At 38.1% G+C, this 1,116,842-nt stretch overlaps 3 protein-coding genes and 3 pseudogenes across 3 annotated transcripts; 3 read left to right on the forward strand and 3 right to left on the reverse strand.

Annotated features, from left to right (window-relative positions):
* The first annotated feature begins 11,475 nt into the window (after window positions 1-11,475).
* On the forward strand, window positions 11,476-41,517 carry LOC122896517 (annotated as a pseudogene).
* A 6,893-nt stretch (window positions 41,518-48,410) lies between these two features.
* Window positions 48,411-48,560, reverse strand: LOC122897743 (annotated as a pseudogene).
* A 55,312-nt stretch (window positions 48,561-103,872) lies between these two features.
* Window positions 103,873-896,344, forward strand: TENM1 (teneurin transmembrane protein 1). The gene is made up of 35 exons (XM_044235713.1): window positions 103,873-104,124; window positions 120,331-120,397; window positions 337,884-338,164; window positions 407,848-408,108; window positions 410,232-410,288; window positions 551,548-551,788; window positions 580,129-580,367; window positions 615,168-615,320; window positions 634,810-635,009; window positions 636,269-636,479; window positions 640,966-641,067; window positions 642,354-642,548; window positions 646,016-646,216; window positions 711,884-712,069; window positions 713,661-713,684; window positions 715,672-715,818; window positions 726,890-727,106; window positions 744,532-744,651; window positions 750,658-750,919; window positions 759,525-759,792; window positions 774,305-774,448; window positions 782,281-782,530; window positions 790,725-790,745; window positions 795,639-795,871; window positions 823,200-823,354; window positions 850,890-851,256; window positions 853,310-853,820; window positions 865,024-865,196; window positions 865,328-865,408; window positions 866,347-866,582; window positions 880,417-880,713; window positions 886,682-887,069; window positions 887,826-889,046; window positions 889,826-889,968; window positions 891,742-896,344. Exons 3-35 carry the CDS (start codon window positions 337,948-337,950, stop codon window positions 892,498-892,500), a joined length of 8,280 nt encoding a protein of 2,759 aa, XP_044091648.1. The 5' UTR covers window positions 103,873-104,124; window positions 120,331-120,397; window positions 337,884-337,947; the 3' UTR covers window positions 892,501-896,344.
* Window positions 896,345-899,758: 3,414 nt separating this feature from the next.
* On the reverse strand, window positions 899,759-922,248 carry SH2D1A (SH2 domain containing 1A). The gene is made up of 4 exons (XM_044234875.1): window positions 921,900-922,248; window positions 907,790-907,853; window positions 902,544-902,676; window positions 899,759-901,495 (listed from the first exon to the last, which is right to left on the reverse strand). Exons 1-4 carry the CDS (start codon window positions 922,034-922,036, stop codon window positions 901,455-901,457), a joined length of 375 nt encoding a protein of 124 aa, XP_044090810.1. The 5' UTR covers window positions 922,037-922,248; the 3' UTR covers window positions 899,759-901,454.
* Window positions 908,812-909,003, forward strand: LOC122897759 (annotated as a pseudogene).
* Window positions 922,249-933,603: 11,355 nt separating the features above from the next.
* Window positions 933,604-936,282, reverse strand: LOC122896518 (putative testis-expressed protein 13C). The gene has a single exon (XM_044234693.1). The coding sequence runs from the start codon at window positions 936,280-936,282 to the stop codon at window positions 933,604-933,606; it is 2,679 nt and encodes an 892-aa protein (XP_044090628.1).
* Between the last annotated feature and the right edge of the window lie 180,560 nt (window positions 936,283-1,116,842).

Genomic DNA, 1,116,842 nt, shown 5'->3' on the forward strand with positions numbered 1-1,116,842 from the left:
TGTTTTCCTTTCAAGTGACTTTCAATTCTCAATATTTTTCTTAGGCTTAAAATAAGGATGATTTCATCCAATTTGTCATGCTTTAGGAAGAACAGATTGTATTACTATGACATTATTTTAATCAGGGCCATCATAGAACTAATTAGAGGAAGAAGTAAAACTTGAAAAGTTTTATTAATTCTTAGTCCAATACTCTTCCCATCACATTGCACTGCCTCTCAGCATGCATTAATGTAAACAATTATAAATGCTCATTTCAGAACAATAAACAAATTGTTAGCTATTACTTATTCTAGAACATCTTTGTTCTGCTGAATCTATAAACCATTTGTACTCAAACTCAATAATATATTTGGAGTAAATATTAATTTAATTTTTGAATTATCAAATAGAATTGGTGGTATCATTATACATTTCTAACCCTTTTACCCTTTTACATAGCAGAACTATATATGTCAAGTTGCACTGTAAAGGTGAAAAGCAGGGGCATCTGGGTGGCTCAGTGGGTTAAGCCTCTGCCTTCAGCTCAGGTCATGCTCTCAGAGTCCTCAGATGAAGCCCCGCATAGACTCTCTGCTCAGCAGGAAGCCTGCTTCTCTCTCTCTCTCTCTCTCTGCCTGACTCTCTGCCTACTTGTGATCTCTCTCTGTCAAATAAATAAATAAAATCTTTTTTTTTAAAAGTGAAAAACATTCTAAGATGCATTCACTTCTGTTTACCTAAGTTTCTCAGAAATGACATTATTAGGAAAGCTTCCAGTAACACATAGATTTTTAAATATGCTGCATCACCTAATATGATGCAGCAGAAGTTTATGGGCTAATTATAAATTATCTTTGAATTTATATACTTCTTTATATTGTTAGTTTCTCATCCATATGTCCTGTTTTCCCAAACTAGATGATCAGCTCTCAGAGAGCAGAAACAATATGGTATTTTTTTCTTTTTTTTTTACCCAGAATGAAGTAAATTGTCATTAAGTACTTGTTATTTGGTTGATCATTTTCTCAGAGTATCACAAGGCAAAACAGAATCTCCTGGAAGCATCTAACTGATTTGGACCCCTTATTAAAATGAGGTGAATGGGAGTGCCTGGGTGGCTCAGTGGGTTAAAGCCTCTGCCTTCGGCTCAGGTCCTGGTCTCAGGGTCCTGGTCTCAGGGTCCTGGTCCCAGGGTCTTGGGATGGAGCCCCGCATGGGGCTCTCTGCTCAGCAGGGAGGCTGCTTCCCCCTCTCTCTCTCTCTGCCTGCCTCTCTGCCTACTTGTGATCTCTGTCAAATAAATAAAATATTTTTTAAAAAATGAGGTGAATGATTAAAACGTAGTTTTCACAGACTTCCCTCAAGCTGAACCTAGTCTTCATAGAACAGTTGTCATCAGATTTTTAAAAGAAAAAATCTCAATAGTTCTATATCCACACTTTTCTGACATTTGTTATCTGCCTGTCATAAAGTAGCCACTGATGCCATTCTCCTCATGAAAATCTCTAGAGGAAAAGACTTTAAATATATAAATCATCAATTGAATAATCAAGAGTTTGCTTAGTAACCAACTCAGACTTCACTTTCATTTTCTTGCTTCTTTTCTACTTTTCAGTGATTAGACCAAACAAAATCTTTCACATTACAAATCTTATATTGAAAGACTGTGACCAAATCACCCCTTAGCCATCCATTCTCAAGGGGAAATAAGCCTAATTCATTTCATTCATTTTCACAAGTCTATTTTTAATACCTTTCATTCTATTTCACTGATTCCAAACTCACCATCTCCAATCCCCACCACCACCAGTGATTAGAGCCAAATATAAACAGAACCATGTTCATTCCCTTACTTTAAACCCTTTCGGGCATCCTGTTGACTTTAAACCATTTCTGGTTCCCGTTGACCAAATCCCATTACCATGGCCTATAGGCCCTGAGGACCCAACTTCTAGAAAATTCTTCCACATAAATTCTTGCTATTCCTGTTTTTCATTCTATGCTTCAGCAACTTTATACTTGTGTTTCCCATTGTTTACGTATATGCTTCTGCTCCAAATGCCCTCCCAACTTGGAGTACCCTTACCAAGTTGTCTCCACCAATTTCTTACTCATCCTTTAAGGTTCCAGCTTATTCCCATTCTCCACTGATTTCCACAGTGAGGTGCACACACCTGAGGGGGTACACAGATGATGTACTGGACTGTGGAAAATATTGGAACTTTCATGTGTATGTAACCTTATCTTTTTATTATTGACTTTCTTATTGTATCTTTAAAAAAATATATAAAATATACACATGTACATCTAAACTAACATACCCACACATGCCTAGAGGCTAAACACTTTTATAAATGAAATACATTACCAATAAAATTTAGAGTCTACTGCTTTCCTCTTTTCACTTTTGATTTCTCTAAATGACAGTGTCCACTCCTGTAGCATCATTTAACATCTTGTCCACTCCAGTAGCATCATTTAACATCTAAGTATTGATGACTACCACATCCATATTGTGAACCCAAACATTGCTTCTAACCTTCACATTTAAATTTCCATGTAGGTGTTCTGGACTTATTTCAAATCAATCTTTCTTAAGTTTGAACCAACATTTTGTTCCTCCTTATTTCCCCAATCTGTTGTTCCTCATTTTTTTTTTTACTTTCATTAACTACAAAATTTTCTGAGTGAGCAACCTAGAAGCCTTTCTTGACAGCTCCTTCATTTCCTCCAAATACATTTTCTATTGTATACCCCCATGATGATATGTTTATTTTAAACCCTCAATTTTTTATTATAACTGAGCCGTTGGAAGCCTCTTAACTAGTTTCTCGACGTCCAGTTTTATTTTCCTTCAGTTCCTCCTTCAGCCTACTGCCAGAGAATCCTTATGGATTGCAAATTAGATTATGTCATTTTTCCTTCTTAAGACTTTGTCAGCCACCACTGATTTCTCAGTAAAATGCATGTTCTCTTAGCATGGCCTGGCAGGCATAGAAGGCCCTTAATGATGATAGGGATCTGGCTATCTCTCCAGAGTCATCTTTTTACCCTCTCACAAGATATAGACAAGGGCTTGCTATTTCCCATGCACCATGCTCTTTCATTGTTCAGTGTGTTTACTTAGGTCATTTGCTTTCTCTAGAATGCCCCTCCCTTAGAGTTCCTTGCAAAACTCAACTCATATGGCCAATTCAGTTCAACTGAATTCAAATTCAAATTCCTCCTCTAGAAATTCTTTGCTGATAACAATTCCTTCCAACATTTGTTTTGTCCATCAACTGTTAACAAAGAAACAATTCATTGTTAACAAAAAACAATTAATTGCTAATTAAAAATTGATCACGTTAATCTTCTTAGGTGTTTCATCCACAGTTCTATTATGTGTACAGTGTGAATAAATATTATTTTTGAATGAATGAATGATTTGAAGCTATTTTCTGAAAAATCTCCAAGTTACCCATATATCATTAAAAATTCAAAAGAAAAAGTTTATTTTTATTAGATCTGAACTATTTCAGAAGATGGTGGAAAGATGACTTCACTATAACAGATTCTGAGAAATTTAGAGCTATAAGGTAACTATAGCCACTGATTATTCTCACTCCCATTTTACTGGTGAGAAAACTAAGACTCAGAGTTTATATACTTGCCTAAGCTATGTAATTAATAAGAGGCAGAGCTGGAAATGAAAATAATCTCTCCTGTCTCTCTTTTCAGTGTGCATTTTCCTGACTACACTAGAAGTTCCTAACCCTTTTTGTGTCAGAGATTCCTATGACAATCTGATGAAACTTATGAATCTATCCTCCAAACAATATTTTTAAATAAATAAAACACATAAGATTACAAAGAAACTAAATATGTTGAACTAAAGTTAACAAACTTGTTGAAAATTGTAATACAGTAAAATATATGTTTAGTAAAACATTAAGTAATAAGATCTATTGGCAGGTTTAATAATTATTCTAATTTTGAAGTAATGATGACCATAACTGATGTTTTGAGATAGCTACAAGGACTATATTGTGGAGGTGCCTGTGTGGCTCAGTGGGTTGAGCCTCTGCCTTCAGCTCAGGTCATGATCTCAGGGTCCTGGGATGGAGCCCCCCATCGGGCTCTCTGCTTAGCGGGGAGCCTGCTTCTCTCTCTCTCTCTGCCTACTGGTGATCTCTCTGTTAAATAAATAAATAAAATCTTTTTTTAAAAAGGAACTATAATGTGACTTCTATTAATAAAAAAGTCGTAGGTACTGCTAATACAACTGTGTAGGCTTTTAGTTTGTTTGTTTGTTTGTTTGTTTGTTTTTTAACCTACATTGATCATTGAAGAATGCAAATTTTCAATAACAGAGTAGTGGAAATAAAGAAGTAATAATTTTCTGATGAAAATTCATGGACCAGATACTTGAAACTATACATGTGATAAAAATGTATAGATCTAAACACGCATACCTATACACACATGCACACACACATGTGTGTATGGGTATAAATCTAGAGAAATCTGAATAGGATCAGTATATTGTATAACTCTTAATGTCCTAATGTACTATAGTTTTGCAAGATGTTTTCCATTGGGAGAAATTAGGAAAAGGGTAGATAGAACCTCCCTATGTTTTACAAATACATATGTATCTAAAATTACCTTAACAAAAATCTCAGTTAAAACATTCAAACTCCAAGTTAAGAACCCTCACACTATCAAAATCTTGTTGTAGTATTTCCCAAAGTGTTCTTGAAGATTTGTTCTAAGGCATATGAAAAGGACTGGGAAACCAAGAAACATTTTTTTAAATGCTCTAACTCAAACTTGTCTAAGAATATTTGCAAAAAAAAACCCCACATTATCTTTGTGGAATACTTAGTATCTCAAGTGGACTTGCATTCCACAAACTCCAATTTTAAAGTGCTGCCTTGTTCATCACAGGATCATGTCATCCCTTATCACAACAGCCCATGGAGAACATTCAAGATAGCATTTGAATTAGAATATTGCAGCAGACTGTTACCACTCTTCTTTCATCCTTGTTTTTGAGCAACATGGTTTACTTTGGGGTGGTGTCTGTTTGGAAGGATAAGGCAACCAGGTGGAAGGGCTATGTGGGTGTACTATAACACTTTCACACTCATTATTTTCCTTTGCAATTCAGTGAGCTGTACCAAATTGAAAATAAATCTGTCAACAACCAAATCAAAAGAAAAAATAAAAATGTTCAGGGCAAAAGAAGAATCAAATTTAAGGGAACATAGCAAAAATTATTTTAAAATAAAAATGCACTTACTATAAGATATGTACAGAATTCGCTTCACAAACTTATATACATAAACTCACATTTGAAGAAATTGAGGCATGATCTTTTGCATTTTCTTAGAGAAGGGACCCACCCCTAGGTTGAGTTTTGTTCAGCATATCAGTCTTTCTGAATTTTTCCCCCCAAGATTTCGGAGGGACTACTACTTTGAAATGACTATAAGTTGTATTCAACTTAATGTAGTACAGTATAGTAAAAAGAGCACTCAGCTTGGAAACATGCAATGAAGATTTTAATCACAACTATGCCACTCACTGTGTGACTTTAAGCTAGTCATTTTGCCTCCCCTGAACTTCTTCTATATGCGTATTGTTGCCTACCCTGACAAGTGAAAGAGAATAAAGTTTAGACTAGCTGATCTCAAAGGAATCTTCTAGCTATACAGAAAAATTCTTTTCTTTCAATTATCATATGATCTTTCTGATATGAGGAATTTGAGAGGTTGGGCACAGGGGGAAGAGAGGGTAAAATGAAATAAGATGGGACCAGCAAGGGAGACAAACCATAAGAGACTCTTAATTTCAGAAACAAACTGAGGGTTGCTGGAGGGGAGGAGAGTGGGATAGGGTGGTTGGGTGATGGATATTTGGAAAGGTATGTGCTATGGTGAGTGCTGTGAATTGTGTAGGACTGATGATTCACAGACCTGTACTCCTGAAACAGATGATACGTTATATGTTAATTTAAAAAATAAAAATAAAAAACTTTTTAAAATTAAAAAAAGAATTCTTGTCTTTGATCTACTATACAAAACATATATTATGCTCAAAATGAAAGTATAACTGCCAGCATTTAATGAATACTACTATGCAATAACTATTTCATGTGCTTTACATACATTAGTTATTTTATTATTTATTTATTTGTTTGTTTGATTATTATGTTACTTGGATTCTCACTAGACCCTGTGAGGTAAATATTACTATTACTCCTGTTTTATAGATGAGAGACATAGAGAAGCCAAGTAACTTGTCCAATGTCATGCAGCTAATGAGTGGAAAAGCAGGAATTTGAAGATAGGTAGTGTTGATGTGATACACAGAGACAGAAGAAAAATTATTAAATTTCCTTATCCACTGACAAGTCCTTCAAACAGGCAGAGTGACTTTCCTCTAGGGACTCAACTTCCCCCACCTTAAGGCTTTGCTAGGGGCAAAGGGCAATCCTAGCCTGACTGATCCCCTACCCCCAACCAGGATCCTGTAAGTCCACTTTAACAATAACTTTGGAAACTCTATCTGTAAACCCTCCAAGATAGTGTTGACAATCAAACCCATGTATATGGCCCACTGATATACATCTAAAAGGTTTCACAAAAACATTTTATTACTGGTAATGAATAACCTTTTTCTCAACAATAGCAAGCCCTTGCTTCCAAAATTCCTTAGAGACTTACACCATCTCTGACCCCCTCCCAACTTGCAAGCATATAATGAACCTCTTCTCACAACCCCAGGACAGCAGCTCTTTCTGGCCACGGGTCCTATCCCCAGACTTTAATAAACCACAATTTTGTACAAAAGATGTCTCAAGAATTCTTTCTTGTATGTCGACTCCGAACTCTGCATTATTAAACCTTATCTATATTCTAAGACTTCATCAGTCTGACCTCAGAAACTATGAGTTTAACCAAGATATTCAAGGGGAGCAGAATTTGCCACCCCAAAATATGCCTCTTTGGCATAAGAATTATTGCAAGCTGGTTATTTTTTTAATTGAAGTATAGTCTACATACAATGTTATATTAGTTTCAGTTATATAACAAAGTGATTTGACAATTCTGTACATTACTCAATGCTCACCATAATAAGTATATTCACCATCTGTCATCATACAACATTATTACAACATTATTGACTATATTTTCTATGCTATAGTTCCAAATTATACAAGCTGGTTATTTTTAAGAAACAGCAGACACAGGGGAAGCTTTGAAAGGTTAAACTACCCTTTTGTAAGGGACATTTACATTTATAAGGAAAAAATCTCCATTTGTAAGGATGTCTCCCTTCTGTACCAGGTCAGAGATGACTCTAAATTTCTAGAAATGCTTATCAATGGAGAAGACAATGATCTAAATCCGCATAACACTCATACCCTTGTTTATTGTGCTTTTCCTGATACCCTCCTGTAACTGGTCCTCCCAATCTGGAACATTTTTTGTTTGTAGATAGAGATGGCATTTAAAGTGATAGCTTGGGGGCCCCTGGGTGGCTCCATTGATTAAGGATTAAACGTCTGCCCTCAGCTCTGGTTAGGATCGCAGGGTCCTGGTGATGAGGGAACAGAGGCTGGCTGAGGACAAAGCAGAAGCTGACACCCTCCAACTATCCCCCACCCCCACTCCTGGGTGGGACATATGTGATATTCTTTAGGAATCTCCCACCCATCTTAATGTTAATACCTTGCTAGAGAGCAAAACGACCTTGGCATTGGCAAGGCTTCTGGTATCCAGTATCTTGTAGGTCCTCTTAAGCATATGAAAGTTCTATTGACACCTCCCTTTTCCTTACCTGCCCCCAATTCCATGGTACATAACCTGCCACCCCTCATAATCCCAGGCAGCAGCTCTTCCTGCCCACAGGTCCTGTCCCCATGCTTTAATAAACCACCATTTTGCACCAAAGACGTCTCAAGAATTCTTTCTTGGTCATCTGTCTTGGACCTCACCCCACCGAAACTCACCTATATTCTAGAACTTCATCACTGGGGCCCAGTGTCCTGCATCAGGCTCCTTGCTCAGTAGGGAGCCTTCTTTTCCCTCTGCCTGCAGCACCCCTGCTTGCTCTCTCTCTCTCTCTCTCTCTCTCTCTCTCTGAAAAATAAATAAAATCTTTAAAATAAATAAATAAAAAATAAAGCATTAGCTTGGGCCATTTGGGGATGTTTCTCAGTTTTCTGGGTATATTCTGGGCAGACAAGAGATATGTATAATATTAAACTTGTTTTTCTCTTATTAGTCTGTCTTTTAGAGTAGGGAGTCTCAGCCAAGAACCTTAGAAAGGTAAAGGGAAAATTATTTTCCTCCCCTAAAATATGGAAGAAAACTGAAGAAATAAATACACATGCAGAGAGAAGATGGACCAAAAAAAAAGAAGAAAAAATGCTCTAACCATCCAATTTCAGTAGTTACATATTCCATATGTATGTCAATACCTTAAGTGGTGTTACACATATAGAACAACGAGAAGCACTCAGGAAGCTGTTTCACTGTTCTGAAAGTTATCCAATAAAAGAAAGACACTATTAGAGAATAAAGTTTTAGTGGCCTCAAATCCTTATTCCCTGGACTTATTTCTGCACTCAAAAAAATAGATCAATGTGTTGTTGCGGCAGCTTATGAATAAAATGTTTTTCTTCTGGTACATTCTGTTTGGCACATATAAAATAAAGTGTGTGTACTTTGTAGATAAAGAGCACTAGCCTATATGCACAGAAGAAACCTTAATAGTTTCCAATTTACCAGTGAATGGTTATACAACAATATTTTGGTTGGCCATTGTCCTTAGTTCCTGGGAGATAACTTCTAAATTCTTGGGATTTCCCAAGTGATAAGAATGTCTTTGTTATTTATAGTAGGCTGTGATAGTTTATGCTATTAAGGTGACTCATAGTGGGCTCCTATATAGTTTAAACCAACTGAGACGACCTAGGTTAGGAGATGGCCAAGGCAAAAAACAAACAAACAAACAAAAAAAAAACAACAGCTATGTGATTAGATGTTGAAGCCTTTAAATCCTTTAACCTCTGGGGAGGGAAGGTGGTGGAAGTTGAACACCATCCCATAGCCAGTGATACAATTAATCATGACTATATAATGAAACTGGAGTAAACAGTCTGGATACTCAAGCTTAGGTGAGCTTCCCTGGTTAACAATACTCTGTATATACTGTTACATATAAATATGCCAGGAAGATGAAGAATCTTGACTCCACTGGGAAAGGACACTGGAAGTTTCATATTTGGCACCCTCCTAGATATAGCCATCTACATCTCTGCTTTTGGCTGATCTTGAGTTTTACACTTTTTGCTATTATAAAACTATAATCATAAGAGGCACTTTCTTGAGTTTTGTGAGTCATTTTAGTGAATTTATTGAACTTGATGAAGGTAGTGGGAAATCCTGAATTTATGGCCAGTTGATCAGAACTGCTGATGCCTGTGGACCTCCAAACAGGTGACTGATGAAGACAGTCTGAGGAAGATTGTGCCATTAACCCATGAAGTTTGAAGTTTGGCCTAATTCCAAATAGCGAGCATCAGGACTCATTTTAATAGTGTAGTAAAAACTTAGAGTATGACATCAAAAATATTTAAGAGAAATTGACTATAATGAAAATTTCTGGAAATTTCTATAATGCTTCAGGATTATACAAACAGCTCTTCATATAATATGCTTCTAATTTTTAATAGTATAAATCATAATAATTTTGAACTCTAAAATAATACTTTTATAGTCAGTTATTAAACCAAACTCATAATCTATGAAATCATGCATTTCAGTGCACTCAAAGCTGAATTTCTTGGTATAAACCAAGACATTCACAATTTCTTTTTCTTTACTAAAATCAAAACCTTTCAACTTAGATATTATCATGACACTAGATTAACTGATTATATCCATCAGCCTTATGTCAGCATTGGGTAGGCAATTTTTAAACAAAATTTTATTTTTCTTTCACTGAGTCTAAATCCAAACTTTAATCTTTTATCTCTGTCTTTCAAACTCAACTTTCAGTGACATCAACAAGGTTAGGAAAAAGTCTTATTGTGTAATATGAAGATAATAGTGATGAATTTTCAGTAACATCACAGTTCTATGAATATGTCCAGTGATATAGAAACTTGTTATCAATACAAAAGAAAGCCATTTTGTTTGCTGACTATAATGGATTAATCTTATATCCAGATTAAAGAAAAAATATCTCATTAAGTGAAAGAAGGCTAGGGTGAAATAAGGAATGTAGTGAATAAGGAATTAATTGAACTCATCCCCAACACTTGGAGGGTGAGTCCATTTATTTAGTATTTCTGAAAGAAGCTGTGACTGTCCAGACTGATTTTCTAACTAAATGAAGGATTATTGACCATTGCTGCTTAGTTCAGTTTTCCAATCCTCATGACAAAGAGTAGTTTTAGATTCAGTGCTTCATTTATATTTTCAATGTATTGAGTACTCCTTATGTATCCAGCACTATGTTAGGTACAAAGAAAATAGGAATTTTAAAAAAATTCACTTCCTCCCCTAATGAGTTCTTATCCAATGGGAAAAACAAGCAAGAGAGCAATATGGTAAATTCTGTAAAAGTTATACTCAGTCTATTGGAGCAGAGAAGAAGGAGAACTTACTTCTGGCTGGAAGTATCAGACAAGGTTTCACAGAGGAGATGGATTGCTTGGGCCAAGACTTCAAGCTGTAGTTTGAAAATAAATCAAGGCAAGAAAGGAGAGTTGTAGACATAGAATAGAGGCATGGAAGCAGGGTCACTACACATCCTGCTTTTGCCAGAACTGAGGGGACACAGGATTTACAGTGCTAAAACCAGGAAAGTCCCAAGCAAACCAAGATGAATTGGTCATATTTCAAGGGAATTGTATTCCTTTAGTAGGTGAGGACCAGAATTTTTAAAAAGAAAGAATGTATTGCAAGGTTATTATTTAATGACATTTTTGTTTCAGTGATGTGAGGGGTATGTGTCTGTGTGCCTGTATGTGTGTCTGCATGTGTCTCTCTGTGTATGTATGTGTGTGCATGCACATGTGCATAAAGAAAACCCAAATCTAGAAATATTTTTCAGATTTTTTTTCAACGATTTTTAAACACTTTTGAGTGGTTACCTGTTCAGAGAATAAACAGAGACCTATTTTCCCAAATAAGCACATCTTGCAACTAAGATAGGCTTTATGTGCATAAAATCCATGTAGTAAAGAGACTCTGATCCCAGAGGAGGCCTCACACTTGATTTAATGTTCTGCTGTCCATCATGAAATTCTGAATACTTTTTGGTGTGCATGTGTGTTTTACAAATGAAATCCAATGGCACAATGGAGTATGGGCATGCTGAAAGGAGATATGCCTCATGGCAGCACCCACACCACCACCACATAAGCACTGAACTTGGGGCCTGAGACCCACTTGCTAGCTTAGGGTAGTCTAGGCTCTTCAGGGCCCTGAAGAAATGACTGGGCCCAAAACCAAGGCCCAGATAGAGAGATATAATTGTGGCAGCAGCAGTAGAAGTAGCAGTGATGGTGATAGTGGCTGTGGTCTGGGGGAAAAAGAAGAGGTTCCTCAAGGGGGCAACACTGGACTTGCAGTGGGAGGTCAGCTTGCCCATCCATCCTAGTATACTGTCCCTATATTTAAAGAAGTGTTAATACCTATTCATCTCAAACTGTTTCAAAAAATAGAAATGGAAGGAAAATTTCCAAACTCATTCTACACGGCCTGCATTACCTTGGTTCCAAAACCAGACAGATACACCACTGAAAAGGAGAAGTATAGTTCTATATCCCTGATGAATATGGATGTACAAATTCTCAGTAAAATACTGGTGAATCAAGTGGGATTTATTCCTACAAAGCTACCAGGGTAGTTCAATATTCACAAATCAATCAGTACCATACACTACATTAATAAAAGAAAAGATAAGAACTACATGATCCTCTCAATGGATGCAGAAAGGCATTTGACAAAGTTCATCATCCATTCTTCATAAAAACTATCAACAAAGTAGGGATAGAGAGAATAAACCTCAACGTCATGTAAGAAAGACCCACAGCTAATACTATCTTCAATGGGGAAAAATTGAAAGTTTTTCCTCTGTAGTCAGGAACAATACAGGGATGTTTATTCTCATCATTGTTATTTACCATAGTATTGGAAGTCCTAACCTTGGCAATCAGACAACAAAAAGAAGTAAAATCATCTAAGTCATCAAGGAAAAAGTCAAACTTTCATTATTCTCAGGAAACATGATACTCTATGTAGAAAACGCAAAAGACTCGACCAAAAAATTGTTAGAACTGATACATGAATTCAACAAAGTTGCAGGATATTAAGGTACAGAAATTTATTGCATATCTATACATCAATATTGAAACTTCAAAAAGAGAAACCAAGGAATCAATCCCATTTACAATTGCACCAAAAACCATTAGATACCTAGGAATAAACCTAACCAAAGACGTAAAGGATCTATACCCTGAAAACCATTGAATATTTGTGGAAGAAATTGAAGATGACACAAAGAAATGAAAAAAAAATTCCATGCTCATGTATTGGCAGAACAAATATTGTTAAAATGTCTCTACTACCCCAAACAAACTACATTTACTCTAGTCCCTACCAAAACATCATCAGAATTTTTCACAGAAATAGAACCAACAACCCTAATATTTGTATAGAACCACAAAATACCCAAAACAGCCAAAACAATCTTGAAAAAGAAAAGCAAAGCTGAAGGCATCATGGGGCACCTGGGCAGTTCAATCAGTTAAAGGGCTGTCTTTGGCTCAGGTCATGATCTCAGGATCCTGGGATCAAGTCCTGCATCAGGATTGCTGCTCAGTGGGGAGTATGCTTTTCCCTCTCCTTCTGCCTACTTCTCCCCCTATTTGTGAGCTCTCTCTCTCTCTCTCTCTCTCGGTCAAATAAATAAATAAAATCTTAAAAAAAAAAAAGTTGGAGGCATCACAATTCCTGACTTCAAGCTATAAAGCTATAGTCATTAAGACAGTATGGTACTGGCTTAAAAACAGACATATAGTTCAATGGAACAGAATAGTAAACCCAGAAATTAACCTACAAGTTTATGGCCAACTAATCTTTGACAAACCAGAAAAGAATATCCAATGGGAAAAAGACAGTCTCTTCAACAAATGGTGTTCAGAAACCTGAACAGCAAAATGCAGAAAAATTAAACTGTTTTATTATACCAAACACAAAAATAAATTCAAAATGGATGAAAGACCTAAATGTTAGACAGGAATCCATCAAAATCCTAGAGGAGAATATAGGCTGCAACCTCTTTGACCTCAGCTGTAACACTTCCTACTAAATACATCTCCAGAGGCAAGGGAAACAATAACAAAAATGAACTGTAGGGACTTCATCAAGATAAAAATTCTTCAGGGCAAAGGAAACCATCAACAAAACTAAAAGGCAACCTATGAATGGGAGAAGATATTTGCAAATGAGATATTTGATCAGGGGTTCATATCCAAAATCTATAAAGAAATTATCAAACTCAACACCCAAAAAACAAATAATACAGTTAAGAAATGGGCAGAAGACATGAATAGATATTTTTCCAAAGATTGCATCTAAATGGCCAACAGACACATAAAAGATGTTCAACCTCACTGATCATTATGGAAATACAAATAGAAACTACTATGAGATTCCACCTCACATGGTCAGAATGGCTAAATTAAAAACAGAAACAACAGATGTTGGCAAGAATGAGGAGAAAGGGAACCCTCTTACACTGTTGGTGGAAAGGCAGGTTTGTGCAGCCACTCTGGAAAACAATATGGAGGTTCCACAAAAAGTTAAAAATAGAACCACCCTATGACCCACCAACTGCACTATTAGGTATTTACTCAAAGGATACAAAAATAGTGTTTTGAAGGGACAATTTCACCCTGATGTTTATGACACCATTATCAACAATAGCCAAATTATGGAAAGAGCCAAATGTCCATGGACTGATGAACTGTGGTATGTATGTATGTGTGTGTGTGTGTATATACCACAGTATGTATGTATGTATGTATGTGTGTGTATATATACATATATATACAGTATGTATATATGTGTGTATGTATATATGAGTGTGTATATATGAGTGTGTGTGTATATATATGTGTGTGTGTGTATATACATACTAGAATATTACTTGGCCATCTAAAAGAATAAAATTTTACCATTTCCAATGGTAGAGGATCTAGAGTGTATTATGCTAAGCAAAACAAGTCAGTCAGAGAAAGACAAATACCATATGATTTCACTCACATGTGGAATTTAAGAAACAACAGATGAATATAGATGAAGGGGGAAGAAAGGAGAGGGAGGGAAACCATTAGATACTCTTAACCATATAGAACATAGGGTTGATGTGGGGGAGGTAGGCAGGGGTGGGCTAAATGGGTGATGGGTAATGAGGAGGACACTTGTTTTGTTGAGTGCTTGGTGTTATATGTAAGTGATGAATCACTAAATTCTATTCTATTCTATTCTATTCTATTCCTGAAACCAATATTACACTATATGTAATATTATGTAACTAACTTGTTGTATGTTATATGTTAATGTACTTGAATAAATAATAATTTGAAAAAATAGTTACAAATCATGTAAGCACTTTCATTTCTTCAACAACCTTAACAAGTTACAGAAAATGTCAGGAAATATTAAAATGCCACCATATAAATTTACATTTAAAATTAAATTCAAACTTACATGAAAGTGATTTGTATGAAGTTAAGCCTTTTTAGAAAAATTGTTCTGTAAAAAAAATAATCAGTTTAAATGTGCTAAAATTTGCATTTAGAACTAATTTATAAGAAATTATCCCAATGGTGTCATTGCCTAGATAAAACTCATAATAGTTGCATCACGAGAAAGATCCTTCTCAAACTTAAAAATTAGCAAAACTCATTTGCAATTTTCCATTTGCCAAGAGCAACTGAGGTCATTTGCAAATATAGCAATTGAAAATAAAGTTACTAAAGGTATATATTTTAATGATCTTAATGACCTAATAAATGAGTTTACAGAAAATGAGCCAGAAAAATATTTTGATGGGTCAAGATATCACATTAATAAAATATTATCATTTATCATATAATATAAAATAATTATACAAAAAAATTCTTTGTGCAATTTGCAAGGTTATGTTATCAATAATATCTTGCTAATGCCCCCATTATGGTTTCTTTAACATTTGTAATTTAAATTCAATTAATTAACATATAATGTATTATTGGTTTCAGAGGTACAGGCCTGTGATTCATCAGTCTTATATAATACCCAGTGCTCATTACAACATATGCCCTCCTTATGTCCATCACCCAATTATGCCATCCTTCTACCTCTCTCCCCTCCAGCAACCCTCAGTTTGTTTCTTATGATTAAGAGTCATTTACGATTTGCCTCCCTCTCTGGTTTTATCTTGTCTTATTTTTTGTTGCTTCCCCTATGATCCTCTGCTTGGTTTCTTAAATTCCACATCTCAGTGAGATCATATAATAATTGTCTTTCTCTCACTGACTTTTTTACTTAGCATAATGCCCTCTGGTTCCATCCAGGTCATTGCAAAAGGCAAGATTTCATATTTTTGATGGCTTCCTAATATTCCACTGCATAAATATACCACATCTTCTTTATCCATTCCTCTGTGGATACAGATCTGGGCTTTTTCCATAGTCTGACTACTGTAGACATTGCTGCTATAAACATTGGGGTGCAGATGCCTCTTTGGATCACTACATTTGTATCTTTGGGGTAAATACCCAGTAGTGCAATTGCTGGGTAGTAGTATAACTGTATTTTAAGGAAAAATGTTTCATAGTTTAGTACCTTCACACTTTTTTCTTTCTTTTGAATAAGGGATCCCACATTTCCATTTGCACTAAGCCCTGCAAATTGTGTAACCTGCACTCATTACAAGTATTATCATAAAGAGAAACAAACAGAATTTTAGCCATTCTCTAAATAAATTTTTATTTTTAATGAATAACACAGTAAAAAAATGAAGCTATGGTATTATAAAAGTTATTGTCTTCAGCCACAGCAACTTCTTTCAAGATATGTCTCCAAAGGCAAAGGAAACAAAAGTGAAAATAAACTTTTGGGACTTCATCAAAATCAAAAGCTTCTGCACAGCAAAGGAAACAGTCAAAAAAACAAAAAGGCAACCCACGGAATGGGAGAAGATATTTGCAAATGACAGTACAGACAAAAGGTTGATATCCAGGATCTATAATGAACTCTTCAAACTCAACACACACGAAAAAGGCAAACACATCAAAAAATGGGCAGAAGATATGAACAGACACTTCTCCAATCAAGACATACAAATGGCTATCAGACACATGAAAAAATGCTCATCATCATTAGCCCTCAGGGAGATTCAAATTAAAACCACATTAAGATATCACCTTACACCAGTTAGAATGGCCAAAATTAACAAAACAGGTAACAACATGTGTGGAGAGGATGTGGAGAAAGGGGAACCCTCTTACACTGTTGGTGGGAATGCAAGTTGGTGCAGCCTCTTTGGAGAACAGTGTGGAGATTCCTCAAGAAATTAAAAAAAGAGCTTCCCTATGACCCTGCCATTGCACTCCTGGGCATTTACCCCAAAGACACAGATGTCGTGAAAAGAAGGGCCATCTGTACCCCAATGTTTATAGCAGCAATGGCCACGGTCGCCAAACTATGAAAAGAACCAAGATGCCCTTCAATGGATGAATGGATAAGGAAGATGTGGTCCATATACACTATGGAATATTATGCCTCCATCAGAAGGGATGAATACCCAACTTTTGTAGCAACATGGACGGGACAGGAAGAGATTATGCTGAGTGAAATAAGTCAAGCAGAGAGAGTCAATTATCATATGGTTTCACTTATTTGTGGAGCATTACCAATAGCATGGAGGACAAGGGGCGTTAGAGAGGAGAAGGGAATTTGGGTAAATTGGAAGGGGAGGTGAACCATGAGAGACTATGGACTCTGAAAAACAATCTGAGGGGTTTGAAGTAGCGGGGGGGTGGGAGGTTGGGGTACCAGGTGGTGGGTATTATAGAGGGCACGGCTTGCATGGAGCACTGGGTGTGGTGAAAAAATAATGAATACTGTTTTTCTGAAAATAAATAAATTGAAAAAAAAAGTTTTTGTCTTTGTCTATTCAAGATATTTTCCCAGCCCCACTTCTTGTAAAAATGAGTGAATATGTGACCCAGGCTAAAACCATTATAGTAACTCAATTGTATGACCCCAGTGACTGACACAGGATAAATATGCCATACTTTCATGCAAGCCAAGTCCTTCTTTGGGATTTTTCAGCTGTAGGTAATGATGAAATGTCTCTCTTACTTCTAGTCAAGGAACTGAGAGGATACCAAAAAATTATGAGGATATGTCACTAGAAGTGTCAGAAGCTATTTTTTCTGTCAGGTATAAAAGCCTAGGAAGAAGAAACTAATTCTTTTTTTTTAATTTCTTTTCAGCATAACAGTATTTATTGTTTTTGCACCACACCGAGTGCTCCATGCAATACGTGCCCTCCTTAATAGCCACCACCTGGCTCCCCCAACCTCCCACCCCCTGTCCCTTCAAAACCCTCAGGTTGTTTTTCAGAGTCCATAGTCTCTCCTAGTTCATCTTTCCTTCCAATTTCCCTCAACTCCCTTCTTCTCCCCATCTCCTTGTGTCCCCCATGTTATTTGTTATGCTCCACAAATAAGTGAAACCATATGATAATTGACTCTCTCTGCTTGACTTATTTCACTCAGCATAATCTCTTCCAGTCCCGTCCATGTTGCTACAAAAGTTGGGTATTCATCCCTTCTGATGGAGGCATAATATTCCATAGTGTATATGGACCACATCTTCCTTATCCATTCATCCACTGAAGGGCATCTTGGTTCTTTCCACAGTTTGGTGACCATGCCCATTGCTGCTATAAACATTGGGGTACAGATGGCCCTTCTTTTCACTACATCTGTATCTTTAGGGTAAATACCCAGGAGTGCAATGGCAGGGTCATAGGGAAGCTCTATTTTTAATTTCTTAAGGAAACTCCACACTGTTCTCCAAAGTGGCTACACCAACTTGCATTCCCACCAACAGTGGAAGAGGGTTCCCCTTTCTCCACATCCTCTCCAACACACGTTGTTTCCTGTCTTGTTAATTTTGGCCATTCTAACTGGTGTAAGGTGGTATCTCAATGTGGTTTTGATTTGAATCTCCCTGATGGCTAGTGATGATGAACATTTTTTCATGTGTCTGACAGCCATATGTATGTCTTGATTGGAGAAGTGTCTGTTCATATCTTCTGCCCATTTTTTGATATGATAATGTTTTGTGTGTGTTGAGTTTGAGGAGTTCTTTATAGATCATAGATATCAACCTTTGTCTGTACTGTCATTTGCAAATATCTTCTCGCATTCCGTGGGTTGCAGCAAACCTAGATGAAATGGATGCATTCCTAGAAAACTATAAACTTCCAAAATTGAACCAGGAAGAAATTGAAAACTTGAATAGACCAATATCTAGTAATGAGATTGAAGCAGTGATCAAAAACCTCCCAAAAAACAAGAGCCCAGGACCTGGTGGATTCCCTGGGGAATTCTACCAAACCTACAAAGAAGAAATAACACCTATTCTCCTGAAGCTGTTTCAAAAAACTGAAGCAGAAGGAAAACTTCCAGACTCTTTTTTATGAAGCCAGCATTACCATGATCCCCAAACCAGGCAAAGACCCCACCAAAAAGGAGAATTTCAGACCAATATCACTGATGAATATGGATGCTAAGATTCTCAACAAGATCCTAGCAAATAGGCTCCAAGAGCACATTAAAAAGATTATCCACAATGACCAGGTGGGATTCATCCCTGGGTTACAAGGATAGTTCAACATTCACAAATCAATCAATGTGATAGAACAAATCAATAAGAGAGGAGAGAAGAACCACATGGTCCTCTCAATTGATGCAGAAGAAGCATTTGACAAAATCCAGCATCTGTTCCTGATTAAAACGCTTCAAAGTATAGGGATAGAGGGAACATTCCTGAACTTCATATAATCTGTCTATGAAAGACCCACAGCAAATATCATCCTCAATGGGAAAAAGCTGACAGCCTTCCCGTTGAGATCAGGAATATGACAAAGATGCCCACTCTCACCACTCTTGTTCAACAAAGTATTAGAAGTCCTAGCAACAGCAATCAGGCAACAAAGAGAAATAAAAGGTATCCAAATTGACAAAGAAGAATTCAAACTCTCTCTCTCTTTGCAGATGACATGATACTTTATATGTAAAACCCAAAAGACCCCACCCCCAAACTACTAGAACTCATACGGCAATTCAGTAACACGGCAGGATACAAAGTCAATGTACAGAAATCAGTGGCTTTCTTATACACTAACAAGGAAAATACAGAAAGGGAAATTAGAGAATCGATTCCATTTACTATAGCACCAAGAACCATAAGATACCTGGGAATAAACCTAACCAAAGTGGTAAAGGGTCTGTACTCGAGGACCTACAGAACACTCATGAAAGAAATTGAAGAAGACACAAAAAGATGGAAGACCATTCCATGCTCTTGGATCGGAAGAATAAACATTATTAAAATGTCTATACTGCCTAGAGCAATCTATACTTTAAATGCCATTCCTATCAAAATTCCATCGGTATTTTTCAAAGAGCTGGAGCAAATAATCCTAAAATTTGTATGGAATCAGAAGAGACCCTGAATTGCTAAGGGAATGTTGAAAAACAAAAATAAAACTGGTGGCATCACTTTACCTGATTTCAAGCTTTACTACAAAGCTTGATCATCAAGACAACATGGTACTGGCATAAAAACAGACACATAGACCAGTGGAACAGAGTAGAGAGCCCAGATATGGACCCTCAACTCTATAGTCAAATAATCTTCGACAAAGCAGGAAAAAAAAAATACAGAGGAAAAAAGACAGTCTCTTCAATAAATGGTGCTGGGAAAACTGGACAGCTATATGTAGAAGAATGAAACTCGACCATTCTCTTATACCGTACACAAAGATAAACTCAAAATGGATAAAAGACCTCAACGTGAGACAGGAATCCATCAGACTCCTAGAGGAGAACGTAGGCAGTAACCTCTTCGCAGAAACTTCTTTCAAGATAAATCTCCAAAGGCAAAGGAAACAAAAGCGAAAATGAACTTTTGGGACTTCATCAAGATCAAAAGCTTCTGCACAGCAAAGGAAGCAGTCAACAAAAAGAAAGAAACTAATTCTTAAAGAATCCAAAGGTAGAAAGAAAGAGGACAAAAAAAGACTCATAACATTGAGGCCCTATTTTATATATCTGAGATTCTCAGAGCTGTCCTGTCCTTGCAGTTTGGTTTTTTTTTTTTTCCCTTTCTTTCTGGATTTAGAGAATTATCCCATATACTTTCAATACATTAATTTTCTTCCTAAGCTAGTTGGAGTTAGATTTCTATCGCTTGCAACCAAAATAAACCACACTGGTAGATGGATGACAACTTTAAATAATCAAAATTGTAATGCTAATCATTGTATTGTGTTGTGTAAAATACATACAATAGCTCATTTGACAGTATCAATTCTGTGAGCAAGGTAAGATAAGTATTATTATAGGTGTGTCTTCCATACATTAGATGGCAAGCTTCATAAAGGAAAAATGCATCTTTTTTTTCAAATTTAATATTACCCAGCAGCCAACAACATTTTAGAAATAATAGAACTGAGATTTGGGGGAAACTATTGACCCAAGTTTATATAATGGTGAGTGGCTGCTGAACCACTGGTTCCCCTTGACAACCAGTATTTTCTATATTATGATTGGCTCTGTTTTTGCCATTGGCTACACAAAGGTGAGCAAGATTTTAGTCCCTAGTCCCAAAGAATTCAGAGTCTGGTGCAATGGTTCACAAAGACATACTCCTTATTTCTTAGTATGTCCTTTTCCATATTGTTGAAATGATGAGTCTGGTGGTAGGTTTGTACATTTACCAAAAGGTCTCATAGTACCTGTGAGATAGAAAGATAGATAGATATCATATTTTAATTTTTATCAAATGATAAGATAAATTCCTGGATAAAAATGACCTCCCTCCATGGGAAATCTGCCGCATCCAGTACAGTACTAAAACGTGGACTTAATGAGCTATATTGTTGCACTCCCCACTACCACCTCCAATTAGTCTTATTTAGAGGTGATGTATTCGGGTATTTAAAAGATTGGGATTGTGAGGGGTGCCTGGCTGGCTCAGTCTCTTAAGTGTCTGCTTAGACTTCTCAGATCATGATGCCGGAGCCCATGTGGAGCCCCAAATGGAGCCTCGTACCAGGGACCTCCTCAGGGAATCTGTTTCTCCTTCTCCTTCTGCCCCTCCCCAGCTCAGGCTCGCTCGCTCTCTCTCTCGCTCTCTTTTAAAAAAAAGATTGGGATCTTGAGACAAAAAAGACTTGGTCAAATTTCTGTTCTGCTACTTATGAGCTCTATTACTACTAGAAAGTTTCATAATTTTTTTGTGTGCTTTACTTTCCTTATCTGTAGCATGGGAATAATAACAGTACTTATCTCGGGATTTTAGTGTAAGGAATAAGTGTAGTGTTGCAATGTAAAGCACTTAGCCTATATTTTGCTGCATAATAAATTTTAAATTTGGGGCTTTTTTCCTAACTCAAAGTTAAAATAAAGTATAAGAAATACCAGCAGGTGATTACATAATCAAAACAGTGTGATCTGTAATAAATAAAAGGCATGAACAATGCTATAATAGTGCACTGTCATAATTAAATAAATGAGAAAGGCTTACAGACAGCACTTTATATGATTTTGCCACTAAATATCTTTATTTAATTCTGTTTTGACATTACTATTGATATCACAACCACATTATTTGCAAGCACCTAGTTTATGAAACTTGCATGGTTTATAGATTATCAAAATTAAAATAAATTACAAAGTAAACTGTTAATTCTATAGTTGAGGTCAATAAGGAATACCCATTGAAATCTTTTTTCCCCTATTAACCTCCTTTTGAGAATAACACTACCCAAATTTCTTTTGGGAATTAATATTATTTAAGTCTGAACATGAATTTAGAAGTATTCAATGGATTAATCTACATATCTTGTTAATTTGTAGTAATTGCCTTAACTTTTTTCTATTCTAGTTTTTAAGAGATTTGAATAGCAAAGTAGCATGCATTGATTAAATTTGTAAATTGACAAAGTCTATTAATTTGGGAAGCATACATTTTATGAAAAATATCTGTAACACATCCTACTGTAACACATCCTACTTATTTCAATGTAGGATGAGCGAATATGGTGATCAAGATGCATGTAGATCAAATACCAGCTTCAGTCCTATAATATTTTTTTAAGATTTTATTTATTTATTTGACAGAGATTACAAGTGGGCAGAGACACAGGCAGAGAGAGGAGGAAGAAGGCTCCCTGCTGAGCAGAGAGCCCGATGCAATGCGGGGCTTGATCCCAGGACCCTGGGATCAGGACCTGAGCTGAAGGCAGAGGCTTTAACCCACTGAGTCACCCAGGCACCCAGTCCTATAATATTTTTTTAAAAGAAAGAGCTGCTTTCAGATGATGAATTTCAGTTATTCCTCATAAACATTTTGAATAGTTGCTCAGTTATAATGCATTTATTTAATGTCTACAAATACTGTATGTATTTTGGCTTACCAAAGACTCCTTTGTTTCATAACATTTCCATAGTATAAATCAGGGGTCTGCAAACTGCAGCTCGTGGGCCAAATCCAGCCTGAAATCTATTTGTGAATAAAGGTTTTTTGGAACACATCCACCCACTCCCAAATGTTTACATATTGGTTGCTTCCTTGGCTTTATAATGACAACAGTGTTGGGACAGAGACAGGAAGACCCTGAAAATGTTTGCTGACCTCTCATCGAAACCATTACATCATTTCTTTAATATCATGAATCTGTGCCTTTCCACTGGAAGTTTCACTAAACCAAATTTGATTTGGGAACTCCTTTCAACTATGTTTCACTTTCTTTCCTCAGTCAAATTTGTTTAGATTTAGTATAGACCCATTGGTCACATCTAATAAACATATATTCATTCCATGCCCAACTGTTCTATTTGAAGCTTCCTAGAGTTAAACAATTTTAGGAGTCTCCTTTTAATCTTTACTATTCTAAACCTCTCATACATGGCACATATGATCGCCCCACCAAGAAAGAACTCCTCTCTCATTGTTTGGCTCAGATATATGATAAAATATATCTCTCGTACCTATGGGTGCTCTTCTATAACTCTTCTTCCTCTCACCCTCTGTGAATGTTCTTCTTGGCCTTCTAGTTTGACGCTATGTATATTCATTAAAATTTTCATTTATTTTCATTATTTTAATCACATCTATGACTGCTGACTCCAAAAAGACCACCAACAAATATCTGTTGGTCAAACAAATTTGGAAAATATTACTTGTTGTAATTAGGGAAAATACTACTTTTACAGTTTTTGTAGTATCTTAGAAGGGGAAAGTCAAAGGCAGATGTTTATAAAATTTGAAGGCTTGATTTAAGGTACCTTTTTCAAAGCAGGGATCTGATTAGAATTGGACCAAATTTGTGATATAGATTTTTAAATGTATGAATTGGTGAATACAGCAGAGTGAGAGTTTAAAGTAAGTCTTGTGTACTTTTTTGATTAATGGAGGAATTTTCCCACTGAGTAATCTGAGAATGGGGATATTTACCCTGATGAGTAACCTCTCCACTTGAGAAGAGCAACTATTTGAGCCAGCTTACTATTTAGATAGGTAACTTCTCAGAAAGTTCCTGAAACAAAGTTATTTGCAACTTTATCTTCATAGGCAACAATTTCCCAGATAGTAATGTTAATACTAATATCCTTACATTTCATCCTGTTGAACAGTATGTCTTTAGGAAATTTGTTTTCACTTCTATTCCAGTAACTATCAAACATCATCTACAAAATGGTCCATTTACTCTGATTCCCTACTATACCAGCTCTCATTCCTAGTTTCCTTTCTTTTTCATCTATTTCAGGCATCCTTCCCACATCCACCCCTCTGGCAACCATCAGTTTATTCTCTCATAGTTGTATTTGAGTCTGTTTTGAGGAGGTGGAGTTGTTCGTTTTGTTTTTTAGACTTCACATGTAAGTGAAATCATATGGTATTTGTCTTTTTCCATCTGACTTATTTTACTTAGCATAATACCCTCTAAGTCCAACTATGTTGTCACAAATAGCAAGATCTCATTCTTTTCTTATAACTGAGCAATAGTCTATTATATATATGTAGGGGTGTGTGTGTGTGTATGTGTGTGTGTGTGTGTGTATATATATATATATATATAGATATATCTATCTATATATATATATATATACCAAATGTATACCAAAACTTTTTTATCCATTCATCTATGAACACTGCATTGTTTCCATATTTTGACTATTACAAATAATACTGCAATAAACATAGGGGTAATATATCTTTTTCAAATTAGTGTTTTCCTCTTCTTTGAGTAAATACTGCATAGTGGAATTATTAAATATGACATTTCTATTTTTCATTTTTTTAAAAGATTTATTTATTTATTTATTTGACAGAGAGAGAGAGATCACAAGTAGGCAGAGAAGCAGGCAGAGAGAGAGAAAGGAGGAAGCAGGCTCCCTGCTGAGCAGAGCCAGATGTGTGGCTTGATCCCAGAACTCTGGGATCATGACCTGAGCCGAAGGCAAAGGCTTTAACCCACTGAACCATCCAGGCGCTCCTATTTTTCATTTTTTAAAGAAAAAATACTCCATACTGTTTTCCACAGTGGTTGTTCCAATTAACATTCTCACTAACAGTGCATAAGGGTTCCTTTTTCCTCCATATCCTCGCCAACACTTGTTATTTCATGTCTTTTTGATTCTAGCCATTCCGACTGGTGCAAGGTGTTATCTCATTGTGGTTTTGATTTGCATCTCCCTGATAATGAGTGATCTTTTCATATGTCTGTTGGCCATCTGTATGTCTTCTTTGAAGAAATGTCTGTTCTTGTCCTCTCCCCATTCTTAATTGGATTATTTGAAAGTTTGGTAATATATTTATATGTTTAGGAAACTAATCCTTTATTGGATATGTCATTTGCAAATACCTTCTCCCATTCCATAGGTTACCTGTTAATTTTGTTGATTGTTTCCTTTACTAAGCAGAAGATTTTTATATTTTGATGAAATCCCAAGAGTTTGTTTTTACTCTTGTTTCCATTGCCTCAGGAGACCTATCTAGAAAAAAAATTTGCTCAGCCAATGTCAGAGAAGTTACTGTCTGTGTTTTCTTCTGCGATTTTTATGTTTTCAGGTCTCACAATCAGGTCCTCAATATATTTTGAATTTATTTTTGTGTGTGGTATAAGAAAGTGGTCCAGTTTCATTCTTTTGAACATTGTTGTCCAGTTTTCCCAACATCATTTGTTGAGGAGATTGTCTTTTTACCATTGCATATTCTTGCCTTCTTTGTTGAAGATTAATTGACCATATAATTGTGGGTTTATTTCTGGACTCTTTATTCTGTTCTATAGATCTATGTATGCTTTTCTGCCAATTATATACTGTTTTGATTACCATAGCTTGTACTTTATCTTGAAATCTGGGATTGTCATATCTCTGGTTTTCTTTTTTCTCAAGATTGCTTTGTCAATTCAGGGTCTTTTACGGTTCCATACAAATTTTAGGACTATTTGTTCTAGTTCTGTGAAAAATACTGTTGGTATTTTAATAGGGATTACACTGTTGGTATTTAATAGGGATTAGTTGGGCAATATGGACATTTTAATTATATTAATTCTTCCAATCCATGAGCATGTCATATCTTTCCATTTGTTTGTGTTGCCTTCCATTTCTTTAATCAGTGTCATAGTTTTCAGAGTACAGGGCTTTCTTTTTTAAAAATATGTTATATTTATTTTACAGAGAGAGAGAGCATGAGAGAGAGAGAGAGAGATCACATGCAGGGAGAAGGGGTAGAGGGAAAAGCAGACTCCCCATTAAGCAGGGAGCCTGACACGGGACTCGATCCCAGGACCCTGGGGTCATAACCTGAGCCAAAGGAAGATGCTCAACCAACAGAGCCACCCAGGTGCCTGAATACAAGTCTTTCACCTCTTTAGTTAAATTTACTCCTAAATTTTACGATTTGGGGTGCAATTATAAATGGGATTTTTTTCTTAATTTCTCCTTCTATTACTTCATTATTAGCATATATAAATGCAAACAATTTCTGTATAATTTTGTATCCTGCAACTTTACTGAATCCATTTGTTAGTTCTACAAGTATTTTGGTGGGATCTTTTAGGTTTTCTAAAAATAATATCATGTCATCTATGTCATCTGTAAATAGTGATGGTTTTACTTCTTCCTTAGCAATTTCAATGCTTTTTATTTATTTTTAATTTTTTGTTTGTTTGTTTGTTTGTCTGCCTTATGGCTGCAGCTAAGACTTTGAGTATTAAGTTGAATAAAAGTGGTGAGAGTGGATATCCTTGTTGTTCTTGATCTTAAAGGAAAAGCTTTCAGTTTTTCACTATTGAATATAGTGTTAGCTGTGTTTTTTAAAAAATCTTTATTTATTTGAGAGACAGCAAGAAAGAGCATGAGAAGGAAGAAGGTCAGAGGGAAAAGCAGACTCCCTTTGGAGCTTGGAGCCCCATGCGGGACTCAATTTCAGGACTCCAGGATCAGGACCTGAGTCAAAGGCAGTTGCTTAACCAACTGAACCACCCAGGTGCCCTAGCTGTGGTTTTTTAATATAGGGCCTTTATTATGTTGAAGTATGTTCCTTCTAAATACACTTTGTAGAGAGTTTTTACCATAAATGAATGTTGAATTTTGTTAAATATTTTTTCTGCATCTAATTAAATAATCATGTGATTTTTAACCTTCATATGGGTAATATGATGTATCACATTGATTGATTTGAGGATATTGAACCTTCTTGTATCTCTGGAATAAATACCACTTGACTTATTTTGTTGAGAATTTTTGCATCTATGTTCATTAGGCATACTGGACTATAATTTTCTTTTTTTGTAGTATCTGTCTGGGTTTAGTATCAGATAACGTTAGCTTCATAGAACGCATTTGGGAGTTTACTTTCTTTTTCTATTTTTTAGAATATTTTGGGAAGAATAGGTGTTAGTTCTTTAAATATTATTAAGAAAGTCATTAGGAAGGCAAAATACATTTGTAGTACTGTAGTTTAAACAATCCACATATAAGTGGACCCACACAGTTCATTCCTGCTTCTCAAGGGTCAACTGCATAAGGAAAATCTTCATTTGCAAGGCTGTCACCTTCTCTATAACAGGAAGAGAATAATGATTTAATCTCTAGAAATTTTTATCAATGGAGAAAACAATGACCTCAGTCTGTATAACAATTATACCCTTGTTTATTGTGCTTTTCCTGGTAACCATCTATAACTGGATTCTCCACCTCCCAACATTTTCTTTTGTCTTTAGCTGGAGATGGTATTTAAGGTGGCAGCTTGGGCTGTTTCAGGGACTTACTTAGTTTTCCTGTATATCTTCTGGTTATATGTGAGGTATACATGCTATTGAACTTCTATTTCTTTTTCTCCTTAATCTTTTATTAGATGGGTGGCTCAAACAAGAGCTAAGGAGGGTAGAAAGAAAATTATTTTTCCTTCCCCACAACTTTCAGCATTCAACTAATCGTTATGTGCTACCTGTTTACTCTATGAATCTCTTTGATGAAACTCTACAAAAAGGTGATGAGATTGCTCTAAAGAAGAAGTAGTTGCACAGAGTTACATAGCATAAGACCAGAAGATGGCCAAGGAGAACATTCACAGAGAGTGAGAAGAGAAATATAACCGAGGGAATGTTATGAAGAGGTAGGAGAAATGGGATATTACTCTGTGTCAGAGCCAGGGAATAAGAGAGGACTTCTTTTGTGGTGGGCCAATCCTAATTGTCATGAATAAAATGTTTACAATAATAATTGAAATGAGAATAAGTACTTATATTAAATAATGCAAGAGTTAATTATTAATTTGAGGTTTAGGATTATACAACTTCCAGAATTGCAATATAGAAAGAAAAGTTTAACTTACAAGGCAAATGATGGGAGAGAGAGATCTGGAAACCATTGGTAAAACTGAAAGCAGAATTTGCAATGCTATGAAAAATCTTAATTCAAACCTACAACCAATTAGAAGTTAGAGGTCCAAATCATTCAATTTCAGTATTCAGTGTTGAATAATATTAAGGTTAATAACCAAATATCCTAAGTATAAAGTAGAATGAGTATTAGTTGAATTGAAATAATGAACCTTCACTATACTTGTAAATTCTCCAGGAGTAAAGGCAATATATTGTTGCTCTGTCTTAATGTACCCCAGAAGATAGAAGCTATAGAAACTAACAAGTTTCAACAAGTTGTTGAGTTTCCCTCAACCTTCAATTCCTTTCCTCCTGCTGATATTCTGATCATGGATAGTTTGATATTTGGGGAAATTATTCTAGTTACCCATTGTCAATGAAGTCCCTATTGTAACAAATAGATCTAAGCTGTTTTGGCAATTCTGTGACTGTCAAGTTCTTCTGGTACATATCAGCAGCCTCTAATGATTAGAATAAATGGAGGAGGATCAAACTCAACATCCCAAAACCAAAAAATTCAGTCAAGAAATGAGCAGAAGACATAAACAGACATTTTTTCCAAAGAAGACATACAAATGGCCAACAGACACATGAAAAAATGTTCAACTTCACTCAACATCAGGGAAATCCAAATCAAAACCACAATGAGATACTACCTGATATGGTCAGAATAGCTAAAATTAACAACTTGGGAAACAACAAATGTTGGTGAGAATGTGGAGAAAGGGGAACCCTCTTACACTCTTGGTGGGAATGCAAGCTAGAGCAGCCACTCTGGAAAACAATATGGAGGTTCTTCAAAAAGTTAAAAGTAGAGCTAACCTAAAACCCAATGTTGCACTATTAGGTATTTATCTAAAGGATACAAACATAGTGATTTGAAGGGGCACATGCATCCCAATGTTTATAAGCAGCAATACCTACAATAGCCAAACTATGGAAAGAGGCCAGGAGTCCATCAACAGATGAATGGATAAAAAAAGATGTGATATATACATACAATGGAATATTACTCAGCCATCAAAAATAGTGAAACCTTACCATTTGCAGTGATATGGATGGAAATAGAGGGTTTTAAGCTAAGTGAAGTAAGTCAGTCAGAGAAAGACAAATACCATATGATTTCATTCATATGTGGAATTTAAGAAACAAAACAGATGAACATAGAGGAAGGAAAAGAAAAATAAAATAAGACAATAGAGTGGAAGGCAAACCAGTAAGAGACTCTGAACTCTAGGAAACAAACTGAGGGTTACAGGAGAGGGGGTAGGTGGGGGGAAAGGTAATTGGGTGATGGGCATTAAGAAGGACAGTTGATGTAATGAGTACTGTGTATTATATGCAACTGATGAATCACTAAATTCTACCCTGGTAACTAATAATACAGTATATGTTAACTAAATTCAATTTAAATAAAGAATTTAAAAAAAAAAGAAATGGAGGCTACCTATCCTCTACTCTGAATCCTGCTACCAGGAGAAAATAATGTTCAGACCAAATTCCACCTAAGATAGTAATATTTCTTGGCAACTCATTTATCAGTTTTTTAAAAAGTTCTCTTCTGTGTCTCAGATCCACCTTGCATGAAAGGCTCACTCTGAAACAAATGCAGTTACATTCTTCCACCCTAAAATGACAGGATGTGGAAGCCTTGTAGTCATAACAAGTGCTAAAGTTTTCAAGGAAGAGGAGATGCATGGTCAATAAGCTACAGATGTGAAGCACTGCGCCCAGAACATAATTTTGGGCTTGCCAATTTTCATCACCTCATTCATATAAAGGAGATTAGTCTTCTTGCACTATTCTTAACTATTAAATACCTTAGTACTGATATGTTTTCTAATCATAATTACTTTTAACATTTCTTGTACAAATCAGATAATCCTAAGATGATAGTTTCATTTAAGATACTTCACCTGTTAATAAGCTAGCCTCCAAGTGTTGCTATAGATAAAGATGTATGGTAATTAGTCACCCCTAGGAATTTAATTCGGATTATGTTTTTTTTCTCTTACTCATCGCACTGCTTATACAGTCCTAAAGTATTTTAAAGTGAACATTCAGACAATATTACATAGCAACTCCTATAGTCTCATATATGTATAAGCACCAACAAAGCCTTTCTCACCCTCTGTAAACTCGCTGCCAAAATGTGGGAGAACTACCTTTTATAGAGAAGTGGGATAAACTCAGCTTGACTCTTGGCTCTGCTCTTAATGTATAATTTAGTATTTATGTCCATTGCCCCTACTACAATTCTAAATACTCTAAATACTCTAAATAGTATCTCTTTCCCTGAATTACCACAGCACTTTTGGATCTCTTATAAGATACTTAAGGCAAGGTCCAGTCTGTCTTGATTACTGCTCTATTCATGGTCCATAGAAAAGTTTCTGATGAATGAATGAACACATTAATGAATAAGCTGAGTGATCCCAGACTATTACTGAATCACTCTGAGCCTCTGAAGTTTCCTTATATAAAGAATAGAAATAGTAATAGTACTCACTTTATATTACTAATTTGATATCCTTAATTCAAGTGCACTCTACATAATGTTACCACATTAATTTTCTTGAAACACTATTTATACAACCCTACCACTGACTGCACTTTCCACAATACTGTGCATAATTATCTCTTTTCTTGTCTGATTTCCCCCCTAGATTGTGAACTTGTTGAAGGCTGAGACTTGACATTTTAAATTGTATCCCTAGATTTAACACGGTGAAAAGCACATAGGAAGTCTCAGTGTAAGATTGCTGAATGAATAAATCTGCCTGAGCCATTGAAATTGTTAAAACAAACCTAACCACAATTGCCCTCAAATATCTGAGTACCAATTTAATGTTTTTCTTACTTCCAAAGTTTGCCCACTCTGAAGATTTCCACTCTATTATTAAATTACATCATGTTAGAAGTTAGCTTTTCATAGAAAATGAATTCCTCAGAGTAAGTTAACTGAATCAGTTGATTTGTGGCTATGTGTACAAAGGCAAATGAAATAGAAAGTTGAGTAATTGTTCTGTCAATTTAGTCAATATTGACAGCCATTCTAAAGTACTCACACAGTTTACTTTTTACTTAAACAGTACAGATAATTGTCTCAAATTTTAAAAGAATGACCCTGAATTTGTTCCCCACATGACATAAAACGGGTTGCTGTGAAATGGAAAATTAGAACTCATACAAAGATACTAGTACAGGAGTACTGTTCTATAAGTCTCAGAGGAAATAGTTTTAAAGTGATTTTCCCTATCAGCTGCATGGCATAAGCCTTGAAGAGAATACCAGTGGGGAATATACAGCTTTCAAGGGAGGTACCAAAGAGTTGGAATTTCTATTACAACCAAAACTCATTATTTACAATTCCACATGGGTGGAATGTTTGTCCTACAAGTAAAAAGATAAAATTACTAGAGCCATAATATTTCCAATTGTTCTGGCATTATTCTAAAATAAACAGAGACCTTTACATTTTGAATTTTAAATTTTTAAATACAAAAAAATTGAAAATTATATTTCCAAATCTAGTTCTTACATATTAAAATCATTTTCCCTCCATTCTTATCTTAATATTATTTTTGCTCAAAATCTGAAAATTATTCCAAGAGCCATAATTTATTTTACCTTGTTTTTATTTGATTTGTACTGTCAATCAGTTCCACCATTCATTAAAATTATTGAGTTGATTTAAATATTAAAGCATATGTGATGATCCTATGCCAATTGTTAGTAAAAATAGAATTTTGCTGGGAGATTAGGTTGATCTAGTTATAACTGAGCCTTGGATTTAGTGCTAATCTTCCTGGATTCAAATAAAGTGAGCATTATGGGGTTATATAGTTCTTACTTTTTGTAAAAGGTACTAAAATATTTTTTTTTGCAGAGACAAATGTTATTGGCATTAAATTATTACATAAATTTTTACATGAATGAAGAACATGACATAGACATAGAGGCTATGACTGGCATTGAATTCCACTTTGATTTGATAGAAGATACAGAAATATTTTCCATGTGGCCATTTCTTATACAGACTCAAAAGTAAAATATAAAGTCATGACAGAAAGTTGTGATCCAATAAAATTGTTGTTTTTAGAAAAAACAAAAAATTTAAGTTCTGTTGAGATAATCTCAAATTCCTTCTCCAACAATATTGGCCAGTCCCAGTTAATTTTAGCCATTCTGACTGTATTGAAACAAGATCTCTGTTTTTCTTCTCTCTTCATAGTATATTAAAGAATATGTAAAGAAGGGAAAAAAAACTTTCTAAAGCCACAAATGCCTTTGCCTAAAAGAGAAACCACTTTGCAAAGGAATATACCCTTCCTCCCTCTTCATTGAGTTTCCTGTCAACTCTTCAAATGCAACAGCCCTAGCTGACTCTGGACCAAATCCACCCAACTAACCAGCTCCTAGATCCCCGACTAACAGAAATCACAAGATAATAAATGTTTGTGTCTAAAAGCTGTAAGTTTTATGGTAATCTGTTACACAATTGTAGACAACCAGCATGCAGAAAAAGGAAATATTATCAGATGCAAATGAGCAAGTTTCTCTAATGTATATCTTTAAGGAAAAGCACAACATTTTATTCTCTGGACTGCAGGTTGGCTCAGTCAGCAGAGCATACCACTATTGATCTTGGGATTATGAGTTTGGGCCCCATGTTGGGTGTGGAGATTAGTTAAAAATAAAATTTTCAAAAAAAGAAACAAATTAATTAAAAATAAAGTAAAATAAAAATTTTATTCTCATTACTAAATCACTGTTACAACCAAATGGGCCTAACATCTAGACTCCCATAATGTAATTCTATGGAGTCATTAAATGAATCAACAAAACTAGCTTTGAAATGATCATTTTGTGCCTGATACATGTGCCTGTGGTATAGCTATATAGGTTTGTATACACTATAATAATTATAATATTGAAACAGTCTCACTATATTTTCTCTGCAGAATATTGTTGGTGCCAAGCACAATACCTGGCACAAATTATGAGCACATTTTATAATGTTACATTGAATTTAATGGAAGTTGATAATAATGCTGACACTTATCAAGAATTTAAAAATTTGTATTTTATGCTTGCTGGAGGGAAACATGGCATAGTTCAGTGATTCTTAAATTTCTATACACAGCAGAATCTATTAAAGAGCTTGTTTAGAACTCATATTTTAAAAAAAAGAAGAATTTATAGTCTCAAATCCAAGGCCCATGGATTTATTTTAATATGTTGGAGGGAGCCACATGACTTGTATTTTTAACAAGTACCTTTAGGTGATTCTGATATAGATAGTCAGCATTTAGTGATTTTGGACATGAGCTTAAGTATAGCTCAGATGTTAGCAAGCCCCCTTTAATATCCAAACAAAATGCCTCAAGCTCTCATCCTCTCTACTGTGGAAATTTGTCACCATACTCCAGACTCCAGTACTTCCAATGGTTTCTTAAATATGATACCAAAATCACAGACAACCAAAGAAAAAAATAGACAAATTTAAAATTCACCAAATTTAAAAATGTTTGAGAAAATGAAAAGACAACCCACAGAATAGGAGAAAGATTTATAAATCATATATTCAATAAGAGTCTAGAACCCAGAATTCTTACAACTCAACAACAGAAAGACAAATACCCTAATTTAAAATGGGCAAAAGATCTGAATAGACATTTCTCCAGCAGCCAATAAGCATATGAAATAATATTCAAAATCATTAGTCATAGGGAAAATGCAAACCAAAACTGCACTATCACTTCACACCCACTAGGATGGCTATAACCAAAAGGACAGACAAAAAGAAGTATTGGTGAGGAAGAAGTTGCAATCCTCATATAGTGCTGCTAGTAAAGGAAAATGGTGCATACACTTTGAAAAACAGTTTCAGAGTTTCCCAAAAAATTAAATAAAGAAGTACTATATGACCCAGAAATTGCACTCCTGGAACATACCTGAAATAATTGAATTATTTCAATTCAGATGTTCAAACAAAAACTTGTTGAATTATTTCAACAATTAATAAAAACTAATTGAATTATTTAATTCAGATGTTCAAACAAAAACTTGTTGAATTATTTCAACAATTAATAAAAACTAATTGAATTATTTCAATTCAGATGTTCAAACAAAAATTTGTAAACAAATGTTTGTAAGAACATTCACAATAGCCAAAAGCTGGAAACAACCCAAATGTCCATCAACAGATAAGTGGATAAATACAAGGTGGTATATCCATACAATGGAACATTATTTAGTCATGAAAATAAATGAAGTAATGATTAATTCATAATACATCATAAATGGAAACATTATACTAAATGAAAGAATTCAGACACAGACACCCCTACATTGTTTGATTTCATTTATATGAAATGTCCAGAATAAGATAATTTATAGCAGCAGAAAGTAGATTTGTAGTAGGGGCTGGGGGATATGGGGATAAGAAGTGACTACTAATGGATATAGAGTTCCTCCTTGGAGTGATGAAAATGTTCTGGAATTACATAACGATGATCAATGCACAACTTTGTGAGCATAGCAAAAAAATCACTGAATTGTACACTTTAAAATAATTTTCACAGTATGTGAATTATATCTCAGTAAAACTAAAAACTAAAAAGTAAAACTTTTCTTTAAAAGTTTTCATTTAGGGGCCTCTGGGTGGCTCAATTGGTTAAGTATCTGCCTTCAGCTCTGGTCATGATCCCAGGATCTTGGGATCAAGCCCATCTTGAGCTCTGTGGTGAATAATGTGGTGAGGAATGTGGTGAGGAGCCTGCTCCTCTCTTTTCCTCTCCCTCTGCCTGCCACTCTGCCTACTTGAGCTCTCTCTCTCTCTTTTTTTCTCTATCAAATAAATAAAATCTTTTTTAAAAACTTTTCATTTAATAAAGTTCCATTTTAATTGGGCATTCCACATGAAAATTAATAAAAACGTTTCAAGTATTGAAATGAGTATTTCAGACTATAAGGCACATCACTACAGTTGTGTTTTGAGAGAAATCATTTGTTAATATGAGAGCTAGTATCAAAGCTTTCTCCTTTCTTCATTCCAAATTTTATCAGGTATCATTTAGTTGGGTACAAAAAAATCTGACCAGAAGTGATATAAAAGCAATATTTAATTATTTTTCATAACTACAATTCTGGAATCAAGCTGTTTCAGAGCTGATTTTGGATTTCGGTGATTTCACAGTACTACTGCTAGGTTGATATCACTTAATTCACTTGGCCGTTCTGTTGTAATCAAAAGATTATTGCCACAGCTCCAAATACCACATTCTTACACCAATATCTGAAACATGGCAAAAGGAAAAAAGGAATTTTTTCTTAGTTCTCATCCTTTTTTAAGGGGGGATAATAACCTTTCCCAGGAAACCCCCATCAGACTTCTTTCACTTGCAAGAATTAGGTAACAAGCCTACACTTCCACCAATCACTAGCAAAGCAAAGGGTAACTTAAAACAACCATGATCCATTCCCTGGGGCTGGGAATGAATTTAGGGTTCTATGTTGGCAAATAAGTTGAAAATGCCTGCCACAGGGCAGTCAAAATACTTTGCCACAATATCATTGGTCTCAGAAGGGCACAATAATTCTTAATAACTCTAATTACTGACTTCCTGCCACTTTACAAGAAATTCTGTGTTGAGGCACCTGGAGAGCTCAGTGGGTTAAGCCGCTGCCTTCGGCTCAGGTCATGATCCCAGGGTCTGGGATCCAGTCCCACATTGGTCTCTCTGCCTAGAGAGGAGCCTGCTTCTCCCCGTCTCTCTTTCTCTGCCTGCCTCTCTGCCTACTTGTGATCTCTGTCTGTCAAATAAATAATTTTTTTTTTTAAAAGAAAGAAATTCTATGTTGTTGGAGGAAAAAAAGCACAGGGGACACAAGTCTGGGTACAGAGCCTTCTCCTCCATTCCAGAGGCATCAGGCAAACACCCAAAGCTGAGGGAGTAGGGCCACCTTCCAGAGCCAAGGAAGGGAGATGTCACATTGCTGGACCAGGAGGTAGAGCATCAAAGTCATAGATCATTCTTGAGCCTTAAAACCCAATGGCAACCTATAATCAGTTTCTTGTTTTCAATTTCTTCCTTTTTGGAATGGGAATGCCTGTGCCACTGATGTATTCTGGAAGCAGATAATTTTCTACTTTCATAGGTTCACAGCTGGAGAGAACTTAGGTTCAGAATGCATGAAACCTGGAGTCTCACCAATATCTGATTTAGATGACGTTTAGATAAGACTTTGGAATTTGAGTGGATGTTGAAATAGGTTAAGGCTTTTGTGGATGTTGGGATGGGCTGAATGTAATTTGTATATGGTAAGGACGTGAATTTGTGGGGGGGGACTAGAGGGCAGAGTATTGTGGATTGAATTGTGTCTCCCTTAAATTCTTGTGTTGAAGTCTTAATCCCCCGTGACTAAGAATGTGACTGTATTTGGAGATAAGGTCTTTAAAAAGTGATTAAATAAAAATGAGGTTATATGGTTGGTATATATGATTGGTATTTTTATAAAAAGAAGAAATTAAGATAAAGACACATACTATATGAAAACACAGGGAGAAGATGGCTATCTCCAAGCAAAGGAGAGAGGCCTTAGAAGAAACCAATCTTGCTGACACCTTGATCTCAGACTTCCATTCTCCAGAATTGTGAGAAAATAAACTTCTGTTTAAGTTACCAGTCTGTGGTACTTTTTAATGGCAACCCTAGCAAACTATCCCCCTAGGACCTTGCAAAGGACCCCTTCCAATAAGGGTCTCTGAAGCCAAAGTTTTATTAGTTTTGTGATATATAATCTCTATATCTCACAATTTATCACTTAATTTCCCTCCATCTTATATCATTCATTAACTATTCTATCCAATTCTCCTGTAAATGCCTCAAGGACATGGACAGTTTTCTGAGTTTTCAATATCCACCCCATGCTTACCTTACCCCTTTTATGTCCCAAGAGAAGACTGAACACAGGAGACTCTTTAACAGTTAACTTTTACTGATTGACCTACATGTCATGTCATCTGGAATTCTTAAAGGATTATTGAAGAGAAAGCATTTGCCAACTCCCTAAGATTAACTTCTTCTCTGAAGTTATGGTTATTGTAGATTTTTCACATAATACTTTTGTTAAAAGCCAGTGTAATTTTAGTATACTGGTGAATACTATCATAGGCTGAAATTATGATATATAAATGTTAAATACCAGGTATCAAATAACTATCTATTAACAACTAAAAATAAGAAAACTAATTTATATTCAGTACACATATAAATGTCCTGAAAAGAGAACTATGATAAGTGACCAATTGAGTGTTGATGACCATTAACTTTATGTTTGTTAAAGCCAGGGCCTACTCCAATTAATAAATTGTTAATACAGTTTCCCAAGAGTATTATACCCCTCTACCCCCATCTTGGAATCATAATCTGAAAAGTGTCTTTATATATGCAAAATCCTAGTTTCGCTTTTTCATATTTACAATTCTGGTAAATATGTGTAAATAAAAATTGAATTTAGAAAGTAAACTCATGCCTGCTTAAATCTAAAAAGAACTACAAATATCCTAAATTCTAAACATCTGTAACGTATTGCTCCAAATTCTGTTCTTTCTATGATAGACTCTTAAAATTGGTTTGATTTCTATTTGCTATTCTTTTTTTAAAGGACTTTATTTATTTGACAGACAGAGACAACAAGTAGGCAGAGAGGCAGGCAGAGAAAGAGAGGGGGGAAGCAGGCTCTTAAAATTAATTTAATTATTTTCCTGATTAATAATGTAATGGGCTTTACTCTCCTAATTCATTAAAAGAAAATACCCAGGGCTGGGAAACACAATTACTGTTATTTTCATAATGATTTACATGGTTCTCCTGATTGTTTCCTAGGTGTTGTCTTGAAAATGATGTTTAGGATATCTAAATCCATATTCAAATTTCTGACTTTTGAAGGCAATCCGCAGACAGACATTCTTATCAATCAATAAAATCCCACAATCAAGCAAGCCAGTCCTTTTCTTTTTTTTTTAATTTTTTATTTCTTTTCAGTGTAACAGTATTCATTATTTTTGTACCACACCCAGTGCTCCATGCAATCCATGCCCTCTGTAATACCCATCACCTGGTTCCCCCAACCTCCCACCCTCCACCCCTTCAAACCCCTCAGATTGTTTTTCAGAGTCCATAGTCTTTCATGGCTCACCTCCCCTTCCAATTTCCCTCAACTCCCTTCTACTCTCTATCTCCCCTTGTCCTCCATGCTATTTGCCAGTCCTTGTCTTAAATGGAACCTTTGTTTTACCTGTCAGGTATATGGAAAAATGTTAGATATGGCCCTGGAAAAAAAAGTGATAAAATCCCAGCAGGTCACATCCAGGAGGAGCAACAAAAAATTAAATAAGTCTTACATTATCTAAAGTTTTACAATGTGAGGAAAATTAAAACTAAGTATTATAAAGTAAGAAAAAAGCTGTTGAACTGGATTTTCAAAAATCATGAACAAGAATGAAATGTACAATGAAGATATTTTAGTCAATGGGAAGTAGAATGTTTAAAGCATATCTATGTAAACTACCTATTTTCAGTTATGGGTCAATGTTTTGTATGTAATAAAATATTAGGGTTATTGGGCATCTTGACAAAATGGTTATAGTAGTACATGCTGCTTGTTTATTTAACCAAAAACATATAACTGTTAATGGTTTCAGCTAATAACCTTACAAAGCAAAAAGCCTTGCTTCTCTTTAACATGCCATACTGAAGGCTAAAAATGTGTTTTATAAAGGGCTTCTGCCTTGATTATCATCATCATTATATAAAAGGGTAGATAATGAATGTATTTTCTAAGTTGGGCTCCACGATACGAAATGCTGAAATAATAAGTTATACTTTCATAAAATCATAAGACAAATAAAATAGATAGGTGTTTGAATTGTCCAACCAAAGTTTGGTTATTGACTAGAGTCCCATTAATTAAATATGCATTCTGACTTTAAAAATAATATGTGCTCACTATAGAAAATTGAGAAAACAGAAACATTTAAAACTAATACTCCATATACAGCTGTATCTCATTTTTTCTCATACATTGCATATCTTACACATCTCTCCATGTACTTCATAGTTTTTTGCAAACATCGTTTTCAGAGTTTTATTTTAATGGCAACTTACAATAATGAGCTAAAGAAAAGGTTACACTTCAAAATATATTAGACATATTTAAAACTAAATATTCTATGTCAGGAAAGAATATATGTAAGCAGAGTCTGTTATATGTTTATTGGACAACACTACATTTTTTAAAAAAAATTATCTGTTTTAGTGGTTCATTTACTTGCTTTCTCATTTATAAAAATGAATAACCATGCCTGAATAAATATGTCTAAAACACATAAAGAAAGTATGTCATTAATACTTTCTTAGAAGAACTTTTAATTCAGACTTCCCCTAATTGATAATTGTAGTATCTGGTTAAATTGATGTAAACATACAATAATTCAAATACTCAGCCACAAGACTTTTTAACACCCTAAATTATGTCTTCCCTAATTAAGGAACTCATTAAGCTAAAGTTTAATGTAGCATATATTCTCAGTACTTCCCTGAACTTAGGTCAGTCACTTGGTTTCATTTTTAGGCAGTGTCTATTCTGAGATTTTCCAGACCATTTTTTAAATGTTATTAAAAGACTATGACAAATTAGTGAACTGCTCGTGAACCTGTCCAAAGTCTTTACCAATAATTAAGAAAAATATCCTACTTTGTTCTTGATGTGGTTTCCTTAGAATAGGGAATAGTGAGAATCTTGAAATTATTTTTAACACAACCATTTCTAAAGAGAGAGAAAGAACAGGTGGCTTAAAGAAAGAATTTTGACTTATGAAAGTGACTAAATCTTTCTAAATCCATAAATAGTATCCAATCCTCCAGTTGTTCAATTCTTAAAATTTAAGTGCTTTTGGCTATAAAAATATTGCAACTAATAATTTTGAAGTATGCTTTCAGTAATGCATTTTTTATTTAAAAATGTCTTAACATTGAGAATGTCATCGTGAATTATGGAACTTTTCTATATTTAATTTTATTTGGTGCCATGGGCTATGAGGAAAAGATTTTAGTGAACTAAGGGCTAATAATAACTTCACTTTAACCTTAATTATTTTTCTTTATTTCTTTGTTCTTTTTTTTATTAGCTAATCATAATTGAGTGCCCTTTAAATCAGGACACCAATGACACTTTGTTTCCAATTAACAGTAAAAACCTTCTTTGATCCTTTGACTTTTTTATGGGATAAATTTATATTTTCCAGACTAACATGCATGACAACATAATTCTCTATACTCATTAATATTCAACTTTGCTGCTTTAATGAGAGAAACCAGGAGAAATGTAATGTCATCTGCCTATCTAAAGCATTAGTAACTTTTGTTAATATAAAGTAACCAAAAATGCTTTTGAATAATAAAGCCAACATCAATTGAGCTCTTGCTATATGTCAGACAGCGTTCTAAGTGTCCATTATGTAGGAACTCATTTAATACTCAAAAAAGCCTTATGAAACAGGAACTACAGACTAGTGAACACAAGTAAATACATTTAACCTACTTTTAGATTTAGTCTTTTATTTATTCCTTGGTTCTATGTTACCACTAAAATGAAACTCTGAAAGAGAACAAACTGGTTCTCTCTTTTGTGACCTGGCTGAGCAAGAGGCACCATCATTGCAGTCAACATTTGCCACAAGGACGGAAAGTTTTGGCTCAAAGATCCCGAGATCTAGAACATCTACCTGAGACTGCTAGACAAACTGTACATGTTTCTGGCCAGACAAACCAAATCCACCTTTTACCAAATTGTGTTAAAGAGGTTGGTCATGAGTCTCACTAACTGGCCTTCTTTGCCCTTTTCCTGGATGATGCAGAAGATGAAGCTGCCTGGCCCAGAAGACAAAACATCTATGGTTGTAAGGGCTATAATCCATGATGTGCATGTCCAGGAGAAGCCCAATCTGAAGGTGAACGCACTGCTGGTGGGAAGCCATGCCCAGAGGAGCATCCTCAAAGCTAGGGGCAAGATCCTTACCTTTGATCAGTTGACCCTGGACTCCCCCCAGGGCTATGGCACCGTCTTGCTCTCTGGTCCACACAAAGGTCAAGAGTATACAGGCATTTTGGCAAGGCCCCAGGAACACTGCCCAACCACACCAAACTCTACCTGCCACAGAGGGGCAGGAAATTAGGCTGTGCCAAAGGACACAGGGCCAGCCTAGACAACAGAAACTAACCCTAGATCCTGGCTTGTTATTAAAAAGATTTTAGATGCTAAAAAAAAGGGAAAAGAACAAACTGATGGTTGCCAGAGGGGAGTGGGGGTGGGGGTTGGGTGAAATAGATGAAGGGGATTAAGAGGTATAATCTTCCAGTTATAAAATAAATAAAACATGGGGATATAATGTACAGCATAGGGAATATAGTCAACATATGGAGTATTGTAACAACTTTGTATGGTGACAGATGGTAACTAAACTTACTGTGGTAACCATTCTATAATGTACATAAATATCAAGTCACTAGGTTGTACACCTGAAATTAATACAACATTGTTTTGCAATTATTTTTCAATGAAAAAAGAAACTCTGAAAATGATGTTTAAAACTAATATTTAATGACATGGAAAAGTGCATATGTTCTAATGCTTAAACTCCATATACAGTGTTATATTGGTTCTATTTTACACAGATATATATTCCTGTATATATAAAGAGAAGTTCACCAAATATGCATAGTGTTCCCTCCAGATAATGGAATTTCAGGTGGGTTTTCATTTTTTTCTTTGTATATTCTGTATGATTTGAACCCAGGCAGCACCCACAAATTTAGTCTGACAATAGAATATTAACAAAAATCACATGAAGAGGCACCTGAGTGGCTGTCAGTTCAGCATCTCGATGGCTGTCATTTAAGCATCTGCCTTTGGCTCAGGTCATGATCTCAGAGTCCTGAGATGGAGTCCCTTGTGGAGGGCAGCATCCAGGCAGGGTGGGGGGGGGAGTGTGTCGGTTCCTGCTCAGTCAGGAGTCTGCTTCTGTTTCTCCCTCTCTCCCTCACCCCACTTGCACATGTGCTTGCTCTCTCCCTCACACAAATAAATAAATAAATAAATCACATGAAGGTTGTGGACTTGACTGATGGAAAAATGTATTGTACATTAGTGATTAATACTCCAAGACAGAAGGACTAGGTTATAAGAATTGTCAGTCTAGTTTCAGCTGATATTCTGGTGATCTGGAAGCTGTATTTGGTCCATACTAAAATGTGCAGGAGACAACCTAAACATTTTCCTTTGTTCTAATGAACCAAATGATCATATACATAATCCTTACTGGTCCATTTCCTAGCCTTCTAAAATTAGATTGAAGTATCCAATGCTAAGGATACAAAAATAAAATCAAAGCATACTTTTTAACTTTGTCCTATATAAATCCAAAGAGGTCCGTTTAATTCTGATCCACATTTTAAAGGATTTAAATGAAGTGTAATGAATTTGAAAGGGGTTATCTTTATGAGAATGTATACATTCACTAAAAATATGAATTTGAAAACATGATCATAGGGACGCCTGAGTGGCTCAGTCAGTTAAGTATCTGTCTTCGGCTCAGGTCATGATCCTGGGGTCCTGGGATCAAGGCCTCATCCATCAGGTTCCCTGTTCACCAGGGAACCTGCTAGCATCCTTCTCCCTCTCCCTCTGCCCTTCCCCCTAGCCTGTTCTCTCTCTTTCCCTCTTTTTCTCTCAAAATAAATGATTAAGATCTTTAAAAATTTTGACCATGTATAGCAATGGCAACATATTTAAGTTGATATAGAGAGCTGCCTATGCCAAGATTTCTGAAAGTATGACACCCTAGGTCGTGTGTATCAGATTCATCTATGGTACTTGTTTAAAATGCAGAATGCTAATAAAATAAAAATAAAATGCAGAATTCTGGATCCCTGTCCCAAACTAATTGAATCAAAATCTCTGGGAGTGGGAGGCATATTATATGAATTTTCTTTTTTTTTAAGATTTTATTTATTTATTTGATAGACAGAGATCACAAGTAGACAGAGAGGCAGGCAGAGAGAAAGAGAGGAGGAAGCAGGCTCTCTGCAGAGCAGAGAGCCAGATGTGGGGCTCAATCCCAGGACCCTGGGATCATGACCTGAGCCGAAGGCAGAGGCTTAACCCACTGAGCCACCCAGGTGCCCCTATATGAATTTTCAATAAGCTCCCTAAATGATGTTAAAGTACACTAAAGTTTTATAATATCTATCCTAGAAGTAATATTTCATCTCTGACAATGAGATATTGTTTATTTTCACAATAAACATAAGAACCATAATAGAGTATGCAGTTGTATTGCAAAGTTCCAAATTAAGGACTCAATTGTCCCTAAAGAACAGAGTGCTGAGGGTGAACACCTCCCATTATGCCTCTTGTGGTAACTTTAACTAATGCTTCTTGAATCTGGTTGATTCTCAGAATTTCCTGGCAAGATTTTAAAAGCACAGATTCTAAGGCTCCACATTTCACCTACTGAATCAGAATCTCTGAGAAGAGGATTTGGGAATCTAATTTTTTAAACTCCAGGAGATTTTGATGATCAACTATGTTTAGAAACCACTAGTGTAGATTACATGGTAGGCCAAGGGTTTCATTCTGAACTAGTTTTCCTCTTTACCTAGAAGTTCATCTTTCTAGGCCCCAGAGTCTGCCCTAGAATGAAACTGATATTTTTCATTTTATTTTGTTTTGGGGGGAACTTGATGAAAATACTGTTCACTTTGACATCTTGTAGAATCTAGTTCATGGGTGTAGCAATGTATCATTAGATCTACTGACACTGATTTCTGCTAACTGCATTGTACAAATAAACTGTGGCCCATTGGTTGACTGTTAACAGCCAATATCAGTGATCTGCCATGAGTGGCTTATCTGTGCGTAAAACCAAAGGACTGAAAATTTAAAACTAATTTGATTAAGTTTATTTCCCACCCAATTGAGAGTTAGGATTGAATCTCATGAACCTTAATTGTAATAAAATGTTCTATGATTCTTTTTCTTGATGAGTGAAATTATATGAAAACTGACAATTCCTTTAAATTAGGGAAATTCAAAAATGGTTATACAAGAAGCCTTTAGTAAATATGTCTAACCACTGCCTGGTTGTTTACAGTTTTGTTTTTGTTGTTGTTGTTGTTTTGTTTGTTTTTTGTTTGTTTGTTTGTTTTAAGTAGGCTCCAGGCCCAGTGCGGAACCCAACATGGGGCTTGAATTCATGACCCTGAGCTGAGGGGTGCTTGGGTATCCTCATTTGGTTGGGCATCTGCCTTCAGCTCAAGTCAATATCCCAGGGTCTTTTGATAGAGCCTCAAGTCAGGCTCCCTGCTCAGCAGGGAGTCTACTTATCCCTCTGCCCTTCACCCTGTTCATGAGCTTGCTCTCTCAAATAAATAAATTTTAAAATTTATTTAAAAAAATGAAGACCTGAGCTGAGACCAAGCGTCAGACCCTTAACCAACTGAACCACCCAGGCACCCATTTACTGTTTTCAAAAATCTTTCACATGCATTGTTTTATTTGACCCTCAGAGAAATTGGGTCAAATAAGGAGGTCTACTATTAGCTTTCCCACTTTATAGAGTTGTAAGTTAAGGTCTAGAGATCAATTACTTTGTGTGTAAAGTCAGTTAGAGGTAGTACAATCATAGAACCTGGCCCAGAAACCAAATCTTCTATCTCTTAGTGATGCTACCTTGTTTATTAAACCACACTCAATGGCACAAAAACAGACACATAGATCAATGGAACAGAATAGAGAGCCCAGAAATAGACCCTCAACTCTATGGTCAACTAATCTTCTACAAAGCAGGAAAGAATGTCCAATGGAAAAAAGATAGCCTCTTCAACAAATGGTGCTGGGGAAATTGGACAAACACATGCAGAAAAATGAAATTGGACCATTTCCTTACACCACACATGAAAATAGACTCAAAACGGATGAAGGACCTCAATGTGAGAAAGGAATCCATCAAAATCCTTGAGGAGAACACAGGCAGCAACCTCTTTGACCTCAGCTGCAGCAACTTCTTCCTAGGAACATCGCCAAAGGCAAGGGAAGCAAGGGCAAAAATGAACTATTGGGATTTCATCAAGATCAAAAGCTTTTGCACAGCAAAAGAAACAGTTAACAAAACCAAAAGACAACCGACAGAATGGGAGAAGATATTTGCAAATGACATATCAGATAAAGGGCTAGTATCCAAAATCTATAAAGAGCTTAGCAAACTCAACACTCAAAGAACAAATAATCCAATCAAGGAATGGGCAGAGGACATGAACAGACATTTCTGCAAAGAAGATATTCAGATGGCCAACAGACACATGAAAAAATGCTCCATATCTCTTGGCATCAGGGAAATACAAATCAAAACCACCATGAGATACCACCTCACACCAGTCAGAATGGCTAAAATTAACAAGTCAGGAAATGACAGATGCTGGTGAGGATGTGGAGAAAGGGGAACCCTCCTACACTGCTGGTGGGAATGCAAGTTGGTGCAGTCACTCTGGAAAACAGTGTGGATATTCCTCAAAAAACTGAAAATAGAGCTACCCTATGACCCAGCGATTGCACTGCTGGGTATATATCCTAAAGATACAAACATGGTGCTCCGAAGGGGCACGTGCACCCGAATGTTTATGGCAGCAATGTCCACAATAGCCAAACTATGGAAAGAACCTAGATGTCTGTCAACAGATGAATGGATAAAGAAGAGGTGAGATACACACACACAGACACACACACACACACACACACACACACACACACACACACACAATGGAATACTATGCAGCCATCAAAAGAAATGAAATCTTGCCATTTGCGATGACGTGGATGGAACTAGAGGGTATTATGCTTAGCAAAGTGAGTCAGTCAGAGAAAAACAACTATCATATGATCTCCATGATATGAGGAAGTGGAGATGCAACATGGGGAGCTTGGGGGGTAGGAAAAGAAAAAATGAAAGAAGACGTGGTGATCGGGAGGGAGACAAACCATAGAAGACTCAATCTCAAAAAACAGACTGAGGGTTGCTGGGGGGAGGGGGTATGGGAGAGGGTGGTGGGGATATGGACATTGGGCAGGGTATGTGCTATGATGAATGATGTGAAATGTGTAAACCTGGCAAGTCACAGACCTGTACCCCTGGGGATAAAAACACATTATATGTTTATTAAAATTTTTTTAAATAAAAAAAATTTAAAAACCTCACTCAAGGAGGCAAAAACTGGATAGATAACTATTTCATCTTTGGGGGAAGAAAAAATATCTTTAATTGGAGTTTTTTCTGAATTCTACCTTCACTGAATGCTGCCTTACTAAAGCAACTCATTTCCAATAGACTTTGTTTAGTTCAGCCCCCTTGCAGATAACTCTGTCATCTAGGCTACAAATCAAAGTATGCAACACTTCCACACTGATATATTCATAGTATTAAAAAGACAATATCCTTTACTGATAAACAGAGTTTCACCACTAATACATTACTTCATAAAAACATAAAAACAAGGAATGCTGTGCAATACTCCAGATATTGCCATTAATGGGAAGCTAACAAAAAGAAACCAAACCATCATGACTGTATTTGCAAACAATAAGAAGGAACATTATCCACAATTTGATGGCTATTTTAAGGATAAAAGAAGATTGTAAAGATGTTATTAAATAAGGACCCTAAAAGGTAGGTCATATTGGCCTCATCAAGGTATTATCAGGTTACTGACAAAAACAAACAGGAAAAAATGGGGGCATTTTGAAAAAGAACCTATGTCAGAATGGTGATACAGAATAAAAATAATTGTTTTTACTTAGGAAGATAGCCCTTTATACTGACTGCTTTGTGACAATTTTCAGGGACAGTGAATAATACAGATCAACCTTTCAAGCCCAGAAGGAAACCTCTTGCTACCATGTGGAGCAGCACATTGGTAGGAATTAGAATAGTTTGTTTGATTCAAATCAAGGACTTATACTGGAACTTAAAAAAATCATTTTATTTGTTGAAGAACAAGCCCTTTATCTCATTCTGTAACCGTCATCTCTTAGCTCTGTAGAGGTTTCAAAATAGAGGAGCCAGATCTTAACAAAAAAGTATAAGCGGTTTTTGAATCTTATCAGCAAACGTTTTCTTGATCAAAGCCGACTTTATCCAAACCAGATTTTTGTAGAGAATTTATGTGTGCCTAGAGGGTAATAAGCACTCTAAACCCAATGAATAAAATAAAATATATTTGGCCATATTCTCTCCTGTGCCTAAGTCTCTCCCTGGAAAGTGAGCAAGGTGGTTAAGGAGGTACGTTAATGTTTTTAGGCTACTTACTGCATAACTGTGAGAAGGGGTTAGTACCTTAGTGGGCTCCCTAAGCCTCTAACTTACTCCTAAAAAAAGACTTACTGGGAATATTAACCTCCAAATTATATAAAAAGCTTGATCAAGTACTAAAGGTACAAGGGAAGTATTATTCTAGATATGGAGGGGATAGAGCCAGCATGACATAACTTACCTAGTGGAAAAAAATGCTCCAGAAACTGCAATGGACCATGTTTCCCAAAGGAAAAAACAAGGTTTAAGCTACCCAGGAGAAATGAGTGTTTTTATTTTCTCACACAGGAAGAATTACTTAATAGCCCAAATAAATGTGGTTCTCCATTGCTCTATCATATACTTACATAAAGAAAAATAAAATATGACAAGGATACTAAATACTGATCTGGGCAGGGGTGTGTTTGTGTGTGTGTGTGTGTGTGCACAAGTGTGTGTTTGTTTATTTATGCTTAAGGGAGAAGGGTTCTCCTAATCATATAGATACAGATAGATACACACATACATGCATCCTCTTAGATCAGTATTTGGTATCCAGTATTTGGTATTCTTGTTGTATTTTATTGTTGCTTATGTTATTTTATATTTATGACATAGTCATCTAATTGTTTTAAATGGAAATATGTTTTCTAAGTGACTTCTATCGTTATTGTTATTGTTCTGTTTTTTCTTAATGAAATAGCAAAATGTCTTCTGTTTAGAAAAACAAGCAGGAAAAAAGAAAAATAATAACTCCCCAAATCCTGCCATTTAGATAAAACCACTATTAACATTTATTGTCCTTCCATTCACTTTTCCAGCATGGATAGAAATATTTTATGCTAAAACGCAAGTTTTCAATTAGCAATAATCGCGCCTCGGATAAACCTCATTGGCTACGATACTGCCACTGCTTTGGACCACCTGGATGGCTTAGTTGGTTAAGCTTTAGATTCTTAGTTTAGGCTCAGGTTGTGATCTCATGTGTCATAAGATCAATAAGCCCCATGTCTGGCTCAGTATGGAGTCTGCTGGAGATATTTTCCCTCTGGCCCTCTCCCTAATCTCTCTCTCTCTCTTTTTTTTTCTCTCTCTCTCAAATAAATAAGTAAATCTTCTTAAAAATGCAAGTCTTTATACTGGGTAATTAATAATTGAATCGTTTCCTTCTACCTTAGTAAATCAAATGGTTTTATATGTTATCCCTCCCTCATGTACAAAGATAGTATCTTTTCTTTGACTTATATGGAAACCTGTTCATAAATGTTGATGTGAATACTCACGTATTTATCATTCTATTATTTTAATCTAGGAATGTGTATTTAATTGGACATGGAAAGGTTTCTAAAATTCTATCAATTAATAGACAGATGATTTCTAAGACAGAGCCATCTTATCTGAAATAAAATAGTGCTTATCATAGTGCCTTTCCGAAGAGTTAGGATTCAGTGTTTGACCTGGATTGAACTTTGAATTAGAATTTTATTATCTATGTTTTAAAAATTGAGTCTTTATTTTAAAAAAAAGAAGCAGAAGGAAAGAAGGAAGGGGCGAGCAGTATTTTTTATTTACTTCTAACATGAAGAAATTCTTATTATTTAAAATTTATAATAATATCTATATGTCGAAACATAACCTAACTGATTTAGTACATTAAAAGATTGTGGGAACTAGGCATGATACATCAAAGCAGTGGGGCATCTACTAAAATCTGAAAAAGATACACCTGAGTGGAAATGACTAAATATTTTAAATTAAAAGTAGAAAAATAGTGCTCGCTTCGGCAGCACATATACTAAAATTGGAAAAGTAGAAAAATAACTAAGGCATTCGTACTCAGTGGGGAAAATATACTAATACTATCAGTATGCATATCTTAACATATTTTTATTTACTAAGTAAAAAAATAAATTGTATGGAATCTATTCTTCCACTGAGGCATGAAGATATTATATAGGGTAGTAACAAATGAATCAATGAAAGAGTAAGCCATTTAGCATTTTGCAATTCTCTTTTTTCATTCATTCCTTTTCCCACATGAATATGACCCAAACCTCAGGACCAGAATCTACAAAATTACAACCTGCAATAACATTCACTTTCCAGAAAAGTGCTGTGTGTTAGGACTTTGTATAGCTAGATATGCTTATCTTTGAGATTTGGGAACATTTATAAAAAGCATTATGCTTATAAAGTATCCTGTTTGAGATACCCACATTGAAAATATTGTTTTAAGGCAATACTTGCACTACATTTTACTTTCTTCAGCTATAGGCCACACTCTTCCCCATAGAATTTTGCAGAGCTTTTCCCGGCAAGGAATTTCTCACTGCCTTCATATTTCAGATACTGGTTTACAGGAAATTCATACACCCTAGGAAATTTCTGGGAAAGGGTAGTATCCATTTGTTCAAATCTTTTTTTAATTAAATACGTGTGCATAACATAGAAGAATTTAATTGTGTTGCATATAAAACACTGATCAAAGCTGCAAGGTGCTTCAGGGATATGGAAGTGCAGCTAACAAAAACATTTGTAAAATAAAAAATGTCAGGTGAACTTATCCAGATTCTATTTTAGATTCTTTGCATAGGGAAGCAAATGAAAACATTTAGATAAATCAATAGTCACAAATTCTAACACTATTTCACCATGTTTCAGTTACACAAAATAAGAGATCCTTAGAAATTCCCAATGGAGATAAAACTCAACAACACAGAATCAAGGAGATCTGAAGAGGTTAGGGTACCTAGCCCCAGGGTCCTAGAAGTATATATATATATATATACTGTCTCAGATATTTTGTGCTATCATTCTCTTCAGAAAGATTAACACCTCAGTCACCTGGAAATTCCTAATTCTGAATTTCTGATGACCAAAATGAATTTGGAACTGAAGTTTGCCTTTGTAATAATTGCAAAAGAAAGATTTTTATAGAATTAGGGGTTTGAGTCAGATAGCAAAACATTCAATTTGATAAGCGAGCACACTTTCCAAACCCTCTTTAAAAATCACTTTAACTGGGGCGCCTGAGTGGCTCAGGGGGTTAAGCCTCTGCCTTCGGCTGGCTCAGGGGGTTAAGCCTCTGCCTTCAGCTCAGGTCATGATCTCAGGGTCCTGGGATCGAGCCCCGCATCGAGCCCCGCATCGAGCTCATTAGGGACCCTGCTTTCCCCGCCTTCTCTGTCTGCCTCTCTGCCTACTTCTGATCTCTATCTGTCAAATAAATAAATAAAATCTTTTTAAAAAACCACTTTAACTGTTCTTTTTTTTTTTTAAAGACTTGATTTATTTATTTGACAGACAGGGATCACAAGTAGGCAGAGAGGCAGGCAGAGAGAGGGAAGCAGGCTTCCCGCTGAGCAGCGAGCCCAATGTGGGGCTCAATCCCAGAAACCCTGGTATCATGACCCAAGCCGGAGGCAGAGGCTTTAACCCACTGAGCCACCCAGGCGCCTGACTTCAACTGTTCTTATTTCCACTAATGGAAAACTTGGGGAAAAACTCAAAAGCAGAAAGAAGAAAACTCAAAATTCCCCAAAATCCAATAAGTCAGAGATACCCACAACTAATATTTTAGATAGCAAAAGTTAGCAAACTTTTTTGCAAAGGTACAAATAATAAATATTTTAGTTTTTGTGAGCCCCATAAGTTTTCTGTCACATTTTTGTTTTGTTTCATTTTGTTTTTCACAACCCTTTCAGAATGTAAAAACCATCCTTAGCTCAAAGGTACACAAAAACAAATCCTAGACTGGACTTGGCCCATGCACTATAGCTCTCCAATCCCTTTTTAGTGTATATCACTAACAGTCACTTCGCTTTTAAAGATTATTATTTTCTATATACCATATCTTAAATAATCAAAAATAACATTTATAATATTAATATTTTTACTTTACAATTTTCAGTATTAAACTTTGCCATATTTTATTTTAATTCTTCCTTCAAGAACAACTCAATATTACAGATACATCTGAAGTCTCACTCCCTTCCCAGCAACCAACTTCTGGGGGTTTCATTACCCTGAAGTTGTATATGTATTACTCCTGCACGTGATTTTCAAACTTTTACTAATCATTTATGTACTCACAATGATATTTTTGTGTGATTTTTAAATATATATAAAATAATATTATCAAATGAACCTTGTGTTTTACATTCAACATTACGTTTTTGAGATGTCTTCAAGTGTTTTCCTCTTATTTAAGTCCCCTCGATAATGCTATATGCATATGTATAAGTTATTATAAGTCATTCTAACCTAATTTAGGGAGTTTGTATTTGGCAATGCTCTGTTAACAATTAGTCTGCGTTACTGAATATGTTAACCTCACACCTTACATATCATAGTTTAGAGCTGAGAGCACTCAGAGACTATCTAGTCCCAATCCCTTATATTACAAATGAGCCAACATGCCCAATAATAATAAGCATGTCCAAGATCACACAGTAAATTCATATAATATTCAGAACTAGAACCTGGTTTTCGTGTTTGTGACTTTGTAAAATTAATAAAGCTTTTACAACTCATGTGTTCCCAGGCCATACTAATCTTGCATCATAATCAGGGCACAATAACAATAACGAAGCATTTCTCTGGCCCTGCTAGGACTTGTAGAGTTGCTGGAACTCCTGCACCCTTCAACTTGCTCCAATTCGGTGAACATACCACATAAATTTGAACATGTGCATTGTTTGATTGTGTCACCATGTTCCTTTCAGATACCTTCCAGATCATAATCCTCTAGGAGGTAATCTTCTTGAATATGTTCTGCCATTTTCTTTCTCTGGCTCCTAAGTGCCATCACAAGTGCTCAAATGGATAATATTCTCTTTGCCTTCTACTTTATACCCTCTGCAGAATGGTGTGTTTTGTTGTCCAGTGTCCTATGCACATTTTGTATTCTAATAGTGACCACAAATGAAGAACATGTCTATCACATCCCTTGTTATAAGTCCTACAGAGATTTAGTGAAACAAATTTTTAAGAATGTATTGCAGCTCATCTCCTTAGGACTCTGGTAGATGAATATGAGGACTAGACAATGGGACAAATAAAAGTGACAAAATCATTCTGCCCATATGAACCTATGGTCCCTTGAACAAGGCTTATTTGCCCAATTTTCTTTTTGCTAATAATGAGTTTCATCCCCACTCTCAATCCAGGATTCTTCCTGATACTTCATGAAAATAGTTTCCTTGCAAATCAACTCCACCAACACTTCAGATAATGCCCAGAGAGCGTAGCTCCTAGGATGATCAGTCTATTTCTCAAATTATGACGTCTTGATACACTACATTTAAAAAAATTTTTTTACATTTTAAAATTTTATGAAAGAATTGTTTATTAATTTATTCCAGCCTTCCCTATATCATTTTTATTCTGGTATTAAAGATTTATGAGAGCACATTACCTTTAATGAAAGCACTACATTCTTTTTTGTCTCTTCAGCTCTTTTGAGATATAATTGACATATGACATAGTATAGGTTTAAGGTATGTAATGTGATGATTTAATATATGTAAATCTGGTGGAATACTTACCACAATACGGTTAGTTAACATATCCTTCACTTCAATTAATTGTCATTTTGTTGCTGCTGTTGTTGTTATGGTAAGAACAATAAAGCCTTACCTCCATAGCAACTTTCAAGTATATCAATACAGTATTAACTATAGTCACCATGCTATACATTAAATCCTGGGAACTTAATCATCTTATACCCAGAAATATGCACCCTTTGACTAGCATCTCCCCATTTCCCCCACCCATCAGCCTCTGGCAGTCACCATTTTGCTCTCTTTTTCTATGAGTTCAGTGTTTTTAGTTTCACATGTAAGATTGTACAGTATTTGCTTTTTCTGTCTGACTTAGTTCACTTAACCTAATGCCATCAAGGTCCATCCATGTTGTTGCAAATGGCAGCATTTCCTTAATTTTTATAGGTGAAAAATATTCAATTATATATGTACATAACATATATCTATTATATATTTACATACATGTGTGTGTGTGCGTGTATCATGTTTTCTTTTTCCATTCATCCATTAATGATATAGGTTGTTTCTATGTGTTGGTTATTAAGACAATGCTGCAATGAACATGAAAGTGCAGAGTTCTCTCCAACTTAGCAATTTCATCTCCTTCAGATATATATCCAGAAGTAGAATCACAAATCATATGGCAGTTATATTTTTAGTTTTTTGAGGAAACTAAAATGATGTGTTCCATAGTGGCTGTGTGAATTTACATCCTTACCATCAGCAAGTACTGTATTTTTAATCCATAGGAAATACCATGTGAGATTTCAATATTTAACTACTATTACTATGAAGGAAAATTTAACTATTGTTCATCTTTTTTTTCCTTCTTCTCTTAATAATTAGTCAGGGTTAATGTAGGCATAATAATGGTCCACATCTTAACACTTGTAATCTGTGTATATGTTAACTTATGTGGCATTAGAGACTGCAGATTTGATTAAGGGTAAGAACCTTGAGATGGGAGATTATCCTGAATTATCTGGGTAGGCCCAGTGTAATCACAAGGGTCCTTAAGACTACAGAGTCTTTGCAGGATATAGTGAGAAGGAGATATAACTATAGAAGAACTGTCAGCTAGATGTGACATTGCTTATTTTAAAGATGGAAAAGGAGCCATGAGCCAAAGAATGCAGGCAACCTCTAGAAATTGGAAAAGGCAAGGAAATACATTCTAACCTAGAGTATCCAAAAAGGAATGTAGTCCCGCTGATACCTTGAGCTTATCTTAGTGAGATCTGTATTGGACTTCTGATTCGCATAAGTATAAGATAAATTTATTTTGTTTAAACCACTACACAAACTTGTTAAGACATCTGTGATAGCAGCAACAGTGAACCAATCCAATTAACCATCCATTTACAGACTATGTTTATTTATTACCCGTTTTGTTCCCCAAAATGCATAGAAGGATGCATACCATAAAACAAAGCAGTATAAACTAAATATAGGCACAAAAGAGAAAAAAGGCTAACTAAGAATAGCAACATAATGGGTGCCTGGGTGGCTCAGTCGTTAAGTGTCTGCTTTCGGCTCAGGTCATGATTCTAGGGTCCTAGGATGGAGACCCACATCAGGCTCCCTGCTCAGAGGGAAGCCTGCTTCTCCCTCTCCCATTCACCCTCCTTGTGTTCTCTCTCTTTCTGTGTGTGTCTCTATCTCAAATAAATAAATAAAATCTTAAAAAAAAGGATAGCAACATAAAATGAAACCTAAGAAAAAGGTTAATACAAAAATGCACACAATAAATATATGTATTACAGATGATCTCTAGCTTTCTAGTTGCCGATGTAAAGAAGGAAGTCTGATCAGTTCCATAATTCAAGTTATCATAGTATTCATTTAAAACAATGAACTATTTGCTCAGAAATTCTATTTCACTGGAAACTTGGATCAGATGAGAAGTTTTCCTGAAAGAATTTATAATATATTATGCAATGATAGTGTCCCCACCAAACTCCATATGATAGACATAAGTCTGACTAAGCTAAATTATACCATTAGTGCCATATTTTGATGAATAAAATTTGGTCTACAATTTGCCTAAATCAGTGTACCAATGATCTAAGTTACAAATCTTCACAAGCTTTCTTTCTAGTCCTTGAATCAACTGGAATTCTAGTTCCTAAAATCAAGGAATTTTAGGTCTCGGTGACCTTGAATATCATCTTATTTGACTCCAAACCTCTACAGAGTTTTAGGATAGAGATTCTTATATCTAGAATCACACCACAAATTACTGTCAGAGCTGGAAATAGAATGCAGGTGTCTCCACTTTTGTTGGTTCCTCCCCAGTCCTCTGTAAACCAGGCACGGCTTCTTTAAGATTTTTATTTTTTTATTTTTTATTTTTTTTTTATTTAAAACGAAGGCACAAATTCCTTTTTTTGACATATTCCGCATCATAATTCCAAAGGGTACACTCTCCTCCTCTACTCTAAGTACCACGTTCTTGATACATAGACAACTCAAAAATATTACCTTTGGCTCTTTCAAAACTGGCAGAGTTAACTGGCTAATGTATTCTGTTCTTTCAGTGGACTGTTTTTTCAATAGCTAGATTCCTTTCTTCTCCACAGAACAGAATTTCTTTCACTCTGTATACTCTTAAAAGTAGAAACTTCAGGATATTGCAGGTAGAAGGAACTCTTAGTAGAGGGGGAAAAAAGAAAGATGGGTCAATACTAAATAAACATTAGCTACTTATAATTCATTGAGAAAAATGCTTTTTAGGTCAGAATCAGTGTTGCTTCATTTAGTCAAACAGTTCTGTCTCTAATCTTCCTGGTAAAATAGTGGCAACAGACTGGCTTCAACCAGAATCCAGAGTGATCTTTTAATCTTATCTCATGCATTATCTCCCATCTGAATACACAGATCCTTTTAAAAACAAGAGCTTAACACATGGTAGAGAGAAATGAGTGACAGAGCAAAAAAAATTTGAAGGGCTGCTATTAATCTGTATTACTGGATGTCATGGCTTTGTTTTGATTATGGTATTTGATGGATAAAATTTATTATTTCTACTGAATATTTAAATTCTGTTTGTACATTGTCTATTTCAATACTGTAATCCATTGAGATCTTTATATGCTTCAAATTTGAAAAATGAAAGTTAGGAATCAGTTATTATCTTAAAATATGGAGCTAAGTTTTCATACTTAGGGAGTTTCTATTCTAACTAAAACAATATGGTCCATTGTTTAACATTCTAAAATCAGAAATATTACATCAGCCATGCAGATAAAGTACTAGACTTTACAATGAAATTTAAAAAGAAAAAGTAATTACCTAAGAGCTGTAGGGATGAATGTATACATAAGGGGCAGAATATGCCAGAGCAGAATTGACAGATTGCTAAGAATAAAACTGAGCAAAAAGCAATAAGACAATAATCGTTTTCAATAGTTTTTTCGAGTCCTATTTGTACTCATAGACTCAGACATGTTTTACATGTATACTTAGTCAATGTCTAAGCAAGTGTCAAGTGCCAAAGATCATAGATACTAGAATCCTATTTAGGATGAGGTGACTGCCACAAAGCATATCAAATAAACAATGGGAAGAGTGGGACACTTGGCAAAGTTTACAGATACCCCAGCCATAGTGTATTTCAGAAGAAGGAAAAATCACCTGTGGATTCTATGTAGCTACCTTGCATGGGCCTGAACAACTAGCCTTCTGGAGGATATCCTATCTTGTTTCTTAAGAAATAACTAAAGCCCTCTTCCATTGTCTTTAGTTTTTTGGTCAAAGGCCAAAGGCCCTCAGGAGGTCATCTTACCTTCTGCATTTAACAAACATAAAACATGAGGAGAATTCAGAAGCAATATAAACTCTTACGCAAAGTAAATAGCACAGTGCTTACAGACTGCAGATTTAAAAACTTCCATTTAAAGCTCTAGTCTTAAAACTGATATATATCAGACAGTGCTCAGAAAGACTCTGCCTTGTACACCGCTTCCTACTTTCAATGTTAAGGAATTAAGTTTGAAACTTACCTGGCCCTAAATCCTTGACTAGCCTTAGTAAATCTGAATATTTCTTATTAGGGAACTTCTCATTTGCATTGATTAGAGAACCATCTGGTCTATTTCAACACAAAAGTCTAGAGGTAAAAATGATTGTTTTTTCTTGCCTCATTCCTAGAATAATATGTTATTTCATAGTGGTATGAACTTAGAACATGTATATTATAGTCTATCTCTTCCTGTTTGGGTTTTATGCCCTGCTGGCACTGTGCAGTGGTAGAAAGTGGTAAACAAAGCAATGTCATTTTTTCCTTTCTAATTAATAAGAAAGTAGCAATTTATCTTTAGAAGCACGGAAAATAGAATGTGCACATTTATTTCAATTGTGAATAATACCAAGAAAAAAGCATTAGCTGGAAAAGCCTAAGAAATTAGGATGGTGATATATTAAATAATGCAGATGAAAGAAATTTTAGTCAAACATACTAATTATTCAACACAGTTTCTGATACTAATACACAGTTTCTAAATACTAATATTTAGTATTTAATACTGAATAGTCCTACTAGTGGACTTTCTGCCTCTTAATCTGGACTAGTCAGCCACCTAATGTAAACTAGAGCACAGATTTCCAATTTCTTCCTTTTATAACTTGCTTGGTAACTAGGGAGAAAATCTCTTTTCCCTTGTCACAGGCTACACCACTTAATAGCCACTGAGGAAATGCATGTACATAGGGGAATGTGGAGGGCTCAAAACACTGTGTCCTCTTGTCTAGGAGAGAAACAACACATCTCCTAACAAGTGGGCTACAAATGACCTCTTCATATACAAAAGATGGTTCGTATTGTCTTTTTTTTTTTTTAAAGGCTAGTTGCCTTATTTTTTTTAAATTTATTTATTTGTCAGAGAGAGAGGGAGAGAGAGCGAGCACTGGCAGACAGAGAGGCAGGCAGAGGCAGAGGGAGAAGCAGGCTCCCCGCGGAGCAAGGAGCCCGATGTGGGACTCGATCCCAGGACGCTGGGATCACGACCCAAGCCGAAGGCAGCTGCTTAACCAACTGAGCCACCCAGGCGTCCCTCATATTGTCTTTGAATCATGTTCATGACTTTGAGATTGCCAGAACTCTTACCATCTTTACTCTTCCTACCCACTCCTCTTCTACGTAGAGTATCTGTTCATTTAGCCCTGAATTCTCAATCCCTGATATCACAGAAGGTGTTAATCTTTCCTCCAAGGGTCAGAATGGGTTCTGGTAAATCATAAAACTGATGTTCTCAGAATTCTTATAATCGCTGTTCTAATAGAGTTGTTTGTGTCTTTGTATCTACGGAGGGGAGGAAAATTTTTCCCTTTCCTAATTGTCTTTGCTTCTTCTTAGAATGCTCATTTCATTTAGTAGAATTATTTCAAAACTATTATTTAGAAAGTTATTTCTGTCATTCTTTATATCTAGTTCTTATGGGGCTCATTATACAGGTGTCCAGTCCGGCCTTTTATCTGTATGATACACAAACAACATTTTCTCTTTTCCATTTTCACATCTATTTTTGCTTTAATCTCCACCCCTTTTTCTGTTGTCACCTTTAGGTCTATCACAAAATCACTTTGTGATTTTGAAACTCAATAAATAGGGTGCCTGGGTGGCTCAGTTGTTAAGCATCCCAGGGTCCTGAGATCAAGCTCCACATCGGGCTCCCTGCTCTGCAGGGAGCCTGCTTCTCCCTCTCCTATTCCCCCTGCTTGTGTTCCCTCCCTCACTGTGCCTCTCTCTGTCAAATAAATAAATAAAATCTTAAAAAAATAAAATAAATAAAAACTTATTTTAAAAGTGCTCAGTTCTCAGAGTTGGAAGAATACTAATACTAAGAAAGTGGCTGTCAGAACCCACCCAACATGGCCTTGAGGCACATTAGCCCTAATAAACCAGTAGGGCCCCCAGCTCAGCATTTCAGATGAGTTCACTGTCAGAACCAATTATTCTTTAGCTCCTCTCCATAACACAATACCACATACCAGACGGCTTAAGGAAGAGAAATATATTTTCTTATACTCTAGAGGCTGGAAGTTCAAGATTAAGGTGCCAACAAGGTTTATTCCTGCTGAGAGTTCTTTTCCTGGTTTGTAGGAGACCACCTTCTTACTATACCTCATACTGCCTTTCTTCTGCATAGAGAGAAAGATCTTTAGTGTCTGTCCACCTTCTTAAAAGACCACCAGTCCTATCAGATTAGGGCCTCCTCCTTTAACACTTATTACATCCTTAAAGGCCTATAGCCAAATGTAGTCACAATGGGGTTAAGGGCTTCAAAATAGGAATTTTAAGGAGATAAATTTCAGTCCATAACAATACTGTTCTAACCTTGACTATCATCCTTCCCCCTCTCCACAGTATTCAGCCTTCCCCCTCTCAATAGTATAACTTACTGTGACATGACTTTTGAGTGATTGTACTTGACTTTTCAACCTGTTGTCTTGGTATTCCTAGTTCTCAGCTCCTTTGCCTCCATGGTTCAGGTACCACTTCTGTAGTTCTGACTCTGTACTGAGACTATTCAGTGACTTGCCTCCCCAGTAATTTCCTTAATAGAGAGGCTTTTCTAGGAAATGATAGAAAGATTTTCATTTGATGTTAATGTCCCAGCTGAATTCCCTTAGAAATTAGTGAACTTCCCCCACTATCTATCTCCAACACACCCACCCATTCCCAAACAGACTCATGGCCTGCTCCTCCCTGTCCTGGCCACAATCAATTGCTGTAACACTATACTCAAGTCAGTAGGCCCTGCCATGTCCTGCCTGATTTTTTTTAAAACCCACATAAACATCAAACAAACCATATAACCTTACAGCTGTTGGTTTATTTGTTATTAATAATAATAAAAATACCACTGCCATTCAATAGTGACCCATAAAAATTACAAGTTCAGGTTTTTGGAAGAGCAAAGGTTTTTTGTTTTGTTTTGTTTTGTTTTTAAGATTTATTTATTTATTTTTGTGTGCGCACGAGAGAGAGAGAGAGAAGAAACAAACATGAGTGGGGACGGGCAGAGGGAGAAGCAGACTCCCTGCTGAGTAGGGAGCCTGAAATGGGATTTGATCTCAGGACCCTGAGATCATGACCTGAGCTGAAGGCTGAAGCTTAACTGACTGAGCCACCCAGGTGCCCAGGACAAAGTTATGTTTAACATTGAAACTGAACGTGAAGAGCTGAAGTCAATCGTTGACAACACTATCATGAGATTTATTTAAATGTATTTTTTCAGGTCTTTTATTAAATTTTAACTTATGATCATGCCCACCTTCCAACAATTACATTTTCTTTAAATTGAGACATATGTATGTCAGCTGATACTTCTCCACACTCTAAACTTATATAAAAAAATAATTATCTCCATGGTTTTGTGGTAGTTTCTTCCATAATAGTTTTTGGACTCTTTTCACTATCAAGCGTTATGGAAATTCCAAGTAAATGGCTTAGATCCTTGAGGGTGGGGTAGGTAAAGAAGAAAAAGTATTTCTACTGAGAAAAAGAATCCTCTGAAGCATTTTGTACACCAGTGAATCCCAAGGAGAGAATTGAAATTGATGTCTCTGGGGCAAAAGAGCTCATATAGCCATAGGCAAAATTCTACCTACCTATCTAAGCACATCTAACTGATGAGAGACTATGTTGCTTGAGATTCTTCTGTATTCCCAAATGTGCTTAACTTAGATTTCTATATCCTTTGTGCTTTCAGTGGAAATGCTCCAGGAAGAATTGCAGTGCCTTAAAAATAGATACATGCCATACTTTTCTTTCCATATTTCATGGCAATTGACTGCATATTATTTCAGAAGTTTGAATTCCAAAATATCCTAAGCCTGCACTGAAAATAAACAAACAAAAACCTATGAGTTCTGTGCATTCATTGTTAATGCACAGCTCCTGAACACCAGAATTTCATGTGTCTGTCACAAAATCCAGAAAAAACATTGGTGTTCAATGCTTCAGTGTCTAAATGACTGCCTAATGCTGAAGGATGAATAAAATTTGTCTTCAGAATTATCGTTTCTTTATAGTTCATTATGTCTTTAACTGAAAAGATTTTCAAAATAATGAGCATGTTATAAGAAGATTGCTATGCCAAACCCTTTCATATGGATTTTTTCTTTTTAATGTTTTCTCCATTGATTACAAAAATACTGTATACTCATTTTTTAAACTTTATAAAAATGTATAAAGAAAAAGAAATGGTCTTTTCATATCCTATCATCTTGAGATGATCACTTACATTTCAGCAAACATCTTTCTGAATACTTCTATAAATTTTACATAGTTGAAATGTGTTACATGATTTTTGTATTATTTTAATTAAGATTATACCATAAGTATTTTCTTATATTATTAAAATGTTTTGTAATGTAATATTAAATAGCACGGTAATATCCCATCATATAGACATCCCGTATCTTTTTTATTAGAGAAAGAGAGGAGCAGAAGGAGGAGAGAGAGTTTCTTAAGCTGGCTCCCAGTCCAGCATAGAGTTCAATGCAGGGCTCGATCTCACAACCCTGAGATCATGACCTGAGCCAAAATCAAGAATCACACACTTAACCAACTCAGCCACCCAGCCGCCTGACATTCCATAAATTTTTAAACATTCCTCTAATGTTGTGGATTTGGGTTGCCTTTAATTTTTCATTTCTATATATAATACTATGATAAACATCTTGATACTTAAATTTCTGCAGTTTCCTCATTATTTCCTCAGGTTAAATTTCTAAATGTGGAAAAATTGGATGGATAAAATTATTTTTAAAAACAAGACAACTTGGGGGGTGCCTGGGTGGCACAGCCGGTTGGGCACCTGTCTTTGGCTCAGGTCATGACCTCAGAGTCCTGGCATTGACCGCTGTTGGGCTCCCTTCTCAGTGGGGAGTCTTCTTCTCCCTCTCCTTCTGCCCCTCTGCCTGCTTGTGCCTCTCTCTCTCTCTCAAATAAATAAATAAATAAAATATTAAAAAAAAAAAAAGGACAACTTGGGACACCTGGATGGCTCAGTCAGTAAAACATCTGCCTTCAGCTCAGGTTATGATCCCAGCCCCACATCGGGCTCCCTGCTCAGTGAGAGTCTGGTTCTCTGTCTCTCATGAAAACACATTAAAATTCTGAATATAAAAAAGCAAAATTTAATTTTGCTTAAAAGCAAATTTCAGTGATACTGTCTTTGTTTCAAATAAGAGTTCAAAATTTAGATGACAACGCATGGAGTGTGAGTAACCAAATGACTTTTGATGGTCACAAATTCTAAAATCTCTGACACGAAATTGTGTAGAATAACAAATTAAATCACTCAGCTTTGTCAGGTGAAAGTAAACATGTCAAAAGAGCTTCAGAATTCTCCAAGATACTTCCAAGTATAGTTATGTCTTAGTATGTCTTTTGTTCTCCAATAAATAAAGCCATCTTTTGTCAGAATTTACTTTGTTGATTAGGTTCATTGTACTAAGAGATCATTTATAAATCTATGATATAACATCCACATCTTCTGAGCAGGAACTTTAAAATAAGTCAGTAATGGTTTTAAGTATGCTCTAATTTCTGCCTATAGAAAAGTTGATCAAGCTTTTCTACCCAGCAGAAAGAGTTTGCCCACATTGACAAAGTTTGTAGATTTGCCTGTTTGTAATCCCCTCTTACAGAACAGCAAGCTTGGCAAAAAAAAAAAAGAAAGAAAAAAAAAGCAACAATAAAACTTGTAAATTTTTTCCATGGCAACCATAATGGCACTTGCAAGACCTTGAATGAGAAGATTCTTCTTAATCCTATGGCCAAAAACCATCAAATAAGCCAAACACTCATTCTGCAAGTGAGAAATAAGCAAATAAGTAAATAAATTTAATTTCTTCATATATTTCAACCAAGCATGTTAGGACTTGTTTTTTAGGAGGCCAGCAAAATCCTATGTAGTAAAAAATTTCAAATTCTGTTTGTATTTCTCCACAAAGTTTCTTGAGAAAAAAAAAGTTGATTCAAGGTTTAGGCTTTCAGGAAGTTGACACATTCTACAATACCGTAAGTCTAGTGAATTAAAAAAAAAAGGACAGAAGGGAATAAGTCTCATGATGCTAGTCTATGGAGGTGCCACAAAAATGCCAATTTAGCCTATACATGACCATGTATATGGAGATTGGGCTTACTATAGAGTGAATGTTTGTGCCCCTCCAAAATTCCTATGTTGAGATCTAATCTCCAGTGTGATGGTATTTGGAGGTGGGGCCACAAAAAGGTGATTAGACATTGAGAGCAGAGTGTTCCTGAATGGCATTAATGCCCTTATAAAAGACACTCTAGAGATCTTCCTTGACCCTTTTGCCATGTGAGGGAGCAGTGAGATGTCCCTCTATGAACCAGGTAACAGGTCATCACCAGACACCAAATCTTACCAGACACAGAATCTGCTGGCAACTTGATCTTCGAATTCCCAGTCTCTAGAGCTGTGAGAAATAAACTTCTGTTGTTTATAAGCAACCCAGTCTATGGCATTCTGGAAAACCTGATGTATGGTCAAGACTTGCAGATATTCAAACTGTATGAAAGACTAACAAGATATCTTTTTCACTACTGAAGTTTTGCTTGGCAAATAACTTTTCATTTTAAAGACACCAACAACATTTGAGTCTCTAAAATGGGCTCCTAAAACAGAGATTCTTTTACGGCATTAGAATGCTTTTAACATATAAATACCAGAGGCAATCTACACTGAGAGATATGAGTGGTGCTATCTTATTCCAGTTCTTGCTGGAGCAAACATTTTAGCTGCCTATTTCTTTATGTCCCATTTCAAAATATTAGAAGAAAAATTATCAATTACAGTGTTTATGAATTTGACAGAAACACTGCCTATATTTTCTTTGTTTTCTCTAACTCACAATCCAGTTCAGCGTCTTTCAGAGCACATGACTTCTAATCCCTCAAAGTATATGTGGCGTATTTTGGCTGGCAGTGTGACAAGCAATCCTATAGGAAAGTACTAGAAAAGGTTTTGTGTTGAAGCAAATTCGAGTGTTGATTATTTCCTTGTCTTTTCAAATTGAGCTATCTTTTCAAAACTCTACACTGTTGGTTTTGAGTTTCCACAGATGAAATTTTTGATATCTAGGAAACATGATGGCTTTGTCACATCATATTCACGAATTAAAGTGAAATCAAAGTATGCCTTAAGTATTTTAATACATTATTTTAACCATTTTTGCATTTTCCAACTTAGTCTTAGGGAGATATAAACAACAATATGTCCTTTATTGTAAACTAAGTTTTCTTTAATATGAACCAACATTAAATTATATGAAAAGTCAGAGTATTGTACTATTACTTGATAGTGACATTTCATTCCACCCCACAGTTAATAACACAATTTGGATAAAATATTTCAACACAACTTTGAAAATGAAGGGAAAAATATATACCCACACATATAAGTACATGCATCTATAGACATACATACATACTTTATACATACTTATATACACTAAGTAAAATTATTTGGAAACAATTTTTCACATAGTTTCTAAAGTAATGAGGAAAACATTGAAGTCATGTAGCTATATTTACACATATATATTTATATATGCATGTGTGTGCATGCACACATATAATTTTACTGTTAACAGTTAACAATAACTGCTATGCATCTTAACAGCTTCTGTGAGCATGACTATATAACAGGGATCACAGAATATGGGTATTCATGGTGAGGATTTAGTCTCATTACCTAAACTGGAGTTATACTCAGTAGACTATAAATTCAGGGGATAAGTAATCCTTTTTACAAATATTTCCATCAAAAAATAAAGTGATTTTCAAAATGTACAGATGTGCTTCTTCAGTTTTCATTGGCTGGAACTGTGTTACATTAAAAGTGTCACAGTTTTTGTATTCTATCATGTCCAGCAGTGAAATAAATTCAATGTATACTTGACATTTTTGTGCTTTTTCATGTTGGAAGTTTTCTAACTTAAGTTAGGTTCATTGTACACAAAAGCAATCATCCATGATTATAATAGCTGGATACATTTTCCCTTATTCCTAACAAGGGAATTAATTCTAGATGTCATAATGTGACAATAATAAGGATCATATACTGTTGGTGCTCATTTAACATGCATGCCACCTATGTTAATCAGAATAGGGTAGGTTGAAGTTGCAGTAACAAACAACCATATTTTAAGAGCCTAACACAGAAAATGTGTAGCTCTCATTCCCACAAAATCCAGTCTGGATCAGGGCAACTCTCCAGGATAGTTTTCCTCCATGTCATGGTAATTCCTACAGTAATTTGCCTGGCCCCCTACAATAATTTGACTCAACCATTTTAACAGAGAATTCCACAAGTGCCACAGAAAAGAAGGAAGAGCTGGATAGTTGTGCGCTATGTCATAAATGTTTCAGTCCAGAAGTAACATGTACTGTTGTCTACTTAGCCATTTGACCAGAAATGGGAATATGATCCCACCTACACATGAGGGATCTGGGAAGTATAGTCTTACAATTACAGGAGAACAGGGCTGGATATTGGTGAGTATTGCTAATGTCTACTATACTGTTCTAGACTACCTTAGAATGAAGCAATACCTTAATAATATTCTTCTAAGAACTAGGGAGAAAATCAAAAACACTGTAAGGATCTTTTGGACCCTAGTTAAAGACTCTTGCTTTACTTCCTAAAAGTTAGAAGTCCAACTTTCACTCAACTTACTCCAATAAGAGGCAGAATTATTTAATAGATTAAACTTGAATTTTGTGCTCAATTCTCAGCTGTATCATTTACTAACCATGTGAGCATATGTTCTTGGACAAATGACTTAATATCTTTAATCACTGATTTTCTCATCCTTGGAAGGAGGATGATAATGTCCAGCTTCCATGGAACTTTTGAAGAGTAAATGAGATAATATGGAAAACGAACTAGCACTGCCTCTGGCACATACTAGATTCTTAAAAAATACAAGTTCCTTTCTCTATCTCCTTTTCCTTCTTCCCTTCACCTTTCTAAATATTTGCATTTTTCAAAGAAAAGAAAGAGGTTTTGTGGTTATGAGATTGTATTCTGAAAAATACAGAGTTTGTATCTTAGCTGTCACACACTACTGTGTAATCTTGGGAAAATTACTTAGATCTCTGAGCTTCATTGTCCTCATCTGTAAAATAAGGGTCAATATAGTATCCAACTCATAAAATTTTTAGAAGGATTAAATTATACTGTATATAGAATATTTAACAGATTTCTCAATAAATGTTAACAATAATTATTATAATCATTATCATTATTAACAATGCAGGGTACAGATTTACATCACAAGTTTGGCCTCCTTAAACCAAGCTATAGAAAATGCATTATAGTATTGTATGGTGACTAACATAACATTACTTTTTTTAAAAAGATGTGGTATATACATACAATGGAATATTACTCAGCCATAAAAATGAATGAAATCTTGCCATTTGCAGCAACATGGATGGAGCTAGAGAGTATTATGAAAACGCAAAATATGTCAGTCAGAGAAAGAAAAATACCATATGATTTCACTTATATGCGGAATTTAAAAAACAAACAAACATAGGGTAAAAAGAGAGAGAGAGAAACCAAGAAACGGACCCTTAACTCTAGAGAACACACTGTTGGTCACCAGCAGGGAGGAGGGATGGGGGAAATATGTGATGGGGATTAAAGAGGGGACCTGTTGTGATGAGCATGGGGTATTGTATGGAAGTGTTGGATGACTCGAGTGTACACCTGAAACTAATACTACACTGTAGGTGAACTCTATTGGAATTAAAATAAAATAAAATAGTAAAAAATTAATTAAAATGCATTATAAATAGATGTTCAAAATATAACCCATAAACCAGCAAAACTGGCATAATTTAGTAATGTAAACACTCAGGCCCTGCTCCAAGTTCACAACAAAATCTATAGTTTAAAAAGATTCTCAGGTGAAAAAAAAAAAAAAGATTCTCAGGTGATTTTTACACACTGAAGTTTGAGAACACAGCCCTAATATGTGGATTGGCTGAGTTTTTTTATGTGCTATGCATATTATCAGAATGTTGACAAATAAGACATCCAGGAAGACAGCACAATGTTTTGAAAGGGACAATTGATTGGGAAACAGAAAATCAACATTTAAATTCCAACTCCCCCCCTGGCAAGATAATTGACCTTATGCAAATCTTTCAATCATTTGGGTTTTTTTTTTTCCTCATTTATAAAATTAAGGAGTTAAACTCTACGTGTGGTTCTTAACCAGGAAGACATACCGAAATTAATAGAGGAGTTACTACAAAATATCTGACAAGCCTGGGACACACGAAGATTCTGATTCATTAGGTCTATCTTGGCATCAAAACTAGGGTAGGGGGTGTCTGGGTGGCTCAGTGGGTTAAAGCCTCTGCCTTCTGCTTGGGTCATGATCCCAGGGTCCTGGGATCGGCCCGCTTCCGGCTCTCTGCTCAGCGGGGAGCCTACTTCCCCCCTCTGCCTCTCTGCCTGTGTGTGCTTACTGTCAAATAAATAAAAAATTAAAAAAAAAAAAAACTAGGGGTAGCCACTTTTATTATGGAAATCTCCAGAGGTGGGAGGAGTAATAATTGGAGGGCATTTGTAAGACAGTCTCAGAAAAGAGCAGAAAGTGGGAACCTGGAAGCCAACATGCATCATGCGACAGACTTAAGTACTCTGGTACAGGACAAAATCCCATGAATAGGGCAGGTTGAAGAGCTACTATGCTCAGTGTTCTTGTGGGAAGAAAAGAAATTATATGGGGAAAGTGATTAGCACAGAACGTGGTACAGAACAGACTCTCAATAAACTCTTTTTCTTTCCTATTTCCCTCCTTAAGGAAGTTCTTAATTCATTTCAGAGGAATCTTACCAATTTCCACATGGCATACCCTACTCAAACTCTTACAGGTAGAACAGACTGGATACTCTCAAAAAAAAAAAAAAACCTAGTAAGTAATTTGGGCAAATAAAACAAAACAATAAACATAATGTCTCACTTTATTAAACAATAGACCAAGACTCCAGACTGGTCATATAATTTGAGGGAGCTAGCACAAAATGAAAATATAGGGACTCGTTTTACAAAAAGTATTAAGAATTTCAAGGCAATGACAGCAGAATATTAAACCAAGTGTAGGTCCCTTCTGCACACTGGGGCTTGTGTGAAAGCACAGGTCAGATGCCCTGCAAGACTAAAAGAACCCTGGAATTGAAGTCTGAAGACCTGGAAAATATGCTAGATTGGCAACTTTCTTGCTGGTTGATCAGCATCCCATCACTTTATTTCTTTGGATCTTAATTTCCATATCTGTAAAAGCAGCTCTGATATTTTATGGCTCCATGGCGCACCTTGGAATTTCCTAGAAAATAGGTTGCTTAATTTTTTATTTCTTTGAATAATGTTTAAATGGTATTGAGTCCATGAAACAAATTCATTCAAAATTTTGATTCCCCCCCAACCTTTTATGTAATTTATGTTACTCATCAGACACTACATGGCTAATATAATTTTTTTATTTTTTATAAACATATATTTTTATCCCCAGAGGTACAGGTCTGTGAATCGCCAGGTTTACACACTTCACAGCACTCACCAAAGCACATACCCTCCCCAATGTCCATAACCCTACCCCCCTTCTCCCAACCCCCCTCCCCCCAGCAACCCTCAGTTTGTTTTGTGAGATTAAGTGTCACTTATGGTTTGTCTCCCTCCCAATCCCATCTTGTTTCATTGATTCTTCTCCTACCCACTTAAGCCCCCATGTTGCATCACCACTTCTTCATTACATGGCTAATATAATTAATAAAAAATACTTTTTTCCAATATCTGAGGGCAAAGAGTCCAGATTTTCAGATAGTAGTGGAATAGCCATGAAAGCACTTGGAGTTTCTAGTGCTGCACTGGAAGAGGGCTACAGATTTGTATGGAAAAATAGTAAAGATAAACACCAAGGTCTAATGATAATATGCATGCATTATTTGGACTCCTCTCAATTATCTGAAATACTTAGTCTTACTAATAGCTTTCGTTATCAAGTTCGTTATCAAGTAAAACAATGACTGCTTCAAAAATACAAAGCTACTTAAATGTTCATCCTCCTCCTTCTTGTCAAGACTTTCATTTCATATACTAATCAAAGAGAAGAATTTAGACAAGCACCGGTGAAACAGAAGCTTAGCACATATGACCAAGATTAACTCAAAATTACTGGAAGGGAGACAGGAAAGAAAAAAGTTCATCCATATGCCCTTGCAAGGGATTTTTTTTTTAAATAAGCAAAAAGCCTGATAAAAAAACAAACCCTCCATGTCAAAGACTATTTGGACAAAAGCAACACTTAAACAAGATGAAACAGAATACTGCAACAGAACAGAAATGGCATCCACTGGAAAGCTAATGTTCCCCAAAGAAGGAAACTCCCCAGAAATTCAGAACAAAGTAAAGGCATAAAGGACCAAAGTGCACATTAAGAATATTAAATTCTACTAAATGAACAAAGTGCTTGATTCATAAACAAGCACAGTAAGGAAGCTCTCTGCTGAGTATTGTGTTTTGCCAGAAAACGTAGGCCATGAGAACATTCAAACAGGTATGCATGGCCATGCAGAGACCGACACCTTATCATAATGCTGTCTTTGGTGTTCACAGCATGGGACCACATTATGGATGAAATAGTCTCACAATGGGGTGGCTATGGACTGAATTGTGTTACACACACACACACACACACACACACACACACACACTCATATGTTAAAGCCCTAATCCCCAATGTGATGGTATTTGGAGGTGGGGTCTTTGGAGGCTATTAGATTTAGATGACATCATGAGGATAGAGCCCCTAAGATGTGACTATAAGCCCAGACCTCTTTTTCTCTCTGCCTTATGAAGGAACAGAAAGAAGGTGCTGTGGGCAAGCCGGAAAAAGGTTATCACCAGATACCTATACTACCAACACCTTGATGGTGGACTTTCCAGCCTGCAGAACTATGAGAAATAAATGTTTGTGGTTTAATCCACCCAATCCATGGTAGTTCTTATAGCAGCCATAGGTGATGAGGCCAAGGGTTCTTTTCACACTCTCAGAAGTAACATTTACACCCTACTCTGTGAAATCAGGAAATATCTAGAGATAGCTAATCTAAGCTGCTTTAGATAGTTTTTGTAAGTTTTGCTAAATATCATTTGTAATTCTTAATTTTTAAAATTACATTTTATGTTTGCTTCAATTTATGAAATGTTTATTGAATACCTAGTATTTAAACAAATTCTTGTCATTGTATTAATGATTAAGAGTAAAGGAAAGTGTTATCTGTCCCCAGGCTATCTGTATTTCAGAAACCAACACTGGAGAATGCAAAGCATTCATCATAAAGGAATGATTCCCTAATGGTGGGTCTGCTCACACTGAAAAGCATGGGACTTTTCACCAAACTTCTAAAATCATATTGGGTAAGTAGGCACTTTATGTACCTATAGAAAGGCTGATGTCCAGTTCTTTAACCTGTGACATCTTCCTTTTTTTTTTTTTTGAAGATTTTATTTATTTATTTGACAGAGAGAGAGAAAGATCACAGGTAGGCAGAGAGGCAGGCAGAGAGAGGGGGAAGCAGGCTCACTGCCGAGCAGAGCCCAATGCGGGGCTTGATCCCAGGACCCTGAGACCATGACCAGATCCAAAGGCAGAGGCTCAACCCACTGAGCCACCCAGGCGCCCCAACCTGTGACATCTTTAAACCACAATATACATAGCTTCTAGTATGGTATAGTGGTTGTTTCATTCATTCATTCACTCATTCAACCATTCTTTCTTTCTTTTATGTAGTCATTTATGTAGTCATTCATTTGAAGAGCCATATACTGTGCTACAACACTGGAAATACAATGGTAAACAGTACTGATATTGTCCTTTGCCTTTCAGTTATAGAATAATTAAGTGTGATGAATTATTTTTTTATTATTTTTGTTATTTTTAAAGTTTTTATCAATTCTAATTAGTAAACATATAGTGTAATATTGGTTTCAGGAATAGAATTTAGTGGTTTGTCACTTACATATAACACTCAGTGTTCATCACAAGTGCCCTCCTTAATGCCCGTCACCCATTTTTAACCCATCTTCCATCCACCTCCTTCCATCAATCCTCAGTTTGTTCTCCATCATTAAGAGTCTCTCTTATGGATTGCCTTCGTCTCCTCTTTTTCTTTTCCTTAGTGTTCATTTGTTTTGTTTCCTAAATTCTACATATGAGTGAAATCATATGGTATTTGTCTTTCTCTGACTTATTTCATTTAACATAATATCCCCTAGTTCCATCCACATCATTGCAAATGGCAAGATTTCATTCTTTTGGATGACTGATTTATATTCAGGGCATATATATACCACATCTTCTATAGGCATTTCATCAATCAATGGACATCTGGGCTCTTTCCATAATTTGCCTATTGTAATAATGCTTCTATAAACATCAGGGTGCATGTACCCCTTCAAATATCCTTTAAGTAAACCCTAGTAGTGTATTTGCTGGGTCATAGACTAGTTCTGTTTTAAAGTTTCTAAGGAACTTTCATACTCTTTTATAGAGTACATGCACCAGTTTGCATTCCCACCAACAGTGTAAGACCGTTCCCATTATTTGCACACTTGCCAACATCTGTTGTTTCCTTGTTGTTGTTTGTTTTATTTTGTTTTTCTTTTTCCTTTTTTTTAGCAGTTCTGACAGGTGTAAGGTGGTATCTCTTGTTAGTTTTTATTTGTATTTCCCTGATGATGAGTGAAGTTGAACACTTTTTCACATGTCTGTTAGCCTCCTGAATGTCTTCTTTGGAAAAATGTCTATTCATGCCTTTTCTTTTGCCTATTTCTTAACTGGATTATTCTGGGATGAGGGAATTGAGTTTGATAAGTTCTTTACATATTTTTGGATATGAATCTTTTATCAGATTTGTCATTTGCAAATATTTTCTACCATTCTGAAGGTTGCCTTTTAGTTTTGTTGATGGTTTCCTTCACTGAGCAGAAGATTTTTATAGTTCCATTATAGTTCCATCTATAGATGTATCCATAGATCTATATCATAGATATATATATAGATCTCTATATAGATCTATAGATCTCTATATAGATATATCTATATATGTAGGATATATCTATATCTATATATATTATAAATATAAGATATCTATATATATCTATATTTCCTTGACAAATATATATAGATATATAGATATATATTTATATATCTATAAATATTTACATATATTTCCTTGACACATATATATAGATATATATCTAGATATTATATTATATATATAAATATATTATTATATATTATATATATTATTATATATTATATATAAATATAAAAATATATATAAATATTATATATAAATATAAAAAATAAAATACTATACATATCTTTATATATAATATATATAATATAACCTTTTATATATATATATCCTTTTATATATATATATAACCTTTTATTATATATATATATATATATATACTATACTATACTATACAAAATACTATACATATCTTTATATATAATATATATAATATAACCTTTTATATATATAAATCCTTTTATATATATATATAACCTTTTATTATATATATATATATATATACTTATATCCTGCAATCCTTACTATATCCTTACTGAATTTATGTATCAGTTCCAGAAATTCCCTGGTGGAGTCTTTCGGGTTTTCAACATGGAGAATGACATTGTCTGCAAATAGTGAAAGTTTGACTTTTTCCTTGACAGTTGGATGTCTTTTATTTCCTCTTGTCTGATTTTGACATTAGGACTTCCAGTACTATGTTAAATAACAAAGGTGAGAGTGGACATCCCTGTATTGTTCCAGACCATAGAGGGAAAACTCTTGTTTTTTCCCATTAAGGATGACATTAGCTGTGGGTCTTTCTTAGATGATCTTTATGATGTTGATCTTCCTTTATGATCTTTATGATGTTCTCTCTATCCCTACTTTGTTGAGGGTTTTTGTCAAGAATTGATGCTATACTTTGTCAAATGCTTTTTCTGCATCCATTGAGAGGATCATATGGCTCTTAACCTTTTATTAATGTGGTGTATCATGTTGATTTATTTGCAAATATTAAACCACCCTTGCAACCCAAGAATAAATCCCACTTGATCATGGTGAATGATTCTTTAATGTACTGTCAGATTCAATTTGCTATTATCTTGTTGAGAATTTTTGCATCCATGATCATCAGGGATATTGACCTATAATTCTCCATTTTAGTGGGGTCTCTGGTTTTGGAATCAAGGCAATGCTGGCTTTATACAATGAGTTTAGAAGTTTTCCTTCCATTTCTATTTTTTTGGAACAGTTTGAGATGAATAGGCATTACACTTCTTTAAATGTTTGGTAGAATTCCTTTGGGACGTCATCTGGGCCAGGACTTTTGTTGGTTGGGAGAGTTTGGATTGCTGTTTCAATTTCTTTGCTGGTTATGGGTCTGTTCAAATTTTCTATTTCTTTCTGTCTCAGTTTTGGTAGTTCATATGTTTCTAGGAATTTATCCATTTCTTCCAGATTGCCAAATTTGTTGGCATATAATTTTTAATATTCTCTTATAATTGTATTTGTAATTGTTTGTATTTCTATATGTATTTATAATTGTTTATATTTATGATTATAGTGTTTTTCTTTTTGATAAGTCTGGTTCTTGGTTTATCAATTTTATTAATTATTTCAAAGAACCAGCATCTAGTTTCATTGATCTACTCTATTGGGTGTTTTTGGTTTATCATGTAGGTATGTTCCTACCATTCATTTCTGTTCTAATCTTTATTATTTCTTTTCTTCTGGTTTTAGGCCTTATATGCTGTTCCTTTTCTAGCTCCTTTAGATGTAAGGTTAGATTGTGTATTTGAGACTTTTCTTGCTTCTTGAGGTAGGCCTCTGTTGCTATATACTTCCCTCTTATGACTGCCTTTGCTGCATCCCAAAGGTTCCGGACAGTCGTTGTTTTTTGTTTGTTTGTTTGTTTTTGGTTTTGTTTTTTAATTTTTATTTATTTTTTTAAACTTCTTTTCAGTGTCCCAGAATTCATTGTTTATGTACCACACCCAGTGCTCTATGCAATACGTGCCCTCCATAATATCCACCACTAGGTTCACCCAACCTCCCACCCCCCGCCCCACCAAAACCCTCAGATTGTTTTTCAGAGTCCACAATCTCTCATGCTTCATCTCCTCCTCCAATTTCCTCCAACTCCCTTCTCTTCATCTCCCCGTGTCCTCCGTGTTATTCCTTATGCTTCTGACTGTCGTGTTTTCATTTTCATTTGCTTCCGTGTATTTTTAAAAAATTTCTTCTTCAATTTCTTGGTTAACCCATCCATTTTTTAGTAGGATGTTCTTTAAACTCCATGTATTTGTGGCCTTTCTAAATATTTTCATATAGTTTTCAAGTTTCATAGCATTTTTATCTGAAAATAGACATGGCATGATCTCAGTTGTTTTGCATTTGTTGAGGCCTGATTTGTGGCCCAGTATGTGATATGTTATGGAAAACACCCCATGTGCACTTGCAAAGAATGTGTATTTTGCTGATTTAGGGTGAAATGTTCTGAATGTATCTATGAAGTCCATCTGGTCCAGTGTGTCATTCAAAGCCCTTGTTTCCTTGTTGATTTTCTGCTTAGATGATCTGCCCTTTGTGTTAGAAGGGTGTTAATGTCCCCTACTGTTATTGTATTATTATCAGTGAATTTCTTTTTATCTGTTATTAGTTGTTTTATATATTTGGTGCTCCCAAGTTGGTGGCATAAATATTTATAGTTGTTAGACTTCTTGTTGGATAGACCCTTTTATTATGATATAGTATCCTTCTTCATCTCTTGTTATAGTCCTTGGTTTAAAGTCTAGTTTGTCCAGGGGAACCTGGGTGGCTCAGTTGGTTAAGGGTCTGACTCTTGATCTTGGCTCAGCTCATGATCTCAGGGTTGCAAGATCAAGCCCTGCATCAGGCTCCATGCTGGCAGTGGAGCCTGCTTAAGATTCTCTCCCTCCCTTACCTCTCTACAATAAATGAATGAATGAATGAATGAATGAATGAATGAATAAAATCTAGTTTGTCTGATGTAAGTATGTCTACTCTGGCTTTCTTTGACATCCATTAGCATGATAAATGGTTCTCCATCCCCTCACTTTCAATCTGCAGATTTCTTTAGGCCTATAATGAGTCTCTTGTAGGCAGCATATAGATGGGTCTTATTTATTTATCCATTCTGATACTACACATTTTTTGACGGGAGAATTTAGTCCATTTACGTTCAGAATGATTATTAATAAATACAAATTTGTGTGCCATTAAATTACCTGTAAACTCATTGTTTCCAGAGATTTTCTTTGTTCCTTTCTAGTCTTTGTCACTTTTGGTCTTTCTTTCTCACTTAAGGTGTCCCCTTTAATATTTCTTGCAATGCTGGTTTTGTGGTCATGAACTTCTTTAGTTTTTGTTTTTCTGGGAAACACTTATCTTTCTTCTATTCTGAATGACAGCTTTGCTGGGTAAAACATTCTTGGCCACATAATTTTCACATTCAGCACATTGAATATATTATGCACTCACTACTGGCCTGCCAAGTTTCTGAATAGATCTACTGCTAACCTTATTTGCCTTGCCTTATAAGTTGGGGATTTCTTTTCCCTTGCTGCTTTTAGTATTTTTTCCTTAACTCTGCATTTTGAAAATTTTAATACAATATGCCTTGGTATGGGCCTGCATTCATTGATTTTGATGGAAGTTTTCTGGGACTCCTGGATTTGGATGTCTGTTTCCTTCTCCAGATTAGGGAAGTTTTCATCTATAATTTGCTCAAATAAGCCCTCTGCCCCTTTTACCCTCTCGTCTTCTGGAACTCTGATACGAATGTTATGCTCTATGGAGTTGTTAAATTCTCTAAATCTAAATTTGTGATCCAATATTTTTCTTTCTCTTTTCTTTTTAGCATCGTTATTTTCCATAATTTTATCTTCTAATCATGTATTTGTTCCTCTGTTTCTTCTGTTGTGGTGATCATTATATCCAGTTGGTTTTGCATGTTTGTTATAGTATTTTTTATTTCAGCCTGGCTAGTTTTTAGGTCTTTTATCTCTGTGGTAGGGGATTCCCTGGTGTCTTCTATGTTTTTCTCAAGCCCAGCTAGCATCCCTATGATGATGATGTTGTTTTAAATTCTGGATCAGACACATTGCTCATGTCTGTTTCTACTAAATTTCTGGGCATGACATTTCCTTGTTCTTTTTAGGGAGACGAATTCCTCCATCTTGGCATTTTGTCTAGGTTTCTATATTCTTCTGTGTGTTAGGGAAGCCTGTTATGTTTCCTGCTCCTGAGAGTAATAGCTTTATTAAGAAGAGGTCATATACTTTCCAGGGCCTGTTGCATCAGGAAATGTTTCTGGTGTGTGTCATGTGCACTCTGCTACTCTGTTTTGGTTGCTCTTTCCCTCGGGTCAGTTCTCTGAAGAGTTTCTCCTTCCTACAGTGGGGAATGTTTTGACCGTGTCCAGAGTGTGGTGAGTTTTACTAGGTGTGCTCTGGTCTTCTTGTTTAAAAAAGCCAGATCCTATTCTCCCTAGGTCTGAAACTTTGCAGTGCACTAGGGTCAATAGACTTGGTGCATGTGGTTGGGGGGAGGTGCTGGTCTTCTGGGAGAGGGGCCCAATACTCTGGTTCTCAGGCACACTTGTGCTTGTAAAGAAGCAACTGCAAAATGCAGGGAGGCAGGGCTTGCTGTAAGTGGCTGAGCACCCCACTGTTGGTGCTGCTCTGCTCTCTGAGGTTGGTCTGTGTCAATGGACAGGGGGGGAAACTGATGGCAGCTCTCTCCCTCATCCCACTCCTCCCACTGCTGTTTGGGAAGTCTTCACAGAAGAGCAAACAATCTCCCCCTTTATGTGTCCCAGGCAACCCTCAGATACCTGCTTTCACCCTGTCTGTGTCTGGGTTGTCTACCACCCTGCAACACAGTATACCTGTGTTTTATCTCAGGCATGCTGACTGAATTTTAAAAGTCCAAACTTTAGGGGTCCTGCCTAGTGTAGACCCTCATTGGTCCTCTGGAGCACGGTCTCACTGTGCTGGACCTGGTGTTGGTTTACCCCAGAGGGATAGTTGCACCAATGCATCAGGGCTTGGAGTTTAAAGTGCAACAAAAAACCACCATCCAGGTTAGCTGCCCTCCAGTTATCTGCTCCTATGATAAGGAATGGGGCAGTACTATTGTGTCCACCAGCTCTTTTGTCCCCTGAGAGGTAATGCCACCTCTTCCAGATGCACTCCAAGAAGAGGGAAAGTCTCTCCCAGTGCATCCCAGGGGATCCTCAGATCATGCTGTCCACTCCTGGCCCTACGGCCCCCACCACCACCACAGAAGCCCCGCAACTCCTGCTGGGATCCACCCTGACTAGAGCCCGGACTTCTAAAGCTCCAGTCTTTGAGCTCCACTGGTTATAAAAACTCACAACAACCAACCCTTATTGTTTTCCTAGTCAAAGGTTTTGGAGAAGTTTTTTCTTTTTCCATCCTCTATGTGCTTCTCTCTCTCCCTCTCTCTCTCTCTCCTGTCTTTATGACTAGCACTTCCTCCCCTCTGCAGCACCCATGATCCTTTTCTCCCCTAAATCACATCTCTACACCTTCTACCTTCCACAATGTGGCATCTTGTCTTCCTCTAGTTGTGTAGTTTGTTCTCTCAGTCCTCAGATCAATTTCTTGGGTATTAAGAATGATCTGATACTTGTCAACATTTGAGGGACAAGGAAAACATAGGGTCCTCCTACTACCCCACCATCCAAAATGATGAATTTCTAAGATATTATTTGGAACATACAGCAATGGCTATTTTTGTCTGCATATATATTATAGGTAAAGGTATCCTTATAGCTTGGATGTAAAATAATTTAAATCACAGTGGAGACATGCTTAGTTATCTTGTGAAGAGGAAGAAATTAATGAAAAAAAATCTACAAGGAAGTATTGTGAATTAGATAGCAATCTTCCACAATGAATTACTTTTTGAATGAGTAACTTCGGGGAATGTTCACATCAATATGGTTTGTTGGGTTCTGTGAATTTGGAAAGGAAAATTAACTAGAATATGTTAGAAAAATGAGGGCAGTACTTCCCCACTTCTTGACAAACTTTAAAATACACTTCTCATTACTTAAAGATGAACAAAAGGACAAGTATTTTTCAGGTCATTCATCATTTAAACAGATCAGTCTCACTAAAAATCATTGAGATTCAACATATTAAATTATAAAGCAGGGATATTGTTAAATACAGGGCTTACAGTAACAGAGCTGAAGAAACACATTAAGACTACTCCTTTGACATATCACTTTTAGTAGATGCCCTTTACAGAAGACCACTTAACTCTGCCCATTTAACAATCCATTCTTTGCCTTCTGCTTTTGGAAGTGCATTGACATTTGCCCTTCTTATTTCTGTAAACAGTGTCATAAAGCTTAATTTCAATCACAAGTTTCAACAGATTAGAAAATTTGTACCCTTCCATTTTTGTGATGAAAAGAAATATATTTTTCCAGAGGAGAAAAGGGTAATGAGGTTAAGATTTAGTGTTCATGATTATAAGTGATTTCTGTAGTTAATCAACTTAAGTCTTTTTAAAACGTGTTTTGGGCTATATGTTGCCTATATAATTCATGATGGTATAAAGCATATTTTTGTGTTTCTGTTAATTTCAGATAAAATTTTATCATTGGTTAATTAGCATTAACAAAACACGAGTGTTATTCATTTAACCATAATTTACATCAATTTCAAGCATAATGACATCTTTTGCTTTATTTAAATAATATAAATGGATCATTCTAGGGTCACCTGAGTGGCTCAGTCGGTTGGGTGTCTAACTCTTGATTTCGGCTCAGGTCATGATCTCAGGGTTGTGAGTGCATGGGGTTCTGCACTCAGCAGGGAGTCTGCTTGAGATTTTCTCCCCTTCTGCCCCTTCCCCTCATGTTCACATGCTCTATCTCTCAAATAAAGAAATAAATCCTTAAAATAAATAAATGTATCATCCCCCCTCCTTGCCCTACCCTGGACAACAGGTCTATTCTCTGAATTTAAGAGAACGTTTTTTTTGGTCTCTCTTTTTCTAAGACATACGAATGGCTAGCAGACACATGAAAAAATGTTCAACATCATTAGCCATCAGGGACAGTCAAATCAAAACCACATTGAGTTATCACCTTACACGAGTTACAATGACCAAAATTGATAAGACAGGAGACAACAGATGCTGGCAGGGATGAGGAGAAAGGGGAACACTCTTACACTGTTAGTGAGAATGCAAGCTGGTACAGCCACTTTGGAAAACAGTATGGAAGCTCCTTAAAAAGTTAAAAATAAAGTTACCCTATGACCCAGTAATTACACTACTGGGTATTTACCCCAAAGATACAGATGTAGTTAAAAGAAGGGGCACCCGTACCCCAATGTTCATAGCAGCAATGGCCACAATAACCAAACTATGGAAGTGGAAGGAGCCAAGATGCCCTTCAACAGATGAATGGATAAAGAAGATGTGGTTCATATACACAATGGAATATTACTCAGCCATCAGAAAGGATGAATACCGTGCTCGCTTCGGCAGCACATATACTAGAAAGGATGAATACCCACCATTTGCATTGACATGGATGCACTTATACTAAGTGAAATAAATCAAGCAGAGAAAGACAATTATCATGTGGTTTCACTCATAGGTAGAACATAAGAAATAGTATGGAGGACATTAGGGGAAGGAAGGGGAAACTGAAGGGGAGGAAATCAGAGGGAAAGATGAACCATGAGAGACTATGGACTCCGGGAAACAATCTGAGGGTTTCAGAGGGGAGGTGGGGTGGCTGAATAGAATGGCCCCATTATGGGTATTGGGGAAGGCACCTGTTATAATGAGCACTGAGTGTTATACACAAATAATGAATCATTGAACACTAACTCAAAAGTGATGTACTATATGGTGACTAATATAACATAATAAAAAAGAAAAAATAATAAATAAAACAGAAAATAAATAAAATAAATGTATCATTCTTTTATCAAAGTTTTATTACCTTTCATACCATTTATTTTTCTTTTTCAGTACAAATAAAAAATGTACCTAAGGAATGAACATACTCAAATTAAAGTTGTACACACTTTGTCTTAGTTTCTTATGGCTGCTGTAACAAATTACTACAAACTTGGTGACTTAAAACAACAAAAATTTGTCCTCTTATGTTTGGGGAGACTAGAATTGTGAAAACAGTTCTGCTGGACCTAATGAAGGTGCTGGCAGATCCATGCTCCTTCCAAAGGCTCCAGGGGACAATTATTCATTGTCTTTCCTAGTTTCTTTTTTTTTTTTTTAAAGATTTTATTTGTTTATTTGACAGACAGAGATCACAAGTAGACAGAGAGGCAGGCAGAGAGCGAGAGAGAGGGAAGCAGGCTCCCCACTGAGCAGAGAGCCCAATGCGGGACTCGATCCCAGGACCCTGAGATCATGACCTGAGCCGAAGGCAGCGGCTTAACCCACTGAGCCACCCAGGCGCCCCTCTTTCCTGGTTTCTGCTAGTTGCCCACATTCCTTGGCTTATGGCCACATCACTCCAATCTTTCCTTCCACAGTCATATTGTCTTCTCCTTTCCTGTGTGTCAAAATTTCCTCTGCCTCTCTCTTATAAGGATACATGTGATTATACTTAGGGTGTACCCAAAATAATCCAGGATAGTCTCTTCATCTCAATATTTTTTATTAACTATTTTTATTAACATATAATGTATTATTTGCCCCAGGGGTACATCTCAATATTCTTAATGAAAGCATGCTGGCAATGTCCTTTTTTCGATATCATGTAAGGAACATTCATAGGTTCCAGGAATTAAGACATGGATATATTTTGGGGGCAACATTCAGTCAAGCACACCCTCCTAAAGAACATTTAGGGCCATATTATAATTTCCATGGGCCATTGACCCTTTTACCTTTGTGGTCCCTTCCTCCAAACAGAAATTGAAAATTATGTTTTGATGCATGATATAAAGATAAATATTCTATTTTCATAGTTATTATTAATATATATGCATTATTATTATGTTCATTTTTTTCTTCTGATGTCAAAAGAAATTAAAATGAAAACTGCTGTGAACCTTTGAAAGTGTCATGGGCCCTAGGCACTACATCTAATGGAAAAGTCAGCACTGTATATATACACAACACATAAGGTCTCTGGATCTCAGCAGCTGATAAAATGTTTAAAGTACACAAACTCAGGAAAGAATTCTAATATATACATATTTTTTTATTGCACTTGGGTTCTCAAAATTCACAGGATTTCTGCTCCAGTTTAGATAAGTGCTCCATTTTCCAAGCTCAATCATTTTTTCTATTATGTAATCTTTAAAAAAGAAAAGACAAATATTTTTAAGGTCTATTTCTTCTATACCTCAATGACAGAAAAATAATGTGGATGATCTTTTTAAAAGTGATTTAAAAATTGTTTCATTCTATGTCATCTCACTGCAGATTCTGCATTTAACAATACACAGATCATTGTATATGTTTTCTTTTTACTTATTAAAGGTTGAGTATAAGAGAGAAATAACACTAATAACATTGGACTAAGTCACAGAGCTTCAATGTGACCTGGTTGGATGTCACCCAATTTATGCCTTCTCCAAATTAGGTTTCTCAACAATAATGTCGTTCTATTGTCAAATGGTCCATAATTGTAAACAGTTCATTTTTGGTTTGCAGAACTACATTTCTTTTGGCAATATAAGAAGAGTGAGAAATCATACAAATTTTTATTTTCAGTGTGTAATGAAAGATTATGTTAATCAAAGAAATCACAGCTTGGGTATCTAATAGCAAATCAAAGTTTTTTTTCTCCTTTAGTAGGAAAATGCTATTATTATTGTGCACTGCTTTTCAACTAGGAATTCAACAACTGTATATTTTCTAACATGTATACCTTGTTTCGGAAACTCAGTTCATTAGTTTTATTTATTTATCTTATATAATAAAAGTTATTATTTTATTAATAATTAATAAAATATATTAGTTCATTAGTTTTAATAAACTCTTTTGATTTACATGATGCAATATTTAATACTTTATTTTACGTATTATCTCCAGGACTGTTTTAGCTACACCTCAAATAAAATGTGCTATTGCCATATCTATTCACTGCTTTCTTTGGCAGAACAGAATGAGTAATTATATATGAAAAGAGTAAATGAGAGGCACCTGGGTGGCTCAGTTGGTTAAGTGTCTGACTCTTGATTTCAGCTCAGGTCATGATCTCAGGGTCATGAGATCCAGCATCCAGCTACATGCTGCTCATGGATTGTGCATGAGATTCTCTCTCTCTCCCTCTCTGTCTGTCCCTCTCCCTGTGTATGCATTCTCTCTCTCTCAATCTGAAAAAAAATCAACATTTTAATACCTTTGTGGCTAAAGCTATTTTTAATTTGTTACAAAATAGCAGACTTAAACAGTAACTCCAGTCAGTTTTATAAATATATGGAAGGCACAAAGAGGATTCAGACAGAGAAAATTAATAAATCTGTTGTTTTTATTGAAAGGGAAACCAACCAAAGACTATGTCCCACTGAGGAAGGGACAGTAGTGACACATTATAGGCGTTCATTGAAAGCGCTGTGGGTTCTGCATTGCTATTTTAAAGATGGAGGTATCTCTACTACCACATGATGTTAGAAGTAAAATAATAATGATAACAATAATAATAATAATACATGTATGGATGTTTACAAAAAGTACTCTTTGGCACACACACACACACACGTGCGCGCGCACTCTAACCAAATCCACAAATGGTTTCGATATCATAGACTCTAGGAATTGGAAAGAATTCTACTTGAGAGTTTCCAAGCACAGTTTATGAGCAGTGCAGATTCCCTCTGTGCTACTCCTGGTAGGTAGACATACCAGGTAGTCTCTGCATAACCCTGCCAGTAATGAGCAGTGATGAACAGCATGAAAAGTAGCCCGTTATTGTACAGTAATAGTTTTGAGATTTTGTTGTCTTACTAGGCTTTCTGTACTTCCATTTATTAGGACTAGTTGGCTTTTTGAAAAGGACAGAATTAGACTTAATCTGTTCTCCACATGACACTATTTTAAGGTAACAATTATGTTCTTTCTCTTCCTTTGGCTAATCACTGCAGATTCTGTTAACCATTCTTCATATGGAATATTTTCATAGAATGAACATGCAGCTCTTAACTTACCACCTAATTTATTGTGGGCCAAAGATCACATGGTGAACCCTGTAAGTTATATGTGAGAAAGAGTCACTTATTTCCTATCTGCAACTTCCACTTAATTCTGAAGTTATTAACTATTCCTTTCCTGAAACAAAGCTCATGAGTGAAACACCTTCCTCTGATATCTCACTGTGCCTGTTCTTAAGCAATTTAAAAAGAAAATGTCTTTACCAAAATTGTTGCTTGATGCAGAGGCACTTGAATTTCTTGTATGTGATCATGTATCCATGCAGTTAAAAGGCTCTCCTCCTCATGTGTCAGCGTAGCACGCTTTCTTTTGACTGTTCATTATCTTGGCCTTGTGCCTACCCTATCAGTTTTATCCACATATTGCCATCAGTCACAGTCCTTAGGAAGTCATAAACATGTGCTTTTGTTTTCACTGTGTGAATCTAAGTCAATTCCAGGTGAGCAGAAGGCTTAAAGGCAAGCATTCTTAAGAATATCCTTTATTTTACCCCTTCCATCTCTCATATACACATTAACACTGAAACAACATGAGACCAACACTCTATTCAGAAACCTGAAGCCATTTAATCTTGTCTTCAATTTTTTTCTTTTTTTTTTTAAATTTTATTTATTTGACAGAGATCACAAGTAGACAGAGAGGCAGGCAGAGAGAGAGGAAGGGAAGGAGGCTCCCCGCCAAGCAGAGAGCCCGATGCAGGGCTCGATCCCAGGACCCTGGGATCATGACCTGAGCTGAAGGCAGAGGCCCAGGCCACTGAGCCACCCAGGCACCCCTGAATTTTTTCATTACATATGCCTTCTCCAACTCAAGCCTCTATTACCTTGAACTTCCTCCTTCCTCCCAGTCTTCCAATGGGAAGACTTCCCCTCTTCATCCTTCCAAAGTCTTCCTCCTTTACATTGCTTTCCACTATGCCAATCTGTTCCATGATAAACAACCTACCTCTTCACTTCATGAAGCAAAATGTTTGCTCTCTGTCAAGGAAGAGGAAGCTTCCTACAAGAAATCCACTGGAAAGAAAGTTACTTGTCAGTATGCTTTAGGTGAGTGGAGAGAAGCTAGTGTTCCCATGAATAAGTATTAGCTAGTTCTCCTTACTGCTTTCAAAATTTTGCTTCTCTACCCTCCTATTAATATCTTTCCTTGAAAATGGCCTTACCATTATTTAACCCACTCCATCACTATAACCTATAGATTTCCTGGTCAGCTTTCTACTGTTTAGTTCTTAGAAGCCCAATCAGGTTATAGATTTTTTTTTCTGGAATACAAAATAGCAACATTTGAAACCCAGGATGAAATAAACAAAAATTTCTAAGACCAAGGTCAGAGTCTATTGCCATCTGCTCCTGCCTCTCCTCATAGCTAGAGTATATTCATTCATTGTCTTCATTTCTGTTTCCTTGCCTCCATTTGGTAAACTCTCATAGACTACAATTGCCCTTTTACCCTACCACTGCAAGTGAACTGTTCTCATTAAGTTCTCAATGACTCCTGGTGGACAAATCCAGTAGCTACATTTATTTGACATACCAGTCAAAGAAAGTAGGCCATTCTTTAAAGATCTTATACTCTGGCTCTATGACATTACTTTTCTCTAGGTTTTCCTCTTATTTCTGGTACCTCTTTCTAACCATCCCTTACATGTCGATGTTCCTCCAAATTCTGCCCTAGGATCTCTTCTGGTTTTTACTTTATACCCTCTCGTTTGGAAACAGAATCTTTCTTTTCATCTTTCCCCCTTTACCCTGATCCCAGACTTAATCTACTTCTGTCTGATCCTTCAAGTTTCAACCCTAGAATTATTTCTTCTGAGGAGTCTTCCTTGATTCATTTCCTTTCTAACTCTTAGAACCTGCCACACTTCTTGTTCAGAATATGTATTAATTAAATCTTACCTTTACTGTGTCTTAACTTTTTAAAAAAAGATCTTATATATTTATTTGAGGGAGAGACAGGAAGAGTGTGAGCAGAGGAGCAGAGGGAGAGGGAGAAGCAGGCTCCCACTGAGCAGGGAGCCCAATATGGGGCTCTATCGCAGGACCCTGGGATCATGACCTGAGCAGAAGGCAGATGCTTAACCAATTGAGCCACGCAGGCATCCCTGTCTTAACTTACTGAGCCATTCAGGTCTCCTTAAGGCCTATGGTTTATTGTCTGTAGTTTGTTTCTTGTTTATTAAAGGTTTAAAAGGGGTCATCCTTGCTGAATGTTTCTATTGTTAAGATTTCCTCAACCAGTTCTGCATTATTAGTAAATATAAAGTTCAAAGCAATATTTCCTATTTGTTTGGTGCTTTCTCCTTCTTTCCTTGTGAGGTACCAAATTGTCAGCAACATTAAGATAAGAATGTATAACTCTTGGGACGCCTGGGTGGCTCAGTTGGTTAAGCGGCTGCCTTCGGCTCAGGTCATGATCCCAGCGTCCTGGGATCGAGTCCCACATCGGGCTCCTTGCTCGGCGGGGAGCCTGCTTCTCCCTCTGCCTCTGTCTGCCTGTGCTCGCGCTCTCTCTCCCTCTCTCTCTGACAAATAAATAAATAAAATCTTTGGAAAAAAAAAAGATAAGAATGTATAACTCTTTCTACTTTCAGAAAAAAATCATTCTAAAATATGTATGTAGGTGAAGTTCTTATCCCTATGATGTCTTGCCAATGTAAGAATTGAGGTATTTTAAAACAGATATCTACCATATTCTCTATTTGGGTAGCATATATATGCTTTAAAAATCACATTATTTATCTGTCCTTTTCCTTTAATCTTATAAAATGTTCTTACCACATTCTATAGTAAGATTCTTGGATTTTCATATGGGTGCTCATTTTGATGAATGGTGTCATTCCACAATTCTTATTTTTTATTTCCACCAGTTATAGTCTAATTATTAATCACATTTGAGGTTAAGCAGCATTCTAAGATGGCCTTGAAGATTCCCTCCCTTTGATATACAGAATTTGTATAAGCCTTTTAAATATGATTACACCTATGAATATGATGATGGCCTTGAAGATTCCCTCCCTTTGGTATACGGAACTTGTATAAGCCTTTTAAATATGATTACACCTATGAATATGATGAGACACCACTCCTGTGAGTAAGTTACTAATCAGTTTTCAGGTTTTTTTTTAAAGATTTTATTTCAGAAAGGGAGAGAGAGCACTAGAGGGGAAGAAGGGCAGAGGACGAGGGAGAGGGGAGGGCTGAGCAGGGACCCTGACACAGGGCTTAATCCCAGGACCCTGGGATCGTGACCTGAGCTGAAGGCAGACCCTCAACTGACTAAGCCATCCAGGCACCCCCAGTTTTGACTTTGAGTTAATCAAAAGATAGTGGGCCTTGTATAATCAGGTGAGCTCTTTAAAAGAAGTGTCAGAGAGACACTTCTGCTGACCTACAAAAAAGCAAGCATCCATGTTGTGAATTGCCTATGGAGATCACATGACAAGGAGATGTGGGCAGCCTTGAGAAGCTAAGAGAGGTCCCCAGGCAAAAGCCGTTAAGAAAATGGGGACTTCGGGCCTACAACTAAAGGAACTAAATTCCACCAACAGTCAGTTTTATTTCAGTCCCCAGGAAATTCACTTTCTTTACTGTTCTGAGTCTCCCATTATTACAGTTTAACAGTATCTTCCAAATTTCCCTGGTGATAAGAACCACCTAAGTACTTGATAAAAACAAACCAAAAAACCTCCACAAATTCCCAAGCCCCACTCACACCCACTGAATAAGAATCTTTAGGAGGAGGGGCTTTATTATCTATTTTACAAATAATTCCTTCTAGTAAATTTTATCCAGGAAATACGGAAAATGCTGGTTTATATCATGGTCCAGAAAATCAGTTAATCTTGACACCAGCTATGGAACTACCTGATACACCAATATATCCTTTTAATGCTTCCTAAATCATGATGTTTGACTGGAAAAAAAATGAAAATTGCACCTATGTCCCCACCCCCTCCATTTCCTACTCTGAATCAAAAAATTACTGGAGATTTATTATTGCTTACTTCTGGTAATTACACGTATTTTCTAATGCTTCATACTACATTTGGATCTCTTCCTCTTCATCCCATTGTTGGTGGAAATATTCCCATCCTTAAAAGAATGGCTGAACATATGACATCCATCACTGGACAGATGTGACTAACAACAGTTTATTAATCACATACACTCACAGTCTACAGGAGGAGGATACCACACGCCATGCAGAGCCACCCAAAATAGGGTGGGGATTTTACTTAGGAATCCAACGAAGTACCAGGAGCTGTAAGAAACAGGCTTTGTAGTACCAAGAAGGTGAGAGTGACTCCTGGTGCTCTCAGGAGGATATGATTGATTTGTTTGAATAATTCCACAGGCTAATGGAGAACTAAAACCTGCTACTCAGGGATAAGCAGGAACTATGCCTGGTTTCCTTGATAAGAATGGTTGTTAGACTAGGGGACCTTATCCATGGGAGCAGAGTGAGGTGGAAAACTTGTGCTATTTGAGGCCCTCCTGGTTTCACCAGATACCCAGGCAGCACATAATTTGGTGCCTTAATTTTAGACTTATGCCACACACTAGCTCTGAGGAACAATGGCAGGCGAGACCCTCAGTATATCCTGAATATGTGTACCAGGAAGATAGTTTATGCTCCTTTAATCATGCTGGAGTGAACCTTTAATGTATATTTACATGTAGTCATTTTTTGTTTGTAATATTTATAGCAATAAAAAATCATGTTCCTGGATTCACAGCTGGATGCATGTCATGCATTTATTTCTTGTTGAAGTATCAAATTTTCAAAATTATTAATGGAGGAGGGTTATTAAACTATGTTATCATGTAGTTAAAGTCTGTATTCAAAATAATCTGTTTCAATTGTACTTAAAATATCTTACAGAATGGAAACATTGAGAAGACTGTAATGCTTTAAATCAAATAAATTTGTGCATACTTCTTATTTCTTGGAAATTATTAAAAGACATATTTGTCTAAATAGATTTATCCCTGGCTCCAACTTCAGAAACAAAGAGCAGAGAGTCATTAGGTTTTTCATTCTTCTAATAAAAAAGTAGACAATTCTTTCTATATAAAAAAATTTAGTCATAAATTTTCTTTTTATTTTCTATATCACTTAGAAAGCTTTTTCAAACTGGACATAAGTGCCCTCTTCTTTTCCTCCTTTTCTGCTCCACCATGTGTTGTTGCTCAGTAGAGGAGAATGCTTCCTCCTATGTACATAGCTTATAAAGAAGAAAAATAAAGCTATATCCATCTGAACTCAGGGGAAACCATTATTATTTAGACATGCATTCCTATATATAGTACCCTTACTGACTGGGAGTAGTGATTATAACTGTAATAAAAACAACTAATGAAAAAACCCTAACTCTAGTGAGCTAAGCTTGCAAACCCAACTTGTGCAGTAATCACAAACATCATGTACGTCAATGCAATAGTTGCAAAAATGAAACATGATCTAGTTTAAACCATAATTAATCAGATATGGGCAATGGTTCAGAAATGTGCTGTTTCCATTTTAAAGGTGTTAAGATTTATTACCATATTAGCTTTAAAAATTTTTGGACACTGGGTGTAGGTTTGGAGGAATTTTGAAAATCAAAACTGACAATACATTTTTGACTATCATAAACCACTCAGCAATTATGCTTAGCTGCTATAGTCTCGTCCAATAACTCCACAATCTAAGAACTTCTGTGCATATTGAGATTCCTATGGAAGTTATAGCATTAATGAAATTGAGTTTTAAATTTCCCTAGGCTCAACCTAGACATTAAGAATATAAATGTAAATTAACAGAGAAGAACTAGCAGCCATGAATACTAACACTCAAATCACATTCATTTTCATTTAAATTTTACACAGACATCAGGGAAACAATTTCTCCTCCTTCCCTCCAAAGAAATTATATTAATAATTTTGGCAGGCTTCTTGTGAAGGAACAATGTGCAACATCTTTACATTACTTATAAAACGGGCATATTGAAAACTAGCAGTTGATAGATTATGTTTGCTTTGCTTGGGGCAATTTTAGATACTGAACCTAAATAGGCTACTCCTGAGTTTAAAGAGATTCTAAGGTTTAAATGTATGAGTTGACTATACTTACCAATCAATAACTGGTTAATGATACATAGTAAGTACTACCAAGTATAATAAAAGGGAGCATAACTTAGTTAAAACAACAAAAACTGTGCATAATGATATAACTAGTAACTTCTTCCCCATTTTTCTAAACATTCTGCCACAACCAGAGTGTTGTGTGTCTCTTCTCTAGCTTGACCTCTCCTTCTTTCTTCTTCCTTTCTGTCAGACTTGTTGAACAAAAGAGGGGGAAAGAGTAACAAACTGCTAGCTATTTAGTGGTTCGTTTACTTGACATTTGGTAAAGGAATGAGTTTCCAGTAGGCAGAAAGATAAGTACAAGTCATTTAGAGTTCCTGGGCAGACAAGTGGTTACCAAGATCAATCTCTGCTGAGAGCAAAATGAAAGTTGTCCCATAAGTGGCTTCATTCCAAAGTTGTTTATTTGAGACACGTGTTTATTCATTTAGGTATGGTTGAGCAGGACAGTAAGAGCAAGAAGCTTAGCTATTTGTCCTACCTCTTAGGACTTTCACTCAGCATAGGGATCTGATCCTCCTCATATGCATAGGCCTCCTCATGAGGCCTCCTTACTGGACTTCCCATTTGGATTCTCTTCTCTGACAGAAGATTATTCTTTAGTGTTACAGATAATTTTCCTCTGGGACATACATTCTTATATTTTAATTTTCACATAACAATAATCCAAATTCATAATTAATTTTCCACAAAATTCCTGATAAAGAGGTAGGGTCATTATAGGAAAAAAATCTGGGTAGGAGAAAGATCTTCTCTAAAGTTCATATAGGTGAAAAATGAACAAAATTTTTTTTACCTAAATAAATAAATAAAAACCAGAAGAGTGAGAGAGGAAGAAGAATGTCTTACTGGAGAGATGTCAAAACATACTAGAAACCACTATTAGTGTAGCATGATATTAGTTCAGAGAAAGTCATTCAAATCATTAAAATAGAATTGAGAACTTTTAAAAAGATGTATACAAGTATGTTAATTTTATTTACAATAAAACTGATTGAAGGATTGTTCACATATAATGCTATATTAGTTTTGGATGTACAACATAGTGATTTGACAGTTTTATACATTATGCAATGCTCGCCCTGTTAAGTGTAGTTACAATCTGTCATCATACAATGCTATTACAATATGATTTATAGTGACTTTAGATAACTTAGAAAAAGATAGAGCTGTTATAAAAGGTTTGGGGACAAATGGTCAATCAAATTGAGAAGAAAAAAACCAGGCTGTACCCTTAATAGAAACCATCAACAGATATGAACTTAAGAGTTATGATTTTAAAAATATTTTGAAGATAGTAGAATAAAAGAATGGAAACTTTTTAAATGGTATGTGGTAAAGTCTTTTTAAGCAAAGTGCAAAACCCAGACTCCATGAAGGAAATAACTGACAGACTTGGCAAAATCAAGTGATAGACTGAGAGAAGATATTGGCAATATATATAACAAAAGAGCAATATCTAGAATACATCAGAATTCCAACAAGTCCATGAGAAAAGGAAAATGATCTGTTATAAAAATCAAGAAGTGACAAAAAGAAACTTTAAAAACAAAAACTATATTAAAAAGTTCTACCTCATAGGTGATCAAGCAAATGTATAATAAAACATCTGTGAGATATTTTTGTCCATCAAATTTAAAATGGTTGATGATGACACGGTGCCTGGGTGGGGCAGTCAGTTAAGCTTCTGACTTGGTTTCTGCTGAGGTCAGGGTCTTGGGGCTGTGAGATCCAGCCCTGTGTTGGGTTCCAGGCTCCATGCTCAACAGAGTCTGCTTGAGATTCTCTCTTTCTCCCTCTACCCCTCTTGCTCGCTCTCACTCTCTCTCAAATAAATAAATAAATCTTTAAAAAATAAACAAAATGGTTGATGTGCAATGTTATTGAGTATAAGGGAAATGAACACTTTCAGACACTCCTCCTAAACCCTGTTTGAAGGGATATTTTGCAATATCAGTCTTTAATCCACTAAATCCACTCAGGGAAGCTCTTCCAAGGAATTTCTCAAAGAATTGTACAAAAATTTATAATGAAAAAAAGAGGATGAATTCATGAATGTTTATTGCAACATTATTTGTAAAAAATAATAATAATAATTGGAAACTACTCGGGTATCCATCAGAAAATGGTTACATAAACTATATCACACTCACACAATCCACAAAATTGAATAAATACAGCTGTTTTAAAAATGACATAGAGGGACGCCTGGGTAGCTCAATCAGTTAAGTGTCTGCCTTTGGCTCAGGTCATGATCCCAGGGTCCTGAGACTGAGCCCCACATCAAGCTCTCTGCTCACAGGGGAGCATGCTTCTCCCTCTCGCTCTGCTGCTCCCCCTGCTTGTGCGCTCTCTCTCTCTCTGTCAAAAAAATAAATTTTTTTAAAATAAAATACATCTATAGGTACTGACCTTGCTATATTTTTAAGTAGAAAAAGCAAGCTTCAGAATCCTGCATATATTGTGATCCAATTAGGTAAGGGAAATGCATATAGCATATTTATATACATAATTGTGTAGCATATTTATATACATAACTGTGTAGAGCCAGGACTAAAGAAATGAATACCTAATTGCTGACATGTGAAAGTAAGAGCAAGACTAAGGAGAGTTAGCAGAGTGGTTAAGAGCATAGACTCTGGGGTCAGAGAGTTTAGTGACTTTGCTACTTATTAGCTATGTGACCTTGGCAAGTTTCTTAACCTCTCTGTGCCTCAGTTTCTTTCTCTACAAAATGGTGGTGTTATCATTACCTAGATAGAGGACTTGTTGTGAGGATTAAATGAGGCAATGTATGTAAAACATTCCAAATAAAGCCTGGCATACAGTATACGCTTATTGTGTAAATGTTTGCCATTTTTAAAGGTCTAATTTATTTATTTGAGAGAGAGAGTTGGTGGGGGAGCAGAGGGAGAGGGAGAAAGACAATCTCAAGCTGGCTCCAAGCAGAGCACCAAGTCCAACCTGGGGCTCAATCTCAGGACACCGAGAAGATGACCTGAGCCAATATCAAGAATCAGAAGCTTAACCAACTAGCCACCCAGACACCCTAAAAGTTTGCTATTATTATATTCCTTAAATATTTTTCAGTGAGAATGCATTCATGGATTTCATATGTAGAAAAAAAGAAACTAAAGGAGAAACTAAAATGAGAATGGGACAGAAATGTTTCTAAAGGAAGAAGAAAAAAGGAAAAAATTATATCATCTACCCTGTAATTTTAAGTACAGCACAACACAATAGAACACTGAATTTGTAATCAGTCATATCTTAAATTGTGCCTATGGTACAAAGAAAAGCTTGGCCGCAATATTTTGCAGCTCTTTTAAAAGATGAACAGTCCAGGGGTACGTGGGTGGCTCAGTTGATTAAGCATCTGACTTCAGCTCGGATCATGTAATCAGGGTCCTGATCACCTGATCAGGTCTTGATCACCTCGTCACTGGGCTCCCTGCTCAGTGGGGAGTCTGCTTCTGCCTCTCCCCTCCACTGATGCTCTTGCTTGCTCTCTCACTCTCTCTCTCAAATAAATAAATAAATAAATAAATAAAATCTTAAAAAAAAAAAGATAAACAGTCTATTTCTCTGGTCCTGATTTTCTTTGAAAGATAGAACACAGCACAAGTAACATTGTATGTGTTCTGAAACCTAGGCTTTTCCAGGCCTTGTAGCTTCTATCTTTGCTGTCATCATGGAAGGCTGCCCTGACACCAGCATATCAGGCAGCTAGTGTAGCCTACTACACCTACTGGATTCTCCTACTACACCTGCGACATTCTCCTACTGGAGAATGAGAGACCATGTGGAAAAGAGCAAATATCTGAAACACCCAGATGACACCCAGCACCTATTGCCAGATGCATGAGTGGCGCCACTTCCTACCTTTCAGCCTATATAACCTTCCAGCTGAATGAAGCTGCATGAATGTGCCAAGGAAAAACTAGCATAGAAAATGTGTAGCTGGGACGCCTGGGTGGCTCAGTTGGTTGGACGACTGCCTTCGGCTCAGGGCGTGATCCTGGAGTCCCGGGATCGAGTCCCGCATCGGGCTCCCAGCTCCTCCATGGGGAGTCTGCTTCGCTCTCTGACCTTCTCCTCGCTCGTTATCTCTCTCACTGTCTCTCTCTCAAATAAATAAATAAAATCTTTAAAAAAAAAAAAAAAAAAAAGAAAATGTGTAGTTAATCCATAGAATCATGAGAAAAGATAAACTGTAAACTGCTGCTGTTTTAAGCAACTAAGTTTTTTTAATTAATTTATTTTCAGCATAACAGTATTCATTATTTTTGCACCACACCCAGTGCTCCATGCAATCTGTGCCCTCTCTAATACCCACCACCTGGTACCCCAACCTCCCACCCCCCTGCCACTTCAAAACCCTCAGATCATTTTTCAGAGTCCATAGTCTATCATGTTCACCTCCCCTTCCAATTTACCCCAACTCCCTTCTCTTCTCCATCTCCCCATGTCCTCCATGATATTTGTTATGCTCCACAAATAAGTGAAACCATATGATAATTGACTCTCTCTGCTTGACTTACTTCACTCAGCATAATCTCTTCCAGTCCCGTCCATGTTAAGCAACTAAGTGTTAAGGCTTCTTAGGGCTTAAGTTTTACTGTCATACAACAATAGTTAACTGATACAGAGGATATGAGATCTGATGGAGAAAGGCTACATGGACAGAGAGACCCGGATGCCTTAGTTGTTCCAGACACCCAGCTGAGTCATTAGACATATGCGGAAGGCCATGTGGAATAAACCCAGCCATAGGTGACCTGTCAACTGAACGCTGCTCCTTGAGTGATCCTTGACAAGAACAGCGGAAAAAATTTTCCCACCTAATTCACAAAACTGTGAAAACTGGCAAAATCTTTTAAGCTATGAACTTTTGGGACAATTTGTTATGTGGCAGTAGATAACTGACACCAGATCCAAGAAGCCTAACTTACTAAACACATAGGAAGAATCTCTTTTAATTCAGCCTCCTTTTGGGCTCTGCACTGGGTATGGAGCCTGCTTGGGATTCTCTTTTTCCCTCTCCCTCTGCCCCTCCCAGCCCCCTATCCCTGCTGGCATGCTCTCTCTCTTAAAAAAAAAAAAAAGGAAAAGAAAGAAAGGAAGAAAGGAGTAAAGAAAGAAAGAAAAAATAAAGAAAGAAAGAAGCCCTTTTAAACACAATATTACCTCTGTAGACATTACCATGGTATGGACTAAGTAAAGATGGTGCTAAATCAAGGCAGCAGATTTAAAGAAAATTTCCTGTATGAGGTAGGAAACTTGAATTCTAATTAAGCTTGGTCAATAGAACATACTACTTTTTCTCTTAAATCTTTTCATTATTTTAATAGTTTGCTTTAGTTATAAAGTTGTTAAATTCAAAACTTTTCTCCAGTTCTTTCTTTTTTAAAAAAAAGATTTTATTTATTTATTTATTTATTTATTTGAGAGAGAGTGTGTGCACCAGCATGGGAGAGGGACAGAGGGCGAGGGATAAGAAGACTCCCTGCTGAGCAGAGAGGCCAATGATGACGTGGGGCTTGATCCCAGGACCCTGAGATCGTGACCTGAGCTGAAGACAGATGTTTAACTGAGTGAGCCGCCCAGGCGCCACTGTCAATTATTTCTAAAGGACCTACTATATATAACCAAGATATATAGAAGGACATGCTCCTGCCCTCGAAGAAATAAACCTACAACAGGAGAAATAAGCATCTAAATAAATAACTATAATACAAATAAGAATGAGAAAAGGGACAAGAGAAGAAAGTACTTTAGCAATTCAAAGGAAAGAGCATTTCAGGATGGAAGTACAGAGAACTCTTCTTGAAAAAAGGGAGTAATGAATAAAAGTCTGATAAATATGAATGGACAGCTAGAAATGGAGAAGGAAAGGCCTCCCAGGCATATGTAGGAGTGTTTTAAACCAATTTTTAGGCTTTATTTACAACAGTGTTTGAATGAAAAGATAGACTGTCTCACTGTAACCAAGTGTCCATCTGATGACCTATGGAATAAACTACACACTGTCTCAAGACAGAAAGAGCTATAGTAGCCTGGAGCATCTAGAAATTCAACCAAGATGTCAGGTATCCTAGAAAACTGATGAATCTACTTTGTGGTGATAGATGAGTCTTGCCTATGCTCATTCTGTGATTAGAATTCCATTGGCGATAAAAGAAAGTGGTCCTAGAGGAGTCTGCCTTACTAAAATGATTATTACTGAAAAAGTATGTTTATAGTTTCTCTTGAGATAAATAGAATCATACTTTTAAAGTTAAAGGCAAGAGTAGGTATAAGACTTATAAGATTAGTTATATTTTTATATTTTTAATAATAGCTTTCTGATCACAAATTAGTATGTATTTATTATGGAAAATAAAATATACAAAATATAAAAAAGAAAATTAAAACCACTAACAAGCTCATGAATCACTATTAACATTATAATATATTTTTCCTGGTCCTTTCACCATGCATCTATTTGTAAATATTTTATTTTTAGTCAATTCATAGAAACATGAGATTATATGTTTTTGTAATCTCCCATTTTCCTATTTAAAAATATATTGGGAATCAGGGCGCCTGGGTGGCTCAGTGGGTTAAAGCCTCTGCCTTTGGCTCTGGTCGTGAACCCAGGGTCATGGGATCGAGCCCCGCATCGGGCTCTCTGCTCCGCAGGGAGTCTGCTTCCCCCGTCCCCCGCCTGCCTCTCTGCCTACTTGTGATTTCTCTCTCTCTGTCAAATAAATAAAATCTTTAAAAAAATAAAATATATACATATATATATATATATGGAATCAGTTCAGTTTAAACAAGTTGAGTTTGGAGTAATTATGAGATAAGAAAGAAATGTCCAGCCAGCTATTAGAGATGGAGCCCAGGAGGAATGCTGGGACAGGGCTATGATTTGGAAGTTATCGAACTAGAAGTAATTGTTGAAACCTGGAAATGGGATGAGATCATCCATACTTTTTCCAAGTGTGGGTTACTGGGTTAAGAAAACAATTGATTTGCTTGGAATAGAATAGATAATTTCAAAATACATCACACAGCAGTTGTAAGTGACCATTCTGGATTGCAGTAAAAAAAAATCAATTTCTTATTGTGAGTCTAAGGATTGAGACTTTAGTAAGAGTGAAAAACACTGATAAGAGGGAAACTACAGCCAGTTTTAAGAAAAGAAGATCAATGGTTGGCATTGGTCTCTGGACACATTTACGAAACTCTGCAAAATTTCTGAAGCCCCCAAAATGCTATTATCTTTGTGGGTTATCTCCATTGGTACTTCTTTAGCAGAAGTGAAAACAGACATAAATAGTAATGTATCGATACTCTTAAAATGTCAGTAATAAACTCATTACATGTTAACATATGTAACATGTAACATGTAAAACATAACTTTTATGAAAAAGTAATACATTTTCCCAAACAAAAAATTATTGAGAGTTATAGTATTATCTTTAACTCCTGGTTTAATAGAACGTAGCTAAATTCTTCTGCTTTTGCATTCAATTAATTGACCTATGTTTGTGAGACAATGTGAGTGAAAGGCAAATAATATCTTAGTATTATTATGAAGATAATTTTGGCTACACAGATACCCTAAAATTCTCTAAGGAAATCCCAGGGTCTCTGGCATTAGAGACCTTTCTTCCTATCTCTGGGATAGAAAGGTCAAGAAGAATAAGGATAGAAAAAGATTTATAATTTGAGGGTCAGCAAGTACAAAGACTTGATTGAGATCCACTGAACTGTAAATCAAATCATATCACACCTTCCTGGACTTCCCACTGTCCCTAAGGAAAAACCGAAAATCTTTATCATGGTCCCTAAACCCTTGTATGACTTTGCTCTTTTCTGCTTGTCCTGCCTTATCGTATGTCACTACTCCTCCCCACCTCCTTTCCACTTTTTTTTAAAAGATTGATTGATTGATTGATTGATTGATTTGAGACAGAGCGACAGAACAAACAGAGAGAGGGGCATAGGGAGAGAAACTCTCAAGCAGACTCCCCACTGTACACTGAGCCATGATGCTGAGATTATGAGCTGGGCTGAAATCAGGAGTTAGGAGCTTAACTGACTGAGCCACACAGGGGCCCCTCCTTCCACTTCTTACACTCACTACACTCCAGAGACATAGGATGTCCGTGTATTCATTGACTATGCCAAGATACTTCTCACATCAAATACTGTAGAGTCTTTTCTCTGATCCTGGAATATTAACTGCTGCACATTCTCCAGGCCTCCGATTAGTAGCCACTTCCTCAGGGAAGCCTATCTAACCCCTCCAACCTTAATCTAAATTATGTCTCCTCTGCTGTTCCCTTGTCAATAGTGCTCTTTTCCTTCAGAGCATTCATCAGTTTAGAAGTGTGTATCTCATTGTGGGATTGGTTTTGTCAGTCTCCTACCAGTGGACCATAATCTACACAAAGATAAGAACAAGTGTGCTTTTTTTATCACTCTGGTCCCCAGTATTTAGCACTAAATAGGCACATACTAGGTATTCTATAAATCTTTGCTTAATCAAAGTATGAACAAAAGGATGAAGACACATTTGAGAACTTGTTTCCTTAGTCTGAAAAGATATTATTCATGTTTATTGTGTTGCATGGAAAATAATATTCTAGTTTCCAATTTTCATATAAAATGCATTTAAAATCTGTTTATGATAGATTATCCTAATAATTGTTAGCATCTAATAGCAATTGTTAATGTATATGGCTATAAAAGTCTCCTTATGGCCGTTATTAAGCATGCGTTTTAGAAGCACTAAATGCTTTAGTTATTTCAATACAAATTAATAGTTACCTGTAAGTCAATCATGATAATAATTCACTTTAAAGGTTATTATGATGAGGTCACAAAGTTAGAGAGAAGTTCAAGTGCATTTAAATGCCAACAGAACAATCCTAATTGTTCTACACCCTTTTCAAATTCTCTTTCTGGCGTGTAATTTCATCTCTCAAACAGAAATCATGGTACATTTTGAAATCAATATTTCCCCTTTTCAACAACTGTAATAGTTAAAAAGTGCCAAAAAGTAATGTTCTTATAGTTAAAAAGTACCAAAAAGTAATATTCTTAAAAGTATTCCCAATAAAAAGACAAACACTAGCATAAAGCCAGCTTTCAAATTGGCAAGGGAAGGCACTCCGTTATCTTTATGAGGGTAGAAATTATAGCTATTGCCATATTTTTATGTGTATGCATATCAAATATAAGTGGATTTCATATAAATTAAAGGCTAAGGTGCCATTCTTTTCATTGTCTATAATTTAAAATTTAGCAATTATTTGAATCCATTATAGCAGTAATGCAAATGAATTGCCACTGCACCCTATTGAGAAGTCTTGGTTTTGAAGGTTATGATTAATCTGCATTAGGGATACATTTTATTTTGAGAGTAAGGTGCAGCAGCACTGATGCAGCCTTTCCAATGAGGGATATTCTGTATGAATGTACACCTCTGTAAGCAGGGCTTGCTATGTGGAATACAGAGTGACTGGCTGAAGCTCAAAGGGGGAAAACTATTTTGCTTCTTCTTGGAACTCCAGTCAGAAAAATGGATCTTCAGGATTCATTTGGATACCAAACAGAAATAGGTAAAGTGAAGACTTTGATTGGCTTGTCAGTTGTTCTCTTGAGCCTTAATTTGGTGTGTGAAAAAACAATGTGCCTGATTCTGTTCTGAACAGATGGATGCAGAATCCTGGCTACCAACTGTTCACAACCAGGTTCAAGTGAACTTCCTCCAATGTGACTGCTGTCCCCAGAGGGGCCCACAGCCAGCCAGAAATGGGCACTCCCTAGCAGCACGCTGGTGATTGCAATTTTACAGCTCTGTTTATGCAAAGTGTTTGGGTAGAAAATCATTAAGCTACCTCTGTTGCTTCCAATCATTGTAGCCAAAAGTTAAGGTGCCAGCACCATTCATAATCTCTGGTAGCTGATCTCTGGATGACATTGTTATCAGTTGCAATAGGAAATAATGGTGCACCACAGTATGTATTGAAAATGTGCCTTTGAATACATCTTCCCATTAGACAAGCAACCAAACAAAACTCCTTCATTTCAGATAGTTCACATTGATTTTCTTTATGTAATTGTTATTGACTTTAGTCTTCTGATATTATTGTACTTACACTCTTACTTATGAGGGTACTTAGAAACAAGATTGAAATAAGTGATATTCTCCGTTATGCATTCTTTGCAGAGAATGAAACCTATGGATGAAACAAATACATTAAAAAAAATTCAAGGCCAGAACATCTAAATATTGTTCTCTAGTACCGAATTGTTCTAGGTACATGGTAATGGCCACTCGATATATGCTTGTCCATTAGTGAATTGTTCACAAATCTTTGAACATCTCTTAGCTTAAGTCTCAATTCCGTTACCTATCTCCATTGCTGGCACAGTTCCTGGAATGTAGTAGATGCTCCATAATCATTTGCTGAATTGAATTTGTGTAATTACATTGGTTCTGGGAATAAATGTCCAAAGGTGTATGCGTACATGTGTGTGGTCTTCGTTAATGAAAAGGCTTATCGCTTTTAAAATTCCTAGCAAATTATTTGAATAATATAACCTAGGCAACTGAATAACTGTCCTATACAGATTGTGTGCTCGATTACAATTGGTTATATTTTCCTTTACATTGGACATTCTGAAACTGGCAATTTAGTGTGTCTTCTTCCTGATACTCACATTCGAAATAGAAATTCTTGCTCCCATGAGCAAAACGACTTGAAAATCCTGCAACTTCCTGCTACTTTAATGTGTCTAGGGAATCCCTAAAGTTGAATAAATGCTTTAGGAAATTCACCAACAGTATCAGGTTGTGGACTTCCAGAAGCAGTAAATCAGTTCTTTGGAAAGGAAGAAAAGTTGACAGAGCCCTCTGTACTTTGGAATTAGAAATGGAAACAATGTTTCTGAAGGAACCAAAGGGAGACAGCTGCAGACCAAATGAATTAAGGACTCCTGGGAGCTGTGGAAGACTGGTAAGGAAAATGAGAGGGAAGAATGTGAGAGAAAAATACAATGAGGATACAGCAGGTGAGAGAATTTAAAAAAAAAAAATGATTAAAAGGACTGTCGAATTGCCAAGAGAGAAACAAGCTGAATTTCCTTTTATGAAATCCCTAGTTATTAACCTCCCCTTCTTTCCTGGGTCTTCCAAAAGACAAAAGAGACAGCAAATGTGAGAGTGAGATGATCCTGGTTTTAAATCCTATAGTCTATTTGCAGGGCTGTTATGGTTTGTCCACCTCCCATTCTGTTAGAATTTCGTTTTCATTTATGAGTTCTTTCCTTAATAATTGGTTACAGAATTTCCTTAGACTCATAGTGTTTGGAGTCACTGGAGAAGTGACTGGCCATATGTTTCTTTTTCCTTCTTCTAGAACTCTTAGTTGGGAATTGAGGAGGTGTCCTGAAAGTCTTTTCCCTCCACAGTTCAAGATTCTGGTGGTTCCTAACGAGGAATCTTTCTTTTACTTAAGATATTTATGTATGTTTTATACATATACATGTTTTTTGTTTTGTTTCAGAGGAGGGTAGTGGGTTTTAGGAAGGTTCATTTACATATTCATGACAAGACACAGGTTTTACAACCATGCCTTCTCCCGTTGTTGTCTTTTCCACAGCTCAAGAGAGATGGTTCTGGAAGCAGTTGCTATCCCCTCAGAGTGAAGTTGTCATCTTTTGTTTCTTTGTTGGCAGAGCGGTGGGGTGGGGGTAGGGGTGGGGGTGAGGGTGGGGTGAGGTGATGAACAGCAGGCATCCGAAGGATTCCTGCCCAAAACTGAAGGCGATGTTGGAAAAGGGACGAAGGAAAAAAAAAAAAAAAAACAGCTCTTGATTCCCAGATTATTTCCCCGAGTGTTCAGCTCGGTATATTTTATTTCCTCTCCTCGGTGGTGTGCCGGGCTTACAGTGCACCCTCTTTGCAAATACCTGTATTAAAAACCAGCAGGATGGGAACACACGGTTCCGAGATCTCCCCCTGGCGTCACCCTATACTACCTCTCGTTCGGAAGTCGAATCCGGCCCCCCCTGCTCAGGAGCTCGCACACCATACAGCCCGGAAACCGTCCTCGCGCAGCTGCCACCGCCCAGAGCGGAGAACAGCTGGAAGCTTTGGTGCGCGCCCACCGCGCCGCGAGCAACTCTTCCGGTAATTAGCGCCCGCCAAGGCTCCAAATGTGCCTTCTTGCAACCCCTAGCGGGCTCTCAACTCGGCAATAGCGTCTCGCTTTCCTGTCCCTGCTCTTGCGGAGAAAAATTACAAACGTGAGTGCACACCTACACATTCACACGCCCTTTTTTCTTCACTCAAGAAAACCAGCAGTAAACGTCGTTCTCCCAAAGAAGGTTCGACTCTTCCCGCTCTCTTTTCTTTACCTAGAGGTTAGCAGTACCGCGAACACACGTAGGGCTCTCGCTCTCTCTGCTGCTGCTCTGCGCGCCCCCTACCTGCCTGCGGCGGGGGTGACGCTGGGGGGAAGGGGGTCTGGGAGTACGCAAGACTCCTGTTTCTCCAGTTGGTGCAGCTCCCCTGGCTCGGCACTTGGTATCTCCCACGGTCTTGCTCTTGCTGGGAAGCCGGGAAGGAGAAGGCGACTGTGGGCGTCGCCGCCGCCCTGCCCGGAGCCGGAGCCAAACTCCAATAGGGCGCCAAACGCCTCCCTCCCAAGCCTCACATCTGGCCCAGCCGTGCAGATGGTGGCGGCCGGAGAGTTCCTCCACGCGAGGCACCCCAAGTCCTGAGCATGCCCAGTAGGACCCTTAAGGCTCCCGAAGCGAGTTTCTGGACATGTAGATTCCGCTTTTCCGCTTTTTAGAGGAAGCTGAAGAGGGTGTTTCGGAAAGGAGGGATCCTGGGCTTGGGGCAGGGCGCTGGGTTTGCCAGGGTACGTGCCCTCCGGCCCGGCCGGGTGAAGGGCGGAGCCGGTTGGGGAGTCCAGGGACCAGGGCGGCCTGACAGGGCAGGAGCTGGAGTATTGCCCCCCACAACCCCCACCAAGAGGACTTTGTCAGTGCTGAGCTGACGCGCCGCCAGGAGGCTGCGGGTGGCCGGCCTTGGTGCGCTGGGGTCACACTGTCAGCTGGTGGCAGTCAGCGGTGCTCTCACACAGACGGACGCGAGAGAGCTTGCGGATCACTTGCGCACGACACTCACGGGCTTGGCTTTTCTGGAAGGCGGGGGAGAGGGGAAAAGGAGGAGCCCAAACAATTTCTCTCGCTTGCTCGCTTTTTTTTTCTTTTATCTTTTCTTTTCTTTCTTCTTCTTCTTCTCCCCTCCCCCCAAAGTTATACTGGCAAAAGACTTCACATTCTTTCTATCAGTCCTGAGGCTTCACACAGCGCCGCGGGGATCACGCTCCTTTGTGTGTGTGTGTGTGTGTGTGTGTGGTGTGCACGCGCATTTGTGTATGTCACGACTGTGAAACACTGTCCCAGGCTTATCTTGGGGATGACAAACGCTCCTCAGAAACCCCTACCTCACCTAACCCTCGAGGGTTAAAAAAAAAAAAAAGAAAAAATCTAGTCATGAGAGTCCCCTGGCCAGGAACTTATTGTGGTACAAAATCTGAATTTAGTTGATCCATATTTCTTTCCTGTGTTCCCATCTCCAGCTTTCTCCTTCCTTCTCTCCATCCTCTGACACCCTGATCTTTCTCACCTCCACTTCCTTTCCTCTGCCGGTTACCTGCTCCCTCAGTCCTCCTCCTCCTCCAGCTCCTCCTCCCTCCCTCATCTCAGCTGCGGCTAAAACCTGGAGTCTTGGGGAAAAGGGGAAAAAAAAAATCCTCGGCTGTAGAGCTGTCAAACCGGGCATGCTCAGTAGACAGGGCAGGTTTTTTGGTCTCGAGTAGCGGAGAAACATTTTTTGCACCACCGCTACCAGCCTTAGAGCGCGGCGGCGGTGGCCACGGCAACATCAGCACAGCCATCAGCCGTGCAGACGCCCCGCACCCGGGAGCGCGGCGGGCTCCGGCTTAGCCCGGAGTTCACCTCCGAGTGCCCCGGGGGCTGAGCTCACCCCTTCTGCTCGCACACACACGCACACTGTCTCTTTCACGGACACACACACGCGTATACACACACACACTCTCTCTCTCTCTCTCACACACACACACACACACACACACACACACACACACACGACCCCGGGCGCAAGCACCCTCCTGGCAGGGATCGTCCGCTGGCGCGGCAATAGCCAGGTTCGGTCCCTGCCCCCGGCGGCCGCCGGCTGGGAGCACCGCCGTCGCCAGCCAGAGGAGAGCGATGCGGGGGCCCAAGCGGCAGCTCGAACAGTAATGTGGATTTACAGTCGTTTCCCGCAGGAACCGGCTGAGACGCCTGAAGTCCCAGGCACCGGCTGCGCCCGGCGGGGCTGAGCACCTGGCGAGGGGGCGGAGGACCGCACCTGGGGACGCCACCGAAACTTGCGCCTGGACTAGGTAGGTGCGTTTCTCCCGGCCCTCATCTCCTTCCCTCTGGCTCGAGGCCCCCACCCCCACCTCCCACTCCAAGGACTCGGGCGAACTTCGCCCCGAGGCTGCAGGCGAAGGATGGCGGCACCGGGTTGTGAACCATGGGCTGTGTCCGCGCTGGGAGTCCTGCCCGAGGTAGCAGAACCTTAGCTCCTTCTTCTCTGGGTCTCCGCCTAGCCCGGGGCTCTGGACCACCCGGGAGAGGTGGGAGGTCGGCCTTGTTCGCAGTTCAAGCTTCCAATGGGCCCTGGGGGCGCTGCTTTCGGGGGCTTGCTGGGCTTTACAGGCGACACTTTTGCCAACCAACTCCTTTGGTTGTAAAAGGGGGGCCCTCGCCTTGGCTCTTGCGCAGAGCCGGGGCGCTCTAACAAGTGGACCTGGACGCTGGGAAAGGGGGGGCTCGGTCCGAGAAGAGACAAGGGCGCCTCTCCTCAGGCATCCCTCCCACCTGGAGCGTTCGCTCGGGGCTCGACCACTTGGGTCCCGCTCGTGCTCTCTCGGAGAGAAGATGCCTAGGGGCTAGGACGCACTTTAGTACCTGTTTGCTTCTGAATTTCTCTTTGAACCTTAACGCGGGGGAGCCCAGATTCGGGGCAGGGGGAACTCTAGAACCCCCTTCTAACCTACACCGTTTGGGGCCCCACCCGGTGCGTCCTCCCTATACCTCAATCTTTGTCAAAAGAGACAGTCATTACGCAGTAGTCGGTGTTCGGGGAGCCGTCGGTTTTGGCTTTAACCACGCGCTCAGCTGCGCGGGTTTGTGTGTGGGTTTTTTGCATTACATCCCGGGAATCTAGTAGCGGCCCGTACAACTGCGGAGCGCCAAGTACCCTCTAGGCATGCCTGGAGAAATGTAACCTCACTTCCTTCCACTCCACAACCGGCAGATTGACAATTCAGTTTTAGGATGCTTTTCCTAGAGGTGGTGAAGGGAGACTGTTAGCGCGACTTAGTGAGTGGATGTGTTTGCAGTCAGGAGTGTATTTAAACATTTCAGCAAACCCAGTGCAGCCAGTTGTTTACAATTGCAGAGACAGACGATCTCCCTCCACTAGTAGATGTTGTCTCGACATCTATTTCGCCACCAGGAGAGTAGGGGCGGGGGCGAGGGCTGGTTTGCAGCTCCCGCTTACTGTCGGCAGCTTCGGGTTAGCAGATCTGCATCACTGCTATTGGCGATATGCTAATAGGTATAGAAAAACTCCACATTTTCAATATGAAGCAGCTGGTCAGGAGTCGCCTCAACTTTCCCGGTTTTTTTTCGCCCTGGAATGTTGATGCCGAGGTGTGTTTCGGGTGGCCCAAAGAAATACGAAAAGAAGTTACTGGTGCTATGGAAGGGCAATTAGTAGCCATTCAGTTTTAGAAACCAAAAGGAAACGAAATACCCCAGTGGACTCTAATAGGTACTGTTTGATTAACATTTAGTTGATCGCGTTTGTGGTGAGGGTCACAGACAGCTTCCTTGAATTTTAGATTGTTGTTCTATGATTACAACTAACAAACCAGGTACACTATACTGTGAGAACCAGCCCCTACTCTTAACCTGTTCGGGGAAGACATTGCAGATGTCTGCTCTATTATTATCTTTTGGCTAAAATATCCTGGTTTATCTTCTTAGTCCAAAGACTTTCAATTTGGAGTATAGGGTACTTAAGTGCTGCCAAGAAAGAGTACAGTCTAAGAAGGAAAGGCATTTTATTATTATTATTATTATTATTAAAAGTAGAGCCACAGCTTTACATTATGCTCCATGATTACCCAGTATTTGCTTATTTGCTAAACACCCCCTCTTTGCTTTTCACATCTGCAATGTGGGGGAAATGAATTTTTATAAGACATAGTATGCCTCTTAAAGTAAATAACTGGAAAAGCAGAATCTTAGTTTTGCCATTTTGGTCGAAGTTTATAAGACTTTTCGGGGTGATGTATTAACTTATTTACTATTGCAAAGTTGGTTTGTTTTTGAAGGTAGTTCAAAGCTTTCAAATATACTCAAGTAATGTTGGAACATTTTAATGACAATAAAAGTCACAAGATACATTTGAAGAGAGGTTCAGGTAATTTCCAAAATGAATCCATGCTTTAAATGTTAGTTGAAAGTGCTCAGATTGTCCCCCAGAATATTTTTGATAAACAGGTGTTTCTGGAAAACAACTCTACAAAGAGATTTTGACATTTGCATAATAAAACGAATAGAGTCTAGTCCCCAGAACAAAGCCAGACACAGTAGAAAAATGAATATTTTTAATACATGAATTAGTATTTGCCATTAGTTCTAGGTCCCAGTTATGAACATAATATGTAATGAGGCTGAAGGAAAGAAGGCTTTGTAGAATCATTGTGCTGTAAGGGTGATTAAGCAAGACTCCAAATATTCAAACATTTAGGAGTGTTAAAAAGTAAAATCAGATTATATGTAATTATGGTCTCATTCAAAGGCCTAGTTCAACGTCCGTCCGAGTACGAATACCCTAGAAGTCTCATTGTTTCAATTCAGCTATCGTATGTGTAAATAACACTGACATAATCATAGTTTCCTTTATAGTCATTGTACCTTTCTGAAGCCTTTAATACAAAGACTCTCGCTGAAGCAGAACAGCTCAGTATAAGTTTATTCTGTACAATAATACTTTAAATGATCAAACTGCAAAATATTCTTTTGGCACATTGCTTCTGAACATTTTCCATGTCAATCTTAAAAACTTAGAAGTGGTAAGAAGGTTCAGTACTAATTAACATAACAAATTTTTTTTCTAGTCTGTTAGAGATAGCCGTTAGAATCCATGTAATTTTTGCTTGAATCTTGCTTTTCCCAAATCTTCATCAGTTTCAGTTTTTAGTTACTAAGTGCTTAGTATAGATTATGACTAATAAATCCCCTAAGGTTTCCTAAACTATTTATTTATTTATTTACCCACTTACTGACTGACCTGAGGTCAATAGAAGACCAGTGCTTAGCATACTCATCATTTTTTTAATAAAAATAAATCTTTTATAGTACTCACCTATTTTTTGTTCCCCTTGCTCTCTCTCTTGCTCTCTCTCTCTCACACACACCCACCCACACACGCTATCTCTGAAGAATGCCATGCATCATACATAAAACATGTATAATAATTTTATTAAAATTCTATATTTTTAAAAAATTCCAGTCAGTTTACCCTCAAAAGTAGAAATCCATGCACACTTAAAAAGAAAAGAAGCTTCCCTTCATTTACCATTTGGAACAAAGGTTTGAGCTGGATTACTAGCACAACTACAGGTAAATTAAATGATGAATATTGTAAAAAGGAGTATTTAGCAATTCTGATCAACAGTATATATCCATAGCTGGGAATGTAGGTGCTGATTATAAAAAATTAAGAAGAATCAAATTTCAGAACTGTTTCCATATACAATAAGTGCTTTAAATCATCTGCAGGTTCTGTGTATTAGGTTAAATCACTGTATTGAAGGTAGATTACTATTATTTTTCTTTCCCATGAAAGGTAAAACATTCTGAATCCTGGGTTAATACGTTATTTCTCTTTCTTTCTGTTATCCTGGCTTAATATATTATTTCTATTTCTTTCTGTTATCCATTAATTTGTTTTAGAACTGAGGAAAGTAAATACCAAATAAATATCACCAGCTAGAACTGTGCTTAGTTTGACCAGGTGAATGCTAGAAAAGGGTTCACACAGCTTTTGATTATTCCAGTAACCTTGATAGTCCAACCATAGGTGTCTCTTCAGTATGTGATACTCTGTTATGACAATTATATAATGTATAAAGATTTTGTAGATTGCTAGATGCATGGAGGTACAATTTAACAAGACCAAAAAAACTGCGTACATTTGGAACCCATGAAAAGTAAGGCTGAGGAAATTGGAATTTGATAGCATAAACTGAAAATTATTGTATAATAATATTTATATCACTTGGACTGCTAACATTTTTGTGTCCAATCAAAGCAAACTAGTTTTAATTGGAGATAGTAAATATTTTTACAGTTGATGTTAGATCCCTAATATTTAAAAAATAATAATTTAGAGTTTGATAAATAAAGCCTGTTAAATTTTTATGTAACTTTAGGACTCATTTCTAGACCTGGAAGTATAATCTTGGATAATTTACAATTTTTAAAAAAATCCGACTTTTACTTCCTGTCCAAGCCTCCACTTTAGGTAAACAATAGCATATGGTGAAACATGCGTATATGCCAACTAACCACTACCTCTTGGATGATGTTTTCAATGTGATGTAATGATTCTGAAATATTGGGTTTTCCGTTTCCACCCTACTCTAACTGTATGAGTGGAGAAGTTAAGTTGAAAATGGAAATAGGAAAATGTGTTAAATACTCTCTTTTTATATTGGTAGATCACCCCCAGTGAAGGTCTTACTCTGAGCCCTCATACCTGTGTTTTTGTAGGTATGTGCCAAGATTAGTATTTTTTTTTTTTCTGGGTGCTTATGACAGGTTTCTATGGCGCTGTCTCAAATATGTGAGTGAAAAGTTCCGTCAACCATCTAGCTGTTTGGGGTGATGCAAACAAACATCTGGTTGGTTGAGAGAATTTTTTACTTAGTCTCTGGATGTTTGGAGTCACTTAACAGGCTGATGAATCTTAATATCCATGCCCAAAACAGAAAGCAAAAATAAAATTAAATACTTTAAAATAATGTAGAGTACCTTATACACTCTCGGATTACTATAAAATACATAATGACTTGTGTGCCATCCTAAATCTATAGCCTTCTATGAAATGTGTAAGATGTTGCTTGTATCCCTTAGCAATTACAAAACAGAAACACACTGGCCTTTTCAACAAGCCAGGAAATTAAAAACTTTAGCTTCAGTTCTCTCTCCCCCCTACGCCCCCACTACTGATTCATCAGTTTAAAGAAATCAACTTAAAGAGTTTGATATGTTAGCTTCTTAAAATTTTCTGCACCTCATTTTCCACCGATTCTTCCACTGCCATGGAAACTAGACGGGACAGACAGCTGGGAGTCACTAATTCAGGATGGGAACCTGCTTGTTAATTTAATTTCATGCCAGCCTGTTGGTCCCTGAAAGTAACCGTAAAAGGCTGGGGGAATTGAATTTGCGAGCAATAAATGATTACGCAGAACAAAAATCAGTGCCATCTTTGTCATTTTCCTGAAGATCTTACCGCTTACCCTCTTTGTCCCCTACTCAAGCAGTTCCTTCAAAATAATCACAGAAATAGAGTCTTGATTTGTGCATTCCTGTTGGTATTTATGTGTGCTGCAGAGCATTTTAATTCTATGAGGACATTTACAGCTGCAAAATAGTTTCATAATAGCTATTATATTGAAAAATATGTTCTTTCAAATAATGATTTTGTAGACTTTGAAGAAACCTAGTTAGTGATCATAGTAAAGTTAAATATAAATGATGCTTGAATATTCCAGTAGGACTGGTTATTTTTCCTTTCCAAATATAAAAACTATTTTATTAAAATATCTATGCCCCACTTGTTTTTTTTATTACAGAGACCAAATGGATTTGAAAACATTTATTTGAAATCTGTAAAACACTCATTTTACCCGTCACCATAAAGCATACTGATTGTTTTAATTTTAATTGACTAAGTTGTCACTTGATAAGTAGTCAACAATGAGGAAATTGCCTTTTAATGTTTCTCATATTCTGTTGTAACATTTTTGTGGCTGATTATGACTTACAAAATTGAATTTTGGAATCACAAACTCTAATATGAGCTGAATTGCAATCCATGTTAAGCCTTTTGCAATATTATCAGCTATGGGTCCTGATAAACTAATATTTTTTCCTGTGAATTTATGGCTATAAAAAAATTTCTATATTATGGCTAAGAAAGAGTGATTCCCCAGAAGGATTTTCGTGGTGAGAAAAGAAGGAAAATCTATATTTATACATCACTAGAATAAGTGACCAGAATTTCAAAATATAAATATCCTAGGCAGAATTATTAATGATAGAATAAGGTAATGATTTAAAAATAGAAAAAAATAAGAAAATTAGTATTTACATTTTTATATTTTAGGGAATATTGGTGATATTGGTATTCATTTGTGGGATATTGAATTGCATATATTTTGTTCAGTGGTTTATTTTTGTTACATAAGCCATATTGGTGTGATATGAAAATATCTGAGTAAAACGTGAAAAATGCAATCATCATCATTGAATATGTAGATTTCCTAGTATCTCTCTGTGTTCTTCTTCTGTATCATGTCCATTTCTTCTGGCCTTTTAGCAGCTGCTTGGCATTTGGATGTACAATAGCAGTCAGTCATCTAAATGGTTCTAAATATCTGATCAATGAAAATTAGTTATTCATCCAAGTAATGTTCTGCTGTTAACACCTCAGTTTCCCTTTTGAAATTACTGTATATTTACTTTTCAGTTGTTTTCCAATTTAAATGTAAGGTTTTGTGAATATTCGGGATGCTGATGTAGTTGTATATCTAAAACTTGCAGTAGAATCCCTATATGGTTATATCAAAGGAAATCCATTTTCATTTTAATGTTTGGAATTGCAGCTTAATGTTTTTAGCTGTCTGTTTGAATGAGAATTTTTAAAGCAGCCAAAATAAAAGCACATTGCGTACTTCGGGGAAAATCTGATCATTAGCTAAGGTCAAGAAGAAAATTTCCCAGTTGCATGGTTTTGCCTAATTGGTGGATTCTAAGTGGTTATATTACTTCTCATGCCTCTGTCTGGTTTAGACACCTGTCAAACAGAAGATGCCAGAATAGATGGTCAATTGGCTTATTAGATATTATAATCTCTGTGTCCCAGCTGTATATAGGCATTTTAAGAAAACTCTTCTGTTGTTCAGAGAAATTAGAAAAAGATACTGCAGATGGCCTATCTCAATGATCCAGGTTTTTTCAGGTACATTTAAAATTAAATGCCCTAAGAGATGATTAATTCAGGGAAGTTATTGATAATGAACTCATCTTATGCTACACATCCTTTGCACCTATGATGATGCCTTATTAAAGGTGTCTCAATCTTGCTAATTACCACCTGTGTTTAAATATAGAGGTGCATAAATACACTACAACCACAGGGTGACTGGAAGCCTTCTAAATCTGCAGTGTTCCTAGCTAACTCAGTTCCTATCAACATAATGTTTCTGATCAACGTTTTGAATTTATACTCTTTGCATTACCTCCCTTTAGCATTAATGATTTTCTTTTTTTAAAGCTGCTCTTCTTAATTGCAAGCATTTGAATGATATTGATGTGTGTGATCTCTTGCTCTATTAACTAGCCCCAAAATATGTTTGTATTTATATGTGAGGGGATGGGATTTTTTTGCCAAAGGAATATTTATTAAACCGTATATGTACATTTTTGACATGGATTTCACAAGCATCATTCACAAATACATCACTTATTTGCTTACTCTATGCTTGAAATGAATATATCTTTGTGATTGTGACTGGTTATATGTTTAGAACTTTAAACAATGTAGGAAAACATTGACATCATTGCTATGCAAGTCAAATAAGAAATTCCTTTTGGAAATACTGTATTAATTTCACTAATGAGATCTAGTGACTTCTAAGGGAAAAGGCTGTGCGGTTGATTGGCCAATTGATACCTATAGCTTAGATTTGAGAAATCTAAGTGCCTTGAAATAACAATAAAGTCACTCTCATTTCCTCCTCCTTCTCTTTCTCTTTTCTTTCTTTCTCTTTCTTTCTTTCTAAGAATTGAGGTAGTGCATAGGTTTATGAAAAAGGAAGCTCTGAGACACTAAGTTTTTTGCAGCAATTAATCTTTTTATTCTTTTTCTAAATCTGACCATTTCTTTATGTGTATCCTAGAGAATTCTAAGTGTAATGTGAAATATTATTCTTTGTATTGTTTTTGGCTCATACATTTTTTCAATGATCCTGGGTAAAAACTAAAATAATACACTAATTTCCTGGGTTGTTATTCTTTATTACAGATGTACTCTGTGCACATATCCATACGTTGTTGGTGCGTTTGTGATTTATCTTTCATGTTTAGTGTAATAAAATGTCAACACTTAGGTGTGACACCATTTATTTTTGGTTTCAAACCTCCGAAGTGTTAACACAAGGGTGCTACATTTTTTTCATTGTTTTGTTCTTTTCCCGTATTTGAGATACTGCCTTGATGAAACATTGGACAACTTGAGAAAGTGAGGTAATTTTAATGTAAACAATGAGAATTCAGTGCAATGGAAATATTTTAAGGGCATTTCAACACAGAATAGAGAAAATTTCAGCAATATATTTCTGTAAAACATGGAATAAAACATGTTTAAGAAATGTGTAAAACAGGAATAGATGTAATGAGAGAACACTGGTCCCAGATATTTAGCAAAATACTTGAGACTTCTTTGTTGTTGAAAAGGCAGAAAAAGAATCAACATTACAGAGACTTCTAGGGCAATGTGTATTGAAGTCTCAAGTCTTTTCTACGGAAGACTCTCTAGGTCTTATGGACTGCCCTCTTCTTTTCCTGAAGATTTCAGTATTACGTGGGTTAGATTATACATCATAAAACAATCTTCATGAAGAAAAAACTTTGTCTTTTCATTTCTTCATTCACCAAAACTTTTTAAAAAGCCTCTGTTTACCCAGTGATAGAAGGACACTTTAAAAACTTAGATTCTAATGGAGGAGATAAACCTATATGCATATTGTTATCTTGTAACCAATGCTCTAGAAGAGGAATAATTAGAATGTTTTGGAAGCTCAAAGGTAGATATAGTTTTGTAAAGGATGTGTCATTTGAATTGGCTTAGTCAAGAGAAATATGGGGAACCACATTTCATATGGGAAAAGACTGTGAAAGGGCACAAGGCTAAATTAGCAAGGGAAAACACCTACCCAGGGTAGTAGAGTTTCATTTTTTTTCCTATCCAGATGGGGAAATGGAGGTCAGGGTTAATGTCTTATTTTATATCTATGTGCCTGACACACAGAAGATGCTTAGTATATATTTGTGGAGTGAATGAATGTATTAAGATTTTCCTGTATGGAGAGTTATACTGGAGAATGGTAGTTTTTCTGCCATTTATCCAAACTCATGCAGTGTAGTATGTTGTAGCAGAGTCTATGGAATTCGATGAAAGGTTTTAAAGTGGGGCAAGGTCACCAGCTTTGGTTTTTAGAAAGATTGTAGGAAGAATGGTTTGAAGTGGATTAAGAGTAGTAGCATTGAGAGATTGAGAGACTCTGTTGCAACTGTGAGCAGTTATGAGGATAAGAACCAAGACAGTGACAGTATAGATGGGCAGTGGAGAATTTGAGAGCCTCTTATAAGGTAGCTTTAGTGGAATTTGGGAAATGAAAACATTTAGAGGGTGAGAGAGAGGGAGGAGTGACTTAGCGACTTTGACTTGGAAAATTAGGTAATGCCATTAAGCAATTTGGGAACATAGAAGAAAAAGTTTTGGTGAGGTTAATGAGGTCAGGTTTGTATTTATTTAATGTAAGACACCATCTAGACATCCAGTTGGAGATGGTTTGTAACAGAAGGAAAATGATCTGAAGATGAAGTCTGGAGGTAGATACTTGTGTGTCATTGGTCAGTGTAGTAGTCGAAATCATAGGAATAGGAGGGGGAGTTCTATAAACCTAGGGAGGGTTTATAGAGTAAGAAGAGAAGCAAGGGTCAAATCTTAAGAAACACCCAATTTAAGAGGTTGATGAAATAAGAGAAGCCTTCAGGGAAGTCACATTAAGGTCAGAGAGGTAAGAGGCAAACCAGAAAATAGTGAAATAGAAGCTAAGGGAAGAAAGGATTTTATAAATGCCATCTAGACAAACCATGAAAAGATTATTCACACAAGGAAATAAAAACGGCCAATAAATGTGAAAAAAGCTCAAACTTCAATAATAAAAATAAATGCAAATTAGAAACAAATACAAAGGTGGGTTTTTTTGTTGTTGTTAGTTTTGTAAGGTAATGCAAAGTGTGCTTGCTCAAGTACTACACCTTAGAGTCCTTGATTCATCTTTTTTCACACCTGACATCCAATCAATTAACAAATGTTGTTGACTATACCTTCAGATTATATCCTGTCTGAATCATTTTATCTTCCTTCATCACTAACACCTTAGACCAAACCACCATCATCTCTCACCTAGGATACTGAAATAGCCTCCTAATTGTACCCCTACATACATTTTTGCCCCTCCGTAGTTTTTCACATAGCAGCCAGGGTGACCCTTTTATTTATTGTTTTAAAAGATTTTATTTATTTATTTGAGAGTGTGAGAGCGAGCATGGGGGTTATGGCGGGGAGGGGAGGGAGAAGTAGACTCCCTGCTGAGCAGGGAGCTCAGAGCCTGGTAACTTGATAGAGGGCTCCATCACAAGGTGCTGGGATCATGACCTGAGCCCAAGGCAGATGCTTAACCCACTGAGCCACCCAGGTGCACCCAAGGTGATCCTTTTAAAACATAAATAAGACCTTCTGATTTTCCTTCTCTTTTCCCTCCAATAGCTGCCTTCTTCTCAAACTTAAAATAAAATTTAAAAAATAATTTAAACATCTTTGCCATGGTCTACAAGACCCTACATGATTTGGTCTCTATTGGGCCTCACATCTTACTATTTTCCCTACCAAAACTTGGTCATAACATTCTAGCTACACTTCCCCAACATGCCATGCTTTTTTATTTCTCAGGGCCTTTGCACTTGCCATTTCCAGTACCTGAAATGAATTTTCTCCAAGATTTCTATAAGCTTACTTTCCTGCTTCATTCAGCTCTTTGATCAAATATTTTTTAATCATAGAGACCTTCTTTGGCCATCTTATGTAATGAGTCCTGTCATGATTCTTCATTTTCTATGCCTTTATATGCTTCTATTTTTCCTCATATTTCTCGTTACTACCTGGTATCCCACTGTACTTTTGTTTGTTTATAATTTATCAAATCTACTAGCATATTAGCTCTATGAGGGCATGGATTTTTATGTCTGTTTTCTTCACTACTGTATTCGTATCACCTAGCACAGTGCCTGGTACATGGTAGGTATTTAATAAGTAGTGGTTGAGTAAATGCATGAATATAAGGACATGATGAAATGTTTGTTGGTCTATATTTGGCAGTTTGAAGGAAAAGCCTCAAAAATGCTCATATCCATTTGACCCAATAATTCTACTTCTGAGAATTTGTCCTAAAGAAATAATGCAAAGCACAGAAAAAGCTTTATTTGCAAAGATTTTCACCATAAATTATTTGTAATAGTGGAAAAAAATGAAGGAACCTAAGTGTTCAACAAGGGAATTGCTAAGTGATTTATGGTATATCGAGACAATGTAATATTTTATGGCCATTAAAGATGATGTTTGCAAATATTTTATGATAAAAGGAAAATGTTTATGTTATGCTATCAAGTGTTAGAAGAGGATACAAAATTATATTTACCCACTATGTAAGAAAGGAAAAAAAAAGACTGGAAAACCATGCACAATAGTGCTAAAAGTGATTATGTCTCCTTGAGGGAGGTGGCTATTAGGTGATTTTTTTTTCCTTTATATCTTCTCTATTTCCCAGATTTTCTACAGCAAGTCTGTATGACTTTTATTGCAGAAAAATCCATTTACAGCCTATCTGGGTGGCCAGTCGGTTAAGCGTCTGCCTTCAGCACAGATCATGATCCCAGGGTCCTGGAATCGAGCCCCACATATGGGTTCCTGCTCCTGGGGTGTCTGCTTCCCCCTCTACCTGCTTCTCCCCCTGATTATGATTTCTCTGACAAATAAATAAATAAAATCTTCCTTTTATAACATTTATTTTATTTTTTTAATTTTATTTTTTCAGTGTTCCAAGATTCATTGTTTATGTACCACACCCAGTGCTCCGTGCAATACATTCCCTCCATAATACCCACCACCAGGCTCTCCCAGCCCCTCATCCCCCTTCCCCTCCAAAATCCTCAGTTTGATTCTCCGAGTTCACCGTCTCTCATGGTTCCTCTCCCCCTCTGATTTCCCACAACTCACTTAATAAAATCTTTTTAAAAAGAAAAATAAATTTACAAAACAAAGAGGAAACAAAAAACACAAAAATAAATATTGCACCTTAAAAGTGAGGTTTAGGGGCGCCTGGGTGGCTCAGTGGGTTAAGCCTCTGTCTTCAGCTCAGGTCATGATCCCAGGGTCCTGGGATCCAGCCCCACATCCGGCTCTCTGCTCAGCGGGGAGCCTGCTTCCTCCTCTCTCTCTCTGCCTGCTTGTGATCTTTCTCTCTCTGTCAAGTGAATAAAATTTAAAAAAAAAGTGAGGTTTAGGTAGTAAATAACAAAGAGGATAAACCTGGTTTCCTTGAGAGGTGGTGCTAGAGGGAGAGGAATATTCCAGCTGTAACTGGGGCCAACTGTTCTCTGGCTGCTTCATTCTGAAGAGATCTACCGACAAGGAAAGTAATTGAGATCTACTGATCCAATCTAGTCTTTAGTCGTTGGAGAACCAAGGAATGTTGAGTTTTTCCTGTCAGGATTTGAACAGGATGTTCAAGGGAGATTAGGCAAGTTAAGACTTCATATTGCTGTGGAGAGCACTAGCAATTTGCTTCATGTAAAACAGGAGTGATTACTCACTATATTTCTTCATGTCATGTAGTAAAAACAATTAAGTGAAGTTAGACTATAGATTGCTTGGCTATTCAGCCACAGTCCCCTCTAATGGAAGAGAAGAAAAATAGCATTGACAAGTTTTGGCAGGTCTCATCATTAGAAATGCCCATATTGCCAGAACAAAAAGAAGCTGCAGCCAATAATGTAAACCAAGAAGTTCTCTAGGCCCCAAGGAAGAAAGTGACAATACAGAGTGTTGCAGCATTAATTGTCTGAGAGTACTGATCATTGTAATGGGGAAACTGTCTCTGCTATTAACACAATTATTTTCTACAAGGTCTTGGGTAAACGTCCCATTAGAAAAATGATAGGGCTTTTGAAGTATGTGTAGCAAAATGTAAAGATATACTCATTAGTAAAATAAAGTGTGACCTATATGCAGCCCAAAGTCCCTTGAAAACAGAAAGTGTTAATAAGTTGTTATAGTTATAATTAGTATATAATTGAATAATTATTGAAAACAAGTAAAAAATGGCCCATTTCCTAAACAAATAGGAGTTAACACTTTTTAAGTGCATCTGAGAAAGATATCTATCCATACACACATGTATGCATATTTTAATAAATGTGTGTTCATATATATAGATGTATTTTTTGAACCAGACTCTTAGACAGTTCTTTTATTCATTTACCTTCAATTTATGCATTTCATCTCCACAGCCAATATCAGATGATGGTTTCATTTTAAGAGGCTGAGAACTGAAGAATGTAGAATATTATTCTCTATGTAGGACCAAACAAGAGGCAGTGGCACTAATTAAAGTGTGGGTTAGATGAACTCTTAATGAGCTGTTCAGATCTGACTTTAGGACTTTGCTTGCAGGCTCTAGCCTATTTTCAAAACCAATAGTCAATAGTGTGACATGCATTTCTAACATTTGTGGCTCCTGCTGTTTTTGCCTCTGGTGTGCATTATTTGGTTGTGTTCAGTGATGGTCCTGTCAAACGTTCTTACTTTTTTTTTTTTTTCCTAAAGGGTAGCTGGCCCACATGCAGTATTAAGACAGTTAGCAGTTTCTTTTTTGGAATGAATTCTTGAGTGAAATAAAGAGGTGAAAGGTGAGGGAAGTGGTACATGTTTGAACTGGTAAGTGATGGCAAATGACTTGGGGTATCTTATATAGATCTATGTATGAACTGGCCTTCTCTAGTCATAAATGAGAAGGATATCTTCTTGAAGGCTCCAGTTTGAAGGCAGTTGAGAAGTGAGCAGAGAAGAGCTAAATCATTTCAAAGCCCTCTTGCTTCCCAGTCCTCTGTGTATCTCAGTGAGGCAAAATGCTCCATATAGGACAGTTTATTTATTTATTTAGATTTTATTTATTTATTTGACAGAGAGAGATATGGTTAGAGAGGAACACAAGTGGGGGAAATGTGAGAGGGAGAAGCAGATTTCCTGCAGAGAATGCAACCCAGATGGGGGGTTCAGTCCCAAGACCCTGGAACAATGACCCCAGCTGAAGGCAGACATTTAGTGACTGAGCCACCCAGGCATAGGACAGTTTATTTTTTAAAGCATTTTTTGCTAACCTCCTTGCAGAATCACCCTGATGGGTATGAAGCCAATTTCTACAGACTTGCTCTCGTATATGTGGCAAAAGAGCCAGAAATACTTTTTTGTAGTCTAGATCTAAGTACTTTCTGAAATGTCTTCTCTTGAAAGATTCTAACTTAATGCTGTTATGGAACCACATGAACACTTGAGCAGAACTATGTCTTTTTTGAACAACACTAACAGTGATGAAAAATGTACATCAGGCAGTTAGATTGCAACTAATCAAGAGCACTACTTCAGTCTATTAGGAATGATTTGTATATAGTATATTGGATATGGTGATCATTAGTATTAATATAATACTCTATTATTATCATTAGAAGCTCACATAGATGATCTTTGTCAAAGGTGACAATAATGCTATTGACCTACATTTTTAAAAAAATTCCATTTAGATATTCTGTCACGATTTACTGTACAGAAATTTTTAAATTGTTTGCCCTTATTATTGAGATTTTGCCTCAATATAAAAAGAATAGGTTTGGGGAATACTTGATTGATAAATTGGGGCCATAAGGTTAATTGAGTGTCAATCATAAAATATTGGAATACTAAAGTTAAAAGTTTTTGTTTTCCTTTTTCTTTTGTGTTAATTCACCACACTGCCTTTTCTAAAATGGATTTTTGAAACCTTTTTAAATTTGTTTCATTTTCTAAAATTTATATTCCAATTAGTTAACATGCAATGTAATATTAGTTTCTGGTATACAGTATAGTGATTTAACACTTCCATACAACACCTAGTGCTCATCATGACAAGTGCCCTCCTTCATCCCCACTCCCTATATCTCCCATCTCCCTACCCACCTAAAATGGGTTTTTGGAGAATTTAAAGCATAGCTTTTTATGTATGAGTCATATGTGTTTGTTATAGAAAAATTAGAAAATACGGACACAGAAAGACAAAAATCATATATATTTTACATACATATATGTCTGTTTTTCAAAAGATTTTATTTATTTATTTAACAGAGAGATTGAGAGAGAGAGAGAACACAAGCAAGGGGAGTGGGAGAGGGAGAAGCAATCTTCCTGCTGAGCAGAGAGCGCAATGTGGGATTCTATACCAGAACCCTGGGATTGTGACCTGAGCTGAAAGCAGACGCCCAACAACTGAGCCACCCAGGCGCCCACATATATGTCTTTTTTAAAGCCAGACTCATGTAATTACTTTATAATGTGCTTTTTAAAAATTTATCAATATATTGTTAATACTTCTGTGTCAATAAAATATGTATACACACAGACACATGTGTGTAGATGTAGAGAGAGAGACATGTATCTCTCAAGTTGGGTGAAATGGTAGGGATTATTATAAGACATATTTCCTGCCCTATTGCCCAGTACCAAGTGTAGCCCATTGAAACATATAGTTAATTTCATAACTGTCATGAAGAAAGTTACGTGGGACATTGGAAAAATGACTGAGCTGAAAGTGAAGGGACTTGGATTCTAATCCTTGCTCTGCCACTAACCACAAATGTGACCCTGTGCAAGCCATTTTACCTCTCAGTCTGTCTCTTCAGGGTTGTTTTGAGGATTAAATGAAATGTGTATATGAATGTTTTTGGTAAACTATAAAGGACTATTTTAGCATAAGAAATTTAAATTACTATAAAATATTTATATTGGTGAAAACTCCTTGAAATTGTGGGCATTTCATCTCAAAATGAGTGGTATATTGAACAATAATTGAATACTGTTAAGCTGGGACAGTCTTTGTGGGTGAGAATTCCATAGACCTTTAGGTATACTCATTGTTAATTAAAAAATTCTTCATTAGCAACATAATATGATTGAAGTTTCAAGCAGACCTTTTAGGAGACTGACCCCATTATTCTTTGTGAATTGCAAAATGAAGTCTTTCATTCACAACCCCCATGCCTCCTCCCACCCCAGCCTCTAGAGTGTCTCTTCCTTTCCCTCATAGAAGGATTGCTTTGGAACTGCTTGTACATATGTTTGAAGGATAATTTGGCCTAATTTGTTTACAGGAATTACAAGGGTGACCTTTATTCAGCTGTCTCCTTTTTGATTCCCGTAACTTCTGGATCTATCAAGGTATGTGCATTCTACACTGAAATTTACTTGGGGGAATTGAACACTTTGTTGCATACTGTGAAAGGAATGGAATGTTTCACTGCTATAATCAGTTTTATTCATTGAGTGTCTTGTAGATGAAATGCATTATTTTAAACCCTTAAAATGGCCATGGTGTAGATAAGTTTGTGTCTGTGCTCCAAAACTGTTAAGAGAGTCTTTGCAAAATCTAATATGCAAACTACCCTACATATTTGAATGAAACTGTGACCTTTTCTATATACAGCTGCTAAAACTAAGAGACTCCTTCACTAATGGGTGTATCTGCAGAGTACAAGGACCAGTAGTGGCAAATGAGGATGTTTGGAAACTATTTAGTAGTTCTTGTTGACTGCAAATAAGCATGGCATTTCTCCATATCAATGGAAAAAAGTTTCATTCAGAGAATTTTACAGACAAAATAAATATTTGTCTCCTGAAATGTATGTTTTAATTTTTTAGGAAATTCTCAAGTAAAATATCTGTATTGACATGGTATTACATTCATTCAGTCACCCTTACGCCCTTCTTTTCATCCATCCCTCTACCAGTCTATATGCACAATTAATATTTATTGTGCAACTACTGGGCAAAAATTATTGTGCCTTTTATTTTTGTAAATGTACCAAAGTAGATGGAATTCATCTGGAATAGTGAGAAAGGAATTGCTTCTCTATTCAGTACTCTGGTAGAGGGAATATGCAAGAAAATGTAGCAAGGTGGGGAGACATTCGGTTAATCAAAATCTAAACTTACCTGAAAGACTTCCCTCATTGACTTTCATTCTTACTAAAAATACTGGTCAAAAAAAAAAAATTGGTCAGGGCGCCTTGGTGGCTCAGTGGATTAAAGCCTCTGCCTTCAGCTCCGGTCATGATCCCGTGATCCCGGGGTCCTGGGATGGAGCCCCACATTGGGCTCTCTGCTCAATGGGGAGCCTGCTTCCCCCTCTCTCTGTCTGCCTGCCTCTCTGCCTACTTGTGATCTCTCTCAAATACACAAATAAAATATTTTTTTAAAAAAGAAAAGATTATTTTTAAAAATTGGTCAATATTCGGTACTTAGTAAGAAATAGAGAATATTAGTTTTTTCCTTTGGTACCTATATTTGGTAGTACTACACATTATTCAAATATGATTCTCATCCCAACTTATAAAGAAGTCAAAAGGATGATCTGAATTTTTGATAAGTTTTTGGAATCACTTGATACTTTAAAGTATGTAAAACAATGAGATTACATAAATAATGAAACCCTTAAAATCTTGGAATTTGCATTGTCAATTGAAAATATAGTACAAATATGTTAAGTTTTTTTTTAATTGGGTTCCAGTTAATTGAGATTAGTCTGTAATGGGAATTTTAAATGGATTTGTCAGTTTTAACAATGCATGTAGTTCCATTTGCTATTCTTCTTGAGGTACTGCCTTTAGGGAATACTATTGCTGGAAAGTTTTGATCGCTATAGGAAAAAAAGTATCAGAAAATAAAATGACAGAATAAAAAAGAAATTCACCAAGGAAGGAAGTCAAGATTTTTGTCTTTTGTATCATTTGTGAAAATAAGGCTCTTAATTTGGGAATTGTGAGTCTGCCAGTGTGTAATATTAACTGAAAGGTATTTTTTCATACTTAAGAAGGCTTAAGTATGTGAAAAATGATAGTCTTCTTAATCTTATGTGAATGAATAGATCAGAATGGAGGAAAAATGCCTAAAAGGCCAAAAGAATGCACATTTATGAAAATAATTGGCACTAAATATTTAAAAGGTTCAGAGAGCAGCTAGTTTTCCTCCCTTAGAGAGACAACATGGTATATTAGAAAAGCTTTTGCCTGTTAATCAGAAAATCTGGGCTCTGCTCCCAGTCTTATACTGCTGATATGGTCCTCCTCAGGTCACTTTTCCACTTTGAGCCTTGGTTTTCTCATATCTATAATAAAAACTTTGGATAGCTCTAACTTTCTTACTCCTCAGTCTATGAATTTTGGAAAGTTAAGGACTCCTCAAGTGTGCAAAATGGAATCAAGGCCATAAAACTGGAATACATATATCAGTTGTTAAAAAGATTTCTGCTTATTTGTGTTTTAGTGCATTGGTAATAGACATTTATTTATGTTTTATGTTAAAGTAATCGTGTTTCCTGGAGCACCTGGGTGGCTCAGTAGGTTAAGCCTCTGCCTTTAGCTCGGGTCATGACCCCAGGGTCATGGGATCGAGCCTGCATTGGGCTCTCTGCTCAGCGGGGAGCCTGCTTCTCCCCCACTCTCTCTGCCTGCCTCTCTGCCTACTTGTGATCTCTGTCTGTCAAATAAATAAATAAAATCTTTAAAAAAAGTAATTGTGTTTCCTAACACCACTGCCCCCCACCACATACATACCAGTATTGGCATTATAATAAATAGAGTCAAGTAGAAATTTAGTTAGTAGTCTTATTTTTTCCTCTTTGATAAAAATGCTTAACTTTGGAATGCTGATGTGCTGCTCCTCATTAAGTCTCTTGAAATTCAGCAAAACTCTATGTTTTCTCCCTCTTGCAAGGTGGTCATTCAAGGTCAAGCATCTCTCTGTAACTTGGACTAGCCAAGTGCATAACCCGATGGGTTCAGACTCCAGTGCTTTCAGTCTGGCATCCTTCATGAGCACTGAGTTCATATTAAAGGATTTAAAATATATTCTTCTTCATCTACATATCACAGCAATAACAACCTAGGCATAGGACAGTGCCTGGGAGCAAATAACCACTTGGAGTTAATGATCTGAGGGGCAGCTGAAGGACCATTGACTCTTCTTAGTCAGTCCTTCATCCCTATAAAATGCCTAATCCTGAGATGGCAAGACTTCAGTAATTTTTCTGTCTCACATCAGATGGAGTAGTGGCCATAAATAATAGCATTTAATACATAATAATGAGATGTTTTAATGCAATAAAATATCAACAATTCTAGTACCATACAGAGATGGCTATTGTGATCAAACCAAGAGGAGTGGAAAATGAAGTTCATGAATCATAATATTTTAGAAGTGACTTTCCCTTTATTGATTTGAAATGAAATATAAGAATTCATATGGTTTAGGGGAGCAGTTCCCTTTTCTTTTTTGCTTATTCTACTGATGAATGATCCATATTAGAAATAATTTTAAAAATGCCTCTGACATCTATTTCAAATAGATTTTTAAAATAGTGTATGTTCAGCTTCCCCCTCCCTTTTTGGCACTAGATTCAACTTTCAAGATATGCATAGCTTTGAACTAAGTAACAAATATAATTCTACAATTTTTTTTCCCAGAAGAAACATTTTTCACTTATTTATTACTGTGACAAACAAAAATTCCTATAGTGTGCCAGGCATGGTAAGGGCCATGGTCCCCAACCACAGGCTCATGGTAGAGAGGTGAGGCCTGACTTATATACAGAGAAATAAAATAATTGTTATAGGTGGGGAATGCATATGAATTTACTTGCTCATGCTATTCATATTATATATTTTAATTACAAATATTCACATATCAGAACCTACTCAGTAGGGTAATGAGATATATAATCTCAAATAGCTTCCGACTCAAAAAGTCTTTAGGAAACACTGGTCATGGTAGGCAGAATGGCCTCCCAAAGATGTCCATGTCCTAATCCCTGGAACCTGTGAATCTGTTGCATCACATGACAAAGAGGAATTAAGATTGCAGATAGAGGGGCGCCTGGGTGGCTCAGTGGGTTAAGCCGCTGCCTTCAGCTCAGGTCATGATCTCAGGGTCCTGGGATCGAGTCCCACATCGGGCTCTCTGCTCAGCGGGGAGCCTGCTTCCCTGTCTCTCTCTGCCTGCCTCTCCACCTACTTGTGATTTCTCTCTGTCAAACAAATAAATAAAATCTTTAAAAAAAAAAAAAAGATTGCAGATAGAATTAAGGTTGCTATTCAGTTGACCCTAAGATAGGAAGATTATCCTGGTTCACTGGTTGGACTCATTTTAATCATAAGGGGCCTCAAAAGTGCAAGAGGGAGGCAGAAGTGAGAACCAGAGAGATTGCAGCTTGAGAAGAGCTCAGAGGCATTGCTCGCTTTGAAGACAGCGGCCATGAGCCAAGGAATGGGGGTGGCCTCTCTCGAAGCTGGAAAGGGTAATGAAAAGGATTATCCCCACAACCTGTAGAAAGGAACGCAGCCCTGCCAACACCTGTACTGTAGTCCATCAAGACTCATTTCAGATTTCTAACTTCCAGAACCGTAAGATAAATCTGGATTATTTTATGCCACCGAGACTGTGGTAGTTCATTATAGTGGCAACAGAGAAGTAGTACACTGGGGTTTACCCAGTACAGAAAATCTGCAGCAGAGTCTCTAGTAGCAGTCATGATTGCTGAAAGGCATGGTTTATTCTGATCTTGGAGCACAGAGATGTTTGTCTATGACCGTTTTTGTTTTTTCTGGATCTGCATTATCGGCCCCAACTTTAGAAGTACAACCATTTATGAGATCCCTAAAATCCTGCTGATTGTGTCAAGAAGAATATAGCCTTCTTTCTCTCTCCTTCTATGGACCATTTAGGTCCCTTGACTTCATCCCCTTGTCCCTCATCCCTCTGTCTTGATGTCTAGGATGCAAGGTTTGTGGATAGGTGAAAAGTAGAAAGTTACCCTTCTTTCATGGGACACCTACAGCAGCAAGAAAGGTATGGGCACTACTATTCTAATAAATTATCCTGATGTGGGTTTTATGACAAGCATAAAATTGGGAATTGAATGCAGTATGAAACAGGAGTCTCGAGCTAGTGGCTTACTATTCAGGATCAGTCTTTAAATATGTTTTATTTGCAACCCAGAGCTCTTCTTTTCCTCTCTTCCTCCCCTCCCCTTCCTTTTTTTAAGTTTACACCTTGAGTGTACCCTGTTCCGTTCCATACTGTCTGCCACCCCCTTTTGTCTTATTCCTTGCTTACCTAACTCGTGTGTTATGAGCCTGGGCCCTGTGCTATATATATAGAGGTTAAGTGCATATGCTTTGGGGTTTAAGTAGATAAGGTGATCCAATTCTGCCACATATTTGCTATACAACTTGGGCAAGTAGATTAAATATAATCTTTCCAAACCTTAGTCTCATCTTTAAAATGGGGATTATAACACTTATCATGATGAGCACTACATTATGTATAGAATTGTTGTATCATTATATTGTATACCTGAAACTAATATACCATTATATACTAAATATACTTAAAATAAAAGGAGGATAATAATTATACCTCATACTTCCTAAACTTGTGAAGTTTAAGATGGCACTTTACACAGTGATTGCATATAACATAGATCAGCTATTACTCTCACTGCTGTTATTGCCACTGTAGGAGCACAGAGAAAAGTTAATCAATTGGATCTAGCAGAGGGATGAGAAGCAGACATCTGAAAAGTCTTCATGTAGAAGGTGGTGCTAGTAATACTGGAGTCATCCTAAAAGTGTGGATTGATAGGAGATAGGGAACAGAAATTTGGTATTATCTGGTGAACAAATGGCAAGGATGGGCAGATGTTCTAAGCAAAAGAAGCAGTGAAACAGAAGCATTCAATAGTCCTTAGAGAAGCTGCATTCTTTCTATATAGGTAAAGGTGATGTGGAAGGTAAGCATGAGAGAAGATGAGGCTGGAGAGGTAGCCTGGAGATAGATAAAGATGGAATTCTGTGTCTTAAGGAGCATCTCCTTTCTCTTGTTGGCCAATGGTTTTGTAAAGCTACTTGTGAAATTTGAAGTTTGGTCTACTACCCACTGAGCCTCTGTATTGCATGAGAGCAACTCTGGAAACAAATTAACTTCAGAACACAGTTTAAAAACCATTTCTATAGGCATAGAGGAACTAGGGAAGGATACTAATATTCACATTTGTGATATGGAGGGTTCACTTTGGTGATAGTATAAAGGATGGCTTGGAGGATGCAATATTGAAGGCCAGGGAACCAATTAAGAGACTGTTGCCATAGGCCAGATGAGATGATGAGGGCCAGGTGGCAGTTGACAGTAGGAATGATGATTAAGAGATGGATTTGAACAATGATTCTCAAACTTGAATGTACATCAGAATCACTTGGAGGGCCTGTTAAGTTGCAAATTGCTAGACCCTTTCCCCCAGTTTATGTTTCAGTGCATCTAGGGTGGGGCCCAGAAATTAGCATCTCTTTTTTTTTCAAGATTTTATTTATTTATTGAGAGATAGAGCATGAGCAGAAGGAGGAGCAGAGAGAGAGGGAGAGAGAATCCCAGGCAGACTCCTCTCTGAGCTCAGAGCCTGAAGACCTGAGGCTAAATCAAGAGTTGGATCCTTAACTGACTGAGCCTGCCAGGTGCCCCAAGAATTTGCACTTCTTTATTTTTATTTTTATTTTTTAAATTTATTTATTAATTTGAGAGAGAGAGGGAGAACAAGCAGGGGGAGGGCAGAGGGAGAGGGAGTAGCTGGTTCCCCGCTGAGCAGAGAGCCTGATGTGGGGTTTGATCCCAGGATCCTGAGATGCTGATCTGAGCCAAAGGCAGAGGCTTAACCCACTTAACCCAGGTGCTCCTGGTTGCTACATTCTTAAAGGGTTTTTAAAATCCTGTTCCACTTAACTTCTGTGACAGTTTTCATTTCAATGAAAATCTGAGGATTTTTAGAAGGAACCTGATAAGAAGCTACTGGTTACAATCAAGAACATACTTTATATACAGTGTAAAATGTGCCATCTGAAGTTTCTTGCCTGTTTCAGGAGGAATTCTTTTAAGACTCAGATATTTTTAAGATGATAGCATTTCATCCTCATTTCTTTAAGTAGATAAAGTTACACTGTCTTGGGCTCATCTCTCTCCCACCCATCTCCTTTACTCTGATAACTAACTTTCTGCATCAATAATTACTGCATTTTGTTTTTGAAACTAGTAAAGACAAGTTCCGCTAATACCAAGTAGCTTCAAGTATCTTCAGATTCATGTCCTATACTTCAGTTTGTAGATCTAAAAGGTATATAATATGTCTCATAAGAATATGATTCTTTTTTAAAAAAAGATTTTATTTATTTATTTGACAGAGATCACAAAAAGGCAGAGAGGCAGGCAGAGAGAGAGCAGGGGAAGGAGGCTCCCTGCTGAGCAGAGAGCCCAATGCTGACCTCGATCCCAGGACCCTGGGATCATGACCTGAGCTGAAGGCAGAGGCTTTAACCTACTGACCCATCCAAGTGCCCCCAAGAATTTGAATTTCTTTTTTTTTTTAAAAAGATTTTATTTATTTATTTGACAGAGAGAAATCACAAGTAGACAGAGAGGCAGACAGAGAGAGACAGAGAGGGAAGCAGGCTCCCTGCTGAGCAGAGAGCCCGATGCGGGACTCGATCCCAGGACCCTGAGATCATGACCTGAGCCGAAGGCAGCGGCTTAACCCACTGAGCCACCCAGGCGCCCAAGAATTTGAATTTCTAACAAGTTTCCAGGGAATGCTGATGCCACAGGTCCAGGAACGACACTTTGAGCACCATTAGATTTGGCATATGCTAATTGGCATAGGTCACTCATTAGATATAAGAAGTGAGAGAAAGGTTTCTGGCTTGGGAGACTGGGTAGATGGTAATATCACTCAGTATTACTGAGATCAAGTTGAAACTGAGTTGAAAAAATTTTTTCATTGCCTTAGGGTCAGCTAAAAATTTTTAAACATGATTTGTAATCAGATCCTGGGCCCTTTTCTGGATATCTTGACACTGTTCTTTTGTAATGGTTGTTCCCACCCCACATCACCCCTACTCCTACCCAACTTCTATTCATCTGCTTTGGTGCCATTCGCCTTCAGGGAGTGAAAGTACAGATTTTGGCCTTCATGGGGGGGGAATGGAGGGCATAGGTGAGGATAATGAGTTCCATTTTATACCTGTTGAGTTTGAGGAGCATATGAAACATTTAAATGAGATAATCTCAGAAAAATAATTTAGGCTTCAGTTTTTGTTATTCTGAATTTAAGAAAAGTCTATCTCCTTATTTCAGTTTGGTCATCATCTTCTCATTATGCAAAACCAGAATAGTCAAGACATAGGTCCAGAAGTAATTAGATTGAACTTTTAGTGTTTGTGTAGTCAATCCTTTAAGGATATCTGAGTGTTAAATTTTCTCATAGCTGACAATTATCCTTTTTATAGTATAGATCAGTGAATCCAAAACATGTTCATTTTAAAATTCCCCTTGAACATTCCAGTGACCTAGCTTTCTCTACTGATTCACCAAAAAGAAAAATCAAAGTACGGCAGAATATCCATGCTGTTCAGTAGGGGAGAGTAAGAGAGTATCATGTAGGTTGACAGTTTTTTGTTTTTTCTTTTCTTTTTTTGTGTATGGCCTATTTCAGTAATGTCAGATTTTACACCAAAGCTACAAGCCATCTCTCTAGGTTTGAGAGTAGGCAATGAAAAGATCTTTCAACAGGATAAAGTACCTACATGCAATGGTGAGATGAGGAATAAAATAGGGCCTAATAGACTTTAGTGAAGCAGTAGAAGTGGATACCTAAGCAAGAAGAATGAAACAGAATGACTTGATTTTGTTGCAAGGGGGCAGTTTGAACGTTTCTGGCATATGGTATATCCTTACAGATTAGATGATAGATTGATAGATTAAGAGATTGACAGATCAATAATCGATAGATTGATAGATCAATGGATAGATATGGATTCTCAATTAAGTTGTCAGCTCATACTTCCATGAAAGTGTAGAAGCATCCTTAATGTGTGGGCAGAAATGTGGTAAGGTGGTCAATTTTAGCCACTTACTGCCATAAACTTCCTTGAAAAGATAACATTTAACTGTGCCATCATTCTCTTTTGGAGTCTACTCATCTTAGTGACTGATTACATACTTGTATTTTGTGGGTAGGACAACCATTCATACACTTCCATCTGCAAGACACATAATGAAACTTAACTTGTAGATTGCATTCATTTTCTTGAAGCATTTAGCTCTGATCTTTTAAGGAAAATGGAAACATTGCTTGGTTGGTACTTAGTCCTCTACCTTAGGCGGGGGGGGGAAATACAGAAAACAACCATAAAACTGAAAACAAAGCCGTAGGCTTTTGCTAAGTGTTTATAGATAAGCCATAATCTGAAATGCATATGTATTTGCCAACAAGAAGTCCCACATTAGATGTTTAGGAAATGGGTTCAGAGTTAATAGAAATGGCTTTTGTGGTTTCTGGAAAATCTCTGAGCAGAGCTTCTTTAGGGGTGTTATTTCAGCCCCATGATATTGCTATCCTGACGACTGAATGCAGCAAAAGTGTCTTTTGGGTGAGGCAAAGTCCAGCCCTCCATTTCACCTTAATAAATTTGAAATCACTATGTCTTCAGCTTGACACACTTCCAAAGTATATTGAAAATCACTATATATTCTTTTTTAAAAAGCTGAAGAAAAGTGGAAAAAAAAACAATGACAAAAATTCTGAAATAAGTACAAAGTGGTAATGTATCACATGCCATGTGGCACAGTATCTGAAGTAGCCAGGGTTCTTTCTATAGGGTAGTCATTGAATTGCTGACCTTCACGTTTTGTCCTATATTTGCTAGATGTCTGACAAATGTCAGATGAAACTGTTCAACTTACATGATTTTAAATGGCTGTTTTCCAAGAACACATCAGCTACCTATTTTATCCCAGACGTATGTATACTACTGCATGGGAACCTCAATTTTGAAAGATACACTTTAACTGACATGGCTGGCTATCACTGTGGGTGACAGATGACTGATTTTGTTCTCTTATTTGCAACACTCTCACCTGGTTTAATGGGGAGGGTATAATTCATAGTGTATGCTGCAAACCTCTAATGATAAATTAACATAAACACTGTGAGTTTTCAATGCCATTTTTAATTTTATTTAATTTTACACCCTTGGTTCAAAAGCACCTTGACTGATGCTTGAATAGTTCGTATAGTGTATGAACACAAAATGAAAGATGCACTTGTGGGCATGCCTTGATCCAAGCTTACATCTACATACTGTAGGATGTGAGTACCATCTCTGAGTACTAATTTGGGCTTTAATCACAAGAAAACACACAACATTACTATTCATTTTGCTGTTCACAATAGTGTGAGGAAGCAGAGGAAGGAGCTCAAAGAAGATTGGTAATTCTAAGAAAGGCTGATTTCCAGTTAAGTACATTTTCGTAAGTCATTTTGTCATTTGGTAAACACACGATGATTATTCCTTCAGACAGATGAAATATTCATTAGGAAGAGAAGTGAGGAAATCACAGTACTATTAAAGAGTCGCAAGGGAGTGGGAGACCTGTCAAGAACATTCTGACCCCAGAAAAAAGAAATCAGAATTGCCACAGAGAGGGACCACAGAATGCAAACTTTTTTAAAGGTTATTTCCATAGTCTGAGGAAATCTTGGCCTCCATTAAGATTTTTGTCCCTGAGAGCCTAAACTGTAAGTATGGTATCTGCTTTGTCTGCAGAATAAAAAAGGAGATCTTCGCTTAATCATTATCTTGGGAGCTGAACATCCTGCTACATTTGAATAAAAATGCCTACTTCATTACTGATGGGAACAGAGAGTTCGGGGTACCAAATGATTTACAGTAGAGCTTACTGACAGGGTTACCTTATAAATGAACAGGCTGTTTAAAGAATACTGGTTGTTAATGTGTTTATTATCAAAGGAAGTCTTGCTGACAATAATGCCCACAAATTCTAAAAAATTTACCAAATGAATGCTGTCTATTAAAAAGCAGGTTTGTTATGCCTTTAGGTAAAATGGGAAAGGATGACGTAGGAAATAGAACTGTGATGTGTCAACAGTATCATCAGCTTTCCTTTCTCTCATGAAATCTCTTAAAAATGATGAGAAACAGAGCTATGAAATAACTGAGCTTCAGGGGACCTTGAGAAATCATTTGCTCTAGGCTTCTGCTTTCAAGAATGTGAATGTCTACACAAAGGGTTTAGGGAGTCATGTCATCAGGCCTGAGTTTAGTATTCTTTATTTTAGCAAATATATATAGCAATTTATGTGTCAGGCACTGTTCTTAAGTGCTTTATAAATATTAACTGGGCAAATCTGTCACAGCACTGATTTTTCCCTCCTTTCTTATTCTTTCTGCTTGTTTTTTCTCTATATATCTTTTCCTGTTCCCCTTTTCCATTATTTGTTTCTTAGTTTTGCCATTGGCCCTCCTCAGCACTGTTCTAGGCTTGTCAGGCCCTCCAGTATAAGACTATTGAACTCTAGTGTAAACCCCTTTTTTTTTCCTCATTGCTTTTAAGAACGTCATAGAATTTAAGTCAGATTTCTTATTGAAATCAAAATATTTTACCATTTTGCCTTCATCTTGTCATTTTATCCTGGAAGGAAATAAAACTGGCCTAGAAAAATTTGATATCCGCATAACATTGATAGTTATTTCCAGTGTTTTAAGATCATTTCTTTAATGATAATACTTTTAGATAAGACTGGAATTGGAATGGGGATTGCATATAGACCATTCCTCAAATAATTTCCCATTTAAAATTTCCAGTTTGCAAACCACATGAGCATCTTCTCTCTCTCTCTTTTTTCTCATTCTTGACATTTGGCAAAAAAAGGTGAATAGGCTTTCTTCACTTTATGCTTTCTCTTCTCATTCTTGAGTTTGTGTTTTTTTATTTTATAAATGTTGATGTTCTTTATAAATGACTTCTCACCTTGTTCTTTCACTTTTCTGTCTAGGACATAGATAATCCCACATGACTGACATACTTATATTTCAAATAATAATAGACAATTTGGAGTTTAGCTTATTTTTAAAAAAATTATATGGACTTTTCTATGTGTTGTTAATTGACATGAGCATGTATATGTGAGAGAGATCTGGCAAGTTATGAATAATTGCTTTATGCCAAGGACTGTTCTATTTTAAACCTGTTATCTCACTTAATCCCCACAATAATTTTATGAAGCCTGTATTATTATCATCTCCAATTGTAAAGTTTAGAAGACTGAAGCCAAGAGAGGTTAAGTAATTTGGCTAAGGTCACTAAGTGTCATGGCCAGTATTCAAATAAGATCTGGGCTACTATTTTCGTATATCTCTATTTGTTCTGAAATCCATTAAGAGAAGAATGCTGTTTTCTTTTTAATCTGACTTATGTTTATTGTTTGGGTGCCCTAATTTAGGAATTCTTAAGTTAAGACATCTGAATTTTAGACTGGACCTTAAATTTGGCAACAGAATTGCAGACACCTGCACAGAGAGTGTTCTTACTGTGGAATACTTCAACTAAAGGATCCTAATGTGACCCCTCTCAAGAATGATGTTAGTATATATTCTAAAATATAATCTTGAAATGTTGCAGTAGCCAGGATGCCTGGGTGACTCAGTGGGTTAAGCATCCAACTCTTGATTTTGGCTCAGGGCATGATCTCAGAGTTGTGAGACCGAGCCTTGCATCGGGCTCAATGCTGAGTGTAAAGCCTGCCTGATATTCTCTCTCTCTCTCTCTCTCCATCTGCACCCCCTCCAAATGTTTCTCCATCTGCACCCCTTCCAAAATCGATTGATCAGTCAGTGGATAGATAAGGTAAATCAGAGAAACCTGATTTTCTGGTATCCCCTCATCCTGTGCCTATTCATATTGCCACTCTGAGAGGAACTTGTCTTCTCTTTGGTATCGATGTTATTCATTTCCTGTGAATCTTCCTTGAGAAAAGAAACTGGAGGTTTCCTCCTGGATTATTTTCTGTTTTCTGTATTCAAACTGTGTATATATTCAAGATCCATTACTTGTTTTCTTCCCTCTACCTTTTCTTCCTTGGGGATTTCATCTACATTTATGACTTTAACTGTTATTTCTTATATATGTGAATTTTAAAACCTATTTCTTTCACTATAGTCCCATACCTCCAACTTCTTGCCACTTGCATATCCTTGGATATTCTTCTGATGTCTGAAATTCATCATATTTCTCAAGGTGAGCACATTGTCTTTTCAAGGTTGGATCCCTTGTCCACCTTCTCAGTTTCTGTCAGTGATACCATCATTCTTCCAGCTACCCAGGCTTAAAACCTTGGGTTTTCTTTGCCCCATCTTGTACTTTGCCTTCCATATATAATCTGTCATTATGTCCCACAGTACTTCATGATGTCTTTCACTTCCCTCCTTTTTTTGATCACTGTTATGAGCTTTACTTCTAGTTTAGACAGTTTAATATCACGCTCATTAATTCCCTCCTAAAGCTTAGTGTATTTCCTTGCCCACAGCAGGAACTTGGTGTGTTTTGGTCTGTGACTGACTGAGGAACAAGTTACCTCCTCACTCCAGCAGCAGTGAGCAAATCACTTTTGGAAATAGAGTTTTTGGAGTCCATCTTTTCTTGCATGTGTGTAGTATCCCTTTTGTAGCCAGATGTAAATATGTTATTAGGGTTGATATTATATATCTGTCTTTCATGAGCTACTAGGAGGAAAAGGACTTAAATTGATCCTGAATTAATGACTTCCAAAGTTTAGAAGGACAATCAGTGCATTTAATCCAGTAAGAGTGGGATAATAAGCTCCATGATGATGGAGGCTGGGTAGACTTTATTTACTGCCAGATTCCAGCACGTAGCTCTGTCCCTAGCATGTAGTAGGTACTTTCAAATATGTGTTGAATGAATTAATATATAAATGCAATGATGGTGATAACTATGTTGCCCCCAAACAGGAGAAAAGAAATCTTCTGATGACTTGTCTTACTCCCTCTAATGTATTAGATTGAGGGGATGATACCCAACATACTGAGTTTTTTCCCACATAGTCTTATCTTTAAGACAATAATTGAATCTTTAAGTAAAATTTATGTCCATGCTAAATTACGCTTCTTGTGGGATATCATGGCATTATTCTACTTGGGCACCACAAATTATATTGACGGGGTAAAATATGTTTTCATGTCTATTTGTAAAATGTGGAATATTATTGAATTACTTTAAGTGTCATGTTTGAGATGAGTTTAGGCTGGTTTCTTTGCATTTGACACATTTCAGTCTGTCATCCTGTCCTTAGAGATGTTGAAAATTAAATGGGGATACTTAAATAATTTAATTTATAAGCTTGCTTACAGCTATGTGGTTTATCAAGCCAGATGTCGGTAGCCTCACTTTCTTGCAGCTCAGATGCTGCCAGACATAAATTAAAATTGTTTCTGCATGTCGGAGATTAGCATGTAGAAAAGGAAACTTTCTCTCAGATAGTCAGTCTCAATGTAGTCTCTGCTGGACATTGCCGTTTTTTCTTAGTCATTGACTAATTTTGAAAGAAGAAGAAGGAGAAGAAAAGACTATAACTCATTCATAAAATAAGCGTATTTATATTTCTGGGGAAATCCAGTGCCCTGTGCATATGACGATGTAACTCACTTCTCGGTAACACAAAGTCTATAATAGAAATGTCATTCTAGTTCCACGCCTCCCCCTCCCCAGAAGCCATTTTATGTTGTTGTTTAAATGCAGTAGATTTACTCAAGTTTTTATGGCTATACTGTCAACATTTCCAGTTTCTCTTTTAAAAATTGTTCTAGACAATGTTTTAGCAGGGTGTTTTTCCTAGCAAGCAAGTAAGCATCTGAGTTCATCTCCCACACAAATAGAAAATAAACAGTCTCTGTGTAATTTAAATGAGGTGTTGTAGGAGATGACTCCAGTGCATAGAAACAAGGAAGGATTTCTCTTCCCTCTCTGCCTGCATTCACTGTGGAACCTTGGGTAAGTCAGTTGCTCTATCTAGGTTTACTTCTTCTTATATAAATGAGGAGTTAAGGCTGAATCATCTGTGTTTCCTCTCATGCTCTAGAATTCTTTGAGATGTTTTTAAGTCTTAGGCGGCCTTTATTTCAACTCTTTTTGCATGGTTAAATTCTTTCCAACCTTTAAGCCCCATGAATTAATCCAAGCTGCATGACTCTAAGTTGACTTTTTTTTTTTTAATTCCTACAGCATTTATATAGACAGAATGCAGAGTTTTGCATGTTTGTATAGTCATATTCTTTTTGTGTGTGTGCATTAAAATGATCTCCATAATTATCAAGGGTCTTGAGTATAGGAACAATGTCTTGTACTTCTCCTGTTTCTTTCGTTAAATCCATTACATTATGAATTACATAAAATTATTAATTGATTTGGATGAAATGTGAATTGCTTCTCACCTGGATTGAAAGAATTTGGGGTGTGAACAGAGAGAGCCTCTTTTCATGAAAATTTGATTCATTTGGTAGCTAAAAAAGAGCATAGAGGTCTCCTGTGAAATTATTGCCCTAAAGCCCTTATACTGAAGTAATATCCCAGTCAAAAAGAATTTTTTCTGGGTCTTTAGATCTGGGGATTCCATTTGAGACAAACAAGTCCCTGTTTGGCAGCAAAGAGCTATTTTGGTCATTTTTCTTTTCTAGACCTCTAATATCAATTTTCTAATCCAATCCAGCCAACATAAATTGAGCACACACTATGTGTCATGTACTGTGATATACACTGTGATGGGCTAGAGGAAGATTGGTATGTTTAAAGATTGATAGGACAGGATTTTTGTCCTTGAGGGGTTCACAGTGTAGAAGTTGGGGTATAATTGACACAAAAAGAAACAAGCAAAACCCCTTACAATATAATATAATAAGAACAGTAATAGAGGTACATATGAAGTGGTATGGAACCAGAAACAAGGAAGCTTCTGACTGTATCTCATGTTTTATGTCTAGGAATATACTACAGAAAGATGACATTTATTTGGGCTTTAGAAAATGACTAGGAACTTGGCTGTTAGGAAAGGTAAGGAAGTGAATCTAAGGTGGATATATTAAAGTAAGTAAAAGTATAAAGGCATGCAGTCTATAGTATGTCTGAGAAGGGCCCATCTGGTATGGCTAAATTGCACGATGTTTAAGGAAAACATTTCAGAAGAAAGGACTGGAGGAGCAGGCCAGATTCCTGGCTTATTACTGATCATCCAAGTTCATTTAATTCCCTAGAGAATATATATCCTTGAGCATTTTCTAAAAGTAATGAAGGCCATGGGGTGGGGGGAGACCATATACAAGAGAAGCTTGTGGAAATATATTCCTTTCTGCCAGCAATTTTTCAGAGCCACCTTCTTCAACTGTCCTATATATTCAAGACAGGTAGGTTATTTGTTTTCGTTTTTTGTTTTTTGCTGTTGCTCTTGCATACCTATTAGGAATGAAGAGATTGTTTTAATTCATTTTAGGACTAATTAAAATAGGAAAAAATTCTGAGTATGCATCTGAAACTGAACTCTTACAACACAGAGCAGTACACAGCAACACACTCAGGCTTTGATACAATAGATACAGGAAACTTCTGAGCAAGTTTGGAATGTGGACCATGCTTTCTTATGTAACTTTTTCAATGTAGGTGGAGGTCGACACCTGTTCTTCCCTCAGGCAACCAGGGAATTTACATTTACCTTCTTCCCTTGTGTCTGCTCTCCAGAAAACAAAGCCTACTCAGAAAAGTATCTGACAAACTTAGTCATTTGGCACCCTGAGCCAATTAAGGCCCTGGTGGTATGGTCTCCCAGTACTGTTTCTGTTTTCACAAGGGGAAGAAGGCCTTGCTGAACTTAAGAGGCTTTTCCTGGTAGTTACTACCCCAGCATTGAGAACAAGTCACTGATAACACTTCGTGGCCCTTTATCTTGTCCAATAATATTAAGCTACTTGAAGTCTGATATTTCTCACAACTGAAATATGAGAATATAGAGCTAGAATTTTATAATAAAAATGGAATGAATGATTGGATTCTCCAGGCTATTTCTCACATTTACCATTTCCCTTTAAAATAGTGATTAAACAATATTTTAGCTGGAGAGAAAAAGAGAATAAGAACAAAAGAAAATTTAAAAAAAGGAAAGAAGAAATGATTTTCTGGCTTCTTTTACATATTGCTGAGTTTAAGAAACTGATTTTTGATTGGCAAGGAGAGTGTTAAGGTTTTGAATGGAAACGTAGCTATTAAAAGAACTGTATTTTACATAAGCAAATTAGCATTGGCTCAGAGTGTTTAGTTTTGAGATAAAAGTAAGTCTATTAAAAACTATCTAAGGGTCAGATTATTTCTCAGTTCCTTTAAAAGCAAAGCCATAACCTGACTGAGAAGCAAATTAAGATAGAGGAAAATAATTCTGATTTATACCAGCCATGTGTGGCCACCATAACCAGTTTGTTAGTCAGTTCATTGTAATTGGATTTCTGAATTATTCTTTTTCATCCTACATTATTGCCATCTTTAAAAGGAATGTGGTCATTTTTTAGCTTCTTGCATTGATAAGTAGGTACACAACCCCCACTGTTTTTCATGTGTGTCTAATTTTTGCCACTCTGCTGAAAAATATGTGACAAAACAGAAGTCTGTATATTGCATTTTACTTCCTCAGTAGAAAACAGTTTCAGCAGGAGGTACAGTATAATACCTAGTGCTCACAAGTAGAAACTATTTATTTCAATCAGCTATTATGTCTGTGGTATCCTTGGCTGGGCACTAGACACTGGGAGAGAAACAAAGCAAAAGATGTGTCTTCTTCCCTCAAAGTGCTTATCCTCTAAGATCTGCACAAACGCAGGTATATTGATTTCCTATGGCTCTGTAACAAATGAGCACAAACTGAGTGGCTTAAAACAATACCAATTACCTCTATTTCCGTAAGTCAGAAGTCTGGGCATGACTTAGAAGATTTCTCTGCTCAGAGTCTCACAAGGGTCCAGTCAAGGTGTCCGGGTGTTGGCTGGGCTTGTTCTCATCTGGAGGCTAGGCTGGGGAAGGATCCATTTTCAACTCCCTTGGGTTGTTGGAAGACTTAACTTCTTTGCCCCTTTAGAGTTCATGGCAGTTTGGTACTTCAAAGCCAGCCATGGTAGGAGAGAGAGAGTCTCTGCTGCTTCAAATCTCTAACTTCAGAGGTAACTTTAACCCTCTTGACAAAAAGGCCCTCCTGACAATATCTGACCCGCGTAAGATAATCTGCCTTTCGATTAAGCTAAGGCCAACAGATTTAGGGGCCCTAATTACACCTGAAAAATCCCTTTGCCTTTTCTAAATTCTATTCATTAGAAGCAAGGGATAAATGGGGAGAGGGAATTGCATAAAGATGTGACTTACTGAGTGTTATCTTAAGATGTGTTGGCCACGTACATCAAACACTAAATATAAGCATTAACAATAAAAGTACCTTGGTACAGACAACAAATCTAAGTGGAAAGTAGGCACAGGAACTGAGGGGACAGAGAAAAAGGGTGATCCCTGCTTAGGAGTAGCTCATTTACTCAGCAAAAGTTTACTCTGCATTTACTATGTACCAGGCCTTGTGTTAAGCTCTGAGACTAAAGCAAATACTGAATGGCAAGTGCCTTAAGTTATTCTAGAAGATTCCAGAATCCTGTTAGATGTATTTATCTGAAAAAGAGATACTAAAGAAATAGATGATAAAAATACATTTAATTATAGTTATGGGTTCCTTATATCTTGTTTTAGAGGTATAATACAGACACACACAGACACACAGGTACACATACACACATATATATACATACCTTGAGGTAGAAAATTGTAATGATCAAGACCAGGTTTGAAGATCTCACTACTGAGTCAATTCAGATAATGTGCCTTGTAAGCAAAGAAGCTTTTATCAGTCACTGAGTTTAGTATATTAAAGTTTATTTGAATATTTTTTCTGAATTATTACATATTGGATCTGAACACCAGCTGTACCACATACACAGAGCAAAGTCCCACTCCACTTTACCCAGGAATTCCTTAGATTAGTTAAGCAGGATAGTGGAAAACAAGCGCTAAAACCTAAGGTCTATTATTCCAAATCCAGGGCTTTCTATATGATATTTATGACTTAACAATAAGAAAGTAGGATGGAGAAGAAAAATAATATAGAAAACAAAAGTATGTGGCACCTGGGTGGCTCAGTCGTTAAGCCTCTGCCTTTGGCTCAGGTCATGATTCCAGGGTCCTGGGATTGAGCCCCGCATCAGGCTCTCTGCTCAGCAAGAAGCTCGCTTCTCCCTCTCCCACTATCCCTGCTTGTTTTCCCTCTCTTGCTGTGTCTCTCTCTGTCAAATAAATAAATAAAATCTTAAAAAAAAAAAGAAAACAAAAATATCCAGGTTCTCCAGTTGTAACTTGTAATGTGAAATTTCCCTTCTGTGTTCGGTGAACACTTCCCCCCCTCACCTTGTTCATTTTTAAGCCCCAAATCATAAGCCTGGAGTTCTTTATGGACTCAGAATACTTATACTCAGAAATTTAAGAAAATTAAAGTCATTGTCCCTGGAACACTTTTTTTTTCCTTGTTCATTTTTAAGCCCCAAATAATAAACCTGGGGTTCTTTATGGACTCAGAATACTTATACTCAGAAATTTAGGAAAATTAAAGTCATTGTTCCTGAAAAGTGCCCTTGGACTCACCTAGAGGGACCACTTCCTAGGAATAAGCTTTACTGAGATTCCAAACAAGCTTACCATTTTCACAGGACTGTAATGATGTGAACATTGGCCCATTGGGAATGAGAATTAAATCACCAAATAATTTTGTATAGACTATTGTACAACTGATAGTTATGATAATAAATTTCAGGACGCTGTTGTCTGCTTGTTCAAATCCACTTTGGGATGTTTGCAGTTCACCCAGTTTTGCCTCAGATTTTGTGTTCTTAATTACTGTTCAGGCTACTTTAAGCCAAATGTTTAGTCAGTTTTTCATTTTGTATCTTTACTGTCTATATTCAGGCTTTACATAGTATACTAGAGATACTGCTTGGTTATCTAAAGCTGCAAGGTCCTGTCAATGGGAAAGTGTGCTGCGCACTAATTCCTGAGAAAAATGGGCCTTGCTTCATATAGGTGTCTCATAAGTTAATTGCAAAGGGCCTCTCAGGATTCCACTGCAATATTTGCTTTCTGCAGGTGAAAATTGAAGATTAAACAACAGTGTCGTATCTGACCAAAGCTAACAGCCTCAAACCAAACTAGTTGTGGGGATTTGATTATAATAAAATGGAGTTTAGGATTCCATTGTCATTTAAATACTCCCTAATATGCAGTTTTATCTGTCTTCACTTACTTGTATCTCATTTCACAGACACATTGAAGGTATATCAACCCTCACATTCAACCATTGTTGGTAGCCTGTTTCTCTAAAAATCTCTTCAGAAGATTAAATGTAAAGTTTTCTAGTATCTCAGTATTTAATATATTATAGCATAAACATAATGGACCTTTCATTTTTACACTATAAGTACATTAGACTAGTAATTTCAGTCTTTGAATTTTAATTGTGAACTTTATTACTAACTAGCTGTGTGACATTGAGAAAGTCACATCACCTCTCTAGGTCTTGGTTTTCTAGTTTATTTCCCAAGGCTATAGTAATGAAATATCAAGATAGTGTACACAAAAAATACTTTAAAGGAAACAAAGCGCAGTGGACAGAGTAGTTATTAATAATAATAGCAACTGTTGGTAACTTGGTTGGCATTGTTGTTTAAATTCACCATATCATAAAACTTGTGTAAAAGCTGTTCACTCTCTCATGTGCATATGGGCATTCTTAAAGTAGCACTATTTCATTTGAAGTTAAATGACCTTTTTCAAATGAGGTAGGATGTTTTACAGTTATCAGGTGTAAATGAAAAGGGCCAAGTTTTTCAAAGATCCCTAATGATATCTTTTTTACATAAGACATTATATGTTATTAGATTCTATTCCCTAATAAGTAGCATACAAAATGAGGAACAGATATTGATTTGTTCTGCCTGCAATGCTATTATGCATCCATTTGCATTTTTGAAACATGCTCTATCTCAGTATATATCACATGTGCAAATCTCAAGTGCCATCAGCACCAAATCATTTGAGTTATTCTTTACTAAAATTATTTTTCCCTCTAATGGCAAGAATTATGACCCTTGAAGTACCCGGAAAATAACTCAAGCCAACTATGATGGCTTAAAAATGTGATTACTTTATTAGTTTATGGCAGTGATAAACTATATGGTGTATAAGGGGACGACAAAATGTTTTCCAAAGGAAGTGTCCATGTAATTTTCATTACCTGAGTTCTCCGTTGAAGCAAGGGTAAGGAGTTAGCATACTACTCTTCCTGAATTGTGGGCCTAGTGGTGCCAGTCTTTCAAAAGTTGAACAGAAAAGGAGCTCAGCTTTTATCTTCCTACTGTCATTAAAAACATCTCTGTTTCTCTTCCATCTACATGTACCCATAGGATTATCACCACATCAAGGAACATTACCTATCATTGTATGCCTTTATGATGCAGGTGTCCAAATTTTTCTTTTATTCCATATTTCCCGTAGTAAATTTAGGCTTTCTATGGAGAGAATAGCTTATAAATGAAATAATGCCTCAGCTCTGCATTCACATTTTTCTATGTTAGTGTCTAATGATTTTGTTTTGAGCCATGGGTATATTGGCTATTAATAGAGCCAGAGAATATGGCAAAAATCCAACTTCCTCCACATTTCTATTTAATATGCAAAACCAATCCTTCTCCATCCTGTTCTTTCCCGCCTTCTCCTCCTGTGTCTCTTCCATCCTCATAATGGTGTTAAGAATTGGTATAATTTCATTAACTAGAGGTTATGCAAATTAATATAGAAGGTTTCTTTTGATGGCCTAGATAATGTGAATGAGAATCACTTTCTCACTGTAAACTAATCTGTAATGACAGATACTCAATGTCATTTGTGTCACTGACAGCTTTTAATGCTAGCTTTAGCAACACTTGTCCTCCGAATTAAGTTTGTTTTCTAGTCATAAACATGATATTCCATCATGAATACTTTTTTTGGTGGAAATTAAACTGAGAAGGTGATTGGTATTGGAGGTAATCCTTACTCTTTTTCCAGAAACTTCCTGTACTTAGGCCCAGTGCAGGTTGACTCTACTCTCTTATGTCTTCAGTGACAGAACAGTGCCTACAATTTTGGTATACTGACATAAATTAACATTGATTTAGTGAAGAATGAAAGGCACACAGGAAAGGAGCTTTTCCCTCTTATTTGCTTAGTGAAGTATAATTTGAAAGGCTGTTATCACACCTTAGGTGCATTTTTAGCCCAATGGAAGAAGTCAGTGAGGCAAGTTTACAAGTGTTCATGGAGTGTCTACTATGTGCTAGGTACTCTGTTAGGTGCTCTTCCAGGTAAAAAGCAATAATTTGACATTTCAAGTGTTCACTTTATGTTCTTTAGATTTTAAGTGCCATACAAATTGAGGTAAGAGAAACTCAGTGCAGACTGTAGTGCTTATGGATGCCTTTGTAGAGCAACCAAGGAAAATCTACAGTTTGAGAAGTGAAAATATTCCATTTGGGCAGAATGGCATAATCAAAGGCTCAGCCTTTATTTCATAGGCAAGATAAAATTATTTGAGGATTTTAAGCAGGAATGCGACATGTTAAAATGGTATCACAGGAGGGATAGAAAGTGGCTTGAGAGGTAACTCTTTGTCATTTAGAAGGATATCACAGTAAGCCATGTTTATACATTACTTAAACAAATGGCCAGTTTCAGGCTTTGTGTACACATGTGACTGAAATCAGTCAAAGAACTAGTTGTTTTGAAATTAACTGACTTGGAACTGTTGTGAAAACAACCAGTTTGATTGAATTCCGTTGTTTCTTTCCAAATCAGCTCATTATTATAGAGGCACTATGTGTTAATTACACAGAAAAAAATCACTTAAGCTTGTTGTTTCATGGCTTACAGGCAAACCAGCTTGTAGATTATCTAAAAATTTGGCTTTTCAGCTGGAAGTTTCAGTGTTGTGTCGATACAGCCTTTTAAGAGTTGCATAGATATTGGCAGGCAGTACTAAGATATGTTAGAATTACTAGGTGTTAGGAAACAGACTTAAGTTATCAACCATAGCAAAATAAATCCTTGAGCAAAGAAGTGACAAGAACCCATGTGGCATACTTATTAAATTATTTTCAGTTGTTTAGAATTTACTAACTTATAAATTAAAATTTACAGAAGGGAGGATAGAGGAGAAAAATAGAGACCAAGAGGTACTTTATATTATATATAATACTTAAAATAATCCATAATGAAGACTGTATTATTGTTAGGCAATAGGCTTTTCTGAAGCGAAGGCACTCATTTGTCAAGACTATATTCCAAAGGGTTAGTACCAGGCTAAACATTGAGCAGAGGTCATGAATTTTTTTTAAATACTTATTTTCTCATATCTGAATGTCATGTCAAACTTAACTTTTCCTGAAGGAACACCAAACTGCTCTATCCTTAATGATATCCTGGGGCATCTTTATTTTTGCTTTTCATAGCCAACCTGAAATATAATGGCTATATCAGTATCTCTAGGACATTAGCTGCTGTGCTTTCTAGATAGCTTTTATGATGGCAGTGTCAATGCCAAGTAAGTCACCTGGTTGTGACAACCTGTAGCAAGGGTTACTCACTGGCTAAATGGCACCACCCTAGGGGATTTAGGGCAGTATGTAGCTTCTTTGAGAAAGGGATATTTCTGTGGCAATTCTTGCCCAACAACCACATACTGCCACTATCAATTTCTTTCCTGCTTCTGGTTTATAGCTGTATCATTAATACAACATCCAGAGAGACCAGAGGCAGGGATACTATTTGAGAGGCCTTTGGCACAGCCTAGGAAAGTGGTAATCCATATTAAAGTAGTGGCAGTGGGGGTAGTAAGAGATTGACATATGATAGAGACAACATGACAGTTGAATTTTCTTTTTTTTTTAAAGATTTTGTTATTTATTTGACACACAGAGAGAGAGATCACAAGTAGGCAGAGAGGCAGGCAGAGAGTAGGGGGGGAAGCAGGCTCCCCGCTGAGCAGAGAGCCCAATGCAGGGCTTGATCCCAGGACCCTGAGATCATGACCTGAGCAAAAGGCAAAGGCTTAATCCACTGAGCCTCCCGGGCACCCCGACAGTTGAATTTTCAAATTTTGGTAACTCCTGGAAGATGGAATGTTAAGAATGAGAGGGAAGGTCAAAAGGATCCCAGAGTTACAGTTTTGAGCAACTGGGGGTACTGTTAAGTGAAACTGGGGATTCAGGAGTTAGAGTAGGTTTGGGATGGGGAAAGGGATTCCATTTTGGATATGTTGTCTTTGAGCTGCCCAGGGGAATGATAGTCAACTGATTGTTGGTATTGTGAGATTAGGGGGTTAGATAAGAGAACCGGGCTAGAGAATCAGATATGGGAATCATCAGTTTGTTCAGAATTTAGGTGTTAATTGAAGGTGTGGCAATGAATACAATTGTCTAGGGAGAGAACTAAAGAGTATAGAAAACAAATCAAAAGGGACTGAAGGAAAGACTTGAGGGGCAGAGAGAGGAAGAGTAGTCAATGAAAGAGTTAGTGAAGGAGCAGTCAGAGAGATAAAATGAAAACAAGGATAATGTAGTCCTTTAGACTTTTGGAGTCTAAAGGAAAAGAAGGAATCAAAAGGTATGAAGGTGGTCAGCACTATGAAATGTTGCAGAAAAGTTAAATAGGCTAGAGGTTGAAAAAGGCACTTGGCACACTGGTGACCTTATTTAAGGGTTAATTTCAGTGGAGTAGAAAGAGCAGATATCAGATTGCAATGAGTTAGTAAGGAAGTGGAAGAAGGAAACAGATGTTAGGTCAGTCACACATTGTCAGTGGTAGGAACTATTGTGATAAAGTATAAAAAATATGAAAATTTCCTTAAGATTATGGATTTTAATTCTGAAAGTGTACAAGTGCTTCCTCCGTGAATCCAAGGTAGCACCCTGGAATTCTGTCAATAGCTGAGAGTTTTTACAGCCAAAACAGGGAACAACAGAGGTGAAGTCAAAGAAGTTATCCTCTTACTGAGTCCTTTTCACAGTTCCTCTGGGTCTCATAGTACCTGGCACATAGTAGGCCCTGAACAACTGTTAGCTGAATGGAATTGAATCCTTTGAGAATCTTTCTCTTAACATACTGATTGTCTTAGGGAAAAACAACCAAATAAAAGCTTTTCTACTGGCCAGGGCCCATACATGCTACAGTGTCTTTTGGGAAAGGAGAAGTTGACATTTTAATTCTTCAGTGTCACCATTTGGTACTGGGCTTGTGGTAAAATGCCCCCAGTTTCTTTGTCTTCCAAAGTGATTTTAATACTAGGAACATCATGTTTATTAGCAAAGGATCTTAACAGAAAGTCCCTCACCTTGATAAATATGCACATACACATACTGCCTCAAAGTCCATTGTAAAATGAAGGGTTTTCTGTCTGGAACTAAGAATGATCTAGGTTTTTTTTTATTTCATTAAACATTTGTCATGTTGTCGCAGATAAAAGGTTGCTAACATTCTTTCATCTGATTGGTTTATCATCCAGACTTAACCATCTGCATCAAATCTACACAGCCTGGTATGATTAGAACTCCTGTTAACATACAAATTCTAAACATATGTAGTACTTAAACTTCCTACCTCCAGAGTTTTTGCATGTATTGTTATCATAGTAAGATTTTCCACATAAGGCTTTATATATAAGAAAGAATTTTCTGGGAGACCTGTTGAACATTGTAAAGTGATGGAGAGGAAAAGAAAAACTAAGGAAATTATTCTCTAAAAGTCTACTAAAGATTTAAATAAGTTTCTCTCTCATAATGGGGTGTTGAGGTTTGTGTTCAGACAGGGTTGATGGCTGTTTTAATAGGACTTCATAAGGAATTTGCTAACTCTTAATTTTAAATGATTATTTGGTCACCTCAAGTTGTTTTGGATCAAGACAGAGTATAAATAGATAAATTTTATTCTTTAGGATGCTCTTAACTACAAGTTGAAAAAACCCCACAACTTGGAATGACTTTAACAATAGAGATTTATTATCTCACATAACAAAAATTTTTGACATAGGGCTGGTCACTTCTGTGGCTTAAAGACATCATTTTATGCCTTGCTTCTCCATCAACAGTATGTAAGGTAGCTTATTCTTCCTGGTACAGTATGGCTGCAACAGCTTCAGGCATCATATCCTCATACAGTGCAGAAAGGGCAGGAAAAAAAAGAATCATTTGTTCCTGTAACTCTCTAGTGCTAGAAATTTTTCTCACCCTTTTACCCCAAGAAAACTTTCCCTCATACTACATTGGTAAAATTGGGTCCCATGACTCTTCCTTAGCCAAAGAGAATGAAATTATCATAATGTAGTTACATTAATCAAGACTGACACTCTGTGATTGAGTCTGGATTTGGGTCTGGGTCTGCAGTTTCACCTGGAAGTAGGGCTAGGGCTGTGGATACAGATTTCTTAAAACAGCTTTATTGAGATACAACTCACATGCAAAAAAAAAATATCATATATTTAATGTGTACCATTCAGTGGCTTTTGGTATATTCACAGAATAGCCACCTTTGAACATTTTCATCACCCCTAAAAGAAATACCATACCATTTAAGTAGTTGCAGTCTATTCCCTTTGTCCCTAGCCCCCAAAAAACAGTAATCTACTTTCTGTCTGTATGGATGTGCCTATTCTGGGTATTTCATATAAATGGAATCATACATTATGGGGCCTATTATGACAAGCTCCTTTCACTTAGCAAAGTATTTTCAAAGTTGATCCATATTGTAGCATGGATCAGCACTTCCTTCCTTTTTATGGGTTTATAATATTCTCTTTTATGGATACAACACATTTGTTTATTCATATGCATTGATGGAAATTTGGGTTGTTTCTGCCTTTTGACTATCATGAAAATGATGCTATGAACATTTGTGTACAAGTATTTGTGTGAACATATGTATTTACTTCTTTTACATTTATACCTAGTAGTGGAATTGCTAGGTCATATGGTAACCCTATGCTTAAATTTTTGAGGAACTGACAAACGCTTTCCCATCATGGTTAAATGATTTGTTCCAATTTCTCCACGTTCTCTGCAATACTTATAATTATCTGTCTTTTTTACTGTAATTATCCTAGTGGGTATGAAGTGGCATTTCATTGTAATTTTATAGTCTTTCTTTCTTTTTTTTTAAGATTTTATTTATTTATTTGAGAGAGAGACAGTGAGAGAGAGCATGAGCGAGGAGAAGGTCAGAGAGTGAAGCAGACTCCCCATGGAGCTGGGAGCCTGATGCAGGACTCGATCCCAGGACTCCGGGATCATGACCTGAGCCAAAGGCAGTCGTCCAACCAACTGAGCCACCCAGGCATCCCAATTTTGTAGTCTTTCTTGAAGCATGTGGGCAAGTGGAAGAGAAATGATGCCTGAACAAATCTGGGATCATATTAATAAAAAAGGAGAGAGAATTGGCTGTTACAGGCCAATAACAGATTCTGATCACAAATAAATAAAAAATGTTCCTATTTAAACTAATTCAATAGCCTTATTCATTTTATTTCAGCTTTACTTTTGTTATATGTTTTTAACTCAGAATTTCTCAGTTACTGACTGGAGAAGGATTCCATTATATAATAAGCAAATATATCTGGGCATAATAATTCTATAATTAAAATACGGCATGAGGATTTTTTCATGGGTCTGTTAGTTGTCTGTATGTCTTCTTTGAAGAAGTGTCTGTTCATGTCTTCTGCCCATTTTTTGACTTGATTATTTGTTTTTTGGATGTTGAGGTTGAGAACTTCTTTACAGATCTTGGCTAGCAACCCTTTATGTGTAAAGTCATTTGCAAATATCTTCTCCCATTCCATGGGTTGCCTCTTTGTTTTGTTGACTGTTTACTTTGCTATGCAGAAGGTTTTTTATCTTGATGAAGTCCCAAAAGTTCATTTTCGCTTTTGTTTCCCTTGCCTTTGGAGACATGTCATGAAAGAAGTTGCTGTGGCCAATGTCCAAGCCTGTGTTCTCCTCTACAATTTTGATAGATTCCTGCCTCATGTTTATGTCATTCATCCATTTTAAGTTTATCTTTGTGTATGGTGTAAGAGAATGGTCGAGTTTCATTCTTCTGTATCTAGCTGCCCAATTTTCCCAGCACAATTTATTTAAGATACTGTCTTTTTTTTTTCCATTGGATATTTTTTCCTGTTTTGTCAAAGATTATTTGACCATAGAGTTAAGGGTCCATATCTGGGCTCTCTGTTCTGTTGCATTGGTCTATGTGTCTGTTTTTGTGCCAGTACCATGCTGTCTTGGTGGGCACAGCTTTGTAATATAATTTGAAATCATACAACATGATGCCCCCAGCTTTGTTTTTTCTTTTTCAACATTTCCTTGGCAATTTGGGGTCTTTTCTGATTCCATACAAATTTTAGGATTGTTTGTTCCAGCACTTTGAAAAATGCTGGTGGACTTTTGATCAGGATGACGTTGAAAGTATAGCTTTCTCTGGGCAGCATAGACATTTTAACAATGTTTATTCTTTTGATCCATGAGCATGGAATGTTTTTCCATATTTTTGTGTCTTCTTCATACCTAAGTGTTTTTTGACTGAATTCAGTTTCCTACTGGTTAGTTGTGCTCATATTGTATTTTAAAATCTCACCTCTTCATGTGCTCATGAACTATTTCTGTCTTTGCTCTCCTACACAGCTTGGGTCTCTGGAAGCTGACCCTAACTCTCCTTTTTAATGATTGGATACTGCTATTTAGTTATCTGGAAGCTGACTCTAACTCTCCTTTTTAATGATTGGATACTGCTATTTAGTTATATACCATTTCCTCTCCCTTTGTTGTTAACATAATGTCATTTTTTTCCCAGATATCCTAGAATCCTAGTGTCATAATCGCACTTGGTATTTTATAAATTAAAGAGAACTTAGAAGTTATTTTGTCCCATTTTCTTACTGTGGGAGCTGCATTCAAGCCCATACCTTCCAGTTAGGCCTGGCACCTCAACCAGTGATCTCCATTAGTACTCACAGATAGACACAAACATACAGTGATTCCTTGATGTGGGTCTGAGCATCGATGTGGGTGATTTTTCTGACAAATACCATATGGGCCCTTGTTCTCTCTTGGGAACCTATTAAATCAGAATCTATAAGGAGTGGAACCCCAAATTGGTACTTTACAGGCTCCTAAGAATGATTAAAATATGCATCTAGTTCTGAGAGCTGCTGACTAGAATACTTCCCCAAAAATTGCTTTAAGAAGTGTGGATGTCAATGCCATAAAGGGCTGTGCTTGGGTACTACCCTCAGTTTTTCTGGTTGATATCATGTAGACAACCATGCCCCTTTATCCCTGCTCTGAAATGCTCCTTAGTACCTCTATAAAGACCATCTTTGACTGGGAAGGACCATAATAGATTCAGTTTGGTATTTTCCATGATTTAAAAAAAATATTTATTATCTATGTCAAGATGTAGGTAAGAGCACATCCAAAAAATATTTCTTCCTCTCCATAAAATTGATGTCTCTATTTTTGGTTTAGGGATGTATGTCTTAGAAAGTTTGATTTCTTTACATTAGTGTCATGTATGCTATATACATTTGGCTTAAAAGATGGGTTTTAGGAATCCTGAGGCACATTGACTATTCTGCATTTTTACCCATTATCATCTAGTGAGTTTGTTCAAATGATGACACATTCCCCCCTGATTTAGTGGGATTATTGCTCAGATATGTATTCAAGCACAGTGTTCCAGGGAACATATTTAGGCATTTCCAGGTTTTTTTTTTTCTGTGAATTATACCCGAATTAACTCTGAATAATATACGATTGTATTTTTATACCTCAGTTTTGGACTCCTTTCACTTTAGATGTGCATTCCAAACACGGCCATTGGTGTTGAATTCATAATGCAAAGTTGTTTGGAAATCGTGGCATGTTATAGTTTGTTCACACCAAATAGACTTGCTGGGAGGTGAGCCGTTCTTGGAAATTGCTCCCAGAGAAACCAATCATCATCAAGTTTTATTACATGTGCATGGTGTAAAGTGCTTCAAAATCTATAACAGCAACAAAAAGACATGGTATCAGTCGATGGATACAAAAGCATATGTAATATATAAGTGTCTATCTGCAAACAGCCTTGCGCTGAGCATGTGGACTGTGACCTGAATCTGACATTTATATTTGCAAGCTGTATTGTATATTGGGGTGATTGCTATAACAAGATAGTTAAATAGGAGCAGAAAATTCTCTGAGAGGTTCTAATGTAAGGTAAACAGCCTATGTCTACATGTATGACTATGGAATCATTTTCTAAGTGATTAAGTAAAAAATGATCAGCTAGACCAGTGGTTCTCCATTCTGGCTGCATATTAGGATCACCTAGGGAGATTTAAAAAAATAATGACACCCAGTCTCTACTCACACAGATTCTGACTTAATTGGTCTGGGGTGGAGCACAGGTGTCAGTATTTTTTAAGCCCCTCAGGTGATTCTAATGTGCAATAGAAGTTGAGAATTCCTGGACTTGACCATATGCCTTGTGAGGTCAGGACAGTGTCTAACATACAGCAGTTCAATAAAGATTTGTTTCATGCAAAATTGCCAGCAGTAGAGTTAGTAGAAAGCTAAATATTTAGATTCATTTTTTCAGGCATTCAAATGACAACATTTGCTGAATGTTTAGAGTCATCGGAGAGCTGTGGATGTTTACAAAGAATGTGATCTCACAAAAGCCCTCATTAGGAGGGGTTCTTAACTAATGGCCCATTATGCTTGTGTCTGGCCTAAGATACAAGTGTCAAGAACAGAAATGCACAGGTCCTGACGTCAAGGTAATCTGCTAAAACTCTACCAATTTCCCATGTTCTCCTTTCTGTGTGGACACCTTCCTGCTCTTACCTCTCTTAAGAAATGTAGACAAATTCTACTGTCAGGTGGCCTGCTTTTTCTTTTCATTATAATATGAAGAGGAAGGTGAAAATATGTTGAATAAACAGGACAAGAGACCCCTGTGGAAGTTTCAAGATTGTTTCCAAGTCTGTTAGTGCGGTCAAGTCTGGGATAAATGCATGCTGTAACTTCCCACTTTGAGATGTAGCTTACTCTTTTTTTTTTTTCAATTGTGTTATGTTAGTCACCGTACAATACATCGTAAGTTTTTTATGTAGATGTAGCTTAGTCTTAATTGCATCTCAGAAACTTTTCCAAACAAACATTTCAAGCTAGTTTCCATCTCCTACTCTTTGTCATAACTTCGATGACTTCAGAGTCTTATCCCAAACACCAAGGTTATGACTCCAATTTAAATATGTAAATTTAAGAAATGTAATGCCAGTGCCCTTTCTTTTTAGTGTAGATTGGCTCCAAACACTGGCATAGCTGGGATTCCATAATTACTTTGGCCTATAGTAAATCTAGTTGGGTAGTGAATCAGGTAACATTTAACTAATGGATTGTATTTTCTTTTTATTAATTGCATGTTTGCAATTGAGTTATGTATGAAGCAGTAAAAACATCCTGCTGTTCTTTGAAAATGGTGTTATATTTTATCACAGTGTCTAAAGCAACCTAACGTTTAAGGAGATGACATGAGGATTAACCTGCAGCTTTACTTTATGAACAACATACCTCTTCACAGTAGTCGACACAACATACATGTAGTGAAAATGACAGTAAGCTGATGTATTAAGTGTGGGGACTGGTCTTGTGTAAAAGTTATCTGTGTCACAGCTGGGAGACGTGCGTGTGCATTATTCATCTCTGCTCAGGCACTACATTCAAATCCTTTCCAAGTGTTCCCTTTTGAAGCACTTTTCATGCTGAATTGCTGTCTGTGAATTTGTGTCCTATGTTTAACACCCAGTTTGACTTTTCGCAGAATCACGGTAGCAAAGCAGGGTAGAAACTAAGGGTCAAAGAGTAGTTTAATCTGAAAATTCCAGCTTTATGTAGATACAGTTGGTTTAAGAGGACTCAATGAGGAAGTGCTCTTCGAAAATGAAAGCTCTACAAATGTTAGGTGGGATTATTGTACTCAAGTATGCTTGGCATGAAAACCACTCTGTTTTGCTGATTAGTAGACTTTCACTAATTACCCATCAAGAAAAAGGAAAAAAAAAGAAGTACCTTTCAATTCTGCTTTCATAGTCTCACCTGAGGAACCTGAGGAATTTAACCAGTTAGGCTTTTTTTTTTTAAACACTCAGGAGATTAATTCAGTTTATATTTAAAAGAGGAAAAGACCTTTTTCTTCAAGGGTTGACTAGTGTAGAAAGGCCTATAATTAATGCAGCAAGTGATATTCTGGAAATTGCATTTGAATAGAATCATCTCCCCGCCTCTCCCCCACCGCCCCCCCCCATCATTCACCCCAAGGACATTCTAACAGTTGAAACTCAGGGAGAGAATTCTGCTTGTTTTACCTTGTGTATCTTAAAACAGAACACTTGGTGGCAGTCCTCCTTAAGCACCAAATTTTCTTGATTTAGCTCTTTCTTGGGGGAAACAAAAGAGTTTCCCTCAAGCTTTTCTTGGGCTCCTGACAGATTCCTTTCTCCTTTATGTGGTAACTGAATTACTAAGACATTTCCTCCAGTGAGGAAACAGCAGTTGGGGGACTCTAGCCTTATGATTGCTTTTTCATTTGAGACTCAGCTTGCTTAGGAAGGAATTATTTCCTTGGGGTTTTAAGGCACACCTCCATTCTTTGTATTACCACTGATTTAATTGTTCTCTATTCCTTCTTCCTTCTCTCTTTTCTCAAGCAGCTCTTTCAGTAAGTGTGATTTGGATTTAGGCTTGTCATATTGTCCTCTTCAATAACATCTACCAGCCTCTTGACCATACAACACATTTTGAATCCAGAAGGTATTCTTGGGTGGCAATAACGTTGGTCTTCTTCACGGTATCATAGTTCGCACAAACTATGGTCCTAGGACTGTATGGCTGTCTGCTCTCAGAAATTTCCTTATGGAACAATGGCTCCTAAGTTATACTGGAAAACTTTCTCTAAATACCATGAAAGGAGAATCTAAACGTCTGTGTTATTTTTGACCAAATGAACAAAACCCATCATTTTTCTATAGTTCGTGTCCTTTTCTTTCATTGCAATTGAGTAGTATTCTATACATGTGACTTTTTTTCTCATTAACCACCCACATCTGCACTATGTGGGGAGGAAAAATGATTTTTCCTGTACTCTTTTAGGTTCTTGGCTGAGATACCCCTGTGCTAAAAGACAGATTAAGAGGAGAAAAACAAGCAGAAGGTTAATAACATGTTTACCTCCTGTATGTGTGGGAGGTACCCAGGAAAACTGAGTTACTCCCAGAAATGGTCCAAACCAACACCTTAAAAATTATCTCTAGCTAAAGAGAAAAGAAATTTGCGGAGGGGGGCTGAGGAGCCAGTTTTGGGAGGCTATCAGGAAAAACACAGTAAACAAGGGTAAGGTTGTTATACAATTCTAAGTCATTGCTTTTTCCACTGATGAAAGAGTTTCTAGAACTTTAGAATCATCTTTCTCTTTTTGGTACAGAGAGGGAGACACCCTTACAAATGGAGATTTTCCTTACAAATCTGAAAGTCTCTTATAAAAGGCTAAACTCGACTCAGTTTTCAGAGCTTTACCTATGTCAGTTGTTTCTTAAAAATAATCAGCCTAAAATAATCCTTATGGCAAAAAGGCATATTTTGGGATGGTATATTCTGCTTCCCTTCAATTGGTCAAATCATCTTTTACCTTCTTTTTTTAAAAGATTTATTTATTTGAGAGAGAGCCAGAGAGCACATGCACAAGCTATGGAGGTTAGAGGGAGAAGGAGAGAGAAACTCAGGCAGACTCCATGCTGAGTGCAGAACCTGACCCAGCACTTGACCTCATGATCCTGAGCCCAAACTTGAGATAAAACCAAGGGTTGGTCACTTTACTATCTTCTGCTATGTTTTGTACACTGCTTGGGCATGAGATCCAAGATGCTACTCTATATGACAAAGTTCAATCTTTGTTAGCTAAAGTTCTTCTGAGGTTTCTGTATATTCACTTCATCCAGGGTTTCTCCACAAAGGCACTATTGGCATTTGGGTTTGGGTGATTTTTTGTTGTCAGGCAGTTGTCATGCACATTTTAGGATGTTTAGCAGCATCACCGGCTTCTACCCACTATGTGCCAGTAGCACATATTCCCCAACAGGGACAGAAACATCTCCAGATATTGTCAGATGTCTTCATGGTGAGGTGGAATGGGGACAAAATTACCCTTAGTTGAGAAGTCCTGGGTTAGAACATCTGGTGTCTGGACTTTCATTAAAAAAGGTACAATCAGGTATCAGTACAAACTGTATATATAGTGCCAGTTATACTGTGTGTTTGCACCACCTCATGACCTTCACTATACTTCCTATATATGAAGAGTTAAAAATAGCCTCATCTGTTTTCTATGATTGTGACATGATTATCCATGTAATTTATAATATCCTTCTTTAAGCCCCATTTTCAAGCATTTTCTCTTACAAAGCAGTAATCTATAATATACCACAAATGGTTCATCTGTGTCATTTCTGCATTGGTCTCTGATCTGTGTGTTCTGCTGACTTGCCATTATTTTTAAAGCAGTGATGCTAAAACTATTTTGGATAAATAGTTTCATTGCTCTGTAATTTTGCTGGAAAGATTAAAGATACTTTATTTTAATATTTTGGGGAGATTTCTTTTTTACTAAGGATTTTTAGTCTGCATTGGTTTTTAAGATACCATGTTCTGATGATTTATTTTGTATGTTTACCCTTTCAACATAACTGCTGCTGTAAGCCTGAGATGCATCATGCATTTTCAGGACTGGTCGGGCCACTAGAATTTCCATTTCCCCCCACAAAATTCCCAGGAATTTTATACAGACAGATTTCCTATGTAAAGATAACTTTGATTTTGTATAAACCTCACTATGCCATTTAAGTAATAAATATTGGTGCATGAACTGGTTTGACTTTCTGCTGAGAACTGCTAAAAGCCTTTTAATAGAAAACAATAGGGAATGTCAAACATTGAATCACGATCTCACTGAAGCAATTTTTCTTAGAAAGACTTTCATCACACAGAAGTTTTATCCTTGCTCAAATTTTGCCAATAATTAGTCTGGTTAGACTCTACTGTGATGCTTTCTGCAGCTTGTTTACCCATGTTTTTATGAATAAAAGGCATGCTTTTAATATGTTGCTACCTTTTAATGTATTTGATTTTTATCTATCTATCTATCTATCTATATGTATATATTTAGAGACTAAATGAGATTATGACTTCTTTTTAGGTTAGGCATTCACTAGGAGAGTGGTATAATAGCCACATGCCTATTTAATAGTATATGACTGGTTGCTTTGAAGCAAATAAGCTAGAATTCTCCCAGATGAGCTACTTATTTTCACTCTGTCTTCTTGCAGTCTTTGCTCTCTAACCTAGGCTACCTGTATCACAACATAGACCATGTGAAAGGATTGTAGACAGGGCAGAGTTGTCACCACTACAGAAAATTAGTAGTAGATAGAAACTAGTAGGCTTATTTATTTTGGTATTTTTCAACTACAGTACACTTTCTGTGAGTTTTCACTAGGCCTTAATTTTTATAACTCCTCTAGATCTATTTAGAATAGTTGAGAAGGGGAAATAAAAGTGAAAACCAAACAGTAACTCAGATTAACCCTTCTGGCCTCATGTAAACACAATCTTCATGTGGGAAATGTGAAAAGTTCCTTTCCACAGCTAACCACCATTTTATTTATTTATTTATTTAGTAAAGATTTTTATTTATTTAACAGAGAGAGAGAGAGACTGACTGAGAGGTCACAAGTAGGCAGAGAGACAGGCAGAGAGATAGGGGGAAGCAGGCTCCCTGTGGGGCAGAGAGGCCGATGCAGGGGCTCGATCCCAGGAACTTGAGATCATGACCTGGGCGGAAGTCAGAGGCTTAACCCACTGAGCCACCCAGGTGCCCCACTAACACCATTTTAGACATTTCCTTATCTCTCTTTCTTCCTCCTTGCCTGCCTTTGTCCCTTCCCTCCCTCTTTGCCTTCCTTCCATTTCTTAATAGAAATGTTTAGCTGGTGATGGTCTTCATTACTCATGCTAAAAATGTGTGTTCAATGCTGAAATAATAGTCTCAGTAAGCTAAGAAATAAGAATGTTGTCTGTGTTAGACGAGGTGGTGGGTCCTAAGTCACCTAAAAGTTGTAAGTTGTGGACAGATTGTATTTTATATTCCCTCATTGCATACATCCACCTTGATTAAGTGCCTCACATATGGAAGGTAATTAATTTTACTTTTTTTCTTTGATCAGGGTATCCTTACAGTAGAAGTAAAAGCTGATTCTGTTTTCTTCTATGTTTAGTTTCTTTGATGAACATAGTCATTTCCTTTTCCCAGAGGGGGACAGAAAATGCTTTATATAGCATTACTGCATGATATCTTAAATATGCTTGATTCCAGGGTATTTAAAGTATTAGAATTTATCCTTTGTTACGTAGAAGTTATTTTTCTTAATAATTAAATATATTGGTTAATTCATTGACTGCCTACAGATTCACTGAGAACTAAATATTAACCATACTCTGTGCTAGGTTCTGAAGATATAAGTAGATGTCATTCTTGTCCTCGGGAACTAATAATCTGGTTGATGAGAATAACAAATAACAAATAACTGTGGCTCTGGTGGAACAAAGGCTATAATATAGATATGTACAATATGCTGTGGCAAATAGAGGAGGTTAATTTCATTAATGGAGATGGAGTGGGCTATAGAGGAAGATGGTAACAATTGAGCTGGTCTCAAAAATTGGTTGGAGTGTACCAGTTAAAGAAGTAAAGTGTATGCTGAGGGGAGGGTGGAGTGGTATCTCTTCCAAGCTACTGGGAGAGCACGAGCTAAGGCATGGAAGCATATGACTTGTTTGACATGTATATCATGTGTTCCAGTGTGACTGGAGCATAACTTGCATTGGAACCACTTATATAATACTAGAAAGATAGAATCTTGAATGCCAATTAATGAATTTACACTTTATTCTGTAGGCAAAGAGAGCCATTAAAGTGTCCTTTTAAAGGTTTTTTTTTTAAAGATTGTATTTATTTATTTGGCAAAGAGAGAGAGAGACACAGAGCAGGAGTAGGAGAGGGGCAGAGGGAGAGGGAGAAGCAGGCTCCCCGCTGAGCAGGGACCCTGACAAAGTGCGGCTCCATCCCAGGACCCTGGGATCATGACCTGAGCTGAAGGCAGATGCTTAACCCAATGAGCCACCCAAGAGCAACATTAAAGTGTCTTGGGGCGCCTGGGTGGCTCAGTGGTTAAAGCCTCTGCCTTCAGCTCAGGTCATGATCTCAGGGTCCTGGGATTGAGACCCGCGTCGGGCTCTCTGCTTAGCAGGGAGCCTGCTTCCCCCTCTCTCTCTGCCTGCCTCTCTGCCTACTTGTGATCTCTCTCTATCAAATAAATAAATAAAAATCTAAAAAAAAAAAGTGTCTTGAGCTGGATTCTAATATGATCTGGTTTCCATTTTGTGGAGAGAATTCTGATAGCAGTATTGAGAGTGAATTAGAGGGAGAGGATATAGGATATGAAGGAACAAGTTAGGACTTTACTACAACTATCCAGGTGTGAGAGATGACTGCCTAAATTAGGACAGGGCAGTATAAAGGGAAAGGAAGAAATAAACAGAACTTAGTAACCAATTGTATATGGGGCATAAGGACCAATAGGGAAGAATGACTGCAAGTCTTTGGCTACCACCTAGGATAATACCAGAGGAGGAGAACGGTCAGGTTTGACTAGGAAAAGTGATGTGGGATGTATCTGTTATGAGATTACTATAGAACACTAGGCATTCAGAACTATGAAAATGGAGTTCAAGAGAGAATTCAGAGCCAGAGACATAGATTTGAGCATCATCAGTATATATGGAAAAGTTAAAACCACAATCTGTGAAATTGCTCCGTATGAGCATGGAGAATGAAAACAAGGAAGAGGACATAACTCAGGGGAAAGATCGGTTTTAAGAAGCTGGTAGAGAAAGAGAAGTAAAAGGACCAAGAAGTAATTACCAAGAAGTAATCGGGCTAGAGATGTAGTAGTTAGATGATTGGAGAACTAACATATAGTGGTGTTTGTTGAGGAACTCAAAGACAAAAATGAGAACAGAAAGGATGAGAAGTGAGTGATTAAAAAACAGGGAAGGACTGAGGAAGTAAGAGATGGAGAGAGATTGAGAAAGTAATTGCATTTTGGAGAGAGAGCAAGAGAATGAGCAAGAGAGAAAAAGATTGAAAAAGAGTGAGGTAGAGACAGATGCTTATAGAGAGTTAGAGAGAAATTTTGAGAGGGAAAATAACGGAGCACAATTTCAGAAGAGGCAGTACAAGGGAGATGGAAGTTAAAAGCACAAATGAGGGAAGCTTATTAGAAAATAAGGAGGATATTTCTTCCTTTGGTGCAGATGAGAAAGGAATAAGAATAGATGAACATGCATTTGGAAGGAAAAGGTAAGACAAGTTGAGGTTTCAGACCCTGATGAATTTTGACTTCTCTAAGAATAGGAGAAGTTGCCCTCCATGACCATGAGAATGAGTTGGTCTGAGAGAAGCAGGGGTGAGTAAAAACAACAGTGCTGGATTTTTAAGGACCAACTGCTGTGAAGCAAACAAACATACATACAAACAAAAATCTTCACAGAGCTGCAGGAGAAGATGTAGGTTTTCTCTTGCTCTCAGCTGCCAGGGAGCAGGAAGGGAGAGAAAAAAGAATGAGGGCTGGGTGCCGGCTTGTCAGTCAGTGCTTCAGATGAGGTAGCAGGTGGGGCATAGGGGGTCTGTGGTCACTGAGGGCCAGGTAGACCCAGGAGTGTCGTCAGAAAGGGGCTGGGACTGGGGACTTAGACACAATGTGATTGGAAGTTTCACTGAGGTTAAAAAACAGATTAGTGAGAGTGAAGGAGTATATTTTAGGTCTAATTATAAGGTTAGAGTTTTGCAGATTTAAATAGAAAGTCTGTTCTGGCTCAACTAAGTTTTATAACTTAAAGTAATGTTGAGTAGAACATGAAAAGAGTCCTTAAACTCCCATGAAACATGTGCCTGTGATTAGAGTTGTGAAAGCTCATACGAGTAAGATAAGAAAAACTGAAGCTAGAAATGAAATGCTCTGTGTTTGTGGGCGTGTATGTGCATGCATGTGTGCATGAATGAGCTAAAGCATGAGGATACATGACTTGTTTGACATGTGTACTAGAGCGCAAGTTGCATTGGGAAAAATTAAAGTGTACGATAACTAGACAGAGAGATATATACACACATTTATACTCATTGTTATATATAAATATTATTCTATATAATATACGTCTTATAGATGTACATATATTTTTTTCTTTCATCCTATTTGAAACAAGAAAAGCTGAAAAAATTTGGTGAATCTCTGTTTTAGGGAAAAGGGAAGGATTGCCCCTGAGAGGAGCTGATGGAAATGATTAGGGTCTATGGTGAGATTCTTTGTAGGTGTGCTTAGAATTCAAAGGAACTTTAATATATTGCAGAAATGATTAGATATAGCCCAATTCAATGAGGGCATGTTATGGAATAACATAGGAGGCATAAAAAAAAGGAAAGGAAAGGAAAGAAAAGAAAAAACAGAAGGACAAGAAAGGAAGGAAGAAAAGAAAGAGAGAGAAAGGAGAAAAAATATGAGTAAGGAAGGCCTGGTTCCTAATCATAAACCCTCTAACTCTTTTGTATGCCTCACTAAATATGTGTTGCATTAACTTAAAAGATGAGTAAGTTTTCCCTGTGAATCGGAAAAAAATCTGCCAATTAATTCTATCCTTCACTCTGTATCCTAACTCTATCTTTCTCTACCAAAATTCTCTTCACAAAATGGGAACGGATCATGCTAGAAGCCTGCTTAAACCACTTTTAATGACTCTTTGCCTATAAAATAAAGTCTAAAATCCCCTATTCAGTTGGTCCCTAATTATGGTTGATTCTACCTCAGAAATATTTTCTTGAGTTGATCTTTATTCTTCTGGGTTGACATACAGGCCTCGTGTTTGCACAAAATTCACACAGATTGTCTAATAAATTTTGCTGATCATTTATGCCAATTAAAAGGTAACACACTGGTTGTAAAAGCTCTTTCTGAAAAGGGACAATGTTCTAGTTAGTTCTGCTATCATAATGTCCTCAATCAATATGTTTTCTATAATTAAGAAAGTTAGGAAGCAACTTGTAAAGATTTAACTTGGTTCTATGCCAGTGAACCCAAGCTGGATCAAACTTGAGTTCTCAGCTCCAAGAGGGCATTTGTTCTGTGTTTTCTGCTTGATTTCCCTCAGTTGAAGTGAAATGGATGGAGAATTTTAATTTGTCTTTTTTTTTGCATTCAAACATAAAAAGTCATTGGGTGTTAGTTGAAAATTTATGAAGCGACAGTCTTGTTAATAAAGATAAATGAGATGGCTTGTTTTATTAATATTAATGTTGCACATAATATAACTTTGCTAAATAAATATAGGGTTATCGTTTGCAAATTTTGCAAACTAAGAATCTATAGCAATTATAGCGCTTAAAACCAAATTGTAATTTTCAGGTGCATTTCAGTTGTTGGTAAATTTTTAAAATTAGAAAGTCACTTGGATTTGTTTGAAATATTTGGGAGATAACCTGGTTATAGCCTTAATGATTTCCAGTATTTGCAATGATGTCTCAATCATCATATAGTAGTGAGGACTAATGCAAAGCATAAAGTGACCTAATAACTGAGAAGCAGGCTTGGTATCAGAGAATGGTGTAATGCAAGTCAGTCCCAACACTGTGTACTCCATGGGGGGCACACGGTCTGGCTGCAGTGAAATGCTTGTACTCTCAAAAGAGCAATCAGGCCTACTTTTCCTATGGGAGACGAAGGTATGATTAATAGTTGGGGGGAGGGATGGAAAAAGGGAAAGGAGAAGGCCTTAGACATGCTATTTCACTCACTCACTCATTCATTCATTCATTCTTTCTTTCATTCAATATTTATGAGTACCTATTATGTTTCAGGTCCTATGCTAGGTACTGTGAATAGAGGCAGATAAAGTCCTTAGTCCTGTGGATATTTATCACTTTACTTCTCAGATGTGGTACTCGTGTCCTCCTGGGGTGTTGTAAGTAGTTTGGAGAATTTGGCTGAGTCTTTCAAGTCCAAGTCCTAACTTAGTAAAACTGATTAACGATGTTGAGGTAGAGAGAAGGCAGGGGAACTGTAGCTGAACAGAACTGATGTGGAGTTTAGTTCTCTTCTCACCTCTTCCCTCTTGACTGCCTATCTCACTTTTACAATGGATTAGCAAATGGGATGTGTTCCACAGGCAGTACATGACTTCATTTCAAGTCTTTCATGATCGTTTTGAAAAGTGACAGGAATTAGTAGGCCACTATTGGCAGCAGAGGAGGTAGGTGTGACATTTATTCTGGACCATTTTTTTTCTCTTTAGTTTTATGATATGACTGTATGATTACAAGTGTCACTGTATTACTCTGTATTACACTGTATTACAGTATAATCTCAGAATAAGCATTAAAGTATAAGAGAGGAACAAAATGTAGATATTGAGCTACATCTTTAGATTTACTGGAAGGTTAGTTTTCCTAATGTATTCTTTTATAAATGACTCAGGATCACTGACATTGCTAATGAATTGAACCAAAATTTATCATCAGAATGATCCTCAGACCTTGTGTACATTTGGATATAGTAATACACCATTCTGTACTTCATGGGGAACAAAAACATTTCAAAACCAATCTGTTTTGGGGAATTTAGTTACTGCTTGCTTTCTTAAATAAAATGATTTGCATTTTGACTCAAAATTTCTGTGTCAGTGAGACATTTGAACTGTGAAAAAATAAAAACTATCCAAATGTTTTTGAAACATCCAGCAGTTTAATTTTATGGTCTAGAAAAATTAACCTCTAGATTGACTATTTCTCCTGATATCCAGAAATAATATTTTAAATAAGGTAAGGGGAGAAGAAGTAAATGCTATGTTAGTTTTTTTTTTTTTTTACAAGAAGAATTGTGGCTTTTTTCTACTTTTTTTCTTCACGGTAATTTTTTAATACCTCAATGTTAGTATGTAGGTCTTTTGGTGATAGGTACTTTAAAGGAAAGTTATGAAGGGTTGCACTACTTCCAACTAGCAGCTGACATTAGTTTCCATGGCTGAAGACATGTATGCTATTGTCAGTTTTGACGATATAGAAATAAGATCAGCTTTGCTCAAGAAAGTTTTCATTTAGGTTAATAATATTAGAGTAAAATCCCAGCTGAGTCTACATCAGGAAATCTTTTATGCTCTGGTATCATTACACATTCAAGAATAACAACCGTTACTTTAAATAAAATTAAAGGGATTCAATTTGAGGCTGAATAAAAAAATATATTAGAAAACTGTGTATAGTGGAGATATATACTCTTGCTCTGTTGGGAACCCATTTATCTCTGACTCTGAGACTAATCATATTATTAATAGTCATACACACTCTGGCAACTTGAAAAACAATCAGTTTCTTCAGTTCCAGAAGGACTCTCTGAGATATCTTCTCTTGCCTGAAAAACCCTCAGTTTGACTCCATTTCTTTATGAGATTATTAAGTATTTCTCTACAGTTTTTGCTCTTGCATGTGTATTTACCCCATGATGATGCTTCATACTTGAATTGTCTTTATTGTTCACATTCTTTTATCTCATTTTTTCTCCTTGGTGGAACCTGTCAAGTATTACTGATCAGCAGATGTTCCCTTGGTGAGCCAGTTTGAGGCCCTACATCTTATTTCCAAAGAATCTTGCTTACCGCTGATCTGGTGAACCCAACCCCTCACTGCTGTTTCCTTTGGATAAGTTTGTTCATGACTGTATAAGCAGCACACACCTATACCAATATACTTAAGATGAGTAGTATTTTCAGGCGGCAGTTCGGATCCATGTTAGAAAGAGAAAGACCTGAATTTGTGTGGTTATAGCTGTATTAGAATGAGGTGTCAAATAATGTGGATGTCAGACTCTAGAATTGCAGTCCAGATTTGATGTCCATGCCAAGGGAAAGTGGCTATGCTATATAGCAGTGGAGTTTTATGGCTTTTTTTTAAGAAGTACAACCATCTCTTTAAGTAAAATCCTATGTGGAACCCCAGTACCTATAATTAAGAAAATGGAGCTGCCCAGAAGAGAGGGCTGAGGCCCAGTCTCTTACCTTCTCTGCTTTCTGCTTGGCCTCCTTCTCATCCTATAACCATGACCCTTAAAGACATATATAAAATAGTCAGAAAGCAGGAGGACAAGGAAGTTATACCAGCAGAAAGTGAACTGGTTGTGGCAGGGATCTATGAGGAAGATTACCTGAATAGGGCTGACCAGGTAATTTCAGATTGACTACTTTAAGAGTCCATTCCTGAGAGAGGCTGAAGCTGTACTTAGGTTGTCTCTGGTGATATGGAGCTTAGCATGCATGACTCCACTTTGAGCCTCTTGTCTCTCTTTTAACAGATGTGAAGAAGATGATTATAACCAATAAGTTTTCAAACCCAGAAACATATCACTTTCAGATTTGAGGGTTTTTCCTGAAACTGCTTTGCTTCTAGATACCCCCTCTTGCATTCCCCACAGTGTCAGCAGGTTTAGTGGTACCTACAGAGAGCTAGCCACTCTGTGCTTGTTCAAGATTTTCTACCTTAGGACCTTCCTTTATGATGACTTCCCTAAACTTCATGGATGATGACTTCTCACTTCAGGGAGGCCTTCCTCAACCATCCTATCTAAAACAGACCTCCTCATCCCCCCTCTTCTCTCACTTTATACTCTGTTTTATTTTATACATTTTACTTATCACAATCTGCAGTTATTTTATTTAATTATTTTATCCTTTACTGACTGCCTTTCCCACCAGACTATATGCTCTGAGAGGGTGAGGACCTTATCTGTGTCAGCCATCATCAGTATCCCCAGTGCTTTCCACAGTTCCTAGAACATAAAAGGTGCTCAGTAAGTATTTGAGGGATAGGTAAATGAAGAAAGCATTAGAACACTATCATCCATGATTACAAATGATCTACCTAAACCACTGTTTCACTTTAGAAAACACTTAAGAAACCTATTGTCACAGTGGCTGTGTCTCTTATGTTTACTTGGTTTTCATTAGTGTTTTCCATAGAGAACGGAATGAGGGATTTGAGCAAATCATACTACATGGAAAGTCCCCATATATACCTTTCAAAAACAATACTTATAAATATTATATATATAGATATAGATATATTATATATATATAGATATAGATATATTATATATATCTATATCTATATATATATATTTATCCTTATTATAAGTGTGCAGGCTGATGAGTTTTTCATACACTGAACCTACCCATGTAGCCAACATGCAGATCAAGAAACAAAATATCCTTGATACCCTGGAAGCCCCCCTCATGTCTGCTTCTAGTCACTATTCCTTCAAGGTTAACTACCATCTTGCCTTCTAACAGTATACATTAGTTTTGCCCATTGTTACTTTATATAAATGGAATAATAGTTTGGACTCTTTAATATTATGTTTGTGAGGTTCATCCATCAGCCATATTGTTGCATGTCCACACTTAATGTTTTTAAACAAGTGGAAATGAATTCCAAGACACCATGAGAGGTCAAGGTAAAAGGAGAAGGAAGTTAGTCATTTAGAATGAAGATTGGGGATTTATGTGCTGAAGCAAGCCATGTTCTATTAAATTCATTTTGCCTTCTTTGCTTCCTCTAGCCTTGCTTCCCAAATCTTAAACATGTAGCTTACAAATATCTGCCCTTGGGAAAAATACTTACCGATCCACTGAAAATCCATCTCTGCTACTGCAAAATAAATAAATAAATAAATAAATAAATAAATGAATAAATATTTTGCGCTCATGCTCTCTCTCTGAGGTGTATCAGTAGTATAATTTCTTTATATGAAGGACAGCATTTAATTATTGATTCTTAATGCATATGTTCTGAAGGTGTTTATTAAACTGAGTTTAGGGACATTGTTCTTTGCATCTCAGTGCAGGAGGTATGAGAAGACCTACATAGGGAGGGGTGATGGAAAACTGATTAAGTTTCTGGACTTCACACAGAGACAGATAAAAATAGGATACTATGTGTGATTTAAAATTGGCAAGGACAGGCCTTCAGTATGAGGAAATTTCTTCGAGTTATTAATCGTGAGTTATATGTTTTTGTGACAGTGAAAGGTAGAAGCTTTAATTAAACACACCTTAATAACCTTCCCTTAGAAAATCTCTTTTTAAAAATAAATGTGGCATCAGATAATCTATGGAAGATGTGGAGTAACTCTCCTAGAGTCCTATATAATGAGGAAGCACTCCCTGACAGAGAAGGTTGCCAAGTACTTGCACAAATTACTAAGGAAGGCTGGGGAATCGATGGCCATCTGTTCAGCATGGTTCTCATGCAAGTGTGCCTGGAGCCAGGGGGCTGGTTGACATGATCTTAGAAGGAAAAGACCTTTCGTTTTTCATTTGATAATTATCAGGGTTCTTCAAGCTTAAAAAATCCCTTCAAATTTAAGGGATGAAATAAGTATTCCTTTGGTTCATGCAGTGTGTCTGCCTCTCTAGTTGGAGGCAAAAGACACCATTTATTTTACTCCTTCCACTCTTAGAATCACTCATTTAAAAAAAGAAAAAAAATATTGTGCTGTTGCTTGGGCAAAGAGCTATTATTTACTGTTCCTCATTTTAAAGATATTATTATTGCTTTTTAAAGTGGTCAAAATGACACTTTTAAAACCCACAATTTTGTGTGACCTGCATATTGAACCAGCCCAGACACCACTTGAAAGGTCTTTGCAGGCCACTATGGCTCCATACACAATAATAATCAATACCACTTAGACTACTTTTTGGGTGCATACAGGGTGCCAGGAACTGGTTAGCACTTTACATATATTATCTCATTTAATTTCTTAATGATCTGGCAAGGTAGGTATCATTATCACCCCACCTATAAATGAGGGAAATATTTTTTGGCCAAGTCAGAGAACTAGCCCTCACTCACATAGCTAGTCTTTTCAAGCACTGAATTATGCACTCCCATCCGTCTGACTGCAAGGCCCACATTTTTTTCTATATTATGATTTCTTAATACTTTGAGAACCCTGACCTATTTAAAATAAGACTGAAACAAATACAACCCCTGATTTGGATATATTTTTAGGTTTAACTGATTTGTTTCCTAGTTATTTTTTATATACTGGTGAGATTGGGCTTTAGAATCAGATAGTCCTGTGTTTAACCCTGCCTTTTCAACTTGTCATTTATGTGACCTGTAGCATGTGACCCTTCAGGTTCCTCTTCTGTGAAGTAAATCAAATAATAGAATCAACCTTATAAAACTGTCCTAAGGATTAAAGGATATGATGCAAGTGAAACAGAAATTATACCAAATTATACCAAATACAAAATTATACCAAAATAATAAAGAGCACATAGTAAATGTTCAAGAAGTATTAATAACAAAGATGCTAGGAATGGTTTTTGAACTCATGGGACCTCGACAGTCTCTCTTGTCCTGTTCAATATTTAACTTGGTTGCCTCCTTCAGAAGCTTTTCCTATTCCACCAGGGCCAGAAAATGTTTCCTACTATTCATAGCTTAGATTTACCAATTAAATGGAGGTTGTCAACAAAAGAATCATGGTTTTCAAACTTAGATTTTTTTAGCAGCCTGACTTCTCATCATTAAGGTCCAAAGAATAACCACAAGAATATAAACTAGCTTCAATCAAATGAATCATAAGTGTCCTAGAATCTCAAATCTTCAAAATACTGTAACAGCAGAATTCTTGCCTATTTACCTAGCCCTGTGGCTATTCTATATGACAAACCAAAGACTGTGTCACATGGTCTTATAGAGAATTTTATTTTATTTCAGATTTATAATCTGATTTATAGGATAAGATCTATGGAAGCCTTTACTTATACATTAAATTATATATGTTATACACAAAATTAAATGTGTTTTATGAATCACTTTTATGGGGAAGAATATAAGAATTCCAGAGTTGAACTCTCCCAAAGATCAGGGATATGTGCCACTCCACATCCTTCTTTTGAGTAAAAGCCTATCAGCAATGTTTTTTAGTATACTTGAAAAGCACCTAGGTAGAAGGTAATTAACATCTACTGCAGTGTTAATAACTACATTCCAGAATTTCTTTTGGTTTCTCTTGTATAGCTTCACTTGTAGAGCTCTTATTAATGCAATGATAAACTTACAGAAACACATACTTTATTTAATTTTTGGTGTCGGTAAAAGTGATGCATATTCAGAGGGGGGAAAGTTAATTAGCCCCAGGGTTTCATAGACATCATTTAGTAGTCGTCCAGTTAATCTAAGATCCTGCATATAACCAATTACCATTGTAATGAGAACTTTAATTTTTAAACTTCCTATCCAATTTCTTTCAATCATTGCTGCAAAACATTTGAAAGCCAACAATGCAGAAGTTGCTTTATAAGCCTGTGTTAGAAATGGTTAGATCCCCAGAGAGCTAAAATACAGATCACAGATGTGGAATGATCTTCTTTTTACTCTGAGCATTATATAATTTAGACTTTGAAAAAAATAAGGTTATACAAAGGAAGAAACCAAACAACTTTCAGTGATAAAAACATTGTGCAACCATTTTCGTATAATACACACCAAAGGCCATTTTGCCTCCTTAGCTTTTGAAAGAAACAATACTATTGAAACTGATATCTTAATAAAGCATGTTGAAGGCAATGGGTGTAAGATTTCTCGTTGGATTCTTCAGGTCTCTGTGTGGCTTTTGTTGTGAATTCAGGGCCTTTTCTGCTTTTCTCCTCTCCACTTTCCTCTTCGACCTCTTCTTAAAAAGATCGACCTGTAAGCTGAAGGTGATTCATTTCTACTAGTGGTGAAAGACATTTTCATCCACTACTCTGAGGTTGTATTAATCTGCAAAGCCTTCATAAATTTCATTGTGAAGGGACTTAATTTGTTTCCATTATGAGAACTTTTGAGTACGTTTAGTTATCATAATCGAAAAGCACTTAACTGCATGTGTGCTATGCCAAGAGAATTATAGTGACACATTTTCTGCCCTCTGAGTGGTCACGTTTAAGAGTAATTGCCAGGTTTTGTGGATCACTATGCAGAAGGACAAGATGATGCTTGATCTTGGTGAGCAAACGTGGGCTCAGGTTGTCAAGCTAAACCATAGGATCTGTGTCACCACTGGGAATTTCAGGGGTGCTGGGACGTGAAATGAGAGACCCAGCCATGATAGGGACATAAAGAGAAGCCTGGTTAGTTTGTGTGGATTGGAGAACTTCATCCAGAGTGTCAAGCGCAGCAAGAGGGTACAGGCAGAAGTGGAGTCCAAGCATCGGAGCAAATTGGTCAAATTGCCATGTCAGGCAAGAAGAAACAGACAATAGAGTTTTAGCCCAGATTCAAAACAGATAGGAATGTCCACTTAGTAACACAGCCATGTGGCAATCTGTTTTCCTTCCCTTGCCCAGGTTTTAAACATTTCTGGTGTGTTTGGTTGATGAATACTGGTTTGGACTGCATCTCAGGTGAGGCAGGCTGCTATAGACATTGGGTATGACAATACAGGCTGGGATCCTGGAGTGGGCTCCTTTAATTTTACCTTTGAGACTACATTAATCTGAATAAACATTCATTTGAAGGTCAAATGATATCTGGTGTCTCAGGGTTGCAGTGTATCTGGACTTCTTAAGATTCTGTCTTTCTTGGCAGTGAAATACACAATATAGGCTGACTCCCATCAAAGCAGCTTTTAACATTTAGGACTGAGGAAACCAATTGGTATCTGAATAGAATGGTTTTTTTCTCCCTCTTTCTCTTAGTTCCTAAGGGCAATAGACTTCCCAGAAAGAGATCTTAGATTGTGGTAAATTCCAGGTGATCAGTCGATCTGTTCAGTGGCAAGTACCAAATTAGTCTCTGTTTTCAAAAAAAAGAAAGTTCAATTTTTATTTGTTTTTAATTTTTCCTGATGAAAAGTAGCCACCCCTTTAGCCGCAGGATTTTACCTTGACCTCTAGTCATCAGTTAGTTCGATGCACATTGGCCACTACACTGATTTCAGTTTTGACAATGATACTATGTTTGTATAGTGTCTTTGTGATTTGATAAACAGATACTAGTGCCCTTTCTGGAATAAAGGTAAACATAAGCCCTTGGATGAATGAGAGGGGAAGAAGCAAGGACTTTAAGCAATGCTTAACAAGCTGTTAATTACTCTTGATGACATTATGCCACAGTGCCTGTATTAAGGACCATGATGATGTCTGGAGCAGGGAGCCAGAGAGTATCACTTGGAACCCTGAAGGCAGGGATGAGGTAGTGGGGGAAGCCATTCTATAAAACCCTGGGGCAATCAGTTCGAGAAAGTTAGGGCTCCAATTGAGTTTGATAATAAGCTCTCAGTGATACCTGAAGAATTAAACTGTCTCCTGGGTTCCTAAAGAGAGAGGGAGAAATGGGAGAGAAATGAACCCACCATTTGTGCATTTGATCTTCATAATGACATTATCAATAAGGCATTTATTATCTTTGTTTTGCAGTTGAATAACCTGAAGCTCAGAGAAGTTAAATAACTCACTTCAGCATCATGGTTAAGAATTGAGGCTCTGGAGGCAGAGGAAGCTGAGTTTGAATTTTGGCTTCCCCTAATTTGTAGCAGTAAGATCTTGGGATAGATAGACTTTTTGTGCTTTGGTTTCAGCATCTATGAAAGGAAGATAATAATAATATGTATAATCAAAGGGGCTTTGTGGATATTTAAGGGTAAAATGTGTGTAAATAACTTAGCACTGTCCTATATTCCTAGTAGGTGCTCAAAAAGGATATCTATTTATAGTTCCCCTCCTCCTCATAATCATTACCACCATCACCACGTAAATGTGTCAGGCCCCAAAGCACATGTTGTTTCTGGAACATTATAGTGCCTCCAAGTGCTAGTAAGAGTGGTGGTAAGAAGGACTAAGGAAAGTAGGAAAAGTTAATGTGTATAAGCAGAAAATGAAAAGATAAGGCAGTGACGTGGAAAAAAGGAAGAACAAAATTTAAAAAGGATAAAAGAAACTATAATAAGAGGTATGGTCAGGGGAAAGCCGCTGTTAGCAATTGTCTCAGATGCCACACACAGTGTGGTGTACACTAGAACAACTCTTCCTTTCTGAGTCCCTAAGGTCATTAGATTGTAAAGAAAAAAACCTCATATGATCAATCAACCAATGAGATTGATTGATAGACCTTCATTAAGCTCTGTTTTAAAATACATCTAGGTCCTTACCCTAACGCAAAGGAGATTAAAAACTAATTATAAGGCCATGCACATGCAATGAAAAATAATGGTCAACACAACATGTTTATCTGTCTTTAATGACTGAATTGAGGCAGTTCCATGACCTGGGGGATAGAAGAAATTATTAATTAATTAATTAAATATATTAATCTCCCAAAGGCATGGATTATCAATGTGCCAAGATTGCTTAAATTGTGCAAAAACTGTGAAACTCTCATGGAACACTTCAACTCAATTATAAATCATTGCATGAACTTTGATATTGATTCATATGGATGTTCACTGCAACAGCACTCAACAAAGTAACCAACTATGTGCAGCCCTTGGAAGAAGAATGACTCTACCATGTCTAGATGTACAGGAAAGCTAATTTGTAAGCTAGATAGAGCTCAGTTAGCTTAATAAATTTATAATAAATTTATCTTCCCTGTGCTTGCTTGTTTGACCTTTGTTTTATTATGAAAGTAGGGATAAATAGGATCTTTTTTACTTTTCCTCTAGTAACTGACCACCATTTGTACTAATTCATTCTCAGGTTCTACCCCATTTTCTAAGGGGGAACCAGATGCCTTCCACCTGAGAAATTCCTGGTTCTAAGCTTGAGTTATTTTCATGAGTATTGAGTTCAACACTCAAAACTATGGGACAATAGCAGATGAAGATTTAACCCCTTTCGGCCAGGTGGGACTTTTAAGTTCTGGGTAGAAATTTCTCACGTTCTGAGATTTGAATTTTTGACCTATAGTGGGGCAGCTGATACCTTAATCAAAGCAGTGTTCTCTTTATACGCTGGGTGGCAGGATCTCCTTAATATAAATGTGAGGGAATACTATAAATGCATGTTTAGACCAGTGCATCACTAAAGCTGTCATTTTATAGAAAGAATGCATGCAAATGTGAACCCCTGAAATATTAAAACAGAACCTATGAAGAAAGAAATCCTTTGTGTTAAGCATGGCAGTTTAGGATTTAATAATAGAAAACAAGATTATTGTTCCTTTACATAATGCCATTTTGAAGAAATTCCAGTAGTAAATTAGACAAAAGGGAATGAATTAATAAACTAATTTATTCCTATTTTGCTGTTTGAAAGTTTACTTCTTCCAGATCTCTGTTAAAATGCCATTTTATTAGTGGGAACTTAACTCCACTAGCATTCCCTGACCCCTGGATGTTGCTTTGTTTTCTCCATAGCACCTGTTGTGTTCTGACATACTTCATATTTTACTTGCTTATTTATTGTGTGTCTACCCTACCCTGCCCCCCAGAATGAAAGCTTTATAGGCAACGACTTTGTTTTATTCACTGCTGCATTCCTAGTATCCAGAACAGTGGCTGGTACATAATGGCCATTCAGTGCATATTTATTGAATGAATGGATGAATGATCATAAACAAATGAAGGTAAAGTCACAATAACTCGAAAGTTGAATTTTATCTTTGTAGGGCACCTGGGTGGCTCAGTTGTTAAGCTTCTGCCTTTGGCTCAGGTCATGATCCCAGGGTCCTGGGATTGAGTCCTGCATCAGACTCACATCAGACTCCCTGCTTAGCAGGAAGCCTGCTTCTCCCTCTCCTGCTTCCCCTGCTTGTGTTCCCTCCCTCACCGTCTCTTTCTCTGTCAAATAAATAAATAAAATCTTTTAAAAGATAAAATACCTGGGTGGCTCAGTGGGTTAAGCCGCTGCCTTCGGCTCAGGTCATGATCCCAGGGTCCTGGGATCGAGTCCCGCATCGGGCTCTCTGCTGAGCGGAGAGCCTGCTTTCCTCTCTCTCTCTCTGCCTGTCTCTCTGCCTACTTGTGATCTCTGTCTGTCAAATAAATAAATAAAAAATCTTTAAAAAAAAAAATAAAATAAAATAAAATAAAATAATCTTTTTAGAAAAGATAAATTCAATTAAGGCATGATCAAAGTAAACATTTTATACTATACAAGTTTTAATTTTATTTTTCTATAATCATAAAAACATCAAATACTGTAATCTAAGGAGTCTAGTCTCCATTTTAACACTTGATGGTATCTAAGGTAATTAATTTTTAAGTAATTATGCCAAAACTGTTAGCTGTTCTCATATCTTTTTTTATGATTTTATTTATTTACTGGACATATAGAGATCACAAGTAGGCAGAGAGGCAGGCAGAGAGAGAGAGAGAGAGAGAGAGAGAGAGAGGGGAGGAAGCAGGCCCCCGTGGAGCAGAGAGCCCGATTTGGGGCTCTATCCCAGGACACCAGGATTATGACCTGAGCTGAAGGCAGAAGCTTTAACCCACTGAGCCACCCAGGTGCCCCTGTTCTCATATCTTTAATCAAAATAATGAACCTTGTCATTAATAACATTATGATTTCCTGGCATTTTACTCTTTGATTTTAGTTTTTATTTGTGTTTTGAGCAGTTGTGTAATATCTTAGGAAAAATGGATAAGATGGTGATAACATTAGACAATTGAATTTGTAGCATGTGTCTGTTATTAGTTTTTAAATATTCAAACTGCCTCTGCAAGTATATCTTTAAAGTTTTACTTGTGATGTGGTAAAGAAAATCCTAGACTGAACATCTGAAGTCTTGGTTTGAGTTTTCTTGGCTTTGCTACTTTTCAGCTAGATGACTCTGGCAAAGCACTGAATATTTCCAAGCCTCAAATCCCTTCTACATAAACTTAATGTAAGTTTTTACCCTGCCTTTTCATAGGATTATTGAGATATATCAGAAATTCTCTGTGAAATGTGACATCCTATTCAACTATAAGGAGTTATATCATGTTCATAAATAATCTCGTTTGTTGGGGCACCTGGGTGGCTCAGTGGATTAAAGCCTCTGCCTTCAGCTCAGGTCATGATCCCAGGGTCCTGGGATTGAGCCCCGCATTGGTCTCTCTGCTCAGCAGGGAACCTGCTTCCCTTCCTCTCTCTCTGCCTGCCTTTCTGCCTACTTGTGATCTCCATCTTTCAAATAAATAAATAAAATCTTTTTTAAAAATCTTGTTTGTCAAATGATTTTGCCTTTATTTTTTTAATTTTTTTTCAGTGTTCCAAGATTCACTGTTTATGCACCATACCCAGTGCTCCATGCAATACATGCCTTCCTTAATACCTACCACCTTGCTCACCTAACCCCCCAACCCCTTCCCTCCAAAACCCTCAGTTTGTTTCTCAGTGTTCACAGTCTCTCGTGGATTTTGCCTTTAGAATTAGAGGTTGCTTTTTTTTTTTAAACAAAATGTGTAATATTCTCAGTGTGATTCCTTAGAATGAAATAACATTGAATTGAGGAATACGTCAGTGTTAGGAACAAAGGAGGCGTTTGCAGAGCAGGCATACTTTGCTAAGGAAGAGGTCACCTGTGCCAGCTACTTCAGAGAGGGGTAAAGAACAGTGAAAGCTAAAAAGCCATTGGACTTGTATTTTGAGAGGTTAGTGGTTTGAGTATTGTGGCACCAGAAACTAAATTCAGAGAATAAAAGAAAAAGTGGAAATAGAGAAGTGAATATGAAACACTTTATTATGTGGTTTGATGGCATAAGAAATCTGGGACTTGCTGATGAGCCTGGAACAATCTTGGCGCTGGATGGTTGAGGTGGGGAGGGAGCTTCTAAGCCAGTAGGCAGAAGGGTAGTCTGAGTGAGAAGTCAAGTCACTATTTTCTGAAATGCCATGTGTGTGATGGTGAGCCTCTCTATGGCTGGGTGGGGAAGGATAATATATGCCCATAGGGGAGTTAAAGTCAGAGGCCTAAGAAACTGGGTCTGTGGTCCAAACAAAAAGAAATAAGGTAATTATCCAAGAAGCTAAGAGAGCTTAGGGGGATTCTTGGAATGTAGCTGGTGGCATCATAAAGTTTCAAGATCCATAGCATGTGGTGAGCTGCTGCTTTTATATGAACCTAGTGTATTTTGCATGTGTATAGGCATTTCTTTTCAAATTGCTGAACCAGGGGAGATGGGCAACAGGAATGAAGAGAAGTTTCGGTTTTGTCCAGTCTTGATTATAGAAATTATTTTTCTAGTGGCAAAGGGCTAGTATACATGATAACAATATCTTTTGAAAAGTATCCCAAGTTTCCTGTTGAATATCAGCATAGATGGACCTTACTTAAGTTTCTCTTCCACAGTACAGAATCTTTCAAGTACTTTGTTTCTAATACCCTCATGTAGGACTTGGATATGCTCAGGCTGCCATAACAAAATACCATAGAGTGGGTGACTTAAACAACAGAAATTTATTTTCTCATAGTCCTAGAGGCTAGAAGTTCCATCAAGATTCTGGCTAATTCAGTTTCTGGTAAGAAATCCCTTCCTGCCTTGCAGGGGGGCTGCCTTATCACTGTGCCCTCACTTGATCTCTTCACCGTGTGCATGTGGAAAAGGCTAGCTCTCTGGTGTCTCTTCTTTTAAAGAGTTCTATCTGATCAGGCTCCACCTTTATGACCTCATTTAACCTTAATTACTTACTCAGTGTCCTCCTCTCCAAATACAGCCACATGGTGTGGGGGCGGGGTTAGGGCTTCAACATAAAAATTGGGGGGAGGGGTCCCAAACATTTAGTCCATAACAAACTCCAACAGCATCCTACAGGAAAGTTTATAATAGCTGACTTATACTGAACACTTTTTTGGGTATTCCAGGTACTGTGATAGTTACTTTAAATGAATAATCTCATTGTAGTAGTCAAATATTATGGTGATTTATCACTTATTTGGTATTCATATCATTATCCCATGAGGGTCAGTAAGAGGAGCTCTTTTCCCTGTAATTACTTAAGATCCAGGCTCTTTCCATCTTGTGGCTCTGGTCTCCTCTCAGTCCTAGGAGTCCTCTCATTTAGTCAGTGGATGATTAAAGAGAGTCAGTATGGCCTAAGGGGGGATTTTACTGCCCATGCTTGAAAGTGGCGCATGACCAATTAATCATTAGCAAGAATTTAATCACGTGGTTAAACCCAATAGGGAGGGAGGGAGAGGTGAACAAGTAAATGCAGATATTGGTGAGCTGTAGCAGTCTCTGGCACTCTCATTGAGTCTTCATAGTAATGCACTAAGATAGGTACCATCATTGTCCCAATTTTACACACGAAGAAAGTGTGAGTAGTTTGTTCAAAGTAACGCAACTAGAATTTGGAGATGAACTCAGTGTGGCTTCAGAGGTTTGCTTTTAGCCATCTGTGCTAACTTTTCTGAACTCAGGAAGAGTTTTATTTCATTACTGTAGTGAACGTTAGACACTTTTGAACTATCCCTCAAAGAGGTTTTAGTAAAACACTTATGTTTGGGTAAGTAACACATCAAATACCTTGTTTAGTTTTACTTTGTTTTGTTGCTAAAGGAAAGAAGGAAACAAGAAAGAAAATAAATGAAATGAAGGAGGGAGGGAGAACAAACAAGAATTACAAGGCATTTGTGGAGATGTTGGATGCTCTTTGATTATATTTAATCTTGTGTACTTGTTAATACCAGCTTATTCACCAGAGATACTTTGAATATATTGAGGGTATGATTGTGATATCAAAGTATATGTGGTCTTTGTCTCCACATAGGAGGTTTTACTGTCCAGAGAGACTGTGTAGACTCATCTTAGAATTTGAGTCCAGGGTCCCTGGGTAGCTCAGTTGGTTAAGCGACTGCCTTCAGCTTGGATCATGGTCCTGGAGTCCTGGATCGAATCCCACATCAGGCTTCCAGCTCAATGGGAAGTCTGCTTCTCCCCTGACCTCCCCTCTCATGTACTCTCACTCTGTTTCTCTCCCTCCCTCTCTCTCAAATAAATAAATCTTTAAAAAGAATTTGAATCCATTTGTTCATATTGAGCACAAGTTGAAAGGTCAGGGACTAAGATACTGCTTCTCATTGAGCTAGGGGGTTCCTGAGGTGGGGAGGGGGAGGAGGGATAGGAGATTCCCTCTTTCCTTTTATCTAAGTGAATAAAGTGCTGAACATAAATTACAGTAGGCTGCCACTTGTTTTTGGGGTCTGGGTTGACAGTATAGCCACCTGGATTTGGCTTCCTTTCCAGTGTACTACATTAAATGGTGCATTGGTTGCTTTGCAATATTCAACAAACATCTATTTTTTCCCTACTCTTCTATTGTAGTTGAGAGTTAATTTTTTTTGGATAGAGAGTACAATACTATCCCAAGTCTAGATAAGTTGCACTAACAAACTACAGAATATGAAATTCTAAGCTTCTGAAAGTTATTTTCTTACCATTCAGATGGTATGTTTCCTAAAATGCCAACATATCTCAAAGACAATTTAATTCAGCCTTCTTGAAGCACAAGAAGGAAGTATTTTTCTAGCAAAGCTGTTCTCCTACCATATTAAGTGAAATTTCTTCAGTACTGTAATAGTCCTGGTATCTTTTGAAGGTGGAAGGAGATAAACTGTTTAGACAGAGTGTGAAAAAGCTTAAATGCTTCCTTCCTATATTAAGGAGAGTAGCACTCTGGGATGGTTTCATCTTAAAATAAATTTGTTGAGGGACGCCTGGGTGGCTCAGTTGTTTAAGTGACTGCCTTCGGCTCGGGTCATGATCCCGGCATCCTAGGGATCGAGTCCCACATCGGGCTCCTTGCTCGGCAGGGAGCCTGCTTCTCCCTCTGACTCTGCCTGCCACTCTGTCTGCCTGTGTTCTCTCTCTCTGACAAATAAATTAAAAAAAAAATTTAAAAAAATAAATTTGTTGGTTTGTGGTTGTTGGTAAAGGGATAGGGAAGCAGACACTGGACTGACCCATTCCATTATTAGCAGCCAAGTCAAGACTATTGCCTGTGCATATATACGTGGTCAAAGGAGAGATCATATACAATGATCTTACATTAGGCTTTCATCCTGTGCTGTTGATAGTAACAATAATATGCATCAGGCCTAGCTTACCCATTCTGAAACACTCTATAATCTGAGAAAGCATTGAAATCAGACTTGTAGAACTGAATTAGAGATGTATGGGTATTAAAATACTCCATCCAACCCATTTCCACATGTACCATCTGTTGTTTCCAGATGTACTGCTTCCTAGAGGCGGTATTCATGGGCATGGTATTATAACAGCAACAAATCGGCATTCCTAGTTCTGGGACTTAATTCCCAGAAATACAAGTTTTCATTGGGTGCACTTCAGGGAATTAGACTCCTCTGTGGCTAGGGACATGCCATTACAACCATGGTAACAGAAATAGACCAATTCAGAGCTTATAAGGCATCAGGGAGCCGTCAAGTTGGGAGCAGTACAAAGTTTCTCTTATGTGCCTGTAACTTGAGGTAAGTTGGGCAGTGCTATTAATTCTCCCCCCTTTTGGTGATTAGATATGCCTAGCTCATTGTAGATAAGGTGTTGGAGGTATCTCTTCTAAGTTAAGTTTGATAAGGGAAGTTATAAAACGCTCCAAAGGCTCTAGAGTATATGCTTAAAGCCTCGTATTTAGTCCAGCACCTTAATCGGGTGCTGTCTGTAAAGCAATGGGCTGTCACCTCCCTCAAGACCACTGCTTGCCTCATTAATACCACTGGAACAAATTATCACTTCACAGCCCAGAAATCTTCTATAGCAGTTGTGGTGATTGATGTAACAAGGCTAAAAAATAATGATGAAATGCATGTTCCAGAAGACAGATTCAAATGGCAGGAGCTTCAAAGGCAATTAAATGTGACACAGAAGGAGTCTTCCTGGAATAAAGTATTTTCAAATAAATGGTAAGATAAGTGTGATAATCTCCTAGACTCACATTACACATAAATTAGTTTGCTATGAATAATTATTTCTGAAGGCTTGGTGTGCATTGAAGTAAAAGTTTAGAAACAGCCAGTGTGAACCATTTAAAAAAATACATTTTTTTCTTTTTTGGTTTAAGATGGAGCAAAAAACAATGCTTTGGGCTGGCCTCTATGCTTATGATAGGATTTATTTATTTGTGGCCATAGTATTTGAATGACATCTTTTGATATGCTTTAAAGTTTCCCGTTGGTTGGAAAGTAAAGAATCGTGACTACAGATGTCAAGTTTAACTGCCTTCCTCCAAAGTGAGTCAAATGATTCTCATGATGTATTGATTCTATACCACTAAGTTACTAAGCTGTGGGAGGAACCTGCCTACTCAAGAGAGTGCAGCTGTACATTAGATGGGCACACCAAGGTCACTGTGAAGGGGAAATTTAAGACTTGGGAGTAACTAGAACAGCTGTGCAGTGTTCAAGCACTCTGGCATCTAAAGCCTTGCAAAAGGTATACCTCGAACTTTCATTTTGGGTCTGTAAGTGCTATTCTCTCTCTTTTTTTTTTTTTTTTGAAATACAAACATAGGATAGGAAAAAGAAGTATTGGCTTAGATGTAGCAAGAGGATTTTACAGGGTTTCTTGACTGAAAGGTGAGTTGATTGGAAGACTAGACTTTTAGAGAGTTTTAAGAATAGATTTTAGAAGTAACTTTTAAAAATAATGTTGAGTTAAGTGTAAAATGATCTGAAGCTGTATTGGATATTTGTTTTTAAGTTATTTCCTTGCTAATCTATTATTAGCTAAACTTGATGAGGTCATTTGTTGATTCCTTGGCAGGATCAAAGGAACACATTTATTTAAGGTAGAAATGTATCATTCTCACCCAGGATTATCTAGATAAGAGTCAATGCAATCCCAGAACCATTTATTGCATTTTAATAATCAGTTTGACTTTTTTTTACAGTATCTTGGCTGCCCTCTTTAATAACATGATTGAATGATTCAGAAATTTGTTTCTCATTGTACAGACAATCATTACACTGTTATTTACCCTGAAGGGGTTGAAGTGTCCTTTTAAAATACAAGTTAAGGACTATTTTGACCTAGTTCCTAAAACAAGTAATGCTTTTGTGCCAGGACACCAGTTAATATGTAGACAACAGATAGAAATATTCACCAACTGTCAAAAGAGGCTGAGAAGTTATTTCCACTCTAAGATGTCTACAATTCACTAGTTAGACAAAGAGACACATACATGAATCAAGTGACTTGTTGTTTTTTTAATGGACTTTTAAAAAGTGCATTAACCTCTTAAAAGCCTTGAGTTGACTTGGGAAATTCTGCCTTTTACTTACCTGGCTTGTTAATTTCTTGTACATACTGAAAATATATACTTATGGGTCATGGATGGCAGAAAACACATATGACTAATATAACAGCTGCTTGAAATAGAAAAAGCAATAAAATGACTTTGTACTTTTATGATACATTTATAGACTGGTACTAAAGCTCCTTCCTAATCTCATCCTCTCATCACAACACCTAAATGATTTGTGTAATTATTATTTTATCTATCTTTTTAAACAATGAAAAAACCAGAAGATGAACCTAATGACCCAGTATTCATTTTTTATTGTTACCATCCTTCAATTACATGCACAGTCATAGTCATTTTTAAGAAAACCCTAGGTTTTTTTTTTGTCCTATCCAGAAAGCATGTCACTAAATTTTCATATCTTGTGGCAACTAGCAAACAATTGCTAGAGTTGTTTTGTTTTTTTCTTTTTACACTGTGATTTTAAACAACATTAAGAATTGATTGCTTATATGGTGTAGTTCAATTAAAGCACATAGATAAGCCTTTTTACTGAATACTTGGAACCACCTAATTCCAAATTTGTCATGTAATATTTTAAGAAAGGAAATATATTTACGTGCACTGAGTGTCTGCTCTGGGCCAAACACTGTCATATATGTAAACTTATTTAACAGCAACTTCACAACAACACTGTGCGGTGGTTATTTTTAACCCTATTTTTATGGAGGAAGAAACCCAACCTCAGAGATGTTATGTAGCTTCTCCAGTGACACACCAGCTACTCAGTGGCAGAGCCAATATTCAAATGTGCATCTGCCTGGTTCTAACTACTACATTATACAGCTTTTAAATAAATGTGGAGAATATGTTTGATAATAATGGCTAAATCGAAATACATTGGAATAAATCTGTGTAATACTGTTCATCAAGGTAAAATTATGTGTTTAGTTTATTAAATTGCTTTATCCAAGACACTAGAATAAATTAAATGCATGAGTGATATCAGAATTTATAGAATTATGTTTATTGGATTAATGCTGTTTTATAATTTATAATGATGTACATCTCTGAATAGTCTACACAATATTTAATGGAAAAGATAAAGTTATTTGTACCCACACATTCATAAAATTATGGTTTTTAAAGCTAGAATTTCTATTTTCCACAACCTCATATATAAAATAGCCAATTACTGAAATTGAAAAATGATATTACTTCAGATTTGAGCTATCTATTGCTTGTGTGAGGACTGTTAAAGATATTCTGGTACAAATTACTATTTAAAAAGAGGGTTTAAATTAAATACATTCAGCTGTATAATATACTTTTGGCTTTAGGGTATAATATAGTCAATTATTTCACTGTAATTTAATATTGACATATACCTGTGAAGAAAAAATCCAATTACTATGGAGAGTAATTGTATGATTCTACATGTGTAGAAATCTTGCAGTATAATTGCATTCCAGTTATTTTTTCTACTAATCATTTATGAATATTTAAGGCTTTTAATTTTTTTCACTTTCAATCTAAATGATACTTTCTTTTGCAGAATTACAGAAAGAATAGGTTCACTCTAAAAATGACTCTACTATTTATTAGAAATAGTAACTATTCCAGAAAGTATGGCAAAATAAATTCCTATTTCTTCACCAAATCAAGTGCTCAGTACGTATAACCTTTTAATTCAATATGACCTTGTAATTCTGTACCCTCTGTGAGCCTATTGCTTATCTACAGAATGGGATAATAACTACTTCTCGGGGTTGTTATGATAATTGCATTATACAACATATGAAAAGGGTAGTGAACAGTGCCTGGCAATGAGTAGCTATCAAATTGTTATTAAATCAATTAATGTATTATGCATGTAATTCAGCATTTTGAAATATGACTTTGGAACATTTTATAATCTGATGTAGAAATTGATTTTAAAAATGAATTAAATCTCAGATACAATGCAGCTGCTTATCGAATCCCTTTGAAAGCTTCCCCAATATTGATCAAAATTATATAGACCTCTTAAGAGCATGCTTCCTTTGCCACATCCTACCTTACATTCCTCCTTTTGTGTTACACTAATTTCTCTCTCAAAGCAGAGGATTTTGATATAGCTGTGTTTCACATGACCATTTTGAGAGGCGTATTGACATAACCATATCCAAATAATCCTATCAAATATAAAATCAGTTTTTTCTTCTTCCAAGGATTGTTTATCTTATGAGACATTTCTGAGCCTGGTTCTGTCTCTACCACCCAGACTGCATGATTCCTTCTCTCCTACTTTACTTATATTTGAATTGATTTTTTATTAAATGTATTCCTTTTACAGTCATAAAAACCATAAGTATTTTAAAAAATTCATACAATTGAGTTAATCTCCAAGGGAGAGGTGATTTTTGTCCCCCAAAACTATTGTTATGAAAGAGTGCTGCCTCATAATTTATGAGTACCATTGTGGAAATCATTAAAGGAATTGTTCTCATAGCTCATCCCCAATATCTTATGGGGTTAGCAAAATCAAGAATCTACCAAAAATAAGCAGCCACTTAAAAAACATTTTCTGCAGGAAAACAGGACAAATTCCACAATTATAGTGCTAAGCCAGTAGAGGTTAAAAGCATGACTGTTATAATTTTAAAAGATCAGATAATTTGACCATTCAGCAAACAAAATGAATTATGACTGATACTCTTTTGTGAGAAAAGCATATGTGATAAGCATGGGACTCCTAGATCACCAGATGGTGCCGAACCCCAACCTCATCCTTTACCCCATTTCTGAGTTTGTTGTCATCTCATACTCTTCTGGCATATAGAGCAAGGATGGGGTGAGGCTCAAAGATAGGATGAGGATGATTACCTCACATACTGCTTGATTCAAAACAATCTGAATATTTAAACACTTTGCTGTTTAAACCCTGTCACATTCTCCAAATATCAGGTACCCTCTTCTTTTCTTTTCTGTATACTTGTCTCCTCTCTCTACCAAAACATCAAGTGGTAGATAGTTGTGCTACAGGACAGAGTTTTATGTCTGTGTATGTGTACATTGGTGGATGGGGATGGAGTGGAGAATGATGTATGCAGTTGGTATAAGAGGCTGGGCATTATCTTCCTTGATTTTTCATTTTGATTGCCTGCTTCAATGTCATGAGACAATTAAAAATTCTACAATTGTATTTTAGAATAATAAAGGATAACAAAATCCTTTTGTTAAAGGATTTTAAGATATTTCTAAATAATAAAGAATATCCATTTAAAATGGGTTTTCAAACCAAAAATTAATCCCTATTCAAAGATAATGTCTTGGAAAATGCAGTAGAAAAACCAGAACATCTGCAAAAGATACAATCTACTCGTGTCATTATGGGAAATATGTGACATATTTAAAGAGATATTTGTGTAAAAAACAGGCTCAATTTTTGCAAGTAAACTACCTGATTACAGTTATGCAGTAATAGACAAAGATTTGAGTGAGTAGATTGATGAGAGAAAACATCAATATGGAACAAGCTGGTGGTATACTTTTGAAGGCCATGTTGGCTATTGCATATCCTATACAACAGGCATATGTTAACACAGTATCAATAATTATGTATTTGTTGAGCCTCCATGAGCAGTGTGTTTTTATAATATAATGGATGCAGACATTTTAATTCCTCACTATAGATGGCTTTCAGACTAGAGGGGACCATATGATATGCTGACATACAACTGATTGTAAAGAAGAACAGTCTTAAATATTGCTTAGGTAGATATTTAAATATTGTTAGTGCATAGATATGATATAATCTAGGTTAATCCAGAAAAGGTCTCTGAACCTTAAAAGATCAAATTTCTAGAAAAGGGTTTGGTTACTTGGTCTTATTTTTAAATTAGAGGTTTGGAAGACTGCTCAAGGAACACTGTGATTTATATTATTTCTAAGTCTAGAGAGAAAGAGTCCTGTCACAAGAAAAAGTCCATGAAGAAAGACTGACAGAGACATTGGTTGGATGGTATACTATAATGACTATTACACACCACTCATACAATTAGAAGATAGCAACCGTTCATTTCCATTTTGATCAACCTTATTTTTTTTTCTAGGATATTTGTAGCTTATAAAATAGGATAACCTGATTAAATTTAGTCCCTGAATCAAAAGGAATTCTAGATTATTTCCTTTTTAATTCTGGGAGAACTTAAGCCATCTGTTGCCTTGAAGCAGAGAGATTTAGTAATCAGGCACAGCAGTAAGAAGATATTTGTCTAGGGATGCTATTAATTAACAAACTTGGAAAGCATTCCGCATTTCTTATCTTAAAGTCAAAGTACCCCTAACAAGTATATTGGACAATTAGATGAGAAAACCTGTCTTGGGTCAGATGCTCTTTATGTTCTGCTTTGGATAGTGCAGAAGAAAATATGAATAGAGCGTGCTGGATCCAGTACCATGGGAGGAAAAAAGTAGCAAATAACAAGAATTATTAATTGTGAGATCCCAAATAAGAAAACCCCAATATTTCTTACCTTATGGTATTTACGATTATTATGATAATCATAAAGTCTTATTATATTTTTACATAATTCTTTTTCACTTAAAAGTAACTCTCCTGGTTTTCCTTCTAATTAACTCCTAAATTTAAATTGGAAAATTTGAGCGACAAATTTTTTTTTAAAGATTTTATTTATTTATTTCACAGAGATCACAAATAGGCACTTCTTTTCTCACAAGAGAAGCAGGCAGAGGGAGAGGAGGAAGCAGGCTCCCTGCTGAGCAGAGAGCCTGATGTGGGGCTCCATCCCAGGAGCCTGGGATCATGACCTGAGCCCAAGGCAGAGGCTTTAACCCACTGAGCCACCCAGGTGCCCATGAGCAACATATTTTGAGAGAATTAAAAAAAAAAACATGTTTTTTTTGTTTCTGTTTAAATCAACTTTATTTAGGTGTAATTACCATAAAATAAAATGTACCCTAATTTTAGTGCATACTTTGAAGAGTTTTGACAAATATATATACCCATAGAACCACCACCACTACTCAAGACTTAGGATGTTTTCATCACCACTTAAGATTGATCCTCTTTTGGGGCGCCTGGGTGGCTCAGTGGGTTAAGCCGCTGCCTTCGGCTCAGGTCATGATCTCAGAGTCCTGGGATCGAGTCCCACATCGGGCTCTCTGCTCAGCAGGGAGCCTGCTTCCCTCTCTCTCTCTCTCTCTGCCTGCCTCTCTATCTGCTTGTGATTTCTCTCTGTCAAATAAATAAATAAAATCTTAAAAAAAAAAAAAAGATTGATCCTCTTTTGCTCCTTTCTAGTCAATTCTCCCTGTCCCCAGTCTCAGAGAACCACTGATCTGCTTTCTGTCACTATAAATTAGATTTGTCTTTTCCAGAATTTCATATTAGTCATATCATATACTACTCTTTTGTTTATGACTTATTTCCACTTAGAAGGAGGGTTTGTTGTTTGTTTTTTTAAAAACCATCTTTATTAAGATATAATTGACAAATAAAAATTGTTTACATTTAAGGCATGCAACTTGATATTTTGATGTATGGATACATTGTGAAATAATTGCCACAAGCTGCTTATCATATCCATCACCTCACATAGCGACCATTTTATGTTATTTTATTTTATTGTGGTGAGAACACTTAAGATCTACCGTCTAAGCAAATTTCAAGTATACAATACAGTATTTTTAACTCTACCCACATAACTGTCCATCAGGCCTCTGGAATTTATTCATTGTGTATAACTGATTGTACTCTTTGACCAGTATTACGCATTTCCTCTTTCCCCTAGCTTCTTTATTTTTTCCCTCCAGCTTCTGTCAACTACCATTCCACCTTCTGCTTCCATGAGTTTGACTATTTGAGATTCCACATATAAAAGTGAGATTTAGCAGTATTTATCTATCCATGTCTGGCTTATTTCACCTAGCTGAATCTCCTCCAGATTCATCCGTCTTGTTGCAAATGGCAGGAATTTCTGCTTTTTTTTAAGGCAGAATGACATTCCATTATGCATGTGTGTACGTATGCATACATATATACTCATTTTCTTTATCCATTCATCTAGCCACAGATTGTTTCCATATCTTGAAATAATGTTAATAATGCTGCAGTGAACATGGGAGTGCAGATATCTCTTTGTGATTCTGATTTCTTTTCTTTGGTTTTATACCCAGATGTGGGACTACTGGATCATAGGGTAGTTCTGTTTTTAATATTTTGAGGAGCCCCCATACTGTTTTCCATAGGGGCTGCACCAATTTACATCCCCACCCCAACAGAGCACAAGGGTTCCATTTTCTCCACATCTTCAACAACACTTGTTAGCTCCTGTCTTTTTGATAACAGCCATCCTAACAGGTATGAGACGATATCTCATAATTTTGATTTACATTTTCCGGATGACTGGTGATGTTGAGCACCTTTTCATATATGTGCTGGCCAGTTTTATGTCTTTGAAGACATTTAGGTCCTTTTCCCATTTTTCAATCAGGTGGTGTTTGGTTTGGTTATGGTTTTGTTTTTGTTTTTTTGCTATTGAGTTTTGTTAACTCCTCATATATTTTGAATATTAACTCTTTATTGGATAGATGGTTTGCAAATATTTTCTTCCATTCTGTAGGTTGTCTTTTCATTTTGTTGTGCTCCAGTCCTCATATGCCTCCAGGATATATAAGAAAGTTGAGAATATTCAATCTAGACTTTAAGCAGACCTGTGTTTGAATCCCAGCTCTTCCATTGACTATCATTTTACTTTTGGCAAGTTATTTAACCACCCTAAATCATTGCTTCTTCAATTCAGAGTTAATGAGTATACTTTGTGGATATGATTATTGCTAAGATTGAATGAGATAATGTGCATAAAGTGCTTTTTTTTGGAGGGCATGTCTTCTGGACTCTCCCAGTGTGGGTGAGTAAATCTTTTTTTAAAAAATTAACATATAATGTATTATTTGTTTCAGGGATACAGGTCTGTGATTCATCAGTCTTACACAATTCACAGAACTCACCATAGCACATACCCTCCCCAATGTCTATCACCCAGCCATCCAATTTCCCCCACCCCAGCAATCCTCAGTTTGTTTCCTGCAATTAAGAGTCTCCTATGGTTTGTCTCCCTCCCCAGTCCCATCTTGTTACATTTTTCCCTCCTTCTCCCCCATAACCCCCCCACCTCTTAAATTCCTTATATCAGAGAGATCATATGATAATTGTCTTTCTCTGATTACTTATTTTGCTCAGCATAATACCCTCTAGTTCCATCCAAGTCATTACAAATGGGAAGATTTCATTTCTTTTGATGGTTGCATAGTGTTCCATTGTATATATCTACCACATCTTCTTTATTCATCTTTTGATGGACACCTAGGTTCTTTCCATAGTTTGGCTATTGTGGACATGGCTGCTATAAACATTTGGGTGCACGTGCCCCTTCGGATCACTACATTTGTATCTTTAGGGTAAATACCCAGTAGTGTGATTGCTGGTTCGTAGGGTAGTTCTATTTTCAACTTTTTGAGGAACCTCCATACTATTTTCCAGAGTGGCTTGCATTCCTACCAGCAGCGTAGGAGGGTTCTGCAGTGACTGCCACATAGAAGGTTCCCACAAATGTTGGTCCTTTTCTTATTCTCTTTGGTCCTTCTATCAGTTAGCTTAATTCTCAAGTAAACTTTTATACCTCCTGTCCTTCCCCAGTCCAAACTATCCTATGTACTACAATCATAGCACTCTCCTAAAAATACTTTTGGATCTTGCTGTGCTCTGCCAGTCTCCAATGGCACCGTGTTACCTCCTGGCTAAAGTTTTAACTTCTTAGCCCAATATTCAAGGCCTTCCACAATCTGACCCTAGCTATTTCCTCCCTATCATTCTACATGAGCTTTTTACTCAAGCTCAATTAGTAGACACCATTGTTTCTCTAAGAGGTTGGAGGACTTGTTGTTTAAGGATAAGAAGGTTTGGTATTGTGGGGAGGGCTGATGGGGGGATGATGGTGGTACTGATAGTGTACGGATATGATCAGAGATAACATTTCTTTTTTCCTCTATTCCCCTTCCATTAAAATAGCCTTCCATGAAATAGGCCCAGATTATCTTAGTTAGGAGTGTTTCTTTAAAAGACCCACAACTCTGCAAAATATTACCCTATGAATGAAGACTATACTGACCTTCTCAATGAATTTATCACAAATAGAAAAAGTAGACATGAAAACAAAAAACTTTTAAAATTGTAATGATGTGATACTGCCTTTCTGGGTGTATGTATATGTGTATATATGTATTTTCTGTAAAAACATAAAGGGAAGAGTGACAAATTGATATAGGTAACGAATCATTCATTATGAAGGTAACATTTGAGTGTGAACTTGAGGTGTGTAAAATTTCAAGGTGAAAAAGACCATTGAGTAATGGTAAGACAAGCAAGACATTTGAGACACAGGGAACAGAAGATGCAGAAGGATAGAGATATGAAAGTGTTTGATGTGTTTAGGGAATCCCACAAAGTCTAATGAGACTTCAGCAAAGGACCGGCGTGGGGAGGAGTAGAAAACAATAAGAAATAGGTTCTGGAGTTAACTTTGAGCCAGCTTGTGGATTATATTATATTACAACAATAACCAAATTATAATTTATTGAACACCTATTATATGCTAGGCACACTGTAAAATCCTGTGTATTAATTGCCTTTTAAAAGATTTATATCAACCATATGATGCATAAGAAATATTATTATCTCCATTTTATAGATAAGGAAACTGAGGCAGAGATTAAGTAATTGCCCAAGGTTACCAGTTGGAGACAGTAGAGTCAGGACTCAAACCTATGTCTGTGTGACCACAGAATCCACAAACAGGAATGAATGAGGTAATGATGGTAATGAGGTATATATAGAGCAGAGGGTGTAGACTCTCAGGCATCCCCTTAGGTAGAAAGTGTTAGTGTGTCTTGATGACAGGTTTGGTGTTTAGGGATGAAGTAGAGTGAGGCATGGAGAATAACTCTAAGGTTTCTAACTGGGGACATATTGTTTGGAGGATATGATAAACCCATTTGCAGAGATGGGGAATTTAGGAGGGAGAGGAGTGATGGAGGGCATTATGACCAAACTTCAAGATCTTCCAGTAGACTGAAGGTAGTCACTAGACAGTTATAAATACACCTCAGGAGATCAGGACTGAACATAATAGATCTGGAACCATCAGGATAATGGCAGTAATAGGAGGTTTAATCATGGATAAAATTGCTCAGGGGGAATGTCTAAAGGTTAAAAAAGAAGAGCACCAAGGATGGAATGCCTCCTTTCTTTGAGTTTTTTTTTTTTTAACATTTCCATGTTAAAATAGCAGAAGCTTCCTAGTGTTATGTAGGGGATGTTGTTTTTGTTGTGTGGTTTTATTTTGTTTTATCCTCTCTGATATCTTTTGGACTATCAGCTACTTGAAAATGGAGACCTCTCTGGTTAATTTTGACAAGCTAATTGCTAACCAGCATTTAGCAGAGCCTTGTGCCTAAGTGTGAATTCATTCTATTGGATTGTCCTAGACCATGGAATTGTGTTATGGATGGGCCTCTGAGAAACTATGAAAGAGGTGCTTTTTGGAGCTGTCAACTAGGAGCCAGAGAGAGTCATGCAGCAGGAGCAGTAGGGCCAAGAAGTTCTTTACGGCTCTTGTCTTACCAAGGTTTGGGCTATTTTCCTCATTTAAAGGTGGAAGTAAGTATTCTCCGGCGTGGCATTTGATAGAACTTAGTGGAGGCAAAGAGAAGTCCTTCCACTAGAGCTTTCATGTTCTAAAGAAAACTTCCCAATTGTAGTAAATGACAAACCCAGTTTTTTATTTGTTTTCAAATTTAGAAAAAATATTTCAATAATGCATCACAATGCGACTGTTTAAATGAACTGTTCTTTGATTATTCTGGGAATGGAGAAGACACAGGCACCAAATAAAGACTACAATTATTATTTCATTGTTGCTAAAAGACAAAATCGATACTTGATTACTCTGAATTAGTATATCCAGCCATGCAAATCTTTAACCTCAGATTAACTAAATGTAGGACCGTGACCCAACCTACAACATAACATTTAGAAATAGAGAATTAACTGATGCAAAGCTTATTTATAAAGCGTGGAGTTGCTCTGATGCCCAAGCTAGTTTTGTGACTATCGTTCTATCTAAAATAGTTGCAAAATTATAGAAAGCAAAATTTTAACTAACTGGCATTTCTGTGATCCTTCCCCTTTCCCCTGTCTTTACTCCTCATTTTATAACACAGCTCATGAATGAGATCTTCTACCCACAGTGGTACTTTTTCATCGTAGTACAGGTTGTTTCTTTTGTTTATATTCCAAATAGTTTTACAAATTGTCATTTCTTGTATTTCTAACTATTCATTAAATCATTCAAAATTTAACAGTTATGCATTTCATACCTGCTCTGTGTCAGGTAGTATAGTAGTGTACCAGGCCTTGGAGCTATCGTGGTGAGGAAAACTCTCAAGGCCCCAGTCTGTATATCACCAGAACCAGGGGATCAGGTTGGGAAAGGATTCCTCCTGAAATGAAAGACAACACGAATCTTCCTAGAGTAGAAGCACAATTTTTTGCAGTAGAAGCCCAGTGACAGATGCATGAAGGTGCAGCTGTTGAGGTGGGGGTATATCTAAATAGAAGACAGGGAAATGTCCCTCAGAAGGCATCCATCTCAAAAGGAATTCATGGGAGATACCCTATAGTATCACTAATTTCAGCCTGTGCTTCAGGAGATGTCATGATGATGGAAGCTTTTCCTGTCTGAGAAAATTTTGAAATAGAGGAGTTTGAGTTCTCTGGTTTTTACACATGTCCAAGGGACAGACACTATGTGTTGGGGGTGTTGAGTCCTAAGGAAGACAGTCTTTGTAGTGCAATGTGGATAATGATTTGGATTCCACCTGAGTGAGGGTAAAACTATGTATAGAACTCTCTAGTTCCCCATTCTTAGAGTCTGTGTGCCCCAAATTGCCTTCGTATTGCCAAAAGTAACTTCATCTATTTGTCCTATGCTCACAAATGTGGTCACATGTGCAATCTAATTCAGTCATCAACCAAACCTTCAAGGTAGGTTTTATTCTGTCAAAGATTATAAAACTAAGAACTATTGGAGATGCCCTCAGGAAAATATCAATCTTCACATAAAATGTAAGGAAATGAACAAATGTGGTGAATATCTTGGAAATGGAGCCAACAGGATTATTTTTATAGATTTGGTGTGGAAGATAAATAATATAGCTTCTTTATCATTGCTAGTGACAGAAATTGAATTAATTAAGGTTAGTCTATAGTTGTTGCTAAAAAGCAACTATTAATTCTTCAAACACATTGCTGTATTTAGGTCTCCAGCAACTAAAATAAAAACTTTTAGAAAGGCTTTTCCTTTCCTTTTTTTTTCTTTCTAGTTATTTTATCCTTGAGGTAGCTGTAGATTAAGTCATCTAATTATGAATATTCTGTTTGTTGATATTAGGTATGGGGTTTACTAATGTAAAACATTTTTAATGTGAGGAAATTGGTTGTTTCCTTTAGAGGGTCAGGAGATTTGGTTGGGAATTGAGGGAGTTGGATCTTTGAAATGGGAGAAGACACTTTTACTAATGAAAAGTAGACTCCAGCTATACAGTGACAGATGGATCCTAGGAGGTTCAAAACTTTGTGAAGGACATTTGACAATATATTAAACGGAAGGATGGAGTTAGAGATCTCACTTTTCCTAGACTTTTGTAATCAGTGATATGCTACATGTGAATCACTTGCCTTTCACAAAGTTGTTATTCTTAAAATTTTGGAAATAACTGGGGAAGAGGAATTGAACTCAGATTTGTACACCTCTTACTGTGTACCAGGAATTGTGGCGAGATTTTTCTGGATGTTATGTCATCCACTTTCCACAAAAACATTGGAAAGAAGTATTAAGCCACTTTCACAGGTGAAAGGATGCCACTGAACCTTAAAAAGGTTAAGTAACTTACTCAAGGGACAAAGCTGGTAAGAGATTCAAGGTTCAAACTCAGGTGACTCCATAGCCTACCTTCTCTTTGTACTACAGATTTAATGGTGACATGAAAGAACTGACTTAGTTAAAACTGCCAATTTACTTGCATTTTTAAAATGTGTGTCATAACCAAGCTTCTGACTGTGGTTAAATTTTAATTTTACATTAAGCATGACTGACCTCCCTAACTGTGGAAATCGGATGGTTATAGAAAGATGTTTCAGTGGACCACATTATATGGTACCTCATTTTGCTGTCAGGCTTAGGAAAGAAATCCCCCCTAATTAATAATCATGGTTTGGGGCTTCTGTTTTCTATCAGAATCTAAAGGGTTATAATGAAAACAGAGCCCTAAAATGTGAAAGAAATCATACGTTGGGTCAAAGAGAACTCCAAACACTACCTAGCTTGGGAACCATGGCACGTGATTATGTACCATGGTACCATTAATTCCTGCAGTGTTAGCTCCGAATGAGGACAAAATGGGACTAGAAGAATACATGAAACAAGATGGGATAGGGAGGGAGACAAACCATAAGTGACTCTTAATCTCACGAAACAAACTGTGGGTTGCTGGGGGGAGGGGGGTTGGGAGAAGGGGGGTAGGGTTATGGACATTGGGGAGGGTATGTGCTTTTGGGTAAATTGGAAGGGGAGATGAACCATGAGAGACTATGGACTCTAAAAAATAATCTGAGGGGTTTGCAGTGGCGGGGGGGTGGGAGGTTGGGGTACCAGGTGGTGGGTATTATAGAGGGCACAGCACTGGGTGTGGTGAAAAAAATAATGAATACTGTTTTTCTGAAAATAAATAAATTGGAAAAAAAAGTAAAAAAAAATGGGACTAGAAATGTTTACAGCTTTCATGATGAATTTCTAATATTGAAATCAAATCAACTCAGGGTACCATTTTATAGTATCTATGTCAAAAAGAAAATTATTAGGGCTAGGAGAATCTGGGAAAAGCCAATAAGCACTGAAAAAGAAATCTTTATAATTGGATTTGTAAAATTCAGAGTATATAAATTCAACATAAATACCTACTTTTTGCATCAGAGTTGTAAAATTTTTTATTACAAAGGAAAATATATTTTAATGTCGAGTCTGCCACCTCAGTAAGAATAATTTATTGAGAGTCAAAATGTGGATTTAAAAATAATTTCAAATTACAATTATTTTTATCATGGACATTTGTTAATTTGTTTCTTATACTTAAGGAGAATTTATTTCAGCAGAATTTTCCTTACCATTTTGGCTTAAGTTTCCATCTCCAGGACATAATCTTGCAAGATCACCTCTCACCCTTATCTCTTGGTGACTGGATACTGAGACAGAACATTATGAACTTGATCTGACAACTTAATAAGATGTAATAAGACCTGAAATAGGGGCAGTGCCCTCTCAACTGAGAAGTTCTAGATAGGCACAGAATCTTTTCAAGGATATGTCTAACTAAATTCCATTTAAGACTTCCCTTTAAAGCATTAAATGTCTTTTCCTGTTTCAAACTAGAATGTGATCAGTTGGAATATTGGTGAGGAACAGGTCATTAGCGAAAACTCCAATGAAGACAATTGGCTTTGGGTTTGATTTTCCTGTTTTTGCGGTTAGCTTAGCACCAGATGGTGCCCTAGTGAGTTCTGTATAAATAATACAATCATAGGGTTGAGTGATTCTCTACCAGTCACAGACTCAAGCAGAAAATAGCACTTGTCTTTCCACATAAGCCCATGTAGATTCTCTTATTGCTGAATCGTTCTTATGCAGCTCTGACCTTAAATTGTTGTTATGGTTGGTGGGTGTTTTTTTTTTTTCTGTTTCTTTATTGCGCAAGCAAGCAGCCAAATCCTCACTGTGTCCCACAGGGAAAGGCTACTGAATTTGATGCTCTTTAGCTCACATATCCATCTATGGCACAGAGGAGGAGAGACAAAGAAGCAAAATCTCTGTACTCCTTCTATCATTCCTAAAAAGGAAGTGTGGCCCCAAAACTCCCTTGACAGTTGGTGCACATTAGGGGGTGATGGAACTGGCTTTGCTTACAGAAGCTCTGTGGCAACCCCTTGCAGGCTTTCAAGGTCCAGCTCAAGTGCCAACTTAAGCCCATCATGCTCAGTGATCTTTCCTCTCTTTCTGAGTTTATATGACAGTTACAGTTTGCACCTCAAGATCTAGCTCTTTATTATATGCTATTTGGTATTATACTTGCCCTGCATCTCTGCCTTTGGATGTAAGTCTTGTCTTACCTACAGGATTCTAAGCTCAAATCTATTTTCTTACAATCTGAACTACTTAAGACAGAATTGGGCATTTAATAAGTGTTGTTGACTTGATAACACGTGTGCTCCACACATTGGAGCACAGTTTTAATGGTTAGTACCCCATTCAGGGAACAGAGTTCGTTCATTATGGCACAAAGTATTCTAGTTTCTTAAAAGTGATAAAGAAAATGAAAAGCCTCCCCCGCTCTTCCTTTTCTCTTTCTGTCTAGAAGATTTGACCCATATAGCAGCAAACCACAGAAAAGGTGATGAAGCACATTAGGGGAAAATAAGCAGAATCACTAAGAAACTTTTTTCTTTTGAAAGCTTTCTGTATTTTAACTTTGGAAGCACAAATAACCATATAATGTATCTAGCCTTCACATAGACCTGCAATAAAATTGACCCATTCAAGTGTCTTTCTCAGTGAGTTTGGGGTGCCATTTCCAAGTGATTGTTGCATTTCCAAGTGACTGTTGCTTCCCATGTATTTGTTGTTTTGTGTGATCTCCCTTAATGTCATTAGGCTATTCAGATCAGGCTACTTAAACCAGTAATTTATTAAATATTCAAATGACCCATTTCACATATTTTCCAAAATATTTTATGGTGTGCAGCAGAGTTCTTGAAGTGTGTCCTGTGGAATATTAGTATTCCATGAGTTATTAATAAATGCTTCTTGAAAACAAATTGGTTGTTTGGTTGTTAAGAGAAATGTTACATTCTCTATTTGTCTTTTGGAGCTTCATGTAGCATATTAAAGGCCCCAAGGAGTCCTGCAGCAAAAAGATTTGTTTAATTTGTTTAACTTGGCATTTAGCAAACATATTTGACCTTAAGAATAGGAATAATATTTAGTGACTATTCTATGCCAGGTATACATTAGGTCACCAAATTTTTGCAGTAAGATTCTAAATTGGGTGTTATTATGTATATTTAGAGATGAGGAACTTGGGTTCAACTACATTTTTTAGAAAGATTTTATTTATTTATTTGAGAGATTGAGAGAGAGAGAGAGAGAGAGAGAGAGATCATGAGTAGGGGAGAGGGGCAGAGGGAGAAGCAGGCTCCCTGCTGAGCAGGAGCCTAATGCAGGACTCTGTCTCAGAAGGAGCTGAGCTGAAGGCAGGCGATTAACTGACTGAACCACCCAGGTGCCCAGGTTCCACTATGTTAAGGGGTTTGTTCCATGTCATACAGTGACAGATTTTTGTACCGTGAGTTCTTACATTGACCCTGTCACCAATTTTGAATAAGTATGGCAATCTTAATTTCCTTATCTGTGAGTCCCATTAAAATAATAATGTTGGTTTGAAGATGAAAGGAGTTGAATTTACATTACTATATTTTGAAGAAAAAAACATTATGACACAAGTAGCATTTGTACCTTACAAAAATAGAAGGAGGAGGAAGAGGGCAACAATTAGTCCCAGGAAATAACATGTTCACTCATAATGTATAATGCTAAGTGCTAGATTTTTTTTTAAATTTTATTTATTTATTTATTTGAGAGAGAGAGCATGAGAGGCGGGAAGGTCAGAGGGAGAAGCAGACTCCCCATGGAGCTGGGAGCCCGATGCGGGACTCGATCCCGGGACTCCGGGACCGTGACCCGAGCCGAAGGCGGTTGCTTAACCAACTGAGCCACCCAGGTGCCCCGCTAAGTGCTAGATTTTTAAAAGCAAAAGCAAACCAAAAAATAGTAGCTGCTCCGAATGTTCACCAGAACACATACATTGTCATTTGTAAGTATGTGTATTTTGGGCTTAGTCAGACTCTCAGACTCATGGGTTGATCAAATTGGGTAGTATGGCATTAAGGCCCCCAGCGGCCCTGTTAGGAAATGTTAAGACTAGAAATACATTATGACTAGATATTGCAACTTTGGTCCTTAACTGCAACTTTCCTTGCTTCTATGGCTATAAGCCAGAAGCTGAGCTTCTTTCAATTTATTTTTGTGTCATTCATTAAATAGGCATTACATAAACCACTTGTGGCTCTGCCTTTTCACCCCACCAGTTCCACCATATGGTATCTGATTCTTAGGACACCATTGTCTCAACTTGTCAGATTTACCATATGAGGCAAACCCATTTATTCTTGCCCCTTGCAAGCTGAGTTTTGAGTGATTTTGATGCAGATCCCCTTTCCCCTTGATTTTTGTCTTTATATAACATTGTTCTACCTGTAAACAAACAACACAGTATTTAATGTAATACACAGTTCCTTTTCTCTCTAAACTTACTCTACATACTAACCTGAATGTGGTGATGGGTCTATGACAACAAGGAAAAGGACTACTAATTAGACGTCTACCTTGCCAAATTGGAAACTGATTTTCTCGTTACCTAAGTTGAACTGAATCCCGTTTTCAATCTAGAAGTAATTACCAAGGCAGTGCACAACTGAACTGGGGCAGACTTCATTTTGCATTCTGCCTCCCTCAACTATCATTAGCTGATATCATAAATATTGATATATAGTATAATACTCCACCAAGATTATTAAAAGAATAATTTAGAAGTCCATAGTGGTTTTATCATCCAGGGTTCTACAATTCTCAAAAGTGTGAGGAGTGTTTCCATGGTTTTCCTACATTTTGTATTTATGAGTTGTTTATGGCTCTGACATTATTTTATGCCAGAATTCATTAACCTTTAAAAAGTTTCTGATATGGTTAGGTGCTATTGTCACCTCTGGTTTCTAGACACACAGAATGCATCCTAAAAAGGGGAGGTGGAACTGACAGCATTCAGATTCACTGGAATCTGCTTTCTTTGGCCACTTGGTCTCTGAGGTGTAGGCTGGATGTACTGGAGAGGGCAAAACTGCCTTTGATGTGATGACATTACAGTTCCTTTGTTAGAGCCCCAAATTACAAGCTTCTTTCTCTGAGAACTGTGATTTCCTGAATGGTGCGCATCCATATCTTTACTGCAAAGAATAGGAGAGAAATAATACCACTCTTTAAAGAATGATTTCAAAATATAAAAAAGGGTAATTACCATGGAATCTGTGTATAGCCTTAACGAGTTTGTATTCTGATAAAAGCATTGCTCTGAAGCAACTCCATGGGTAGATTAATGCTACTATCTGTGGTCTGCTCAATAGAGCTTATGGGACTGAATGGGATGGACAATAAAAAACAAATGGACAGACATAAAAACAGAAACCTCTTCCACTTCTTTCTAAACCCTCTGGTCTTTATGTAGCTCAAAAGATGAAGCAAGTATCAGAAGTACTTATTAACACTTTTTTAAATAGCGAGGCTTCTGCTGCGAAGTAGTGACTTAGGAAGGACTAAGGCTGAAGTTAGGTTTTTCTTTTTTTTTTTTTTTAACATCGATTCTGGTCTGAAATAAATGTTCATGTCCTTGGTATAATTTGCTGGTGGTTGTTTGTTCATTATTTTCTTTAGATATTAAATAGGAAGTCCTTTGGTCTCCTTCAAGTTCTGGATGGGCTAATTAGCCATTTTGTAAACCAATATAGTACAGTATTTCATCTGGATAAATTAATTTATAGTCTTGCATTGAAATGTAATTAAAATGTTGTTGCAACCAGTTTTTAGTCCCTAATCAGCAATTGCTGTTACTCTGTACATGAATTGGATGGTAAATTTCATTAGCTTGTTTTCCTGGGCAAAAGATAGTGTCTAATCAGAGTCTCTGATCCACAGAGCTGCAGGACAAATCCTTGACTTGAGCTTGCTAATAAGCAAAAGTTGTTTATGCCCTGTTTTAAAGATACGAGGATAAAGATGCTCCTTTTTGTTTTGATAATGTATTTTTCATTTCCTTGACGTTGTCTATATGCTTGATAATACCTGCCTTATGAACTTGAAAAAATAAAGCTATTTGTTGCTACAATTTAAGCCAACATTCATTTATTTTGTTCTTCCTTCGTAAATGCCAGGTACAAGTGCAATCGATTCATCAGTTCGTAGCCAACGCTACTGAAAGGTAAATTTTAGCATTGAAGCTTATCCATTCACTCCATTTATTCTGTCATTCAACAAATATTTATGTGTGACTACACTGTTTAAGGTATTCTGCTTAAATAGACCCTATTTTTTTTTGCAAACATAATACAGTTTAAGTTTAAAATCTGATGTTAGTCAAATTAAAATTTTAAAATATCAGATTTTTAGCAGAATGAGACCAAATTGGTGATAGTATTTATCAGGAAGCATATTGCATCTTCAGGACTTTAATACTTAGTACCTAACTGTGTAAAGAGCAACGTATTTGCTGAATTAGTGACTTTTTTGGAAATTTAAATTGCTTGACTAGTAGCCCTTTAAGAAAACACTGAAAGAATTTTTTGTAATGGTCTGTGCAATCATGTGATTCCCCAACGATAAGCTTTTTTTCCTGGGAAGGCATGTTACCTCAGGATCAAAATAAGAAATACTGTACTATGTTTCTGTTACAGACCTCAAATTTTCACACATTTAGTAAATTCAATTGAATGAATTAAAAATCGGTGGGGCTTTTTGGTTGCCAAAGGTTATTTAGACTTTTTGGTAACACCTTGGATGAAAGTTTTTAAAATGCTAGTGTTGCTGTTCAACATTGCTTGAATTTGTAGAAATGAGGTTTTCTGATTATTTCTACAAACACACACACATACACGTGAACACACACACATACACGTGAACACACACACACACACACACACACCCCAATTAATACCACAGTTTAAAAAAGAAGGTTGGGTCTAGGGGCACCTGGCTGCCTCAGTAGGTGGAGATGTGACTCTTAACCTCGAGGTTGTGAGTTCAAGCCCCACATTGGATGCAGAGATTACTTAAAAGTGAACTGTTTTAGGGGTGCATTGGTGGTTCAGTCCATTGGGCGTCTGCCTTCCTCTCAGATCATGATCCCAGGGTCCTGAGATGGAGCCCTGCATTGGGCTCCCTGCTCGCCCAGAAGCCTGCTTCTCCCTCTCCCACAACCCCTGCTTGTGTTCCTGATCTCACTGTCTCTCTCTCTCTCTCAAATAAATAAAATCTTTAAAAAACTAAACTCTTATAGAAAAAAAGAAGTTTGGTTCTAGTCAGAACTAGTAGACACAGCATAGTTAATGAATCCATTTGTCTAATTCAAAATATACCTTCCTGATTGGTAGGGGATAGACCAGCAAATGATCCAGAAAGGGGTAAATTAAGAGCAGAAAACAGCCTCTCACTGAGAGGTGTTCTCAGACATCAGATCACAACTCTCAGTACCAGAAGCCCAGTCCTCAGTGGGTAGGTCCAGATGCATAGCCAGCTTTCTAACATGAGGGGATGAGGGTGGTGGTGGTTGGTGAGTGCCGAGGCTAGCCAGGCCTGGAGCTCAGGACTGCACTTTTCTGTGGTGGCTGAGCACACAAAACAGGATGCCACTCTTTGACCAGCTTCTCTGTGTCCTACCAGCCTCATTTTCACATTGCTATCTCTAACATCTTTTCACCAAAGGTTCAATCATCCTTCTGCCAATAGTTTATCATTAAAATAGTTGTAAAGACAGTCCCCCCAAAGCATGTGCTTGTTCGAGGGACTGTTTTTCCCAACACTCTGCTATTGTGGGAATTCTCTAGAGAAGTTTCCCTCACTAGATGCTCTGCTCCAGATGTCATAGGCAATTAGGGCTATTTATTAGGTTCAGTTAATCAAGTAGCATAGACTCCCAAGAGTAGGAGGAATCCTTATGGTCACTGAGGCCAGCATTCATCTGATGTTTGGATCGCCTCTGTTTTTAAAGAGTCTCACAAGTAACTGCCTCCTGAGATAGCCTTTATTCAGTATTTCCACAGGGGTGTTTTCTTTAATGCCAGTCCTAAAAGGTACTTTTCAAAAAGAAGTGGTCCATGGTCAGATAAATTTGAGAAGCAATGGTTAATTACCATTTAGGCTCTGAGCATATTCCTACAGAAAACAGGCTTGATTAAATTAACCTGGAGTTTCCTTCAGGTGATTTTGTCATAAACCTCCTCCTCCCACATAACACATTTTAATATCTTATTCCACAGAAAATGCTTCAGTATATGTTTTTTCAGATAACACATATTTATTAAAACAACTTAAAATAGCATTGGCTATTTGGACTCCTATCAAGCTGACCTTTGACTCCATGAGTCTTATTCTTTAGTACAACTTGCTCTTTAGCCGCATCTTCTTCATGTTTTGCTGTACTTGGTTTTTGGACTCAAGTGTTGCTCTACATTTTTTTTTTACATTCATCTTATTGGATCCAGCTCACTACTCCAGCTTGCCTTTTTGGATCCTGGTTATGTCCCCCTGCACGTTCATCAGTGGCATCTACTGATGTAGAGGGAGCATTCTCTCTACATCTTTATTCAGTTTGTTGATAAGAAATGATCAACAGTACTGGGCAAGGTTGAGATCATTCCATAAACCACCATCCTGTGGTTCATATCAGTAATCTCCCTAATTAGTAACAAATCCTTCAGAAGAGAGGTTCCTAATAGCTGGTGCCTCTAGGCTTTGCGGTTTGTAAACCTATTTTCTCCCTAAGTTTTTTCCAAAGCAAAACTGGTAATAATTTTGTTTCTAAATATAGTTGCTCATCATCTCTTCATAAAACTGATGAAACCTCTTTTGAAGAAGTAATTTTGATCAAAATCCCACTTTATATTTTGCAGAAAATATTTTTGGGATGCCTTAGAACACCCGTGGTGTCTTTCTGGTGTCTGGATAATTTGGTTTGTGTGTGTGTGAGTGTGTGTGTGTGTGTGTGTGTTTTTACTGTATTTGTATTGTAATTTCCTATCTGGAGGAATAGTCTCTTGAAATTGTATACACCAATTAGTGTGGTTTGTAAAATAATAGATACTTTTCAATGTGTGGGAGGTAAGGCTTTCAAATGCAACATTTTAATATAATTGCTGTTTAAACATCATTTCACTTAAAAGACATGTATTCATTAATTTTTCTTATAACTGGATGTTTGGGGTGGCCTGTTGTTAATTAATCTCCACAGAAAGCAGAAAAAAGTCCAATGTATTTCCTAAACTTGCCCTAAACATCCTATTTCCCCCCCACATATCCTATTTTTAACGTTGTTTATTTAGACTTATGTGCATGTATTTGCAAAGGTTTAGCGCCTACTATTTATTTCCACTAAATAGAATTCTGGAGAAAATTTTTACTTTGTTTGCAAATCACTAGGGTAGTATTACTGAGATTTTGAATTTGTTTTTTTGTATCAGAGCATCATTAGATTTTCATTATTAAGGTCAATTTAAGAAAGGAGTATGTCAGAGTCATAGAAACCTCAAGTACTGAGACTGAAAAGACAGGAGTTCATAATTGATAGCATGCCACTTTCTAGCTGAGATACCCTAAATAAATTATTTAGTGTGTCTACACCTCAATCCCTCATTTGTAAAATTGAGATGAGGATGATGATGGATTATGTACCTCACAGGACTGTTTTGAAGATTACATGAAGAGCATTCAGATAAAGCACTTATTATATTGCCTCACACACATGGAGAGATGGATAAATGATTATCAATCTCTTAAGTTTTATCTATAAGCAAAACCCTTAAAATGTCCAGGAAAAGTTGGCATGTTGTAAATAAGACTTCTATTTGCATAGACTGGCAATCAAAACGGTTATCAAATCTGATGATGACTTTTGGTTACATTATCTGATTGTAAGTAGGGTAAAAGGGTCTGCTGCCCTTGCATGGATCAGATACCACCCTGGCAGTCAGTCTGGAGGAAGAACAAAACAAAACAGTGCCTTTATAGCGCACATCTGACTGTTATGAATTGTTAAAGTGGAAATAGGTCTCTTTAAGATCATTTAGGCTTAGGATGTGGTTCTGGATATTTTATTTCTCTATCAAAGTCAGCTAATTTGGTTAAAATTCTATTTTTCATTTCTTAGGAACAGCCTAAGTTACAAAAATATGGCAAGTGGTACTGTGGCTTGGAGTAAAATGTCTTTGGATGGAGTACACCCCTATGTAATATTAAAAGGACAATGAAATTTAGTGACTACCAATCCCATGTAAGGACCCAGAAGAAGAGACCAGTCAGATGCCCAAGTTCTCTGGAGAGACGACCCAGAGAACAAATCTAGTAGATGATTATCAGACAGTCAGCAGGATCTCAAGGTTGCTTGTGCAATTTGGTTATTTGCATGAGGATGCCCTAATGAGGGGACATGAGTTTGGGCTTGAAATCATAGCCTGCACTCCACTCACTGTGGGCCCTTTGTAGTTGTTCTGACTAAAGATGGCATCTTGTTGGAATTTTTCCTACCAGAGGGGGTGTTTTATTCTATTTTGCACAGAGGTACCTCACAAAGACTGCAGACCTGACAGTCAGTCTCCACTCAGCCTTTGTTTCTACCCCCATATGCCTTTATACTTTGAAGGGACAGAACCCTTTCATACAGAATTGTCATATGGTAGGGACTGAGAAGGCATCACCTGGTGCCTCTTAGAAAGATACTCTTGGTTCCTACAATATTGTGATTTTATATATATATATATATATATATATATATATATATATATATAGTGTCATTCAGTTGATCAAGGCTTTCAAATGCAGCATTTTAATGTAATTGTCGTTTAAACATCATTTCATTTAAAAGACATGTATTCATTAATTTTTCTTATAACTGCATGCTTGGGGTGATCTCTTGTTAATTAATCTCCACACAAAGCAAAAAAAAAAAATCTGATGTATTTCACAAACTTACCCCAAACATCCTACTTTAAATGTAGCTTATTTATGTTTATGTGAGTATATTTGCAAAAGTTTAGCCCCAACTATATATCCACTAAATTGACTCTTATAACTTTTCAGATAATCAAAAATATATTTCTCATATATCTGGTTTTCATTCTTGGCTTCTTAGCTCACAGCTCCCAAAACTCTTGGAATTTCCTCAGTATTCAGAGTAGTAATGGTATCTTTTGTATGATAATGACATGACCTTCAGAAAACCCTAAGGGTGGTGGCTGCTTGCCAAGGTAACCGACCTTGTGATTAGAGGGTTGGAACTTTCAGTACCCCCACCCACAACCTCTGGGGGGTGGGGAAGGGGCTTAAGGTTGAATTAATTGCCAGTGGCCAAGGATTTAATCAGTCCTGACTGTGTAGGGAGTCCTCAGTAAAAATCCAAAAGGACAGGGTTCAGAGAGCTTCCAGGTTGGTGAACAAGAGAAGGTTCTAGGAGAGTAGTGTGCCTGGAGGACTAGGAAGCCCCTAACCTTTTTCCATTCCCTTGACCCAGTATCTCTTCCATCCGGCTGTTCCTGAGGTACATCCTTTTATGGTAAACCAAGGAACTAGTAAATAAAATCTTTCCCTTGAGTTCTGTGAGCCACTCTAGCAAATTAACTGAAGCTGAGGAAGAGGTCTTGGGAACCTCTAATTTATAACCAGTTGGTCAGAAGCACAGGTTGCAACCTGGGCTTGTGACTGGTGTGTGGGTAGGGGCAGACAGTCCTATGGGACTGAGTTCTCAACCGGGAAAATCTGATGCTGTCTCTGGATAGATAGTGTCAGGATTGAGCTGAATGATAAGACATTGAGCTGGTGTCCCTAGGATTGCTTGTTGGTGTGCAGACGCCCCCTCCTTGCCCCATGTTGGGAACTGAATCTCACAATACCAGAAGAGTTCCGCAGTATCTCTAGGAACAGTACAAGGACCCACTTAGTGATAGGATGGAAAGAACTGAGACTTTATAGTAAGAAATAAGAAAGCCCAGGATTTCTTTTTTTTTTTTTATTAACATATAATGTATTATCAGCCCCAGGGGTACAGGTTTGTGAATTGTCAGGTTTACACACTTCACAGCACTCACCATAGCATACACCCTCCCCAATGTCCATAACCCAACCACCCTCTCCCTAGCCCCCTCCCCACAACCCTCGGTTTCTTTTGTGAGATTAAGAGTCTCTTATGATTTGTCTCCCTCCTGATCCCATCTTGTTTCATTTATTCCTTTCCTACCCCCCAAACCTCCTGCATTGCCTCTCAACTTTCTCATATCAGTGAGAGCATATGATAATTGTCTTTCTCTGATTGATTTATTTCTCTCAGGATAATACCCTCTAGTTCCATCCACATCATTGCAAATGGCAATATTTCATTTCTTTTGATGGCTGCATAGTATTCCATTGTGTGTGTGTGTGTGTGTGTATACCACATCTTCTTTATCCATTCATCTGTTGATGGACATTTAGGTTCTTCCCACAGTTTGGCTGTTGTGGACATTGCTGCTATAAACATTCTGGTGCACGTGCCCCTTTGGATCACTATGTTTGTATCTTTAGGGTAAATACCCAGTAGTGCAATTGCTGGGTCATAGGGCAGTTCTATTTTCAACATTTTGAGGAACCTCCATGCTGTTTTCCAGAGTGGTTGCACCAGCTTGCATTCCCACCAACAGTGTAGGAGGGTTCCCCTTTCTCCGCATCCTCGCCAGCATCTGTCATTTCCTGACTTGTTGATTTTAGCCCTTCTGACTGGTGTGAGGTGGTGTCTCATTGTGATTTTGATTTGTATTTCCCTGATGCCGAGTAATATGGAGAACTTTTTTATGTGTCTGTTGGCCATCTGGATGTCTTTGCAGAAAGGTTTGTTCATGTCCTCTGCCTATTTCTTGATTAGATTATTTGTTCTTTGGGTGTTGAGTTTGATGAGTTCTTTACAGATTTCGGATACTAGCCCTTTATCTGAGATGCTGTTTGCAAATATCTTCTCCCATTCTGTCAGTTGTCTTTTGGTTTTGTTAACTATTTCCTTTGCTGTGCAAAAGCTTTTAATCTTGATGAAGTCCCAATAGTTCATTTTTGCCCTTGCTTATTCACAAATTACTACTTCTTTAGAGTACTTTACTAATATGAAAATATTTATTAATATTTACTAATTGCCCTTGTCCTTGCCCTTGCCTTTGGTGATGTTTCTAGGAAGAAGTTGCTGAGGCTGAGGACGGAGAGGTTGCTGCCTCTGTTTTCCTCAAGGATTTTGATGGATTCCTTTCTCACATTGAGGTCCTTCATCCATTTTGAGTCTATTTTTGTGTGTGGTGTAAGGAAATGGTCCAGTTTCATTTTTCTGCATGTGGCTGTCCAATTTTCCCAACACCATTTGTTGAAGAGACTATCTTTTTTACATTGGATATTCTTTTCTCCTTTGTCAAAGATTAGCTGACCACAGAGTTGAGGGTCTATTTCTGGGGAAAGCCCAGTATTTCGATCCTAATTTTAACACTCACTGGCTTTGTGATCTTGATAAAGTTAATGAAAAATATGGGATATACATCATCAGATTGATTCTGTAATATTTTAAATGGTCACATATGCTGTGGATTTTCTTACATTTGAATGAAACTTGGCTTATGAGCAGAAAGAAATGAATGACTTTTGAGACCAAGAAATGACTCCTCACTATTATAAAGCAAAATAGTCATCCTACCTACAATATTTACCCTAGGTAAAAATCTCCTCTGGTCCATGGAGACTGATAGAATATATGTATGATTCTTAAAATTGTGTGAATTCTTAAAATCAGAGAACCATCTCTACTCTAATGAATGCCTCTGGGATTTAGAGGAAGTGACTCTTCTTGCTGTAATCTGGCCCACTGGGGTTTGAGCTGTAGAGGGGAAATGCCCCACACCAGTACATTTTGAATAGCTTGAAATTTGAGAGCAGCAAACCAGATCACAGAATTCAGTCATTGTAATATCCACTTTGTCAGGCTTACAAGTGTACTTCAGAAATTGCTATGTGGCTTACAAGAATCCTATTCTGCCAACGAAGGTTTTTTTCTTTAATTTCCCAAGTAGAAAGTCCTGTGGGGAAGGGCTCATTGCATATAGAATACACTTATCAGCCATAATATTCCAGGGTTTTTATTTGTACAGGAGTTGGGAAAGCCGACTAGGTACCGTCTAGGTAGCTTTCATTGATAGAATATGCTGTGTGTATAGATTCTCTAGTTGCTAGTCAGGCATTAAGTTGTTTAGCAGGAATCCTGAAGTGTAACCCAAGAAATAATAAGTACAAAATTAAACTCTGGTAATACCCTTATAACTCTTACTAGTCCCAGGAGTATGGGAAGAAGTCCTCCAGAAAATGATTTCCTTTCATGTAAATACTATCAGTAAACAACACTGAATCATAGAGAATATTCTGTGTATTGTTTACTAGTCACTTTTATAATTTGATCTGTGGTTCACATTTATAATTCTGTTCCATATCTATACCTTGTTATTTTCTGTTCCATATCTATACCTTGTTATTTCTTGTTATACATATTATTTTCCTTGGGTCAGAATCCACATTACTTTGTGGTTTCTCAGGTTCACAAATTACTACTTCTTTAGAGTACTTTACTAATATGAAAATATTTACTAATATTTACTAATATGAAAATATTTACTAACATGAAAATATCTAATATGAAAATACTAGACATAGAACTAAGCTCTATCTAAAATTTGGTTTTTCTAGCATCTGTGTTCCTTGAAATCACATCTGCTGTTGGATTTCACTTTCCTGAACAATATTGTCTTTCATTTGACTCCTTTTAATGTGTCTTTGGTTTTTTATTGTTGCTTTCATTGACTACATTTTTGGGAGAAATGTTAGATTAGTTCTACAACTCTTTTTGGCTGCTATAAAGTCTATAAAGCTTTAACTGCAGAGTGGTATTGGGAAAAATAATAATCTTATAATGCATAACACACTTAATCAAGTTTAATATGACCTTTCCTTTTCCTTTTCTTGATTGAATAGCTTCCTTCTGTTGGGATCCTTAGAATGACAAGCTAGTTAAGCAGGAAATGTGTTTGGTAGATTGTTTGAGTTGTCACATTCTAGAGAGTTTTGCTTTGATGTGTGCTTTGATTAAAAGAAATTTATATACAAGAGAGTGGGGCATAATTTCAGCAGTTGGTAGGGACTACTGGGATTTTTTTTCTATTTTCATGTGGATATCTTTCTATTCAAAATATTACATTGACAGATATTGGTGTAAATCTATTCCTAGCAAAAAAAAAAAAAAAAGGAAGAAGTTTTAACCATCCATTGACCTCATTACCACAAAATCATTCACTTATCCTCTAAAAATATTCTTCATGGTTTTAATTATAGCTCCACAGTAGATGCAAAGGAAACACTTTCTCTTTTGTATTATTTTGGTTTAGGTGTTCGGTTCCCCAGCAGATAGATTTGGATCTCATGAAACTCTATTGTGAATGAACATTGGGCTACCCCTCCTGATCCCTAAATGGTCTTCTTGAGGGCAGGTTTCTGGCTACCTGTCATTACAAGTCCCCATGGATCAATTCTCTGACCCCTGGGATCATTTGCTTGACCCACTCAACCTACCTGGTCTCCTCTTAGTTGACTATACTGTGGTTTAAAGATTCCTAACTTCATTGAGCCCTCAGCATTTCTTTTATAATACAATCTTTATTCCTCCACAGTAAGCTTCTTTTTCCATTCCACTCAATAGCTGTCTCTAGCCATGTCTTCCTCCCTCCCATTAGATGATTAGACCCAATTTCATGAAGAAAATAGAAGTTACCAAACATAAACCCCCTCAGCTTTCCTCATCTCTGTCTTCAAAATATTGTCAAGCATTTTTTCTCTTCCCTTCTTGTTTTTGAGTAACAAGCCTGCTTTGCCAATATTTTTTCATCTGTTCTTTCACTTTCTACTTTCTTGCTGCAAATCCTATAATTCAGGCTGTCATCATTTGTCATCTGCTAACTATCATTGTCTCCAGTCCTCTCCCCCAACCTGCCAATCCAGTCTCCACAGTATAGCCAAAGTGAATTTCTATTCTAATCACATCACTCCCATTTCCAATTCTTCATTGCCTTAAGTTAAAATCTAAAATACTTAACATAGTGAGCAAAGTCCTTCCTAATCTGTCTCATTATATTCCCACTTTCCACCATTCCTTTTGCTGCAGTCATGATCACTGCCTCCTGAACATACCATGTATTTTATATCTTTGTGCTTTCCCAGGCAACTGTCTTTGTTCTGTTTACCTAGAATGTCCATGTGAAGTCTTTCCCAGTTCACCAGCAAGGCAATGTTAATTCCTGTATATTTCCATGGTCCTCTTTGCACACTTTATTACAGTATCTCCCCATAGCCTTGCACTATTTGTTTATGTGCTTTTCTATCCTGACTTGCCTGGTGAGCTTTGTGTCTTAATCATCTTTTTTTTTTATTCAAGCTTCTAATATAGTGCCTGATATGTAATGGACACTCCACAGATTGTTGAATGAGTGAAAGAAAGAATGACAGGTAGCACAGGTTTCATTTTGGATAGTTAAGCATAACTTGAAGCTTCAAACTCCAGACACTTGAAAAGATAGCAACATTCCAACAAAATTTGAAAAATTCAAAGAGGACGATGACATGGATAGTGTTGGTAGAGAGAATTACTAGATCTAAAGCCATACACTTGCCCAAACTCTTGTGTGGTGGTGGGAGCGTAGGGGGAGGCAGAAATAGACCAAGGAGAAATAGGGAGGCAAATGAGAGGTTGACAGTGATAGGTCCCTTCTCCATCCCCATAGCCTTGACACATGTATCCTTATGTATTTTATCTGGATCCTCTTATGATCCTCTTACGTAAATATGAGAAGTCAGTATTTTCTATTTTTCTCCAGTACTTTCTCAAAGGGCCTTTGACTGTGTTCCTGGATGTTTTTCCCAATGCTCCTCCATGGCAGAAACACCAAAGGGAGGATGATTCAGCTTACTCCCTTCTTCAAATTACTACCATCTTCACACTCCTCCCATTTGGCTTTATCCCAGACAGCATGCCAAATATTTTTATGTAGTTCTGTCTCAAAATGCTCTAAATAGACTTATTTGCACATTAAGAGTTATAACATAAGTTTAAATTATTAGCTTCTAAACCAAATTTGTTGAAAGATTGCCCCATTTATTCATTAATTCAACCATGAGATTATGAGTTCCTACTGTGTGCCAAACCACAGAGTTCTAAGAAAAATGTTCATCGTGCCTTCCAGGGATGGCATATTCTCTTATACTAATTGGAATGGTGTACTCCTCCTGCTTTTTAAAGATTTTTATTCATTTAAGAGAGAGGGAAAGGGAGAGAGAATCTCTCAAACATAATCCTGCTTTGCACTCGGTGCAGAGTCCTGCATGTGGCTGTTTGTTGACCCCGAGATCATGACCTGATCCGAAACCAAGTGTCCCTGGCTCAACCTATTGAGCCACCCAGGGGCACCCTCTGCTTTTTAATTTTTAAATAGTTTTTTGGAGTTTAATGACCAGTCATGCGTAAGGATGAATCTTACTCTCATGCATAAGGATGAATCTTACACCCAACAATCTTAAACAATCTCATTGCAGATGATACCAGGAAAATTTTGACAAAACATGTTCTTAAAGATAATGATTTTACCATTCAGTTTGGTAAAACCATAACAGAGGGTTCTTTAATTGTGAGGATGACCTTGAAAATTAATGAACCTTCTCTGATTCATTATAAGATCCTTAGGAGAGATGAATATCCCACTAAAATGTTATAGACAATCATAAACTTAGATCTGTTGATCTTTCTGAGGTCCTTTGAGCCCTAAGTTCCTGTGATTAGAATCCATGCTTGATATCATACATTGTAGTACAAACCCCTCTTCAGCTCTCTGATCTCTTTTTTAACATCCCATTTAGAAAAATATAGTAAAGTTAAGCAGTCTTTGGGACAATTTCAAATATAGTCTATCCTCTTTACATCGCTGGTGATGGGGGAAACTATTCTATCAAGATTTTCCTGTATATTGGTATTTTTGAAGTTATGATTTGGCAGGTGATATATAATTTCCTATTGTAATGACTTGTGACATTGACATTTAGATTAAGTGGATTTGATATTAGAAAAATCTTTTTTTTTTTTTAAAAAGATTATTTATTTATTTATTTGAGAGAGAGAGACAGTGAGAGAGAGCATGAGCGAGGAGAAGGTCAGAGAGCGAAGCAGACTTCCCATGGAGCTGGGAGCCCGATGTGGGACTCGATCCCGGGACTCCAGGATCACGCCCTGAGCCGAAGGCAGTCGTCCAACCAACTGAGCCACCCAGGCGTCCCTGATATTAGAAAAATCTTGACTAGTATCATTGCTATACCCATTTTCCTTCAAAAGGTCAGTTTCTCCTCTTTCTTCATTATAATCCTGCAATTTTTCTGACCTTTGCTGCTTTTTTTTTATCCTCTCTGTGTTCACACGATTCTTGCCTCATGCCATTGTGTGTTGGATTGCTGCATTCTTTTTTTTTAAATTTTTTCAATTTATTTATTTTCAGAAAAACAGTATTCATTATTTTTTCACCACACCCAGTGCTCCATGCAAGCCGTGCCCTCTATAATACCCACCACCTGGTACCCCAACCTCCCACCCCCTGCCACTTCAAACCCCTCAGATTGTTTTTCAGAGTCCATAGTCTCTCATGATTCACCTCCCCTTCCAATTTGACCCAACCCCCTTCTCTCTAACTCCCCATGTCCTCCATGCTTTTTGTTATGCTCCACAAATAAGTGAAACCATATGATAATTGACTCTCTCTGCTTGACTTATTTCACTCAGCATAATCTCTTCCAGTCCCGTCCATGTTGCTACAAAAGTTGGGTATTCATCGTTTCTGATGGAGGCATAATACTCCATAGTGTATATGGACCACATCTTCCTTATCCATTCGTCCGTTGAAGGGCATCTTGGTTCTTTCCACAGTTTGGTGACCGTGGCCATTGCTGCTATAAACATTGGGGTACAGATGGCCCTTCTTTTCACTACATCTGTATCTTTGGGGTAAATACCCAGGAGTGCAATGGCAGGGTCATAGGGTAGCTCTATTTTTAATTTCTTGAGGAATCTCCACACTGTTCTCCAAAGAGGCTGCACCAACTTGCATTCCCACCAACAGTGTAAGAGGGTTCCCCTTTCTCCACATCCTCTCCAACACATGTTGTTTCCTGCTTTGTTAATTTTGGCCATTCTAACTGGTGTAAGGTGATATCTCAATGTGTTTTTTTTTAAATAATCTTTAAAAATTAATAAACTATTTTAGAACATTTTTAAGTTTACAGAGTAATTAAGCAGATAATAGAGATTTGCTATTACTATACCCCCCCAAACTCCCTCTAGCACAGATTTTCCTTATTAACATCTTGCATTATTACGGTACATTTGTTACAGTTAATAAGCTGATACTGATTCATTATTACTTACTGCAGTCCATAGTTTATTTAGATTTCCTTACGTACCCGATGGGCTTTTTTCTGTTCCAGGATCCCATCCAGGTTACCACATTACAGTGAATTGTCATGTCTCTCTAGGCTCTTCTTAGCTGTGACAGTTTCTCAGACTTTTTTTGTGGGGAGTGACTTTGGCAGTTCTAAGGAGTATAGGTCAGGTACTATGTAAAATGACCTTCTTCTGGAATGTGTCTTAATGCTTTTTTCATGATCAGACTGGGGTTATGGGTTATTGGGAGGAAGGCCAGAAGCAAATAAAATGCCACTTTGTTCACAAAATATCAAGGATACATATTATCTATAAGACTTACTGTTGCTGTTGGCCTTGGATTGCCTGGCTGAGATAGTGTTTGTTAGGCTTCTTCACTGTAAATTTATCCTTTTTTCTCTTTTCTATAATGTATTCTTTGGAAGGAGATCATTATGTGCAGCCCACACTTAATGACTGTGAATTAGACTCTACTTCCTTGAAGGCAGAATATCTACATTACATTATTTAGAATACTGCACAGGGTATTTGTCTCTTCTTCCCCATTTATGTTTATTCAGTCATTCATTTATATACATATGGACTCATTGATATTTATTTTATACTTTGTGTTATAATAGAGTACTATAGTTCATTGCTCATATTGTTCCAATTTTGGCCATTAAGATATCTTTCACTTGGTTCTTGTGTCCCTCTAACATATCTCCACTGATGTAGGGTATTTTTTCTAGCATTTACTTAGTTTTTGGAACAACAAGATGCTCTGTTTCTTTATTTCAATTCCATTTTTTGAGAATTTCTGGGGGGACAAGATGGCGGGGTACTAGGAAGAGGCGTCTTTTCAATTCCATTTTTCATATTTGCTTCTTTGCTTTTAATATCCGTGGTCATTGTAGACACTGTTAGAAGACCACAGATGACCAGAAAAAGCTGGTTAATGTCTTAGAAAAGTAGTGTGACTTCATGCCTTTTTTTATACTTTTATTATGACTTCAGATTGTAGTTAACAAGAACTCTTCTTATGCTTTATATTGATTCCTCCCCAAATTTAACTGATCTCTATATTAGAAAACTGGAATTGTGAGTGATGACTTTCATAGGTTTGTAAAACCTTGGGGGGATTTTAAATTCACTGAATCAGCCTTTGTCTTTAGATGAAAGTAGTTGATATGTTTGTGCCCAGGTATCATAGACATTAGTTACAATTCTATATAAAATATTAAAAGTATGCTATACTATTTAAATAATTGAAAAACCATGTAGATTATGTCCTGATAGTAACTTAAAGGGAGACAATGGACATTAAACATGATAAATAAGACAATGATTTTAAGAGAATAACCATATCGGCTTACATTTAGTGTCTCTGTATACAGATATTGTCACTTATACATGAGTGACATTACAGGTGCTCATGATACTACAATCTTCTTTTGTAAGGCTTGTCAGCATTTTCATAATAAACCTACTTTTCAAGGGCATATAACATCTCCTCTAAAATTTCATTTAGGATTTAAACTTGCCAAACACAATTGCAGACTATGAATTTTTTTTGAAAAATTTAATCAGAATCATTGTTTTTGCCCCAGTGCTTTGACTTGTGTGATAGCTACTTTCTTCCTTCTTGTACTCTTGATAAATGGTTTCTCTCTCATCTGAGAATGATGACTGTTGAATGAGAACATTGCCTTAAATTCTCTGAGTTTGATGGGTGGTGCATAATATCATAACTCTTTTATTCTACAGCAGGCAACTTCCAGCAGAGAATATGTTTTCTAAATGGCAGTAAGTGTTTCTTCTTTTTTATAATGGCCTATTAATGTAGTCTCTATGGGTTGTGCTGTACTTCTCTGTTGATGTATTAATAATAGCCAGTTAGAAATTATGAAAAAGTTTATTGGCAATACTTAAATATCTTCAAATTCTAAGAACAAGTTCAACAAGAAAAATATGAGGCTTATATTTTCTTCAAAACTACCTAATTTCTGGAGGAACAAATTAAGATTTAAATACATGGAGAGATATACCATGTTCTTGGCTAGGATGTGTGAATATTTAAAATATATAAGTTTTCCCAATTGATATATAAGCTTACAGGTAGAAGAAATTCAAAACTAGCTTATAGGTTTCATATAAATTAAACACAAATTTCTCTTCACTTTTTAGAAAATATTCTGAAGTTTATTTTTGAAGAATAATCAGACTTTAATAGTTAAATGTTTTAAAAACATCAGCAAGAGATACTAAAATGTGTCAATTATAGTAATTACTAATGTGATAAAGTTGTAAGAATGGAGAGGTGATAAAATGAACTAGATAGCCTTGAAAAAATAGATATTAGGCCATAAAATCTCAAGTTAGAATTTCACTTCACAATATATGCCTAAATACATTTTTGAAACATTTAAGAGTTAAATGTTTTTTAAAGTTTTAAAATAACAAAGTTGACTATTCAGCTTATTTTATGATGAGAAGAAATCACAGAAGAAAAAATTATGGATTTAAATCTATAACAGCCTGTATTTTTTCTTAAAAAAAATCATTAACAGAGTGAAAAGGCAAATCAAAATCTTAGAAAATAATATGTGCAATATATATAATGATGTCCTAATATCTGTAATATGTAAATATCTCTTATAAATCAATAAGAAAGGGGCACATGGGTGGTACAGTTAGTTGAGCAGTGGACTCCTGGTTTTGGCTCAGGTCAGGACCTCAGGGTCCTGGGTTCAAGTCCCACATCGGGCTCCCTGATCAGTGGGGAGTCTGCTTCTCCCCCTGCCCCTCCCCACCCTCGTGTGTGCTCTCCATCCCTCTCTCTCCCTCTCTCTCTCAAAAATAAATAAATAAATAAAATCTTAAAAAAACAAAACAAAACAAAACAAAAAACGATTCGATTCAAGTTTTAGCCCAGGAATCTTGTTTCTAGAAAACAACCAAGAGATAATAATCTGGATATAGACAAATATATGCAGGGACAATCATTTTATTGTTGTTATTAATAATGAGTGACTGGAACAAATCTAAATGCCTACAAGATGGAAGGAAACATTAAATTATGGTACATGTATTAGAATAATGTATAGGCATTTACAACCATGTTGTGTACATGGTTTAAGTTATTTCAGTAGGTAACTTTTTTATCTTGCAAATTTCATCCCTGAGCTTGATCAAATTAAAAGATTGGTATTCGAATCAGGGAAATTTTTGCAGCATTTCCAAATCTCCAGAAAGTTGCTATTCACTGGTTTATATGTTGGATCTTTTGGCCTGGGTCAGGATGAAGCTCTTTTGCTCTTTCATGGGTATCAAATTACACTTGTGATTTGCTTCGATGTCATAACCCTGAAAAGACCTCAGAACTTGTGTCCCAGTAAAGAACCCAGCTTCTCTTCCCCAGTAGGCATGTCAAAAGGTTGACCATTCACTTTCCTGCAACTGTCTTCTCTTTACTGCTAGGTCATTTCTCTCTCCTTATTCACCCATATTTCTACTTGTCCCAGTGCTATCTCCCTACTATGATGGGGGAATATACCATGTAGGTCCCTCAAACAACCCTCTGCCTTTCAAAATGACTGTGTTTAGGGTTAAGACACTTACTCCATCATGAAACAGAATGATGAGCATGGGATTTGGGGTCACACAGACCCCAGCTCTGCTACAAGTTAGTGGACTTTGGGTGAATGACTTTACCTCTCTAAGGCTTAGTTGTTATGGATTAAAAGATAAAATGTACATAAAATGCATTGGTTCATTGAGATACAATAGGCAATTAAATTGGTAGTTATTGTTATAACTATTTTGCATTAGGGACTGCAGGAGACCATTGAATTTCAAAAGAAAATACTGATGTTTTAGGAAAACTTTATTATTATTAACAGCTAATGCTACCAAAAGGGCAGTATCAGCTAAACTGCCATTCTGAGTTATAAAGGAAAGAAGTAGCTCTCAGGAAATGTTCTAAGCAAGTGGCACTTAGAGACCATGCCTCATCTACCTCTCTATCCCCAGCACCTAGCACAGTTCCCAGTAGGTAGTAGTGCTCAGTAAGGATTTGTTGAATAGATGGATGGAAGGATGGCTGGCTGGCTGGCTGGCAGAGGTGTGACAAATCAAAGCCTCTGGTATCCAGGGAGTAATGTCAAGGAACTTAGTGCATGTGTATCTGTTAAGGAGAGGTAGGGAGGAAGTGAAGGGAAGCCTGATACAAAGGGAGGTGGAGGGGTATGAAAAGATACCTCTCAGTGCCTTTTGGTATTTTCTAAAATACAAGGATTTTGTATCTTCTAAAATACAAGGGTTTGTGGGGGGGAGCTTTCAGAAAGGATGGTACTGTCATGGATTACTCACACACACACACACACACACACACACAGACTCATGACCAGGCTAGAGAAGCCCAGGTAGGACATGTTCAGTTTCAGGTTGTAGAGGTGTAGGGACCAACAGACATGGTGTTAATCAAACTTGACCAGTGAGGATAACAAAGTAGACTCCAGAACACCGGAATTCAGGAATAAAAATGGGACTGCAAGGGAGGATTAAGCATTCACTGGGATTGGTGTATAATTATTTATGCTTTGTAAGTAGACCAAGAAGTAGATGCATTTGTTCACGAGGAAACTGAATCTTTGTGAAAAGACCCCAAAAGATGTTGTGCTTTATGAAAGAGGAAAAGTACACATACGCTGTTGGTTTGAAAGGAGAACAGAATGAGGAAGGTTTCAAAGACAAATGTGATGTTGACTACCATTCATTCAGTCAACAAACACTCTTGGCAAACCTATCCTGTGCCAGATAGTGTTGTAGGCACCAGGGATATAACAGATCTACCAGTTTCCTGCTTTCATGGAATGTGCCTTCTAGTAGGAAGACAAACAGTTAAGTGAACAAATACACATATAATGTGTTAAGTGGGGCTAAATTTATAGGGAAAAAAACCAAGGCAAGGGACTAAAGAAGGCTGTAGTGCAGCTGGAGTGTTATTTTAGCTGTGATGGTCAAGGGTCTTCTCTCTGAGGAAGTGACACTTGACCAGAGACAGAAAGGAAGTGCTGGAGCCAGACGTACAAAACCTAGAGGGGGAGTGGAGCCACATTCCAAACAGATTGGTTAATAAGTGAATATGTCCTGAGGTAGTATTAACCTTGGTGAGCTGAAAGCAAGCCAGTAAGGTTAGAGTTTAGTGATATGAGGGAGGCAGGGGCAGTTTGTTATAGGGCCTTGTACAATGTGATGGAGAATTCATTTTATTTTGAGTTTGACTGAAAGCCATTGGAGGCTTTTGAGCAGAGGAGTTAGGTGATCTGATTTATGTTTTAGAAAGATTACACTGGTTGCTGGGTAGAAATTTTAGGAAGGTGAGAATTGAAACAATGAGACTAATTCAAGTTTTGTCATAGTCTGGGTGCAGGCTGATGGTGGTGTGGCCAAGAATGGGAGTGGTGAAGGTGGTGAGGCATGACTAGATTCAGAAGATACTTTGGAAAGTAGAGCTGGTATAACTTGACAATATCCCACCTGGCGGTGGGATAGGAGGATGAAATTTTCCTTGGTCCAAGCTTCTAGTTGGACTAAGAATTAAATTAACATGAGAGAGATCAACAGGAGAGAATCAACATTCATTTCATACATAAAGGGAATCCACACAAACAGGAAATTTCAAGACAGGCAACATGAAACTTCTATGACATTCTGAACTGACGAGAGGAATAGGGGTCTAATGATACAAAGGGGAGGAAGACCATTAGCAGAAAGGTGAGAGGAGATGTTCGGAAAACAAAGGTTGCTGAGTTATGCAGGTAAGTTTCTCAGGGAAAGAGGAATCTTTGACCATAGCTCTCCTCCTGGTACAGGCTCTGCTTTCCAATGTAAGTTTGGACAGTTGAGGAAGAGTTAAGAGCTTTTCCTGAATCTGCTGGGGTTTGATTGCTTATGAAAGCACAATAACCATTGTGCCAAAATGGCCCATCTTGGCCATTATGGTTTGGAAAGAGGAACCAGGGAGGACATCAGTGTTTTTGGTCTGAGTAACTGGGTAAGTAGTAATACCACTTATAGAGGTGGGGTTATAAGGGAAGGGAAAGTTGGGGAGGGAAATGAAGGGACAGATTTTGAACATGTTAAATTTGAGATGCATGTACTATAACCAAGTGATGATTAGGAGTATGAAGTTGGATTCATGAGTATGATGTGCAAAGTTGATCAGGATTGAAGTTTTAAAGGATTTTTTTAAAGATTTTTTTTTAAAGCAAGTGTTTTTTTTTAAAAAGATTTTATTTATTTATTTGACAGAGAGAGATCACAAGTAGGCAGAGAGGCAGGCAGACAGAGAGAGAGGAGGAAGCAGGCTCCCTGCTGAGCAGAGAGCCCGATGTGGGACTCGATCCCAGGACCCTGAGATCATGACCTGAGCCGAAGGCAGCGGCTTAACCCACTGAGCCACCCAGGCGCCCCTAAAGATTTTATTTATTTATTTGACAGCCAGAGATCCCAAGTAGGCAGAGAGGCAGGCAGAGTGAGAGGGGTAAGCAGGCTCCCTGCTGAGCAGAGAGCCCGATGCGGGGCTCAATCCTAGAAGCCTGAGATCATGACCTGAGCTGAAGGCAGAGGCTAAACCCACTGAGCCCCCCAGGCACCCCAGGATTGAAGTTTTAATCTGAAGAGTGGATATGTACTGTTTAAACTGTGGAGCTAGATGAGATCATCTAGGGGATGAGTGTAAACAAAGAAGAGGTTTAACAAATATTCGTTCCATAGAAAGTATCCTCACCGAGATTTATTCAGTCAACAAATATTTCTGAATGCTTCTTATATGTTAGGCACTGTTCTCAGCTCTGGGGATATAGGGAAGAACCAGACAGATAAAGCTAGAGTCCTTTGAGATGTTAGAATGAAAAGCTACATGGCTAATAAGAGGATCAGGACAAACGTGTTGGTCAGAAAGATAGATTAAAACATTGAGCTGTACAAAGAATAAAACAAACCTAACAACTGTTAAGTCAGAGTGCTCTAGTTAAGCCAGAAGACAGAGAAAATAAGTATTCATGATATGTGTGGGGGATTGGGGAGCAGGAGAGGATCAGAGTCAGGGACACCCTCAGGAATTAGGTTAAATATCTCTGGAGAACGTACAGGTAGAGCTGAATCCTTGGATAGAAATTTTTGAGCCTATTGGGAAAATGTCTTTCACGCAGAGTAGATGTGGAATGGAAGGCATTCACATTGTGGCAGAAAAGACACCCTGGAGTCACAAGTAGAGAAAAGAGCAGAAAGACAGTAAGTGGTTATGAGCTTGGGTTCCAAAGTCAGACAACCGTGACTTTTTATTTGCCACCTTTAGCTGTGTGACTTAGACAACATACTCTTTCTGAGTCCCAGTTTTCCCATCTGCAAAACAGGGAAGAAAAGTACTGAACTCATATGCTGGATGTGAGGATTAAAGTGACGATGGATTGAAAATATCTAATAAGATGCCTTGTATATAATAAACACTGAATAAATGTTAGCTTATAATAATACCGATTCTGATGATAATAAAGTATGACTGTCTTCTACAACTGAGCTAGTACTGATCTCCATCAAGCTGGTATTTCCTCCCAACAAATGGAGGACAGAAATGGGGTTCGTGAGGCTCATGGGTAAGCTATGTTGATGCTTGGTAAATAATGCCTGTTTTTGTACTTTTGTGACTTTTTGTTCTCAATTTTACATCTCATCCTCTCTAGAGCAGTGCTTCTCAAACTTGAATGTGCACAGGAATCACCAGGGGATCTTGCTAATGATTCAGATCCCTATTCAGTAGGTCTGGGCTTCTACAAGCTTCCAGGTAATGCTGATGCTGGTGCTGCTTTCAATAAACCAAACTCGGAGTAGGACTGAGCTAGGAAACTTTTCTGGGCTCTAGACAATGAAGCAGAGCTGGGGCAATCAGTGATCTGAGTCTCAAAGAAGTGAGGCATGCCAGCCGTGATTACACCTGCTTCTTATCTCAGTCTCAAGTGGCTCTGTTATGTTAACACCCAGTGTAAAGAGGGGATTTGGGGGTGGCAAATGGGGTTATAAAAACATGAATGCTGCACACAATCCCTTACAGCTTCCATGTTGCCCTGAAACAGATGTGAGTGCACAGCTGTCTACTACAAAGAGAGCTTCTGAAGGAAGTCTCCATGGAGCAATATATCTTACTTTTATCATTCTCCTCTTTATGATGTTTTCTTTTCTCAATCCCATGAAAGATCACATAATGGGATTTTATTGTAGCCTGTTTGAATGAATAGGACAATGGAGAAATAATGTCATGAAAGCATTCCCACAACTAAGAGTTTATCTGAGAAATGTTTGTGTCAGAACATAAGCAACCATTAGAAATGAAATTTGGGCAAGATGAAAAATCATTCAATATAAATTGCATATCATTTATCAGAAATACTTGTAATATACAGAAAGATTTTCATTATGATTATTGAGATAAAGATGTGGTTTTCAAATACATTGTTCCAATATGACCAGCATATTTTATTGCAAAAATGGTCCTTCCTCAAGAAAGACCTCTGAAAAATAGAGGTGGAAATAGACAGTGTATTCAGATGCTATTGAATATCCTCAGATATCTTTCTTTTCAGCAAGTAAACCAGAAATTGATGGTGACAGTGGTCCTGGTTTGTTGGCCTTTTCAATGTGACCCACTCTTTTAAGGAATGAAACGTGGAGTTTTATTCTGTTAAAAGGCATTTAATATCTTTGTATATTGTTCAGTCATTCTTTGTTATTTCCAATCATTTAGTTTTTTATTTTTAACTCACAGTTTTTTATTTATTCTGTGTCTGATTGATTGATATGAGAGGCAGAATAGTGAGGCATTTAAGAGCATGGGCTTTAGGAAAGATTTGAATCCTGCCTGGTACTTACTATTTATGTGACTTTGGAGAACTAATTTAAGCTCTTGGTATTAGTTTTTTCCATCTGTAAAATGGGAATAATAATAAGAGCCCTTAGTTTATGGAATTGTGTGTAACACGTGAGTTAATATACGTAAAAGAGCCGAAACTAATGACCAGCATATTTGTGAACCCTTACTAAGCACTCAGAATATTTCAGATGATCTTACTAATGATGTTACATGATAAGCCATTTCATGGCAATGCTCACGTTTTATCTCCCCAGCTGGACTACAAACACATTTTAAGTATTCAGGCAATATCTTTTATTTTCTGTTTATTTCCTTCAGTACATTATTATTTCTGTACATTTGCCATCATCACTATAGATTTGGTTTGCAGATGCAGCTACCAAGAAGTGCATTATAAATTAAAAAATGGAAAGACCAATTAGGAAACACTGCCATCCATAAGCAGTGGGTAATGAGGTGGGGTAAATGGAAAGCACATATTTTCTCACTAATAATTAATTCTAATTATAACAAAACTATTTATCAAGTACCCATTTTACTCTGTTTAGACACTTTATGTCATCTCTTTTGTTCCTCGCAATAATTCTGTGAATTGGAACACCGAAACTTGTAGAGGATTAGTAACAAGTTTCAAGTTATTCAATTAGGAGTCAAATTGATTACTCTCTAATTGCAAATACTTCGTTGATTCTTCTCTTTTTTAACAATCTGAAATATGATTCTTGGCTAAAACAGCTGAACTGAGTTTACAGAACAGTTCTGCTTCTCACTAACCATGTGACAGCTTGGAATTCAGAACCCATGCTTATAAGAAAGACTCTAAAACTAAAGCTCCTTTGTGAAAGACTTCATCCTCTGCCACTCCCTGCCCGGCTCCTGTCTGTAGAACCACATGAGTTGATCATGTCTTTCAAATTTCCTAGTTAATTCCATCTCAAGACTGCACATTGTCTGTTATCATGCCCCAGGATTTGTCCTCCCTTTCTTCATAGGTATAAGTTATGATAATGCATTTCTGGTTTTCCATTCAGTGAGAATAATCCAAATACGAAAACATTGTATTTCTCCATCTGTTTTAACACTTGGGCTTGCTATCACATTGTAATTAGTTAAGTTCTACTCTGAGGCAGTGGTGCAGAACAGAAAGAGGATGATCAATATTTCTGGTTCAACTCTAGATGTACTATAATGAGCATCTTGAACATAAACAGGATTACTTTGGTTGATTTATAGTCTTGGTATCAGCAGATTATTAAACCAGTGATAATCTCCTAGCTCTGCTTTGCCTGCAGCCAGTAGTTTCAAGGGGTTTTCCCTTCTCTCTATCACTTCTGTTCCTTGCTATTGTTATGGGAGTGCCCAATGATGGGTGGAGGAGTTGGTCACTGGTAAGAGTAGAGTGGTAGATCAGAGAATAGGAGGAACTGTGAATGTATTTTTTATTCACAAAAGTTCTTAATATGAGAATATATTTTAGTTTATATTGATTCTGTCACCTGAATAATATGTATCTTCAAAGTTTTGATTACAGATCCTTCATTTTCTTTTCTCCCAATTTGAGTATCATTTGCAAACTAGGAAATGTTTGCAGTATCCTCATCCAAATAATTACATTCATATAAAAAAAATCTGTTAATGAAACATTAGAGCTAAGGGCTTAATTGCTGAAAAATCAAATCTCAGAGCTAGAAAATTCAGTTTAGGTTCCATGGCAACAAGATCTATTATTAACTGTATAAATGTTATCTAATAACATTTTAAAATTAACATGCTAGTTTAGGTACTTGCAGGACTATATGTAAGGTAAGGTGCTGTTTAAAATAGTCTGTTTAAATAGTTTCTCTGGATGAAAATTATGGAAAACATCCAATTTGTTGCAATTATTTTATTTCTTATCAAATTTTATGCTCATTTCTCTATCAGTTAATGAGAAAACGCCTCATTTCTTCTGAAATACGACAGCATTTAATGTCCATGAGTCATATTTCTGTCTCGCTTTTTTTCTAAAGAAAAATCTAGCTGAAAAGGAAAATGCAAACACAAACTTAATGAAGTAGGAAAGCTACTATAGGATGTGTCCTGAGGAGGGAATCTAGGAGAACAGATTGTCCTTTGAAAGAAAGAGTTCTAGACATGAGAAAATATTTGTGAAATGTTTAAGTGTGATAAGGGTGACAAAGGTATCTCAAGTTGAGTCTACTTGCTACAAGGTGAAAACCGGCCCAGACTAATAAAAATGAGCGTAGGAAGGTGGCAGGAGTTTTTAGAATAAGAACATCATTAATATCAAGGCAAAAATGATTGAATGTTGAAACTACTGAATGTATGACTGAGAAGTTGCAGTAAGCATATTGAGTGGGACATCAGGAGTGGGACGCTATGCTGGGATTTTCTTAGTCAGACAATGCCCATGTTATAGATGGCAAAACGGGCCAGAGCCAGACAGCAATTTTCCCAATGGCACACAGCACAATAGTATCAGCCTTAGCACAGCAAAAAAATGCCTGGCTCCACCCACCAGAGAGAAAATTTACCAGTATGAGAGAATCCTTCATGATGATGGGATTCAAACACTGGAAGAAGCATTTATTTGAAACACACTCTTATTTTTTTAAAGATTTTATTTATCTATTTGATAGACAGATATCACAAGTAGGCAGAGTGGCAGGCAGAGAGAGAGAGAAAGAGAGAGGAGGAAGCAGGCTCCCCACTGAGGAGAAAGCCCAATGTGGGGCTCAATCCCAGGACACTGGGACCATGACCCAAGCTGAAGGCAGAGGCCCTAACCCACTGAGCCACCCAGGAGCCCCGAAACACACTTTTTATTCATCACTGTGTTGGTTAACATGTGGGATCAAAGCCAAAAAGACATGGTATTTGCCCAGGAAAATCTTTTTTTTCAATTTTGGAAGACAAGATGTAACATATTTATATTAAGATCTAAGAACAAGTCCAAGTTCAGGTAAAACATAAGAATCTAAAAGACTATATGGTACAAACTATATACATGTTGGCTAGAGTAGTTAATTCTAGGAAAAAGTAGATAGTTCTGGGGTGAGATGACTCTAAAATATGATGGAGCTTCAGCTGGACATGATATATTGAAGAGAGGGAAAATGGGCCTTAATAAGAGTAGATATTTAGGTTAATAACAAGGAATAACTTTCATTAATTAAAAAAATATCGAGGTCTTTTTAAAGTACTTTTTGGGACAGAGAAATCAAATGAATTCTAATATGTGCTTCTTGCTCTTCCAGACTTTATGGTTTAGTGTTAGATACAAAGTATTTTTTTTAAAGTTTATTTACTTCAGTAATCTCTATATCCGATGTGGGCCTGGGACTCACAACCCTAAGATCAAGAGTCACACTCTTCTCCAACAGAGCCAGCCAGGGACCCCACATACAAGGTATTTTTGAGGTGTAAGACATAAATAAGGAGGTTGATAATCGATTAAGTACTAAAGAAGACACATAAACAGGAAATCAAGTAAGCATTATAGAATGCTCCCAGAGAAGGGGGACTCTGAGGATTAGTGACAACATGGTGATATGGAAATACTGTAAGCTATGGAGTCATATAGATTGTGTTCCAATGCAGGCTTTGATGCTTATCAGGTGTGTGGCTTTGCTGAGCCTCTGTTTTCTTTATCTGTAAAACTAGGGATATAATACCTAACTTGTAAGGATCCTATTAAGATTGTCAATAATGGATGCAAGGGTATAGTGTTTCTTTTCGGGGTAGTGAAAATGTTAAAAGATTGATTCTGGCGATAGTTGTACAACACTGAATATACTAAAATCCACTGAATTGTATACTGAACTAGGTGAATTGTAAGATATAGATATCATATATATATGCGATATATCATATATATATCACATACATATCACACATACATATATATATAACTGTAAGATATGTGTGTCCCATGTATAAGATATCAAAAAAAGTTAAATATATATTTACCATATGATTAAACAATCTACTCCTGGATATATCAATAAGAATAATAAGAACATATATATACACACAAAAACTTATACTTGAATGTTTGTAACAATGTTTTATTCCTAGTAGCCAAAAAGCAGAGACACAACCCAAACGTCCATCAACTGGTAATGGATTAGGAAAATCCGGAGGTAAAAGAACACATATTGTATGAATCCATTCATACATAATTTTCTGAAAAGGCAAATCTATAGAGACAGATAATAAATTAGTGGTTGCCAGGGACTAGAAGTGGGATGGGGAGCAGCTGCAGATGGTCACAAAGACCATCACTTTTGGGGTGATGTAAGTATTCCAAAACTGGTTTGTGGTGGTGGTTGCACAACTCAGTAAGTTAACTAAAAATCACTGAATTATACATTCTAAATGGGTGCGTTTTATGGTGTGTAGATTATACCTCAACAAAACTGTATCAGAGTCAAAATGTCAAGTAATATATAATAAATGATATATAATATATAATAAATGGTAGCTTTTATCACTGTTGAAGCTCTCAGGAAAGGCCTTCTGGAGGAAGGGGACCTTTAGTAATGGGCGATACGTAGGGTTTGGCTGGAGGATGGGGAAGGGAAGAAGGAAGGAGAGGGAAAGAGTAATGAGCAGGAACCTGAGTGAGAAACGGGCCTGGTGTAATTAGGGTTGCTTTTAGAGCTGACTAGAGTATGGAGTTTATTTGACGCAATATTGGTAGATAAGGAACTGCTGGAATCAGACCTGACACTGAATAAGGAGTGCTGACGGGCCCATGGCTGGCACATAACAATGGTGAGTGGGTATAAATGAAGAGGTTTGGGCGATAGAGGCCCAGGTGATAGAGACATTTTTATCAGCTGGCAGTTGCCGATCCAAAACCTGTAGAAGATGAGTTAGGAAGAGCTCAGTGATAGGATGGGATTGGTACAGGACGGTGTGATTGGTGTGGCCTGACAGGTGCCTAAGCAGTAACTTATATGGGATCAGTTTTGTGTCTGAACAAGTAGGCTAGAAGGGCCAGCCCAATGGGCCAGGCCCAGAGTGACTGGCTTGGCAGCTTGTGAGGTCAAGTTAGTGTTGTGGAGACCTGTAAGTAAAGAAAAAAATGGTGATGGAGCTTGCTACCTTTTCTCTAGCTGCTCGTGGAATCACGTAAGCACTGGCTAACCTGCCTTCCAGTTTTATGAGTTATTTAAGTAAGCAGCCTGTCAACATTATGCCCTCCAGCTTTCCAGCAAATTCAGTGAGGTCGCTGGGGGAGAACTCTGAGTGTCTTCTTGAAGTTGTCTAGAATTTTAAAGATTTCCCAACCAACTTGAAGCAAATTCTTACAGTGCTTAATCTAAGTGATGTGATAAGATCATGACCTTTTCAGAAATGCCTTTGATGTCAATCCTAATTCTGCTAAATTTTACTTGACAGGGTAAGAATGAAACATTATAAGCCAGTTTGTCAAGCATTTCAGTAATCTGTTGTGGCAATAATCTGCTACAACTCAGGTCTCCAGTGATGGGGCCTGGTGAGTGATGTTCCTTGACTTAGAAGGAACTTATTAAGTGTTTGGCTGTTGATTAATGAAGTAAAAATTCACCAGGTGGGCCTTGAAGTGATAAACTGAACAGGAACCTTGGCAACCATTAGTCCCTCCTGTCCACTACCCATACTGTGATATATTTTGAAACTGATGACTGCTCATTTTCTTACGCCTACAGTGACTCAGAAAAACCAGTGTTGATAGTCAACAGATACAGAAGTGAAAAATATTATAGGTAGCTCATTTTGAGTTTTAATTGTCATTATAAAAATGGGGGGAAAATGTACCTATAAAGGAGTAGAGTTGTGAAAGCCCATTTTTCTTCAAAGGGCCTTTCTGCTGTGTAAATTAAAAAGCTATGCTATCATTTTCGATAATATAAACATAAAAAAGCAAGGAAATTGAAATTGCTTTTTTATTTTTTCAGGTATGTTTTATGATTGGCCATAACAGCAGAGTAATTATGTGATTTTTTTTAGTTGATCATTTATTAAGTTTTAGAATGCTTTTCATCTCTTCTTCATCATTGTATCTCATTTTCCCAGAGACCATAGACACTATAGTTCCCAAACAGAAGAAATGGGATTATTTCTGTCTTTTTTGCTTTTCTTAATATTTTTGTGAGCCATCATCTTTCTTTCTGTTAAAATTTCCTTCCATGTCCACATAGATTATTGAGTGCTTAGAGGATTGGCAGCATACAGCAAACTAATTTTCCTGCCCTCTGCCTTGTGCCTCAGTGTGATGCCTGAGGTCTGATTTGAAATATTTGATACTTAATATATACTAGCAGCTCATGAATTCCTATTAACTTTTTTTGTTGTTGTTGTCCAGGTTAGACTTTAGCTTGTGATTCCAGACTGTAGTCTTTGAGCTTCTTTTTAGAGGTATCTGTCAATGTGATCATAAGGCAAATGTCCAAAAACCTCCTACTTTATCATAAAAGGAAAGACCTTACATAGCACTATGAATGTAACATAACATTCAGAATGTTCAAAACCAAGTGAGCTACAAAACCAAGGTGGCATGGAAGATTCCATCAGATCTGGAATACTTGCCGGTGTTGCCTCGCAGTTTCTTTCCTGGACTTCTAAAGGCCTTTTGTTCGTCACAGCTCCTCAGAGCTTTGAATACTACAGCCCCAAACCTTGCTTCATGACATTCCCTGTCTGGGCAGTTCATTACCAAAAATTAGGATTTCTTAAAAATGAAGTCAGAAGTTCTTAGTCTGGTAATACAAAGCAACTCTTCATGTTTTGGTGTCCAACAAGTACTCTTATAAATTACTGACAAGTAATAGATGGGAATTCCTGCATGGTTTCCACTGATAGATAAATGTATGCCATGTTATTCCTGCTTTTATTGTCTCTTATAAAACATCATCAGATTGATTTTAGAGTAGCAAGGATATAAAATAAATACACAAGATAACTTTCCAATAAAAGAGCAGGAAACCAGCCTTCTTTGTGCCTAAGAATTTTAGTGTCAAAATGGAATGACATTTCTGAGCCACTTCTTGTTTCAGCACAAAAAATGTATATCCGTCTCCTACTTGACTCTAAAAAATACAGAACCAGTTTGTTGTAGAAGAAAAATCACAGGACCAGGAAAGAAAAATACCAGAGTTTAGTCCTGCTTCTCACTAACAAGCTGTATGACCTTTAACAAGTCACTTAAGTTCTATGCACCTTGGTTTCCACCTCTGTAAAATTATACAGTTAAATTAGATGACCTTCAAGATTCCTTTTGGTTTTAATATCCTATAGTCTAAGATGATGAATGTACATAATACCATATGTACTATATTTATAATTATGTACCTTATTTGTATGGCCTGATAGCAATATATGACTACAGAGGTAGCAATGTTTTTTAAAAATTTTTTTTATTTATTTATGAGAGAGAGAGAGAGAGAGAGAGAAGGAACACAGGGAAGAGCAGAAGGAGAGGAGAAAGCAGACCTTCTGCTGAGCAGAGAACACAACAGTGGGATTTAATCTCAGGACCCTGAGATCATGACCTGAGCAGAAACCAAGAGTCGGATACTTACGGGACTGAGCCACCCAGGTTCCCCCAGAACTAGTAACTTTGTGAAGATGAAAAGAAAGAATGCAGGGCACCTGGGTGACTCAGTCAGTTATGTGTCTGCCTTCGGCTTGGGTCATCATCCCAAGGTCCTGGGATTGAGGTGGGGGGGGTTCCTTGCTCAGTGGAGAGCCTGCTTCTCTCTCTCCCTCTGCCTCTCCCCCCACCCCCTGTGCTCTTTCTCTAACTCAAATAAATAAAATCTTTTTTAAAAAAGAAAAGAATGTGGCTGCTGATGGTAATAATAATATAATAATGAAATAATAATAACTAAAACTTCAGTATTATTAATTCAGTCAACAAATAATCATTGAACTCCTAGGTGCCATGTCAGTGGTAGGTGTAGAGGTAAAAAAGATATATTCCCTTTCCTTGCACATATAATAGTAAAGGCCATGGTTCTATAATATAAAACAAAGCCTTAATTAATTAAATGCTTAGGGAAGGGGATGCTAATTGAGGCTTTTAAAAAATTAAGTAGCACAGCTATCTTTTATTTCAATCTTTGTGGTTGGAATATTTTATAAAACTGTAGTCCATTTTACTACTTTAATAAGTACAGTTTAGTGAACATAATTGAATTTTACTTTAGTATTTGGAATATTTTTTTAGGGCCTCAAGTGCATCATTCTGAAATTAGTTCTTATTTTACGAGACAAGTAAGAGACTGTGATTAATTTATATTGGGCCAGACCACTTCTTGGGAGTTGAGTATGTTTTTCTTTAAGATATCTGCTTGCCTAGTCACCATGTTTCTTTTTCTCATAAAAGTTGAGTATAGGACATGAAATAAAATGTTTCATTAGTTGGGCTTCAGTTAATTAAGGTTTTACTGTACATAAAATTCTAATTAGTAACATAGGGATCCAGTTGCTTTTTTGGGGAATAGTATGCTCAGTTTTCGGTGCCAGATTTGGTTAGGAACTTGGGCTGAAAAACATGATGGTGTCCCGAAGAAATCAACTGGAAAGATGAAGGTAAAGCTTGTTGATACTGTTTTTTCCCTACATTTATTGAGATATAATTGACATATAACATTGTGTAAGTTTAAGGTGTATTATGCAAAATGGATAAAGGAAGTTAAAGTGTGTGAAGTGAAGAGAAAAGAACAGGAGATATATCTACTGTCTATATGAAGAGCTTTCTTGTGAAAGAGAGTAGAATCTCTTTTGGAAGGGATCTGAAAGGTGTCTAGTTAATACCTTATCTCCTTCTCTCTCTCTCTCTCTCTCTCTGTCTTTATAAATATATGTGGATGGTTATATAAATGGATAATATAATACATATGGAGATCATATATATATATATATATATATATGATAATATAATGCTTTAATCCCTTCTACAGCATTCCATTAGGTGACTGAGAACATCTGGAGAACTTCAAAAGCAGCCCATTCCACCCATGACTACCCCCATTAGCTCTTCTTCATACTGTGCTCAAGTACGTATAGCCACTGGTTTGAACCATACAGAGTGTGCCTAATTTTTTTCCACACCATAACCCCTCAGATATTTGAAAAACAGTTAAGCATGTCCTTTGACTGGGTCTCATTTTTATTCCCCTGAATCTTAACAAGTAGACTTCACTCTCCAGAAGGTGGAGCTAGCATCAAAAACACTCCCCTGCTTAAAACCTGGTGCTTGCTGTTACCTGCAAGATACTGTACAAGTTCCTTGTCATGGCATTTAAGGCTCTGCCTAATTTGATTTTAATTCTTTCTACTTCTGCCACTGCAGGCTATACTCCAACCTCCCTGGGCCTTTCTCTGTTTCTTGAACAAGTTATTTTGTTTCCACTCATGCCTTTGCTGATGAAGGCTTTCTCTCTTCTGAAATAGCCTTCTTTCCTTCTGAGACCAATGAACTCACAAGAACTTGATCAGGGAAAGCCCAAAATGCCTTCTCTTTTGTCAAATCTTCATATAGTCCCCTTCATACCCACTTCCTTTCCTCAGAAAACTGATCCCTAATACGTTCTTATACTCATAGCCCATGCCTCTTTTAAATATTTTATATCATTTCATTATTTACCCAGCCAGAATGTGAACTTTTGAGGTTAAATACCATATCTTGTTCATACTTCTTTCCCCTAGATTAACATATTTGCAAAAAAATTAATGTATAAGTGATATATAAGCTTCATTCATTAATTTCGTGGGATGTTACCCAGTTTTACCTTTCTAAAATGTGATTCATTCAATCCACAACTTCATTTGTTAGATTTTCATTATATACCATTCTTTACCTTTGTCTTTCCAGGTTGAAGATGCTTAATAATACTTTTTGTTCCCTATTCCATTCATTTTTTTTTCTGGATCTTTTTCATATCTGGCATGGAGCAGAACACTGAACAAGTCTAATTGGGGTTGGTGGGGAGGCACTGTGGCAATTGATAGGATAATCATTCTGGGTGAAAATCCTGAATATTGTCAGACTACCATTACCATTCTTTTCACTCTATCTTGCCTCCCCCAGGGACAGCACCTCATTCTTACTGGATCACATAGCATTTGTGATCATTTCCAAGTCTGTAGCATATTATTAGTTCGTCTTTCTTTGCTCAATAACACAAATCAGAGAGTGTCCTTTTAAAAGGATGTGCACTTTAGTTTATGGTACTAGAATGTTAGTTCTTACTCTTCCCTTGCACATACATTTTCTAAAGCACTGCAGGTCAATTCTGAATCAACTTTTCATAGAAAAGTACAGGATACTTCAAAACCAACTTTCATTTTCTAAAAAAATAGAGAGGAAAGATGAAGAGGAAAAGTATAAAGTGTTGAATGGGAGCCTGAAGTCAGTCGCTTCTAGGTAAAAATTTGAAAGCAAAAACAACCTCCATCTGAAACAAAAACCACACAAAATGAGAGAAGCCATTTCAAACTCTAGCAGTATTAAGAAAGCTGTAGCCTGCTATGTACCTCAGACATGATAGAAGTTTGCCTGCCTCACCAATAGTCTTTGAATAAGCATTCCTTTTGATGACTGACCAAACTTTAGTTCATCAAAGCCTAGGAAAGTGATATAGTAGATCAAGTGGAACCCAAAAGTGAGAAACAGAGATGAATGCTTTCTAAAACACAGGGGAGCAATAGGGAAAACTTTCATTAGATAAACTATGTATTTCCCCCTCCCTGTGAACAAATAGCATTTCTTTCTCCCAGAGTCTCTGGCAAAATGCCCCTTACTTGGAAGGCTCCAACATAATAAACTGAAATCTATTTGAACACCAATGTTATTTTTGGAATAAGTGTTCTATAATTCTTGGGAAGCTACTCATGTCACAGGATTTTTGATGAGATTGGATTTTTCCCCAGACCCCTTGAATTGGAGTCTAAGGAAAATTATCCCTTTCTTTGGGGGTGTTGAGGCAACAATGATGTGTTAACATTTGCTGTGCATTTCTGCAAACCAATGTACTATTATGGTGAGAAGAGAACCGTGATTCTCTGACCCGCCATTTCTATTTCTGAGACAAATTATATTTAGAAGTCACTGAAAATGAAGTACTTATGCCTTAAATCCTACATCTATAAATACTACACATTTGGGCCTTTCACTTTTTCCTATGCCAGGTATTTCTGCCTTTTAAATAAATGACATATCTAGACTCAAATATGTAACTAGAATCAAAAGCTAGAAGAAGCTATTTTAATTTGAAGAAATTTTGCTTGATGAAATCTCATAGTAGGGAGTCCCAGGCTCACTCCTCTTTGGTGGTCTGATAGGGCCTCTGACCTTCTCTCCCAAGCATTGAATTTTGGTGGAGTTCTTTTTTCACTTATCTGGCATTTGCATGCTAGGAGGCAGCTCTTTAAAGTATTGTGTGAGATTCTATCAAATTGAACTAGTGTTTTCATGGGGCACCAGGGTGGCTCAGTGGGTTAAGCCTCTACCTTCGGCTCAGGTCATGATCTCAGGGTCCTGGGATCAAGCCCCGGATTGGGTTCTCTGCTCAAGTGGGGAGCCTGCTTCTCCCCCTCTCTCTGCCTGCCTCTCTGCCTACTTGTGATCTCTCTCTCTGTCAAATAAATAAAATAAAAAAAAATAAAATTGGACCTAAGTTTAAACAAACCAACCAAACATCAGACGAGAGAACATCTAAAGCATTTAGTACTAGAAATAAAACTATGTTTTCCTGAATCACTGAACTTAAAGTTCCTTGCATTGTCTGGAATGAGTATGTACGTAGCATGGCAGTATTTCATTCCGTTTAATTCACTGAGTCAAATGATGACTTCTTTTCCTGTTTGTTGTTGTTGTTGTTGTTGTTGACTGATAAAAACCATAAAGTGTTCTTTAAAAATTAACAGTTATGATAGAATCATAGTACATTTCAATATGAAAGTGATTTTAGAGACCATTTAATCTGACTGCCTTCTTTCTCAGATTATAGAATTGAGGAAAAAAATCCAAGAAAATAGACTCATGCAGGTTTTATATAACCTTGGTATACTCTCAGTTCAGTGATCATCCCAATACTACAAAGTGTTCCCTCTGCAGTCAGCTCATTGGGGATTGCAACTTGAAGAGAACAATAATGAAGGACGATAAAAATTGCCACTAATTTTTGTTTCCCTTTATTAGCATAAGTAGCTAGGCTCTGAATCAGGTTTATTGCAGGAGGGACCCTGGGCTAGAAGCCAATAGGAGATGGAACTGGGGAAGGTAGTCTCAGACCATCTGAGTTTCAGAGAAAAGTTGACCCCTCAAAGATTTATCCATGAAATACCCATAGTCCTGTAGCAACCCCTGTGTTCCTTAATTCCCAGCTCCCTACCAGTTTGCCCTCTTTAAGGCACAGACTCAGGCTTGCAAGAGTCCTTATATATAAGTCATTTATTCCTGTTTTGTGTCCTTTGCAAAACTTCCTTGACAAGTAGCCATTGAACACATGCAGGAATGACACATCTTCATGCCATTCAGCTATCCTAGTCCTCTTCTCCACACAGCGTATTTGGTCTGTGGTCTTTTTAAGAGGAAGGGCCCATAGTTGTAATACAGCAGTCTAGGTATAGTCCCAAATTACATAAAAAATGGTATCTTTTTTCTTTTGAGGGTCTACATTTCCATTTACACAGCCTGTGTTCATGTCAACCACATTATTCTGCCAACTCATTGTGCTTACAGTCAACTAAAATCTCTTAATCTATATACATATGCTATCTTAAAACCAATTCTCCCACAATGTACTTAATGTAGTAGAGATATTTTTAATGCAAATATAGGGTTTTATATCTGTCTATAAAATTATAATATGTTATATTTGGCTCATAGTTACATTCTGACATGAATTTGGGGGCATCCTACTTGTATTATTCAACAGGTTAGCTATCCTGACTAGTTCCATGTCCTCTAAAAATGACTTCTTCACCCATGGAATGGATAAAAATATTAAATAAGATGAGGGAGAGGAGGTAAGTCAAGACAAACTAACCAAATGAAACCTTGGTATTGTTGTTCATTTATTTATGTGTAAACTTAATTGCACCATTATATAGTGTTTAAACTCATCCAATAGTCTATCATGACAGACTTTGCAAAGTGCTTTGTTGAATATGAAACACTTAAATGTACCCATTTCCTTGTCCTGTCAATTTAGTCAGTCTGTTCAAAAGGAAAGTGAAGTTAGTCTGTCAAGGCAATTCAGAGAATGTCCATGCTGACCACAGTACTAGTTGCTTTCTACTCTCAGAGGCAAGTCCTTACTCTCAGTAATCTTTCACGGGGGCCAAGGAACATAAGTGTTTTTAACACTACCTCCTCATGAATGCTGGGCTTCAATTTATTCTTACTAATGATTCTGTTAGTCTTTCTAGTCCAAAAATAAATCTCTTTGACAGAAAAGACAGATGGAAAATAGAGACTATCTACTTACTGATTTTAGGATGTGTTTGACAAGTATCATTATACCACCGACTCTAGAGGGTTCACATTTGCTCATTTTTAATCTTGCCCTAGATGTACCTACAAAAGCTTCTACTGCTGTGTTTATTGGTCTCTACATCTTTTACAAGTTGTATTAGTTTTAGCTCAATCAGACCCTATTCTTGATCCTATGTTATTATTTCCATTTTTTAGCACTATGGTTTTAAAAAAATCTGACTGTCAAAAAGTTCCCAACTGTGGCCATATCTTAATCTTACGTAAATTTTCCCTTTGTCTCCACCAATATTACCAGGATAATGATGATAGAAGGTTGTGAAGATGTCCGTGACAACAACAACAACAGTATTATAAGAGCTAATAGCTATGAAGTGTTTACTATGTGTCAGGCACTCTTCCATCTTCGTCCATTCGGACTACTCAAACAAATTAATAAAGACTGAGTGGCTTCTAAATAACAAGAAATGTATCTCGCACAGTTATGGTGCCCAGGAAGTCCAAAATTAAGGTGCCAGCAAATTCAGGTTCTGGTGAGGCCCTGCTCCATGTGGTAGTGGAAGGGTGGTGGTGGAATCTCTATTATGTGCACGCTGGTCCCATTCAGGAGGCCTCTATCCTCAGGACCTAATCACCTTCCAAAGGCACCCCACCTCCCAGTGTTGCCACACTGGAGGTTAGGATTTCAACATAAGAGTTTTGGGAGAACACATTCCGTCCATAACATACTTAAAGTGCTTTTCCAGTGTTAACTCTTAGCTTTTTAACTTAGAGTTAACTTAACTCTAACTTTTTATACCAGCCCTTTGAGATAGATTCTGTAGATCAACATCTCCATTTCATATGAGTATATGAAGGAATGGAGAGGTAAAATTAGTTCGTTCCAAATCCCATGGTGAGTTAAGTCTCAGTACTGAAAGCCTTACATTTTGATTTCATAACATGGGATCCAAACCTTCATTTAATTGCTTGAGAACATAGGTCATACACTGTAAGTTTGAATCATTAGGGAAATCATGATGCAGTCTCAGAACATCTTCTAGGCAAAATTGTGGCTTATTTTGTACACTAATTCCACATTTGTTTTTGGCATGCCCCATCTCTTCTTCTGCACATTTAACTATCTTTACTCTTTCATGTTGCCCACCTCTGGGTTTCCTCTACTTGTAAGCTATCCTTAGCTCTTCAGCTAAAGTACTTCATTACCCACATACTGTAGTCAAGCACACTGTTAAACCTGAGGTGTATGTGAAATCTTTGTGGGATTAAATAAATGAATTCCAAACTTTGGAATTCATTATGAATAATGAGTTGTGTTCTTCTAGAAGAGGTATGTGTGCACATGTGCATTCAGGAGCTCGAATGCTTTCCCAAATAAACAATGAGTAGTGAAGGCAAACACAGTACCTGGCATATAGCAGAGCTCAGTGACTGTCTACTAAATGAATAAATGAATGAGGCAGGGTTTCCCTGGATAAAGATCAATATCAATTGTTCCCATATCTTATTTCTACAAAATATAGGCCCTTTTGAACCATTAACTAATTGATGCAGTGTGCTAAGGTCTTTTATTCACATCTGAGTCACAGTAATTATGCCAGCAGTTTACAATAGTATTTCATTACAAGTTCAATTAAAAACATGTGTGTGGATCTGTATGGGAAGGGTGTGTGTGTGTGTGTGTGTGTGTGTGTGTTTGCACGTGCGCGTGTGTGTGTGTAATCTCCAAAGAGAGAGAAGGATCTGATGGCTTTTTATTTGGGTAAACAGATCAACTCCTGGTGTCTTTCACCTAGGTGAATACAGTTTATTATCTTAGTATCTGGGTAAATCTTGAGGTGCAAATTGACTCAGACCTATTCAAAATTAATATCAGACTTTAGACAAATCCTTTCATAACAAAAAATAAATGGATAACATATGATGGCTTAGGTCTTTTATATATAATTATATGGTTCCCAGAGGGGAGTTATAATTGAATTATAAGCTGCCTCATGAGTATTCTAGCCGGTGTTTAGAGAACCGCGAAGCAGAGCTGAGCAATTTTTTTTCACCAGCTAGAATGTGAACAAGACACCCTATAATTCAATTATAACTAGCCTCCAGGAACCATATAATTATATTATAAAGTAGTTTGGGCAAACTAGAAAACTGAATGTTTTTCAACACATTGTATATGTTTAAATGATAATATGATAATTTTACTTTACCTCTTAACTTTCCCAGTCACACAGGTATAGGGACACTTTTTGTGACCTTATTCCCATATACTTTTCACAACTTTCAGAATAAATTACCATCCTAGGAAGTCCTTAGTTTATTTTCCTTTGATTATAGGACTATCTGTACATACCTATGCATCACTTAAACTTTTTGGTCTTCAATTGTTTCAACTATAAACTGATAAGATTTCATTTGGGTGATCTGTAAAGTGCTTTCTAACACTAACACTTGCTAAGTCTTGTATTAGTCTGGATTATTCAGGGAAGCAAAACCAAGAGGATCTATCTATCTATCTGTGATGTGGGTGGATATGTGTGTGTATATATCCACATATTTGTATATATAGGATGTATATCTATCTATCTGTCTATCTGTCTATATATGTTGAGAGAGATTTGTTTTAAGGAATGGGCTCATGTGATTTGGGGGACTGGCAAACCCCAATCTGCAGCGTAGCCTGGCAGCCTGGAGACCCCGGGAAGAGGTAGTGTCGCAACTTGAGTCTGAAAGGAGAATACCTTGTCTCCCAGGGAAGCTCATTTTTCTTTTAAGGCTTTCAACTGACTGGATGAGGCTGACTCACATTATGGAAGGTAATTTGCTTTACTCACAGCCTGCTGATTTAAATGTTAATCATATCAAAAAAATTACTTTTATAACACCAGTTAAGCTGGTGTTTTACCAATACATGAGTACCATGGCCTACCTAAGTTTACACATAAAATGAACCATCACAAGTCACCATAACAAGAGAATTTGTACTATTCAGGGTCTACTTCTCTAGACGGTAGATTATTTGGGGGAGATAAATTTACATTTATGTAAACTGGGAAGGTGAAACTTTAGCTCTGAAGCTTTGGTACAATTCAGCCTTGTCATGGGTATGATATATGAAGAAAGCAGATGCTATTATTTGTAACAAACTCATCGTAAGAAATATTCTTTCAAGAAAGGAAAATGACATGTTTAGATCTATTTCCTATTGAAAACTTTCTCAGAATGTCCACTCTGTAAATAACTGATGGAACAGTAACTCTATCCACTTTGCCACCATCTTATCATCTTCTGGAGGTGAAACCTCATCTTCTTGAGGTTTCCTCTGAACAACTAATAGCTATATTAATTTTTAAAATTTGGACTAGTTTTTATTAAAAAGTAATGCATACACATGAGTGTACAGGTACGTTAATGCTCAGAGCAGCACTCTTCAGCCCAGATGTCTATCAGCTGGTGAATGAATAAACCAAATGTGGTATATACATATAGTAGAGAGTTATTCAGCCATAAAAGGGAATGGAGTTCTGATTCATGTTACAGTAATGATGAACATTAAAAACATTATACAAAGTGCAGCAAGACAATCACAAAATGTCACATACTATATCATTCCACTTATATGAAGTACCATGAATAGGTAAATCCATAGAGCAGAAAGTAGGTTGGCAACTCTGAGGGACTTAGGGCAAGAGTTGGAAATGGGGAGTGACCACTGATGGGTACAGAGTTTCTTTTTGAGGTGATGAAAATGCTTTAAAATCAATTATGATGATTGCATAACTCTGCCTAGACTCAAAGCCATTGAATTATACACATTCAATAGGTGACTTACATGGTATGTTAAGTGTATCAATAAGGCTGTCAAAAAGTAAAATACATATGGGAGAAGATTCAGACAACATTGAAGACTATATGTTGGAATTTTAAAGTCTTCCTCTCACTTGTACCCCAATCTGTATTCACCCCCTACTCCTTACCAGCAACCACTGTTAATGCGTGTTCCAAACACTGTTTTTGTCCCTTGATTTTTTTTTACTCAGTGATGTTTTAAAACTCTTTCTGTATCATCATATATGTATCTTTGACATTCTTTTGAACAGCTGTCTAATACTCCATGTGAATGTATCAGAAGGTATTTAAACATTGCCCTTCTGAGGAATTCCGAGTTCTTTCCAGTGCCTGTGACAATGCTGCATAAACATTCCTCCATATCTGTTCACAAGACAGTGCACAAATACATTTGTAGGTTATATTCTAACCCAGGAAATTGTTGAGTCAAAAGGAATGTGCATTTTAGATTTTGATAAGTATTGATTGCTACACTGCTCTATACAATAGCTAGGCCAATTTAGACTCCCATTGACAGTGCTTGAGAGTGCTTGTTCCTCCAATTAACACTAGATATTATCAGACTCATTAATCTTTTTCAATATGATGGGTAAAAAAATTTTCTCATGTCGGTGTTTAATTGTGAACAAAGTCGAACATCTTATATTTTGTCATATATATTTTTTTCTTTGAGTTTTCTGTGTGCTGTTCACATTTCTATTGGATTATTGGGTTTTTTATTATTGATTTGGAAGCGCTCTCAAACATTAAGGAAATTAGTCCCTTGTCTGTCATAAATGCTGCCAAGATTCCACACTTTTTCATTTGTCTTTATCTTGTGTTTATGGCATTTTTTGGATGGATACTTTTTTAAAGCATTCTTTTTGTTGCTTTCAAATAGATTGGAATGTACAATGGAAAATATAGTACAAACTGAAAACATACTTTTACGTGACTTAGTTTTTTTAATCAGGCTATGAAGTCCCCTCTAGAGGAAACCCTGAAGTTACCAGGGGTGTCAGTACTTGACAGACCCTTACCCTCATGGATATCAGATATCCCTTAGTTCTCATCCTGAAGTTTGCTTTTAGATAAGGGTATTTTTTGTTGTTTATTTTTTAATTGGTCACAGCTTGATCAATAAAAACATGACAACATTGAACAGATTACAGATCTTTTTTCCTTTGCCAGGGCATTCTCACTTCACTCAATGGAACAGCTGCCACAGTGCTTACATTATTTGCTAATTTAACGCTATTACTCCTTTCCTATATACCACATCAGAGTCTTTACAACATGTGATTTTAACACGGAGGCAAAAAGACACATAAAATCGTTTAAAGTAAAAAATGCCATTAAAAATATGAAAGACCTGACAATAGGGCATTAACTATTAGGACTGCTTTCCTTTTCTCTTCCCTTCCTCCCTCCTTCCCTCCCTTCTATTCCTCATTTCTATTTTAGTTTTTTTCATTTTTTGTTTCCTTCCTTTCTTTGTTCTTTCCTTCTTTCTTCCTTCTTCCCTCCCTCCCTTGTTATAAAAGCAATACACTCTCACAATAAAACAAATGTGTATAGATAGATACAGACATATCATTATAAATAGTGTGTAGGGGGCCCCTGGGTGGCTCAGTCGGTTAAGCATTATAAACAGGGTGTATAAAGTAAAACCTCCCTCACTCCCCTGCCTCAAATTGCCATTCACATGCCCCAGAAAGTACCAGTTTTTTTAATGTATTGGCTTTTGGAATTTTCTATGGGAATACGGATAGGTGTGTACGTATGTGTGCATGTGCATGTGTGTGCACACGTGCAATTTAATATATTATCTTGCAAGAAGATATGCATACAAATGAGTGTGATTCCCATGGCAATAATCATCTCAGGCTATACACTGATGCCTATCATTGCTAAAAATTTTTCTTAGGGTTTCTTTCGGGCTATTGCTTTTAGACCCTGGGAATTATCATAAAATGTTCTCACTTCTGGGGGCATCTGGGTAACTCACTTGGTTAAGTGTCTGACTCTTGATTTTGGCTGAAGTCATGATCTCACGTTCCTGAGATGGAACCCTGCCATGGCCTCTGTGCTCAGTGGGGAGTTTGCTTGAGATTATCTCTCTCTCTCTCTCTGCACCGCCACTCCTCCACCGCTCCCCCACTGCCACGCTGGCTCATGCACTTTCTCTCTCTCTCAAGAAAATCTTTAGAAAATGTTCTCACTTGTGGACTTTGTTTTCTTTGAAGGTGGATTTCATTTTTGGAAATAACCAAATGCTCTTTGGAGTCAAGTCTTTTCAATGTAGGTGTTCAAAATATCTACTATGACCTTTGATCAAAACTCTAGAGTAGTAAAGCCAATTTTTTAAAACAGCTTATAAACCAACACTAAAGATAATTATCAATAAATAATTCTAAAAATGTTTTGAGTAATGACAAAATTGTGTGTTTATGGCATCACAAGGTGACATAATCAATGAAAGAGCCAAGGCTCATTTGGGTGTATGAATTCTGCTTTTCTGGTTTTGGGACGTCAGAGTTTTGCTTACAAAATTTGCCTTAGTTCCCCTCCTTAAGAGCCTAAGGAGCCTCATTCTAGGTCAACGGTTTGGTGCATCCAGAACAGACTTCTGCTTCTGACAGTAGCCTGATGGGGTACAGTGACAATCTCAGAGGTGAGGAGAGAGCTCCCTGGATATTTTTGGTAGTCTTTACAAACCCATGGTATAATGGCTCTTTCTTTTCTTTTTTAAAAAAGATTTTATTTATTTATTAGAGAGAGAGAGAGAGAGCACACAAGCAGGGCAGAGGGAGAGGGAGAAGCAGACTCGCCACCCAGCAAGGAACCCAACACGGGGCTCATTCCCAGGACCCTGAGATCATGACCTGACCTGAAGGCAGAAGCTAAACTAACTGAATGGCTCATTCTTTCTAATATATCTATCTATCTATCTATCTATAAAATTTGATATATATAGTACACACATATATATATATATAAAACATTATATGTAATATTTGATTATAGTCTTTCAGGAATAGATATGTTGTTTGAGTTCAGCTGAAATTCATTTATTATCTCTTTAAAAGAAGCAAGATAGACGGGACATCTTCTATCATCTTTTATATTGAGACTTTTTTTTAAAACTTTTTAAAAGCTGTCACTTAATGAAACCATTATCATGTTCTAACGTTCAAGAAGTTCTTGCTTAAGGACAGCTTGTATTTTCATTGGCTTTGATAGCTAGTTTGGTAGCTTAGAACTTAAACTAATGAAGCACACAACAAAGATCTATGGTAATCTGGCCTAGTTTGGGTAGGAATTATGGCACAAATGATTTTTGATTTAAGTATAGTTGATACAGTGTTACATTGGTTTCAGGTATATAACACAGCAATTAGACAAACGACTTTCTTTTTCATTCTGTAACATGTGCAAACACTAGATGCAACAGAACTAGGAAAAACATTGCACTATGATTATAAAGAGGATTTGTGGTACTAGGTGTGGGGCATGAAAGAAAGTAATTATAAAAGCCATTCATGAGAAGTGAGCCTTGGTTTCTAAGCATAATAGGGTAGACAGGAGGACTCCAGTGATTTGGACTCTTAAGAGCCCTGATTTTCAAAATGAACAACAGTGTTCTAAATTAACTGCATATTTCCTTCAACATTTTTTTCAGATTAAACGTGAAAGAGCAACCCTTTGTTGATTAATTATTTTAAATATATAACTGTTCAAGTTTACAATGACGCCCTTTGTCAGGCAGCAGTAGCTCTTGTTAAATAAGGACAGCCATATTCCTACTCATTGGTTTGTCCTTTTCAAAACATGGCCTGTCACTGCAAATGAGTGAGTAAAAATGTGGGTGAAAGTGTCTTCAAAATGTTTTATTGCATTTATGTTGACAAAATGTCATTCCTTTATTTCAACAGCATATGTTGAATACCCACTATGTGATAGTTACTGTGATGGTTACTGGGAATATATAAACCAAGAAGATAGCATCTTCCCTTGCAGAACTCATAGGCTGAGGATAGAAGCTGAAATAGAAGTAGATCTGATCATCTGGGCAATAAACTATAAAAGGTGCTGGGAAAGAAGTATTTTTGTGGTGTTGATTGACTATACTAAAGGCTTTCTCAATCTTCTTTTCCATTATAAAAGTAAATAAAAGGCAAACCTGAATTCAAATTGCAGCCCTGTCACTTGACTAGCTGCAAAACCTTGTGCACGTTCTCCAGATTCCGTGAGCCTATGTTTTCTCTTTGTCTAATAGAGATAATACTAATAATTACCTCACAGAATTTGGGTGAGCTTTATAATTTATACATATAGTATGACAATTCTTTTGTAAACACTCACTAAATGTCGGCTAGGATCGTGCATATTAATACATAATTTGCTTATACAGATTACATGATGTGTGACTGGGTTTTTTTTTTTTTCCTTTTCAGAAACAAGATTTTTCCAATTTAAAAAGTGGCAAATGTTAGAAAAGAAAATGGCTGTATTTCCCCGATGCCCTACAAGTACTTGTAGATCACATCAAACATGCTTTTATGGTTACACATTTTGTATCTGTCCAGCGTGGGATGCATATTATGCTTGCCTTAAACACATTAATTTCATTTGCCACTTAATTGCTGGCTCATACTTTTTTTTTTTTTTGTATTTCCCTTGTAGAGGTCATGCCAAGAAAGGCTGTACACAGAAGAATGTTAACTGCCCTTCCCCCCACATCTCCTTTCTATTCTCTGCTATCTTTCTTGTCAAATTAAAGTCTTAAAATTGGGCTTACTTTAGGACATAAAAAGCCATCACTGAATAAAGAAACAAAAATACTTGACCGTGACTTATGGCAGAAACTTACATGTGCTGTTTTCCTCTCTCTGTCCTTTATGTTGCTGGCTTCAAGCTTTCTCCACTTAATGTTGAAATATTCAGTCATTGGGAAAAAATCAGCCAAACTAGATGGCCATTTATAGATGGAAATTTTTTTAACTGACTGCACTTCTGGAGCTTTTTGACTTCATGATATGTTGTTGCAGACTTATATGTATCTTGCAAATGAGAGATAATATTTGTTTTGGAAAGGAGTGTCAACTTAATCACTTTTTTTTTGGTTAACTGACTATTAAGCTTAAGTTCATTTTTAGTTTATTACTAGCTAAAAGCCCAATAAGTGTTTTTACTTCCTTAGTAAATTCAATAAAGGCATGGATAGCACATTGCATATGTGTAAATTAAGAAATATGTGCCAGTTATTATGGTACCTACTGAGGAAGCTAATAAGATGTTACTTCTTTCTTCCATCTTGGAGAAAGAAGAGTCACAGTATAAACAAACTTACTATAGAAATCTCATGTGTGCTATGATAGAAAAATGAACAGATGATAGGGTAATTACCTATCATTTATTCACTTAAGAAGTATTTCTTGAGCACCTATGAAATGTTAGTTACTATGGAAAGCATTAGGTATTTAACGATGAAATAGACATAGTCTCTGCCTTTATGGAATCTAAAGTTGAGACAGATAAGAAATAGCTGTAAAATTAAAATTGTGATAAATGTGGTGAATGATAATTATCAAATGCTATAAGAAAATTTATCAAAGGGGCGCCTGGGTGGCCCAGTGGGTTAAAGCCTCTGCCTTCGGCTCAGGTCACAATCCCAGGGTCCTGGGATTGAGCCCCGCATTGGGCTCTCTGCTCGGCAGGGAGCCTGCTTCCCTTCCTCTCTCTCTTTGAGTGCCTCTCTGCCTACTTATGATCTCTGTCTATCAAATAAATAAATAAAATCTAAAAAAAAAAGAAAATTTATCAGGGGCTTTAATTTCAGTCTGGTGGGGAGGGAAGTCTTCCTTAAGTGACATTTAAGTTGAAGGTTGAAGGAACTGCAGTAGTGATCATTGCAAAGAAAGTGGGACAAGAATTTATTGCATTAGTATAGTAGTTCTGGGGGTGCCTGGGTGGCTCAATTGGTTAAGTGACTCCCTTCGGCCCAGGTCATGATCCCAGAGTCCTGGGATAGAGTCCCACATTAGGCTCCCTGCTCAGTGGGGAGTCTGCTTCTCCCTCTGACCCTCACCCCTCTCATGTGCTCTCTTACTCTCTCTTTCTCAAATAAATAAATAAAATATTCAAGAAAAAAAAACAGTAACTCTCAAGTAGGCTTGATTTTGCCACCTCTTCCAGGAAACATTTGCGTATTTCTGGAGATATATTTATTGTGTACTAGGTATAGGGGTGGGAGACATCATTCTCGTTCTTAATTGAGTTACTCTAGTAGAGAAAATGTAGGTAAACTTTAGAAATAATGGAAGTGATATAAATAATCATTCTGTGCTAAGGAAGCACAGAAGGGATATCTGTCATATCTGGAAAAGGTCAGAAAAAATTTCCCCACAGATAGGATACTTGAATAGATTTTAAGTTGTGAGTAGGAATTCATCTTTCTGAAACTTCTGGAATCATTGATTGAAGAGAGTTGGAAATGGACTGTAGAAAGTTAGAAATGGACTAGGGAAATGAAGACTTGAGAACATAAGACAAAGGTATGACATTCCATAAACTAGCAAGCAGGTTCATGGAAGTGGTCCCTGGAACAAAAGTAGAAATAGGGATTCAGGCCTGCAGCTTGACCCCCCCCCTTCCCTGTCATCCTTATTCCTGCACACACCATTTGGGCAAGGAATTGTAGGGTACAACATGGTATGGATGGAAGGGAATAGCAGGCTTGGTGTGGGCATGCCTCCCTGGCTGTGCAAAATTCCCCTTCTGTGAGCAGGGGAGTGTCTAGATAAGAGCCAAATCAGGGTCCTCTAATGTGGGATTCAGGGCAGGGGATTTGGTAACCCCAATCCAGAAAATAGAGGTAGAGATCTGGAGTCCAATGAGTAGTTAAGTCAGGCAGGGCACAGAAAACACAAGATCAGGTTTTTGTTTTTTAACACAAGATTAGTTTTAGGTAATGGATGTATTCTGGATTTAGGATAGCTTCAGGATAGTAAAATGAGACAGCCCTAGCACAGACATCTTGTTCCTGAGACTCCAACCTCTGAAACACCTGTCTCACCAGAAGCTTCTTATATTATCTCCTACTAGTGAAGGAACCAATGTAAAAGTATAAGTGCACAAAGGGAATTTCTTCAAATTAATTCAAAATTTTGGATATCTAATGTTCATTCTTTTTTTTCTCTACAGGATTGTAGCTAGAGATTTAGTTGATTTTATTTTGGCCCTTGGGATTAGGCTATGACTAAATTCTGGTATTAGTTTAATTACCTCATTGTAGAACTATGAGATTTTTTTAAAGCAAAGAGATCCTTAGAACTCATATAGTCTGATGGGCTTCAAGATTTTATATCTTATTTTTTAAGCATCAGAAACATTTATTTTTGAGATGACATTGCATAATGGTTAAGAGGGTGGATAGTGGACCCAGCCTGCTGGGTTCAAATTCTGCATCTTTTATTTACTAACTTCAGAACACAGCCAAGTAAGTTACTTTCTCTTTCAGTTTTCTTCTGAAAAATCACAGTCATGTGAGGATCAAGTCAGCTAATGCATAAAATGTACATAGAACACTGCTTGGCACAAAGGATGCATCATTTATTTTTTTATTTTTTTTAAGATTTTATTTACTTATTTGACAGACAGATCACAAGTATGCAGAGAGGCAGACAGAGAGAAAAGGGGAAGCAGGCTCCCTGCTGAGCAGAGATCCACCCAGGAACCTGGGATCATGACCTGAGCCGAAGGCAGAGGCTTTACCCACTGAGCCACCCAGGCGCCCCAAGAATGCATCATTTAAATACTTAGTACTTTTCCAAAAAGTAATCTTTTATAGAATCTAAACTTTTATAGCAGGCAAAAGAAGATCTGCCCTGGTTGAAGGGGAAAGGGTGGCAGAAGTAAAATTGGTGGCTGGCCACACCCCACCCTGATTCATTCTTTCTTTGCCCCATAAAGGCAGCCTGGAAACACTTGGAAAACCTGAAAATGTTTGGAAAACCACTGATCTGAACCAGTCATCTCTTTTTGCAAATGAGAAAATTGCGTTAGGGTGTGAACTCACTTAATCCTCACAAAAGTTTCCATGCTTTTGAGGTTCAATAACTTGCTTAAGGTCAGGCTGCTAGTAAACTGCATGGATGAAATTTGAAGCCATATAGGAAAGCTAGTCAAACAATATGGATATGTTGGCTGTCATCTCTACCAACTGCAAAGACTGTGGCACCTTTCCCAAAGAGGACTTTGTCAGCCATAAATTAGATATCTGATTTTGGAGTCATCTCTTAACTTCATTTAATCTCAGTTAAGTTAGAACATAGTGAATTAGAATATAGTAAATTTTCTATCAATATTAGCTATTTTTTCTTCCCAAAGATTTTCACAGTCACCTTCTACTGTGTTTTCTTTTTTACATAATAGTCTTAGCAACTAACTATGTTAACATACTACCTTAAAATTTTCTTAATTAAATTTGTGCCACTTTTGGAAAATGTGTTTGGGGGAACAACCATTATCTCTGCTTCTGTTTTTTGTTGGCAAAGCCGTAACATTTGTCTTCTGCTCATAAAAACACTTGGTGCTGTTGAGTAGGGGTGTGGGAGTTATATTATGATTGATTTTATGGATCTGTCCATTGGATTGCAATTTTTTATATTTTAATAATATTACTCTTCATGTACATAATGAACTAAATGTTCATTTCACATTATTATTATTATTTTGTCTTTAAAGGAGATGAGACATCTTGTTGCTTCCTTTGATTTGATGTTGTTAGATATTTGACTGTGTGGGCCACTATAGTGTAGGGGTTGAGCTTGCTCCTGCAGGAAGGCAAACAATGTTTTGGTGACTTGGATTGGGCTCTTTCCAGTATAAAGTGTCTTCAGTTAAAATCGAATACATTAAATTTCTCTGCTGCATCCAATTACTCCAGTAATTGAAAAGGACAACATTCTAGTTTAATTATGTGTTCTCATTTCTGCATTTCTTTTAATTTATGGAACTATAAAAAGTAAAGCAATGCAAAAAAACAACCATTTGAGGAGGCATTTGGTAATGTTCCTCTTTGACCCTGTCCATTTGAGATTTCCAGATTTTCTGTGATTTTGGTCTGTCTCCCTAAGCATGGTTTGTTAGCTTCACTGGTTATTTTCAACAGCGCACTAAATGTCCCCTGGAACCCTGTTTTCTGGCTGACATTTGATACTGTTTCTGCTATCACCCTTAAGATTCTGTACTTCTCCAGCTATCGGGCTCTGTAGTAATGTACCTGTGTTGCTTACATCAGAATCGTTTAGAAATTACAAGGAAACATGAATGAGGATGTGATTGCATCAGTATTTCTGATGAGCACTTTACTTCCAATAGTTAATAAATAATAATAATAATCATAATCATAAAAAGGAGGGGGAAGACTGAGGTGGGGGGAAGAGGAAGACACCATCAAGAAAGTGAAATGACACCCCATAAAATGGGAGAAAATACTTGTAAACTATGTATCTCATAAGGGACTTGTATCCGTAATATATAAGGAACTCTTGGAAGTTCATAATATAAAAGTAAATTACTCCAATTAAAAAAAAATGGTGGACATCGGCAAGATTGTGGAATAGAAGGTATCAATACTCATGTGCTGTCCCCCTCAGCAGTAATACTGTGTTAGCCATTCGTAGACATAAATACCTTTCTTAGAGCTTTGAACTCCCAGTAGGAGACTGTGAAACCCCAGTGGAGCCCAGGACTGAGGAGGGCCATTTTGAGAAGTTAGGCCTCTGCCCAGGTGGCAAATTTCCCAACCATGGTCCCCAGAAACAGCTTTGTCTCCTTATAGACTCAGCAACAGCCCTATTTGGATTTAGTCCTGCCACCAGCATCATCTGCCTAAGAACCTGGCCAGAGTCATGCCTGTCCGTGCCCCAGATAACAGGCCTGTTGAGCTCAGCCCTTGCTGTGGACCACGAAGTGGCTGTGACCAGTCTTCAGCCCCTCTTAGCGTCCAGTCCTCCGGCCCAGGAGTTGGGCAGGAGATGTGCCTGACTGTGTCCCTGAGATAGTCCTTCCAACCTTGGTCCTACTGCACATACTGAAATCATCCTGTCACTCAGTCAACCCCTCTCAACCATGGATAGGCAGCACTCCTGCCTACCCATGGGACTACGTGGGACATAAACTCATCCATGTCTCTGAAGCAATGTCTGTCCAACTGCCGATCCTCAACTGGCCCTGTGACTCAGCTCAAGCCCTTCCTAATCATGGGCCAGGAACACCCCTGCCTATCCAGGAACATGCTGAGAAACCTGCCTGTCCATGCCTCTGGAGACCACCAAACTTGGTTCGGCTATGGACCTTGAAGCAACTATAACCTGGCTCTAGCCCTTTGCAGTTGTGGCCAAGGAATGGTTTTCTTTCCCAGGGACCTGGAGGGAGCTTTGCCTGTCTGTGTCTCCTGAGGCAGGACTACTGATATCAGTCCAACTGCAGATCCTTAAGCAACCTTGTGACCCAACTTCTCCCCATGCATTCACACTCTGTGGGCAGTCCCATCCACTCAGGAACCTGATGCAAAGCATTCCTGTCTGTGCCCCTGGAGACCAGCCTGTAATCCGAGGTCCCAACTGTGGACCATGAAGTAACCCCGTTCCTGGGATCCAGCCCCTCTTGACTGTGGTCCAGGGCCAATCCCACCTGCCCAGGGATCTTCCCCAACTTCCTGACCTTTTGGGAGTTTTCCCAGGGACCTGGAGGGAGCCACAACTATCTGCATACCTAGTAACAGGCCCACTGTCTGCAGACACTGAAGAGAACTCTTGTCACATTGCCAGCCCTACTGGCCAAGGTCCTGGAGGCAGTCCCATCCACCTAGGGATCAGGCAGAATCCACCCCCACCCGAGACCTGGGTGACAGGCCTCCCACCCACATACTCTACTGTGGACCCAAAAGCTGTCACACAGTCTAACTCTTAATACCTTACCCTCAATCTCAGAGACAATACCATTAGACTAGGGACTCTTTAGGACATGGATATTACCAGCTGTAACCACTCTTTAGAGACTGGAAGAGTTATTTGCTCCTTCAAGCACACCAACACCAATGCAGAGCTACACAGAGCAAGAACCAGGCAAACGTGACACCACCAAAGGAAATTAATAAAGATTCACTAACCAACCCCAAAGAAATGGGGATCTGTGAATTCAGATAATCCCCCTAAAGAAATTATGAGATGCAAGAGAATACAGATTAGCAACTAAAAAAAAAATCAGGAAAACTATGAATTAACAAAATTAACAAAAAATTAACAACAACAACAAAAAAAACCAGGAACCATCAAAAAGCAGAACAAAAATCCTGGAACTGAAGAATACAGTGACAGAACAGAAAAATTCAATAGTTTCAGCAGCAGACTTGAAGGAAGAATCACCAAACTCCAAAAGAGGTCACTTGAAACTAGCCAGTTAGAGGAGCAAAAAGGAAAATGAATGAAAATCCACACTTAATGGGGAGCCTGGGTGGCTCAGGCATTTAAGCAACTGCATTCATCTCATGTCATGACCCCAGGGTCTTGGGATCCAGCCTGGAGTCAGGTTCCTTGAACCTGCTTCTCTCTCTGCCTCTGTTGCTCCTTCTGCTTCTGCTGTCTCTCTCTCTCTCTCAAATAAATAAACAAAAACTTCAAAAAAATAAAGAAAAAGAAAATCCAGACTTATATGGTCAACTAAATTTTACAAAGATATCTTGAGGAAAGAACAGTCTCTTTAGTAAATGGTGATGGGAATACTGGATATCCACATGCGAAAGAATGAATTTGGTCCCTTATCTTACACGATACACAAAAATTAATGTGAAATAGATTAAAGACTTAAATGTAAAACCTGAAACCATAAAACTTCTTGAAGAAACATAGGGAGAAAGCTTCTTGATACTGGTCTTGGCAATGAGTTTTTTGAATGTATAGATAATGCTTTTGGGTATGATGCCAAAAGCACAGGCAACAAAAACAAAAATAAACATGTGGGCCTGCATCAAAACTAAGAAGCTTTTTACAGCAAAGGTAACAATTGACAAAATTCAAAGGCAACCCAGGGAATGGGAGAAAATATCTGCAAATTGTATATCTGATGAGGGATTAATATCCAAAATAGCAAGCATTTCCTACAATTAAATAACAAAAAATCCCCCAAATAACCTAATTTTTAAAATGGGCAAAGGACCTGAATGAACATTTTTCCAAGACACTCAAATGGCCAATAGTGTGAAAAGGTGTTCAATATCAGTAATCATCAGGGAAATGCAAATCAAAACCACAGGGAGATAATCACTTCACACCTGTTAAGATGGCTATTATTAAATAGACAAGAGATACCAATTATTAACAAGAATGTGGAGAAAAGTGGTAGGAATGTAAATTGGTATAGCCATTATGTAAAACACTATGGAATTTTCTCAAGAAATTTAAGATAAAACTATAATACGATCCAGCAATTCCACTTCTGGATATTTATCTAAAGAAAATGAAAGCACAAATTGAAAAAAACATATGCATCCTCATGTTCATTGTAACATTATTTACAGTTCCTAAGACAGGAATAAACGTGGGTGACCAAAGGATGACTGGATAAAGAAAACATGGTATATGTGTATATATAATGGAATATTTTTTGACCATAAAAAAGGATGCAATCTTGTCATTTGCAACAACATGGATGTACTTGGAGGGCATTATGTTAAATGAAGTAAGTTAGACAAAGGAAGATACCTCCTCTGGACGTCACTTACATGAGATGGAGGTGAAGGATAGGGGGTGGGCAAAATGGGTGAAGGGGTCAAAAGGCACATACTTCCAGTTATAAAAGTAATCATTATTACTGCAGTTAATAACACTGTATTGCATATTTGAAAGTTGTAAGAGAATAAATTATAAAAGTTCTCATCATAAGAAAATAAACTTTCATAACCATATATGGTGATGGATGTTAACCAGACTTGTTGTGGTGACCATTTTGCAATATATACAGATAGTGAATCATGTTGCACATCTGAAACTAATATGTTGGATGTCAATTATGACAATAAAAATGCATAATAAAATCTAAGTAGATATTTTCCTTCATAATTTAAAAAAAGGTGCTTTCATTTACTTTCATATTCAGTTATGAATATTTAAAAAATGATTTTATTCTACACACATATCTTGGACACCAATGCTTTCTGTTATGATATGGAATTGTGGGTAGGAAGATACACTGGAGTTTTGATTTCCCTTTGTGATGGAAAAAAAAAATAAAAACAACCCCCCCAAAATATGTCCAATTTACTCTAGTATTCATAGCTGCATTATTTGTAATAACAAAAAATAGAAATTCACAAATGAACATTTGTGGAATGGATAAACAAAATGTAAAATATCATTACAAGGGAAGATTATTCATCCATAAAAAAGGACGGAGTTCTCATTCCTGCTACAACATAGATATACCTTGAAAACATGATACCAAGTGAAAAAGCCATACACAAAAGGCTGCCTACTGTATGATTCCATTTATAGTAAATGTCCTGAATGGCCCAATCCATAGAGCTAGAAAGTAGATTTGTAATTGCCACTGCGGGGAGAGGAGAACTGGAAGTAACTGTTAATGACTACGGGGTTTCTTTTTGCAGCACTGGAAATATTTTGGATTTAGAAAGTGGTGATGGTTTTACAATTTTGTGGTTATACTAAAAACTGAATTATACACTGAATTATACACTTGAAAAGGGTGAATTATACACTTGAAAAGGGTGAATTCTACACTATGTGAGTTAGATCCAATAAGGCTATTACTTTTTTAAGGAGAATAATAGCCAACACCAGGCACTTATATTCTAGGCATTAAGCTAAGTACTTTTCTAGCCATGGTCATATTTAATGGTAACAATAGCTGTATATGCATAGGTGCTGTATTATTTCCTCCATTTTACAGATGTGAAAATTGAAGCTTAATAACATTACTTAAGTTACTTTGTAATTTGCCCAAGGTCCCAAAGCCTAAAAACCCAAAACTGGAATTTAGAAACTGTATAACCATTCTGTACTCTTTGAGTAATACATGTTCTTCCTGCCCATATACATACATACATATATACATACATATATATATATTTTTGAGAGAGAGAGACAGAGAGAATAACAGTGGTGGGGGGTAGAGGGAGAGGGAGAGAAACTCAAGCAGACTACGTTCAGTGATGAACCCAGCACAGGGCTCAATCTAAAAACCCTGAGATCACTACCTGGGCCAAAATGAGGAGTTGCTGCTCAACTGAATGAGCAAGCCAGGCACGCCCTGCCTACATTTTTAATATTAGCTTTAAGATATTGTTAACATGCCATGTAATTTCCCAGTGTAAATGGACCACCCATTCAGATTTTTTTTAGTATATTTGCAGATATATGCAACCATCACAATAGTCAATTTTAGGACTTTCTTATTATAAACAACCCTTCTTTCCCAGCCCTAGGCAACCACTAGTCTGTCACTGTGGTGATAGATTGATAATGACACCTATAGCCATTTGCATCATTGTGTTAGCTATTAAAATTGTGTGAGTCAATTATGAGAATTATGAGATGGTAGGATTCCTTTAAACAGTGGCTTGGACCATCAAAAGAAATGAAATCTTGCCATTTGCGACAACGCGGATGGAACTAGAGCGTATTATGCTCAGCGAAATAAGTCAAGCGGAGAAAGACAACTATCATATGATCTCCCTGATATGAGGAAGTGGTGATGCAACATGGGGGCTTAAGTGGGTAGGAGAAGAATAAATGAGACAAGATGGGATTGGGAGGGAGACAAACCATAAATGACTCTTAATCTCACAAAACAAACTGAGGGTTGCTGGGGGGAGGGGGGTTGGGAGAAGGGGGTGGGGTTATGGACATTGGGGAGGGTATGTGCTTTGGTGAGTGCTGTGAAGTGTGTAAACCTGGCGATTCACAGACCTGTATCCCTGGGGATAAAAATATATATTTATAAAAAATTTAAAAAATTATTAAAAAAAAAGTGGCTTGGAAACCTCCACTGTTAGGAGAGAGAATAACTGAATATGATACTTCTAAAGGCAAAGGAGAGACATTACAGGTGTTGATTTGCGTTTCTGGAGTTCTGTGCATTGTTTTAATGAGGAAGTGGGTCTGCTCAATAAATAAATAAGTAAAATAAATAAGACAAAGAAGAAAAAAATCTTGATTGATAAAAATATATTTTGCTTCTGAGAGAGAATGCAGAAATTGTCAGGAACTTTCTTTGCCTTTGAAATTGGCACCATGCCCTCTAGCTAAATGGTTTTGCTAAGTGGCTTTGCTAGAAACCTTTCCTACCCTCCATGTCCCGAAGCTACTGCTTTTCTTCCTGACCCTCTTGACTTCAGTTTGAGTATATGTCTTCCAGTTAACAAGTAATTTGGGGGAGTGTCAAAAGGTAACTAGCATCCCCTGGGTTACAATTAACCTAAAAATTAAAAGGTGCAGTTTAAAATCCTCATTAAGTATAACAAAAACATAAAAGGGAATTTCTGAGTTGGAGTTGGATTTAGAAAGTCACCCTTGAATTAATGAAACTGACTGTACTTGACCATGTACCAGGCTAAGCATTTGAGACAGGATATATATTTGAGAAAGGATATATAGTAAGTTCAGTGGCGATTAGTGGTTTAATCAAAATGAGTTGAAAAAAATATTTCTAGGAGGTTTTTTCAGTGATCCTACCCACACACAGTGTAAATGTTAATGCCCTTCAGTTTTAATTGCCACTAATTCCTAAAATATGTGAGTGTTGTATTATTTGAATTAAAAATTAGTGTTTTCCTATTTAACCTGGCTGGATATTTGGCAACATCATGTTTCCCTAAGAAATTTTGTTGATATATTTTTAAAGGTAGCATAATAAAAACAGCTGGGGTCTCTAAAAATGATTGATAGTGAATTCTTATGGCTTAGTAATAAATTCTATCTAATATGTATTATTCATAGTGGATGCCTATATCTTGTTAACTCTAAGCTAAGAGTGGGAAACAACATTATGGTTCTTACTATATAAACCTCAAGTACCCTTTTTGTGCTTAATAAACTCAAAGTGTAATGAATGCTTAAAATATTTAGTAGTTCAGATATGCCAATGTTGATTTTTAAATACTTCTAAAAATTGATTCTAAAAGCAATGAGGTTCTGGGTGGCTCAGTTGGTTCAGTGCCCAACTCTCAGTTTCAGCTCAGTTCACGATCATGGGTCATTACAATGGAGCCCTGCATTGGGTTCCACACTCTGCGTGGAGTCTGCTGGAAATTCTCTCCCTATCTCTCTGCCTCTCCCCCTGCTTGTACACTCTATCTCTAAAATAAAGAAATAAAATCTTTTTTTTTTAAAAGATTTATTTATTTATTTATTTGACAGAGAGAGAGAACAAGTAGGCAGAGAGGCAGGCAGAGAGAGAGAGAGGAGGAAGCAGGCTCCCTGCTGAGCAGACAGCCTGATGCGGGACTCGATCCCAGGACCCTGAGATCATGACCTGAGCTGAAGGCAGTGGCTTAACCCACTGAGCCACCCAGGCGCCCAATAAAATCTTTTTTAAAAGCAAAATGGTTTGTACTCTAAAATAGCATTTAGAATTCTATTTTATAGAAATCAGTTTGTGATCTCTAGAAGCAGAAGTGTATAAATATTACAATCCTCTGCTGAACAGAAAACACTGGGGAAGGATTAAAAAACACTGCTTGGGGCGCCTGGTTGGCTCAGTGCGTTAAAGCCTCTGCCTTTGGCTCAGGTCATGATCCCAGGTCCTGGGATTGAGCCCTGCATCAGGCTCTCTGCTCAGCAGGAAGCCTGCTTCCCCCCCCATCTCTACCTGCCTCTGCCTACTTGTGATCTCTCTCTCTGTCAAATAAATAAATAAAATCTTTTAAAAAAAAACCACTGCTTTTTTGGAATATTCAAAACTGAATTGTTCCTGCTGATGTGCATGCCCTTTCTTCATATATTTCTATTAAATGATGCTTCAGTAGTAATAAGCCTCATTTACTTATTTAAATGTATTCCTCTTACTCCATTCTTTAATTTGAACACACACACACATGTGCATGTACTTACGAGTGAGCAAATATGCTGTGGGTTCCATCGTTTTCAACTTCTCAAGTTGCTTTGCTTTTAGGGAAGTTCATTTGGGAACACAGAAAGATTTAGAGGTGAAATGAAGATGACCCTACTGACCCAAAGTCAGCGGGACAGGTCTCTTGAGTTTAGAATGCATATGGCCTTGCCACTTTCTTTGTAATCAGTAAAATACATTTCTGCAGCAGTTGTTTGGGGTTAAGCTTTCCTCTGTATCTATGACACAGAGAAAAGATGAGGGGCCCATTTGAAGATGAACCCCCCTTTGTCTCATTAGTGCTGGGCATTAACCAACAGATATGGATTTATAAAGAAGAGAACAAGTAACAAGGAACAACTAGGAATTTTATGGCTGACAGAGAGATAGTGTAGGTATCTAGGACATTTTCTTCTTCATTAGGAATGTCTCTGAAGGCTCACACACTTGAGTTCTTTGGAGAGCCATTTAAGATTTCTCACGTGTAAGGTTGCTACTAGATTCAAACAGACTGTGGGTTTCTTGACTGAGGTCAAAGAAAGGTTTTTAGTTGGTGTGAGTGCATGAGCAAGCTTGACTCTTTTTAAAATACATGCTGTGTACAGATAAAAATAATACCTAAAAAGTATAGTGCTTTGTACTTATATCCTTCATCTTCAATACATCTGTAAAAAGTGAACAGATTTGGTTACTTAGTAGACCTCTTCTCAGTTTAGTTCATATCACCAGAAACGGCAATATTTAGAATTTGCATTTTCTGTTTTTAGTACTACTCTTTCAATATTTTGTTTTTTCCAAAGTACCTCCAAATCAGGAGTGCAATGTAGGAGTTGGTTGCTCTGCTTCTTCAAGAGGGGAAAAAAATTCTTCAAGATAAAAAAATTTCTAGTGTTTGTAAGTGAAAATGGTCTATTAATGAATATACAGGGGGTCTTTTAATTAAAATTAAATTGAAATCAATAGGTGAAACTGGCTTTAGCTGAATGAGCCATTGATGTGCTTTAAACTCTTCCAATAAACAAATACTTTTTTGGGGGAGAAAGAAATTTCTTCTGCCCTTCAGAGTCCTTGTAGCTGGACTAAATCAAATTGACATGAGATAGATTAGGATAAACTCAAATTTGGTTTTGTATGTAAGGGAATATACATAGGTATGAAATTCCATAGACATTCAGGCAACATGAAGTTTATGACATCCTGAGCTAAGGAAAGGGGTAGGGGTCAGACCATCCAAAGGGGAGGAAGACCTTTAACAGTAGAGTGAGAGGAGATGTTTGCAAAACAAAAGGTTACACTGTTATGCGGTTAAGTTTTTTAGGTAATGAAGAATCTGTTAATATTTCTTTTAATGGTATGGGCTCTTCTTTCCAATGTAAATTTAGGCACTTGAAGAGGAATCAAATATTTTCCTGAATCTGCTGGATTTTGATTGCTTTTAACTCAAAATAGTTTTCATGCCAAAGTGGCCCATCTTGAGGCAGCTTACCTTTGGCTCCTACAATTTGATGGTAGAATATCTGGAGCTGGCTGGTGATAATTTACTGTCTTGCCTGTTGGGAAATGACTATTTCCTATTTGCACTGAATTCACAGTGATGGTCAGAATTTCTATTGACAGGCTCGTGCTCATGAACTCAGTAAACTGGTTTTCTGTCCCATACTTTATTTGATTAGTTTATGCAGGTCATTTTCATGATTACTAACTGGCATAATGATTAAGAAATGTGGCTTTTCTGAATCCTGAATGTAGATTTCATAATGTCCCTGGCATTTAATATTGATCAGCTTAAAGCCACAAGTGGTAAGGCATCCAGGAGGAAATGAAAAAGGAAGAACAGACTCGGTTCCAACTTTCTCCATGGATATATACATAGGAATGGAATGTCTTAATATAGCTAGTTTACTTAAAACCAGCAACTAAACAAAAATTCTCCATAGCTTTGGGATTAAGTTAAATATCATAACTTTTAGGTATTTTTCAGAAAGAAATTATTATTATATCATTAAGAAATAAATCACTTATAGAATACTAACACTAGTGTTAATATAATAAAAAAATCATCATATATTTTAACAAATTTGAAATTATTCACCAAGTTACAAGATTGGGTAGTATGCTTAAGCTCCCACTCCCCAGATGTGTGTGTTTTTTTTCCATCTAATAGAGAAGAATATCCTTATATAAGGACTTGGATTTAATGGAAAGATGTGAATATTTTTTAGGCTGATAATACACCACAACCTAGAATTTATATGGTCTCCTTGGTGGTTAGTGATGAAAACTTAGGCTAAAGAGATGTATTTTTGTTTTAATATAGGTTTATTGAGGAAGGTATGATTTTATAGGTTTTATGTTTTTTATTTTTTTTTTGATTCTGTAATTTTTAACTCTGTAATTTGATAGGTACCTATTCATCTTTAAAGATGAAGGTCAAATTAACCTGTTCCTAAGCTTTCTACCCAAATGTGATTTCTTACCTGTAATACCCTAATTTGTAGAATGTGCTGGCCAATGTGTTATTTAACTCTATGTCTGAATCTCACATTTGGCAACTCTCCTCCCTCCAGATGTTTCAAGTATCAGCTTCTAGTCAAAGTTTTGAACTTTGTAACTTAGTGATAGCCTCTTGTAATTGTTCAATCACATTTCTTTTAACAGTCCCACTTGATAAATAGAATAAAAGAAGAGGATTTCCTAGCAATGCCCTCTCCGATGTATCTCTGTATTTTTCTTTTCTTTTTTCCCCAAACAACTCCCACCTATCCCACTATGGTGCCTGAAATTCCTTCTTTAGAGTTAAGGCATTATTGCCCTAAGAGTCCCAGACTAACTTGCAATTACATGTAGTGACATATTTTGATTGATTAGTTTATCCAGGTCATTTTCAGATTTATTATTTGGGAGCAGAGTCCTAAAGGGAAGGAAGTTTAAGTTGTAGCTTGGCTCAGGGGTGAGAAGAACAAGTCTGAAGATAATACTATTGTCCATTCTGCTCTTCAGTCAGAAGACTGTGTAAAATTACCGGTATTACCTAATAAGATCAACAAGGGGTGAGATACAGAAATAGGAAAAGAGGACTTAGAAGGAAAAGTAGATCTACATTATCTTCTTTATCCAAGCCTGTTTCAAAAATCTAAAGGTAACTCAGCTCGTTACTGGCATTCACTTAAAGGTGTATTGCTGGTTTTAAACTTAAACCATGTCTAATTCCGTGATGAAGAGAAATTAATGAACAACCTCAGCTTTCAAGTATTTTTTTCTCTAAGAGCACTGAAGTCATACTTAAAGCTGTTGAACAGAAAGTGCCCATTAATTGAAGTATGGGATATGTCCAGATATAAGAGGTTTTTTATCTTATGAAAAGTGCAATGAATAATATAATCTTCAGAAGTCATTAAAGACACACATTCTACTTGACCTGCTATATTTATGTAGGCTTTGCCAGCATTTACCCATGTGGTTATATCCTCTTCAGCTTTTTTCTTGTACTTTGCCTCCTTTTTATCCTCCTTACTATTCATACATGCTTCCTTTGGCTCTTCTGGACATTGCCAAGCTAAAGGAATATATAATCCCGTAAGTGGTACCACTGAGTGGTACCATTTGACGGATGTCACAAGATCTCCTTGCTAAAGAGGATCTTCTGCTGTGTCCTGCACTGGTGCCTGAAATTTCTAATGTTTGGTTATGGTTTGTGGCGAAAGCATAGCTCCCTCCGTCCCCCCCCAAAAAAAAAAACCCACAAAAAACTCCATAAGGGTAGTGTATATGTCCCAAACATGTACATTCACATTTATTCCTTAGAAGGCAGAGAGAAGATAAAATGTCCCATTTACTTAGGACTTCGTAGCCTAGCATGTTAGACTCAGGAAGGATCTTTGAGGTCATCTCCAGTTTTTAATTAAAGTTGGGGTTTTTTTTTAAAGATTTTTATCTATTTACTTGACAGACAGAGATCACAAGCAGGCATAGAGGTAGGTGGAGAGCAGGGGGAAGCAGGCTCCCCACCTAGCAGAGAGCCCGATGTGGGGCTCGATCCCAGGACCCTGGAATCATGACCCGAGCCAAAGGCAGAGGCCCCAACCCACTGAGCCACCCAGGTGCCCCAATTAAAGTTGGATTTTTTTTGGTCTCCTTTATGTTTTGTTTTAGAATCTTTTCATTAAATGAGATTTGATACAAAAGTTCAATGAGTAAAATAGATGAATGAGAGAATATTAGGGCTCACCTCCTCTGTTCATTATCCATTATGTAAACTTAGTGGTTCTATGGATTTTAAAATGAACTCAGTCCCAGAGACGTTTTGTGGAGACAGAGTTACTAGAAGCCAAATCTTCTGATTCTTAATCTAAGGCTCTTTCCATCCATTGAACTAGTCCCAGTAATTACTTTATTCTTTAAATCACCCAAATTTCTTCTGCTCCATGGAAACATTCTTAATTAACATGCTACATAATAATATTGCAGGAGTATATTGCAGTGGTACTAAAGAGTGAAATGACAGCTATAGGGAAAATAATCCTAAGGGGGAGGAAGAAGGATGATTCTGAAACAAATATTACTGGCAGGGTCTATAGTGTCTAAGAGAATCTCTGAAATACATAGCTGACTATGGAGATTGGACAAGGGTATTGTATTATTGGTAATTTTATTCCTTTAATGACTCCCCAGGTGACTTTAAGGCAATATCCAAGTGAAGTGGCCTTTAATAGGAAGGGGAATGAACTGTAGGTCCAATTCTCCTAACTCCAGAAGATTACTTTCTAAAAACAAATAGGACAAGGGGCGTTAGAGAGGAGTAGGGAATTTGGGTAAATTGGAAGGGGAGGTGAACCATGAGAGACTATGGACTCTGAAAAACAGTCTGAGGGGTTTGAAGTGGCGGGGGGGGTGGGCGGTTGGGGTACCAGGTGGTGGGTATTATAGAGGGCACGGCTTGCATGGAGCACTGGGTGTGGTGAAAAAATAATGAATACTGTTTTTCTGAAAATAAATAAATTGGGAAAAAAAAAAACAAATAGCAATATCTGGTGGAAACCAGTTTACTGAGGTCATGAGCCTAAATTTTATTGCAAAGCTCCAAATGATGTATAGTGTCAATTTTTCCCCTTCGGGTCAGACTTTTAACATGAGAGAAAGGAATTTTGTATATGTCAAAATAGATGTAATCAATGAATACAAGTAGAACAGTTATTGGGCAGTGAAAAACTGGCTCCAAATAGAATCGTATTAATAAGAATATGCTGTACTAATTAAGATGACAATGAATATCATAACCTACATCTAGTAATGTCTTAAAAGATTGTAATTGATGAGAGTTGCCCATATTAAACATATGAATGGTGTTTTTTTGCAGTGGATGGACCTTAGCAGTTTCCCACTTTGTGGGCACTGCAATCTGAGTGTTTCAGAGGTGCTTACCACGACACAGAGAAACGAATATCACATTCTGACATTTTATGGTCCTAAATTCCATAGAGTTCAAATTATTTGGTTTTTGTTATCCTAAGTTTCTATAGCTCTTCCTTCAGAGACACTTCTCTTTCTGGAAGATGTGCAGGCAGATGGCGATATATATTTTGTTGGGGCCTGAGGTTTATATAATTTGTGGTCCCCTCTTTAAAAAACAATACAAGATCACAAATGCAAAATTTGGTATAAAAGTGAATATTTAGAAGGCCTATGGAAGTGCGGTGCCCTGAGGCTTAAGCTTCAAGGTAAATCCACTAGTGCATGTAGAACACACCACTAAATAATTTAGTAGTTGATCAGTGAAGGAGAGGGAAATTTTTCAAAAGCCACAACTCTTTGATATTGGAAGGGTTTTTGATATGTTAATGACATGTATAAATATAAGTGACAAGATTGCAATCATTTGGTCAAGAAAGGCAGAATTATAATGCACAGTTTGATAAGATGAGATCTAAATTAGATCAATTAAACTTTGATAGTGCTGAGACAATCTGGTATGTCTTTATGCAGTACATCTTGAGGAATTTAGTTACAATTATTTTAAATCACTGATAGTACATTTTATACCAATAAAATGGGAATTACCAAGAAATACATTCAGTTTGTTCAAGGTTAATAAGAAAAGGCTCAACACTTTCATAAATACCCTCTTAAACAGATGTTCTTGTGTAACATGTAAAATGAAATCTAGGACTAAAGTAATGATTCATTTTTTAACTTGTGATATAAACCAATTTAATCTAGAATCACTATACTTTTAGGGATCTGATTCTATCATATGGGTTGTTCACTAAATAATAACATCTAGTTATCTTCAGCCTAAGAAGCTTTGTGTACATATTTTTTTTATCAGCTTTAGGTTTAGCTATGTTTTTTAATTCACTGGAAGCTTAATTTAAGGTCTATCTATATAATTACTAGCAGGAAAATTAGAATATATACTAATGGTTACTAGTGGTGGATGAACATGATTGACTCATGCTTTGGGGACCAGCCATATAGGCTAGAGAAACATCTGGCTCCCAGAGTGCTACCATTTGAAGGGGTACCTCAAGATCTACTTGCAAGAATGTGTCCTTCACTGATACCTGATATTTGCACTATTTTGGTTATGATTTGGGGTTAAAATACTGGCCTGAAAATACAAATCATCAGAAAAATTAAACTTGCCAGATGAAAAGAAAACTCACCTGATATCTATCCATGTCAAATACAAAACTAATCAGAGCTTAGCTATAAATACAGTAAATAATGTATAGTCAAGAGGAAGATAATGAGTGTTATTGGAATGTATTTATAGTTACACAGCTTGAATTTAGGGATAGTATAGGTATGACAAATTGGCTTATTGCTGAAGAGTCCTACTCCTTCCTGACCTGGTTATTAGGTGTGATTTCAGGAGTCATTTGAAAACCAGAAGTTGTCCATCACTGTAACATGTAGTAATTGGTACCCTCCAGTGACAGAAATTCTTTTTACTTAAAAACATGTTGAGAATCAACTTTTTTTTTTAGCCTGATGCTCTGGAATATTAATCCAGAATTAATTAAATCGAGGTCAATAAATCACTTGTCACTGATGATCCAAGCAGTTAACATTTGGTGCTGTTCTACCAAATTCATATTCACTTTTTCCCTTTTCTAGTATTGACTTTTGGTGTTAAGGCCTCGGTCAATTATAATGGTTTTGTGAGATGAAAAATAAATTGAAAATGACAATTTTATTTTATTTGTTTATTTTTTGTAAGATTTATTTATTTATTCGAGAGAGACAGAGTGTGCGTGCTCACGCACACACAGTGGGGAGGAGCAGAGAGTCTCAAGGAGATTCTGTGCTAAGCACAGGGCCAGACCCAGGGCTCAATCCCACAACCCCAAGACCTCGACCAGAGCCAAAACCAAGAGTCAGGCATTTACCCGAGGATGCCACACAGGCTCCCCTAAAGGCTGATTTTAAATTCTAACTGGAAAATTGCCTGCTATAGACATGTAGTCATAATTCAAAACAGGTGTGAATGACCATGTGCCCGTGATATCTATTGCATGTATTTGGATGTGGCCCTCAGAGAAACCCATGGCAGAGTATCAGTTTAAAGAGCAGAGTGTTCCATTTGCCCATAATAGTCATCATAAACAAGAGTGATTTTATAAAGCAGATATATTTATGTAGCACTACTTATGAATCAGGCCCTGTTTTGAGCACTGTAATATTTACTGATTTCATCTTTACACTATTATTATCTCCATTTTACAGATGATCAAATTGAGACACAGAGATGTTAAGTAAACCTGCCTAAACTCAGAGCTCAGAGCAGCAGATGGGAGGGTTGAACTGACTGATGCTGGAGTCATACTGAATAAAGTAGGTATAGTAAGGAACATGAAAGAAGGCTAAAATGTCAAAGGTCATAGAAACATGTCTGTAAGTAGCCAAGCAGAACTACTTCACACCTAGGAAAATATATTCTAAAGCACATATAGTTATTAGGAGCCACTTACAACAATAAACTGCAAGAGTGGCTAGCGTGGGCAAAGAGGAAACAGCTGGACAGATGTGAAAAATGGGACCACGAAACTCTGTTTTCTTTTCTTTTCTTTTTTACTGACTCTGTCTTGCTGCCTTTGTGTAATGAAGTATACCCATGAATGTGGCACTCCACAGGCCAGTTTGAAACTGTTAAAGTTCTTTCCCACTCGATTCTGTTGGAATGACATGGGGAATGCAGGGTACCTTATTTAAAAAGTCTGGAAAAATGTAGTGCACACTACTGAGAACATTCTAAGAACCTAGAGAGACTAATTTATGAGGAAAGATTAAAAGGATTAATTATATACAGCTTGGCTAAGTAATGACTAATGAGAAACACGAGAACTGTCTATGAGTAACTGAAGAACAAATACACCAAGGAGAGAAGGGATTTACTTAGTTAGGCACAAATGATGAAACTAGAAACATTGGTTGAAATTACAGAAAAGATCATTTCGGCACAATAGTTTATGAAACTTCTTGACAGGTGATATCTACTGGTCTGTAAAATAGATTCAGGAAATAAAACAAAGTACAAAAGGGCCCAGTATGACCTTTAAGTATATCAGCACAGTTTTGGGAAGGTGCAGTGATGTATATTAAGCAGTATAGTCTAGGTTGAATCCTCTGGTCTTACAGTATGATAACCCTTAGAGTTGGAAAGGTCACTGGCCATCCTTCGCATAACTTTTCTGGTGCAAATTAAGGTTGTTAACGTTTTACTCACCTTGCCCAATGTTATGTCCAGTAGTGTTTATGCCTGGTTGTCAGAATGGGTGTTGCAACAGGAAGAGAGGGGACACCACTGAGAACCAAAACCTGTTCTCCTGTGGGAGGAAGTGTTTCAAGCAGACACCAGATGCTGGATCCCAAGAGATTACATTATACATTGGGCATTTTATTTAACATAGTAGATGTTCATTCATTGTTTACAGAATGAACAAACAGATGGATGAACAAGCCTCACTGAATTGGAATGTGCTTAGCTATAAAATACAGTTAGCAAAAAGTGCATACCCATTAGCCAAATTAAAGAAACTAACTAATGTATGTGAAGCCTGACAAAAGGTATACATTTAATAAATGGTGGCTATTATCATCTGGTGCTCAGCGAACTGGTATAGAATGATACTTAAGATCTTCCCTCAACTATTCCCTGCCCTTGTACCCCTGATTATGCCTACCTCATCAGGAGGGTGTTGACAGGGGTCATAATACTTAAACTCTTTGGGGGAATTCAGGACTACAAAATGAGCCACTATTGAAGCTTTCACTTTTGGATTCAAATTAAGTCATTCTGCACAAAGCAGAAGCCTGATGGTGCCACTGAAAAGAAAAATAAATTACCATGTTTCACAGTGTTGTTCTGGTAGAAGAGATTAAGATTATTTTATACCATAGGTTGCCCTACTGTTTTCCTATCCTTTTGATTCTTTGTCACTGGAAATCACCCGTGTTAAATAAGCTGAAAGTCCCCACTGGCCACTGAAATAGTCTCAGAAACACTTAATTTTGGTGAGCAAGGCAATATAGGAATCCCCTGCTTTTTGCAAGTTCCTGTTACACTACTTCGTTTTTACGAATGACAGGCATGAATACCTGTTTTCGCTAACTGAAAGGAATCCAGGGAGGATTTTTGCTTTTGTGGAAAAAAGCAAAAAGCAAAAATAGCATTCAGCATTGGTTTTGCAGTTAGCTGTTATAAAGGCAGCTGGCACTTTGAGCAGTGAGAATGGCCGCACCAAGCTCCTTCCCCAGGAACTACGCTGAGCATCTCAACCTCAAGCCACCATAGCTTTGAACTGTGTCTGTGAACATCTGTGCTTCATCTGGATTTATTTTGTGCATCTTTTAGCATGATGTATCTTAAGGTATCAGAAAAGTGTAAGAGAGCTTATTTTTCAGGTCTGGGAATGCTCAAAAATGTTTTCATATAAATTAATGGTAATTGATTCTTCATGTTACACCATTTGGCTTCTGAAAGGTTTCATAGGACTGTTCTCCTTTCAGATAGTGAGGGAATCCTATACTTTTCAATACAAATGTATTATGTCCTAACCTCTCCCCAGCACCCTGTATTATAGCTGAAATCTATGTAGTCTTTGTCTTTATGGTTCTCTTTTACAATTCTTTGGGCATTTTGACACCTTAACTCACAAGCATTTCAAACTTAAATGTGTTTTTAATTCTCAGATGTTTAAAATCAACACAAGTGTGTTGCAAAACCACGATGCTTTATTTAGGGTGAAAAATCATTCTTTTTAAAGATACAGTGGTTGAGCTTTCAACAAATGAATCCTTAAAATGAATATAACAAAAGCAACACCAGGCATAAATTATATTCAAAGATAAATCAGGTGGAAATAGAAAATTTTGACTAAGTGCCAACTGCTACATAATGTTGCTAAGACTTAAAGAATACATTTACATTTATTTAGCGAAGATTAAAGGCATCTGTGTTTGCAAAATGTCAATTAATAAGGACCTGCAGTTTTAGAGTGAGCATGCATTTTAATTGTTTCTGTGGAATTTTAATAATGCTTCAACTGTCCTTGTAACCCGATTACTAGCCCTCAGTCTCTAGAGTAGCCTGAGAGATAATACATAAAATAGTTTCTGCAATATTTTTTTATAAACTTACCCATTGAGAGTGACATGCTATTGTTTCTAATGGAGCACCATAATGGGAGGACAGCACACCTTCTCCATTCACAAGGGATAGGCCCTGAGACCTTCTTGACTCCCCATATCCTCAAATATCACTCTAGCATATAATTTCCCTCATAAAATGCAGTAAAGTATAACTGAAAAATTTAACAGACCCTTTTCAGACCATTAATGATTCTATAAATACAAGACTAAAGTCATTTACAAAGCCATTCTCTAAGAACTAGCACTTTCTTTTCACTGCCAGTATTAGCACTAGCAGTTGTTTTTCTTTTTAGGGTTATTTTTCATGTAGAAATCAAGTTATCTTTTATCATTATAGTAGAGATGCTGCATATATCCCAATATATGTAGAAAGGCATAGAGTTTTGGATGCCGGGCAGTTGGCCAGCTTGCTCACTAGCTATAGTATACCAGCCTCTCAAATCAAAAGATTCAAATTCACGTGTCAGCAACATTATAGGTTAACTACAGGTCATGGGCCTGTGGAGTCATCTCATGAAGCGCTGAAATTACAAATGTTAAATCCATACATTCCAAGAATCTACCATATTTACCAGCTTAATGAGCTTGGAAGTTGCTTTTCACTGGTTATAGCCAAGTATCAAAGGCACTGGAGTCTTACTGGTGCTATCATCAACCCTACTAAGAAATCTAGAAAAATGTTTTATGTCATAGGTGTTAGACACCAACACTGGCCTTTATGCTGCTATCCATGCTTAGTTTTTGGCACTCCCAAATGTAATATACCATTTCCAGTAAATTTCATTTATTTTACTATTAAAAATGTAGAGAGCATTCTCTTTGTCTGAAAATTAGACACTAAATAGTATGTATAAGCACTTACTACCTGGAATATCCAAATACTGTGCCGGGCAAGAGAATGAATAAAAACATTACTATAGATGCTTTCATTTGGTGGTTACTCATTTTGTGTCAGACATTGGGTAATCCCTTTACCCTCCTTATCCCATTATTCCTAATGATGAGCCTATGTGGAATTCTCTTTGCCCCTAAGGGTCTGTAATCTATTTGAAGTGATTAGTCATAAATGTTACATCTGATTGATTCCTTAGGGTGGCCCGACAGACATGAGGGGTTTTACCCCCAAACTATATTAGAAGTCCAACATCCAATTTTCCAAGACAACTGCATTTTCCCCGCGGCAAACCAACTAACTTAGAATTTCTGTTAATTCAAGTAGGTATCTCTGAAGTATAGATACCTTTGTATATCTAATTTTTTTAAAGATTTTATTTATTTATTTATTTACTTAAAATAGAGCAAGTGAGAGAGAGTATGAGTAGGGGGAAGGGCAGAGGGAAAGGGAGTATGTCTAATTTTTAAGAATTTATCGGGAATATTAATAGGAAGACATTATAGTGAACACTTAGTCTTCATTGGACCAATCTGCTTTTGTGCTTTTTATTCCAAAAATTTCCATTGCACATACAACAGAATCTTTATTTTCTATTAAAGTAGATTCTACAGCCTATTGGGCTCGTGGTAGTTTGTAAGATACTATAATTCTTTCCCTGATCAAAATGTCATTATTTTCGATGAGAGTTGCAGGCATGAGACAGTTCAAACATTGTTCCTTTAGAGCAAGCTCAACTTACTGAGTTAGAATTTGTTGATCAGTGCAGATTGACGCCAACTTTCGCAAATGACAAATTTTGGTCTCCCGCCTGCTCTGGTGTAGAGTTAACTAAGAACAGTGTAACACAGAAAATCCTGCAAAACCAAACAGATTGCAGAAGTCTAGCATCTCGGATGGTATGTAGATTTGTTGCTTTTCCTGGAGGGCTCTTCTTATCTGTGAAGCAATAAAGACAGATAAATAAAGTCTCCTGAGTAATATATTGTCTAGGGAGTCAAGAGCTCTGGCTTCTCGTCCAGGCCTCAACACAGACTATGTGACTTCTAGCAAGTTACTTTATTTCTGGGGACCACAGTTTCTGCAGAAAAATAAAATGGGATGATCATTTCATAGTGCTATTGTAAGGGCAAATGCAAAAAAAAATGTGTTCCTTTCAGAAGAAAGGCACAATGTACATTCAAAGTAGTGTTCTTAAATATGCATGTATGTGTTTTTTCATTGTAGACATGTATAATGAAAACTATTTGTCATTTTATTTAACTGTTGCATCCCAACAAGAGGTACAGATGAATAAAATTTGCTTATAAACAAAGGAAGAATATTATATAGATGAGCTGAGTAAATTTTTCTTTGGCAGTGTATGCAGTTTATGATTATTATAATCAAGAAGAGGGATATGAAAAAAGAAAGCAAATCTGCAGTTAGTCAGCACCAATGTGGATACGGTAAAGTGTTCTACAGCAAACCCATGGTTTAAGAGAAGAAACTGAGGCTTCCGGTGTTTTACCAACCCTTTATTCCCGGTCTCCTACTACTTATTGTCAGAGGCTGCTTTTTGCACTCCAGAAACTTCATAGCTGGCCCTGAGGAGGTTTAACAAAGTCTATTGTCACAGCTTTGTCTTCTTTATTGATTTCGAAATGCAGTGAGGATGACATGATAATCTGTACAACTATCCTTCCCCTGGATGACATAATAAACATCGAGTTTTAGGGTTCTCAAAAATATATTTCAGGGTACCTGGGTGGCTCAGTGGGTTAAGCCTCTGCCTTCGGCTCAGGTCATGATCTCAGGGTCCTGGGATCGAGCCTTGCATCAGGGAACCTGCATCCCACACCCCCCTGCCTACCTCTCTGCCTACTTGTGATCTCTCTGTCAAATAAATAAATAAAATCTTTAAGGAAAAAAATATATTTCAACTCAGTAAGCTTTACCTAGTACCTACCAAGTATCCAGCCCAGCATGAGATACTGTGATCGACTGATGGAAAATAACCAACGTAGTCCTGACACCAAATAGTTTATGTGCTAAGATATAACATTTTTATGCATGACTCTCATACCATCTTTCCTTTGAACCAATAAACTCATTGAGTCCATGAGTCTTGTCTGGTTAATTTTGGGGCCTTATATAGTACCTTTTTGGGAGAGAGAATTCTTTATACTATGGGACTGCTCCACACCATGGCATAATAAATATCATCCCTGGTTTCTCTAACTAAATACCAGCAACATCTCTCCATCACTGTAAGAACCAAAAGCACCCCTCCACACAGACATTTTCAAACTTGGGGCGTCTGTCCCCCCAGCTGAGACACACTTTTTATAGTTTTATAGATCTTACTTATACACGGTAAGAGCTCTATATACACGATAAGAGCTCTGTTATATTTTCTGGAGGGAGGAATTCATGAAACATAACAATTGGAGAAGAATACAGCAGAGCATAAAATCACATGCAAGAATCTTTGGAACAGAATACTAGTATATTAGGGCTCTGGGAAGTAAGACTCTGTTATGTTGAATTATCTGTATGAATTATCTTGGGCTGTGTCTTAAAGCATAGGTAGGCTTTCAAAACTGGGAGAGCAGCAGCCTCTGTAAGTAAGTCAAATTTAAATAAGCATGGTTGTTGGAAGAAACCATGCTGACTGGGTTGGAAGATTGCTTTGGGGATAGGATAAAGAATGTTTGGATATGTAGGAGTGGACCAGATTATAGACAGCTAAAAAGTCTGGACTTGATCCTGTAACCAAGAGTTTGCTCCCAAAGGCTTTTGTACAAGGTTATAAGGGTGAAAGTCTTATTTTATGAAGATGAATTTGGTTATTTGGATGTGAGTTGGATTTAAGAACGCCCATAATGGGGCCTGGGGACAAGTTAGGAAGTTACTACCATAATCTAGTTGGAGAATATGTAGTTTCTTCTTTTTGTTTGTTTGTTTTCCCATCCACATATTTCTTATATTGTTTCTTATCTCTTTTAGGTAGTGGAATTTTCTTTTGAAACCAAAACTCATTAATGTTTTCTTTCACTTCTCCTTATCCTTCTAACACCAATGGAACATATTCTATACTTTTATAATTTAAAAACATCTGCTTAGTTTTATCTTGTAGCCCTGATTTTACAATTTAAAACCCTGAAACTTAAAGTATTGGAAGATGGAAACAAGAAGCAACTCACTGATCAATCTGTTCTCATCCTAGAAGAACTGGAAAGCTTTAAATCCAGAGGTTCTTGGGCGCCTGGGTGTCTCAGTGGGTTAAGCCGCTGCCTTCGGCTCAGGTCATGATCTCAGGGTTCTGCGATCGTATCCCGCATCGGGAGGGGGGTGTCTCTGCTTAGCAGGGAGCCTGCTTCCCTTCCTCTCCCTCTCTGCCTGCCTCTCTGCCTACTTGTGATCTCTCTCTCTGTCAAATAAATAAATAAATCCAGAGGTTCTTAAATATGAATGGATGAAGTTCACAGAGTAGCAATGCTTTCTAGTTTCTGAAAAGAAAAACTTGATGAATTTCATTATATTAACTCATATTTTTGTTTGCAGATCCTTTTATTCATTTGCCAGTAGTTTAAAATTTTGGTTGGAACTGGGTTAGTAGAGGGGAATGATGTATGTCCTTCTCAAATCAATTATCTACTTAAGATAACAAGAAAAGGGACAATATAGTTAACATAGCAATATAATATGGCAACAATCCATTAATTTATATTCATAAAAATGATTAAAATTAATATACTAATATAAGATACCTAGACTAGTTGTTTAAACTTTTAGAGGAATACATTTCCAAAACGTGTTTCTACTCAAACATCCATTTATATACAAGCAATCAATATAGTAGTTCAAATTATTTTAATCTCATTAAATGTCCTAAGGGACCACTACTAGTAACACTTAGGGGTTAGCAAGAATCGTTGTTTGCAAATGAAAGTAATGAAGCTATTGCATTGATTAAAGTATTTTAGAATTTAGACTTTGTAAAAGAATCACAATTTTCTCACACCACTAAGATTTTATTCTCTGTATAATATATGTGTTAACGTATAACATTAAGCAAAACAACTGTTAGACTTTAGGTAGAGATAAATGAACTTTGGGCATCTGTCATATATAGTTTGAAAGAGCATTCTGGGGAATAGAACAGATAAGATTGAACATTTTTCATGAACAGATAGTTAAGAAAGTCTGGAATATAAAATCTGAGATGCTATAGGAAGCTATTCTGGTGACTCAAAACTAGAGAAAATAGAGCTGTGGCTTTTTACCTTGATGATTAAATTTCCTTTGACATCTTTTTTGAACTAAAGTTTTTTGGTAGGCCAACAAAAGAATATCTAGGGTAGATACATTTATGGGGCAAAGAAAACAATAGTTAAGAATGAGAGATGTATTTTTCCTGTAAGTAAGAGTCCAGTTGAGCTTCCTGGGTTTCCAAATGTTAATTTTCTTTTTGAGTTTTTCAGGATTTAAGTATGATGCCTAGCCAATTGTGATTCTGTGATTGGGGGCGGGGGGGGTAAGGCTTCATGCTGCCTGTGAACTCTTGCAAAAATTAATTTGATTAACCAAATTATATGCAACATAATTATATTTAAAATGCCTTGAAGTACATATTAGTTAAAAAGTAGAAGGTGATATATATAGTCAGTGATCAACTTCAATCTTCAGAGAATACAGATGGGTTGCATCCTTAGGCAGATCTCTTTCTTTCAGTTGTGCCAGTAAGTGGACCAGAATGGTCATTTCCAATCTTATTCTAAATAGCTACCATGGCCAAAGTCTCCCTGCTTGGCAACCTTGGTCCTCTGTTCTGATCACTGCCTGACCCTGATGAACTGGGCTGAACCATGTGTCAACTGCAAGGACCCTTTTTGCCTTAGCCATGGGCAGGCTACAGGGATGTGGAGCACCACTGGTTTTCTCTTGGCTTTCTAGAAAAGGCCTGTAGTGAACTTGATCCTGTGTTCCCTATTTTTCTTATTGTACTAGCTGCATGAGTCCCCCCCACACACCAATAAATATAAATAAATAAATAAATATATAAAAAGAGAGCAGTGTAATTTATTATACCTTCAAGGTTTACTAAGTTATCTTAAACATAGGAGAAGTGCATGAACTTTGTAAGCAGGCCACCCTAAATTCCAGTCCTAGGTTTGACAAACATGTGCTTTGTCATGTGATTGCAGACATGTTGCCATATCACTCTGAGTCTGGGCTCCTCATCTATAAAATGGCTAAAATGCTTAGTACCTGCTAGGATGTTTTGACTTTAAAGTGAGGAGAGGCATGAGAAGGGTTGGGGTATCTTTTTCTGGATATTTGAAAGAGTTGGTATCATATAAACTGGTTCCAAACAAGGGTGATTAATACCTGTTGTTGAGGTTTAGACCGAGGATAAATAAGAACTATTCTTTTTTTTTTTTTTAAATAAGAACTGTTCTTAACATCTGGCTTATGAATAAATTTAAGGAAAATCAAGTATATTTTAAAGATAGATCAGGATAGAAGTAAGACTCCAAGGGACTGGAGATAGAGAGATCTCCAGAAGTATAAAAGAACTACCTATAAGTTCAGTGTTGAGCAGTCTAAAGACCTACACTAAGCCAAGTGCCTTCATTACTTAATGTGCATCAAGGTGGAATCAGCAGTGCTCAAGGTATCCACAGAGTAGAAATTCATACTATTTCATGGCCAACATGTATAAAATGGAAGACTGTGCCAGAAAAACAAGATGTGCAATGTCTTTTGTCTCATGCCGACTGGCCTCATAGCCTTTTTGCATCCATTAAGTCAATTAAGTCTCACCACAACTCTGTGAGGTAGGCATGACAGTTATTTCTATATCTATCTTTAAAACTTCTTTTTAATAGACAAGTACAGAAAGAGGTTTTGGAGAAGCAGGAAAAGAAAAAGATAAAAGGATAAATCCAGGCCCATCCCTAACATTTAGAGTTTGAGTACAAACTCAGAGTATGAGTACATATATATGGAGGTTGACTTACCATATCAATAAAAATTTAAAAAGCTATATTTTAATCTGGCATATTTTTAAATAAAATTAATTTGACAAATATACCTTTTTAGTGACCTAGAGGGCCAGGTTCAAATTTAGAACACTTGGGTACCTTTAAGTGTCCTAATATACACACAGTTGGCATTCCAGCCAATGTATAAACTCTAACCACATCTTGCAAACAGCTATTCTTGACCCTGTTGGACCTGGGGATGTGTACAGAGAAGTCACATCTGCCTTTAGGGGTAAGGACTTGGGGAACAAACCCTTACAAATCTTGGAAATGGGTTCCAGCTTTTTGGGTAGGAAATTCCAGGATCTTGGGCAGCAGAATGAGGGCTCTGCCTCCGTTCCTTCCTTGCCTTCCCTCTTTCCTTCTCTATAATCATCTATCTGTGAAATTTTAGGTAATTATTGTGTAAGATATTTGACTTCTAAAGCCAAATGTCATTAAAGCAGCCTAGCAACAATTTGTAAGAAATTTTGGAATTTATCTGCAGCTCACAATTTTTAGGCTTCGTTACTTTCTCTTCTAACTACTACAATTTGGTGGTGGGGTGTAGCATTAAGTTGCATTAATATGTATTTAAATCAACTTCTCTGACCATTACATCATTTTATGTTTTATAGAATTTAGTATTTTGGGGGTTAATATTTGGAAATCTTTAGTGGCACATGAAGTCAACATGTAGCTGCAAAATGCCAACTTAATTCCTCAATATGAAACTTTTCATTCTGCTTGAGCTTATCTTGGGTTTTCAGTGCCAGGCTGATGGCTGATTCATAAAGTGGAGAGAAATTTTTAGGAACATTGGGTGAGATAGTTTTTATATTCCCCTGTGTTTTTTAATGATGAAATACATCAAATGTACAGGGATTTCATATAGCAGATCCTTATATGCCTATTACTCTTTGCCTCAACTTAAATCTAACATGTTACCATATTTTCTTTAGATTTATTTTTAGGAATTAAAACATTACAAACAAAATGAAAACTTATTTACCCCCCCATCTTACTCCCCTTCTGCTCAAATACTACTCTTAGATGTAACCAATATCCTGAATTTGATATTTATCATTCCTGTATATTCTTTGGGGTTTTTTTTTTACAGTGTTCATATAGGTTTCCATTAAATACATATCCTTCTTCAATGTTCTTTTGTCTCTTGTTTCTGTGATTTAACTGCTGGTATGTGAGGTGCTGTTTCATTTTTTTAATTTATATATGTGGTCGATTAGATGAATATATTAATCCTCCTCTGGTAATGAACACTTAGACTATTCCCCAAATATAATTTTACAAACTGTTCTGCCAGTAAACATTTTTGTGAGTACTTTTTGTGTGTATGTGTGAAAGAGTATGTTAGAGTATACACCTAGAAGTGGAATTTCTGAGTCAAAGGACATGAGTATTCTCAATATCCTCCTTTACTAGCTGTTGCCAAATGGCTCTCCAAAGTACATGAGAGAGACGCCCACCATCAGTACAAGAAACTGCTAATTCTCTATATATTTATCAACATTTGTTCTTGTTAAATCTTTGCCAGTCTGCGTACATATTATGAGCCCTCACTGATATAATTTACATGCCACTGATTGTGAGGCACAGGGCTTTTTCATGTGTCTGTTCAGGTTTACTTGTCTGAGAATTGCCTGGTGATAGTATTTGTTCATTCTTCTGCCTTTTTTTAAGTTGTCTTTTTATAAAAAAAAAAAAAAAAAAAGTAAATCCTGGATACTAATCTTTGTAGTTCTGATCTTTGCAGTTGTCTCCCAGCTTGTGACTTGTGGTTTCAATTTGCTTCTCGTGTCTTTGATTGATTGGCATTGCATCAAATTTATAGATTAATTTGAGTACAATTCATGTTTTTATGATATTGAGTCTTCCAACTCATGAACATATTTTATTTCTCCATTTGTTATAATCTTTTATGTCCTTCAATAATTTTTGCTGCTTACTCTATAAAAGTTTTGCTGAGCTTCTGCTAGTTTTATTCTCAGGTTCTTTTTAGCTTTTGTTAATACTATAAATAGTATCTTAGTTCTTATTGAATTATCTAATTGGCTATTATTTGCATAGGGGTTTGCTATTGATTTTAATATATCAATTTTGTTTCCAGAAACCTTGCCAAACTTTCTTGTTAGTTCTGATAGTTTGTACTTACTCTTGGATTTTTCTATGTTGACATTTCTGTCATTTGCAAATAATAACGGTTTTATCTCATCCTTTCCGTTGTTTTAAAAGATTTTATTTATTTATTTGACAAAGAAAGACACAGCAAGAGAGGGAACAGAAGCAGGGGGAGTGAGAGAGGGAGAAGCAGGCTTCCTGTGGAGCAGGGAGCCCCACTCAGGGCTCTATCCCAGGACCCTGAGATCATGACTTGAGCTGAAGGCAGACGCTTAATGACTGAGGAACCCAGGCGCCCCTCATCCTTTCCATTTTTATATCTGCTTTATTTTCCGTGTTTCATTGTACTGTCTAGGACTTTGATTAGAATATTAAATAGAAGTGGTGAGAATGGGTGTCTTTGTCCTGACTTTTATGGGAACACTTCTAAAATCATAGCATTATTATGGTTAAGTTGTTAAAAGATAATCTTCAAGAAGTTAAGGAACTACTGATGTATTCCTAATTTGCTATATAAAAATAGGATTTTAAACACGAAAAATGCTGATTTTTGTTAAATGCTATTTCTGCATCTATTCAGGTCACATATATTTTTGTTGTTTTATTTTGTTAATTGGGTTAACCACACTGATTAATTCTTCCAGTGCTGAAACTGCCCTTCATTTCTTGGCTAAACTCAGTTTGGCCATGATATATTTTCTTTATTACACATTCCCGGATTTGATTTGCTATTCTTTAAGAGATTTCTGCATAAGTAAGATTAGTCTGGAATTCTTCTCTCTCAAATTTTCCTTGTCAGATTTTGTGTTGTGATATGAGCTACAGTGAATGCGTTGGATAGCATTTGCTCTTTTTTTTTTTAGTCTCTAGTTTATATACAGAAATTATGTATTTCTTGAAAGTCTGATAAATTTTGCATCAGAAATTGTGTGAACCTGTTATATCTTCAAGTGGGAGACTTTTGATTACACATTGCATTTGTTTAATGATTATTGTTTGGTTTTCATTTTTAGTTTTTTAGGTCTTCCTTAGATTGTTTTGGTTTTTTATATTTTCCTAAAAAATAGTCCTTTTATCTAATTTTTCTCTTTATCAGTTTTGCCAAATGATTGTTTATTTTATACCTTTTTTAATGAACCAGATTTTCACTTTTTTGTTCCTTTCTCTGCTTTCTACTTTCTATTGTAATAATTCCTAGTGCATATTTTTATTTTCCTTCCTTTTAACTTTAAGTTTAGTCTGATGTTCTTTTTCTAACTTCTTGAAATATTTTACTTACTTATTTTGTCACCTTTCTGGTTGGTTAATAAAGGCACTGAATGCTGTCTGTTTACCCCATTGTATACCTTTAGGTGTATCCCGCGAATGTTGCCATGTAGTACTTTTGCTGTCTCTAATTTCTAAATATATATATTTTAAACTTCTATTGTGATTTCATTTTTAACTCATTTAATGTTTAACAGTGCTTTTAAAGTTTCCATACATCTAGGGGTTGAAGACTATCATTTTAATGTTGATTTCTTAGTGCTCATTATGTTTTAGGAATCTCACTAATTCTGTCCTTGAGGCAGTACTTAGCTCCAGGCTGGAGCCTGTGCCTTGTTCTTTTCTCTCTAGGTCAGCCTTTGATTATAGATCTGTAACCCTGTTCAAGAAGCCTTTGTTACTCACCTAGCCTGCCTCAGTGTACTTATACCTGACACCCCTCTGGAGCTGAAGTCCTGGGTAGCATTGCATATTTCTGGGCTCAGAACCCAGCACATCATTTGTTTCACACTGCTTTGCAGTTTCTCTTCTGTTCCCAGTCCAAGGAGATGTTAATCTTGTCTTTGAACACAGCTGTGTGTTGTTTTTTTTTTTGTTTTTATCTTTTTTATGAATAATCTATCATTTCTATGTATTTGGAATAGAGGGATTTTGACTTTCAGTATCTCTCATAGTGTTAAAGCATTTACTCCTCTGTAAGGATGAAGAACTGACACAACATCCTCACTTCCCACTTCTCAACATCAAATTACACTATATGTACTTACAGTCTAAATTTTTTATTTTGACTAAGTAGCTCTCCATACAATTTTGAAAATTTCTCTTTGCTTTATGGTCATGCAGAACAATATTTTTATAGGAACATTGCTCCTTTTTCTTTTGGACCCTTCAGAAGTCCTAAATTCCTAAATAAAATAACACTTTTGCATTGTGTTGGATATTCTCAATATAACTTTAAAAATTTTTTTAACTTTTCATATAAAATTGAAGGTCATGTTGCCTACTGAGAACTAGCTCACTCACGTTAACAATGAATCATAAGGCCAAACAGAATTGATTGGGAATTGTTAGGACTCTGCATTCTCAGGGCTTATCAGGAGATTTAGTGGAAGCTAATCACTTCACTGCAAAACCAGCTAGAAATGTAAAGCTTCCTCTTGCATTTAGTAAAGCATGTTGATAGTACTTAGATGATAATAAGGTAACTAAGTGCATTATTCCAAGCATACTAAATGAATAGTAAGAATATAGGTCTTGGTTTAAGGGAGATATTAAAGAATGTGTGTCTTCTATCAGCAGCATTCATGACCGGGAGTTGTGGCTCCATGCTTTAAAACAATTTTTAATATTTTTTTTAAGGGAAGCTCTATGCCAAATGTGGGGCTTGAACGAGTCATATGCTTTTACCGACTGAGTCAGCCAGGCAACTCAAGTGGCTACATGTTTTATACAGAGCTAGCCAGGAACATTATTTATTCCGTGACCCATCCACTGAATTTTTTTAGATCCTTATTCATGAGGCACAAACTACTCAGTAAAATTGTACGCATGTCATCATCTATCATCATCCAACATTACTCTTCTGGGGCATTACCCTCTCCAGGATGATGAAGAGCCATAAGACTTTGGTCAGTCTTCTAAATATAATGTTAGTACATGTTCAGGTCTAAAATCTAGCCAAATAGGGAATTCTACAGTCTGATACTTGCGGCTTTCAGAACTGATGTGGCCCAAAGCTTAGTGGACCACCTTGTTCTTTGAATACTGCAAATTCTATTCATTCAGTATGCAGAATATGTGATTTATAATAAATCTACATGAAAATGAATGATAACTGAATGCAAGAAAGAAATAAAGGTATAAAACTAAGTTGTGTTGCTTGGGGGTTCCACAGAGAATATATACACATTTAATGTAGACCTATGTTTTCCAAATAGAGGATATCAGTTGTACTTTAACTCATACCTCAGAGGGAAAAATGATCTGTTTTAGTAGGAACTGTCTTTCTCTAAATTAATTAGACCCCTTGATGTTTGGGATGCTAAACAGAAATTTTAAAAAATAATTTTGTAGTCATGGAAATGCTCTTAGAAAGGTTCATTATATATCATATTTGAGACTGGAGATTTTAGAGCACTGGGCTATTATTTGAGTTCCCAAAACCAAGGATCAAACTCTGTTTACAGTCGTAATTTTGCTATTTGGTCCTCATATCACAATGCTATCTGAATCTTTGAAGAGTTAACTTAACAGTAGATCATATATTTTATATATTTTGACCTGGAAGTTTTCATGTTGTTTTCAGTTTAATTTTTTTGAATCCTGAGTACCATTTCTGTTTGTGCCTTATTGCTGTAGTTTTAGTTTCTTTGAAAAATCTGTGTGGGTCTTTCAGCTACTGGGTGTAGAGTCACTAAGCTCTAAAACAAGACCTTTTTTCTTGTGGAGAAACTTGTATGGCCTGTGGAGGTGAAGCACGTAATAATATTTGAATGTTGGGGGACCCTTCCTGTTATATACAAGGAGATAGCAACATTTGTTTCAAGCCAGCTAGGCACTCAACGAATAATTTGCTGAGTGAATTAATAGCCATAAATTCTTCTAGAACTTGCTACAACTTCTTTAGCTTTTTAGCGCCGTATCTGTCATTATCAGAAGTAAAAAGGAAAATATTTTCTGCCATGTACAAATGTCAAGGGACAACTCAGCAGGGGTTGGCAAATTATGATCCTCAGCCAAATATAGCCTGCCTTCTGTTTTTGTATGATTTGCAAGCTAAAAATTATTTTTACATTTTTGAATGGTTAAAACAGAACATCAAAAGAAGGATAATATTTTGTGACATGAAAATTATTTGAAATTCCAATTTCTGTGCCCATAAACAAAGCTTTATTGAAACATAGCCATGTTCATTTATTTACATATCACTTTTGCACTATAAGGGATGAGCGCTGCGTAATTCAGATTCTATATAACTGCAAAGCCTAAAAAATTCACTCTGTGGCTCTTTGAAGGAAAAAAAAAGTGTTTGCCAACCCCTGACTTAGAGGATTGATGAAATGGTTTTCATAAAGATGTCTACTAGGGGAAAAACAGTGCTATATAAGCACAAAAGCGTTATGACTATTTCATTTCTAAATCTGTTGCTATTATTTCTGAGCCATTTGCTTGTGGGCCTTATAATGGTAACAGGTGCTAATGCACAAGAATAGAACAATAACTCCTACCATAATTGTCCACATTCATAGAAAACTGCAGGTATAGCTACAGCCAGATGTTTAAAGAATGGGAACTGAAATGAAAATGTAAAAGTCTTTACCGGGGGATAAAAAAGGATAAATGATATCGGAATTGTACCTAAGACCTGCTAAGAAGCACAGGCAAAAGAATTATATGTCTTTAATTCAGGTGTATAATCCCTGGGATGGATTTTTAATTGACAATCTCACAGAAATTTTATAAGACCATAAACTGGTTTTCTCTTCTAAGGCAAAAACTTTAATTTTCATGAAGTTTACGTAACATCAACCTGTTCAGGTAAAGTTACATTTGATTTTATAAACAATGAGTCATTTAGAAGAAATTGGCAATTTATTTATAATTCTAATATAAAACCTTGGCGAGATGTTTATATCTCTGTGGGGTAAGTGTATAGGGTTTTAATTCTGTGGTGGTGGGGGGAAAAGAATGAGATACCAATTTTGGAATAATATATGGAGAACTGAGCCAATTTTAGGACTAGAGCTAGCCATATTTAAGGCTAAAAGCTTACAACAGGTTATCTTAAAACAGTACAAATGGAAGTGTAGTTTAACTAATGGAGTTCATTTAACTAATGTAGACAATAAAACCAGATATTTCACTCCTCAAATGGGATTACATTTTGGCAGTTATCTAGTTAATTTGATTCATGGGGATTTGTAAATTGGATCATTCAGAGTCTGCAGTGAAATGGTGATTTGAATGCAGCCCAGTGGTCTCTGGAGAAATAATCAATTCTTTGGAATTCGTCTGAAGAATTAAGTTTTATTCTAATTACTCACCTGGAGAATTGACTTGAGTCTTCATTCATTTGACTAGGTAAAAAATAAAGCTGGGCCTACATTTAGAAAAACCCTCCATGGAACAACTTTGGAAAATTTTGAGCACAGTAATGACAGACCTAAAGCCTATGTACTTGATCAAAAACAAAAAATCAATTATATTGCTTCATGGGATTAGGAGATCTGTTCACTTGTTTATTTAGTAAATATTTATGAAATCCTTCTATAAACCAAGACTTTGTGTAATCACTAGGAATACAGAAGTAAATATGTGGATGAGACAATAGGTTCTCTGCCTTCTTGGAGCTCATGTTCTTGTCAGGCAAGAAAGAGAACTACGTTTAAAAAGATAATTTCAAAAAAACTAAAAAGATAATCGCAGATGACAACACATTCCATGTCATAAAACAAGATAATTCAATAGAGATTGAGGTATGAGGCAGTGCTATAGCAGGTGTGGTCAGGGAAGTCCTTCCCTAGGAGGAAGTCTGGAGCCAAAACCTGAAAGGCAACAAGGAGCCGGTCATGAGGAATAGAGAAGATCTACCCAAAGATGTGAAAATAACCCGAGTATGGAAGCCAGTTCATTCTGTAGAGTATTTGGTTTTGTTCAACAGTGAAGCCCATCCCATCTTTTTAAAAAATTGTTTAAATGAATACTAATGAAACACCTTCGAAGGACAGTTATGACATGGACTTACTACTATCATTAGTTTTGTTATAATTAACATTTTGTAACTAAGAAGTTAGGTCTTTCCATACACATAATTCCAATTTGAGCCTCATGTGGTATGGGTACTAACAATCATCCTCTTTCATAGAAAAGAAGACTTGGGGTACAGGAAGATCAAGTAGCTTGCTCAAAGCCACCACACAGAAGAGTTTCATAATTGTGGAAGTAGGGCCTGAAAGTCGGATTTTTTTTGTTCCAAATTTCCAAATCGCTCATTTTATTACACCGTTTCTACCTTAAGTTCCACTTGTAATCATGAGAGTCTGGGTACTAAGTAATAGCCACTGCAGACAACATATTTCTGTCTGATAAAGATTGCTACTATGTGCTACTTTAAGAAAAGTGATCTGAAAAAATTTTCCATCTGAAATTTCATGATGGTTTATGATCAAAATAAAGGGTATGATGGTATGATTAATTTTATATACTATCACACATGATTGCCCATATTTAGTTTTTTGGCTCCCTCTTTTCAAAATAACTCAACTTGGGAAAATATCAACAGTGTCACAAGTTTATTTTTAAAGGGAGAATTGTTCTTTGAACATCAAATCAGTCGTAGTATAAATTTGCAATCTGGTGGGGGTTGGTTTGGTTTATTTTTTGTTTCGTTTTTGTTTTTGAGCTGCCCTGACACTAATGTTAAAATGCCCATCTGCTCTGGCCTGGGTTTGTGGGGGTATTCATTGACTTAATGTCCATAGTAAAGTAGTGTACATCGTCTTATGTGCAAAACAATTTTGGCTATGGTTGACAGGATTTTCATTTTCCATTCACAGATGTAAAGCATTTTCAATATAACACAAACCTCAGCATAACAAAGTCAGCAATTTATGAGAGGCTCACAGCTCTGCTTACCTTTCATTTGTCAAAGGTTGATGGGAAACATCTATATTGCTTGTTCAATCTGTTAATTGTATGTTTTCATCCAAGCTGAACCGACAAGCTAAGATCTGTCCACTCATATTAGTCTGTAGGGATGTGCTTGTCAATAAGGCCTTTAAACTGCTTTACATGTGACCTATAACTCAAGTAATTCTTAATAAAACAACATTCAAAAGGTTATCTACACTTTAACATTACATTTATGGCACACTCTAAAGAATAGGATATAAACCTTAAGCAGTTTCGTCATTGCTAAGGTTTAGAATTTAGTTAATTTGAGACTGATTACCATGAATTTTGAGGAAGGAATTTGGAAGTTTACCATTAAAATACTATGCTTTTACTTTTAAACTACTCGAACTTTTACAAGGAATTTGGAGAAATTTGGATAAGTAACATAGTGAGTTTTAGATATTTTTCTCCCCAAATAAGACCTGAAAAAACTGTTTGAAAATCCAAAGTGTAGAATCTTTGAACTAGAAGCACAGTGGACTATAAGCCCCTTGAGAGGACTATCGCAACTGCTTAGCTCTGTGTCTAGTGTATAAAAGGTGCTTAGTGAAAGATTGGTGAGTAAATCACCAGTCTAACTTACTAATTTTACTGTTTTTGAATCGGAGGCCCAAAGAGGTGAAATGACTTTTACATGGTCACACAGCAGTTTAATGGTAGAAGAGAGAACTCTGGTCTCTTACATTCCATTCCACTCACCAGCCTTTCCTCTGTGATCTCGTGTTTCTTCTAGTTTGTTTATTTTATTCCCTCAATCCTAATTTCCAGTGACTTGGATTTGGTAGGCGAATGGCTATGTAGGCTAAGTCCCAATATAAGGCTGCACTCTCAACACAAAGAAAGCTTAGATACTCGATCACAGCCTATGTATGGAGCTTGTAAGGTTAATAATGATTCCTCCATAAAGGGGTCAGTTTTAATTTGCTGTGCCTACCATAGGTTGAATCTCAGCAGTGACAGCTGAAACTAATGCACAGCACAGCTTTTTCTCATTAAAGAGCTGTTGGGAAACATTGGGAGAAGAACAGTTTCTGAATAAATGATCAAGTTGAATTGCTTGCTCTGATATATTACATATATGCTCCTATGATATATTGCATAATCCTTTGGGAAGTGTTATCTTATTTATGTGCTGGAGGGAAAGTTTCACTAAGGATTGCCAGATAAAACACAAGACGCCCAGCTGAATTTCAACTTCAGATAAACAATTAATATTTCGTTTTCATATAAATATGTCCCAAATGGGATTTATTTGCTAAATCTGGCAATCCGGGATTATTGGTCATGCAAAAACACCCAAGGATGTCTCTATTTGCTTTTTGACAGCCTGCTCTTCATTGCTTGGTTTTAATAGTTGTAGTGATTGCTTTGCTCACCATCTTTACCGTGTTTTTAGAGAATCTTCAGGGCATTACTTCAAGCCAGTTGCTAGAGTGCTGGTGATTTACATGACCTGTTAACAGATTAGCAATCCAGGCATAATGGAAACATTTCCCCAGAGCCCTTTGGGAGCTGGGACTAAACCCCTGAAACTCTTTTGTAACCTATGCAAACACATACCTTCTTTTAAGAAATATAAAAACAGTGTCCCCTGAACACCACTGAGAATGTAATTCTCTATAGATTCTTTAAGAAACTATTTTATCTTTTCTATTTTACAAATATAAAATTGCATTATGATAGTAAGTAGGCTTTTTCAAGTTACACTCCATATAACATTGCTCTAGAGATTTTGAAATCCACCCCTAGAGAACAAGGCCACCAGTCGAGAATAAGTGCTCTGTGAGAGGGTAAAACCAATCAGTGAAAAGTCAACTATTCTATCAAGCTCTGTTCATTTAAAATTTGAGGAGTACCTGGGGACTCAGTTGGTTTAGCGACTGCCTTGGGCACAGGTCATAATCCTGGAGTCCGGGGATGGAGTCCCACATCAGGCTCCCTGCTCCCTCTGACCTTCTCCCCTCTCATGCTCTCTCACTCTCTCTCTCTCTCTCTCAAATAAATAAACTCTTTAAAAATAATCTAAAAAATGTTTTTTATTTTATTTTTTGGTAAGTCATTGTTTCTCAGAGGATAACTTCAGCAAAGGTTAAATAATAATTACATAATTATTCTAGTGTGAATTAGAAAATAATGGTTTCCATTCTGTTATAGACATAGAAAGCTTCAGTTTGGAAACCACTGGCCCATAGAAAAGCAAAGAAATAGTTTGTCTCTTAAAAAATTCTATTACTGGGGCGCCTGGGTGGCTCAGTGGGTTAAAGCCTCTGCCTTCGTCACAGGTCATGATCCCAGAGTCCTGGGATCGAGCCCCACGTCGGGCTCTCTGCTCCGCAGGGAGCCTGCTTCCTCCTCTATCTTTGCCTGTCTCTCTGCCTTCTTGTGATCTCTGTCTGTCAAATAAATAAATAAAATCTTTAAATCAAAAAAACAAATTCTATTACCTTCCAATTTTTTCCTCCTAAGTTGATCAGCTTGGTTGGATCTTTTGTAGGTAAGCAGAAGACTGCTGCCTTTAAAAATGGCAGACCACAGGGGCGCCTGGGTGGCTCAGTGGGTTAAAGCCTCTGCCTGCGGCTCAGGTCATGATCCCAAGGTCGTGAGATTGAGCCCCGCATCGGGCTCTCTGCTCAGCAGGGAGCCTGCTTCTCCCTCTCTCTCTGTCTGCCTCTCTGCCTATTTGTGATCTCTCTCTGTCAAATAGATAATAAAACCTTAAAAAAAAGTTTTTTAAGAAAAGATGGCAGACCACTTACATACTTGAAAATCCTTTTATTGTTTATACTTGTGTAACATTATAATACCTTGCATTTGTTCTCATTTATCTTTTCAACCCAGGGATATAATGATATTATTTCCATTTTGCAAATGAAGAAACTAAAATTCAGACTGAAGAGATGCTTGGTTAAACTATTGAGGATTGGATCATAATCTTTATTACAAACCATAGCTTTTTAAATTTCTATTGAATTAATTTAAAAAATTACATTATTGCACATTTCTGTGCATCAAGTGTCTATTGATATATGAACTATTAGATTTAAAGGAAAAAGTTTTATGGGAAGATTAATATCTAGGCAATTATAGCACAAGGAAAGAAGCTTAGAGCCATGTATTAATTCTCCTCATAGATGTTTATTTTCATCCAATGGATAGTGTTAGCATACATAAGAAATACGTAATAGCAGTGTTTTGTATTGTCTCATCCACTTGCGGATTAAGTTTGCTGAGCCGCTGTAGCAGTCCCAGGATTCTCACACTTAATCTGGTTAGGCTGTTGCCTGCCAATTAACTAGGGTTTATTGATTTTTTTCAAGTTGGAGAGCACTGTGACTCAGAAATCTTTACCCTCTGATTTAATCAACCTAAAATAAATACCAAACTTAAACTGATTTCTGAGTTTATCACCTAATATCACTCAAGCGTGGACCATCATTTATCATTGTGGCATATCCCGGCCTGCTAAAAAAGGAAAACACAAATTACCTAGTGTAATTTTTTGGTGGAAAGGTATGATAACACCATTTTGTTAATTAATTAGAGATCTAATATTAGTTCTTCATGCTACCAAAAGTCAGAAATGAATAATCAGGGCCTTTAGTGGTTTCTGTAATATGAATTATGTATTTTAAGGTTATTGCAGATTACAGTATTAAGCACTGATTACTATTAAAATTAAATACTTAGATATTTATCAGGCTAACTTTATAATGCATAGTCTGTCTTATAGCAAAATTTCTACAGCATTAAAATTTAGATAAAATGTCTAAAATCTTACCCTAAAGCAATCATTATATAGTTACTCTTCTTTTATGACTGCCCGCCCTCATTTGCCTAGACATTTTGATTTTTGATACAATCAGTTTCGTCCTTTCTGTTTATCATCTTAGAACATAAAAAGTTATCAGCTGCTTTAGAGAGGAGGACAATGGGGTGTAGAAAGATTAAGTAACTTCACAAAGGACTTTTCTAAAACTTTTTCCTCAGCCAGCACTAGATAGAACTATAAATATCGAACATTTTGGGGCTCTGTTTTCCTGATGAAAAAAATCATTTCTAAAGCTGTGAAATATTGCTTGTTAACTAAGTAGCCAATTTGCACAGTGCCCAACTTTTAAGTACTTTGAAGATATCTGGTTGATTATTTTCACCGGTAAATCAGATGCTTGACAACTATGTTGACCTAGCTATCTTCTATGTACTTACATAAAGCTAAAATACCATTTTAGTCAATCAACTAGATACTAAATGACCTCAACTAATATCCATGAATTGTTTTGATCTTATGCACACCCATTGTAGGTCTTGTACTATATCACTGTTTTCATATTTCCTTCCTTTACCGTCTATTTGATTTTAGGGATAACAAAGTACATTTCACGTTAAATATAGTTCTCACGTGATTCAGAGTGTTTTGTTACAAATCTAATTTTTATAGTATTCTGTGGATATTTAAGTCACTTCCAATTGATTATAATGAGATTATCAAGATATATATCAAAGAGAATACTTTATTTTTTTTCCAATTTATTTATTTTCAGAAAAACAGTATTCATTATTTTTTCACCACACCCAGTGCTCCATGCAAGCCATGCCTCTATAATACCCACCACCTGGTACCCCAACCTCCTACCCCCCGCCACTTCAAACCCCTCAGATTGTTTTTCAGAGTCCATAGTCTCTCATGGTTGCAAGAAAACTCTGGCAGAAAACTGATATCACATTCCAGTGATAGAAAGTAAGAACAGATTCCTGTTCACTTTCAAATATTAAAATGAGACTACCTATGTAGAAAGGAATTGGCTCCTTAACCATGAAAGAGAATACTTTAATTAAAGTAATATAATCTAAAAAACTGGCTCTGGGTATGAGGATATGATTAAATTATTATAATTATATGATGCCTTTATTTTAAAGTACAGTTGTAAATATATTAAATTTGAAAATTTGATACTTAAAGATTTTAAGGAGCCAATTTCTTGAACACTTAAGTAAACCTTAAATTCTGTTAGTGGAACATTTATCAAAATATATTTTCTAGAGATAATCCTTAAACAACACATGCACATGTACACACACAGCAGCAGCAAAAACAACAATAGAAAGTTTACCATTTAATATGATGGAGAGATAGTGCATACTTACTGTCCTTTCATCTTGGAGAATCCCAGCATATCTGAGTTTACTAGACACTCCAAAAATTTCTGCAATAAAGAAATCTGTTTAATTAACCCAGGATTTCCTAAACTCATTTGACCATAGAACTCTTTTTGTGGATGTGTATAATCATTATTAGCTCCTGAAGAATGGATATTATGGGGAACACACTTTGGCTAATGCTGGCGTCATCTAATTTCTTTCATTATTCTTTTGGACCAAATTTTGAAGAACAACTTCATTTCCTGGAAAGAGCATTGGTCTAAGAGGCAGGAAACTTTTCATTACCATAGTCCTAGTGCCCAGCACAATTTCTGACACAGAAAAGGGACATGTCTCCTCAGTTGTTACAAACTTGCTCTAGTATCTGGGACTAGTCTTTGAATATTTGATTCTTAAATATTTTTGTCTTAAAGAAGGAAAGATCACTTGGCCCATATACTAATAGATGTTGAGAAAATAATGGAAATGAAACTAATTTGAAAGTAAAAGTAAAATATAAAATTATGTTCTTTTATGCAGAAATATCCAGGGGAGAAAATATTACAATATCTGGAATTTACTTTAAAATACTCCAGCTAAAAAAATAAATGAAGCACATTTAGCAAAATATTAGTAATTATTCAATCTAGGTGATAGGTATGTGTGTGTTTATTATACTATTATCTATTTATAAATATGTTTCAAAATTTTCAGAATAAAAAGTCTTAAAAATTCAAAAAATGGTATGCTCTTTGTATACAAAGCTACAGTTACTAATTCAGACATGTTTGCATGATTTTATAGAACAAGGTGTAAGATTGCAGAGACGCATGCCTATTTAGTCATCTTGTTCTCCCTGCAACCAAGGGCAGACATTTGTTGAACTGTCGAGTCTTCTTAGGGTGGTCACATCAGAATTTTTCAACTGACTGAAATGAGATTTGAACGTAAAACCCTATCCTCATTATGACCATGCTTTAACATAGTAATTCCCAAAATGTGTTCCTTGAACCAACAGCAGTGTGGACAAAGCCTGGGAACGTGCTGGACATGCAAATCCACAGGTCCTATCAGAAGCTCTGGGGGTGGAGTCTAGAAATCTGTATTGTAACAATCCTCCCAAATGATTTTTTTTAAAGATTTTTATTTATTTATTTGAGAAAGAGAGAGAGAGAGCACAAGTAGGCAGAGAGGCAGGCAGAGAGAGGAAGGGAAGCAGGCTCCCTGCCGAGCAGAGAGCCAGATGCGGGGCTTGATCCCAGGACCCTAGGATCATGACCTGAGCCGAAAGCAGAGGCCTTAACCCACTGAGTCACCCAGACGCCCCCTCCCAAATGATTTTGATGCATGTGCGGTTTTTAAAAATCCCTGCGGCAACCTATTGTGTTGATCTCTATAGACTGAAGTGCAATATGAAAACTCCATTTTTATAATTGGCATTGTGTGAATTCTCCCTTAATTCTAAATAGGAAAAAGTTAAGAGGGATTGTATCATGGGTTGACTTAACATGCTGTTTCTCTATCTTTAGGGTACTGTTTACACAGGTTGAGTAGATTGAGTGAGGAGCTAAGAATGTTCTACCATTTTAATTACCTGAGAGCCTTGCTGCATACCACAGTGGTCCCATCCACACAAGGCATGCTTGTGGGATGAGAACCTTTCATTCTGCAGGTATATTTAGACCCATCATTCAAGTTGTTGATGGCTTATTATCTTGGTTTTGTGACAAGGATATTATCTAGCAGGGTCTGCTTATCTGTGGATAGTAGATAGCAGCCTATCTCCATCTCTGCAGCATATATAAAAGCACATGAGTTACTGGATCCTAAAGTTTGGGCTCAGTTGCTATTTAACTATGAACTGGTCGCTGAAGTGGAAACATTCTTCTCAGTTTTGATAAAAAGCAAAAGGGACCCATAGTCATCAGACTGAGGCTTCCAGAAGTTATAAAGTGGTCCAAACTGTTCTCCTTGAGGCTTTCTGGTAGAGGTGGCAAATGTTTTGTATCTTGAAAATAAAATTCTAAATCAGGCTTCTTCAGAGAAATTTGTAAAGCTTTGCATTTCACTATTAACTTGTTGAATTGGAGAGGAGGGTAATTATTTCCATACAGGGGGAAATTGATGAGGAAATGGAAATTTGGGAACTTTTCTCTAATTGCATAGTTGGCATTATATATGTATTCTAAATGCAAAGCAATATAGCCCTCTTTTCTTACAGTTTTTAATAAGGAAGTCCATTTTGTTGGTCATATTTCACTTTTTATGATAACACTTGGCAAAAGTTCTTCCCTAATGTTCATGGAAACCCAGGACTCAGGCATAGCACCACAGGAAATTTCCTGAAATCATCTCCTTATTTTTGTTGCCCCATCAAAAAATGGCAAAAGCTTTTGGCTTCATAGGGACCATGGCCATTTCTGATCATGATAGCTGCAGTGTGAGATTTACTGGCACTTTCTTGCTGGCAAATTGAGGACATGTTCTCACTTTGTACATTGAATTAGTATTGCAATAGGTTTTACCATTTACAGTGTTTCCTTCTCTGCCTACTCTTAATTTATTCAATTCTAGAGCAATGAGGACGGTGAAAAATTTCCAGTCCCATTTAACAAATCTCTTGGGTCAGTCAGAAATTCAGTGAATTTATGAAAAAGTGAGTTATGGAAACCAGAGTGTCTTTTAATTAGTTAATAGAATTACTTTGGTTTGTAAAGGAAGGACCCAATTTTTTTGGTCTTTATCTTGTGGTTGCTACAGTACAGTCTAGTAAGAAGGAAAAAATGAGGGAGTAAGTCTTACGGAAGTGGTCCATTTTCTCCTTTTGCTTGATTTTCATCTAAGTCTATAGGAAATGTTTTTAATCAAAACCCATTTGGAGAGGGCTTAATTTTGTGAGTCAGATGTACAGCATTAAACATTGAAGTCATTTTTCAGCTTTATTGAGATATAATTGACAAGTAACGTTGTATGTATTTAAGGTATACAACATTTGATTTGGTATACATTGAAAGCTGAGTGCCACAATCAAGCTAATTAACACATCCATCACCTCACATAGTTACCTTTATTGCATGTGGTGAGAACACTTAGGATTTACTCTCTTAGCAAATTTCAAGTACAGAGTAGAGTATTGTTAACAATCATCACCATGCTGTACCTTATATCTCCAGAGTCTGTTTATCTTGTAACTGAAATTTTGTATTCTTTGACCAACATTTCCCCCATTTCCTTCAACCCCCAGTCCCTGGTCACCACTATTCTTATGATATTGGGGACTCTAGCAGGCTTTCAGTCTAGGATGGGTTAAAGGCAAGTTTGTGATTAGAAGTGTTCAAACGATTCAGGGGCACCAAGACACTTTTGTGCTTTGACTTAAGCAGGAAAGGACTCTCAATCACTCAGGAGAAGAGCAAGTGGCTTAGAGGACAGGTCTGACTGAAAGCTTTTATGTATATAATTCAAGAACTATTTTGTTGGCCCTAGAAGGCATTCTCCATTTACAGAATTAAAAGAAATTCACCAAGTCCCAACTTTGATTGAACAAATATTGAGCACCTTGCTCTCTGAAGGTGACAGACAATGTATAGCAATTATAAAGTAATAGCTTAATGGTAGTGCAGGGACGGGGTGCTGTAAGAGTCAAGGTGAGAAGCACTATGTAATTTAAGCCCTGTTCATTTATCAAACAAATATTTACTGGATACCTACTATGTTCCAGGCACTAGGTGCTGAGAATGCAGTGGTGAATAAAAAAGACTTAGCTCCTGCCTTCCAGGGGCCAGATAGTATAGAAAGGAAGAAAATTAAACAGCTATATTCCATAAGTATGATCAATTTAGTCATTCCAGGGTCATAGATACCTTCATGATAGGCAATGGAACCTCATCTTTGGCCTGAAGTGTGTGTGTGTGTGTGTGTATGTTTAAAATCTCTCTAGACAGACAGAGGTGTAAGTAAAAGTAGTGGTAGGGGTAGAAATAGATCTATGCCAATGAAGTTAGGGTAAGTAATACTTATTGCTATAACAACTCTCAAATCCCACTGGTTAAATACAATGAAAGTTAATTTTTGTTTTTTGCTTACCTCCTCATCCAGTGTGCATTGGTGGGATAGGAGCTTAGGGATTCCACCCTATGCTCCCATGTCTCTCATTTTGGTACACAGCCTTTTCCTACCCTGTAGTGCATCCTTATATGGACATATCTTAACACCCTAACTAGGTTTCTAGCCTCCTTTAGAATCTTACCTCTTAGTTTCCCCAGTGCTGATCATATGCTTGTTGAAAATAATTTTCTAGAGATGTGTAGATTACTAAATAATGGAGTGGATTCAAAGGGAGTTGAATCATAGATGGTGAAAGCAGGGAAAATAACTTGGAGATCATCAAGTTCCAACTACCTCACTTTACAGATAAGGAAAGGGAGGTCTGCAAAATAGTTCTAAGACTATCATTTCTCTCAGTGAGTCTCACTTGACATAGTCAGCCAAGGGAAAACCCTGTCTTCTATGGAAAGGGTATTGTGGAACCAGAGGTGGTGATAAAAGGTAGTTAACCATGGTGTTCCCTGCTTCCCATTACTTTGCAAGACAGGCTAGAGTGGTGCTTTAGCTAACAGTTTTTAGTCTTTGGACCCGCTTTGTCATCCCATAAATTTATATGTACAATGATTCTTTTGAATATATAGCAGAATATGAAAAGAAATGAAAAATAATAAAAATAAGGTCATCATATATGCACTTACTGGATGACTGAAGTACACTCATACTGGGCATGCCCTTGGCAGGCTTATAAGCAAAAATTCCTCTGGAATTTAATCAAGATTCTAGTTTGAATTGAAATAGTTGGGGAGCAGGGGGAAGTGAGCTCATTCAACTACAGTAAATTAATTCCAGAGAAGTCAGCTCCTGATTGTGATTAGAAGTCATTGGAAGCTGCAAAAACTAGGAACAGGAGCCTCAACCTCATAGAGTTAGCTGCTCAAGATGAATTTAGGAAGGGTTTTAGCTCAGAATATACAGGCATGCTTCATTTTATTGTGCTCCATAGATATTGTAAGTTCATGAAAGCCCTACATTGAGCAAATCTACAGGCACAATTCTCCCCACACCACATGTCTACTTTGTGTCTCTGTGTCACATTTTGGTAATTCTTGCAAATATTTCAAACTTCATTATTTTTTAAAGATTTTATTTGTTTGAGAGAGAGAGAGAGCAAGAGAGCGAGGAAGCATGCATGTGTGAGCTAGGGGAGGAGCAGAAGGGGAGAGAGAGGGGGGCAAGAAGACTGTGCTGAGTGGAGTCTGTCCTGGAGCTCTATCCTAGGACCCTGAGATCATGACCTGAGTGTAAACCAAGAGATAGATGGATGTTCAACTGACTGAGCCACCCAGGTGCCCCCAAACCTTTTCATTATTATTATTATATTTGTTTCAGTGATCTCTGATCAGTGATCCTTGGTGTTACTATCAATTTGGGGGGGTGCGTGATCCGTGTCCATATAAGACAGTGAATTAATTGATAAATGTTCTTTGTTCTGACTGCTTCCTTATGGGCTGTTTCTCTCCCTTTCTCCCTCTCCTGGGCTTCCCTGTTCCAGGAGGCACAACAATATTGAAAGTAGGCCAATTAACAACTCTACAGTGACCTCTTGACTGTTTAAGTGAAAGGAAGAGACCCAGGTCTCTCACTTTAAAACAAAAGCTAAGTCATTAAACTTAGTGAGGAAGATATGTTGACCGCCAAGATAGGCTGAAAGCAAGTCTCTTGTGCCAAACAGCTAAATTGTGACTACAAAGGAAAGTTCCTGAAGGAAATTAAAAGTGCTACTTCAGTGAACACACGAATGATAAGAAAGCCAAACAGCCTTATTGCTGATAGGGAGGAACATTGAGTGGTCTGGGTAGAAGATCAAACCAGCTACAACATTCCCTTAAGCCAAAGCCTGATCCAGAGCAAGGCCTTAACTCCCTTCAATTCTGTGAAGGCGGAGAGAGGTGAGGAGGCTTGCAAAAGTAAAGTTGGAAGCTAGCAGTGGTTGTTCAATGAGGTGTAAGGAAAGAAGCCATCCCCATAACAAAGAATGCAAAGGGGAAGCAGCAGTTCTGATGTGGAAGCTGCAGCAAGTCATCCAGAAGATCTAGCTAAGATCATCAGTGAAGGTGGCTACACTAAACAGCAGATTTTCATTGTAGACAAACAGGCTTCTATTGAAGAAGATGCCAGCTAGGACTTCAGTAGCTAAAGAGGAGAAGTCAGTGCCTGGCTTCAAAGGCTCAAAGGAGCTGACACTTGTTAGAAGCAAATGCAGGTGGTGACTCTAAATTGAAGCCATTTGACCATTTTGAAAATTCTAGTGCCCTTAAGAATTATGCTACAGCTACTTGGTTCTCTCTAAATGGAACTACAAAGCCTGGATAACAGCACAGCTGTTTACAACATGCTTAATTGAATATTGTAAGACCTACTGCTCAGAAAAAAAATTCTTCCAAAATATAACTGCTCGTTGACAATGCACCTGGTCACCCTAGAGCTCTGATGGAGATGTACAATGAGATTCGTGTTGTTCTCATGCCTGCTAACACAGCATCCATTTTGTAGCTCATGGATCAAGGAGGAATTTTAACTTTCAAGTCTCATTTAAGAAATACATTTCCTAACACTCTAGCTGCCTTAGTGATTCCTCTCATGGATTTAGACAAAGTAAATTGAAAACCTTCTGGAAGGAGTCACCATTCTAGATGCCATTAAGAACATTCATGATTCATGGGAAGTAGTCAAAATATCAACATGAACAGGAGTTTGGAAGATGTCGATTCCAGCCCTCAGGGATAACTTTGAAGTGCACAAGAGGAGGAGTAACTGCAGATGTCGTGGAAATAGCAAGATAACTAGAATTAGAGGTGGAGCCTGAAGATCGGACTGAGTTGCTGCAATCTCCTGATAAAACTTGAACTGATGAGTTGCTTCTTATGGATGAGCAAAAAAAGTGGTTTCTTGAGATGGAATCTATTCCAGGTGAAGATGCCATGAAGATTGTTGAAATGACAACAAAGGATTTAGAATATTGCATCAAGTTAGTTGATAAAGCAGTGTCAGGATTTCAGAGGATTGGCTCCAATTTTGAAGGCTCTACTGTGGGTAAAATGCAACCTAACAACATTGCATGCTACAGAGAAGTCATTTGTGAAAGCAAGAGTCAATGGATGAGGCAAACTTCATTATTGTCTCATTTTAAGAAATTGCTACCAACCCAATTTTCAACAACCACCACATTGATCAGTCAGCACCCATCAACCTAGAGGGAAGGACCTGCGGTGGCAAAAAGATTATGATTCACTGACAGCTCAGATGATGGTTAATATATTTTTTAAAGATTTTATTTATTTATTTGATAAAGAGAGACACAGTGAGAGAGGGAACATAAGCAGGAGGAGCAGCAGAGGGAGAGGGAGAAGCAGGCTTCCTGCAGAGCAGGGAGCCCGATGTGGGGCTTGATCCCAGGACCCTGGGATCATGACCTGAGCCAAAGGCAGACGCTTAATGACTGAGCCACCCAGGTGCCCCTGATGGTTAATATTTTTTAGCAATAAAGTATTTTTTAATTAAGGTACATACATTGTCTTTTTAGACATAATGTTTTCGCATACCTAATAGGCTATAGTATAATGTACACATAAATTTTATATGCAATGGGAAGCCAGAAAATTCATTTGACTTGATTTATTACGACATTTGCTTTATTGTGGTGGTCTGGAACCAAACTCTCAATGTCTCCAAAGTATGCCTGTATCCCTCAAAGGGCTGGGCTTGCTGGCCAGCAAAAAAACCCATTTGTTTGCAATGAATATAACATGTACTGGGTCATTTCTCATTTTATGGTAAAAGCAGACTCAAATAATGTCTAGAAGTTTTCATACAGTCTATTACTCAGTTGAAAAAAAAATGAAGAGGGGTGCCTGGTTGGCCCACTCAGTTAAGCATTCAACTCTTGATTTCAGTTTAGGTCATGATCTCATGGTTGTGAGATCGAGTCCTACATTGGGCTCCACACTGAGCAGGAAGCTTGCTGGGATTCTTTCTCTCCCTCTTCCTCTGTCCCTCCCCCATGCTCACGTGAGTACTCTCTCCCTCTCTCTTTCTCTCTCTCTCAAGAAAATAAATAAATAAACTTATTGTTTTTTAAAATATTTTATTTATTTTATCTGACAGAAAGAGAGATCACAAGTAGGCAGAGAGGCAGGCAGAGAGAGAGAGAGGAGGAAGCAGGCTCCCCGCTAAGCAGAAAGCCCGACGTGGGGCTCGATCCCAGGACCCTGAGATCATGACCTGAGTGGAAGGCAGAGGCTTTAACCCACTGAGCCACCCAGGCGCCCCAACTTATCATTTTGTTATTAAGGCAAACAACTTCAGTTCATGCCAGAATCTCAGAATCTCACCCGAGTATAGTAACATGTCTCCTCTCATATTTGTAACATTTGCGTTTTGGGAATGTGATGTTTTTAAAAGAATTCTGGAAATAAAATCCCACAAAACAATGTAACTATCCTTTGTTCATTTACTAGTCTTTGTATCTTGACATAAACAAGAAGATGGCCCCAGTGTTCAGAGACTTCTGTTATTCTCAACCATGAATTTCAGATGAACTTTGAAGTTTCAACATTTTCCTTGCTCTAGGTCAGATAGTATTTTCAATTATTAAAACCATAATCTTGAAGACAAGCATAATTTTTGTAGCTTACTTGTAAATTTGTAATTTTAATGACTTAGTTTATGCTGAACATGAATAATAAACTATCACCTATTAAACCTGGAGAGCACCAGAAGTTACTAATATGATTTACAATGTGCTGCAAAATGAGATTCATTATTATCTTGCATTTTTAGATTTGCAGTAGAGTAGTGTAAACACGTATTTACTTTAATTAAGGAAATAGCAAGTATTTTTTTAGGGTTGTATTTTATGTAGAAAATAGTTATCTAAGAACCAGAAAGCTCACACTCGGTAAAAAGAAATCTCTGCATTTACTGAATTCTACCAGAAAATCTGTTCATCCTTTTGAAACACAATATCTACGCGTTCCTGATGGCTCCTTTCAGTTCTTGCCAGCTCACCTTGTCTTTAAAGCAAGGTCAGTGGGGAGGGCCTTTATTCAAGGGAAAGAGAATTTGAAGTATCCATGTTACTTTTCTTTTCTTTTCTTTTCTTAAATTATCTTTGTAGAAGAAGACATTTATTAGTGGGCCTTGACAGATTTTTGAGACTTACAAAATCACAGGTGGAGGGATAATAGGCTAACTTTAGATCATGTTCAGACTTCTCAACTAACATTCCTTCAGCAAACCGCCGCCCTAGCCTGTAAACTGGGTCCACCATTCTGTGTCTATCTCTTTTTGCTCTCTAACATTAACATCTGCTTCTATTGATGTTTCATTTAAAGATGGGTTTTAGAAGGCTGCTATTTCATATGGAGTTGAGTGTTTTTCAAGTCCTCTTTTGTTAGGAAAGTTCGATCCCTGTGTCCTCCATGGAAGATCATTTCCCTTGCTTGTTGAAATTTTTTTTTCCAATTTATTTATTTTCAGAAAAACAGTATTCATTATTTTTTCACCACACCCAGTGCTCCATGCAAGCCGTGCCCTCTATAATACCCACCACCTGGTACCCCAACCTCCCACCCCCCAGCCACTTCAAATCCCTCAGACTGATTTTCAGAGTCGAAATTTAACCCACTGGTCAAGCCCAGGTTTTCCTCACTGCTCTCCATGAAGTCTTTGTCAACTAATCTAGTTAATGATCATCGCCATATAATTTGAATACCCCTAGGACTTATAATGTATCTGTGCTTGGATATCTCATATGGGAACATTGTTATTCTCCATGGGGCTTACATAAAATGTATGATGTAAAATGTGTAACCTATTAATACAAACAAGATTTACATTTTTATATGAACATACATAACTAGAAACAGAGTTTCTATCGTTAAGTTTTCTTCCAGGGTAGTTAATAGTGAGTTTAGAGATGCGGCCACTGCTCCTGAATTTTGGCCAGGGAGTGCTTTCAGAGAAAAAGTCTGTCTCATTTCTTCATGTCACATTTTGTTTTTGACCCCAAATGAAATTATCCAGCTTGATAACTTATTTCATTTGACAGACTTCCTTCAACTTACTATTTTAGGTATTTCTAAAATTTAAATTGAACCTCAAAGATAGAGTATTTCTACTAGGGAATAGGACAAGTGTGTTCCAGGTTTAGAACACAATCAGTAAAGAAGAGTTCCAGAAGTGTTTGGAGCAGTGAAGTAAGTGTGTGGCTCCCTACGGTGACTACTTTGAATAAGGCAACCCTCATTTGTTAGTATAAATCCTGCTCTTTGTTAAAAATAAATCCATGATTGCTCTGTTCTCAGGAGGCATATATTAAAGTGTATAGCTAAGTCTTATTGCCTCAACCAGAAGGTAACCTTATGCTTCAGTGAGGCATTTCACCTCAGGAAAGTTACTGAAGTTCTCTGTGTCTCATGTTTCCCCTAAGTCACGTGGTTATAATAAGGCCTGTCTCATAGGATGCTATAAAAATGAAATGAGAATATGTAGAAAGCAGTTACACATCAAGCATGCCATGCAATAAATACTCAGTATATGTTAGCCACTATTGTTGTTACTATTATTGGTTCTGTGGAAGTCCTTGATTACATATATTCTCTTTTTACAAATCCTGTAGTTGGATTTTATATTTTGGATCCCAGTCATGTTGTATGAAGTCACCATGCATAGCATTCCTGCTTAAATATCTGTTTTTGAATTTACTCCTTTTCTTGAAATCACTTAGTGGCTTCTTATTTACTTCTGCTCCAACATCAAACCCCTTGAAGCCAGTTTCCATGCTTATATCTTATTACCCTCATTGAAGACAGAGACTAGACTTCTTTATGGTATCTAGTTCATGTAAATTACATTAATAAATAATGGTAATACTATAATGAGCTACATTGAAGGACTAGAAAACCTGAAAGGCACTTAGGGGAAATAACTGGTAGGAAATTTATTTTTTTTTCTAAAATGAAACTCTCCAGTTTGAGGCCACAGTGATTGGCCATAATGCAGGATCACATGTGAAGCAATTGAAAAACTCACCCCTTCTAAAGCAAACATGGACAACTGATGCTGTTAATAAACAAACTCAGGGATCACTGCCTTGACCTTGTACACAGATGAAAACAGAGTGGTTTAGGAGATAGAGGTTTTCCCCGGTGGTTTAAAAAATGGTCAGAGGTTGTTCTACTTGAACAACCTTACTATCCATGTTGAAAATGGGACAAGGGAGCAATCAGATCTAAAGTAGAAAATTATAGCCCAATTTGTGTTCAGGTCTCCTTTGTGTCTCCTTTTGGTGTCCAGAGCCACTGCCTCAGACCCTGCACTAAATGTACCAGGGAATGCAAGACTTTGGCATTTGACAGAGCACATTGTCAAAGTTCTTATCATTCCCTTGACCTAAATTAGTGGAAGCATTCATGACAAGAGCACACCAGTAATGTTAAACCACATTAAACCCAGACCTTTTGTCTCTGCAGAATAATGTTCTGTTTTGAGATTTCTCATTACACAAAGTAATGAAACAGCCAAATCACTATGTACATCTGTGTTTGTTGATACTTGACATTTGGTTTTAAAGTGAGATTTAGGAGGACCCTTGTTTAATCCGGGTTGGACTCTCCTGTGATCCAATTTATTTGCTGCCATTTGGATTTCATTTCTATGTTGAGCATCCAGTTGCCCCAACATAAAATTAAAAGGCCCTCTTCCTTTAATTAATTATATTTACCATATTCAGCACCATTATTCTGTTCATTCACCTCGAAGAGTTGGAATTAACCCTATCGCAGGGCCATAGACAAACGGCAGTCTTAGCTAAAACTGTACTTTGGAGAGATTTTAGAATACAGTTGTAGTTGCTGTTGGCTCACATTCAAACTCCTTAATCTAGCATTTGAGGCCTTCCATAATCTGGCCTCAATTTATCTCATCCTCTCATAAAACCCCTTGCATGGTCCCCGCATAAGGTAGTTTCTTAATGAATCAGTTATGTCCTACCTTCTCCCCAGCTTTCCTTGTTATGCTGTAATTGAACTGGTCTCTTCATGTTTCTCTGCTTTTCAAACCACCCATCCTTTAAAGTCCACTGAAATCCCACCCTTTCTTTTTTTTGTTTTTTTGTTTTTGTTTTTGTTTTTTTTAAGATTTTATTTATTTATTTGACAGAGAGAGAGTACAAGTAGGCAGAGAGGCAGGCAGAGAGAGAGAGGAGGAAGCAGGCTCCCTGCTGAGCAGAGAGCCCGATGTGGGGCTCGATCCCAGGACCCTGAGATCATGACCTGAGCCGAAGGCAGCGGCCCAACCCACTGAGCCACCCAATTTTTTTCCAATTTATTTATTTTCAGAAAAACAGTATTCATTATTTTTGCACCACACACAGTGCTCCATGCAAGCCGTGCCCTCTATAATACCCACCACCTGGTACCCCAACCTCCCACCCCCCCGCCACTTCAAACCCCTCAGATTGTTTTTCAGAGTCCATAGTCTCTCATGGTTCACCTCCCCTTCCCATTTACCCAAATTCCCTTCTCCTCTCTAACGCCCCTTGTCCTCCATGCTATTGGTTATGCTCCACAAATAAGTGAAACCATATGATAATTGACTCTCTCTGCTTGACTTATTTCACTCAGCATAATCTCTTCCAGTCCCATCCATGTTGCTACAAAAGTTGGGTATTCATCCTTTCTGATGGAGTTTTCCTTATAGGGCGCCTGGGTGGCTCAGTTGGTTGAGCAGCTGCCTTTGGCTCAGGTCATGATCCTGGACTTCCAGCTCCTTGGGGAGTCTGCTTCTCCCTCTGACTTCTCCTCTCTCATGTTCTCTCTCACTCATTCTCTCTCAAATAAATAAATGAAATCTTAAAAGGGAAAAAAAAGTTTTCCTTATAGCCTCCATTTCTCTTTCTCTTGTTTCTCTGCTCAATGCTGGTGGCTAGTTGATAAATGTTTCACATAGGTAGATCTCTTCAACAAGATTATAATGGCCAAGTGGGCGCAAAGACTGCATCTCATTCACTTTTCTGTCCTCCAGAGTGCCCACCACAGTGCTAAGCTTATAACCAACACTTAATGATCTATGACAGAGTAATGGATTGGTCTTCTGTACCTTTTAATTGTTTATTTGATGAGTATATACTGCTTCCATTGAGTATATATTGCTTATGAGGGGGATTATGAGAAGTTAGAATTTTATGGTGAATGACATATGGGGTTGATTTTCATTTGAAAGTGTAATTATATTATTCTGGAAGGATAGAAGTGGGGTTATTTTTTGTTTATTTTGTTTTTGTTATTGTCATTGTTGTTATTTGCCTTTTGGCTGTAATGGAATCGGTAAATCCCCTCCTGGTTTAACATGGAATCTGTTTGTAAGCGGCTGTTAGGTTTCTAATCCTGAAATGCAGAAAATAAAATTGGACTTTGAACTGGAATATCTATTTTTAGGAGTGCTGTATTAGACATATGTTTTCATAGGGACTACTCAGAACCCAACTACATCTGTAAGATAGTTGCTAACATAGGGCAGCCTGAATAAATTAGGTTTTTGTGTCACTAAAATATTTTCAGGGACTTAACAGTGTTTGCAAAAAGCTAGGTCAAAAAGTTAATATGGAGACGGATTAAGGAATTTGAAAGATCAAGCACCTATTAGATGATTATAGTACTTCAGGATTATAACTTGGATTTTCTAAAGAATATGCAAAATTCTAAGATTTCACTATTAAAAGTCTACTTATTAGTTTAAAATAAAAACCTTCTAAAAGTAGTAATTTCTCCAGAGAAGCATTTCATACATTTTCTTTATTATTTCACTTAGCATTAAAAGCATAAAAATACAGATATTTAAGCTCATGTGTCTTTTTTCAAAGGAATAACAGTGTTCTAGGTTTTTTTTCTTTCAAATAAGTAACAACTCAGTCTGTGAGTGGTTGTTTGTGATGTTTCTATAAAAACATTAGGCATTTTAAAGAAAAATGAAATTCAGAAACCCGGGTCAGCAAATTGGAAGTATTAGGGAAAAATTTTCAAAAAGAATTTAAATACTTATACCAGCACTACATGTTTTCCTTTTATGGTTAATGCTCAAATGCTTCCCTTTAAAATTCACATATATACTACTTTGCTGATAATAACAACACTCTTTACTCCTCTTCTTTAAAGCATGTGATTTATTGTTCTAATGTGGGACTGAGTTGCTGATGCATTCATACACTTCCCTTGGTGAAAAATGCCATGCATATGTTTAGCAGCTGGCAGAAGTCAGGGTTTTAGTTTGTTGCCAAGAAATAGAAAAACACTGAATGTCCCAATCCTATGTTGTTGGCCTAAATAGAAGCAGCACTGTGCCCTGTAGAGTTCTGAACTTGGACTTAGGAAACATGGATTCTAACTCTATGAACTTCTGGAAATTCATGCATTAGTTCATTAAATTAATATTTATTGAGCTAAGGACAAAGCACTGGGCTAGGTATTAGGGCTATAGGAGACTAAAATAGGCGAGATCCCTGCCCTGATTAAACTTACAGTCTAAGGATGGACATTATTAAAATAATCACACCTATAAATTGTTAAACTGTACCTGTGATAAGTTTATGGAAGGAAAGATAGAGTGCTACAAAGGAGCATATAATAGGGGAACTTAAGCAAGTCAGGAAGGTGAAAACAGACATCCCTAAGGAAGTAATGGTTTAATGCCGAAGTCACAAACTGGGCAAAGGTGGGAAGGGAATATCATTCCAGACAAAGGAAAAGCATGTGCAAAGGCCCAGTGGTGTGAGGAAGTTTGGCAAATTTAAGGGACTGAAAGCAAGTTAGAGTGGTTAGAGAGTGAGGATGCAGGTAGTACAAGATGAGGCTACAGAGGTCAGGACGAGCTGGGTAGTATAGGGCCTTTTAGGTCATATTAAAGAGTTTGCTATTTATCCTCAGATCAGTGGGAGGCCTCTGAAGAGTTTTAGGTAGAAATGGGATGTGCTCAGATTTGCATTTTGAAAACATCAATGACTAAGGCAAGAGGAGGAAATCAGAATGGGGCCAGAGGAAAAGCAGGGAGACCACTTAGGAAGACAGTTGCAATAGTCAAGGGAATGATGATGGCAGCTTGGATTAGGGTGGGGGCAGTGGAGAGAAGTGGAAAAATTCAACAGGGAGCATGTAAAATTAGATGAGCTTAGACTGGATCTAGGGATGATGAGGAAGGCGCTGTCAAGGAAGAAAGATTTGTAGATTTCAGGCTTGTATAACTTGGTAGATGGTGTGTCATTCCTTAAAATGAGGAACACTATAGAAGAACTGTCATTGGTTTTGGGGAACCCGTACAGTAACAAAAACAGTGCATTTTTTATCAGATATATTGAGTTTGAGTCATTTAACCTGTTGGGCCTCAATTTCCTAATCTGTAAGATAAGGGCGATGAATCATTGAGGTCTCCTTTGCAGAGATCAGTAAATTTTTTTTCTGTAAAGGGCCAGATAGTATGTTTGGCTTTGTGGAACTTGCAGTCTCTGTTGCAACCACTCTACTCAGCTGTTGTAGCTGAATTAAATTTACAAGCAGTAACAGTCCTTAGGCCATGTCAACACAAACCTGCCAATTGATTGGATCAGCTGTAGTAAATAATAAGTCAATTCACTGACGAACTGATGGTATCATAAGTTAATGAGTCAAATCAGTAAAATTAGGAGATATGATAGACTTGAACAGATCTAACAATATGTATGTGTTACTGCTGCCACCTTAAGTGGTGAAAATCAGGAGAGTATGGATTACCCAACAATGCAAAACTAAGCAAAGCAAATCAGAACAATCATCGTGAAATCAATGGTAAACTAGACACTACTGTCTTGAGTAAAGTTTATGTTTTAGCTGATGTTGCTTCCTGTTCCAGTCATGGGTGTTGCCCCTGCCTCTGTCTTGGAGCTTCAGTGTAGCTAGTGGGACAGTCCAGCAATGGAGATGCTGTGTGTGTGTGCGCGCGCATGTGTGCATGCACGTGCGTGTGTGCAAATGCACACACTTAGGAAATACTGTATTATAATCTGCTTTTTAACTTAATGAATGTTTTGGACATTTGTTAATTTTATTAACTTTTGTTCCAAATATACTTATTCTTAATTTTATGGATTGTCTGTATTTAATTCTCATTTGACTTTGTCTTAGCCACCCCAAATTTTTTTGAAACAGTGTCCTCTCATTCTCAGTTGGTATATATTTTGTCCATTGGCACAGCTCAATAAACATTTGTGTAGGAAGTGTAGAAACATCATATAATGTATTCCTAAGGTTCATTAATTTTAGGTTTTAAATAATATACTATTGTTGATGAACTGTTCTTTCTGCTTCTTACTATTAACAAGGATGATCAAGGGTTAACTGTGTTTGAACATTATTTATACACTAGGTATGCAAAATGAGGCTTCTGAGTATATGGACTATGGCAATTGGGTGAATAATTGACTATCTCAGGAAAAAGTGAAAAATTTAATCGAATCATACCCATAATTCATCCTTATGAAATAGTAGTTCATTTCCATTCTTTACAGCTTGTTATGAATGAATATAAGAAAGCTAAGCCTAAAGCCAAAGATATTTTTCATGAAATTCTTTCTATTTGAGACAGGTAGGTTGACATTTTCATGATTTATTTAATGAGATACTTTCTCTTTCATGCTATATTATTGTTATTTAATATTTATTGAATACTCTACATTGAGATGGTTGGAGGGGGGAAAGAAGGGTGTTTGTCAAGTCTTAGTTTACACCAATAATCAGCAAAAGTTTTGCTTTAGCATTGAGTCAAAGCTACTAGCTCTATCATGACTAGGATATGGCAATAAGGTAGCCCAAACTAAAGTGGCCAAAATCTGAAAGCCAGGAAGATGGAGAGGGATAGACAGAGCATTGCAAAGATCCAGAAAGGTCTTGGTGGTAGGTAATAAACCAAAGGAAGTCTAGACATGTAGGTAGTTGTCCTCAGGGAAACTGAGCTGTAAAATAAAATATCTAATAAGCAGGTTGAACATGCATCAGAGAAGGCCAAAGGCACATGTTTAGTACTCTGCTAGTCACCAAATGTCAGGCGTAGCCCTACTGGAAGATGAAAGGACCTGAGATTTGCAGCCAGGTTTCCATTCCACAGAAGAACTGGAGTGAAGGCACTGCCCACACCTGGGGGAACTGTAGTTCTAGGCAAGGGAGTTACAGGGAGGCAAGGCAAAACATGTGGTTCCTGGAACTAGGATCAAAGATGGGGCTTAATTATAATGGAGCAATTCTGAAATACTAAGAGTTCTCAGGGTGAGAGCAAGTCCAGCAGCAAAGCTGGTTTGATGCCAGACATCTGAGTCATGTAGAGCTTTTTTTTTTTTAAATTCTTCCAGTTGTTTCACAATTGCTCCCAGATTTAGGGATGGGGAGGGAATGGGGAGCCTTGAACATAAACATGGGGTCTTAGCAACACTGGCTCTTTATATAGAAGACTATGGAGTCAAGACACATCTATACTATCATTATCAGAGTCAAATGATAAGTGGTATAATTTCCTTTTTTCATCGATTATGTGATTGAAAATTATGGTAGAAATAGTCACAAGAACCACTTTGCTACGTAAATTTGAATTCTCTTACACACACGCGCGCACACACACACACACACACTCACACTTTCATAAATTTGTACATCCATAAGAAGAGAATGGAACTGTCCTTAAGTGCACATAGCCTTCCCTATGGGGAGGTGCTCTCTCCCAAATCTAGCCATCTCCTGCCTTGACTGGTCTGAAATCCCTATACAGCCCACTCCTTTGGGAAGAAAGAGAGATGGTTGTTACATGGTTGCTTTGAAGGAAATATATTTCAGATATTTCAGGGAAGACATAGAAGGGGATTAAGAAGTGGTACAAGAATCCCTGCTTGATTCTTTACGTTTTATTTATTTATTTATTTATTTATTTGAGAGAGAGAGGGAAAAAATAGGCAAGCGAGAGGAGGAGCAGAGGGAGAGAGAATCTTTTTGTTTTTTCCTAAGATTTTATTTATTTATTTGACAGAGAGAGAGATCACAAGCAGGCAGAGAGGCAGGCAGAGAGAGAGGGGGAGAAGTAGGCTCCCTGCTGAGCAGAGAGTGGATGTGGGACTCAATCCCAGGACCCTGAGATCATGACCTGAGTCGAAGGCAGCGGCTTAACCCACTGAGCCACCCAGGTGCCCTGGAGAGAGAGAATCTTAACCAGACTCCCTGCTAAACACAGAGCCCAACGTGGGAGGATTGTCTGGTACAAAATCCCTAAGTAGGGACAAAACAATCTTTGCCTCTCTCCTACCTCACTTTTCATACCCTTCTCCCCAGTATGTCACGTCTATCAAATTACATTCAAACTCTTCCGCCCCAAAATAAAACTCCCAGTCATAATAGCTTCAATGTAGCTTTTCAGCCTTATCATTTCCTGCTCTCCTATACTGTCCCTCGACTTCAGACAAACGAACCTACTCAGTATTCTGTGAATGTCAGCATCATGCATGGGCTCATACACTTCCCTCTGCCTAGAAACCTTTCTGTGGGATCCCATATTTGCCTTTTGCAACCACCTACATTCTATGTATCTATATCACAGTTCTTCCATGTAACTGTGTGACTGTGAGCAAGTTATTTCACCTTCCTTAAACCTTGGTTTCCATCATGTAGTTGAAAATAATAGTCCCTTCCTTGTAGGGGGTTGTGAGAATTGGATGAGATAATGAATAAAAAGCACATAACAAAGTGCTCATGCTCTTACTTGCTCACACTCTTCCTCTCCCCAATTTATATATATATGTTTTATGATTGCATCTTAAATACCCTCTCTCTTTCATGAAATCCCTGCTTGATTCTTTAGGTTTTATATATTTATTTATTTGAGAGAGAGAGGGAAAAAAAATACAAAGGCAAGTGAGGGGAGGAGCAGAGGGAGAGAATCTTAACCAGGTTCCCTGCTGAGCACAGAGCCCAATGTGGGGGGCTCAGTCCCATGACGCTGAAACCGTGACCTGAGCTGAAGTCAAAAGTCAGTCACCCAGGCATCCCCTACCGACCCCCTGCCCTTGATATTTTTTTGTGCTTTGGACGTATTTCAAGATTTCTTTTCATTTCTAGAAATTCTTTAATAGCTCACTATCACTCAATGATAATAGATGATTGTGGTATTGTGATTTATAAAAAATATATATATTTGGTCTTTGTCCACTGTTCCTGGCACAAGGCTCCTAACACCCTTGGAATTAAGTGGTGAGAGCAATAAAATTGTCTCTTGCTTTGTTAATGAGGTGACTTTTGGACCATACCCGACACTGATTGCCACTGGAGCCAATCACGTGACTGGAAGGTTGGAACTTTCAGTCCCATCCCCTGAGTTTCAGGAAAGGGGGTTGGGGGGGCTCTGGAGATTGAATTAAAATGCAAATGACCAAAGATTTAAACAACCATACCTACATAATGAAACTTCCACACAAAAAATGAAAGGATGGGGTTTAGAGAACTTTCAGTTTGGTGAACATGTGGAGATTTGGGGAGAGTGGCACCCCTGGAAAAGGCAGGGAAGCTCTCTTTGCTCTCTTTCCCATATACCTTTAAGATGCATCTCTACCATCTGGCTATTCCTGAGTTATACTCTTTATAATAAACTGGTGTTCTAGTAAGTAAAATATTTCTCTGAGTTCTGTGAACTGCTCTATCAAATTAATTGAACCTGACAAAGGGGTTATTGGAACCTTGCCAATCAAGAAGACGTCTAGGTAACGACCGGGACTTCAAGTGGTATCTAAAGTGGGAATGGGACTGAACCTTTCACCTGTAGAATCTGCTGCCATCACTGGGTAGAGAGTGTCAGAATTGATTTGGTATCCCAAGAATTGTTTGCTGGTGTGGGGAACTCCCCCTGCTACATAAGAATTGATACCAGAATCAATTTAATAATAATAGTGATAGCAGCACCCACTTTTTTGAGCCTTTATTTCATGCCAGGTACTATATTAAGTACTTCACTTGCATTATCGCATTCCGTCCCTACCATAATTCTGTAGGGGAGGCACATTTCCTCTCTCTCCAGGCACCAAATTCTCCGTGTCTATGGGGAAGGTTGAAAATAAATTTCTTATTGTCTGTAGTCTGAGAGACTAGCACTGTGGCTGTCATGGTATAGGTATTCAATGGAAGATTACTGGTTAACTGAGTGAATGCTGTTTCCTTGCTCCTCAAAGCTTCCCATCCTGATGTGTTACCTAGGCTTGAACACCTGAGCTCATTCTTAGCTCCACCCCCATTAAATTGTATCTTTCCAACATTAGATACCCTCAGGGTTTTTATTTCTGCTGGACAGTTGATAAATTAATCCTGATAGGATGATAGCAGCAGATAATTACTGTGAGTATGTTAATGTGTCACCCCTCCTACATAGCTTATTTGCATTTTAATGGAGCAATTCTGGAGATAATCCCTTAAGGCAAAGGAATGAATCTTGAGGGTGAGAAAGCCATATTCAGTGCCAGGCTGCAGTTGTGGGGGTGGGGAGAAAAGTGGTGATGTACGTAGTTCAGAAATGACACCATTGAGATAGCTGCCTGCTTCACCTCTGTGTTTTGCCAGCTTTGCTGGATAATTTTTAAAAGACCAGAATTATGATCTAGTGCTGTCTTTTCTTAATTTTATATTAGATTTGTTGATTCTCTAGAGCAAAACCTCAAAGCCCTTTTGGGCAAAGATGAATGGCTAAGCCTAATAAGATGCATGGTGCTGTGAAATTAGATTAATTAACTCGGATTTGAGTTGAAGTTGTTTTTTAAGATAAAACTTGTCCAAAATGTATTTGTATGAAATGTTCATTTGCAATGCCTACAGAATGCCACATTGAATGTAATTCTTCTCTTGATACTGGGAAGGGGAGCATGTAGTCAGCCATCAGGAAAGAGGAGAAAAAAACCATCTCATTCTCTACCCTTCTCTCATCCCAAAGGTCTGTTTAACTCACCATGTATATTTGGTCAATTATATCCCTAAGAGGTCTATAAGAAATACATTACCACAGACTTTTTTTAAGTTTTAGTAATTTCACCTAAAACATGCACATAGTCGGTTTTATACATAAAAGATTCATTTTGAGGTTGATGGAGCTAGATTATTTTCATAACAAGATGATGTCATTTACCACAGAGTTTAATTAAATCTCTCCAAATGGCTTACTGACCTAGTGTGAATGTTTAAGATGCCCATTTATTCAACAAATGTTTGATGGACACCAACTATATATCAGAAACTGAAAGACACAATGGAAATATAAAAATTACTAATAAATATATTTCATATATTTTCAAGCCAGATGTTGGGTTTCTTTTTTTAAGATATTTTATTTATTTATTTGTCAGAGAGCATAAGCCAGGGGGAGCAGCAGACATAGGGAGAAGTAGGCTCCCCACTGAGCAAGGAGCCTGATGTAGGACTTGATCCCAGGACCCTGGGATCATGACCTGAGCTGAAGACAGATACTTAACCAATTGACTTTTTTCCTACAGAAGACTTTTGTTAGAAACTGCTTCCATTTGGTTTAGTGATCTACGTATCTTTTCTTACAACAAATACTATACTTTCTGGATTACGGTCATTTTGTAGTAAGTTTTATAATCAAGTAGCATAATTTCTTCAACATTGTTCTTTTTCAAGATTATTTTCGCTAATCTGACTCTTGTGTTTTTCTACCTGAATTTTAGAATTGACTTGTCAGTTTCTACCAAAAAAGCCCTCTGTTACTTTCATTGGGAAGTTTTCATTGGGAAGTAATGTTTCACAGTTTTGCGCATAGCGGTCTTGCACATTTTTGTTCATTTTTAAAAAATATTTTGTGGGGGTGCCTGGGTGGCTCAGTTGTTAAGTGTCTACCTTTGGCTCAGGTCATGACGCTCGGACCCTGGGATAGAGCCCTGCATCTGGCTCCCTGCTCAGCAGGAAAGCCTGCTTCTCTCTCTCCCCCTCCCCCTGCTTGTGTTCCCTCTCTCTATCACCGTCTCTCTCTGTCAAATAAATAATCTTTAAAAAATATATATTGTATTTTTTGATGCTACAGTAATTGGCATTTTAATTTTAATTTGCTAGTTATTGCTAGTATATAGAAATACAACAGATTCTCATATAGTGATCACGAATCCTGTGACCTTCATAAATTCACTTTCTAATTTCTTTCAGCTAATTTGTAATCACCTTAGGATTCTCTCTGTAGACAGTCATGTCATTTACAAATTTACAGTTTTATTTCCTTCTTTAACATCTGAATCCATTTTATTTCTTTTGCTTACTTGATTGTGTGGTCTAGGTTCTTCAGTACAATATTGATGAGAAGTGGTGAAACCAGACATCTTTTCCTTGTTCCTGATCCTAGGAGAAAAATTTCTCGTCTTTCTCTTAAGTGATGCTAACTATAACTTTTTTCTTTTTTTTTACATAGGCGCTCTTTATAGATTGAAGTTCCTTTTTACTCAGTGTGCTAAAAGCTTTTTAAAATCATTAATGAGTATTAAGTGTTGTCAAATATTTTTCTGCACTCTTTAAGGTGATAATATGAATTTTATCTTTTTTTCTTTCAGTAGTGTGAGTAACATTGGTTAATACTTGAATATTGTACCAACCTTGCATCCCTGAGATAAACGCTATGTAGGGTTTATTTGATTTATTATCCCTCTTCATATATTGCTTAATTTCATTTGACAATTTTGTGTTCGTGATTTTGTGTTTATGTTTATAACACATAATAGTGTATAATTTTTTTTCTTGTAAGGTACTTGTCAAGTTTGTGTATCAGAGATATACTGGCCTAGTAAAATGAGTTGAGAATATTTCCTCTTCTATTTTCTGAAATAGCTTGTTTAAGATGGTCATTTTTTATTTTTAAAATGTTTGATAGAATTCACCAATAAAACTATCTGGGTCAGAAGTTCTTTTTTGCAATTGGTTTAAAAACTGTAAGTTCAGGGGCACCTGGGTGGCACAGTCTGTTGAGTGTCTGACTCTTGGTTTTGGCCCAGGTTGTGATCTCAAGGCCGTGATCTCAGGGTCATGAGATCAAACCCCCTGTTGGGCTCTGTGTTCAGTGCAAGACCTACCTGGGAGACTTTCTCCCTATCCCGCTGCTCCTGCCCCCACCATGTTCTTTCTCTCTCTCTGTCTCTTTCAAACAATTACATCTTTAAAAAAAAACCTACAAATTCAATGTCCTCAATAGATGGGGGTAATTAGGTTTTCTATAGCTTTTGGGGTAAGTTTTTCCAGTTTTTAAAGGAACTTTCTGATGTCATCTGTGATATTGAATTTATTGCTATGAAGTTGTCTTGAAAATTCCCTTATTATTCTCTTTAATGTCTGTAGGATCTGTGGTGATGTCCACACTTTTCATTATGATATGTCTTCCACCTTATTTGGTGGTGGTTAGAAATAGTTCAGTTCCAGGTACTGTTTAGTTACAAATGTCCCTCTTTAGCCAATGCTTCTTAATCTCCAGGCACTTGTTTCTCTTTCTTTTCCATAACCCACCACTCACCTTTCCCAAACTATATATTTACACAGAAAAGCCATTTTATTTTTCTGTATAAACTACTGCTAGTTTATTCCAGAGAATTTTTAATCAATGAGAAAAAAAAGATTATCTTGAGCCAATCAAACTTGATACCAAAAAACAGCTATTGCCTTTGAACTTTGATAATCTATAGTAGTTTTCAGATTGAAGAACAATAAAAATCTAGTGTTAGTGTAAATGCTTGGATTAATCATCCAGAGGTCATGTTCTAGAGGTGCTCCTCTAAAATCCTAAGATGTGAAACATAAATGTAGTTAGGAAACAAAACAGATGAACATAGGGTAAAAGAGAGAGGCAAACCATAAAACAGACTCGACTACAGAGAGCAAACTGAGGGCTGTTGGAGGGGAGGTGGCCGATGGGATGTGTTAAATAAGTGATGGGAATTAAGGAGGGCACTTGTGATGAGCACTGGGTATTATATGTAAGTGATAAATCATTAAATTCTACATCTGAAACTTAATATTGCACTATATGTTAACTAACTGGAATTTAAATAAAAACTGAAAACAAAGAAGTAGTTAGGAAGTAGAAAATCTTAGCTGAAAATTAATAAGTGTCTTTGAAGACAGATTCATACTGTCTTTTAAAATTGAAAGATAGGTGAAGAGGATTAAGATGTACAAACTCCCAGTTATAAAATAAGTAAGTCATGGAGATGGAAAGTATAGTGTAGGGAACATAGTAATGTAATAATGTTGTATGGTAACAGATGGTGACTACTCTTATTGTGGTGAGCACTGAGTAATATATACAATTGTCAGATTACTGCATTGTACACTTAAAGCTAATATAATATTGTATGTCAACTGTACTTCAATATTAAATAGAAAGAAAAAAGATACACACACCCATAATGCAGAGGATGTGGACAGTATATATTATCCATAGTTCCAGCATCATAACTGTTACCACTTTGATGCATTTTCATTTGGTCCTTTTTAGGTGTTTCTGTTTGGTATTTTTATGCATTGATTTGTTTTTAACTTAGTTATAAACAATAAAGTATATTTATTTTTCCTTCACTTACCATTATATCATAAGCATGTTTTTAAGTCTCTACATCGTTTTCTTTGCCTTTACTTTTAATGACGGCATAATAATAAAGTAAGTGGCTATACATAAACGTAACTATTTTCCTACTTTGACCTGTTAGATTTTTTCCCCAGTATTTTGAGTCTCTAAACAGTACTAAAATTAAGTATCTTCACATATATACCTTTTCCCAATATTTTGCATTTTTAAATTAGCATAGTTGCATAGAGGTGACATTATTATCAGGTGTTAAATAAGAAAGCCACAGGAGGTTTTCTTTTTTAATTTGTCAGCTGCAGAGACTTTGTGATCATGAACTTCTTATTGGATTTCCTTACATGTTGAAGATGATGACTAATACTGTTATCATGAGATCTCAACTTGGCATACTGAAAAAAATTCTCGAGTGCAAAAAGAAAGGCATAGTGTAGCAGAAACATAGGAACACTTTAAGCCTTTCAAGATCATGGATTTATTGGGGGAGGAAGTGGTGAAGTGGTGTGCAGTTAATCCCACTGAAGAGCCAGATGACATGTAGCAGCTTTAAAAGTCCCGCTACTGAAGGATCTGAGACATATTCACTGGGAAGGCCGTTGTTTCATAGAAAAGCCATTTAAATATTCTTTGTAAGAATTCAAAGCTATAAACAATATGATTGCTTCTGATGTTGTTGGGCAGTATATTGCCTTGTATTCAGAGAGAAGCATGGAAAGTACTTCATAGAAGATTGCCTCAAAGAGAGTTTTGTTTGATCAAGTAAACCCTAGGTCAGTAGCCTCCACACTTGGAAATGTCAAGGAAGCTTTCAAATTCTTTCTCAGCATAAGGTTTAAGTAGTATATGAAGGTGACAACTTCATTTCATTTCTTAATTAAGAGGAGAAAGATCACCCTGACCATCATGTACAGAAAGATTGATGAAAAAATTCAGAAGTATATGCTGTGGATACCGTTAGGTTAGCCATTCCCAAAGAAATTTCACACCCAAGTATTTCATTTTCACTGACTGAAAGGGAATCAGTGAAAGGCAAATACCAGAAGTAGAAGATGAAAGAACTTCTTATTTAACATATATCTGATTTTGAGTAGAGCTATTATTATTATTATTTAAACAATAATAGTGATCATCCCTCCTTATATTTACCCCTATGTGTCAGCTTGTTTACCACTTTTTCTAACTTACGTGCTGACTGTTGGTTAGAGACCGTAAACTTTTAACTACCAGATTTCCCCCCACTGGCACTGGAGCTCACACTTGATGTGGCACATTTAATTTTCAATGCTTTTTAAAATGATGTTTGAGTTGCGATGTTGTGTAGAAATGTCAGGGCTACTGACTTGTCAACCTCATTATGCTGGGCTCTAGTGACTGTTTCCCAAACATTCATTACATTGCACAGAGACCATGTCTATTGTTTTTAGGGTTTTTCTCCCCTTAAACTATGAACTTTAAATTGCTTTAAAAATTAAATGCAGCTAATTAGTGTTTATAATATTTTCTTAATTAAACACAATGAGAAGCCTAGGCTACATTTTATATGAAACACTCACAGCATTGCCAAAAGATAGCTCACACCCAGTTCATTTTCTGTGACAAGTAGTTCATAAATGATTACGACTCATGCCACATTTGTCAACCTATGTGTATTCTGATGTCAAGATACCTTAGAGATATAAATGACTACTTATCTTTAAACATAGTGGTTGTCAACCCATGTGTTAGTCACACTTACTCATGAGTAAATACTTTAAGGTGACACTGCATCAAAGAAAGTTATAGTGGGCCTAGAGGTTGATTCAGAGGTGGGTGCCTTGAGGGTAGTGTTTTTATAAATTGAGCATGTTTGAAGATTCAGATGCCCTGCTTAACCAAAGAGGGTGATTTGTACCACTTCCAAGGAATAAGAATTTTGTAAACTATATTAAATGAAAAATGATAATGAATAGCGTATAGTCATTTTTTTATATTCAAAAGGCATTTCCAGTTTATGCTGCTCTTCAGGGTCATCATTAGAATTATCTTTTATGGTACTGGCAGAAGCCCCAATCAATAGAGTTTTCTTGCTGACAGAATGCCAGAACACAGAGTGTTGACTGTAATTCACATGCTTTGTTGAAGCAAAAGGCTCAGCGTCTTTTACTATGGGCATTTTTAACCTTAGATTTTTGAAAGAAACACCAAATGAGATGCAGTTAAGAAAAAATTTGAGAAATACCAATTCTTTTTTAGTCATTTGAGGCCAATAGCTTTTCTAGGACTTGTATTAACATTGGCAGAGGGGAAAATTGCTCTAGCTTTGTATCACTGAATCATATTAGAAGAATTTTATATAAGCACATGGATACTACAATTCATAGGAAGTCCCAAATGTTAACTTACTCAACAGTGTTCATTCGTATGTTGAAGCAACTGATAATATAACATGGAGTCTCTCTGAGGCTGTGAAGGGGAAGAAATTTATCATTATTAGTTTCTACCTAGGGATGAGCTCAATTCTTCTCACTTAATATTAAATCTACAGAAGGCATTCCATGAAGATTTAGGCAAGTCCTGTCTCTGCCCTGAGGCTCAAACATTCAGGTCCTGCTAGAAATCAGCCCCGTAAAATCAGTTGTTGCTAGGGTATTTTGACTTAGGAAGCACAAAAGAAAGCACTTTGCAGTTACAAGATACCTTCCTCAATGGTCTACTCTGGGGCCTAAATATCAAAACTAAAAATTAACACCTTTAGTGAAAGTTGGGGAATTTTCAAATAACCTCTGTAAATTTTAACTTCTTCTGGGAGGGATAACCTATTTAGTTCTGATTAGTCATTAATCACTTTGAATAAGTTGTTGACAGGTTGACATCTGGCAAAGACCTGAGAGAAAGGGATACGTAGATGTACAAGTAACCTTTGATGAAGGAGAGGAAAGAGGGATAGATTTGGAGTAGGGAAGAAGGGGAAGTGCTATAGGAGTGTCTTTTGTTCAGTCTGGGCACAGCAAAAAGCCACTGGGATTCTGAAAAAGTGAGGGGAAGGAATTACCGGTGCATGTGTTGAGTGCACACACATTGACATGATTGAGAGAGAAGGCAGTGGTTTTAGAGAAAAACTTTACCTACTGATTGTAATCTATAGGAATTGGTAAGCAATTATTGAAGAGCATTGTTATTCTTTAATTTTTATTATTGGAAATTCCTTTTCTTTTTTTTTTAAGATTTTATTTATTTATTTGACAGAGAGAGATCACAAGCAGGCAGAGAGGCAGGCAGAGAGAGAGAGGAGGAAGCAGGCTCTCTGCTGAGCAGAGAGCCCGATGCGGGCCTCTATCCCAGGACCCTGAGATCATGACCTGAGCCGAAGGCAGCGGCTTAACCCACTGAGCCACCCAGGCGCCCGGAAATTCCTTTTCTTGATGTGATTTTATTTGTCTATGTCAAATCTTCATATCACTCTTGCATATACTGTCCCTTTGTCAAGATTTCCCACCACCTTAAGTAGTCTGATTCAGTGAGGGCTTATCATGGTTGCTCAAGTTTGGGTTGATAAGTTTCTCAACCAAATCTGTTTATTCATGATTCATGAAAAGGGATGTGTCCATATATGTATGTATGTCAGACAGTATGTCAGGCATTTTATTTGCTTCTGCGATATACAGAACTAAATAAGCTATGAAACCTATCTAAGCCTCTGTTTTCCCACTTATGATAGGTAAGATGTGATACTAATGGCAACAATGATGACAACCAATGATGAGGAAGTGAGGACTTATTGTGTGCCCTACACAAGAATAGGAACTCTACATATATTATTTTAAAATAATATGTGATATTTTTTCTTTATATTAGAATGTGTTCATTGTAAGAAAACACAAGGCAATAAAAGCAAAACAATAGAAGTTTGCCTTTAATCCCATCATCTAATAATCAGCCTAGGAGTTCTACCATCTAACCATTGCTGATACCTTGATGATGTATATGTTTTCAAACTTGTTGCTACAAAATACATCCAACATAGTTTTTATTTCTCATATCAACATTGCAAGGTAGATATTGTTATTCCAATTTTATAGATGAGCAAACATGAAATTAAGTGAATGGAAAAGCCGGTAATAGAACCCAGGTCTGTCTGACTCAAAAGCTTGCTTCAATATGCTGCTTCTCATTCTTCTTTAATAGAGGTACTCAAGGATACATACGCCTCCCTTTGGCCATCCAAATGTCTGCATCTGCAATGAACTCCAGAATATTTTATTTCTTCTCTTGTATGAACCACCTTCCTAGTAAGCAGTCATCTGCATGTAAGACAAGGTTTACCAGATAAGAAAGATTGATCATACCAGTTGTGAGGACCACGTTATCCAAAATGACAGGGATGTTTCTGGAAAAGACCCTGGTCTCACCTAGTGAATGCCTCCACTTAAACATATGGTCTTCTTTCTGAATTGGTATTTTTCTCTGAGAGTGTTTGTTGAAGTGGTAACAAAGGTTCTTGTAGCAGATAAAGTAAAAATTTCTTGTTCTTAAAAATCTACAGACATGACTTCTTCAAACACCATGTGGTGCTCTGCTCTGCTCTCCAGCATCTCCCTTCCCTGTTAGAGAAGAAACACTCATTTGTAACAAGGATTAGATCCTTTTCACCAAACTAAAGGTCTACTTGGGGATTTTACAACCCTCCCAGGCACAAAGATATCATTCTATATAAGAGCACTTAGCTGATGCATACGTTGTTTTATTGTGCTTTACTTCGTTGTACCTTGTAGATACTGTGGGTTTGTTTTTTATTTATTTATTTAGTTTTTACAAATTGAAGGTTTGTGGCAACGCATTGTCAAGCAAGTCTATCAGGTGCCATTTTTCCAAGAGCATTTGCTTACTTTGTGTCTCAGTGTCACATTTTGGTAATTCTCGCAATATTTCAAACTTTTTCATTATTAATGTATTTGTTATGGTGATCTGTGATCAACAATTATGGCTTGCTGAAAGCTCAGATGATGATTAGCATTCTTTAGTAATATTCTTAATAAAAATATGTACATAATGTTATTGACATGATGTTATTGCACATTTAATAGATTCCAGAATTATGTCAGCATAACTTTTATATGCTCTGGGAAACCAAAAGATTCATTTGATTCATTTTTACTCTGTTATTTCCTTTATTGTGGTGGTCTGGGAATGAACCCTCAATATCTACAAAGTATACCTGTATTTTTAATGTACTTCGTTGCTTTCTGGATTAACTTCATTTTCTTTTTTCTTTTTGATGGGTTGTTTTTTACTCTCTGAAATTAAAAATCCTTAATCTCCAGCCCAGAGATAAACCCAAGACCCACTTGTATCCTCACTTTTTCTGAGTTGATCGGTAATCCAGATGACAATCTAGAGTCCTTCGCTACAGTGGGTAATCTGGATTGTTTGTACCCACAAATGGGTCAAGCATATTGCATTCAATGTTCCCTCAAGTCATGCCAAGTCCATGCTCTCATGGGTTTAGATTTCAAAAGAAAGGGCTAGGAGGTTGTGCATTTCCTGGCATGGGGTATACCTCTTAGTGAAATGAAAGACACTTTGCAGACCAAAAGTTGGCATGAAACATACCTTTGATTTCATCAGCAAGCATGCCATATGTCACAAAATTCTCCTGCTTCCTCCCTGTTATTTCATCTGAATGCCTCTTTCCTGCACATGGCTCTTGTTTGCAGTTAAGTAAAATGAATAGTACAGTTAATTGATGTAAGTAACTTGAATTCAATTGGCCTGAGTTAGTTATTTGCTAAATTAATAGTATTCTGAATTGGATACTCTTTATGGGAGGAAACATGTTATAGTAAAAAGAGCACCAGACTAGGAGTCATGAAACCTGGGTTCTCATCCAGTGTTTGATACTGCCTCACCAGGTTTTGCGAATATTTGAGGCTCTGTTTTCTTATCTGAAAGTGAGAGTAATAATGTTTTCCTCTGGTGTGCTATGTCGTAGGGGTATAAGCATATAAATTATAATATTGTATATGAAATTTAGAAGGTTTAAAATGTCTGAAATACTTTGCCACATGTAAGGTACTATTACTATGTACCTTATAATGAATGGCCAGATAACTACACATCTAGATGGGCATGGATAGGAAGATCAGAAAGGAAAGTAAAAATTACAAGTTCTCCACATAAAACTTGTCATTCCTATTTTTCTGATGGAAAAGTAAAACATCCTCAATGTAGAGAATAGGGAATATGTAATAAGGAAATAAAAATTACTCATAATCACACAACAGAGATAACTCTCATTAGTTATTTTGATGTATTTCCTTTCAGTTTTTCAATTTTTTTCAAATAATTGGTAATAAACCTCTATGATGAGTACTGTTTTTCTGATTAAAAATCAATAGAGGTTAATTGTAGAGAATTTAATAGAAAGTTAAAATTCTGTGTAATCACCCCCTTCACCTCCCATGAAATTACATTTAACAGCATTTCATTATTTACTTCAGTTTTGTATCTTATTTTTTTTTCATATAACACTGTATTCTGGTGTTTTCACAAATCATTGTTCTCCAAAACTGTTTTAACTTTTTATTATCTAAAATTTTAAACATAAACTGAAGTAGAGAGCATAATTGAATGAACCCAACTCTTAGCTATCACATAACTTCAGTAATTTTCTTTTCTTTTTAAAGATTTTTTTATTTATTTGTGAGAGAGAGAAAGAGCAGAAGCTGGGGGGAGGGACAGAATGAGAGGGAGAAGCAGACTTCCTGCTGAACAGGGACCCAGATGTGGGACTGGATCCCAAGACCTCACGATCATGACCTGGGCCAAAGGCAGACAATTAACTAACTGTGCCACCCAGGCATCCTAATTTTCAAATCATGGACAATCTTGCTTCATCTACACTCCAACCAATTTCCTCTCTTACCTCCCTTGATTTTTTGAAGTAAGTCCAACATATCTTATAATTTCATGCATTAAACTTCAGTATTTGATTATAAGATATGAAGACTCTAATTTAACTGTATTACCCTATTGCACCTTAAAAATAAACAAGAAATCTTTAGAATCATTAGATATGCTGTACATTTCCAAATTTCCCAGACTATCTCATAAATGTATGTGTCATTTTTTCATTTGTTTGCTCAGATGAGAATCCTAAATAAGAGGTACACATTACAGGACATCTGGGTGGCTTAATTGGTTAAGGAGCTGGCTCTTTAATTTGGCTCAGGTTGTGATCTCAGGATCCTGGGATTGAGCCCTGCAAAGGGCTCCATGTACAGCAGGGAGTCTGCTTGTTGTTCTTTCTCTACCTCTCTTTCTGCCCCTCCCCAAGCCCTCTTGCTCTCTGTCTCTCTCTATATATATAAAATAAATAAATGTTTTTTGACGTTTTTAAAAATAAATAAATATTTTTAAAAAGGGGTACACATCACAATTTTTTAAAATATTTTATTTATTTATTTGACAGAGAGAGAGATCACAAGTAGGCAGAGAGGCAGGCAGAGAGAGAGGAGGAAGCAGGCTCCCCACTGAGCAGAGAGCCCGATGTGGGGCTCGATCCCAGGACCCTGAGATCATGACCTGAGCTGAAGGCAGAGGATCAACCCACTGAGCCACCCAGGTGCCCCTACACATCACAATTTATAGCTATATCTTAAGTCTCTTTTAATCCCTGCATTTCCCTTTCCTCTTTTTGTTTCTTTCTCTTGCAATTTATTTGTTGAAGAAATTGCATAATCTTTTCCTATACGGTTTCTTATGCTCTTGATTTCCCTCTTTGTATCCCTGTTATATTATTTGTTATGTTTCTCTGTTTCTAGTATTTTTTATATACAGGATACTAGATCTAGACTATAAATATAAAGCAGAACATATATTTTTCGTAATTCTGGGGAGTCATATTAAAAAAGAAAAAATGAACAGGTGAAATTCATTTTATTAATATATTTTACTTAACCCAGTATGCCCAAATATTTTTGTATGAATATATAATCAATGTATTTTTATTTATTTTAAGATTTTATTCATTTATTTGGATGAGAGAGCACATGCATGAGCACAAGCAGTGAGAGCTGCAAGCAGAGGGAGAGAGAGAAACAGGCTCCCCACCAAATAGAGAGCCTTGTGGGACTCAATCCTAGGACCCTGGGACCATGACCAAGCCAAAGGCAGATGCTTAACTGACTGAGCCATCCAGATGCCCTGAATATATAACCAATATAAAATTATTGAGACCTTTTACATTGTTTTTCTTGTATTAAATCTTTGAAGTATTGAGCAAAGCCCCCACAAATCCTTAACATATAATATTTCTACAAAGTCTGCCATTACAAGATCAGTTGTGGGCAGCTGTAGAGGATTCACAAATCCACTTCCTAAAAAACAACTATAAACCATAAAGCTTGAGAAGTTGACAAAAACAGCCCTTTAAGCACTCTGGGAATCAACAAAGACATATAACAATCCAAGAAGCACTTATACTTGAATAAATTATTGGACTGTGGGTAACAAAAGTGGATATCCTCTGGTGTTTGGCCTGGGGCTGCTCATGTTCTACCAACCCCTTCTCCCAAAGACGGGTCAGTGCTCATGGTGGGGTAGGCTCTAAGATTGTAGAGGCACTACCATGGTTGAAGATGGTTGACTTGATGTGGACAGGGGCATGACTCCCACATCCAGTGACAGTGTTTGTAGAAGTGGTAGTCTCGGTGGCATTTGGTGTGTGCAGAGGTTAAACAGGTCTCCTAACCTGAGTAGTGAAAAGTATATTCATGTCTTAGACTATGCATGTGTGCAGGAAACAGTGAGGATTTAAAAGGGCTCAAGCTAGCTACACTTGTACAAGAGAGATACAGAAACGACCAATGGAAAATAAAAGTGGCAAACTTGAAAATGGCGTGAACTTCAAATGTGCTCCCATTCCCACACAGAGATCTATTGGAGAAGATAAAATACAGGCTTGAGATGGTTAAGCACAACCTCTGTGCATCACTGGCCACATAGTTATAGGGACAGAGTTCAGCCTTAGGAAAGCAGGCTTAAACAAATAATATATCAACATGCCTGGGCAGCCTAGTTGGTTAAATGTCTGCCTTTAGTTCAGGTCATGATTCCAGCATCCTAGGATCCAGTCCCACATTGGGCTTCCTGCTCAGCAGAGTCTGTGTCTCCCTTTCTCTCTGCCGCTCCCCTTGCTTGTTCTCTCTCTCTAAAATAAATAAATAAATAAATAAATAAATAAATAAATAAAATCTTGAAAAAAGAAAGAAGGCAGTAACTTAAAAAATACAATAAAAATACAACCAAATAAATCAGCGGACACACATCGTTGGGCAACATGTTTCACAGATTTAGCCCAGGCAGGTTACTAAATAAAGAACGAAAAAAATCAGCAACAATTACCTTCAGGGGAAAAATCAGAATCCAGAGTTGCTACAATATATTACTATCCAAAATGTCTCGTCTTCAACAAAAATTTATGATATATGCAAGAATAGGAGAACATGACCTGTTCTCAGTAAAAAAAAAAATCAGTCATATAAACTGTCTCTGAGTGTCTCCAGATGTTGCAATTAGCAGACACATCTTCAAAGCAGCTATTAGAAGTATATTCAAAGAAGTAAAGGAAAACGTAACTACTTAATGAAAAGTATGACAAAAAATGAACTAACTAGTGATTTTCAAGAAGGAAGTAGCAATTATAAAAAAAAGCCACATGGGAATTTTATGATTGAAAAGTACAGTAATTAAAATGACAAATTCACTAGAGAGACTCAATAGCAGAGTTAGGATGGCAAAACAAACAATCAGTTAACGTGAAGACCGATCTGTACAAATTGTCCAATCTGAAGAACAGACACTAAACAAATAAAAGTAAAATGAACAGAGATATGTGAGGCAACATCAGGAATACCAGCATATACATAATGAAAATCCCAGCAGGAGAGGTGAAAAGGCCAGGGGCAGAACACAAATTTAACACATGTCAAAAGATTATATTTGGAAATTAACTGAACATGAAATACTAATACATGCTAAAGCATGAATGACGAGAGCCAGATGCAAAAGGCCACATATTGTATGGCTTCATAGAATAGGCAAATGTATAGAGACAGAAATTGTATTAGTAGTTCCCAGGGGCTGGAGGGAGGTTGAATTGGGAGTTATTGCTTCATGGAAGTGTTTTAAAACTAGATGGTAGTGATAGTTTCACAAATCTATAAATGTAGCCCCACATCATGAAATTTTACACTTAAAATAGATTGATATGTGTGTTATATAAGTTATACCTCAATTAACCTTTTTAAAAAAGAAATAGTAAACCAACAATACAAACAAAACAAAAAGATCAGTAGCATTGACAACTCTGAGTAGTATTTTTCCAAACAATAGATAACCTAGCATTGATACATTTACTGTTGCAAAAATCAGCAGTTAATAATTACAGCTATATAAGTTGTTTTATATTTTGCATGGTGCTTTCATATGTATTATTAGACTCATCTGCAAGCACTCTTAGGAAGGAAGGGCAGTTAGCCTTTATTGTGCCGAAGGAAAAGAGGTTAGCTCATTTATCCAGTATCATACAGTCAATAACACAAGATGGGCCCAAACTCAGACTTCCTGACTCCAAAGTTAAGTGCCCTTCCTACATTATGCCAAACCGACTCTCTGTGGTGGCAACCCAATTGTAATTACATTGTATTACTCCCTGTAGGTGAATATGGAAATTTAGATATTAGAAGAGGGAATCACAAAGGTGAAAATTACAGTTTAATCCATGCTGTGTTCTTACTGAGTATTTGTTGATAAGGGGGCTGAGAAAGTCTAGTAAATTTTTTGCTTGTGAGTTGGCATGGTATAGAGATTTGTATCAAATTGGACACACATGACCCAGCAGTACCAAGTCAATTCTTGCTTTCTCATCTGGAGTGTATAGTAAATGCAAAATGTGGTAGGCAGGGGAATTGTGTTGCACACTGACACCTTATAAATAAAAGAACGAGAATCTGTGACCCTCATATAGCAAAGAGGTTAAGAGTATAGACTCTTTAAAAAAAATAAATAGTTACAATGTGCCTGAGTGGCTCAGTGGGTTAAGCCTCTGGCTTCAGCTCAGGTCATGGTCTCAGGGTCCTGGGATCCGGCCCCACATTGGCTCTCTACTCAGCTCTCTGCCTACTTTGTGATCTCTCTCTCTCTTTCTCAAATGAATAAATGAAATCTTTAAAGTACATATATATATATATATATGTATATATATACAAAATTACATTTACCATTCTTTTTTTAAAAAAATGTTTATTTATGTATTTTCAGAAAGAGAGAGAGAGCGAGCACACAACAAGCAAGGGGAATGGCAGGCAGAGGGAGAAGCAGACTCCCAATGGACCAAGAAGCCTGGTATGGGACTCGGTCCCAGGGACCTAGGATCATGACCAGAGCCAAAAGCAAATGCTTAACCAACCAAGCCACCCAGGCGTCCCAAGGGCATAGACTCTTTTTTAAAATTTTTTTTATTTCTTTTCAGCGTAACAGTATTCATTGTTTTTGCACCACACCAAGTGCTCCATGCAATCCGTGCCCTCTACAATACCCACAACCTGGTTCCCCCCACCTCCTACCCCCCGCCCCTTCAAAACCCTCAGATTGTTTTTCAGAGTCCATAGTCTCTCGTGGTTCACCTCCCCTTCCAATTTCCCTCAACTCCCTTCTCCTCTCCATCTCCCCTTGTCTTCCATGCTATTTGTTATGCTCCACAAATAAGTGAAACCATAGGATAGTTGACTCTCTCTGCTTGACTTCTTTCACTCAGCATAATCTCTTCCAGTCCCATCCATGTTGATACAAAAGTTGGGTATTCATCCTTTCTGATGGAGGCATAATTCTCCATAGTGTATATGGACCACATCTTCCTTATCCATTCGTCCATTGAAGGGCATCTTGGTTCTTTCCACAGTTTGGCGACTGTGTCCATTGCTGCTATAAACATTGGGGTACAGATAGCCTTTCTTTTCACGACATCTGTATCTTTGGGGTAAATACCCAGGAGTGCAATGGCAGGGTCATAGGGAAGTTCTATTTTTAATTTCTTGAGGAATCTCCACACTTTTTTCCAGAGTGGCTGCACCAACTTGCATTCCCACCAACAGTGTAAGAGGGTTCCCCTTTCTCCACATCCTCTCCAACACATGTTTCCTGTCTTGCTAATTTTGGCCATTCTAACTGGTGTAAGGTGGTATCTCAATGTGGTTTTAATTTGAATCTCCCTGAGGGCTAGTGATGAACATTTTTTCATGTGTCTGACAGCCATTGGTATGTCTTCATTGGAGAAGTGTCTGTTCTTATCTTCTGCCCATTTTTTTATATGTTTGTCTGTTTTGTGTGTGTTGAGTTTGAGGAGTTCTTTATAGATCCTGGATATCAACCTTTGTCTGTACTGTCATTTGCAAATGTCTTCTCCCATTCCGTGGGATGCCTCTTTGTTTTGTTGACTTTCCTTTGCTGTGCAGAAGCTTTTGATCTTGATGAAGTCCCAAAAGTTCATTTTCACTTTTGTTTCCTTTACCTTTGGAGACATATCTTGAAAGAAGTTGCTGTGGCTGATATCGAAGAGGTTACTGCCTGTGTTCTTCTCTAGGATTCTGATGGATTGCTATCTCACTTTGAGGTCTTTTATCCATTTCGAGTTTATCTTTGTGTACGGTGTAAGAGAATGGTCAAGTTTCATTCTTCTACACATAGCTGTCCAGTTTTCCCAGCACTATTTATTGAAGAGACTGTCTTTTTTCCACTGTATATTTTTTCCTGCTTTGTCGAAGATTATTTGACCATAGAGTTGAGGGTACATATCTGGGCTCTCTACTCTGTTCCACTGGTCTATGTGTCTGTTTTTATGCCAGTACCATGCTGTCTTGGTGATCACAGCTTTGTAGTAAAGCTTGAAGTCAGGTAACGTGATGCCCCCAGTTGTATTTTTGTTTTTCAACATTTCCTTAGCGATTTGGGGTCTCTTCTGATTCCAAACAAATTTCTGGATTATTTGCTCCAGCTCTTTGAAAAATACCGATGGAATTTTGATCGAAATGGCATTAAAAGTATAGATTGCTCTAGGCAGTATAGACATTTTAACAATGTTTATTCTTCTGATCCAAGAGCATGGAATGGTCTTCCATCTTTTTGTGTCTTCTTCAGTTTCTTTCATGAGTGTTCTGTAGTTCTTCGAGTACAGTTCCTTTACCTCTTTGGTTAGGTTTATTCCCAGGTATCTTATAGTTCTTGGTGCTATAGTAAATGAAATCGATTCTCTAATTTCCCTTTCTGTATTTTCATTGTTAGTGTATAAGAAAGCCACTGATTTCTGTACATTGACTTTGTATCCTGCCACGTTGCTGAATTGCTGTATGAGTTCTAGTAGTTTGGGGGTGGAGTCTTTTGGGTTTTCCATATAAAAAATCATGTCATCTGCAAAGAGAGAGTTTGACTTCTTCATTGCCAATTTGGATACCTTTTATTTCTCTTTGTTGTCTGATTGCTGTTGCTAGGACTTCTAATACTATGTCGAACAAGAGTGGTGAGAGTGGGCATCCTTGTCATGTTCCTGATCTCAACGGGAAGGCTGCAAGCTTTTTCCCATTGAGGATCATATTTGCTGTGGGTCTTTCATAGATAGATTTGATGAAGTTCAGGAATGTTCCCTCTATCCCTATCCTTTGAATTGTTTTAATCAGGAACGGATGCTGTACCTTGTCAGATGCTTTTTCTGCATCAGTTGAGAGGACCATGTGGTTTTTCTCTCTTCTCTTATTAGTTTGTTCTATCACATTGATTGATTTGCGAATGTTGAACCATCCTTGTAGCCCAGGGATGAATCCCACCTGATCATGGTGGATAATCTTTTAAATGTGCTGTTGGATCCTGTTTGCTAGGATCTTGTTGAGAATCTTAGCACCAAGATCATAGACTCTTGAACTGGACTTTTTGGATTTGATGTCTGTCTCCACTAGCTGTGTGATCTAAAGAAAATTACTTAACCTTTTTCTGCCTGTTTCTTTTTCTGCAAAATAAGGAAAACATATCTCATTATGAAATTTTTGAAGATTAAAAACAATCATGGATATAAATTTCTTTAAAAAAAATCTGGATTTTTTTTCTAGTCCTCCAACTTCTGATAATAATAATAATCGAAGAAGAAGAAGAAGAATTATTATTTAAGCAAGCTGACCACTTAAACTTCTACTAGGGCCTTTCCTCTGGTACTTGTTTTTTAAAGCTGTTAATCATATTATTTTCATGGGCTGCCATGACCACCTTGTGAAAGTTATAGGATTAACGATATTAGGTATTTTTCCACTTTATAGTAAGAAGATGGTGCCATTCTACTTTGTCATAACGCGGGGTGTAGAACCTCTATTTCGAAGCCCCTTCTAATATAGGCTGCTGCCTTTGGCATACCATAGTCCCCCACTCCCTTATCCATGGTTTCACTTTCTGTGGCTTCATTTACACATGGTAAACTGAGGTTTCTCAGAAAATCAGTAATAGTCTAACACCTGTCACTAAGGCCTGTATCATTCCCCTCACTTCGTCTCATCCTTCAGGCACTTCATCATATCATATCGTCACAAGAAGAGTGAATGTACTACCATAAGGTATTTTGAGAGAGAGACTACATACATTCCCATAACTTTCATTATAATATATTACAATTGTTCTACTTTATTAGTAGTTATTATTGTTAATCTCTCATTGTGCCTAATTTAGACTTTCAATTAAATTGTATCATAGCTATGTATGTATAGGAAAAAACTTAGTTTGTATTAGGTTTAGTACTATCCCTGCTTTCAGGCATTCACTGGGGATCTTGAAACGTATACCCTGCAGGTAAGGTAGGACTATTGTAGTTAGCATTTGCCTAGAAGAACCAAATACTTGGTGCAAACCCCTGCAATCGTTATTAACCCCTGCATCCACCTCTATAATTAAATCACTAAAGGGTCTATTTCTTTGTAGCACATGCAATGTTAATTTGATTAGCTCCTCTTCCATCTAATATTTAACATAATTGAAAACAAGGTTCAAGTTAGGAAGCAGTGAAAATGCTTCTGCTTCCAATTGTTAAACATGAAATTTGAGAGACTTACTGAAAATGTATGATTTTCACTGAACTAAGACAGAATGTGGATAGCAGTAGAGAGCTATGATTAATAATTGCTATCTGTAAGCTATGGAGGGAAGTGATCTCTCTGTTCAATACCATATTTAAAGCCTATTACTTCTCAAGATACCATATTAAATTTGATGCTACATTTTAGATAAGTATGTTAATACTGAAATTACCACAAAATTTACAAAATCCCAATGGATTTCATTGTAAGAAAAATGAATTGAAAATGATTGTTTACTTGGTGAAATCAGCTATTGCTCTTCTCCAAAGAGTAAAAAAAAAAGCTTTTATACATTGAGTTACCTTCAATTTTCTTGAAGATTATTCCTGTATTAAGTGTTTAGCTGATTTACATAATCCACCACAAAGGATATTGAAAAGTTATAAGAAAGATAATTTGAAATTACTTTAGGAAGTTGTTGGAGTTTGAAAAGACATGATGTGATGGAGGTAGATGTCACTGCCATTCAGATGTAGTATTATTTTCAAATTACTAAGGGATAGAGATGTGCTTTGTAGTTATACAGTTAAAAAAAATCTTTGCCTCAATTGGAAATAGCAACTGGAGATTCTGGGCCCTCATTTAGCATGCACTAAGCTGTTGCCATTTATCTACTGATATACTCAACATGGGCACCTGAGTGGTTCAGTCTTTTAAATGTCTAATTCTTGACTTTTGCTCAGGTTATGATCTAATGGTTGTGAGATTGAGACCTGCATGGAGCTCTGCGCTGGGCATGAAGCCTGTGTAAGATTCCCTCCTCCAGCCCCTCCCCTGCCAAACAAAAGCCCAAAAAAAAAGCACCCCCAAAAAGAAATACCTACGAATCTTTAAAATCTGGATTTGTATAGTTCCAGTCCACAAATCTTTGTCCACGTTCATGTAGGCTTGTGTGTGTGTGGTGTATGGAAAGTTATGGAGTCCAGATTCCCTAAGCAGAATAGAGAATATTAAATGAGAGAAAATATTTCAAATAACTGGTTTAGAGTTCTGGTTATTGGTTTTTCTTTCAAAACTATTTTCCAGGTTAGAGTTTCTTTGTAGAATCTGGTGACAGCACCAATTTTTCTATTCATAATTCTCTTTCTCCATTTGGCTCAAGTGATCTAGCATCAGTGTCCATAAAAATGTCCAAAAATAATGAGAAAAAATAAAGATACACGCAGCCAGAAAAAAAAATCAACATCTACAGGGAGAGATGTGAGATTAATTAATCACTCTTTAGTTGTGGAATTACAAGGCTTCCATTTTTCTCTTTCAAAATGGCCTGAAGAGTCTGCCCAGGCACTGTGAGGACACCCACTGCAGCTGTTCTCAGAACTGAGTCAAATCAGTTTTGGAGGAGTATTTTTCCAGGAGGGACCTTTCAGCCTTCCATTGTAACATTTAAAAAATGCTAATAGAACAGTTAGCTTAAACAAGCACATCCGAACCAATGCAGGAAACAGAATTTCATTTCAACTTTTGAGTGTTATCTGTTTGATATAATAGGATATGTATGTAGCACAAAAGCAGTCTACTTTGAAAGTCATCATTTCCTGGATAAGAAGCCCCATATGCAGTACATAAAATCCTCAGCCTATCTCCTGAAAAATGATTTATTTCTTTTTATTTACTAAAATATTATGGTTGTGACCATGAGATAGACACCAAAATATCTGGCCAATTCCGCAACAAAATGAAACTAGGCTTTAGGTTTTATGTACCTCTCTGGGCTCTCATCACACACAAATTGATTTTTTTTTTAATTTATATATATTAGAATTTAGTCAAACTACAGTTATTTAGTGAATAACTAAATGAAGTCAATCAAACAGCTGCTGAGAAATTAGATACTAACAAATTGTTTTCAGAATAACTCTTGGTTTTACTAAGTTTATCATATTTTTCTGAAACAGGTGCTTTTTGTCCAGCCAGTGATCATGCTTTACTTTTAGTATAAAGTTCAGTCATCTAAAAAGTACCCCAAAAAGGGCAAACAACAAACTATGAAAGACAGTTTCAGCAAGTGTTATGGATAAAGGGTTTATTTACTTATTATATGCTACTGATATATTTTAATTAAAAAAAAAACACCTCAGTCATGTCCTCAGTAGATAAATGTGCAAAAGCCATAAGTTGTTCACAAGAGAGGAATTAGACCTAGCAAATGCATGTCAAAAAATTACTCAGCCTCACTAATAATCCGGGAAATTAAAAACTAAAAGAAGATACCTTTAATTTACTTAATTCAAATAGACCTTAAAAAATAATACTCAAGGTTGGCAAGGGTACAATGAAAGGAGAGTATTTCCACACATTGCTAATGGCAGTGTAAATCATTACAATCCCCCAAAGCCACAAATATGTTCAAATCTTTTGGCTTATTAATTCAACTTCTTGGAATTTACCCTAAGGAAATAATAAAAAATGTTGAAGACATGCGTGTTATCTTCAAATGACTCCAGTTAGAATATTTATAAATGGGGAGAGAAATGTAGAGACCCAACAATAGGGGAATGGGTATGCAAATTATGGTACATCCACTTTACATTGCTATTAAAAATGACAGTTACAGAAATTTTGTAGAAAAATGCAAAGATATCTAGACTGAAGGAAGCAACATGAAAAAAACGTATTTGTGTATTATGACTGGAAGGAAATGGACTAGAATGACAGCAGGTAGGATAAATGGGGCAGATTTCTCTCTCAGTCTTTGAAAGAGTCAAGTGATTATCTTGCTTTTACAGTTTTGTTTGTTCCCCACAATTCACTATTTATGTGTTCCCTTAAGAAAAACAAAGGTGGGAGAAAAATCAGACAAAAGTTCACGTTCCATTTAAGAGCTTCCTAAGTCCAGTCTTTTCTTTCTTTCTTTTTATTTAATTGAAGTGTTGTTGATATGTTTTATTAGTTTCAGGTGTACAATATAGTGATTTGACATTTATATACATTATGTAGTGTTTACCATGTTAAGTGTAGTTACCATCTGTCACCATACAAAGTTATTACAATATTATTGACTATAGCCCCTATGCTGTACTTTATATCCCCATGACATATTTATTTTTTTTTAAGATTTTTATTTTATTTATTTAACAGAGAGAGAGAGATCACAAGTAGGCAGAGAGGCAGGCAGAGGGGAAGAGGGAAGTAGGCTCCCTGCTGAGCAGAGAGCCCGATGCAGGGCTCGATCCCAGGACCCTGAGATCATGACCTGAGCTGAAGACAGACGCTTTAACACACTGAGCCACCCAGGCGCCCGACATATTTATTTTATAACTGGAAGTTTGTACATCTTAATCCCCTTCACCTATCTTCCTATCCCCCTTCCCTCTGGCAAGTGCCTGTTCTCTGTATTTGTGAATCTGTTTCTGTTTTGTTTTGCCTTTTGTTTTGTTATTTAGATTCCACATAGAAGTGAAATCATATGGTATTTGTCTTTTCTTGGTCTGACTTATTTCACTTAGTTATAATACCTTCTAGTTCCATCCATGTTGTCATGAATGACAAGATTTTATTTTTTTTATTTTTTTTTAAAGATTTCATTCATTTATTTGACAGAGATCACAAGTAGGCAGAGAGGCAGGCAGAGAGAGAGAAAGAGAGGAAGGGAAGCAGGCTCCCCGCTGAGCAGGGAGCCCGATGTGGGGCTCGATCCCAGGACCCTGGGATCATGACCTGAGCCGAAAGCAGAGGCCTTAACCCACTGAGCCACCCAGGTGCCCCAAGATTTTATTTTTTTTATGGCTGAGTAATATCCCCCCTCGTGTGTGTGTGTGTGTGTGTGGTGTGTGTGTGTGTGTGTGTGTGTGTGTGTGTGTGCACATGTACCACATCTTTATCCATTCATCTATCAATGAACATTTAGGTTGCTTCCATGTCCTGGCTGTTGTAGATAATACTACAATAAACAGAGGAGCCTGTATCTTTTTGAATAAGTGTTTTTGTTTTCTTTGGATAAATACCCAGAAGCAGGATTGTTGGATAATACTGTATTTCTGTTGTTAATATTTTTGAGGGACCTCCATGCTGTTTTCCATAGTGGCCGTACAAATTTACATTCTCCTCAATAAGGCATGTGCTCCCCTTTCTCCACATTCCTCACCAACATCTGCTGTCAGTCCAGTATTTTGTGAATGAGTCAATCTGGATTAATGTAAAAGGTCCTCAATGAAGAAAAATTAGTATAATAATCCCAAGGAGTACTATCCCCCTTTGCTAGCTATTCTCCAGGTGCTAGGTGGCCTCACTTTGTCTGTCTGCTATGTTCTGAAAAAGTCCTGTTCTCTTTGAACAATGTCCAATGTATTTTTTAATTTTTTCTGGAGTAGAGTGTGTCATTTTGGTGAAGGCTCCAATGCGTGAACAGTTGCTATAACTAGGACAAGCCAGTTTTCCATTTTGAGAGGGTATATAAATGATTATTAATAAGAAATGGAAAGAAAATAACAGAGGAACAGGAAGGGAAGTTATCCCAAGTACATAAATATATACAGTTCAATGAATTCAAAAGTAATATTTTAGTTAAAATACCCCATAATAGATTGGAATGTGTTAAGGGTTGGGAAGAGGGAGAGGAAAGGAACAAAAGAGAGGAGGGGAAGGGGACTTATAAATAATGTAGACTTGGCTTGGAATAAACCCACCATTTTTTCTAGTTCTTTTTAAACTTTTTATTTAAATTCCAGTTGGTTAACATAGAGTATAATACTAGTTTTGGGTATACACTTACAGTGATTCAACATATCCATACATGACCCAGTGTTCGTCACAACAAATTCACTCCTTAAGCCCCATCCCCTATTTCTCCCATGTCCCCACCCACACTCCTCTAGTAACCCTCAGTTTGTTTTCTATGTTTAAGAATCTGTCACTTATTTGTGGAGCATGACAAATAGCATGGAGGACATGGGGAATTAGAGAGGAGAAGGGAGTTGGGGGAAATTGGAAGGGGAGGTGAACCATGAGAGACTATGGACTCTGAAAAACAATCTGAGGGTTTTGAAGGGGCGGGGGGGGTGGGAGGTTGGGGTACCAGGTGGTGGGTATTATGGAGGGCACGGATTGCATGGAGCACTGGGTGTGGTGAAAAAATAATGAATACTGTTATGCCGAAAATAAATAAAAAATAAATTAAAAAAAAAAAAGAATCTGTTTCTTGGGGCACCTGGGTGGCTCAGTCTGTAAAGTGTCTGCCTTCAGTTCAGGTCATGGCCTCAGGGTGGTGGGATCGAACCCGGGGCCCCATGCTCAGCAGAGAGTCTGCTTGAGATTCTTTCTCCTTCTGCACCTCCCACTGTGTGCATGCTCTCTCCCTCTCTCAAATAAGTAAAATCTCAAAAAAAAAAAAAAGATTTTGTTGGGGCTCCTGTGTGGCTCATTGGGTTAACGCCTCTGCCTTTGGCTCAGGTCACGATCTCAGGGTCCTGGCATCAAGCCTGGGATCAGCAGGGAGCCTGCTTCCCTTCCTCTCTCTCTGCCTGCTTCTCTACCTACTTCTGATCTCTCTCTCTGTCAAATAAATAAATAAAGCCTTTTAAAACAAGATTTTGTTCTATTGCTTTATCTCTCTCTTCCTTTGTTGTTTTTGTTTCTTAAATTCTATGTAGGAGTAAAATCAAATGGACTTGGTCTTTCTCTGACTGACTGATTTCACTTAGCATAAACACACCATTTTTTTTGATAAATCAGTCTAAGCTTCCCTTCAATTTCATATACAATCGTGAGATTTTAGAGCTAGAAGACCTCTTTGAAATAATTTAATCTCCTTGTTACATTTAGAAAAACTAGAGGTCCTAAGAGAGAGGAGGTGATATACCTTAGGTCACTGTGCCAAGTGTCTTCTGATTGACATTGAGAAGTAGCGATTAAGAGTGTGGCCTTTGGAGCATATTGTATAAATTGAGATCTTGGCTCTGCAATTTACTAGGTATGTGACCTTGGTCTAGTCACTTAACTGCTCTGTTCCTTGATTTTCTTTATCTATAAAATGTACCTACTTCATCAGACACAGTAAGAATTAAAGGAGTTAATGCGCAAAAAGCACTTAGAACAGTTCCTGGTGGGCCTGCTACGTGAGACCTGCCACCTGAGTTAGCTGCTGCTGTGTTACCGTGCTGATTCTGCCATTCCAAGGCCAATGATTTTCACTACCAAGTTGTCTTTTCATAGACTTATGGTGACTAAAGAAACATGTACCTCCCTGGGTCTTTTCCAAAGTCACCTTGGAGTTTATCTTAGTAGCAAGTAGCAAGTAGAAAACACAAAGGTAAACCATAGGTAGTGACATTTGAATTTATACTGTGTGACCTATCTGACTGTATCTTTTGCAGTAGAGAAGATAATTGACTTTGATTTTCACGGTTTCATACTAGCAGCATGTATTTTACCTACACAGCTCCTTTTTGTAAAGTTTAGCATTATCAAAATAATAGAGAAATAAGAAAAATTGTTTTTCTGTGAATAGCATTTGTGTACATTTGGTTTTTCTATGAGTTGATAGTGTGCTCATCATGTCTAAAGAATGTATGCTAGTCAACGGACCTCTAGGATGCCTTGTTGAGCACTGAATGAAGAAGTCAATAACGCACATATGAGCCTGTCCTTAACCTTAGAGTATTTAGAACAGCATCTTTTCATAATTATTGTGCTTTCAAACTTTGTTAGATTTAAAGTATTAATCTTTCTCTTAATGTTGTCCAATGTATTTTATTTCCAAAAAGTGAACCATTTGTGAGTGAAGTCAAGCTCTGCCTCACAGGACTTTAGTAAATATCATAGTTTCCAAGCTCTAGGCACCAAGTAGGATACCACCATATCACGTGCCTAAAGAGAGCTGGAATGTCTCTTCTGCTGTCTGGGCCCACTGACACAAACATTAAGACAGGAAGTCATGGTTGAAACAGGTTAGGGAGCAGGGAAGGATTATTTTCTCTTGGTTTATACCAATTTGTGGTTTAAAGGAAGATTGCTTCCAAGAACCCTCAATAACCTTGAATAGATGTGACATTAGTAGCTGATTCATAGCTGTGAATAGCTGTGATTAGAACTCCAAGAATGGTTCAAAATGGATATAGGAATATTCCTCTCCCTCTCTCTCTCTTTCTCCCTTCTGCACCGCCCCCCCAGGAGTTTTCAAGTTGCAAATAAACATACTGAGGGGAAAGAGAATGTCTGCATTTTCATACATAAAAATAAGGGTGATTTTAACATCATAAATCATAGTTGCCAGAACACAACATTAGGCATTAGAAGTGAGATGTTTTTCATTTTTAAATTTAACTTGTTAGGTTTGAATGGTGTTAAGATATGTGTAAATTCATAACCAACTGAGGCTTAAGAAGGAATGTTATTTTGACCATATCTCTGCTATGTTAATCCCAATCAGAGTGAACCAAACTTGATTGAAAGAACACGTGAGAGATGGGAGAATATATATATATATATAAAGTATATATTAAAAATAACTTAATAAAATGCTTTCTGTTACTATATATATAAAATATATATATACAAATATATATAGTAACAGAAAGCATTTTATTAAGTTATTTTTAATATATACTTTATATATATATAGTAACAGAAAGCATTTTATTAAGTTATTTTTAATTATAAGGTTCTTGATTGATATTTTGTTTTTAAGATTTTATTTATTTATTTGACAGAGAGAGAGAGAGAGGGGATACAGCAGGAGGAGTGGGGGAGGGAGAAGCAGACTTCCCACTGAGTAGGGAGCCTGATGTGGGGCTATCCCAGGACCCTGGGATCATGACCTGAGCCAAGGTAGATGCTTAACCGAGTGAACCACCTAGTGCCCCAAAAGAACTGATTTTATTTTTATTTATTTTTTAAAGATTTTATTTCTTTATTCATCAGAGAGAGAGCACAAGCAGGGTGGGAGCAGCAGGCAGAGGAAGAAGCAGTCTCCCTGCTGAGCAGGGAGCCCAATGTGGGACTGGATCCCAGGACTCTGGGATCATGACTTGAGCCAAGGTAGATGCTTAACCGAGTGAACCACCTAGTGCCCCAAAAGAACTGATTTTATTTTTATTTATTTTTTAAAGATTTTATTTCTTTATTCATCAGAGAGAGAGCACAAGCAGGGTGGGAGCAGCAGGCAGAGGGAGAAGCAGTCTCCCTGCTGAGCAGGGAGCCCAATGTGGGATTGGTGGGAGCAGCAGGCAGAGGGAGAAGCAGTCTCCCTGCTGAGCAGGGAGCCCAATGTGGGACTGGATCCCAGGACTCTGGGATCATGACTTGAGCCAAAAGCAGACGCTTAATGACTGAGCCACCTAGGCGCCCCTCTTGATTGGTATTTTTGCATCATTCGTGGAAAATAGCTCTCCACCCCTACTTGGTAAACTTTCATTCTTTAATGAACGAAAACTCCTACATGCTGGCTCAAATGAAACTAGATTAATTTTACTGATGCCTCCTTTTCTGGGTGGAAGTCCAGTTCTCTGCTGCTAAGATACATTTCTAGAAGTCTGCTATTGATAGGTTTCTCACTTTGCACTATTTGTAGTAAAGTCAGGGTCTAAAATCCAGCCAGCTGTCCACCTTATGATGCACATACTATGGGAACTTAAGGAGAGAGGGACTAAAATTGGCCTTCATCACGTAGATGCACAATAGAATTTCAGTGGTTGTTATGTTGGCATTAGTGATGAACAGACAAGCTGAATCAAGTCCAGTCTTTTCCAATATCCTCACCTTTAGTGCTTAAACACTGCTTTGTCTTTGTTTATGAGCCCTTTCATTTGGCTTGATAGTGGAGTTGTTTATCACTAGCATTGGACTGTGAATTCCTTGGGGGCGGAGAGAATGACCTATACATTTCCACATTCTCTCTAGCCCCTCTTGTGAATGCTGGGCAACAATGTATTCAGTTCATTCAGCAAGTATTGATCAAAGAAGCACAAGACTCGGATTCTGCCTTCATGTAGCCTACTACATGCCAGAGATTGTGCTTGTTTGGGGGATATAACAGTGAATAGAAAAGATAAAAACACTTAATGGAGCTTATATTTTAGTAGGGGAGAGACAGATGACAGACAATAAACAAATAAGCAAAATATATAGTATGTCATTTGGTGATAAGTGCTACAAAAGATAGGAAGGAGGATGAGAGGTGACCCCTTTTTGGTGGTTCACAACGGGGTGTTGCAAAGGCCCTGAGGTGGAAACACACCTGAGATTTTCAGAAACCGTGAGAAGGCTGATGCACCTAAAGGGCATGAGATAGGTGGAAATACTGGGAGATGAGATTAGAGAGGTTAGGGTAGATCGAGGTGAACCTTGTAGGGACCTTGTTGGTCATTGTAAGGATTTTGGCTTTTCTGTTGAAGGAAATGAGACACTAGTGCTGCTTCTGAGCAAAGGAGAGACATGACATGACTTAGATTTTAAAAGTTTCATTCTGGCTGTAGTGTGGGGAATGTGCTATAACGAGAGCAGTGGTAGAAGCAGCACATCAGTTAAGCTCTTGCAGTAATCCAGGTGGGAGATGATGGTGTGAACAAATTGGGAGTGGGGAAGTGGAGAGGTGTCATTGGATTCTGGATATATTTCAGAGGTAGCACCAACAGAATTTACTAATAGATTACATATGTGTGGCAGGAGCAAATGGAAGAGTGGAGCTGCCATTTACCTTTTACCAAGATGGGGAAGACCATGGGAGGAGCAGGTTTGGCAAGCCATGGGAATTGGGACATTGGTTTTGACCATAGTAAGTTTGAGAAGCCAGGTAGAGATACTGAGTGGGTGGTGGGATATTCACTTCTGTGGCTCAGAGGAGAGACTATGCTGAAGCTATCAGTTGGAGAGTGTATAGACAGTGTGTTTTATGAGATGATGTGAGATTAGATTGTTGCCAAATCATCAGTATATATTCACTTACAATACTTGATTTGCTTTCTCCAACTATGTTCATCTCTGGTATTAAGTGATACCGAGCTCGCTGTTTCTATAGACCATTTATGGAATTTGTAGGATAGGTGTTAGTTTCTACTATGTGTGTGCCCAGAGTAGTATTAAGTGGTATGGGGGCTGCAAAGAAGCATAAGACTCAGATTCTGCCTTCAAGGACCTTATCATTCACTTAGAAAAGTAATACTTCGATTCAAGAAACTGTTCAGACTACAAAGGATTAGGTACCACTGAATGCCTATCAGTCAATGCATAAGCTCTATTGAGTAATTTCTGTATTCTCTGTGTTTGCTATACACACAAGAGAAATTCCAAAAAACGAGATTCTGCACATGATTTAGGAACCACAGTCTAGATGTCTGTAGATTTCATTGAAAATACCTGTGGCTATGGGATGCTTGGGTGGCTCAGGCGGTTAAGCAGCTGCCTTTGGTTTGGGTCATGATCCTGGAGTCCCAGGATCAAGTCCCACATCGGGCTCCCTGCTCAGAGGGAAGTCCGCTTCTCCCTCTGAACTTCTCCCCCTCATGCTCGCTCTCTCTCTCTCTCTCTCTCAAATAAATAAATAAAATCTTAAAAAAAAATACCCGTGGTGAAGAACTTAAGAAAAATAAAGGAGTCCCTTTCACTGCAAAGTATAATCATAAAGTTATTTAGGTTTGAACTAGATTTTTAAAACATTGCACAGAAAAGAACCAAGTTGCAGAGTTGCAGCATTTGATAAAAATGATAAAATAATGTAAAGAACGAAAATAAGTAAATTTTTACAGGGCTTTAAGCTTTTCGGAGGACTTGGACATCTCAAATGGCATTTGACATTCTCAAGCCTGCTCAAACCTCTCTGTGGTAAGGCAGAAAATGCATCTACTTGCCCTAAGAGACTTAGCGATTTCAAGCTCAGCATTCTGTGGGGGAAAGCGGGGTCTCTCAGTGATTTATCATGAAGTTTTAAAATTTCTATCTCTAAACCGAATTTAGAGCCTACCATTCCTATACCAGTATACTCACCAGAAGTGTTGTTTACATCCTCCTGGAACTATGAAGAACAAAAATTTACCACCACCTAACTCATTAAAAATTCTCTGCAAGCCCAAGGCTCAAAAGCCACAGTATGGACATGAAGAGCTCAGTCCCCCTCAAGGACACTTTATTTCATGAGCCTCCCTCACTCACAATTCTTCCCTTCTTTAAAACCCCTTTCTTAAATGCAGTATTAAACTGGAGGCAAGACTGGTTTTTTATTTTTTATTTTCTGAATGTAGTTCTCTTACCAGTTTTCAATTCAAATGTGGGATCGGCTAGGTTAGTATTTGTACTCCTGGCCACTTTCAAATCTTAGAATTTTTTTTTTAATCTAACCACTGACATTATCATTAAGAACACGCACACACCTTAGAAAATGTTGTCCTTTATTTGCATTCCAATACCAATAATTTTGAAGGTTGTCTCTCTTCTACCTCAAGTATTTTCTGATGCTGCAACCTCCAGTTTAATCCTAAATGCTTACCAATGTGTGTATGTAACACAGAGTGTTATTATTGCCTCAGGCTAGCTTCATGTCATCTAGTTTGTCTTTTGCTTCACTCCTTTGATAGTATTATCAGAACCAATTGTGAATCTGCCAGATGCATTTCCTCTCAAAAGGACAAATCTAAGAAGGCTTGTGTTTTTCCCTCTCTTCCAGGACTGCTTACATTAAAGGAGTTCCTCTTCCTTCATTTCATGAAATTGAGCTTGCTTAATCAGACATGGAGCAAACAGACTGTAAACCCTACCAGCCTCTCTCAAAAGTCAAACATGAAATGGATCTAGCTTATACCAGTTCTTCTGATGAAAGTGAAGATGGACGAAAACCAAGACAGTCATACAACTCCAGAGAAACTCTGCATGAGTATAACCAAGAGCTGAGGATGAATTACAATAGCCAGAGCAGGAAGAGGAAAGAAGTGGAGAAATCTACTCAAGGTATGTTTTTACTGGATTTTTAGAACTAATAGTATTCCTCAGTAGGGAATGCTTGTGTGTGTAAACTTATGTTTCAAAAACAAATTTGCTGATGTTAACTGGTTAATAATGTTCACTGCTTACATACACTTAGTGAATCTGTTCATATGCCAGTCCAGCTGAGGTTGTAGGTTACATGTGCTTTTTATGGATTATGCATGAATTTAGATGCAACAATCCTCTTATCAGAGCATACAAAAGTTGTCTAATCCTACAAATAGCCATTTACAGACTGAAGGATAAATAATTTATAGTAAGATGAAAAATAAACAGCTAAGTGCTTTTCAAGCCATTGCCTATATGGGACAAAAGTCTCAATAAATATTTGGCTTCTAAAAAAGCTTTAGAAAGGTTAGTGGAGACCACCAAAGGCCTGGAAAGTCTGTCATCAGAATGTGGACACTTTGTGCAACACAGTCCTAAGGGAAAACAAGAATTTGTTGGAACCCTTCCTACCATGGCCGCTATGTAGAGCAGATCCTTTGGACGACTTTGGTTCCTCAGTTAGGAATTGAGAAGACAGTTTTTAATAAATAGAAAACCGGTAGATAGAAATATGATTGCGAAATAAGTCAAGCATAGAAAGACAACTATCATATGATCTCCCTTTGGTTGCTTTGGTGAGTGCTGTGAAGTGTGTAAACCTGGCGACTCACAGACCTGTACCCCTGGGGATAAAAATATATGTGTATAAAAAATAAAAAATTAAAAAAAAGAAATATGATTGCCTTATTCTTTTTGATTGATAGTTAAGCAGTGGTAGATGCTCTTAACTACACAAAAGAAAAGACACTGACCAGTAAAGGTTAATATATATTTTTTAAAGAATACATCAGTGCTGAAATGAAAAAAAATAAGATTTGATTATTTAGATCAGTGGTTCTAAACTTAGGGACCCTGGAGCAGCAACAGCGGCATCACACGTAGGACTTGCTAGTGATGCAAATTCTCAGGCTCCACTGCAAACTTACTGAGTCAGAAACCCTGAGGGGGAAACCCAGCAATCTATGGTTTAACAAGCCCTCCAGGGGATTCTGATGGCAACTCAAGTTTGAGGACCACTGCTCCATCCCTTTTTTTTTAAATTAGAGATTTTGTTTATTTACTTGACAGAGAGATAGGGAACACAAGCAGGGGGAGTGTGAGAAGGAGAAGCAGGCTTCTTGTTAAACAGGGAGCCCGATGCAGAGTATGCAGGCTCAATCCCTAGACCCTAGGATAATGACCTGAGCTTAAGGCACATGCTTAACGACTGAGCTACCTAGGAGCCCCTGCCCCATCCCTTTGACATCTCTTTTACTCAGAGAGCCTCAAAGATCACATCTAGTTGGATGACTTCCCAGTATTTATCTTCAGCTCCATCATTTTTCCCAAACTCTAGCCCTACATTTTCAGTTATCTGCTAGACATTTTTGAATGAATGGACACCTCCACTGGCAGCTCTAAATTAATATATCTAAAATGACAGCAGCCATCTTAACATCTCTAATTGCATCCCTTTTCTTTCCATCATAGCATTTGTTAATGATGCTCCCATTCTCCCCAGCCATCTATGTATACTTTCTGTACCTAATCAATTGCCTCTTCCAGCAGATTTAATTTCTACTTGTCTCAAATCCATCTTCTTTCCATTAGCATTATCACTGCTCTCATTTTCTTTTACCTAAACTCTTTTTTTTCCTAACTGATCTCCTTGGACCTTACCTCATCCCTTCAGTCTTTTTGCCATGCCATCACCTTTCTGTTGGAATGCCCTTCTCCACCATCTCCCTTTCTCCATATTCAACCATCTTCAAGGCCTAGTCTCCCAGCAACTTTGCCACAGAGCCTTTGTTGCACTGTCACCCTCTTTGTGCCCGTTTTTGATTTTTATTATTTTTGTATATACTTGTCTAGAATGTACACTCAGTGAAGATGCAGATCATGATTTATTTACTGATTTCTATTTTTCTATAATACTTTGCATATAATCTGTGCTCTATAATTTTTAATTCAAGGAATAAGTTGTTATCAACCAAAACACAAGTACTTACCATACATTGAAACCTGCTTTTTAAATACTGACATTGACACAGGTTACTTTTTTTTAAAGAGTAATCCATGCTGAGATGAAAAAAAATTCATTTGATTATCTAGATCAGCGGTTGTCAAAATGTGAGGCCTAGAGCAGCAGCAACAGCATCACCCATGAACTTTTTAGAAGGGCAAATTCTCAGCCATTGCCCTGGACCATGTAAAATGCAGTTATTATAAAGGAAAACTATTGTACTCTAATTAGTATTAGAATCTTACATTAGAGGAATTTTAAATTGAGTCAAAGATTTTATATATTCATACTAACATTAAATATAGCTTAAATGTTTATGATATTAGCTATATTACACATATTTAGGTCTTATCATAATTAATAAAAGTTTCATATTTGTCTTTTCAAGTAATTCATTTTAATCTTTCCTATTTGTTCTGCTAATGACTGTAAATTTGTTATAAAATAATTTTATTCTTCTATTTTTGGCTCTTTTATGCTTTAACAAATGGACAGTTCCCTTTGAAATATTTTTCTATAAGTTTGTTTTTACAGAATATGAACTTGCAATTGTGAGTTATGGGTTATGGGAATGAAGTGTAGAGTGCTTGACCTCATATGTTGTGAGTTTAAATAAGAATTCACGTCTAGTGGCAGTTTGTTCTAAAAATATAAGCAATTTTGTACTGAGTCAGTGTAAAGAGCCTCTAGCCAGCCTCATATTTTGTCTCTGCATTGTGATCAAAATAAATTTTGAGAAGACGGAAGTTTGTTTTCTATGATGCCATCCTAACTTTTTTTCAGTGACCTATTAGTATTCAGTAAGCTTTTACTTAGCACTTGCGATGTGTCAGACCTTGAGTCAGTGCTAGGGATGGAGATGACTCCAGTAGTTTCTGCTTGCAGGAAACCATACACTATAATGTGGTGGAGAAAATAGATATCAAACAAATCACTGCAATTGAATGTAGTAAGTACTTTTATAAATAAAGTGATATGGAAATACACAGGGAATTGGAGTCCATAGAAAGGTAATATTTGATCTAGGTCTTAAAATTTGAATACGATCTTACTTGGAAAAGGATATCCCAAGAGGGTAGATCAGCAGGTGCCGAAGAATAAAGCTGTGAAAAGGCCTGGGATGGTGAAAATCTCAGTGTGGCTAAGAGTAAGGTATACTGGAGCTAGATCAAAAAAGGTATTGCATGCCCAATTTCAGAGTTCTTTTTTTTCCCTTGATGTATTAAAACCCACAGCTTTTAAGTGATGGAGAATTTCATGTTGAGTATGATTTTTAGGATGAGAAGTGTAGGAGAGAATTATGGATATATAAGTAGCAGTATAACAGATTGATTGCAGGTGGGAAAAATTGGATGCAGAGAGGCAATCTATGAAGCTACTGAATTAGCCCAGGCTAAGAATGGTGATGACGGTATAAACTCTGGCTATCTCAGAAGAGGTAAAGAAACATAGTACAGAGATGTCAGTGTGGAGGAATTGATAGGAGTTGGTAATCAATTCGTTGTTGAGGTTGAAAGAGATAACAGAGGAAAGGACACCTCGATTTCTAGTTTGGGACACTGGGAAGATGACGCTCCATTTACTAAGAGAAGGAAAATAGGAAGGGGGTAGGTAGAAGGGAAAAGAATGAATTTCTTTCTGGACGTGTCTATGTGTAAGATGCTTGGGTGACATCCCAGTTGATTTTCCTATCAGGCACTTGGAAATGCATGTCTAGAATTCAGGAACTATCTGGACTGTTGATATAAGTAGATTTGAATTCTTTAGTATCTTACAGTAGGAAATGCCTGGGGTGGATGATATTACCCAGGGAGAATGTGCAGAGTGAGACTAGAAAAAGGCCAAGGACAAAAACCTGAATCTATCATCCATGAACTTACATAAATACATTTTCAACCTATTTAAATTTTTAGCTAGCACTATCCTTTGGGCACTGACTTATATATACTCAAGTATAAATCCAGGAGGTGAAAGTCCAGAAACTTGGGATATTATCAGTCACTGACTCGCTGATCTTTACAGATATCTAAGGGGAAAATAAGGGGTTTTTTTGGGGGGGGCAGAGAAATGAATTATTTCTCATTAGGCAAAACCGTGGACCCAATTATCATCTTCTTTGTTGAGGTCTGAAATCTACTTTGTTGTCTTATTTCATGTATTACTACCCATGAGCAAAAGAAAATATTAATAACTTTCACATATTTATGTGGTGGTAGTACTTTGCATTAACCTAGAATTGTCATTATCTTTGAGGAATAAAATTCTCAGAAAATTGTTAAGTCAGGAAGGAAGAAAGCAAATATAATTGGGCACCTGGCATAGTGGCAGACACTCTGCTAGATGCCTTTCAGGCTTACGAGCTATGCTGCCTTAAGCAAGTTACTTCGGCTCTCTGAGCCTGTTTTTCATCTGCAGAATTGACTTCATTATCATCATTAACAACACCATAATCACAGTGGTAAGAATAAAAATAATAATAAAAATAAATCTTGACAAGTACCTACTCTGTTTCAGGACTCTGCTAGGTGCTCTACATTCGCTCCTTAAACACCTTATGGAATATGACTTATTATCTCCAGTTTACAGATAAGGTAACTGAGGCTTAGTGAGAAATAACAGGTCAATTTCTACAGCTAAAAACTGGTAAGAGTTGGACTGGAAGTCAAGTCTTTGGCTCTGAAGTTCCCATCACTCACTACCCTTTATTCCTTCCATACCTACCTCATGAGGATATGATAAGTATCAATTATGATTGTGTGAAAATAGTTAGGAACTCCACAAACATTAATTTCCCTTCACTTCCTTCCCTGACAACCTTGCAAGCCTCTTTTTGTTTCAGTCACTAAGGGTTTACAAAGAGGTTTAACAAGACTTTTTATTCTGTTGATCTTAAGAAAAGGGCAGATGATGTGCTAATTTATTAAAGAATTTATTTATTTATTTGACAGACAGAGATCACAAGTAGGCAGAGAGGCAGGCAGAGAGAGAGAGATAGGGGGCAGCAGGCTCCCCACTGAGCAGAGAGCCTGATGCGGGGCTCAATCCCAGGACCCTGGGATCATGACCTGAGCCGAAGGCAGAGGCTTTAACCCACTGAGGCACCCAGGTGCCCCTGTGCTATCTAATTTATAATGAGATATTCCTGAGCCTGTTTGTTTGTTTCACTTTGTAGGGAAGCGGTTGTGCCATCCAACTCAAGATTTATTTGGAGGAAATATTAATAAGAGGAAATCCTTAATCCCATCTGAAAATATCTTTAAATTCCTATTTTTGTTTGTCAAGAAAGCAACACCCACTGCCCCAGGTACACACAAAGTACTGGATTCTAAAACTGATTTTCTTATCTTCCAAAAGCTTTCGAATTAAGGGATGGACACTAATCTAATATTATTCACAATTCTTTACTGATGGGTTAGATGAGCCCTAGGCAAACTTATTTTATGTGCTTTTCGGCAAGTCTAATAGCCGGGGTAGATTTCCCAGAGGCACAGAGGCTAGCGGTTTTTCTGAAGCAGACTCACTTCCATGGGAGACATCATACTAAAAAAAATAGTATAAGCCAAATGAAAATATCAATATATGAATGTATGAGCCAAGGATAATAATTTTAGTTATGAGAAGTGCCCTATAATTTTATAATAAGATTCATTTTGAATGTAGCCATTTTATGGATCAGTAATTATGAACGTGAAAGAGGTATAGTGAGGACCTGTTACAGATCCCACAAGATCACAGACTCTTGAGATACTACATCTGACACAAACATTTTCTCTTTGCCTTCTTGCTCTTTTGTGGCTTCTTTTTCTCCTGATGTGGTTTTTGTTTGGTTGGTTGGTTTCCTCTGCCTCACAACCTAAGCTTAAATCTCACATTATCGCCATCTGGTGGAAGAAATTTAGAACTGTTGATTTGTATTTACCAAGATTACATGGAAGCAAACGTTGGCATCCATGCATCCGTAAATCCATCCGTCCATCTGTCCATCTATCCATTTTTTTTTTTCATTTACTCATCAAGCTTTCATTTAGTGCCAGCTATGTTTCAGGTACTTTGCTAGATGGATGAAGTTAATCTTCAAGTAAATGGACACAAGTGACTATTATTTCTCCACTCCTTGCCCCAGGCAATATTCCACTCATGGAATATTCCATGAGTGGAATATTGCCCCTTCATTCCACAGAAGCTGCTCAAATACCATTGCCACTGGTGCGTTCAAGGAGCAGACAGAAGCCCAAATTTGAGAAGCACATTTTTAGATTCTTATTTCAAGCTCTTAGCAGTAGTATAAACTATTATTTGTTTAACATATAGACATTTTGGGTAACAGTTCCTATGAAAATCCTAAAAGAACTTTTAATCTTAGAATCTGTATTTACATGGTAAAGATCACAGATGGTAGGTATAATAGAAGGTGGCAAGGCCTATAAAATGAAAATTTTACCAGCATTTGATCACCTCTAATGAATTCAGTGTTGTGAGCATATCGTACCTCTAGTTTTCAAAAGTTTCTGGCATAAAAATCTGTGACTACCCAGAAAGGACCTAGACTCTAAAAGAAAACTATGTTATTTGGCAGTAACTCCACTTGGTTCATGTCTTTTAGTCAGTTTCATTTGTTCATAAAACTTACTTGGTAAACATTTACTTACATATTATCTTAAAGTGTGATGAAATGTCAGTGGCACTTGGGTCACTGCTCCCTCTAACTTGCCCCTTGGCAGACGTCCCTGATCAAATCATGGCATTCTTTCTTGGTGAGCCCAACGGCAACCTCACACTTCCATCAACACAGCATTCCATGCAAGCATTGTCAGTAGGTTGTCAACAGTAATTAAGATGAACCTCCTTGAGATGAAACCTGCTTTCTATCTGTGCTCTGCTTATCTGTGCCAAGTTTTGTGTTAAACTCTGAAGATAAATAGATGAATAAGAAACAGGTTTTGCCCTCAGAGAATGCAGAGTATGGTAGGAAGACAAATATAAACCAGCAACAGTGGCGCAAAGTGACTGATGTTATAATAGTGATATATGTAAAGTACCATGGGAGTCTAGAAGCTAGAACCACATAATTGGCTTGGAGATGATAACAATGATTATAAGAGAAAAATCTAACATCTATTAACCGCCAGGCACCAAGTAAGGCACTTTAGATGGATTATGTTATTCAGTCAACCTAATAATGCTATAAGGTTGGGATCATTTTATCCCTGTTTGCAGAAGAGTATAGTGAAGCACAGCGATGCTAAATAACTTGCCTAATATTACAGAGGTAGTAAGTAACAGGAATGGGATTGGAACCCAGACAATCCGACATTAGAGCCCACTGCCATAACTACCACATAGAAATAGACAGCTCAAAATTCAGATCTCAAGTTCGAGGAAATGTTACTGTGTTTGTGTGTGTGTGTGTCTGTGTCTGTGTGTCTGTGTCTGTGTGCGGTGTGTTCGGAGTCATCTATAAATAGATGGTTCCAGAAGCAGTGGGAGTGGAAGAGATAATCTAGGGAGAATACGTACAGTTCAAAATAAAGAGAGCCAAATATGATACCCTGAGGTACAGTTGCATTTAAAATAATGGGCAGAAGAAAAGAAGTGGTCTAGAGATATCAGAGAAAGACCAAAAGGAAAGGGTATCACTTAAGCCAAGGGAGGGGACTTTCTAGCAAAATATGTAACTAATATCGTCAGACTCTTCAGAATCAACAAGAAGAATGAAAGTTGATAAAAGTCAGTAAAACAGGCAGTTTAGAAGGTCATTGCTGACATTAGACCAGAGATCCTCCATCTTGGCTAGCATTAAAATCACCTGGGGAGTTTCATGAATCCCAGAGCTAAGACTGGTCCTTAGATGAATTAAACCACAATATCCACAGATGAGACCTAGGCATTTAAGAATTCCTCAGGAGATTGCAGTGTGCATCCAAGTCAGGGATTCACATCCTTGGAGCAAACAATTTCAGTAATCTTAGAGAAAGATCCCCGATCATAAGGATTTGAGGAGTGAAGCGATTGAATGTGATGACAGGAATAAGGCTCTACTGGAGAATGTTTTAGGATCTCAGGTGGAGGGAAAGGTTTTGAAATGGTTCAGTGCCTCCTCTGAGATAGGAAATAAGTTCTGAAGTGGAGTGGCAAAAGTTGAAGTTCATGTCGTAATGATCTCAATTGTCTTGGATAGAGACAAGGTTATCTGAAGAGAGTGTGGATTGAGTCAGAAGTTTCAGATGAGTGACAAGAGAGGTTCTTGACAATTACATCTGGAGGTCAGGAGAGGTGAGAGAGAAGATGGAGATGTGAAGATTGTAATGGCAATAAATATTATTGACAACTCTATGTCAAACATTCTGCTGAGTGGGCTCACATATAGTTTTTATTTAGTCCTTATCATAACTCTTTGATGTAGAGATAATCATTGCGATCCTTCAATTATAGTAAATAGATGTAAAATATAAATCCATGAATTTTTTCAGACTAAAGCCTATATTCTTTTCCCAACACTGTTAGGTTTGGCTCTAGTTGGTGATGTCCACACTGTGCAATGAATAGTCATTCTTATGTGGGAAAATGGTTCCCAAACAGTACTGAGGGTCAAACTAAAGCTGGAAAGTCTGTACTTTTGGGGTGCCACTCTGTGACAGATTTAAGGGAGCTAGGATGCATAGCTGATGAGTTGAAGCTTCTTCTAAGGACAAGCAAAATCCAGACTCTCCTTTGTATGTTACCAGTGATCTTTCTGAAACACAAATCAGATCATACCATTCTTCGGAATATCCTGTAGTGTCTCCCAGTGCTCAGAGTAATGGTTTTTCACAGCAAGGGGTACGGGAGGAGAAACCACTAAATGCTTTAAGAATCTGATCAAAGCTCTGAATCTTCTGTTCAGAAGGAAATGCACATATATACAATATCTGCCATGCATTTCAAGGGGCTCAGGAAGCCCTTGAAGTCTTGCATCCATAGATCATGGGTTAGGATTCTCTGCTAAGGGAATTTGATTTCTACTTAGTTAATGCAACTTAAATCTTCCAAGATTTAGCACTAAAAGGAGCTACAAGGAGAAGCCGTTGGGGGTGGGAGCCAGCCAAGTAGTAAACTCAGCCCCTGAATTTCACCTTCCCTTGGCATTATGTCACCTTGATTTACTACTGTCATCATTAACTAGGAAGGTTTCCACCCACTGCTAAATCCACAGATGGTCTGGATTATGTTTCTAACAAGGGAGGCTATCGTTCCTTATATTGACATTTATACAACACACCCTGACACACAAATGATATTTTTAAGTTATGCTGATGTGTGCAGAGATACATATCATTCAGGTAAGTTATGAACACAATTTTGGAGAAGGGAAGGGAGCCAGAAAGGTGGAAAAATGGAGGAAGGGTATTCACAGTGACGAGTATAGAGCTTGCACCTGCAAACATCCTCCTGAACGCCATCATCTCTGTAAAACTCCCCTTTTTATTTTTATCAGATAGTTCCGAGTATTAGGTAACCCTAGTCCCGTACAATTCACCACTTCCTAAATACCAATTCATTGTCAAATGAGTAGTATTCACCTAGTAGAACTAAATTGGATGGAGAAACTTCTTTCTATAGATTTTTAAACTAATTTTACGAAACAGCGCAGGGTTACCATTAATTACATATATAATACATGGATGCAATTTTACCTTTGATCATCTCTCTTGCTGTTGAACATTCTTTATCCAGGCATAGGCAGGTCAGTTTCTCAATTCTTTTGCCTTGCTACTTCTGAGCCCATGTGGCCTTTTGCTCTCAGTCTGAAAATATCTGTTGCCTCTGCACATCCATTTCTCTTCTGCTGTCTTTCCCTGAGCCCACTTTGCCTAATACTGTGTTTAACCCTCTAATGTTTCTTCTTACATCTCTGTAAAGGCCTACACTACAGTAGGGAGAATGATAACGGTGTTCTCTTCTTAAACAACTCTTTACTCCGTGGAGTTGTGTACTTTCCTTTGAGGATCTGCATAATTTCAGAACGAAAGGACTGGCCCCCTGTTGAGGTGTCACATAGATGACCAGGCCCTGGGAAACAAAGCCACTGTCCTCTTTCAGGTACATAATTTGGTTCCTCTCTGTGAATTGCTTCAGCTCCCGGGCAGGATCAAAGGGGATAGATAGCCCTGGGATTGTGGCAATGGGGGACGAAAAAAAGCTTTGTTCTTTTCCTTTTAACTCTTGGCGGCCCATTTATCATATGGTTAACGCAAAGGCCAGGCAAGGGTAAATCAGATAATTTGAATGACAAACAGGAGAGGTGAGGTGGCTGAGACCCAGAGACTATTGAAGATTCGGTTCAATAGATAACAGGGAAACTGAGGCATCTTGGAGGGTTTCAGTTCAGAGTTGACTGAGACTATGTCGGCGTTACATGCTGATTCTCTTTGATTACAAAGATTTGAGCAAGATTCGTAATTGGCATTTCAAGATGTAGCTTTTTATTCATGTGAACAGTCAAAAGCAGTTTTAAATATCTGCAGAGGCATGACGCTGAGGTATGCCAGCATGTCCTGTCAGGAAACCGTCCTGTCAGAAAACTGTTATTCTGTTTTTTTGGTCATCTGTGAGGCAGAACTAGCTCCATATACAAATAAGTTCTATTTATTTTCAGAACTCTTTTCTTTCTCATTATAATTCTGAAAGGGTCTAGAGGTGACAGAAGATAAATCTTGAATCCCCTGGAACCTTGGAAATATTCTCATTTGAAGCCTTTATATGAAAAGCTGAGGATTCTGCTGCCCTGTCAGTCTAAACTGAACCATATGCAGTGCTATTTTTGGTGCCAGTCATTCCCGTAACACATGAAGTAGTTAATTTTATTACTCTCAAGTCTTTATCTGTTTGAGCAAATGACCCTTTGTGTCTTTTATGTCATGTAAGAAAGCAGTTAGGAATGAGCTCAAAGGCAAGAAAAAATTAAAAAGGACACGCCCAAACCTTTCATAGAATTTAAAGGTTTGAGTTAAGATTCATTTCTCTAGCTTCAGCTGAGACATTTACAAGGCTTCACCAGTAAAGTCCAATTATGTCTCCTCATTAATGGTTCAAGCCCAGAATTTCAAGAACACTTTAAAAAAATTATCACATTGACGTACAACCAGGCTAAATGCTAACGTGTCTTAAATTAATCAATAAATAAGTCCCAAATCACCTTCACTAATTGGAAGAAAAGTAATCTGTGGTTTTGAAAAATGAGAGAGTCATAAGAAATGGAGAATTATATTGTATGTTTCATATGTATACATATACATGCATATGTCATATATTTGGTGATGGTCATAGTTTATATATAATAAATAATTTTTCATGTTATATTTATAGGTCTAACTTATTTGTAAGTACATATGATTTAAAGAAACAATGAGGTGGATCAATATCCAATGTAATCGCTCTCTTGTTTTCTATGAATTGCATTTTCTTAAGCAAGACTTAGATGTATATAATAGAGAGGCAAGACAGAAAAGAAGCTATATGGAGCAGCATCTAAAATTCATACATGGACACTTATGTCTCCTCTTTTATAGCTTCTCACCCCAAATGCTTGAAGCCCCATGTATGCTCGCAAGTGTTAGTGTCTGGCAAGCTCTGTGTTTCTCAGTTGCTTCTCTCAGACTACCTCTTGCATAGATAGCAATAAAGCTGATTTCTGAAGCATCCTCAGTGTAACACACAGCCAGGGCCAACGGTCAGCATGTGCTTTGCAGTCTGCACTATGATTAGCAGGGCCAATATTTCTGGTCTATGGATCATGGTACCTCTCTGATCAATTTGACTTAAAAATGCATTCAGGCTGGCTGTGCCATCTTTCTGCCATCACGCTTTGGGAATTAACTTGAGAGGCTGGAACAATATTTGACACATAATAGGTGTTCAGTGAATATTTATTGAACAAGTGAATTTACTAAATGTGTAGCACTTAGCATTCTCTTCTGTTACATTAAATTTGTAAAAGGCTCAAATTTGAATACTGGCCACCTTGATTGCTGTGTATCTTTTTTACTTTTCAGGGAAACGTATTTGATAGTTTTAGCATATAATGGTTTGTCTGAGTGGTTTATAGTCCTTGCCATACCGTAAAAAACTAGCTGAGATAAAATGGTTATGCAGTTGAAGTGTAAGTTCAAAACCTTCTGCAGTTAACAATTAGCCCAAAATCCGATGACAGAAGGCTTTCTAAAATGTATGAGTCCCCCCTTTTTTTCTCCATGCCTTAGTTTGTAGAGTTGAATTTAGATGTGGAATTAAACGGTTTAAGACTTCATGTGTATGCAGGAGGGTATTATTCTGATCAGTTACTTTGAGTGTGATTGTACTAGACTTTAGATATTGAAGCCATTGAATAGGGGCCCCAGTGTACAAATAAAAAGCCCGAAAGCTTGGAGATGGCTTTGTATTGTTGATATTTGTCTCATTCTTTTCAGTGCCAACTGCCAGTGGTGAGGGGAAAGGGAGGTACTTGAACTTAATGAGTCTCCCTATTATTTAGATTTTTATTAATTTTGGTTATATTGTTCTAATATGATGACCTAAAATGTATATTTGTAAAAAATGTGTATTTGCAACTCTTACTGGCACATATGTACATATTATGGGATTGAGATTTACATTTTAATATAAAATTTGGAGCTTATGTCATTAGAATTCTGCCTTCTAAGAACACTGTGAAGGGCTGTCCTCCTGGGATTTGTAATCTTACGTGACATCCAGATTCAGCTAGAGCGCCATCAGAAAGTTACCTTTGCAACAAACTAGACTTACTCTCATAAATCATTCTCTTGGTAAAACACTTGAACTTTCGCTAAAATAATGCTTAAAAAAATAGAAGCTGTAAAAAGAACACAATTAAGCAGTTTTTATTACTCAGGTTCCAAACCAAAGTTCAAAGCACTTAAAATTGAATTACAAGGCTGCCAAGGACCTTCAGAGGACATGCCTTCAGGCAGGACCGCACTAAACCCACCCCTTAACAAATTACATCAAATCTGATTCTATTCCAGACCTATCACCAGGCTTTGGTGAGACTATGGTGTGTTGATTTCTCCCTCCCTGCGTTAACATAGTGATTGTAATTTTTCCTCTATATACTTTTAAGTCTCACCAGAGTCTCCGTAATCAATGCTTTCCAGAGGAAGCATTCAGTATTTGTTAATTGTTTATTTTGAAGGCGTCAAGAAATTTCTACCTTTTTGTGGTATTTGACCGTGTTTACTGCTAAGTGTATGTTACCAAAATTCCACAAGTAGCACTTTAAGCCTCTTTCACCTTGTCCTGTCTTTGGGACTCATGGAGTAATAACCAGACATCATTAACCAGTAACTGGGCACTTACACATAGTGCACCATTTTGCATGTTGTGGGCCACACATTTAACAAATACTTTTAAATTGAATTGAAAAGTTGGGGCGCCTGGGTGGCTCAGTGGGTTAAGGCCTCTGCCTTCGGCTCGGGTCATGATCCCAGGATCCTGGGATCGAGCCCCGCATCGGGCTCCTGCTTCCTCCTCTCTCTCTCTGCCTGCCTCTCTGCCTACTTGTGATCTCTGTCAAATGAATAAATAAAAAATCTTAAAAAAAAAAAAGATATTTAAAAAAAAAAAAAAGTTGAGTACTAGGATGCCTGGGTGGCTCAGTCAGTTAAATGTCTGCCTTCAGCTCAGGTCATGATTCCAGAATCCTGGGATGGAGTCTGAACCTGGCTCCTTGCTCAGTGGGGAGCCTGCTTCTCTCTCTGCTTGCTACTCACCCTGCTCTTTCTCTCTTTGAGAAATAAATACATAAAATCTTTAAAAAGGGTGGCGCCTGGGTGGCTCAGTGGGTTAAGCCTCTGCTTTCAGCTCAGGTCATGATCCCAGGGTCCTGGGATCGAGCCCCACATTGGGCTCTCTGCTCAGCGGGGAGCCTGCTTCCCCCTCTATCTCTGCCTACCTCTCTGCCTACTTGTGATCTCTCTGTCAAATAAATAAATAAAGTCTTTTTAAAAAAATCTTTAAAAAAAAATTGAGTGTCATTGGGGTACTTGGGTGGCACAGTCAGTTAAGTGTCTGACTCTTGGTTTTGGCTCAGGTCATGATCTCAGGGTTGTGGGATCGAGTCCTAAGTAGGGCTCGTCACGCAGCACAGAGTTTGCTTAATACTCTCTCTCTCTCTCTTTCTCTCTCTTTCCCTCTGGCCCTTTTCACCTAAAATAAATAAGTCTTAAAAACAACAGATTGAGTTCATTGTTTTGGTGTATTTGTTGATTAATTTTTTAAGGTGGTATAATATAAAGAATACTGACCTAATAGCAGTTGGAGTTCATATTGTTCTTTTGTTTAATAGCCTAGCACAGTGTTACCACACAGTAAGTACTCAGTAAATATTTGCTGGTGGAATGAGTGGATTGAGTTGGATGAATGAAGTCTTGGGCACCTGTCTCAAACATGACTCCTCAGAGGCCACTGTTTCTCCATCAGTCACTCTCTTGGCACTACTCTGGCTATCCTACCCTCTGCAAACTTCCGTCCTGACTGCAACACTAGAAACTCCTTACCCTCATGTTAAATGCCAACAAACCTCAATAAAACAAAGAACATGCTCCTTTGTGGTGCATGCCATCCAGCCATGCCACTTTACTACTCTTACAGGTATGGTCCTTCATTTCTTTCATGGTTTTGGACTCGATAAAATTCTACCAGTTGAGTCCAAACTGTTGATATAACCCTGGGTTCCTTTGTACCAGTTTTCATTTGTGGCTGAAGCATTGGAACAAACCTGCTTTTTCCTTCTCTTCATCTGGCTAGGTCCTTCTCAGCCTTTTAGTCCCCATCTAGACACTGGCTGGTCTGGAAGGCCTCCCTTGATTCTGTGCAATCTTGACTGGATACCCTTCCCAAGTGCTGCTATAGCACTCTGCACATACTCCTACCATAGCACCCATTGTCCTTAATTGTAATTGACAACAGACAGTTGTTTCCTTGTTTGTTTCTCCAACTAAATTTTAAACTTCTTGAGGGCAGGGACTGTGTCATTTTTGTTCTTGTAAACTCTGCCACAAAGTAAGTGCTCAAACAATATTTTGTTTTCTTTTAATAAGAGAACTTTTTACCAGGTTTTGCTTGCTCTTATGTAAAATGAAGCTAATATTGCCTTGCAGTGGTACAGAGGATCAACTGAGATTGTATACATAAATCATTCTGAAAACTGCCAGGACACAAATATTATTCCCAGTTGTCAAATCCTTTCATAGTGCCTTCAACTCACAGAATGCCAATTACAGCTATTTTCAGAGAGTGATTTCTTGCCCATTCTTAGGATCTGGGAAATTGTGTCACTGGAAATAACATGAAAATGAATGAGGTAGAACTTTGTGCATGGGAATAAGGGAGCATGCTATGTCCCCATTACCCAGTCCGATTTCATTGAAGAGTCTATGTTCCCATGCATTTGATCTTGTAGCTTAACTGTATAGAAGACAAATAGTGGAAACAGGCTTAACAAACTTTTTAGCCCTGTCATAGTGACTATAGTTTGTAAGACCTTCAATTAAACTGCTGTGAAACACAGAGAATCGGTTTTGGTTCAGTTCTTCTCCAGAATGTCTCAGCTAAAAATGATATGATTAATGCCAGATAATAAAAATTTTAAATCCTGAAAGAGTAGTGATGAAATCCCTGACATCCATCTTCTCAGTATTGTAGTCAAGTACATTAACCAATTGGATTAGAAGAATCGTATTCTTCCCTAATCTGCCAAAAGCATAGTGGCTTTTGTTATACTGTAGGTCTGAAAACTCTATCCAAACTAGGTTAGCGTTAGAACATGTACTCTTTCTAATATTTGCTGATGGCATTGACCTCAAGGATGGGGTTTTTGTGACCCTTCAACAGCAGAATAGTCTTATCCTGTCAGATCCTTCATCAATTTCCATTGACTTTGCCACAAGTCCATTTGAAAGGTTTTATGAACCAATCTCATTTCAGTTACTGTCATTGCATACCCATATTTATTCAGAATTCTGTACATACTAATGGGTATTTATGTTGGGAATGCTCAAGAACTAGTTAAAAAAAATTGAACAAATTCATCTCTTCACTTTCCTTTGTTGGTAGACTATAGGTGATACATGCTATTGATGCTGTAGTTTGAATAAATGAAACATTACTATTTAGTTTATCTTGATGGCCATCCTAACCAAGCATCCACTGGATTATTTTGAAATTTAGTCTACTCAGAAAATGGGAGAGTTTCTAATCTTCTAGGATATTTTTTTTCTTCCTTGAAAGGTTATGATAACTAGAATTGGTAGCTCATAAAAAGCCCAAATCAATATTGCCATTGTCTTAATCCACATAAGAGGCTTAACTTCATAGGTGACTTCTGAGCAGCTGAAACAAAACAAAAATCAGTCTCTGGTGAGTTCCCAAGTTTAAAATAAAATTGAAAACTGTTGAAGAAAAATGATTCTAGACTAGCAAAGAGAGCAGGGTGGGACCTTGTAAGTAATTATATTTCAGCAAATAAATCCTCATGCTTTCCCGTATTCAATAAGAGCTGATATTTATTATGTGTCAGGTACTGTGCTAAGCATGATCTCATTTAACCTTTAAAAAAATCTTATGGCATTTAGATATATGTATAATCCCCAGTTTACAGGTGATAGAGACTTACAGAAAAAGGTTTAACTTTTCTAAGATGACACATCTAGTAATTGGCCCAGTTGGCACTTGAACATATGTGTTCTAGGCACTAAAGGTCATGATTTTAATTGATACACTATATATATTAAATGGCATTCATCTGATAGAGTAGTTGATATTCACGTGGGTCTATAATAGAAAATGATCCTCCTTACCTAGCATAGAAATATCTGGATGATTTTCTTAGATATAGGAAAATACCCTGAGCTTTCTGACTTTAATGTCAGGAATTCTCTGTGATTAGCATCAGGCATTAGGCCAATAACATTTGCAAGATGGCCAGCCATGCATGACTAAAGTGTATATTGTGGCCATGGGACAGTACGTGTGTGTGTGTGTGTGTGTGTGTGTGTGTGTGTATTTTGTCAAGATAGTTGTCCAGAATGAAGATCAAATTCTTGACCTTACTCTTTCTAACATTATGTACTAACTACCTGCATTAACTGAACCAGAGGTGATTTACTCATTTACTCATTGATAACCAAATTATTCCAAGGCCTTAAGTTTAATAGCCTTTCCTGTTTTGAAATTCATACCTTCTGACTTTTGTTTTCTCCTTCCCTCTACCTAATTAAAGTGGGCCACCAAGGCACCTGGGTGGGTCAGTTGGTTGAGCATCTGACTCTGATTTTAGCTCAAGTCATGACCTCAGGGTCCTGGGATTGAGCCCCATATCAGGTTCTGTGCTCAGCGGGGAGCCTGCTTGAGATTCTCTCTCTCCTCCTGCCCACCACCTCCTCCAGCTGGCTCGTGCTCTCTTTCCCAATAAATAAATAAATAAATAAATAAATAAATAAATAAAGTGGCCTATCGAGATTCAGTCATTTTACTGACAGGCATTTTCCAGTGTCTTATTGTTGCATCGTGGTCTTCTTCATTTCATTCTCTACTAGCATGTATGAGAAAGCCGACATTCAGGTTAACAATTTTTCTAGTATCTAAGCCTTAGAGTTCCTGGACATTCTTAGCAAATACCCTTGTCAAGATCACCAAGGCCTCCATATTCCTAAGTTCGGTGGTGTAGTCTTAGTTCTCATCTTGACCTTTCAGCAGCATTGGACTTTGTTGATCATTCCTTCTTCTTTTCTTGATTTTCGGGATGTCATATTTTTCTGAGTCTCCTCCTGTGCCATGGACCATTCCTTCTGAGTCACCCTATGATCCTCCTCATTCTCCCAACCATGAAACACAGGAGACCCTGAGAACCTCTTCTCTTATCTCTGAGGCACTTATTCTCTCACTCATATCATCCTCTCTTGTGTTGTTAATACCATTTATATTCTAAAAATTTTTCAACTCCAGTTTGAACCTCTCCCCTAAAATACAGATTCATATCTTCAGCTGGCTATTTTTCATCTCCATTTAAATGGCTGATATGTATCTCAAACTTAACATATCTGTACCAAATACCTCTTATTTTCTACCTCATGTTCTCTCATCCCACCTTTTTATTCCAGCTGTTGCTGCAGCTACCAGTTGTGTGCATATGTGCACTACCAATATCTCTTCTCAGCTGCGCCAGATGGCTCTCATTTTCTGCCTTTTCTGTTACTTTTGTGTGGAATGCCTGTAGCAACCCGCTCAACCATTTTGAAGCAGGTGCAAAGCTGGAAGTGTGAGAGAGTTAATATGCCATGGACAACTGCTTGACCTATAAGAGAAAGCCAGTCATGAATGCCTCCCACTCCTGAGTTCAAACAATCTTTCAGGAGTTTTTTAAACTCCTCAGAGGTCCCCAGTAAGATTAAGCTTTAGTTGCCCATAGCTGTGTCCAGCTCAAAATCTCACCCTTGGATTGACTTCCTTTTCTTCTCTATTTCACTTTTTCTGGACCTCTGTTCTTGTTATAGGGATCACTTCCCAAAATTCATCTCTGCACACAGTCCCTTGTTTCAGCTTCTGCTTTTTAAGAAACCTGATTGAGAAAATATTCAAAAGTAAATTCCTGATTGTTCCTCCAAAACTTGTTTCTCCTTTAATCTTCTCCAATTTAGATGATGACAACTCTTCTTTCCAGGTCCTTTTATCAAAAACCTGGGAGTGGGCTTTTTCAATTTCTGTGAAGTAAATGTCATTCGGATTTAATGGGGATTGCAATAAATCTGGATTGCTTTGGGTAGTCTGGCCATTTTACAATATTAAGTCTTTCAATTCATGAACATGGGGATATATTTCCTTGTTAGCATCTTCTTTAATTCCCTTTATCAATGTTTTATAGTTTTCAGTGTACAAACCTTTATTCCTTAGTTAAGTTTATACCTAAATATTTTAGTCTTTTTGATGTCACTGTAAATAAAATCATTTTCTTAATTTCCTTTTCAGGCAATAAATTGTTAAAGCATAGAAACATAACTAATTTCCATGGGTTAATTTTTTATCCTGTAATTTTCCTGAGGTATTTTTTATTTTAAGTTGTTTTATGGAGTCTTCGGCATTTTCTACATATGTGATTATGTCACCTGCAAACAGGTGCAATTTTTCTTACCTAATTGCTCTGGCTAGAACTTCTCATTCTGTGTTTAAAAAAAAAAGTGGTCACTGTGGAAAAACAAAACAAAACAAAAAAACCTAGGTGTGATCTCTCACATCATCCATTTTATCAATAGACCTTGTCATCTCTACCTTCAAAATATATTCAGAATCTGACTAATTCTTCCTACTTCCTCTGCTACTACCCTGGTCCAGGCCACTGTTATTTCTCATTTTGATTTTTGCAGTAGTCTTCTAACTTATCCCCCTACTTCTGCTCTTGCACCACAGATCATTCTCAATATAGTAGCTAGAGTAATACTTTTTTTTAGAGAGGGGGAAATAGAGAGAGAAAGATAAAGAGAGGTGGGGCAGAGGGAGAGGGGGAGAGAGAATCCCAAGGAGACTCCATGCTCAGCACAGAGCCCAAGGTGGGTGGGGCTCAAACTCACGATCCTGAGATCATGACCTGAGCTGGAATCAAGAGTTGGATGCTTAGCTGACTGAACCAGCCAGCCACCCCTAGAATACTTTTTTAAAGAAGATTTATTTATTTATTTATTTGAGAAAGAGAGAACATGAGCAGGGGTTGAAGAAGAGGGAGAGGGAGAGAGAGAACCCTCAAGCAGACTCTCCACTGAGTGCAGAGCCCAACTTGGGGCTCGATTCCAGGACCCTGAGATCATGATCTGAACTGAAATCAAGAGTTGGACGCTCAACTGGTTAAGCCACCCAGGTGCCCCTAGAATGATACTTTTAAAGTTGGGTGTTGGGCATTGAGGAGAGCATGTGATGTGATAAGCACTGGGTGTTATACACAAGTGATTATTGATTACTACATCTAAAACTAATGATGAAACTAATGATATGTTGGCTAATGGAATTTAAATAAATTAAAAAGAGGAGTGGAAAAACCCAAAGAGAGATCATGCCTCCTCCCCCCAGTCAGAACCTGCAATGGCTCCCTATCTCACTCAGGGCATAGAAGTCTACATAATGTGGTCTTCATTTATATTTGTGAGCTTATCTCCTACTAGTGACTACTTCATTCATCTTGCTAAAACCACATTGCTTCTGTGTTTCTCAAGCAGTACACAAATACTTCTGTCCCAGGGCCTTTACAATTGCTATTCTGTCTGCCCAGGATGTTCTTCCCCTTGAAATCTACAAGGCTTGTTCTCTCACCTGATGCAGGCCCTTACTCAAATGTCACCTTCTTAGTGAGCTATTGAAAATTACAGTCCTTCTCCTCAAACTTTTTTTCATGCCTTTTTTTCCCCTCCATAGTGCTTACCACTTAGGTGACTATAAAATTTTAGTGCACACTGAGACTTTTTTTTTTTAGAGAGAGAGTGTGAGTGGGAGAGGGAATAGAGGAGCAAAGGGAGGGGGAGAGAGAATAATAAGCAGGTTACATGCCCAGTGTGGAGCCCATGTGAGGTTCTGTCTCACGACCCTGAGATTATGACCTGAGCCAAACCAAGAGTTGGACACTTAACCAGCTGAGTCACCAGGAGTTCCCCAAGACTGAGACATTTTCGAGTGTGAAAGGGTACAATAAGAATAATCACGCTAGGACCACAGACAAAAACCAGGTCTGAAACAGTAGAGACATTATGGTCATCTTACTTAACACCATTTAACATACTATCTTGCTCATTTTTTATTTATATTTTATATATTTATGTATCTTTATGTATTATATCTACTTACTATACTATAATGTTCAAGTATTTATACTTATTACTTTTTTTTTTGTTTTACTCATTTGTTCTCTGCCTTCCCCATGAGAATTAAGTTCTGTGAGAGTAGGGAGTTTTGTCCATTTTGTTCTTTGCGGCATCCCAGTACTTAAACAGTGCCTGGAACATATTAGGCATCTGATAAATGTTTATAGAATTAATACAAACCCACTAGAATAGTGTCTGACACATAATTAGCTCTCTCTCAATGAATATTAGTTATTGTTATCAATACTTATTATCATCAAATAGAAGTGATTGCTTTTAACTCTAAGAATGGTGCTTCTTGGGTGGTATTATTCTCTTTTATTTACTCCTCAGTGATATTTTCATGTGCTACTTGTATAGAGATGCTTGCAGCTGCCAAATAACTTTTTTTTGAAATTGTCTTCTCCAGTTTTTTGACTTAACATGCCTAGTATTTTGGTGACTTAGAATAATTTGCGATTCATGACATAACTGGTGAATTGTTCTTTTGTACATCTGCCAGATAAAAAAATTAACTGGTAAAACCTTGCATGAAGTTTGTGTTTTAATACACTGGATTAACTTGTTTAAAGTTCAGTTGTGAACATTTAAAAAAAATGCTTGAACTTCTAATTGTAATAACAAGTAGCACATCCCCCTCATATACTTTATCCAGTTGGAGAGTATGGCTAAAAATATCTTAGAAGAGTGATTTTGAGTTCTTTCAGTAGAATTCTAGAAATGCAAATTCAGATAATTGTAATGATCAATCATTTACTGGTATGTTAATTTCTTAATGCATTCAATTTATCAGCAGCAGGTTTTTCCTAATTCTAAAGAAGCAACGCTTAATTCTCTTTTTACTGATTAATTGTGGAGAATTATACTTCTGGCAGTTGACAAAGGGACTTACATGGCTTGCTTCAATACCATTCAAGACATAGGTAAATAATAAAAGTAAACAATTCATGAGAAGTGGAAACATAATTAACAGCAGTCTTATGAATGTTTGTCTCCTCTTGTAAAAATCCTGGCTTGAGCTTCCGGTTTTCTTTGGATGAGAAGTACTTGTAGCTAATCAATGTATAATCCCAAATGCTCCTTAAACATTTAAAAATTGACAGTAGCCAATTAGGTAATTCAGTTGGACAAGAATTTATGGAGAATTTACTATTCAAAGAATTTCCTTTTGGTCACAGCCACAAATTAAATACAGCAGCATCCCTTTGTAAAGCTGATGTTTGGAAGCATAACTGGTAGCTTTTATATTTTGGCTTTTGTCTTACTGAGCCTTTATATTTCAAGGCACAGGCTTTTCTCTACAGTACATCTGTAGCCTTATAATCATGGGATGTGTTATAAGAGGATTGTGCTTTATTGAGATAGAATGGATGCATTGAAAGTTCACTTGGTAAGTTCTTTTATTTTAATACCGAATTCCATGCTGAGAAGCCTTGTCTTCCAACCTTTTGTGCAGATAGTGTCCCTTATTCCCATTTGCCCCCCTTTGGATTGCCTCTACTATATTGTCTACTAGAAAGATCACATCACTGGGTCAAGACTTATGCTTTCAATTTTGCTTCATTCACTCACTGAATGACCTTAGGTCTTCTTTTAACTGCCTTTACTAGTATATTAATAGTCACCTGGGGTCTTGTGGCACAGTTAATCAAAGTCCTAAAAATAATTTGAAATGTGCAGCCCTCCCTTCTGCCTCTGGAGAGAATCTTTGAACCAAAGAAGAAAAGTAAAATGGAAAGGGAGATTTGCTAAGATAATCAACAATATCTCTGTGTGATGATTTCTTTTTTGGCACTGGCCTGTCTGATCCTTCTTAGTTTCCTAAAACTGAGAATACTCATTTCTGAGATTCTTCTTTATAATTCTTCATTTGAAGAACAGACCTTAGAAAATGACAAGACTGACATCTATTTGAAATAAAAATAATCAAACTGGTTATATTTCTTTATGATGCCTATGTTGAGGTGCAAGAATACAGAAATGACTTCCAATATATGCTAATCATATAATATAGGGCTTGATCTGCATATAGATATGGCTCAAAGGAAGTGATTGAACTCCAGCAATATCTAAGTTGTAATAAGAAGTGAGGTAAGAATTAATTTCTCCTCTAACTTGCATTGCCATCTCTTTTTCTCCACTGTTTTTTACCTCTCTATTCAGTGCTATTACCGTATTTAGTGACTTCTTATTGATATTAATAGACTTGTACTTTACTTCATTACAGGCTTATCAAAATAAGGTACATTTTGAACTATTTAGTGAGCCCAATGTGTGTGGGGGGATATTATTTTCAAGATGAACTTTGGTGTTTTTTAAGTACATACCTTTCCTTGGGGACAATTTCATAATTTTGTGATTTCTGTTGGCAATGTGGTGGATACACATTGAAAACTTACCAGTTAGGAAGACATTAAAATCAAGAAAAAGAGATGATTAGGGGCCTAACTTGGGCACTGAATGTTTGAATAAAGAAAAGGAGACCTACATGAGACAAATCAGAATTGGCAGGATTTAGTGGCTGATAGGATGTGGATGATGAAAGAAAGAAGGGAGTGAAGATTTTCATCTTTGGTAGGTCGGTGAAGATGGTTGGTAGCAATCAAGGTAGGGAAGATGGAAATGTGGAATTTTAGAGAAAAAATATTCTCTTCTGGACATAACTTTTCAGGGGCATAAGTTGTCAAGGTAAAAAATACCTAATATGAAGTTAGATGTGTAAACTTGGATAATGGTGTTAGAAAATGGATTTGGGAGTTGTTGCAAAACTGATAGGTGAGATTGGATGTGATCACTTAGGAAGAGTGTGTATGGTGTAGAACACAGAAAAATAGAAGGTAAGGGGCAAAATCATGGTATACACCAACATTTAACATTGGCAGGAAGAGGAGTCCAGAAAAACTGTTGAGTAGTTAAGAGAACTAGATGGAGAACCAAGAAAGAAGGAAAAAATCTAGAAAGAGAGGTAACAATATGATATATAAAGAAAGGTCTAGTAAAGACTCTTCAATCTTTACCAGATTTTGCAGTTAGGCATCAATTGCTGACATCCAAGAGAGTTTTAAGGGACAGAAGACAAATTCCAGTGGGTTGAGGAATGAGTGGAATGAAGTGAAGACATTAAGTATAGACTTTTAATATTCTAGGCTGAGAAGGAATGTGATGGCTAAGAACAGGGACAACAGGTTCTGGGAAAGAATTTGTTTTGTCTTGTTTTATGGATGAAAAATTAATTGCCCACATAAGCGAGCTTAGCCCTGTGCTTCCCATAGTAGTAATGAATAAATAAGTATGAATGAATGAATGCATGCTTATCAAAAGAGGGACGTGGACTAATGAAGAAAGAAAATTTCAAGCGGTAAGATAAAGGTAATATCTGGTGGGGCAAGGGCCTGGAAAAAGTTTAAAGGGCTATGATCCAGAATACAGATGGAAGTTTTAGTCTCTGCAACATGAGAGAAGAAAGGATCATTGAAGTTCATGGTATCTCATAACATTGCTCTAGTGAATCAAATATTATCAGTGGAGTCTCGAAATCTTTTTAGTGGTCTTTATATTTAAGTTTCATTTTCTTTTATGTACACAGTAAGAAATACAGCCAGTAAAGCCTCAGGAACTTCTCTTGCAGTCCTAACCACCCCAGGAGAGAAGAATTCTGTTCTGTAGGCTTCAGTCCTAAAATACTAAGCAAGGACTCTGATTACTCCTGCTTGGTCCAGTGGCCCAATCCTGGATCACGACCAGGAGTGGGATCTGTGAAAGGTACCTTGATGGATAAAACTCGGGTTGGGTTTTCACACATCAACTGATTAACTCTGGCAATTCATTGCATCAGTCCACCCATATTTATTGAGTGCTTACAGTGTGCCAGGTCTTATTCTAGCTGTTGGTGACATAGTGGTGAAAACACAGACATGGTTCTTACCTTGGGGAGTTTATACTTCAGTAAAGGGAGATAGATAATAAATAAAATATTTCTAGTTATTGATATAGTCTCTGAAGAAAGTAAAACAGGTTTATGATCCAGAGTAACGGGTGGTGGAGTCTACTTCAGGGAAGTCTGAAGAGCTGACACCTAGATCACAAGAAGAAGCCAGCTATTTGGAGTTTGGTGAAGAGCATTCAGGCAGAGGGAAGAACAAGTGCAAACACCCTGGGTAGGGAATGAACTTGGCATATTTAATTGAAGGTCACGGTGGCTGGATCTTCCTGAGTAAAGGGAAGAGTAGTGTGAGATGACGTTAGGGAAGTGGGCAAGAGCCAGATCATCATAGGACCTTGTAGTTCGTAATAAAGGTTGGCCTGTGGGGCTGGTCCAGTTAAACCAAATGGCAATTTTTGTAGTAACCATTTGGATGGAGGGCAGTATTCCTAGGAAAGGGATACTTAGCCCAGTAACATGAGTTTCTTTATCAGCCCATGTGCAGAAACAGTGGGAAACAAGGTAAGGCCTCCTCCTCCAGAACTGACAGCGCAGGTCAAATGGAAAGATGAAGGGGAAGGGAAAGGTGGTGTTGCTGAGAGACTAGTTGAAATGACTGATCCTGGATTCATGACCACCACAGTAAAGGGCTGATGTCAGGAGGCGGTTGTCATGGTCTTCGTCAAAGCTGAATAGTAGATTCTATGGCCATGAGAAAATCCAATAGGTAGAAGTGTAGGATATCATCTTCAGAGTGAGATCTCCTAGTCAAAGTTTAGTTATAATGCCCTTTCTCATTCGGGTGAATATTTGTTTTTATATATGTAAATCTATTCAACCCAAGTCCGTGAATACCTAGTTTCAAGAAACTTGCTGATGTGGGTTCAAATTACCTTCTCCTTCACCCCTCCCTTTTTAAATTGTGATCTTTTCCATTATTAAACATTGGCATTTTTCCCAGGGATGGCACTGAAGAAGAAAATCAATGACATATCTAGCCAGCCGCCTTGGACTGAATGGGCATTCAAATAGACTCCAAGGGCCAAGTACAGATGGTGATTTATTGTGCATACAACTTCTACAGAATGCCTTCATTTGAGCATTGATGTATATACAATTACTTACCAGAATGCTGCAGTTTTACAATTTAGCCAAGAATCTGTGGAGAGATTATATTCACTAAGAAATCCACAAATGTAGCTTCCATCCTTTTCAGTAATTCTACAAACTCTCAGTAGTCTTCTGCATGAAGAAAAGAGATTTCAAAAATAGTCCTTCCATTTTACCATATTTCTCACTATTTGCCTCCCCATGCAATTTCCATTTTGGAACCAATTTAGATTTATTAAACCATATTCCCCTCTTGACATGTGAGTAGATGGAGTTGCTAGAGGCAAATCACTCACTGTGGCGATTGTGAAACCCAAAATTGCATTAGTCATCTACACATATCACGGGCTTGCTCATTGTAAAGATCATTTTTAGGCAGTGTTTATGTGATACTGAAACAACCAATTGAAAGTTGAATGATTTAAGTAAACCAGATACTTTACATCTCACAGGCAGAAATAAAAAACAATGAGGGCACTCCTAAATTCCTTTTTCTTATTGAAAATGGTTTGAATTACCAGCTTGTCCTTATAATTTGAACCTCAGTTGAAATCATAAAGGTGTTATTACCTTCAGGAGGAACTTCCAAATTTTGTTTTTTCTCTCTGGCCAAATATTATCTCATTGTTGTGCTATTTTGAGGATGACACCCCAGTCCAAACATTTTTATAATATTATGGAGAATGGGTTGTTTATAACTGGAATTAAATTATGATTTTCTTTGCACCAACATATACAGGGTTATATCACAATGTATTTTCTTCAATATTTTGGCTAGATTTCAGTGAAAAAATGTTAATCATTTTAATAGAAACACTTCAGACAACTCTTTAATGCAAACAATACACGGTCAAGATTAATAGAAGCTATAAATAAAAAGAAGCTGTAATAGTATTGATAAAATTCAGCTTGGCAAATGAAAATAAGGAAATTCAATAACAAATAATATACTGCAATGACATAGCCCATCGAGTTGCTATATGAGGCAGTATGAGTAATAGCCCTTCGAATTATTTATGTACCTTATAATACAATCAGCATCTTGGATGGTAAGCTACCAGAAGGGATAAACAAACTTACTATGTATGGTGCTGAACCTAGTACCACCCCCAAATTAAATGTGAATATTCATTTGATGCTGCATGATGGTGCTTCTCCTAATGTGATTGTGCCCATCATTATTGACTAACTTTCCAGTTCTCATTAGTATTTTTTAAATCTGTATTTCCTCTGTCCTTTCTCAGGGATTTTCCTCATTTGAATCTTAGGGTGAGTTTCATAATGGAAAAGCTCATGGTCTCTGTTAATTCAAGGAGAAGCACTGACATGAACATTTTTTATTTGCGGAGCATTGAAATCGGTACTCTTGGAGCAATAAAAACAAAATAAAATCTATGAATGCAATTTTCCCATGTATAGAGTCTAGACAGGAAGGATAAAAATATACCTGTGGAGGAGTTTAAAGGCATGTAAATACAGCTTACCAAAATATAAAAACAAATCATGAAAGTTCCATTTTATTTTTAATTGGATCCATCCATTCATGATAACAGTAGTTCTATAGATAGGTAATCATTGTTTTATTGATTCCATACTACCATATCATTTGTATATTATTATGAATGAGTCAATAAATGGGTGAATGTTTTCAGTGGCTGTTGTCAGTTTTTATTGTGAGGTGTTATGGATAAGTGCTAAATAGTTATAGAACATTTTAAGAGTTGTGACTAGCCACTAAAGATCAATTTATTAAGAGCAACCCTCCCTCATGATTAGTTGTATTTTGGTTTTGCATCGAGGACAGCATCATCATTATTAGCACCCTCAGTCAATTATCTTTTATGCACCTGCTTTATGTTACATTCCACAAATATATAGAAAAGCAGAATAGCAATTAGGTGCTAGGCACTGTACAATGTGCCACAAGAAACAAACATAGACTCTGCCTTCATAGAGCTTATGGTGGTCTGGTAGAGGAGATAGTAAACAATGCTGTGAAGGTAACCAACAGAGTATTTTGTTCAAAGATAACAGGATAAGGCTAGGGATCTACTTAATATGTTCAGGGAAGGGCTATCTAAAAGAACCCCCTTTAAACTGAGGTAAGAAGGGTAAGAAAAAGCCAAGCATGTGAGGAACCAGGGGCAGAGCACTCCAAGGTGGGGGAACAGCATATGCAAACCTTTAAGGTATGAAAGATTTCAGTAACTTTCAGGAACTTTGAGGAGTGTGTCTATAACATAGATAGGGAGAAGAAAGGTGGTACTTGATGAGGCTGGCCAGGTAGGAAGAGACCTAGACCTAGGGCTCTGTAGACCATGCTGAAGATTTTAGTCTTTCTCTTAAGGGTAATGAATCAGAGAGATACTGAATAATTTTAATCAGGGGTAGGAGTAGGCTTTACATATTAAAAGATAACTTTGCAGGGGCTCCTGGGTGACTTAGTCCGTTGAATGTCAATCTTCGGCTCAGGTCATGATCTCAGGGGCCTGGGATCCAGCGCCAAGTTGGGCTCCCTGCTCAGCCGGGTATCTGCATCTCCCTCTCCCTCTGTCCCTCCCCCACTGCTCATGCTCTCCCTCTCTCTCCTTCTCTCTCAAATTTAAAAACAAAAATTAAAAACAATTAAAAAATAAAAGATAACTTTGAGGGCACCTGGGTGGCTCAGTCAGTTAAGTGATGGGCTTTGGGCTCAGGTCATGATCTCTGGGTCTTGAGATACAGCCCTGTCTTAAGCTCCCTGCTCATGGGGGAGTCTGCTTCTTTCCCTCTCCCTCTGTGCCTCCCCTTCCCTTCTTTCCCTCTCCCTCTCCCCTCCCCTTCACCAGCTCATGCTTTCTCTCTTTCTCTAAAATAAATAAGTAAATCTAAAAAAAATGACTTTGGCTGCTGTTTGGATAATGAATGGGGGATATAAAAAAGAATAGGATAGGTCAATTGCAAAGTTATTGCAGAGGACCATGCAAGAAGTGCAGCTAGAAAGAAGTGGACTAAATCTAGATATACTTTGGAGATCCAACTTACAGAACTTGCTGTTCGGTGTTATATTTGAGTTGGGAGGGAGAAGAAAGAATTAAGAATGAATCAGGTTTCTGGCTGGAGTGACTGATGTGGTGAAGACTAAGAAAAATGAGTTTTAGACTATAAATCAAAACTTCTGTTTCAAATATTTTCATTTAGAGATACCCATTAGATATCTAAGAATATAAATAAATAGTTTCATTTACCAACCAATGGTGTATCAAGTTCAGAAGTTTCTACCACGAAAATAATTGATGAGTAGTTTGACAGTCCTGCTTTAATTAATTCAACAAACATGTGTTGAGTCTCTGCTGTGAGGCAGGTATTATGCTAAGTGCTAGGAATAACAAAATAATCATAGTCACTGCTGGTAAGGAGTTTATTATAACCTACTGAGGAGACTGAAAAAACCTGGATAACTTAAAATCCAGTGTGATAAGAACAGTAGGAGGAACATTAACTCAAACAGGAGGTTGGAAGGGTCAGGGAAGGATTTCTGGAAGATATGACATCTGAGTTCAGTTCAAAAGTAAGATATCTGGACTAGCCAGACACAGAGGAGCAAAAGGTGTTCCAGACTGTCTTGATTAGAAAAAAAAATAGTATAGGGACGCCTGGGTGGCTCAGTTGGTTAAGCAGCTGCCTTCGGCTCAGGTCATGATCCCAGCGTCCTGGGATCGAGTCCCACATCGGGCTCCTTGCTTGGCAGGGAGCCTGCTTCTCCCTCTGCCTCTGCCTGCCACTCTGTCTGCCTGTGCTTGCTCTCGCTTCTCTCTCTATGACAAATAAATAAAATTTAAAAAAAAAAGAAAAAAGAAAAAAAAATAGTATCTATAATGAACTTAAAAAAATCTGAAAAAGAACATTTTCATATTTTTCTGACCACAGAGTATTTTTATTGTTGTGCAGTATGATAATCGAATACATCCATGTCAGAAACATAGATGTGAAAGAGCTCTTAGAAACCATTTAGTACAGATTATCCATGACTTAAGATGGCATGAAAGCAATATGCATTCAGTAGAGACCATGCTTGGAATTTTGAATTTTGATCTTTTCCCAGGTTAGTGATATGCAGTCCAATACACTCTTGTGATGCAAGACACACACCTGCCAGCCAGCCACGAGATCATGAGGGTCAAAAACTGATATACTCACAACCATTCTGCACCCATACACCGTTCTGTTTTTCACTTTCACTACAGTATTTGATAAATTACATGAGATCTTCAATGCTTCAGTATAAAGTAGGCTTTGTGTTAGATAAATGTGTCCAACTATAGGCTAATCTAAGTGTTCTGAGCAGGCTTAAGGGAGGCTAGGCTAAGCTATGATGTTTGCCAGGCTAGGTGTATTAAAGGCAGTTTTTCTTGACTTACAATATTTTCAATTTAAGATGGTTTTTTTGGTATGTGACCCTGTTGTAAGTCAAGGAAGATCTGCGTAGCCACCTAGTTTTACAGATGGGGGTTAGACTCAGAGAGAACTGACCTCTCCAGATAATCAATTCCACTGTTAATTTTTAATTTTTTGTTTTCAAATACTGTGAGTAAATTGTGAATGCACAGTCTAAGATAATTATTCACCTGTAAATAAAATATTGTTTATTTGAGAGAGAGAGAGAAAGAGAGAGCTTAGCCTAGCCTCCCTTAAGCCTGCTCGGAACACTTAGATTAGCCTATAGTTGGGCACATTTATCTAACACAAAGCCTACTTTATACTGAAGCATTGAAGATCTCGTGGAGGCAGGGAGCCCCATGCAGGGTTCCATCTCAAAACCCTGAGGTCATGACTGGAGCTGAAGGCAGACACTTAACTGGCTGAGCCACCTGGGTGCCCCTGTGAATGCCGTCTAGATGGTGCCCCTAAGCATTAATTTAATCTTCTGAATTGCCCACCTATTATAAGAGAATATTTTGTTCCGAGAAAGATTGAGTCACACAATTATTCTGCTCAGTTATTATTTCCCCCTTAATTCACAATGAAATAACATGAGGTAATCCTTCAGTAAGTGTATGCGCAGGGGCACCTGGGTGGCTTGGTCGGTTAAGTGTCTGACTCTTGATATTGGCTCAGGTCGTGATCTCAGGGTCCTGGGACAGAGCCCTGTGTGGGGCTCTGTGCTCAGCAGGGTGTCAGCTTAAGGTTCTCTCTCTCCCTCTTCCTATGCCTCTGGCCCTCCCCCAGCCCTCCTCTCTCTCTAAAATAAATCTTTAAAAAAATAAGTGGTATCTGGAGTTCAACAGACTAACATTTTAAGGCAACATTTCATGTATAATCCTTCAAAATAATAGTAGTGGTCACGTTTTCTTATCTCCTAAACATTTATAATGTTCCATTTTCTTCCACTGGACACACCAATGTTTTAGGGCAAATGTGAAAGAGCTGACTATTCCAAGTTCACTTATATTTGGTTGTCTCATAGCCCTCTGTTCCTATCTTTGCCAGACTGACTCTCTCTTCAGCGACACCACTGACTTCACACCTGTTCTGCCACTGCTGTTTCTAGTATTGTACACAGTAGAAAAAGAAATTCCTCACAAACCATATACAGCAGTGTCCCCTTATCCGCAGTTTCATTTTCCATGATTTCAGTTGCCTGTCGTCACCTGTGGTCAGGAAGCAGGTGATCCTCCTACCAAACCATTAGAAGGTCAGGAGTAGCCTAATAGTATGACACAAGGCCTATGTCATTCCCCTCAATTCATCTCCTCAGTGAGGCATTTATCATCTCACACTGTTACAAAAAGAAGGCTGAGCACAGGACAATAAGATATTTTGAGAGAGAGTGAGGGAGAGAGAGGGAGACCACATACACATAACTTTTATTACAGTGTATTATTACAATTGTTCTCTTTTCTTATTGTTGCTGGTTTCTAACTGTGCCTAATTTATAAATTAAACTTTATCGTAAGTATGTATGTGTAGGAAAAAAATATATATATATATAGGGTTCGGTACTATCTGCAGCTTCAGGCATCCACTGGGGTCTTGGAATGTATCCCCCATGGATAACGGGGTCTACTGTACTCAGTGAGCAAAAAGAATACAAAAGCAGAGAACAACAGCATTTCCCTTTCTTTCTACTCCCTGCAATGCTAAATACAGTAAATGAGCTGAAACCTTTCGCAAAGAGAGCAAATTATGCCACAGTAATAGCAGTGCCTTCAAAATCAAAGGAAAGAATTGTATAGTAGATCCTCACTTAGACAAGTTAAAAAGAAGCTCATCTGAAATGTTTGAATATATTAGTAAGAATCACAATTTTATTACTTTGAAATACAGACAGTCATGCGCTCTTATGTAATGCAAGTCCACGCAGTCTCTTCGGGTGCTGATTTTGGTAATATCTGAGAAAAACAAAAGGAAAATCACCTTAAATCTCCATCAGTAAGGACTGGTTAAAAAAACCCATTCTTCCATGTAATCTAATACAATGCAGCCCTTAAATAGGATGTAAGCAGATATATCTCCAAGATGCTATGGTGTTAAAGAAAATAAAGTATAGAATTGTCTACGTCAAAAACTTTCATAGTTCATCTGAAATATATTATGCATACACACATATATGCAAATACACACATTACACTTTATATATTACACATATGTGTGTGTGCACATAGAAGATATGCAAATATTCTTAATTGTTACATCGAGTTGCACTTAGGAAGGGGCATAAAAGGAAGTATCACTTTTCATCTTATAATTTTTATACTTTTAGAAATGTTTTTACCGTGTGCAAGTATTCTTTTTTATGATAAAAATGTATGAGATAACATGAAAATATTACTGTGAGGAATATATTGTCCAAAATAGTATACATAGTGCTGTGGAGCTATGTAAAAATTATGGAGTAAAGTATGCCACAGTCACTTCAAAATGCAGAGGAACTTAAACTGACTAAAGTGTGGCCAATTAGAGATTCTTTAGAGTCCGTTTTAATGAACAGAGAAGAATGATTACCAATTATTGGAATGTAAATGCATGTCTTTAAAATGCCTTGCAAAAGCTTATTTTAAATAGCTTAAACTTTCCTCTCCAAATTTTAATTTTGGGATTGATTTCTTTTACATGCATTTTTCACTAATAGTAAGTTTCTAACAAAACCTTTTGGAATTCTAACAAATTCTGGATTTGTAGAACATTAATGAGGATTTTGAACATCTTTTCAATATTAATGGTAGATAATATTTTATCCCTCTTTTAAAGTACTTCTTGAAATGTTAAATTAAATATTGTCTATAAGTTGAGTAATCATTCCAGATTGTTCTTAGCACCTTCACGAGTCTTTAGATTTATTAATCCTCTTTGAAGTCATGGACATGTTCTGCTGGATGAACCAAATGCTCAAACTTTGGGTTGTTGAAAGAGGATTTTCACAGTTGGTGGATTGTGTGTGCCTTTCTCTCTTTGGCTGCTGGGTTTGGCCTTTTCACTGCTTATTAACACCTTCATGAAAGTGCAGCTGACTGAAAAAGAAAAAGGTGAAGTACAGACTGGTTAATACTGCTGCCCCAAGGGTAAAAATCTCCGAGGAGGATTGCATGAAAACCGCAGGTTAATTTTCTGTCACACTACCACATAGATAATCAAGAGTTGGAACCATAGAGTTGGAGGATTTGGCTTTAAGATTACTCTTGGGATTATTTTTAAATAGAATTTATGATTGATATGAAGGTGAATTCACCAAGAGTAGTGACTTTATTATGGAGCCCATTGAGAGGCACCTCTTGGGATTTTTTTTTTTTTTACTCCAGCACTGATTGTGATCTTAAACTTAAGTATGCAGAGATGTCCAAAATTTAATTAAAGTAAAAATTTTTAAATTTGTTTTTCTGTTTGAAATTCTATGCAACTTTAGGGGGGAAACCCACCTGAATTGTGATGATTTATTTCACTTTAATCTCTAGGGACTTTCATTTCCATACTAATAAGAATACCTACACTGATTCTTATACTCCAGAGTAAACATAGTAACTGTGACTCATGCTGAAGGTCATATTTGGAATCTCATATTTCCCTCGAGTTTTAGTTACAAACATTCTTTCTGGGATTCTTTCTTGCATTTGCAAATCCTATCCATCCCGCAAGGCCTAACTCAGGTTTCCTTTTTTTGATAAAGTCTTCCTTCCTGACTTCAGTGTATATTGCTCACTGCTTTCTGTGAACCCTTACGGTTATTACTGTCTGACATTCACAGTCTTGCAGTTGACTATTTACTGGCTTAAGCACTGGTCGTAAAGCCTGTCTCCCCAATGAAATGGTAAGTTCGTAAGGGTATGGACTGCAAATACTTCTGATTGTACTGATGTAGAGAGCTCTTGAGTTTCTTATAATACTTAACATAGAGTGCCTAGTAGGTGCCCAGAAATAGTAGATTTTTGTAGCCCATTTTTGGGCCATACACAAGTTACGTTTAAAATTCCTTCTACCTCGCTATTGCCACTGCCTCAATTAGTTCCATGCCTTACTATATCATTTTATTTAATAAGGCAGGACAAAATATTGCCACTGATATTGAACTCTAGTTTGGCTTATCTGCTGGCAGCAGGCTTTCCTGTAGGGCATTGTGAGCGTTTACAAAGCTAGTATAGCTAATCTGTTACGGAGCTATCTTGCTCTTTTGGTCTGATTTATTTTCATGGGGCTGCAATATTCTCTGGATGACTGTGGAAGCTCAGAATTCGACTTTTGCAAGCATCAGTGACCAGGTAGTAACTCTGTGGAACCAGAAATTATGGCGTGTTCACAAGTGACCATCTCTACTTAAAGGCCAAGCACTTCCTGTGGTGATGAAGGGCCTTTTGGCAAATGTATGTGAGAGGAAGTGGGCATGGCAATGTATTTTCTCTCCCCCTTACCTTTATCTACACTATCAGTCCTAGCAGGCCTCATGCAACCTGAGATCCAATACCTTTAAGTAATATTTTAATGTAGCACATAATAATTTCTCTCCTTTCTCCAGCATTGGCCATAGAAAATGTTTGCCTCCCTCCTCTGCTCAGCTTTTTAAGGAATTGCCTTCTATCTGCCAGAAAATTAACTTGAGAGACTATGAAATTGGAGAGACTTCCATGGAATCTTATGTGGCGACTCTGCAGTCATTCCTGCCAAGGAAATAACTCCAGAGGAATCAGGGACAATATTTAAGGCTCGCAAGAGGCATCCTCGCTTGCTCTTAGGCATTTTCTGCTGCTTCAGCCTTGTGGTTCCTTTCCCTGAAAAGAACAGGTGTGCCTGACAGCAGGTGTGTTTGTTCTACTTTTCCTATGGCAGCTGTCACTCCCCAGGTAACTCCCTTTTCCAGGTGGTGAATTCTTACAACCCATCATCTTCTTTCCTGGCTACCGTTACTTTAAAAAAAAGCTTTGGCTGTCAATCCTCCCTCGTTGGACTTTAGATGCTGTCGAAACGTTATTGTCATTGTTGATATTTTTGCTTTTGCGTTTAAGGTTGAGTTTTTTTTTTTTTAAAGGGGAAATATGTCTTCAGATGGATTCCATTTACAAAGCAGACAAACTTAACATTTTCCTTTCAAAAGCCTCCCTGAACGTCTGCAGCCCTTTTTGATTTGGATTTGAGTTTTGAAGCCTTCTTCTGTGACAGCTTTGGATTTCTCCATTTTTGCATTTTCCAGTAGATTTTGGGGTTTGTCCTCAGTCAAGGCACCTGCTGCTGGGACTGCCAGTCACCACATGCTTGGCTTTCATCCTCCCTTGTTTCTATTCATAGCCTGTACTTCTCATAACTCTAAAGGACTATTTGATGCCCCCACATTGTTTAATATCTACATGATTAAAGCAGCTGAGAGAATTAGCACATGTCCTAAGCCCAAGGAAAAATCCAGTCCAGAAAAAACTGTAGGCCCAGATCATTTTTAGTAAGCTCTGTTGCTCAGATTTACCTGTTTTTCTGTTGGACTCCCTTGGGCATTTTGTAAGTATTTGAGGGTTAGCTTTAAAAGGATACTTTCAGGCATGTTTTCACTCTTAGTAGAGTAACATTTACTGAGCTCTTATGGTATGTAGGACCGTTACAGTGGTTCCATGGTGAGATACAAAAGAAGTCAGCATACCATTCTAATACTTAAGGAATCAAGTGTTCTGGAACGTAAGATGGACTGACAGAGACAAAATGCACACAAAAGACTGAGGTGCTTTTTGAAGGCACCAGATGAGTGAGACCTGAGTACCAATTGGGTGCTGGGGGTGGTGCATGAAATGAATATGTTGTCACAATTGGAAGGAGTTAGGCATCTTTAGTGAGAGCCCCAGAGGAATGAATGGTGTGTGAGGGCTTTTCTCACAAGGGTTCTCAGGGACTTCAAAAGAGAGTGAACAATGCAGAAAACAAGCTTGTCTTCCCATAGAGTTATATGACAATAGTAATAGTAACTGTTGCTATTTGTTGAATTTTTACTCTCTGCCAATGTAAAATGAGTGGAAAAATAAGAGAACAAGAAAATATAAGGTTTAAAGAAGTGCATTCTATTTATTTTTTTTAAGTAGGCTCTACACTCAGCACAGAGCCCAATGTGAGACTTGAACTTATGACTCCGAGATCAAGACTTTAGCTGAGATCAGGAGTTGGACAGTGAACCCACTCAGCTACCCAGGCACCCCTAAAGAAATACATTCTTGAAGTGTCACGTCTATGACCATGGGCTTTAGTCTAGCTAGGGAAGTAGGTAAAGTGTGTGTGTATATGTGAGTTTGTGTGTGCATATATATGTGTGTGAGAGAGATAAAGACAGGGAAAAAAGATGGGGAGGGACAGAGAAAGACAGATACAGAGAGAAACTTGGAGAATAGGGCTGGATCTGAGAACTAGAGGGTACAGTGTATAGTAGGTCCTGCCTTCCCCATGGTTTTATTTTCCATGGTTTCAGTTAACCATTGTCAACTGTGGCCCAGAAATAAATGCACTCCATCTTATGAACTCACCAGAAGGTCAGTTTAACACTACATCACAGTGCCTACATCATTCCCCTCATGTTATCTCATCATGTAGACATTTTATCATCTGACATCATCACAAGAAGGGTGAATACAGTACAATATTTTGAGAGAGCATATTCATGTAACTTTTATTATAGTATATTATTATAACTGTTCTCCTTCCCTTTTAGTTATTGTTGTTAATCTCTAACTGTGCCTAATTTATGAACTAAACTATATCACAGTTATGTATGTATAGGAAAATACATAGTTATATAGGGTTCAGTACTGTCTATGTTTTCAGACACTCACTGGGGGTCTCGGAATGTATCCGCCATGGATATTGGGGAAACACCATAGGTGAATAAAAAGTTAAGTGAGGAAAGGAGTACAATAAGAGAGAAGCTGTGTTCAAAGAGAAGGATTCATAGTTCTAGGTCTGGAATTAAATTCTCTACCTTCTGAATGGATTTTTCAGTAAAACCTTGGACTTATTTTGCTCCTGCATAATAAAATAGAACATTTAAATTTGAAAGTGGAGTTTTCACAGAAAATAAAGTGTTTCTTTAATATGCTAAGTTCTTGATTTGTAGAGTACAGCAAACTTTTCCACATATTTGTAATCCATGGTAATTCTAGGGCATAGCCTATTGGAAATTAGAATGCCAAGGCCATGTCAAAAAACTAAGTAGGTAGAGATTTAGAGCGAATTATTTAACATCATCACATTAACACATGGCTTAGCTGTATTATGACAGTGGAAAACCTGGCATAAGAGCCTTCTAGAGCACCAAGTAATATGCCTGAGATCCCTTTCTTGCAGGTGAATTCTCTAGTGGCAGTTATCACAATTTATGCCAAAGGCTTATATTTATGCAGACATAATCTCTGGCAGAAATTTCACAGCCTTTACTGACAGAACTGACAATGTATATAGACCCAGGCTACTAGACAACACCAGCAATCAGTTATTAGTAAACAAATATTAACTATGTCTTGACCATGTACCTAACACCAAGCTAGAAATAAAGGGGATATTAAAAAAAAAAGGCATGCACAGTCCCCTCAAATACTGAAGAGTCTAGTTTGAGTAATAGGACTAAAGAAACTAAAATAGTGACAAGGCTATATTTAATCAAGAGCCATGTTAGGGAGTGGTGAGTATTTTAGGATGTTAGACAAGGGAGAGGTCAGTTAGAGTGACAGACTGGGGAAGTCTTCATGAAGGAATTGGAAATGGCCCCACAATTCAAAAGACAGGTAGAATTTAAAGAGGAAGAGTGAAAAACAAACAAACAAACAAGAGATCTGTTCACCTTGATAATAAGTCAAAAGAAGGCAGAGAAGAAACCTGGTATTTTCATACCTTCTTCTCAAGAGGAATACAAGTATGATTGGTGTGGGAGACCTGTATGAGATCAATACAAAATAAGTTAGGTAAGGCCATATTATCAAGGGACCTTGACAACCAGGTCAACTATTTTGAATTCAACATACTGAGAAATGAAGACCACTGATAGTCGTAAGGTGGGAATATAGAATGATCATTAGGGGAGCATTTTAAGATGAACATGAAACTGATATATAGGACAGTTTAGAGAAGGTAGGGAATCGTATTCAAATGTTACCATTGCTATAGAACATATTTGACTTCAGTCTCACTTTTCAAAGAAGTTATGGAAGCCATTCCCAACCAAGTCTTGGATTCTGTTGTTAGAGGGACCATGCACTCGCCTCAGTGGAGGAAATCTCTTGCTTTCAGTTTTGATTCAGTTTCCACCAATGTTTTTTAAGGAATTACCATAATTTTTTTATTAGAGCAACCTCTCAGATTTTCTACATTTGAAACTGATAGAATAGTTTGGCAACCCCTGTTGTAGGAAAAGTGGAGCATATAAAAAAAAGTGTTTCTTTTGGGAGAAACAGTATGTTTTAGAAAGAATGATGAGCAAACCAGAATAATTTAGGTGGATGACCGAAAACCCAGAATGTAGCTGAAAATAGAAGGGCAACCAAGTACCTCACAAATAATAACAAGCTAGAATAAGAAGATGGGCAATGCAGAGAACGCAGACATGAACCAGATTTTACCACAACTATACATAAACATTGAGACAATTCCTTATTTCAGCTTTGATTCATGTACTTGGGTATTTCCCTATCCAACTTTGTAAGTATAAACCCGGTTAGATTTATATCATCATCAAAGGAAAACTGGTTGCTAGATTTGAAAGAAGGAAATATTTTTCTTTAAAAAAAAAAATTGGAGGGGTGCCTGGGTGGCTCAGTTGGTTGAGCCTCTGCCTTCAGCTTGGGTCATGATCTCAGGGTCCTGGGATTGGACCCCACATCAGGCTTCCTGCTCAGCAAGGAGCCTGCCTCCCCCCACCCCCGCCTTATGCCTGCCTCTCTGCCTACTTGTTGTGATCTCTCTCTCTGCCAAATAAATAAAATCTTTAAAAAAATTGGAGGTGGGGATACAGGGTAGCTACTTCTCCAATGAAAACCCTTTAAAGAAAATTGATTATCAAGAGTGGGTTAATTAAATGACACTGTAAGGAAAAGAAAGTCAAGTATATCTTTACTTATTTGTCTTTTGCCCTCCTCAGTTCTTTCCCTAGAGCATGATCTCTTTTCTTTAGAACATGGTTCTCAACCCTGGTTGTACATTAGGATCTCTGTGGGAGCTTTCAAAAAGTCTGCTGCTAAATAAGACTTTACTCTAGATTAATTCAAGCTTTAGGAGCAATCCAAATCTTTCCATGGTATTCTTATTGGTAGCCAAAGTTGAGAAGCACTATATTAGATTAGTACCAGCGTCTTAGCCCCTTCCTTCCTTTATGTAGTCCCTTAAGGCATAAAACTTTTTGCAAGAGACATATATTTTAACAAAACTAAAAACCATGACCCATAAGATCAAAAGCTCTTGAGGACAGATCCTTGGTTTGTTCACTTTCATATAATCCATGGGGCTTTGATCAGTAAAGTTTACTAAATTAATATTAGGGAGAGATGTAAGTAGTAACCAGGATTGGAAGTAGGACCGAGGACAGATGAGTTTCTATGTAAGGGGTGAGGGGAAGGGAGACTTCATAGTGTAGGATATAGTAGTGGTGGCTGTAGTGAGAAAGTCTTGGATAGGTCCCGTGGATATAAAAAACAACTTTAGAACTATAGTCTGTTGCTAGATCTTTTAGCTATTTGTAATGTGACTTTAGGTAAGTTGCTTATTACTGAATGTCTCTGATCTTTGTAAAGTGAAGAAAATAGTTCCAGCCCCATCTACTTCACAAGGTTGATGGGAGATTCAATTGAAATTTATAGTTATGAGTGTTCATTTGACAGTATTTTTACATACAATATGCTAGATATATGTAAAATTGTTATTACAATTCATAAAGCCAGTGAATAGACTTTTGTCAGGATGAAAAGCCTAGAAGAATTAAAGAGAACAGTATAAGGGTCTTTAACCCTCAAATCCAGTAGGAGTGGGAGGAATAGATTGCCTTTGAAAGGCTTCATCTGTCAAAGATTGCATTCTCATAAACCTGAAAGATTAAGTTCATGGTAGACATTGCCTAATTTTTTCAGGTTTCAATAATGCAATGAAAATAATCCTAGAGAAGAAACTTGATAGGAATTCAAGTTCCAGGTACAGTATTAACTGTCTTTATGAACTTGGGCAACAGACACATACATGTACTTGGATTTGTTCATTTGTTAAAGGGAAGGAATCAAGGCATTATCATTTGTTGAAATTATAGGTATATACATATCATATATGTATATGTATATATGTATACATATCACATGTATATACATATGATTTCAAGTAAACAAATGAAATCAGCATATATTTATTAAACACCTGTTAGGTGTCAGGAAATATTTTTGGGGCTGTGAATAGAGCAGTAAAAAAAAAAAAAAAAGAACAAATATTCCCTACTGTCATGAAACTTATTTTCTAGTAGGAATTGGGCATAATATAATTCCAGGTACCAAGAATTGCTATTGAAAAACAATAAAAGCAGGGTAGGGACACAGAGTAATAAATTAAGACCAAAAGAGTAGATGTCTTCTATGTGCCAAGATACACTGTAGATACTTCCCATGTGTTAATTTCATGGAATCTTTATAAGTATCCTATGCAAGACGTATTATTATCTTCGTTTTGAGGAGAAGGAAACTAAGGTTCAGAAAGCTTAATAAACTTGCCCAGGTTATATAGTGGCTGCATAATAAAGTTAGGCTTGGAACGCAAACCCTGAGTTTAAATCCAATGGCCTTTCTACTATATGTGGCCAGCCCTTATGTCAATTAGTCTATGTTCCTATATTCCTTTCTGCAGAGTAGCAATATTGGACTTCATCAGAAATTTAAATCTGGTGTGCCATGCACTGCACATGTCTTGTGTGTTTGAAGAGAGTAAGATTTGTTAAATTGAATTACTTATCAGTATTTAAAAGTAAGAGATTTCATATACAATTATTGATTTTCAAATTGTCTTAAAGCATGGGAAGCTCAGCACCCCAGACCTGCATTCTCAAATGTCAATACCATCTGAAGCTGAGCAGTCATACTTCTTTTAGACAGGACAGGTACTCTCTGGTTCTCCATGGTGCTCTCCAATTCATGAGGCCATCCCTGACCCTCTCCACTCATTTATATTACCTACCTGGGCCATGCAGGTATCTATCTATTTATTTATTTTTATTAATTTATTTTTAAAAAGATTTTATTTATTTATTTTTATTTACTGTTTTATTTTTTTAATGATTTTATTTATTTATTTGACAGACAGAGATTACAGGTAGACAGAGAGGCAGGCCGAGAGAGGAAGGGAAGCAGGCTACCTGCTGAGCAGAGAGCCCGATGCGGGGCTTGATCCCAGGACCCTGGGATCATGACCTGAGCCGAAGGTAGAGATTTTAACCCACTGAGCTACCCAGGTGCCCCCCATGCAGTTATTTAAATTTGCAACTCACCAGACCACATAGTGTGAAAAGTCCCCTCCAATTTCAAAGTTATGATCTAATGCTGAAAATTCAGTCTTAAGCTTTATATATTTCTTTTAGCTTTTAGCTATTCATTTGACAGCCTTAGCTATATTTCAGTGAATTTTCTTCCTTCATTTGTTCTTCACTTTGCTTATTTTTTATGGTTTAGCAACCATGTACTGCACACTAATTCCTTTATTTTTTCATTTTATAATATGATCCAATGAGTCTTTATGCAGGAAAAAACGTGAAACATGCTAAACATGTTAAAAGCCTCAAGAATGCATATAAAATATAAACAGCATAATTAACAAGTAATACATAATTGTAGTTAAATTCTGTCAGTGTGGAAGCATGCAAGCCAGGTTAGAAGTCCATGTTTTAGTTATGTCTAGTATTCACTATAGCCTTTAAAATCCAAATAATTTATTAAGCTAATATTCGTTAGAAGAGAAAATTCAGTGATAATACTGAAGGGGGTTCAGGAGAAGATCTCTTCCATGAAAAGCATTCAAAGTATAATTATTCTTAAGCACAACATTATTAAAATGTATTTCTATAATATGAAAGTTTTTATTCGTGTTCTGTGATATAAAGTGCACCATTGCAGCATTATGTTAAGTTCTTTTTCTGTATTTGGAAGTTTCATAGCATTTCTTTTATAGTGGTAAACAATGGAATCTCTGCTAGGCTTAGAGTGAATTACAGTTGTTGAATGCTGTGGGTACAAGTTGTTTTGTCAACTCAGAGGCCTCATTATCTGTCTGTGTGGTTGTCCTAGAGCTGCCCTGAGGCACAGTGGCCTCTACAGCCAGGATATCCAGATTGTTTTGTGGTTCATACTCTATAGTTTACTTGTTTGATTTCACACAGGTGGAGTAGGAGCCCACTTATATAGTGTTAGGTGAAGGATGACAAGGAGTCCCCTTCCTGTGTTCTAGCCGCAAATGGCTCCCTGTATAGCCTAACACAATGCCTGGGATTCCCAGCTTTGAAGAGTCATTGCTTTGGGTAGAATTATTGTTCCCTTCTGGAAAGCAGAACCATTAGGAAGAGGTTAAGCCATTGTGCGAGATATAAGTAATAAAGGCTTCATTAACAGCATGAAATCATTGGTTTGTGTGCCAAAGTGTCATGGACTGTAGAGTCAAGTCTGGGGGAACAGGACACAGAATAGCAAACTCTGGATGTGTGTGTGGGATGCTTTGAAATATTTGGGTCAATAGAAGGTATTCACCAGGAAGGTCATGCCTGGGATGAAGCTTTTTGGTAGAAACTCTTAAACAGTACATACTTGGTTGGGGGGAAAGGGCTGGGTATAAAGGAAAGGGACAGTAAAAATGGGGAAGTGGGAGTGAAATAAAGTTAAATTTCATCTACTTCCTGCCAGTCCCTCCCTGGGTTTAACCCTCATGATATCTGTCGGTTATAAATTAAAAAGATAGTAAACCTTTAATTACTGTGAGTGCTTGAGGAATGGGGTGCTATAACTGAAAGCTTTTGTTAATTTAGATTAAAATATACTGTAAAATAAAGATACCAAGGAAGTTGCAAATTGCTGTGAAGGGGCAGATAAGAGAGAAAAAGCCAATTTAAAAATTAAATAAGAAAATGGAAAGAAGAATAAATAACGAAGAAGAATATTAATGTCCTTATTTAATTTTTTAATTGACTTTTTCACATTATCTGTCTACCCCTCCACTCCCAGTAATTTGGAAACATACTGTTATCTACGTTTTACAATATTGTATTAGTTTTCCATTGCTGTAATAAATTACCACAAACTTAGTGGCTTAAAACAACACAAATTTGTTATCTTACAAAGTTCTGGAAGTCAGAAGTTTGAAATGAGTCTCACTAGGCTAAAATCAAGTTGTCTGCAAGGTCGTGTTACTGTTTGACGCTTTTCAGGGAGAATCCATTTTCTTGGCTTTTCTGGCTTCTAGAGGCTATCCACATTCATTGGTTTATGGCACCTCCCTCCATCTTCAAAGCCAATAATGTTATATATCTCTCTTATTTCCTCTTTTGCTCATTCTTCTACTTTTTTTTTTAAAGATTTTATTTATTTATTTGACAGAGAGAAATCACAAGTAGGCAGAGGCAGGCAGAGAGAGAGAGAGAGGGAAGCGGGCTTCCTGCTGAGCAGAGAGCCCGATGCGGGACTCGATCCCAGGACCCTGAGATCATGACCTGAGCCGAAGGCAGCGGCTTAACCCACTGAGCCACCCAGGCGCCCCATTCTTCTACTTTTAATGCCCCGTGTGATTATATTAGATGCACTCAGATAACCCCAGATAGGTCAGTTGATTAGTAACCTCATTTCCATTTGCAATCTTAATTCCCCTTTGCCATGGAACCTAACATATTCACAGTTTCTGGGGATTAAGACATGGACATCTTTGGGAGGCCATCACATATTCTGCCTACCACAAGTATAATAAACATAAATTATTACACTATGATTAAGACATTGTATTTGTCATAATAATATAAATGGCTTGACATTATTCCCAAACAAAAATTTACAGATTTACAAGTTTTAGGTAAGTACATCTTAAAGAGAAATATTAAACAAAATGATGAAAAACATTTCAAAAACAAAGGAATGGACAAAGATGTGCAAGAAATTCTCAATAAATAGAGAATAGAGTGAGAATGTCAGTATTGGATAAAGTGACATTTAAGACCAAAGCATTAAAGTAGAACCTAGGTGTATTCATTCATTCAACAAATAAAACTTATTGTGTATAGCTATTTGGAATAATACATGAAGCATTTAATAAAACTACAATGACAGCTGTAGAATAGAACTCTCAGAATTTGAAAAATAAGTAGGCAAAAAAGTAACAAGACAATAGATTTTTCCCCCAGGTTCTTATTTAAATTCCAGCTAGTTAAAATAGAGTGCAATATTAGTTTCAGGTGTAGAATTTAGTGATTCATCACTTCCATACAATACCCAGTGCCAAAACAATAGATTTGAATAATATAGTTAAGAAGCTTGACCTAATATTTTGACAAATACACAGAATTACACACTCTAATGCAAAATAATACACATTCATATCTTGTGCTCTGGACCATTTACAAAAATTGATCCTGTATTTTGCCCCCAACCACACACTCTTTAATAAATTCCCAAGTGGAGAACTGATAGTTCACATTATCTAATGAGAATGTTATAAAGCTAAAGATCAACAATAAATATATGGCAAAAAGTAAACAGTACAAAAATCTTGGAACCATGGCTCAGTTGGTTGAGTATCTGTCCAACTCAGCTCAGATATTGATCTCATGGGTCTTGGAAATCAAGCGTTGTGTGGGCCTTTGTACCCAGCAGGGATTCTGCTTGGAGATTCTCTCCCTCTGCCTCTTCTCTCTCTCTCTCTCTCTCTCATATAATGAAATTAGAAAAAAATCTTCTCTCGAATAATGAAATTAGAAAAAAATCTTACCTTTAAAAAAAGATTCTATTTATTTATTTATTTATTTATTTGCGAGAGAGAGCATGGAGGGAGGGACAGAGGGAGAGGGAGAGAATCTCAAGCAGACTTGGCACTGAGCACAGTGCCAGAAGTGGGGCTTGCTCTCACAACCCTGAAATCATGACCTGAGCCAAAACCAAGAGTCAGACATTCAACTGACTGAGCCACTCAGGTGCCTCTGTAAAATACTTCTGATAAGTAATTTTTTGGGTCAAAGAAGAAAGCTAACAAATTATTTTAAAATAGGGGCGCCTGGGTGGCTCAGTGGGTTAAAGCCTCTGCCTTCCGCTCTGGTCATGATCCCAGGGTCTTGGGATCAAGCCCCACATCAGCCTCTCTGCTCAGCAGGGAGCCTGCTTCCCCCTCTTTCTTTCTCTGCCTGCCTCTCTGCCTACTTGTGATCTGTCAAATAAATAAATAAAATCTTTTAAAAAATTATCTTAAAATAAAAAAATGAGATGACTTCATAAAAAACCTAGAGATGTGGCTAAGAACAACATGAAGGAAGATTTATGGCATTAAAGGAGTTTAAAGAAATATTGAAAAAATTAATCCAACTCAGGGAAATAGAAAAAGAAAAAATACACATGTCATCAGATGACATGTGGAAAAGTAGGTGGACAAAACTAATGAAAGTAGGTGGACAAAACTAATAAAGATGTTAGTCAAAATTAATTACAGAATTTAAATGTGGACTTAAAGGCAAAAGCTGGTCCCACAAAAAGATTCATAGAAGAGAAGGTTCTTGGTTCTACACTTATATATACACTAATAAATTTCCTGAACTCCAAGGATATAGAAAATCTTGCAGGATTCCTGGCAGAAAGACGATATTACCTACAAAGAAAAAAAATAATAAGAGTGCTATTGGTTTTCTCATCCATATCATGGAAGCTAGAAGACAGAGGAAGAGCATCTAGAAATTTCTAAGAGAAAAGGACTACAATCCAAGCATATTACCACCCAATCAGAAAATTGTTCACCTGCCTGAGTCAAAGAAAGATGTTTGAGGACAAGCAAGAATTCAGAAATTATATCACTCTCATATGCCACTGAAAAAGGTTTGAGAAAAAACTCAAACCAAACAATAAATGAATCAGAACTAAGACCACAAGATGACAGAAGATAAGTAAAAGGGGAAATAATGATAATTAATGAACCTGTGTCTCTGGAAAAATAATTAAATTTAAATGAAAATGCAGATCCTTAGTACAAAGTTGCAGACTGGAATTTTTTAAACAGAAAGGATATTTTATAAGGGAAATGTAATAATACTCCAAAGCAGAGTGTCCAGAAGAATTATAATACAATATATGTATATATGTGGAGATAATTTTAAATTGTCAAGTAGCCAGCATTTTAAAAATTAAAAAATAGATGAAATTAATTTAATAATATATTTCTTTAATTCAGTATAACTAAAATATTATTTCAATGTGTAATAAATATAAAAATTAACGAGATGTTTTACTTTTTTTCATGTTAAGTCTTAGAAATCTCACATGTATTTTATACTTGTAGTGTGTCCCAATTGGGACTAGTCATACTTGAAGTGCTCAGTAGTCACATGTGGCCAGTGGCTACCATGTTGGACAATGGAAACCCCTAACTCAAAATACTAAGCCATCTCAGCAGAAACATTGTACTTGGGGTGAGAAGAAAGGGAGAACATCTCATGAGGCCAGGAAGATAGGAGAGAAGGATGTTGAATGCAGTATTGTTTGTAGGGTTAACAATAACAAGAGCTTGGATGTATAACAACAGGACATTCATTAAATAATTAATGACACATTCATAACATCAAATATTCCCGGATAATGAAACAAGTTAGAGGCATAGCCTATCCTCAAGGAGCATCCATGTTATGTCTTGAAGTATAATAAACAAATGTAGCATAATGCATAAAATATCCCATTTTCATAAAAATAAGAGGAAAGTCTCTTTATATGTGTCTATATATTTGTATATATTTTTATGTATATTGAGAGAAAAGTAAGGAAAGAGTCTCACTCTACAATGAATATTAGTTGCCTTGATAGGACTGGAGGAGCCAGAGAAGGAGTTATTATTCATAATTATCTTATGAACATTTATATTGTTTGAAGTGTTATAATGAGGGATTTGGGGGACAATTTTTAAAAACATCTTATATAGTATGAACAAGGGTGAGAAAGAAAGAGAAATAAACAACATTAGCTCTTGGTGCATGGACAGGACTTCGATGGAGTCAGACAAAGCCTGCTCTGAGAGCATTATTAAGTCATTAACAAAAGGAGTGTGGGATTAATGAATAGAAGTGAGGTATCTTTTAAAATAATTCTGTTATACAGAAGTCCATTCTTAAGTCCAGCATGAATCTATGGCCATACAACCCTGAACATGCCCAATTTTATCTAGGTCAAGTATGAAACCCAGAACCCATAAAGGAAAAAAAAAACTGACAGATTTAACAACATAAAAATTGAACACCCATAAACAATATTGAGAAGCAATAGGTTGAGTGAGAATACTTAGGACATATAAAATGCAATGAGATAGCAACTTCTATGTACAAGTGAAAGAACTGCATAATACCGATAAACGTATGAAAACACATTCCAGTCAAAGGAGATATAAATACATATAAATAAAATACAAATGAAAATAAGATCACATTTTTACTTCTAATCTGATGAAAGGAACAGAAAGATGTTTGATGGCATCCACTGTTGACAAGGACATAAGGAAGCTGGCACTTGGGTACACTATTGGTGGGAATGGGAATTAGAACGATCTTTTGCAGCATAATTTGGCAGAAGCTAACAAATCTTAAAAGGCACATACACTGTGACCTAACAATCAGACTTTTCAGGAATTTGTGATACAAAAGAATAGCAGGAGTGCAAAAAGATGTCTGTGTAAGGATGGATGTTAAATTCCAAATACTTGGAAACAAGCTAAATGTGTGGGCCTAGTTAAATAAATTATGATATCCTCAGACAGTAGAATTTCTTACAGTATTAAAAGAATTAAGTTGATATATATGTTCTGCCATAGAAAAATGTCCATGGTATAGTATTGAGAAGTGAGAGAGACAAGTCACAGAACAATACACAGCATGTGTATTATATGTAACATATAACTCTCTTGTAAAAACAAAAAAATAACATTAAAAAATCCACTTCACACGTGTGTGTTTTCAACATTTTTCAAACAATACATAAAACAATAAAAATACAATACAATTTCAGTCTATATAATGCTTAGAGAATGAGGAATTCAAGTTAATCCATATTTTTGGTTGATTCAGAGGTAGCCGTAATTACATTTATAGAGCTACAGTTCAAACCTAGGTCTGTCTGGCACCAGATTTTTTCACTACAGAAAAACCCCTGGTAGCCTCCCTTACTGTTTAAATCCCTAAATGAAATTGTTCGGGGTGCCTGGGTGGCTCAGTGAGTTAAGCCTCTGCCTTCAGCTCAGGTCATGATCTCAGGGACCTGGGATCAAGCCCTGCATCAGGCTCTCTGCTCAGCGGGGAGCCTGCTTCCCCCTCTCTCTCTCCCTGCCTCTCTGCCTACTTGTGATCTCTCTCTCTCTGTCAAATAAATAAATAAAATCTTAAAAAAAATAAATAAAATGAAATTGTTCATTTTCATTTACTTCTTCCTCATAGTAGAAGGTTACCTGGAAAATGTCATTTGGTTAAAAATTTTGGTCTGTTGAGTTCCATCAGTTAATGTTCTATGTATTTATCCCCTGCCCCACCACCTACCCAGTATAAGAAATAGCTTATCACCACTACCTTTTTGGCTCCTCTGTGTGATCCTTCCAGATCTCAATTCTCACCCCTTCTCCTTGCTTTTCTTTAGAGTTTGACCATGTATGTATACATCCCTAAATGATATATTATTTATCAAACCTTTATAAATGTAGGATACGTATTTTTCTGGGACTTGCTTTTTTTGTATTCAGTATTACATTAGTGACACTTGTCTATGTTAATGTATATAGATCTACTTCATTTATTTTCAAGGTTATATTCTTTCTTTGTATGACACTACCACAATTTCTTTGTCATATAATCTTTCATTGAAGAATTTCATGGAACAGTCTTAAATAAACTACAATATCATGGATGCCATAAACTACTGAGTACCTGCAGGCATAGCCCCTGTTATCTGTCTGCTCAGTTTAGCAATGGGAGAAACAAACAAACTGAAGAACTGCTATAAGGCATTTAAATAATAAGTATTGAAATAGAAGTGTAAATAGAAGACTGTGGAAGTATTGGGGAGGGCCAGATTAACTGACTGGAACAAATCTTTGAAAAGATATTATTTAAACCAAGTCTTGAAAAAATAGAACTTTCAACAGGTAGATATAGAGAAGTTGAAATTTCTATGCAAAAGAATCACTTAAGCATAAAAGTGGGAATGTAAGGACAATATTCAAATAATGAATAGCATGTGTGTGCCTGGACTGTAGGTTTTTGAAGGTGGCTTACCCAGGTTAAGCAGGAACATAATTTAGAATCACACAGATCTGTGATCAAATTCCAGCTCCATTTTTTTAATTGGCAGGGTTACTTAACTTGACAGGTGACTTGACCCTGTTCTCTCATCTGTAAAATAAAATTAATAATTCCTACCTCTCTGAGTCATTGTAATGATTGTATCTCTAAATTGGAAATAAGATATACAGTATCTGGCACAAAGTTAGTGCTTACTGCATGTCATTTCCCTTCTCTTCCTTGACATTGACTTGAGTAGGGGTTCTTACACTTTTGTTTCTTATGGAATTGAATGGATAAACAACGGAGAGTAAATTTTTCTTGGAATTTCTCTTCAGTCTCAGAGCCCCATCACGACACGTCGCTTCCTGTGGAAAATCAGCAGCTCTCTGACTCAACTTGTTAGCATTTTCATTGAATTGTTCTCTTTCTAACTTGTATATGCAAATATCAATTCCCATACTTTCAGAGACAGCCCAAACTAGGATATGAAACTCAGGCTAAGGAGTCTGAGTAGCAAGAGGGAAGAATATAGACAAGATTTCTGTTTGGTTAAACTGAGCTGAAAAACAGCATCAAGAATAGGTTTTTGAAATTGAGTCCAAATCTAATGAGTTAGGTGTTCCCAGTCTATATCTATATCTATACATAGGTGTTCCCTTTCTATATCTAGAGGCAGAGCTGATGTCAGAGTGTAGAGACCTCTGGCCTATATATTATTTGGCTAGCATGGAAGATCATTGAGCAACTCATGTCCAAGGGACTTTATTTTATTTGATGAGGGTGAGAAAGCCAGATGAGCCAGTGAATATACTAGGAAGAAGCAGAGTGTGCATGAGTTAAACAGGGGTGTCCAGAGTTGAATCGTATCAGCAAGAGACAGATCTGAAAGCAGGCGTAAGCACATAAACAGGGCATATTGGAGTTGAAGATTAAAAATCTGTAAGAGGAATATATCACAATTCAATTAGTTATCAAGCACTGATTATGGACCAGGGGCTTTTCTCTTGGTCCTGGGGATATACAGGTGATATGCCATAGGGGAGTTCAAAATCCAAGGCAAGAACCAAGAAGTCTGTGTGGGATTAAAGAATGAGGTACAAACATCCATTAGCAGAGACTTGACTGTGAAGATATTTTTCAAATCCATCTCTAGGCTATTTCCTCTGATTTGTTTAGTAGTCAGGACTGATTACAATAATGGAAACCCAACTTCAAGTAGCTTAAGAGGAATAAAATTTTTTCAGCTCATATAACCAATCAACAAGATGGATGTGGTCTTAGGAAAGCTGGAACACAGGTTGGAACCATGGACTTGAATATTGTTAAGACTCCTACTTAAGCCTAGTGTTCTCTGCATGTCAGCTTCATTATGTACAAGATGGAAATCTGGCTGCTGCTGACTACTCTGGTCTTTCAACCTTACAAACTGCCTAACTGAGTAAAAGGGAAAGGATCCTCTTCTGTCTACTTGCAGTAAATGTTTAAAACACAAGGAAAACTCGAGGATAGATCTGAATTGGCCTGGTTCCTATACCAATGTCTGGACCAGTCTCTGTGGACAGGGAGGGTGTGAGGTATTGACCTACACTGATCAGATGTCCATCCTTTGAAAATCACCGTGGCTAATACTGCAGTCCAAAGGTAGGAGCTTCTTTTGAGATCAAAAGTCTAGATTGGGAATAGAAAGAATGATCTCTTCAGATTAATAAGATTGCAGTATGGACATGGCCACTGAGAGAATCACTGTGAGCCAGTCATTCGGACATGTGTCAGCTCTGCTGGGCAAGAACACGTATGGTCTAAAGATATTCAGGTAGGGATAGGTACTTGGAAACATTAGGTTGAAATGGAAAATACAAGAACAATTGTGATAGTAACAGGTACGGAGAGGCAGTTCTGAACCAGCTGAAAAACTTAGTTATTTTCTGTTGCCTATAGAACACACTTGAAAATACTTATCTTTTTTAGTTGAGATCCTTCACAATCTGCCTTTCCAATATAATCTTCCTTTTCACCCTGTATGTGAATTAATTCTCTGATGCAGCCAGAGTAGTAGGTCTACTGAGCAAAGAACCCTGTGCTGAAGTTACCCTCAGTCCATTTCTATTTGTGTGCTTATGCGCTGCCATTACTGAGAATGCTTTCTTTTTCTTTTTTTTTTAAGATTTTATTTATTTATTTGACAGAGAGAGACACAGTAAGAGAGGGAACACGAGCAGGGGGAGTGGGAGAGGGAGAAGCAGGCTTCTCGCCAAGCAGGGAGCCTGACGTGGGGCTCAGCTCCAGGACCCTGGGATCATGACCTGAGCCAAAGGCAGATGCTTAATGACTGAGCCACCCAGGCGCCCTAAGAATTCTTTCTTGATACACTCCTTTATTCACCAAATATGTATTGATGCTTCTATGTTTTAAAAAGGTATTCCCGATACTGGCTAGGATGATAAGAGAGACATGGTCCCTGCCTTCAAGGAATTTACATTCTGGTAGTGTTGGGAAATCATTATATAACTATATAAATGATCTTAAAATTAAAATTATAAGTGCTACGGAGAAAAAAAAAGACCTAATGTCATCTCTAGGACCAAGGATTGAGCTAAAATCAGAAAGATAAGAAGGAATTAGCCGAGTAAAGATATGGGAGAGGGCAGTAAGGAAAGGGAGGGAACCATGTGTACAAATGTCATGAGGTGAAAAGGATAAGATATTTGAAATACTAGAAGAAGTACAGCGTTGCTGGAGCAAGAGAGTAAGAGGCCAGAGTGGGAGGAGATAAGGATCCAGATCATCTAGGGCTTTGTTTGGCATATTAAGGATTTTGGTATTTTTCCTAAATGTAGCTGGGAAATATTAAAAGGGTGTGATGTGATTAGTTTTATCACACCTTTGATGGCTATACAGAGACTGAATTAGAGGGGTATGGGATTAGAAACAAAGAGACCACTTAGGTTATTGCAGTCATCTAGGCTAGATATTATTGCAAGTGGAAAAGGAAAGAATGAGATAGATTCAAAGTGCAATTTTGAGTTAAAAATGGCAGGATTTAGTTTGTTGGATATGGGCAGGTGAATCCTAGGTTTTTGGCTTTGTGAAAACTAGCGGATGGTTGTTGCATTCACTGGAAGGTGATGCCAAGAGGAGGATCAGATTTGGAGACAGTGATAATCATATTAGTGTTGGACCTTTTCATTGTATTAGAGGTGTTTTTCAAACATCCAAGTTAGATGGCAGATGAACAGTTAGATATTAAAATCTGGATCCCAGTATTAGAGTCTAAACTCTTCCCTCTGCTCATTCAAACACTACCTATTAAATCCTAGCTTAATCTACTACTGCCATGAGATGTCACTGAGTTAGTTTTCCCATTCTGAGCTTGCCTTCCTAGTGCTTGTTGCCTAGACTACTCCTTAGGCTCCAGTTATATACTGTGCCATGTGTATGTAAATCTGTCTTATTTCCATAATCAGAAAAAAAATTTTTTTAAGTAGGCTCCACATCCAGTGTGGAACCCAATGTGGGGCTTGAACTCATGACTCTGAGATCAAGACCTGAGCTGAGATCAAGAGTAGGACACTTAACCAACTGAGCCACCCAGGCACCCCAGAAATCTAGCTTTTTGAAATTTGAGACCATGTTAGATTAGGCTATCCCTCACTAACATCACCAGTTATACATAGAGTTAGAGTTCATTTTACTTGGAACAGAGTGAATGCATATCCTTTCTGCTACTAAGCAGTAGATAGAAGCAAAAGGTGTTAAATACAGATGACCGGGATTTGAATTTTGACTTCACTAGAAATGAAGTGGCCATAGTCAAGTGGCTTAACTGCTTCAGAGTCACAGTTTCCTTAGTAGTAGATTTAGAATATTAATCCCTGCCTCCAAGAGTTATTGTGAGAATTAAATGCAAAATTGTTAGGTTTAAATGCATAATTGTTAGGATTAAATGCATAATGTATGAGAACTGTATAGCATAGTTTATGGCACATAGTAAGCACTAGATATGTACTAATAGTTGTTATTGTTATTGTTATCATTATTGTTGTTGTTGTTATTATTATTATAGGGCTCAGAAGCTACCAAAATTTACTGACATCCAGTGGCTAGGGAAAGGTGACAAATTAGTCAAAACAGAATTCAGTAAAAGCACATGCCTACTCTTCCATGCTTTTTTCTGTAATAGGATTTCTTGTCATTCTCTAGTTCACAGATCAATTTGTCTCCTTTATCTCTGGCTGGACTTTGGCCCCTAGTTTTAGAGACAGTCTAGTGGAGTCAGTTTGTTTCTTAAGTTTTACGAAGCATAAATTAAGGTGTGGCTGAAAATCACAATGTAGGAGTTGTGTGCACATGTGGATACATTACATACATAGGTACCTGTTTCATCATTTTTATTAAGAAGATCCATTTCTGATGATGTGTGCCATGTATTGGTCACTGTGTGGCTGACAAGTAAGAAGAAATCATTCATTTGCAAGGAGAGAAGCATATTAACTCTTAAAACTAGTAAGGGGTACTGTTAGCAAATTACTTCATTGCTTTAATTGTGCCCTTGTCACCCTACACGAATGTATCTGAACACTAAGTAGCTTTCTGTCACCTTGCTAAGAGAACTAGGATATTTCTTTTTTAACATGAATAACCTTGGGGGAGAGCGTGGACTTTTTTCTTTATTTGTATTAAAGAAATATTTATTTGTGGAATCACATTAGGAAGTATATGGTAGATGTAATTTGCTACTTCCACTTATAAAAATCCAGAATATCTTTTAAATGACTGGTAGCAATAAGAAAAAAAATTACGATAAATGTTCTTCCAACTTTAATCCTCGCATACTTTATTTATGAGTCCCATTTTATACTTAAATTATTCTACTAATTCTTATTGTTAAGGGTTTTTTTATTGAAATGTGGCTTTGGAATCTAGTGGTATATTTAATCTACTGGTAGACAATATGTATTTCAGTTTCATATGTGAATAATTAGAATTCAAAATGGCCTTTCCAGTTAGTTTTCTTTTCACACCTCTCCTAAGGCCAATTTGAATTTTATGTAGGTTAAGAAATAAAACTGATTTCCTAGATGAATGAAAGTTATCTTTCTATAATTTTAGCCTAATGCTAAAATTAAATTGTTCACAAATGGACTGTTTTAAATAACCCTGCCCAGACTTGAAATTCTTATGGCAAATATTATTTGGCATTTATATAGGATACCCTATTCAGAATGGGCTTTTATTTATTGATTATATATCATGAAGTGGAACAGTGATATGCTTATAATTTTATAGATTAAATTGTGGAGTAATTCAATTTTTCTTTTCCTCCCTCCTAGCAAGACCCAATCACTGAAGACTGCCTTCCTCCTTTCTCCCTTACCCTCAAGATTATTTTCAGCTCCCAAGTATTTAGCCAGAAATCTTCTGGGAAGCAAAGTGAATGCATATATAGGGGCCAAATGCAGCATATTTTAGCATAGCTTCCCAGGGTCCTCAACTTCCCTAGTGGAGGATGCACAGGGGACATCATTTTCACATAGTAAATTGCACTTGTTACAAGAAACTAAATTCCTGGGTGTTACTGCTTTCATATACTCAAGGTTCAACAGAGGCCCTGGCAGGACCCTGAATTAATACCCAAATAAAATACATAGATAATAATGCACAAATTAATATGCAGATGAAAATCTGTGTGATTCTGATGCCAAGTTTAATCTGACCTCCGTTATTACAAATTTATTCCAGCTAGAATATGAGCTCCATTGATGGCAAGGGTCTTTGTTTTGTTCATTGCCTTTTCTCTGGTACTTGGAACACTGCCTGCCACATTATATGGCTCATAAATATTTGCCTAACAATTAATTTCTTTATATTCTGTTTTAAAATTCAGAGCTCTAGAATTTCCAGGCTGCTTTGTAGATTTCTGAAAAATTCTTATAACTTGGTTGTGTATAGATGAATGATTCTGGAGTCCTTATGTATAGAAACAGTAAGCAGCATGGGATATAATTTGAAACAAGTAAGTCCCAGTTCCTTAGCATGGCATGTAAGGCCCTTTGTAAACTGCCTCCTCTACCCACATACCTGCAGTATAGACACAGAGAATTATTTGCTATTCTTTGAATTCACCATTCCCTTGCATGTATCTTTGCCTTTTAACACAGAGATTCTCTCTGCCAGAAATGCTTTTACCACCTTTTTAAGATGGTGAAAGGCATGTTTACCACCAGAGGCATATTCATTCTTTAAGATGTAGTGCAAAGTATCATCTACTCTCTGAAGCCATTCTCATCTTTCAGGCTGGATGAGTCCCTCACTTCCCTTAGAATCCATAGTCCTCTGTGTACAAATCTGTCCTGGCACTTACCTCCTGGTTTTGTCATCATTTCAATGTGTGCAGTAGATTGTCAGTCCTTCCAAGGCAGAGAATAGGTCTTTTTCCCCCTTGTTCTCATCTGCCTGGATCCTACCATAGTGCGTATTGCACAGGAGGTGCTTAACAAGTGCTAACTGAGTCACTTCTAAACTGCGTGTGTGAAAAGTAAGGGTGTAAGTGTTCTGTTAAAAATGATACTGTACGGTGTCTGGGTGGCTCAGTGGGTTGAGCGTCTGCCTTTGGCTGGTGTCAAGGTCCCAGGGTCTCGGGATTAAGTCCTGCGTTGGTCTCCCTGCTCAGTGGGGAGCCTGCTTCTCCCTCTGCCCCTTCCCTCACACTGCTCTCATGCTCTCTCTTACTCTTTCTCTCTCAAATAAATAAAATCTTAAAAAATGATACTACTCTGTAATTTTGCGTGGGTTTGGAAAGAGTAAGTATACAAAACCCAGCTTAGATTTATCAGATTTGCTAGCATAGTGCTGCTCTTTGAGGCAATTAGCTGAAAAAAGGAACATTTGAACAAAAAAGGAGAATTAAAAAATGGTGGGAGGGTTCTAGATAAGGAAGTGAAAGTATGGAGATTAAAATACTGGATGTTGGATATGGAGTGGGAGAGGTTAAAGGACAAGTAAACGGACAGAAGGAACTGACTTACCTTAGAATCCTGTCTAGGACAAACCTTGGAACTAGTGAAAGCCAGCAACTTTGTCCAAAGTGAATGTCCAGCCAAACAGATGTTTTGTCAATGTAACATCACATCTCTGCTTGGCTGTTTTTTTTGGAGTGCTTTGTCCCCCGAGATGATGATTTGGGAATTGAGTGGAGACAACTGTTCAGTCATTGTGTAGACTTGAATTGTATATCAGTAATGTCCTTGAACAATCCTCATAGATTATTTGACCTGCAAATCTTTCTAAAAGCTATAAAATGAGCATGATTGCATTCATGTTTATAAATTGTCCATTGTTTCTTAAGTGCCTGAGATGTTCATTTGCTTATTCGGGTTAAATGTTCTGAGCAACGTGAATAAGGAATTGGGCCATATAAGTTTCCAATTCAAAAGCACTAATGTTATTGTTGCTGTTTGTATTTGTTTTCTAGCTTTAAGAGGTTTTGAAAAACGCATTTTGTGGAACTTGCCTGCAGTATTAGCGCTAAATGATAGCCAAAGAGAAGCATGCTTTTATCTAATTTCATACCTCCTTGATAAATTTAAAATAAAGAAAACTCCTCCTCAACATTTAATCAGAAACTGTAGGATATTTTCAACTCGAAGTCTTTCTCTGAACGCTGTAATACATGTAAAATTCTTTGTGTATATCACAGATTTAGGCTCAGTCTATTTAGCCTGAGATGATAACACTACCTTGCAAACAGGAAATGCCCCCAATTTGATCTGATTGTCTCCTGTGGCGGGGTGATAATGTGCTGAAGTAATACTCCAACACGCAATTCCCAATGAATAATACTCATCTCATCTTTGTTAATGTTGTTAAATAATTTCAAAACTCTCCTTAAGGCAGCTGCTGTGAGCTAGGGAGCTAAACACAGGAGAGGCCAACGTTTTCTTTTATTTGTCTGCCTGTAGACACAGATGTTGTTTGTGTTGTCTAGAAACACAGAATATGCTCTAAAATATCACTGTTATTTTCAGTTAATCAAAGTGACATGATGCTGGTGAAGTGAATCCATAAGAATTAGTACCAAGTGGATAATACTTCAAAAGGAGGTATAAAAATACATTAAGTCATACAAGAACTAATGAGCTAATAGATGTACAGCTTAAGGGTTTCTTTTTTTATACTGTCAGTGACAAAGGAAATGCCCATTGTCTCCCAGCTGCCATATCCCTCAAAGTATTTTGGCGGCTGGCTGTGAAAATCCAGATGGAAACAGCAGCAGCTGAATGAGACCTGGGAGCCGAGAAGCAGGAAGTTCTTTCACCAGCCACACATACATTGCACAAATGAGAACTCGGCTGTTAATTTGAATGTGCTACTTATTACTTCATAATGCTGTATAAGGTGATTAGGATTCTGTTAAATTTGTTCTGAGTTCACTTTGCCAATTGGTATCTGTGTGGCCTTTGGACAGTTTACTTAATCTCTCTTTGAGGCTTAGTAGCTTTTTTAAAAAAATATATAAATAGAGATAATAATAACCTTTCTTGGGGGCACCTGGGTGGCACAGTCAGTTAAGTGACCCACTCTTAGATTCGGCTCAGAGACATGTGATTGAGCCCGACGTTGGGCTCCACACTCAGCATGGAGCCTGCTTAGAATCTCTCTCCCTCTGCCTTTGCCTGCCCCCTCCCCACTTGCTCTCTCTATCTTTCTCTCAAATAAATAAATTTTTTAAGAAATTTTTCAAAAAATAATAGCCTTTCTCACAAGGCATACTGTGAGGATTAAATCAAATAATGTATGTTTTGGAGCCTGGTCAATAGAAGATGCTAAATTCACGTTTGGATGTACTTTCTTTCTTTTTTAATGTGTAAAACTGCATGTTCCTTGGTAGCTTGACCTCCATCCACTTGGGCTCTAGGACTGGACAATGTGTGCTTTGAAATTAGAGCTAGTAGTCCAAGTGGCTTAGTCTAAAACCTTGTACTTTGTCAGGTTATGAGTGAATTTCCAGGTAACAAAGGTAGATTAATTTCCCAATTTCCACAGTAAATAGAGAATGACCTTTCTTTCTAAATATAAGTTTGTACCGGCAGGACTATAATGTAATCACACTCTCAAAAATAATTCTATCATTTCAGATCAACTATACTTCAGAATGAGGTCAACAGTGGCCCAGATTACTAGAGTGTTTGACTACAATGCTGCTGTCTCTATATAATAACCCATGCAGCCATTGACTATATAATATATGTATATACGAGCTACTAAAGAGCTGTTGCAGAAATCAGTGGTAAACAATGGGAATATCACTAACCTCTCATTGTTGAGAAGTAGATTTTGAGAGTTGTTTAAAGAGTAGGGCTGCATTTGCACTAAATAAACCAGATCCTCTCATCTTAGTCTTTGAAACAGATGACAAGCATTTGGTCAGAATGATTAGCCAGGATCATGAGAGAAATCTGTAGCTATAAAATAAAACAAAAGCAGGTAACTTGCTACATGGGAATGGCAAATGTGTGTCACAGGTATGTAGATGACCTGCTTTATCATGGTACTTTATTGCTCAGCCCAGATTGGCCCAGAAATCCTTCATGCCACATTAGGATCAAACCTAATTTGTTGATCATGTGTATATCAGTTTATAATGATCTGAGCATTTTGGAATTTCATTGTCTAGAATTGAAGCCCTTGTGATTCCACTAGAGTGAAGACAAAATGGCAGACAAGTCAAGAGAAACTCATCTATCATTTCCCTCATTCGTGGCAGTTTCTGAACACAGATTGATTTTTTAGTGTTATCAATCATGTTACTTTGTTCCATTGTTTCCAGTGTTCAACTGAGACATTTAAATTAAGCAGAAAATATTCTTATTTACTACTCCTATTTTCTGAAAACTTGCTTATCAAGGTATAATATACAATAAATTGCCTATTTGTAGTGGACAATTTGGCAAATTTTGATAAATATATAGACCCATGAAAATATCAAGACAGTCATTATAGTGAACTTATTTATTACCTCCCAAAAGTTTCCTCTTGCCCCTTTATAATGCTTTTCTCTCTGCCACTACCTATCCACCCCACTCCCAGGCACCCACCGATCTGCTTTCTGTCATTAGGATTAGTTTGCATTTTACATAAATGGCTTATGTACCAGGGCTCAAGTTACAATTTTTCCATTATGATGGTTTGAATGCAATACACATTTAGTAGAAATGGTACTTGGAATTTTGAATTTTGATCTTTTCCCAGGCTACTGATATAGGCTAAGAAACTCTATCATGATGCTGAGCCAGAGCTCCCAGGCAGTCATGCAATTACCAGGGTCAACAACTAGTACACTGACAACCTATAAAGCCATTCTGCTTTTCACTTTTAGTACAGTACTTAAAAAATAACATGAGATATTCAACACTTTATTATAAAATAGACTTTGTATTAGATGATTTTGCCCAACTGTAGGCTCCTGTAAGTGTTCTAAGAACACTGAAGGTGCACTAGGCTAAGTAAGCTATGATGGTCAGTCAGTTAGGTATATTACATGCATTTTTTACTTCCAGTATTTTCAACTCACAGTGGGTTTATCAAAATGTACTCAATGCCCATGCATCATGAGATTTTTTTTTCACTCCAGCTGTTGGGAACAGGGACTATTTCCAGCCCTGTTTCAGACTCAAAGTTGTTTCCTTTAATCCTTTTAGGCGGTTTGTTGTTCAATCTCAGGTGATTTTCTTCCATGCTTGTGCCAGTCAGGACTCCAGTGACTAATGGAGGTTTGGAGTGGGGGAGCTCTGCAGGTCTCTGGAGTTCTCTTTCTATGTAGCTCTCTCCGGTTTGGCACTTCTGTACTGCAAATTCTAGCTGTCTTGGCTTTCTCAGACAAGCAGGTCCATCTCCTTAACTTAGAGAGGCTGCTGGGATCCACCTATGTTCTTCCTCCCTTTGCTGAACCCTGGAAAATCTTCGCAGACAGTAAACTGAGGCAATCATAGGGCTCATCTCATGCATTTCCCCTATCTCAGGAATCACTGTCCTTTGTTGCCCAATGTCCAAAACATGTTCATTTCTTACATTTTATCTGGGTTTTGTTGTTATAGTTTCAGGTAGGAGAATAAATTTGGTCCCTGTCATTCTGTCTTGACTGGAAATCAAGAATTTAATGATTTAACGTTTTAAATTGTCTAGAATTTAGTGCTTTCCCATAAACAGAATTCACATTCAGAAGTCCCTGATGTGTGTCCTAAGAGTTCTTTCCACAACCTTTGCTCAATTGGAGAGTTTCTTTTATATTCCTGAAAAAAACATTTCATGAAAAGTCTTTCTGAGGAGCCACCTACTCATACTCTAGGACACTCTCCAGATTTGTTAAGATAGTAATTTCTATCTGGTAAATGGTATGAAACTGATGGATGAGAAGGATGAAAGAAGTTTCCACTCAAGCTAGCTGAAAGATTGTCTTTACCCAGGCTTTTACACTGGTTCTAAGAAGCTTCCCAGTTCTATACCCTGGGGTATATTTTGAAGAATTTTAATACGGAGTCATTTCCCAATTCATTAAACCAAACAATATAGTGAGGGCAGCTTCCTTTGTGATACTATTTCAGTCAGAAGACAATAGAGAGAACGTGTTCTCCATTACTCTGATACTGCTATAAATTGTTTTTCCTGATTCCACAGCCAGTGGGCTGCTATCTCTCTCTTCTTGGCAAATTTGTGGAACATCTATCATTTGAAATGCATAGCTGATTTACCAAAATAGCAATTTTTCAATTTGCAGTAGTAGGCATTGTTTTATGGTAAGCAAAACTATCTCATATGCATTGGAATTATATTCACAAATTTAATCCTTTCAAGAGTGCTTCCCTATTAACTACTGACTTTAAAACTTTGGTATTTAATGATCAGTCCTTGACTAGAATTATTCTAGGGCCTGAGGGGATGACAAAACTACACTATATTTATGTAGTCCTTAATAAATCATACAAAGCTTTGTGGAAATTATCTCATTTGATTTTGAGAGATACCAGTAAGTTTAGAAAACACCGTAGGAAGTCTGGAGGTCTGATTTAGTAGGTGATACAGATGATACACATGTAGACAAAAAAGAAATATACAGTCAGGTATAAAAATATATAGTAAAAATTAGAAATGCTGTGGATGAGGAGAAGATTATTGAAAGAGGGGAGGAGAAATTTGGAGAATTCTTTGTGAAGGTACCAACACAGGCTGGATATTAGGAATCAGATTAGTGAAAAACCAGAGAGGGGGGAGGTATTGCAGGAAGCCGGCACAATATGTCCAGAGATACACAGGCAAAGGAGAATGGGGCATCTTTAAAAGATGGTAAGAGGAACCCCATTAAAGAGCAGAATGTGGTTTATTCAGTAGTAGTAGTAGTAGTATAGTAGTAGTAGTTGTTGTTGTTGTTTTAATAAACAATGACTCCAGTGCACAATTCTATCTTGGTATCTTTACTCATTCATCACAAAATAAATGCTTACAGATTAGTGTAGAATGTTACAGAAGTCACACTGTTTGCTTTTCTAAGTATGGTTTGAAGCACTCACAAGTGTTTTTTGTGGTCACTTAACTCTTCAGCTCACCCGTCTTGCTTCTGTAAGTGGACTTGTGCCGCAGATTAATGCCGTTTAAAATTCACATGCACACACACATTAAACAAACAGCTTCACATGCTTCGTGAACATAATGAAAATGCAAAAGTATACCTGGAAGACCACAGTGGTCAATAAGAATTCAGGATTCGAAGTGTTATGAACAGTCAGAAAATTGGACCAACAAAGGTAAGAAATGAGAAATTTTTAGGGCCATTGAGCACCATGCATTTTCAGTGTTCAGTAGCCCTGAAAATTTCTCATTTAGGCCAGGAAGTTTCTGTCTCATTCGAAATGTTGAAATAAAGGGAACATGCACAGGCTCTCATTGATCTAAATTTCTGTTGAAGTGCAGGACCTCCCACCATCTTTTCTAGTCCCTGATTATTTTTCCAGACTCTTGTTATGAAGACTATAGAGCAAGCCTCACATTTTTCACTGTGGTGGGAACTGCTGTGTGTTAGTGTCAGAGCGAGCTCGCCCATCTGTGAGCACACTCTAACTGCGTCCTGCACCGACGTGAATACTAGTTCAAGGAAATAGGCAGAAGTTGCTTCTTGCCATAGTAAATGTCCTTCCTTCTTAGCTTGCTGAAGGTTGTTCTCCTAGCTCTCTAAATATGATTGGAGTCCCTTTTGATTCCTTCCAGGTTCCTACCTCAACTCCCTTCCTTTTGACTTTCTGTTACAATTCTGTATCCTTCTTTGGTCTGAGCCATTTTGACAGATTTGCAACTCAGTGTACTCCCAAGAGCATCCTCTTTGGCATTAACATGGTCTGTTAACTATTTTCTGGGTTGACTCCAGTTAGCCAATATTGGCTACAAAGCATAAACATTCCTACTTCAGGCTTTTAACTCTGCCCAGATTTTTTTTTTTTTTTTTTTTTTTTTTTTTTTTTTTTGCTGTGCTTGTCGCTGTACTGACAGATGGAGAAATCTTGAAAATTAAATAGGGCATAATTGGTAGATCCTGAGTACCCAGATAATGGGTACATTTGAAACCATGAGTGGGGAGATTAGGCTTAGGAAGCTTTGCTGTTTTCTTTAAGTCCTCTGATAACCACAGGCCCCAGATGTACATGTGGGAGCACTCTGTCTCTCACTGCTGTGCCCCAGAAAAGACTGATAAGCCCTCAGCAGAAAAATAAAGGTCACGTCTGGTGGTGTGCCTTTATTACTTTGTTGTTATTTGGACCTTTAACAAAGCTCTCTGTGGAACTTGCCAAAGGACATGACGTGGTCCTGTTAACTCACTCTGCTCAGTGCCTCGTACAGTACTGTGCATTCGATACAGCTTTTTCTTGAAGTAAGAGAAGAGGAAATTAAATTGGGCTAATTTTCTAAGACTAAGAGGAATCAGAGAAGTCTATTTTGTTTTGTTTCCTTGACTTGAAATTGAGTGGGTGTTCAGTGGAGCTGTGTTTAAGTAAACTTACGTGAACTTGTTTGTTTGACAATTTGATAGCATTTTATATTCAGCCCACTACACTGAGAAATACAAAATGGTACCCAACAGTGAAAATTATCTGTGTTCTTTCTGGTGTTGCTCACTTCTTTCCTTCCTTCCCCCTTTACTTTCTTCCTTCCTTCCTTCCTTTCTTTCCTTCCTTCCCTCCTTCCTCTCTTGCTTAAGATTGTATTAACTCATTATATTTTTCCCTAGAGCCGGTAATGAATTATTAGTGGGTCAGTGATACTTTTTAATTGTGTGACTTTTTATTCATCATGCTATAGAGTACAGTTTGATAGCCATGTTTATAAACTGACAATTTTATGTCTGATGAATAATTATTTATTCAGTTGATTTTATTATGTTATTTACTTTACATACTCTATCACTACTCTTGCAATTCACAATGAATACCTAAGCTGTATCAATACTTTAATATTGCAAGTCTTGTAATCATGACACAAGATCTTATTTAGCTATCATGTGTGATTATCCTTCACAATAGAACTGTGAATAGCACCTTGATTTACAAAACCACTAATTCTTTCCCCATTTGTAAATATTAACCATTCCACATTTTGCAATAACAGGGCAAGCTATAATTACAGAATTTTAGAACAAGGGAGTTACCTAGAGATCGATGTCCAGGTAGACCTGAATATTTTACAAGTGGGGAAACTGAGACCCTAAGATATTAAGTGGCTTATCCAAAAACAGCATGGCTAATTAGAAACACCTGCTTTTGCATGTAGTCCATAAGGCTTCTTATGAATCACAGTAATTAAAGCTAATAATTTTATTCCCCTCCCTCTTCCTTACTTTGGAAATGGACTACACTCTTTAGAAGTTAGATCACAAATTACTCATGTCATGCGTAAGATTAATCATGCTTTTTGGCATCCAATTATCTATTTGGAGTGTGATGCCATAAAGCTCCCTTTTTAGAGGAATTTTGGAGGGGTGGAATTTTAAGGAAAATAAAATCTTGAGCTTATTGAACTCAAAATGGCATTTCTAGAAAAATGCTGATATAGATAACTATGACTTTCCCTTTCAAGTTTTGATAAATGACTTCTCCAGGCTGAACACCTGAAGATCAATCCCTAGATTCAGAGAGAAAATTCCATAGTTCATTTTACTGGGCACTTTATAGCATTTAAAAAAATATATTAATTTATTAGCATTAATAGTGGCCTAAAGTGATCCTTTGTGCCAGATCCACTCAACTTAGTCTCATAATCCCCAGCTACAGAACGTTCTCTTAGATGCGGAAAGTTCACTAATAATCAGTGTCATTCTTTGTTTCCCTCCTACAATTAGCTTTCAGCTGTTTATGTTCCTAGGGAAAAAAGTGCTCCCTAGAGAATCACAGAGAAGTCATGCATCAGTTAGCCCTGATTGCTTGTTGACTTAGATAGAAAGCAAGACAGCATTTTGACTACCGTTTTATTCATGCTACATGAACTTTCTTCCACAGGGAGGAAAAGAGTAGGGCCTGCTTCTAAGTCAAGACCTGTGGCTCCACCTATGAAAATTGACTGTGTCTCTGGTCTCCTCACTGTCCAATTTCCTGGTGGTATAAAATCCACTAAAAGAATTTTATAGAGGTATAATTAAAGTACAATAAACTACACACACTTAAATTGTACAACTGATAAACTTTGGCATGTATACACATGTGAAACTATTGTCACAATCAAGACAGCAGACATGTTTCCTTGTGCACCTTTGTCCTATACTTCTCCCTCACTCTCTCCCTCAGGAAACTGCTGATCTATTCTTTGTCACTATAGATGGGTTTGCATTTTCTAGAATTTTGTTTAAAGGGAAGCATACATGTAGACATGCTGTTGGTCTTCTTTCCCATAGCATAATTGTTTTGCGGTCCATGTATCTTGCCATGTATCAGTAGTTCATTCATTGTTAGGACTGTGTAGTATTCCATGCATCCTGTGTGTATAGCTCTACCACAGGTAGTTTATCCTTTCAGCTCTTCGTGGATACTTGGGTTGTATCTTTTTTTTAAGTTATTATGAATAAACCTTATTAACAACCTTGTATATAATTTTGTTTGGACAAAAGTTTTCATTTCTTTAGGATAGGTATCCAGGAGTACGTTGATCTCTTGTTAAGGATTGCTTTACCTTTTTAGGAAATGGGCAAATTGTTTTCCAAAGTGGTTGTACCATTTTACTTTCTCACTAGCAGTGTATATGGTTGCTCCACATCCTTGTCAACACTTGGTGTGGTCAGAAGTTTTTTTAGCCATTATGGTTAGGACTGTAGTGGTATCTCATTGCAGTTTTAGATGACTAATGATGTGGAGCATCTTTTCAGTTGCTTATTGGTTGTTTGCACACCTTTTTTGTGAGGCATTTTTTCAAATCTTTTACCCCTTTAAAAACTGGATTTCAACGTATTGATTTGCTCATATTTTGTCTCTTACGAGACTGCAAAATAGATTTTCATTATAATAAAATTTAAATACATATTTGTGAAGCCCCAAGTACTTCATTCACTTGGCAACATCTGTATCTGTTTATTCTTGAATTATAATTTCTTATGATACCAATCTATCTTTTTAAATCTTAGATATCCTAAGAGTGTACTGTCATTTCTCTTATGGTTAGGTTTGGTAAGAGTAGACCTATAATAAATCCAATTGAACTTCATCTTCTCTAGGGAATATATAGTATTTTAGGTAACAAGGTTATATGTGCAAGGCTAAAAACAACCACTTAAGGTGCATTGTAAGTGCTTTATAGAAAATGCATCCTATGGGAATTTTGAACACCACTGAGACTTTTGTATATTTAAGGAAATAATTCACAGTGGTAACGTTGATTTTAAGAAAGGGAAGTGTTCAAATCCTTTACTGGGAGTAAGGGAAACTTTTTTCTTTTCTTTCTCTCCTTTTATTTTTGTTTGAACATTAAAAAAACATCTGATAGCTTACTTGGATTGTTACTTTTTCTAATTATGTATCAACAAGGGAAGTGTATTTTTACCAGGTTGTTTTAATTACAGAATTTGTAGTTTAATCTTGTGTTCAGATCAGACTATTGCTCCAATGGAAATCTTACATGAATTTTTTTTATCATATTACACCACATTTCCTTAAAAGGGACAAATCCATGTTCAGATTTCTTTTTGAATGGGAAATAAATCTCTTTAACAAAAAGGCATTCTTCTTACATTTGCCAGTGATCTTTATTTTTTAACCATATCTAGTATTTTATTATATAAAATGTCAAATTGGCTGTGTATTTATTTTTATTTGCTCATCCTTTTCCAGTGAATGTCTTTACCATGACTCAGATGCTCATATTGTAGTCTTTGGAAAATAACATCTCAGTGTCATTGTATGAGTGAAAATAAATGCAAGGCTGTGCTTTTGAAAGTAAATTTCCTAATTAGTGCCCTGAATCCAGGGGAAACAAATGGGGACACTTCATAGCAATTCAATTCAAGCACTTTCTTTCTTGTGTCTCCAAATAGAATTACAGCTGGTTGCTGCAGAATCTTTGGTAATGCCCCAGTAAGGTTGTTCTCTCACTTTGTCCCTTTTCCTGGCTCCCACTGACTTCAGGAAATATCCAGGGATGGAGTTTTCAAGGTGTGGTCCCTGGGCCATGAGTATAGGCCTTACCTGGGAGCTTGTTAGAAATGCAGATTCCCAAGTCTTCCTCCAGACCTTCTGAATCAGAAACTGAAACTGGAGGGCAGGCACAGCAATCTGTATTTTGAGAAGCCTTCCAGGTGATTCTGAAACATGCTGAAGTTTGGGAAGCATTGGTCTAGGGGAGTGAAGGAAGTCGTGAATGCAGGCCTGTATAAAATTCCTTCCCTGCAGCTTTAAGCTGACAGGTTCATGGTCAGGTTGCTGTAGCAACAGTTGCTCAGTAGGATTGGATAATGAAACATTGTGAAATTAAGAGGCATGAATATTAACTGATCACAATATTCTAGATCACTAAGATTTATATTGGGCAAAATGGATTTTTGCTTTTAGCCTTATGTCATGGAGAAGCACAGTTTCCTGAGGTTATATGTTTGACAGGTAGAAAACACGTCTATTTTTAATTACTGCTTTGGAATTTAGACAAATTTCTGTGGAAAAACAGAATTACTCTTAGAAACATGCAGCACAGAAATCCTAAGTAATGAGCTTAACAGTGACTTATAACCCTGAGAAAATTAATTTATAATTGAATTATCCTAATACATTATAGTAGCCTTCTCTGCCCACGATATCTGTTTCATAGAGCACAGTGCTGAGCACCTAATGGCTATTAAATAAGCATTAAGATTTGATTCGTTAAATCTTTTTTTGGCAATTATATGTCACATAAACAGCTATTTTTAAAACACATATTCATATTCTGCACTCTTCTATCTAGTGCATGGTCTGTCTATATAAATTCTAACACTTTCTGTATTCAAAGAATTGAATTCATTTTAGGGTCTGCATTTTATTGATATGTGCTAAGGATTAGATGCACTCAGTTAAGCTTCTTCCCAGCCAAATGACATACCCTGTCTCTGATGTCAGTCTGAGAAAATCCTATATAGTGTACAACATCCCCGGATTACCTTATCTAAGTATTACATGGACATTTCAGATGATATATCTTGGCATGTGGTCATTTTTCATTAACTTATTAGGGACTGTTAAAGCATTTTTCCCCCTTTCTGACACCTTGCCATAATTGAATGCAAAATTGAATGTAAGACTGAATGCCTGATATACATACAGTAAGTGGATGGGGTTTCACCAGTGTCTAGAGGACACCGTGCCCAGATGGGTGTTTTTAGGAAAAAGGGATCTGTTGCTACCTGCCATGTGCAATAGACAAATGACACCTACACTTTGGACCTTATTTTCCTCAACGGTAAAAAGAGGGGATTCATTACATCATCTGCAATATCCTAAGCATTATATGGATCTAAGACTTGTGGGGGGGAAATGGGGGGAATCCAAACTGTGAAGATCTGCTAAGGTGAAATATACAATTGAATATTTTTTATGTATTTGTTAAAATGAATGAATGAAATGAATGGATGAAACAGAATCATTAGCCTCAGGTAAGCCTCAAACTCCTTTGGAGACTATGGGGAATAATGATATTAAACACTCATAGTTTCAGGTGGTTAAGCTAATGTGTTTTGGGAAACACTTTAGAGAAGTATGTTTAAATATGTAACATTTTCCCCCAGATTTTTCACATTGAATTATTTATTCTTAATCCTAATCTGTATGAAATACTTAGGAAAGCCAATAGTTTTATTATTTTAAGCATAGGTGTGCTCTACAGATCATATATATTCTTCCTAGAAGAGAAAAATCTTTTAAAGGACAGCTTTCTACACTTTATACTCGTCTGCATTCACTTATTTCATTACATTTTGTGCAACCTAAAATTGTAGCTATAAAGCTATTTTGGGCATGCTTTTTCCAGAGCTTGTAAGAATCAACAGGAGCATAATTTTAAGCTACAGAAGTGCAAAATAAGCACAGAATCCTAGCTACCATAAATAAAAAGGCCAGAATTCTAAGTTTGCAAAAACACATAATTACTAGCGAGGGGGGGGGCGTAAGGATAGAAAGTAGAATTTTATCGGATCTTTCTTCCTATTTCTAAACTTTTCCTGTGAACTTCGTTTCTTCTCAGAGATGGAATTCTGTGAAGCTCCTCACGCTCTGTGTTCTGGCTACCAGACAGACATGCACAGTGTTCCTCGGCACGGGTACCAACTAGAGATGGGCTCTGATGTGGACACAGAGACCGAAGGTGCGGCCTCACCTGATCACGCTCTGAGAATGTGGATACGGGGGATGAAATCAGAGCATAGTTCCTGTTTGTCCAGCCGGGCCAATTCTGCACTGTCCTTGACTGATACAGACCATGAAAGGAAGTCGGATGGGGAGAATGGTAATAGAACTATCTATACTGTTTAAGTAAAACCCAGAGAAAATGCAGTTTTTAGCCTCTGTTTTGTTTTTCTTCCCTCTTTCTGCTTATCTTTCATGTAATGTACAGCATAGAAATGCAGGTTAGTGAGTTCCCATGGACAAGGTACGTACCCAAGTATCTGGAAAATAGACACCCTTATTTGTAATAATAGATAAAATACTTTTTATTTCTGGTGATCCCCCAAAGGAAATAATCTCATGTCATCATCGATATTATGCATGTCATATTTATTACTCACCTTTTATTTTCATCTTTATTTTCCAGTGCACTACTAGTGGTATTTATTACAGAAAGTGTTCATTTCGTGTATTTTGGCTTTACATCAACATATAAACAATGAGATGAATGACTGTATACCAAGTTGTTCTGTATGTGCTTTCTGTTTTAATTCGGATTAACCTGTCAAATGTACGGACAGATTCAAATTAACCAGGTTAGACTGAAACAATAAAAAAAAAAGCCCAAAAGGTAAATTAACTTCAGCCATTTGCCAGACACTAAGTAATAATACCAATATCATTAAATTACTATTATATATTCTTTTTTAAGAACTTTTAGAAACAGAAAAATTTTGTCTTTTTGAATTGGTGAGAAGAGGTTAATTTATTTTACTTCTGTCCCTACTGAAGAACAAAATGCTTTCATAAAAAGCACATTAATGCTTATTTTTTTTAATTTTATAATTTTTTTCATTTTATTTTATTTTTCATCATGATAAGTGTATTTTTTAATTCCTTTCCCCCTTTTCCCCCACTCCCTCACCCACTAGCTCTCTGGCAACCCTGTTTGTCCTCTATAGTTAAGAAACTCTTTCTTGGTTTGTCTCTCTCTTTCTCTCTTTTTTTTTTTCCAATTTATTTATTTTCAGAAAAACAGTATTCATTATTTTTGCACCACACCCAGTGCTCCATGCAAGCCGTGCCCTCTATAATACCCACCACCTGGTACCCCAACCTCCCACCCCCCCGCCACTTCAAACCCCTCAGATTGTTTTTCAGAGTCCATAGTCTCTCATGGTTCACCTCCCCTTCCAATTTACCCAAATTCCCTACTCCTCTCTAACGCCCCTTGTCCTCCATGCTATTTGTTATGCTCCACAAATAAGTGAAACCATATGATAATTGACTCTCTCTGCTTGATTAAACACAGTCTGTGCTCTTCATTCTGTTTGTATAAACTTCATAGGTCCCATTACTGTGACCACAGGTCTCCTCTGTTAGCAGTGGCTAATTAGTGTTTTCTCAGGTGACAGAGCGGTAGCCAGCCACCCTATACCTACAGCTTTTTCTATTCTGTCCTCCTCTGCCTTGTTCAGCCCATAGGGGACCCTAGCCACAAGGATATAATCTGGAATGACCATTTATCCAGTAGTTAGAATATAACTTCCTTTATGTTAGACCATAACATTTTGTAATATCACCAAGTATGCTTGGAGTCTTCTTATTTTTTTTTTTTAGTTTATTTTCATGTACGTATGTATGTATGTATTGCTGGCTTTGGCCAAGAGTGTAGGAGGTGAATTATGGAAATGAGAAGGGAACATAGGTGATCTATGTATGTATGCATAGTCATATAAGTGAAAGAGCATTAGGATGGAAGTAATGAGACCTTGGATTAGTCTCTAAAGTTTTCTGGGCTTCAGCTGTGAAACAGAAAAAAAATGACCAAATTCATGTAAAAAGGGTGTTAGATATTCTACATCACTGAGACTTCTTGTACCTCATGTCGGTATTGACATATGAAGTTATATAGCAGTTCACTGCATTAAAACATTAAAATGAAAGAAGTTTCTCCTTGGATTTCCACCATTCTTCCACTTCCATAAGACTCTAGGTGTATGGAGTTTCTTTTGAGGTAATGGAATAATTCATCAATATATTGGTGATGGTTGCAGAACTCTGTGAAAATACTAAATACTACTGAATTATACATTTTAAGAAGATGAACATTATGATATGTGAATCATATTTCATTGAATCTGTTATTAAAAAAATACTACCAGATGAAGGGTAGGGATTAAAGATTGAAGAATCCCAGATACATTGGATAAGGATTAATTCGTAAAATGTTTAATATTACAGGTTTTAAATTCTCTCCAGTTTGTTGCGACATGGAGGCTCAAGCTGGGTCTACTCAAGGTAAGTGTCTCCAAATATTTGACCACTGATTATTTTTACCTCACCCCATCCCTGACACCCATCCCACAAAATGGAACTCTGCCCCCCGACAAACAACACACAGGGCTGGTTATTTAACCTGTCAAAGATTAGTTCATTGGCTGCTTATTGGTTTGCATTTCTCTGGAAAACTTCATGTGTGTGTGTTGGTAGTGAAGAAGAGGTGAGGCAAGAGCTCCGGACAAGGACAAGATAAGATCCAAGCTGAGGAAACATTGATTTAGCATGGAGGTGTAGATCTTAAATCAAGATGAATTGCGTTAGGCCTTATGATTTCCTACTTTATCTATGATTTTTTGCATGGCTGTAGTCATTAATTTAATTCAGATATTGTCGTAGCTTTACAACACCTAGCAAATGGCTTTGGTCTTTTCTTCAGATGCTCTGGCTTGGGTTTAGAATCCTGCTATATCCGTGTCATCAATTATAAATAGCACCTTCAATGAAAGAAATGTTGTTCATTCTTCCCTGTAAACCTCTGTTTATATTGTATCATTTTTTCAGTGAGGACTATTGGTGTCCTTTTTACTTTTGTCTTCGCTGCGCTCATTAGGTTTTGCCTCTTTTCCCGAGGCATGAAAGAAAGCAATATTTATAAATGATTTTGATGCAAATCAAACTCTCGAGGGGGAGGGGGAATCCTCATATCTGACCACAAGGCAATGACTCGAAATTGGAAGGTGGCGGGGGGAAGGGATCAAAGAAAGATATATCAGAATGAGCTTTATTAAAATGCATATTCTCCCCCCCCCACCATGAGAACTGATGATTGGAGGGAGCCACTATACTGTATCACTGTGTCTTATTCATCGGATGTATTAGGGACTTTCAAGAATGAAACTATTCAGTTTCATTTGACCCTCAGTCTAATCAACCATCTGTCTACCTTGACAGTATAATACTATTTACTGAGACAGAGTTGGAAGACACAGGAGTAAAGGACATGCATCCTTTATTTTCCTTGTAGGTTTATTTTCCTTATTGTTTGTTTTAGGAACTGGATAGAGTATCACAAAATTGGGCTGGGCTGCTAAGGAAAACCAATGATTGAGTCTGCTAAAAACTCATCTTCACTGTAAGACTCTATTGGCCCAATAGTTACCTCCAAGAATGATTTCAACTTTTGAGAGGTAGTAGAGCATAGTGATTATAAGTTTGGACTGTGGAGCCAGGAGACCTAGGTTTGAATCCCAGCTGTGTAATGCTGGGAAAGTTCTATAAAGTTTCTGTGCCTGAATTTCATCACCTGTAAAATAAGGATAGTATTAATGTCTACCATGAGGATTTTGTGATGATTGAATAAACTGATGTATATAAAAATATGGAATAATATTTGTAACATGTAAGTACAATTTGAATGTTCATTATTATTATTGATGAGCACAACACAATTTCCAAACAACACTTAGTATCTTTGTCTCATATGATCTTCTGATCACTCGGCGAAATAGATTCTCTTGTTATATGTGAGTCAAGGAAGCAAAGAAATGGCTATTTAGAAAATAATCAGTTGCACTTAACTATCTGGTTTCTGAATTGCAACTGATTATTTTCCAAATAGCCATTTCTTTCCTTCCTTGACTCACATATAATGTGAACTTATATAACTTTTTCCTTCTTGGTGAGAGTTCTATACATCTTACTCTGACTCCTACTACTAATTTTCAATAAAAAGTATACAATTTAGAATCTTAATTTATGATCTATAGTACGATTTCACCAATTTGATTCTATAAACTTTCAATCAGTTATAACCAGGTGTGAGCAGTCTTCAACATTTCCCTAGGTTCTCACAGAGAAGGTTTGAGTTAAGATTAAAATATAAATGGTTGGTGCGCCTGGGTGGCTCAGTGGATTAAGCCTCTGCCTTCAGCTCAGGTCATGATCTCAGGGTCCTGGCATCGAGCCCCACATCGGGCTCTCTGCTCAGCAGGGAGCCTGCTTCCCTCTCTCTCTCTGCCTCTCTGCCTACTTGTGGTCTCTGTCTGTCAAATAAATAAATACAATCCTTAAAAAAATATATAAATGGTTTTTCTAAAAGCATATTAATTTGAAGAAATAGTTATTTTCAATGAATGGAACTTAATTTTTTTGTGCAAATGTTGCTATTCATTTCCCATTGATCTCATCCATTCATGGAAGGAGACCTAGCAGGGCATCTTTTTCATTAATCTGACTTTGTATATACTATATTTAAAAAGAGTAAAATGGCGTAAATTTTTAAGATTTATGTATTTTACTATTTCAGACTCCATGCCACCCCATCCCTGTGCCTCAGTTAGTGTCAATGACTCTTTCTTTCATTTCCATCCTCTTGTACATTCTGATTTGGGGATTATTGATGAAACAGTGGCCAAAATATCATAGACCAGCTTAGGACAATTTAGGCCTCACTCCTATAAATGTGGGAGAAAAGTGAAGATTGGGGGAAATTGTTAATTTGTTAATAATAATAATAATAATATTTATATTTATATTATTTAATTTATATTATTTATTTATATTATTTTATAATTATAATAATTATAATAATAATAATTGCTAATAATCTCTACACTGGGTGTAGAGATGACTTAAAAATAAAATCTTAATTTAAAAAAAAAAAACCCTGAAAGTATAATGGCAGAGTTGAAGTGGAAGGTGAGAATTTAAGTCTCTGACATACTATAACCTATGAGGGATTAAAATAAATAGCCGTCCATTTTAACACTGATACTCTTGGACTGAGCTGCCTGAAGCAAAGGGGAAGGGAAGGAGAACATAGGGTAGCAGAAGGGAATCCAGATTTCTCAGCTTTCATAGGGTGATTGGAACACTAATGGAGTTTATTTCCATTCCCTCAGATTTGTCCTAAGTAAATTGTCTATTGATGCTTAATGGTCTGTTTAGGAAAAATGCAGATTTACTCAAGTTAGCTTCATCCTGAGATCTGTGAGCAGGACCCTTTGCTATCAACCATACTTCTTTATTCATTTTTACCCCTTCACCATTCCCATTTCACCTTACTACCAACATTGCCCTGAGGAAAAAAATAAAACTGAGAGGCAATATATATATATATATATATATATATATATATATATATATATTGTTTTGTTTTGTTTTTCCAATTTATTTATTTTCAGAAAAACAGTATTCATTATTTTTGGACCACACCCAGTGCTCCATGCAAGCCGTGCCCTCTATAATACCCACCACCTGGTACCCCAACCTCCCACACCCCGTCCACTTCAAACCCCTCAGACTGTTTTTCAGAGTCCATAGTCTCTCATGGTTCATCTCCCCTTCCAATTTACCCAAAAGCACATACCCTCCCCAATGTCCATAACCCTACCCCCCTTCTCCCAACCCCCCTCCCCCCAGCAACCCACAGTTTGTTTCCTGAGATTAAGAGTCACTTATGGTTTGTCTCCCTCCCTATCAATATATTTTTGTAGCTCTTCTTTGATCTTACAAGGATAGAAATGCTGGTGGGTCAAACCTCTGGTCCTCTAAAACACAGCTCTGCCTCTGACAGGCGATCCAGTGGGCATTTCTTAGAAGGATTTTGCAGTCCCACTTGAGCATCAACCTCAGCAACTAAGGTACCCCTCATAATTACATTTGACTATACCTCAGACTGGAGGAATAAACGATATGGGCAGCTAAATTTGGGTAATCAATTTCCAAGAATGTGTTTTTCACATATGGCCTAAATGAAACAGTTGGATTATAAAAAGTGAAAATGAAATTGCATATCAAGAAGCTAAATGGAGAGAAACAAAGAAAAAGCATTTTAAACCTGTAACTAATAAAGTATACAGATGGTCCCCAATTTACCATGGTTCGACTTACATGCTTTTGACTTTATGGTGTGAGAAAGTAATACTCATTCAGTATTAATTCTACTTTGAATTTGAATTTTGATCTTTGCCTGGAGTAGCGATATGCAGTACAATCCTCTCGTGATGCTAGGCAGTGGCAGCCACAGCCCCCAGTCAGCCTCTTGATCACAAAGGTAAACAACCAATACACTTACACACATTCTGCTCCGGTACAACCGTTCTGGGTTTTTTTGTTGTTGTTTTGTTTTGTTTTACTTTCAGTACAGTAGTCAACCAATTACGTGAGTTATTCAACACTGTATTATAAAGTAGGCTTCCTTTGAGATGATTCTGCCCAACAGTAGGCTTATGGGAGTGTTCTGAGCAAGTTTAAGGTAGGCTAAGCTATGGTGCTCAGTAAGTTAGCTGTATTATGTGCATTTTCGATTTACAATATTTTCAACTTATGATGGGTTTATAAGGTCATAACCCCATGTAAGTCAATATGATCTGTAAATCATGAAGAAATTTATAGCTATATTCTTGTTTATAATGATATTCCTGTGCAAGCCATATTTATTGAGCACCTACTCACTGCTAAGCTCTGTACTAGAGACCGAGGATATGGTAAAAGGTGAACAGTATAGAATCCCCAATCTCAATGAACATATAGTCTAGCGTGAGGGATTGAGGCCCAGTTAGTTAGGATTATTCATTATCATTTATCACTGTTAATGAAGAAAACAGAAACCAACTTGACATAGCTTGAAGAAAAAACCACATTTACCTAAAAGAGCATGAGAATGCTTCATGGCACCAGGGCAAGAGTGACTAGACAGCAGGAAGGAATTAGATCAGAAGACTTGCCTGGACTTTCCCTCTTGCTTCTGAATCCAGTTCCTTCCTTCCTGCCTTTGCAGGTTGATTTCCTCTAAATCTCCATTTTAAAGACACACCTAAAACTGCACACAATCCCTCAGTTTATATATCTTCTGTTCAGGATAGAATTTGAAATTAACCTGATAATTTTCAGTGCCATTTCTTTTTAAAAAAAATTTTTTTAAATGTTTTATTTATTTATTTGACAAAGAGAGAAAGATCACAAGTAGGCAGAGAGGCAGGAAGAAAGAGAGATAGAGGGGGGGGGGGAAGCAGGCTCCTTGCCGAGCAGAAAGCCTGATGCAGGGCTTGATCCCAGAGCCATGAGATCATGACCTGAGCTTAGGGCAGAGGCTTAACCCACTGAGCCACCCAGGTGCCTGTCAGTACCATTTCTAAATTCCAAGGAGGCAGGATAATTTTCCCAGATATCTGCCACTGGACCCATCAGCTATACCCAGGGAGTGAGGTCAGTAATACAAATGTTGCTTTGTGGGAACGCACCCATTGGGTTCTTAGAGCAATTCTCAATGCAGGACAGTCAGAGTCAAGTGGGCACATATACCCAAATGGCTCTATTAGAGAGGAGAAGGAGCTAATTTTAATATAATCCAATCAATACTGTGATAAAGATAAGTGCAGTTTGCTGTGAGAATGCAAGTGATCTCAAACCATGTATCACAGTAAAAATGGTTATATTAATGCAACCAAAATAAATTTTGCTCTCTATAGAGTATGTGGTTAAGAACATGGTCTATAGTATAAGGTAGACCAAGGTTTGTACTCTGGTTCAGCCATTTACCTGCTGTGTGTCCTTGAACAGATACCTAAAGCTCTCCAAGCCTCAGTTTCTTTGTCAAGTGGAGACATTACCTTTGCAGTTTTTTTGTGAGGATTAAGTGAGAAAATGAATATACTGCTCTTCACAATGTATCTGACATATGTTAAACACCCAGTCAGTGTTAGTGGTGGTTTTCTATCACTCAGCAAGAATTTATTATGTGCATAATCTGGGGTAGGTGCCTCCAGATGAAGGCTCTCCTGGCAAGGATTAACCAGACCTGCCAAGTGACTTCTGAAATATCTAGCATCCCAGGAAACTCTAGCCTAGGAGGGTCTGGCCTACTTTCTCCTCATTTCCATCTGGGTAAAATGCCATGCACTTGTCTTACCTTCAATAATACATCATTTCAGTAGCCAACAATCTTGTTCTGCTAAGTATAGAAGACTGTGAGAAGAAATTAAATGAAGTACTTCAGATGTGGCTGAAGGATCACTTGTACCATTGTTTTTCTGTGGTCTTTGTAGTAGCCCCTTAAGGTAGAACTGGGATTTCAACTACGCAGAAGCCCTGTTGATTTCCATGATTGTTGGGCAGCTGAGATCCCTATATGCTGGTCAGGAACTTTACAGGTAAGGGATTATCTGATATAATCCCATAATAGCCAAAAAAAATCCATTAGTACTGCTCCCTGTTGTTTCTGTACTGCATACCACAGAAACCTGGTAATATACCATGTGCTACCAATAAACACCATGCCATCATAGTCATGCATATGGTGTTCTCAGACCCTAAATTGCTTCATCGGAACAGCAGGAGTTGTGAAAAAATAGCCAGCCTAACACCTGGGTTTCTTGAATGACATGCAATAGTTATACCCAAATGAGGAGTCATTCCTTCTGATATTTGACCATGTGGGGCCATTCATGTGCATTTAATGGAGGGAATTGGTTTGTTTGTTCTACATTTCTTTCCTTTGGTTTTTTGTTTTCCCCTGGTAATGTAAGTTGTACAGGACACTTCCCTAGCAATGATAACAGTTCCTTGGGAACCATCTGAATGTCAAAGGAAGTGTGTGAAACAATGCAATGACTTGGTAATAGCTTTGGCAGGAGCCTTGCCATATAACTGACATCCTAATGGCTCTGCTGGACCCATTAGGCATGTATAAGACAGCACAGTTGACTTTGTAATGGCTCCTTTGGAGATGTTACACGATCACAGGAAGTGTGTAAGTCATTGAGATTACTTTATGTGTGGTTGAGACACTTCTGTGGTGACTGTGATAATCTTACAATCGAAAACGATTTTGATATTATTGAAATTCAAGCCATTATAAAGTTAGATATAATGAGCTCATATTTTCTTTTTTGTAGGTTATTTTAACTAGTATTTTTTGTAGTGTTGAAGTACTATCAGCGGATGGTTTAAAAACTGAAACAGTAAACACAGGCTTAAAGCGAAAAATCCTTCTCCCTCTTACACTTCAGGTGCCACTCTTGAGGGGTGGCCAGTGTTAACAGTGTATTATGTATCATTCCCCAGATGTTCTGTACATGTACAAATGGGTGGACATACTATAAAAATCCCAATAACTTCTTCTAGTTAATATTCTATTTTGGACGTTCTCCCATATTTGTAATACATAGATCTGTCTTACTCTTTTTAATGCTTGTGTAATATTCTGTTTCTGTATCATTTATTTAGTCAGTTCCCTTATTCATGGACATGTAGATTTCCAATGCTTTGTTTTTAAAAACAGTGCTGCACTTAGCATCTTTATACACATCTTTTTGCACACCTATTGGATAATTTTGTAGAAGTGGAAATGATGGGTCAAGGATATGTACGTTGAGCATTTTTTTCTAAATATTACTAAATTTACCCCTTAACCAATTTATCTTCCTACCAATGTGCCTGTTTTCCCATGTCCTTATCAACACTGACAGTGATATAAAAGATTTCTAATACGTAATCTGCTAGATGAAATGTGGTATCTTCTTGTGCTATTATTTTGCATTTTATTGATGAGGGACCCTGTGTATCTTTTTATATGTTAATGATCCATTTGCATTTCCTTGGTTCTGAATTGTCTTTTGACATTCTTCACCCATTTTTCTACTTGAATTTTTACATTTCTTACTATTTTTCCAGAACACTTCATATATTAAGGTTAAAAATCCTTGCTGTCATATATTATGCTTGTTTCTTAGTTTGTCATTTGCCTTTTGAAATAGGTTCATAGGATGTGTGTGTGTGTGTGTGTGTGTGTGTGTGTGTGTGTAGATGTAGAACTTTATTTTTTTAAGTGATCAAATTCAATCATCTGTACTCTATGACTTCTGACAGTACATGTAGAAGGAGGGATAGGTGATAGGCAGATATAGAAGTAGTTATCAACATTATGTCTCCAATTCTAAAAACAAATTGTTTGAAAATTTATTTTAACTTTGAATTAGAATCTAAGTATCTACACACAAATAATCTAAATGTCTGGTATGTATACATGTGGTATGCATCATGGATATATTTACATGATCTCAAACCTGAATGTAAAAGAAGTTAAATATAGTATGAATAATGTTGATATTAAAGTAAATTAGAATTGTTTATTAGTCTTTATTGTTTAACCACTTACTTCTTTAGTACATTAAATAACATGAAAGAAGCCAAAATGAGTTAATGTGCTCACAGAATTAGCTTATCAATAGATTTTTAAAAAAATTTATGAATTTTGAAATTCAAATTCAATGCAGATCTTGAACTCAGGGCTCTAAGATCAAGATCTGAGCTTAGATCAAGAGTCGAGCACTTGATGGACTGAGCCACCTAGGTGCCCCAGTAGATTAAGAGGTTAGGAAATGTAAGAAAAAATATGGTTGAGCATATACTCACTAGGAATAAATAACAGTGCAGGCATATCTTGGTGCTTCACAGATACCATGTGTGGTACAAATTGAAGGTTTATGGCAACCCTACTTTAAGCAAGTCTGTTGGCACCATTTTTTTCTACAGCATGTCACATTTTGATTCAAAATTTCAAACCTTTTTATTATTATTATATTGGTGTTGGTGATCTATAATCAGTGACCTTTGATGTTACTATTGTAATTGTTTTGCAGCACCACAAACCATGCCCATATAAGATGGTGAACTTAATAAATGTTGTGTCTTCTGACTGTTCCACTAACTGGACAGTCCCCCATCTCTCTCCCTGTCTTCCAGCTACCCTATTCCCAAGACACAGCAGTACAGAATTTAGCACAATTAATAACTACAATGGCCTCTAAGTGTTCAAGTGATAGAAAGAGTATCACATTTCTCATTTAAATCAAAAGCCAAAAATGATTAAACTTAGTGAAGAAGGCATGTTGAAAACCAAGATAGGCTGAAAGCTAGGTCTCTTGCACCAAACAGTTAGCCAAGTTGTGAATATGAAGGAAAAGTTGTTCTTGAAAGAAATTAAAAGTGCTACTCCACTGAACACATGAATGGTAAGAAAGCAGAACAGCCTTATAGCGGATAGGGAGGAAGTTTTAATGGTCTGAATGGAAGACCAAACCAGCCACAACATTCCCTTGAGCCAAAGTCTCATGCAGAGCAAGGCCCTAACTCTCTTCAATTCTATGAAGGCTAAGAGAGGTGAGGAGACTGAAGAATAAAAGTTTGGAGCTAGCAGAAGTAGGTTCATGAGGTAAGGAAAGAAGTCATCTCCACTGCATAAGAGCAAAGGGGAATCAGCCAGTGCTGATGGAGAAGCTGCAACAAGTCATCCGGAAGATCTGTCTAAGATTATCCATGAAGGTGGCTACACTAAACATTGGATTTTCAATGAAGACAAAACAATCTTCTGTTGAAAGATGATGCCAGCTAGGACTTTCGTAGCTAGAGAGGAGAAGTCAGTGCCTGCCTTCAAAGCTTCAAAGGATAGGCTCTTATTACATAGATACACTCTTACTACATCTGAATTCAGCTGGTGACTTTAAGCCAAGCCAATGCCTGTGGGAACTCTACCTTATTTTTGGATATTGAGAATTCCAGTATTTCATTACTATAAAAATGTTACAATAGACATCTTTGTGATCAAAGCTATGCTTTGTTCTGCTTTCTTATGATAGACTTATACAACAAAAATAACTGGTTTCAATAATGTTTACATTAAGACCCAAGATATATATTATGAAATTATTTCTGAATTCATAGCTCTGCATTAGCAAAGCATGAAAATAGCAGTTTCATTGTTCACTCACTTATACTAGGTGATTTACTTTAAAATATTTCTTGCCAATTTTTCAATGAAAGGGAAAAAAATGAAATTGTGTATTTAAAATTACATGTCAGGGTGTCTGTGTTGCTCAGTCGTTTAGTGTCTGCCTTTGGCTCAGGTCATGATCCCAGGGTCCTTGGATTGAGCCCTGCATCAGGCTCCCTGCTCAGCGGGAAGCCTGCTTCTCCCTCTCCCACTCCTCCTGCTTGTGTTCCCTCTTTCACTGTGTCTTTGTCAAATAAATAAATAAAAATTTTAAAGTAGTTGGTAAAAGTGAACATCCTTGTTTTGCTCTTGACTCAAGAAATCCTTCTAGTGCTTCTTCACTTAGAATAAAATTGGGTTTTATGATTTTACATGACATCATGCTATGGAATCATATATATTTTTAAATTTTAAATAATTATATTTATATATGTGATTATATATAATTATATATATTATAATTACATTTATAATTACAATGAAGTATATCATTTAATTATATATCATTATAGTATAATAATTATAATAGCATATATAATAGAATATAGAAGAAAGTAGATTTGTATCAATATATAGGTATATTTAAATAAGAATCTCTCTGAAAAATTGGTGATCAGCAGTATAGTAGAGTGGTTAAATGCAAGGGTTTGGAATCAGACTGCCTGGGTTTGAAACTTGGCTTTGCCACTTACTATAAAAATGACATTACTTATCTTCATTATAGCTCAATTTCTACATATGTAAATGTGGATATTATTAGTACCTAAGTCATGGAGTGATTGTGAGAATTAAACTCATTAATATCTGTAAAATACTTAGAACAGTGTCTACAGAGAGTATATAGTATGTATTTATTAAATACAACTCTGGATTTTATTAAATGCCTTTTAGCATCTAAGCAATTTTTCATATGATTTATCTATTCATAGAGTAAATTAGAGTAACAGATTTCCTAATAGTGAACCATCCTTGCATTCCTAGTGTGAACTGCACTCAGTAGTAGTGTATTTTTCTTTTACTCTATTGCTGGACCTTGTTTCCCAGTTATTCTAAGAAGCTTGCTTCAATATTCACAAGTACAATTGGTTTTTAGCTATATTTTGGGAATCCTTTTTCCACTTTAAATCTCAAAGTTTTCCTTGCTCCCAAAAAGTTTTTAAAGATTTGGAGGCTTTCACTTTTGTTATGTTCTGAAAATATTTAGGGAGCACTGAAATGATATGTTCCTTAAAAGACTGGCAGATCTTGCCTATGAAACTAATTCTGCTACTTTTTTTGGTTTGGGTAGTTCTTTGGCAATTTCGTTTCTATTGTATAAACCAGGAAGTTTAGATTTTTCTCTGTGTTCTAAGGCCAGTTTTGGGCATTTATACTTTTCCTATAAAACCAACCACTCTACCCAGGTTTTCAAGTGTATCATCAAAGAGATGCACAAAGTAGTTTCTTAGGAGTTGTTCAGTTTCCTCTTTATCTATAGTTATTATGACAGGCTTATTTTTTTATCTTCTCCCCTTTCCTTGATTATGTATTCTATTGCCCCCCCCACCATGAAATGACTCAAATGGAAAGCCATGTCCTGTTCTTGGAAGGTAAGTCTCAGTATCATAAAATTCTCCCCAAATTAATTTGTAATTCTAACATGGCTTCAATAAAAGTATCAGCTGGCCTTGAGTTACTGGCTCTGATACTCAGATTAAAAACAAACAAACAAGTGAGAACACTTTGAAAATATTTGGGAAAAAATATGTTGTAACAGTAAGTTTACCAGTTGTTAAAATGTATTTAAGTTCATTTTAATTATACTAGTGTGGTGCTAGGATATGAATAAATAAAGTGTTAGAATGGAAAAGGAAACCCCAAAATGGACTCAAATATAGATAGGAATATAGAATATTTTAACGATGGCATGTCACTAACAGGAAAACATGAATTGTTTAAAAAGGTGTTAGGACAATTAGGTAGCTATCTACAAAACAATAATATTGGTTCTCTATCTCACTTCCTATGCCAAAATAAATAAATATCAAAATAATTACTAGAAGAAAATATGGGAGAATTTTTTCCTGATCTTAGAATAGGAGAAGCTTTTCTAGACACAGGATGTGAAAACAAGCTGTAAACAAAAATTTTGCCATGCTATATTTGTAGCATCCAGAGCAAAGGGTTAATTTCCTCTTAATGTAAGAAGTACTTACAGTCAATAAGAAAAAAGCTCCAACAGTAAAATGAAAAACAATTGATAGAGCCCATAGAAAAGGAAATAAGAATGGTTCTTGAACATATAAAAAATGTTAACCTCACTTCTATGAGAAATGCATAATAGAACCATATGTTATTATTTATCACCTTTCACATTAGTAGTAATAACAAGCTAATAATATGCTTTGTTGATAAATGTGTATGAAATATTGATTATAGGAGTATAAATAGAGTCTCTATGAGAGGAAATTTAGCAAAATCTAGCAAAAAGTCTACCTCCTTTGACTCAGCAGTTTTACTTCACAGAATTTATCCTATAGATATTGAATGAATATGCAGTGATATGTATGAGGATGTTTACATTAGCATTGTCCAAAATACCAAAAAATCAAGATATGGACGAAAACATTCATCAGTAAGAGACTTCTTGAATAATTTATGGTACAGTCATGCAGTGGAATATTCTACAGCCTTACAAAGAAGGAGATATACGTGACAGGAAGAGAAGTGGAATAGTTTAGGAAGAATTATGTAGGGCTATTTTAACTCTGTTGATGCCATATTTGTTTGTTATTTATTTACTTGTAGCATTGTATTTCTTTTTTTTTCAGATTATTTTTATTTATTTATTTAACAGACAGAGATCACAAGTAGACAGAGAAGTAGGCAGAGAGAGAGAGGAGGAAGCAGGCTCCCCGCTGAGCAGAGAGCCTGATGCGGGGCTCGATGCCAGGACCCTGGGATCATGACCTGAGCTGAAGGCAGAGGTTTTAACCCACTGAGTCACCCAGGCGCCCCAGCATTGTATTTCTTAAACTAAGTGGTGGTGGGTACATGGGTGTTTAAATTATATCTTTTTGTACCCTTTTCTAGATATCTGAAATATTTTAATAAATAATTTAACGTGAATAAAATGAGACAACTCTGTGTATTAAAGGAGAATGAACTTCGACATACATCATTAAACAAAAACCAGAGGGTTTGAGTCATTGTGTACAGCAGTAGCTTTTTTGTTTGTCACTCAGTAAGAAATACTTTTTACATTGTGACCTAGTTTGTAATGAATGTATAAATAAAAATAAAAATTAGCAACAAAAGTTTCATAAGAAAATACCTACCCTTACTATGAACAACAAACCCTCTGACATTTTTTATTCCATTTTATTTCATGCCTTTGTAGTGTTAATTGTGATCCAACACATTTATTTTATAACCCACTAATGGGTCACAACCTCCAATTTAAAAACTGATGTCTAGTACACACTACGCTTGGTGTGTAGTTCTTAATGGAGCTACATATATATATGCTTCTATATACATAGAATTTCTCTGGGAGTATTCACAATAAATGGATAATTCTGATTACATTTATGGAGGGGAACTAGGTGACTGTGGGGCAGAGGTTAGAGAGAGATTTGTTTTTCTATGCACTCTTTTGTACCTTTAGAAGTTTGTACTGTTTTCAAATTTTTTTATTTAACATAATTAAAAACTAAAAATGAAAATGGTATCAGAGCAGAATAAATGCAACTCACTTACTTTCCAAACTACATTCTAAAATAACCAATAATTGCCACTTAGAGCTCTTTCCAATGTTTCAAAGAAATGGAAAAAAAAAAAACCTCCTTCCCTATAAACATAGGATTATAAAATATTCTTTTTGTGGCAATCCCCAGATTTAGCTCTTGATTTATTTCTTTAACACAGCTTTTTTTGGTGTGTGTTCTTTCTAAAAACAACGTGAGAAATCTATTAGACTGAGGGTAACATTTTGGTCTTTACATTACTATTAAGTCACTTGCTCATTCTGTCAACATGAAATTAGAGCTCTATAGGTGGAAGAGCATACTCTACTTTTCTTGAAAAAGCTGTGTTTGGAGATCAAGTTTCTGTCTTACACAGGAAAGAAGGCATGGAAGCCTGGTTATCCAGGGGACCAGCGGTTTTGTTTCAAATTTCTCAGACAAAATTAGCAGTTCTAAAACAAAAAGGCAGCTGCAAATTCCAAACCTTTCATGTAACATACACCGTGCTGTTTTCCTTTGAAATAAAAAACATGTATTCACCATTTAACAATTTCAAATGTGTACACCCAATTGTGTTTCCATGAGCAATTGGCTATTATGCTAAGTGGTTGATTTTAAATAAAATTTCCTTATTCACCAAAGTCCATATTTTTGACATTTTATTTTCAATTTTTTTTATTAGTTTCAGAGGTAGAATTTAGCCATTCATCATTTGCCTATAACATCCAGTGTTCATTCCATCAAGTGTCCTCCTTCATGCCCATCATCCAGTTATTGCTTCACCCATCCACCTTCTCTCCAGCAACCCTCAGTTTGTTCCCTAGAGTTGAGTTTCTTATGATTTGCCTTCCTCTCTTCTAGCCACCATTATTTGAAAATCGCACTTAAAAAATTTTCATTTTGATGTCTGTTAAGTGCAAAACTAGTTTAAGATCATTGATCCTTTATTTTCTTTGTTCCTTGGCAAGTTTATATTTGCTGAAATAGTTCTACAGCCAGATTGATTGTGTGGCCTATACGAGTTTTCTCTGTAAAGGTTTAATAACTTTTACTGTAAAAAAAAAATGGCAGTCTTGTGAAATTATCCAAACCTTTATCTTCTACCTGTGCTTCATAACCTGGATTACCACTGCTAAACAGGGACCAAAACAAAAGAAGTATAAAATTAGGGAGTATCCCACTCCCTGTTAAATGTGTGAGTTCTCTCTGCTTTCTTCACATGGCTTCTGGGCTACCATGCTCTTCATTTTACTCTTATTTCAGTGGTCACTTCTCTATCTTACTTGCTGAGTCTTCCTCTTCTCTCTGACCCTTTAATGTTTTCGAGGACCCAGTGTTCAGTCTTTATCCTAGAATCTTCATTAACACTCACTCACTTGGCGATCTCAGACCATTCTTGAGGCTTAAGACACTATTTAATACACTGATGAGTTCCCAATTCATCTCTCAGCCAAGACTTCCAACATCCAACTTAAACTACCTACTTGATAATACCACTTCACTATCTAATACTCATCTTAATTTTTACTTGTCCAAAACCGAACTCCTAATCTTCCCTCTACCCCACACTTGCTTCACTTGCAGACTTGCCTATCCCAATTGATGCCACTTGCTTGGACCAAAAATCTTAGAGTCATCCTGAAAACTCTCCTGCTCTTGTAACTTAAATCCACTCTCAGCAAACACTGTTCCTTTACTACCAACTCCAGTGCTACCACCTTCATCCAAGCCACCATCATCTGTCACCTGCTTAATCCAGCAGCCTCTAACAGTGATCCTTTTAAAATGGAAGTCGATTCTGCTAAAACTATTGCAAGGGCTCATTTCAGAATAAAATATTTACAGTGGTCTAACTTGCCCTCCATGATCTAGCTTTCTCTCTTATCTTACTTCCTTCTGCATTTCCCCTTGTTAGCTGTGTTCTAGCCACACTGGCATCTTTGTCGGCCTCCAAAAAACCAGACCAAAACAAAATCCTTCCAGCACACATCTGCCTTAAGGACTTTGTTCTAGCTGATTCCTGTGCTGGGAACTCGGTTCCTCTAGGTATCACATATTTAACTCTCATACATCCTCAAACATTTATTCAGCTGTCTCCTCCTCAGAGGGGCCTAATCTGAACCGTAGCTATAGAATATTGCAATATTCACTCCCAACCCCAAAAGTCCCAGTATGTTTTACCTGGCTCTACCTTTTCTTTTCTTTTTCATAGCATATATCATCTTCTATATAATTTACCTAGGTAGTGTGATTATTGCTTATTCTCTGTTTCCCACATCAGAATTGTAAGTTCCACAGGGGCTGAGATCCTTGTCTGTTTTATTCACTGAACTCTTTATAGCTCATAGAATAGTTCTCAACAGGGGCGCCTGGGTGGCTCAGTGGGTTAAGCCGCTGCCTTCGGCTCAGGTCATGATCTCAGGGTCCTGGGATCGAGTCCCACATTGGGCTCTCTGCTCGGCAGGGAGCCTGCTTCCTCCTCTCTCTCTCTCTCTCTGCCTGCCTCTCTGCCTACTTGTGGTCTCTCTCTGTCAAATAAATAAATAAAATCTTTAAAAAAAAAAAAAAAGAATAGTTCTCAACAGTAAGTAGGTATTCAGCAAGTGTTTTTGATTGATTAAGTAAAGATATGTAATTCTTGGTATATACATTTTGGCTGTCCCTTTACACAGAACTGAATAACCATTTTTAATTTATCTGAACTTTTAAATTTTTTTTTGCACAATGTATTTTTTAGGGCTTTGTCTTTATTTGTAAACCGATTTGGCTTCTGAATGAGTTGGTCCATCAGCTCAATGAAGTCAGTAGTTTTGAAACTCCTTAATTAATAGTTGAATCTGTCCCTATTTTCTGGTTTCCTATTCATTTAGTTTCAGTTTGTGATGACTGTACTTGCTTGTATAGGTAGAATATTCAAATGAATCTGTGCATGGAAAAACAGCAGCAACTGATATGCCAAATCAATGCATGTAGACATAACCATATTCAATCTCAATTAGACTATAAGACAAATGAGTATTGTAGGAGAACTTTATAGTCAGCATAGTTGGTTTTAAGGCTAAGAAATAACAAATACCAATTGACTGAGTGTCCATAAATAAATGACATAGATACATGTATTTTTTGAGTGATTTATGAAAATAAGCAAGTCAGTCAAAATTTTCAAATAAGTTGATTCATTTAAGACATTGCCTAAAAATTGATACATTGTCTGACTGAATTGCCTGGTCATTCCAGTGGAAACTATTGAAACTTTTATTTATGAAGATACAACCATATTTTAGCAAATAATGTATCAATTGACTTTTTAAAAAGCACTCTGATTAGAATTGATCAATCGATCCAGTCAAAATTGTCAAGAAATGTGAGTCTATAGGATGGTCAAGTCTAAAGTAAAGCTAGGATAAGAAAGTATAAGATGTTAAAGTAAGATGTTACTAATCCCATGTTATGTCAGTGTTTTGAGGAAATGTCTGAAAAAAAGAGTGGGAACTGGAAGTTCAAACATTTTAGCTTTCAATGAGTCATAATACCATCAACTCATGACATTTTCACCAGTCTTCCTGTTAGTACTGGTGTCAAAACAATGCCACAGCTGACACTAGGGGACCTCAGGAAGGCGAAACAAGGCAGACTAAAGCTGAACAAACACAAAAAAGGAAAGAAAGGAAACACAATAGTAACTCCATGGATTAAGTACTTGATATATTTTTTTATTTGCCCTCAACATATGGGCAGAAATTATTTTAACCTTTGGCTGCTTTCATTTTAGTCCTGGACCTATAGGATACCTTTTGTTGATTTGTATAACTTGTGTGGCAAACAATAAGGATTTGGAAAGGAATTTTATCTTTTTCTTCAGGTATAGTTTTGTCCCTAAGCTCTGTCATATGTGCATCAAACTGATACTGACATTTTTCTCTACTTCATCCACAAAGTTTATCAAAATGTTTCTGTTTTATTTCTGGTTTCTAAGCAGCTGCCTAGAGCTGGAGTCCTTTGGAATTTTTTTTTATCATGTTCTCCTAAGAGCCACAATTTTATAAAAAGAAATTAACACAAGGTAACTCTCAGCAGAAAAGTGGTTTTCTCTGATAATAGTTTCCCTCCAACGTAGATGCTGGTCTTTGCTCACAAGAACTAGAAAGAATAATTTGGACATTTTTTTCTTATACCTTATACCTTGGGCCTGTGAGACGTAAAATAAAGAAATATCTTGCTTTCTAAGAAGTTAGGTTTCAGTTGTTCCAGATTGAATTAGTGTAAATAAAATAGAAAGAAGAGCCCTAGCAAATCAATACTGCATTGGTAGTAAACTGGAAAATACTGACAAATTATCCTTTTAGGCCTTAGCGAGGTTTAATCTAAACATCGTTTTCTCCTGACAGTATGAGAGAGAAGAGAGTAATTTATTACACAGTCCTGATATGGATGAGAAAAGACTGCTGCTTGTTCTTCACTGTTCTGGCTCTTTCCTTCACCATGCCAGTTCAATTTTTGTTTTGCTCCAGAAAATCATTCTCCAATAATATGTTTACAGGTCTTGTAGCTTGAATACATAGTGCTGCTGCCTTATCATGGTACATCTGAGTACTTGCTAGCTTGTTTAAGGATGTAGATTTTTTACTGCTCTGTTGGAGACTCAGGTTTCTCTTATTATATTCATGAAGCCCGTTTCTAAAGCATTGTATGCAAATCATCTCCTAGTTTTACCTGCTGCATGAGATAAAGTAATCTTAGAAAATCTGGTAATATTATCATGCAAATAATTACCATTTCCCCAAATTTATGATTTTCATGACTGATTATTTTTGTTTCTTGCATTTACTTAAGGTGGTCCCTATTTTTAGTGCAGTTAAAATGTACTACCCATTTACAGGAAAGAGAAACTTTGTGGTTTTTGAAGGAAAGAAATAGTGTTTCTAATTTCTTATAATGTTTAATTGTTTTGTCATATAATTCTTATTCTATGTGATAGGTGTGAAGTGCAAATATGCAAAATGTGTGGCAGAAAAATTAGGTCAGCAATTTGTTTATGTTCTTCTGTTAAATAAATTAGTCATGTTAAATGTCACATTTTCCAACATAGATATGATAAAATAACATTTTTAATTAACCCAAGAGGGATATGGACATAAGAAAACCAAGTACTTTCTTGAGGCAGAATCATTTCTCAGAATACTGCATTATGAACAATATTTAAATTACTGGTTATATTTATCCCACATATTTTCCACAACTTAAAGTCTTATTATATTAACATTACACCTCAGTGGTTATTATGAGAGTGGTAAAGAAATGAACCTCAAACTTTTTACACATTTTGGGGATTGTATATACATTTAAATATTAGTAAATGTTTTCCCACATAATGTACCCCATACCAAATTAAAGCCTTCATACGTTTAATTACTCATCTAGACTCCAGAAATATTTAAATTCCCAGGTGCCTCTAGCCAAAATAATTAAGTAATTAAGTTAGGAATGGTGAACTTATTTACAAAAGGGGGAGTTTTAATAAGAAACTCAGTTAAATTTAGTTTTGTTGGTTCAGAAGGGAAACAGATTTCTTCTGGAAAATATTTTCTAAATGTATTATGGATATAGGATTGGACTATCAAATATAAATGTTGCAATCTTAATCTACCATAGACCAAGACATTGTGACAAGATATACCTTATATAATTGGCAGCATACTGAATATGCCAGTGAATTAAAAAGGGAAGAGGATCAATTTGATGCCTTAAACATAATTAACCACCATGTTTGAATTTGCTTTATTTCAGATATTGTCTGAAACATTATTACCATTTTGCAAGACCTTTTAAGTTATCAAACATTTAAAAATTCTCTTTGGGAGCATGACACCCATTATAGGAGAGATTTGGGGTATGTAGGGGGAGAGATGATTAAAAATAAATGTGGTCACCAGACTTCTATTTAGCAGCTTGCTTCCTTAGACCTAATGGTGCTGATAAAAGTAATTCTGATGGCATTATTAGCCTATCTTTATACTACTAGGCCAATTGACAAAAATAAAATCAATATTTTTTTCCAATTGTCAAGACAGCCAATCACCACGGGTTTGATTGGATCACAGCATGGTCGATCTAATTCATTAGTTAAGATTACCGAAATAAACCACACTTGGAAAAATTCAAATGCAGGTTTATGGGTAACTGCCAAGTAGTGGAGCAGTTCTATAAAAGCAAGCTCATCAAATGATTTCTGCAAGTCATTATTTATGTTCACAATTGATTCTGTGAATAAAGTCATTTGAAGGGTCTGGAAGATAGAAGTAGAAAAAAATCCTTTTTAAAATTTAAAGTGAAAAGGTCTGTTAACATTTATTAAATTCTGTTTAACACTAGAATTTATTTATTCAGTAAGCATTTGTCAAGCACCCACCGTGTGCAAAGGACTGGGAACCCAGAAAGGAACAATTAGACATTTCCCTGATCTTGAGAAGGTCACCCTCATTGGGCAGGGTTGGGGAGTAAACAAAATAGATAAATAATTATGGTGTGATATAGTAAGTTTTATAAGAAAGATGTATGCAAAATGGATGCAATGAAAGCATATAGAATAAAATAACAAACTGGGGGAATCTGGAAAACCTTCACATAGAAGGTGATATTTGAGGTATGAAAACAAATCTCCAAAGCAGAAAAGAAAAGGAAAGACACTTCAGGCAGAGCAAACAGAATGTGTATGAACACAAAGGCATTAAAGGGCATGGCATATTCTAGAAATGGCAAGAAATTGAATCTGGCTATGTGATAGCATGCTAACAGAGACAGATAATACATGATACATGAAAATAGTTTGGGGCCAGTTTGCAAGAGCCTCATAAGCGATGCTGAAGAGTTTAGATATTTTTCTCCTGAAAATGTGGAGCCACCAATTTAATTGTCAATGTGATAAGATTTGTAGCTTAGAAAGACAACTCTTATGTAATTACAGAATAAGGATTGGAATTCATTCACTAATTCAACAATTTATTGAACACTTACTATTTGTTCAGCGAGTGGTGGAGATAAAAAGACCAATAAATCACAGCCTCTGCCTAGAAAACTCAGACTTGTAGAAAAACAAATATGCAAACAATGAAAATTCGATATAATATGTCCTGTATTATAACTATGCCCCAAATACAATGAAAACATAGAGGAAAGAGTGCCTGAGTTATCCTGAGGAAGTCAGATAAAGCTTCATAGAGTATGTTGACAATTGAGTTAAGACTTGAAGGATAAGTAGAAATTTGTCACCTGGGCAAAGAAGAAAGACATTTTGGGGTAAGGAAAATCTAGAGGTAACTTATGTTCTTTGAATGGAAGAGTGAAATTACCCTACTCTTTCTCTTCTCTGAAATTACTTAAATACAACAAAGAGAATGTAAGAAGCATATAACTTTATGTCCAAACTACATGAATGAATGAATGCTGCCAAGTGCAGTAGTAATCAAGGAGTATAGGAAGATGCCCAGAGATGACTAGTTTTCAGACAAAGCAGAGCATACTTCCCCCAAAGTAATCAGCTCACATCGTGAAATAAACCAACAATCCTTTATTTAGAAAAAGAGGAATAGGATCTAAGAGACTGTTGGTGGAAGCTTCCATGGGCCAAAGGGAGTTCAAGTATTTTTTTTCAATTTATTTATTTTTAGAAAAACGGTATTCATTATTTTTTCACCACAGTTAACCAAGAAACACATACATAAATCATCTTTGTAGTAATCATTTTGAAGAATGATAGAGGAGAGAGGCTGAATTTTGAGTCACTCTACAGTTTCCAATATTCACTGACTGGAAATAAATAAAAGCAAAACAGCTCTGTCTGTCTGTGTCTTTGTCTCTTTCTATCTCTCTCTCTCTCTCTCTCTCACACACACACACACACACACACACCCCATGTCCAAAGGAGCTTCATTATAAACCAGGGAGAATTCCTGTTAGTCAGGAACAATGCATTTGACTGTCTCCTACATGAACCTACTACTAATAGCTGGTCTAAGAAGAACTAACCTCATTCAAAGATGGGTGGTAATCAAAGTGGAATGAGAACATACTCTATACAAAGGAACTATAAGAAAAATAAGTAGGAAAAACAAATGGCCTATAAGTACTCACCAGAGAAATGTTTCCCCCAAGCAGAAAAAAGTAGGACGTATTGCCATCAAAAGACATAGTATATAAATCAGAGAGCTCAAAGGAAAGTGATAAAGTTATAATGAAACAACATAAAAGAATAAAATATGAAACAGATATGAGAAAAAGGAGAAAAAAATTAATCATGAAAATGAAGCAAACATTGAAGGCAACACAAAGAACAGATATGGCCCAAGATACCATAAGACACATGAATAACAGAACAAAGAAAAGCAAAGAAAATTAATGGAATAAACACATAGCTTTAAAGAAATAGAAAATAAAATTCATATAAGATGGGCACAGGAGATCCAATTGAAGAATCTAAGTGCAAATGTTATTCCAAGAAGGAGAACAAAACAGAAGAAACAAACAAAAAAAATATGCAAAGATATAATTCAAGAAACATACTAGAAATTAAATAAGACTGGGAATTATAGGTTGAAAAGCATAACATATCCCAGGAAAAGTGTTGAAAGATTGATCAACATTGAGACACACCCAGGTGAAATAACTGGACTTCAAGGATCTTATGGATATCCAGAAAGAACAATTAAGTATATATAAGGCTGCCCTGAGACTATTTAACAAAAAACTTCAGCACTAAGAGACCATAAATCAGTGCCTACAAAGTCCTCAGGGTAAAAGATAGATCTCATTAAATGTAAAGCAAGCAAGGTGTCTAGGGCACAAAATTTAAGGTAGCACTCAATCTCAGGTGCCAACACTACACTTACACAAAAGAGTGAATGCCTTTTTAAATTCTGTGCCCTAGGAGCCTCACTTGCCTCTCCCTATACCAGCTCTGAATACTGGCTAAAAAAATATAGGATACTTTAGAAATATAAATATAAATATAAATATAAATATATATATAAATATATATATATAGAGAGAGAGGGGGAGAGAGAGAGAGAGAATGAATATTTTATAAATTTATAACTACAAAGATAACCATTAGGAGGAACAGTAAAACTAAAAACAGAATACAAAACTTCCACATTATCAGAAGAAATGTGCATTCATAATATATACAACAGAGAAAATATACAGTATGTCAATTAAAGGAAAAGAAGCAATAAAATATATAGAAAAATAAAATATAACATAACAAAGCACAAAAACAGCCGTATTAATTTTTAACGGGCAGAGACAGTTTTTCCTCAATACCTGTTTTTTGCTTCTTACTTAATAATGAACCCACAGATGTCAGCTGGGTTTCTGGCCACCAGAGTAGACAAAGTTTAATCTTTCAGGGGCTCTTACATCTAGATTTGGTCATATGACTAAGTTCTAGCCAGTGGAATATCAGAAGAAAGGATATGTACAACCTCTAGGAAATATTTTAAGGATAATGGTTTCTCCTCTTTTTTCCCTTCCATTGGCTGAAATAAATATGTTATGAATGGTGGTATCACAGTCATTAGGAGCTACAGAGGGAAACTGTGTGTTGAGGATGGCAGCACAATAAAATGGAAGGAAACTTAGTAACGATTTAATAACTATGATGCTACCATATCAACCCTAAACTACCAATCCATATGTTTTCATGAGAGAGAAAAAAACTTCTATCTTTTTTTTTTCCAATTTATTTATTTTCAGAAAAACAGTATTCATTATTTTTTCACCACACCCAGTGCTCCATGCAAGCTGTGCCCTCTATAATACCCACCACCTGGTACCCCAACCTCCCACCCCCCCGCCACTTCAAACCCCTCAGACTGTTTTTCAGAGTCCATAGTCTCTCATGGTTCATCTCCCCTTCCAATTTACCCAAAAGCACATACCCTCCCCAATGTCCATAACCTTCCCCCCTTCTCCCAACCCCCCTCCCCCCAGCAACCCACAGTTTGTTTCGTGAGATTAAGAGTCACTTATGGTTTGTCTCCCTCCCTATCCCATCTTGTTTCATGGATTCTTCTCCTACCCACTTAAGCCCCCATGTTGCATCACCACTCCCTCATATCAGGGAGATCATATGATAGTTGTCTTTCTCCGCTTGACTTATTGACCCAGCAATTGCACTACTGGGAATTTACCCTAAAGATACAAACGTAGTGATCCAAAGGGGCACGTGCACCCGAATGTTTATAGCAGCAATGTCCACAATAGCCAAACTATGGAAAGAACCTAGATGTCCATCAACAGATGAATGGATCAAGAAGATGTGGTATATATACACAATGGAATACTATGCAGCCATCAAAAGAAACGAAATCTTGCCATTTGTGACAACATGGATGGAACTAGAGCGTATCATGCTTAGCGAAAAAACTTCTATCTTAAGGAAGAGCTTTCTTTTCCTTAGAGCTGAATTTAATCCTATTTAATCTACTCATGTGCTACAAGAAGGAGATCTCAGAATGCATCACAAAGTATACCATATATATGGTAGGCAGAATTCTAAGATGGCCACTATGATCTACACTCTGATGTTACTCCTGTGATTATGTTGGTTACATTGACAAAAGCAACTTTGTGCATGTAATTAAGGTTAGTAATCAGCTGGCTTTAAAATTGGGAGGTTGCTTGGGTGGGTCTAACCTAAGTGCATGAGTCCTTTAAAAGGATAGAGTAGCTGGTGGCAGAAAGGAAAGTCAGAGAGATTTACAGAGTGAGAGGGATTTGATGTGAATTAGGTTCTCTGTTGCTGTCATGGAGGCAGCCATGGGACAAAGACCTGAGACTGGACTCTGGGAGCTGAGAGAAGTACCTGGTGACAGAGAACAGTAAAAATGGGGGACCTCAGTCCTAAACCCACATGGAATTGAATTCTGCTAACAACACTAATGAGCCTGAATGAGGCCCCTGAGCTCTAGGAGAGAATGCCTACACCTTGGTTTCAGTCCTGCAGTTTCCTGCTATTGTCTCCATTTTGCAGACCTTCCACCATAAAGCCATCTTGCATTTTCTAGTTGTCTCCTTTTTTTTCCTGTAAACTCTGAACCCTAAAGCTTTACTCCTTATATCTACAAGGCTTTATGCATTATAGCTTTGAAATTGCAGCCAAATCCATTAACAGTCTTTTTAACATGACCACCAACCTAGTCCAGGCCTTTATCACTTTGTGACTAAGTGGCTCTAACAACATCATAGTGAACTTCCCCAACACATATTCTCTCCCTTTCCCATCCCATGCCCTATCCTATATTAAAGCCATGCTGTTTAACTATGCTTTTTATCACATTTCTTTATTCTAAAAACTTTGGCTTCCCAAATTCTCTTATAAGATGTTTAAGTTTCCCTTTCTGGCATTTAAAGTAATTCATAATCTGACTTCTTAATCTCTTCACCTTAATCTCTCAAAAAAGTGAAAATTTTATTATAGTCTTGCCTGTCATCTCTAGAATTCAATTTGTTTGTTCTGCTGAGAATAGGATGGAATCCTTCTCTACTTGGCTGTATTTTATCCCTTCTTCAAAGTGTGTCTCATATATGGGGTCATCAGGAAGCTCTTACTATGTATTCTAGTCCATATTGACATCCTTTTCTTAACTTCTGCAATACTCCTATGTTACGCTATCTCTAATTGTTTTAACTCTTTGATATCTATACTTTGTTCTTTATATGTGCGTGTATACATTTGTTTTCCTATCTTCCTATCTAGTCTATAAACTTCTTGAGAACAAGAGAATGCCTTGTATTTCTTTTTCAGTCCATGATACTTAGCACAGTGCTTTGTCTAATGTGAACATGCAGTCTAAATAGTTATTCATTGGTTTCAGGCAGTGAATCTAGTTGGTAATGTATTTGGTGGTCAAAAGGACCTATATTGTTGCCTCTTTGAATCAGACAATAACTGCCTTATCTGCCTGTTCTGTAAATATGTATCTTTAGTGAAACTTTATGAACCTAATATATTATATAATTCATGCTCTTGGGTCCCCACTTTGGTTTTTTCCCCTATTCCCCACTTGCTTCCATATTGATTTGATTGGGAACGGAGTGGGACCTCCAATTTTGCTGTGTTAATTTTAGTACATTTCTGCAATCATTCTATATGCTGTGATTATTAGGTGGTGGTGGTTTTACCCTTGAACTGAAATGACAAAGTGATAGGCAGGTATTGAAGCATACCGTCCCAGGATGGATATACTTTCCAAGTAAACTACGCTTTTTCTTAGGGTTTTTAGCAAGACTCATTCTCCTCACAACCTATGCATCTTGTGTTTTTCTTTTTTTAAAAAAATATTTTATTTACTTATTGACAGAGAGATCACAAATAGGCAGAGATGCAGGCAGAGGTAGGGGTGGGGGTGTGGAAAGCAGGCTCCCCGCTGAGCAGAGAGCCCGATTCAGGGCTCGATCCCAGGACCCTGGGATCATGACCTGAGCTGAAGGCAGAGGCTTTCACCCACTGAGCCACCCAGGCGCCCCATTGTGTTTTTCTTTATAGTGTTTTCAAAGACTGTGCACGCACACACATGCCTGAGTATGTACATAACTTAGTACACTTTGAGAGTGACATGACCTAGTTCAGTCTGGCCTAAGGACAAGGTGAATGTTTGACTAGAAGTGTATATTTGTCTTCAGGTATGGCTTGATCAGAGCTCAATTTATGTCACCAAACCCAATTTATCTCTATCTGTTGGTTCAGATTCTACTCTCTAGTTGTTAGCTACCCTGTCACGCTATGTAATGGTGGCAAAATCTCTTCTAATGGGGGAAGAAAACCTTCCTTCTCCCCAGAAATCTTAGGAAATTTCTAAGTCGTTCTTATTACCTTTGGTTTAGTCATTTGCCCAGCATTGAAGAAGTCACCTTGGCCCAAGGAATGACACTGGCTGCTTTTTAGGCCCATTGAAGACCTACCTGTGGAGCTGAGAATGGGGTCAGCCTCACTCCTCAAAACATGAGAGCTGGAGAGAAAGGTGATTTATTAAAAAAAAACAAACAAACTTACAGTACAATATTATTTTTTTAATAATAAAAAGTTTGAAAAATACTGATAGCAAATACAATAGCTCACCACCATAGTCTGGACTAGTGGTTTCTTTTTCTGACCTGTATTTACTACTCAGATTGCTTCTGAAACTCTTGTTTTTGAAAAAAATACTGTTCTGCTTTTTTTAAATAGCTTTATTGAGGTATAAGTTCACATGCCATGCAATTTAGTGCTCTTCTGTACATTAACAGCTATGTGCAAATATAACCACAGTCAATTTTAGAACAATTTCATCACCTCAAAAAGAAGCCCCCTTTACCCTTTAGCAATCACCCTATCACCTCCACATCTCCCCGCTCTAAGAAACCACTAATCTTCTTGCTGTCTCTTTAGATTTGCCTGTTACTGACATTTCATACAAAAAGAATCACGCATTATTTGGCATTTTCTGTCTGGCTTCTTTCACTTCGTGTATTTTCAAAATTCATCCACAGCATAACATACATCAGGATTTCATTCCTTTTAATTGCCAAATAATGGTTCATTGTAGGGATATGACAAATTTTGTTTATCCATTCACCAGTTGATGGACATTTGGTTGTTTTCACTTTTGCCCTTCCGTTTTCATAGAGAGTTTTCTTTTTTTTTTCTTTTATGTTTCTGTTGTTCATCTTGCTGATTTTTAAAGTCATTATAGAGATTTATATGCATCTATATATCATTTTTCCCAGTTGAAAATTATTTGTTCTCCTGAGAATCAGATAAATGTGGTTTTCCCTCAGATGATAATAATCTTCTGCTCATATCTGTGGTCATGAGAGCTTTACCCTCTGCGAGATGCAGAGGTAGCTCCTAAAACAGTAACTTTCAAACTTTTTTGGCATAGATTCAAATAAGAAATTCTTTTTCATTGCAACCCAGTAAACACATAATACATGTATATAATTAAATAAAAGTTTCACAGCACAGGTTACAAAACACTACCTACAGTGCACTATGATATCTTATTCTATTCTGTTCTAGTCTATCCTACCCTACCTTATTCTTACCCACCATATTCTTTTCTCTTGTTTTCAATGTACCTTTCATGACCCCATACATTACTTTCACAACCCACTAATGGTTTGCTACCTGAAGTTTCAAAAACACTAGCCAGAAAGATCCTTTCTCATCTTTCTGAGGTGAGTGTTGAAGAATGATCTTTTATTTCCGGATACCGACCATATGTTGATGGATCATAGAAAGCCCCTATGTTGACAACTCTGTTTCCAACCTTCTGACCTTGAGAAGCAAAAGTAATTATTAGCATAATTTATTATGCTGGGAACAGCTAGAGTAACTATGCTATGAATTTTATCCCCTTCTTTTAGGAATTAACTACCCTGTATGACCCATAATTTTTTTTTGTACCAAGAATCTAATATTTACCATTTAAATGCTTTACGATAACAAAGTCTTTATGGGCCTTCCTGTCTGTACTTTAAAGGATGCCTTAAGGTTACAAAGTGTCTTTGGAGTGACAAGTCCAAAGGAAGCAGAAGCAAAATGTTCCCTGTGGAAACTAGAATAACCTGAAAGACTGTTCAGGCTCATTTCTCATATGACCCGCTTTACTAAATTTGGCTTTAACAGTTTAGCTTCTAAAAGGAGGGGTAATTGCCAGTCAGAATTGAAATGGCAGTGAGTGAAATGTGTCTCTAGGACACAATATGATAATATATAATAGCGACCTATTTTTTAAAAAACTACAAATCCTCCCCACCTTACATTATGTCCCTCATGCTTCCCAAATGAAGGGACAGTCTTACTCTCTTCCTATGATGCCTTTATTGCTGACTTTACTCCCCTCCCCACATATTCCTCCCCCCACATATAAGCTGGGAAAACTCCAAAGTACCTCCTACCTCCTATACACAAATCTTCCTTTCCCCTTGTCTTTATTTTTCATGCTCCCAGAGCCTCTTCCACCTTGTATTTGTGACTGCCATTTCCAAAAGACCCCAAAATTTAAAATTGACAGGAAACACAATCTGAATTAGAGAGAGGGGCAGAAACTTCAACTTCTTTTTTTTTTCCTATTCAGTTGTCTCCGTGATCCTTCAGAGAACTTAATTTTTGATTTTTTTTTTATTTTATTTTTTTCTTTTTTTTTTTCCAATTTATTTATTTTCAGAAAAACAGTATTCATTATTTTTTCACCACACCAAGTGCTCCATGCAAGCTGTGCCCTCTATAATACCCACCACCTGGTACCCCAACCTCCCACCCCCCCTCCACTTTAAACCCCTCAGACTGTTTTTCAGAGTCCATAGTCTCTCATGGTTCATCTCCCCTTCCAATTTACCCAAAAGCACATACCCTCCCCAATGTCCATAACCTTCCCCCCTTCTCCCAACACCCCTCCCCCCAGCAACCCACAGTTTGTTTCGTGAGATTGCAAAATTAAAATCAAGAGGTAACCACACACTGTGAGGAGCTCCAGGAATCCCAAAAAGGAAGAGAGTAAAGATATTCAACCCCTCCCGCTTGTTACATGTTCCTCATTTTCCTTATTCAAACTCTATCCTTTTTTAAATCTATATTTCCAGCATGGTTCATCATAGCATAACATCATGGTTCAGCATAACAGCTCCATCAAGCTTTCCATTTTAGTCCTTTTTTGTATGAAGTTATTTCCTTGGGTGGAGAATTACGCACCAATCAGCACATTTAAGTCATGCCAACTAATGGCTAGGAAAGATGGGTTTGTATATATACTTTCCAAATGGCAGATAATGTCCTAATCAGATAAGAAAAAACAGAAAAGTCATAGGTGAAAGTTAAGTGAATGCTTCTATAATGAAGGCTTATCCTGACTTCAGCTAAAAACTATGACTCATAAAGGTAAATACAAGAAGGTCTGGATATCAGTTATCAAATGTAAAATATATTAAAGTCTCACAGACATATGAAATAGCAAATATGTTTTCATTTATTTGTGGGCAATAATGACTTCAATTAAGTCAGAACATCTCAAAATAACAATAATGAAAATTACACAGGTTAGAAGACTATAAAATTGACTTGAATAAATGGTTTCATTTTACCTTAGAGATGTTGGTTATTATTCAGTCTTTAAGTATAAAATATTCTTTACATGTCCATTTGCAAAAAATATCATTTTTAACCCAATTCAATTTTACATTTTCTATTATCCTACCAGGCAGAGTTCAATGCAGTATAGTTGGACTTGTGTTATCTTTTATTGAATAAGTTTATCCCACTTGTCCAGAGTTAATACATTTTTCTACTTTGAAAGTCATTATTTAAACTCAAATGTGTTTTCCACTATTTTGCCTAACAACAGCTTGAAGAATCTATTTCATTGAAGTATGGCTTTAGATTTTGAGATTCTTTCCCTAAATAGTATTTATAAAACATATTTTCTGTGCTCTATTGTGAGAGTTTTTTTAATAATTGGTATTTTAATATGTTTTGGACCATGAGAATGATACATGTACTAGATTTATCCTCCTCCTTATTTTTGGTTTGGACAGAAAAAATTACTATTTTTTTCAGAAAAAAAATCTTCTTAACAATACAGAACAAACTGAGGGGTGATGGAGGGAGGTGGGTGGGGGATGGGCTAGATGGTTGATGGGCGGTGAGGAGGGCACTTGTTGGTATGAGCGCTGGGTGTTGTATGTAAGTGATGAATCACTAACTTCTACTCCTGAACCCAATATCGCACTGCGTGGTAACTACCAGAGTTTTAATTAAAAAATTTTTCATGGGGGTGCCTGGGTGGCTCAGTGGGTTAAGCCGCTGCCTTCAGCTCAGGTCATGATCTCAGGGTCCTGGGATCGAGTCCTGCATCGGGCTCTCTGCTCAGCAGGGAGCCTGCTTCTCTCTCTCTCTCTCTCTCTCTCTCTCTGCCTGCCTCTCCATCTACTTGTGATTTCTCTCTGTCAAATAAATAAATAAAATCTTTAAAAAAAAATTTTCATGAAGGGATGTTTAAAAAAAGAAAAAAATATATCCACTTGAAATAATCTGCCTCTATTTTTTGACAGACAACCCATCTGAAACCCTAACTTTATAGCTCCTGACCTTCTTCCAGCCAGTGTTCATTGCCTCCACTCTGCTTCAGCAAGTCACTTTTACCTCTTCACTCCCACTAAAGTACCTCTGATGTATCAAGAGCTCTAGGTCCCTCAATCCTCCCTAGCTTCCTATCTACTCTTCAGATTTTTTTCATGCTTTCTGTTTTACTAATCCTAACACTTTTTAACCACAGACTCATTGACATCCTTGTGTCTCATCATGTCACCAGTCCTCAGCCTTGGATCATTTTTACGTGATGTTTTCTTTCTTCCCATTATGCTTCTCATTGCCAAAGACAATCACACCTGATTTGCCACTGCAAATTCATAGTGTCCAGGCTTAGCCAAGCCCTGAAGACTACCCTGTCTTTATTTTTGTGCCAAAGTCAGATCCCTAAGAATGCCATTCTTACTGTTCTGATGCCAGTTTCTTTGCACTACTTTTTCCACACCCTGTCAGGCAACAGAAATTGTTGCTTCCTACCTCAGAGAGAAAATAGAGGTCATCAGTCATGTTACCTCCAACTTCCTACCACCCTACCTTCAACATACCTGTGTTTATACTTAGTCTTATAAGAAGTTTCATGGTCAGAAATAGTCATCCACCTTTTCAGTGCCAACTCTCATTGTGTGTTTTCAATCCTATACACTCCTCACTTCCTCTGGAGCTGAAACTGTTAGTTCTCTATCATTACATTATTCATTTCTCCATTGTAAATACTTCCTCCTTTACCATCCAGTCCTCAATCTTCCTGGATTGGTCCTTAATTTTTTCAGGTCTTTACTTAAATATGACCCACTCTGAGAGTCCTTTCTACATTATCTAAAATTACAACTTCAGAGACCTTACCCACAAATATGCTCCCTATCCCCTTCTTTGTTTTAGTTTTCCCTTTAGCTCTTGACACCATCTAACATACTTTAAGCTATCTTGTTTCTCTGCTTTCCCCACTAGAATATAAACTCCACAGGGTAGGGATTTTTGCTTGGTTTCTTATTACCTATAATAATATTTGGCACAGGGGCTCCTGGGTGGCTCAGTGGGTTAAAGCCTCTGCCTTCAGCTCGGGTCATGATCTCGGGGTCCTGGGATTAAGCCCCGCATTGGGCTCTCTGCTCAGCGGGGAGCCTGCTTCCCTTCCTCTCTCTGCCTCCCTCTCTGCCTGCTTGTGATCTCTCTCTCTCAAATAAATAAATAAAAATCTTTTTAAAAAATAATGTTTGGCACATAATAGGAATGGCATAAGTAATTATTGAATGAAATGAATAAACAAACAAATTTGACTTCTCTTTCCACTACTCTATTTTATTTTATTTTTTTTAAAGATTTTATTTATTTATTTGTCAGAGAGAGAGGGAGAGAGAGTGAGCACAGGCAGGCAGAGAGGCAGGCAGAGAGGCAGGCAGAGAGAGAAGCAGGCTCCCTGCCGAGCAAGGAGCCCAATGTGGGACTCGATCCCAGGACGCTGGGATCATGACCTGAGCCGAAGGCAGCTGCTTAACCAACTGAGCCACCCAGGCGTCCCTACTCTATAATCATGAAGATCATCACTGACATTTTGGCCAGATCTTCATTTTTGTTCTCATCCAACTTGAACTTTCAGTAGAAGTTAGTACTGGTGTCCACTTGTTCCCTTGGGAAAAATGATTTCTCCAGGTTCTTCAAAGTTTTTAGACTCCTTCACAGATACCTCTTTATCATTACACCCTTTAAAATTTTCAATGTTCCCCAAAGCTCTGTCCTTGGACCTTTTCTATTTTATGCTCTTTCTTCTGAGAAATACCTTTCATATCCATATCTTTAAACACCATCATTGGTTTCCAAGTCTATATCTGTAGTCCCCACTTTGCTCCAAAACTATTTCTGACTCCTGTTGGACATCTATAGGATGGTCCACATGGTCTTCGAACTCAATACAACCAACATCAATTCATCATCTTCCCTTCTTCCAGAATGCCTCATTTTCAAAATGCCATCAACATCTGTCCAATCTCCCAAAGTATATACATTCTGAATTTATTCTAGGTTCCTTCTTCTCCTCTACTTCTAATTCTGCTCCATGTTCTAACAACTGTACTTAATTCCACTTCTGACCTATCCCTTTATCCCATGTCCAACATGTCTGCTTTAATTCCAAGCCTTATAATTTTACACAGGGATGTAACAAATTGTCTGATTTTTTTTTAATCTTCAGGCCTGCCTTTATCCAATTCAGCTTTTACACTAACACCAGAAATTCATTTGTCAGTACATATTTTCCCATGCTAGTCTTCTCTTGAAACATCCAGTGACTATCTATTACATTGTGAGAGAAGCACTTATATTCCATAAAGTCCAGCTCAACCTACCTCTCCAGCCTCTGAAATTCAACAGGCATATTTTTTTTATTCACTTTTCTTTCAAGTGCACCAAGCACTTTCACAGTTCTTCAAATATAGTTCCTTTTACCTACAGTGTTAGTTTCTTTCCCCTAAATCTAGCCAACTGTTAAGCACTATTTAAAAGCCAGGTCAGGGGGTGCCGGGATAATTCAGTCAGTTAAGTGTCCGACTCTTGATTTCAGCTCAGGTCATGATCTTGTGGCTGTGGCATTGAGCCCTGTGACTGGCTCTGTGCTCAGTGCAGAGTCGGCTTCAGAGTCTCTCTCTCTCCCTCACTCTCTCTCTCACTCACTCTTTCTCAAATAAATAATTTTTTTTTAAAAAAAGCCAGATCAGCTTCCAGTTCCTCTTTAAACCTTGTCCAGATCTCACAAAGAAAGTTACCTTGCTCTCTAATCTTCTAGCATTCTGTATCATACATCTCTGTTAAAAACATGTCTACATTGTACTTTAGAAATTTGTTTAGCTTTTGGTCTGTCACTGGATCGTGAACCTCCAGCTCCCACGTAATTAAGATAGTCTAGCTGAGGAGATAAAATTTAGACTTAAAAGATTAAATAGTGTAAGTTATGATATGATGATTATTCTATGAGGGAAACAGGCTAAGGGTAGAAAAATGGAAGCAATCGGGATTGGTTTGGGAGGCCTGCATGGAGGAAGTGGATTTTGAAGGTTGAATGAATTTTGGACAAATCAAGAGGCAAAGACCCACGATTTCACTTGAGGATTATACTCTGAGCCAATATGAGAAGCTAGAACTAGAACAAAAATGTCAAGAAGAGTAATTGGATACATACTGGGACAGGGAGATTTGAATCTAATTGTGGGTTGCCTGAATGTCATGAATTTATTGCTGTATGTATGTTCATAGGCACATACATGCCACTTAGATACAAGATATACATTTGTCTGTTATTGGTTGATTTTCTTCCCATTCTCACTCTGGGTCTGAACCAAAAGTTTTCTGAAGTCCTCAGAGAATCTGATTATCCTCTTGCATTATTCTATTTATTTAAAACTGTCCTCCTGGAGTCTCCTCTGTTCATTTTGATCAGTCTCTGATCTCAGGGGCTAAATTATACATTGTACTGATTAGGGAAGGAAAGCAGAAAGGAGAAGGTCCTAAATGGGATAAAATGTGGATCACGGAGATCATTTGCTTGATGTGACAACAATTTTCAACTGATAAGGTAAAAAGGTAGTAAAAGCAGCAGTGCATATGGGTCTGCATTTTTTTTTTAAGATTTCATTTATTCATTTGACAGAAAGAAATCACAAGTAGATGGAGAGGCAGGCAGAGAGAGAGAGAGAGGGAAGCGGGCTCCCTGCTGAGCAGAGAGCCTGATGCGAGACTCGATCCCAGGACCCCGAGATCATGACCCGAGCCGAAGGCAGTGGCTTAACCCACTGAGCCACCCAGGCACCCCTGGGTCTGCATTTTGAACAGCAAATTGTAGCCATAGCATTGGATGTCCCCCTTACTCTCTGGTTGTCTCTTTATTCAGAAGTCTAAGTTAATTAAACTTGGCTTTCCTAGTGTTTGAATGCCAATTCTAAATGCCTGCAGTGAGAAAATCACAACCTATAAAATCAGTCAAAATGCAAATTCTAGAAGAGTCATCACAATTGATAGTGATATTTCCTCACATCCTTCCATCCTGGTATTCCTGCTTTTTTTCTCTACTGTTTTTATTTCTAATTATTATCTGTTGAGATTAGTGGCTTGCCCTTTGCTTTCTGGCATGGCACATTGTAGAAATGCTTTGTGGTGGGACTTTAATTTGTTCATGATGACACTCTTCTGCCTTTGCCCATGGGAAAAATAAAATTGAGTCATTCTTCCTCTGGCCCTCTTCAGCTACATATCCTGTCAGTATGATGTTTATCTCAACTTGCCTATTGATGATTACATTGATTGTGTTGTATTCTAGTATGCAGCTCTGTGCTTCTGGCTTTTTAGTTTTGTAGGGTTTGCCTCCTCTAAAAGGATGCCTGTGTGAACTTAAAAATAAAAAGTCACTGATCTCCTGATACTAAGGAACAGAACTATGCTTGGGTTATCAGCCACTACTGGGTTGAGCCACTACTGTATTAGGGGTAACTCAAAGAAGAAATGATGTGACTGGCAGAATATATAAAGCAGTGTGATAATGAGCCACATTTGTAGCCAGGTTCTCTTGTAATAACTCCTCGGTTTTTATTGTAAATCACTGCAAGCAAGTGCAGGAAAACGTAACAGATTTGAGGGAAAAGAAGTAGGATTAGAACTATTATCTTTGACGGGATAGCTAGACTACCAACTTCTTTTAATCACTGGTTTTTAAAGTGAAAATAGGGCGCCTGGGTGGCTCAGTGGGTTAAAGCCTCTGCCTTCGGCTCGGGTCATGGTCCCAGGGTCCTGGGATCGAGCCCCACATTGGGCTCTCTGCTCAGCAGGGAGCCTGCTTCCTCCTCTCTCTCTGCCTCTCTGCCTACTTGTGATCTCTGTCTGTTAAATAAATAAAAAAAAATTTTAAAGTGAAAGTAAAGTGGGTTTTTAAATATTGGATCATTTGTTGATTTTTAAATTCTTTTTTATGTCCTGTTAAACACAGGTCTGGGGTATGAATCTTGATTTAGCTACCTACTAGATACGTATACCTTGGGACAATTTTATAACCTCTTAAATCCACAATATCCTTATCTATGGCCACTTCACAGGAGTAATGTGAGGATTTCATAAGATAAGAGATGTAAATGTATAGGATAGTGCCTAACAAACAGAAAGTGATTTATAAAGCTCAAGTGTATACATTTGTCAGTGGTTCAGCAGGAGGGAGTTGGTAGACAAAATAGTTGGTCGAACAGATTCTCTTGTCTTCTGCTGGTTAGTTTGGCATCAGACAGATTTTAGAACAAAGTAATTATATTAGTTTTCTGTTGCTGTGTAATAAATGAACGCAAATCTAAGGACTTAAAGCAACAAACAGTCATTGTCTCAGAGTCGTTATGAGTCAGGAATCTGGGCACACCCACTGGATCGTCTGTTCAGGGTCTCTCCAGGATGAAATCACAGTGTTGGCTGGGACCGAGATCTCATCTGAGGATCCTCTTCTGAGCTCACGTAGTTGTTGGCAGAATTTAATTCCTGTGGTTTAGGACCAAATTTCCCATTTTCTTGCTGGCTATCAGCCAGGGGTCACTGTCAGCTACTAGAGGCTGCTCTGTAGTCCTTGCCACATGGCCCCTTCCTTCCGTAGATCTCCTCACAGCATGGCAGCTTCTTCGGAGGCAGCATCTGGCAGATAGACAGAGAGAGAGAGGGAGGGAGAAATGCTCTTTACTCATTGCTAGTAAAATGAGTCTTATATGTATAAGCAATACTATAATTAGGGGATTGGTAGTTCATCACCTTTTCTGTATTCTATTGGTTAGAAGCAAGTCACAGGCCATGAACATGGGGGCACTCTGGGATCTATGGACCATGGTACACAAAGAAATAATAGATAAATCCCTGGCCTAGAACCAAAGAGAAATAATGGGTGTGTCCCTGAATACTTTCATCTGCTTGGTGAGAAATAATATCAAATGGTTTTCTTTTTCTTTCCTGAGTTTATGACTTTTGAAACTAATGTTTTAGAGATTATTGCAGTAGGATTTTCCTTAAAATGTATCAGTTACAAAAATAACACATAATTATATGCTTATTGTAAAATGAAGTAAACCACATGAAAGTATAAAATTGGAAAGTCCCTTATTCTTCACCCCTACCTGTCCCAACCCATTCCTGTATCCAGAAGTGCTCAATAATAATCATTTGGTAGGTATCCTTCTGTAATTTTTTAAAACCTACATCATATCAGGGTGCCTCAGTGGCTCAGTCAGTTGAGTGTCTGAGTCTTGGTTTTGGCTCAGGTCATGTTCTCTCAGTAGTGAGATAGAGCCCATGCCAGGCTCTATGCTCAGCAGGGTGTCTGGGAGTCTCTCACTCCTTCTCCCTCTGCCCCTACCCTGTTTCTATTCCCTCTCTCTCTCAAATAAATAAATCTTAAAAAAAAAAGCTCTACATGGGATCATGCTGTATATGTATATGTATATGGCTTGCTTTTCCTGTTTTCTATGTCAGTATAGATAGATCTGCTTCTGCAACTTGATATTCCTTTATATGCATGGACAATTAAGTCATTTCCAAGTTTTTACTTTCATGAGCAACACCACAGTGAGTTCCATGTACATGTATATTTGTGCACCTGTAGAATTGTTCTGTAGGAACAGATTTCCTGGAAGTGGAATTGATGAGGCAAAGGATATACACATTTAATATTTTGATAGAAAATAAATGAGAGAATCTAACATTTATATACCACTAAAATGTCCTCTGAAAAGAGGACATTTACATGTACATTTACAGGCCTACAACAGTATGTGAGAGTGCCCATTCTTTTTCACTGAACGGTCCTTTCCAAAATTAGCGGTGTATGACTTTTAGCAACTTTGTATGAGGAGCAATAGAAGTTGGTGAGCATGGGGATGAGTAGGAGTTGAGAAAATACTAGAATCCATGAGCAAGGACAGCACCCCTTTGGCCAGCCACAGAAAAGTTAGGTACACTAATAGTTTTGAAAATTACTTCCAAGGCTGTATTAAATCAAAACATGCTGTCTCTCATGGCCTATAAAATTAGAGTACTCATTCTAATCCAGCCCACATTATGTCCACATACCTACCACGTATGGAAAGGAAAGGGGAGGGGTAAAGAGTGATACTGGCTCATTTAGTGAGTGAACATTTGGGGAGTATAAAAAATGTCATGGAATGTTGGTAATGCATGTTATTAACTCAACAGCTCTAAGAGTCCTTCTTCAAAGCTGTTTCCAAATCACCTATGATTACATGATTAGAGACCTCTTAAAACAAGTAAAATAGTTCTGTAAACTAGGTTATCTATCAGAGTACTGAAAAGCCTGCTGAGAGCTATCATGTAAAAGTGTCACAATGTGTACCCCCCAAAAAAGAAGTACAATTGCCTTGATAATATATAATAATGCAGGAAGATATATTGTAGGATAATACTGCTGGGGCTACATGAAGATTTTTCAATTTGCTGATTACAAAGCCTACTCAGAATCTCAAGGCTCATTCCAAACCACTGTGGTTTGTTGAGACCTGAATTTCTTATTCAGTCTTCTGAAAGTAATTATGAATGCTGCAGAAAGACTCAATTTTATCCAACTTCTGACCACTACATTCTGATAACTACTCCCATTTAGTTTTTTTTTTGTGTGTTGAATGAGTATATATATAGGAGGAACACAACAAGCAAATAAACCTTTGTCAGTGCTTTATGCTTTGCGTGTGTACACTTTGGGTTAATAATGTCTACAGTTTGCGACTCGATCATGTAAAGTGGTAATCTTAGTTTAATCCAATTGGTTTAATCACCCTAAATTACATGTCTAATACAGAAGTTATACTACACTACCAGTGCTGAAAGGTACTGATTACAGGGTATCATCAGCAAATAGTGTTTAGAAAGATTTGAAGACATTTTGTATGCAAGCAATTTTTAAGGAAATAATTTAAAATGTTCCTACCATTTCTTAAATTTAGAAATAAATTATTTCAAATATATCCTAGCTTCCAAAAATATATTATGATAAAACCCTAGTTTTGTACTATGTACTAAAAAAGAGAAACAGTCAATGTGTTTAGGAAAATGCTGCTTACCATATCCAGCTCTTGGTAATTGATGATAGATGTAAACATATTAAAGACTGAGAAATCCTATAAGAGAAACCTGTAGAGATATGTTTAACACAAAGTTTCCAAAGTTTATTTGTATTGAGAATTATCTTCTCATACAGCACTCACTAATATTCCAATTCATTAGGAAACACTGATTTAAGAGATATTACTAGTATTAGCATAATTTAGCTATTAACTATTTATTTCAGCAATTAGCATGTTATTTTCTAGTCCTTTTGATTCATTTGATGAAAATTTTAATTCCCTTTAAAAATACAAATATATCTTAAAATATTAAGGTAATATATTTAGCTGGCATTGATGGCAGCTTTTGTTTATAAAACTCATCATAAAATGCTTATTAATTAAGATTGTTGAATTATCCATGCAATGGGGAGGAAGATGATTTTGGATAACCACACCCCTCATTTCAAAACATTATTTGATTCATGTTTAGTAAAAAATGCAGCCCTCAGAAGATGGTATGTGATAAGCCCTCATCTTTGAATTAATTTATTTTTCCTGTTATCATTGTAGACTTTGCTTGTGAAAGATAATCTAAGGGCACCTCAGGAATTAGATAAAGAAGGAGTGCTGGGTCACCTTCATCCAAGCGATGAACTGATAACTGTGATTGAAAATTGTAGTCAACTTAAAACAAAACAAAATAAAAAAGGAAATTACTGTCAAATGGAAGTGTGGCTTTGAAAGCTGAACCCTTATAAATTGTATTGACAGGGAACCTGCACCTGAGCCACGGTGAATCACTTCACTTGGATTATATTTAATGGCAATTGGAAATATCCTTGTTCCTTATGCTTTTATTATATGGCACTTTTTTGTGTGTGCGGTGGTTCATCTTAGAGACTCAAGTTTATTGGGAGATAAATTTTCAGTGTTTCATATGTTGTCTTTAAAGAAACAGTGGTCACCACCTGCCGCTTGACACCCACCGATGTCGTTTTTCTTCCCAATCAAAAGAAGCAGGTCAGCAATTTCCTAGCAGGATGAAAGTAATAAAGGTTACTTTTTTCCCTGCACTATATCATGGTCAAGGCTTACCCATAGTATGATTTGGGCGTATTTCTTCCTGACTTCCCTCCAACTACCTCACTCCCCACAAGAAGAAACAAGTATTTATGTAATTATCATGAGGCTGAGAATTCCATATTATCCTCTCATTTGGATTTGAGTAAATAATGTGTTTTCTGCGAAGGCTCCATTTTGACTAAGTGACTTCTTTGTGCCAAACTTTTACCACTTCGAAGCATCTGTGTAACCTGTTCCCTGTGCCTGCAACATTCTCTTCCCCTCTCTCCTCTGCACGCCCACTCACCCATCTTCTGCCCTGCCTACCAGACACCTATGCATCCTTTATATTTAAACTTAGGTGCCACTTTCTCTAGAACACTTCCCTACCCCCTCCTGTATACACCTAATCACACCTGTAATTTCCCCTCCTTGTCAAATAAAAACAAGAGTGTAGGTCCCAGGGGTTTAAGAATAAGACAAAATGAAATTTTTGAATTTTTAGACTAATTCAGTGTGTTTCTTTTATTTTTAGTCCCCCTCCGCAGATTCAGTGGTTCTCCAGCTGTAATGGGCCTGCTAGTCACCTGTAGTGCTTATCATACATGTTGATTTCTAGACTCAGCCCCAGAGATTCTTTACCACGTGGCCTGTGATGGGCCCATGGATCTGCGGTTTAAACAAGCTGCATAGGTGGGTCCAATGCAAGTGGCCATGGACATCATTTTCAAAAACATTGGGAAGTCAGAAGTGATAGAGAGAGAGTGCAATATATACTTATTAAAATAAACACCATCTGCATCTAGCCAATTGTAGCCATCCCTAAAAATACAGCACCAAATGGCAGACAGTTTATTTTCAAGGGACCAAGTGAAGAACATATTTTACCTCCAGCACAACTTTTATTCATGTTTGCCAAAGTTCCACAGTCAGTGACATATAATTTTTCAACATGAAATATTACTTCTGTGGCGGAGCCTGTGGTTAAAAGCCTTAGCTATCATTAGCTATCAGAGAGCATATAGTCTTTTACTGGAAGCACTCAAAACACAGTACAAAATGATCACCCCTCTTTCTCCATCATCACCACCCCATTCAACCACATAGTTCATCACAACTCAGAGACTACTGCTCAGAGCACCAAAGGGAATGTTGCAGAAGGAGAACTTTCTCTTACTGATCCAATGTAGATTATAGACTATAGCTTATGAATTTATAAGAACTGGAGAATAATGTGGGTCATGATGTGTCTATTTGCCGGGCAACAGATTCTAGAATTGAGTAAGTGGATACATTAGACATGATAAGCTGGAGTACACCTTTACAGTAGTTTGTGTGCTATAAATAGTAAAGTATTTCTATATTTGTAAGGCTTTGAAAATTGCTTTCGACTTGATTGGAAGATCCAGTGCTGTACACTCTAGGTGAAGCAGTAAAGGAGAGGGTTTGCCTATGTCTAAGTAATGATTCCGTAGAGCCCTGAACTAGAGAAAGATAAACCTTTCCACAAACCATGCAGCTAGAGAGCAGCATAAGGAAAGCCACTTGTGTGTAATGTGGCTCCCCTGGGAATAGAACAAGGAAGCTGGAAAGTTGATCAAAGTTCTTGATTCCTCTCTGGCTGCTAATGGTAATGAATCATTTTATGCATCTGTTCTTTGCATTCCTGTGGCATCCCAGGAGGAGAGGAAAGTAAAACATAAAACCCCAAGGAAGTCAAACAAGAACACATAATAAAGAAAACACACTCTAGAAACTAGGTATCTCAGTGAATGGTGGTACAAGCCTCTAGTGGTGCTACTTGGAGGTAGGGAAGCCCAGCTGAGATCTGCGTCATGACTTATAGATGTATAATGAAGAAATAGAATCAAGTATGGACACTTCCTTTAAAACAAAAGTAATTTTGGCTGAAAGAAAAATGCAAGGGTTATCTGAATTTCCTCCCAAAGGGCTGCTGCAGTATTTTATAAACCATGTGAAAAATAAACTGGTTAGTTTCTACTCAGGTTCATGCATTGTTCAAATTAGCTGAAGAACACTTAAGGGAGGGTTGTGAGGTGAGGAGCAGATCTCTGAAAAGAAGGAGGTTGTGATGAGGGTAAGATCAGTGGAGAGACAATAGGAACTGGCTATAGTTAATTTGCTCCTAGACTCTGGATCAAGTGCTAACAGCACATTCATTAGACTTCCAGGTACTGAAGGTGTTGCAAATAGCAGTAAGAATAAGGGGTTCCAGATGAATAGAATATCGGCCAAAACTGCTCAGGAAGTTCATGAAATTGGCATAGGTCTAGAAAAGTAGAAGATAATGCAACTTGGATAAAAACACTTTCTCATTTTGAAAGAGAAAAAATGCTTCATGAAAACAACTTTTACCTGTTTATTGTAAATAATAGAAACACTGTTGGCTATGTAATCCTACTATGGCTCATATGCCAATAGTAAGACCTAGTATATGATTGCTTCTTGCTACTCCTTGCATTTGAGCTTAGACACCCTTCATGACAGGATTTGAGGCTTCCACTACTATGAGTATGTTCATGTTTTTTTTTAATTTTTTAAGACTTACTTATTTTAGAGAGAAAGAAAAGCTCGAGCGGGGGGAGGGGCAGAAGACTAGGGAGAGAAGCAGATTCCCTGCTGAGTGCAGAGCCTAAGGACATGGGATTCTATCCCATGACCCTGAGATCCTGACCTGAGCTGAGACTAAAACACTCAACTGACTGAGCCACCCAGCCACCCCCAAGTATGTTCATGCTTCATGTAAAGACCTAAGGTTTGGAAGAAGAGGTTAGAGTGTACAGGAAATGTCATTGTTTCATCTAAGGGAACCTGAATAGAATGACTGGCAGTAGTGGTGTTGAAGAATTCTGTGCAGTTTAATGGACTCCAGGAAGAAAAAAACTATTTGTTTTATTTTTTTCTGGAACATAATCTGCTTGCATTCTGATCTTCAGACTAGAAACCCTTGGTAGTTAACCTGAACATAAAGTCATGTCCTATGGACTGAATTGTGTCCCTCAAAATTCCTATGTTGAAGCCCTAACCCCCAAAGTCATGGTATTTGGAGATGGGACGTTTGGGAGGTAATTAGGTTTAGGTAAGGTCATAAGGGTGGGGCCCTCGTGATGGGATTAGTGCCCTTGTAAGAGGAGACACAGAGAATTTTCTCTCCCTCTCTCTTGTAAGGACCCAGCAAGAAGGTGGCTATCTGCAAGCCAAGAAGACAGTCTTCACCAGAACTCAGCACTCTTATGTCAGACTACCAATTTCCAGAACTGTGAGAAATAAATTCCAGTTGTTAAACCACACACTATGGTATTTTGTTATAGGATTTAGCCTGAGCTGACGAAGGCGCAGTGTGGTTGTCATTCAACTTCCAACTTGGTTTCTTTCTCAGGGAACCATCAGCAAAGGAATATGCTGCTTGTGAGCAAAGAATAGGTGATGTTTGTATATCAGCCTTAATTTTTTCAAACCCACGAGATCATTCCATTTTCACAGTCACATTTTCACATTTCACAGTCATTCAGGAGAACCCTGAAGAATCATGTCTGGTCTAAGTTTTTTTTTTTTTTTCATTCGTTTGTTTATTGATCACAAATATTCATCAAGCACATACTCTATATCAGAAGGTACTGTAGGCATTGGGTCAAAGTACTGTGAAGCTCTAAGCAGCAGACTGCAAGTATGGAAATCCCAAGGGGTGATGAAGAGATATCAGAAGAAACAAGGAAAACTGAGGGAGAGGGAAGGTAAACATCTATGCCATGATTTTATCTGCTGCAAATCTTGAACTATTTCTAGGGACCCAAATTGAGCTTCTAGAGGCCAACTGTTCAGTGACAAATATAACTTGCTATTGAAAAACGGACCACAAATAAACCAGCTTAGAATGATCATACACAAAAGACAAAGTTATTCAACATGTTCTTGATATGTCCCGGAGGCTTTATTTTCAGATTTTCCAGAGTTTATATAATCCCCAGCAGGTCCTCTGTTTCCATCAAATGATGCTGGCATCATTTGTATTCCCATTCAGTAAGTAGACCACGGTTTGAGAGCATCCAAGGTGATAAAGACATAGTAGGTCTTGACCACAGGTAAAAGGACCAGTAGGTGGCATGTTGATTCCATGTCTGTTGAAACCTCTCTAAATTCATTCCCTGTTTTTCATCATTTTCAGAAAGAGGCAGCCAGATTACTCACCTGCTATCCAAGGTGGGTCACAACCTGTGCTCTACATGTGGAGCTTTTGAGAAGCCACAGGTTACCAGGAATGATGCTGAAGCAATTGTACATGATTGGTACTCCTCTGGGCTAGTTTTGTCCATTCTTTCCTACTAATGGGGAACACACGTTGTGTACTGAGGAAGTCCTTTAGCCTTCGCAGGAGTCCATGCTTTCATTTACAGAATACAAGCCCCCTAAATGTTGTAGCTGGGCCTAGTTTTAGTTTAGACTCTATTGCTTATCTGTTTGCTCCCCTGTTTTCCTTCTCTTAAACTGAAAGGACAGAAGATGGTATGTTTATCTAAGTGTATGCTTTCCACTGAGGTAGAAAGGCATGGGGAAAATACTTTTACCACCCAACTGAGGGTAATGTTTAGAGACAGATAACTATTTTCTGACTATTTTTGCTGCTTGTCATTTTACCAGAAGTATCTAGTTACACAGAAAGGTTTTACTCTTCTAAGTCCTCAGGTGCAAACTCTCTAGAAGCAATTTTAGGCATAGGAATATCTTATCCATGGCGACCATCGCCCTATTTTGGTCAATAGAAAAGAGTAAATCACCTTGAAATAAGCACAGTGAATCATATTCTAAGTTCATTCCTGTTCTGTTAGAGAAATTGAGCTGAAATATAAATGTGAAAATGGTGTATTAACTTTGTTGTAACATATTAATGCCTAAGTATGTGTTTGTGTAAATACCTGGGGGGGGTCTTCAGGCTCAGTTTCTTTCGTTCTTTCTTGCTTTTTTTCTTTCCATCTATCTTTCTTTCTTTCTCTCTTTTTTTCTCCCTTTCTTTCTTTCTTCTTTTTGGAAATGCCATTAGTATCGAGCACTTAGAGCTTTACTTTTGAGGTGGTCAGATAGGCAGCTGGGTGCTGATTATGATTAGCACATATTTTAAGCACAATCTGATTCATCGAAGGAAAATAGATCAGCAGCTTTTTGGAACATAAGACATTTCAAAGATGTTGTTCAGTGTGTTGGCAGGTTTGTGTGGTTTCAAAACTATAGGCGGCCTCTTTTCTCTTCTGCACATTTCTCTGCAAATGTCCACTTGAGGGGTTAATCTTAAATTGTTTCAAAAGCTTATCACCTAACATAATGTGTACACATAAAAATACTTGAGTGGTCATTCTGTGAGTTAAATAAATGTCTGAATTTTTTCCATGCTTCTACCATCTTTATTACTATGTCTCATTGCAAAATGAATAGATAAGGCCCAGAGTTAGGTAATGATTAGACTGGAAATTTAGTAAATACTGTATAATTATATTATGTTCTCAAAGTATTCAATATGAGCCAAATCAGTCTTGAGACTCTTCCAAGAGAGTTTAGTTGATGGGAGTGCTATAAAGGTGTCTCTTGCCTGTAAGGAATCTCATATCATATGTTCCAGTGACATCATTATCATAAGGTTATTGTCTAGCACTTTACCTTTATCTAATCATGGGCATCCAAGAAAAGATGCATATTTTAAAAGTAGTATCTGGTGGTCAATATTATTATCTTCATTTGAAAGATGGAAGAACAGAGGTCCAGAGAGGTCAAGCTACATGTCCAACTTATAAGAAGTCATTGCCAGAGATTGAATTCTCAAGGCTCCAATCCCATACTCTATCCACTCCTGTCACTCAGCTGTGAAGCCATCAAGGATTTACTATAAGCAGAACTAAAAACAGCAGGACCTCCTCCACTTGTGATGTACCAAAGAGATAAGGTCCAATCACTTGACAGACTGGATGGAGGCTGATTGCATCTGAAGGACATGCACCAGATGATTTAAAAGGACTTTTTTTTTTTGTCCATGTCTAAAATGACCATTGAAGTACTTCACTTAAAAAAGATGTTATAAAGATAAAGTTTCATTAGTTTCCCTGTTCTGAATATGGTACCCTTTTTTGACTAATTGATACACATTCTTATTGGCTGAACAGAGCCAATCCCATTGCTTCTGTCTAATCAGCAACTTTACTTCACCCTTTTGTACACTGAGGCACTCCATTTTCTGTCCCTTGTCTTTTGTCCACACACAAACACTGACTTTTTTTTTCTCCTTAACCTTTTCAACATACAAAAAAAAAAATGTAACATTTATGTGCTCCCAACCAATATTACACCTATATTTACAGCTTGCCACATTAGTCTCATGGTGCTTTTTTGTGAAAGAAACAAAATGTTAAACACTTATGTAAAGTTCCACCCCATCCTTTCCTTCTCATAGTTAGCCACTCTACTGAAATCGAAGTTGATTCATATCATTTCATGTATGTTTTCATAAATTTATTATATAGGTAAGTGCCTATCCATCACTAATACTTATAAAACTGTTTTGCCTCTAAAAATTACAGAAATATCATACATGTTTCACAAATGGATTTTTTTCAAACAGCTTTTATTTTGGGGCTTTGTCCATGTTGATAAATATAGATCTGGGTAATTAAGTGCTGTGCAATATTCCATTTTGTGAATAAACCACAGTTAAACTATACATTTCTTCTGCTAATGGACATTGAAATTAATTGTTTTTATTTTTTAACAACATGATTAGGGCTTCAATGAACTTCCTTATGCTTTTCTCCTAGAATACACCTGTAAGAGTTTTCTAGGGTAGATACCTAGAAGTGGAAGTGGGTTTTCACCTTCAAATTTACTAGGTAGTTTAAGTTGTCTTCCAAAGTAATTTCATCTGCTTTCACTCCTACCAGAGATTTGTAGGTACTCCTGTTTCCTCCTGTCCTTGATAACACTTACTATTATTAGGCATACTAATTTTTTTCAGTCTAATGTATGAAATAGAATCCCATTATTGGTGGAGTCAAGTATCTTTTCATAGTTATCGGCCATTAATTTCTTCCTCTGTGAGTTACCTTATTTTGTCCTTTTTCTAGTTTTCTTTTGAGCAATTAATGTTTTTCTAATTGACCTGTAAGAATTTATTATATATTCTGGATACTGATTCATTTTCAGTTATATACATTGAAAATCTCTCCTCTCGGTCTGTGGCTTGTCTTTTCACTTTGCTTAGGGTTTCTAACCTTTTCCAAGCTTTTTCTTTTATTTCAGTTTTCAGATGGAAAACAAAAAATGATAGAAAACTTAGACTCATATCCTATTAATCCTATTATTAGACAAAAATATCTCTGTAAGTACAATTCTTTTGATCTTTCTTCCATATAACTTCCAAACTCAGTAAAAATCTAGAACAAATTCTATAAAAAGATCACTGCATCTTTATGATCACAGAGCAAAATAAAATTAATTTTGGATTGTACTGATGTGGTTCACATTTATTTCTTTTCTTCTTGGTCTTTCTGCTTCAGCACAAAAGCTAATTGATTATGCATTTACCAGGCCCATCTGCCCAGTTGAAGGAACAATCTCTCTAGCTAGCTAGAGAACTGCTCTTCTTCACAAGTTACATGAGCTGGTATGCCTGGAGGACATGTCTGAAGTCTCTCTGCTCATGTTTTATCCTGTTTGATTTCATTTTCTTTAAGTGTGAGCGATGTATCTTTTGTTTGTGAGTAAGATAAGAGAGCATGTTTTTCCAATACACATCTGTAAAAGGAAAAATGTTTGGCAATGCATTTTTGGCTTTTTTACACCTAACGAGATAGCAGTTAACATCTGTCTCTGCAGTGTTGTAAAATTCTTTGTACCTGTTGTTTTCCTGTCTAAAACCTATAATTAAAATAATGCCGTGTTTAAAATGTTTTTCCACTGCCACCACTCTCGTGAGTTTCAGCAAATCCTTTTTGTTATGCCATAGATCCAGTAGATGTGTTAGATGGGGAAGAGGCCATGTCGCATTCACTAAGATGTGATTGTTTAAGGTTCCTCGATGGATGTAATATGATATGTTTAGAGGCAGTGTTTAGATGGTTTGAACATAGCCCATTTTACACTTCACTGATTTCTACCAAGCAGAGAACATGTCTGCCTTTGTTTGCTACGCTGATGGAGCCATGTTCACCTCTTTAGACATAATTGCCTTCAAGGAGAGGAAGTCCTTTTTTTCAACTCTATTGAATGGAAGTCTGAACAAACTGATCGAGACATGAGAGAGTAAAATCTGTGTGTCATAGCTGATTCGCAAAACCTAAGCCTCAAATGCGAATCTGGATTATACGAGGTTGAGACAGGTGAGCAGCCCAGGAACATAACCTGATTAACATCACAAGTCATGGGATTAATAAACTGGCATCAGTAGGGGAAGGATACAAATCGAGATAGAGGTCAAGGATCCAAAACAAATACTGTGAGAGTGACAAAGAACCAAACTCAGAAAGCCAAAGCAATAGGAGTAAAGCAAGGATAATGTAATAGCAAACTAAGAGACAGTGTGCAGACTCTGCTTTCTTAAGCAAGCCATTTTATTTCTTTGAACCTCAATTTCATCATCTTTAAACATGAGGATTTGATTATTGACAAGGACTCTTCCAGCTTTAACATGTTTTAATTCCAATTCTAGGATGTAAGAAAACACAGAGGACTAATGCTAAATCCGGATACCAGGCAACAGTCTACGTTTGCGAAAGGGACATATCAGCAGGCAGGCAAATAAGGTGGTGGTGTAGAATATTTGGGTGGTCATGCTGTATTTTGAATCTTTATAAATTTGCTAGAGCTTGAATATATAAGGGCTAGAAAACTACAAGGAAAATATCTTCCTTCTGAAAAAGGATTAAGACTTTCTTATGCTTATATAGTGAGAAAAGTGGTGGTCAGACTGGTAAAGAGCAATCTAGAGAAGAGCAGGAGGGAGGAGATAGGAGAAAAAAGAAGAAAATAGAAAATTTTGGAGATAAGGGTTGTAAGGGAGCTGGAAGAGAGGCTCAGACACTAGCAATGAAAGAGGGCTGAATAGGACCTGGAGACCAAAAATAAATGGTGCTTTGAAGGGAGGGGGATACTTATTTTCCTGCATAATGACAAATATATCTGTAATTCATACATATATGTACTCTTCTTTAGAAAATACTGATGTGGACACAGGAAGTGATACCACATATTTTAGACAACAGTTCTTAGTATGACATTATATTGAACATCCTTCAATGGGATGACGTGGAATTGTAATTTTAGAAGGTTCATTTTCTCAGCCCCTAAGCTAATATTGCTAAGCCACCTGTGGTCCATGAAAAATTGTTTTATTGCCAAAGGTATCATGTGCCTTTCCAGAGTCCATCCTCTATATTTTAAACCCAGTTTTGCTCCTGCAAACACATCCTTGTGCATGCCACAGCTGTGCCTCTTTCCTGTGTCCTTGAAGTAACTTTTAACGAGTGGGTAAGTGAGATGATTCCCCTGAGGAGTGATATTCGAATGATCATTTCTCACTTGTGGAGCCCCATTTTTGCTGTTATTTCTTTAATTTTAATAATTCTCATTACCTTGAATCATTTATGAAGGTAGCTCTGTGCCAACTCTTAGTGACCAGACCAACTGAAAACAAATCAGTGACCTCTTAGAAGCTAATGTGGCGAATGTGTCCTATTGCTCCCAATAGGATGGGAAATATTAACACTTAGGGTAAGAGGTTAATAAAAACTTGAGTCAAATGTTGTAACGAATTCATTCATAGAGCAGAAATGTATTTTAACATTTTGTAATATATATAAAACATTTATAAATATCAACTAATGTATATTTAATGAACATAGCAAGGATTCTACTGCCTAATATCCAAACATTATATTTCATAATTATGATCTGCTCACTGGGCAACATTTCACAGATGAGAGGTCATGGCTATGAAAACAATTTTTAGAAGCATAAGCCCCAAATGTACGTTTTATAGCATTTTAGCAAATCAGATTACTGTATTTACCCATGTTCGTCTCTGTCCCTTAATTTTGAGAAAATAGACTTTATTATTGTTATTTTAGTCAGAAGATATTTACTGAGCACTTCCTGTGTGCTGTGGAGTCTGAAAGGACACACGGGAATTTACTAGGTCACAGAACGGGGCCGACCTTTTCAGACAGTGGAAATCCCATGTGCAAAAAAGCCAGAACCACAAGAACATGGAATTATTGGAGAAACTAAGGCTAGCGTGGTTTACCCAGAGCAAAAGTTACCTGAAGGAAAGGGAGGTGAGAGAGATGAAATTTACCAGCAGCCTTCTGTGTCATCTGTGGGATTTGGGCTGTGGGGAGCATGTAAGTAACATGACTGCATTTGCATTTCAGAAAGCTAAATCTAGCAGCAGCAGCTTGAAATAGAGACTGAGAGAGGGATGGTTAAATCTGGACATAAGGAAGCCAGTTAAGAGGTTATTTCATTGATCCAAATGAGAAAGATTGGTTGGGACGGGACTAGAGTTGTGGAAGAGGAAACGAAGCGACCAAAGAAGCAACATGGAGCAAGTGAGCATGGGCCTTCGAGTCCGTCAAAAATACTCTTAATTCCTGTGATAGTATTTTCTATCTCTGTGGCTTTTTGAAAGTTATTAACTTCTTTGAGATTACAGTGATGTGGTACAGTGCCTGGTGTGAGTGCTCAGTAAGCAGGTAATATTACTTTACTATTTGGATGGTGTGGTCTGTAGGACTTGGTGACCAGCTGTATGTGGGGGTTGAGAGAAAGAACAAAATCTATAAGAGCGCCCAAATTTTCCCTTCAGATAAAATTGTAAGTGGCAGGCATAGCCCCTGAGAAGTTAAAGAGTGGTATAAATGGCTATTTTTCAATAATAGAGATTATGTGTGCCACCCTATTTGTACATTTATATTTGGGGGTGTGGTATCAAAATAGAACCAGTGGCTGGTGGCTGTGGGGTAGAGAACTGGACAGAAAAAGAAAAGCTAAGCAAGACAGATGAAACAACTAGAGGTAAGAAGTTAGTCTTCATAGAGCTTAACTGAAAGCTAATGGATGATTTTAAGGAAGCAAGTAATGTAGTAAAAATATGAGGAAATGTTGTGAGTCCTAGAATCATTGAATTCTAAAGCTGAAATAGATTATAGAGTCCATCCAGCTCAATTGCCAAACCTATGACTTCAAGAACCAGCTAAGCACATAAGCATTTCTGCACAAAATCTACCTGTGCCTCATCCAATTCAGTATCTTCTGGGCAGAGCCTTTTTGGAAAGGATGATGGTGATTTTTTTTCATAAAATGCTTCTCCAGACCTACAGGGGCCATTTGATAACCACTCATAGATCTAGCATTAAAAAGTGTTGGTAAAAAAACCTCTTGTGCAGATTTAGCCTATGTTTAGAAGTTCATCTTTCTCCTTAATAAACCCACTAATTTAGATACCAATGTGTACCTTCCATTTTAGCTGTTGGCTCTTGATAATTTTCACCTATCAGTACAAGGCATATAATTTCTATTGGACTTTCAGCTATTTCGTTTTTTGCTATTTGCCATAAAGAAGATGTGCTTTGATGGCCAAAATTGCATGTAACCAAGTTTGGGTTTTTTTTTTCCTATTACATCCGATAATGATGAATAATAATAACAAGAGTAAAGAATAACAACAATGTGTTTACAACATACTTAATATCTGCCAGACACTCTTAAGTGTTTTACACATATGGACTTCTGTAATTCTTAAATGTGATAGACATCTTTATGTTCCCATTTTACAGGAGAGGAAACCAAAGCCAGAGAGCTTAAGTAGTTTCTCCAAGGTCACACACCTAGTAAATTGCAGAGCCTATATTCAAACACAGGTAGTTCCAGTCTGACTCCAGAACCCAGGCTCTTAACCCTTCATCTTACTGACCAATAATTATGTTTTGCTGGCTAAGAAACAGATGCTACATTGAACATTATCTAGCTCTGATCTCTTCAGGTATAATTAATTATAACTCCCTTACTAGTATTTATTTCTCTCATTTTGCTTCTCCCAAAATCTTCATCCAAGCATTTACTTCTGTTTTGACAATGGCCTTAAGATGTGTATGTTTGCATTTGTTCTCATTTTGTTTAAGATCTTGATTATGAATATATGCCCAGGGCAATAGCAAGGGTTACACAAAAAAAACAAGGGAGAGGGAATGGATGAATGGATGGATGGATGGATAAATAAATAAACAAATGAGGCCCCCCCATACACTTCTTGGCTCTCAAGGGACTCTGGGATGTGATAAAGCAAAACACTGTTAAAAATTCATACAAGTAACTTGCATTGTATATTATGCATGGCAACTAAACTTTTTAGTGTCTTGGCAAAGCCCTGGGGCACTAGAGAGGTACCTCAGAGCAGAGAAAGTACATTTGAAATGGTAATGAGAAGCGAACTGTGTGACAAAGTGCTAGTCAGTGAAATATTTCTCTGAGACAAACATATTTTGGAAAGGGTGGAAAGTCATTGACTGCTGCCATAACATGACCTATTTTAATGTTTTCTTTGTTGCCCCCACGCTATGCTTAGATGACTTTACAGAGGACACAATTTTAAGAGTGCAATAAATACCAGTCCTTTGGAAGCTTGATGATAACCTGTTGGGTTGTTAGTTCTCAGGATGGCAACTTTGGGTTTCCTTGTTTTAAGCCAGCAGTAGATCCTATATTAAAGCACTTCCAAGGTTTAGAATCCTTAAAATACTACTCTGTTTTAAAGAAAATTCCAAAGTTCTTCTTCATCGTGCCTTAATAGACTGTAAACTTGCTTTTTCTCTGGACCATTGGATAAACAGTGAGTGAATTCCTTATATAACAAATTTTTGTTGGTACAAAGTTCATTAAAGTCTCAGCCTTCTGGTTGCTGATGAATAAAATATGATAATGAAAAAGAAGCAGCTTCCAAGTTTGCAAGAGTCATTGAGTACCATTTCTCACCACACACAAATCAGCTTCAGTATTCAGTACAGCCTGTGGGATCCTAGTATAATGCGCTGCCTTAAATCAGCTGGAACTTCCAGAGGCTCTAGGTTTTTGTTCAGTACTTTGGGGTAGGAGATTGGGAAAGAGAGGCTGTCTAGGGAAGGTTGCAGTCCTGGCCCCTAAGAAGAAATTTAAGGGAGCAGGTGAGGTAGGCCACAGTGGATTGTGAAAACCACAGACAAGATCTCCAGAGATAGCGCACTCAGAGGACAGAGAATGAAGTTGTGTAAATATTGCATTGGGAACAAGAAAAAAAGGCAATGGATACACAAATCTTCAAAAACTTGTCCTTCGCTAAGGCAAAGACAAGTATGGGCTGGCCCTGCCCTAAATCATCACAGCCTTTTACCCTCAGGAGCTCCAAAAGAAAACACTGGAAACCTGGAACACAAACAAGCAAAACCAGGATCTACTTCCAGTGTCATTTGACATATATGTGATGCCTTTTGGTTCCTTTGAGAAGGCTTTGGAGTTCAGTATCCTGACTTTGTAACAAACCTTGTGTGCCTGAGGAGCGGAAGTGGTCACGAAAAGGCTCAACAGCCTGGTGCCGTGAATTTTTCTTTCATTATTCAAGGACCATAGGCTTTCAGCAGTGTAGAAAAAGATGAGGTCACATGACCATCAATACTCAGACTTCTCCCTGGCATCCCTGTAAGCACTCACAGGTGTTCCCTGCAATTTGCAGGATCACAGCTTCTCACTGAGTCTTTCCAATGATTTTTGGGCTCGCTGCTCCCACCCCAAGTATCTTGCCTGCTCAGAACCAGTCCTTTCACAGTCTTCTGCTCTGGCCTTCCTATGGCCATTGCCACAACCAATGGTACACTCTCTATGTGTATCTTTCAGGGCCCCCAGTGTTGCCCACCCCTTCAGTGTACCTCACTGTGTCACCAAGGCCATACTCTGTTCTGTGTAGAAAGGAGCAAACTGCCCCTGTCCCCTCTTCTGTGTACGTTTTTGTTACCTGGCCCCGGAAGAAGCACTACAGCCTCTCAGTCCCTCATGAACACAGTTCCTTAGGTTTATGTCCATAACCCTTATTAAGTAACAGATTTGTGGAGCCAGACAGAGAAGACACATTATGCCAGGCCATTGTCAGTTCTCTATCTCTAGGCCCCAGGTAGAGCCCTCACCACAGATTTCCACAGGATGCCTGTATTCAAAGGTCTCCCCCGACCCATCCAAATAACCAGTGCATTAAACTGCCCTGGGAGGTGTTGTAGGCCCTATGCTCATTCTCACTTATGCTGAGCCTGGACCACCCAATTACCTAACTGGGGATTCCTAGTACCTTGGAGGCTTACTATGTTTGAGGTACTGGGGCCAAATGATTTTCCCCAGGTTTTAAGTGCTATCTGAAGAAACACTAGGAATGAGTATTTAAGAGGAGGTTTGGGGGTTTTGTTTCTTTTTTTCTTTGGAGGTGTGGTAGAGTGTAGATACTACTTGTGATGAATATGGCCCACGGACTATAACACAATAAACTATGTAACAGCTACCATACAAACACAAGGCCAGACAGGCCCAACTTTTAAATTTACAGAGGGAGAACACTTAGAGGAAACAGTAACAATGTCCAAACCAAACGATTTTTCCCTTTGTTCTGAATCTCTCACCCACTAGCTTTTGTTGCCTTGGACCTTTTTAAAGTAGAGGCCACTAGTCTTGTGTATTGTGCCCCTGAGACTAGGAATATGCTGGTTTGAAGAATGTAATGTCTTAGAGGACACAGACTGTGTCTCCTGTGTATCTTTCCATCATCTGGCATGCGTGTACTCTCAATGAATATTAAACAATAAGGTGTGACCCTCTTAACCATAAGAGATGATTCCTCGTTTTGCGATGATGTGCCCTGGGAATAAAGAATGCTTCCTTCATTTTCCATGGCTGTCAAACTGGCATCTTTCATCAACACTAAATTTCCTTTTAAGTAGTGGAATGCCTTACACAGTTTTAACAGGAAATCTCTCAACACCTCTAGCTATTTGTTGAAAAGAAAACAACTCTTTTTTTTTCCCAGATACATCTTGCAGAAAACCATTTCACAAATAAAATAGAAAAATGTAGTATCATATTTAGAGGGAAAGAAATAAGGTCCTGAATCATAGTGCCAGTTTCATGTTTTCCTTAATGTTGCAAAGGTGATTATTTTTGCCATAATCTTCTGGCCGTTAGCCCAGGATGGCAAGCTGCATAGTGCCTTGTTAAATAAAAGAGGGGGGAGACTTTCTTGAAGCCATTTTTTTCAGAGGATTTGTACATATGTATGTGGGAGGAGTGTGGATAGAATTCTCAGGACAAAAATTTCCCATTGATTACTTTCATAATAATTCATGAAAAAAATGGAGGTCTATCACTTGTTATGAATTCAAGCCCAGGAAATATACTCTGATCATCAGCATTGTTTCTAAGCAACATATAAATATCATGGAATGTTCCAAACCACCAAATAGTTTACACTCATGATGCATTTTGTGGCTCACCCCTTCCTTCTTTCCTTCCTTCCTTCCTTCTTGCTTTCTTGCTTTCTTTTATTTTTAGTTGGGAGTCTGTGTTGGTTCAAAAAGGAGACATATATAGAATGGGTTAGTACCTTGCCTCGGCCTCTAGGATAATCATTCTTTACATTTTGGGGATCCTTTCGAATGTGTATAGTTCTAAAAAGAACAGTTTGTTTGCAAAGGGGCTAATTCGCATGCGCTGCCACTGCTGTCACGGGAAGTCCTGCTGACAAGGCTGAGGTTGGCAGAGAAACAAATAAAAGCAACTGATAAATGTCAGAAGTGAGTTGTAGTAAAACATACTGTTTGTTTAATGTTGATAAAAGGGCAGGTGGAAAGTACATCAAATCCTCTTCTCAGGGAGTTCTTGACTTATAAATTGCAAATAGTCACAAGAAATTAAATTTATGTCTTACTTAGTCATAGCTAAAACAATGCAAGTGTCCTAGGAGTAGAGCACACAGCAGGCCATGCTGCTATTCCATGCTTACTTTTACCAGATCCAAGAATTATGAAAAGTTATGTTTCAAAAAGATGATAATTCTAAGGTGTCCTTTCGCCCTTGTAATACCAGAGCAGAGGGACAGTGGCATTCCAGAAAATAACCCCAGGGTAAGATAATTTATTGTTTGAAATCAAAATGTTGTTGGAAAAAATGTGTGTAAATGGTTGTTAATCAAAGTCTGTTTTGAAAGCAACTTGATTTCTATTCAAATTTCTGAGATGCATTACCTTCCACTCTGATTACTCTTAAATTGGCCATGACTCCTAATGTTTTATCATAAGTTTTAATTTCCTGCTCTCTTTATGTTATCTGACAATACTAGCACTATTTTAAAGGTCACCTTCTTTTAAAATACACACATATAAGGAAAAGGATGGACTTGCGTTGTGAATAATAATTTACTTGTTTTTCCTTGTTCTTTATATCTAGGTTAACTATATTGTCTTTTCCAAAAGAAGTAAGATCTGTGACTAGTTAGAACAAAATATTTTAAATTACATGTTAATTTCTTTTAATGCAGTAATACAAAGTTCTGACTTGGTATTACAACCATGCTGTTCTTGGGATAATAAGGGCACACATGCTGCTTATCTGATTGACACTTCTTTCAGAAGCAGGAGATAGTTTTATTGACTTTGGTGTAAATCCCATGGTCCAGGCTTCCTTCATATAAAAAATAATAATGCGAACCTTGGCTGTTGGGAAGGTCACAGACTTTGGATCTGAGATGAAGATCTGTTTTATTTGGGGCTCCCAAGCAAAATTTTCATACAAGAACTCATCAGATTCACTTGATGGCAAAATAAATGCATTTTTACTCCATCCCGGGTGTAGGGTGAGAGACCCCTATGTTGTAGGGGGCAGCTTGGGTGGTATTTACACTTCAGTATTGAGTCCCTGTAAACTCAGTTAGCAAAGTGCAAGTCGTCCAGGTGGACTTGATAAAAATCAGAAAAACCCACCTGAAAATTTGAGCAAATTCACTTATTTTGCTTTGCTTTACTCTCCTAAAGAATCTGTGATTTGGAGAGAAGTGACTTTTTTTTTAAAAGATTTTATTTATTTATTTGACAGACAGAGATCAGAAGTAGGCAGAGAGGCAGGCAGAGAGACAGAAGGAAGCAGGCTCCCCGCTGAGCAGAGAGCCCTATGATGCGGGACTCCATCCCTGGATGCTGGGATCATGACCTGAGCCGAAGGCAGAGGCTTTAACCTACTGAGCCACCCAGGCGCCCAAGAAGTGACATTTTTAATGTTGGAAACATTTGTCATCATTATTGTTTGAGACACCACTAATGTAAGAAACAACCAAGAGGTGTGGCAGTGGGCAAACAAAGTGACCTTCACAGATAGGGATGTCGCCGAGAAAACTCAGAGTCTGAACTTCTGATGTCAAGACTTTTTAAATTTAATTTTTTCCTGATTTTTGAGGAAGTAGATAGTCATCATAGAAAATTTAGAAACCACAGAGCAGTAAATCTTGAAAATATGGAAAAGTATAAAAATGCAAGGGGGAAACTTTATTCTTCTATAAACCAGAAGGAACAACTATCAACATTTTGGCTTATCTTCTTGCAGTTTTTTCATTTTTTATTTAATGTCAACCATATTATTTATGTTCTGTTACATCTTGTCTTTTGTTTAACACTAGTCACGTGTAAGTTATAATACCAGTAAATGACTTTTTGGGAAATCATTTTAATGGCTCTATCATGTTCCATAATTTACTTAAATATTCCCCTGATGCTGGATATTTAGAGTGCCTCTAATTTTTCTGCATTCTAAATAATTCTACATTGACTACTTTTTTGCTTGCATCTTTGCCTGCATTTCAGAGTATCTCCCTAGGAGAGCTTCCAGCAATAAAATAATAGGTCAAACAGAATGAACATTTTTAAGATTTCTATTATGGTTTCAAATTCATTTCCAGAAAACCTTAGCTCATTTATGTTACAACCAACAGTGTTTGAAAGGACCTGTCTTATTACTTGTTTTCCCAGCACTGAGTTTTAATAATCTTTGTTAATTTTGTTGATACAGGTTTTGTGTTTGTGTGGTTTTGTGTTTTAATTACCATTTCTGCCTTTGATTAATTTTCAAACTAGTGTAAACTTGTTTTCAGACCTGAAGACCAGATCCTGCACCACTTCCTTAGGAGATGAGATGTTTTATTTACAGTAAGAATTGCCTGTTGAGTATTCATGCATATTTGAAGTGATATAATAACTATTTCATGCACACATATTTTATATCAGTTAAATGCAAAGAATAGTTAATTACAAAAGGATTACAAAAGGATGAAAGGAAAAACACTTGCATAATTAATGCTTGATTCTTCTATCCTTTATTCATTACTTTTTCTCATTTGAAGAGTTTAGTTGAGCAGAAATCTGTTAGAATGCGGCAGTGCTTGACTGGAAGTGGTTAGGAGTACTCCCCCTTTTGAAATTTTTAATTATGGCCATTATACCCCATAAACTTAAAAAGGTGCAGCAATAGTAAACCTCGCTTGTTTGGATCTTTTTGGATTGGTATTTCCTGCCCAGTTTTCTACATAAAAAGGGAAATTTTAAAAATTGACTCATGTATGAAAGAGAAATTCTTCATTTTCCACTTGTGGAATATCATTCAGTCCAAAATCCGTCTGCATGATAATATACTTTCCTTACTTTTCTGTATCTCATCACCTTCCGGTTTCAAAATTTTTACTTCAGTGCAAGTAACACGTGTAGAAATCAAGTAACATGGGGAAGAAATCTCTGCCCTTTTATTACATTTTATTTTTTATAAGACAGACGTTGGGATGTGAGCTTAATTTATTTCTAGAAAGCCTCAAGTAGGAAAAAATACTGCCCTTAAGAAGAACAGAACTCTGACCATAAAGTATAAAAGAGGAGGTAATACTGCACATTAGTAGTATTTCACATTAAATGGGTTGTATTTTTAAATTTCGAAATTTCATCCTGCTGTTGTTTTATTTTACTATTGCTGTTATTTTATCTGGGCCTGATAAAAAAAAAACCTGGCAGTGGTTTCCAGCATGGACTTTGAAGTCAAACAGACTTGTACAAACTCCTTTCATTTCTTATACCTACCTGTTTGGTTCTTTCTTCCATCAGGTGGCTATTAACCACACTTCGTGTTGTATGTCTTTTATGGCTCTACATGAAGTGCATGAAAAATATGTGTACAGTGGATATAGCAGCTACAAAAAAGAGGTGCTGATGGGTACAAAGAGCTTCAGGTCTAAGACATTTGCCTCATTTACCTTCAATCAGCTGAGCTAAAGAAGCATCAATTTTCTCTTGAAAATTTTTGACTAAAAGGCAAATCCCTCTAAATATCTTATTAAAATATTGATAACTCTTTTTATCCCTACATTTTGTGCAATTATGTGCGAATGAAATAAATGTGAAGGAATGAAGAGACAAAAAGACAGGAGGGAGGTCCTATAATGGAGGTCTGGTTAAATAAATTAGAGTATTTTTCTAGAGTAGAACCATTATGCAGCATTAACCATAATGCTTTAGAAGACTAATAACATGAGATATTTTTCATGATATGTTAAGTAGAAAAAAGCTGATTATAAAACAGTGTCTATGTAATGATAATAATTTCTCAGAAAACATAATTATATATGTTTTAAATCGGCTAGAAAAATGTCCACTAAATAGTTTATGATGGTTCTCCCTAGGTGATGATTGTATGAAACCTGTAATAGTTTTGTACGTCTAAAATGTTATTTTCAGGGAAAGGAGGAAAAATAAACTCTATAAAGATAGTATATGCAAATACTAGCCTTTTGGGCTCACAGATATTTTTTAAAACTACGTTTTCATGTTTCACACTTTTGTCTTTTAATTTTCCCCTTTGCCAGCACAAGGAATTATGAAATGTTATTGAGTAATGACATATCAAAGTACAAAGAAGAAAAAAAATTGTTACAGCAAAGTTTCCCTTATTCAAATCTTCTTATTTTACATTGATTTAGACTGGTAGGGGAAAAATAATAAATAATAGTTAATAAATTTCAACCCAAGATTTCCACACAAATTGGCAAGCATATTTATTTGTTTCTAAATCATTTCTTTGAAAATTTGAGGTAAATTTCCATTTTTACAAGTAGCCATTGCCCCGTAGTACCAAACCTAACATATATGTCTTTACCATATTACAAAAATGATAGTGAAATGTGAAGACAAGTAAAAGAAAACCAGCATAATATAACAGTGTAGGTTTTAGGCTCAACATGGTTCTTAGTCCATTCAGTCCTTGACTCTACTAAGCCTTTGGCAAAGGACAAAATTTGTTACTAGGGCACATTTTCCCACAATCCACTTAGGATGCAGTCATGAATATAAACTTTTAATGGTTAACTACCATGCATTACTTTCCTATTCCTTCACTGGTGCAATGAAATGCTGGAAAAAGAAGGGAGCATAGAACATTAGGTCGCAGGGTTATAGGTAAAAGTTGTTTTAGGATGAACTAGTTACCGATTCTGGGACATAGATTCTTTTCTGCTTCTGTTGTCCATGACTTGCTCCAGGCTCATTCTGCTACAACAGAAGGTTATAGAAAAACAGCATGAAACTCAAGTGTTTCAGTCCTTCATTCAGTCAATAAACACTTCTTGAGAAAGTCACAGTACTGACACTTTTGAGGTTACACAGGAGAATAAGATAGGAACTCACTACCATGAAGTTTGTTCTGGTAGAGGACATAAGCCACACACAAATACAACTTACTTTATTCACTTAGAAAATGAAAAGTCCTGGAGCGCCTGGGTGGCTCAGTGGGTTAAAGCCTCTGCCTTCGGCTCAGGTCATGATCCCAGGATCCTGGGATCGAGCCCCGTGTCGGGCTCTCTGCTCAGCAGGGAGTCTGCTTATTTCTCTCTCTCTGCCTGCTTTTCTGCCTAGTTGTGATCTCTGTCTGTCAAATTAATAAAGTACTTAAAAACAAAAAAAAAAAAGAAAAGAAAATGAGAAGTCCTATGAGAAAGGGACAAAGAAGTTTATGTTCAGCTGGTGGAAGCTTGGAGGTAAATCAGGAAAGGATTTGCGGAGAGCTTGCATTTCAGTTATGACCTAAAGTGCAGGGAGCGCTTTGGCATGAGTAGATGGATGCACATAAAAACAAACCCTGGTTGGCTCAGTTGGTTAAATGTCTGCCTTCAGCTCGGGTCATGATTTCAGGGTCCTAGAATCAAGCCCTGCATCAAGCTCCCTGCTTGAGGGGAGCCTGCTTCTCCCTCTCCCTCTGCTCCTTCCTCCTGCTTGTGTGGGCGCTCTCTCTCTCTCTCTGAAACAAACAAATAAATAAATACAATCTTTGAAAAATAAGCCCTTTAGTTTCTGGTATATAACAAGGATTAGTTCCATTTGTTAGGGTAAAAGGCTTAGTTGCTGTAACAAAATAACCCAACAGAAAAAGTTACTGTACTTTCATAGAACAGCCTGAACAGTCCCGGGTGGGTGAGCAGACACCTTGGCTGCACACAGTCATACAGGGACCCAGATTCCTCACCTCATGTTATTCCATCATCCTCTAGGGCCACTGTTATCATCTGGGTGGTTGAAACTGCTCCTACCACCTCCTAACTCCGGCAGGTAGGAAGGGGAAAGAGTGGAGGGAACACTTGCAGTGGGTTAAGGTTTCCACTGGTGAGCAGTCACCTAGCTAAACTGGGGCCAGGAAATGTAGTCTCTGGCTGCGTGGTCATGTGATTTCTAGAATTCTGTTACTAAGGAAGAAAGGGAAAACAGATTTTGATGGGTAACTATTATTACTATTGCATAGTACTGAGCATCACCATCCCATCAATGTACCCTAATAATCTGAGATACCGAGTCCATCCCCCTCAGCGGTGCATTTTCTACTATACAAGTGGCTTAAGCCCAAGGTATTCTTGTCATCATTCCTATGGAATAGAATCTAAACCATTCCCAAGGCCTAGCTCAAGCTCTTATTTGGTAAACTTCCCTCGCGCTTCCCTCTTGCTTAAATATACAGTTTGTATCTTTACCCCTAAGTATCCCAGGCTGTGACGAAATGGGTTGTAGAGTGAATGACAAAACCAGCAGATCCAGCAGCACTGAATTCCCTGTTTTGTTTTGTGTTTTTTTTTTTGATTAATGTATTTCACAGTACAGTGGCAAGGGGAAAATTGATTGAAATGTTTTATTCTATACTAAATTCCTCTCTTTCGCCTTTTAAAAATCATTTACTGAAAAAAAAATCTTCAGGTTCATTTTGAAATTTCAAATAATAGCTCTCTTTTTGTGAAATATTTTGCAGTAAATTAAATGGGTAATAATGAATGCTGTGGGGAGTTTATACCTTTCATAATATGTACTTTTGTAACTGTTCTAACTTTTCATGGTCATCTTGGATGAGAAGTGGCACATCATCTTATTTAAGCTTGGGAATTATACCAAATGGGGATTTTGAGTGCTGTGCAGAAATGTCTTTTTTTAATCAATTTTTCATCCTATATCCTGTCAACATAGTGATTTGTTTGTGACTCAGAAATGGCAGGACAAGCCACCAGTCTGTAGTGATCACTTGTCTCATGGAATCTTAATTGTAATGCTAATTCAGTCTTGAAGTTAGTGAGACAGTCAACTAAATGTAAAAAGTATAAGATTATGATAAATGACAAGTAAGGAAAGCATTTCGTAAGTCATTGGGAATTCTGTTTTATCTTAATGTGTTAAAAATTTGAAAATTAGGAGAAAGAAATGGGAGCATATGTATGAAATTTTATAAAGTAACTACTGAATCTCAGATATTATTCTAGATGTTGTAGAGGGTTTTAGAAATAGGAAGAGTGAACTCAGCCTTTGGTTGATCTTTGCCTCTACTGAGTGGAAGGCAACAGATATTTTCAAAAGGGAAAGTGGTACTGACAAGGCAATCTATCAAGTGTAGGTTATAGCAGAAGACAAGAATTGGCCTGTCAGGCAGGAGATGTGACTTTCAGAATATACACCAACTGGATATGTGACCCTCAGAAAGTTTCTCCTTCTCTCTAGGCCATAATTTCCCCATCTGCTATATTAGCGAGTTGCATTAAGTAGACTATGATCCCAAAGAGATTATGTGATTGACTTATGTAGGTATATAATATAAATGATCTACTTATATTAAAAGAATGCAGAGTATTGAGGGAAAACAATACAAGTGTGAGAAGTTCACATTCCCTGTGATGATGATGTTTAATGGACAAAGATTATCTAAGATTTTCAAGTGATTACTTTCAATGACTTTCAAGGACCCTTCTAACACTGAGGTTTCATGACTATTGGTAGGCAAAAAGTGAGATCTCTTTTATTCTCTTAAAAACCCTTAGAGGATCTAAATTAGGTGTTATTTTCACATCTATATCTGTACTCATCAGATGGATTGGAGAGAATCCAAATGGAATGAATAAAAAATGAAGGTCTGTCTATGTGTCTTTGTAGGGGTGGGAGGTGGGTTCGACTTTGGGTAAGATAAAAAACTATAATTTACATAACCATCAGGAAAACATGAAAATAATATATAACTTACTGAAAAGTGTAAGTAAAAGCCAAGTCAAGAAAGAAAAATGAGTTGTTTGATACAGGGAAGAATTGGAATGAAAATGATGGGATGTGTGTCAGAAAAGTAGAATTGGAACAGAACACTAGGACAAAAATCCATTGACTGACATATGAAAAAAGAATGGGGTTGGAATATTTTAAATTCAGATGTCCCAGTGTCATTTCGATTAATTTAAAAAACTTGAAACTTGAGAATTTCATGATGCTTGTGCATAAGAGAGGGCTAAGGTTAGCAATAACTTTCAAAAGCAAAGAAGTTTCTTGCAATGATAGAGGCCAGAAACATTTCCTCCCTACTCTCTCAGGCAGTATGTTTTCTTGCCTGTTTCCTGAAGGAAGAGCCTATATTGGTTAAGTTTCAGTTATACCACTCTGTAATAAAGGAAGAATTATAGCTTAAGGCTCTAGGTGTGAAATCATTGAGACCACATGATGTAGTGTCAATTCTAGATTCTAGTCCATACTGCCAGTGACACCAATGACACATCAATGACTTTACCAAATCACTAAACCTATCTATAAGAGTTTTCTCATATAACCAAAGGGACTACCACCTCATGTAGTTGGATATCATGAGAATCAAATAGGAGATAAATGACTTTGAGATTTTGAGGTGCTATAAAAATTCACCAATCTTCTGTACCTTCTTTGCTGTGCTATTTTACTTTTTAAGTAAGCTCTATGCCCAACATGGGGTTTGAACTCACCATCCTGAGATCAAGAGTGACATGTTCTACTGACTGAGCAAGCCAGGTGCCCCATATTTTTTTTAAGTGACTTGGTTCATAAGATTGTACATGAAAATATTTTGAAATTTAGGATTGGTTGAAGCACCTGGAAGTTTTAAAATTCAGATGAATTGGGGCGCCTGGGTGGCTCAGTGGGTTAGCCTCTGCCTTCCGCTCAGGTCATGATCTCAGGGACCTGGGATCAAGCCCCTCATCCAGGGCTCTGCTCAGCGGGAAGCCTGCTTTCCCCTGCCCTCTCTTCCTGACTTTCTGCCTACTTGTGATCTCTGTCTGTCAAATAAATAAATAAAACCTTTAAAAAATTCAAATGAATTTCTCTGATTATCTTCATGCAAGACCTTTTGTTATTAGAAATAAGAATAATCTATAGTCTGACTAACCTAAGAGCAGCCACTGAATATTGTGGTTGGACTGTTTGGAGTGTTTAAAATTTGTTGGATTATATTAAATTTGTAGTCTCCCCAGAATTATGCCATTATGTCAATTACCTTATTTTGTCTAGAACTGGCCGGGGGTGCATACCCTTGTAATAACCTTACTCTAGGGTTACTGTACTTGCTCATAGGAAAATTGCTTAATTTCTTTCTTAATGTTTAAAATATTCTCACACAACCTGACAGCTTTCTGCAGTGGACTGACCTGAGCCAATTAGATCATGTGGAAGTTTTAGTTTTTGTTTTTCATAAACAATGGTAGCCTCTGGTGAGGTCTCCAGATGATTGAGGGTTATTCTCCAAAACCTCACTATCAGATTATAATATAAGCAACTCTCAAATCAAATGTTGCTATACACACATTTATTATTAAAACATTTATTAGCAATTCAGCATATAAAAACAGTTCATTCAACCTGTTCTGTAAACTCAAAAAAATCCCAGTTCACTATCCCTACAAGTGCTCTAGAGACTCAGAGACCATTTCCCTCAGATCTGAAATACTGTAGGGTTAACCCTGTCATACAATAACTGCTCCTAGAAGTGAGTGGGTGTAGGTAACCATGGTATTAAATTTAGATATGTTGTATTGTTTTTTGTTGCTCCATTGAGAAATGATAATGGTGACAATGATGGTAATGATAGAAAGATTAACAGTAAAAGTAGAAAGCACATTACTGTATCATATTTTCATCCCCAAAAGGTAAATTTCACAAGGGCGGGAACTTTGTTTTATTTACAACTCTACCTTTAGGATGGAGAATTGTGCCTGGACCATAGTGGGCATTTTATAAATTTCTGTTGATTGAACCAATGAACAACAATAACAACAAACAATTTGAGTAACTAGTGGGTCAGGCACCGTTTTAAGCTTTTTCCATGCATTATTACATTTACCACATAAACCCAAGGAAAGCAAATTAAATAGAGTAAAACTTTTACTGATATAAATGTTCAGGAAATAAAGTATATTAATTAGTTGAATTTTTTGGTTAACAGAGCATTACACTTCCAATTTCTTTTTACTTTAACCCTTTTAATTACAATTTTTTTTTAAAGTCAGTGACTTTCCTGCCTCAGTAAATTGGATCTAGAGGACATTCTTTAATATTTGGTGAGCCGACTGAAGATTTTCTCAGGGCCCGGGAGAAACCCAAGCATCTCTTGTTTCATGCAGAATCATAAATGGAGGTGTAATACATTGGATTAAATGCTTGCATAATTTCATAGCATTCTCTAGAAGCTGTTTATTCTTTTTTCTTCCTTGGGGGTGTATTTGAAGTTGTGTGGGTGAAGTTCTACTATAATCTTGTTTTTCTCTGCTGGTTCTCTGATTCACTCTTACATATGACCTGGAGAGGCAGTAGAATACGGTGGAGGAAGCAGAGGTGTTGGAGTATGAGAAGACTATACATTTCTAGCTCTGTCATTTAACTGCTATGTGATTGAGGCAAGTTTCTTAACACCTCAGATCTTTGTTTCCACTTGTATAAAACAGGCAGAATCCCACTGAGTATAGGTTTGTTGTGAAGATTGAACGAGGTAGTGTATATAACGCTCCTTTCACATAGCTATGGCTGCTTCTGTGATAATCTCATGCAATCTGAAGGCAACGTCAAAAACAACTTGCTTTAGAAATACATAAAGCACAAGAAAGAGACAATTCTTTGAAAATTTGTAAATCTTCTATGAAATGTATCAAATGATTAACTAGAAAAGTACTTTGTTCCATTTAGATGTGATAGAATACTAATCCCAAATAACTAAAATAATTTTTAAAGTTTTAGAGCAAATTGTCCATTTAATAAATCCAGTATAGTAAAATGTCTTAATTTTGAAACTAATTATTTATGATTATGAGTGCAGTGGCTAAACTATATTCCATTGCTTTGTTTTAGTTGTGGATTGATAAGCAAATTCAGACTTTTGAAGTAAGGTGGCAGGAAGCAGAAAATACTTGATTTTCAAACATTTTTCAAACACTTTATAAGTATTTTCAAACACTTTATAAGTACTCCTTTATATATAACTAACTGATATGGAAATTGTGAGTCATTCTTCGCTATTTCCAAAAGCAGGTGCTTAGGGATATTTCTTTAGCCTGTATTGAACTATTGTATGTACTCTAAATATAGTATGTGTACACATACAGACATAAATACATACATGCATATATTAAACATTTAAAAATTTATTAATGAGTTTTAACTGGCATATACTATTATATGACTTTCGGGTTTATAGCATAGTGATACAACAATACACTACTCAATTCTTACCATGGTAAGTCTAGTCTCCATCTGTCACTATACAATGTTATTGCAATATTATTGACTATATTATTATACTTCTCATCTTCATGACTTATTTGTTTTATAACTGGAAGTTTGTACCTCTTAATTCCCTTCATCTATTTCACTCACCCCCCCACCCACCTCCCTTCTGACAACTTCTGCATTTAAAAATATGTTTGTATTTTTGTTTTGTTTATTTGTTTTACTTTTTTTTTTAGTCACCATAAAGATTCTCTATTCTTCTTCTTTTTTTTTTCAATTTATTTATTTTCAGAAAAACAGTATTCATTATTTTTTCACCACACCCAGTGCTCCATGCAAGCCGTGCCCTCTATAATACCCACCACCTGGTACCCCAACCTCCCACCCCCCCGCCACTTCAAACCCCTCAGATTGTTTTTCAGAGTCCATAGTCTCTCATGGTTCACCTCCCCTTCCAATTTACCCAAATTCCCTACTCCTCTCTAACACCACTTGGCCATTTGTTTTACTTTTAATATTCCACATATAAGTGAAATCATATGGTATGTGTCTTTCTCTGTCTGACTTATCATAATACTGTCTAGGCCCATCCCTCCTGTTATAAATGGCAATGTCTCATCCTTTTCATGGCTACATAATATTCCTGTGTGTGTGTGTGTGTGTGTGTGTGTGTGTGTTTGTATGGGTGTGTGTATTTGTGTATGTACCACATCTTCTTTAGCCATTTATCTATCAATGGACACTTGGAGTGCTTCCATATCTTGCTATTGTAAGTAATGCTGCTATAAACTTAGGGGTGCCTATATCTTTTCAAATTAGTGTTTTTGTTTTCTTTGAGTTGTTGGGAAGGAAAAAAAAATTTCTTCTACCTATCAAGGTCTTCCAGCTGGACTACGAATAAAATTTCCATGAGACAGATTAATAGAAAAAAAAAAACAAGTTTTATTACCTAAACACAGAGGCCCAATAATGAAATTGAAACTTAAGAAAATGACCAAGATAGACAATTTTTTATACATTTTAGATCAAGATACAATAAATTTGTGAATAATTGACAGGATAAAGAAAATAGATGTTTGAGATTATTAATTAGTAAAGAATTCTAAGTGGAATTTCTGCTAAGGTAGTGGATTAGTAAAAAAGTAGTAACAAGGTTTGTTGTCTGCAGCTTTTTCAGCTTCAATTTGCTTATCTCTGGTAATAAGGCTGTTTTTGTCTTTTTAACTCTTAGTACAGGAAGGATATTTTTCACGTGGGAGATTTGTTTCCTGCTTTCAGGGGACAGAAAATGGTCTGAGTGCCTTCACACTGACTCATTCTTAAGTAACTTTTATTTAAAATAATCATGGGACACCTGGGTGGCTTAGTAGGTTAAGTGTCTGACTCTTGATTTGGGCTCAGGTTGTGATCCCAGGTTCATGAGATCAAGACCCACATCAGGCTCTGTGCTGGGTGTGGAGCCTGCTTAAGATTCTCTCTCCATCTCTCATTGCCCCTCTCCCTCTCAAAAGTAAAATTAAAAAATAAATAAATAAAATAAAATAGCATGCAAAAGTGGGCAGCTGGCCTTTGGTCCTTTGCAAGGGACCAAAATCCCCAGTAGTGAAATTATTGGATTGTATGGTATTTCTATGTTTAATTTTTTGAAGAACCTCCATATTGTTTTCTACAGTGGTTGCGCCAATTTACATTCCCAGCAGCAGTGCCTGAGGGTTTCCTTTTCTCCATATCTTCACCAACAATTGTTGTTTCCTATCTTTTAGATACTGACTATTCTGACTGGTATGAGGTGGTATCTCATGGTTTTGATTTACATTTCCCTGATGATGAGTGATGTTGAGCACCTTTTCATGTGTCTGTTGGCCATCTGGATGTTTCTTTGGAAAAATGTCTATTCAGGTCTTCTGCCCATTTTTAATCCCTCTGTTTGGGTGTTTTTGATCTTGAGTTGTAGAAGTTCTTTATGAATTTCAGATTTTTTATTTTTTATTTTTTTAATATTTTATTTATTTATTTGACAATGAGAGAGGGAACACACGCAGGGCGAGTGGGAGAGGGAGAAGCAGGCTTCCCAGTGAGCAGGGAGCTGGATGCGGGACTTGATCCCAGGACGGTGGGACCATGACCCAAGCCAAAGGCAGATGTTCAACGACTGAGCCACGCAGGCACCCCTGGATTGTTTATTTATTTATGAACTGTAATTCTTAAGAATTTTTTTTATCGAAGTGATCTGAAAAAGAGGTTACATATTTTGTTGTATTTTATCAACCCTGGCTTTGTCATATCCTTTCTTTCCTGTGATGCTGGTGTAATTACCATTTTATGCCCAGAGGTTGATTTTGTCTTTATGACAGCTGTATGATTTTTATCTTTGTAATCATCTCTTGGTATATTCACAAATAGAATAATTTACAAAACATTCAGAAAGAAACAAAAGGATGTTGTGTTCATTTTCAAACATCAGACCAATTCTTTTTCATTAACACAATTTTATAATATTTTAAAATACATTTACTAATTTTCAAAAACATGTAACCCCTAAGTAAACTAATTTTCTTTAAAACTTGGATCATGCTATTTTTTCCTCCAGAGGAGTCTTTCTCTCTGCTATTTTATTTCTTTGTGTTTCATACCAGTGTTTCTATTCTGTCTACTGCTCAAATAATTCTCTGCCATTTCTTTTCAGATTGTTGCATTGAACAATTCTGTTTCATTGAACAATTCACAATGTCTTAAATCAGCTTTATTTCCCTAAGTACAGTATTTAGATAAAATTTTCTTTATTCACCTAAAGTACTCCTTTTTTAATTAACAGAGAATATTTTATTATTGAAAATTATCTCTAAAGTATAAAATGCTATGTACATACTGATGGTATTTTAAAGAAAAAAATAGAATCTATTTAGCTTCTGACCATAATTTTTCTGGCAACTATTTCAGAAGACAATAGTCATTTAAAATTTAATATTGTTTGGTGTTTTGCAAATTCCCAATTAGAACATTATAATTTACTGTATAATGAAATCACTGTTGGAATAAAAATCTCTGGCTTTAGCAGAGTAACTCAGTTGTGTCTTGGTTTCAGGAAACTTTCTTTAATGCATTGTTTCATGCCATCAAATTAAAAATTGTCTTTATGAACATTGAGGAACACTACAAGTTGTGTTATTTTATTTACTTATTTGCAGCTGGGCTACAGCATATAATTTGATGAAAGATAAGCAGAGTCTTTTATTTTATGCACATGGGCTCCTTGGAGTGGATAAATAAGCCTTTCTAAAACCCGGAACTGATTCTGACAGAGCCCAGGTATTGATGTGGTAGCCTGCCAGCCATCTACGGTCATGCATAGCCTCTTGAACTCCTCATTAGGAAATAATGAGGAGACAGTCATAAATACATCCAATTGATCAGGCATTACTACTGATGCTTACATTTCCTCTCAGTACTGGTTAGGTCAACTCTAGTGTTTTAATTAACAGTTTGTAACACTTGCTGATGGAAACATCAGATATATGCCATCAAGACAGAAATAACTTTTTTGCTTGATTTAGTAAAAACGTTAAATCCTGTTAAGATTTGACTACTATAGTATTAGCACTGGAGGTTACTTGCAGGGTCAGCTCACACCCATAGGATTCAGTTAAATAAACTGGTCAGAAACTGGAGTCATTTCTGGCCACTGGTGCCAAGCACATGCTGCCTATCCTCCATTCTTTCTCATGCTTGCTTGTGTCAGCCCTACTCTATCAGTCAAGGTCTAACCAGGAAGAGAAATAAAAATTAAAACAGAGAGATTTAATACTGGAACTTGGTTACACAGGTTATGGAGGAGTTGAAAAGCTGAATATGGGACATTGAGGCTACCCAAGTATCAGCAACAGCAGGAAGCCACCACTGCCTCCAGGCTGAAGGGGGCAAAGGAAGAGTCACCTGCCATGAAAGACTAGAAATGGGAAGCAGGAATAAGAAGCAGAGGAGGAGAAGCATGAATAGTGGATATGAAGGCAAATAGAACCAAAATAAGCACAGCTGTGACTAGCTTTGGGAGGAAAATAAGAACAGAACAAAAATTTGAAAGTAACTTTGAAACTCTGGAGGAGTGAATAAGCCATGTCAATAATAACAACAACAATAATGATATTAGTGGTGGTGATGATAATGCTCATGCTAACAGCAGCTAACATTGTGGAGCACTATGTGGGGCATGTTCCTCAGCATGTTAGACATTAGGTCTATGTTATCCAACAACATGTTGATGAGCTCTGCACTATGCTTATTTCCATTGTATGGTTGAGACCCGGGTACAGAAAGGTTATTTAGCTTTTCCAAGGTCACATAGCCAAGGCCAAGGAACCTGACTCCAGAAATGGGGCTCTCTGCCCTACATCTAATATCCAGAGATACGCTATACTGTTTCTCTCTTGGCCATCCCATTCTCCACAGCCATCTACACAATTGACCAGGTCTTAAGGTCATTTGATGGCACTATACCAACTCTAGTAAAAAAAAATAACAAAACCTTTTGCATGAGATGTAGCTTTAATTAAAACATGTCCTTTTTAGTAATAGGTAACACATTCATGTAGTACAAATGCAATGGTGTTTTTGAACAAAATGAAATTACTGTTTTTCTGTGTCAAAAACAGTTCAGTACTGGCAATTTCTTATAGTTAGACCTAATGTAGAGAGGGTATCCAGTAAGTAAATATCTCCCTCCCTCAACTCTCACCCCTAGTTTCTCTGAAATCAACTGCTCCACCCAGTTTCTTAGGTATCTTTTCAGTGATATTATGGAAATATGCAATCATATGCAGTTATATTTCCTCTTGGAGCCCAAATAGAAGCACACTATATTTGTTGCTCCAAACCTTGTATTTTTTCATTTAACAGAGTACTAAAGTATCTTAAACAGAGTATCTTAAAGGACTGTATTTACCAATACTGCTTTGAGTTAGTGTCGTTTAAGTTAGTTTTATTTATTTGCTATTACAAAAACATACTAGTTTTATTTTACACATGTAAAGTACTAGAAGTAGAGTTTGTATCCCAAATTATTTGCACATTTTTAATTTTGATAAATATTGACAGTATTTGTCAGATTGTCAAATTGCCATCAGTAGAAGATGGACTAACCTGAATTTACATTAGCAACATAGAAGAATGCCTATTTCCTCAAACACTTGCAAACACAGGGTATGATCAAATGTCTTGAATTCTGTCCTATGATAGTCTCAAAATCCAATATTGCTATATTTTCATTTCTTTTTTTGCTATATTTTTCATTTCATTTGTTTCATTTCCATTTTTTTATTATGAATGAGAAGGGGAATTTTTCATGTTTAAGAGCCATTAACATTTCACTTTCTATAAGCTATTTGTATTGTTTGTCACATTGGATTGTTGGTCTTTTATTATTGATTTGTAGGTTTTTGTATATTAAGGAAATTATTTATTTGGGACTTGATTTATGAATACTTTTTCCAGTTCGTTTTTTGTCTTTTATCATTTTAATGGCATATGTATGTTTATGTGTGTGTAATTGTTTTTGAAAATGTTCTGTATGCTTTAAAAATGCCCTTACTCCCAAAAGCAGACTATACCTCCCATTCAAAAAATCTGAAGGAAAGAAACTATATTATTAAGAGTTTCAAAATTGGCTGGCTTGGGGCACTTGGCTGGCTCAGAGGAACATGCAACTCTTGATCTTGGGGTCATGAGTTTGAGCCCCACATCGGATGTAGAGATTACTAAAATAAATAAATGTTAAAAAAATGGCTGACTCATTTTGGATGAAATTGGGAAAGTGCTAGTGGTTTGTTTTATTATAATCAAAATTATCATATCCTTTATCTCAAAATTTATATCCTGGATTTTTAATTAAAAAATGATTATGGGGGCGCCTGGGTGGCTCAGTGGGTTAGGCCACTGCCTTTGGCTCGGGTCATGGTCTCAGGGTCCTGGGATCGAGTCCTGCATCGGGCTCTCTGCTCAGCGGGGGGCCTGCTTCCTCCTCTCTCTCTCTTTGCCTGCCTCTCTGCCTGCTTGTGATCTCTCTCTGTCAAATAAATAAATAAAATCTTAAAAAAAATGATTATGTATAGAGGTGCCTAGGTGGCTCTGTCAGTTGAACAGCCAACTCTTGGTCATGATCTTAGGGTCCTGGGATTGAGCCCCATCTTGGGCTCTGTACTCAGTTAAGAGTCTACTTGGGGGGGCGCCTGGGTGGCTCAGTGGGTTAAGCCGCTGCCTTCGGCTCAGGTCATGATCTCAGGGTCCTGGGATCGAGTCCCGCATCGGGCTCTCTGCTCAGCAGGGAGCCTGCTTCCTCCTCTCTCTCTCTGCCTGCCTCTCTGCCTACTTGTGATCTCTCTGTCAAATAAATAAATAAAATTAAAAAAAAAAAGAGTCTACTTGGGATTCTCTCTTTCCATCTCCCTCTGCCCCTCCCCCCACTCAAGCTTGCTTTCGCTCTCTCTCTCCAATAAGTAAATCTTCTAAAAAATGATTACATATAGGCTTTCACTGCAGGCTTGGGAAACTGTCACATAAAATGTATAGGAACATTTTTTCCTGATACCACATTGTATTTATATAAAAGTAAAAGTAGAATAAGATGGAACAAGAAAGCCTTTCAGCATTTTCTTGCTGTGATCCCTGTTTCTGATTTGTGGAAACAAATTGGAAGCCTTTGACCAAAATGATTTATAAAAACTTTGGAATTTTATGGTATTGATGCTATCATTAATTCTACTGACAAAGTCATGACATTTTCTAGGTAAATATTACAGTCATTTATATCTATCTATATGACCGTAAAATAAAACCTTAATATTTAGCAGTGCTTGAGACCCCCTGTTTCTTTTCATTCTTGCCAAACATGAATGTTTAAGAAAATCATTGATAATGATACATTATGTGCTATCTTGTTTTAGCTGCTTTTAATTTTTAAAATACTATTTTGAACTTTTATTATTGTATTCTAAGCCTATTTGATAACTGTTAACAAATGTTTTACCTGTCCATTAGTTATTAGCACAAATGATTTTCTTTTCCAGAGCTTTTTCTTAGTGCCATGCTAAATTTCAGTCTGATTTACATTCATGATGTCACAAATATCTCCCATAACCATTCATTCCTTTATTCATTCATTATAGTAATCAATATGATTGTATTGAGCATTTCATATACAGTCACTGTGTTTTGTGCTGGAGATAGAGCGCTACTGAGGAGCTTGTGTTCTGACTCTTTTAGTGAAGTTGCCTTCTTTATCATCATCACACTCCATTCCTCTCTCACCTCTTTTTACTCTATCGGCTTCTGAAAACCTAGTATGCTCTTTTTTTTTTTTTTTACCATGTAACTCAATTCACTTGAATTTCTACCTCATCAAATCCCAACTCTTCTTTAAGGATTCCTAAGTTAGAAATATCATCTGTTGGTTCCTTTTGTATCTATTTGATGTTATTTTCCATGACTCCCCACAAAACTTGCTTTTGTACTAATCTCCTCTGCACAGCACACTGCAGAATCACTCTTCCCATTACTCATGTTGTTCTTCTCACCTTATCTGTCTTCTCCACCCTTCAAGGCTAGCATGTAGCTGAGTGAGAAATGCATACAGTGTCATATCTGGATTCCTGTCCCAGATCTTACCAGCTCTTAAAAACTGTGTAACCTTGAGCAAGTTAAATGATATGAGGCAGCTAGCATATTTCCTGCCACAAGGAAGATACTAAATTTTCTTTCCCCACCCTCAGTCCACATGGTTTTCCATGGAGACTTCCCTAAATATACACTCTCTTCCCTGGACTGCAAATACTCCCTATGTCACACAAACCAATACTATATTGTAATGCTGCTGTTTGTCATTCTTTTCTCCCTAACTAGCTTATAAACATCTTTAAGTGAAACTTTACTCCTTGCACATCCATTAACCCCCTCTCCAAAGTATCCATTATAATGCTAATGTACCAGACTCTCAATAAATAATTGGTGGTTGGTTTGTCTATAATTTGAAAATAGGAGAGCAGTGTCAAACTTTCTTCTATTAGTAAAATAGAATTCTAGGTACACATATAGTCTGAGGACCTAGTACTTCTTTTTTCATTTTGTCATAATCCCTGCTGATGTCTTACAGATGATTGGATACAATAACAAGAACCATGTTATGACTCACAAAAATCTTTTTTGTCAGAAGTCAGTTTTCAATACCTCTTAATTGGTATTAGGATTGTAAGGGGAAATAGAATCAAAACTGTAGTGATTTAAAGTATCATAGGATAGAGGAACCAGGAAATCAACATATTTAATTATAGATTTTGAATGACTTCAAAGGAAACCCAGTTTTTTTCAAGGGATTAAACCAGGAATTGGGCCCTTATTACAGAAGGCCACTTGGGCCTCCATTTAGCTAGTTTCTGGCACATTCATTGACAGGAATAATTTAATGATTGTGAATAATCACCAAGTGTAGGAAATAAGGTCCTCTTTGAATCATAAAGCTTTTAAGCATTAAAAATATTATGCATTTGTTTGGGAATGGTGAAATGTGTGAACTAATTTCATATTGTCCTACCAATTATGAATGTGTTATTTCTGGCAAGCAAGTCTCTTTAAAATTGCATATGCTTAGTTCTTTGCCAGGGAGGTGAGAGAAAAACATTGTCAGCCTCTTTATACCCAGCTGGGGCCAGGTGTTGTTCATTAACATGTAAATAGTGCAATTACTGCCAATTAAGATTTTTAAAAACATTAAAGTCTATGGGAACACAGTTATATTACCTATAAAATTTAAAAAATATATATATATGTACACCTTAGTGCTTTACATTCCTACAAGTCATATAATATTACTTGTACTATTAATTACACAATGCAAGTTGCTATTTCTTTGTAGAATGTCACTGTATTGTGGTTAGAATGGAAAGTAGCAGTACATTGATTGGGTTAATGATTACAGCCAAATATTGAGATTTTTATGGGTTATATTGATAGGTTATAGTGCTTCATCCTTGAAACATACTGTTGAACTCCTATTGTGTTTAAGAACCTGTGTTGGATGCAAAGTATTCAGCGATGAACAAGGGAAACATGGTCTCTGCCCCAGGGAGCTTATAGTCTAGTTGGGCTCCACATAGAAACACACAATAAGCATACAAATAAACAAATAGAACAATATTGCTATAAGCACTCATTTAAAATGAAATGGTGCCATCAGTAAACATGATAGGGTACAGCAGAGATAGAGACTTGGAAAGAGAAAGGAATCTCTCTGTGAATAAGCAAAATTTCAACTGAAACACAAAGGGCTGGTAGGTGGTAACCTAATGAAAGGAGTGGGGAAGGCGGCATGCCAGCAAGAGAGAACAGTGCTTAGGACACACTTCAGGATAGTGGTTGCCTCTGAGGGGTGGGGGAGCAGAGTAGAATTTAAGAGAGGTAAGAATGGGATTTCAAGAGCTAACTATAATATTTTCATTCTTTACTAAGAGGCACGAAGCAAGTATGATAAAAGGTTAATGTTTGTTAATGTCCCATGTGGATTTATGGATGTTTGTTATATTACTCTCAGTACTTTGCTATGTGATTAAAATATTTGATCACTGAAAGAAAAAAAGCAAATGAGAAGCAAGAACATGGAGCTGAAAACGTTTTTCAGTAGTGTAAACTCGGCTTAATTTGTTAGAAGACAGACTTAAAACTTTCAATCTATTATTGCCTAAATCTAGTCTTTAGAAAAACACTCTTCATGTTACTTGAGGTTATTCAAAATCCTTAGTTGCTCCTGATACTTAATAACAAACCCTATTATCCAGTGATGACATAAATGCTATCAATAGATGTAACATGACAACAGACACATCTTTTTGCTTCACCCTACTTTAAGTTGCAATAATTTTGTTTTTACAGTAATAAAGCCACTTGGGGCTAAAACACCGGGACTTAAAAAGATACCTATGCAGTTAACTTTTCCAGATAACCAAATCCCTTTATTAAGAACAACTAAATAAGTCCATTCTGCATCAAATGCCATTATCACTGAGCTAGCTTAGTTATCGTGTTTCCAGGGAAAAATAAGTCATGCCATCCTCTCTGAAAACTGCAGTCAAGTAAATAAGGGACTCTTGAAAGAAAGTTTTTGAATTGCAGTACTTTAAACCCTGCTTTATCAAGGTGATTTTATGCCTGGATTGACAAATTTCTAGGAATACATGGTGATTGAAAAAACAGGAAGAAAAAGGGTCCTATAAATTGTCTTGAGCAGCCCCCAAAAGCTATGTGATACGGAAAACCACCCAGAGACTCATCAATGAGGGGTTGCCCTTGTTTTTCTGTTGTCCTGGCTGAAGACATGGAGCCAGGCCCACCCAGTTCAGTCACATTAGCACAAAATTTCAGTTCAACAAATATTTGAATCATTACCATATACAAGGCACTTCTTGGGCTACAAAACTGAGTAAGGTACAACCTGAATGCACAAAGACTGTGGAGATGAAATACAAGTTCTAGTCTGTTTTGGAGTAGGAGTAAGAATGGGAGCGGGGGACAAGGTAAGGTGGCTGGGTTAGGAAATGACTATATTTCTTTCAACTCCTAGATAAAATGATTCAAATTAGACTGATGCCCTTATCACATTCTCATAGAAGACAAACTAGTGGAAATTGAGAAATATTCATTGTAATTAAATGGCTGTTTTAAATACCAAAGGGAAATGAGTTATATATAATTATCTTTCATAATCCAGGAAGCCTTTTTTTTCCATAAAAAAAGTCCAATTATAACAATGAATGTCAAGGTCCCTTAACTGTAAATCTTACAGTGGATGCTTAAATAGCTAAGGTTGTATTTAGCACTCCAGAAGATACAGGTTGGTACATTATATAGAAATTTTATCCTGCCTTAGAAACTATATCCTTCTATATTTAGTATAATAATGAGCCTGCCCCAGCAAAATACAATATTCTTGGAATATAATGTTTGATGCTGGTCCCAAGATGGTGGTACTCAAGGCACTTGTTTTTGAAAGAAGAAAACAGAAAGATTATCCTGTGTTCTAAAGTTGAGAAGTCCCAATTTTATAAATGACTTGGATAGAAAAGTGCATAAAATATAATGTGAAGGTCAGAGGGGTCTGTTATCTATTCCAAAATAGTGATCCCTGGCGGAAAAGCAATGTAGTACATATTGCCATGTGCTGTGTTGTACCATTGTTCATAAGCAGGACCTGCTGAACTGAATAAGCACAGATGTACTTCAAATTAATATTTAATCCAATACCAAAAGCACTTAAAGGAGTTAGGGATATGAGTTCCTCATAAGAAATGACTTCTTTCTCACAGAGAGCAATTAAGGAACCACAAGATAACACAAATAAGATTGACATATTCTCCTTAGGCTTAAATAGTAAGTCTGGAGGTGAAAGTATATTGTTGGCTTTTTTTGGAATTTACTGAATATTTTTTAAAAAGAAAAAAAATATTTTTGAATGGCATGGCATGGGTCAAAAGTAAAACTAATATAGTGACTTTGAGTGAGAGACTATCTCAGTCCTCAAGAATAGATAAGAGTACCTTTTAATTGACATTATTAGAATATTATTAGAGTAAAATAGAACCAGGTAACCCTTATTAATCTTTAAAAAGAAAGTGCCTACAATTAAGTTACAATTCCTCTTCCTTCCTATTGTTTTTTGAGGGCGTCTTTAGAAAAAAATCCCCAAAAGAAGTTTGAGTCCAGAGCCATCTCCTGCCTTTTATTTTAACCTCATTTTGTTCCAACTTTGGGCCTGTGAAGGATTTTAGAGTGACATTACATATTGAGTATTCAGAAACTATCACCTTAGGTTAAAGTTACATTGCAATTTCTAGAGTTTTTTTTTTTTTAATTACCTGTAAAACAAATGACTGAACCTACCAATTCAATAGGAGGTTTAAAGCAAAGACATTTTGAAAGTATAATAGGTATCAACTGGAACCACTGTACAACAAAGAAGAGCAAGCAATATTACACTTACTGTCATGTTTCACTCTAAAATGTTAGCTCATTCTGAAGGACAGTTAGCCGTTATATGATCAAAATGCTACGTAGATGTTGTATTGAGGTGACTATTTTTAAGTGGTGGGTTCGGCTTATACATTATGACAATTAGAAGCTTTCTACATATTTTAGTTTGAGAGGAGATTAAACAGCATTCCTTCCCAGTTATTCATTCAACAAGCATTGAAGTGTATTACTTATTCATCCACTCAATATATTTGTTGAGCACCTATTATAGCCAGATGCTAGAGAAAGAACACTGAACAATGATGCTTATGGAGCTTATATTCCAATGGGGAAAAGAGGAAAATCAAATAAAGAAAAAAATTGAATTAATGTTATAAGCACTATGAAGGAAATACACAAGATGTGATGAGGCAAGGGTGGGCAAGGGGATGGGGGCATGATCTTTCAAGTACAGGAAAAGGACTTGTGATGGGAAAATATAACCCCATCTAGGACAAAAAGACCAATGTGCCAAAAATAAGGCGGACCAGGAGAAGAACAGCTCAGTGGAAACTGTAAGCTAAACAGCAGCCAGTTCACAGGCCTTGGAGGCCAAGATAATGAGTTTGAATGGTTTCCTAAATGTAGTAGAAAGTCACTGGAGGGATTTAATAAGCAAGGGAGGGGAATTTCCAATTTGTCTTTTCAACTTTATTCTAGACCTGATTATCATACAGGAAATAGATCAAAGCAGGTAAGATTGGAAGTGGAAAACCAGGCAGGACACTGTTCCAGTTATTCGGGTGAGAGATGATGGTAGCTTGGAATAGGGAACAAAGAGAGGTGTGTAGATGTAAGATATACTTCTGAAGGAAGCCAGTGGTGATGAACTGGATGTAGGAGGTATACAAGAAGGAGAAATCTGAGATGATCCCATTTTGTTGCTTGAGCAGTTAGATACCTTGTGGTGTCACCTAGGTAAGATGGGGGAAGGAGTATGGTGAGAGTGAGGGAATTAGGAGTTGCATTTTAGGCATATTAAATGCAGGTCTATGAGATATTCAGAGCATAAATTGAATTTCAGGGGGATGTACAAATCTAGACCCCAGAACTCTGGAGTTAGTCTTCTGCTAACTGGGAGGAGTCAGCACACAGCGACATTTGCAGTTTTCATAGTTCTTGATAGTCCCTGGACACTTACTCCTTTTATTCAGGACTGTGCGCAAAATATCAGCACTGCCTCCGTGGTAATTCATCCTACTTGATGTTCTCTTGTGACCTTGACTTGAGAGAAAGTGCCATAGGATGAAGGAGTATTGTTAGGATACAGAGGGTTTAAAAAAAAACAAACGCCTGGATTGTATAGTTTGTAACAATGCAGATTTGGGTGGGAATTCACAGTCTGAGGGGAGGGAGGAGCCTCTTGGGAAGAAAAGAGGCAGCTGAAAAGGAAACGGAATTTAAAGAAAGAGGGAAGAAAGCCCTCCTTTTTGTTTCATTTCACAGCTTTGTATCGGACCAAGCCTGCCACTAAACATTTATCTGTAAATTATTCTGCGTTCCTTTTTATTAATAAGAATGGCAAAATTTAATGAGCACTTACTGTACATCCAGCACCATTCTAAGTGCATGAACTAACTCATTTAGTTCTCTCCAGAAGCTGTGGGATATTTGTTATTTGACCACATTTACAGATTAGGGAATAGACACAGAGAGGTTCAGTAATGCCTAAATTAATGGGCATTAAGTGATGCGCTGGGATTTGAACTTTGGTAGTCAGTTTCAGAACTCCTGGTCTCACCACTGCACTACACCTTCAAGTTCACATGTAATATAAAATGTGATTGTAAATGGCATTTTTTCTTTCTGTTAAGTAGGTCTTTTCAGTGCCATTGACATCCTAATATTCACTTTTCTTATTCTGTAAGCGTCACATGTTTTATGGCACAGAGAATGATTGTGATGATGGTTCTGGAACATTAAGGTATCTGCTTTTTGGGCTACTTATTCTGTGATTTTTTTTTTATTTTTGTTTTCTTCCCATATTTTTTAGCTCTTGCCCTTTAAAAACAGTAACAAGAGCAGTATTTACTGGTCATTATAGAAACCACTACCCAATTCTGCAACACTGTTATATTCACCATGATTTATTGATGAAGTCTGCCATCTCAAACTCTTCATCCATATTTCCTCCCTTGGGGAGAAGACTATAAAATTATCTCTTTGCCTGGCACAGTTAGTTCCAGAAACTTCTCTCTAACTACTGTCATGGTGAACAACTTCAGCAGCTGTTCCAGATCCAGAGCCATTTTACCCCATAAAGAAAAATGAAGTATGCTAATTGGCTAACCTATTATAATATTTATTTTTTTTTCCAATTTATTTATTTTCAGAAAAACAGTATTCATTATTTTTTCACCACACCCAGTGCTCCATGCAAGCTGTGCCCACTATAATACCCATCACCTGGTACCCCAACCTCCCACCCCCCCCCCGCCACTTCAAACCCCTCAGATTGTTTTTCAGAGTCCATAGTCTCTCATGGTTCATCTCCCCTTCCATTACCCAAAAGCACATACCCTCCCCAATGTCCATAACCCTACCCCCCTTCTTCCAACCCCCCTCCCCCCAGCAACCCACAGTTTGTTTCGTGAGATTAAGAGTCACTTATGGTTTGTCTCCCTCCCTATCCCATCTTGTTTCATGGATTCTTCTCCTACCCACTTAAGCCCCCATGTTGCAATATTTATTTATTTAATGATAGTTAAAAGTTAGTTTAGCCGTATGTTAAAGCACATGTTTAGAAACCAGCCTATTTTCAAACTAACATTTAAGAAGTGCTCAATTGTCAAGAAAAATTTGATTGACTGAAATTTATAAACAAAACAAAAATGATCTTTTACTGAGTTTAAGATATTTATGACTTGCCATTTTTAACCTCAAAATACTTAAAACTCATTGAAACTTTGTTATAATCAATTGATTTTCAACTTACTAACTTGAAAGCATTTTGCCTTTTTAAAACAATTTTTTAAAAATCCCAAAGGAAACTTTCTTCCCCTTTTGCTTAGGTCCCATCTGTCATTATGCATATAGGCTTGCCCTTTTACTTTTACAAATGGTTTATTTCTCTTTTAACATGTTCAGATTTTTATGAAAAATATGAAACAGTGTTTGCTCTTATTCTGTGGCTGAGAAATAGCATATTAAGACACTAAGGAGTTGATTACTAAGAAACTTATAGATGGATCCTTGCAAAAGGAACTAAAAAAGTTTCTCTCTTCTGATTATGGTCAGATGGTTGAAGGTGGGTTCAGAGATAATTCCTTTCTCACTGGCGTATTTTTCTAATGCACTGACCAGGGTATAGGCACAAATGACTTAGAGTTAATGAAAGCTTATAGGCTGTAAAGACTCTGGAAATCTGCCTCCAGAATACCTAGCATACAATTTTTATTTGACATTTAGTAGGAAAAGAAAATGCAAATTCTTTCAAAGAAAAAAATTTATCAGAAAAAGTGTTGGGGAAAGGAGGGAGTATGGGATTGGGTAGGGGGGGTATAAATTGGATTACTTGAGTTATTGAAATGATTCAGGGAGGCAAGTTTCTAGAACTCCCAGTTTCCCTCTGAGATAATTTAGTCCTCCCAAAGATAGGTCGGGTGTTTCCCAGAGAGAGGAAATATTGTACTATCTGAAAGAAATAAAATCCTTGCCTGGATCCATCCTTCATAGGAAGGTTAACATCTCCCTGAAGGCTCTCTATCACCTCTGGAGACAGTGTGGTGTGTCTGGGGAGTGTATCTTTCAAACACATACACACACAATCTCTCTCTCCCACACACACACATATACACACAAACCACTAAAATAAGAGAAATAATGACTCTACTTATTGTCAGCTTCTGACTGAAATGTGCCAATTCCATTGCTCTCATAATGGAGAAATTAATATATCCTGTCAAGACCACATGATATGAATAGTGAAATGCTGTGAAGTGACTGCATATAGAAGAGTCGGGAAATCCACTTTGATCTACATTTTTGATGTTTGATAATTGCACTTATTATCGGGTCCTTTATGCTCTTTTTCTTTGACATGAGATCCATTATCAGTGACAGCATGAGTGTGAGTATGGGTTTGATTTGAAAAACTACTTAAGATGAGGTAATGGAAAAGAAGCTTTTTTTTTTTTTTGTCCAGGCATATTAAGAGAATGGAAGAAAATTAAATTTCTTCATACAATGCCTCACTTGAATTATTTCTCTTTTCTTTGTAGTATTGTTTCGGCACCTTATGAAGTTACTTCTTTTTTAAGGATTTGTTCCCTAAAACGTTTTGTATATACATAGACTGCTATTTGCTTTGATGCTTTCATTCTACAAGAAAGCATTCAGTGAACAGTTTTAAGAAATTCTGGTCACAAAGAGTTGTACAGGTCGCATAGCCAACCTTTGCTTCTTGAGAAATCATTATAAGTAGAATTCATAGGCATATGTGGATAGGAAAAGACTAGAATCAGAACACAAACTCATATTTATAGCAAGACAGATAATTGGCAAATTCATTAATTAGGATTTTTTCTGTATCTGTTAATTTATTTTAAATAACACTTGTTACCTTGATGCAAGTCATTATTGGCAATTAATATGTGATAATGTATTTGAATGCTTCTGCTTGCCTAAATTTCACAAGGGCCAAGGCTAATTTAGCACTTTAATGCAGAATTTTACACATTAACAAATTAGTATTCATCACAGTGAAGCCTAAGTAAAATGCTGATTCATTCATTTACTTATAGGCATTACCTACTGGTTGGTCTTTGGCTGTCAATATGTATAATATGGTATAAATAATACATAGTTGTAAAATTCTCTCAGCCAAAACTAAATTCTATTCCTATACTTCTGTTTATGTAGGAACTGAAAATTTTTCTCTACTTCCTTCCTAAGTTCATCCACTGATCCAATAATTAATTTAATATAATAAGACAGATTAATGAGAAAAACAAAAAGAAATTTAATAACATGTATACCTCCTGCATAATTGGGAGAGACCCAGGAAAACTCAGTAACTCCCCTAATGGCCCAAGCTAACACTTTAAACACCATCTCCAGCTAATGACAAAAACATTCAGGCAGTGGGGAGCCAGTTATGGAAGGCTATTAGGAAGGCACAGTAAACAAGGTTATGATTGTTACATATACTTAAGTCATTGCCTTCTCCAAAAGAGTTTCTAGAGATTGGGTCATCCCTTCTTTCTGGTATAGCAAAGGAGACACCCTTACAAATGGGAATTTCCTGGGGTCCCTGGGTGGCTCAGTGGGTTGAGGCATTTGCCTTCAGCTCAGGTCATGATCCCAGGATCCTGGGATGGAGTCCTGCATCGGGCTCTCTGCTCAGCAGGGAGCCTGCTTTCCGCCCCCCTCTCTCTCTGCCTGCCTCTCTGCCTATTTGTGATCTCTGTCTGTCAAATAAATAAATAAATAATGGGAATTTCCCTTATAATAAATGTACATGTTTCTTACAAAAGTGTTAACTTCTATTTGGTTTTTAGACCTTCTCTAGTGTCCACCTCTTTTGTTTAAATAACCAGCTTAAAATAATCCTCATGCCAAAGAAACATATTTTGGGGTGGCAAATTTTGCTCTCCTTAAAGCTTTTTTTTCCCATCCAATTTCACAAAATAGTAGAAAAGCTTACATCATTGTGAGAACTCCTTTGCTTTGCCAAAACCCGATGCTATGGTTTGAATATGTTCTCTATGGACAAAAGGGAACCTGCTGTGCATTGGTAACCCTCCAAACCTTTTTGATAGAGTTTGACCCTGGTACTAAACAATAAATATCAGACTACAATAAGAGTTATCACTAAAGGCAGAGCCTGAAGTCAAAGGATTAAACAAAATTACTAAATTGGAAAGGGGCCAAAAGCAAACCTGATCTAAAATCTGCCTATATACAATAACATCAAGACAAGATTTATTAAAAGGGTAACCTTTTGCAAAGTTTGTGAAATTCTTTCACTGAATTAATTCCATGTGGTGAAAGTACACACAAAATGTTTGTAGAGAGACATTAATTGTTGGTAAGATTACACTTCCCAGACATTTTCACAGAGTATTAACTTTGATACCTGATCGATACCATAGCTGATGACCTCAGATATTTCAGTTCCAACTAGTATACATCTGCTTTTGTATAGAAGTGTTAACAATTAGCACTGTAATGAAATGCTGTATAATACTTTGAAATTGAGGGTTGTGTTGGGTGGACAATAACATTTTCATTTAAGTGATAGAGTAGGGTATTGAATGAAATTACTAATGTTTTCATGAACACTAAGAGGAAGGCATATAATCTCTGCAATTGCCTCTTTTGATTTGAGACTTTGGTGTCACATTTTCATATTGAGTTGTTACATTTAAAAGCATAAAAAGTAGTCTATCACATATTTGCATTGAGTTGTTAGGCCTTGTTCATTTCTTTGCTTTCTCTTTTTCACTTGCTTTCTGCATTATCATGGATAGTGTTAAAGAAAAAGTCAACTGAGTAAATTTCAAGATCTAATTGACTTTATTAAGCAATTCCTGAATTGGGCAGCATACTGTCTAGCAAATGGAAAGGAGCTCCAAAGAGTTGTATAAAATGAAAGGTTTTTATAGGAGGGAGAGTGAGGAAAGGAAATTACTAACAAAAGAAAGAATTGTTTCAGGAAAAGTCACTTTTTCTAAGAGAGGAAAAGCAGGGGTTCTTATGCAGTTGACCCTATATTCCTTTGGGAGATGAAGAGGACCCATGTGACAGATTACCTCATTGGTGCTGAACTGAAAATTTCTGACTGGCTGGTTAAGAGCACATTTCTGGAGGAGACTGAAACTCCAATTAGGTTTAATATTAAGCCCCAGTTTGGTGACTTGTCTTAACATAAATGACACCATTTGGGGCCAAGGTTTTCTTTTTGACAATTGGAAGGAGAAGGCAAGGATTCTAAAATGATTTGCTTTGTCCACATAAATAGTGACTCAGATGAAAAAATAGCAAGTTGTGGAACCATAATATTGCATTCCAGTTGCACTCCATATTAAAATTCGACTACAGGAGCATCAAGCTTTCGTTGAGTTTTCATTTCTGCTTTGTAACGCATGCGTGCACGTGTGTGTGTGTGTCTGTCTGTGTTTCTTTTAAGCTCTTTCATTTGGATGAAGTTGGTTTCCAGAAATCTTAAATTTGTGGGTAGGGTTCACTTAAGAATTTCATGAGTTTTTGAGAAAATAATTTGAATGTTGACTGATGGTTCACTAAATCCTTTGACGTTGACCACACAGTTCTCCCACATACCATAAACCAAAATTGGTGTGGGTAGGTATGAAAGGAGGTAATCTATAGAAAAAAGTTACTTATTTTGTAGAAGGATTTATTACAAATTCATTTTACATCATGTGGTTAAAACATAATTTAACAGATAACTGATCATTTATGTACATTTGCCAGAGCATGTGTGTTGGATATAGAAGAGATATATCTGAAAACATGATGGCAGAAACAAATACCTTTATTAATTTGTCAACTACTTCCCACTTTGAAAATATGAGTTAAGGCAGAGAGCTAAGTCAGAGAATACAGTGTAACTTTTTTCCCTACTTCCAAATAAGATAGTATCATAGTGAATATTATGCTTTATATTTAATATTCTCACAATGTACATTTTCCAGCTTTACCTGGAAATGTCCCAATACATTTATATATATGTAGATTATTTTTTATATTCAAGAGTAATATTATTCTATTACACTGATAATAAAATATATGATCCATATATAGTTCCTACTTGAGACAAATGTATTTCCAGTATGAAGCTATTATAAGATGTTCCAAATATGCATGGACTATTCAAAACTAGAATAAACACTATTAAAAAACAAAATTCAACTGAGTAAATTTGAAGATCTAATTGGTTTTATTCAACGATTCATGAATCAAGCAACATCTCATCGAGCAAGTAGGAAAAAGCTCTGAAGAGCTATAAAAAAATGGGAGACTTTTACAGGCAGAAGGGGGGCAGGGACAGGGAAGGAGTGGATTAGCACTCTACTGCTGACCAGAAAATTCCAAAATAACTTGTTAAGATTACATTCCTGGGGGAGGTTGAAACTGCATTGAAGTTGGCTGTTGAGATTCAGTTTGGTGACATGGGGCTTAGCACAGGTAACTTCATTTTGGGCCTGTCGTTTCATTTTTTTAAGAATCCTCTCCTTTTGACCAGACTCTCAGCTCAACTGAGAGATGCAATCAAAATTTAAGACATTAGTGCCACTACCAAGTACCACTCTGTAGTTCTCACAGCTTTTATCGATCTTCTGTGTGATATTCACAAGTCTTAATGATTTTTGCTGAATCTTTATGGTAGTCATAGGTCACGACTTCGGGCTTACAATTTTGAAGTCAATCATTCCTTTCATTTCTTTTCTGACATTCCAGTTTTAGGGAGATCATTTACTTGGTTGTTAGCAGCTGCAAACATGCATTTAAAGCTTTTGAGAAGATACAACACACCAGGGAGATTACTATATTATTATAAGTAGAATAATTCTCAATGTCTGGAGTATCATTTGGATCCATAGTCCCCAAGATCCAAACCAATCAAAATCAAATAAGTCAAAGAAAAACCCTGCCAAAGAACTCACCTTCTTAAGCCAAGTGGTTTGCTTAGCGATTTTCTATAAATGAGTTTCAACTTCCCAAGAAGTGTTAATCCAGGTGCAGCAGGTGGTATTGACCACAGAACAGATACTTTCTTGTTCAGCAAAAAGATAATCAAAGGCTATCCTATCATCAAGTATATTTTGACCGGGAATCTAAGGATTTTTTTTGGAAAGCCATTGTTTTGGTACTGGATTCTGTAATATTTTGAAGAGTTAAGGAGAGGTTCCTGATTATATTTTCACTTAAATTTACTCTAAACCAGAGGAGTTGGACCCTGCCAGGGAAGTGAAATCTTACTCATAAATGCTTCCTGGTAGTTCCATTTAAATCTGTGGCTCAAGACTGGAAAGATGACCACCATGGAGGCCAGTAAAATGTCAAGGGTCTGTAGAGTACACTGGCTGTTTTTGTTCTGGCTATCTTTACTTTGTGTCTCTTTCTTTGCATGTAGCCTGGACACAAGTGTCCCCAGGTTTGGGGTTGTTAGCCAAAGACAGGGAAACAGACCAGGGAGTCTCCAATATCATGGACAGAATGAAGTTCTTGATGGCAAATCCAGCAGTCTGAAAGGTTACCCCACTTAATAATCACCTGAGAGACAGTCAATGGCATTATCTTTCTAGACTGATGCCATAGTCAGGGAAGGAAAGAGAAGAAGAAAGTGTTTCATGTTTAAGTGAAGTACGAAGTCTTGATACAGTGCTTTGGGAAAAAGAGTCTACCTTGATGTCAGCTGCTTCTCTTCCTCGTCAATTTGATTTAGAGTTCTCCAACATTTGCACAGGACCAGATTTCAAATGTAGCTTTTTTCAGCTTTAGGATACATATCCAAGGTTCAAGTCCCTAAGTTTGGCCACCATCTGGTGAGGATGACCTGGTATAGTCCCTTCCAAGCAAATTCAAGGGCCGTCTTTATTCTTAGTGATTCCAAATCAGAAGAGTAGGAGAAATTTTGGAAACATTAATTTGGGGAATGGTAGTCAGATATTTGAGGAAATTAAAATTCAGGATCCAGTCTAATTTACAGGTATACACCTCAAAGATAAATAACATGATGAGAATTTAGTATTTACAAAAGTGCAGACATAATTTTTCTTTTTCCCAAGTATGATCACAGTAAAATGAATTTGTTTAGATTGGACTTGGCCCCATTATTAACTTAATGTAGCAAGGACAGTCATTGACCATATAAGCTCTGTTTTAAGATGACTTTGTTGGAAACTTGTAAGCAAGATACCAGGTCTAGTTTTCCAAGGGACTTTATTGGATCTATAAAGTCAACCTTAGTTCCTTAAAACTGTCTGGTCATATCTGAGTCTATGCAAATCTCTCAAGTATAATATTCCAGCCATACCTTTGGTGATATAACCAATGTTTCTACTTGTATCCTGTTAACAGGGAGAACAGATTCTTACTGGACTTACATGAATAATTATTTTTCCGTGAAAAGAATACTCAAGAGTCCAAATTCCAGAGCCATCAGGTAGAGAGAAAAAACTAAATGTTACATCATTGTTTACAAAGTTACACTTTACCAAATTGTTGTAAGTTATAGAGAAGTGAAGAGAAAAATTTCCTCAAACCTGGAAAAAGAAAACATTAAGGAATCACCATTGTTTTTTTTTCTTTTTTTAATATTTTATTATTGTGTTATGTTAGTCACCATAAAATACATTCCTTGTTTTTTTTTCATTTTTTTCCCAATTTTATTTATTTTCAGAAAAACAGTATTCATTATTTTTTCACCACACCCAGTGCTCCATGCAAGCTGTGCCCTCTATAATACCCACCACCTGGTACGCCAACCTCCCACCCCCCCCCGCCACTTCAAACCCCTCAGACTGGAATCACCATTGTTTTAAACAAGAAGTCATAAGAATTATAGGGGCTTCTGGGTGGTTCAGTCAGTCAAGCATTCAGCTCTTCATTTCAGCTTAAGTCATGATCTCAGAATTCTGGGATCAAGCACCATGTCAGGCTCTACACTCAGTGGGGGGTCTCCTTGAGAATTTTCTCTCTCTCTCTCTCTCTCTGCCCCTCCCCCACTTGCACACGCTCTATCTCCAAAATAAATAAATAAATCTTTAAAAAAAAATTAAAATCCTCCCCCTCAGCTTATTCAGTCCCATGTTACTAATTCTTGTTCTGCTTGAATCCAGTTTCTCCATTAGTTCTGGAAATTCTTACCCAGCTTAGTTTTATGATCTTAAAGTTATCAGAACCCAGTACATGTCAAAAGTCTTTTTCTTGAATCTCCTTGAAGATGAAGGCTTTTGTAGGAACACTTTTGCAAAGCATTAGAGTAAAATAATAACTGTCTGTAAATGACAAACGACTTAAAAATGCCCATTGTTAAAAATATGATGAGTTTATTATAATGGAATCAACAAAGAAATTTGGTTATTTCTATAACATACCACATTTCAAGATAATAACTGGGCTTTTGACTGCCATCACATATGAGATTTTTAGGAATTTTATACAGTTTCTGGAACACTTATATTAATAACATATGCATACAAGGATATACACAAAGGCTTAGCATTACTTATTTGACAATGCTTCCCATGTAATTTAACATCTCAGATATGCCTAATTATTTTAACATCTTCCTTTTTATAAGAAGAGAGAACAAATCAATTGAGATGTTCTAGGATACCTCTGAAAAATCCCAAAGTTAGTTCAAGGTCAAAAACACTTCATTTAGCATTTGATTGGGGGAAGTTTGTCAAAAATAACAAAAGGTTTTAAAACACTTAATCAAATAGGATCATAACTCACTGTGAAACAGCACTTAATTATTCCTTTAACCATGATGACAGTTAAAGACTTTGTAGGCAAATACAGAAATTTATATAGTTGCACAATTTCTTATTAAGGATAGGTCAATAATCTACAAAAACTTGTCTTTTCAGCACATGAAAGAAAATTAAGAATTAGCTTTATGTAACTATACTGTTGATATTAAAGCTTATTTTTAAAAATGCTTATAAAAATGTATTCAATTTTATCCAGCTTGACCATGCATTAAATTCCTTAACAAAGATCAATCAATCTTTCTTTCTTTCTTCCTTCCTTTTTTTTTTTTTATAAACTTTCTACGATTCCATTCTTTGTTTTTCCACTTTCACATTCTGAAATAACCAACCTTTCTTTAGGCCAAAGTTACTTTATTTTCCCACAGAAAAAAATGCATTTCAATTCCTTGTATCTTCTTTTACTGAAAACACATATCCCACTTTCATCACATATGGGAATGTTTCCCTTATTATTTCTAGTAGTTGTGGTTACATATATTACAATTCTTAATCCTTAAAAACTTTAATTTCTCATGAAAATAAGTAATTCATTGCAAACTGTCTTTCACATTAACATTCTATAGTTTGGCAAATTTATAAATATTTTTAATAATTTTCAGAGGCATATACTTTCTCAGAGTCAATCAGTGTGGCACAAATCATGTTCATTAGTAGATGCAAATATCTTTAATTCCTCCATAAAAGAAATCATAAAGTAGATTACCTGTATTCAGTAATTAACATTTTTGTATTATCTTATTTGGAAATGTTCTGTATGTTAATGACTTTAACTTATCATTTAACTTAGCAAAACTTTAAGGTTTCAGGTTACTGGAGATTTGGGGAAACTATTTTAAAAGTTTTTATTACATTCACATCTACTTAATTTACTTGTTTTTAACAACTATATTTACATTACCTACAAAAATTTTCCTAGACATTAAACATCAGTCATCATCCTGTTATTTTTCTGGTTGACAAGTTTTGTGACTGATAACATGAACTTATTCAATTAGTAAACCAAGGTAGAACGAAATTTTTATATTTAAAGTTGAAAACTCTAAAGATTTGCCAACTTTAAACTAACAAATTTTAAATTATCTTTAATACCAAATATTTTCCCAGGTCACATGTACCTGAAATTCATTTGGTTGAGTTTCTAATATATTTTTTGGGAATTTAACTTATATAAGCATTTAATTTTCTTTAAGCCAATTAAATAGAGCTGTTTAACCAATTAGTTTTGGCAATAGCATCTGGAGGTAGAAAAATGCCACATATCTACAAGATGCACATATATAGTAGACACACAAGAACATACAGACAGAGAAGAGACTTTATAGTTTTCATTCTAAACATTTTAACCATGATATGGGTAAAGACATTTTTTGTGGATAAGACATTTAAGTTGTTTATTATTATTATTTTTTATCATTGACCAAAGTTTCAAATAACCTTTCCTTCTGATAAGAATTACCTCCCTGAAGTTAGTACTTTACAGAAATGGCCTAGATTTATATCTCAAAGGCACAGGGATAGAATGCCAAATTCCTCCAAGAAGAACTTTGTTTCCTGAGGCCAGAATATGTACAATACTCACAAGCCTTTTGAAATAAATAAGGGAAGTTTTAGGATTGGTAAAAAGTAATGGGTGGACTTTGAACTGCCTCAGGAACTGTACAGTTAGCTTTACAAAGATCTTTAAGATTAGGACAGTTTGTTCTCAATTCCTCAAAGAAATGGGTTGCAGCCTAAATGACATCATAGGTTCATCTACCTGTCCGCCTACATTATCCAAAGTTTACCTTTTCTTTAAGGGTGAAGATTTCTGACTAAAGTGGAAATCAAAAGATTGCTTCTATGGTTTGGATTTAGAGCTGTTTGTTTTAGTAAATCCTTCCAGGGATGCTTTAGAAGGCTTTTTTTTCTCCCTCTGGGTACATAGTTCTATTTCAACTTAGGGAAGAAGGCCTAAAAAATCCTATCAGGCTCTAAATACCAGCTACCAATTTGTGACCACAGAGGTACTCAAAAATTCTTTAAAATATATTGTCAATTTTCAGCTGGGACAAATAGTAAATATTTTTGTCTGTATTAAATAATACCCTGGACTTAAGAGGCATTCCCCAAAAGGGTACAAAAGATATTTTACTTTCCTCTCTTTACTGGGTACTACAGACAGAGATTTGGGAGAGCTGACTCTGGTAAGAATACTCACCCTTAGGTGGCTTCTGCCAGTTTTTCCAGGGTCCCATTTGTAGGGTCCAAGTGAAGTTTAACATAGAGGGTGTATCTTTGGTATCTATCAGAATTTGACAAGGTTTTTCACTACTTTTCATTTTCTTTTCCCCTTGGCTGTTTAAGGAAATAACGTTAAGAGTTGACCAGAAAATCTCTAGTCTCCTCATCAGCTCTGGGAGGGGCTCATATGGGAGCCATCCTTCAAAGGTAGATATGGTGTGTGTAAGGCCACTAATTTAGCAAACTTCTGTTTATGATTGTGTAGTCATTTCAGACCGGAAGGATAATTCAGGATTACTAGAATGAGTACTCAAATAAAAGAAGACAGAGGGAAGTATTGTAAGTTATGTTGGTCTTATGACCATTTGTTTTATGTCCTTAATTGTTTGTTAGTCTTTTGCATTGAATCTTTTAATGAAGCTATTTTGGAATTCTTGAAGTCTTTTGAAATCTACTTACATACCAAGTAAAGTAAGTGTCCCATTCCCATTTGTTTGATTCAGAAACCCTTACTTTCAAATGCACTTCTTAAATGAATGATCTTGTCTAACTGGAACACTTCCAATAGTGGCCATTGTAATTCTACATCATTTTGAGTAGGATTTTGCAATTTTAAATTAAATTTTAAATTTGCCATTTAGCTCTAGGACCAAGTTCTTAGACATAAAATAATCAGGTGTGCCAGAGAGAGCATGCTTAACCCTTTGGAATTTAGAGATCCTATTTTAAAATCTATCTATCTATCTCTCTACCTACCTACCTCTGTATTTTGGGGGCTCTCAGAGCTAGACTAATACCAAAAAAGGATGTGTTTGCTAAGTCAGGAATTGTGTGATTTTTTTTCCCAATTTATTTATTTTCAGAAAAACAGTATTCATTATTTTTTCACCACACCCAGTGCTCCATGCAAGCCGTGCCCTCTATAATACCCACCACCTGGTACCCCAACCTTCCACCCCCCCGCCACTTCAAACCCCTCAGACTGTTTTTCAGAGTCCATAGTCTCTCATGGTTCACCTCCCCTTCCAATTTCTCCCAACTCCCTTCTCCTCTCTAACTCTATAAGGTAGCTCTACTTTTAATTTTTTGAGGAACCTCTACACTGTTTTCCAAAGTGGCTGCACCAACTTGCATTCCCACCAACAGTGTAAGAGGGTTCCCCTTTCTCCACATCCTCTCCAACACATGTTGTTTCCTGTTTTGTTAATTTTGGCCATTCTAACTGGTGTAAGGTGATATCTCAATGTGGTTTTAATTTGAATCTCCCTGAGGGCTAATGATGATGAGCATTTTTTCATGGAATTGTGTGATTTTTTAAAAAATATTTTATTTATTTATTTGACAGAGAGAAAGAGACAGCAAGAGAGGTAATATAAGCAGGGGAAGTGGAAGTTGGAAAAGCAGCCTTCCCGCTGAGCAGGGAGCCTGATAAGGGGCTGGATCCCAGGACCCTGGGATCATGACCTGAGCTGAAGGCAGGTGCTTAATGACTGAGCCACCGAGGTGCCCAGGAATTGTGTGATGTTTTATAGTGTGCCTCTCAGGGTAATTTTCTTGAGGTTGGCAAGTGCCCAACCTAGTGTCAATCAAACCCATTCCATGACCAACTTATCCTCACACTGGAGTCTGAGTTATGTGGGCAGCATTATAACAGCCTTTACATGCTCAACCCATGCCCACTAATTTTGCAGCTTTTTTTGCTTTCAAGATTTCCATTAGTAATAGCCTTTGCTTAAATTTTTGTTTACCTAAGGCCTTGTACTAGACTCAGTCCAGCTTATATCTGACCCATTCCATTTCTGGGCTCAGTTCAATTCTTAAGTCAGATCTAGTCCAATTCCAGCTGGTAACGATCAACAGTTCCCATTATGGAAGCTGGGAATTAGGAAAAGGATTAAAACAGCAGAGCTCAACAGATGAGGAGTATGGACTGTAGGCTCCACATAAATGGGAAACTGTGAAGTGTCACTAACAGTTCCCATATTGATCTTGTGACAGAATCAAAGGCTGGGGTTTGCAGTCAATTTGGGAACTATGGAATGCCAATTAGATCAGGAGCTACACACAAAAAACTCAGAATTGAGAGGAACTTACTTATAGCCCTTGTAAATGGTGAAAAAGACAGAGAATTCAAAGAGTTTGTGGGGTACCATGCCTCTGTTTGTCATTGTCCCCAAATGCCATCAGAAGTTTACTTTGGATCTCACTCCAAAGTTCACTTTGGTTTCTGCCACCATCTGTTTAAAATTTTTTGAAGATTTGGTTGGGATTATTCAGTGACTCATGAATTGGGAAGCATCAATTCAATAGAAAGGAGATCTGAAGAGCTACTAAATAATGGGAGTTTGATAGGCAGAAGGGAGGAGAGATAAGGAAAGAGCAGATTACTTCACTCTGGCTGACCAGGAAGTTCCCAACTGACAGGTTAAGATTACTTTGCTGGGGAAGTTTGAAACTATAATAAGGTTAGATATTAAGTCTTGGTTTGGTGACATGGGGCTTAGCACAAGTGACTCCATTTTTAGTCTGTTGCTTCTTTTTTTAACACTATTTAACAAAGCACAGTATTTGTGAATCATCTGAAATTTCACTTATGTGAATATTAATTACAGAGAATGATAAGATAGAATTATTATCTAGAAAGACTGTATTGCAAATCAATGCCTCTTGGGGATATAACTATCGTGTTCCACTATTTGGTACTTCAAATCCATTCTATTTTTTAAAGATATTATTTACCTATTTATTTTAAAGAGGGAGAGAGTGCATGTGAGCAGGGGTAGGCAGAGGAGGAGGGAAAGGGAGAGAATCTCAAGCCAATTCCACACTGACTATGGAGCCCCTCATGGTTGAACTCATGACCTTGAGATCACAACCTGAGTCAAAACCAAGAGTCTGTCACTTAACCAAGTGAGTTACCCAGGCACCCCAAGTCCATTCTGTTCTTTATAGAATCAAGAATTACTTGATCATCAGGGGTCTGGCTTACCTTAACCAAACTCGTAAAAAATCAGTAGGTCAACTGATTAATTTAAAATATGAAACATAGCTTTCAAGCTGTTTAAAATACTTTTGTCAATGGTCTGAGCATTAATTTCCTGTTGGGAAGCTATATGAAAAGTCAAATGATAACCAGGTTTCTAGACAACAATGGACATGAGAAGGAAAAAAAGTTTGTTTAGAAGATCAAACTCTTGGGGCACCTGGTGGGTCAGTTGATTGAGTGCCCAACTCTTGATTTTAGCTCAGCTCATGATCTTGGGATCCTGGGATACAGTCCTGAGTCAGGTTTTGTGCTCAGTAGGGAGTCTGCTTGGGATTCTCTCTCCCTTTCCCCTTAACCCTCCTGCCTCTCTCAAATAAATGAATAGTCTTTAAGAAAGAAGATCAAATTCTTAATATCCCAGTATAGGATATGTGGTAATCTAATACCAGATACTTAAGTTCCTGAAACAGGGGACCCCCCCTTAATTCAGCAAGATGGGTAAGGGGGGACAATGATAAATTCTATAACTCCCCTTTTCTATCTCACATGTTTCTGATAGCACATTCTTTCTTCAGGTAATTTACTATAATTCTTAGCATGTCAATTTAATCTCACCTGGCTATTCCTGAAATACTTGACCACTCAGTCATGGATTATTATTTATGATGGGTTTCTTCTACAAATAATTGATCTCATTCATTACATTTTTGTCCTAATTCCCTTCTCAAGTTCTGGTGTTTACTTTTAAATTTGGGAAGGCACCTTATTTTCATGTGTATATTGCTTCCAATTCTTAGCCTTGAACCATTGCCACATCCAGGACCTCATTGATAGATGAATAGCCAAAAAATAGAAATATGTGTAGCTATGTAATTAAGACTCTTAACTGCAGGTAACAGAACCATAAACGAAACAGTGAGAAACTGAACTTATTATAAGAATATGAGATTATATGAGAAAAACTAAGAACAGAAATCATTATAAGGCCTATGAAGCACTGGGACCAGGAATTAGAAAGAAGTCAGTAACTCGCATGGTCTCAATCTCTCCAGGTATTTCTCTGCCCATTTATTTTCTTCTATCTGCAGATAATCTCTGTTTGTTTATTTCTGTACATGACTGGAAAAGGCGACACCTCTGATTTTTTTCCAATTTATTTATTTTCAGAAAAACATTATTCATTATTTTTTCACCACTGATTTTTAATTGACATGACATCTCAATTTAAAAATCTGACCGAGGGCACCTGGGTGGCTCAGCGGGTTGAGCCTCTGCCTTCGGCTCAGGTCATGATCCCAGGATCCTGGGATCAAGCCCCGCATCAGGCTCTCTGCTCAGCAGGGAGCCTGCTTCCTCCTCTCTCTCTGCCTGCTTCTCTGCCTACTTGTGATCTCTGTCAAATAAATAAATAAAATTTAAAAAAAATCTGACCGAGACTGACTAAAGCTCTGTTCCAATTCTAAAATCCTGGAAGAGATAACCCAATTAGTAAATCTTGGATTGGAGACCCACTGCCAGAATATTTAACTGTCAAAATATTAGGAGAAGAATTACATAAGAGCGATGGGGGACTTATTTCTGTAAGTGTTTGACAGTTTTTAGAAAAAGGAGAAGGTGAGCTAAGCACATACCCCCAGATTGATTGTTATATATGAAGAGGCTTATAAGAATTGGGTATTTCTTTGACTTGAATTTCCTCAACTTTTATTTCAAATATTGTAATTTTCACTTTAATTTCCATTTGCCTTTTTATATTTCCTTTTTCTCTGGTAAGATTTTCTTTCTATTTATTATGACCATATCGTTCTTCATATCTATGAACATAGTTACAATAGATACTTTGAAATCCTTTGTCTGCTAATTCTAACATCTGCGTTACCTTGGCATGAGTCTTGGTAATGCCTCTTCTCTTGAGAATGGGTCACATTTTTGTATTTTATCATATATTGAATAATTATGCTTTGTATTTTGGACATTATGATTGCTACACTGTAGAGACTCTGGATTCAACTATATTCCTCTAAGGGATATTGATTTTTTTTCTTTATATTTTAGCAAGCAACTCGATTGTTTTGACTCAGACAACAAACTTTGCCTCTTGGATTGCAACTCTAATCTCAATTCAGTTCTATTATTCTTAGGTGGAGTCTGCCTCACACATAAATTCTTCTAGGCTCAGCTGGAGATTTGGGCAGAGTTTATGCACAGTGTGGGCTGCAACCTTTCCATCTCCTTTTGGGGATTCCCTGATGACTCTCCAGTGGCTGTAATTACCTGAACTCTGTCCTCTGGATTTAACCAATTTTCTGTCAGGGTTTTTGTTACCTTGTGTAACTTGGATAGTTTTCTACTTTCAGGTCAAAGAAATTCCACAAAAACTTGAAATCACTCATCACTTCTCATCTTCCCAGTGTTGATTCTCCTCCAGAATCTACTTGCTTTTGATTACACTCTAGTGCCTATAGGTCATTGATATTTGTATTGGATTTTGTCCAGTGGTTGTTATCTGCAAGAGGGAAGGGTATGGCAGAAGTTTATTCAACTATACTCTTCACTTATGAGACAGCTCCCCCTGCTCTTTATATGATAAGTTATTTTTTTTGTTTTTAAATGAAAGTAACACAAGCTTATTGTAAAAAAATATATAATAAAAATAGCATTTATATAATGCTTAATATATGCTAGGCCCTGTTCTAAGTACTTCATGTATAATAGCTAGTTCATGAAATCAAGTACTGCAAAATTATGTAAAGTACATTTAAAAGTTCTACTTCTCCTAAAAAAAAATAAAGAAAGAAAAAAATGTTCTACTTCTTCTGGGGTGCCTGGGTGGCTCAGTTGGTTAAGGCTCCAACTCTGAGTTCTGGCTCAGGTCATGATCTGATGGATGATGAGAATGAGCTCGGGCTTCATGATGAACTGACAGTCTTCTTGAGGATTCTCTCTCTCTGCCTCCCCCCAACACTCATGTGCTCAATCGTTCTTTCTCAAATAAATAAATATGTCTTTAAAAACTTTCTATCTCTTCCATCATTCTACTCCAAGAGAGATGAGTATTCTCTCTGATATTGTTTTTACAGAAATGAGATTATACTGTATATTATTTTTCTATGATCTGCTTTTTTCACACTCACAGTTTATCCTGGGTATCATCCCAAGTTATTTGAAATCTTGAATTATCTAAAATAAATTGGCTTCTACAACAACACCTGCTACTACTGCAACCTACACATACAAACATGCACATGCTTACAGGCTGTGTACTTTCATAAAGAAAGTTGCATGGCCATTTTGAGGAATGAGTTTTTATGGTTAAGGTAGCTTTACCTAATTTCTCTCCCTCCTCCTTGAGATGGTTAAACAATGCTCATGCACAGTGTCAGAGTATCGAGATCAAGACCACACTCTGTATTTAACTGTACTTTAGACTATACTCTGTAGTTAACTGTACTTTAGAATTAATTAACTCTTATTTTAGTCCACATAATCATTATGAGGGTAAAAATGAAAAAAATATATGAAAAATACTTTGAAAAGCTTAAATTGCTGTTTGAATCCAAGTAATACCAATTCAACCTGTATTTCTTGAGTGACTACTGCATGTGAGAGTCTGTGCTCATTGCTGGGGTTTATAAGAATGAGTGAGATACAATCTCTGTTGTCGAGGTGATACGATCCAGTTTTGAAAATGAGCATTTGAACATGGCTAAACTATGTACCAATTTAGAAATGTAGTTAATGCTATGATACATATTTTTAAACCGTGTTATAGGAGTAGCAATGGGAGAGCAATTAATTCTGACTAAGAGGATCAGAGAAGATGTCTCAGAGGTGATAAAATGTGAGTTGGACTATGAATGATAAAAAGAAATTAAGGTATGGGACAGAACAAAGAGAATGGATTCTAAGATGAAGGAACAGCATAGGTTCAGTCATTAAAGTTATTTTTTTCTTCTGAGAATACCAAGAAATATATTGTGGTTGAAGCAGAGGTATGGAATTTGACTGTGGGATAATGGGAGGTAAGGATTAAAAATTTAGAATGAGAACAGTAGAGTGATTCACATTTAGATTGTGAAAGACCTTATACCCATCTTTCTAAGGATCTGCATGGAGTATGATAGCTAATAGGTGAAGGATTTTGGCCAGAGGAATAGCATGGTACAGTAGTAAAGACATTACTATCTTCTATTACCAACTAGCCTAAAAATGTACAGTGGCTCAAAAATAGCTATTTCTCATTCACCTAAATGCAACCTGAAAATTCTTGATTACTAGGCAGTTCTCCAAGTTTTCACCCAGTTCTTCCAAGGTCCTAGTCTCTTTCCATCCTACTCCATTGTCTTTTACCCATGGCTTGAAAAGTTGCCATAGTTTGTGTACATTAAACTAGAGGAAGGGAGAAGAGCAAAAATGGAAGTTTTTATGGACCAGACCTGAGAGTGTGGTACTCAACACTTCTATCTTCTAGGCTCAGTCATATGTCTAGACCTAGCAAGAAAGGCTGGAAAATATGGTCTGTGTTCCTTAGAAGAGGGAAAGGATTTAGTGAACAGCTTGGTAGTCTATGTCATGCACAGTCAGATTTAGTTTTTAGGAAGTATATTCTGGTGGCAGTGTTGATGGATTCAGGTGAGGCTACTAAAGGCAGTAAGAACAGATAAGAGGCTGTTGTAAGAGTTCAAGTGAGACATAATGAGGCCCCTAAGACATTTGCAGCAGGGATAAAAGGGATACATTATGGAGGTAGGATTTGGTGACAGATTTGGGGGATGTGGAGGTTGATGACACAATCAACTAAATGAACAGTAAATTTCTCTATTTCATGCTGATAATGCTCATCCAAAAGTAAAAAGTTGCTTTCTTAAACTCATTAATTATTAAGAACGAGTTGATCAGAACGCTTTACTAAGAACTATAGGAAAATAGAGAAGAAATATTTGATAATGCCCTTTTGCTCAAGGAGTTTTTAATCTTTAATACACCCAAAGAACAACTTTAGAGTTTTATATATATCCACAACACAAATTAATTCACCACAACCTGAACCCAGAATGCTAGAGATATTCAGGAGGAGAGTTGTGATCAGGAGTACATGGGATCATTTAGATTAAGTTTAGGGTTCAGATTTTATTTCTTTATTTAACAAGTTATGTATTAAGCGTATGGTGTGCCTGATAATTGTATTCCCTGGCTTATAAGAGGTCGATGTGTTGAATGAAATATTAGCTGTTGAATTAAACAAATAAAGCACAACCCTTGTTTTTGAGGGACTTAACTAGAAATAAGTAATAGGATCAGTAGGGTTAACATACAGATAAACAAGCTAGATAAAGTGTAACAAATGCTATGATAGAATAGTCTAGTTAGGGCACAAGGAAACAGTGTTCAGGAAGATGTTTATAAAGGAGGAAGCCCTTGAACTTGTCTTGAAATAAGACTGCCGGAAATGACATAAATCAAAGATGAAAGGTGGAGGAAGAAAGGTCTTTTCAATGCCAGGGCAAAGAGAAAGAAATGACAAGTGAGTGGGCAAGATGTGAAGTATAGTGTTCCCTGAGGGTAGGAACTAGGTTATGTTAATATCTGTACCCTCTTGCCTACCATAGTACTTAACCCTTAACAGATGCTCAGAAACATTGGATTCTGTCCCTAGGACTATTCTCATAGCCCTTGCTAGTGTGTCTACTTCTGTCCAACTTCAGACATTTAAGTAATTAACAGAGGTGGTAAAATAATGATTTTTCCATCAGTAGTTGAAAGCTCTGCTTGTCCCTGCTGGTGAACTCATTCTGCATTCCCCTAAGGCTACAAAGTCATGTGTAGGTGTATGTGGTTGCTTTAAATTGCAATTGCAAACCTTCATTGATAGAAGCCATCTGAGTCCCAATTTCTCTTCAAGTGAGAAGCCTAACTGAAAGAATAGTATCACCAAATACCATCTTGAATTCAAGATCACATTGAGGCAATAAATAAAGATTTGTGTGATGTGAATCACTAATGGTTTGAGTATCTCTTACTGGAGCAGAACTATATTTCTTAAAATCTAACAACCATATTTTCTTAGTGAAATTTACTGTTTGAAATGTGTAAGTACACTTTGGTCCTTGAAGGGTAATAATTTTAACCTGAAATATTTCAGAATAAGATAATAAGTTAACACTTGGCAGAGTTTGAAAATGTAATTTTATTTCATTGGAATTTTTCCATCTACATATTTGTATATTTATGCATAAATAAGTATCTATTATAATTTAGGTGCTGTACTTTAATTTTCCATGAACTCAATCCCTAATCCACACTGATAATGCTTTTATAAAATTTTTGTTTATTTTTTTAAATAAGTGTTAAGTGCCCAACCCTTGGTTTCAGCTCAGGTTTTGATCTCAAGGTCATGAGCTAAAGCACTGTATTGGGCTCTGTGCTCAGCATGGAGTCTGCTTGAGATTCTCTTTCCTTCTCCCTTTGTCCTTCCCACTTGTGCACTCTCATTCTCTCTCTTTTTATTTTCATTTTTTTTTAATTTATTTTCAGCGTAACTGTATTCATTGTTTTTGCACCACACTACAGTGCTCTATGCAATCCGTGCCCTCTCTAATACCCACCACCTGGTTCCCCCAACCTCCCACCCCCTGCCCCTTCAAAATCCTCAGATTGTTTGTCAGAGCCATAGTCTCTCATGGTTCACCTCCCCTTCCAGTTTCCCCCAACTCCCTTCTCCTCTTTGACTCCCCTTGTCCTCCATGCTATTTGTTATGCTCCACAAATAAGTGAAACCATATGATAATTGACTCTTTCTGCTTGACTTATTTCATTCAGCATAATCTCTTCCAGTCCCGTCCATGTTGCTACAAAAGTTGGGTGTTCATCCTTTCTGATGGAGGCATAATACCCTATAGTGTATATGGACCACATTTTCCTTATCCATTCATCTATTGAAGGGCATCTTGGTTCTTTCCACAGTTTGGTAAACATGGCCATTGCTGCTATAAACATTGGGGTACAGATGGCCCTTCTCTTAACTACATCTGTATCTTTGGGGTAAATACCCAGTAATGCAATTGCAGGGTCATAGGGAAGCTCTATTTTTAATTTCTTGAGGAATCTCCACACTGTTCTTCAAAGTGGCTGCACCAATTGGCATCCCCACCAACAGTGTAAGAGGGTTCCCCTTTCTCCACATCCTCTCCAACACTTGTTGTTTACTGTCTTGTTGATTTTGGCCATTCTAATTGGTGTAAGGTGGTATCTTAATGTGGTTTTGATTTGAATCTCCCTGATGGCTAGTGATGATGAACAGTTTTTCGTGTGCCTCTTAGCCATTTGTATGTCTTCATTGGAGAAGTGTCTGTTCATGTCTTCTGCCCATTTTTTGACATGATTATCTGTTTTGTGTGTGTTGAGTTTGAGGAGTTCATTAGAGATCCTGGTTATCAGCCCTTTGTATTGTCATTTGTGAATATCTTCTCCCATTCCATGGGTTGCCCCTTTGTTTTGTTGACTGTTTCCTTTGCTGTGCAGAAGCTTTTGATCTTGATGAAGTCCCAAAAATTCATTTTTGCTTTTGTTTCCTTTGCCTTTAGAGACATATCTTGAAAGAAGTTGCTATGGCCGAGGTCAGAGGTTACTGCCTATGTTCTTCTCTAGGATTCTGATGGATTCCTGCCTCACACTGAGGTCTTTTATCCATTCCGAGTTTATCTGTGTATGGTTTAAGAGAATGGTTGAGTTTCATTCTTCTACGCATAGCTGTCCAATTTCCCCAGCTCCATTTATCGAAGAGACTGTCTTTTTTCCACTGTATATTTTTTCCTGTTTTGTCGAAGATTATCTGACCATAGAGTTGAGGGTCCATATCTGGGCTCTTTACTCTGCTCCACTGGTCTATGTGTCTGTTTTTGTGCCAGTACCATGCTGTCTTGGTGATCACAGCTTTGTAGTAAAGCTTGAAATCAGGCAATGTGATGCCCCCAGTTTTGTTTTTCTTTTTCAACATTTCCTTAGCAATTTGGGGTCTCTTCTGATTCTAGGGATATCTAGGGGCACTTGCGTGGCTCAGTGGTTAAGCATCTGCCTTTGGCTTGAGTCATGATTCTGGGGTCCTGGCATCGAGCCGGGCTGCATCGGGCTCCCTGCTCTGCAGGAAACCTGCTTTTCCCTCTTCCACTCCTCCCCCTGCTTGTGTTCCCTCTCTGGCTGTGTCCCTCTCTGTCAAATAAATAAATAAAATCTTAAAAAAAACTAGAGATATTTAAATTCCTTTGGTGTTTTCCTGTTAGTAAATACTTATATTACAATAAATGGGCAGGACGAATATTTGAGACCAAACCGACTCAAGTTTAGGTTCCAGGTTTGCCACTTACTAACAGGGTGACCTTCTTGAGACTTTATTTCTTCACCTGTGTCTTAATCCATCTGGGCTACTGTAACAGAGTACCATAAACTGGGTGGCTTACAAACAACAGAAGATCAAGCACTTTCTCAGTTTTAGAGACTGAGAAGCCAAGATCAAGGTGCCAACAGATCCATTGTCTGGTGAGGACCTGTTTCCTTGGTTCATATAGGTTGTCTTTCTGGTGTATTTCCTCATGGTGAACAGGGTGAGATAACTGGAGTCTTTTTCTTTAAGGGCACTAATTCCATTATGAGGGCTGTATTTTCTTTAAGATTTTATTGATTTATTTGACAGAGAGAGAGAGAGAGAGCACAAGTAGTTGAAGTAGCAAGCAGAGGGAGAGGGAGAAGCAGGCTCTCCACTGGATAGGGAGCTCCATGTGGGCCCCAATCCCAAGACCCTGGGATCATGACCTAAGCCATAGACAGCCACTTAACCAACTGAGCCACCCAGGCTCCCCAAGGGCTGTATTCTTAAGGCCTAATCACCTCCCTAATGCTATCACAATGGAGATTAGATTTTAACTGACAATTCTAGAGGGACAAACATTCCATTTGGAGCAGTCTATAAAATGCAAATAGTAACAACTACCTTCTGGTAGGACTTTGTGAGAATTAAAGATTTTGTTGTGGAAATTACCAAGTATGAGGTCTTTAAAGATTGGAAACTAATGCCACCAGTGGTGTTGGCCGTATCTTTCAAGTCAAGTCATACTTCCTGGGGGAAGGGAGCAGGGAATTGTGTTTGGAACTGTTCTCTGCATATTACAATTTTAAAACTTCTTCCCTTTGTACCAATATTATGTGCAACTCCAATGTGTACAACAAATAAAAGTGAAAATGAGGGCCCCAAAGCTCCAACCTTCATCCTAGTCCCTAAGACGTGTTCCTGAAACAGAGTAAAAACCATTCCCTCAGTGGCACCCATTTAAAAATACAGGGAAAACTTAAAACATGACATTGATAACAATAACAAGATAGCTGGGAAAACATTCTGAGTTTCTTGGAGATCCCTATATGATCTAAATATTTACTCTGTGGTCACTATGATAAAATCACTACAGTAGAGATGTATGAGGAAAGTGTGCACTATGCCTACATTTTTTTAAATTCCAGTATAGTTAACATACCATGTTGTATTAGTTTCAGGTGTATAAAATCACTACAGTAGAGACGTATGAGAAAAGTGTGCACTATGCCTACATTTTTTTAAATTCCAGTATAGTTAACATACCATGTTGTATTAGTTTCAGGTGTATAATATAGTGATCCAACAATTCTATACTTTATTCAGTGCTCATCACCTATTTCACCCACTCCCCCACCCACCATCCCTCCTTAAAAATACCACTTTTTTCTTTATAGTTAAAAGTCCACTTTTTGGTTTGTCTCTTTTTTCCTTTGTTCATTGTTTTGTCTTTTAAATTCCACATTTGAGTGAAATCATATGGTATCTGTCTTCCTCTGACTTATTTCACTTAGCATAATACCTTCTAGACTTATCCACGTTGTTGCAAATGGCAAGATTTCATTCTTTTCTTTTTTTGTAAGACTTATTTATTTGAGAAAGAGAGGGGAGGGAGGGGCAGAGGGAGACAGAATCTCAGGCAGACTCCCCACTGAGTGGAGCCCAGTATAGGGTTTGATCTCATGACCCTGAGGTCATGACCTGAAGCAACATAAGTGTTGTTGCTTAACCAACTGAGCCACCCAGGCACCCTTCATTCTTTTCTTATGACTGAGTAACATTTCATTTTATATATGTGTATATATATATATATATATATATATATATATATATCACATCTTCTTTGTCCATTCATCTATCAAAAACACTTCAGTTCTTCAGTTGCTTTCATAATTTACCTATTGTAAATAATGCTGCAATAAACACAGGGGTGCTTATATATTTTCGAATTAGTGTTTTCATATTCTTTGGGTAAATACACAGTAATTGAATTACTGGATCATCTGGTAATACTATTTTTAATTTTTTGAAGAACCTCCATATTGTTTTCCAACAATGGCTACATCAGTTTGTATCCCTACCAATAGTGTACCAGGTGTTTTTCTTTTCTCCACATCCTTTCCAACACTTGTTGTTTCTTGTGTTTTTTATTTTTACCATTCTGACAGGTGTGAGGTGATATCTCATTGTGGTTTTGATTTGCATTTCCCTGATGAATGATGTTGAGCAATGTTTTCATGGTCTGTAGGCCATCTGTGTGACTTTTTTTGAGAAATGTGTATTCATGTCTTCTGCCCATTTTTTAATTGGATTATTTGGTTTTTTGGCATTTCTGACCTATCATTTTAAAAAGAAACAAATAGAAACGGATGTCCTTTGACTAGAGAAGTATAAACTTTTCATGGTTTCCCGTCGTGGCTGAAGTTTTGCAGATGAGGTTAACTGCAATAATTATCAGGGGACTTACAATTATTAGAGAAAGGGACTAGTTCATTCAGAGAATGCAAGGCCACAACTAGACCAAATAACCTTTAAAACATGAATAAAAACAACAACCCTTCCTCAAGATGCTTTGTTATAATCCATTTGAAAATTACTATAAAATATTGGTTGTTAGATTAAGATGCTGTTTATAGCCACCTTCCAGAAAACTGTTTTAATAAGTCTGTAGGTTTTCAGTATCCTCAGTGATCCACAGCATCCCCAATATGAACGGCACACCCTGGAATGGAGCACTTTTGTGTAGTGTGCAATCTGCATATCATTATACAGTGACCCTGACGATATCCATATTTTTAAATGAAGATGAATTGTTTTGGTAATTAAAAATGGCAGCTAATTAAAAATTCAATTTTCACTTAAATTTTTTTTGCAGACTCCTTAGGAAATGAGTTAAAGTAATGCAGTAAAACCACATAGATTCTTGAATTTCAAGGGCTTCTCTGTAGGTAGATAAAATAGCAGAAATTCAGCTGTCAACAAAATTATAAGCACATTAGGTGCTCTCTATGAATTTAAGTGTAAAATTTGTAATAATCTTCCTGGAGATGATTGAGCTGAATATAATTTACTCAAATTGGCAGATGAAATTCCTTCTTTTGCTTATTTATGGTTTTAAATATATTGGATATATAAATGCATTGTCTTGACTCTTAAGCTTAAGTACCTTCAGAATATTATAAAACCAAGGCAACATTTATTTTATTCCTAAAAAGGAAACTTTTAACCAAAGTTCCACTTACGGGAACAAAAACATTTTGCAGTTTAAAAGAATGATTAAATAACCCTGGTAGTAAAACTCTGTTTTGCGAAATGAATCCACTGGGTAATGAAAACCAAGCCAATACAACAGGGGTCAGCAAACTATGGTCCCTGCGCCAAATCTGGCCCACCACCTGTTTTCATAAATGAAGTTTTATTGGAGCATAACCACATATTTATTTACATATTGTCTATGGTTGCTTTGGTGCGAGACAGTAGAGTTGAATAATTAGACAGAGACCATATGACCAGCAAAGGTTAAAATATTTAGTATCTGGTCCTTCACAGAAAAAGTTTATAGACTCATACAATATTAAATTGTTTCAGTTAAATATTAAATTATAATTTAATATTAAAATATTTAAATATTAAATTATATAGGGTTATAATTTAATACAAAAGTATTTCAATATTAAATTATGTGGAATTTCAATATTTAATTATATGGCTTTATGAGCAATTCATAAATATAAGAAAGAATATTCCACACCACTTTACTTTAAATGTTAATTGTTATCAGGAAAGGTATTGGAAATTAAACAGAATACTTTAAGCTCCCTGTTGTGTGGCTGTAGTGAATCCAGACATAAGATCACTAAAAGGCATCAAGGACCAATACTGATATCAAGCCATCCCATAGAAGGTGCTGTTGTGATAGTCATAATTTGAGGAAGATGCAAAAAGTTCTGGAATATGGTTCAGCATCAAGAAGACTAGGGAAAACACTAATGGGAGGGATGGTTCTCGGACTTTATTTGCAGAACCCTTTCTTCAAACAAAATTTCAAAGGGAAGGAAACCCAAGATACAAAAAAAAAAAAAAAAGGTGAAGGTGATGATAAAGCTGGGGTGGATGAACTTTAAAGTTCTGCTTGATTGGATCCCTCTCTCTCTGGCCTTCTCCTCTGTGCAGAGGAGCTTTGTATTTTCAAATTAGTAACATATCACTGAAAGTGAATCAGAAAGCTTACTGAAAGAAAAGGCATATTTGTATGTCCATCCAATCTAATTTCCAGCATGTCCTAATATGTTTCTTGTGCTCTGTTGCCATCTCCCACTTATTTTGTCTTTTATTTTCCTGTTATGAAATATTTGTGACAAATGAAAAAGGTTGAGTTTAATATTTACTCAACAAATTTTGTAAAACTTTAACTCAGTAAAAGTACACATAAACAGAGAAATATTTTTGGTATGCTGTTCAGCCAGTAGTCATAGAAAAGTTTATTACTTCTTGAAAGAAATAGTATTTTTTACATTCTGTTCCTTGGTTAAACCAGTACTTTCACAACAGTGCATAATAACTGTAATGGATATAACTTATTGAGTACTAGCCATGTGCCAGGCACTATTCTTGATACTTGCTGTGGATTAATGCATTAATCAAAATTCCTATGACATGGAATCTATTATTATATTCATTTAAGTTGGAAAAAACTAAGGCTCAGAGTAGTTAGTAACTTACTCCAGGCTCCCTAGCTAGTGAGTAGCAGAGCTGGAATTAAAGACTTGAACTCAGTCTGATGATAGCCTTCTCTCATTCTCTCATAATCACTGCTTTTAAATTGAATTCATTCTTTTAAATTGAATTCATGCTTTTCTATTGAATTCATTTTACTTTATTCTTTTTCTCCCTTTACTAACAATTATTCATTTTAGTTCTATTATTGTAGGAGATACCTTAAATTTTTATCATCTTTATTTGGTTTGAAGTCTAAAATTAATAAGTTTCTCTACCCTTTTCCTAAACAATAAATGGAGCTTAGAATGCTTTCATACGGATCATCCTCTCTTCACTTACATGTAATTATTATTGATTATTTTGGTTCCATTTTTTCTTAACACACGAAATTATAATATTTTCTACATTCACTGCTCATTTAGATTTACCCATGTGTTTATCAATTACTTTACTCACCATTCCTTTTTACAGTTCAGTCCTTCCTTTTAGATTGTTTTTATGCTTCTTTAAGTGCATCCTTTCATTTTTCTTTCATCAAGGATCTGTTGGCGGTAAGTTCTCCATCCTTCTGGAGAATTGTCTTCATTTTACCCTCAGTGTTGACTAACAGATTTGCTAGATGTGGAATCCAATATTGGCATTTTTCTCCAAGCATTTTGAAAATATTACCTCATGAACTATCAGTTAGAATCCTTCCTGATATAAGGAATATACCAAGAATATTCAAAATAGTAGTTCAAACAACAACAATACATATTTTTCTCTCATAACATGCAATCCAGACCTAGGCAGAACCAGGGTTGGTCAGTTGAGCAGCTCAATATATCAGGGCTCTGGATCAGTTTCTCTGTGACTTTTTTGTCTTTGATGTTACAGTTGTTAAATGGCTGACAGCCACAAAATCACGTCCTAATGATGACAATGCCCAAAGGCTTGAAAAAAGAACAGATTTTTCCTTACACATTTCTGTATATATCAGATAGAATAATCTTTGTCAGAAACCTCTCAGACTTGCTCTCATCCAGAACTGGGTGACATGCCCAGCCTCTAATCTAGGCACTGGCAAAGGTGAATGAAATATTCTAGTTGCTTGAACTAGTAATGGCACTCAGGGTGGGGCACATCTTTCATACCTGAACAACTAAGGGTTCTGTTAGCAATGTGAAAGAGGTTAATGGCTATTGGATAGGCAATCAACAGTGCTTGCCACACATTATCTTATAGCTCCTGTGGTGTAATTGAGAAATCTGCTGTCAATCTAATTAATTATAGTTCCATTATAGGTAATCTCTTTCTATTTAGCCGTTTTAAGTCTTTCTCTTTGATGTTGTGCTTATTCACATCATTCAGGAAACAGGTGCCAAGATGTGATTAGATGGGCTAGTTTTCTGGAAGACTCTTTGAAGGATAAAAGAGAGGGAACAGGAGAAGACAGGGAGGATATTCAGGTTCTGACATTCATGGAAGAGAGAAAAATGAGGAGGAGGAGTCTCAGACTACTATGCAGATTTAATAAAGTTTTGGCCAGGCTGGTGGAGAGTCCTAGAACCAAAATTACCATTAAAACACTTCCCTATCTTGCAGAAATGGACTATATTAATACCCAAATTATGTTCAGCCATTTGAGGGGGACGTAGACACAACCTAGCCTTTAGGGTGGACCTAGTACTGAATTCAGAAAGGCAGGGATTGGGGCTGTTAGTCAACAATGCACTCATAACAGATCCGGATGGTATATGTTCATGGCTGCCTCAAATGTTCTTAATGTGTGGATTTACTTTTATTTATCCTGCTTAGGGGTTGTGCTCCCTGAACCTGAGAGTTTTCTCACAATCTCATTTTTGATTTTTTAATCCGTCTTGGAAAATTCTTGGTCATCATCGCTTCTTCCTATTTTCTTTATTTTCTGCTTCTAAAATTTTTATTAGGTATGTATTGTGCTATGTCATTCTATCTTCCATGATCCTTACTCCATCTTTTAGATTTTTCATGTCTTTATCTGTCTATACTATACTCTGTGTAATTTCTTCAGATATGCATTCAAGTTCACTAGTTCTTGCTTTATTTGTGTCTTACTGGCAATTTAACTTGCTCTTGGTGTTTTATTTTCCATTGAGTTTTGCATTTTGATTTTCTATTTTTCTTTTTTCTTTTTTTGATTTTATATTTTTCATTTTTAGAATTCATATTCTTTTTGAAGTCTACATGATCCTTTTTTTTAGTTTTTACAAATGGTGTTTTATTGTTATGTTTTACATTCTAACTTTAGCCATTTTAAATGTGCTTTTTTATGGTCTCTAAACAAAGGCACTGTTACCTGATATTCTCAGGGATTTAATCTTATATTTTGTTGAGTGTATTGGCTTTTGTTTAAAGTGGATTATTTCCTCATATAATCTTTAACTTTGGATTGTGATCTTGTTTGCAGTTGTCTCTACCAAGGCATCCAGATACTCCATATGGTGTCCAGATACTTCCATACTAATGTCTCATATTGGTAGTTGCTAAACCACACAGAAAATATAGACTCAACCATAATTCATTGCATGATCTATATCCATACTTATGAATTCTCAGGAATGATTTTTTTATTGTTTTTACCCAGAGCCCAGGCCAGAACAGACAAGATTCTTTTTTGTTCTTTTATGCCAATGGGCAGATTTTTTCCTAGTACACCCTTTTTTGAAGTGTCACATTCTGAAGGTCCATATATAGGCCACATAGGCAGGTCTCAGTTGCAACTTCCTGCCTTGGGATAACTCAAATCCTGCGTCTTGCTTCTTTCACCTTAGCCTTAAAAGCCTGTTCTTAAATCACCCACTTGCACAGGAGCTGCTATGTCAAACCCTGAGCGTGCTATTCTTATTTAGAATTCCCACCTGGTTTTGGCTTCTGAGTTTTTTTTTAAACTTCTGAGCATCATTCTTCATTTGAAAAGATAAATGATATATTCACCTAGCATTTTTAGGTGCTTTGTGGTATAAAACATTTTAGGTTTTCTAGTCTACTATTATTTCCAGAAGCTGATTCTTAGTTCCTATTCTATACTGTTTCTCTGTAGTTTGATTTTCAAGCATCAAACTTTGCTTGCCATCAATATACCTTTTCTTTATAGTTTAAGAAATCATGATATTAGAAAAAAAATCTTGATATCACTGACTTCAGAGAAAACTATAGTGCTTCCAGGGAAGCTACAAGAGGTCACAGATATGCTGGAAAACGTTTTGACCAAGCTTACCATTGTGTCACTGGAAGAAAAGCAGATGCCTTTTCTAAGGAGTACTAGAAAGTCTCGTTGTTTGGTTTTTGTTTTTGTTTTTGTTTTTGTTTTTAAGCATAAGTCATTGTTTCAAGGAAACTGCTCTAAATGTTACCTGTTTTCTATCATCTCCTAAGAAAAAGAGAAGAAATAAACTGCTGTGACCCAGCTGGTTAGTTGTGTGTTATGAAGTTTTATTTTGCAAATAAAGAGTTACTTTTCTTTTTTATTTTTAGAGGGGTATGGCAGGGAGGCAGAGGGAGAGGGAGAGAATCTCAAGCAGACTCAGAGCCAGACATGGGGGCTTGATCCCACAATGACCTGAGTTGAAATGAAGAGTCCACATTTAACTGACTGAGCCACCCAGACACCCCAAGAGTTACTTTCCTTGAGAATGTATATTTCTGAGTCCTGTAAAACCGGATGAAAGGCAGTCAGCTGCTAGATTATTATCACAGATCCAAGGTCCCATCTAGTGGCAACAGTTTATGTAAACTTATGTCCATATAATTCACAAAAATAAAAGTAGGCTCATTTTTTATGTAATTGACATGTATCAAGCTTTCCAACATTAACTTTTTGATAAAAATGTTTTTTACAATACATTGTAATATTCTTTTAGGACTTCTGTAGAGGAGATTTCTAATGGCTATCTACCAAGTAGCTATTCTAAGTTAGAGATTTGTTTTTAAAAATGTTTGCATTTTGTATATCATTTAAGGAACAATTTGTGAGTTAATATAACAAAGTCTCATAATTCAAAACTTATTTTCATGTTGATAGAGCTAAGCTGAAACTTAACGAGATATCCCATCGAAAGGGCACTATGAAGATTGTAGAAGGTTTGTTTCACCTGCTTAAGAGCATAAACTATTTTACACATGTTAAAAGCAAGAAGAATACAATTAGCATTTTTATTGTTTTTAAGTTGGTGACCATAAGGGCTTCTATAAGACATGAGTAGTAGTAACATTCATGCAGTGCATTTGAGAGTAATTATCACACACTTATATTTTAAGTATGATTTGTACTTTACAATTAATAAAACTTGACTTTCTGAATTAGGCTGAATTAATAGAGTTTAAAAATATCTCTAGTCATTGTCTTAAATGTAAATATTTTATATTCTGAAGGAAAGCACAGTGTCCTTCTCTTAAGCTGTTTCCTTTGAGGAATCATTACATTTTCATGACTCACACCTTTGGGTTCCGTTTTCACTTACAATTCCAAATCGAGCTGTTCATGTCTCTTCTCTATTTCAAGCAATTTTTGCCCCATTCATTTTGAAGATGTGGTCAGATACAGGGGATGAGTGGATAATATTCAATCCAAACAACATGACTACACATAATTGAAAACATTCACTGCATTTTAAACTGACATTTAAGGATTGCTCTGGACTAATTTATCCTGCCCTCTTCAGCCTACATATTTCTTCTGTGCATAATTCCTTCTTGAAATTAATGGGAATTTGGCATGTGGCAGGAGTACATGTTTCATTAAATGGGAATCTAGGACCTGTCATTTAATAAGAAATCTGCTCCTACCTTAATTGGCCTGTCTCCCTATTGTTTTTCACTATGCTATAGCAACACAGGCAAGCCTTCCATTCCAATGTGAAATGCAACTATTTTAAAATGCAAGGTACATGTGGACTACCATGAGCAGGAGGCAAGTAGTTTGATCTATTAAGACTGAAGGTGGAAGGATTTTGAAATGTTATGCTTACCAGACATAGCATAAAAATAAAAATTTCTATGTGCTGCCTTGTGACCATTTTTATTACAACATATATTTTTACTTACCCGTACCAGTAAATCCTGGAAAACATCTTAATTATACAATGAGCTTTAAACTGAAGAGAAAGTAATGGTTTTTTTTAGTTGTTCTTCAGTACTATGCACACTACACTGGAGTTTAGCCTTTACCTTAACATCTACACTTTCTACATTTCCATTATACAGATAAATATTCTTATAGATAAAGCGAAATAACTTTTAGCATCTAAAACGTTTTCAAGTAGTTGTTAATATTTGCCAAACACATTGACCAAATTATAGTATCCATGCAAGGGAATACTATGTAGCTTAAAAGAAAAAATGATGAGGAAGATTTCTGTGCTGTGTGATGTGAAGCAATCATAAGATGTATTTATAAGTGAAAAAAAAGCAAGATGTAAAAATGTGTATGTGGTATACTATATTTTGCATATGGAAAGGGGCAAATAATAGTATATATTCATATGCTGTATATTGGCAAGAAGAATACTGGAAAGATGAATAAGAAACTAGTTTAAAAAGGACCAACTTCAAAGGGTTGGATGAGGAATGGGGTGAAGGAGGAAGGAAAAGAAAATGAAGCTTCTCAGTGTGTATCTCTATATACAGGTTTGGGTTTTTTAAATTTTTATTTAAATTCAATTTAGTTAGCATATAGTGTATTATTATTTTCAGAGGTCAAATTCATCAGTTGCATAAAACACCCAGTGCTCATTACATCAAGTGCCCTCCTTAATGCCCATCACCCAATTACTGAAGGACCAACCTTCAGTTCATTTCCTAGAGTTCAGTGTCTCTTAGGGTTTGCCTCCCTCTCTATTTTCATCTTATTTTATTTTTCCTGGCTCATTTTTAGTTTTGAAATTTAAATTTAATGGAATACAGAGAAAAGGAATTTACCAATACATAAAAGACTGTTTTACCCTCTGATTCCCCAAGAATACTATAAGTTTACGTGGTGGGTCTAGATTTTTTTCTTGAGTCTACTGTTAACTAGCTATATGACCTTAAGCAAATCCCTTACCTCACGTGGACTTCAATACTGTAAAATAACGAAGTTAAAATAGATGGTCACCAAGGCCCTTTCTCGTTCTAACATTCCATGACATAAACTGGGTGACCACATAGTATGGGCATATAGAAGTCAATGTTTTGTTTTAATTCTAGTATAGTTAGCATACAGTGTTATATTAGTTTCAAGTCTACAATATAGTGATTCAATTAAGTCAGCTTCTTAAGGATTAGAATTTTATCTGATTGATTAGAGTATTTATTGCTACTGTAGGGTTTCTGTTTTGGCTAATTGTTTTCTCCAAATAAAATAATAGTTAAAATGGGTTTTCTTACTCAGGCAGTTAGGTGCACATTAGGTATAAATTACCTTTTGAAAACCTGTATTTACTGCTGTACTAAAGAGAATTTCTTTTAGCTTTGGACAAAAACCTTATACAAATATTTTTAAAGATATTATAAGTGTACTAACAGATGAACTTAAAACTAACTTTAATTGCTAATCAGTATTTTGATAAGCTTCTGAGTCTTTATTAAATATGTGTTCATGTTTGATATCCATTCTGTTTAAGCTTCAATTATTTAATTACAGGTCTTGATATGAAACTAATCATGCATATATCTATACGAAGCTTGCATACTGACAGGATAAAATCATTAAATAGTCATTACTGTAAACTGACGTTGGCCTGAAATTTTTGCAGTTAACGGGGGAGTTGATGCTTGATGAACAATCCAATTAAAACTGGCAACAAAAGACCTAAAATGTCAGCCAAATTGCTTTTTAATAGTCAATGCAGCCGTCACAAAACATAAACATTAAAGTCCCCATAGAAGCATAAAGCTTCATGGTGAAACAATTCTAGAAAATGAATAATAATTACAGCATCTTGAGGATTCTTTTAATAGATGTGCAGTCATTAAAAATATTTTGTTAGTTAGAATCAGATGACAAAGTATGTTTTGCTGAATACTTCCTCATGTTTGTTATTGTCATGGTTTTATTTCATGTAAGTATAATTTCTAATATTATAAAAAAAAGTTATTTAAAAGACATTTTAAGAACCCTGAAGATAAGGTTCTGAAAAAAAGAAAAAGAAAAATATACAATATGACCTGCTAACATCTCAAAATGTAAAACAACAATGAATCCTCAGTTACCCTAAAGTTTAAATGAAAAGACAGGGAAGCCAGTTGTTATCTCCACAGGCAACCTGAAAGCAATGGCTAACATTTAGACTCTTGAGGCTCTAAGTGTGTAATAGTGGACACGTGACTGGATTAATCACCATGATGTTTCATACTGTCCAGCAGTTTGATCTTTAGTTGAAGATACAAATTCATATATTTTCCTGAACTTTTTACCTTTGGTTTAAATGTTTCACACATGGAGACCAAAGAATTAGAATGCCATGAAAGATTGTCTTGTATTTTAAGAGTAATTCAACTTCACCCTTTGCCCTTACTGCCATGTTTTTTCAAAAGTAAAGAAAGAAGTGAGGTTTTTGTCTTTGTGGAATTATAACACAGGAGAAAACATCAAGTGGTTCCTCTGGGAAATGTTCAAACCATCAGGGTTTTAATGTATATTCATTTCTTTTCCCAGTAAACATTTGCAGAACACTTCTTATGTGTCATCCAAATGTTGTCCACTCTGGGAATCTGGAGATAAGTAAGTTTTGGATACCGTCCTAAGCTTCCTATTTAACTGAAGGTTAAACATGTAAATAGTCAACTGTAATACAAGGGGGAACTTGGTGAAGAATTCAAATCGAGAAAATAAAAAATACTTCTCTCCCAGATTCAATGTGAGTTAGGACTCCTTAGCCTACCATATATTTTTTTAAAAAATTTTGTAGCATAGATATAAACAGTAGAGCACTCAAACAGATGGTGTCCTAATACATTTATGAATTAGAATTTCTGTCAATTAAATATTGCCTTCCTCTACAATCATAGTATAATTTTATGTGCTATGAAGGGTAAATTGATGTTCATACTTCTCCAGCTGTGGTTTCTCTGTTTTATCTGTTGAGGAAGTTAGTGATGGGTTTTCAGAACAACAATTTTAAAAAAAATCTCTCAAAGGAGTGATATAGGCACATTGGGACTTCAAATTCTATTAGCTGAAACAGTGAGGAGAAAAGCCTATAGGAATATAAATGAAACTTTAATGGCACCATATCACAAAATATTAAAATGACCCAACGACCAGTAAAAACTTCCTTATCTTCTTTTTATCTGAATACAGCAATGACTAAAATATGGAGGGAAAATTCTAACATGTAGGCTGTATCTCTAAACCATCATCTCAGCCTGTGGGAAAATAAAAGTGCCTTGTTCTGTATCATGCATGTAATCAGATAAAATGATGTCAGCAATTTGATTAAGTGTTGGCTTAAACAGACCAAATCAGCCAGCTCTTTTGTTAATATATGGACCACAGAATAATAAATATAAAGATAATTTTCTATCCCTAAAGCAGTCTTTTAATATTCACACATTTCTTTAAAATGAGCTTTCAGTGTGAAAAAGAGTAGATGCATAACATACATACATAGAAATTCTTGTGACCTCATGTGAATTGATTTATGTATATTTTGCAGTTTGTCAATGTCCATTCATACTAAAAAATATGTCTCACATATTTCGCAAGGAATTGAGCACCTTTATTACCTGGGCATTGTGTTGGACACCATGGGTGCAAAGATGAGTAAGATAGAGACTTCAGTCTCAAGCACCTCATTGCCTAGGTAAGGAAGCTTACACAAAGAAATAATTATAGTGCTGTGAGATCTCTGATAACTGTAATAAAGCATGTGAGAACACAGAAAAAGGAAATGGATAAAGCCATCACAGAGAAGATAACATTGCCTAGAAGATTTGTGTTTGCCTAGAAGACTCGTGTTCATCCTTTAAGACCCAGCTTCACCGAGGAAGGAAGGAAGCAATGACATCTAAGCAAAAAGCATGTACAATGCCTTAGAGACATGGAAGTGCACGGCCTTTGTGAAGTGGAGGGATGGGAGATAAAACTGCTGCCATTTATATGCCCCACTAAGAATTTTGTACTACATCTTATTGGCAGTGAGCAGCCACTGCATTAATTGTAATTAAGAGAACAGTTGTGGGATTCACTGTTTTGGGTTACGTATTGATAATATATAAATTAAATAAGTTGTTAATAAATTCCAGAGATATCAAATGTTCTTTTTAGATAAAAATCCAATGCTTAGCTTTCAAGGTGTTATCTGTAGTCAATGTTTTCTACATTCCCCTGATATATTTAAGTCAGGTAAAGATTTTCTAAGATGATTTATTTATAAAGCATGATTAGCATTTTCCCCCATAAAAGCAGGAATAAAACCAGTATTGTGCCTATACAGAAACCCTAAATTTTTAAATATAATATTTAAGTAGAACTCTTAAAAGAGGTCAAACAATGAAATTACGCTACATAATTCATAACTAACTCAAGGATGGTCAGAAAATAAATTTTTACTATCCCAGTTATTTTAATGTTAAAACCAATAACATGGAGATTTGGTCATTTTAAATTACTTTTGAGCAACTTAATAATTTAGTAGGCAACATGGTATGTAGATCAATGACTTCCCATTTATTTATCTCACCATATCACACAGAAATATATTTCACATCATAATAGACAAAACTGAAACAAAAGTTTCGTGAAATAGTTCTTACCTTTACTAAATAAATTCTTAACTTCGCTGAAAAGTGAAATCATAGAGCTGATGCTCCGTGATATATTCTATTCTATTTCATTTTTTAGACGCTAGTCAAAATCAGTTTCATGACCCAGCATTTAGTCACAGGCAGAAGTTTGAAAAACATGGTTATAAATAGAACAGTTCAAAGACTTGGGTTCTTTTTCTAGTTTCTCTTCACCACTTACCATCTCTGTGATCTTAGTAAAGTCTCTTGACTTCTCCACTTTTTGATATACAAAGTGAGGATGATGCCTTCTCTGTCTATCTTGCAGACTCCTGCTACAAGGAGCAAATGAGATATTTCAATGAGTTTTGCAAACCATAAAACACTATATAGGTATAAAAAAGTGATATCCATAAAATGAAACTCTACTTCATTGTTTTGTATTTCGTGTGACTTTGGTGAACCTTTTAATTTTTCAAATGCATTCCTGGAAAATAATTTCCTTGGGGGTATCTAGTCACACCAGATATATCAGAAAATAAGGTTGACAAAGTGTTTCCAGTTCTGAATAAGAGACAGCAGTGACACTAGTTCAAGGATGGTTTACATTTTTGGCCTCTCAGAAGAGAATCTGATACAGATCACCACCCTTTAAACTAAGAAGATGCTTGTTAAAATAATGGGAGGAATGCATGGCTTCATATTGTGTAATTTGCTTATATGACACATCTTTTATGATACATGGTGCCCCTGTTAAAGTTAGCCTTTGGCAAAGATATGTCATAAACACATTTGCAGAGCTCTAATAGGAAGAAATCTATAACAGTGAAGAGGGAGACAGGCAAGCCATTCATTTGAAAAAGCAATGTTTAGTAAAATATTATTATGAACTGCCTGTGTTCAGTTCTTGCCTCACCAAAAATGACCTGAGATTTAATATAATTTGATGATCAGTTGCCCAGTTTACTCCATTCTTCCAGCTAGCATTTATTGAGCACTGACTGTGTGCCACACTGCAGATGCTATAAAATCATGAAAAAGATGAAGCTGTGGGCACTGCCTTTCAAAGAATTTCTGCTCTGTTAGGCAAAGTAAAACAAGTATTTAGATATGATGCACAATGTTAAGCCATTTTGGTTGTGTGAAGCAGCGACTTACTCAGACTAACTAACTCAGGTGACGAGGATTTATCATGAATATGCATATCCAAAGATTGAAAATGAATCCAGCTCTAGAAACCTCAGCCATACAAGCTTGTGAATCTTCAGCCTGGGATTCTGCTGCTCATATGACATAGGGACTGGCCTCATGTCTGCTATTTCTGTGACCATCTGCTTCTCTTCCTGCCACCACCTAGCTTCATATGTCTTAGGAGGTGCCAAGAGCATAAGAGGAATATGGTGCTGTAGGAGGTCAGAAGAGAAAAATATTGCTTCTTTATTTAGATTTCAAGGAATGCTTAATGAAAGGAATAGCATTGGTATTGGGCCTCAGAGGAACAGTGGGATGTAGACAGAGTATGGGATGAAAGGACATTCAGAGTGGAAAGTCAAGTATGAAAATAAAAAGTCAATGATGGAAAGCACCAGTTGTCTCTTTTGAACAGTCAACATTGCAATTTGACTGGAGAAAATGAAATATAGAAAGGTAGACTAGGGCAAAATCATGGCCTTTTAACCTCCCAAATGCATAGTTTTAAACCTTGAAATTGAACTCTAATTTAATCAACATATACATACATATTAAGTGTATTTCAATAATATACAATATCATTTATTACATAATAAGATTTAACACAGAATGTTATATAACAATCATGATATCGATATTATGTATGGATTATACATACATATAATTAATTTTCCAATTGCAGAAACAGTTCAAACAAAGCATACTTGTGAAATACCTTCCAGTGGCCTTTGCTTTGGTTTATTTTGCAGAAACTGGAACACATTTGTCACTCCATTGGCAAGATTATCTAGTGAGGCATGGCATTAGGCATCACATGGATTGATAACATGAGAAATTTACTGTCTTTAGAATCCATCATTTAATTGAGGGACAAGACAAAGAAGCACAGACATAAAGGTCCCAGAAGCAGGTGCCTCTGTCACCAAGTGCTTGCATCATTTCTAACCACTGTACACAGGTACTACAACCCAACCCCTCTTGTTAGCTTTCTTGCCCTCTTAATCTTTTCTCAGGACCCTTACTCCTCAATCTGCCCTATAGCAGCAGCAAGAGATACCTCAACGGTTCTCAAATTGAAATAACTAGTCCTGGGTTTAAAGGCCACCCTCATATTCATCTGACTATGTTCATTTCCCATTTGTACCTAGCTATGCTCTCCTCTCCAGGGTGGCAGACATATTTGTCATTGGAAAATACTGTCTTGAGGATCTCAGAGTCTTAATAGAAGGCAGAAAAGCAAACAAGGAATCACTGATAAAATTTGATTGCTTTTGATAAAGTAACATGAATAAGGGCTTAAAACATAAATTCCTTGATAAATGTTGGGTCAAAGCCTAACCAAACTGCAAATAACAGTTACGTGTTAAGTAGTCAAGATATGCCAGCAAAAGACTTTTTTTTTTCTTAACAATTCTCCAGGAAATAGAAGCTAACTAATCCAAAGTGACATAATTACAGAAAGATTCAACAAATCCTCGGTCAGATCCGGGATAAAAGGGTATCTTCTTGCTTCTTTTGAATGCTCTCCGGAAAGAGAAGGCCACATCCAAGAATATTCCAAACTAATTCCAAACCCAAGAGATCTCTCTGTGACTTTTATGTGATCTTACTACTGTCATAGCAGTGATCATATTGTAAACCACACATAGAAATGACTCTATAAAGATATGTGTTCACATAAAACCTGGAATATTTGTGGAATGATTATATGTAGATTAATGATGTGGCAGTTAGTAGTGGCAGTTCTACTGAGAATAGCAGGCAGTATTCTAGGGAAACAGAACTTCATGTCTCATTATTTTTTTCAACTGACTCTAAGCTTTTGGAAGCAGTGTGTGTGTGTGTGTGTGTGTGTGTGTGTGTGTGTGTGATAATGAAATTAAGCTTTTTTATGCAATCTAAAGATTTAACATGTAATTTTGTTTTATTGAACTTCTTTCCAGAATCTTAGATTAAAAATATTTATAAGGTGGGAAAACAAGGTACTGCTAGTTCAGTATAAAATATTATAATAGATTCATGGTAGAAAATAATTTGATACACTAAGAAAGTATTTCTAAAACTAAATGGACTTGGCACCTGAAAAATGTAACTAAAACTAGGGTCGGGTAATGTGCTTTAATTGTATACATGTCTGTCCCCCATGCGCTGGCCCCCAACCGACCCTACTGATCTTTTGAGGGCAAGGATATTCACTTTCACCATTTTTCTTGGGAACAAAACATGCCTAACACTTAAAAAGTACTCAATACACACTTGTTTAGAGAATAACCAGTTTGGGGTTAGGAAGGTAGTACATTAGCAATAGCATGCCTTTTGTTTCCTGTCCTATCTCTTATTTCATTGTTTGCCTCTGCCACCTTGCCATTCCTATACACTGTTCACTAAGCCGTCAACAAAATGATCTCTTTCAGTTGGGCCTTTTCCCATACCCATGTATCAGTCAACTTTTCGGTGAAATCTTACTGACTAGTCTCTTATCTTTTTTAACTCTGCCACCATTCACTATTCCCTGCTCAGTCAGTTGTGTTTATATGTGCTTAACCTTACCCCCGTGTCAGTTGTATGACCTTTTTCTCTGATGACCACCACTATTTCTTGTGAGTTTTCAGGTTAATACATATGTTTGCGGAGGGGGAGAGAGGATTGAATGGCAGATCGATGTCTGCAATCTTTGCAATGAGGTTAGTCAATAAAGAATATGCACAAATGTATTTTTGCTCTTCTTAGTCCACACTGTAGTTTATTTTCTGAAAGACATGATGCTGACCATTTGGTGTAAAGGTACAAAGTTGTTATGATAGCGAGTAAAGTCATCCTCATCACAAGTGCTACCCTTGGAGACCATGTGATCATGGGCAAATAACAAATTTTCCATGCTTCATTTTCCTTGTCTTAAATTTCATTGTATTTATGGATTGCACTAGCAACTATATCCTCACAATAACTTACTACATCTTATAATGGGAATGGTATATTTACGGAATGATGTTTGCAACTCTCTGTCTGAGAACTGAGAGTAATTACAGTAGAAAACCATTTACTCAGAATGTCTAAGACCTGATCTGCTCTAGATTAATTATACCAGTGTTTAAATATTTTAATTCCAAATGAGAAAATAATTGTTAAATATGCTAGTTCATAAATTGTTGCATTTAGTGTGGTTTGTAAAGTATAGTGAGAAAAAAGTTTAAAATCATCTATGTGAGAGAAAGTATGATACATAATATGGACTGTAAACTATGATAGAAAATAAACCAGTTTGTAAAACACAGGTCTTAGAAAATATTTATTTACTGGTAATACAGTATCTGATCAACTGAAGCATAGGTTGGTGCTGGGTACTGAACTGTGTCTTCCCCAAATTCATATTATTGAAGCCCTAACCCTCAATATGATGGGATTTGGAGATGGGCCTTTGGGAGATAATTAGGTTTAGATGAGGCCATAAGGACAGAGCCCTCATGATGGGATTAGTACCCTTATAAGAAGAGACATCAGAGAGCTTGCTCCTTCACTCTCTCCCTGTCACATGAGGATTCAATAAGAAGGCAGATAATTCCAAGTGAGGAAGAAAGCCTTCACCAGAAACCAACCAAGCTGGCACCTTAATCTGAGGCTTCTCACCTCTAGACCCGTGAGAAAAAAAATTTTTTTGTTGTTTTAGCCACTCAGTCTATGGCATTCTGTTATGACAGCCTGGCCTTATAAAGATTCTTGCCTATGTATCATTTTATTACCTCCAGATTTTGGTGAGTAGTAAGTAATTGTTTTTCTTTTATCATCATTTGATAAAGTCCCAAATTTCCAAAAGCAATCACTTTTCTCTTTTTAATATGTAAATTAAAGAATGAGCTATATCTGTTAACAGAATTCAGTGCATTAAAACTGTGCTTACCCATTAAAACATAAATGACCAAGAACATCATAATTCCTTTTGCTACCAGCAAGATTCACGATGATAATCATGTAATCATCTAATTGGCCCACCCTCTTCATAATGCTTGGATTTGGCTACACTTTGATGTCACTAACCTACATTATCACACTATCAATCACTGTATGACTGAAGTAAAATAAAGAAGCAATTAGTGAAGGAATGGCATGACTTTCCTACTGTGGCCAAAAGAACAAATAACAAAATTTGCCATTGTAACCGTTTTTAAGTGTGTAGTGGAACACTGTTAATTATATACATACTGTTGTGCAAGGGCTCTCTAGAAATTTTTCATCTTGGGAAACCAAAACTATTCCCATTGAATAGCAGCTCCCCAATTTCTCCTTTCCTCAGCCCCTGACCATTTTCCTCCTAAAAGTTTGATTACATACCTCACATAAGTAGAACTACTTGGTATTTTTGTGACTGGCTTATTTCATATGTAATATCCTCAAGGTTCAATCCATGTTGCATTGTATAACAGGATTTTATTATTTAATAAGGCTGAATAATGTTCCATAGTATGTATATACAATGTTTTCCTTTTCAATTCATCCATCAATGGACATTGACATTGCTTCCAACTTTGGCTAGTGTGACCAATGCTTCCATGAACATGGATGTGCAAATATATTTTTAAGGTCCTGTTTTCAGTTACTTTGAATGTATAGTCAGAAGTGGGATTGCCAGATATATGGTAACTCTGTTTTCTAATGTCTTTGAAGAACATTTATACTGATTTTCCATAGGATCTGTAACATTTTACATTTCTACCAGTGATGCACAAATTTCCAGTTTCTCTGTATCCTCTGCAAATCTTATTTTCTGGTTGTTTTTCTTTTTGTTGTTGTTGTTGTTTTGTGATAGTGGCCATCCTAATGTGTGTCAAGAATATGTCATTGTGGGGGTTGCCTGGGTGGCTCAGTGGGTTAAGCCGCTGTCTTCGGCTCAGGTCATGATCTCAGGGTCCTGGGATCGAGTCCCGCATCGGGCTCTCTGCTCGGCAGGGAGCCTGCTTCCCTCTCTCTCTCTCTCTGCCTGCCTCTCCATCTACTTGTGATTTCTCTCTGTCAAATAAATAAATAAAATCTTAAAAAAAAAGAATATGTCATTGTGGTTTTGATTTGCATTTTCATGAGGATGTTGATGCATCTTTTCAATATGCTTGTTAGTCATTTATATATCTTCTTTGAAGAAATGTCTCCTCAAGTCCTTTGCCTATTTTTTTAAACACGTTATCTTTTGTTATTGTTGAGTTTTAAGATTTCTTTATTCCTGATAGTAACCTCTTATCAGATATATTGTTTGAAAATATTTTCTCCCATTCTGTATTTTGCTTTTTCACTCTGTGCATTGTTTCTTTTGCTTCACATAATGAGTAATCATTTAAAAAGTCATTTTCTTAAAGATTTTATTTATTTCACAGAGAGAGAGAGAGAGAAAGAGAGAGAGAGAGAATTCAAGCAGGAAGAGTGGGAGAGGAAGAAGCAGGCTTCCCACTGAGTAGGGAGCCCGACCGATGCAGGGCTCGATCCCAAAGACCCCAGGATCATGATCTGAACCAAAGGCAGACACTTAATGACTGAGCCACCCAGGCACCCCTAAAAAGTCATTTTAGAAAATCACTGTTGTTCAGATAGACACTTATATTCATTAGATTCCTATATAAACAAACCTCTCTTGCAATGTTTAGATCATTAGGGGTTTGGTTTTTTTGTTTGTTTTTACATTTTTCAGGTCTTTCAAATGGAGGTGCTGTATAAATTAGGTTAGAATGTATTATGAAGAATATAGTAATTGGTGCAAAACAAGTCACAAAAGTCCATAAAATATAAAATAATATTTAATTTTCTTTAAAAGAAAAGAGATCTAATACCCCTAGGGTTTTTAGACTTCAGATTTTGGCATATCCGTGAAGTATTACACTGTGGATTTGTATAATAGACCAACCATTAGAGATGTTTAATTGAGGAACACTTGTAGTAGCTACTTGGACTACCATAACCTGATCACTATCCATTGCTGTAACTTTAGCATGTCTTTAGAAAAGGAAAACCCTCATCCATGACTCATAGTTTCAGGATATCCATGTTATTTTAATAATATTTATTTGAAACTAGTTTGATAGTTTCTGTGAATAGATAGATGGTCATCATGAATGCAAATTATATAAAATGAGAATTTATTTTATAACCATAGTGTTTCATTAGTAAATATGGTAAGGGTTTTTTTTTAGTTTTTATTTTATTTTTTCGGTGTTCCAAGATTCGTTGTTTATGCATCACACCCAGTGCTCCATACAATACATGCCCTCCTTAATACCCACCCCTAGGCTCACCCATCCCCCCCAAACCTCTCCCTTCCAAAACCCTCAGTTTGTTTCTCAGAGTCCACAGTCTCTCATGGTTCGTCTCCCCCTCCACTTTCCCCCAATTCACTTTTCCTTTCCTTCTCCTAGTGTCCTCCATGTTCTTCCTTATGCTCCACAAATAAGCGAAACCATATGATAATTGACTCTCTCTGCTTGACTTATTTCACTCAGCATAATCTCTTCCAGTCCCATACATGTTGATACAAAAGTTGGTATTCATCCTTTCTGATGGAGGCATAATACTCCATTGTATATATGGACCATATTTTCTTTACCCATTTGTCTGTTGAAGGGCATCTTGGCTCTTCCCACAGTTTGGTGATCACAGCCATTGCTGCTATGAACATTGGGGTACAGATGGCCTTTCTTTTCACTACATTTGTATCTTTGGGGTAAATACCCAGAAGTGCAATTGCAGAATCATAGGGTAGATCTATTTTTAATTGCTTAAGGAATCTCCACACTGTTCTCCAAAATGGCTGCACCAACTTGCATCCCCACCAATAGTGTAAGAGGGTTCCCCTTTCTCCACATCCTCTCCAACACTTGTTGTTTACTGTCTTGTTGATTTTGGCCATTCTAACTGGCATAAGGTGGTATCTCAATGTGGTTTTGATTTGAATCTCCCTGATGGCTAATGATGATGAACATTTTTATCAAGTGTCTGTTAGCCATTTGTATGTCTTCATTGGAGAAGTGTCTGTTCATGTCTTCTGCCCATTTTTTGACATGATTATCTGTTTTGTGTGTGTTGAGTTTGAGGAGTTCATTAGAGATCCTGGTTATCATCCCTTTGTATTGTCATTTGCAAATATCTTCTCCCATTCCATGGGTTACCTCTTTGTTTTGTTGACTGTTTCCTTTGCTGTGCAGAAGCTTTTGATCTTGATGAAGTCCCAGTTCATTTTCACTTTTGTTTCCTTTGCCTTTGAAGACATGTCTTGAAAGAAGTTGCTGTGGCCAGTGTCAAAGAGGTTACTGCCTATGTTCTTCTCTAGGATTTTGATAGATTCCTGCCTCATGTTGAGGTCTTTTATTCATTTTGAGTTTATCTTTGTGTATAACATAAGGGAATGGTCAAGGTTCATTTTTCTATACATAACTGTCCAATTTTCCCAGCACCATTTATTGAAGAGACTATCTTTTTTTTTCCACTGGATATTCTTTCCTGGTTTGTCGAAGATTATTTGACCATAGAGTTGCATGTCCATATTTGGACTTTCTACTCTGTTCCACTAGTCTATATGTCTGTTTTTGTGCCAGTACTATGCTGTCTTGGTGATCACAGCTTTGTAATAAAGCTTGAAATCAGGCAAAGTGATGACCCCAGCTTTGCTTCTCTTTTTCAACATTTCCTTAGCAATTCAGGGTCTCTTCTTGTTCCATATAAATTTTAGGATTGTTTGCTCCAGCAATATGGTAAGGTTTTAATGCACAGATAGAAAAATAGTGTAAATAAATCGCTCAGTTTTCTTTTTAAAGAAAGCCCATTAAGCAATCTCTTCTGATATTTTCAGGATCAACTTGGGATGAAATGATATACTAAATAAGTTAAAGACTATTAATAAGTATCACATAAATTATATAAGTACTACTGAAATGAGGATATTTGCTACTGAGAATTAGAAGGAAACATTTAATAATGCATGCATGAGCATATTGAATTGCATTTACAAATAAAGTAACCCATTACATGGATTTTATTGTAAGTTGTTACATAGCTAATTCAGTCCCAGAATTTTATCTTCAATGTTTACAATAAATAGGAATGGCAAGTGTGATAGAAGTACTGTCAATAGGGTTTGCTTTGAATCCCAGGAGAGATGGCTGAGTGACAGTAAACACAGTCAGTTCAATGCCACAGGACCTAATGCCTAGGGCTAAATTCTTCACATCTCTGTCTCTAAAATGCGTACAATGTATGACCTTAAAACATCACGTTTTCTTTAAAAAAATAGAAAATATTTATCTCCTTAGAATATTTTCAAAATCCCATTTTCTTAACAATTTTTTAGATAGTCCAGTTTCAGAGCATACTAATTATGTGAGCAGGAAGATAGAATAGAGAGGTACAAGAATAATAACACAAAGAAGTAGTACATAAAGCTGATAATATCTTCACAATGAATGTGTATAGGCTAATGTTTTGTTTTCGTGGCACCAACACAATTGATTAAGACTCTTCTAAGTCAGTTATGTCTTTTGGATTATGAAAAGCCCCTAATCTGATATGGTCTGTTTTAATGACAAATCCATAGCTATAGTCTCTGTGACAAGACATTATGTAAATGATTTCAGGAAGGTCAGAAGAGGTCTTAACATCTGAGTAGCCATGCCTTTCCCCATCTTGAGCTGCTGCTCCTAAAAGAGAAAAGGGATGTATTTTTCCTTTCATCTTACTTCACAGGTACATATCTTAATAAGACATACACAGGTACATATCTTAACAAGATATAGATAAAGAACTACAGTAGTTCCCTCTTTTCCGCAGTTTTGCTTTCTGCAGTTTTAGCCAGCCTTGTCAATCACACTCCAAAAGCAGATGATCATCTTTCTGACATATTGTCAGGAGGTCAATAGTAGTCTAACGCTACGTCACAAAGTCCACATCACTCACCTGACTTCCTCTCATCGCACAGGCATTTTATCAGCTCATATCATCACACGATGAAGGGTGAGTACAGTACAATAAGATATTTTGAGGGAGAGATTACATTCCCATAATTTTTATTATAGTATGCTGTTATAATTGCTCTATTTTATTGTTAGTTATTATTGTTAATCTCTTACTGTGTCTAATTTATAACCTAAGCTTTATCATAGGCATGTATGCTTCAGTACTACCCATGGTTTCAGGCATCCACTGGGGGTCTTGGAGTGTATCCTCCATGAGTAAGAGGGGGGATACTGTAGGAGCAGTAGCAACACTGAATTCTTTGAAAAACAGCTGTCTTCTAATCTAAATTCATGAGAACAATCATGGTTATGAGTATATTGGTAACTAAAATTAACCAAGTTTATAACATCTACCAGGCAATCTGCTAAGTACTTAGCATACAGCCTTGGTCTGATGTCCATGCTCTTTACATGTACTATACTATAGTATCATTAATATGCAAAGCTTTAAAATAAATATATTCGGATATAGTATAAGGCAAGTCATCTACCACAAATTAGGGTGACACATAGTTACATAATTGCTCAAATATCATTAGCTTATAATGTGGATGTCGATCCTGGTGCCAATATGACAAAGTTCCTGTGTATTTATTTAATATGAAAGCTATGCCTATGGAACACCATACTTCTAAGTAGCAGACATAGTTTGTTCTGTGGCATTTTGCTATATGCTATTTTAAAATGTCTCTGAATATTCCTGACACTTTATCCAGCTATCTGCACTCCTTCCCTCATGGGATTTTATATACTTTGAGGGAATTCTTTGAAAGCCAGTTTTGCTTGCAGCTTTGCCCAGTGAATAAAGCATCAGATAAGTGAATAAAGCATCAGATAATATTTGTGAAGGTCTTTGAGAGATGCAGATGAAAGGTGCTTCCTAAATACAAAGCACTAATGTTGTATTCATGAAAATGGTTTTTCTTCATATCCTTTGCTCAAATGTTAAAGTCCCAAGGTGTTACTGCAATAAATACTTTAGAAATGCATGTATACCCCCAAATCATTTAGTATAGGAGAAAATGCAAGTGAATGCACTCAGAGCACTTAAATAAAAAATCATGAAATAGAGTCTGTTATCTGAAGTAAAAGGGACTGAGAGCATAATAAGAAAGCTAATCAATAGAGAGTGTTTGGTGTGGCTTGGAGGAACAGGAAAGGAGTCAACTGTTCTTATATTGACTCATGACTTCAATAATAGCTTCTTAGAACCGTTTTGAAGAAAATAAGAAACGTGTGAAAATTGTAAAATGTTTTTTAATTCTAATGGAGAGTTTTAAATAATCAAAGATGTTGGAATCAGATAGGTTTTCTCTTAAGTTACTTACTAGATGGTACCTGAATTATATAAATTTTGCTGAGTTCAATAATTAATCATGCTTTTAATAATATTACTTAGTGGTTCTTCATGCCAGGCAGTCTCTAGTAAGTGCTTTATACATGTGACCTCATTTAACTCTCAAAAAAAATAGAGATATTTTTTTAGAATCCCTATTTTACAAATAAGGAGACAGAGGCTTGTAAAGGTTTGATTGCTCACTATCAAACAGATAGTATGTAGTGGAGCTGTGATTTAAATGCAGACTGATCTGATCCTAATGTCTGTAACTTAGCTACTGCCTCATCAGGAAATGTCCCAATGTTCTCGCTAATTTCAACAGGTCACACAGAGATGAGTTCCTCTAAACAAGTAAATTGGTAGTTGAGAAAATGCTCTACTTGATTCATGTTATTGAATATAAACAAACGAAACCAAGATACTTTCCTCTTTATCTGCTACTTCTGAGTATAACATGTTCCATAACAGATTAAATCCCTTCTCTACTTTGGCTTCTCCATCATTTCTTTGGAAAGTTATAAGCGATAATACTGTATCTCTATACCTTGACCTGAAACTGACTTTTGATGATCACTAGTAGAAGGCCCCGTGGTAGACTATGGCCAGACCTGCCCAGAGAAGTCCTGTAAGGGAGAGTACATGGGCAACACCTAGGCCCTGTATTGTCTATACACAGAAGGGATAATTTGTCCTAGTGCTGCTGTAGCAAGAATTTGGAGATCAGAGTGCGTGACATGAAACCTGCATGATAGGACTTCCTGAGTAACAGAATTAGGCTTTATATAAGCTGCTTCCAAATACTAATGAGGCTGGGAGTACAAAAGACCACAATCTCATAGTAATATGTTCTTGCACCTTGTTAGACACATCACTGTTTGCAGGCCAGCAGTACTAACAAATCAAGGCTTGCCTTTGTGGAGTACAAGGAACGCAGCATGGAGCCATGTACACATGCCTGCATTCTAATTTATTTCTACCCTTTGTGTGCTTACTTGCAGTTGGTGAGTAAACCAAAGCGAAAACAAACTCGAATCAAGTCCAGGTTGTCATCTCACCCATCATGACCAGATCACACTCTTCAGTTGGGTCTGGTGTAGACCCGGAGTATTAATACACAGGAAGGAGTTTCTCTGCACTCGTTCACTGATTTCAAGCACTGCAAGAGGTCTCTTTGAAAACTGCTTCTTATAAGCATGTGTGTTTAATCCTCTGTCCCTCTCAGCAGGTCTTCTATTGTACATAAAATGTTTCCCCCAAGAACCATTTGAAAAAAGTTATTTAAATGACCTTAACTAAGAATTAAGTTGCTTAAGATACTTTGTTAAAGAGTTATCAGTCACTACCTATGGAGTATTTCCTTAATTTCTAGGATTACCATTTATCTTTATTAGTATAGTCTCATACTAATAGTTTCTTCAACATCTGTTCTCATTTTTTCTCCTGTTTATGCCAGCTGACTGTCTTCCCCTTGAGACAAGCTAATTTTTTTAGTTTTCCCAAGGCATCTACATGGTAGGGTGGGGAGGAACCTGTCTGAATTCACCACTTATTCAATCTACTCCAACGTTATATTAGTAGATTCCACTAATTTGCTCATTTTGATGGACATTTCACTTGATCCACTAGCAAACACATCTATATCAATATATCAGTATGTTTCCTAATTGAGCTGCCTTCTTGTGACTTCATTAGCCATCTTCCAGTTAATGAAGTCTCAAGTGCAATCTATATGTAATTTGAGGCTACATGTGAAAAGACATCATTACAAAAGAATTTGTCAGATAACTTTTTTGTATTCTGGATGATGTTCATCCAGAATCTTGCATTTTGTTTGGGGAACCATAAAGACCTAGTTAAATTGGAGGGAGTCCAGGGAGATAAGCAGTAATGTAATTGAGGGAATGAATCAGATTTTGAAGGAAAAATAAAATGAGTTAAATATGCATAGCTTAGCATAAGCAAAGTTTATAAGGCAGGCTTAGTAATATATCTGAATGTTGGCACCTCTCCAACAAACAGCTCTCTTTAGCATCTCACTAAAATAACATGTTGAAAAACTAGAAAATGAAAATTTGTAATAAGGAGGAAATTAATCAATGAACATTTCAGGCAGAAAGCTTCAGATACAAGCTGTGCCCACACAATGCCAAAACAACTGGTAGGAACGGGAAGAATTCAATCAAATAAGATACTTGGCATCATAAGACATTCTCTCACATCGTAGATATTGTAATTGTTTTTTAATAAAATAAACTTACTTAAATTCCAACCAAAACTTTGAATTATTTCAATTAATTAAACTCATGAATAAACAAAATTTTAACCTTGCAGTGACTGAAATTATGGGCTAAGTGTTTGGGAGATATAAAGCCGATTCAGACCTAGATCCTGATGTAAGACAAGGAGATTCGTAGCTTGATTGCAAGCTGGGAAATAAAACCTACTTTCTCCCTCCTATATAACTTATCACTTCCCAGTTCATACCTATTAGGAAACTCCCTCAGTAACCCAAAGATCAGGCAAAAAGGTTGATGGCAGCCAGTTGTATTCTACCATCAGCCATCAAGATCACAATTCTCAAATAAGTCAAGCAGAGAGAGTCAATTATCATATGGTTTCACTTCTTTGTGGAACATAACAAATAGCATGGAGGACAAGGGGAGTTAGAGAGGAGAAGGGAGTTGGGGGAAATTGGAAGCGGAGGTGAATCATGAGAGACTATGGACTCTGAAAAACAATCTGAGGGGTTTGAAGGGGCGGGGTGGGGGTGGGAGGTTGGGGGAACCCGGTGGTGGGTATTAGAGAGGGCACGAATTGCATGGAGCACTGGTTGTGGTGCAAAAACAATGAATACGGTTATGCTGAAAATTAATTAATTAATTAATTATTAAAAATCACAATTCTCTTTTTTTTTTTGGCCCCAGCATATTTGAATAACATGTACATGTGTATAACAGTCCCGTGAGAATACCGAGATTTTTGTTCCCAATCGTTTTACCAGGAAGTGGGTGTAGGAACTAGTGATCAGAATGGTTTATGGGATCACAGTTGATCATCAAACTTTGGTATGTTTGATAGTTGAGAACTTGCTGAACTCTGGCAAAACGTGGGTGAAATGTGAGAATTGTCTGGTCTTGTGAATGCTACTATAACAGTGCTGTCTGTCCCACACTGTTTCGGGTGGTAGCTATGTACCTGTTCGGTCCCCAGGTATACATACTAGAACTCATCTTCACCACCCCACTGGATGTCCACAGGTCTCCTTTCTTCCTAAAGTTACGCTGGGGGAGAGGAACTACAGAGTATGTGGAACATTTTTCACCAAATAGCCAGATAGTATTGGTTAGATAATGGTATTAATAATCAGTACTTTTCTTCAGTTTTTACTTGAAATAAGTTTGGGGTGGAGGGGCTAAAACCTCCCCAGCCTTCCCTAGTCCTCCATGCTTTGTTCCTATCCTGTAGGATTGCTTTGTCTTTTACTTCTTGTTTTTTATTACTCTTAGTATAGCTTGCCCTCATTATTTAACATATGGTAGTATGAAAAATATTTTTCTTAGAGTTTCAAACACAGTCATAATGTTTTCTTGATTTGTGCTCCAAACATTCAGAGTTCCATTTTCATAAATAACATTAAAATGATTTTTATCCATTGCTTGTTGAACAAATACAGGATGACCATTTGTAATAATCTAATAAAAAAAAAACCCAAAGCTCTGAAAGTGAAAACTTTGTAAAATTCCAGAATATGTTATTAGCTAATTTATTAAATGATTCACTGTCAATTAATTCATAACCCTCCATTACCTACTTGCAAATAAATAATGAACTTGGGATTGAAAATAATTGAAATACCTACATACAACTTTGGTTTGAGGATAAAGTAAATATGAACTTTTAAGGATCATTACTTTCTTATATTTTCTTTTTGATATACTTCACTGCCTAATAATGGAAGCCACAGCATCATTGTCAGCATAAGATAAAACAGGGCAATTATCTATTTCTTGTTTCCTGTTACATAATGGATAATAGAGTTTCCTTCAAGACCACAGTGAAAAAGGCTTTGGCCAACCACTAATTTCAATTGTTAATTAATACTGTATATTAATATTTAGAATCTGACATTTAAAATTCCAAGTCATACTATAAAGTAGAGCTCTTTACCACTCTATTTAGAAAAATGAATAGGTAACAATTGTATTGACCTCACTTTTCCTTTTTTTATAACATTGCCAAACTGCTCTGAAAATATAAGCAAGGATGTATCCATCTCGTATTTTCACAACCAAGAAAATTAGGTAGCTTGAACACTTACTTCAATAATTTAAGGAAAACAGCATTTAGCCACAGTCCTGTCTTTTTTTTTTCTTCTTGATTGTGAAGTCCTAGTTTGTTTGTCTTAATCTGTGTCAGAGAGTTGATTGAGTTAACAAACCAGCCACTTATTGGCAGGAGTATTGACTATTATTCGTAAGATTGGCTAATTGCGCTATGTAAAGCCAATACAGTGCACAGCACAGTTGGATTCCCCCTGTAACAGGGAGAAATGGGTTGGGAAATGTGTAGCTTGTACAATACACAGGAGAATAAGAAAAGAAATTAATGAGACCTGGAAAATAGGAAGCTCAAACTTGCTGGAGGTAGACCAGCACATCCTTTGAAGATAAGCATCAGTTTATGGAGAGACTAAAATGTAAATACAAGTTTCAGCATAAACATGTCAAAGGAGTGTAGGTGCTTCAATGTTGACCTTTATTTTCAATGTTTGTACCAAAGATCAACCTAACTGACAAAAATTAATAGAGCATACTCTTTTACTTGCTGTCTTGGTAAGAGAGCCATTCGAAGTCCTCAAAGGATATACTTCACAGTCTCAAAGATAGTATGCAGCATCGCAGAGCCCTGGAACCATGCATAGTGCAGTCATCTAGAACCAGACTGAAACCATGCAAACTGGAAAACATTATTTATTGTTGACCTTCCCCCCAGATCTTCTGTGACTCTTCTCCTGCAGTCATGCCAATTCTCTGTTTCTCTCTCCTGCTGCCTCTTTCTCTTGTCTGTTTCACTCATATACATGCCCATACATACACACAAATATCTATTAAACATTAGCTATTTAATAGACTTTATTTCTGTTCTCAATCTAATGGTTTATTTAACTAATGAATCTGCTTTTATTGAAGGCTAAGGGTACATTAATATTAAAGTTGTATTATTTGAGCCAGGGAAGTGATAAGGTGTACCTGTTTACTCAATTTTCTTCTGAAAACCAATTTTCTTACCTTCATATTCTTTGAGCCTCTAAGAGTAATTATAAGGTGGAGAACAGAAACGTCCACAGCCAGATACACTTAAGACTAATTTGGTGATCACCAAGCACTATCAAGTTAATGGATATTAGCCATAACATGTGAATTTATAAACCACCTCCTCACAGGTTGTGAAAGCTCCTTGTGGCAAGTAAAGTAGTATAAAGTAGTACTATACATTTAGAATTAGTAGTAATAGTTAATATTAATAATAAACCTCTCCTCTTTATTTTAAACCATTTCCTCTTTAGTTCCTCTTCTGCCTAGGAGGGCGAACAGCTTAGAAAAGCAACCCAGGGAACCAAAGGCTTATAATTGGCCTCAAGAGACTTGACACAAGTAGTTATGGCAATAACCCTTGGTGCCCTGATGTTCCTTGCTCATGTAGATTACCAGGGCCTTCATAAGCATTAATTAATGTTGCCTCATAAGAGTTCAGAGAGGCGGTTAAATACTAATACAGGCCCATAATCCTTCATCAAAAATTTTTGGGGTCCTTTTGTTTCAAAATTCAAAATTTTTCAGATTTTACACAGGTAATGCCATGCATATATTATATGTTATGCAACTCCCAGCATCCTTTAATAATGCATCAATATTTCTGTAACTAAATGTATAAAAATTCTCTAAATGAAATAAAGACCATAAATACCTTTATTTCAGTTTAGATCAAGTTTTGCTACCAAATGAATGAGAAAGAAAAACGGTTTTCAGGAATCTTTTGATTCTGGAGCTGCAGATGAGGTATTGTCTCTCCATCTTCTCTTTGGCCAGTGATGTAATGAAACACAGACTGAAAGCCAAGAAGGGCAGACATGTTTTCTGACTCCCTGTGACCTTTTTCTATACCTTTGAGAATGTATGTGCTCAGGGTGCCTGGGTGGCTCAGTGGGTTAAAGCCTCTGCCTTTGGCTCAGGTCATGATCCCAGGGTCCCGGGATCGAGTCCCGCATTGGGCTCTCTGCTCAGCAAGGAGCCTGCTTCCTCCTCTCTCTCTGCCTGCCTCTCTGCCTACTTGTGATCTCTGTCTGTCAAATAAATAAATAAAATCTTTAAAAATAAAAAGAATGCATGTGCTCCTCTTGGCAACATATACTGCATAGTAACTTTGGGGAGGAAAAAAACACGTTTTGAAGATTATTGTCCTAGTATCAGTACAGAAAAGTTTGATTGGTTAACAGGGATCTGGTGTGTCTACTTTGGTCACATTTTTCAGAAAAGAATTATCCATTTGGCATTGCCGTATTAATGACAGTATTTATTTTTAACACTTATAGAAAATTATTTTCATGTACAATTAGTTCTGCTGTAACACTTGTTTTGAAAACATTAATTTGTTCTCATGCTATTGGTATCTTTGAGAACAATTTGAACATAAGACAAATTTCGTGTTTGCATATGTGCGATTCCATCTGTTAAAAATACTGGGGAAGGCAGAAAACTGCACCCAGCAGAACGAACCATGTAGGAATATACAAAATGCACACGTGCATACACCTGAAACATCTACCAGTTGTCTTGGACAACTGGTCGCGTTCTGTTAGAACCTTCGCCCATCCACAGTTGGGGTTAGATCTTTCTGTGTGACTCAGACAACCCTCCTTCCATCACTCCACAGTAACTTGTAAGTTGCAACCCATCTGACACCCACTTTCACAAGCAAACTTCAGGTCTTGTGCTCCAAACCTTTTTCCCCATAAACCCTTTTCCAGTGCATGATTTTGCATAGGGCAATGAACGTTAGAAATGAATGTAACTATCACCTTATAGCTTAATAGACTGTTAATGAAGCATAGGGGGTGGCACCCTAATGGACCCTTCAATAAGTTCCCCCACAGTGTTTCTGAGTAGAAGTATTCTAATTTCCGGCGAAAAGTTGCTCGAGCTAAAAACCAACAAAACAGGAGCGCCTGCATTGCTCCATGAGTTAAGGCCTCTGCCTTCGGCTCACGTCATGATCCCGGGGTCCTGGGATCGAGCCCCGCATCGGGCTCTCTGCTCAGCGGGGAGCCTGCTTCCCCCTCTCTCTCTACCTGCCTTTCTGCCTACTTGTAATCTCTGTCTATCAAATAAATAAATAAAATATTTAAAATTAAAAAAAAAACCAGAAAACCCAACTAGGCATGCCCACTTTCTTTTCCCGCTTCCCTTTGGAGACAATGGCAATGTTGTTTCTGAAGGGCTATACTTCTGTTAACAGTTTTTCCACGCCTGAAATGCCTGAGATATACAATTTGGAGGAATTTTCCTTGCCTGGAGATTTTTTTTACCAAGTTATTTTGGACCTCAAACCTGAAACTGGATCCTACCCAAGTATATTATGTGAATTAGACCTTTCCATCTGAAATCTTAATTTACTTTCAGAAAGGTTTATAAGTATGTCCAGATATCCACATTTGCATAATCACCTCACCTCCCCCCTCCCTTGTGTCTCTCTCTCTTGGGCACAGAAATGTATGGCTGCCAGATACATTTGGAAGTAAGTGCATGTGGACTCTTCACCCCTTGGAACTGGTGTTCTAAAGCTCCTGACACTGAACCCTAATGTATTTTTCATTAGTGTTTAATGTTGGGAAATCCCATTTCATGGAGCCCAAGGATTAAATTACTTCATTTGGAAGAGAGCAAGTGCACTCCCCATCTTTTTCCTGAGGTGAAAAAAAGAGTGAAGCTGAGATCATTTGCATTTCATAAGGGCTTAAGGTCTGGATGTATTCCACTCAATTCCACAATCCAATATTGTAAAAGCTTTTAAAGACAATATTAACAAGTAGGGAAACCACTGCATATTGAAAATGTGGAAATAAAATACACAATAAAATAGATATAAATCAACCCACACGCACACACACACACACACACACACACAATCAAAATAACTATACAAAGCAGTTCTACCTGTAGCAGAAGTTCTATAATATTTTATAATAATACCATGATTGTACTTTTCAATGAAGCAGAATTTTTATCATGTTTCATAATAAAGGAGTTGCAAAGATTTTAAGGAAATCTAGCAAGCAATAAATCCAGATGGTAATGAGTGATTATTCTTTTGAACAATTGTACTGAATAGAGACTTTGTATCTTTTCAATAACTGTACTGACACAAATACCTACTGATTAAGATAATAGATGTCTCGTGTCATTTGGAGGTGTTCTGGACCGAAGACCTAAACTTGATTCCTTTTCTTCTTCTACCTCTGGACTCCCACCCTTCATTTCCCTTGCTTGCATCATTAAGTTCATGGATTTAGATGGCAAGTCTATAGAGTGTGTCACCGCAGCTCTTTCCGTGTCTTGGACGGACGTGATTTTAAGCACCTTCTTTGGGGTATCACTGTCCTTCTCCATGGCCATTGGAGAGAGTTCACTAAGACCTTGAAGGGGAAAACCTACTGCTCTGTGAACTATCAAATAGATACCCAATGGCCACATCAGAATGAAAGGGCTCAGGGGACACTGAGAGGGATTCTCTAGGTCCCATGGGGGAGTGAAATAAAAGCTCTTAGCAATCTTACCCTGTACCTAGCATTGTGCTTATATGATACGCAAGAAAAGGAGATGATCTTGCTCTATGAAATATGCAGTCAATTTTGGTAGATAAGACAAAAACATGGGCTAACAAAGAGAATACCATAATATTGCAAACCCAGGGGACAAAGTTATGATAAGAATAGTAAATGTTAAAGTCAGAGAAGACAATCATATTTATTTTCCAAAATACCTTATGGAAAAATTGCTGGGCTGGGTGGGAATCATCAGACATAGGCTGACAAATTCATCAAGGTGAATGACTTTGAGCAAGTCACGTTACCTCTCTGAGCCTTGGTTCCTCATCTGTAAAATGGAGAGAGGAGGAGGGAGAGCTGAACTAGGTGATCCCTATAGTCATTTCCAGTCTGAAAGTTTCATCCTTCGACTACATTTAATAAACAAGTAGTCATTGACATACTATGTCCAAGCACGTTACATGAATTAAATTTAATTGCTAAGAGAAAGGATGATTATCTCCATTTTACAAATAAGGAGTTAACATTTCTAACTGACAGAGGCAGAACTCAAACCCAGGTTTGCCGTAGCCCCAAATTCTACGCTCTTTCCACAATGCTGCACCACATACTATCACACCAAACCATCTTCCTTTTCGACGTTTAAGGAGATAAGATCTAAGGGAGGGAAACAGACATATAAACAAATAACCACAATGGAAGGTGGTATGTCTTAAGTGAAAAATCCAGAAGATATGGAGAAGTCTGTGTCTCTAAAGCTTAAGGGGGTAAAGAGAGCTTGTATGACAAAGGTCTACATGTAGTGAGTGGAGCACTGGCCAGAGAGTCAGGAGACGTGGGTTCTAGTTTTGGCCATGCCAAGTGTCCCTGGACAAGCTGTTCTCTGGATATCAGTTTTCTCATCTGCAAAACGAAAGTATCTTCAAGGTCTTTGGGGTTCCAACATTTAATGCTTTTCTGAGTCTAAAGATGGAAAGCATACTTCTAGTTATGGTTATGAATATGAGCCCAGAGGTTTAAAAAAATTAATGAGATGTTAAGTGCTTGTGATGATATTTTTAGTGGATATGGGATTTGGGCTGGGCCTGGAATAATGGGGTTGATTTTGAAAATTCATGAAGCATTTTAGTTCCTTTTAAATAGCCAAGGGTAGCGGACTATCTAAAGGGATATTTTATATTAAAATGAATGATCACTACTCCTTTCCCTATCTATCTTTTGTACATTTTCCTTTTTCATACAGCAAGTTTATTTAAAGTAGAAAACATAGCCAAGAATTTGTTATGCTCTTGGGGCACCAGTATTATTTTAAAATATGAAAACCATGCCAGTGTCTTCGAAATTCAAGTTTGAGGTAAAAGGATGGAAAGAAGTTATTTTTTTCCCTGTGATCAGCCACTGCAAAGTGAGTCTCAGCACAAACCAGCTGAGCCCTTTTGCTAGGCATGGAAAGCCTCTGGCATTTTTCTGCTTTTCAACTCTCAGTCATTTGGGAGGTGGGACAAAGCCATGCTGTCTACAAAGTTTATCCAGAACGTGCTGGTGTTACAAGAGATCACTTGACATCTATTATGTTTCTCCTGTAGAAAAGAGGTGGCTATCAGCTACAATAGTGATTCCTTTTCAAAGGGGTTTAATTGGGGCATTTCTCATGGGCCAAATTCTAACTCGCTGTCTATACATGTGCCTGCCAGGAAAACAGTGGAAAAATACCAAACAATAGCAACAACAGAAGTCTGAGGACCGCTGTCCCAGGCTGCCCCCACTGCAAACAGGCAGAGAAAAAAAAAAAAAAATGGTTTCCCTTCTGCCAAAGCTGCGGCTAATATGGCAGAGCTCCTAGAAAGGTGTGGCAGGTGGGGGAGGGGAGCAGATTGTGTGCTGCACGGCCATGGAAATACATATAATAACCTGAACAAACTCCTTTTAGCCTACCTCTAACAAGTAGCACTCTTGGTTGGGGGCGGGGGGGATGGGTGCCGGCGAGGAGATGAGTTTCAGGCCGTTGAGTTCCACACTCAAGGAGCTGAGCTGTTTTTCTGAAGTAGGGATTTGCTCCTGTGTAGGCAGGCTAGCATCCTTTCCTGAGGTGAGCCAGAAGGTGGCCTTATACTTTTATTTCGAGGGTCGAATGATTTCTCTTGCAACAAATTTGTGCCTTTCACTGGTATTTTCTGAAGTGAGACTTTTGCAACTGATGGAAATCGGCTCACTTCTGTTCTGTAACTTAGTGTCTTCTTGATGATTTATTTGTTCGGTAGCAGAAACTATGACAAATTGTGTGAGGCAGCCTCATTTACTTTTTAGCTGCTATAGCCCTGAAGAATTTGCATGTAAATGCAACTGTGAATGTTTTACATTTCATAAGCGTGCCGCACGTGTTTTTGTAAGTTAAGTGACATTTTTACAGATAGACTGAACTTAAGACTCGGCCCCCACCCCACAGGTTATATTCTTCTGAAATCCTCAGTCTGACAAGCTGTGCTTTCCTGACTGCCAAGTGGGAGAGCAAGTCTCTATTTGGTGTTTTTCTTCTCTCCTCTTTAGACATGCAGAGCAGCCCGCACAACCAGTTCACCTTCAGACCCCTCCCGCCGCCGCCGCCGCCTCCGCATGCGTGCACCTGTGCCAGGAAGCCGCCCCCTGCAGCCGACTCTCTTCAGAGGAGATCAATGACCACCCGCAGCCAGCCCAGCCCAGCTGCTCCACCTCCCCCAACCAGTACACAGGATTCGGTTCATCTGCATAACAGCTGGGTCTTGAATAGCAACATACCCTTGGAGACCAGGTACTTCAGCTATTATTGATCCCAATAACTTAAATATTGGCAGAGGATGATCCCACCTAGTGCCGAAATTCATTTCACCAGAGACCTCTACAGAGACACACAGATGCACACAGAGAGGCACACCCAGATGCCTGGGCAGAAGGCAGCCCCTCTGCAGGCACAGGAGCACACACAGATGCACACATCTAGATTTGAACACACTCACTGACACAGACCAAAACAGATTCACTTGGAAAGATGAAGGCACAGTTGCATAAACACCCCACAGGCAGCCACCCACCAAAACATAGGAAACAAAGCAATTATCTAATCGACCAATGCTCCTTCCATGTAAAAGGCGCTTGCCCCTTGTTTTAGGAAACTGCAACATTACAGGAAAATCCAAACACAATTAGAGGAACAGTGATAATTTGGATTTGATTTATTATAAGATTCTTTCAAAAAGTAAGTTGCCTTCAAATGTTTTTAAAAAGGATTTGCTTCATAGATTGAAGGTCCATGTGTACTTTTTTTAAAAAAAGATTTTATTTATTTATTTGACAGACAAAGATCACAAGTAGGCAGAGAGGCAGGCAGAGAGAGGAGAAACCAGGCTCCCCGAGGAGCAGAGAGCCCAATGCAGGGCTCGATCCCAGGACCCTGGGATCATGAGCTGAGCCAAAGGCAGAGGCTTTAATCCACTGAGCCACCCAGGTGCCCCTCCATGTGTACTTTTAAAAACTCAATTCTGCCTCTAGGGTGCTGTTTGGTCTTTTGACAAAAAAGTTTGCCTCTATTTTTCTGGCACTTCACATATTTGGGCTTTCAGATTCACTCTTTAAATCTTTGTCATGGGATTAAAGTTACAGATCTAGGTGTCTGGGTCATAATTGACTTTAGCACTAGAGGCGATTAAATGAGAAATTATTCATCATTTCTAGGCACTCCCTCTTAAATCAAAAATTGCAACTTTCTATTAACATAGAAAGACATTACCCAATAAAACGTATGATTTTGTTATCTTTTAAATTCAAGGACTTCCCCTTGCCTTCTATATGCCTTATTTAGATCTACTACCAAAGCTTTTTCTGAACACATTTGTATGTAAACAATGGGTATAATATATCACTTGATAAGCAATGTGTGCTGTCAACTCTGATCAATTTCCATCCCAATATCTGGGAATTGGAATGGAAAGGGGAGGACTAATAAACCCACATTATGAGCCTGCTTATTTTTTTTCATAGCAGATTAAGTTATATGCCAGCTGTGGCATCGGTGAATATGTCACCACCAACAAACTGAGAGCATTGTGGCTCAAATCCAGGAAACTCTATATCATCCATCACTATTAGATTAAATAGATTCATAAACTGATATTTCTGTTGTCTCCCAAGAGAAAATGTAACAGTCAGCTCTGATGGTGAAGATAACCCAATTAGAACTGTACTAGTAATAGTGTTTGTGTATCGTTTCTTTCTTTCTTTCTTTCTTTTTTTAATGAAAGAGGAAGGTGAATGAGGTGAGAGAAGCGGAGGACAATGTATATCTTCAAGGGGTTTTTGCTAAAGTTGGTGATTTACTCACTCCTGTTTAAAATTTATTTACTCACTCTTTTAATTCCTTTGCAGGGCTTAGTGATAGAGAGCTAAGGAAACAATGGGGCAATCTGGTTATCTAGCAATCATGACAAGGGAAAAAAATCATGACACACTCCTTCCCTCTAAGAAGCTGAATAACAGGAAATCTGGAAGGAGGATGGGGAATGGGTCTCAGGCAAATGAAAAGGGAAAACTATTCTTATTTGAAGTGTACATCTAGGCATGTTTGTACAAACTGCACCCACGGACCTTCTGTATCCATGCAAGGAATGTATTAATTGGTCTCAGCTTCATAAGAAGCAGAGAAGAACATAAGTTTTCATGTGAGATTGTGCAGAGAGTACCTTTTTAGTACATTCGGGGATATATTCAGTATCACAAAGACAAATTTTTAAAAAACCTAGAAACCCTATCAGCTTGATGAGACAGGATTTCCCAGATATATCCTTTAAAATGCTTGCTTCGCATGGAGTCAGTAAAAGGTAACTCTGGGGGTGTGCTGGCAGGTAATGATATGTCTCAGCTTCCTCATTTCTAAAAGTGAACATAGAAATGCCTGTCTCAACAAGTTGTGCAGAAGATCAAGTTAGTATGGCAGAAAGTGCCTCGTACATTGCAAAGCGTTATACAACTCAAAGGTATTATATTTTTTTATTTTTTAAATCATTATTAAATTATTTTAAAAATTAAAAAATAAAAATTATTTTAATTAAAAATTCTATTAAATGTAATTTTATTAAACTTTATTAAAATTCTATTAAAAATAAAATTTTAAAAAATACTGTTATCCTTACTAAGTAGTCACAAACCTCTGCTTAAATAGCTCCAGTATAGGTAATTGATTTATTCCAAAGGCATTCCATCCCATCTCAGGCAACTATTGGAGGATTCTTATTGAACCCAAATCTCCAACCTCTTTTTTTTTTTTAAGATTTTATTTATTTGACAGAGAGAGATACAGCAAGAGAGGGAACACAGCAGAGGAGTGGGGGAGGGAGAAGCAGGCTTCCCACTGAGCAGGGAGCCTGATGTGGGGCTCGATCCCAGGACCCCGGGATCATAACCTGAGCTGAAGACAGACACTTAACAACTGAGCCACCCAGGCGCCCCCCAAATCTCCCACCTCTTAATTCTGCCCATTTCTCCCAGATCTAGTTCTACAGTCTCCCAGAATAAGTAAAATGCCTCACACGCCTGACAACCCTTCACCGCTCCTGATCCTGTTCTTCTTTGACCTAAATGTTTCCCTATCAGCTGGTTTCAGATCCTCCATCTTGGTCTCTTTCTTAGAATACAGTTCTCAGCTGCTGACTGCACTTCTCTTAAAGTGTCCTACCCAAGGCTGAATGCAGGTGGGTGGTTTTATTAGGCTCCTTGGTAGCAGGGAGCAGTTTGTTTAGGTTGCCTCAAATAACTGAGAACATCTTTTCACGATTGAGTAGTCCCCCCTTATTGGCAGCTTTGTGTTCTATAATTTCAGTAACCCATGGTCAACTCTGGTCTAGAAACAGATAATCCTCCTTCTGACTTAGCATCAGAAGGTCAGTAGTAGCCTGATGCTGTGTCCAAAGGCCTAGGTCATTCCCACATTTTATCTCATCAGATAGGCATTTTATCATCTCACAGCATCACAAGAAGGGAGAATACAGGAAAGTATCTTAAGAGAGAGACCATATTCATGTAACATTTATTATAATATATTGTTATAATTATTCTATTTTACAATCAGATATGTTGTTAGTCTCTTAATGTGCCTGATTTAGAAATTAAACTCTATCATAGGTATGTATAGGAAAACATAGTATATATAGGGTTTAGCACTACTGTTCTTCGTTTCAGGTATCCATTGGGGATTTTGGAATGTGATGTGTCCCCCTCAGATAAGGGAAGACAACTAACTGTATTCTCTCAGTCAGGTGAAGCCAAGGGTCATATGCTTTAAAAAAACAAACAAAAAAAAAAAAAAAAAAAAAAACTACAGCACGGCCACCTCTAGCTGCCCCTTGAGCAAGGGCTGGGAGCAGAGCTGATGTACATTTAGATGAAATTCTCAGCAATCACCGTGATTGACTCATTCCAAAATTTGTGCTGTGACTGACAGTTGGTTGCCTCCTTTGTTCTTTTTTGTAAAAAAAAGATTTTTTAAAAAATATTTTATTTATTCATTTGACAGACAGAGATCACAAGCAGGCAGAAAGTCAGTCAGAGAGAGAGGAAGGGAAGCAGGCTCCCCGCTGAGCAGATATTTTATTGGTTTATTTGAGAGAGAAAGAATGAGCAAGAAAGAAGCACAGTTGGGGGGGGCGGGGCAGAGGGGGAAGGAGAAGCAGACTCCCCACTAAGCAGGGAGTCCAATGCGGGACTCAATTCCAGGACCTCAAGATCATGACCTGAGCCACAGGCAGATGCTCAACCAACTGAGCCACCCAGGCAGCCCCGGTTATTATCTTTTTAAAAAGTGCTTGCAAATCATGCTGTTAACAACATGTTCTAGAATTGTGCACTCAGTCAACATCATATCTCTTGATCTAGTTTAAGGATCCCATGTACTTCCTATTTCTTTTAAAAACCAAAGCCAGTATGCTGTCTCCAGTCTCTGACACATATCACCCACACCATACCTGAAACTTTAGCAACTATGACAAGGCAATAAAATCTACAAGACTTGTCACCACTCTGGGACAGAATTTTAATTCATTTAGAACAGTTGAGTGCCTTCTTATAAATGCATTGACTATCTTGGGCTTCAGTTTATGGTTACAGATGTTTACTTTACCCTTTTAAGTCTCTGATCATTCTTTTCCACAAGGAAAGCGAGTCATTGAGAAGGCCTCCCTGATCTCGGTCGTCCAATAGGACTGCATGAGTTGTACATCTACCCATGATCTTCTTATTCTAAACCTATATCTAAAAAACAACAACAACAACTTTACGTTGTCTTCAGCAGGGTTTTTTTCAAGTTTCAGGCTAACTTGGGGTAGAAACCTTCTTCGCATTATTTTCATCACACCCTCTTATATTTATTTATCCTTGATTTTCATCTCCTCCTTTTGTTCCATGTTCTTTAGATATCTAAACTGAATAGAGAACACCCCATGTGGGCGTACTGGTTTCAATAGGCAACAAACCTTTCCAACTCTTAATCCATCTTTTGTTTTTTAAATGTCTCAGGGCATAGAATCACATTGTCTTCACTTTAGAGAATGGTTTTCCTAAAAAGTCTAGGATTTTGCTTTGTAATGTACTTTTTGACTCTAAGCTACATTGGTTGCTTCCACAAAAGGTTCCTATCACCTTAACTCACCAGTTTCTCTTCTCCAGTCAGTAAGGGAAGCAAGTCTTATTTTCTCGACCTTCTCGGAGGTAGAGTTTTCAGCAAAGGAGGTTGAGGACCTGTGACATATTTGCCTTTAGTTAAATGATACATCTAGCAGTTGTCTTTGGAGTTGAAATCATTCATATTCACTATGCTTTACTCTTAGGACACTTTTGTGGTCTGTGTTGGAAATGAGCAAGTGGCTTTTTGGAGACTCCCTGATCCACCATCTATTAGCATATAAACTTGGGCATACTGTGTTAACACTACCTCAGTCTTCTCGTCTGGAAAATAAGGATGATAGTAGCAACATTTTCATAAGGCTGTTGTGAGGATTAAAGGAGTTAATATCCACAATGTATTTAGAGCAGCCAGGCACATAGTAAGCACTTGGTAAATGTTAAAATAATAATACCAACAGCAATACACAAGAAACTCTACTTTTGTTCCTATTTTTGTTTTCATCTAATTAAAGATGTTTCTACCCTTATGTTCATGTTTTCCCCAGGTAAACACATCATTTCACTTCCTTTCTTAGTGTGCTTTTAAATAGAACATACTCTTTTGCCACTGTCTTAGTCCAACTGGGCTGCTGTAACAAAAACGCTATAGACTGGGATTTTTAAAGAGCAGACATTTATTTCTCACAGTTCTGGAGGCTGGGAACTCTGAGATCAAGGCACTGGCAAATCTGGCATCTGAATTCCTATTTCATAGACTGCTGTCTTCTCTCTGTATCTTCACATGGCAGAAAAGGCAAGGGAGATCTCTGGAGTTTTCCACTCATAAGGTCTAATTTGGGGAGCTCTCTACCCTTATGACCTAATCTCATCCTAAAGGCTCAACCTCCAAATATCAACACACTGCAGATTAGATTTCAACATGTGTATTTTGGGGGGATACACTCAATTTATAGCAACTACTAAATTCCAATCATTAGAACCATTCCCTCCCTTAGGTTGTGATGGCACATGTCCGTGAGGCTTTGTAAGAGTGCCCTATGATAAATCTTCAGAACAACTTCAGATTGTTACCTGCCTTGTGTCATTCATAGAAATAACTCCCCCACTACCCAGTATATTCAGAATTATGTCCTGCCCTGAGCCCTCCCTTACTCAGAAATCAGTCTTTCCAGATCCTCCTCTAAGCCTTATCTTTTTTGTGGTGGGATGAGAGGAGCGTCTTTCACAACTGGGGAAGATGCACACATTCCCAAGATGGAGATAGAGAGTCTGGGTGATGTGTGTAAGTGTACATACTCAAATAACACTGGACTAAGCTACTTAATATAGTTGTGATTTGGGACACATTACTTAACTTCCATGGGTCTCGATTCCCCATCTGTTCTGTGGAGAAAATGGCAGATCCTCCCTTGTGTGGTTGTTTTAAGAACCAAATAAGGTAATACCTGTAAAATATCTGCTCAGAGCTGGGCACATAGAAAGTTTACAGTAAACAGTATTTTTTATATAAAAGCCTGGGACTGACATGTTGGCAAAGAGAAGAATTCAGGGTCATGACATTTGGAAGATCAGAAATAGCAGGTCAGATTTTGAACCCAGGCTGTAGGGCCAGGGTCTTTACATCCAACCACTTATTGTAGTAAGGAAGGCAAAGTGAAATAAATTAACAATACCATAAGTGTTCTATTAAATGTGAGTAATTCCAAGGTAGGAACACTTGGAGGTGGTAGATCTAACCCTAAGGAATTGTTGACATAGGGAAATGGGAAAGTAGAAATTTTCCTGAGAAAATGGCCTGAATGTAATTTATTACTACTAATAAATATAATTAATAATAAAATCATGAGGCAGCAGTAGGTGAAAAATGGATGAAAAGGCATTCTGGGAAGAGTATTACACTCAAAGGCATGCATAGTGACCAGTTATCCATTTTAGTAATATTAAGACATTATCCTTTCTATTCTTCCCCTCCCTCTTCTTCCATTTGCCATTTATTTATTTTTAAAAATTTTTTTTAAATTTTTATTTATTTATTTGAGAGAGAGAACAAGAGAGAGAGAAAGAGAGAGCATGCTCACGAGTTGGGCAAGGGGCAGAGAGAGAAGCAGAGCCCCTGCCGAGCAGAAAGCCCGACTTGGGACTTGATCCCAGGTCCCCGGGATCATGACCTGAGCTGAAGGCGGATGCTTAACCTACTGAGCCACCCAGGCATCCTCATTTACTATTTTTTTAAGATTTAATTATTTATTTGAGAGAAAGAGAATGTGTGCCTGAGTGCAAATGGGGGGAGGGGCAGAGGGCAGAGCCTAATGTAAGACGCCATACCAAAACCCTGACATCTTGACCTGAGGCAGAATCATGAGTCAGATGGTTAACTGACTGAGCCACCAAGGTGCCCTTCCATTTGCCAATTAAACCTTTTTCTAGCTTGTCTGGTCTAGATATACTGGTCTGATATATTCCTTTTAATACTAATAAGAGATCATCATTCTGGAACCAAAGTCCATAATTTTTAAGCTATGATCCAGAAATCAAAATTTCATTCTGAAACTCCTGCTGTTAAATTGCCATATTCTCCATTCTTGTCCAGAGACTCATCCTTGGATATACTTCAGTTTGCAGATCCTTTTATTCTGATTCTTCTCCAGAAGGTCTCTCTTCCCCTGCCTGTGGGATGAGCCTCAATCCCAAAACTGTTCTATACTTTTAGTGGTACAGTGTTACACCTTCTTCATGAAAGTTGGAAGAGTGGTTAAGAGTTTTGATTGTAGAAGCCAAAAAATGTGGGTTTGAGTTTCAGTTCTGCTCCTTATTAACTGTCTATATTTGGGCAAATTATTGCACCTTAGTTTCCTGACCTGGAAACTGGGTTAATAACACTCATTTTCATACTGTTGTTACAAGGATTATTTTAGACCTCACATGTGATTCGCCCTCATTTTAGTTTCCTCCCTCTTTCTGTTATTCCTCTGCGTCATATTCCTCCTTTCTCCATTCCATTGGTACTGGCTTTTGTTCCATTCTAGCTTCTCAGAATCCTGACTGTACCACTTTTCTTTCTGTGTTGGTCTTTCAATTCTGTCCACACACTTTGTATGTGAGTAGATTTCTCTGCCTTTAACACAAGGTTAAATGGAGTACTACTCATTTATATCAGGAACTCAAACATAACCCATTCCCCACAGAAAACTGGGACAGTTCTCTTAGCTTCTTGACCTCTTCATCTGGATTTACTTTGAAATGAAACTATGGCCATTTTTAGTTTCTCTTATTTATTCTCTTTGCTACTCCACAATTCAAACTCCTAACGCAAACTTTACTTGATACTCTTACTCATGGGGAATTTTTGGCCAAGTGTTGGCTCTAGACCTTTGACTTGGACCAGCCCTAAGAGATGATGATGGACATTAACCATGATCTACTCACCATAATGAGTCTTACTTAAAGATTTTGCTCTGATATTTAATACTATTGAGAACGTGGATTTACTATTACCATAACTGCTTCATCTCACAGACGAATCAGAATTGTGTGGAGGAGTCATGCCTGGCCAGAAGAGGGGGTAGCAGCTATTTTCATTGACTTTTAGTGTATTCTGACAGATGGCTGTAGCTTGGTATGAGGCTAACTGCCCTTGCTGGCTTTAGGCCAGTGTGACAGTCAACAGGATTATTTTTACAAAAGAAGAGTCAGGGCCATTGATGGAGGAGATGTTGGTAAAGAAAGGAAAGAAATGAAATTTATATGATGCATGTTTGTGACCAGACTTTTAGAGCTAGTGTCTATCTTGGGGAAATAAGAAATATTCATTAATAGTGATGGCAGTGATTTAAGTATTTATGGAGTAATACTCCTTAAATATTAACCCATAAATGTAAGTTCTCCAGTGGTAGTTATATTTCTTTGTTACATAGTACTGCTAAAATATACCTAACATTTATAAGTAGGATTTTTTTTCTTTAGTACATTTGCAATGGAAAAGTAGATTTAGAGACATAATTTTTTCTTTCAATAATGACTAAAGAAAAAAAGCTCAGAATGTACATATTCAGTGCTTAGATCTAACAATATCTCATGCTTTAATCCTTTAACAGCACTGGGGTTAGCAAAATCTATCTTCAGCCACAGATTTAAAGATTCTTTTTAAGACGGGAAAAGACTTCGTAGAACTAATCTATGCCCTATAAATCCTGTTTACTACAGATGAGCAGGAATCAACCAAGCTTTTCAGCCTACACCAAATGATGGATGTGGAATATGTTGAATTTACATGAAGGAGAATTCTGTAGCCTTAAAAATATATGTTACATAGGGAGAGTAAAAATAGATCTATAATAGTCTATTGTGCTAAAGCAGTGAAGAGCAGTATTTTGGAGATTATCGTGATACAGTCTCTAGTCACTTTGGTGGTGGTATTATTTTTTTTTTAAAATGCTTTTGATTTGAATATTTTCAGTTTCACTTTCAGAGTATAAGCCATAGGCAAACATAATGTGTTTCATTTTATAAGGAAAGGAAATTTCACCATAGGTGAGATGAAATCTGGTGTTAATATGGAGACTTTTTTTTAGCAATTCAAATGTGAAACTAAACAGATGTTTCAGGGAATTTTTTAAGAAATGAGTTGGTTGGTGAAATATGTGAGTGTACCAAACCAAAATTAAGGTGTTTTTTTAAAAAGATTTTTATTTATTTATTTATTTGAGAGGGAGGGAGGAGAGGGAGAGGGAGAGGGAGAAGCAGGCCTCCCCACTGAGCAGGGAGCCCAATGCAGGGCTCAATCCCAGAGGATCATGATCTGAGCAGAAGGCAGATGCCCAACCAGCTCAGCCACCCAGGTGCCCACAAGATTAAATTTTAAAGGAATCTCTGTACAAGAATTTTTGCCTCCCCTCCATCATATATACTTACCTATCGTGGGTTGTATATTTAAAATAGAAATACCTGGTTTTGATCAAGAGAGATACTAGTTCTTAAAAATTTCATTGACTACAAAGTTACTTATCCAGTTAATCATAATAAATATTTACATTGTCATGTCAAGTTAATAGACGCTTGTCTGTTACATTTTACTAGAAGTATGAAATGTATTTGAAGTAACAAAGAATGATTTTCCTGTCAATTATTCTCATTTTCTACAGAGGGGTGTGTGTGTGTGTGTGTGTGTGTATCAAAGGCATTCTACTAAACATCTCCCTTTGGGAGAACCCAGCTGGCTCTTTATTAATTCCACAACACAAAAATGTTTGAAGCTTTAAAAGCAGAAGATAAGATCAGGTTAAGTCTTGAGGTCTTTGAAATGTCTCTGTAAGAATTGTGAAAGTGTGGTACTGACTATTCCATTTAAAGAACAAGAAAACTCAAAAAGAATTGTCCCCTTTGGCGAAGAGATAAGCAAATAAACAGTAACATCTGCTTCTCCATTCTGTTAATCTTTTCTGGTGTGATATCTGAGTATATAAGAATGTGTGTAATGTGAATATGTAAAATGAAAAACAGTTCAATATAAATACTATGATAAATTAATTCTAGCATAAATAAGTTTTTGTAAATTTTGACAAATATTTGTTGAGTGCCCACCATGGATCAGCCAGTATTCTAGTTGCTGAGGCTACAACAGAGAACAAAACAGACAAAACCCCTGCCTTTATGGAGCTTACATTCTAGTGGGGGGGCCAGCCTTTATCCTCAGATTTAATTATATTGGGGCTAATAATAATTTAGGATCAGGGATCTATAGATGTAGTATGGGAGAAGGAGGAGAGGAGTCAAAAAGACCTCTTAGAAGCCTTTCTTAACCTGCCTTTGCTTTCCCACAGCACCTTTCATAGAATTTTCCCTTATCTGTGGGCTCCCAGCATCCTGTGTGTATGCTTATGAGGACCTTATTCCATAGTATGTTTGCACCCTCCAAATATTTTATTTACTTGTCTTTATTCGCTGTTGCGACTTGAGAGAAGGACTATGTCTTCCTTTTTTGCTTTGATTCCTCAGTGCTTAGATAATATTGTTCAACAAAATTTTTGTAAGGTGTATGGACAGAGTGAGCAGAGAATTATAGATGGAGTAGATTTCTGAAATTGGATATAGTAATTGGTTGGAGCAGATAATGAGGTTTGTTTGGGGAATATTGAAACATCCATGAAGGACATCCATACTGGAAATGCTCAATATCCAGTAAATAGTTGAAAATAAGGATCTGGGTCCCAGGAGAGAAAGAAAGAGAAAGTTTTCCTCCTACCACCTACCAAATGCTTGCTCTATGCTGAACATTTCGTCAAGCCATTATCACATTTATTCTTAACTTACATTTTTTAAAACTGAGGCTTATAGAAGTTGAACAATATGTTGCAAGGTCACCAGTTAGTATGTAATGGAGCTAGTTCAATCCTGTGTCTGTCTGATTCCAGAGCTCATGATAGACATAAATAATGGAGAATTTCATGGGTAGACATAATAATTGAATTTCTATGAGTGACGGAGGAAACACTGAAAAACCTAGACAGAATTTAGTGCAAGAAGAAGACCATAAACCAAACCATCACACCATTTACATCTTAGAGTAGTTCATGAAAGAAAATAAGCCGGCATAGATAATTGAGGAGTAATCATGGAAGAGAAGACGCAACTGAAACAATTTCAAGGAGATCACCATCACCGTTTTCAAATGCTTCAGAGGAGTGAACTTGAATGTGGATGAGAAGAGACCATTCTTTCTGTCAATCAACTACATACAGACTTGTTGACTTTGAAGCAGCCAATTTCAGTAGAGTGACGAGACTGAAGCTAGACTGCAGTGGGTTGAAAGAATTGGTAAGTGGTGAGAAAATGGAAGTGGAAGGTAGACTACACTTCCGAAATGGAATAGTAGATTGAGAGGAAGCTGGATTAGGACAAAACTTTCATATAAATTGAAAGGTGGAAAAAAAAGAGGGGAGGCTACATTCAGTGTGGAGGTAGACAGTAGTCACCAGTAGAGCAGTATAGTTGATAGAAAGAAACCAACAGACCAAGTTGGAGATCAAGTTTCCTTACTGGTAACAAACGTGGAAACTTGCAGGAATGGTCACATAATGCGGAAGAACCCTGAATGATCTCTCACAGTGGTAGAGGTTTTCCAGGTTGCCAGGTTTCAACAAGGGAATACCGCTGATGATGCTACCACCTCTGGGGATTATAAGTCCCTTAGTGCAAGAAGTTTGTTTTTCCTATTCTTACAGTAGAGGGTGGCCCTAAACCCTTTCACCCTTATTTAACGTTGGCTCAAATATAAGTCATATTTGATAAAAGGGCAAGCAGCTATCACTGGCCAACCCAAGATTATCATTTAGACTTCCTGTCTCCATCTGTCATACACAAAACACTAGGTAGTCCTCTGTTGGTAATGAAGATACTTAATAGTGACACATGTACACACAGGGCTTTCATAGACATTATAAAATCTAACTTGTGATTATTTTCAATTCAACTATCAAAATATCAAGTATAACATAAAAACACAGATATCACTGATTCTTTCCTTTTCTAGCATAATATTACTCTCCCAAATAAATTGACTTTCTCTTCTGAAAGAAAATATTCACACTCTGCTATTTCCCCTACCTTTCGACAAAAATAATTGTTTTTTCTTTAAAATCTGTAACAGTCTTATTCTTCCACATTTTGTCATTCAGTATAGTATTTTATGGTAACATGGCTGGTTACTTTTTAATAGATATATTTGCAACTAAATGCTTTTTTTTATTTGCCATCTTCCTAAGACTCAGACTATAGACAATATATATTGTATATATATATGTGTATATGTCTGTGTGCAAATGTGGGTATATGTGCCTATGTTAGTGTGTATGTATAAGTTTCTGTTCTTCAGAGTCCTTTTGTTGGTTATTTCATTTTAACGCGAAACAACCCTGGGAAGGTAGACATAATAGAAATTATGCCCAACCTAAAAATGAGGAAACTAAGTCATGGGAAATTTTACTAATATGTCCCTATGACAGTTTAGAGCAAGAATTCGAGCTAGAATTCAAATCTCCCTGCAGCCAATCCAATATTCTTTGCACTCAGTTTGTCTCTGGAATGTAAGCTACCCCTTTTTGTCTTTCAGTGAATATTTATAGTTCAGCTAAATTTCCCTGCCTGGAGATGTAATCTACGTTTTATTCTATTTATATTAAAATCTTGATGAGCCTAATGCCCAGAAAACTGGGGGTTCTGGTTAATTGGATTTGGTGAATAGCTTAAGGTTAAATAGAGCTTTTTAAAAATTGCCATTCTTGTTGAAAATCATTCTTAAATATGAATCTACTTTCCATTTTAATCCAAATGATCATAATTTAATCTATTATAATTGAAAATCTTACGTTAAGTAGGGGTTGTCATTCTTAACATGATTTTTTTTTATTGTATAGCACTTTGGATGTAGAAAATATTGTAGAGTGAACAAAAAAAATATTATAGAGTGAACAAAATGCATCATGGTTCCAAGATATCCTTTGTGAATTTGGGGTGGCCTTTCCTGAGTAGTTGAAAAAGCACTGGATTTAGAACTGGAAATCTTGAGACCAAGTCCAAATCTGCCACTAAATAGCTATGTGACCTTGATAATGTCTCATTCTTCCTCTCCAACCTCGTTTTGCAGTCAGATGAGGGAATAAAGCTAAATGGTATTTGATGTCCTTTTGGTCTTTACTTTCTCTGTTATTCTGTTGCTTGTTTTCTTGTTATTTGCTCTTCCGCTGAAAGAATCCTGCTCAGGGTATCTTTCCAGTTAGTTGGATGCTAATGAATTACAAGATTACAGATTCTAAGCAAGGTCCCCTAATAAGTCAGATAAATTGAAGTTAAACAGTCATGATTCCTTCAAAATTTCCAGAAGCCAAGAAGAAATGAGGAAAACACTGCATATCCCTATCAGGGGTAATGCTAATGGCAGACAAACATAGGAAACCAATCTTAGGCCAGTACAAGACTAGTCTGTGAACAAGTTTTACCCCATACACATAGGTGCTCAATAAAAGTTTATTAAATACATGAATTTAAAAACAAAACCCTTGGAAGGGGAGATGAACCATGAGAGACTATGGACTCTGAAAAACAATCTGAGGGATTTGAAGTGGCAGGGGGGTGGGAGGTTGGGGTACCAGGTGGTGGGTATTATAGAGGGCACAGCTTGCATGGAGCACTGGGTGTGGTGAAAAAAATAATGAATACTGTTTTTCTGAAAATAAATAAATTGGAAAAAAAAAGAAAAAAAATGGGTTTAGGCACTAAAAAAAAAAAAAAAAAAAAAAAAAAAAAACCAAAACCCTTTATAGAGACAGGATTCAAGATGCAACACCTCATAAAGAAGTCTACCTTGCCTTGGGTCATATTGTGAAGCCCCCAGTGTTTCAGTATTTTCTTTCAATTTGTCATTTTCTGTCTAATTAAGAAATAAATATAACTTTACTTTATGTTTCTTATTCAAAGATAAAAATGCAACCTGTGTTGGGTTTAAGTTCCAAACAGACATTTCTATACTCCATCCTGTGAATCCATGATGATACTTTTTTCTGAGTACTGACAGTGATGCCGAGAGAAAATAAGTTTAGACTCAATATTATATTTGCCAAATAGAGATGTATATTTAGAGGTCAGAGAAGTGCGTTGAATGATTATATTCTTGAAATTGACCTGACCTTGTTTATCTCCTTGTGCTGTCTTTAACTAATTAAAGTAAACCAATGGGCTTCTTCTTTGTACTTTTGAATCCACGCAGCATGGAACCAGAGAGAGAATATTTCCCTGGAAGGAATGCCTGGTTTCCACAAATTCTCCCGTGTTCACATGGGATTTTAGTTTCTGAGCTTTAGAGCATAGCACAAAGCTAAATTTGACTGTTTCTTAGGTGACCTTACCTGAGGGGGGTTAATGTTGTTTCAATTGCTATGATTATTGTATATTCTGCATATTTTAATCAGTATATCAGGGTTTGAATTTATGCCTTGTGACAGTTCTTGAGAGGTACAATTTGAACAGCAATTCTAAAAATTGAAAGTAGATAGTGTTTTCTATTCTCCATATCTTACAAAGATTTTTTTGTTTGGTCAGCAGGGGTAAAAGTTGGAGGTAATTATGAGTGAGCTGAATGTGCTCCCCGGCCCCAGGATTCAGGGTATTTGCTTGGATAATAAACCAATCCCAAGTGCAGATAGCCTCAAGGAAGGAACAACTGTGAGGTTGGAAGGAAGAGAAGATCATGAGTGACTGGCAAGAAAATCTTTTTTTTCTGGGAGTCTTATAAAGAATGACAGATTCCCTTTCACAGGGATGTTGAATACTTCAAAAATGCATGCTCCAATCAGAGAAATAGTTTTAGACCAACGTTTCTCAACCTCAATATGGTATTTCAGGCTGTATGATTCTTTGTTGTGGACGCTTTCCCATGCATAATAGAATGTTCAGCAGCATTCCTAGCCTCTTACCCACTAGATGCCAGGAGCACCCTCCCCCTAGTTGTGTCAACCAAGCATATCTCCAGACAATGCTAAATGTCCCTTGTGGACCAATTCATCCCAAATTGACAAACACCATTTTAGACTAATGGTGAAACAAAATCTTTTGTTTCCTTACCTACTCACTTTACTCAACCCCTCTTAAGATTCTAGCAGTTTCTTTTGTTCCCATCCCATCTTCCCTCTTCATATTCCTTTCTTCTGAAGACTTTGTTAGTGGGTTTAGATAATTCTCTAGTTTATAGTATAATTTGTGTTCGAAACCGCTGCTATAAATTGAATGTTTGGATCTCCCCAAAATGCATCTATTAAAAACCGAGATGATGGTGTTAGGTGGGGCCTCTGGGGGATGATTAGGACCTTAGGTCCTGATGGTGGAGCCTTCATGAATGGGGACTAGTGCCCTTGTGAAAGAGGCCTCCGATTCCTCTCTGGCCCCTTCTACCCACTAGATGCCCACAGCAGACTGGGGAACAGTCTGTAACCCAGAAGAGGCCCTTCACCAGAACCCTACCATGCTGACACCTCGATCTCAGACTTCCAACTTCCAGAACTGTAAGAAATATATTTCTGTTGTTTATAAATAAAGAACTGAAGTTGATGGTATTTTGTAACAGCAGTTCTAACAGACTAAAGCAACCGCTAAACTAAATCCATTTAGCTCTAAGGCTACCCCACCCCCACCCACTGGTTTCCTTTTCATATAGAGGTAACTCCTTATATAACTTTATCCCCAATTAACTTGTCATATCCTGCATTTCTGTGTGACAGTCTTAAGCAAGAAGAATATATTTATGACTGTGTATCAGTTTGTATATATACTTAATTGGCCTGTTTTCTGGGAATACAAAACCTGGAAAAAGCAATGGATCACTGCTGACTATTTGGATCAGATCCAGACAGGGGAGCCCCAGGTGACCTCCAAAGCCACTAACAAATAATCCTCTACCGTGGCATATAGAGCCATATCTATCTATCTCTATCAAATTTCGTTCCTTATTCCATTCCATTTTCGTCTATGCTCTTCATTCTCCCTTTGTTCATTCTTTGTTCTCTCTCTCTTGGATTTACTTTAGATCTACACTACTCTTGGGCATTTCATAGCTCTTCTGATATTGTTCTTTGCTGAAAAGCTTACAGGGACACAGAAGCCTGAAAGAAAATGGCACATTTGGGAAGCCACGCATGACAGGATGGCCAGAGCTTAGAGTGCATTGGAAATAATGGCAGTAGTGAGTTTGAGAGGTCCACGGAGGGCAGACTGTAAAGGACCTTAATAAAGTAGTACACCTTCATTCCAGAAATAGGAAAAACACATTAAAGTAGCTACAAATGCCACTACCCAAAGATAGTTACTATTAAGATTTCTGTGTTTTCTTCTAGATCTGATCTCTGTAGAGTAAGGATTTAGAGTTGGAGTTGTTTGTGTGTGAGTGTGTGTGTGTGTGTGTGTGTGTGTACACAGCACCTAGCTTTGCTTGTACTGTATGAATTGTTTTTTCTGCCAACATGGAAAATTATTCATTGCCTTAGAAATTATTTGGTTAATGAAACAGAAATGCTTTAAAATTAAATCAGGTAAAGAGGAGGTTTTTTTAAAATGATATAAGATAATCTCCCAGGGAAAGAAAAGGACAATGAATACAGCCATGCCTAAAGAGAGATGGAACTCTCTCCGTTGTTCTTTTGCTTTCTGGAGCCGCATGATGTCTCATTACTGTTTCTTTCTGCACATATTCTCTCTTCTAAGGTGTCACTTTAGATGGAATTTGTTTATCTGTTCCCCTATCATGTTGTAACTCCAACTCTGGCTCAACATATCTTTCATCTTGGCTTCCCTAGATGATGAGTTTCTGTGTCTAGATTTTTGAGAGAGGGAGAGGGAGAGAATACGACTGTCTCCAAGGTTGGTTATCCAGTTCTGCTGCAGTGAACTCTGATTACAAGCAATGCAGAGTGGGATTGGGACAGTCATGGATAAGGGTGCTCTGTCCAGGCTCTGCTGAGAGACAATTATCGGCATAATATGATTATGTGGTTGAAAATTCTTAATACAACTTCATAATATTCCATGGAATGAACATACTAGCCCCCCCCCATATTTGAGTCTGGTCTTTTAGTCATTGGATGAGTAAGGAGACTGAGGATCCTGGTTGGAAGAGTTCTAGGGAAGAAGACAGGAATATCAGGTATCACTTTTGCTCACACTTCCCATGAGCCAGAATTCACATGACCATACCTAATGGAAATGTGACTGGGAAATATAGTCCATGTGCCCAGGAAATAAGGCAAACAAGGATGCTGGTGAGGAACAGACAGCTTCTGCCTCAGGCCGTTTCTTTGATTTTGAGATTGATAGTTCACAGGACAGCCGTGCCTTTTGTCAGTCTGTCCCTCAGAGAAATGTTAGACTGGATAGGTTAGAGGACTGATTTGAATGTCATTTCTTCCTTTACAACATTATAAAGCATTTTTGACTTTAATGTACATGTATGAGTAAGACAAACCACTAAAAGCTAATATAAGGCTAATGTTGATCAACACCCTTCAAACAGTGCATTACAATGATTATCTGTATTTTCAAACTGAAGAACTTAGTGGGAAATGCTTAGGTTCTCTTCTTACTATACTCCTTTGAAATACTCTTTCTTTAAAATCAGGTGTCCTGGGGTGCCTGGGTAGCTCACTGGGTTAATCCTCTGCCTTCAGCTCAGGTCATGATCTCAGGGTCCTGGGATCGAGCCCTGTATCGGGCTCTCTGCTTGGCAGGGAGCCTGCTTCCTCCCCTCTCTCTCTGCCTGCCTCTCTGCCTGCCTCTCTACCTACTTTTGATCTGTCTGTCAAATAAATAAATAAAATCTTTAAAAAAAATCAGGTGTCCTTGTCAATAGATTACAGTTCAATTAAAACAAATACAGAAATGTTTGCCATGTCTCCTGGCTCTTAACATAAATGGGGAAAATACATATCTGTAGAAAATAAGGACGAATAAAAAAGTAATCAAGGCATAGAATACTCTGCCCACTACCCACTTCTCTAAAAAGAAAGATAAATAAGTAAACCAAGTAACCAGTGAAACCAAGTCTATAAAACAGCAGGTTGCTCTGTTAAGTAAAATTGGGAGTGGACATTGAGTTTGTAAAGAGACATAAAATCTAATTTCTTCCCAAAATCAAGATTATTTTTAAAAATCCCAGAAAGGTTGAGGTCTGGTTTAATTTTAAACACGTGCCCATAAATTCTGCCTTGATCACATGCTTATTCCCATTTAAAATGGTCCCTGTTGGGAAATGAACTACAGAAAACTCTGGAGCAGAATTCCACTATCCCTTCATGGAAATGATGTATACAATCATAAGAGGATTCAAAATCTCACCCACCAACAGCTTTTTTAAATTTTTTTGAGTTTGAAGAGAGACTACAGCTTTCACAGCATACCATAGGAACTAAATTACTATTAAGTATAAAGAAAATGAAAAATTGGTAAGCTTACTTATCTAAGTAAATAATTTTTATGTTTTGTCCTGAGCCTTTTCAAACAGGAATATTTACATTAATAGAAAATATTAATTTGATATTTACCCCTCAACTAATGTAGGATTTTTAATAAACATTTTTTAAATTAAAGTTATATCTACAGAGAATGGATCTAACTTGGAAAATGAGAAAGAGAGTGTGTCTTGAAAAGGCACTATTATAAAATAGAAGATGATTGTTTATTTTAATTTATTTTGGGGTCCACTAAAGCAACTCGATCAAACAGAATATATAATAATTTCTTTCTCCAGCCTTTATATATCTATGCCAGCACACCTAGCTCAAACTTATCTCTGAATATCCTGTTACAGAAATGTTTAATTTATATAGGGAAGTCTGATAACACTATTACATAAAAGATGTTCTGATGTCTTTCATATTCTAAAAAGGAAGACATGACAATTAGCTCACTGTGTACCCTCCTGATATCATTTTGTCATTTCTGTAATTTTAGGACTTGAAACAAATATTTCCATAAAAACATCTTCAGTGGAATACTAAACATATATATTCAGTTTGAGAAGAAAATACCAAATGATCACATGAGTTAAGAAGATTTTGTTAACTAGTGATTAACATTATGAATCATACCAGTGATGTCATAAGTTAATATGTGCACAGTGGTTAAGTAAATGGGTTTTATTGTTCATGCATGAGTTTAAAACTATTTACTGAGCACCTACTATTTGCTATGCACCATTCTAGATGCTGAGGTTATAGCAGTAAATAAGACAGACACTTCTACTCTCATGTAGCTTATGTCCAATAATCAACAAAACTGAAGTAGATTCCCAGCTCGGTTACTTACCAGTTGTGTGACCTTGAGAAATTTATTTAACTTTAATAGCTGATTCTCAGCCTCCTAAACTGTAAAATATGCACAATATCACCTTCCTTTATGAGGTTATTGTGAGGATTCAGTGAGAAGGAAGCACAAGGTATTTTAGCAGAGTGCCTAGTACATAGATGTGGTTTAGTGTATGGTCATTGCTGTTGCCATTATTATTAGCAGCAATTATTTTTAATTATTAGTATTTTATTAACAATGATTCATTACCCAAATGTCTTACAAAAAGAGATGAAATATGAATCAACTATTTCTTTGATTCATTCCTTTTAGATTATGTGAAAACAAAATGAAAGCTTATAGTTGCCCTTTTACATTCAATAAACCAAGAGATATTTGCTCACAAGTGAAACTTAGTTTAGAGCTCCCAAGCCTCATTCATTCTGCACAGTGAATCAAGAGCTTTTTAGAAGAAGCAAAGGCATCATACAAATCAATATATATATTCATTGAGTACCTTTGAAGTATGAGACAACATACGTAGAAATTAAGACTTAGTCCCTGCGCTCAAGGAATACACAATACAGGCAGGGTAGATATTCTGATTAAAAGAAGAGCGGGAGTAATAGTCACAAAAAGTTTTTTTTAAGATTTTATTTATTTATTTGACCAACAGAGATCACAAGTAGGCAGAGAGGCAGGCAGAGAGGCAGGCAGAGAGAGAGGGGAGGAAGCAGGCTCCCTGCTGAGCAGAGAGCCTGATGTGGGGCTCGATCCCAGGACCCTGGGATCATGACCTGAGCCGAAGGCAGAGGCTTTAACCCACTGAGCCACCCAGGCACCCCCACAAAAAGATTTTTAAGATAGCTCTCCTGTTAGCTACAAACTATCTCACTTGCAAAATTACAATATCAGTCTAAAACATACAGCATTGCTATTCAAGTATAAACAGTAGAACTAATGCTTAAACCTAGAAAAATTAAGGCTTAGATGGGTGTCCTAAAACTCTTTAAAAAGAAAAAAAATTCGTAAAAATATGAATAAATAAATAAATAAATAAATAAATAAAATACAACAGAGAGAGAGTATGGATTTTTTTTTATAAACACTTAGGATGTAATGTTTGGAGGGGATATATGGGCAGGGATGACTTAAAATTTGGAAGAAAGAACCCTCTAGCAAATAAATGAAATCCTCCCTTACGTAGCTGTTAGGAGAGAAATACAATTTGTTACCTTAGGAGGTTGTCCAAGGTGGTAATTCCATTGAGGTTCAGAAAGAGTTTGGATGAATACTCTTTGGGGGAGCATATTCTAAAAAGGACTATGCAGAATGGCCTATGAAAGACAAACTAGAGATGCTGAGGTTGATAATTTTGACTAGTAACCACACTTTTCTGCAAAATAACATTAGGTGTTCTTGTCAGAGAAGAAAATGGAGCTGACCCAGCATGGAGTGTTTTAAAATTTTTTCACGTTTTTGAAGGCATAAGAATAAATACCTATGAATAGACATTTCTCCAATGATGCTATAAAAATATCCAACAAGCCTACAAAAAGATACTCAGCATCATCAGTCATCAGAGGAATGCAAACCCAAAAGCACAACGAGATGCCACTTCACACCCATTAGGATGGCTACCATCGAAAAAGAAAAGGACAGCAGGAAGGAAGGAAGGGAGAGAAAGAGGGAAAGGGAAAAAAAGAAAAGAATAGAATTTAGTGTTAGTGAAGATGTAGAAAAATGGAGCCTGTGTGCACTATTAGAGGGATTGTAAAATGGTGCAACCACTATGGAAAATAATATGGAGATCCTTCAAAAAACTAAAAATAGAGGTGTTGTATGATCCAACAATCCTACTTTGGGGCATATACTCAAAAGAATTGAAAAGGGATCTAAGAACATATTTGCACACTCATGTTCATTATTCACAATAGCAAGAAGAGGAAGCAGCCCAGATGTGCATGGATATATCAACAGGCAAAGACAATGTGGTAGGTAGATATAATAGAATATGATTCGACCTTGAAAAGGAAGGATATCTTGTCCTGTGCTACACATGAGGTAACTTCAGGACCTTATGCTAAGTGAAATAAACTACAAAAAGACAAATACTGTATCATTCCACATATATGAAGTATCTAAACTAGTCCAGTTCATAGAAAGAAAACAAAGTGGTTGGTTCCCAGGGGCTGAGGGAAGGGGGAAAATGAGACTGCTTAATGGGTATAGAGTTTCATATTTGCAAGATAAAAATTTCTGGAGATCTGTTTCACAACAACGTTAATAAAGGCTACTGAACTGAACTGTACCCTTAAAAAATGGTTAGGATGGGTGCACCCGTTGGCTCAGTTGGTAGAACATGCAACTCTTGATCTCAAGGTCGTGTGTTCAAACCCCACAGTGGGCATGGAACCCAGTTAAAATAAAAAATGAAAACAAATAGGATGGTAAATTTTATATTTTGTAGTTTTTTATCATAATAAAAATGCATTTAATAATTTTTAAATGAATAAATGTCTAAATGCCACAATTCTATGGAATGTGATTTGGCCATAATAACTTGACTCAAGGCTTTTTCATTTCAGTCTTCTGTTTTGTTTTATTTTTTTTTTTTAAATCACCCTCAGCTGTGAACTGGAAATAAGTTGAATTCCTTCTTCTGGGTATAAAAATGAGTCAAATGTTTATAGCTAAGGGAATACAGGTTTAGATATTCATCTCATAAGCATGTTTACAAGATGTAAAAGAAAAAACTTCATTGGTTATTTATGCATCTGTTGTTCGAAAGCTGTAGATTTCTGTCTATTTCCTATAGAATTTTAAGTGCCACATTAAATCACATTATTTAGTGCTAACAGATACCCTCAGAAATATGTAGCATGAGGGGTTTGAAAAGAGAGAGTACATTTTCCCCTTTTTTATAGATGATTTTAAAATCCTTACAGGAACATTTATTATATTCCCACTTACCACCGCTGGGTCTCATCAGTCTTGAAGATATTTTTTTTTCTCAATTTCCTCATATGCCCATTTCCTTTTGGCAATATCTTGCTTTTCCTTTTTAAATTTGAACTTGAATATTAAAACAGATGCAAAGGAGAGTACTACTTACACATAAACTCTTGAACTGCATTTTTATCATTTGCTCTGTGCAAAAAACCCAATTGTATGAAATTGATAGCAACATTTTAGTATATCCTCCGGTCCCCAGGGAAAAGCAACGTGCTTAGACAGATGATCTGATTTTATGAGCACATAGCTGAAGTCTAGCACTGCGCATTTGTCTTTATGCTCCTACTTTTTTCAGGGACTATGAAAACACATTTAGGCAGTAGTTTCACTTTCCAACAATGGACTGCAAAGCCTTTGACAATACGTAGCATTTGCAGTGCTGTTTTTCATGATGCATATCAAAGTATAGATCACTTGAGCAAAGAATCTTAATCTCAGCTTGTTAATAAGAAAACAGGAACCTTACTATATGAACTCATTTTATTATCTACCCTCACTGAGGGCTGTCATTTGGATTCCACTCAAATATGAATTAGTTTAAATGTTGCTCTGCTGCGACTGCTGAATTTATTCATTATGCTGTAATATTTTACTTATGAAACTGCATTTGGAAATCCTTTGGTGTATATCACGATGAAATTACAGTGCTCGGGGATATTGATTATTGCTTGTAATTGCCATCATAATAGCCAACAATTCTCTGTCTTTCTTTGTCTTTCTTCTCCCCCTTAATGATATACTAAACCAAATCAATATCCAACATATGGGGCCACTTACATTGTCTCGAAAATCCGATTGTTCTCCTTCATAAATATGTAAAAGATCGAAGATTTTATCTCCAATCACTGGGTGAAAAGCACTCCCATACTGCTGGATTTCCCTTTTATCCTACAGGAACATATCAGGGTGTTGCTGTGCAGGACTGGTTATACCTAAGTGACATCTTGTCACCTCCACAGTAACCACCAGTTTGTTAGTGGTGAGGAGATGGGGAGGCTGCTCCACTCTGCTGTCCATAAAGTGTTACATGTCTTGCTCACTAGTAAATTAGATAGCCAGAGGGGAAAACATAAGCTGGAAGCGCTAACCAAACAGTAAAGAAGAAATTCCCCTCCTTATAAATGGAAGAGATCGTTTCAGGGACTAAAGAGGAAGTACAGGGGCACCTGGGTAGCTCAGTTGGTTATGCGTTTGCCTTCGGCTTGGTCATGATCCCAGGGTACTGGGATCTAGTACCACATCAGGTTCCTTGCTCAGTGAGGGAGTCTGCTTCTCTCTCTGCCTGCCACTCCCCCTGTTTATGTGCTTTCTCTCTGTCAAATAAATAAATAAAATCTTTAGCTAGATAGATGATAGATAGATAGATAGATAGATAGATAAATGATAGATGATAGATAGCACAATTAAATGGAAGGAGTATAATGGTGTGAGTCACTTTTTCAATATATTTATCCCTTATTTCTAACTATATACTGTTTCTCCATTCTGGGGATACTTTAGGTAACTTTAGAAGCAGTAATAACTCCTTTTCCTTCTTAACAACTAAAAGGTAGCTTCATTGTAATGCTTCCACGTTCATCCAAAATATTTAAGGTGGTCTTTAAAACTTATCTTAGTTTTAAGATAAATGATGTATGGAAGAATAGACATGTATTATGTGACACATGGAAGACATGTGACATATGGAAGAATAGACATGTATAATGTAGTACTGTTTAAATGGATTGTTATTTGTTTAGCCTGGATCAGTTAACCCAGGAGCTTAGAACCTGGTGGTAGTCCAGTGAAGACTGGTTGGCAGGTCACCTAGTGCAGAGGAAATACATTCTTTTGGAAGTCCCTGATTCCAAGTTCATTTATGCCATTAAGTACCTGTGCTACTTTTAGGTAGTCCATTTCATTTTCTGGACCTTGGTTTCCCTAACTGCAAAATCGGCATGTTGGGCTAGTAGATGATCACGGAGATCCCTTCTTTCGACTCTGTAATTCTTAAGCTATCATTCTCGTGTTTGTCACTGTTCCCAGGGGGAACAGGGTAAACGTGGCTCAATTCAGTATTACCCACGTGCTTCTTCTGTGCCTTAACAGTTTTGCATTCGTACCTTAATATGTCCGTGACCTGCCTCACCCAGCAGAGTCAAGGTTAAGAGCAACTGGCGGCTCTTCCCCAGTTACTAGCTGTGGGACCACAGACAACTTAACCTCTCTGTGCCTTGCTTTTCTTATCTGTAAATGGGGATATTTATTTTAATGGGTTTGTTGTGAAGATGAAATGATATACTAGTTTATTAATTACTTAGAACAATGCTCGGCACAAGTGAGCACTTAATGAATGTTACCTTTTGTCATCATTATAATAACTACTATTATCACCACTTTATTCCTGCTGAAAACCTCTTTTGGTCTCTGTTTCTTCATCTGTAAGATGAGACTAATAGTATCAGCCTCATAAATATATGAGGACCAAAATATTGCACATAAAGTGCCTGGTGCCCGGACTTTCTAGGTGCTCAGTAAATCATGTTCACATAAACAGAACCAGCTATGCATATGGTTGGTATTAAACAGTGCATTTTTTCCACTTACCCCACCTACCTTTTTTCTGATAACTTGTTACAAAGACAGTACAAGATCAAGGTAGAGAACTAAAAAAAAAAAATACCAAAAGATAACGCAAGTTACTATTTTTACATGAGAGTATATATTTTTTTCATTTTAAAAATTGTATCCTGGGGCACCTGGGTGGCTCAGTTGGTTTAAGCATCTGCCTTTGTCTTAGGTCGTGACCTCAGGGTCCTGGGACTGAGTCCCACATCAGGCTCTCTGCTCAGCGGGGAGTCTGCCTCTCCCTTTCCCTCTCTCTCTCTCTCTCTCTGTCTCTCTCAAATAAATAAATGAAATCTTTTTTTAAAAATTGTATCTTATTACCCATACTGTTTTGAAACCTACCTTTCTTCCCTTGGTGATCTCTTTAAACACTTCCTAGTGAAGAGATCTTTTACAGTACCATTTGTAATGGTTATATGGTATTTTACTATGTGTTTGTAAAATAATTTACTTAACCAAGTACTTATTATTGAGCACTTGGGTGTTTAATTTGCACTATTACAAATTACACTGAAATGAACGATTTGTATACATTGTCAGACACATCATTTCCTAAGGATAAATTATTGTAGGCAGCATATTTAAAATCTTCTGATACTAATGACAAATTGCCCTCCAGAAAGGCTTGTGAATGTGTAGTACTCTCAGCAACCCTGCCCTTTATATAACCTTTACCCTTATGGTACTAACACAGAATTCTCTAATGTGGAGATTTTTCGTGAACTGGCAGCTTAGACAGTTGTTTTTTCCTCTAAACATATATGCTTTTGTTCTCTAAAGTAAAAGTTGGAAATCAGACTTATAATAGTCTTAATGATTTATACATTTGGTCGTGTGTGACAGGGTGATGTTGGCTCTCTGTTTAGTGGAGGGGTTTCTTATAGTTAAAATGTAACACTAGAATGGGTTTTGCTTAACAGTGCATTCTACTGCTCCAGGCAGCACAGTAGAGAGCTTAAGATTAAGGATTTTGGAACCGAAGTGACCTGGGTTCCTATTCTGGCTCTGTCATTCACGTACTAGGAGGATGTGGGCAAGTTTTTTTTTAAACCTCCTTAGGCCTCCATTTTCTTAAATTCACAATGAGGATAATAATACAGCCTATTTCTTTTTAAAAAGATTTCATTTATTTATTTGATAGAGAGAGAGACCACAAGTAGGCAGAGCTGGAGGCAGAGAGAGAGGAGAAGCAGGCTCCCTGCTGAGCAGAGAGCCTAAAGTGGGGCTCGATTCCAGGACCCTGGGATCATGACCTGAGCTGAAGGCAGATGCTTAAATGACTGAGCCACCCAGGTGCTCCAATATAGCCTATTTCATGAGTGAAGACTCACTGAGATTATGTGTTTAACACAAAGCCTGGTACATAGCACTCAGTAAGTGTAAAGTACATGCGCAAAAACATACTTTAATGTATTTGTTTTTGGCAGCTCCTTCCATGTCCCTAAATCAGTACTGTTTATGAAATATCCATATTGCAATAGTCATAAGCAGTCAGTAATCATCATATAGTAATTTAGACATGACAGCAGCATGAAGTTCTAGAACAGGCAAAATTAATACATGGTAGGAAAGATGCTAAGTAGTAGTTACCTGGGGGAGGTGGGGTAGGGACTTACTTAGAAAGGCAGGAGGGAACTTCCTGTGGTGATGGGAATATTCTCTCTCTTGATAGAGGTTTATGTTGCACAGATGATTGCATTTGTCAAATCTCAGCAAATGTATACTTAAAATTTGTGCATTTCATCATGTATAATTTTTTAATTGAAACATACATATAACATTATGTAAATTTAAGGTGTACAACATGTTGATTTGATACATTTATATATTGCACCATGATTGTCATTGTAGCATTAGTTAACACCTTTATGATGTTGCATAATTATCATTTCTTCTTTGTGGTGGGAATAATTAAAATCTCAATTAGCAAGCTTGATGATTATAATACATACAGTTGTCTATAGTGACTGTACTGTACAGTACATCTTCAGGACTTACTTATGTTCTAGTTGCAAGTTTATACCCTTAAACATCTTTCCTATTCTCTGACCTCTCAGGCCCTGGTTACCAGCATTCTGTTTTCTGTTTTTATGAGTTCATGGATAGACCTTGAGGGCATTATGCTAAGTGAGATAAGTCAGACAGAGAAAGACAAATACAGCATGATACCCCTTATATGTGGAATCTAAAAGGGTTCAACTCGTCATGGATAAATTTTACACTTAAAAATCTGTAAAAAATGTTGAACTCTAGATAATATGCAAGTTAAAAGGGAAGGATAATATGCTGATATATGCAATTTACTTTGAAAGGCTTGAAAATTAAGATGGACTGATGTATGAAGGCAGAAATGGAGATATGGATAAGTATGTGATAAAGTTAGTATAGTCATATGTTAACTGTAGCATCTAGTTGGTAAGTATATGTGTGTTTACATAAAATCCTTTCAACTTGGCTGTGTGTTTGACAATTTTTATAATAAAATATTGCTTGAAAATATGTCTGTGAAAGCTAAGCCCTAAATAAATATACTGGTTTCTAGACCATTCAGATTTCAAAAATGCCTGATGATACTTCTCATTTGTTTTTGAATCAACTCTTGAGTATCATATTTAACAACAAGGAGCAGGATAGTGAATAACATCAAATGTGAATGTCAACACTGAAGAGTCTGAGAAATTCACTAGCCAGCAAGTCAGGGAACAGAGGATCTCTTTCTGCCTCCTAAAGGTCTAAATGAGAAAACAAAGGAGACCACCAAAGGCAATTTGGAATTAAATGTTAGGTATATGAAAATTTTGAGACTCTGTCAGTTTTCCTGAGCCTGTCAAAGTGTGATTGTTGGAAATGAGTGGGGTTTGTGTTTTTGTAACAACTGGCTTTGTTTTTTGTTGTTGTTGTTTGTTTTCATTTAAATTCAATTAGTCAACATAGTACATCATAAGTTTCAGAGGTAATGTTCAAGAATCCATCAGTTGCATGTAACAACCAGTGCTGGCTTTGGTTTTTATAGCCCCAACTTGTGTTTCCTTTCCCCAGGCATTTCCTGTTTAAACATGGATCTGGTTCCTCGGCTATCTTCAGTGCAGCCAGTCAGAACTACCCGCTGACGTCCAATACCGTGTACTCGCCCCCTCCCAGGCCACTTCCTCGAAGCACCTTTTCCAGACCTGCCTTTACCTTTAACAAACCTTACAGGTGCTGCAACTGGAAGTGCACGGCCTTGAGCGCCACTGCAATCACGGTGACTTTGGCCTTGTTGCTAGCCTATGTGATTGGTAAGCCTTTTCTTCCATGCCTGTTTTCTTCTTAATCAAATCTTGTTTTGCTTGTGGTGGAGGTCCGGGGTGGGGAGCGGGGAGGGTCGCTCTTAACTCAGACCTAGAATTTGAAGCGAGGCTTAGTATTATAGTATTATAAATAACAAATGGATTGCTAATGAATGTTGTTTTGGTGTTTTTTTTTTTTTTTGCACTTCCTAACTTTAAATACTGCTGAGGAGAGTAAGGAATGCTTTTTGAGAAGAAATATTTATACTACTAACGCAGTCTTATTGATTGCAATTACTGTAGTTAACCATTTTCCCTTCAATTAAAAGGTTGTTATGGTTTTCTCATTAGAAGTCATAAGTACCAATCTACAATAGCTTCTTAAATTATAGTTAAACAATAATACTGCTACTGGATTTTCAGGTAGCAATTTCATTAAAGTAGTAGTTATTTGGAAGCTATCGGAAAATCCAGGGCATAATTTCTCCCCAAGAATTTAGTTTTACACTGGGATTTAAAAAAAAATGTATTCTTATTTTCACAAGGAAAATGGCTGTGGAATTGTATAGATACTATAGAGAAGTAAAGGAGAAAACAGTTGTGAAGCACTCTTTCCACACATTTAAGAAAAATATCGTTTGGAGTCACTCTGATTAAAGTCACCCTCACTTGATAGCAAATTGTATTGATTTTTTGGGATGGCATTTTATTTTGACTAAACATTAATTTCTTTGCTTGAGTGGTTCTGCAGTCTAAAATGTAAATTAACTAAAGAAACATGTACTTTGTGGAAGCACTATTCCTAGAATGAATAGAATATCATTGTAGAAAAAAATTCTATCCAGGTATGGCACTGGTGACTTCTTTTCAGGTTTAACCCTGTTTCCTAATTGAAGCAGAATTACTCATGAGGATACAATGAATATGATTCTGAGAAGTAGATCACAATGGGTTTAGACTTTCTTATAATCATAAATAATAAGGGAAGTTTGGTGTATTCTGATTTATTCAAAATGTGAACAATAAGAAAGTTCCAATAACCAGATTTATTGGAGTCCTAGAGCAGGGGCTCCTAAGTTAATAGATTTATTTTGTAGGGAAGTCACTGATAATGTCAACAGTATAGGATCATAGCCTATATTGATGTTCATAATTATCTCTTTTACATTTTTATCATGCTATCTGAATACATTTGAACAATGCTTCTATTAAATGTGGGTAACATTACCTATAATATTAAATATTTGTCTTTTATCTCAGACATTTTAAGGTAACCCAACATGTATGTTTATTTGGTTTGTAATAGCCTGTAGTGATAAATAACGCTGAAGGAATGAAGGTATTGGATGAGAAAGTACTATAATACAAACCCAGTTTTAATATGGAATCATTCAAAACAAGAAGTAATTTGAGAAGTTTAAATACGTTAGAGGCCCTTTTAAATGTTCTTGTTCAATTATGAGACAAACTCTTATCTTATAGGTTATCGTCTATTACCTGTTACTATATAGAGAGATAATGTTTTAGATATAAGACCTAACCCCTGGTATAAACAAATCCAGATAATAACAAGCTCTTTATTAAAAGTTAGATGGTGTTCAAGCCTGTTTCCATGTAAATTTATTATGATAGCCACTCTGGTATTGAAACTCTGAGACTTGTTTATTCATTTGTATATTTATTGATTTCGTAAGTGAAAATAGAACATTTCAGTCCTTTCAAAGTCTGCCTTATTTTATAGGGTGAACAATAGAATATGATTTCGACATGACAGTAAGGTAACATAGTGTGGTCGTTATGAATATGGATTTTCAGACCTCTACCCCTTATTAGGCATGGTAGCTTGGGCAAATTATTTAGCCTTTTAAGGCCTGCATTTCCTCATCTGTTAAATGGGCCTAAAACAGTACCTATAACACAGAGTTGTGAGAATTAAATGAGTCAATATAACTAAAGAACTTGGAATAGTACCCAAAACACAGTAGGTATACTATAAATGTTAAATATTGTTATTGTTGTTGTTATCATCATTCTCTTTATAACTATGCTTCACTATTAAAAGTCAGTGGTTCTCAGAAGTAACCATTTTGTTCACAGCTGTATCTGAGCACCAGGGTCGGTGCCTGGCACATAACAATCCTATCGGGGAAATCTGTTGACAGAAATGACTAATGCTAAGCATTTTACTTGTATTAGCTCATTTAATTCTCACAACAATCCTTAAGGGCAGGTATCAGTATTATATATAGTATAGAGATGAGTAAACTGAATGAAGCACAGCAAAGAGAAGAGTTTACATAAAGGTCATATTGAAATTAAGAGGTTGCATCCCTGAGAAGTGGGATCCTTAGCCTTATGACAGAGTGGACTGACTCCAGAGCTCACACCCTTCAGCACTAGGTCTTGCTGCCCCTCTAACACTCCAGTAAACTCTGCAGCTTACTGACTTCTTAGTCTGCTAAATAAATCCACCAATTTTTTCTTACTAAATTACAAAGTAAGTTACATTTACCAGGTCATCCACTGCTATGGTGTGTGCAGCTAAGCTTTGTTGATTGGTGGGAGTTATCTGTCGAAGTCATTTACTTTGTGATTTTTTTAGATGTAGAAATATCAGGCTAATTGCTGTAGCACAGTAGGTTGAATGGGTTCAAAATGAGATGTTAATGGCTAATGCCAGAACTTTTTTCCAAGTTCTGTCATGAACTGAACATTATGTGACTTTGGATAAGCCCTTTAAAATCCCTTCCTCTACCCCATCTGTGCTGTATTGCTAACCACCTCAAGAGGGTAGAGTAAGAAATCATCAGTAGGCATACAGGTGAAAGATGTCACATAAGAACTGTAACATACAAGATGATTTTCAAGTGGCTTTCTGTGGTTGAAGTAAAAAAGTATTACATTTCAAAAATATGAAACTATTTCACTCTCCACTCTTGCCGAGTCTGTAAGAGTCATCAGGATTTTTTTTTCAATCCCCCTTTACAGTTGCTGTATAACCCAAGTAAAATCTTATTTACTGCTTCTGTTTCCCGTGCAAATTCTTTTCTGCTCTTTTATTTTCCTCTATTACCCATTATACATAACCTTCAGATACTAATGTATATGCACTGTGCCGCCCTCAGTCCACTGGGGGAAATCACATTGATATCAATGGGACATCAGTAGACTCTGCAGACATTATGGCTCTGTAAGTGGTCATTGGAAAACTATGGAAATTCAGCACGTGAAAAGCCAGAGCTAGGTTGTTTGGGCAACCAGCCCCATCCCACACTACTCACCCTGTCTTTTGGGTCAGCAAGAGAGTAATTCCTTTAAATAAGTTTTGAGGTCATAAAATTTGGTGAAGGGAGGCATGGAAAGGTACTAATTATATGAAGGCATCATGGAATGGCTATTGTCATCACTTTCCCATAAATCTGTACTATTTTCCATGTGAATCAAAAAATGTGTCCTTATGCTTCATCCTCTCTGATATTTTGGCATCAGTGATGTATCAGTGCCAGTCAGAAGCACATTTGCTTGAATTTACAAATAAGCTGTATGAAGTAGTAGTCAGGAAGACAGACGACCACATGCAAGGCATCTAGAGAAGGCGAGGTTAAGGTACTTCATCAATGGTTGTGAAGGGCACAAATGCAGCTTCTCTGGTAATCTTTGATGTTTTGATCAAGTTTATCCACAGTCAGCACTTTCTATAAAAGGCAGTAGAGACTCACAGGAATACATTGTGCCTGGAGTCAAATGGCCTGCTGCACAGAATGTGTTGGAGGAGAGTAGGGATTTCTGGTTCTCAAAACCAATACTATCAGTTAATGACTTGGATGTTCCTTTTCCTTTGCCATGAAATTAGAAGCTGTTCATCCCACCCTCAGGGTATGTAGGGAGTGTCCAAACTCTATAGATGAAATAATTTAAGTCCATAATTCTCCTTGCCACGACATACGATATAGCCCACATGTGGAAAGTTGACCAGAATGGATATTAATACAGATTTAGGGGACAGAGAGTGTTGAGCCCAGTACTTTGATCAAAAGTTTAGGGATGAAACGATTCAAGAGGGCAAAAGGCCTACTTCACTTTGCTCTCTGCACCAAAATTGAGTAACATTGATTTAGTGCTTTCTTGTGCCTCTTTTATACTGATCCAGTTTGCCCTGCTTTCTGGGGCCATTACAGTGGAGTAAGAAATGCTAGAAAAGATAGAATGAGAGACATAGAATGTGTTCATTTTGTCTTCTTCTCAAAGAAAGTGTAACTACCTCACAATAGAGTGAAGAAATAAGACACAATATGGCAAATTTTGATTTCAGAAAATTCAAGAACTTAGATTTTCTTTAATGTTAAGCATAGAAATGGAGGGTTTTCCCCCATTAAATCTCAATACACAATGCCCCTTCACACAGGTTTTTTTGTTTGTTTGTTTGTTTAAATGGGAGAGCTTTTTATTTATTTTGGGGGGCAAGTTTATTTATTTGTTTATTTTATTGTTTTATGTTAGTTTCCATACAGTACATTATTAGTTTTTGATGTAGTGTTCCATGGGTCACTGTTTGCATATAATACCCAGTGCTCCATGCAACCCATGTCCTCCTTAACACTCATCACCAGGCTCACCGCCCCCCCAAGTCCCCCTCCCTTCTAAAACTCTCTGTTTCTGGGAGTCCATAGTCTCTCATGGTTCATCTCCCTCTCTGATTTTCCCCCCTTCATTTTTCTCTTCTTCTAATGTCCTCCATGCTATTCCTTATCTTCCACAAGAAAGCGAAACCATATGGTAATTGACTTTCTCTGTTTGGCTTATTTCACTTGGCATAATCTCCTTCAGTCCCACCCATGTTGATGCAAAAATTGGGTATTCATCCTTTCTGATGACTCAATAATATTTCTTTGTGTATATAGACCACATCTTCTTTATCCATTTGTCTGTTGAAGGGCATCTTGGCTCTTTCCACAGTTTGGCAGTTGTGGACATTGCTGCTATGAGCATTGAGGTACATATGGCCCTTCTTTCACTACATCTGTATCTTTGGGGTAAATGTTCAGTAGTGCAATTGTGGGGTCATAGGGAAGCTCTATTTTTAATTTTTTGAGGAACATCCACACTGTTTTCCAAAGTGGCTGCACCAATTTGCACTCCCATCAACAGAGTAAGAGGGTTCCCCTTTCTCCACAACTTCTCCAAAATTTATTGTTTCTTGCCTTGTCAATTTTCGCCATTCTAACTGGTGTAAGGTGGTATATCAATGTGGTTTTGATTTGAATTTCCCTGATGGCCATGATGATGAACAATTTTTCACATGTCTGTTAGCCATTTGTATGTCTTCTTTGGAGAAGTATCTGCTCGTGTCTTCTGCCCATTTTTTGATATGATTGTCTGTTTTGTGTGTATTGAGTTTGAGAAGTTCTTTATAGATCCTGGATATCAACCTTTTGTCTGTACTCTCATTTGCAAATATCTTCTCCCATTCCGTGGGATGCCTCTTTGTTTTGTTGACTGTTTCCTTTGCTGTGCAGAAGCTTTTGATCTTGATGAAATCCCAAAAGTTCATCTTCGCTTTTGTTTCTTTTGCCTTTGGAGATATATCTTGAAAGAAGTTGCTGTGGCTGATATCGAAGAGGTTATTGCCTATGTTCTCCTCTAGGATTCTGATGGATTCCTGTCTCACGTTGAGGTCTTTTATCCATTTTGAGTTTATCTTTGTGTACAGTGTAAGAGAATGGTTGAGTTTCATTCTTCTACATATAGCTGTCCAGTTTTCCCAGCACCATTTATTGAAGAGACTGTCTTTTTTCCACTGTATATTTTTTCCTGTTTTGTCAAAGATTATTTGACCATAGAGTTGAGGGTCCATATCTGGGCTCTCTACTCTGTTCCACTGGTCTATGTGTCTGTTTTTATGCCAGTACCATGCTGTCTTGGTGATCACAGCTTTGTAGTAAAGCTTGAAATCCGGTAACGTGATGCCGCCAGTTTTATTTTTGTTTTTCAACATTTCTGTAGCAATTCAGGGTCTCTTCTGATTCCATAAAAATTTCAGGATTATTAGCTCCAGCTCTTTGAAAAATACCGGTGGAATTTTGATTGGAGTCAGAAGTGTTTGTTCATGTCTTCTGCCCATTTTCTGACTTGATTATCTGTTTTTTGGATGTTGAGTTTGAAAAGTTCTTTATAGATCTTGGATATCAGCACTTTTTAAAAATTTTTATTTATTTTTTAAATTTCCTTTCAGTGTTCCAGAATTCATTGTTTGTGCACCACACCCAGTGCTCCATGCAAATACGTGCCCTCCATAATACCCACCACCAGGCTCACACAACCTTCTACCCCCCACCCCTCCAAAACCCTCAGATTGTTTTTCAGAGTCCATAGTCTCTCATGGTTCATCTCCCCCTCCCATTTCCCCTAACTTCCTTCTCCACTCCATCTCCCCATGTCCTCTGTGTTATTTCTTGTGCTCCACAAATAAGTGAAACCATATGATAACTGACTCTGTGCTTGGCTATTTCACTCAACATAATCTCTTCCAGTCCCGTCCATGTTGATACAAAAGTTGGGTATTCACATGCTTAGCAAAAGCCATCTCATCACTTCTAGTTATTTCATTAATATCTCTGTGCCTCAGTTGCCTCGTCTATAAAATGGGAATGTTGATAATACCTTCCCCATGGATTTTCTTTTTAATTAAGTGAAATGAAGCATGTAAAACGTCTAGAACATTGCTTAGCAGGTCTAAATTAAGATTGATTATTATCAGTGGAATAGGATTATTATTAGGATTATTAATTTGAGCCAAGATAAGCATAATGAGCATATAATTTATCCTAACATGAACTACTTTTATTTCCCTTCTTGTCAAAGTCATCTGAAACAACATTTTCAGAGCTGGAATGTCTATTTCATAAGAATCATCTAATGGGTTTGTTGTTTCCTTCAGCCTGGCCTAAAATATCTGTAACTTTGCTTTTATTTTAGCAATTTCCCTTTTCCTTGGTGTTTTGACCCTTCAAATGGTTTTGTATTTCTATCTGGAGGCCATATCTGGGTTGAAACACATTTTCATTAAAATACATTATAGCTTATAACATTCAAGAAATGACTCAGCATAAAATGCTAAAAAGCATTTTACTTTATCCTTATAGAATATTATCAGTCCTTTTGGTGTCCTGTTTAATACTTATTACTACTTCCAGTTCACTCTCATGGACCCATTCATGATAATGGTGACAGATTCTACATTAACATTGACTTTGCCTCCTACCCATGAATCTACTAACTTTCTAGCAATCTCTCTAAGAAGAGAGCTGGAAAATGGTGGTATAACTTCAGTCTAATTATAAATCTGCCATCATGCATTTATCAGAACTCCTCTTTAGAAAAGATTTATATTTTCATCTGACATCACCTTTTGGTATAATATGTTCCATAAGTTTTATCCCCACTATGTTAAGAGGCACTTTACCTGTCATAAATAAAAGTATAAATTCAGTCCAAATCAAACTAAAATAACAGGAAGAAACTGTGTCACATACAACTAATTTGCAGAACTGCAGTTAACACCTATTGCTTAAAATGAAGGCATTTCAATAAAAGGCAAATATTGTACTTATTTTTTTCTTGGAACTCTAGCATGCTGTGGATTTAAAACAGAGTAAGAGAGAGAATTTCTTGGGTGAATGAGTAGTGAGTACTAAATATGTGTCTTACGTCAAGAGATTATTTTGTTAAAAAGAGAAAGGAGGGAGCACCTGGCTGGCTCAGTAGGTGGAACATGAAACTGTTGATCTTGGGGTTGTAGGTTCAAGCCCCACATTGGGTGTAGAGATTTCTTAAAAATAAAATCTTAGGGGCACCTGTGTGGCTCAGTTGGTTAGGCATCTGCCTTCAGCTCAGGTCATGATCCCAGGGTCCTGGGATTGAGCCCTGCCTCAAGCTCCTTGCTCAGTTGGGAGCCTGTTTCTCCCTCTCCCTCTGCCTGCCACTCCCCATGCTTGTGCTCTTTCTATATATCTCTCTGACAAATAAATAAAATCTTTTTAAAAGAGAGATTATTTGGGGCGCCTAGGTTGCTCAGTGGGTTGGGCCTCTACTTTCGGCTCAGGTCGTGATCTCAGGGTCCTGGGATTGAGCCCTGCGTCGAGCTCTCTGCTCTGTAGGAAGACTGCTTCCTCTCTCTCTCTCTCTCTCTCTGTCTGCCTCTCTGCCTACTTGTGATCTCTCTGTCAAATAAATAAATAAAATCTGTTTTTAAAAAAAGAGATTATTTTGTTGTCTCAAGAAGAGGCACTCACCCTACTAAGTACTTCCTATACAGCACTTTCTTTGCCTAGGGAGAGAAATTAAAATAAGGCATTGTGAAATAGATAAAGATCCACCAGAAGGCATAATAAAAGAGGACTGGACAGAATGTTAGTAATTTTGCAGCTTTATATGCTTAAGAAATTTTAGAATAGCAAGAATCAATTTTGCAAATTCTGAAAAAAAGTCTCAAGAAACCTCTGACTTCAAAGTAAATAATGTGAACTCTACTGCATAAAGGAAATCTCATTCTTGTTTAATTTTCTCTTCATCCAAATTTTATATATAATACATATATATTATATGTTAGGGGAATATTTTTAGACCAACATTGCATAAGTCGTTAAGCTATACTTACTCTGAAGTGAATAAGAATATACTAAATTAGAGCAATGGCTTCGAAACAGATGGCAGGTTAACCCATTTTAAACTTCAGAAATGTGGCTGAATTCTCACAAAGAACAGCCAGTGTGGAAGGCCAGTCTCAGCAACAGAATATCTGATTCATCGTAGTCAAAACTAAGAGGTGGCATCTTATGGGGTGGAGATGCATTCATTTGGGGCTTAGCAATATTCCCATTACAGGGAGGTGAAAAGGCACAATTTGTTTTATTAGATACAAGTATATGGGAAAAGCCGAGGAAGCACAAATGGAGGACATGGGAGAGTGGTAGGAAATGAAGGTAGTAATCAGGAGCAGATCATGAAAGGCACTTTAAGCCATGTTAAGGAGCTTGTAATTTATTCTGAGAGGGAATAGGGTGTTTTTACGGTTTTCATAAAAGCAAGAAAATTATTTGCTTGGATTCACTTGTAGAAAAATCTCCTGATGGCAACAGGAAGTTGGAACTGGCAGGTAGGATGATGAGGGCTGTGAAGTCGAAGAATTGAAAGGATGAGGACAAATTAGGAGAGTATCGTAGTAATCCAGGTGAGTGAGAGTGAAAGCGTTATCTTCTGGGAATGGAGAAGGAGAAGATGGAGTCAAGAAGTACTTAGAGGATAAAACACACTTGACTTAGTGACTGCTTAGGTGAGGCAGAAGAGGGAAGGGTTGTTTGGCTTATAGGCTGGGTAGGTAGTGATGCCATCATGTTAGAAGAAAGAGGTTTAAGGGTGAAAATGGATATTCAGGTCAAGACACTTCACACATTATTAGATATCTGGTACTGAACATTTAGAGGTGTCTATCAGTGAGAACACAAAAATCAAGGGAGTAGAACAAGGAAAAAGCATGAAGGTTAGAACTCAGGGGAACACTAATATTCAAGAAGACCAAGCACAAAGGATCTGGTGAGCAGACTAGGAAAGAGCAACTAAAGAGGTTGCAGAGAAACTTAAATGGTGGTAATAGAACAGAAGTCCTCAGTGTGTGGTCTGGGGACCTCTAAGGACCCCAAGACTGGTTTGAGGGTCCACAGAGTAAATCTTTGTTCATAATGGCATGAGGACATTATTTATCTCAGTCATTTTTATGATTTTATAAAATAGACTTATCACAAAATAACATTATTTATGTTAAATTGTAATGGTTTATTGTTATTATTCAATAAATTAATAAATACTGGTAAGAAGTTATCAGTCAGTTTTTAATACAGTTAGTATTGACTCTGTATAGCTTACATCAACAAAGTCTCTTTGGTGCCCTGAGTAATTTTTAAGAGCATGAAGAGGTTCTGAGGCTAAAATATTTGTAAAGGGCTGAGGGAGGGAGACAAAACACCTAATGTTTCAAGAACTATTAAGTGAATTAAGGGCCAGTTATTGTTTACACCAAAGTAGAGGCTGTCAGGTGGAGTGCAGCAAGAGGACAAAGGGATAAGGAAATTATTGTTGCTGGTGATAGTTTCTGAAGTGATCAGCCAAAGGACCAAACTTAGAAGGGCAGGAAGATAGAAGCTAAACAAAAGGCCAGTCCAAATGTCTAGACACCTTAATGATTTTGTAGGGTAGTAACGGCTATGAGTAAGCTTAATAGCTAAAATGAGATAATCAAATGGTAGTGCATCAGAATTTTAAAGATTTTTATTTATTTATTTGATAGACAGAGAGAGATCATAAGTAGGCAGAGAGGCAGGCAGAGAGGGAGGGGGAAGCAGGCTCCCTGCTGAGCAGAGAGCCCGATATGGGGCTTGATCCCAGGACCCTGAGATCATGACCTGAGCCGAAGGCAGAGGCTTAAACCACTGAGCCACCCAGGCGCCCCAGAATTTTAGATTTCAGACTCACAAAAATGTGCAAAAAATGTGAATCCCTTAGATATTTTAGACCATGAGATATGATTCCCTCATATATTTTAGACCAAGTCAAGAAACATATATGAGGAACTCCTTCCAGGTGAAATTTGCTCAGGGAAGCCTAGATTCTTAGCTAGGTATAATCTCACAAGGGCCCTGGGCAGACTCATAAGCCCACCAAAGTATGGATAATGTTTAAATAAGAGCATTGCATTACATTGGATCTCCCAAGATAGGCAAGACACATGTGGAATTCCAGATCACAGTATGGCTCCTCAAGATCTCCTTCCTTGGGGTTTCTATTGATCTTTATGGGATAATAATGAACAAATTAAGAGGGTCCAAGATGACCCACTGTAATTTTCTGCTGATCAAAACCTCATCATAGCATTGTCAATCTAGTGAAATGTAGGCCATCTATAACACATTATAGTTAACTTCTAAAGTAACTGCTTACTATGTGAGTTTCTAAGGAAGGGCCTCACAAATGATAGGAAATCCTTAAATGAGAAAAGACATGGGATAAAAAAACAAAAAAAACTCTTGATTCCATTTCTTTTTTAATAAACGAGTTTTGTTTCTTAATTAAATGATTAAGAAACCGAAGGCTATCACAATGTGTATGGAACGTCAGAAGAGCTTGCTGAACTCTTAGCTAAACTAGTTGTAGCTGTGGCTGGAACTGAATGCAAATGTGATTTTGACAGCAAGCAATCTGTGCTATTCTACCACTTAGAACAGAAGAGGCAGATTTTGCTTTTTGATATTCAAAGGTTTCACCAAAAATCAGTCAGCCCCATTGTTTACATTGTCGACAACCTTGTTTCAACTTTAGCTCAGTTTTGGCCTTTGTTCACTGAAGGAAGCATCTAGATTCGCTTTGATCTTGAATTTTATTGTAATTAGACATAAATATCAAATATAGCACATAATGATATTGGATAACATCCTTTGTGTATAGCCTATCCCCAGGTACTTTGCAGAATTAACTATTAAATTAAGGAGTTAGATGAAAATGATATTAAACAGAGATGGTAGATACAAGGTTTTAGATATTACTGTAACATGGGGAGAAAGCCATGAGTTACAACATGGGGGGTTAAGGGGGTAGGAGAAGAATAAATGAAACAAGATGGGATTGGGAGGGAGACAAACCATAAGTGACTCTTAATCTCGCAAAACAGACTGAGGGTTGCTGGGGGGAGGGTGGTTGGGAGAAGGGGGGTGGGGTTATGGATACTGGGGAGGGTATGTGCTATGGTGAGTGCTGTGAAGTGTGTAAACCTAGCGATTCACATACCTGTACCCCGGGGGTTAAAAATATATTACATGTTTATAAAAAATAAAAAATTTTAAAAAAAAATTTTAAAGATATTACTGTAACAAGCCACCAAGTTAATGCCAGTTGTACAGTGCATGAGAGAGATATCCACACTCAAGAAATTAGGAATGAGTAAACTGTGCTAAGAAAGAAAGTGAAAATTTTTGAAATGGAGGCATTTCGTGAAAGATCATTTGCTACCTCCAGACACAGAATTCAAATTAATCCGAATCCTCTGAAGTTATCAAATCATGAAGTAGTTTCGCCACCGGCTCACAGAGAGCCAAGATGTTTTTATTACCTTTGACCTTGTGGTAAATCTAACCTCAGTTAGTCCATAAGTAGTTGAAGGGTCAGATGGATTTTGAACCTAGGTAAACTATTTGTTTTTTCGGAGGTGTAAATCTTTATGCCAGTGGGAAAATGTAGTAAAGCACTGCGCATGCTCAGTGCGACTCCAAGGCTATAATAGCCCATGCTCAAGGATTATCATAGAGGTCACTGCAGAGATGGCACTGGTTAAGATTTACCAACAAAGAAAGCTGTGGGAGAATTTGAAAGCCAGCTGGTACAAATAGAACCTTTCTTTGTCATGCCTAAAACACAGCCTTCTCAAGATTGAATAGAACCCAAACAAGCCATTTAGTAACTTTGGTTTCTGTTCGGACTGCTGTATATTTTTAGTTTAATTTTGCTGACCAAATCCTGCCCTTGGATTAGCTGGCATTACTCTCTTTGATGATAAGCACTAATCTAGCCCTTTAAAGTAGTGAACGCAGTATAAAACGCAGTATAAAGTATAAAACGCAGAGATAAGAACCCATTAGCAGAGGGGCAAGGAAGCTGAATTTTCAAAATAAGAGATTCAGTGGGCAATCAAGAGTAAATACATACATATACTTCCCCCAAAATGATTAAAAGGGTTTATAGAGTCCAGTAATAAGTATGTCTTTTGACCCAAATAAAACAGACTTAATTATTAGTATACATAGCCAACTGGTGAATATAGTCCTATTTTTATAGGAAATTATTGTGCATATCTCTTTTGTGACTTAAGTAGGTGGAAAAGAACAAAAATGTTTAGATTTCTCACTGACCATCTCAGAACCATTCCTGCAAATGAAGCCAAGGTCATGAACTCAGTCACTTTTTCCATATTTTAGCTCTGTTCTATTTCATTACCAAAGCTTACATTTTCAGTCTCCTATTTTGTTCCATCCCCCAAATCAGGAACCTAGTTTTGCCTCTTCTCCCTAATAAAACCTGAACTCAGAAATGAATCTGATGAACTAGACAGGTTTTTTCTTGGACACACAGAATTTGTTAACGTTGTCAACTAATTTAAAAACTTGTCTAAAGATTTTACATAAAATCTCTGGTTTATATAAAATTTCTAGTCTCTCTTGAAAAATAGAAATTTCTGGCATACTGAAGCCTGCATTCACCCATTTGCCTATGAATTTATTGAGTGACTATGAGCCAGGCACTATTCTAGTCTTTGTGTGGCAAAAATAATATGACAACCATTAAATAGAGATAAATAGGGACTTCTTCAAGAGGACCACGAACTCTCCAGTACATCAGAATACCCATCCTTCTGTTGTCACTCTCTCATATTACCTACCTTCCTTCCAAGCAGGTATTTAAGCTTGCAACCCATATAATAAGATAATTCACACTGAAGTAAAAATGGCTGTGACAAAGAAAATGCATTATATCTCCCTAAGATTTATTTGCATTTTAACAGAGAAGACAGAGTTGGAAGCCAGGAATGGCAAATCTCTGACATTAATATCATCACTTCCCTTTCCCAGACCCATAGAAGATATAAGTAATCAAATGGAACAAACGTTCTTTACTGCCTAGTCTAGATTCTGCAGTCAGAGTTTACTCAGAAGTTGAAATATATTTGCCATCAGTACTTTCACTTAAAGAAATGAGATAATCATTATGAATTATTATTAGAGGTTTAGGAGGAAGAATTATTTAGGACCAAAAAACACACCTGAAAACACAACTCAATCACCCTATTAGTAAATCTGCCCTGTTCACAGCTATGCATGATAGCCCTGAGTATGTCCAACTATCTCATAGGTATGTAAAATTGAACATAAAGAACACTGAGCAGGTAAAATTATAACATATCCACACTATTAGAGATTCATTTCAAATGAATGTCTTATCAGTACTGGGTACACAATGTTCAAGTATGTCTACACATATATTCCATAAATATAAGCATAGATACTAATAATGAGTTCTGAGTTCCTGTAGAATAATATTGATCCCTTAAATCTAGATCTGTCCACCTTGTCCTCCATAAAGAAATGCAAATCAACAAATAGAGCAAATAAAACCATACATGAGCCAGTTCAATAGCATGTGTAGGAGATTGAGAGTTCTACACACTTCAAATTATGCATAAGAGGAGAAATAAACACCCAAAAGAAGCAAAGCTAGCTCTATAGCCCCAACCAGAGCCCAGAGTCAAAAATTAAATAGAGAAGAAAATAAGAGAGCTGACGCCCAGTGGTGGCAGAATTAATAAAATAAAACTTCCATTAACAAGACGCCCCACCTTTAGTAGACAGCTACTGAGAACAGATCTCAGACCTGGATTTGAGAACACTGGCTACTGAAAACTGAAATGTGGAATGTGCTTTAAAGCATAAAGAACTAGAGTTGCTAACTTGGCAACCACAACTTCCGAAGGCATAGGGGAACTGACTTCGAAAGAATGTTCCTTAAAGGCTTGATGGTGAAGGGAAAGAAGGAAGCAAGAGGTAGAATTTTAGAATCCTACAGAAATAAAAGTGAATCACAAAATTAAGGGGTATACCAAACCCCCTATACAAAGGGCACTGTTGATTTTTTTTAAATTGCTCTTTACCAAAGGTCAAAAATTATAAGAGAAACTATATCTTATTATAAAATAAAATATATCAAAACAAAAAAAAGAAATTGCACTTTAATAAAAACTAAGGAACATGGTAACCTGTTAAGTCACCCAAACTCCTGACTCCTATAGGCATATGACTATTGTTGCTGACCTAGGAAACTATTTCAGAATGAACATAAAAAAGCAAATTTTTCTGTAAGAGGAAAAAATAAGAATCCTGTCAGCTGATGAAGAACCTCTCCAAATAATCACCCCAAAGAAGAAGAAACAGCAACAAAATACATCAATTTTTAGTATCCTTAAACAAATATTTGAAGATATGAAAAAACACTCAAACAATAAATTTTAAAACTCAGAACAGAAATGTGCAAAAGGAAGATGCAAAATCAGAATTGACTGAACTCAGGAAATAAATTTCAGAAAGTCATCTTAAAAAAGAAGACCATACAGAATGGTGACCAAGAGAGAAAAGATCTGAAAATATAATGAGATGCAGTGATGGAAGGTACTAGAATAGTGAAGACAGTGACATAGAAATAATGAGGTAAAAGAGATCAGAGAAAGTGACTGATATAGGAGATAGGCAAAGCAATTGGACTATATATAATTGTCATTCCCAATGAAGAAAAACCAAAGAATAAAAGAGAACTAATATTTAAAACTATAATCAAAGAATACTTTTGAAAAATAAAAGACCTGAGTGCAAGTATTTAATGGAAAAACCGGAAGTACCCTGGAAATCTGATTCAAAACAGCCAACGCCAAGTCCTATCTTAGGAAAAATAGTAGCCTTTAATGATGAAGAAAAAATAATAATCTCATGGGCCTTGGAGCAGAATAAGTCATTTATAAATGAGAGAAAGAAAAGTCAGGTTTGGCATCAGACATCTTCACAGCAGACAAAGCCAAGTAAGAACAAAGCAACATTTTCAAATAACTCAAGAAAGGGAGTGTGCGCCAAGGATTTTATTCCAACAAGTTCTCTTTCAATTATTAACGGTATAGAAAAACAGTTTTAAACATGCCAGAAGTTCGGGAATACTGTACTCACAAGCCATACAGATCTGGAGTACAAACTTTTTCTGTGAAGGATCAGACAGTAAATACTTCAAGCTTTGCAGGCTGTCCATCACAAGTATTCAGCTAGCACCAAATGCAGCCAGAGACAAGATGTAAACGAATGACTGTGACAGTGTTCCAATAAAATTGTATGGACAACTGAAATTTGAATTCAGTGAAAATTTTCACATATCCGGAAATACTGGTATCCTTTCAAATTTTTTCAACTATTAAAAACATAAAGACCATTCTTAGCTCACAGGCCATATCGAAGCAAACAGTTTGCCAGGTTAGACTGAGGGTTAAAGTTTGTTGATCTATGATTTAGAGAACAAGCTTCATCCAACTAAGACGATGCGGAAATCTTTGGCAAAAGGCCTGTTGGTGAAAATTAGATCTATTTAATTGTGGATTTAAGATTATAACAAAGGTGGGGAAATAGATGGAAAAATGGTATGGAAAATAGTATGTAAATCTTATATATTTTGATGAAGTAATAGTAATTCAGCTACAACCGGGAGAAAAGAAAAGGCAAAAGTCAAATAAGCTCATTGATTGCCACATAGAGGGTCAAAATATAACTTTAAGTTGTCAAACCAAATGGTAGATGATCAAGCAAGCACAGGGGAATAAGGGCATTATAAAAGATAATAGCATAAAGGTGCTCAATAGAAGAAAAATAGAAACCTTCTTAAATACCAAAAGAAAAATTTAGAAACCAAAGAAAACAAACGACATGAAGAAATACAATAAAATAACATAATACTGTGAAACATAAATGATACGGTACAGTTGTGTCATATCCATAAATGTAAATGGGTTAAACTAACCTATTACAAGGAAATGATTTTCAAAATAGGTCACAAAGCAAAACTGAATTCTCTGCTGTTTATAATAGACACACCTGAAATAAAAGGAGTCAGAAATGGCTAAAAATTAAAGAATTTACCAGGTAAATGGAAGCAGTAAAAGAACAAATCTTACAATCTTCATTTCAGGTGAAGTAGAACTCAAGCCAAAAACCGTAAAACACAACAAAGAACATACTGTATGCAGTGCCATGACTATCTCTGCATAAATAACCCAACAACTGATTTTATAAAGCAGAAACTACAAGAGATACAAGGAGAAATAAACAAAAAGAACTAGTAATAGGAAATTTTATCCTCTCAGGTCACATGGACAAACTTACTAAGTATATAGAAGACCTAAAAAAGCAAAATCTTGTGGCTATATATTGAACTTAACATCCTGATAGAGAATATACCTTCTTCGCAAATGCACACAGAACATTCACAGAATTTGATCTTATATTAGGTCCCAATAGGAACTTCAATGAGTTTCATAAAGTAGAAATAATACAGACATTCCAAGATCACAGTGAAATGAAAATAGAAATTAATAAAAATTTTAAAAACAAGGCTATTCACCTGGAAGTTTTTTTAATTAAAAAAAAAAAAAACTCTTGGGGCGCCTGGGTGGCTCAGTGGGTTAATGCCTCTGCCTTCGGCTCAGGTCATGATCCCAGGGTCCTGGGATCAAGCCCCGCATCGGGCTCTCTGTTCAACAGGGAGCCTGCCTCCTCCTCGTCTCTCTGCCTGCCTCTCTGCCTACTTGTGATCTCTGTCTGTCAAATAAATAAAATCTTAAAAAAAAAAACCTCTTGTGTAAGGGGAAATAAAACTGAAAATTACAAAATTTCTAAGAATAATGATAGACACACCACATGTCAAACTGTATGAGATAGAATTAAACCATTTATGAGGAAAATTTGTATTCATAAAAATGAAAATAAAGCTTAAAAAGCAATAAAATAAACTAAAGAAAACACAGAAAAAGAAATAATAAAGACAAAGCACAAATTAATGGGGTAGAAAACAGCAAAATAATAGAAAAATAAAGTGTTATTAAAAATCAATAGGCAGACCACAAGCCACCTTAAATCAAAATAGAGAATATAGTCCGTGACATTGTAATAGCGTTGTATGGTGACACGTGGAAGCTAGACTTGCAGTAAGCATGGCATAAGGACGTAGAGAGATAACAGGTCACTATGTTGAACACCTAAAACAAATGTAACTCTGAGTCCACTATACTCAAAAAATTTTTTAGAAGAAGTGGGGGAAAACATACAGAATACAAAAGGAGGGGCACCTGGGTGGCTCAGTGGGTTAAAGCATCTGCCTTCGGCTCAGGTCATGATCCCAGGGTCCTGGGCTCGAGCCCCACATCCGGGGGTTGGGGGGGGTCTCTGCTCAGCAAGGAGCCTGCTTTCCCCTCTCTCTCTCTGCCTGCCTCTCTGCCTACTTGTGATCTCTGTCTGTCAAATAAATAAATAAAATCTTTAAAAAAAATACAAAATGAGAGGAGTTGATCATTGAAGCAAAGGAAAGTTTTAAAAAAATGGTAAGTGGCTTTAAAAAATAAAATTAGGGGTGCCTGCCTGCCTGGCTCAGTCAGGAGAGCATGCTTCTCTTGATCTCGGGGTCATGAGTTCTAGCCCCATGTTGAGCATGGAACTTACTTAAAAATAAAATAAAATAAAATGTTAAAAAAAAAAAGGTAAGTGGCTCCTCTGCCTGGATCTCCTTCACAGGGGTTGTGTAGTATTCAGTAGACCCACCAGCAATGGGTGAAATTGCCTGTGTCCCTGTGGACCTACCATCCTGGTGTGTTGCAAGCTTGTGAATCTTTGTCAGTGGGATAGGTTAGAAAGGTTATCTAAGTGGAGTTTTATTTTGTATCATGAATGAAGCTGAACATCTTTTCATATGTTTAAAGATATTTTTGTGAACTGTATACTGTTCATGTCTTTTGTCCATTTTTCTGTTGAGTTTGGTTTTTTTTTTCCTTTTGGTTCTCTTTGTCTCAAATTTTAAGAGTTCTTTATGTATTAGGAATTTCAACCTTTTGAATACATAACTGTATACCCTCAGAAGAACATATTCTTTTTTTTTAAAGATTTTATTTATTCATTTGACAGAGAGAAATCACAAGTAGGTGGAGAGGCAGGCAGAGAGAGAGAGAGAGAGAGGGAAGCAGGCCCCCTGCTGAGCAGAGAGCCTGATGCAGGACTCGATCCCAGGACCCTGAGATCATGACCTGAGCCGAAGGCAGTGGCTTAACCCACTGAGCCACCCAGGTGCCCTAGAAGAACATATTCTAAAGACAAAAACAAACTTTTAATTTCACTTAGTAGGTTTCATTCTGGTAGTGGTCTTGGTGTAGGAATTCTTTTTTTTTTAAATTTATTTGACAGAGATCACAAGTAGGCAGAGAGGTAGGCAGAGAGAGAGGAAGGAAAGCAGGCTCCCTGCTGAGCAGAGAGCCTGATGCGGGGCTCGATCCCAGGACCCTGGGATCATGACCTGAGCCGAAAGCAGGGGCTTTAACCCACTGAGCCACCCAGGCGCCCCTTGGTGTAGGAATTCTAATACTATTTTGTGTGTCTTGTATGATAAGCAGATGAGTAAACACTGATGTTATTGAGAACAGGGTTCACCGTGTGAAAAAGGAAATAAAAATATGGAATGGGGGAAGGGAAGAACTCTGCGATATTGGATTAGTATTAGAGATGTAAATATGAACTCATTCTTTTAAAAACATGCAGATATGTGTATGTGTATATACATATATGAGTGTATATACACATATACAGGTATTATGCATACATACATTTTAGCAAAGCAGGTAGTAAAATCTGAAAGTTTTGTTCTATGAGTACATATCCCTGCTTTGTCCCCTAAAGGACTTAAAAACAATGACACATTAGTAGTAATGAGCATATCTTATGCCCAAACTTAGGTTTCTAAATACATTTTCTATTAAAGGCTGTTTGCAGAAATGGCTGTTTCTAGGTGTGTGGCAGAGAAGGTGAGTGCAAGGTAAACCTAAAACATTTCGTGCTCAAAAGCAAGACATGTCAAAATGACACAGAAACCGATTTGAAGAGGCTCCCCCTGGCCTAATTTGAGCTTCAAAAAGAGCGATAATAGTAATGGACTCAACACTGAACAACAAAAGAATCTGTGGGTCTCTAGTAATACTAAAAAATAAATGGGCACATAATTTCTAGAAATGGACATGATTTCTCTTTAACTCACACAGGTCCCTTTACTCATAGTCATGATATCTTTCAAATTAGGTATTATTATTTTTAATTTACATAAGAGAGAACTGATGCTCAGGGGTCCAGCAGTTTGACCCAACCCAGCAAAGCGAGTTGGTGGGAAAGCCATCACTCTTCAGGTCTAACTTTTCAAAAAGAGCCTATGCCCTCACTTATTACACTAATCGGCATCTAAAAATGAGCTCATATAATAGATACAGTTATATAACTTCCCTCATTAATATATTTATTATTTAATATTTTTCTACAACATTATTTTAGTGGCAACATTATTGTATAGATATAGTTATTGATTTAATCAATCCCTATTTGCTGGACATTTAAATACTTTTCAATATCTTAATATAGCAACATCATGTTGAACATGGTTGTTTTCAAATCCATTCAGTTCCTTTTCTTAGGATAAATTTTTAAACATGGAATTGCTGGACCAAAATGTTTAAAAACATTTCCAACACCTTAGATATATATTACCACTTTGTCCAAACATTTTGCAATAATTTATACTCCTAGCAGCAGTATGCAAGAGCGCTCATTTCCCTGAACCCTTGAAAACTTCTGATATCATCATCTATTAAAAAAAAAAGTAAAGGGAAAAAAGCCATTTTGATTGGTAAGGTTGTATTTCACTGTTTTAGCTTACATTTTTAAATTACCACTAGGGTTGAACATTTTAAAATGTCGTTGCTAACTTGCATTTCTTCTTTTGTGAATTGCCTACTGATGTTTTTTGCCCATGTTTCTCCTAGAAGGTTCAGCTGATGTTTATTGATTTATTAAAATTTTCATATATTAAAGGTTTTAACATAAACTGCATATCTTAACAATAAAGAATCAAAATTACAATTTTAAACCATGAGGAAAAAAATAAAAACTGAGAGACTGCTGTATTCTCTTCCTACATCTCCTGATAGCCTGGCGAGACATTTCAAGAAATATTAAGAAAAATTTTAGACCTATTTTCAGGGGTTGTATGAGGTTCAGTAAGCTTCCCACATTCCACGTTTCGTTTAAAGCAAAACTTGAATCTATTTCAAAGATAGAAAATAATGCTTTGGGCAACAAAGTGATCAGATTTAACACAAATGCTAAGAAGGTTGGGATTTTTTAAAAAAGAGGTTGTATTGAATCAATATAATGTATACCTGTAAACTAATATAACATTGATTAACCATACTAGGATTAAAATTTTAAAAATAAACATTAAGCAAGAATAAAATAAAATAAAATAGTCTATATAGGAGCAATGGGTGATGAATCTTTCAGTTTACAAACACAAAGCATCTTTCCGTTTATTTAGCCCTTCTTTATTCCACAAAGTCCTAAAATGTTTTCATAAAAACTTGTTTATCATGAAAGATCAATGCATTTCTCAGTGTTCCTCAAGATTGGTGTACTCTTGGGGCTCCTGGGTGGCTCAGTGGGTTAAGCCTCTGCCTTCGGCTCAGGTCATGATCCCAGGGTCCTGGGATCCAGCCCTGCATCGGGCACTCTGTTCTCCGGGGAGCCTGCTTCCCTTCCTTTCTCTCTGTCTGCCTCTCTGCCTACTTGTGATCTCTCTCTCTCTCTATGTCAAATAAATAAATACAATCTTAAAAAAAAAGAGGTTGTAAAACCAACAGAAAATACATTGCGTATATATGACTCCAGTTACATGTGATCCACTAATCCAATAAAATAGTGTCCATATGAAAAGATGATGCTACTGATGTTCACGTATTTTGAATTGATGGAAGGTGGTTATAGAGCTTCCAGTTCTTTTCTATACACTTACCTAAACTGGATAGACAAAATGAGTTTCAGTAATCACTGTATGGGCGAAGAGCAGAGTTTTCCTCTGTACAAAAGCAACTGGTTGACATAAAATTTTAAGCTATAACTTTGGCCTCATTAGCCCAATATTCTATCTAAATTACTTCAGTACTTAATGTCACTGGATGGTAGAAATAGATCACATCTTCTCTTGGTCCTGAATAAGAGGGAAGCTAGTCTCCGTGTGTCCTGGGGCAAGCGCTTCCTCTCCTTAAACTTTAGTTTCCTCTTCCATAAAATGAGGAGACTGAGCCAAATGGTTGATCTGTGGTCTCTCCTTTTCTGAAATAAGATTTTAATTTTAGAACACTTTTTGATCCACAGAAAAAAATGCAAAGATAGTTCAGAGTATTCCCATATACTCCTCTGGTTTCTCTCATTATTAACTTCCTGTACCACCATGGCACATTTGTCACAACTAAGAAACCAATATTGATAATTACTCTTAATTGAACTTGATACTTGATCTGGATTTTATAAGTTCTACCCCAATATCCTTTTTCTGTTCCAGGATCCCATCCAGGACAGGATATCATGTTTCCCTTACCTCCTCTGGAATATGACAGTTTTCTATCCTCAGTGACTTTAACAGTTTTGAGTAGCACTGGTCAGCTTTTTTGCAGATTGGCCCTCGATTTCAGTGGTGCTGATATTCTCGTGTTGAGACAGGGGTTATGGAAGAAGACTGCAGAAGGGCCATTACCATCACATGATATCAGGGATACCATGTGCATGACATGCTGTCATGGACATGCTGTCACTTATGAGGTTAACCTTGGTCATGTGGCTAAGGTAGTGTTTGTCAGGTTTCTCCACTGTAAATTTACCTCCTCCCTCTTTTCCAAACTCTACTAGTCTGTGGTCTTTTTAAGCTCTAACATAACATGATTTTATTTATTTATTTATTTATCTATTTATTTATTTTTACCATGATTTTATTATGTTCCAGACAGAGCTCATTCACAGATCAGTTTACTGGAGTTGATCGATCACCTGGGAATACATACTTCCCTGGGTAACTCAGCTGAAAATTTCCTTGGGACCATTTCATACAAAACAGAGCTCTATGAAAACTTGTTTTCATTTTATGGACCATAAAATGATACTCTAACCATTTTCTGCTAATCTTTGTAGAAAGTACACTCTACTTAAAGTAGAGTGATAACAATTTTACAAGTCTGAAGGATGCTCTCATTTCTGGAAACCTTTTACGAAGGGAACCCAAAATCTACATCTTCCAAACCTCAGTGATCATGATGATGGAGGAAAGGAAATGAGCAGCTTTGGGAAATGTTGGTGGGGAAAGGAGAGAGAAGAATGTCTGTTCTAAATTAAGTCCAGGGTTTAGAATTGGGAAATCTCATGAATTTTTTTTTCTGTTTTCATTTTATTCTGCTATGCAGCTATGTGAGGATGGCTACTGAAATTCTCTTAGAAACCTCGGTCCCTCTACGTTGCTCTCACCAGAAAAAGGTTTTGGAACGGCTAGCTTGAGGGGAGAATTAAGCAGGTGTAAAAATAATAATGACTAACTCTTACTGAGCATTTATTACATGCCGGGCATTTTTCTGGGTACCTTACATGTATGGACTATTATCATGCAAATTTAATGGTGAGACACAGGGATTAAGTAATTTGCCCAAGTGTAGCAGAGCTGGGATTTGAAACAAGATACCTTCTCTCCAGAGTCCTTGCCCTTAACTACCACATGACAACTGTCTCCCTTTAGATAGACTGTAAGCTCTGGGAAGCCAGGGTTTTTTCTGACCAAGCCATTACTGTTGTATTCTCAGAACCTACGACAGTGTGTAACACATAGTAATCAGCTGATAAATAATTACTGCATGAAAGGAAAGGAAGCCTTGATGATCCTGGTAATGAATCAAGCCCAAACATTGGTGACTTTTCCAGAAGTCAGCTGTCCTGGTGCCACCTCAGAAAACCCAGAACAAACTGGGTCATTATAATCTCCTGCACTTTATTCTCTGTTTTTTACCCCATCTGATCAAATTGTGTAAGGCAGCTATAGTTTTCTACCACTCATCTGTCTTCCATCCTCCCATTTTTATCTCCTGACTCCCCAACTTCATACAAGCCCTGCTCTTTAATGCTAACTCTGAATAATCAGGTAATGCAAACTCAAGTATTAAAATCTCAACATCTAAAAGTTTGCAGAATAACACATACCGTGTATCTGTCTCTGATGACATGATGAAAATCCAAAAAGTGAGTTTTAAAGCATCACCTCTCATGGGTTGATGACATAAATATTGAATATATCTCCATTTTATAATTTAAATACATCCAGAGCAAATAGTAAGATGAGGAGAGAGCTTCGGTATGGGTCTGTTTCTTATTCTCCATATTCACTGGTTTCATCTGGATCTTTTATAAGAAGTATTATTACAAATACGTATTTGCGTATTATTACAAATACGCCCTCAAGCCAGTCGTCGGTAATGATGAAGTAACAGGCAGTAATTTGGACCATAGCACAAGGGAGAATTTGCTGAGCAGAAAATGAAGTAAAATGGAAAGAAAAAGAAAATTTTAAAGAAGAATGAAAAAGTGCTGATTCATGGCCAGATGAATACTTTTGCTGCATTATTCATTAAATGATTCTTTTTGAAAGAATTTATCCCGTCATTATGCCACTGATTCCTCCTGACTCCACAAAGCAAATAATAATATAAAGGTAAGACAGACTTGAGTTATGGAGAGCACTTATTGGTGCTGTGACTTGAGATGAAAACACTAAATAATTGTGTCTGTCTGATAAGGAATACACAGATGGGCCTGTTATGCAACTGCAAATGGAGATCATATATTACACCTGTGATAAGGTACCCAAATAGACGTGTTATTTATAAATATTGCTGCAGCCTGGGGATGGAAAATATAAAATACATAGTAAATGAAAGTTTTAAGATAATATAATATAGAACTAGGATATTAAAATGATTTATTACTTTGATAGAATCTTCTCTAGCCACTAACCTGGATATAAAACTAGAACCGTACTAAATCCAAAAAGGAAAAAAAAATAATGTCTGCTGCAATACAGAATAATTTATTTCATTTAGAAAAGGAGAAGTAGGGGTTCAAACATGTGGCTCAGCAAGAAAGGTGTCCTTGGTGCCTCTGGTTTACCGCCTCAATTTTTTCTTCATTTGGCATTGAGTTTTACTGTTTCACCATAGCAGGTTTGCAAAATGTGGTTTGTAAACCGAATCAAGGAAGAGGGATTTTTTCTTTTCTTTCTTTCTTTTCTTTTCCTTTCTTTTTTTTTTTTTACTTCTTTTGTTTAAATCAGTGAAGTCCTTTCTTTCAAAGGAAGTCTTACCCAGCCCCAACACAACAGCTTTTCAGGCTTCCAAAAATGTTTGAGAGGAATCTCAAAGCCATTTTGACTCCATTCAGATTACTTTGAAAAGGAACAGTTACGTATGTTTTATTTATGCCCACGAGGTAGTACAAGCACAAATAATATTTTTAGTAGAAAATGTATATGTATAACCCTAGGAAAAAAAGAAAACGTGAATGAAACTTGCTGAAGCAAACGGAAGCCACCATAAACAAACACGCATTGCTTACTTTATTTAGTTCTTCAAAAATGCTTCTCTGAAAACTAATGGTTTTCCATCTTGCATGCAATCTGGTTATTACCTGGATAAAACCAAGATCTGAAGGTAATTTATCAAAGGACTATAGTTCACTCGTATACCAATTTGATGTTCAATATAATGAAAATGGGATTTATTTTAAGATAGAAAGGTAACCTGGTTTCTGTAATATTAGCAGTCACTGCATTTAATTCAAGTAGCCTTTATTTCTGCAGTGATGTTCCTTATTACGGAAGCATCTAGCATCACATAATGTCCACTGAACTATTGGTCTGCTGAAATGGCTTCCCCTAGGAGTTAACTTGAAAGCCTGAAGTCATCAGGGGTCACCATCTGGATAATGTACTTGGCATATTTTTCAGGAAGGGAACTGTTCAGCATACAAGTAGATCTATAGCCTGACAAGCTTTGGAAGTAAAGTGCAAAAGCAGTATCATTCTCTAGCCTGAAGGAACATGAAGCAAGATAAGTGAGGGAACCAGTGGAGGAAGAATGGCTGAAAGAAAGGAAAAACAAATTATCTTGAAAAATATCACATACTTTTATCTTGGCAGGATTTGAAACTTATGACTTCATCTATTATGGGCAGGATTTTGTTTGTGAGACAGATTTCAAACTTTCTAAATAGGTTATTTAGTAGAATTAGAAGGTAACACCAAAAAATTCTTGCAACAAATAAACCTTTCTTAGCTGAATACGTGTACCTTTTGAGATGTAAGGTGAATTCCTTGAAAGCAAACTTAGAGTGCAGTTTCAAGGTTTACTTGTGTATTTAGTATCAAATCCAAATTTATCTTGTTATTAAGTGGGTTTTAGTATTACCTAGAAGAGAGTGGACACAAAATACCAAAAGATACAGAATAACATGAAAGGTTTCATATGTCCTGACAGTACCATTGTTAGAGGTATTACAATAGATTTAACTGCCAAAAGAGAGTTCTTCCAAACACCCACATTTTTCTCGTTCAGATATTCTGAGGATAATTTTTGAGACCAGTAGATTTCAAATTATGTCTTTGGAATTTGGGGGCAACTCTTTTAGAACCTCAATCTCTTTCAATCAAGAGTTCTGTTTTATCTGTTTTATGTGTTTGGGGTTGTCCTTATTTAATTGCTGAATTGCTCTTCTGCTTTAAATTGTTCCAAAAAGTTTTGTTTTAGACAGAAGATACTAATACAAGAGAATGAAAAAACCAATGCATCTATTCATTCAGCTTTAAAAAAAAAAAAAAGGTTTGTTGGGGGTGGAGGGCATCTGGGTGGTGCAGTTGGTAAAGTGTCCAACTCTTGGTTTCAGCTCAGGTCGTGATCTCACCATCCTGAGATCAAGCCCCAAGTGGGGCTGCTCAGAGTCTCCTGGAGATTCTCTCTTTCCCTCTCCCTCTGCCCTTCCTCAACATGCACTCTCTCCTCTCTAAAACAAATAAATAAATCTTTAAAAAATAATGAAAAATTAAAAAGTTTTGTTGGGGGCACCTGGATGGCTCAGTCAATTAGGCATCTGCCTTCAGCTTGGGTCATGATCCCAAGGTCCCTGCTTAGCAGGGACCCTGCTTCTCCCTCTGCCTGATGCTCTCTCTCCCTCTAACAAATAAATAAAATCTTAAAAGGAAAAGAAGGTTTGTTGAGCACCTAGTATTTTTTATTATATAACACAACATGAATACGTTATCATTGTAAAAGATTCTAAAATTACTATGAAAATGTTGAAGTCCCAGCTCCCCATTGTAAAGATCAACGATTTGGGGGTATGATCCTTCCAGTTCTCTCTGTATGCATTTATATATAAAGAGATACTTTTTTTTAACTTAAACAGGATCATCAGATATGCATTGTTCTACAGTGTTTTTTATACAAAACCTAGAGCTCTTTTCATGTCAGTACGTGTAGGTCAACCAGGGGTGTGTTGATGTTTGACAACAAGCTCTCTGTGGAAAAAAAAAAGATTTGCAATGTTTTCTGGTTCCTGGAATGTTCATAAACCCACCATGGGTGATTTCAACTACCAACATGAAGTCATTGAAGGTGGAATTGGGAAGACATGTGCACAGTTGGCTCTTATAAACCAGTATAAGCTTGCTACAGCACACCACTGAATCAGTTCTTTTTTTCTTTTTAGGCTTTTTATTTTGAAATAAATTTAGACTTACAGAAAAGTGAGCAGATGTAGCTCTGAATTGCTGTATACCTGTCACTCAGCTGCCAGTATTAACATCTTGCATAACCATAGTACAATTATTAAAAGTAAGAGATTAACATTGGTGTGATGCTATTAACTCAAGAGTTTAATACTGGTTTCTCCAGTTTTTCCTTTTTTTTTTTTTTTTCCTGTTCCAGGATCCTATCTAGGATCCCACATTGCATTTAATTGTCATGTCTCCTTCAATCTGACAGTCTCTTGAGATCAGTCCTTTTAATTCTTACATAAGATTTCATAGCTTGGATATATCATCTTCTCAGAGATGGATGTAATTGGTGGTGCTTTTTTTTTTTCTTAACTATATTAACAAAGCCATTATGTTAACAATGTTAGGTTGAATTCCCTTGTACATACTCCTTCGTACACAACCGTGATTATTTCTTTAGTAGATTCCTGGAAGTTGAATTCCTTGGTCAAGGAATATTCCCAATTTAAATTTTGATTGTTATCACAAAATTGTTTTCTAAAGGTCCTTTACCGCTTTATAGTCGCATCAGAAGTATGTAAGTAGAGTACCTCCTGACTACCAGGCACCGAGTTTAGGACCAGGGATAGAAAAACAAAGACATAGACCCTTCCCTTTGAATGCTTTCATAATAATGAGGTAGACATATCAATGGATAGCTTCGATATAATGTGATAGATCCCATCTCTTTGTGAAATGTTCTAGATAGGCAAGATCAACATTGGCCAATACAAATACAAAGCAAACCACATGTGTAATTTAAAATTTCACAGTAGCCACATTCAATATGTGAAAAAAAAGTTGGGATTAATTAAAATTCTTATTAAATTGAATATATATCTAAAATATTGTCATTTCAATATGTAGTTACTATAGCAATTATTTATTGGATATATTCTATTTTTTCTTTTATATTAAGGCTTCAATTCTGACTAGCCATATTTCAGATGTTTGGCAGACACATGTGCAAGTGGCCACCATGCTGGACAGTACAGACCTAGGTCATTCAGCACTGATTTCCTACTTCTACTTCTGAAGCACTCCTATGGTCTCTCCCAGAGGGGAATATTTTTGCCTTTTGAAGGGAAATGGAATGAAGAAGCAGTATCAATTATAAATATTAATAGAGACCATCAGTCTTACTTAAGAGAAAAAGACCAACGTTCCAACAGAGAGTACAGAGAAGTGACTGCAAAGAGACTCGGAGCTTTCAGCCTAGAGAAATGTGCAAGTTAAGAAGAGCTTATTCTCCCAAAGTTAGCCTGCCTTGAGATCCAAGGTGCTTGATTGAGTTTGGTGATCAGGCATGATGAGATACTCCATTTGTTACCTTTGTAATACATTTATAATTTCAGAGTGTAGCTTTGTGCAATTGGATAAACCAAAAAGGATAATAATTATAAAATGTACAAGACTCAACTCTAAGGAATATTTGTTAGAGGAGCATTAAGGACTGCCATTCTTAATAAGCTGAAAAGACATTATTCCTGGAATATCTGAATAGGCATATACATTCTTTCTTGCCATTGAATTTCAGTAAAGTGCAGTGATACGGTACTGGTAATCCTGGAGAGATCTGGGTCATGTCAATCTTTACTCACTGAGGATGTATATTTTTATATATGTCTTTAGGAAAAATAACTTTGACTTTGGGCCAGGAGTACTTCGATTAGACCTACTATAACCAGCATTGCTCATTTGGAGGTGGATGTTCCAGTATGGGTGATTTTAGTTATATTACTTTCTATTAACTTATAAAGTTTATGAGTGGCCAGTTTGTGAAGTTGGTTAGAACACAGAGATAGTACAATCATGGGTGCAATTCCTCAGTTAAAAAGTTTTCCTACCACTCTTCTTCTTGACTGAGCTCCATTCATACTAGGATCCTTAGTGTTCCTCACACATTCCCCAAAAAGCTTAAGGGTTTTGTGTAATTGCTATTCCTTCCTCCTGGAAGGTTCTTCAACTAAATATTCATATGACTTCACTCCATTCAAAACTTGGTTCAAATATTACCTCCTCTGAGCCTTCTTTGTTTCCACACAGCTATATTATATTAATTATAGCATATTTTTATTCATTGTCTACATGTCTAAACCCACCACCCTCTCATATGAGTTCTGGGAAGGTAGAGATTTTATAAAAAATTTCATTCACTGCTATAAACTTAGAAAAACAGTGCCTGGTGCAAGTAGGCACTCAAAAAAATATTTGTTGAATCAATCTATAATATAATTTAATACTGTCTGTTCATTACCAGCTATACCCTTAATTCTAACAGTTGGTTTATAATGTCTATACTTGGTTTTGGGAGACTTGCCTCAAAATGTGGCTATAAATACATAGCATAGATCTGATTGGAGATCCACTAGAAGCTGAAGACTCTGTATCTTCATCCTGCATCCAAGGCTGATGTGCCATCAGTGTGTCCTGGTGAGGCTGCATTGGCTGTTCATTTCCGAATCCCTGTTGATCTGCCAGTACCTATGGTGTCCTGGCTGTTAAATATTTTTTTTGCCTTTGCATGTATTTCCAATGTTTCCAATGTGCCAGGATATGCTTTGAAGATATTTGTTGAATGAATTAATAAATACATCCCCTATAGAAAGTACTGCTGTATCTTTCCAGTGATGTATGGGTATGTCCCAAAGATCAATATAATTTAATTTTATTGGTCTTAATATGAACAAAACATTATTTCTGATAAAACACAAAGACTGGAGTTATGTAGTTACCTTAGTCTACCTGCACATACGTTTTGACTTCCTTTCTCAAATCAACAGAGGAAAGTTCATTTTGGAGGAGAGGAAGGACTATGTGGTTTTTCTTTGGTACCCATAGTCTATAGCAAGTAAGTTAACTTGCATTATGTATTCATACAAATATACATTACAAATAGCTTCTTGCCTGTAAAGGACAAAGTAAACTCAAAAAATTATAAAGGTTCACTGCCCTGAAAGGGTGTTCTACTAAATGTGCCCACACCTCTCTATCTGTCTTGATTGGCTGGAAGCAGCCTAATTCATTCTGTGGTGAAAAATTAATCCTTGCCTTATTATTTTGAAGTGATTCTCAGCACATGGCTGAGAATTTTTTCTGTCATTTTTGAGTGCCCTCAGGAAACTGGCTTAACTTAAAGTGTATAAAATATCCCCCTTGAACTTTAAAATGAAAACTACTATGCCTTTTGTTCCTTATGGTCAATCTAATTTCACAAAAGTAACTGAACCAAGGGAATCCAACACATTTTCAATATGGCTTCTAACATCCGTCATATTCACATTATTGGGGAACAGAGTAGATAAAATTTTCTTAAAAAAATAATAAGCCTCTTTAAAGGAGAATGTTAAACTAACCATACTTTGAGTCTTTTGCCATACTGTACCTGACTCAGTACCACTATCATTTGAGTTTCAAGGGTTTCCAGTAATTGCAAGAGAAATTCATCAGGCAACACTGGCCTTAATCCAAAGAAAAGGATAGAAAGCAATTAAATGCTTAAAAGTTTTAAAGATAAATTAGAAGGTAGGTGTTAGAAATCTCTAGCTCCAACCAAAAGTGGATGAATGATTTTTAAATAGGCTATCTGACTAGCTTTCCTGTTCTCAGTTGCAAATCCATATACTGTATGTGAGTATCAGACATACAAATTAGCCCCTTTCACTCTGCCTAGGAACATAAAGGAAAAGGTTAGTGGGTCAAGAGCAGATACCCCCTTTTGGTAAGATTTGGTTGATGTTTAAAATTGCAATGAGAAAACAGATAAAAGGATTTCCAGAGCTTCTGTCCTAGTTATTGTTTTCTTCCAACATTATCTGCCCTCAGTGACCTCATTCACTCTCACAATGTCAGCTGTTGCCTCTGTGCATACATGATTCCACAGTCTTGTTCTAACTTTAATACTTCATCAGAACTTCAAACCTCCAAAGCTCCTAGGTCAAACATGACTGTCTGGATAGCCCATTGGCGGGTGGAACCCAGCACCTCCAAAGATGAATTCATTATATTTCTCCCAGCACCCCACACTGCCACAAACCAAGTAGTCATCAATCAACAGCTAGTTCAACTAGTCATCATTTAACAAACACATCTCCAGCACCAGTTATCTGTAGCTAGTGTTGGGCTAAGTGCAGAATCCCTTAACTCTATTAAATCACTGCCCCATGCTTTCAGTTACTCAGGCTCAAAACCTAAACCTTGGATTTCTCCTTTTCCCTCATTTTTTTCTATTCTTGCCCCCAGAATATTCACATGTGTACATGAGCACACAGGTGCACACACACAAACACACACACACACACACACACACACACACACAACACAACTAGCTGCCAAACCCTGAGATGACATTTATGCCATTTCTCCTTAAGGAATCGCTTTCTTTGCACTCCCACTGCCACTGCCCTAATTGAGACGCTCATTATTTCTCACCTTGATTATTGCAATGCCATCCCAATTTGTGTGCCTGCCAAATCCTTAGGCCTCCAATTCGTTGTTCTCCACACTAGTATTGGATTTATCTTTCCGCAAAGGGTGCTCTGATGATACCATTTCTTTACCTAGAAACCATCAGTGCTCCCCATTGCTATCAAATTAATCTTCCTAAAGAAAACTGATCATAACACTCATTTGCTCAGAAAATAGCAATGCCTCCCTGCTGCCTAATAAATTGAATCCAAATATCTAAGTGTGGCATTCAGCGTCCTCTACAATATGGCCCTAATCCTCCCTTTGAGCCTTAACTTCCACTACCATCTATGCGTAACTATACTCTAGCCAACCCCAGCAATTTCCTTTGCCTCAAATGCATGTTGTGCTTTACAATGTCATATTTTCTTCAAGCTGACCCCTCACCCTACCCATTGCTGTCATCTGTCAGAGCCCTACACATTTTTCAAGGTTCATCTCAAATCCTACCTCGTTAAAGCATCCCTGATCAGCCAAGCCAATTTTAATCTGTTGTTCCTTTAAACCACATCTTTTTTTTTAAGTTTTTATTTTAATTCTGGTTAGTTAACATGCATTGTATTGTGAGTTTCAGGTGTACAATTTAGAGATGCGACACTTCCATACAACAGTCCATAATCATCACAAGTGCCCTCCTTAATCCCCATTACCTGTCTGACCCATTCCACGACCACCACCACCTCCTCTCTGGTAATCATCAGAGAGTCTATACCTTGAGTATAAAACAATTAAGTTTTTCAGATATGTGTTCTCTAGAATTTAGAGTCTGTTTCTTGGTTTGCCTCCCTCTCTTTTTTCCCCTTCGCTCATTTGTTTTATTTCTTAAATTCCACGTATGTGTGAAATCATATGGTATTGGGCTTTCTCTGATTTATTTGCTCAGCATTATACCCTCTAGCTCTGTCCATATCTTTGCGAATGGCAAGATTTCATTCTTTTTTATGGCTGAGTAATATTTCACCATGTATATATATATCTCACATCTCCTTTATCCATTCATCAGTCGATGGATACTTGGGCTATTTCCATAATTTGGCTATTGTTGATAATTCTGTTTTAAACCTGGGGTTGCATGTATCCCTTTGAATTAATGTTTTTGTATTCTTTGGGTAAATAACCCAGTACTGCAATTGCTAGATTGTAGGGTTCTATTTTTAACTTATTGAGGAAACTCCATACTGTTTTCCAGAGTGGCTTCCCCAGTTTGCTTTCCCACCAACAGTGTAAGAGGATTCCTCTTTCTCCACCTCCTCACCAACATCTATTATCTCTTGTGTTGTTGATTTTAGCCATGCTGACAGGTGTGAGGTGGTATTTTATTCCTGGGTTGCAAGGGTGGTTCAGTATTCACAAACCAATCAATGAGATACACCACATTAATAAAAGGATAAGAATCATATGCCCAATGTAATAGATACAGAAAAAATCATCAGACTAAGTACAACATCCATTCATAATAAAAACACTCAACAAAGTAGATTTAGAGGGAACATACCTCAACATAATAAAGGCCATATATGGATACCCACACCTAACATCATCCTCAGTGAGGAGAAACAGCTTTTCCCCTACAGTCAGGAACAAGACAGGGATGTCCACTCTCACCACTGTTATTTAACATATAGAACTGAAAGTTTTAGCCACAGCAATTGAAAAATAAACCACTTCTTTTCTTCTTAAAAAATATTTTGTAAGGCATTTTATTTGAAACTAGAGAATAAACCATTTCTTTTCAAACAAAAATTCTCTTCCCCCAGATGGCAAACACTGCCCATTTTCATTGTAAAATGTATCAACAATACATAAATCCTAAAGAAGGAAATGAAAATCCTCCATAACCTCCATGTTGTGAACATGTTGCTATATATCCTCCTAGCCCTCTCTCTCCCCAGACATCAACACATCTACACACACACACACATATTATAGATCATTCTATTCATACTGTTCAGTAGCCTGATGTTTTTCATTTGATGCATCATAATTATTCCCATGCCAGTTCATAATCTTCTGTATCATGATTTAATAGCAGTGTAACCTTGTACTATTTGTAATACCAGCTATTTCATTAATTTCCTTCTGATGAATATTTAGATTCATCATAACTTTCTACTAATTTTTAAGTGTTACAATAGATAGCTTTTTAGTTTGTACACATTCATAATTAACTCATAGAAATGGAATTGTAGGCTAAAAGGGTAAGCCAAATTTTAAGGTTTTTTGATAAATGATGCTACGTTACCTTCCACAAGGGTGGGTGTTTTCTTTTAATGCTCTCATGAAGAGTATATGAGAGTGCCCACTACACTCTGATCAACACAGGTATTTTTTAATCTGGTAACAACTGAGCCTGTACTGTGTCAGTTATGCTGCATTATAGTAATTTTACACTTGTATTCTTCCAACTCCTACCCTAATAGGCATCTATAGTTTAACATCTGCAGTAGCTATCATGGGACCTTATGCATACCAGGCACTCAGGAAACTGGCTTAGTGAAGGCCTACCATGTTCTCATAATTGCCTGTCCACCATCACTCTGCAGTTTCCATATACAAAGTAGAGTTCCATGACCAAGGGAAATGAGAAGGGATAACAGTGTTGAAGACCAGCATCTAATCCCATTGTGGTTGCTTCACTAATGTCCCAATGTCTATCACTGGGATAGCTAGAGCCTCCAAGCTGCTTGGCCCAGCTAAAAGAAAACTGGTCATGGCATTTTTAGGTGGAAAGAGACAGCTGGTTTGGAGACTTCCTCAGCAAGTCTGGAATAAGTTCATGTATGGCTTGTTTTCTTGCAGCAGTACATTTGTTCGGCCTGACTTGGCAGTTGCAACCAGTTGAAGGACAGCTCTATGAAAATGGAGTTAGCAAAGGGAACAGAGGGACCGAATCCGTGGATACTACTTACTCTCCAATTGGAGGAAAAGTTTCCGATAAATCAGAGAAAAAAGGTACAGTGATCAAAATGACTGATTTATTGATTATTGATTACTTTTCTTCTAATTCGGTTATTAGAACCAAAGCTGGGATGGTTTCACTTCACATTAAATTTCATGATCACTCGAAAGAAATACTCTACGTGGACAGAATAAATACATGTAAATGTCTTATGAAAGCAAATTTTCCTTTCTCTAGTGCCTTGAGTATAAACCAATTAAACTTTTCAAATATGTAGGCAATTTTGAAAATAGATAAATATTTACAGGATGGAGGTTTCAATACAATGGAAATTGCATTTCACATATAACTACCCTGAAGCAACATGGGATTTTGATTAAGTTCGCTGTGTCCAAGCCTAACATTTATATATAACATTTTACAAAGGGTATATGGAAATTTCTTCTGTTTATAATAAGAAAAAGCCTTTTATGCTTAATATAAGGGTGAATGTTTATGTCAAAGTGGGGGAACATGACTTTTTTTCTAGTGGGGAACATGAATTCTTTGCAGTTGGAAAAAATAAAAAGTACTCTGAGTACTGAATTGTTCAATTTAACCAATGTAAGCTTGAGCTACCTGACTTATTTACAATAAATGTCACATACCAGCACTCCCAACATCTTCACATTGAATGATCTGAGTCTCAATATACAAGTATTGAAAATAGCTGGAAGTTTCTATTCTAATTTCTCTAGAAATAGGATTCAGCACACAGGGACTCAATGTAAAATTTCAGGATGTCAATTCCAAAAGCAGAAATTGAAAACGGAACATAGAGCACAATCCTAAATATTTTTAGGAGATCACATTCAAACAGATGAATGAATGAATGACCCAAACCCTACCCTCAAGAAACTTAAAATCTTATGGGGTAATAAGACTGTCTTACTTTGGCTGATGAGTTGCAAACAAGATATTTTGTTTTGTAACTGCTCGAGTTACTAATCTTTACTTGTGTTTCTAGTTTCTTTTGGGGGTTATTGGTAGGGTGTGCTGTTTGGTTTTTGCTTGCTTTTGAAAATATAATTCTGCTTTGGTCTATGCTTCAGTAAAACTCATGCTTAGGTTTCAGGAAAACATTATGATTTGTCCTAGTTTTTGATTCACAATGCAGCTTGCTTTATGTCCTCGTTTAGAAATACTGTCTCTAGCCTGGGCTGACCTTTCCCAGCAATTCCATTGTTGCTGCTGAGACGGGCTGAGGGTCAGAGATGACAGAGGAAAGGGTCTGAGTACACTTGGACTCTGGCTTTTTCTCTCTTATCTTCTTTCCCACTCTTTGATTCCTTTATATGTGCAAGCGCAAGAGCCACCATTTGGTGCCTAGGGGTTTCTTGCCATTCACACTTGAAATTCATGAGTTATCTGTTTGAGGAAAATAAAACATGCAAGACAGAAGGTCACTACATAGTCGTTACCAGAGCATATTCATTTGTTTACTCTAATTCAGACATCTGTAATTCCTTTCCACAAAGTACCGTTGACCCTTGAATAACATGGGTTTGAATTGCCCAGGTCCTCTACAGATTTTTTTCAATAAATACAACACAGGGCTGGAAATGTATTTTCTCCTCTTTATGATTTTCTTAATAACATTTATTTCCTCTAGGTTACTTTATTGTAGGAAAACAGTATATATTACATGTAACATATGAAATCCATGTTAATCAACTGTTTGTATTACTGGTAAGGCTTCAAGTTAAGTTTTCGGGGAGTCACAAGTTATACGAGGATTATTTGACTGCATGGGGTTAAGAGGGAGGAGATGGCTATACCTAACCCCAGTGTTGTCCAGGGGTTAGCTGGAGTTTTCTGATGACTGGAATTTTTTGCATAATTAACCATGTGCCAAGAATTATTCCGGACCCTTCACATGTATTATATCATGAAGGTAACATTACGGACCTCATTTTCCAAATAAAGAAACAGAGGCCCAGAGAGGTTAAGTAACTTGCCCAAGGTCACAAAGCTAGAAACTGGCAATCTGATTTCAGAGATTTTCTCTACCCTGTACAGAAATTCACACACGAAACGTATATGAAAACCACAAAAGTCACTTTACCTAATGAAAGCAAAGCCCCAGAGTCTATTCATGATGGCTTTTAGAGAAATTCTATACAGCTATATTTTAATATGTTGTAACAAGTTTCATAAATGAAAAAACGTTTTTAAGTTTCTGCTCAATTATAACAACAAACAGGCTGAACAATTCCAATTTAATACTTTATGAGGAAAAATTATTAAGGATTGATGCCATATATACCAACTTGTTATCTTAAACTGATTTTTTGTGGCAGTCTGAACAAAACCTTAACTGTAACTGCACATCATGGTTCTGCTGTATTAGGTCTTTACTGCATATCACTCACCGAGTAAAAACATAGCTCCTGTTTTATAATGCCATGTGTACACTAAACCAAACCTTGCAGAAGATGAAATATACCTAAAAGGATATTTTCAACTGGTCAGCTGTATCCCGTTATGATTTTCTAGACATCACATACCCCATAAATACAGTTGTAGAAGCTTGTCTTAATGATCTTGTATGCATTAAAATACAAAACCAAAAAACAAATAATCCTTTTTTACATTGATTTCCTCACTCTCCTAGAGGACTGGACATTGTAGGGCTGTGGTTAAGATCCTAGACTGTGGAGTCAGACTCATCTGGCTTTGAACACTGTGTCATTTCCTGGCTCTCAAGCCTCAGGCAATGAGTTGATACAACCTTGCTGAACTAATATCCTCTTCTGCAACACAAGGACGATAATAATAGTACTTGTCTCATAAGTTGGTTGGGAGGAACAAGTGAGATAATGGTTTTAGTGCACAGTGCCAGGCACCCAGTTAAAGTTAGCAGTAATTATTGGAACAAGTGATTGGAAAATTACCTTGAGTTTATTGACATCCCATTAGGTACTGTAGATCCTGCTTCAAACTGCTATCAGGTTTTCCACAAATGATGGCCTTCTTGAGATTTATGTTTTCTCTTCTCAAAGTTTGATCTCTCTTTGTTTAGCAAGTTAACATCTACTATTTCATAATCATCATTACCCTCATTGTCAAAGATGGATAAATAGAATGACACTGTAAAAAGAAAACCAAATTCTACTGGAATTGTTTCCCCATTAACAGTAGTTATATATATCCGCTTCTCCTTAGGAGACTAAAGAATTTTCTCACCATGTAGTTTTCCAAATGAAAGAAAACAGAATATTTGATTATAGACATTTAGTATGCTAATGTTTTATTTTTGAAATGTACTTGAATAATTTGAATTTAATTTCAAAAAGAAGACATAAGTCACAATCACATATTGGAATCTGCCAGAAAAGCCAGCTGTCAGTTGTTCAATAAACATTTATAGAATTGAAAACATTATACTAAAACAGCCCCTACTACCTTAGAAGTTTATAAACTAGTCATAACTCTTTCTCTTTAATGCACATTATGTAACAACTACTTTAAACAGAGCAAGGGACAGAAAAAAGTAAAAGGCTTACTCCCAGACCTGAGTCACATAACATCCATAAATTGAACTAAATATAATTACAGTGTAATTTAGCAGCTAATATGGAATGTTAAAATCTGAAACATTATCAAATCCAAAGTCTTTGTTTAAAGATGAAGAAACTGAGGTCCAAAAGGGTCAAGAACCAGAGAGAAATCTGAACCAGAACAGAGGACATTTGGTTGTACCTCTTCTGTTTTCTCATCTGTTATTGAAATAATGTAACACAGACTAAACATATAAATGGCTAAAGAGGTTTTCTAAGGAAGTGTCAAAGGCAAAAACTGAATAGGTAGGGAAATTAATTTTATTCAGGCTATTGCAATAGGGAAAGCATTCCAGATCTGGAAGAGCAGAGTGTCTGAGCAAAGTGGATTTTGCCTTAGACTTTTCTAGGAGTACTGGATAAGGAACATGTGGGATGATTTACAGCTGGGGTTGTCTTGTACTCAGAAGTCTCAGTCAGTCAACTGACCAGGAAATGTTTATATCCGCATCTAGCTAGTTGAAGGAGAACAAATAGTTCTGATCTCAGGTAATTATTTATGAGGCAAAGAATAGGCAATTGGAGGGTCTGTATCTGGTCTTTCAGCAGGCTCCAGCAAAAGGGGAAATGTCATTCTTTGGCGTTGTTACAGGTCAACATAGGAGTCTTCTGCAGTTCTTATGGGATCCATGACAAAGGGTAGACAGAAAGCCATATCTAATAAGTCATAGGGGAAAGAGCTTTTAATAAGGTTATTTTTGTTTTTTGTTTGTTGGCTTTGCAGTAAGCCATGTCCTAAAACATAAAAGAGTGAGAAGGTTTTGGAAGACAAAAGTTTGGGTAGATTTCTTACCCAGCAGTTTTCCAGGAGCATAGGGCTCAGGTGAAGTCCAACATTGTCATCCGTCATCTGAATAAGGAAGAAGTTTATCGGGTAGTGGATGGTACTAAATTCTTGTAGGTTAGATGCCAAAATAGAGCATGGGAACAAAAAGAGTGGATGGGGAGACAGAGCTAAAGGATACTCAAGTCCACCTTTATCTCCTTTATAATTTTTGCAAAAGTCTGTCCTGGGGAAAAGTGGCATTTCTCTTAAATTCATTCTACAAGATCTATCTCCACAAAGTTGAAGGGGGAAGAAAAGGTACTTTCTAGTTCAATGTCTGCTGAATATATGACCTTAGAAACAACATATAGCTGATTGACATGACACAGCGTACAGCCTGTCTTGAAGATGCGTTAGCCTAGACCAAGCAATGACTAGAGCTCTTCATCTCTCTGGGCTCGGGTTTATCTGAAAAAGGAGGGAGTTGGCTTTGTCCGGGTTGAAAAATAATTTTCCCTCTAACCTTCTAGTTTCTAGGCTGAGGCACCCACCCACCCCTGCTGTAATAATAATAATTTTTAAAAAAACAGATTAACAGGAAGGAGAAAAACCAGTTTAATAACATGTTTGTGCTCTGCATACTCAGGAAAGACCCAGGAAAACAGAGTAACTCCTGGAATGGCCCAGGCCGCCACCTTACATACTATCTCTAGCTCAAGACAAAAGCTGTCAGGGGCGGGGAGGGAAGCCAGTTATATGAGGCTGTCAGACAAAGCACAGTGAGCTGGAGTATGGCTGCTAGACAGAGTGAAGTCCTTTTTTCCACTGATGAGTTTCTAGAGATTTAGACACATCATCTTCCTGGTACAGAGAGGGAAACACCCTTACACATGTCAATTTCCCTTATAAATGTAAATGTCCCCTTACCAAAGGACCTTCTACATGGTTTTTCTGTCTGCCATTTCTTCAGGATGATCCTTACATCAAAGAATCATATTGTGGGGTGTAAATTCTGCTCTCCTTCAGCTTTAAAACTTTTAAGGAGTGGAGGAGGGATAGTAGGCAGGGAAACACATTTTGCAAATTATACCTTACCTGCAAAGCACAAATTAAAAAAAAAAAAAAAAAACAGATAAAAGCCACATCTCTCCAGATAAAATGGGAGGGGGGGTCAGATTCCTGCCGCAATTCCCCCTGCGTTCCCCTTTCCTTTCTTTGCTCTCCATTCTCCTCCCAGTTGCTAATGCTTTGACAAACAAGGGGTGATGCTCTGTGGGACTGGCTTGTCTCTAAGGTCCCCTCCAGCTGTGTACATTAGGAGTCAGTGAATTCGAATTCTGCAGTTAGGGAAGAACAATTAGCCCTTCCAAATAAAAGTGGACCTATTTTTGCAAAAGGCATGTATAACTCCTGGAAAATGGTTGAAATGTATGTCTGTAAAATGTGCCAGCCACGTTGCCATTTAAATTTACTTGCCGAGAATTCTGTTGTAATTCAAATAATTAATTCCCAGTTTTCTGCCTTATAAGTTTGGATTTCTGACATGTATGTAACAATAACAGTCTGCACTTAGAGAACATTTACAATTTCAAAATACTTTAATGTCTTTCATCCACATAACAGTTTTATGCTGTAGCAGCTATTGTTACCCTTGTTTTACACTTGAGAAAGGAAAACACAAGAAGGTTAAGAGACTTGGCTTGCATAATAGATACAACTACAGGCACAGCTGAAAAGAGGATCTAGTCTTTTAATGTTAGCTCAAGACCCTTCTTTGAGCCTCTTCTTTTAAAACTTCTTTTCTCAAGGCCAGTTGTTTAAGTAACAGCTGTCTTGATTAAAAATCTGCATGCATGTGGCGAAATGTATATCTTTTCTGTAAGAGTTCTTAGACCTGGATTCAGCAAGACTTCCTCCTCATCAAAACAGAACACATACCCCTTTGGGATTCAAAGTTAACAACCCAAATGTACCTTTCATGACCTCCTTTCATTGTAGACCTAGCTGGAGAGGGGTGTGTGTGTGTGTGTATGTGTGTGTGTGTGTGTGTGTGTGTGTGTGTGTTGATTGTTTTTGTTTTTGTTTTGTTGCTTTGTTGTGGTGGTGTTTTGTCGAGTTTTACCTGTGGCATATTTATATTGGAGGCAATTTATTCAATGACAGTTGTGGACCTTAAATAAAATGTTGAATTTCAGATTTACTTGTAGTTTCACTGACATTTATTTCACAGACCCAGCCAGTAGGTAAAGATTCATTTTGTGGTACAAAAGTAAAGAACTGCACCAACCCCACCCAGGTAATCACTGTGCGTTCGGATGGAACACAGTCCTGCAGTATAATTCTGTGGTTCTTCAATATTGGTTCATAGGACATGTGGATATTAAAATGCACTCAGCTGCCCTTTGAGTCAACCCATAGTTTTGATATCTTTTACTTAAAGGATATTAGAGCCCAGGACATTGTGGTAGAATTGGGAATAATTCATATAAGTACAACAAACCACATGAATAAAATAGTAGTAATGCACTAACAAAGACAACAATGTTGGGAGCGTAACATTATTATTTTTAAAGATTGATGGCAAATTACAGTAAATGTTTCCTATAATGCTATATAGATGTTTCTCTAATACAAGGTTTCAGGGGGTCCAGCTAGAGTGCTGCAGCTTGTTTTCAACTATATTAAATCACTTTATCAATATACTTCAGTTTTAACAAAAGCTTTTCTAAAGCATACTGGAAACCTGACTTCTAAAACAGATTTATGGAAAGGGTTCACTAGGCTAAAAGGCAAACTTATTTACAGTATAAAAAATTCATGTTAAATGTTCTTGGTCATATATGTTTAATGTTTCCTTGTTTCATTTTAATCCTTACTTTACTTTGTTTGTTTGTTTGTTTGTTTGTTTAACTAATAGACACCTTTCCTGTGGAATGTATCTCCTTCGTGGTCCCTCTAGCCTAACAGTATACATCTGACAGGGGCGCTGCTGGTGTGCTGTGGGATGGCATGGGGATCCTCCTGGAATAGCCCTTCAAAAGCTAGGGGATCTGCCCAGAACATCTTTATACCATCACAGTTTTTTGAGAGAAACCGTGCATTGTAGAAATTTACCAGCCATGTGTGTTCCTAATTCTGTTGAGTATCTGTTTATATCTTACGGCTATATTATTTTTGGAGGAAGTTCAAACTTCTACTAGCTTTTGCATGAAGTGAAAGGTAATTCTCATATGTAAAATTTGCTTTGAAAACAAAATCTTAGAGTTCCAGGGTTGAATGCACAAGTCTGCATTTCCCTTTGCGTAACTTCGGCAATCCCATAGATAATAATCACATATCCTTTCTTGGCCTCCACCTTTCTAATACCATGAGACCTTGGTTTTACTTCTGAACTCTCCTTGTAACTGTATTTCCCTCGGTCGTTTTACTTGCCTTTTCCTATGTCCATTATATATCCTACCGAAGGTATGAGAACTGCACACAGATACCATAGTCCCATTGCCAGTGGCTCAGAGAGTGGGAAGAATAAAAGCAAAAAGTTAGATTGTAGGAGAAATGATTCTTGACCTCCCCAACCTCCAGTATCAAGGGAAGAAAAATGAAATGTTACTGTTTACAAGCATACGAGTTCATGATTTTTAGTGCTATGTGAGTCAAGATGCTATTTTAACTGTACCAAGTACCATGGAATGCTCACGAATGAAGCAGAAGACATAGCTTTTGCCCTTGAGAAAATCCTATTCAGCAGGAAAGCTGGAGAAAGCACGAATACATGCACACACAATGCAAAATAACATGCAACCAACTGGTGTACAGAAATAGAAATAAGATGGTTAGGTGATTAAGAGGCTTAAAAGACAAAAGATGAAAAGATGATTGTTTATTATAGAAGTAGTTTGAGCTGGGCCTTGAGAAACCAGAAAAATCAATCCAAGTTGACCTTAAAGAGCGCATATTTAGGAGAATGGACTAATAGAGTAGTGGGGGGAAATGCAGATGGTAATAGCCTGTGGTAAATGGATAATGAAGCAGTAGAGGCAGCAGATGGAGACAGCTGGGCAAAGAAAGGAAGGAGATAAATAGTATGATAGCTAGATGAAGGGGCAGTTGGGTCATTTTAGTTGTTGTTGTTTTGTTTTGTTTTGTTTTTAAGAAAGACTTGTGCTTGTTTGAAGACAAAGAATAAGAAACCAGTAAAGAGGGAGACATTGAGAATGCCAGTAAGAAAAGAGAGAGTGAAGGGTCCGAAGTCTGGACAGAAGAGAAGGAAGGAGCCTCAGAGAGAAACTGGGACACGGAATTTTATGGCACACTGAGTATGAGAGAGGCATATTGATATTGTGAAAATGAGAGGTAGGAGTTCCAAAAGAGGACCCATAGATGTTTGTGTCTTGTTCCATAGAGGCTACTATCGTTCCGAATTTCATATTACTGTTGTTGTCATCGTTATTTTAAGATTTTATTTATTTATTTGAGACAGAGAGTGTGAAAGAGAGAGCATGAGTCGGGCGAGCAGCAGAGGGAGAGGGAGAAGCAGACTCCCTGCTGAGCAGGGAACCCAACACGGGCTTGATTCTAGGACCCTGAGATCATGACCTGAGCTGAAGGCAGACACTTCACTGACTCAGCCACCCAGGCGCCCCAGTATTGTTGTTACTATGTGTTATGAGTTTTGCTTGGGAGATGTTTTAATTTGATATTATTGAATATTTTCCGAGTTCCTTAAAGATAGAAGTTAAAAGCGATAGCAAATACAACAACCCCTGAAAACTGGTGCCTCTGCGGGCTGCTTCTTTTTCCCAGAGCCTGGCACAAGAAGTTGTACAAACCCCTTATTACTCTCAACTATGGGATAGGTGGGTTTTAATGTAATCGCCTTTATGAAATGCCCGGAAGGTAGATGTCAAGACTTTAGACAGCCATGACTGCCCTGTCCTTTGGGGATTTACATTCTAAGATACAAAAGGGGGTGCTGGATAAATTGAGCCATAACTAGCCCAGTGTTACTCTGACATTGTTTAAAAATACAGACAATGGGCATCCTTGCTGTGTGCTATCAATGACATATTCCAAAATACTGGGCAGGAGACAATTCATCAGATATCAGGTATCAGATAACCATCTAAAACCACTTGGAAACACATCAGAACTCTTGGACAGGTCATGATAGTTTGTGTGTATATGTGTCTGCAGGCTCTACATACCAATTTAGAACTTAGAACCATATCTTTTGGAACAACTTTAATGAGCTATATTTTACATACTATATAATTCCCAATTTAAAGTATACAACTGAGGGGCGCCTGGTTGGCTCAGGGGGTTAAGCCTCTGCCTTCGGCTCAAGTCATGGTCCTGGCATCGAGCCCCGCATCAGGCTCTCTGCTCAGCAGGGAGCCTGCTTCCCCCTCTTGCTCTGCCTGCCTCTCTGCCTACTTGTGATCTCTCTCTGTCAAATAAATAAATAAAATATTTTAAAAATAATAAAGTATACAATTCAGGAATTCTTAGCATATTCAGAGTTGTGTAACCATCATGGTTATTTAATTCTAGAATATTTTCATCACACTGAAAAGAAACCTCATAGGCATTGGTAGTTACCCGATATTCCCACTTCTCCCCAGCCCCTGGCAACCACTAATCTATTTCCTGTCTTTATAGATTTACCTACATATACGTTTTATATAAATGGAATCATATAATATGTATTCTTTTGCATCTGGCTTTTTTCAGTTAACTTAATGTTTTCAAAGTTTGTCCATGTTGTGGCATGTATTGATACTTCATTCCTTTTTATGGTTGAATAATATTCCACTGTGTGAGTATACCATATTTTGTTTATCTAGTCATCAATTGATGGACCTTTTGTGGATTTTCACTTTTTTTGCTATTATAAATAATGCTGCTATAAGCATTCATGTACAAGTTTTTATTAGAACACCTGTTTTCAGTTTTTAAGAGGCCAAAGTTAAAAGGGTGCCAATTTCTCCACATTAGTCAACACCTTTATTGTCTATCATTTTTATTTTAGCTATCTTAGTAGGTATGAAGTGGTATCTCATTGTGTTTTTAACTTGCATGTCCTTGATGGCTAATGAAGTTGAGCCTCTTTTCCTGTGCTTATTGGCCATTTGTATTTCCTCTATGGAGAAATGTCTATTTGGATCCTTGGCCCATTTTTTAATTGGTTTATTTGGATTTTTACTGGTCAGTTTGTAAGTCTCCTTAATGTATTCTAGATACAAACCTCTTTTCTAATATATGATTTGCAAACATTTTCTCCCATTCTCTAGGCAGTCTCTTCACTTTCTTGATGGTGTCTTCTGAGGCACAAAAGTTTTTAATTTTGATGTTTCATATTATGTGCTTTTGATATCATATTTAAGAAACTACTGCCAAACCCCAGGTCACAAAGAATTATGCCTGTGATTTCTGCCTGAGAATTTTACAGGTTTAGTTCTTAAATGTAGATATTTGGTCCATTTTGAGTTAATTTTTATATATGGTGTTGAGGGAGTGGTTCAACTTCACTCTTGCTTATGGATATCCACTCGTCCATCACCACTGGTTGAAAGGCTATTCTTTCCCCCATTGAATTGCCTTGGTGCCTTTGTTGAAATTCGGTTGACCATAAATGTGATGTTTAATTTCTTGACTCTCAATTCTATTCTATTGATCTCTATGTCTATCATGATACCAGTACCATTACTGTAGTTTTGTAATAAGTTTTGAAATCAGGAAGTGTTTTCCTTTTTTTTTTTTTTTAAGAGTGCTTTAGTTGTTCTGGGTTCCTTGAATTTCCGGGTGAATTTTAGCACAGCTAGTGTGTTTCTGGAAAATGGGAGTTAGAATTTTGATATGCATTGCATTGACTCTGTAGATCGGTTTAGGAAGTATTGCCATTTTAATAACAGTAAATCTTGTAATCCATGAATATGGATGTTTCCATTTATTTAGACCTTCTTTAATTTCTTTCAGTGATGTTTTGTTTTTCTCAGTATACGAGTCTTGCAATTTTTTTTGCATTTTTTAAAATTTACTTACTTTTTGTTTATTTTCAGTATAACAATATTCATTATTTTTGCACCACACCCAGTGCTCCATGCAATCCGTGCCCTCTCTAATACCCACCACCTGGTTCCCCCAACCTCTCACCCCCTGTCCCTTCAAAACCCTCGGGTTGTTTTTCAGAGTCCATAGTCTCTCATGGTTCACCTCCCCTTCCAATTTACCCAAATTCCCTACTCCTCTCTAACGCCCCTTGTCCTCCATGCTATTTGTTATGCTCCACAAATAAGTGAAACCATATGATAATTGACTCTCTCTGCTTGACTTATTTCACTCAGCACAATCTCTTCCAGTCCTGTCCATGTTGCTACGAAAGTTGGGTATTCATCCTTTCTGATGAATACATGTGTCTTGCAACATTTTTTTAAAAAGATTTGTTTATTTATTTTAGAGAGGGAGAGAAAGTGTGCAAGCCAGTGTAAGCTGGGGGTGGGGAGGGGCAGTGGGAGAAGGAAAGAATCTTCAGGCAGACTCCCCACTGAACATGGAGCCAAATGTGGGGCTCCATCCCATGACCCCAATATCATGACCTGAGTTGAAACCAAAAGTTGGACACTCACCCGACTGAACCACTCAGCTGTCCCAACTTGCAGCTTTTTTTGTTAAATTTATCCCAAGTTTTAACATTCTTTTTGATGATATTATAAGTGGAAATCATTTCTTTAATTTCATTTTTTGTCTTTTCATTGCATGGTCCATATTTATTCATTAGCATTTGAAAATTTTTTCTTGCTAGTGGCAATATTATTTTCTTTTAAGGAGGTATTTTATACCATATTGACCATGACTCTGAGTCATTGATTAAATATGTAAAAATGTGATGATAAATTTGAGTTTTATATCCATTCAAGTTTTCACCAAAGAAATTCAGAGAGATTGACTACTTCGTATACCATTGGTAATAATCCACAGACTGAGATTCTACAAACAATTTGTGTTTCAGTGTATGAGATTGTATATCACATCAGGAGAGCCTGAAATTTGGAAACTAATGTTTGTGAATATTACTTAGTGGTCATTATAACACACCAGAAGAGCTGTGAAATTTTTTAAAAAAATTTAACAAAGTGGAAATCCTTATGGCAGAACTTCAAGAAATACTTCTAAAAAGATAATTAAGTCTTTTAAACAACAATATGTTCAACAAACAGATATACAGGGTCAAAATGCAATTCAAAATTTGTCTTTTAATTAATGGTGACATTTAAACAATACCATTTCACTTCTGTCTGAGAAGATGTATGTAATACTAGATGAGGTATTGTATTGGCACATGAAGTCTTTCAGTGTCTGGATGTAATTGTTTACACTTACACACTCATGTATTTCTCAAATGTAATATTTGCTAATGGACTTTTCCACACAATCAGCGATCTATTATCAGTGTCAGGAAGGCAGGAGTATTTTATGTCTAAACATATTTTATTCACAGTTAATTCCCAAAGGTCTTCGTGTGATGTTTCAGTTCTTTTTCCCACTAAACCTGATACCAAAATGTCAAAGTAAATGATCAACATTACTAAATAAATTACCAAGATTACTATTTTATTAATTCATCCAAACAATATTTACCAAGTGCCTACCATGTACCAGGTTCATTCTTCCTTTTCTTTTTCCTGCATACTCCTCAGTTATAGAACCGATATAAAAAGCATGTGTAATATACAATCTAGAAAATCTGTCCCTGAAGAACTGAGAGTTGAATACATATTTTTCTTCAATAGTTTATGTAAAGAAAAGTATACAAGGCTACTTAGATGGGAAGGGTAGAATAGGTTTTCACTGTCCCCTTTATATCTCTTTGCAGCTTTTAATCACAGGAATTAGGGGTTCATTTCACCTCTCCATTTTGTCCCAAGCACTGAAATTTTAAATTTCATAATGCTTTTCAAACTATGAACCGATTATTACGTTTGAAGGAACAAAAGGGAGGTGGTACTTATGCCATGAGACACACACTAGGATTAATTCAGGTGAATGACCATTCCAAAGGTATTTGTTGCTGTCTTCTGAGGATTTTGAACGTGCTATAGGGTGAGGTGAAGGGCAAATATGATCTTAATCTTAATATGATCTTAATCTTAAATATGATCTTTTCATTCCTTTGGACAACATCCCCTTCAGTTAATTAAAGCCAGTATCTTGAAAATAAATAAATAAAGCCAGTATCTTCTTAGCTTAGATACATTTTATGTATCTATCTATGTAACTTGCAAGTCCCTTACAAGACTGCTAAGACTGCCGTTACGGACAATACCACAGCCTTTAACCTGGTCATTTTTACATGAGGACCTGATATGAGAATCTTTTTAACGACCGCATGTCAGTATCATCTACTCATGTTTCACTGAGTTTTGTGCAGGATCATTAAATCCGGTCTAGCTACATTAAGTAGAAAAAAATAAATACATGTCTATGTCCAGCAGAGCGCTACTTACCCCTGTCTTATAAGGACAGTTTTGTTAATAATTATGTTCTTAGTATTCAGGTATGTGTCTGAGTCTAGAGATAATGAGGGCTTGGTTCCATTGCACACAGTGTCTGTCACCAATTCCAGGCCTCTATATTTACCTGCCAGGTAGCTTGACCTTTTCCTTTTAAACTAAGCAACTGTCAGTTAGCTTGCCATCCTTCCACATGGCCTATCTGCCATTGGTTTTTACCACTCAGCAGTTGATGCCTGTGTTGCAAGCTATAAAGAGAGTGTTTAGCTCAAACTAAATTGGGGGATATTGGTGGGTATTGATATGAGCCGTGGCTCTTCCTCTTGCATTTCTGCAAGGGAGTGTTCTGCTACTGGAGAATACGGTCTTCCTGGGCCTTTCGATATGCTGTAGCAATCTAAGTGATTAAATGACATTAAAACATTCACGTTACAGAATCCGGACCTTTGTGCTATACTTTAGCCCTGCTGCTAACCCTTTGCAAATGAGGGATCAGGGACCATTTTAAGTCTGGCCAAAACTATTCCACTTCCTTATCCTGGCACAGAATGTCTTCCTGAAATCACGTTCCATATCGTGGAATCCACATGCGTTTTCTCTGCATGCCATTTTCTTCTCTTTAGTTTTCCCCTTTGAGCTACATTAAGAAAAAAATGAAATAGTAAATTAACTAAGAACACTACATTGTAACCCGTAACAAAATTTGAGAGAAGACAAAATGGAGCAGGCTATTTAGCGATGTAGATTGCTAGCAGGGAGACGTCCCCCTTTCTGATACACTCGATGTTAAAGGTTAGAGGCTGAGAAATTTTCCATCTGCAAGCTGTGAGAATTTCTCTTTAGCACCAAATTGCGGCAACTCGCTTGCTATGCTATTTTTATTTAAATTATAGTCCACATGTTCATTCATGTTGTCATGTCTCTTCATCTATCTTGTTTTAATTGTGATGCAGGCTTTCAAAGGGTAAGACCATCTTTTAAAATCATTTTTATAAATGACTTAGTATATATGCTTCAGATATTTACTAATGCTAGTAACCAGGAAGCTCCAACAACACAACTTCACGAGTTTCTTTTGATTTAGTGAATAACATTTAAGTAGCCTCATTATGCAGTATATGATGCTATAAAGTGCAGAAGGAAGACATGGTGTAGCATTTGGTAAGGCTTGTATATAAAGGTTAATGTCCATCAGCCAGTTTTGCCCTGATTTTTTAAAATGACAGTGTCTGCATTCATTAAAGGCTATTTGTAGCACTTTTAAAATAGTGTTTGTTGAACATAATTTTAAATTATTTTATGTTCATAAGAGTGTTTGAACAACCAAATGATGCATTTTAAGAAGTGATAAGATTCGCTGATTGAGGACAGCGATTGAACAAACTGAACATTAGGTCGAGAACGGAAGTATCCACATAAACACAGTCTGTTAATTGTCTGCTCTTTGAAGACATCTGTCAGCTCCAGGACCTTAGGAGTTAAATGCATAATCAATCCTTTGGGGACAAGACCATTCTGTCTGACATAGGAAAAAGTAACTTTCAGTGAAAAATAAGGTCCTCGGTTGGTCATTTATCATCTCAAAGGGCATATTTTATTATAAATGTCAATTCCACAAAATTATGTGTCCTGTAATACATAATTATGTTCAAAATTGCATTTGAAATCTATTATTAACAGTTAACAGTGAACATTCTTAAAATAGTTATTACTCTTGGCCTTAACACAAAAAGCAATAATGGAGGCATTTTAGGGAGTTAAAAGCTAGAAGGCATTGGCCTCTGAATAAAGCCACTGCAGGTGTGTTTCTTAATGGGCTGTTAATTTTATAGCAAGTGAACACAAAGGACAGAGACCATGTGTGTTTTTAAACTGTGTTTGGTGTGGAGAAAGAGTTGATGGCTGAAAAATATAAAGGCAGTATGAAATGAGACCAAATTGGATTTTCCCTCTTGAAGTATGATCCTTGTGGCTTAAAACCAAGGCAAGCAAATTCTTGCCCCTCCTCTTCTATCCCTTCTCTCCCTGCTACCACTTAACACAGAATTCCACAGAAACATATAATAAACTTGCATATCGGAAATAATTAGAAAATATTGCGATAAATAATAAAGATCAGCTTGTCCAAACTTGACTTCCTCTCACACTAATCATCTCCTTTTAGTTTTCTTGTTTTTGCCACTGGCATTGTCTGAGTCACCCAAACTCAACAACCATGAAGTCAGTTTGACTCTTCCTTAGCCTCCATACTTAGCATTCCAATGTCCTAAGAACCTTTCTTCTCAATGTGTAGCCTATGGACCATGCAACATGGGCATTACTTGGGAACTTGTGAGAAATATCCAACCTCAGACCTACTGAATCGTTAATTTGCTTATTAGCTAGATGTCCTTCCTTAAGCACATTCAAGTTTGTAAGTGCTGTGCTAGAATCTTCCTTTACATTGTCTTCTCTTCTTTTTTTTCTTCCCAAGAAAATAACTTTTATTACTATAAGTCAGTCTCTTTATATTTTAAATACTTTTTTTGTAAAATACATGTCTTCAGATTTTACTTTTTAATCTGGAGTGATGACTTTATCTTTTAACATAAGCATTTAGTTCTTTGCTCTTTATTTTATTATAATTTATCTTCCATCTTCTTTATGTTTTCTGATTCATCCATCCAGTCTATGCATTCTCTTTCTTGCCTTAGTTTAGATAAATTTTTTTTATCTCAGTATTATTTTCTCTAGCATGAAAAATAGATTTTTATTTTTTAGTATTTATGTTTGAAAGTACAATAAGATTTTTAAAATTTATAATAATCTGAAGTTCATTGATATTTGTATCATTCTATAGGATAACCCAGTTTGGGGTTTTTTTTCTGAGCTTGCTATATTATTTTTTCTTTGTTGTCTAGGTGAGGCTTATTTTTTTTTATTTTTTAATTTTTTTATTAACATATAATGTATTATTAGCCCCCAGGGTACAGGTCTGTGAATCGCCAGGTTTACACACTTCACAGCACTCACCAGAGCACATACCTTCCTCAGTGTCCATAACCCCGCCCCCCTCTCCTTACCCTCCTCCCCCCGGGCAACCCTCAGTTTGTTTTGTGAGATTAAGAGTCTCTTATGGTTTGTCTCCCTCCTGATCCCATCTTGTTTCATTTTTTTAGGATAACCCAGTTTAATACTTCCCAGTAATATATGATTTTGTAACTTTATCAAGCAGAAATTAACAAGTACAATTGTATATATTTAAAGTATACAACATGCTGATTTCATAAACCTATACAATGTAGAAATGATTAAAAAGGTGAAGATAATTACCACATCCATCACCTCACATAATTAGCTTTTTTGGTGTGGTAAGAATGCTTAAGATCTACTCTCAAAAACATTCAAGTATATAATGCCATATTATTAACTATAGTCACCATGTTCTACGTCAGATTGAGCTCTGCTAGTAACTAAAAAGTTGTACCCTTTGACCTACATCACCCCATTTCCCCCTCCCTCCAATCCTGGCACCATTCTAGTTTCTGTTTCTATGAAATTGACTTTTATTCTTTTATAGATTCCACACATAAGTGATATCATGCAGTATTTGTCTTTCTCTGTTTCGCTTGGTTTACTTAGCATAATGCGCTCCAGATTGATCCATGTTCTTGAAAATGGCAAGATTTCCTTTTTTTTAATTGAGTGGCTGAATAATATTTCATGTATATATACACAATGGAGTATTTTATATATATATATGTATTGTATATTATGTATATATATACATAATATACACATCACATGTTCTTTATCCACTCTTTCATCAAAGGATATTTAGGTTGTTTCCATATCTTGGCTGTTGTGAGTATTGCTGCAGTGAATGTGGATGTGTAGATATCTGCTCAGGATTTTGATTGCAGTTCCTTTGGATATATACCCAGAAGTGAGATTGCTGGATCATATGGTAGTTTTATTTTTTGAGGACCCACCATACTGTTTTTCCAAAACAACTGTACCATTTTGCATAACCACCAACAGTGTATAAGGTTATAAAGGGTTCCCTTCTCTCCACATCCTTACCAACATTTGTTATTTCTTATCTTTTTGTTAATAACCAGCCTAACAGGGTATGTGGTGTTATCTCATTATGGGTTTGATTCGCATTTCCCCTAATGATTAGTGATGTTGAGCACCTTTTCTTATACCTATGGGCCGTCAGTAGGTCTTTTCTAGAAAAAAGTCATTTGCCCATTTTATATTGGATTATTTTCTTTTTTGCTATTGAGTTGGATTATTTGCTTCTTTACTATTGAGTTGTATAAATTCTTTATATATTTTGGATATTCACCCCTTATCAGATACATGGTTCGCAAATAATTTTCTCCCATTTTGTAGGTTGCCTTTTCAATTTACCGATTGTTTCTTTTTTAGTGTAGAGCTCTCTAGTTTAATGTAGGCCTACTTGCTTGTTTTATAGTTGCCTGGAATGGACTATCCCATGTAAACTGTTGAGCCCACCCTAAATTTAGATCTTCATGTCATTTCACCTGAATTATTGCTCCATAATTCTCTATCATCCTTGTGTTTCCCTGCTCTAAATCATTCCACCTTCTGCCTCAAGATTAGTCTTTCTAATGTACCCCAATATTTCCCCTCTTCTTAAAAACCTTTAGTGGCTTTCCATCTTTACTCGATAAACCCTCAGGATTGGCATGCAAGGCCCTATGATGCCATCCTTTCCTTCCAGCCCTATCTCTAACTGTTCTTCTCCATAGACACATAGCCACCACTATAGCTTTACAAGTTTCTCTTCTCTTTGTTTTGGTGCAAGGCGTTCCTTCCCAGTGGAACATTCTTCTCAACAGCTCTGTTGAAATCTTCTTCTTTCTTTAAGGCCCATCTTCAGTACTACTTCCCATAAATACCCTTTTCTCATTCATTCATTCATTTGTTCGTTGAATAAATATGTATAGAGCACATACTGTTTGCATACATTCCTCTAATTACTGGGGATAAAACAAGGAACAAAGCAGCCATAGCCTCATGGAGCTTATATTCTATTGGGAGAAAATAGGTAATAGACTAGTAAAACATATGGTATGTTAGGGGGTGATAAGCACTAAGAAGAAAAATAAAGGAAGATAAAAGGCATAGAGACAGCTAAGAATGAGGAGTATCCTCCAACCAAATACCCTTTACTCCTTTGAATACCCAGAGCACTTATTTTCCTTTACAACATAGTTATTGTACACTTGTCCTATTTTCTCTCATATATTTAAAGCTCCTTGAAAGCAAGAACTGCATCTTGTTCATCGTTGTATCGCCTGTTGCTACCCAGACCACCTCAGTAAATAGTAGTTAAAATGAATCAAATGATGGAAATAAATGCAATAGTAGTTCAAGAGAAGGAAGAGACTGGTATAGTGGTTGGTTGGGGAGGGCTCCTTGGAAGATATTTTGGGTAAAGTCTTGAAATATGGGTAGGGGAGGGAAGAAAAAAGAGTTTAGTAAGTCATTTTCATATATTTGTGCTGAAAAACTAAAAACCATTAACTTATAAGTATAAGTTAATATATAATAAATATATAATTATATACATAATATATAATCATATAATATATAAAATAAATATTATATATAAATATAAATTAATATTATATGCAATTTTCTTTACCTTTAAAACCAGTGTTTCAGAAGGGACGTGCGATAGACACTGGAGAAGTTGACATTGGTGCACAGGTCATGCAGACCATTCCACCTGGCTTATTCTGGCGTTTCCAGATTACTATCCACCATCCTATATATCTGAAATTCAATATTTCTTTAGCCAAGGACTCTCTGCTGGGAATTTATGGCAGAAGAAACATTCCACCTACACACACTCAGGTATTTGATGTTATAGGTATTTCTTGACCCTTTTTAGAGGGTGGTGGGATGATTAGTTCAGGGTTTGTGAGTCGCAAAGTGTGTGGGAGTCAAAGGTAAAGGCAGACAATGTTTGTAATTGGCAAATATCCAAAATAATCACACCCAAAGGAATGAAAAAGAATGACATTGAGAAATAAGCAATAGCATTTAGTGAGCAAATTCAGAAAAGAAAGTTTAAAAAAATACTCTTGAAATTTGAATTTTGTTTCCTGGAACAGGATGATCATGAGCTCTCCCTGCCCCCTCATCTTACTTAGTTTTTGGGCCCACACCACCCCTTGGCTGGCTCCATATGGCTTTGACCCTTTGTCCCAAGGAAGAATGCAAATCAATAAAGGAAATGAGTCCAAAAGGGAGGTTTTATCTTAGAGGTAGAAATTTTTTCTTGTTATTGTTAATAATAACTGAAATATGTAAAACCTCTATGGTTTACAAAGCTCTTCTATGGTTTACAAAGCTCTTCTATAAATGTTAGCCACCTGATTTCTCTCTTTTTTTCCTTATCTCTTCCTTGCATGAACCCATTTGGGGCCCTGCTTCATCTAAGAAGTAGCATAAGGAATCATAACCAAGAGGGGATTACTTTTTTTTTCAACAGATATGACTTCAGTCCAAACCTTACCTTCTGGATGGGAATAGGCAGGGAATTAGAATGCCATTCAAATGTAACCCCCTTTTAAAAAATGCCCAAGGAAATGTGTGCCATGTGCTTGTCCACTGATTAGGGGAAAAAAGGAGGGAGTCCTTTGAATATTTAAATATGTTACCACAAAGGTAGTAAATTATGATGAATGTTCTCAAATTTTAGATTGTTTAGTTGTTTTAAAAACTATAAAATTCTTGAATTTGTAGAGAAGATCATGGTCACACTTTTTAGGGAAATGTGTGGTTTCGAATATCTTTTGTCTGATACTTCAGTAAAATATCAAGATTCTCTTGCTTAATACTAAATAAGATTCTTTTCTATTCCTTGGCTTACTTGTTTTTAGACAATTATTTTGAATACTAATAAATACATAAACTGAAAGGTTTATGACATTTATAAATATAGTGTTTTTTTTTTCAGAACCAGGCTTAAGTATACTTAAGAAAGAATAACTTCTTCTTTTGCATTCCTCAGAGAAGTATGAAGTAGAAATAGGGCAATTTAAGTTCATGTTTTTCATTAGTCTAGAAGTAAAAGTAGTGGCTTATATTTGTGTGTGTATTTGTTCCAGTTTGATTTTGTAAAACTGATGGATGGAAAACAACTGGTCAAGCAGGACTCCAAGGGCTCTGATGATACCCAGCACTCGCCTCGGAACCTGATCTTAACTTCACTGCAGGAGACCGGTTTCATAGAGTATATGGACCAAGGGCCTTGGTATCTGGCATTTTACAATGATGGAAAAAAGATGGAACAGGTGTTTGTGTTAACCACAGCAATCGGTAAGCTGCCTTGACTATTATTTTGAATTAACAACATAGTTCTAGAAAGAGATGAGTGATTAAAGTAATATAGATGTTAAAAAAAATAAAGTAATATAGATGTTGTTTAAACTCACTGCTCATTTTACGTTAAAGTCCTTATTCAAGATAGGTCACTATGAGAAAGACTTTTATTATTGTTGTCATTAATGTTGTTTAAATGCTGATTAGGATTTTTTAAATGCTCCATTATTTGCACCACTACTATAGAATACTTGCCATGGACCTTTTTTTATGTTTTCAATAGGAATAATTACCTGGATGATAATATTACCAGGGCTGCATCGATGAACAACTTCAATGAAATAGGGAGTAAGCAATAAAATCTCTGTTAACTCAAGAGCTATTGGAAAAGAAAAGGCAATAAAAGGTTTTTAAAGTGGAAAAACTAGCATCAGTCTAGTTCTTCTTTAGAACAGCTGGTTCTAGAACGACGATGCCTTCAAAATACAACCTAAGGGTATTTAGAGAAGAGTCTTAGGGATAATAACAGGTCACTCAACGTCCTTTCTTTTAGACTTTTTGAGCCCTGAGGGGAAACATCACACAGTATTTTATTGTGTGATTTTTCCTAAAACACATGGTTTTAAAAAGAAGGGAAAATATTTTACAGCTGTCAGTTTCCTATACAACTCTCACCACTTTATCCTTTAGTTAACCTGTTCAACCATATGTTTAGGAAGATGTGTTGACTGTTAATAGATATACCATCTGCTCTTTATAACAATTACATTCTATTGTTACTTGATGCTGAAGACCTTGAGTCTGTAGAAAATGGTATTCTAGCCATAAGATTATCAAAAACTCTCCTCTAAAGTAATCAGAAAGGCTATAAAAATCCACTGATGATTTCTCCCCTAGAGAAAAACTTCACTGATTTCACATCTTCAAAAGACAACGTATTTGTTAAAATAGAAAAAAATATTTTAAGTCATGACACTATTTTGCAATGCTCACAGAATCAATGGAGCAAATTTAATAGATACACCTTTCGTGGTATTTTTCTGTCAAGGCCCAATTTTGATAATGCAAATGCCAATGAGTTATGAGAGGTTGAGTTTCTTCTAAGAAGTCAAGTAGTTAGAAGATCTAAAATATTTGTGAAGGTTTTCTCCCTTCCTGGTATCCTTACCAATAAGCCCAACTTAAAACACTAACCCAACTATTAACCTTTCAAAAATCAATAGACCCAGAAACATGCTTGAAGTTTTTTCCCCTCCCTTACTTCCCCCCAAAAAGAAGCTAACCTTTGAGATAGAATTCCTATTATCCACATATCAAGCTGTCAGTATCCTATGCAACAAAGTATTTGCTTTTTCCTTTTTTGTTTTTACTTCTCCTGAAGCAACAGAAACAATTCTGCAATTCCACTTAAAAAGACTCCAAGTAAATTTCTGAAAAAAAAATCAAAGGTATTATTTATTCTATATTCTCCCCATTTTTTGTTTTTATAATTTATCTTAATTAGAGTAAAAAGAGGCTAATATATTTGATTAAACAATTAAAGGTTTGTATGCATTTAGCTATGCTAAATGCTACTCATTCTCTCATGATAATGTGAGAATCAGTTGATTGATCTTAACTATATTTGGTTTGCTACTTAAAAGGATCAAGACAGTATTAACAACCAACATTTATTGAATGACTAATATAGGCTAGCTGCTGGCCTATATTAATATATATTATTTTCTAGTAGTATAGACAGAGTTGTCAATATCCCCTAATCTTCAGCCAACTTGCTCTGTAACATGATAATATATACCACTTACGGAGTGCCATTCTGCCCCCAAGCACTGTACCAGATGTTTTTCATTCACTTACCTTGTTTGATTCTCATCACAACCCTGATACTATAGGTGTAGTGATATTTATATAATAAATAAGAAAATGGAGGCTTGGAATGAGTAAATAATGTGATAGACTCTCACAGCCAGCAAATGGCAAAACTGAAATTTGAGACATCCAGTATGTCTGATTCCAAAGCCCATGCCCTTTGTACCAAAATTATTCCATCAGACTATTCATTACCTTTACTTTCTCCCATAAGAAAACCTGCCAGAAGCAAAACCCATCATCAGTGCAGATGCAGATACCAAGGGGCTGTAGACTCTAGAAGAACAGAGTTTTATGCACAGACCTTTAAAATCCTTCTCAAGTCTAATGAAGTGCAGTCAAGGAAGTGATTCTGAAGTAAGATTAAAAAGACAGAAGGCAAAATTTCAACGAGGCCAACGTAAATAGAAAAACACATTCTTTTTCACCTCTGGTTACTTACGTGCTCCTGCTGTAGCCATCCTCCTCCCAGTGTCTCTTTCAGACCTGGTGGAGGTGGCAGCTTCCAGAACCTCCCTATATTGACTTTTCTTCTCACTTGCATTGCTGGTGTTAAGCTCTGTGCAACAGTGTGGGCCCAGGGACAGATCTTAGATAAGTCAATAAGATGGAGGGATTTTTATTTATTTTGATAGCAAACTTTATTAAACATTTTTTTTCTACAATAGCTACATTCCCACAAGGCCACTTCGATAAAGTTGTCAATAGGAGCTTGTCTGAAATTGAATTCAACGGTATTTACCTTTGAATGTGTCCTCCATGGCCTCCTGTTAACCATCCAGGGCAGGGGAAATCCAAATGTAGATCTAAGAAGTGCCACTATAGCTTGGTACAAGAAAGATGGATTAAGTAGAAAATAGAGAAATGATTGTTCCATCTCTGAACGAAAAAAACTCTGTGCCTCTTCATAATGTCCTTTTAAATAAATTAATGATTTTATGAAAATAACTAATGTTTTAATAAGTTAAAAATGGGTCGCTCTTTGTCAAATGCTCCACTCCTGCCAGACCAGTTGTAATTCAGCAAATGCCACATATAAATTTCTTATCCAGTTCAGTTTTCAAACACAGGGATCAGAGAACAGATTATCATAAACCTGCGAAGAGCCATGTGATATATTCACATGAGGGAGAGAAGAAGAATCTCCTCTGCCACTGGATTCATTCTCAGCTTTCTAAGAATTCCGCAAATAAACTAGATACCACATTCTTCCTCTTTTATTCTACCCAAGGCAGAACTCGAAGTCTAGATCAGCAGTTGTCCAACTATGGAAGTTTACTGTATGAAGCATTGGTTCTCAGTGCTTGAATACGATGAGCATCTGCAGGGTCACCTAAGCTGCATCCTTCAGATTCAGTAAATCTGGAATGAAGCCTAGGTATCTGCATTTTAAGTGCCTCAGGTGATCCTCCTGATACAGGTGGTCAAAAGGCCACAATTGAAGAAATGTTATTTCTCGACCCTCATTATAAATTCTCGTAGTTGAGTGGAAGATGCCAAGACCACTTCCTAGAATATCTCCTTCCAATTGGAAATAGCCTATGCAGGTGAAACTAAAAGAAGTAGATAATTCGGATTGAAAAGGAAAAATTGGTACATACGAGAAGTAGGAGTTTAATGAGCCAGAACATAAAACTCTGAATCCAAGAATGCTAAGTATGGAAAACTTCTAGAAGGAGTAATGAGAAGATTATTTAAGAAAAAAAAAACTGAAAGAAGAACGTATACATACCGTAATAGTTCATGGACTTGGAATTTGATTTTATTATATTCAAATACAATTCTAAACTAGAAATAATTTTTGTCAGCGTCTGACTTTTGGGTAACATCATACCCTTTCAGCCAAGTTACTTACCACAAGACTTATCAAAGTTCTATCGCACTGTATGTCTTTATGTCCCCAGAACTACCTATGGGCACCTTCAAAGCCTTCTCAATTCCCCTGAAGCCTATTCTTCTCTAAGAATGGATTGAAGGGAAATTAGTGGCAGAGAACTGATAAGCATTTACAGTCAAGAAAGCATTTCTCAACAAAATACTTAGGTTCTAATGCTTTTAGTGGTGGTGAATTTAATATGAACACTTACTTTAAAAGCCTTCCATTGTCACTTATTAATGAAAATGAAATACTGATTATCATATTTAAGCTGTCAAGATGGTAGATCAAACATTTTAAGATACTAGAGAAAAAATTTTTTATTTGCTACAACCTAAATTTGAAAAGTAAACAGTAGACTGAGTCTTTTGGGTTGCAATTTTAAGCCCATTTCGCTTTTGAGAAATGTCCTATAATCCTAGGACATTTTTAGCTTTGTTGTGAATGTCTCATAAGAATACAATTCATCTAGACCCTTTATGTACTTTAGAGATAAGGGTTGGTTTTTAGTTTCACTCTTGAATAGCTAATTCAGCAATTCCAGGGCCCTTTTAATAATTTGGTACTGCATGTGACATCTTGCAAAAATCTTTGGCATCTGATTTTAAATAGTAAGTGCTCCAAGACAACACAGGGCAAGACCGTTACAAGCCCAGAGTTCTTGCAATTAAAAAAAAAATTAAGGACACTACAGCCTGACATTTACTCATTTTTTTTTCTTTTTCTCTCCATTACTAGAAATAATGGATGACTGCTCAACCAATTGCAATGGAAATGGAGAGTGTATCTCTGGCCATTGTCATTGTTTTCCAGGATTCCTTGGGCCTGACTGTGCAAGAGGTAATGTTGTTCTGTTACTCCAGTTGGTTTAGGGAAATACGTGTCCTTTGAGAACTCGGGATCAGTAGCAATAGGAGGAGGAAGAGAAGTGGCAGTAGTAGTGACAACAACAGCAGCAGCATCTACCCCCCCCAACCACCACAACCAAGAGCTGAGTACTTACCCTGCCAGACATTGTTCTAAACACTCTGTTACCTCTTCAGATTCATACTTACTGTGATAGCCCGGTGAGGCAGATCTACTGTTTTCCCGGTTTATTGGGCAAAGTAACAATTTCAAAGAGGTGAAATAGTCAGGGTTGCCTAACAGGTGGAATTTGTACCTAGGACATCTGTAACTGCTTATACACAGACCCATGTAAACCAGAAGGGACAGGCAGTCACCGAACCGGTAAGTAGCCTTAGAAAGTAAAAACTGGCAAGCCATAAGTTAAACTTGGCAAACTTTACTGTTTCCTAGACTTGCCAAAGTTTAATTATTGAAAAGCTTTAGGTATGTCACACTGTGTTTCCCCATAGGCTTACAGTTATTACCGTAGAGATGCTTTCTGCTCATTTTCAGTATATTCTTACAGTTCTCAGTCTGCTAATGCTTTAATCTCAGGTTTCCCAGCCACTCAGTTTCCTTAGATTAAATTCTGCACAGCTGAGAATTCTATAGCACTTCTGGCTTCCCAGGAGCATGATAGGTCTTGCAAGTCTGGGGATGAGAAATAAAGATGACGGCTGGTATTAAAAATTGAATAAGACAAAAGATTCAGGCCCTGCCCTCAAAGAGCCCATAGTTTTAAGAGGGAACCAACACTGGCAAAGCAAAGTATTCTAATAAAGGTCTGCATGTGGTGTCATGGGAGTAGACATCTGTCCAGCATAAATCTATTTAAATGTATAACATTTTAAGGATAACATTTTATAATATGAATAACTTCCCTATTTATCAGTTGTTACACTTTGGGGGTTTTTCTTTCTAAAAGTGGAAAAATCTGTCTGAGGAAGAAAAGGCATAAGAGGAAAAAACCCTAGCTTGAAATAATAATAATAATAATAGGTGGGATCAAAGGCAAATTCTTGACATAATTTTTATATTTTTGTCACTTATCCTTACTCCACTCCTATAAGAGGAAAATTCTGTTAGCAATCACAGACACTTGCCTATTTAATAAAGGCTAAGACAGAAATAATACAAATTTTTGCCTGAAATATTATACAAGAATCAATAGAGAATTGCCCCTTCGGAGATTTTAAAAGCTTTCTGAGAACACTATAAGTTCATTTGCCAACCTTCAGATTCGTGCCCTGTGCTGTGTGGCGGGAATGGAGAATACGAGAAAGGACACTGCGTCTGCCGAAATGGCTGGAAGGGGCCAGAGTGCGACGTTCCAGAAGAGCAATGCATCGACCCAACATGCTTCGGTCACGGCACCTGCATCATGGGAGTCTGCATCTGTGTGCCAGGCTACAAAGGAGAAATATGCGAGGAAGGTCAGAGCCCCATTTTCATCTCTTGCTTCAGGCTTTTCTCTCCCCAAACTGTCCAGGTGTCATTGTGTGCTTTTAGTAGAGATGCAAGTCATCTTTGCAAGCTGTAAGTGTTCAATATGTCTTTAGTACACGAAGCAGAGGGCTGGAGTCGGGGGAGTTCACGTCTCTTCGGACAGTCTGTGATATTAACATGAGGCTGTGTCTGTGACACTTGCAGATCGGTAAGGAAAAATGGTGCTTCCCCCCTCATTTCTAACACTGTTTTATAACTTGAAAATTTCCATACTGATGATATTAGGTGTTAATTCATATACTTTCGTTATTACACAGTACATTAGGCTCCATCTTACTTTAAAGCACATGATAAAAATAATAATATATGCACATTTGGAACCATTTCATTGAATGTTTTCTTTGGGAGCGATTTGTAATTACCATTATTATCATTGCTTTATATTATTTATTTTTACATAACTCATGCTGAAACTTGACCTCCGTGCCTAAGGAAGCCAACTTACCACTAATGAGTTTCAAAGCAGTGCCTTTATGTTACAATTCACCCCAAAGGAACCTTTATGCACACATGAACAAACGTAGCTTGAAATGGCAATAGTTTTCTCATTTAAAGAGACACATTGGAAAATAAGTTTACTAGTAATCAGACCTTTTCATGCCACATTCCTCAAATAAGACTGATTTCAGAAATAATATTAAACCATTACCATGGGAGATGGTCTCATCACAACTGTTGTTCAGGAAAGAAGCTGCTGAAAACGCACTATAATTGCTTTTTAAAGATGGCTCATTAAGACAATTACACAGCATTCTAAAGGGTTTAATCTCATTTTGCTCTAAGAATTTAGCTTTCCACCTCCCGTTAGCAATAGTATAGACTTTTGGTGTGAAGATTATATCTGTTCCAATGAACGGTGTTGGGCCTAGACAGGGTACAAGAGTACCTCTGGAAATTGTTTTTATGGTGATCCAACCACAATCATTATATTTAAGTTGTAAAGTCAGATGTTATGTGGACATATGCATGGTCACCAAAACACGGTATCTCTCACAACACCTACAGTTTGTAATGAAAATGTTTGACCTAATTAATTTAGACCCTTCTAATCAAAATTTGGGAGCAACTGAAAAATGGCTTAGGTTACATTTCCCTTCTAGGGATCGCTAAGAAAATCTGTGGAATAACCAAGATAGCAAGGAAGAATGCTCACCATATTTAACAGTATGAACTTGTCAAATACAGTAGAAAAGAATATTTAAGTCGGACCACAGACTAGAAACTCACAGGCTGAACTGGGCTTATGGATGGGTTTTGTTTGGTTCACACAGTGGTGATAGCGGTAGTGTTTTTGTTGCTGTTGTTTTAATGTGATCCACTTGCCAAAATATAAAAACAGAGAAGTGTCCTATAAAAACCTCTCTTTTGCCGTCTCTTGAACAACTGGAAAATCTGGTAATACCGGGACCATGTTCCTACGTGGTGATGATTACCTGGAACAAAGAAGCAACAGCTTCTGTTAAACCGGATACTTCCAGTTTACTCCCAACACACTGGCTTCTTCCGTCCAGTTTGTCTATGTCATGTAGTCCTGGCCCATTCAGCCATGACTTCATGCCTCTGATCTAAGTGACTTAGTTAATCATTGAAGGTGGCCTTTTAATAAAATAAATTATACTAAATTAAATCTCATTTTATTTGTTAAAGTTGTTATGTTTTAATATAACAAAATGATCTCCTTCTAAAATAATATTCTATACTTTTAGACTTTCCCTTCCACTCCAAATAATGAACAAAATCAAAGTAGATGTACCTTTTAGTATTTATTTGCTGATTAGCTCAGGTAGTAAAGAATTGTGCTAAGACCTTGAGATTTGGGGTTAATTATAATGGCATAGCACTAATTATAATAATGCTTAGTGAAGCTTACTCTGTTCCATGATAGTAGGCCACACCCACGACCAGACCTGTCTTGCCATTGAAGGCAGGTTTTTATCAGTCTGTTTTCACTGCGAGAAAAGTAATTCAAAGCATACATCCTCATTATGGCGACTTATTTTAGTCTCATCTTATTTGTATTGGGAGAATAGAAAATCTGAAATCAACCTTGTCGTTTCCCCTGGAATGGTCACTCAGTTAAAAGCACAAAACAGGGGTGCCTGGGTGGCTCAGTGGGTTGGAGCCTCTGCCTTCGGCTCAGGTCATGATCTCAGGGTCCTGGGATCGAGCCCCGCATCGGGCTCTCTGCTAGGCAGGGAGCCTGCTTCCTCCTCTCTCTCTCTGCCTGCCTCTCTGCCTACTTGTGATCTCTGTCTGTCAAATAAATAAATAAAATCTTTTTAAAAAAAGAGAGTTTATACCTTTGTTAGAATGTGTCCAAAAATTTCCAAACTCACAGAATCAGAGATAAATAGAATTGTGTCTGTGATATTCTAGAACACTGAAAACTATGTCACAGCATCCTGATGGAAGGAAAAGGCATAAAAAAAACTTCAATAATTTTTAAAATTAGGCTTACAATGTTGCATTTTCAGTGTTTCCAAGAAATTAATGAAAGATTATAATAAATTCATTATATTGCATGTTTTCACACAACAGCAGTCAGGTCACTTAATAACTAATGACCTAAGCTTTATAAAAAGATATGTATGTTTTAATATTTTATATATTTATATATTTTTATATTTGTAGACACATTATTGTACGTAGTATATTTGTATATTTTATGTATTTACCTATTTATTTTATATTCTCTGTATAATTATTATGTGTATCTTCTTTAGTCACATCAAGTGAAAGCCATTTCTCAGAGCTGTGATTCCAATTTCAAAAAAGACAAGGAAGGACTCCCCAAAAATTCTTTGGCATTTTTACAAAGCTGAGGAATCCCTATCAAAGGCCCACACTGGTACACCCACCCATATGTGTGGGAGTACTACACGTTGCTCCAGTTTTACACAACAGATGTATGGTTTTCTTTGTCTTCTTTTTTTGGGGAGAGGAGGGAGGGAGAGACTCTTTTTTTTTTTAAGATTTTATTTCTTTATTTGTTAGAGTGAGAGAGAGAGAGCGAGAGAGAGCAGAGGCAGGCAGAGGCAGAGGGAGAAGCAGTCTCCCTATGGAACAAGGAGCCTGATGTGGGACTCGATCCCAGGATACTGGGATCATGACCTGCGCCGAAGACAGCCACTTAACCAGCTGAGCCACCCAGGTGCCCCACTTCCTTCGTCTTCTAATTTTAGGATTCAGCCTCTATGATACCCTCCCATATTTTTAAGTGTTAATATTCTTCTGGTTTGAATCCAGCCTTTGCATGAGACATGGTATTACCTAATTAAAACAGTATTAATGACATAGTAAGAAATCAGTGTGCGTATCTCAGTTTCATTATCCTAAGGTATATAGGCCACACCTGTTCACTTTTTTCTTTTTTCCTCCTTTTTGGCACCTTCAGAGGACTGCTTAGACCCAATGTGTTCCAGCCATGGCATCTGTGTAAAAGGAGAATGTCACTGTTCTACTGGTTGGGGAGGAGTCAACTGTGAAACCCCACTTCCTATTTGTCAAGAGCAGTGCTCAGGACACGGGACTTTTCTTCTGGACACTGGAGTGTGCAGCTGTGATCCCAAGTGGACAGGATCTGACTGCTCAACAGGTACATTGGAGTTACCTCTTTCTCTTCCTTCCTACACTCCCAAATCCTCATTGGTCTTTGTCTTACGGTGGCACTTCTCAAAGTCTGATCTGTATGCCTTCATGGGTCATAAGGGACTTCCAAGTGTTTCCTAGGCTAGTATTTGACTGGGTTTTCATAAACAATATACTACTGGACTCATAATTATATCTTTTGTTGCTATCAATCTGGATTTGAACCTCTGTCCTCATTCTGCATTTTCCTGCAGTCATTTTATCCTTTCCCATGTCTCCCACTGTCGGTTCTCTACAGGTTATTTTAAATCGGTATCTCCCTCAAACTCAAATAATCCTTCATTTCTGGTCAGCTGCTGAGTATTTCCACTGGGTGTTCCATCCCTAAAAAACGGAACTAAGCTCAGGAACTCTAGGAACTCCTTGCCATATTGCCACCCAATTACTATTCCCACAACTTGGCTGTCCTTTTCCTATCCCCCTACCTTAAAATCAGCAATAGATTTCCACTGTCTAGAGATAAACTTCAAATATCTTTGGCTGATATCAAAAGCCCACCAAAAACTGTTCCAAATCTCTGTCTCCAGACTGTCTTCTACTTCTGCTTCCTGCATAAATCCCTCTTTGTGCAAAAGGGCTCTCATATGCTCTGCTCACTCCCAACATATCACACGTTCACATTCTCTCTGTGCCCTTTCCTCAGCAGGGAATGCTGAGGTAACTTTCCATCTATGAAAATCCAACACATCCACCAAGACAAATTACAGTTTTAACTCTTCTATAAAATCTCTCCTGATCACATTGATCACCGTACTCCTTGCAAGAGAGTAATTGCAAAAAATTGGCATCGTGATATAGTTATTTGTGTACATGATTTGTTTTTCCACCACCTAAACTAAAAATATTGGGTCATTCTTTATACTTTTTTTCCTTATCCTCAGGTCATGTGCTCATTAAATGAGTAGAATTAATAAATAATAACTCCTATGGAACCTCTGCCTATGAATTTTTTGGAGGATATAAAATGCCATGTGCTAAACAGGAAAGATTAGAAGCTCTATGAGACTTCTTGTACCACTGAATTTGTGAACCAAAAAATCTATAGTCTCACGCTGTAAAGAAACAAGAAAATCCCTCTGTTAAGAGCATTAATTCTAACATAATTTTTTTACAAAATTGTGTTGCCTCACATAGAAATAATATGGGACAGAGGATTGCAATTTACAGTTTCAGAAATGGATAAAATGATAAAGACAATGTAATAATAACTAAAATGCAGACTAAAATGCTTAGAGTTTCATTTATTTACGGAACAGATGTATGTGTGCCTGCTATGTGCTTGGCATGGTGATTCGTTGCTGGGGCTGTAGTGGCAAACCAGATGGATGTGGTTCTTGCACAGGAGAAGCCTATAGTCTGGTGGAAGAGACACATAGAACAAACCATAAGATGGTTAGAGAAAGAAAGTAGCTGGGTATTGTGGCTCTAAACTGAGTACTGATTTACTTGCTAAATGTTATTGAACCCCTTCCAACCTTTCATGTGTCAGACATAGTATGTCTAGAGTTTCAAGTTTAAAACAAGAATGTTAACATTTGCATTATTACTAAAGCACACACTCACATAATTGCTATGTAATAGGCACTATTCTAAGTGTTGTACATGTATTTTTTTAATCTCCATAACAACCCTGTGAGGTAAGTCCTGTCATTGTGCCCACTTTACAAAGGAGGAAGCTGAGACACAGAGAGGTTAAATTAACTTGTCCAAAGTCAACTGCATAGTAGTTATCAGAGCCTAAACTTGCACTGAGGTATTATGGCTTCACATTCCAAACATTTAACCACTGTACTGTATTTATTGATTGAATAGTGATTCTGTATCGTACAATTTCTCCCTAAGGCCACTCACATCTGTATGTGCTTTTCCTGGTGCCTCAGAATTGGACAAAACCTTTGGCAATATACTAATCACCAGTTGTACAAATCAAATATTTGTATTTCCAATGAATCAACATGAAATTCATTGTGCTGAGAGTTTCTTCCACCTAATACACAAAGACATGCACCAATCCTATCAGCAGAAATCACTCAGAGGAGGAAGAAAGGACTAATGATAAACCTGCCTCTACACTTGCCCCTCCCCCCTTCCAGATGAATTACCCTAAACCCTACCCCACTCCACCCTCATCTCAAATCCCCCTTACCCACCCAAACAAATCAAATGATGAGGAAAAGTGATAGTCCCATAGAAGATTAGGTGTGGAAGAAAGTGTAGAGATATCTGCTTCAGTGTTTCATAGGTGTGGTGGTTTCTAGTCCTTCTGCCTTAGCATCACTAGAGATTCTAATACTTGGAGGCACAGAGACATTAAATGGTTTTCCCATCGGTGAAAGCCACTGCAGTGGTCTAACCTCCTCACTTAATTGTTCATTTGCCAGACATTTACTGAGCCCCTATTATGTCCCTGGCAGCATGTGAGGCAATGAAACATATCCATAGCTGAGGAGACAATTGTGAACAAAGATTTTAAATGTCTCTCACTTAAGTGCTCTAAAAGAGAGAGAGAAGCAATGCACAAGGTGTATTTCACATTATCTGAATGTCTAGGAAGTGGTCACAAAAGACTTTGCAGATCATGAAGGGGTCTGTATACCACACCTATGAGTTTGGACTTGAGCCTGAGGACAATGGGAAAGCCGTTGAAGGGGTTTAAAGAGGTTAATATCATAACCATGTTTATATTTTTTTTAAGATTTCCTTTATTTATTTGAGAGGGAGGGCGAGAAAAAGAGTGTGAGTTGGGGGGAGGCAGAGGGAAGGGAGAAGCAGACTCCCACTGAGCAGGGAGCCCAATGTGGGACTCGGTCCCAGGACCCCAGGATCATGACCCGAGCTGAAGGCAGGTGCTTCACCAACTGAGCCACCTAGGTACCCTTACTGTGTTTGTATTTGAAAATGATCACTCTGAAAGTAGTTTGGAGGATATAGTGAAAAGTGATGAAAACTTGATATAAGGGAATTTAAGCACAGATGGAGGCAAAAGGATGGATATGAAAGAAGCTAGGAGACCTGGTTACTGGAAATGTGTTAGGGCAGGTAGGAATTTTCACGAACTCTGTGATGTCTACAGTGGGAGACTGGATGAATGGTGATGACACCACTAACAGACAAGTGAATTATTTATTTATGAAACAAGTTTTCATTGAGCACCTACTATGTACCGTGTGCTGGGATCTTGGGACCCATCAGTGAGGAGAATAAAGATTCCTGTGCTACTGGGGCTTGCAGTCTGGCAGGGGTGAGACAAGCAGTAAACAATGAACAGTTGTTGGTTAGAGTTAGGGTTAGGGTTAAGAGCATGCGACTCTTGATCTTGGGGTTGTGAGTTCTAGCCCCATGTGGGGTGGAGAGATTACTTCAATAAACAAGAGTAGGGAAAAAAACAGCAATGAACATGTTTCAAGTTTTTAAAACATGAGGAACCTGAGAGCCGGAGAGGTTAAATAACTCATCCAAGACTAAACGGCCTGGCTGGTTGCAAACCTGCAGATAGAAACTGGTTCTGCTGATTTTGTTCCATGCCTGACATTCTTCTCAGCCCTGCATCCTCACCCCTGCCAAAGAAAGAAGGAAGAGTTAGATAGGAGCTGGGACTCCGGTGAATAGATGAACTTACAGAAAAGGGAAAGTTCAAGGAGATGAAGGGCATCAAATATCAAGTGCACAAATGATACATTTTTGTCCAGAGATCCTAGATGAAAGCCACATTCATCCATTCTGGACCCAATAGAAAAAGAACACTTAGAAGCATCTCTTGCTCAAAGAAGCAAGAGTGGATAGGTATGACCCAAAACACAGCAGCCTCTCAGGCAAAAAAACCTTCCTAATAAAACTACCAAATTGAAAAATAGGGGAAGGAAATGCCTTCCAAGTCTCTAGTGCCACAGTAAGAATAGTCCTTCTGTGATTTTTAAGCTCCATAAAGGTTGTTCCCACAGAGCATATTTAACCATCAAGATGATCTCACTGTGCAGACTTTTAATTGAGTGTGCTCAGTACAGGAAGGAATTTAACATCTGATTCTTATAATGGATCATGTCATTTCAAAGGTGGATAGGCTCTTTGCCATTGATCATTTTCTTTCTCTAAGCGCATGAAGCTTAGCTGTTAGCATGTTATCTGGGCTGCTCTGATACCAAGAGGACTGCCGTGGATGGTTTACTGATGACTTTTGGTCTGTTTGCAGGTACGTTGAGTATTGTTAGCAGCACTGAACTGATACTTGATATAGGTTTCTCTCACCTGAGGGTCTCATGGTAGTTCACAAAGGTTAACTCATTAGTCTTTTAAAAAACCTCAAGAGGGATACAATTGAAGCTTGTTATAACATGGTTGAGATTTGGATATACCACAGGTCAAATCACGCTCCCTTAAAACAGAACTCCTTGCCATGAAATCTCAGTAATACATTTAACCTATGCTAAGGCTACAGGCCCTAACCTCTACTATTGTCATTTTAAAGTGCATTTACTATATTTCTTTCATAAAATCTGGCTTCTCCTGGTCACGTAGTCTTTGAGGGGGAACATAAAAGCAGAGTTCAGAGCTTTGTAGTCCTCTTTCCTTGATGAAACTTCCTCTGAGCCACCCCATCTATTGTTACTCATAGATAACTGGCAGCGAAATTCATAGAAGGTAAGCATTCACGTAGAGAGGACAACTCTGCTCCTCTCTGCTGTGATCCTCTCTCATTATACTATATCTTAGAAGTAGATTAATCAGCTAGAGAGAGATGGAGCATTCAGCTCTGAGATATTTCTGCACATTCTATTTGCTATACAGCAGAAGCCATATGAGGTACTATCATTGTGTACCCCATCCACACATCCGGGGTCAGTTCCTGAAGATCCCATAAGGCTTTGTTGTAAGGATATTTGTTTTCAGGCTAGTCTGTGACATGTGGCCATCTTGTCCACCAGAGACATGACAGTATATGTATGTGTGTGTATGTATAGTCACAGCACAATGACCTTGAATGACTTGCTTAACTTCTTGGAGTACCAGCTGCCTCATTTGTGAAATGGTAGATTAGCCAAATGGCCCTTGAGGCCCCTTCCAACACTGAGATCTATGATTCTTGATCCTGTATTTTGAGCTTTTGACACTGATTATGAATGGTTCGTGGATACAGTCCATAAACTCTTAGCTCCATATTGTTTATGGTGAGAAAATATTAATTGTAGGTTTTTTTTCATTATAAAGACATCCATGCTTTGATATATAGACCATGTTGTTTGAGAATTTGCCTCTATTTATAGAGTTACACGTATACACACACACATACGTGTGTGTATATATATATCTTCATTATAACAATGTCTCATTATGTTTTTAAGTGTTCCCTAATGGATGTGATCTGCATCTACTAATAAAACAGATAATTAGAGAAGGAAGTTGTAAGAGGCTCATATAATTATTTTTTCCAGGGAAACTTTCCTTGATGATACAAAGACTGTATGCTTTAAAAAACATTATTAGTTTTCCCCTTTATTGAAAGTGCCAATAACCAAAAGATTTTCATCTAACCATACATGTCTACCACATACAATGTATCACTTTCCTGTAATTTCTAGGTATCGATCAGACCATTTGAAATGATTAGTGTGTACACTGTATTTTTCCTACAGACATTACAGAAACAGCAGGGTCATAAATGCCATTTGATAAAGAAGCTTTGTTCAAAATGTAATGCACACGCTATGGGCAGCGCTATGTAGCCATTCATCATGCCAGTGAAGAGAAAAATCTACTCATATATAAAATAACTAGAATTTAGCATCTTCCATAGAAAAGAGATAATTAATGTAACCAGATAGGAGCCTAGCATTGCAGGTGCTTTTCCTTATTTGGTTTTGGACACACACCTGAATTTCTTAGGAACAGTAGCTGAGGTCTCAGAAGAAATGTTTCTGTTAATTAGCAAACAATGTTAGCATATCATAATGCTACAAATTCCCTGTACTTAAAGAAAAGCTCGAATATAGACAGCTAGCCACTGAAACATGATAGAAGGTTTTATAGTGCTTTTCAGCCTACAAGGACAAAAAGCTTGTGACTAATCCCTACATAGATTCTATTAACTTGTTATTCAAAGTATGACAATCTCTGATCAAATTTATTTTAAAGTATATCCTTTTCTATTCAGTAAAAGAATAAAGAATAAACCTTCAGGTGGTTCTGATTTGATTGATTTAATAAAAAAAAAAGAAACCTGATAGATACAGTGGCTACAGCATTAACACTACAGTGAGGTCAAAACATTAACTCTAGATTGTTGAATCAGTAAGCGAAGTTCATTGGAGGCACTAGAAATACAACCCAAAACCATCCTTAAGAGAATTACAAGTCAAATTGAGTGTGTAAGACTAAATCCACAGATATATCTCTGAGAGAGGTATGAAGTAGAAAAAAATCATGCTATTATCATGATTTCCTAGCAACATGTCCCACTCAGAGATAGTCACCCCCTAAGCCTTTTTTTTGTCTCAAGTGAAAATAGAAATTGAGCCCCAAAATGTTCTCCTATTCAAAAATCCCATATCTTTATAAAAGAGAATTCATTTAATGACCATTAAATTGTGTATGTATGTACATATGTGTGTGTGTGTATAGATAGATAGATATAGATATAGTCAGGTGATTCAAAGCACAACAAAAATCAAATGTTTTCAAAATACATCTTTTACATTTTGTTCTGAGACCATGAAAACCACACCTGTAATGCCAGCCTTAGCAGGCAGCAATGCAAAATCCAGTGGAACTTTTGACAACCTAACAAGTTTGCACAGAGAGGTAAGTTTGCAACTGCCTCTGTGTAAATCTGAGCTAACTACCGACTGTTCTAGGACATTAAAGCTTTAAAATTGCTTTTCAAACCAGAGACATATATTTAAATAAGGTGGTAATTGTGAGGCAAGAAAATGTAAGTAAGCATGAGTGTGAAGAGGTATGCTTATTTACATGGTTAGAGTATAGTCACTAATAAGGAATACATTTTTACACATCTATAGCAGCATCTAAAGAAAACAGGAAAATTTTGTGCTTCACTTGAAATATATTCCTCTCATTTACTCAGACTCTTACTCTGCATTCTGGGTTCGTTTGCTAGTGGGCACCTTTCTTGGTGGTTTATCTACATGAAGTGAACTCGGACACAGCGAAGGGCCTATCTAAAAGGTATATTTGGCCTTGGAGGTGGGATCCCATAGGGAGCTGGATGCCCCCCTGCACAGGGTGACCTGCTGCCTGGCAGTCCTCTGTCAGGGCAGAAGGAGGAGGTGGAAAATGTTTTACAGTGGAGACGGCTGTGAGAGGTTAAAGGAAGCCAGAATGTAGTTGTGCAAAACTGGTGGCCAGGACATGGGTAATGAATCAAAATATGTCCCAATTCCATATGTCAAAATCAGATGACTGGAGATTCTAAAGAGCACCCCGTATATCTCCCCCCACCAATAAATTAAATGAGACTTTCATTCCTAAAACAGAAATATCCTACATTTATCTGATGGTTTTTATTTTTTCTCCAAATACGTATATACTCATTTTCTTCCTTTCATCATTATGGACATAATATGGGGGTCATTATTTGATGTTGGATTGCACATTGATATATGGTGATACAAAATGCCTGCAAAATACCTGAAGGACTATTCCAGATTCTGAGTCATTAGGGAGAAGGAGAAGAGGGATGGGAAGATGAGGGACTAAGGACAGTACATCTTCACATTAGGTGGAGCTCATAGCAATTCTGAATGGGGTCTTGCATCTGCTATAAAAAACTTGACTTGTACCTAAGCTTCCAAATTCCCAGTAACCTGGTAATAAGGTTTCTGGGAAGCCCTTTCATACTGTCCATAAAGTATAAGTAGAGTAGGTAATAGTTTCCTCATTTTATCGCTGAAGGAACTAATTTGCTTTGAGACACAGGACAACTTAACTTGATTTTGTATGCTTCAAAGTTGAGGCTGGCAATAGCATTCACAGCCCAATGCCCTGTCTTAAAGATCACTGCAGATTCATTTTTTTTAAATCTTGCTTGTGACATGCTGAGTTTCTTGAATGTAAAGACACTTGTCTTCCATTAATCATAAGTATTTAGTCATTATTTCTTTAAACCTTGGTTTTCCTACATTCTTTATTACCTCCTTTTGGAAGTTCAATTAGACTGCCTACTCTGACCTTTATGTCATTTACTTCTTTTTCCTATTTTCAATGTCTTTGCTTCTTTGTTATAGATAATTTCTTCAAATTTGTCTTCTGGCTCACTAAAAGTCTCTTCAGCTCTGTTTATTTTGATGTCTAACACTTCGACTGAATTTTTAATTTCAGTGATTACTTTTTATTCCTAAAATTTTAACTTTTTTTTTCAAATATTCCTCATTGATTTTTGATAATATTTTCCTCTTTAATTCTGTTTCTGGTTATTCCCTTTAAACATATGAAGCAGTTATTTAATATGCTGAGAATGTAACATGTCAAGTCTTTGTGAGTCTGGGTCTGTGTTTTGTTGTTTCTATCAACTCTTGCATATGACAACCTGCTTTCTTGTTTCTGTTATTTTTTTTCTTGTGAGTTCAAATATGTTGAAATTTTCTCTCAGTCCCGTGTGAAGCCAGTATTCCCCTGGGGAGGATTTACTTTTGTGTCTGCCAGGAGCCCTTCTCCTACAGATCAGGGTAAACTTGAAATTAAAAATCTCAGGTCACAGGTTTTTTTGACCATATAGATAATATAAACTTGGGCTCCACACCCTCATGAAACTTGACTAGTGGCCATGAAATCTAGGAGGAAGTTAGTTACTTAATATCTTCAGACCTAAGCCTGAGACAGATCATTTTCTTCCAGTCTGTCTTTGCAAAGCACATTGTCTTCTAGATGGGCTTCAAATATGGATCTCCAGTCCTGCATCAGCCCAAAGTTTAGCTAATAATCTGTTGCCCCTCTGAACCCTCACCAAAACTCGACATAGAGCAGATGCTTCCAGTGTCCTGGCAGAGCTCTGACTCTCAATATACTCTTAGGCAACTCAGCCACTCTGGGTCTCAATGTACACATCTGCAAAATGTGTTTTTCAACTAAGTGCACATTTAAAATCTATTTTTCAGTAATTTCCATTTTTTTTTACTCTAAGTGGATAAAAAGTTTAACTTCCAGTTAAAGAATTCTTTCTACTGAAGTATGGGTAAACACATTAGAGTCCAGCAAACTTAAAAAGAGTTCATTCCATGCTACCGAAATGCTTCAGTTAATATGCATTAGGAGAACATTCTAAGAAGTTTTGTTCAAAAGATATTTCTGAAACCATAGCAGTCAAATTAACAGTGGAGTCAAGAATAAACAGTTTCAACAATCAAAAAGAGCTTCCCACACTTCTCTGCTAGGTCCATTGATTTTTAAGATTTTATTCTGCATGTCAAGCATCTAGCATTTAAAGTACTCTAAATACCACTGCCTACTTTCTTTTCCAGCACACTCCCTTTTGTTCATTTCCTTGTTGACAGACTTACTGGTATAATCATGGAATGTTTTTACTAGATTAGATCTTAGAGAACACCTAGTTCTGCCCACTCTTTATATAAAGAGAGAAAACTGAGGCCCAGAAAGGTTGAATGACTTATGCTGGATCATGCAGCTAATTAGGCCCATAGTTAATATGAGAAGCAAGTCTTGGGATTTCTGGTTTAGACCTCTTGTTCAATATACCATTCAGAGAAGCTTGCTCAGATTCAGATATTACCTTTCCATTGTCAGCACTGGCACTGAATATCTAGAAAAGTGGCAATAAGCATATACAGAGCGGTATCCCAGCACCTCTTCCTAGACTGTCAGAAAATTATGAAAATTGTCAGAGATTCAGGACAGAAAAAAATTCAGACAGAAATGAACTCACATCCCAGCTCGACTTCTAAGTTACTATGAGATCTCGAGTAAGTTACTTGGTTTTTCTGAGTTTCTCCTGTAAAATGGGCAAATAATTCTTACTATGTAGAGTAGTTGTAAGGGTTAAATGAGATAATATATGTGAAACACCTAGCATAATGCTTCTCCCATCATAGACATTAAATTATAATAATAAATGGTAGCTATTATTGTCATTATATTTCAATTCTCATTGTAAAGACACATTTCAAAGACAAATCTTTTGTAAGTAGAAGATAAATTAGTAGCTGTCTCAAAGAAATTCATTTTCAGATACTGTAAAGCTGAATTAGTTTAAAAGAGTATGAAAATTCTCTCTACTCCAAAGGCATTGCATGCTTTTGTTCCTACCTCAATGGTGTTGTTTCCTGTGTTTGTAGGATAGATGTTTTACTGAAAAGTTGGCTAAAAAGTAGTTGTTCTGTCTTTTCACTCCCTTTCCTTTAAGTTCTGCTATTCATTATGAAATCACAGTCAGAGAACATTTACATTCCGGGTATGTCAGATAAGATTAGAGTTCAGCGACAAGAAATACCTCCCTCAAGGGAAAAAAAAAGAGTGGCTTAAACAAGATATAAGTGTGATTTTCTCTCACAAAAAAGAAATCTAGAGGTAGGCAGTCCAAAGCTTGTGTGATGACTCCAGAAAGAAAGCTGCTTCTCACTCACATCTCTCCTATCCCCGGGATGGACCTTTATTCTCATAATATGCAATGGCAGCCAGTTTTCCATCTACCACATCTTTGTTCCAGGCACTAGAATACAGACTAGGGAGAGAGGAGAGGCCTTGTCCCCTCTGTTTTTTTTTTTTAAGATTTTGTTTATTTATTTGAGAGAGAGACAGGGCACAAGTGGGGGTGGGAGGGACCGAGGGAGAGAAAGAAGCAGACTCCCTGCTGAGTGGGCCTCATGTGGGGCTCCATCCCAGGACTCTGAGATCATGGCCTGAGCTGAAGTCAGACGCTTAACTGAGTAAGCCACCTGGGTGTCCCTACCCCCTCTCTTTAAAGGAGACTTCGTTGAAGCTACTGCTGGAAATGGTCATCTGTATATTATTGACCAATAACTAAGCCACAGGACCATACCTGGATGTAAAGGAAGCTGAGAAATGTGATCTTTATTTAAGGGAGCTATGTGCACAAGTAAATAAGATCAAATTTCACTGCAGTTTTCTAGCTCCTGACCAACACAACAGGCCAACATGAGCAGTTCTGTGATTCACTGAGTCCCCAACAGAAAGACAAATGCATGGCTCAACAGAAATAAAACCTTTCTTTGTATTAAGAGCAGTGAAACACTTCACCTATGGATCTTCTTTAAGCTTTGGTAGAGAAATGAATTAAAGTATCCCCTTATTAGTTTCTGTATTTACTTCATGTTGAGAGCATCTGTGTGGCTCAGTTGGTTAAGAATCTGCCTTTGGGGTCCCGGGGTCCTGGGATTGAATCCCACATCCAGCTCCCTGCCTAGTGGGGAGCATGCTTCTCCCTCTAACCCCCCACCCTGTGGTCTCTCCTTCTTTCTCTCTCTCTTTTAAATAAACAAACCATAAACAAAATATTTATATTTACTTCATGTTGAAATGATAATACTTTGGATATATTGGGTTAAATAAATATAAAAATTATAATTATTTATTTATTAGAGTTTTACCTGTATTTTTAAACATTTTAGTTTAACTCCTAGAAAATTTAAAAATTTTCACGTGGCTTGCATTGGCGGCTCACATTCTATTTCTACTGGACAGCACTGCTCTAGCATATGGCAGTATTTACTTTAGCCTACAAAATATAACCAAATGTATCTTCCAGAGTAAACTGATCCCATCCAGATACCAAGGTGACTGAACAAGTAAACTTATAGTATAGAATTGTTGGCAAAGTTAATCATATGTAGAGGTCTACCAAAAATGATGATTTTGGTTTTAGCATAACTGACCAAGAATCCTTCTTGGCAATAATAAGACATCAGTGATAACCATTCCTAAACCCACCTCTAATGTATGACAATAAAATTGTAATAAGGAGGCATAAAATAATGCTTATAACTCTATTTCTTATTCATTAATAGGGTTCTACAAAATAAAATAAAGAATACAAATGTGGGACAATAGTAGAATAATTAAATGCCTAATGATAACCTACTCCTTGTGAGCCTGTGAAACAGGGGCTTTGAATCTCTCAAGAAGGAAACCAGCATATCTTTCAGATAAAATATCTAATAAAGTAGTGGGTTTATAACTTAGATGGAGTAAAGAGGTTTTATGTAATTAAATGAGTTAGAACACTCTGGGTCCAGTCAGAAAACCCACAGAGATCATAAAAAACTGGCAAAGATTAGATCTTGTTGTTCAGAGTGGTCTTGGATGGCTCTTAGGCCATGAAATCTTCCTCAGATGTTTTATTTAGCTTGATGGTTTACAAAATCATGTGTGCTATATAAAGGAGAATTACTAGGGTGTAGTCAGGTTCCTCAGGGTCACCAGGATATCAGTTGGCATCTGAGCTGCCATGATCTCATTGTCCATATTTGTACCTTGTGTAACTGCCACAGAGCCTGGCCTCTTTATGGGGTGGAACAACCGAATTCAGATATTTCCACAAGGTCATATTAAATCTGAGTTTTTACTTAACAAAAAGCTTTTCATAAACAGAACTTGACTTTGGTAAAAAATCTAAATCACTTCTTTTTTATTTATGAAGGTCACAGCATTAACTTGGCCAGAGTTATTTGTTTTTCTCTAACATTCTTGTCAAACCACATACTAAGAAAGTAGAGACAGACAGAATATCCATTTTTTTAATGAACATTTCAGAAAGACATTTTATTCTGAGAATGAACTTCAGGTATTCTCAGAATATCCATTTTAATTACCATCAATCCATTCATAATAGGAGCTCTCCTTCACTTGAGGCACATAAGGGAAGGGTTGAAATGGTCCTTGGGAATCAATGGACCAATAGATTGCGAAAGCCTCTCTCAGTCCACCTCAGCCCTCTTGGCCTCTTTATGTTTTTGGTCCACAACCTAATGCAAACAACCTCCTGAACAGCCATACCAAGGGTTAAAATAGTGAAGAAATAATTAATTTCTTACTTTTTCATGATATCCATCTTAACCATCAGAATGAGAAAAGAGAAGCTAATCCTAGTCATGAATCCTATACAGCAAATAAAATCTATAACGTTGGCCTCCAGGCTAGATACAAAGTTTCTTGTAGATTTATCCCACATCTTACCCTTCAGTACAAGCAGGTTTGGTGCATAAATACATTTTTTATGTGTGAGGAAATTTCCTTTTGGGTTAATACATCTCTCTCTAAAAATATATCTCCCTCTAAAAGATTAGTTCATGGCCAAGCAACCCACAGAGTCCCTGAAGACTTCGGGTAGAAAGCAACAGGATCCACCACCATCCTATAATTCTGCTCTTGAAATATGATTTAACTCTACCATAAGGGGTAGAGAATGGATAAAAGTTTAAAGATGATTTTAAAAGGACCGTATATCTAGGTGAACTGTGTACACCTTGACAGGAGATAGACAAGGGTAAAGGCAAATTATTTCCAGATTGCCAAAGAACTGAATCAAAGAGAAGATAGTCCAGTTACATAAGTCAGATATTCAATAACATTTCTCATTACCTCTGTCAAGTTTCACAGTTAATTGTTTCTTAGCTTAAGTGGGGAGGAAAAGAGGCAAAACTCTCAGATATAGGAAGATACCTGTGTTAAAAAAAAAAAAAAAAAAAAGAGGTTTCATGAAATGCTAAAACCAACCCAAAAAGCCAATGCAACAACAGCGTCTCTACCAATGGAATTCCAGCCTGGGATGTTCTAGGAAAATTTTAATCATCAAAGAACCTACTGGTGACTCTAAGGAATCTATTTCATACAAATAAATACACCTGATGTAATTAAGTAGTATATTGTCTGCTGAAGTTTCTACTACCATTGGACTAGCTCATCCTAAACTGGCAGACAAGACCTCTGGCTGCAGTTTCCAAACCCCTATTTCTAAGAATGTACTAGGCATGCTTTTTCTGGCCCAGATAACTTGTATCATGGTAGAGAGAAATAATGATTATAATGAGGAGTATGGTAATAATGATGATCGTTACATTTATTGAACTCTTATTATATACCTGCTCTACACATATTATCCATTTAATCTTCAAGACAAGTACTTCCAAAATATTTTCTATACAGCTGTTTTCTGCAAGTTGTTATAGACACCCCGAAAAAAATCCGTAGTGAAAAAATGAAAGGAGAAATACTACAGCTCCCACTTGGAAATTCACAAAGTACATTCTCATATTATATATTACAGATTCTAAAAAATCTAAAAAAATTCCCTGCATAAGGATAGCTGTCTATAAGAGCTTCCCCCAAAATTTTGATCAGGAAACCCAGGTTTTGCTTAATATTTTCTTCATATTCTGTGAAGCTAACAGTGTTCTTTGGAACATACTTTGGGAAAAGCTGCTATAAGACGCTATTGCCATTTGATAGATAAGGAAATGAAAACTTAGAGAAATTCAGCAGGTCCATCTATTCCCAAAGCCCATACTCACCTTGTACTATAATGACTCAGATAAACACTATCATGGTATTCTCTGTCTATTATATTCAAGATGCTTTATGTATTTTGTCTCTCACCCTTGTAACAATCTTGCAGTAAAAGCACTGTGATTCCCATTTTACAAATGAAGAAACTGAGGCTCAGTTAGATCCAATGACTTATCCAAACCTTGCCAAACAAAGAAGCTTATCCAGGATTGTCAGCAGGGATGTAGAATTGGCTGGTTCTGGTCATGTAGTCTTTTTTTTTTTTTTTAACATATAATGTATAATTTTCCCCAGAGGTACAGGTCTGAGAATTGTCTGGCGAATCATCTGGCTTACACACTTCACAGCACTTACCATATCACATACCCTCCCCAATGTCCATAACCCAACCTCCCTCTCCATACCCCCCTGCCCCCCAGCAACTCAGTTTGTTTTGTGAGATTAAGAGTCTCTTATGTTTTGTCTCCCTCTCGATCCCATCTTGTTTCATTTTTTCCTTCCCTACCCCCCAAAACCCCCACTTTGCCTCTCAAATTCCTCATATCAGGGATATCATATGATAATTGTCTTTCTGTGATTGACTTATTCTGCTCAGCATTATACCCTCTAGTTCCATCCACATCATCACAAATGGCAAGATTTCATTTCTTTTGATGGCTGCATAGTATTCCATTGTGTATATAGACCACACCTTCTTTATCTATTCATCTGTTGATGGACATATAGGTTCTTTCCACAGTTTGGCTATTGTAGACATTGCTGCTATAAACATTTGGGTGCACGTGCCCCTTCGGATCACTATTGGGGTGCAGATGCCCCTTCATGTTTTTTATACTTTATTATTTTTATTAACATATAATGTATTATTAGCCCCAGGGGTACAGGCCTGTGACTCGCCAGGCTTACACACTTCACGGCACTCACCATAGCACATACCCTCCCCAATGTCCATAACCAACCACCCTCTCCATACCCCCCTCCCTGCAGCAACCCTCAGTTTGTTTTGTGACATTGAGAGTCTCTTATGGTTTGTCTCCCTCCTGGTTCTGGTCATGTAGTCTTAAGCAAATTACCTAATGTCTTGAAGCTTCAATGTCCACATCTATAAAATGGGTATAGTACCTCTGACATACAATAGTTATTCAGCAAACTGTGTTACACAAGTTAGTAGTAAGTTTAGTCAAGCCAATATACAGTAAAATAAATACATAGTGAGGCTCAACATTAGAAGTGTAGTTCATGAATTTATTCACTGCCTCTAAAGTAGACAGGAAACTGGTATCAGTCAAGTTTTCAGGCATCATTAGAGTGGACAACTGAGGGCTAGAAAGTAGCAGGCAGCCAAATAAACCCTATGCCCTGTGAGGGAGGATATAAATTCTGTAAAGGTTATACTTTCAGATTCAATTGAAAAGGTTCAGCACAGTGTAGAGAAAAGAGCACAATTTAGAGTCAGATGGATCTGAATGTGATCCCCCTAATTAGCCATCTTCCCCCCCTAATTAGCCACATGATCTTTAGCAACTTATTTAACCTCTCCACACCATAACAGCCACCTGAAAAATGGAATTAACACTGCCTTGCAAGGTTGCAGTGAAGATTAAATGAGATAATACATGTCAAGAGTCTAGCACTGAACATGCCATTCATTTCATGGTAGCTTTGGCCCTAGGGCTTTGACTTCTCCTTTCTAGAGCAGCATGCTTTAAAAGAGAAGGGAAATGTATCAGTGAATGGGCATTGGCCTGGTCCCAGAAATAATGCCTGGAGCCCTCTACAACTTTAAGAGTGGTCTGGGGTGGAAACTGATTTTAATTACAGTCTTTTTTTTTTCAAGATTTTATTTATTTGACAGAGAGAGACACAGCGAGAGAGGGAACACAAGCAGGGAGAGTGGGAGAGGGAGAAGCAGGCTTCCCGCCAAGCAGGGAGCCCGATGAGGGCCCAATCCCAAGACCCTAGGATCATGACCCGAGACGAAGGCAGACGCCCAACAACTGAGCCACCCAGCCGCCCCTAATTACAGTCTTTTAAATATTAATCCCAAAGTGTCCTTAATCGCTGCCAAGAGTGACATGTGTCACTGTGAATGAGGAATCCTGAGAGAATAAAGTAATCAAAAAAATTTAAAAAGCAATGGGGAAGGAAGATTTCCCAACTTTGGCAGCTGATTTACATCTATTAAACTGATACAACCAGGTGCAAAATCCTTGGGCAAAATTTGAATATCGCTATTATTTTTCTTTGAAAATTTCAAGCAAGGTATAAATTGTGTGCATATTTATGCAAATATTTTATAGATGTGTTATAGATACAGTTGAGGAAGGCATTTCCCCCATTCTATGCAGAAGCCAGTGAAATAATTCTGGAGTATGCTCTAATGACTGCCTAAATAGAAGTGCATGTAGCATTTACACTTCAAGCATGCACTTCAACCAGAAAGTCACACACTCGCACACCTGCACAGTAGAACACAGTATCACATGCAAGTCACACAGATGTACAAACACACCTACACCTATATAGTCCTGCCATATGTACACTCGTGCACATAAACAATCCTCACACATGCACACACATATACTTGGGTTCTCACACACTCACATAATCTCACATACGCAAAGATACTTGCACACTCATGTATGCATTCAACCACATTTGCCCACTCATGCACACCCATGCACACTTGCACACGTTCAAATACTCACATGTTGCTTTTTTACACACACACAATATGAGTTTGTGTGTCCATTTATAAAAATTAGCATCATTAGTTTGAATGAGAAGAAAATTATTCTATACTAATATCCTACCTCAAGCTTATTTTGTATGCCCATTGAACACTTAAGATTTTATTTACTTAGGTTACATTCTGCATCAGAGACCGTAGAGAATTTTAAAGGCTATAAATTGTATTCAGGCCTTTTTAAAAGTTAACTCTCTCTCATTCTGTCTCCAAATACAGAACATCTTTAAAACTGAAGTGCTTTGGGGAAAAAAATGTAGAATTTTGTAATAGTTGTAAATTGGTATGTGCCCTGTAGAGTAATTTAAAATCATTAGAATGATGCATTTTTTAAAGTAAGTGCCTCACAAGAAAATGAGTGAAGCAATATCACAGTATATTAATGGAGCTTGAGATATCTTAAATTGATTTTGAAATTAAACATCAAAAACTGCAGCTTGAAAAAAATAATTAGGGTAAACCATTATATAGCAATCAAAAAGAAAAAAAAAACCTCTTGAAATTTAGGAAATTGCAAATTAAGGGTGTCAGTCATCCTGATTTGGCAAGGGCAAGGATTGTCAATGAACAGAAAACATATGCCTACTGAAAATATTCTTGAAAACTGAACTGTGCCCAGGGTTTGCTACTCTCTTTTGGTATCTGACATTGGGCTTTCTTTTGCTTGTATTACATATCAGCTTGAGAGCTTCATTTAGCAGTGGGCTTGCAAACCTTTTATCAGTGGAAGACTTGACCCTGTGAGCCTTTTGCAAAGGAAGCCGGTGGCACTAAACTGGAGAAAAGGGTCAGGCTATTCATCTCCTCTTTTCCCACCCCTAAAATTAGATTGAACTATACAAAACTGCTGATACTCCATCTATAAATGTGACATTTTCATATGACTCAACCTAATATTTTCAATATAACTAGATCTGGGAGAAAAATTGTAAGTATCTGGGAAGTGGCCTCCTTGTTTTGATCCCAGCAGGTATACTGAAAATAAAAGTGATCTAAAATTCTAGTTATGTAGCTAGTTATTTAATTGCTATTAGTTCATTCATTTTAAAAATGGGAATAAAACCAACTCACCACACATAGCTCAAAAATTAGAAAGAGAAAATTAAATAGCCAGTACGTTTTTAAATAGTGCAAATTATGGTGCAAATAAGCTTAAGTGCATCCTCACTTGTCTGGATCTTTCACTTAGTCAGATTATTCTCTGGTGTAAGCTAGCTTGCACCAAGACTTTCTCCATTTTTCTTATCAGGGTCAAATACTTATCAATTTGAAATATCTCCATACAAAAGTATTTATCTTCAGCCACCCCTGCAGGAGAGGATTTAAGAAGTCTTTTTCAACATTATGTGGCTTTCTCTCTTATATGGACTGAACTCAGTCTCTGCTAATACAGGTGCCTGTCGTTTTGCTCTAGTCCCTTCTTCTGCTCCTATCTTCTTGGGTTTCTGACAACTCCTTGTCAAATGGAGTGACAAGATGCAACCCACCCACTCCTTCTAGATCACTCTTATTCTTTATTCTTCATGGACATCCTAGTGATATTTTGTGCTTTGTTTGTGACCTTAATCACTTCTAATAATTATTTCCATAAGACAAGTGGAATGATTTCAAGCCTAGAAAGAACTTCAGTCAGGTTCTCTGTAAGGCAACAAGCATAATTAAGCATCTATTATGTGCTGGATCCTATGTGTTATGGGAGGAGGACATACAAACAAAATAGTGATCCAGACAGACAGCATTCTAGACAGGAATTTGGCAAGTGTGCAATGCTACTCACAGTAATTATTTAAAATAAAAAGAAATCAGTCACAAATGTGCAGGAGGGTCTGAATGGTTAAATAAATTACAGTGCATCGGGGGATATTGTATTGCCATTCAAATGTCTACAAAGAATTTTTCATTTATATTAGAAAGCTTTAAGATATAGGAAGTCCAAAAGCAAACTGAAAAAAAAAAATGCGAATCTAGGGGCCCCAGGCTGTCTCAGTAATTTAAGCATCTGACTCTTGATTTCAGCTCAGGTCATGATCTGAGGGTTGTGAGATTGACTTGAGCCCCGTGTGGGGCTCTGTGCTGGGCATGGAGCCTGATTAAGATTCTTTCTCTCCCAGGGTCTGCCTTGGGCTCAGGTCATGATTCCAGGGTCCTGGGACCGAGCCCTGCATTGGGCTCCCTGCTCAGCAAGAAGCCTGCTTCTCCCTGCTTATGTTCCCTCTCTCGCTGTCTCTTTCTATGTCAAATAAATTTTAAAAATCTCTTTTTTTGAAGATTTTATTTATTTATTTGACAGAGAGAGATCACAAGTAGGCAGAGAGGCAGACAGAGAGAGAGGGAGGAAGGAAGCAGGCTCCCCGCCGAGCAGAGAGCCCAATGCGGGGCTCGATCCCAGGACCCTGAGGCCATGACCTGAGCCAAAAGCAGAGGCTTTAACCCACTGAGCCACCGAGGCGCCCCATAAATAAAATCTTTTTAAAAAAAAGATTCTTTCTCTCCCTCTTCCTCTGCCCCAAGCATCTCTAAAAAAAAAAAAAATGTATCTAATATCTAAACAAAGTACATAAAGTACATAATAGAAAGAAAGATGCCAAAATATTGACAGCACTTTTTGCTAGCTTGAGGGATGCTTTTTTCTTCTTTATTCCTCTTTGTATTAGGGACTCAGGGATTTAGGATTATAGAAAGCAACATATTTTAGAATCCTGGCAAAAAGATCCTTGAGGACAAGTAAAAGCCCTTATTCATTCAAAGAAGACTTCCTAAAAGACTTCAGGCGCTTGTAAAGCTTTTCAGACAGGTCATGGTGACCAAGTCTTCTCCAACACCATTAAAAAAAAATAGAATAAAAAACATACATAAAATACAGCAAGAGAAGTCAGGTTGTGGCTATATGGGTGAGTTTCAGTGGGGGAGGGGAAAAACAGTCTGAGGGGTTTGAAGTGGCGGGGGGGTGGGAGGTTGGGGTACCAGGTGGTGGGTATTATAGAGGGCACGGCTTGCATGGAGCACTGGGTGTGGTGAAAAAATAATGAATACTGTTTTTCTGAAAATAAATAAATTGGAAAAAAAATAAAAATTTAAAAAAAAATCAGAATTGCTTATGATGGCAAACCATGGCATTTTCTTTTTAGGAAGTTTGGACAGCAATTTTTTTCATCTGCTTATTAAGATTCAAGTACAATTCAGGCACTGTCCTGAGGATAGAAGGGTTAACTGATTACATTCTTGAAGTTAAATAAAGCCCTTTGTCCTCAGAGCACATGATACAGCTCTGGTCTCACAACTTCATACCCTTTACTGTGCGCCATTCTGAAAATCTGTTCAAACCTGTCTTTATAGTCTTTAGAAAAGCAAATGGAAAAGATCCTCGATTCACTAGTAACCAGAGTAATACAAATCAAAAAGCGATTTCTTTTCTCACTCCTCGTATTGGTATCTTGGTCAAGAGGGTCGGGAAACAAGTATTTTCTTGCTCGTTTTGTTGGTGTGTTAATTGGTACAACGTTTTCGTCAATATCTATCAAAATTTAAAATACACAGAGCCTTCATCCCACTAATTCCATTTCAAAGAAATACCCTAGAGAAATGCTGGTACATGTGCACAAAGAGTCATTGCTGATAATAGAAAAAAGTTTAGAAACTATCCAAATGTCTGTTTGTAAAGAATTATAGAACATCCAGACTACAGTATGCTATATAACAAAGGAATAAGTTCGTTCTAAATAGACTTCACAGTATGTCTTGGAATGATTTCCCAGTTCATGAAAAATATATACAATATTATACCATTTTGGTTAAAAATACACCCACGGAACAGGCATGTATCTATGTATACCTGTGTTAATTTCATGCATAAAAAGATGTCCAGAAAGAATTTTTAGCAAAGAATTATTGGTGGCTACCCTCCTAAGAAGACACTGTGACTGGTTGCTCAAGATAGATAATTATTTAATCTGCAGTCAGAGGTTTTACAATGAGAATGTGTTCCTTAATTAAAGACAAAGGTAACTAAAAATTAGGGTGCAGATATATAATATAGAAATGAAGACAAGTACTAAAAATAGATGTTTGTGGTATCTGACAAGGACAAAAACTAGGAAAATTGGGCTAAACCTAGGAAGGGTAGTGGCAACATGGGTTTTAGGGGGAGACAGAAAACATAATGGAAAACATCATGCTTATAAAAGCAAAAAAAAATTAAGATTAAATAACACAAAATATGCAGAACTGTAAGAGAACTATAAAACTCTACTGAAGAATGAGTGAAGACTTGTCCCCCACTAGGTTTCAAAAATATGTTATAAAATGCAAGTAAATAGGGTACCTGGGGGGCTCAGTTGATTAAGCCTCTGCCTTCAGGTCAGGTCATGATCCCAGGGTCCTGGGATCAAGTCCCACATTGGGCTCCCTGCTCAGCAGGGAGTCTGCTTGTCTCTCTGCCTCTGTCCCTCTTCTCTTCCCCCGGCTCATGTTCTCTCTTACTCTCCCAAATAAATAAATACAATCTTCAAAACAACACAAAACAAAAAAAAGTAAGTAAGTAAAACTAGTTGGTACTGATACCTGAATAGACACATTATAGAACAGGATAGAGTCTAGAAAGCAACTGAGTACGCTTACAAGTTTAGAGTACAATACATCAGTGAGGATAAGATAGAAAAACCATTAAACTCCAAAACATTAGGTCCCAGCCCAAAAGGCCTGAAAGTCTGACCATACCTGTCTGAGTAAGTAGGAAAACGATGGGTGGAATGAGATAGTCAAAGAATTCCCCAGAGTAGGAGTGAGTTTGAATATTACTGGTTTAAATTTACTCATTTTTCATGTTTTTTAGAATCTATAATTTTACTTAAAGATTTTACTTTCCTGGAGCACTTGGCTGGCTCGTTCGGTTGACCGTGTGCCCCTTAATCTCAGGGTTCGAGCTCCACGTTGGGTGTAGAGTTTACTTATAGATAAAGTCTTGCAAAAGAAAAAAGATTTTACTTTCTTGTGATGGCACAGGAACAGGGAGAGGATGTTCGGGAGGACCAGTATGTATGTGAATGAAGTCCAGGTATTATTGCCCCTTAATATTAAGTCTCACTTTCATTTCATTAACAGCCTCTCACATCTTCTGGAGAACTTATAAAGATGGTCTTCTTACTGAGGAATCTCAGTATTTCTTATAGAGTCTAAAAGAATTCTAGGAGCTGCCGGTGGTGGGGAACTAACTGGTGAACTAGTTTCCTTTCTGGGAAAAAAATGATCATCATAACAGGAAGAAAAGCTTAATTCAAGTCCCTGAGGAATTTAAAGTAAAAATCATAGGGCAGCAAGATGGAAACCCCTAGGTTTTTGGAACCCGTCCAAGCTGAACCAGAAGGGCCTAATGCAGTCATTCATTGATTTGAGAGATAGGATATGTCAAAGGTATTAGAGTTACAACGAGGCAACCTACAAGGCAAAGGCTAGCCTGCCAACCTTTACTTGATCATTTGCTGCTTGATATTACTGGCAGGAGGGTCAGAAATATTACCTCTTCCCTGCCCCCTTTCCTCTTTGTGTTATACCTAGTCAATTCTCAATTCCCCTCTGCTTCAGCTCCAGTCACCTCAAAAATAAACATTCTCCAGAAAGCCTACCTTTACTACACATATATCATTGTCCTTGTACCTGGCACTGTTCAATCTAGTCAAGCGTGAAAATTAAGGAAAGATGATTAGAAATCCCTTAGTATCCTTTTGTCTTGGGCCACCCTTATCATTCCCATTTAGTGACACCTGTTCCGTGACACCTGTCAGGGCATATGACAAGATACTAAGCACCTTAGTTCCTACTTAAAAGAAGGAAACCTGGTTAACAACATCAGTAGTAGTGATACTTTGGCCTGATCACAAAGAAGTCTAAAAATTGTAAGAAAAGCCTAAGATTATTGACCAAACTTCATATACTGAGGACTCTTCTGAAAACCACTTTTCCTTGTTAGATTTTTCTTTCTTAGCACCAGAGCCACAGGGTGGGGCAGGGGGTCGGTGAGGAGATTCTCAATATGGTAGAGTCTCCCTTCTTCAGATAGAAACACCTTGAGCAAGTAGTTTCCTCCTTTTTTGAATTCCTACATAAGAAATTTCACCTATTTATTCTGTGTATGTTTACCAGATACTCTTTGCCAGGCTTTGTGCTTACATGATGCAGATACAATGGCGAAAAAATCCAAACTCAATCCCTCCCTTCATAGAACTCACACTTGAGGTGGTCGAGTGCAGAGAAATCAGGTGTTCCATTTCTATTACAGACCCCTCATGAAGATTAAGGATTCTTCCCTTGTTAAATATGTTTCTTAAAGCTCTATAAGGGGATAGACTCTGCAGCAGTATTTCTTAAACTTCAGTGTGCATCAGAAATAACCCAGAGTGCCTACTAAGCATACAAATTTCTGCCCCATCCCCAAGATACTAATATGGGAAGTCTGGGATGGGAATCAGGTTTCAGCATGTTTAACAAGTTTTCCAGATGATTGTGACGCAGGTGACTACAAGGACAACAAATTAAGAACACTGCCTCCACCCTTGCTTATAGCTAATTAGTAATTCACAGATTTCAACTTAAAGCAATTAACTTTTGTTCAGTCTTTTCTGGACGCAGAAACAGATGCTCAGCATCTTCTTCATATAGGAAGTCTAGACACAACCTAGAATTGATCACTTTGTGTTTGATTTGAGGTTTTTGGCCATATTAATAGCCCATTGCTATGCGATCAATCTGAACAGAAAAGTAGTCATTTCAACCATTAAGATGGCCAACAAAATAACTGAGTTGATGATGCTATGGTAACATTTAGACATGTCCAAAGTCCGGCAAGTCACAGCAAAGACAATTTTTTAATTCTTTCCTAATCATTGTGACAAAACTTAAAGAAAAATACCTGAGTAATTTCCACTGAAGTGGTTTAATTTCATGATCCACCAATGGGTGGTTCAGATCTGAATGTTGGCAACTAATGGCCGTAGGAAACATTTATGTCCTCATTCCTAAAGGAACATAATAATACCAGCTTATTTGAAGATTAGATGGCATAACATATAAAAATGCATATTACATGGCTCTGGTAGGTGCTCAGTAAATATCTTTTTCCTACTGAATGATCCAGACTTTGTAGAAGTTAATCTATATTAAAAAGTCATTGAGTAGTTGTGATTGCAGTGTATATGATACTACTAAAAACCAAAATACAAAGAGAGACTAAGAGTAAACATTTAGGCAATTCATGAACTATCATTCTTTTTTTCAGTTGACTTTCTAGAAGTTGTTCATTTGGGGCTCCTGGGTGGTTCAGTCATTAAGCGTCTGCCTTTGGCTCAGGTCGTGATCCCAGGGTCCTGGGATTGAGTCCCGCGTTGGGCTCCCTGCTCAGCGAGGAGCCTGCTTCTCCCTCTTCCACCGCCCCCCCCCACCCTGCAACTGCTGTGTTCTCTCTCTCTCTCTCTCTGTCAAATAAATAAATAAATAAATTCCTCTAAAAAAAGTTGTTGGTTTTATGTAAGAGGCTTTGGCTGAAAATGATGCTACCTTACCTTTTTGAGGCATTGCACTTCTCAAAGCACTTTCCCAGTAATGATTTTATTTGATACTTGAAATAACCCTGTGAGGAAATGAAATTATTACCATTCGACAGATGAGGAAACCAAGGCCCAGAGAAAAGAAGTGATTTGTCCACACACACCCAGTTCATGGAGTACTTAAAGTAAATATTGTTTCTTGAGTAAATACAGTTCTTCCTTTATAAGCTATTTAATAACTGAGATCATGCTTGTCAATAAAGTGCTTGAATTTCAACAGCCTTCCAACTCACAGTTTGAAGCCAAGACACTTTCATGCAGAAACACCTCTGATCTAGGCATAAAATGTTACCTTAACCAACATTTACTCAGCTGCTTTGCTTGTCCTTCTATGCCCAGAGCTACACATTTTTTAAAAGCATAAATTTTTATATTATCATCAAAACACATTGCTTTCTTCTTCCTTTTGTGGAAAAAACAGGACTTCAGAATGCTGTAGAAATGATAGTTACTGACCTGATATTAAATCTTGGGCCTATTCCTAGCAATGAGACCCTATTTTCGTTTTGGAAATACTTTTATCATAACTTCCCTGATAGGAGCATTTTGCCAAATGCACTAAGTGAACCAGGACACACACAAAAGAAAAGTACCTGTTCCATGCCCAGATTTTATAGATTTAGATCCTGAACCATTTGGCTTTGGCCATCCCACACCTCAATTCTTGTTTTTTTTTTCTTTCAACTTCCCTATTTATGATGTTTAAACCCCTTCTACATGTACACCTTATGCCAAATCCCCTCCAGTTTGAGTCTTTCTCAATTCCCCCTGGTCTATATCTCTGGTTCTACCTTGTAGTCACTCTTCAGTACTTCTAGACTGCTATCTAGGTAACCTCCCTTCTAGCTTAAATAAACTCTGGCTCCTTTCCTCCCATGTACTAGCCCATGCATGGCCACCTCCATGTCAGTCCAGCCCTGTTTTATGTACATGACCTAGAAATAGAAGAATTAGAGATTGTTTCCATGGGCCAGCAAGCATAGCATGGAGCTTCTTGGAAGGAAGATATACTAACTTCTCAGGAACAATGATCTATACCATGGCTTATTTTTTAGATTACCTTGAGTTTTCACACATTGGGCTGTCAAGAGAGAATCTTGTATGAGGACTGCACTCTTTACAAGTATCATAGGGGCAAACAGGGCCATCCCAAACATTTGTGCTAACATTTATGGAGCTTAGAGCCAAGATACAAATGGAGACCACTGGCCTGTGTCCAGACCCTCTTCTCTTCCCAGCCCCAATGCTGTTCCACACCAGGCCCTCCCACCTCCAGAAAACCACTGTCCTTTGGCCATCTCTCCAGTCTGGGAGCTGCATATACAGGCAACACATTCCATAATGGGCACAGTCCCAGATAGCTCACATAGTCCCACATGGCTCAGGCCATAATCAGGGCATCTCAGGCTCCCAGGAAGTGCTCTAATGGGGGTTGGAGATGCAAACTCTAGGTGGTCCTCTACCACTGGTCCAGTGAACTTCTTGCCCCAGTAGAGGAGTGTGGCTCCAGGTTGGCCATATGGAGCCATTTAAAATGGCCTCAAAAGAGACCCTACCTACACAGGTCTAAGGGTGAGATAGCATAGCATCTTGGAGTTTTTAGTACTAAGGCCCAACCATCTAGTGCTATAGAAAATACATTGGGGAAAAGATTCTTATGATATTATCAGGTGAGCTATGATCAGGCAGGGAAAGAAATGAAATTGAGGCAGAGATGGGCAGATTTAAAGATTACAAGAATAATTTGAATGACCACTTAATGACCACCTGACCTATGGTATAGTTGGATCTCCCATTTCCCACTCTCTCTTCATTCTTTGCTTTGATTCTATGTGAATTTTCAAGGATACATTTTTTAATCATTTGTTGAAATGAGGGTCCCACTCTGTTCTTCCTTGTCTTGTTTTCAGAATAAGGGTGGCATATACAGACATTAAAATCAAGTACACTGGGATCAGCAGTGTCTCTTTCCCAGATCTTCTCAACTCACTTCTTGCCCTGGTAATTTCTTTCTTTCTTTCTTTCTTTTTTTTTTTTTCCTCATAAAGCCTCAGGCCTAGGAAGCAGGGAAAGTTTAAGGTGATATACATGACTTGAGACATTATGATAATGGATCAGAAAGTGCTTTGTAAAGGGTAAAGTTCTATACAAATGTCAGTTGTTGATCATCTCAGCAGGCAGCATCTTTCAGTAGCAGCCTTATTTCAAATAATACCTCTCGCACAGCGCCAAAGGAGAACTTGGTGCTAGGGTGTTCAGTTAGCTTTATAGAACATAGAAGGTAAAAGAAGGTAACAACCATGACTGGATGAATAGGATGAAATGTGGATTTTCTTTTCATTCCTGCTCTGGAAAGAAAATGGAGTGGTGGACTAGTAAATTGATGGACTAACCTCCGGTATGATCAGCTCTATAGGTATCACATGTGAAAAGTCTGTGCTGTGCATTCGTATGTGAACACAAAATTGATTTGGGAATGTGCTTCGGTAGGCATCCAGGTAGGTAGATAGTAGATCAAAAAATTGATGGATGAGTAGCAGAATAGATAGACAGGAAGGAAAGAGAGGCAGGAAAGGGAGAAATGGAAGGAACAAAGAACACTCAGATGTCAGGTCCTCCTCTTCTCTCCACCTTTCCAACTTGGCAAATATGGACCTGGAACAAAAATATCCTTATTGTGTATATCATTATGTAATCAGTTGTCATTTTGAGTACATATCACAATAGGAAATCTCTTCTCTCTTGGGGATTTGCTGTTGGGTGAAAAATGCTGCATGCTTTTTAATCCCCACAGTTGGGGATAGATGACACTGCTGGAAGGAGGAGAATTCAGGGTTTAATTCCTAGAAGAGACATTGTCACATATGTTTGCAGTACAGAATATTGTTCCAATCTTGTATATTTCAACATTTTTATTCTACGTAACCTACCTGATGGCTGTGGCAGACTTCTCCTCTTGGTCAGGGCAGCTTCTCACCATATAGATTCTTAATTGAGGTAATTATGAGAATGGGTCTGGTGAAGTGTGTCTAGTTTGAAAAAGCTCCCCCCAGGTGGCTGCGCCACTCCCAATACACATACATGCCCCTTGACATCACTGTTCTACCCATTTTTTTATTCTAGGCCTAAACAAGCATCCCTGAAATAAATATACATTTTGATTTTTCTCTCTTGATTAAAAACTGTTCTTCATAAAAACTAGTGGTATCGAGTGACCTTTCTCATATTCAAAGCAATCATTTTCCTTCTAGCCATAATTCAATAAAAGAATTTTTGTTTTCTGAACAAATTGTATTTTAAAATTCAACAAGGATGAAAACTTATACCCATATTATATTAAAACATTTACTCTTGCATGCAAGGCAAGGTGCTTGTTGGTAAGAGGCAGCTGTGGAGTTCAAAATGAATCTAAAAAGGTGTACCTCCCTTAGAAATTAGTTTCTCAACCATGCTGTGCACTTGAAACTTAGAATTCATTATGGGTAACATTGTGTGCACCTAATACATTATGACATTAAAAGTCACAATATTCCTGAGGATTTTCTGTATCACAGTGGGAGAACCAAAGTCTAGTGAGTAGAACAAAAGACAAAAAAGAGATCAGTCTGTGATCTGTTCTCATTCTAGCTTCTATTTTATCTCATGACCCTGAAAGAGATTATTGGCCTTTTTATCTTTAATAAAAGATACTTATTCTGTGTATCTGTTTTCTGTGTATATTGGGGCAGGGATTTTGATTTGTGTTCACTAAATCCTAAAGTTCCTTCAGTGTACCTTATTATCTTCCAAAGAAGCAAGGAGAAGTGAAGTTGATTTTGAACTTTTCGCCATTTTCTATCTGTTTTCTATAAATAGGGGTTCTTTTTTTTCCCAATTTATTTATTTTCAGAGAAACAGTATTCATTATTTTTTCACCACACCCAGTGCTCCATGCAAGCCGTGCCCTCTATAATACCCACCACCTGGTACCCCAACCTCCCACCCTCCCGCCACTTCAAACCCCTCAGACTGTTATAAATAGGGGTTCTAAGTAAGATTTCATGTAGACAAAGGTTGTTGTGGGAGACATACGTTTATTCACCACAAATTCCGATTGCTTTCTCCTGTGGGGCACAGGGCCCCTTTGCAGTTACATGGCGCCATATGATTCCTCATGTTCTTTTATCCTGCCTTTGAAAAGTGTAAAAACGTTGTGGTGATGGTAGTGTTTTAAATCAGAGTATCACCTACTGAATTACGTTTCATATGTAGAATGAATGAGAGGTGAGCTTCTGTTGTTTCAAGCCACTGAGATCTGAGGGCTCATTTGTTACCTAATGTAACCTATACTGACTGGCGCAAATGTCCTTTCGAGGCCACTGCCATAATAGAAAGAGCAAAATGCCAAGAGTCCTAAATCTACTTCCAGCTCTGCTATTGGCCAGCCATGTGGCTTCAGTCAATCTAGCTCATTTCTTAAGCCTCAGTTTCCTCTTGTTTAAAAAAGCAGAAATAAGTAAGCTGCATGCTTCACAGAAAGTTTAGGAGATATGAAAGAGTACTTATTTAATTATCATATTATTTTATAAACTATAATCAGTCTAAATGCTTACAAATCAATATCCTGCTGAAAACTTCTAGAAAGGGGAAGACAAAAGACTGAATTCCTAAATGTTTTCTCCCAAGTGCATAAGTCCCTCCCGGGTAGAAAAGATCTCAAGTGAAGGCTGTAACATCCCTTTTCAAGCAACTAGTATACCTAGATCTGGCTGATTGATTTCACTAAGGATTCATCAAGAGATACTATCTCCTATTGAGCTATGACTGCACACACTTAGGAAGAAATGCAAGACATGTTACGATCAAAGAATTTAGGTGTTAATAAATTTTATAAAGCTTGTTAAAGACCAAAAATAGGTAGAATTCATAGCTTTTCTTTATTGTAGCACTTGATTACTATGAAAGAGATTCCAAAGGCAGCAGAATTTGGAAATTTGAAATGCATGTTCCCCTTTCAGTGACTTCTTCTATTCAGAGGTAAAGACCAAATACCTGTTACCTAAACTGTATAAATTTGTATGCCATGGAAGATATTTTTCTTCATTTCTGAGCTTTGAGCTCCTATTATTGCACTAGGGGCAGAATCATGGCATTTTGAGCTTATATATTGTCAGCTTTCTGAAGGGGTTTAGAATGACATTAAGGAGGGAACGTGACATCATGAGCACTAGGTGTTATATAAGACTGATGGAACACTGAACGCTACCTCTGAAACTAATGACACATTATGGATTAATTAATTGAGTTTAAATATTTTTAATTTAAAAAAATTTAAATGAAGGTGTTTAGAGCAATATAATCAAACTGCTGTAGGATTTTGGACAAATCATTCTGGGCCTCTGTTTCCCAGATATCAAAACAAAAATAGCTATCTTTCTCTTCACTAGAGGGGTGATTATGTACCTGTGAACTTGGGCTTGTGATTTAGAAAGCATGGTGAGCAGTTGTGAGACAGCCCCCACTTAGAAATTGATTATAGGAAATATCAATTATTATCTTCTGATCATCCACAGCTAACACAACATAGCACTTACCAGCATTATCTTTATTCCCTAGACTGCCCTTGGGGGATTCCAGGGTAAAAATCTATATGTGAATTTTTAATATCCACCTCGTATGGTGACTGCATATTTACAGCTATAGCCATGCACTTTCCATCCCTTCATGCTTCCTTGGCTTTAGGCATCAATCTTATATTCAAGGGTCATAATCCTTAGGGACAATGTTGCTCTTTCCTGTACTCTAGCTGAATTATTTCTTCCAGTCTCAATCCTTTGTGTGCACCTGCACTGTAGGTTTCCATGACACTTAACTCCAGTGAGGGCAACCAAGGGTTACGTGAGAGGAGACAGAGGCAAGGCTGGGTTATATCTTTTGATGAATTTCATTTCCCCAGTCCAAGTTCACTAGCAATGATGAAACACAGTTCCTTTGGTATTGCTACAGTTTTGATTAAGCATGTTAAGAGTCTTGCTGGCTGCAGTTTGAACCCCTAGCAACACCTGTCTTACAGTTTCACTTGTAGCATGCCTTGCTCAAAACCAAATGCTTTAGCTACATGTGAGAGAAGAAATAATAGCACTGGTTCAAGAAATCTGCAAATCCATCTCCTCTAAAAGCTTAATTTTTAAAAAGTTGATCTTGGCTTGGGAGACTTTTATTTCTTCAACGACTACGTCAGCCTAATTTTCCACCCTATCATATTAAGCTTTTATTCACTTATTGTAAACGATTTCCCACAATATCCTTACTTGATCTGCCAACTTGCACGATCTATGGGCCTTGGGGGGAAATGGGGAAGGCAACTTCTACTATTCAAAAACCCCTCATGTGTTGGCCACAGCATAATTGTATTTTTGCTTTACACCTATATCATGGTTGGGTAAACAAAGTTATACCCAATGGTGAATGAGTAATCCTTTTCAGTAGTATCAATTTCCAGAGCTTTGGCCCCATGAAATGAAATATCTGTTAGTATGTTTACCATTACCAGTCCAACTCATAAGATTGTATTGATTAGATTTTTGCACTGCAAAAATACCATTTTAAACCAGAGTGAAATCAATATGGGTGTGTATTTTTTATATACAAATTGGATTTAGCTCAAAAAGAATATTCTTCGTTGGAGCAGAAATAAATCTGGAAAGAAAATCTGATAAAGCATCCTAAAATGAAAAAAAAAAATTTACCCTTCCTGGTGCTTCAGTCCTTTCCCCTGACTATTAATCTGAGCTCAGTCCTTGCTGTCTGAGCGGAGATTTCTTTTCTGCTCAAAGCAGATCAATGTTTGCACAAATTAGGACTTGAGATAACATCATCAGCGTGCAAATGCCTTCTTTAGATTTAAATGACACAATAGCGGTCCATTCAGCTCTTTGGGAAGCAGCAGAGACTGAACTACAAAACAGGCAGTGAGACTCCTGATGGCAGTGCGCTTACTGTAAAGCACAGAAGCTCTTTCTCTTGGAGCACTTAATGCTTCAGAAACATCCCACCAGATGGGGTAGGATTATTTCCAGAAAGCAATTAAGGCAGTTACTGGAGCGGTAGTAAGGCATCACTGTGAGTAAGCAAATAGCAAAGTTGCAGCCCCTCAATTTGTACTAGTTTTCATTTGATTTGGTTAAAGCTGAAGTTCAGAGATAATGAATATGGCTTTGGAAAGCTGAAAAGTGATGTCTATTAACTCTGAATGTGGACTTCCCATGCATGAGGAAGACTATAGCTTATTCCCAAAACAATTTTATAAGCACTCAACTAAAACTAAAGACAGTGTTCCCTGGTTCCCTTATAATACTGACAAGAGCATTTTTCTAATAAAAACCCAGAGCACCTGTCCCTGGGCTCCTCACCAGGAAGTGCTCACGAATGTTCGTTCACTGACACTTTTCACTGTGTCAGCTGATGAACATGTGCACTTCATCTTCTCCATACCTGCCACTCCCATAATCTCCCCATCTCAGGAATACAATTCAGATCTTTCAATGCCTTCGAGGTCATCATTATCTCTCATATCTACATCCAGCCCACCAGCAAATCTTAATTGGTTCTATGCTCAAAATGTATAAAGAATCTGACCACTTCTCACCACCTACACTGCTACTATCCTGGTCCCAGGCCACCAACTTCTCTTGCCTGGATTATGGCAACAGCCTTAGCTGGTCTCCCTTTGTCCACTGTATACCCCTAAAGAAAGATCATTTGTAAATGAGATCATGTCATTCTTCTGCTGAGAACCTTCCATTGTCTTCCCATTTTGCTCAGAGTGAAAGCTGACTCCCTGCCTAGGGTCTACAAGGCTCCACAATCTATTCCTGCCCACTCCCATGACTGCTCTCACACCATCTACTACTACCCTCTTCCCCTTTCATCCACTCTGCTCCAACTACATATTTTGGATTCTGGCCTCTTTCTTATTCCTCAACACTGTGGACATGGTCTCACTTCAGACCATTCTACTTGGTGTTCTTTTTGTCTTACCCCCAGCTAGGTACAAGGCTCTTTCATAACAGGTATCTGTTCAACTGATACAATAACAATAATTGATACATTAGAGAAATCACCTTATGTAAAATAGCAACTCCCTACCCTCTATCTCTCTGGATCCCTCTAATCCTGTTTTAATTTTCAGCATTGCAGTTATCACCACCTGAAATCCCCCGTACTCATTTATTTATTATTTGCCACACCCTCACTCCCTTCCACACACTTACACACCAGAATTTAAACTTTGCAAGGTAAAAATTATCTGTTTTGATCTCTGCTGTATCTCTGCTGCTTGGAACAGTATTTCCAGTGCCTGGAACAATACCTGGCACATAATAAGTTCCCAACCAATTATTTGTTGCCAAGTAAATCTAGCAAAGTACCAAATCACCCACCATTGGGTCCCATTCCCTGTTGTTTCCTTCTTCCTTCTTCTCCATCTCTTCCCTTCTCTTCTCCATCACATCTATGACTCATTGAAAACATGTTGGTGGGTACTTTGTGGATGTTGTTCTGTCTCTTTTAACTATGACAAGAACTCTATAAGGTATATATTATCCTCATGTTAAAAAACAAAGAAATTAAAGCCCAAAGAGCAATGTAATTTACTTAAGATGGCTCAATAATATATCAGAGCTATGATCTAAACCATAGTCTGTCTGATTCCAAAACTCATACTCATTCCATTTGTGTATCCATGAGGTTGTTGAGAAGGGATTCAGATTAAAAGGTTGATGAAAGTTCTTAGGGAAAGGAAAAAGAGATGGAAGAGTGGCTAGTCTCCCCACACCAAACCACTGGTTCTAAAATAATAGAATGCATGAAAATTACCTAGAATATTGTTAAAAGGCAAATTCCCAGCCCCGCCCCCCCCAACACATTTTGATTCAGTAGATCTAGAGTGAGGTCCAGGAATCTATACATTTAACTGGATCCCCAGCAGGTGACTTGTGGGCCATATTTTGCTAAACCCATATAATCCAAACACACGAGGTGACAAATATATAGTCTTGCTACAAAGTGCCATAGAAATTATTTTTCAGGAAAAACATCACATTGCTTCATTTAGAAACTTGGAGGCAATCGAATTGTCATTTCAATACTGAAAATAAAATGGAGTAGTTTAGGGGCACCTGGGTGGCTCAGTGGGTTAAGGCTTCTGCCTTCGGCTCAGGTCATGATCCCAGAGTCCTGGGATCAAGCCCTGCATCAGGCTTTCTGCTCCGCGGGGAGCCTGCTTCCTCCTCTCTCTGCCTGCCTCTCTACTTACTTGTGATTGCTCTCTGTCAAATAAATAAATAAAATCTTTAAAAAAAAAAGATGGAGTAGTTTATAAGTTTCAGGCTTTAATATACATTGCCACAATAAGAATTCAACTTTTCAAGTCAGCAAAGTAACACAAGATGAGAAAAAAAGTCTACATGGTTTGATATATGATGACAAAAATATGTATGCTAATTAAAAGCCTCTCACTTAATGGGAACTATGCATTTATTAATGATGCATGACATTGGCATTCCAGTGGAACAGGAGATCACCTTCCATATTATCCAATGCAGTATATTACAGTAAATACCCCAAGGATTAATAATCTTTCATTATGGGAAAATCAAGTTTAAAATCATTGTTAGGTTACTGGACAAGTGACATCAGTCCTCAGAGGCTGAAAATACAGACAACACTGAGTAAAGCAAACACTACGGAAGATGAAATTGGCAAAGCCAAAACCAGAAGGGTATTTGTAAATGTTATCTAGCTGTGCTTTCAATATTGGAGAGAGATACTGGAGATTCAAAAATGGAATTTGCTCCCAAAGGTCACCAACAATTCTCTTGCCCCTTGACTCCATATAGAACAGAAGGTCCCATATAACTCCAGATCACACCTGGAGTTATTTGAGGAATAGACCAATGGAAAAAAAAAGTTGTTTTATGTGTGATTTTTAAGGTAAAACTTTCTGTTGGACCCAAGAAAGGATAAAATTGTTCTTAGACACATAAAACCACCTGGTCAAAAGTAGTAAAATTCACCACTTTTATTATCTTTACTGAAGGAAAAGCCCATCTAGTATGGTGAAAGTGGTATTGAACTTGAGAGAACACTTTGAAAACTTGTACTCTAGATATTAAAGGCCAATTTTCCAAAATGCAGCCTCCTTTTTGGTTGAACTCAAATTGATTTTTTCAAGAAAATTCAGAGCCTGACACTAACTTCATAAGATTTCCTGGCGCTCTGTTCTCAAGGCCTTTTTTTTTTTTTCTGTGAGTTCCATGTAGAGGAAACCTACCATCTGTCCTAAATGGGTTATCCTCTTTGTTCAGGGTCTAGCGGTGTCCTTCAGAAATAGAAAGAGCATAAAGGGGAGGGACAGAGAAGGGAAATAATATGTGCCAGTTGGTGTACTAAATGCTTTCATAAATATCATCTATTTCAAACAACCATTTTGAGTAGATGTTTTTATCTCATTTGACAGACTTGGAAGCTAAGGTTAAATTAAAATTTCCCCAAGTCCACATGGCTAGTAGATGGCAGATCCACAATTCAAATCCAAGTCTGTCAATCATGAAAGCTCATACTATTTCTATATATCAAGATTATGTTGATTTATTTAGTTGTCAAAGAGTTTTTTCATATTTACACCATATTTTCAATGTTCCTATAAGTTAGGATGGATAATTGCATATTCCTTTTTGCAAATGAAGACAAAGACTCAACCCAAACCATACATCCAGATTCATGTAGCTAAGTAGCATATCTGGGGTTCCCAGTTGGGTCTCTGGATTCTACCTCACGCACCAATAACTTTGTATTTAAAGATGACATTGTGAGACGGAGAGGGGAATTGAGATGGGGGAAATTGGATGGGGAGGCAAACCGTGAGAGACTGTGGACTCTGAGAAACAAACTGAGGGTTTTGGAAGGGAGGGGGGTGGGGGGTTGGGTAAGCTTATGGTGGGTGTTGTGGGGGGCACGTATTACATGGAGCACTGGGTGTGGAGCATAAACAATGAATTTTGGAACACTGAAAAAAGTAAAAGTAAAATAAATTTAAAAATATAAAGATGAGTTTCTTCCCCAACAACTTCAAACTGATAATCTGAGGTGTTTTTATTTAAAAAAGTAAAAAGTAAAGAAATTTTGGGAAAAAGCAATGTGATTCTGTTTGAGGAAGCCAATGCTTTTAAGGCATCTCCTACATAGAGAAATATTAAAAATACAGGTCTGAACCTACTACACATTAGTACTCTTTCATATCATTGTTAGCTTCTGAAATAAAAATATAATTAAGAGATAATGTCAAGGGACTAGAAGATGTCTAAGTAGAAAAATTTTCTGTGACAGCTCAGCAATCCAAATGTCAAGGCAGAGTAAAGTACCTTCATTTTTGAGGAGGAACTGCTGATTTTGAGACGGCACCATATCACTATGTCTTTTTTCCATTATGCTGAATAATTTATGTAGATTAAATAAATTTACAACAGAAGTTAGCACAAAGGTGTGAGAATAACCAAGGAATATAGTCAAATTAAAGGGTGAAATGCTATTGTGATAATGTAATGATTTTATTAAAGTGTCATTTGCATGTATTATAGAGCAAATAGCTTAAATGAAAAAAATAAAAATTGAGCACTTTCATTAGAATCACATCCCCATTTAATGCTGGCTGGAATAAGTATGATATTGTAGAAGTTAGCATTTTTCTGCTTTACTCACCTCTGGTCTCTCAAAGTAATGGAATGTATTGATAAAGCTTCTATTTCATTGTGATATACACCTGTACTTATTATATAGCAATAAACTGTCTGGATTTAGGTTCTACTTAAAAAAAATAATTCCCTTTATTGCCCAGCCAATCAGACTTGCTTAGCATATAAACTCCTACCAACTGATGTAGGTCATCCAAACTACTGTTGAATGTAGTCCAGTGTAGGGATTAAAAGTATGGGCTCTAGAGTCAGGCTGTGGGTTCAAGTTTCTACTGTACTGCCTCGTAGCTATATATGACCCTGAGCAAATTACTAAGCCTCAAATCCCCACCTCTATAGAGTATGGTTAATAACGGTACCTCAATCATAGAACTGTCGTGAGGACTAAGGAAAAGAATTCATTTAAATCACTTAGCACAATGCCTAGTATCTGAAATTCCCAGTTAATGTTAGCAATGGCTGTTACTATCATATCATTAGTATTGTTAAGTGCCAGAGATCTGTATGTTGAGAATATATTCTATGTTCTTGATAACCACAGTGGAATGACCGTTTGTTTAAATGACAAGAGAAATAAATTATGTCACAGTTCTGAAAGTTAGAAGTCTAAAATAAAAGTATCAACAGGGAAGCATTCCTTGCCTCCTCCAGCTTCTGGTGGCTTTCAGTCTCCAACTCTATGTGGCCATTTCCTCTTCTCCTTTCCTGTTCTATCTCTTGTACGTTCATTTATCATTGGATTTAGAGCCACCAGGTTAATCCAGGATGATCTCATCTCCAGATCCTTAATTACATCTGCAAAGGCCCTTTTTCAAAATAAAGTCACATTCACAGGTTCCAGGGGTTATGACAAGGGCATATCATTCAACCCACCACACTCAGTAAAACATCTTTAGTTTCATTTCCTCTGTCTCCATTACCTCTTAGACTGATACATCCAGGAAGAGGGTTTGTCTTACTCTGGGCTACAGTAGCAAAATCCCATAGACTGGGTAGCTTACAAACAGCAGAAATTTCTTTCTCATGTTTCTGGAGGCTAAGACGTGCACAAAAAGGCATTGGCAGATTCAGTGTCTGCTGAGAGGCCTGCTTTCTCGTTCATAGACAGTGTGTTCTCACTGTGTCTTCAAGTAGCAGAACGGGAAAGCTAGCCCTCTAAGCCTCTTTGATAAGGACCCTAATCACATACATGCGGGCTCCACCCTCGTATCTTAATCACCTCCCAAAGACCCTACCTCCAAATACCATAGCATTGGGGATTAAGGTTTTAACATATGAATTTGAGCGGTGCACAAACATTCAATCTATACAGTTGAGTTGTGTCATTTTATATCAGATTTTACCATATCAAAGACATGATCTCTCCTCTATACATAGCACCCTCATTCTGCCTAGGATCCCCACTTGCCACCCCACCCAAGTCTTCTTTACCCTGAGCAGTACCTCAGACTCTGGACTTATTTTTTTCCTGTAACTTCCCAACAATTTTATCATTTTTTAAGATTTATTTATTTATTTGTTAGTTTTTTAATTTATTTAGGGAAGGGAGGGGCAGAGGAAGAGAGAGAATCCTGAAGCCGTCTCCCTGCAGGGGAGGGAGCCTGACGCAGAGCTCAATCCTAAGACCCTGACCACAACCTGAGCTGAAACCAAGAGTGAAATCATTACATGACTGCCACCCAGGTGCCTCTATTGTCATTTATTTTAACAATGTTTTGTTCGTGCATTGTCCCAAAAATCAGTAAGAAAAATAATATAGGCATTATAATTAAAATCTGTGAGAAAACCAACATACTGGGTGAGTTCTTTTCACTAGACCAGTCACTGGTTTTTGAGCTCCATTTTTTGGCAACAGAATCTTCCAGTTAAATCTTCTCCAGTAAAAACCTAAATAAATAAAACATAAAATTGGAGTTGCTCATGTGGACATGGAGGTATCTGAATTATAATGGGATAATACCTTAGTTGTTGAGATTTCAGGCACTGTGAGCCATCTATCCTTTGACTCTAGAATCAATATATTTAACCCATTTCTAATGATGCTGAACAGATAGGACCTTCTCAACCTAAAATCTGTAATTATGTGCTAGCTCTTTAAAGTTCTGATTAGTGATTCCAAGTGATAAGAAAACTAGAGAACATTATTGTGATTTATAGAGAAGAGTAAGATTTTCAGCTTGGAGAGTATTCAACTTTGGATTTATTCTGACACCTCAGAAGTTTACTAAGTTAGTCTCGGTGTTTTTTTCCATCACTAAAAGGTTACAGAATTTCTGTGTGTGTGTGTGTGTGTGTGTGTGTGTGTGTGTATACTCATTTAAGGGAGAATAAAGGAATTTATGTTTCCCTAGTTCCAATACAAATGATATATCATTCCAGCCTCTCTTGCAAATACCCTAAAATCCCCTGCTCCACTGGTCCTCCTTGGCAAAACTCAAACAGTGAATGATGGCAGTTGTTACCCTTTTTCCTGCCTGTACCCAGCAACCAAACTCTCTCAAAGAAAAATTGTTCTTTGGGTAGATTGGTACTAAGAAAATTTCCTGGTCACCAGTCTCACCTGGGCCCTCAACACTGCCCACCAATACTACCATATTTTTCAGGTTACCTCTTTCTATCGTCCCCCATAATTATTTTTTCAGAATTTCTCTACTTTTCTCAAACTTCTAATTTTCCCACCAACCATCCATTCTTAATGGAGGGTCTTGCCTCCTGCTTCATGAAAAAAAAAACCATGACATGAGAACTTCCTCAGTTTTCTAGCATCAGATCTGAAAAAATCAGATTGTGTCTGCTCACGCCTTCTTTCCTCCTCCTGCTGTAATGCAGGAAGTGTCCTATCAAAGGTCAGTCCTTCCATTTGACCTCTAGATCCCACCCCTCTCCCACTCTTTCTCACATGTAACTTTAACTCCAAACTATCTACTAGACCTTTCTCAAGAGCTCTTAAACACAATCTTTTCTCTCTCACTTGAAAAAAAATTTTTTAAATCTCACGTTCTCAGCTCTTGCCCCCATTAATGATTCAGCTTCATTTCTCCACTTCCTTACCTTCCATTCATCTTTTCTTTTCATTTTGAAAAATCACAGGCTTACAGAAAAGTTTAAGTACACTAGAAAGAATTTTCCCCCGAAACATTGAAGAATAAATTGTTGACCCATTTCCCATAAATCCTTTATTGCATATTTCCTAAAAAAAAGGGGTTTTTTCTTTTCTTTTCTTTTTTTAGAGGTTTTATTCATTTATTTGTGAATGAGAGAGAGAGAGCATGAGTGGGGAGAGGCAGAGGCAGAGGCAGAAGGACAAGCAGACTCCTCACTGAGCAAGGAGCTCAACACAGGACTCAGTCCCAGGGCTCTAAGATCATGACCTGAGCCAAAGGCAGGCACTTAACCGACTGAGCCACCCAGGCACCCTTGTATTTCTCTACATAACCACAAGACACCAATTAAAATCAGGAAATTAACATTCATACATTACTATCATCTAATGCTCAGAAGCCATTCATGTTTTATAGCTGTCCCAGTAGTGTCCCTTATAGCAAAAGTATCTGGCTCAAAATCAAGCATTGCATTTTAGATGTTAGGGCCCTTCATTCTCCCTCAGCTTGGAACAGTGCCTCAGTCTTTCCTTGACTTTGATGATGGACATTCATGAAGATTGTACATGCCTCTTATTTTGGAGAACGAGTCTCAATTTTAGGTTTTCTGTTATTTCCTCATAAGTACATTTAGGTTATACATCTTAGGCAAGAAAACCACATAATTAATGCTGTGTTCTTCTTATTTATCTCATCAGATGGTGTTCATTATTGATTTGTCTCACTACTGGTGAAGTTAACTTTGAATGTTTAATTAAGATGGTATCTGCAAGGCTTCTCCACTATACTATCTCTCTCTCTCCACTTGTAATTAGCAAATGTTTTGGGGGGAGGGACTTTGAAGCTATGTAAATATTCTGTTACTCCTCAGACTTTCAATTTATTCATTTATTTGTATCTGTGTGAACTCATGCTTTCCCAATAACTTGATGGATTATGTTTGTTACTATTTCTGTTTGTTTTGATAAGCAGATTCTTTTGTTTTGGCCAGTGGTCACCCCTTCAAGCTGATTTTTGGGTCCTTTTGACATGTCATCATCATTCTTTGAGCACTTCCTTACCTTCTGGCACAGTAAGATGTTCCAGTCTCATTTTATACTTTTCGTTCTATTCCTGAAATCAGGCTTTCTCCAAGAAGCCCGATTCCTTTTGGCGTAATGGTATTAAGAAGTCAAGTTCTAGACACTAAATGTGTTTGTGGCCTGCTATTCACAGGGCCTCACAGTGAACATGGATAGGGAATATACACATACATTTACACGCATAATGTATCCATTTATATCTATATTAACTGTTTATATAAAATCGTGGATTTCTATTAATACTTCCAGTTCCAATCCAACACCACAGTGTTCATTCTAGTTCTCTCCCATTTGATACTTACAACTCTCTTCTCTGATAGGGATTTTAATATCCTTATCCTTAATACATGTACCCTATTCACTATTAGTCAATTTCATTCTCACTTCTACCCCTCATCACTCTACCAAAATAGCTGTTAACAAGTTATCAATGATCATTTTTTCACTAAATACATTGAACACTTTTAAATGTTCATCTTACCAGACTTTCGGTAGCACTTGGCATAACTAACTGCTATATATACATACAGTGTTTCTGAGTTTCTCCCTGTATCTATGGCATATCCCTTTCACTCTGTTTTGCTGGATCTTTCACTTCTACTTGACCGTTAAAGTTCATCAGTCTTTGGCCGCACTCATTTCTCATCTTAGTCTACATGCACTCCCTTGGCTTTAATTACCAATTTTATTAGTGACTCACAAATATAGCCTCTAGCCCTGACTACTCTTCTTAATTCCAGACCCGGAGATCCATCCATCTGCCACTTGATATCTTCACTTGGATTCCTCAGTGGCACCTCATGCTAACATGTCTAAAGCTGAACTCATGATCTTCCCCCTAAAACCTGCTCTCCCCTCATTATTCTATATATGGGTAAAGATAACATAACTGCCCACACCATTGTCCATGCCAAACCTCGACATCACTCATGGCACTTCCATCTCCTTTGCCCCTGTCTTATCTAAGCAGTTACCAAGTCTTGTTGCTTCTACTTCCTTAAAATATTTTGAATACATCCTTTTCTCTCTGTCTCCATTGCATTCACTCTAGCCTTAGCAAAATTGTCTCTCACCTGGAATTCCATAATAGTCACCTAAATGATATTTAATTTCTCCTTCTTCCCACCCTATTCTCTATATTGCACCCAGAGAGAACTTTTAAACACACTCCTGATTTTTTCACTCCCTGACTGCCTTTCAATATTTTTCCATTTCTACTACAGTAAAGTCCAAAGTTTTGTCTTAAAGTTTTAAGAGACCCTGAATTCTCTGACCTCTCTTTCTCCAGGCTCATCTCATACCATTCTATTCCTCTCTTTGCTGTGCTTCAGACACATATTACCCATTTCATCTCCCTTATCACCACACACATATACCTGCACATTTTATAGGTTTCAATGTAAATACTAATGCCTGAATGAGATCAGAACCTTGACACCCTGGAATTAAATTAGGTCTCTCTGTTGTATTCTCATTGCACTTTGTATTGTCCCTCCATAGTAGATATCACAGTTCATAGCTACATATTTCTTTGAGTATTCATACAGTAGATTTTATGTTCTTGAAGGCAGAGCCATATCTGTCTTTGTTGTATTTCCACCAGTTTGCACATTGCTTAACTCATGGTGCACACTCAAAAAATACGAGATAGATGAATGGCTGAAAAGTTGAAAGGAAGTAAAATAGGAAGGAATGCTAATCTTCACAATGACAAATACTTGGGTAAAAGATAAACATTTCAGCCAGACATTTAAATATATCCAAATGGTCACATACTTTGGGTTTATATACATATAAACAATTATTTTTCTCTTTTAAGTCCGGCATAAGAGCCAGTCTGATTGGGTGGCTTATAATCATTTCACTTTGTGTCATTCAGCAATCACTTTGATTTGGAAACCTTTTTTTGTTAACTCAGTTGCTCAAAAATGAAATTGGATTGTATCCTGGACACAGCAGGAAGGTAATTTAAAGAACCCATGAACATTGTTGAAATTATCATGCAAGCTTATTAAATGCAATGTATATTTAAATTGAAAAAACTTTCTTTATTAAACCTAGATAGATGAATTTTTACAGCTTCCAGCACTAAAATATATTAGATTTGAGAGTCAGGTTAGATTAATTTCTAATCTTTATGGAAATCATTTTTATTAAAAAGTGGAAAGTTAAGAATTTGACAGTTACAGGGCTTGGATAACTCTAAAAGGGTCATCATTTAAATATGCAGGGAAAGTAAAATCAGAGTGCTTTCATGATAAAGATGATTTGTTTATTTTATATGCTCATTTTTAAAAGCTGTTTTAATATTTAGGCTTGTTAAGGAAAATCTGAAATGTGGTTGAATATATTAAAACCTAAATAAAAGTTTTGACTTCCATTTCTACTTTAAGAGCCAACCAAATAAATCTTGGCCTGGACTAAGATGCTAAAATGAAAAAGATTAAGGATATATTTTCACTTATAATGTAAGTGATAAAAATATTTAATTTTTATTTGAGAATACATTCTATAATTTTCAAGTTAGCCAGTATTTTCTACTTTTATCAAAGAATATTTCACATAATTGTAATTTATTAGCTGATCATTTCCATTTCATACTGTTTCAGTTTAAAGGACACTTTGGGTGTTGGGGGTGATTCACTCAGAGATGCATAAAAATGTTATTTTCCCCAGGAAATGGCTGACGAGAGAGTGGGAGGAAGCTGCCTCTCTCCTTTGAATTTGGATCGCTCTTGGTGCTCTTAAAAGCTGGAAACCAAATTTCATAGGAATACAACACTTTCCACCTCCAAAAGAGCAAGGGAATTTGTCTAGTGTGTTTATTAGCAGTTTGCAAGTGGCTGGAGGTGGTAACTGATGAGAACTGACTTTTGAAGTTTTCAAAGGAATTAACTATTCTCACAATCTGGGCCTTTCAACCAATGATTGTATAGAATGACGTCTTCACTAAATGAAGATAAGAATGAAAAAGAGAGATTCACATATTTACTTATGAGTATCCATCAGAGAAATTTAGAAAAGGAGTTTACCAAGTACACATAAGAAAAGGCAGTCCTGTTCATAGCCACTAATTTCATTTTGTTGCATTGATTTAGTGTTATTCTCAGCCAAATGCCTAAGAATTAACACTGTCTCCTTTCCTGCCTTCTTTTTGTATTCACAGCAGCACCTAGCATGGAGCTTTCAATGTGTAGCTTAGTAAATATCTATCATTCTGCATCTTTTGCTAGCATTTTAAATTCAACACATCCAAAACCAAACACAACTCACATCCCAATCAATCACTATCTTTTCCAGACCTCCTGATTTCCCACAATGGTGTCAATGTTTTTCTAATCACCCAGCCTGAAAATTCCAGTCAGGCACTTTTATGTTTATCAGTAACTTATTTATTCAACATATATTAAGGTCTTATCATGCCCTGAGCTGTATGGGGGTACTTAATAAATGTTTACTAAATGAATTAATGAAATAATTCCACATGTATTTGTTGAGTGCTTCTCATGTTTTGGGGAATATAAGAGAGAAAAAAGATTGAGACCCAGCTGCTGCCTTTATCACCTTATAATAAGGTAGAGGGAATAATGCATATATATAAAAATCTACAGTAACAGATTAGATGCAGTAACAGCTGTAAGAGATGTATAAACAAAGCTCTGTAGGAGCAATACCACACCTGCCTTGGAGCAATATGGACCATGACCTGTTACCAGAAGTACTTGTCATTCATGCTGCAAGTCGAAGGATCATTTGGGAAGATAGAGATAGGCTGTGGGAGAGGGAATGAAGAAGGATAGGAACACACGATGTAGCTCCAGATACATGAAAAAGAAGGAGATTCAGGACAGGACTTGTAGTCAAATGTGTCTGTAGCAAAGGATACAAAGGGTGAAATAATGAAAGCTTAAGTGAGAAATGTAACAATTGTGGTTTGGATGGGAAGAATTTAGATTTCTAGGCTAAGGATTTTGGACATTAGTGTGCTTTGAGAAACTGAAATATTTTTACATACAATGTGTGACCAGAGCTGTGCTTTGTCCAGAGAAGAGAAACTAAGATGTTAAGAGTAAACAAACCATGGAATGTCTTGTAATATGTAATATGATGAATATTCGAAGGATTCAGGAATGGTTAGAAGAGGAACAACTTTGAGATCAAATAGCTGTTTTTGATTATCCAAGAGACTGGCCAGTGCAAAAGAGAGTTTGTCAATTTTTGGTAGATCAAAAGGACAGAAATAAAACACTGGTGAAAGAAGACAGCAGATTTCAGTTCAAATCAACAAATTACTTTCTAATATGACTGAATAAAATTAGTATTGGAATTGACTGGTTTCATGAAGCAAAAGCTAAATTTTGTGGAAAATATCAGAAAAGTAGGAGGCTTGCATGTCAAAGTGAGGGGTTGAATGAAATGAATTTTGCACTTCTCCCAATTCCTAAGATTCTAGTATTCTAGCTTATTGTTGGCTGTGGGATGATTAAAGAGAGAACAGAGCTTTTAAGAAACCAATAGCAAGACTTCTGTGAGACTCAAGACACAAGATGATAAAGGTCCTGATATGTGTATTGGAAACAGACATAATCATATTAGCTAACACTTAGATAGCATTTATTAGATACTCAGCACTATTGTAAGCACTTTAAACATATTGACTCACTTGATCTTTACAGCCCCACTTTATAGATGGGAAACCAAAGCACAGAAATATGTATTGACTTGCCCAGAGTTGCATAGTTAATCCATGGCTGAGCTAGCATTCCAGCCCAAGAAATCAGGCTTCAGAGTCCAGACTCCTAACTACCATGCTATACTGGCTCTCCAGAGAGAGAGAGAGAACTAGAATTGAAAATAGAAGAAAGACCTGACTAGCGCCTCAGGGAGAAAGAAGATGAAAACATAATGCCAAGGTTCCTAGTTTGGAAAACCAGGAATATTATCACGGCATTAACAAAAATAGTGAAATCAGGGTAAGAAACTGGATTATGAGTAGAAATTAAAAGGTAGGTTATGCATATATTGAGTTTAAGGTGCTGGTGGACTAGCCAGGTAGAACTATGTAGCATGATATTTGTGAAATTGAAAGTAAGTGAAGCACTGTAACTTTGTCTAAATACAGCTAAATTACTATATTACCTATGTATAGCTTTCCTGCAGTATAGTGCAACCTCACTGGAATGCTGGTATTGTGGGACAAGGATAGACATGAAGTCAACTTCTTTATTCCATTATTAATCCATAGAAGAATGGATATGGAAGCTTTTAGGACACATATAAAACATTTCTCTTAGAGCTCAAATGACACTAATCACCATAGAACCTTTTAAACATTTTAGTGATGGCCATAGAGTAAAATTATAAATTTAAAAAACCAAATGTATTAAGTGGCACTAACTTGTGTATTCAAATGATATATAAGGACAGTTATATGCCTTTGTCTTCCTCATGCAGAGGATTTTGTTGACTCTGGATTCTTTACATTTCCTTTCTCCTTGTCATATTTATTTATAGGAGTAAAAATAAACTGTAGGCACGTGGTCTGCTGGGCGATGATGGCAGCTTTGTAAATACATATGCAGCCCTTCCCCATGTCTTTGATAAAAAGCTGCTCTCCGTGCCTCTGTAATGCCTTGAACACTCCTTCTGCGTGAAGGATGCCGAAGCCTACCACAGTTGCACAGGTGGCCTTATGACTGCTAGCATTGTCTCTCTGGTGGACTGCAATTAGACTTCATTTTGTAAAGTCAGAGAGCCCTTCACAAGAGTGCTGAATGAGGAAAAAACCCAACTCTTTAAACCCTTTCAAACTCAGAATACATTGGTCCATCTGCATGAAGTGTCCTTCCACCAGACAGCTTTGGCTTCACCATTAAAGTCTGCTTTCCAATGTGGTTGGGGGCTTCAGTGCGTCTCTGAAGATCTCTCAGTCCATTGTTTGTAGAGCTTCAGGGTACATGGACTTTCCTATGCTAAACTGGGAGTCCTACTGCCTTAGCAAAACACCAATGTAGGAGTTTAAGATGTGCATCAAGGGAATTAATGAAATTCATTTGGAGGACAAAAGAGGTAATGCCAAAATTCTGTCAAGAACGGAAAACAGGTCTAGTATCAGTCAAGGAAAGGAGAGAAAATTCTCCCTTGTGCAATTTTAACATTATATCAAATCTTCCCAAAAGAGTGCAAAACTTTATAAAGAACAGCTGTCTTTCCAATTAATACTTCTTAAGCAGCCACTCTGAGCCAGGATGTAGAAATAATTGTCCCAATAGTTGTTTTATATAGTTTTATAAGTGAGAACACTGTTTTATTGAGGCCAGTGATGTGAGTTTTGTTCCCTGATGAGCCAGTTGGGCCTACCCTTTTAGGTGGTCACAGACTGCAAATAGCAAGTATGATAAGAAAGTCTTGGGAAAATGCTGTGGATAGACCACACAGACTTTCCCACAGCTAAACACTCAATCCAGAGTACATGGCCTACTACTAAATGATAGGTTGAGAGTTCCCAAAGTTCTTATTTTCTCCTTAAGGGTAATGGTTTACCCTAACAACCTGGTACCTACTGGGTCAGTGAAAAGCATTTTTGAGACAAAGTATCTAGATTTCTACATTCTTTGGCAACTGGGCATACTGTAGGCTAGGTGAGTGCATTGGGTTCATAATAAAAAGATTGAGAGAGTCTTGCATTCCATAGCCATGAATGAGTAGAGGCTCACCCCAGCCACAATGCTTCCAGCCTCTGATCACTGAGATAAGCAAAATATGAGCTCTAGACTTATGGGAGAATATTTTATTTGGCCAAAAAGGAAACAAGATTTATTCCAGGGGAAAGAGTCTAGTATTGAAAAAAAAAAGGCCAGCTGTTTTATTGAATTCAAAAGTTGTAAACAAGGCATGATTTCTTTCTCTTACCAGCTTTTTCAGATTTACCATAGAACAACTCACCAATTTATAAAGGAAATCTAAAGCCATGTGATAACCATAATCTATGAAACATTAAGTTGAAAGACAATTCTACTCTTGGTCTTTGCATATTAGATTCTTTCACATTTTTGTTCTTATCCATCAAGAATTTGAGAATCATCTCAAGGTTTTTATAAGTTGGAGTGTGTTGTGTTGTTGTTGTTGTTACTCCTGCTTGAATGTTGCTATTTGTGCTAGCTGACAGTTTGTTAACCTCTTCAATCAGATTCTTGTTCAAATGTAAGATAGTGTTAAGATTACTAACCTATATTGAAGCCCATTGTAATCCTGGGGCTGAAGGACAGTGTCATGCGTATGTCCTAGGTTTTCTGTAACTAAAGAAATGTTCACTATTACACATCAAACACAAAAAATGTAATCTGTAGCCCAAGATAAAACCAAGTCTTTGTCATAGCAAGGTACTTGTAAAGATCCCATGGACATCCTATTGAACTAATTCTATGCAGTAAAATAAACACATTATCAACTAATATTTTTCCAATTGCTTTTCAGAGAAATAGAGACCAAAAAGATGTGTGTGCACATGTATGTGCGTGCCTGCATGTGTTCCATTAACAGTTACTTATATTAGTCCCACTCTACCACTGAGGAATGAAAGGAGCTGAAAACCATAAAATAAAAATGATTCAAATATTTGAAAAATAATACCAAGTACACAAACTTTTGTTCTTGATAGTATTTCTTATTTGTGGTTGGTTCACTGCTTGGTTTTAGTGAAGAACCTGGTGTACACTGTAAAAACTTAAGCCCTGGGGCACCTGGGTGGCTCAGTGGGTTAAGCCTCTGCCTTTGGCTCAGGTCATGATCCCAGGGTCCTGGAATCAAGCCCCACATCGGGCTCTCTGCTCAGCAGGGAGCCTGCTTCCTCCTCTCTCTCTGTCTCTGCCTGCCTCTCTGCCAACTGTGATCTCTATCTGGCAAATAAATAAATAAATAAAATCTTTTAAAAATTTTAAATAAAAAAAAAAACTTAAGCCCTTAAGCTGTGTGAGTCCACACTGACCACATTTACCAAATCAACTTACTTTTTTCCCTCTTACTCTTATTTCTCATGTTAATGACACAAGACAGTGAGAAAATCCTCATAATTTCCCCCAAATAACATTGTGTTATAATCTAACAAAGAGAAAGGTTTCTACCTATTCAAAATCATTCATTCCGAATTCTTGATTTTTCTTATGCCCCCAGCCTGATTTCCTTTGATCTTTCTGGACAAGGAGACACATAATTATTTCTTAATTTTTATAAATTTTTACATCAATGGTGTTCTTTCCTTGTTTAGAATGTCACATTGCACTATTGAAAATATTACATAAGTATATGAAATGTATATTTTAGAACCTATAGACATCTAGATTTAATATTTTGGGGTCTCCAGTGTTATCACTGTCGAATATTGGGCACAGCCAAAATGCCAAGAATAAAAGAGTTTACCTTACTGGGAACTTTTTTCTAAAAAGTAAATCTCAGAGAAAGGGTTCTGAGGGAGGCTGTGAAGGATTTACTGTTTAATCAAATTGTTCTTTGTCAGCATGCAACAAAGAAGTGTTCAGTTGTATCCTAGTTCAATTTATACAAGTGTTGTTCATTGTCAACATGCATAAAGAAACTTATTAAAAATGAAATGTCTCAATAGAACTTTAAAGTGTCTGCCTGTATTTTTCATGTTCTTTTCCAATACATTTGCACAGAAGAATGTTTATATTTTAGCATTCTTTTGTCATATTTTGTAGCCTGTAATGTTAATGTATTTTCAACCAGAAAGAAAATATTACACATAGAATAGAACTACTCATGAGACAAATATGTGAGAGCAAATATTATTTCTATCATGTTTATAAATTATACAATTGCCAGCATCTGTTTTCTGTTAGTCCTTGTCCCACGCCTACCCCACTGCTGATTATAAAAAGATTGGGATTGAAAAACATCTTAGAATCGGTCCAGAAACTCCATTTGGAACTGGATGCAATTGCAGGGATGTTGATGCAGTTCAAAATGAGGAATGCTTATTGTTTAAGATCTACTTCTCCGTTTGTAGTAATTTATTTCTTAGAGGATTCCTGCACTCATGAGGATATTGCTTCCCACCTGGTACTTGCGGCACTGAAACTATAAATCAGATTAGTGGTTGTGGCTTGTATCCATGGAGGGCTTTGTGTTGAGGAGTGCAAGAGTTAGGGTAAGTCATATCTCGACTTATTTATTCAATAGAGCATTCCCTAAAGAAAGCTGTTTCTCACTGATTCTTTATATTCTTTTATAAATTATTATTAAATATTTCAGTGGTATAAAATAGCATAATGAACAGCTATCAACTCACAACTTAACTTTAAAAATTAACAAATACAAATGAAGTCCCTATGTGTCCTTTTGTGGTCCTATTCCTCTCCCTTCCCTGCAGGGGAAATGCCGGTCCTAAATTTAATCACCCTTGTACGTATTCTTACACTTTTACAAGTACATGCATACCTATAAAAATGTGTTTTCTCCTTGTGTTTAAACTTCATATGAATAACTTGCTTTCTTCTCTCATCATTATTTTTAAAATGTTTAACCAAATTGAGGCATGTACTTCTCCATTCAAATTAGCTTCTGGGTTTTTTACACTGTATGAAGGCAGCAAAATTTATCCATTTTCCTACTGATACACATTTAGGTTAGGACAAACACACACATCAATGAATTCACTTCTTCAAAATGTTCTTGGGTATTCTTAGTCTTTTCTGTTCCATATAGATTTTAGGATCTGGTTTTCGAACTCTATGAAAAACGTTGTTGGGATATTGACTGGAATTACATTGCACTTACAGAACTGATAAAGGAAAATTGACCTCCTAATGATATTAAGGCTTGTGGGCCGTGAGCACAATCTCCATTGATTCTTTGTATATCTTCTTCAATTAAAAAAGTTTAAACATCTATTTTGTATTTTATTTTTTTAAGTTTTTATTTTAATGCCAGTTAACATACAGTGTTGTATTAGTTTCAGGTGTACAATATAATCAACAATTCCATACAATACCCAGTGCTCATCACTAGAAGGGCACTCCTTAATCCCCGTAACCTGTTTCTCCCAATTCCCCCACCCCTCCCCTCTGGCAACCATCAGTTTGTTCTCTATAGTTAAAAGTCTGTTTCTTACTTTGTTTCTCTCTCTCTTTTTCCCCCTTTGCTTATTTATTTTGTTTCTTAAAGTCCACAGATGCATGAAATCATATGGTATTTGTCTTTCTCTGATGGACTTATTTTGCTTAGTGTAATACTTTGTAGCTCATCCATGTCATTGCAAATGGCAAGATTTCATTCTTTTTCATAACTAAATAACATTCCATCGTGTGTGTGTGTGTGTGTGTGTGTGTGTGTGTGTGTGTACCATATATTCTTTATCCATTCTTCAATCAGTTGCCACATGGGCTGCTTCCATATCTTGGCTATTATAAATAATGCCACTATAAACATAGGAGTACATGTATCCCTTTGAATTAATGTTTTTGTATTCTTTGGGTAAATGTACAGTAGTATGATTGCTGGATAGTAGGCTAGCTCTGTTTTTTACTTTTTGAGGCATGTACATACTGTTTTCCATAGTAGCTTTGCCAGTTTGCATTCCCATCAACAGTGCAAGAAGGTTTCCCTTTCTCCACATCTTCGATAACACCTGTTGCTTCTTGTGTTGTTGATTTTAGCCATTCTGACAGCTGTGAGGTGATATTTTATTTCTGGGTTGCATGAGTGCAGCAGATTTCTGTATGGTGATTTTCTATCTTGGAATTTTGCTGAATTGTGTCTCATTTCTAGCATTTTTTTGGTGGAGTCTTTTGGATTTTCTTATGTAGAGTATCATGTCATCCGCAAATAGTGAGAGTTTTACTTCTTCCTTGCCAATTTGGATACCTTTTATTTCTTTTTGTTACCTGATGTGGCTAGAACTTCCAGTACTTTGTTAAGTAACGTGGTGAGAGTTGACATCCCCGTCTTTTTCCTGACCTTAGTGGGGAAAAGCTCTCAGTTTTTCCCAATTGAGAACAATGTTAGCTCTGGGTCTCATATATGGTATCTACTATGTTGAGGTATGTTTCCTTGAAACCTATCTTCTTGTGGGTTTTTATCATGAATGGATGCTGTACTTCATCAAATGCTTTTTCTGCATCTATTGAAACGATCATATGGTTCTTTTTTTACAAAAGATTTTATTTTTTTTATTTGATAGAGATCACAAGTAGGCAGAGAGGCAAGCAGGGGGTTGGGGAGCAGGCTCCCTGCTGAGCAGAGAGCCTGATGCGGTGTTCAGTCCCAGGACCCTGAGATCATGACCTTAAGCCGAAGGCAGAGGCTTAATCCACTGAGCCACCCAGGTGCCCCAATCATATCAGTGAATGATTTTTTTTAATGTATTGTTGAATTTGGTTTGCTAATATCTTGTTGAGGATTTTTGCATCTGTTTATCATGGATATTGGCCTATCAGTCTCTTTCATTTGTGATGTCTTTATCTGGTTTTAGTATCAGGGTAATGCTGGCCTTATAAAATGTATTTGGAAGATTTCCTTCCTTTTCTATTTTTTGGAATACTTTGAGAAGAGTAGGTGTTAACTTTTTTTTTTAAAGATTTTATTTATTTATTTGACAGAGAAAGAGAGGCAGTGAGAGAGGGAACCCAAGCAGGGGGAGTGGGAGACGGAGAAGCAGGCTTTCTGCAGAGAGGGGAGCCTGATGTGGGGCTCGATCTCAGGGCCCTGGGATCATGACCTGAGCTGAAGGCAGACACTTAATGACTGAGCCACCCAGGCACCCCTAACTCTTTTTGAAATGTTTGGTAGAATTCACTTGTGAAGCCATCTGGCCCCGGACTTCTGTTTTTTGGGAGTTTTTTGATTACTGATAAAATTTCTTTGCTGGTTAACAGCCTGTTCAAATTTTCTATTTCTTCTTGATTCAGTTTTAGTAGTTCATATGTTTTTAAGAATTTATCCATTTCTTCTAGGTTGTCCAATTAGTCAGCATACAGTTTTTCATAATATTCTCTTATAATTGTATTTCTGTGATGTTAGTTGTTATTTCTCCTTTCTCCTTTGTGATTTTATTTATGTGAGTCCTTTCTCTTTTTTCCTTGTGCATCTGGCTAGGGTTTATCAATTTTATTAGTTTTTTTTTTTTTTCAAAGAACCAGTTCCTGGTTTCATAGATCTGTTCTATTGGCATTTTTTTTTTTAGTTTCTATATCATTTATTTCTGCTCTAATCTTTATTTATTTCCTTCCTTCTGCTGGTTTTAGCTTTTGCTTATTATTCTTTTTCTAGCTCCTTTAGGTGGAAGGTTAGGTTGTGTATTTGAGATTTTCTTGCTTCTTGAGGTGGGCTATATTGCTATAAACTTCCCTTTTAGAATCATTTTTGCTGCTTCCCAAAGGTTTTGGACTATTATGTGTTCAATTTTATTAATTTCCACATACTTTTTTTTAAAAGATTTTATTCCTTTATTTGACAGACAGAGATCACAAGTAGGCATAGAGGCAGGCAGAGAGAGGGAGGAAGCAGGCTCCCTGCTGAGCAGAGAGCCCGATGTGGGGCTCGATCCCAGAACCCTGCAATCATGACCTGAGCCGAAGGCAGAGGCTCAATCCACTGAGCCACCCAGGCGCCCCTCCACATACTTTTTAAATTTCTTCTTGTATTTCCTGTTTGACCCTTTCGTTGTTTAGTAGCATGTTATTTAACTTCTATGTATTTTTTGTCTTCCCAAATTTTGTGTGTGTGTGTGTGTGTGGCTGACTTCTAGTTTCATAGCACTGTAGTCAAAAAAGATGCATGGTATATGAGTTCCATCTTTTTGAATTTGTTGAGGCTGGTTTTGTGGGTTAATATGTGATCTATTCTGGAGACTGTACCATATGCCCTTAAAAAGAATGTGTATTCTGCTGTTTGGGGTTGAAATGTTCTGAATATATTTAAGTCCATCTGTGTCTATAATTCAAAGCCATTGTTTCCTTGTTGACTTTCTGCTTAGATGGTTTGTCCATTAATATAGGTAGGGTGTTAAAGTCCCCTACTATTATTGTATTATTTCAGTTAGTTCCTTTATGTTCATTACTAACTGTTTTATATATTTGTTTGCTTCCATCTTGGGTGCATACACATTTACAACTGTTTTATATTCTTTTTCGACTATCCTCTTTATTACTACATAATGTCCTTCTTTGACTCTTGTTACAGTCTTTGTTTTAAAGTCTATTTTGTCTGATATAAATATTGCTACACTAACTTATTTGTTTATTTTTTACATCTATTTGCATGATTAATGTTTCTCCATCTCCACACTTCTAATCTGCAGGTGTCTTTATGTCTAAAAAGAGTCTCTTTGAGGCAACATATAGATGGGTCTTTTTTTTAATCCATTCTATCATCCTGTGTGTTTTGATTGGGGGGTTTAATCCATTTACATTCAAAGTAATTCTTAAAGATTTTATTTATTTATTTGAGATAGAGTGAGTGAGAGAGAGAGAGAGAGCACAAGCCGAGGGAGAGGCTTCCTTTCATTAAAAGAGTCCCCTTTAATATTTCTTACAGGGCTGATTCACTGTTTCTGAACTCCTTTAGTTTTTGTTTGTCTGGGAAACTCTTTATCTCTATTTCTATTATTAATGATAGCCTTGCTGCATAGAGTATCCTTGACTGTGGATTTTTCTCATTCAGCACATTGATTATATGACACCACTCCCTTCTGCCTTGACAAGTTTCTGTTGAGAAATCACTTGCTAGCCTTATGGGCTTTCCCTTGCAAGTTTCTGACTCCTTTTGTCTTCATGCTTTTAAGGTTTTTTTTCTTTATCACTATTTTTGCATATTTAATTATAATATATCTTGGTGTGTGTCTGCTTTTGTTGATTTTGATGGGAGTTCCCTGTGTTTCCTGGATCTGGATATCTGATCCCTTCCCCAGATTAGGGAAGTTTTCAGCTATTATTTTCTTAAATAAATTTTCTGACCCCTCTTCTCTCTTCTTCTTCTTCTAGGACTCCTATAACAAGAATGCTATTACATTTGATGGAGTCACTGAGTTCCCTAAGTCTATTCTCATTTTATATAATTCTTTCTCTGTTTTGTTCAGCTCAGTTACTCTCCATTACTCTGTTTTCTGGGTGACTAATCTGTTCCCCTCTTTCTTCCATCCTGCTGCATTCCATCAGGTCTGTTTCTCAATTCATTTACTGAGCCTGTTATCTCTACTATGTGCTAAGGTCCTCACTCATGTCTTCTTCCTTTCTTAAGTCCAATGAGTATCCTTATGATAATTGCTTTAAATTCTCTGTCAAGCATGTTATTTATAGCTGTTTCATTACATATCTGACCATGGCCTTGTCCTGTTCTTCCGTTTTGTCTGACTCTCTGTGACTATTTCTCTGTGTTAAGAAAGTCAGCTCTGTTTTCTGCTCTTGAAAGTAGTGACTTTATGAAGAGGTGGTCCTGGAGTGCCCTGATGTGAAGTATCCCCTGTTCACCAGAATGTGATACTTCAGGAGAGTATCCTATGTGTGTTGCTTAGGCCCTGTTGTTGTGCCTGAGTCACTTTTCCTTTCAGTGCAGTCATCAGCCCTGACTCTCTGGCTGTTGTAGTCTGTGCTTATTCTCTGTGGTGCTGGTGGGACTGAGGCAGGTTATCTCTGAGAGGGGGTGCCCAATGGGGACCTTGGGAGCAGGTTGGCCCTGTTAGCAAAATTTGCACTGGGCCACTAAGACTATGCCAGATCCCCTAAAATGCTTCAGTGGCTAGGAGCTATGTGCTAGGGTGGCAGAGGGCACAGTGCAATGACTGGGCATGACATGAGGTAGCAGCTGTGCACCCGGCATATGAGCCGGGTGTACATGGGTACCTGGGCATGTGGCTGGGCACTGCACTGCAGCTGTGCTGGGTGCTCACTCAGCTTTAATGAAATTTGCCCTGAGCCAATGCTACAAGTGCCTGTGCCACCCCACCTCCCACAGGTGACTGTTTATGCTGGAGTATGGGAGATGAAAATGGCACCTACCAACTCCCTCATTTTCAGTGAAGTCCCCCAACATTCTCTGAAATCACATTCAATAGATTTGTTTCCCATTTGCCTCTGGCACTGTGTAAACTGCCATTTTTATGTTGCCTGTTTGCACAGGCTTCTGTCTCTGTAAGGGCAATGACCCAGCTGTCACTCACCCTCATGGGTCACCCAGTCCTGAGACTGCTGACTTAAAGCTCCAGGCTCCCAAGTCCCACTGGCTATATAAACTTACAGAATTCAGCCCCTCTGGTTTTCTAAGCCAAATGTTATGGGGATTAGTCTTCCCCATGTGAAATCCCTGGTGCGAGGGCCTGTTTCTCTGCCCTTTCATCCCCATGCAGCTCCATCCCTCCTGCAGGCAGCTTCCCTCTACCTTTCTGACCTTCCTACCTTTCAAATGTGGCTTCTTCTCTATGTTCAGTTATGGTGTTTGTTCTGCCAGTCTTCAAATCTCTGTCTGGTTTATTGACTTGGATGGATGATATCTAGTTGTAAACATGGGACAGGGTGAGTTCAGGGTCCTCATACTCTGCCGTCTTCCCAATCCCTTAAAAAAAGTTCTAAAAATAATACATAAAAGAATGTTGAACTTTTTTTGCTAGATTTATTATTGTGAGATTTTTTAAGTGCATATTTTAATTTGGCTTCCTTATATAGACATGATGTTGATCTTTTTTTTCTGTTGATCTTTTATCCAACAACTTTGCTGTCCTCTTCTTTTTCTCATAGTTTACCTATACATTCCATTTTGTCTCTTCCTTTTCAGGTATTACACATTATATATTTTTTGTTACCTTATGACACTAGCCAACATCTCTAGTACAACATTAAATTAAAAGCATTAATTATAGTACTTCTGATTTTAAGAGGAATATCTTTATTATTTTATTAGTAAGTGTGATGATTACTGTAGGATTTTGGAAAACCACTTTAATAATAACCAGTAAGTCCCCTTCTAGTCCTGTTTTGCTTAGAGATTCTATCATGAGTAGTAACTGAATTTATACAATCCTTTTTCTGTATTTAAGATAATTTTTCTTTAATCCATTATGAAATGAACTTAAAGTGAAGTAGATTAATTCAATAATGAATTATATGACTACATTTTCAAAAGTTAAACCATCCTAGTGTTCATGCCTACTTGGTTGTAATAACCTTTTTTTAAAAAATATTTTATTTATTTGAGAGAGAGAAAAAGAGTGCCTGTATGAGTTGGGGGAGGAGTAGTGGGAGAGGGAGGAGTAGGCTCCCTGCTGTGCATGGAGCCTGACACAGAGCTTGATCCCAGGACCCTAAGATCATGACCTGAGCCAAAGTCAGATACTTAACCAACTGAGGCAGCCAGGAGCCCCAGTTTTAATATCTGTATTTGTGTATGCGTGTGTGTGTGTGTGTGTGTGTGTGCGCGTGTGCACGTGCGCACGCTGGTTTGTTTTCCAGATCTTCTATTGGAGATTTTTGCAGACATGTTTATTAGTGAGATTGGCCTGTAGAAAAGTCCCTTTTTTCCTTATCCCATTTTAGAACTAGATTATAGTAGTCTCACAAAATCATTCAGGAAGACGTCTCTCTTTTCTTGTTGTCTGGTATTGCTTAAAGCAGAGATTATCTGTTCATTGGAAGTTTAACAAAGTACACATAGAAAACCATGTGGGCCATTATCAGTTTCTTTAATGGGTATTCAGGCTTTGTATTTCCTCTCAAGTCATTTTGTTTCCTTGAAAAATATGTAACTCTTCTAAGGTTTCAAACTTAAAATTGTTCATAAAATTGTTCAGAGCACTCTCGTTTATTTTTATATTTTAATCTTTAATGTTTATTTGTAACATTTCTTTTCCTACTTTCCTTGCTTTCTCTTGCCAGTGGGTTTACTATTTTATTATTCATGTCAAAGGCACAGGTTTTGGTTTCGCTGATCTTCTCTATTGCTTCTTTGTTTCTGGTTTCATTAACTTCTGCTTTCCTCTTGTTTTTGTTTCCTTTCTTCTACTTATATGCATGCTGTCCTTTTTCTAACTTTTTGAGTTGGACACTTTGTTCATTAATTTTCAATTGTTCTTTTCTATTAAGTGTATGTATATGTACTTAAATTTCCTTTAAGTAACTGTCTAAGCTATATCCCACAAGTTTTTATAAATAGTATTTTCAGTGTTATTCAGTTCCTAATTTCCAATATAATGTTTATGTAATCCATGAATTATTTTGAAGTGTGTTTTTAAAGAACACTTTTCTTTGGTGGGTTCTTTTTTTTGCTTTTTGTTTATTGATTTCTAATTTTAGTGCACTTTGCTGAAACATCATGATCTGTAGGATGTAAAATCTTTGCCATTTATTGAGCCTTGCCTTGTGAACTACTATTTGTCTGTTTTAGTAGGTATTCCCTATGTGCTTGAAAAGAATATATATCATATAATCATAGCTTTGGGGTTCCATATATGTCTAGTATATTAAAGTTGTTAATTGTACTATTCAAATGTTCTACTTCCTTACTAATTTTTTATCTTCTTACTACCTATTGTGAAATTTGTAATTTGTCATCTTATCAGTCTATCAGCTTTTGCTTTATTGATCTGGGAGCTATATTTTCTTATTCGGTCTGGATTTTTATGTCTCCCTGATGAATTATTCCTTTTATCATTATGTAATGTCTCTTTTTATCCATAACAATGCTTTGTACCTTGAAATCTGTTTTGTCTGATGTTATAGCTATACCCTGCTTCTCTTGGATGATACTTTTCTAGAGTGCCTTTTTATTACCAAATTTGTATTTATTTATGGTTTTTTATTACCAAATTTGTATTAGTATATTTCAGTATATCTCTTATTAACAGAAACAATATAACTTGATTTTCTTTTCCACTGAGTTCCAGAGTCTCTCTCTTTTAAATTTCAAGTTCAGCTTGTTTTTATTTACTAGGATTGCTGACATGTGTGGACTTATAACACAGAATCTTCTTTTTTGTCTTCTTTCTTTTTTGTCTCCTATTTATTGTATTTATTTTTTCTTTGTCTTTCCCCCCTTTCCTGTTTTTTTCATTGTTGTTGTTGCATTATTTTTATTCTTTTTCAACTTTAGAATTTGTAAATTTCTTTATATTTCTGTTCTTTTGGTCATTACAACTGATTTCTTAACATTTGTTAAAATGTATCACATATACAGAAAAGTACAAAAGTCATAAGTATACAGCCTAGTGACACCTGTTAACTGCCACCCAAGTCAAAATGTAGGATACTATAACCAGAAGCCTCCTTTGTTGCCCTCCCCAATTATTGCCTCCTCCTTCCTTCCTCCCCAACATAACTATCCTGACTTCTAATATTTGCCTGCTTTCCAAATATTTTACCAATAGAATCTTACAGTATGTATGATTTTGCATCTCATTTCTTTCACTCAACATTGTTTATAGAGGAATTCATCTGTATTATGGCACATAGCTATAGATCACCCATTTTCATTGTGACATAACTATTTTTTGTAAAATTATCTATCATAATTATATCTTCTATTGTTGATGGATATTTAAAGCGTTTCCATTTTTTGGCTAGCACATATAATTCTATAAATGCTTTTATACACATCTTTCAGTGAACATTTGCTTACTTGCACTTCTGTTGAGTAAATACTTAGAAGTAGACGCACTGAACCACAGGGTATACATATATCAAATTTCAGCAGATAATGTCAGAGGGTTTTCCAAAGTGGTTGTACTGATTTACAAAATCACCTGTAGTATGTATATGAGACTTTTTATTACTTCACATTGTCACCAACTTTCATTACTTTCAGTCTTATAGATTTTAACCATTCTTTTGTGTGTGCAGTGTATTTCATTTTTACGTTATTTTGTATCTCCCTGATAAGTGATGATGCTAAGCATGTTTCCATACAGTTTTGTAGACTAGGAGATCCTCTTTTATAAAATATTTCTTCAGATCTCTTGCCCACTTTTCTTTTTTTAAGATTTTATTTATTTACTTATGAGAAAGAAAGAAAGAGAGTAGAGGGAAGGGCAGAGGGAGAAGGAGAGGCAGAGAACCTCAAACAGACTCCGTGCTGAGCATAGAGCCCAACATCGGGCTCATTCTCATGATCATGAGATCATGACCTGAACCAAAACCAAGAGTCAAACACTTAACCAGCTGAGCCACCCAGACATCCCAAGATCTCTTTCCCATTCTTGTATTGAGTTATATGTCTTATTATTGACTTGAGAAAGTTCTTTGTATATTCTGGATACAAACTCTTTTTCATTTATATGGGCTGTGAATATATTCTACCACTTAGAGCATGTTTTTTCTTAGTCTTTTGATTAGAAAACAATCTAATTTTGATACATCCCTATTTATTATTTTTCCCCTTGTGGTTAGCATTTTTGCATACTGTTTAAGAAATTTTTTATGCTAAGATCATGAAATTGTTTTCTTATGTTGTGTTCTGGAAGTTTTGATAGTTTATATTTACTACATTGTATCTGGAATTGATTTTATATATAGGGTGAGGGTTTTTTTTCCTAGTGGATATTCAGTTTCCCAGAACCACTTAAAACAGCAGTCATTTCACAGTTGCCTGTCATGCCATCTTAACCATAATTCAAGTATCCTTATAAGTTTTAGGATTCTATTCACTCTCACTGATCTACTTGCTACTGTGTCAGTACCCAATGTCTAAATTAACATAACTTTACAGTAAGTCTTGCTGTTGACTAGAGTACATCTTCTCACCTTAATCTGCTTCTTTCTTTAGCTGGTTAATATTTACACACATGTACACACACACACACACACACACACACACACACACACACATACACACAAACTGCCAAGATATTGATTGAGGTTGCATTGAATCTACAGAATAATATGGGGGAAACTGGCACATTTAATTTTGTTTTTCAGGTAATGAGTTTGGCATAGTTTTCCATTTATCCATGTCTTCTCTAATTTTTCTTATAATGTTTTACAGTTTTCATCATAAATCTTACACATATTTTTTAAATTTATTACGAGGTATATGATATGCTGCTGTACACATGGTTTAAATATTTCTCAGTGTTTGTTGTTGATAAAAGGAGAACTTTTTTATATTTTAGCCTAATATCTGAAGAACCTGCTAAATTCACAGATTCTAATAATTTATCTCTATAGATTCTTTTCATACTTAGTATAAGCACAATCGTACTATCTTTGAATAACGATGGTTTTATTCATTCTTTTTCAATTTCTATACATTTTTTCTTTTTCTTATATTATTGCACTGGCTAGGACCTCTAAAATTATGTTGTATAGAAGTAATTATCATAGGCATCTTTTCTCAGTTCTCAATAATAGAAAAACTACTTCAACATCTCACTATTAAATACGATGTTTGCTGTAGGGATTGTTTTGTAGCTAATCTTTATCAGATTAATGTTCCTCTTAGCGTTAGTACTATAAGGCTTTATAATGAATAGATGTTTAGTATTTTACTAAGTACTTACTGCATATCTATTTAAATGATTATATGATTTTTTCTTTTATTTCATAGATATGATGAATTACATTGATTGATTTTCAGATATTAAAATAATCATATATTCCTAGAATAAGCACAAATTGATTATTTCATGTTATGTAATGCTAGATTTGTTGTTTGCATTTTAAGATTTTGCATTCATATTCATGAGTGAAATTGACCTGTATTTTTTCCTATAATATTCTTGTCAGGATTTTATATCAAGGTTATGCTGGCCTCATAACTCACATTGTGATGTTTCCTCTTTTTCTATTCTTTGAAAAAGATTATTCAAGATTGGCAATTTTTCTTTCTTAAAAGTTTGGTATATTTGTAAGTGAAGTCATCTGAGATGGTGATGTTCTTTGTGAGAATATTTTTCATTGTGGATTTAGGTTCTTTATAGAAACTATTCAGTTTCCTTTTGTGTGTATGTGTTCATTATTGTAAATTGTGTTTACTAGGAATTTGTCCATTTCATTGAAATTTTCAAATGTGTTGACAAAAAGTTGTTTGCAATGTTGTTTTATTTTGTTTTATGTTTGTACATTCAACAGCAGTGTCATCTTTTTCATTCGTGATATTCTCTATTTTCTTCTTCATCAGATCCCATCAGTTTTCAGTTTTATTGGGCTCTGCAAATTGTCAAACATTAGCTTTCTTGATTCTTTATATTCTACATTCCTATTAATTAATTCCAGCTTTTTAAATTATTATTTTCTTTCTTCTACCCTCTCTGAATTTACTTTGCTTTTCTTCTTTCTAATTTCTTGGAACGGATGCATGTGTCATTGTTTTCAGCTGGTTTTCCTTTATACCTTTAAAGTTTTCCTGTATACATGGATTTAATTATACCAATTTTGATATGTTCACTATATTTTCATTCACTTAAAGTATTTTCTACTTTCCATGATGATTTTCTTTTTGTTCCATAGCTTTTTAGAGGTATATTTTGTAATTTCCAAAATTATATGGATTTTATAGTTACCTTTTGTTTATCTTTTTAAATAATTTTTAGAAGATTTTATTTCTTTATTTGACAGAGAAAGACACAGCAAGAGAGAGAACACAAGCCGGGGGAGTGGGAGAGGGCAAAGCAGGTTTCCCATGGAGCAGGGAGCCTGATATGGGGCTCAATCCCAGAACCCTGGGATCATGACCTGAGCTGAAGGCACATACTTAACAACTGAGCCACCCAGGCGCCCCTCTTTATGTTTTTATTTCAAGTTTAAGTCCACAATGGGCAGACAACATGCTATAAATAATTTCAATACATGAGATACATTGAGACTTGCTTTATATTTATAATCCAACATATGGTCAATATTCATAAATGTTCCATGTGCACTTGAAAATTATGTGCATTTTGTATTATTTATTGTAGTGCTCTATATATGTCAATTAGATCAAATTTGATAATCATGTTACTCAAATATTTTATATCCTTTCTGATTTGTTGTCTGCTTGTTCTATCACCAGTTAATGAGAAAGGGGGCCATGAAAGTCTCTGACAATGTTGTAAATTTGTCTTTTTCTCTTTTGTTGTTTCATATACTTTCTGATTTGTTGTCTGCTTGTTCTATCATCAGTTACTGAGAAATGGGGGCATTAAAGTCTCTATGTTGTAAATTTGTGTTTTTCTCTTTTGTTGCTTCAATTTTGCTTCATATATTTGGCTTCATATTTTCTACACTATTAGAAATTCCTTAGCCATTATGTGGTCAAATATATATATATATATATATATATATATATATATATACTTTTTTTCTGGTACCCATGAGACTGACAAAAGCTCCACTCAGCTTCCAAGTCTTCCAGCTGACTCAACCAGAACTGACAGATACTTCTAGAGGAAAAATACCCATAAATGTAAAATTCACCTCTCTCAGTTTTCTTTTTCTCCTAAAATGTGACCCAGTAATTCTTTACTCTTTTGTGAACTCCAGTAATGTCCAACAGTTTTTAAATATATTTTGTCTAAATTTTCCAGTTTACATCAGAAGAGAATAAAAGATTACTGAGGTCACAATTACTAGAAACAACTCCACCTTTAAATTTTTATATGCATACTTGACAAAGTATCTTACTTAACTCCTGAATAGTACAAAGTTTTAGAAATATTTCATTCTGGACACTCCGTTGCACATATTATTATTAGGTATTATTTTATTTTAATATTGTTTTCTAATTCCCAAATTTATTACTATTAATGATATTATTATTATCATTATAGTTAATGCTTCCTTTCCATCTCTGTGGGCTAGTGGATAGAGTTTATTAGTTCTTATCTCACTGAGATTGTATCCCTTCAAGCATCCTTACTTTCTGCAGGAATTTCAGTCTAACTCCCCATCTTAATGGGCCAAAAATCTCATCCCTTTTTCTCTGTGTACATAGATACCCAAGCCTCTAGTCATTACTGGGCATAATAACCACTTAGAGCAGCCAAAAGGTTAACTTATATGCTTACTTCTTTGGCTGTTAGCTGCATCTTTGCTTCTGACAGTTGATAATTCTGTTTCTTGTGAGCCAAGACATGTAATTTTAAAAATTATTACATTGTATTCTACAGTTCTAAGGTTTATTATACTGGGATGGTTTAAGGATAAGCTAGTCTGCCATTTTGCTGATACTGTTCATCTAGTCCTGTTATTTTTCAGGAAATCACCAGAATGATAGTTTTTTTCTGTGCTTAGAGTTTATAGTTGTATAAAGCAATATACACAAAAATTTGCCTCTAATTTTTCTGTTAGCTCTGATTTGATTGGCTTTGACCCATTTAGCTCCCTAATCTTAGAAAGGCCCTTTCAGTTCAGCCTTGGAGAAGGCTTTTAAGGGAAGCGTAATTATAACCTCATATTCATGACAAGAACAGAAGTTAGAAATCCAGATTATCAATTAGAGATTCAGAAACAAGATATAGAGAGTAGTTGCTATTTCAAGATCAACCTACTTGAACTATCATTTATTAGGCAAAGCTCCCCCCTTTTCTTGTATTTTGTATTTTCTTGGTTCTGTACTTTTCTTACAATCTGCTGACCCTACACACAGTTTTCCATTCACTGTTCCACCCATTCAAGTCTGACTTTACAACTGCTGCCTTATCAATACAGTTCTTCCTAAAGCCACTGATAATTTCCATATTGATAAATTCAATGGACACTTCTCTGCCGAAATCTCACTTGATCTCTCAGTATCCACTGTTCCTTCTGTCATACCTTGACCCACAGAGAATACTTGTGAATGAATTAGTGAACAAATTGATTTAGATAGTAATGAAATCCATACTCATGTCTTTATCAGAATATTCTCACCCACTGAAAAATAACTCTGCTAAGTGTGCAGGAGAAACCATTGTTACGTAGATAGAGCTTTGTTACAGGTAATATAGAGTAATACAAATATTATTACATGTCAGTACTTCTAAATATATAAAACCTGTTTCAGAATTTGAGATTATGAAAGATAGATGACTTGGCTTCAGAACATTCTCTGTTTCTTTCAAGAGTATATGGCCAGTTGTACCCAAAACCTATTGCATTATTCCTTTTTGCGTTCTTCCTATAGGATTTTATCCCCCATTTCCTCCTCCAGCAAGGGTATTCAGTCAAGAAAAAGGTTTGCCAAACTTTTACTTTAGCTTCTCTACTGTCATAACTTTATTAATATTCAGCATGTCTCAACAAAAAGTCAAGGGGACAGAGGAGAGAACCTCAGCAGAGGCAGTATACAACTTGATTATACTGGCCAAATAATGAATGGCATTTCCAGATAAGACTGTATTTTAATCAACTAGGATTCATTTTAAATGCTTAAAGTAAATGCAGATATTGTTTGAATGTTCAGGGAAACTAGTTGATTACCATCGTTGGCAGCTTTACCTTTTGTATATTATAAATTTTATTAGAAAGCTGTCTTTCCAAATGTAGAACCTCTCTTCCTGAATGAAGTTAGAGCACCATTTTACTATGTGTGTGTGTGTGTTTTTCCCAATGATTGCTTGCAGCATCATAAAATCCTTGTAACATTATTTGTGATCTTAATGAATTTTTAGTGAAACCCACTTGACATTTGTTTGGCAGTGACTTCATTTCTAAGCCTTGAATGCCATTATCATTTTATGGACGTTTCAAAATCAATTTGACTTAGGGTTTATTTTATACTTAGAGACTTAACTATCTTTTTTATAGAGTTCCTTGCAAATTCACTGAAATGCTAGAGGTCTTTGTGACATTTAGTGTATATATTTAAAATATAAATATAGATTGTTATTTTTGGTAATTTTAATGTCTTTTGGAAAGAACAATCTCTGTTTTTAATAAAATATGTAAACATATCTTCTCTGAATTTCCCACAGAGCTCTGTACTATGGAGTGTGGTAGCCATGGAGTCTGCTCAAGAGGAATTTGCCAGTGTGAAGAAGGCTGGGTAGGACCAACATGTGAAGAACGCTCTTGTCATTCTCACTGTGCCGAGCATGGCCAGTGTAAAGATGGAAAATGTGAGTGTAGCCCTGGATGGGAGGGCGACCACTGCACAATTGGTAAGTACTGCCATACTTTGAACAAAATACATTGGATTAATTGAAGAAGGAAAAGCATGTTAGTGATAAATCACCAGGTTTTTCATAGCATTTGAGGTTGGAGGAGAGAAAAAGGAGAAGGGTTAGCCATAAGTTTGAAAGTTTGGTTACCTGGGAGTATTCCCTCCTAGTTGATAGTATCTTACTTCTTTCTTGTGTTATTTCTTTGCTCATTACTTCAGTATTCCTTGTATTTTCTGTTTTCTGGTGCACTGAGTTACTCAAACAAAAGATGGCACATTGGAATAAAGTGTCATTAGTTAATAAGAGAAGTGCTTTTGTTGTGAACATAACATTCACTGCCCATTTTTCCTTTTGCAAAGTATAGGTAGTTTCACTTGAAAGCACTTAGAGGCAATTTCATTAAACAGGACTACTTTAACAGAAGCCATTTGATATCATTAGGAGCTTTCTTTAATGTATATGAGGAAGGCACTCCTGACCTACCATCAATAGAACATCTGTATTGCATTGTTTATCAAGTAGTATAAAGAATTCGTACTGAGGCATCTACCTTCTCCTACCCCTTGTCACAACTTTCACTAATTTTGAGGATGCTGCCTGTGAGAACCGTCTGTGGGTATGACAGAGCCTATGTAATAAATCTATCATGCGGTCTTCACGCTATAAAAAGACCGTAATAATAACTAGAGGTTCAATTTCAAAATACTTTTATTTTTCTGGAAAAAATCCAAGTCCTTGACACATATATGTATCTGCAACAAAGGCCTCCTTCAGGTATAGACAGACAAGTACGATTCCTATTGTTCAGCTAAGGAAAGTGGGTCACTGTGTGTTCCTGTGGCATTCCGTGAGCACACAGACATCGCATGCAGAGCAAAGGCAAGGGTGCACCTATGGATACCCAATTCATTGTTTGTGGGATTTTATTCCCCACCAGACTATACCACCGCTCTTTTTTTTTGGGTGAAAGTATTTTGTTATAATGGTTGAGACCTGTCAAAGTAATGTATACTATATATAACATATATAACATATAGTCTTAATAAACTACATTACTACTGTACTAAAGGTATAGTAAGTCTTGTTCTGTGACTGTGGAAAATATTTAAGATTCATTAAAAAGTGGTGAGGGGTGAGATTCCGATGCGGCATAAGTAATTACATTCCCGCACTACAGTAAGTTTATTGCCTTCACATAAGAGGATTTAAATATTCTGATGATTACAGAAGGTGGTTACTCCAGAACTCCCTTCTAAAGATATTACTAATAAGAAGTTCAAGCCAGTGCTCTTTCACAAAAGTTATTACTGAAATGTAAAAATGCAGTTCTTATACTTTTAATGAAATATGACACTTTTTTAGGAAGCCTAATAGAGTTTCTTGCAGAAAAGCCATTAATATCTTTCCCACAGAAAATATTATTCACAAACTACATAGGCCCATGTACCAACTTTTGAGCTGCAGGCGTTCCGGCAGTTCACAGTTTGCTGTTCTGCTCCCAGGCAACAGATGGTAGACCATTAATACATGTTGGATAGCTGTGGTCTCCAGAAATTCATTCAATCACTCTTTTCCTCCCCCCTTTTAGCTCACTACTTAGATGCTGTCCGAGGTAAGATTTTTCTCACTCATTTTATAACAGAAAAATATTGTAAATGGAAAATATGCATGTGGGAAAGGAAGGCTGGGTGGGGTGTACGTGTGTGTGTGTGTGTGTGTGTGTGTGTGTGTGTTTCGGGTTTGTGTTTTTACTTCTGGTAGGCTTCCTTAAGTGTGATATTGTCAGGTCACGATATAATAGTCTGACTAAAAATTCATTTGTTTTTCTAACAACAAAGAGTTGTTTTTTTTGTTTTTTTTTTTTTGGCCGTAGTGTATAATGGATTGACAAGCAGTTTTAAGAACTGTTTTTCTTGGTCTTTCTATGGAGTGTGTGTCTGTGTGTCTGAGTATATATCACAGGCAGGTAATTATTAAATGAACTAGGTTTGACTAGACAATGGAACATTTTCTTTAACTTAACAATATGGCCCTAAGTCCATGTACAGTATCCTTTCAAGGGCAGAAGAATTCTCCCCTTATAAGTCACCCATCGTGCATCCTCCCAAGGATCTGTCTTTGATAGAGATAATAAGGGTTTTTCTGTCAGATATCCTGGCCTTTCTTTACCTCGGCCTCAGAAAGTTGACTATGTTCCAAGTTATCCCTGATTTCTCTGTATCCATTGTATATCTGTGATCACGGAACTAGGTGAGTGGAGCTAGATAAATTATTTTCTTAAATCTATATATATTCATCATTCATATATATATATATGTACCACTTCTTGAGAAATATATATATGTATGCATATATATATTCATGTATATGTATACATATATATACATGAATATATATATGTATACATATATATATTTACACATAATATATATAATGAGAGAGTCTTCATATTTTCTAACAGCCATCTGTCATTTTATTTTTTAAAGTTGTTTCTTCGTCTGGTCTGTTGATAGTTACTTAGCCATTTGGAAGGAACATTGTGTTATATCTACAGATTTTTTAAAAATTATTTTCCTCCTTATACTTCTGGAATTTTCTTTCAAAGACAGCAAATGAAAAAATATATTGATTGGATTCTCTCCAGTAAAATTCAGATCTGGTCTTGTGCTGCTACTGTGAAAATTCCAGAAGCTATATGCCATTATTGCCATCTCTGTTCATCTGTCCACTGAGCACTTGGCACATACACAGTTGCCCTTTGGAATGGTCTAACTCTGAACTATATGTATATAGAGTAGGACATCCCAGAGAAATTAAAAGTCTAAATAGAGACCATTGTTAGTGTTTACGGTTTCCTCTTGACTGTATTTATCCAGTCATTCTCTAGAATTCTGAAGATCTCGATTTTGCTTGCATTAATTCCACTAACATTTGTTGAGCACCTACTACAGGCTTGATATTATTATGCTAGCTTCTGAGGGATACCAGATAAACAAAAAATTTAACCCTTAGCCCTCGGATTAATGATAATCTTGAAGAAAAAAGCCAAATAAATGTAAAGCAACTGCAGCACATTTCTGAGGCATTTATATGGACAAATATTTAATGGCATGGTCTGAACGGCGTACCAACATACGGAAGTCCTGAAGCAGTGCCTCACAAGGGAAAAATCAGTACAGACTGGAAGTAGTTAGGGGAAGTTTCTTTTCATAGAAACTGCTGTCTTTTCCCAGCTTATTGGCCATAACTAGATACGGTATCATCTATCCAGTTTTGATTGAGCTGAGAAGAATTGTTTTTTCAAAAAGAAACAAAAAACATTTTTCTGTCCCCATCGGTTTTCATCTTAGCTACACCAGAGTTTGGGAATTGGGGTTAGCATTAATAATGCTTAATTGGCTCTCTAAGGAAAAGCACAGGCAAGTAAGGGATAACAAGTTCCCTGGGAAGGTTTTGTAAGCAAGCAAGTTCCTCTTCCATTTATTCAACACCTCATCGTGGAGCTTAAGAGATTAGATGCTTTCCTATAGGTAGATACATCATTGTTGCCCAATCCCATTCTGATGTCTCCAATTGTTAATTCTTTGCTGTCTTTACAGATGGCTGTCCAGGGCTCTGCTTCGGAAATGGGCGATGTACCCTGGATCAAAATGGTTGGCACTGTGTGTGTCAGGTGGGTTGGAGTGGGACAGGCTGCAATGTTGTCATGGAAATGCTTTGTGGAGATAACTTGGACAATGATGGAGGTGAGTTATTTACAAAATGTAAACATAAGAAAGGAATAGCCCAGCACAGTGATGACCAATTTGGCCAAGAGTGAAAATTAGGAACCCTTTTTAGAAACGATATTGAGTTATATAAGGCCATACTACTTTTTAAATCTTGGTTTATTGAATATTTACTATCAACAGACAACATTGCAAACTCTGCATGCATTATGTCTTATTTAATTCTCAAAACAATGCCATGTGGTAGAGGCACTACTTTTCCTACTTCTAGGTGGGAAAGGTAATGCTTAGAGTGGGAATAGTGTGTGACTTTTCCAAGATCACACAACTAGAAAATCACAGCACGCAGGTTCCAGTTCAGGTCTATATGACTTCAGACTCTGTTCTCTTAACAGCTACAGCCATGCCATCTCCCATATTTGTGGCATTTATTATACCGTTTATTATATCCATGTGCCCCTGTCCAAACTGTCAGATGCCTACACTATACACACTGTGGAATCATTTTCTTTGTTCTTAGTTATTTAGAGCAACCTCTTAATTTAGTAACGCTTTGTATCTTTCAAAGGACACAGCATCAAGACAATTCACAATAGAATTTTTATATTTAATTCAAGTTGCACGTGATGTTTTCAAAAGCCATATTGGCTCCAAGGCCTCAGGGTAACGTAACCACTCCTTTTTCAGTCAAACAAAAGCATCTAATACATTGTTCAGTCAGGCCTCAAAACAGCCCAGATCACCTCTGAATGAACCTAAAACAGCAATTTCTCACTTTCTTCTTTGTTTCTACTCAAGGAAACATGAAGTTAATAATAAAGTTTTTTTTCTAATCTTGTGTATTAGCTTAAAATGAAATAGGTCATTAAATTTGATTCCTCTGCTTTCTATATCTGCTTAGACAATTATATACCTTGTCATTTGAAACCAAACATAAAGCTTAAATCAATAAGGTAGCAATCCCACTTTGAGGATTGCTGGATTTACGTAAGAGTTTCCTCCTTTACTAGTTCTGGCCAGCAGTTTACTTCAAAACTTATAAGAATTTATGAATTTTAAGTGGAAGCAACTTCGTGATTCAGTGCACAGGGCTTTGAAGTTAAACTTTCTGGCTGCTGTGTACTTACTGGCTGCTGTATGATTTGGGAAGATTTCTTGGTATCTCTGTGCTTCAATTTCCTTATTTCTAAAATGGGACTGATAATAATATTAACTCTTTCCTAGGATTATTGTAAGTATTAAATAAGACAGTTCCTGTAAACTCCTTAAAAGATGATAGACTGCCCTCTCCTTCCCCTTCACACGCATATAACATATACACACACATTAAACTTAGGATAACAGCCCATTTTTGCAAGATACTGTTTACTAGCTACCTAAATTGAAAATTTTAGGGGAGGAGAGGAAAAAAAATAAAACAAGACGAAACGAGAGATGGAGACAAACCATGAGACTCTAATCATAAGAAACAAACTGAGGGTTGCTGGAGGGGATGGGGTAACTGGGTGATGAACATTAAGGAAGGCATATAATGTAATGAGCACTGGGTATTATATAGGACTGATGAATCACAGACCTGTGCCTCTGAAACCAATAATATACTATATGTTAACTAATTCATTGAATTTTTTTTCATTTTATTTTATTTTATTTCTTTTCAGAGTTCCAAAATTCATTGTATATGCACCACACCCAGTGCTCCATGCAATACATCCGCTCCATAATACCCACCACCAGTCTCACCCAACCCCCCACCCCTACCCCTCCAAAACGCTCAGTTTGTTTCTCAGACTCTTAAATTTGAAAAAATATTTAAAAATTAATAAAAATAAATAAATAATGTTGAATGAGGAAAACAATTGAAAAAAAAATTTATTTGGGAAGCCAGAGCAAGATTTTCAATTACATGGTGCACTGATCAACTAGTTGCTGGACTCTTATGGCCCTTTGAGATTCATTTTCACTTTACTTTCCCATGAAAACTCTGGCATAATACAATACAATACAGTATAATACAATACAATATAGTATAATATAATTACCAGTAATATTAGCATACTTGTATCTAGGATTTACTATGTACAAGGCACAGTGCTGAGTCCTTTATGTGAATTATTTCATTTAATCCCCATGAGGCAGGAACTACTTTTAATATACTCCTCACAAATTAGGAAACCAAGACAGAGAGAAGTTAAATAAGTTGCTCAAGATCATATAACAAAGAAATGATAAAACCAGGTATAAACTTTGGTGGTCTGCCTCATTCCAAAAAGGATTTGAGGTTGTAATGGAGATTTCCCAGTTGATATATTGATTAAAATGCTTATGCTCAAAAACTACTTTAACAACCCCTATGATTGTAATATCTAACTCAGGGTTAAGCCAAAATAAGTTTCCTGCCTTAATAAAGTACAGCTTGATTAAAATAATTAAATATTTAATTATCAAGCATTTTTATGGCCTCAAGGTCACCTTGAAGCAGCCAAAAATGTTTAATGAATGTATCAGTTAAATATTAATGAATTGATGGATTACCAGTTCTTAATATCTGTGGTATATATAGACGCAAATGGTATAGAAGATTTTGCTCAATATGTATTGACCTCTGAGCATTCCTTTAAAACTGTGTATCTATGTGCGAATCAAAAATCAACGACCCTGATTTGAGTTCACTGTATTTTTATGATTGTTTCTTTAGGGAGTGGCAAGGAAAGCTCCTGGAGAGTTCCAATTACCGTTTTTTTCCTTTAGTAGGATTAAGATGATATTGATGATAAATATACATCTGGTTCTACCTTGAGATGGAAAGATGGATTAAATAACCTCTGAAAGCCCCAGGACTGAGATTTTGGACAGTAATTTGAGTCTTATGCTGTTTAAATATTATCCCTAGGAATACATTAAATGTCCTTCATTTGGTGGTTTCAGCTTTCCAGCTAACCAGAATGACTGGATTCATTTAGTTGGATATGACTAGTGATTAATATTTGCATACATGTTTGCGTGCGCACGTGTGTGTGTGTGTGTGTGTGTGTGTGTGTGTGCTTTAATTAAATCAGAAAGTACCAATTGAACCTTTGGGGGGAAAAAATGGTCCTCGTTTTTAAAATGTAATTCTTAAGAAATCTTCCCAATCAAAAAAAATCACTTTAAAGCAATTGCTTCAAGTAGCTGCTACCTGATTGCTCCATATTATAGCAGATACTTAAAGAATGGCTGAATTTTTTTGCATTCTAATCAGCTTTGAATGCTCATTAAGTATTGCTGCTGTTTCCTGCAGCTTTGACTTCAGTTACACTCTGATTCAATGCATTGTGACTCTTAGTAGCTAATTGGGCTGCATTGAATATGTGGGTGACACAACTGGTCTAGGAGCTACCTAAAAGCTCCTTGAACAGTAAGAACAGAACAGAGAACAAATAACCTTTGGATTTTTTGTTAACATGCAAAACAAGGAAAGCTATCTTATGCATTGTATATATAAGAACTAATCACCATAGAAATTACAAACATTTCAAATACCTTGACCTCATTTCTTTTTAGTCCAAAAGCACCTACCATGTGCACAACCCTGTGCTTGGAGGAGGAGACTTAATATTAATGTGAATGATGACCACAGTTTCATGTGTTAATTATGTGTACCGATTTGGGGTTTGGAAAATGTGATCATCATATGTTACATGCACATATGAATTGACATGAGAAAAAAAAGTTTAGACATTACACCAGCTGAATCAGAGTAACTAAAACAAATAGGACAAGTTCGAACTTATCAGACATTAAAGCATATTTTAAAGCTATGATAATTAAAACAAAGTGGAAGAATAGACAGATCAGAACAAGCGAATAAAAGCTCTGTCACACACCCCAGTACAAATAAAAATTTAGTGTATTATAAAACCAGCACCAAAAACCAGTACTGAAAAGAAGCATTATGAAATAAATGGTGCTGAGACAACTACTAAGAAAAAAAAAAAAAACCCTTAGGTTTTCAGTTTCTAGCATATTCCAAAAAAAAAAAAAAGATAAAAATACTACTGATTAATAAGTTCCGTGTAAGAAAACCTCAAACACAAATAGAAGAAAATATAGGTGACAGATCTCAAGACAGCAAAGGACTTCTTAGACATAAAAGCAAGGAAAGAATCCGCAGTAGGAAAATTAATGATAAGTAGGTCCTTCTAAAAATTTCAAAATTCTTTCTGGTGTTCGTCTAAGCTTATAGGCCATCCAACATCTAACCATTTGGAGATATCAAAATCTGCACTGTCTGGTATGGTAGCTAATAATGACATGTGACTATTTCATTTTAACTTAAATAACATTTAAAAATCTGGTTTTGGGGGTGCCTGTGTGACTTAGTTAAGCGTCCAACTCTTGGTTTCATCTCAGGTCATGATCTCAGGGTCATGAGATCAAACCCCATGTCCAGCTCAGTGCTCAGTGGGGATTCTGCTTGAGATTCTCTCTCCCTCTCCTTCTGCCCCTCCCCATCACACTCACTCCCTTTCTTTCTCTCCCTCCCTCTAAAATAAATAGATCTTTAAAAACTCAGTTTTTAAAGATGTGGGCTCCACTAGGCACATCTCACGGGCTCAATAACCACGTGAGCCTAGTGACTACTTACTAGCCCCGATCTAAAGCATTCCCATCATTGGGAAGGAATTTTATTGTATGGTACTGATCTAAATGTTTGACCCAAATGTGTACCTTTCAGCCAGACATTGCATATGGAGTGTACCCAATTTTCCACTCATTCATTACTACTTTGTGCCAAGTATTGTGCTTGGCTTTAGGGATCAAATGACAAGAAAAGTTTCTGCCTTCCTGGAGCTTATGGTCTAGGAAGGGAGAAAGATATTAAATAAGAAACAACACAAATAGCTATATATTTACAACTGTAAAGAGTGTTATAAAATTTTTAGAGTGCTGTAAACATGTATGGGGGCACCTAACCAAGTCTACACGGTAACGCAGGCCTCACCTGAGTGAGGGGCAGAATACTCCAGGCCAAGGAAACAGCATGTACAAACGCCCTACAGTGGAAATGCGCTAAGCTCTTCTAGGAGGTAAAAGGCAAGTCATTTTGACTCGTATGTGGGCCAAAGAAAGATTGGTAGGAGCTGAGAATATGAAGGTAGACATTAGCCAGATCATACCAGATCATACAGAACAGTGTGAAGTTCATAGGATCTTCAGTTATCAAACAAAGATTACATTTTATTCACTCTAGTTATAGAGGGAGGCAAGTGGTTTCTGATACTGTGGAACGATTGTTAATGAGGTTAAAAAGATGTGGAATAAGAGTGTTTAATCAGAGCAACCCTTTCCCCCCGATCTTTTAAGTATTTGTCACATGCTTCCCATGCTTCTCTTATACAAACTCTTCCAGTGGTCTATATTCATATTCATTGGTAAAATCAATAAGTTAATTGCCTAAAAGAGAATGATCTTCCAGGAATCATTCTTCATAACAAGTCACCATTCATTAAGAACAATAGCTATTTGCAAGCCTGTTTTATGATATAGTGTTTCTAGATCTAGAAATCAGCACCATGGGTGAATTATGAACACATAAGCTCATGGATCAATAAGCCTCATGTTTTGAATGTCACCAGCGTGCTGCAGTGTTTAATAAATAGGAAAACAAAATAGAAGGAACAATGAATTGGTAACATTTGTTCTGTTTAAGGGCCAGACACCCTCTCCACATTTACTTTTAAGATTTGGCTGGGACAAAAGACCTAGCATAGCAAAGTGTAGTCTTAATTATTCTCTTCTGACCATAGCCCCCTTGTTTCCAAACAACCCATTTATTAAAGGATCATCACTTAGTTATGAGCACTTAAAGTGTCAAGTAATGCCAGATACAAAACTGGGAAATCTACACTCCGTAACTCACCTAAGCACTCCATGACTAGATCAGTCACATTATCTATCAACTAAGGCTAGTCATACTTGAGATCTGCCTACCTTGCATTGGTGAAAATGAATGAGCTAGTATTTGAAATACAGTAATTTAAAGAGGCAATAAATGTGTGGTATTAGTTAAGAATCTACTTATAACTTGTGTTTTTTGACACCTTAGTTAAATGCTTATTAATCTCTAGGTAAATTTACAAATGTCATAAAAGTAAGATTTTTAAGACATCCATTTATTCATTCAATACATATTTATTGAATGCTTACTTTCAGCCTGGTGCTCTTCTGGGGAAGACATAGCAATAAATAAAAACAACTACATCCTTGCTTCCATGGAGCTTACATTCTAATCATGAGAGGCCGACAATAAACCAAAATTTGAAAAGAACTAGTATGATAGAAGATGCTAAGTGTGATGGAGAAAATTTTTTAAAAGCAGGGAAGAGGATATGAGTGTGGGACAGGGATGCAGTTTTAAATAAGGTGGTCATAGAAAGCCTCCCTGAGAAGATGGCCTTTGGACTTCAAAGAAAGGAAGGGTGATCCATGTCGATAATGGAGAAAAAACATTCCAGGCATAGGAGTAATGGGGAAGGGGGTTATGGGATAATAGGAGGTAAGGTCAGAATGGTGAGAGAGAGGGAGAGTGAAAAGAGCCAGACTGTGGGGAAGTTAAGTCATTGTCAGGACATGGACCTCTACTCTGAGTGATTTGAGAAGCCATTGATGGCATCTGGGGACCAGAGGACATGAACATTAGTGGCACATAAACACTTTACTCTCCTGACCCAGAAGAAGTCAATTGTATGAGTGATTTGAGCGGGTCAAATTCTGAGTGAACTTGAGTCTCTCCCTTTTTCTTCTTACTAATACAGCAAAACGCTGGGGTGAAAGTCAACCTGGTTAGATGAAAAATCAAACGAATTATAGACTATTTCCCAAGGAAATACAGTCCTATTACCTTCTATGCATGTAACAGCAGCAACTAAGCAAATAGGAATGCCTGGTACGGGGGCCTGCTTTGGTAAAAATGTATGAATGATTTAGAATTAGCTTATTTTTATGGGTTTCTAAAATGCCTGAGAAGATTTTGTTTAACTGAGTCATTGGAATGATCAGCCCTTCAATTTCTTTTTCACTATTAATTTTCTTGGCAGACCCTCTATTCTGTAGATGCTGAAAAGGTTAAGCTTCAATCCAGCCCCTGTCCAAATGATAACAAACTGTGAATTTGTGAAATTCAATGAATAAAGATTTACTGTAGCATTAGTGTCTATTTAGAGCCACACAGGATCCTATCTGTCTGACAACCTAACCAAGCAAAGTTCACAAAAGGAACACATTCGAACGAACTGACTATGCTACATGACAGCTAATTGCCCTCTGGCCGCTAATAAGGCACCATCAATGGAAGTGGGCCTGAACATTTTTAGCAGCCACTGCACACCATTGGCACCTACCCTTAGGACTCTAGCCCTAGACTCTTTGAAGTCTATACAGTGCAGCACTTGGTTAATGGCAAACTCTTCAGGATTATCATAACATGTGATCCTTTCAACAGCTCTGTGGGAGAGGCATTTTTATAATCCCCATCTTGGAGGTGAGGAAGTTGAGAATCCAAGAGATGAAATGATTCGTCCAGGATCATTTAGATTGTGAGTGGCAAAGTAAGATGAGACTCGTAGTCTGGTTCTTTGACCTTAAGCGCTGTGTGTATTCTAAATCCCTACATTAGTCAGGTACTTGGAAGTCTTACAGCCTCAGTCGTATTCACTTAGATGATGTTGCTAATCATGTAGATTTGTAGTCAGAATACGGGCTGTTGATATGACTCTCAATTTCTCCCAACTGTGCAGCCATATTTGGCCTCCCCTACTTTATATGTAAATGAAAATGAGAATGTCTACTTAACAGGGTTGTTGTAGGAATTAGTTGAAATTGTAGTTATGGAAGTACCTCGGACCACACCTGGCATATTAACTGATTATACATGTTTCCAAATCCTTTTGGCTACCCTATCATGAACTAACTGTCCATCTCTATCAAGATGGTAATATAGATGTTGTCCCTAAAAGGATATATATTTACAAATTCATTTTAAGCATTGGAAAAATATGGGTTTTCCCTCTATCATTCATATTCCTTTGATCATTCTTTCATCTAAAGGCATCCGTCTAGTAAGTAAAAGTTTAGTAGGAAATTACTTGAGCATATACGAAAGAACCAGCATCCTTGATCTTTATCAGCCCCGCTCGAGCCTGCCGGCATCGCCCCTAACAGGTTGGCAAAGCTAGGAATGGTGCATGCAGTGTTTAGTCCTTCAGGATAATTTAACCTCTTCCTCTTTTGCTGGCTTTTATTTATTTTTATTCCTTTTAAAAAGGAACAGGCCCTGAAAGTAAAATCAGTGAACATTTGATACGCTCCTATCTGATACCCCGAGCCTGGCTGTCAGGAGGGTGCCACAGCTGCCATTTTAGAACAATAAAAGAACTGGTAATAGTACCCCCCACCAAAAAGAAAGAAAGAAAGAAACCCACACATGCAGTGTGACTCTCATTTTCACTTCTTTGTAACAGTCTAGACATACTGTATGGAGTGTTAGCCAATGTGATAATTGGTACGTAGATCTTTGCCCATGGATTGGGCTTACCTTTGAATTCTAATTTGGGGGTTGCATACCATTATTGGGCTGCCTGCCTGCAGCCTTTCTAGATTCAACAGAAGTCTTGCTGTTCTCTCAGAAAACAGAGGTCTTAGAGGGCCAGCCCGTTATAATAGGCAATTATTAAATATGAAGCATTAGCTTGGAATTTATAGCCCATAACTAGATGGGAATGTGAGTCCCAGTTTTGAATTGGCTCTGTGTTTGGTTTTAGAATTCAGTTTTGAAGACCATTTGGTGTTTCTATTTATTTAAACTCGGTTTCTTTTCAAAATTTCTTTTCAAATTGTGTGGCTGACAGGTTGAAACCTGCAAATGCCTGATCCAATGATCACTAGTCCATTTGTTACCAGTTGAAAGATAAGGGCGACTGCCCATTTGAAAAAGGAGTTTTGCCTTGTGCGGAATGTTATGCACCAGTCCCAGACATCAGAGAACTCTTCTAATCAGCCCGGTATTTTTGCCAGCTTTTCAGTGCATCCAGATGTTTAATTAGCAGAGTAAAGAGATAATGTGCTAATAGGAGACTGACAACCACGTACGGGAGAGAGAGGTGGTGGCGGTATCTAAAATCTATAGAAAATCTGTTAATATGATTTGCTGAATGAGGGGAGAAAGGAGAGCAGAAGGGAACTTCTTACTGGAATGCACCCACACCTAAAAGCTAGTCATCGGTGAGAAAGAAATATGTGTACAGAACAGTAGAAATTGGGGCAAAAATACACTGAACAAACAGGGAAGGCAAGAAAGCAGCAAACTGCATTTTAAATCAAAGTAGTGTGTATGGCACAGGGAATTTGAAAGGACCTCATGTGCGGAAAAATATTTCCTGGGTGCCCTAGGGCTACTGTTCCAAACGTCTTCTCTCTGGGTGTCGCTGGCTTTCATTGCCCCCAGCTGTAGCACGCCACCTCCAGCTCCCTGGGAAAGAGAGCAAGCCAAAGAGCAGCGGGAAGCCAGGGGCTGGTAACTTGCAGCAGCCCTAAGGAGCCAGTCATCCATCTGAACCTCTCTATTCCGCAGCCAGCCAAGAAGATTAGCTTCTTTATATTTTCCCTTGCTAAACATCTAAATTAGAGCCACTTGTCTGCTCTAAGGACCTTGGAAGGACTTTGTTTGTTTGTTTGTTTCTTTGTTTTGCTCATTGGGTGTGAATCGGGTGTCCTTATGCTCAGTTAACCACTCCCATCCCTTCTCTTTGCACGTAGTCTCCTGTAACCCTGCACTTTTAACTGGTGTAAGAGTCAGCTGTTTGTACACCTATTTTCCTACTCAGCTCCGAGCTCCCAAAAGCAGGAAAAGAGTCTTTTTATCTCTTTACTTCCTCAGTCACCTAACACAGTGTTTTGCGCCTATTAGATTCTCGACGTAACCCCTCTTCCTGCAACCCCTGTGCCCCTCTACCACCTTGTCAATTCCTCTACCAAAGAATGAAGCCTGTATGTGATTGTTTTTATTGTTACAACCATGGATTCAGGAGTGTGGAGTAACCAGTGAAGGCCTAGGAAATGAAAGAGAACAACTCATCACATTCATATACCTAAGGTTTATTAGTATTTTCATCAAATAACTGCTGTTAGGACCAAGTAAGCTCTAGTTGCTTCTACAATTCAAAAAAAAAAAGTTCTGAAACATTAGTGTGCTTCAGAATCATCCAGACAGGTACATAGTCTGCATAATCCTGGGCTTGAAAAAAATCTGTTTTAATAGGTGGGGCTCAAGAATATGCATATTTAATAAGCTCCCCAGATAATCGACTGCACATTTGAAAATCACTGCCCTGCTCCAGACACTTTTTCACTGTGAAAATACCAACTTCTGTTTTGAGAATCACCAGTAGGGATGCCTGGGTGGCTCAGTCGGTTAAGGGTCTGCATTAGGTCAGGTCATAATCTCAGGGTCCTGGGATTGAATCCCACATTGGGCTCCCTGCTCAGTGGAGAGCCTGCTTCTCCCTCTGCCCACTGCTCCCCCTGCTTGTGTTCTCTCTCTCTCTCTCTCTCTCTCTCTCTTTCTGTCAAATAAGTAAATAAAATCTTAGGGAAAAAAAAGAAGAATCACCCCTTGACAAGAATATTAGGAGATGTTTTAAAAAATACAAATTCAAGCTGGCAAGCATTTGTTAATTATCTACTCATAAATGTACCTGGTGTGAAAAATTCAAAAAGAATTAGAAGAATCATTGCTATCCTGGAGGAATGTTCTTGCTGAGGAAGAAGGAAATTTCTATAGAGAGTGACACCTCATGGAATACTGTATCCAAATATAAACAATGTGGGATAGCCCACAAAAGCTCAAGAATTCAGGGAAGAAAGATTTGTGAGCAAAATAGTTTGTGCCATCTAAACTCAGAGTAAGTTTTCATGAGAAACATGAATTTAATAGATTCCAAATTCAAAACATGCACAGTTACCTTTGTATTCTAGATTGTTCTCCATTTATGCATATTTTAAACAATGTTGTTTCTCTTGAAGCTAAATTTTAAAAAAAAATTTTTTTCAGATGGTTTGACAGACTGTGTGGACCCCGATTGTTGTCAACAAAGCAACTGTTACATAAGTCCTCTCTGTCAGGGCTCACCAGATCCTCTTGACCTCATTCAGCAAAGCCAACCCCTCTTCTCTCAGCATACCTCAAGACTCTTCTATGATCGAATTAAATTCCTCATTGGCAAAGACAGTACTCACGTCATTCCTCCAGAGATCTCATTTGACAGCAGGTATATATGTATTTATTTTATCCTTAATAAACAGTGGTTATGTTTCTTCCTTAACTGTGAAAGGAAGATACCTTCTAAAGATCAGGCTACTTTCCATTCCACACAGTACATATCGATTTCTTTTTTAGGCTTCTCTGGAATGCCCAAGACCTTAACTATCAGTTACGAGAGAGAAGTCATTTCTTGAGATTCTTTATCATACAGGATAAATACGTGTGTGTGTGTGTGTGTGTGTGTGTGTACAGTTGACCCTTGAAAAACAGGTTTGAATTGCATAGATCGACTTGTATGCGGATTTGTTACAGTACAGTACTATAAATATATTTTCCTAATGATTTTCTTGATAACATTTTTTCTCTAGCTTACTTTATTGTAAGAATATAGTATGCAATGCATATAACATACAAAATATGCATTACTCAGCTGTTTCTGTTATCAGTAAGGCTTTCTGGTCAACACTAAGCTATTAGTAGTAGTTAAGTTTTTAAGGAATCAAAAGTTATATGTGTATTTTTAACTGCGTGGGGAGATTGGCTCCTCTAACCCCTGTGTTGTTCAAGGGTCAGCTGTGTGTACACACACACACACACACACACACACTCAAGATGTGTATTATTTGTAGTAAAGTATGGGTGGGACTTTAAATGACAAAAACAGAATGGAAGTGTAATTTGCCAATTTATTACGTAGCTTCTGGATCTATCCCTTGAAAAATCTTTAATTTCAAAAGCTAAATTTTGATGTAAAATGTTTCTATATGGAAGAATTGGGTGAATTTGACATGCTAATATGAAATGCAATATTTGTGAAAATCTGTCTTCAGGAGTGCCTGGGTGGCTTAGTCAGTTATGCGTCTGACTCTTGATTTCAGCTCAGGTCATGATCTTGGGGTAATGGGATCTGTGTGGGGCTCCCTGCTCTGCGTGGAGTCTGTGTGGCATTCTCTCTCCCTCTACTCCTCTTCCTGCTCATGCTCACTCTCACTCTCTCTAAAATAAATAAACAAAATTTTTTTTTAAAAAAGGCTCTCTCTTAGAAAACCTGAGATGCATGAATTGTCCCTAAAGAACTAACAACAAAGCTCAGCCTAGTGTGTAAAGAAATCTTTAAAATTAACTCCCTTATTTGAAGTGTAATCACATAAACTTCTCATTATTATCCTCTGCTTCATCTTCAACAATGATATAGTTTACTAATTAACACTAGACATAAATAAGTCACTGAAGTCAACATTTCTAGTCTCTTAAAAATGTCCTCCTTTGTTCATTCCACAAGCAGATGTTTCACTACTTTCTAGACTTACAAATGGGAATTCAAAAAATCATGCAAAGTATCTGTCCAGGAGCCCCTGTCTATCCACCACTTTGTTGCATGCTGGTGGGTATGATCAGTCCCCAAGAGAAAACTCAGTCAAGAATTTATATTAATATAAAAAAATCATATTAATATGAGTGACAGTCTAAAAAAATGACAACCCCATCTGGACCTATACAAAGTAGAAAAGGAAAAAAACCAGATGTGCATGGAAATGTAAAATATTAAGCATCCTTTCCACAAACTGTATACAAGAACTGATACTGAAACTTAAAACTTCCTTATTGTTTTTTTTTTAATTATTGGGCAGTTGTGACCTTTTACATATCTGACAGAACCCAAAATCCAAATGCCAGCACTTCACCAGAAAGGCCTGTTCCGCCAGGGGATCCGGTGGAAGTTTGAGTTCTCCCAAGAGACTCAGTCATCCCCATTCTGAAATGTTTCTCCCAGCGCAGTAACAACTCTGGGATAACTTTCGGAGGGGCTGTAGTCAAAGTCATTATTTAGGTAGTGGAGACTTAGGGATTATACAACAGAGGGCCAAAAGGAACAAAAGGCAGCCATTACCCCCATTCTCCTATTTAAGGTAGTCATCTCTCTGCAGCTTTGTCCCTGCTCAGAGAAAATGAGTCCAAACAACAACAAAAAAACAAGTGGAAGAAATAACAACCCCCATGACATGGAGGTCTGTTAAATGACTCTGGGAACTCAAGTGAAGGGATAGGCCTGAGAGCAGCAGGAGACAAGTCGTGATCCAGAGCAGGACGGCATCAGAGCCATGAACTTTGCAAAGCCAAGAGAGACTTGCACCCCTACAGTTCAGCTTCAGGTCAAAGGAACCGATTACCTGTGTTAGCTAAGGCCCTTCTCCTTCTCCTGGTTTGATTGAGCTGTCCTCATTCCTTTGTAAAATGCTCCAAGGTATCATTTGGCTCTGCAGGTCACATTTGAATTCAGAACGACAGGTCCCCTTTATCTAGTGGTCTCATCTATCAGAGACCTAAGGAATGGGTCAGAAAAGGTGGAGGCCTTTTCCAAAGGATAGAGTTGAGGACAAGCAATCTCATTCTTTTTCCCCTAAAAGATCAACACCTGCAGTGTCACTCTGGGTAAAATCAATCTGACCCCGATCACATATAAATAATAATAGTTACGAGCTCTTACATCTAAATAGTACCTTTTCATTTGCAAAGCCCTCAGACATGCCTAATTTCATTTTATCTTCACAGTATGCCTGTGAAGTGGGTGTTTGTATTCATGCACTTTATATAAGAGGAAAAAGGTTCAGAGAGATCCAGTAACTTGCCCAATGTCACACAGCTACCAAGTTTGTAGCGTTGCAACTCATGTCACCTTTCTGTTACACCACAGCTGCCCCATTTCAACTTGTCCTTAAATAAATCTGGTGACTTAGATCTAATTTCTGCTGGAGAATTTACATCTGGGTCAACACGCACACACACACACACACACACACACACACACACATACAAAACAAGTGGTGTTTAAAAATCCAGCTCCATTTAATGCATTTCAGTGGCCTTATTTCCAAACTTTAAACCAGTGCTAATGAACTTCCTGTTGGTAGAACACAAATGAATGATGGGTAAAATGGGCCCTTTGCTCTATGTAAATTGTTCTTGAGCATTTATTGTGTGTCAGGTCTCCTACTGAGTATTTACATGGGCTATCTCACTTAATCCTTACCAAAACTCTACGTGGTAGACACTAGTATTATGCCTACTTTCCAGGTGAGGAAACCAGGACCAAGGTGCCAAGTAAGTGACTTGCCCACGGTCATAACCCTCGAGTGCCAGAGCCAGGATTTGAACTCAGGCAGACTGGTACTGGGAGCCTGAGCTCTGAACCACTATGCCCAGCCCCTTTGGCTATTTAGAAGGCTGAGCTAGCTAACCCTGAAAAGACTTACAGCCTTTAGACGTCCCTGGCTGTGGAGTTGCACTCTTCAGACAGATCTAGAACATTGCTGTCCCAAAATCAGGTGACCCACTCTGCTTTTTTGCTTTTGTTGCATAACTGAGATCTAGCTGGATAAGCAGATAAAGAGAACATTGTCAAGGGGCTCATTTGCCTGCTGGCAAAGTGTGACCCCACAGATGACTCGCTGTTGAGTGTTGCCACCATCAGAAGCTTTTAGAGCTAAAGACAGTGGCACGCAGGTGACTAATTATTGCAAGGATGCACAAAGGTTAAATATCTGTTCATCCTTGTGCATCCAAGTGAGACTAGCTTTTTGTTGTCTCAAGTTTGCTACTCTGGCATGTGAGAGCCCATAAAATGGGTACCTCCCGTGCCCCATGAGAGTGCAATGTCTCTGTGAGCATGTAACCTGCGCTCAGTCACATCTCTAGCAAGCCCAACCCAGCTACTGGTTTTTTTCCCAAGTACATTTTACCCGGTAGCCTGAGTTTCTTTCACTTTTTTCGATCTGCTCCAAACATGACTACAAAGTAAACCACATATTATACGTGCTCTGTATGACTTATTACTTTTTAATAATGTAAATAGGTGAACAGAAGCATTATTGATCTTCAGTGTCTAAGCATTTAATCACTATTAATAATGTAAAAGGTTTTTATAAATATGTAAAAACAAGAGTACATTAAACTAAACGACAGCAGTAATTTGCAAAGCCAGACATTTCACTCGCCATCACTAATGGAGAAGTGCATTTAAAAAACAAAATCCTACCAGGGTTAGTGCAACCGCTGACAGCAAGGTCTGGCCAAACTCATTTGTCTGTTTTGTAGCCGTGAGAGGCTGACCCCACATCAGTCCATGTCAGGCATCTACATCAGAGGTTGCTTCCTATCAGCCCACAGATGTATTTTGTTCAGCCCAACATTTCGAAATTAGAAGATCTCATATAAAAATTGAAATGTGTTCCTTCTTTAGGAAATTTACAAAGCTGGGCATTTCTGCACTCATGGGCGTAGCATAGGCGCTGTGGAGCAGAGGGCCACTGCCTGTCTGGATGGGCTGCGACATGTCACTCTAGCTCCCCCTTCGCTGTTCCCTTTATTCCTGGCTCACTTCCCTCTCTTCCATTGGCATGCCTGGCCCTGCTGGTATTTGGGGTTGTCACCTCGGGACCACATAGCTTCTATAGACTTCCTTGGAAAGACCTCAAGTGTTTGGTTTTTTCTTTCCAATCTCTTTCCCTGAGGGTCCTTAAATAACTTACTCTTATCATTTTACTTAATCTGGGGGCTTTTACTACCTTGGTTTAAAAAGAGAGAAAAAGTGACTGGACATGAAATGGAAATCACAGTAATGCAATATGTCCACCCTTAGTAGAGTACCTGCATTTACCTTGTGAAGAGTTGGCATCCACTCTGCCTCATACTTTAGGCTCCCTTGAGGCAGTGGATTTTAACCTCAGGTAGCTCAGCTCATCAACCATGACATCAGCTAATCCAGGGCCCGCTGTAGTAGAAGCAAAATGTCCACTTTCTATGAGAAGGGTGTGTCTGTTGAGAGGCAGTTGACTATTATGTTTATCACTTAGAAGTTTTAAGAACAATTCAGATATCTAAGAATTTGCAGCAGTGCTGCTGGGTGGAGTTATGGCAGCTTCTTTTGCCCATTCCGGTTGGAATGCCTACTCTTAACTGAGAAGTTCTAAAGTGGCGACCAAACTTAATACAGCATTAAGCACATAACAGCACTGTTAACAGGCCACAAAGTAAAGAAGTTTAACACAATGGTAGGCTTCTTCCACTTTCTATGAAATTGCTTTATTTATTTATTTCTCTGGGATATACCCAGAATTAGCTCTGGATTGTCCTAATTGCTGAATCTTAAGTTCTGTGAAGACATGGACCAAGTCTGATTTGTTCCTTGTTTTGATTATCCGTTGCTGTGTAGAAAACTACTTTAAAACGTAATGGATTAAAATAAATTTTATTATTATATTTCATGATTCTGTGGGTCAGAGATTCACACAGAGCGTGGCCAGGATGCCTTGTCTTTTCTCCATGATGGTTGGGCTCTCAGCTAGGATATCTCAAATAGCTGGGGGCTGGAACAGCTGTACAGCAACCAAGAATCTCTCTTTCTACATACAGCCTTTCTACTTGGGCTTCATATTGGCATGGAAGTCAGCCTTGTATATGGTGGCTCAGGGCTCCAAAAGGGAGCATTCCAAGAGACAAAAAATAGAAGATGCCAGTCTCTTAAGGCCCATGTCTAGAAATTTTAACAGTGTCACTTACGTTACATACTGTTAGTTATAGCAGTCACAGAGCTTGTCCAGATTCAAAGTGGGGAAGACATAGATTTCCCCCCTCTTGATGAGAGAAGTATCAAAGAATTTGTGGCCACCTTTAATCTACCATACCACCATACCCTCAGATTCTAACACAGCGCCTAGCAAAAAGCAAGTCAACAATGAATGAGTGATTTAGTTGTGGTAATATTGAAGTGCTCTTCTCATATTTGCTCATGAAAAACTCATTTTTGTTGCCTAGAACACACAGATGATATTAGGACCTCAAATAAGTTAATTCCCAAACATAGAACCAGCCTAAAGGTAAGATTACTATTCTCCAAATAGCACAGGAACAAATTCATAAAAGATGAAGTGATTATCTAACAGTAGCAAAGTAATTACCTTTTTTTTTTACCTTATGAACCATTCCACCACTGTAAGAGCCTACTCATAATTGACATCATTTATAACTTTGTATAAGCATCAATAATCTTCTCTGCCTTCAGTGGGCTAGATAATCAAAATTTAGAACCAAGAAAAAATTAGAAAATAAGGAGCAATATCAAGAAGCCAGTGTGAAGGCTGCTATTAACTGGCTTACTTTGGTATGTGTCATTATTCCATCTCATGAGAAAAACAAAGACAAGTGCCCAGGACAAATTGAGGTACTCCAGTGCCTTGAGTGTGGCATTCTTGGCAAACTCTACTTACACAGGCCTTCCCCCCTCCTTTACTACACCCCACTCAATAATAAAACCTTGATTCATGCTCCTGATTATTCATGATACCTGGTAACAGCCATAATTACGTATCATAACTTGTTTAATAAAACGTGCTTTTCTGTACTGAGTTGAGCTGGGAATTTATACCATTTGAAATCCTGTGAATGGCAAAATGAGATACTGAATCAAGAGGGAGGTTAAGCGGGGGAAGGTTCCAGGAAGATGGGTCTTTGAGACAGAAATGGCTGATCTTGAATAGAGAGTAGGACTGAAGACTTAAGAATACTAAACTTGAAATTTGTATTTTGAAATTTGTATTTTATTGAAATACTAGTACTTACAGAGTAACCATGGACTTTAAATTCTTCTAGAAGAGATAAATCCCTCTGCTGTCCCTAGTGTAGTATAATATCCTGATGTGAGCTCATGTTTTGACAAGTTAAAAGGATAGATATTCACTCATTTGAGTACCTACTGTGTGCCAGGAACTGTGTGAACGAAAGGAAACAAAAGAAACAAACATTTATTCACAGAACTCCCCTTATAATCAAATGGTAGAGGCAGTCAAACATTAAGTAAATGCAAAAATAATTAAATTAATTACATATTGCAATAAGTTCTGCAGGTTATGAAATATCAGGTTTTTTTAAAAGATTTTATTTATTTATTTGACAGAGAGAGAGATCACAAGTAGGCAGAGAGGCAGGCAGAGAGAGAGAGAGGAGGAAGCAGGCTCCCTGCTGAGCAGAGAGCCCGATACGGGACTCGATCCCAGGACCCTGAGATCATGACCTGAGCCGAAGGCTTAACCCACTGAGCCACCCAGGCGCCCCGAAATATCAGGTTTTTGAGGGAGCCTGGAGTTCATCAACTCTGGGGTCTCAAATTCAACTACTTTGAACCTAAGTGGATGTAAGACAAGAGGTATTCTAGGAAATGAAACAAAGTCATTAAACAATGACAGAAGTGAGACTGACCTGGAAGTTTTCAGCAGTAGCTCAGAGAAGGTACTAATTAACTTAGGTGAGCATGAAGAGCTGCTAAAATTGACACAAACAGGAGACTACTGATGACTTGCAAGGAAAACACAAAGCTTATTTGGACCGTACGCAACTTAACTATTTGCAAAAATTTCCATCCTTTGAAAGGTGGAGCTATAAGTAATTTTTTTCTACAATTTAAAATGTTTGTGTTAAAGAGATGAATTCAATGGGTAAAAAAAAAATCAATCATCAAAAAATGAAAAAATTTGAAAAAATTTTTGAAAAAATCTTCAATCATCAAAAAAAAATTTTTGAAAAAAAATTTGAAAAAAATGAAAAAATCATCAAACAATGAAAAAATTACCATTAACAACACTTTGACATCATTTATAATGATGGATCCTACAGTTTCAAGATAATCCTCATTGAGAAAGATTAGTCATTTCACTCTTGAGATCGATGACCATTACAATGTTTACTTGGTTCATTTATCCATGTGATGATAGGCACTGTCCTAGGCTCTGAGCTAAAGCAGTTGAAGGGCCTTCCCCATACAGTCCTGTGAGGAAGAGTGATAATGAAAAAAGGTACATATCAGATAGGTATAAGTACTTTCAAGTGATACAAAGAAAAGTTAGGGACAGAGAGTGACCATTTTAGACCAAGTGGTCCAGGAAAGTCTCTCTGGAGAAATGACACTCAAGCAGAGACCTTATGGCATTCATCTATATCTCAGATGACCTTGGGCCCTTATACAACAGAATGTCACACAAGCCAAGGCCTGGCAGAGACTTTTAGAGACCCACTAATCAAGATTCTGTGACATTATGTGAAAAGGTAAAACAAACTTTTCTTAAGGAATTACTATACACTGGTTACTGTACTAGGTTTTCCTGATAAGGCAGTGGGGTGCCTGTCCTCTAGGAGTACATTGAGAAAATTTGAATACTTTGGACAAACTGAATAGCCTCTAGAAAGAGAAATGAGCAACAGCCCTAGACTGTTTAGTCATGAAAAAAAAAAAAAAGCAGATCTTCATTAGTGTTGAATCCAAACTGGATTAAATACATAGAAACCACTTGCTGATTTGGAAGTAGGAAGAAGAAGAGGCAAGAAAAGCTTACATTTTAGAATATTTATTAAGGAAATCCAATGTTATTATGGTATTCAAGCATTCATGGAAGCAACACACAGTTGAGTCTACACACAGGTAACCCCCAGAAGGTCTGTAACATTACCATTTGTGATTTTGCTGAGGTACAAATTTGAATCCATATGTTTTTTGTTTAACTTTCTCATGCATCTGTTGGTTAAGAACCTCCAAATCTATTTGCTAATGGCAGGTTTTTGTGTAGTTGTAGTCTAGGAACATGAAAAACATTATACCAGATACGCAACTAGGGGTTGATAAACACACAGTGCAACAATTAGTGAATAACTTGAATACATTAAGGACTGGGGGAATCTCTTTCTACAGTATCAGCATCCGTAAATCTGACTCTTGTTCACCTTTCTTTCTGAAGAGAGCCACTGCCCATGATCTGCCCAGGTGTGGTTGGGCTCCACCACAGTTCCCTGTGATTCTATTTGTCTTACCATATTACTTGTCCTGAGCAACCTCCTTTGCTTATCACTTCTGCAGTTGCTGTCCTAAGTGGGAAGGAAGATTGTTGGTACTTGCTAATAAAGCACTTTGATCTCATTGATATGAAAGGTGTTACGCATGTGAAGATGGGGTCTCCCGATTTTTCAGACAACTCTTTTGTCTGATGCTAAAGTTTAAAAAACACATTATAAAAATTACAAAGTGCTAAAGGTTCCCAGATTATAGTGCTGACTAGCTCCTGAAATCAGCAGTCAACACCTACAGGTACCAAAGAGAAAGAACGTGTGACTTTCACTTCCTTGCAAATGTTCCTGGGCAACGAAGAATAAAAAGAAATCAGAGCACAGATCTTCAAAAGGCTGTTCAGTTGATTATCCGTGGTATTTTGAAACTCAAATGCTCTGAGATGCTTAATAGCTGTGATCAGTGATACCAGGAGCTGTCTGTCTACAGCTTATCTCAGTATGGATAGGTATTTTCTAATATTTTATCCATCTTACTGCTCCATTAAGAAATTCAAAAGGCTCAAATCCTTATGACTTACTTCTTAGCCATACTATTTGCTTGCCGTGTCTCTAGCTGGTTCTATCATCTCAATTTGTCCCGAGAGAGGGTAGAGTAAATGCAAGTTTGGGGAGGAGGAATGAATGACAGGGGATGGCTCATCTCCACTACGCACCCTGCACATAGAAAGTACTCAGCAGTTCGTCAATGTCCACAGGAACTGATGTCCTATGGATAGCAAAAGCACCGTCCTTGTAGGTAAGCTCCAACTTTCTTTTCCTTTGTAGCCGCATTTTAAGAAAGATCCGCAGTATAGCTCAGAATCCAGGTCAAAGGGCCTCCATCACTCTACCACTTTCTAGCTGTGTTATCTTGAGCAATTTTTGTATTTTTTTTAACCTCTCTGGATCTGTTTCCTTATTTTTTAAAACGGGGCTAATGGACTTTAAATGAAATAAGATGATACGGATATTAAATGAAATAAGAAAAATACTCAGCATAGTACCTGACCCACAATAAGTGCTTCATAAATATTTTATTGACACAAATTTGTCTATATATTTGTGTACATTATATATATTTAATAAAAAACTGGGGTACATAGAGAATGTAACTAGAAAGATATAATTCAAAAGTCATTTTACTGGGTTATTTTACTGTCATGGCAACTTTGTGCGGTGGCTGAGGATAGGACAGGGAAAAGTCACAACGGGCGAGTAGTGAGCCAAAACTCCAACTGGTATGGGTGGAGCTGGCTCCACATTTTCCTCTGTGGAAGGAAAAATAATCGGAAGAATATTCCCCGGCCAGGCTATAGCCAACTAGGCAGACTTCCCCTATATTTAATGACTAGTCATTATTTGAAGGGCAGCGTTGCAGAGAAGTGACAGGAAAGGTTAATGAGGTTAATAAAACCCCATAGGGCTGATTACAAAGAAACCATTTGAGTAATGTGTAAAACAGGAAAAAAAAAAAAACAAAACCAAACCAAATAAAAACGAACTTAGGACTGTTCAAGAGTTGCAAGGGCTTGCAGGACAAATATTTCAGGATTCAAATTCCGGACAAAAATAATCATGCATCTAAATGAAGCAATCTGGCACTTACGCGGTCCTGAAAATGTGACTGTGTCGTCAGTTTTCTTATTGCTTCAAAACACTTGATCTTTTTCCCATTACTTTGGGGATCTCAGGCATCCAAAGCAAGCCTGCTTTTGACAAGCAATTACCAGGGCAGATGGGAAAATAGCCACCGTCCTCAGGGTGAGTGCCCCCATTTTGTTTTACTTGAAACATCACTAGCCATGAGGAAAATAATTCTGCTTAAAAAGCTATCTGCATTTTCAATAGTACCACCTTTCCCAGAGTCCTAGAATGTTGATGGGTAATGCTTCCAGCTGCTTTTAATGTTACCCATTTAGTAGGTATTATTTATTTGGGCTAGTGACCAACTGAGTGGGATTCAATCAGCCTGCTCTATTTAAATAAAAACTAATGAGATTTTATTGCGTTTGCATATGAACATTCACTGCATTCGCATTTTCAGAACATGAAAACAGGTTTATGCTATAACATTAAATGTTTGCGTGGTGCTGTACCAGGTTAGATAACATATATCAAAAACCCAGCATGTGTTGTGTGGAAAACCCCCCAAATATCTGAATATTAGAACCCTCAAATGTATTTAAATTATGAAATACCACATTGTAATCATATGGTGATATATAAAGGAATAATGGGGTTAGTGTTCATAAATTAAGCATTTGAGGAGAACTATTCATTCATTCTTCCCAGTCACAGGGTTACTGTTTAATTCCCCAAAGTAGTCAATTATCAAAAACTCTCATGATGAGAAATTCACAATGCACAATCCAGAATGCTGGCTTCTAATAAAGGAACTATAAGGCATCTACCGTGCGGGAACCTCAAAGTCGTCTCTGAAATCTTTGAAGCGGTGCTGTGAGGGTACATTGCAAGTATCTTACATCTTCATATAAAAATATTTGAGTTGAAGTTCTGCATAGCTTTCTTAAGCAGGTGCCATATACACCAGGCACTGGGAAGGACACAGGAAAATCACAGTCTTTGCTCTGGAGTAGATGATCTAATAGAAAAGGCAGACACATATATAACTCTCATCCAAGACAGGCGAGGACAAGTGTGATAACATGCATCCGAGCACTGTCTAAAGAGAATAATAAGGGTGAGGAAAAATTGACTTTTACTTGAGACAGATAAATCAGGTTAAAACATTGTTTCATTTTATAATCTCTAGATTTGAAAGAGACCCTACAGTTCATCTTGTTGTCCAACCTCCACTTTGTCATGACAGTTTCAGCATGACCCCCAAACTACAATTTGGCAGACTCTTCTCCAGAGGTTTATATGAAGGAGTTACAAGTTCATGCCTCATGGATTTATTTCATAACTGTGCGATGGTGAACCAGTTAATGATTTGCCTGCCTTTGTGTAGTTTATGTCCTGTACCTTCCTCTGGAGGATTTCCTAGCTCTTCATTGGCTGACCGTGTTCTAGTCTTGCTTTCACTAAAACGGTGGTTCTCAAAGTTTGTCGGTCTTTAGACTGGCAGCATCAGCATCACTTGGGAACTTGCTAGGAATGCACATTTCTGGGGCTCCATTCCAGAACTGTGAGTCAGAAACCCGGGGCAGGGCAGCCCAGCCAACTGCTTTTACCGAGCCTTCCAGGTAATTCTGGTGTGTGATCAAGTTTGAGAACCACTGATCTGTACACAAGAAGGATTACCAGGAAGGACTGAGGACGAGGATCACAGTACCCAGATGTGAGGACTTCTCTAAAGAGAAGATCCTTTATTCATTGCATGACGGCAGTGGATAAGTTGTTTCAGCCCAAGTGACACCATCTACAGCTGTGGAATTTCACAGTCTAATAAGCCTGCAGAGATGACAGGAGAACCATTGAACCACACCTTATGTGCAGCACGTTTCTGTTCCGTGGAGACTTGAACCAAATAAGGACTCCTGGAGGAATTTACAGAGCAGAATTCCAGCGCTAGTGAGCACAGCGTTCTCGTGGCTTCTCTTAGCCCAGTCCTTTGCAATGCTATCTCTTCACCAGAACTGTCAGCTCTGGAAAGGTTTTCATCTCTTCTTATGGAGAAAGCAACCTAACCTGCCCAACTGCTGTTAGATCCCCTGCTGGCCAGGACCTTGATTTTGAATGTTACCTTTTAAAGGATGCTTATGCTCCTATTAGCAACTAAAGCAAATTGTTATAACTTCCCTACCCTGGGCCTCCTTTTCCTTGCAAAAGATTTTAATCAGAAACACAGTGCAGTAAATTACATCTTCTTTCAGCAATTTAGTTTTCAGTGTTGTTTTTCAGACCAACTCTTGTGCTTGAGGTTAATGTTTTTGCCTGAGGTGTTGCATGAATATTGGATATTTGACACTGAAGACAAAAGACAACAAATAAGAAAAGAGTAGAATGGAACCAAGAGTTTATTGAAGGCTAGGGATAATTTGACTATGCCACGAAAATAGGAAATACAGAATGAATTAGACCTTTCGCATCAGAACAGTCTAACAAGCAGCTTGTTCGTTAAATAAGGTTCGGGTAAAGTATATTCTGACTTGCATTTCCCAGGGTGCCCTGCTCTTCAGACCAAGCTCCAAATACCTACAGGATTCAGCATTTAGTTAAAGGGAGAAGCAATTCCTTTGGGGTTGCTGCTTTAGCATAGCGACAGCAAGTAGACAGCTTGGCAGCAGCCTGTGTTCTCCAGAGAACAGGAAAAGAGACACTTGTTAGGGGTGATCTATCCCCATACGTGTTTCTAAAGTCACATTGGTCAGGTCCATCTGAGTTCAAGTTCTCTTGCTCTAACCCAGAACAGCAGGGAGAGGTTCTTGTTTTTTAGGTTCAAGGAAGGAAAGCATCCCAACCATGTCTGTGAATCAAAGAAGAGTGAGCACCAAGCAAAGATAGAAATCAGGCAGTACCTGCCTTTGAGGGTACAGTAACAGACACACACAACCAACACCAAAGACAGTCACACAGGGTGCACACCTGCCATACACATGTGCAGGGCCAGCTTCATGACGGTCCAGACAGTAGCCTTCTTTTAACTCATTTGAAAGGCTCAGGAGATGGGGTGCCTGGGTGGCTCAGTGGGTTAAGCCTCTGCCTTCAGCTCGGGTCATGATCTCAGGGTCCTGAGATGGAGCCCCACATCCGGCTCTCTGCTCAGCAGGGAGCCTGCTTCTCCTCCTCTCTCTCTCTCTGCCTGCCTCTCTGCCTGCTTGTGATCTCTGTCTGTCCAATAAATAAATAAAATCTTTTTTTAAAAAAAAAGAAAGGCTCAAGAGAGTCCCATATATTTAATGGGAAAAAAGTTTCAGAAAAAGACGGGTCCTTGAAGGATTGGGACTCAGAATGAGGGTAGTTTGATATGGCAAAAATTTAAGAATTCAAGATGTTCCCCAAGACGGCCCAAGGACAGGCCAGGTATGAATACTTCCTTTAGATGGTGATTTGAGGACACTGGAAACCCTCTGGGTGAGGAAACAGGGAAGACCCACAAGAGGAATGATGAAAAGCCCAGAAGGTGGGATGTGGCACTACCAAAGACAGACCCCCGCCATACCGAGATCTCTCCTTCGACAAGGACCTAAACTAGAAAAAAGATGAATTATATAGGCTGCCTTGGATATAAGAAGCACAACCCAAACAGACAATGTAAAGTGGGGAGGAGAGACTACATTTCAGTGAGTGTGTGACTCCGGAAAAATAAAGTACCTACCAGGCTACCGTCCAGAATTATGAATAATTGAATTTAGAAGCCAGTAGTGCACAGAATGGCAGTTGATCTAAGCAAAGTGGCACACAGTACACCATACTTGCAGGAGGATATATGAAGGCTCCCTCAGGGCCATCTGGAGCAGCGGTAGCCTCAGGAAGCAAATGGCCTCAAGAGCTTTCTTTCTGAAATGGAGAGTTTGCCTAGGAAGATGTTTTCCCTAGATTTCTGCATGCAGTGCCAATCAAGATTACTGCAAATTAGAAAACTTTAATACTGTCCTGAAATTTAGACAACTTCCACTGACACAGGATGACTGATGTTGGTCAAATATTACAGTAAGTACCAGTAATCCAGGAATGAAAGGAGCTGAGAGTTATTCTTGTGAAAAATAGATGACATGGAGTGTGTAAATAATGGGAGCAAATGCAGCAAGATACAGGGAATCTTAGAACATTTAAGGCCTCATACATTACAAAGAGAGCTCAATGCTGATAAATGTAGAATAATAAGTTTTATGGGGTTTTATCATATGCCATAAGTTGGCGTGCATCATAAAACATGAGAAATTTAAAAATAGGGTAGTTGAAAGACAAGTCTGCGCATTATTTATGAATGATGAAGAGTGAAATGAATGAGAAGAAGAACAGGTAGACAATGTCTTGAATAATGATGACTTTGATGAGTCGTTATCACACAAATCTGTGTGCTTCATAAAATATGAGGAATATTAAAGAGCAGAAGAGTCAAAAGACAAGTCTACTCAGAATGAGATACAGAATGAAGGAAGAGAGGAATATAAGAGAAATGCACGGAATAATGATGACTTTTATGAGACTTTCACTCACCAGCCTGGATCCTTCATAAATATAAACTGTATAGAAAATAAAAGAGCAGCAAAGAGAAGAGACAGGTCTGCGTCTGTCATAAAATATGAGCAAATAATGCCAACTAGGCTCGACAAAATAAAAACAAAAATAATTGAGCCTAGTATAGCTGTGGGAAGACACAATGTCTAGAGTAATATGAACAAATAAAATGAGTAAGTGTGGAATTGTCTTGCCCAAAGGGATTAAGGGACCGCCTAGGTAGGCTTTATTGTTGCAAAGGCCACCTCGTTAACTGGTAGAGCCTTGGTAGGTTTGGAGTTACTCCCCTGCCCCCCAAAAAGCAGTCAGCACTTGAGGCTCAGGAAGCCATGTTTAACTGATTTCCCAGTACCTCTTCTCAGCCCTTTGAGCTTCTATCCCTAAATAGTTTGCAGGAGATTTTCTCAACTCGCTTCTACTCATCTATACCCTGCTTGTCAAATTTTGTTTTATAAAGACCTTCAAAAGGTTACTGTATAAAACCAGAGACATCCTTTCATTTTCATTTCTTGTTACATTGGACTTAGAACCTGGGACCAGATCTGTCAGGATTAGTTCAAAATCCAGAACTCATTGACTTTCAAATAAATGTCTTCTCTATTAGAACAAATGGGATTTCAAAATCTCAAACTTTCAAAATCTCCCCCAAAAGAGTCTGGGAGAATCAGAGGAGGCAAAGCAAGTGCCAGTATTCCATTTGCATACCATTCAGAACCATGATTTACAGAACTCATGAAGTGTACAGCTCATTGGAAAGAAGAAAGCCACTGATCTATGTCAAAACTAGAGGTGTCTGAGCTCAATCCATCAATAGCAACAGTTATTCTAGCTTACTTTTAGATAGTACTTAATGGCTTGTAGTTAGTTTGGGGGGAAGGCCGTGGGTAATGTAGGATAAATCCTATTAGCATAACATATCCAACTCCTCTGATTTTGTGTGACAGAACTTAGTGTGGAGTTTATTGGCTATAACATACAAAACAAACGTTGGCTGGCAACTGTCTTTCTATTTTTCAGAGATTACTTTCCTCTCTCTCTCAAATGAGCTATGTGGCCATGAGCCTTTAGATAATGTTGCCTCAACTTGCTAATTCTGTTTGAAGAAGGTATCTTGCCAGGGTGGAATTATTATGGTTAGTTTGAAAAGTCATGTTTGCCCAAATAACATGGCCATCTTTAATCCAAGATTAAGATTCCCTGGATCTACTGAATCCCACTTGGTAAAAAAATGACACTAACTCCCTAGGAAAAAAAATCACTAACCTTGCTCAACCTTCCTAAACACTACCAGCTCCAGGTATAAAATGCACATTCTCGAGCTCATGGCTGCCAAAACTAGGATTGGACTCCCCCCTCCACAAGTGGTGAAAAAACTCCCTCCAAACCGCTGCTACCCCTTGGAATTGCAGAACAGTAAAAAAATCTTTGCTTGGAATTTGTTCCTGAGCCCTCTTCTTAACTTCCAAGCTCCTGAAATTTGTTAAAACTTGGTCAGACTAGAGTTGAAAGTATACACATTTTAGAAGAGTTGAAAGTATACACATTTTAGTGGGCTATATCTGGGAGACAGCCCAGTTTGGGGGCTAGTTTAATAGAATCCCATTTTTTGGCAAGGTTGAAATTTCTTTGTTTAAAGGGAAAATTGCCTGATATTTTATTTCAATTAGGCAGGAGAAACAGAATACTAGAGCCAAGGACCATGTCTCTTTTGCAGACTAACTCTTAAAATTTATCCAAATAAGTCTGCTTATTTAAAAAAAAAATTGTTTTTCCAAAAAGGCAATTTGGCAATATGTATCAAGAGCCTTAAAAATGTTCACACCTGTCTATGTAAATGCATGGAAAATGCACACAACAAAATGATGTTGCTGATTACCTCAGAGGAGAAGACCCAACAACTGGGAGAGGGAGGTGGTGAGCAGACACTTAGTCACATATGCTATATACTTATGTATTAACTAATGTAATGAGTTATAATTTTAATAAAAGAAAATTATTCTTCCACAACTAGGACTATCTCCCAAGGAATAATAAGATATTTAGTGCTGGAAAAGTTAAGAAACTATGAAATGTCCTAAAATAAGGAATGGATTAAAGTTAAGGAATATTGTTTTAAGGCTATATTGTATAATCACAAAATGATATATTATGGAATTTCTGATTACATTGGACAATGTTAATTATATACTTTTTAAAATATCGGGATGCAGATCTATACTGAGTATAATCCCAATTTTGATGAATAAAAAAGATATACATGTCATCCTCAAAATGTTATTAGTAGTTACTACTGGATTGGTGAAATTATTGTTTTCTCTGTTATACTTGACTATGTTTTCCAAAGTGTCTCCATCTTAGCTTCGGGAATCTAGTTTCAACATGCCTTTATATTTGCCTTTGATCTTGTGTTGCAGGCGTGCTTGTGTGATCCGAGGCCAAGTGGTGGCCATAGATGGAACCCCTCTAGTAGGGGTGAATGTTAGTTTCTTGCACCACAGTGATTATGGGTTTACCATCAGCCGGCAAGATGGAAGGTACGTCAGTATTGCTTCTAATCATTGTGGGGGCCAAATACTGACTTCTAGCTATAAGTCAAATGGCTTAGATGATACAGTGTTTGTAAGCCCATCTTCCTTCTACCTGTATTTCAGAAAGTCACTGGTGATATTTATTTTCTCTATTTCCCAACTAAATCAAAATAAATTTTTCTTCTATTATAACTGTACACTATTACCCAAGTCTTCTTGAAACCCTAGCCATTTGGAAAGTTTCCTAGACTTCATCCAATTCCATTTATCAATCTGACTTCAAAATTCAGTGTGATGATGCAGGTCAGAAAGAGGGAGCCATGGAGCACTTGGGCCGTCCTTCAACGGCAGCCTCAAAATATTTTAGAAATGAAGACATCCAAAAGGTTACTTCCAGAAGTACAGAATTCAGCCTCATTAGGATATTTATTTTTAATGTGTCCTTCCTAGATGGCCTATTTTAACTAGTGGCTGCAACTGATTGACAAGCACAGTCAGCCTAACCAATTCCCTTTGGTGTCTGTATAACTGTAGTGATTTAACCTCAACACCAACCACCAGGCTACTCTCTAAGGGGTTCTCAGGTTCTCTGAAACCTGGGAAGTAAGACCACTAAGTAAAACCTTTTCATCCCAGAGAAGGATTTGCTCACAAAAACATTTCTGTTTATCATTTAGGTTGACAGTTTGTCTATCATTTAGGTAGACATTTGTTCAGAATATTTGAGTCAATAGGCCCATGTGTCCAGCTTAAAGGTACCTTTTTATGACTCTCAGGAACATTGTAATGATGGCCTTGGGGTGCCCTAGTCTCCAGATGGCTACTCTTAAAAATGAACTACTCATGACAAGCTGCTTTAGGAATCACATAAAGAGATGTTGGCTTGGAAGTTTATCACAGTGTGAAAGACCGTCTTATTTCAAGAACCTACAATCAAACCTTATCAATCCTAACCACTTCAGAATTGTTAATTGTTCAACCTAGGCTATGCTGAATTTATTTTTTTCAACTGCCTGTCAAGAAAAGGATTATAAAAATTAATTAAAGAACCTAATAAGGAAAAGTTTAACATACTTAAGAAAAACTGTTTCTAAGACTTCAGTAAATGATATGAATGATCTGTATGTAAATTATATTGCTAATTATTAACTAGCCATCTATATATTAGAATAAGCTCAGCAAAACTACTCTGGGTACAGATAGTCTGAACACACACACACACACACACACACACACACATATCCATTGCATATATATGTATATATGCAATAAAAAGTACACTTCCTTTTAAATAGTCCATAATTGGAACTCTCTACTAATTCAAAGGGACCTTTCTCCCAATTAGATTGAATGATAAAATTTTGGTAGTTCCCTCACCAGTGACTGGTACACAGAAGTGGCCTCTGCCTTGCCAGCATGTTCAACCATGTACCAGAAATTTTAAAATGGACTATTTCTTTAACTAGAATATGCCCTCAGAGACATTTGACCTCTCTTGGAGAACTCACGGGCCTTTAGGGTTTTTTTTTTTTTTAGTATGTGTAGAAAGGTTTCAGTGAATTATTTGATATTTACAAAAGAGCTTAAAAGAAACAAGGTCTAAAAAAATCTAAAAATTTCTGTTTCCAGTTTACTGACAACATTAAAAAGGAACAATTTTTGTCATCATTTTTGTGTTTTTTGTTTAAAGTAAAATGCCAAGACCCTCGTCTGCTGAGTTCTCTGTGAGAACTAGGTTTATGTAGATGACAGATACAGCCAGAGTCCCCTCTGGCAATTACTCTCCCCTCAGGCTCCACAAAGGGTGTAAGCATTCAAAATCTGTGCCCCAAATGCCAAGCAGACTGTCCCACTGTCATCTCCTGGGCATAAAGTGACAGGGTGATGGGAGTTTCCATTTATATATCTCTGCTTTTTGCTCTCTCAGACCAAGTATGTACATTTCAAAAGCAGAGTATAGTAAAGAAACTATACCCGAGAGCAAAAGGATTCTAGAAAGGCTGAGATTAGCATTTAAATACCTAAGAGACAGAGAGTGATAGGTAAGATGCTGTAAGAAGCCCTCTGTCTCCAAATCTCAGTCCAACCTATCTGCCCCCTTGCCTGTAGTTCCCACCAGTAGTATCACTGCTTTGGGTTAAGCTGTTGACTCTAAAAGTCCCAGTTAAATGCAAATATGTTGTGTGGGCTGTAGAACTAATTACCCCCATTATCATCCATTTGCTCAAGTTAATTGACAACTTTCCCTAGAGAAGCAAGAAAAGTCTAGGTCATGGGACCAAAGTGATGTATAAAAAGTAGAAGGAAGGATTTCAGTGGAAGAAGGAGCCCTCTAAAAGGAAAAATGCATTAAGACATGCAGATTGGGAGAGGCCAAAGTAGCAGAATAGAAGAAAAAGGCAATTCTAAAGGAAAAATGAATATGTATGAGTGTCTACTGTATGCCAGGCACTTTCATAAGTGTTGATCTGTGTGATCATCCCAACAGCTTATGGGATAGGAAACATTATTATCATCTTCCCCATTTGGCAGATGAGAAAACATATCCAAATTAACCAGCTAATAAGAGTCAAGCCCAGAATTTGAACCCAAGTAACCTGGCTCTTATCTTCTATGATTAGCCACCTTCAACTCAGATTATGTAACAGGTGCTCAGGAAAGTTTTGAAAGAGAACTTTTTTATATTATAGTTCAGCTAGTGATAAGCACAATAGGTGAAATGCTGACCTTCTTAGAAGATTCTTGAGAAGCACTAAAAGGTCTCCGGAACTTTGGAAGAGTTTGGAAAATAAAATGGGGAGTTCCCTCTGATTCTCCTCAAGTCAAGAGTTTATGGATTTATGGATACTGTAAGGCAGAAATAAGCATTTTGCTTTGGCCTCAATAGTCTTCCATCTACAGTTAGGACTGGTCTGAGTTACTATGGATCAACAAGTCTCCAAATAAATAGGTCCTCTCCCTTGGGTCTTTTGTACTCACTACCATATGACTTCATAACTTGTTCTTAATGACCCGTGCCAATGGAGATCATTTGTGGTGGGAGAAATCCCAGAGGATTAATGATCCCGGGAACATGCAATTTGGCATTGGAATGATTAGATGGAATTTTGGCCCCAGAGCCACATCCACCTCTGCGGCAATTGATTGAGTCAGTCTGACCATGTCTACTGTATATACCACGTAGGTTGGAAGAGGAAAAAAATCAGTCAGGTTTCTTCAGAAAAGCAGAACCTGTGTGTGTATATGTGTGTACATACATACATACAAATGTATACATAAGAGAGAGAAAAAGAGATTTCAAGAAATTGGCTTGTGTGATTGTGAGGTTGGCAAGCTCAAACCTGTAGAGACTGGTAAACTGCAATCTCTTAGGAAGGAGTTGATACTACCTCAGCAGTTTTGAAATAATTCCTTCTTCCTCAGAGAAACTTCAGTTTTGCTCTTAAGGTCTTGCAACTAATTGTATGAGGCACTCCCACATTTTCAAGGGTAATCTCCTTTACTTAAGATCAACTAAGTGTAGATATTAACTACATCTACAGAATGCCTCCACAGCAACACCTAGATTAGTGTCTGAATAACTGGGTACTATTGCCCTGCCACATTGACAGATAAAAGTAAACCATCACAGGAAACCTAGGGGAAGTTCCCAGAAGAATTTAAAAATCAGTACCTTCTTCTATAGATAATCAGAAGCTGGCCTACAGTTCATTTGGTCTCCACGAGGATACATCTTTAAATGTAATAAGGCCAAGGATCCGTTTTGAGAAGAAAGTTAACATTTGTTGAGTCAAGGACTTAAGTCTTTCTCTTATTTACTCATTAGCAGTAACAGCTGCATGATAAATTATATTAGCCCCATTTTACTAATCAGGAAACAGAAATTCATGGAAGTTAAATAACTAGCCCAAAGACACAAAGTTAACACGGCAGAGCTGGGATTCGAACCTAGGGGTGTATGAAACCAAAACCCATTCTTTCTATAAAACAAGATGCCTGTCCTGCCTGTCTGCTTAATCTTTCTAGACATAGAGAATAATTCCCAGGTACATACGTTTTTCTTTGGATAGTGTGTGTGTGTGTGTGTGTGTGTGTGCACGCGCGCACACACACACACACATTTGTTTTTGTTTTCAAATAAATAAGCACTTCAGTTTTAAAGAGGCAAGAGCCAAGGTTTGGGCAAAGCAAACTTGCCCATGGACATGGAAGCAAATCAACATAACATGTAAACTAGAGGAAAGGTCTCTTGACAAGTAGTGTAGGATTTCCCCCACCATACATGCCTTAAACTGCTTCTGTATTATCATGAATTCAGCCTCTCTGCCTTAAATCATAAGCCATTTGGGTTTTCTTTTTTTAGTTCAAACCTAGATTATTTTCTATAACTATTGTAGTCCTTCAGACCCTCTTTTTGAAAACTGCTTTATTACTACAGCCACTTGACTAAAAAAAATAGCAATAAAAAATACAGTGTTAGCCATCCTTTGTTACTGCCCATTTATCCATATCTGGAAGATTTCTGCAACAAGACATGATTGGCAATCCTATAATAAATATAATAAATGTCATATGAAGGGAATGGTGAGCTATCCATAATTAAGTCTGATTCTCTATTAGGGCATTCTATCATTGAAAAAGTGTTTTACAGAAAGATCTCTTTTAATGCAGGGGATTGCTTACATCTCTCTCCTGTGGATTTAAGTTGCTTTGAATATTAAGGAGCATCATATTGCCCTTTATCCATTTTTATGATATAATGGTAATAATTTATCATTATCTTACTTTTACATAGGATCTTTTGCTTTTTGAATGCTTTCAAGTACATTATCTCCAAAACCTCATTATGCTTACAAGAGAAGTAAGGTAGAATCATCTAGTGCAGAATGAACTGAAATCTAAGTCTGTTATGCTCCAATGCAAGAGTAATGTCAGGTACCACATCAAGTGATGGACAGAATTGGCTTACAGGAGAGGTAGTCTTGCTTTGTCAGAGATATGGAAGCTGTTGTCAGCGGAGATGGATAGGGTCCATTACGGGCTGTCTTACAAAAGGAAACCAAGAGGCATTCTAGACAGACCCAGAAATCCTAAATGTAGACTTCAAGTAGAATCAGGAGGCGAAGTGGGCCGGCAGATGTGGAGGGTTCAGGCATGGTATTGTTCAAGCAAATTTCACTGAAGAGCTTTCCTCTGCTGCTATCTTTCTCCGAATCCCATCTCAAAGACACCACCAGATTTTGACACTATGTTTGTGATTCTGAACAAGATAGTTAACCTTTTGGCTCTTTACTTTTCTTGAGTTACATTATAGTAATTTTTTTGAGGATGAATAATGTATTATATTAAAGATGCTGCTGAATGTTAAGTGGTAAGTTACAGCTTTGCAGAAATACATGCAGTGATTTTGTTTAAGATAGTATTAAAATTGATTTACAAATTCGGGGTGAACATCAACTGGTGATATGGAGTTTTTCCTCAAAAGTCTACTGGAAAGTGAAAAGAAGTCATCCATATATTTAGCTAGAAGGAATTTATAAAAACAGAAATATTAATGGGTGGAGTTGAGCCCCAAAGGAAAGAAAGCGCACTAAAATTATGTATCTTTTTAATTATTTTTTAATTTATTTTTTTATTTTCAGCATAACAGTATTCATTATTTTTGCACTACACCCAGTGCTCCATGCAATCCGTGCCCTCTATAATACCCACCACCTGGTACCCCGACCTCCCACCCCCACCCCTTCAAAACCCTCAGATTGTTTTTCAGAGTCCATAGCCTCTCATGGTTCACCTCCCCTTCCAATTTCCCCCAACTCCCTTCTCCTCTCTAACTCCCCATGTCCTTCTGGACTGGAAGAGATTATGCTGAGTGAAATAAGTCAAGCAGAGAGAGTCAATTATCATATGGTTTCACTTATTTGTGGAGCATAACAAATTACATATTTTTTAACTTGAACTTTATTTTGGTTGTTCATTTGGTTCAAACTGTCTTCTGTTTTTCCTTCTCAGCTTCGACCTTGTAGCCATTGGTGGTATTTCTGTCATCTTAATCTTTGATCGATCACCTTTCCTGTCTGAGAAGAGGACACTCTGGTTGCCTTGGAATCAGTTCATTGTGGTAGAGAAAGTAACCATGCAGAGGGTTGTATCAGACCCACCATCCTGTGACATCTCCAACTTTATCAGCCCAAACCCTATTGTGCTTCCTTCACCACTCACATCATTTGGAGGGTCCTGCCCAGAGAGGGGAACTATTGTTCCTGAGCTGCAGGTGGGTACATTGGCCTTTAGATGCATGAAATCATAGTATTAAGGAGTGGTTCATGGTGTAAAATGGCTGGATTCCTTTTCCTGGTACTTCTGCCAGCCCTGTAATGGGCTGCCCTTCATTTATCAAGAGAGGCCTTCAAATATAATCTCTCTGGCACACATTTGCAAAATGATTGGACAGGACTATAGGGTGCTATCTATGGCCATAGAACAAAGCAAGATGAACTAGCTGTTTTGAGAATTAAACCCCAAACCTTGACCTAATGAACACTATGCTCTAAAGAACAAAGCTAGCTAGCTAGCTCAATAGTGATAACAGTATAATCAATGAGGTGGGACAAGTCTGTGGTCCTGAAATTAAAGCTCCTTAAGAAATGTAGTTTTCTTCCATTGTCTAGTTTGTATCCATTGTCATTGTTCTCAAAAGTCATGACGATGCCTGTTGTTTAGCTGCGTTTGTAAAGGTGGTTTTCAGTCGTATGGGTTTTGTTTAAAGCTTTGCTTTTGGGTATTCAAGCATTATGGTTAGAGGAAGATATATTTTTGAACCTTGGTATTTTATAGTTCCTGAGAATTTTTCTTCATTGCACCTTCAATATTTTCATTTCAATATTAAGACATTCAAACATCTATAGTATAATTTCATCATCATGTTGTAGAAACATTTAATGATAGTTAAATTCAGAAGCCACCAAAATGGACCCAAGTCACACACGTCCAGAATTCAAGAGGTATAATCAAGAGGAAGTCAATGGACATTTGATATTGAATTTTTTTTCTTCCATCACAGCATTCCAAGCAATGCCCAAAGGATACCACCTGTGAAAGACTCCCCCCAAAAATAGTGCTGTGCAGGAAAAGGAGTCCAATGAGTTGCCCCTCCTGTCTTTTCCACTGGTTTTCCTTAGAAAGGAAGAAAAAAACAAGACCATATTTTATGAGTACATTGAACGTACTCCAGTCTCTGTATACTTGTCATTAGGAAGTACAGGTCTCGGTGAGGAGTCAAGATGGCAGAGAAGTAGCAGGCTGAGACTACTTCAGCTAGCAGGAGATCAGCTAGAGAGCTTATCTAAAGATTGCAAACACCTGCAAATCCATCGGCAGATCGAAGAGAAGAAGAACAGCAACTACAGAAACAGAAAAACAACCACTTTCTGAAAGGTAGAACTGGCGGAGAAGTGAATCCCAAGCTAGGGGAAGATAGACCCCGGGGGGAGGGGCCGGCTCCCGGCAAGCGGCGGAGCAACGGAGCACAAAATCGGGACTTTTAAAAGTCTGTTCCACTGAGGGACATCACTCCAGAGGCTAAACCGGGGCGAAGCCCACGCGGGGGCAGCGTGGCCTCAGGTCCCACAGGGTCACAGAAGGATCGGAGGTGTCTGAGTGTCGCAGAGCTTGCGGGTAGGAACAGGAAAGCCGGCTACAGAGACAGAGCCGACAGTGAGCTCACAGCTCGGGGTTGCCTTGAACCGGTCGCAGGCTCGGTGAGCTCGGAGCGCGGCCGGAAGTCAGGCAGACAGGAGTTACTGGGCGCTGTATTCTGAGGGCGCACTGAGGAGTGGGGCCCCGGGCTCTCGGCTCCTCCCGGCCAGAGACCAGGAGGCCGCCATTTGTATTCCCGTCCTCCGGAACTCTACGGAAAGCTCTCAGGGAACAAAAGCTCCTGAAAGCAAACCGGAGCGGATTACTCACCCCGGACCCTGGTAAGGGCGGTGCAATTCCGCCTGGGGCAAAGACACTTGAGGATCACTACACCAGGCCCCTCCCCCAGAAGATCAACAAGAAATCCAGCCAAGACCAAGTTCACCTACCAAGGAGTGCGATTTCAATACCAAGGAGAGCAGCCGAATTCCAGAGGAGGAGAAAGCAAAGCACAGAACTCATGGCTTTCTCCCTGTGATTTTTTTAGTCTTGCAGTTAATTTAATTTTTTTCTTTTTCATTTTTTTCTCTTCTGCTGCTAAATTTTTTTTTAACTTTTACCCTTTTCTTTTTTAACATTTTTAACTAGTTTATCTAATATATATATTTTTTCTTTTTTATACTTTTCTTTATTCATTTTCTTTTTTAAATTCCTTTCTATTTTTACTTTTTTTTTCTTTCTTTCTTTTTGAATCTCTTTTTATCCCCTTTCTCCCCCCTCACGACGATTTGGGATCTCTTCTGATTTGGTTAAAGCATATTTTCCTGGGGTTGTTGCCACCCTTTTAGTATTTTACTTGCTCCTTCATATACTCCTATCTAGACAAAATGACAAGGTGGAAAAATTCACCCCCCAAAAAAAAAACAAGAGGCAGTACCGAAGGCTAGGGACCTAATCAATGCAGACATTGGTAATATGTCAGATCTAGAGTTCAGAATGACAATTCTCAAGGTTCTAGCCGGGCTCAAAAAAGGAATGGAAGATATTAGAGAAACCCTCTCGGGAGATATAAAAGCCCTTTCTGGAGAAATAAAAGAACTAAAATCTAACCAAGTTGAAATCAAAAAAGCTATTAATGAGGTGCAATCAAAAATGGAGGCTCTCGCTGCTAGGATAAATGAGGCAGAAGAAAGAATTAGTGATATAGAAGACCAAATGACAGAGAATAAAGAAGCTGAGCAAAAGAGGGACAAACAGCTACTGGAACACGAGGGGAGAATTCGAGAGATAAGTGACACCATAAGATGAAACAACATTAGAATAATTGGGATTCCAGAAGAAGAAGAAAGAGAGAGGGGAGCAGAAGGTATACTGGAGAGAATTATTGGGGAGAATTTCCCCAATATAGCAAAGGGAACAAGCATCAAAATTCAGGAGGTTCAGAGAACACCCCTCAAAATCAATAAGAATAGGCCCACAGCCTGTCACCTAATAGTAAAATGTACAAGTCTCAGTGACAAAGAGAAAATCCTGAAAGCAGCCCGGGAAAAGAAGTCTGTAACATACAATGGTAAAAATATTAGATTGGAAGCTGACTTATCCACAGAGACCTGGCAGGCCAGAAAGAGCTGGTATGATATTTTCAGAGCACTAAACGAGAAAAAGATGCAGCCAAGAATACTATATCCAGCTAGGCTATCATTGAAAATAGAAGGAGAGATTAAAAGCTTCCAGGACAAACAAAAACTGAAAGAATTTGCAAACCAGCTCTACAGGAAATATTGAAAGGGGCCATCTAAACAAAGAGAGAGCCTACAACTGGTAGATCAGAAAGGAACAGAGACCATATATAGTAACAGTCACCTTACAGGCAATACAATGGCACTAAATTCATATCTCTCAATAGTTACCCTGAATGTTAATGGGCTAAATGCCCCAATCAAAAGATACAGGGTATCAGAATGGATAAAAAAAACAAAACCCATCTATATGTTGCCTCCAAGAAACTCATTTTAAGCCTGAAGACACCTCCAGATTTAAAGTGAGGGGGTGGAAAAGAATTTACCATGCTAATGGACATCAGAAGAAAGCAGGAGTGGCAATCCTTATATCAGATCAATTAGATTTTAAGCCAAAGACTATAATAAGAGATGAGGAAGGACACTATATCATACTCAAAGGGTCTGTCCAACAAGAAGATCTAACAATTTTAAATATCTATGCCCCCAACGTGGGAGCAGCCAAATATATATACCAATTAATAACAAAATCAAAGAAACACATCAACAATAATACAATAATAGTAGGGGACTTTAACACTTCCCTCACAGAAATGGACAGATCATCCAAGCAAAAGATCAACAAGGAAATAAAGGCCTTAAACGACACACTGGACCAGATGGACATCACAGATATATTCAGAACATTTCATCTCAAAGCAACAGAATACACATTCTTCTCTAGTGCACATGGAACATTCTCCAGAATAGATCACATCCTCGGTCCTAAATCAGGACTCAGCCTGTATCAAAAGATTGGGATCATTCCCTGCATATTTTCAGACCACAATGCTCTGAAGCTAGAACTCAATCACAAGAGGAAGTTTGGAAAGAACCCAAATACATGGAGACTAAACAGCATCCTTCTAAAGAATGAATGGGTCAACCGGGAAATTAAAGAAGAATTGAAAAAAATCATGGAAACAAATGATAATGAAAATACAATGGTTCAAAATCTGTGGGACACAACAAAGGCAGTCCTGAGAGGAAAATATATAGTGATACAAGCCTTTCTCAAGAAACAAGAAAGGTCTCAGGTACACAACCTAACCCTACACCTAAAGGAGCTGGAGAAAGAACAAGAAAGAAACCCTAAGCCTAGCAGGAGAAGATAAATCATAAAGATCAGAGCAGAAATCAGTGAAATAGAAATGAAAAAAACAATAGAACAAATCAACAAAACTAGGAGCTGTTTCTTTGAAAGAATTAATAAAATTGATAAACCCCTGGCCAGACTTCTCAAAAAGGAAAGAGAAAGGACCCAAATAAATAAAATCATGAATGAAAGAGGAGAGATCACAACTAACACCAAAGAAATACAAACTATTATAAGAACATACTATGAGCAACACTACACCAACAAATTTGACAATCTGGAAGAAATGGGTGCATTTCTAGAAACATATAAACTACCACAACTGAACCAGGAAGAAATAGAAAGCCTGAACAGACCCATAACCAGTAAGGAGATTGAAACAGTCATTAAAAATATCCAAACAAACAAAAGCCCAGGGCCAGACAGCTTCCCAGGGTAATTCTACCAAAAATTTAAAGAACTAATTCCTATTCTCCTGAAACTGTTCCAAAAAATAGAAATGGAAGGAAAACTTCCAAACTCATTTTATGAGGCCAGCATCACCTTGATACCAAAACCAGACAAGGATCCCATCAAAAAAGAGAGCTATAGACCAATATCCTTGATGAACACAGATGCGAAAATTCTCACCAAAATACTAACCAATAGGATTCAACAGTACATTAAAAGGATTATTCACCACGACCAAGTGGGATTTATTCCAGGGCTGCAAGGTTGGTTCAACATCCGCAAATCAGTCAATGTGATACAACACATCAATAAAAGAAAGAACAAGAACCATATGATACTCTCAATAGATGCTGAAAAAGCATTTGACAAAGTACAGCATCCCTTCCTGATCAAAACTCTTCAAAGTGTAGGGATAGAGGGCATATACCTCAATATCATCAAAGCCATCTATGAAAAACCCACTGCAAATATCATTCTCAATGGAGAAAAACTGAAAGCTTTTCCGCTAAGGTCAGGAACACGGCAGGGATGTCCATTATCACCACTGCTATTCAACATAGTACTAGAAGTTCTAGCCTCAGCAATCAGACAACAAAAGGAAATTAAAGGCATCCAAATCAGCAAAGAAGAAGTCAAATTATCACTCTTCGCAGATGATATGATACTCTATGTGGAAAACCCAAAAGACTCCACTCCAAAACTGCTAGAACTTGTACAGGAATTCAGTAAAGTGTCAGGATATAAAATCAATGCACAGAAATCAGTTGCATTTCTCTACACCAACAACAAGACAGAAGAAAGAGAAATTAAGGAGTCAATCCCATTTACAATTGTACCCCAAACCATAAGATACCTAGGAATAAACCTAACCAAAGAGGCTAAGAATCTATACTCAGAAAACTAATAAGTACTCATGAAAGAAATTGAGGAAGACACAAAGAAATGGAAAAATGTTCCATACTCCTGGATTGGAAGAATAAATATTGTGAAAATGTCTATGCTACCTAAAGCAATCTACACATTTAATGCAATTCCTATCAAAGTACCATCCATCTTTTTCAAAGAAATGGAACAAATAATTCTAAAATTTATATGGAACCAGAAAAGACCTCGAATAGCCAAAGGGATATTGAAAAAGAAAGCCAAAGTTGGTGGCATCACAATTCCGGACTTCAAGCTCTATTACAAAGCTGTCATCATCAAGACAGCATGGTACTGGCACAAAAACAGACACATAGATCAATGGAACAGAATAGAGAGCCCAGAAATAGACCCTCAACTCTATGGTCAACTAATCTTCGACAAAGCAGGAAAGAATGTCCAATGGAAAAAAGACAGCCTCTTCAATAAATGGTGTTGGGAAAATTGGACAGCCACATGCAGAAAAATGAAATTGGACCATTTCCTTACACCACACACAAAAATAGACTCAAAATGGATGAAGGACCTCAATGTGAGAAAGGAATCCATCAAAATTCTTGAGGAGAACACAGGCAGCAACCTCTTCGACCTCAGCTGCAGCAACATCTTCCTAGGAACATCGCCAAAGGCAAGGGAAGCAAGGGCAAAAATGAACTATTGGGATTTCATCAAGATCAAAAGCTTTTGCACAGCAAAGGAAACAGTTAACAAAATCAAAAGACAACTGACAGAATGGGAGAAGATATTTGCAAATGACATATCAGATAAAGGGCTAGTGTCCAAAATCTATAAAGAACTTAGCAAACTCAACACCCAAAGAACAAATAATCCAATCAAGAAATGGGCAGAGGACATGAACAGACATGTCTGCAAAGAAGACATCCAGATGGCCAACAGACACATGAAAAAGTGCTCCATATCACTCGGCATCAGGGAAATACAAATCAAAACCACAATGAGCTATCACCTCACACCAATCAGAATGGCTAAAATCAACAAGTCAGGAAATGACAGATGCTGGCGAGGATGCGGAGAAAAGGGAACCCTCCTACACTCTTGGTGGGAATGCAAGCTGGTGCAACCACTCTGGAAAACAACATGGAGGTTCCTCAAAATGTTGAAAATAGAACTCCCCTATGACCCAGCAATTGCAACTCTGGGTATTTACCCTAAAGATACAAACATAGTGATCCGAAGGGGCACGTGCACCCGAATGTTTATAGCAGCAATGTCCACAATGACCAAACTATGGAAAGAACCTAGATGTCCATCAACAAATGAATGGATAAAGATGATGTGGTATATATACACAATGGAATACTATGCAGCCATCAAAAGAAATGAAATCTTGCCATTTGCGACAACATGGATGGAATTAGAGCGTATCATGCTTAGTGAAATAAGTCAAGCAGAGAAAGACAACTATCATATGATCTCCCTGATATGAGGAAGTGGTGATGCAACATGGGGGCTTAAGTGGGTAGGAGAAGAATAAATGAAACAAGATGGGATTGGGAGGGAGACAAACCATAAGTGACTCTTAATCTCACAAAACAAACTGAGGGTTGCTGGGGGGAGGGGGCTTGAGAGAAGGGGGATGCGGTTATGGACATTGGGGGGGTATGCTTTGGTGAGTGTTGTGGGGTGTGTGGATCTGGCGATTCACGGACCTGTACCTCTGGGGATAAAAATATATGTTTATAAAAAATGAAAAACTTTTTAAAAAAAGGAAGTACAGGTCTCTTTCTGCACAGAAGTTTTCAGAGTCCTCTAGGATTGCATGTTTCCATAGGGAAATGATGTACTAAAGTGGTAAGTGTCCCACTGGCCTTCACTGTTGTACTTCTGCTGTCATCTAAGAAGACAAAGCCATTGGACAGCTCGGGTATCAACAAGCTAATGTAAAGGAAGGAAAATCAGGCAAAGAATGGACAAAAACAGTTTATGTCCCCAGAAAAAGAATGACCAGAAATCCTGGACAATATGAGATACCATGTGTCTAACAACCTGTCCTACTATGTGCACTCGTTTGGAAAAGGAACAAGGTTCTGAGCTAAAAATTAGTGAAAACACACAGTATCCACACTATTCATGTCACCTTAAAAGTATTGGATAGGCTCTTTCTTCGGCTGAGTTTTGAAAATTCAGTCATGGAACACAGGATTCTGTTTTAGTGACCACTTTTGGTTGTTTAACTCCATCTGTGCGAATAAACAGCTAAGCAATAGCAATTAATTAAAGAAGCCAAGTGGTAGTTTCATTCTGGGACCAGCATTTAGTGTAAAATGTGCATAGGAGTTAATAGGAGTTATTTGCTTCTCAGTCACAAGTGCCAACTTGGAAAAACTTATTCCCAGCTATTGGTAGGTCGAAGCACAGAGAAATATGTAAGCAAAATTTGATTAAAAAATTGACCCTTAGGGTCATTCCAAAGGTCCAAAGAAGACAGGTTTGATGGCATCAGTAAAGATTAATTCTAGGGAAACCATAATCTCTGTCATAAAATATCACTTTGCTGAGCCTGTTTCTGGAGTTCTTCCTCCTAGAGAGCCTGGCCTGAATAAGGATTATAGCAGTGGTTTTGTGATATATGACTTAATACACCAAAGAAGATTTTCTGTATGTATATATAAGAAAAAGACCCCTTAGTGCAGCACAGAGCAATGAAATGCTTGACATTCAGCAGTGTGATCTTCTCCAACTCCTACTAAGCAATTTTTGGAACACTGTTGACAAACTAAAACTGTTCTTTTCGCAGTCTTTCCTGGCAGGGAAAAAAGGAGCGCAGTCCTCAGGGTTGCTTGCATGTCTTGTCCCCATGTGGATTCAGTGGAAAATTCGAAACCTATGGCCACACAGCCTCCCCAAGATTCTTGCCTTGGCATTCTCATGATCCCTTTAGCCTCTCTCCTTTGGTGTGTCCCTAAGACTAGAAAGCACGCAGCGTCCTCTACCCTTGACCACTGATAGAGCCCATCTGGCTTTTTGTCTTTCAGGTTGTACAGGAGGAGATTCCCATTCCTTCCAGCTTTGTGAGGCTGAGTTACCTGAGCAGCCGCACCCCTGGGTATAAAACCCTGCTCCGGATCCTTCTGACACATTCGACCATTCCAGTGGGAATGATAAGAGTACACCTCACTGTGGCTGTGGAAGGACGGCTCACACAGAAGTGGTTTCCTGCTGCAATTAATCTCATCTACACATTTGCTTGGAATAAGACCGACATCTATGGACAGAAGGTTTGGGGCCTGGCAGAGGCTTTGGGTATGTTGAACTAATTCTTTGTAAATAGCAGCATTATGTTCACCAAACAGAAAATACTAGTAGCATATTAATTTGTATGTGGAATAATTATGTACCAGAACATTATGTTTTTCTTTTATTTAAAGGATCTAAGGCATTTTTTCATCCAGACCACTTTCTTTGAACCTATTTACTGTTCCCTTTTGACAGATTTTTGCTTCAAAACTAGTTTAGTTCTCCTCTCATGATGGCTGTGTACCAGAGGTGTCACACACTATCTGACTTGTAACTGTCTCCAGAGCTGAATATTGCCTTCTAACTGTGACCTTTGGTGTGGCGTTCTTTAGGCCATGTTTTGGGGTTTGACATTTAGACTGTCATTTCCACTTAGAAACTACAAAATTTTAACTTATAGGCATCTCCACTTATTATCTCTTCTGTCTAAGATAGTTAAACTCCATTAACTTGTTACTTCAGTAGGCTAAATGCAAAAAAAAAAAATCATCTCACCTTCTTAGTCCTTTTGATTTGCTGTTATTTCAAGACTTTAAAACCTAGATCTTAGAGATAGTAGGAACCTTTAGAGGTCCTTTGGGCCTATGGTTCTCAGATATTTAATTCTGTCAGATAAATGACATTTAAAAAAATTAACTGAAACAGATTTGCCAACTTTTTATTTTGCCAAGCAAGAATATCTTAAAAAGAAAGGGGGAAAAAACCTACTATAATCTACTACTCGCCTACCACTACCATAATTTCATCAAGGAGAGGGATATCTTAACATCAGAAAAGAAAATACTCTGTCCTAAAAAAAATGACAGTAAGCAATCTAATACTGATGCTCAGAGAGAGACATACAGACAGCAATGTCTTTTTTGCCCTCTCACCCTGTAGAAGACAGTGAAAACTTTCTAAGGGACCTGACACGTGGAGTCACAGTTGGGAGCCATTGACTTTTGTTCCTTTAGGCAGTATTTCATGGAAACCACCCTTGGACAGATGAGAAGACTATTTTTAAAGTTCTCCAGAGGAGATGTTTTCATATCCTCCCTTGGAAGTGTCTATCATGGAATAACTCCCATATAACTGACATTTATCTTTTAGACTGTGGTGTGTCAATTTCCCCCCTTTCTTTCCAGAGAAAAACAAATAGAGGGGGAAACAAAGACTAGTGACTCTTCTTTGCCCAAGAGATCCTCATATATTTAAAAAATTAACTCATCTTAGTTGGACTTTGTTAGAGTGCAAGAAACATAGGGTGGTTCAGATTTCCTCAGTTAATGAGGAGTTATTGTAAAGACATGGGAAAGTAAGAAAGAACAAGAAAAGGCATCGGCAAACTGCAGCCTTGCTAAAGATACATTGTAGTTCTAGGAAGCCAGCATCTGCTCTGTCAACTTAACAACATCTCCAGTTGTCCCCTCTGCAACAAGGGTCCGCTGTCACCCTCCATGGTGACTCAGCTACACTGATGCCTGAACTCAACACTTCTCCCATACAGACTCCTGCTCAATCCCTATTTCCATGACTGTAGTGGTTAAGAGAACAACTCTGGTGTGAGACTCCCTCTGTGGGTTCAAATCATCACTTGTCTACTTAGTAGCTATGAAACACTGGATCCATGAGTTAATCCCCAGGTGCCACAGTTTCTCCATCTATAAAGTGGGTATCATAAAGAGAATGCTGCTCATAAGTTATTATAATAGGAGGATTAAATGAGGTAAATAATGTAAAGTGCTGCATTCACAGTAAGCACTCAACAGATGTTCAGCACTGGTAGTGTTTTTGCTGTTCTGTTGGTGGCTGGAGTATTGAGATCACAAGGTATAAAGCTTGGAACTTAGGCAGGTATTTCTTGTCTCAGCTTCTTTAAGTAGGGAACTGGGTATAGCAGGCAAGCACTCAGTTATTCTCCATTTTCCCTCCTTGCACCAAACACACACACACACACACACACACACACACACACACACACACACAATCTCTTCTCTACCCTATTCTGGGCTGTGAGAGGCTGGCTTCTAGGGAAACCAATGCCTGGACTCATTCACTCTCTGGCTTCCCATTTGAAGTGGTCAAGGTGTGGCACCATCTGGAGACTGCAGGGTGGAAGGAGAAGGAGGTCAGGGTGTTTCCCCCTTTCCCTGCCTCATTGCAGCCTGGCAACAACTACATTAGAAGATGGTGGCTCCCGTCTGGTAGCGCCTCCTCCACATCCCCAGGCTCGCTGGTCTTCTGTATCATCATTCCCTCCCTTTGCCCCTGCAAACCCGGGAAGCTTCTCAGTGTTGCCAGTCCCTGAGTGGGTCACCAGCCCTTGTCGATTCCCTTCACCCTGCTCGTGTTGCTGTAAAGAGCCCCTTCATCTGACTCTCTGCATGAACACTTGAATATGATGTGTGATTCCTGCAGGGACCTGGACTGTTGCACACTCAAACCTCATGTTCTCTCTGGGATACTATCCTAAAGATTTTGCTTCCCTGGGATAACCCAAAATTCCACTAACTTTTCTCCATAGGGCTTTGTTTTCTACTTTCTTATTTACCCTCCACAGAACCCCTACTGGTTCACTGAGTTTTGTTTGTTTGTTTGTTTTTAGTTTTTTCTTCAGTTGTGACACTTAGCAGTTCACCCAGTACTCTCATGAAGAGCTGACCAAGACAATGTCTAGAAGCTATTTCTTGCCAGGGTTCCCATAAATGCAGCTCAACCTTACTTTTTTAAATAATGGTTTTATTGAGATATAATTCACATACCACAAAGTTCACCTGTTTAAAGTATACAAATAAGTATTTTTAGTGTTTTCACAGTGTCATACAACTATCAGCAATATCTAATTCCAGAACATTCTCAGCATTACCCCACAAAGTGGCACCCCATGCACACTAACAGTCACTGTTCACTCCTCTCTCTTCTCCAGGCCCAGACAACCGTCAGCCTCCTTTTGTCTTTATACATCTGCCTCTTCTGAATATTTCAAACAAATCGAATCATACAATATATCATCTTTCATATTTGGCTTCTTTCTCTTGGCATAGTGTTTCCAAAGTTCATCCATGTCAAAGCATGTATCAGTGCTTCATTCCTTTCTGTGACTGAAGAATATCCTGTTGCATGGATACCACATTTTGTTTGTTCATTCATCAACTGATGGGCATTTGGGCTGCTTTACACCTCTTAGATATCATGAGTGGTGCTGCTATGAACATTCATATGCAAGTATTTCTTTGAATATCTCTTTTCACTTCTTGGGGAAATATACCTAGGAATAGATCTGTTAGATCATATGGTAATTCTGTTTGACTTGTTGAGAAACCACCAAACTGTTTTCCATGGTGTCTGCATCATTTTATCAACCTTACTTTATGCATAAAATGTGTTACTTCTCTTTCTTTTAAATACCTCCAGTACTAAAGATTCTAAAATTTTCTTCCTTGTTGTAGTTAAGCACTCTTAATGACTTAGCCTCTAATATACCCATGGATTATTGAATAAATAGCTAAAACACTAAGAAAAGCAAAGACTTTCTAGTATACACACGAGTGATGAAGCCTCTGTTCCTACTGTTTACCGATGGGTATTGGTTTACTTTCTATTTCTACAGTGATATTCCTGGTTAAAACTTTCTGAAGCATGGGGCGCCTCGGTGGCTCAGTGCGTTAAAGCCTCTGCCTTTGGCTCAGGCCATGATCCCAGGATCCTGGGATCGAGCCCCTTGTTGGGCTCTCTGCTCAGCGGGGAGCCTGCTTCCTCCTCTCTGCCTCTCTGCCTACTTGTGATCTCTCTGTCAAATAAATAAATAAATAATCTTAAAAAAAAACCTTCCTGAAGCATTCTAACTATAAATTGGCCTTAATTAAAATGCTAAAGTATATGTTGTTGGTTCACTTTTAAGGCTAATAACGGTAACAAAAGCAAAAGAAAATTGATCTACTCAGAAATATCCAGAGAGGAAAAAAAGTGTTATTCATAATATTTTATGTGCACTTAAAGGACGTATTTTTTTAGGGTAGAGAAAGAACACTGGCAAAGATCTCAAACAAATAGTCAAAATAATCTCAAGCATGGTGCCTAAAATGGGTCATGGAATATTTACGTTGTAGGAAATATTCCTGATAATCATGGTTAAAGGGATTTTTACTTACTACCTAGTCTCCATATCCATATCCATGAAGACTAAGAGAATTTGACAATGGTAAAATTTTAGAGCAGGTGGTAGAATGAAGTCGGAGAATCTAATTCTCTGCAGATGGATTGTGAGCACCTGAAGAACACAACAGACTATAAATGTTCAGGTCATAAATGAGTGAAGACAAAGGGATCAAGTATGTGGCCACTGAGCTTGTACCTTAATGGACATGACTAAATCTGAAACATGAAGAAAATATTTAGCTGTACTCCTGCCCATATTTTATAATCGCTTAACTAATGTGAGAAGAAACAGACTACATTTTGCACCAGATATTGACAATGTTGCTATATATACATCATTTCTCAGGTTTGCTTCAGATTCAGAAGTCCTAGTATAGTCTTTTGGCATGCAGAATAACGACCACCGCCCCCAAAGATGTTCATCCCTGATATCTGTGAATGTATTATGCTACATGGCAAAAGATAATTAAGGTTGCAAAAGGAATTAAGGATGATCAGCTGACCTTGAGATGGGATGATTATCCTGGATTATCCAGGTGGGCCTTAAAAGTGGAAGATGGAGTCAGAAAGGGAGGTCAGAGTTATAGGAAGGTATAAGCATAGAAGAACGGCACAGCAGGGTCAGATATTGCTGGTCTTGAGGATGGGGGAAGTGAGCCCAGCAACAAGGATGCTGGTGACCTCTAGAAGTTAGAGAAGGCAAGGAAATGGATTCTTCTTTAGAGCCTCTGGGAGGAATCAGCCTGCTGACACCTTGATTTTAGCACAGTGAGACCCATTTCAGACTTCTTACCTCCTTAACTGTAAGATGATAAATCTGTCTCATTTGAAGCCTCTATGTTTGTGGTAATCTGTTACAACAGTAATAGGAGGCAAACCTTGACCTATACAGTCCCAGTTATAGCAAGGATTTGGGTTAAAACTATGGCTGAAAAGTTCTCCCACTCTTCTTTCCTTTTCAAGCCCGTTAAATATGAACCTCTGTCCCACCTATTTCTGGGCGATGGAGAAAGAGGAGATCAGCTTTAAACAAGCTGAATTTGAAGTGATGGTGAATATCTAAACTGAAACGCCCACTTAGTTTGAAATGTAGGACTCTTGTTTCTCACGTAGCTCAGCTATGGGGAATTGGTGTCATTCCTAAAGGATAGGGTGTCTCAGAGGAAGAATAGAAGGTTGAGGGACAGCCCCAGTGAGAAAGGAGTGCCTGAGATCCTACAGTATCCCACCGTTTTTTGTTTTGGTTTGCTTTGGTTTTGGTTTTGGTTTTGGGTTGTTTTGTTTGCAATGCAACAGCTTTCGCAAGTAGAGGGACAATACCAGAGTAAGTAAATTACCAACAGAGATTGTGTGAACTACTTCCTTGGGAAAGTATCAATGACAACTGATAAGATTGATTAATCCAAGTACAATATTGATCAAGTAGAAGAAGAGTAAAATCACCCCCAGGGTTGCAGTACAAATACCAGAATCTCTAGTTCATCCGGCTTAAAGATTTTGTTGTCTGATACACAGATAAGACGCTACTGCTAAAAAACTCCATCTGTGCATTTGAAATAGTTTGGCCCTAGTACTTGATTCTCTAGTTCTAAATAAGGTATGATGTCTGGAAATCATTGTATATTATTTAGTTTCTTTCCCAACTCTGCCGCTTGCGAAACAGTGTAAAAAAAATCATTATTGTTAAGTTCACAGTGCTGTTAAAATTCTAGAGATGGCTTATTTAATTTGACAAACTGGCTTGTTCGGGGGCTGTGATCTGCATCCATTATATGAATTTTGTCAAAATAATTCCCTATGTCTGCCTGGGTCCGCATACATTATCAATATGTAATAATGCATTCTGCCCGGTCTTCGTTTTAATTAAATTAAATCGCAGCGGTTTGAAGTCTTGGAAGTTCAGGAAATCAGCCATCGCCTTTAGTAGCACTGCAATAAAGAATTCTATTTTTTTCAAGGTTATTGGCAACAACAATTGCATAATTATTTAATACAGTAGTTTGGCAAGAAAGAGTGGTGTTTCAGAGAGAACTAGACTTCCTAAAGGTTCACGGTGCTTAGGAGTCTGTCTAAATTGTGTTAGAGAGAAACAAGGGAACATTAATAGTAATAGGTACTAAGCTACGGTTGCTTTGTGCACACAAAACATCCCCGAGAACGATGCTTTAGTGTTCATAAATTTCCCTTCAGTAAAACCTATGCAGGCTGGGCAGCCACAAAAATCTCAGCCACTGAATATTTTAATAATAAATAGGTAGTGCTTTACAATTTGCGAAGTACTCTCACGTATATGATCTCATTTTAATCCTTATAACATTCCTGCCTTGTAGGCATAGGGCAGTGAATATGATCCTCGTTTTGTGGAGGGGGAAACTGAGGTTCAGAAAGAGCAAGTGACTTACCTAAAGTCCTCTCCAGAGCAGGGATTCAAACTCGGATCTCCCAGTCCTGAGTTCTGCACGCCTCCCCCTGAGGCCTCCCTTCACTAAATTGACCAACCCACCTTACCGAGCACCCAATTCAACGCCCCAGTGGCTTTCTGTCAAAGAAGCTAGCAGAGATAATAATCTTTCATCATTTCGCTCCACTCATGAATTCATAATCGTTAACTGAGAGCAGGGCTGTTTTATCCATTCAGCTTTATAGGCACAGCACCAAGGATATGAGTTTTTCAAGGACCGGTGAAAATGTTTGCAACCTGAAAAATAAGTATATTGGCACCAAAATATGAAAAGAAAACCAGAAAATCAACATTAATAAATGTTTAAATACATGTCTACAAAATGAAGCATTATGTCAGCTTGTCAACTGCTTCTCAATTTTCACACTTGCATATGAAATATGTTTAATGCAGGGCATGTGTTGTGGGTTGTATCATTTTAATACGTTTGACAATATGTGAGATAGGACCTCCAGAAGTAAGCATGCCTGGAGCCTACCAGGATTTTTAAATGACGCTGATATCCTGGTAAGCAACAGTCCATGCCCATTTCAAACTGCTAGGCACACCCATTAGTAGATTATGAAATCTCTCTGGTGACTTGACCAGTAATTTTTTTTAGGATTTTATTTATTTATTTGACAGAGAGATCACAAGCAGACAGAGAGACAGGCAGCGAGAGAGATGGGGAAGCAGGCTCCCCGATAAGCAGAGAACTTGATGCGAGGCTTGATCCCAGGACCCAGAGATCATGACCTGAGCCAAAGGCAGAGGCTTAATCCACTGTGCCACCCAGGTGCTCCAACCAGTATTTTTTTCATGGAACAAAATGGAACAGAATGGAATGGGATAGAACAAAAGTGAACAGAATAGAAAATACCAGAATGTAAAGCTATTAGGAGAACGTTGTTCTAGAAAACTTGGCTTCGATTATACGCGCGTGCGCGCGCGCGTGTGTGTGTGTGTGTGTGTGTATGTGTGTGTGTGTTTCTCCCCATGTATATGCTGGGTCACAAATAACTTTCAGGCATAAGAATTTGAAAGCCATTGGTAAGATGACGTAGTCAAGAGACAGAATCTTTGGATGATTTTCCAAACCATAGGTCCTATTTTCCAAGGTAGCATTTATAATTGTTCTTGCCTTCCAGTTCCCTCTACCAACCCATACCAGAGCAGGATGGAGATATCTCTCCAAGATTGGGTGACCATATAATTTATTATTCAAACCATATATTTTTTATGCTTGGGATGCTGTTCATAATTACATCAAGACAACAACATAACTGGATGCTACTTTGGGCCAACCAGAATAGAGGGTACTTTTCCTTCAAGGCTATGCCTTGCCTCCTTCCAATCCTTATCTCTTTAACTCAGAGTAAATTAAAAAATTATTTATTTAGCACTTCTGAACCATGGGTCTTGCCCTTTATAACTGTGATCTAGCATAGCGGAAAGAAGCACTTGCTGATGAGTCACTGCCATTTACTAGCCAGATGACCTTGACCTAGTCACACTACCTCTCTGACTCTCATCACATCTATCAAATGGGAGTAAATGTATCTTCTTCATAGGTTTTTGTGAGTCTTCCATTTAGGTGATATATACAAAAATGTATTTAACTATTGTGTGTTATATAAATGTAAGGCGATATTATTTTTGTGATAGTTATTAAAGAGGTTGTGGATGAAAGTTCCAAAAGAGAGGTAACCCTTCAGGGTCTGGCCTCTCTCAAATGACAAATTATCCTACCCTGGGTAATATCCACTGTATCTGCAGTGATCAGCCTATCACCTGCATGGCACATAGAGCAGCTCAGTGAAGGTTTGCTGAGTTATTAAATAACAGCCCCCTTCTTTCTATTATAACGTTGTATCCCTTTTAATCAATCACATTGTTTTAAAAGATAACAAGTCCATTTTCAAGGTGACTCTATTTCCTAAAACCTCTCCCAAGAAAAATGCCTAAGTACTGCAAGAAGATAGTAATGTTTTGTTTTATTTCACACTGGGAAGAGGAAGGGTTTGTTCTTCATTGGTTTTTGATTCACTCGAGAGAAACCCACCCTCTAGGCACCCTGACCTTTTTTAAATCTCCCAGAGATACCAAGCCTCAAGGCCTTGCACACATGCTGCTCTCTCTAGAATGTTCTTCCCTATACTTCGTAAGATAAACCCCCTCCTGCATAAAGAGGCTTTTCCTTGTTTCACCATTCCACCTTAAATTTTCTTGTTATACTCACTACTAATACCCTTTATTTTCCTGTCATAACATTTATCACTCTGTGTGTGTGTGTGCGTGCGCGCGCGCGCGTGTGTGTGTGGTTTTTATATTTCGTCCTCCCACTAGAATGTGAGCTCCATGTGGCCAGGGGGAGAGGCAGTGACAGGAGGAAGTCTTGTCTTGTTCTGTGTTCTTCCTCCTCATAGTTCCAGTTCCTAATAAGAGATCCCCATTAAATATTGCATATTTGTTGAATGACTGAACCAATAAATGAACAAAGCTGGAGGCTAAAGCAGACCCCTTAGCCTATGAAATGGAATGACATGCCCCCAAGGGAGAGGAGAGCTGTGCCCAGGTACACAGAGGCCATCACAAATGTGAGTGTGAGCCAGAACATCATCCTGCCTTGGTGGCATCTAGGTCATCCATGTTCTGGGTTCACTACTACACAGTGAGGCTCAAACAGAGCAGCTAGGGAAAAAAAATCTCATTGTATTAGATTTCAGTGTACAGGACCTCTTCTGTGGTTACTTCACTGCTGGATGCTTTTTTCTTTTCCTACTGCTACCTCACTTTTCTTCATCCTGCATCCTCACTTTTAGCACTATCGTGTCTAAACCTTATTTTTGTATACTGCTAGGGTATCAATCCCAAGAATTACCAAAACAAATCCAGTGATTCATTTAAAAAAAATACATGATAACCAAATAATTTTTTTAAAGATTTATTTGTTTGTTTGTTTTTTGTTTATTTGATGCGGGTGGGGGTCGATGTACAGCAGAGGGAGAGGGAGAGAATCTCAGAACCCACACTGAGGACCCTGAGATCATGACCTGAGCCAAAGTCAAGAGTCAGACACTTAACCGACTGAACCACCCAGGTGCCCTGAATAGAGTTTATTTTAGGACCACAAAGATGGTTCAACATTAGGAAGCCTATTGCTATAATTCACCAGCTTAATAGGTTAAAAAAGAAAACTATGGGAATATTTCCATAAGTGCTGAAAAGGCACTTGATAAAAATTCATCACCTAATTCTGACACTCCTGGTGAGCCAGGAATAATAGATAAATCAACAAAGCATTTCAGGCCACTGAGCAATGTGTCAAACTGAGGAGTCTCTGGGGTCATCCTATCCTATGATAAATCACCAGAGAATAGGAAAAGGTAGAAGTTCTAAGAGAGCATACCTGTTATCAGTAGATAGCACTATATCTATATAGTCTAGTCTTGGTCTACTGTTGCCAAGGCCTTCATTTGGTTCCTTAGGTCTCTTGTCTTTGGTCGTTCTTGTTTGTTGTTGTTTTGCATTAATCTATTTGAAAAGAATGGGAAATGTTTATTCTATTTAATGATTCCTTTTGGATAAAAAAGCTTTTATCTTGTTGTTTTAATGTCATGAAATTATTTTTAGATATTCCTTGAGTTCATGAGGTAACTTGTCAGTTTCTCACACTATCAAACTACTTTTAATTATGTATTACTTTCATAAATGCAACCATTATGATTTCTGAAGCCTTATCCTGAAGCTGCTGAAAATCATCTGCCTAATTTCGTCATATTTTGCACATTAACTTCCTTGCATAACATCTTTACCTTGGCTGTTTATTGTCAGTCTCTTATCTCAGCCTTTATAGATGAATGTCACAGTCACTGAATTGGATGTCAGGGGCACTATGGCCCTCAGCCTTCTTGCAATCCCCACGTTATCCAAAACCTGCTGCTTGGAGAAGTAGAATGAGCATTCAGTTCTTTGCCCCATGTCCAGTGACTTTGGGGGAGCAAGCTACAATATTTCTTTATAAACAGGTATAATAAAGTCTTCTTCATAAGCCAGTGTTAATATTTGCAAGATGAGTAACAGTCAAGTCAAAGGTGTGATCCTGTGACCAGAGGACAGAACCTTCTGCAAATGTAACAGTGCTATCTTGACCAGCAATGACTTTTGGTGAAGAAACATCCCATTAATATCTCTGTGTGGAGGTAAGGGAGAGAACACAGGAAAACAGAAATCCAGACAGAATTAAGGGTGTCTCAAGGCAGGCAGTCACATCATTCAGAAAACGCCTTCTGCTATACTAATGGCTCTTTTCTCCCCTGCCTTCCCAATATATTTATTGGACCATCCCCCACCACCACCTATGTCGGCCCACTGCCAGACCAGTGTGTCTTCTGCAGCTCCTCTGAAACATTTACAAATGATTATTTTTTCTTCCTATCACGTTACTCAGCTGCCACAGTACCAGGCAGAGTGTAATATCGGGGCTCAGCATTTTCATTGCCAGCCCCAAATAGCCCCTCTCCCCCCATTTTTATTTATATGAAAAAGAGCAGGCATTTAGTGTGTTACAGTCTGCCTCCACAAGAGAAGTCTAGGATTGGTTGCTTCTGTATTTAACAGTTTCCTGTGCATTTGGAGAGTAAAGATCAGCTCTGTAGGGGGAAACGTCTGCCTTCTCCTAAACTGACTGCAAATTCTAGGATTATGTTAAAATGGGCTGCTGTCGGAAAGAAACCTCGCCTTATTACTCTGAGCAAGAAGCCACATGCAAAAATACCCCAACATACAGCCATTCTCATTAAAGTTAGTTGAGATTTTGGGTAAGTCTTAAGTATAAATTATAACTTTATTAGCTCATAGAGCTTTCTCCCAAGAAAGTAAACCTAATAAAAATTAAAGGGAACTTATTAAGTGACTGCCTTGTTGCTATTTGCCATGACTACGGGAAAAAAGTAATATCATTGTGGGGTTTGCAGCCAATGCACTTTTTTGTTGTGGACGAGAGAGCAATTCCAAAAGCTGATATGAGGTGAAGAGTATATCTCATTACCATTGCATTGAGAACTCTTTAATTGATACTTTATATAAGCATTTCCTGCCACAGAGTTAGGGGGATCTTTAACTGTTACTGAGAGGGAAAAATCCGGCTCCAAACCACCACTGGAGGTCACCAGGGCACACTACTTATTTGCAAAACTGCATAATCACCTTCCGGAGAAAGGATTCTAAGGGAGCTCACCAGGCTTACAATGTACAAAAAGCAGATCCTGACAATGGTAGGGAAGGAGATGATGGCTTTCAGGGAACCTGTAATTGTCGCTGTGATTATTTATTCATCAGGACTTTTAAATGTTGGCAAGAGAAACAGAAACCGTGTTATTCAACACACCAACATGCCCCCACGTATGCTTTCTCGCCACCTGATTTTGCCAACATGAGATGCGATGCTCTCTTCGACTTTTGGGTTTAATCCCCAACCAGAATCGATCAAACACGATGTTGAAAGAATGCACTTTGGAATCACAGAGTGTTAGTGCTCAAAGGGGCACTGTACGAATTATCTAGTGCAAACAAGTCTTTGGTCTGAGATCTCTATCTGGATTTCAGGAGGTCACTGAAGCTCTAGAATTATATACAAAATTATGTGTACATCTGCATTTTTCTTTTTTTTAAGATTTTTATCTACTTATTTGAGAGAGAGGGAGAGAGAATGCATGAGCAGAGGAGGGACAGAGGGAGATGGAGCTGGAGAAGCCTACTCCCTGCTGAGCAGGGAATCCTGACCCCGCGACCATGACCTGAGCCACCCAGGCGCCCCTCATCTGTATCTTTCTAGGAAGAAATCTAAGAAGATTCTTAACTTCTATCAAATTCATAATAAAAGTTTACCTGACCCAAAAGGGTCTAAAAATTAGCAATTCTAATCCATCCTCCACCGCCCTGACTTTCTTACCAGAGAAGACCATGATTCTCAGAGATGCAGAATAATTCACCTGACACCAAATAGCTAGTTAATGGCAGACCCAAAAGTTGAAACCTTTTCTGACTCTAGCTCTAAAACCAACTCTTTCCACTCTACCAGAGTTGTTTAACAAGCATTGTGGGTCATGATAAGATATCTAAGAGGTTGTTTGACAGCAATGATTTGTGTCATATCTATAACCCAAAGTAGACTACCTTTGAGATGCTTTTCCATCACTGAAATTCTGTTTCCATCCACCTTAATAGAGAACAGCATTGACACAGAATGATCCCAAACTAATTTCCATTTAGAAATTATTTCCATTTTATGATTAATCTTTCCCGCTCCCCATTGATCTCCCTTGCTAATAATGCTTGGTTAAGGCTAATAATAAAATGAGTTTGCATTCCTTGAGTCTTCACCAGCTGATGGCAGGGTAGAAGGGCATCCCCATCAGGACAGGCTACATAATTTGCAGGGCCCAGTGTTAAGTGAAAATACAGAACCTTGTGTTAAAAAATTATTAAGGATTTCAAGGCAGTGGCAGCAGAGCATTAAACAAAATGTGGGACCCTTCAAAACATGGGCCCCTGTGCGACTGCACAGGTCACATATCCCAGGACGATGGCCCTATAAGATCCCTATTAAAGCTTTGGTAGAGCAAGGGACAATAAGAAGCCAACATATGATTTAAAATTGACCATAGATGATCCACAATGCTAGAGAGTTGTATATTCATAATCATAAGGACTTTTTGGCTTATATGTACATATGCTCATACACACACATGCACATATAAATCAGTTTGACTAAAATTACCATCTTTTCCCTTCACCCAATGCCAAAACCCGAAACTAGTTTGCTTTAATTTTTCATCTTAGGTCCTATTTTTCTGGCATTGTTTAAGCACCTATTTTCATTACCAGTTTTCATAACCAAATGACAAAAGGTGGGATGAATTCTCCAGAGGCATCTTAAGAGTCAGGTAGAGACAGAAACTGGAAAAGCAATGGCCAACTACTAGAGGGATATTTGAAGCTTCCAGAAAGGGGGAAAGCAGCTTCGGGGTATGCAGTTTAATGAGCCAATACGCTCAGGCTTAGAACATTATGAGGACAGAAAACATTTTAAATTCAAGACTCAGAAATCTGGGGTTCCAGCAGGTAAGCAGGTTTACCAACTGAGAAAATGACTGGGATTTGGTGTACTTGAGCTAGACATATTTCAGTAGAGCAGAGGAACCCTTGCTACCTCGTTTCCCCCTTCCCGTTTCAGTGGCATTCCAGGGTTCCAAGTTTAATGCGCAACATCTGTGCTTCATAAGACTTGAGGCCAAATGTTGGGTAATATCCCATTGGTTAGCTCTAAGCAGAAACCAAAATATAATGTGCACAGGGTGGAATTTACACTTGCCACGCTCAAAGCAAACTCAGACTTCTTGGCAAACTAAAGGCGAGTTAGCACAAGAGAAAATATAAATTGGACAAATCGATTTCTATTAGTCTCATGTGTAGTCAGTTGTTGTAAAAGTGACCCAGCACACCAAAACCAGCTTCCTAAGTGTGTTTTGCACCCTAGAGAGAGAAGAAACCAGCCCTCCTTGCGCCTCTTCTAAAAGAGTAAAGAAAAAAATTGTATCAGCATAGCTTAAGCCTTCAGAGAGCTTGTTTCTTCAGTTTTACAACACAGCCTCCAACCCCAAAGCCCAAAGCTTGATGTCGGTAAACATACAGTATGTACCTAATGACAGAGAGCACGCGCTCACTCATCCGAGTATGTACCCGGTACGTGCTGACTGGTGATCACTTTTGGATGCTGGCGCTCTGCCGTGCTGTGTGAGGTAAAAGGCACTTGCAATCGAATTTCAACCCGCATCAGAACTCAATAGCAAATGTAATACCCACAGAATTATCAACCATTGTAAAAATGAAGGAAATACTTTGAAATGTGTTCATGTGTTATTAACTCTTTGTTTGCAGTATCTGTGGGATATGAATATGAAACATGCCCTGACTTTATCCTCTGGGAGAAAAGGACAGTCATCTTACAAGGCTTTGAGATGGATGCTTCTAACCTAGGAGGCTGGTCATTGAATAAGCATCATATTCTGAATCCTCAAAGTGGTAAGCAGCTTTTTTATCTTATCTTATTTTATTTTATTTTCAAAGGATGTACAATTTTTATTTTTATTGTTTTAAAGATTTTTGTTGGGGCACCTGGGTGGCTCAGTGAGTTAAAGATTTTTGTTTATTTATTTTAGTGGGGGTGGGAGGAGCAGAACGATGGAGAATTTTATGCAGGCTCCATGAGCACGGAGCCTGCCCCAGGGCTCGATTTCATGACATTAAGATCATGACCTGGGTGGAAATCCAGAGTCGGATGCTTAGTCGACTAAGCCACCCAGGCACCCCCAGTGGAATTTTTTTAAATTGTGATAAAAGATGCTTAACAAAGTTTACCACTTTGACCATTTCTATGTACAATTCAATGGCATTAAGTACATTCACAGTGTTGTGCAACCATCACCATTGTCCATTTCCAGAATGTTTCCATCATCCCAATGAGAAAAATCTGTACCCATTAAATAGTAACTCCCCATTCCTCCTCCCCCAGCTCCTATGCTACTTTCTGTCTCTATGTATTTACCTAACTTAGGTATCTCACGTAAAGGGAAAGAAGTACATGTTTCTAAAACTTTTCAGACATACTGCCACGTTTCCCTCAAGAATAATAGTCCATTTCATGGTCAAGAGTGCCCATTTCTTTGCACTTAAGAAGCTTTTAAAATATTTATTACTGTTTTCTTAATGCAATATATATACACACATACATAGTGCTATATATATGTATTACACATGGACAATACATATTTGATGCGAAAAACTTGGGAAAGTACAAGGAAAAAGTTACCTGGAAGTCCAGCACCTAGAGATAGCCAAATTAATACATATATTTTCAAATACAGCAATCTGATTTCAAATTAGTGCTAGTATACTGAGACCTCTTCATCATGAAGTTCTATAAAGCTGGGTTTTAAGAATCATCTATCATCATTGCTCTATCCCAAGTATATCTGACGCTAACCAACTTTTTTTTTAAAAAGATTTTATTTATTTATTTGACAGACAGAGATCACAAGGAGGCAGACAGGCAGGCAGAGAGAGAGGAGGAAGCAGGCCCCCTGCTGAGCACAGAGCCCGATGCAGGGCTCAATCCCAGGACCCAGAGATCATGACCTGAGCCGAAGGCAGAGGCTTTAACCCACTGAGCCACCCAGGCGCCCCACTAACCAACTTTTTTAAAAGTATATTGTGTTTTATATAATCTAACACTCCATCAATCATGCCAGTATTTTATGGGAAATGCTGCCAATTAAACTATGACATACACTGATTGCAAGATACAGACTTATTTCAGAGATGTTAAAAATGTGGAGCAAAATGTGCACCTTAGAATTGAGGAATCATCCATGTGATAACACTTTTCAAAAGGCTTTGGTGACCTCCTTCCCCTTTTAAATACAACAACGCTGCAGTGTGGCATTAATCCCATTTTAAAAATCAAGAATCAGAGGCTTACAGTCATGTGACTTCCCCCAATGTTCATAAGTGACTAGAGCCCTGTGCTCTTTCTCTTTACCCTAGTTGTTTGTCCACATAAATGTCAGTAGATCCAGTGAGAAGCTAGGAACTGAATCAAGGAACAGTAATGGTTAAAAAAAAGAAAAGGCAGAAGGAAGACAGGAGAAGTGGTGAAGGAATCTAGGGAAGAGGGCAGTCCTGGACTTCACTTAGTTTCAAGTATTCCAAGTCCTGGACTTAGGAAAAGAGGAAAAGGCAGAGAACTAGGACACTGTCATCTTCCATCTTTGCCTTCTTCGAAACATCCTTGCTGTTGTCCCTTTCTCCTAGTTTGCAATTTACATGTTAACTGAATCAGGAGAGGGAACCCAGGTGGCCCTTGAGCCCATGGTCTCTCAGACAAACTGATCTCACTACCCTGGTTATAAACGCTTCACCCAAGTTCCTCCACCTTGTTTTTCATCTTTCTGGGGAGTTGGTTATTGGTGTTCCTGTCCAGTTTTCATATGAACATCTATTGGGAACTTTTCATTTCAAAATCTCATTCCTTTTCATCCAAAGACACAGATTCTCAGCAACCATTAGTAGAACATGGACTTTGGGTTATTTCTCCAGGACTGGGGATGCAAATGTCTTGAGACAGTTACACTCTTCCATCCAGCCATCCTTGTCTGCATCTGACCTTTAGGAAACAACTGGTAAAGGTCAGGTTATCTCATAGGGCCATGAACTGACCAAGGCTAAGAGATCCATTTTATAATCACACCTATGATCTTATTTTGTTTGCACCATCATTGAGTCAGCTGAGTCAGCCAGCCACATGGGCTGAAAAATTTTGATTGGCTAAACTAACCAGGTTTGCTTCAACCATGATGTGACACCACCTACCATAGTCCCAGGATGGGACCCCGAAGGTAAATGAGCCCATTGCCATAAGCCTTCATTATCCCTCCTTTCCTTCTTTCAAGGAACATTCTAAATTCCATTTCAAATTGTTTGTTTTATTTGAGAGCAAAGATTCGGGCATAGATATAAAATGTCAACTCTTTTCTGTTGTCAAAAGGAGAATCACAGTTTTAAAAGTACAAAAACGAAAGGGCAGATGCCACTTATTAAATTATGAGGTTTTTTGTTTTGATTTGAAAGAGTTTGACATTTTAAGCAGCCGGTTCTTTTCCACACACTTTTATTGGCTTGTATGGATTGTCTCTTTCAAATGCCTGTCATTGACATTAAGCACAAAGTGGGAAATGACCTCAATTGAACCAGCCCCCAGCTGTGTGCTCCCAGCCCTGTGTCCTCTTACTATTTTCTTCACACAGGCTTAGAAATTCAGAGCAGAGGGGGGCCATTGAGAAAGTTGGCTTTGGGATCCCCCTTATTTCCACAGATGTGTTCTCTCCACCCCTACTTTGCCAGTCATCAGTTTTTAGGCAAGAGGTACTGAATTCTTTCTGAGAATCTTTTTAACACCTTTTTTGAAGTATAATTTATACACCATGCAACTCAGCCAGTTTAAATGTACACGTCAGTGATTTTAATAAGTTGTGGAGTTGTGCACCCAGCACCACAACCGTTTCAGGATATTGTTGTCTCTCCAAAAAGATGCCTTGTGCTCACCCCAGCTCCACTGAATCTGCTCTCTGTCTCTTTCTGGGAATTTTATTCTGAGAAAGAAACCTTATTTTAGATAGTTTTTTTTTAAGGAACATTTTTTCATTGGATCATCTCATTTGTAGGCACATTGTATTTCTAACCAAGAACTTGTCACACTTGCCAGGAAACAGATCTGAAGCCAGCTCTGCCACTGCCTTTCAGCCTGACCTTGGACATGAACACCTCTCTTGGGATGTTTTCAAAGTCTAAATCCCACCCACAAAGGCAGTTTTAGAAGCAGGAATGATAAGTGTGAAGGAGCAGCTTTGAAAAGACCAATTTAGAAAGCAATGCTCTTTCCCCCTCAGGTCAGACAGTCTTTTCTGACTGATTAAGGCATGAGCAACCGTCTTTCCAAATTCCCCCACTCCGCTTCTTTCTGGAAAAAGCCTAACTCTTTAGGCACCCTGCTTTTTTGATCTGAGACAGATGGCAGATTAGAAACAAGAATCTATCTTCCCCCAATTTCCTCTCACTGGTTAAAAAGACACCTGTAATTAGATTGGATGTCTGCTGCCATTCACTTCTTCAGTTTTTCTTTAGTTGCAAAATCATTATGCAGTGGGTAGCTTCTAGAAGGCAGTGTTTTCAGACCATTTGTCATTTTAGTTGCAGCAATTATATTTACCTGACAATTAACCATTGGTTGCAGAGAATTGTTTCCAAATATTATGCCTGATGTATGTCGATGGTTTCTACTTTCTGAGATGAAAAAAAAAAACCAGGAACTTGTATTTTGCAATATTATTCCTTCAAAATACATCTTCTTAGTGATTACAGAAAGTATATATCCTTACCTTTTAAAATAAATCAGTTCTTTAAAATTATGAGGAATAAAATGTGTACATGAATCATCTCTTACTGAGGTAAGCTATTTGTTTTAGTCTATCTTTGTATCAAACATATCTCCCAGTTGCGTGTTAAAAAATTATTAAAGAAAACAAGCCAGGGCACTAATTGGATATCGTCATCTGTCTGAAATGGATAAAGAATTTCTTTTAACTTAGTCTCCAAAACAGGCCAATAGTTTGTCGACAAATGGTTTTACTGGGAGGGGAAGTAAATTTCCATTGATCACACTGGCATATCTCCCAGCTTGTGTTTATATCCTCTCAGTCAAGCCCTAAGAGAAATATGTATTGTGTCCCTGGTTGTTCATAAGTCTGAAAAATGGTTTCTTCTTTGAAATCAGCATAAAGCACCACCCACTGGCTTCCGAGGGGAATTTTTATTTCAAACTTATTTATAAGCTTCAAAAGGAGTTCTGAGCAAGGTAGCAGGAGGGTATGAGTAGTGTGTTTAAAAGTATGCTTAACTTATTATACAGCAGACCTGGCTTTTTGGCAGAGAGAAGGAAAACTAAGGAGAGAAAATGTGCAGTAGGCCCCATTCAGTGGGGTTTCTTTGTTGACTGCCAACAAGACACCCAATCCTTAGCAGGAAGTTGGCCTTCATATAAAAATGTGCGTTGTCCTAGGATCATTTGATTCTGTTTTCAAAATGAGCATGTGTGGCAGAATAAACTGGAAAGGAGGCAGCAGTAATTGATCAAGATTTCCAGGAACATAAACAAAATATTTTCAAAGCAACCTTTTGCAGAAGAATTGGTGTTAAATCATTGTTGCTAGATGGTATGCCCCGGTTCTATGTAATGGAAGGTTAAACAGATTCTTGAAACAACAAAAACACCCTTCAGAATGATCTATTTTTCCAGGGCAATACAAAAGGGGTTTGCCCATTTTTGTTTTGATTGCTTCAGCTTTAAACAGGAATGGTAATTTCAGTACACGGGCACTTTAGTACCTTGCATGAAAGCAAGACATCAATTGTTGAGATGTAATCAGAAAGTACATTGCCTTATGTTTTATTTCCTTTAATCATTCTTCTTCTTTGATGGAGTGCTGGGCTTTCTAATAGAAAAGGGGAGTTTTAGAATTGCAGGCTTAGAAGAATGGTTTAGAATAGCCATCTTTAGTTTTTAAATTGCCAGGAGCCTGGTAATAACATGTCATTTTGAAGGTAATTGTTAACTATACCGTTATATTGATATAAAAAAGATGGAGATCTACCTGTGAAAATAGATGTTAATAGCAAATCTGGTATTTCCAAGCTAATAATTGGACATATTTTTGAGTGATATACCCTATAATGCATTGCTGAAATACAGACATGCTAAACAGTTGGTTTCCTTATTTGTTCGAGAACATATCATAGTCTCGTTGGTAGGATATTCAGTTAGTGATCATCAGGAGGTTTCTTTTTGATGATGTTGTTTGATGGTCATCCCAGTTCTCATTCACTTCCAATTAATTTAAACTGTAGCACTGAGCGCATTGCAATTGGTTTTTTGTGTGTGTGAAATGAAATCCAGTCCTATTAATCTTACTGAATTAACTGTTCGAAATCTTGTGAATTTTTTTACTGTCTAATAAAGTTATTAATAAGAAAGTAGTGATCCTCAAGATATTCACAGTTCTACTGTAAAAGACCAATTTGTGGGGGCATAAGCTCATAGCTGCTCCTGCAGATCATACGTTGAAAAAATAGGCAAAAATCACCCTACGAAGGGAGAGTCAAAGTACCTAGACTTGAAATCTGAAGGCTGTATGATGTATGGGACTTGTTTCCTGGAAAGCCCCTTCCAAGTACACATTTGGTGTTATGGTATTGTGCATGTTTTACCCTCTTACCTATTTTTGCCAACAAAGTTCCTATTTCAGAGTGATTAGTGGTGTCTATTGTAGGACTGTGGGACCAAAAGCTGAAAGAAAACTGGGGAAGACATTTCAGGAAATGTTTAGGGAGAGTAACAGACAATCCAAGGAGATAGAGAGCAGGGGCAATGGGGGAGGGGGGAGAAGACTCTACAAGATTACTGTATTCATTCACTTACCATCAGTTACTTCTGTCTGACACGTTGGCATGTCTTCTCACAGCATGGGTGTTTTACCTGCCCGGGCTCATTGTGAGCAGACTTGAACACAGCAGTTGTTGTTCCTTGGATTTTCTGCCCAGGTTCAACAGGTTTGCAAAATCACTGGGATTTGACAAGGAAACTACAAGAGACTCAAAGCCTATTTTGAACATTTACTGAGCTCTTACAATGACTTGGCCACAAAGATTGGCACTAAAATGCAGAAAAGAGAAAGACAGAGAGTCTGCCTTTATGGAGCCCATCCTCTAATGAGAAAGATAGAGAAGTAATGAAAACTGTATCATACAACATAGTCGGTGTTACAACAGAGCTACGGAAAACAAACTGTGAGCACAAAGGGGAAGTAACTCATTCTGCTTGGACAGAGCACTGGGGGGAAAACTGAGCTGAGCTTTGAGGGATAGGTAAGAGTTCCCCAAGCAGACAAGATGAGGAGGGCTTTCAAGACAGACGGAAAGGTATATACAAAAGCAGAACAGAATGGAAGAACGTGAAAGTAATTGTAAAACAGTTCATTATCACTGGAATCAAGATACAAATAAGAGGATGATGAGAGTAGGCAGTGGTCAAGTCATGAAGGACTTTGTATGCCTTAATAATAGGGAAGGTGCCCCTTATTCTATGAAGGAAGTGGAGCTGTTGAAAGATTCTAAGCCACACACTAAAACAATCTCAATGGAAAGAGGTGGAGGGGGAATGGTGGGGAGATAGGTATGTGTGGAGACCGGGAGACGAGGAAGTGAAGAAACACTGAACTAAAGCAGTAGTGATAGCAATGGAGGTGACAAAACTGGTTCAGCATATTGTAGGAGTTAGACTCATAGTGGGTTTCATAATGAATTAGGTGTAGTGAGTGAGAAAAAGAAGAGCCGTAGTCATGCCCACATTTCCAACTTGGGTGAATACACTCATGTACACTCACCCTAAGATGAGTAGGCAATGCAGGAGGAAGAGCAGGGTTTGGTAAGGGGAGCTAAAAAATAGAGTTCCTTTTTACTCTGTTGAGTTTGGGGGGCCTGCGAGGCATCCAAGTGGGGCGATTGAGCAGGAAATTGTAGGGCAGATGCCAACTCTAGACAGGAGAAAGTTTCAGCCTACAGATATAAGAGTTAAATCTGTAAGAATGGATGAGATTGCCCAAAGAGAATGACTGCACAGTATTTTCCAGCATTTTCATAAGTCAATATCTCTATTTCGTGCGCTGATGATAGTGAGATATGGTCCAAAAGAGTGGAAAATTCAAGTTCCTTTCTTAGATCTTTGAAGTACATTCTAGTGGTTTGACTTTTTTTCTTTTCACAGAAGTAGATTACCTTCTTGATGGTGTTTTGCTAAGGTTATTATTAAAATTGACTGATATTTCCTTTTCAGGAACCAGTCCGTTGCATAGTGAGGGTAATTTGAAGTCAGACAGGTGTGTGCCGGGCATCAGGAGAAAGTCAGCCATGAGATGAAAAATTAGCCACAGATTATTCACAGATCCCAAAGTGAACAGGTGATCATTAGAAGTTATTCATCAAATGTTTTATTGAGGCATTTAGAATCAGCACTAATGGGCCTGGATGTATTAACCCATATCACAGGTAGACAAACTGAGGCCAAGTGTTATGCGACTGTTTGTGGTGGCTACGCAGTGAAACAAAATGACAGTGCTTCACGCCCAGGTTCTTTTATGCTAGGCCAAAGTTCGATGCTGCTTTGAATGAGAGGGAGATTAAAATGTTACTGAGAATATTGTGTGGTAATTGTGCGCTTTTTATTCTTTTTTTTTTCTTAAATCTAGGAATCATCCATAAAGGGAATGGAGAAAATATGTTCATTTCCCAGCAGCCCCCAGTTATATCAACCATAATGGGTAATGGACACCAGCGGAGTGTAGCCTGTACCAACTGCAATGGCCCAGCTCACAACAACAAACTCTTTGCTCCTGTTGCCTTAGCTTCTGGCCCTGATGGTAGTGTGTATGTTGGCGACTTTAATTTTGTAAGACGAATATTTCCCTCGGGAAACTCCGTTAGTATTTTGGAATTAAGGTAAGTCTCCTCTAATCTCTGTTTGCTTAGCGGATGAGGAAAAAGCAAGAATGAGATAACGTGAAGAGAAAGACGTTGCCAGAAAGAGCAGAAAGTGCAGTTGCCCATATTTTAACCCTGAGCCTGAGATGCAGGAATAGGGACAAAGGACATATGTCAACACGCCCACTCCTTTGGAGACCCAGGAAGTGTTGACTTCCCTGTATGTGTGGCCTTCCCTGTTAGCATTGCTGTCACTGACATGGATCTCAGTACTTCCAGCTGCTCAGGTAAGTCACTCAACCTCCGTTGGTCACAATGGACACTGATCAAAAATATTTGTTTCATTCTAGCAGGTAGAGGTAATGCCAGATTCAAAAGGCTACATTTTCCAAGTTCTCCAGGCTCAGTCTTTTGAAGTGGTCACTTCATTAAAAAGAAGATAGAAGTCTGTGTTTGTGTACCCTGATAAGGAAGGAAGAACTCAGTTTTCTTTTTTTTTTTTACACTTGAAAGCTCTATTCCATTGGGGGAGGAAAAAAGATTAAAGCATTCATCGTTAGACTTTCTTAATCCATTCTAGGAATTTTCTTGGGAGTCCAAAGTATTTTGACACCTTTTGAAAGGAATTCATACCTTCTGGTATTACATGTTCTGAAGTTACACAAAGATTACAACTAAATAGACTATGGCCTAATCAGCTTTATTTCTCCTTTTCTGAGGCCACAGGATGCAAATATATGCCCTCTGGAGTCCTAGAAAAGGGAACCACCCCTTCCCATACCAGTGAGGGTAGACAGACCTGTTCTCTTTCTCCTGGGTAAATGGATAGAGTCTTCTCTCCAGTTGGTTAGCAGCTTTATCCCTGACACATACCTTGGGAAATTTAGGCTGAAAGTTTCTCTTGTTCCAGGAGATTTTGATGCCATCCTATAAACTCATCCATAAAACAATTGTTGCCTCAGGCATCACCTCATTGTCCTGAAAGATAGTGACCAAAAATAGTGCCTGGGAGAACAGAGACATTGATGGAGTAACTTCTATATACAGGGCACCATCAAGGCCAGTCAAAACATATGAGAAGTCTTGGGTCATTTCCACTTAACATTACGTTCACACAAGCATGGAAATTTGAATATATGAGGACATTCCTTGAAATTTTTCAGATTCTCGTGCTTGCTCTGGAATCTACCTCCTTTTTCTCAGACTAAGTTAGTCCTTCACACCTAGCTGAGGACATCTTCCAGTCCCAAGACCCCGTCCATTTTTCACAGTAATTCATTCCAATTTTAATGTTTCTTAATTATAATTGCAGACACTGTCATAGAGAAGAAAGCTGTTAAGTCCCTTGACTGATTTTTAAAAAATAGGCTAACATTAAGATTTTATAAGGGTAAAGTGCACCTAGAGAGTCTAGAGGGGTATTAAGTCATAGCACCCTGCTCTAATCAAATGTTCATGTACCTTATGGTGTCACACCTCATGGAGACTTGTCATTTCCAGCAGTATATCTCTTTGGGCACATACTTACTGGAAAGCCAATGAGGAAGGCCAAGATGATTGTATGCCCACATTTAGAAATGATTTCTACAACATTCAACATTGTTCTCAAAATCCTAAGGATGCTCCTTTTACATGATGCCAAACCTTGATGGAGCACTGAATGATTAATTCACCATCTAAATGTTTCTAGTCATGCAGATATTAGCTCTCAAGTAGACAAAGACCTCACTAATCCTATAAAGCCTATATAGCTAGACCTCTGTAGCTAACTCCTCAAAGGAAAAACCATAAGATTAGCTAAAAAAACAAATACCAAGACTAATAATATTACCATAAAGAAAACCCAGCTAAGTTTAGTCCTTTCCTTTGTGATTTAAATGCAAATTTTCCTAAGGTGGAACAATTTTCATTCACTGATGAGATTCTCCTTTGCTCAGGGATCCTTAACAGTTCACAGATTTGCATTTTGGTCCAAAGTACCTTATGACCTTCAACACAAAGTCATTCAAAGAATAAAATAACGTAACTTGGACCCCAATTGCAAAGTGATTTTCTCAGTATAAAGAAAAATCCATTTCTGGCAGTGTGAAGTATTGTCCAATCCCTCTATTCATTCTTACTCCACAGTACTGTTCTCTCACATTGTCACAGCTCTTCAAACACATAGGCAAGCACACGCCATGAGCTCACACACCCAAGCTCTCTCACTTAGCCTGAATCTAGTTAGCTTTTCTGAGCTCACATCCTTTAAAGCAGTTCTTCTTAACTTATTTTTTTTTTAATTCTCAGGCCCCTTTCAGAATCTAAGGAGGACTGTAGGACCTCGTCCCAGGGGGCGGGGGGGGACATGTTCACACAAAATTGTACGTGTGTTTTCAGGGATCCCAAATTTCCCCTTTCTGCCTATATGTCCCCACCTGCTAGCAACCTACCCCTTTCATAGACTCATGGTTACCATTCCCTGGATTAGGTTCAAACGGAAAAGAAGTAGTTCTCTCTTGTGTTAGGTTCAAGGAGGAGAAAAATAGTTTTCCCTTATCTACTCTAATACTCCTATGCTTGGCCATCAGAGAAATAAACTGATTGAATTTACATGATTTTGACCTAATTGATAAGTAACTCCCTATTTTCCTATAGTCAAAACCATCAAACTAGTTTATGTCAGCAAACATTATCTGTTATGTTTACTCAGACACTAATAATAGTTCTTATTAGATTCACCTAAAAACTGTGTCTGGCTTGATCAGTAATCTATACTTTATACATTGCATCTTTGACGTATGATTGGTAAATTTATTTATTTTCTTTATAGCTTCCAGATTTAAACTTCCTGTGGAGAAATAAGTTGATATAATAAGTCTCTGCTATGTTAAGAACCATAATGTTCAATGGATTCCATTGCATATAGATAGAAACTTCATTTTGTACCATTTTTTTTGTTGTTGTTAAAATTTGTTGATATAATTGCTGCCATCACCCTCCCCCTCCCAGTGCGTATTAGTCATTTTACTTGGTTGAGTCATCCGTTTCCTTGGAAACACAGACTAATATAGTCATTATGTTATTGGTTGCACTTATAGCTGTGAATGGAAGAGCAAGGTTGTCAATAGGTTATTACAGAAGGGATAGAGAACATTCCAGATCTTGACCCTCTGTCAAGGTTATTCATTATATAACTTAACCATTCTGCTCTCTACTTCTCTATCTATAAAACTGATTTCAAGTTAATATTTGAGCATCTTCTTACATGTCTTATGTGGTTTAAGTTGTTTTAAGACCCACAAATGCATAGTTCTCAGCCCAAAGTTTGATGGCATTTTGTTTGCTCTGACATAAAGTTTGCTCCTACTGGATGCCCTTCTAGCTTTCCTTCTCTTCCATCCTCTTGTTTCATTGTGGGCCACATTGAAAATTTCCAGGTGCCCCTTGACATGTCAAAGATTGGAAGACTGTAGATTTTTCCTTCCTCAGCTCTGCTGATCCAAACTCTCCCTGATTGAATTTCTTTCATCCGACCTCAGAAATAATTTCATTTTCATTGGTTGCCAATCATTTATTTCCTTTAGCTGGCCCATCATTGACTGAATGGGGAGAGTAAGGAAAAGTCAGTTCTGTCTTTATCATTAGCAATATAGCAAGAGCAACAATATTATTTCTTGTTATTTAAAGTATAGAGTACTCTTTTGCCCATTGACTACAGATTTCATCCATACATATACATCTTAGTCCTTCATTCCAGTGGGAAATTGAGGTAAGATAATAAAGAAGAGAAGATTAAAAGATCATTATGTAAGTAATTAAACCTAAGGGAATCTTAAAAATACATTCTGTGAGGATTTTTATAAAGACACATTCATTTCTATAAGAGATAGTTTAGGGCTAGTTATCCCTGTGGTTTTGCTTCTCATGTTAAAATTTCATACACACACATTTTGGTAACACAAAAGGAACATCACATATTTGTGAGCTTAGTGTTAGAAAAGTCCATGGAGATATCTGGTGCAACATGGCACCCACTACATGCCTGACATTTGATCACATCTACTTTGTTTGATCCCTTTCAGTTAACAGGAAACTTAAATACCCCTCTAGACAGCCCATTGAATCTTTGGAGCGCTCTTTTAGAAAATTCTTGCCTACACTGAACTGAAATCCACCTTCATAAAACATCCACTCAGAAACAGCAAATGTTGGGACGCCTGGGTGGCGCAGTTGGTTGGACGACTGCCTTCGGCTCAGGGCGTGATCCTGGAGTCCCGGGATCGAGTCCCACATCGGGCTCCCAGCTCCATGGGGAGTCTGCTTCGCTCTCTGACCTTCTCCTCGCTCATGCTCTCTCTCACTGTCTCTCTCTCTCAAATAAATAAATAAATAAATAAATAAATAAATAAATAAAAAGAAACAGCAAATGTTAGCATCTGCAGCAGCTTGGCAGCCACTCCTCTCTTAGACCTGACGCGTTTCCATGTGTGTGAAGACAGACCTCATAGGTTCCTGAGCTCCCTCTTCTTCAGTGTGAATATCCCCAAGTCTACTATTTCTTATCAATTATGACTTCATTTCTTCTTCCTTGGATTATGGCCTCGGGGCCATAGTTCGGTTTTCTGAAACTAATAGGGATAATTATATAAGTGAAAATAAGAGGCACCATATTAAGTCCTTTGTAAGAATTCAAATATGAATATCCCCTTGCCTCCCTCTCAACTTCTAATTTCACAAATCTATTAGAAAACCTATTAAGCATGAATGGAAATGATTTATTCTTTATAAAAACCTCATGCTGTTATTGTTCATGATGCTGATGTTCTCCGGATATTTATTTTGTCCGTCCCTCAAAATGAAAGAAAGATGAAAATAAGAACCTGGCAAATGTTTCTTGGTACCTTGAGTAACTTGGACTCAACAAATGTCAATGTGACATAAAAATTTCTCTTGCCATTCTACCGTTTCTTTTACAGTAACTGGTTAATATTTCCTCCATCGTTCTCAGGACTTGACTCCTGTCCCTGACTAGGGATCGAGTGGAACTAGAGTAGCACCCACTTAGGAGCAGTTAGCATGCAGAAGGCCAGGGAAACTTGTAGAGCACGCTGCTGAAGGAATAAATGGAGTCTGAATTTTGAGAGCTTGGAAAATAGCTGAGAAATGGCCAAGAACCATCCTTTTGTCAGCAACACTGCAGCAACAAATAGAGAAACACTCCATGTAGATGAAATAGGTGGTGACCTTACCAGGGTGAGCTCATGTATTAGTGGTAGCACTCAACGGTTCCCTCCCCCGACCCAGAAACATCTTTGCTGGCCTTCCACGGTGCCCAAATTCCCGCTCTAAGAAATGTGTTCCCTTGAGCTGCCACATTGCATCTTTAAGAGTCCCCAACACAGGAACCTCTGTTAGAATGACCTATCAAGCTAAAATCATCATTAGTCCTTGGGCACGGATTCATTTGTTGGGTTGGCTTCCAAGGAACGGCCAGCTAAAAACAGGGCCCTAAAACACAGGACAGGTAAGAAGTGAGAGGGGCAAGGGACAGAGCCAGAGCATGAGGTAAGATAGTCTTAGGTGAGGGTTGCTGGAGTTGGAAGCTCTAAGAAATCAGCAAATGGCAGAAGTGGGAAATCAGTCTTCAAAGGAAGAATATCATAGAAAGATGAGTAGAGAGGGAAGACCACTTTGGGACATCAAATATTTCTGGCTAAGCATAGCAACACGCGGTTGAGTGCTATGACCACCACAGAACAGGCCAGGCAAACTCACGATGCCAGGTCACTAGGCAGCAACTCCACAGTAGGCACATTCTCTCTTTCTCCATCCCTCACCTTACAAAAGTAGAAAAGGAATGGGTCGAACCTGATGCTAAGTGAAAGAAGCCAGTCACAAAAGGGCACATATTTTATGAGTCCATTTATATGAACCACCCAGAATAGGCAAATCCATAGAGGCAGAAAGCAGATTCATCACTGCCTGGGCCTAGGGCAGGTCGGGAATAAGTATTGACTGCTAATGGGTATGGGCTTTCTTCCTGAGGTGATGAAAATGTTCTGGAATTGGATGATGGCGATGGTGGCACATCTCTCTGAGTGGTACTAGAAACTGCTGAATTGTACTTTTTGGAAGGGTAAATTTTATGGTATGTGAATTATATCTCAATAATTTTTTTAATTAAAAAAGAATAGATGGCCCTTTTAATCATCTTGAACCTGAGAAAATCCAAGATCGGCTTAAAGACCCTACCATGGGGAACATTTCTTGCTTGCAAAAAGATTCGCAGTTCCACTCCTTTCTCCTCCTCAGTGGTGGCCAGCTTCAAGTCAGTGAGTTGCCAGGCAGCAGTGCCTACCAATGGGCCCAGGCACTTGTGAAGAGCTCACACTGGCACCTCAGCGTGTAGTCAGTTGCTAGCTAGACAACGAACTGACTTTGGTGGTGGCTCAATCCTGAATCAATAACTATAAGTAATTCTGAGACAGAACAAGGTCACACACTGGAAATAAATTCCGTCATTTTCACTTCCTCCTTCTGAGATGTTAATGAGAGAAGCTGCTCTGCATAATACGGGACATCTTTCCAAATTCACAGCGACATTCTTGGCAGGATCAGAAGCAGCTGCAAGAAAGTCAAACCACTCTCCTCCCCACCCCTTGCCATTACCATTTCAAAACCCTTTGTAGCCACACAAATGGTTCTGTACCAGGAGAATCTTCATTTTGGATGAAGCCATGTTTTAATGAGGTCCTTCTAGTACTTCCACAACTAAACTTCCTTTGGGAAATGATTTGAGCCAGCCTGGAGCACACTCACCTGCTAATTTAGAGGCTGCAAAAACAGGCAAGTGTCTACTGATAAAAAAAAAACAACAACAACAACAAAAAACTCAAAGAGGTCCAAATGCCTGAGGCCAGATTTCTAATCAGAGCTTCCAGCCTTACCTTTTGACCTTCTGTGTCAAACCACAGGATGCCTACCCTTTTGAGGCAGGCCAGGGAAAGAGAAGAGTCCGTGGATCCTGACCTGTGGCCCAACTAGTAAAATCCCAGGAAGATTTTCTTTAAAAAGAGTTGAATCAGTAGGAGCAGATAGCTACAGATGAAATCATTTTGTATCTTCTCTTCTTCCCTGACATTCTGAAGAATAAGAACATTTTCTAGTTTAGATAAAAAGATGTATTACCTTCATGTTTTTTTTAATGACATAAAGGGCAAGATTTAAAAGGATTTTCAAATTAAAATGACTGTATTTCACAGATGATTACAGCCTTTTAATTCAGGGCAGATTTGACCCAAAGTCAGGCCTGTACACAGACTGCATCCCCGATGTGAGAAGCTTCATCTCAGGTCCCAGAGTACCATGTGCCAAGACACTTACCAATGAGGGGCCCCCAAAGTGGTCTGCTTCTTCTGACCTGATGGGTCTGTTTTGCTGACCCGAGTTGCCCCTTTAGAGCACAGAGCATTAGAAGACACAAGAGCTTAGTAGTTGATGTTCATGATGTTTTACTGAAGCTAATCTGATGCAGCAGTTTTGATACCAGGGACATTCTGCCATGGTCTAAGAGAAAACATATATACTTTTCACTTAAGTTTTTGAGTATTGCTAAGGAATGTGCTGCTGTACACAAGAAATGTCTCTATCTTATCTCTGAGATCATATAAGTGGCTTTGGGATAGATTTGGGATGTCTGTTGCACACAAGGCTTGATTTTACATTTTGGTGAATGGCTTTCAAAACAGACTCTGGAATGGTCAGAATCTTTGTAGTGGCTACTTCTTCAAAGCCAGTGGTTCTTAAGAATCCAGTGGTTCTTAAACCTTTGTCTGTATCAGAATCACCGGCTGGTTTGTTAAAAATCAAACTTCCGAGCCCCACTTCCAGGTTCGAGGTTCTGACTGGGGAGAACCCCAGGAAACTGCATATAGAGCGGGAACCCAGGTGGTTCTGATGAAGATGTTCCAGAGAGAAAAACTGCCTTCGAGCTCTGCCCACCCACCAAGCAGGATAGCCAATCACCCTGACGCCATCTTAGGAGGAGAAGTCAGGAGGGGTCAGGTCCACTTTGGCTTGTACATCCAATGAAATGATCCCCATGGAGTCTCTAATAGCCACAAACTGAGTTAGAGCTGGGTGTGTCTGGTTGAATTTGGCTTGTTGAATGATACTGATGACTCTCTATTTGTTTTTACTTGCCACTCGTGGATAACCTTGTGCACCCTAGAAACAGAGATACCAGACATAGGTAAGCAAACCACACCGGCAGCGACCTAATGCCCCTTCTTGCCTAACAGGCCACCTCCTAATAACAGGCTAACAGGGAGATTTTAGTTTTTAAGTAAAGCGAAAGGAATAATGTGAAAGCACGTTTAGAAGTTAGGATTCAGGTAAGTGTCTGACAAAAGAAGGGAGCTCCACTGTGTGGGAATTTGCTGGAGGATCAGACTGTATCGAAAAGAAAACAAGATAAGTGAGACTTGGCAGTTCAGTACTTCATGGGAAAGCAAAGTCTTAAGTCTCATTATGTTTTCCTTAGGTGATATCACAAATGAGTCTGTAAGTTCAAACAGATTCAATGTTTTCAAGCTGCGGTAGTAAGGGAGGTGATACGGCAATCTTCTCAGATCCAGAAATATAGTTGGCGAGTGTATTAAAAGACAGTGACCATGATGACCTTCTTGAATAAGATTTTTCCTCTTTCCTTTTGTGTGACCTCATGGTTTCTATTTCTTCCCACCAAAAAGAAGTAACAGAAAAACTTTAAACCAACCATTTACCAACAATGACACAGAGCTCTGAAATTAATCATAATGAGCATTTCTATTCAATTTGTTTATGCATTACACTTGTCAAAACTGTTCTAAATTACCTGAAATTGCAAAGGAGAAAATTGAATTTGTTCACTTCCGAATGCCAATTGTCATCAGAATGGCACTGATAGGGTTTTTAATTTGGATTTCGTTTGAGAGATGCCACTTCCTAAATGCCAGTGCACAAGCTCAGCCTCGCTACTTTGGCATAACTGATTCCTTAAGCAAATTAAGCTGGTTGTCAAATTGCTTACTGGTTAAGTGTTGCACAGTATTAATTATAAGCATTAATTGTCCATTTAACAATCTATGTGATTTTTAAGTAGCATGAATGAAGTGATCTTTGCTAAGTTGAAGGGCACCGCTCAAATGTAAAGCTAACCAGAAGGTGACAATAAGTCTAACACTGAAGTTATAAAAGAAATCTTCACATATCTCAAATTGCAATATGCATGTGGACACAAGGGATTAGAGCAAATTGAAATGTAGTCCAGCAGTTTTCTTTCTCGGGTATGGCATGTTTTTAAAAAGTGGAAAGAAACCAATCTCCAAAGAGCTCAAGTGCACTTGGGAAATGGCAAGAAATGGCAAGAAATTACATATCAATATAGGAGACCTTCCTGACTGTTAGCTGTCAAGAAAATAACATTAATCAGATTTGAATTTTGTGTGTTGGGCTATTCCATTTTCTAAAGGCCAGCACACAAAATTTTAAAACAGCCTAGCTGAGCAAAATAGAATATGTTGCTCAGTTAGAAGAAGGCAGGAACAACATTTTTTTTTTTTTTGCCACCTTCAGGACTAAAGTATTCTGAAGGTACTTTGTACACAACAGTCACATAGGATCTAATCTAGTCTCAGTCAGGGCATAGTCTTGTTAGTGACCCTGGGCAAGCCCTTTATGTGTCTGGGTTTCCCCAGCTGAGATTTGAGGAGAATGATAATTTTAACTTCCCTCACAGGCACATTGGGGATATTCAATAATAAATGAATGTAATGCATTCCAAAGTGCTTTTCTGCGAATAACATTTCTCTTGGAAAAATAGCCTATGGACTTTTCCTAAACAAAACATGATTAATCTGGCTCAGCTGAAACTTCCACCAACTGGCTACCAAAATATTGAAGGGTGTTTCAGGGAAAGGTTGTGACCCCCTTTTTATTCTAGAAAGATCTTATGGGCACTGGAGAAATTTTATTCTAAAGGCAAAAATTCAACTAAATATGTAAAAACTTTTACCCAAACCCCTATTTAAGCAGTCTTTGCTACAGAGATGTCTTGTCTGATATGACTGCCAAATCAATTCTGGAGTCTGTTGGGGCCCTTTACAGTTTATTTACAGCAGCTGCCATGGTGGTTCCAGGGTTGAAGATGTCCCTGGAATCTACTGAATTCTCTTATTTGATGAAGTGAAGGTAAGTAGAAAAAAATCAAGTATTCCAATAGGATCTGATTTTTTTCCAATTAAAACTATAAACTGGGTCTCAAATCAGTATCTGCTAGCTTTTACTATCATTAACATACACAGATATGCTTAGAGGGCAAATATAATTACAAATATAATCAGAAACATGCCATTCCTTAAGGGCAACTTAATTACCCTGATGATCCTCTCCCTGCCATTTTGCTGGGGTAGGTAGCCAAGACCTGGACACTTCTGTGTATTAGTTAGTTTCATGTCCTACAGTTTAGTTCAGAAGTAACTGAACATTAACCCCATCAGAGAGTCTGTCGTTCCTGCCTACAGAGAGTGTACAGTGTAGTTGGAGAGATGTGAAAAAAATAGTGCTTACACCTAGCACTCACATCTTGGTTTCCAGTACCATTCTCCAACATAAGGAACCAGGGGTCGTTAGCAAAATGATTCATTCCAGTACTCGGGCAGAGATTATAAAAGATGAACCTTGAGCAACTTTTAATGCCAAAAAGTAGAGAAGGACTAAAACAAAAACAAAACAAAACAAACAAACAAAGAAAACCCTCCACGCTGATGGATGTATGTCAAAGTGTCTCACAAGCCAACAGGAACAGTGGCCAATGCCAGAGCCTTTTGAACAACAAAGTAAAGTAGCATTGGGTTGTAATAAAAAAATAAACAAATATCCATCTCTACTGATACAAATGAATACCTGAATTCATAAATAAATGGAGGAGAAAAGATAAAGCTCTCATACAGAAGATTTCCAAATTGTTTATGTAGACACTCTACCCTCAAGAAGGTGGAGTATAATTCCCTACCCCTCAGGTGTTGCCTTCACAGAGTGACTTCCTTCCAAAAAGCACAATCTGGAAATTGGGAGAGAAAGAGTAACTTTACACTGGAGAAACCTGATAAACTCTACCTCAGCCAGGTGATCAAGGTCAACATTGACAGTGATAAGTCATGTTGAGTTATATATCTTTGATTTGATTTGATTTGATTTGATTTGATTTGATTTGATTTGATGAGAATGGCACTGTGGTGGTCTTCCCCTCCAAAACTTATAACCTCTGTCTAACCAGGAGGAAAAAAAATTAGAAACATTCCAGTAGAGGGAATCTTATAAAATACCTGACCAATACTCCTTAAAACATTTAAGGTCATGGAAACAAGTCTGAGAAACTGTCATAGCCCAGGGGGCCTAAGGAGACATGATGACTAAATATAAAATTCGGTATCCTAGATGGAATCCTGGAACAGGAAAAGGACATTAAGTAAAAACTAAGGAAATCTTAATAAAATATGGACTTCAGTTATCTCTAAAAACAATGCTAATACAATATGACAAGTGCTGATAAGTCATATGTCCCTCCTCTTCTCAGCTCTTATCTTTCCTCCTCTAGTTCTGTTTACACACTTGACCATCATAGCCTGTTTGCTGAACCGACTCCCACCTTGGACCATTAATTTCATGAAGAAAGGGGCTGTATCACACAGAAGAGGTCTACAGACCACAGCACAGTTCTCGGCACATTAGTACACTTAGTAAATACTTCTTCATAGATTAATGAAAAATTACATGGTTAGTGGTACTAAGGAAGGAACTCAGATGAAAGAGGAGAGGCTTAGATAATGACCATGAAGATAAAGAGAAGTGGAAAGACTGGAGGAGAGTTTAGGAGGTAAAATTTTTAAAAGCACGATGTTTTACTGGATATGGAGAATGATGGAAAGAAGGAATGAAGAATAGCTCCTGGCTTTGACAACCGGGCATGGGCCAGGATTTGGGGCTGTGAGCACATCAGAGATAAACAAGTTTGCTTTCCTCCAAGCTTGCATGGTCTATTACAAAAAAAAGTTAATATGATATGTAATCCCCCAAATACGGGTAAATGCAATACAAATAACCCAGACTAGAGATTTGGGAAGGCTTTCTTCAGGAGATGATAACTGAATAGAGCCTTAAAAGGCATGTGAGGATTTACTAAGTGAAGAAAGGCTTGTCTACCACACCAAGGAATGTTAAAAAGTTTTTAGGGTTCTTAAAGATAGGGATCCAACCTTAGGATCAAGCAAAATATCCCCCAAACCAACATTACCCCAGTCATCAAAAAAATGGGATTAGGAAGAATCAAAATGAATGAATGAGCTCAGCCATGTACACAGATAAAAATATCACAAGAGATCCCATGCAAATATGTAATTAAAGAGTTTCAGGAATATCAAAATCCAATCAAGGTAACTTTACCATCACCTTTAAAAGATGCAGTTGATTTGATTATAACCCTCCAAAAAAGTCAAATATAATCAGTTCTACTATGTCCTGAAAGAAGACAAAATGGATTAGAAAAATGTGGTGGTCAACTAAAAAAAGGAAGATTGGAGAGGAAAAGTTTGGCAATGCATTTCCAGCGCAGCCCTCCATAAACAACACGTCTTTCAATTTACAACAGGACCCTGGAGGCTGATAGGGTCCCCAGTGAGGTCGGAAGCCTGGAGAAGTAGGGTTCTGAAGGATGGGAAGGCAGGAAAGAAGGACTTCTGTTTGGGATTTGTTGAGTTTGAGGTGACTGTGAGCCATCCAGGCAGGATTGGAGCGGTATTGATGAAAAAAAAAATTATTTCATGGGATTTTCTCTCATCTGCTTCTTTCTCTGCTCCCCAAATGGAAGGTATTGAAATGCCAGCTTCATTTCAGTTTAGCAGTACACACTGAGTTTTTTTTTTTAATACCCAATCCCCTTACTAGAAAACCAAAGTAGTATCCATTCCCTCAGTACATGAGAAAGAAGATACATTTATTTTTTTTTCATTTCTTAAGAGAATTTTCCATTTGCAACAAAAAACAGATCCCAGGGAATGCATATTGAACAAACTGCTTTGAATAACTTTACTTTTCTCTCCCTTAGCACAAGTCCTGCTCACAAATACTATCTGGCTATGGACCCTATGTCTGAATCACTTTATCTATCAGACACCAATACTCGAAAAGTCTACAGGTTGAAATCTCTTGTGGAAGCGAAAGATCTGTCCAAGAATTTTGAAGTGGTGGCAGGAACAGGTGATCAGTGCCTTCCCTTTGACCAGAGTCACTGTGGAGATGGCGGAAAAGCATCGGAAGCTTCACTGAACAGCCCTCGAGGTAAAAAAAAAAAAAAAAAAAAATTGAATCCTTTGTTCATCTAAAGACTTCATTTGGCGTCACAAAATCTTAAGACTGTTGCCGTACTGTAGTCCATCTATCTCAATATTGCTTCTGACACACATTGTCTCTGAAGTCCATTCCAGAAGATAGGCATGGTCAAGGCTAATTTCTAGGTAATATGCATTCGTATAGTCATAAGTGTTATTAAAATGTCAAAATATTTATTCTCCTTTCTGCCTAAGATAACAAATTCAAGTTTTGGATTGAGGGAGGAGATGATTTTGCCTTCTGTGGGAACTTGACCTTACTGCCGTCTGTCCTAAATTTATTCCTCAATCTTCAAGAGTCAATCCTCAATTCTGTTGCCTGGGATTTGTGAATAGATCTGTGTTCTCTCCATCAGCTTCATGATTTTATAGACTTGGAATCATATTCCCATCTTAGGCCACTAAGCAGAAGGATGGTCAACTTTAAATGTTATCATATATCGTCCACCCTATCTCCTTAATTATTTAAACATTATTCTCTGTTCCTTCTCCATGATTGGCTGTGTGTATTTGTGTGTGTGTGTGTGTGTGTGTGTGTGTGTGTGAAAGAAAAAGAGAGATGCACACACACACACATGCACACTTTTACTCTAGTAGGTTTTATGAAGTATTCATTTGGTGGGTTTTAAGAACCAATGTGGTCCTTTTAAACTATTACACAGATAAAACACATTGGTTACAGAAAAATTTAAAAAAAGAGAGTGCAAAAAATATTTTTAATTAAAGTCACCCATAATTCTACCACATACAAAAACCAACTGTTAATATTTTGGCATATATCCTTCTAGACTTTTTCCTGTGCATATCATATATTTTATTTTCTAATAATGGAATCATAGTATAGAATGCTATTCTATAATCTGCTTTTCACACTTAATATATTATGAACATCTTTCCATGCCAAAAAGTATAGTGAGGTCAGTGTGTTTCATTTGTTAGATGGTCACTTATTTCAAATATTAAGAGGTTACTCTTTAGCCATTTGACATTTGCCATATGGGTATTAAATTCCAACTATAATCAGAGTTTAAAGCCTTCCCTTTCTTCAAGGCCATATTCAAGTCCTATGTCTTTTGTAAATCCCCTCTGGCTAACCCCAGCCCATTAAATCTGAATTTCTCTAACAGGGTCTACACCACCCAATTACTACTAGATTATATTTTGCCTTCTTTTACTTCCCAGTTCTTTCACGAATGGGAGGTTTTTTTATTACCAAGGCAAGCTACTTGAGCTGAGAAGCTACATCTAATATTTCTTCTAAATCTTCCCCACTTCCCCAGCAATATCTTGTACAATGTGGGATCTCCTATACATGCTTGTCGTGTAATTGATCAGTTAGGTAACGCTTATGTATATCAAATATTCCTAAAAGGAATTTCAATAACACTTTAAAAATATGGCCTTTCTTTCCCAAAAGGAATATAAGCCCCACAAGTATCATGGTAAAGTGTTTTAAGATGTTTCTTGTCTGGTGCCAGCTCTCATTCCTTACACATAGTAGGTTCACAATAAATAGTTGATGAGTGAATGCTTAACTCAGGTGCAACATATAATCAACTCATCTTTCAAGGAAATGTATTGGGCTAGGTCGAACCTTTAACACAGGTTTAAAACTCTTGCCGGTATTATAAGGATTTCTGCATAAGAAATAGGGAGGAATCAAGCTTGTATTGTGCCTGAAATTGACATCCTCCTGAGTTGCTACTCATATGAAAACCGCTCATCTCACCTACCACATTCAACCTGCCACATAAAGGAATGAATATCTCGGCTTTTCCAAATAGAGCAAATAATTGGCTCACTGCAGCTTTTCTTTTTCTTTTTTCTTTTGCTTGGAAAGCAGCAATAATAGAGTCCTGATGAACAGGATTTACATGAATTCTTAAAGCTTCAGTAATGAGAGTGCCAAAATTTATATATCTATTAAAGTTAATATTAAACTAAGTTTTTCTTCTTGTTATGGCTAGTAGTACATTTTCTTTTGGCTTGATTTACTCATCTTTCTATCCAAGAGTGGCCTTTATAATAATCCAGTACACTTTATTCATCCCAAAGCGGGCAGGAGCCCTAAGAACATCTGGCCAAGGCTTCAGAGAGCTGAATGTCTAATCCAGCCAAGACAGCTTTCACATAACCTACTGAAGCTGATGTTGACAACATCTGCTCTGATCTAGTGAATGAACGAGGATATTTAAAGGAGGGGAATGTGTGGCTCATATTCAGTATCCACCACGTCTTCTTCAACCATTTTAACAGTATTTAAAGACCCTGTTAGGGATCTTCAAAATCACTCAGAAGGCAGAACCTGTGTCCAGACATCCGTTGCTCTTGAAATTGCTGGTCAGAACACTCAGATGTCTAGCTAAGGCACCTCTCTCTGTGCTGAATACAGACAGCGCTCAACCTTGGCAATGAATCAGAAGTGAGAGTCTCATTATATGGAATGCTGCAGGGCAATTTCATAGACTTCTGTAGAAGAAGGAAAAATCATGCAAGAAGTCATTAAAGCACAGTGTGCAAATTGAGGGAAGAGTATTGCTAATAGCTAATGATATCTTTGAGGTTCTCCTGTAGGTTCTTTATCTCTCAAGAAAGACCAGTTGGTTTGTTTTGTTTTGTTTGGGTTTGGTTTTTTTGCTTTACAACTACCAAGCACATCAGCTCCTTTTTCCTTCCCCCACAGAAAGACAGCAAATGTTTAATGGATTTCTTTAAGGAGAGGTTTGATTTTTCTCTCCACCAAGAAGCTAATAAGGAAAAGCTGTAGATGAGTAGAAAATGGAAATGTACATCTAGGGAGTACAATTTCTAGGTTAGGAAAGAGAGCTTGCTCTAAGACTTTAACAAGCAACATACTGCAATTATAGGCAGGCTCTCCAACATGTCCTTAATTATGCAAGGTAAGTCAAATAAATGTTAATCTGTAAGACAGCTCATTTATTTGCTGAATCTATTCTAAAAATAGGATGAAATGAAATTTGCTTTTGAGATCATTCGGCCTCAAGTTGGAATAAATTACCAAATGGGATTAAAAACCAGTCAGCAAAAGGTAAAAGGTTAGAAACCACGGGATTTTTTTTTCTTTCTTTTCCTTTTCTTTCTTTTTTTTTTTTTTTTTTTTTTTTGAGAAATGGCAGCTAATTGTGATGAATGTCAGGTTAGGGAACCTAGACTTTCTTGTACAATCCATGTAGTCAGTGTTTTTCTGGATGACCCTGTGTAAGTCACTCAACCTCGCTGTGGTTTCATTTCCCAGAACACTAAAATAGACTTAATGATGCCATTGACTAGTTGTGTTACACTGGATTAGTCATTTAAACACTGGACCCTGAGATGTAACCATCAGTTGTCAACTTGAGGGTATACGATGATCTCCCTCCCAGCTCTAGTGTATTACAACAACTATAGCTATAACTTTGCCTTCATTCCATGCTTTCCAATCCAGTACATCTAATCTCCACAAGAATGCACAAGGTCAATTGTGTTTCCCCCAGTTCTATAGATGAGGAAACAAGAGACTCAGACAGGTTAAGAAACTTACCCAAGTTCTCACAGTGTACAGATAACATTGGAATTCAAAACTGTGATGGGGTGGGGGAAGGCCTGTGATGCCTCCACTATACCTCCTGGTCTGTCTTTAACCTAAAATCCATGATCTCTGTTAGGTATTCTGGGAGGGTAAGAAATATTGGAAAATGCTTTTTATTTTTATTTGCAAGATATAGGACTTTTAGTCAAGTTTCCTTTTCCTATTAAAATTATTTTTCTCAGGTTTCTGACCTAGCAGTGTACATAGTAGAAGACACAGCATTTACATAGTCTCTAAATGTAATTATTCAAATAAATCTTCAGGAAACCTTGTCACATCTCTTTGGAAGATTCTGCAGTTAAGAATTTCACCAACTTTTTCTTAAGGGATGCAGGGAGGAAACCTTCCCTTTATTAAATTTCTTGATTACAACTAGTAACTACACATTCTGTTTAAAGGAGAAATGGAAGACTCCCTGAATAAAATTTCATGTAAGATAGCCCCTGGGTACTTCTCCTGGGAATAAGTCTTTATCTGATCCAGTTTTACGCACCTTGAGTTGAATCCCAATAAAGAGAAACATTTGCCATTTTACTCATCAATACTTCACTGTAATGGGGCAAGGAAAAAAGTTTAGCAAAGAGGCTGATGGTGTGCTAATCCCTGGCATTGTATATGAGTTTGAACTGACTTTGAAAGATGCTTTTAAAACATGCATGGATGATGTAGTTGAAACTTAGGTTCCATTTATTATTTTTACTGCAACTTTCCTTAATTCTACAGAGAACTCAAACTAATGAGTCATGTAATAGATGACCAAGTATTTAAGCAGAATGTGAAATGGTACTAGGTGGGAATATAAAATAAAATTTGTGACAAGCTGAATACATTTTTTAAAAGTAGATACAGAGGGTGAAGGAGTGACTGGACAAGATGAAATTAATCAATGACTTAATTTGGTTCTCTTGGACCTCACCAAGGATTATATCTCTACTTTCATGTGACTCTTTAAGCATACTGACCTCTGAACTCAGGAGGACTTAGGCAATATCCAGATGAGTGCAAACAGCTCTTGCGCCATTCCCTAGTGGGGAAGTGATCCTAAAATTTTGACAGCTGCCAGAGTGTTTTTTTAGGGTATTCATGACCCTAATCATACAGGAGTCACTTGAACTTTATTAACAATTAAGAAACCTGGGTAAGCTAAAGTAAAGACAAAAATAATCTGGTTTTTCTTCCTACCCATATATATCTGAGTTAGATCCTGAAGCTCTCCTGACTCCCTTCCCATCTACGTGCTATTCTGAAAGGCTGGGTTTGGGGCTCATGGAAAGATGCTAAAACTCTATAGTGCAGTGTCTCATGGACACCTTAGACACCTAATCAGTGTGTAAGGGAGAGAGTATAGTGCACAAAAGGTACGAGAATGTTCCTTGGGTTCTCCTGTGCAATGGAAAGCAGTAAAGTTTTTCCAAAATTCCTTTAGGATCCATCACAGTGGCATAACCGTTTGGATTGACACTCGGGCCAGCATTCACCAAAATTACAGGCAAGCCACCACCTGAGTGAAATGAGTGGTACATTTAGGAAACCACAAATAAATCAGTATTGTAAAAATATCTAAGAGTAATAAGAAGAACAGGGGCAGGAACAAGAAGTTTGGGTTTTATCCTATTGGCAAAGGAGTTGAAGTGGGAGAGGGACATAATCATGCAATGCATGCATATTTGATAGACTGTCGTGGAGAAAGGGTAGTGCCTGCACAGGAGTGAAGCTGGGGCAAAGAAATCATAGATGTACTGATATTTATAAGACAGGCAATGGAAGGGAATCTAATGAAGGAGACAGAGAAGGAACCTTCATTAAAAAAAGAAAGTGGAAAAAAAGAAAAGAAAAGAAAGTGAACAGAGCTTGGTATCCAGGAAGCTGAAGGAATCATTTGTTTCAAAAAGGTGTGGAAAACAGTAGGACGTGTTACACATTTGTAACCATTGGATTAGGCAATGAGAAGTGCATTGCTGACCCTGCTGTTGGTGGTTAGTACAGCAATAGGGATGGAAGCCAGATTTCAGTAACTTAATGAGCCAGTAAGAGGAGAGAAAATAAATACTTCTAAATAAGATCGCTCTCCTGAGAAGTTTAGATGTGAGAGATGCAATGATAAGTAGGGAGAGGACAGGGCGTTCAGGGGAGGCTTCATCTATAGGAGATACATTATTGCTTATAGTTAAATGAAAAGATACAGAAGACAGAAAATAAATGATGAAACCAGGTCTGGAGGAAATGGGGAGGGAGTAGGTCTTGAAAGGGAGAGGAGATTAGAGAGACCATGCTACCATAATGGTAGGTGTAGTGATATAGATAAGTTTGTAGGTAGAAGGAACTAGAAAGTTGATGGTACTCCATTCTAATAGCTTCAGTGTTCTCTGAGAACTGGATCTATTCTGCTAAAAATGAGGAAGTAACGTTAGGCAAGATTTGGGAGAGCCAATTTGTGAAGAAGTCTTTCTGGGTGAGATCATTCTACCACCTGGTTCCAAATTCCCAGATCAGCTTCAAGGCATCTTCCATGAGAACTTTCCTCCCACAGCCTTGTCCTAGAATCAGAGGTGCCTTGAGAAAAATGTGTTTGACAAAGCCTTAAAATTCAGGCAAAATAATTGTTTTTTTATTGCTCAGTGATCCTGTGCTATGTCCACTTCTAAAGATTCCTTTCCTAAACTATGTATTTGATCTCTCAGTTTATGGTAGCTATATAAGAGGACTGTGTGCCTCTGAGACAACCAGAATGAGAGCTAAATGTGTTCCCCACAGTTGTTCTTTTTTTTAAAGATTTTATTTATTTATTTGACAGACAGAGATTACAAGTAGGCAGAGAGGCAGGCAGAGAGAGAGGAAGGGAAGCAGGCTTCCTGCTGAGCAGAGAGCCCGATGTGGGACTCCATCCCAGGACCCTGAGATCATGACCTAAGCCGAAGGCAGCGGCTTAACCCACTGAGCCACCCAGGCGCCCCCCCGCCCACAGTTGTTCTAATGCATCTGCCTATGAAGGTCAAAAGATTTTGACCTTATATTATGTCAGCAGCTAGAACTTGAGAACTTTTCTGCCTATTCTGTCAGAATCCTAAAGCCATCAAACTGTTGTTGTGGAGAAGTCAGACAAAAGGAAGGCACCTACATTTAGCCTTGGCTAATTGGTCCAGGAAACATCAAAGGTTGGTACAGGGAAGCCTGTATTAAGTTCATTTAAGTTTTATAAAGCTACAAATACATTATTGAATGACTTTTTCTTCTACATTTATTTTAATTTTCATGCATAATATTCTAACAAACACAAAGATCATATTTTAGAGGCCAAATACCATAAGAAAGAAGTTCCCAGGTTCTGGAGTCAAACAGAACAGGATGCATATCCCAGATTCACCATTCATTAAATGTGTGACCTTGAATAAGTCACCTAAATTTCGTGAGCTATGGCTTCCTCATCTGTGAAGTTAGAATATTAATAGTGCCTATGCAACCGTGTTCAGTAATAGATGTGAAGTGCCTTGTAAAGCGCACTGCCCATCATGTAGTGTGGACGCGTTAAATGTCACCTGCCATTATGACCAGGCTTGCTGTATTGTTGCTAATAACAGTTTTACTTATAATAGTAACCCAACCATGGAGTAAGTTACTTTGGAGGGAGGCAAGTTCCATGTCCTTGAAAGTCAGTCTGAGACTTGATCATTTCCAAGGAGGAACGGTGCCACAAAAGAAGAACAAGTCAAGGTAGAGTGGAATTCTGGTATTGTATGTGATTTGACCAGTCAATCCTTCACTGCCTTGAGATGCAGTAATTCTAGTGCTGCTTCCTTACACATGTTGCAAAGGTCATTCCCTTAGCTGCGTACCATTACACATTAAATTCACTCCATAAGGGTTTTCTTCTGATATGAACTTCATGTTTACTCTGGGGGCGGGGGGTATTGCCTGGAAGAGCAAAGCCTGAATTCCTCATTAAAACACTTAATGTGGGCCTTGAGGGCATGGAGTGCAGGATGGATGTGTTTGGATAAATGAGATCATCCAAGGGTGCCAAGCCAAGGTGGGAGCTGCTCTAGGTAGCATGGGGAAATGTGATGCTAGGTATCCAGTGGAATGGAGGCAAAGTGGGGAGAGACAGGGTAGGGGGTGGGGAATAACAGTAATATACTTCTCTGAAGCATTGTCCAAAATGAAGCATAGACTCCTACATATCAAGACAAAGAATATGGAATTATGATCCTTCCCCCTTTTTATTTAGATCACTACCCAAGACAACTTCACTTATCATAGCTCCTCAGTGGCCCATCTTTCTTACCTGTCCACTGAAGAATCACCTCAGCCGATAAAAAGAAGAACTCCCTCCCTACCAAAAATGACAGAGATCACACAAAAACAGACTGCAAATCACTGAAATCATATTTTGAGTGGTGTATTATGGTAACCTATAAATAACTAATTGCATAAAATTGCTTTAGTAGTTTCTAGATGGCAGCTTTAATTAAAAGCACCAGAGACATTTAGAAGTTTAGAAATGGATGGCATGTAATTTGCCCTTTTACCAACCATAAAATGGTAATTAAGGAATTTGATTCACTTCTTCCTATTAAAAGTTTTATGAGAATAGCAAGTTCCTTCTAAATACAGTTTCTCTTCAGCAGAAGGTGGTACGTTTGCTTTATCAGTCTTCTCCAGCAGGGTAAGATGTTTTAATGTACAAATTCTGCAGAAGTTAATTAGGAAATTTCTTTCAATACAAAATCTTTGTTTTTAAGACTCTAAAACATGAAACTATATTAGAGCTAACCCTTTGATCAAGGCCCATTAATGCTCTACCATCTATAGGAGATAACCCAATAATTTGAAGTTTACCCAATGCGTAGAACTGACTATCAAATCAAAGAAAAAAGAGAGGTCAGTTACTGGTGAGTCCAGCATGCGTTGCTGACTCTTGAAGGAATCTGAAACCTATAGTGCATTGACTTCCCAGGGAATCCAGAATATTCCCTCCATAACAGAGAAGTCATCAGAAGATGTTTTTAGCTTCATTGATTCTCCCACAATACTGGATGAATTAGGGGTGCCTAGGTGGCTCAGTGGGTTAAAGCCTCTGCCTTCTGCTCAGGTCACGATCCCGGGGTCCTGGGATCAAGCCCCGCATCGGGCTCTCTGCTCAGCAGGGAGCCTGTTTCCCCCTCTCTCTCTCTCTGTCTGCCTCTCTGCCTATTTGTGATCTCTGTCAAATAAATAAATAAAATCTTTTAAAAAATACTGAGTGAATTAGCAGGTGTCCAGTGTAAAACTCAAACAACACGCAGCAAACCCAGATGTCTTTAGAAATCCATGATTTTAACATCATCACGAGCTAAAACACAGCTGGAAATGAAGCCAGGAAGCCCATTTTTATTTTATAATTGATCAGTTGATTGCATTTTTGGGGCCACTTCAGCCCAAATATTTTAGATGGCACCACACAGAACATTTAGACCGGAGTTTTGAAGGCACTAATGACTTAAGTTATATGCACATAAGAAAGACAGCTGCAAGGGTTTGTTTTTTTTTTTTTTTAAGTCAAGCAGATTCTCTAAAGTTGTCTAAGCTGGATGATCTATGCAGCAAACCGATAAAGTAGGACAGGTTTGACATGTCTCCTCTTCTTTCCCTCATTCAGTGATTCCCTTGGCTAACTGAGTCCTTGCCCTGTCCTTCAACCTGTCACCCCTGCATAGAAATGCACCCTATTCTCTTCCCACCCCCTCATCAGAACTGGGCAGTGGTATACTAAAGGGAGGTGGGACAGTGGGAGGACTATTTCATCAGTGACATTGTTTAGAATTTCTCGGGAATGGTGATAGTAAACACAGACCTGCTATTCATCTATTTTATTATTGTTTTTACTATTTGTACTGAAAATTCATTCCTCTTACTGTCAGCACCCAGGACAGACCACTCCCGCCATCCCCAAACCTTGGCACACCCTTGCAGGTATAAGGAAAGTACTCGCAAAAATAGTATTCAGTGGAAAGCTCAGAATACAAACTGTAGAAACTGAGCGCTGCCTCTCCTGTAAGGGTGCAGGGGTACTGTGTACATCCAGAGAAAAAGTGCAAATGGAAGTTTTCCAGGGGCACCTGAGCGACTCAGTCTATTGAGCGTTTGGCTCTTGGTTTCAGCTCAGGTCATGATCTCATGGGCGTGGGGGCGAGCCCGCATGGGCTCCACACTCAGCAGGAAGTCTGCATCAGATTCTTTCTCCCTCTCCCTCTGCTCCTTCCGGCTTTTGCATTCTCTCTCTCTCCCTCTCTCTCTAAAATAAATAAATACATACATAAATATTTTAAAAAGGAAGTTTATCGAAACATTAGCAATGATAATTGCTGCCTACGGAATATTGAATGATTTTTATTTTTTTCTCCTTAGTTTTCTGAGCATTTATTATTTTTATAATTCAACAAAAGACAAAACATGATGTTTTAAAATACACACACACACACACACACACACACATACACACTGTCCTGTCCTGTGGCCAGTCTCTAAGGACTTGGGTTACTTTGCTTCCATAGACGACTGCTGTCCAGCAGGGGTGTCCTAGTATTGGTGGATGATGGTGGGTTACTCTGATCTGAGCGACCTACTGAAAGGGGCAATACCATAAGTAAAAAAAGAAACCTAAATGAAACCCTTTGAGGCATCCTGGCAGGCCAGTAGTAAAAGATATTTTAATTACATTTATTATTTTTTAAGAAAAAGAGTATAAAAATACAAATTGAAATGGTCTCACCTTCTAGCTAAGTCCTGTTGCTATTGAAACATAAAAACAGAAAAGTAATAGTGAGTATGGTTCGAAAGTTTGAACTCTAGAAAGGTACGAATAGCAGATTCCAGAACTCTTTACCACAAACACACACAACCCAGTCCCTCATTTTAAAAGTAACTAGTGTTAGGAGTTTCTTTTGATTCCCTGGAGACCTTTATATATTTTCCCCCTTATGTGAAAGGAATCATACCATATAGATTACACTTCACCCTACTTTTTTCTTTTAATAAAATATTTTGAAGACATTTCCATAAAAGCATGTACATACCTACCTCTTTGTTCTTAAGAACCTTATCATTTGACAATATATGGCTATACCATAACTGAGCCACTTGCTTCTTGATGGATATGTTGTCACTTTTTAAAAAATTTTTTACCACTAAAGTGCTGTGATGAACAACCTAGTTCATATATACTGGAGCACTTTTGCAAATACATATATAGGGTTAATTTTTAGCGGTAGTAGATATTACCAAATTGTCCTCCCAAAAGATTGAGCACATTTACACACTGTTGTATGTAATGTGTAAATGCGCCCATTTTGGCATACCCTTAGTTGCTCTGAGTATCCTTAGACTTTTTCATGTGTGCCCATCTGATCAGTGGGAAATGGGCTCTGGTACCCTATAGCTTTAATTTGAATTTCTTTCATTGTAAATGAAGCTGAATGTCATCTCCTGTTTATTGTGACCATTTGTATTTCTTTTTCAGCAAACTTACTCCACCAGTTTTTCTACTGAACTGTTGATCTTTGTGTTTTGTCAGTTAGAAAGGCATTCCTTTGTCCCTTGTATGGGTTGCAGATATTTTCCAGGTTTGTAATTTCTCCTTTTTTTTTAACCATATAGAAGTTTTCTAACTCTGTGTGGTCAGATTTAGCAGTATATTTCCTTCAGGTCTCTAAGGTTTGTGCCCTCCCGGAAAAGCCTTCCTGTAGTAAAGGTATTTTTAAGGCAGATGGACAGTCCTTTCAGTAACCCCTGAATCATACTATGTAGCTTTCTCCTTTGGGTCCCATGATATTTGGAAAACTCAGGAAGAGTTTAGAGTAGCTTAAAAGAAGAGACTTTGGAGTCAGGCAGATAAAACTGAGTTCAAATGTATTACCAACATCTTCTAGCCACTGTTTTCTCGTCGGTAAAATGGAGATGGTGCGCCTACCTTCCTTACAGAGTTCTAGAGGATGAAATGACACGCTGTGGGCTCAGCCAGTTCCTGGCACAGATTAAGTACTGCATAAAGTAGGAAGAGGAGAACGAGGATAAGTAGATAAGTTTCAAAACAAATAACTGCTATTAACTGGATTGTTTTCAAGACGAGTAATAATCATTTTAGCTTCAAAATTGACCATATTCAAATTCTTTTCTGTCAAACTTCATTGACGGTACATTCGCAGCCCTAACTTAATTCTGTTTGCTTGGAAAACACATTGTCCAACTGAAGGGAGGATATTTCAACCATGTATTTAAAATACTTGGAGAGAGGTACTGGGAAAAGCTCCACTGAAGGAAAAGCTGTGGAAAGTCACAAGTGCATATGTGCATATGGAGACATGTGCTAAGATGTCACTACAGTAAAAAAATGGAAACAGCCTCACAGTCCATCAGTGGAGGCTTAGTCACATGACAGAACATAGTATAGCAGTAAAAACAAAATTAACTGCATCTACATATAAAAAGCATTAATGGCCACAAAACATACAGTTGCACAAATAAAAGAAAACTGCAAAAGAAATACATGGTGTAATGCCATTGGCATATTATAGTGGTAAAAGATATATAAAACAAAAATTTTACCATTTTAAATATATAAAACATGAAATTTACCATTTTAGCCATTTTCAAGTGAACAGTTCTTTTTTTTTTCTTCAAGATTTTATTTATTTATTGGAGAATGAGAGAGCGAGCGAGCATGAACAGGGGGAAGGGCAGAGGCAGAGGGAGGAGCAGACACCCCTCTGAGCAGGGAGCCAACGCCAGGCTCCATCCCAGGACCTTAGCTAAGATCATGACCTGAGCTGAAAGCTGTTGCTCAGCCCACTGAGTCACCCAGATGTCTCTAAGTGAACAATTCTGAAGCATTAAGTATATTCATATGGTTATACAGCCATCACAGCCATGCATCTCCTACATAAGTGTCTGAAACACATACACAATCCTAGATATTTACAAGCACATATGGATGCAGAAATTCTGTGGAAACATGTGTGGAAGTGATACACGCTACCTGCAGGGTATGGTTACCTCTGGGGAGAAGGGAAAAGGGAGTAAGGATAAGGACATGGGGCTTCAGCTGTATTCATAACATTTTCTTTTGATTTTTTCCTGAGCCATGTGAAGCGATTGTTAACATCTGTTAAATTTGGGTGGTAGATGCAAAGCAGTGTGTCATGCTATTTTCTGTGTTGTCTACCATTTGAAATATTTCAAAATTTCAAAAAAATTTAAGTCAAAAGCAGGGATTAGAAAGCAACTTGAAAATTGATACCTGACAATTCCATTTTTTTCAAGATTTTATTTATTTATTTATTTGACAGAGAGATAGAGAGCACAAGTAGGCAGACCAGCAGGCAGAGGGAGAAGGAGAAACAGGCTTCCCCCTGAGCGGTGAGCCTGATACGGGGCTTGAACCCAGGACCCCAGGATTGTGATCTGAGCCCAAGGCAGACACTTAACAACTAAGCCACCCAGGCACCCTCTGACCATTCCATTTTTAAAAGTGATTTGTTTGTTTGTTTGTTTGAAATAAGGCTTTCATGCCTATAGAGATGATACTCAAAATATTTAACAACCTGTCAGGCACAAGTCCCAACGTATCAGAACACACACTGGCTTTGGCCCTGGAAGTAGGGTCTTTAAGGCCTCCTACAGTGGCCAACACACAACTGTTCTTTTCCGTACTGATTGGATTTGAAGCTGTAGAGCCTTACCAACACCTCTAGTATGTATCCGTATGTGGGATTTCCTGAATAGCTGACCGTGAATTTCCTCAATATTAAAGAGTCTAAGTAGAATGAGTCTGCTTTATCGTTCCCCAAAGAAAGTCACTGTTGCCTTGGGAATGAGTCCTGGCCCATTTCAAGTTTCTCCCTGAGGAATCAAAGGCTTAATAACTCAAATGTAAGGTTATCTTCAAGCCCCAAATATCAAAGCCTGGCCAGGAAGCCCCAATGTTATTTGCTCTATATTTCTTCCAGTTTCATTTACTAGCAATTCTGTTTGGTTTTTCAAAAAGCTTGTTAAACTGTGTAATAGGTTTTTGGGAAAAGGAAGGTGGGTAGGTGCCTGATTTTACCACTATTTACTCAAGAAAGAAAGCTGATTACAGCCATAGTTACCCTTAGAGCTCAGCAATCATTCGTTTTGGAAGGCATCTCTAACCCAAGAAAACTGAAGCCATAATAATAGATTGATAGGTCTGCTTTGCCCCCTCCAAAGCCAAAATCCATCAGAATGGCTTCTGCCAAGGTTATCTGCTTTGGTTTCTATAATCTTTTTCTTGTGTTCTCTTGAACAAAGTAAAATCAGAACTGTAAGAGACTACTACCCGAGGCCTGCTTTAGGACTTGACTCTCAAAAGGCACCGCCCCACCTTTCTCTGAGTGGTAAAACTGGGAGCATTTCTGGGGAGAGGAACCTGAACAGGGGCTACTTTTCAGTCTCCTGATTTTAGCCTGTTAGGGTTAGAGACCCTAACAAGACCTCTGTTGTGGTTTGTTTTGTTCTGTTTTGTTACTAATGCTAGTATTTTCTTTTCCAAGTATATCTGGTCTAGCTTTAACACATAACTTTATTCAAATTATCTACTTGAATGTTAAAAAAAATTATCCATTAACAGAATACCAAAACCACTGCCTTCTGAACTGGCCCTAAACTGATACCTTCCTAGTGCCTGGAAATGCTAGAGAGTTTTGAATTAAGGAAAATGAGAAAATGGTATCTGGCTGTATTTTTTAATGCCTCTATTTCCTTGTGTTTTCGCTCTTTTCTTAGACTCACTGTTATTCATTTAAACTGGCTGTTATTAATTTGCTTTTTCCTAGTTGCTCAGATTGTTCCCTTTCTACCATAGATCTTAGTCATTTATTCTATAAACCTTTCTCGGTTTTTATTTTAGTGCTTTCTAGCACTCCTGTGCAGCACGAGCGCGCAGCTAAATGCTGTCACCAAACACTGCAATGATCTCTTGTGACAACAAAGAACTCCTGGTTATCAAACAGGTATCCAAAAATGCCATCATCTTAATTAATACTTTCAACATATTTAACTGGTATCTGTAAGACACCAGTGCCAGTGACCAACTATGCTACTTAGAAGACTCCCACTGGTTTTAGCTACTTTGTCAGACCCACATCATGCTCCCAGTAGACCTTGTTAGAAAAAAAAAAAAACATGTTCACTGAGCTCCACCATTTTGTTCAGCTTTTCAAGCAGCAAATAATCTGGTCTGCCTAGGAAAATTTGGAGATTATGAGTGGACTAAAAAGACATGGTCCCTGCCCATGAGTGGAATATGATTTGGTTGAGGAGAAAAGAGAGGAATACTTAGAGAAGACTACAATCTAGCATTAGGTTGCGGGATATAATCTATAAACACTCCAAGGGTTCAGAGAATGGGGAGCTGATTGGCATTAGAGGAAAAGGAAGGGGAAAATGAGCAGAAGGAGGAAGATGTGCAAGAAAAGAAAGGAATCCAAAAAAGAGGGAAAGAGAGCTGGAAACTAGATTTGAACCTCTATTCTTGATAGGTAAAGTTAAGTAAACTCAAAACAGAATAAGATCAAAGAACCAAGGCAAAGAAGAGAAAGTAGGGCAGTGGAGAGCAAAAAGCCAATGCTAAATGGGCAATGAGTAACTCAGCCCCTCCTATGAATATGAGGATGGTCCTGAAATGGATTTGTTAAAATGACCCGTACTTTTATCTCAAGTGCATTCTTGGGTCCTGTCAAAAGGACACAGGGTGTCAAAACACCCTGTGCTCTCAGTTATAGGCCAGACCTTAGATTTTCAACCTAACAACACTATGCCTGTTGTGATCCTCATTCCTATCCACTGGGATAGGTAAAATCACATGTCTTCCCCTGGGCTCAGAAGATTTCTACCATCAGCAAAGAATGACAAAATTGTCTGATGTAACTGACAAGGAAAGAGCTTCACCAAGGTATTTGCAAGTCTTTGGGTCAGTTTGTGGATTGTAATTATTGAGGCTAGACTGGCACTGTGTCTTGAAAAATGAGCAGGATTGGGAGACTAGGAGAAAGAAAGGGCCCTCCACGAACAGGGAACATAGCAAAGGCAAATAATGTAATGATGGCAAAAGGAAAGGTATGTTTTGGAGCCATTATGTAGACCACTTTGACTGGAAAAGTGAAACAGGACCCTGTACAGACTCACCATCATTGTCAGCATGGCGGAGATGCTGACAGAATTCCACATCAGGTTCCTGATCTCTAAGTCAATCCATGCTGAAGCAGGTACTCACATAGCGGATAACCACCAGCATGATTCCAGAAGGCTAAAAATTAATCAAAATCATAAATATGAACATCACTTGTGTTAACCTTTCAGAAAGATTTCACAGACAGAGTAGATTTTTTTAAGCTTTTTTTTATTAACATATATTGTTTGTTTCAGGGGTACAGGTGTGTGATTCATCAAGAAGAGATATTATTTTATTTGATCTTTACAGTAATTCCCTGACGTGGGCAGCTCAGCTTTTAGTCCCACCCGTAGACAAAGGCAGATACCTGAGCACTGGAAGATTGTGGAAAGTTTTGAAAATCAGTCAGTCTCAACCAGGTCACCCAGCTTCTAGCCCCAAACTCTTCCGCCTCCTTCCATCTCTCCCATGAACATGTCTGGGTGGTTGAATTTCAAGAAAAGAGATGGGGATGGCCATGGAGACCCCAATCTCAGCCAAGACAAGGGAAGGGAAATCACCACCCCCCATGAACAAGGCACCCCAGTAGTTTTCAATTCTTTTAAGAAAACCTTATGCCTACAGATTGTCAAACCTGTACATGAGGATGTGGGGGAAAAAAAGTGTTGTTTGTCTCCTCAGGCAAAGTGCTTTGACTATTTTTTTTCTTTTACTCAGCTGTCATATTTGTATGTGCGTGTTGTAATCGAAAACTGATTGAGCCCAAATCAGCCCTCCTAAATGTCTCTTAATCTCCCATTTAAGAGGTTTAAAAATTATATTCATGCAGTATTTGTTACCTTGCCTTACCTTTTGCCAATGACTGTTTACCACTTCTGACTTTGTGAACTTCTCTTCCAGTGTCAGCTTCATTAGTCAAGATGTACAGATGTTGGAAGAATTTTAAATGGGCCTTCTGTGTTGTTTTTGAATGGGCACTACATGCAAATAATTATCCTACAGAAATTTTAATTCTTCTTGAGTTAGCCCAATTTTGTGAATAGCAAGCACTGTCAGGCTTAATTCCTCATATTCCGCTTTTATTGAGTATTCAGGCCAAGGTATTCTACTTAGTTTGCTTTTTTATTAGAACCTCTTGGTCATTCACATACCTTGAGAGAGACTCATTTTTCCCTAGAGTGTAACAACTGCAATTAGTTTTTGCTGGTCCATGGGCAATAAATGAACTTTCCCTCCTCAGGCTAATTGTTCACATAATGTTCTTGCGAGGCAGTTTGTTTCCTTAGCATGACAGAGGCATTTCCTCAAAATGTATCTTAGTAGTGTCCCAGATATGGTTGCTTGATGTTTGAAGAATTTTTTAAGAGGGGGAGGGAATATAAAGTATTCAGCTTGCATTTGGTAAACCTCATTAATCTTAGCCCATATGTACTGAGTCCCCTTAAATCTCAGCCCGCAGGCATCTTTTAAGCAAGAATTCTAGCACAAAAATAAGAGATGTGTGTTTCAGCTTGAACTAGAACCATCTATTTATCCCAGTATATCTTACACACACACACACACACATACACACACACCTTCCTCTTTAAAACAAGGAGAAATAATTCATACCATTTCTAGTATCTGGTAATGTTAAATTACTGTAAATATTGAGACACCACCACCACCTCTGGCCCAGGATCTCTCTGAGCCAACTGCATAGCATGGAACTTCATTTATTTGGTTCTCTGGATGGAAACTTTAGCCATCTCATAAAAGCTTGAAGGTTTTTATACCAACCGCTCAATTGCAGTATTTCCCCTAAGCTAACAAAATTGTTTTCAACCACTACCTCGTCTATGGTGAATCTAACATAGGGCAACTCTGCTACTGACAAAGGTTACATGATGCCTCATGGACTTCAATTGTATACTATGTCCGTCCAACATGGAAAAGCCTAAAATGTCCAATCAGGGCCCATGTGGAAATGTTTGTCCATGATTCTAGGCTTAGACAAGTCACTTCCAGAAAAAATTATAGCAATGACTGAGCAATTGGGACACCACTTAACACCACTTCATCCTTTTCAATGTGCTTCCATTTCATTGGCTCTTGTGAGCTTCACGCCATTTTACCCTTTATAGTAGTTGGATCTGGATTAGGAAATCAAGACGCTGAGTAGTTTAGTGTCTGAGTAGTTAAATGCCTTCCTCAAAGTCCCACAGCGGATCTATAACAGAAATCAGCCTGAAACCCAGATCCCCTGATGTGACCCTGGAGCCAGCATTCTCTCTGCTTTTCCTTATGTGAAAGCAAAGAAGTGAAGCGCATTAAGGCAAAATCTTGAGGTATTTCTGCTTCCTTAGTATTCCTGAGATGGTAAGATTGGAAGACATCACAAGATAATAACACAGAGCTCTTAACAGAGCAAAGTGGATTTGGGGGAGTCTGATCTGTTCACTGTGGCTAGCTACATGGATCAAATTAGTTTGCAGATCATTAGATCCATGGTTCTTATTCTATTTTGGTTGGTCAATGCAACCACTTCCCCTACCAGTACTCTAATCATCACTTATTGATAGGGGATGGTACTCCTCTTACAGGTCTTTAGAGAGAGAAGGTATCATTCCCTCCTTTCTAAACTCACTGTTAGGGAAATTCACTTGCAGCTCTTGACCTCATGGCAGGCTTTACTTGATTTAGGTTAGGTGTGTTTCAACGTACAGACAGTCCCCAAGTTACAGTGTTTTGACTTCACTGTGGTGCAGAAGCCATACACATTCAGTAGAAATCATACTTTGAATTTTTATATTTTCCCAGGCTATCAAGATGCAGTACAATATCTCAGGAGGCAGCCAGCCGCACCTCCCGGCCACACGATCACGAGCAAAACACAACCATTCTATTTTTCACTTTCCACACAGTATTTGATAAATTATAGGAGATATTCAACACTTATGATAAAATAGGCTTTGTGTTAGAAGGTTTTGCCCAACGGTAGGCTAACATAATTATTCTGAGCACATTTAAGATAGGCTACATTAAGCTACGATGTTCAATAGATAAGGTGTATTAAATGATTTCAGACTTAATGATATTTTCAACTTACAATGAGTTTATCAGGACGTAACCTTATCATAAGTTGAGGGAAATCTGTAAACGTGTGACAATGAAGTCTATAATTCAACAAGTTTTATTGAACATCTGGTGCCCGGGTCTACTGGATTTGATGAGATATAAAAGTAAAGCATAGTAAAATCCAGTTTTTGCCCTCAAGGAGTTATTGCCTGGACAGAGCATGATTGGAGAGTTCACATTTTAAAAATCCCCCCAAAATAGAAACCAGCTTCTGTAGGTTAGAAAGCAGAGGGACCAGAATGAACTGGAGTTTGTACGTAAGGCATTCTGGAAAAGAAACGTCTTGTAGAAGCCCTAAGTGGTGAATAGGATTTCAGTTGGTAAATGTAATAGTCAGGCCAAGCTAACTATATGGAAATGGGGGGAAAAAAGGAAAAAGAAAACAACATGCACTCTCAGTGGCTTAACAAAAACAGTACATTTTTTCTTGCTCACATCATAGGGCAAATGGGTTGCCCTCGGGAGGTGAGAGAAACCTCTACCTCAAGTGGTAATTCAGGGAACCAAGCTCCTTCTGGCTAGTAACTCAATCCCTCTGTATCTGGGTAGCCTGCGTGGGAAGAGGGTGATCCATGGAAGAGCTCAACAGAGGTTTTGTTAGGGGCCAAGCCTAGAAGTAGCATACATCACTTCTGCCCACACCTAACTACAGAGGAAGTTGGGAAAAGTAACCTAGCTCTATTCTCAGAAATAAAAATAGGGTGACCTGAATACATAACATTGTCTCTGCCATACTAAAGCGGGAGGGTTTTCTGAAGGAAGGACAGGGAAGAGAAAGGTGGCAGACCAAAAACACAGTTGAGTTCACCTGGGACACCTCCTTTTCTGGTTTGATTTGACTGAATTTGGTGAATTTGTCACAAATTTTGAGCTTTGATCATGGTGGGGACAAAAGAGGCTGCATTCTTAGCAAGTATTGTATTGTCAGCCATCCAGATTATTTCATTTTCCAGTGATGAAAATCACAAATACATTTGATTATTTTTGGTTTTACAATGCTAGTACCAGACATAATTTTTAATAGACTTTAGTTTTTAGAGCAATTTTAGGCTCATAGAAAAACTGAGCAGAATCTTCACACATTGAAACTACTCTGTATGTTACTCTAATGGTAGATACATGACAGTATACATTTGTCCAGACCCATACAATGTCCAACACTAAGAGTGAACTCTAATGTAAACTGGGGACTTTGGGGTAATAATGATGTGTCAATGTAGGTTCATCAGTTGTAACAAATGTACCACTCTGGTGGGGGATGTTGATAGCGGGGGAGGTTATGCATCTCTGGGGGCAGGGGATATATGGGACATCTCTGTAGCAAGACATAACTTTTAACAGCTGTGCTATACTGGTTATTAGATTCACTCCAAGTTCATGGATCTTCTCTGCCCACAGCAGCCTTTTCACTGACATTATATTCCTCCTGATTATCCTCTAGCAAGCATCATAAATCGGCAACTCGAGGAATAAATCCAGTTCAAAAATATAATTCGTTTGGCCCATACTCTATTTATTTAAGAAAAAAAATTGAATGCATTTATGTGGCATGTGCTCTTTTGTGAACCTCAGTTTTCCCTAGAACCTATATAATCTAACAGCTGGCACCAACTTACAAATTTATGTCACCTGCCTGACCCCTGAAAACATAGGAGTCTGTAACCCTTGTTTCTAGGGACTACTTTTTATGTGGTAGGTCATACTGTAATAGTCAAGTAACCAAAATCCCCATCGCATGGAAATTCTGAGTACTGCCTCAAAATTCACCAGCTTTGTGGGGGGTGAAGCCACCGAATATCTTTGAAGGATAATTCTGAAGAGGTCCAAGAGATCCACAGGAATATAAGAACTCTTAACCATCTTTTGAGAAGGGTCATTAGTTGCTCTGACAATTTAACAAAAGCAATGGACCATCTCCCCATACACAAAATACTTTGCAGATAATTTCATGGAGTTTTTTGAAGCCTCTGAAACCAGTCTATACACCACTCCTGTGGTAAAGTGATAGATTGCCCCATTTAGGCTTCATGGAAGAGGGATTAAGAGAATGGGCATTGAACTCAGACAAACGAGCTAAATCTAGAATTTTCTAGGTAGGTAACCTGGAGTTATTCACTCAACCTCTGAACTTCTATTTCCACATCTGAAAAATGACAATAATACCTACTCCACAAAGCTGCTATGAGGATTAAATGAGAAATGGATGTAGAGAATCCAGCCCCATGCCTGGAATAGCATAGTAGTCCCAGCAAATGAAAATGGTTATTATTAAATGTTATTAGACAGCCTTTACAGGTTTTCAGTGGCACTTACCTGGATTTCACACTAGCCTCAACAGTAATTCAACATGGCCATTCAGATTTTGCTTATGTGTCACTTACTCCAAGAAATCACTTGTGACCTTCATTTCCCCGGCCCATTCCCCAAGGTTACTCCGACGGCTTCCTGGACTTGCTCTAAACTCTTGCTTATCTCAAGGTGCTGTAATTGCCTTGCCATTGATTCCTCTCCCCCACCAGATTCTGAGCTCTGTTTTATACTACTCTGCTGTACTTCGAGTGCCTAGCACTGTACCTGACATATAATAGACACAAAATAAATCTAATAACGAATCAGGAGAGAGAGCTTCCCCAGCAAGCTTTTAGAAAAATAGTGGTTGATGGATATAGGAGAGCCCTTCATTTACTGTGCCTTGCCCTGAAGGTTAAAGCTTTGAGAGGATCAGAAGAAGAAGAGAAGACAAATGCTAAAAACTAGTCTTTCTTTCACTTGGAATTCTTGGTTAACTGACCCAAACATCTATGGTTCCTTATGATATCTCTGAAGCCCTTTAGAAAGTACCTTCTGAGCCGTGAAAGAAAGGACTTTCCAGTCAGTAGAATATTCATTTGAATGCTTATCATTTTTAATTTGTATTTAAATTCTTTGGAAATTGACCTTTACTGTTTAGAATATACTGTAACTTTTGTATTAAATAATATCAGATTGAATAAGGCACACCATTCACTAGTCATGTAATATTATAGTGAGTTTTTTAGAGTCTCTTACTGAAGAAATCCTGTTCTCATAGTTAAGGACACAGTGAAATCGCTTCAGCTGTTCATTAAGCTCTGCCTCCTTCCAACCCTAGTGACACACAGATATTTGTAATTCCTCCAAGTTCTAGAAGCTTCATTTGGGGCGCCTAGCAAGAGAACTTAATAGGCTTACTGTGCAAAAGTAACTTGACCCTTTCTGATCCCAGTGGGTAATTAAGTGGACAGTAATCAGATCAGTTGGAGAATGGACTTTTTTGCCCCTCGGAGAATTTCCATATAGACCAGCATAAGATACCAATTTTCAGAGAAATGGATTGCACATAAACAAAGCAAAATATTTTAATCTCTTTCTGATTTAAAGTGCTCTCTGTGATCAACAGCTAATGTCAGTTACACAATTCAGCACTTTCAATGTTGGAGATTGAGCCGATGCCATATTGCGCTTAGGACATTTCCTGAAAGTTTATTTTAACCATTTATCTCTGTATCATAAAATTAAAGAGCACATTGTGGCAGGGAAAAAAAAACAGTATTTCAGTTTTCTGGTTGCTAGGGCTCTAGATGGAGAGAATTTTATGACTACTTTCCAAAGCCTATATTCTGAAAGAAGGTTCATTTTTTAATATAGAAATAATAAAAATGTAGGTGGCCTCAACAGCTGTAATTTTTATAAATTAAATACAAAGATGCCTTCTGCCAACATTTGAAATTGGCATTCTGCACAACCAAATACTCTGATCTTCGCTGTTACCTAATTTAAGATTTGAACCACCGTTTCTAGGCTATTAACCTCCACATCTGGACTCACAGTGACCTCACGTCAGGAAATCCCTGCCTGCTCCAGTATCGATCAGCAGTGTCCTCTTCCCCAACAAGTGATACATTTATTAGTAACTGTCCAGGCCGCCCTAGCTTTAGGCAATTGTCTTCTTCAGAATTATAGTATTTATTCATTGGAGGATAATAAGACAGGGAAGGAGTCAAATAATTTCGCCTGTAATTTGCAGCTGTTTCATACAGAGCTATGCTTCACAGAGAAAAGAGCCTGCAGTTCAGATATTATATAATGTCCCCTACTTTGCATAAGATGTGGGGAATAATTTTTTTACAAGATGCACTTTATTTATGAGCAGGTCCTTCCATAGAAAGAGCTTGTTAGGGCTTAATGCTGATGAATGGAGACAGCACCATTCACACTGTCAGGTTATGGTCTGTCAGTGCTTTCATTATATGCACTAATTTACAAGGATTTATTTATTTTCTCACAAATGTAAAAATGTGCTCCAAGCTAAACATGCTGTCTGGGCGTCTGAGCCCAGTGTTTTCCTTACGGGAGGTGGGGTGGTGTGGGGACTCAAGCTGTCTGTGTTCTTCTTACCTTCCCCCACCCCCCACCCACTGCCTAACCTTGTGGCAACATCAGAGATCTATATATTTTTGCTTGCTCTAAAAACGAATACTGGTTAAATTTTTTTGAACCCTGGAAGTGGTCTTCTCAATGCAATTTAACTCCTATCTTAGCCAAAGACTGTGCCTTCCATTGTGTTTTTAAGTGATAATGAAAATGCTGTCAGCAAGCACATCAACGGATGTGGCCATTGGAACAAATTACACCCACAGCATTAGGTACCAAATTTTGGAAATCTGGGTACGACAATATCAAAACACGAAAGTCAGTTGCATCTGCAGATCTCACTAGCCCCAGATGGCTTTATGTGCACTGAAATCACTCACATCCCCGTCCCTGAAAGATAAAGCTTAAAATACACGGGGCATGTGCCACCTTCTCCCACTCAGCCTAACAAGCAGTAATAGCATCATTGACTTCCCTGGGCTACAACAATACTCATTATGGGAGGGGAGACCACTCCCTCGCAAGTAACGGCAAAAAGAATTCTTTTCCTGCCTGGGAATTTCAGTTTGGTTTTTAAACTTAGTGAAAACTAAGTATCCCTCAACCCTCACCAGTGAAGAGTTTGTAAAACTAGCTGTTTGAAGATTCTGTTTGTGTGCATATTGGTTGGTTGATTGGTTGGTTGGTTGGGGAAGGAAAATGAAAATATGTACATATAAAACATACCTGGATGCATTAAGAAAACATCTATCACACAGCCCCTCAAAGACCTTTCTACTATTTCTTTTTCAACTCCAAGCATAACTCCATCAAATTTAAAGAGTCTCAGGAAAAAAACGGACTCTTGTAATTTGGACCATGATCAAAGAAATTCCTACACAAATATATGAAAGGAGAATATCCTACAACCCGTCAGCCAAATAAGCCCTGAAGGCCAACAGTGAGGATTTAATAAGCCTCATCTGTGGAATTCAGCAGACGTGAACAGAGAGAGAGCAGTTCCCAGTGTTCAGAAGTAAACAAAAATTAAAAGTGGAAAAACCATGTTAAGTCCAGGATTATCCTCCCTGGATCGGTACAGACTTCACCCTCTGATGGAGATGAGGAATGCAGTGGTCAAGGGAACAATTGTCCTCCCTGGTGTCCACACAAAGGTGGAAGGAAGGAGCCCCCCCCCCGCACACACACACAAACACTCATTTTGAGAACAATACATTTATTTCTCTATACCTTTTGTGAACCTGTTCCAATTTTTAAGGAATACATTTATTTCTCTATACCTTTTGTGACTCTGTTCCAATTTTCAAGGGATTGGAAGCTCTAAATTTACTGCCTCCTCCTTAGAGCAATGCTTGCAGGATATTCCTCTCAGTTTCTATGCATCTGGATTCTTTGTCCTTTGATCTTCACAGGACTTGGCACAGTGACATTCAGTATGTATTTGGTAAATACTTCATGATTTCAAACACTTGATCTTTCACTCTATCCTCTTGTGACGAATTTTAACTTTCGCACTCGCTGATATTTAATACAGAGGTCATAGAAGTTAATCATACGCATGCCACAAAGCAGACTAAATAGTAGGCACTCGAGATACCGATTTTGCCAAAACAAAAAGCAGAGGTGCCCCTTGGTTCGTCCTCAGCCCAGATGTCCTGGGAATGTAAGAAATGCTTGTGTGCCACCATCCTTTGACCTGCTCAATCTTAAAAGTCTTTTTAAAAACCTCCTTAACTGTCTTTCAGTATCTGCAAATGAAAAAGAGACTTATCAACATGAACTTCCCCTTGTTTGGACATGCTGGTTTCCTTGGAGAGCCCTCCAAAACATAGACGAGTTTAGAGCTATTCAGGGAAAGTTAAAATGAATCTGTAACTTTTATAGATATTAAGGATTAATACTTCATGAGACGTGAGTCTCATGTCAAGTCATGAGACATCAGAGTTAATCAAAGTATACCATAAAGCCAAGTCTTAACATTAACCTGCCAACGAATTAGTTCATCTAAAAGCAGTCTATTAAATTGGGTTTACAAACTGTCTTTAGGTGAATTCACTCTTTACCACAGAGATGATTTTGTATGTGAATGTGCACACACTCCAAAAGGGCATGCTTGTTATCACAGATGTTCCTAACTTGAATATATATTCTGTGTTTCACGAGGTCCACTGGGTAAATGTGAGGTAGGAAAAGACTAAATTGTAGACCAGTTTTTAAAGTAATGCCATGTGGTTATTTTCAAGAGCACTATCAAAAGCACCAAGGGAAGCAGGAGTTGAGCCATATGTTCTTTATATGCGTCTGACACTTTAAAATGTATTATTTCATATGATATTTATAACAACCTAGGCAAAGAGTAACCAACTCATCCCAGTTTGTCCAGAACTGTCCCAGTTTTAAAACTGAACGCTGCCTCAGTCCCAAACTAAGACGGTTGGTCACCTTAGCTTAGGTAAGGAGGTAAACAGTGTTCTGAGACTTACTTCCGGCGTGGGTGAGGGTTCCCCCCACGCCACCAGCAAACAGTTCTCCCATACCAGCTCTGTGCCCTACAGTTTCACTCAATTCTAACACCATCGACCCAGAGAAAAGGTCAGATCCCACAGGTTAAGGGCTCAGTCCCACAAAACTGCTCCCCACACACCTGTGCTTCTGGCCCACCAGCTATAGACTGGAGGTTCCAATAACTCCTTCTCTGGGTTTAGCTAGAGGGGCTCACAGAACTCAGAGAAACTTTTACTTACTAGATCACTGGTTTATCATAAAAGGCTCTAAGTCAGGAACATCCAGATGAAAGGTCCGCATAGGACAATGTATGTGAGAGGGGGTATGGAGTTTCCCTGCCTTCTCCAGGCGCGCTGCTCTCCACAGATCTCCATGTGTTCGCCAACCTGGAAGGTCTCCAAAGCCTGTCCTTTTGGGTTTTTAGTAGAAGCTTTATTACATAGATGGGATTGATTAAATCATTAGCCATTGGTGACTGAACTCAGTTGCCAGCCCCTCTCCCCTTCACAGACGTCTGGGGGCGGCACTCAAAGTTCCAACCCCCTCTATTCCTGGATGGTTCTCCATCTTTAGATTCAGTCCAAAAATCATCTCATTAGCATAACAAAAGACACCTTTATCTCTCCTGCCACTTTGGAAATTTCCAGAGTTTTAACAGCTCTGTGCTAAAAACAGGGACGAAGGCCAAATATATATTTCTTATTATAAATCACAATATCACAAGCAGATAATCTTTTCCATATTTTACAGAAGAGGAGGCTACAATTTAGAGAGACGAATGACTCAAAATCACACAGGAGTTGTAAATGATGTATTCAGTATTAGAACCCAAGCCTTCTAACTGCTATTATATATTTTCCAAAACACCAGGCTGTAATTAACACAATGTGTAAAATCTACTGTGAGAATTTTATTGGCTTTCATTTTTTTCTAGAAGTTTAACCGTTCCCTTTGTGACACCACAATTTTGCTCTCCAAACTCCTCTGAATAGGTAACACAGAGGAAAAAACTCAGTCCAGTTTATCAGAATTATTACAAAGTCTCTGTGAGCTGAGTGTGAATTGATGACAATAACTTTAATGCTTTCCAAGTCAGTTATTTCTAATGCAACTATGAAAATAAGCGGTGGCCTGTGCATCTACAGCCTAAAAGGAATGTAACGTACCCTGCCTCCTCTGTCTTTTCCCATTTATCTTAAAGAGGATTTTTTTTTCTGTTTGTGGAGCTAGGCAAGTATTGGAGGGGGGTGGCAATATAAAGCTAGACAACCCAAAATGATTAGACCTTCCTTTATTTCCACGTGTTACATTTTATCATTTCTTCTCAATACACAAAGAAGTGAATGTGTGTCCGAACAAACCTCTCCCATTACTGTCCTGTCTGTGCTGAGCAAAATTGAATCCATATGTCTTTAAAATGCTTTTCCATTTCTGTGGCTTCTTTCAAAATATGGATCTTGGTGCAAATGTGGCCCACTAGATTACTAATGCTCATTTGCTCTTTCCCAACAGGCATCACAGTGGATAGGCATGGATTCATTTACTTTGTGGATGGGACCATGATTCGGAGAATTGATGAGAAAGCGGTGATCACAACTGTAATCGGCTCAAACGGTCTGACATCCACACAGCCATTGAGCTGTGACTCGGGAATGGACATCACTCAGGTAGGCACCGTTGGTTTTCAAGCGCTATCACCATTTGGCATCATGGAAATGGATAACAATTTTCTCATGCAGAAATTAGGTAGAAAGGAAGCCTGGTGTATCTGTTGTAACACCAGATAGCAGAAGTTTCTCTTTCTATAAGTTACCTTTTTGCCTCCGCAGAAAAACTCACTTGGGAGTAGTGCTAGGTGATTCAAAGTTGAATCAATTGGAGGGTAAGGCCAGTCTTTTGTAAAGTATTTTCCAAGAAATATAATTTTATTATTTTTAAATAATGCAGTAACTCACATTCGAAAAACCACTGATGACCGAAGTCCTTAGAAATCTTTTGTAATGTATATGTGAGCATGACTTGTTATTCATGTGTATGTAAACAGCTTTCTTTAGGGCATTTGAAAGTCTTAAGCAGAGGCGACTTTCCCTCTAAGATCTAGTGTACATTTGTTTAGGAAAGCTCTTTGACAGAATAAAAAGGAAAATTCAGTGTAACGTTCACCTGAGTTGAAAATTCTGATTTTTTTCCCCAATTTATTTATTTTCAGAAAAACAGTATTCATTATTTTTTTCACCACACCCAGTGCTCCATGCAAGCTGTGCCCTCTATAATACCCACCACCTGGTACCCCCAACCTCCCACCCCCCCGCCACTTCAAACCCCTCAGACTGTTTTTCAGAGTCCATAGTCTCTCATGGTTCACCTCCCCTTCCAATTTACCCAAATTCCCTACTACTCTCTAACGCCCCTTGTCCTCCATGCTATTGGTTATGCTCCATAAATGAGTGAAACCATATGATAATTGACTCTCTCTGCTTGACTGATTTCACTCAGCATAATCTCTTCCAGTCCCGTCCATGTTGCTACAAAAGTTGGATATTCGTCCTTTCTGATGAAAAAAAAAAACTCAAAAGACCTACAAAAATATTTTGTGGTTTGTCTAGGAATAACACAGAAAATATTGCCCTTATTTTTGGTGAAGACAGTAAGTTTTGTACAGTTTATTTCAATCTAAGTAAACTATGAATTTTGTTTTTTTTTAAAAAAAAAAAAGAAAAAGAAAATTCTGATTTTACCACAATTGTACAAAATTGGGATTTGACACATAGAGAGGTTATAGAGCATACAGCATAATCCCAGCACCCTGTGTGCGTCTTCCTTAGTCTGCGGACACGAAGAGGTTGGTATGTTGAGTGAGAAAAATAGACCACACAGACCTCAAAGGGATTTTCGTGCCCTAATAGTCCATGAATCTGTGACTCTGGTGAAGCAGACTATTAGATCATCTTTTTAAATGAATTAGAGTAGAAGTTGAGAATTTTAGGATTGGTTAGTGAGTGTATCAGACAGAGTGGTTTTGACTGCAAATAATGAAACATGTGTCTAAAAATATTTTCAACAATAAGTTCTCCTGATGTCACATGGTGTGATGGTCAGAGGTGAGAAAGATGTCCTTGTGTCACATGGCTCTTGCCTCCACCAGGCACTGGTGGAGTCCCCTTGAAGTCCCCTTAAAAGGGGAAATGGGGATCACCAAAATGGTTTCAGGCCCTCTGGAACAGGGTCACCTTCCCGAAGTCTATTACTACCTAATCCTTGAGCCAAAGTCAGGCTTTTCTTGGCAAGGAATGGAGGGCTGCTGCATGGGTGGGCAACCAGTGATATCCTCCACAGTCAGGACATTCCAGCCGCTTCATTCTTTGTACCACCTGGAACAAGGAAACTCAAGCGAACACATCACCCGGAAACCTTGCTTTAGTCACTAGCTCTATTCTCCCCTCCTATCTCCATCCTCCAAACATACACATGGCTATAGGATTCTAGAAATGTGCCTCTTGGGGTTTTTTTTTCTTCTTTATGTGCCCCCTACCAAACCCCAGAAAGGCAGAAAGTAGTCAGAGATACTTTCAAAAAGATTACAAAAATAAAATGGGAATTGGAAGGCCTGGAAAACTGGTCCAATGAATGAACCATCCTTCAGAGAGGATTGAGTAGATCAGGCTGTCGCGTCGTAGAGCAGCCTAACTTTCCATGATGCAAAATCCTACAGAAGGCAAGGAAAAAGAGCATTATTTATGGCAGTAAGGAAGGGTGTAAATGTGTTTCTATGGAGGAGGGGGACGAAAAAGAGAAGATGCACGTATATGATTCACTTGTGGGATATTTTTAACTTAAAATAGGACACTTAGTATCGCAATCAGTCAAGTCTAAACAACTTCTCTGTTTCTGTGTGGAAAAATTATGCTCAAAAGAGAATTCTTTGTCTAAATAGAGCAAACATATGATCCTCATCACCATGAGAAGGGTTCTTTCTCACATGGCATTTGCTAGCCATAATTGCCACAATAAAAGCTATCTCATCCCTTTCGGACTGGAACTTAGAGTGTAGCCCCTTGAAAAGGAGCCCTGATAACCAGGAGACAGAATCACATTCTTGCTATGGCATTTCATTCCAAGCCACAGTTTCCCCAATGCCCTCCCTCCCTTTATTTTACAGAACTTCAGCTTTAGAGAAACAGTAGCTTTGGAGCTCCTGGGTGACTCAGTTACGCATCTAACTACTGCTCAGGTCATAAACTCAGGGTCCTGGGACTGAGCCCCACATTGGGCTCTCTGCTCAGCAGGGAGGCTGATTTTCCCTCTCCCTCTGCCCCTTCCCCTGGCTCATGCTCCCTCTCTCTCTGTCAAATAAATAAATAAAATCTTTTAAAAAGAAAAACAGTAGCTTTGGGGGGTATAGGGGAATTTAGTGGGGCAGAATGGGAGAAAGGTATTAGAAATTAGCAAAACTGACTAGGAAAGAAAGCAGGCTTTATGTCCAAATTCTTTGGCAGCTTTCTTTGCTGCTGTCCATTATTTCCTGTTCTGTGCTTAAAGCACCCTAAAGAATAATTAGAATTCTTCCTCTTAGGCTGGCACAAAACAATGAGCCTGTAATGAAATCTACCTCAGTGTCCAGATTATGACCCTCCACCTTTATTAGGGACTTGCTTTTCATGGTTCCATTCCCTTAGTCTGGGATTATCTCTGCTGCTCCAAATCCCATTCTCCATCCTCCTCACACCTCACCTCCTCCAGGGGATGCTTCCCTGATAGTTCTAATCCTCACTGTTATTTTACTCTCTTACAAAAATTTAGTAACACCACATTTAATAAGGTAATCTGTTCTCTTGTCAAACTGTATCCAGCTATTCTACCAAGGTAGACTCTGTGTTCTTTGGGTATGCATAATAAGTGCTCAGCAGACACAGTTAACACATAAACCGATACCAAAAGGACAATATGGTGCAAAGAATAAGGAAAAGTGGTGAGAAATAAAGCTAGAGGTACGTAGCGATGACAGCGTGATGTTTTATCCAGTGGACAATGGGGAGCCAATAATAACATTAAGCAGAGAAGTACTGTTTAAAAAGATAATTCTAGGTATTGCATAGAGAATTGAAGGAAAGGAAATGGTGTTATAGGCAGGGATTCAGAGGCCATTGAAGTAATATATGTGTGATGGGGAACACATATATGTGTGATGGGGAATATATATATATATATATATATATATATATGATAAGCACCTTGTCAAAAGACTTCTTTAAAAATTAAAACACTTTCCAATGTTTTTTGGATGTCCAGATGATGTTTCTTTGGAATAGAACTCTGGTGACACTGACCATAAAGCTGTTCAGTTTTATGAGGGTTACAGAGGCAAGCAATGATAATGACCAAACCTAAAGAATCAGCAGTACAGATCAAGAAACCTAGGCAGATTAGTGAAATATTGGTGCTAAAATCAAAAAACTTGTTGATTGGACTTAATTTCAGAATTAATGAAGTCCAGGTACGATGGTACCATTCCCTGAGATGAGGAATACAGGAAGAGGAAATGCAAGTTTGGGGGCGAGGGTTGAGTGACGGGCTCAACTCAGGACATGTTGACTTTGAACTGCCAAGGCAGGTAAATATGTCTTTCAGGCAACTGGAAACAGGTCTAAAACTCAAGGCCTGAAATGGAGGTTAGATTTGGGATTATCAGTCCACACATGCACAAATAGGGTGGTGGATGAGATCTTCCAGGGAAAGTACATAGCATCAGAAGAAAAAAAGAGAGGGAGAGAGAGAGAAGGCTTAGGACCAGACTCCCAGGACATCAATACTCAGGAGAAGTCTGAGGAGTGGGAGGCCACAAAGGAGACCAGAGGGGAACACCTGACAGGTAGGAGGAAAACCAAAAACATGGGCAGTCAAAATGCCAAGGGAAAGAAGCTTTTCAAAAGGAAGGGAATGGTTAATATCAATTTCTGCTTTAGAGGTCACATAAAGGAAGCTGGTTTGGGTTTTGTTTTTTTTTTTTTTTAAGAAGCCATTTGGTTTGACAGCATTCGTGACTTTGATAGGAATTAATTGGAGTAGGATTGCAGTGGTAGAGTGGGAGGTGAGGAAATGGGGAAAGTGAAAATAGATCACTTTTTTGAGATGCTTGGCTGGGAAGGGGAGACTCTGGCATTAAAGCAGATCAGCTCCCAGGTGTGTGCAAATCAGCACCCGGGTGTGGCACAGGTGGACACAAAGTGGCGAACACTGAGTGAACTCAGCTGGGTGGGAGCATATAGTGTCTAGCACGAGAAAGCCAGTGTATGGCACAGCTGCCCAGAGGCTCAGCCTCAATGGCCAGTGTTTCCCCCGCTTGTTTAGACAGCTATGGCAGACTGGGGCCTTATGTTTTCCCGGACTGTACTTAAGAACATGGGCTGTCTTCAGCTAGAAGGAAGGAAGCTGAGTTGAGAGCTTAGTAACACCTGCCAAGAGCAAAGCCCCCGTTGTTTCTAGTAGTACTTACGGTGATCCAGCTGAGCTTATACAGTGCTCAGTTTCATATTTCAGTAAATCAAAATATATTGATGGGTGAGGGTGGAGATAAATGTCTAAGTGAGAGCACACAGAGTCTGTGACAGAAACAGACAGGAGAGAAAACAGAGGCCTTGCAGCATGAACATTTGAATCAGGCCTTATGAGGAGCTTACTGATTCTCAGACTGTGTGGCAGCATCATACATTATCAAAAGACCTTACAGAGCCTCCACTGTTTGAAACCTTTAAAGCAAATGTTGGATAGCAACAATCTATGACCGCTTGGAATACAAGCCTCTCTGGACTCAGGAAGAGGAACCAACTATTCTCTTCAGGTCCTTTCAACCCCGAAGGTTGCTGTGCAGAAATGTAACTCCATTCCTAAAGTTTCTTGTTACTGCCCTTGCATTTCAAAACCAAAAGGGGTCCAGCAAGGGATGGCCCATCCATGGTAGCATAGTACCTTCTGAAGCTGAGAAGTGATATGGAGAACATTCTTTCTCTTCTTTGCTTTTGTCTTTTGCACTTTTCTGAGGCAAACCTGAACCCTGGGAAGAATGAATCCTCGATAGTCTGCCTTACACTTCAGTAGATCATGATGTCCTCCCTACAGTAATTCTAACAAGGACAGCTACCGCTTATTGAGAGCTTACTATGTGCCAGGAACTTTGCTAAGCTTCTTATTCACACTTTTCCATTTTATCTCCACAACCCAACCAGCCTTGAGAGGTAGATATGATTATCTCCAGCTACAGAGGAGAAAGCTGGTAGTCAGAAGGATTGAGTATCGTGCTATGGCCACGGAGTTATGAAGGGATACAGCCAAGATTCAGGCAAAAGCTTTCTGACCCCCATCCCATGTGCATTTTTCCAGCTTCTACATTTTCAGTGACAATTGGAGATGACCAAATATCATTTAGTAGTTAGCGGGTGACAAATGCTCTTTGGTTGAAGAATATGCTGTATATTCACAGAATGTGTGTTTATTGGCACTTAGGAAATAGTTTAATAAAAACTAATCATCTCAAGAAATGAAATTTGCTTTGACAATAAAATAAGCCATTTGTTCAAAAATCAATATCTTTTTTTTGATTTACTGAAATGTGAAACTGAATTCTCGGTATAAACTCTGAAGCATAACTGCCCTTTGTAAGCACTGCTATAAACAACTAAGCCCTTCACTTCAGGAGATGAGTTGATTCTGAAGAGATTGGGCTCTTTATTTCCATTGCTGCTTTTGAATCATCCTGCTCTGCTAACTCACTTCCATCTCATGCCTGACTGAATGGAACTGGGAGTTAGACCAAGTCACTTGGTGTTGATAGCAAATTTGACAGCTGGCTTACTCCTCGGAGCCAACCTGATGCTCTCCCAAAATCAGCCCAATAGCAGATACACAAGAACGTGGACCTTTTGTGTGCATAGACAACGCAGTTGACCCACTGTCCATAAGACACACTTTCAGGTGTTTGTCTAGAGTACCCAGTATAGAACCAGTTCTTTATAAATTCTTGTTAGATCATCTGTATACTCCCCAGTGGTTCCCCAAAGCACCCAGTTGTCAAACGGACCTAACAGGTGGAGGGAGGCATCATCCATGGTTAAGGAAGGACAGTAACTGGTTCTTTGGAGGAACAAAGTTTGCTCCATGCAATTCATCTGTTCAGCTAGTCTACTAGGAATCTTACTTCTCCTCCCAATCATTTGATGCTGAACTTTGCTCCAGAATAGTCTCACCAACCAACCTCTCTTCAAATGCCTCTTGTGACAGAAAACTCGCTACCTCTTCCAGGCAGCTCATTCCATCTTTGAATGTCTCTGACTGATAGAAAGCTCTTCTGGAAGACCTTTAATTTTAACTTTGTAGTGTCCTTCTAACTTTCACCATCTAGTCTTACCACAACTCTTGAGGCCCTGTGTTATTAATCTAATTGGTTTTCTATGCAATAAATGTATTAGTGAACCAAGGACTATACTGGGCACTTTCATTTATGTTATCTTATTTATACTCATGACAGCCCTTCAAGATAAGTATTATATTTCCCTATTTTTAATAAATGTGAAAAACACTGTTCAAAGAGGCTGAGTAACTTGGTCAAGTTCACACAACCAGTAAGTGACAGTTGAAATTTAAACCTGATCAACCTGATGCCCAAGTCCACATTCTTTTCACCAAGCTGCTACACCAAACTGCCTCTTACACACAATAGCCTTCTCAATCTGTGTGAACGACTCCCCCAGGCCTCCTAAGTCACATACCTGATTCATTAAACTGCCCCTCACTTAGCATGGTTTGGGTTCTTTTGCCATTCCCCTCACTCTTCTCTGAACATGTTCCCATTTATTAATATCTCTTTGACAGTGAGATTTCCGGAAGTGAATCAAATAATCCAGATGTGCTCAACTCAGAGGTAGAATGGGGACTATCACAATCCTCTTTCTATATTCTCTGTTTCGGTTCATTTTGCCTAGTGGTTTTCAAAAGGACTTCTGCCAGAGAACATTTACCTCAAATGAAATAAGTCCCCATTGATAAAACTGATGCAAACAGTAGTAATATCAACAAGAAGTAATATCCCAGAACCTTCCCTATTCAGGCTCACTCCCACCCAGTGGTACTTCACATGGCGACCCCCAAGAAGGCACTTTTGCAAAATGCTAGGGAAATAAAGATTAAGAAGCCACAGCTAAAGTTAAATTGGACTTTTGGACACTTTTGATATATGATGTGACTACAGAGAGTTAAAAATTTACATGTCTTTCAACGTCCTCTTCTCATCTTATACTTGTACAGTTGGTTATTTTTGTCATAGTACAGGATCTTACATTAGTCTATATTCAGTTCCATCTCACTAGATTCAGTCCATATCTTGGTATTCTTCTGCCATTATCCAGTATCTTCACTATCCTTCCCAGCCTTGTGTCACCTATTGATTTGATGAATGCCTTCTATGTCCTCATCCATGATAATAATGCTGGACAGATAGGCCAAGATGAAATTGTGGCACCACTAGACTAGTTATCTGTTAAATTGTGAACCCATCTGTTTGAACTATCGCCTATGGGTTGTGATTCATAGTGGAGCAGGAAATCAATATAATGGCTTATGATGAGGTTTAAGAAGAAAGGAAATAGAACACAAAACCTTAGAGTGCGTTATGTGTAATAAGGGTGAGTGAGTATTGTTTTGTGAAACTTTTATTTCAATTGTAGATCCTGGATAATTGTGTAAAATGTAGTTCTTACTGAGGGTCACAGTCAAAACAAGCTTGAAAGTCTCTACCGTCACCTTTATTTTCTTCAGCTTATCCACAAAGAAACCTTACCAGGCTGGTAACTCTGTTTTGAAGGGAATAAAAATCCCTTGACGTAATTTGCTTCCAGTCAAGGTATCCATAAACCCCACTTCCTCATCTAAAAATTAAGAAACAATGGCTTAATAACCACATTTGAGGATCTTTTCCAAACTGACATCTGGTTTCTTCCATGCAACTTGTGAGGCATATCTTCTGATTCTCCTTGAAGTTGAAACTATGTTTATTCACCTCTAATCTTCCAGCACGTCTTCTACTGCCCACTGTTTTTCAACAGTCACCAAAAATTTTGTTCTAAAAACCCATTTGCAAGTTCTCTCTAAGAGGTCATTCTTCCTGGTCAGGAAACTTGAACTCAGTTTAAAGAAGTTAGGTGCTGTGCTGCAGTCCCTTCAACTCATCGTGGACTCCAGTAACTTGGAGCCAATATTCTTCGCAGTCATTCTCCTTAACAGAGAAAACAAAACTTTCCCCTCTCTTATCCCTCAGCAGCTTTACACCACCTGCCCCAAGGAGCGGACCTCTGCCTTCCCTGCTTGTCTTCCACTTTCTACATAAATGAAAAAGCCATTTGTTGGTGTCCTTAGAACTTTTTGCAAGCTTCAGATAGACTAATCTCAACTGGGTGTAAGGGGAACCTAGAAAGCCTCTTTCTCAAAATCTACATGTCAATTCGACTTTATACAAGTGGTTTTTAGCATTTTCTGTTGTTTTGGAAAATACATATATAATGACACCCAGGCATGAAAAGTTACAGCAATCAGGGATAAAAGGAGGGGGACCAAAAATAGTAGTTTGGAACAGAAAAGGCACCTTCTTTTCCCTTCCTCAACACTTGTCTGATGTTTCTCATTGTCTCTGCCTCTCTTCCTTGCCAACCCTTTCATGTCTACAGAATGTCCTCCATCACCCCGAATGATACAGATGATATTGAAACTCAAGTTCTTCAGGGGTTACCTGCCTTTTCTTTGTGCACTTCCATCACTCTCCCATGTGCACACTGAAAGGGAACAGAATTAGATCTTTCAAATGAAGGCCATTATAAGTAAAATTCCCTGCAGGGACAGACTTCTAAATTTTGTGAAGCTCTGTAGGGAATCAAGAAAATCTGAATTATAATAAGTTTGCTTGAATAAAGGGCTCTCCCAGGTGGGAAAAAGTTTATTTTCAAAGTTCTTGCCACCAGAGATGAAAATCTCACCACCTCCACCCCCCATCACACCCTCCCAATGCTTCAGGGACTATGGGGATGGTCTCACTGTCAAAGAAAAGAAGAGGCCTGTGGCCACACTCCAGATAATCCAGACAGAGGGGTAGGTGATAGAATTCGGGAAGGAGGGAGTTGCTGGCAAACAGCAAGACAGAGAAAATGAAAGCAACTCATCTGAGATCTCTGTAAACACCTCTGTTAGGGGCCAGCAAAACTGGCCAACAGGCCAGCTGGCCAACAGGCCCAGCTAAGGCAGCTAAGGGGGTGTACAAGAAAGGGGACAAAAGGGATAAGAGATTAGGAGTGGAGAATGGCTCAAACAACAGATTAACGAGGCCCAGGAAGTAGTAAAATGAAATAAAAATATGTTTGTGGTAACCCTTGTACCATCCATTTACTTTATCCTATTTGGTCACCTTCCCGTGGTGACTGCCAACTTATGGATTGGATGGCATTAAAACTCGTACCAGGATGGACAAAATCCAGTGTGCCCCTTCCATAGACTATTACACAGCCTCAAACAACGCTTATCACCTACTACAACATAGATGAACCTCGAGGATATTCTGCAAAGTGAAATAAGCCAGTACCCAAAAGGAACTATTTCACGATTCTACTCACAGGAAGGAACCAAAGTCATCATAATCACAGAAACGGAAAGTAGAAAGGTGATTGCCAAAGGAAGTGGGGAGAGGGAATTCGGGTTTCACAGGCAGAGTTTCAGTGTTGCAAGATGAAAAAATTCTAAAGATCTGTTGCAAACAAAATGAATACATGTAACACTTCCAAACTGTACATTTAAAAATGGTCGAGATGATAAATTAAACCTTATATGGGTTTTCCACAACAATAATAAAAAATTCATATACACCAAACCTCCAGTGGATTTTCCCATTTTCTTTCACTGTTCTCATGCCTGGACAACATGAATTGTGCAGCAATCTACCTAGTCAGCAATTGGTTCTTGCAGCAATCCAAACGTAAGCATCCTAAATCAGCAATGTTCTGCTCTATTCATTTGAGCCACATGCTCTCAGTCAATCCCCATCAGTCACAGCCAGTCCCTCCTGCTGATCTGAAGGCTCCTACTATAAATGTAGAAATGAGAGTGGGGGAAGTGCTAGTCTATGCAAGGTAAACAGGGACCTCAGTCTCCATCAGCCATGGCAGGAAGGCACTGCTAACATGGCCACACACTCTTCTCAAAGACCTCAATCTATCGGTAACTCTAAATGTGAAATTGTTTAAAATAGAAAATGAAGACTACTAAAAATGAGCAAACTTCTTAACTTCCTAATACAGACAAGTTTTAAAAGGTTGGAACATTTTCTTTTCTTCCATATCACTCGGGCATATTTTACATAAGTTCTCTAATCACGTATTTCCCTTTGACCAAGGTAGCATGTCTAGTAGAAAGAACATACACAATCTTGGGTATGAGTCCAGATTCTGTGGTTTATTAGCATGTGACCTCAGGCAGGTTCCTTATGGTCTCCAAGTCTGAGCTTCCTCAACAGTATGAAGTGGGATAAAAATGCACATTGTCTCCTAAGGCTGTCATGGTAGGTAAACAAGAAAACAAAAATGAAAGAACTTTGGTGTTGGAAAGGTTCTTGCAACTGTAAACTGTGAGTTTTAACAGAACTGAAGAAAGAGAGGGCATATGGCATTACCTGTAATCTTGGCGTTTCTGTGTTCATCTGCCATGCTGGTTACGTGGGCAGCATGTGGAAAAGAACGTGGTACAAACCTTGATATAAGTAGCGATCAAATTCTGCTGTCACAGAACTTGAGATGGCAGGTAACATTGTTCACATATAATAGTGGCACCAAGAATCATTAAAGAAAAGTCTTCTTTAAGAGTCCCTAGTGGTGGGGTGCCTGGGTGGCTCAGTGGGTTAAGCCTCTGCCTTCAGCTCAGGTCATGATCCCAGGGTCCTGGGATCGAGCCCCACATCCAGCTCTCTGCTCCAAGGGGAGGCTTCTTCCTCCTCTCTCTCTGCCTGCTTGTGATCCCTCTCTCTCTCTCTCTCTCTCTCTCTCTCTGTGTCAAATAAATAAATAAAGTTTTTAAAAAAAAAATTTTTTAAAAAGAGTCCCTAGTGGCTCTCCACGTTACTCACCTGTAAATGAGTGATCCATAAGGGTTTATGCCTGAAATTACATGATAATGCTAAATAAACACTACCTTTTGTTTCCATTTCTTTATTCCAGAAAAAGACCATCTATTTTTGAATCACTTATTCTGCCCTCCTCTGAAACATGGCAATATAGAAAAAAATAAATCATTTTTGTCTACTTGTTGACCCAAAAGAGGTTTCTCGATAATTTCAGATTCAGCACTACACTTGAAAAACAAACACTAGAATTTTTAGAGCTGGTTAATTATTCCTCCTTATGAAGGCTAATTCAATAAATGACCCAATTGTTGATTAAGTGTCCTCGCTTTCTTTCATGCGAAAGCGCTTGAAAAGTATGAGCCACTTTACAAATATAAGGGATGATGTAAGATGTTAATTGGCATCTTCAGGAAATATTTTCTGTTGATTCATCATGCACTTGCTAAAATGGGAGGACACAAGAACAAAATAAGTCTGCAAGGTGGTTATTCTGATTTGGTAATATCTGTGGTTGTCACTCTCTACTTTAAATGCATTCCTGGATAATGTTATTTATTGCTCATTCCATTCAGACCTACTCTCCTCGCTCTGTCAAATGCAGAAGAACACTTTATGGAATTGCAAAGGAGAGCCGAACTTTTCTCTAAGCCTTTCATAAAGAGTGCAAGAGACCAAATGAGGTCTCTTGGGTAGACTTTCCTTCGTAGTTCTACCAATAGAAAAAGTAAAGCATAGTGATTGGGAACACAGGCTAACTGGGTTTAAATCCCAGATTCACCACTTGCTAGATGTGTGCCCCTGGGAAAATTTCTTCATCTGTAAATGGCAATGATGATGTTATATTCCTTGATAGGGAAGGTGTGGGGATTAAATGAGATAGTTTATGTGTGAATCACTTAGCAACGTGCCTGGCTCAAAAATGCTGTTAACGAGTAGCAGTTAGTAGCAATAGTGTTTTGTATTTCCATCCACAGAATGGAAAATTGAACTGATCATTTACAAAGCCAAAATCAAAAGGTCCAAGAAGTTTGGAATGGCTATAGAAATTGTGTGATATTCCCTTCTTCCCTTTGTACACAGATGCACCTTTTGCAAAGAGGCATGTGCATACCTATAGATGAGTTTGATGGACTGTCACCACTAATGTCCTCCAGATACTGGTCGTAGCCTGCTGTAACCTTCACAGAGTGCTTCATCTGTTTAATGCTGATGTGGCACAAATCTAGGTCACTTACAGGATGTTCACTGTAGTCATTGAATGGTGTCCCCAAATCCTTCATTTTCTTTCTACTTTCAAGAAGTGTCATGCCGACTGTGGAACCGAGGCTAGAATGTAGTGTGAGTTTCATATGTCTGTGATTTTGATATGTATGGATTTTAGATCATCTTCCATCTCTTTTAAATCAAAAGGTAAAAGAGCAGCTCATTCTGTAGGTGGCCTGCAGCCATCCTAGGTAGGTCAATTTCACACACAAAAAATAAATATGACAGTAGATAAGTAAGGAGACAGAGTTTATCTAGGTCAATATGGAGAATATGACTCTCCCAAGATAAAAACAAGAGGCTCCCAGCTATGTAGGAAATCAAAAGGAAAGACATTATAAGGCTGACATATTCCTAGGGAAAAAGCAGTACTCTAGGATTTTTGAAGCAAGCTTAGTGTATGAGTGGCTTTGTCTGTTCAGGGACCCTTCTGTTTTATGAAGATTTTCAGGTTCCAAGCATGTCCGTTTTTAAATATTCTAATACATTAAACCCCAAATTTAACAAAGTAATCAACTGGGGGGAAAAGCATTGCAATAAGATGATCCACAGAGTTCCTTTAAATATCATTTCCTTTATCCAAATTCATTTTTTAACTGCATTTTTCAAGCCTGTACCTCTAAGGAAAAATCACAATCAGGGAATAATAACCTATTATCAGAGATATTTGCATTGCTCCCTCCAAAGTGACAGCTCGGGTTGTTTATATAAGAAGTGGAGAACAGCAGGCCAACATCTTCAACTCCAGTATATCCAAATTCTGCTGAAATGTCTGCACACAAGCAAATAGCAGAGTTGTCAGGGGCCTTAAAATAAAAGTCAAGTACCGTGCTCAATGCTATATCGAAAACGTTATTTATCACATAAATAAAACTCCCTCAGCAGTGTCCTCTTTCCACACAAAGGACAATGGCACGTTAGTTCTTATTAAAACTATTAAGCACCAGAGGAAAAGCATCTTCAAAGTTCAGGGAGAGTCACAAGATGCAAAGCTTGCAAACTACTTTTGAACCACTCAGTCTTCCACACATTTCTTCAGCAGGCGCCATGACCTGAAATAAACCTGAAACTCTCCAAGATACAGAGTTATCTGGTTGGTAAATTCAGTGGTTAACATCTAGGTCTATACAGCCAATATCCTGGGCTAAGTCCTTATGTAAGCCAATTGGCCTAACTATGGAAAGGGAAAGTGTATGAATCGGTGCCAACCCATCTTTGTTAAATGGAAACACAATTCAGAGAAATTTCTGTTGGCTGTCATCAGGAGTGTCATCTTCCCATGCAAAGGTTAGTTTATTCAGAAAAGTGAGCACAGGGACATATAAAACATTTATCAAGGGGCCCCACCTGTTGAGAGGTGTTCACCTTGAGATACATAAGAAGAAGATTCTGAAGGAGCAATCCCAATGTCTGACAAGACTAGCAAGAGGGAATATAAAAAAGATATTTAGTAATAAATGTACTATGACTTATAAGCAAATGTTATTGTTTATAAGTAAACTCTAAGTACATGGGAAATGTTGTCAGGGGACAACCTTCTAAACCATTTAGTATAGAATTCTGCCTCCAAAAAAGGCATGTGGGAGAATGGCATGATCCGTCATGAAATCTTCCTCAAAAATCACAAGAGTGAAAAGTTTCTAGAGAATAATAACAGCAATATGACAGTCCCAGAGAGTCAGAGAAGCTCTGGTTAAAGCCAATCGCAGCCAACTACCTAGAGTCCGAGCACAGTGGATTTACTTTTTTTTTTTTTTAAAGATTTTATTTATTTATTTGTCAGGGATAGAGGGAGAGAGAGAGCGAGCGAGCACAGGCAGACAGAGAGGCAGGCAGAGGCAGAGGGAGAAGCAGGCTCCCTGGGGAGCAAGGATCCCGATGTGGGACTCGATCCCAGGACGCTGGGATCATGACCTGAGCCGAAGGCAGCCGCTTAACCAACTGAGCCACCCAGGCGTCCCGGGTGGATTTACTTTTTATGCATATTTTCTGGACATGGCGGCTTCACAGGCCAATAAGATAATGCAGAAGATGCTAGTAGCCAATAACTTCTCTGGTTCTTCCCCAGCTCTTGTTCACCTTTACTAGTTTTCTCTCACCACCGGCTTGCAATGGGTATTGCTCTTCCTCTCTCCTTGTAAGAGGCTTCAGGCTGTGACTACCAGTCAAAATCCAGCCAGAAAAACATATCACTTTTTTTTTTTTAAACAGAGAGAATTTAATAATCGGGAAAGGGCTGCACGAGTTTTAGAGGGTTGAAAAAAAAAGTTTGAGGGTCGTCTGGGTGGCTCAGTCGGTGAAGCATCTGCCTTCAGCTCAGGTCGTGATCCCAGGGTCCCGGGATGGAGTCTCCGGAGTCAGGCTCCCTGCTCCACGGAGAGCCCACTTCTCCCTCTCGCTCTGCTCCTCCCCTCTGCCCGTGCTCGCTCTCGCTTGCGCGCTCTCTCTCTCAAATAAATAAATAAACAACCTTTTAAAAAGAAAAAAGGTTGAAATAGTATCTGCAGGAATCAGCCACCACCTCTAAGGCTAAGGAAACAAAAGAAAGGTTGGAGTTGTCAGAACCCAGAAAGATGGAGGATTTGCTCTGTGGAGGTGGACCCACTCCTCTGAGAAGGGAATGCCAGCCAGCTGCTTCTGGTGCCTCTGAGGTGGCATGATGAGACTGATTCTCGGCGTTTAAAGAAGGGTCAGCTACTGCCGTGGGGGTGAAGAACTACTGGGAGAGAAAGGAAGCAAGAAGGAGCAAGTCCCTTCTCCTTCCTCTAGCTTTCCAGAGTCGCTTTATTTCCCCGACTGTCAGGACCTAGCAGAAATCCAGCTGGCAATAGAGAAATGCAGTTAGCAGAGTCCCAGCCCCAGCATCACAGAACAACGACCGAAGGGGTGAGTTGGGAGCTTTGAGACAGTAGCTTAATAACGAGCACACTGTGCAGTGAGGTGTTAGATTTCCATGTCATTGTTGTTGCCAGAGTTACTCAGATATGCTTACAGTTTGGACGAAACATTAATTGGAATGGACTGGTTGCCACAGAGGATTTCATCATTCCTGAATCCGTAAGAGGGTGTTATTGGGAAACCTCAACCAGAGTCGCTCGACATGTTTGCGAGAATGATTCTGACTCCCCTTTTGTTGAAGCTTGGATACTCAATATTCATCACCACTTTTTGCTTTTGTTCAGGCTCAAGTCTGTAGCCTGCCTGCTTCCTTAAATGATTCTGTACACATGGTAAGTGGTCAGGTGGCCAGTCTCCAGAGTTCTGGAAGCATGAAGCCTGAGCTGGGCCATCTGTTGAGTGCGTGCTGTTTTGTATCACACACAGGGAAGTGGTGGGCAAAACCCAGAAGCACACTGGAGGCCTAATGAAAATAGGACCAGTTAAATCTTTCCTCTAAATGTTCATTAGGCCATCTGCTCTTATTAGTATCCTTATCATTTGGAAACATTACAGAGTTAAGATAAGAGAGACAATCTGCGGAATGCTGGTCTAACTTGAAATGAACTTTTGAGTAGAGCCATCATGAGTTGTGATATTTCTCTTCCCATTTAGAACCCTGCCCACTTATATCTTAACATCTCCATGGTACAATTTTTTAATATGTCCTTCCTGAATATTATATCAGAAAGAAGGCTTAGCAATAGCTACAGAAATGAAAACATAATCTTGGAGTGGCTGATCAATGAAATCAGACCATTTCATAAAAGCTGTGCAGTCATACTTCTGGCCTGTAAATTGCTTTAGATGCCAAAGGGAATTGGAAGCTTGGTCTGTTCTGTCAAGCCAATACTATAATATTAACAACCTGCAACAGACAAGTTCCTGCAACTTCTCAGCAGGAAGAAACTGCAGAATGACTCCAGGAGCTTCTTCTAAGTCCTTGGCTCCTTTGCAGGCAAAGCCTTGGCTCTCAGGAGGATAAGAGCCCCATTTCTCACTGTGTGAAGACCCACGTGGTCCTCTCTTGCCTGAATTCACTCAGAATGTATGACCTCATCACCTCCCTCACATTTTATCCCATGATACCTCGGACTGTTCCCTAGTTGTCTTGTCTTCTGCATGCGTGTCTCCCACAGTGCTGAATATACAGTAGGTATTTCATAAATACGTGTAAAATGAAAAGGAAGCAGAGACTTAAGGGAAAAATAGCAAAGCTTTCATGGGTCTCTCTCCCTACCCGTGGAAGTGCTGAAAGGGTTAAGTTCTTTGACTCTAATGGTAAAACCCAAGATGCAGAGAGATACAAATAGTAAGTCGGCAAGTAGCATCATGTACAATATGTTCTTCTTACAATAACAATCAAATTTACAAACAAATTAGCTGTGCAGTCTGAAGGACATTCTGTAGTTTTCACACTGGGCCTTCATCTCCTGCTGATAGATGACTTTGACTGTAAATTGAAAACTGGAAGTGGTTAAACATTCTGTGTATTCACAAGTGCCATTTCCAAAATTGAGGCTTCAGAGAGGAGATGCAGAAAAGGGTCGACGGAAACTCAGAGCAATTATGCCTGTTATTAAGATGAGGTAGTGGCAATTACACAGCAGACTCAGAGAGAGTGTGTACGTGCTGATTGCTCGGAGGGAGCCTGTAAGAACAAACTTTTATAGCACCCATCAGGCCTTGGGTCTCTAGAGGAAGTACAGATTTTCCGCCACTCTGTCAGGGTGCTTTTGGACAGAGCTTATGGCCCCAGGAACCATCTTGGAAGGGATACATGCTTGTTTTCTTAATGAGCTTGAATGAAACTCATATAATAGAATGGCTTCATTCACTGTTTCTTTCCTCTAGGATAACCATTCTCAAGCTTCTGGGCATCAGGACCCCTTTGCACTCCTAAAAACTGTTGGGGATCTCAAAGAACTCTTCTGTATGTGGGTTTTACCTATCAATATTTGCCTTATTAGAAATTAAAATGGTGGGGGCGCCTGGCTGGCTCACTCAGTCTGTAGAGCATGTGCCTATAGATCTCAGAGTTTTGAGTCTGAGCCCCATATTGGGTGTCGAGATTACTTAAATATAAAATCTTTTTAAAAAAAGTAATTAAAACTGTGAATTTTTTTAACACAAATCTATGCTAGCCACAGATACCCTCTGTAAAACTCCACTCACTGTACACTCATGAGAATGTATAAAAGGAAAATCGTATTATTTAAAAAATAGTTTGACTTCACAGACCTTGAAAGAATTCCAGGGACCCCTAAAGTGCACAGACCAAAATGCAAATGCCATATGACCTCAATTCTTTTTTTTTTTAAAGATTTTATTTATTTATTTGTCAGAGAGAGAGGGAGAGCGAGCGAGCACAGGCAGACAGAGAGGCAGAGGGAGAAGCAGGCTCCCCCGCCAAGCAAGGAGCCCGATGCGGGACTCGATCCCAGGACGCCGGGATCATGACCCGAGCCGAAGGCAGCTGCCCAACCAACTGAGCCACCCAGGCGTCCCATGATGCTATGTCTTATGATCCATGATGACCTCAATTCTAAGACACCATGGATCATAAGACATAGCATCAATTTGACAGCTTGGGGGTAGGGGAGAAATGCTCCATTAAATGTATGTAGTGATTAATAAGACACATTCTCACTTCAGTAAACTTAAAATATGGAAGAAGTAGGAAATGCACTTCTTAAGATTGAGGAAATATGCCAATTTCCACTAACCTCTGTGGGTCTCCGGAAACCCAGATTTACTGACTCAAACATGTTGATGAAAAATAGTATTTCTTACAACCTATTTGCATTTCATAATTTTTAAATGCTTTCACGAATTGAAAATATTACAGTCAGTGAGGCACTAATGTTTTCATTCAATGAACATTTGCCAACTGTAATGCCAGATACTGGGAATGCAAAAATGAATGAGACCACATCCCTGCCCTTGAGGACTCACAGACCTAGCACAAGGCATAGGAAGGCAAACATATATTTACAGTATAATAAAGAAGCATTGGATCTGAATGAGTCATGAAGCTGGAAGCAGCTTGAAGTACCCAAAGATGGAGCACTGGGTATTCAAGAATGCTTGAGGTTAATCGCTAAGTTTAAGCAATTAGTCATCCCCCAAACAAAGGGCTGCCCTGGTGGACTTTGCCATATGTGTCAGTCACTTTCAGACATTAATGTATTTCAATTTAATTTAATTTTGCAAACACCGGTGATCTACCCAGAGACATAGAACTAGAAATCTGTTAGAACCATTTGACCATAATGCTATAGTCAGTAACACTGGTCAAAAACAAAACCTAACAGAACATTTTTTTCATTGTGATTAGATTAAACTGAGAATAACAGAAACCCAGCCCCCCAACATAACAGTGACACAAGCACAACAGCAGCCAGACTAAGGTATATAGTGCAGGACTAGGATGGCAGCTCCATGAGATCATTTGGGACCCAGGCTTCTGTATCTCTCTGCTCTGCCATCCTAACGCATAGCTTCCATTTTCATTGACTCCTCATGGTCTAAGACATCTGCCCAAAATCTCAGCCAATATATTCATATTACAGAATGGAAGGAAGGGCAGAAAGAGACCCCTTCCAATTGGGTCAGCTCTCCTTACATAGCCAGTGAAAGCATCAATTTAATGGTGGAATTTTTAAAAAGAGAGGGGGCACCTGGGTGGCTCAGTCAGTTAAGCATCTAACTCTGGGTTTTGGCTCTGGACAGAGTCATGAGATCTAGCCCCATGTCTGGCTCCACGCTGGGCATGGAGCCTGCTTATGATTCTCTCTCCCCCTCTCTATGTCCCTCCCCTGCCTCTCTCTCTTTCTAAAAAATAATAATACAAATGAAATAAAAGTGTGGATACTTCCACACTTCCTCTTACATCTTATTGACTTGAACTTTATCACATGGCTACAGAGAATTGCAAATAAGACTGGAATATCTTCTACTGTAGACAGCAATGTGCCCAGATTTTTTTTTTTAAATGGGAATTTACTACTACGGAAGAAAGAGTAAACGGACGGTAGGGTAGGCCTAGAACTAGTAGTCTCTGCCACAGGCATCATAGTAACCATAAATTTAGCATTTTGTTTTGACCCTGATACTGTCTGAGCTTCTTCAAATTTATAAAAGCCATCTAGAGAAAGTTTGGTTTTCTGCAGCTAGAAAGCAAAATGACACCTTTCAGAATGATGGCCCCTATTGATCTTGCTTTTAAAAAGTAGAAATTATTAACAGATGAAATACACCAGGACTGCCTTGAAGCTTTTTGTTGTTTATTTTGCTTTGCTTTGTTCCCCCACTACCAAAACGTTTTAAGAACACTGGAGTAGATGTAATTTTAATCTGTAGGTTCAGCAGCAGAATGGTTTTTAAAGATCAGTCCAATTGTACCTGTTGATTAGATTAATCCTGACTATTCATCTGTAGTGAATAATGTGACTTAAATGTCCGTTATTCTGATTGGGCAACCATGAAGACAGACCACACTGATGCATTTGACCAAAGGTTGAGAGGTTCCTCGAACTCTCCAGCTGCTATTCAGAGAAACACAAGGGTGTGGGTCTGAGAAAATGGGAAATAATTTGCCAGTTGACAAGTCCATGTAATCCTGGTGTATTTCATCTTCTAATAATTTCCACTTTTTAAAAGCAAGATCAATAAGAGCCGTCACTCTCAAAGCCATCATCATGCTTTCCAACTGCAGGAAACCAAACTTGGTCCAGGCAGCTTTTTCCCTCTTTTATAAATTTGAAGAAGCTCAGAAGTATCAGTGTCAAGAAACGAGAAGGCCATTTGAAAACTGACAAAAAGTGATGCTAACAATCTGGAGTTGTCAGCTTTTAGAAGCATGGGGAAATCTAACATGGAGTTGGCAGAACACCTGGCAGAGAGCACTCAGTCCCGTCACTGTATCTTCCCCAGGGCTGGCATACTACAGAAGAGATAATCATACATTTCCTAGAAATTCCTACTGAAGAGGCCTCAGAGATCAAAATCAAACAGAGTCGTTTTTCAAATGAGCCATAAGGCTGAAAATGTAAAGGATGGAGATTAGAAGTGTCATGTTTAGGATGGGGAGAAGGGGCTTTTGAGAAACAACTGGTTTCTGCAGCACAAACTTCGGGGAAAGAAGTTATGAGCACGTGGTGGCAATTGTATAGTAACAGTCAGGATATATGTTTCTGAGGCTCTTCCACAAAAGTCCATTTCTTGAAATAGATGGAATGCAACAGAAATAGTCGACTACTCTGTGTTGCTAGCAACCCCTTGTAGGTACCAGAAAATAAAGGAAAGGAAGTCAGCAAAAGACAATAAACTCTGTGAAGGCAGGACCCAGTCTGTCTCGGTTAACCTGGCTCCCTAGTGCCTAGCATAATGCCTGAAATAGATATTTATTTGAAATAAAAATAAAAGAAGAAAATAAATAAAAATAAAAAATAAAGAAGAAAGGAAAATAATTAAAGTAGCATGCTCTGCACTTGGAATTATATACCAAGAAGCCTGTTACACATAACTGGGGACTCCAAGGAATAAGCTAAAATATTAGCTGTGAAATTGGCTGACATGTATGTGAAGTAATATACCCCTATATAAGCCAAATTTTTTGGAAAACACATAGCTTAGAAGGATTCTTAAGAAATGAAATCAATGAGCAGGGGGGAAATGGCTGGTGACATAGAAGCAAGGGAAACTTTTAAAGACCATGACTCCTGTATGAGTGAACTCCAGAGTTCATGAGATCACCAAGAGGGAGGATATTGCAATAGACAGGAACTCACCAGAACAAATTCAGACATGTTCTGTGATAAAAAAATAAATAGCAGGCCTTTATAGAGCTCTTCCTGTGTACCAGGTGCTATGCTAAGTGCTTTATATAGATTTTTTTCAATTCCTGTAATAAATGCTTGAGAGAAAATATTATTACTGTACCCAGTTTCCAGATGAGGAAGCTGAGGCTCAGACAGATTAACTGATTTGCTCCAACGTTTAGCTATGTCTGGAGACATTTTTGTTGTCACAGTTTAGGGGGAGGTGCCACTGACATCTTGAGGCACAGGAGACCCTCCACAAAAAAGAATGATCTGATCTCAAATGACAATCGTGCCTCAGGGGAGAAATTTAAACCCTGCCCCTGGCAAACATTTAAACATCCTTTATCACCACTATATACCTTACTTCGACTTTATGCCCTAGTAACCCCAACCCACGTTATTTCCCCCACTCCCCTATGGTTCCATGCTCCTGTTTTCATTCAGTCTTTTCCCTCTGCTGAAATCACTTCTCCCCTTTGCTTCATTCATCTCAGTACCTTAGCTTCATCCTTCAAGATGAAGCTGATATTTTTCTTCTAGGAGTTATTGTCCCAAACTCCCTCTCCTGTGTTCCCATGTCACTCTGGGCATATGTCTGGCATGGCACCTAACCACATTATATTTAAATGAGCTGTTTCTGGATCTGCCTCTCCCCATCCCCCGCCTTGACTGTGCACTAATCAAGGGCAGGCAGGGACCTGTTTTCTTTCCCTTGATAATAGTGCCTGGCACAGAGTAGGCACCCACAATGCATTGAACCGAAAGATAGCAAGTAACAGAGACAAGACAAATCGCTCAACTTCTAATCAGCTTTGATGTTCTCCGCCAAAGAGAGCAACCCTTAGATGAATTCAAACGAGGAAAGGGGAAGCCAGAATTGGTGAGGAGAAGGTGAAGAAGTGTGTCCACGCTACTAGCTGAAGAATCGGATGGCATAGAGGCTAAGAGCCCATATCCAGAAATGGTTATATCAGTTGTTTCTTTCCCAAGTGATTGCTCCAAGCATATAAAGTAATAATCCATGCAAAGAGCCTGACACACAGGAAGCACTCAATAAACAGTAGTTACTTTTATTAAAGGCTCAGATGAGTGGCCCTGGAATTGTATAGGTGTTATTGATTAGGATCCATTCAAAGGAATGGGAGGCACCTATTTATACTTTAAAAGTTAGTCAATTTAAAGAAAATATTACGTCAATAACAATGCTGATGTTATGGGCAGGGCAAAATTCATAAAGACACGTCGACAACTGAAGTCTGGTAAACAGAACTGAAAGGGCACTGTGCTGAATGGTAAATGGACCAGATCCCTTCTAGCGCAAAAGGTCTATGACTTTGAAACCATTATTTTTTTTTAAAGATTTTATTTATTTATTTGACAGAGAGAAATCACAAGTAGGCAGAGAGGCAGGCAGAGAGAGAGAGGGGGAAGCAGGCTCCCTGCTGAGCAGAGAGCCCGATGCGGGACTCGATCCCAGGACCCTGAGATCATGACCTGAGCCGAAGGCAGCGGCTTAACCCACTGAGCCTTAATGTTAATCCTGTTTACCATCCCCTACTCTGTCCAGGCACTGCGCTGAGCACCTAGGATCACTATGTCATTTAATCCACGCAGTAACTCTACCAGAGAGACTGTTGCTAGCCGCTTTTCCTCGTGGCAGATGAGGAAACCAGACACTCACAGAGGTTACCTCAGTCGCCTACAGTGGCACACAGTACAGGAAGGAATTAGCATTCGAACTGCTAGAAAGAGCCCAAGTATAGAAATTATGGTCTGTGTCAACAGTGGGGGATTAAGTTTATGACTGAGTTAAGTTTATGACTGAGGAATTTTCTAGTTTAGTCTAACTGAGGGCTCATATGTAAATACTGCATTTACACATGGATTTTCCCCTATAGGACTCTGCTGCTTTATGTACTGTTAGCTTTGGTCACAATTAGCTGGATCTTTAAACCACCCACAGGAATGGCTGACCTGAGAGTTAAGTCCCTTTAAGGCACATTTTCAATTAGCAGAGGAAGACATAGTGCTGTCAAGGCTTGACATCCAGACCAAGAGCTCCTTTCCGCTCAGGGTTATTTCTCAGGGCGCATGGTTGGGAGATGGTCACATTCCCCCAGCCGGCGGCTACACCAGTGACCTTTAATGCCAGTTTAGCATAAATATATTTTGACATTTCAAACAAATTAATGTATTTTTACAAGGTGGGGCAACCACCACAAATTAGGCCAAATGGTTTGCCTGTAGGCCAGGTCACCAGGCAGAGATTCCAGAACTTGCCTGCTGTTCCATCTCTTTCTGCTCCCACCCCCAAAGGAAATGTTTCTTTGTCCCCAGAAATCATGTGGACAAGTGCCAGCAACCCTCAGGGATTAACCAGAGCTTTACCTTAGTAACTCAGAATTCTAGGGTCTCTGTAACTAACAGATGCTAATTCTCACTGCCAGAATCAGCTCAAGGATTCCGTTCCATATATTACGTTGTGTGTTATGGAAATGCCTCGGTAGTAAATATAGTGTTTCTATTGTGTGGCTATAAAGCACCAGTTCCTTGAAAAATTATCTGGAAATGGGAGTATTTAACACGAGAAGGATATAAAAGGAACTGACAACCTAAGGGAGGTGAAAATGTCCAGGTTCTGAAAAGGCAGACCTTGGATTACTAAGTAGCCACACATCTTTCATTTGAGCAGATTTCATAGACAAGCTGCCCAGCCAAATCAAATGGGAATTAAAGGGATTCTGTGTAGCTAGTACAGAAAGTATTTCAGAAGCACAAAGGCCACTTTAGTCACAGGAAACTGCCAGAGGGTGACTTATTTGATGGAAAAGAAAACAAACAGACACAATAGCTGGTGTATTTTTGAGGCAATATTAAATCTAATAAACATGACACCAATAGTATTGACTTAAATCAGGTGGGGTGAGTTGAAGAATTTAACAGCTTATCTTCCAACTACCAGCCTCTATCTCCAGAGGCAGCCTTGACAGCAGAGAACAGAGTCCAAAACATGTCCTTCTCTGACTCCTGCCAGGTGTGTGCCGTCCCCGGCCTCTGCCCTGGCCTCAGCTCTCAGAATGGAGATAATTAGAACGTCATTTCTGCCAGCTTTGTTTTTTCTGGGTCACTGACTTCAGACTTGATCGAAATAGGAGTGCTGTACTGAAATAAATTCATTTCCTCTTCCTCAGCCAGCCCCAGGTTATTTCCTGGGGGACTGTGCTCCACAGGAGCCGCGCGCGCAGACAGCTGCTGTACGGGAGCGACAGTGTGTATGGAGGGCCAGAGCAAGGGCTCCTGGTGGAGGAGGCGACACCCTCCACAGCAGTGGCTCTCCTTCTCCCTCTCCCTCTTGGTGACAGGGCGCTGACAGGCGCAGGCCTCAGACAGATGTGCTGAGGAACACATCACAGCAAACGGCTCCGGGAGCTGTTAAAGCTGGTGTTTAGTGTTTATCCAATGGCCTCGGTCTGAAAGGCTCTGTAGAACATGCATAACACAACTCAGCTTTATACTCCATTAGTATTCAAATTCCTAGCTGCCCAGAGGCATATGGTGCTGACCAGGGAAGGCCAGTCTATATGGAGGTCAACGGCATGCAGAGACATGGGGTTAGACACTCAGAAACAGGAACAGAAAGCACCAAGTGGTACGGGGGGAAGGCCAAAGACAACCTTTGTCTTCATTACAACATCCCCAGTTGCCCTCCGTTAAGACGCAAAATGAAAGGGAAGGCCTGTCTCACAGTGGCCTTTGTGCACTTCATTACTAAGAGTAAGGCCTCTTCCAGCCAGGGATGGAGTGGGCCTCCCAGTGTAGTGGGAGTCCGGATCTTGTTTTCAGACTTACAGATTCAGTGAAAAAAAACTGAAAGTTTCCTTGGGCTTTCACTCAAGGCAAGAAAAGTAGCCAAATTCCTGTTTCTATTTTGGCCAAGAATGGGCCAGCTTTGTCTGTCTTTGTCCAACCTAAGGGAAGAGCTAGTGAAGCTATGTCTGGTTGGCATGTATGTCCCAAGCGCCTAGCACAACGTTGGACCCAAGATACAACACACACTCACACAGAGCAGTCCTTTTGATTCTGACTGCCCTTAACATGCCTCAAATCCATCTTCTTCTCTCCATGCCCACTGCTACCATCCTAATTAAGGCACGCTCATACCGCACCTGGCCCACTGCACAAGCCTCCTAACTGCAGGCCTGCCTCTTCTCCTGCCTCCTTTACTAGTATCGTCTCAATAGCAGCCAGTGTGTTTCCTCTAGAACCCAGATATGTCACCCCCCTACTTAAAGCCCTTTAGTGGTCTCTCTCACCCATCAGCACAAAGCTGCACATTACCAGGTGTATTAATGGGCTAGGACTTCTGTAACAAAATACTCTGACTCTTGGTTTCAACTCAGGTTGTAATCTTGGGGTCGTGGGATCGGGCCCTACATTGGGCTCCCTGCTCAGCATGGTCGGCTTGAGATTCTCTCTCCCTTTCCCTCTTCCCCTCCCACTCCTGCTCGCTCGCTCGCTCTCTCTCTCTCTCTCTCTGAAATAAATAAATCTTTTTTTTAAAATACCATAGACTGGATGGCTTTAACGAGACAAATTTATTTTCTCACAGTTCTGGAGGCTATAAGCTCAAGATCAAGGTGTTGGCAGCTTTGGTTTCTCCCGAGGCCTCTTACTGTGCCCTCACGTGGGCTTTCCTTTTCTTATAAGGACACCAGTCTTGCTATATTAGAGCCCCACCCTCATGATTTCTTTTCATTTTATTTATCTCTTTAAAGGTTCTGTTGCCAAATAGCGGGTTGCATGAATTTAGGGGGAACATAATTCAACCCATAATACCTAGCCACTGACAACCTCCTTATTTTCATTGCCTACTGCTCCCATACATTCAGCATTTATTATGCTTACTGAATTGTTTGTAGTAACCTCAGTGGGCCACACCATCTCCAAACTCTGGACATTTGCCTGTGCTGTTCCCTCTCCCTATGATTGCTTTCAATGCTGCTCCTACACCCCCAAGTCCCCTTTTCACCCCATTTCTCCCCTACTGGTCATTTCCAGTAGTATCTTCTCTGAGAATATCCTGCCTCATGGTTTCTAATGTTGGTGAAGTGCTCTTATACCCTCTTCACTGCTTCCTTCTCATAACATGGAGAATAATTGCTTAATGGCCCTTCCAAGGGCTCCACTAGACCATGAGTCATTTGAAGGCAGAGGCTGTGTGACGGCTTTCTTTTGAATCCCCATAGCCTAGCACAAGTCTTTGCCCAAAGAAGGTACTCAGCAAATATTCAATGAAAGAACAAATTCACCTGTTAGCAAGAAAAGAGAGATGTAGACTGAGGCAGGTCAAGCTAGGTGGCCATGCATTGTGACTTAGGACTCCACATCACCGACTGATAAACAGTGCCTGAGTATTCCACAAGATGGATGCGAGGTCTGTGCTAATGGAAGGTTCTGTCCCAAAAGGTTGCTGTTACAGTAAAATCATCAAGTTACTCTGGCACTGTATTTTCCAGAAGCCTCTATGACTTTGCTCTTCCATGTATCTACAGGACAGTGAAAGAGATCTGTATGTCATAGAGATGCAGAAGCCCTAGAACATTGGTCCTTAAACTTGAGTGTGCATCAGAACATGTTGGAAAGCTTATTAAAACACAGATGACTGGGTCCCACCCCCAGGGTTTCTGATTTAAAAGGTCTAGGTTGAGGTCTGAGAATTTGCATTTCTAACAAGTTCCCCAGTGATGCTGTTGCTGGTAGTCTGGAGATCACACTCTGAAACAAACACTGCTCTAGGAGATCCTTCTGGAATTATTGAAAACTAATTTTCATTATGTTGGAAATGGTATAAATGATAAATATGTCTCCCGGAACATTTGATCAACCACCCTGCCCCAACTTTGCCAGACAACACTGACATTGCTAAAATTCGTGAGACGGAGGAACCGATAAGCTGATTTTTCTTTCAAGGTAAAACTGCCCCTGGAAAGATATTGTAACCTAATGGCGTGTGTTCTGCTCTTTTTGCAGGTGCGATTAGAGTGGCCAACAGACCTTGCAGTCAATCCCATGGACAATTCATTGTATGTCTTGGATAACAACATTGTGCTGCAAATTTCTGAAAACAGGCGTGTGCGGATCATTGCAGGGCGCCCCATTCACTGCCAGGTGCCAGGCATCGATCATTTCTTGGTCAGCAAGGTGGCAATTCACTCCACTCTGGAGTCAGCCAGGGCCATCAGCGTCTCCCACAGCGGGCTGCTCTTCATAGCTGAAACAGACGAGAGGAAAGTAAACCGCATTCAGCAAGTCACCACCAACGGAGAGATCTCCATCATAGCTGGTGCCCCTACTGACTGTGACTGCAAAATTGATCCCAACTGTGACTGTTTTTCAGGTATGACCTTTTTAGCAATTCACCAGCTCCCTCTCTCTGTTTCCAAAAGAAAAACGCACAACAGAAAGGCCAAAAGGAAAACCAAAGTGTTATTTGTAAACATTAGTGTGAGTGAGTGGAGAAAGTGATGGGTTGGGGCCACATAGCCTAGTATCTGGTCATTGCTCTGCAACCAACTAACCAAGTGACTCTGGGAAAGCCACAAGACCTCCTCATGACTCGCTTACCTCATCTGTTAGAGATGTCACTTCTCTCAGTGATATAACCTTGCTGTACTGAGGGTAAGCTACTATAACAAAGATTTAATACTCAAGTTAAAATCACTATATAAATATAAGATCATGACATGATTTGTACTTTGGAGAAAAGGAAACACGGTAAAACCTGCATTTACTGATTTAGCTAAGGAAAAAATTACTTCCCCTAAGTGACTGGTTTCCAAGTGAATAGTGCTTGCTATTTGAAACCCAAAGTGGGATGCCTGGGTAGCTCAGTCTGTTAAGCGTTCAACTCTCGATCTCAGCTCAGGTCTTGATATCAGGGTGTTGAGTTCAAGCCCTACATTAGGCTCCAGACTAGGTGTGAAGCCTACTTTAAAAAAAAAATTCTGAACCCCAAAGAGACTAGAGCAGACTGCTTTGAAGGTACATGGCAAAATAAAATCCCACAGTGGAGGGTTTTCAGGACATTAGTCTACTACTTGGACTGTTTAAAAAATGCCCAGGGAGGCCTGGGTGGCTCAGTCGGTTAAGAGTCTGCCTTCCTTCAGGTCGTGATCCCAAAGTCCTAGGATTGAGTCCCACATCCGACTCCTTGCTCAGCAGGAAGCCTGCTTCTCCCTCTGCCTGCCACTCCCCCGCTTGTGCTCTTTCTCTCTCTAACAAATAAGTAAGCGAAATCTTTAAATTTAAAAATAAATAAGTAAAAATCAATTAAGAATGTCCAAAATTTTCTTCCTAGACAATGCTGCCCATTACTTCCAACTGAAATATATATACATATATATAGTATATTATATTATAATGTATTATATATTATATATAAAAGTATATTATATATAAATACATATATGTGTGTGTGTATATATATATGTGTGTGTGTGTGTATATATATATATATATATATATATATATATATATACCTTTTCCCCAAAACATGAGGTAGATATTCCAGATAACAAACACTCCTCTAAATGTCAATAGATACATTTATTGCCGGGATGTGGAAATCCCTCCATGCTACCTGCAGTCCTATTAAACTGCTCATCTGGGCCCAAAAGATTCTCTTAACCTTTGCCTTTTCTTGGGCTAGAGGAATCAAGAATGAGCAACTTGGTCGATACGACTTTTGATCAATATTTCCAATGTTTTCCTGGACAATTAGTTTTATACTTCTTTTGCTAATTTATATCTTTCATCCAAGGCAAATCTAATGTTTATTCCAGTTATCAAATTTGATGTTCTGAATCATTGTTGCACTTACAGACTTAGTGTACTTTGACAGTGTGACAATGGGAATTAGCCAAAGAAAGTTCCTGTAAGCATAGTAGAATTGGAAAGTCCTGAGGTGGGTAGGTCCACAAGCACTGACAGGCATGAATCTCATGGATTTCCAGCCACATTCTGTGCAGCTTCCATTATTTCCTGTTTTTGTATCTTGTGATATAATAGATACTGAACTGCAGGATTGAGGATTTCACAAAACTGATATTAACTGAGATAATTTCATCTCACTGTTCATCTTCGCTGGTACTGACTCAGGAATTCTGAATAAGTTTCAAATTTGTCAAGGGAGGGGAATGCAGAGAATAATGATTCACTGATTGTTCCCTTTCAAATGATTCTTTCCTTTTAGACATCCTACTTTTAAGTCATCTCCATACCCAACGCGGGGCTTGAACCTGTAACCCAAGATCAAGAGTCACATGCTCCGCTAACTGAGAGAGCCAGGCACTCCTAAAATGACTCTCGATGTACAATGATTTCTGTATATGGTTATGTTCTTACAAATGCTTGCGATGACAATCATTAAAATTGTGGTCTTTATCTCACAGGTGATGGTGGCTATGCCAAAGATGCAAAGATGAAAGCCCCCTCCTCCTTGGCAGTGTCGCCTGATGGTACCCTATACGTCGCAGACCTTGGGAATGTTCGAATTCGTACCATTAGCAGGAACCAAGCCCACCTGAATGACATGAACCTTTACGAGATCGCTTCACCTGCCGACCAAGAGCTCTACCAGTTCACTGTCAATGGAACCCACCTGCACACCTTGAACTTGATAACAAGGGACTATGTATATAATTTCACCTATAATGCCGAAGGTGACTTAGGTGCAGTTACCAGCAGCAATGGCAACTCTGTGCACATTCGCCGTGACGCAGGCGGGATGCCCCTTTGGCTTGTGGTGCCTGGCGGGCAGGTGTACTGGCTGACCATAAGCAGCAATGGAGTCCTGAAAAGAGTGTCAGCCCAAGGCTATAATCTGGCCTTGATGACCTATCCAGGAAACACGGGGCTTTTGGCTACCAAAAGTAATGAAAATGGATGGACAACTGTTTACGAGTAAGTTTCTCATTCTCAACATAGGCTTTATTAGGCTTTTATTTGAAATTATATTATAGTGGGAAAATGGCTTAGTAATTGCTGGGTGTTACATGCTATTTTCTCCTAAGAACCACAATAAAAAAACAAAAAGTCAAGGAGAAAATTTTACCTAACTCCTAGGGTTCAAACCCATTTCTCCAGAGCCATTTTGCAGAACATAATAATGAAAACACAGACTGAATGAAGAATCAGGTGTGGCACTGCAGGAGAGAGGAATGAGGTAGAAGCCTAAGTACTCACGAAATTTACAGCATAGCTGGGAAAACAAGGTAAATTTTCATTTAAATAACAAAACTGAGAAAATAGTTCTAAAGCAACAAAGAAGCAGTGTGGCTTAACTAGTATTTATTGATCCCTGTGGGGTTTAATGAATGAATAAATGAATGTGTGCCCAGCCCAGCCCAGCCCAACTCAGTATAAGTTGCTGTGGGAGGTAATAGAATTTAAAATATAAGAAGTGGACGCTGGCAAGGGAGTGTAAATGGGAGAGGCTGCGTGCCATTGGCTGCTTCGGTGAGATGTGGAGCGATGCTCCTGCACAGGCTTGGGCTTCCTCGATTTCCCTGCCCAAGTCAAAGAATCTGCCACAGACTGGCATTCGCAGACTGCATCTGTAATGACTTTGTTTAACTGGGAATTAACACAGGGTGTGTCTGACAGCAAGCTACTAGAAAGTGTCATGACACGGAAGGAGACCATTGCCCTTGCTTTTCCATGCATGGACGACCTTGTTTTCAGGTCAACTCATTTAGAATGCTGGTCTGCCACCACTTGACAAGCATCTTTTCTACAAAAGGGAATTGCTGAATTTTTCACCAGTGTACTGAGTGAAGATAATCTATGGAATCTGAACCCAGAGTCTAAGGTGGCATCAAAGTTGAAAAGTGTGACGAGTAGAAATGTTAAGTATGAGGGGTTCCTGGTGTGAGTATTCTGTAAGGGTGCAGAGAATATGAAGCGGATATGTCCAATCCCATGAAAGCCTCCTGAGGAAAGGGACAAAACAATCGGCCTTCACATTTTGGATCATTTCCCAAAGAAATGCCACTTATACAATAAAGCTGGACAGCTATTTTAGTTTCACTTAGAAATATGTATTCAGTTGTTTCTGTTGCAAGTCTTACTCTTTTGTTTGAAAACTTACATCTTAATAAGAGTAATAAAAGCCACTGTTCACTGAAGCTTTACTATGTGACAAGTAGCAGCCTGAGTGATTTACATACATTTTTTATTAGATCCCCAAAATAACAACATGGGATAGTTGCTCCTGGTATGGCATTTTATGGATGAGGAAGCAGAGGCACAGAATGCTTAACTTGTCCTGATTCACACAGATGTCTAGGTTGCAAACTCCCAACAGTCTGACTCAAGAGCTCCAATTTTTAAATATACCACCATGAAGAAAGATAGTTTCTAATGAGAGTATCTTTCAAAAATTCATGCAAGATCACACCACAGATGAAATTAGACAACTATTTCAAAAGCTAATGGTTAACTTCAGTCAAGTTACAAGAAATGGCTGAAATATGAACTAGTTTTCAAAATAGCCAGTTCAACCATTCATTCACTTAGTCATCAATTCATTACACTGTACACTTTACAAATATTCCATTTATTTGTCAACTATACTTCAATAAAGCTAGAGGAGAAAAAAGCAAAACTAACTAGTCCATTTACTTATTTAACAAATATTTACTGAGCACCTACTCTGTGCCAGGCAGTACAGCTGTGAATGAAACAGATAAAAATTCTTACCTTCAAGCCACCTGGCCAGTTCAGTCTGTAGAGCTTGAGACTCTTGACCTTGGGGTCATCGGTTCAAGTCCCACATTGGGTGGGGAGCCTACTTAAAATTTTTTTTAAAAATGTTTTTTTTAAATCTCTACCTTCATACAGCTTACATTATACTGGAGGGAGACAAGTAAAATGTACAGAATTTCAGATGGTGCTAAGTTCTGTGGAAAATAAAGCAGGGTAAAGGAGATCAATAGTGTGAGGCAGAAGGGGTTTTTCTTTTGGGTACATGGTCAGGGAAGTCCTCATTAAGAAGGTGGCATTTGGGGTACCTGCATGGCTCAGTGGGTTAAAGCCTCTGTCTTCTGCTCAGGTCATGATTCCAGGGTCCTGGGATCGAGCCCCACCTCGGGCTCTCTGCTCAACAGGGAGCCTGCTTCCGCCTCTCTCTACCTGCCTCTCTGTCTACATGTGATCTCTGTCTGTCAAATAAATAAATAAATCTTTTTTTTAAAAAAAGGAAGGTGACATTTGAGTAAATACCTGTAGGAGGTGAGGGAGTAAACCATATGGATATCTATGAGGAGGGAAGAGAAGGAACATTCCAGGCAGAGTGAACAGCAAGTGCAAAGGCCCTGCAGCAGGAGCCAACCTGATGTGTTGAAGGAATACTAAGGCAGCCACTATGACTGGAATGGAGTAAAAATAGTGGGGAGATAAAATCAGCGAAGTGGCCAGGGCTACTTCATGGAGGACTTTGTGGTCTTCCGTAAAGATTTTTACTTTTACGCTGAAGTAAGATGTAGAACCACTGGAGAATTTTAAGTAAAGGAGTGACAGAATCCGACTTACATTCCATCTGTATTGAAGACATCCAACTGTATGGTGAAAACAGGGGAGCCTAGTGGTGTAGAGGGGAGAGGTTTGCAATACTCCAAGCAGAAGATGATGACTTAGACCAGGGAGTAAGGGCAGTGATAAGTGGTAAAATTCTAAGTTTATCTTGGCAGTCGATCTATCAGGACTTAACCAATAGTTTGGATGTGGAGAGAGGAGAAGGAGGGTTAGAGATAACTCCAAATGTTTTCACCTGAGCAACTAGATGATAGACTTTCTATTTATCCACACAAGGAAGACTGCACACGGAGTGCATTTACAAATACCATAGGCTCTCATTCATACGTGGAACTTAAGAAACAAAACAAATGAGCAAGGAAAATAAGAGAGACAAACCAAGAAGCAGACTCTTAACTCTAGAGAACACATTGATCATTCCCAGAGGTGAGGTGGGAGAGGGGATGGTTGACACAGTGGATAGGGATTGAAGACTATACTTATTATGATGAAAAATAAAATAAAATTATTAAAAATTTTTTAAAAAGTTCTTCAACTATATTGGGAGAAGCTTAAAATGAAACACCAGGTTAGTTAACCAAACTTTGGGTCAAAACTATTGGCATCATTTATGGACCTGTGGTAATTTTTTTAAATTTGATTTCAAAGGTAAATGATTACATTGACATGATTGTAATAAATTATGTGATGAGTGTAAGAAGAAGAGAACTCATCTGAGGAAGTTTGCTATAAAGAGGAGCAGAGAGGGTGCCTGGGTGGCTCAGTGGGTTAAGCCGCTGCCTTCGGCTCAGGTCATGATCTCAGAGTCCTGGGATCGAGTCCCGCATCGGGCTCTCTGCTCAGCAGGGAGCCTGCTTCCTCCTCCCTCTCTCTCTGCCTGCCTCTCTGCCTACTTGTGATCTCTCTCTGTCAAATAAATAAATAAAATCTTTAAAAAAAAAAAAAAGAGGAGCAGAGAGAATGGACCTGGGGCAGAGGGAATGCGGCAAACAGAAGGAGTGGTTTTAATGACAGAAATAACAGTATATTTGCATACCGATGAAAAGGATCCAATAGAGACAGCGTAAACAGACGTTAGACATTATTTTACAAACGAGGAAACTGAGGCCTAGATAGAGATAGAACTTCCCTGTTCACATTGCTAGCTGGCTGGGTCTCGAGTCGGGTCTTCGAGCGTCTAATTCGGTGTTCTTTCCACTACTATCCCCATTGCCTCCCGGAAAAAAGAGGAGGATATGGGATTGCAAGAGTGACCGTGGGAAGTCTGGGAAGTGAGATTTTCCCGTCCAGTAGCAGGAAAGGTGACAGAAAGGGAGAGTAAACAGTCATTTTTTCCTTCTCCCTCCTTAACTCCAGCCAGGACGATGCTGAAACCCTTCTGACCAAAAAAGCATCTGTAGAGAGAAAGTCCCTTTTCCTCCTGAAGCACTCCCTTCTGGTGCTGAGCAGGAGTCCCCAGCAAGACACTGCCCCTTGTCCCTTCTGACCTGCACAGAAAAGAATGAGCAATTTCCCAACCTACATAATGTAACTAATCCTGCTTACTGCCTTCTCTGTACAAAATCGGACATCTTTCCCTTTTATCCCCCAACGTGTTAGCCAGTTCTGACCCCTCCTTCAAGTTTCCCTTTGTCCTTTCGAGGCTGAGGAACACAAAACTGGACCTACTATTCTCGTCGGAGTCAGAGGCCTGCAGTTCTCTGAGGTGAGGAGGCTGCCGCCTTCTGTGGCCAAAGGGGACAAACTGTTCGCCAAGGTGGAAATAGAAAGTCTGTTCTGAGTTGAGAGACAGAGAAACAGAAACAGAAGCAAAATTTGACAGGATGGAGGACGACCACGTACAGGTAGCAAAACCAGTAATCCATCCAGCTTTGATTATCTGTGGCAATGGAGAGGAGAAATGACCTAGATGACCCTGAAGAGTGGATCATCCAAATGGGATTTTAAAATGCTTCTTGTGCAGTGGTAGTATGTGGGCTTGTGTTGTGTAATGTGATGTTGTTTAAATAGTTCACTGATTTTCATAATTCCGTTGGACTTGGACCGGGATCAACATTGCACACCCCAAGTATTAGTACTTGATGCTTGACTGCCCCTGAGCATCCTGACCACAGAGAAATGGCTAACAGAGAGGTGATTGTCAAGACAGGAATACGGACCAAATGAGGCCAGTGTTTTGGCCCAAGGAGGCTGGCAGGTTCCTTACTGCTATGACCTTACAGCAGTGGGGGCCCAAGGGAGGGGCCCAGCAACTCACAGAGTAGGCAGGCCTCCTTTGCTCAAGAGGCTCAAAGAGTAGTTAGGATGCCCTTGCTTGTTTCCTAAGCATTGCCCTGGCAAAGGCTTCTGCTCTACAAAACTGGAACGGTCCCAGGCTGAGGCCAAAGCATCAGTGTGGTCACTGCTGCTGGTCCAGGCTGAGTGGACGGTTCTGCAGGCCCTTGCCCTTTGGACTCCTTGCCTGAAGGGAAGGAGATTTTGCGTTTATGTAATTTCTCAATCCCAGGTCTTCTGTATTCTCTTTCTGGACTTTGTTAGCCCATACCCCACTCCCCCAAAAAAGCCATTGACTGACCAGTTAGAAAGCCTTCATAATAGGCTGAGCTCCTCCTAGGCTATTTTATAAATGCTCCATTTCATGGAAGATGGCTAATGACGGATTCTCCCTCCTCCCTGGCAAGATTAGAAGAAGAGGTAGGGTCAAGGTAAACAAGCCATGTCTCTGGGTGAGATATTTACCTGGGCATAGGACACGATTCCCATGTAAGAACTGGTTATATAATCCATCCAAACATATCAATATGTTTCCAGTGTTTTCTAGAATCTCAGAGTAGAGAGGGAGCTAAGGAACCATGTGGCCCAGCCCCCCGCCTCCAGGCAGGCAAAGGATTTCAGTTAGGCAAGAACAGAGAATTGTCAACTGTTCCTTCGGGTCTCCAGAGACAGAGACTCTCGACACCTCTGCTCAGTCACCTCTCCATGTGTGTGCTTTATGCCCTTGACAAGGATCAAGAATGGACAGACAGAACTGCCACGGGCCATGCTGGGGACAACTGCAATCGACACAGGGAGTGAACAGAAGCAAGAGAGGCTACTGGCCCAAAAAGCTTCCTGGGGCTGGTAGGGAAGATTAGCTGCAGCACACAGGACGTGTACGGAAGCTGAGCCTACCCTCCCAACACCACCATCGCTGGCTCTGTCTCCTCTCTAAGCACATGGGATGTCAGATCCACCCATCTCTTCCATTTCCACAGAAATCATCTTATTTCACTCATGCAACAAGTAGGCGTAATGAGAATCTCCTCTGTAGCAGATACCAAGAATACAGGCGTGAATGAGACCTGGGGGTCCATCCGTCCCTCTATGGGTATGAGTTTACAGCCTAGTAAGGAAGACAAGTCCCAATGATTGGCAATCACAATACATTGAATAAAGGCAAGAAGCCCCTGTCTTCTTACACAAATGAAGGCTGCAGCCTTCCTGCAGGTCCCGCTTGTCCACATAACCCTTTCCAAGATTTGCTGCCCCCAAGGTACTGCTTTCATCGTACTGTTCTCTCCTTGCAAAGTCTTCTGTACCTCTGCATTCTCCACTGCTTCCCTGCTTTCCTCCAGAGCCCAGTACCCCAGGTTCCTTCTGCTCTGGTTGCAACATGCCTCTCGACTTGATCACGTGCTACCCTACTAGAGGAACCTTGTGCCCCAGCAACCCAGGTCTTCTCCTGGACATCCCATCCACTGGCATGCTTTCCTTCATACCATCACCTGTCTTTGTAATGCCCTCCTCTCCACCCCCATCTTTACCTATCCAGGGACTGAGCTCTACCTACCTTCCAGAATTCAAATACCACCTTTTCTCTTCCTTCTTTTCTGCTCGGCACAGTCGAAAATGACTTCTGTCCCTTCTGAGCTTTGACAGCTTGTTTATGGAAGAACATGGCAATATTCTGGCATTAGAGTGATTTGTGTGAATGTCTTATCTGCCCCACTAGACTTTGCATTTCATTCAGCACTATATCTCCAGTACCTAGCACGAGACTGGTATTTATTGAATAAAGGGCAAGTGGAGATAGGATGGCATTATGGACTTGGAGCCAAATCAAAGGAAGCCAAATGAAGTGATTGGCGAGGAAGGGGAATCCAGTATTTCCTACAGAATGTTAATTAGGTTGATCAGGTTTCTGTCACGAGAAGGTAAAGAGGGTCTGTTTCCCTTTAAAAAGTAAGTAATGAATTTTCCTTCTATAATCATTAATATTTTCTTAAAAGCAAAGGTGGGGGGCTTCTAGTTTTTACTCTGCATGGTTTAGCCCTGGCTTAAATTATTCTCAAGGGAAAAGGGTGGACTATCCCTTATGAGAAAATATCAGACCACATGTATTGTAAATAATGTGCAAATATCCCCCTACCCGAACTAAACTATATGCTCCTCAAGGACAAGAATGAATTCTGAACTTCCTGTATAAATGTTTTCTTTGCTCCAATGGGGCATGTCTGCATGCACACAAACACACACATACACAAAAGCACACAGCCTTTGAGGTGCTGAGAAAAATAATAGTTATACTCAATACTTCATTGATCAGTGCCCTGTGAGACCCTCATAGTGGAATTCTGTAAAATCAGGACAGGAAGGGACAATATGAGGGCAAATCTCCTCTCACCAGACCCGCTTTGAATGACTATGAAGGCGACAGTCATTCCCTGACCACACAATTCACCAGCCAGAATTTGCAGGCCTGGTTACGAGATTGCTACTCCAAGCCTTGGAAAGGAGGGGCTTGCTACCATGTAGTGGCCTGAGGGGATCAGTTGCAGCATACTGGCTTGTACTCTGCACCAAAGGATGCAGGCACCAAAGGGAAACACACAGCATAAGAGGTTTTGATTAAACTTGTATCTTTGACATTCAGTCTGGAAACATGCATTCCCCTGTGATGGAGAGAAAAAAATTCAAGCAAGCCATAAGAAATCAAAGGCTCCCTTTATTTCTTCGCCACTTTTGAGCAATCTATCCAAAGTTGTGGGAATTAGCAATGATGAATATTTCTGCCTGTCACTCTTCCTTTGGAAATGACACCACAAAAAAGAGGGGAGCCTATGTGTTTAGACCTAGGGCCATACAAAGGACAGAGACACCACACTGAAGATACTACCAAATGTGATCACTATGACTGACTGGCAGAATTGGGGTCTGCAAGTGTATTCGGTAAAGGGCTTTAGGGATATTTTGGGGGGTTTCCCTTCGTTTTTATTGAGATATAATTAACACATTACACTGTAGAAGTTTAAGGTATACAGCCTAATTACTTATGTATAAGACTGAGAAATGATGACCAAAACAAGCTTAGTTAATATTTATCATCTCACAGATACAAAAATATAGAGAGAGAAATGGTTTATTCCCTCTGATGAGAATTTTAGGGTCTACTCTCTTACCAAGTCTCCTATGTATGGTAGTACATCAGTGTTAGCTATAGTCAGCATGTCACACATTACCTCTCCAGTATCTATTTCTCTTATAACTGGAACTTTGTGTCTTTTGACTACCTTCCTTCAACTCCCCCAGCCACCCCCAACCCCACCTCTGGTAACCACCAATCTGATCTTTTCTGAGTTTGGTGTGTGGGGGGTTTTTTGTCTTAGATCCTACAAGTGAGACCATACACTATTTGTCATCGTGTGACATATTTCCCTTAGCGTTATGCCCTCCAGGTAGAGGGCTTTGCTTGTGATAGAGTTAAAGTCAAATACACACTTTCTTTTTTTTTTTGTAAAAAATAATAATTTTTAATATTCTTTATGTTACCGTGTGATGGGGTAGATTATTTTTTAAAACATTTATATTTTAAATTCCAATATGGTAAATATTAATAGATATAACTCATATAAATAAAGGTTTTTTAGGGTATCAATTTTTTTTCCAATTTATTTATTTTCAGAAAAACAGTATTCATTATTTTTGCACCACACCCAGTGCTCCATGCAAGCTGTGCCCTCTATAATACCCACCACCTGGTACCCCAACCTCCCACCCCCCCGCCACTTCAAACCCCTCAGATTGTTTTTCAGAGTCCATAGTCTCTCATGGTTCACCTCCCCTTCCAATTTACCCAAATTCCCTACTCCTCTCTAACGCCCCTTGTCCTCCATGCTATTGGTTATGCTCCACAAATAAGTGACTTTCAAAAAGGATGTATGTCCAGCCACAGAAAGGAAATCAGGTACTCTAACTTTCCAATACCCAGCAACTGGGCTGACCCCCAAAACCGTTGCCTCCCTCCTCAGAAAGGATCATGCAGCTACCTCCCAACTAGATCTATCCAGGTAATCACAGTCTTATCCAGGACTATAAATCTTTCCTTTCCAAATGTACTCCAGTCAATTTGGGAAGTGGGGATGGGAACAGAATATGTAGGAACATGGCTGTGCTCTTGGGAATCAGCTTTTAAATGTATAATTGAAGACAAACTGCACCAGCGACTGAGCTTAAAAGGTGTTTGAAGGAGCGGGGTGGTTAGGAAACCAGATTTATCCACAGGCCACTGCTAAGTTTCATTTGAATTTTTGGCCCTGGTACCTCTGCTCATAGATGGCTCAAAAGGCATCTGACCTTGACATCTTGCCCTGAGGAGTGGACACAACCACTGCCTTCACCTTTAGATGAAATCTTGCATTAAAACAAGAGGCTATGTGCCTGAAAAAGAAAGAAACTGCCCCCAAGCTGGAAAGCCCATTGGGAACTTGCATGCCTAGCATCTTAGGTCAGATTTCCTGAGGAATGAGGACGAGTGACCTTGCCAAGTTTTAAGGAAACTCCTTAGAAATGAGGAAAGGTAATCCAATGGGGCCGAGTTGCTGTCGATGGATGTGAAACGGAGAGGAACTGCCAGCCGAGTCTAGGCTGTTGGGACCCCAATCTCCCTGATGAGGAAGGCAGCTTCCTTCTATCTGCTGCCTAAAAACACCTCCCTACAGGGAAAAGCAACTTGGTATCTTGGGAAAATTAAAGGTAGACATTGTTTTCCTCTCCTGGAAGGAAGACCAGGCAGACAAGGTTGAGGTTGTGCTGGGCATTCCAGCCCTTCCACGGCCCTTTCTCATCAGGGCTCTGCATTTTGCAGCCAGAGCCCCAGAACAGACCATGGACAAAGGGGATGAGCAAGGGCCTGGATTCTGCCATTAACCGCAGACACAAACAGCACCCTTCAGCTTTTCCTTGATAATAAGGCCTGGGCTGCATAGCAGCAACATGCCAACACCCATTTTGAAGAATCCCCCCTTAAACAAAGGATGCCTCCAATTAAATAATTGGGCTTGGCATATCTGTGATATCAACTGACCTATTTGATTGTTTTCATTTGCATATGTGACTGTAGCCCCAAGTTCAGTTCTATCAGATAAAATAAGGTCCAGCCCCTTTGCCGACGCCTACCAAACACTGGTCTGGGTTTTAAAATTTGAGCAACTACCCAGGCTGAGTTCTTTAAAACCTAGTGAACTAACACTAAATCACTATGCCATTTTGCGTAATTGTCAGAGGAGGAAATAGTAGAGCCAGTCTTCGCCTTTGTGTCCAGGCTGTATTCTGCTCACTTTGGGTAAAAAGAATATAATTGTTTAACATTTTAAAAGCAAATAAAAGTGCTTAAATATTTTGTAATTTGCAACTTGAAAAGAAAACAGTAATGGGTTTCCAAGTGCATGTCTTTACTTTTAATGAAGTGTTTATTTTTCATGGTTCTATTGACAATAAAAGAACAGCTCCACATCAAAAGCCTTCAGGGAAGCAGTTTCCATTTGGAGGACAGTGAGATTGCCAATCATTCTGATTTTTTTTTATAAAGTAAACTCACTAAACTATATTTCCGGATATAGGTTATTGCCTATTATCCCAGGTAATTATTTTTTTTTGTCTCTTACTCATATAGGCAAATTACAACACATTATGTACTATATTATAGAAAGATTTTTTTAGAAAAAATTAACTGACACTGAGATCAGGGGGCTCCAGAATGTTTTAATGAACATGTTTCCATTATCTTCTGTGCTTGTTCATTTTGTTGGAAGAATGATTCATTCATTTCAAATTTGGCAACTTAAACAGCAGCAAATATAATTTTCCTATCACAATGCAAAATCAGTTTATTGCCCTTCCAGACGTTGGGGGCCGGTTGTGCCTCCCGTTCCTTTGCCAACAGCACCCTCTGCTGGTACTTATTATCCATCACATCTAGTGGGATCGACCCAAATCGCAAACGGAGGCCTCCCTGCAACATTACACACAGCAGGACATGATTCATAAATCAGTTTTCCACCCTGGTGATTCATTACCAGATATATTTTTTCTGTAAAACAGCACAGCTCAAGGAAGTCATCAAGAATTCAGAAGCTGCAAGAAATACCTTCGTTTGATTAATCATCTCTCTGACCTTTTTCTTCTTATTGAACAAGGTTAATAATACTTGTTATCACTCAAAGTTAAACTGTATTAGCTGCCAAGTGATTTTTATTTGCAAAGGCCTGTTATCACTGCCAAGAGGCTTCAAAGTTGGGATTGGTTACTTCCTCAGGTATGACCCCGAGGGACATCTGACCAATGCAACGTTTCCCACCGGAGAGGTCAGCAGCTTCCACAGTGACCTAGAGAAGCTGACAAAAGTGGAACTAGATACTTCCAGCCGTGAAAATGTCCTCATGTCAACCAACTTGACAGCAACTAGTACCATATATATTTTAAAACAAGGTAAGGATACTTCCCACTTCACCTGACTGTAGAGGTACCGTTCTTAATTTCCACCATCAAACCTCTGCCCACCGTTAATAAATAGAATTCACTTCCGGCTGAGAAGATGGCTTCTTCTCCTTGTTTTCCAGCTATGGGGGCTGAAACCCAAATAAAATCACACCGTTCTCAAAGTTCACGTAGCAACATTGGACCACATCTCTATGGGAGCGGTGAGGTTCAATCCCTGCCAAATCTGCTCTCCCTTCAACTCATTTCCCAGCACCCAGCTGTTTGTAAAGCTTGTTTAGGCTCTGATTGGGTTATATTAAAGAAATGAAGTCTGTGCCCCATCTGAGATTAGCATTCTAAATCAATGCTGACGTGGGTGAATAACATGGATGAATTGGGATGCACATCGAGGAAGAATATAAGTGAAAAGAGAGAATTAAAGTCTTGTTCTAGTCAGTGAGGAGCAGTGAGAAGAGTATGAATGGAAGAAAAATGAAGGGGGGAGGGATCAAGGGAGGGAGAGTGAGAGAAGAACATAGAAAGGAAGGAAGCGGGGGATGGAGGGAGCGAAGGAAAAGTTGCGTTTGGAAGAAATGTCTCAGAGGCTGAAGGGACATGGACACAAAGAAATTGTTTTCTCTCTGCCCAGTCATTAAGGACTCTTGTTAGGTTGTGGGGCCAGACGCAGAACTGCCCAGAGTTCAGGTTCACGCTAACATGATGAGTAGCAACCTTTGTCCGTGTAAGCATTTTGCAGGGTGTGGCAAGGGTGTGCAACAACCAAGTTCAATGCCAAGCTGAACTTCAGCCTCTTCTCCTTCTAGCTCCCAGCATATCAAACTGAGGAGGCCAACCCACCAGGTCAGAGAAGGATTTCGTGAGGGAGTTCTTTAAAAATGAAAAAGACAAGCCAGAAACAGCCTCCAGTATTAGATAGGAATCTTTTATCCAAGAAACAAGATAGCCCAGCTAGGCGAATAACAAGACCCAAACGGACAGAGAGTGCATGTGGCTGGTCTAGCCCAGAAGGCATTTGGGTCCACAGCAACCCACCTGCTCATCCTTCCCCACACTTGCCTCCGGAACCTAAACTTGGCTCTCCTCTGCTTCCTGCACTTCCCTTTTTTCCCCTTGTCCTGCTTTGCTCCTCTGCCTACAGAAAACACCCAGAGTACCTATCGGGTGAGCCCGGACGGCTCCCTACGTGTGACCTTTGCCAGCGGGATGGAGATCAGCCTCAGCTCAGAGCCCCACATCTTGGCCGGGGCGGTCAACCCCACCCTGGGCAAATGCAACATCTCCCTGCCCGGAGAGCACAATGCGAACCTCATCGAGTGGCGGCAGCGCAAGGAACAAAACAAAGGCAACATTTCAGCTTTTGAAAGGAGACTGAGGGTAAGCCTTGACCGGATGCGAGATACAGAACTTCTGTTTTATGTTTGAAAATCACAGAGCTGGGCGCCTGGGTGGCTCAGTGGTTTAAAGTCTCTGCCTTCGGCTCAGGTCATGATCCCAGAGTCCTGGGATCGAGTCCCGCATCGGGCTCTCTGCTCAGCGGGGAGCCTGCTTCCCTTCCTCTCTCTCTACCTGCCTCTCTGCCTACTTGTGATCTCTCTCTGTCAAATAAATAAATAAAATCTAAAAAGAAAAAAAATAGAAAGAAAAAAGAAAACTACAAAGCTGCCCTAATCCAAAGTCCCATTGCGACAAAGCTTTTCTAGGTGACTGACTAGCTTATATGGTATACTAATTCAAGAGAGGGTGCTAATGGCTGATAATGGTTCAGTATCCTTAAATGAACATTCTAATAGGAGCTTTCTTTGTCATTAGCCAGCTAAAGTGCTCTAATAGTAGCAATTTCAGGCACCAAGAAAGTCTGGGTGGAGAAATGTGTTGAGTCAGGAGGCCCTCCAGAATCCCTCACAGCATGCCTGGGAGATGTTGTCGGGTTCACTACCTTGACCCAGCTCCCTGCTCTGGGAGTAGTTTAGACTTTGTGCAGAAAGACCAGGCAGGCGCACACGCAAGAATGCAAGACGTAAGGCAACATTTGCACAAAGGCAAATTAAAAGGGAAAAGTCAGTGAATGAATGATATCATTCCCGTGAATACATTACTAGAGGCCAGAAGGGTAAATGGCCAGTACTGAGAGTGGACTAGTGGCGCTCTGAGAGCTGCCCAGAGGAAATTAAAGGTTTTGGGGGAGAGGGGGCTCAAGTCCTCACCAAGCACAACTCACTGCAGTTAGCCAGAGATCTCTGTCAATCCTGTCTTTCCGCAGCACACAAAGCCTACAATCACCGCAGCACTGTGTCTACCTGTCCCTTATTAAGCATTAACCAATGTTTGGATGATATGACCAACTTCCCAAATATAGTAACATTCAGTATCAGCCCCAGAGCAAGTGCCAGCTCGAGGGAAACAATCACTCACAATTGAGGCCAGGCCGGCTTTACGCACCTGTGTCAAGCTGGGAGACCTGGGATGCTTGCATTTCCTTCACGCACGGTACAAACTCGCTCACAGTGAAAATGTGGTAACCTTCAGGCTGTGGAAACACAATGAGAGACAACCACCCAGTCCCGGCACGAAACAGTCCAACGAGTCCAAAGGCATGATATGGACAATCATTTCTGTTGGTGACACATAGACACGGAATTCAGTGGCCTTCATAATGCCACTAAAAGTTGTCTATGTGCAAGTCAACTTGCATGTTTTGATTCTATCGGCAGTCTCTATCAGAACATAGATGGGCCCGCTGATGGCCACTGGATTGAGAAGTAAAACCAGTGCACATAGTCACACACCTCTCTGCGTGGGAGGCAGTGAGGGTTTCTGTCAGAATTCTAGAAATGGGATCTCCTCGATAGAGCCCTAAATGGGGAAGTTAGTTGACCTGGCTTAAGAAATGCGTTTATTGGGGCACCTGGGTGGCTCAGTCGGTTAAGCATCTGACTCTTGATCTCGGCTCAGGTCTCAGTCTCAGGGTTGTGAGTTCAAACCCTGCATTAGGCTCCATACTGCTTGTGGAGCCTACTTAATTAAAAAGAAGGAAAAGAAATTTATTTTCTTTATTTTCTCCACCTGTGAAATGAAAATATCACACTAGAGCAAATGGCTTAACAATTTCATGGATTCACCATAGAATAATTGTATCAAATAAATGATCTCTTAGTGCCTTCCCCAGTTCATAGCTTCAATAAAACATTATGAACGATATCATATACAATGTACCTTTGGGTTTTCCCATTCTTTAGGATAACCCATCCCGTACTACGTGACTTTGGGATTTTCCACTTTCTAAGCTAACCCACCATTTTCTCCTTCCAGGTACACAGATAATGGAGAAATTCCAAACTATAATTTACACCTCATATCCCAAAGTGCTCTTAATGTTGAAAAACTAATGGCCATAAAACATTTGGGGGATCTTTACTATAAGAAGTGAAGTGTTAATTAGTTAATTCTATTTATAACTGACCCATTTCTGGGGCGCCTGGATGGATCAGTTGATAGGGCAACTGCCTTCAGCCTGGGTCATGATCCTGGAGTCCTGGGATCGAGTCCCGCATCAGTCTCCCTGCTCAGGTGGGAGTCTGTGTCTCCCTCTGACTCTCTCCCCTCTCCTGCTCTCTCTCTCTTCTCATTGTCTCTCTCTTTCTCTCAAATAAATAAATAAATAAAAATACACAAAGAAAAAACAATTGACCCATTTCCCTTCCTGTGGTATAGTTGAGCAGATTTGTGAAACCGGTTATAAAGGCAACAAATTCAGGACCTTCTCTTCTATGTGACTTCCAGGGTACTTCCTGAGGTCCTCCGACAGAATGGAGCCCCTCCTCAGCTGAGTGGTGTTACCATGCATGTCCCTAGAAACCTAACAGCAACCTTGACATGTTTAGTACCTCAGAGTTAACAAAATGCTTTCACAGCCAGGATTTTATTTGATCACCACAACCATCAAATGTTGTTATTCCCAACTTACAGATAAGGAGACTAAGGCCCAGAGAGGTTAAGTGATTTGCCCAAAGTCAAACAGCTATTAAGGATCAGAGTCAGCCCTCAAACGCAGGTCTTTACGGAGCACAGCACTCTTTCCACTACATGATGCTGTGCTGCCTTGATCCTTAAAATAATTAATCTATAAATCATTGCCCCACTCAGTAGAGCCACCTTGGCAAGGCCTGACTCCTCATTTCAATGCTGACAAAAAGAGACAAATAATCGACTCTAATGTACTGGCAAGTGTGGGTGGAACAGGACAACTGGCTGGCCTCCAGCAGAGAAAGTGAGGAAGAGGCCAGAGAAGGGAAGCTGTTTAACTGGCTGATTCTTACCTTCTCTCCCCATCCTTATGCACTTTGTTTACACTGATGCCTTAGTTTCCCCGGATTAGGCAAGTCCGATTTAATGGAGGGATATGCTCCCCTGACGTAGGTGTGAACCTGGTTTTGACAAGGCAAAATCCTCTTTCCCCGCTGAGTTTACTATTGCAGAGACGGTGCCCCTTCATTTCTGGTAGCTTTTCAAGGGGCAAGCAGATGGCGTTACGAGATGTAACGTTCTCTCTTCCTGGGCCAAATAGACAGGGACCCATTTGTAGCATACATGTAAAGAATAAGCCTCTCCGGTGCCCTCAAGTACCTCAAGGCCTCGGACTGAATCATTTATTTCTCCTGGTGCAGCAGCCATTCCAGAGCAAGGGCGGGTAGGGGTACCAGGTCCAGAGAGTCCCACAACATAGAATCCCCTGCTGTACCATAGGAAATAGGACTCCTCTTTGAAAAACCAAACAAAGGTGTGATTGGGATTTTTAAACGTGCTTGAGCATCAGGTCATAAAACACTAACTGTTCAGGCACAAAATGACAGATTCCTTTAAAGGCCCATTGGGTAAGCTGATGGGCATTCCAAAAAGCTACCTATCACATCGACCCTAGACCTTCTAGCTCGAAGAAAATGCAGAGAAGGATAGACTTCTCTTGGAGATCAAGCAACAAGCGTTGCTCTTCTCCGATGACTGGTGAGGGTTTTGCACACAAAGTCAGGGTCCCCTTCAAGGTGAGCAAGGCAGACTGCTGAAAAACATGATATTCTGCTCAGCCTGGGAAGGCAAGGGATTTGTTACCTCTGGGCTGTCCTTCACCAGCTCCATTAAGTGAAATAAATCACACCAACATCCTGAGATTTCCTTTATTTTAAAAATCCATTTCCCCCCAACCTGAGGTGTGTCTGAATCATCTTCCTTGCAAAGTACTTTTACATCCATTCCGTGTATCTGTGTCTGCTGCTTCAGCCTGTCCCCATAAATGCATTTCCCCGGACAATGGCGAAATTAGAGATTAGATCACAGTGGAAGCCATTGGGAAAGAATTGGACATTCACCCACAGCAAACCAGTTTAGGAACTTCACCCAGCTTGCACCTTGCCACCTCCACGGATAATAAAACCATTCTAGGAGACATAACCCAGCACTGGATCCCAGAGTTTTTCATAAGATTTCACAGACTGAGATGTGAGGTTACAGCAAAACCCTTGCCCTGCAGCCTCCTTTATGAAAGGAAAAAAAAAATCCAGGAAGCTTAGCACTTCAAACCAAAGTCATAAAATCAAGTAAGATGATTATGTGTTTACAAGCAAAATGAAGCAAAGACTAATCTAAAACCTCACAATTGATTTCTGTCCTCTCTCCACTCAAAGATAACTGAGAACAGGGTAGATTGGTTTTTCAGTGCAACATGTTTATACGTGCTCTGAGCTCTGAAAGGACAAACAAGCCCAGGTACAACACAGAGTCCCAGGCTGACAAATGATGGGGAATTTGGGAGGCAGCCAAAAGGGTTCCAGAATCTCCTTCCATTCTCAGAAAATGCCTTTGCTGACAGGGCACTCAGCTGCGGGCTGCTGGGAGTTGGAGTTCACATCTGCTTCACGCTATTTTAACTTCTTTCTCCCCACGTTTGGCTGGAGGGAATTATTTTGTGCAAACTTAGATAAGGAGGCTGCTTGCCGATAGATGAATCTATTTAAAAATATATCTGTGGTTCTCAGCCCCAAGTAACCGTGGGTCTACCCCTAAGGAGTCACCGGGAGACAGGAGATTTCAGGCATCCAGGCAAGTGGGCAGAGCTGGTTTTTGGGGGTCAGGAGATTCTTGGAATCATAGAAGCTACTCTATTTGTTAATCTTGAGTCAACTCCACTAAGATAACTAGAAAGAAAGTATTATTTCACATACTATTCCACATGCATATAAACATTAATGATGTGGTATAAAAAATTTCAAGTGTCTGTTGTTACGGTTACACAAACAAATTCACCAACAGGAGCAAATTAATATAATGCAAAAAGCATCCAAGGTAAATGATATGGCAGAAGTCAGGTGAGGAGAATGAACAAGATTTTTAGGAAGAACCTATAATCTTGCACCACTTTTCCCGTCTATGAAATGAGGGATGTGGGCTGTGCAATCTCTATCATTAGTAGCATTTTCACAACGGATCATGGTTATAGCAGCTAACATTCACTGAGTCCTTACTATGCGTAATGCCATATGTGAACTCATTTAGTACTCATTACACTTTATCAGCTGGCTTCTATTGTTATCATGCTCATTTTAAAGATTAAGAGAGAGGCATAGAGACAAGGCACCTGGGTGGCTCAGTCGGTTAAGCGTCCAATGCTTGGTTTCAGCTCCGGTCAGGATCTCAGGGTTGTGAGATTGAGCCCATGTCAAGCCCCACACTGGACTCAGCTCTAGGCCTGAAGCCTGCTTAAGATTCTCTCTCTCCCGGGTGCCTGGGTGGCTCAGTGGGTTGGGCCTCTGCCTTCGGCTCAGGTCATGGTCTCAGGGTCCTGGGATCGAGCCCCACCTCGGGTTCTCTGCTCCGCGGGGAGCCTGCTTCCCCTTCTCTCTCTCCCTGCCTTTCTGCCTACTTGTGATCTCTCTGTCTATCAAATAAATACATAAAATCTTTAAAAAAAAACAAGATTCTCTCTCTCCCTCTCCCTCTGCAACCTCCTCGAAAGAAAGAAAGAGGAAGGGAGGGAGGGAGGGAGGAAGAAAGAAAGGGAGAAAGAATGGAAGGAAAGAAGGAAGGAAGGATGGAGGGAAGGAAGAAAGGAGGAGGCCGAGAGAGGTCACACACAGCTAGTATGTGGTGATAGCAGAATTTGAACCCAGTCAGGTCAACTCAATAGCCCATGTCCCAAAATCCCTTTGGGCAGTAAGATTTTGCGGTCTGACAAGGTAAGGAGAATGTCTTGGCAGTAAAAAAAAAAAAAAAAAAAAAAAAAAAGTAGAAGGAAATTCCCGATAGGGTAGTAGCAGCTGATGCTAACATGAAATACACGCCCTGTTCATTTATTGGCAAATCTGTGAAATAAAGGAAGCCTGAGTCAACCTAACAATTATCAATAAAAAATAAAACCTGTAGCATCGTACTGATTGATTTCTAAAAATCAAGTACTACCTTAAAACCATTGAGTGTAGAGTAGCGGGTACTAATTTAAAATCAACTGGTACTTTTCTATCCATTCTCATAAATTCATGGAAATTACAGTACATCTCCCAAACTGTGATGTTATTATTTGGCCCATCTCACTTACTCACCTTCTGACTTCTTCAGCAAAAGTTAACAGGTTAATTCAGTTGCACTGTGAGCTGAAATGCTAGATAGCATCCTTGAAAATTCAGCTTTCTCTTCTCTGTAGAAGAAATCATGGGGCAGCTGGATGACTCAATCAGTTAGGTGGCCAGCTCTTGATTTCAGCTCAGGTCATCATCTCAGGGTCCTGAGATGGAGCCCTGAGTCAGCCTCTATGCTTAGCAGGAAGTCTGCTTGAGGATTTTTTTCTCTCTCTCTGCACCCCCCACCAGGCTCATGCTCAAGCACTCTTTCTGTGTCTAAAATAAATAAATAAGTCTTTTAAAAAAAGAAATCAACTGCCATAATCTTACTTTACTTAGAGTTCAACACATTTTGTGTATGTGTTTTTATGGATATAATTATATATTTATATAATATAATAATAAGATATATAAATATATTCAGTTGAACCATAGTAAATTGCCCTTTTTGTAGGCCAAAAACAGCCAAATATCAGCAAGCAACTTAATATATTTTTATCCTACTAATTGAATGAGTATTGAATTGGAAGAGTTGAAAGGACTTTCTCCTAACCAATTAAAACACAAATTCCTAGGAAGGAGAGAGAAAGGCTCTGAGTGGAGACAAAGGGCCGTTTTCTTTGGAGATTCTGCCCATACCTACCCTTTCAGAGCACTTTGATTTCTGCTAGAAACACAACCCATGGCTCCTTAGGGCATTTGCTTCCCTCTTCCTTTTCTAGTTCAAGTATGATCAAAAAGCAAACCTTTCTCCTTACTGCTCCTTAGCAAAGCTGAAAAAAAAAAATAGAAGGGAAACCAAAGGATGAATTAAAGCATAGATACTTCCTCCCCCATGAAAAATTTTTACCAAGTCCAGCTTTCTGATTGCAACATAGGTATGGATCATCAGTCACCCAACTCAGAGGTCTCATTCAATGTGCAACCTGTCCGAAGAGACCCCTTTTAACTTGGGGCTATTACCAAATTTCACCCCTTTCTATAGCCCCTCTTTTTCAGCACGAGAACTGGTGTAGACTGTTTGGAGGAGTGTGTTGGGGGCAAAAAACAGTTTCCTTCTACCCTTCTAAGTTCTTTGGCTGGTGTAATAATTAAACCGACATAAAACAGATTAAGAGGAGAAAAACAGCATAAGTTTAGCAACATGTATACCTCGTATGTACACGAGAGACCCAGGAAAACTGCGTAGATCCCTAAATAGCTAAAGCCAATACCTTAAGTAACATGTCCAGTTAAAGACAAAAGATGTTGGAGATGGGGAGTCAGTTACAGCAAGTTACCAGGAAAGTGACAATAAACAAAGATGCAGTTGTTGTGCTGTTTTAAATCCTCACCTCCTAGTTGCTAAAAGTTTCTACAGATTTCCTGATTCCCCACTTTCTGGTACAGAGAGACACCCTTACAAATGGAAATTCCCTTATAAATGCAAATGGGCAACTTCACGGTTTTTTGAGAGCTTCTCCTGTGGCTGTTTCTTAAAAATAATCAACCTAAAATAATCCTTATGTCAAAGAAGCATATTTGGGGGTGGAAAATTCTGCTCCCATGCAAGTGGAAATAAAGATGGATGGCCCACACTTAGGTCAAAGGAGATTATTGTCTTTCAAGCAAACTAGTGTTTGTATGAATGTGAAGCTTTCCCAACCTTGCTTATGACCCCAACAATCACAGGCAATGAGCTTAATCACAGGCCTCCTTCCCAGTCTTCTCACACGTAGTTTCCACAGGAGAGTAAGGGGGATACTGTTGCATCTTTTACTCCTTCACTGCCTTTCAGCTCTTAGCTGAATTTTATAGTAACTTCTCTTTTGGGTTCCTTGACCCGATGCCAATGTGGGAGGTGGAGTTTCCCACGCCAAAAAGCAATCCTTGGGACACCAGCTGGCTGTCCTGCAATTCAGTTACAATTCAGAATTGTCCTCCAATTCTGGCACTATTTACCAAGAAACAGCATCCGATTCTGTGGGTTCAGTCCTACAAAACTGCCTCCTGCCCACGACTTCAGAAACCAGTCACCAAGTCCAAGTCGATACCAGTGCCTGATGGACTGACTATAAATCAGAGGTGCCCACAATCCTTTTGTTGGATGTGATTAATTTGCTATAGCAGCTCACAGAATTGAGGAATATTTTGTCTACAGGATTACCAATTTATTACAAAAGGGTGTAACTCAAGAAGAACCGGATGCAAGTGATGTAGAAAGCCGGGTTTGGAGCTTCCATGCTCTCAGGATGCTTCACTCTCCGAGCATCTCCACTTGTTCACCAACCCCGAAGCTCTCCAGCCTGTCCTTTGGGTTTTTCATTACTTAGGAATGATGGATTAAATCTTTGACCATTGGCAATTGATTCAACTTCCAGCCACTCGGCCCTTCTCCAGAGGTTTGGAGGGAGGTACTAAAAGTTCTAAGCTCTAATCATGTGGTCGGTTTCCCAGGCAACCAGCCAGCATTCTTGGGTTACTCGAGGGCCCTCCAAAGGTTGCCTCATTAACATAACAAAAGGCAGCTTGATCTATCTTATCACAGGAGTTTCCAAGGGTTTTTGGAGCTCTGTGCCAGAACAGGGTTCAAGACCCAATACATAGCCCTTATAAATCACAATATCACACCTTACAAACCTTTGAAAACATTTTTCAGCAATATCTGAATTTCAGAGTACACTATTCAGAAAAAGAGAAGCATGGTTGCTGACCAGCTGACAAGCAGAGAGAGAACATTCGGCTGTCGTCCTCTGCTCTCTTTGTACCACTTAACAGTGATCCCTGCTTGTGTAACTATAATGACTTTATTAAGAAATGTGTTCTCGAGTAGTAAACTTAATCTATCAGACAAATAAAACCACAGATTTAGTTGAACTGGAAATCACTTGTTACTTTGGCTCTTTAACTATCATTATAACATAAATTGTAACAGTTACAACCGTCTCTGGGAGTACATGGATATTTTACAGCTGTTGTAAATGAGCATTATTACAGTTGGAGATATGTGGCTATAAAACCACAGGAAAGGTAGTTGAAGAAAGAGCACCTGGTTACGTATAGGTTTCCAAGCCCTGCGTATCCAAAGACAGAAAATATGTGCTTCACTATCGCTTTTTAGGTAATAACAGCAGGTTACTGTATCTTTACGTACTACAACACTGCACACATTGGCTACAGATGGTTTAAAGAGTCATGATTCCCAATCTGTGTATGTCTCTATTCCCCGAATTAAACCTACCCCTGAGACTAACAGCATTTCCTTTCAAATAATTTAAGTATCTAATCTGTAGTCTTCTGCATAGAATTCATGGGGTGGAACATTTGATACATCATTTTTTTTTTTTGCAGAAGCTCAAAATTAAGGGCAAATATTATTAGCTAGCTAGTGAAGAAACTGAGCCAAAAGAGATTTTTTTTTTTAAAGCAAAGTGCCATACCCCGGTAGAAAAATGAAAAAAACCTCTTGAGCAGACAACTGATAGGAGACATACATGTCACCAATAGACATTAAAAAAGGTTCAACCTCAGGTGCCTGGGTGGTTCAGTAAGTTAAACCTCTGCCTTTGACTCGGGTCATGATTTCAGGGTCCTGGGATCCAGCCCAGCTTCGGGCTCTCTGCTCAGCGGGGAGCCTGCTTCCTCCTCTCCCTCTCTGCCTGCCTCTCTGCCTATTGCGATCTCTCTCTGTCAAATAAATAAAATCTTTAAAAAAAAAAAACACTGCATTACAAAAAAAAAAAGGTTCAACCTCACTAGTTATCAAACAAATGCAAATTTAAACCACAGTAGCATACCATTTTCCCACTCTCATATTGAGAAAAGTTTACTAACAATGCTAATACTTACTTGATGCTGTTAAAGATGGAATTAGATGGATTTCCCCTCCACGCACTAGTTAAGGGGAGTATAAATTTGTAGAAGCTTCATGCACTATAAACTAATGACTCATGTTGAATCAGGAGCCTTTGATATGTTCTTATCACTTCACCCGGTAATTTCACTTCTTGAGTTCTCTATTAAGGAAATATTTATTTACAAATATGTTCAACAAAATATGAAATATGAAAAAAATAATGGAAACTGAAAACTCTAAATTCCAACAATAGGAGAAAGAATAAATAATTATCATGTAAGAAGATACTAGGCAACCATGAATATCCACATCTTAAGCATATTTAATAATACAAGGAATGTTCGAGAAAACGTTAACCTAACAGGAGGACATAGAAGTTTTAAGTACAATCCTCGTATTTTTGGAATGTGTGAACAGATTGTGCATAAAAGAGAGATGAATGGAACGTGGCCAAGTATTAACAGTGATTAACATTGGAGAGTGAGATTCCAGGTAATTATTTCTTTTTATATTCCTTTATTTTCCAATTTTTCTGCGATGAGAAAACATCACTTTTATGATGGAGAGTGGTGTTTGAAGAAACTATTTTGAAAACCACAGTGAGCAAGGGAAGACTGGACTTTGAAATAAGAATGTGGGCTTTGCAGTTGTAGGAGTGGAAAACTTTTCCCATCTTCCTTTCTAGGTTCTTTGGTTGGTCTAATAAAATGTACGTGAGACAGATTAGTGAGAGAAAAACAAATTTAATTTTGTACTTACGAAGGCTCCACAAAAACCCAAGAGGCTCAAAGACAGTCAAGGCAGGTTGAGGCTTATTATACCATCCTGAACTAAGGCTTGGGAGAGGGGCCTGGGGCTTCAAAGGGGAGGAGGGTAATTCACAGGACAAGAATAAGAGCAGATGTTTGGTAATTAGATATTTGTTCTGCCATACAGATAGGTCATTCAGGTACAAAGAAATCTCAGGTAATAGCTCTCTTCCTGACCCAGGCCCCCTATCTAAATTCTTTTAGATGGTTAAGGAAGACGTGAAAGATTTTCGGGTCTTTACTGACCTCAGCTCACAATAATACACACGCCAAAGTGGCATGTTATGAGTGGCCTATCCTGCTCCCGTTCACAGTTGTCTGGCTACTAAGATAAAAAATTCTGTCTGGATCTTATATGTGGAATCATTAAAAAAAAAAAAAACTGAACTCAGGTACAGAGAATAGGTTGGTGTTTGTGGGGCAGGGGGTGGGGGGCAATGAGGGAAATAGGTGATGGTGGTCAAAAGTGTAAACTTTCAGTTATGAAATAAAGAAGTCCTGGGGGGGACACCCGGGTAGCTTGGTCGCTTAATGCCTTCAGCTCAGGTCATGACCCCAGGGAGCTGGGATGGAGTCCCATGTTGGGCTCCTTGCTCAGCAGGGAGCCTGGTTCTCCCTCTGCCTGCTGCTCCCCCTGCTTGTACTCCTGCTGGTACTCTCTCCCTCCTACTCTCTGTCCTGCACTCTCTCTCTCTCTGGTAAGGAAATAAATGAAATCTTAAAAAAAAAAAAAAAAGATTATTCAGAAGCCCTGGGGATATAATGGGCAGCATGGTGACTATAGTTAATAATGCTTTATCATATTTTTGAAAGTTACTGAGAGACTAGGCATTTTTTTAAGATTTTATTTATTTATTTGAGAGAGAGAGCATTAGAAGGATGAAGGGCAGAGGGAGAAGCAGACTCCCCGCTGTGCAGGGAGCCGGCTATGGGACTCCGGGATCACCACCTGAGCTGAAGGCAAACACTGAACCAACTGAGCCACCCAGGTGCCACTGAGAGAGTAGTTCTCATCACAAGTTAAAAGTTCTCATCACAAGAAAACAAATTGTAACATGTGTGGTGATGGATGTTAACGAGACTTACTGTGGTGATCATTTCACAATATATACAGATATTGAATCTTTGTGTCATACACCTGAAACTAATATAATGTTATATGTCAATTTTATCTCAGTTTTAAAAATAAAAATTTTTCAGTAAAAAATTTTTATAAAAAGCTGGTTTTGTAGCAATATTTTAAAATTGAACTCTTGAGACCCCTAGAGGTTTCATGATTGGGTTTCAGAGCCCCCTGGAGATTTTATTTATAGTGTACGTGTATGTGTTTATGTGCATTTTTCTGGGGACACAGTATGTAGCTTTAAGATATTTAAAAGGATCCTTGAGGGGTGCCTGGGTGGCTCAGTGGGTTAAAGCCTCTGCCTTTGGCTTGGGTCATGATCCCAGGGTCCTGGAATCAAGCCCCCCATCGGGCTCTATGCTCCGAGGAGAGCCTGCTTCCTCCTCTCTCTCTGCCTGCCTCTCTGCCTACTTGTGACCTCTGTCTGTCAAATAAATAAATAAATAAATCTTTTTAAAAAAAATAAAAGGATCCTTGACCTCAGAAATTAAAAATGAACATAAAGTTTACCTGAGTAGCGAATGAATCCGTTTAGTTCAACTATGATTAATGTAGTCAACGCCTAATGTTGGGTTTTTTCTCCCTTCCTCATTAGCCAAATATTTAACATTCTGTTCTGGATCCTGTTGACAATTTCTACAGATATAGATCTAGTACCCCAAACTATAATCACCTTGGAATCTGACACATGAACCCACTGAAAAGCCTAACCCAAATGAGAGAAGTAATCATCATATTTTTAAAATAACAATTACCAGTATTATTTTTACATTTCACCACGTACCTGTATATGTAATCTTATTTAATTCTTAGCACAACTCTGTGGTATGAGGTGATAATATCACTCCCATTTCACAGTTAAGAAAACTAAGCCCCGCATAAAAGAAATGACGGGTGCACAGACAAGCAGCTAATGAAACGGCTCCTGACTCCCAGGTTACTGCTGTTGACCCATTTCAAAGTCTCTGGTTTTTTGTTTGAAGGAGAACCGAATTTGCCACCCTAAAATATGCCTTCTGGGCATAAAAATTATTTTAGGCTGATTTTTTTTTTTCCCTGAGAGTGCGTGCACATTTGTGTGCATGCGCAGTTCCGGGGTGGTGGGGCAGAGGTGGAGAGAGAACCCCCGCCAAGCTCGACGCTCAGGGCCTGGAGCTCCACTAGGAGCTTGATCCCACCAGCTCTAGATTATGATCGCAAGATCATGACCTGAGTCAAAGCCCAAGGTGAGCCTCTTAGCCGACTGAGCCACGCAGGCACCCTTGGACTGATTTTAAGAAACAGCAAACAGCTCTGAAAACTGAGTACAAGTTTACCCTTGTGTAAGAGACGTCTATGTTTGCAAGGGAAAGCTTCACTTGCAAGGGTGTCTTCCTCTGCACCAGAAAAGGGAGGATTCCTGGCTCTTGGTCTCTGGAAACTACCAGTGGAAAAGGTGAGGACTAAATCTGCATAAAAGCGTACCTGCTGGGGCACCTGGGTGGCTCAGTGGGTTAAGCTGCTGCCTTCGGCTCAGGTCATGATGGGATCGAGCCCCGCATCGGGCTCTCTGCTCGGCCGGGAGCCTGCTTCCTTCTCTCTCTCTCTGCCTGCTTGTGATCTCTCTCTGTGAAATAAATGAATAAAATCTTTAAAAAAAAAAAAAAAGCGTACCTGCTTTACTGTGCTCTGCCTGAAAAACCTGCCCTAACTGGACTTCCCTCCTCCCCACCCCCAACATCTTCTTTTGTCTTTAGCTGCAGGTGGATTTAAGTGGCCGAATTCAGGATTGTGAATGCACTTGATGCGAGGAAACAAAACAGCGCTAAAAATGTGTCTCGTATCTGTTTTGTAGGCCCATAACCGAAACCTGCTCTCCATAGATTTTGATCATATAACTCGCACGGGAAAGATCTACGATGACCACCGGAAATTCACCCTTCGAATTCTTTATGACCAGACTGGACGACCTATTCTGTGGTCTCCTGTAAGCAGATATAATGAAGTGAACATCACATACTCACCTTCGGGATTGGTGACGTTTATTCAGAGAGGGACGTGGAATGAAAAAATGGAATATGACCAGAGTGGAAAAATAATTTCGAGAACTTGGGCTGATGGCAAAATTTGGAGCTATACCTACTTAGAAAAGGTAAGTATGTTGGGAAAATAAACTAGTTTTGAGTTTCTGAATAAGAATACTGAAAATGGCCCTCAATTACCAATCATGATGAAGAGACCTACAGGAGTTTATTCTGGCTGTTCGGCTCTGTAGAAGTAAAAACAACAACAAAATGTACCTATAAGGATAAGCAGCTTTTCTGTTAAAAATGTCCCCCAACCCCACACTCCACCAGGTACTCTTGCAAACGGAAGCCAGGATAATGGCTTAGCTTTCTCCTCATTTGAGCATATTTGTTCATGCTCTTGAAAAGGTATCCTTATTATTATGAAAGCTCATACTGAGGTAAAATAGGTACAAAATTATAAAATTGTGTGTTAATGTATCTCAGCTCTGGAGAAGAGCCTCTTAGAGGATACGAAATTCTAATTTTGTTGGGATAATCAGTGAAGTTTTAGTAAGTATACATTTGAGGACTAATCTTCACAAGGAATCAGTCCGAGCAAATGATGGCAGTGGGGCTTCATTGGTAATAGTCCTTTGTGTGTGCAGTGAATCTCCAACAGCACCCGTAATGGGAGCCTGTGGGCTCCTGTCTGGTGGAAATGGACAAGGATCTTAATCCCATCCCTGGAACCATTTATCAACAGCCCCCACAGGGCAAAATCAGTAGCAGAGAACAATAAGAGAGAATGATTTCCATCTACCATCTCAATTTCTGATGTCCTCAGATGGCATCTCTTATTTCCCAAATCTGTCCATTCAACTGAATTCACCAGTCCTGAATTAATTCCTGGGAAAACTGAAAAAACACTTTCCCTTGAGGATTCAAGGGTAATCAGTGCACGTTAACCCCTAGAAGTTCTTACAGAGGTCATAGGAGCTCATAGCTCCCATGACAGAATTTCACTATTTGTACCCAATAATGTCAGGCCTTTTTGACACACTCCCCAAAGTTTTTTTTGGGGGGGGGCGCGGGGGGAGTGTGCCAGTGGTTGTATGTCATTATAAAACTATAATACAACTTCCAGAGGCAGTTGCTGGGGAACTTGCCAAGTTGGAAATGCCAAGGAGATAAAGCAGAATTTCACTTGGGAACCAGGGTAAAGAAGAGAGTTCTCTGTTCTATCCACCCCTTGTCTGCCGAAGAAATAGATCAAATTTATAATCTATACTCTACACTGGGAACATCTGAATCTTATAGAGTGGGTCTTTCCTCTTGAATTTTGGTAATAAGAATGATCTGCAAAATTCCTATGGCTCGTGTCCACAAAGTACTAATAATAGGTCATACGTGGTGCCTACTGCAGTAGCCAACACTCACTAGGAATGTGCATGGGTTTGAATTCATAACTTCATTAGCAACGTGGTTTGGCCACTGAGCTCTCTATGACTGCCTGTAGACAGTAGCATCTGAGTCTCTAAGACTTTACCTTTAGGCTGCTCATACAATAGCAAAAGAGCCTATTAAAAACTTACGTTTTAGCTCTTCATACAGCCTCTTTGACACCGACGAAGAAATTATTTTATTTTTTCTCTTTTCTGAATTAACTATTTCAACAAACTTCCCTGAGCAAAGAATCATGTGAAGGTAACTCCACGTAAGTTCGCTTTGCTCCAGAAACCGAGTTGGCAATCTCTTTAAAAACAAAGAAAACTGTGAGACTGCCGGTGTCTGCAGTGGACAGAAATAAGACGTGACTGATGTATCATCTATCAAGAGAAGCCCTAGTGCCTTCCAAAGAATACTTGACTGGCCAGTGAGACAAACTGAATCACTTGCGCCTTTTAGTTGACTTTTGTCCCTTTCTTGAGTTGACATTTAATTTGTTCTCTAATTAAAAGGTAGCCCCAGGGTTCCTGGGTGGCTCAGTCAGTTAAGCATCCAAATCTTGATCTCAGGTCAGGGTGAGGAGTTCAAGCTCCATGTTGGGCTGGTTGCTGGGTGGGTGTGGAGCCTACATTCTTAAAAAAAAAAATGGATAGCCCTTGACTTAAACAATCATATTATGCAAAATTCAGAACCTGCAAAATAAACAACTATGGAATGGTTCTTTACTTTCCAAAAATCATTTATCATGCGATTGATTTTTTAAAGATTTTATTTATGTATTTGACAGACAGAGATCACAAGTAGGCAGAGAGGCCGGCAGAGAGAGGGGGAAGCAGCCTCCCTGCTGAGCAGAGAGCCTGATGTGGGGCTCGACCCCAGGACCACGACCAGAGCAGAAGGCAGAGGCTTTAACCCACTGAGCCATCCAGGCGCCCCATCATGAGATTGATTTTATTAACGTTATAATTACAAGTAATAATAACTAATCCACTGAATAGTTATGATGATTAAATGAAATAACTAAATATAAAGCACCCAGAACATCTAATCATAAAATAAGTTAGTTTTTTCCATTTACGTAACGCATTATAGCATTTATTTTCCAGTCGCTAACAAATGCTACTTATTTACTGCTACTTAAAGGAAAATTAAAATAAGAAAACAGAAGGAAGGAAAGGAGGAAGGGAAATGAAGGAAGGAAAAAAGAAGAAAATTAAGACATTTTTGAAATTGTGATTCTAGAAAATAAAAAGGGAAGGAATGTTGAATTTACCAAAATCCAATGTACATGTAACTTTTGCAGTGAGGTGGTGAGGTTCTGTGTCTTCCTGTGCTCTTTTCAGTCCTCTCTTTAACATGGTCTTTGCTGGCACATTCTTTCACTATGTCTGGGGCAGAGCAAAGACAAAGAGACTGGCTTTTGTATTGTATTTTAAAGTAAGAATTCTCAAGCTTGAAAATGTATACCTCATTTTATGCCTCAAAATACCTCTGTAAATTTGCTTGCCATCCCTATACCATGATATATTTAAAAGCAACAGCAAATATTTCACCTTAATGTACAGAAATTTTGTAGAGATTGTGTGACTTCCTCTAGAGCAGTGCAAGTTATGTGTATCATTTTCATGCACAATGGTCTGCAGCCATTAGGAGAAAAATAATTATTTGGGTAATAGCTGTGGTTGCTTAAATGATCTCTTCTCTATTAAAAAAAATCAATTATTGTTTCTTAAACTTTCTCTATGTGGTCATTAATTCTCTATCTTGATTTATGAGACTTCTCTGAGTTAATTATATTTTGAAGACTTGTGGAGCTAAAATTTTGTATTACGGTAAATGTAAATCTTCCGGTTTCCTAAAATCGTTCCTAAGGACTTCATTTTTAAAATGCATTTAAAGATATTTTATAATCATTTAATAAGATGTTTTGTCTGATACATTTACACAAAATTGCCTCTTAGGGGCTGAAATTTTCAAAGGCTGCCTAAGGGATACAATGCAGGTTGCCTCGAGCTTCCAGGTGGCCCCATACTGCCATCTGGTGGTTATTCGGGTGCTTTAACTTCTCAAATTTCTACCATCGCTCATTTCTATTCTTGTTCAAATGAATATACACGCTTGCTCTTTTTTTCTTCTTTACAATGATGTCTTTCACGATCTCACAACGCATGAAAAAAATACAAAGTCTCCCGCTCTATTGTTTAGACTCAGAAGAAATGCCCTTTTTTTCCTGCTGTAGCCACACGGTGAGCTCTGGATGGACCCATAAGCATTGTTTTTGAACAAACTGATAATAATGCCCACCCAAAGTGAAAAAGCAGCCAAGTGAGAGCTAAATGGCATTCTGGCAACACAACAGTTACATTCACGAGATTTCTAATCACGTCATCCACATGCCTGCCATTGGCAGAAAGCTTTAAAACAGGGCAGGGAGCTTTTGAGACGGCGCAGCGTGAGCAGCACCTAGGACAGGGTCCGGCAGCGGTTCACTGCTGAGCGATGGATGAGACAGGGGAGAGAACACAATGGCAGTGTGCTATAAATGTTTGGCAAGGCACGCACAGCGACTGGAAAAGGCATGGCTCGGGCAGGCCGGTACTAGATAATGTGTGGGAGCCATATGGTGGTTGTCCCTGGCCCGCATCACAGGTGACAGATGTCATTTGTTCATGGCAAACTGACAGAAGAGACTGGAAAGGAGCTGAGAAGTCTGACTTTGAGCAGAGAGCTAATGCAAAGGCATTTTTCACCAGCTTCCTCCCGGTTCTGTTGGTTCTGCCTTGCCCAAGGAGGTGGCTCTCCCTTCATGTTCTCGTGCCAAGTCTCCTGCTTCTGATCATCGGGGCATTTTCGTTGCTGCAGGTTGTCTCCAGGTGATGAGGTGACAGGCTTGTGGCACGCAGCTTTGTACCCTCAAGACAGAGTACTTGGTGGGAAAAAACAGAAAGCAGGAACAAACGAGCGAATAACTGTGGACTTTGACTTCACAGTACTGACGTGATTCAAAATCAATATTTCTCAGAAGGCAGGGAGGATATGCAGTTCCAAGAAATAGATTTAAAACTAGAAAAACTAGAATATAATTTCATATTTAGAAGAGGGAAGTGTACATTATATATGCTTCTATAATTTATAGTCATAAATACTTATGTAATTTATGTTTAGAAAATGAAAAGGTACCTATTGTTTTCATAATGCAAACTTCAGAAAATAAAGCTCAAATGAATGCCTTTGCTTGATAAGGTAATTCTCAAGAAGGGGGGGTAAAGCTTCCTTAGAGAGTTATATCAGAGTCTTTAGGGTGAACATTTTTAATTTTTATTAAAAGATGAGATCTTCAAGCAGAGAAAGAGAACTATCATATGATCTCCCTGATATGAGCAAGTGGTGATGCAACATGGGGGCTTAAGTGGGTAGGAGAAGAATCCATGAAACAAGATGGGATAGGGAGGGAGACAAACCACAAGTGACTCTTAATCTCATGAAACAAACTGTGGGTTGCTGGGGGGAGGGGGTTGGAAGAGGGGGGTAGGGTTATGGACATTGGGGAGGGTATGTGCTTTTGGGTAAATTGGAAGGGGAGGTGAACCATGAGAGACTATGGACTCTGAAAAACAGTCTGAGGGGTTTGAAGTGGCGGGGGTGGGAGGTTGGGGTACCAGGTGGTGGGTATTATAGAGGGCACGGCTTGCATGGAGCACTGGGTGTGGTGAAAAAATAATGAATACTGTTTTTCTGAAAATAAATAAATTGGAAAAAAATATAAAAAAAAGATGAGATCTAAATGCTTTTCAATTAGAAATAGGATTAAGTTCTCTGTAAAATAGTGCTCCGTTTATGTTTGTATTTAAAGTTAAATAAGGTAAACCAGTATCAGTGAAATACCTAATCACACAAGAGGCACTTAACCTCAACAAATAACTGTTTCTGAAATACAGATCAGTTGGGAGGAAAGGGGTTGCATATCCAGAGAATTCTTCACTTTTTAATGGCATGGTCCCCTAATACAGTTCTAAACATGAATTGCTCGTCAACTATGCTCAATTTTTTTTTTTTAACATTTAAACATTTAACTGGCCAGCTCTGTTGATAGAATGTGAGACTCTTGATCTTGGGGTTATAAATTCGAGCCCCACATTAGGTGTGGAGATTACTTAAAAATAAAATCTTTTTCAAAAATGTTAACTGTACTCAGGGCGCTTGGGTGGCTCAATTGGTTGGGCGACTGCCTTAGACTCGGGTTGTGGTCTTGGAGTCCCGGGATCGAGCCCTGCATGGGGCTCCCTGCTCGGCGGGGAGTCTGCTTCTTCCTCTGACCCTCCCCCTTCTCGTGCTCTCTCTCTCTCAAATAAATGGATAAAATCTTAAGAAAAAATGTCAACTATACTCAAAAAATAAAACGTGAATTGCAAAGGAATAATTATATTATTTTATATACAAAATTGCTTGGTTGCTTGTCTTTCTCCTCCATTACACTGTAAGCTCTATGAGGATAGACCTCATGACTGCCCACTACTGTATCTACTAGGGTCCACCTCAGTGCCTGGCACATAGCAAGTGCTCGATAAATCTGTGCTGAGTGGATGAATGTGTTTCTTTAATCTCCTTTAATCGCCTCAGCTTCAGTGGTACGTGTTAAGCCACCTTGCCTTTGTCTCGTTTCAGTCTGTGATGCTTCTGTTACATAGCCAGCGGCGCTACATCTTTGAGTTCGACCAGTCGGATTGTCTGCTCTCAGTCACCATGCCGAGTATGGTCCGCCACAGCCTGCAAACCATGCTTTCAGTGGGCTACTACCGAAACATCTACACCCCGCCAGACAGTAGCACCTCTTTTATCCAAGACTATAGTCGAGATGGCCGACTGCTACAGACCCTGCATCTGGGAACAGGGCGCAGAGTTTTATACAAATACACCAAGCAAGCAAGGCTGTCTGAGATTCTCTATGATACCACTCAGGTCACATTAACATATGAAGAGTCTTCTGGAGTCATCAAGACAATACACCTGATGCACGATGGCTTCATTTGCACAATCAGATATAGGCAAACAGGTTTGTTGTGAAAGGGTGGCAATGGGGACAACTGTATCAGTCAGTCTTTTCTTATGACATTTTTGCTGGCCACAGTGTGAAATAGAAGCACCGACCAATCCCATAAATGTTCACTCTGGTTGTTAAATTATCTTCCGTTGAAAATTGAAAACCTTTTACAGACTGAATGAAAGCCGAGTCCTTAAATCCCACCATGCATTTCTCTGTCTCTGTCTCAGTTCTCAGAAAAGTTGAGATCTAAGAACCTCATCCAACCGTGTGCTCCTTCCTAACTCACTACCTGATCTTCCCAGAGATGCAGCTGCAAGAGTTGATCCTCCCTGAAACGATCTCAAGCCCCATGTAACCTCTCTAAGCCTCAGAGGATGGCAAAACATGTTCAAAGTCAGGACTTTGTAGCACAGGTCAAACGAATTGAAAGTACTTTCTTCGGTAATTATAATAAGAAAACATGTTGCTAGTATCAGTTTCCTCACCCCAAGGCACTGGATGGGCTGTTAATTATATAGTTCCTATAATTAAATTATTCTATAACTATAGCATACGGTACTTTCTTCATACTTACTGACCACAACTATGAGAGTATATATCTATGAGATGATCTGCCCGGGCATGAGGTATCAGAAGTCAATCTCTAATTATCTTATTTTGAATGTAGAAGTATCACTACTAAAGGCACTGGCACTAGATCTTTCTGATTGCTCAAGCTCTGTTGCATCTAGCTCTGTTCTCACTGCTTTTATTTTGATCCCTCAGGACCTCTTATTGGACGCCAGATCTTCAGATTCAGCGAAGAAGGACTGGTGAATGCTCGGTTTGACTACAGCTACAACAACTTCCGAGTCACCAGCATGCAAGCTGTGATCAATGAAACCCCTTTGCCCATAGATCTGTACCGATATGTAGATGTTTCCGGTAGAACAGAGCAGTTTGGAAAATTCAGTGTCATTAATTATGATTTAAATCAGGTCATAACTACTACAGTGATGAAGCACACTAAGATCTTCAGTGCCAACGGACAAGTTATTGAAGTCCAATATGAAATCCTAAAGGCCATTGCCTACTGGATGACTATTCAATATGATAATATGGGGCGTATGGTAATATGTGATATAAGAGTGGGAGTAGATGCCAACATAACAAGATACTTCTATGAATATGATGCTGATGGGCAACTTCAAACTGTTTCTGTAAATGACAAAACCCAGTGGCGTTATAGTTATGATCTGAATGGAAACATCAACCTCTTAAGCCATGGGAATAGTGCTCGTCTTACTCCTCTCCGATATGACCTCCGAGACCGCATCACCAGACTAGGAGAAATTCAGTATAAAATGGATGAAGATGGCTTTCTGAGGCAGAGGGGAAACGACATATTTGAATATAATTCTAATGGTCTGCTGCAGAAAGCCTACAATAAGGCTTCTGGCTGGACTGTGCAGTATTACTATGATGGGCTTGGGCGACGTGTCGCCAGTAAGTCAAGCCTAGGGCAGCACCTTCAGTTCTTTTATGCAGACCTTGCCAACCCCATAAGAGTTACTCATTTGTACAACCACACAAGCTCAGAGATTACATCCCTGTATTATGATCTCCAGGGTCACCTTATTGCCATGGAGCTAAGCAGTGGTGAAGAATATTATGTAGCTTGTGATAATACAGGCACCCCACTGGCTGTGTTCAGCAGTCGAGGTCAGGTGATAAAAGAGATATTGTACACACCTTATGGGGATATCTATCATGACACTTACCCTGACTTTCAGGTCATCATTGGTTTTCATGGAGGACTCTATGATTTGCTCACTAAATTAGTGCACCTGGGGCAAAGAGATTATGATGTTGTTGCTGGCAGGTGGACAACGCCTAATCATCACATATGGAAACAGTTGAACCTCCTTCCTAAACCATTCAACCTCTACTCCTTTGAAAATAACTACCCAGTTGGCAAAATTCAAGATGTTGCCAAGTATACCACAGGTATAGAACTTTACATGAGATCATGTCATAAACACCATGGAGTTATTTCAAGTTTAGTGTAAAGTTCTTCACCACTATATTATATTAAATATAATTATATTATATTATATTAAATAGAATTCCTCTTCCCACCAGCTAGCGCACAAGTTATCGTGCAGTCACTCTCTTCGTTAGTCTTCTAGAGTGAGCGCAACTATGCAAGTGCCATAAAACATGATGCTTTTGCAGCCCAGGACAACTATTCTTTCTTTTTAAGCTTTCTGTTTGTAGATTTCACTCTTAAAACTTGTATGAGGGGCACCTGGGTGGCTCAGTGGGTTAAGCGTCTACCTTCAGCTCAAGTCATGACCTCAGGGTCCTTGGAATGAGCCCGTGTTGGCCTCTTGGCTCAGCAGAGAGTCTGCTTCCCCCTTCTTCCTCTCCCTGTCCCCCTGCTTGTGCTCACTCTCTCTCACATAAATAAATAAATAAAATCATTTTGCATATCTGTATAATTTCATACAGGAAAAATTCAGGATTATGTTCCATCAGATAAATCTAACATTGTGGTCTGTGTGGCCTCAGTACCATGACCATATTAAGAGTTTCAGTATTGTAAACTGAACCTAGCTCTGTGATTACCCATGAATCAAAAGGCTTCCCATTTTAGAGCTGGTGAGAGACGGGGGAATTTTAGCCCTAACTTTCCATTGGCTGAACATTTAGAAGGCAGGCTTTCTACAAAGGTTTTAAAATATGGGCTTCGTCATTTTTTTTCTTTTATATTTTGTGCCTCACAGACATTGGAAGTTGGTTGGAGCTGTTTGGTTTCCAGTTACACAATGTTCTACCTGGATTTCCCAAACCAGAATTAGAAAATCTGGAATTAACTTATGAGCTGCTACAGCTTCAGACAAAAACTCAAGAGTGGGATCCTGGAAAGGTCTGTAAAAATTTTACCATCTCTATTTATCCAAAAAAACAGAAGGGCATCCAATACCATGATATGGCATTAACATATACTTCCTTACTTATTTTTGAGTTGTCTTGAATATTCACTGAAATGTCTACAACTAATGAGGAGGTAGAAAAAAGCTTCCATGAGGAAAAGATCAGGGAGTTGGAGCTTTTAGAAAAGACAAGACTAACATGGGATTTAATGACCTGCTACGGTAGACAAACAGGGGAAAATAAACTTTTAAAAAAATTCTGGATCAGGCTACCAAGGGCGATTTTGGATTCTGTATAGAGGAAACTGTTCACTGACAGACATAAAAGCTTCAGATTTCCAACAGTGAAATAATTTAGGGAGTAGCGCATTAAAAGCATGGGTAGAACAGAATTAAATTATTCTGACAAAGAAAAAGTATGTAAGAGCAATGAAGTAAAAATAATAAATACTATAGGGATAAAGTCTCTGGGAAAATAAGAATACAAAACCATTCACAGTTCGGCAGATAATTTCATCAAGAATATGAGGTACAAATGAAAACAAGAGGTAACTGTTTCTTTCAGTTGAAAGAAATGCAGGAGTGTCTCTTTGCAGGAAAGAAAAATTACTTCAGCAAAATAAAACTGATGTTTGGATGGGAGGGCTTGAAATGTAAATTAGGGGCGCCTGGATGGCTTAGCTGGTTAAATATCTGCCTTCAGCTCAGGTCATGATCCTGGGGTCCTGGGGTCCCATCGGGTCCCCTTGCTCAGCAGGGAGTTCGCTTCTCCCTCACCCTCTGCCCCTGCCCCCCTACCCCCACTCATGCTCTCTCTCTCTCTCTCAAATAAATAAAATCTTTTTTAAAAATTATAAGGGAGGGGCGCCTGAATGGCTCAGTGGTCTAAGCCTCTGCCTTCAGCTCAGGTCATGATCTCAGGGTCCTGGAATTGAGCCCCGCATCGGGCTCTCTGCTCAGCAGGGAGCCTGCTTCCCCCCTTCTCTCTGCCTGCCTCTCTATCCACCTGTGATCTCTCTCTGTCAAATCAATAAATAAAAATTTAAAAAAAAATTGTAAGGGAAAAACAAATCTAAATAGGTACTATAGGCTTATTCTGTTTTGTAAATACATATAATATGAAAAAGTAATTTTGCAATTAAAAAGTAATTAACAGTCCTTTTTATAATTAAAAGTCCTTTTAAAAAATGAATCAAAATTTTGAAATTGCTGAAGCTTTGTTGTGGATACTTGGTGGTTCATTATTCTCTTTATTTCCTAGTATGTTTGAAAATTCCCATAATAAAAAGGGTTTTTTTTTTTAAGTCCACTTAAGAAGATTAGTGAATTTCTTGCTGATTTGCTGTGGTTATTTAGAAGGTCATAATCTGTTTAAAAGCAAGAATAATTCCATAAGCCGTCTCTACTCCTCACTGTGATTAATGTATCACACCACATACAGTAACAAACAGCTAATCGGTATTAGTTAAACTTGTGAAGTTGAAATGTCTTTTTTTGGGGAGAGCTGCACCCACTTAACTTGAAGTGACTTCTAGTTCTGAGATTCTGTGATACCAAGTTTGAACATACTTCCTTATGTTTAACTCATCAAGACCTCAAGAAGTATATGCCAGGTGACCAAGTAACCTGTTAGTCTTGTCTTTGCCAAATCTCTGGTGAAGAGATTCCGATTTTGGCTTATTGTGAAATCACTCACCGGCACAATAAAGCAAGAAGGTGCTCTTCACAATGACCAAGCATTTGAACTGTGCTTTCTTCTTTCCTAGACTATTCTAGGTATTCAGTGTGAGCTCCAGAAACAGCTCAGGAATTTCATTTCCTTGGACCAACTTCCTATGACTCCCCGATACAATGATGGACGGTGCCTTGAAGGAGGGAAGCAACCAAGGTTTGCTGCTGTTCCTTCTGTTTTTGGAAAAGGTATAAAATTCGCCATCAAGGATGGCATAGTAACAGCGGATATTATTGGAGTAGCAAATGAAGATAGCAGGAGGCTTGCTGCCATTCTCAATAATGCTCATTACCTGGAAAACCTGCATTTTACCATAGAAGGGAGGGACACTCACTACTTCATTAAGCTTGGGTCTCTGGAGGAAGACCTGGTGCTCATCGGTAACACTGGGGGGAGGCGGATTCTAGAGAACGGTGTCAATGTCACTGTGTCCCAGATGACTTCCGTGTTGAATGGGAGGACTAGACGGTTTGCGGATATCCAGCTCCAGCACGGGGCTCTGTGCTTTAACATCCGGTATGGGACAACTGTCGAAGAGGAAAAGAATCACGTGTTGGAGATTGCCAGACAGCGCGCTGTGGCCCAGGCCTGGACTAAGGAACAGAGGAGGCTGCAAGAAGGGGAGGAGGGTATTCGAGCATGGACAGAGGGGGAAAAGCAACAGCTTTTGAGCACCGGGAGGGTACAAGGTTATGATGGGTATTTTGTTTTGTCTGTTGAGCAGTATTTAGAACTTTCTGACAGTGCCAACAATATTCACTTTATGAGACAGAGCGAAATAGGCAGGAGGTAACAAAAAAAATCTCTGCCTTTGCGTCACCAAAGACTGCCTGTTTTTAAAACATAAAATGGTTTATTGTATTGGTTTTCTAGATCAGAACTCTGTATATGTAAATATGGAGGAAAAACATATCCAACTGCCTTTCAATGTGACGGAAGATGGTATTTTAATATTGTTTGTTTAAACTCTTTAAGAAATGACAGAGATTTTTAGTTCTTGTGTGGCAGTATTCAAAATAACACAAGTAAAACAGCTAAAAAAAGTTTTCAGAAAGCACCACTTTAAATTTGAGGAGCCATGCATTTATGTTCAAATATAAAGGACCCAAGGTTCTCTATCTCTATTGTTACACGAAATTTCACGTTTAAATGTTGGCAGAACTTGTGGGTTATTTGAAAATGTGGTGCAACAGTATTCTGAACCTTGCATTTCGAAAGACTGCCAGCCCTTTCACATTTTCCAGATCTGTTATGGGAAACTTACAAAGAAGTGTAAAATGTCCTCAGCCACCATCTCCCAGAGTCAGGACCCATTTGCCCTTCCTCCCTGATTATTCCTCCTTGCTTGTTAAAGTAAATGCCATGTTGTTGTGCTGTGTTTTGGCGTGCGGTGGCTGGGGTCGGCCTACCACGCTTCCCTGTGGGTGTGGTAACCAGACTGAAAGGCCACTATTTGCTTGTGTGTACATGATACCAAGGCAGCTGGCCAGTGTAACTTCTCCCACAAAACCCGTTTTGACTACATTTTTTTTTTTTAACCAAATCGTAAGCATAGCTTTTATTGACCTGGGTAGGAAGTTCTCCTTTATATATAGGGTGTGTTTTGGTTAGAGTTTCACAATAGTCATTCTGTATTGATACACTAATCCAATGGTTGTGTGCACACAAAAGGTAATTTACTACAAATGATTCTGCTAGAAAAAAATAAGAGGCTTTAGCAGGCATACATGCCTGGGATACCAGTAAATATGTTCACTACTAGTGCAGAAATTCACAAGAGCCAAAACCTTTATAAAAACAGACCTAGTAGTAAGACAAAAGGAAAGTACCAAAGGGAAGACCAAACCAAACATCACAGTAGTCGTCGCCACATTGACTCATAAATGATTTATCCTTCAAATGTACAATTCTGTATTGAACATCTCCCAGCCACAGTCAAGAAATCTAATTAAGCGAACCCTTTCCGATCTAAAACATTTCAGCTCATTATAGAGAGGCAGACTGTTTTTTACTAAAATAATTTTTATGGTCCGTTATTTTAGTTCTCTGTCTCTACCCATTTATTTTGATTTAATCAACTGTCCTGCCTGGGAAAATAACTATTTTCCAGGAAGGGTTATTTTGTTCCATGATCAGTTAAACTTTGGAAAAAGACCAGGATTAGTGGTAACATCAGCTGCAGTTTCTCAATCTTTATGAATCCTAAAGTAAAAAGAAGCCCCTTGGTGAGTTGTGAGATTTGTGCCCAGCGACAAAGAGACAGTTGGTAAAAACGCTGTGTAATTCTAAGTTACCACAAATGAAAATACATGACAGTACAATGCGGCCTGTTGAAAATTCCCCTGGGCCGGCTCCACCATCTTTCATCACTGAGTCTGCACATTTGCTATGTCTGAAGGAGAATTTATGATGGAATGTTACAGTTTGGACTCTTTCCAGCTACTACCTAAATGCAGTGTGAGGTCATTGCCTTGCTCTGTGATGACAGTCTTCTCTGAAAATATGCAATGTCAGAATTCAGGCTCCCGTTAAGGTTTTTAAAGAGTCTGACTCCTTACTCCACCAAGCAGAAGGAGGGAAAGGCAAGGGCCTGCACACAGCACGAAAGGGTAGATTCAAACATTTATTTCATTTTCAAACACTTCACACTGGGATTACACATGTATTCTGAGAGAAAGACAGAGAGAGATAATTCATGATAAACTCCTCTCTCTTTTTAATTGGAAGCACACCAGCTCAGGCGATTACTGATACAGACTACAATCATATTACTGTGTTGTTTGTTTTTCCCCCCACTCCTGAATCAGGTCTGTGTTAGTGGTACAGTATTTATTCAGGACGGGATTCTAAAATTATGAACAAACTTGTTGAAAATTTGAATACCTCCACACCAGCCTAAAAATGGACCTTAAGTTCCTAGAACCTCTGATGTTCTTTTAAATCAATGGAAAAATAATTTGCGAACTGTATATAGAGAGTGCATTCATAAATGTGATGATGTATTTTATCACTAATCTAAGATGTCAATATTAGAGTCTATTTTGCTTATATTTTAAGCAATTATTATACTTTTTTGCAATTCACTGATGATGAATCATTTTCGAACTGCTTTAAATATCCATTAGAAACAAATATTTGAAGCTTTTACTTAATAGTAATTACCTTGAACTGTGCATTTCTAGTTTGTAATACATATTTATTTAGTTTGTGCCTTTAGTTTCTTAAAGTTATATTTGTATTATATTCAGGAAATGCACTTTTTATCACTTACAGTTGTGGTTTTAATACTGCCTTGAACTACTGTTATTCTCTTTACCACTTCCAAAGTTTTTGGGAGGAAAGAGAAAAAAACCCAAAAGGTTAGCACCAATGAACAGTAAATCTAAGAGAAACATTTTGGCATTTCTTAATAAGAACATGGAGATACTGGGTACATCGTTCAGCTGAGTACAAAGTATGCCTTCATCGTTTTGTAATTCTGAAGTCTAACTTAATGAAAGAACAATTCGTTTGCATTTCCTGGTGAAAGTAAATGCATCTTAAAGTGAAATCGTTGAATTTCTCATACCCAGAGCACAGGCAGCTGACCCGGCACAGCCAGACACCATTCAAATACGTTCGAATGAGAGCACCCTAGTTGGGGCTCTCGTGAAGAACATTCTGGGTTGGAGGCAGGGAATACTCTGTGGTGGTTTCTTTTTCCTAGTTAGGCCCATTTTATTTGTGCTGTTTTGTTTTGTTTCGTTTTGTTTTTCTCTTGCACTACGGTCTAGAGATCCAAATGAACTGCAAAGTTCGCAGCTTAACATTGAAATCCATTTTTTTTAGTTCGCAGCTTAACATTGAAATCCATTTTTTTTAGTTGTCATTATAATCATTATTGATTAGAAACATGACTCCTGAAGGAAAGGGAAATAAAGCCCAATTCATCCCAATTTCTAGCAAAACACTTACCATATAAATAAGCGTATGTTTTATTTTTAACCCAGCAAAATATTGTATAAAATAAGCGTGTCCTTTACTGTCAATTTATCTAGGAGATCTATAATATATAGACTATATATATATAATATAATATATATAAAACATAGCCAAATGTATAAAAACTTGACAATGTATAATTTGGAATTCACATGCTAACTATGTAGAGAGGTATAAAATTGAATGATAATTTTTCTAAGATTTTTCTTTTTCATAACTGTTAACACAGTTTCAAGCACTCTATCATGTTGTTCCTACTCTTTCTTTTCTTTCCTTTTTTTAAAATCTATTTTTAACCAGACCAAGCCCCACTGTAATATCACCTGAGAGAGTCAGGGTGAAGTTTTTGCATTTATAAAGATACATTCCTGTAAGGCGATTGTAATGGAAGCCAAAGTACAGTAATCAAGTATTGAAAGACACTTTGGCAGAGACTGGAGTGTATCCTAGCTTGGGGAAAGACAGAAGGCTACAGATTGGACGCAACATTCTTGTTTTCTTGGAGGAACTCACATACACATAGCTGACCTGACTAGTACTTCAGATCTCAGACTGCTCTTCCACAGCCTTCTGTAAGGTTCTTTATTCTGCAAAAGAAAAACAAAAAAACAAAAAACATAAAAAAATTTAAAAAACACAAAAAAATACAAAAAAGCAAAAACAAAACAAAAAAAAAAACAAAAAAAACAAAAGAAAACAACAAACAACAAAAAAGAATTCAACCACAAAATAGTGACTGTTATTTCAGTGTGTCCTTCACGTGAAAGCTATTAAGGACCAAACCTACTACTGTGTGTAAGAAGAAATTACTTCCTAAACAGTAACTGAAAATAGTTAGTTCAACTTGCTGTGGATTTTGTCTTGGCAGTTGTCATCTTACATTATTTGTCAAAGGAAATGTGTTTGGCAGTTAAAAATCTTTCCTTAGATTTAGTGGTGGACTTTAACCTCTTAAATAAATGTTAGTATATCAGATTGTGTCCTTGAAAAATATTTTACTTGTATGAATCATGACAATGTCTAAATCTTTACTCTTCTTCTGGCAAAAGCATCGGTAAGAAAGAGGGTGAAAAGAGAAGTATAGCCTTTACGTCAGAAAAATATTCTTTTTAGCTGCTTACTTTCTCATGAACAGTAAAGATGTTTACAGTGTATGCCAAGATTTTCGGTTTCTATATAACAACAGTTAGAGGTTCTAATCATACTGAAAATTGTGTTATAATGGCCTGAGCCATGTTGCTAGGAAACAATAGGTTCCAATTTTGTATTCCTGCTCTCACTCCTGTGCTGAAAAGTGACTGGATACTGTACAGGTTCATGTTCTCTGGCTTCGGTTAAATGGTCTTTTGCATTTTGCTCTGGCTTTCAGGCCAGAAGCATGCATTTTTCTACAAGAGCATCACAACAACATGCTGTAAATATTTAAAGTTCAACATTACGTGTCGATATTTGAAAGAAAAAAGTACTTTGAATATTTCATTTTTAAAAAATAAAATTGCAAATGAACACTGTGTCCCGTTTTATTCATGCGCCAAACTGCATTCTGGAATCTGTCTGGTCACCTGAGAATTGAAAAGTAGCTCCCTAACAGGGAACAATAAAACCGCATCATCTTGAAAATGAAGGTGCAGAAATCCAAAAGGCACTAATCCTAAGCAGATGTCTCTTCATTTTTATGTTTCGTACAAATGGGATCTCTGACACAAATGACCATTTAATAAAAAAAGAAGAGTAGCTGTTCCAAGTTTAAATGCCTCTAAGCTATTACTTTAAAAAAAAAAAAGGTTTCTTTCTCTTGTGGATGCTTTTCTGAGCAATGGAAAGAAAATGAAGAATTGCAAAACGGGTGGGGAGAACAAAGCACACAGGTGCATTGGCATAAAAGCCAATGGGGGAGAGAGGCAGTCAGGAAACACTAAAAAACAACAGCTCGAGGGTCCTGGGAGATCCCAATGGCCATTTGGCACTTATTTTTCACGTGAAGATATTTATGAGTGACACTGGGAAAGCAGGCCAATAGATCTTGCAAAATTCAACTTGATAGTAATGAGGCACCCATAGTCCAAACAACCTGTTTGTTTCTGAAACTTGCTTGGAATCCTGGAATTTACATCACGCTTAAAAGCCCCGCTGCCTTTTTATTCAGTGATACAGCCACAGTCCAGAGGCAGGTGTCCTCCTCCTGACGTTGTCAGAAGGTTAAGAGTGGCCTAATGCCGTCCCAGTGCGTGCACCAACCCCTCACTTCCTCTCATCACACAGGCATTTTATCACCTCACATCATTGCAAGAAAGGTGAGCGCAGTACAGTAAGCTATTTTTAAAAAGACTGAGACCACATTTGTGTATCTTTATTACAGTATATTGTTTAAATTATTGTATAGTCTTATTAGTTATTGATGTTAATCTCTTGCTATGCCTAATTTATAAATTAAACTTTGTCACAGATACATACATATAAGAAAAAACATCGTATATGTAAGATGTGGTACTATCCACATAGTGGGCCCACTGGGACAGATAGAGTGAAAAGATTCGTGAAGCAGAAGACAATCCCAATTGCTCCAACACGACCAATCAGCAAAAGGCAATGGGGTCCTCGGGAGGTGGATGGAAGTGTTAGTATCACCTGGTAATTTAAAAAAAAATACCCACCCCACCCCACCCTCAGTGTGCAGAAAGAAAGAGGCAAGAGCTCCTACACTGAAAGAATTATTAAACAAGAGAAGAGATTTCTCCATATTTCTTCTCTATTCACCCTCACTATTAGAGGTCTTTGAATTTAAATTTTTAGCAATACTACTTCCTTAAATTTATATAATTTTAGCACCTCAGTAATCCTGGGAGGTGAGCAAGACTTTATTGTTCCTACTTGGCAAATGCAGTGATAGTAACAGACTGACTTACCCAAGGTCACACGGATAATCTGGCAAAGCTGAAAATTCAAATATCAAATGTTATGTTGATGGGCTCTCTCCAGTCAATCGCCTTTGTTATATCTTTGTACATAAAAATACTCATTTAAGAGGCCAACGACCTAATGATGACAATTCTCCCTCTTACCACAAGTTTGGCCAATGACCCCAGACTATGAAATTTCCCAAAGTAGGTAGTTTAACTTCACCTCTAGCTGCAAACTCTAAAATAATGTATCCCATTTACTGTGAGGACAAACATAGGCGACGATGTTGAATTTATAGCTCTCTAACAGGAACACTAGGCATCTTGTAACCTTGAAATGCTCAAGGGCAAATCTGGATTTTATTATTAATAGATTCTGGATTCTGAACTCAATAAAGTGACTCAAATAAAACATGAGCTGATGTCTAAACCCTCTTAACAGATTTTAAAGCTATTTCTCACATTTTTAATTCTCTATCCGTTCTACCACAAATAATATCTTCAATTCAGCCCTCCATTTATACTAGGAAGCTTAATCAGAGGCATCCTCTGTAGGCTTCTACCTGTGTATTACCACAAAGCTTACTTGCTTGTAATAGCCAAACTGACAATTACCTAAGCTTGTCTCCCTTCCTGACCTTATCTCTTAAGAACAAACTCAGAGGAAATGAATGAGTGTTTGATAAACTGTCATGTTCTTTGTGGGCTTGCTGACACACTTTCTTTTTTCTGAAGAAAGGTGTACACTTGGAAATATATGTGCATTTTTCTATCTTGACTCAGCATCTTACGGGTATATGTTAGCATGGCAATATTTTAGATATGGCAAGGATATGACCTTTCTGTAAAGCCGCAAGCTATTATGTACTGGAAAATAACAAGAATGCTTATGCCGGGAGAGAAAAAGTGAAAAAAACTTTATGAGTAAAAGGCCAGCAGAAGAAGACAGTGGATAGGCACATCAACTGGAAAGTTTGACAGTAGCAGACTCAGAAAAGAACTTACCTTTTTCAAGGAACCTGTCCAATAAGATCAAATGGGTTTCACCAGTGCTTTGTTTCCTTTTTCAAGGAACCTGTCCAATAAGATCAAATGGGTTTCACCAGTGCTTTGTTTAATATATTAATAGCACTTATCTCTGAATATTTTAAAAGAATATTTTAAGACAAATTAGGTAAATAAAGCTTTCAAACACTTTATTGAAATATGAAAGATCATTAAAGATTCAAAAAAGCTGTTTCAAAAAAGGCATTTTTTGTAAAGAAACATGCAAACATAATTCATATATTTGGGATTATTACAGAATGAACAAGTCAGAGAGGGTGAAAATTATTTACACCTATTAAAATTTAAACCCAAGCTACAAAAAAGGAAAAATTATCTAAACATATGCATTTTGTTTTGAAAGTTGGCTTTCTGAATTCCTTTGCAAAGTTAAAGTAATGCCTTTTTTCTAGAAATGGTAAAAGGCCCATAATACATTATTATAGCCCAACTCCACCTCTGCACTCCCAATGCAACCGTCTTAAATACTCAGACACCAGATCTTGCCAGTGCACGGAGAGTAGCTGTGTCTCTCGGCAGTTCATCCAGCTCACCCCCACTCCTGCACAATCCAGAATGCCAATGTATTAGTTTACAATAGAATTTAGCATTTTCCTCCAGACCACAAACCAGAGTATTCGTGTTGACTCATTCTGCATCTAACAACAGATCCACCTTCCCAGGTGAGAACCTCATTTAGCACGTGTTTATCCCCTTTAAAGGACATCTTTTGCTCTTTTTTGTGTTACTTTTTTTTTTTAATTGGTTTTCTTGTCCAACTAGAGATGGAGCTGCCTGAGCCCAGGGGGTGGGTGTTTTTACTTCTCTACCCCAGTGTCTATTGTGTTTGTTGAATTCTAGGAGCCCTGAAACAACTTGATGTACAATCAAATCACGAAAGTCGTAAGGATATACATGTGAGAAAAAATTTATAAATATCTGTCACTGTGTAAAATCTTGGCTCTCACTTAGGTTGCCATCACTTGGAACTAACTGTTAATAAACAACACAACCATAAGGTTTTCAGGGCTCCCATAAGGCTACCTCATCGGGAGATCACTTGTAAATCAGCTACTCGTGAGCACAGCTGCTGAAGTTTCCTTTCAAAATAAGGTTTTACACGGAGTACCAACAACTGGGGTAGAGGTAGATGAAAAATCCTGTAATATCAAATGTAATCAACGTTTAGAGCATATTTTAAATTACGGGATTTTTTAACTCCAGACTGGTCTGTGGATTCTGCTATCCAACATCAGAACACTAGGCAAAAAAAGTTGCTTTTAAAACTAAACAGAAATTCTTTCTTCTTTATCCAGTACTTTTTTTTTAACACACAGCACACAACTTCATAACTCCTCAAACACCCTACAACACCATAGCCAGTGGAGAGCGTGATACTTAATTAGAACCACACGTGACGAAGACGAGGGATGAGAAACCAGCTTCCTGTCATCTAATCAAGAAAGACATTTTAAAATCAGTAGCTGTCAAATAATATTTCACTAAAAAATGATGCGTCTGAGAAAAAACAGGATTTTTTAATTTCTATTTGGCAAGAATTGATATTGATCTTTTATAAAGTATCATTATGCTTTAAATCATTTCCTATTTGTAAATAATACTGAAAATAACCTTATTTCAAAGCTCCACATTATCGGCAAAGTCCATTTCAGCTTTTACATCACGCTAGATACTTGCATTACAGGACTATGATGGTTTTAGAAATACATTTGTAGCTCACTGAACTGTATTATCTACAATATATAAGACTTAGCATATATTTAAATTATAGAAAATAAAGTACAAGGTATTTGATTTTTCTTCACGGTGCTTTCAGGAAGACATCAGGATCTTCTCTTCTCCCTAAAGAAAAATAATAATAAAAATCAAGAAAAAAATAAACTTACAAGCTATTATAATTACAGGTTAACTGGAACTTATAATCATACAATTTCCAATGGCATAAAGCTCACAAAGATATAGCCCAGTGATATAGCTCAAGCAACCAGTACTTAAAACTGAATTGTAAAGAATGGAATACGGAGCAGAAAAGAACAGTTTGTAATTGTGATGTGTAATTTGTAAATTGGCGATCTATTTACATCTCTATTATAAAGGCTAACTACTCATTAATTTAATTCAGCACTTAAGTCTAATTGTCAGTTTATGCCTGAGCCTGGGTCCCTGTCAAAACAGGACATAACATCTCATTTTTCTAATCATAAATATTTATTGTTTCAATCTAGGCATATCCTCTTACTCCAACCAAGTGATTAACCCCTTTCAGGAGATGAATAGACAATCACGTATTTGCAGACGTTGTCCAGTAATCTGTCGTCCCCTTGATACATACGCTAACAGAGCTTTGCTCAGGAGATGTTAACAATGTAGCATGACAACGTGTACTGATTATGTCTCCTTCGCTACCATAAAATGTCATTAATTCAAGCACCACAAATTCAGAAATGACGATCACGTGGGTCACTCTAACACTAGCCTTTCCATGCCCGAAGGGAAAATACAGTTTACTAAGCAAAGGTGAAGGATGGCCCAGGTGTTTTCAGAACTGTGTAAGTCCCATCTTTCAGGCGTTTGGTGTCTGAGTTAGTGAAGTGAAATGCTGCTTCTGTTTTGGCAAAAGGGACAGTGGACACCAAGATGGGAAAAGAAGGATTTAAATGTTGTGGGCTCATCAAATTCTTTATATGTTCCTGGAGTTTTATTAAAAGTTTACAATAGAGCAGATTGAAATCATAGCGTGTGCCTAGTTCCCTCTCGCTCCATTGGCTGGTAACACCTACTTCCCCACTGCATGTTTCTTACAGAACGTCCCATAAACATATATTTATAAACAGGTTGACTCATGACCCTGAGCTGCCAAGCCCTGTAGGAAAGTAACAGTAAACCATACCTGTAGCACCTTGTGAACACTTCTTCTCAACTGGATACTGCAGAGGTATTACAATACCTTGATCTGGCTTCTGAAATGCTGAAATGAGATTTTTTATTTTCCGGAAAAATCTTTTATGAACCCCAGGAGCTGTCTGGAAAACAAAAGGCCAAGCAAATTATTCACCTACCTCCTAATGACACAAAGAGGCCTACAAAATGTGTGTGCGGGGGGAGGCTTAGAGAGGTAACATGTGTGTAACTTGTTGAAATATTTGAAAACATAAGAAAGGAGGAAAAACAACATTTCTAGAAGAGCTTACTTTGGTTGGCTGAATTTCCCTGCAAGAGGAGCTAATGAGCTGTCATTTCAGCTCTCCCAAGGGTGGTATTAGTTTGTACAAGCTCTTGCTCCTCACCCAGGCCTTCCTGCCTGCTACCCATCACACATCCCGAGCCTCTAAGGGTATACAGGCCATTACCCACAATGAATGTACCAACAGAGACGATGCAGTTAAACACAGAAGGAAACACAGATCATATAGGTCATTAATAAAAAGCCTGAAAAACCAAACCAACAACAGCAAGCCAGCCTCCCCGTCATCATTCCACAGTAAAAATGCTACACAGGAAATTAAAAATTGCCTGTTAACGATACACACAACACATAGCTAGGTAGTCCCCCGACTCTCAACTCACAATGCATCCTGCCTCATCCTTCATGTAAAATTTTTTCCTCCTCGGGGAAACTTCCCTATCCTCCCCAAAATTGCTCTCTGCCAACTCCTCACCATGACAAGGTTTTCTCTATGACGCGAAAATGAAAGACTCTATAAGGTCACCTTTATTTATTTGTTTGCTTTTGAAGAGATCATTATTTGCAAGTGACTATTAAAATGTGTTCCTTTCCTGACATCAATTCTCTTGTGAAGGCACTGCTGAAAACAACAATTTCCTGCAAAAGCTTATGAGCCCAGCTTTAGGCAGCAGCTCAAAACTGTCATTTTACATAAAATAAAATAGTATTGCTATAAGCAATTGAACAATGACTAGTTTTGGTGTTGTTGTTGTTGTTGTTGTTGTTTTGTTGTTGTTGAAAGCTGTTTCTCAGCTATTCCATCTGGAAGATTTTTGAGGAGGGAGCTGTTTGTTAGCATTTAATGAGAAAACATGAAGGCTGGCATACAAACCTCCGCCAACTAGACTAAAAGCTAAAGACAGCGCGCCGTCCATAATAATCACAGTCATTTCCTACACTGGGGCAAGTAATTTTTTTTTTGAAAGCACTGAAAAAGCTCTTTTTAGCTTTAAATTAGTGTCCTCTCAGAGGCTCACACAGCTCGGGGCCTCTGTAGATGTAGAACACTCTCCCTCTCAGCTCCACCCCTATGGTCAACACACCTTCCCAGAACTGGGGGCACCTGGGTGGCTCAGTCAGTTGAATGGCCAACTCTTGGTTTCGGCTCAGGTCACAGTCTCAGGGCCCTGGGATCGAGCCCTGCATAGCGCCCTGCATCGGGCTCCGTGCTCAGCAAGAACTCTGCTTGAGATTCTCCCTTTCCCTCTCCCTCTTCCCCTCCCCATGCCCTTCTAAAAGAAGTAAACAAAGCAAAACAAAACCAAAAAAAAAAAACCAGAACTCGAACCAAAAAAAGAACCAGAACTCGACTTGAGACCTCATCCAAAATACCATGGCCGTTCTTACAGAGCTCCAAACAATTCTTTGGCTCCAAGACAGAAATCTCTAAATTGCACGGTAGGTCAGAAGCACAAAATACCTCCTTGTATCTTTCTCACAGCACTTTTTCAATTCCAAGACACTTTCCCATCATTTGCCTCCACTATTTCCTCATAAATCGGCAGTGATTGGCTGATTTGCTTATTCCCATTTGACAGATAAGAAAAGGAAAATACAAGGATGCCTGGGTGGCTCAGTTAGTTAAGCGACCGACCCTTGACCTCAGCTCAGGTCTTGATTCAGAGCTGTGAGTTCAAGCTCTGTGCTGGGGTCATGCTGAGCATGGAGCCTACTAGGAAAAAAAAAGAAGGAAGGAAGGAAGGAAGGAAGGAAGGAAGGAAGGAAGGAAGGAAGGAAGGAAAAAAGGGAAATGCAAAGGGATAATTCAGCTTGCCCAAGGTCACACAGATAACCAGAAGCAGAACTGGCTCTAGATCTAGATCTTCTGTCTTTCAGGCCAATACCCGCAATGAGTTCACCAACAGAGAGGGTAAGACCAAAGAGTTTCTAGAGAAGTTAGAGTCACCAACCAGAAAAGAAACTGTACACTCCCCCAGTGTGGAAAGATTTCAAACCACACATCTTTTTAGCTGTTCTTGTGGCTTGTAAAACCATTTATCAACAGAAGCATCTTTTTATGGGGACTTACATGCAGTTAACACTTGATTATCCACACTAACGGAAAGGAATAACCGCACTGGATGTACAGTTGGAACATTGGGATGTAATGTGTCACTGGCAAATGACTTTCCTAAGTGATGTTTTGCTTAGGTTAATAAGTAAAATTATTTAGCATCTACTGATCTACTGATGATCAAATATCCAGAAAAGCCCAAAGGCACTGAAGTCCACAGGGAGAGGTTAGATTTTTTTTTACAAGATACTAATGACAATGCACGTATTAATAAATCATAGTTGACTATGTGTAGAATTATCTAAATCAACAATTTAGCAAAATTTTAGCCTGAGTCTCATGAGATAAGTTAATACACTAGGCAACGATAAAACCTAAAAGTCTATCTAAAAGTAGATATTCACATAATATTTGTCTTTCATAATTTGGGGGCTCCAGATTTGTTTCAAAAAAATGCAGTGTTACTGCCATGATTTTTCCTGCATTGTGGCAAACTAAAGCATTGTTCCAAAAAGCAGTATAAATATCTGTCATTTAACCAATTTTGAAAGTACATTTACCACAGGAATTATACCACTGACAACTCCCATTCTGTCACTGAACTCCGCTATTGTTCGAATTTGCACATATCCCATACTGTCACCTCTTAGTTATCCATGGAAACATGTTTTGGATCACAGCTGGTCTTCAATATGCTCTGGAGAAATTTCTTCCAGTCAGGTGATATGAGCTCTGAGCACACACACTAGTTAATATTCCCTTTGCAAAAACATAACTAAGAAAGCAAATTTAGTAGATAGAAAAAAATGCAATATGCATTTCAAAAATAAATCTAAAGCATTTTTTTAAAAAAACTGTTTTCCCTTTGGAGAAAACATGCCAATCTTCTGCTCTCTTGGTGCAGATAATTACAATATTATTGTTTAAACGGGGTTAGACCAGACAACAGGATGAAAGGACATTTATGTTCCCTTTCTTCCTTAACATGATCACAAGCCTGTAAGAATCCACATATAATGTTATACCTCAGTATAACATTTTAAATAAATTTAAAGGCAAGATTAGCTAAACCCTAATAATTTAAGAACCTTTCCATAAAGAATATTCTTCAGCAGCCGAAGGCTACTTCTCTAGGGAGAAAGGCTATTTCTAATCAAAGTATATGCAAATATATATGTATATATCACACACAACTATTCTTCATGATAAATGAAATTTAATTTCTTATTCAATCCGCTCTGCAGTGCTGCAGAGAATTTTAAAATATAAATGGGTATAAATCGTTTTGATTAGAAATGTTACAGCTTTGCCTCTAATTAGTATTACAGTATTAATTATCACAGATAATTATAAATTAATTATTAATTATAATTAATTATTATTAATGAATTATTTATTTACGATATAAAGCAACAACATGTTTCAAAACTTGCCCTAATTCTTCTCTGTAGTTCAAAACATTTGTAGTCTGCAACTTGAGCTTTCTAGTTTACTGATGAATTTGTAAATGTTAGAGCTATTTTAATTTTTTTAAGTCTAGGCTTTAGAATTTCTTAAGCATATAGATTGAGTTATTAACAGAGGTTGATATTCACATTTATGTTTTCAAACAGCTCATAATAAAGTGCTTTCATCATAAAGACAGTCTGTTTTTAAAGACTCAGAAATCCGAGAAAGCATTTGAGGTCAAAGGTTTCAGTTGTAGAGACCTCTACATTGGTAAGATGTGATATCCTAACCTGGTACATGGTCATAAATTCACTCTGCAGGCATTACGTGCAATGGTATGGTGACTTTCAAATATTTTCAAAGCCATCAGAGCCCATTTTTCTAATGAATTCCTATTCGAGCCCCAGTTGATAAGCAAAACGAAAGCAAACCGTTCAGATCAAAGATGAATTGGGCACCCAAAAGCATACTCACATTTGTCCTCCTCTCCCTCTGCCTCCCTACCCCCGCCACCCCATGGCACCACGGTGGAAGAACCTTAGAATTTTGCAGAGCATACCTTTAAAACCACTGCGATGTTCCCTCTAATTTTATTCTGCCTGCCCGTGTCCTTTCCACATGGCCCAGCTGGGAGTCTCACTTCCACACAAAGAGCAATCTTGATTACTAATCCTTGGAAAATCCTCCCTTCTTTGAACTCCTGTGCTAGACAATATAGCAATTGACCATATACAATCATATTGTCCAGCAGTTTGGGTGAGCTCACATTTTTGAGGGCTTTCTATGTATCAGGTCCCATGGCTAAGAGCTTTCTTTTACATGCATTATCCCATTTAATCTTCAAAATGAGACCTATGAGTAAGGCACTATTTTTAGGCTCATTTTACAGATGAAGAAATTGTTCAAAGAAGAGCTAAGTAACCTGCTCCAGGTCATAGGTGAGGAGGGCGGGGGACCAGACCTGGAACCCAGATCTACCTGACGACAAACTCTGAGCTCTCACATCACTCTTTAATTCGTATCGTATCTCCCCAAGTGTTTTAGAGGCTCTTAGAAAACAAGAGTCATGTTTTTTAATCCACCATAGAACCAGTGTTCATATTGGTACCATTCGGTAAATAATTGCTTATTTAACCATTTTACACATTTTGTATATGCTTTTTAAAATTTTGCATAGGCACTAAAAGTTTGACACAATGCTTCAATTTTTTAAATATTTTCTCCAAAGTGAGATCATTCTATACAATGGTGGCTGAACGGAACTGGGACAAAAATTATCTAAAGCCTTTTTAATGATCCATGAACAATTCTGGGTTGGAGCTTTAGTGATTTGAATCTGATGAATATTGGGGAACGTAGGATTTGACAACTCTTTTAAAAAACCAGGCTAAATTTAAAACACCTCTCTGATACCCCCAGAAGCAAAAAATAAATAAAAGAACTATACCTCAGCACTCCAAGAACCTGTTTCTGTCTGGGACACTCGATATGTATAAATGTAACCTTGATACCTGTGAAAGAATAAACTTCAGTTACTGAAACATTCCAAAAGATCAACAGATGCTCTAAATTTGAGCTTGACTATTCCACATAAATGTTACATATACAGGGAGACACATATATGGCACCATTGCATTCATAGGAAGAAAAGCATGGGGGATCAAACTTGCTTGCGTATGATATCTGGCTAATCACAGTTTTTAGAGAGCCTTCTTTATCTTTTCCCTTTTTTAAAATATGGGAGTTCACACTCTTAAGGATTTGTCTAGTTGAGAGACTGGACAGAAAGAAACTAGAGACCTGCGATAATTAGTAAAAACCATGGATTATTAAATAGATTGGAGGAAGTATAGTCTTATTTTTTAAAGATTTTATTTATTTGAGAGAGAGAGAGAGAGAGTGCACATGCAGGAGGAGTGGCAGGCAGAGAGAGATCAGGCTTCCCGCCAAGCAGAGAGCCTGACGTGGGGCTCCATTCTGAGACCCTGGGATCATGAACTGACGGGAAGGCAGACGCTTAACCGACTGAGCCACCCAGGTGTCCCCAAAGGGTAGTCATACTACCTTTAAGTACATATAGAGCCTTAAAGTGAAAAATATTTCACTGGGATCATGTACTATCAGGTCCACTTAAGAGTAATAATAATATTAATTATAAATATAATAAATATAATACTATATTTCTATAGTATTACTACTGTGGTTACTTTACTATATAATATAGTAATAATAGAAATTTGAATTAGAAAGGACTCCTGGGGCACCTCTGTGGTTCAGTTGGTTAAACATTCAACTCTTGGATTCAGTTCAGGTCATGATCTTGGGGTCATGGGATCAAGTCTCCGTACAGCTCCCCACTCAACACGGAATGAGCTTGTTCCTCTCCCTCTGTTCCTTCCTCCACTTGCTCTCTTTCTCTCTTACTCTCTCAAAAATTGATAAATAAAACTTTTAAAAAGACTCCCGCTAAGCTTTGCACAGTGGCAGTATGGTGGCCAATGAGGTTTATCCGAGGCGCGATCATTGCTAATTGAAAAAGACTCCCGCTAAAGCGCTTGAAAGCAGCTTGTCCTTTGGGGTAAACATTCTCCACCATCATGCAGTGTATAAGCATACTGTACAACTATAATTGATGCCGCGAGTTATAGATGCTGTATTAGTTTGCTTTGGCTGCCCACAGCAAAATACCATAGGCTGGGTGGATTAAACAAAGAAATTTATTTTCTCACAGTTCTGGAGGCTGGAAGTCCAAGATCAAGGTGCTAGCAACATAGCTTTCACTCTTGGCTCATAGGCAGCTGCTTTCTTGCAGTGTGCTCACGTGACTTTTCCTTGTGTGTGCATGTAGAGAGACGTGTCTCTCTTCTCATAAGGCTACCAATCCTAGGATTAGAGCCCCACCCTTACGGCCTCATTTAACCTAAATATATTCCAAAGGCCTGTCTCCAAATGCAGCCACAGTGTGGGTTAGAGCTTCAACATATGAATTTGATGGGTACACAATTCAGTCAACAGCACATGCATTATCACTTCCGGACCCCACAACAATCCTATGAGCTTTATATTGTGAAATTAATCTTATAGATGAGGACACTAAGACTTTGAGAATCTAAGTAACGAAAACCACACTACTGATCCAGCAACAAAGATGGGATTTGAATCAGGCCTATTTAACTCTAGAGCCCTAGCTCTTGGTCCCATATTGTAATGGATATAGATTATAATCTAACAAATTTTACTTCATAGAAAAGTAGGTTAAACTTTGTTCTGAATTATTTCAAATTATCAGTAGGAATATGGATCAAATTCTCCGGTTCAAGAGTTTTATTTTAAACATTTTCTGATTGTTATTCTTAGGCACAGGTTTAAGTCAATATAGATCTTTGCTTAGAATACATGTTCGTCATCAAAAGAAATGAAATCTTGCCATTTGTGATGATGTGGCTGGAACTAGAGGGTATTATGCTTAGCGAAATAAGTCAATTGGAGAAAGACAATTATCATATGATCTCCCTGACATGAGGAAGTGGAGATGCAACGTGGGGGGTTTGGGGAGGTAGGAAAAGAATAAATGAAACAAGATGGGATCTGGAGGGAGACAAACCATAAGAGACTCTTAATCTCACAAAACAAACTGAGGGTTGCTGGGGGAGGGGGGTCAGGAGAGGGTGGTGGGGTTATGGACATTGGGGAGGGTATGTGCTATGGTGAGTGCTGTGAAGTGTGTAAACCTGACGATTCACAGACCTATACCCCTGGGACTAATAATACATTATATGTTTATAAAAAAAATTTTTTATATAACTTAAAAAAAAGAATACATGCTAAACCCTGGTAAAAATAAATGTATTCAAACGTTGAAGAACAGATGATTCTAAAGCATTCTAAACAGAGGGTCATCCTCAAGCAATTGACTTCACTTACCATCAGTTCCCTTTAGAACTAAAAGTCTTTAAGGGGCACCTAGGTGGTTCCGTCAGTTGGGTGTCCACCTCTCAGTTTCAACTAATGTCATGATCTTGGGGTCCTGGAATTGAGCCCTGTGTTTGGCTCTGTGCTCAGTGAGGAGTCGGCTGGAGATTTTCTCTCTCTCTCCCTCTGCCCCTGCTTGCTCTCTCTCACAAATGAATAGAGAAGATATTTGCAAATGACAGTACAGACAAAAGGCTGATATCCAGGATCTATAAAGAACTCCTCAAACTCAACACACACAAAACAGATAATCATATCAAAAAATGGGCAGAAGATATGAACTTGGGGCAGAAAAGATATGAACTATGAAAATATATAGTTCATATGAACTATATAGTTATATATATAGTTATATATAGTTCATATGAAGATATGAACTATGGGCAGAAAGATATGACACTTCTCCAATGAAGACATACAAATGGCTATCAGACACATGAAAAATGTTCATCATCACTAGCCATCAGGGAGATTCAAATTAAAACCACATTGGGATACCACCTTACACCAGTTAGAATGGCCAAAATTAGCAAGACAGGAAACAATGTGTGTTGGAGAGGATGTGGAAAAAAAGAACCCTCTTACACTGTTGGTGGAAATGCAAGTTGGTGCAGCCACTTTGGAGAACAGTGTGGGGATTCCTTAAGAAATTAAAAATAGAGCTTCCCTATGACCCTACAATTGCACTACTGGGTATTTACCCCAAAGATACAGATGTAGTGAAAAGAAGGGCCATCTGTACCCCAATGTTTATAGCAGCAATGGCCACGGTCACCAAACTGTGGAAAGAACCAAGATGCCTTTCAACGGATGAATGGATAAGGCAGATATGGTCCATATACACTATGGAGTATTGTGCCTCCATCAGAAAGGATGAATACCCAACATTTGTAGCAACATGGACGGGACTGGAAGAGATTATGCTGAGTGAAATAAGTCAAGCAGAGAGAGTCAATTATCATATGGTTTCACTTATTTGTGGAGCATAACAAATAACATGGAGGACACGGGGAGATGGAGAGGAGAAGGGAGCTGAGGGAAATTGGAAGGGGAGGTGAACCATGAGAGACTATGGACCCTGAAAAACAACCTGAGGGTTTTGAAGGGGTGGGGAGGAGAGGTTGGGGGAACCAGGTGGTAGGTATTGGGGAGGGCACGTATTGCATGGAGCACTGGGTGTGGTACAAAAAAAAAAAAAAAGAATACTGTTACGCTGAAAAGAAATTTAAAAAAATGAATAAATAAATCTTTTTTAAAATGTGGATTAAGTTACTATACTTTTAATCAATATACATCAGTAGTGATTACCTAAAGAGCAAAAAAAAAAATCTAAAATACTGCAATTAGGTTCATTCAATTTGTGAAACCAAAAATATTCAATTTAATTGCTGGTGTGATTATAGGAAATATTTCATTTTTGTCATGAGAGTTTGCCAGCATATTTAGATCATACATAAAATAGCTTGATACATGCATATATATAATATGTTAAATAAACATATAATGTTATGTTGTTAAAGTTTTTTTTTTTTTAAATCAATAAAATCTACGTCAAAGCCCACTGGTTACAGTAAGTACTCTACAGGGAACAAGGCGAGGGCTTTGATTTCCATTTTTCACCATGGGAACTTGAAACATAAGGCTTTAAGTGATTTTCTTAGTCACATAGCAAGATGGAGATAGAAGCAGAGAAATAGCATAGGTCCTTGGTTCCAATTTCCCGATGGGAAGCGATTAATGGCAGGAATTCAGTATCATTAGAGGTGATGTGGAAATGCATTATTTAAAATCTCAGCGACAAGGCAAGCAAAATCGTAAGCAACCAGTTTTCACTTTCTGAAACAGCGAATCTCTAAAAAAATACAAAGAATCTCTCTCCCTACTATCATTCAGCCTCATTTAGTCAAAATAAATGAGTGTTTTGAAAATTGTTTCCTAACGAATCTGATCTTATCTCACTTTCAGTTAAGCAGCAGGAACCTGAGTACCACTTCAAAAGCCCTTACCTCCTTCAGTCTCTGAACAACCTGGTGTCAGTGGCAACTAAAACTTCTCGTGATTAACCCATCTAATATTAACAATTTCCTACTCCCCCGCCCCTCGGATTTCTGAATGAGCAGAATTGCTTCACCCCGCAAATAAGCCAGTAGTTCATCTCTTCCACTTTCAAGTCACAAAGTAACTGACCAAGAATCCCCTGTACTCAACTCTCATTACCCTATGGTCATGGATGGAGGAGATCTAAAACGCGGCCGTCCAAATTACATTGCCAGGGTAATAACATCAGCATCACCTAGGAACTTGTTAGAAATACAGGGTCTCGGGCCTTGCCCCAGAATTGCTGAATCAGAATCTGTATTTTAACAAGATCTCCAGGTGATTTGTAAGAACGTTAATGTTACAGGTAAATTGATTAAAATGCAGAGAGAATGCCCACACCTTGTTGGGATCCTTGATGGAAATTTCTGCAAAGTCAAGCTGGCTTCTTCAACTCACCTAGGGCACTTCTGTACCACCTCCTCCTTAGTCATTCAGTCTCTGCTTTCGGAATTAAGAGTACACTTACCATAAGGAGCACTGAGTCATGTACAGAACTGTTGAATCATTATACTGTACACCTGAAACTGATATAGCCCTGTATCTTAACTATACTTTAGTAAAAATGTTTTAAATTTCAAAATAAAAGTTTTTTAAAAATAAATAAATACAAGCTGAAGCTTTTCAGTTGCTTCTGTCTCCATTGAGTAGTGTTTCTGTACCATGCACTTCCTCTTCTCCAACAGAATTTCATGGTTTTGTTTTCTGTAGCTTGAGTTATTAAATAATAATTTTAAAATATAAAATTAAACTAAAATATTGATAATGTTTTTTCAAACTACATATACTCTCTCCTTATCCACTAAAAAACCAGTTCTAGGAAATAAATTGGAAATAAAGTTATAAAAAGAGCTATAATACCGTGCATATTTTTTACTTAATGAATGACCTTGCTTATCTTCTTACACTCCAAGGAATCAAAGGACAAATTAATTTCATAAAGATTTTCATAGTAGTTCTATTTTAAGGGTGGGGGAAAAAAAAGAGAATCAACCTAAGTACCCCTAAATAAGGAATGTTATGCAAAATAAGAAAATAGTAACAGAAAGAACCATTCAAAATTATACTGAAGTGCAAAGGTATTAGAGTTCTCTTATATTTTTCAAAAAATGTTAACCTCATGGGTTATGTTAATATAAAATTATGGCACATGAAAGAAGTGGACACACAGAGACACCCCCTGATTACAACTATTCAGAACTGTACCTATACATATATTAACTAGAAGCAAATTTAAACTAATATAAATTTGTCTTTGCATATTAATTTTTCTTATAAAGTTATAAAAGTATATGTTATAAAGTTATATAAGTATATATATATAATTTACATATATATATATACACACACTTTTTTTAAAGAAAAAGAATCAAAATTATAATTTGGTGCTATACAAATCTAGTCTAAGGCACAAACCAGAAAAATATAATTTATGTTTAAAATCTGTTACATCCCTTTTAGAATTATCTTTTCTCCAACTCCTTCCATTAATACAGACAAACCAAGAATGCTCTGTATTTTAAATTCCTTCCTCCACCAAATCCTTTGTCAGACTTGTTGATTAGCCTGGAATTTAGAATTTATCATGAAAAAAAAATCTAGAAAATGAATAATTAGTAGAAAACAGTAGGGGTTTTTTGTTGCTGTTGTTGTTATTGTTGTTGACACTATTTTTAACTAATATTAAAATTTGCCTTCAGTTTTTCAAAAGCTGTCTCAACTCTTAAAAAAATGCTCTGGTTAGAAATGAATGAGAAGAAAGCAACCTGACTTATTTCTTATTTTCTCAAGGGGTCAGTGTTAGGGACAGACCTTGGTTTAGAACTAACAAAACCACATCAATTCCTTCTTCATACCACTTCAAGGACTACACAAAAGAAAAAGTTTAGTTACATCTGATTCTTTATGACATTGCAAATAAAGCATGCTAGTGACTGATTTTTTAACAAATATTTCAGAACTTTTAAACCCAGAAGAATGGTATCTTATACAAAGCCATCATTATTGAGACTATACTCTGAATCAAGAGATTTCTGAATTTCCTCTTGACAATCTTTCTTTTTTTCAGACTGAACTTGAATTTACAGAGCCATCAAGTCATTCAGCTTCAAGTCTGATGGGAAAACTATGTAAAACCAGTTTCAATGAGTCATGACAATAAATATAATCTCTTCTTTCCCTGAACTGCCACAGCACATTTTATTTATGTACTCCTAGGATGCTCTGACTTTGTATTGCAATTATTTGTAGATCTCTTATTCATATTAATACCTACTACATGTTAACTTTATAAATATTAACTCATGTAATAATCATCTGAGGATTATTAACCCTATGAGGGAAATACTATTCTTATCATTTCCCTTTTCACAGATAAGGAACCTGAGATACAGAAATCTTAACTTGCCCTAGATAAAATAGCTAGTATAGGGTCAAGTTGGGATGCAACCAGAGAGTCTGGATGAAAGATCTGAGCTCTTAACCATCTTTCTACACTGCCTCTCTCTTATATCAGAAGAAATGAATTAATAAATTGGTCTTAAAGTGATTCAAAAAGCACAGTTATCAAAAAGGGAGGGAGTCTGTTTGGCTTCAGGGCTGGAAGTGTCCACTGAGGGAGAGAGGGAAAGAAGGGGCTGAAGGAAAGAGGCCAGTTGAGGAGAGCCCAGAAAAGATGAACCCAGACTTTCCCTTCACTTAAGCAAATGACATCCTCAGACTAATCTTGCACCTTTAATTTCACATTGTCAACTAGAATCAACACTTGTTTCACTGGCCTGTGAACTGTCCGTTTGGTGGTTTATGTAATGCAAGTTTAATCGTAGGTTGGGTTTCAAGCTTGCTCTGCCATTAATGGATTGTATCAGAAAATCCAAACTAATTCTGATGACCTAAATTATCATGAAGATAAATGCGGTACCAACACGCATATCCAATTGTAATAAAAAACTAACTGTAAATTAAGTCATAATTTCTCATTCTTTTTGAGTTCTTTGCCACAACGTTCCCCTCTATTACTCTGATAAACTGGGATTTTATTTCATCACTGTTCCTCCCCCATTTCTCCAGTTCAATGGTTTGATAGACACTTTATTCCCAGTTATCACTTAAATCTCAAAGGACAAAAAGATAACTATTCTCTCATCTAAAGACGTATATGTCAAATGACTTCATTATGTGTCCTTGAGGCTAAAGAATATAACAGCATTTCAGCTTCCAAATCTTCCATTAGATAGGTAACAAACAAAGTCAGAGATGTACAGAAGGATGCTAATTATGGAAATAAACTATTTCTGCAAACTAATTATTTTAAATATTTTAGGTTGGTTTTCTACCTATCACAATCAAACTACCCCAGTGGGCATCTTGGACTTTCCTGATGGCTGTCTATATTGAGAATGAGAAAGGAAGAAATGTCAGAATTCAAGTGTACCTTAGTGAGAAGAAAATATACATAGAAAATCAAAAAGGATAAACTAAACTACACTAAAATAAAATAAAATAAAAAATATTTGCATTAATAAGAGCATTTAGTACACAGGATGAATACAAGAAAAAATACTCGAGAAAGGAAGAAATGTCAGAGTTCAAGTGTACCTTAGTGAGAAGAAAATATACATAGAAAATCAAAAAGGATAAACTAAACTACACTAAAATAAAATAAAATAAAAAATATTTGCATTAATAAGAGCATTTAGTACACAGGATGAGTACAAGAAAAAATATGCTAAGTCAGTAATTTTCTTAAGCAACAGAAAAATATGGTAGAAAAAGAAAATTACATTTACAGTAGAAACAAAAAAATTGACATGGACATCCATACATACAATGACTAGAAATAAACTTAATAAAAGTATGCAATACCTATAGGAAGAAAACTGCCAAACTCTACTGATGGATATAAATTTCAAAAATTAACAAATGGAGAAATGTATCAGGTTTTTTGATGGGAAGACTACATTCTTTAAAGATGACAATTATTCCTTAATTTATTAATGAGTTTAATGTAGTCCCAATGGCACTTTTTTTTAACTTAACAAGATTATTCCACATTTCATTTCAAAGAACAGTAAGAATAGCAAATAATTCAGGTTCCTGGCTTGTTCAGTTGGTGGAGCATGCGACTCTTGATCTCAAGGTTGTGCGTTCAAGCCTTACATTGGATGTGGAGATTAGTTAAAAATAAAATTTGGGTGGGAAAAATAAAAGGAAATAATTATTTAAGTGTATTAAACATTATCATACTATAGTGCTAGTAATACAAGAATAAATAGATCACTTGAGCCAAATAGATGGGAAATACTAACTGCTATATGTCAGAGTTTAATATGTAGTAAAATAGGCTAGGAATTGATGGGGAATGGAAGTTGTATTTATGAATTCTAACAGGACAATTGTTAGGTACTTTGAAACAAAACCAAATTAAATCTTTTCTCATCAAAATGGAATTAAAAATGGAATTAAAGAAAATGTAAATTAACCAAACCATAAATTGAAAATGAAAACTGAAGTGAAGTGGTATAGCATCTCTGGAAGAGAAAGAACTTTCTAAGCGAAGGAAGAAAAGGAAGAAATTAAGCACAAAGAAAATGAGCAACAGATTTGACTATTAAAAATGTTAATTTCTTGTGTATCAGAGAAGAGTAATGGCAAACATCAAACCGAGAAAAGATACTTGCAACAGATGAAGGACTAGTATATAAAAATTCATAATGTGTTAGGAAAAATAGTAAGATCCAAATGGTTAACTGGCAAAGCACACAAAGAGCCAACTTATGAAAAAGGAAGTACAACAGCTTACCAACCATATAAAAGACACTCACTCACTAATCAAAGAAATATGAAAGAGTGAGGCACCAAACTTCAAGAATTTTTGTTAACAATATACCCATTTCTATGGAGGGCATAGTGAAATGGACACTCTCGTGCATTACTGGTGAACATATATGTAAACTGGCATAACAATTTAGGAAAAATATTTGGCGATCATGTATATGTCAGGAATCCTAAGCTGTTAATGTTCTCTGACCTGGAAATTGCACAACCTCAAACTCATTATAAGGAAGTAATCACAAATACAAGGAAGTATTTATGGACTAAAATATGAATCATGATGACATTTGTAAGAGCAAAGAAAAATGGAATGATTCAAATGTCTAAAAATAATGACTAGTTAAGGAAAGTATAGTACGATCACTGGCCAAACTATCATGCAGCCATTAAAAAGGATGTCTTAAAACATATATGAATAGGATTTTTTTCACATTAAGTGGAAAATGCAATAGAATACAATATTGTAAGAGCACTTATGTGTTTATAAAGCAAATTATTTTATTAAAATATGGAAGAAAATTCCCTTAATTTTCAACAGTAACTATGTTTAGATTATAAAACTATGGATCATTTCCCTCATTTTCATGACTTACATTTTTCTGGTTTTCTATAAGAAGAAGAGGTGTTGAGAACTATTTTTAATAGACTCATTATATAAAAATCTGCATTTATGTGTTGAAAATGCCTGAAAGGAAAACTCACTTTAAAGGAAGGTGAGCAATTCTGTAAATGGAAAACTTCTTAAGTAGTTTATGAGATTGAATTTTCCAGAACAGAACAGAGGAAAAGGCCATATCTAAAGGTCATGATTGGGGGCTCAGAACCAGGGAAAGGAGCAAGCACAGTTTGAAAATAGCGTTTAAAATAACCTTTGAAAGGCACACATAATGTATTATTTCTGCAATGAAAATACAGAAACTAAAGCTCAACTGAGCCTTCTTGGATAATGGGAGAAAACCGGAGATGGAATGAGAAAATATTCTGAGCTGTATCTTGTTTGTGTGTATACGACACCATTTACATTGTTATTTCTACTGCATATCATAAGCACACAAGTTTTAGTTTCGAATGAATATGTAGTTTATTTCAAAATAAAATTTGATTTTTGTTACTACAGTGTAGTACTAAAATGGGGCATGAAATTTTTACGTTTATCAAAAGCGACCCTTGGCTCAAGAAGAGTGAGAAACTCTCATAAAAGACAATGTATCCTTGTGTCGTTCCTCTGTAGCACAGCCTGGCAATAGATCTAAGACTTCGAGGTCCCAGCGTGCCCATCAAAAGACTGGCTAGGAGACTCCCAGTTGGCCTACCAAATTCTGCTACTTCATAAGGAGGTTTGCGTGGAGAGCTTAGAGTCATAAAAATTGCATTTATGCAAGATTCACTTGGGGTAAAAACTTACATGTTTGAGAATTTCCCATTCTGCCTAAGTTAATTCCTTATGTGGTCCTGGCCTACATAGGCAAAGGATAAAAGTAGTCTTCTCTTTTGCATATTTTTCCAACAGCGATCTTATACAAAAGGTAGGCACACACGGGGCGCCTGGGTGGCTCAGTGGGTTAAAGCCTCTGCCTATGGCTCAGGTCATGATCTCAGGGTCCTGGGATCGAATCCCGCATCGGGCTCTCTGCTTAGCAGTGAGCCTGCTTCCCCCTTCCTCTCTCTCTCTCTCTCTCTCTACTTGTAATCTCTGTCTGTCAAATAAATAAATAAAATCTTAAAAAAAAAAAAAAGGTAGGCACACATTACAATTCCTATTTAACAGGTATGGAAATCAAGACCCAGAGAAGCTGAGTGACCTCCCCAGAGCCCACAGCCTGGCCTGATTATCGGTCTAAAGCTCTTTGCAGTAAAGAAGGTTATTTGCCTTGGCAATCCATTTGTTAATTCAAAAATATTTATTGAGTGTCTATTATGTACTTCATAACGTGCCTCATAATGGCTATTATGTGCTAGGTTGTGTTCCTGGTGCAGAAGAGTTTCCATTTTTGCTGAAGGATACAGCAATACGGAAGTAAACAAGCAAATGCCAGCTAGTTTAAAGCTCCTTGAAGAAAAATAAAGTCATAGAGTATAGCAGGCACAGGGAGACGCTACTTAATTTAGATAGGGTGGTCAAGGAAGTGGTCTCTGAGGCAAGATGCAGAAGTAACAAAGTGTAAAGATCCTAGGAGGAGAACACAGTTGGCAGGTTTGAGAAACAACAAAGGTACCAATGTGGCTGAGTCTTTAGGTGCATTCTTACCACACACTGTCTGAACTTAGTCTCCCGCCCAGGCTTCTTTTTTATCTCTAGGGTAAGGGGCTCATTATCTCCTTTCTTAGCTTCTTTAAAGAAGCCTTTTCACTTGTCCACTCATTCCTCCACACTCTTTTGATAAGAAAAGAGCCGCAGTGTACTAGATGGCTTTCACTGCCCTTCTCCAGTTTCCACTTGGGAAAAACAATTATGTAAACAAATCATAAGGATCTGAGCCCAAGACTAGTATCAAAAAGACAATAAATAACAAGTGTCCGTGAGGATGCGGAGAAAAGTGAACCCTTCCACACTTCTGGTAGGAATGTAAATTGGTGTAACAACTATGGAGAACAGTACAGAGATTCCTCAAAAAAAAAAAAAAACCCATGGGAATAGAAATATCATGATCCAATAATTCCATTACAGGGTATTTACCCAAAGAAAACAAAAACACTAATTCAAAAAAACATATTCACCCCTATTTTATTGCAACATTATTTACAATAGCCAAGATATAGAAGCAACAAGTGTCCATCACCAGATGAATGGATAAAGAAAATGTGGTATAATATATATAATGGAATATTACTCAGCCATAAAGAGAATGAAATCTTGTCACTCGCAATGATACGGATGGAGCTGAAGAGTATAATGCTAAGTGAAATAAGTCAGGGAAAGACAAATACCATATGATTTCACTTACATGTGGAATCTAAAAAACAAAACAAAATACTCTTAAATACAGAGAACAAACTGATGGTCACTAGAGGGGAGAGGGACGGGAGGGGATGAACAAAATAAGTGAAGGGGATTAAGAGGTACAAATTTCTAGTTATGAAATAAATAAGTCATGAGATGAAACTATAGCATAGAGGATATAGTCAACAATACTGTAATAACTTTGTATGGTGATAGATAACAACCACACTTATCACGGTGAGCATTTTGTAACGCATAGAATTGTCACATCACTATGCTCTACACCTGAAACTAATATAACATTGTATGTCAACTGTACTTCAAGAAGAAAAAAAGATCTGAGCCCAAGAGATTCACCTGCTTCCACGTATTTCTCTTAAAGTCTTTATAATAAATGTATTTAGCATGGCCTGAGAGTTGCCACCAACATGGCTTGACCATGGAAAAAAATAATAATAAATAGACAACAAAAATCATCTAATAATGGCCTCAGTGTGATCTTTCTTCACTGACCCGGAAAGTATTTCACAGTCTTCCAGTGTATCATTAGGTATCAAAATTACTACTGAGCATTCTCCTTCATTTTGTTTCTGACTAGAACTGCTACACAGTACAGGTGTTTCTTGTGTGACAAAAAGTGATCGAGCTAGTTCCTTCCTTAGAAATGCCCCGTGAGTACTGAAAGAGCTCGACTAAAGACAGATACAATAATAATAACAACAGCTTACGTTTACTGAGCATTTATTATGCATCCAGTCCAGTGTTAAATTCTTGACCTGCATTATCACACTCTCCTATGAGATAGTTCGTATTATTATACCCATTCTATGGACAAGAAAACTGGAAGGCCGAGAGGTTAACTTGCTCCAAGGTCACAAGCCTACCATCAGACTGGCAGTGGGTTAGGTCTCAGATCTCCCTGATTCTGGAGCCCTGGAGCAAAGATGAAGGTTCATCTGATTCAAAATGGGCGTTAGACTCAGGCATGCCTAGGTAAAGGGCAAAGCTGAATCATAACAACGGGTGTTTTTCCTCCATGCCCTCTACCACTACTGTCAGTCCTAGCTTTTAATCAAGAAGGGTCCCATTTCTGAAACTCCCGGCCCCCACACACAGCTCCTCTAAAAGAAGCGAAGTAAGGAGATCCAGAGAGGCAGTCTGACCTCCAAATATCCCCCTCTCTGCACCCCAACCTAACCGGCACTGCATTCTTAAAGTAATGGATTCCGTTTCTCGGTCATCCTCCTCTCCCAGAATGTGATGGTTTTTTGGGGAGTGCATCTCCAATTCCATGTAAAGAGATCTGCAGAGAGGCCTTTCCTTTTCTCAGGAGCCGGTGGCCCCGGTTCTGGCCCGTCCACCACCCCAGGGCTCCACCTCCCTGGCCTCCACCTGAGGTCAAAACGGGAAGTCGGGAGCCTAGATCTTTCTCAGAGCAAAGGTAGATTCTAGGCTGCTTCTCCCCACCCCAAAGGGCATTCTCTGCCACTGCCACAAAAGACCCGGGGAGGCCTTTCTGGAGAGGGAAGTCTCTGGGAGTGAAACCCCCATGAAGGGCCTAACCCGAAGCCCAGTCCGCGCCCCCCCTGGGCTGGACCTGAGGAAGACGGTCTCATGAGCAGAGAAGGAGGCCTCGACATCGCCTGCTGCCGCCCGCACCCCCAGCCAGAGCCCTCAGTGGGTCTGGTGCCCGTGGCCACCAAGATGTACTCACAGCACACACAGGCAGTACACGCCCGGGACGGTCTCACTGTCTCTCAGCAAATAGCTGCCATCCAGCCCCGTGGCAAGTAGGAGCTTCTCCCCCGTCTCCCGGCTGATTTTGCCGTGGTACACAGCCACTGCGTCCATGACCTGGTGGACTCGCGGGCCGCTGAGGCGTGGGACAGTGGAAGGCAGAGGCCGCTGCTTGCTGCAACCGGGCCCCAAGTCAGCCACCTGACTCCCAGTTCAGCCAGATGTGCAGAAGAAGAGAGAGGAGAGCCGGAACAACAGGATGTTGTCTCTCTGCCTTAAAACCTCCTTTCACACTTCAATTAAAACCAGCTCAGCAATTCAGAGGCTTTTGCCACAAGGTTCAGTCCTCCTCCCCGCCCCACCCTCCCTACCCCTATAACCCAACACAGGATTCGGATGAGAGGGGAGGCCAGTTGGAAGAAGGTCTTTGCAAGATCTGGGTTGGACTACGGTGGCAGCCCCTGGCCCACAGACAGGAATGCTTGCTCATGCTTCCGTTCTTGCAGTTGTCCCGGGGGCCACCAGGGATGACTTAGCTTAACTAGTCCTCAGAGGTGTTGATGATAGAGGCAAGGTGTACATGGCCTTCATGTGGGCCAGAAACATGCTGACAGAGAATGAAAGAACCAAAAGATCTGAGACCAAAACACAGAAACTACCGGTACTATCAGCTGGGAGTCACTCCTGAGCACAGCCGGGAAGGTCCTTCACAATCAAAAGTAGTTGGTGAAAAACCTGCATGGGCCAAGTCTCCTTTTCTACTCTTCCTAGTTCTCTTGAGTAGTCCTGACCCTGAGCAAATGCTGATTTTTCCTACTTTCTTGGCCAAGATCCCAGAGGGCTGATCGAGGGACAAAAATCAATCTATGTCCAGGCCGCCTGGATGGCTCAGTCAGTTAGCATCTGCCTTCCACTAGGGTCATGATCCCGAAGTCCTGGGATTTCCAACTCCCTGCTCAGTGGGGAGTCGCCTTCCCCCCTCCCTCTGCTCCTCCCCTGCTCATGCTCAGTCTCACTAGTGCTCTCTTTCTCTCTCTCTCTCTCTCTCTCTCTCACACATACACACATATATAAATAAAACCTTAAAAAATTAGTCTGTGTCCAAACACGTTCCAAAATTTTTTTATGTGATGAGCCTTAGATGACAGAATGAATCATTTCATTGGTGCTTTGTCTTTATGTGGACTTATATATGCCCTTTGATGTACGGGGTTTGCCTTTCCACATTTGGGGCCTAAAACTTGTTTTAAATCATATTGCAAGTGTTGATAATTATATCCTCTGTTGTTAACAGAGTATGTTTCTTCTTCAGTTGATGCTAAACTATCATTAATTTTTTAAAGCCTTTCAACTTTCATTTCCTTCTCTGAAATGAAGCATTGTTTCTATTTTAAAATATGCAGTTAAGTAATAGTCTCCTCAAACTTCCCCTTTTTTTACTGGAATAAGACTTTGTTTAATGCTTGAAGCTGGATGGCCTTCTACATTGTTCCTGTTGATTATGTAAAATACTTGTAAAACAGGAATTTAGATCATTGAAGTCCTGTGTTTGTTGTATCTCTTCCACGACTTCAGCACCTAATTCCAGCACCTAATTCCATGAAAGCATGGCAAGGCTGGGACCTCAAGACTGGGAGAACAAGTCCTAAATCCTCACATGCCCTACTAATGGATCAGGTGCACAGAGTTGCTTTGCCTCAGAGCGAGATATGTTTTTGCCACCTGCTAGAGTGGAGAACAATCCTCTCAGATTTCAACGGCAGCTAGTAGTGACTCATTTTTTTTTTCTTTAAGTAAACTCTACCCCTGACATGGGGCTCAAACTCATGACCCGAGATCAAGGGTCGCATGCTCTACTGACTGAACTGGCCAGGTGTCCCGTGACTCTACTTGATTGAAACATGCTCAGCCTTAAACTCTATCAACCTTAGTAGATGAAGTGTAAGCATAAGCCTCTTACAACACCAAGAATAAATACAGAAAGTAAAATAGTATTCAAGAGGATATTTGGGGATAGCTCTGGGGAATTGAGCCAATATCATCTCATCATCTTTCTACCTCATTTGTTTATGGTCGAGTCCACCTTTCACCCTCCCTCGTGCTTCGGGTCAAGGAAGAAATCAATCTAACAAGTGAATGCATACATCAATGTTAAGGATTCAAGAAGTCCATCCTGAAATATCTACATTTTGAGTGGGCAAATGATTAGCCCAAAGAAGTTCATCACAACGGTGAAATTTCAGACATGAAAGGGGAAGACAGGGTAGGGGGTCCAGGCCCTCATTCAGTCCATTCGGACAACAGTGCACCTGTGAGGTGAGTCACATAGGTAAAAACGAAACCTAAATTTTGTTTGGTTTAATGTTTTGGTTTTGGGGGGGGTGTTTGTTTTTTTGTTTTCGTTTTTTGGTTTTTGTGTTTTCTTTGGTCTCTGCACAACCCTGTACAAATCATCCACAAATTTAGGAACAGCACAGCCTGGATCTGACAGCAGAAGTGTACCGTGCATTCTTCTTTTCGTTCTGTTTTTGGTTCCGTGTTGCTAAAATAGCACACCTGTCAAAGCAGCCAGGTAGGATGGGGTTCAGCACAACTAAACTCGTACCAAAAAAAGAACAGATAAATTATAAGGTAATAGTCCAACTCTCACATCCAGCATGTCATTGTCATCTCACAAGCAAGCTGATAGCTGGGCCAGCCCTCTATTGCAGTGTTGATGAAAAATACCGACATCATCACTCTAGCGCTACACCAGTACTGAACCTGACTTTTTAGCAAATTCAGAACTTTGTGCCAAGCTTGAAATATAGAGCAAGAGAATTCAAAATGACTCTTCCTTCTCTCTCTTGCCATGCCCACAAGAGAGGAAAAGGGGAAAATGAGAAAGGGGAGAAATAGACTTAGTGGAGGGACCAGTAGAGAAAGAGAAAGAATGGGCCCCAAATACAAGTATAATCCACTCTGAAGCAGAATTATCTGATGAATCCCGTATTGCCTATCTCCTGCACTAGAACGTAGGGTCTTTGATGGCAGGAATTTGTGTACTTTACTCACCACCACAGTATTCTCCATGTGGCACATTTTATTTATTTTTTTCATCTGTTTTTGTTTATTTTTAATTAAATTCTACACCAAACGTGGGTCTCGAACTCCCAACCCCAAGATCAAGAGTCTCACAGTCTGTGGACTGAGCCAGCCATGCATGCCCATCTACCACATATTAGATGCTTAAATATATTTGTTGAGTGAGCGAATGAATGAAATTAGTGCCCAAAAGAAAATAAGAGAAAAAATGCATACACATACACACTTGGTTGTACATGCCTCTGGCCCACCTTTGGAACGGCCAAATAAATTGGAAGGAGGATTAATCCAGCAGTTATGAGGGCCAAATTATACTCCATGTTTTACCATGAAATCACTTTCTCTTTCTGAGCCTTACTTTCTCCATCTGCCAAATGGACTTGAACCAGATGACCCTTAAAGCCACTTTCAGCTTTAACATTCACTTTGTGCTTTAAACAGAAGCCAAGAGTACTTTGAAGAGAAACAGAGGGGAAACAGACTGAGCTCATTTGTGTGCAAGAAGCAAGAGCTGCTTCCTCAAATCTCACCCAATAGAGGAAAGATTTTTGTTCTTGTTGTTTTTTAAATGACCTAAGAAATAAAAATCATGAGGTGGAGGAAGAGAGCTTCACAGTTTAAAGCAAACTACAACCTTTTAAAATATAAATGCCATTTAAGTCAAATATAAAAGCATTGACAAACTGTCAGCCAAGGTTGAAAGTGTCCTCTTATCTAGACTTGTCACCTCCTGAGGTCTCTGAGAGGTGACAGAATTTTGCATGTGGATGCCCTGTCTGAGGTGCTAATTGTCTTCATTTCAAATGCCCTAGGCTTTTCTCCAACCCAGGTAGATTAAAAGGATGATGCCAAGGGTGGTCAGTTTTATAGAGTGGATCTGACATTTCAAAATCTTTTTCTCTAACCTTTCAAAACTAACTTTGTTCTTCAACTAGCTCATCTATAGGTGTGAATTCTCCTGTGACAGTGTTATGATTTGGCACCTATGGTGACTTTACACATTCTCTCGGCACTTACTAAAATTCACTTCCTTTACAAAAATGAGAAAAAGAAAAAAAATGTCTTGAAAAGAGCACCTCCTTTTGAAAATATCTGGGTTTATCTATGAGGCTAATTTTTCTAATGCCCCTTTGTTTTGTAAGCGAGAAGCCAGAGACGGGGTTGTGTGTGCTTAAGGCTATTTCAAATATGTTTATTCTTTCAGCGAACATCATGGGCACCTACTGTATGATGGACAGTGTAGCAGGTATTTAGGTTAGAGAGAAGAGCTGTGACTGAGTAAAGGATGGGTTTCTGGGGGACCAGTAGCGGAACATCTAACTCCGCTTCTATTCTAAACCTGCACAACCTCACTGAGACAGCAAGTTCTTGATCTTTCTGTCTGCCCCGTATGGTTCCTTGTACTTGTCCTAGTTTTACCTCCTTCATGACTTAGAGGACACTTCCTAATTCAAGCTAAAAAACTCTTGCCTGCTTCTGAAGTTTTGTTTTTGGAGCATAGCTCAGCTTTGCTAACCACATCTTACATTCTAGGCATTTCTCCTAAACATTTTACATGTATCATCTCATTTATTTTTATCAACAGCCTTATGAAGCAAATTATTATTATTATTATTATTATTATTACTACTATTTACCTACATTTTACGAATGGGGAAGCCAAAAGTCAGAGAGTCTATGTAGCCTGCTCAATGCAACACAATTGGTCAGTGTCCCACCTGGGAATTGAATACAGGCTGCTGACTTCAGAGTCTGTGTGTTTCACTAATATCCTTTTCTGTCTCCCAACCTTAATTCTGAGGTCACTGCACTGAATTGGTTGGGCTTCAATCTCTTATCTAGCAGGTGTAATTTTGACTTCTGGAATATTCTTCATATTCTCCTCAAGTGTCAACTGTTCTCATGCCCTGACTTGTAGCATGTCTCTGCCTATCTATATGCTTTATGAGATCAGGTACACTGCTTTAGCCTGGGCCTCATTGATTAGCATGTCTTGGAGGCTCTTACAGAGACAAGGTCTGTTCACCCAGGCTTACAGATCTGGAACCTGGATCATCAGCTTATCCATCTAAAGTAATAGAACACTGAATCACTGTGTTGTACACCAGAAACTAACACAGCACTGTATGTTAACTCTACTAGAATTAAAATAAAAACTTAAAAAAAAATTAGAGTGAAGTAACAGAACACCACGTGGTCTGGGTGTCTTCTGTCCTGGGTTGGCCTGGATGCACATATGAGATCTTATTAAGGAGTTTTTCTCCTTCTCCTTTTACTCAACCAAATGAAGGCCACTCTTGCCCGGTTTTTCCTTCTCTTTCCCCATGAAGATAAAATGAAATATCATACATGATGTAACTGGAACCTACGACGAATTCCTCTTGGCACATCGACCTCAGCACAGTACCTGACCTAGTTAGCACCTTTGTTCCCCCTCTCTCTACCTCTGCAGAGAGTGTGGCTTCTTACTTACTTCAAGGAGTCTATCATTTCTGACGCTGCCTTCTTTCACATTCGTTGTTTACCAACGTCTGTCCTGTGGTCTCCCTCATTTTGGTTTATAGAAACAAGTCTTCTCATCCCACATCTTGGCACCTGACAACATGTCACCCTTCTGAATTCATCAACCCAGTTGCCTTTGGATCATTACGGAACCTTCCCTCTATTTCCTTTCATCCTGGGTGGGGGCACTCTGGGTCTGATAGCACCGCAAGAAAATATCATTTCACTGTAAAGAAGGCTCTAGCTTTCTTTCTAAAAATCTGTTCTCTTTCTTGGAAGTTCAAAAATAGAGAGCTTGAACTAAAAGATTAAAGCCCAAGAGACTGTTATTTTGTCTATACATTTTTTTTTTTTTGCCTGAACATTGTTTTAAGAAACCTCTGATGTTTTGAAACAGGGAAGGCCACTTTGATCTATACCCTATGAACACCAAAATTTGGCAAAAGAACAGGATGAAATGGACTATATAAACGTATCCCTGAGCAGTTTTGTAGACACAAAGGAAATATTATAACCCAGGAAACAAAACAGTTAATAGTAGATTTCTGAATGCATTTTGTAGTTACAAATGTGACATTGGCATCATTTTTCTTTTTATTCTCAGTGATACATATTTTACGAAAAATGCTAGAAACATTGATCAGTGTGGAGTTTAGTGGTATGAGTCTTTTACAAAGCAGGTCCTGAAGTTTCAAAACTGTCTAGATAATATCAGGAATTGTAGTGGTAAAGGTATGAACTTTTCAGTCCTTGCTCAATCCTTTTCTTTCCTGAAACCAATACGGTCACTGAAATTATCAAAGTAAATATATATCAAACAAAAAATAAATGAGATTAAATATCCTAAAACTTTTACTTAGAGATGAAACCCTCAGAGAGCTCTTTGTCATCACTTTATAAACACTGGGGTAAGGTTAAATGCTGCCTACCACAAAAATAATCACAGGTTTCTGCCTTGTGTGCAATTATTTTTGTAAAGTAATATATAGAATGAAGAATCAAACCTAAAATAGTAGATATAAACATAAAAAGCAAAGAACTGGAGAATGTCACAAGTAAAGCTGTAATACTGCATATTATTTCAAAGTAAAACAAAGTTAACTTTCTCAGCAACTTTTTCTGTTGACTGGGGGCACAATCTGAAACCATCTGACTACCATGGAAGCTTTGCAACCCCAAATACATACTGAATATGTATTTTTTTAATCCTTTAACACTTACTCGTATTTATCATGCTTTAAAACTACTAGCTTTCTACAGAATTGTTCCTAATTTGCATCCTCAAAGTTCACAGACGTTTAAGAAGGTACTAATGATGGGCTCTAAGGTATTGTCACTATCACAAAGAGCCTAGGAAAATGGTCCATTTGCCTGTGATTAGGCTGCCTGTAATAATAATAGTGATAATAATATTCACTGAATCCCCACAAAAATCCTAAACTTATATGACAAATGACTGCTTTTAGGTGGAAGTATATCAAGTTGTGTGAGGGAACCTTGGAGATATACATTCTTTCTTAATTTTAAATGAGAGAATAATCACATATTAAATAATGCTGTTTGAGACACAGAATCTTTTGAAAACTGACATCTCCAGGCCAGAAAATATGATTGAATAATTGATGAAAAGGCTGATAACTACTGTTTGGAGTATATTTGTCATATTTCTTCTAACCAAATAGGAGATTATAGAGGGCGATAGTAATGACTTCCATGTTGTCTAACACAGTGCCCAGCACATCCGAAGACTTCTCTACATGCATTCTCTTTGTTTGATCTATAAAGTAATAAAAACCTAGGGATTTCTACAGGCACTTCTTCCCTCTAAAACTGACACCAGGAAGAGTATACGATCCTTTTTTACAATTGCTTTATGGCCCAGGGAAGTTGGGCTAGATGGGCCAGGATCTGACCTACTGGAGGGATTCTTAGGCTCATTGAATAGAGTGCTTCCAGCATGAACCCAATAGGAAGTTGTGCTCAAGGAACTGTACTAGGTCCCTTGGGGGTACAGATACTCAGTGTGGCAGCGTTTCCGATGCCTGTCTCATCGTGGTCTTGAACATTTCTCTTAAGTGCCCAAGAAAAAGCACTGTCAATGAGAAAAATCTGTTCAACCGCAACCTCCTAAGGTCCCAGGCCAGGATTGTTTCAGGATCCTTAATTTTATGTGAGGCTTAGTTCCAGTGGACGCCCTCACTCTATCATGTGCTAGAAGTGAGAAAAACACTCACGGACGCTATGCACAATGCCTGCACCACATAATAAGAATCTGCCACAATTCGGTGTTGAGACTTTACAAAGCATGCGATAAGGAAATTATGTATTTCTTTGCCATTCTGTCATAGATTTAGTACCATAATTTTTTTAAAAAAAAGTCAATTCTAGTCCCCATTTTGCAACACCAATCGGAAAGCTTTTGCAGTCTCCTTTCCCCCCTGCTTCCTCGCTGAACAGTATACGTGCATATATATTAGGCTGTTACAGCTGGCCCCTTATCCACTTAAAACAAAAACTGAGTGATTCAGACAGACTTCAGATAAGCAGTCAAGATGGGCTCCATCTTAACAGTACTGAACTCGGCTATTTATAAACATTTCATAAGGCCAGTCTGCTGAATGGAATACAAATCGCCTCCACTGCCTAAATTACCGCCAGCACCTCTTGGTTCCACAGTCTGGAGATAGTAAGTGGTCCTACTCACTGGCAGCCAAGCTGGGCACATGTCACAAAGCTTGAGAAATTCTAAAAGAGCAGCATGACCATGACCACCAGACTGTTACTACGTCTCGAAGTCTCTCCATTACAATCCTGTCACTGGATTTAGGCATTGATGACCCATGTGACATGCAAATGTATTACTCAGTAAGGGTAAAAGGTTAAGTATGGGAATATAATGGAAAGAGCAGAGGAATTAGAGCTGGAACAATTTCATTCTGAAGTCAGGCTTCACCAGTTCCCAAGTTTGGGTATTGAGTTACCCTATCTGTAAAATGGGGGTAATCATACTCACTATGAAGAACTGTTGATATGGGTACCTATTCCTACCTTAGAGTCACCAAAAAAGATAATGTGCTTAGAGCATCTGGCATATAGTAAGCACTCAATGGTAGCTCTTGCCATCATTAACAATGCCTTGTATTCATTACCACAGCACCCAGAGTACAACCCTGAGGGTAGGGAAAGGAGCAACTCACTTTTGTGGGGCTCAGGGAAGTTCAGTAACTTGTTGAGGGTCACACAGCTAGTGAATAGCATCACAAGTATCTGAAACTCAGGTCTCTCTAATCCCAAAGCCCAGGTTTTTGCCTCAGAAACTGCTACTGTTTCTTGTGTATATGTGGCTCAGAAAAAAGTAGTGATTTGACAACCTTAATGATTCAGGTTGTTTTGGAAAATGTCAACCCAGAAAGACTGTAATAATATTAAACTATATAAAAGCCACGCACAGGGTGAGTCTGCTTTCATGCAGCCCTACAGGCATGCCAATAAACAGCAGAGTCTTTTCAAAACCATAAATAAAGCAACCATGGTGAGATCTAGTGAACTGCTAGTACAAAATGGATTATACTGGAAAATTCCCAAGTCCTATCTATGTATCATCTTCCCAAAATTCCAGGGAGCTATCAGCATACGCAAGAGTATCACAAAACCAACCCCTAGCTCTGAAAACCTAGCTTTAGGTTGATGTCCCTGATGGTCCTCTTTCCCCACAATGCTCCCCTCTAGTGAGCAAGTCCTCCCAGTTACCAGGACTGAGGAGAGAGAGAAAGCTGATGAGGTAGGGCCAGTTCTCTGCCCCACCCCTGTCCCTACACCAAGCAGGCAGCCAGGTTCCTCACACCCCCACCCCGCCCTTTACCTCAGGGAACATTTGTCTTATTAACAGGCCATCGAAATCTGAATGTTTTCCAGAATCCTGAGCACCTTGATGGGATTGTGCGCAGGAGGGGACAGCACCTTGCAATGCAGAAATGTAGGAGGGAGATTCGTGCTCACTGGACCTCTAGGAGACTTGGCCTGAGGGAAATAGTTTCATGGTACACATAGGGAGCCAGGATACCAGGCATCCGGGCTCCCAGCTTAAACAGAAGCCCCCTCCACACCTCACCTCTCATGACCCTTGGGCCCAGGAGCAGCAGGGACCATGTGGACTCAGACAGCGAGGGGAACAGGGACAGTCACAATGGATTGAAGGCCCCATAGAAGCTCCCCCACTCCCAGCCTTGGGTAACTCACTGGAAGAGGAGAGGCCCTCTAACAGTGAATAAGATCGAAATGTCCTTCGCTTTGGTGGGACAGTAGGAAGATGTGGGTTTAAACTGACGCCCCGGAGCAAACCTGCCCCGAGATGCACACCACACAGAAGACCCAGAGGACAAGTGCACACTCTTTATTACCAGAACCAGGAAGCTTCGGACAGAGGCTGAGCTTGGCGAGCTGGGACTTCATGGGGGAATCTCAAGAACACCTTTTGTTTAGACTGGAGACCATCTAACTTCCCACCCACTGGGCTCTATCCGCCTCGGGGGAGCAGAGAGCCTGCAGGGAACACACCAAATGGAAGAGAAGGGGCCCCGGGCATTCCCAAAAGTGCTTGCCCCAGTCCGGTTCTTTTTTAATCCAATCAGTCTTCCAAGAGGAGCACCATTCACAGCACGATGTCCGCCCTTGGAATCCATTTTGTTCTTCATCCATCTTGACTGGAAAGGAGCTCGGGAAGATGGTGGCCCCAAGCTGAGGGCTTGAGAGCATAGCCAACACTCCCTCAAGTACTGTCTTTAAATCACCCAACAGTCTTTCAGGCAACGAGGAAGAGAACGGTCCCTCTAAATGGAAGAAATCAAAAGAGTATCGGAAAGTCCCACCTGCACTTTCATGAAGCCACGTTCCTGATCTCTGCCACTGCTCATTTGTCTCACTTGTGAACAGTGAGATGAGCAATTCCCCAATGAAAGTCCCCGATGTTACTCCCGGCACTGCAAAAATATCTGGATGCAGGCGCCTGGGTGGCTTAGTGACCTGCCTTCAGCTCAGGTCATGATCCCAGGTTCCTGGGATATAGCCCTACATCTGGCTCCCTCCTCAGCGGGGAGTTTGCTTCTCCCCTGGCCCCACCTTGTGATCTCGCTCTCTCAAAAATAAATAAATAAAATCTTTTTAAATACACACACATCTGGATGTCATTTCAATTGGGTTTGCCAGAAAATCGTGCTGTATGCAAGGCAGAGACATCTTCCTGATACACTCTGTATCCCAAATTAGGCTCTCTCCTGTTACCTAACCAAACTCACCAAATCAAGTTAAAATGTGTGCACCAGGTGTTAACATAGAAGTCTAGTTCCTAACACATACTAGACAGTAACTATTTGTTTAATGAATTAAATGTAATCAAATTTGCTATCATCTATAGAATTCAATACAACAATACCCCCTTCAACTCTTTCAAATTAATCCTAACAGAGAAATTATACTCTAACAAAATTGTTTTGCCCTCCTTTCCCCCCTAATGAGTGCCAGACCATCTCTTCTTCCCTGACTTCCTCTCATTCTTCTCAGTTACAGCCAATGGGGGTCTCAGTGAGGTGTGGGTCAGCTGGAATCAAGGTGTGATTTCTTTAGACTCTTGGGAGATCTTCTCATGGGATGGGTTCGGCTTCTTCAACAACAAACAAGTTCCGCAGGCTCAGAGGCACAAAAACGGGCCCTCACCTATAAAACTTAAAAACAAGAAGCAAACATGAACACTGTGGGTTACAAAGGAATAACAGCATTTTAAAGGAAGAGCGGTGCTCCTAAAAATTCAATATAGTTATAAGTCAAAAAACACATGGCGGTTCCCAGCCAAAGACATGGCATTTTCAGGAAAAGGATGCTAATAAGAAACCAGAAAGGAGTGTGTATTTACATATGTAGTACCCACAATGATAGAAAAGTTGTTAGTTTCAATATTGGAATAATGGGTTGTTTTATTTTCTCTACAATAATTTTGGTTTTCACATTCTCTGTGAAGTAAATAAGTTACTTTTTGATCAGAAGAAGGTCTTGGGAAATTGGTTTTTCTTTGGAGTGTTTTCATTCTTACCTTCTTGAAATCAGTGAATTTGTCCTGGGTCCAGGCCTCGACTCTCACCCGCCGCACAGACTTTCTTGCATTTATAGCAGGCCTTACGCCATGCAAAATTCATGGCCTTACACCACGGGCAGTCCCAATTCACGGGACTGCATCCTGAGACAGACTTCTCCTGGTGCTGGAAATCCAAAGCTTTTTTCCCTTTGGGTTGCTTGGCCTTCTGCCCCTGAGGCTGCTGTTTCTTTGGGCTTTCCCTCATACCTTCGCTCCAGCCATCCCCTAGGGAGATCTCCTGGGGCCTCTCCAGGTCTTCTTCCTGGCTTTGGCTACTGTTGTCCCCCAAAGAGGCCATCCCTTGGGGTCTTTCTGGATGTTCTTCCTTGCTGTGGTTCCCACTGGCTCCCAGGGATACCATCTCCTGAGGCCCCTCTGGATCTTCTTCCTGGCTCTTGCTCCTACTGGCACCAAAGGGGGCCATCCCTTGGGGGATTTTTGGATCTTCCTCCTGGCTATGGCTCCCACTGGCCCCCAGGGGTACCACCTCCTGAGGCCCCTCTGGATCTTCTTCCTGGCTGTTGCTCCTACTGACACCAAGGGGGGCCATCCCTTGGGGTTTTTTTAGAACTTCTTCTTGGCTGTGGCTCCCGCTGGCCCCCAGAGGTACTACCTCCTGAGGCCTCTCTAGAGCTTCTTCCTGGCTATGGCTCCCACTGGCCCCCAGGGGTACCATCTCCTGGGGCCCTCTTGGATCTTCTTCCTTACCATTGTCCCTGGTGGCACCACAGGGGGCCATCCCTTGGGGTCTTTCTGGACTTTCTTCCTGGCTGTGGCTCTCACTGGCCCCCGGGTATACCATCTCCGGGGAAGTCTCTGGATCTTCTTCCTGGCTGGCACCAAGGGTAACCACCTCCTGGGATTTCTCTGGATCTTCCTGGCTGAGTTTCCAACTATCCCCAAGGAGAACCATACCCTGGGGACTCTCTAGACCTTTTTCCTGACTCTGGCCCCAGCTATCTCTGGAGGGGACCATCTCCTGGGCCTTCTCTGGACCTTCTTTCTGGCTCTGGCTCCAGCTGTTTACAGAGGGGACCACCTCCTGGGCCTTCTCTGGACCTTCTTTCTGGCTCTGGCTCCAGCTGTTTACAGAGGGGACCACCTCCTGGGCCTTCTCTGGACCTTCTTTCTGACTCTGGCTCCAGCTGTCTCCAAGGGGGACCATCCCCCGGACTTTCTCTGGACCTTCTTTCTGGCTCTGGCTCCAGTTATCCCCAGAGGGGACCATTCCCTGGGCCTTGTCTGGACCTTCTTTCTGGCTCTGGTTCCAGCTACCCCTAGAGGGGACCACCTCCTGGGTCTTCTCTGGACCTTCTTTCTGGCTCTGGCTCCAGCTATCCCCAGAGGGGAACACCTCTTGGGCCTTTTCTGGATCTTCTTTCTGGCTCTGGCTCCAGCTATCCCCAGAGGAGAACACCTCCTGGGCCTTCTCTGGACCTTCTTTCTGGCCCTGGCTCCAGCTACCCTCAGAGGGGACCACCTCCTGGGCCTTTTCTGAACCTTCTTTCTGGCCCTGGCTCCAGCTACCCTCAGAGGGGACCACCTCCTGGGCCTTTTCTGGACCTTCTTTCTGGCCCTGGCTCCAGCTCTCCCTAAGGGGGACCAAGCCCTGGGCCTTCTCTAGACCTTCTTCCTGGCTGTGGCTCCAGCTATCTCCAGGGGGGACCATCCCCTGTGTTCTCTCTACACCTTCCTGGCTCAGGTTTCCGATGTTCCCCACAGGAACTGTATTCTGGAGGGTCTCAGGACCTCCCTCCTGGCTAGAACTCTTTTGGTCCCATGGTGGGGCCGCCTCCTCCTGGGAGCCCACTGCAGCATTTGGACCAGATGAATAAATCCCCACAGGAGGCATCTGAAGCGGGACTACTGCAGCTTCTGCATCCATGACTACTGTCGGTGGCAGAGGTGGCAAGAAAGGGATTCCCACTGGGAGAGGTGCATGGAATGGAAGTGGGTATGGCACCGGCATTGGCACAGGGGGTTGTACGGCCTGAGCGCAGGGACCTGGAGGTCCTGGCATGTAAAGAACAGTTGCCGGGGCTGGCACCTGGGCCTCAAAATACAACCTACTAGGAAGCCCCATGGCAACCACATCTCTCTGCTGCTCGGCATTCAGGGGCCAGGCTGCAGTCCCAAACTGCTCAGCTCGAGGCCCAGGCAGTGTTTCAGGGGCCAGCGGGCTGACCTGGGCTGACCTCTCCACTTGCTGCAGCCGCCCACGAAGCACATCGCACTCGGACAGCGCCTGCTGCAGGGCGGTCCGCGTGAAGCGCAACTGTGTGGCCGCTTCCTCTCGGTCCGCACGCAGCCGCTGCAGCTCGGAGGCCAGCGCCCAGGCAGCGGTCTCGCGCTCCTCTACCTGTTCCTGCAGCCTCCGGACCCGGCGCGCCTGCTGCTCCCCCTGCCTTGCGCCCACGCGCACGCTCAAGGCCAGCGCGCTCCAGGCGCAGGCCCTTTTGATGGCGTGCGGCACCTGAGGGTCCGCCACCACGGCCCGAAGCCGGTCCTCTACTTCATTCCAGGGCCGGGAGCGGAAGGCCACGTAGAAACCTGGGCCGCCGCCGTTCAGGAGGACTTCGTTGTTGATGAACCTGATCACCTCGGTATGGCGGAACCCGCTGGCGTGGTCCCCAAAGTCAACCGCCATGGCTGCTGCGGCCTAGTTAACCGACTGACTGCTGTGGCCTCGTCAACCGCCCGCCTCCCAGGCGATGCCGCCGCTGCCGCCGCCAGTAGAAGTCCACCCCTCAGCTCCCTACTGAGTCCTGCCAAAGTCCCTTTCCAGTCCTTCTCAGCCTCTTCCCTCTCTACTTCGATTTCCTCACAAAGAGTAAAGCAGATTCCCTCACCACACCAACCTCTACCAGGCGAGGGTGTTACACGTCACAGTCACCCCGCAAGGCCTGCTGGGATCCACCTCTCTCTGAAGAGATCCCCTCACTGGGCGAATAGACTAGAGGACTGCACTGGGCACTGCAGCGAGTCTATGGAAGAATTTGTTTCCGAGAACTTCAGGACCATCAATACCCAGCATGGTGGAATGAAGGGCTCACTGGGTGGTAGAGTTGCATAGGTGGGCACAGCTCTGCTCTTATCTCGGTTCTGTCTCCCATAACTCTTCAGTTCTGCCTCCCATAATTCTTCAGTTCTGTCTCCCATAATTCTTAGGAACCACTTCAGTCATTCAATATAGTCAGTCATACTGTCTCTACCCTTCCCTTGCCAACCTGAACGAATGAACTTGGAGTCCCCGTCATCAAGAAAATCCAGTGACTGAGCTATGAATGCCCGGAACTCTCCTTATAAATTCACTCTCATGTTTACTTGATCAGCTATTCTCAAAGGGTGTCTCTCTTCTTCTTTTAGAGTAAATGTTCTTCTCATAATCAGGTTTTCCCTCTAAGAAATGCTGAAAAAGTGCTTTAAGCTTCATTAAATAGTAACTGGAATCTACATGAAGAAATAAAGCACATGCTAAAGGCAACCCAGATAAATGAATACAAAAAATAGTATTCGTGCATTTTGTAATTCCTCTTTTTTTCAAAATGTCATTTTAAAGAATGACTACATAAAATAATTGAAGTCTGTCTTCAGGGGCATACAATGTATAAAGATGTGATTTGTGGCAATAACAGTGTAAACTGTACAGAATGAAAGATTTTTTATACCAATTGAAATTAAGTTTATATTAATCTAAAATAGACTGTTATACATTAGCATGTTAATTAAAATCACCCCCCAAAAAACACTAAGAAAATAACTAAAAAAATATGCTGAGAAGGAAATAAAAATTATTACCAAAAAAGGAGTCAATGAAACATAAAAGAAGGCAGTAGTGGAGGAATTGGGGTGGAGGGAAATATAAGACCTTTTTTAAAGATGTATTTGCTTATTTGAGAAAGAGAGTGAGTGGGGAGGCAGCCAGGGAGGGAGAGAGAGAATCTCAAGCAGACTCCCCACTGAGCACAGAGTTGGCCACAGAGCTCTATCTCTTGAACCTGAGATCATGACCTCAGCCCAAATCAAGAGTCAGATACTTACCTGAGTGAGCCACCCAGGCATCCCTGATATAAGACATTTTAGAAAGCAAATGGCAAGATGCAAGTCCTTCCTTATCAGTAATTATATTAAATGTAAAAAGTTTACAATTAACAGGCAGAAATGGAAAGAATAGCTAATTTTTAAAAAAACATGACCCAAATATATGTTGTCCCTAAGAAATTCATTTTCGTTTCAAAGATGCACACTAGTTGAAAGTAAAAAGATGGAAAAGGCTATTCCATACCAATAGTAATCAACTGAGAGCTAAAGTTACTCTCCAAATATCAAAGATTTAAGAGCAAAATTGTTAAAATATAAAAAAGGATAAATCATATAATGTTTTAAAAAGTTTAATCTCCAAATGAGATTTTTTCCCCTCAGGAAACAAAAGTGGCTCAGTAAATCAAAATCAATTAATATAATACACCACATTACTAGAATGAAGGAAAAAACCCATGTGGTCATCTAACAGATACAAAAAAAAATCCAAAATAATGCAACACAATATCATGAGAAAAATATCTCAAAGAGCAAAATAGAAAGGAATGTCCTCAACCTGAAAACAGGCATTTATGAAAACCCAGCAGCTGACATACTCAAGGGTGAAAGACTCAGAGATCTCCACTAAGATCAGGAGCAGACAAGAATGCTATTTTCGTCACTGCTGTTCAACATGTCCTGGAACTTCTAGCCAGAACAATTAGTCAAGAAAAGGAATTTAAAAAAAAAAAAAAAAGATGCCTGGGAGGTTCAGTTGATTAAGCCGCTGCCTTCAGCTCAGGTCATGATTCCAGGGTCCTGGGATGGAGTCCCGCATCGGGCTCCTTGCTCAGTGGGGAGCCTGCTTCTCTACCTCTGCCTGCCACTTTGCCTGCTCGTGCTCTCTCTCTCTGACAAATAAATAAATAAAATCTTTTTAAAAAAATAAAAAAATTTTAGAGAGGAGAAGGGAGTTGGGGGAAATTGGAAGGGGAGGTGAACCATGAGAGACTATGGACTCTAAAAAACAATCTGCGGGATTTGAAGGGGTGGGGGGGTGGGAGGTCGGTGTACCAGGTGGTGGGTATTATAGAGGGCACGGATTGCATGGAGCACTGGGTGTGGTGAAAAAATAATGAATACTGTTATGCCGAAAATAAATAAAAAATAAATTTAAAAAAATAATAAAAAATAAATGTACAAAAAAAAAAAAAAAGACACAGTGATTCCTGAGGCGCCTGGGTTAAAGCCTCTGTCTTCGGCTCAGGTCATGATCTCAGGGTCCTGGGATCTAACCCCACATTGGGCTCTCTGCTCGGTGGGGTGCCTGTTTCCTCCTCTCTCTCTCAGCCTGCTTGTGATCTGTCAGATAAATAAATAAAACCTTAAAAAGAAAAAGAAAAAAATTTTTTTTAATTTTAAAAAGGAATAAAAGACAACAAAATTGGGCAGGAATGAGTATAACTCTCTCTTTATAGAGAACATAATCCTATATATAAAAATTCCCAAGGGATACATAAGAAAGTTACTAAATCTAATAAATTCAGCAAAGTAGGAGCATACAGGATTCAACATGTAAAAATTAGTGGTATTTCTATTTACTAGCAATTCCTTTTCCAGAAAAATTAAGAAAATAAGTTTATTTTCAATAGCATCAAAAGACGAAAACACTTAAAAATACATTTAACCAAAGAAGTACAAGATTTACACTGAAAACTACAAAACATTGTTGAAAATAGTTAAAGGAAACCTAATAAGTAGAAAGACATCTTGTGCTTATAAATTGGAAGATATTATTAAGATGATAGCACTCTACAAAGTGATCCACAGATTCTATGAAATCCCCATTAAAACCCCAGTAGCAGGGCACATGGGTGGCTCAGTCTGTTAAGCATCTGCCGACAACATAGGTCATGATCCCAGGGTCATGAGACTGAGTTCCACATCGGGCTCCCTGCTCAGTGGAGAGTCTGCCTCTCTCTCTCCCTCTGCCTGCTGCTCCCCCTGCTTGTGCTCTCTCTCTTTCTCTCTCTCTCTCTCTCTCTGTGTGTGTGTGTGTGTGTGTGAAATAAGTAAATAAAATCTTTAATTAAAAAGAAAACAGTATCCTTTTTCTTTTTGCAGAAATGTTAAGGCTGATCCCAAAATAACATGGACAAGGGACCCTAATAGCCAAGATAATCTTTAAAATGAAAAATAAAGTTGGAGAATTCACACTTCCTGATTTCAAAGCTTACTATACAAGGTTAGAGGATCAAAACGGAGTGGTGCCATCATTGAGACAAGCAGATCAATGCAATAGAATTGCGAGTCCAGAAATAAAGCCATGCATCTATGCAATCGATTTTCCACAAGGTGCCCAAACCATTTAGTGGAGAGGCAATAGTCTCCAGCAAACTGTTCTGATATAACTGGATATCCACATTGAAAAGAATGAAAGTAGACAATTACCTCAGTCCATATACATAAATTGACTCCATTTTTGTGTGTTGTGTTTGTTGTTGCTGCTTGTTTGAGGCTGTTGCTTTAGTTACTTTTCTAAATGATTTTTGCGAAGTATCTAATTTTTTCTTTCATGTATGGCCACTGAAGTCTGTGTTCCCTTAGCTCAGTGGTCAGCTAGTATATTGACAGAGTATCTAGAAACACCTGAAGCCCCAGACATTTTTTTCAGACGTTTAAAGGCTCCCCACTCCTGGAAATTTGCCTCCGGGTTGGGACACTCCTTCAATGCGTAGTCAGGCTGATTACTACACTGCTTTCATCTTTACTCTTGCTTGTGCAGAGCCTGAAGTTCAGCTGGAGGCGAAAGTTTGGGATCTTCGTTGAGGATTAGGCCTTTTCTGAGCGCGTATCCAATCTTGGGCCCATGATCTTAAAAGCCCTCACTTCCAGGGCGCCTGGGTAGCTCCGTTGGTTAAGTACTGGACTCTTGATTTCGGCTCAGGTTATGATCTCAGGGTCGTGAAATGGAGTTCTGCATTGGGCTCTGTGCTCAGTGTGGAGTCTGCTCGTCCCTCTCTCTCTGCTCCTCTTCCCCACTCCCGAATCAAATAAATTAATTAATTAAATCTTAAAAAAAAAAAGAAAGAAAAACCCCTCATTTCCCCACATATCTCCTTTCCCACTCTCTTCCCAGCCTTTTTGATCCATCTGTTTGTCCTGCTAGCCCTTTCCCCAGGCTCATATGGCCAATTCTTTTAAGTGCTTATTGGCAAATGCCATCTGGAAAGCGACCCCAGACCTGGAAACACTCTATGTTGGGCAAAACAAAGGCAAACCCTTGTACACCAGTCCTTCAGGGATCTACCAGACGGATGGAAATACACAACTACAGTTCTTTGAGAATAAGGTCTGTATTGGTCCCTCAGGTACTTGGCAACCTTCACTAGTTGCTCAGGTTGCTTTCTTTCTTTCCTTCTTTTTAATATTTTTTATTTATTTATTTGACAGAGATCACAAGTAGGCAGAGAGGCAGGCAGAGAGAGAGGCGGAAGCAGGCTCCCTCTCGAGCAGAGAGCCCAATGTGGGACTCAATCCCATGACCCTGGGATCATGACCCAAGCCGAAGGCAGAGGCTTTAACCCACTGAGCCACCCAGGCGCCCCGCAGACTGCTTTCTTCATGGCCACCTGCAATCTGGTATGTGGAGAAGGACAAGTAGGTCATTTAAAACATCAGAAAACAAAATTTTTTAAAAAATCAGAAAAGTCTTTTGCTGCAATGCACCTGCTTCTGTTATTAAGCTTTGCTCTGGTTGTTGCAAATTTTCAACTAGACTCCAGAGCTCTGTAAAAGTTGATTCTGACAGTTTTTGCTAGCTCATTGATGGAGGGATGGAAATCTGGGGGGTTCCTATTCTGCCATTTTTTTGTATAAAGTAAGGTATCATCACCCCCAAAAATTAGTATTCTGAATGAGATTAATTTCAGCTCATTGTCATCTCTCACTCATCCTTGATAGCTCAGCTATCACCTCCTCCAAGAAGACTTTCCTGACCACTCCACGACCAATACTGTAATTAGTGTTTTTTATTCCTCTTTCTCATCAACTAGACTTAGTCCCTTGAGAACAAAGACTGTATACTTTCATTTCTGGATCCCTAGGACTTAACAGAGTTCCAGATACATGCTAGTGCTTATAATGACCAAAGAGAGGGGACAATGGCACAATGAAAGGGGGAAAGGAAAGCAAGGGAGAAAAACACAAACTATTCCATGATTCTTATAATCCTGGTTAAAATAACACTGAAACCTCTAAGGCAATATCCTCATCATGGTTTCAATCCAAAGAAAAGTAATTTTTATAAAGAGACACACACATCCCAAAAGGAAAGAAATTCACCATATCCACACTGATGCATCTATCTTTTGGAGAAGGGCTTTCATGCAAAGTTAAACTTCATAACAACTTCTAACTATTCCTAAACTAATGCAACATTTCACAAATACTGAGATGTTTTAAAATTATTATTATGAAATTTGAGATACTTTTGTCCTTCAAGAACTTTGTGGAATCAATTTCCATTGTATTAAAACAGGGAGGTGATATATAATGGCCTATAAAGTGAGATTTTACAAGTAACCTGAATGAGTTATCATTCTTGATGAAACAATGATAATATCAAAAATACCACCACCCTTTACTTTGCAGGTGTGCAAGTTTGCAAAGTGTGAATATATGTTTATAAGAGAGCAGAACAATTCAATTGCATAAATTAATCAATCTGAGAAACCACATTAAAAACATAGCTAATTTTTACATGATTTTCAGTAAGTTCATACACTTTCAATTTTAGTATAACCTCTGTCACAAAGGCTTCATAACAACTTTAAATGATAATCATTGATGATAAAGGAAGGAAAATAACATTTTAAAATTCATCATTTTAGTATGTATCTACGCTTGTGCAGATTTAATCTCCCAAGAATCAAAGGTGGTAAATAGACTAGAGAAAAAGCATATACAGTAAATATAAGCTATATATGCTGAGTACTGAGGAATAATTTTATACTGTTTTAGTTAGGAAAATTTACACCTTTTATTACATTTTCTTTCTTCTCTAATACTTTGCACCCACAGTGACCTCTACAGTATAGCTGCCCAACAGATGCCAAAAGAAAAAAGAGGAGGCACCTGGGCAGTTAATCTCAGAAATACTGGTCACATTTCCTGAAATTTTTTTTCCCCACGTGAGCAGAATACACCAGTAGGAAACCATAGTAGATAATCAACACAGTGTGAGCATATAGCTGAATGCAATGTCACATTGTAAGTAAATATAACTTACAATCAATTTCATCTAACCCATATTGACAACACACATAGTTATTATTGTGCATATGGTAAAATTAGCCATGAAGAGTAAGTAGATCTCATAAATTCATTTTATGCAGACAAACTGGATTTTTGTATTTCCTTTCTCCTTGTTAGTTCTCAAGTATCTGTAAGTGACATCACAACTGAATATTTTCGCTGGAGTCATTCACAACTTTAAGTCTTTCCACCCCCACTTCCACCTCAGACATACTCATACACACAATCTCTTACATCTGCTTACATTCCAGGATTCCCCGGAGAACTCAAGGAAGTGGAGACTCTGGGACATTGAGCTCCAGCAGACTAACTAGCTGGCAAGTCAAGCTTGGATCACCACCCTTGGAGGGGAGGGCAAGGACAGATGAGTCATCAGCCAAGTGTCTTGGTGTGAAACAAAGAGGAATGGACTCTTAATCCTCTAGGACCTGAGAGGCTGAAAGTTGGGCCAGAAGGTAAGGGCTAAAGTAGAAGGGGAGGAACCAACTGGGTGGCAGATTTGTGAGCAGCTGTTTCTTTCAGGCCAAGCATAGACTGACTAGTACAGAAAAACTGGGGACACAGGCTTTGAGAAAAATCACAGGACTAGACTTGAAGGAAATGGATAGATCCTTTTGCCCCAGCTGTTCTTAGAAATAGCTTCCCAGTAAGATCACCTCCAAAATATATTTATATCATTAGTATAAATGCATGTATACTACAGTGCAAAATGACTACTGTTCTGGTTTTGATCTGATGGCAAGGAAGAGACTTTTGAGGGTACTCAGTACCCAAAGGTCAATAGGTGATAGATGATGATTGAATAAACAGGAAGAGGTAAGGTCATCTTCTGTTTTTCACATTGGTATGATGAGCCCAACCCCACACCATCCCTCAGCCTCTTTTGAAATGCCACTTAAGGTATTTCTTTTCCACAACCTTTGCTAGCCTTGCTCAGTGGACTACATTTTGCTACTAGAAAGGAATGGGCAACAGGGACACCTAGTAGGACTTTATCCGAATCTTCCTAACTTGAAAAGGACAGGCCTATAAAGCCATTGATAGAAGAAATCAGTTATCTTTCCAGACTTGCCTCAAGGCTGAGAGGAGAGGATGGTGACTTCTTCACAAACTCTTCCAATGCCTGGTTCCACACCCGCCTACTGTCCTGTTTTCCACAAGGCAATGACAAGGAAGAGAACTGGCCATTCTCTGGAGGTGCCACCCCAGTTTCTGGAAATTTGGGACTAGAGTTTATAAGAACCCAAATCATACAATGCCTTGTGCCAGGTAAGGGCACTCATTACCCATAACCCTAATAAGTACAAACTCATATAATCCCTGCAGGAGAGACAGACCCTGAACCCATCAGAGCAGCAACCGAGAAGACAACATTTCCGCCCTATTCTCTCTGTCCAAGGGTGCACTCAGCACTGTGCCCTCATCAGAGATGTGAGAAGAGGAGGAAGAAAACTTCCTCTGACCCCTCTGTCCAAAGTTCTTCTGGCTGGACTAAGAATTAAATTGACATGAGACAGATTAACAGGAGAAAAAACCCAGAGTTTCATTACCTGCTTATGGAGGTCCAATAATGAAATTGAGACCCAAAGAAATGACCAAGGCAGGCAGGTTTTATACATTTTATACAAAGAGGCAATAAATTTGTGAGGAATTGATAGGACAAAGAAAACTTTTACTTGGGAGCTTCAATTAGTAATGAATTCTAAGTGGAATTTGGGCCAAGATAGTAAATTAGTAAAAAGTTATAAGGTTTCTGGGGTGCCTGGGTGGCTCAGTCATTAAGCATCTGCCTTCAGCTCAGGTGGTGACCCCAGGGTCCTGAGATCAAGCCCCACCTTGGGCTCCCTGTTCAGCAGGGGGCCTGCTTCTCCCTCTCCCACTCCCCCTTCTTGTGTTCCTTCTCTCACTGTGTATCTGTTAAATAAATAAATAAATGAAATCTTTTTAAAAAATGTCTCTTTACCTCCTGGTGTAGGGAGGGGCTCTTTCCCATGAGAGATTTATTTCCCACTTTCAGGGTGACAGAAGAGGTTCTGAATGTGCTTCTTGAACAGGCTATTTTTTAAGTAAACTTAATTCAAAATAACCAGTATGTCATTGTGGTACATTTGGGGGCAGCCTGCCCTGGGTCTCTACAGGTGCTTCTGCTCTGAAGTGCCACATGTCATCTCTCTGAAATGCACCTATTTTCATCTGCCCTTACTCACCCACAGCTGAATGAATGCTTTTGATACTTTCTTGCTGGTCAGTCATAACAACAACTATAATTCAAGGAGTGCTTACATGCAAAAAAAAATTGTATGTGTTACCTCATTTTATCCTCAAAACCATCCCATGTATTATAGGTACAATTATTTTCTCCTTTTACAAATGAAGAAACTGGGGCTCGTAAAGGTTAAGTAATTTACCCAAGCTCACACAGCTAGGAAGTGGTGGATTTAAAATTTTTGGGAGCACTTTGCAAACTTGCTTTAGAACCTTTTAAGAAATTTAATGTTAATGATACAACTAAAGCTCTTTTCTATCACATTTTCTCCTTCTTTTGCTTCCTCCTTCTCTTTCCAAGTTTGATATACATGTTCTTGTGTATGCTTTTATAGATATGTATTTATTCATAAATGATATAGTATTATCTCTGCAGTAAATAATATCAACTTTTTTCAAACTTGCATTTTCCACTTTCCATGATGTTTTCTAGATCTTCCCATGTTAATAACTGTAAACTAGTTCATTCATTTTAACAGTTTAAGAGTCTCCTGTTACACATCTGTGTGTATGTCCTTTGAAGTAGAATTTTCCCCATGCATGCATCTCCGGTCTTATTATATATTGTTAAATTATTCTCCAGAATGGTCTTACCTACCAGTTTACATTTCAGTCTCATTACAAGTACAGAATTTCTGTATTCCAGAACTTACTGACCAGAGTCATCTTAAATATAATAGCACAGTTGAAACAATCAATGTTTAAGAGACAGGACAAGGTAGCAGTTCCCAAGCCTAAGTATCTGTCACAATCACCCAATAGAGTTATAGAATGCATATTTCCAGGACTGGCCCCAGATCAAATGCTCTTTGGGTGATCCTAATGAAGTTGATCTGTGAACAAGAATTTGTAGACGACTAGTCTCAGCTACATTCCGACCATATACTCTTCCAAATTTTCATTTTTAACCTACATGTTAGACTACTAGAAAACAACATACATGGCTGCACTGACTGCTCCCCTTTATACATTACCATAAAATATGTGCTTGGCTTTTATAAGGGCTATCACAGAAGAACCCTATGAGATTGGGAGTGAGGACTTAATCTCACAAAACAAACTGAGGGTTGCCGGGGGCGGGGGGAGAGGGTAAGGAGAGGGTGGTTGGGTTATGTACATTGGGGAAGGTATGTGCTATGGTGAGTGCTGTGAAGTATGTAAACCTGGTGATTCACACACCTGTACCCCAGGGGCAAATAATACATTACATGTTAATAAAAAATAAAAAGAATTTTTTTAAAAAAGATTGGGAGTAAGGAGGTGGCTGGCTGGCTCAGTTGGAGGAGCATGCAACTCTTGATCTCAGGTCATGAGTTTGAGCCCGACGTTGGGTGTAGAGATTGCTTAAATAAATAAACCTTTGAAAAAGAATTGGGAGGAACGAGGGTTGAAATTATGTAATTCTGTTTCATACTACTGTATTCTGTGTTGAAGTCCCTAATTAAGAAATAATAGTCTTGGGATGCCTGAGTTGGCTCAGTCGGTTAAGCGTCTGCCTTCGGCTCAGGTCATGATCCAGGGGTCCTGGGATGGAGTCCTGCATCCAGGCTCCTTGCTCACCGGGGAGCCCACTTCTTCCTCTTCCCCTTCCTCTCGCCTGCCTCCCCCCTGCTCAAGTGCTCGCATGTTCTTTCTTTCTCTGAAAAATAAATAAAATCTGTTAAAAAAATTCTCTTGTTTTAGCTGCCCCAAATTTACCAACAGCAGCCAGACAAGGAAAAGGGAACAACCTTACACTGTAAACTTTTAAAAGAGAGAACCAAGGGAAAAAGTTCTGGTGCTCCCAAACCCACCTCCCTTATTATAGTTAGGACTGAAGAAAGGAGGAGTATTTACAAAAATGGTACAACTTCTACCAATTTTCTTCAATTTATGAAGACATGACCTACAAGGGTAAATAGGAATAAAATTGCTTAATTTTTCTTGAGTCAGTTTTAATAAGTCATATTTTTCTAGGAATTTTCCAACTTGATCTGAAGTTGCCCATTTGGTTATTTATAATATACTCTATCTCTTTAATGTCTGCAGCACATGTAGTGATGCATCATTTTTCATTTCTGACATGGATTATTTAGATCTTTTCTTATTTCCTTGATCAGTCTTGCTAGAGATTTGTCAATTTTATCCATCTTTTTGAAGGAGCAACTTTGGTGTTGTTGGCCCACTTTTGTATTACTGTTTTTTATTCTATTTCATTAATTTCTGTTCTCATTGATAATGTTAAACATCTGAACCCTGTAGTCCCACCCATTTGTGGACACTCTGCCTTCACATATACCAAACGTAGACCAACGTCTACTCTTCCTCAGTGCCTCAGATAAGATCTGTTTCCATCCTTTCTCCTGACTTCCATACGATTTACCCACAATTGCCTTGTTTACCTGCCTCTATAAAACCTCAGACCCACTTCCTTTTCTTAGAGATATTCCTCATTAAGGGGCTTACCTGATTGCAATAGCATGCATAAAATCATCTCCTTAATTGTCCAGTATATTTTGTTCTTCACATCACCTTTACTGCTTTCTTCCTTTTACAATCTTTGGACTAATTTTTTTAATGTAATGAACTCTTTAAATTTCAATCTTTCTTCTTTTTAATATAGATATTTATGACTAATTTTCCTTCAAAAAAAAAAAGACTAACTTTCCTTCCAGGTACCAATTTAGCCAAATCTCTTAAGTTTTGGTAGGATATATCTACCTATATAGATATAGAGAGAGATTTGTATTATATATACAGTTGTGAGATATATATATAGACATATATACATATATATATATGTTGAGAAGTTCAAAGTATCTCCTAATTTCCATTATGATATCATTTTTAATCCAAGGATTATATCAAAATCTATTTCTTAATTTCCCCAATATGGTGATTTTCTAGATATATTTTTATTTTTGATATCTAATTTAGTTGCATCAAGGTTAGAAACTACATTCTTTATGATTTCAGTTATTTGAAATGTGGTAGGAACATCATTATGGCCCAGCTCACGAATATATTTGATAAATGTTTCTGTGTATACTTGAAAACAGTTTTTTCTGCAGTTTTTGATATAGTACTCCCAATATTTCATTAAGTTTGTTCATTGTACTGTGAATAAAATAATATAACATTAGATTCTAACTCAAAATAAATATGTATGAGTCTATACTGATAGAAACAAATGATTGAGGGGTGCCTGGGTGGCTCAGTCAGCTAAGCATTTGCCCTCAGCTCAGGTCATGATCTCAGAGTCCTGGGATCGAGTCCTACATCAGCTCCCTGCTCAGCAGGTCATCTGCTTCTCACTCCTTCTGCTCCTCCCCCTACTCATTCATTCTCTCTCTCTGACACATAAACAAAAATCTGAAAAAATGATTGAATAAATATATAAATGGGAGAGAAGGGACAAATCTCCCATGTGAAAGGTTTTGAAATAAATTATATAGATATTTCACCCTAAAGGAGAGGGAGCATAATTTCCTACCCATTGAGTGTGGGTTTTAACTAAATGGTTCAATCCAAAGAATAGAGTGTGGAAAGGGGGAAATAATAACATCAGAGTGGAAAAACCTGGCCGACACTAACTCAAACAAGCAATCAGAATTAATATCATCAGAGATAAGACATATTGAAATCACATACCCTTTGATATGATACAATGAGATGGGTACTCAACTTCTATGGTATTCTTTCCAAAAACCCATAACCGTGGGAAAATCAAGACTTCAATCATGAAAAAACATCACATTGAACAAACCTGAATTAAGGGACATCTACAAAATAACTGACCATTTAAAATTAGTAAGGATATGAAATACAAAGACTGACAAATTGTTACATATTGGAGGAGACTAAGGGGTTAGGACAAATAAATCCCATGTATTATTCAGGATTGTATACTACCAGCAAAAAGAGGACGTTCATGGATTTGGTGAAATCTGAATAAGTTCTGCACATTAATTAATAGTAAATGTACCAGTGCTAATTTCTTACTTTTTAAAAACATGCTATGGTTACTTAAGATGTTTATATTAGAGGTACCTTGGTGAAGAGGATATGAGAACTCTCTATCCTATCTTTGCAACTTTTTATATATTTAAAGTTATTTCAGTATTAAAATTTTACTAAAAACACATTTATTCATTGTGTTGTCTAAATTATATTTATACATATGCATACACATGCACAGAAAGACAGAAAGAGTTTTTGTTCTGCCTATATTGTCAATTATTATGAGTATATTGAAATTTACCACTATGATTGTGGGTTTGATTCTCCTCGTAGTATTCTCAATATTTGCTTTTAAATTTTGAGGTTATGTTATTGGAAACATAAAAATTCTTTTTTTTAAAATATTTTTTATTTATTTGACAGAGAGAGAGAGATCATAAGTAGGCAGAGAGGCAGGCAGAGAGAGAGGAGGAAGCAGGCTCCCCACGGAGCAGAAAGCCCAATGCGGGGCTCAATTCCAGGACGCTGCGATCATGACCCGAGCCAAAGGCAGAGGCTTAGCCCACTGAGACACCCAGGTGCCCCGGAAACATAAACATTCTTAATTGTTATATCTCTTGGTGAACTGAAACACTTATTTGTACAACAATTCCCTTTTCCTCTCTAATAATGATTTTTACCTTAAATTCTATATTGTCTGTAAATAATAGTAAGCTTTCATGCTCTTTACTATTTTCCCCTCATTTTTGACATGCTAATTCCTTACCAGGTTGCCAGTCCTCAGTGCTTGTGGGTATGTAAATTAGTGCAATTCTTTCAGAATAATTTGGAAATATCTTCTAAAGCTTAATACTAGCCTACCCTCTGACCCAGGAATTCTATTCCTAGATACATACCCAAAATAATTGAATACATATGTTCTTCAAAAGACATGCACAAGAAGAGAAGCTTTATTTATAATAACCAAAAACTAGAAAAAAGTCAAATACTGATCAATAGTAGAATGAATAAATAAATGGTGGTATGTTCCACCAACAGTGTAGGAGGGTTCTGCTTTCTCTGCAACCTCACTAACATCTGTTGTTTCCTGACTTCTTGATGTTAGCCATTCTGACTGATGTGATGTGGTATCTCATTGTGGTTTTGATTTGTACCTCCCTGATGCTGAGTGATGTGGAACATTTTTTCATGCTGCTATCCATTTGTATGTCTTCTTTGGAGAAATGCTTGTTCATGTCTTCTGCCCATTTCTTAACCAGATTATTTGGGCTTTGGGTGTTGAGTTTGATAAGTTCTTTACAGATTTTGGATACTAGTCCTTTATTTGATATGTCATTGCAAATATCTTCTCCCATTCCATAGGTTGCCTTTCAGCTTTGTTTCTTTTGCTGTGCAAAAGCTTTTTATCCTGATGATGTCCCAACAGTCCCTTTTTGCTTTTGTTTCCCTTGCCTTTGAAGACGTGTCTAGCAAGAACTAGTTGCAACCAAGATCAAAGAGGGTGCTGCCTGTGTTCTCCTCCAGGATTTTGATGGTTTCCTGCCTTACATTTAGGTCTTTCATCCATTTTGAATTTATTTTTGTGTATGGTGTAAGAAAGTGGTCCAGTTTCATTCTTCTTCATGTGGCTGTCCAATTTTTCCAGCACCATTTGTTGAAGACACTGTCATTTTTTCCATTAAATGTTTTTTCCTGCTTTTCAAGATTAGTTGACCATAGAGTTGAGGGTCCATTTCTGGGTTCTCTAATCTGTTCCATTGATCTATGTGTCTGTTTTGTGCCAGTACCATACTGTCTTCATGATTTCAGATTTGTAATATAGCTTGAAGTCTAGAATTGTGATGCCTCCAGCTTTTCTTTTCTTTTTGATTTTGCTCTGGCTATTCCGGGTCTTTTCTGGTTCCATACAAATTTTAGGATTGTTTGTTCCAGCTCTGTGAAAAATGCTGGTGGTATTTTGATAGGGATTTCACTGAGTGTGTAGATTGCTTTGGGTAGCATAGACATTTTAACAATATTTGTTCTTCCTATCCATGAGCATGGAATGTTCTTCCAATTCTCTGTGTCTTCCTCAATTTTTGTCATAAGCGTTTTATAGTTTCATAGTTTTCTGGTGCAGCCACTCTAGAATCAGTGTGAAGGTTCTTCAAAAAGTTAAAAATAGAACTACCCTATAACCCAACAATTGCACTACTAGGTATTTATCTAAAAGATGCAAAAACATTGATTCAAAGGGCACATACATCCCAATGTTTATAGCAGCAATATCCACAATAGCGATACTATGGAAAGAGCACAGATGTCCTTCAACAGAGGAATGGATAAAGATGTGGTATATATAGAGAGAGAGAAAGATATATATAATGGAATATTACTCAGCCATCAAAAAGAATGAAATCTTGTCATTTGCAATGACGTGGATGGAACTAGAGGGTATTACGCTAAGTGAAATAAGTCAGAGAAAGAAAGACAGATATGATATGATTTCACTCATGTGGAATTTAGGAAACAAAACAGATGAACATAGGGGAAGGGAAGAAAAAATAAAATAAAATAAAAACAGAGAGGGAGGCAAACTATAAGAGACTATTAACTATGGAGAAGAAACTGAGGGTTGGTGGAAGGGAGGTGGGTGGGGAGATGGGGTAATTGGATGATGAGTATTAAGGAGGGCACTTGTAATGAGCACTGGGTGTTATATGTACTAAATTCTACCCCGGAAACAAAATACACTATATCCTAAATAAATTCAATTTAAATAGGGGCTCTTGCACTGGGTGTGGTGCATAAACAATGAATTCTGTTACACTGAAAAGAAATAAATATAAATAAATAAATAAATAAATAAATAAATAGGGGCTCCTGGGTGGCTCAGTTCATTAAGTGTCTGTTTTGGGCTCAGGTCATGATGCTTAAGTCCTAGGATCAAACCTCACTTTGGGCTCCCTGCTCAGCAGGGGAGCTTCTCCTTCTCCCTCTGCCCCTCCCCCTGCTGTGCTCTCTCTTACTCTTGCTCATTCTCTCTCTCAAATAAATAAATAAAATCTTTTTTAAAATTGCATTTAAATAATTTTTTAATTGCAGTATGTTCATACAATGGAATATGAGCAGCAGCAATAACAAAGAACAATCTGTTGCCACGAAAACATGGTTGGAGGCACCTCAGTGTTTCAGTCAGTTAAGTGTCCAGCTCTTGGTTTCCGTTCAGGTCATCATCTCAGAGTCCTGGGATCAAGCCTGACGTCAGGCTCCATGCTCGGTGGAGAGTCTGCTTGAGGTTTCTCTCCCTCTTCCTCAGCCTCTTCCCCACTCTCTCTGTCTCTCTAAAATAAATAAATAAATCTTTTTAAGAAAATAGTTGACTTTCACATACACAATGTTGAACAAAAGAAGCCAGAAATAAGAGTACTTTCATATAAATGATTCCATTCATATGAATTTCAAGAACAGGCAAAATTCACTTACAGTAATGTGGTGAAAAATGTCCACAAGCTTTTTTGCAGCTCCTGTAGTCAGGAGGTAAAGTTTATTTCTCCACCCCTGGATCTGGAATGGTCTTGTGACCTGCTTTGACCCAAAGAATCCAATGGAGGTGACACTATACAATTTCTGGGCAATTTGCTGTTGCCTTGTTGGTGCCCTGAGATGTCCATGTAAAGCAGTCCAGTCTAACCTCTTAGAGGATTAAATATCCATAGGGGGAAAGAGGGGCCCAGCTGACAGCTAGCACCAACCACCAGAAATGTTTATGAAACCATTTTGGACCATCTAGCCCAGTCACGCCGCCAAATGACTACAATCACATGAGTGACCACAGGTGAACTAACAGTATTGCCCAGCTGAGCTCAACCTAAATTCCTGACCCACAAAATTATGAGCAAACAAAATGGTTGTTACTTTAAGCCCCTAAGTTTTAGAGTGGTTTGTGATAAATAAAACTGATACAGTGTTGGAAATCAGATTACTGGTTATCTCTGGTGGGTGGATATTGACTGAGAAAGAGACTTCATCATGTCCACCAAAGAAGTCTTAATTCTCGGAACCTAATATGGAATATGATAGGTTACCTGGAAAGGGGCAATTAATGTTACAGATGAAATTAAGGTTCCTAATCAGCAGATGGGGAAATTATCCTGGATCATCCAGGTGGGTCCCACATCCTTAAAAGTAGAGGCAAGAGGCAGAGCACTGGAGTCAGAAGGAGAGGTGACTACAGAAGAGATCAGAAAAAATGAAACATCTCTGGCACTGAAGATGGATGGAGGGAACCACAAGGTGAGGAAGGCAGGCAACCTCTAGAAACTGGGAAAGGCAAGGAAATGGATTCTCCCCTACAGACTTTGGATGGAACTAGCTCAGCCCATACCTTGATTTTAGCTTTGTGAGACCCATTTCAAACTCCTGATAATAAATTTGTGTTGTTTTAAGCCACGAAATTTGTAGTAATTTGTTATAGCCACCGTGGAAAATGAAGAAACTGATGTGGATGGATCTCCTTATACCTCCTAGGGACCAACAATTTCATTCTACACCCAATTACTTCCTCAGGTGGTAAAACAACCCTAGAAAAGCTAGGGTAAGAACAATTCTCCTGTGCACAGCCTCCAAAGGCCAAGACCACCATTGAGGGCTGACTTCTTGGGTCTAAAATCTGAGCAGTTGCACAGGGGCACATGCTTAGGAGGACCCCACCCTTGATTTAATGCTGTGCTGTTGCTCTTTAAATCCTTAATAATTCTTGAACAAGGGGTCCTGCATGCTCATTTTACACTGGATGCTGCAAACTACATTGTCAGTCCTACCAGCATCCAGTTCATTCTTCTTTACTCACCACCAGGACCAGACCAACAGACCAGCCTCTCTTTAAGTTGTTGGTGACTTTATTTCATGAGTCCAGTGATCCTTTCCTGGCATTAGGCCTTAAAGAGGGCTACTCTCCTCTACCTTGATAAATCCTCCTAACTCCAAGTCTCAGGACAGAGGGGTTAGACATATAAGTCTGTTCCCCCCCCCCCGGACTTCTGCTCTAGACTTCTATACATCTATCACGAAGATCTTCATAACTGATGTGGCCTCCTGAAGACCTCCTGCAGGGTGCCCTTCTGATTGCCTGCATAGAGTGACTGACAGGTCATTTCTCTGAAAAGGAAAAAATGTAATTATCTCAGACACCCTACAACATATAGAACACTAGTGCCTGGAGATATTAATAAGTATTACATGAAAGAGGAGTGATGTAGCCAAGAATCTTTGTCAAACTGACTTTAAAAAATTAAATTGCTTTTTTTTTCTGAGGGATTTCTTAGCTTACCTGATGTGCTAAAGCACATTATGACTCTCCAAGGTGAGGGCTGAAAAAGAGCTGAAGTGTACAGTACTTCACGAACCTATTTGACCTCTTTTCTCCTAGGGCTCTTGCAGGACCAATTTTCCACAGAGAGTCTTGAGAACTGTTCTCCTAAACCAATGAAGCCCATACCAAGCTGAACCTTTAGTTTATCTCCTTTTCCATTGAAATGTAACCATACAAGCAAGCACACAGCTAGGTGAGAAGACGTCCTTTGTCTAATTCTTCCCTTCCTCTGCCCCTCTGTTCATATACATACTCTATACAGAAGGATGGGAGCCTAGGGAGTACCATTCAAATCCGTGCTTATTGGGTGGGCCCACGATGGTGATGACGATGATGATAGCTAACATTTATCAAGCACTTGCTCTGTGCCAATAAGCACTGTTCTAAGCACTTGTCACATACCATCTTATTTAATCCCATGGCTTCTTTAAAGAATACCTGGCATTTGACACAAAGATTCTCAATATACAGTTGATGTCAATGGACACAGGTGATGGTAAAGTGGGCATTTTTTGTCACAAGCACATCTCCACCCAAGAGATTATAGGATTACTTTTATATGCATAAAACAAACAAACCAAAAAAATAAAAAACCCTTTCTAAACCAACAGTGTGAATTATTGACAGTTGATTGTAAATCTGTTGGGGATGAAGTTGAAACACCTGGCACTTTTTCCGTTCAAATATACATCAGCAAGTGACTGATGATATTGCTGTTCAAGAAAACCTAAGATTTGTTCTAATGATTACTCAAGTGAGCTCTAAAGCAAATGCTGGGGGATATATGCTCTCAGCCTTTGAAGGTATTCTCAGGTCATAAAATATGTCTGTAAACACATGTAGAGGATGTTCAGTTAATGAAATACTGAACACAAAAAGTGAGTTCACTTGGTTTTTGATCTTTTATATAAAAAAGTGATAATAAAAGCCAATATGATGGTTCTCACTCTCACAACAAATTGCTTTGGAAACCAAATTTCTTCAGGCCTCTTTAGCCTATGGATACTAGAGGTCCCATTAAACATAATCACCAGATTTTGCTGGTTCGAATTTTGCTGAATGTTAGGTGCATTCAGTGCACCTAACACCTCAGTTTCTTTGATTTAAGAGCCCTCCAGAGTGTTTCTAGATGTTCCTAGGGAATGAATATCACCTGTGAGCCCAAATGACTCTGTCTAATCAGCTACCAAGTGCTTTTTGCTACTCCGTTTCCACCTTCCCTGCCTGCTATCTCTGCTGGGCACCATGGCATCCTGATGCCTCTGTCCTTCACCAGGCATCTTCTGCCATTAGGACAGGACTTCAACTATCTCCATTTTGACCTCAAACTTTCCAATTGATTAAGTTCTTTCCAGCTTATTTCTTAACTCAGGCAAAAGTCCCTGTAGGCAAATCATCCTGGGGTGGGAACTGAAACCCCCTCAAGCATGATGAACTGCCCTGAGCCAGCAAGACCCTGCATGACTGACCTCAGGACAGTGATCAGCCTGACCTTTCCTGCCCACCTGCATGCACCCACTAACTTTTGTCCTACATTTTCCTTATATGAACCTGGATTTTCAGCACTGTGGAGACAGTCTCTGAAATGGTAATAATATTTAATAATAATTTAATAAATTGATTTTAATTAATAATTAATTAATAATAATTATTAATAATAATTTAATGGTATTAATAATTAATTAATAATAAACCTCTCTGAAATAAATCCTTACCTTGTCTCACCACCACTCGTTTCTCTGCCTTTGGATTTTGCAGTGGCCAAGTGTGATTTGTTTGGGACCTCTGGAGCTGAGGCCTCTCGCACCCCTGAGCCCCAGTTACACCACCAGGGTCCTCCGAAGTCTCACTGAAGCCAAAGCCCTGGAATCCAGAGATGTCAGCTCTGTAGGGTTAGGGTAGGGTGCTCTGAGGACAAATGGGGAAGAAGGCTGCTTGCGCTTTAGAATTTTTTTCAGTGAAAGGAGGAAGAGTGGGTAGTATAAGTAAACTAAAGCCTCAAAATTTCTTATTGGGAGCACGCAGATATCACTTTCATCATAACTATTGAAGGGGAGCAGAATTTACCACTCCAAAATATGCCTCTTTGGCATAAGGATTATTTTCGCCCGGTTATTTTTAAGAAACAGCAGACACGTTAGAAGCTCAGCAAACGCAGTGGAAGTTATCCTTTTGTGAGGGAAATTTACATTTATAAAGGAAATCTTTCTTTGTAAGAATGTCTCCCAGTCTGTAACAGGAAGAGTGGGGTTTACTCAATCTCTAGAAACTCTTATCAGTGGAGAAGGCAGGGACTTAAATTTGTATAACAATACTACCCTCATTTACCGTGATTTTTCCTGGCAACTTCCCAAAACTGGTCTCTCCAACAACCCTCAACATCTACTTTTGGTTTTGGTTGGTGATGGTTTTTAAAATGTCGCCTTGGGCCATCTCAAGGAATTACTCAATATTCCTGGGTATGTACCATGTGTACAAGAGGTATGCATATTATTAAACTTATGTTTGTTTTTCCTTTTGCTTATTACAGTGGGGTGTTTGCCAGGAACCTAGAAAGGTTATTTTTCCATGCCTACACTACTCAATCTCACATGTAAATGGACAGGGACACAAATTTGAGTGATTCTTTTTTCCTTAAACAGGAGTTCCTAAACATTCTGTGTGCCAGGCACACCTCTGTTGAACTCCATGAACCCTTTCTCAGGATAAGGTTCTTGAATGTATCAAATAAAAGGCATCAGATTACAAAGAAAACCAATTGCATTGAAATAGTTATCAAACTATTTTTAGCACAAATTTTATATGGTAATGCAGCTGCTTTTATTAACACATTAAATAAATGATCTAGCAGCAAGTCTAACACCACAATTATTCAAAGGGATGCATGAGTAAATAATTTTTTTTTAAGGATTTTATTTATTTATTTGACAGAGAGAGATCACAAATAGGCAGAGAGGCAGGCAGAGAGAGAGAGGAGGAAGCAGGCTCCCCGCTGAGCAGGGAGCCCGATGCGGGACTCGATCCCAGGACCCTGAGATCATGACCTGAGCTGAAGGCAGCGGCTTAACCCACTGAACCACCCAGGTGAGTAAATAATATTTTAAGACATCTGAATAAAATTGCAATGTGATATAAAAATATCTGTGATATTGTTACTATGATTGGGGTTTGTTGCCTATGTTCATAATTGGAAGAAATGCTAAATTTCAAAGCTGTAACTATTTTCCCTTCCAAGTTCATAGATCCCGTGAATTCTATTTGTGAACCCTGGCATGAGAATCACCACCTTGAGGCACCTGGCTTGTTCAGTCTTGATCTGGTCATGAGTTCAAACTCCACGTTGGGCATAGAACTTACTAAAAGAAAAAAAAAAATCACTGCCTTAGAATAAGTTCTCTTTAAAGAGTCTGAAGGGAAGGAAAAATTCTTTTCTACCCTCAAGGTCTTCCAACTGGAATAAGGATTCAATTAACATGAGACAGATTAATAGGAGAAAAAAAAAACCCAAAGTTTTATTACATGTGCACGGAGGCCCAATTATGAAATTAAGACCTAAAGAAATGACCAAGGCAGACCGTTTCTATCCTTTCTAGACAAAGAAATCATACATCTGTGAGGAATTGACAGGACAAAGAAAACTGTGGAAGCTTCAATTAGTAAGGAATTCTAAACAGAATTTGGGCTGGAGTAGTAAATTAGTTAAAAGCAACAAAGGTTCTTTATACAGCCCTCTTGGCTCTAAATTTCCCATTTCTGGTGATAAGGCTGTCTCTACCTCCTGGTCCAGAAAGGATACCTTTCACATGAGAGATTTCCTGCTTTCAGGGGGACAGAGGAAGGTCTGAGTGTCCTTCTTGCACAGGTTATCTCTGAATGTTGCCAGGCAACATTCTGAACATCTCTGAATGTTGAACTGGGGAAACCTAGCGCCTCTCCACCCAGCCCATCCTAAAGATGTCACAGAAGGTTTTGTCATGAGAAAGAGTTCAAGGATGGACACAGAAAGTGGACAACACAAGCCGGAACATTTATTAAAGCAAAAGTACATTCTTGAAATGGGAAAGCAGCCAAGCTCAGGAGAGAGCTGTGATCCCTGGGGTTTGGGTTTCTTTTACGGACAGGTGAAATATTCATTATGGGGGCAGGGATTTCTTGGAAACAAGGTTTCACGCCTTTTCTTCCTTATTTGGCCAGGGGTTTCTTGTCATGGCACCTGCCATCTTCGGCCTAACTGGTTTGATCTGGCTTCTTGCAGAGTGCTCCCAGGACAGGCCTTTCTCCATACCTGGCCGTGACTTCCTCTTGGCTGGCCTCCAGGTATCCTGTTAGAACCTAACTAACTGTCTCTAACATTAACTTTTATTTATAATAATCAGTATGCCAAAGTGGTCCATCTTGGGGCTCCCTGCCTTGTCCCCGCAAGTCCTTACAGGGCTCCATACTAAAAGACTTAGAGCTGTCCATCCCTGCGGCTCACTGCATTACCCCAGACAAATTCAAATCCCAGCCAGGACTCAAGGTGGGAACACTACTGTATTTAGACAAAAATAGATGAGTCTATTATTAGGATATTTCTAGATAATCAAAAGATCCCATTGACTCACTTTTAACCAGGCATTGCTTCCCAGTCCCCACAATTCCCATCAATCCACCCACCACACTGTGACAAGACTGACTTTATATTTATTTATTTATTTTTTTAATTTGACAGAGAGAGATCACCAGCAGGCAGAGAGGCAGGCAGAGAGAGAGGGGAAAGCAGTCTCCCCGCTGAGCAGAGAGCCCGATGTGGGGCTCGATCTCAGGACCCTGAGATCATGACCTATGCCGAAGGCAGAGGCTTAACCCCCCTGAGCCACCCAGGCACCCCAAGAGTGATCTTTTTAAAATGCAAATGTGATCCTGTGACTTCCCTGCTTAAAACACTGGGTTTTTCTGGCCCTGTCACTTTCAGGGAAAAAAAGACATTTCATAAGCTAATTCCTAAATGTTACCCCACCCCCTCCCTTATCCAGCCGTGGTTTATGCTGCTATGATTCAGAATCACTGAACCACAAGCGCTCACCCATATACACCTACTTTTGTACACACTCTTCCCTTTTCCTGAAAGGTCCTCCCACCCCATCCTTTTTTTTTTTTTTAAGATTTTATTTATTTATTTGGCAGACAGAGATCACAAGTAGGCAGAGAGGCAGGCAGAGAGAGAGGGGGAAGCAGGCTCCCCGCTGAGCAGAGAGCCCGATGTGGGGCTTGATCCCAGGACCCTGGGACCATGACCCGAGCTGAAGGCAGAGGCCTTAACCCACTGAGCCACCCAGGCGCCCCCTCCCACCCCATCCTTACCTGGAAAATTCCTTCTTGGTGTTTAAAATCCAGCTCAAACACTAACTCCTCTGAGAGAGGGTGTCAGGCCTTTCCTGGCCTCCCTGGGAAGAGTTTATTACTTTCTCCTATGTGCTACCGCTCACTGAACCTTGACTATACATATAGTGTGGCACTTATATAAACTAGTTTATTGAATGAGCTAGACACAGTAGGGTGTAAGCAGAAAGCAATATAATTCTTTCACACCACTGCTTCACACCACAAGCTCTGTGGAATCATTTTTCCCCACCCCTGCATGAAATTTCAGACAGAACTCATACCTTTTTCAGTCACTCTCAGATATTAAAAAATAGTTTTGTTTGGGGGCATTAAAAATTCCAGTCCGATCTCATACATCGCAGCTTTAACCCATCACTGATTTCCAAGTTTCTCCCCTCCCTCAGTTCCATCAGGAAACTTGTAGTGGGGAAAGGGTAGGGATTGTGGTTGGCCTCCCCACCCCCATCTACTTTCTCTTCTATCCCTCCTCCCCCAGTCACTGTGCTGTCTCAAACCCTGCCTCTACGGTGGAAGGAGAGGAAAGGACGAGAAGGAAGAGCCAAAACAAGCTTTCATTACTGGTTCTGCTTTCACCTGGCATTGGAGAGTGCCACAGATGTCCAAAGCTGACACTTTCTCTGGAGAGTTACTTGGAACTCCCCTGTCACTGGGCTTCTCTCACGTGCAGTTTCTTTGACTTGGGCAACAATTTTTCCAGCTGGCCTCTTTCAACAACTCTGTCCCTGGTTTCTATGAGTCCTTTCTTCTGCTAGGAACAATTCATACCTCTGAGATATCTTCCTAGAGGATATCCCTTATAAGATGACCCAACTCTAAATCCCTACCTTGGTGACTCCTTCTGGTCCCTGGGAAACAGACAGCTTTGCCCATATGTTGGTAGATGTACCGTTCCCTGCAAATGCAATGTTCTCTTTCCTCTGTTGTCACAGGTTGTTTTAGCCATGGTCTCTCTCACCTTAAGACTTTGTTTTCGGATGTAAGTCAATTGCCAATCCCTGCAAACCTAAGTCTCCGGGAGATATATGTCAAGCCCTTGGAGTAGTTCTCTTGCGGACCCATTTTCACTTAAGTGAATGGGAAGTGTCTCTTTCACTCTCCCATGAGCTAAGGAAACTCTAAGACGTTCTCACAATTCTTCAAAACCATCTTCTCTACCACCTTCCTCTCAATCAATCCCCAAACTTCTCTTTATATACCTTCAGGGTAAGTAATAGGGGTAAGAGATTCTAGTTTGGAAGTCATGCTTTAGAAAATTCTATAAAGATGGTGTATCTCCTCTCTTTAGAATATGTGACTCCTTTGTTTTCAGCTTTGGATTCTCATCCAAATTGAAACAGGAAAAGTCCCATTTTAATATCTGTTGCATAGGGTGACATCCATTATGACACTATGAGTTTTTTGACACCAGGAAATAAGTTTCGCCAATTTTTCCATCATTAGAACCTAGCATAGTACCTGGGAACAGAAAATTGCTCAAAACTATTTGTTGACTCTAGTTCAAGATGTTGGACTTGGTACATCTTCACAATTCCTCCTAGAGTCCATTAAAATAAAAGTATAGCAGAACATAAAAGAATAAACCTCTAACAGGAAAAAGAATGAGATGAAGGTGAAGGTATTGCCAATAAAAGAGATCCCAACACATTTCTGGGAGAAGGAAAGTAGATGTGAGCAAGTTGGCAGGTGAAACAGATGGATGAAACCACAGTCTAGAATATATTATGAGGAAGCTACAGAGGAAATGGAAGCCAGCCTGCCTGGCAGAACCCTGGAGATACTCTGGGCTCTGAGTCAGTAAGTACAGAAGGGAGCAAAAATGAGAGGTGGGGATTTAAACTGGGGAATTAATTGAGGATTTGTAAGACAGAACAGCTGCATCAGTCTCCACTACCATATTCCTCCCTAAACCCTTTGCCCAGAGTAATAGTTACTGGCATTTGCCAATAAGCAAAAAATAATTTTTTTAAAAATTAGAGGGCTTTTAGCTGAAAAAAATTAAATGCCACGGAAAAAGTTAAGACTTCTAGTTTGAATATTGGCTTCTCAGAGAAATACCCTTTCTCAGTGGGCATTTGGAAGGCCCATTGCCAGACAGCCAATTCCCAGCCTACCCACTTTAAACCAAACCTTGACAAGCAACCAGTCCCTCCTGCCTTGCATCATAAAGATGTCCCTGTGAGAATTCCCAGTCAGCCATTCGAGGAAAGAACTACCTGGAAAACAGACTGCCTTCATACAGAAAACAGATCTGCTTTCCAAAACAGCAAGAGGAAAACTCACATCAGCTACACAGTAATTTTTCTTTAAAAACAAATGGACAGGATAGTGACATCACCAACAATGGCACAATAGGGAACTACAGTGCTCCATCCCTCCACAAAAGCAACTAATGAGCTGGCAAAAAGAGAATCAACTTTTGCAGAACTCTGGAATCTACTCAAACACATAAAACATCCAGGGAAGGCTTGGCAAAGAAAGAAGTGGCTGCTATGTGGTAAGAGATAGATGTAGCATTTTATTTTTTTTTAATTTTTTTTAAAGGTTTTATTTATTTATTTGACAGAGACAGATCACAAGTAGGCAGAGAGGCAGGCAGAGAGAGAGAGGAGGAAGCAGGCTTCCCACTGAGCAGGGAGCCCGACTCGGGACTCGATCCCAGGACTCTGAGATCATGACCTGAGCCGAAGGCAGCAGCTTAACCCACTGAGCCACCCAGGCGCCCCTAGATGTAGCATTTTAAATTGCCTGCCTATCATCCCCCAATCTCCAGATCGTCGGTGGCTCTGAGGATGGAGCAGACTGTTAGTAACAGAGGGAGCAACAGAACTTACTCTCCAAGACTTGAGTTCATCCATTTCTATCTGTCTGGTGGCCCCCTGAAGAACAGACACAAGGACTTGCCTTCGTTTCGTGTGACTCAGTGCATTCTCAGGACTGGAACAACTGTTTAGGCAGCATTTACCAAAAATATTTAAAGGCACAGGTATTGTCACAGCACAATGTGGCAAGGGACAACAGTTAAGACAAGTAATAGGCCAAGACATGTGGAAAGGAAGGGATTATAGAAGGAGCTATGTGTGGGTATAATGGATTTTTCTAAAAGATTACATTCATCCATTTGAGAGAGAGAGAGAGAGAGAGAGAGAGAGCAGGGGGAGAGGGAGAAGCACACTCCCTGCTGAGCTGGGAGCCCGACATGGGGCTCAATCCCAGGACCTGAAGGTCATGACCTGAGCTGAAAGCAGACACTTAACCATCTGAGCCTCCTAGGCATCCTGGGTATTAAGGATTTTTTAAAGTTCCCATATATTCCAAGGAATTGAGAAAGCACACACATACCCAGTCCCAAGTGCATGCACAGAAAATATTATTGAAGACCTTAAGCTTTCACTTCTGACTCACCTTCAGGCTCTGCATAAGCGTGAAGTGAAGACTGAAGCAGAATTGTAAACAATGTGACCAAACATTACAGGAGTACCTAAGACAAATTTAATGTATCAAGAATGGCAAAAGATTTTTTTCAATTTCTGTGGCCTCAGGCACTTAAACTCTGTCAGAACACTAGGTGACCCATAGATGTCATTGGCCACACACAACAAAGAATAGGGTTCTTACAAAAATTGTTCAGAAAAATCACTTAAAAACTATAACCCAAAACATAAGTAGTAACAAAAACTTGGGCTGGGGAGGGAAGGGAGGATCTGATCTCCACAAATGGCATGTTAATATTCAAAATGTTTTCAAAGTTTTCAACAAAAAATTTCAAGGCATAAAAAGAAATAAAGTATGGCTCATTCCCAGGAAAAGATAAAATCAATAGAAATTGTCCTGAGGAACCCCAGATTTGGGCTTACTAAACAAAGACTTTATATCAAGTATCTTAAATGTTCTCAAAGTACTGAAGAAAACCATGGAAAGAGAACTAAAGGAAACCAAGAGAACACTGTATCATCAAACAGAGAATATCCAATAAAGCAAAAAAAAATTATGAAAAAGAAACAAAATAGAAATTCTGGAACTTAAAGTTACAATAAGTAAAACAAAAACTTCAATAGCACAGTTTAACAGTAGATTTCAACAGGTAGAAGAACAATGAGAGCTTTTTTAAAAAGATTTTATTTATTTGATAGAAAGAGAGTGTGCGTACAAGCAGGGAGGAGGGGCAAAGAGTGATTGAGAAGCAGACTCCCCACTGAGCAGGGAACCCAAAATGGGGCTCTATCCCAGGACCCTGGGGTCATGATCTGAGCCAAAGGCAGACACTTAAACAACTGAGCCACCCAGGCACCCCTAAATAAGAGAAGTTGAAGATAAATGAATTGAAATGATCCAGTCTGAGGAGCAGAAAGAAACGGAATGAAGAAAAAGGAATACAGCCTAAGGAACATGTAAGATACCATCAAATATGCTAACATAGGAATAAGGAGTCCCAGAAAAAGAGAAGAGAGAGAAATGACCAGAAAGAATATCTGAAGAATTAATGGCTCCCAAATGCCCAAACTGAGGATGCCTAGCGGGCTCAATCACTGAAGCAGGCAACTCTAGATCTCAGGGTCATGGTTCAATCCTCATGTTCAGTTTAGAGCTTACTTAAAAAAAATTTTTTAAACTCCCAAATCAGATGAAATATTTGAATCTAAATATCCAAGAAACTCAACAAACAACACTAAGTAAGATAAACTCAAAGGAGACCCACATTAAAACATATAATCATATTTTTTAAAGATTTTATTTATTTATTTATCTGACAGATCACAAGTAGGCAGAGAGGCAGGCAGGGGGGAGGGGGGAAGCAGGCCCCTGCTGAGCAGAGAGCCCAATGCGGGGCTCCATCCCAGGACCCTGGGATCACAACCTGAGCCGAAGGCAGAGGCCTCAACCCACTGAGCCACCCAGGCGCCCCAAAACATATAATCATATTATTGAAAGGCACACAAAAAGAGAATCGTGAATCGGAAAGATAGAAGTAACTCATCATGTACAGGGTAAGATCAACAACCAATTTCTTTTCAGAAACTATGGAGTCCAGAAGGCAGGGCTTTAAAATATTTAAAGTGCTGAAAAAGGAAAATCTTGTCAGTCAATAATTCTATATTTGTCAGAACTATCTTCAAAAATGAAGTCAAGGGGCGCCTGGGTGGCTCAGTGGGTTAAAGCCTCTGCCTTGGCCTCAGGTCATGATCCCAGGGTCCTGGGATCAAGCCCCACATCAGGCTTTCTGCTCAGCAGGAAGCCTGCTTCCTCCTCTCTCTCTGCCTGCCTCTCTGTCTACGTGTGATCTCTGTCTGTCAAATAAATAAATAAAATCTGCAAAAAAAAATGAAGTCAAAATTAAGATATTCACAGATAAACAAAAGCTGAAGGAGTTCATTGATAGTACATCTGCCTTACAAGAAATACTAAAGTGTCCTGCCAGCTGAAATCAAAGCACACTAGACAGTAACCTGAAGCCCTATAATGAAATAAAGAACACCAGTAAATGTTCTTTACATATACAGATAAATATAAAATCTAATATTTTGAGTGTTCAACTCCTCTTTTTTCCTATATGATTTAAAAAGTAAAAACTACTAGAACTCATAAATGAATTCAGTAAAGTTGCAGGATACAAAATCAATGTACCGGAATCTGTTGCATTCCTATACGTGAATAATGAAGCAGTAGGAAGTGAAATTAAGAAAACAATCCCACTTATGATGACACCAAAACAAATAAAATATTTAGGAATAAACTTAACCAAAGAGGCAAAAGACTTGTACTCTGAAAACTGCAAAACATTGACAAAAGAAATTGAAGATGACACAAAGAAATGGAAAGACATTCTATGCTCATGTGTTAGAAGAACAAATATTGTTAAAATGTCTATACTATCCAAAGCAACCTACCCATGTGATGTAATCCTTATCAAAATACCAACAGCATTTTTCACAGAACTAGAACAAACAATCCTAAAACTTATATGGCCACAAAAGACCAAGAATAACCAAAGCAATCTGGAAAACCAGAAAAAAAATTGCAGGTATCACAATTCCAGATTTCAAGTTATATTACAATGCAATAGTAATTAAAACAATATGGTACTAGCATGAAAGTAGACACATAGATCAGTGGAATAGAACAGAAAACCCAGAAATAAACCCACAGTTATATGGCCAATTAATCTTTGACAAAGTAGGAAAGGATATCCAATGGGAAAAAGATAGCCTCTTCAACAACAAATGGTGTTGGGAAAACTGGACAGCAAAGTGCAGAAGAAAGAAACTGGACAACTTTATTACATCATACATAAAAACGAACTCAAAATGGATGAGAGCCCTAAATGTGAGACTTGAAACCGTAAAAGTCCTTGAAGAGAACACAGGCAGTACAGCTGTAGCAACATATTCCTAGATAAATCTCCTGAGGCAAGGGAAATAACAGCCAAAATAAACTACTCAGACTACATCAAAATAAAAAGTTTCTGCACACTGAAGGAAACAATCAACAAAACTAAAAGGCATCCTACTGAATGGGAGGAGATACTTGCAAAAGGCATATCCCAAAAGGGTTAGTATCCCAACTACATAAAGAACTGATACAACTCAATACCCCCCAAAACAAATAATCCCATTTAAAAATGGGCAGAAGACATTAACAGACCTTTCTACAAAGAAAACATCCAGATGGCCAAATGACCCATTCAAAGATGCTCAACATCACTGATCATCAAGGAAATGCAAATCAAAACTTCAATGAGATAATTATCTTAAATCTGTCAGAATGGCTAAAATCAGCAACACAAGAAACAACAGGTGTTGGTGAGGATGTGGAGAAAAAGGAATTCTTTTGCACTGTTGGTGAGAAGGCAAACTGGTGCAGCCATTTTGGAAAACCATACAGAGATTCCTTAAAAAATTAAAAATAGAACTATCCTATAATCCAGGGATTACGCTACATGGTATTTACCCCAAAAATATGAAAACACTAATTCAAGGAGATACATGCACACCTATGTTTATGGCTGCATTATTTACAATAGCCAAGATATGGAAGCAGCCCATATGTCCACTGATAGATGAAAGGATATAAAAGGAGTGGTATATATATATATATATGTATATATACATATATATATATATATATTATTCGGCCATAAAAAAGATTGAACTCTTGCCATTTGCAGCAACATGGATGGAGTTAGAGAGTGTAATGCTAAGCAAAATAAGTCAAAAACAAATGCCACATGATTTCATTCATATGTGGAATCTAATAAATAGAACAAATGAGCAATGGAAAAATAAAGAGAAAGAGAGGGATACTGGGTGGCTCAGTCAGGTAAGTGTCCTCCTTCAGCTCAGGTCATGGTCCTGATGTTCTGGATTGAGTCCTGTATTGGGTTCCCTGCTTAGGGAGGAGACCACTTCTCCCTCTGCCTGCCACTTTCCCCTGCTTGTGCTCTCTTTCTCTGACAAAGAAATAAATAAAATATTTTTTAAAAAATAAGAAAGAAAGAGTGAGAGAAGATAAACCAGGGAACAGACTCTTAACTATAGAGAAAAAACTGATGGTTACTAGAGGAGGTGGGTGGGAAGATGTGGGAAATAAGAGATGGAAATTAAAGACTATACTTATGATGATGAAATAATAAAATAAAAAATAATAAAAGACTAAATATATAGAATAATAATTATAAATCTATGTTAATGTGCACACAATGTGTAAGATGTAATTTGTTATAATACCAACATAAAGGGAGGACAGAAATTTATAAGATTAGTTTTATATACAATTTTTGTATTTTTTTAAGAGAGTGTGCACATGCAAGTGTGGTAGGGAGAGGCAGAGGAAGAGGGAGAGAGGGAGAATCTTAAGCAGTCTCCACATTCAACACAGAACCTGATGCAGGGCTGTCTCACAACCCTGAGATCATGACCTGAGCTGAAATCAAGAGTCAGACATTTAATGGACTGAGCCACCAAGGTATCCCATATATACAATTTTTGTATACAACTGAAGCCAAGTTAGTAGTAATTCACACTGCTTTGTTATGCATTTAACATGTAACCACTAAGAAAATATCTTAAAAATAACAAATAGCATGGAGGACATGGGGAGATAGAGAGGAGAAGGGAGTTGGGGGAAATTGGAAGGGGAGGTGAACCATGAGAGACTATGGACTCTGAAAAACAATCTGAGGGGTTTGAAGGGGCGGGGGTGTGGGAGGTTGGGGGAACCAGGTGGTGGGTATTATAGAGGGCACGGCTTGCATGGAGCACTGGGGGTGGTGAAAAAATAATGAATACTGTTATGCTGAAAATAAATAAATTAATTAAAATATATATATATACAGAAAAAAATGAGAAAGGAATCAAAATGATAGACTAAAAAAATCAATTAAACAGAAAAGAAAGCAGAAATGGAGGAACTAGGAAACAGAAGATATAAGACACATAGAAAACAAGTATTAAAATGGCAGAAGTCCTTCCTATTCAATAATTGCATTAAACACAAAAGATTTAAACTCAACAATTAAAAGAGATCAGCAGAATGGATAAAAACACATTGTCCAGGGGCGCCTGGGTGGCTCAGTGGGTTAAGCCGCTGCCTTCGGCTCAGGTCATGATCTCAGGGTCCTGGGATCGAGCCCCACATCGGGCTCTCTGCTCAGCAGGGAGCCTGCTTCCCTCTCTCTCTGCCTGCCTCTCTGCCTACTTGTAATCTCTGTCAAATAAATAAATAAAATCTTAAAAAAAAAACACATTGTCCAGCGATATGCAGTCTATAAAAGACTTAATTTAGATCCAAAAACACAACTGATTTGAAATTGAAAGGTTGGGAAAAGATACCCTATGCAAATAAGAGCTAAAAGAGCTGGGGTAGCTATACAAATATCAGATAAAATAGTCTCTAAGTCAAAATTTTTTATGAGACAAAGAAGTACTCTATACATTGATAAGAGAATCAACCCATCAAGAAGATATGCAATTATAAACATTGACACATCTAACATCTGAGCCCCAAAGTGTGTGAAATATGACAGGAATTGATCAGAATGAAGTGAGAACTAGTGCTACAATGATAGTTGAAATTTTCAATATCCCTTTCAATTATGGATAGACAAAGTAGAAAAAAGATCAATAAGGAAATGGAGAGCAACACTATAAACCAATTATACCTAACAAAGGCACACAGAACACTCCATGCAAAAAGAGCAGAATATATAGCCTCCTCAGATACACATGGAATATTCTCCCAGATAAGCCATACATTAGGCCACAAAATAAGTCACAATAAATTTGAAAACACTTAAATCATACAAAATGTCTTCTCTGACTACAACGAAATGAACCTAGAAATTAGTAACAGAAAGAACACGGGAAAATGTATACAGATGTGGAAATTAAACAATATACCCTCAAATAATCCGCACGTCAGAGAAGAAATTTAAAGAAAAATTAGAAAATACTTTAAGATGAAGATGAAAAACAACATACCACAACTCATGAAATGCAGTGAAAGGAGTGTTCAGTGGAAAATTTATATATGTAAACATCTACATTAAATAAGAAGGAAGAGGGACGCCTGGTTGGCTCAGTGGGTTAAAGCTGCTGCCTTCAGCTCAGGTCATGATCTCGGGGTCCTGGGATCGAGTCCCGCATCGGGCTCCCTGCTTGGCGGGGAGCCTGCTTCCTCCTCTCTCTCTCTGCCTGCCTCTCTGCCTACTTGTGATCTCTGTCAAATAAATGAATAAAATCTTTAAAAAAATTTTTAAAAAAAATAAGAAGGAAGATCTCGGGATGCCTGGGTGGCCCAGTTAGTTGTCTGCCTTTGGTTTAGGTCATGATTTAAGGGTGCTGGGATCAAGTTCCCTATCCGGCTCCTTGCTCCGTGGAGAGCCTGTTTCTCCCTCTGCCTGCCGCTCCTCTTGCTTATGCTCTCTCTCTCTCTCTTGCAAATAAATAAATAAAATCTTTTTTTAAAGGAAGATCTCAAATTAATAACCAAGCTTTTCACCTTGAGGAATAAGGGGAAAAAAAGAACATACTAACTCTAAAGCTAGAAAATGGAAGAAAATAATAGATTTTACTGCAGATATAAATGAAATAGAGAATATAAAGACAATGGAGTCAATCAGTGACATCAAAAGTTGGTTCTTGGAAAAGATCAACAAAATGGATAAACCTGGAGTCCTGGGTGGCACAGTTGGCTGGGTGTCTGACTTGTATTTTCGGCTTGGGTCATGATCTCATCCTCATGGGATCAAGCTCCCCACACACTCAGCATGGAGTCTGCTTAGGATTCTCTTTCCTTCTCCCTCTGCCCCCCTTCCCTCTCTCTCTCTCACTCTCTTTCTTCCTCTCTCAAATAAATAAATCATTTTTTAAGAAATGGATAAGACTTTAGCTAGACTAAGGAAAAAGAGAGAAGTGAAAGAGAAAGAGAGGAAAAAAGAGAAGTGAAAAATCCTTTCTCTAAGGAAAAGAGAGAAGTGAAAAATCAGAAGTAAAATTAGGAACATTGCTTCCAACCATACAGTAAAGATGCTCAACATCAATGGTCATAAGGAAATGCAAATCAAAACCATGAGATTACCACTTCACACCCACTAGGATGGCTACAATCAAAAAAGAGAAAATAGTAAGTTGTAGCAAAGATGTAGAGCGATTAGCAGCCTCACACATTTCTGATGGGAATGAAAATTGTGTAGCCAGTATAGAAAACAGTTTGGTAATTCCTCAGTGATGTTAAACACAGAATTACTCTATGACCTAGCAATTCCCCTCCTAGGAATATACCCCCAAAAAACCTGAAACATACATTCACACAGAAACTTATAACAAATCTTCATAACAGCATTATTCATAATAGACAAAAGTAGAAACAACTTAAATGTCTATCAACTGATTAATGGATAAACAAGATGTGGAATAACCATACAATGGAATATTGTTCAACCGTAAATAGAAAGGAAGTCATGATACACACAACAACATAGATGAACTTTGGAATCAAATCCTGAAAGAAAGAAGCCTGATACATAAGGCTCCATATTATATGATTCCAGTTATATGAAATATCTGGAATAGGCAAATCCACAGAGACAGAAAAGAGATTAATATTTGCCTGAGGCTTGGGGAAGGGGGAATAGTTACCGGGTTAATGGCACGAGTTTTCCTTTTGGATAACAAAAATGTTCTAAGACTAGATAGAAGTTATTATTACACAACATGGTAAATGTACTAAAATATCAATTGATTATATGATCATATGGTAAATTTTATGTCAAGTGTATTCTTATCATAATTTTTAAAATGGGCAATATAACCAACTGATCAAAACTAATATTACATTGAATACACTATAGAAATGAAAATAAACTACAGGTATGCACTTGTACTGCATAAACATAAGTTTGAATAAAAACTAGACACAAAAGGATACATTCTGTATGATTTCATTTATATAAAGCCCAAGAAGAAGCAAAATAACTTCAGTGCTAGAAGTCAAAACGGTGCTTATTTTGGAAGATGAGGAGTGGGAATTAGGAAGAGATATGATAGAACAATTTGAAATGGTAGTAATGTTCTATTTTTTGATTTGGTGGTAGTTATTTTAGTATGTTGATTTTGTGTTAAATTTATAATCATTTTACTTCTTTTCTGCATGCTATATTTTAATAAGTTTTTCATTAAAAAAAACTAACATTACTAATAATGGGAAAACATCACTTTTACCCTGATATAATGCACTGAGGACACATCGTTTCTATGTTATTTCCACCAAAAAATGCATAACCTGAATTTAATCATAAGGAAATGTCATACAAACCAAAATTAAGAGAAACTTTGTAAAATCCCTGGCTAATACTCTTTAAAAATGTCAGGTCATCCTCAAAAAATTAAAAATATAACTATCGTATGATCCGACAATACCATTTCTGGGTATTTATCTGAAGGAAATTAAAACACTAACTTGAGGGGCATTGGGGTAGCTCAGTCAGTTAAGCATCTGACTCTTTGTTTCGGCTCAGGTCATGATCTCATGGGTTGTGGGATCCAGCCCTGCATAGGACTCTGCTCAGTGGGGAGTCTGCTTGAAAATTATCTCCTGCTGTCCCTCCCATCCTCCTACTCACTTTCTCTTACCTCTCTAAAATATATAAATCTTCTTTAAAAAACCACTAACTTGAAAAGACATAAACATTTATTAATGTTTATTGCAGCATTAATTACCCTAGCTAAGATATGGAAGCAGCCTAAGTGTCCATCAATGAATGGGTAAAAATGTGGTATGTGCACACACACACACACACACACACACAGGAATATTACTCAGGCATACAAAAGAAAGAAATCTTACAATTTGGGACAACAAAGATGGACCTTGAGGGTATTAGGTTAAGTGAAATAACTCAGAGAAAGACAATACCATATGATCTTATTTATATGAGGAATCAACAACAACAACAACAAAAACCCTAAACTCATAGACAACAGAGAATAAATTGGTAGTTGCCAGAGGCAAGGTATGGGGGTGGGGGGTAAGAGAAATAGGTGAAAGAAGTCAAAAGGTACAAATTTCCAGTTTTAAATAAGTCATATGTGCACTAGACAAGCTTCATTCAGGCATGAGTTATATTACTGTTGGCTATGATTTCTCATGTTAATGAATCAATAATATATATTAAGGTGTCTCTAAACAGAGACACACATAAAACAAGGTTATGTATTGATCGGCTGATGAAAATATTGTGACCCAAGGCTCACAGGAACTTAACCCTCTATTTCCCAGAAACAATGGTTCAGGATTCACTAATTCAGAGTTGGCAGTGACTTTATAGAGTGTAACTACTACAAATAATAGAAATCAACAATTCCATCATAGTGCTGATCAGAGGTTTCAAGTATATGCTCATTTGTGTAAGTTTTAAATGACTGTTTTTTCATGGAATCTAGCTGAAATTTATCCTTAATAGCTTTTTAAAAATTATGTTATATTAGTCACCATACAGTACATCATTAGCTTTTGATGTAGTGTTCCATAATTTTTTGTGTATAACACCCAGTGGTCCATACAATACATGCCCTCCTTAAGTGTCTGTTTTCTAAAAAATTCATGGGATGTAATTTACAGCATGGTAACTATAGGTAGTAATACCACATTATATATTTGAAAATTGCTGAAAATAAATCTTACAGGTTCTCATCACAAGAAAAAAAATCTGTAGCTATGTGTGATAGGTATTAATTAGGCTTATTGTGGTGATCATTGCACAATATATACCAAATCATTATGTTGTACACCTGAAACTCATGTAATGTTATATGTCAATTATATCTCAATTTGAAAAAGTATCAGATCATAAAAGGCACAAAAAGACTGAGGAACTGCCATGGATTAAAGGACACTAAGGAGACTTGACAACTAAATACTTCATGTGCTCCTGAATTGTATCCTGGAGCTGGAAAATGACATTACTGAGCAATTGATGAAATTTGAATGAGTTATATTGATGAGATAATTTTATCAATATTAATTTCCTGATTTTGATGATTGTACTATTGGTATGCAAGACATTTACATGTATACAAGAATTCTTTGTGCTATTGTTACATTTTTTAAGTCAGAAATTGTTTCAAAAAGAAGAGGTTTAAAATTTTTAAATTAAACAATATGGAGAAGCAATCAAGAATCGTAGTCAGGAATCTAAGCTTCTTTTATCTTGTTACTTCATCCCTTGGGGACTTATTTCATGCCTGTTCCAAATTGGTGCACCATTGCGTGCATCCACGTTCCAGGTAAGGGACGGAAGGGGTAAGGATAGAGGACAAAAGGAAGGATAAGAAGGGTACAATCTGGAACTTCCAAGTATCACTTGCACTTAAATCCCATTGGCCAGAACTTATATAGTCACAGTTATCTGCAAGGAGGGCCATGGAATATCTTTATTTTTCCATCATCTAAAAATTAGGGGGCTTGCTACTGTTTTACAAGGGGAGACTAGAAATTAAAGGGCAACTGGCAGTCCTGGTCTGTGCCTGATCCAGAAAATAGTGGATTCTTCTCAGGAGGACAGGAGAGGAAACTTTAGTATTATGACCATGCAGCAGGCCTTAAGAACAACCAGTCCAGATCCAAGCAGAAAAACAGACATGGCAAAAAAGAATGTGGCCTCAATTTAATAAATGGCAGAAAGAAAAATTTGGAAAAAATTAAGTTATTACAAAGTTAAATAGAATTAAAATAAAGTTGCAATGCTAGTTTCTCGGTGTGATTGAAAGTGACTTTTATGCCAAAAAAAAAAAAAGCTATTATTAAATGGGTTTCATTTCAATTGATTAAAGCTTGAAAATTTAAAACAGGTTTCCCTTGATTTTTTTCATTTCAATTTACAATGTTACTCTATTTATTAATCAGTCCAATTTTAACTTAATTAACTAAATTCCCTTAAACACTTAAACTGCATTTTCAAATATATTTTTAAATACTTTACATGCCCCTAGCAAGCACTAAATAATTAAGTTAATTATACCATACTTAAACAATTCTAATAAACATAATAAATGAAATGAATAAATATAGGCAAATCTGAAGTCTACATAAGTGTTCTAATACATAATTTCCTCAATTTACAATGGGGTATGGGTCTTGATAAACCAGTCATAAGTTGAAAGTATTTTAAGTTGAAATGCACGTAATATATATAACATACCAAACATCATAGTTTAGCCTAGCCTACCTTAAACGTGCTCAGAACACTTACAGAAGCTTATAGTTGGGCAAAATCATCTAACACAGAACTTATAATAAGGTATTGAATATCATGTAATTCACCAAATACTGTACCACAAGTGAAAAACAGCATGATTGTTTGGAGGCAGAATGGTTGTCAGTGTATCAGTTGTTGACCTTCATGATCACGTGACTGACTGGCAGTTGCAGCTTTCTGCCATTGCCCAACATCAAGAGAGTGTAATACTGCGGTTCCTGGGTGGCTCAGTGGGTTAAAGCCTCTCCCTTCAGCTCAGGTCATGATCCCAGGGTCCTGGGATTGAGCCCCTCATTGGGCTCTCTGCTGAGCGGGGAGCCTGCTTCCTCCTCTCTCTCTGCCTGCCTCTCTGCGTGCTTGTGATCTCTATCAGTCAAATAAGTAAATAAAATCTTTTTTAAAAAAGGAAGGAGAGAGAGTGTAATACTGCACATTACTAGTCCAGGAAAAGATCAAAATTCAAATCCTGAAGTACAGTTACTACTGAATGCGTATCACTTTTGTACCATCATAAAGTTGAAAAATCTTGAGTAAATTCTAAGAAAAAGTAAAGTTAGTATTGTGAATGAGCTATTAAAGCATGTGTTGGCCTGGAGAGGAAGGAGCACAACCTGCAACCTAGCAATACCATTTTCAGTTAAAAAACCCTAGAGAATCTCTTGTATATGCACATAAGGAGACCAGCATAAGAATGTTCATTGCTGGGGCACCTGGGTGGCTCAGTTGGTTAAGCATCTGTCTTTCGCTCACGTTATGATCACAGGGCATGGAATCAAACCCCTCGCTGGGCGGGGAGTCTGTTTCTCCCTCTTCCTCTGCTCCTCTCCCCTCATGTTCTCTCTCTCTCTCTCTCTCTCTTGCTTGCTCTCGCTCTTGTTCTCACTCTCGGTCTCACTCTCCATCTCAAATAAATAAATAAAATCTTCAAACAAATAAACAAACCAATGTTCAGGGGCGCCTGGGTGACTCAGTCTTTAACCATCTGCCTTTATTTTTTTTTAATTTATTTTTTATTTTCAGCATAACAGTATTCATTATTTTTTCACCACACCCAGTGCTCCATGCAAGCCGTGCCCTCTATAATACCCACCACCTGGTACCCCAACCTCCCACCCCCCCGCCACTTCAAACCCCTCAGACTGTTTTTCAGAGTCCATAGTCTCTCATGGTTCACCTCCCCTTCCAATTTCCCCCAACTCCCTTCTCCTCTCTAACTCCCCATGTCCTCCATGCTATTTGTTATGCTCCACCAATAAGTGAAACCATATGATAATTGACTCTCTCTGCTTCACTTATTTCACTCAGCATAATCTCTTCCAGTCCCATCCATGTTGCTACAAAAGTTGGGTATTCGTCCTTTCTGATGGAGGCATAATACTCCATAGTGTATATGGACCACATCTTCCTTATCCATTCGTCTGTTGAAGGGCATCTGCCTTTAGATGCTCAGGTTGTGATCCCAGGGTCCTGGGATGCAGCTCCACCTTGTCGGGCTCCCTGCTCACTGGGAAGGCTGCTTCTCCCTCGCCCACTCCCCCTGCTTGTGTTCCCTCTCACTGTGCCTCTCTCTGTCAAATAAATAAATAAAATATTTTTTTAAAAAACAGTGCTCATTGCTATACCTCTTATAATAATAAAATTTTCGGCAGGGGAATGGGTGAATAAATTGTGATACAGTCATTCAATTGTATACTACAGAGAAGTTATTGTGAAAGGACTAGAGCTACATGTATCAACATGGAAAATTTCACAAACAACACTGAGCAAAACAAGCAAGTTGCAAAATTATAAATACAAGATACTGCTGCTTGTGTAGTTTTAAAAAGGAAAATCAATACTAAGTATCATTTATAGATATATATACATTAAAAGTATATATATAGGGCACCTGGGTGGCACAGTCAGTTAAGCATCCAACTCTTGGTTTTGGCTCAGGTCATGATCTCAGGGTCATGAGATCGAGCCCCATACATGCGCAGCATGAAGCCTGCTTAAGAACTTAAGATTCTCTCTCTCCCTCCCTCTGCCCTTCCCCCCTTCTAAAATGAATAATTTTTTTTAAAAAAATATATGTATATACACATATAGATATATATATGGGGAAATGTTAAATATCAAGTTCAGGATAGTAGTTATCACTGGGGAGAGAAGGAGGGAGGGAAATGAGACCTTGGAAGGGTATAGGAGATATTTCAACTGTATTTATTTATTTTTTTAAAGATTTTACTTATTTATTTGACAGAGAGAGAGAGAGATCACAAGTAGACAGAGAGGCAGGCAGAGAGAGGAGGAAGCAGGCAGGCAGAAAGAGGAGGAAGCAGGCTCCCCGCCGAGCAGAGAGCCCGATGTGGGGCTCAATCCCAGGACCCTGGGATCATGACCTGAGCTGAAGGCAGAGGCTTTAACCCACTGAGCCACCCAGGCGCCCCTGTATTTATTTTTTTAATCAAAACAAACAAAATTAAATGTTTGTTGAATAAATTCATAAATGTGCACATCAAATACCTGATATTTGGTATATTTTCAGTTTTATCTTGAGGTGTAAATTCACAAGGATTTCATGGCCAATTATTCAAGGCTAGGTAATAAATTCAGTCACTGTCATATTTACACATTGACGTTTTTAGCCTGAATAACCAGGAATGGCAAACAGTCATTTCTCCTACTAGTAAGGTTTCCAAACACAATTAATTAATTAGAATATATGATTTCCATCATATAGACCTATAGAAGCTAAAACCAAATAGTGAGCACTATCATCAAGAGCTAGTACCTTAAATGAGGAAGCAGGTATTCCTAGGGCAACATCTGTTCTGCATGCATTGCACACTGGTGGTTTGTTTATGGTGACAACAGATGATGAATGATAACGGTGATAGGGATATAGAAGAAATCCAAGCCAAAGACAATGGAAGTGAGTGGAATAGAAAGGCAACTTACTCCTAAACAAAAGCTAACTATAATCGAAAGCTGGATAGGCTCAGTGGTGTCTAGGTTTTATCACTAAACATTTATCACTATTTTTTAAACTCTACTTTTACTTAAAATTCTTGTAGAAAACAACCCCAAAACATCCAGGAAAATAGACAACAGGAAAGTGGATAAATAAATTGCTCTATATTTACAAAAGGAAATATTACATGTCAATAAAAAGAATAAACTACTGATATGCAAAAGAACATGAATGAATCCCAAAAACATTGTGCCCATTGAAAGAATCCAGACATAAAAGAGTACATACTGTTTGATTCCATTTAAATGAAGTTCTATAACAGGCAAAACTAAACTATAGTAGCATAAATTAGAGCAGCAGCTGTGGGCCAGGAAGAATTTGTGAGAAGGTGCAAGGAAATGTTACTCGTTTTGATTGAGGTAGTGGTTACACCAGTGTATAGATTTGTTAAAAACAAAAACAACAAAACCACCTCACTGACCTATACATTTAAACCGGATGCATTTAATTGTATGAAAATTATACTTCAATAAAGCTGATTATTAAAAATCCCTACAGAAAAAATAACATTGTAATTACAAGTCAGAAAACTCTCTAGTGCAGAGATCACAAACTGGCTGTCCACAGATGTGTTTTGTTTGGACTCAATTATTTTTTAACTGAATTAGTCGCCAACATTTGGAAATTGACATTGAAGGTTTTTTTTTTAAGATTTTATTTATTTGACAGAGAGAGATCACAAGCAGGCAGAGAGGCAGGCAGAGAGAGAAGGGGAAGCATGCTCCCCGCTGAGCAGAGAGCCCGATGTTGGGCTCCATCCCAGGACCCTGAGATCATGACCTGAGTCGTAGGCAGAGGCTTTAACCCACTGAGCCACCCAGGCTCCCCAAAGTCTTGTTTTGTTTTGTTTTGTTTTTTATGTCCAGCTTCTCCTGAAAAACCATGACATCTTGCAATATTAGGCCAACAGTTTTTCAAGACCATAATTTGCTGGTGTACTGTCCACATTATACAAAGCATGTACTCATTCTCCACCACTCCCACCAGGGGACATTTTCTTATATCAGGCCAATTTCATTCAACCTATATTACCTGCTTAGTGCCTGTGGACATTTAAGTTAGGTACCTCCACTCTAGTACCACTCTACTTCCATTTTCCCATTGGAAAACTTGTTTTGTACAATGAGACTTTTTTTAATAACATGTGGTTTCTCAGAAATGGAACTATTAAGTTATGGCCAAACAAATTATTACAAGAAATAAAAATAAGAAAATTGAAGAGAAGGAAATAAGAGTAGGGAAATTGGTGAGTTTATTTATATACATAGTGAATTTGAAGTGTTAAAAGGATGCCCCACTGAAAAGATTTAATAGCCAGCTGGAAACTCAATACTGGGGTTCAGGATGGTCAAGCCTAGACATAAGGATTTGAAGTCTAAATTGGAGTAAAATTTCTTGAGCACCTACCGTGTAATAGTTACTGTGCCAGGAACTTTAACAGATGTCCTCTGTATAGTTCAAGACACAGAACTGAATTCAATTACTAAGGATGTACACAGAAAAGAGCAAAGGCTGAACACAGAATCTGGTGGAAGGAATCTTCAAATGTAAAGGTTTTAGAAAAGATGAGAATTGAGGGAACATTAGAAGTGGTTAGAGATGGAAGAGCAAGAAAAAGTAGTGCATGGTACCAGATGCCAAGAGAAGAGAGAATGTAAAGATAACAACAGTGTCCATTATTACAGAGAGAGCAAGGAAAATGAGGAAACAAGGAAAGATCATTTGGGCAGTTAAAAAGTCTCTGGTAAGAACAGACTTGAATGGTTTCCACAGAGTACTGGGAATGAAGGTAAGATTCAAGAGGTTAAAGAGTAAAGGGGTAGTTAATAAATGGGAGAAGCAAGTGAGAGGGGATAATGGAACATAAGGAAGAAACAATGCTAATATTTAAAGCCCATCACCAAAATTCTCTGGGTTATAGAATAGGTCATTTCCACATCCATCTTCTTACATCTCTGCTCCAAGGAGCTGGGACAGAATGAAGAGAACATATAGACCATGTCCCTACCGTCTTAAAGCTCATGGTCAAGTGAAATGGTACCAGGAAAGAGTTACTTTGAAGGTGGGATAAAATAGAAATGCAAAGCAAAAGGTTATGAAAAGAAAAAGAAGAAAAAAGAAGTCAAAGGGACAGTTACAAAATTACAAAACAAAGATAAAAATAGAAATCTTCCCAGTTTTTTTAATAAGATTTTATTTATTTATTTGACAGAGAGAGAAAGAGATCACAAGTAGGCAGAGAGGCAGGCAGAGAGAGGGGGAAGCAGGCTCACCACCGAGCAGAGAGCCTATGTGGGGCTCCATCCCAGGACCCTGAGATCATGACCTGAGCCGAAGGCAGTGGCTTAACCCACTGAGCCACCCAGGCACCCGAGAGATTTTTTTTAAGTAACCATAATCAGGGTGTCTAGGTGGCTCAGTCCTTCAGCATCTTCCTTCGGCTCAGATCATGATCCCAGGGTCCTGGATCCAGCCCCCCATTGAGCTCCCTGCTAGGCAGGAAGCCTGCTTCTCCCTCTTCCGCTCCCCCTGCTTATGTTCCCTCCCTTGCTGGGTCTCTGTCAAATAAATAAATAAAACCTTTTTAAAAATAATAATAAAGTAACCATAATCCTTATTCCAAGCTGATAAAGATAGCATGTATACATACACACAAATATAAAACCAATTTTATTTATATGTGCAAAACTTGCATATAAAGTACAGTGAAGTGAATCCAACACCATATAAAAATAATAATGCAAATAATATGAATACAGTTATTTCAGGAATATAAAGATAGTTCAATATAATTAAACCTAACCACATTATTCATCAGAGCAGCAAAGGAAGAAAATTTTGTGTTTATAAACACAAATGGCAAAAATACTTTGATTAAATTCAATTTTTAATAACAGAATGAAAAAGTCTCTTAATAAACTTGAAATAGAAGGATGTTTCTTCATTAAGATAATTGTTACTTAATCCTGGGAAATTTATAGCAATACAGGCCTACCACAAGAAGAAAGAAAAAGATCTCAAATAAACAACCTAACCTTACACCTAAAGGAATTAGAAAAAGAACAACAAACCAAGCTTAAAACCAGCAGAAGGGGGGCGCCTGGCTGGCTCAGTGGGTTAGGCTGCTGCCTTCGGCTCAGGTCGTGATCTCAGGGTCCTGGGACTGAGTCCCGCATCGGGCTCTCTGCTCAGGAGGGAGCCTGCTTCCTCCTCTCTCTCTCTGCCTGCCTCTCTGCCTGCTTGTGATCTCTCTCTGTCAAATAAATAAATAAAATCTTAAAAAAAAAAAAAACAGCAGAAGGGAGGAAATAATAAAGACTAGAGCAGAAATAAATGATATAGAAACTAAAAAACAAACAAACAAACAACAACAACAACAACAAACAGATCAATGAAACCAGAAACTGGCTCTCTGAAAATAATCAAGAAAATTAAAAAGCCTTTAGCCAGACTTACCAAGAAAAAAAGGGAAAGGATTCAAGTAAATAAAATCACAAATGAGAGAGGAGAAAGAACAGCCAACACCATAGAAATACAAACAATTATAAGAGAATATTATGAAAAACTATATGCCAGCAAATTGGACAACCTAAAAGTGAATAAATTCCTAAAAACATATAGCCTCCACAAACTGAATCAGGTAGAAATAGAAAACTTGAGCAGACGGATTAGGAGCAAAGAAATTATATCAGTAATTAACGACTTCCAACAATCAAATGTCCAGGACCAGATGGCTTTACAGATGAATTTTACCAAACATTTAAAGAAGAGTTAATACCTATTCTTCTCAAACTATTCCAAAACACACAAGACGAAGGAAAACTTCCAAATTCACTCTATGAGTCCAGCATTACTCTGATACCAAAACCAAATAAAAACAGCACAAAAAAGAGAACTACAAGCCAATATCTCTGATGAATATAAATGCAAAAATCCTCAACAAAATATTGGCCAACCAAATCCAACAATACATTTAAAAAGTCATTCGCCGGGGCGCCTGGGTGGCTCAGTGGGTTAAGCCACTGCCTTCGGCTCAGGTCATGATCTCAGCGTCCTGGGATCGAGTCCCGCATCGGACTCTCTGCTCAGCAGGGAGCCTGCTTCCCTCTCTCTCTCTCTCTCTGCCTGCCTCTCCATCTACTTGTGATTTCTCACTGTCAAATAAATACATAAAATCTTTAAAAAAAAAAAAAGAAGAAAAATTTCTAAAAAAAAAAAGTCATTCGCCATGATCAAGTGGTATTTATTCCTGAGTTGCAAGTGTGATACAATATTCACAAATCAAGCTGATAAAGATAGCATGTGTGCACACAGACACACACACACACACACACACAAACATAAACCAATTTTATTTATGACATGATACATCAGGTCAATAAGAGAAAGGATAAGAACCATATGATCATTTTAATAGATGTGGGAAACACATTTGACAAAGTACAACATCCATTCATGATAAAAACCCTCAACAGAGCAGGTTTAGAGGGAACATACCTCAACATAATAAAGGCCATGTATGAAAAAACCACAGTTAACATCATACTCAATGGGGAAAACCTGAGAGTTTTTCCCCTAAGGTCAGGAACAAGACAAGAATATCCACTCTCACCACTTTTATTCAAATTAGTACTGGAAGTACTAGCTGCAGCAATAAAACAACAAAAAGGAAAAAAAGGCATCCTAATCAGTAAGGAAGAAGTAAAATTCTCCCTGTTTGCATATGACATAATCCTATATGTAGAAAAGCCTAAAGACTTCATCAAGAAACCCACTAGAACTGAAAAACAAATTCAGTAAACTCAAAGGATACAAAATTAATTTACAGAAATCTGTTACATTTCTATACACCAATAATGGAGCAGCAGAAAGTGAAATTAAGAAAACAATCCCATTTATGATTTATAATTGATATTCCCCAAATAATAAGATTCCTAAGAATAAATCTAACAAAAGAGGTGAAAGACCTGTACTCTGAAAACTATAAAACACTGATGAAAGAAATTAAAGAAGACACAAAGAAATGGAAAGACATTCCATGCTCATGGACTAGAGGAACAAATATTGTTTAAAATGTTTATATTACCCAAAGCAATCTACACATTTAGTGCAATCCTTTTCAAAATACCAACTGCATTTTTCACAGAAGAAGAACAAACAATTGTAAAATTTGTATGGAACCACAGAAGACAGCAAATAGCCAAAGCAATCTTGAAAACCAAAAGCAAAGCTGGAGGCATCACAATTCCAGACCTCAAGTTATATTACAAAGTTGTAGTAATCAAAACAGTATGGTACTGACACAAAAATAGACACATAGATCAATACAACAGAATTGAAACCCCAGAAATAAATTCACTATTATATGCTCAATCTTTGACAAATCAGGAAAGAATATCCAATGGGAAAAAGTCTCTTCAACAAATGGTGTTGGGAATACTGGACAGCCACATGCAAAAGAATGAAACTGGACCACTTTCTTACATCACACACAAAAATACATTCAAAATGGATAAAAGATCTAAATGTGAGACCTGAAACTGTAACAATTCTTAAAGAGAGCACAGGCAACAATCTGACACTGGCAACTTTTTCTAGATAGGTCCCCTGAGGCAAGGGAAACAAAAGCAAAAATAAACTATGAGGACTACCTCAAAATAAAAAGCTTCTGCACATTGAAGGAAACAACAAGACTAAAAGGCAGCCTACTGAATGAGAGTAGATATATGCAAATGACATATCTGATAAAAAATTAGTATCCAAAATATATAAAGAACTGATACAACTCAGAGCATCTTGGTGGCTCAGTCAGTTAAGCGTTTGCCTTCAGCTCAGGTCATGATCCCAAGTCCTGGGATGGAGCCCCACATCCCGCTCCCTGCTCAGTGGGGTACCTGTTTCTCCCTCTCCCTCTGCCCTCCCACATGCTTGTGTGCACTCTCTCCCCGGCTCTCTCCCAAATAAACAAAATCTTAAAAAAAGAAAAATTACAAAAAAGAACTGATACAACTCAACACCCAAAATACAAATAATCCAATTAAAAAATGGATAGAAGATATTAACCGACATTTCTCTAAAGAAAACATCCAGATGGCCAACAGACCCATAAAAAGATGCTCAACATCACTGACCATCAGGGAAATGCAAATCAAAACTACAATGAGGTATCACTTCACATCTATGGCTAAAACTAAAAACAAGAGAAACAACAAGTGTTGGTGAGGATGTGAAGAAAAAGAAACCCTCTTACACTGTTGGTGGGAATGCAAACTGCTGCAGCCACTCTGGAAAACAGTACAGGGATTCCTCAAAACATTAAAAATATAACTTCCCTATAACCCAATAATCTCACCACTGGGTATTTACCCCTAAAATACAAAACCACTAATTCAAAAGGATATATGCATCCCCATGTTTACAGTGGCATTATTTACAATAACCAAATTATGGAAGCAACCCAGTGTTCATGAATGGCTGAATGGATAAAGATGTGGATATATACACAATGGAATATTACTCAGCCATAAAAAAGAATGAAATCTTGCCATTTATAATGATAAGATGGAAAGTATTATGCTAAGCAAAATAAGACAATCAGAGAAAGACAATTTTAACATGATTTCACTCATATGTAGCATTTAAGAAAAAAAACAAAGGAGCAAAGGGGGAAAGAGAGAGGCAAACCAAGAAACAGAATCTTTTTTTAATCTTTAATGTAGTTTTATTTTTTCTTCCAAGTTTTTTTTTTCTTCCAAGTTTTTATTTCAATTCCAGTTAGTTAACGTAGAGTGTAATACTAGTTTCTTGTGAAGGATTTAGTGATTCATCACTTACATATCACACCCAGTGCTCATCACAGGTGTCCTGCTTAAAACCCAACACCTATTTAACTCATCCCTCTGCACACCTCCTCTCCAGCAACCCTCAGTTTCTTCTCTATAGCTAAGAGTCTCTCTTATGACTTGCCTTCTCTCTTTTCTTTTCATTCCCCTATGTTCATCTGTTTTGTTTCTTAAATTCCACATATGAGTGAAATCATATGGTATTTGTCTTTCTCCAACTGACTTGTTTCACTTAGCATGATACTGTCTAGCTCTATCCACATGATGGTAAATGGCAAGATTTCATTTTTTTTTACGAGTGAATAATATTCATAAGATATATAGATAGATAGATATTTATATATTTTTAAATATATATATACGCAAGATATTCTATTATAGGTAGATAGATACAGATATAGCACAAATGGGTATATATGTGTCACATCTTTTTTTTCTTTTTTCTATTATGTTATGTTAGTCACCATGAAGCACATCATTAATTTTTGATGTAGTGTTCCATGATTTATTGAAGAAACAGACTCTTTTTTTTTAAAGATTTTATATATTTATTTGACAGACAGAGATCACAAGTAGGCAGAGAGGCAGGCAGAGGGCGGGGGCGGGGGGGGGGATATAGGCTCCCCGCTGAGCAGAGAGCACGATGCGGGGCTTGATCCCAGGACCCTGGGACCATGACCTGAGCCGAAAGCAGAGGCTTTAACCCACTGAGCCACCCAGGCGCCCCTGGAGAAACAGACTCTTAACCATAGAGAACAAACTGGTGGTTACCAGAGGGGAGCTGAGTGTAAGATGGACTGCACTTGTCACGATAAGCACCAGCTGACTAAAATTAAAATGTTCAATAAACAAACGTTCAATAAATAAGTAAATAATTAATTAAAATACCCCAAAAGTTTCTTAATCCAAATGCCAGTATCTTACTTAAGGGTAAAACACTGGAAGCATTTCCTCTAAATTGAGAGCTAAAACAAGGATTCCCCCTACAATCAGCATTATGAACATTTTCTATAAATACTTCCAATAAAATACGAAAAAATAATCAGAAATATAACTATCAGAAAGGATACACAATTATGATTCTTATTAATTATATGTTTGTCTTCCTAGAAATGCCAACATAATCAATTAACTGAAAATCTAAGGGAGTAAATGGCTGTATATAAAAAATAATTACACAAAATCAACAGCCTTCCCAGATAACAGCAATAACTTATGAGAAAATATATTATATGAAATAGTTAGAAATATTCTCACTAAGAAGCCCATAAGACCTATTCAAAGAAAATTCCATGAATAAACTGAGAGATTAAAAAAAGATTAGAATAAATGGAGAGATGTATAAAGTGCCTGGAACATAAGCATAAGGCTCATCATCATAAACATGTTGGTTCTTCCCCAAGTTATATCTGTAAGACAATTTCAATCAAATTGATAGAAGAGAAATTCTTTTATTGGAAAAACAAAGAACTTTTTCCCCAAAGTTTATACTGAAATGAATTCTAAATGTATTCAGGAGTTAATTTCCTTTAAAATAAACCTATAAGATTATCTAAGGTAGAATATATATATATAATATATATATATATATATCAATCTGCTATCAGAATGATAAAAGCAATGGGGGAAAAACATAAAAACAATGGGGAAAAAGGAAAGTATTGATAGTTAAATATGTAGTTAAAGCCTGTAATTTCATAAAAAAGATAACAAAATGCAGACAGGAAAAATTTCAATGAATATGATGGATAAAGTATTCATATACAAAGGACTCTTAATGAGCAAAGGATATAAACAGATAAACCACAAAATAAGATATACAGATGATCACTCAGTGTGTGAAAATAATATTCAGGCTTGGGATGCTTGGGCGGCTCAATGAAGTCTGCCTTCGGCTTAGGTCACAATCCCAGGACCCTGGGATCAAGGCCCGCATTGAGTTCCCTGCTCAATGGAGAGCCTACTTATCCCTATGCCTACAGCTCCCCCTGCTTATGCACTCTTTCTAACAAATAAATAAACTCTTTAAAAAATAATAATATTCAGGCTTATCCTAGTCAAAGAACTAATCAGATTATTTTTTTCTTCTATCAAACTGAAAAATGTGACAAAAAGGTAATATTCAATATCGACAAGAGTTTTAGACAAGATAGTCTATCTCATGCACTGCTGGCTAGAGTATAACATGGTATAACTTCTGTAAAACAACTTATCAATATGTATCAAGAACCTTTTAAACTGTTTCTTCTTTTACCCAAAAATTCCTTTTCCAAGAATCTGTCTTAAGGAAACGATCAGGTAAATGGACAGATATTAGATATTTATGTTTAAATTAAGAGGACATTATGATTTATCTTCTGAACTAGGCTATTCTTGAGAGTTAAATAAGGCATTGTTGATAATTATTCCAGGACAACAGACATTAACAGGAATAGTCCCTGGCAAACTGGGTCATATGGTCATGTTTAAAGCCAGTGATTGCTGCATTAGAAGCTTAAAATATACATAGGGGCACCTGGGTGGCTCAGTGCGTTAAGCCTCTGCCTTCGGCTCAGATCATGATCCCAGGGTCCTGCGATCTAGCCCCGCATCGTGTCCTCATGTCAGGCTTTCTGCTCAGCAGGGAGCCCGTTTCCCCCTCTCTCTCTGCCTGCCTCTCTGCCTACTTGTGATCTCTGTCTGTCAAATAAATAAGTAAAATCTTTTTAAAAAATAATAAAATAAAATAAAATGTACAAAGAAAGGGCAAAGGTTAAGTAATAGTGCATCTATATGATAGACTAGTATGTAGCTAATTAAAATGGTGTTTCAAAATGCATTTAAATATAATGTTGTATGAATGTTAATAAAAATAATTTTAAAATAAAATAAATAAAATAAAATATATAAAATAAAAATAATTTAAAAATATATAATGTGTACATATATCTAAATATATAATGTATATATTTTTAAATTAGGATAATAAACTAATATGATTCTAATACGATTCAAAGTGGCCAGGGGCTCCTAGTTGGCTCAATGGGTAGAGCATGCGACTCTTGATCTTGGGATTATGAGTTCTAACCATTGGATGTAGAAATGACTTAAAAATAAAATTTAGAGGCGCCTGGGTGGTTTAGTGGGTTAAGCCTCTGCCTTCAGTTCAGGTCATGATCTCGGGGCTCTCTACTCAGCAGGGAGCCTGCTTCCTCCTCTCTCTCTGCCTGTGACTCTGCCTACTTGTGAACTCTGTCTATCAAATAAATAAATAAAATCTTTAAAAAAACAAAATAAAATAAAACCTAAGAAAAAAAAGTAGTTGAGTTCCTTGAGGTGCCTGGTTGGCTCAGTCGGAAGCATTAGTGTGGCTCGGGGTCTCAGGGTCTTGAGTTCAAGCCCCACACTGGGCGTAGAGATTACTTAAATAAATAAAAACTTATTTTTTAAAAAGTGGCTAAACATGTAAAGTGTAAACATTCCTTGACTGCCTAACATCTAACCCCCCTTGTCTCCTTCCTAAAAGCATTCCCATTTCCCTCCCTCCTTTTGGCGGTGTCTGTCCCTGGATGGGCAGGTATTAAGTGGAAGGCAAGAGCCACAGCTGTCATCTGGCCACGGTTATTAGTTCCTATTTGTCCAGTGAGTGGAGAACTTAGGACTTTTATTCAAAGCTTGCTGTAAGTCCCCAGAAGCGTTGCTCCCTTTCCCTCAAGATCTAATCCATGATGGAAGTCGGAATCTTAAAGAGAGAAGCTAAGAGACTCTCAGAGAAATTTAGCTGGAATCTGATCACACAATGCTAGAAGCCTTCATTACATCTAGATGTTTTAATTAACAGGAACCAAAATATTTATTCTTTAAGCCAGTTTTCAGTGGCGTTCCTGTTACTTGCAATCCAAAAATCTGAAATGACATAGATACATTACAGTAGTCTTCCATCTGAACTGTACATTAAACTCACCTAGGGAGCGTCTAAAAATGCCTATACGTAGGTTGTGTACCCAGAGATTGATTCAAATGTTCCAGGTGTGGGATTTGGGCACTGGTGTTCTTTTAAAATCTTCCCCTGGTGATTTAATATGCAGTGAAGGCCAAAGACTAGGAATATATTATACTATATACATGTTAGGTATATATAAAAGATTGGAAGGAAAGTACATCAAAAAGTTAAGAAGGATAATCCCTGGGTATTGAGACTGTAGATCCCCGGATCGTGGAATCGAGTCCCACCTTGGGGTCCCTGCTCTGCAGGGATTCTGCTTCTCCTTCTCCCTCTGCTCTTGCTCATGTGTACTCTCTCACTTATTCTCTCTTACAAATAAATAAATAAATAAAATCTTTAAAAAAGAGAGAAAAAAATATACAATCTATGTGTGGCATCTCTGTGGGCAGATTTTACCCATGGTATTTGTATACATAAATGTTTACTATAATGGGATTTTTATTATATGCAGTTATCATAGCAAGTGATAATTCTCTTTATATCTAACTCCAAAACACAAATGTTTTTATTAATATCTAATTTATTCCAGTGTTTATTTGCAAAATAGAAATTTATTTAGAGAATATAGAAAATTCCTATGCATATTACAGATCTACAAATAACTTTTAAAATATATATTTCATAAATCTAGATTATCCATTATTTTATAAATTTGTAGTTCTTATATATGATTTATATTATAAACAGAATTTGTTTAGAAAGTATTAATTTTGTAAATATAAATATATTTCTCAATATAGATATCATATAGCTTACTTATAGAATAAATTTCTGGAAACGATTTCTAAAATAAATTATTTCACAAATGGTTACTAGAAGAAGAAGAAAGGAGGTATTTTGAGGTGCTTCTTTCTGGATCTTTGTTTCATGTTTTGATATCCTGAACTCAAAGGAAAGATTCAATCACTAAGGAAAGAAGAGCTTCCTCATTGTGTATGCTTCACTGAGGGGCATGCCTGATAAGCTCACAACCGTTTAAAAACCATCAGAACTAGATTCACTAAAGGGACTCACTAAATAGCAGATGAGCGTAGAACTGAGGCACCTGTTACTGCATTGAACTGCTCAGTTCCTTCCACGCTAACAGTTAAGCCTCTTTCAATTTGCAGTAACAGAAAGCAGTAGCAGCACATAGAAAGCAGGATCGCATATTATCACTTCTCTGTGATTTTGAAGCTCATTAAAAAATATATTGTCCAAATGATCTAGCAATTATTTTTGTGGTGCATCCATGGAATGAGACATATTCTGATAGCATGTCAACAAAGTGCCAGGCCCTGTGAGAGGTACTCAGGAATTATTTAAACATTCTGTTCAGTTGGCTGGGGTTTCTTTATTATAAGTTTTTTTTTTTAATTTGGCCATCAACATTTGCTATTTCTGCATGCTCCTCCTGGTTCATCAGACCATGTCATCAGCACAGGTGACTTACTGTGTATTTATCCAAAATAGTCAACAATTAAGTCATTTCAGTGGGAGGTATGGGGAAGGACACCTAAGATAAAGCCCTGCTTCACTCCACTGCCAATAATAATTTAAACAGGCAGGTATTTTTACCAGCTCTTATTTTTACAGAATTGTCTCTTTTCTTTCTCCAGAATTTATAATACCCACAAAACTTCAGAAGATAATATAACAAATACATATGTTTTCATCATCCAGAACTGAGGATTGCTAACATGGTCAGCAGTGCTTCGAGTTTTTACACACACACAAATAGAATGCTGCACTGAAGACAGTTCACGGTTGTCCTCAAAAGCCATTTGTTAAATTTTTTGCAATTTTGAGAGGTGATTGCTAAACCTTTAGTAGCCTGAAATTGGCCAGGGTGGGAATATCATTCCCTGGAAATCCACCAATGTTGTAAATCGGGGTTTTTTCAATTCCTGGAGAACTAGTTGTTAAACATTTATCAGCACACGACTTCTTATATATAAAAGAGAGAAAAGCTTACAGGTAAATTGAGCTCATCTTGGACCCACACTTGCAATCCCATGAATTTGGTGTGCGTTATTCTAGAATATAGTCTATACTTTAAATGTATTCTTCGCATGCATCCATGAAAAACAGCATAATTTGGGTGTATTTTAAAATGTGCTGGGGTGCCTGCATGGCTCAGTCAGTTAAGCAAGCATCTGCATTCAGCTCAGGTTGTGATTCCAAGGTCCTGGGAGGGAAGCCTGTATCGGGTTCCTTGCTCAAAGAGGAGTCTGCTTCTCTCTCTGCCTGCTGTTTCCCCTGCTTGTGCACGCTTGCTTTCTCTCGCACTCTCTCTCAAATAAATAGTCTTTTTTAAAATGTGCATATACTGCAACTTACATTTTTCACTTGATATTTTGTTGCAAATGGATGTAGATCATTCTTTTTATCTACTATTGAGAAGTCTATCATCTGCACATATGTTATCCAGACATGCTGCTGTTAGCGGACACCTCGGTTGTTTCCAATGTTTTGCCATGAGAAACAACGCTAAAATAAATGGTCCTTGTCTATACGGACACCAGTTTTTCTGGGTTTATATGCAGATGTATACTTGCTGGGTCGGATGCGTGTTGTCAAGTTTACTAGATATTGCCAAGTTCCTCTCTCAAGTGTATAAAACCAGTTTATAACCCTAAACCTAACCCTACTGGGGCGCCTGAGTGGCTCAGTGGGTTGGGGCCTCTGCCTTCGGCTCAGGTCGTGATCCCGGGTCCTGGGATCAAGCCCCGCATCGGGCTCTCTGCTCAGCCGGAGGCCTGCTTCCTCCTCTCTCTCTGCCTGCCTCTCTGCCTATTTGTGATCTCTGTCTGTCAAATAAACAGGTAAAATCTTAAAAAAAAAAAAAAAAAAAAAAAAAACCCTAACCCTACTTAACAGGAGTGAATGAGAATTCTCTTTGCTCTACATTCTAGCCAACATTTGGTACTGGCCGACTTTTAATTTTTGTCAGTCTGATGGGTGTAAAATGACATCTCATCGTGATTAATTTTCGTTTCCTTGGCTGCTAGTGCGGTTGCACATTTTTTTCTCCTATTTATTGGCCATTTGTGTTTCCTACTCTATAAATTTCCTCTCCTTTGCTCGTTTTTCTTTTGGGTTGCTTGCCTTTTTCTTCTTGATTTATAGGAGTTTTCAATACATTCTGGATACTAATACTTGTCATTTCACTTTGTTTATGGTAAGTTTTTTTAGGTTTTTTTGTTTGTTTGTTTCTTGGTATTGGACTGGGTGAGAGGCAGGTACGTTTCGTCTCTGTGGGCTTTTTCAGGATGTAGCCTGTGGGCCCGGCGGTCAGAGGACATGTTTCACTTGCCCAGGGTGATAGCTAACCGGAAAATATAAAACCTGAAAGATACAATTTCTAAGGCCATGAGTTCTGGTCGGCAGGTCTACAAACTAGAGACTTACTACGTGCTGCAGCCAAACTGAAGGGTTGGGTTGGGTTTGGATTTTTTCAATTCCTCCTTACGATCTTCCTTCTAGGCATTTTCACATGCTGTGGAATGCTCTGCGGTCCCCTGTGTGTGCCCCCGAAGTACCTTCTACTTTTTCTCAATCAGCACTTAACCACACTGCACTGCAATAACCCGTCTGCTTCTCTGTGTCTCCCACTAGACAGTGAACGCTGTGTGAGAAGAGAGGGGTAATTTCTGCCTTTGTAGCCCCGGCACCCAGCAGAAGGCTACCAAATCATTGCTAAAGTTTGTTGACTAAATGAGTGAATGAGTGAGTCCGGCGAAGATAGGGGCTGCTACATGGAGGGTCGGAGAATATTTCATTTATTCACCCAGTACCAAACCACTAGCACTTGGCAGGGACCAGCTAGTGAGATGGGCGCTCCCCTCACTCGTGCCTGCCGAGCACAGACCACTGATGTGGGTGTCTTGAGGGAGAGAAGCAGAGTGGTGTGAACACGCACGGGAGACAAGCGTATTCCAGCCAGCGAGTGGGAAGGAGTTTGGAAAAATCTCTCCCTTGAAGATGGAGATAAAGCCAAGAAGAGATGACTATTTAATAATCAGCCTCTTAATTAGAGTGTAAATGAAATCCTCCCCAGCAATCTCAGAGGCTGCTGTTTGGCTTTCTTAGAGTAAATGAGTCTGATCACGTGTTCTTTTTCCTGGGGTCAAGTTACAGCAGTACATATCAGTGAATCCCCAGTATATGTGCCCAGTCACGCACCTCAGCATTGCCCCTTGGATAATAGAAGAAACTCAAGGGTCGCTCACTTCCCATCCCCTTCTTACTCTACATTCACTCCTTCTAGCTACAAAATGCTTCCCATGTCCGCCTTGATTCTCATTCTCACCCCCAAACCTGGATTCTCCACCAACCCTCTGCAGCCCCTTCATGCCACCAGGCTGATTGCCCCACTACAGTCTGTTCCCCTTTGCTGTACTAGGCACTGGCTATGCCCTGAGAACTGAAGAATGAGTAGGAGCCAGCCATCAAGAATCTCAGGGAAGAGCTTTCTAAGCAGAGAAAAGGGCTAGTGCCAAATCCTCAAGGTGAGATAAAGTCTGGAATACTCTAGAAACTGATAAAAAGACAGAGAGATAAGAGCTTCATAAGTGAAGGTAGAATAGTACAAGATGAGGTTATAGAGATGGGCAAGAGAAAGCCACTGGAAGATTTAAAGTAAGGAAACGAGGGGCGCCTGGGTGGCTCAGTGGGTCAAAGCCTCTGCCTTCAGCTCAGGTCATGGTCCCAGGGTCCTGGGATCGAGCCCCACCTAAAACTCTCTGCTCTGCAGCAAGCCTGCTTCCCTTCCTCTCTCTCTGCCTGCCTCTCTGCCTACTTGTGATCTCTGTCAGATAAATAATAAATTAAAAAAATAAAGTAAGGAAATGATAATTTTTCTACTAGTTTGTTTTTTTTTCACCTCTATGGCATCTGCGAGTTCTCACCATAAAGGCGGGGTTGGATAAAGTGTGTAGTCCAGCTCTTAGGAATGGTCTGTGCACAGTCAGGGATTTCCAGGAGAAGTTCACAGGGGATAAAGTTCTGGGGTATTGTCAAAGGGGGACTGCAGTTCAAGGAAAGCAGTGTAAGAAAGCACAAGCCTGGGAGAGTGAGGAATAAGCTGTGCAGGCTTTATCAGTACCCCTCTCTGGCCCTGGTTCATCAGCTCTTCCTGAATCACATTGCAAAGCTTTTTCCAGTCTCTATCCCCAGAGTAATCAGCATTCAGGCATTAAGGGCCAGACTGGGCCAAAATGACGTACAAAGATTGGAGCATGCACAGATTTATTTGCGAGTTGCTGTCTGGGACTCAGGAATGTGCACCTGCACGGGAACACTCTTCACTCCCAGGGCAAGGGACAGCCTGCACATCTCTAGTTAGGAAGCATTTCAATGGAGTATTACATCATTGACACAACATAACAGCCTCCTGGGTCCTTTTTCTATTGTTCAAACATCTGTTTCCTCTCTTCTCCCTTTTGCCTCCTTCTGGGGTTCAGGAGCCCTCTTTTGCACATGGTTCCTTTCCTGAAAAATCATTCTTACTTATTTTCCTGGAACTAGAGAACAATTAGAAGGTCTGACCCTTTCCCTTCTGGACTCTGCCTCTCAACTATTAAGGCCTAAAAACAAAGGTGTTGGAAACAGAAAGAGCTTCTCTTCTCTCAGGGACAAGAAACCCTGTCATAATTTGCCCGATGGTTCTACTGTGCTCACAAAGCCTGCTGTTTGCTTGAACACAGGTTCCTTGCTCAAGGCCTGGTTTCCTATCTCTGGTTTGTTTAAAGATACAGGAGCATATGTCACTGGTGGCCATGTTTTATAGCCAGCTGAAATCTCCGGTAGACCAGGATGGGCCCAGCAGCAAGGTGAACTGCCCCAGATTGAACAACCCAAAGAACCAACCCTCTTCTCAAAAGGAGCCAATGTAGGGGCACCTGGGTGGCTCAGTGGGTTAAGCATCTGCGTTCAGGTCAGGTCATGATCCCAGCCTCCTGGGATCATGTCCCACATCAGGCTCCCTGCTCAGCGGGGAGCCTGCTTCTCCCTCTCCTCCCACTTGTGCTCTCTCTCACTAGCTATATCTGTCTCTTTCTCTCAAATAAAATCTTTAAAAAAAAAAAAAAAAAGGAGCCGGTGCTTTGCTATGAAGAAATGTGCCAGAAACTTCTCTGAGACCTCCTCCTCAGAACTGAAAAAAAGTCAAAACCAATCACTGGGGGTTTATTCCTAGCAGATTTCCATCACTGGAATAATAAAGCTCATGCTACTTACCAATGAAATGTGATGTTCAACTCAAACAACAAAAGATGTTGATCTATATTCAATTTTAGATCTCCTTACATAGATGGAATTATATTTCATCAGGTGATTTTTTTTAAGTCTGTACAAAGCTCCTTCCAACTCTGGATCTGATATGAAGCCAGTACTTTTTAATACTGCTTAGGAAAAACAAAGAGGAAGCCTGAGGGACAGCAGTGGGTCAAGTATGCATTTGTGTGTGATTCTATACACCTAAAATTCTACTCACCTCTCCCTCTAACCACTCAATCTGCTGGGAAGACAGATGGCACCAGAAGGAGAAAAATATAACTGCATCATGAAAGCATAAAGCATCCATTTGCCTTTCTCTCTTACTTATACAAAATAACTGGTCTAATACTTATTGAAATGCTACCTGTGCCCCAAAGCCTTCTTTTTTCCATAAAGAGCTGAAAAGCCACCTAAATTCCCAGCCTAAAATTTGAGATCATGCAAAACAGGTTTCATTTCAAAGCCCCTTCCATGTGGAAAACAAAGGCAAAAGAAAGAGTTAAATTTCCTTACTACTTACAGTCCATTGACAAGTCCCTGAAACAGGTAGAATGACCTTCCTCTGGGAGCTAAGCTGCCTCTTTGTTGACATTTTGCTAAGGGCAAAAGGCAATCTTAACACGACCCACCAGGATCCTGTGATTCTTTTTTAACATATAAAAATTCGTATGGTGCCTGGGTGGCTCAGTCAGTTAAGCATCACACTTTGGCTCAGGTCACAATCTCAGGGTCCTGGGATTGAGCCCCACATTGAGCTCCCCACTCGGCAGGGAGTTAGCTTCTCCCTCTGACCCTCCCCACAGACATGGGCACACGCGTGCGCATGCGCGTACTCCCCCCCCCCCTCTCTCTTTCTCAAATAAATAAATAAAACTTTTAAAAAACACAAACATTCCTTTGGAAGCTCCCTTTATCTCTACCTCCCCCCAACAAGATACATGTCAGGAATCATCCTCCAAGCATATGGCCCACTGATAAACATCTGATTGATGTTTCATGTTAAGTTTTTACTAAACGGTAATAAACGACATTTTCCTAACAATAGCTACCCCCTCAGGATCCTGGAAGCCTTGCTTCCAAAATTACTCTGTCTACTCAAAATCTGTCAAATAAATTTAAAGAAAAAAATTTTTAAAAAGAATTCTTTCTTGGCCCTCTGTTCTGAACCCCAACATTTTTCTACATCACCCTCAAATCATTTTTCTCTACACAGGCACCTTTCTTCATGTCCTTCTACACACCCACACATTCTCATAGTTCCCTCTATGAAATGTGTCATGAAAGAGAAAAGTTATCAAGATTGTGTCTTTTTTCAGCTTTAGTGAGGTATAATTGACAAAATTGTAAGATATTTAATGTATATACACACACATTATACCTATATAAATATTTAATTTCTACTCTCAGCAAATTTCACCTATACTATACAATGTTATCGACTACAGTAACCATGGCATACACTAGATTCTCAGACCTTATTCATCCTATAGCTGAACGTTTGTCCCCTTTCCCAACCTCTCCCTATTTCCCCAAGTCCCCAGTCCCTGGCTACCAGCCACTTTTCTACTCTGTTCTTATAAATTTAGCATTTTTTTAGATTCCACATATAAGTGATACATGCAGTATTTGTCATAATTCCCTCTAAGAAACATATCCTGAAAGAGAAAAATTGTCAAGATTATATTATAAAGGAATGGAGAGGGACAACTAAGTTTTAACCTTGAGCTATTTGGGTCTTTCACTTGCTTCTGGGTCCCTTCCAAATCCTCACTAAAAGAGGAACAACTCAAAAAAAAAGATTAAAAAGAAAAAGAGTCAGATGCTTAACCGACTGAGCCAAACAGGCTCCCCTCTGTGTCATATCTTGATAAATCTCACTGAATTTCAAACTTTCAAAAATAAAAATAGCGACAATGTATTTCATGATGTATGCTTATGAAAATCTTTGTACATGTACACACACATATGTGTGTGTGTGTATAATATGCTTTTGTGTGCTTATATATAAGTGAAATGAATGACAGCAATGACACAAGAGATAAGAATGAGGAATTAGGATTAGATTGTTTTATAAGGTTTTCACACCACCTTTGAAGTGATATAATGTATGAAAGTGGACTTGGATTACTTGAAAATGTACATTGCAAACTCTAGAGTGACCACTAAAAAATTTTTCAGAACAAGTATTTAGGGATAGCTGTGTGGCTCAAGCAGTTAAGTATCTGCCTTCAGCCCAGGCCATGTTTCCAGGGAGCCTGCTTCTCTCTCTCCCTCTGCCTCCCACTGATACTTTCTCTCCCACTCTCTCTCTATCTCAAATAAATAAATAAAATATTTTTAATAAAGCATTTTTTAAAAGTGTACTTGTGACATCTGGGTGGCTCAGTTGGTTAAGCATCTGACTCTTTTTTTTTCAATTTATTTATTTTCAGAAAAACATTATTCATTATTTTTTCACCACACCCAGTGCTCCATGCAAGCCGTGTCCTCTATAATACCCACCACCTGGTACCCCAACCTCCCACCCCCCCGCCACTTCAAACCCCTCAGATTGTTTTTCAGAGTCCATAGTCTCTTATGGTTCACCTCCCTTTCCAATTTACCCAAATTCCCTACTCTTAATTTTGCCTCAGGTCCTGATCTCATGGAGCATGAGGTGGTGTGCCACCTAGGGCTCCACGCTTACTGGGGAGTCTGCTAGAGATTCTCTCCCTCTCCCTCTGGCTTCCCCCCCTCTAAAATAAATAAATAAATCTTTAAACAACAACAAAAAAATAGGAACAACTCATTTCTTTGAACACCCCTCCTGGTCCCAGGGCACTGAAGCACTTCTTCATTTGACTAGTCACAAAAGGTCCAAAAGTCCCCAATGATCACTAGTTACAGCTAACTTTGATGAATGCAGGAGAATATGGGAGACTAGGGCTCCATCTGGTTTCCATCCCTTCCCCTGTGGCCCCAACAAAGCTCTTCAGAACCCTCAGCACTCCACAAAACACAGGGTTGTTTGTTTGTTTGTTTGTTTTTAAGACTTTATTTATTTATTTCAGAGAGAGAGAGGGAGAGATAGCATGAGCAGGAGGGGGGAGGGTCAGAGGGAGAAGCAGGCTCCCTGCTGAGCCTGAAGCCCAATATGGGGCTCGATCCCATAACTCTGAGATCATGATCTGAGCCCAAAGCAAGTACTTACCAACTGAGCCACCCAGGTGCCCTGAAACAAAGTTTTGAAAAACTGGACAATTCTACTTCCCCCATTCTGCTCCCTTCTCCCTTGGTTGAGCCCTGTTGGGTCTGTTTAGCCACTCTTCTTTTTTATTTATTAAGTTGAAATTCATATAACATAAAATTAAACATTTCAAAGTGAACAATTCAGTGTGAATTGAGTACATTCACAGTCTTGTGCAACTACATTCTGTATCTTGTTCCAAAACATTTCCATCACTCCAAAAGGAAACCCCATCCCCATTAAGCAGTTCCCCCAGCCCCTGGCAACCACCAAGCTGCATTCTGTCTCTATGGATTTATCTATCCTGGATATTTCATATAAATGGAATATATAATATGTGACTTTGTGTCTGGCTTGTTTTCACATAGTCTGTTTTTGAGATTTATCCACATTCTAATATGAATTACTACTTCATTCCTTTTTAAGGATGAATACTATTTCATCATATGGCTGTATCACATTTTGTTTACTCATTCATCCGTTAATGGACTTTCAGATTGGCCTCCCTTCTTCAGGCTCCTCTTGTTGCAGTCATAAAAGTCTCCGGATCTCATCTGTCAAAGCAAGTGTAGCAGAATCATGCAATCTGTAAAAAAAACTAGAGTCAACTTCTGGGAACTCTGGACCCGAGCCTGTACCATCTATTAAACCAGTGGTTTCTCAAGTGGGGGCAATTTCACTACGCACCCTCTGCCACCCTGGGGTTATTTGCCAATGTCTGGAAATATTTTTGGTTGACACAACTGGGTGTACGTTAGTATATAATGGGTAGAGACCAGAAATGTGTTTAAACCTTCTACAGTTCAAAGGACAAAACCCACAGTAAAGAATTGTCTGGACCAAAGGGGGAAAAGAAAGAATGAATTTAAAAGATTTTTTAAAAAGATTTATCTGGCCCAAGATGTTAACAGTGACAAGGTTGAGAAACTCTGTCAATTTAATGTGAGATCAGCTGACTTGCCAGATGTTCCAGAGCAATTTGATAGAATGCACAACTGTTCATAGATCTGATCACTTTGACTCTCTTGAAACTGTAGTTATGTATAAAACATTCATGGATTTGATATACATGTACTGAGCACCTATTTATTGGACAGACTCTGGCTTGTCTCAAAGTATTCACAACCTGAGTTTCATATAAAACCATTCATTTATATATCTTCTACATGAGATGTCATAAAGCTAACAAATCTCCTTCCTAGGGGTATGAGATTTTCGGTGCTAATTTTGTAAATTGTGGAAACACTAAGAAACTAGTTACTGTATCTATAGCATATTGTGTTAGTACCATTTCAACACAATAGACCATCTTATTTGACATCTCTCAACTTATACATTCATACTTCTGTGGCTTAGTGACCCAGGCCTCAGCTAATTGCGGTTTCACAACAGGCTTTAATAAACCTTGATCTCATCTTTTTAGACTGATTCTTTCATTTCTTTAAAAAAAGAGAGAAAAATTATGTTCTTTCTTGGTGGCTGAGGTGTGTTTTGAGTTTTTGCTTATTTGCTTATTTAATGACAAAAGGGAGAAATTCAATGGCAAGGAAGAAGGCATCATACGAAAACCGACACTGTAGGAGCACTTGGCTGGCTCAGTCAATAGAACATGTGACTCTTGACCTCGGAGTTGTGAGTTCAAGCCCCACATAGAAAGGGTAGATTAGTTAAAAATAAAATCTTTAAAAAAAAAGAAAGAAACCTAAACTGTTGATATAAGATGTGTCAAAACTGCCTCCCCACTCTCCTCCCACTGTGCAAAAAAATTACGTAAATGGCTCCCTAGGAAATGCTAAATGTCAACATCTACTACTCCCCTTTTGCCTAGCCTATACACACTGGTTTATGATTAAGAGGAAATCTTGATTGCCTAAGCTATACTCTAAGTGTTACGGTGAAGCAGGAAGTTGGTCCTATTGAGATTTATTTTACTGCTGTCAAGGGATATTAAAAATTAAATCATAATATTAAATATTTTCATAAAGGTTAGGTAGGCATGTTTGATTTCTTTATTGCTCTATTGACTGTCAGAGGCTAGAGCATTCACAAAGGACTGACAGTGAAGAATGACGCTATTTATGAAACAAATGTCATTAGGTTTACTTTTGAAGAAGATGCATTCTTGAGACTTTACTTAGAAAACTATACACAAAGTAATTCCTATGGTAAACTAGTTTTTTTCCCCCACTAAGATTGTTAGTATCAACTAACAGATTCTAGATTCTCTACTTGAAAAGCTAGCACAACAAAATATATCTGAAACAATGAATGAGTCCTGTTACGGGTTTCTTCTAAGCTGGGCATATACATAGGCAGGGACACATAAACTCAGGAGGCTCTTGAAGAGTTCTGGCAGCCTCACACAGCTGAGGAGAGCAGCAAGGCCCTCGGCAAGACAATGAAATTGTTCTTCAGGGCCCAAATCTCAAGTTTCTGTGTTCCTTCTTTCCCCCCAGAGAGAAAGGTAAAATTCAGCCAGTACAGAACCCAGCCGAGGAGTGATAGAGCCAAACCATTCAGCAAGACTGGTCAGATGAGATGAAGGTTGACATTCTAAGAAGAGGTCATTCACCTAGAGAGTATGGAGCCTCAAAATGAAAGCAAATTAGAGAGATAGTATGTGTGTGCATATCTTTATTATAGTATTTCTCAGCATCTTTAATATCCTAAGAAACAATATAACAGTGTAAGACAGAAGATAGTTTATTCTGCGAACATGACTTGACCATTTTTCAAAGAATATTCATGTCCTGTGGGACCCTGTTGTTTCATGGAACATAGTTTAGGAAATGTTGCCACAGGTACATATATTCAGAAGTCAGCAAGGCATCTGATAAAGCTCTTGTGAATAATACAGAGTGATGAGAACTGGATTAAAAACCCGCTTGTAGGACTGCCAGATAAAATCCAGGATACCAAATATTGCATGGAACATACATAGTTTAAAAAATTATTCATTTCTTATATAAAATTCAAACTTCAAATTTAACTAGGCATCCTGGGATTTTTGTCTGTTTGTTTCAGTTCAATCTAGCAACCATACGCTCCTAATAAGGTTCATGAGCTTCCTGACAAATGTTTTTTTTCTGTCTTCACAAGATACATTTCATTATTTTTTTAAGTATGCACCATACCCAGCATGAAGACCAGTGTGGGGCTTGAACTCACGGCCCTGATATCAAGACCTGAGCTGAGATCAAGAGTCGTACATTTAACCAACTGAGCCACCTGGATGCCCTGGTGCGTTTCATTCTTAACCAGCAACCCACTGTTCTACTACCATGAGTCACGGTCCAGATCCTTCTCAGCATTATGAACGTGGTCAACTGTTAATTTCCATTCTCTGCCTAAGTCATCCCTTTTCCATATAAAAAAATAAAATAAAATAAAATGTAACCTGTACTCCAAGCCCTTCAAGTTTTACAACCAACTTTAGAATCACTCAAGAGCCAGTTCAGTCTTTTTTGATGATGTCATTTACTCCCACAGGAAGCAGCAGATGTGGATTGGGGTCAATGAGCTCAACAAATTTTGGCTGAATCTGTTTTGTGGCTGTACACTCCAAGGAACATTGTGGCAGTTCTGCATTGCTCTCTGTCCTCCTTATTCATTTACTGAGCACAGAGTTCCCAACCACCTAGAATACACCAGGCCCTGTGCTAAGCATTGGGTATATACAAAAGCTGAAAAAGACAGACATGGTCCCTGCCTGCGTAGAGGTTACACTCTAGTGAGGAGAGAAGAGGGGGAAAAATAAACAAGTAAATAAACTACATTATCTCACATAGTAGTGAGTTGCTATGAGAGACATCAGAGGAATGGGACACTGTGAGTAGGCTGGAGGAATGCTGGCTACATTAGGTGGGATGGTCAAGGTGGGCTTCTCTGAAGAAGTACTATATAAGCTGAAGAATGAAGAACTGCAAGTTCAACATGCCAACAGCCAAGGGAGGAGAAATCCAGGCAGCACATGAGCCACAAACAGGCCTAGAATCAGTAACAGGACCAATGCTGGCACAGTGCTTGCTCTCTTTCTACTGAGGGACAGCAACCTTAAAGGCTGAAGTGAAGGAAACAGAACAAAAAATAAGTCCTGAAGAAACAGAAAAGCAAATGGCATTTGACCTCTACCGCCATTTAATACAAGAGAGAAAACACAGAGGCAATGGCTGGAGAACAGTACTTTTACCACATACAGCCTTTATTTTCAAGGAAGTTCTGGAAGTTCTCACCTCAAACCTACTGTGATCTTTCAGATTGCCTCTGTCTGGCTTGCTCCTTAGGGAGAATATGCAGCAGTGTTTTTTGGACTCAGCACTCAAACCAGATGATTTGGCTCTGAAGAGTGGAATAAGAATGATTCTCAAATCATTTGGGGGAACTTTCCCTCCTTAGACTGGGTAGCAAAAACAGCAAAAGCAATTAGTCCTCAACTTCCTTTTAAGCTCATCTTGGGTTTGAGCTTTTCACATTTATTTTTAAAAGACTCCCAAATTACCTGCTTTCTGAGGTAACAGAATGATCAACTGTTTTCTCATAGTTTGGTGTGGTTTACTATGAAGTTGCTAAAAGTGAAGGCGGCGGCCAACTGAAAACTTGAGTGTCAAATACCACAAGTAAGAGATGCAGACTGACTAATGTAGGTTGTTTCAGAGTGGTATTTACAAAATGTAACACAGTGAATGTAGGCCAGATATGGAAAAGATAAACTAAGATTCTGCATGTTAATTATGTATGAAAATGCATAAAGTTACTTTAGCTTTCAGATAAGAAGAAAAGGTGTTGTGACTGCCAAAAGGTGCTTTTAGGGAAGTTTTGAATAGAAAAGGACAGATTGGGGGCTCCTCAGAAGCCTGGCTGGGTGTTTTCCAAGATCCCTTTTGGGGCAACAGCAACTTAGTGAATTTCCCATTGTCTGGCCTTCAGCCTTATGATCCCAGCAACCTTATTTTGTCAGCATACCCAGGGTAAACTCAATTTCCAAAAGTCTCCCCATTGTTCATTCTATAGTGTTCAGTAAGAGCCTTCTATGTGCCAGACTCTGTGTTCTAGACACTAAGATGTAATGGTGAGCAATAAGATATTGTGAGCAACAAAGCCCTTCTGATGGGTGCACTCTTTCTTCAATTCAGTCAGTACCCTTACAACCTAAATGCCTTTGGTTTCACTGGTCCATGAGGTCACACAACATTTTAGGGACCAAATCTGAGCATTCCTCCTACTCAACTGCAGAAGATCTGGTCTTTTACCAAATTCCCCTCCCTGGGAATTTTTGAGGGTCTCCAAAAGATACTTATACATTCTTTAGACCCATCCTAGTTAGCCAGTACAGCAGGTATTCAGGAAATGATTCTTATATGAGTGAATGAATTAGGATAATCCCTTACATTTAGGTTTACAAAGCACTTCGTGGCTCTTTCACCTTAATTAATCACTTAATAGGCACACTGTAGAATATGTGACACTCTGGGGGACAACTCTCCCTGACTTCAAGTGGCTCAAATTTCATCTATGGAAAACAAATATATACATATGACAGCTAAGAATCCAAATGAGCAATATGGCTAGTGAGAATTGCAGAAGAACTCAACAGAGCATTTGGTAGCTAGGCAATGGTAATACGAAATCCTAACACAGCAAAAGGAAAAGATGAGCTGGGAGCTGTTCATCGTGGTTAGAGCCCAGTGGTTAAGACCCATCTGGCTGGAGCAGAAGGCATGGAAGGAAACAGATTTGGATAGGTCAGATGGAGCCACGGTAAATGACAGGACTTCAGGGCCAGGTTCAGAATGGGGATTAAGGAATACACTTGTCCTGATGAGCACTGGGTGATGTATGGAAGTGTTGAATCACTCTGTTGTACACCTGAGACTAATATCACACTGTATGCTAACTATACTGAAATTAAATTTAAAAAGAAGTTTTGGCTTCATTGGCAAACAGGGAGGGGTCATTTTTGATTGGTGCTTATGCAGAGAGAAGCATAATGATATCACTAGCATGGTCCTGTTAGGGGATGAAGGGAAATGACCGTCAACATTTCAAACTTCACTGATAAGGAGAAAAGTGAGACCACAGATGAAAATGGGAAGCTGAAACATTTCAACATATGAAAAGAGTTATTGTAACAAGATTTGAGGTTAGAACAAAATCAGAATGTCTTTCCAAAATATGTTAGTTAGCAGGGAGAAAGAAAGAAACTGGTTGAAAGTATCTAATGTCAGGTTTTAACTAGATTCCTAATAACCCTGTCTTGATAGATCTTTCCCACTAATTACATTCAATTAAGCAAATATCAACTGATCAGCCGGTATATACTTATGTGTCAGGCTCTGTGGGTATAGGAAAGAAGCACAGAGCACCTTGTACAGTCCCAATCATCAGGAGGTAACAACCTGGTAGATAATGTTATCATTATTGAGAACCTGCCAAATGCTAGATTCCTTGCTAAATGCTCTCCATGAATTTACATGAATTTAATCCTCTCAACCACCCTGAGAGGTAGGTATTAGTGTCTTCATTTTATGGATGAAGAAACTAAGATTCAAAAAAGATTAACAACAACAACAAAAAAAAGCTAGAATTACTTGCCCTGGGTTACAGAGTCAGCAATCAGTGGACCAGGATTCAAATTAAGGTCTGTGTGATGTCTGCTTTTAACTACTACCCCATTATCCAGGGCTTACATGCATAAAACAATTAAGGAACAATACCAGATCAAACCACTCAGCACTTCTCATTCCTCTTTGTGGTCTTGTGTGCTTTGTGTGACTGAAGGCAGGTTCATAAGGGAAATGAAATGTGCTGTGGAGTATTACCTTGAGATAATCTTTTGAGAACTAAAGGTGGGTCAAGCTGGAAAGAGAGAATACACAAAATTTCAGTCCCTCAGGGCGCCTGGGTGGCTCAGTGTGTTAAGCCGCTGCCTTTGGCTCAGGTCATGATCTCAGGGTGCTGAGATCGAGTCCCACATTGGGCTCTCTGCTCAGCAGGGAGCATGCTTCCCTTCCCCTCTCTCTGCCTGCCTCTCTACTTGTGATCTCTCTCTGTCAAATAAATAAATAAAATCTTTAAAAAAAATTTCAGTTCCTCAATACTGTGATTCATTTCTCCCTCTCTGATTATTGATCTACATTCTCCAGTGACTTTCCAGCTCTACTCCTTCACCTTGACCTATCTTTAGACCTCCTAGATATGTAGCCTTTCAGTGGCCTACTTTGAGCCAAGCATAGAACATATAATATTCACAGAAGTGAGGAACAAGGGTAGCATGTACCTTACCTAAATATCCCTTCTCTCAGCTAGGCTCTTGATAAGACTTGGGGCAAATAATTCAAGGTCATATTCACTATCAAGCATCAAAAGCAAGTCGGTGGTCTACTCCAATTTTTTTAAAGGTTTATTTATCTTAGAGAGAGAGAGAGAGAGTGCAATCAGGCAGAGGGGTAGAGGGAGAGAACCTCAAGCCAACTCCCCACCAAGCAGGGAGCCCAACAATATCGGGCTCCTTCCCACAACCCTGAGATTATGACCTGAGCCAAAACCAAGAGTTGGACCCTTATCCAACTGAGCCACCCAGGTGGCCCATCTTCCAAATTTTTAAAAAAGATTTTATTTATTTGTTTGCGAGAGGGAGAGAGAACATGAGAGAGGGAAAATCAGACTCCCCATGGAGCCAGGAGCCCAATGCAGGACTCAGTCCCAGGACCCTGGGATTGTGACCTGAGCCGAAGGCAGTAGCTTAACTAACTGAGCCACCCAGATGCCCCCATCTTCCAAAATTTTAACCCAGTCAGTTAAAGCACAGAAAAGCACATACTCCAAATAAAAGTAAATGTAGATTTATTTAAAAATTATGAACTTACAATATACTAATATATTGCTTATATTGTGGTATAAACATAGGAAACATGAATTTTAGAACATGAGAGAAGATGAAATCAACAGTATTTATTTATTTATTTTTAAAGATTTTATTTATTTATTTGAGAGATCACAAGCAGGCAGAGAGGCAGGCAGAGAGAGAGGAGGAAGCAGGCTCCCTGCTGAGCAGAGAGCCCGATGTGGGACTCGATCCCAGGACCCTGAGACCATGACCTGAGCAAAAGGCAGAGGCTTAACCCACTGAGCTACCCAAGCACCCCTTGATAATAAGTTTTAATGGATATCTTGGGTGAAAAAGAAGTGACAAAGACACATAGATCCAGAGGACGTATATCATTGTCTGTACTTAATATATCGTCAAGAATGTGTTTTTTAAAATTTCATACTCCAATCACTCAAAGGCTTTGTTGTAATTTATCTGATAAATCCTTTATATTTCTCAATGTCAATCAGTTATGCCTGCAAACTTATCAGCAGGTGGATAGCTTAATAGTTTGAACAAATGGGTTCAAATTTACTAAAAGTCTTCATCTGAAAAAGTGTTAAAGAGGTTAGAGATATTTTTTCCAATTTTTAAAAATTATGCAGCTAGCAGAAGTTTGTCTTAAGTACCAAAGCAACAAAAATCACATTAAAGAGAAACATTTTTCAGTATCCATTTTTATTATTTTTAACTCATTGAAAATTTTTATTTTAATTCTAGCTAGTTAACATACAGTATCCATTTTTAAAGTGTATTTTTTAAACAGTACTTTTCACTCATTAAAATTCACCTTGAAGGGATAGATTAAGTCTTTTTTTTTTAAACTAATCTTCTGGGCATCATACTATTGCCAATTACTTAACAAGTGAAAGTCAGCAAATTTGGAATACTCAATCTTCGTTTAAAAGAAAAGAGGTATCTTTAAGTTCAACAACTTTTAAAATCTTTCCCTCAAGATAACTAGTGAACAAATATCATGGAGGACAAGGGGTGTTAGAGAGGAGAAGGGAGTTGGGGTAAATTGGAAGGGGAGGTGAATTACGAGAGACTATGGGCTCTGAAAAACAATCTGAGGGGTTTGAAGTGGCGGGGGGTGGGAGGTTGGGGTACCGGGTGGTGGGTATTATAGAGGGCACGGATTGCATGGAGCACTGGGTGTGGTGAAAAAATAATGAATACTGTTTTTCTGAAAATAAATAAATTGAAAAAAATTTTTAAAAAAAGATAACTAGTGAACCCTCAGGCGGTACAAAAGATTTCCATGGTCACTTTCCTTATAGAGTATTCAAAAAAGATCTGTTATTTGATATACAAGCCAATACCTTCTTCCTACACAGGTAAACCACAATATGCTACAATATACTAAAAGCAAAACAAGTGAGGCCACTACTGAGAACCACTAGGAATTGTGACATATGTGACACATCTAACCCAGAGATCCAAATGAGTAGGCAGTGTCTATTGACAGATTAAACATTAGTAAGGCGTCATTTCTTTCTTTTTTTAGACTTTTATATTATTTCTTTGTTTTAAAGATTTTATTTATGTATGTATTTTTCAGAGAGAGAGAGAGAGCACAAGCAGGGGGAGTGGCAGGCAGAGGGAGAGGGAGAAGCAGGTTCCCCACTGAGCAAGGAGCCCAGTGTAGGACTCGATCCAGACCCTGGGATCATGACCTGAGCCGAAGGCAGATGCTTAACCAACTGAGCCACCTAGGCATCCTTCTTTCTTTTTTGGATAAATAATAAATGGAAATTATAATGTTTTCCCCACATCCAAATAGACTATCTTGCACACCCCCTGTGGGTCTATAAATCTTTGGAGACCACTGGCCTGGGTTAACTGATTAAGTACAAGCTGTGAACTCCAAAGCCAAATGAGTAGGTGTATGGTAGGGAGAGCATTACATTAAGGGTTCAGAAGTTCTCACAATGTGTCAACCAGGGGAAGGCCTTCCTAGGTCTGCTCAGAAGTGGGCTGAAGGAGCAGCTAAAACAAAATAGAGTCAGTGGCTAAACTTAACACTGTGAAGTGCTTAAAACAATATTCAGTTCCATACTAAGAGACATACTTGGGGAAGTAATAAACTTATTTCTGAAAACAAAAAAACTAATAAGGAAAAAAATTTCCTGTAGAAAACAACACACCTAAAACATATTAGTAATATCTAGCACTTCTAATGCTTTCTGTAGACTTAAAGCAATCCCCCACTTCCTATAGGCTTAACCTGTTTACCTATGAGGTAAATATAGACTCGTCTCTACTTTCTACATGAGGAAATGGAGGCCAAGGGGAAGACTTCACTTGCCGAAGGGTGCACACCCAGACAGCGGCAAAGCCAGGCTTAGGACACAAGTGTTGCTGCTCTTCTTTGAGCTGAAACATGGCCCACAACAGTGCTGTCCTGAAACCAGCAGCTCAATTCAGACACAAAACTATTGAATCCCACCTTCAGGAACTCCTTTCCTCATCCTTGGGTTCTGACATGGGATCATGTCTCTGAGATGGGATCATGACATGGGGCCAAATGCCCTCTCCTGGCTCCCTGACTTCCCAGACACTGATAAATCCCCTGAAAATGTGCACTTTGCTGTCTGCAATCCTCAGTCTTCCAAGGACAAGGAGCAACTCTGGAAATGTACTTAGTGCAATGTAGTTTATTTTTAGCTACAGCGTATGCTTATGCTTATTCCTCCTACCAGACCATAACCCATAACCCATGCATCGGGGTTATGCAATGGTTCTTCTTAGTTACCCCCCACAACAGCCCCTAGGACAGGGGATGCGATGCACAGAGTAGGAACTACCACAAAATCTTATCAACTATGACATATGTGGATAGAATAAAGGTGAAAATATTAAAATTCCTTTGATTTTAGCACTTTGAAACTTAATGTAGCATCCTTCATAGAACTAATTTGTTCTTCAAGGCAGCTTATTAATGGGAAAGAGAAATGGAATATTCCTAAGGGAATAATTTCAGTACAGATGAAGGTCAGCTAGTCTTTCTTTTAGAAAGTGTTAATATCTCAGCGTGGCACAAAGTAGCATGGCACACATCTAGCATAGTTACCCACATCATTTTCATATCTACATGTGTATGTATACATATATGTCAATTATTTATATGCATGTATATGTAGGTATATATGTCTATGCATATAAATATGTGTGTATATGTGTATACATACACACAAATATATATATTGGAAAAATAACACATGAAAACCAGAGTAATTATAATGATTAGAGAAGCTACAGAACGTCACAGAAAAATATGGGTTAAACTAACAGTGCAAACCTGGGAAAATTAACTCTTTGTGTCAGTTTCCCAGTCTTTAAAATGGCAAAATAGGGGCACCTGGTTGGCTCAGTGGGTTAAGCCTCTGCCTTCAGCTCAGGTCATGATATCAGGGTCCTGGGATCAAGTCCCACATCGGGCTCTCTGCTCAGCAGGGAGCCTGCGTCCCCCCACCACCTCCACCTGCCTCTCTGCCTACTTGTGATCTCTGTCTGTCAAATAAATAAATAAAATCTTTTAAAAATGTCAAAATAATAATTTCTACCCCATTGGATTATCAGGAGGATGAAATAAGTATTATTTGTAAAATCCTCAACACACTGCCTGGCAATTAGTAAGCACTCAATAAATGATGGCTTTTAAAAAATGATGATAAGCTATCATTATTATGCTAAGAGCAAGAAGCCTAAAAGCTTGAGGCACCTGGGTGGCTCAGTCGGTTAAATATTAAAAGTGGCTCAGGTCATGATTCCAGGGTCCTGGGATAGAGCCCCACATTGGGCTTCCTGCTCAGCGGGGAGTCTGCTTCTTCCTCTCCCTCTGTCCCCGATCCCATTCATGCTTGCTATCTCTCTCAAATAAATAAAATCTTAGAAAAGAAGCTTAAAAACTCATTTCTTTTGGAGTGAACTGATGAAGGCCCACATTATCACTACAAAAAGCTATTTCACCAGGAGAAGACTTGAAGAATGTGGTCCAATAGTCTATGAAGGGATTTGATGAGTACAATGCTAGAAAGTTCTTTTCAGTGCAAGTGGAATACTGACCAAGGGGAAATGGGTAAAATTCAAGTAGGGGGGACACGGTTGGAAATAAAGTTTCTTGAATTCCTAGGAAATGGAACAGGCTACTGAGAGGCACCCCATGCCTAGATATTGACCGAAACTTACATAACACCCATTTGCCCAGCAGAAAGCAGGTCTCAGGTCCTAAGTATTCTATTTGTGAATCTCTAGTACATCATATGCCCACCAGCTGTAATGGGAAATTTCCATTATCAGTCTCTAGGTAAACCATACCAGAACCCTGGCTTGCGCCTTTGACAAAGCTAATTCACACGGCCACAACGGCAGCACTCTGCCCCGGCACCAGAAAGATCATGATCCCCAGGTACACCTTCCCAGCACCACTATCACTTTCACCTTTAAATGTCATCTGAAGAGATTAATGGGCACATTAAATTTTCCACCTGCAAATGAGCAAATCCAATTTTTTTCAGATGACTCAAGCTGAGAAATAATCTGAATTTTCCATCCAACACTGAACTCAGAAAAGCCAACACCGACACCCACATGGGGTTTTGTTAACTTTCTTTACCCCAAACTAATCTGAAAAGTACATTTCTTTCTGAACACAAAAGGCCCAGTTGTAGTATTATCAAAGTGAGATGGGATCATGACATAAAATTAATTATTTTATGTCAAAGAGGTATCCATGAGCATGCCATTAGTTCTGGCCCTAGATTTTGAGTTCTGTGACACTACTTCTCTGCAGGTCCAATGCTCCTTCTGTATTCTGGGGGTTAGATAAACCTCTGGACTGATCTGACTTCTACATTTTAAATACTGGAATCCAACATTTGCCAAGACCCTATCCATCTTCACAGCTTCTTAGAGTACATTTCCCTCAATTTCAAAAGAAAAAAGAACTCTATGTGTTTTCCCATCTTAGTAAGAGATTGGACAGATTACTAAAAATAGCTTGGAAAAGGGGTCCAAGAGGCAATTCTGCTTTTTGAGAAGGTCAGTTTTCGAGGTGCAACGCAGGACCATACCTAGGGTGCAGAGTACAGAGAACACAAGCAGGAAGCTTTGCTTTTCATTTCACTTTATTTGCTTGCAGAGGGTGATACTTCGGGCTCTCCTCACACACAGTAGACAGCTCTGCTTCTAACCTACAAATCTAGGTTATTTCTAGAGAAGTGACAACTTCTCTAACAGCTAATCTCTCCATTCACGTCATGGGCTTCACACTCCTGACTTTGCTGGAAACTAGCTACAGGGTGTTTAAGAAAGCCCTCTGAGATGTTCAGGCCAAGAATGCCTCAGAGGATCACATTCTTGATTGATTCTTAGTAATCTCTGTGGTCAACCTGCACTTTGAGTGATATGAGAAAGAAGCTTAACACCTTGGAGAATAAACCAAACATACAACCAATGAATTGAAATGCTTATGTGCACTAAATACTGCCATTCTAATCTATATGGGGCCAGCTTTGCGCAAACACGTGACTCCCAGCATGTACACACAGATGAATGGATACACACACACACACACACACACACACACACACACACGTAGACTCACAACCCTACCCTATCCCATGGGTCCTACGCTTCCCTGCAGTTCTGCTACGCTAATTAGATAAACTGCTTCACAGCAAGGCTCTGATAACTATTTCCAGCTTAATGTGTTGGTGTCCCTCCCCGCCTAGCTCCCTATATTTTAAATATAGGCTCCAGAACACATAATATTTTATTTCTTTTTCTAAGGAAAGTTCAGGCCTTGGGGCCTGCCTGTAGGGGAAGAATTTGGCAAAGGAAGATCCTTTCCCCACACCCTACAAATCACGAGTCTTGGGCAAATGCCTACTCCCTCGACATAAAGCTGGCTCCAAGTCTAAACACACACATATGGTGTCCAGCTGCCTCTCACTTCAGAGTCAGAGACTTGGCCTTCCTCTTGTCTTCCCCAACCTACATTCCATCACCTCCTCATAGATCACTGATGGGAGCCATATGTTCAGAATTTACATGTAGTGTATTCACAACGGAAAAATCTGGTCAGACTTCTGCAATAGATATCTGGATGTCAACTTCGTTACATTTCTCTGGACATAGAGCAAAGCCATTTGGCAGTCATATGTCTCTCCACATGTTATAAAAAGTAAAATAATAATTTTTTGTACGTAGGTAGACTTCCTTGACTGTAGATTTTGAAGACTTTTGTAAATATTCTCACAAGCATGTGATTCCCTTTCATCTGTTTAGGCTAATATATCACTTTTAGAGGTGAAACTTAACTCTTTACATTTCTAAATACATTCCAATCTGTCCTCACACAGAAAAATATCTACACTTATAAGTCATTCGGTTGCAGAAGCCTATATTCTAGCCCAGACAGATGCTTTCCCATCTCCTGCTCTGTGCCAATTTAGCACTTGCTTGTACAGTGTCTTATACGGTCTTCTAATTGCTTCCGATGTATTAAGCCAATCTTGCCAACCATATTGTAAAATCCTCGAAGCCCCTCCTTACATAGCCCACAGAACCTACCACAGTAGGGAGCATACGGTAGGACCATTAAAGTGAATGGGTGAATCAAATTAATCTTCTTAATCTGTTCTCTAACTATTGGGGAGGACATTTTAAAATAAAATCAAGGCATACGGGTGGGAGGAGAGTGTGATAGCGTGAGGGAGTTTTCTGGGGAGATGCTTACATGAATCTATAAATGTGTTAAAATTCATAGAACTATACACTTCCCCAAAAGACAATTTAACTATAATTTCAAAACTTAAAAAAATTAATCAGAGAAGTGAACATTTCTTTACCTACTATTTCTTCACTAATCTTAAAACTTACTCTAACCCTTGTTTCCTATCCAGAATTGAGTAAAATGTTCCTTTCCAATCACCCTGAATTTCATAGAGTCAAGTTCCCCAAAACACAGTTTAGAAATCTGGGACAATCATCACATACGTTTCAGATACCTCTGCTCTTGGATAAAGGGCATCTTCTGAATCATGCTAGATGTTACAATATCCAAGCAGATCTAAGAAAACTTGGGGTCTAAGAAGTTTATTAAAATGACAGAGCATGGACTAGAAGCTATCTCAAACCCAGTGCTTTTTCACTGTACCATGGAGGTCAACTAATCTAGGATTCTTCTATGTATATGTTTATAGCTTTCCTCATACCACCAAGGATTTGAGACAACTTGTAATAGTATATATAATAAATTACATATAGAAATAATATTATCTACAAATCAAGACCAGGGGGGAAAAAAAGCAACAAAGTCAGAGGGAAGAGTAAGACAAATATATTCAAACCAGAGAATCCTACATGGTTAATAATGTTGGAGCTGCCAATTTGGCACTGAACATCCTGGCAGCCAAAGCAAATGATCATGTAGAAACATGATCATTGACCAGATCTGTATTGTCCATGAGGCATAAAATCATACCGGTTCCTCAGGATAAACAAAGTTTTTCCTAGTACTTAGTTCTAAAATATTTCACAGGGGGGTGGAGGGGTGTCATATAGAGGACACTGAACAACAAAATAGATGAAGTCTTCAACATCAGCCTTATAAGATATTTAATTAGTTCGGCAGGATTCTAAAAAACAACCTGTAAAAAATGTTCCTCAGTCAAACAAGTTGTGACTTCAGCAAATTAACTGCCCTACTCTGAGACTGTCTCCCCATCTGTGAAATTTGGATGTTGGAGTAGTTGACCTTTTAATTCCCTACCAGCACCAACAATCTTTGTCCCTGTGACTTCATAAATTTTGTTTTTCCACCGACTATGTGATCCTTTCCAATCTGTTTTCATGGTGTGTATGTATGCTGGATATATCTTCAGTGGTCTAGGGCATTCTGTTTCTCTTCTGCATCCTCAAACGACGCCAACCTCAAATGTAGACATAACCAACAGTTTGCAAACAGATATAGTGATTTATGAAGAAAAGAAAAAGGCTCTTCACAACCTCCCAACAACCCCCTCAAAAAAATCAAAAAACAATAAAACCTTCTCTACAGTTCTTGATGCCAGAAAGTATGCTATTCCTTGGTCAAACAGTAGGAGAAAGGAAGAAAAAAAATGTATTGACTATCCACTATGTGCTAGATACTCTTAACATAGATTTTTATCTCATGTATTATTTACCAGAATCTTGCGTTAGGTATTATTATCCCCTTTAAGAAACAGGCTTGCGGTGGATTTGTCTTCTGTCACCTTAGCTAAGCTGGAACTGGGGTTTCTAGAATCCTCTTCTCTATTCCAAGTAATTCAGATTTAGCATAGGCCATGAGAGAGATTTTTTCATGAAATGTGAGAGATAGAAGTGAAGTAATGGCCATCATTTTCTTATACCCAGATGGTATGTGCAGGGCACCAGGTGCTACTACAACTTAGGCATGCTGCCTGTAAAACATCCTGGCTCTTGTTCTTGGCCTTTCAGCAGTGTCTGAGGCCCCCAGCAACCACTAAGATTCTTCCTTCGGCTGCTGTGAATTTGGGGGTAACACACATAGGCAACAACTCCTCTCTTCCCCTCCTATCAGGGCTCCTCTTCCAGCTTCTCTGACTCAGGGGCCAGGTGTGTGTTGAGCTCCATAAGGAAGTACCCCACCTTCTCCTGCAGGACTCTCCCATCTTTGAAACCAGACGTTTAGAGGCTGTGAGAGATTGACATGGAGTCCAGCTTGTTCTCGTACCTTCCAGCTGGTCCTCATAAGTTCTAGAGTGGCCTTACTCTCTCCTACTTCACACTCATCTCTCCTGACTATATGTCCTGTTGACTTCAAGTCCAGCATCAGATGCAGAAGCAGCAGTCTGATGTGAATTGTTTCGTCAGCTCCCACAATTGTGTAAGATCAAATCCCCAAAATAAATACTTTGCTTTATATACTCCTAATGGTTCTGCTCCTCTAATTCAACACTAATAAGGCTCAATGAAGTAAAATCGTGTGCCCAAGGTCACAAAGCTGGGAGCCGAGTTATAAATTAAAATATGTTTATCTGGGGTGCCTGGGTGGCTCAGTGGGCTAAGGCCTCTGCCTTCGGCTCAGGATATGGTCCCAGGGTCCTGGGATGGAGCCCCGCATCGGGCTCTCTGCTCAGCGGAGAGCCTGCTTCCTCCTCTCTGTCTTCCTGCTTCTCTGCCTACTTGTGATCTCTGTCTGTCAAAAAAAAAATAGGTTTATCTGACTCCAAAGCCCTTTCTTAATAGCTTAGATAAGGAATTTGCTGTTACCTAAGCTCTGATGAGAACTAGCACTAATTTTCCCAGGGAGAGAGTAAGAAATTGTACTCACAACTCCAAGCCCCCTTCTTTTTCTTTTTTGTTTTTTTAATTAACATACAATGTATTACTTGCCCCAGGGGTACGGGTCTGTGACTTATCAGGCTTACAAATTTCACATCACTTACCATAGCACATACCCTCCCCAATGTCCATCACCCAGATACCCTATCCCTATCAGCCCACCACCAGCAACCCTCAGTTTGTTTTGTGAGATTAAGAGTATCTTATGGTTTGTCTCCCTCCCAATCCCAGCTTGTTTCATTTTTTCCTTCCCTACCCCTACAACCCCTATCCTGCCTCTCAAATTCCTCATATCAGAGTGATCATATGATAATTGTCTTTCTCTGATTGACTTATTTCGCTCAGCATAATACCTTCTAGTTCCAAGCCCCCTTCTTGCTTTATTTCCTGCCGTAGAATTTATCATCATTTAACACACTATGTATGCATTGAACTACTAGGTTTTATTCACTGTCAGTCCACTAAAATATGAGCTCCATGAGGGCGGAAATGCGTGTTTCCTTGGTTCATTGATATATCTCCCGTACCTTGAAAAGATTTTGCACATAGCAGATGCTCAACAAATATGTGTGGTAAGATGAATGGAACTCTCATACCAGACAACAGGGACAGCACTTTGAGGTAATAAGAAACACTAAGAGAACCCAAATTTAATTAATTTTAATTAAATTAAAAAGTTTCATTTAATTTTAATTTAATTTAAAAATTTAATTATAAATTTTCTGAGTATCAATCTCTCTTAAAACAAAAGTTAATGGTGAGGACAAAGTGTGTTAATAGTGTCCAGAACTTAACTACATAGTGAGAAGCCACTACTAATAATGACACAAAAACCTAAAAAAATGTATTGTCCATGATAACCTGCTGTCCCTGACAGTAGCTCACCTGTACAATAAAACTATGTTTGCAAGTAGCCCTACTTGTAAGTCAATCATTGTTGACTTCTGACCTTCATCTCCTTAGGAAATAACACCTAGAGGACGGTAGGAAGAAGCACAAATACCAAAGTATAGACTGTCAGAGCTAGAAGTACTTCAAAAATAATCTTTCATTTTATAGGTGAGGAAACAGAAGCCCAGAGAGAAATGATTTATCTAAGGTCACACAGCTAGATCTGGATCTGGTCTCCTGCCATCTAGAATCAAATCTCTACTGTGACTTATCTAAGCAGTAAAAGGAGAAGAATAGAATCTACTTCATAACTGACATGAAAATTAGATGAAATAACCTATTAAAAAATTTAATAATTCTGTTTAATTTAATAATTCTGTGCCAGACAGACACACATACACTACACCCCCCCCACAAACACATACGCTATAACCCATCAATATAAATCTTCCAACTTTTCTTCTTCGTCGTCTATATATACACACCGCTCCCACCACCTAAATAAGCTTTTCTACTTATTTTACTATCCTTTATAATGATGATTCTGGAACCACTTTAAGAATCTAAGGAATCTAAGAATCTAAGGAATAAAAATGCAAACTTCTGAAACAAGGACACTTATTTGCTGAGCAAACAGATTCATAGCTGGGTTTCTTTAGCTAGCATACTCCACTGACACATTTAAAATTGGAATTGTTTACCAAAAGTTATCGACTACCACTTCAGGATGAGGAGCAGTGGCAGAGTTCCAGGCACACCTGCATTCATTTCAAACCATCTGGAAAATTCCTGACATCCTCATTTCCCCCAGTGTAAGTTTGATGGTCCCCATGCTGCTGTCTGCCCTCCAAAAGTCGATGAAAAGGAAGTCACTTTTCAGAGGGGAGTTCTATTCTGAAAAAACGTTGGTAGTAGAATCTCTACTGAATCTCTACAGCATTTTGCTAGGAGATTCCTGAAGGCACAAATAAATTGATTGAAGAATGAAGCAATGACTGGAAGTAGAATTTGGTGGGGGTTGGGGGTGGAATACACTGCCAGCTGTTTCCTCAAATATCATTCTGTAGATAACTACATCTTCTGCCACTTTTTAAAGCTAATTCTGTTGGGGTTACCTTGAAGATGTTGCTAGAAAGCTAAATGTGCTCTCCACAGTCAGTGAAGTCTGTCCAGAAAACCATGGTGAGAGCACATACCTATCTTACACTTTAAGGTCAAGACTGAATTAATTTTCTAACTATTTCCAGTCATTAGCCACTAGTAGTCTGTCCTGAAAGACTGTCTTTCTCCACAGCTATCAAAGTGCTTCTGTTTACTCCTAGGGTCTTGACAGGCAATGGGAACTCAAATTCTGAGCAGGTTCTGCTGTACTCCAGTGGCAGGGCAGAAGGAAAAAAGAAAGTGAGGCTCAAGTCCAATGCCTGGCCCATCCCATGATCATATAAGCACTAAAGCCATCACTAGATCCTCCCAGAGACCCCCAAAAGAGACCACTGCTGCTGTTTTCCATAATTCTCTTTGGACTCAAGACTTGCTATGTGACAAGCTTTTAAGAGAAATAAAGGCCACCAACCACATTCTACCTATGGACCAGCCTCCAATCATTAAGAACAGCTGGAGTTCAGAAATGTCTTTTTTTTTTAAGATTTTTTTTTTTATTTGACAGAGAAAGAGAGATCACAAGTAGACAGAGAGGCAGACAGAGGGGTGGGGGGAAGCAGGCTCCCTACTGAGCAGCCCAATGTGGGGCTCAATCCCAGAACACTTAACATAACTCTGTCAAAATGCAAGCTGACCACTAAGCTAACAGAACAGAGACTTTAGGAGCCACAGATGATAAAGAATATAGACTTTAAAAAGTCGTTTAGAAAAATCCACAACAAATAACAGCAACAAATTCTGGGAAGGGTGAAGAATCTGATTTCTAGAATTGTCACATTGTAATATTCAAAATATCCAGTTTTCAACAACAACAAAAAATTACCAGGAATGCAAGGATACAAGAAAGGATGATCCATCTATAGAGAAAAATAATTAATTGAAACTATTCCTTAGGAAGCCCAGGTGTTGGAGTTAGTAAACAAAGATGTTAAGTGAACTAACTGTCAAATATGCTCAGAACCTAATGGAAACCACAAACAAAGAACTAAAGGAAACAAGTAGAACGATGTCTTAACAAATAAAGAATATCAATGAATGGATAAAAATTAAAGAAGAAAATAGAAGTGGAAATGAAAACTTTACAAGTGGGGTTTAGCTACTGTTTGAGGAAGCAGAAGAATCTGCAGAAGAAAGGATCAGCAAACTTAAAGATAGATCAGTTGAGATTATTCAGTCAGAGAAGATAGAAAAAAGCATGAAGAAGACTGAACAGAGCCTATGAGACTTGTACATCACCATCCAATGTGTGCCAATGTATGCATAGATTCCCAGAGGAAGAGGAGAGACAGAAAGAAGCACAAAAATATATTGAAAGAAGTTTTGGCCAAAAACTTCCCAATTAGATGAGAATATGAATCTGCACATCCAACAAGCACTACAAAACCCTGTCATCAAAAAGCCAAAGATCTTTGCGCCAAGACACAATAATCCGATTGTCAAAAGACAAAGGAAAAGCAGCAATTTTTAAAAATATTTTATTTATTTATTTGAGGGAGAAAGAGAGCACATAAGCAGGGGGAGGAGCAGAGGAAGTAGGAGAAGCAGATGCCCCGCTGTGCAGGGAACCTGATGCAGGGCTCAATCCCAAGACACTGGAATCAGGACCTGAGCCCAAGGCAGATCCTTAACTGACTGAGCCACCCAGGTACCCCAGGAGCAGTTTTTTTAATACCTTTTTTTAAAAGAATTTTTAAGTAATCTCTACACCCAATATGGGACTTGAACACATATTTCCAAGATCTAGAGTCGCATGTGCTACTAATTGAGCCAGCCAGGCACCTGGGAGCAGTATTTTTTTATATTATTAAAACTTAATATTAATTCAAACTTGATTAGTATAAAGTTAAGATGTTAATGGTAATCTCCAGGGTAACCACTAAGGAAAAATAATTTAAAAATACAAAAAACTGAGAAGGGAATCAAAATCATACATTATAAAAATCAGTTAATCATAAAAGAAGGCAGGAATGGAGGAATCAAGGGACAAATAAAAGGTCTACCTCAACATCCAAAAGAAAAAAAAATGAAAAAATGGGCAGAGGATCCAAACAGACATTTTCCCAAAGAAGATATACAAATGGCCAACGAGCACATGAGAAGATGCTCAACATCATTCAACATTGGGTAAATGTAATTAAAACTACAATGAGATACCATTTCATACTCACTAGTGTGGGTATACGTTCAGAGAGATGAATGGATAAGGAAGATGTGAGATAGATAGATAGATAGATATCACACATACACACACATACACATATATATATATGCACACACACACACACAATGGAAAAGGATCAAAAAGAATGAAATCTTAAATGTAAAGGCAAATCTTGCTTTTGCACCAATGTGGATGCAACTAGAAGGTGTTGTGCTAAATGAAATTAGTCAAAGAAAGACAAATACCATACGATTTCATTCATATGTGGAATTTAAGAAACAAAACAAATGAACATAGAGGAAGGGAAGAAAAAATAAAATAAGATAAAAACAGAGAGAGAGGCAAACCATAAGAGACTCTTAACTATGGAGAATAAGCTAAAGGTTGCTGGAGGGGTGGTGGGTATTAAGGAGGACACTTGTGATGAGCACCGGGTATTGTATGCAAGTAATCACTAAATTCTACCCCTGAAACTAATAGTACACAATATTTTAACTAACTTGAACTTAAGTAAGTTCTTTTTTTTAAGTGAGAATATTTATTGAAGAGGAATGGGAAAAAAAGGTAAGTTAACAAATATAACGGCAATAAAATACTCCAGAAGGATATTGAGGAAACTAAAAAACAAAACAAACAAAAACCTTATTTCTGAGAAAGTTCTAGACAGAGTGAAACAGGAGTAAACAAACAAGCAAAACAACAATAAAAACAGCAAAACCTCATAAAACTCCAGGAAAAATATCTCCTGTGTTAATGATTGAGAAAAAGAATATGTCAAAAGTGTATTAGGAAAGTAAGATAACTTTTTTTTTAATTTGACAGACAGAGCACAAGTAGGCAGAGAGAGGAAGGGAAGCAGGCTCCCCGCTGAGCAGAGAGCAGGCTGGATCTCAGCACCTCTGATCATGACCTGAGCCAAAGGCAGAGGCTTTAACCCATTGAGCCACCCAGGTGCCCCAGGAAAGTAAGATAAATTTAAGATCAGTTCAAGGTTTATAAGAACAGAGGGAAAGGTAAGACAGAAAGTGAGGAAGAAAAATGTGCTTTGCCGCCCCCAAGAAGAATGAACTGTGCCATGTGTGCAACGCTTGTGGCTTCCAGGTGGCTGGGGACTGGGGTAGGGGGTGGGGGATGGGGTGAGGTAGGAGCTGGGGGCAGGGGTGGTTGGAGAAAGTTCTGGTACAGGGATGGCCTGTGTCTCTGATGCCAGTCCCAACTCCTGCCCTTCCCTCTCCCCCATCCACCATCACTGGGACTTATCCTGGGGTCCTCATAGCTTCTTGCAATCCAGAAGGAAGCCGGAAATATTAATAAGGAACTTACTTTCCCCACCTCCTTGGGCTACTAACTTGCCTTTTATTCCAGAATGGTTTGTGTAAACAGAACTAAGCTCTGTAGAATCAAGCAGATCAGAACATTTTAAAAAGAAAGCAAAATTCTATTTTCAGGGAAACTTTGCCAAACCAATGCTGAGACCAGCTATTTTTGAATCACAAGATACTTTTGTTTCTTAAAGGAAAGACTATCTTGTTTCTTGTAGAGCATTTCACAGACAATTTTCACTATTTTTTTGAAAATGTTTTTAAAGACTTTATTTTATTTGAGAGAGAGAGAGCTGGCCTGCACGTGTGAGTATGCATGTGGGGTGGGGATTTTGGGGGGAGGGGTATGAGGGTGCAGGGGAGAGGGGCAGAGCAGGGAGGGAGAAGCAGACTCCCTGCTGAGCAGGGAGCCCAGTGTGGGACTGGATCCCAGGACCCTGGGATCATGACCTGAGCTGAAGGCAGACATTTAACCCAGACATCTAAAAATTTTCACTATTAGAAGGTGGTTGCATATTGATTTGCTTGCTTTCTGCGAATAATTCTCCTAGTTCCACCTATCATCATGCTAACATGGTAACTTGTAGCATTTTAAAGTGTAAAGTTTTGGCACATCCAAAATGTCCATGGCCATGGTATTGTCACTTGCTATCAGAGGACTTATTTTGCCTGGAAACATCAGGTTTTAGCTCTTCCCAGAAGCAGCACAGTTTGGGAGAGAAAGCTCGGTTCTGCCTCCGAAAGATCTGAAGAACGGGATGAAGTTCACCTATAAGCAAACATGTTAAGCGTCTACACTGAACCACCCCTGGGTATGGGGTGGTTCAGTGTAAACTGAACCAGTATGTCAGGGCCTCACTGTCATGGCGCCATGGGGACAGGAAGAGAAGTGGTCTGCCTCCCCGTCTTCTCCCCTGTCCACTAGGGCCTGTGAATGGACTCCTTTCTGCAGAAGCAGGAGCGGGATGGTTGGACGCTGAGGGCTGCAGACTCATCTGGACGTGGAGCCTGGCCGAGAGCAAAAGCAATGGGCAATATCCAGTTTGGGGGTTGTCTGGGAAGCTAGAAGCATACAAATCCGCATTGAGAGAAGAAGGAAGGATGCCGGCCCTCTCCTGGAGAGTATCTGTCTACAGAAGGCTATGAGCATTAAGCAAAAATAAATAGGACTACTTCTAGATATATGCCCCAAACAACAGATAGCAGGGACCTGAATATTTGTACACCAATGTTCATAGCAGCACTCTTCCCAGGAGCCAAAAGGTGGACACAATCCAAATGTGCATCAGCAGAGGAATGGATAAACAAAATGTGGCAGACACATATGACGGAATATTATGCAGCCATAAGAAAGAATGAAATTCAGATCCAGGGTACATTGTGGATGAAACTTGAAAATGCGCTACATGGAATAAGCCCAAGGTAAAAAGATAAACACTGCACAATTGTGCTTATCTGAGGCACCTAGGAGAGGCATGTTCACAGTGGTAGAATGTAGAGATTATTAGGGCTGGGAGGAGGAGGAGGAAATGGGAGTTCCTGTCTCGTGAGGACTGAGCTTCTGGTGGGTTCTGGAGATGGACCGTGGTGATGGTCTCACAACAGAGTGAAGTACTAAATGCTCCCTAAAATGCTAAATTTTGTGTTATGTGTATTTTACCATAATCAAAGTAAAAGCAAAGGCAATAAATACTCAAAACCTTAAAAAGGGGGGGGGGCAAAAGTACCACATAGTTCCGATGTGTGCCCATCACGTAGATACTGCCCAGTGAATGCTAGTTTCTCTTTCTTCTCTCTTGCTTCTTCTCCCCCCGCCTCCCCAACCCTGCCTCCTTCCCCCACGCAGGGCTCTCAGTGTAGTATCACACTCCAAGACACTCCATATATTCCATTTAATCTTATCTCAGAGGAAACTGTTCTTAAACATCCTCGAAAGCGGGTGCAGAGTAGTTGCAGGACCTCATTCTAGTAGCTTCTTTTCTGTCTCCGGTATCGTCATTGTCTCCCCTTCAGCTAGGTCACTCCCATCAGTAGACCCATGAGTGCCCCGTCATTAAGAACAACCAAACAAACAAACAAACAAAAAATCATGAGTCCATGTTGCTCTCTAGCAACTGCCCCAATTCTGTGCCCTCACTCAAAGCAGAAGTTCTTCATCCTGTTTAACCACAGCCCTATCCTCAGCCACTGCCATCTGGCCTCCTTCTCCCAACTTAAATAAATTCTTGAAGGAAAGAAAAAGAATGAAGTGTTGGCAAAAGAATGCAAGTGTTGGCAAGGATGTAGAGAACTAGAAACAGCCATATATTACTGGTAGGCATGTAAAATGTTGCAGTCCAGTGAAAAGCTATTTGGTAGTTCCTTAAAAGTTAAACAGAATTACCATCAGACCCCAAAATCCCACTCCTAGGTATATACGCCAAAGAACTGAAAACAGGTACTTGATCAAATACATGCACATGAATGTTCACAGAAGCACTATTCATAAAAGTCAAATGTAGAAACAACTCAAATGGTCATAAATGGATAAAAAAGTGGTATATCTATACAGTAGAATATTACTCAGCCACAAAAAGAATGATCTATTGATCTCTGCCGCAACATAGATGAACTTTGAAAACACCATACTAAGAAAGGAAGCCAGACACATAATGTCACATATTGTATGATACCATTCATATGAATCTTCCAGAATAGGTATATCCATAGAAAGTGTAAGTAGATTCTTACACAATATTGTAAATGCACTAAACGCCACCAAATTGTACACTTTAAAATGATTAATGGTTCATTTTATATTAACTTTACCACAATAAAAATAATTTTTTTAAAATTCTGTTTCCAAAATGTGGCTGTGCCTTCCTCCTGTGAGCCTTCTAGGTATGTTGTGGTCAAAACCTTTTAAATGACAGATTGCTGAGACATTATCAGGTTTACAGTACAGGTTGTATGAACTGTTTGTTTTGTCACTACCATTAATGAATGTTCATTTAATAAACGTTGAGATGTATGACAAAATTTAGTCCAAGACTTGCTTTCATTGTAACTCCCTAGGGAGGGATATTGTGAAAACATAAATAACCCTTACCCATCTCAAATTCATACTTCTTTGCCAGCCACCATTATCTCCGAATAAATAAGCAAATAAAATCAAACTGATTAGGGCCAGTTTATAATACATGGTACGTGTTCAAAGAATGTGAATGTTATTAATTTCGAAATGAATTTAATTATGGCTCATTAACAGACACAAGAACAGTAGAAAGGGAGGGGCTGATTAAGAGACTCTCCAAATTAAGCACATATGTATCACCAGACAAAGTAAAATCATATGGAAGACAACCTTCAGAAGTGCATTACCATCACCACACATGCAGAACTACAAACGCTGCCAGGAAAATACCTTCAGGAAATAATATAAGGTATAAGGTTTATGCTTAATCATAAAAGCAAATTTACCAATTCCTACTGGTTAAAGAATGCTCTCTTAAAAACAGATTGCATTTAAATTTCATTTAGAATAATACGTCCTTAAATTTGCAAAGGCTTTTCACTTTCCTAAGAATGCTCACATAGCTAATCATCTTATTCTTTCCACACCAGTGTGACATAGGTAGGGCAGGCATTATTCCTATTTTACAGATGAGGAAACTGAGGCACCATGCAAAGGAGTAACTTGGCTAAAGGTACACACAGACTGAGGTCTTCTACTTCTCTGCCCAAGGCTTTTTTTCAAGTGAATTTCCAATTATATAGATTCAGGTTCAAATGTGTTCCAGGCAAAGAGAGAATCACAACTGAGACAAAAAAGCAAACAATTAGACAAAAGAAACCAAAACAGTGTGAAGCCACAGAGCAAAATATGTGATACATTTTTCTCCATTTTTCACACTTTTCTTCATCCCCATTTGCAGAATCACCTTGCAACAACTTAGGTAGCACTCAGAGAGAACAGCCAAATAGATTCAAATGAGAAAATCATACCACCAGCACTACCCCATCACCCCACCCTACTGGAAGCCAAAGCCATTGGCCTTTACCAATGTGAGGAACAGGCCACTGAATGCAAGCACAGAGCTGCAGCAAGTCAGGCTCCCACCTTGCCCCAAGAGTCAAAGCAATAGAAACTGTAATGCAGATAACTTCTATCCAAGTAAGATCACCTGCAACTCTGTTCCAGAAATCAAGCATGGAAGCTACTGACCGGAATGGAGTTAGCAAAAAGGAAGTAACTCTGCATGGATGTTCCATCTCTTTAAACTGCAAACAGTTCCTCCCGGCTCCGATAGTACTTTTAGCTTATGGTACATAAATACTTAAAAAATTGGCTAGCGTCTATACAATTATTTTTGTATTGGCTCAGTGTACAATAAAATTCAGAAGGGCACAAGAGAGAAAAAGTGGCAAGTACAGTGCCCACACTTAAAAGAGCCTTACTATCAAGTTGGGGAGAAAAGATACCTATATTCATGAAACAAGCAGGCCAAAGTAGAGGACATTAGATAATAAAAGGCTAAGTTGGGTAGGAAAAGAAGAGGCAACATGAAAGGTCAGAAAAGAGGCAAGAAGAAAAGGAACTTTTTATTTTTTTTAAAGATTTTATTTATTTATTTGAGAGAGGGAGATCACAAGTAGGCAGAGAGGCAGGCAGAGAGATAGGAAAGGAAGAAGGCTCCCCGCTGAGCAGAGAGCCCGATGCAGGACTCGATCCCAGGACCCTGAGATCATGACCTGAGCCGAAGACAGTGGCTTAACCCACTGAGCCACCCAGGCACCCGAAAAGGAACTTTTTAAATCCTAATTAACCACCTTATGAGTTAGAAACTAATATTATTCCCACTTTACAGATGAGGAAACGGAAACTCAGAAAGGTTACAGAAAAAAAAAAAGGAAAGATTACGTAAACTGCCCAAAAAACAGATGGTTAAGTGGTGGAGTCAGGAGTTCAACATAGATCTGTCTGAATCCAAGAGGACTGGGTAAGCAGAGAACAAACGCCTCCTGGAGGAACTAGGGCCTGAACCAGGCCTTAAAAGATGAGATGGGCTTGAAATTTTAAGGACCTTGAAAACAGGCAAAAATTTGGTAACCATCAAAAGGCATCGTGCCGAGTCACATAATGAAGGCAGCATGTTAGGACCATGACTCTACGGTGATGTGCAGAATGACCTAAAAGAGTAAAAGTCTTGAGTCAAGAAACCAGCCGTGAGCTGTTACAGAACGCAAGCATGCAATGCCGTACTTCAGCCTAAACCAGAGTACAAGGGGATATAGTGGAGTTGAATTAAAATATCTCAGAAAAAAAAACCCACCAGGGTGAGGTGACTTTAAAAATAGGGGTTAAAGGAGATGATAAAAAAAGATTCCAAGAGGGTATGGACTATGGTGAGTGCTGTGAAGTGTGTAAGCCTGACGATTCACAAACCTGTACCCCTGGGGCTAATAATACATTTTATGTTAATTTTAAAAATTTAAATTAAAAAAAAGATTCCAAGAATCTGAGCCTGAAGTACCCTGAGAATACTGGTACCACATAATGGAAGAGTCATCAGGAAGGGAAGCAGGCTGAACACTTGGTTTTGAGCAAACTGAGATTGAGATGTGGACAAAAAAAAAAAATGTCTGAGTAGATATGCCAGGACACAGTTGAAGAAATAGGTCAGGAGCTCGTATGAGGTCAGAGCCAGAAGAGGCAGTCTCCACATAGACATGCTAGTTGAAATCAGGAATGCTGATTAGTTACTATAGCAGGCATTGTGATTTGCCTACCAAAAAACTATTCCTCATTTCTTCCTTCCTTACAGAATCCTATTTTTTCTTCCTAGAGCAGACGCTTAAGGGAGGCTGGAGCTCTCGTGCTCCAGAGGGAAAAATCAGAAGGACTGGTCTAGGCCAGTGGGTCTCTACCTTGCTTGTGTGGAGGAATCAACTGAGGAACTTTTTTTTTTAAAGATTATTTATTTATTTGACAGACAGAGATCACAAGTAGGCAGAGAAGCAGGCAGAGAAAGAGGAGGAGCAGGCCCCCTGCTGAGCAGAGAGCCTGATGCAGGGCTCGATCCCAGGACCCTGGGACCATGACCTGAGCTGAAGGCAGAGGCTTAACCCAATGAGCCACCCAGGTGCCCCTCAACTGAGGAACTTTAAAGACACTGAGGCTTGGATCCCACAATTAGAAATTCTGATTTAATTGCTCTAGGATATACCTGGGCGTGGACTTTTTTTTTTTAAAGCTTTCCAGGTGATTCTCATGTACAGCCAAAATTGAGATCCTCTGGTCTAAGCCAATCATGGTAGTTTCATTCCTCTCGTGTGTAATTAATTTATGTAATCTTAAACCACTGGGTCCTGAAGGGAAGCTGGGAAGGACATGGGAAGTAGGGTTTTCTTATTCATAAATGCACTGTAGGAAGCGAATTTGTAGTTCTTAAAGTAATATGCTAAAGATAGCAGACGGAGAGACAGAAGACCCCTGGGCTCTTAACGCTCTCTTGAACGACGGAACTGACCAATTCTGGATCCCCCTACCTTTAGATACATTGTTATAAGAAATAATATTTGTACTTACTGTCTAAATCATCTTGAGTTTTCTGTTACTTGCAGCTGAAAGCAACCCAATTGGAAACATATATAGATGTCTCTGCCATGGATTTCCATAAAAAGATTTCACATACACTTTAGATATGAAGTATTCATTAATTTCATTCATTGATTTTCTTTCTCCCTCCCTAGTTTTTGAGCTCCCAGAAGACAAGGATTGTGTCTAATACATTTCTGTATCCCCAGAGCACAATATAAGTCTTCAAACGTGGGGGTCCCCTGGGTGGCTCAGTCAGTTAAGCCTCTGCCTTCATCTCGGGTCATAATCTCAGGGTCCTGGGATCAAGCCCTGCATCAGGCTCTCTGCTCAGCTGGAGTCTGCTTCTTGCTCACACTCTCCCTCTGTGTTCGCTCTCTCTCTTTCTCACTCTCTAATAAATAAATAAAATCTTTTTAAAAATATGTCTCCAGGGACGCCTGGGTGGCTCAGTTGGTTGGGCAGCTGCCTTCGGCTCAGGTCATGATCCCAGCCTCCTGGGATCGAGTCCCACATCGGGCTCCTTGCTCAGCAGGGAGCCTGCTTCTCCCTCTGCCTCTACCTGTCACTCTATCTGCCTGTGCTCACTCTCTCTGTCAAATAAATAAATAAAATCTTTTAAAAAATTTTAAAAATAAATAAAGATAAAAATAAGTCTCCAAACATGAATAAATATTTAAACATTAAAAATGTATGATGGATGAATGAAAGCATACATAAAGAAAAAGAGAGTGTCAAAAAAAAAAGAAAAGGAGAGTGTCAGTGACTGTGTCTTCAAGAGAATCCATAGTTGGAAAGAACCTAGATGTCCATCAACAGATAAATGGATCAAGAAGATGTGGTATATATACATAATGGAATACTATGCAGCCATCAAAAGAAACGAAATCTTGCCATTTGCGACAACATGGATGGAACTAGAGCGTATCATGCTTAGCGAAATAAGTCAAGCGGAGAAAGACAAATATCATATGATCTCCCTGATATGAGGAAGTGGTGATGCAACATGGGGGCTTAAGTGGGTAGGAGAAGAATCCATGAAACAAGATGGGATAGGGAGGGAGACAAACCATAAGAGACTCTTAATCTCACGAAACAAACTGTGGGTTGCTGGGGGGAGGGGGGTTGGGAGAAAGGGGGTAGGGTTTTGGACATTGGGGAGGGTATGTGCTTTTGGGTAAATTGGAAGCAGAGATGAACCATGAGAGACTATGGACTCTGAAAAATAATCTGAGGGGTTTGAAGTGGCGGGGGTGGGTGGGAGGTTGGGGTACCAGGTGGTGGGTATTATAGAGGGCACAGCTTGCATGGAGCACTGGGTGTGGTGAAAAAATAATGAATACTGTTTTTCTGAAAATAAATAAATTGGAAAAAAAACATAACCAAATAAAATCCCTGATTTTAATTTTCGAAAAAAAAAAAAGAGAGAGAGAATCCATAGTTGGGATGAAGAAAAGAGGAAACCAGGAAATACAAGAGAGATGTGGTCAAAGGAATAGAAGAAAAACAAGCATAAGGCTGGGTCACAGAAGCCAAACTATTAAAACATTTAATAAGTTAAGGTAGTCAGAGTCAGTGGGGACAAGAAAAAATAAATCGGAGTGAAGAAAAGGCTACTGAGATTTGATGAGAAAAAGATATCTGGGAACCTCTGCTATGTATTTTCACAAGCAGACACAAGCCCTCAGGAGTAATTATTTCTCAACAATCTAAGTTACTCATCCTCTGCAATGGAATCTCTGGCATAATCAGGTGCTTAAGCTGAAATTACTATTCTTAGTCAATGTAGCATTAATGGAATCTCAATAACTCTGTCTTCAGTTTGGTTTCTGGTGATGTCATCAGCTTTGGGGACCCCCCATACCCAACAGAAACTAGTTCAAAGTCAAGAGTTATTACCATCATCCATGTAACAAGGTTAAAATATCTTTGGAGAAAGAAGATACCAAGTTTTCTCTGCAGGAAAGTGAAGAACTTTGGGTGTCAATTACTTCAAACACAGCATAGCACCCATCACAAATACATCAGGTGATATGAAAAGGTCAACTGCTTGCAGCCTTACTTTCCTGCCCTCTAATCAACAGGGGGTTTCCCAGGGTGGCAACACTCTCATTTAAGATATTTTGGAGCCCTAATTTCCATTTCAGATGATATGTTATCTCTACTTTTGATTAAATAAGTAACTTTAACCCATTGACATGGACTTCTTCTGCAAGATTTTGGTGTCTGAGAATGATATTTCTGGAAAGGGGTCTGGGGGAAATTCCCCTTCTTCAGTACATAAGCCCTTTCTCTTCTTCCAGCTGGGAGATTTCCCACTGCCCAAGTAGAAAGCAATAGATCTTGTAGGCAATAAGCACCCTCTGAGAACTCTGTGAGGTCAACTGGAGCCCATTCTAACCTCTAAAAATTAGCTGAGAAAGGTCAGGAGCTCCCTAAAACCGATGAAGTTTGACCTCAGCATAGTCTCAGAATAGTATGATTGTATACACATGTTTAATACCCCAGTCCAGTGTTCCCATTGTTTCCTGCAATAGGTAAAATAATGACAACCCCCCAAAGATGTCCACATCATAATCCCCAAAATCTAAGGGACATGTTATATCACATAGCCAGAAAAACTTTGCAGATGTGATTAAGTCAAATATCTTAAGATGAAAAGATTACCCTGGATCAGCTGGGTCCAGTAGGTCCAGCATAATCACAAGAGTCCTTGTAAGAGTGAGGCTGGAGTGTCAGAGTCAGAAGTGGTGAGGACAGTAGTGGGGAGAAGGGGAAGATGAGGGGGTTAAAGATGCTAGCTGGGACGCCTGGGTGGCTCAGTTGGTTGGACGACTGCCTTCGGCTCAGGGCGTCATCCTGGAGTCCCGGGATCGAGTCCCACATCAGGCTCCCAGCTCCATGGGGAGTCTGCTTCGCTCTCTGACGTTCTCCTCGCTCATTCTCTCTCTCACTGTCTCTCTCTCTCAAATAAATAAATAAAATCTTTTAAAAAAAAAAAAAAAAAGATGCTAGCTGATGACTTAGAAGATGCAGGAGGAATATGGATGGCCTCTAGAAGCTTAAAAAAAAAAGGCAAGGAGACAGATCCTCCCCTAGAGGAGGAGCATGGCCCTAATGATGCCTTGATTTTAGGACTTCAGAACTATGAAACTGTAAGATAATACATTTGGGTTGTTTTAAGCCACTGAATTTATGCTACTTTGCTATAGCAACAATAGGAAACAAATACACTTACCGTCATGGCTTCTTCTGAATAATACAAGTAGGTGGTCAAATAAATTTACAGTCTCTAGCCTTCTTTTGGAAATTCACCAGGCACATTGCTTAGTTCACTAAAGGCTCTGAGAAGTCCTATGGAAAAGAAACCTGTTTAACTCAGTGTTGAAAAAATGTTTAGCTGCAACCATCAATTATACTTCAGAACAATGTTCCTTTCTCACCCGTTTGAAGTAATGCTGCTGATAACTGATTGCATGGTAACTTGACTGAAGCTGAAGACAGACGTGTTAACCAAAGAAGAGGCTAGTGTTGAGATCCAGATGGCAGTGAGTCAAAGAACAAGAAACTCTCAGTATCTTGCTCAGTTGCCCCAGGAAAGCTCATTCTCACATACAGATAGAAGTATTTAGTCCTTGCTCTCTGATCTACCTCGAAGGTGGGGCTATCATAGGCGGATGGCAGATGCCATTAAAATAATCCCAGAATGGAATGAATAAATCACGGAGCTAAAATGCAGAGTATAGGGAATAGACAATGGTATTGTAATAGTGTATATTGTAATAGTGACAGATGGGAGCTCTGCTTGTGGGGAGCACAGCATAACCTGTAGAGATTTGAATCACTATGCTGTACACCTGAAACTAATGTAATAATGTCAACTATAGTAAAAAAAAAAATTCGTTTAAAAAATAATCCAAGGAGTTCCCCTAGTTCTCATTCCTTGCTCCCCAAACAACCTTCTTCTATTATTAACCTTCCCTTTTGAGTCTGGCCTTACCAGTTGACATGCTAACTCCAGTCTGATAAGCAATTCTCTGTACCCCTGGAAAAAATAAAATGGAACTCTGGCTTTGTATCTCTTTCCCTTGTGATTTAGATTTGGTTAGCATGAGTGCTCGCTTCGGCAGTACATATACTAGATTTGGTTAGCATGAGTCTATCTCCATGAGATAGCTGATCTGTAAGTGTCTCTTACAAAACTGTCTCTGGGCCTAACTAGCTGCTGACTAAATTGTCAGATAGACAAACTTTCTTACTGACACCTCTACCCTGTCTCATTCCTCCAGTCGCCACATCCTCTCACAGGCAATTTCCTTCTCTGTAACAGCTCTGTCACCATGCCTAGGAAAAGGTCACTGAAATTGTGGTCAGTTGACCGAACAGTTGACTGCAGGGGGAGGTCAAGCAGGATTGCATAGGAGCAGAAAAGGGCTACCTGGGCAGAGAACAGGAGACAACCTCGAACAAATGGGAAGATCCTCTCTTTGGACCGATTCAATGAATATAAATGAAGCTACCACGTCCATTACCCATACTGATAGAGGGAGGAGGTCAGAGCAGGGTAACAAATAGTACCGTGTGCCGGTTGTTATCGCTTGGTAGAAGCCAGGTGGAATGAGGAGTTAAGGTTTTGCAGACAGCTATTGTCTTCCCAATGCTTCATTTCTGGGACTTTTTCCTTTCCCTCCTCTATCTACGTGGTATCAGTGAGAACTCCATGTTCCTGCAATGTGACTTGCTGCCCTCCGTCTATAGTTTTGTAAATCCCTCCTTTATGAGTTACATTTGGTTAGCAAAAGTCAATCCCCAGGAAACGGAGTCCAGGACTGGACATCTAATCCAAACTGAGCTAATAAATTCCCTCCAATAGGATTTATTTAATTAAGAGAGGGATCAGTTTCACTCTTTGGATGGTCAGTTTCATCACATATGAAGCTTGGGTGGTATTAGAAACAATATTTTCCTCCATATGGTCTAGAAAGAGAAAGCTGATCTAATGGAAGAAAGAAGAATGAAATGGAGATACAAAGAGATACATGCAAAAGTGGTAGAGAATCCAGGTAGGACTTTCCCAGGGTCCCAGTTCATCTCTGTAGATCACTTACCTTCCGAAAACCTAGCTTTTGTGACATCCCTGAATCCATACTAAAAAAAAAATCTTATTGTTTAATCTGTAAAATTGGGATAATATCTCTACCTTGTATGGTTGAATTAAAGGAATCTGTAAAGGGGCACCTGGGTGGCTCAGTCACTTATTCACCTACCTTGGGCTCCTGGGGTTGAGCACAGCATGTGGTGAGCACAGCATAACATGTAGAGATTTGAATCACTATGTTGTACACCTGAAACTAATGTAATAGTGTCAACTATAATAAAAAATTCTTTTAAAAAATAATCCAAGGAGTTCCCCTAGTTCTCATTCCTTGCTCCCCAAACAACCACCTTCTCCCTGCTCAGTGGGAGTCTGCTTCTGACTTTGTCCCTCCCTTCGACTCATGCTCTCTCTCACTTTCTCTGCCAAATAAATAAAATCTTTAAAAAAGGTTCTGCAAAAATTTGTAAATTTATAAAGCCTTTAGAATACTACTTGGCATAGTAAGTACTACATAAAGATTAAAAAGTTTTTTGTCACTTGCAACCAAGAATGCCCTGATTAATAATTAGGGGGTTCAAGGCACCCCCCAGGATCAATGGGAAAGAGTGCTGTGATCAAATAACAGTGACCCCATGAGAGCAAAAAGGGGAGGCAGCACCATATATATAATGCATAAGAACTTCATCCCACTTCACCAACTTAAAGTACAAATTTGAATTGCTTTTACTCTTTAAATTACCATAACTGGGGCGCCTGGGTGGCTCAGTGGGTTAAAGTCTCTGCCTTCAGCTCAGGTCACGATCCCGGGGTCCTGGGATCGAGCCCCGCATCGGTCTCTCTGCTCGGCAGGGAGCTTGCTTGCTTCCCTTCCTCTCTCTCTGCCTACTTGTGATCTCTGTCTGTCAAATAAATAAATTACCATAACTGAGTTTTTATAGGCTGGTATTGACAGGAAATTCAGCCTCTATCTTGATGTTCCTTAGAATGCAGGGTGCCTAAGGCTCTTGGGTGGCTCAGTCGATTAAGCGTCTGATTCTCGATCTCAGTTCAGATCACGATCGGGGTCATGAGGTGGAACCCTGACTTGGGCTCCGTGCTCAGCCTGGAGTCTGCTTGTCCCTCTCCCTCTGCTCCTCCCCTGACTTGTGCTCTCCCTCTCTCAAATAAATAATAAACTCTTTTTTAAAAAGAGAGAGAGAGAGAGAGGATACAGGGTATCAGGTCCACTCCCTGAGATCACTATACAGGCTTCACTGCTGGGCTGGAATATGTCCCACAAACATGATGAAACATATTTGCCCCAGACAAATGTTTCAAGATAAAATAGACCCAGTTTCTTACAACTCTTCCATGTACAATGGATCTTTGCTTGTGGCTTAGAGTTGCCCCCAAAAGGGGCCGTATTAAGGCACATTCCGTATCAGAGGCTTCAGAGTAGCGTCTCCTAACCCCCTGCACCACAGACCTCCAGTGCCCAGGCCAGCCACCTGGTCCTGTCTCCTACCCTCATCGTGCTTTTTATCTCAGGAGTTGTGCTGCCCTTTCCCAATCTCTAAAATGGACCAGGACCACGCTATTCCAACCCAATAGGTTACAATAACTTTGGGCCTCAAATAGAAAGGGTCAAGTGTGGCACCTGGGTGGTTCAATGGGTTAAGCCTCTGCCTTCAGCTCAGTTCATGATCTCAGGGTCCTGGGATCGAGCCCGGCATCAGGCTCTCTGCTCAGTGGGGAGCCTGCTTCCCCCTCTCTCTCTGCCTGCTTGTGATCTCTCTCTCTCTCTCTCTCTAATAAATAAATAAAATCTTTTTTAAAAAGTGGGGGGTGGTCAGGATCTCAGTCTCAAAGGCAAGTTCTGGTACTCCTTATGCAAATCCCCCCGTTTTCCAGACAGCTGTCAGTCCTGTCACTGGGCATATACTGCTTTATATTTTTGTGACTAAAGGGCCATTTTCATGACTTGCCCAGAAAAAAGGAAGAAAACCTCAAAGGAAATCAATGTCTTCACTAAAAACTGCCAGTAACTCCCAAATAGTAGCTTCCCTGCTTAAGAAATAAGTGGAGTCTTTCTTCACTGGGAACCGCAACACAGATTTGCCATCCCCAGTTAGAGAATGGAAAGACAGTGGCATCTAGAAGGGAGAAAGGCCAAGTATTTCAAGGTGATGGAAGTACAAACGAGGCTAGAAGCAACAAATCCACATGACAATTTTCCCTATCAGTAACCTAAGGCAGTCAAGAGGGAGTATTACTTCTAGGGATTTCACCCTAGCAAGCTGAGAACCTCACGGATAAGTACACAGATAAATACACGCTCCTTGAAGGAGCTCCTGCAGGGAGCCCACAGACCCCACTGCAGGAGGTCAGGGATGCTTTCAGGCCTGCTTATTAGCAACCTGGCAATAAGAGCTTCACTCCCATTGGGTCTACTTATTGAGCAGATCCAGAGCAGTGGATCTCAATGTGTGGTCCCCAAACCAGCATCACCTGCTGAATTTTCAGGCGCCTCCCCAGACTTGCTGAATCAGAAACGCTGGGGGTGGGGACCAGCCATCTGTGTCTTAATCACCTGATCCTGATCCTGATCCACAGCCTCAAATGTGATTACCCCTGGCCTAGATCTATTTTAATCAACAAGCTCTGTGCTTCGTGCTGGGGTGGGGTTACCAGATAAAACATGGAACGGCAAGTTAAATTTGAATTTCAGATAAACAACACTAATTTTAATATAAGTATGCCCAAAATATTGCATGTGATATATTATTCATTTTTATGTATCTGTAAAAGCATTTGTTGTGTATCTGGAATTCAAATTAACTAGGCAAAAAAGAAAAAATTGGGTGTCTGGGTGGCTCAGTTGGTTAAGCGACTGCCTTCAGCTCAGGTCACCATCCTGAGTCCCAGAATTGGGCTCCCTGCTCAGCAGGGAGTCTGCTTCTCCCTCTGACCCTCTCCCCTCTCGTGTTCTCTTTCTCTCTCTCTCTCTCTCTCTCTCTCTCTCAATTTGGTAAATAAAATCTTTTTAAAAAAGAAAAAATTAACTGGGAATCCCTCTTTCATTTGCTAAATCTGGCGACTCTAGTTGGGGGAGGAGATCCCAGAGAGGATGATGGTGGCACTATCTTAGCACTTTGGCATAAGGATTCTTTTAGGCTAATTATTTTCAAGAACTACAGATGCAGGGAAAGCTCTGAAAATTGAGACATTCCCCTTTTGCAAGAGTCATTTACATTTATCAAAGAAATCTCCTTTTGTAAGGGAGTCTCCTTCTCAGTACGGAAGAGGAGGACTCTAATCTCTAGAAATTTATCAGTGGAGGGGGGCAAGGACAGAGACCTGCATAATAACTGTACTGTGGTTACTACACTTTTCCTGTAGCCTTGCATTAACTGGCTCTCTCCGTCCCCAACGTCTTTTGTCTTTTGCCAGCGATGGTATTTAAGGTGCTGGCTTGAGCCATTGCCGAGAGTTTACTCAGTTTCCCTGGGTCCCTCCCACACACACAAAAAGTGTACATGCTATTAAACGTGTTTGTTTTCCCCTGTTGATCTGTTTTTTCATTATAGGGGGTCTCAGACAAGAATCTAGATGGATAGACGGAAGACAATTTTTCCCAGATCATTCGAGTGTGCAAAGCTTTAACATAGAGAACAATCAAAAAGAGCGCGTACTTGAGAGTATAAAACTTAGATCTCAGGGGACTTCAAAGCAAAAGCAGAACACTGGGCAGGGGGCTTGTTGGATAAACGAGAAAAGAATGTAGGAATCAGATCTGAGTTAACAGTTTAGACTCCAGGGGTCCTGGCTGCTGCAATTTCAGGCAATGAGACTTGGTTGTTTTGCTTTCTTCTCTCTTCTGACCAAACTCCTGCCTTGTAGCCATAAGTCACATCTGTGTGAATTGGAAAGAGGTGCTCTTTCCTTGGGTGACCTGGGTGCAGAACTTGGAATGTGGACCCGGGCTGTAATTCAGCTCCCACTGGCCCTCTAAGCTAGGCACAAGCTATGCAATGCTTTGTGGCTGCTCTGAGCCTACTGCCCCGTGACAAGTCTGCCTATCTGTGGGCTAACTTGGGACTCCTCCAATTGCTTACACTTGTCTGCTTTGTTTCAGGGTCCTGGCCATCAGTGAGGGGGGCCTCTACCCCCCACCACCCAACGCTCGGTTTTCTAAAGCCATGTTTGTCAAAAGCATCCGTGTGCAAATTCCTTTGTTCATAATGGTGGCATTCAAGTTGAATTGTGCATGAAATTGTCTTGCTAAAGAAGCAGCTTTCTCTCTATAAAAGGGGGCAAGAGAAATTGAAGGATCTGATTAGTTAATAAGAATTCTGAGTAGTCAAATTCCAAATTAGCATAAAACAATTTCTTGTTCAGAGCACGTGCAGCCAGAGTAAAAGAATTCTTTTCTTCCTCTTTTTTGTTAAAACGTTTTGTTCTAAAATAGTATAATCACAATAAGACATTCCAATGTGTGAATTATAGTATATTAAGTCATGACTAATTGCATTGATTTGCATTCTGGGTTTTTTAACATCTGTGTGGTAATTATCCTAATCCAATTTGTTATGCAGAATACAATCAATGTTATGTATGTTAGTGTTTAGAGCCCCTGACACAATTTCCTGTAATAAAACAATGAAATACAAAGGTAGCTCAGGTGGAAAGACAGACACATCTTTTACAGAGATCAAGCTCCCTTTCTTGATCTCCCAAATTAGCTGGGGGTGGTGGGGGGGGCAGTGGATCAAGCAAATTTAATTAGCATTTTAAAGGGTGACCCAAGAAAAGAGAGAAAGAAAAAGCAGCATGCACAAGCCTGCTGAGCTCCTGAGAAAGAGCGAGAGCAGGCTGTATTAAACCTTCAGGAAGACTTTTTTCTAACAGGCTGTGGCTTTCACAAGCAGCCAGAAATAATGTCCTGACCTCACCTGATAATGAGGCAATGGGACGGTGTTCTGCTGATGCAGTGCTATTTCAGTAAGGGTTGCATCTTACCTGAGGGTCCGGGTTTAGCTTTAAACCTTTCATTTTTCTGTCCTTTTAGGAAAAAGATAGGACTCTGCCTAATATCTCCCAGAAAGTCCTAGGAATCTGGGGCATAGACAAAGTATCTGAGCCGCTTTTAGGCACAGGCAAAGCAAGCAGCTCTGTCTGTGTAATCTGCAGGGATACTAGACAGCCTTACCCGCCCCCCAACACCTGCACATGGGGACACATGCATACACGCACCTTTGCCGCCCTCTCGCCCCCACCCCGCCCTACCCCCTCCCTGCCTGATACCCGAATCTCCTGCTCTGGGGACATCCAGTCCTTTCACTTCTGAATTTGTCATCTTTTAAAAAACATCAGTCTGGGACGACTGGGCAGCTCAGTCCCTTAAGCATCTGCCTTCAGCTCAGGATGTATCCCTGGGTCCTGGGATGGAGTTCCCTGTCGGGCTTCTTGCTCAGAGGGGAGCCTGCTTCTCCCTCTGCCTGCTGCTCTCCCTGCTTGTGCGCTCTCTCTCTGACAAAATCTTTCAACAAAATGAAACAAAAAACAATCTGCCTCATCAAAAATATAAACCTTAGAAAGTGGTGCCTAACCAGCCTCTTTCAGAAGAAAAAAAGGAGAGAAAAGGGTACCAAGGTGTCTGAGGGACAACAGACGCGCTGGCTCAATTGGTGAACATGCTACTTTTGATCTCTGGGTTGTAAGTTCAAGGCCCACGTCAGGGGTAGAGTTTACTTAAATTTTGCGAGCACCTGGCTAGCTTGGTCAGTAGAGCATGTGGCTCTTGATCTCAGGGTCCTGAGTGCAAGCCCCGGCCAATTAAGCCTGAAAAAGATGCCCTCTTCCACTGAAATTTAGACAGGCTCTTCTAAGCCCTCATTTCAACTAGGCCCTGACCTTGGCCTGTCTTTAGCAAAGAATCCTGGCAAGTCAGTTTCGCAAAAATCCATCCCCCACCAGAGACCTCTGATCATACTTGATATCTGTCAAGTCCCCCATCCCCCCAGCCCTGATTTTTCTTAAGATTTTTTGTAAGAGAGAAAGAACAAGTTGGGTGAGGGGCCGAGGAAGAAGCAGACTCCCCGCTGAGTGGGGAGCCCAGGTTCCACGTGGGGCTCGTCCCAGGCAGCCCCTTAACCACCGAGCCACCCAGGCATCCCCAGCCCTGATTCCTTTAGCCAAAATCTTGATATGCCAGTTTAGCAAGTACTCCCTCACCTTTGATGTCTGTCTTGGTCAGCTTGGGCTGTTATAACAAACTACCATAGGTGGAATGGCTTCAAAAACATTCATTTCCTACAGTTCCAGAGGCTGGCACATCCAAGATCAAGAAGTTGGCAGGTTCAGTACCTAGTGAGACTCCTCATCCCGGCTGGTTGCTAGCCGCCTTCCCACTGAGTCATCATATAGGGGAGAAGTGGAGGGAAAGGATGCTGGGCTCTCTTCCTCTTTTCATAGGACCACTAATCCCCTCATGGGGGCTCACCCTCATGACCTCATCTAAATAATCACCTCCCAAAAGCCCCATCTCCAAATACCAACATAAGAAAGGGGGGGAGCAGATACAAACATTCACTCCAAAACAACATCTAATCAAATTCCTCTAAGCAATTTTGCATCCACTGACCCCCTCAGTCTGCTCATTGGCTAATAATCCCCCCTTGTTATGTTAGGAATTGAATTCAGTCTCTGTCTCTCTCCCCTATTGCAATAGTCTTGAAGAAAGTCTTTACCATTTTAACAGGTGTCAGAATAATTTTTCCTTAATGGCCCCTTAAGGGGAAAAACTGCCTCCACTGGACACCAGGGCTCCATTTAGCCAACTACTCTCTAGTTAGTCAAGACCTGCTTCAGCCCATTAAACAGGACCTCGGTGGCTCCAAGCAGATGCCTAATACAGAAGCAGGAAAGACTCTGCTAAGGGTTGGTAGTTCTTGATGGGAATTTGTTGGCAGTACCTGTGAACAAAAGTGTGAAATTCTCATCATTCAAACAAGAATTTCCTGAACATTTACTCTAGGTCTTGTCCTATGCTAGGAACTGGGGAATAAGTCTAGGCCCCTTTGCTCTCAAAGCTCATACAAAAGCAGGCAAGGCAGACAGGTAAACAGACAATTATGACACACTTGAAGGCTGTGACCAGCTTATTGTAACCATTTGCTGGAAGGTGAGGAACCAGCAATTACAATTAATTGGCAAAAGTCTTCCTTGGATCACATTTCTGAAGTGATCTCTTCACCTTGTTTACCTCAGCAGAGCTCCTGCCTGGTGCTTGTCCAACAACGTCCCAGAGCAAATCTTTTTTCCAAGAGTTGTCTTCTAACCCCCAGCACACGGACACGTTCATGGCTAACCTCTGCCAACAAGATAAAGCCCAAACTTGTTAACCTGCCATTTCAAGCACTCTGTGTTCCTCAAAGGATGGCTTTATCCCCATGAGCACTGTGAGTGAGCAAGGATGCTGTACATTATCTTGTAACGTTACGAGACAGGATAGTGCAGAACAGCCCCTTGATTCCCGGGCGCACACTGTCATCACTAGAACTTAGCCAGTGGCAACAAATAATAATGCTGGAGGGGCTGTCTGACTCAAGAAAAATGAGAGGGACTGAGCTCAGAAGGAGGGGAGCTGAAGAACAAACGTGAAGCAGAAGAGAGCCCATGAAGCACATCCCGCCAGCTGTGATGCCCGCCCTTCCCAGAAACCAAACTTCTCTGCTATATCCCAAAAGCCCAACAAAAGAGACAGCAGGATGAGCTTCTAGAAGTTTCAAGAAGCAGAAGGGTAGCCACATAGGCGGGATTTCAACCAGGTGCCACTGAATCACTACCTTGCAAAGAAACCTTGAGGCTTCTCTCTATCTTCTCACCATTAAAATGGAAAGGATACCGCCATCCCTCCCTCCTCAGAGACAACAGGAGAGACCAAAGACTTGACAGAGCTCTGTAAACCGTAGGCAGCCATTCTGGTATGAGGGTTTGTTATTACTAACTGATGGGCCCTCCGGGACATGTCGAGAAGGTTTTATAGCAACACAGATGAGGGCAACAGGTTGCTTCTAGGAATAGGAACAAGGAGAGAGGGCAACACTGACTCAGACATGGGCTCTCCAAGTCACCTCTCACCCAGGGCCTACATGCTTGCCGGGATAAAAAGCCTCTGCCACCACCTTCCTCCACCCCCTATCAAGATGGCAGCAAAGCACCTGCTGTATTGATCACAGAAGCCAAGACCTAACCACACATAATCGTTCGGTGGCTTCCCCTTTCTTTTTAAAAGCTTATCAGTATTATTCTTGAAATCCCGGTCCTGGCATGCCCTGAGAAATATCCATTTATGGGAGGCGATGTGCCAATAAAGAGTGTTTGCGAACCTCCCTTCCTTCCTGAATCGGAACCTCCAGAAGGGGCCACAGCCTAAAGAGAGGACTAAGTGAAGTGTGTCTGGCATGTCTGCAACTTTTCAACAAACTACTCCCCACCCATCAAAATGCCCCACCCACACTCATCTGGGGAGCCCCTGGGGGGAGAACGAGCAACACAGCTCACTGATGTGACATATGGACCGACAAGTAAACAGCACACTGACTCTGAAGGGGAGGAGGCATCACAGACTCCCTGCAAGTTCCAGAGGGAGATTTATTTTAGGGGTGGCAGGGCATAGAGCCTTGTCAATTTCCCTATAGACAGCCATCTGCTAGTAAGGAGGGCCCTACTTTGTTAGGCCTCTGAAACCCCACAAAACTCTCCTTTGGTAATCACTGTCAATCACTTGGCAGCTGGCCCCAGCCCTGGGGAATTTTGTGGGAATGCCTATAAATCAGTGTAGCAGAGGAGAACGGCTGCAGAGTTCTATTCTATGGCTCTTGTTTGGAAGCGCCTTTATTTTTTTTTTCCCCTCCAATAAACAACATATCAGACTGATACGATAAGGGCCAAGGTCTGGAGACAGAAGTAGCAAGGGGCTAAAAGCCAAATACCCCCTTGGCATCTTTTCTTTTCCTGCCATGACTTGGGGCTTCCAGAAGTGGTCTGCCAGCCTAACACTAAGCCCTGAGCAGAGTCTGTAGCTCTTTGAAAATTAAAGCATCAGTAGGAGCCCAAGGTCAGGTGGAACAGGGGGAGGCTGAGGGTGGACGGTGGCTAGCAGAAGAGGCTTAGGTCAGGGTTTAAAGCTAGGTTTAGAAATGGCTGAAAATGCTATCCTATTCACCGATCAGGCTAAAAAGGGGAATGGACAGAAAATTGGAGACAAAGATAAATGGAGACCAACCCAGGAGCACAGGGAGATGTACAAATGCTATACAATATAACTCTCTGTGAGAATGGAAATGTTCTATAAATGCACCATCCCATATGGTAGCCACAAGCCACACATGGCTATTAAGCCCTTGAAATGTGGCTGGTATGACTGAGAAACTTAATTTTTAATTTTCTTTAGTTTTAATTCATTTAAATTTATATAGCCACATGTGGGGTTTCACTCAGGATTTCAGCTAATGGCTACCATAGGGACCAGCCCAGGCCTTAGAGTTACCACACTCTCTGGGTTCAAATACTAGCTCTGCCTCTTGTTGGCTGGGAGACTGGAAAATTACTTAAGCTCTCTGTGGCTCAGTTTATTCTTCTGTGAAATGGAAATATTAAGGGTTCTCACAGAACTGTTATATGAGTGAATGTGTGGAAAGCGATTGGAGAGTGTCTAGTATATAATAAGGGCTATAATTTTTTCCAGTCTGAGACACTCCACAGAACACAGTCTTTCAGCCACTGCAAGAGTGGCTGGAGAGAGACCCTTGACTCCTACAGAGATAGCAAGTAGAAGTCTTGCCTCTTCCTAAACCAGAATTTACAAGAGCTGCAATTCAAATCATTGCCCTCCTGGTGAAGAGCTGAGAACAGCGTGTACGTGGTCAGCCCTCGTCACTCACCGTCTGGATCTAGTTCCTCATCACAGACACACAGAATACTCGTTGTTGGTCCAACCACATCCAATTACAGATACATGAGAATTCTGGCAGATGTTACCATCCTCAGCAGTGGGAGAGACAGGGAGGTGTAACCATGGAGACCTGAATTTGAATCTCGGCCTACCACTAACTTACAGGGTGAGATTAGGTCAAGAACTTACCTTCTGTGCACCTCAGTTTCTCCGTCTATAAAATGGGGGTATATCAATTCCTATCTTCCAAGATTAGTGTGATGATTGAAGAAAATAATATAAACAAAGCACTAGATTAGCCAAAACACAGATCTGCTAGATTTGACTAGCACAGTGCCTGATGGGTGCTATTTTTATCCATATCTGTATATTGAATGAGAACCAATCCAAAGTAAATAGGTGAGTGAAGAGAGTCAACAACTCTCTGAGCTCAGCTGGAGATAAGGAAGTCTACTTCCTATTGCCTTCCCATTGCCCAGAGAAGTGGCCATCAGTTGTAAAGCCTGGGCTAAAACCCAGTCCTACTGCCTCCTAGTCCCAGGCCAGGCAGTACCACAGAGTCCCTCCAAAGGGCCTGCTGACTACTAATCTCTGATGGGGTTATAGAGTGTTTTTTTTATCAATCACTCTCAACGTAGAAACAGAAGTATAAGTTACTTCATTAGAAGCACTCACACATAACTGGATACATTTGCATATTAAGCAGGCAACTGAGACGCTAATCTTTCTATTTTATGTACAGCTGTAATCATTACTCAGCTTCAGAATGCTTGTTAAATACCCAGGGTACTACAGAGAACTCTCAAACCTTTGCTAAGTATAGGTAATGATTAGAAAGTGCTCCCATTCACGAGCTGGATGCAATCTCCCCTCAGCATCCCTTGCACCCCAGCGACCATGTATTCAGGTGTCCCTCGAGCTCATTCAAATCACCTTAAGCATAGACAGAGAGATAGGACTACAGGTCTCTTGGATCCCTGACGTTTAGTGTGTCTGATTAGGTAACTATCACATACAGAGAGTGGGTCCCTGTGGTTTTGTGCATCGTGTCTTTGATTTGGAAGTGAAGCAGAGAAGGGAGACAGAAAATTTCAGAGCTCCAAGAGCAGCAGAGGGACTATTTGAGAGGCCAGCGCCATCTGCAGTTGTCAGTAGTGTGGCTTAGCAGAGCAGAGGAAGATGAAGTGAATGCCTCAGAGAAATTTGCCCGTCTTATAACATTGTTGCCTCAGACCAACTCTAAAGACAGCTACTTGAAAAACAACTCCAATTCAAAATTCAATAAATACCAAACGAGACAAAAACATTATAAGAAAACTATAGCCCATATCCCTCATAAACGTAGACAAAAAAACATCCTCAACAAAATATCAGCAAATCAAATTTAGCAACACATAAAAAGGATAATACCTCATGACTAAGTAAGGTTTATTCCAGGAATGCAAGAGTTGTTAAACATTTGAAAATCAATCAGTATAATTTATCATGTCAAGAGGATGAAAAATAAAAACCATATAATATATCAATTTATGCAGAAAAGGCATTTGACAAAATGCAGATCTACTCATGATAGAAGCTTTCAGGAAACCAGTAAAAGAAGGGAATATCCTCAACCTGATAAATGACATCTACAAAAACCCTACACCTAACATCACACTTAATGGTAAAAGACTGAACACTTTCCTCCTAATATCAGAAACAGGACAAAGATTTAAAAAAAAAGAAAGAAAGAAAGAAACAGGACAAAGATAGCTGCTCTTACCACTTCTATTCAACATTGCATTGAAGGTTCTAGCTAGGGCAGTTAAGCAAGAATAAAGAAATAAAAGACACAAAGATTGAAAAGGGAAAATAAGACCACATTTATTTACAGACATCATGATCATCTACCTAGAGAATCCCACAGAGAATACCAAAAACTTACTAGAACATATAAGAGTATAGCAATATGATAGGACACAGGGTCAATATATAAAAATCAATTGTATATCAGTTGAAAAGATTTATTTATATGAGAGAGAGAGAGAGAGAATGTGAGTGGGGGTTGGGGGGACAGGGGAAAAGGGAGAGAGAATCTCTGGCAGACTCCCTCCGGAGTGCAGAGCCCAACACTGGGCTTGATCTCAGGACCCCAAGCTCATGACCTAAGTCAAAATTAAGAGGAGGACACTTAACCAACTGAACCACCCAGGTACCCCCCAAATTGAAATATAACAAACAAGACAATTTACAATAGCATAATAAAAATGAAATACTTAGGGATAAATTGAACAAAATATGTGCAAGATTTGTCTGCTGAAAACTACAAAACACTGATGAATTAAATTAAAAGAGACCTAAATAAATGGAGAGGCATACCGCATTCATGGATCAGAAGACTCAATAGGGTTAAGAAGTCCATTCTCCCCAAATTAGTCTATAGATCCAACACAATCTCTGTCAATATCTCAGCAGGCTTCTTTGTAGGAATTGACAAGCTGATTCTATAATTTTATAGAAAAGCAAAGGATATAAAAGAGCCAAAACTATATTTTAAAAGAACAGATTTGGAGGACCTACACTATCTGATTTCAAGACTATGAATCCATAGTAAACAAAGCAGTATGTTATTGGCATAAGGCTGCCTGTATAGATGAATAGAACGAATGGAAAATCAATAAGCAATCTCATACATGTATGGTCAGTTGATTTTTGACAAAAAGGCAAAAACAATATAGAGATAGGATCATCTTTTTAAAATTTTATTTATTTATTTGTCAGAGAGAGAACAAGCAGGGGGAGCAGCAAAGCAAGAGAGAAGCAGGCTCTCCACTGAGTGGAGACCCCAGTGCGGGGCTTGATCCCAGGACCCTGGGACCATGACCTGAGCCAAAGGCAGACATTTAACCAACAGAACCACCCAGGTGCCCCAGCATGGACTTTTCAACAAATGGTAGTGGGACAATTTGACATCTGTATGGAAAAAAAAAAAGAACCTTGACCCTTACCTTGTATCGTATATAAAAATTAACTCAAAATGGATCATAGACATAAATGTAAAAGCTGAAATATAAAACTCCTAGAATAAAACATAAGAGAAGACTCTTTGTGACCTCTGGTTAGGCAAAGATTTCTTAGATATGACCAAATGTATCTGTACATAATGGAATATTACTCAGCCATCAAAAAGAATAAAATCTTGCCATTCACAATGCCTTGGATAGAGCTACAGTGTATTATGCTAAGCAAAATAAGTCAGTCAGAGAAAGACAAACACCATATGCTTTCACTCATAGGTGGAATTTAAGAAATAATACAGATGAACATATGGGAGGGGGGAAAAAGAGAGGGGGAAACAAACCATAAGAGACTCTTAAATATAGAGAACAAACTGAGGGTTGATGGAGGGAGGTGGATGACAGGGTAGATGGGTGAAGGGTATTAAGCAAGGCACTTGTCATGTTGAGTACTGGGTGTGGTATGTAAATGATGAATCACTGAATTCTACTCCTGAAATTAATATTGCACTGTATGTTAACTAACTAGAATTTATTTTTTAAAAAGATTTCATTTGTCAGAGAGAAAGAGAGCACACAGGCAGGGGGAGCAGCAGGCAGAGGGAGAAACAGGCTCTCCACTGAGCAGGGAGCCCAATGCAGAACTCTATCCAGGATTCTGGGATCATGATCTGAACTGAAGGCAGACACTTAACCAACTGAGCCACCCAGGTGCCCCTAACTAACTAGAATTTAAATAAAATTTGAAGAATGAAATGACCAAAGAAAGAATGAACAATAGATGAAAAATCAACAGATTGAGCTTCATCAAAATTATAAACTTCTGGGGTGCCTGGTTGGCTCAGTGGGTTAAAGCTTTTGCCTGCGGCTCAGGTCATGATCTCAGGGTCCTGGGATCGAGCCCCAAATTGGGCTCTCTGCTCAGCAGGGGGCCTGCTTCCTCTTCTCTCTCTCTCTCTCTCTGCCTGCCTCTCTGCCTAATTGTGATAATAATTAGGCAGAGATATAAATTAATTAATTAATTCTTTAAATAAATAAATATATAAATCCAAATAAATAAATAAAATCTTTTAAAAAATTATAAACTTCTGCTCTTTGAAATACAGGGTTAGGGGCACCTGGGTGGGTCAGTCGGTTGAGCATCTGACTCTTGGTTTTGGCTCAGGTCATGATCTCAGGGTGGTGGGATCAAGCCCTGCATTGAGCTCTTGTGCTCTGTGGGGAGTCTGCTTGGAATTCTCTCTCTCTCTCCCTCTGCCCCTCCCTTTGCCCACTCACCACACACACACTCTCTCTCTCTCTCTCAAATAAATAAATAAATCTTTTTTAAAAAAGGATTAGAAAATGAAAAGGTAAGCCACGGACTGGGAGAAAATCTTTGCAAAACACATATCTGATAAAGGACATGTATCCAGACTATGTAACTATATAAGTCAAAACTCAATCATAAGAAAACAAACAACTCACCTAAAAATTAGGCAAAAATATTTGCATAGACAATTAATCAAAGAAGAGATCTAGATGACAAATGAGCACACTGGAGAGGAGCAAATTACATGACCCTAAAATATGTCACTTTATCATATGGATTATTTTTATATGAAGGCAATCAAAGATCTAGCAGTTTCAGGAAAAACTTTTCCTTTTCCCTTTACTATCTAAAAGAATTTAGATATGGGGTCTGGCTCAGAGAGAGAGAGAGCTATTACCAGAGATAGTTTGTATCTGAATGATCTATCTGTATGTCAGGACAAACATTTAATAACCAAACATCTGCTCTTCTTATTGTCCTGTGAATTACCCTCCTACCCTTTGAAGCCCTGGGTGCCTATCCTATCTTTTAGCTCAAGATGGCACATAAGCCTCAACTGCCTGTCTTTGAGCTTCTTATGTCTTTGTCAGGCTCTTGTACATATGAAATTAAATTTGTTTTTCTCCTGTTAATCTGTCTTATGCCATTTTAATTATTAGACCAGCCAAAGAATTTTAAAAGGTAGAAGGAAAATTTCTCCTTCCCAACAACACGAAAGGACCCTCATTATTATTAGTCATTCGGAAAATGCAAAGTCAAACCATAAATACACATGTATTAGAATCCTAAAATTTAAAAAATAATTGACCCTATGCAAGCATTAGCAAGGATGCAGAACAACTGGAACATTTACGCATTGCTTATGGGAATTCAAAATGGTACAGTCATTTTGGAAATTTAATCACACACACCCCCAAACCTGTGCAGATTCTTTTTTTTTATGAAGTTAGGTATGCACTTACCTTAGGAGCCAGCAACCCAACTCATAGGTGTTTACCCAAGAAAAATTAAAATATATGTTCATGCAAAAACCATACATAAATATTCATAGCAGCTTTATTAATTATCACTCAAAGCTGGTAACAACCCAAGTGTCTATCAACTGGTGAATGTACAAACAAATTACAGTACAACCATATGATGGACTACTATGTGGCGATTAAAAAGGGATGAACTAAAACATAGATGAATGTTAAAAGCATTATGCTAAATAAAAGAAGTCAAACCTTTAAAGTCTATATATTGTATGATTCCATTTATATAAACTTCAGGAGAAGTCAAAACTGTGGGAGTAGGGACGCCTGGGTGGCTCAGTTGGTTAAGCGGCTGCCCTTCCGCTCAGGTCATGATCCCAGCGTGCTGGGATCGAGTCCCACGTCGGGCTCCTTGCTCAGCAGGGAGCCTGCTTCTCTGTCTCTGCCTGCCACTCTGTCTGCCTGTGTTCGTGTGCTCTTTCTCTCTCTCTCTCTCTCTCTCTGACAAATAAATAAAATCTTTTAAAAAAAAAAGTGTTAAAAAATAAAACGGTGGGAGTAGAAGATAGATCAGTAGTTGCCAGAAGTTGGATATAGGGGGAAAGGGCTGACTTCAGAAGGGCACAAAAGAACTTTGGGGGTAATGAAAATATTCTTGACTGTGTTTGTGGTGACACAACAATATACATTTGTTTGAAATTCATTTATCTGTTTACTTGAAAAAAGAGAATATTACAGTACGAAATTTACCCTTCAATAAACCTGACTTTAAAATACAGGAATCATACTGGTTAGCCTGTAGTAAAGAAGGGATTTACCAGGCTCGCTTCCTTACCTTCTAACTGAACCAAATGAAAGCTTATCCACTCAACACACAGCAAACCAATAAAAACAATCACAGAGATTTTGTGATAAAGAAAGGCGATTCATTGGTGTGACATCACCCAGGAGAACACAGAGCTAATGCTTAAAAGTCCTGAGCTCCCCAGTGGCTTGCAAATGAGGGTTTTTAATGGCAAAATTTGGGCGGGGGTCTTCTGAGAAGATGGACACAGTTGATTGGAGGCCCATGAAGTCTGCTGGCAGCTGCTCTGGTGCCACTTCGTACGATTTGGAACCTGAAAAATATCTTTAATTTTTATGTTAGAGATTTCATTAGGTACATCTGGTGATTGTATCTCTAGGGCAGTGCTGATTAACTACTTGTCCTACAGGTTCCTTTGAATGATAAGCAAGCATTCCTATCTCTTGAGGCTAGGCCTGTGTGCTCCTTGGGCAGTCCCATGTTTGGAGGTGATGTGTTCATTCTTCCATCTGAGCTGGTAAGATGGATGCTGAGTTCAGCTTGTCTTCCACGGGGAAGGGTATGTGTGCTCAGGGGGAGTGTTCTTTATTCAGGAAGGGTCTCCGTCATTGCCCTGCTTGCCAGAAGGCCAAACTCGGCACTTTGGTGGCAGCTGGGCAAATACAGCTGAGGGAAGGAGGGGGGAAGGGAGGAGAGTTAGCATCGCACAGTAGTTTAAGGCACAAGTTTGGGTGTTTGTGTGTGTGATTAAGTTTTTAATTCCAATTCCAGCATAGTTAACATAGAGTGCTACATTAGTTTTAAGGCACAGGTTTTGGCATCAGACCAATGTGAGTTTAAATCGTAACTGCAATATCCAAGTTGCACAATCTTGGCTAACCCACTCAATGTCTCGGAGCCTCGGTCCCCTCATTTCTAAGACCGGAGCACTAATACTCAGTTATTTCCCAGCCTACCTGCAAAGCTCTCATACACAAACACAAGCGAAAGTGTCTGTATAACACAGCGATGAGAGATAACATAGGAAGTAATGTGTCTGAGAGGGCTTGATAAATGATAACCATTCTTATTCCTAATCAGAAGATCATGCGGGGTAGGAGAAGGAGAGCAACCTGGCTAGTAGGAAAGATGTGTGGGAGGCGTTGGTGCCTTCCACCCGAACCACATTCAACTCTCCACTTGTGGCATTACCCATTCAGTGGGTGACCCACATTCTGGAATTTCCAGGACAGCCGCAGTTCTAGTCCCAGGGGATCACATGTCAGTGCTGGGGAAATGGGGGGGCTGTAATTAGAGAACACATTCCAAGTCTCCCCCACACCCACCCTCTTCATCGCTCTTCTCTCCTCTCCTCCCCATCAGCGGGGACTTGCTCAGACTTCTTTCAGATGAAATCGAACAGAGCTAGAAGGTAAATCTCCCGGGTGGGGAAGAAATGGCACCCAAACCCCACCACCTCTGCACAATACATTTGAACGCCAAACACAACTGGTTGAGAGATCACCGCTATCTGTGTTCCCGTTATCTGCGACACCCCTGCCTTCCTCGCCTAGACCTCACCGCCTCATCCCTACTCTCACCCTCCCTCCTCTCGCCCTCCCTCCTCCTCTCCCCTCCCTTCCCTTCTCTGGAGGGGCCTAGAGTTGAAAAAACATTTGTCTCCAAGCTGATCAACTGGGACTGAGAGGAAGGCAAATGAATTATTTCGGTTCAGCTGCAAGTGCGAGCGTGGGTTTTTCCGGCGCCCGCCCCCCCCTTTTTAATTAATGAACAATCTGGCCCATTGCTGCTCCCGTAGGTATGCAAAATAGCTTCTTCATTTGAAATCCCTGTTGTTGAATGTACTCCGCGGGGCACAATCACATTGCCGCCCCCTGTTTTGCATAAGAAACCGCTGTTTCCAAGATAAGAATCTTTTCATTTAGCAGTCATGAGCTCATCCTTTTTCCTGTGCATCGTGGCTCCCGCTCCTTTGAGTCAATACCCAAACAATGGCCGCCTGCGCCCGCTCGGGCACCCTTCTGCCCCCCGCCCCGGAAGACACAGAAGCCTGTGGCCTCCGGAAGCCTGCTAGGCAGGCAACCCAAGTTCTTTTCAGGCGTCAGATGTCAAGAGGGTAAGAAATGAGAAGATCCGAGACCTCTGAAAATCTTCCGCTGGCTTTAAAGCCGACCCTGGGAAAGAAACCCTGAATGGCACGGGGTGTGTGACGGTGGGGGTTGGGGGGGGCGGACAGGCAGTGCCCTAGGATCATGAACTTAAACAGCCTGGGAAATCTAGGGCCGAGGAGTGAGGAACCCACAATGCGCAGGGCTGCTCAGCCACTCCTCCTCTGTCCCTGATCATCAGACTGCATCCTGTCCCTGCCCTTTGGTTTGGAACAGCCACGCCCACCGCACAAACCACACAAAGGCTCTGCACGCCAATCAGAAGGTGGAAGGAGCCTTCTGATTTTCTGTTGGAATCGAAAGGCTGTCCACTTTCTGCATGTAGGTAAACCGAGGCCCAGGAGAGCGGGAGCTCCTGCCTCATGCCGTTTATTCCACCACACATGGCTGCCTCTGGAGGGAATCAATGACATTTGTGTACAAAGCGCTGAGGAAAGAGACATGATAGGAGATTAAATGTGATCACGGTAAACTACAAAGCCCATACAAACAGTAGGGGTTTTATTGTTAGCCTCCTCATTTGTAGGAGATATTTTCAAAAGATCCAGGAGAATAGCAAAATTTAACCTTTACCCATGTGAAAGGATTCTGCAGAAAGCAGTTGTTTCCAGGCAAAATGTATGTAGTCAGTTTACCTCTGGGAATGGGGCTACATGGTTGCCTCAACTCCGCACTCATTTATTTCCCCTTTGGGGAGAGGAAATAATGCAACAAAGAAGCTTTAATCAAACCATAGATAAGGACCGCCTATCCAGAAGGAAGCCAGATGCGCTGAGGCCCACAAGAAATGGGGAAGACAAAGGCCATGCCTTTAGAGAGGTTACAAGCTGGTTGATAGGATGTTTTGTCTCTGCAATTTGATCATAAACCCCTTCAGGGCAAAGCCCATGTATCCTTGGTAACTTCTGGCCGAGAAAAGCTCACAGTAGGAGTCTAGTTTGTTCTTGCTGATTGGTTGGTTGACTGGGATAAACAAGACCTCCCGGGCTGACTCTGAAGTGTTCCCAGCATTGCTTTTTCTCCATGTTTGATATAGAGGAACCTTTATTGCATTTCAAACAAATAGTTCCCTTGGAGTCCTGAGAAAGCACCAATGATTCCCAGTATGTTTAGCCCTCTGTGGCCCTCAAGATGAGAGGGAGGCATTTTCCTCTTATGCACCAAAAAAAAAAAAAAAAAAAAAGAAAGAAAGAAAGAAAAAAGTAGTATTTCAATGCCACTGATGATATTACTGAGTAAAAGCACAGCATGAAAATCGGGACAGATTTCCCTTACCAAACCATCAGTTTTAGGGATCACACATCTCACATCCTAGATCTAAAACAGTGCTAGAGCAGAAGGCAGGGGACTTGGGTTCACATCCTAACTTGGCCCCTCGTTAGCTGTTAGAGTCTGGCAAGTCACCTCTCTTCCCTGAGCCCCAGTCTCCTCATCTGTAAAATGAGGCACTGACTAGACCAGTTTCCTAAATTCAGTGTTGGAAGTCTAAATCTTTTCAAATATTGGGGATGTGAGGGGGTTGGGGGGGGAGTCCCTGGTGGTAAAAAGACAAGGACAAGTAATACCTTCAGACAATGGAATATTACTCAGTGCCCCCTCAAGATGAACTCGGAAACCATGAAAAGATAAGGAAGAAATTTAAATACATATTACTAAGTGAAAGAAGCCAGTCTGAAAAGGCTGTGTGCCATAGGATTCCAACTATATGACATTCTGGAAAAGGCAAAACTATGGAGACAGTAAAAAGATCAGTGGTTCACAGGTGTATGTGTTGGGGAGATAGATGAATAGGCAGAAAACAGGATTCTTAGGGCAGCAAAAATACTCTGTATGAGTATTTGCCCAACATAAACTATGGACTCTGAGTGATGATGTGTCAATGTAGATTCATTGGTTGTAACAAATGAACCACTCTGGTGAGGGTCTCTTGATAGTAGAAGAAGTTATACATGTGTAGGAACAGGGAGTATGTAGGAAACCTCTGTATCTCCCTCTCGGTTGTGTTATAAACCTAAAACTACTCTATTAAATAAAGTCTTTAAAAGAAAAAGACAAGAACCACTGGACTGGATGACTGTTTCTAGTTACAATATTTCCTGATTCTATGAAGTCCAATTTTTGTTCCTGGGATCTGCTTTAAAAGGAACCAGGGTGTTTGCCATTTGAAAGAACCCCACTTCCAGTTAAATCTGGCAAATTGAACGCTTCCTGAGACCCCACAAAAAAAGACAGTCAAGGAATGAAAAGGCCAAACACCAGGAGGACAAAGGAGAAGAGGAGGAGAGGCTACAACAGGCAAGACAGCGCAACCCTGCCCACCCGCCACAAAATGCGGAGACTAGAAAACGGATAAATGAGTAGTAACTGACTTAGTGGCCTACAGAATGCTGAAACCAAAGGAAGATGTTTGTACTGCAAACCCTAAAAGGCTCCAGAACTGAAGATACCAAGTATTCCCAAAAGTGGGAGTTTTGGTGAGGAGTTGAAGTCAGGATGATTGATTGAACCTTTTTAGAAGGAACAATTGGTCCCCAGATCCCTTCCTCCGTGCTAGCAAAGGATGGGACACTTGAACTAAGTACAGCTGACGGCCCACACTGAGATGCCATGCTGAAAACAGGGTTTAAGTTGAAGTCTGCATTCTGAACATTGAGACCTCCAGTCCCTTCCCTTGGCTCAGTTCCTAAAATACTGACAGCTAGGTTTACACACTATGCAAGAGATTGGAAGGTTCTGCTGCAGGAAACTGACTGAACCCAGAGAAATAAAACAGAGATGATACTGGAGAAGTAAGCAGGGTGTCAAATGTGGAGTCCTGTAGGGTTTGGGGATTTTAGCTGTCTGACCAGAAAGTCCTCCAAGGGTTTTAAGTAGAGGAAAAACAAGATCAAGTTTGCGTTTTTAAAAGATAATTAAAAAGGGAACTAGTGTGGATGTTTACAGACAGAGAACACTGAACCATGTATTGGCAAGGTCCAATCATGTTAAAACACAATTGCTTACCTTCCCTGTTCATCTTCCCTTCCAAGCTTCTAGGAGTCAGTGGCAGTGAAAGGAGCTGTGACACAGAGACATAACAGTGGTATTCCTGCTGGTGCTGGAAGATGTAGAGTGCTATGCAAGGGGCAGGAGGTATTATATGGAAGGATGTCAGTAGCATGCCCACCGGCATCCAAGGACATGGAATGGTCAGGAAAAGAGAGCTGCACAGAGACACGCTGGAGGTGTGTCTCTTGGTACCCAAAGACACAGGGCGCTGAAGCACTGTTAAGATGCCAGATGAAAGAGCATTGGCAATGTGCCTGATGATGTCTGAGAATGCCGAGTGCTGGTGGAAAGGGGCAGGGGTGGCAAGTGGAAGACGAAGCTAATGTAGTTCCCAGATTGGTTACATTAATTTAGCAAATAAATGAGAATTATAATAAGCGCCAGGTTTCTCACCATTGCAGAGGATACCAAAAACATGGAAAGGAGCAAGTCCAGACTGAACCCTAATATTCTGAGTTGAAATTGGAGGTTTTGGTATGAACCCATGCTTTTTAAACATATATACTCAGAAAAATGGAGAACTAGTTATAGGGGTGTGTGTGTGTGTGAGTTGTAGGCCCTCTTACAGACTAGCTCTGAGAGGTAGTCAAGAAGGTCTAGAAACAATGACAACCCATTGACAAAGAGCACACCAAGTGCCCAGATCATGGTTTTTATCTACCACCCTCCACTAAAGGAAGTGCTCAGAGAATAATAGGATGCCAAAAGAACACAGATACCACCTTGCAAGGGATTCCCAATGGTCAAATCTGGGACAATTTGAGCATCAAAATAAATAATGATAATAATGGATTACAACCAGTTATATAAAATAGGAATCCATAAGTCCATATTGATACAACAAACCAATAAATAAATAAATGGGGGGGATGGACAGACTGTATTTTACAAAGATACCCACCACAATATATTCCACGTCACATGCTGTTCTTATGAGATGTTAATGTAATTTTCTCACGGAGGGGTGAGGGCTATGTCCCTTCCCCTTGAACCTGGGTGGATACTATGACCCCGTCAGCCACAGAGTACAACGAAAGTGAAGCTATGTGATTCCAGAGATAGTATCAGATAAAAAAACATGCGGGACGCCTGGGTGGCTCAGTGGGTTAAGCCGCTGCCTTCGGCTCAGGTCATGATCCCAGGGTCCTGGGATTGAGCCCCGCCTTGGGCTCTCTGCTCGGCAGGGAGCCTGCTTCTCCCTCTTCCTCTGCCTTTCTGCCTGCTTGTGATCTCTCTCTCTGTCAAGTAAATAAACAAAATCTTAAAAAAAAAAGAAAGAAAGAAAGAAAGAAAAACATGCATTTCCACCTCACCCTCTCGGGATGCCTGCTATTGAATCTCAGCCTCAATCCCAGAATACAATTAAGTAGCCACACAGAAAGGCCTCACAGAGGGTGTGTGGCTAACAAGTCTAGCTGAGCGCCCAGCCAAAAGCCAGCGCCAACTTGTCAGCCATGTGAGTGAACCACCTCGGAAGTGAATCCTCCAGCCCCATTTCGTAGTTCACCTTGCCCAGATGCAGCCTCATAAACGAGAGAAATGTTGTTTTAACCTACTAAGTTTAAGAGTAGTTTGATACACGGCAATAGAGAGCTGGAGCAGGTCCCCTCTCTTCCTTATAGGAGAAGGCCACCTAATAAATGTGGGCAGAGCAACAGAAATAGAAAGTCACTCCGGGCACCATGACAGTAGTATGTGATTCAGGAGGCCAAGGGTGGTGGCTGGCGGACTGATGAGGAACAGGGCATTGGCATCATCTAGGACTATCTCCCCACAAAATACAATTGATTACAGAAAAAATATGGTGTCTTTAGAGTGGAGAAACCTGCAGACATCAACCTGGCCAGGTGATCAAGTTTGACATTCCCCGTGAGGGGACGGCTTGGCATTGTCTGCCTTCCGATGTGAGGTACTGAGAAGTGCGTAGCGTCATTTCCGGGATATTTCTACTGAGAGAATGTGGACTGAGTCTAGTCCTGAGAGACACATGTGGGTCACCCTACAAAATGTAAAACCAGCAGTTTCTAAAACTGTCGAGGATGTGAAAGAATCAAGAAAGACTACAGAACTATTTCAGACTGGAGGAGCCTAAAGGGCCTAAACAACACAGGCATGCAACCCATGTTCCTGGATGGAATCCTGGACTAGAAAGGGAAAAGAGACCTCACTGGGATGGTCGGCGCAATTTTAACGAGGTCTGGAGACTGGAGAGAAAGACTTATGTAAGCAAGCACAAGTGCAGTGAAGTGTGAACAGTTAGGAAACTAGGTGGAAGGAATATGGACGTTCTCTTTGCCTCACTCGGCTTTTCTGTAAGCTTGAAAATATTTCAGAATACACTATTTTTCAAAACCACACAGTTGCTTATATTACCAAACCATTTCAGATCAAAGTCTCCTTGCTTAATTTCAACCACTCAACCAAATCTATTCTTCAAGGCAAAGAGGTAAAGATAGAGCATGCCTAACCCCAAACCACAGGTATGCAAATCACATTGCCAGCCAAGCCCTGATTCATACTAATTCATCAACATTTCCATGCCCAGTACTGCATCAGCTCTCTCAAGTCCAACCAAGAGGGCAGGGAGCGGCCTGCGCTTCCAACGCCGCAGGTGCTCATGGCACAAAACAGCCCCTCCCCTGATGTGAGGCAACAGAGAGGTATCCCTTTGTGGGAATAGTCTGTCATCTCTGAGTCTTTGGCAAAACTGCAACATTTCGATATCATTCTAATTTATTTTCTGCCTCATTCTTCCTTTTGTCACCTCATTCTCTACTCCTGATGCACTGATGGCTAGGGGGGGAGATTTTGAGTCTTCCCCTCAAAGTGTCCTGCCCCTCAGCATGTGAGTTTTACCGCAGGGATATCCACATACTAAGTAACTGGATGGAAGAAATCAAACAACACGAGTAATTAAAGAATACAAATTAGACCACAATGTGGTAGGCTTATTTTTTAAAACACTTTTTAAAGATTTTATTTATTTATTTGGTAGACAGAGATCACAAGTAGGCAGAGAGTCAGGCAGAGAGGGAGGCAGAAAGAGAGGAGGAAGCAGGCTCCCCGCTGAGCAGAGAGCCCGATGCGGGGCTCGATCCCAGGACCCTGGGATCATGACCTGAGCCGAAGGCAGAGGCTTAACCCACTGAGCCACCCAGGTGCTCCTGGTAGGCTTATTTTGAATTAATGCCAGCCTTCATGCAGCATGATGGTAACATATATTGATGATCACAAAAATATTTGTGCCTTGTGTCAAGCATTTTGATAAAATTAGCCTACTTTTAGAATGTTTCCCAGAAAGATTATTCAAAAGATAAAGAGTGTTGGGGCGCCTGAGTGGCTCAGTTGGTTGAGCATCTGCCTTGGGCTCAGGTCATGATCCCAGAGTCCTGGGACTGGAAAATCCCCCTTCACCCCCCCAGTTTCCTGCTCAGTGGGGAGTCTGCTTCGCCCTCTTCCTCTGCAGCTCCCCTTGCTTGTATTTTCTTGCTCTCTGTCAAATAAATAAATAAAATCTAAAAAAAAGATAGTGTTATTTGCAATATTGAAAAGGCTCACTTAATATAAATGTGAGCTATTCATACATTCTTTCAACAAATATTTACTGAGAACCTACCATGAACCAAGTATATATAATAGAACAGAGTAATGTTGAAGTCTTACAATAAATTGACAAAATGAAATGTTATATAACTGTTAAACGACTGAGTAGAAATACTCACAGGAAAGTGTTTATGAAATTACGTAAACTGGAATAAGCAATTTTATAGACACTGTGTATGAACTGTAAGTTATAATAAATCCAGACATGTCATTAGATGCTTAAGTATCTCATTCAAATACTCACAGAAGCTCTAGTGTTATTGCCCCCATGGTACAGATAAGGAAACTGAGGCTCATGGGGATTATGAAAATACAATATTAGAATGTTAGTTCCACAAACTAATGTTCTGACTGTCTTGTTTATTGCTGTACCCCCAAGCGTCTAGAACAGCACCTCACATACAGCAGACAATAAATAGTTCTTGACTGCCGGAAGTGACTGAACCATGATTTGGACTCAGTGCCCCTATATGAGAAACTTCATTCAAATAAGGTATCCCCCCCCCAGGACTATGGGGTAATGGGTTCTAAAGTCGGTTTGGGTGCCTTCTGAGTTATTCTTTGCTGTGAGGGCCTTCCAGCCTTTCCTCTCCTTTCTTTTCTCTTTTACTGCCTGCCCTCTGGTGGAGGTTCTGATGAGTAGCAGGAGTCAAGGAGGAAGGCTACGGTCCTTACTGACTAGACAGATCGCCTCTGTCTTATCTGGAAGTGATTAACATCCAGTTTTGTCAGTTTCTCCATGGTATGGAAATAGCTGCACAGATTTTCACCAAATTTAGGTGAAATTTCACCTATTTGAGATGAGAAGACATTATATTGACAAAATTAACTTTGAGTACTTATAGGGCACCTCAGTTATTTTTTTTTTCTTTCGTGTTGAGTTGCGCAGCCCGTCATTTTCAAGACATGTGTGAGTTAAGAAATTTACACTTTAGGGGCGCCTGGGTGGCTCAGTGGGTTAAAGCCTCTGCCTTCGGCTCAGGTCATGATCCCAGCATCCTGGGATCGAGCCCCACATCAGGCTCTCTGCTCGGCAGGGGCCTGCTTCCTCCTCTCTGCCTCCTTTCTGCCTGTGTCTCTGCCTACTTGTGATCTCTGTCTGTCAAATAAATAAATAAAATCTTTAAAAAAAAAAGAAATTTACACTTTATGAATTGTGCTTCACTGCCGTGGATGAAGAGGACGTTCACAAATTTCACTGGTTTTTGAATGAATAAATTCATTATTTTTCAAAATTACTAATTTTTAATTTTACTTGTCTCTGATCACAAAGAAATACCACAAGATTTATCCCAAAGGTTTTAGATTAATATTAGTTTCGCGTCACCAAGAACATTGTTAAATAAGAATTTTTCCAAGACACACCCATGTAAGGGCCAATAGGAAGGATAGGCTCTTTCAAGGGCAAAGGAAGATGAACATGCGAGAAGAATGTTTGGTGGAAGATCAAGAGACTGATGTTCTTACATTGGCAGTTGAAACCAAAGTCCAGTTCAAAGACACATTTGGCTGCGGGTCAGAGGCTGCGTGTGCTATGAATTCAGATGTTTCTGCAGGAGAAAATAATGCTTTTAAATTTGAGCTCCAAATCAATGACACCAGAGAACCCACACCAGTTCTCCGTCTGGAATCTGAAAGGAGAGCCTAAGTGTTCCAACAAAAAGGTCACGTTGGAGCCAATTACCAAGCCCCTGAAGTTGCTAAAATCATTAATGGAACAGCATCCACAATTCCAAGAGCTTTAAGATAATATCAGGGCTGAAAATGTAATATTTCAACAGCGTGCAGCAGAGAAGAATCCGTATTTAACTCTGCCAAACCACTTGTTCCCTCAAACTACTCCGTCATCTTTTAAATGCCTGAAATACCGAGTATCTTACCCACCCCCCATGGCTATTAATAAATCACAAGCACAGATGCCTCAAATAATCGGCGTTGTTCTGTGATGGGGCCTGCTCCTCATATGGGCAACACCATGTAATGTGTTCCTGAGTGATTAGCAACAGGGATCTACTCAAACCTGCTCCAGAATATAACACTACGAATGACTTCTAAAGAAACTTGTTACAAAGTTGAAAATTATTACAGCTGTGAACTAATTATTTCCATTAGAGAAAAGTATTACAATTCCAACATTCAGGTTTTTATTGTTTCTATTAAACTTTATTTAATGATTGTTAATTATTCTCTTGCTTCCTAGAGTTTCATTTTTTCCAGGTACTCATAATCTAGGCCTGTAGTATTAAACTCTAGTTTTCTTTCTTATTGACGAAAAGAGACCAGCCTATCAGGCACTTAGAAACCTCCCCAGTGACTAGCACAGGGCTCGGCAAATAGTAAAGACTTAATAAATATTTGCTGAATGAATGAATAACCTTTATATAAGCTGGGGTTTTTTTTGTTGTGAATAATAAAATTCAATTCTTGTTAGCTTGGGAAAAGAAGAATTATTTGAAGATTAGAGGGGAGCAAAAAGGTTCAAGAAAAGCCTAGAGAACCTAGATCTTCAGAAACCAAGCATCCAGGGTACCTGGGTGGCTCAGTGGGTTGGGCCTCTGCCTTCGGCTCCAGTGATGATCTCAGGGTCCTGGGATGGAGCCCCACATCGGGCTTTCTGCTCAGTGGGGAGCTTGCTTTCCCCCGCTCGCCTGTCTCTCTGTCTACTTGTGATCTCTCTCTGTCAAAGAAATAAATAAAATCTTTAAGAGAAAAAAAAGAAAAGAAACCAAGCATCCAGAAGGCACCAAAGCAAGAACTGCTTGATGCTTCATCCCGTCTTTGTATTATTCCACTGGTGAATCAAATTCAAGAGGACGCTTCTAATTGACCTAGATTGGTTCCCCTTCACTACTCCTGAGCTAGGAGAGGATAGCGTGTCTTAATTAATATTCCTGCCAGTCTTTATCTAGTATATAAACAGAGGATCTCCCCAAATGAAACCAGGGTGCTATTGCCAACAGAAGGTAGGATGGATGCAGGAAAGGAAGGGAGGACAAAGGAATGGCGTCTTCTTCTAAGAGCTACATAAGGTTAGGAAGAAAGTATTTCATATTAAAAAATCACTAAGTAGGGGCACCTGGGTGGCTCAGTGGGTTAAAGTCTCTGCCTTTGGCTCGGGTCATGATCCCAGGGTCCTGGGATCGAGCCCCGCATCAGGCTCTCTGCTCAGTGAGGAGCCTGCTTCCTCCTCTCTCTCTGCCTGCCTCTCTGCCCGCTTGTGATCTCTCTCTGTCAAATAAATAAATGAAATGTTTTTTTAAAAATCACAAAAGTAATATTGTGATCATTATCTCATAAGTAATATTATCATCATAAGTAATATTTTATTTTTTTAAGATTTACTTATTTTAAGAGAGCAAGCAGGGGGAGGAGCAGAGAGAGAGAATTTCAAGCAGACTCCCTGCTGAGCACAGAGCCTGATGCCGGCCTCTGCCTCACAACCCTGAGATCACAACCTGAGCCAAAATCAAGAGTTGGATGCCCAACTGAATGAGCCACCCAGGCACTCCCAAAAGCCACTAAGTAATAAAGTGTTGTCTTAGAGGTTGGGCTCCTAGGACTCCCCACAGGGCACAAGTTGTAGACTCCAAAACAGAGAAATTACTTTCAAGGGGGTATTAAAGTGAGAGGGCCTTTGCTATTCACTATTAACCTAATGCAAAGAACTAAGAGGAACTCTAGTTTGTTCAGAAGAGTTGATAAAGCATAAAGAATGGAGAGGTATGATCCTCACCATGTGCATCCTCAATAGAGATGCAGAGTAGACAAGAGGCTGCAATCTGAAAGATGCATCATAGTCTCTAATTTACTTAAATTAGTTAATTACTTAATTAGTTAAATTACTTAACTCTCAGGCTTCAACTTACTCATCAATAAAATGGGGTTAATAACACTTGCTTCACCAACTATATTAGGGTGCTCCAGAGAAACAGAATAGAACCAATAGGGTGTATGTGTGTGTGTGTGTGTGCATGTGTGTGTGTGTGTGTGTGTGTGTGTTTGGAGAGACAGTGAGATTTTTATCATAAGAAATTGCCTCACATGATTATGGAAACTAAGAAGTTCTTAGATCTACAGTTGACCCTCTACATGCTCAGGAGAGTCAAAGGTATAGTTTCAGTCTGAATGTCACTAGGCTTAAAACCCAGAAAGAGCCAATGTTTCTGTTTGAGTTCAAAGGCAGAAAAGAAAAAAACAGGTTTTCCAGCTCAAAGGCAGTCAGGCAGGAGAAGCTCCATCTTATTTACAGGAAGGTCAACCATATGTGTTGTGCAAGCGTTCAACCGATTGGGTGAGGCCCACCCAAATTAGGGCTGGCAATCTGTTTCTTTGTCTGGAGAACTCTGACTAATGTAAATTTTGTTACTACGAAAGGGAGTGCTGCTGTAGCAACTAACTAAAAATGTGGAAATGGTGTTGAAACTGAGTAATGGGCTAAGACTGGAGGAGCTTTGAGCTATAGGCTAGAAAACACCTAGATTGTCATAAAGGGACTGATTGTAGAAATACGTGAGAGGTGATTCTGGTGAGAGCTTAGTAAGAAAATAGAAAAGCTGTAGACAAAGCCTTCATCTTCTTAGAGAATATATAAATAACAGTGAACAGAATGTTGGTAGAAATATCAATATTAAAGTCCATGGTGTTGAGGTCTGAGACAGAAATGAGGAGCAGGCTAATTAGAAACAGGAAAAAGATGACCCTTGCTATAAAGCAGCAAAGAATGTGTCTGAATTGTGTTCTGGTGCTGTGTAAGAGATAGACCTTATGAACAATGAAATTGGGTATTTAACTGATGAAATTTTGAAGCAAATTGTTGGAGGTATGGCCTGGATCTCCTTGACTGCTTATAGAAAAATGCAAGAGGAGAGAGAGAAATTGAAGGAATTGCTAAGCAAGAAGGAAGCAGAACTTGAAGATTTGGAAAATTATCACCCTGTCCATAAGGCAAAAAAAATGGAAGAGCATGTTCTGGAGGGAACATAAAGGGTGTGGCTTATTATGGGATTAACCAGCAGAAACCCTGCCAGTTCCCACTGAAGTGGGGATGGAGGCCACAAAATGAAGAAAGGCTGTTGAACTTCTTGGATTCTACAGGAAGTTGCCCTAGAGCTATCCGCTATACATTGTGTTATCCTTCAAGAAAAGAAAAGAAGGATTCTGAAAGTGATCCAAATATCATCTGGGGCCACCATTCCCAGCACAGACCCAGGGGAAAAAGTTGATTCCTCCTTGGTTTCAGAGGGTGGGCCCACCTTTAAAGTTTCAAGACAGCAGGCTGTCACAACCTAGAGCTCTGGAAACAGGGCTGCCCAGCAAAGCCTTGAGAGTGAGACACCGCCCCCTCTCACCTGCAGAGACACACAGACTGTAACACCACCTAGCAGAACTTCAGGGGCAGGAGCACAGCCGAGGGCCATGGGTACAAGACTGCAGGACCCAGCTGGTTCGGAAGGCAGAGCATCAAGCCAAAGAGGATTATTCTTAAGCTTTAAAGCCTAATGGAATTTGCCTTGCTAGGGTTTTATTTTGGTTTTTTTTTCCCCTAGTTTCAAGTTTTTGTTTGAATTCCAGTTAGTTAACATACAGTGTAATATTAGTTTTAGGGGTCGAATTTAGTGATTCATTACTTACATGCAACAACTAGTGTTCATCACAAGTGCCCTCCTTAATACCCAACCCCCATCTCACCCATGCCCCATCCACCTCCCCTCCACCAACCCTCAGTTTGTTCTCTATAGTTATGTTTTACCTCTATACCTATGTTTTACCTGTTTTATGTTTTACCTCTCTTTTATTCCCCCATGTTCATTTATTTTGTTCCTTAAGCTCCACATATGAGTGAAACCATTTGGTATTTGCCTTTCTCTGACTGGCATGTATCCCTCAACATAATAGACATGTCATTCTCTTTTTATTTAAATTCAGTTAACATGTAGTGTATTATTACTTCCAGAGGTAGAGTTCAGTGCTTCGTAAGTCTTAATATTACCCAGTACTCATCACGTCACATGCCCTCCTTAATGCCCATCACCCAGTTACCCCATCTCCCCAGCCACCTCCCCTCCAGCAACCTGAAGTTTGTTTCCTATGATTTATAGTCTTTTATGGTTTGTCTTCCTCTCTAATTTCATCTTTTATTTTTCCCTCCCTTCTTCTATGTTCCTCTGTTTTGTTTCTTAAATTCCACATATAAGTGAGATCATATGATAATTATCTTTCTCTGATTGACTTATTTCACTTAGCTCAATACCCTCTAGTTCCAACCACATCATTGCAAATGACAAGATTTCATTTTTTAATGGCTGAGTAATATTCCATTGTGTGTATAGATATACCACATCTTCTTTATCTATTCATCTGCCAATGGATATCTGGGCTCTTTTAATAGTTTGGCTATTGTGGACTTTGCTGCTATAAACATTGGGGTGCAGGTACCCCTTTGGATCACTCTATTTGTATCTTTGAAATAAATACCTGGTAGTGCAAATGCTGGGTTATAGGGTAGTTCCATTTTCAGCTGTTTAAGGAAACTCTATACTGTTTTCTCAAGTAACTGTACCAGCTTGCATTCCTGTCAACAGTGTGAGAGGGTTCCCCTTTCTCTGCATCCTCTTCAACATCTATTGTTTCCTCACTTGTTAATTTTAGCCACTCTGACTGGTGTGAGGTGGTATTTCATTGTGATTTTGATTTGTATTTCCCTGATGCTGAGTGATGTTGAGCATTTTTTCATGTGTCTGCTGGTCATTTGTAATCTCTATATCTTCTTTGCAGAAATATCTGTTCATGTCTTCTGCACATTTATTGATTGGATTATTTGTTCTTTGGGTGTGGAGTTTGATAAGTTCTTCATAGATTTTGGATATAGCCCTTTATCTAATAAAACATTTACAAATAACTTCTCCTATTCTGTCTGTTGTCTTTTGGTTTTGTCAACTATTGCCTTTGCTGTGCAAAAGCTTTTATCTTGAAGTCCCAAGAGTTCATTTTTTCCTTTGTTTCCCTTGCCTTTGGAGATGCGCTGAGCAAGAACTTGCTGCAGCCGAGGCCAAAAAGGTTGCTGCCTGTATTCTCTAGGATTTTGATGGATTCCTGTGTCATATTTAGTTCTTTCATCCATTTTGAGCCTATTTTTTAAGGTTTTATTTACTCACTTGAGAGAGGGAGAGAGCAAAATTCGAGGGGAGGGCCAGATAGAGAGGGAGAAGCACAATCTCCACTGAGCAGGGAGTCTGATGTGGGACTTGATTCCAGGGATCATGACCTAAGCCTTAGGCAGACATTTAACCGAGCCACTCAGATGCCCCATTTTGAGTCTGTTTTTGTGTACAGTGTAAGAAAATGGTCCTGTTTCATTCTACATGTGGCTGTCCAATTTTCCCAGTGCTATTTGTTGAAGAGACTGCCATTTTTTCCATCAGATACTCTTTCCTGCTTTGTCAAAGATTAGTTGACCCACATCAGTTGACCATAGAGCTGAGGGTCCTTTTCTGGATTCTCCATTCTGTTCCATTGATCTGTGTATCTGTTTTTGTGCCAGTACCATACTGTCTTGATGATCACAGCTTTGTAATAGAGCTTAAGTTCGGAATTGTGATGCCACCAGCTTTGGTTTTCTTTCTCTTCATTCCTTTGACTATTCAGTCTTTCCTGGTTCCATACAACTTTAAGGATTATTTGTTCTAACTTTTAGAAAAATGTTGATGGTATTTTGATAGGGATTGCATTGAATATATAGATTGCTCTTAGAAGTGTAGACTTTTTTAACCACATTTGTTCTTCCAATCCTTGAGCATGGAATGTTTTTCCATTTCTTTGTGTCTTCCTCAATTTCTTTCATGAGTGTTCTACAGTTTTCTGAGTACAAATCCTTTGCCTCTTTGGTTAGGTTTATTCCTAGGTATCTTAAGGTTTTTTGGTACAATTATAAATGGGACCAATTCCTTAATGTCTCTTCTTAGACATGTCACTCTTTGTTTCCTTCTGATTTCTTCCTTTTGGAATAGGAAGAGCTATCTTTTTCCTGTCCCACCATGGTATTTTGGAAGCAGATAACTTGTCTGGTTTTTCAGGTTCACAGCTGGAGAGGACTTAGCCTCAGGATGAATCATACCTCAAGTCTTGCCCATATCTGATTCAGATGAAATTTAGATGAAACTTTGAACTTTAAACTTTAGAGTTGATGCTGGAATAAGCTAAGACTTTGAGGCTGTTGGGGAGAAATGAATGTATTTTTTATGTGAGAACGACATTTGGGGGGACCAAGAATGGAATATTATAGATTGAATGCTTGTGACCTCCAAATTCCTATGTTGAAGCCTGGCCCTCAGTGTATGTCCAGATACAGTCGCTAAGGAAGTAACTAAGGTTAAATAAGGTCATAAGGATGGGGCCTTGATCTGATAGGATCAGTGTCCTTATGGAAAGAGACACCAGGGTCTCTTCTTCCCCATCCCTCTCTTTCTCTCTCTCTTCATGCACACACATCAAGGAAAGGCCATGTGAGCACACAGTGAGAGGGTAGCCATCTGCAACCCAGAGGAAGAGTCCACATCAGCCACCAACCCCACTGACACCTTGATCTTGGATTTCCAGTCTCTGTAACTGTGATAAAACAAACTTCTGTAGTTTGTAGCACCAAGTCTATGGTATCTTGTTTTGACAGCCCAAGTAAGCAAATACATCTACCATTTAAAAAACTGCTAAGAAAATCAAGTAATTTAAGTGATATTGAAGTGCCTTTTGAGGAGAAATAGTTAAAATAACTGCATAGGTATAAATATTATTTTTGTGTGTCTCTAATTAATATAGACTACACTGGCCATCAGTTGTTACATAGGAATATATGGAAGACCTAAGTGTGAAAGACTGCTAACATTCTCAATGTTATTATCAAAATATGGACAGGGAACATTTCAAGTTGGTGGGGAAAGCATGAATTATTCAGTGAATTGTGTGGAGCCATTTGGAGAGAAATAGTTAAACTCCCACATGATGCCCAACATATAAAAATTCCAGACTCTTTTAAACCCTACATTTAAAAAATAGCTCAACAGCATTAGAGGGAAATGTTGAAAACATTTTTATAGTTTAGGGATCAAAAATTGTTTAAGTTTCAAATTCAGAAGCCATCACACTAATGGAGGATAGTCAGAAAAAGGGCAGACAGCGGCAAGGGGCTCCCCATCCTAAGAAAAAACTACCTTTAAAAGGAAAAAGACCCCACCCTGTTATTCTACACCACCCTGGAAGGAGCCCTCTATACTTTCTTTCATGAACAACTACCTGATAGGTAGCTGAGTGTGTGGACAAAAACCTGACTCAGTGACAGGTACACGGAGGGTTAATCAGATTAAAACAGCCTGCCAACAATCTCATAAAAAACCCCAAAATCTAGAGCCAGAAACTCTAATGGCAACTCTCTCCTGTGCCCCCCACTCTTTGGGAGCTTTGTACTATAACCCAATAAATTTTGCTTTGCTGCCCACCACTCTTCGTCTGGTCTACCTCTTCATTCTTCAAAGCAGCATGACCAAGAAGAGCAGGCACTAAAGGAAAAAAATCCTGAAACAATACTATGTAAAATTTTTCAAATTCTTTACAGCAAACACACACACACACTTAATGGATAAGCAATAGACTGGGAGAAAATATTTGCAGCATAAAAACAAAGGGTTAATAGCCACCAAATATAAAGAGTTTCCACAAATTAATATAACACCAATTATACAATAGAAATATAACCAAAGAGAACATAACCACACAGTTCTTTTTGTTAAAGGGTTTTTAACACATTCACAATGTTGTGTAACCATCACCACTACATAAATTTCAGAACATTTCATTATCCCCAAAAGTAACCCATTCATATTAAGCAATCATTCCTTCCTTTCTTAAGCCCCTGGTAACCACTAATCTACATTCTGTGTAAATCTACAATCTACATAAATTGATGAATTTGCCTATTCCAGACTTTTCATGTAAACGGAATCAGATAATATGTGACTTCTTGTGTCTAGCTACTTTCACTTAGTATAATACTTTTAAGGTTCATTCACATTGTGTCATTCATTTTTATGGCTGAATAATATTTCATGGCATGGATATACCACATTATTATACACTCAACTTGATGGACATTTGGGTTGTTTCCACTTTACAGGTACCATGAATAATGTTGTTATTTGTGTATAGTTTTTTATGTGAACATATGTTTCTAATTCTTTTAAGTATATATTTACCTAGGAATAGGATTGCTGGGTCTTATGGTAAATCTATGTTTAATTTACAGAGGAGCTGACAAAATGTTTTCAAGAGCATCTGCACCGTTTTACATTCCCACCAGCAATGTTTGAGGGTTCCTATTTCTCCACATCCTTGCTACATCTTGTTATTTTCTGTTGTTGTTTATTATAACCGTCCCAGTGGATATGAAATAGTATCCCATCATGGTTTTGATTTCCATTCTCTCAGTAACTAACAATGTTTAACATCTGTTCATATGCTTATAGGCCATTTGTATATATTCTTTGGAAAATGTCTATTCCTTTGCCCATTTTAATCGGGTTGCTTTTCTTTTTGTTGAGTTGCAAGAGTTTTTATATATTCTGGGTACTAGACCCTTATCAGACATATACTTTCCAAATATCTTCTCTCATCCTATGAGTTTTCTTTTCACTTTCTTGATTGTATCCATTGAAGCACAGAAGTTTTTAATTTTTATGAAGTCCAATTTCTCTGTTTTTTTCTTTTGTTGCCTGTACTTTTGGTATCATAGTTAAATAGTCATTTCCTAATTCAAGGCCACAAAGATTTACACCTATGTTTCTTTCTAAGAATTTTATAGCTCTTCCATTCAGAGCTTGATACATTTTAAGTTAATTTTTGTATATGATATAAGGTAGGGGTCCAACTTTATTCTTTTGTGTGTGGATGTCCAGTTGCCCCAGCACTATTTATTAAAGACTATTTATTTCCCATTGAATGGTCTTGGTACCCTTGTCAAAAATCAATTGACCATAATATATGGGTGTATTTCTGGATTCTCAATTCTCTTCTTTTGGTCTCTATGTGTATACTTAATCCAGTACCATATTGCTGTGGTTACCGTAGCTTTGTATTAAGTTGTGAAATCATAAAATGTAAGTTTTCCAAAATTATTCTTCTTTTTCAAGGTTGCTTCTGTTATTTAGCGTCCTTTGTAATTCCATATGAATTTTAAGATTGATTTCTCTATTTCTGCAAAAAATAAATGCCATTGGGATTCGGATAGAGATTGCATTAAATCTGTAGCTTGTTCTGGGTAGCACTGCTATCCTAACAGTATTAAATCTTTCAATCCAGTGCTCGCTTTGGCAGCACATATACTAAATCTTTCAATCCATTAAGTCTTCTTTAATTTCTTTCAGCAACCTTTTTTTAGTTTCCAGTATGTCTTGAACCTCCTTAATTAAATTTATTCCTAAGTATTATTTTTTGATGCCATTATAATGGAACTGTTGTCTTAATTTCATTTTCAGATTGTTCATTGCTAGTACATAGAACTAAAGTTGATTTTTTTTATTTCTTAAGTAGGCTTCATGCTGGGTGTAGGGGTGAACTCACACCCTAAGATCAAGACCTGAGATGAGATCAAGAGTTGAATGCTTTACTGATTGAGGCACCCAGGGGTCCCAGTAAAGTTGTTATTTTTTTTTGAGAGAGAGAGCAAGACAGAGTGGGGGGAGGGGCAGAGGGTGAAGGAAAAAGAGAATCTTCAGCAGGTTCTATGCTCAGCATGGAATCTGACTCAGGGCTTCATCTCACAAACCTCAGATCATGACCTGGGCTGAAATCAAGAGTGAGACACTTAACCAACTGAGCCAACCAGGTGCCCCTGTAAAGTTGATTTTTGTATGTTGATCTTATTCTCTGCAAATTTGCTGAAATTTATTAGTTTTAACAATTATTTTATGGATTCTTCAAGGTTACCACATAAAAGCTCATGTCATCTGCAAATAAAAATAACTTTACTTATTCCTGTCCAGTTTGAATGACTTTTTTCTTGCTTAATGGCTCTGGCTAGAGTTTCCAGTACAATGTTGAATAGCAGTGGAGAAAGCAAACATCCTTGTCTTCTGCCTGATCTTAGGGGGCAAGTGTTCAGTCTTTCACTATTGAGTATTATGTTAGCTATAGGTTTTCTGTTGATGCTTTTTTTAAAAGATTTTGTTCATTTCTTTGACACATAGAGAGAGCACAAGCAGGGGGAGCAGAAGAGGGAGAGGGAGAAGCAAGCTCTCTGCCCAGCAGGGAGCCCAATTCAGGGTTCAATCCCAGGACCCTGGGATCATGACCTGAGCCAAAGGCAGACACTGAACCCACTGAGACACCCAGATGGCCCTCAGGGATGCTTTTTATCGTATTAAGGAAGTTCCTTTTTAGTCCTTGTATTCTGAGTATTTTTCTCATGAAAGGGTATTGGATTTTGTCAAATGCTTTTACTACATCAATTCAGATGAGTTTGTGGGGATTCTATCCTTCATTCTATTAATATGAGAATATTAGTTAAGGAATATTCTCCAATATGGTGTATTACATTGTATAATTTTTATGTTAAAACTACCCTTGCGGGCGCCTGGGTGGCTAAGTGGGTTAAGCCGCTGCCTTCAGCTCAGGTCATGATCTCGGGGTCCTGGGATCGAGTCCCATGTCGGGCTCTCTGCTCAGCGGGGAGCCTGCTTTCCTCTCTCTCTCTCTCTCTGCCTGCCTGCCTCTCTACCTACTTGTGATCTCTCTCTCTCTCTGTCAAATAAATAAATAAATATTTTTAAAAAACTACCCTTGCATCTCTTGCATAAATCCCACATGGTCATGGTATATAATCCTTTTAATATGATACAGGATTCAGTTTGCTAATACTTTGTTGATTATTTTTGTATCTATCTTCCTACAAGATATTGGTCTGTAGTTTTCTTTTCTGGAGTGTCCTTGTCTGGCTTTGGTATCAAACTAATACAAGCTTTGTTGAAGGAATTAGGAAGTGTTCCCTACTTTTTATATTTTGAAAGGTTTGAGAAGGGTTGGTTCTTTTTTCAATGACCTTTCTGAGCTAATTTTGTAAGGTTTATATTCCTGGCAGCCCATTCTATACACTTAGTGGTCAGCTAATGATTTAAAAAAATGTTTTTTATTTATTCACTTGTGAGAGAGCAAGAAAGCAAGCACAGAGGGAGAGGGAGAAACAGACTCCCCACTGAATAACGAGCCCCATGCAGGACTCGATCAGGACCCCGGGATCACAACCAGAGCTGACAGTGTGGAGGCAGAGAAAAATTAAGGCCATCCCACCTCAGGTTTAGCCTTAGCATAAGTACAGCCATCTTAGCTCCGGCAGCCATCTCAGACCCCTGTGCCCAAGAGCTGAACTTTCCCCTACTTTACTTTTGTTCTAAGGACCCCCACCCTGCTTTGGTTCCAGAGACCCCCCACCCTGCCTTGGCTCCAGAAACCCCCACCCTGCTTTAGTAACAGGAACCCATAAATACCTCTGCCTTAACTAAGCTCGGGGTCCAAGTCCCTGCTCCGCTGTGTCAGGTGTACTTGGGCCCAAGCTTAAGCTAGTTAAATAAACCCTTGCGTGATTGCATCGGTGTTGGCTCCTTGGTGGTCTCTCAGACGTGAAAACTCAGGTACAACAATGGCAGACATTCAACAGACTGAGTCACCGAGGCACCCCAATGATCAGCTAGAGATTTAACAGAGAATTCCTTAAATACCTGTAATAACAACAACAAAACCCCAAATCTCTTGAGTCATTGCTGAGGGGCTCTGTGTGTATTGTAGTATGCCATCAACACTCAGGTAGTTAACAAGTCTGCCCAAGCCTTTATTACCTGCTTGCACAGAGACTGTGAGTAAGTCATACGTGAGAGCTTATGGCCTTCTCAGGACTTTCTTGAGCATGTGCCCCATCTTGGACATACGTGTGGCCTTCTAGATTCCCAGGAATATATAAGAGGTTTTCAAAGCCCTTTTCCCCAAGAGCAACTCATTTTCCAGCCTCTCCTCCAAAGCTTTTCAGTTTTCCATTGTTGGCCACTACTGTTGTCTCTTGCTCCAGGCAACAGTGGCTAAAACATTTGTCTTTCAATATTTTCAGCAAACAGCCCCACCTCAGCTCTGAGGGAGTTCCATATTAGGTAAAATGAAGGTAAGCCCTTTGAGCTAATCCTCCCAGGGAGATATCAGACAGGTCAAAAAATTAACCACAATTTGGGCTTTTCTTTAAAAAAAAATTAATCACAATTCTTGAGAATAAAGTTTGTTCTACTCCCTTTAGTACTGGGTGATTATACCAAAAATGCAGCTTGTTGTCTTCAAGGCCTCTGCCAAGGTTGGGAATGGGGAGAGGTACAGGGTAAGTTTAAATGCTACAAAGCTCTCTTACTGAGATTCAGATATAGTTTCTTTTTTTTTCAAAATTTTGTTTAAATTCTAGTTAGTTAATAAATGTAATATTGGTTTCATAGATATAGTTTCTTGATTTAGCATTTCCCTGGTTGTTGTAAGCATTTGATTAATTTCTAGAGTTCTGAAAAAGTTTGTCCTGACAGTTTTTGCCAGTTTACTCATTGCTTTTGTGGAGGGATGAACTTTTGGAGTTCCCTGTTCTGCCATTTCAGTGATGTTTCAGGTAATTCTTTTTTTGTTTTAAGATTTTATTTTACTTTGTTAAGTAATCTCCATACCCAACGTGGAGCTTAAACTTACAACCTTGAGATCAAGAGTCACAGGCTCCACCAACTAAGCCAGCCACAGGACCCCAGACAATTCTTAAGATGAAAAATAGTTGTGGGGCCCCTGGGTGGTTCAGTCAGTTGAACATCTGACTCTTGACTTGGGCTCAGGTCATGGTCTCAGAGTTATGGGATCAAGCCCTGCATTGGCCTCTGTGATCAGAGCTGATGAGGGAGCAAAAGGCTAGCTAAGGACAAAGTAGAAACCGGCACCCTACAACCAGCCCTCTTGTGACATTCCTCAGGAACTCCTGGCTGCCCTACAGGAAGAACAAATGGTTAACTAATAGAGGTCATAGTCCTGCAGGGCAGGAGTCTCCCTCAGCTTATAAATGTCCTAGTGATTTACAATAACCTAACTTCCAGAAGATCCCCAACTGCCTTCATGTTGGTACCTCATTAGAGAAAAAACAAACAAACAAAACACAGCTTGGTTTGACAATAACCAGGTCTCCAGTAACCTCAGTCTTCTTTATCATATTATGTCAACCCTTCTGAACACCCTCTTTGTTCTCACCTTCCCAACTCCTGAGTATATAATCAGCCACTCCTCGGGATCACGGGGCAGCAACGCTTTCTGCCAATGGGTCCTGTCCCCGTGCTTTAATAAAAACATGTTTTTGCACCAGAGATGTCTTAATAATCCTTTCTTGGTCGTAGGCTCCAGACCTCACTTATATTCTAAAACTTCATCAGTGCAGAGTCTGCTTGTCCCTCTCCCTCCCCAATTTGTGTGCTTGCTTGCGCTCTCTCTTTCTCTCTCTAAAATACATGAAATCTTTTTTAAAAGATGAAAAATCGATGACTGTTACCTCACGAGTTATTAGTGAAACACAGATTAAAGTGAGATTTTTTTTCTTACTCCATCAGTTAGCAAAAAAGCAAAAGGACTGAGGATATCTAGTATCGACAACAATGTGTAAGAAAATAAGCACTCACATACTATTGATGGCATAGCTTTTAGCATGCAATTGGTAATGTCTCTCAACATTTTTGATGTACATTCCTTTTGACTCAGTAATTCTACTCCAAGGAATTTAACTTATGGACACACACACATGAATAAAGATATATTTATAGGGATGGTTTTTGCACAATGTAAGTAAAAATCTAAAGACAAATGGGGTGCCCGATAGGGGAGTAGTTAAGTAAATTGTAGCACCAAAAAACCCTGTAATACACTGTGGAAACAGAAATTTCATCCTAACATAATTGGCAATTGGCTTCTTCCCCTGCCCAAGTGTTGGATGGGGAGGACTAATTTTCTTAGCTTGTGCGGGGAGCAGGGGAAGGAGTTTGGGACTTGGAGGAGAGAACAAAATTAGACAGCAAAATTGCAGGCAGCCTTGGAGAAGGAAGTAAGGAGCTAGAGGTAAATATCTCTTCTCCAGTATTCTTTTGGTTCAGTCTCCTCAGATTCAGTCCATGAACACAAATGACAAACCAAGATGCGTAGTATGACTCCATTTACAAAAGTGTGAATGTGTATGTGTGTGAATTGCATACATGTATATGTATGTATGCAAGTGTCTTTTAAAAGAACTAGATGGAAACACATAAGCTAATAACCATAGCTACATCTAGGAAGAGAAAGGGGGGCATGGGGAAGGAATAAAGAAGTCTCACATTTTACTACGTGTAACTCTATGTTATTTGAACCTTTAGAACAGGAGGGAATTCATCTAACTAAAAAAAAATTATCTAAATTGAAACCTTGTTTAAGATGAGTAATGAAAGCAGATTGGGAAGAGGAATCAGTAGTAATTCCATTTCTCTAGCAACAACGAGCACAGTTAGAGAATCCCAGAGCCCCGAGTGAACTTACAGATTGCAATCTCAAAAGATGAGAGTTGCCCACATTGACATAGTGAGTTAGTGACAGTTACACATACAACCCAGGTCTTCTTAATGCAAGAGGAAAACTGGATTCCCAAAACAGAGAGAAAACCTGAAATGACAGTGGGAATCAATGAACCACTAAATGTGAGAAATGTGCTAGAGGCCAGTTGCAGCTCATGGTACTCTCCATCTCCGTGAACGTGGAAGAAACGACTAGAGGCTTGGTACAGACCATGGAATGTAGTGAGAAAGAGGCTGTGGCAGTTTTGCCTTCTACGAGGCCTCTGGTTTTGATACCTGTCACTTAGAATTCTCCAGAAAGCTGTTGGACAATCATAAGAGGAAATTAAGTACTTCATTGGTATCTGTGGAGTCCTTGACTTTAAAAGAGTCCCATGCCCTGTTGAGCACGTAGAAGCAGCAGCAGTAATAAGCTGTTCTCACTCTTCAAGGTACACTTTTTAACCAATTGTTTTACATGGAGAAGGTAGGGAGAGAGGTAGCAGAATCCAACTCTGGCTAATCTGAATAAAAAAAGAATTTACTGGAATGGTACTATCAGTGGTGCACTGGGAAATGTTTAATGACCAGCCCTTCAGAACAGTAACAACAACAAAAAATCTGATATGTAGTGTTTACTTATTCCCATCAAATAAATACTGCTGGGGCTCCTGGGTGGCTCAGTGGGTTAAGCAACTGCCTTCAGTTCAGGTCATGATCCCAGGGTCCTGGGATCAAGCCCTGCATCGGGCTCCCCGCTCAGCAGGGAGCCTGCTTCTCCCTCTCCCACTCCCCTGCTTGTGTGTCCCCTCTCTCACTGTGTGTGTCTCTCTCTGTCAAAGAAATAATTAAAATCTTTAAAAGTAAGTAAGTAAATAAATAAATAAATACTTCCAAAGATGGCCTATTGTAAGCTACCAGTGTGACATCATCTGACTCACAAAATTCCTGAAAAATCAACAATGGCCCTCAGAGCTGATAGGGGGAATTTCACAGGATGGAAAGGAAGCAGAAGGTCAGCCACCAGGAGGTACCAGTCTTCATGGCAAGAACTACTCAAAGATATTGTCAGGTCACCATCACACTAGCCTCTCCACACAGTTCTCTATATTGCTTCAACCGCTTGTCATAGGCTTTATGACTTTTAGGGGAAAAGTCACTCATTCACCTCAATATCCACAAACTATGTAATCCAAAATTAATGCCTGTGACCACACTGCTACCTCTCAAAATACCCTTAGCTGTGGGCCCTAGTTCACACCCACAAGCTCCAACTTGCAAGGTTTCTTCCTGCTGGTTCCTAAACTGTATGAAATGCGTTTGTACTTCGTTTGCGGCAATGGCTGAATTCATGGCTTCTTACTTTTTTTGTCTTTTCAAAACCCTTCATTATGGAAAATTCACACACACCTACAGAGGTAGAGAAAATAGGGCAAGGAACCCACATTCTCAATAATTGTCAACTCACAGCCAATATCGTTCCATCTATATTCCCTTTCTTTTTTTTTTCCCTAGGGAAGAAAAGCATCACAAGGAAGATTAGAGACAATTAAGATAGTTATTTGGAGGGCGCCTGGGTGGCTCAGTGGGTTTAGCATCCGCCTTCAGCTCAGGTCATGATGCCAGGGCCCTGGGACTGAGTCCTGCATCAGGCTTCTTGCTTCATGGGGAGCCTGCTTCTCCCTCTCCCTCTGCCCCTCCCCCTGCTTGTGCACACACGCACACACACACACACACACACACACACTCTGTCTCTCTCTCTCTCTCTCTCTCTCTGTCAAATAAATAAATGAAATCTTTAAAATATATATATATCCAATCAAAACTTGACCACGGTTAAAAAAATAGGCTGCTCGTTGGGGAAGGAAGTCTTTTTTCCTCTTTATTTTTTTATTCAACTAAAATTAACATACAGTGTTATATTAGTTTCAGATGTACAACATAATGATTCAATAATTCTATACATTACTTAGGGCTCATCATGATAAATTTACTTAATCCCCTTTACCTCTGGCAACCACCAATCTGTTCTCTTCATTGAAGAGTCTGTTTTTTGCTTCCTTGTTTTCCTTTGTTCATTTCTTTTATTTCTTAAATTCCACATATGAGCAAAATCATACAGTATTTGTCTTTCCCTGACTGACTTACTTCACTTGGCATTATACCCTCTAGATTCATCCATGTTGTTACAAATAGATTTCATTCTTTTTTATGGCTAATATTCCATTGTTATCTATATGACATTTTTTTTAATCTTCTTTATCCATTCATCTATAAGTGAACATTTGTTTCCATATCTTGGCTTATTATAAATAATGCTGCAATAATATAGGGGTGCATATGTCTTTTCAAATTAGTGTTTTCATATTCCGTGGGTAAATACCCAGCAGTGGAATTACTGGATCATATGGTAATTCTATTTTTAATTTTTTGAAGAACATCCATGTTGTTTTCCACCATGGCTGCGCCAGTTGCCTTCCCACCAACAGTGTACAAGGATTCCCTTTTCTCTACATCCTCACCAGCACTTGTTTTTTTTCTCACGTTTTTTATTTTAGTCATTCTGACAGGAATGAGGCACTATCTCATTGAGGTCTTGATTTGCATTTATTTCCCTGATGATTAGTGATGTTGAGTGTCTTTTTATTTGTCCGTTGGCTATCTGTATGTCTTCTTTGGGAAAATGTCTGTTCGTATCTTCTGCACATTTTTTTCCTTCTGCCCATTTTTAATTGGATTTTTTGGTGTTAAGTTATGCTATTTCAATATTATTAATTACATCTGCAAAGTCCCTTTTCCATACAAAGTAACACCCACAGGTTGCAGGGATTTGGATGTGTTTATCTTGTGGGGAGCCATTATTTGCCTATCACAGATAGCAAAAAGATAAAAGGCAACTATAATTCAGACTTCAAATCTGCCTGGATCAGAGCATGATAGAAAACCTAACTAAAGTCAGACGATCAACAAGAAGAGAAAACATTTTGGGGAAGAAGAGTTTACTTTGGGATATGTTACCTGTGATACAAGGGGTTGGTGGGACATCCATATGGAGAGGCCCACAAGAAACTTGCAATATCAGAGTTTGAAGTTTTGGAAAAGTATCCAGGCTAAAGACTAAGATTTGAAAGCATCTATAGAGATATGGTATAGGAAGAGTTTAAGCTCTTTGAAAGTAGATCTTAGATGTTTGCAGTTCTAGCCTCAGTGACTAGCATGGTATCCGGTTCATAGGAGATGTTCAACAAGTGTTTGTTGAGTAAACAGGTGAAAGTAAGATCCCAGAGAAGAACAGCAGGATGAGGTAGACAATATGGAGGAGCGGAGTTCGGGCGAGAGGAGAAAGTTTCCTTCTTTGAAACAAGAGGTAATAAAAGGGGAAAAAGGAGTTTATGCAAAATAATTTTGAAATGAACAGGATATGCTGCAAGATCTCACTTTGGACAATTCTGGAATTATCAAAATGGAAAAGTGACATCATCACTGAGGAATGTTACTGAGAGTGAGACAGATTTGAAGAAAGTACACCATTAAATGTCAGAATGGAAAAAGACCTTGTAGAGTAGCCTATGGGCTACCTACCCTCAGTTTACAGACAGGAAAACTGAGGATTCAAGAAAGAAATACATTTGCTTGGGTTACCAAAGCAAACAGAGTTTGGTTCAATTCATGCAACATATATTTATTGAATGTTGACTCTATGCCAAGCAGACCCTATGCTAGGTGATGGAATACAGTGAAAAACAAGGCAGACATAGGATCCGACCTCACTGCGTTTTTAGTACAGAGGCAAAGACACAGAAGTAAGCAGGGTGGTAAGTACTATGGTGGGAAGAACTTAAAGAGGCTAGGGAGAGCATAGAGGAGGAAGTATGTGTGGTAACAAGAAATGAATACCAAGACTCGTGAGCTGATATTCCAGCCCAGCTGAGGGCGGACAGTGACTTGGCTGTTCACCCAGGTACCAGTTTCATGACCTAAGTGATATTTATAATTCCAGGGAGAAGAAAAAAAGGCAACTCCCAGGACCTTGACTCTGGTTCTAACATTCCTTTGTACTTGGCTCTTCTCCTCATGTTCCCCAGACAGGCCAGACCATGGGAGGAGCACTTCAGTAAATTGAGTGGTCAACTGTGGATTAAATCCTATAAATCTGAACCCACTAACAAATAGGATAAAAACTCAGACGTTTAGCTCTATCTTTCCAAGTGTACCCAGGATTGAGGAAGCTAACAGAGTAGGGATTATTTGCCTAAAGTAAGTGAGGTTTGCAGAGAGATTTCAAGTCTACAACCAGGGAGATTAACAGAGAGGGCAGCCCACTTTGTTTCACTACTTTAATGTGCTATCACATCTCTCTTAAGACCAGTTGTGCTAGGAGCCAGTAATAGCTTAAGACAATTATGTTTTGGCAAAGAACACATTTAAAGCGTACAAAAATATTTATACCACTTCTCTAGCTTGAAGTAAAACAATTACATTTCTATTACTTTTCTAATTAAATGATCCCTAGCCCCTCAGCTTACCCATCATTAGAATATGCTTCTTCACTCTCTAGGGTGCCTCCTCTTGCAAGGGTCCTATGAAACTCAGGGGTCATACTCATTTCAAAGGGTCAGTACTGGCTTCTGTCGACTTGAGGAAAGAAAGCTGGAAGCCCGCTCAGTCCACCTAGGAAATGTTTTCTTCAGCTGTTGTCCCTGTTGCTAAAACACAGCATTGCTAGGAGTCCAGCAGTCCAACCCCATCCCGGGTGCCATAGTGGCTGAGACATATGCTGGCGCAGAAACCTAAGTATTGCGGGGTAGGAACAGAAGTACCACTGTACTCAGCAGCAGGCAGGTCACGCCACCCATAGGCTTCAGCCTCAAAGCCTGGCTGACCTGGGTAGTGGCAAGCCTCCATCTCCACTCAGATGAAGAAACCAAAACCTTCTCTTGAGGACTCGAGTACAGTTTCCCAAAGTGGGAATGCTGGAGGGGCTGAAGAACAAATACTGGGAGCACTTTAGAGAGAGGGGTTGAGAGACAGCGAGCAAGAATGCCAGTGAGACATCCTTCTTCTGAAGGCCTCAAATGGCAAAATCTCCTGCCATCTCCTCATGGAATTCTAGTGAAAGATTTCATAGATAAAGCAGAGCTTTCCAATCCATGGGTCCTGACACACTGGGGTGCTTTCAGTGGATTAGAAGTAGGCACGGATTATTGATCTTTTTAGTGTTTGGGGCAATCAGGTAGGGCTTAGGAGAGCCAGAGCCCCCAAGCTAGTTGTTACCAGCTGCTGGTGGCTGAGGTAGGTTTGTTTGTTTGCTTGTTTGTTTGTTTCAAAAGACAGACCCTGTAGATCAGAATCTGGAATCTGCCCTACAGTCTTCACAGCTAGCCAGCACAAAGGGCACTTCCGGTGATCAAGACTCCATTTCTTCATGCTGAGCAGACCAAGGAGGGGCTCCACCACCAGGACATCAATTTGGGGGAGACCAGGGGAAAGAGTGAGGAGGGGAACTGCTGGGTTGGAGGCTACTGTTTCAAGTAACAGACTCAAATTCACATTGTCACATGTCACACACTTAGCATGTTTGCTGTCCCCTTTCAGTTGCACGCAACTAAGCTATGTGCGTTCTGCAAATTGTAGCATCATCATGACTGCAAAATACTGTGCTTGACATAAAAGAGTTCAACCGGGGGGGCCTGGCTGGCTCAGTTGGTTAAGCAACTGCCTGTGGTTCAGGTCATGATCCTGGAGTCCTGGGATCGAGTCCCACATCGGGCTCCCAGCTCCACGGGGAGTTTGCTTCTCCCTCTGACCTTCTCCTCACTCATACTCTCTCTCACTGTCTCTCTCTCAAATAAATAAATAAAATATTAAAAAAAAAAGAGTTCAACCGGATTGGAAAACCATTTGTGTCATCAAAAGACATTTCATCATAGTATTTATCAGTAAGGGAAAATGACTCTATACGTTAATTCTTGCAAATTTTGGAATGATTGTAAAACAAGGTTTAAATGGTCTTTTTTTTTTATTTCTTTTCAGCGTAACAGTATTCATTGTTTTTGCACCACACCCAGTGCTCCATGCAATCCGTGCCCTCTCTAATACCCACCACCTGGTTCCCATAACCTCCCACCCCCCTCCGCCCCTAAAAAACAGTTTTTTAAAGTAAACTCTACACACAATGTGGGGCTCAACCCTGAGATTGAGAATCACATGCTCTACCAGCTGAGCCAGCCAGGTGCCCCCAGGTTTAAATCGTCTTTACCATCTACTTGTGGGAACAAAGTTTCTTGTCAATGAGGTCCATGAAGAATTCAAAGAATCATCACCCAAATCCTAATAGGGGATGTGTATAATCCCTTCAAACACAACACTTCATATAAAAAGTTATATCGAAATGAGGGTGCCTGGGTGGCTCAGTTGGTTAAGTGTCCAACTCTTAATTTTGGCTCAGGTCATGATCTCACGGTGGTGATATGGAGCCCCACTTCTGGTTCACACACTGGGTGTGGAGCCTGCTTAAGATTCTCCCTCTGTCCCTCTCTCTCTCTCTGTAAAAAAAAGAAAAGTTATATTGAAGGAAGCTCATGTTTTTCATGAAACAGTTTTGAAAATATTTTATGTGTATTTGACACATATGTTTAATATCTTCTTTCTTAAGATTTTATTTGACAGACAGACAGAGATAAAGCACAAGCCCGGGGAGAGGCAGGCAGAGGGAGAGGAAGATGCAGGTGCCCTGCTAGGCAGGGAGCCCGATGTAGGGCTCAGTCCCAGGACCCTGGGGTCATGACCTGAGCGGAAAGCAGATGCTTAACCAACTGAGCCACCCAGGTGCCCCACATTTAATATCTTCTTTAACATTTTGTATTTATCTTTCTTTCAATTACCTGAGAAGAAAAAGTAATGGATGTTGTCAGTAAGTCTCATATACATACCCTCTATTTTCCCCCAGGTGTCATACAGATGTTACCACTTTCCATTTGTGTCACGATATAAAAGGGTTACGAAATCACATTAGGGTTAGAAGAAAAAGAAAGAGAGTTGCTTAAACTACTTCACTAATCAAGACTTACTTATTTACAAGTGGTTCAAATATAACTGGTTTAAGCTGAATAAGCAGTGGGGTTGGAAGGTAACTTTATTTTCCCCAAAACCAAAAATGTATCAATGCTAGAGAAGGAGCTGGCTGCACTGATGACTGGAAGAAGGAACACAAGTACCATCAACTTGTTCTCACTGTCTCTAGATCTCCATTTCTCTATTTCTCATTGCTGCTTCTCTTGGAATGTTTCCTTTTCTACCTCCTCCTGTCAGATTTTCTACATGAGGAGGGGGAAAAAAGAAGGCTTAAACCGATCTGGGCTTATATCTTTATAGCTGTGTGTATAGCTTAGTATAAAAATTCTGGAATAGCGATTCTGATTAACCCACTTTGGGTCAGGTGGCCACCTCATGACCAAGAGTACAGGGTGTTAGCAGAATAGTCACTGAGGAATTCATGACCCTTGATGACCTCAAATTTTTGTTTCCCAAAATCTGCATTGTAGTTCTGTGTATCTCCAGTCTGGAAGAGACAAGATTGGAGTGTTTCTGGAAAGGAATGAATGGTATCACCTTCCTGATTACCTTCCAGGATTCCAGTTATTAGAGATCTGAAGGGACACAAATCCTTCCCAGGTTGATTATTAGCTAAGGCCCCCAAATAGTCTTAGAGGGATACTATAGATGGTGAAATGGCTCCTCTAGCATGACAGACTTTAAGTTTAACATCCCTGATTTCTCCTCCGTATGGAACCAAGGCCCATGCTACACCAGGGTTTATGAATCAAGATGGGCTAGGATCTGCTGGAGTAACAATCCTCAAATCTCAGTGGCTTAAGATAACAAATATATCTCATTCTCTCTTCATGTCCTTCATAAGTTGGCAGACGTCTCTGCTCATTATGATCACTCTTGGACTCAGCCTGAAGGAAAAAGAATGCTCCAGAGTATACCATTGGTAACTAAGTTCTCTGGTTTAAAAGTGACATATCACCACTACTGTCTTATCAGCTTGGGCTGCTCTAACAAAATACCATAGACTGTGTCTTAACAGAAATTTATTTCTCGCTGGAAAGTCCAAGATCAAGATGCTAACCAAATTGGTTCCTGGTGAGAGCCCTCTCCCTGGTTTACAGATGGGTATTGTCTTGTATCCTTACGAGGCAGCGAGAGCATCTCTATTGTGTCACTTAATTTCCTCCTCTTCCCTCTCCTTTTCCCCTTTCCCTTCCTCTTGCTGCTGCTGCTGTTGTTTCTTCGGTTATTCTTTACTTCATTCTTTATTATTTTTTGTGTCTCTTCCTGTAAGGGCACTCCCATTCCTAAGTGCTTTATCTTCGTCACCTAATTACCTTCCAAAGATCCCACCTCCAAATACTATCACATGGGCTTCAGTATATGAATTTTGTGGGCACACAAACATTCAGTCTGTAGCAACTGCTCACACATCACAGGTTTCACCTAACCTCAGAGAGGCCAGGAAGTGAAATCCTTCCATGTACTTAAGGACAACCAGAAAAAAACATGGTTAACAACACTAATGTTTACAACACTGGTATATAACTGTACATATTGGAGAATAGGTGGTTGAGGCCTACAAAAAAAATGATGTAGGTAGGTGATCTCTCAGTATTATTGTACCTGATCTCAGAAGAATACAATATGAAAAATGCTAATTATTAAACAAGATCAAACGTGGGTTACACTGGTGAAAAAAAAGTGGGTTACATATTCACAGTGCATGAAGGACACAAAAGGTTTCAGCTTAGAATCTCTCTAACACATCTAAATGTTTACTCACAGATCATTTATTAAAGAATTCTGTAACTCTCAGGGCACCTGGGTGGCTCAGTGGGTTAAAACCTCTGCCTTCAGCTCAGGTCATGATCCCAGGGTCCTGGGATCGAGCCCCGCGTCGGGCTCTCTGCTTGGCAGGGAGCCTGCTTCCCCCTGTCTCTCTCTCTCTCTCTGCCTTCCTCTGCCTATTTGTGATCTCTATCTGTCCAATAAGTAAATAAAATCTTTAAAAAAAAAGAATTCTGTAACTCTCGAGTTGAACCTTAGGTTAACTCTTTTCACACAGTTTGCATTTTTACTGTATGTCGTGTTGTCTATCTCAGTGTTTCTGACACAGCGTATAAATTGATCCACAGGTTTTCCGGGATAAGCTGTAAAGGGTCTCTTGTTAGTGAAACCCAAGGAGAAGACTAAAAGACACAGTGAAATAAAAAAATGTGATGTCAGTTATGCAGAAAAGAAATTCACAGAGGTACGTAATCTCTTCCCCCACATGAAAAACTCCCCCTTTTTCTTTTCAGAAGTGGCTGGTGTGATTTTCCAAGGAGACTCAGTTGTTGACATGTTTACACATTAAAATGAATAACAAAGACCTGGGAAGACACTATTCCCAGAGCAAAGTTGTTATAACAATAACCCAATATTAACATATGGCAACGCCTTCACTCAAGAGGACACCCTGCACCTCTGTAAAACAAGGACAAAAGTACACTTCTAGTCTGGTTATCTTTGCCAATGAACCTCAAAATCATCAGCAACCAATGCACAGCCAAACTTTGCCACCTCTGACAAGGTGAACCAAACAAAACGTTCAATCCCCCTGAAACTTTCGATCAGCCTCTGGGGATTCTGCTTATCAAGTGTTAAGACTGGGCCAGCAAAGTTGGAATCCTTCAAAAGTGGTAGAAAACTTGGCATCGGTCCTCATGGACTTGACATTCCGCTTGAAAGAGACAGACCTGATAGAAAGGAAGAAAGAAAAGAAGGAAGAAAGAAAGAGAGAGAGAGAGAAAAGAGGGAAGGAAGGAAGGAAAGGTGAAGTTGCTTTGTAGGCACAAAAAAACAGCCTTCTGATACACAAGCAATACTACTAACTCACCAGGAACATGAGTACCACCACTACCCTATTGCCCCATCCTCCAACCCCTTAAACTTGGCTGCTTTGCCCCAAATGTATCTGGAAGATTACATTGCATGTCTGGAGGAAATCAAATAAGAAAACTTGGGGGAGCTCCTTCCCAGGAAAACCTAGACAATTTATTGAAGGCTGAGGCACCAATAGAATCCTCACACCGGAGATACAGAATGTCTGACATTCATTCACTCCCTTACTTAGCCATTCATTTGCAAATGTTTATGAACATCCATTAATTGCTAAGCTGCATGCTAGGCATTGGACAAAATGGACATGGCCCCTGCCCTTATAGAGCTCACATCCTGGTGAGAGAAACTAGTACAGTTGACCTGGAACAACCTGGGGCTTAGGGAAACCAATGCCCCATGTCGCCAAAACTCTACAAATAAATTTTCACTCCCCAGAAATGTAGCTACTAATAGCCTACTATTGGCCAAAAGCCTCACCAATATCATAAACAGTTGATAGATACATATTTTGTATGTTATATGTATGATATAATATATTCTTACAATAAAGTAAGCTGGAGAAGAGAAAATGTTAGCAAGAAAATCATAAGGAAGAGAAAATACACTTAAAGTCCTCTACTGTAGTGATCAAAAAAAATCCACACATAAGTAGATCTGCACAGTCCAAACCTATGTTGTTCAAAGGTCAAGTGCAAACTATTAATTATGCTGCTATGACGGAGGAATACAGGGACCCGTGGGGGCACTGAGGAGGGGTCCTCAGCACGGCTTAGGTGAATCAAGGAAAGATTCCGGTGATACCTAAGCTAAAGAGAGCTCTGGGTGGAGTGAAAGTTATATGCAGAAGCACCAAGGAAAAAGACTCAAGTGGACATCTAGAAAAAGACCACAGAGCAGCATCTTAGAGTGCAGGACAGGAATGGGAGACCAATGGGAAGTGAAGCTAGAGAAATAATCAAGGTACAGGTATTGCAGAACCTTGCAAACTATGGGATCAGAATTTGGACTTTATCCTAATGGCAGTGGGAGTTTTAAGCAGCACAGCGGCCTGCACAAGTTTCCATTAGAGAGATGGGTCAGGTTGCCAAGAGAAGGAATGGTAGGAGGGCAAGGCAAGAAGAAGGGAAGGCGTTGGAGGGCAGCGTTCGGTGCCGCAAGCAAGAAATGATGGTGGCCTGCGAAAGGACAATAGATGTTAGAGTGGAGAGTAAGAAAGGCTGAATTTGAGACGAATTTTGAAAGTAGACTTGACAGGATTTGGTCACTGATTAGACAAGGAAATGGGGGAAGAAAGGTCACAGAGGAATTTCAGGTCTCTGACTTGAGCTACAACTGTGGCCGTTTAGTGAGCTAGGGGAGGCAGGGTGTTAAAAAAGAGGGACACCTCTAGGGAAGACCGGGGCTTATCAGCATGAAGTGGTGATGGGCACCCTAGTCATAGATGAAAGCGCCTGGCCTCACTGCTCAGAGTGCCGTCGGCCATGACCAGCAGCATGGGCATCACTTCGGAACTTTTTAGAAATGCAGAATCTCCAGCCCCACTGCAGACCTACTGAAGGCAAATCTGCACTTTAGCAAGCTCCCCAGTGTTCTGTGTGTGCGTTAAAGTCTGAAAAACTCTGCGAGGCGTATACATTTCTCAGTCTGGGCTCTGTATAAACAGTGCCTGTGAGGTACTTTGTCCCTCTCTATCAAATGAAGTTGTTTATTTGCAACAAACAAAAATTTATAAGGCGAAATCACTTTCACATATGAACTTATAGACATGCAAAAGAGACTCAGGCTGCGGAATCACACAAAATTTGTGTGCCTTACTAAGAAGACAGCAATGCAATTTTTTATTTATTTTATTTTTTTTAGCAATGCAATTTTTTAGAAGTTTTATTTATTTAAGTTATCTCTACACCCAGCATGTGGCTCGAACTCGTGACCTCAAGATCAAGAATTGAATGCTCTTCTGACTGAGCCAGTCAGGCACCCTCAGAGATGGATTTTGATGATGAAATCAGCCCCTATGATAGACGAAATTACATATCACATGATCTGTTAAAGAAAGAAAGTTACAGCCTCAGGGAAGTGGCAGACCCTTAACCTTCCACTAGACAAATTCTGTGATTCCACTTAAATTCATGTGATCAACACCCTTTACAGATAGCCTTTTGAAGTGTCTTAAGTGTAATATTTCATACACCTCATCTCCCTACCAAAGAATTCCTTACTAAGATTTTAAGAGATTCTTCCCATGACTGCTGGAGCTATTCCAGAGAACCTTGAGAGGATGTTTGGCTAAGAATGAATTTTACCAATTTGTTTAATTCCATCAAAGCATGGTTATAAAACTTAATAGATACTGTTTCTATTAGGGTCCTCCCAAGAGACAATCTGTTGGGGGGAGAGGTGTGTGTGTGTGTGTGTGTGTGTACAAGGAGAGAGAGAGAGAGAGATTTCTTTTAAGGAATTAGCTTACATGATTGTGCCGACAAATTTGAAACCCGTAGGGCTGGCTGACAGTTTGGAAATTGAGGTAAGAGCTGTTGTAGTCTTGGGGCACCTGAGTGGCTCAGTGGGTTAAGCCTCTGCCTTCGGCTCAGGTCATGATCTCAGGGTTCTGGGATCGAGCCCTGCATTGGGCTCTCTGCTCAGCGGGGAGCCTGCTTCTCCCTCTCTCTACCTGCCTCTCTGCCTACTTGTGATCTCTATCTGTCAAATAAATAAATAAAATCTTTTAAAAAAAAAAAGAGTTGTTGTAGTCTTGAGTCTGAACTCTATAAGGCAGCCAGCAGGCTGGAAAATCAGGCAGAATTTCTATGTTATAGTCTTGAGGCAGAATTCACTTCTTCAGGAAAGTTCAGTCTTTGCTTTTATGGCCTTCGACTGACTGGATGAGGCCCACCCATATTATAGAGAGTAATCTGCTTTACTTAAAGTCAACTGGTTGTAAATATTGATCACATCTAAAAAATATCTTCATAGCAACACCTAGACTTGTGTTTGACCAAACAACTAGGTACCATAGTCTAGCCTAGTTAACACATAAAATCAACTGCCAAACTGCGAAGCCTCCTCCTCTTCCTCCTTCTTCTTCTTTTTTTTTTTTTAGTTTTACTTATTTATCTCTAAGTGATCTCTACACCCAGCATGGGGCTTGAACTCATGACCCCAAGATCAAGTGTTGCACGCTCTTCCACTTCAGCCATCCAGGAACCCCAGTTCTCCTTTCCTTCCAAGCACACAGGATATTACACTTCTCCGTCCATCATGAAGTTGGCAAGGGCCATGTGGCAAGTTTGGCCAGGGGGTTGCAGATGGAAGTGACACATATCATTTCTGGAATGGAGTATTTAATTGCTTGTGCAAGATCCTCAGACTGTCTTTCTTCCCATGCTACATCAATCGAGTTTAAAACAATCATATGTTTAAGACCATGCAATTTTCAGACAATGAAGCCCCCATCAGCTTGGATGATATAATTGCCATATAGAGGTACAGATGTGCTAGAAATTTCCTCAGACCCACATTGGATATGAAAGACAAGTAAATCTTTGCTGCTGTAAGGGTCTACTTTGTTACTATTTATTACTATATCATAACTGGTATATCCTCGGCTAATCCTTACAAACTTCGAAGGACAGGAGGAGGCAGGTAGCCAGCTTGAACCAAACCATCCATCCTTCTCCTCTACCTAAGATCTCCCTCCATTCATCCTTTTTTTAAATTCTTTTTTTTCAACATTTTTATTCATTTATTTGAGAGAGAGAGAGCTAGCAGGAGGAGGGGCAGAGGGAGACGGAGAAAATTTCCAGAAGACTCTCCGCTGAGCATCCCACCACCCTGAGACCACGACCAAGAGTCGGATGCTCAACACACTGAGCCACCCAGCTGCCCCCATTCTTTTTTTCTGACGCGCTCTCCATTTCACACAGTCTCACTCCATTTCCCATCTACACCCAATAGACAAAATTCCTTGTGTTAAAGCGAATTATTTTAAAATGCATTATTTTTTAAAGATTTTCTTTATTTATTTGACAGAGACAGAGACAGCAAGAGAGGGAACACACGCTGACAGAGTGAGAGAGGGAGAAGCAGGCTTCCTGCCAAGCGGGGATCCCAATGCAGGGCTCAGTCCCAGGACCCTGGGATCACAACCTGTGCCAAAAGCAGACGCCCAAAGACTGAGCCACCCAGGCATCCCTAAAATGCAATATTCTAAGACGCCTCTTTGAAACAGCCTGTATTTCTGTCAAATATTAAATGAAAACTTGCTGAACAGCTCTAATTTTCAAATTTAAAAACCAATAAAGTGCCTTCATGTACTACCCTCTTCCTTGTTCATAAAATTCAATGTCTCTTTGATGTCTTAAAATACCTCAGCTTGGGGTTCTTAGCCAGTCAAAACAGACCAAAAAATGTAAAGCAGCACAGTTGACTCCATTGTATTAAGGATCATCAAACATTTCTGGCATGTACTGGTAGAATGGAAAAAGCATCACTGGAATAAAATATTGCCACAGAGGTGCCTGTTTTTATAAGCAAATATGTTGGCAAGACCTACTTAGCAGCAGGCAGCCTTTATGAAAGACAGCATTGTAGGTCATTGACCTTGTTCCACTTAAAATATCCAAGGTCGAGAAGGGGAAAGGTGGAGGAAAGAATCAGTCGGAATCTGCCTGTTATGATGGAAAGTTAACGACGGGCCTAGGATTCATTGTGGGGCCTTGGAATTTTTTAAAAATATTGGTGGATTAAAGTTGAGATAGCTGTTATTTAAAGAATACGAGCACAGGACTTGAGAAGTGGAAATGTGAACTGTCTTTGTTCAAACTGCTTCTTTTGGGGGAGAGGGCTCAGGAAAACCCTTGAATGGCCCTTCAGTTCCAAATATGCAAAGTATGTTTGTTCTTGAAGGAAACTATGAAGCAACCTGAATGAAGGTATTTTTCAACTGATAAACTGAGTTCTGTTTGATGATGTGAAAATTGCTGGGTGTTGTGGGAACTAGAGTCAGCTTGTGTTTTTGTAGATTTTTTTTTTTTCTTTTGCCCTGGCGACCTATCCTTGGCCTTATGATTACTGCTTATTCTTATGGAAATATGTCTCCTCCTGTTTGAGTGATCCCACACAAATGAGGCATTAAGCCAAAAGGACATAGAAGAATGGCCATCACTTTAAGCAGAAGAGAGAGAAAATAAAATGGGGCTATATTAAATGCCAGCTTCTTCATTCTGGTAATTGAGGGCTAGATTATCTGGACAACCTTCCTACTGAAAACAAGTGAAAAAGCCAGAGAAAATATAAAAATCACCATCTTAAAAGCACGAAAGACCCAACGTGTGACAGTACCAAATTATGAGGCCAAAGTAAAGGGCAAATATTCACCAGGGGGATGAATAAGAACAAAAGCAACTTTTTCTCTGAGGGTTTTTGACATTCCCCCCAATTTTTGAATATCCATTTCAAAAACTCACAGAAGTCAAATCCCAGAGCCTTCACCAACAGAGCTTTCCCACAGTAAGTCAGGACCCTGGAGTTCAACACCCTCCAGGAAAGGGGGAGCTAGAAATGGGACAGTCCTTACATGAGATTACAGCTTAAATCCAATTCTTGGGTTATTCAGAGAGCGTCAAGCCTTCAGCTAAACTTAAAGCAATGCCATATTGCTGGCGCCCAAGTGCCTGACAGAAACGAATACATATCCTCTTTGGAGGAAGTTACTTTATCTTTGATCGCAAATTATTCTTACCAAAAAATATAAGTATAGTGAGGAACACACAAAGATGACCAAGCACACAAGGGAATTCCACTCCAAGAGCAAGAACCAGTAGAAATGACCAACAAAATCAATACTGCATTTTAAACAGAGAAATCATCAATGAAATATGCAATTTCTAAAAATGTTATTGTTATTCTTGTTTGTATAAGTTTTTGTATATTATTTACGTGGAATGACTAATTGTTAACATTTAAACAGGATGAAAACAAAAAAAAATTTTTTTAAGATTTTATCTATTTATTTCACAGACAGAGATCACAAGTAGGCAGAGAAGCAGGCAGAGAGAGGAGGAAGCAGACTTCCCACTGAGCAGAGAGCCCAATGCGGGACTCGATCCCAGGACCCTGAGATCATGACCTGAGCCGAAGGCAGTGGCTTAACCCACTGAGCCACCCAGGCGCCCCAAAACCAAAAATTCTAATTATCAATTCTTGTGAGATTTCCCCACCAACAAAATTAAATGGTTGTTAGTATTGTGCCTTGTTTTATGTATGTTTTTATATATTTTTTAAAGATTTTATTTGTTTATTTGAGAGACAGAGATCACAAGTAGTCAGAGAGGCAGGCAGAGAGCCGGGGGACGGGGTGAGCAGGCTCCCTGCCGAGCAGAGCCCAACATGGGGGTCTATCCCAGGACCCTGGGATCATGACCTGACCTGAAGAAATAGAAGAGAATTTTCTCAACCTGATAAAAGGCATTTATGAAAAATATGTAGCTGATATCATGTTTAGTGGTGAAAGACTGAAAACTTTCCTCCCAAGTTCCTAAGTTCAAGGATGTCTTTTTCTTCACTGCTATTCAGTATCGTACTGGATGTTCTAGCCAGGTCAATTAGACAAGAAAAAGAAATAAAAGGCATCCAAATTGGAAAGGAAGAACTGAAATTTATTCACAGATGACATGATCCTATAAAAAGAAAATTATAAAGACTGCAGAAAAATCTCCTTAAGCTAATAAATGAATGCAGCAAAATTTCAGAATACAAGATCAACACACAGAAAAAATTGCATTTCTATATACTAGTAATCCAAAAAGGAAATTGATAAAACATTTGCATTTACCATAATATCCAAAAGAATAAAATACCTAAGAATAAATTAAACCAAGGAGGTCAAAGAATTGTGTACTGAAAACTACAAAACATCAGCAGGCAGGAAGAAATGAGAGGGATTGAGTCCCAGCCAGGATCCAGAAACTATTACACCCTCAGATCTTAGCACAACAGTTGTACATTTCTTTTTCAATGGCTACAAAGATCTACCTCCATATCTTTTTCAGTTATTGTTTTAAGATTCACCAGAAAAGGAGGCTCACAAATAAACATATTTCAAAGGGTTAATATACATTCAAAAAGCAGTTTCAAGTCTACATTTTGAAAACAGGGGCAGTCAAAAGAAAGAAGGTAAAATATTCATCAGATATACATATTTGAGAAGGAAGAGAGTTGGTCTTCATCCGGAGAAATAAAGATGAAAGAAATAAGACATTAAAGAATTTTTAGTTGAAATTTTTAACATTTATAATACATAATTTAGTTATTTTGATTATGCAGAGATTGATTAGGTTAATAACAGCCATTGGCCATTTTCCTAATTCTTATGTTGAGGTTTTTTAATTGATTCAAAAGAGCTCTTTATATCTTAAGTTCACCATTCATCATAAATCTAAATATTTTTTTCCACAGCTCATTGTTTTTTTTTTCAATTTTCATGTGCCAATAGGAAACTATACATTTTTATGTAGTCAGATTTCTCAATTTTTCAGTGATTTCCGAGTTTAGAAACATACTTTATAATACCTTCCCCACCTTAAGATTACTATTGAAATGTTTATGGAGGGGCACCTGGATGGCTTAGCTGGTAGAGCAGAACATATGAATCTTGATCTCAGGGTTGTGAGTTCGAGTCACACATTTCATGTAGAGGTTACTTTAAAAAAAAATCATTTCCAAAAAATAAAAAGATGTAATTCTATTTAAAAAGAGTAAGAAATGTTTACTGATATTTTCTCCTAATAGTTCTGTTTTAATATTTAAACCTTTGTTCCATTTGGAATTTATCTGGTTTAAGGAATGAGGTAGGGATCAAGTTGTTTTGGGGGGCAAGTGGAGAGAATCAAGCTTTATTTTGGGTATTTTTGGGTGAGTCCCAAAAAGACTCACCAATTGTTCCAACATCATTTCGTGAAAAGTCCATCCTTTCTGTATTGGTTTGAAATGTTACTTTTGTCATATAATTAATTTCCAAAGAGATTGGGTCTGTTTCAGAACTTTCTGTTCTGTCTACTCATCTGAAGTGGAGTTCTAGTTTTTCACTTACCATTTTATTTCTATTGACTGCTCTGAGTGTCCCTTTTCTGATACCAAGGTGTCTCTCGATCAAGCCAGAAAACAACTTAGTAAGCAAGAAATGAGAATCAAAAGAAATACGTGGTTTGGGACAATTTCATTGAGGCCATCTGTACTACCTCTACCCAATAAGAGAGAATGCCTCTCTAATAACCAAAGGTATACAAAGCCCTTTGTGATCTAGCTCTTGTCCTTTTCCAACATCACCTCTGGCCACTTTCCATCCTCTCCTCTTGCCTGGCACCTACTATTCCTTTACCCAGAAACACTTCTCTTGCTTGACTACCTGGTGAATTCCTATCCAATCCTTTAAAATCCAGCCACATTGTAAATTATCTGTCACTCCTCCTATCCCACAATGCTTTTCACCAAAAAGAGTCAGAAGCTAACTTGTTCATATTTGTATTTGCAATGCCTAAAAGAAGTACACAGATGTTCCACAATGTTTGTTGAATGAAAAGGTTTACTCAAATCATGCTGATGTTTCAATTGTGAAAAGTGTTTTTATACTATATTGGGGTGGATAACATTCAGTAGTTCTTCAGAAAAAAAGTTTATTCTAACCAATATATCATCCCTTCCCTTCCTATCCCACTTGCCTAGTGCACTTAACTGAACTGGGCAGGGGTGAGGATGGATACAAAAGAGGAGAAAGTCAGGAGAGGAAAATTAGCAGAGCCAGGGGTGCTTGGGTGGCTCACTTGGTTAATTGTCAGACTCTTGATTTTGGCTCAGGTCATGATTTTGGGGTTGTGAAATCCAGCCTCCCATCCAGCCCACATCGGGCCCTGCACTGAGACCTGCATCAGGTTCCTTGCATAGCAAGGAGTCTGCTTGACATTCTTTCCCTATGCCCCTCCCTGGCTCATGCGTGTGTTCTCTCTAAAATAAATAAATAAATCTTTAAAAAAAAAAACCAGCAGAACCGTATTAGACACAATGGAGGGTAATAGGATTCTATTTCCATATGCATTTGCCTGAATTCATTGCTTGTGTTAAACAAGGCATATGGGGGAGGGGGGAGCAAGATGGCAGAGGAGTAGGAGACCTAAATATCATCAGGTCCCAGGAATTCAGCTAGATAGTTATCAAACCATTCTGAACACCTACAAACTCAAAAGGAGATAGAAGAGAAGAAGAGCAGCAATTCTAGGAACAGAAAATTGACCACTTTCCAAAAAGTAGGATGTGTGGAGAACTGAATACAAAGCAACATACAGGAAGATAGACTGCGGTGGGAGGGGCCAGACCCCAGCAAGTGAGAGAGCAGCTGAGCACAAAATCCAAACATTTACAAGTCTGCTCCACTGAGGGATGTCGCTCCAGAGACTAAATGGGGGTGGAGCTCTCACAGGAACAGTGTGGTCTCAGGACCCGTGGGGTCACAAAAAGACCAGGGGTGCCTGAGTGTGGCAGAACACCCAGGTACTGGAGTGGGGAAGCTAGCGGCAGTGATGGAGCTGGAGCCAAGGAGTAAACTCTCAGCTCGGGGTGACCTTAAACTGTGATCTGAGGCACATCCAGGGAGACTCACCTTCCTCCTCCGGGAGAAGCAGCACAGGAACATGCTGCAGGAATCTGCTGGGTTTGGAGACTCCAGACGGGGCTGTGTACCAGTGATAGAACCACACGGTCACAGATTGGGTGAGCACGGAGTGCAGCTGAAGACCAGGGGGATGGGAGGGATTGACTGCTTTTCTCTGAGGGCACATTATGAAGTGGGCCCCTGAGCTCCTGGCTCCTCCAGGGCCAGAGATTGGGAGGACTCCATCTTCATTCCCATCCTCCAAAGCTGTATGGAAAGCATTCAGGGAACAAAAGCTCCTGGGACCAAGACCGAGCAGATTACTTAGCCTGGCCCCTGGCAAGGGTGGTACAATTCCGCCTCCAAGACATTTGAGAATCACTGCAACAGGCCCCTCCCCCAGAAGATCAGCAAGAACATCCAGCCAAGACCAAGTTCACTGATTAATGAGAACTGTGGAACTCCAGAGTTGGGGGAAAGCAACACATAGAATTCTTGGCTCTTTCCCCATGACTGTTTAGTCTTTCAAAGTTAAATTTTTTTAATTTTATTTTTTTCTTATTCTATTTTTTAATTTTTCCTCTTTCCTATTTTAACATTTTAACTATTTTATCTTATCAATACCTTTTTAAAAATATTTTTTAATTTTCATTGTTATAGTCATATTTTATCCCTTCATTGTATTTAACCTTATTTTTTGTATACATATAGGTTTTTCTTTCTTTAAAATCTTGGGGTACAGTTTCTTCTAATAGACCAAAATATACCCTAAATCTAGGACATGGCTTTGTTCTAGTCTCTAGACTGATCACATTCTTCCCTCTTTTTTTTTTCTTTTTTCAACCAACTTCTTATCATATCAATTCCATTTTAAGAATCTTTTTAAATTTTCATCTTTACAGTAATATCCCATCCCTTCATCGTGTTTACCCTTATCCATATATATAATATAATTTTTAATTTATTTATATATATTATATATATATTCATATATATATATTATATATAATTTTATAATAATTTTAAAGAAAGGAAAAAATATATATATTTTTTTCTTTCTTTAAAATTTTGGGAGGCAGTTTCTTCTAATAGATCAAAATGCACCCAAAATCAAGTGTGTGGCTCTGTTCTATTCACCAGTCTAATACACACACACACACACACACACATACATATATAAACATACATATGTATATATACATAGTCCATTTTAAGAATCTTTTAAATTTTCATCTTTATAGTCATATCCTATCCCTTCATCATGTTTACCCTTATTTTTGTATATATATACATATTTTCTTTCTTTAAAATTTTGGGAGGTAGTTTCTTCTAACAGACCAAAATACATACACATATATATAGATAGATAGATAGATACACATACACACACACACTCACACACACATGCATATATATAAATATATATGTATATATATATTTTTTTTTTCTTTTTTCCTCCCTTTCTTCTCCCTCCTGTTTCAGGTCTCCTCTGATTTGGTTAGTGTATATTTTTCTGGGGTCATTGCTACCCTCTTAGTATTTTGTTCTCTCATTCATCTATTCTTATCTGGGTAAAATGACAAGGTGGAAAAACTCACCACAAAAAAAGAATAAGAAGCAGTATGGATGGTAGGGACCTAATCGATATGGACATTAGTAAGACGTCAGAACTAGAGTTCAGAATGATGATTATCAAGGTGCTAGCCTCACTTAGAAGAAAGCATGAAAGATACTAGAGAATCCCTTTCTGGAGAAATAATAGAATTAAAACCAAACCAAGTTGAAATTTTTTTAAAAAACTGTCAATGAGGTGCAATTAAAAAAAAGGAGGCTCTTACTGTTAGGATAAATGAGGCAGAAGCGAGAATTAGTGGTATAGAGGACCAAATGATGGAGAATAAAGAAGCTAAGGGGGCTCCTGTGTGGCTCAGTGGGTTAAGGCCTCTGCCTTCGGCTCGGGTCATGGTCCCAGGGTCCTAGAATCGCACCCTGCATCGGGCTCTCTGCTCAGTGGGGAGCCTGCTTCCTCCTCTCTCTCTGCCTGCCTCTCCATCTACTTGTGATCTCTGTCTGTCAAATAAATAAATAAATAACCTTAAAAAAAAAAGCAGCTAAGAAAAAGAGAGATAAACAACTACGGACCACGAGGGGAGAATTCAAGAGATAAGTGATACCATAAGATGAAACAATATTGGAATAACTGGGATCCCAGAAGAAGAAGAAAGAGAAGGGGAGAAGTTATATTAGAATAAATTTTATCAGAGATTTTCTCTAATTTGGCAAAGGGAACAAGCATCGAAATCTAGGGGGTGCAGAGAATTCCCCTCAAAATCAATAAAAATAGGTGCACACCCCAACATCTAGTAGTAAAACTTACAAGCCTCTGTGACAGAGAGAAAATCCTGAAAGCAGCTCAGGACAAGAGGTCTGTAACATACAACGGTAGAAATATTTGATTGGCAGCAGACCTATCCACAGAGACCTGGCAGGCCAGAAAGGACCGGCATGATATATTCAGAGCACTAAATGAGAAAAATATGCAGCCAAGAATACTATATCCAGCTAGGCTGTCATTGAAAATAGAAGGAGAGATAAAAACCTTCCAGGACAAACAATAATTAAAAGGATTTGCAAACACCAAACCATCCCTATAGGAAATAATGAAAGGGATCCTCTAAGCAAAGAGAGAGCCTAAAAGTAACAGACCAGAAAGGAACAGAGACAATATACAGTAACAGTCAGCTTACAGGCAATTTAATGGCACTAAATTCGTATCTTTCAATAGTTACCCTAAATGTAAATGGACTAAATGCCCCCCAATCAAAAGACACAGAGTATCAGACTGGATTAAAAAAAAAAGGCCCATTGATATGCTGCCTATAAGAAACTTATTTTATTTTATTTTATTTTTTTTTTCAATTTATTTATTTTCAGAAAAACATTATTCATTATTTTTTCACCACACCCAGTGCTCCATGCAAGCCGTGCCCTCTATAAAACCCACCACCTGGTACCCCAACCTCCCAACCCCCCGCCACTTCAAACCCCTCAGATTGTTTTTCAGAGTCCATAGTCTCTCATGGTTCACCTCCCCTTCCAATTTACCCAAATTCCCTACTTCTCTCTAACGCCCCTTGTCCTCCATGCTATTTGTTATGCTCCACAAATAAGTGAAACCATATGATAATGGACTCTCTCTGCTTGACTTATTTCACTCAGCATAATCTCTTCCAGTCCCGTCCATGTTGCTACAAAATTTGGGTATTCATCCTTTCTGATGGAGGCATAATACTCCATAGTGTATATGGACCACATCTTCCTTATCCATTCATCCGTTGAAGGGCATCTTGGTTCTTTCCATAGTTTGGCGACTGTGGCCATTGCTGCTATAAACATTGGGGTACAGATGGCCCTTCTTTTCACGACACCTGTGTCTTTGGGGTAAATACCCAGGAGTGCAATTGCAGAAACTTATTTTAGACCCAAAGACACCTCCAGATTTAAAGTGAGGGGGTAGAAAACAATTTACCATGCTAAGGAACATCAAAAGAAAGCTGGGGTGGTGATCTCTATACCAGATAAATTAGATTTTAAGCCAAAGACTATAATAAGAGATGAGGAAGGACACTATATCATACTCAAAGGGTCTCTCCAATAAAAAGATCTAACAATTTTAAGTATCTATGCCCCTAACACGGAAGCAGCCAATTTTATAAACCAATTGATAACAAAATCAAAGAAACACATTGACAATAATACAATAATATAGGGGACTTTAACAACCCCTCACTGAAATGGACAGATCATCTAAGCAAAAGATCAACAAGAAAATAAAGGCTTTAAATGACACACTGGAGGGACGCCTGGGTGGCTCAGTTGGTTGGACGACTGCCTTCAGCTCAGGTCATGATCTCGGAGTTCCGGGATCGAGTCCCGCATCGGGCTCCCAGCTCCACGGGGAGTCTGCTTCTCTCTCTGCCCTTCTCCTCACTCATGCTCTCTCTCCCTGTCTCTCTCTCAAATAAATAAATAAAATCTTAAAAAAAAAAAAAAGAAGAAGTTTAAAAAAAAAAATGACACACTGGACCAGATGGATATCACAGATATATTCAGTACATTCCATCCCAAAACAACAGAATGCACATTCTTCTCTAGTGCACATGGAACATTCTCCAGAATAGATCACATCCTGGGTCACAAATCGGGTCTCAACTGGTGCCAAAAGATTGGGATCATTCCCTGCATAGTTTCAGAACACAATGCTTTGAAACTAGAACTCAATAACAAGAGGAAAGTTGTTTTAGCCTCAAATACATAGAGGCTAAAAACCATCCTACTAATGAATGAATGGGACAACCAGGAAATTAAAGAAGAATTAAAAAATTCATGGAAACAAATGAAAATGAAAACACAACTGTTCAAAACATTTGAGACATAGCAAAGGTGGTCCTGAGAGGAACGTGTATAGCAATACTAGCCTTTCTCAAGAAACACCTACACCTAAAGGAGCTGGAGAAAGAAGAGCAAAGAAAGCCTAAACCCAGCAGGAGAAGAGAAATCTTAAAGATCACACCAGAAGTCAATGAAATAGAAACCAGAAGAAGAGTAGAACAGATCAACGAAACTAGGAGCTGGTTCTTTGAAAGAATTAATAAGATTGATAAACCCCTGGCCAGACTTATCAAAAAGAAAAGAGGAAGGGCCAAAATTAATAAAGTCATGAATGAAAGAGGAGAGATCATAACCAACACCAAAGAAATACAATTATAAGAACACATGAGCAACTATACACCACCAAATTGGACAATCTGGAAGAAATGGATGCATTCGTAGAGACATATAAACTACCAAAACTGAACCAGGAAAAGATAGAAAATCTGAACAGGCCGATAACCAGTAAGGAGATTGAAGCAGTCATCAAAAATCTCCCAAAAAGGAAGAGCCCAGGGGCAGATGGCTTCCCACGGAAATTCTACCAAACATTTAAAGAATTAATACCTATTCTCCTGAAACTGTTCCAAAAAATAGAAATGGAAGGAAAACTTCCAAACTCATTTTATGAGGTCAGCATTACCTTGATCCCAAAACCAGACAAAGACCCCATCAAAAAGGAGAATTGCAAACCAATATCCTTGATCAACATAGATGCAAAAATTCTCACCAAAATACTATCCAATAGGATCCAACAGTATATTAAAAGGGTTATTCACCATGACCAAGTGGGATTTATTCCTGAACTGCAAATTTGGTTCAATATCCACAAATCAATCAATGTGATACAATACATTAATAAAAGAAAGAACAAGAACCATATGATACTCTCAATAGATAATAAAAAAGCATTTGACAAAGTACAGCATCCTTTCTTGATCAAAATTCTTCACAGTGTAGGGATAGAGGATACATACCTCAATATCATCAAAGCCATCTATGAAAAACCCACAGTGAATATCATTCTCAATGGGGAAATCTGAAAGCTTTTCCCCTAAGGTCAGGAACACGGCAGGGATGTCCACTATCACTGCTGCTATTCAACATAGTACTAGAAGTCCTAGCCTCAGCAGTCAGCCAACAAAAAAGAAATAAAAGGCCTCCAAACTGGCAAAGAAGAAGTCAACTCTTACTCTCTGCAGATGATATGATACTTTATGTGGAAAACCCAAAAGACTCCACTCCAAAACTGCATGAACTCATACATGAATTCAGTGAAGTGTCAGGATATAAAATCAATGCTCAGAAATCAGTTGCATTTCTATACACCAACAGCAAGACAGAAGAAAGAGAAATTAAGGAGTCGATCCCATCTACAATTGCATTCCAAACTGTAAGATACCCTAGGAATAAACCTAACCAAAGAGGCAAAGAATCTGTACTCAGAAAATTGTAAAGTACTCATGAAAGAAACAAGGAAGACACAACAAAACGGAAAAACGTTCAAGGCTCATGGATTGGAAGAACAAATATTGTGCAAATGTCTATGCTACCTAAAGCAATCTACACATTTAATGCAATCCCTATCAAAATACTATCCATTTTTTTCAAAGATATGGAAAAAATAATCCTAAAATTTATACAGAACCAGAAAAGACCCTGAAGAGCCAGAGGAATGTTGAAAAAGAAAACCAAAGTTGGTGTCATCACAACTCCAGACTTCAAGCTCTATTACAAAGCTGTCATCATCAAGACAGCATGGTACTGGCACAAAAACAGACCCATAGATCAATGGAACAGAATAGAAAGCCCAGAAATAGACCCACAACTCTATGGTCAACTAATCTTCGACAAAGCAGGAAAGAATGTCCAATGGAAAAAAGATAGTCTCTTCAACAAATCGTGATGGGAAAACTGGACAGCCACATGCAGAAGAATGAAACTGGACCATTTCCTTACACCACACACAAAAATAGACTCAAAATGGATGAAACACCTCAATGTGAGACAGCAATCCATCAAAATCCTTGAAGAGAACACAGGCAGCAACCTCTTTGACCTCAGCCACAGCAACTTCTCCCTAGAAACATCACCAAAGGAAAGGGAAGCAAGGGCAAAAATGAACTATTGGGACTTCATCAAGATCAAAAGCTTTTGCACAGCAAAGAAAACAGTCAACAAAACCAAAAGACAATGGACAGAATGGGAGAAGAGATTCACAAATGACATATCAGATAAAGGGCTAGTACCCAAAATTTATAAAGAACTTATCAAACTCAACAGCCAAAGAACAAATAATCCAATCAAGAAATGGGCAGAAGACATGAATAGACATTTCAGCAAAGAAGACATCCAGATGGCCAGCAGACACATGGAAAAGTGCTCAATATCATTCGGCATCAGGGAAATACAAATCAGAACCAGAGTGAGATACCACTTCACACTAGTCAGAATGGCTAAAATTAACAAGTCAGGAAATGACAGATGCTGGCGAGGATGCAGAGAAAGGGGAACCCTCCTACACTGTTGGTGGGAATGCAAGCTGGTGCAGCCACTCTGGAAAACAGCATGGAGGTTCCTCAGAAAGTTGAAAATAGAGCTACCTTACAGCCCAGCAATCACACTACTGGATATTTACCCTAAAGATAAATATGTAGGCATCTGAAGGAGCACATGCACCCGAACATTCATAGCAGCAGTGTCCACAATAGCCAAACCTAGATGTCCATCAACAGACGAATGGATAAAGAAGACATTGTATGTATGTATGTATATATATATGTATATATATATATATATATATGTATATATATATATAATGCAGCCATCAAAAATACTATGAATACTAGAACACCATTCAGCCATCAAAAAATGAAATCTTGCTATTTGCAACAACATGGATTGAACTAGAGAGTATGTTAAAACAAATAAGTAAATCAGAGAAAAACAATTACAATATGATCTCTTCTGTTATGAGGAATTTGAGAGGCAGGGCAGGGAGATAGGGAGGGAAAAAAATGAAATAAGATGGGACTGGAGAAGGAGGGGAGACAAACAATAGGAGACTCAAACTGAGGGCTGCTGGGGGGTTGGGGGGAGGGAGAGGGTGGCTGGGTTACGGACATTGGGGAGGGTATGTGCTATGGTGAGTGCTGTGAAATGTGTAAGCCTGGTGAGTCATAGACCTGTACCCCTGGGGCAAGTAATACATTATATGTTAATTTTTTTTAAAAAAGGCATACTCGGAGCACCTGAGTGGCTCAGTGCGCTAAGCCTCTGCCTTCAGCTCGGGTCATGATCCCAGAGTCCTGGGATGGAGCCCCACATCAGGCTTTCTGCTCAGCAGGGAGCCTGCTTACCCCCTCTCTCTGCCTGCCTCTCTGCCTACTTGTGACCTCTCTCTCTGTCAAATAAATAAATAAAATCTTTAAAAAAAAAAACAAGGCATACTGTAAAAGCAGCAGGATATTGATACTGTAATAGAATATTCAAATTATAGTAATTAGTCAGATATGGTGCTGCTTTGATTGGACAAATATTAAAAAATAATTGAACTGTTTTCCTACACTGATAGGCACTCTATGGTATAGTTTTTAAACTGGAGCTTCTCATATAAAATAATTCTCATTTGGGACCAAGGAAAACTTTATTTGCATAAACTACATTTCTAAAAACTTAAAATTTTAGTACCAGATGTGAGCTTTAAATTGTTCTCAAAATTTTACTAAAAACATGGCTGACATAGAAAAGTACTTATGCATTCAAATTCCTTTTCTCCAGGGACTAGTCATTTTAATCTGTTTTATATACACAGTCCTTAGAGTTGATTGTATTATAAATGACACAGGTTGGCTTGAATTCTGTCAAATTGTTCTCCAAGTTCTTGGTGCAATTTTTAAAATCTGTTTTTCACTTAAAAAATTTTCTTCTTGACTTACCAACATGCTTGCTACCATTTCCAGCTACTATCTAATTTTATGGAAACAAAAAGGGTGAGTTTGCCTCCAGATGATGAAGACACAGTTGATTTGTGTTAAAACCAGCAACAAAAACTCCATAATTCCTTTTGTTTCCCTTAAACATACTTCTTAGAAGTGGAATATATAGATTTTCCTTAAAACCTAGTATATTTACTTTGCATGATCTTTTTTGATGGCATTTCCCCAGAATAATGGAGAGAAAAGGAAGGCTTATCTGGATAAATTGCTTTGAACAAAGTCAACCTGGGAAATCTAGCCACTGAGTTATTTTCACCCTCTGACGATTTGTTTGGAGTAGCTGAGGAGAGATGAGCTGTAGCCTTGTATATTTCACTTTGGCAGAGCAGTTGGGTCCACACCACTCATCTTATCAGCAGACATCAATCGGCAGATGGCTGGGATGTCATGGAAGAGAGGGGAAGCAATGTGATGTGGTAGAGGTAGACTTATGACAGGGTGCTCATCGTCTGTTTTTATTTCCTATCTCAGTCTTTTAAAATGTGCTGTGTTTATACTTTCACAGATTAAATAGAACCATAATTTCTATTTTGCCAGCCTTCCTCCACCCAACAGTTTTTCTAAGGGTAACTTGATCTCATTAAACTGAAAGACATTCATGTTAATCCCTGATGTCATTACCATATCTTACAACAAATACTACTGAATGTCATCTACATGTCAGGCGTGGTTAATAATACCCGAAGGACCTATAAGCAAGGACTGTAACAGGAGATTTCCTGGCATCAGGTCAGCTAGAGAGCTATTCTGAGTGAGAAGAAGTGGCCACACATATGACTGGCTCATCTGGTGGAGATAGTCTTTTTTTTTTTTTTAAAGGTTTTAAGAGAGATCACAAGTAGGCAGAGAGGCAGGCAGAGAGAGGGGGTGGGAAGCAGGCTCCCCGCTCAGGAGCCCTAATGGGGCTCAATCCCAGAACCTGAAATCATGAGCTGAAGGCAGAGGTTTAACCCATTGAGCCACCCAGTCTGCCCTAGTTTCTGAGTTTATGACAAAGTTCAAGACACAGTTTCTGACTTAAAGGATTTCAAAGATTACTAAACAATGCAGGTCTGGTTTCCAGTCTAGCATGTAAAAAGCTGAGGAGTTCCTTCTCCAGGTTAACAGCAAGTAAAAGGTTGAACAAACTGAGAAATCAGCAACTCTTCTTAGATCTTTAAAAGACATGAAGTTAAAAAAAAAAAAAGTGACGTCAAAGTGCTCACAAAACAGAGGTGACTGACGGGTGAATACAGAGAATCACAGCTTAGCCAAGCAGAAACCTCTGGGGAAACCAGTGCTGGGATAAGGAAACCTGAACTGTAATTGAGGAATTGCTGAAGGCTCCGTGTGGACAAATCTGAGAGTACACAGGGGGATCCAGCTATCAGGGGTTCCCTACACTTTTGTGTGTTTTACCTCCTGGATTTCTACCCGGATCTCACAATGAGTATTAGAGAATAATCCCCTCCTGCTTCTGGCAAGGGGAGGGGAAAGGGAACTATTTTGAAATACACCAGAACATCCTCTTCTCCTGAACAAGGTCTGCCCTCAGGAGAAACTGTTTAACCAGAACTTCACCTGCTGGGGTTTTATCAGAGCCTAAGTGACCTGAGGAAGGCAAATACTCAAATCCAACCAGTTGTAGCCTTCCCCTGGGAGAAGGAAAATACCCACCACAAACTCACTCGAGCTTTCCTATCCCACCTAGGGAGGGAGAAAAACACCTAAGAAACACGTATGAAGTTCACAGTCCAGAGGAACAGGTTGACTAAAATCTAAGACCGAATTTAGGACAATAGAATGCTTCCCCTTCCCCTATATCTTATTACCATATCATGAAAGGCCTATCTACAGCAGTTCCTTTTACCCAGTACATCATGCCTGCCTATGAAGAAAAAATTGCAAGACATACTAAAGGGCAAAAACACAGTTTGAAGAGATAGAACAAGAATCTGAATCAAACTTCAGTATTTCAGGGATATAGGAATTATCACACCAGAAATCTAAAACAACTATGATTAATATGCTAAGTTCTAACAGATAGACAGCATGCAAGAAAGGATAGGAAATGTAAACAATAAGATAGAAATTCTAAGAACCAAAAAGAAATGCTACAGATTAAAAACACTGTAACAAGAATGAAGAATACCTTTGATATGCTTATTTATTTATTTATTTTAAAAGATTTTATTTATTTATTTGATGGACAGAGATCACAAGTAGGCAGAGAGAGAGAGAGAGAGAAGGAAGCAGGCTCGAGCCCGATGCAGGGCTCCATCCCAGGACCCTGGGATCATGACCTGATCCAAAGGCAGAGGCTTTAACCCACTTAGCCACCCAGGCGCCCCACCTTTGATATGCTTACTAGTAGACTGGACATGGCTGAGAAAAGAACCTCTGAGCTTGAGGATATCTCAGTAGGAACCTCTAAAACAGAAAAAAAAAAAAAAGACTAGAAAAAAAACCATAATATCCAAGAGCTGTGGGACAACTACAAAAGGTGTAACGTGCATAATGGAAACACCAAGGAAAAGAAAGTAACAGAAAAAATATTCAAAACAATCGTTTCTGAAAATTTCCCCAAATTAATTTCAGACATCAAATGAGACTCAAGAAATTTAGAGGATACCAAACAAAAAATAAATGCCCCAAAAAGCTACACGTAAGCATATAATTTTCAAATTACAGAAAATTAAAAGAAAAACTCCTGAAAGAAAAAGCAACCTTACCTATAGAGGAACAAAGATAAGATTTACATCCAACATCTCATAAAACATGCAATCAAAAAGAAAGTGGAGTGAAATAGTTAATAGTGAGATAAAAAATAACCACTGTCAATCTAATATTCTGTACTCTGCGAAATAGAGAATTTCCCAGACAAACAAAAACTGAAGGAATTTGTTGCCAATAAACCTGCCTTGCAATGATATAGGTCAGAAATTCAGTCTACATAAAGAAAGAATGAGCACTGGAAAAGGAATAATTGAAGGCAAAATTAAAACTTTAATTTTCCTTATACTTTTTTAAAAGATTTTATCTATTTACTTGAGAGAGAGAGCTCATGGGCAGGACGTAGGGGCAGAGGGAGAGGGAGAAGCAGACTCGCTGCTGAGCAGGGAGCTCCCCCTCAACATGGGACTTGATCCCAGGACCCCGGGATCATGACCTGAGCTGAAGGCAGATGTTTAAGTGACTGAGCCACCCAGGCGCCCTTATTTTTCTTACTCTTAATTGATCTAACAGATAGGTTTGTTCAAAATAATAATAGCAACATTGTATTCAATTATGTATGCCTCTGTGTGTGTATACTCATGTACACTTATCGTATAAGTGAACTAAATGACAACAAAGGTACAGAGGACAGGAGGGATATAATTATTTTGTTATAAGATATTGCACTATCTGTGAAGCTGTATAGGCTTATTTTAAACTGGACTTGGAGTAGTTGTAAAGGCATATTACAAACTCTAGGACAACCACTTAAATAAGTAAAAAAAAAAAGTATAACTGATACGCCAAAAAAGGAAAGAAAATGGAATTATATAACAAGCTCATTTAAAACCACAAAAAGCATGGGACGCCTGGGTGGCGCAGTTGGTTGGACGACTGCCTTCAGCTCAGGGCGTGATCCTGGAGTCCCGGGATCGAGTCCCACATCAGGCTCCCAGCTCCATGGGGAGTCTGCTTTGCTCTCTGACCTTCTCCTCGCTCGTGCTCTCTCTCACTGTCTCTCTCTCAAATAAATAAAATAAAATCTTTAAAAAAAAAAATAAAACCACAAAAAGCAGAAAAAAGAGTGGAAGACAAAAATAAGAAAAAAGAACAAGGACAATAAAATAAAAAAACAGTAACAAACATGGTAGTCCAACTATGCCAATAATCACTCTGAACATCAAGGGTCTAAATACAGTAGTTAAAAGACAGAGAGAGAGATAAAACAAGATCCAATTATATGTTATCTAAAAGAAACCTACTTTAAATGTAGAGGTACATATAGAGTAAAAGTAAATACATACCGGGGCACCTGGCTGGCTCAGTCAGTTTAGGATCCAACTTTTGATTTTGGCTCAGGCCATGATCTCAAGGTCATGAAATCAAGCCTTGCATGGGGCTCTGTGCTCAGCGACAATTCTGCTGAAGATTCTCCTCTATCCCTGCTCTCTCTAAATATAAATAAATAAATCTTTTTTTAAAAGATTTTATTTATTTATTTGACAGAGAGAGATTACAAGTAGGCAGAGAGGCAGGCAGAGAGACATAGGAGGAAGCAGGCTCCCTGCTGAGCAGAGAGCCCGATGCGGGACTCGATCCCAGGACCCTGAGATCATGACCTGAGCCGAAGGCAGCGGCTTAACCCACTGAGCCACCCAGGCGCCCCTAAATAAATAAATCTTTAACACAATTTATCAAACCTTGTGAAAGCAGTGGTTAGAGGGCAAATTATAGCACTGAATGCATATATTAGAAAAGAAGAAAGATTTAAAGTGAATAATCTACACTTCCACTTCAGGAAACAAAAAAAGAAAAGCAAATTAGGTCCAAAGTAAGCAGAAGACAAGAAGTAATAAGAATTAGAGCAGATATGTGGAATTTAAGAACCAAAACAAATGAGCAAAGGGAAAGAGAGAGAGAGAGAGAGCAAGAAACAGACCTTTAATTATACATAGAGAACAAATAGATGGTTACCAGAGGGGAGGTGGGGGCGGGTGAAACAGGTGATGGGGATTAAGGAGTGCACTTACTGTGAGGAGCACAGGGTGATGTATGAAAGTGTTGAATCACTCTATTGTACACTTGTAACTAATATAACACTGTATGTTAACTAACTGGAATTAAAATAAAAGCTTTAAAAAAAGAATTAGAGCAGAGGGGCGCCTGGGTGGCTCAGTGGGTTAAGCATCTGCCTTCGGCTCAGGTCATGATCTCAGGGTCCTGGGATGGAGCCCCACATCAGGCTCTCTGCTCAGTGGGGAGCCTGCTTGCTCCCTCTTTCTCTGCCTGCTGCTCTGCCTACTTGTGATTTCACTCTATCTGTCAAATAAATAAAATCTTAAAAAGAAAGAATTAGAGCAGAAATCAATGAAACTGAAAAAAGGAAATCAATAGAGAAAATCACTGAAACCAAAAGCTGGTTCTCTGAAAAGATAACTGAACGTGATCGTCTCTAGGCAGGATAAGGAAAAAATGAAAAAGCACAAATTGCTAATACAGGCATACCTTGTTGGATTATGCTTTGCTTTATTGTGCTTCACAGATATTGTTTTTTACACAATGAAAGTTTGTGGCAACCCTTTGTTGAGCAAGTCTATTGGTGCCATTTTTGTAATAGCATTTGCTCACTTTGTGTCTCTGTGTCACATTTTGGAAATTCTTACAATATTTCACACTTTTTCATTATTTTATATTTGTTATGATGATCCTTGATCAGTGATTATGACTTACTTAAAGCTCAGATGATGGTTAGCATTTTTTAACAATCAAGTATTTTTAAATTAAGGCATAGATATTGTTTTTTCAGACATAATGCTACTGCATACTTAATAGACTACAGTATAGTGTAAATGTAACTTTTATATGTACTGGGAAACCAAAAAATTCACTTGACTCACTTAACTAAAATATTTGCTTTATTGTGGTGGTCTGAAACTGAACCCTCAATATCTCCAAGGTATGCTTGTATCTGGAATAAATGAAGAGATATCACTGTAGATCCCATAGACATTGAAAGTACAATAATGGCATACTATCAATAACTCTATGCTCACATTTTTTTTGAAGACTTTATTTATTTATTTGACAGAGAAAGAGATCACAAGCAGGCGGAGAGGCAGGCAGAGGGAGGGGGAGACGCTGGCTCCCCGCTGAGCAGAGAACAGAGAACAGAGCAGAGATCCCAGGACTCTGGGATCGTGACCCGAGCCAAAGGCAGAGGGTTAACCCACTGAGCCACCCAGGTGCCCCTATGCTCACAAATTTGAAACCGTAGATTAAACGGACCAATACCTTGAAAGATACAATCTGCCAAAACTCACACAAGAAGAAATAGACAGAAATCATGGAAGGAAGAAATTATGCTAATTCTCCACAATCTCTTTTGGAAGATAGAAACAGAGGGTAATACTTCCTAACTCATTCTATAGGGCCAGCATACCTTAATACCAAAATCAGACAAAAGATATTATAAGAAAACTACAGACTAGTATCTCCCATGAGCATATATGCAAAAATCCTCAACAAAATATTAGCAAATTTAATCTAATAATGCATAAAGAGAATTATATACCACAACCAAGTGGGATTTATCCCAGGTATGTAAAGTTAGTTCAGCATTTGAAAATTGATTTAATTCATCACATCAGTAAGCTAAAGAAGAAAAATGCCATGATCATATCAACAGGTGCAGAAATAGCATGTGACAAAATCCAAGACTCATTTATTATTTAAAAAAAAACCTCTCAGTAAACTAAGAATAGAGAGGAACTTTGTCAACTTAAGAAATAATATCTACAGTCCTCCATATGCAAACAATAAATCATGGAACACTATATCAAAAACTAATGATGTACTGTAGGGAGACTTACAACATTAAAAAAAAGAAATAATACCTACAAATAGCCAATAGCTAATATCATACTTAATGGTGAGAAGTTCAAATCTTTCCCACTGAGAACATCAACAAGGCACAATGCCCCTTCTCATTCCCGCTTTTAAAAATCATACTGGAAATCCTAGAAAATGCAATAAGATAAGAAAAGGAAAACAGAGGTTTACAGATTATGAAGGAAGAAACAAAACTGTCTTTGGTTGCAGATGATATGCTCGTCTACGTAGAAAATCCAAATGAATAGACAAAAAGAGAATTGGAACTAATAAGCAATGATACAATTCAATTGCTTTCCTATATACCAGCAATAACTAAACAGAATTTGACATTAAAAAATGCAGTATCTTTTACATTAGCACACCAAAAAATGGAAAACTAAGGTATAAATCTAATAGTAAGTGTATTTAGGAGTGCTGACAACACTGACTCCCTCAATCTTATTTATGCCCATGCAATTACCTCCCTGGAGGCAATGTGTTCCAGGACCCTTCAAGATTAATGTATGTCCTGACTGGAATGTGAGAAGGCTTGTTCTCATCTACCCTAAAGTGTGACACAGATGATACCACTTTAGATAATTATCCTTTGACCTCACCACAATGCCCTTTGCTCTATAAAAGCTATGAATTAAGGTTTGGACTGTGTGGAGAATAGCTGTGTAGTACCTGGATTGTTGGTCTGCCCAATCCCCCCTGCTAGCAAGTTACCCTGAACAGAACTCTGTATAAACCATATGGAGTGGCTTGCATCATTTTTCAGTCTCAGAGTACCTTCTCAGTCTGGAGAATACTTCACTGTCTCTCAACTACCTTCTAACATATATACAAGATACAGATGAGGAAAACTACAAGAATCTGATTAAAACTAGAAAAGAACTAAATAAATGGAAAGATATGCCATGTTCACAGACAAGAAGACTCAATATTACCAAGATGTCAGTTCTTCCCAACTTGATCTATAGAATCAATGTAATCTAAATTAAAATCTTAGCAAGTTATTTTGTGGATATCAACAAAATTGATTCTAAAGTTTACATGGAGAAGGGAAAGACAGAATTGGCAAGACAGTATTGAAGGAGAAGAATAAATTTGGAGGACTGACCTTACCCAACTTCCAGACTTTTTATAAAAGATGACAGTGTGGTATTGGTGAAAGATTAGACAAACAGATCAATGGAATAGAATAAAGAACCCAAAAATAGATCCACATAAATACAGTCAGCTGGTCTTTGACAAGGGAGCAAAAGCAATACAATGGAGCAAAAATAGTCTTTTCCACAAATGGTGCTGAAACAAATGGACATCCATGTGCAAAAAAAAAAATGTAGATTTTCAGAGAATTAGCTCAAAATAGATCACAGATCTAAATGTAGAATGTAAAACTATAAAACTCCTATAATGTAACATAGGAGAAAATCTAGATGGTCCTGGATTTGAAGGTGAATTTTTAGATACAACACCAAAGGTACAATCCATGAAAGGAAGGATTAATAGGGCTGGACTTCATTAACATTACATTTTTCTTCTCCACAAAAGAAATTTTCAAGGGAATGGAAAGATAAGCCACAAACTGGGAAAAAGATTTATAAAAGACTTATTTGGTAAAGGACTGGTATTCAAAATATACAAAGACCTCTTAACACTCCACAGTAAGAAAACAAACCACCTAAATTTTTAAAAAATGGGCCAAAGAGGGGTGCCTGGGTGGCTCAAGTTGGTTAAGTGTCTGACTTCAGCTCAGGTCATGATCTCAGGGTCCTGACATCAAATCCCACAAGTCCCACGAGCCCCACTTCAAGCCCTGTGCCAAGCCCCACATTGGGCTCGGCATTCAGCAGAGAGTCTGTTTGTCCCTCTCCCTCTGCTCACCCCAGCTCAAGCTCATGCTTGCACTCTCTCTCAAATAAATAAATAAAATATTTTTGAAAAATGGGGCAAAGACCTTAACCAACACCTCATCGAAGAAGATATACAGATGACAAATAAATATATGAAAAGATGCTCCACATGGTGTGTCATCAAGGGTAATGCAAGTTAAAATAACAATGAGATAGCACTACACATCTATTAGTAGGCCAAAATCCAGAGCACCAACACCACCAAATGCTGATGAACATGTGGAGCAACAAAAAATCTTATTCATTGCTGGATGGGAATGCAATGAAGCCACTTTGGAACACATTTTAGTGGTTTCTTACAAAATTAAATACACATTTACCATACAATTCAGCAATCATGCTGAGGAGACAAATACTTTTGCCTACAAAAAACATCTACATACATGTTTATAGCAGCTTTATTCATAATTGCCGAAACTTGGAAGCAATCAAGATATCCATTAGTAAGTGAATGAATAAATAAACTGGTACATCTAGACAATGGAATATTATTTAGCATGAAAAAATGAGCTATGAAAATTAATAAGTCAGGACACAAAAAATGTTGGCAAAGACGCAGAGAAAGGGGAAGTCTTTTACACTGTTGGTGGGAATGCCAGCTGGTACAGCCACTCTGGAAAACAGCGTGGAGTTTCCTCAAAAAGTTAAACATAGAACTACCCTATGACCCAGCAATTGTGCTACTAGGTAGTTACCCCAAAGATACAGATGTAGTGATCCGAACGGGCACCTGCACTTCAGTGTTTATAGCAATAGCCACAAGATGGAAAGAGCCCACATGTCTATCGACAGATGAATGGATAAAGAAGAGGTAGTGAATATACACAATGGAATATTACTTAGCTGTCCAAAAAATGAAATCTTGCCATTTGCAATGACGTGGATGGAACTAGAGGGTATTATGCTAAGTGTAATAAGTCAGAGAAAGATAATTATCGTGATTTCACTCATATGTGGAATTTCAGAAACAAAACAGAGGAGCATAGAGGAAAGGAGGGAAAAATAAAACAAGATGTAATCAGAGAGGGAGGCAAACCCTGAGAGACCCTAAACTCTAGGAAACAAACTGAGGGTTGCTGGAGGGGATGGGGTTGGGGTGATGGGGTTAACAGGGTGATAGGCATTAAGAGCGGGACATGAAAAAAAAAAGAGGGGGACATGATGCAGTGAGTACTGGGTGTTATATACAACTGATGAATCACTGAACTCTACCTCTGAAACTAATAATGTGCTATATGTTAATTAATATAATTTAAATTTTAAAAAGGTATCATGCCATGAGAAGACGTGGAGGGATCTTAAATGCATATTACTAAGTGAAAGCACCCAATCTTATAAGGCTACACCCAATTTTAAAAGGTATGTTTCCAACTATATGACATTCTAGAAAAAACAAAACTATGGAGTCAGTAAAAGTTTCAGTGATTGTGGAGCTCCTGGATGGCTCAGTTGGTTGGGTATCTGACTCTTTTTTTTTTTAAGATTTTATTTATTTATTTGACAGAGAGAAATCACAAGTAGATGGAGAGGCAGGCAGAGAGAGAGAGAGGGAAGCAGGCTCCCTGCCGAGCAGAGAGCCCGATGCGGGACTCGATCCAGGACCCTGAGATCATGACCTGAGCTTAACCCACTGAGCCACCCAGGCACCCCAAGGTATCTGACTTTTGATCTGGGCTCAGGTCATGATCTTGGAGTCCTGGAATCAAGCCTCATGTTGGGTTCCCTGCTTGGCAGGGAGTATGCTTGGACATTATCTTTCTCTCTCTCTCCCTTTGCCCCTCCCCCAGCTTGCACTCTCTCTCTCTTTCTCAAATAAATAAATAGATCTTTAAAAAAAAGTTCAGTGATTGCCACGGGTTGGGGGATAAATAGGAAGAGCACAGAGGACTTTTAGGGCAATGATGCTACTCTTTATGATAGTATATTGATGAATACATGTCATTATACATTTGTCCAAACCCACAGAATGTACAACAGCAAGAGCAAACTCTAATGTAAACTACAGACTTTGGATGATAATGATATACTCATATAGGTTCTTTGACTGTAATAAATGTACCACTGTGGAGCAGGGTGTGGATAATGGGGGACACTATGCGTATGAGGGGACAGGAGGTATATGGGAAGTCTCTGTACCTTCCACTCAGTTTTGTTATGAACCTAAAGCTGCTCTAAAAACCACAGTGTACTTTAAAAATATTCAGAAAGCATTTTCTTCAAGCAGCACACAAAACTGACAGTGTTGAGAAATGTAGGTCTCTGCCATGTAATGTCAAAATTTTATATGTGAAAAAAATTTTTTGATGTGCAAACCTCATTTCTTTACAGAACTATTAATACTTTTTCAATAGGATTTTGGATTTATTCTTATATTCCAGAACTTCTGTCTATGATAGTGCTATTTACTTTTGGCCTTGGCTTCAGGTAAATACTGATTTTTTTTTTACACTTGGTCATTAAGCATTTTGCTTAAATTTGTATATCCACTGCACTTCTAGTCACCAATTAAACAAGAGCATCAGAATCACAAATTTTCCGATTCATCCAACAAGCATGTGTTCTGGCTCTTCTTCAATTTTAGGTGTATCTTTATAACTTAATATCAGTTTGAAATAAGAAGATAGATTCTTTACCTACCCCCCCATGTAGGTTTTATTATCACAGACTAGGAGTGACAATAATAGAGGTTTCAAACCAACCAATCAATCGTTTGATTTTCAAACGAAAATCAAATTCACCTTTTTTGGTAGACATTCCTAAACATTTATCAAGTTTAGCACTAATGATCCAATTCAGCAAGTCACTTCATTTGGTTACCTAGGCATATGTTTTACAACTAGTTTCCCTTTGGTGGCTGGCTCATCGGGAATTATTGTTCCAAGCTAAATCTTTCCTGACATTCATTTTCATGACTGAGATTTGGTTACTGTTTTAATAGGTTTTTTCCAACCTATAATTACTATAGTGATGCTCTCTAGTTTAGAATTTGGGGGTCCGGTTCATTTATGTGCTAAAGCAGATCACAACTTCCTTCTCAAGAGTTTTACTGGCCCTGGGCGCCTGGGTGGCTCAGTGGGTTAAGCCGCTGCCTTCGGCTCAGGTCATGATCTCAGGCTCCTGGGATCGAGTCCTGCATCGGGCTCTCTGCTCAGCAGGGAGCCTGCTTCCTCCTCTGCCTCTCTGCCTGCTTGTGATCTCTCTCTGTCAAATAAATCAATAAAATCTTAAAAAAAAAAAAAAAGTTTTACTGGCCCTGAGAGTGAGTAGTCCCTTGGCCTGCCTCCATGCTAAAGGGCAGTGGCTTTCTATTCCAGGATGGGTTCTTCTTTGGCTCATGTTTCGCTTGGGTTGACTTTTAAACACATAGCTCTGCACTTCGGCAAACAGAATAGTTGTGCTCTAAGGACTTGTCAGACAGCACACCCTCAAACCCACAGCTGGTCAACCTACCAAAAGCTCAGCTGAGAGAAATCAAATTTATGGAGGATCGCCTGAAGACTATGAAGTCTGCCCATTTCTCTAGTCTAAAATTTATCCCTGGGGGCACCTGGCTGGCTCAGTCAGTACAGCATGTGACTCTTGATCTCAGGGTCATGTGAGTTCAAGCCCCGCACTGGGCATGGAGCCTACTTTTAAAAAATAAAAATAAATTTATCCCTGGATAGAAGTGCATCCCTGAATACAAGAAACCTGTATCCTTGGACTGAATTTATTCAGCCCTACATAACTGCTTTTTAAAAACTGAGATATAATTTACATACCATAAAATTCACCTATTTAAAATGTATAGTTCAATGTTTTTTCGTATATTCAGAGTTGTGCAACAATTACCACAATTGTTCTTTGAAACATTTTCATCCCCCCGCAACCAAGAAAATCCCATGCCCGTTAGTTTTCACGCTGACTTTCCCCTTTCCACCACCCTCATCCACTAGAAACCATTAATCTCTGGTCTCTCTCCTATAGATTTGCCTTTTTTGAACAGTTCATGAATGGAATTATCCCATATATGGTCTTCTTGACTGGACTATTATACAAAATATTTTCAAGACCCATCCGTGTTGTAGCATCTATCAGTACTCCATTCCTTTTTTAATGGATGAATAATATGCCATCCATGGATATACGTCTTATTCGTGCATCTAATTCATTTGCTTAACTGATAGACATTTGGGTTACTTCCATATTTTGGAAGCACTATTGTGAATAGTGCTGCTGTGGAATTCCTTTTAATGAGTTGCATTTTGGCATTACACTAATAGCCTGCATTAAGGGATAGCCTAAGAAATATGGTAGAAATGGGAAGTTCTCCTTACTGTTCTTCCATTACTCAGGATCCTATGTATGAGATTTATAAGAGTCGGCCTTAATCTGAAAAACTTGTTTTATGTGCTTAGGGATACTGTGAATCCTGTCATCATCTTTTTTTTTTTTTTTTTTTTTTTTTTTTTACTTTTCGTGTTCACCTTTAGAAAGCTCAGAAACAAACTTATGGCCCACTCCTAGCAGGTATACAGGTCCTCACACCTGACTGATTTTTCACTTTTAATTATATTTTGTCCTGATTACTTGCTTATTTTTATATTGTTGTATTGTCTATTTTGAATAAAATGGGGTATAAATATTAGTGGCTATTTGGCCCACTCAAAAGTCATGGCTGAACGGGAAGAAGGCCTTGAATATTGAAAGAAAGCAAACCAGACGTCAGTTGGGCAAAAGAGGTCCAATGCACATTCCCTCTTAAATTTCAATAACTGGTTTCAAGGCCGAGGCATAAAATTATGTTACCAAGACACAAAAAATCCTTTTACCTTTATCCATATTTTCCAGAATGAGCTCCTAGAAATATTAGAGGTCTTCAGTTAAATATCTGTTTCCAAACAATGGAGATTTACACTACCTATAGGAATTCATTTGTTATTTTTATTTTTTGCATATTGGAGTTCTGTGTACTGTTTCATTTCATGAAATAGTTCTGCTAAAATGTTGGAAAACCCCTGGGAGTGAGGAAAATTAGAGACATGTAGTCAAAACACTTGGGTTAGCCTTTAACCTGCTTAGTTAGTCCTTGTGTATGCTTCTGTCTGTGTTGAATAAAGTGAGTTGGATTAGAAATTTCTTGAGGTTCCACAATTCTGCCTTTCTATGATGAATCACAAAAATTAAATAGTTTTCTGAATGCAGCCACACTACCAATTATTTAACAAGGCAAAAATCTTAAACAGATTGTGCTGATTTAAGTCAGGAGTTCTGCCATTGGGGAAGTGAATAAGCCAGCAGTGTTCTTGCTATTGTTGGCTAAGCTCTTTAATTGCAATTGTACAGACTTCTTTAAAAAAATATTTTGCTTATTTATTTCAGAAAAAGAGAGTACACAATGGTGGGGAGGGCATGGGAGGGGCAGAGGGAGAAAATCTCAAGCAGACTCAGTGTTGAGCATGGACAAAGCTTATGTCACTTTCCAGTCAATTCTGGCTTTCAAACACCAGAGACAACCAACTGTTAGGATTTTTCCCACTATTCCTTTTTATTGCCGAGTCATATTCCATTGTATAAATATACCTTGGTTTACTTATCCATTTTCCTATTGATGGAACTTGGGCTATTTCCAGTTTGGGGCTATTACCAATAAAGCTGCTGTGAACAGGCTTGTACAAGTCTTTTTATAGACATGTGCTTTTTACTTCTCTTGGATGAGTACCTAAGAATGGAATTGCTGGATCATAGGGTATGTGTATGTTTAGTTTCCTAAGAAACTTCCAGACCTTTATCCAATACAAAATATTAGCGTTTCACTTGTTCCACATCCTTGTCAATATTTTGTGTCATCAGTCTTTTTGATTTTAGCCATTCTGGTAGGTGTGTAATAGTATTTCATTGTTATTTTAATTTGCATTTTCCACATGAGAGTAGTACAGAACACATTTCTCATGGGTTTATTTCTGCCTACCCATCTTCCATTGAAAAGTGTGTGTTCAAATCTTTTGCCTATTTTTATAGGTATTTATTTATTTCATTGAGTTGTCAGGGTTTGTCTTTTTTAAATATCTCTATGCCAAACGTGGGACTCCAACTCACAACCCTGAGATTAAGAGCTGTGTATGCTCTATCGACTGAGCCAGCCAGGCATCCCTGGAGTTTTTTTTATCCTGGGTACCAGTCTTTTCTCAGATATATATTATATGAATATTTTCCCCTGGTCTGTGGCTTATCTATATATTTTCTTAATGGTGTCATTTCATTAGCAGAAGTTTTAAATTTTGAAAGTCTATTTTACCAATTTTTCCTTTGATAGATATTGTTATCTATGCCTTAAGAAGCCTTTGCCTACTGCCAAATCATGAAGATATTCTTCCCATGTTTTCTTATAGAAGCTTTAGATCTATAATCCATTACAGATTGATTTTTGTGCATAGTGTAAGATAGGGATTGAGATTCTTTTTTTTTCATATGGCCATCCATTTGATTCAAC

This window comes from Neovison vison, chromosome X (genome assembly GCF_020171115.1).
Source record: "Neovison vison isolate M4711 chromosome X, ASM_NN_V1, whole genome shotgun sequence".
Lineage (NCBI taxonomy): Eukaryota > Metazoa > Chordata > Mammalia > Carnivora > Mustelidae > Neogale > Neogale vison.

What these genes read in the sequence shown, in the direction of transcription:
- SH2D1A (XM_044234875.1), bottom strand. Translation starts at nt 922,036, where the DNA reads ATGGACGCAGTGGCTGTGTACCACGGCAAAATCAGCCGGGAGACGGGG. An exon ending in GTGTACTGCCTGTGTGTGCT is followed by an intron (nt 907,854 to 921,899) that starts GTGAGTACATCT and finishes ATTCTTTCACAG; the next exon opens with GTATCAAGGTTACATTTATA. An exon ending in CAGGTTCTTGGAGTGCTGAG is followed by an intron (nt 902,677 to 907,789) that starts GTATAGTTCTTT and finishes TTTGTTTTCCAG; the next exon opens with ACAGCTCCTGGGGTTCATAA.
- LOC122896518 (XM_044234693.1), bottom strand. Translation starts at nt 936,282, where the DNA reads ATGGCGGTTGACTTTGGGGACCACGCCAGCGGGTTCCGCCATACCGAG.
- TENM1 (XM_044235713.1), top strand. Translation starts at nt 337,948, where the DNA reads ATGGAGCAAACAGACTGTAAACCCTACCAGCCTCTCTCAAAAGTCAAA. An exon ending in ACCACATCTCTATGGGAGCG is followed by an intron (nt 865,409 to 866,346) that starts GTGAGGTTCAAT and finishes CTCTGCCTACAG; the next exon opens with AAAACACCCAGAGTACCTAT. An exon ending in TGTTGCCAAGTATACCACAG is followed by an intron (nt 889,047 to 889,825) that starts GTATAGAACTTT and finishes TGTGCCTCACAG; the next exon opens with ACATTGGAAGTTGGTTGGAG.